Source organism: Schistocerca piceifrons, chromosome 6 (genome assembly GCF_021461385.2).
Source record: "Schistocerca piceifrons isolate TAMUIC-IGC-003096 chromosome 6, iqSchPice1.1, whole genome shotgun sequence".
Classification (NCBI taxonomy): Eukaryota; Metazoa; Arthropoda; class Insecta; order Orthoptera; family Acrididae; genus Schistocerca; species Schistocerca piceifrons.
This window is the reverse complement of record NC_060143.1, coordinates 347,419,034-348,443,733: the sequence shown is the minus strand read 5'-3', so window position 1 is coordinate 348,443,733 and position 1,024,700 is coordinate 347,419,034. Positions and strand designations below refer to the sequence as shown.

At 42.7% G+C, this 1,024,700-nt stretch overlaps 5 protein-coding genes and 3 non-coding genes across 8 annotated transcripts in view; 4 read left to right on the top strand and 4 right to left on the bottom strand.

Moving 5' to 3' along the window:
• Positions 1-28,899, top strand: part of LOC124803383 — a 514,737-nt gene extending 485,838 nt beyond the window's left edge. Inside the window, 6 exon segments of the mRNA XM_047264568.1 lie at positions 2,013-2,175; positions 5,414-5,527; positions 8,110-8,326; positions 11,275-11,352; positions 26,668-26,718; positions 27,140-28,899. Coding sequence (XP_047120524.1) covers positions 2,013-2,175; positions 5,414-5,527; positions 8,110-8,326; positions 11,275-11,352; positions 26,668-26,718; positions 27,140-27,305 — 789 coding nt within the window. The 3' untranslated portion in view covers positions 27,306-28,899.
• Positions 28,900-40,974: 12,075 nt separating this feature from the next.
• On the bottom strand, positions 40,975-94,641 carry LOC124802765 (THO complex subunit 3). The gene is made up of 5 exons (XM_047263756.1): positions 94,171-94,641; positions 76,400-76,556; positions 76,101-76,305; positions 69,742-69,903; positions 40,975-41,664 (listed from the first exon to the last, which is right to left on the bottom strand). The coding sequence occupies exons 1-5, from the start codon at positions 94,354-94,356 to the stop codon at positions 41,406-41,408; spliced, it is 969 nt and encodes a 322-aa protein (XP_047119712.1). The 5' UTR covers positions 94,357-94,641; the 3' UTR covers positions 40,975-41,405.
• Positions 94,642-94,649: 8 nt separating this feature from the next.
• On the top strand, positions 94,650-169,523 carry LOC124802764 (intraflagellar transport protein 52 homolog). Its single transcript, XM_047263755.1, has 7 exons — positions 94,650-94,783; positions 94,911-95,044; positions 95,122-95,339; positions 116,151-116,286; positions 132,352-132,616; positions 168,766-169,011; positions 169,130-169,523. Exons 1-7 carry the CDS (start codon positions 94,769-94,771, stop codon positions 169,406-169,408), a joined length of 1,293 nt encoding a protein of 430 aa, XP_047119711.1. The 5' UTR covers positions 94,650-94,768; the 3' UTR covers positions 169,409-169,523.
• A 40,079-nt stretch (positions 169,524-209,602) lies between these two features.
• LOC124803774 lies at positions 209,603-209,786 on the bottom strand. Its single transcript, XR_007017254.1, has one exon. It is a non-coding gene; the product is annotated as a U2 spliceosomal RNA (small nuclear RNA).
• A 24,010-nt stretch (positions 209,787-233,796) lies between these two features.
• LOC124803039 (protein phosphatase 1 regulatory subunit 42-like) lies at positions 233,797-340,279 on the top strand. The gene is made up of 7 exons (XM_047264156.1): positions 233,797-234,143; positions 234,234-234,400; positions 253,275-253,413; positions 278,574-278,808; positions 313,669-313,821; positions 323,733-323,864; positions 340,086-340,279. The coding sequence occupies exons 1-7, from the start codon at positions 234,000-234,002 to the stop codon at positions 340,202-340,204; spliced, it is 1,089 nt and encodes a 362-aa protein (XP_047120112.1). The 5' UTR covers positions 233,797-233,999; the 3' UTR covers positions 340,205-340,279.
• Positions 340,280-349,782: 9,503 nt separating this feature from the next.
• On the bottom strand, positions 349,783-811,689 carry LOC124802944 (protein FAM110B). Its single transcript, XM_047264032.1, has 10 exons — positions 811,632-811,689; positions 387,315-387,473; positions 384,832-385,166; positions 371,704-371,882; positions 364,795-364,922; positions 361,743-361,806; positions 360,626-360,721; positions 359,100-359,279; positions 357,722-357,953; positions 349,783-352,370 (listed from the first exon to the last, which is right to left on the bottom strand). Exons 1-9 carry the CDS (start codon positions 811,669-811,671, stop codon positions 357,731-357,733), a joined length of 1,404 nt encoding a protein of 467 aa, XP_047119988.1. The 5' UTR covers positions 811,672-811,689; the 3' UTR covers positions 349,783-352,370; positions 357,722-357,730.
• On the bottom strand, positions 761,618-761,724 carry LOC124803838. Its single transcript, XR_007017311.1, has one exon. It is a non-coding gene; the product is annotated as a U6 spliceosomal RNA (small nuclear RNA).
• Positions 811,690-1,021,267: 209,578 nt separating the features above from the next.
• Trnas-cga lies at positions 1,021,268-1,021,342 on the top strand. Its single transcript has one exon. It is a non-coding gene; the product is annotated as a tRNA-Ser (tRNA).
• The last annotated feature ends 3,358 nt before the right edge of the window (positions 1,021,343-1,024,700 follow it).

Below are 1,024,700 nucleotides of genomic sequence, written 5' to 3'. Positions count from 1 at the left end.
CTGTGGCAATTGGGGACCAAATTTTCAACACACCAGATGACTTGAAAATCTCTTCAGTCAAGTTGGGTGTTCACATCAGTGTTTTAAGAGGATGAAATGATCTTTAATTATGTAAAATAGTACAAAGCGTTCCTTGATTGGAAAAGGACAGTAAGATTTATTATGAACTGGCTGATGAGAGATTCATTCTTCAGGTTAGCGTAACACATTTACAGGCTGATGCATTGTAAAATGCGCTTGAGTTCATACATAAAATTCCCTGTCTGCTGAGCCACAGCTCTCACCCCCATTCCCCACCTCCTCAGCAATTCAGTCAAGAAAACTTGCAAAATTGTAATGAGAATGAATGTGTGGCCAGTACTTACCTTCAGGAGGCAAAATTGCTATTAGTGTCTACAGGAATTCTTAATGTAGAAAATAGTACACTGTCCTAGCTGACTACATAAATATAAATCCTACTTCTTGAGAGCAAATGTTTCTTCTACCTGCCAGAAATAGTGATAGAACTGTGGCAACAGATTGCAAGGGAGTTCAGAAGTGCCTATTATACTAGGCATTCCTTTGTCCTTTCTGAAGAGGGAAACTATTTACTTCTAAAAAGCTTGATTACTACACTCTATTCTTGAATGTTTGCATCAGCTTTAATATGAATTTTGCCTCCTAAAGGATAATACTGCGCGGTTGTTCTGTCTCATTGTAATTTTTACTGTGAAGTTGTAGCATTGGTTAAATCAGGAAAAGATTATCTATGAATGACAAGTTTAATAAAAGGAAGTGTTATAGTTGGTGTCATTCCTCACCGTCCACCTCTCACTCTATTCCTTCTGCATTTTTTTAAATAGCAAATTATATGGTAGTTTTCTTAGACAAACATATTATTCTCTCCCTACATGTGTCTGTTGCAATAACAAACATGTATTTTAATGTCATGAAAAACCTGTGTTTATATTACTGTTTCTTTTTTGTTTCATGTTAAATATTTTTACATTAAAAACACTGTTTTGAGGATGTGCAGTGGTGTTGATGTGGACAAGCATTTATAAAATCCCCCATATTTTACACTCATATGATATTTAATTTTTTGGGCTCAATGATTTTTATGTGGTTAGACCAGATGCACCTTAATATTATCCAAAGTTTTACTTCTGTTAAATCACAATCAGTTACTTTAGTGAGCATTTGTTAATGGTTGTATGTGTATGACTTCAGCCACTTCATGTCTTATGAGTGAAATATATAGAACAGTTGAAGAAATAGAGGAAAAGATTATATTGTGATATAACTCAAATAAAGAGACTTCAGCTTTGTGTCAGATTAAGCATGGTAGAAGTGTTTGCCATACCTTTTTGTATGAGTTAGCTTTGGACAGAACATAGTTGTGAGAGGCTTGCAGGCAGTCGTAATGTACACAGTCTATAAACACACATTGATAATGAGAGCGTACTGTGTCACCATTCACTCCAGTTACATCGTTTCTATAGCCTTTTTTAAAAATCGCTATTTTTGTTTGGAAAAATTGATGATTACCATTAACATAACTGAAAGAACAAGCATAGAAATGAAATTAGGCTTTAGGCCTGACTTCAAATGGCAGCTAATACAATTCCCAAAGCTGGAAGGTGGAATGATGAACTACTGAAGTTCACGTTGACATGCATACCATTAAAAAGAGCATGCTGTTAGTAAGTTTCCACAGTAGCAATACACTATATTTAGTGCCAAAAGAGTCGTGGGCTAGATTCCTGTATTGCCAGCTTGATGAGTCAACCAGTCAGTCAGTCATTTAATTTCTTAGATCTTGTAAAATTTTGTTTCCACCTCTATTAATCTGGCAGTGAAAAGATAGTTAAAAGTATCAAAAATAACTAAGCTAGTCCTAACACACCATTGCACATCTTGGGAGCCTCTCAATTTTATTTATTTATATATTTTATTTTGTGTATATGTGTTTATACTATCATACATGAAGGTTAGTCCATAACTCAGTTATTTCTTTGATACTCAAAAATTAGGTGCGAGAGAGAAGTGCCCGCAGTGTACCTATGGGTCGACCATCAGGACGCTCGTCATTTTCTGGTGGTGCGCGGACACCTGACTCACTGAGTGACAATGAAAGCACTCTGCCAAGGCCTTTGCGGAAGGGGTCTGCTCCTCCTAGATCCAGCTTGACTCCAGGTATCAAAAACAGTCCTGTGAAGAATATTTACGTATGCCTGAAGTGCTAGAGTGTAGGAAGGTGAAATACTGAAGAAAAAAGTTGATGTTCGCAATGCTTTTCCTTAAACAGTAGCAGTAATCTCAAAAGTTTATTGATATGTACCTAGTTTTTATTGACTTTTGTTTTTTGTAATAAATATATATCATTAAATAAATAATAATTAAATATTGTTATGATCCTGAAAGTTTTGTTTAATGTTGAGGAAAATCTCAATACTTAGAGAAAGTTTTCCATTTCTACTCTTCAATTATTGATCATTATTCCTAAGTGCCACATCTAACATTTGTCAGGAAAATGAAATAATGATGTATCTCTGTTTCTACATAACTAATTTGTATCTGAACAATTGAGAAGATATTGCAATATCACATCATCACAAATAAGAATGAGACAAGTTAGAATATAAGTACTTTATTAAGAACATACCATGTGCCATGCCAGGAAACTTAACGGATCTAAGTGCCAGTAAGAAAGTTTTTATAAATTGTTTCTTGCAAGGACACAGTTACTAACACTATAGATTTACACAAATAGCCAGTTTATATTACAATTGTTGTTGACCATTTTCTCCAACATCTAATGTAAATGACAACAATATAACATAAATGTGAATAGCCACCTGAAGATGAAACTGTTGGTTTGCAACTGGTGATGGTAACTGTAAATAAATAGCATTAATAACAGTGGCTGGTCGTTGTTTTCTTCTTTGCAAGAATCAACTTGTATTTCACAGACAGTGCCATTCTCAGAAATGTCAGCTTATGACAAAATAGCAGGAAGAACAATTTCTTCTTCTTCTTCTTCTGCTTCTTCTTCTTCTTCTGCTTCTTCTTCTTCTTCTTCGTTCTTCCAAGTCCCGTTAATGCTGGGGCTTTACATTTTATTTGTGGTATTGCATGTACAGAAATGCAGCATTAGGTTTTTAATGAGGGGAATTGTAGTCAACAAAAACCACTTCTCATACCTTTTAAACTTTGGAACCCCAGAGAGGTACTTGCAGCAGAGTACTGAAAACACAATAGCATTTGAAATGAGTTTTGTGAAAAAATGGCACTAGGAACATTTTCCATTTCTACTCGTCAAATGTGGGCTTATGAAGCATTTATTGATAACAGTGCAAGTGAACCAAGTAAGGCCATGAAATTTGTTGTTGGCCTTGGTGAATATATAAATCTTTTTAGTTGAAAAGTTCTGGTAGACCTCAAAGGAGACCACTCACTGAATAGCAGAGTCATCGACAGACAGTGCAAAACAGGAAGTTGGCTTGATAGCATTTAGAATGAATCCTTTGTTGATCTACAGGGCGCACATGCGTGCGCTCGCACCCCCCCCCCCCCCCCCCTCACACACACACACACACACACACACACACACACACACACACACACACACACACAAAATATCCTTACATTGTGTCACACAAACAGTGCTGGGATCGCATATTGGCAGATGGACTAGGGTGGGTTGGGGTTCGAGTCATGTTGGGTGGGTAGAGGACAGGAGAGGTAGGAGACAGGAAGGGGGTTGGAGATGGTTAGCTAGCAGCTCAGAGGGAGGTAGCAGGTTTGCTGGTAGGGACTACGGGAGGGAGGGCTGGCAATTGGATGGGCTAGGCATGTTACATGCAAGGCTCGAGTCGGTGGTGTGTGGCGCACGATGAAGTGATGTGAATTGAAGGGGGGGGGGGGGGGGGGGGGGATGGACAGAACAGAGGAAACTGTTGGGTGAGGTGAGTGAGGACAATGCGTTAACTGTGATTGAGGCCAGGAGAGTTACAGGAATGAAGGATGTGTTGCAAGAGTAAGTCCCATCTGCATAGTTCAGGAATGCTAATTGTTGAGGAAAGCATCCAGGTTGCCTGGTTTGTGAAGCAGCCTTTGAAACTGAGTGTAGTGTTTTCAGCACCAACATAAAAGGACTGTACACAGATTGCATCAGAGTTGGTATTTGACATGGCTGCTTTCACTGGTGCTCCAGCCTCTGTTGAAACAGAATAAGCCTGTGACAGGACTGGAGTTGGAAGACTGTGGATTCGGGGTTTTGGGAGGCAAGGAAGGTTTCCTCTAGGTGGCTCATGAAAGTGTTGGCATAGGAGGGTGCCATGTGAGTGCCATACAGCCTGGCGATTTGTGAGTGGCATATCTACAATGACGAGACTTCCCTTGTCCTGCATGCTGGCAGTCTTTTGAGGGCGTTCACAGACAATCCTGTAACCCAACTCGTCTCGATCTCCGTTAACCCGCTGCCCCCACCTCCACTACCCAACAATCTCCCCTTCCTCTGTCCTGTAGCCCACTCCCAATCCATGTCTCTGCATTACCTACATTGTGTTCCGCATCCCACCAGCTCCACTACCTGTGCGTCACAGGCCTAGACTTTGCACCTGTCACCCCTCCCTCCTCGCATTCCTAGCCAACAATCTTGCTCCCTCCAACCGAGCCACTAGCACTGTGTATGTGTGTGCAGGCACGTGTATGTGTGTGCGTGCATGCTTTGAACAAAGGCTTTATTCTGAAAGCTAGCGAATTTTTCTCATTTGTGTGCGCTTAGTGACAACTCAAAACTTCTGCTATTCAGCAAGTTGTCTCCATTACTTCTAAATGTTTGTGATTGACATTCTGTGATGATGGATAAAAATTATGTTTAGCATACTGTGATTAATTTTGTAGCATTGTAATGAATTATCAAGGATAGTGCTGCAGAATTCTATCAATTTTGCAGTTAGGCTGTTACATTTGATATATTTATTTTTGCCAGACTTTTCATATTTCCAGGATGGTGGTCAAGTTTGTTGTCCGAGTTTGATTTTATTACGTGTCTTTTTGTCAGTACATGTGGTGTAATATGTGTACCTTCTGTTGACTAGTTAGAAGTATGTAAGGAATGTGGCCAACCAAAAAATAATTAGGAGAGTGAAGTATCTGCCATGAACTGTTTTGGTATTCCACGGTTATAAGCAATTAATACCAATGTTCTACTGATTCATTGTCATTTCGATGAAATTTTGTTTTTAGTACTTGAATTTTACATTAAACCAAATGACTGTACTGTTTACTGGGTTAGGAATTTTTTATTACTTTTGTTTGTATTTAAGTGCTATTCCTATGCTCTGAATGTATGTATGTGGTTAGCTTTCAGACAAAAATAGTTATGTCAGCAGATGAAAAGATCAACAAGAAGTATGTTATGTTCCAGGAGGAAGCCTGCCTGGCAGCAAGGCAGGAAGCAGAGCGGGTTCGAGACCAGGTAGTCGCCAGGGCAGTAAGCCTCCCAGTAGGCACGGATCCACCCTCTCTCTTGACAGCACAGGTAAAATACTTCTTGTTGAAAGTTTCCTGAAGAAAGTTTGCTTTGGTGTAGGCACTTGAAAGTAATCACTCTTGAGATATGTAAGTGACAACTTATTTAAAGAAAGAGATTTTGAAGTTGTGGGCATAAAAAAGATCAAATAACCTAACTACTAGTAATAATTTTAAGCAATGCCACTGGAAACATTAGAATGTATACCAATGTTGTGTGCTAAATTCTAAACTTCACTGCTGAATTTTGTGAAGTGTGAGCTTATCGAATTACTCAAGGTGGTCTTGTTGTTTGGGTGGCGCAATAATCTTGATAGAGTATTATGTTATTTGCTCACTTTGAATTTCAATCTCCTAATAATAAAAATGATGAGACACCTACTCAAATCAATTACTTAAAAATGTGTCAGGTTACTATACTTACTTCAGCAAATGAAATTGGGTATCCTGCCAATGAACTGAGGTCTGCTACCTGCCTTACTTACAGTTCAGACTATGCGATCACTCCGTTTCGTAGCACTACAGAATGTTGATTGATTAATTCCAGTTGCAATTCATTCACATTGTAGTCATAACGTATTATTTTTCCGCATTTTGTCAAGTGTGTGGTTGTATATTTCTGAACATTTAAAACAAGTTTCCAGTATTTGCACCACTTTAGAATCTTTTCAAGATATGACTGGATGTGTATGTGCAGCATTTCTAAAGTAGTATTTCATTATAGGTAACTGCATCTTCTGCAAAAAGTCAGAAATTACTATTAGTATTGTTCATCAGGTCGTCTGTGTACAATACGAGCAACAAAGGTCCCAAAACACGTGCCTGAGGTATGGCTGAAATTACTTCTACTTCTGTCAGGGACTAACTCTCCACCCAAGACAACATACTGCATCCATCATTTCAATCACAAATTTTGTTTGTTGTATAATGAGCAATCTGTTTGTTAAGACAGCAGCATGTTCATCCTCTGCATCCCTCCTGTACTGGGTGGTTTTAATTAAAGTACAGCCACTCAGAGGTCCAGTATGGGCTGTAATTATCATGTGGAAGATATTCTAATGTGTCGATGCAGAACCAATATATGCTAAAAAGGTCAAATAAGTGAACAAGGCATAATGTTGATTTTATTATTAACTTCTGCATACACAGTTTATTCAGTATGAGTATCAGAGATGTCAGCCAAGTACTGCATCTGCAAAATGATGTCATGAACAGTTGCTCGCAACAGTTCTGGGGCAATCTGAGCAAGGTGTTCCTGCACACTGGCCTTCAGATCAGGTAGGGATGGAAAGTGTTCTAGGTAAACACATTCTTTTAGATGTACCCAGAGCCAAAAGTCACATGGGTTCAGATCGAGTGATCTTGCAAGTCATGCATTTGGAAAACCATTGGAGATAACATGTTTGTGGAAGTTTGCGTTAAGCAGATCTTTCATTAGGAGAGCAATGTGAGGCATTGCCCCATCTTGCATGAAAACAGGGGTTTCTACACAGTTATCGTCTTCTGCAACAGGAATCACATGCTATGTAAGAAGGTCTTGATAACGTTCAGACGTCATGGTACACTTGACAGTCCCTCTGGACGTATCCTCTGAAAAGGTGAATGGACCAAGAATAACAATGCATGTGAATCCACACTACACATTCACATACAGTGAGTGCAATTGCTCTTAGTACACAACACACTGTTTAACACTGCCCCAAATTTGGAAATTATGCATATTCACTGCACCTGGTAGTGAAAAATGTGCCTCGTCACTTCACAGAATTTTGCCCGGCCACATGTCATCAACTTCAACCTGTGCCAGAAATCAAAGAGCAAATTCTGAATGTTGTGCTGCATAATGAGGTTTCAGTTAGTTCCAAGTCCGGATCTTGCATGGGTGATAATATATATAGACTGCAAACTGTTCCGTACTGTTGACCATGGGATGGACATTCCTCATGGCACAAAATGAGCATTAGCATTACCAAGGTCATGCGGTTCATGGTCAGTTACATCTACAGAAACTTTGTCAGTAACTTCCACTGGGAAAGGGTACCTTGGTCTTCCAGGTGCCACACAAAGCTCACTCATGTTCTCCAATTTAATGACATTGAGCATCTCCTCAGATTGTTCAGTCATCAATACCGTCTCAGTTCAGCACTCTAATTGCTGCAGTTCATATGAAACAGTTTCACTAATAGCACACAATCTCTTTTCTCAGTAGCCAACTGTTCAGTCACATTATGGCTTCTCAAATGACAGTGCTGATGTCGTACTGCCATAAAAACAACGTAACGTGCCAGATTTGTGTTTGGTGGCCGCAATTGTAGCTAATTTGTTTTCCAGTGTAAATGTGTTCCACATTTATGTGTTAGTGTACTACAAAGCTGCACTGCCATATGACAGCCCACACCAGATCTCTGTGAGCAGCTGCACTTTAATTATAACCACCCAATAGTTCTGTACTCATATGGAGTAAAGTTGTTACTATTTATCGGTTGCCATGTTTCTGCCTTAAATTTTATTCTCGTGGGTAGTTAAACAGTTTGTGGGTACTAAGGATCAGAACATTATCAGTATTGTTATTGCGCATATTTTGTGTTTCAGACGAAGGTACACCAAGCCGTATTCCAGTACAGAGGCGAACAGTTGGTGCTGCAGCAACACCACCAGCCAGGGGTGGAACCTCTGGTAGCAGTTCGCGTAAACTCACAGCTCCTGTGAATGGCACACCTGGGGGCAGCCGGCCTCGAACACCGACAGGGGGCAGCAGGCCACGAACGCCGACGGGGCTTCTCAGTCCTGCCAGTGGTTCTTCCTCGAGGTACAAACACACACATTTTACTTGATACTTTGAATGTATTTAGTTGTACCTTGAATGACCAAAGATTCTTATTCTTAAATGTTACCAGAATACCACATTTGAAGAGAAGTAATGGCACCATTACATGCCTTCATTTCTTAGTTATCATGGTGTGTAAAGGATATGGAATAGAATAAAGGCCACAAGTGTTGGAGTATTTGATTTTGAAGGAAAGCAACACAGTAGAGCCATTTAATTGTCATGCATAGTATCTCATGTTTCTGGGACAGATTTTCCAATTTTCATTATTATGACGATCGTAGCATACCAGGAAATGAGAAATTCAGAGGTGAAAGACTAGTTGGTCATCTAAATTTTCCTGATAACATTGTACCGTTTGCCTCTATTGCCAAATAGAAGAACTTAATAGACAGAGTTTTAAAGTGGGGTTAAATGTCTTAAACTGTAATTATTACAGACAGAATAAATTAACAGCAGAGTTGTAGAATTACTATGAGTTTATGTAAGCTCATCAGACAAAATGCTAATCATTGCCTTAAAAGAGCACATTGGTCAATTTGGAACTGGTGAAGCACCACATGACTGGCTATCAGCCAGTTGTGTGACACTCCACCTCTGACATAAGTCGCAGCATTGACGTAGTGTATAGGTGCCAGTAAATTGATTGGAATCGGTGCAGTAATATGAGTAAATATGCAGATGTGACAGTGGTAGAGAGGAGCTATTGTGCCAATGATGACTCAGTGAATGAAGTTGTGCAGTAGTTGATGTTTCACCCAGAGTATCCAGTGTGTTTGTAAGGATAGTATACCACTAGCAGCCATGTAATATGACATAAGAATATGGTCATTAGAATATCCTAACTGACAATAACTCACAACAAGTGTAATACCACATCAGGGACAGTTGGTCTCAAACTCGACAGGAATTGCTGTTGTCAGGGTATGCAGATCAGTTTCAACAAGTTTCTGAGTGAAGATTACAAAGGGAACTGCATGCAGTTGACATTGTGGGTCGAGTTCCTAACGAATGGCCATTGCTCACAGAGGCGTAAAAAGCTACATGACTTCAGTGGGTCAGAGAAACTGGACACTACCTGACTGAAGGTGTGTTGTGTCATCTGGCAAGACTTCTTGTGCACTGATGACCCAGTGAGGTGTTTAACTCACATTGTGTGGAGGGTGCTGCTCTTTCGTTATTCATGTGATGCTTTTTCACTATGACTTGAGCTCACTCATTCTGGTTATGGCGAATATGAAGTAAGTGTTTACTTCAGCATTCTTGGTGACTGAGTATTGCTCCTTCTTCTATATCTTCACAATCTGTATGCTGTAGACACATCTGTTGTTCTGTGGCAATAATAATGATATATTTATGTGAAACTTCCTGGCATATTAAAACTGTGTGCCAGTCTGAGACTCGAACTCAGGACCTTTGCCTTTCGCGGATTTGACCATCTGAGCAACCCAAGCACGACTCACAACCCTATATATTAATGTGATGTCTCCTGAGTTGAATAATTTTTTGTCTGGTGTGCTTATGTAAGGCAGTTGAAGACAGTGAAAGAATGGGCATCAAAATACATAAATAGATGAGTAAAAGTGTCCAGGAGTGCTTTTGTGAAACAAAACAGAGTTTTCTAAGTGAAGAATCCAATGTGCCTGAAGTGGAAAGTTCACGATCTGTTTTGATGTACAGTTAGGAAACATGAAATTACTGTGTGAAAACCATTCAGCTTGGCAAGCAAAGGGGAGTTATATTGGGCATTACTGGAAGAGGCAGAGAAGCAAACAAATGATAGAGGCAACATAATTGATAACTAATGAAATTGAATTAGAGGTGGCTGGGATATATAGCAGGAGATAGTATTGGATGGTCAGTACTCCAAGGAATTACTTTGCTAGATCTCAAAAAATGAAGAGAAAGTAATGATAGTGGAGAGGAGGATTATATTAGCTCGTATTGTAAACAATTGCATGTGGTGGAATTGGAAGACATCCCTCCTGCCACCCCCCCCCCCCCCCCCCCCCCCAAAAAAAAAAAAAAAAAAAAAGGGTATATGAATGGGAAGGGAGAACTGCCACTTTATCCATTATCTTCCCTCCATGATGTTCTTTTGTACTCACTTAGGATATATGAAGCAGTATGTACAAAGTTTCAAAAATCTGCCATCAATTTTGAATAAGACAGTGACTGTATGAAACTCTTTGTTATTCATCAGTTTGTAAGTTGAGTTGTGCGCTTAGGTCCATGGAAATAGGGAACTTAAATGTTGAACATTTACGCTTTGTACCAGATGTCTTTATGTTCATACATCAGATTCTTATATTGAAGTTAAGAAAATAAGTTTTTTGTTTGTTTGTTTTTGATAATTGAATGTGCAGATAATATTGTAATTCAAATAATAATTTTTAGGTTAGAAACAGTTCACACAGCATCACATGTATCATCGTCTACTGGCACACGAAATAGGTAAATAAAATTGGGTGATACATTGTGCAGAGGAATTAGATGGGTTATGACTGTGGTGTTGGAATTTGGGTTCCGTGGCTGTCCTCGTGTATTTGTTGTGCCACACTGTTGATGGTCTTAAATGTGATTGTTGTTTTCCAACAACACAAACAACATATGTGACAACTGCTTATATTTTATGGGCACTTGAGTAGACATATAATTGAGCACTTGCACACTCAAGTGGAAGGACTTTGTATTTTCAGTAAATGAAACTGGGCTTCTAAATTCAAAAAAATTCAGTGCAATCATTGAATGAGTCTAATCAAAGCAATTTTTGAAAACTCTAACTTTTCTGATTTGACGTTAGATTTATTGAGAAAGTTTGAATATTTTCCCAAAATCTGCAAACTCAATCACTGTTAAGAGAATATTAAGTTTCTTGCAAACTTGAAATCTCACCTACAAATATCACAGATTTGATTTTGTTTTTGTAGCAAACACTCAAGGATTCCAGTTTATGTAGGTTCACCAGAAACAGATGTTACTTCACCTCCTTCCTATGCTTCTTCAGGGTAAACGTTTATAACTTCTTTCTATATATGTGTGTATGTGACTTTTTCCTGCCTTTTATTGCTGTGAATTTTTTTCCTGCCTTTTATTGCTTCCATTTGTTTGCTATCCATTTTATTTCTGCATATTTAATTTCATTGCAGCCCCTTTTGTATTGTATAACAAAGAAGAAACTCCTTGCGAAGAGTAATTTCTGTGCATTGGGTCCTGCAGCTCTTGTAAACTTAAAGAAAGACACCATTTTAAACAACAGTAGCAACAACACATTTTATTAATCTTCCTGCAACTAGTTTTGAGTGCAAGTCATCATCAGGCAGTACCAGTATTATGAAATCAAGCTGTTTGGGAAGTATCTATATTACTTAAAACCACCCATTGTATTTCAGTAAGATGAAATGTTTCCAACATGGTTAAATTTTACAGAGGTATGTGAATCAAATGCTATACCCGTGAAACAGTGATGTCATCATTGTTTTGTATCTAATGCATTAAGTTAGTTCTTAATTTTTTTTTCAATGTGGTCTGCTGCGAGAGCCATCAGAAATAAAGGTATAAGGCTGGTGGCAGCATATTATGTTCACAGACATGACAGATAAGTCATAGAGATACATATGGTTAAACAGTTAATAGTTTACCTATCACTGGCAGCCAATTCATGTCAAAGTTGTCCTTTCGTAACTGTGAATTAAATCTACTGATTTAAGATATTATCATTAACCCCCCCCCCCCCATCCCCTTTCTCCCATTCTTTACAGAAGTGAACTCCCATGTATACATACAGAAGTTGCAGCATTAGAAAATTGTAGCGAAATGCAGGAAGATCTGCAGCGGATAGGCACTTGGTGCAGGGAGTGGCAACTGTCCCTTAACATAGACAGATGTAATGTATTGCGAATACATAGAAAGAAGGATCCTTTATTGTATGATTATATGATAGCGGAACAAACACTGGTAGCAGTTACTTCTGTAAAATATCTGGGAGTATGCGTGCGGAACGATTTGAAGTGGAATGATCATATAAAATTAATTGTTGGTAAGGCGGGTACCAGGTTGAGATTCATTGGGAGAGTGCTTAGAAAATGTAGTCCATCAACAAAGGAGGTGGCTTACAAAACACTCGTTCGACCTATACTTGAGTATTGCTCATCAGTGTGGGATCCATACCAGATCGGTTTGACGGAGGAGATAGAGAAGATCCAAAGAAGAGCGGCGCGTTTCGTCACAGGGTTATTTGGTAACCGTGATAGCGTTACGGAGATGTTTAATAAACTCAAGTGGCAGACTCTGCAAGAGAGGCGCTCTGCATCGCGGTGTAGATTGCTCGCCAGGTTTCGAGAGGGTGCGTTTCTGGATGAGGTATCAAATATATTGCTTCCCCCTACTTATACCTCCCGAGGAGATCACGAATGTAAAATTAGAGAGATTAGAGCGCGCACGGAGGCTTTCAGACAGTCGTTCTTCCCGCGAACCATACGCGACTGGAACAGGAAAGGGAGGTAAAGACAGTGGCATGTAAAGTGCCCTCCACCACACACCGTTGGGTGGCTTGCGGAGTATAAATGTAGATGTAGATGTAGATAAATTAGCTTCAGATGTCTTATCACCTTACAAATGACTGTTAAAAGTGAAAGATTCGTTTATCATTCCATTGACATCTAGGTCATTAGAAACAGAACACGAGTTCATTTTAGGGAGGGATTGGGAAAGAAATCAGTCATACACTTTCAAATGTTCCATCCTGACATTTGCCTCAAGCAGTTTAGGGAATTCGTGGAAAACCTAAATCTGGATGGGTGTATGTGAATTTGAAGCATCATGTGTGTATGATGTCATATCTCCTGAATGTTGTGTCACACAATGACATATCCTGAATGATGTGTCACACAATGACATAATTTTGTAGGTATGACCTGTGGTGTATCTGGATACTATCAGCGAAATTAGTAGTAAAGAAGTAAGTGCTTCATGCTGAACTTTTAATGTATGAAGAACGAAAATGTTTCTCCTTTCATTATTTCAGTGGAAAAGAGGGGGGGGTAGGCAAGGAAAAGTTTCAAAACGGTTTGAAAATATGTTTAAAATTTATTGAAACTCGTTAAGTGCTCTCATTCTCAAATAGTGAAAGAGCATAATCTGGATAATTTGCGCACTGTGAGTTACACTGCCTCAAGACCTCAAGACATACAGTGAAACCTCTATATAATGATTTTCAAGGGACCACAAATTCTGAACACTGTATAGAGGAAAACACTATAAAGAGGAAGGCTTCCAAATAATAATTATAGGGCATTACTGAAGACTGGGATACCACTAACCAGCTTTGACAAATGGTGCCAGATGACATTTCAAATTTTCACAACACTGTAATATGATATTCATTGAAAATGATCAATGTATCAAATGATTAGTTTTTAGTAATTAAAACATGGGGCCCGGTAGATGGATGGGTGAAAGTAAATGGATCAGTTTGTACTGTAAAAATTTATAACAGATTCTTAAGATATGACATCACCGTCCAAAGCTGACAGGTGGTATCCCATTCTTCAGTTGACCCTCTTATAGAATATGAGCCAATTTTGTTTATGATATACTGAACATATTACATAAAAACACAGTAAATGGTACAGTTTAAAAAAGAATTAGTTACAAAAAATTATTTTAATAATTAAATTATGAAACGGAACTTAAATTTGCATAAAACTCTAGGAACCCATGCAATCTGAAAATCACATACCTAAGATTTTTTAAAATATTCAAGCCAGCATGTTTGTTTTCTATTTCTCCTAGACTCTATGGCAATCATTTCTTGCTCGAAATGAGCAAGTTGAACTACTGTTCTGTCCTCAAGTCTGGGGCCCATCATGTATCGCCTGAATGTTTTAAAGGCTTCAGCTGCCTTAGTATATGAGGGCACAGGGTCATCTTCCCTGTCACTGTCACTTTCACTACCACAATAATTCTCCAAGTTTCTCTCTGCAGTCAGCTCCTCAATACTTTTTACTCCTGTGGTTGCCACATTGTCATCCACAGCCACAAAGTCCTCAAAAATGACAGAATCACTGCCTATTAATTCCTGAAACTCTTGCAAATCACTTGCAACATCTTCCACAGGAGCTGCCATCTCATTCTCACAGAATCCCGCTTTTCTGAAACAGTTTTTAATAGTTTCAGCACTCACTTCCCTCCACGAGTACTTAATTAAATTCATTACCTGTAAAATATTCAGCTTCAATTGTGAGGTCTGCTGGCTTCATGGTTTTCTTTGGTCCATCAAATTCAAGGCCTTTTCTAATAACAGAAACCTTCTCTTCCATAGAGATGTTCCTCCACTTCTCACTCATGTCCACCGATTATTAAAAAAATTATATCGAAGACACACTCTTACTAGACAAACAAACTGTTTGCTTCTCAGCTCACACAACACGCTACAAATACAAAGCATCAACTGAAATGGCGCCAAAAAGATCGGAAGCAGAATGTGTGTCACGTCACATGACCGGGTCGTGCCGCTGACATATGAGCTATCTGAGCCGGTGCAAACTGTGAATCCATGGAATGGAAAATGATGCGTCTACATCCAGTCACTTAAACATTATAAAGAGCTAAATAATTGACCAGGGTTCCAAAAATATGAGCGTTACATGGAGGAAATTGTAATATAGAGGAAACGCAGTAAAGAGCAAAATTTAACATTGTTTATATGGGCTTTTAGTCGGGACCAAAAAAATGGACGTAACATAGAGGAAAACATTATATGGGGGAATGTTATAAAGAGGTTTCACTGTATATAGTTTCTAACTTAAATACTTGGCTTAGTGTAAGGTTATACTGCTCAATGAGTAGATTGTGACGCATTTTAAATTTTTAACTTCAGTTATAATTATGTGGTCAATAGCCTTGTCGCAGTTGTGACACAAGTTCCCTTCAGATCACCGAAGTTAAGCACTGTTGGGCTGAGCTAGCACCTGGATGGGTGACCATCCAGTCTGCCGAGCACGGTTGGCAAGCAGGGTGCACTCCGACCTTGTGAGACAAACTGAGGAGCTACTTGATTGAGAAGTAGTGGCTCCGTTCTCATAAACTTACTTACGGCTGGGAGAGTGGTGTGCTGACCACATACCCCTCCGTATCCACATCCAGTGACACCTGTGGCCTGAGGCAGCCAGTCTGTACTGTTGGGCCTTCCAAGGCCTGTTTGGATGGAGTTTAGTTTAGTAAAAAATGTGTGAAATACTTGGATATTGAGTGAAAGCAGAGACGGAAGCTTGGTGCTTCTAGGGATGTGGGAGCCTCAGTTTCAAATGTGGTGCTAGCTCTTCTTGCCGCTTGACGTAATTGGTCTTGTGGTTGTGTTCTACTTCTGATGATGACTGTGGAGACAAGTGTCAAAAAGCTCGACTCCTTTGTTCAGAGTGACACAGATTGTGAACAGAAGATTTTAGTTGCACATGTCTCTGTGAAAGGAGAGGTATATGAGGTACTAAAAACCAGAGTTTTATTGCCCATGGAAACCATTCCGTAAACAATCTGCAATTGTGACCAGGTGACTGTGTGACCATTTTAGCCATTTACTAATGTATATGTGCCTGTTTAGTTAAATTCGTATATATATTCTTGATTTCTGATAAATAATTTAGGAGTAAAGGTAACAACTCACCAAATAGTGGATGCTACTAGTAATTGTCAGACACACAAACAACACCGAAAACTGGCTAGCTTTCAGGTGAATCCTTTTTCAAGCTAGAGTACAAATATACATAATGCATTGACACTTGTAGGGGCCACGCGTCCTCTAGTTCAAGAAACAATTCATCTGAAAGCTTATAAGTTTTCAGTGTTGTTTATGTGCCCATTAACAACTCAATGTCACCACATTCAGCAAGTTGTTACCTTTACTCCAAAATTATTCATGTTCAGCCACACCTTTCCATTATCATGTAGTTTTGTTTTAAAATATTCAGAAATTTCCATCCTTCTCTTTTTATAGGCTTGTAAGATTTGTTTTTAGGTCTACACTGAGATGTGATTCTCTCCCAGATTTGTACCAATTGCCATGCTGTCATGTTAGCTAACTTTTTCGTAAATAAAAAATTCTTGAACGACAATGTTCATTTAATCAGGAAAGTTATCAGTTAGTGATGTAATGTCAACATTGGTTTTATCTATTTTGGTGACAACAACAATATCAAAGTTCAAAACAAAACATGAAGTAAATAAGAACATTCATTTCTTAAAGTGAAAGTGATTAATAAAATCTCAATGCATAAATTTGATAAATTCTGTAAGCCAACACCTCCCCCCATGAACCATGGACCTTGCCGTTGGTGGGGAGGCTTGCGTGCCTCAGCGATACAGATGGCCGTACCGTAGGTGCAACCACAACGGAGAGGTATCTGTTGAGAGGCCAGACAAACATGTGGTTCCTGAAGAGGGGCAGCAGACTTTTCAGTAGTTGCAGGGGCAACAGTCTGGATGATTGACTGATCTGGCCTTGTAACATTAACCAAAACGGCCTTGCTGTGCTGGTACTGCAAACGGCTGAAAGCAAGGGGAAACTACAGCCGTAATTTTTCCCGAGGACATGCAGCTTTACTGTATGATTAAATGATGATGGCGCCCTCTTGGGTAAAATATTCCGGAGGTAAAATAGTCCCCCATTCGGATCTCCGGGCGGGGACTACTCAAGAGGACGTCGTTATCAGGAGAAAGAAACCTGGCATTCTACGGATCAGAGCGTGGAATGTCAGATCCCTTAATCGGGCAGGTAGGTTAGAAAATTTAAAAAGGGAAATGGATAGGTTAAAGTTAGATATAGTGGGAATTAGTGAAGTTCGGTGGCAGGAGGAACAAGACTTTTGGTCAGGTGATTACAGGGTTATAAATACAAAATCAAATAGGGGTAATGCAAGAGTAGGTTTAATAATGAATAAAAAAATAGGAATGCGGGTCAGCTACTACAAACAGCATAGTGAACGCATTATTGTGGCCAAGATAGACACAACGCCCATGCCTACTACAGTAGTACAAGTTTATATGCCAACTAGCTCTGCAGATGATGAAGAAATAGATGAAATGTATGACGAGATAAAATAAATTATTCAGGTAGTGAAGGGAGACGAAAATTTAATAGTCATGGGTGACTGGAATTCGTCAGTAGGAAAAGGGAGAGAAGGAAACATAGTAGGTGAATATGGATTGGGGGGGAAGAAATGAAAGAGGAAGCCGCCTTGTAGAATTTTGCACAGAGCATAACTTAATCATAGCTAACACTTGGTTCAAGGATCATAAAAGAAGATTGTATACCTGGAAGAATCCTGGAGATACTAAAAGGTATCAGATAGATTGCATAATGGTAAGACAGAGATTTAGGAACCAGGTTTTAAATTGTAAGACATTTCCAGGGGCAGGTGTGGACTCTGACCACAATCTATTGGTTATGAACTGTAGATTAAAACTGAAGAAACTGCAAAAAGGTGGGAATTTAAGGAGATGGGACCTGGATAAACTGAAAGAACCAGAGGTTCTACAGAGTTTCAGGGAGAGCATAAGGGAACAATTGACAGGAATGGGGGAAAGAAATACAGTAGAAGAAGGATGGGTAGCTCTGAGGGATGAAGTAGTGAAGGCAGCAGACGATCAAGTAGGTAAAAAGACGAGGGCTAATAGAAATCCTTGGGTAACAGAAGAAATATTGAATTTAATTGATGAAAGGAGAAAATATAAAAATGCAGTAAATGAAGCAGGCAAAAAGGAATACAAACGTCTCAAAAATGAGATCGACAGAAAGTGCAAAATGGCTAAGCAGGGATGGCTAGAGGACAAATGTAAGGATGTAGAGGCTTGTCTCACTAGGGGTAAGATAGATACTGCCTACAGGAAAATTAAAGAGACCTTTGGAGAGAAGAGAACCACTTGTATGAATATCAAGAGCTCAGATGGCAACCCAGTTCTAAGCAAAGAAGGGAAGGCAGAAAGGTGGAAGGAGTATATAGAGGGTTTATACAAGGTCGATGTACTTGAGGACAATATTATGGAAATGGAAGAGGATGTAGATGAAGATGAAATGGGAGATAAGATACTGCGTGAAGAGTTTGACAGAGCACTGAAAGACCTGAGTCGAAACAAGGCCCCGGGAGTAGACAACATTCCATTAAAACTACTGATGGCCTTGGGAGAGCCAGTCATGACAAAACTCTACCATCTGGTGAGCAAGATGTATGAGTGAGGCGAAATACCCACAGACTTCAAGAAGAATATAATAATTTCAATCCCAAAGAAAGCAGGTGTTGACAGATGTGAAAATTACCGAACTATCAGTTTAATAAGTCACAGCTGCAAAATACTAATGCGAATTCTTTACAGACGAATGGAAAAACTGGTAGAAGCGGACCTCGGGGAAGATCAGTTTGGATTCCGTAGAAATGTTGGAACACGTGAGGCAATACTAACCTTACGACTTATCTTAGAAGAAAGATTAAGAAAAGGCAAACCTACGTTTCTAGCATTTGTAGACTTAGAGAAAGCTTTTGACAATGTTAACTGGACTACTCTCTTTCAAATTCTGAAGGTGGCAGGGGTAAAATACAGGGAGCCGAAGGCTATTTACTATTTGTACAGAAAGCAGATGGCAGTTATAAGAATCGAGGGGCATGAAAGGGAAGCAGTGGTTGGGAAAGGAGTGAGACAGGGTTGTAGCCTCTCCCCGATGTTATTCAATCTGTATATTGAGCAAGCAGTAAAGGAAACAAAAGAAAAATTCGGAGCAGGTATTAAAATTCATGGAGAAGAAGTAAAAACTTTGAGGTTCGCTGATGACATTGTAATTCTGTCAGAGACAGCAAAGGACTTGGAAGAGCAGTTGAACGGAATGGACAGTGTCTTGAAAGGAGGATATAAGATGAACATCAACAAAAGCAAAACGAGGATAATGGAATGTAGTCAAATTAAATCGGGTGATGCTGAGGGGATTAGATTAGGAAATGAGACACTTAAAGTAGTAATGGAGTTTTGCTATTTAGGGAGTAAAATAACTGATGATGGTCGAAGTAGAGAGGATATAAAATGTAGACTGGCAATGGTAAGGAAATCGTTTCTGAAGAAGAGAAATTTGTTAACATCGAGTATAGATTTAAGTGTCAGGAAGTCGTTTCTGAAAGTATTTGTATGGAGTGTAGCGATGTATGGAAGTGAAACATGGACGATAACCAGTTTGGACAAGAAGAGAATACAAGCTTTCGAAATGTGGTGCTACAGAAGAATGCTGAAGATAAGGTGGGTAGATCACGTAACTAATGAGGAGGTATTGAATAGGATTGGGGAGAAGAGAAGTTTGTGGCACAACTTGACTAGAACAAGGGATTGGTTGGTAGGACATGTTTTGAGGCATCAAGGGATCACAAATTTAGCATTGGAGGGCAGCGTAGCAGGTAAAAATCGTAGAGGGAGACCAAGAGATCAATACACTAAGCAGATTCAGAAGGATGTAGGTTGCAGTAGGTACTGGGAGATGAAGGAGCTTGCACAGGATAGAGTAGCATGGAGAGCTGCATCAAACCAGTCTCAGGACTGAAGACCACGACGACGACGTAAGCCAACAAAAGCAGATAGTCTTACACCCAACTCTTCACTTCATCCCCTAGTTGACAAAAAGGCCTACTTTCAGGCCCTGATAAAACATTTTAGCAAATTTTCCCTGTGCAAGAGAAGATTAACATTTTATAGGATACCCGAGTACAGAACTTCCAACAATGATCTTCATTCTGGTGTTACCCTTATAAAACATACACAACAACATTAAAAATGCCAATATTAATGAAGAAATTATATTAGAGAGAGAGAGAGAGAGTCTACACTAAGGAATTGTTAGTTTATTATGTTATCATATTTGGGGAGCATTTTGATAAAAACCAGGTAAGTGTTCTGTAAAATAAGAGATTATCTTTTATACTTCTGATATGCCCAAGATTAACCTGTAACACAGTATTCACAAGACTCTATAATATGCACAACCGACTAATACAAAAATAGCTGTGATAATTGTAATAAGTTCTATATGGGACAAACAGTGCAGAACTTTATTACAGGATATGAGGCGGACCACCAAACACCCCCCCCCCCCCCTCCCCCCTTCCACACCAGTATTTTTTTCATTTTACCAATTATAATGGCTGGTTTTAGGTGTTATGGGTTCTTCAGATTGCTCATTTACAATAAAGGTACTACCTGACTGTGATATTCTCTTGTAACAAGTTGCGGGAAATGAAAAAGATAAATTGAAATGATGACATATTAATTAGTAATTGAGAAGCTGATGTTCCATAAATTCAACCCTATATTCTGATCTGCATGATTAGTTTGTTTCATGTCTGTTTAATTGCACATAGGTTTGCATGTGGTGCGTGTGTTTTCACACATTAGTAATAAATAAATTGGGACCTGACGCTTGCAGGCATTTGTGTGTGTTCCTACTGTTACTTAAAACTTAATGTGCTAACCTAGCACTGTTGATATGAGTGGCATTCCCTCTACTTTTCATTATTTTATGGTCGGACTGGTGTTTAATATTAGTCTTATTGATCTGATGACTATACCATTAACAATATTGGAGTCAGAGGAATTTTCACTAAGTGGGAAGTATTTCCTTTTCATTGCGAAGAAATAAAACCGTTCATTTTAATATATAGTCCTTTTATTTGACCTGTTTTCACACCTAAGTGCAAGAAATTTTCTTGTACATTTCTCTATAACTTTCCAATTCTGTTTGGGGTGGGGGGACTCTTCATAAATAAAAAAACCCAGTTGCAAAATATTTTTTCTTGGAATAATTCCTCTGTACTGCTATTTATTTTTGTCTTCTCATAAAAGAACTAACTCATTTCATGAGGTGGAATTATATATTACATTTGCAATACATTGTATTTTTTTTTCTTTTTCCATTGTACTAATAGAGCAGTAAAGACAGTACTGCATTGTCTGCATCTTGTAAAATGCGCATGAAACAGGGAAAGAAACACATTTGTGTGATTATATAGAAATAAAGCTAATGTAGATACATTGATGTAAAATATTATGAATGTTTATCCATTGCCATTTGGGCAAGAAAGAACATATTGCTGTTGCCATTACTTGGAACACTGCATGTTTAAATGATGTCTGTTTCTGCATTGGGTTGAGCTGAATTCATGAAATTTTTGGAGAATTAAGTATTCACTCAGTTCAATTTAGGTGGGTTTAATTATTGATTAGGATCAATATAATATCCTGTATTGTTAACATGTTGTATGTACTTTCCAAATAGCATTATTAATAATCTGAAGTCACCACATTTTTAATTATTATTTTGTTATTAACTCTTAATATTCATAAATTGATCAATGGTTTTCTTTACACTAGACTGTTATGTGTACTTCACAAACTTCTTTTTGTGTCAAATGTGTGTGTTTAACCCATGGGTGTACAGTTTTTTTTTACATAGTGACACAGTGGTACACTTATTTTTCAGTAATTTTCCTAATTTTTACAGCAATGTACTGTAAGCTATATTAGAGCAGTCTATTTATTGCATTTCTCTATTATGCTGTGAAATATAATCATACATAGTTTGTCCGAGTATGATAAAGCATAAAACACTTATCCAGGTGTAGGCAAATCATGCACTCTTCACACTCAAAGCAGGATTCCCCACACTGTCCTCTGTTGTAACAGACCTTATATGTTGTAGACAGTGCTGCTTTTTTTTATAGTCGGAGGTTATTTTTGTGGGAAATTGTCCCCAGTACCTTTCCTGTAGTCTTAATGGACTTGTTCCTTGGCATGGGCATCTGTAACCTGTAATCAGGAAATCTAATGTTTTTCAGAATTTTTTTCTGCCAGGTTGACACAAAAATCTGTGAGCCTCGTTCTTCTTTTACTGGAGTTCATCGTATAGTGTACTATACTTGCATTGAGAATTGCCTTGCCTAACATATAAAAATATACTTTTCTTATATCTTTTCTCATATCTTCTCATGAAAGACTTAAGTTGCTAAGCATTGGTTGTGTGCATCAACTCTGTCCATCCTTTGTTGTAATCACTAATGCAATTAGGTTTCAGCTTAGTCTTCCCACTTCTTGCTGTCTTTCATAGTCATGAATGATTGGCAGTATGTCAATCCATTTCACAGCTAGAAATTTACTCACTGATGCAAAAGTCAGTTTGCTTTTTTTCAGCACTGAGTTCTGGAACTGTGTTGGCGCATTCTTGTTTGGTGTTTCAGTTCCAGCTGCATAAGTCTTCCTCTCCAATAGCCTTGGAAACAAGGTGGGAGAACTATACCAGTTCTCCTTTCATCCAGTAAAGTTTCTCACAAATCCAAAACAACTTTCTCTCTTATTGTGGTGCTGAATACTTTTTTTGCCTCAAGACCTGTATAAATTTTAATAGTATCTATTGTCAGATGAGCATACTTTCTGTACTTTTAAACCAGATCTTCCCCTCTTAGGAGGGTTGTATTGTACATATGACAATCTTCCATGAACTTCATCAGGCTGTCATCAATAAAAAAAATCTTTTTCCAGGCTTTTACACCACCTGAAGTCTGTCAAGAAGAAGATTAATAGGTCTGACCTTCCTCAGTTTGTCATGCTTTTATATCTGCAAAGTCAGTAGCAAACTGAAGATACCTTGAGATGGCTTTAAATCTCCTAAAATGCATGGTTTTACCAAAAATAGGAATCTTCATTTTCTCTTCAACCAATTATCTTGTACAGAAGGTTTCTTGTTTTGGGACGTAAGTGTGCAGAGCACAAAGTGGGCCTTCATCTCATCTACTGTCACAGGAAACCAGTGTGCTTTGCCAACCATTGTTCTTCGTCCCACATTTACAGTTGTTTTGCATGTGTTTTATGTGCAGATTAAATTTGTTTCCTTGACCAATGATTCCCAGAACTTTGGTGTTAAAAACTGATCAGTTACATTTAATTCTGATGGGTTTTGGTATAGGGACCTGCGAACAGTAACATCAATATCGCCATCAGTGCTGCTCTTGGTAATGTAAGGGTTATGACAAACATTATCACAGTTCCACTCATCAGTAATTATCGATATACTTTTTCTGGCTCTGCTACAGTGTCTCGATTGCTGAGGAAAAAATCTTTTTTGTCGACACAATCACTGTCCTCACACGCATCAGATTCTGTGCTTTTATTGTTTTTGGAATCTATTTCACCATCAGTATCACTCAAATCACTTTCTTCAAGAAATTGATGTATTCTTTCGGGTTGCATTTCTTATGGATAGGCCATGTTGCGCTGCTGAATCTGTGTAAACGTGACAACTTTGTATCACAATGTTTAGCTGCGTTTGAAACCAGATGTCATTGGTCACTACTCATCAACCAACAAGAAATGATCTCGGGTACAATTAGATTTCTTGGATAGTTCTTGTGTGCTATGAACATGAAAATAGTGATTTTGTGTATTATATTGCAATTTACAAATTGTGGGTCACCATTTCTTCCCATAAATCGTAACAAACTGGCAAAGAGCAGTAAAGGAATGGTGAATTTGGGCTAGGAATGATGGTAATGTTTTTAATGTTGCCTTCATGCCTCCAGAAAGAATAGTAAACTGGCCGGTATTGTTATTATTATGATTATTATTAACCAAAAGCAGCATATTGTAATATTAAGTAGCACTTTTGACCAAAGCATACTGTCATCTCTCATGAAACCCATGCTTTTAATCTTCTTTATATTTTCTTTAAAACTCTGAATTAGTTGTGTTTTTCAAGTGGCTATTAATGTGCACAGGTTCCATAATTTTCTTACCAAAGAGTTAAGAAATTCATGCTGCCACTATTAGTACTTTCAATGTTAGAGTTCTGTGGTAAACTGGTTCAGTGGCAAATTTAAAAAAATCTGATAGATAACTGTAGTGCACTATCCTAATTTGCATATAAAGCCCAACTAATTGGGAAAACAGGTAGTGTCACAATTCGTTCTGGTACATGTTTTGGAACAGAGTTCAGACTAGAGCTATATGTAGAATTGATAAACATCTTTGTCATTTTCCATGGGGAAAAATTAAAAGGGAGTCAGTACAGTCTCTTGTAGCTACTGGATTAATATTAGATTTATTAATAAGAGAGATGAGAGGTGTCAGGCTTAAAATTGTGTGTGAAATAACAGATGGCCAAGTGTTTGCTGGCTACCTAAATTATGTTGTATATATTACATCATTCTGTTTCATTTTCCACAACCTTTGTCATGGAGTATCTGATATTAAAAGTTTAGACTCAGTTGGTTACTAGTAACAACAGGTTTAGCAATTTGCTGAGGTTAGAAAATTAGCTTTTTCCTGTGCCGACATTGTCTGTGCTTAAGAATGGAGTTGAGTTAGTTTTCCACCCAAGTTCCAAAAGCATAAACTATTTGCATGCCAAGGCTGTTATATTAACACTTTGCTGTCCACACGTCTCGCATAAATTTATTCACTTGACACTGGCAGCGCTAATTCAGATTACTTGGTTTGTCGCCGGGCGCTTGTCACCTTTCATTGATGACAAACTTCAAACACATTGACTTTTGTGCATTTAATTTTTCCAGAAATCCTCTATTTTGCCGAATCGTTCCACAAACTCAAATTTTCTTTTCAAGTAACTTCTCTGCAAGTTCTACACTGGCATAATAATTATCCATGTAGAGGTGATGCCACTTTCCATAAGAGGGTGTCAGTAGTTTCATCACTGTTTTTGCTAAAGGTTGTCCAGCACTGGAATGTATCTTTAATGGGAAAATGTATCCCGTACTCGAATCACCCTGCATCCATATGAGTATGTCGTATTTCGTAATTTTCGACAGCCTGTAAACTTTAATATTTAACTGTCCATGCCACGGTATCATTCCTTCATCAGTTGAGATGTTTTGACTTGGATTAAACATTTCTTTAAACTTTTTGCAAAAACAATCAGTTATGAATTGCACTTTGAAAAGCTGGTCGGCATTATTCAGTTTATTGTTGTCGTCGGAAAAAAGTAAAAATGATATTATTTGTCTGAATCGGTTGCGGGACATCGTTTTGCGAAATATCAGTGTCTCTATCAACAGATTCGTTGACCATTAATCATCGATCCTTGCTTTTTTTTTACAATTCCCATAATGATAGCAAGCTCAAACCATTTTCTAAGTTCGGGTCCCATAATGTCGACAAATTTGGCATTTTTTAAGATCCAGTTTGCTAATATATTCAAATACATCATTCCCAATATATAATTCTGTGATATCCACAACCTTCTATGTATCTTTGGGAAATATGTGTGGACCTGGAGATCCTTCAAATTTATTATTGGTCCTCTGTAAATCATAGTCTGTCTTCTTCATCCAGTTCATCTGAATCAGTTGGCAACTGTAGCGTTCGCCGAATTCTTCCGACGATTCTGCTTCACTTTCATTTTTTTTTATATCTAATGTCATCTTCCCAATCGGCCAAGTCGTCCGGAATGTCAGACAAGGCATCCGCGCATTCATTGTAAATAATCGTATCGTCTCTTTTGTTTGCCATAATGAAAGTGCGCAAGTACTTATAAAAACAAAAAAACTTGTTGACGTGTGTAACTTATTGTTACCTAAACAAAACACCAACAGAATGAAAAAGATACTAAAGTGCTGTCACTGGCCACTGAGCGATGCTATGCACACGACACCACTGTGGTGTCACTGGCCGTTGATTGCTATTTCACGCACGACACCACTGTGGTGTCACCGGACGGCAAAGTGTTAACAAGCTGCTGTTTTCTATCCATTGTTGGTGTGTTTTAAATGAAATATGCAATAGGTAAAGTTAAAATTTTCAAGAGCGCTTAAATCAAGGAAAGTATTGCTAACATATAGCATACAGTCTCAGGGAACAATGGTGTCATCGTTGAAACAAGTAGTGTAGTTTTGCTCCATATCAGTTGTGGCTGTCTACTTGTAGCTCTGACAATGATAGCTTTGTATTGTTTATTACTGCATGTTGTTGTATTTGAATACTTAACGCTTTTCTCTTTTACTATAAGCAGCCTTAACAAATATTTGTGAATAGAGTGTTTTAATTGTTTCGCTTTGTTCTTGTATAAAGGTGCTTTCTTTTTGGATGTTGTGTCCTTAGTGTTTTCTGGTGGTAAAGTAGTAATGACAAATATTTAAATTTAGTCCTAATAGTTTTTCATGAAATTTATTTCAAAAAACGATTTATTTGGAATTGTTAAAAAAAACTTGCATAAAAATTTGAAATTAAAAATTCATGAACACTTACATTGGAACTGCTTAACTAACGCTTAATAATTTCTTCCAATACAGCGGATCCTCCACGTCTTCTAACATCCCTGTTTTAATAAAGGGCTTCTATAGGTAATACAAATTATGTTACTATATTTGTCAGTAGCTGTCACTGTCCTTTTCCCTCTTGTCGAAGAATGCCTTTGATACGGATGTACCAACGAGTGTAATTTTGAATACAAGGAAATGGAACAACATTTTATTTAAAATGCATTAATTTTGGGTCATCTCGTCAGTTTACTTTTAGTTGTAATTTAGTTGAAATGTACTGTGCTTTTTCATATTTGTGATAGCTAAACTTTTTGCAGCAAAAGAGGAAACAAAAAATTTGTTCCTAAACATCAGTTATGAATAGTATTAAACTATAATTGTAACACTTAAAATTGATTACCCCAAGTCTCATGACAAAACATTAAAGATTTTGCATACCTATTGCCCATTACTCTTTTCAAATCCTAACTGTGTTACTAATAGCAACAACTTAATTTCACAGGGCACGAACTCCATCAGGTTCAAGCACTCCAGTTCCAGGTGTTCCTTCCAGTGGCACCAAAATAACACGGAGGTCATCAGGAGCATCAGACACAGGAACAGCAGCAGCGCGAAAGGGTTCCTCTGCTAGCACACCAACGGAAAAGCGAGCTCCTTTCAGACTCTAGAGGAGTGAACGAACCATTGTACCCCATAGTCTTCAATTTCTAACCTAATCAAATCCATAGAATATGGTAATTCATGTGAAATACAAGCATATTCCTATGCTGAAATGAGCATAGGGAATTGAGTTTCCTGTTGCCCTGAAGAATTCTTTGAACTGCAGGCAGTGAATTGTAATCAAATTTACTGCTGTGTATGATATTTTGTGCTGTCTATATTCTAATGTTTCATATTGTTTTTCCACTGATTTCTTTCCTTTTTTTGTATAAGGGACCATACCACAAGCCATAATGTTCTTTTGTGAAAAAGACTCAATCATATTTTTCATTGTAACAAACTGTAACCTATTCATTTGTGTGTGTGTGTGTCGTATGTGTTATTTATCTGAAGTTTGTTCATTGTACATGCTCATCAATGAATTTGTTTTGTAATTATTATTATTATAGCTTTAGGTAACATATATTCCTTGCCAGGAAAGCCATTTTTACGTCCATGTGTATAGTGTTTCTCACTACTACACAATCTATGTACAATTAACAAATTGACACTGTTGTGATTTATTTGCTCACTGGTGGAGCTCATGTAAAAGAAAATACAAATTTCTACCTTCATTAATTATGTTTAACAAATTAAACTATTCTAATCAAATTTACTGACTGAAAATGATAAACAGTGTTTTGATTGTGCAAATCTTAGGGCAGTTCTCCCCCTCTTGCCTTGATTGTCTGTTTTACGGCAAGTTGTTAGAAACGAAGGTTTTGTCTATGGATGTCTTTGAAGCATTGAAATGGGGGAAGAGTTCCACGGTTCATCTTAACTAGCAGCTGTGCAGTTTTGTATGTCACGAAATAACTTCATTTCTCTTGAGGTGGCTGGAAGTACTGAAGAATCAAAGAAAATGTTTCGAAGATGACTGAGTTTGTGAAAACTATTTTATTAATCAAAATGTTTCCTATAACGTGTACAGTTTTTGAAATAATTTTGTTAAAATATAAATACAGGTCATAAAGAGAGCTAGCTTGTTTGCAAGAGAAAGGAAAAGTCTAAAAAAATTCCTTTTTTATTTTAAAGCAGTTGTATTTGCTGTACGAATTTTTATATTCATTTTTACTGATACATCAGTTACTGCAAAAACGTATTTGTTGCCATGAAAGCAGTTACTGAATTATGTTGTAAATATTTTGATCCTTTCTAGCAGCACAGCTTTAAGGAGTGTGCATTCTTTTGTACAAAGCTCTATATATTACTTTTGTAATAAAAAAAAAGAAAAAAGAACTTTGTCGTCTACAGCGAATTGTGAATTAGCACAAAAACTGCTCCTTAATTTTATTTATTTTAAACATGTATTTTTTTTATAAAGCGGTAAATTCTGTTACCAGTTTAAGAAACATCGTTCAATAATTTATGTATCTCTAATACATTTGTTGTCATGTTGACTGAAGGTGTTCTAATTTATAGAGACTGTACCAAACATTTCCTTTTTTATTCTTTTTTTTTTTTAAAAAAAGAAGACACACTGTGTCAGAGAAAAAGACAGTTTGGAACAGATATTGATGTATATTAATATATTTGCTTATTAAAAAACTCACTTCAGATCAACTTCTTATAATCAAACTCCTCAATTTGAATGAAAAGTGATTACCATCAATCCCTCTACTTCCACATGTCAGTATACCATTAATGCTAATACTGAAAGTACATGAAGAATTGTATGTTTACAAGAGAAAAATTGAAACTGTACTTTATTGAATTCTGCTGTAGCACGGGAAACTGCAAAACCTAGATTGTGTGTAATTTGTTTGCTGTGTGTGTGTGTGTGTGTGTGTGTGTGTGATAGCATATTGCACAACTATTTGTAGTAACACTGTTCACGTTTACTTCGCACTTCACTTAGCGTAGACCAGGACTGTGTCCTAGGCATGCCCGATGTTAACTAACTGGGCACGGCCCGTGCTGCCGGAGTTGTTGTTGTTGTTGTCATGCCGGCAGAGGTCGCGTCCGAATTCTCGCGTGCCCTCTGGTGGACGGGACTCTACTTGCGGCAACTACCGTCCGTGACGCGCCGTGCCAATGTGCGCCTCCCGCGATCTTTCTGGTGGCTACTACACTCCTCCTCCTTCGGGGGGTGAAGCCCCTGTGATCCACTGCGTCGGAAGGTGGAGCGTCGGGCAGGAGCGATGACCTCCACATCCATTGGATGGCCGGAGTCGAGGGGATCTGCCAACCCTCGAGCCGGCACCTTCGAATACGGCTGGAAGTGACCCACACGAAGAGGCCCCCGTTGTCCCACAACCGGAGCCCGGGACAGAACGGGCGACAAGCTGTCGAACTCCCGATCCTGTTCCACCCCGGGAGGGGCAAGACCCAGTGGCGGGAACGAAGGGGCAGGGACGCCCACAGGTGAACCAACCTCCTGAGAAACCGGGCTTGCTAGGGGGGCCGGCTCTCGCTGGGGCATCTCGAACGATGGCGGTGCCGGTGCTGGAGCTACTGGAGGCTGCCAAGGCTGAGAACCATCACAGTGCGGCAGAGGCACAGCGGGGAGAGGAGGCAATGTCCCCTGTGAAACCAACACAGGTGCCGGCAATGGGGAAGCCGGTGTCCGAGAGGGCGGAGGGTGGGTGCCCAAACGTGGACGTAGCTGATTTTGGTGACGACGTACCACCCGGTCCCCCGCCTGCAAGGTATAGAGCCGGCGGCCATTGCGGCGCAGGACCACCGCTGGTATCCAACGTGGATTGCGACCAAACCCACGGGCCCAGACCGACATACCCAGTGGAAAGCCAGGGACTCCGTTTTGTGAAGACTGGCGAGGACCAGGCTGGAGGAGGTGCAGCAGAGTCCTAGGTTGACGCCCATGGAGGAGCTCTGCGGGGCTGCGTTCTCCCATTGGTGTGGTCCGGTATGCCATCAAGAAAAACGTCACTGCTTCCTCCGCAGGAAATTCGTGCACATATTTTTTCATGTGAGTCTTAAATGTGCGCACCATGCGCTCGGCTTCCCCATTCGATTGTGGATGGAAGGGGGTAGAGCAAACGTGCCGAATACCGAAGCGCCTACAAAAATCCTGGAAGGTCTGCGAAATAAACTGCGGTCCATTGTCAGAGACCAGGGTGATTGGCAGACCTTCCACAGAAAAGATTTTTGCTAGTGCCTGGATTGCAACTTCTGAAGTGGTTGAGGAGCAGCGAACCACATATGGTAATCGGGAATAAGCATCAATGACAATGAGCCAAAAACCGTTGAGAAGAACACGTTCCCATGCTTGGGTTGCCGGCGGCCATGAAGAGAACGCTGCCCTGGGAGATGCTTGTTGGCTCGCACACTGGGAACAGGCGGCCACCAAGTGCTCAATTTCTCTGTCAATACCGGGCCAGTACACATGTCTGCGAGCCAAGGTTATAGTACGGGAAACACCCCAGTGCCCCGCATGTAATAACGTGAGAACCTCCCGTCGTAAACTTGCAGGAACAACCACGTGAGGAGCTGTATCATCGGTAGCCAGAAGGAGAACGCCGTCAAAGACCGAGAGGCGGTCCCGTAGAAGAAAATAATTACGAAGAGGGTCCGAGGCCCGGCCCGGAGGGCGGGATGACCACCCCTGCTGAATGAGGCGAACTACTTGGCGGAGAACCGGGTCAGCTGCCGTTTCCCTGGCGACTCGAGAACTAGTGATCGGGAAGCCATCAACCGCTTGGCGGGATGCCACATCCAAATGAAAACACATAATCTCCTCTCGATCGAATGTAGGATCCGGGCCCACCGGAAGACAGGAAAGAGCGTCGGCATTGGCATGCTGTCCTGTAAGGCGAAAATGAATGTCATAATGGTACTTAGAGAGGAACAAGGCCCAGCGCTGTAGTCTGTGGACCGCCCTATCCGGAATCTGAGAGGCGGGGCCAAATAACGATATTAACGGCTTATGGTCAGTGATTAACTGAAACTTCGTGCCATACAAGAAAGTGTGAAACTTGGTAACAGCGTAGACAATGGCCAAAGCCTCTTTTTCCACCTGGGAGTAATGGGCCTGCGCAGGGCTAAGCGTTTTAGACGCAAACGCCAGTGGTTGCTCGGAACGATCTGCATTGCGATGGGCCAGGACCGCCCCCACCCCATACTGTGAAGCATCAGTAGCCAGGACCAACGGCTTATGGGGATCAAAAGTAGCCAAACAAGGGGCTGACGTGAGGCCCTTCAACGAGGTGAACGCCCGCTCGCATGCAGGCGATCAATCAAAAGGAACACCCTTGTGCAGAAGGCAGTACAGAGGGTGGGCTATAGTGGAAGCCCTGGGAATGAACCAGTGGTAATAGGCTATCTTGCATAAAAAAGCTTGTAACTCTTTCAGCGAAGCGGGTCGAGGAAGGTTGACGATACCTTGGACCAAACTTCCTAGTGGCTGGATACCGTGCTGAGAGGTGGTGTAGCCCACATACTCAATGGATGGTTGAAAGAAGGTTGACTTATGCAGGTTGCAACGCAAGCCCACAGACCTGAATTTGAGAAAGAGGGTGCGAAGGTTGTGCAAGTGTTCCTTCGTGCTGCAGCCTGTGACAGTTATGTCATCCAGATAATTAATACAATGAGGAATTGTCGACGTGACATGTTCAAGATAACGCTGGAATATCGCCGGGGCACTGGATATTCCAAAGGCCAACTGCTGGTATTGGTAAAGGCCAAACGGGGTGTTGACGACCGCCAACCCTTTGGAGTTCTCATCAAGTGGTATCTGATGGTAAGCCTCCGACAGATCGATTTTCGAAAAATATTGGCCTCCCGCCACGGAGGAGAACAATTCAATCAGCACGAGGCAAAGGATAGGTGTCCACCACCAATTGGGAATTAATGGTGGCCTTGAAATCGCCACAAAGACGGAATTTTCCCGAGGGCTTCCTGGTAATAACGAGGGGCAAAGCCCACTCGCTGGAAGAAATGGGAAGGACGACCCCTAGGGCTGTCAGCCGGTCTAGCTCTTCCTTTACCTGAGGGCGGAGAGCCAAGGGGATCTGCCTCGCGCGGGGAAAACGCGGGCATCTGGAAAGTCGGAGATCAAAGATTCCAATGATTGATAGGGAACGTCTTCGGAGACCAACTGTATGGTGTCAGCGATAGAAAAACCGAAAGCTTGAAAGGCATCCAGGCCAAAAAGGTTAGCTGAGCTCGCATCACTGACAACAATAAAAGTAATAGGCCGAGTGACTGATTTGTAAGTCACGTCGGTAGTGAATTGACCCAGTAGGGGAATGAACTGTTTACCATAACCGCGTAGACGCCGGTAAACTGGCGCCAACGGGGACGATCCAAGGTCGGAATAAGTTTGTGCATTCAACAACGAAACTGCCGCGCCCGTATCGACTTGCAGTTGTAACCGGCGCGACCGAACCGACACCTCGATAAAGAGTTTGCGTGCCGATGCGTCGGGAGCCTGGCCCGATGAAACTTCCTGAATGTCAACGTCCATGTCCTCTGTACCTGCTTCCTTTGATTCTTTTGAGGCTGAGCGGCAAACTTTGGCAAGGTGACCTTTTCTATTACATTTGCGACAAACGGCCCAACGCTGGGGGCACTCCGACCGATCATGATGTATACAGCACGACGCACAGGACGGCAACAGGGGCCGGCGGCCGAAATTCTGTTTACGCGCCGTACGGGAGCAGCCGGAATTCTGTTTACGCGCCGTGCGGGAGCGGCCGTAACGGCCGGATTGTACATCTCGCACGTCGTCCACCCCTGACACAGTGGACGCGGCCGCGCCGCCCTGAACTTCCGCGACGTCGCACCACGCTTCCAGCTGTTGACCTGCTGCGTGAGAGACTTCATACGATTGAGCAATGGACAGGACTTCCTCGAGGGAAGGGTTTTCTAACTGCAGGGCCCGTTGCCGGACCTCTCTATCAGGGGCCGAACGAACAATGACGTCACGTACCATAACGTGGGCATACGACTCTCGCGACTGCTCCGTGACAAAATGACACTTGTGACTAAGACCGTGCAGGGTAGCGGCCCACGCCCGGTAAGACTGATGGGGTTGTTTCTTGCATTGATAGAACTCGACCCTAGCCGCCACAACATGCGTGCGGCGGCGATAATATGAAGACAGCAAGGAACACAATGCGTCAAAAGACAAGGACGAGGGTTCCTGCAACGGCGCTAGCTGCCGCAAAACTTGATACAGCGAGGGAGATATCCAATACAAGAAGAGAGCACGACATACCTCCGCATCGGCAACATGAAACGCTTGGAAATGCTGCCGAAGGCGATGTTCATATGCGTCCCAATCCTCCGCCGTCTCGTCATACGGGGGAAAGGGAGGAGGGAACGGCGCCGGAGCAGACGGCGTGGAGAGCAACGCCGGAAGCACTTGTTTCATGGTGGCCATGAGTTCCGTCTGCTGCGCAACCAAAACTCGCACCAAATCCTCCATGCCGTGGAGAAGCTGCAAAACCGGAACAACGACGCAACACGCGAAAGAACGACCCTACTCGTCGCCAATTGTGTAGTAACACTGTTCACGTTTACGTCGCACTTCACTTAGCGTAGACCGGGACTGTGTCCTAGGCATGCCAGATGTTAACTAACTGGGCACGGCCTGTGCTGCCGGAGTTGTTGTTGTTGTTGTTGTTGTTGTTGTCATGCCGGCAGAGGTCGCGTCCGAATTCTCGCGTGCCCTCTGGTGGACGGGACTCTACTTGCGGCAACTACCGTCCGTGACGCGCCGTGCCAATGTGCGCCTCCCGCGATCTTTCTGGTGGCTACTACACTACTGATGTGAATACTGTTATATCGTGAGTTAGCTATCCTTAATTTTCAGCAGATTGTCAACAATCAGTGAGCAACAACCCTGTTATGACTTTTGACATTATAATAGGTTTCATTGTGAATAGGTATACCATCTCATGTGGTAGGATATCCAGAGTTTTTTCTTCTACACAGTGAAGGCATTCTGTTGTGTGACACAGACAACATTGGATTATTTGATTTCAAAAGAATGCTGCATCCTGGCTATGTGTTGTAATAAATCCGTTAATTGTATGAAAAGGATAATTTACTCAGGAAAATTAAAATAAAGTTGAGTGGCCGACTAGTACTGTACTTCTCTCGAGGAGACAAAATTCCACAAGTCTGTGCAGGATAGTATGGCTGATGTGCAGTGACCAGTTTTTATCCAAAGCACTGGGCAAGTTCAATAGTTTGTTCAGTAGGAGAGGCCGACATAGTTTGTCCTCTTTCAGCCATTTGGCAAAGCACTGCAATGGCAGTATCGAGGGGTGCACACTTGGTAGTCTTTCTCAAACTATTTTACAGAAATTATTTGGTGATGTGCCCATAATTTTGTTAATGGTCGCAGTTTTTGTGATACTTGCATTTCAATAGGACACTGTGTGAAATTTGAAATAGTTTGCAATGAAAAATAGGGGTTGCTATGATTTTGCATTTGATGCATGTTGCATAATATGTTGCTGCTTATGAAATTTATCTAAGATATCAATTTTGTGTTAGACTTGGATGGAGGTCTGTCATCAATTTCAGAAAATTGATCTGATGTAGCACACCCATTTGCTATCGTGCACGCTAGTGATAAAGCCGGAATGAAATATGCACAACATTCCTCATATTTCATAAACAGTTTGCAATACCGATATGAGATTTTGACAAATGATAGCATTAAATGACAAGAGTACTTTGACATCTGGTAGTTACGCCAAAATTCATTATTTGCCATTTTATTCCACTAACTACAGACTTTTTCAATGAAAGAATGTAATTTTTAAGTGCCATTGATAGCTGTGAGTTTTGGAACAACATAAAGTGGACATTAATTGTTTATTTTTGTGCCGAGGATGTGATTTTTCATAAGCTATTGACTTCACTTTTCCTCAGTTTCTCATTTAACCCATTGACTTACTCATATTTTACCCCATAGTCAACCCTATATTTACCAATTAAATTTATGTCTTCCTCACTTTTCTCAAAATAGTATAACTTTTTTGATAGGATCTCCCTGTAAATCTTTCCTTACTATTTATTGAAGTGGTGAGGAGTGAAGATAATATTGTTTTAGAAGTTTTTGTTGGTGTGGTACACCCAAAGAAATACAGGTATGGACAATAATACCATTATACTTTTCTTTCACTCCTACTGTGATCACTTTTCTTCTTCTTTGCTTTACACATTACACAATTCCTAGAGGGTGTTTTCTTGGAGGAATTTGGGAGATAAACCTAACAAAACCTGAAAATGATTGCTTAGAACTGACAAAATATCGAAAGGAATTGAGTATGTTGTACATTGCTAAATATATAGATTTCTTGGTTTTCCAATGGTAAACAACATGTTGAGCCATCTATTAACAGAGAAGAAGAAACACTTAAGTAGAAGCTATAGCTGCTGCCCGCTTCAGGGTCGGCATTGTAACAACGGACTTGAAACCTGCAACCAGTTGTTAGCAGGCTGTATAGGCCAATGATTTAATAAACCACTTTCAGAATTCTCTCACTATTTTGTCTACACAACATAGTAGTGGGGTAACATTGTGTAAACTCCACTGTTGTTTGGCAAAAGCAGCAAAATTTTAACATGGCAGCAAGAGAAATGTTGGTTTCACTCAAAATTCACCACTTGTTAACAAGCCAGATGAAAATAAACTGCTGCTTTTGTTGCATTTTTAGTGGGAGTCTTTTTAGATACTAAACAAAGCAGAGGTTAACATACAAGTGTGGGCACGATAGGGCTCTCTTTAATGTTTACAAAAAATATGAGCACAGGCTTCAGTTTAGACTGGCACTTCCCACCCAGCACTCGACATTCCCCTACAGCGCCTGCCCACAACCCCGACCACTATTGCTGTCCCCGTGCGTGCCCTGCTGACTGCACGTCCACCAGCCACATTATTCTGTGTGCGCTCTGCTGCCGATAAACCAAACTGTGTAGCCCACGGTTCTCAGTCGTATTTTATAATAATATACATCTAGCAACCAGCGTCCCAGCCTACAAATGTCAACTAACATTAACAGCTTCTTAAGAGTGTGGTGTCGCGCAGTAAATGAAAAAAAGACTTACACAGACAGTAATATTTTAAGATTTGCATTATTTTTAATTGATGGTGAATTCAGTGTGAGCTAAGTAAAGTGGGCCGCTTACCTCCGGGGCGGAGTGGTAGGTAGTGTGGTGACTGATTAGAGGATGTGAGATAGCGAATTGGTATTTATGTGACAGCATGTGCTACCTAATATGTTCCAAAATGCCATGCATGAAAACTGGATTCTGGTGCTCATACCTTGGGTTCTGTTGGTGACAGAAAGGTAGGATCAAGTGTTCTGGATAGCCTTTGGGCTAGGGACCACTTGCATACCCAACAGAAAAGGATGGTCTTAGTCTACATCTACATCTACATGGTTACTCTGCAATTCACACTTACGTGGCTGGCAGAGGGTTCATCAGACCATTTTCATACTACTACTATGCCATTCCACTCTCGAATGGCGCGTGGAAAAAAGGAACACCTAAATCTTTCCGTTCGAGCTCTGATTTCTCTTATTTTATTATGATGACCATTTCTCCCCATGTACGTGGGTGTCAACAAAATATTTACGCATTTGGAAGAGAAAGTTGGTGATTGAAATTTCATAACTAGATCTCGCCGCAAAGAAAACCGCCTTTGTTTCAGTGACTGCCACCCCAACTTGTGTATCGGATCAGTGACACCCTCACCCATATTGCACGATAACACGAAACAAGCTGCCCTTCTTTGCAGTTTTTTGATGTCCTCCGTCAATCCTACCTGGTAAGTGTCGCTACCCTACAGTGCAGTGTCAAAGTACGAATATTAAACACTTCTTCCTAGTAGGAGAAAATAAGTTGGTTCCTTTTGCATTTGATGTGGTCAATGGTGGGCCTTAAGGAACTTCAGTTGATGGACGTTTCCATAGAAACCCCCCTCCCAAAGAAAAAGGGTTTTTACCATTTTTCACACCAAAATCGAGCTGCAGATTCTGAGATAACTATGCTCAGCAAATGGCTGAAATTTTTACAATATATTCCGAAGATTACTATCTCGGAGCAGCAAAGGACTTGGAAGAGTAGTTGAATGGAATGGACAGTGTCTTTAAAGGAGGATATAAGATGAACATCAACAAAAGCAAAACGAGGGTAATGGAAAGTAGTCGAATTATATCGGGTGATGGTGAGGGAATTAGATTAGGAAATGAGACACTTAAAGTAGTAAAAGAGTTTTGCTGTTTGGGGAGCAAAATAACTGATGGTGGTCGAAGTAGAGAGGATATAAAACGTAGACTGGCAATGGCAAGGAAACCATTTCTGAAGAAGAAAAATTTGTTAACATCGAGTATAGATTTAAGTGTCAGAAAGTCATTTCTGAAAGTATTTGTATGGAGCCATGTATGGAAGTGAAAGATGGATGATAAATAGTTTGGACAAGAAGAGAATACAAGCTTTCGAAATGTGGTGTTACAGAAGAATGCTGAAGATTAGATGGGTAGATCCCATAACTAATGAGGAGGTATTGAATAGAATTGGGGAGAAGAGGAGTTTGTGGCACAACTTGACAAAAAGAAGGGACCGGTTAGTAGGACATGTTCTGAGGCATCAAGGGATCACAAATTTAGCATTTGAGGGCAGCGTGGAGGGTAAAAATCGTAGAGGGAGACCAAGAGATGAATACACTAAGCAGATTCAGAAGGATGTAGGTTGCAGTAGGTACTGGGAGATGAAGAAGCTTGCACAGGATAGGGTAGCATGGAGAGCTGCATCAAACCAGTCTCAGGACTGAAGACCACCACAACAACAACAACAACAACAACAACAACAATCTCATACAAGCATAAAAATTTTGGTGATATCTTTATCTAGTTCCAAGATACAGAGGTTCAGAGTTACCCTGCTTGCACATAAAAAATCCAGTGTGAGGCGGAAATGTAGTTTATAAAGAGATATGACACGGAGAAGTATGTTGTAAAATGTCTCCAATATCGTCAGAATTGTTCAGAGAATCCCATGTCGTAGTACTCAAGCACATGTAAAATTTGTGTGCATGTAAAATCTGGTCTGAAGTGTGAAATTAGTTTTGTATTATTTCAATTTCACATAAGTAAACTATCAAAATTTTACTGACCCATAAAGTTCTTTTCACATGAGTAACCTGCCCTGCTGTAGCAGGGAAAAAGAAGGGAGCCAGTGAAAAAATTCTCCTATCAGAGCACAAAAAAGGCAAATATACTCCTGTTTTAAAGACTCTGACTGAAAGGTGGAGTACCAGTTGCCTCATTTGATGTTCCTCAGCATCCACAAAAAATTTAACAAATTTTGGCGTGCAAACGCATTCATACTTTTTTAAGTTGGGAGAGAGGAGGAGACAGTGGCAGTGCGAAATAAATAGAAAAATATTAAATACTGGAGCATAGTAGGCAGTGGTTGTTGTATGCAGTGTTTGTTGTACAGAAAGAAAGAGAGAGAAGAGAGAGAGAGAGAGAGAGAGAGAGAGAGAGTGTGTTTGTGTATGATAGTTGACCGTGACAGAACAGTATTAGGAAAAAGGGTGAAGGAGGCAGTGCCAGAGGGAGAGGAATAAAGAGGAGGAGGAAGCAGAAGTGCATGAGGTCCAATAATAATGAGAGAGAGTCTATGGCTATGACAATGAGGAAGAGAGGTAATGACAGTGAGAAGAGACAGCAGCACTGGGAAGGAAGGAATGAGGTAGTAACAGTATGGGAGAGCAAGAGGAAGGCAGGAGAAAGTAGTACTAGGACAGAACGAAGGAGACTGTGGGTTTGAGAAAGGAGGCAGTGACAGTAACAGATAGAGAGACATGAGGAGATAATGGAAATGAGTTGGGTTAAATGTGTGAGTGAGAATGGGCAATAGGAGTGGATGTGTATGAGCGACTTAGTGATGGAGAAGCTTCTGTAAAGTTTGGAAGGTAGGAGACGAGGTACTGGCAGAAGTAAAGCTGTGAGTACCGGGCGTGAGTCGTGCTTCGGTGGCTCAGATGGTAGAGCGCTTGCCCGCGAAGGGCAAGGGTCCCGAGTTCGAGTCTCGGTCGGGCACACAGTTTTAATCTGCCAGGAAGTTTCAAATACATGATTTGCACTAATTAAATATGGAACTGCATTCCAATATCAATACTTTTTTGAGAGGTGCATATGGGGCCTGTTGATGGCTTACTGAACTGCTGAAACTGGTAGCAATGATAAAATAAAATAACTTCTAAATCTGCATGGCTGTTTGGCAGATTTCCATGTTAAATAAAATGAATTATAAAATGTTAGCAGCTGTCCTTTCTCAATTAAGTTCCTACTCAGTGTACTGTGATACCAACAAGAATGGGTATGATAAGCTGAATTTTACATTTCAGTTTAAAACCGTGTAGCACCTATCTTAAACCCTTTAGTTTTAAAATTGCACAATCATTAATTGCAATATTTACTTCTCTATGTCAATTTGGGATATAAAATGTAGACTGGCAATGGCAAGGAAAGCGTTTCTGAAGAAGAAAAATTTGTTAACATCGAGTATAGATTTAAATGTCAGGAAGTCATTTCTGAAAGTATTTGTATGGAGTGTAGCCATGTATGGAACTGAAACGTGGATGATAAATAGTTTAGACAAGAGGAGAATAGAAGCTTTCAAAATGTGGTGCTACACAAGAATGCTGAAGATTAGATGGGTAGATCACATAACTAATGAGGAGGTATTGAACAGAATTGGGGAGAAGAGGAGCTTGTGGCACAACTTGACTAGAAGAAGGGATCGGTTGGTAGGACATGTTCTGAGACATTGAGGGATCACCAATTTAGTATTGGAGGGCAGCGTGGAGGGAGGGTAAAAATCGTAGAGGGAGACCAAGAGATGAGTACACTAAGCAGATTCAGAAGGATGTAGGCTGCAGTAGGTACTGGGAGATGAAGCAGCTTGCACAGGATAGAGTAGCGTGGAGAGCTGCATCAAACCAGTCTCAGGACTGAAGACCACAACAACAACATGTCAATTTGTATGAAATACTTGCATTACGAACCAGAAACTCTGAATGCTGATATAACATAGAGATACCACCTCAAATATTTCCAGGCACTCTGTTCTGTTTAAAACATGATCATTATAACTCAAGCTTCTACTTACTATATTACATGGAAAAGTGGCTGAGATAAAAAGTATTCGAAACAAAATTAGGCTGTTACATAGTACTATAGATTCAGCCTGCCCGTACTAATGTGCTGCTTCCTGAGCACGAAGGTGTGCCGGTCACCAGCATGAATCTGCCTGGAGGATTAGTGCCGAGGTACGGTATGCCAGCCAGCCTACAGATGGTTTTTAGGGCAGTTTTCCATCTGCCTCGACGAATGCGGGCTGGTTCCCCTTATTCAGCCTCAGTTACACTATGTCGGTGAGTGCTGCGCAAACACTGTCTCAACACACCCATACACCACTGAGCATACCACTGAGGACTACGGCGAGACAAAGCCTCTCCGTCGTTTCTAGGTCCCTGGTTCAAAACACACTCACTGTAAATTTACAAGCAGGCACTACAAATTATATGAAATATTGTAACATGTATGGGGTATGGGAGGGAGGGAAGGGGAGGGGGAGGGAGAGAGAGAGAAAGACTAGTGACAATCTGTAACACATTGAATATTTTTTTTATTGTACAAGTGTAATCAGTGTGGAAGAAAAGCATTAATCAATTGGCTGCAAAAGTCAAACAACTAGGCCTGAATTTTTTAAATATATAAAAAGCTTTTAGTTATAGCATGTACCTTCAAATTTCCATCTTACCTAATTATTAAAATACTACAAGATACAAACAGAACAATTACTCAGTTAAACTATACAGGCAACCAAACAACTGATAAAAGAAATATGACAATTATCTGCAATGGTACATGTACTATCCATTTTTCCCCAATAATCAATTAAATCACATTAAGACAGAATATTATCAAAATATCTCTTTCTTCCAAAAGTTCTTCTGTATTTCACAACTGCATGTAAAATCAATTTGTTTCCAACATTTTTCTCTTTAAAATGCTTTTGTTACACACTGAGCTCAGTCTTCAATCATCACAGGTGAAAAGCCAGCACTTATCAGCTGCCTATTCAGATGGGAATCCAAAAACTTTTAATGTGCCAGCATCTCTTTTCCGGTCATAAGCTTCCTTATCATCACAAGCAAAGGCCAGCAAATACTGAGATGGGTGCCAGGCAACTGTAAATGTGGCTGCTTCAACTCCAATGTCCACCACTTTATTCCCTGAGCAAACTTCACCTATGTCAATCACCAAATCTTCTGATGCTGAAGCCAGGAGCTGGCCATCATGACTAAAGCTGATTGTGCGCACTGGCCATTCTAATCTGGAATTCAGAGAAATTTCTAAAATGTAACTTCAATTAAATAACACCAACAGCAAATAGAAACAAACAAAACACAAAAGCTATATTTTTTCACCAAGCAGCAGCAGAACACACACATAAAAGGCGGTTGTAATTGGCAAGCTTTTGGAACCAATGGCACCTATTTCAGGTTGAAAATGGGGGTGGGAGGGTGGGGGAGGGAGGGGGGTGGAGTTCTAGGAAAGGGGTAGATTTTGGGAAAGCCACACAGAACCGTGGGTCAGGGGAGACTTACGGTACGGGATGAGAAGGAAATAAATTTATCAAAATTTAAAAGAAGAATAATAATAATTATAATTTTGTCAATAATTGATTGTTTTTGTTGTTATAAAAGCTATATTTTGGAATAACTGTTTCCTCCAACAGACAAAACAAATGATAATTTCAGGATTATGTGGCAAAGTCACCCAGATTCCAGGGTCAAAAGTGTCTCATCTGACCTGAGGATTGTTTCTCTTGGTTACTAGTTGGTGGAACCAATCGTTTCAAAGACTATGTTTTATGTTACAATGACACATGTTACATTGGCATGCAAAGGTTTCTACAATAAAGACAGGGAGAACTCATGTCAATACCAAGGTTAACAGGGTTAGAAGGACAGCTGAGGGGGGTCTCCCTCTACAATTTTGAGCCCCCCCCTGCTCCCACTTTCTATTATCAAACTGACAATTCTTCAATGCCTCAGGATGTATCCTATCAACCAATCCCCTGTTTTAGTCAGGTTCTACCATAAATTTATTTTTCTCCCCAGTTCAATTCAGTACCTCTTCACTTGTTATTTGATGACCATATGATCATTCTTCTATTGTGCCACTTATGAAAAGTCTATCTTGCTGCTGTTGTCTGAATAATCAATTTTTATACTTCACTTCCACACACAGCTACAGACAATTACTTTCAGAAAGCACTTTCTAACATTTAAATTGAAATTAAATGTTAACAAAAGAAACACTTTTCTTGCTATTGCCATTCTGCATTTTGTATCTTCCCTACATCATCATCAGTTATTCTCTTGCCCAAGTAACACAACTCATCTACTACTTTTAGTGTTTCATTTTCTAATCTAATTCCCTCAGCCTGATTGACTTCGACTACACTCAATCACATTTGTTTTAATTTTATTGATGTTCATCTTTAATATCTTTTCAAGACTCTATCCATTATGTTCAACTGCTGTTTCAAATCCTTAGCTGCCTCTGATGGAATTACAATGTCATGAGCAATCAGCAAAGTTTTCATTTCTTCTCCCTGAACTTTAGTTCCATTTCCATATTTTTCCTTGGTTTCCGTCACATCTTGTTTGAATAACATAGGGGACAGGCTACAATCCTGTCTCTCTCCCTTCTCAACTACCGCTTTCCTTTCATGACCTCTGACTCCTATTGCTATAGTCAGTGAGCCAATCACTACACCACTTTGCTTGGTATTTCTACTAGGCTTTGTCCTTTTATCTATTTGAACATCTGGTGTTGTCACAATTTTATCTCTTGAAACTACCCATTCATCTTCTACCGCAACCCTTTCTCCAGTTGTAGTCAATCTTTGCCTATGCTCCCTCTGAAATTCTTAACAACTTTTGGTTCTTTCATTTTGCCCAGATCCCATCTCCATAATTTCTTACCTTTTTGCAAATTCTTCACTTTTAGTCTGCAGTTCATTACGAAACAATTGTGCTCCGAGTCCACATCTCTACATGAAATTGACTAAGTTTAAAATCTGGTTTTGAAATCTCCTGTCTTATTGTTATACAATCAATCTGAAACCCAGGAGTCTTACAAGTAAACAACCTTTCTTCATGATTCTTAAACAAAATGCTTCATCATCTATGGAGCTAGTTGCCATATAGACTTGTACTACTGTGGTGGGCATTGGCTTCAATAATTTCAGTATGCTGTTCATAGTAGCTTGCCCATGTTCTTATTTGTTATTAGGCCTACTACTGCATTATCTCTTATCTGATTTTGTGTTGGTAACCCTGTACAGACCTAATAAAAGGTCCTGTTTTCTTGTCACCACACTTCAACTATATCTAACTTCAAATTATCAATTTAACTTTTTACATTTTCTCACCTATGTATCTGATTATGGGGTTTAACATTCCACTTTCTGATTCACAGAATGCCAGTCTTGTCTTCTCTGATGACACTCCCTCCTGAGTAGTCCCCTTGTCCGGAGTTCTAAATGGGTGATTATTTTACCTCCAGACTATTTTACTGAAGAGGATGTCATCTTCATTACACCATATAGAAGAGCTGCAGGTCTACAGGGGCAGGGTGGGGTGGGGTGGGGGTGGGGGGGTGGGGGGGGGATGCTGCAGTTTCCCCTTGCTTTCAGCTGTTTGCAGTACCAGCACAATAAAACTCTGTTGGCCAGTGTTACAAGGCCACAAGGCCAGGTCGGTCAATCATTCAGACTGTTGCTCCCACAACTACTGAAAATGTTGCTGCCCCTCTTCCAAAACTAGAGGTTAGTTTTAAAAGTAATCCTCAAGGCCTCGGCTATAACAAGGGAAAATTAAAGTAGTGGATCTCTTGTTCCTTTGAATCTTTCTTTATATGTCAAGTTAATACAGATTTTCAAAACAAGACATTGTACAGTAAACGTAATTTACAACAGTAACATTTTTTTTCTGAACACAGAACATATACACTCCTCTGAAAATTGGTTAAATTCTTCCAGTTGGCGTTTTAGAATGTTCAACACCAACAAGCCTGTGAAGAGTGGACAAATATCATCTTGTCTTGATTACACAAATTTTACACTTCACTATTACCGATCTCCCCATGACCATGGACCTTGGCGTTGGTGAGGAGACTTGTACCATAACAGAGGGGTATCTGTTGAGAGGCCAGACAAACGTGTGGTTCCTGAAGAGGGGCAGCAGCCTTTTCAGTAGTTGCAGGAGCAACAGTCTGGATGACTGACTGATCTGGTCTTGTAACACTAACCAAAACAGCCTTGCTGTGCTGGAACTGCGAATGGCTGAAAGCAAGGGAAAACTACAGCTGTAATTTTTCCCGAGGGCATGCAGCTTTACTGTATAGTTAAATGATGATGGCATCCTCTTGGGTAAAATATTCCGGAGGTAAAATAGTCCCCCCATTCGGATCTCCAAGCGGGGACTACTCAAGAGGACGTCATTATCAGGAGAAAGAAAACTGGCGTTCTACGGATTGGAGCGTGGAATGTCAGATCCCTTAATCGGGCAGGTAGGTTAGAAAATTTAAAAAGGGAAATGGATAGGTTAAAGTTAGATATAGTGGGAATTAGTGAAGTTCGGTGGCAGGAGGAACAAGACTTTTGGTCAGGTGAAGACAGGGTTATAAATACAAAATCAAATAGGGTTAAATGCAGGAGTAGGTTTAATAATGAATAAAAAAATAGGAGTGCAGGTAAGCTACTACAAACAGCATAGTGAACGCATTATTGTGGCCAAGATAGACACGAAGCCCATGCCCACTACAGTAGTACAAGTTTATATGCCAACTAGCTCTGCAGATGATGAAGAAATTGATGAAATGTATGACGAGATAAAAGAAATTATTCAGGTAGTGAAGGGAGACGAAAATTTAATAGTCATGGGTGACTAGAATTCGAGAGTAGGAAAAGGGAGAGAAGGAAACATAGTAGGGGATATAATATGGATTGGGGGTAAGAAATGAAAGAGGAAGCCGTCTGGTAGAATTTTGCACAGAGCATAACTTAATCATAGCTAACACTTGGTTCAAGAATCAAAAAAGAAGATTGTATACATGGAAGAATCCTGGAGATACTAGAAGGTATCAGATAGATTATATAATGGTAGGACAGAGATTTAGGGACCAGGTTTTAAATTGTAAGACATTTCCAGGGGCAGGTGTGGACTCTGACCACAATCTATTGGTTATGAACTGTAGATTAAAACTGAAGAAACTGCAAAAAGGTGGGAATTTAAGGAGATGGGACCTGGATAAACTGAAAGAACCAGAGGTTCTACAGAGTTTCAGGGAGAGCATAAGGGAACAACTGACAGGAATGGGGGAAAGAAATACAGTAGAAGAAGAATGGGTATCTCTGAGGGATGAAGTAGTGAAGGCAGCAGAGGATCAGGTAGGTAAAAAGATGAGGGCTAGTAGAAATCCTTGGGTAACAGAAGAAATGGGAGATATGATACTGGTGAAGAGTTTGACAGAGCACTGAAAGACCTGAGTCGAAACAAGGTCCCGGGAGTAGACAACAATCCATTAGAACTACTGACAGCCTTGGGAGAGCCAGTCCTGGCAAAACTCTACCATCTGGTGAGCAAGATGTATGATACAGGCAAAATATCCTCAGACTTCAAAAACAATACAATAATTCCAATTCCAAAGAAAGCAGGTGTTGACAGATGTGAAAATTACCGAACTATCAGTTTAATAAGTCACAGCTGCAAAATACTAATGTGAATTCTTTATAGACGAATGGAAAAACTGATAGAAACCAACCTCGGGGAAGGTCAGTTTGGATTGCGTAGAAATGTCGGAACACGTGAGGCAATACTGACCCTACGACTCATCTTAGAAAATAGATTAAGGAAAGGCAAACCTATGTTTCTAGCATTTGTAGACTTAGAGAAAGCTTTTGGCAATGTTGACTGGAATACTCTCTTTCAAATTCTAAAGGTGGCAGGTGTATAATACAGGGAGCGAAAGGCTATTTACAATTTGTACAGAAACCAGATGGCATTTATAAGAGTCGAGGGGCATGAAAGGGAAGCAGTGGTTGGGAAGGGAGTGAGACAGGGTTGTAGCCTCTCCCCAATGTTATTCAATCTGTATATTGAGCAAGCAGTAAAGGAAACAAACGAAAAATTCTGAGTAGGTATTAAAATCCATGGAGAAGAAATAAAAACTTTGAGGTTCGCTGATGACATTGTAATTCTGTCAGAGACAGCAAAGGACTTGGAAGAGCAGCTGAATGGAATAGACAATGTCTTGAAAGGAGGATATAAGATGAACATCGACAAAAGCGAAACAAGGATAATGGAATGTAGTCGAATTAAGTCGAGTGATGCTGAGGGAATTAGATTAGGAAATGATACACTTAAAGTAGTAAAAGAGTTTTGCTGTTTGGGGAGCAAAATAACTGATGATGGTCGAAGTAGAGAGGATATAAAACGTAGACTGGCAATGGCAAGGAAACCATTTCTGAAGAAGAGAAATTTGTAAACATCGAGTATAGATTTCAGTGTCAGGAAGTCGTTTCTGAAAGTATTTGTACGGAGTGTAGCCATGTATGGAAGTGAAACATGGATGATAAATAGTTTGGACAAGAAGAGAATAGAAGCTTTCGAAATGTGGTGCTACAGATGAATGCTGAAGATTAGATGAGTAGATCACATAACTAATGAGGAGGTATTGAATAGAATTGGGGAGAAGAGGAGTTTGTGGCACAACGTGACAAGAAGAAGGGACCGGTTGGTAGGACATGTTCTGAGGCACCATGGGATCACAAATTTAGCATTGGAGGGCAGCGTGGAGGGTAAAATTTGCAGAGGGAGACCAAGAGATGAATACACTAAGCAGATTCAGAAGGATGTATGTGCAGTAAGTACTGGGAGATGAAGATGCTTGCACAGGATAGAGTAGCATGGAGAGCTGCATCAAACAAGTCTCAGGACTGAAGACCACAACAACAACAACAACAACAACACTACCGATTTCGGCTATTGCCATATTCAGATCTGTTACAAGCAAAAACAGGATATAACCAACTAAGTTCAGTTTGCTGACGCTAAATCTATAAAAGGCCTGGTGCTAGATAAGAAAAGTAAAAAGTGTTTACGTGATTAACAGCCATGCATGCCATAAAATTTTCTGATGTAGTATCAACTTCAAACAAAGCTTGTAGGTACATTGTAAGTGTCAGTGATGAACAGAATGCATCTAGTAATTTACACAAAGACGCTGAGGCCAGCATAGGGCACCATAGCAAGGGTACATGATTAATCAGTATCGTAAATGTAATGGTTAAAATGCAGTATGCATAGTCATAAACTAAAACTACTTCACATGGGAAAACGAGCATCTGACAATAAAACATGTACTGACATACCATACTAGGAATTACATCCGTACTCAGAACCCACATAAAAAGTGCAAATACTAATCATGTGAAGCTCCTAGCCTGGCAAAGTAAAACATACAATTGTGTAAAAGCCAGTATAAAAAGTATAGGATTAAAATCACATCCATGAAACTACATCTTCCAGTGTGACAAAACAATAACCATAACTGTAATTGTAAGGTAATTAATGAAACAGTAACTATTAATTAAAAAAATCGATAGGTGATAATACATCCAGAATGGGATCTCAATCGCAACACGTCGTGACTTCTCTGTGTGACATTTTTGTTTTCCTATGGTGGAACTTGTGGAGAGAGAACCACTCTCCCTGCCACCGGCGGCTGGTGCACATGACCACATGCTAAGCTGCTGGGGTGATCGATGCTGCTCAGACTAGTAAGTTTCTGAATACGTCAAAATAAGCATTTAGGTTAAACTCATTCTGTCCATTCAGCAGTAATTCTGGTTGCCATTATCTGTGTACATAAATCTCCATTTCGTCGAGTAGGTTCGGTAACTTCCCCTTTGGCACCATATGCAATTCTTTCATATTATCCTCTATGTTTCCTGCCAAATGTTTTTCTCTGTCCAAATGTGTACCGAAAGTGCTCTTATTTTTGTTATATGTATGCTCTCTAAAATAAGTCATGAAATTCTTTCCTGTCGGACCTACATAAAACTTGTCATGGTCTTGGCATTTTATCTTATAGACACCAGATTCCAAATATTTGTTGCTGTTGTTAGCAGCTTTGTGGCACAGCCTACAACCATTTGTACTTTTCGTTTGAAATCACAATTCTGTTGGAAAATGCACCACTCCATGACACAGCAACAAACTTCTTGCTCTTTGGTTCTGCTGTCTCCTTCTTGTCATGTATTTTTGACTTTAGTTTATTATAAGAGTTTCATTACATCATGGTCCTTATTTGCATTTGGCTCTGCTACTTGTCTGATCATCCTTAATTCTTCCACCTCGTTCTTAGGGGTGAGTGGCAGTTTTAGCATCCTGTAGATCATGGCTCTGAAGTCAGCCCATTTATGCTTCTCAGGGTGACACGATTTCACATTTATAATCGTGTCAGTAGCTGTCGTCTTCCTAAATATGCTAATATTATGCTGTCCATCTCTTTTAGTTAACCTAAGATCCAAAAAACTTATTCTTACTTCTTCTTCTGGTTCCACTGTGAAAATTTTTTCACGCATCCCACCAATTCTTCCTGCTACCTCACATATTTCATTTTTATCATCTTTGTACAGTAGTATAATGTCTACATAAAGTTTGTAATAAACATTTTTTTGCAGATAGTGTTACCTAAATATATGTCACAATTAAATTTTATTACAATGAAACAATAAACCATTTAAATAGGCAACAGCCATAAGATCAGTTGTAGAGTAATGTGAATTATCTCATTTTCAAAACTTCATATCTTTTTTCACAGTCAGATATCAATGTTGAAATTTTTACAGTACGTTGTTATCATATAGGTGTACAAACTGTGCAAAAATCATATTTTTATATTCAGTCCCACCTGAGATAACTAACTCCAAACTCTACAAAAAATGAAAATTTTCAAATTTCAAAAATTCATAAAAAACTAAGGAAATATTTGTAAGTGTTCTTGCTCTATATGAGGCTAGTAATGTATGATATCTAACTATAGGAAAAAAAGTAGACTCTCATAAATCACTCCTTGTTTCTTATTTTTTGGGCCTAAAAAATGGATTTTTGAAAATTTGGATTTCAAACTTTGGAGGTCATTTTAACTGGTTGTTTTTGAATTTAGGGTATTTTGTGTAATAGACAATGGTGTAAAGGACACTTTTCTAAAAACAATCATGTCAATTGCAATGTTGTAACTTAACCCAGTGCAGAGATATTCATATTTTTGCTAATGTCTCTAACCTGAAACATCGTCGTGTTCTTACAAACGAAAATGGCTGCCATTCAGTAAAAGGGAAAGGCAAATTAAACTTCTCAATTATAGCGTAATCACATAAAAAAAAAAAATTAAAAGTGGTAAAGCAACCAAATTAATTTTTATTGGACCACTTCATTTGGATTGACCCTAAAGGTATATACTATTTTTTCTACAATGTTTATACTATACACTATATAGCTACCAAATTTCACATAGTTTGATTGGTAAATAAAAAACTGCTAATTTATTTTCAATGTGTTAGCAATATTGCATTGTTGAAAATGATACCAGAGATGAACAAGGGGGAGGAAGGGAAACTGGCATGTTCTTGTGATTTGTTCCTAGTAGCTTAATGCCTGTAACAAAAATACATGAGTGCAGGGATGCCACTAATTTTACTATTTTGTTATATGCAATAAAGCAAGAACGTATACGTTCGAAGTACAAGTACTTTTGTTAATCCCACACTACCTAGTTCAGTTCTTCATATTGGAGAAAGAGACAATTGTAAGAACACAGAGAATTAAATCAGTTACAATAACTTCTCAAAAAATTAGAATCATTGGTCTAGGATACAGGTAATGTGTGCCATTATTGAACTGAACATGTAACTATCTCATTTTGCAAAAGGGAAGGTAAATATTTAATGTAACTGTTCTGCCTCAGGTTCACCTGTGATTTGTTTTTATTTTCTTTATTGTAAATCTGATTCATAACACGTTTTCATGGAAGAGGTCATTGTCAAAGTGCTCACATCAGGGCTAGTGAGTGGCATGTGAATGCATCCATTCAAAATGAGACGAAGGAAGATAGATTTGGGATTAACATCTGATTGACAATGAGGTCATTAGACGCAGAGCCCAAGTACAGACTGAGGAATGATGCTGAAGGAAATAAAAATCAGTGAGTAGGACCCCACGAGGAATGATCAAGTGTATAGCCTCACTCTATCAGGAGAAGGGGGGTGAGGGGAAGAGTGGAGTGAAGCAGATAGACAGAAGTTATTGAATCACTATTAACTGAGCATGATGCCGATTTTGTGTGTGTGTGTGTGTGTGTGTGTGTGTGTGTGTGTGGAGGGGGGGGGTTGGTTGGGTGGAGAAGGGACCAAACTACGTGGTCATCAGTCCCTCCGACCTTGGATTAACTAAAACCGATTAAATCCCACTTTAGAAGAGGGAACCACAATGTCCATAAAATGATAAACTATTGACAGGGAAGGACGGAAAAGGGTGGAAGAAGAGGTGAGGGAAAGGAAGTGATCTAATGACAGGGGCATGAAGGAAGAAGCAAAGGAGACAAGAGAGATGCTCAAGACATAACAGACCCCATAAGGAAAGGGCTGGGAAGGCAGAGGGCTGGGGTGAACCACCAAGCCCAGTTGAAGCCAATCCAGTCGGGACGAAGGGGGGAGCAAGAGGGCCTGCCATGCCCTCCACTCACCGATAAGGTGGGAGGTCCCTCCCTTAAACAAAACGATAAAAACCCCTATCACGAATAAAATGTAAAATGAGATCCGCTGCTGAGGCATTGTCAGCCAACACCAGGGGTAGCGAGTCTGGAAAGCTAAAAGTCCGTGGCAGGACGGCTAAGTTGGGGCAGTCCAATAAGTTGTGAGCCACAGTCAGCATCGATCCACAATGACAGAGAGGGGGGGTCCTCATGACGGAGGAGATAACCAGAGTCAGCAATCTATGGCTGATGCGGAGCCAGCATAGGACGACAGAGGCCTTACGAGAGGCCCATAAGGAGGACCGCCACAGAGTTGTAGAATCCTTAGTTGCCCTGAGCTTGTTCGGCGAAGAAAGAGGGTGCCATTCTGCATCCCAAAGGCCCAAAACCTGACGACCTAATGCTGAGTGAAGGTCTATTTCTGGAATGCCAATAGCAAGAGATGGCCTGGTAGTAGCTAATTTAGCCAGTCGATCGGCAAGTTCACTGCCAGGAACGCCAAACTGACCTGAGGTCCAAATGAAAACCACCAAGCATCCACGATGAGCAAGGAGAGAAAGGGAGTCCTGGATAGCGATGACCAATGGGTGGCAAGGGAAGCACTGGCCGATAGCGTGCAAACCGCTCAATGAGTCACTACAGATAGTGAAGGATAGTCCTGAGCAGGAGCAGATATGGTCCAGTGCGTGCAAGATGGCTACCAATTCTGCAGTAAAAACACTACAGCTATCTACCTATACGTCGCGCATAGGTGTAAGCAAAACCAGTGCGGCCAGCAACCATGGAGCCATCAGTATAGATCACTTCTCAACCCTGAAAAGAACTGAGGAGACAGTAGAACTGGTCGTGAAGAGCCATTGGAGGAACAGAATCCTTTGAATCGATTGAGAGATCGAGACAGAGCTGTGGCCGAGAGATGCACCACGGAGGGGTACATGCGTGAGTGGAGAAAAGAGGCAGTTAAGGGAATTGCTGGAGCTCAGAAAAGAGTGACTGAATGTGGACAGCCATGGTAAGCCCATGTCGTGGCTGCCGCTGCGGCAGGGTGGTCTCTGTGTCTGGATAAAGGAGACCACAATTAGGGTGCTTTGGGGTGCAGTGAATGCAGAGCACGTAAGATATCAGCTATTGTTGGCGCAAAACCCGCAGTGGTGGAATCCCCGCCTCTACGAGAAAGCTAAGTATGGGGTTAGTCCGGAAGGCACCAGTTGCAAGTCGGATCCCACAATGGTGGATGGGGTCTAGTACCTGCAACGTCGAAGGCAATGCCCATAGACAGGACATCCGTAGTCTAAACGAGACTGGACCAATGCTTGATACAATCGCAGGAGAACAGAGCGGTCTGCACCCCAGGAGGTATTGCACAGACACCTAAGAACATTGAGATGGGACTAGCACATCCTCTTCAGGTGGCGAAGATGATGGAGCCATGTCAACTGGGCATCGAAGACCAGACCCATGAAGTGATGGCTGTCCACCACCTAGAGGGGCTGGCCATCGAGGAACAGTGCCGAATGGGGATGGACTGTACGGCGATGGCAGAAATGCATGACACACTTCTTGGCTGCCGAAAACTGAAAGCCACGGGAGAGAGCCCATGAGTGCGCCCGGCAGATTGCCCTCTGTAGACGGCGTTCTGCAGCGCCCATTACAAAGGAATCGACGCAAATACAAAAACCATCAGCATACAAAGAGGGGGGACACTTTCGGCCCAACAGCTGTCACCAGACCATTAATGGCTATGAGAAAGAGAGGGACGCTCAGCACGGAACCCTATGGAACCCAATTTTCTTGTCGATGGGGAGTGCTGTAGGAGGAGCCAACTTGGACCCGAAAAGAGCAACAACAAAGAAAGTTACAGATAAAAATGGGCAGAGTGCTACGAAGGCCCGATTCATGAAGGGTGGTGAGGATGTGGTGGCGCCAGGCAGTGCCATAGGCTTTATGCAGATCAAAGAACATTGCAAGGAGGTGTTGCCGATGGGCAAAAGCCAACCGGATAGCAGACTCCAGGTGGACCAAGTTATCCACTGTAGAGCGGCCACAGTGAAAACCACTTTGAGTCGATGACAAATGGTCGCAGGGTTCAAGGATCCAAAACAGCCACCGACTCATGATGCGTTCAATGAGCTTACAGAGGGCTAATTGGATGGTAGCTATCCCACTGAAGAGGTGGCTTCCCTGGCTTCAACACCGGAACAACAATGCTTTCCTGCCACTGGGTAGGAAAGACTCCCTCACTCCACAGACAGTTGAAGAGGGTCAGTATACGATGGTGGCCAGCCACCGGTAAGTGCTGGAGCATTTGGTTATGTATCTGATATGGTCCAGGAGCCGTGTGGGGACAAAGGGTGAGGGTGCTGGCGAATTCCAACTTGCTGAATGGGGCATTATATGGCTCTGAGTAGTGAGAAACAAAAGACGAAGGCAGGCATCCTGAGCGCTCTTTCAGGAGAAGGAACGTGGGCGGATACTGAGCCGATGCCGAAGCTTGAGCAAAGTGTTGAGCAAAATTTTCTGCTACAAAGTCCGGATTGGTAAGGACAACACCATGCACAGAAATTCTTGCAACACCAGTGGGAGGACGGTGGCCAAAAATCCGCCTGAGTTTCGTCCAGACTTGTGAAGAGGGTGTGTGTGGTCCTATGGCAGCTACATATCATTCCCAGCAAATCCGTTTCTGAAATTTGATTAGGTAGTGCGCCGGGTGCGGAGTCGTTTACAGACCAGAAGAAGAGCAGTAGAAGGGTGCCACTTGAAGTGTTGAAGAGCAAGGCGGCGGTCTTTTATGGCTGCAGCACTTTCCGGAGTCCACCAAGGGACCATCTTCCAGCGGGGGGACTCTGAGGAAGAAGGGATTGCTGAAACTGCCGCTGAAAGGATGGCGGCAGTCAAAGCCTGTGTAGATTCATCAACACTGCCGTGTGGCAATACAAAGGGGGGGGGGGGGGGGGGATGGGAGCAGAGGAGAAGGCACCCCAATCAGCCTTAGATATGGCCCACCTGGGAGGGTGACGGAGCGAGAGACACTGAATGAAGGTCAAAACAATCGGGTAATGGTCACTGTCACATAAGTCATCGTGGACACCACACTGAATGGAGGGAAGAAGGCCGGGACTGCAGATGGAGAGGTCAATGGTAGACAAAGCGCCGTGTGCCACACTAAAGTGTGTGGGAGCGCCTGTGTTTAGTAAACAGAGGTCAAGCCCTGCCAGAAGAGATTCAACTGCCCTGCACAGTGCAGTAGTCGTATGACTACCCCAGAAAGGGTTGTGGGCATTAAAGTCTCTTAGTAGCAGGAAGGGAGGAGGGAGTTGTTGAAGAAGGGTGGTTAGGGCAAGGGATGTGGGCAGTCTGTCAGGTGGAAGGTAGAGATTACAGATTGTGATTGGAGTGGCCAGATGGACCCTGACAGCAATGGCTGCCAGAGTGGTATGGAGGGGAACCCATTTACTAACAATGTCCTTTTGGACCAAGGTGCAACACCACCAGAAGCCCGCAAGGGGCCAATTCGGTTCGGACAGAAAGCGTGGAGCCCATGAAGGGCAGGTGAGTAAGAATTGACAAAATGGGTCTCCTGGAGCACAATACAAGTGGCAGAGTAGAAGGAAAGAAGGAGCTGCAACTCTGGAAGGTGACGCAAATATCCATTACAAATATACTGGAGGATTCTCAAGCTGGAGTCCAAATGGGAAGCGAATGGACCAGAGTCGGTCACACTGCTGAGTTGCCACCCGTCACCGATACAGATGGGGTAATATCCATATAGGTGGGGTCAGACTCTATTAGTTCATTAACTGGAGGAGGGGAAGGCTCCACCTGAGGGGGTACCAGAGGGGCCTTGCCCTTGTTCTTGTGTCTCTGCTTCTTCTCTTGGGAAGGAAGAGAAGGGCAGACTTCAGCGAAGGCGGGCACGGAATTACACCGGGCAATCTTGGCACCCACCGGCCGCGGATCATGCTGCCGATTTGGAGCAGCAGATCGCCTTTCAGGGGGTTGCCGGGAAGAGGAGCCCCAGGAGGGAGCTCCAGTACCGGCGGACAGCGAAGGAGGGGAGCACTTCTCCAGCGGGGGTGGGGGAGCAGCACCCGAAGGGGTGGGTATGGGTACTGACAGGGAGGGGTAGTTGGAGAGGGAGGAGGAGGCGGAAGGCATGGGGCAAATGGGGTGGGGCTGGGAAGAGGGGCGGGTAGGAGGAGGAATGGACGTAACTGAAGCAAAAGTAGAAGTCATAGACACAGGATGGAGCTGGTCATACTTTTGACAAGCCTCAGTGTAGGTGAGCCAATCTAAGGTTTTGTACTCTTGAATTCTCCTTTCTTTCACAAACACCGGGCATGCAGGCGAGTGTGGAGAATGCTGTCCATGACAATTTACACACACTGGTGGGGGAGCACAAGCATTCCCCTCATGGAGGGGGTGCCCACAGTCAGGGCAAGAGCATAGGGAAGCAGATGCCGGAATCCCGCATTGTTGTTCTACACAGAGTCCTATGGGAGGAGATTTGCCATTGTCTTTCTCCAACCTTTTATGAAGTGTCAAGCGTGTATCTCTGCCCTGTGATGAGTGCTTGTACAGCATAGTTTTGAGTTTATGTTGTTATGGATGAAGGGAAGGGACAGAGTGAAACCTGATGCCGGCACACAGCCTAATCCTCTCATACGGCACCAAGGCAGCCACAGAGCTGAAAGTGCTCATCCAACGGACAAATCGCCGTCAACAGAGTCACATGCCCTCACTTTATGTGACACTGTAGAGAAGTCTGGAATTTAATCCAAGTCACTGGCACAATGACTTCCTCTCCTCCACTTGCCTGCCAAATACAAGCAGTGAAAATTTTCTACCACCAGGATTCAAACCACAGGGTGTATACGTGGACAATGAAAAAATAATTCCCAGATTTTTCCTGGTTAAAAGTACACTTCCTCCTGGGTGAAAATACACTTTTTCCGTGTTAAGTGAAAGTATACTTTTCCTGGGAACTGTAAAAGTTATGTGTTAAGTGAATGTATACTTTTCCTGGGAACTGTAAAAGTTATCAGTCTTTTGAATGGTTATGGTTTTATTCACAGGCGTAGAATTTCCCAGCACTTTAGTAAAAGAATCTCAGGGAACAAAACACATTTTGGGAAGATATATGACATGCGGTAACATGTACACTGTATTTTCGTATTATGAAAGTATAAATTCGAATTCCACCAAACATCATATGTTACTTTCCAAAGCATTTAAATCGAGATTGCGATGCGCTTTTGTTAGCCAGTCATAGCTCACGTCACGTGATCTCGCCACCCGACAACAGCGGATATTCAGAACATAGGACACGTGGTGTAGTCAGCCAATAGCAACATCACTGTTAAGCGGTGCGAGCACACAAATAGGAAAAGTTAATGGTGTAAATTAATATACGTAGTGTTGCTACAAGAAAAGAAAAGCTTTCACATAAATCTGTTGCTGCTTTTTGCATGTGTTACACTTTAAGATATATCACACAAATGTGCCAGTAAAATTTTTAAGAACAACATAAATGTCAGATCTTCTGGACCCGAAATTATTCTAAATCATCGTATTCAAAGAGCTGATTTTTAAATGAGAGTCAAACGCCCTGTGATTTAAGAAATTCATCGTCCATTCTCACACACAGTTCATCTTGCGTAAAAGGAAATTTACTTTGAAAGTAACACTTTTCAGACCACCATTCGCAATATTTTCTCGCGGCCTGTTAGAAATAGGTTCGTTTCAACAGTTACCAGAGAGCACCAGATAACAAGCGTCACTGTGCTTGCGCAGTTACGACGACGCAGGAAGCCCGTATGTTCGCATGTGTACAGCATTAAAAGATCTTACATTGTGTCATAAAGGAAACAAGACCTTAGAGGATACTCCAAGAGCATGGGAATTTTGTGAACCATACTAAAAGGCATAATTCATCTTGAAGTGCACATTCGTATGTAAATTTTCTTGGAGTACCAGTACTGTATTACTCATTGGTTCTTTATTATGGCACAATGCCATGCGTGCTAGAAGATGAAAACGTGCACTTGAAATGCAGCAAACAGTTGAAACTAGCCAATAGTGTGGAATTAAACGCTCCGTTTCAAATAAATTGGCTGGCTCAGCGGAAAGTTATTAAAGCCAAATTTCTTTAGCAAATTGATAAAAGTAACTTCATTGTTCTCCAAGGCGATTAATGCTTGACTGTCAGAAAGGGGACATAAAATCTGAAACTAATAATGTATTATAGCCTTCCGTAATTATGCAAATGTATTTTAACGGACTTCAAAGCTCCCGGCCACAGAAATCCGTTTTGTTTTCATTTGACGGGAGAGCAATAAATGGACAGGAAACAGCAAAATCACTAAACGTGAATATGGCTCAAGTGGAGACCACCCCACTACGGCGCACACTGCTCTGTTTATCAGTCCTGGATCTATGATATTTCCGAACTGGGGCAATATTAGATAGTGGCCGCCCCTCCCTCCAACGTTCGAGATACGACGGCAAAAATTAAATCGACTTTCCAAAAAACATTCATTTTGTAGTGCACATCTTTCTGAAGAGTCTGATACATAAAACCTATGTATGAGAGGAAATGTAAGACATGTTATTTGGTCTCAAGTGTGCCAAAGTGCAGTGCCACGCATATTCACACAGCATTCTTCTATTGCACATCACTGTACTTCACTCTATCGAATTCAAATGTGTATACTTTGTAATGGATGCATCAAACTATATTCAGGACAGTAGACATTAAAATTTCCTGTGGTGCCTCTCCTGCTCCAAGTCGATCGTTTTGACATCTTGTCCCTCTTAAAAGAAGAAAAATGCAATTAATACTGGATGGGATTACTTGTAACCAGGAGATCAAGAATGCTTCAGAAAATCTGCGCTCTTTATTGCCTATTAGCTAATAAGTTGCTGTTTTGTGTGACATAAAATTTAACATAGGATACATAAAACCAGTAAACATGAGAGACAAGCAAGATGGTACACATTTCTCAATCCTTAAGTCCTAGCAAATTTTTCTCCCTAATCTTGCTTCGGGTTTACATAGTGTGCTTTCCTTCCTGCAAAAGAATCTATTACGTCATGAAAGTTAGTCAAATGTTTTGCTACACGAAAAAACGAAATGTTGTCTAATACTGAAAAAGCTGTTAATACAAATAGTACCCAAGACTGGTGTGGTTTCTCGATCTGATTACGTGTATTTTGTCACTGTGTGCTAGATAAAATGAAATAGGGATGCGTAATATTACAGAAGTTTTAATACACACCAAATAAATGAGACTGTTTTGGAACAAATGGTCATTTTATGGGACAACAGAATATGATTTACGAAGAACGAATATCAAATGCCAAATAGGCTTACCACAAGCAAAAAGCTTTATGTTAGGGAAAAGTTTACATTACATTCATACGCTCCAACTTCTGAAGCATGAGATCGAAAAGTAGTAGTACGAAATTTTTATATAAATTTGGAATCATCATATTCTTCTATAATTTGTGTGATGTCCCCGTTTCTTCTCCTTCCTCATTCTAATGAAGAACTTTGTCATCACTAATTCTAAAAACTATTCCTGCCAGTGTCCAAACTTATTTTCTGATTAACTTCACTAACCCTGCCACGATCAACGGTTTAGTTATCCAGCATTTATTCTCTGGTTAGGTGTTATTACGTGTTCGTACAACGTGTTTTGCGCGCTCCTCCCAGAATAGAACTTATGCGCCTGCTAGCTGGGGACTGTACAACTAGCCCTTACTAGTGTAGAGGTCTGGCTAAAAACTTTGTCTAAATTTCATTTTTTTGGATACACCAAGAAGATACCACGTAATCTTTCTTACCTGTTATTCCTGTTAGCCATTTATTTCCACTCTGGTAGTTTGAATCTATGCTTTCACTAGTAATCATAACAATGCTAATCATTCACAGATCCAGTCAACCACATAAACAGTGATTGGCATTGACCTGTTTGGCTTTACTCCGCTCAGCTCGTATAGCCCTGCCGCCTTTTGTCTGCAGGAAAGTTTATTCCTACATGCGGGGATTCTCCTGGCAGAGCCATCACGTACACTGTGCACGCATTCAAAAATCAACTTATGATTTATTCAAAAGTCAACTTAGAATGTGTTCAAAAGGTTCAAAAACTAACAGGGATGCATTCCGGGGCAGATACTCTGGTTTACCTCCGCCCCTTAGAACCAAGCCTGTTGCGCATGCGTGACGCTGATAGATTAGGCACACCAGTATAATTTTACTGGGTAGCACCTGGCCGCTTGCTGCTTTGCTTATACAGTTAACAGCCACATTTCTGTAGCCAGAAACCGGAGAAGGTACTACACACAATGCTACTCAACTGCTCAAACGAATCTAATGTAAACAGTTGTGGAATCACGCTCATTGGAGGCAATTTGTTGTTCTGAAGCATTGCACAGTCTTCCTAAAGCCTTTGACACATTTTGCTGTTGGCAGACGCTTGTGTGAGCACTGTGTTTTGTTGCTGTGTATGGCGCATTTCTTTGCCAAATTAGTTTATTATTTTTTTTTTTCCCCCCTTTCATGTTTTATTGCTGCAGTATTACTCTGCTGTAGCGAGATACAGTAATATCCTTCGTTACATTATTGGTTCTTACCAGTCAATGTTACAAAAATTTAACTGAAAACTAAAACAATGAAAAATTCCCGGGTTTTTCCCGGATGCAAAAATTCCCGGGTTTTCCCAGATCTCCCGGCTGTCCTGGGTTGTATACACCCTGAACCAGCTTATGTCCAAGTTGAAAATCACCACACAGGTGTGCATTAGTGACCTCAGCTACGGAGGTTGGTAACATCATCTACAACAGTGAGTGATTACTGTCTGGTGGGTAAAGTGAAATTCTCTGAAGAGTAAAAACAAAAAAATTCAAGTACGGCTGACCCAATACAAATTATTTACAAAACATTAAATCTAGTCAATTAAATTTTGGACATGCAGCCACGCAAATAAAATTTCCTCCACTGATATTTCGGCCACATATTGTCTGGCCATCCTCAGTGTGAGTCACAAGACAGACGACAAGATGCCAAGCATGGCCTTATATGCTCCACCGCAGTGGTACTGCACATGCGGGTCACAGATGCTGGTCGGCGGCAGAGAAATACGTTTGCACATGCGCCGTCTGTGGCGAAGGCGTGCACACATTCAATTCGCTTATCAATGTATGATCGGTGGCACTGACACAATGACAACTTCTCTAAAGTTTAATTACTACAAGAGCCGGATTCCATGCTTTGTCCAAATTAAAACCATTATCTCTATTTATTAAGTTATTAGCTGATCTAATCTCTATAGCTTCCTTGAAGACAGATTCCCAAAAAGAAAAGGTGGATGTTAACATCTTCACTTCACTGTAATTCATGGAATGTCCTGTATCAATACAATGTTCAGCCACAGCTGACTTGTCTGGCTGTAATAAGTGTGTGTATCTTCGATGCTCCATACACCTCTCATGAATGGTGCGTGTTGTTTGACCTATGTACGACTTCTCACAATTTCTGCAAGGAATCTGATACACACCCGCTTTACAAAGCTGTAAATCATCCTGCAATCTTCATGGGGGGCCAGAAGATCACCTTAACACAGTGTTTCTCAAGAATATGGCCTATCTTTGAGGAAAGAGCACCTACATAGGGCAAAAACGCACTAGATCTGAAGAAATTACTATCTTCTTCCCCATCAAATACCTGCTTTTTAGGTTTTGCATCGAATGCTCTACGAATTTGTTGTGGAGAAAATCCATTTGATTTAAAAATGTTCTTGAGGTATGTTAACTCTTCTTGCAAATTGTCTTTATTGGATATACAGTGTGCCCGATGCACTAAGGTCTTAAGGACACCTGTGGTCTGTGAAGGGTGATGGCAGCTACTGGCATGAAGATATAGATTTGTGTGTGTTGGTTTCCGATATACAGCATGTCCTAATGTGTCATCACCTTTACGGCGAACGACAAAATCCAAAAAGGGGAGGCAGCCGTCTTTTTCTATTTCCATAGTAAATTTAATGCTAGCATGGATGGAATTCAAATGATCAAGAAATCGCTGTAATTCATCCATTCCATGGGGCCATACCACGAATGTGTCGTCCACGTACCTCCAGAAGACAGTATGTTTAAAACTTGCTGAGTCTAGTGCCTTGTCCTTGAATTCTTCCATGAATAAATTAGCTACCAGAGGGAAGAGGGGGCTTCCCATGGCAACACCATCAATTTGCTCATAAAATTCACCATTAAACTGAAAATAAGATGATAAAAGCACATGTTCAAATAAGGACGTAATGTTCTTATCAAAATGTTGGCTGATAAGGTCGAGTCCTTTAAAGGTACCTTAGTGTATAATGATACCACGTCAAAACTAACAAGCACATCCGTACTATTTAGCCTGACATTGCTAAGTCTCTGAATAAAATCCACAGAATTATGAATGTGCTGACTACATTTTCCTACCAATGGTTTTAATAAGGAAGCTAAATATTTGGCAGAAAAATACATTGGTGAACCAATAGTACACATTATAGGTCTCATAGACAAGTCCTCTAGACGCTCATCCTTACCCATCTGGTGAACTTTCGGAATACCATAAAATCTTGGTGGTACTGCACCTCATACTTTTAAAGTACTTATGACTTACTTCGGTAGTGATTAAGCTTTCAGCAAGGCAGCAGTCCTTATTGTCACCTTGTTAGTAGGATCTTTGTTAATCTTCCAGTATGCACCAGAACTAAGTAGACCACATATCTTTTCCTTGTAGACTTCCTGAGGCCAAAGGACAGTAGCATTACCTTTATCAGTAGGCAGTAAAACTGTCTCAGTATCATCACGCAGCTTTCGTATTGCACATCTTTCTTCCTTGGAAACATTGCTTCTTTGTGGACGATGCTTCGTAATTGCTTGACATGTTTCTCGTCTGATTTCTTCTGCAGAATCCTCTGATAGTGGTCGGACAGCTTCTTCAATGGCACTGTTGAAAGATGATATCGGCAAAGTCTTTGGGGTAGGGGCAGAATTTAGCCCTTTACTTAAGACAGACAACATAGCTTCATCCAGATCCTTACCCGTCAAATTTATGACAGGGCGTCAAATAACAGAGTCCACCTGAGAAGGCTGGTCCAATCGGCTGTACTTGGTAATCTGTCTTTTTGTGACCACTTCGCGAACCCAGTCAGACTTAGCCCATGTCATGCCATCAATCCAGTCCCATGAGTCAGGAGATAAAACAGCCGCTAACTTCAAATGCAGATGATACAGGCGTTCAGGAACAATGACCAACTTCCAATGAGTAAAACGAATTTTCTCTCTGACAATAGCAGAACCAGCCCTATGTAAAATTCTATTTACTGCTGCGTTCTTAACAAAGTGAAACAACCTTGCATGTGGTTGCATGCCCAAAATTTATTCGATTATTCTTTACGCCACGAGAAGTTTAAAATGCAGATCAAGTACCTCTTCGGGGAGGAGATGGTTTTATGGGTCCATAGTTTGGACAAATTACGACACCAGAGAGCAAGACTATTGAGCTCCTTGAGTTTCTTACCGAAGTGCTGCGACCATGGAGTTGTCCCAAAATTTGCAAGGTTGGTTCACTTTGTTAAGAACGCTGCAGTAAACAGAATTTTACAAAGGGCTGGTTCTGCTATTGTCACAGAAAGAATTCGTATTACTTGTCGGAAGTTGGACACTGTTTCTTAACGCCTGTATCATCTGCATTTAAAGTGAGCGGCTGCCGCCGCCCAGCATCTGTGACCCACATGCGCAGTACCACCGCGGTGGAGCATATAGGGCCGCACTTGGCATCTTTCATCAGTCTTGTGACTCACTCCGAGGATGGCCGGAAGATACGCGGCCGAAATATTGGTGGAGGAAATTTTATTTGCGCGGCTGCATGCCTGAAATTTAATCGATTATTCATTACGCCACGAGAAGTTGAAAATGCATTAAATCTACTGTCACTATTTTGTTAGACTTTAATATTACGGAAGTATCTAACAATTATCTAAATTTTAAAAATGTAAATTAGTCATATCTGATGCGAGGGAAGCCACAGATTATGAAACTGATATAGGAATCATGTTTCTTGAAATTAGTCCACACTCAGTGGTAATGAAAACTTAACATTACGAGCCACAAGCTTGGTGTGGCATGTCCAGTTGTTCAAACTGAGTTATCAATTTGTACATCATTCAACGTTCTGCTGTCAGTTTTTCACTCGCTGACAGTCAATCGGTACACAATATGAAGGGCATGTATAGTTGTTGTCCCCAATTTCACTACTGTCTCAATATAATTTGGCCAGTTCTCACACTTTCCTGTTCCAGTGCCAAGTACTGGGCAATAAATCGGTAATTTTAAGCAGTGCTTTCATTCACAATGGGTCACAAGTAGCTGAATTGGTAAACATTTTTTTGTATGACCATCTGATAGAAAATGAGCTAGGAACAGGAGGCTCTTCAGAGAGAGTTTGGTTTGCTTCTAAGAAGCATGGAAAAGGTGACAGATTTACTTGCCAAAGTAAGTGGATTTCTTCAAAGATACAAATACCCTTCAATCCTCTTGGCAGATAAATGTGATGAATATCTTACCACTGTAAGACACAGCTGTCTTGCTTCGAAGAAAACTGGAGCTTAGCAGACAGGACAAAGGTTAAAACATTTAGATATTCCCCCCAGAACTGACATAAACTATGGAAAATGCTTATTCACAGCAAATTGTATTGCTGCTATTTTAGTACTGGTTTCTAAGATCACTTTCACTGAATGTCTAAATTTTTCACATAATGAACTTGACATTTGAGTACAATTTCTAGGACTCTGTAATAGCAACATACTGAAAACAGATTTTGATTAAACAGAATTAAAAATATGTAGGTGGAAAACTGCTGGTGAGCCTCCACCATCATAGGAAAAAGCATTAAGTACACTAATTCCATTCACCCAACTCATAGGTTTAAAAATAAATTAACGAATATGGTATCAACAGCAACATAGTCAATGAGCAGATAAAACTGGTACATGAATTAATAAGAGCACTGCACTTGGCCAAATCTAACATAAAGAAACTGTTAAACATAGCAGTGTCAATCTTCTTATTGATTCATTATGTCTCATTTTCATAAAACATTTACAAATAAAAGTGAATTTTATTTGTTCAAACATTAACTAAGTATTGTTTATTTTGTCACTGTAGAAATAAGAGTGTAGTTTTTATCAATCTAAAGACGGTTAGATGCCAAAGAAGTTTTGGTCTTAACGGATCAAAGCCATCTGTCCCGACATTCTGTGACAACACAGAGAGGGCCAAAATACTAAACTTCTTTTTCCATTACTGTTTAAAACAGGAAGATCACACTGTAGTTCCTCCTCTAAATTGTCGCACGAATGTCAAAAATAATAGATATTGAAACAAGTGAGCATGTGATAGAAAAGGAACTGAAATTGCTCGCTAGAAGAAAGGCCACTGAATCTAACACGATACCAATATGATTCTACATGGAGTATGTCAAAGAACTTGCTCCCCTTCTAGCAGCCATGTACTGCAGGTCTTTGGTGAAGCGAGATGTTCATACTGATTTGGAAAAAGTGCATGTCATTTGCATTTTCAAGGAGGACCACTGAACAGTTGCACAAAACTATAAGCTTATATCTCTGATGTTGGTCTGTTGTAGAATTTTGGAACATGTTTTATGTTCGCATATTATGACATTTCCAGAGACTGAAAATTTTGCCAGCAGAAATCAACATGGATTCTAAAAACAACAAGGTTGTGAAACTCAATTCACCCTGTTCACCCCAGAAAGTAGTAGATACTGGCATCCAAGTTGCCACTATTCAATACACACACACAAAAAAAAGTTTTCCATCACTCCGTTTCCCAGAACTCCTGAAGATAGATGTTGACTGTGGATATTGTATCACAGACACAGTCCCTTTGACTATTCAGAGATGTCACTAAACCTGCCCAAAGATGTAAACAACCATGCATGAGCAGTGCCTAATAGACGGAGGGGGTCAGACAACCGATCAGTTCCAGTCATCCCACCGGGAAGGAGGTACACAACTCGTGTTGTCTGTAGTTCAACCATACCTAGATGGTCAATACCGCGGTTCGATCGCATCCGCATTGTTACTTTGTGCCAGGAAGGGCTCTCAAACAAGGGAAGTGTCCAGGGGTCTCAGAGTGAACCAAAGCAACGTTGTTCAGACATTGAGGAGATACAGAGAGACAGAAACTGGCGATGAAATGCCACCCAAGGCCTACTACTGCAATGGATGACCGATACCTACGGATTATGGCTCGGAGGAACCCTGACAGTAACGCCACCATGTTGAATAATGCTTTTTGTGCAGCCACAGGACATCATGTTATGACTCAAACTGTGCACAACAGGCTGTATTCCCAACATCCATGGCGAGGTCCATCTTTGCAACCACAACACCAGGCAGTGCAGTACAGATGGGTCCAACAACATGCCAAATGTACCGCTGAGGATTGCCATCTCGTTCTCTTCATTGATGAGTGTCGCATATGCCTTAAACCAGACAATCACCAGAGACGTGTTTGGAGGCAACCCGGTCAGGCTGAATGCCTTAGACACACTGTCTAGCGAGTGCAGCAACGTGAAAGTTCCCTGCAGTTTTGGGGTGGCATTATGTGGGGCTGACATACACTGCTGGTGGTCATGGAAGGCGCCGTAACAGCTGTATGATATGTGGATGCCATCCTCCAACCGATACTTCAACCATATCGGCAGCATACTCTCGAGGCACAAGTCTTCATGGATGACAATTTGCACCCCCATCATGCACATCTTGTGAATGACTCCCTTCACGATAACAGCACCACTCGAATAGCGTGGTCAGCTTGTTCTCCAGACATGAACCCTACCGAACATGCCTGGGATAGATTGAAAAGGGCTATTTACGGACGCAGTGCCCCACCAACTGCTCTGAGGGATCTACGCCAAATTTCCATTGAGAAATGGGACAATCTGAACCAATAGTGCCATGATGGACTTGCGGATAGTATGCCCCGACAAATACAGGTATGCATCAATGCAAGAGGACGTGCTATTGGGTATTAGAGGTACCGTTGTGTACAGCAATCTGGACCACCACCTCTGAAGGTCTCACTGTATGGTGGTACAAAATGCAATGTGTGGTTTTCATGAGCAATAAAAAGGGTGGAAATGATGTTTATGTTGATCTCTATTCCAATTTTCTGTACAGGTCCCGGAACTCTTGGACCCGAGGTGATGGAAAACTATTTTTGATGTGTGTATGTGCAGTGCTGCTTAATGAATAAAATATCAGCGTACTGAATATCACATCAGCTGTGTGACTGAACTGAAGAGTTTCTAGCAAACAGAACATGGCATGTCATTCTCTATGGATAGAAATCTTCATATGTAAAAGCAACATCGGGCATACTCCAAGAGAGTTTTACAAAGACCATTATTTTTCAAAATATATGTTGCCATAGTGGACAATAGTAATGACATGTAGGAAGACCTGCAGACGATCAATTCTTGGTGCAGGGAGTGAAATTGACTCGCAACATAAGCAAATGTAAAATACTGCTGATAAATAAGCAGAGAGACTCATTACTGTATAATTAAATGATTACAGAACATTCAATGGAAGCAGTTATATCCATAAAATATCTAGGAATACGTGTACAGAGTGATTTAAAGTGGAACAGCCCTATGAAACAAATCGATAGAGAAAAAGAGAAGATCCAAAGAAGAGCAGAGCATTTCATTACAGGTTCACTTAGTAAAGGCAAAGACATCATGGATATGCTCAGCCAAATCCAATGGCAGATGCTGAAAGAGAGGTATTCTGCATCACACTGTGGTTTACTGCTAAAGTTCTGAGAGCATATGTTCCTAGAAGAGTCAACCAATATATTGCTTTCTTCCTGCACATACCGTGAGAAAAGATCATGAAGGTAAAATCAGAGACATTCAAGCTCATGTGGAGGCTTACCAACAACCGATCTCCCTGCAGACCATTTGTGATGGAACAGGGAAAGGGGGAAGAGATGGTAATATACAAAGTACCCTCCACCACATGCCATAAGGTGACTTGCGGAGTATAGATTTAATTATAGAGGAGTATGAACACCATATAACACCCACTACACACCGTATGGTTTGTGGAGTACAGATGCACATTTAGGAGGTAACTCTTCTAATTAGTGACAAAATACATAATCAACCTCATTTACAGAGTTGGTCAATGGGCATAATCCATTTGTATATGTGCTTGCTTTTTTATTCCTTTTTTCAACAATACATTTACCGCTCCTGTAAAAATGGGTTACATCAGCAGCTTCATTTACTTTTCATTGCACAAGATCACACATTAACTTCATTTCATTCATAATATCGTGAAGTGCATAACATCACTATCTTTACAATTCTTTTGCACTGGATATTCATCATCATTTTAATTTGTGTTTGCCTCTTACAATTCTACTCCATTTTAATATTCAGGATTCTCCCCTTTATTTCTCCATAATTCTAATATCGTCTTTATTTTGTCTCTAAATATTTAAATTTACATTTCCAATTTTCCCACAACAGCTTTTTGTTCTTCTTACTGGCGACAATTACTTCCTTTTGCAGAATGCTAAGCTACATTGTGTTTTCATTTTTGGTAAAGTTTTTACTTAAATTGGCTCTGAAGTCTTCACCTGCCCACTCCTACAACAATAAACCAAACTTGTTGCTTGCAGTTATGTCCAGAGGTATCTGACAGCATTATTACAAAGAAAAAGAAGGCTCTACATAGGCTGTCTTCAAGGGTGTTCTGCTTTTCCACTTGCAATTAAGACTACACAAGAATATGTATTTACCTTCATGTCTAGTGGTGAAAAATGCCTGGGCATCTATAAGTTGAGGCAAATGCCCAGTATAAATGCCTGTGCAAATGCTCAAAATTCATAAATGCCTGGACATTTATGCAACACTTACAAAAAAAATTTAAACTGATATTCTGTATTGGAACAAGTTTTTTGCGACATATCTATACATTTTTAATGAGGTCAATTCTTGGGGTAATACATAACAAAAAAGAAAACAAAACTCAAGTTTAAAAGTAATTTCTGAAATAAAGCATAGTTTATATTAAGTAGATAGGCTGCAGGTAGTATTTTTACTTATAGCCTACTACACTACTGCAGAAAAAAGTTTATACATGATTTTAATTAGGAATAAGTCATGTGCTGATTCAGATTCTGTGACTCCAAGAATCGCTGGTTCTCTAGGAATTGACTAGTATCGGAATTGAACAATTCCAGTGTCTTCGGCATCAATTCTTTGTTATTAAATCTTTTTTATGTTAGTGTTCTCATTTTATCTTCACAGCAGTGCAGTCATACGAAAGTAGATAAAGACAGAAACAGAACAGAAAACTATAGTCTGTATCAAATGTCACTAAATGTCACAATAAAGCTTCCCCCCTCCCCTCTGAAAACAGTTTAACATTTAAGGATACATTTATTATCAAGAAACACATGCCAGCCGTTTAACATGTTCAGTAATAATTTTGCTATCAATAATCATTCTTCAGTAATATTCAGACATGGATTATAAAGTGTGTGGCATTACAAAGTGATGATGTCACAGCAATGCATTTTTATACCAGCTTATCATAACAAATCTGTTCAACGTAGTGTGTGTGTGTGTGTGTGTGTGTGTGTGTGTGTGTGTGTGTGTGTCAAAGAGAGAGAGAGAGAGAGAGAGAGAGAGAGAGAGAGAGAGTGAATAAAGAGTAGAACTGGTAAAAATAAAAAGGACACTGTAAATGATAAGGAGCTGGAACACTCGTCCTTCCTTGGTACAGCAAGTTATAATGCTAGTAAAAATATATATTTCTCCCTTCTTTCCTCTTGTTCTTAGTAATAAATGCAATGAATGATATAAGTATGTGCTAATTTAAACATCTACTAACTTCTAGTATTAGGAATATTGTCCCATCCCTTATTTTAATTGGTAAGTTATACATTCTAGCAATACAAACTTTAAAAAGTGCTTTTTTTTATAAATGTCCATATTTTGGACATTTAAAGCTGCTTTGGGCAATTTCCCGAGCAAATTCTCATTTATAAATGTCCTGCTCACTGGACATTTGCCTGGCCCACATCACTATTCATGTCCAAGCATTACTTATTTATTTGATAGCAGAATATAGAACCTTGGGAGCTGTGAACAATTTAAATCAAGCCTACTACACAGGAGAAAAAAAGCACTATGAATGTAACAGCACAGCTGAATGACAATGCACTACTTTTAAATAAAGACTACAAATCAATTATGAGTTTGTTGCACAGTATGACTGCTGTTATACATTCACCCTGGTGCTTAATGTACAGCAGTTTCACATGAATATAAGTGATGAATGTTTTACACGTTAAGAGCTGTTTATTTTATACAATACTGAAAGCTGATTGGATTGTTACATAATGCTTAGAAAATATTGAAATTCTGAATCCTTTCAAAACAAAGTAAAATGAACTTGTTTAAAAATGGAGCAGTATCTGCTAAACTTACCTTGAAAAAGTCCGCAAACATGCAAGTTCTTCCAAATCCCACAGTGAAACAAGAGCATCAGCCGATCCTGTAGCAAAATATTTGCCTGTAGGATCTAGTTCAATGCAAATACAAGTTCCAGGATGTGCTTTCAACACATGTTGTAGTTCTAGGTCTGGATAACTGTCAAACAGAATTTTTAGCTATAGGTTAGTATAAACTCATGGGGGGGGGGGGGGGGGGGGGGAACCAACCTACAGCTTATTCACTTGCTTTTTTTTATGTACAGTGTGTATCAGATGTCCTTCAACAAACTTTATGGATGGATTCCTCACACCAAAGCAATAAAAAACGGCATATAAATATAAACAAGTGAGGTTTGTAACCAACAATTAAAATCTTTTCTGATAGATAATCAAGTTATACATCAGTACAAGTCATCTGCTGACACCACATTGTCTCAATAATACTGTCCTCTTAACAATGTAAGAAAACACAGATTGCTGCTTACCATAAAGAAAACATGTTAAGTTGGAGACAGGCACAATTAAAACACACTTACATGAAGCTTTCGGCCACAGCCTTCCCCAATAAAAGTGAGACACAACACCATTCATACACACAAGGGTGTGTCTCTCTTTTACTGATGAAGCTGTAGCCGAAAGCTTTATATAAGTGTCTTTTAACTGTGCCTGTCTGCAATTTAATGTGTTCTTTATGGTAAGTAGCAATCTGACTTTTCCTACACTGTTGATATTCCTACCTGGAGTTTCCATTGTTTGATACTGTGCTGATATGGAGACACGATCACCTCTGACATTTGAAATTAGTCTGTCTTGCATATTTCGTGTGGTGCCATAGTGGTGGCGGTGGTGGTTGTTGTTTGCTGACAGTGCTGTACTAACTGCCAATCAGGTTTCTGTACTTTCAGTCATATTTAAGCAAATTTTCACCAACATTCATGGACAGATCAAAATTCTCATGATACCATTAAGACTAAGTACCATCAGCAGTGTAAGATTAATGTGTGTCTTGCAATTGCAGGTGACCGTCTGGTAAGTTACATATTCTCTCAGAATGTTTTATGGGTGCTGTCTACAAGCACTTTATTTAGAACACTTCCAGACTTGTTAGCACACTGGACTCGTATTCGGGAGGACGACGGTTCAATCCCGTCTCCAGCCATCCTGATTTAGGTTTTCCGTGATTTCCCTAAATCGTTTCAGGCAAATGCCGGGATGGTTCCTTTGAAAGGGCACGGCCGATTTCCTTCCCAATCCTTCCCTAATCCGAGCTTGCGCTCCGTCTCTACTGACCTCGTTGTCGACGGGATGTTAAACACTAACCACCACCACCACTTCCAGACTTGCAACAGGGCGAGCCCCTGCATGTAAGAGGAAGCATGTGTTTTATGCTCAATGGAGTTCCAATACACTGCAGTCACAATATTCAAGATGCACTGTCCTGATTCGTATATGTACTTAGTATTCGTACTGAGTAAGAGGACTAACAGCTTACTTAACTGGCCTAGTACACACCAACCAAAACCCCCAGCAGCGCTCAAATTTCTGAATTCACGGCCTGAAATTTGATCCACCTTACACACCCAAAAGGGAGGGTTTGAGCCGCATGGAATGAGTGAAAACGAGAACTGACATATTTATAGCATTCTTTTTCATTATACTTGCCTGTGATTCAACACATCCTCTATCAATCTACTCTTCCCATATTTCTGTTATGCCATCCTTAACTTTCCATTATTTGATTTTACTCAGCATTCTTATGATATGAGGCACATTTCAGTACCTTCCCTATGTAACACTTGGAACCTCATGTCCCTCCAGTTCAACTTTGTATTTGGGCATGACATTTACCTATTTTCTTTTCTAATTTTTGTGGGTGCTTTTCCTCTTTTGCATAGGTGTGCTTTATAATTGCTTCCAAGTATTACTTATAATTTTCAGATTCCAACAACACCCCATGTTATAGACATCACATTTTTACTTTCCCTGTTGATTCACAGTGTTCCTCCTTCCCAACCCACAAGGCTTGAGGAGGTCCTTGTGACTCATTCTTAATTCCTGATAATTCTCATGACAGCAGCTAAGCTGACCGTGTTAATGAATAAAGACAGACAGAGAAATCTTTACTGTTAGTAAATGGTCCCTAGTCACAAAATACATTCCTCAATTAGTTGGAAGAAGAAACTCTGCTTGCGACAGCTAGGAAAATAGTAAGAGTCCAGTTTTTTTTTTTTTTAACATCAATGATCAGGGAACACACTCTAAATCTTTACTGACACATACTTTCAGAAATTATTTCACTGTTATGTACTTTTTTAACAGTCTGGCACTAATATGATAATGAAACAGTGTGTATTGCACAAATGAGCTAAAGGAAACATCCAAGTTTGCCAGTAAAATTGTACATGTAATCTGTCTTCCGGTGTAACATCAAGTGCCGGAACGTCAGCCCAAAATGCTGCAGCAGAGAAGGCTATGAGATGACATAAGCCAATAGGACGCTGACTAGGACCACACCACGACCGGAGCGGCCCCTATAAGAAGAGCATATAAGGACTGTTCTGCCAAGCCTTGGCCGCACTAGAAGATGCGCACTAGAAAACGAGCCATGACTTGTGATCTGTATTAGTTGCTTGCATGGAAATTGTATCTATTGAAGGACATTGATTATTTGCATATCGCTATTTGCTTGCGACACCTACTGCAAAAAGGCAAAGTTAAGTATTGTCAATTCAATTTACTGTAATGAACTCCATTAATAAGAGTTGTTTGAACGTTGTCTAGTTATCTGAGAAAACAGTTTCCAAGACACCCTATGTTAGATACGCGGGTAGGATCTCACAATCTGAATCACTGAATGTAAAAAGGGGCCCCTGAGATAAACCCAATGGACTATTTGCTAAATAACATTTACAATAATGCTCCTTTCATCAAAATTAAAATTGAGCACTACTCACAGATGTAAGTACATCTAGGGGAAAGGTCTCTTTTTGGGATCCTTACATCCCCGAAACCCTAAGTATGCAAAGTCAAAAACTGCAGTTTTCAGAAAATGTGATGCTTTCTGAGTAAAATCACATTAATATCGTAAAAGGTAAAAAATACACAATTTGTAAATTAGGTTGTTTGAGCAGTTTAAATACATTGGAAAGAGAAGCTGGCTGTCACTCACCTAACAGACAGTGTGATGCAGGGGGCAACTGTAAATGAAGAGAAACAACATAATTAGCTTGCACTTTTCTCTTTTGCTTAGCAAAGAAGCAATGTACGAAAAAAGCTGAATCTAATGGAGAGGAGAGTCTGTTTATAGCGAGAATAAATCACTTGCTTGTTATTTATTAGACTGGCTTACTGGAAGTCTGAATCAGTACATATTAAGAACTGGGAATTTGACGAGTAGTTTGCCCATTCAAAAGATTACAGAATGAACAGCTGCATTTTGGTTTGAGCACATCAGTAATTAATTGCAGTGAGCAGAATGAGGTTCTGAATAGTTTGGTAACTTGGACAGATGGTCCAAGACGGGAAAATGATCACTAGGGAATTCCTGAATGTGGGTTTCAATGTGTTACAAAATTCCAAGAGGGAACACTGAATAGAAAGCACCTAAGATGTATGATTAAAATTTTGAAGGTGCTAGTTTGCAGTTTGACTTAGGAAGCTTTTGCGGTACCTCCTTTAGAATACACCATGTCCTCTGTGTGTAAGTGGGACCACAGGTCTACTACATTTCAGATGCACTCTGTTATGCCAGTAGGAGTGGTCACAACACATAATAGCTGGAGCAGGTACAATGGCAGCTAATCTGTGATAACCCCACAAGGCTTCGCCTGGGGGCTCCAGCATGTTTCCACATAAAACTCTCACCAAATGTGATCGAGTTGGAATTTCCACCAAATCATACTCACAAACATTTAATGCACACACCAGTGCATGCAAACCTAGAGTACCTGATTTTCTAAACTTATCCTTAATGTTAAAAATGTGCAGATTATTTATGTGTTGGGCCACAAACAAAATAACCAAGCTAATGTAATAATTTGTGAGTAGATATTCATTTTAATATTTAGTGTTTGATGTAATTTTGATAAGCATTTAAGTGTCGTCTATATAAAACTCTTTTAATATAATGGAAGGAAACATTCCACGTGGGAAAAATTATATATAAAAACAAAGATGAGGTGACTTACCGAACAAAAGCGCTGGCAGGTCGATAGACACACAAGCAAACACAAACATACACACAAAATTCAAGCTTTCGCAACAAACTGTTGCCTCATCAGGAAAGAGCAAGCAGACATATTTAAAGGCCTTTAAATATGTCTGCTTGTGTCTGTATGTGTGGATGGATATGTGCGTGTGTATACCTGTCCTTTTTTCCCCCTAAGGTAAGTCTTTCCGCTCCCGGGATTGGAATGACTCCTTACCCTCTCCCTTAAAACCCACTTCCTTTCGTCTTCCCCTCTCCTTCCCTCTTTCCTGATGAGGCAACAGTTTGTTGCGAAAGCTTGAATTTTGTGTGTATGTTTGTGTTTGCTTGTGTGTCTATCGACCTGCCAGCGCTTTTGTTCGGTAAGTCACCTCATCTTTGTTTTTATATAAAACTCTTTTAATTAATATTGGCCAATTGGTCCACAAGTTGTATAAAATTGGAATGTAATTACATCACTAGGACAGAGTGGCATGGTAGGGAAGAGACAATACCAACAGCCAATAGGAAGGAAGTTAAAAGAATTAGTAGGGCAAGACATGATAAGATGGGCTCGCTTTTGGAGATGTAGGGGGAACTTTGTGTTTAGAGGTTACAGGGTGGGGAGCTCTATCTTTAGGATATGATTTGGTAACATTTATGTGGCTGATTCTGGGTGGTAAGCAGCTGCGTAGTGCAAGTGTCGGGACTTTGATTATTTCACAATTCCATCGCGACTTGGAATTTTCTGCAAATGAGACCGCAGATGCACTTAACAGTTTTCCTAGGGAGGTACACTGATAAGATATCAAGGAACTAACAGTGCAATCAGTTATTTGTGAATCACAAGTGGCACTTTGAGTCTGTTTCTTGGGAATTTGGCTGCTAGTCCGAGTTTTTACTGGGATACCTAGTGCCACTACAAAAGTTATGATTTCTTGAATAAACTAGTGAATTTCAAATGTACACCTTGTGTACGATAACATCAAATCCAGCTCTACTCATTTATTTATACCGCAGTTGACAGGTCTGCAAAGAACTTATAAACTTGCGACTTTTTTTAAAAATCGGAACTGTTTTGCAGCGGTTTGTGATCAGTCTCTAGACTACAACAAGTGGGCCAAAATCAATACACGTAAATCTGATAGTGTATTTATGTCCCCTCCCAAAGATATGTTTATCTAAACATAGTGGTAGCTAGCATGGTGACGTGTAAAGATATAAGAGCCCTCCACAAGAAAGGTGCTGTGAGCTACAGAATGTTTTACTGGGCACAATTTGTGTTACAGTTTGTAGGCACTTATGGCCTTCTAGCCTGAGAATCATCTAACCTTAATAGTTATGAAGCTTGAGGATTAATGGAGTGATTTTTTACATGTGGTAAGGTATTTGCAAAGGCGAAACTTAAGGAAATCTTCCTGAATTCCTCATTTTAGTCTGTGTGTGTGTGTGTGTGTGTGAGAGAGAGAGAGAGAGAGAGAGAGAGAGAGAGAGAGAGAGAGAGAGAGAGAGGGAGAGAGAGAGATTAAGTGACTTCAATGGAGCGAAGGTGGGAGTAGTGCTACATATAAATGCCATCTTTCAGCAACAGTCAAATGTGTGATTGGGAGTGTTTTAGAAACATTATAAATTACCATTTATCTTCAAGGTAAATTTCAACTCCATGAAACATGTTTTGGATCTGTGTGTTTTTTGACACTTTATATTTCCTTTGCTCAACAGTTACAGCTCTAGATAACTGTGTTCTGCGCATTTAACTATAGCATGCTTTCAATGTACACCTAAAATTATTTAAGAAAATCACATAAAAAAGTTAGGAGAGAATACTGGTATTTCCAAACAAGTCATTCTCAACAAGGCTTAAACCCATTAACTAGAATACTTCATTGCCAGTAGAGATCACAAGCATGAAATATAATTATTATTGACATATTGCTTTTGTACTGACCATTCTCTCCATTAGACTTTTGGTTCCTATTATGCATCTTTACCTGTCAAACAAATCCAAATGATGATTTCACGGGGCTTTTTCTTTATTTTATTATTATTTTTTAACTAACTGCGTCTCTCTTGCCATAAGCCTCAGCTGCTGTTGGAGTGGTGACTTGACTCACTTCTCTTTCTCAGAGTATTATGTGTAGGGAGACAGCCATATAATACTGATGTACCTTAATATATGTATGCAACCTTGGCCATTTGTAAGAAAAAACAGATTACTTTCTTTATTCCATGCAATTTCATTTACTTCAAAATGAAACTGTTCTTCTGCCTTTATCTTGTGAGTACGGGTATCTATGAATGTCACCAAGTCCTCTTTATTCCCAACAGCGATAGTATTACCATCTGGTGCCCAAGCAATGTTGATGTTTTCACCTAGAACATTTACAAAATGAAACAAAATGCCACATGTGAACGCATTATGCACAAAACATTTACAACTGTTTTTGTTTTAAGATGTTTTGTGTACCCTTTGTCAAGATTGTAGCGGCACATTTCTGGGTTCTGGTGTCCCATATTCTAACACTTTTATCACCACTTGCTGTACTTAAGAGATCAGTATTAGAGGCATGCCAACACAGCTGGTCTACGCTACCACCATGCCCTCGGAAGGTGAACTCCTTATTCTGTAAAAGAAAAAGTACATTTATAACTTTTGGTAAAATATCAGTACTGCAGTGATAGATAAGTGATGGTAGAATCAAACACTGGAAAATCCAGGATGGCATGTAACACTATTGTGGAAAGGATATTTGCTACTCACCATATAACAGAGATGCTGAGTCACAGATAGGGACAACAAAAAGACTGTCACAAAATAAGCTTTCGGACAACAAGGCCTTTGTCTCGCATCTAGGTCTATACCTACACAATATACTTGTCCATTCCTACACAACCCCTGCTCCCAACCCCTTATCTCATGGCTCACATCCCTGCAATAGACCTAGATGCAATACCTGTCCCATACATCCTCCCACAACCACCTACTCCAGTCTGGTCACAAACATCACCTAGCACATCAAAGGCAGCGCTACCTGTGAAACCAGTCATGTGATCTACAAGCTAAGCTGCAACCACTGTGCTACATTCTATGTGGGCATGACAACCAACAAGCTGTCTGCCAGCATGAATGGCCACCGACAAACTCTGGCCAAGAAACAACTGGACCACCCCGTTGCTGAACACACCGCCAAACATGACTTTCTTCATTTCAATGACTGCTTCACGGCCTGTGTCATGGATCCTTCCCACCAACACCAGGTTTTCTGAACTGCACAGGTGGAAACTCTCCCTGCAATATATCATATGTTCCCGTAACCTTCCCAGCCTCAACCTTCGTTAGTCATTGTCCCCACCCATATAGCCCCTTCCCTGTTCCCATTCCAGCACTACACAGCCCCCTACTCCACCAATGCAGCCAGTCTTCTTACTTCTCTCCTTTCCCATTAACCCCCCCCCTCCCACTCCCCCCACCTCTCCCTCGCCCTCTGTCTAACCTCCCAACTGGACCTAGCTGCCTTACCCTCTCTCCACCTTGTCCCTGCATGACCCCCACCCCTACCCTGCTATCCCTCTCTCCCTCCCCATCCTAGCCTTCTCCTTACCCACACCTAGTTGCCTCTCTCATCATGCACTGCTGATGCTCATAGTGTGGTTTCTGCTGTCAGAGGCTGTGGTCATGTTTGTGTGTGTGTGTGTGTGTGTGTGTGTGTGTGTGTGAGAGAGAGAGAGAGAGAGAGAGAGAGAGAGAGAGAGAGCACGCTCACTTGCTCTTGCTGGCCAAAAGCTTATTTTGTGACAGTTTAAAAAAAAAAAATAAAATAAAATAAAATTTAATCTGCGACTCAGCATCTCCGCTACATGGTGAGTAGCAACTATCATTTTCAAAATTATTACATGTGATTGTAGATTGGTTGGGGTACCACTGATACTGGAATGTGTTGCCATAATGCATCACTGGAATGAAAATACATTTTTGCAATGCAACAAGGACTGACAGTTTTCTTCCTTCAATGTTAACCGGTCATTTCTGCTATACGCCTCCAACAGCCTTAGCTGTTTTTCACTGTATTTACCCTAATTGGGGAACCCTAAAAATATCTTCCTTGTTCCGCTAACTTACTACCCATAACAAACTGGAGAGACATAACAAAGAAATGCAAAGCAGCCATGATGTAAGAGGTGACTTGAGAACCTCATTGCTGTTCATTTTAGTTACAGAAACCTATCTGGGTGTAAAAAAGAAGCACTGCAACTCCGAAAATTCCAGTTAGTGGTAATGTCACACTGGATTACAGATAGGCATCACAAAAAGATTTTTCGGTCAAAGCCGTGTTCAGAAAGGAAAACACACATACATTCACATAAGCAAGCACACCTCCCACAGACTTGATCCTCATCTCCAGAAGCTCGGATTGGAATGCAACTGTCACATTTAATAAAAGCAACAATCTGGAGGGGGCAGGGATAGTAGGGTACAGGTGGGAGGAGAGAACTGTGCTGTCTTGGGGAGCGCGCACGGCCTAGATGAAGACACGACAAGACTGCCCCCCAGGCGCAGCGTCGGGAGGCTGTGTAGCAGGGAGGTGGGGAGGGGAAAGATGGGCAGGTGTGTTGGCAAAGCGCAGCACACAATGAGGGTGAGGGGACGTAAATAGGGAGGTGGTAGGACAGAGGGGTGGAAACCACTGGGTGCATGCATTGGGGCAGTAGGTTACTGTACGTTAAGGCTGGGATAATTTCAGGAGCAGAGAATGTGTTGTAAAGCTAACTTCCATCTGCACAGTTCAGAAATGCTGGTGGTGGAAGGAAGGATCCAGATGGTCTGGGTTGTGAAGCAGCCACTGAAATCAAGCATGTTATGTTCAGATGCACATTTTGCCACAGGGTGGTCTCCTAAGCTCTTGGGTACAGTTTGGTGGTGGTTGCTCATGCTGGTGACAAGCTGATTGGTAGTCATACCAATACAATAGCTGTGCAATGATTGCAGCAGAGCTGGTACATGATATGGCTGCTTTTACATGTGGCCCAGCCTCTGAGGGGGTAGGTTAAATCTGTGACAGCACTGAAATAGGAAGTGCTGGGGGGGGGGGGGGGGGGGGGGGGGAATTGGGTTGGTCTTGTACCTGGGTCTTCCACATGGATATGAAACCTGCGGTAAGGGGTTGGGATTGGGAGTGGCATTGGGATGGACTAGGATGTTGTGGAGGTAAGTTGGATGACAGAAAATCACTTTAGGAAGGTTGGGAAGGATGTTGGATAGGATTTCCCTTATTTCAGAGCTTGACAATATGTAATCAAAGCACTGACGAAGGATGTGGTTCAGATGTTCCAGTCGTGGGTGGTACTGGGTGATGAATGTAGTGCTGGATGGTACTGCATGATGAATAGGCACTCGTTTGCAGCTGGTTCTTTGGGGTGGTGGGGGGATTGGAGGTGTGTGGGAAAATGACAAAGGAGAAATGCTTGCAGACCACGTCTCGGGGTTAGAGTTTGTCTGTGAATGCCTTGGTGAGCCCAGCATACTAGGCAAGGGAGTTCTTGTCACATGGAAGGGATGACAGCTGTCAAAACATAGGTACTGTTTTTGGTCGGTAGGTTTAATGTGGACAGAGGTGTGGATGGAGCCATCAGAGAGGAGAACAATGTCCAGGAAGGTGGGGCACTGGGTTATGGAGGACCAAGTGAAGTGGCTGGGAGAGAAGTGTTGAGGTTGTGAAGGAATGAGGATAGAATGTCATTGCTCTGAATCCAGATCATGAAGACATCATCAATGAAACTGTACGAGACTAAGGGTTTGAGGAAGGTCTCCACTTAGATGGCCCATAAACAGGTTGGCATAGGAAGGTTCCAACCACGTGCCCATGGCTGTGCAGCAGATTTATTTGTAAACCTTCCCTTCATAGGAGAAGTAGTTATGAGTGAGAACAGAGTTGGCAAAGCTTAAGAGGAATGAGGTAGTGGATTTGGATTCTGAAGGATTTGGGATAGGTAGTATTCAATAATGGCAAGGCCATGGGCATAAGGGATGTTAATGTATAGGTAAGTGGTGTGAACAGTGACAAGAGGGGATTCAGAATGTAACAAGGTGGGAATTGTGGAGAGTCAGCGAAGGAAGTGGTTGGTATCACTGATATGGGAAGCTAGATTACGGACCATTGGTTGGAGGTGTTGGTCAGTGAGGTCCAAAATTCTTTCAGTGGGGGCACAATAACCATCTGTATCCTCCTCTCCACCACCAGCTTTTCTGAACTGTCCAGTTATCATTACAACACATTATCTGCTCCTATAATTATAATGGCCTCAACCTACAGTGACCTACTGTCCCTACAGCCTCCACCCAACAGTTTCCGCCCCCTCTGTCCTATCACCTCCTTCTATTTTCATCCCCTCATCCTCATTGTGTGCTGTCCTTTTCCACCGCACCCACCCATCTCTCTCCTTCCGCGCTCCTCACATTTTCCACTCATTGTTGTTCCCTGACCCTCTTCCTTGCCGCACTGCCTCCCAAAGCTGCACCAGGTGGCAGTCTTGTCATGTCTTCATCTAGTACCTGCAGAGAACTCCTCTCTCTCTCACCCTCCAACATGTGTACCCCCTATCTGTTCCCCTTCCTCACCCTCTCCAGACCACTGCTTTCGTTGAACATGACGGTTGCATTCCTGTCCGAGTTGTCAGAGATGGTGGTCACATGTGAGGTGTGCTTGCCCGTGTGAATGAATGTGTGTGTGTTTACTTTTTTAAAGAAGACTTTGACTGAAAGCTAAATGTGTAACAGTTTTTTCGTTGCGCCTGCCTGCAATTCAATGTGTTCAATGTGTAAGTTGCAATCTATCCTTTTCTTTCACTGTTGACGTTCCAACCTGTAGTTTCCACTGTTAGAGAGGAACGTGAACTAGACGGAATAAACAATAAGAAAGACAAAAGAAAGGACAGGAGGAAAGTACTGAATAAAATACTATGAATTTGTTGAGCTCCTGCAGAATAAGAAAAAGTTCACAGCTCACAACAATAAAGTCATGTCATTTACAAACTGCACAGCTCCGCCTTCAGTAGTTACTCTGCACAAAATGCTTGTCGATAAAAAATTAGAGAGCTCATGCCACGTCAAGTGGGTCACATTTAGGAATAATCCCAACCAGACCATCTATAATTCAAATGACATTTTGTAAATGTTCCAAATAAAATAAAGCTAGCTTTGCAAACTTTGAGGTCCAGATACAGAAAATTGAGTGTTATAGGAGGTCTTCGGTATAGGATTACAAAATGTGTGACCTCAACGACAGTTTTGGCCAAATTTATGTTGTCTCAAAATGGAAAATAATATTAGTTAGCAAAATATTTTAAAGAGATGCGCAGTTATACCAAACTGCAGTAGTTATTTGTGTCTATTCAAAGTGCTATTAAGAATTTTTTCCTTCTCCTTGCCAGTTTAAGCTTACTAGCTTTTACTGAGAATTCTGACCAAAACTGTAAATTCAGAAGCCTCTGCAACATCAAACCAATTTTTTTAAAGCAAGTGTTAACATCTGCAAATTTCAATATTTGAAGAAACTCACTCTGTAGGTTACCATTATTACCACACTACTGGCATTGCTGATTATTAGAATTTTGCTTTACATATGTATCTGACTTAAACCTACCTACACTACAATCTGCTGAAAAATTTTACATTGTACTTGACAAATCTTGCACTTTACGTAACCTTATGACTCTTATTTTGAGACTTTCTTAGATTTTAGAAGAGAACGGCCAAACTTGGCACATATGAGTTGACACTTTCTACAGTTTCCATTATTTCATCAGCATTTGAATCCTTTGAAGAGGATAACAGAGCAGCAAGTTTCTTATGAACTGCATTCTGACAAACTGAGCACAACTGCAGGTGAATTTTTTAAATTCAGCTGCTCTTGCTTTATTAAGAGCACATCATCTATTTTAATGACAATATTTGTTTTTGAAAAATGATTGCAGCAGTGATTTTTGCAAAAATTCAAATTGAGTGAGAAGCAACGCTCCATTATAGAAGTGGATCACTAAACTGTTGGTACGTAAACAGGCCTGATGAAAGTAGGCTAACTTCAGAATTTGGCCCAGAGGGCCACACAATGCCAATTGGCCACTGTTTCATCCTCTGCCACATGGCATCAGTTGGATGCAGTATGGAGTTTCAACTCATTGCTTTCTGAGTTGTCATCAGCTACCGAGACCATTGGGCTGCTGCTTCTCAACTGGTCTCCAGAGGCAGAGTGGATTCTGTTCCACTCCCTTTTTTTTTTAAAAAAAAACTGATAGTACTGGGAACTGAACTTGGCTCTTCCGCATGCCTGTCAGGTATGTTGGTCATGCATCTACGGAGGCAATACAAATAAAGGATGATCACACTCTCAATTAGCCAAACAACCAAATGTGAAGTCAGGGCAAACATCTGGATCTACTAGTCTACCACTGAATAATTTTACTTAGACAACCCTGTGCTATAACACACTGAAGCTGCCTAGTAGACACAACATTCTATTTTTATTGCAGGCCAGACAACTTAATTGACAATAAACTACTCAGTGCGTTCTTCAACTCGAAAGAGACTAATTTCTTGGTTACAATGGTTCTGCTAGATACACATAAAAAGTAAAAATGTATCCAAAATTACAGCATGTTAAATGTAAGTTGATACATTTAGGAAGAGGGAGCAGAGGAAGCCTGGCGCCCACACAGACTGCCACAGGATGGGGAGATGTGCAGGGGGAACAAGCCATGCCTGGCCGCTGCAGTGCTCAGATCACAAACTGCACTTCATGCTCCCATGAAAGAAGTAAAAATTCACTTACATCTTGTTCATAAATAAAACTAAAATCATCTTACATACTGACATGAATAATAAAGATCCAGCAATTATGTACACTTACTGCAAGGAAAGATCCTTCTGAATCTGCTTAGTGTATTCATCTCTTGGTCTCCCTCTATTATTTTTACCCTCCATGCCTCCCTCGAATACTAATTTGGTGATCCCTTGATGCCTCCGAACGTGTCCTACCAACCGATCCCTTCTTTTAGTCAGGTTGTGCCACAAATTCCTCTTCTCCCCAATTCTATTCAGTACCTCCTCATTACTTATGTGATCTACCCATCTCATCTTCAGCATTCTTCTGTAGCACTGCATTTCAAAAGCTTTCATTCTCTTCTTGTCTAAACTATTTATTGTCCATGTTTCACTTCCATACATGGCTACATTCCATACAAGTACTTTCACAAAAGACTCCCTGACACTTACATCTATATTCAATGTTAACAAATTTCTCTTCTTCAAAAATGATTTTTTTGCCATTGCCAGTCTACATTTTACATCCTCTCTCCTTCGGCCATTGTCAGTTATTTTGCTGCCCAAAAAGCAAAACACATTTACTACTTTAGCTGTCTCATTTCCTAACCTAATTCCCTTAGCATCACCCGAATTTTATTTGACTAAATTCCATTGTCCTTGTTTTGCTTTTGTTGATGTTCATCTTATATCCTCCTTTCAAGACACTGTCCATTCTGTTCAACTGCTCTTCCAAGCCCTTTGCTGTATCTGACAGAATTACAATGTCATCGGCAAATCTCAAAGTTTTTATTTCTTTCAAAGAACTTTAATTCCTACTCTTTTTTTTGTTGTTTCCTTTACTGCTTTTTCAATATACAGACAGAACAACACCGGGGATAGGCTACAGTCCCGTCTCACTCCCTTCCTCCCTTTCATACTCCCTGACTCTTATAACTGCTGTCTAGTTTCTGTATGACTTGCAAATACCCTTTTGCTTCCTGTATTTTACCCCTGCTACCTTCAGAATTTCCAAGAGAGTATTCCAGTCAACATTGTCAAAAGATTTCTTTAAGTCTAAAAATACTATAAATGTAGGTTTGTCTTTCCTTAATCCATCTTCTAAGACAAGTTGTAAGGTCAGTATTGCCTCGCATGTTCCCACATTTTTCAGGAATCCAAATTGATCTTCCCCGAGATTGACTTCTACCAGTTTTCCAGTCATCTGTAAAGATTTTGTGTTAGTATTTTGCAATCATAACTTATTAAACTGATAGTTCGATAATTTTCACACCTCTCAGCAACTGCTTGCTTTGGAATTGGAATTACTACATTCTTCTTGAAGTCTGAGGCTATGTTGCCTGTCTCACACATCTTGCACACCAGATGGAAGAGTTTTGTCATGGCTGGCTATCAGTAGAGCCGACAGAATATCATCTACCCCTGGGGCCTTGTTTCGACTTAGATCTTTCAGAGCTCTGTGAAATTCTCCTTGCAGTATTATATCTCCTCTCCCATCTTCATCTACGTCCACTTTCCTTTCTATAATATTGCCTTATAGTTCATCTTCCTTGTGTAGGTACTCAATATATTCCTTCCACCTTTCAGCTTTCCCTTTTTTGCTTAGGACTCATCTTCCATCTGAGCTATTGTTATTCATACAGCCGCTTCTCTTTTTCCTGAAGGCCTTTTTAATTTTCCTGTATGTGGTATATATCTTTCCCCATGTGAAATATGCTTCTAAATCTTTACATTTGTCCTCTAGCCATTCCTGCTTAAGCCATTTTGCACTTCCTTTCAGTCTCATTTTTTCAGTGCTTGTACTCCCTTCTGCCTGTTTCATTTGCTGCATTTTAAAATTTTCTCCTTTCCTGAATTAAATCAAATATCTCTTGTGTTATCCAAGGATATCTACTAGGCCTATTCTTTTTACTTATTTGATCCTCTGCTGCCTTCACTATTTCATTTATTAAGGCTACTACTATATTCCTTTCCCCTGTTCTAGTCAACTGTTGTCTAATGCTCCCTCTGAAATTCTCAACAACCTCTGGTTCTTTCAACTTATCAAGTCCCATCTCCTTAATCTTCTACCTTTTTGCAATTTCTTAAGTTTTAATCTACAGTTCATAACCAATAAATTGGTGTCAGAGACCACATTTGTTCCTGTAAATGTCTTACAATTCAAGATCTGGTTCCTCAATCTCTGTCTAATCATTACATAATCAATCTGAAAACTTCCCATGTCTCCAGGTCTCTTCCACATATACATCTTTCAGTCGCCTAGAACTTAGAACTAATTAAACCTAACTAACCTAAGGACATCACACACATCCATGCCCGAGGCAGGATTCGAACCTGCGACTGTAGCGGTCGCTCGGCTCCAGACTGTAGCGCCCAGAACCGCACGGCCACTCCGGCCGGCCCTCTGTTTTTTATTCATGATTAAACTCACTTCTGTATTACCCCTATCTGATAATATATTTATAACCGTGTATTCACCTGACCAGAAGTCCTGTTCCTCCTGCCACCACACTTCACTAATTTTAAGAGATCTTAAGGTTTGCATTTCAAAGCCCTTTTTACCAGACAATCTTTTCTTGTTATGATCTATGCCACCTCCTCCCACAATATGGAAAGCAAAGAGCTTGCAGTAGAAGATATTTGCTTCACAGTGACAAACATGAAGAAGCAATGAAGCGCTCATAGCTCACTAAGGTATGCCCAGGGTTACTACACATTTTTAGTTGAAATCATTCCTGTCATAACCCAAAATATTGAACATTCCTCCTGGAAGACCCTGTAGCATAAATCTAAAACATCTATCAAACATGAAATACAATTATACTTTGGAAATACTTGACAGTATTACCCTCCAACTATTTTCTTAAAAATTTATCCTGAGAGAATGCAAAAACAAACAAAATATTTTCTGGTACAAAATCATCTACTCTTTATAATTAAACAAAAATAAAAATACAATGTGATAGCATATAGTTATACAACATAAAAGTATACAAACAACTGATAATTTTTTTTTGATAGTTTGATTATTAGTTAATAACTTCTAAAATAATAATAAATAACTGCTGTCCTTTGGCAGAGATGATAACAAGCATCTCTACAACTACATCTACATCATACTCTGCAAGCCACCTAATGGTGTGTGGTGGAGGGTACTTTCAGTACCACTATCTGATCCCTCCAACCCTGTTCCACTCGCGAATATTGCGTGGGAAAATGATTGTCAGTAAGCCTCTGCATTGGCTCTAATTTCTCGGATTTTCTCCTTGTAGTCAATACGCGAGATGTGTGTGGGGAGAAGTAATATATTGTCTGACTCCTCATGAAAAATACTGTTCTGAAATTTCAATAGTAAATCTCTCCATGATGCGCAACACCTCTCTTGTAACATCTGCTGCCAGTGGAGTTTGTTTAGCATCTCTGTAATGCTCTCTTGCCAGCTAAAAGATCCCGCGACGAAACAGGCCACTATTTGTTGGACCTTTTCTATCTCCTCTATCAGACCTACCTGATAGAGATCCCATATAGATGAACAATACCCAAGAATTGGGTGAACAAGCACCTTACAAGCCACTTCCTTCGTGGACGACTTAAATTTCCTTAAGATTCTTCTTTTTTCATTAAATAGCAATGCAGGATGGTGTCAAATGGCTTACTGAAATCAAGGAACATGGCATCAACCGGAGCGCCGTTGTCCACTGTGCTGTGGGTCTCATGGAGGAACAGACCAAGCTGAGTTTCGCAGAATCTCTGTTTGCGAAATCCATGTTGATTTTTATAGAGATGTCCATTTTCCAGAAACGTCATAATTCTTGAGCACACCTAGCTGCAGAACTACTAAAGAGCACTCAGTATACTTTAAGTTTGTTCATAAATAAGGGCAGCCACAAAACAGTTGAAAAATTGTTGTATTAATTTTTCCCCTACATTGACCTCATGTTGCATCAAAATGGTGAATGACACTGACTTAAAATTTCAGCAGTGTGTTGAATACAAAATGCCATAGGGCTCAAAGAAAATTCTGCTCTGTTAACCAATGCCCAAATTGTCACCTTCCAATTTGACCTAGATCTTGGGCTATGCTATGGGCCTGACAAAACAATCAAGATTTCTGGCTAGGGTATCCCTATAGATCCTAGTCCATTTTGCAGCCACCTATCGAACACCTGATACAACGTGAAAATTTACATATGCTGAGGTCAAATTTTGTACACCTTATTGTATTCTATCCCCCCCCCCCCCCCCCCGAACCATGGACCTTGTTGTTGGTGGGGAGGCTTGCGTGCCTCAATGATACAGATAGCAGTACCATAGGTACAACCACAACGGAGCGGTATCTGTTGAGAGGCCAGGCAAATGTGTGGTTCCTGAAGAGGGGCAGCAGCTTTTCAGTAGTGCAGTGGCAACAGTCTGGATCACTGACTGATCTGGCCTTGTAACACTAACCAAAATGGCCTTGCTGTGCTGGTACTGCGAACGGCTGAAAGCAAGGGGAAACTACAGCCGTAATTTTTCCTGAGTGCATGCAGCTTTACTGTATGGTTAAATGATGATGGCATCCTCTTGGGTAAAATATTCTGGAGGTAAAATAGTCCCCCATTTGGAATTCCGGACAGGGACTACTCAAGAGGACGTCGTTATCAGGAGAAAGAAAACTGGAATTCTATGGATTGGAGTGTGGAATGTCAGATCCCTTAATCGGGTAGGTAGGTTAGAAACTTTAAAAAGCGAAATGGATAGGTTAAAGTTAGATATAGTGGGAATTAGTGAAGTTTAGTGGCAGGAGGAACAAAACTTTTGACCAGGTGAATACAGGGTTATAAATACAAAATAAGATAGGGGTAATGCAGGAGTAGGTTTAATAATGAATAAAAAACTAGGAGTGCAGGTAAGCTACTACAAACAGCATAGTGAACACATTATTGTGGCCAAGATAGACATGAAGCCCACGCCTACTACAGTAGTACAAGTTTATATGCCAACTAGCTCTGCAGATGATGAAGAAATGTATGATGAGGTAAAAGAAATTATTCAGATAGTGAAGGGAGAAAAAAATTTGATAGTCATGGGTGACTGGAATTCGATAGTAGGAAAAGGAAGAGAAGGAAACGTAGTAGGTGCATATGGATTGGGGGTAAGAAATGAAAGAGGAAGCCACCTGGTAGAATTTTGCACAGAGCATAACTTAATCATAGCTAACACTTGGTTCAAGAGTCATGAAAGAAGGTTGTATACATGGAAGAAGACTGGAGATACTAGAAGGTATCAGATAGATTATATAATAACTTCCTGGCAGATTAAAACTGTGTGCCCGACCGAGACTCGAACTCGGGACCTTTGCCTTTTGCGGGCAAGTGCTCACCATCTGAGCTACCGAAGCACAACTCACGCTCGGTACTCACAGCTTTACTTCTGCCAGTATCTCGTCTCCTACCTTCCAAACTCTACAGAAGCTCTCCTGCGAACCTTGCAGAACTAGCACTCCTGAAAGAAAGGATATAGTGGAGACATGGCTTAGCCACAGCCTGGGGGATGTTTCCAGAATGAGATTTTCACTCTGCAGCGGAGTGTGCGCTGATATGAAACTTCCTGGCAGATTAAAACTGTGCGCCCGACCGAGACTCGAACTCGGGACCTTTGCCTTTCGCGGGCAAGTGCTCACCATCTGAGCTACCGAAGCACGACTCACGCCCGGTACTCACAGCTTTACTTCTGCCAGTATCTCGTCTCCTACCTTCCAAACTTTACAGAAGCTCTCCTGCGAACCTTGTAGAACTAGCACTCCTGAAAGAAAGGATATAGCGGAGACATGGCTTAGCCACAGCCTGGGGGATGTTTCCAGAATGAGATTTTCACTCTGCAGCGGAGTGTGCACTGATATGAAACTTCCTGGCAGATTAAAACTGTGCGCCCGACCGAGACTCGAACTCGGGACCTTTGCCTTTCGCGGGCAAGTGCTCACCATCTGAGCTACCGAAGCACGACTCACGCCCGGTACTCACAGCTTTACTTCTGCCAGTATCTCGTCTCCTACCTTCCAAACTTTACAGAAGCTCTCCTGCGAACCTTGTAGAACTAGCACTCCTGAAAGAAAGGATATAGTGGAGACATGGCTTAGCCACAGCCTGGGAGATGTTTCCAGAATGAGATTTTCACTCTGCAGCGGAGTGTGCGCTGATGTGAAACTTCCTGGCTGATTAAAACTGTGTGCCCGACCGAGACTCGAACTCGGGACCTTTGCCTTTCGCGGGCAAGTGCTCACCATCTGAGCTACCGAAGCACGACTCACGTTCGGTACTCACAGCTTTACTTCTGCCAGTATCTCGTCTCCTACCTTCCAAACTTTACAGAAGCTCTCCTGCTAACCTTGCAGTTTTAATCTGCCAGGAAGTTTCATATCAGTGCACACTCCGCTGCAGAGTGAAAATCTCATTCTGGAAACATCCCCCAGGCTGTGGCTAAGCCATGTCTCCGCTATATCCTTTCTTTCAGGAGTGCTAGTTCTACAAGGTTCGCAGGAGAGCTTCTGTAAAGTTTGGAAGGTAGGAGACGAGATACTGGCAGAAGTAAAGCTGTGAGTACCGGGCGTGAGTCGTGCTTCGGTAGCTCAGATTGTGAGCACTTGCCCGCGAAAGGCAAAGGTCCCGAGTTCGAGTCTCGGTCGGGCGCACAGTTTTAATCTGCCAGGAAGTTTCATATCAGCGCACACTCCGCTGCAGAGTGAAAATCTCATTCTGGAGATTATATAATGGTAAGACAGAGATTTAGGAACCAGGTTTTAAATAATAAGACATTTCCAGGGATAGATGTGGACTCTGACCACAATCTATTGGTTATGAACTGTAGATTAAAACTGAAGAAACTGCAAATGGGTGGGAATTTCAGGAGATGAGACCTGGATAAACTGAAAGAACCAGAGGTTGTATAGATTTTCAGGGAGAGCGTAAGGGAACAATTGTCAGGAATAGGGGAAAGAAATACAGTAGAAGAAGAATGGTTGGTAACAGAAGAGATACTGAATTTAATTGATGAAAGGAGAAAATACAAAAATGCAGCAAGTGAAGCAGGAAAAAAGGAATACAAACGTCTCAAAAATGAGATCGACAGGAAGTGCAAAATGGCCAAGCAGGGATGGCTAGAGGACAAACGTAAGGATGTAGAGGCTTAACTCACTAGGGGTAAGATAGATACTGCCTACAGGAAAATTAAAGAGACCTTTGGAGAAAAGAGAAGCACTTGTATGAATATCAAGAGCTCAGATGGAAACCCAGTTCTAAGCAAAGAAGGGAAAGCAGAAAGGTGGAAGGAGTATACAGAGGGTCTATACAGGGGCGATGTTCTTGAGGACAATATTATGGAAATGGAAGACGATGTAGATGATGATGAAATGGGAGATATGATACTGGGTGAATAGTTTGACAGAGCACTGGAAGACCTGAGTCGAAACAAGGCCCCAGGAGTAGACAACATTCCATTAGAACTACTGACAGCCTTGGGAGAGCCAGTCCTGACAAAACTCTACCATCTGGTGAGCAAGATGTATGAGACAGGTGAAATAGGCCTACCATCAGACTTGAAGAAGAATATAATAATTCCAATCCTAAAGAAAGCAGGTGTTGACAGCTGTGAAAATTACCGAACTATCAGTTTAACAAGTCACAGATGCCAAATACTAATGCGAATTCTTTACAGACGAATGGAAAAACTGGTAGAAGCCGACCTTGGAGAAGATCAATTTGGATTCCGTAGAAATATTGGAACACGTGAGGCAATACTGACCCTACGACTTATCTTAGAAGAAAGATTAAGGAAAGGTAAACCTAGGTTTGTAGCATTTGTAGACTTAGAGAAAGCTTTTGACAATGTTGACTGGAATACTCTCTCTCAAATTCTGAAGGTGGCAGGGGTAAAATACAGGGATCGAAAGGCTATTTACAATTTGTACAGAAAGCAGATGGCAGTTATAAGAGTTGAGGGACATGAAAGGCAAGCAGTGGTTGGGAAGGGAGTGAGACAGGGATGTGGCCTCTCCCCAATGTTATTCAATCTGTATATTGAGCAAGCAGTAAAGGAAACAAAAGAAAAATTTGGAGTAGGTATTAAAATCCATGGAGAAGAAATAAAAACTTTAGATGTTCGCCGATGACATTGCAATTCTGTCAGAGACAGCAAAGGACTTGGAAGAGCAGTTGAACGGAATGGACAGTGTCTTGAAAGGAGGGTATAAGATGAACATCAACAAAAGCGAAACGAGGATAATGGAATGTCGTCGAATTAAGTCGAGTGATGCTGAGGGAATTAGATTAGGAAATGAGTCACTTATAGTAGTAAAGGAGTTTTGCTATTTGGGGATCAAAATAACTGATGATGGTCAAAGTAGTGAGGAAATAAAATGTAGACTGGCAATGGCAAGGAAACCATTTCTGAAGAAGAGAAATGTGATAACATCGGGTATAGATTTAAGTGTCAGGATGTCGTTTCTGAAAGTATTTGTATGAAGTGTAGCCATGTATGGAAGTGAAACATGGACGATAAATAGTTTGGAGAAAAAGAGAATAGAAGCTTTCGAAATGTGGTGTTACAGAAGTATGCTGAAGATTAGATGGGTAGATCACATAACTAACGAGGAGGTACTGAATAGAATTGGGGAGAAGAGGAGTTTGTGGCACAACTTGACTAGAAGAAGGGATCAGTTAGTAGGACACGTTCTGTCGCATCAAGGGATCACCAATTTAGTACTGGAGGGCAGTGTGGAGAGTAAAAATCACACAGGGAGACCAAGAGATGAATACACTAAGCAGATTCAGAAGGATGTAGGTTGCAGTAGGTATTGGGAGATAAAGAAGCTTGCACTGGATAGAGTAGCATGGAGAGCTGCACCAAACCAGTCTCAGGACTGAAGACCACCAAAACAAGAACAATGACAATGGCTACAAAAACAACATTGTATTCTATATGGAACATCTGTAGAATAAAGAGAAATATTCAAAATGAGTCATTGCCTGTGACAAGGGGAGTGCATAACCTGTGACAAACACCAAAAGCTTGGCGACGATAATGTTATATCAGTGGCAAGTTTTTCATATGGGCTAAGGGGGTCAATGGAAGAGTCCGATTCCACCTGTCTGCTTTGACCCTCTGATGTAAGGGTGTTGTGGTGTGTGACGTCATTACAGCGCGGAGTTGGAGTTGGTTGTGTTTGTAGATGCCATCTTGTTGTGTTTCATGGCATCCTCTATCTGTGTGTGTGTGTGTGTGTGTGTGTGTGTGTGCGTGTGTGTGAGATGGCCGGCTGTAATTTGTTGGTGGTAAGTAACTTTTTTTTTTTGTTCTATTTTTCTCAAGTTGTAATGTTTTGTGAATTTATTGTGTATTGAATGTGTTTTAATTTACATAGGGATGTTTCAGTTCTTAATTTTTGAGGTGCTGTGGTTTTGCTTTTCGTAGCTGTAGCTGTTGGTTTTTTTTGTATAAGTAGTTATAGTATAGGCCTATATAGGTCAAGGGAATTGACCGATTCCAATTTTCGTTTTTTTATATGTAGGTATAGGTGTTTCAGTACTGTCAGCTGTGGTCAAGGGAAATGTCTGATTCCAATTTCTGTAATTTTTACTGTAGGCATTGGTGTTTTGGTATCGTCAACTGCCGTTGACCTATATAGGTCAAGGGAAGTGTCCGATTCCTGTAGATCTTGTAATTTTTTTTTTTTTGTTCGTCATCTTGTGTGTTTTGGGATTATGGTGTATTTTTTACTGTTATATTTAGCTTGTCCACTCCCTAAAACCACCAATTTCCCGCAGTTGTCCCGTTAGTTTGATTGTATTTTTGGAGGGGGAGGTTATTATCTTATTTATACGTATTTTCGTGTTTGTGGCTGTGTGTATGTAGTGATATCATAGGCACCATATTGGAGACGCTTAGAATAGCCATTTCCACCATGTTGATGACGTCATGGGTCAAAGCAAACGGGTGGAATCGGTCACTTCTGTACTCCCAGGCTAAGCTACAATTCAGCATGTTAACACAACCAGGTTCTTTTAGTTTCACGTTCTTTGGATTCACCAACTCACAATCAAACTGTCACCTTCCAACATACCCCGACCTCAGGCTAAGCTATAGATCAGAGCAGTCACATTTATTGGCCTCGCTGACAAGCAACAAAACTGTGAATATACATAGAAAAAGATGTCACAACAGTCATTAACTTTACATCACCAGTCAAACTTTGGCTCAGAAGGGGGTAAATTATGCTGCCACAAAAGTCTTTGGTCACTTACTTAATAGCATCAAAAGTCTGACAGATAGCCATTTAGCATTTAAAAGGAAATTAAAATAATTTCTGAATGGCAACTCCTTCCACTCATTAGATGAGTTTTTGGATATAGTAAGTGGATAATTTCCCCCACCCCCTCCCCAAAAAAAAAAAGAAAAATTATTGTCATGTAATATTTTGTGTAATGTAGTGTCTTGGATAGACACCTTTTATTAACCTGACACATTCCACATCATTACGAAGTGTCATATTCATGATCTATGCAACAAGTACTAACTTAATCTAATCTTATCTATCGATTACCCTACTGATCGTACCTATTCAAAATTTCATTCAGGTTGGAGATGGTCACCTGGGGACCACTAATTCACTTGGTGTAGAATAACCCAGAAACAAATTAAGTGTATATAGTGCACATGAGAAACTGCAGACAAAGTGTTCTTATAAAACTGAACGTCTACCTTATGACAATTTTGAAAGTTAATTGGAGTGGGGGGGGGGGGGGGGGACTGTATTACAACAAAGACTATTATTAAAGAGCAGTTGCAGAGAAAGCTGCAATGAACACATCAAAAGCTATTAGCATTAAAAAATTTTGAATACGGCTGGCATTAATAGCAACAATTACAGAATATATAAAAATGGGTCGGTTCGGTAACTAACATGTCTACGTCACAATATACAAGGCAATGATCGATCTCGAAAAACACTGGATGTTTGTACCCATGCACGTTAAGGTGCTTCATATACAATGAGTAACGAACTATTAAGCAGTGGCCAGTACCTATTTGACAATTATACTTCAATTTAACTTTGACTGAAACTGATAAAATTTTGTACTATGAACCGCATCATAGTCGAACTGCAGCAGACTGAGCGGAGGGGCGCAGTGGTTAGCACACTGGACTCGCATTCCGGAGGACAATTCAAACCCGTCTCCGGCCACCCTGATTTAAGTATTCCATGATTTCCCTAAATAGTTTCAGGCAAATGTCGGGATTCTTCCATAATGCGAGCTTGTGCTCCGTCTCTAATGACCTCGTTGTCGACGGGACGTAAAACACTAATCTCTTCCTCCTCCTCTAACTACAGCACATCAAACAGACATCTTAGATCTACTATAATCAAACAATCATTAATTTGAACTTACCAGTCTGTCTCTATCCAAGGTAAATATTGACACACATTTATCAAAAGAGCCAGATGCTAATCGTCTTCCATCGCAACTCCAACCAACAGAATGCACTTTAGAAGAATGTGCCTGATATTCTCGTGTTTTATTGTGTGTTTTGAAGTAATTCTGCAATTCTTCAATATTGCTATAGAAATCTACCATCGTTACAACGTATACTGACAGAAAATTACAAGTACTGTTTTCAAACACTGTAACTTTCCGCGGCTTCGCGATCAAAATCAACACAAACACAAACGCATGCTTGTTGATGTTGGGTTGTCGTTGTTGGCTTACAGTATCAGAGATGGTGACAAATCTGCAGAAGACGAATCAACCAGTGGATTTTTTTGTATCAAAGCATATATGCAGTAGCATGAGAGCTATGTTCTTCAGGTAATTCACACCGTTAATCAACACAAACGTATAATATTTGCTCATATATAAGAACGTAGAAACCACAGTCTAAAGTAGAAACTACGGCCCAGATCGAATCATATCGATATGGTTTAAAGCTAAAACTGAACGAAGCCACTGGCATGTGAACACGTGAAGATCGGAAAGTGTAAACCAAAGTATGGCGCCCTCAGAGGTAAACAAACGCATGATAAAATGTCAAACTGAACATTCTTAACACTACCATTCAGTAACGGGAGTTGTAATTCATTTAAAAGGCAGGTCAAACTTTTCAATTATTAATGTCTTTCTTTCCTTCTAAGGATCTGTCAACTGGCGTGAAAGATAGGAGCAACAACACCATCCTTATCAATTCTTGTAAGAATGAATTGTTTAAGTTAACAGACAATTATAGGACGCTGCATCGTAAGCTGAAGGGGACGTGGAAGGTTATGCTGTAAGTAAATTCGGAATATTTTGATCGTACCTGAAGTAAGTTTTAATAGTTTCGTATTGCTGTATTTTCACATTCAGAAATAAGGAAGAAATAACCGACGTTGCACTATCGGATACTTCTGTATTCGTTTTGCCTGGACCCCGAGAAAAGTTCTCAGAAGCAGAATTCAACTGCATGAAGAAATTTTTGGATTCCGGAGGATATATGTTAGTAATGCTTGGCGAAGGTGGTGAAAAGGCATTCCATACAAATATCAATTTTCTTCTTGAAGAATATGGTATTATGGTTAACAACGGTAAGTTGATTGATATATAATAACAATGACTAAAATTTATACAGTAGCCCCTGTATGTTGAATTATCTTATGCCTGTGAAATTCATTGTTACTAAATCAGAGTAAGTGCTATTTAAGTATTTGTGTTTTTGAACGTTGGGCGAAATGATGAAAATCTTGTGTTTTGCATTTGTACTGAAAGATCTTCCTTCAATTTATGCTTATAATCCGTAGTGGTATTCTGTCCCAACACTGGTTTGATGCAGCTCCCCACACTAATGTATCCTGTGCAGGCCTCTTCATCTCCGGATAACTACTGGAACCTAAATCCGTTTTAACTTCCAATCTTCCACTCCCCCTCCCCCAATTACCAAATTGACGATTCTTTGATATTCAAAGTGGTGTTTCATCAACGAATCCGGTTTTTTTTCCCCAAGTTATGCCACAAATTTATTTTTTCGCAGCTTGATTCAATCTTTCTTCATTAATTATTTGATCTCCATACCTAACCTGTGGGTTAATGAATTAAATAAATTAATAAATAATTAATGAAGATAGATTGAATCAAGCTTCTGTACCATCACACTTCTGAAGCTCCTTTTCTCTTCCTATCTGAATTACTTGACATCTATGTGGTGCAATGTTTTTGAGTTGATTCGTGTTTGTATATGTTGTGTTGTAGTATTTGGTGGTGCACACTTGTGGTGAATGTTGAGGTTTGGTAGTTGGCCATTTGATCCAGAGTAATCATTGCATGAACTTTGTCCTGGAAGAGTATGCTTTGTCACCAGAGAATTACTTTGATTTATTAGTTCTGTGTTTTATGCGTTTGAATTTTTTGCTAGGTGTGATTGGTGTTGTGTTGTTTTTTGTTAGTGATGGGTGCGATTGATATATTCAACAATTACTCTGTCGTGAAGACATGATGATAGAGATTAAATTCTTACAGCTGTTTGTATTGATTGCTGATTATGTCAGATGTCACATTTGTGGTGAGAATATGAAGTTGACCAGAGTCCTGGACTTTCATATCTGGGATTTAAACACGTGGAGGTGCCGCCTTGATAATATTTGGAAATTGATTTTGGCATGGAACCTGGTTTGAGAGATTTAGATCTGCCATGATGGAGATTGTTGTGCTGACTTATTATTTTTTATCAGCCCTCTTTAAATTTTTGTGCGCATGGGAGTGGAGTGAGTGAGAATTGTGCTTGATTGGTTTATTTTTTGTGGGAAGTATGTTCAGTGTATGTTAAATTTTGGAGGAAGTTGGGGGGGGGGGGGTGGGTATGTGAAGGTCTGGGTTTGTGATGTAAATTGATAGTCTCAGTTTAGAAAGAGGAAGTATGGGAGTGGCAGTTCACAGGTTTGTGGGAGTTGGGGAGGTCTAACTATTTTTTTGGGGTGAGGGGAGGAGGGGATATGTAGACTGTAGTTTATGGGTGTTTGATAATCGTACCAAGAGGATCAAAATATCCACGGGTATGCTGCCGGTCTATAGTGTCCAATGGGCACAATATTTCGGCGATCAAACATGTCGCCATCATCAGGTGAACTGACGGACTGAGCTCCTGTGAACGTGCCGGCACGGAGATCCGTACGCCATGGCTGCTCAGAGGGAACTGGGTTCGGTCGCGGCGGCGGCCGATTTAAATACCCTCCGCCCGCGGCGCGCTCCCTCCGCCGTCCGCGCCCAGCGCCACGGTTGCGCGGTGGAACAGATTGCGACGGCGTCTGAGATGACGTCGGTGTGATGGCTCTGTCCGCCGTGGTCGTCACAACTATACGTCTGCTCGATTTACTCTTGATTAACCCGATCGCTGGTTCCCAAGCCTTGCTAAGATTATAGCCACAGTCACGGTTTATGAGGTCGTCATTGGTGCGAATTTCGATGGCCTCTCTAACAACGCTGTCCCAGTATCTCGACGTCTGTACCAGAATCCTCGTGCGGTCATACTCCATGGTATGTCTTGTTCCTGGGATTGGATTGATGGTGTCACCTGGGTGTCAGCTGATTCCGCCCATAAGAAGGCTACGGGACGTCAAACAGCTAAGTTCTCACGTCTCCTTGACAAGCCATCCCTGCAGATTCCGTGCAAGACTGTCATCAATTTGAGTGGCATGGTGTTGAGTTATGATGCGGTCTCGGTTTTGCAGAAAGGTCTCAACTTTGCTCCCACCCCCAAGTTCACTCCGGTCGCAGAAATTGTTAGTGCTGTTGAACAGGTTGCAGCTCGACTTCCGCCAGAATCAGCCGAGGAAATACGTCGTGAAACTTGTCGTGCGTTGACGAAATCCAAGCCGATGAAGTCAAATATCAGCAGTAAAGAGAGGGCGGCCATTCGTGATCTGAGGGAGCGCTCTGAAATTGTTGTCTTACCGGCTGACAAAGGCAATGCTACAGTTGTTGTCTCCCATAAGGACTACACTGATAAGATGCAGAGCCTGCTAAATGACGATTCCTACCGGAAGATCAGCGTTGACCCTACAAAGAAGGTGGAGAACAAGACGAGGGCGCTTCTCAAGGACGCAGATTTACCGGAGGGTGACGCTAAGAAATTGTTACCCCAAGGTCCGGTCCCGCCTAGACTATATGGACTCCCGAAGGTTCACAAAGAGGGGGTACCATTACGCCCCATTATCAGCAACATCAGGGCACCTACATATTTGTTGGCCAAATACCTGACGGGAATATTAAGTCCTTATGTGGGTAAATGCCCTCATCACATCCGTAATTCCGTGGATTTTGTTAAACGCCTTGATAACTTAAGGTTGGATGAGTCAGATATCATGGTGAGTTTTGACGTCGTTTCCTTGTTTACGAGGGTACCCCTGCGAGAGTCACTAGAATTGACTAGTCAGAAGTTTGACGAGAAGACCACTGAACTTTTTAGGCATGTCTTGACTTCCACGTATTTTCTTTTTAATGGAGAATACTACGAACAAACGGAGGGAGTCGCCATGGGTAGCCCACTCTCACCGGTGGTAGCGAATTTGTACATGGAGAACTTCGAGGAGGAAGCCCTGTCGTCATCCGTATGGAAACCTACTTGCTTTTTCCGTTACGTTGACGACACGTTCGTCATCTGGCCACATGGTATGGATAAACTCCTTGACTTCCTTACACATCTAAACTCCATACACCCCAACATCAAATTCACTATGGAGACTGAAACGGAGGGTAAATTACCTTTCCTTGACGTCTTGGTCAATAGAAGGGCTGACGGCACCCTAGGTCATGGGGTGTATCGAAGGCTACGCACACTGATCTGTATTTGCATGCAGACAGCTGCCACCACCCTTCACAGAGGGATGGGGTACTTAAAACTCTAGTACATAGGGCGCGCACTATCTCTGACGCAGAGAGTCTACCCCAGGAATTGGAACATCTGAGAACTGTATTTCGAAAAAATGGGTACTCAGAGTGGCAGATTCAACGTGCTCTCCGCCCAACCACTGCAGCACAACCTGTTGAGATGGATGAAGTCACGAGGGAGGAGGTAGGCACTGCATTTATTCCATACACAGGCGCACTCTCGGGAAAAATCGCCCACATTCTGAAGAAACACCGGGTCGGAACTGTGTTTTGTCCTCCAAATAAAACTCGTGCGCTGGTGGGGAGCGCCAAAGATGACCTCGGTTTGAGGAAGGCCGGCGTGTACCAGATTCCGTGTCAATGTGGCAAGTCGTATATTGGTCAGACGATGCGTACCGTCGAGGATCGATGCCGTGAACACCAGAGGCACACTCGACTGATGTATCCGAGCAAGTCGGCGGTCGCTGAACATTGTTTGTCGGAAAATCACTCCATGGAGTATGACCGCACGAGGATTCTGGTACAGACGTCGAGATACTGGGACAGCGTTGTTAGAGAGGCCATCGAAATTCGCACCAATGACGACCTCATAAACCGTGACTGTGGCTATAATCTTAGCAAGGCTTGGGAACCAGCGATCGGGTTAATCAAGAGTAAATCGAGCAGACGTATAGTTGTGACGACCACGGAGGACAGAGCCATCACACCGACGTCATCTCAGACGCCGTCGCAATCTGTTCCACCGCGTGACCGTGGCGCTGGGCGCGGACGGCGGAGGGAGCGCGCCGTGGGCGGAGGGTATTTAAATCGGCCGCCGCCGCGACCGAACCCAGTTCCCTCTGAGCAGCCATAGCGTACGGATCTCCGTGCCGGCACGTTCACAGGAGCTCAGTCCGTCAGTTCACCTGATGATGGCGACATGTTTGATTGCCGAAATATTGTGCCCGTTGGACACTATAGACCGGCAGCATACCCGTGGATATTTTGATTATCAAATACGCCAGGAGAAACTCAAGAATCACATCGTACCAAGAGGAGCTTGGATGAGAGGTTCAGGTACATCATTCCACACTGTGTCAACTCAATGCCAGAGTTCATCAATCATAGTGATAGATGAGTGGTGGTGTGCCAATCTCTCTTGACAAGCCACGACATGATGTTTTCCATTGGAGAGAAATCTGGAGAATGTACTGGCCAAGGCGTCAGTCAAACATCCTCATTGTTGAAGCCTTTCAGGGCAACACAGGCAGCATGCAAACTACAGTTATTTTGTGAGGGACATCTTGGAGACCTTGAAAATAAGCCACAGCTATCAGTCTTAATACATCAGAAGCATAACGACTGCTGTCCAAACTACTGGCTATGCAAACCAGAGGTGTTTGTGTTCTGTATCCAATGATGTTCGCTATCATCACATTAGGTAATGAGCTCCTATGACAGATGGAATGTGCAATTTGTTCTTGTCGGTGGCTCCACGTGATTATAAATCAGTTACGATGCTACTCTGATGAACTGGAACTCGTCACAAAAGACTACATGGTGCCACAGTAGTCTCCAGTATTGTCAGTAAGCACATCACTCTTTGTGTGCATCTCTCTGCTGCTGTGTCAAGGGAAGATGCAACAATGGTTGCCTTTCTGACAGTCTGTGATGCTCCTGAAATTGTTGCCCTATCCAGTGGATAATTGCTTTGCTTCAGACAACCTCACGTCCTGATCTGAGGAACATGATGTGGTTGTGTGATCTGAGTACCTAAGCAAACACTTTGTTGTCTCAGATCCTGGTTGAGTGGGGCTATTGGGATCCTGTATGGTGTTGAATGTGCCCCACCTCAACTCATCAGTTCCATATTTGCACGGCAGCACAGGTGTTCGTTGGGGGTGGGTTGGGGGAGAGGGGTGGAGGAGCAGTAGCAGGACTCTTAAATTGTTGTTTCTTATGTAAACAGTTTTGTCAGTTTTGAGATGTGTCATACCACAAGAACTAAATTTTATACATAGTGCTGCAGGTGGCTAAATGGCAGATTTAACGGAATCCCAGATATTATTTATAGAAGTGTTTGAGACCTCTATAAAGAATAAAAATTTTCAGATACCTATGCATTACATTTGTTAAATCTTTACCAATCCCATCCGCTATATAATGATGAACTGCACTGTTGATAGGTCATGATCCTGTCAGCGTCTGATTTGGACAGATACTGACAGATGTTTCTCCTTCTTACACAAGGTATAGAGCTCTTGAAAACAACTAAAATTCAAATGTGCTTCTGAATGAAAAATCAGCTGCTTAATCTTTCCTTGTATACAGAATGTAGCTACAATTTATCTACTTATTTCATGCAGTTACATTGAAATTCAAATTGTTTGCATATCCCAACATATAGTAAAAGTTATATAAAACTAATGTATGTTGCATGTTGCTTTCATGGTGTTGCAGTTTTTATGGCTAGCAGTGTAGTTGTGAGTTTCAACAAGAAATTTTTCCTAAAAAGCAGATGTACTCATAATGGCCATTGAACTTTCTTACACAACAACAACAACAACAACAACAACAACAACGTAACTCAAAGGATGTTGTAGTTACATTTGTGGATTTCAAAAAGGCTTTTGATTCAGTTAACAGAGAGACTATAGATAAAATAATTTGAGTATTTGGCATAACGTCTGAACTGACAAACCTAATTTGTGGAATACTTAAAGGTACAGTCTGTAAAGTAAAATTTATGGGAGAAATTTGACAGCCTTTTAAAATAGAATCAGCTGTATGACAAGGTGATGACCTGTCCCTGATTATTTTTAATAGTGTGTTAGAGAAAACCGTGAGAATTTGGAATGAAAAACTTATTGAACTCAACACCTCCACTATAAGGTTAGGAAGAGGAAGCAAAAGGATCAAAATCATCTGTCTTGCATTTGCAGATGATTTTGCTATACTTTCCAAAAATGTGGCATCTGCTATAACGCAAATAAATCTCCTGGAAGAAATAGCCAGCTGAATGTCTTAAAAATTTCTGCAGGGGGGGGGGGGAATTGTAACAAATTTTAAGGATGCTCCAAAATTCCTGAAATCAGATATTGGCCAAATGGAGAGGGTAAAAAATTTCAAATATCTAGAGGAGATAATCCAAGAAAATGCTTTGGAAAAATCAGTGATAGAGGAAAGGTTGCATAAAATGGGGAGAGCATAGGGTATCATCAAAGACCTCTACAATAAAAAGTACCTATCCAAAAAATGCAAAAATAAGGCATTAAAACACAATAGTGAAGCCAGAAAGCCTATATGCAAGCAAATGCCTGACGTTAAATTATAATTTAGATAAATTAGAAGTACTGGAAAGGCCAATTAGAAGGAAAATATTAGGAACATGAAACACAGCAGAAGGTTTGAAATTACAAAGGAATGCTGAAATATACCAAAATGTAGTAAATATATCAAACATAATGAGAAAAATAAGGTTCACATCTTTTGGACATTTTTCCAGATGCAAGACAGTAGATTAACTAATAAGATTTTCAAATATTTGTGGGGTAAGAAGTCCACAACAAGCTGGGTCAACAAAAGCAGAATTTGGACTAGATCGAAAGACAACAAACATCATAAAAGAAACACTCATGGAGACCAAATCCAAAGTAAAATTTATGGGAGAATTGAGCACAGAATTTGAAATAGACACAGGAGTACGACAAGGGGATGGACTGTCCCCAGTGCTCTTCAATTGTGCTCTTGAAAAAGTTCGAGAATGGAGAAAAGCAGGTGCACCAGCACACAGACTGGGACCAAAATCGAAGGGCATAGAATTAGGCTGTTTAGCATTTGCTGATGACATGGCACCTTCTGATCTCAAAATTGGTAATAAGTACATCTCTCGAGTAAAAGAATTTAAATATTTAGGTGAATGGACTGCAGAAAATTGTAATGAAAAGAAATCTCTCAGATGAAGAGCCCAGAAAATGGAGACGGCGTTTCAGTTAACAAAAAACCTTTACAACAAAAAGAGTCTTTCATGGAACTGCAAAATACGACACTACACAACAGTAATTAAACTCGAAGCTCTCTATGCATCTGAGACACTAGAACTTCAACACAGAACACTAAAATGGGAAATAGAAGTGAAAGAACGTAAAATAATGAGGAAAAGGACCAAGAACTAAAGATGGTGTGCAATATCCAAAACCTAATGCAGAAATATATAAAAATATCTCAAAAATAACAGACACAATGTGCATGAGAAGAAGCCAATTCATGGGACATATAGAAAGAATGGGCTCAAACAGATTAAAGCACAAAATCCATACATTTTTAAAGAACAAAACTACAAGACCGAACTGGTACAAACAGATAGAAAAAGACCTGAAAGAATTAGGGTCTTAAAATCTACATGACAGAAATGAAATCAGAAAAATAAACACACGTGGTTTTGAGGAAGAAGAGAGACAAACGTGGTCTACGCAACGAAAGCTAGCCCTTTTTTGCTTATGAAGGAATACTGGGTGATAAGGAAGGCCAACAAATGTCGATTACGGTGGTCGTAAGTGATCCATCCGCGAAGAAGAAGAAGAAGAAGAATATAAAAGCAGAAGATATAACCAACAAAGAATCCTTTTGGGAAAAAGTATTGAAAATGGAAGAATTCCAAGGCAGGGTAGCTAAAAAGACTGGTTCAAAATTGTCTGGAGACAGAAAGAAGAAACATAGTGAACAGATGAAAGCATACTCAGAGAAAAGAAAAGAACAAAGAATGAAGAATTGAAATTGTTATGTGGTCCTCAGATGGCGTATTCGCAGTAAAATAATAATAATAATAATAATAATAATAATAATAATAATAATAATAATAATAGTAGTAGTAGTAGTAGTAGTAGTATAATACGGACACTAAATCATGGTCATTTTAGACGGGGACTGTTTTGAACAAAAGTTGCGTAAAATACTGGTGGAGGTCGGCCCTGAACTACCACTGCCAATTCCAGCAAACAGTTGTGTTGCAGTAACTACCAAATGCCTTGTGTACTCCAATTTGTTTTGTCTTGTGAACTGCTTAAAAAAAAAGGAGGGGGGGGGAGGGAGAAGAGAGAGAGAGAGAGAGAGAGAGAGAGAGAGAGAGAGAGAGAGAGAGTGGAGAGGCTAATCCTCGTGCTCAAAGGGAATGCGTTTCTCACCACAACAAAAGAACTCGGCAGTCCCCATGGCCATTATGTCAGTTCTGCTTTCATAGAAGCACATAACACAGACATAAGATAGCAGCCATTCAGGAGAGAGGCAAGGATTGTTCTTCTCCTCTAGGGTGCCCTAGGTTCTCATTTGTTTACGATTGCAGCCGACTGCCATAATATACTGTTAGCATATTAATAGCAAGTGCTGCATCAGGTGGCTTTGTGGAGTCACTGTAATATCCTAGCACTGGCCTATGAAGTGGTTGTTGCAAATTATTCAGAATGTAGCACTGTTAGAACTATACCTTTTAGGATGTTGTGAAGTAATATAACATAAGTTAAATTTACATTTACACGTAAAACATAATGATGCTGGTTGTCAGCTTTGACTCGTGTCGTAATGATGTTGTGTGTGTGTGTGTGTGTGTGTGTGTGTGTGTGTGTGTGTGTGTGTGTGTGTGTGTGTGTGTGTGCAATCTTGATTTTGTTCTATACTATTTTTTGCACTCTAGGTTGCACTGACAGACTGATCTGTACCATAACCATAGGTCTTGGTTAGGTTAAAAGGTGAGATTTTGTTTGAGTTGGCTAAACGAATGAAGGCGAAAACAAAATCTTAGTTATTAATATGTGGATCTGTAGCACATCTCAAGGTCTAGGTTGGATTGGAAGGTGACTGATTGTGAGTTGCAAAGCCTATGAAAGTGATGACATATGAATTAACTTATCTCTCATTATGGCATGTACTTGTACGCGTTGATTTGTGGTGTTTTATGTTTTCCATTTTGATATTGGGGTTCAAGGCAGGTTTCTTAACTTGATCATTTCATCAATTCGACTGTTAAGGCTTAAAGGAGAAATGTAACTAGCCCATTCACTTTAAGGTAAAAAAAAAAAAATGGAAATGTCGTGTGCCTAGGGCCTCCCATCGGGTAGACCGTTCGCCTGGTGCAGGTCTTTCGATTTGACGCCACTTCGGCGACCTGCGCGTCGATGGGGATGAAATGATGATGATTAGGACAACACAACACCCAGTCCCTGAGCGGAGAAAATTTCCGACCCAGCCGGGAATCGAACCCGGGCCCTTAGGATTGACAGTCTGTCACGCTGACCACTCAGCTACCGGGGCGGACCCTTTAAGGTTAAATGATATTTTGATCACATTCATAAAGAAATCAAATGTATTCCATTTCTACAGATTTATTAAGTAATATAATACTCGTTAATTTGTGAAATTGATGGTCAGGTTTAAATATAAAACATCAGTGTATCTTCTTTAAGATTTGTCACAGTATAAACTATCTTCACTTTTGCTAGTAATTTGGCTCTTTCAGTAACAATTTTGCTAGTAATTTGGCACTTTCAGTAACAATTTTCCTTCAACAGTATACAAGGTCATACAAGTCTTAATTATGCTACATTTTTTTAAAGTACTTACAGCCATACTGCTTCATTGATATGCAGGAATCATTTTTAACCAAATTCAGAAATCCAACACATGTACAAAATTATCTATATTTTATTCATAGCTCTTATTTGTCAGAAACTGTAGTATGTATTTCAGAATAAAATTCAGTCATCAGCTGCACATACATTTTTATTTTGTTTTACTGGTTTTGACAAACTAATTTGTCATTTTCAGAAGCATACAAAATTAGGGATATTATAAATCTTTGGATCTTCACTATACGTTTATGTAAATTATAAGAGGTGTGTTACAGAAACTTACTTAGTGTTGGTTTAGTATATGTCTGTATCTTCTTCATAGAACCATAATGCCATGATACGTCTGAAAATGGCATATTGTATATGATCATTGTAAACACAGATTGACAGATTATTAGTTTACAGTAACTAATTCACATCCTTGTACACACCAGGCTGCTGTTCCAGCAGCAAGGAACGTATATAAAAGCATGTTGTTGTTGTTTTTGTTGTGGTCTTCAGTCCTGAGACTGGTTTGATGCAGCTCTCCATGCTACTCTATCCTGTGCAAGTTTCTTCATCTCCCAGTACCTACTGCAGCCTACATCATTCTCAGTCTGCTTAGTGTATACATCTCTTGGTCTCCCTCTATGATTTTTACCATGCTGCCCTCCAATACTAAATTGGTGATCCCTTGATGCCTCAGAACATGTCCTACCAACTGATCCCTTCTTCTGGTCAAGTTGTGCCACAAACTACTCTTCTCCCCAATTCTATTCAATACCTCCTCATTAGTTATGTGATCTACCCATCTAATCTTCAGCATTCTTCTGTAGCACCACATTTCGAAAGCTTCTATTCTCTTCTTGTCTAAACTATTTATCGTCCATGTTTCACTTCCATACAAGGCTACACTCCATACAAATACCTTCAGAAACGACTTCCTGACGCTTAAATCTATACTCAATGTTAACAAATTTCTCTTCTTCAGAAACGCTTTGCTTGCCATTGCCAGTCTACATTTTATATCCTCTCTACTTCGACCATCATCAGTTGTTTTGCTCCCCAAATAGCAAAACTCCTTTACTACTTCAAGTGTCTCATTTCGTAATCTAATTCCCTCAGCATCACTCGACTTTATTCGACTACATTCCATCATCCTTGCTTTGCTTTTGTTGATGTTCATCTTATACCCTCCTTTCAAGACACTGTCCATTCCGTTCAACTGCTCTTCCAAGTCCTTTGCTATCTCTGACAGAATTACAATGTCATCGGCGAACCTCTAAAGTTTTTATTTCTTCTCCATGGACTTTAATGCCTACTCCGAACTTTTCTTTTGTTTCTGTTACTGCTTGCTCAATATACAGATTGAATAACATCGGGGAGAGGCTACAACCCTGTCTCACTCCCTTCCCAACCACTGCTTCCCTTTCATGTCCCTCGACTCTTATAGCTGCCATCTGCTTTCTGTACAAATTGTAAATAGCCTTTCGATCCCTGTATTTTACCCCTGCCACCTTCAGAATTTGAGAGAGAGTATTCCAGTCAACATTGTCAAAAGCTTTCTCTAAGTCTACAAATGCTACAAACCTAGGTTTACCTTTCCTTAATCTTTTTTCTAAGATAAGTCGTAGGGTCAGTATTGCCTCACGTGTTCCAATATTTCTACGGAATCCAAATTGATCTTCTCCAAGGTCGGCTTCTACCAGTTTTTCCATTCGTATGTAAAGAATTCGCATTAGTATTTGGCATCTGTGACTTGTTAAACTGATAGTTCGGTAATTTTCACAGCTGTCAACACCTGCTTTCTTTAGGATTGGAATTATTATATTCTTCTTCAAGTCTGAGGGAATTTCGCCTCTCTCATACATCTTGCTCACCAGATGGTAGAGTTTTGCCAGGACTGGCTCTCCCAAGGCTGTCAGTAGTTCTAATGGATTGTTGTCTACTCCCGGGACCTTGTTTCGACTCAGGTCTTTCAGTGCTCTGTCAAACTCTTCACCAGTATCATATCTCCCATTTCGTCTTCATCTACATCCTCTTCCATTTCCATAATATTGTCCTCAAGAACATCGCCCCTGTATAGACCCTCTATATACTCCTTCCACATTTCTGCTTTCCCTTCTTTGCTTAGAACTGGGTTTCCATCTGAGCTCTTGATATTCATGCAAGTGGTTCTCTTTTCTCCGAAGGTCACTTTAATTTTCCTGTAGGCAGTATGTATCTTACCCCTCATGAGGTAAGCCTCTACATCCTTGTCCTCTAGCCATCCCTGCTTAGCCATTTTTCACTTCCTGTCGATCTCATTTTTGAGACGTTTGTATTCCTGTTTGCCTGCTTCACTTACTGCATTTTTATACGTTCTCCTTTCATCAATTAAATTCAGTATCTCTTCTGATACCCAAGGATTTCTACTAGCCCTCGTCTTTTTACCTACTTGATCCTCTGCTGCCTTAACTACTTCATCCCTCAGAGCTACCCATTCTTCTTCTACTGTATTTCTTTCCCCCATTCCTGTCAATTGTTCCCTTATGCTCTCCCTGAAACTCTGTACAACCTCTGGCTCTTTCAGTTTATCCAGGTCCCATCTCCTTAAATTCCTAATATAAAAAGTATAACTAAGGTATATTAAGAGGAAAGTTGCTGCTCACCATATAGCGGAGATGCTGAGTCGCCGATTGGCACAACAAAAAGACTCTCACTAACAAAGCTTTCGACCATTAAGGCCTTCGTCAACAATAGAACACACACACACACACACACACACAGACAGACACACTGGTGCATGCAAATGCAACTCTCACACACGACTGCTACTCGGGCAACTGGAACCAAACCGCGAGCAGCAGCACCAGTGCGTGATGGGATTGGTGACTGGGTGAGGGTAAGGAGGAGGCTGGGTCAGTGATGGGGAGGGATGTACGGTGGGGTGGTGGACAATGAAGTGCTGCAGTTTAGATGGAGGGGAGGAGGGGGGGGAAGTAGTGTAAAAATAGAGAAATAAAAAGACAGGGTGTGGTGGTGGAATGATGGCTATGTAGTGTTGGAATGGGAACAGGGATGGGGCTGGGTGGGTGAGGACAGTGACTAATGAAGGTTGAGACCAGGAGGGTTGCGGGTATGTATTGTAGGGAAAGTTCCCACCTGCGGAGTTCAGAAAAGCTGGTGGTTTTGGGAAGGATACATATGACACAGGCTGTGAAGCAGTCATTGAAAGGAAGGATATCATGTTGGGCAGTGTGTTCAGCAACAGGATGGTCCACTTTTATATTGGCCACAATTTGTCGGTGGCCATTCATGCGGACAGACAGCTTGTTGGTTGTCATGCCTACACAGAATGCAGCACAGTAGTTGCATCTTACGAGGGTAATCCCAAAAGTAAGGTCTCTTATTTTTTTTATAAGTACATAGACCTGTTTATTTCTAAAATGGTTTACATCAGTTTACAGCTTGAACATTTAGCTATTTTTCGATATAATCAGTATTGCTGTCGATGCATTTTTGTAGACGCTGTGGCAGTTTTTGTATGCCCATATCATATCATCTCGCCGCCAGCTCCGCAGCTTTGGCAAAGAAGGATACTGCCAGTGGCATAATTGTTGCTTGGTCTCAGGTGTAAATGGTATGCCCAGGTTTCGTCACCCGTGACAGTTGATTCCAGAAAGTTGTCCTGTTCGGCTGCAAGGCGGTGAAGAAATGCGGTGGAAGCATCAACTTGTTGCTACATGTGGTCCTCAGTCAGCAAGTGTGGTACCCATCTTGAGCACACCTGGTAGTTCAATGTTTCCATTAAAATTCTGTGAGCGGTGTTTTGGGAAACCTCAGGAACCAACGTGCTGAGATCATCCAGGGTGATCTGCTGATCTTCACGCATGCTTTGCTCAACCTTCAACACTGTTTCTTCACAAATTGATGGTCTCCTGCTCCTCTTTTCATCGTGAACTTCAGTCCGACCAGCTGCAAACTCTTTACACCCTTTATGAACAATTTTGACATCCATGCATGACTCACCATACACTTCTGTCATTTGGCGATGGATTTCAATTGGTACAGTGCCCTTTGTGTTCAAAAACCGAATAACTGTGTGCAATTTGCACTTTGCAGTAACATCCTACGGGAGCTCCATTCTCAAAGGCTGCCAAGCCAAGACAGCACCTCAGCGCGGTGTGCGCATTTTTACAAAGAGCGCGTGAAGCACTCTTCATAACAGTGTGGCCAACTGCCACACAAACAGAGTTCTGTACTTATAAAAAAATAGGAGACCTTACTTTTGGGATTATCCTCGTAGCTTGTAGACCACATGACTGGTCTCACAGGTAGCCATGCCTTTGATGGGATAGGTGATATTAGTGACCGGACTGGAGTAGGTGGTGGTGGGAGGATGTATGCGATATGTCTTGCATCTAGCTCTATTACAGGGTTATGAGCCATGAGGAAAGGGATTGGGAGCAGGGGTTGTGTAAGGATTGATGAGTATATTGTGTAGGTTCAATGGATGGCAGAATACCACTGTGGAAGCGGTGGGAGGATAGTGGGCAGGACATTTGTCATTTCAGGGCACGACGAGATATAATTGAAACCCTGACGGAGAATGTAATTCAGTTGCTTCAGTCATGGGTGGTACTGAGTTACGAGGGGAATGCTTCTCTGTGGCTGGATGGTGGGACTTTGGGATGTGGTGGGAGACTGGAAAGATAAGCCACAGGATAATTTTTTTTGTACAAGGTTGGTAGGATAATTACTGTGAGTGAAGACTTCAATTAGACCCTTGGTATATTTTGTAAGGAACTGCTCGTCACTGTAGTTGCGACGACCACGGGTGGCTAGGCTGTAAAGAAGGGCTTCTTGGTATGGAACGGGTGGTAGCAATTGAAGTGGAGATATTGCTGGTGGTTAGTAGGTTTGATATGGATGGAGGTACTGATGTACCCATCTTTGAGGAGGAGGTCTACATCTAGGAAGGTGGCTTGTTGGATTGAGTAGGACCAGGTGAAACAAATGGGGGAGAAGTTGTTGAGGTTCTGGAGGAATGTGGATAGGGTGTCCTCACCTTTGATCCAGATAGCAATGATGTCATCAGTGAATCTGAACCAGGTGAGGGGTTTAGGATCTTGGGTGTTTAGGTTGGATTCCTCCAGATGGCCCATGAATAGGTTAGCATGGAATGGTGCCGTGAGGGTGCCCATAGCCGTACCCCAGATTTGTTTGTAGGTAGTGCCTTCAAAGGAGAAGTAATTGTGGGTGAAGATATAGTTGGTCATGGCAACTAGGAAGGAGGTTGTTGGTTTGGAATCTGTCGGATATTGGGAAAGGTAGTGTTCAGTAGTGGTGATGCCATGGGCATTAGGAGTGTTAGTGTAGAGAGAGGTGGGATTAATAGTAATGAACAGGGCACTGTGTGGTAAAGGGACAGGAACTGCGGATAGTAAGTGGAGGAAATGGTTGTTATCTTTTGTATAGGTGGGTAGGTTCCGAGTAATAGGATCAAGGTGTTGGTCACGAGAGCAGAGATTCTCTCAGTGGGGGCACAGTAATAGACCACAATGGGGCATCCAGGTTAGTAAGGTACGTGGACTTACGGAAGCATATAGAAGGTAGGAGTGTGGGTTGTGGTAGATCTGAGTAGAGAGATTGACTCATGGGAGAGGTTCTGGGATGGGCCTAAGGATATGAGTAGTGATAGGAGATCCCGCTGGATTACTGGAATGGGGACACTGTGGCAAGGTTTGTAGGTGGAAGTATCTGACAGCTGGCAGACTCCTTCTACCAGGTAATCCATGCGGTTCAAAAGAACAGTGGTAGAGCCTATGTCTGCTAGTAGGATTATAAGTTTGGGATCTGTTTTTAGATGGTGGACTGTGGTTCTTTCTACGGATGTAAGGTTAGTTTGCATGTTGAGGGATTTGGGGAATGATGGTGAGGCATGGTTCGAGGTTAAGAAATTTTGGAAAGTTAACAGGGGGTGGTTTGGGGGCAGTGTGGTGCATCTTGGTTGGATGGAGGAGTGAACTGAGTTAGGCAAGGTTCTATATTGGTCTTTGTTTGAGTCTGATTGGTAGCGTTGGTGGCGGAAAAGTGTTTCCACTGTAGGGGCCGGGAAAAGGAGAGAAAGTCTTAACAAGTCCTTCATGACTGAATTTGTGAGTGGGGCAAAAGGTGAGGCCTTTGGAAAGGACTGATATTTCTGTGGGGCTAAGGCTTCTGGAGGAAAGGTTCATGACTGTGTTGTGGGTCTGTTTACATTCTGTTTGGTGGAGGGAGGGAGTTTGGAGAGTGGTGTAAGTGACCTACTGCCACTGTTGTTTTGAACTGCAGGGATCACCTGGTCAAAGGACTCTGCTAGCTGTCAGATACTTCCAGCTACAAACCTTGCCACAGTGACCCCTTTCCAGAAACGCAGTAGGATCTCCAGTCACTAATCAAATCCTTACGCTCATCCCAGAACCTCTCCCCAGAGTCCATCTCTCTACTCACCCCTACCACTGCATGCACTCCTGCCTTCTATATGCTTCCTAAAGTGAATAAACCTAACCATCAAGGCACCCCATTGTGTCCAGTTATTGTGCCACCACTGAGAGAATCTCTGCTGTCGTAGACCAACACCTTGAACCTATTACCTGGAACCTACCCTCCTGTGTAAAAGATACCAACCCTTTCCTCCACCGACTATTCACAGTTCCTGTCCCTTTATCACATGATGCCTTGCTCATCCCTAATGATGCCGTGTACCTTTACACTAACATCCCTAGGGCCCAAGGCTTTACTGCTATTGAACACTATCTTTCCCAAGACCCGGCAGATTCTAAATCAACAACCTCCTTCCTAGTCACCATGACCAACTATATCCTCACCAACAATTACCTCTCCTTTGAAGGCACTAGCTACAAACTAATCTGGGGTATGGCTATGGGCACCCGCATGGCACCATCCCATGCCAACCTATTCATAGGCCATCTAGAGGAATCCTTCCTACAAACCCAGAATTCTAAGCCCCTCACCTGGTTAAGATTTATTGATGACATCTTTGCTGTCAGGATCGAAGGTGAGGACATCCTATCCACATTCCTCCAGAACCTCAACAACGTCTCCCCCATTTGCTGCACCTTTTCCTACTCAACCCAACAAGCCACCTTCCTACATGTTGACCTCCATCTCAAAGGTGGGTACATCAGTACCTCCATCCATAACAAACCTACTAACCACCAGCAATACCTCCGCTTCAACAGATGTCTTCCGTTCCATACCAAGAAGTCCCCTTCTGTACATCCTAGCCACCCATGGTCGTTGCATCTGCACGAAATGTACTGAGGGTCTCACTGAAGCCTACCAACCTTGTACAAAAAAAATCTCCTGTGCCTTATCGTTCCCATCTCCCATCACCTCCCAAAATCCCACCATCCAGCCACAGAGAACCATTCCCCTCATAATTCGGTAACACCCAGGACTGGAGCAACTGAATTACATTCTCCGCCAGGGTTTCGATTACATCTCGTCATGCCCTGAAATGGTAAATGCTCTGCCCACTATCCTTTCCACCCCACCTACAGTGATATTCCACCATCCACCAAACCTACACAATATGCTCGTCCATTGTTACACAATCCCTGCTCCCAATCCTTTTCCTAAAGGCTCATACCCCTGTAATAGACCTAGCTGGAAGACCTGTCCCATACATCGTCTCACCGCCACCTACTACAGTCCGGTCACTAACATCACCTATCCCATCAAATGTAGGGCTACCTGTGAAAACAGTCATGTGGTCTACAAGATAAGCTGCAACCACTGTGCTGCATTCTATGTAGGCATGTCAACCAACAAACCGTTTCTCCACATGAATGGCCACCAACAAACTGTGGCCAAGAAACAAGTGGACCACCCTGTTGCTGAACACACTGCCAAACATGATATTCTTCATTTCAGTGACTGCTTCACAGCCTATGCCATATGTATGCCTTCCCGTCAACACCAACTTTTCTGAATTGCGCAGGTGGGAACTGTCCCTGCAATACATCCTACGTTCCTGCAACCTTCCTGGCCTCAACCTTCATTAGTCACTGTCCTCACCCACCCAGCCCTGTCCCTGTTCCCATTCCAGCACTAGACAGCCGTCATTTCACCGTCACACCCAGTCTTTTAATTTCTTTTTATTTATCTCCTTTCTGCTACTTCCCCCCCCCCCCCCTTTCTCTCCTGCCCTTCGTCTTAACTGCAGCACTTCTGTCTGCCACCCCCACCATGCTATCCCTCCCCCTTCCTGCACCATCTCCTCATTACACCCAACCAGTCGCCACTCCCATCATGCACTGGTGGTGCTGCTTTCAGTTGCCTGAGACTGCAGTCGTGTGTGGTGTGTGTGTGTGTGTGTGGGCGGGGGGGGGGGGGGGGGGGGGTGCGCACCCGCATATGTGTCTCTTTTTGACGAAGGCCTAAATAATGGCCGAAAGCTTTAATTGTGAGAGTCTTTTTGTTGTGCTACCTGCGACTCAGCATCTCTGCTGTATGGTGAGTAGCAACTTTCCTTCTTGTATATTGTTACATTCCATCCTGGGTTTTCCATTTTTTGATTGAGGTGTATTAAGAAATCGTGTACTGGGTGGATCACCTAAAACTTGCATCGCAAATATTGCACAAATGGAAAGTCATGCATGGACAAAGAGGTTTACCAATGCAGAAAAAGCTGACTTGTTCATGGTTTATGAAGAGTGAAGGAAGAATGCAATTCATTCTTGTATGGTGTATATGGCGAATTATCCCAGTAGATGTCAACTTTCTCAACAGTTATTTATCAGCCTTTTTAACTGCTATATGAAAATGGTAGTTTTAACACCGAGACAATGTTACAGAAGGAAACAGTTGATGACAGAACGGGGGGAAATTAATGTTCTTGCTGCTGTTGCAGTTCATCCACATGTTAGCTCTTGCAAAATTGTACGAGGATGTAGCATGAGTCAGACAAGTGTCTTACACATTGTCCATTCTCATAGGTTCCATCCGTATCACATATCTCCATCAAGAGCTGCATGGAAACTATTATGAGAATCATGTTAACTTCAATACATGGACATTAAGACAGCGTACTCCAGTTGTATCACGTGTCTTGTTTAGTGAAGAAGCCACATTAACGAATCATGACCAGGTAAACTGCCAAAACGTGCACTGTTGGTAAGTTGACAATCACTGCTGGCTTTCTCAGGGGATATGTCAGCATCCATGAAGTGTAAACATGTGTGGGATAGTGAACCATCAGCTCATGTTCTTATGTCTCTTAGGTGGAACACTGAATGCACACAAGAATCGTAACCTCCTAAGAGACTGTCTTCTAAGGATGCTAGAAGACATTCCTCTGCAGACTAGGAGTAACCTGTGGTACCAATATGATGGCCGTCCAGTCCATAGTGCAAATCATTGGATTAGGGCTCAGGGGGCCTTTACCTTGCTTGGCCCGTTCCCCATATTTGACGCCTTTAGCTGTTTTTCTGTGGAGAAAACTGAATGGTGCTGTCTACAAGGAAATACCAACTACACCCAATGATAGGCAATGACGTATTGCAGCAGCCTGCTTGGACATCTCCACTGAAATGCTGGCATGTGTGCAGCAGTTGTTCCATGCCAGACTGAAAGTTTGTAGTGCCGCTACCAGTGGACAATTATAACAAGACCTGTGATAGTCAGTTGTCTTGTTAGTGGTCAGAATCCACATAACTAATGTATGCACTTGTGTTGTTCTTTAGTGTGTACTACCACAGGTATTCTACAAGTGTTGGTGTGGGAACTTTTCAAAATATGATATGTTGTAAACAAGTCTCACTAAAATCCTGCAACAGACACCACTGACATTCTAATTTACCTTATTTTTAGTTTGTTAATGTCTGTAGGCACTGTTTGATTTAAAAAAGTGTACGTTTGCAAAAAAACTCTTTTTAAGTATTATTACAATCTACTGATTGGCTAACAATACAAGCCCATAACTACCAACCATTCTGTGAAAACCGCACATTCTTAGCATTTTCCATTTTCACAATTTCTGTTGTGTATGTTTTAGGTGATTCACCCTGAATGATACATTTGGAAAAAAAAAGCAAGTTGATCATTCAGTAAGTCTTTTGAATTGAAGAGGGAATGTTTATATATTTCAAATTCTTCTAAAAGGTTAATTTTGTTGTCCTTGTCAATTGTACGCAAAATTTCCATGTCAAGCAACGGTGAAGCAGGAAGAATGTGTTTCTTACTTTTGAGATTTTCTGCAAAAGTCAACTCATATGAATTCCCAATGTTTTTGTTGAGCAAGTGCTGATGAATGAAGGTCTTAAATGCCCTCCCAATCTGTTCTGTATAAAAATTCAGACATATATTACACTGTTTTTTATAGACTCTAAATCTGAGAAATTTTTCAGACGGAGGTTTCTCTTTGCGTATAAAGAGCAACTTGGTGATATTGTTGGTGATAAAGGACACTTTGTGTTTTTTACAAATTAGCTGTACGATATAAAATGTCACCTAAAAATTCAGTTTAGAGTAATTTATGTTTTTGTTGGTTTTATGTGTATAAAGTTTTTGTACAAAGCTTGCTTGATATATATTTTTGACAGCTAAGTATTTTAAGTTATTAAGTTAAGTAACAAAAGCAGAAGGATTTAGGAACACCTCAATAATGTGGTCAATCATAGCATGAAAAAGTCCCAATTTGTGCTTAAAGGTGGGGGGCAAGAGGAGGCATGGATGGTGTTATCGATTATGGTGAGTTTCCTGTAAAAGTCAAAGTTATGTCGACATTACCTGCTTGAGGTTGTTAGTTCTGGTGCATAACAGCATTTTTGTTAAAAAAACTGAAACTATATTTTCGGACAACAAAAAATATGTGAAAATGATTATTAGTTTTTGCTAATTATTTTTTTATGTAATATGTTTCTTTAATTGCAAATAAATTATTTTCAGATTGTGTTATTCGGACAACATACTACAAATACTTTCATCCTAAGGAATGCTTAATTACAAATGGAGTTATAAACCGATCTATTGCTCAAGCTTCAGAGAAATACTCGGCATATCAAGATGACTATTATAGTTCCCAGTAAGTGTAAATATGCATTGTGAGAATAATAATGTGTGCTAAATTAAGCTTGTTTCTTTAACATGAAATTAGATTTACAACAACTAACATCTGCATGCATTTTTTTATGCATCTTGCTTCTTTTCTTTGTTTCTGGCTTAACAGTACCATAGTCATTTAGTAGCCAAAGCACCATTGGTGTATGTGTGTTTTAATTTGTGTTTTTATGAGTCCTTGTATCTATATTGGTGCAGTATATAATATGGTGTATATTTGTCAATTTATAATGAACACAGTTTCAACTGCGGCTACATTAAATTCCACATTGAAGTTCAAAATATAAGGAATGTTTGTTCTTGTTCTATTATTATTATTATTATTATTATTATTATTATTATTATTATTAGCATAGCAAGGAATTTACAGCCTGTTCTCCAGTTGACAGCTACAAATGGTTTACTTAATAGTGTGCTTCTGGGTGTTCTACGGAATTGTTGTTTTAGTTCGTAAAATGGAAACAACAATTTGGCAAAATGCCTGGAAGCACACTGTTAATCAATCACACTGAGAAAACATGAGACATCACCTCACTCTATGGGGAGATGAAATTTCGCAGTGTACACTAGTTGGATAAGCTCCACCAAGGACAGGTCATCTTCTCAGTGTGTTGAGATGGACAAGTTGCACCCAAGTTCACTGAAATGAAATATCATATTAACACATCAGCGGCAAATTGGATTGTGCACCATGCAAGCAAGCCAGACTGTAGTGTGAAAGAGAATTTGTGATGCTCTACAAATGCTAGACGTCATTTCAAAAGAGCAAAGTGAAGATCATTGTCAAAGGGTTATATTTCGTGCCCACTCCAAAATTGCTACCAGTAGCAGAGTAAATAAGCTCTGTGGAGCATATAGTGTATCTTGTACTGGAAGTAGCAGGAGAGATTTGCCATGACACCTGTGGAGCACTTACAAGGTGTCAAGGCTAAGATCAAACATCTTTAAGGGAGAACTAGCATTAAGAAATCTGCCAGATGACAAGAAAGCTGTAGTTCTGCCAGCACATTCCTAATGTCACATATGAGCTACAGTAAGAAGATTTTCGATCTATTGAATGACATTGCGGACCGACGGACAAATGTTGATCCAACAAATAAAATTGAGAGGAACATGATGGTGATTTCTCAGTGAGTCTGGCTTGCCACATAATGTCATTAAGGGTATTAAAACACAAGTGGCAGAGCCACCTCTACTGAGTAACCTTCCTAAGGTACATAAGGAAGGAATTCTGTAAGAGTCATAGTAATATTGGTGCACCTATGTACCTATCGGCAAAATACCTGAAACACATTCTCAGTGTAATGTGGGAGGTGTGAAGACCAATTGCGGTTCCCGGATACAGCTATAATGGTCAATATCAGTGTGGTCTCTCTCTTTATGAGGTTCCACTTTCTGATTCCTTTGACATTTGTTCCCCAGAACTTTTTAGACACATACTGACATCTATTTATCTCCTATCGGACGGAAAATATGATAAACAAACTAATGTGTGACAAATGATAGTCCATTATCAAATGTTGTGGCAAACCTACACATGGAACACTCTAAAGCAAAGGCACTACAGTATGCCAACCTGAAACCAATGTGTTTCTGTCAGTAGATGGAGAACACATTTGTGGTGTGACCATATGGAGCAAAGAAAGCTTCAAGGGTTCCTGGAACATTTAACCTCTGTCCATCATAATATCAACTTGAAAAATATTGCTAGCCACCTTCCCTCGGCGTGTTAGTTAAGAGAAGAATGGATGGTTCCCTGGTTCACAGTATATGTAATAAAATCTACACACACTGACCTGTATCTCCACACCTCAAGCCAATACCGTCAGTCACAAGGAAATTTGGTGCTAAAGACTCCGTTATTTAGAGCTTGAACACTACTGGACAAGGAGAGCCTCACCAAAGGATTACAACACCTGCAAAAAGTGTTCTGAAGGCATTTGTTCTTAGGTCATCAAACTGAACAGGTGGTGCAGTCAAAATCAAGAATGCCTCAGAAAGAGGATGAGACCGAGACTGAGGAAGAATGGAGAAAGATTGGTAGGCTCCTATGGAAATACACATCAATCCCTTAACTAAGATAAAAAGTATTCTTTTTAATGTTAGAGAAGATCTAGGTCTCTGAGAGACAGATGTGTGTCACATTCCATGTGAATGTGGCATGTCTTACATTGGGCCGATTATTAGAACAGTCGAGTAGAGGGCAGGCAGTATCAACGACATACTTAACTAAAACACCCAACAGATCGGTTGTTGCTGAGCACTGCCTTGTATATAATCATGAAGTGAAATGAAATTTGATGAGACAAGTATCGTGGTGCAGGTGCCATGTTTCTGGGGCAGCATAATTAACCCGTCTATCAAAATAAAGATGTAAGAAAACCTAATGAACAGGGACAATGGTTTCAAGTTAAATAATGCTTGGTGCCTGACACACTATTAAAATAATCTCCATTCGTCACAACCACCCTTGTTGGAAAATACTAAGAGAACTTACTTTTCAGAGTATATTAGTGCTAGTTCTGGAATAAAAGAGCATCAAAGGGTGTAGTCTGCTTCGGGAATCGAACATGTAACAGTATTATGAAAAGGATTGTTGCTACTCACCATATGGCAGAAATGCTGAGTCGCAGATAGGCACAACCCAGAAAATGAGCAATCGGCTGACAAGGCCTTCGTCGGAGACAAAACACACACACGACATGCATGCAAATGCAACTCACACACGCAACCACAGTCTCTGACTGCTGAGGCCTCAGCAGCCAGAGACTGTGGTCGTGTGGAGTGTGTGAGTGTTTTGCCTCCGACAAAGGCCTTCTTGGCTGAAGGCTCATTTTTTGACCGTCTTTTTGTTGTGCGTCTCTGCAACTCAGCATCTCTGCTATATGGTGAATAGCAACTATCCTTTTCATAACATGGTTATATTCCATCCTGGATTTTCCATTGGGGAATCAAACATAGCTATAAATAGACCAACAAGGGTTCAGCTTGGTTGGAGTTTAGGCAGTGAGTACCATAACAACAAAACTCACAGCGCCTGAAGAGGGGCTTGGGTCAGCATTTAAATATGATGTGTAAAATGCAAACAACAACTCGACAGAAAGCCCAGGAGCACACTACCGATCAGTCATCCCAGAAAACCTTGTAAGTCTAAAAAATGAGCTGTATTACATCTACTCCACTATCGACTCTTGGTGGCTAAAGTATCAAAGAGAAAGAGCAAAAATTAAAATGTAATATTTATTTGAAGTTTGGTAACATGTTAAGAATGGTGTAAGTTTTGCCTTGTAGTTGTTAAAAGTGGTTCATGTTTGTCTCACTTACTGTGCTTGTTCTGATATGTCGTGCGTTGTTGAGGAATGTGGTATTTCAAAAGTTCTAGACTTTCATTTTTGCGCACACTTTTATTCTGATGATGCCTATATGTGAAAGCTAAATGTATATGTTATGTTATTACTCGTCTCACTCAAAGGCCATACATACCCCTCTATATTGCAGTTAAAACTGCTAATGAATGGAATGGAATGGAATATTGTTACCAGCACTTAGAGAGACCACCATGCTTTTTGCCAGCATGTGCTCATGAGAAAACATTGTTAATTAATAAATAAATGAGGTACCAATCAGGGCAATTTCATCAGTGAGTACTTCATGAATAATCACAATTATAGTGTAAGCAGAGTGACCACAAGGGTATAATCATCACTGTCCTCACTGGATTTTGATCTGGAGCTGCTGTTGACAGGAAGGCCATATCTTTGATCTTTTCTTTCACAAGTACATCATGATTCCATGTCCTGTGGACTACCTTTTTGATCAGCCTGATAACTCGAGTCCAATCATGCAGGGTAATGTTTACAGTAACTTCTTTCATCAGCATGTCAACTACACTGAAAGTTTTTATTTTTCCTAGCGAAGTCGCTTTTCACCTGGGTCCCATATATGTTCAGGCAGATTGAAATGAACACTGACTACACAGTTCTCTTCCATTGCAGTCAATTAATCAACCTGTTTGGGTATGGTTCTTAATTTGTACAGCAAATAAAGTCCTAGTAACACTATTGTATTTATGTGTGGCTTGGGATTGTTCAATGAAACACAAAAATTTGAAGACCAATCCATGAAGATTTTTGGCATTAAAATCCTCATGATAGTCGCTCGACTTTCTATTCTAGAACAAAAAACCAATGAGCAACTTGGATTAAAGTCACAAGTTGAGCTAGTGTGAAAGGTGATTACGCGTTATGCTTGCCTACTGGCACTTTTCTTGTTCCTTAGGCTGTGTAGTCCTTGCAGCTTTTATTAAGGTGTGTCTTGCTGTAACTACAGCCTCTTCCAGACACGCAATATGTTTGAGCAAATGTTCCTCTTGGCATGCAGATACTGGCATGTCAGTCTGATATGTCGCTCACCTCTCTCAATGAATATCAGGACAAACCAAGTTCACGGTCAGTTTCAAAGAGACTGCTTAGGCCCATTAATAACTTTGAACAATGGCAACTCCAGGTAAGACTGTCAACAGTGTAGGAAAAGTTAGATTTCTACTTACTATAAAGATGACAAGTTGCAAACAGGCACAATTAAGACATTTACACATAAGCTTTCAGTGACAGCCTTCATCAGAAAAAGACACACACACACACACACCATTCATTCACACAAGCAAGCACACCTCACGCGCACATGGTCGCTAATTCCACCAGCAGCTCAAGCCATAATGCCAGGCGTTCATTTGCTTCTTTTTGTCATGAACTTCATATCCACAACTATTCATGATGCATTTTGGAACTTATAAAAAGAGTGTGTGTCACAACTGAAGTATCATTCATCCTAACTACTCCAGTTAGCCTAACTACCCTCCCGAACTATGAGACATACCATCAAATAGGGTGTACCAGCAAGTTCAAAGTTACTACATGTGTTGCTGTGCAGCCTCAAGTCTCAAACATCTATCATGTATATGTGGAGACTGAAGCAATGAATGAAAATTTGTACTGAGGCTGGGATTCTGGGATTCAAACCTGGGTCCCATGCTCACTCGGTAGATGTGCATGCCACTGTATCTCTCCCAAGGGGCTCGCCGCTCTTTGGTGGGTTCATGTTTGGCTATCTCGGTGCCCTAGCCCTTGCAGCGTTTTTTCCCTTCCAAGCTGCATGTCTGTCCTCTTGCTGTTCTTCTTCCCCTTCCTTGGGGAACATATCTGGGATGTTTTTGGGAATGTATTCTGCATTTTCAGTAGCCGACATCAGAACAGTCTCTCCACTGTTTTTTATTCCCCTTCTCCTATGCTTCCTTCACCTCGCTGTTTGAGGTTCCTCTTTTTCTTCTTCCTCCTCCCTGTGCGCTCCTGAAGGCCGGTCCGCGCATCTGACACATAACAGGTAGCTGGGTAACTTGTAATTCCTAGCCCCGGGTCGACAGGTAGGGTTCACATGTACCTCTTGGTACAGGCCAGGCCCAGGGAGGGGTAATGCCTGAGCTGCTACCTTCCAAATTGTCAATTGGTCCCTCCATCAGGTGTTAGGGAGGTGTGATCTGAGGTGTGAACAATTACTTAAGGCAGGTGCACCCCCCTCTGAGGAGGTCCCCAGTTGGAAGGAGCCATTGGAGATGTTGGCAGTCGTGGGGGATTTTCTTGCAATGAGCCAGTCATCTTCTTCACAGTCAGTGTCTACTAAACGTAAACAGAATGAAGCTCACAATTCAAAAGACCCTCTCAGCTGCACTACAGTTCCTCACACTGAAGATGGTCAGTCCTTTGCTACAGTAAATCTGTCAATTATTCAGAAAGGTGTTGATGCAGTTGCCACCCCTGTGAAATCCTGCTCTCGATTATTCAATGGCACTTTGGTTTTGGAGATTACTTCTGATTCTCAAGCACAACAACTGCTTGCATCTTCGTCCCTCCACAGCTATCCTGCTCATGTTGAGGCCCATCGGACTCTGAATTCTTCCCATGGTGTTATTTACTCTATGTTGCTCGAAGGTCTGACTGAGACAGGAATCCAAACCTATCTCTCTCTGATCAGAGTGTCGTTGCACTCTATCGGGTGATAAAAAAGGTAGATGTATCATTAGTGCCCACACCTACTCTTTTTCTCACTTTTGATAGAGTGGTGCTTCCAACAAAGATCAAAGCAGGCTATGATGTTATCACAGTCTGACCATACATTCTGAACCCTCTCCTCCCGAGTTTGTCCCCTGTATCTTGATGAGTGGGCGGTCCAGGAGATCTGCAGGAAGGAAAAAGTGCCTTACCCAGTCGCTCGTAAGTTGTTGGCTAGTCGTAAACACTGCATTCTACCATCCGTCACTTACAGTATTGTTCTTGCTACATCTCGCTCCATGAAGGACATGGCCAGTGCAGACATGCGACCTCAAATTCAGCACTGCGGTTGTAAAATCTGTCAGTGTCACGTTAGCATCCCCATCTCCTCCTCCACATGTGCAACAAGCCACCAAACTTTCCCCTCATGGGGCGAAGTCACCTGCTTCACAACTGGCAGGCTGGAAAGGACAGAAGGAATGCCCCCGTGAAGGCTTCTTATGTCCCTCGAGCCAACATATATCTGAGTCTTCCTCTGCCAACTGGAAAAGCTCCAAGAAATCAAACAAAGGCAAATGGTCTCCTCCTTTGCCGATTCGGAGATCCTCTTTGATGGTGTTGCCACGTGATACCCCAACCCGGCTCACCTCTGTGTTGCTGGTGTGCAGTGGCAACCATTGACCAACCACAGACCAACAGAGGGAGAATGCCGAAGCCTCTGTAGATCTCGTGGAGCAGGATCCTCTAGCCTCTGTGCCCCGTAACGGTGAGTCTTTGAAGACTGGCACTCATCCCCTCTCCTCATCATGACTCTCCTCCAATGGAATGTTCGCAGCCTTAGATCCAACAAAGAGAACTTTTGGCTGCTCTTGGAATCACACGGTCTGCTTGTTCTCTGCCTCCAGAAACAAAATTGTATTCTCACAACTGCTTTGAGCTCTCGCATTTCTTTCTGGGCTGCTTTGACCTTCCTCTCAGAGGACGGCATTCCATCTCATGGGGGAGTCATGCTGCTCATCTGGAGTGATGTTCATAGTCAAACCATCTCCCTGACTACCTGGCTTCGATCTGTTGCAGTCCGCATTTCCCTTCCCCACTTCACATTTTCCCTTTGTATCGTTTACATCCCTCTGTTATTCGATATCAGCAGGGTTGACTGCCTCCAGCTTATTGGGCAACTCCCTCTCCTCTTTCTGCTGCCCAGTGACTTCAGTGCTCACCAACCCCACTGGGGCTCTCCCACAACCCATCTGAGAGGTGCCATCTTCGCTGACCTTCTCAGTCAATGTAACCTCATCTGCCTTAACACAGGAGCACCCATGTTCCTTTCAGACTCATACACACCTATTCCCACTTGGACCTCTCCTTCTGCACTGCCCAGCTTGCACATCGTGTCGAATGATTCATTCACTCTGACACATAATTAAGTGACCATTTCCCGTGTGCCATCTATTTGTTGACTCCCACTCCATCTACGTGCGCACCCAAATGGCGGCTTTTTAAGGCCGACTGGGGCCTATACAACTCCCTGGCAACCTTGACCAGTTGTGATGACCAAATAGAATGTCTTGCAAAGGTTATGCTTACCACCGCAGAACATTCCATTCCTTACATTTCCTCTTTACCGCACCATGTCCTGATCCCTTGGTGGACTGAGGCATGCCATGATGCAATTTGCGCACAGAGATGTGCTCTCCACGTTTTTAACCGTCATCCTATGTTTGCATTCATTATAAACAGTTGCGTGCACAGTGTCATCGCGCTCTTTGGGATAGCAGAAAAGCTAGCTGGATTTGATTTGCCAATTCTTTCAACAGTTCCACTCCCTCTTCCATTGTGTGAGCCAACCTCCAACAGCTGTCTGGGACCTGGCTCCATCCCCCAATGTTTGGCCTGATCATAGCAGATGATGTCATAGTGGACCCCATGGCTATCTCCAACACAATGGGACGCTGTTTAGCAGAGATTTCGAGCTCCATCCACAATCATCCTGCCTTTCTCCATCAGAAAGAAGTGGAGGAGGCTTTTGGCAGTACTGTTCTGTTCTCGGAATTGTGAGTGCTACATGCTGTCTTTACTACAAGGGAGCTAGGTCATGCTCTCACTTCATCACGATCCTCTGCCCGGGCCGGATGATGATCGCATTCAGATGTTGCAGAACATTTCTCTGGCAGGCAAACACTTCCTCCTTCATACGTACAATCACATCTGGGCAGAGGGCACGTTTACCAGATGCTGGTGTGAAGCAACTATCACACCTATATCTAACCCCGATAAGGATAAACACCTTCCTTCTAGTTATCGCCCCATTTCTCTCACCAGCTGTGTTTGCAGGGTGATGGAACTTACGATTCAGTGTGGATTTCGAGCACACCATTCTGCATATGACCATCTCGTCACTTTTTCACCCGTGTCATGAGCGGTTTTCACGGAAGTACCAGATTGTGCTCGTGTTTTTCGATTTGGAGTAAGTCTACGACACCTGCTGGAGGACTGGTAATCGCCATACTCTTTACACGGGGGGGCTTCTGGGGCTGCATGCACCGATTGCTTCAGGAAATTTTAAAAGATTGAGTTTTCAAGGTATGTGTGAGTTCTGCCTTGTTGGACACCTTAATCCAGGAAAACGGTGTGCCTGAGGGTTCTGTCCTGAGCGTCATCCTCTTTGCTATTGCCGTTAACACGATTGTGGCTTGTCTCCTGCCGGACATCTCCGGCTCCATTTTCGTTGACAATTTTGCCATCCATTTCACTGCTCCCCAGACATGTCTCCTTTAGCGATGTCTTCAGCATTGTATCGATAGTCTTTACTCGTCGAGCATCGACAATGACTTTTGCTTCTCCATTGATAAAACCATTTGTATGAATTTCTGGCAGCGCTGTTGGTTTCCTTCCACTGTCTTTACAACTTGGGCTTGTTGCTCTTCCTTTCATTGAAACTAAGAAATTCCTGGGGCTCATACTCAATAGAAAACTTTATTTTTTCCTCTCACGTGTCTTATGTTTTACCTGGCTGCCTGCTGCATGTGGTCCCTCGGTGATCTGTGTGTCCTCAGCAGTACTTCCTGGGGAGTGGTTCGAACCAACCCCCTCCTTTTGTGCCAGTCCCTTGTCCATTCAAAACTAGACTATGGGTATTTTGTTCATGCATCTGCACGTCAGTTTCTCTTCACCGTCTCAATACTGTCCAGCATTGCGGCATCCATTTGGCCACTGGAACCTTGTACACTAGCCAGGTTGAGAGTCTGCATACAGAATCTGTCGAACTACTGCTGTCATACCGCCGTGATTTTCTCCTCTTCATATATGCATACCATTTGTCTGTCATCCCAGGCCACTCATCTTATGCCTTCTCCTTCAATAACTCCTTTGATTGCCAATATGGGGCACATCACTCTTCTCTGTTACCTCCTGGAGTTCACTTTCGGCTATTGGTCTGGCAGCTTAACTTCACACTACTGGCTACTTTACCTTAATTTGCTTCCTTAGGGTACTACTCCAGTCTTGCTCTATGGCCATAAGTTTCTCATCCTTCGCAATAATACCTTTGTGTACACTCGTGGCTGTCAGACTGACCGTGGTGTCGGGTGTGCCTTTGGCATTGGCTCCGACATTTTTCGGTATCGACTTCCAGAACACAGCTCATTATTTACAGCGGAGCTCTTCACTGTGTATCAGGCCACGCAGTACATCTGACAACACTTGCTTTTCAATTGTGTCATCTGCCTCGACTCTCTCAGTGCTCTTCAGAACTTCTGTATGCTGTATACTCTTGATCCCTTAGTGCAATGGGTCCAGAAAAGCTATCATTTGCTCACACTTGATGAAACCACTGTGATGTTTATGTGGGTTCCTGGTCACGTCAGTCTGATAGGAAACGAGGCCGCTGACGCTGCTGCTGAGGCTGCAGTCCTCGTATCTCAGCCTGCTAGTTTTTACATCCCCTCCAGTGGTCTCTTGTGTTGCTTTCTGTTAGCAACTGGTGTCACTTTGGCAACACCACTGGTCTTCCCTTCATGGGAACAAGCTGCGGGTTATTAAGCCTCTCCCAGTGACGTGAACAACCTCCTCTCAGCCCTCTCGCCATGAGGATATCATTTTAACTAGGTTGCATATCAGGCACTGTCTTTTTAGCCATGGCCATTTGTTAAGTGGTCCTCCCCCACCAATTTGTGCTCATTGCGCTCAACCTTTGACAGTTTGCCATTTCGTGACGGAATACCAGTTTTTTAACCACTTACGTTCTAGTGTCTGTTTGCCATCTGAGTTATCGGCAGTTTTAGCGAACGATTTGCGGGCTGTCGACTGCGTTTTACTTTTTATCTATTGTAGCAATATGGCAAAGGACATTTAATTTTTAGTTCAGGACCTCCGTTTCTCTAGGGCGTGTTTTATAGACACTTCTCCACGTCATTGTTTTTAGCTGTCTTTTCTTCCATCAATTGTGATTATTGTGTAGCCATTTGTAACTCCTCTCCTTGTCTTCACGTTCTACAGCTCTGACATGGGCACACATGATCCTAGTTGTTTTTGTGCCCTAAAACAAAACAAAACAATACAATACAATACATTGTCCATCCCCTAGTGCAACAGGTCCAGGAAAGCTGTCACTTGCTCACTCCTGAGGGAGCCACTGTGATGTTTATGAGAGTCCCTGGTCTCATCAGTCTGATGAGAAACGAGGCCACTGATGCTGCTGCCAAGGCTGCGATTCTCGTACCTCGACCCGTTAGTTCTTCTATTCCCTCTGATGATCTCTGTGTTGCCATCTGTCGACAGGTGGTGTCACTTTGGCATCATCGCTGGTCCTCACTTCTTGCTGCAAGGAGATTATTTTAACTAGGTTGCATATTAGGCACTGTCTTTTTAGCCGTAGCCGTTTGTTAAATGGTGCTCCCCAACCTCTTTGTGCTCACTGCCTGCAACCTTTGGTGGTTCACCATTTCCTGATGGAATGCCCTTTTTTTAATCACTTAACTTCTCATTTATGTTTGCCGTCTCTGTGTTATCAGTTGCTTTAGCAAATCTTGTGTGCTGTTGGACACGTTTTACTTTTTATCCATCGTAGCAATATGACAAAGGACATTTAATCTTTAGTTCAGGACCTCCATTTCTCTATGGCATCTTCATGTGCTATAGTTCCAACATGGGCACGTATGACCCTAATTGTTTTTGCGCCCTAAAACGCACAACAACAGTTTCCACTGTTCCATTGTTACACAGTGGCTTTGCACAACTGTGTGGACTACCTCAGCATGCCTCCCTCCTCCATCCAAATTCCCACTCACGCCCTCCACCTGTAGGCCCTGGGTTAGAGTAGGCCCGAGGTATTCCTGCCTGTCATAAGAGGTGACTAAAAGGAATCTCACACCTTTAGGCCTTTATGTGATGGTCCCTTTAGGGTTTTACCTCCGTTTCCCGAAGAGAGAGTCAATTGGGGAAGGGCGCCTTACATGGTACCTCGTGTCCATTGTGCATTGAGACCTTTAGCCCACTTTCTCCTCGAGGCTTTGCAGTCCCGTTCTTCCTCCATCTCTTGGGCAAGGACACCTTCCTGGGTGCATTTTCCTCCACCCACTATGCAGTGTCGTTTGCTGTGCTGACAGTGACCATGGAATTCCTTGCACCTCATATCCAGCACGGTAGCCTGCCCGTTGTGGTGGGGCCACCATGTACCCTGTTGGTTGTAGCCCCCTGACTACGCAGGGATTGCTCTGCTGATGCCTGTGCTATTAACTCCCCACATGCCAAGGAGTATATGCCTGTCACCCTGTGGCATTGGGACTCCTGGCAATGGCCATCCTGCCAGGTGGCCTTTGCTGTGGCTGGGTGGTGCTCGTGGGGAGGATCCCTGGTCAGTGTGGGTGGCATCAAGGCAGGTGACGCGCAATGATGCATACCATGTCATCACTAGCTGGTGACCAAACGGCAGCAGTCTCCAAGCATTCCAAGTCTCTATACAATGCAAGGAAGTATGATACTAAATCGTTTCCCTCCCTGTCCACACCATGGGAGGAACACCAGGCTAAGGATGGCAGCGAACCTTATTCGCCCCGGTACCTCATATGTACGAGAGCTGGTTGGGGGGCACTTCCCTCCCTGTTACTACCGCACCACGTACCTCGGGAGCACTACCACCCCCCTCCCCCCACCCAACCAACCATCAGGGACACCAGTCCCTACTTCTCATCTGGAGAAGCATAAGTCTTCATCGGCTCCTCCCGCTAGAAAGGGGTCCCTTGGGTCACTCCCTTCACAGTTTTCCTCTAGTGGGAAAGATGACACCAGTGGCTGAAGTGCCCAAAAGCAGCTGGTCATAGGGCTTCACGATCATCCTCTTTTCCAGAGACGGAATCAGTGATACCCTGCCAGCCAGAGAAATCCAGAAAGAAGACTCCAAAAATCAAGGGAATTGTGGTGGCACCCACACCACCACTGCCTACAAGCTCTGCGTCTGAGGATGGTGAAGATTCTGGTGTCTGCTGACGACCTAGATCTCACCAGACCCTTAGACACAATGGATATAGCCTGTTCAGGAAATAAGTCGGTGGCAGCAGGAGACCCTGAGACGTAGACTGCCTCATTGAGTGTTTCATGCCTTCCCAGTCTCGCAATCATGCCATCCTCCATTGGAATTGCGGCAGTTTTTTCCACCACGCGGCTGAGCTATGGCAACTGTTAAGCCTTACACCTGCTTTCTGCATTGCCCTCTAGCAAACCTGGTTCCCGGCAATGCGAACCCCTGCCCTTCGTGGCTACAGGGGATATTACAACAACCGTAGCGAATATAATAGTGTGTCAGGTGGAGTTTGCGTCTATGTCCTGAACTCAGTATGTAGTGAACCTGCGCCCTTTCAAACTCCTCTTGAAGCTGTGGCTGTCAGGATACGGACGACACAGGAAATAACTGTTTGCAACGTATGTCTTCCTCCGGTTTTAATGTCCATAACCCCTCGTGGGGTAGCACCATGCTTATTGGCCGAGGCAGAGATGTCAAAAATTTACTGTCACAACCCAACCTCTGCCTCTTAAATATGGGTGCCCCCACACATTTCAGTGTGGCACATGGCACATATTCGGCCATTGATTTCTCAGTTTGCAGTCCTGGCCATCTCCGATCTATCCACTGGAATGGACATGATGACCTGTGTGGTAGTGACCACTTCCCCATCTTCCTGTCACAGCCCTGGTGTCAGATCCACGGACACCTACCCAGATGGACTTTAAACAAGACAGACTGGGACGCTTTCACCTCTGCTGTCACCACTGAATCTCCTCCACATAGTAACATCAATGTGGTGGTTGAGCAGGCAACTACAACGATCGTTTCTGTGGCGGAAAACATGATCCCTCGTTCTTTAGGGTGCCCCCAGCGAAACACTGTCCCTTGGTGGTTGCCGGAAGTCACTGAGGCAATTAAGGAGTGTTGGCGAGCGCTACAGTGGCACAAGTGGCACCCTTCCCTTGAGCACCTCATTGCCTTTAAACAGGTGTGTGCCCGCATTCACCAGCTTATCAAAAGGCAGAAACAGGAGTGTTGGGAGAGGTACGTGTTGACCATTGGGTGCCATACGTCTCCTTCCCAAGTCTGGGCAAAGATCAGACGAGTTTTGGTGTACCACACCCCAACAGGTGTTAATGTAAATGGTGTGTTATCTACTGACACAAACGTGACTACTGAGCACTATGCTCGCGCCTCTGTGTCAGAGAATTAACCCCCAGCCTTTCGCACTCTCAAACGGCGGATGGAAGGAAAGTCCTCTCATTCACTACATGCCACAGTGAACACTATAATGCCCATTTACAGAGTGGGAGCTCCTCAGTGCCCTTGCACAGTGCCCTTGCACATTGCCCTGACACAGATCCTGGGCCAGATCGGATCCACAGTCAGATGATTAAACATCTCTCGTCTGACTACAAGTGACATCTCCTCCTGATCTTCAACCGGATCTGGGGCGATGGTGTCTTCCCATTGCACTGGCGAGAGAGCATCATCATACCAGTGCTCAAACCTGGCAAAAACCCGCTTGATGTGGCTAGCTATGGGCCCATCAGCCTCACCGACATTCTTTGTAAGCTGCTGAAACGTGTGGTGTGTGGGCGGTTGAGTTGGGTCCTGGAGTCACGTGGCCTACCGGCTTCATGCCAGGGCAGTTTCCACCTGAGTCGCTCTACCACTGATTATCTTGTGTCCCTTGAGACTGCCATCTGAACAGCCTTTTCCAGACGCCAACACCTTGTTGCTGTCTTTTTTGATTTATGAAAAGTGTATGACACCACCTGGCGACATTGTATCCTTGCCGCATTATTTGAGTGGGGTCTCCGAGGCCTGCTCCCGATTTTTATCCAGAATTTCCTGTCGCTTCATACTGTCCATGTCCAAGTTGGTTCCTCTCATAGTCCTCCTCCCCTCCCTCATATCCAGGAGAATAGGGTCCTGCAGCGCTCTGTATTGGGTGTATCTCTATTTTTAGTGGCCATTAACGGTCTAGCTGCAGTTGTAGGGCCATCCGTCTCTGACTCCTTGAGCAGCCTACAAGATGTTGACCAGTGCTACCCTCGTCATCCTTTGGTAGCGACCATCCAGGAGTCCATCTATGCCCTGTAATGGTCCGGTCGTTCAGTGGTGTTTGTGTGGACCACAGGACACTTTGGAATCCCAGGCAACAAACTGGCTGACAGGCTGACCAGACAGGCTACACGGAAACCATTTCTGAAGATGGGCATCTCTGAGACTGACCTGCAACCGTTTTTACTCTGCCAGGTTTTTTGGCTTTGGGAGACGGAATAGCATAGTCTCAGTATGCACAACAAACTGTGTGCCATTAAGGAGACTACCCTAGTGCTTTTAGGGTGGAGGTTTTAATGTGTAGCAGGTGGCTGGCTTCTCCTTTTTATTCTCATGGTCAGCCAGCCATGGTAAGCTGTTTTGTCATTTTAATCTCTTCTACCTGTTTCTTGCGTTTCTGTGCTTATCTTCTCCACTTTTGTCCATTTAACTGTTTATTACCCTCGCGTCGTTCTTGTGGTTTTTCCTTTCTCTCCATTTTGTGTTGTCAGTCTTGCTTGTTTTATCCTCACCCTTGTGGCATTGTTTTATTTGGAAGAAGGGACCGATGACCTAGCAGTTTGGTCTCCCCCCCCCTTTAAACCAACCAACCAACCCACTCACGCCTCAGCCACTTGGTATTTCCCCTAAACTTAAAGAGCATTGCAGTGGCTCTCCAACTCTACTGGAATAGCACCAAACTGCCTAGGCATAGGTGCTTTAATCAAATGAAACTATGTGGTTACAGAGACATTTTCAGGTCTCAGATATGTATGATGTATATATACAGATTGAAGCGACAAATGAAAATTTGTACAAAGGCCGTTATTTGAACCTGTATCTCCTGCTCACTAGGCAGATGCTCTGACCACTAAGTCACACTGGCACAGGTGTGCCTTGTGGCAGTGGTGGTGTCCTACATTCACCACCAAGCCTATTATAATAAACAATACTTTTGCACTCTGTAGACAGCCTGGATTTAAAATTTCTTGCCTTTCTTGTAGTTTTTATTATTTAAAATTCCTCTGCCCCTTCTGCCTTTACCTCCTCCTAGCATTTTATTGCTGTTATTGCAAACTTCCCTTTTCACATGCCTAGCTGTATTCTCCCTGTCATCAGGGGATATACACAGAATGTAAGTAAAATGGTCTGTCATAACCATATCATTAACATTTATATCATGCAATTACTGTTGTAGTAATAATGTTTTGACACTCAGCTCAAGGATGAAGTTTATAAGAAAACTTAGAAGTGGGAGCAGTTACTAGAATTAGCATGTGCACTCATTATTTTATGTTTCTCACCACAAAGTGGCATCTTCTTTGTTGCGTTTGCTATTTCTTAAACTGCACAATGCATTTCAGCAATGGCACCTAACAGCACTAGTAACTTAAAGGACAGTACAAGTGGCACACCTGATAACAGATATCTGCAGGGCGCTGAGCTTCATATATCCGTACGGTGCAACACTGAAGCTTGCACGGCCAGCTGTGGCACTCCTTTCCACTGGGAGTGTTGCATATCCTCACCAGCGACCGGTCTGTGCAGTTTCTGGACGGCTTGTGGTTCTGGGATCAGGACACATGCTAGCCGATCGCTATATTGATCGTGAGGATAATGACCGCATTCGGGAGGTACTACTGCGACTCTTGTCTCCTCCACCATTTGACCTCAATGATGTGGACGCAGAAGATCCTGAAGTGAGTCTGCAGTTTTATATTTTACTTCAGTTCTTTTTCTGTGTTGTGTTTTTCATTATCTCATTTCTTTCTTTCTTCTACTATTGCTGCTGCTGTTACTATTTTGTAAGGAAATTGAAGTCTGTTGCAATGATTCTAATGTGTCTCACCTACTGTACATCAACTGTGTTTGGAGCTTACCGTCCAAAACTTTGTAGTCATATGCTTCCATATGACTCACTACAATGAAGCTACCGGTAAACTGTTTCACACACTTGCGGCTTGCAGCTGATAGAATCGTGGATGGTAGTACAGTGAGAAGAGATAATGTTCCGCCACTCTATAGTTTTCCATAAGCAACTGGGGGACATTGTTCTTATTTTCAAGAAATTAGTAATGTGTCTAGGCCTCACCTTGATGAGAAATTCATCTTTTTGTGGCACCTGAAGCATCTCTAGGTAAGAATGCTAAAGACTTTAAACATCGTAAAGTGCTTTAATGGCAGATATTGTGGGAGGGGCACAGGGTGGGAGGTCGTAGACAGGTTCTCCCTGTTATTATTTTACAGAGCAGTTTTTTGGTCATCGCTGGACTGTTGCTATACAGTACGTACTTTTGCATGGCTGTCTTATCCAAACACCTTGTATTCCACTCATCATGAGGGCATTACAATGGCAACAGAACTTCTGGACACACTATGTACACAACCTCTGTGCTGAGTCTGGGAACTACCTTTAACCATCCTGTTAACATTCCTCATGGTGCAGGAAGCATATAGGATTCAGTCTTTCCCACAATCTCCTCTTGTTTGTTCACCAGTAGAACATGCATGTATAAATCACAAAAGTACCACAAGACTAGTTTAGATTAAACTGAAGGTGTAATTTATAGAGCTCACTGCCGGACATTATTGGAACCGGTATCCTCCCTGGTTAGTATTGAGGTGCAGTCTGTTTTCAAATCTGAGATTAGTGAAATAAATCCTGTACACCAGATCTTATTTTTAAACAATCCTCCTTTGTATTTTTAGCTGTGGACCAAATTTAACAGTTATTTACACTGATGGATCTGAAGAGGGCAATGCTGTCAGCTGATCTGTAGTTTCCTCTCAGTTTATCATTAGGATTCAATTTCCAGGTGAATTTACAGCCTTTTATGGTAAAGGCACTAGAGCAGATGAAGTGTCGTCCACAGGATAACTGTTTTATCACTCTGATTTCTTAAGTATATTACTGACCATCCAGCAAATGTACCCAGCAAAAAATGGTACAAAACATAAGTCACTGCATCTACAACGGCAAGGAAAGGAAGTATCATTCTGTTGGGTACAATGCCCTTTTGGAATCCAGGGAAATAAGCAAGCTTGCGTTGCAGCAAGCAACACGTGCAAGGAAAATGATGTACTACCCTGTGCTGTCCCTTTGGGTGCTCTTATCTCGTTGACGAGATAGGGCTTGGCATAATTAACTAGTGCTTACTTCATTTAATTTCAAACAAAGAATTTAAGTCAACAAAAATAAGAAAAGGAGCCCAGAATTATGTATAATGATCAGTTTAATCACCAGGCGTACCTTGTGCATTACCAGTACTTTAATCAACAGTTGTGCCAAATAGGTATAGCAGTTACAAAAAACACGTCAGCAATATTCAGTAGCTGGCACAACATTGAGGTGACCAAAAGGAGTCCTCTACATTTTGGTCTTAAGTATTGTGGTCGCCTTTTAGGATTTGCCCCCCACATTCTCCAAACTTTTCAGAAGTGAGGGCCATTTGGGGAAGGATGCCTTACATGGTGCACCGTCTATCCATCGTGCATAGTGACCTTCTGCACCTATAATTGTCAGGGCTCTGCAACACCACCAATAATCGAGCCATTTGGGTGAGGACACTTACGGGGCGCATAATCTACATCTGTTGTCTGCTGTCCTCTTTCATCCCCATGACAATACTGGATGTCTTCGAACCCAATATCCAGCATGATCGCCAGTGTCTGTCACAATGGAGGGGGCATCATGTACCCTCTTGGTTGTAGCCCCCTGACAACATAAGAGATCGCACTGCTGATGCCTGAGCTGCAAATTCTCCACGTATGCCAAGGAGTAGATGCCCATTCCTGCTTGTCATAAGAGACAACTACAAGGAATCTCCATCCCCTTTCTGATTATGGTCCCCTTTCTGGGTCTGACCTCCACCTTTCCAAATTCTGTAGAAGTGCGGGCCACTTGGGGAAGGACACTTTATGTGGTGCACTATACAAGGTGATTCATGAAGATATGCAAATATTTTAATATGTTATTCTACAAGTAAAACTAAAGAAAAAAGTTCATATAAGCATAGATCTGCAAATGTTTAGTTACAGAGTTACAGCTAATTAAAGATTTTGCCTGAAATTTAACAACTTTGCTAATATGAAGCCATCGCAAAACTGTATGAGGTTAGAGTAAAGCATGAGTTTCATTTAGTTTGTTGTTATTTATCTGGTGAATCTGGTAAAACATGTCCCAGATGTGTATCTGCAGTAGTTTTCCGGAACATCCAGAGAAGCAAAGAAGTATTTTTGTAAAATTTTTAATTTTTTAACTATGTGGCCCACTTTGTTTTTTAAATTCCAGACAATTGGACAGAATTTTCAACAGGAGTTGTAGAGAATGTAATTTTGGAAAAATAATAATGTTAACTGCAACTGTATTCCCTGTTTCATAAATAACCTACAAACTACAACAGTTACTGTTGGTTTCACTTAAATAGACTATTCTTGTTATGTTCTTTCACTGAACAATACAGAAAACTTAACTCATTTCAAGGTTAGGAAATGAGTGAAACAACTCACTAACGGTTGCCAACTGTGATATAAACGTTTCTACATTCTTAATGGAAAGCAAACAAATGTACTTGTATAATAATATTTGCTTGTCTGGATGTTCTGGAAAACTACTGCAGATACACATCTTAGGGTGTATACGACCCAGGACAACCGGGAGATTCGGGAAAAACCCAAGAATTTTTTAGAATTCCGGGAATTTTCCATTGTTTTTGTTTTCAGTTAAATTTTTGTAATTTTGAGTGGTAAGAACCGATAGTCTAACAAAAGATATTACTGTATCCCGCTACTGCAGAATAAAACATGGACGAGAGAAAAAACGAAAATGAAACTTCAATAGCAAAGGAAATGCGCCATATACAGCGACAAAACACAGTGCTCATACAAGCGTCTGCCAACAGTAAAATGTGTCAAAGGCTTTAGGAAGACTATGCAATGCTTCTTAACAACAAATTGCCTCCGATGAGCGTGATGTCACAACTGTTTACATTAGATTCGTTTTAGCAGTAACGAGCGGGATGATGCGCATGTGCAGTTGAGTAGTACCTTCTCCTGCTTCTGGCTACAGAAGTGTGGTTGTTTGCTGTGTAAGCAGTCACAGCAAGATGCTACCGGGAAAACTTTTACTGGAGTGCCCAAGATGCCAGATTCATGCATGCGCAGCAGGCCCAGATCTAGGAGGGGAGGGGGGGGGGGCACCAAATTCATATTCTTGAGGGGAAAAACCTTGTTTCACAAAGCGACTAGCATCCAGCGCATGTTAGTCTATAAATTATTCATATGACTTTGAAACGCATTCCTGTCGGTCTTAGAACACATTCTAAGTTGATTTCTGAATGAATCGTAAGTTGATTTGTGAATGCGTGCATAGTGTAAATGATGTCTCTGTCAGGGTAATCCTCGTCGCATGTAGAAACAAACTTGGCAGGAATAGTTACAGAATTAGTGATAACAAGACTCTTTGTTAGAAAGAGGAAGGATAATAAACGAGGATATCACACAAATTATGGAACAATATGACGATTCCCCAAGTTTGTATAAAAATTTCATACTACTATTTTTCGATCTCATACTTGAGAAACTGGACCATATGAATGGAGTGTGAAACTATTTTCTAAATTAAAGCTTTTGCTTGCAGTAGGTCTAATAGGCATTTGATATTGGTACATTGTGAATTATATTCTGTCGTTACAGAAAAGACAGTTTGTGCCAAAACAGTCTTGTTTATTTGATGTGTGTTACAATTGTTGCAGTATTAGAAAGGCCTATTTTGTATTATCTAGCTGACAGTGACAAAATAGTGTAATCAGATCAGGAAACCTCACCAGTCTTGGGTCCTATTTGTATTAACAGCTTTTTCAGTATGAGACAACCCCATTTCGATTTTTCATGTAGCAAAACGTTTGACGAACTTTGAGGTAATAGATTCTTTCGCAGAAAGGAAAGCACGCCATGTAAAGCTGTAGCAAGATTACAGAGAAAAAAATTCTAGGAGCTAAGGAGTGAAGAAATGTGTATTGTCTTGCTTGTCTCATGTCTTTACTGCGTTTATGTATCCTATATTTAATTTTATGTCACACAAAGCAGCAAGTTGTTAACTGATAGGGAATAAAGAGTGCAGATTTTCTGAAGAGTTCTTTTTTGTAAAAAAGAAAAAAGAAGAAAGAAAAAAAGAGGGACAGGATGTCAAACCGGCCGACTGTAAGCAGGAGAGGCACCACAGGACATTTTAATTTGTACTGTCCTGGATATGGTTTGATGGCATCCATTACAAAATATACATGTTTCAATTCCACACAGCGAAGTACAGTGACGTGCGATAGAAGAATGCTGTGTGAGGAGGCGAGGCACTGCACTTTGGCAATTTGCGACCAAATAACACGTGTTACATTTCCTCAAACACACATGTTTTATGTATCAAACTCTTCAGAAAGATGTGCTGTACAAAATGAACATATTTTTGAAAATTCAGTTTTTTTAAATTTTTGACGTTCTATCTCAAACACTTGAGTGAGTGTCGGGGTATTGCCCCGGTTCGGAAATATCGTAGATCCGGGACTGATGCGCAGAGCAGTCTGAGTTATAGTGGGGAATTGGGTAGTCTCCACATGACCCGTGTTTACATTTAGTTATTTTGCTGTTTCCTCTTTGTTTACTGCTCTCACGTCAAATGAAAACAAAACAGATTTCTGTGGGCGGGAGCTATCAAGTGAAGTAAAATACATTCACATAATTATGGAAGGCTAAAATGTGTTACTAATTGCAGATTTTATTTTATTTACACCTTTCTAGCAGTCGAGTAGTAATTGCCTTGCAGAACAATGAAGTCATTTTTGTCGGTTTGCTAAAGAAATTTTCTTTCCTTAATCTTTTCCGCTGAGGCAGACAATATATTTGAAACGAAGTGTTTAATTCCACACACTGTTCCCTTCAATTCAAGTGCACATTTTCAACTTCTAGAGCGTATGGCATTAGGCCATAATAAAGAACCAAACATGAGATAACAGTACTGGTGTTGTTGTTGTTGTGGTCTTCAGTCCTGAGACTGGTTTGATGCAGCTCTCCATGCTACTCTACCCTGTGCAAGCCTCTTCATCTCCCAGTACCTACTGCAACCTACATCCTTCTGAATCTGCTTAGTGTATTCATCTCTTGGTCTCCCTCTACGATTTTTACCCTCCACGCTGCCCTCCACTGCTAAATTTGTGATCCCTTGATGCCTCAAAACATGTCCTACCAACCGATCCCTTCTTCTAGCCAAGTTGTGCCACAATCTTCTCTTCTCCCCAATCCTATTCAATACCTCCTCGTTAGTTACGTGATCTACCCACCTTATCTTCAGCATTCTCCTGTAGCACCACATTTCGAAAGCTTCTATTCTCTTCTTGTCCAAACTAGTTATCGTCCATGTTTCACTTCCATACATGGCTACACTCCATACAAATACTTTCAGAAACGACTTCCTGACACTTAAATCTATACTCGATGTTAACAAATTTCTCTTCTTCAGAAACGATTTCCTTGCCATTGCCAGTCTACATTTTATATCCTCTCTACTTCGACCATCATCAGTTATTTTACTCCCTAAATAGCAAAACTCCTTTACTACTTTAAGTGTCTCATTTCCTAATCTAATTCTCTCAGCATCACCTGATTTAATTTGACTACATTCCATTATCCTTGTTTTGCTTTTGTTGGTGTTCATCTTATATCCTCCTTTCAAGACACTGTTCATTCCATTCAACTGCTCTTCCAAGTCCTTTGCTGTCTCTGACAGAATTACAATGTCATCAGCGAACCTCAAAAGTTTTTACTTCTTCTCCATGAATTTTAATACCTACTCCGAATTTTTCTTTTGTTTCCTTTACTGCTTGCTCAATGTACAGATTGAATAACATCGGGGACAGGTTACAACCCTGTCTCACTCCTTTCCCAACCACTGCTTCCCTTTCGTGCCCCTCGACCCTTATAACTGTACAAACTGTAAATAGCCTTTCGCTCCCTGTATTTTACCCCTGCCACCTTCAGAATTTGAAAGAGAGTATTCCAGTTAACATTGTCAAAAGCTTTCTCTAAGTCTACAAATGCTAGAAACGTAGGTTTGCCTTTTCTTAATCTTTCTGCTAAGATAAGTCGTAAGGTTAGTATTGCCTCACGTGTTCCAACATTTCTACGGAATCCAAACTGATCTTCCCCGAGGTCCGCTTCTACCAGTTTTTCCATTCGTCTGTAAAGAATTCGCGTTAGTATTTTGCAGCTGTGACTTATTAAACTGATAGTTCGGTAATTTTCACATCTGTCAACACCTACTTTCTTTGGGATTGGAATTATTATATTCTTTTTGAAGTCTGAGGGTATTTCGCCTGTCTCATACATCTTGCTCACCAGATGGTAGAGTTTTGTCAGAACTGGCTCTCCCAAGGCTGTCAGTAGTTCTAATGGAATGTTGTGTACTCCCGAGGCCTTGTATCGACTCAGGTCTTTCAGTGATCTGTCAAAATCTTCACGCAGTATCGTATCGCCCATTTCATCTTCTTCTACATCCTCTTCCATTTCCATAATATTGTCCTCAAGTACATCGCCCTTGTGTAGACCCTCTATATACTCCTTCCACCTTTCTGCTTTCCCTTCTTTGCTTAGAACTGGGTTGCCATCTGAGCTCTTGATATTCATACAAGCGGTTCTCTTTTCTCCAAAGGTCTCTTTAATTTTCCTGTAGGCAGTATCTATCTTACCCCTAGTTAGCAAGCCTCTACATCCTTACATTTGTCCTCTAGCCATCCCTGCTTAGCCATTTTGCAATTCCTGTCGATCTCATTTTTGAGACGTTTGTATTCCTTTTTGCCTGCTTCATTTACTGCATTTTTATATTTTCTCCTTTCATCAATTAAATTCAATATTTCTTCTGTTACCCAAGGATTTCTATTAGCCCTCGTCTTTTTACCTACTTGATCGTCTGCTGCCTTCACTACTTCATCCCTCAGAGCTACCCATCCTTCGTCTACTGTATTTCTTTCCCCCATTCCTGTCAATTGTTCCCTTATGCTCTCCCTGAAACTCTCTACAACCTCTGGTTCTTTCAGTTTATCCAGGTCCCATCTCCTTAAATTCCCACCTTTTTGCAGTTTCTTCAGTTTCAATCTGCAGTTCATAACCAATAGATTGTGGTCAGAATCCACATCAGCCCCTGGAAATGTCTTGCAATTTAAAACCGTTATATAATCTATCTGATACCTTTTAGTATCTCCAGGATTCTTCCAAGTATACAACCTTCTTTTATGATTCTTGAACCAAGTGTTAGCTATGATTAAGTTATGCTCTGTGCAAAATTCTACAAGGCGGCTTCCTCTTTCATTTCTTCCACCCAATCCATATTCACCTACTATGTTTCCTTCTCTCCCTTTTCCTACTGACGAATTCCAGTCACCCATGACTATTAAATTTTCGTCTCCCTTCACTACCTGAATAATTTCTTTTATCTCGTCATACATTTCATCAATTTCTTCATCATCTGCAGAGCTAGTTGGCATATAAACTTGTACTACTGTAGTAGGCATGGGCTTTGTGTCTATCTTGGCCACAATAATGCATTCACTATGCTGTTTGTAGTAGCTTACCCGCACTCCTATTTTTTTATTCATTATTAAACCTACTCCTGCATTACCCCTATTTGATTTTGTATTTATAACCCTGTAATCACCTGACCAAAAGTCTTGTTCCTCCTGCCACCGAACTTCACTAATTCCCACTATATCTAACTTTAACCTATCCATTTCCCTTTTTAAATTTTCTACAGTACTGGTACTCCAAGAAAATTTACATCCCGAAAACCACATTGAAAACTTAATATCAGGTCGTGGCCTACTTCACTGGGAATCTGGACATACGAATGTGCACTTCAAATGTGCACATTTTAGTATGGGTAACGAAATTGCGATGCTCTTGGAATATCCTTTGATGTCTTGTTTCTTTTATGAAATAATGTAAGATCTTTTAATGTTTTACATGTACGAACATGTGGGCTCCCTACGACATCGTAACTGCGCAAGTGCAGTGACGCCTGTCATCTGGCGCTTTCTGGCAACTGCAGAAACAAACCTATTTCTAGCAGGTCGCGGGAAAGTATTCCGAATGGTGGTTTGAAAAGCGTTACTGTCAAAGTAAATATCCTTTTACGCAAGTTGAACTATGTGCGAGAATGTACGATGAATTTCTTAAATCGCAGAGCGTTTTACTCTCATTTAAAAATCAACTCTTCGATGACGAGTCATTTAGATGAATTTCGAGCCCAGAAGATCAGAAATTTATGTAATTATTAAAAATTTTACTGGCACCTTTGTGTGATATATCTGAAATTGTAATACGCGCATAAAAGACCAACATTATATGTGAAAGCTTAGCTTCTCTTGCAGCGTATTAATCTTATAGACCAATATTACATGTGAAAGCTTTGCGTTTCGTGTAGCAACACTATGTATATTAATTTAAACCGTTAACTTTTTCTGTTTGTTTGTTCACACTAGTTAACAGTGATATTACTATTGGCTGACTACATCACGTGTCCTAAGCTCTGAATACCCGCTGTCATCGGCTGGCGAAATCACGTGACATGAGCTATGACTGGCTTACGAAAGCGTATCGCAATCTCGATTTCAATGCTTCGGAAAGTAACATGCGGTGTTTGGTTGAATTCGAATTTGTACTTTCGTAATACTAAAATATGCAGCGTACATGTTGCTGCACATCAAAGATCTTTCTAAAATGCGTTTTTTCGCTGTGTTTAGTTTTCGATAGCGCTGGGAAATTCTACGCCCATGTATAAAGCCATAATCATTCAAATGACTGATAAGTTATACAGTTCCGAGAGAAAATATACAGTCAGTTAACAGGTAAAAAGGAGAAAGTGTATTTTTAACTGGGAAATTCGGGAGAAATCTGGGAATTTTTTTTCCTTGTCCACGTACACACCCTGCATCTGGAACATGTTTTATTAGATTCACCGGACTAATAACAACAAAATGAATGGAAATGGTGCTTTACTTTTAACCTCGTACAGTTTTGCAATGGCTTCATATTAGTGAAGTTGCTAAATTTCAGGCAAAATCTTTCATTAGCTGTAACTCCGTAACTAAACATCTGCGGACCTATGTTTATATGAACTTTTTTCTTTAGTTTTACTTGTAGAATAAAATATTAAAATATTTGCATATCTTCGTGAATCACCCTGTATATCCCTCATGCATTACAATCTTCTGCACCTAATATTATGATGGCATTACAACTCCACCCATATTCCACCTGTTTGGGCAAGGACACCTTACGGGGTGCGTAATCTCCATCGATTGCCCACTGTCCTGTTTTTGCCCCCATGACAATACAGGATTTTGACGCACCTAGCATCCAGCATGGTAGCCAGTCTGTTAAGGTGGGGCTGTAATGTACCCTCTTGGTCTTAGCCCCCCCGACAACACGGATATCACTGCTGATGCCTGAGCAGCAAACTTCCTATGTTTTCCGATGAATAGATGCCTGTCTTCTTGGGACATCAGGAGTCTGGCAATGGCCATCACGCCTGGTGACCTTTGCTGTGGCTGGGTGGTGCCCGTGGGGAGAGCCCTTGATTGGAGTGAGTGGCATAAGGGTGGATGACCCGCAATGAAGCGGGTCAAGTCATCTTTTGCTAGGGACCGAATGGTTCAAGCAGTCTCTAAGAAAGGGAAAGTTGAATTTAATCCTGAGAAATATGGCCCCAATTCGTTTCCCTCCCTAGCTACAACATGGGTGGAATGTAGGACTATGGAAAAGAGAGAGCCTTATTCGCCAAGGTATTTAGTCTGCTGCGGAGCAGATGGGGACTCTGTTTTTTGTTGAACATCTGGAGGATAAGTTTGGGGAAATGATAGTGCTGTCCAAAATGAGAAATTGGTTGGTCTTGATTCGGACAGCATCCCTAGCCCACTCCCAGGTGTTGCTCGCCTCTGACAAGCTGGGTGATATTCCCATTTCAAAATGCCTAAACATGGTTCACGGGATTATTTTTGCATCATGACCTCCTGTTGCAGTCCAAAGACAAGCTACATGCCAGTTCAGAACAATGGGGTATTCACTTCGTCCAGTCCCCCCAGGGGCTCCACAACTCTTTTGTGGATACGTGTGTAGCGAGCACGGGACCCCGAGCTAATGTGGCCCTCCTTCCTTTCCGGGCTGCATACCTTCCTTTTCCGCATCCTTCCCCATCCCGCATCTTACCCGCCCCCCCCCCCTCCCTCACCTCCGCCTCTTTCCTTCCCTTTCTCCCCCTCTGGGACTATGTTTTGTGCCTCTGTCCGGAGACGGACGCTCGAAAATGTAACACATTCTTCGCCTTCTCTGCTTACAAGTCTTCGTCCTTCCTTTGTCCTCTTTTCCTTACCTCTTCTCTTTACTCTTTTCTCCACTGCGGCGTTTGAGACCTCTCTTCTTTCCTTTCCCTTTGTTTTTCCCTTTCTCTTTTTTCCTCCCTGTGCGTGTCTGAAGCCCACCGCACTTTAAATTCTTCATGTGGGATCATTTATACATGCTCCCTCGACAGATTGTCCGACCAGGAAATTAAACACTACCTGTCTGACCAGGGCATAACGGCTGTTCATAGAGTCATGAAAAGGGTTGACACGAACATCGTTCCAACCCGTACTGTCTTCTTGACATTGACAGAGTTCAACTCCCATCGAACATAAAAGCGGGCTATGAGATAATTTCCGTTCGCCCTTACATCCCAAACCGGTTCAGTCATACCAGCCAGTCCTGTTCCAATCCGGCCAAATGTGTTACGTGTGGCAAGGATGCCCATGAGGGTGCTTGTCCACCTCCATCCCCTTGTTGCATCAACTGCATGGGTGACCATGCTGCTTCCTCTCAAGATTGCCCCATTTTTAAAGACTAAAAGCTCATTCAGGAAATCAGGGTGAAGGAAAAGGTGTCGACCTTTGCTGCTCGAAAATTATTCGCCAGTCGAAAGCCCACTGTGCCTCAGACAGTTAAATACAGCACTGCCCTTGCCTCTCCTTGGCCAACAAAGGAGGCGGCCACGCAGACTTGTGATCTCACCTTTAGTGCCACGGTCATCAGTTCAGCCAGTGCAAAGATTGCCCGTTCAACCTCCCCGCTTTCGCCTGCTCACTCTATGGCTCACCCTTCATCGGGTTCTGCTAAATCTCGAGCCCAAAAGTCAGACACCCGGACTTCCAAAAAAGAGCCTACTCGTGAAGATTTTTTACATACCCCAACTTCACAACCATCGGTTCCTCCTTCATCTAAACATCCTGTTTCCAAGAAGGATAATAAGAAACCCAGTTCCTCTCCTTCTCCGCCACAGCGTGTCTCATGTACAGCACCACCTGGCGGTAGCCGCCCTCGGCCGTCTTCTGTGTCACCAAGGTGCACTGCTGGCGGCCGATCAACCGGCTGATCGCTGGTGGCAGGAGCTGCTCCTGAACGACCTATGGATCAGGATCTTCTGCCTTCGGCTGAATGCCATTCCATGCTGTCGGTCGCAAGCTCTGAGCAGTCGTTGAGTTGACGGCAATCTTGGTCACATTCTTCCATTTTCTGTCCACCCTATGTCCATTATCCATTGGAATATCTGCGGCATTCGAGCCAATCGGGATGAATTGTCGATCCTCTTATGATCCTACTCGCCAGTCATCTTCTGTCTTCAGGAAACAAAGCTGCGTCCCCACGACCGCTTTGTTTTCCCCCATTTTCAGTCAGTCTGATTTGATCTCCCCTCTGTTGAAGCCACTCCAGCACTTGGAGGACTCATGATGCTTCTCCATGATACTCTCCATTATCACCCAGTCCACTTAAACACTTCCTTCCAAGCAGTCGCTGTCTGTCTTTCCCTTTCTGGATACACCTTCTCTCTTTGTACTGTAAATATTCCATTGTCCACACCAATGGCACGAGCTGATCTCCTTCATCTTCTTGGTCAGCTTCCACCCCCCTATTTGCTGGTTGGGGACTTCAATGCCCACCACCCGCTTTGGGGATCTCCACATCCTTGTCCGCATGGCTCACTATTGATAGACGTCTTCCACCAAGCGGATCTTGTTTGCATCAACACTGGGGACCCAACATTTTTGTCTGCCTCCACAACAAGTTTCTCTCATTTGGACCTTTCGGTCGGTACTGTTCCGCTAGCTCAGCGCTTCGAATGGTTCGCCCTTGCTGATACACACTCGAGTGACCACTTTCCATGTGTCCTTATATTGCAGCCACAACTGCCATATATGCTCCCACAACACTAGAAGTTTGCCCAAGCCGATTGGACACTTTTTTCATCTCTAGCGACATTCGATGACCGTCACTTTTCTAATGTCGACGATGAGGTCACTCATATTGCAGACGTTATTCTTACAGCTGCGGAATGTTCAATACCTCGCACCTCCGAATTGCCCTGGCACCCCAAGTTCCTTGCTGGAACGAGGCATGCCGTGACACAATACGTGAGCGGCGACGTGCTCTTCGTGTTTTCAGACACCATCCTACTTTGGCCAACTGTATCCGCTATAAGCAGTTCCATGTGCGATGCCGTCGCGTCATCCGCGATAGCAAGAAGGCAAGCTGGGACTTCTTTACTAGCTCATTTAACACCTTCACTCCCTCCTCGGAAGTTTGTAGTCGGATTCGACGGTTCTCTGGCGCACCTAGTTTCTCCCTGGTCTCTGGGCTCACTGTCGCCCATGATAAATTAGTGGATCCCGTCGAAATTTCTAACTCATTGGGTCAACACTTTGCTGAGATTTCGAGCTCTTCAAATTACCCGCCAGCTTTTCTCCCAAAGAAATGTGCAGCGGAAGTGCAACCTCTAGTTTTCTCCTCTCAAAACTGCGAAATCTACAATACTGTTTTCTCCATGCGGGAACTCCAACATGCACTCTCTTCTTCTCGCTCCTCCGCCCCAGGACCGGATGGTATCCACATCCAAATGTTGCTGCATTTATCATACCATAGTCTGCGTTACCTCCTTCCGCTTTTATAATCGAATTTGGGCTGACAGTACTTTTCCCAGACGATGGCGGGAAGCTATCGTCGTTCCTGTTCCGAAACCTGGAAAGGACAAACATCTCCCCTCTAGCTATTGCCCCATTTCTCTCATGAGTAGTGTATGTAAGGTTTTGGAGCGTATGGTGAATAGCCGTTTAGCCTGGTGGCTGGAGTCCCACAGTATTTTAACACCTGCCCAACTTGGTTTTCGAAAGCATCGTTCTGCAGTTGACCATCTGGTTGCTCTCTCCACTTATATCATGAACAATTTTCTCCGTAAACGCCAAATGGTAGCAATATTTTTTGATCTGGAGAGAGCATACCATACCTGTTGGAGGACAGGCATCCTCCGCACACTGTTCTCTTGGGGCTTTTGAGGACGGCTGCCCCTTTTTCTTTGTGAATTTATGGCAGAGCGCACATTTAAAGTGCGGGTGAACACTACTCTCTCCCGTACTTTCTCCCAAGAAAACGGGGTACCCCAGGGCTCCGTGCTAAGTGTTGTACTGTTTGCCATTGCCATAAATCCAATTATGGATTGTCTCCTTCCTGATGTCTAGGGCTCCCTCTTTGTGGACGATTTTACGATCTACTACAGCTCTCAATGGACCAGCCTTCTTGAACGACATCCTCAAGGATGTCTCGATCGCCTCCACTCTTGGAACATTGAAATAGGCTTCCGCTTTTCTCCCAGTTAGACCATTTGTGTTAATTTTTGGCGTCGTACGTAGTTTCTTCCACCTTCCTTACATCTAGGACCTGTCAACCTTCCGTTTTTGGACGTCGCTAAATTCTTAGGTCTTATGTTTGACAGAAAACTGTGCTGGTCCTCCCACGTTTCCTATCTTTCGGCTCGCTGTCTGCGACCCCTTGACACCCTCTGTGTCCTGAATGGTACCTCCTTGGGAGTGGACCGAGTGGTCCTTCTCCACCTCTATTGCGCCTTAGTGCGCTCGAAATTGGACTATGGAAGCATAGTTTACTCCTTTGCTTGGCCGTCTATTCTTCGGCGTCTCGACTCTATTCACCACCGCGGATTACGGTTAGTGTCTGGAGCTTTTTACACCAGCCCTGTGGAAAGCCTTTATGCTGAGACTGCTGAACCTCCGCTGTCCAATTGGCGAGCTGTCCTTCTAAGTCGTTACGCTAGCCATCTCTCTTCCATGTCTGTAAATCCCGCCCATGACATTTTTTTTGACGCCTACTACCACTGGGAGTCCGCTTCCGTCAACTGCTCCATTCTCTTTCCTTCCGCTTTCCTAAAACTTTCTTGACAACTTGGGGTACAGCACCGCCTTGGCTCCATCCCTGGACCTGCCTGCTCCGTGACCTTCGTCAGTTTCCCAAGGATGGTACCCCTTCACTTGTTTATTGTCGGGCATTTGCTGCTCTATGTGCACAAATGTAGGAAGCCACATTTATTTACACTGATGGCTCAAAAACATTGTTTGGTGTAGGGAGTGCCTATATTGTTGGCGATACCCCAAATCGATTTTGGCTTCCCGGCCAGTGTTCAGTTTATACTGCGGAGCTTTACGCTGTTCTCCAGGCTGTCCAATACATCCGTCGCCATCAGCGGATACAGTATGTTATCTGTTCAGATTCTCTCAGGTCTCTTCTCAGTCTCCAAGCTCTCTACCCTGTCCACCCTCTGGTCCACCGGATTCAGGACTGCCTACACTTGCTCCACTGCATCTCTGTGGCATTCCTCTGGATCCCAGGTCACGTTGGTATCTGTGGAAATGAGGCAGCCGATATAGCGGCCAAGGCTGCAGTCTCTCTTTTTCGACCAGCTATTCGCACGATTCCCTTTGCCGATCTACGGAGTGTTTTATGTCGTTGTGTTGTTCTTTTATGGCACTCACATTGGTCAACACTTCCCAATAATAAATTGCAGGACGTGAAAGCTCTTCACTGTGCTTGGACCTTTTCCTCCCGAACGCGTCGTCGGGAAGAGGTAATTTTAACTAGACTCCGGATAGGGCACTGTCTTTTTAGCCATCGACATCTTTTAAGTGGCGATCCTCCCTCACTCTGTCCCCACTGCTCTCAGCTGTGGACGGTAAGACACCTTTTACTTGAGTGCCCCTATTTTACTCCGTTACGCGCTCGTCTACAGCTGTCGCCTGATATATCTTCCATTTCAGCAGATGACACGCGCTCAGCTGATCGCGTTCTTGAGTTTATTAGTGCCAGTGAGATGATGTCAGTCGTTTGAAGCTCTTTTTGGGGACAACCAACCCCCTTCTATAGTGGTTTTTTAAGCTTTCCTTCTGTTTTTAGTTTCTCCAATTTTTTGAGTTTCATTCCCATTGCTGCTGGTTTCCAGTTTTTACCTTTTCCTAAGTCACAGACCAGGCCCTAATGACCATAGTAGTTTTGCGCCCTAAAAAAAAACTTTGTCCAGTGTGTCTATTGGGGACCAAAAGATAATAGGGTTGCTATCCATGCCTTCATCTTGGCCCTTGAGGATGAAGGGTGGTTCGTTACCTGAAAAGGTCAAGAAGATGATAGTATACTGATGTAACATAGAATCATCCCCCCCCCCCACGCGGTGCTTTAAGTATTGGAAATTCAAGCACACGTCTTCCCGGTGCACTTCCAGCACCACATGTCACATTTGTGGACATCCATTGCATCCAAATACTCAATGTGCCCCTTCTTCTACCTGTCAGCTGTGGAGAGCACCACTCCCCCTGCTCGCTGGTCTGCACTGTTCTTTGCAAGGAGAGGAAGATTATGGAGTATAAGACCCTGGACCGGGCAACTTACCACCCTTCGTGGCTATTGGGGGTATCACAAAAATTGTAATGACTGTAACAGGGCGTCAGGTGGAGTTTGTATATATGACCTCATGTCTGTATATATATATCCTGTGTTCCTTCAAAAACCCTTAGAAGCTGTGGCTGTCAGTGTGAGGATGACACAGGCAATTTCCATCACCAGCATCTACCATCTTCTAGATGTTGACATGCTGCACCATGTATAGACTGCACTAGTTTCCCAACTGTCCCCACCTTTTCTACTTCTGGGTGATTTACACACCCATAACCCTTTGTGATCAATGACCAATGTTATAATGATCAATGAATGGACACCTGAGGGAAGTATATCAGTTTGAAGTACACAACTCCAAAGAGTCACGGAATATATCTATCTGGGTCAACTGATAAACATGAAAGGAGATTTAAAATCAGAAATATTATGGTGAATAGAATTAGGCTGGAAAGCTTATGGGAGGCACTCTTCAATTTTGAAATCTAAGATTTTGGTTGAGCTGAAGAAATCTATTTTTGACCAATGTATATAGTCAGTAATAACTTATGGCTGTGAAGCATGGACATTAAATGAGTTCATTGTTAGGAAGCTAACAGTAGCCCAAAGAGGAATTGAAAGATCAATGTTGGGTTACACGAAAAAAAGACAGGAAGAGAGCAGTTGAAATAAGATGAGCAACAAAGGTCACCGACATAATCTAAAGAGTGAATACATTGAAATGGCAGTGTGCTGGTCATGTTGCTTGAACAAAAGATGGTAGATGGTTTAAACAAGTCCTAGACTGGAGCCCAATTTACCAAAAAAAGACCTAGAGGAAGACCACCAGACGGTTGGGACAGAGATATAAGGAAGGCAGTGGGATTCAATTGGCAACAGGAAGCTCAGGCTTGGAAGATATGGAAGATCTTACTGGGATGCTTTGTTACACTCTGGCAGTTTCCACCGACTAGAGGAAGCAATGTGGTACGGGTGTGCAAGACTCACATGTCCCCTTCATCATTGGACTTACTTGGAGGTGCTTTGCTGATCTTCTTCTCAGGATAGCCAGCTGCGACGATCTGCCCAACTTCTTCCCTGTTTGGAGGAATTTTCTCTACTCTTAAAATCATTGTGTACACTCAGGATACTTTTAAATCAACCCTACTATATTTCACTTCCACAAACAGAACACCACATAACAGTTTCACATCAATGAATCATATTTCGTAAATTGAATGACTCCTGATCCGTCAGAAGCTATTGATTACTTTTACAATAAATACAGTTCCAAAAAGACTCAAGGTTCTCTTAAGTCCACCTTCCGCAACTCTATAGAGTGTCAGTAAGTAAGAAGGTAAAAGTAAGTGCCGATCAGCCATTCACCTTGTGGCATTCTTTTGACACATGTCCACCCTGCGCGCACAGAAAACTGGTGCGAGGTAGACACTCCCATTTCTCACAATTGTACGTAAAATATCGGGTGTTCAAGACGGCGGTAAACGGAGGGTCTCTAGAATTTGCGACAATTCTCGAGGCACTGCAACTCACTGACTCAAAGATGCAACATCATTAAGTGATAGAACTGGCTGATAATGGTGATGATGATGATGATGATGATGATGATGATGATCCCTTTGTGGGGTGGAACTGAGATTATTGGGCGTGGTATTTGTCTCCTAAATACAAGTGCTCTCACTCATTTTAGTGTGGCACATACTCAGCCAGTGATCTCTCAGTTTGCAGTCCTGCCCTTCTACCATGTGTCTGCTGGAGAGCTCATGACTACTTGTGCTATAGTGACAAGTATCTATCCACCCTTCCTGTCCCTCCGGCATCACTCATCTGGACACTTGCCCTGATGGGCTCTTACCAAGGCTGGCGGGAATGCTTTCACGTGTGCTACTACCATTGGATTTCCGCTGCATGCCGACATCGATGAGGTGATCCAGAACATTACTACTACCATTGTTTCTGCAGCTGAATCAGCAGTCCCTTGTTCCTCAGGTTGCCCCCGGTGGAAGACAGTGCCTCGGTGGTTGCTGGAAATTGCTGTGGCCATTAGAGATCATAGGTGGGCCCTCCAACATCATAAGCGGCACCCGTCCCTGGAGCACATTTTTGCCATCAAATGGCTCCGTGCCTGAGTCCGACAACTCATCAAACGACAGAATCAGGAGTGTTGTTGGGAATGATACATTTCCACCATTGGATCATGAACCTCTCCTTCCCAGGTTTGGACCAAGATGAGACACCTTTACAGCTATCAGACCCCTGCTGGTATACCTGGGATTTCCACACATGTAGCTGTATATACCGACCCAGATGCAATCACAGAGCGTCTTGCTGAGCATTATGCTTGCTCCTCTGCCTCTGCGAATTACCGCTCGCCTTTCATCTCCTACAACAGCAGGTGGAAAGCCAACACCTATCTTTTGCTTCACGCCACCCTGAGCCACGTAATGCTCCATTCAGTGAGTGGGAATTTCTCAGTGCCCTTGCAGCACATTGTCCTGACACTACCCCTATTCTTGACCACATCCATCACCAAATGATTAAACATCTATAACTGGATTACCAGTGCCACCTCCTTTCCGTCTTCAACCACGTCTGGAGTGATGACGAATTTCCGTCGCACTGGCGAGACAGTATCATTTTTAAAGTGCTAAAACCTGGTAAGACCCCACTAGATAGGGTAGCTATCGTCCTGTGCAAGCTGTTCGAACGTATAGTGAACAGACGGTTGTGTTGGCTTCTTGAGTCTCGGGGCCTTCTGGTTTTGTCCCAGGGCAGTTTTCACCAAGGTCACTCCACCAGTGACAACATGATATACATGGAGTCTGCCATCTGAACAGCCTTTTCCTGCAGTCAACACCTTATTGCCATCTTTTTTGACCTGACGATAGCCTATGACACCACCTGGTGACACCACATCCTCACTACATTACACGAGTGGGTTCTCCGGGATCCGCTCCCGATTTTTATACAGAACTTTTTGGCACTCCGCACCTTCAAAGATCGAGTCAGTACTTCGCACAGTTTCTCCCACATCCGAGAGAATGGGGTCCTGCAGGGCTCTGTACTGAGTGTGCCTCTCATTTTAGTGTTCATTTATGGTCTTGCAGTAACTGTGGGGTCCTCAGTATCACCCTTCTTATGTGCAGATGACTTTTACCTTCCCTTTTGCTCATCTGCTCCAAGACTTTGCATCATGCGCTTCTGTCACTGTTGTACAGTTCAGCCGCACCCATAGCTGTGTCTTGATGACCATCTCCTTAATGTAGTGGACTCTATTGTTTTTGGGACTAGTTTTCGACACCCACTTAACTTGGCTTCCCCATCCTTGTCAGCTTAAGTGAAAGTGTTGGCAGCATCTCAACATTCTTTGTTGCCTGAGTCACACCGATGGGGTGCAGATTGCCTTACACTGTTGCTGCTGTGCAATGCCCTGGTACAGTCCCATCTTGACTATCAGAGCCTGGTGAGTGGTTCAACATCACCCTTAGCATTACAGATGCTGGACCCTATACACCACTGTGAAGTTAAATTGCGATGGGAGCTTTCTGGATGAGCCCTATGAACAGGCTACTCATGGAAGTTGGTATTTCTCCATTGCGGACCCTGCAACAACAACTGCTTGCCAATTATAGTGCACACATTTGCAGCTCACCTAAACGTTCAAATCACTGTCTCCTTTTCCATAACATGGCAATACATCGCCCACAACAGCAATCCACAACGGGGATCCCAATTGCAGTCTTTGTCTGGCCACTGCTCACTGAAGTCGAGTCTTTCTCTGTACCACCTCTCCTCCTGGTCTGGTCACGTACACCTCCATGGTTTGTACCTCGACCACTGCTTCATTGGGACATATAAATAAGTCCCAAAAGACTCAGTGCATCCTGCGCCCCTCTGCTACCTTTTCCTCTCTATTCTTTCAGGGATCAGAGATAGTTTACACGGTTGGCTCAATGGTTGATGGTCTATTGGCCTATGTCCTTTTTCCACATTAGTCACCAGTAACATTCTGTCATTCTCTGGTCTATTTTCCTACATCCCTCCATGCCCAGATATCACATTGTGAGGGCAAAGGTGTCATTGAGTATTTGAGTACCATTTGCACCCTCTATGGTCTTGTATGATTGAGCAAGCATGGATATTTCAAAGTAGGTTCAGCAAAGTATAATTAGTGTTCATTAGTTAGAATAAGTGTGTGATGCTTTTTTCGTTTGGTGGTAATTTTATGCTTGAGATACTTCTGGTGCATTGTGCAGTATCAGGGATTTGGTGTAAAACGTTTAGTTAGTTCAGATTTGATCCTCACTCAACCTGGAAAATATATCCAAATTATCAAACGAATATTCTGATGTTTTATTATTTAATACATAATTATTAAACCAAGTTGTTAACCAGTACACAGACTTTCCATTAGAAGCTTGGAAACCATCACAAGATGATTTTTTTGAGAGTTTGCAAGGTTTTTGTCTGACCAGCACTGGGGCCTAACTGCAGGAAGATGCTCTTTGTTGGCACAAACCCTCGCAACGTTATCATGCACTTTCTACAATACCTCCTCCATTAGCTCAGCAGGTACTACTGTATGTGGCCCCATCTTAGTTGACCTACATAACAGCCTACCGTTCACACTAAACCACAGTTGTGTTGTGCTAATATGTTGCAGTCTGCATCAGCAGCTTGTGCCTTCTGCCACTCTGCAAGTCTGTTACCTAGTGCCCACACTATCCCAACCGTTCTGTTACGCCTGTCTGTGTTCCCATACTTCTTGTCATTTTTATGATTCAAGTCAAACTCACACACTCTGTGCCCTTTGCATGAGTCTCCTGGAAGGATCCTTTAACTTTGACAGCCACTTTAGTGCTTTGTGATCAGTTATCACCTTGTACAGATAACATCTGAAATAAATGACACTATATCTCAATTCCAACATCTCTTTCTGTAATTTCTTTAAGCTTTATGTAACTGCCACCAAGAGTGTGCTACTGGGTGCTCCTTACCCTGTACTTCCTGGCTCAAAAGACACCCTACTGCCTAGTTGGAAACATCACAACAGGATAAAACCCATCTTGTAAGATCAATACAGAGCTTGTTGTTAATGCCTCTTTTAACTTTTTTGAAAGAGGCTTGACATTCTGCCTACCACTGGAATTCCATATCCTTTAAAGTGATAATGAAATATCTGCAAATCCCTTCATAAGTTTTCTGTAATAATTCACTAATCCCATAATTGACTGCAACTTCTTACTCGTCTGCGGTGTTAGAAAATCCCTCACTCCCGTATCAAAATAGACTCTGTCTTCACCCCTTCCTAACTAATTACATATTCCAAGTAATTTACTTTCTGCAATACAAAATGACACTTCTCAAGAGACATGCGGATCATAATCTACTAAATACTTTCCTTAACTATTGCTTATGCTCCTCCATCTCCTTTGAAAACATGATGATCTCGTCAAGGTACATCATGCATTGCCATGGCTTTAAACACCTTAGCATTCTCTCCAGCAGCTTCTGAAACGTGTTTGGTGTACTTTTGAAACAAAATGGCATTAGCTGATACTAGTAATGGCTGCGAAATGGCTGAAAATGCATATTTTCATTAGTCCTGTGGCACCACTTCCAATAGATGGTAACCAATCCTTAGATCTAATGTAGAAAAGTACTGACACTGCACTAAGTTACCCAGAGTTTCTGTAATTTTTGTATTGGATTATCCATCTGCTGGTTTTGTGCTGTTTAAATCCTGATAGTCCCTGCAGAATCTAAAATTTCTTGTAGCATCTGATGATTTTGTAGGTGCAGCAACAGGGGCTGCCTAGAACTAGTACTTTGCACAATTGCTCTTTGATGAATTTCTCCATAATTGATTCTAATTGATGGGCAATTGTATACAGTTTTTGGCCAACAGGTGCTTCTTCCCCAGTTGGATTCCTGTACGGTTGTTGCCAGTGGTGGGCCATGAGGATCAAAATGGTCTTTGAATTCCAACTACTACTCCTTCACGGGTACCCTCTCTGTTTTCTTCACACACTCCATTTTTGCACGCAATGCAGTTGTACAGATCGCTCACTTAAGGCTATCGTCCACACTTGATCTGTATACATCATCTTCATCTAGAACATCTAAATTGGCTACTAACAACTTATTGGCCAGATTTACTTCATTAGTGCCAAAGTTATCTACACTGACAGCAACCACTCTTTCACTATCCGTTTCCGGTATGCATACATCAGTTTTATGTGCAAAACAACATGCTGCATCCAACGCCTCATTCTCTTCTAGTAGCTCAAACCACACTCAACATGTTAACAAGTAGTTCCATTTCTACGCTCATCCAAAGCAATTTCCCAGTGTGTTGCGCCACTTTACCTCAAGAATTGACTCGGTGATTTCGCGTGCAGTTTAATTGGTTTGTCCTTCGTGATAGATAAACCTTGTGGCTATTTATCGCTAGCAAATTAGGATTGTGCAGTACCCTTAACCTATAAGACCCACAACTTCCACCTCGACCTGAACACATGGCCATGCTGGCTCCAATGACTTTATATCACTGTTGCCTACCCCATGTAATTTATAATGTGGAAAGTTCAAGTGCCTCTTACTGAAGAGGTCCAGACTTGCCACTGACATATGTACCTGTGTGTCCAATACAAATTATGCTCCCTACAATTCACAATCCCCACTAAGCCACAATCAACTCTGCATATGTTTTTCAGCATTTAAATTTACTAGGACGCCATTTAGCAGATTAGGAGTTCCCATTGGTGTTTAAAGGGTGACTATTCTGCCTCTGTCCATTTCACCTCGTGTTCCTATAATCTTGATGGTGCAGAAACATGCCACAGCTTCCACGTTGTAGTTAATGACACTGCCTCTGAATATGCCCCAAATGTCCTCGTCTATAACATCTCGTGTGTCATACTCTTGTTGCAACATCTATCTCCTTTAACTCTGTAGCTGCCCTAATGGTGATAGCCAAATTCTTTGGGGGCACTCCCATACCCACCTTGACACATCAGCTGGCAGCCCCCTTAGGAAAGCATCCAATGCTGTATGCTCCACCTCGTGGAGAATAATTTTGTTTGATTTGTTGCCATCCATTAGCTTATAAGTATTTGCATTTTTCCTGATTCTGCCTCATTCGGCCTCTGTAGCACTCCACTCAGATGTTCCTGAAAGAATCCTGTGCTATTTTGTTTCTTTTAGTGCTGCTTGAGACCTACCCTTTGCTGCTCAAATGTAAGTGCACTTTTCAGGCTTCTGTGGTACCTAAAAAATGCTATTGCTTCCCCCGTCAGGTGCAACTGGGTCATTTGTAGTAAGGTTAGTCTGTCCAGAACCCCAGCCTTGCAGCTGCTACTAAGTGAGCTATAAATGTCAATATATCCTCCATTGGTTTTGTTTTCAACACACTCCTCCTTTTATCAGAGATTTAATTGCCTTCCATTTGGAAACACCCTGTGTGTGTAACTCTTGATAGTGTCGAACCCCTGTCGATCAAATCACACGAGATAGAAACAAAACACAATAACGCGACACAAATGGAACAATGAAATGCACACAGAGAATACAATACGGCAGAAGAGCCAGAAATGTTTATTCTAGACACTATGCCTAATTGTAAGCCACCTTGATTTTGTTTATTTAGCAAAATAATCACAGTGATGGCACCTGCGGTCCTGAACTGGTGCTGACTCAGTACCTGGTGTTCTATGGCCCAACAGGTTGCACTGCATGCGCCTCACTGGTTGCAAATAGTGTTCTCTAGGGTTCCTCCAGAGTTGCGACAAGTCAGCCAGTTCCTCCAGCTTTACAAATCCACTTTTAAGTTCCTGTGACATTCCCATTTCATATCCATCTCTCTTGCACACAACTGAGGAGGAGAAAACAATTAGTTTGTTCACAACATTGTGCTTACTGCTGCCTTCAAGTGTGACTGGAGATTTGTTCCAGGATGCAACTGCAGACATCCATATTGATGGAGAGGGAAACTAGATCACTCACTTAACACTAGTAATCGTTGGGAGGTGAATACCCACTACATTGGGTGGTGGAACTAGTTTTAGTGTCAGGAGCCCATAATTCACCACCCCAGGCAGGGTAGCAGTGGGTGGATGGCTGGCGGCCATCAGCCATATGAACATGAAAACATAATTGATTAGACAAACATTTTGTTAGTGAACACACAAAAACTATCACAAAGAAGCTCTACAATTGCAGTGCTCTCCAGGGCATCTGCTGAAGACATGAGGTGAAGTTGGTTGGACAGTTGCATCGCCCTAGTATCGAACAGTAGCTGTCTATTGTAGGAGGCTTGCAGTGGCTGGAAGTAGGGCCAGAAGTGCCCCACCAGATGGAGAGTGTTGAATCCATAACTTACGAGTTAGTGGAGGCAAAGTCCATTGTAGATTTATGTCTACTTGTAGACTGTGATGATCCTCTCCCCAAATTGTGTTATCGCCAGACTGCAAGCATCTATCTAAAAATTGGGGTATTTATACTGACTGTCTGTACTTGTTTTGTCAAGTTATTGATTCCCCATCGTGTTGCCCCAACAGAGTCCACAGCTCATGTGTGAAGTAATTGGGTCCCTGCAGAGGTCCTGTCTTTCCACTGCATTGTTATTACGTTGCTGGTCCCCCTCCTGGCTCCCGATCTGGTAGCTGCCTGGTGTAATAATGCAAGTAGCAGGCACTCCCTGACGTGTAACTGTATATGGTCGGGTCTAGTTTGGCCTGGCCCGTTTCCATTGCCTCTCGCATTACATGTGGCAACAACATTGTTTAATTCAGCAGCACCAAAAAACAGTATGGAGACCAAGGTAGACAGTGAGAGGGGAATGGCAGATATGAAGAGAGGGGTGATGGTGGGCGGGGATTACGATATGGACAGAAAGAGAGAGGGGTGTAGCAGGAGGTTGAGAGAGGAGAGGAAGGAGGAGATGGACATAGAGACATTGGTGGAGAGATAAATTTGAAGAGAAGTTGGGCAGAGGGGAAAGAGGTTGGTGGAGGAGATACGGAAAGAGAAAGGATGGTGGAAGAAACAGACAGAGAGAGGACGGGGAAAAGAGAAAAATAGAAACAGAGTGGGTGGGTGGAGAAGGTGGACAGAAGGAGAGGGATTAGGGAATGACAGGAAATGAGGAGTAGGATATGGTCACAGAGAGGCAGAGCAAGAGATGGACAGAATCTGGAGGAGGAGCTAGGCAGAGAGGCAGGGTCAGGAGGAAGAGCTGGGCAGGGAGGGAGAGTTCGAAGGAGATGGACTGAGAAGGATGAGGAGATGGACTAAGATGGAGGAGGAGGGGGTGCTGAGAGAGGAGAGGGTGGCATCTATGTATGCATAAATACTCTGCAAGTTCCACTACTAGTCATTTCCTTTTGTGTGCCACTCGCACAGAGGGGAAAATAGCTGAGTATATACCTCTGCAAGAGACCTCATTTCTCTTATCTTCATGGTTCTTACATGAAATGTATTGGCGGCAGCACAATTATTCTGGAGTTAGATTCAAGTGCCAGTTTTCTAAAGTTTATCTTAACAATATCTTGTGAAAGGAACATTGTCTTCCCTCCTGGGATTCCCACTTAAGTTCACAAAAAATCTTCATAATGTTTGCATCTTGGTCAAACCTACCAGTATGAAATCAATGGATCCTGCTACAGTTACTCAATGACCCCTTCCTGTGCCCCACAGCATCATCAGCAAACAGTTGCAGATTGCTACTCACCACATTATTTATGTATACAGAGTAGTACTTTCCTGGGGCACTTGACAGTACTCTTGTCTTTCATGAACACTCATACTTGAGGACCATGTTCTGATTTCTATTAATGAAGAAAGCCTCGTGCCACCCATGTACCTGGGAACCTATTCTGTATGCTCGTACCTTTGCTAAGAGTATGCCATTTGGCACTGCATCAAATGTTTTCCAGAAATCTAGGAATATGGAATGTGTCAATATGGTATCTGCCTGTTGCCCTTCATCCACAGTTCATATCGCGAGAAAAAGGCAAGCTGAGTTTTGCATGAGTGATGCTCTCAAAATCTGAGCTGATTTTTGGACAGAAGCCCTTCCATTTCAAGGAGAGTTGGGATGGAGGTGCTGGAGAGAGAGAGAGAGGGAAGGAGAGGGCTGTGTGGGAGGCAGATGGATGATGGAGAGAGTTAGTGACAAATGAAAAAGGAATAGGGTGTAAGGAGGCAGTTGGAATGGGGAGAGGGAGTGAGCTGGAAGGTGTAGAGGGTATGAGAAATGGAGGTAGGAAGCAGACATAAGGGGACTACGTTGTGAGAAGGCAGGTGGAAGAGGTACAGGGTGTGATGAAGCAGGTGGGATAGGGATAGGGTGTGATGGAGCAGGTGAAAGAGAGGAGAGAGAAATAGAAGGGCAAAAATAGATAGGGGTGAGTTTTATATTTCTCCCAATTATTTTGATGAAACTGTGTGGGCAAATGGCTCTCTCTCTCTCTCTCTCTCTCTCTCTCTCTCTCTCTCATTGGTAGGGTGGGATGGACGTGTGTGCGCGCACGCACCTTGTTTTAACATAGTTATTATATAAACAGGTGACAGTCAGTAGCAGTACATTATATAAAATTTTCTTCTACCGAATTAGCCTTACAAAAGATTTTTAAGACTTTAGTTAAAATTTTTTATATTAGTGTAAAAATTTGTTTTCTGCTCTTGACTGGATACGATGTCACACTGTATTACTAAATTTTATTTGTTTTTTATAGCTTTATTATTATTTTAAAATGGGACACATTCCTGACACATATACCCCTCTTAAAATAATTTTTGTACTAGGGATTAGGATCTGTAAAAAGAAGAGTGTTAATATAGTTATTAAGTCAAACAAATTTATTTACTCACAGCTTAACATTTTATAAAATTTGTAGTACCTACATATGAAATTAGTCCTTATCTCTTGCTTTTGTGTGCTGCATTGTCTGTATCATCATCTTGCATCATCTTTTGTTCCTTACTGGAAAATGTTTTCCAGCTGTATGTAAGGGCACATCATCATCCTCACATATGGGTGTGTATCTGCAGTAAAATGGTAAGATAATAAGCTAGTTACTGTTTTGTGAATGGCTCACAATTTGAGAGATATAAAATATATCACAAGAAAAAACAGAGATGGTACAACGTCAGCTATATCCTACTCTGCAGAGTACACACTTCTAATGGGAGCTGTAGAGTGCTTCGACCAGTGTAGAGGAAGATGTGCTTCTGAAAATAAGTCACTTAAATGGTGGCATTGTCTTTTTAATTTTCTTTTGGGTGTTGCAGTAGTAAAAAGTTTCATCATATGGACTGTAATAATTGAGTAAAATGTGACCACTTTTCTTTTCCCCTCCCTCTTCTAAGGCAGCTTTCAACTGGGAGAAATATTACAAGTGGGAGAAGGCAAGTGTTTATCACAAAATCAAACCAGGAGTTTGTGTAGTTTCCCATTTCATATCAAATCAAGGGAAATAAAATAAGATTGTGACACCAAATTAAATATATAAGTGTAGTGATTTAGACATAAATATGAAGAAAAAGCACAAATGGAGCATCTCTCCTCACACTGGCTATAAGGCAAAACCATTAAACAAATTTAAAAGTGTTTTATCAAAAAATAAGTGAACAAATATGTATATTTCTAGCAAACAGTGTATTGCAAACAGGGAAAACACATAGAAAACCATGTGAACACCATGCACATAATGCACAACTGAAGCAATTAAGTGATATCTCATGCATTAGGTGCCAAACAGTGATCTTGTTGGCTCCAAACAGTCAGTACATTCAACCCTAGATCACAGCACCACACAGATTGGGACTTTCATATCCATGTGAACTCGAGGAAATAAATTTGTATGTTGGATATGTATGTCCCCACTGGTCACGACAATGAGTCTCACTGTGGCTGCGAGTGTGTGGATTTGTTCGTCTGTGTGAAGTTAGTGTAATGAGAAAAAGCAAAAGCTCAAAAGCTATTGTAAATACTGTTTCCCATTGGGTGTTTCTATAGGCTCCATATCAGTTGTTGGTGAGTGGTTGCCTTTCCTTAATCATACTGCAATGGTTGATATCTGATAAATGTTGTTTGACACTAGATTGCAAGAGGATTTTTGGTTTGTCTAATGGGGATTTAGGTTCTCACTGGCTTGTCTCACTTAGATGCATCTACATATTAGTGCACTGAGGAACCTGACCCAAACATGGCGCAGTATGAACTTAATGCATACAGACTGAGCTGAATCAAATTGATTCAACTACATTAACATTGAAGTGTGTGACTATCATCATTTTTATAGACATTTTCTATAGCTTCCAGGCAGCATAAGGCAGGTATCTATTATTATTCCCGGTGATTGTTCATACCTATAATGCACTACCTCCCGTTTAGCTCAATATCATATTATATCTTCCTAATCTCTTTATCGTATTCTGTATCCAGATTTTCATTAGAGGAGGATTTTTATACTTTACACTTTTCACTTTTTAAAGTAGTTTTACTACAAGACTTAGGTTATTGTGGAACTTGAGCAAAAGTAAAATAGCTCTTTTTCTCAGACTGATATACAAAGTTAACTACTTCATATTTATAGTTCCCTCATAGTTACTTTCACCAGAACTTGTGAAATTATTATTGTTATGTATTGCTTAAAATATCTGAACAAATTACCTTAACTATCACATTCAATACAGTCTTCTTTGGTCCATTGCTTCCAACCTCTCCATGCTTGAATCACTACCCACAGCCTTCCTTCTACCATTCTTCTCTCTCGTCCCCCACCCCATCCCTCTTTTTTCTTTGCTTGTTCTTTTCTTTCTTCTCCTGTATGTTTCATTCTCTTCGCCTGTATGCTTCATTGTCTTCGTACCATCGTAATTAGTTCTTTATGTTACAAACTTGACTCTTGTCCGCTGTGTTCACTGAGGGCAAATCAGTCATATTCAGTAAATTTCTGTAGACAATATTTCCTCATTTTTACTGTACATTGCTGGCCATCACAGTTGCAGTGCCAGGAAATATAGCAAATAATGAAATTTTATGTATTGTGTGTAAACAATATAGCAGGAAGAATACATGATCAATACGTACCATAGGTGATTTGGGAGCATACAGAGTGTATAGCACACACATCTGCCTTCTCTGTCAGCAATAGTGTCTCTAACCCAGCTGAACACTGAGTCAAACTGAGCTTGGATGAAAGATTTGGGTACACCATTCCATGCTGCTCCAGCTATATGCCAGAACAGCTGTTCCTACCACTGCCAGAATTCCAACATGTAATGTTAGACGTACCTCTTTATTACATGAGGTGAGGTGTATAACATACTGCATTTACTCGAATCTAAGCCGCACTTGAAATTTGAGACTCGAAATCCTAGGGGAGAGAAAAGTTTTAGCTGCGCCTCCAAATCGAAACAAAGTTGGTCCATTATAACATGAGACACAATTTAGGTCGAATGGATGAAGATACAGCTACAGTAGTTTGGTTCGAGTTGTAAGCTTAGCAGTTAAGTTTTACCAGGTAGCAATTGCTATACATCAGGCTCTCCTCCCGTATTTATGCGGGTACCCTTCCTTTTTCACGTGCTTCATCTGGTTTAAATCGATTGCTTAATTTGCTTTGATCTGATAAGTGAAATTCTCTTTGTTATAGGTGTTTACGTCACTCTAAGCTGAAAATGCATTTTTGTACTGTGCCATGCATTGTTTGTCGCATTCTGATAGTGAATATTTATGACCTGTTGCCGCTCGCGGCATGGCTTACTTTTGTGCGCGCTAGCGCCGCTTATAATTAAAAAAAAAGAGGTGAATTGTCTCATTAGCGAAACAATGGTAAGAGACTGCTATATGTTGTTACTTATACTGCTACTTTCTTTGATAATGATCAACAAGAACCAAATGATAGAAGATGTTCTGAATGAGAGCTTAGCGAAAACTTTTCTCCATTTGAAAATCTTTGCAGATGCCTCTTTATGCATTACATTCTGCACAGAAATTAGTCATCTTAGATTTAAAAATTTAGTCACTTGCCGTTCTTCATTTCTGTTTGTCTCACTATCCAGCATTAGAATAGTATGAATATAAAAATGACATGATATGTATATTCTTCCGCGTTTGCTGTTGTCTCACTCTAGTTTCGTAGTTTATTAGGAAGACAGGATTTAAATGAGATAGCAGCAAACACAAAAGAACACATGGCATAATGTTCACATTCGTATTATTCTTATGGTGAAGAGAATACTGCATGTGATTCACAATTCATAAATGTTCCTATTAGCAACCATTTCTTGTCACAGGTTGGAAAAAATTCAGAACGTAGAGTTGGCCATATTGACATACATCCCCAACAGTCTTGCTAGTCGAATTTTCATAGTAGATTTTTAGTAATGACTTCAAATGCGCAGAGTGTGATGTTATCTTCAGTCCGTAAACTGGTTTGATGCAGCTCTCGATGCTTTTCAGTCCTGTGCAAAGAAGAGTAGCAACACTTATAAAATAAGAATGGAAATAACTTAGAAATTAAATGCTGAAATTAAAAAAAAATTATTAGGTTTGTAGTACATCTTATACGAAATGTTTAAAATATCAGTCATGATTCTGAATCACTATCACTCGATTCTTTGTTGCTCATTTCTTCACACAGAGCATCGTCCTCTGTGCCATCTAGTGCATTAAATACAGAACATTTTTTAAATGCTTGTTGCACAGTCTGATTTGGAACACACTTCCATGCATCATAAATCCATTGGCACACTTGCACATTTGTCTGTCGCTTTTCGAAAGCCAGTCTGTGTACATGCGTTTAAGCTTGCCCTTAGATGGTTTATTCAGACAGACGTCAAGTGGTTGCAGAATTGACGTCATCCCGCTTGGAATTACTGTCAAGTCCATTTTACTTTCCTCTGATTCTCGTTTTACTGCAGGCGTTGTAGGCCTGCATACGCATCTAATACCAACAAATTGCGTAAACTAAGCATTGCACCAGGACGATGATTCCACACATCCCTAATCCATTCCAGCACCGTGTCCTCCGAAAACCAATTAGTTTCGTTTGCTCGTACAATTACAGTTTTTGGAAACACTTCCGATTTCGGTGAAGTCTTTCGCTTGAAAACTATGAATGGGGGTAATTTATGTCCATCTGTTGTGCAAGCAAACATGACGGACATCCACTGTTTTTCATCCCCCAATGTAAGAGCACTTATGTCTTTCTTTCCTTCGGCGTCAACCATATAATTTGACGGCATGTCAAAATATACGGGAGTTCTGTCAGCATTTTCATGACTAAGAAGGTACGGTATTGATTTTCTGTGTGCTGCCTAATTATGAAGTGCTGAAATTCCACAAGTTTTTCTTCATAATTTTTTGGCAGCTTCTGTGCAACTGAAGTTCGCCTCCAAAGTGAAAAACCCCAGCGCTTCATAAACAGATCAAGCTAGCTGCGACTAGCCTTAAAATTTTCGATTTTTTGCTCTCTAGCAATTTCATGTGCCTTAACTTTTAAAATTTCGGCGTTCACAGGCAGGAATTTCTGATGCTGTTCCTTAACAAATTCATTTAAAATCACCTAGTGCATGATATCGGTCACACTTTGGCCCACTAAATGCTTTCCTGCTACTTAACATTCAAATAATTTGTCTCTCTGCAGTTGCCATCGCCTGACGTTGCTCTCATCAAACCCGTGTCGCAGACCTGCAGCACGATTACAGCTTTGTTCCGCAAAAGAAATAACTCTTCTCTTGAATTTGGCACTATAAAGAAAGTGCTTAATTATGGTTCACTAACACCAAACGGGCACTTCATAAAATTCCACGAAGCAATAGGTGCTGCTACGTAAAATCTCACTGAGTCCCAGCGTATCAACTCATGCAACAATCGTAAAGCCTTGTGTATTGTTGGTATTTTTCTGTGAAGAAATTTATTTTTGTTGCTACGAATATTTGAAAGGCTGCTACATTCGAAGATGAACAATACGGAATTTCTACTTACTTTGTTGGATAATGTGTGTAAATGCAGTGGTCGAAACTCGGGGCGGAGAGAAAAAGCTTGTCTTCTACCTTTTTTTTAAAAAAAATTTATTTACTGACGCAGAGGTTTTGGCGCCAGTATTTATCTTTGTGCCTGCAAAGCATGCCGGTGTAGCGCTACATATATTCAACAGCAGAAATTAGTTGTGGCTGCACCTACCTACATTTTTCAGAACTTCCGCTTACTGTACACTCGATTCTAAGCCGCAGGCTGTTTTTTGGATTACAAAACCGGAAAAAAAGTGCGGCTTAGATTTGAGTAAATACTGTAATCTTCTCATAAACAACCGACATTCAAATGCAAGTTCTAAATTAGAAACCCGCTGTGTAATCTCTCTTTATACAGGCTAGAGGCAGTAGTAATCCTACCTACATTGTGTGATTGCTTTGAAATGTTAATCTTTTACAAACTCGAGCATGTTGTGTACTTCATGTTGATTTGACATTTGATGATTGCTTTCTTGGTGGGATTGCAGTTTTAATGGCCCCCCAGCATATAACTTCTCATGACAACCCAAGTCATTCTCCTGTATAGTAAAAGTCCATATCACTGCAGGGGACTGATGACCTTAGCTGTTTAGTCCCCCTTAAACATCCCAACAACCACCACCATATCACTGCATCTGTTCCATTTTTGTGATTCATATACACTGAAGGGTCTTTGTTACTGTCTATGTAGTAAATCAGTCCAGTTCCAGGCACTATAATCACTGTTAAGAGTGCTGTCACGTATTAGACATTTACTATCACTGCTTTGTCAGTTTGCCATGCAATGTCATTACTGATTACTGTCTGCTTCTTCTAGACCTTTTTGCTTTTCCTGAAGCATCTGATTTGTGTTTTTGTACATTCATGATTAATTTTTCTTTTTATCTTTTCTCAGGTTTGCTTACTACTACTTTTCGATTTTCTATGCAGCCATTCTAAACCAGTGTCATATCATTCCATAACTGTTTTAAAGGTTCAGTAAATTGCTCTACATCTTATATGATGTAATATTCTTATTATTATAGTGTCACATCAAAAGGCGGCTCAGTTTTGGAGAGTTCTCCGCATTTCCTCTCTGTGAACCCCTGACACCCAATGAGTTTTAATCTGCCTTTGGATGTCTTGCTGCAACACCAGATGATTATCCCTGCTCTCTTGCAGACTGTGGCATATCCATTTTTCAGTGGCTTCCCTATCACTGCCTCTATCTGTAAAGAAGTGCCTGTCATCATGATGTGGATTATAACTCAATAATCATATGAACTGCACTTTCCATAATTTCTCACAGACACTTCTTTCAAAGAAACTTGGTTGGTTATACATGAAGTAAACTGTGACACATTGGACTTAATTTTTTTGAATCCACACAAAGAGCCTTATTGTTTTGATGAGAAACCGCTGTCGTTTGTAATTGGAGTACATGTGCAGCATAGCACATAAACACTGAACACTGCTGCCATAGGTACCTGCTAACAGTGAACACTTTTCCTGCAATTGAAATGAACAGCTTACATTATAGACACCCACAAAACATGGATCCTGCAAACTGTGGCCTTCGACCACTTTCTGCAAACCATCTCATTTTAGGAGTTACCTAAAACTTAAACTAGCATATGGTTGCAACTGCAGCTGCCCGTGCTAAAATGTTCATAAAAGTCAAAGGAAGTAGAAAACTGCAGAATTTTCTGTTGCTCTTATCATGTAAAAGATTAAAATTATAATTTGTTGCAGAAAATTTGTGTGACTAGTGGACTGATGGTCCATTGGTAGCATCCTTCTATTACTTGTAACTGCTTTAGAAAATGCTTTACTATCTCGTTGACCAAGGAAAATAGAAAAAGTCTCTTAACATATAATAGTGATACAAAAGACACAAAATCCTTTTGATAGGTGTGTATGTATGTTGTCTTTGTAAGTCTTCTTTAGGTAATGACTGTTTCCATTGATACAAACAGCAGAAAATCCCTTCGATAAATCAGTGTGTATGTTGTCTTTGCAAGTCTTCTTTAGGAAATGACTGAACTTCTTTGTCTTAAAAAGACATCAGATATGTTTCTTGCATGTTGAAATCACTCTTGCTATTCACCTGATTATGCACCAGTTTCATTCCACCAACCCCCCCCCCTCCCGCCCCCTTATTTATTTAGCCTCAGTGTGACCTTTGAACATATCTGGACCTTATGAAGATCAGAAATATTAAATTTTAAAGTCTCAGTCCCATGTTTCTGAAGTCTTGTTTCTAAGTATCCAGCTAATGAACTTAGAAATGGAGAAGCCACACAATACCTCAGAAGTGTATTGGAGGAGGGGGGGGGGGGAGAGTTGTCTTACAATTTATTTCTGGTCCATAATTAATAATTACTAAGAAATGTTTTGGTTGCACCAGTATCTTTTCTCATAAGGCCACACCGGTAGTAGCTTTTTAGCAGCAATTCATAACACTATTCTTTGTCACTCATACTGTTGTCATTTTCTGCTCTTTTTTAATTATCAGCGTTAAAGAACGAAATTATTTTGTCTTCTCAAACTTTTGTCTCTCATCAGAAAATTGTAGAATGAATTTTCAATTTGCAGCAGTGTGCACACTGATTTGAAACTTCCTGTGAGGTTAAAACTGTGTTACAGACTAGGACACGAACCTGAGTCTTTTCCTTCTGCAGGCAAGTAGTTTACTGGCTGAGTTATCCAGACAGTGTCTCAACCTGTCCTCATAGTGCACACTCTGCTTCAGAGTGAAAATTCATTCTGGAAACAGTCCCCTGTGGCCATAGCATTTCTCTTCCATATCATTTATTCCAGGAGTGCTAGTCCACAAGACATGCAGGAAAAATTTGGTGAAGTGTGGAAGCCAGGAGAAGAAATAGTTGTGAAAGTAAAGCTGTGAGGACTGTTCGTGAGTCATGTTTGGGTAGCTCAGTTGGTAGAGCACTTGGCTGCAAAAGGCAAAGGTAGCAGGTTTGAGTCCTGGACTGGCACACAGTATTTATCTGGCAGGATGTTTCACATCAGAAAATTGCTTTTTCTATTTGCTAATTTTGCATATGGTTTAGCCTTAATAAACTGTGAATAGTTTTCCGTACTTTAAGTAGCTGGCAGATTTTTTAATTTGTCATTGTTAAGTCCTTACAGCATCCAATACTGCATGAATTCCACAGTTACCACCCAACCACTGTTGCATATAAATTGCAGATACACAAGCCTCGTACTATATCTATACTCTAATAAACCTAACTTACACACCGTATATCACCTGCAAAGAGAGGAATTAAAAAGAATATAAACTTCCAAAGTACTGAATTTAATTTCCTTACAATCAGTCAAGACATTAACTAATTATGGCAAATACTAGGGAATGGCATGTCATAAGATACTAAGACTTGAAAGGTGTTGATTCCACTGAACTGAAGGAAGAATGGAAGGCTAAGTGTGTGCCACACATGTTAAATATTGTGAAAAAGAGTTGATAGTGGACTACAGAAAACTGGATTTGGAGTTAAGCTCCAACAAGAATTTGCTTCCAGAGTAAAAGTAAGCTTAACAATCCTCCAGTCCTAGGTTTCCAGATCATTCCAATTGCTGTAAACAAGAAGGTATTCAGTGCATGTATATGCTTTGCTATTTACAATTTGGAAAATGATTTGCTGCTTTGTAATAAAATAACTCATTAATAAAATGAAGTAAATTACAAGAATATGAATTGTAAAAAAAGTAGGTTTTAAAAGCTATAGTTCAGTTTTTCCCTTGTTGGTACATTCTCTTCAGTTATTGTATTGTTTACCCTGTTACCCACTAACAAAATATGACATCTTGTCATAACTGTAGGTTAATAAGTTGAAAATGCATTAAGAAAGTTATGTAGGAGAATTTAAAGTACTAACCCTCAGAACATATTATATAACACTATTGCTTTTTTCCAATGGATGTTACATCATAAAGAGCTAATAGTAGATATCTGGAATTCATACTCGTTACACATGGTGTCTCTTACTACAATATGTGAAAATCTCAAAATGTTTCTCATTCTTTGCAGATAGCAGACTACAACATGATACCAGACACAGCAAAGTTGGCAGAAAGGCCACGTGTATGCTTACAGGAATCGACAGATGAGATACCAATGGATTACACGAAGTTGTTTGATCAGCGTTTATTCTCCATACATACAGGCATTGTGGCAGATGCAATTGAAGCTTACAATCAATTGAACGTGAAACATGAACCCCTCAGACTTATAACACCTCAGTTTGAAACACCACTTCCATTTCTTCAAGCAGCTGTGAGTTTAAACTAATGTTGTGTGCCTTTGAGCTTATAAAATGTAATTTTTCCTTATAATGTGTTAAGTGATTTCCTTCTTAGTCTATGCTGTATTACATTTTATTATATTTCAATAGGTATTTCCACCATCATTCAGAGAGCTCCCTCCTCCTTCTTTGGAGCTTTTTGACCTGGATGAAGCATTTAGTTCAGAGCAGGCAAGACTTGCCCAGCTTGCAAATAAGTGTCAGCTGACAGCTGGAGAAACAGAATCAGAAGCAGATGTGGAATACTTTATTCGTGAATGTGGATATGCCCTGGGTGTAGATGCACCCTCTCCTGACGCTAGATCCATTCTACATGCAGTTGGGTTGCAGATTGCAGAATTCCGCAAACTGGGTCAACCAGGAGAATAAATAAACTATTATCTGATGTAATTGTTCAGAATTGTTGTGTTAGTTTTTGATGGTGTGCATTTTCTACTTTATTCAGTATTGCTTTAAACAATAAATGTCAATATTTTAAATAGTTGATGATGTTTTGCATTAGTCCTTCCAAATTTCCACCTGTTGAAATGTTTTCATTGTATAAAGTTCAGTCTGCAAGGAGGAGAATAAAAACTATCCGTGTTTGTTAATTTTTTGTTGTTGTAAAATACTGTTAGTGCAAATTAAACAATGGGAAGATACATCTTGTCAGTAGGAATAGGAAATTAGGTAGTGAGGGACAGAAATAGTGTGATATTAAAAGTGTATGTACTGTAATTGGAAAAAAAATGAAAGAAAAGGGCCAATAACTTGACTCTGTAGACTTTCTGTGTGGAGTACATAAAAATTAACATTATGCAGCATGCCAAAATTTCGCTGTACACTCATCAGCAGTAAAAAGGTCTGCGTAAATTGAAGTCCTAAAAAATAATATGAAGCATAGCAATCTCGCAGTTTACAAAAGAGATGCTTTGAAAAAGTAATATTATTTGAATAGTACACTGAACCCATTGTCAGTATTCTGAATAGAATGTAGACCAGCAAATAAACTCTACAGTCATTAGCTATGCAGGGTATCTCAGAAGAAACTACACAACTTCAGCCTTGTGGCCCCAGAAAAAATTAACATGTACAAGCACTTTTGGCGTGTAAGATTCATAAAGCCAGATTTTTTAGTCTGTTTGAGTACATGTGCCTTGACATGGCATGAATGAGGTGAGAAATCATTACACCAGCTATGAGGTGGGTATGAATACCCGAAACTCTGATGATGAATTTTTGATACTATAATCATGTATTAAGTATTTTTTACTTGGGATATTATTAATGGTGTCTATTAAAGAAGATGAGTAAGTAAAATACTATGTTTAAGATATAAAACTTTTTTTGGGAAAGGGGGGGGGGAAGGTGTGAAATAATGAAGTGTGTATACTTTCTCAGAAAAAGCACGCATTTCAGAAGTTTAACATTTTCTCATACAAAATTTGAACAAAATTACAGTTTCTTTGATTAATTAACATAATGATATTGTCTTCTAATTATAAAACAGAAAAAGAAAATAAAAGGTCTTATATGAGATCAATTAGCTCAGCACCAACATTACACATACAAATCAGCACATTCTCTGCACATAAAAATCGTGTGCTCCATACACATTGGCTTCTCACACTTCGAACAACAAAGTTTTGTTTTCCTGTCCTTTTTCCCCCCAATACAGTCACCACACTTGACGTATCTACCAGTCATTTTTTTGGAACTGGCGATGAGTTTCTCCCAGTTGACTAGCAATCCTTTTTCGAATTTCCCTTGGAAACCATAAAAAAATGTCATAGGCCAACCTTTGCTGTTGTGGGCAATATCATAAGTGGCACTCGGTTCACACCTGTCAATTGGTCTATGTTTTTATCATGGTGTAAAGTTGACATAACCAGCACAACTTTATTTTTCTTTTTTTACATACGTAGGACACCAAATCGAGATCTATATGCTTCTGTTCCTTTTTTGAAAATCTCAGGTACACTTGTATTGTTTCTATGGACTGTGCCAACAGAAGTTAATGAATGTTCTTGCAAGAGATGGATCATAAGAGGGTAACTAGTAAACCAATTACTGAATGTCAAATTCGTATTTGTTTTCGTTATTGGCTCCACTAAACAGTTTAAAATATCATATGCTTTATTAGCAAGCTGGTAATGTCCTGGTGGCTGTTTTCCCAAGTATTCTTCCAGTTGGAGGATATAGAATGTCTTCGCATCTACAAGAGCACATATTTTTAGGTCGTATTTGGTTGGCTTGTTTGGCATGTATACACAGAAAGGACATCTCCCTCGGAAAGATAACAACATCTCATCAATAGTAATGTTCTCAGAAGGCATATAGTGTTGTTAAATATTTTCAACAAATTTATCAAAAATATCTCTTATAGCATCTAGATTGTCAGTCTTTTTCCTTTCATCCTGAGTGTTCTTATCATCGAATCTCAAACAGTTCTGGAGTAAGTAAAACCCCTGCAGTGACATTGTAGTCCGAAAGATTGCAACTCCAGTACCATCTGTACACTACCAATTGAGCCAGTCCCATAAATGCCTTCAAATGCTCCAATGTTGCATTGTTCATGTGGTACTGCTCTTTATTTTCTGGATAATTTCCCTTGATATTCCTTATTTGATTGATTGTATGTGTAAGTACAGTATTCAACATACTGTTTGTTGTAAAAAGACTCCAACATTCAGTCTCTGTTTTGCCATGTTTTGCAGCACCTTTTACACCTAGAGAATTGGTAATAATATTCTCTGAACGAATACGAACACTTTGCGCAGGACAATCCTTCATCTATTTTGTGCCATTTTTGGACGTATAAAAAATTCCACATAACTTAGGTGACTGACTAGGAGCCGCTAACGCAGATTTTGGATCTTCTGATCATCCAAAATACCCTCTTGCTCCAAATCACTTTTCTTCACTTCTTTGAGAAACTTAGTCAATTTTTTCTTCACTCTCGGAGTCACAGGAACTAGCATTTGAACAGTTTTCTAAAACTTTCTCTAGTAGTTCTTGTAGCCGGTGTTCATTTTCTTCATAAGACATCTTGAGAAATATAAAATCGAAAAATAAATCAAAGAATACTATAAATAATTGTATATCTCATAAAGTTGCTGATAGCTTAAAAATGTAACACGGACTACGAGGTCGAGCGTGGCGCACCCTAACCACCTTTACAAACATGTATCTCCCTCTGACGCTGGCACAACAATAAACTCAACACTGCATCTTGCCCCCCTCTCCCTTACCTCCAGCTATTGTGACAGCAAGATTTGTGTGGCAACAATGACATTCAATAATCAGCACTTCAAAACACCTCGGGTATGACATACCCAACCTCACTCACACCAGGTTAACAAACATAGACAACATTCAGCCTGCATTCCAGCTCCATCCACTCGTGGCACAACATGTCTGCATTAATCGCAGACCCCTATGAAGGGCTTGGCAGAGTGTACATCCCACTGTAACAGTTGTAAGGGTTTCTTCCTGTTCCATTTACTGCATACTGTAATTATTCTAATCTCGTCCCCACTATGTGAGTGATACGTAGGGGGTTGTAGTATACCCCTGGAGTCATTTAAAGCTTGTTCTCAAAAATTAGTTTATAGACTTTCTTGAGGTAGTTCATGTCTTATCATCAAGATTCTGGAAGTTCAATTACTTCAGCATCTTTGTGACACTCTCTCATGGATCAAACAGATCTGTAACCATTTGTGATGCCCTCCTCTGTATATGTTGAATAGCCCGTTAGTCCTATTTGGTAGCAGACTCCTTTGCACAGTGATTGCACTTCTCCAGTATTCCACCAATAAACTGAAGTCTACCACTTGCTTTACCCACGATTGAGCCTGTGTGATCATTCCTCTTGATATCCCTACAAAGTGTTACATGCAGGTATCTGTATGAGTTAGCAAATGCCAACAGTGACTCACTGATATTATAGTCAGAGGTTACTAAGTTTTTTTTTCTCATTTTTTTTTCATTTTGTGAAGTGCACAGTTTTACATTCCTGAACATTTAAAAGTAAGTTGCCAATCTTTGCATCACTTCGAAATCTTATAAGTATCTGAATATTTATGCAGCTTCTTTCAGACAGTGCTTTATTATAGATAACTGCATCATCTGCAAAAAGTCTCAGGTTACTATTAAAATTGTTCACAAACTCATTAATGTGCTACATAAACAGCAAAGGTTTCAACACACTTCCCTGGGGTACACCCAAAATTACTTCTACATCTGACGATGACTCTCCATCCAAGGTAACATGCTGCATCCTCCATACCAAAAAGTCCCCAATACAGTCACAAATTTCTCTTCACACACCATATAATTTTACTTTTGACAATAAGCATAGATGTGGAACTGAGTCAAATGTTTTTCGAAAATTGAGAAATATGCCTCTACCTGATTGCCTTGATCCAAAGTTTTCACTATGTCATGTGAGTTGGTTTTCACATCATTGATATTTTCGGAATCCATGCTGGTTAGCATGGAGGATGTCATTCTGTTTGACATGCCTCGTTACGTTTGACTTCAGAATATGTTCCAAGATTCTGTAACAAATTGATGTCAAGGATACTGGATGGTAGTTTTGTGGACCACTTCTACTGCCCTTCTTTTAGCTGGGTGTTACCTGTGATTTTTTTCTAGCCACTGAGCACGATGGATATATTGAAAGAGGGGCTAACTCAGCCGCAAACACAAAATAGAATCTGTTTAGAGATTGCATCAGGCCCTGGAGCCTTGTCAAAGTAGCCAATTAATAAGGCCATGACTTCCTAAAATCATGCCCTGAAATGAGGTCCATTCTGTCCACCTAAAATAGTTTTTTTGTCGCTCTCCAGTATCTTTGTCAGACCCATCTCCCTACCCTATGGCTCCTACCCAAGACCGTCCCTGCTGCAAGACTTGCCTTATGCACCCTCCAACCACCACCTATATCAACCCTGCAACTGACAAAACATTTACTATCAAAGGGAGAGAGGCCTGTGAAATGACATGCCATATATCAGCTGTTACTTAAACACTGTTCGGCCTTTTATGTCGGCACAACTACCACCAAGTTATCAGTTAGGATGAATGGGCATCAGCAGAGGGTGTATATTGGCAACACACAATATGCTATTGCACTACAACATGACAGTCATGATCTTGGTGCCTGTGTCACCACGTGTGCAATCTGGATTCTTCCTCAAGACACCAGCTTCTGAGAACTCCACAGGTGGGAACTGGCGCTACAACATGTCCTTGGTTCTCACCACACAACTGACATTAATTTACACTAATTTTTTGGGTCACAGCATTTCTTCACAGTAACTATTCCTTTCTTCACTCCATTTTAGTTTTCTACATCTTTCATTTTCTGACCTATCTGTTTTTCACTGTCCCTTTCCCATCTCTATCACATAAAGTGTACTTGGCTTTCCACTCATGTGCACAATATTTTATCAGTTATCTCTGCCTTGTATATTACCCTTTCTTTCACCTTTAAGCCCTCAGGTTTTCAAATCTTGCCCGGTGCAGTCCCAACAATCAGTATCCCATTCTCGTCCTGTCCAGTAAGTCTCCTGTGACCCAGAGTTCTAGGTGACTTCTCCAAACTCAACCTCTTTTTCTTAAACCTCACCAGTCTTTCTCCTTCACTCCTCTTCCTTGCCCTTCAACCCTTCTGCCAGGAGGAGGAGCCCTGGCTCCGAAAGCTTGTATACATAATATCTTTTATATGCATGTTTTCCTGTCACTGCTTGGTGAGTAGAATTTTTATCTGTAAATTACTAAAAGAGTTTATATGGAAGAGTCAAATTCATTTAGTATCTCACAATAGTTAACACTTTTTTACAGCACCACACTACCAAGAAACAAAGCCCCTAAGATGTAGTTCATATACAGCTGCGGGGTGGGTTAGCCAGACCACAAGAACAGCAATATATGAAAGATTTATTAAAAGTACCATTCATTGAGAGAGTGATAGAGCCAATGCGACTGTGACATATCGCGCTTACCTATATAAGTTAGATTATATCATAATTGGCAGTTGCACTTGTATTTTAACATGTTATTGTGTTTCACTCTGGATATTCCATGGAAAATATGCATCATGTGGTAGTTAAGAATTATGGTGCTGGGTTGAGAGGTGTGCAATAACATTTAATCAGCATCTTCATAAGCTAGATGGAAACTGACAATTAAAAATGAAGAGGCTGACCTCCAGTAAGTAGTTACAAGATGATGATGATGATGATGATTAGTGTTTTAGGGCGCACAACAGCGAGGTTATCAGCGCCCGTTCCCAAAAGTTCAATTCAGAGCCGAATCGTGAGAGAATTGGTATTGTTCAAATTGCAAGAAAGTAGTTACAACATATTATACCAAATCATAGTGATGATCAAAGTACGGCCATTAAAAAAAAAAAAAAATACAGAACAGAATGCCTTCAACAGATATTTATCAAATTTCACACTAGCCAACTGTCAATACCATAATTGAAAGAAATGCCCAAAATATCTCCCACCATTGGTTGCATTTAAAACAATTACAACACACTAATTATGATTCCAAATCCAGATTGCTCCATCCCAAAAATCAATCCCAAACAGTAGTCACCAGAGGTTTAAAAAACACACAACAGTCCAAAAAGGACCATTCCAAAACAAGCAATAGCCAAAACATGAGCAATAAGCAAGGCTACAAATTATCTGAAATGCCCTTGGCAAAAACAACAAGCACTGGCATTCAATCAGCAAAGTTAACTAACATTGAGACTATGACTACTAGTCAGTAATGAATAAAAAACATATACTGATTTATTAACCCAGTCAATAGCACCTGCACAGGCATGCATCACAATCCAGATGACGATACAACTCACTTCATCCATCTTTTAACCCAGTTAACGAAGTGTCCATACCCAAATTACGCTGCTACAGAATAGTTTATAGGTTCCTAGGACCCCTCATTCTATGTAATGAATCTCTCCTTCACACAAGCCAAACTGAGGCAGTAAGCACCCAAAGTAATATTCTGGCGGCAAATTTAGTTGATGAATCCAATTTCTCATCTGGTTGAGGCACACTAACTCCCTACACGGCCAATGTGACAGCAGGTTATATTTCTTCATCGATGGCTCAATGGGGAGGGCCACCCTTGGACCACCGCAATGTGAAAGCCAGGTCTGCAATGCCTCAAGCAGTTGTGGCGAACATGTATATTTCTCCGGTGGCACAGGCAGGATACACCAGGGCTGTTTGACAAATGTTCACTGTGGTATGGTGACATGATGTAATTGAACCATCACTTCTCCCCGGCCAACTCTAAAGCCCAGGAAGGGAGAGACACCGGGACTCGCACATGCACACATTAGTAACATGGTTGTGGAATCGTGACACCATATTCCAGTATATACACAAAGTTGAAATTGATTCAATATTACATGTGGGAATCTCATTATATGCCAATAGAGTGGCCAGAGGTTGGTTTCATGGAGTGTTCAGTGATAAACACAGAGTCCTAATTGTCATTTATTAAGCATATGATTACAATCTATACATCTACACATCAAGGATTACTTGCCCCTCTAGTTTCCAACAAAAGGACCACATTTAGTGGTCATTTTACAAAGTTCAGACTCACAGGGAAGCATCACCCTCGTGAAACGGTGTAGTCTGGGAAACATGATCACTAAAAATCCACCTGGTTTGAATTTCTTTCAAACAGGGTGACCAGTGTCATGAAGTGGAGGACCTGGACTGGACCTCCAAACCTGGGCAAAAGTTTCCTCATTACATTGTATGAAGCCAAATCCCCTCCACCTGCTCCCCCCCCCCCCCCCCCACTCTGTCTTGCTACGTTAAAATTCCCTACCAAAATCTTGTCACCCAGTGTTAATGAGATTGGCCACCTCCCTGCATTATATTGGCACTCCAGTTTCAGATTGGTGAACTTCAGGATATTTTTTGTCTGTTTTCAGTTAGCACAAATCTGTGTAGCATCAGCTTTCTCCAGAAAAAGAGCGTTGAAAGACCCCAAGTTGGACAAGGGGGGTTTCGGTCTGAAAGTTAACATAAGGATGGTAGGAGTTTGCATGTGAACCTGATTCAGCCATATTGAAGGTACATCCCAACGACAAAAGGGAACTTTTGGGAGGGGGGGGGGGGGGTTTTCATATGATGGAGTACAATTAGGGCACCATGTAAATTGTGGTTTATGTGGTTTCCTTGTTCTGCAAATGACAGATATTAAAGTAATATGGTAATGTGTTATTGACAATAGCAGCTTCAAAGCAGAAATTGTGGAAGGATGCTGAGGTGAAGGAAGTGGCATTATTTGTAACTCATCATCTATAGTGTAGGGCCTTGCTTAGGAAGCATCCACCTTCCCAAGATGACTTCTGACGCCCGTAATCCCTGACAGGTGTTTAATACTTGCTTGCTAGTGCCATATGTCTTACACCCCGATATCAGGCTCTGATCCGCTTTTCCATAGCTTTCTATCTGAAGTGTTTCCTAATTTTCATTGTCATCTTAAAGACCCCCAAATGACTACCCGTGAATGCAGCTTTCCCGAGGGAGCACAGAATATTCCCCTTCATAAAATACTGCCCATCAGTTTCTCCTTTTCTTCATTCTCTTCAATTTGCCCAGCAACAGGTCAGTATCCTGCTGTTCCCCAATGTCTAAATAGTAAGACATCTGGAACTGGAAGACAGAATTACTCACTCCCCACATCGCTATACAGCCAGTAGATCATGGTCTAGCCAACACCCAGCTGAGGATCTGGTTATCTGTTTGTTCAAGAATGGATAATGTTCCAGTTAGATTTTGAACTTCTCAACTACAGACAAAATGTTCAGAGTGTCTAGCTCGTAAATAGAATATTTAGCTTCAATCAAAGAAAGGACATATGAAGCGTATGCAATCAGTCATGTCCCACTAGCATCATCTTCTTGAAGGACTGCCATCAGTGTGTTGGCCTGAACAATGAATTTCCTGTTAAAGTCAGCCACTGCTGACAGGGGGCCACTTACCAAGACTACTTATAGGACTTGGAATTCTGTTTGCTTAAAAGAGCCCAATTCAAATTTCCTCCCCTTTCTACACTGAAGTCAGTAAGGAGTGCCATGGTCTAAATAAGGCTGGAGATAGATTTCCAGAAAAAGTTGATCGTGGCATTAAATCGAGTTACTTCCCTCATATTCTTTGAAGGTGAGCGTGACTGGATGGCATCCGTGCAGCTCTGGTCTACTCTTGACAACCTGAGTGGAGACTTGGTGACTTAAGAAGGAAGTCTGGGGTTGTGCAAAGCTCACCTTTGATGGCTTTACAGTGAATCAGGCATTGTGGGTATTTGTCAAAATTTCCATTAAAAATTACATCACCAAACTTCAGATCTTAAAAAACTTTATCCCCATAGACAGCTGAAATGGGACTCAGTTGTACTCATAAAGATTCCAGTCTGTGGCAAAAGCCTCAACAAGATTTGATTCTTTGGCTAGTAGGGTCGAGGTTAGTGAAAATTTTCACTGTCTGAAACCAGCCGAAACACGTATACAGGGCAGGCAGTGGCATTGACTAAAGAACAACCGTTTTATCTAAAGCTCTATAATCCACAATGGGGTGCACTTGTCTGCCCCTCAGCTACTACAAAGAGGGTGGGAAAAATAGTGATTTAAATGGCCTAGTAACTCCTTCTTTCAGCATCTTGCCTGTAGTAGTCTTCAGCTGGTTAATGTGAGGTGGATACAGTCGATATGGTGATGCCATACAGTGATATTGTACGTAAGCTTTATTTTATATTGGTACCGAGCGAGGTGATACAGTGGTTAGCACACTAGACTTGCATTTGAGAGGACGACAGTTCAAACTCGCGTCTAGCCATCCAGATTTAGGTTTTTTGTGATTTCCCTACATTGCTCCTAGCAAATGCCGGGATGGGTCCTTTGAAAGACCAAGGCCGATTTCCTTCTCCGTGCTTGATACAATCCCCCCCCTAGAATATATTTGCAGTTTTTCACTAGTTTACTGTTTTATTTAATAAGAAATGCAGCATGTTTTCTCGGATTGTACAAGTGCATTCTTGTATTTAAAATTATTATTAAAAGCAGTTTTTTACTGGTTTACTGTTTTATTTAATAAAAAGTGCTGTATGTTGTCTCGAGTATGACCTGCCCCCCCCCCCCCCCCCCCAGTATAGATCCTGGGTATGCCCTTGGCTGGGCATGATGGAAAATAATGTGCAGTCAATAAAAGAGACTGTGAGGCCATGGCGCACCTCCTTCCGCCCAGTTAGAATTGATGAAGTCTGTTTAATGAGACTTCGAATGGGACACAGCCCCCTGACACTTGCTTCCCATCTCAGACGTGAAGAACCACCTGTTTGTGATGCATGTGTTAGGCTGATTATGGTTCGCCACATTTTAACCAACTGTATTTTATATAATGATGAGAGGATTGAAGCTGGTTTAGTGACAGACTGGCCCTCAATTCTAGGTGATAATGAACTGAATGAGGCATGTGTTTTAAGATTTTGTATTTTGTCTTCACTTCTACCTGAGCTCTTAGGTAAACAATTTTAGTATGTTAGAGAACGACTGGCTCATCTAATTACTATTTTTATGGTCCGCCAATCTTCTTTTCTGGACTTGCCTCTTAGTGGCTGTCCAGATCAGGTATCATTGTTTGTAATTGTCTGCCTTGACTCGTTTGCTCCATTGTACTGCTCAGACGAGTCATTTGCGTTCATGTAAAAAAAGAGTACAAGGGAGCGTATGTGGTCTTATGTTGTATTTTAGGCTATCCTCGTTTTGTGTGCTATAGCCCCATTTGCCTCACACAGCCAGCATACGGGCACTGATGACTGCGATGCTGAGCGCTCTCCAGATGCAGCAACAACAACCACCACCCTAAAATAGTGGGAGCCAACAAATCCTGAGCCACCTCGGCTTTAACCATCTACTTATAATTTTGAGTCTGAACCTTAATAGGAACATCTCCAACAGTTGCATTTCCCCAGAATTTGCTAACCTGCTGTACTCTATACCACCAGCAAGAGTAAGAAAGCTGCATACCGTACACCATGCAGGGCACCAATCTTCACTCATTAAGCCCAGAAAACATCCAGAATCCACAGTGCACTTAAAGATTCTTCTTTCACACGTGAATAGGACCCTCGAACTGGGCACCGCTGAGTCTGTTTACAAATGGGATTCAAGGCTAAACGCTCTTCACATCTTGTCATTTACTAGAATTGTTCTTGGGCTGTGGGCATACCTCCCAAGGTGACCCTTAACCTGACACTTATAACACTTGTCATTGAAAAAGCGTGCTGTATTATTTGACACCTCAGTCTCATTTGGCCACTAACCCACCAGGTTAGCCGAGCGCGCTAACGCGCTGCTTCCTGGACTCGGGTAGGCGTGCTGGCCCCGGATTGAATCCACCCGGCGGATTAACGATGAGGGTTGGTGTGCCGACCAGCCTGGGTGTGGTTTTTAGGCGGTTTTCCACATCACCCTAGGTGAATACCAGGCTGGTCCCCACATCCCGCCTCAGTTACACAGCTCGCAGACATCTGAACACTTTTGCACTATACCATGGATTACACTAGTCGCGGACAGTTGGGGTACACTAATTCCTTCCCGGGGGGTACTGGGTGGTGGCAGGAAACGCATCGGGCCACCCCTTCAACTAACATTGCCACATCCGATTAACCATGCCGACCCTGCGCATCCACGGGAAAAATGGCACAAGCAAAAGAAAGTAAGTCGCATTTGGCCACTAACTAACTCACCCTTCCAAGAGTGCCAGTAGGTGGTGTACAGCCTCCACCTCTGACATAAATTTTTCCAAGTAATGGAAGCTCCTAGGTTGCTCACTAAAAGTGACTCTAGACTGGTCGCTGGAATGCATTCTCTCCAAAATATTATGAATAATCTCACGCTCCTGATATTCTAATCACATACTCCAAACAGTGTCCTTCACTCTCGTTACGTATTTTTCCAATAGCTCATTGTGCAGATGTGTACCAAAGTAAATCTTTCCTCTCAATTGATTGCGTACCCAGGACAATAAATAGTCCCTACATGTTGACTGCCTAAATTCCAGAAGAGACAGCTTATTCTGTATCGCTTCCTTCAAAGATTGCACTGATCACCCACTAACCAAGGAACACACAAGTCAGTAAAACAGTTTGTCACTCACATTGAAGACTTCACAATCCTGCAAATTCAAAGGGCAGTAAATTGACTGTGCAGCCTCCTCAGAGCACATCACAGACACTATTTCCCCTTCCTACAGCAATACTGCTACAGGCTTAGGCAGTTTGGCAAAATGCACATCAAAACCAGCACAAAATTCATGGCTAGTTCGCCCACTGTGCACTACTTCCTTAGACAAAGCTACTTTGTCCCCCATGAAATCGGTGGTGCAACTAACCTAACTCTGCGTCTTACATTGTACTCCTGTATTATTACACATATGATGAAAACATGGCCATTTAAAAAAAATACAGAACAGCATGACTTCAATATGTCAGATTTTGCACTACCCAACTGACAATACCACAATTGAAAGAAATACTCTAAATATCGCTCACTGTTGGCAGCATTTAAATAAATTACAATACACTAATTATGATTTGAAATCCAGATTGCTCTTTCCCAAAATCAACACCAAACATTAATCACCAGATGTTTAAAAAGTACGCTACTATCTAAATGGGACCATCACAAAACAATCAACAGCCAAAACATGAACAGTAAGAAAGGCTATAAATTACCACAAATGCCCTTGGAAAAAAACAAGAAGCACTGGCATTCAGTCAATAATGTTAACTAAAATTGAGACTATGATTATTAGCCAGTAATTAATAAAAAATATGTACAGATTAAGGTAAACACAAATACACTTAATCCAATCAATAGCACCTGCACAGGCATGCATCACAGTTCAGATAATAACACAAGTCACTTCATCCCCCTTTTAACTCAGTTTACACAATGTTCACACCCAAATTCTACTGCATCACAATAGTTTAGGTTCCTAGGGCCCTGGAATAGACGTGTTCATCCTGTATAATGAATCTTCCCTTCATACATGTCAAACTGAGCCAATAATGACCCAATCTAATGTGCTGGTGGCAAATCCAATTGATGAATCCAATTTCTCATCTGGTTGAGGCACGTGGCACATTAAACCCATCCACCACCTGTATGATGGCAGATCATGTTTTCTTCCTGATTGCCGGAGAGGAAAGGCCATGTTCAGACCGCCGCATCACCAATGTCAAGCCTGCGATGCCCTCCACAATTGTGGCGAGAGTGTGTATTTCTCTGGCAGTGCACACTGGAAGTGCCAGAGCCGTCAGGCTGGTGTTCAAAATGGCACAGTGACATGGCAGAATTGAACTGTCAAACTCACAAAACGCTTTTAAGTCTGTGAGTCACATTGCACCAACGACCATTCTTGTATGGTACTTGTATGGTACACATGCTAATCCTTGCTTAATTTAGGAATATGTGAACAGCACATCACTCTCACAACATTATGTATATTTATTGACAAACTAAGATTAAATGAACTTGAGTTGAGAGTAAGTTGCTGATATCTCTCACCCAATGACCAACAAAATTTTCTGGTTTTTCATGGCTTCTGTGCTCAAGCAGTTGTATGCTACTAGTCACTATGTGTGAGCAGTCAATAGCTTCCCCCCACCTCCCGCCCTTCTACCCCTTAAACCCCAACAATAGTTTCCTGGAGTGAGGGAACACTGAAGCTGGAAATCCTAGACTAATGTCGGTACAAGAAGATAGACGGTCGTGTGGTGTGCATTAGCAAAAGGCAGTGTACCATGTGACACAAGAGCCAGTAACACTGGTCTGCCATGCCTGTCTACAGTGTGCACTTCAGGGTGCACACTGAAAAAATTTGTGTTGATTTTCTTGTTAACACTTGTATAGTAATAGCTATATTGGATGTTCAGTACAGTTCTGTAGAGTTGAGGGTGTCTTGTTGTGGATGTACACTATGTGATCAAAAGTATCCAGACACCTGGCTGAAAATGACTTAAAAGTTCATGGCACCCTCCATCGGTAATGTTGGAATTCAATATAGTGTTGGCCCACCCTTAGCCTGCATGACAGCTTCCATGCTTGTGGGCATACATTCAATCAGGTGCTGGACGGTTTCTTGGGGAATGGCAGCCCATTCTTCACAGCGTGCTGCACTGAGGAGAGGTATTGATGCTAGTCAGTGAGGCCTGGCATGAAGTCGGCGTTCCAAAATATCCCAAAGGTGTTCTATAGGATTCAGGTCAGGGGTCTGTGCAGGCCAGTCCATTACAGGGATGTTATTGTCGTGTAACCACTCCGCCACAGGCTGTGCATTATGAACAGGTACTCGATCATGTTGAAAGATGCAATCACCGTCCCTGAATTGCTCTTCATCATTGGGAAGCAAGGAGGTGCTTAAAACATCAGTGTAGGCCTGTGCTGTGGTAGTGCCATGCAAAAAAACAAGGGGAGCAAGCCCTCTCCATGAAAAACATAACCAAACCATAATACCACCGCCTCTGAATTTTACTGTTGGCACTACACATGCTGGCAGATGACGTTCACCGGCCATTCGCATTACCCACACCCTGACATCGGATCACCACATTGTGTACTGTGATTCATAGCTCCGAACAATGTTTTTCCACTGTTCAATTGTCCAATGTTTACGCTCCTTACACCAAGTGAGGTGTCGTTTGTCATTTACCAGCGTGATGTGTGGCTTATGAGCGGCTGCTCGACCTTGAAATCAAAGTTTTCTCACCTCCTGCCTGTCATAGTACCTGCAGTGGATCCTGATGCAGTTTGGAATTACTGTGTGATGTTCTGGATAGATGTCTGCCTATTACACATTATGACCTTTTAAACTGTCTGTGGTCTCTGTCAGTCAACAGACGAGGTCGGCCTGTGTGCTTTTTTGCTGTACATGTCCCTTCACGTTTCTACTTCACTATCACATCGGAAACAGTGGACCTAGAGATGTTTAGGAGTCTGGAAATCTCGCGTAGAGACGTATGACACAAGTGACACCCAATCACGTGACCATGTTCTAAGTCTGTGAGTTCTGTGGAGCACCCCATTCTGCTCTCTCATGATATCTAATGACTACTGAGGTCGCTGATATGGAGTACCTGGCAGTAGGTGGCAGCACAATGTACCTAAAATGAAAAACGTAGTGTAGGTGGACACGATATGTCATGGGCACCTCAAAGTCAGTTGAAACCTGTGTTTATTCCCCAATAGTTTATTACATTCAACTTGTGCCCTCATCAGGTGTTCCCAGGTGGTGGGTGGCAAACCTGATGTGTAGTCGCTAAAACGCCCGCAGGGGCTACATTAAGCACATCTCAAGAGCAGAATGATGTTGTGGAGCATGCTTTTAAAGACAACTTCTGTGCTATGTCAGATGCTGGTGCAGCAGTCTAGCCCAATTACGCTGCTAGTAGGGTGATTGTAGGAACTGCCCAACTGTGCTGAATGATGGAAGTATGCACATCTGGTTGCGAACACTAGCCTCGACATCTAGCTGGCAGCCTCTGATGTCAACAGACTCCCAGTGGCTGAGTGGGTGGAAGGGCCTCAGTTCAATCCTCAGCCCATTAGTGCTCCAACTGGGCCCCCAGACAGGTTGATCTCATCAGGATGATTTTTGCACAATATCATCCTCACAATGGAAGCCCACACAAAGCAGATGTCAACTCGGTGACTTGCCAATATGGTGTCTCCCTATCCAGGCGGGCATGTTGAGTAGTGGCACAGGTGTCATGCATGCCACTTGTTGTATCACTGCTGAATTGTCTCAGATTGCAGTAACTTTGTTGGTCATTGACTGTACTTGCTGCAGCTCCAAGATGGGCAGTGTGAAATGCTGGACCAGGAGGTTACAGCAAGTAGTAGGATTGTGGCAATGAGCTTTTGCTTTGGGTACACCATTAAACTCTTCCTCAGGTTACGAAGGTTAGGTGGACAGCGGAAAGACACTCTTGGTGGAGTGTCTTTCCGCCGTCCACCTAACCTTCGTAACCTGTTAGTTCATCCCTATGAAATCCCCAAACCACCTTCCCTACCCTCTGGCTCCTATCCTTGTAACCGCCCCCGGTGTAAAACCTAACCCATGCACCCTCCCACCACCACCTACTCCAGTTCTGTAACCCAGAAGGTGTACACGATCAAAGACAGAGCCACATGTGAAAGCACCCATGTGATTTACCAACTGACCTGCCTACACTGTGATGCATTCTATGTGGGAATGACCAGCAACGAACTGTTCATTCGCATGAATGGACACAGGCAGACAGTGTTTGTTGGTAATGAGGATCACCCTGTGGCTAAACATGCCTTGGTGCACGGCCAGCACATCTTGGCACAGTGTTACACCGTCCGGGTTATCCGGATATTTCCCACCAACACCAACCTATCCGAACTCCGGAGATGGGAACTTGCTCTTCAATATATCCTCTCTTACCGTTACCCACCAGGCCTCAATCTCCGCTAATTTCAAGTTGCCACCACTCATACCTCACCTGTCATTCAACATCATCTTTGCCTCTGCACTTCTGCCTCGACTGACATCTCTGCCCAAACTCTTTGTCTTTAAATATGTCTGCTTGTGTCTGTATATGTGTGGATGGATATGTGTGTGTGTGCGCGAGTGTATACCTGTCCTTTTTTCCCCCTAAGGTAAGTCTTTCCGCTCCTGGGATTGGAATGACTCCTTACCCTCTCCCTTAAAACCCACATCCTTTCGTCTTTCCCTCTCCTTCCCTCTTTCCTGATGAGGCAACAGTCTGTTGCGAAAGCTTGAATTTTGTGTGTATGTTTGTGTTTGTTTGTGTGTCTGTCGACCTGCCAGCGCTTTCGTTCGGTAAGTCACATCTTCTTTGTTTTTTATATATATATATATATATATATATATATTATATATATATATGGAAACATTCCACGTAGGGAAATATATATATATATATAAAAAAAAAAAACAAAGATGCTGTGACTTACCAAACAAGAAAGTGCTGGTAGATAGTCACAATAAAAAACACACACACAAATTTCAAGCTTTCGCAACGCAGGGTTGCTTCATCAGGAAAGAAGGAAGGAGAGGGAAAGACGAAAGGATATGGGTTTTAAGGGAGAGGGTAAGGAGTCATTCCAATCCTGGGAGTGGAAAGACTTACCTTAGGGGGAAAAAAGGACTGGTATACACTCGCGCGCACACACACACGTATCCATCCCCACATATACAGACACAGGCAGACGTGTAAAGGCAAAGAGGTTGGGCAGAGATGCCATTCAAGGTGGAAGTACAGAGGCAAAGATGTTGTTGAATAACAAGTGATGTACGAAGGGCGGAAACTTGAAATTAGTGGAGGTTGAGGCCTGGTGGGTAATGGGAAGAGTGAATATATTGAAGGGCAAGTTCCCATCTCCGAATTTCTGATTGGTTGGTGTCAGTGGGAAGTATCCAGATAACCTGGACGGTGTAACCCTGTGCCAAGATGTGCTGGCCGTGCACCAAGGCATGTTTAGCCACAGGGTGATCCTCATTACCAACAAACATTGTCTGCCTGTGTCCGTTGATGTGAATGGACAGTTTGTTGCTGGTCATTCCCACATAGAAGGCTTCACAGTGTAAGCATGTCAGTTGATAAATCATGTGGGTGCTTTCACATGTGTCTCTGCCTTTGATTGAGTACACCTTCCGGGTTACAGGACTGGAGTAGGTGGTGGTGGGAGGGAGCATGGGACAGGTTTTACACCGGGGGCGGTTACAAGGGTAGGAGCCAGAGGGTAGGGAAGGTGGTTTGGGGGTTTCATAGGGATGAGCCAAGAGGTTACGAAGGTTAGATGGACAGCAGGTAATGTAGAACCGTGACAGTAAACGACAATGTGTGCATCATTTCCCGAGGTACACATTCCTTTCCCCCCCTACAACACTTGATGGTTCTCCCTTTTGATGTGTAAGATCATTGTTTGTGTAATCGTATTTTTTTTGTGCATGGCTAAGTGTGTTTGTGTAGCCTGATTCTTCGGCCTGCTTATATAAAATAAGTTGTAGGTTATTACGAACCATGGAAAATGAGGAGTACTTCTGTAATAGAAGTATATGAATATGGAAAGAGGGAAAGATAGATAGGTCCTCGAATGAGAAGCAAGAAAGGAAAAAGTAGAAATGGTTGCTAAGATTGTAGAAGAGAAAGAGGATAGCCCCAAAGACAGGAAACCCTTCGCACCCACCTCCCCCAGGATCCCTACTTCGCCAGTGCTTGAGTGAGAAGCCAGAGGGGGTATGGTGTTAAATGTCTCCTACAGAACGGACATTCTCACCTTCGTCTTTGAAGTTGCCGAAGAAAAGTCTTAGCAGCACCTATGGAATGGAAAATCGTGAAGAATCAGTCAGACTTGTCTGTGAGGGTTGTCTAGAAGGTGCGGTGTGTGTTTAGTGTGACCCATGATTTATTTGTTAGTGTAAATCACACTTTAATCTATAATACCCACCCCTTCCAAAACCAATACAAACCCTCCCATCTACATCACGTTTCATAAAAGGTATAAAATATTCTATACTAAATAGAAAATCATACACTACAATAACATAGTTGTTTAGTCATTAAGCTTATACTATATTTTTATACACACATAAAAGATTGGGTTTAATTCATGTCATCTGGATATCATTCTATTAATTTCATTTCATGTTTAGGGATCACTGTTTATCCGTGATTCTCTTAAGTCTTATTTATTTATTTATTTTGTCATATCCGGTTTTCTATATGCTAAAATTACAGGATAGTTTAAGATTTGAAGGGAATTCAGCGCAGGAAATACAGTACAGAAGAAACACTGAAAACAACTCGGATCCGATGGTCGTCATTCTGCCCATTAACGCAGAATGTTAACATCCCTGGGGGACAGGTGTGACTCCGCCTGGTTCCCATGGATCTGACATTAACCTCACTTGATTGCTTATGGACCAATACTTCTCGTTAAATTTTGTGTGAAAGCCTCCCCATAACAAAACAATTACCACTTTACTAGGAAATACAACATTAAGTAAATTTATTCTACTTTCTATGCTATCATGGATAAGTTTGAATTCTTCGCACAAGTTGTCTATAACATTGCTATTATCATTAAGTTTGGAAAAAGCAACAGTCAAAATGTTGCCGGAGATTATCCTCGCAGCAACTTTTTGTACTGTTCCTTCAGATTACTTATATTTATTAAGTCTGAAGTGACTAGTTTCTCCTTCAAGTTGCATTCCATGTTATCTACTCGAATGTTAATGCCTGCAATTTTTGACTGGACTATGGGAATTAGCTTTTCCTGTTTCTCAACACTTTCCTTTACAGTGTGCAATCTATGTTTTACAGCATCAAATGTAACATTACAGACACTCTGAAATGATCCTAATTTTTCATCAAGTTCATCTTCAACATTATTTTACTTATCTTCAATATCACATTCTAACTTTTTAGCTAAGTCCTGAAATTGGTTACTCTGTGTCTGACTCAACGGTTGGTTTACTCGACTACTTAACGAACCAATCTATTTTTAAATTCTCTACTTTAGTAGTTAAAGCGTCAAATTCAGTCTTCAAATTTCCCACGCCTTCACATAACTGACTAAATTCTTTACTTTGTTCATCTACTCTAGCATTTAACAATCCTAAAGTCTCATTCTGAACATCCAATTTATTATTTAATTGAGTGTTCACTGAATCTAATGTAAGACTTTGAGCATTTAGATTGTATTTAGTTCCTTTCTTAAAGAAGTATTTTGGGTAGTGAATTATTTACTTTGTGCATCTAATTGTTCACTTAAAGTTGCAATTTGAGCATTTGACTCTGTTCTTTGGTTATCTAATTTAAAGACTTAGTGCTTTAATTAAATTTGCTACCTCTGTTCAGGCTGGCATTTCTTTTGTTGCTGTCATGGCTATGGCTGGTTCTGATGTTTCCCCAGTTTTTTTAGTATTATCCATACTTTTCTTTCTCTTAGATTGAGTTATCATTAAAAAATTCACCTCTGAGTATAATAACTACACTAACAGTCTATTTTAAACAGTATCCTTAACTTCACACTTAAATAATTGTCTTTCGCTCACCCGACGTAGAGTTTTAGGCTGCATTGGTGGGCAGGTGTGGAATCAGCAGTGGTAAACAGCACGGGCACCGGCAGCATCAAAGGCCGGTTTCAGTGTTGGTGTCAGTGAACGCGGATTTGTAGTCAGCACCGGTGAGCAGCAGCTGGTGTTGTCGGCGTCGATTGCTGGTTATGGGTCCACGCCCTGGCGATGTGTGTGAGGGCTGCTTACTCTCCACTCTGGATCTTCGCCGTTGAATAGATCTCATCATAACTCTTCTTAGTCTAAAATGTTGAGATTTTCCTTGCGTCTTTTCTTGTATGGTATTTATTAATTTTCACCGCTTTTTACCGTTTATGCAGAATCCAACTCTGCGAAACAATTTCCCTGTCTTGTTGCTAATGGTTGCTATGGCAACTCACATTATCTTTTTATCTTGATTTCGTTTCAAAATTCCTCTTTCTTCGAGTCCTGATCACTACGGTCGCCATGTTCTGATGGTTTTGGTGACAGAACGTGTAAAGTCGGACTGCCGTCCTTGTTAAGTAAGTAGGCAATTCATTATACCCCATAAAATTCTCTTCTTAGACATAAATATCTCCGTCTTCTTGTATTTTACTCATACTTCGAGCTTTAGAAACACACTTAATTAACATTTACAAACAAGTTTGGTTTTAGAACCACTCGGAAAATCAAAAACATGTCTTGCTTCTAGCAAGTCTAACACCAAGATTAAGTAAGAGCCTCTAGACACATCATGTTTCAATTGTCTGTCACAATTACAATTATTCGACCACTAAGGAATAATACTTAGTTAACCCTTGCATCCTCCATACAGGTTCTATGGTGTGAGCGGCAAACACTTGTCAGTGTCGCTCGTCTGACACAGCTCCTGTCTTCCGACGATAAACGTCTATCCTGCACACACAGACATGTGTTGCACAGTAAATAAGCTCTCTCTCACACACACTTATCTTTAAAACATCACGTGTTTGAGGTGGCAGAAGGTCGAGTGGTTCCAGAATTTACATGGAAATTCTCAAATCACTACAGTAGTCTCAAAGAGGGACAAAACCAATGTGTTGCTTAAGTGTCCTTGGTCATTGCACGCGCATGTCATAATTACTGCATCTGTCACTGAGAAGAGGCAATGTGAGCCTACCATTTGGAGGTATTCAGTTTTACTTGTACTCACTTCCCAAGGACACTTATATCGTGTTTCTCTGTGCAGAGTAGGTTGAGTTTGCTTGATATTGGATTGCATCTATCAGCTTTGTAGGGTGTACTGTGACTTGCTCAGCCTGATAGTAGCAATTCTGAGCTGAAAAGGAATGTGTGGGGCTCCTTGTCGATGTAACCAGTAATATGTCATGCAGCCTCAATTGAGTGAACTATTTCAGAGCCCCAGTGCTACTGGGTATGTATGACATAGCACTCAAACTGACACACTCTGCCTGTCAGGAATATTTGTGGAGCTCATTTCCATAAAGTACCAAATCCAGCAGGGCAGATTTTTCAGTAGAGCAGATAAATTTCCTGTAGCCACAACAGTTCTCATATACAAACCACAGTTGATATACAGTTTGTATGGGACTCACTGATTGTCATTTAGAAAAATTTAAGATTTTCCTTATTATTACTATTATTGTGCAGTTAATAGGACTTTAATTTTGGATTTGGTACTTCTTGTTGTAAAAATTATTTTAAAAAGTGTACATACTGTACTTCATAAACAAATAACAATCAGCACTAATATATTTTGTGACATTTATTGCAAACAACTTTAAAGGATATGTTTAGCAATCAAAAACTTTAGAACTTATATTAAATCGATACTATACCTTCTGGATTGGGATTTACTTCAAGTCTTACAGAATTATTTTGCTTAAGCTGCTAAGAGATACTGTATTAATACTGATTGTAGAAACAGTATCTAATTATTCCTAGTATTATTGATAATTAGTTCAAAAATCAGTTATGATAATGAAAGTCTATGTTATCATTGTCTCCATCATCATTAACTTCTAGTACTTCATTATCCTCTACCACACCTTTGTAGAAAGGGATTTAGTTCAATTCATGGCCCACTGCAGAAAGTAAGGTTACCAAGTCTTTTTTTCCATGTTGTACATAACTACTATTTGGTATGCCTTGTACTTGAGGCAAAATATAGTCATACCTCACCCTGCTTCTGACCATTTTGTATTTGCACACTGTTGTCATTGCATATGCGAGCATGCAGATCGATTAGTGCTCTTGTACCGGGTGATCAAGAAGTCAGTATAAATTTGAAAACTGAATAAATCACGGAATAATGTAGATAGAGAGTTACAAATTGACACACATGCTTGGAATGACATGGAGTTTTATTACAACCAAAAAAATACAAAAGTGGTTTAAACTCTTGGAAGCGCCATACAAAACCACAGATTGACGTCCCAAGCTAAATTATGAAAATACTTTCAACAGTTTCGCCATGATGAGTAGAACTGTATGATACCATAAGAAGTGAACTGCAATTAACACGATTAATAATCGTCTGACTGAAAACTCCACAGTTAATCTTCCATTACTACAAACTCTGAACAGTACCTCCAAAGTTCACTTGTTGACAATACCAGAGTGTCATATTACTCGTTATAACTGTAGATAAGAGTTTAACATGCGGTGGATCGACTTAGGTTTCATAATAAGACCAGCAATGATTCGGTCCCTCACTTGGCTCCATCTTCGATCCAACACAGTAATTTACTTTAAAGCAGCTAAAGAGATGACAATGTTGATATCAATGCCCTCCTCCCAAGCAGCACTCTAACTGGACACTGAAGCAAAACTTACACCATTCACACAGGTCTGATAATACGCGCCACCAACGTGGACCTCTTTAGAATTCTTATGTTCACCTCATACACCAAACTTGCTGTAATTCTTCATCGGAATCCAAGGCCAGAACCAATAAATAACTTCTCAGCCCTTGAATGACCAAATGATGATCGCCATTGGGAAAACTCCAGCCCTCCACACTAGGATCTTCGAGCCTGCGGCATTCCATCCCCAACCGACTGCTTCCGCGGGGCCCACCGACCAAGCAGCCTTGCCCTCTGACACCGATGTTGCTCCTCACACACAGTCCAGAGCTAACTCACAGCAACTCCCTTCTACCTTGTTCTGTCACCTCGCGGCACATGGGAAGCCAACTCGCCAAAGATATGCGGCAACCAGAGACTCCAATTCAATATCGATATTGACATTGTGGGGAGTACTGAGTGGCGGGTGATTTCAAAACCAAAACAAATTTAAATAGCGAGCTGTACCAGCTCACATAGGGGCTAATATGAATAAAGCAAATTCCATGTCCACTGACATAAAAGCCCACATTTTAAGTGGTAATAGGTGTTATCATACTTTGAAAGCTAATGATATCTGGGATGATAAAACAACAGTTCAAAATGACTATATTCATTGATAAGTGAAAATATTATGACTATTGCCTACTGCAATGTTGGCAACCACCTGTTGGCATTGTGGGCATGTGACACAGCAACAAAGGTACATAAGTGGAGCAGGCACAGACAGAGTGTCACCCTAGCAAAGATATAGGCTGCAAATGGGAAAATCCATTGAGATAAGTAACTTTGACAAATGGCGGTTTATTATTGTGCAGAGTATGTGAATGAGTATCTCGAGTACAGCGAAGCTGGTTGAATGTTCATCTGGTACTGTCAAGAGCATCTACAGAAAGAGGTAGGCGGACAGTGAAAGTATCCCTAGGTGCTAAATGGTAGGATGTCCATGACTCTTCACAGAATGTGTGGTTCGGGTGCTTGTCTGTTCTGTAAAGTAGGATAGATGGTGATCTGGGGCATCTCTGCTCTAAGAGCACAATGCTATTGCATGCATAAGTGCACACCATTCATTGTATATTGTTGAACATGGAGCTCTGCAGCAGACTACTCCTACACGTTCACATGTTGACCAAATGATTTCGTTAATTATGATTGAGGCAGTTCAAAACTAGCAGCCTGCCATGGGCACAGGCTGATGGAAATCCTATTGAACCCATCTGCGTCGCTATCAGGTGCTATCACCCTGTATCCAAACCAGCGGCCCGTTATTTGGATGAATTACATGACCTTGCATAAAAATTTAATGTCACATACCTCCACAAATGTACCAACAAACTGTTGGCTCCCTGATATGCAGAATCAGTGATGTATTTTGTTCCAAAGATGGACAAGCAAGCTGTAAAGCAGGTGGTCATAATGTTTTGGCTCATGCGTTTATAAAGTTATGATTACGTCAGTGGTTATACATCGATGTGAAGCAAGGACGCTAACCAGCACTGATGAACAACCCACAGTATTTGAATAAAGAATACTATGAAAATTTGAGGGGATTGAAAATGATGATTGTACTTGGAGAGCCTTTGTGAGCTGCATCATCTCATACAAGCAGCTGATATTGTAAGACTAATTAAACATAAAAAAAATAGCCTGGTTGGAGCACATCCTAAGGATGAAGAAGGACACAAAAACTACAAAGAAGCTCTTCCAATAGAAAACTTACAAGAAGAATAAAAGGAAGGCAAAGTAAACGGGCTGGACAACGTGGAAGGAAACATTAGAAACCTAGGAACCAGAGGATGAAGAAGGAAAGTAAACGAGAGGGCAGAATTGAAGGAAAATGTTAAGGAGGCATGACATAAGCACAGTTGTAAGGCACAAGAAGAAGAAGAATAAGGTGACCATCACTGCATCATCTGTGCAGTACTATTAGGCATATTTTTTGTTGAATGAAAGAGAACAGCATGTGGCTTGTGATCAGTCATGAGAAAATATTGTCAGTAATACAGGTATTGACAAAATTTCAACACCACATTTAATAGCTAGGGCTTCTTTTTCCAGCTGACTGTATTTGACTTGGGCCTTGTTCTACATCTTTGACACAAATGCTATGGGGTGTTCAGTGTTTCCGCCTTGTGAGATAAAACTACCCCTACTCAATGTGGTGATGCAACAACTGCAAGCACTGTGAGTTTCTGGGTAATTAAGCAGTGCACTTCTCAACTTCTGAAATGATTGTTCAAATTCCACAGTCTATTGGAAAGGAATATTTTTACTGCTGAGTTGATGCAGAGAAGTAGTGATTTGCATTGCATTGAGAATGTAGTGTATAAAGGGCAGCTGGATGAAAAAACACAGATGGAAAAAAGTAATTAAACTGTTTATTGTTTCAAAATTAATAGCCATAAATGTTAATACTTTTACCCTGTCGTGAGACAAGATGTTCAATGCCTTCATGGAAAAATGTTTACAGTTGCCTACAGAACCATGATTGCACCCAGTTGTGCACCACTTCATCGGAAGCAAGTCAGCAGCCACGAATGTCTTTCTTCAGGATTCCAAAAATATGGAAGTCACATGGGGAGAGAATGGGATGATATGGAGGATGTGATAAGAGCTGACCAAAGAAACTTCTGCAACATATTTGAAACAACCTCAGCAAATGTGAAAATATGATTTGTACGAGAAACATACACATATTGCTATCAGGCATGTAACGTTCAGATATATATGAGTACTTTTTATACTAACACTTTAGTAATTTTTGATGTTGGCTTGTAAAAAAAAAAAAAAAAAACATTTGAATTAAAGGTACAAGGCCACTGGAAGCCTTCAGAGACCGAAACCATAAGGTGTGGCTTACAGGAAAATAGGCTTGAGGTTTCACAACAAATTCCGCAGCATACTCAAGCTGCTATATCCATTACATCCTTTGAATTTATTCAAACTGAATTGATACATCCATGTGGTAAGGCAGTATGCAAGTTCAGTTTGTTGCAGAGACAACATCTTTTCGATGTGTTGCCAGGAAGCATATTCTCTCACGGCTGGGTAATGTGCTTAATTTCTAATCTTTTAGGCAGAACAGTGCACCTCTTCAACCACACAATCTTTCCCCTGGCCCGCCTCCCAATAGTCATAATAATCACAAGTTTCAATTTTTGAAAACTTGTGATAAAACTTATAGTGACAAATCAGTTTTTACAAAATACTGTTCTGAAATTGAGATTCGTGAAAAAATAATTCCTTATAGTTAAAACAATACAACCATAAGATTTAAAATAAACACAGGTGCTACCATCCGGCCCTGTATCAGTGTCACTCTGCTCCGTGGCTCTGCTCAATACATGTCGGCCTAAGTTGGTGGCAGTGTCGCCAACTTTGTCACGTGTATTTTGGCTAATCAACTACCAAAATCTACTATAAATCTCCCAAAAAATAATATTTGTATGAGGAACATGCTTTATATATAAACATAGTATATTAAAGGTACACTGTTTTTTTATTTGCATAATCTTTCTTTCTCCTGACTTTCTTTCTCTTTTGACTGCAACAGTTCACTCCTTATGAAAAACAGATATGTCAAGGTTATCCATTTCTTCTTCCATGAATTTTGTTAATGTTGAGGGTCCTGGGTTGCTGCTTTTAATGCCACTACTCTTGCTGTAAGCTTGGATAGTACCTATGAAACAAACAATATTCATTTTGTAAAGATAGTAAACTTGAAATTTGTATAAATTTATGGATTCATTCTATTATTTCGAATTTTGTGTATCCATAGATTTTCCCAGCCTCTTACATGTTTATGGTTTTCACGGGTATTCATCTGGGTATGATCATCTTCACTGCATGATATTTCAGCAATCCATCTGGCCAGCATCTTCAAGTGTGATCACTGAGTATACAATCATGCCTGAACTGAATGAACATTAGAAACGGTGGCTCCTTTATACTCCGGGTACAGGCCACTGCGCCTGTGTGAGAAGCAGAAGACCTGCCCCCTGCGAAGTGAAGAATTGCATTGCCGCTGGTGGTAGAAACTGGCGAAAGTGATAAATCGCAAATTAAGATGTAGTGAATCAAAAACTAGACCATGTTGTTTTATATCAGACAAAATAGGGTACCTTATCTTGCTTAAAGGAAAACCTTTATCTCTATTAATAATAGACCCTATTTTGTCTTCACTTCGCAGGGGGCAGCTCTTCCGCTTCTCACACAGGTGCAGTGGCCTGTACCTGGGGTATAAAGGAGCCGCCATTTCTGATGTTCATTCAATTCGGGCACGACTGTGTAATCAGCGATCGCACCTGAAGATGCCGGCCAGATGGGTTGCCGAAATATCGTGCAGTGGAGACGATCATATCCGGCAGCATACCTGTGAAGAGCATAAATATTTCGAATCTTACTTATTTTTTTCAGAACTGCATCTTCAAATTGAAAGTTGTGACAGCACATTCTAAGATGCTGAAGACCAGCATGAATCATCAGAACAGAAATGAGCATGACATTCTCCATCCTGTTCCTATGCGAACTTTTGACAATATTCATTTTGCTAAAGTGCCTCTCTACTTCTGCATTTGATGAAGGTAGCACTAGAAGTAGCCTAGCCAAACTGCAGAGTTCACCAAAAGGTTCTGTTTATTTGCACTCTCATACTTTGATGCTTGAGATCAAAATCCAGCTGTTCCGTTACATTCCCACAGTTCTCAGAGTTGGTGTTCTCCCACTGGAGTTTCACATCACGCAGTATGGATGATCTGATACCTATTTCCAAAGCTAACAATGTGATATTGTCCATTACTCTTCTTAAACTGTTTCTGGTGCTATAGATGGCACATTGTGTAGTACTTCAACATTCTTCAGGATTCGGGATTGGGGCTCACTGACAATAAAGTTAATGAAAATTTTCTGTATTCCCAATTCAGTATCCAAAGTCATTCGACCATTGCTACACAAAATTCTTACTTGCTTTTCAAAAGCAAAACACGAATGTAGCTTGGGGTGAAGAAAATTCTTAATGTTTACAAAAAGTGAGTCCTCTTAACACAATTTTAAGATTACCATTTGTACTAGTGTTCTGATTAAAACAGTGAGATCTTGCAGTGGTTTGGTGGGGTCGGCAGATCTAGAATGGAGCACCTTATTAACTTCATGCATTGTCACAGAATTGGTCATAAAAATATGAAAAACAATTTGTTCTTATTGCCTCTATACATTTTATATAAGTCTGCGTGGTAGTAATAAGGTAATGTATGTTCTGGTGCACTTGTGATATCAAATTGTTATGCAAATTAACTAAACTGTTAAGTTGGTTGATTTATGACCTTAACCTGTTGTCCTCTAAGTGGTTTTTCATGTAACCCCATCCCTCCCGTTCCCCTTAACCTACTGTTATGCTAATTGATTTATGATTCCCTGGGGAACATCTGTCCTGTCGGGCCCCCTACCCCAGCCTCTACCCCTCCTTCACCCCTACCTCTCTGGGAAATCACCAACCCCTCCCCCCTTCCCCTCGCTGATACAAGCACACTTTTTATCTTAGAGTAATTGATAAATTAATTAACCCCTCCCCTGTGGGATATTCCCCATCCCTTCCCTACCCTCCCCTTCCCCACTTTGGCTAGCACACTGGACTTGTATTCGGGAGGACGACGGTTCAATCCCGCGTCTGGGCATCCTGATTTAGGTTTTCCGTGATTTCCCTAAATTGCTCCAGGCAAATGCCAGGATGGTTCCTTTGAAAGGGCACGGCCGACTTCCTTCCCTAATCCAATGAGACCGATGACCCCGCTGTTTGGTCTCTTCCCCCAAACAACCCAACCCTTCCCCACTTGCCCCACCCCCTCCTCCACCAAGAAATTGGCAGGAAAGAGACTCCGTCTGTGCTGGAGAGAAAGGAAATGAATGTCAATAATATATCGATACATATTCTTTATTTAATCAGGATGCGGAAGACTGAGCTCCACAAATAGGGTATAGCTCATGTCTGTCCTCCCATTTCCAATGACGTAATAAATGCATGCACCGAGGAATGGAATGAAGTGTGACATATCAGCCACTGTTTTGAGTTGCTTGTGCATGTGTTTACCATCTGGGCACCTCCTCAGAGGTCCTAATTACAGGGCATGACACCAAATACCACAGACCATGGACCGGATGTCAGCCTCCTTTGATCTCGCGGCCCCAAACAAAGCATCAGATAGTTGCATCCCTTTGATATCTGATACCTGGGGAATTCCCACCAAGTCTCCATCGCCCACTCTCATGTGGCTACTTCCTGTTTGTGTGTGAACCAGTGTCTCCAGATACGCAGATGGAAGATTTCATCCCTCCTCAGAATACTGTGTTCCTATTGGCTAATGTTGGGGACAAACAGAGAGCTCATGCAATTGAAATAAAAAAATAACAGGAAACAGTCCACTTGCAAATAAATTGTTTAGCTATTTACAGGAATAAAACAGATCACTTGAAGCACTCACCACCACCACCTTATGATGATCCTTCTTTGTAAAAAAACATATTTTCAACGTTTGAGTATCACACACAAACATTATGCAAATCAATTAATTAAATTTACTCCAAATAGACCATAGCACTAAATATATCTGAGGTCTTGTATGCACCGACGTTTGAGAACACAAGCATCCTCCTCCACTGCAGTGTTTTCACCAAACATATCTGGCGAAAAAACACATTCAGGGGATAGCATGAACTATGCACTGTCCACACTGGGCCACACCCACGCTGTCAGCTGCCGGGTTCAAAACTACAGCACACTGCAGAGAAACAGACACGCTGCATGCATTGACCGCATCAACAATTAAGCACCAATCTTCTGGTATTCGCACACCTGTTGTACCAAGTGTTCAGGGGACAGAGAGAGTATCGCCATGACCACGAGGCCTTCAACCAATCAATTTACATGAATCCTATAAGTATTTTATCACCTGGTAAAAAAATCTATTCTTATCAGCTTAATATCTGTTACATCCTTCATCACAGGACTAGAATATTAAACTCATTTTTGGCTCATGACATAGTGCTAAGAACATGGCTCATGACATGCACTGCTATAAAATTAATACTAAATATCCGTTTATAAACTCAGTAATATAGCTGATTTTACTACGATGGACATCTCTCCCTGTATAGGTTCGAGATTAACATTTCATCAAAAGAACTCACCGCACAAGAAAACACCTGACTACTCTGGCCCGTGAATTATATCTGTAGTTCTCTCACAGTTGCTGACATCTGCCTGGTGGCAAGTCATTGAAATCAATTGATTGACTGATTAATTAAATTGTTCATGAGAGGCAACTTTTTTTCCTGCAGCCAGATTATGCTTCCCAGGTAACTCAAATGGGAATCCCTGGAGGGAAGGCAATGTTGTTTTCGAAGAACACTGTTGAGAACCGACACCTGAAGCTGACTGCTGAAGGATTCTAATGCCCCCAACATACATTTCCTGTAAGGACTTGAGGATAAGATGCGAGAAATTAACTTCCATTTAGAGGCATGTGACAGTCTTTTTTTCTATTGCTGTATTTGTGAGGGGAATGGGAAAGGAAATGACTAGTAGTGCTACATGGTACCCTCCACCACTCATCGTAGAATGGTTTTTGAAGTGTGTATATCAATGTAGCTGTAAATTTACTCTACACATTATGATGTCAGCCCAACCATTTATAAGCACACAAACCTCACATAAAAATATTCTCTCTTATTTATCAAGAAAAAAAAAAGACAGAACTTCTGCTGCTGATTGTCTCTCGATAAAAACCTTCGTATTAGCCCTTAATTTTCCCATTGAAGTCACTTCCTGAGATATATGTGAGAGATTGTAATACATTTGTCCACAATACTTAAAAGAAATGGAACAGAGCTCACCCTTCAACTCCCTTTTCATCAGAGTATTCCCTACCCACCATATTCTCATGAATCCTCCAGCCTTCAACATATAGCGTTTGCATGCACCTGATTTCGGCAAGTAAGAGGTGTCCCACACCAAGCCACAGCTACATGGCAGTTCTCTCGAAAAACCATCACATTCTGACATTAGTCGGAAGTCCTCAACCTGTCACTGACTAGGAAGAGAGCTATTACAATGAGAAAACTGGCATACTGATGTTCAAGAGGAAATTCACATCTATGCAGAGTACATATGGACTGCACAAAGAAATTCAGAAGCATAACACACACAATTCATTGATATCAAATGACTGTCTATAAATATCCCCCTGTGCAAGTTGTAATCTCCTTTTCATATTCCTATGATTACTACACTACAAATATGATAATGTGATGGTATCAGAGTCTTCACCCACAGCATAGCATCTCCCTCTCCCACTCCCTCTCCCACTCCCACTCCCCCGCCTCCCCCTCCCACTCCCCCTCCTTCCTCTCCCTCTCTCTCTCCCTCCTCCCTCTCTCTCTCTCACACACTCTCTCCACCCTCTCTCCCCCCTGTCTCCCCCTCTCTCCCCCTCCTCTCCCCTTCTCTCTCCCTCCTCTCTCCCTCCTCTCCCCTTCTCTCTCCTTCCTCTCTCCCCCTCTCCCTCTCCCCCTCCTCCTCCCCCTCTCTCCCCTCCTCTCTCTCCTCTCCTCCCTCTCTCTCCTTCTCCCTCTCTCTCTCCTTCTCCCTCTCTCTCCTTCTTCCTCTCTCTCCCCCTCTCCCTCTCGCCCCCCCTCTCCCTATCTTACCCTCTCTCCCTCCCTCCCTCCCTCCCTCCCTCCCTCCCTCCCTCCCTCTCCCTCTCCCTCTCCCTCTCCCTCTCCCTCTCCCTCTCCCTCTCCCTCTCCCTCTCCCTCTCCCTCTCCCTCTCCCTCTCCCTCTGTAACACAGTAAATTATTACGAGTTGTCACCTTGTGTTGGAAGCATACCTTGCCAGGGAGCCAGGAGGAGAGCAGACTTTTACTGAGCCATGTGTGAGCTGGGTACTTGCTTAATGCTGTGTGCAGTACATTACACATACTCTCTATGAATCTGAAGAAGTAATATTAAATATTAATCAATCCTTATCATACCTAGTGTACCACATTCTTTGAATAACACAACCATACTGTTAAAATTTCAGTTCAATAACTTCAGTATTTTCGGAGATATAAATGTTTTCCTGAAACGCATATTAACAGTGCTGGCATTGTGAAACTAAGTTAGGGACTGTAATCGATTCATGTATAGTGTCAACTGAAACTACAACAAGGAGGATAGGTTCATATAATCTAATTTCCTGGAATTTTCTTTAGCTTCGTTACCACAGATTTAATTAAAAGTACTTCAGAAAATTATTGTTTCATTGTGTTTTGGTTATGTGAGTGTTTTGAAGAGACTGAGAGAGTGAAGGAGAACATATGTAAAGGGAGAATGTGATATTTTATTAAAATTGTGTAAATGTATGCTTGAGAAAGTTGTTGTTCAAAATGGGAATTTGTGACGTATGACCGACAGCCTGATTTTGTAAAAGGGAGCCAGATGGGGCATTGAGTATTAAGTCTATTAGTAATTTATTTTGTGGAAAGGAATCAAATTTTGTTGTCATTAAATTTTATTTAGTTTCAGAATTACGAGATTTTGTGTCTAAATTACATGTGGTAATCTGATTGGCTGACATTAGAAATACTGCAAGTAGAGAAGTGTTCAAGATGATCTGATTGGTTGCTTAACAAACTAGCACTTCCCACGTGTTTGAGTAGAGCTTTGTGCCTCAGACCTACAAGTCGAGAGAGTCACTCAGAAGCTGTCTTCTGGTAAATGCCTATGTAAAATTGTGCTGATTAAATCTGTACCAAAATGAGAAAATCTGTATGCTTGATTGGCTCTCAAGTCATTGATGAAAACAATTACGGTATTTAGAATTATGTTAAGGTTTGAGCTTTGTGGGTGATTTCTTTTAGGTGATATTCACTTGTGATCATATCATGTTGTCCACAAACTCTGCATGGCATGTTTTGTGCAGATTACAAGACATTACGGCAAGCACTTCTTTACAAGAAGCCTGCAGAATGACTCAGTGCAAGTGACCATGGGTCAGCGATTGTTTAGGACATTCAAAATATTGGGTCGGACTAAATAACTTCTGGCTGCTTTTGAGTGTAAACTTGTAACAGACAGTCAGCAACATTGCATAATTGATGTCAGGATATTAAATATGGTCTTGATAGCTATTTTCTGTGTTTTAAAGACAGTAAATCAACTTAAAGGAAATTTTAGATATTTTTTCAAACGGGTCATACGAGAATCCCAAATGCTCAATAATCTAACTAACTTTCAGGTGCTGCACATGGAATGGAGTTATGTGGCATTTGCATGGTAGGTATTTAATTGAATTTTTATCAACACTGTTTTTGTCAGCTAAACCAGTTCCGACCATCACAGAGTGAAGGAGCAGACAACCTGAGACTTATCCAGGTAGGGCGACTGATTGTTTAATGGATAGAGAGAGAACAACCTGCTCCGCCATATTTGGTACATTTAGCAGCCGGGAAAAGTAATGTTCAGTGTCAAATGAAATTTAAACGCAGCGGTGTACAACTGATGATAGAAAGACCCATGTGTGTGCAGATAAAGCTTTTTATTGGAGCAATAGGAGGAGGACTTATATGCAGTTTAGATACTGTGAACAGTACTAGCAAGGGTCAAGACACAGCAGGTAGAGAGGTCAGTGAACCACAGGAATGCCGACGGAAGCAGCTGGGAGCAGCGAGCAGTAGCAGATTGGCAGCAGAAGCAGTTGGCAGCTGTGAGTGGTGCCATTGGGTCCCAGAAACTGGACTGGAGCTGGTAGCCTTTGGGGCGTGGACTCACAGTAGCATCTTGCCATGGAAACAATGTGGAGAAAAAGCTAAACAGTGTTTTGCTTCATTTGGTATGTGAGTGCGAAAAGAAACATGTCACCATGGAGAAAAGTGATAAGCCTGTAATAAGTGAAAGGATGGGGGATGTGGGTTTTGGTGATTCAGTACTTGAAGATGATAGTGTGAGAGGAAATTTTTGTTTTGATATGTCTCAAATTAATGACAGTGATTATCCAAATTCAGTATATGATACTTATGGGTAAATTAATGAGCAAGACACGATGAAAACTGATGTTAGGTTGGCACCAGGCTTTGTGAAAGAAATAAAAAGGGAGTCATGTTTTGAAGTTGACGAAAAAAATATGAGTACTCCTATTCAAGAAATAAGTAGGGAACAGACACCTGGTTCTAATGTTAAATTAGTACCATTAACTGTTACTAAAGTGAAAACAGAGCCAGCATTGGAGTCTAGTGAGCAGGAAGTTAGCACTTCAACCATATTCCAAAACATTATGAAACAGATGGGCGGTATTAAGTATTGCATTATGAATGGAGTGAGATCTGTAATAAATGGATTAAGTAATGAAAGGAATGGACTGGGTAATGAAATGAATAGTTAAATAAGTGGGCTGGGTATTGACATAAGTAACATGAATACAAAAATAAATGAACTTGGGTATGATGTGGATAGAAAAATAAGTGGATTAATTTCTGAAATTAATCAGGGGTTTATAAAACACCAAGGACAATTTGATAACAAACTGAAAATTTTTAAAGAGGAAATTCAGGGGGAAATGGATCGCAGAATTTTACAGCTTAATGAAAGTGTGAAAGGAAAAATATGCCATGTGAAATAAGAATGCAAGAATGATATTGTAACAGCAAAAGCTGAAGGTAGTAAACAGTTAGGTCAACAATTAAGTGCTGACTTGAATAAAGTCCCAAGACCCAAGTATATCATGTTGAAAAACAATGTAATGAGGATCATAATATTCTGGCTGACTAAATTAAGAAGGAAAGTGACAAATGTAAACTCTTTGGAGGGCAAGTGTGTGTAAGAATAACTGACATAGAAACTAACTTGTCAGAATTTAGTACAGCAGTGAATGTTAACCTACAAGATCATGAAATTATGCTAACAAATGTAGAAGAGAGAATTACTATCAGTAGTGGTCATGTAATAATAAATAATATTGCAGAATGCTCTGAAATTGCATATGTTAACCACAGACAGTTTTTGAGATTTGATCCCAATAAGTGTGTGCATCTCAAAGACTTCTGGAGGAATTTTGAGGATGCGTTGCCTAGGTCATGGAACAAGAAACAGAAAATAAGCTTTGTGGTATCTAATCTTATGGGAGAAGCTCATGTTTGGGGAAATTTACCAGTAGACAATTATTAACTAAATTTCGGGTACTGTCCATGGACTGGAGTTATGAAGCCTTTGCGTGGTAGGTACTTGGTCAGATTTTCGTCAAGGCTGCCTTTGGTGGCTAAACCAGTATCTACCATCACAGAGTGAAGACACAGACAAAATGAAGCCTGTCCAGGCAGGTGGACTGATTGTTTAATGGATAGTGAGAGAACAATCCACTGCACTGTAACACACATCCATTAAAATTACCAAAATTGATGGAAAATATGAATAAATTGAGGGAAAGTCCACCAAAATGTGGGGAAATTGAGGGAGGATGAGGGAATACTTACATGTCTGCTTGGTGCAGGAGAATTCTTGTACATGGGAATGAGTGTGTGACAGTAAGAGAAATACAAGAAAAAGTTGACATGGAAGCACAGGAAACCAGGGAAACAGTCATTTTTTGTGTACAGTGATAAGATGACTGGAACAGATTGTTTAATGTGGATGACTACCAAATGGAGAGTAATAAATGTATATATGTCAGATCACAAGTCCTGTGTGACCCAAAATTATCAGCAACCACCTTGTAGTTACAGAGCATTGTATTACACAGCTTGGGGACTGTAACAATACCAGAGAAGGAAAGTTGCTACACACCATATAGCAGAGATGCTGTGTTGCGATAGGCACAACAAAAAGATTGACACAATTATAGCTTTTGGCCATTAAGGCCTTTGTCAGCAGTACACACACACACACACACAGACTCATGTAAATGCAACTTGTGCAAGTTGCGTTTACGTGTGTGTGTGCTTCTCTGTACTATCTGCCAATCACAACCAGGCAGCATCAGCTAACAAATACCTTATAGAACTGTTGCTGCTTGGTTTTTAACAACATCCTTCTGTATGTCTACTGAGTTACTGGGAATACAAGCAAGTTGACTGCTGTCTTAGATGCTTTTCTAGAAAAGAGAACCATTTGCCTCTGAATTGACATGGATCTGCATTAAAGGATGATAGAAAGTAGATGGAGTAATCGGCTTGGAGTCGTTGTAACAAGGTATGATTTAATGGTAGACTGATGATGAATTCTAGAGAGCAAGAGATGTTGTGGTAGGTCATGTAGGTCATTTATTGGACATTTAACCTTTTTTTTTCTACTGTTCTCTCGGATGAAATCAGCTGTATGGTATAATGTGCATTCGACTCATATATAATTGCATTTTCTGTGTGTGACTCGGATTGCTATGTACAGGCAATTGTTAACAGCAAACCTCCCCATACCACAGTCATCAGAGGGCTTCCAATGCATGTGTGATGAATCATGTCCACCAAACCAAAGGTAAACCTATTTCTGCACCCTCCTTTAGACAAGTGAAAATGTACACGAAGTACACCATTTCCTTGCCAAATCTTGGACATAAATCTAGTCTTCAGTTTCATAACTGCAGTGATTCTAAGTCAGTGATGTGGGTTTGTGAGGTTCTGCAACCCCTGTGTATACATTTGTGTGGCAGATGTTGTGTGGGGAAGAGACTGTGTTCTGTTACAGAGCTAGGGTAGCATGGCATGTGATTACACATGTCAAACACAGCTGCTGTGCATCTGTCTGTTTCCTTATCAGATGTCAGTTTCATGAATTTTCTGTTGCTGACAATCATTTTTTAGGACTGATGCGAGCTTAACATATCATAATTTCACAAATCTTAATTGGATGTGATCAGTGGGCACTATACACCTCCAAAAAGTTATATAGTGCATGTATCAAAAAGAAACTGTTTTTCTCCACCTTTGGTGTAAAAGGTAGTAGTCTTCTAGATAGAAAACTTGCAGGGTGAAGCATGTCAGGTGTTGGAAATATATTTCCTGCATTGGAATATTAACACCATTTCATTCCATGTGACTAATATATCAGAAACCATACTGCTTTAACATTTTATCATACTTAAATGAAGAACCATTCCACCTTAGGAGTGTGTTTTTATGTTCTACAATCATTTCTCTCTTTCCATTACCTTCTTGGTATGGAATCCAATCTCTACAACAATACTACAGAATTGGTAGCACAAATGGATTATGTAAAATGTTTCAAGCCCTTCTGTTTGGAGCTCCATCGTGCATAAACTATACATTGCTTCTTCTTCTTCTTCTTCTTCTTCTTCTTCTTATCTACTATTCACCTATAAGGAATGCAAACTTACTCAGTATGCATGCAGCTAAAGAGATTGTATGTAACTGGACAGGTCATGTGAGTGAGACTGGTACAGAACAGTCTCTGCAGAATGGCAGGTACAGTACTGGAATGAGAATACTGGTCTATATCACTATCATTGGTCAGTTGTACAAGTCTGGAACACGTGTGATACTCTGTCTGAAAGCAAAATATCAGAATGTATTGATTACGTGGAATTCTGCTAACTCTGCTTTTTCTGTTTCTCTGTGAGATGTCGAATGTAGTGGGTATAGTGCCCTACCACTTCTTGTCAGTTTCAAATTAAATCAGAGACAATGATGCATTGAGGGTTTCTTAAAGACAGGAACAATACAAGATGCATAGAGAGATCATCTAGAGTTTTGCTCAGGATCATTAGCCAATATGTCTAACAAAGGAGCAGCTTGCTTGAAGTAGAGGACAGGCTGGTAATATAAACTGTCTTGATGAGATCTACCAATCTCCGACTTCATCCTACGAATGCGTGAATACTTTGTGGCATCCATCCACATGGGAGGGGGGGAATGACAAATCTTAATAAAATCTTTCTGAATTTATGTTTTGGTTAAGGAATGTTGCTTCTGCACCTATGGCTATTTCATACACTAAGAAACAGTATTTGTGGCATGTGATGTATGCAGTGTTGCATGGTTTGCGATTTTTCAATGTTTATATGACACTTGCAAAGTAATGGAGGGGGTGGTTTACCAATATGCAGAAATTGAGAACTTCGCTGCAGTGTCCTTGGCTGATAGCATCATGAGAGTGATGCGATGAGATGTTTTCTTGCCATGACAATTCGTTGAGCGTGGTGGTTTGGACCTCGAGTAATTCATAAAATGCATTGAAATTACATAAAACCTGGTACAATTAAGAAAATACATGCAAAATACATAAAATTGATTAAAATACAACAAAAATATGGAGGAATGAGGGTACTTACATGTTCATCTGAAATCATTCCATTCATCCACTGTTGAGACTGACAACTGATGGTGCATACTATCTGTGCTCTGTGGTTTTAAGTCCTGCTGAATATCCCCTTGTGCCACATTCAGTTACGCATTTTAAGCCACTAAAATAAAAGATGTTATGTCCAAAGATTTGGAGGTTAGGAGGACCACCACCTTCGACATCGAAACAGTGATCATATATGTGGGTGCATATGCACCGTCAATATGAGTAGTCAGTGCTCTTGGTCTCTTCAGAAACAGAACACGTAAACATTTGCTATCCTGCTGCTGTGGAAGATGAGATTTAATATGGAGGTCAGTATCTTCAGACAGCTGTTTGGAAATGCTCCACAATACCAGAAACTCTTCCAGTTTCCATACGTTGCAATGTCTTCAACATTTTTGTCATTGTGAAACACTACCTGTCTCTTATTTCAACCATCCTGTGTGTTGTGGGAGCAGCTTACCTTACATCATGGGATGTCCAGCTTTCTGTGAAAGACAATGGATCGAAACATGTTAATGTCAGTTTATCACCTGACACAGACCTTAAAGTCATGGTAGAAAAATAAAATGTATTGCTGTACAGACAACTGTAGTCATACACTGTTTTGATGTGTTACAGCAAAAACAATGTATCAAACTGCTTATGAAACACCAAGACAAGAACCCTCTATTGAGACTTATAGTCTGTGGGATATGGCCTCTCTGCAGCACAGGTGACAAAACTTCACATAGTTACATGGAAGTGACTTTGATCAGTGGCCATCTGCTCCAACGGACTAATACAAAGATTTCATGGGATCACCACATTTTGTCAATGTCAAAACACATACCGTATTTGTTTTTGACTTATCAGAAGACAGCAATGTGGTAAAATGTTATTGAGTTATCTACCATGTGACATTAGCAAAGTTTTTATAATTTGTAGGTTTACTCCATTGGATGTTTGGGTGATAAGAAAAAAAATCATGGGCGGCAGGGGGAAGGGGGGGGGGGGGGGGGAAGAGAGAGAGAGAGAGAGAGAGAGAGAGGGAGGCTATGCTGGCAATGGAGACTCTGACACCATTATTACATTGTCATATTTCTATTGTAGTAATCATAGGAATATGAGAAAGGAAATTAGGATTTGTACAAGGGATATTTATAGACAGTCATTTGATATCAATGAATTGTATGTGTTATGCTTCTGAATTTTTTTGTGCAGTCCGTGTGTACTCTGCACGGATGTGAATTCCCTACTGAACATCAGTATGCTAGTTTTCTTTTTGTAATAGCTCTCTACCTAGTCAATGACAGGTTGAGGATTTCTAACTAATGGAACAGTGCTGTCAGAATGTGACACGCTTTCGAGAGAATTAGCATGTGGCTGTGACTTGGTGGGGAACATGTCTTACTTGCTGAAATCAGGTGCATTCAAATGCTATGTATCGATGGCTGGAGGATTCGTGAGAATATGTTGGGTAGGCAATACTCTGATGAAAGGGAGTTGAAGGGTAAGCTCTGTTCCATTTCTTTTAAGTATTGTGGACAAATGTATTACAATGTCTCACTTACATCTCAGGAAGTGACTTCATTGAGAAAATGAAGGGCTAATACAGAGGTTTTTACCAAGAGACAATCAGCAGTAGAAATTCTGTCTTTTGTTTTCTTGATAAATGAGAGAGAATATTTTTATGTGAAGTTTGTGTGCTTATAAATGGATTGGCTGACATCATAATGGGTAGAGTAAATGTACAGCTACATTGATATGCACACTTCGAAAACCATTCTACGATGTGTGGTGGAAGGTACTCTGTAACACAACTGGTAATTTCCTTTCCCACTCCCCTCACAAATACAGCAAGGGAAAGAAAGACTGTCTATATGCCTCTGTAAGAGCGTTAATTTCTCATATCTAATCTTTGTGGTCCTTGTGAGTAATGTATGTGGCAGCAGTAGAATCCTCCTGAAGGAAGCTTTAAATGTTGGTTCTCAACAGTGTTCTTCAAAAAGAACATCACCTTCCCTCCAAGGGTTAACATTTGAATTACCTGGCGAGTGTAGTAATCCAACTGCAGGAAAAGAAGTTATCCACCATGCAATGGGGTTCTCATGAACAATTTAATTAATTAGTCCATCACCTGATTTCATTGACATGCCCCCAAGTGGGTGGAAGTGTGTATGAGAGTATCACAGATATAATTCGCAGGCCAGAGTAGTCAGGTGTTTTAGTGTGAGGTGAGATCTTTTGATGAAATGTTAATCTCGCACCTATACAGGGAGAGATGTCCATCGTAGTAAAATCAGCTATATTACTGTGTTTATAAAGTGATACGTAGTATTAGCCTGATTGCAGAGCATGCTATTCGCACTCTGTCATGAGCCAAAAATTAGTTTAATATTCTAGTGCTGTGACATAGAATGTAACAGATGTTAAGCTGATAAGAACAGATTTTTTTACCAGGTGATAAAACACTTGCAGGAAATAGCCTATGCCTTATTGTTGTACTGGATTTTCACAACATGTAATGATACTTGAGCGATGGGAAAACGTGTATATGGTCAGATTTCTTCTGTCTATGAAAATAACTCGTATAAAAGGAAGGAATCTACATTTCATGTGAGACATTCCAGGTGTATGGACAACAACATCCCTGTTTTGAATTGGGTAAAGTGGATTTTTTAATTGGGGGTCTATGTTGTTGTGGAATTGCAATTAGAACTACAATATATGCCCAAGACAGTCCTGTTTGTGTCATAATGTCTGCAGCCAGTGGCAGACCAGTAAGTTTCGGCCTAGCTTTGCTTGACCAGCAAGTACAAAGAAAGATTCCAGCTACCAGCTAGTTGCCTCCTGCCTGCAGCTGCGGGGCTAAGTGCTGGCGGTGGCTCTTGCTGCGCCATCTGGATAGCTGAATGCTGAACTAGGCAGTATGCTGATAGAGTGGCAGCAGAAGTGGATGTGTTTGTTGTGTGAGAAGATTTAATGTCACGAGTGTTTGCTGGAAGATTGTTCCCTCTCATATAGATCGATCAGTTGAAGGCTAGGCAGTCACAGTGATTCTCTCTGTTGCCCATGACCGTCTGGTACAACAGGCGTGCAAACACTGGGAAATTGGTACTTAACTGTCAATGCGGTCAATGCACACAACACAGATGTTTCTGCACAGTGTGCTGCGGTTGCGAGCCCGCTGGAGGACTGTGCTTGGTGTGGCTCGGCAGACGGTGGAAGCAAACTCTTCTGCTTGCAATCGCAACCGGTAAGCTATTCTTGGCAGATACGTTTAGTAGAAATGTTGCAGTGGAGGAGAATGCTTATATTCTCAAATGTCGTTGCATACAATACTTCATATAAATTTAGCACTACACTCTATACGTGCCGTAAATTTCATTACTTGATTTGTATAACGTTTCCATGTGATACTCGAACACTGAAAATATGTTTTATTATGAAGAAGGATCATCATAAGGTGGTGGTGAGTGTTTATGTGATCTGTTTGACTCCTGTAAATTGTTATTAAACAATTCATTTTACAGGATAGTGCAAATTGACTATTTTCCACCATTTTTTTATATCGCATTTGCACGAGCTCTCCCTTTGTCCCCAGCATTAGCCAATAGTAACACAAGATTCTGAGGAGGGATGAAAACCTCCATCTGCATGTCTGGAGATGCTGGTTCACACACGGACGGGAAGTAGCCACTTGAGAGTTAGCAGTGGTGTTTCAGCAGCAATTCCCAGGTATCAAATATCAAAGGGATTCCACCATCTGATGTCTTGTTCGGATGCACTGATGCCTTGTTCGGGTGCACAAGATCAAAGGAGGCCAATGTTTGGTCCGTGGTCTGTGATATTTAGTGTCGTAGTCTCTAATGAAGACATTGGGTGGTTTTTGACTTCCATGGCAGTGCCCAGACAATAGAAACATGCGCAGGCGACTTAAAATGGTGGCTAATATACTGTACTTCATTCCATTCCTTGGTGCATCCAGTTGTTACGTCATAAGAAGTGGGGAAAAGAGAAAGTACAAACGTGACCTGAACTGATGCAGGGGGAGCCCTGTCTCCCGCAAATTGATTAAATAAAGAATATGCATCAATTTATTATTGACATTGACTTGAATTTCCTGTCATGAAATCCTTCCTCACCAGCACAGATTGGGTCTTACTCCTGCCACTTTTCTGGTGGAGGAGGGGTTAGGGGAAGTGGCGGAGGGGAGGACTGGGGATTTTCGAGAGGGGAGGTTTATTTATCAATTTAAGTAATTAGTCAATTAATTTGATACCAAAAGTGTGCTTGTATCGACAAAGGGGGGAGGACTTGGTGATTTCCCAGGATAGTGTAAATTGACTATTTCCCACCATTTTTTTATATCGCAACTGCACGAGCTCTCCCTTTGTCCCCAGCATTAGCTAATAGCACGACAAGATTCTGAGGAGGGATGAAAACCTCCATCTGCACATCTGAAGATGCTGCTGAGGAGGGGGATGAGGATGGGTGGGGGCTTCAGACATCACACAGTATGCAATAATAATAAGAAAACTGATTGTTTAATGATGTTTTAAGCTATTTGTTCTGAAAGGCCATCCAAAATATTAATTCAATTGTCATCTCAATGCAATTTTTTGTTTCAATGTTAATATTTTAATAACAACATCATGCAAGTGAATTAAATTATTTAATTGTATTTACTTTATTGAAATACAGCAATAGGAGAAATCCTCCAGATTTTCGGCTGTTGGCTGAGAAGAACATTTTCTGGCTTCAAGGAATTTGATTCTGGGAGAATGGGTCAAATATCAGCTAAGTTGACACAGTGGTCGGGGGCTTGTTGAATATGATGTCATGTTGTCAACTAAAGCACTGCATATACTGAGCTGAAAAATCCGCCATTTTGAATCTCAATCGGAGGACAGTGTTGTATGCTTTGCATGGCATAGGGAAATTAATCAGTGCAGTTTGCTGTTTTATTGTTCCACAGCATCAAATGGTTGGGTGTGCATCTCCAAACTGTTCAAACAATAGCAGACGTGGTTCCTAAAAGTTTTATCTGTTTCCTTCAGAAATAGATCGGCTTAAAAGGTGGCTTGTAAATTCAAGGGAGCAAAGACTGGACACCAAAATCGAGCAACTAACGGTGTCATGCAAGTGAAAAGGCTTTTTTTGTTTGTTTTTGTATCAGATATGCACACAGAGAGGTGGTAATGAAATTAAATATGTAAGACATATGTTTATTTTGGTCTTGTTGCAGATTATATTTACATAACACAACGCAACATTTTAAGTTTGAAGTAAGCTACTTTTCTTGATTTTATTTACAGTAGCTGTATGAAACCACATGTCATCGTAAGGAGCTGGTCGCTATGTAGAAGGAGTAAATTAACAATACTTTACCACAATTTGTTGGCAATAACAAAATATTTGCATTTCTTTTATTTTTTAAATAACTTCTGAAGATTTCTTTTAAAGCTATTGAAACAGTCAATAAAATTGGGATCAGCTATATGCTTTTGAGTACTTATGCAATTCCCTCTTGTGCTGACATGAAATTTTTATGCCTGTTGTGTTCCATTTTGTCATTATCCCATAATTGTTTATGTATGTGACACTTAATTATCATAAACATAAGTTGATGTACCATATGTAGACCAGGAAATATGATACTGGTAACTCATTTTAACTGTATTTGGTAAATATTTAGAAAAGCAACGTATGAGTGACATGGAACATAAGTGAATGTATCATATCTTGAAATACTTGTCTAATCTCCAACTTAAATTTGCCTGCCTCTTAGAGTCAAATGTAAGCCAGTACATTTACTGTGCTGTAATATTATCTGTGCAAGGAACGTACATTTGATGGCCTTAAGAGAATATTAAAAGATGTAAGTGTTCTGTAGAGTTTAAATGAGCACCTTTAGTGTGGGATTCAAAATGGTGGATTGTTCAGCTTCTACTATACAGCATTAAATTTTCAACTGTTGTCAGCCGCAACATTCAGACAGTTGCGTTATAGGTGCTCTGTGAATGTGTGTTGAGTACCATACATGGGCCCCCACAAAGGGTTGATGTGGTGGCAAGAGGGGACACTTACTCCCTCCTTGTATCTGGCAACACACTTTTTAGTCATTACAGATTTCTTTAACTATCAGCCTCTACTAAACTGTAGGTTTAATACTGCTGCCCCAATGAGAAATGTGGCATTAACAATCACATATATACGTAATGTTGTTGTTGTTGTTGTTGTTGTTCTTGTTGTAGTCTTTAGTCCAGAGACTGGTTTGATGCAGCTCTCCATGCTACTATACCCTGTGCAAGCCTCTTCATCTCCAAATAACTACTGCAACCCACATCCTTCTGAATCTCCTTACTCCTTACTGCATTCGTCTCTTGGTCTCCCTCTACGATTTTTACCTTCCACACTGCCCCCCCCCCCCCCCAGTACTAAATTGCTGATCTCTTGATGCCTCAGAATGTGCCCTACAACCAGTCCCTTCTTGTATTCAAGCTGTGCCATAAATTCCTCTTCTCCCAAATTCTGTTCAATACCTCCTCATTAGTTACATGATCTACCCATCAAATCTTCAGCATTCTTCTGTAGCACCGCATTCCAAAAGCTTATATGGGTGGCATGATGAATCGCAACAGAAAATGTGTTGTATCCTGATAATGCTTGATTTGTGGACCTGTGTTTATTAGAGCTTTTTAGCCGCTTTTCGTCAGTAATTCTCATGTGTGAATTGGTGACCATCACTTCTGAAACACCCTCTATATTACAAAAGTACCCTCAGCCATACATCGTCAGATCGCTTGCGGAGTACTGATGTAGATGTTCACTGTAAATTATGATGATCATACACGTCCGCAAGGAGGGCAGGCGCAAGAGGGGGCACTCAATCCCCTTAACCCCAGAATCTGGAGTACATAGAGTTTTAATTCATTACAGAACTCTCATACAATATTATGAGAAGGAAATTTGCTGCTCACCATATAGCAGAGATACTGAGTTTCAGATAGGCACAACAAAAAGACTCTCACAGTTATAGCTTTCGGCCATTAGAACCTTTGTCACCAATAGACAATAGCCAAAGCCAATAATTCTAGCTTGTTGCATCAGCATAAACAGCTGTTGGTTAAGAATTTTCAACAATCAGCAGAAATTTCAACTCTGCCCAGTTTTAACTCAGTGAGTGTGAAATGTCAGCTATCATTATTGCATCAAAATATTTGGGAACTGAAAAATAAAAGTAATGAATTAATTATTTGCATAGATGAAGCCCAGATGACATAATCTGCCTCTCTGAACACCATGCAGCCACTGATGTAGAACTTCTAAGTGTTGCAGGATTTAGGTTAGCATCTCACTTTTATAGAGCAGAAATGGAGAAAGGAGGAGTTGCCACATTCATCAGGAACTGTCATAAATTTAAGAACATAGACATTCATAAATTTTGCCTAGAACATCATATGGAAATGTGTGCAACAGAAGTAGAATTTCATAAAAAATCCTTCATAATATTAAGTGTATATCGAGCACCTGCAGGTAAATTTAAGCTGTCCATAAACCACCTTGAAACTGTACTGGCCCATTTAACAACCAAAAACAAAGAAATAGTGGTTGCTGGTGACATCAATGCAGATTTCCTTAAAGACTCTCCCAATAAGAACTTATTTGAGTTAGTAACACTATCATTCAACTTAATTCCCACTCTAGCCAATTGCTCACAAACAGCCATTGTTTTGTGACTCGCCGATCTTTCAAAGTGCCGCCGCGCAGTTACGTGCATCCTCTGCATGCAGCGCTGCCTGCAGCCATGCAGCAGCTGCGCCACCTGAGCGGCCAGCTAGCCAGCGGCCGGTAGACTTGGACTCAGTGTTGATTTGAATGTTACTGTGTACACATGTCTTACTTTGTCCACTTGCTCTGTGGCTTACATGTGTTGTGTCATTTTTGAAATATATGTGTTCAACTTGACGTTATAACAATTGGCCATGAGGTAGTGGATTTTTCCTTTTCGTCGTTGACCCACAGGTTTCCATGGCTACTTTAGAGCAACTATTGCAAGGTCTCATTGAACAGCAAATGCTTCTCACATCGGCGATTCGCGATTTCATAGCAGCATCAAATGCGGGGCGTTTCTCGTCATCTATACCTCCTTTTCCTCCTTATGACGAGACGGTGGAAGACTGGTCTGATTACGAAAAATGTCTTCGACAGCACTTCTTGGCATTTCATGTCACGGACGAACAAACGAGTAAGTCTCTGTTCCTTTCATGGATTTCACCTCAAATGTATTGGTTGTTGTCGCAATTGGCTCCTTTGAAAGATCCTGCATCTTTGCCCTTTGCTGAAATGTGCTCACTTCTGTCTGTCTATTTTCAAAAGCAAACGCATGTGGTAGCCTCTCGTGTTGCCTTTTATCACTGTCAAAAACAATAGAATCAATCCTATCGCGCTTGGGCTGCTGAACTTCACGGCCTCAGTAGAAAGTGCCAATTTCTTACTGAAGTTCACAAAGAATCCTATGACGATTCCATGGTACGGGATGCTATTATCCATCAGAGCCCGACAAAGAAGTTAGGCAACGTGCCCTTCAGTTGGCACATCCAACTCTAGATGAAGACCTATCCATCGTGCAGTAATTTGAAATTTCTTGCGCCACTGGAGTGCAAATAGAGGCGTGGGGTGATGTTGGGGAAATACAACCTCTATGTGCTGTTGACGACGCGTGCGGCATGTCCCCGCCAGCCAACGTGACCGCAGTACGCTCTCAAGCGCAGCCTCGGCCTAACTGTAAACAAACCTCTAGGAAACTGCAGCAAAATCCCCGGCAACTTCCTTCATGTCCGCGGTGTTTTACGAAACATTCATGGGAGGATTGTCCCCAACGTTGGGCCATGTGTCACAATTGCAGAAAGAAGGGTCATGTGTCATCCGTTTGCAAATCCGACCGCATACCTGATGTTCATGACCTTGACGCTGATTCTGCTTCTCTGTTGTCTGTCAATGGTACTTCTTCCCTTTCAGGGAAGTTATTCCTCACTGTCCAAATCCTTGGTTGGGATGTTCGCATGCAGGTGGATACAGGTTCTGCTGCCACTGTCATCAATTCTCAGACGTATCTTCAGTTGGGTTCTCCAGTCCTATACCTGTCACTCGGCAATTACAGACGTACAATAAACAGAAGATTTCTCTCTTGGGCCAATTTAATGCTGAGGTATCTTACAAATCCATCCTTCGCACTCTTACCATATTTGTGGTCGACCATAGTAATGTGGAAAATCCTTTTGGTTTCAATGCCTTTCGCGTTTTTGGGTTCTCCATAGATGACTCTGTCAGTATTGTTTCTGATGCTATTCCTTATGCTCAATTGGATTCCTTGTCGACGACATTTTCGTCCCTTTTTTCTCCTGGGTTAGGCCATGCAAATGACTTTGAAGCTCGTATCACGCTCAAACCCACTGCTCGGCCTAAGTTTTTTTGGGCTCAGGCCATTCCTGTAGCCCTTCGTGATCGGATCAAACGAAAGCTGGATCGTCTCACTGCTTCAGGGATCTTGCTTCCCGTCACTTCGAGTGAGTGGTCCTCTCCTGTCGTTGTCATTTGCTAAGCCCAATGGTGATATTCGTCTCTGTGGCGATTTCAAAGCCACTGTAAATGCTCAATGCCTCATCGACACTTACCCTATGCCCCGACCTGAAGAATTGTTCACTAAACTTGCTGGAGGCCAGTACTTTTCTAAACTTGACCTGTCAGAAGCTTATCATCAACTTCCTCTCGACGCTGCTTCCCAGCAGTTTCTGGTCCTTGACACGCTTTTCGGCCTCTATCAATACCAATGATTGCCATTCAGGGTTGCCAGCGCCCCTGCTCTCTTTCAGCGATTCTTGGAACAATTATTGCTCGCTGTCCCTGGGTGTATCAATTACATGGACGACATTGTTGTCACTGGCTCCACCACTGAAGAACATCTTCAAAATCTCCACACACTTTTTCATGTCTTACAGACTACCAGTCTTAAGTGTAATCTTCAGAAATCACAATTTTTTCAGGCATCTATCACGTACTTGGGGTTCCAACTCTCTCGGAATGGTATTCGTCTGCTTCAGCAAATTGTTGCTGCGATCGATGCCCTTCCTCACCCTACATCTGTTAAGGAACTGCAGGCCTTCTTAGGGAAAATAGCATACTATCACAAGTTTTTACCATCTGTGGCTTCGGTGGCTCAGCCATTGCATCGCTTGTTGCATAAAAACGTGCCTTTTCACTGGTCCGCGTCATGCGATGCAGCTTTCCAGAAATTGAAGACTATGCTGAAACAGGCCCCATGCCTGGCTACTTATCAGCCTGGCCAACATCTTGTTCTTGCCACGGACGCCTCTCAATACGGAGTTGGTGCAGTCCTTGCACACCATTTCTCTGACGGTTCTGAACAACCCATTGCTTACGCCTCCAAAATGCTCACGGATGCCCAAAGAAAATATTCTCAAATTGAAAAAGAAGCTTTGGCCATTATTTATGCTCTTTATAAATTTGGCGTTTTTCTTTATGGATCCAAATTTCATCTTGTTACAGACCACAAACCACTTGTTTCCTTGTTTCACCCATCAACGTCACTTCCCAACAAGGCTGCACATCGCCTCCAGCGTTGGGCTCTTTACTTGTCTCGTTTCAATTGTGAGATTCATTTCCGGCCAACGGCTCAACATGCGAATGCTGATGCACTGTCTCGGCTTCCCATGCGTCCTGATCTGCCATTCGATAGGGACGAACTTCTGTGTTTCCACCTGGATGTTGCCAAGCAACGGGTTGTGGAGGGTTTCCCCATCACTGGGGACCAGCTGGCGGCTGCTACGGGTTCTGATCCTACCCTCTCCCAGGTTTTACAATGTATTCAGAAGGGTTGGCTGGATCGTCCATCCGCTAAGATGTCGTATCCATTGTGGAACTACTACACTTTGCGCTACCGCCTCACGGCTAGGGATGGTGTTATCCTCCTTTCCACCGACAATGCTTCGCCGCGTGTTGTGGTACCTGTGTCTTTGTGTGCTTCAGTCTTGCACCTCCTTCACCAAGGGCACTGGGGTGTCTCTCGCACAAGATCTCTGGCGCACCGTCATGTGTGCTGGCCCGGCATCGACTCTGAAATCGCACACATGGTCGCTGCCTGCGGCCCTTGTGCATCAAAGGCCGCCGTCCCGAAGTCATCTTGGTCACCCTGGCCTTCACCTGAGAAGCCCTGGGAGTGTATTTATGCTGACTTCGTGGGACCTTTTTTAGGTACTTGTTGGCTACTCGTAATTGACGCCTACTCTAACTTTCCTTTCATTGTCCATTGCATGTCGCCTACCACTGCGGCAACCACAAGTGCTCTAGCTCACATTTTCTCTTTGGAAGACCTTCCCTCTACTCTTGTTACTGATAATAGTTAGCAATTTGCCTCTTCCGAATTTGTGGACTTTTGTGCCCGTCACGGTGTCATGCAAGTCATGATCCCATCCTCGTCACCAATTGTTATAACGTCAAGTTGAAGACATATATTTCAAAAACGACACAACACATGTAAGTCACAGAGCAAGTAGACAAAGTAAGACATGTGTACACAGTAACATTCAAATCAGCACTGAGTGCAAGTCTAGCGGCCGCTGGCTGGCTGGCTGGCCGCTCAGGCAGCGTGGCTGCTGCATGGCTGGCAGACAGCGCTGCATATAGAGGACGCGCGTAACTGCACGGCGGCACTTTGAAAGATCGGCGAGTCACAACACATTGATAATATCTTTATAGAAAAATCCAATGAACAAAATTATATTACAAAGCCAATAGCCAATGGCCTCTCAGACCATGACGTGCAGTTCCTTCTGTTAATTGTTAATAGTGAACAGGATATAAAATCTGTCAAATCTGAGCTCAAGAGGGTAATCAATAATTTAGGGCACTCCTCAGAGACATTCACTGGAGTGATGTTTACAGTCTTCATGTCATGAAAGAAAAATATAACACTTTTGCTAATAAAGTGCTTACCTTATTTGAACACTGTTTCCCCCGAAACTAACCAAGGTTAGAGCAAAGTCTCAAAGAAGCCATGGATTACTCAAAGAATAGAGATATCTTCTAAAACAAAAAGAAAACTGTATCTGTCACTCTGAAACAGTTCTGATGTTGATGCTATAGCACATTACTAGAAATACTGCAAAATAATAAAGACTGTAATATGGACATCACAGCAAATATATTACAAGGAAAAGATAGTAATATCAGATAACAAAATGAAGACAATATGGGATATACTGAAGGAGAAGACCAGTAGAACCAGACATGAAGATGGACAAATAGCATTAAGAGTAAATGATACATTGGTGACAGATGTGTATAGTGTTGCAGAACTTTTTAACAGACATTTTATAACTGTTACTGAATAGATGGGGTTCTCTTGTTCTGTAGATGCTGGTAGAGAATACCTCTGAGCAGACATTTCAAGTAACTTCCATAATATGAATTTGACCCCCACTACCCCAGCAGAAGTAATGTCCATCATAAAATCATTAAAATCAAAAACATCTAGTGGGTATGATGAAATATCAACAAAGTTAATTAAAGAATGTAATTCCGAGTTAAGTAACATATTAAGCTATCTGTGTAACCAGTCGTTTATCAGTGGAATATTTCCTGAATGGTAGAAATATGCTGAAGTTAAGCCACTGTTTAAGAAGGAAGATAAAGAAATGGCATCAAATTTCCATCCAATTTCACTTTTGCCAGCATTCTCAAGAATTTTGGAAAAGTTAATGTACAATCGGGCAGTTCGGATTTTTAAAGGGTTCTGATACTGATAAGGCTATCTACACTTACAATGAAAATGTACTTAATTCATTAGACAAAAAATTTGCAGACAACTGGTATATTTTGTGATCTGTCAAAGGCATTTAACTCTGTAAATCTCAATATCCTTTTAAGTAAATTAGAATATTGTGGTGTAACAGGAAATGCTGTAAAATGGTTCAAATCTTATATCTCTGGCAGGAAACAAAGGGTATTATTAGGAAAGAGATATGTATTAAACTATCAGGCATCATCCAACTGGGAACTATAACATGTGGGGTTCACAAGGTTCCATCTTAGGGCCCTTACTTTTCCTTGTGTATATCAATCACCTTTCATCAGTAACATCAGCAGATGCCAAGTTTGTTTTGTTTACTGATGATACAAACATTGCAATAAATAGCAAATCAAGAATAGTCTTAGAAAGATCGGCTAATAAAATATTTGTGGACATTAATCACCCGTTCCAAGCCAATTCTTTGTCACTAAACTTTGAAAAAATACACTACATGCAGTTCAGAACTTATAAGGGGTGTCCCACGAGTATATGCTAACATACAATGACAAGCAGTAGAAGAAGTGGACAGTGGTAAATTCTTGGGATTACAGCTTGATAATAAATTCAACTGGGAGGAGCACGTCACAGAACTGCTGAAGCGTCTTAACAAATCTCTATTTGCAATGCGAATGTGTCAGACATAAGGGGGAAAAATGAAAAAGCTGGCATACTATGCTTACTTTCATTCCATAATGTTATATGGGATTGTGTTTTGGGGTAATTCATGAAACCAAGCTAAAGTTTTCTGGGCGCAAAAACGTGCAATAAGAGTTATATGTGGTGTGAACTCAAGAACATCCTGCAGAAGCCTGTTTAGGAAACTAGGGATACTAACTACTGCTTCCCAATATATTTATTCCTTAATGAAAGTTGTCATTAAAAATATATCACTTTTTCAAACCAACAGCTCAATTCATGGAATCAATACTAGAAATAAGAATAATCTTCACAAGGATTTAAAGTCACTTAGTCTTGTACAAAAAGGTGTGCATTATTCAGGAACACACATTTTCAATAACTTGCCAGCATTCAGAAAAAGCTTAACAACCAATGAAATTCAGTTTAAGAGAAGCCTAAAGGATTTTTTGGTGGCCAACTCCTCCTATTCCATTGATGAATTTCTCAGTAGAACCAACTGATATAACTTCTGCACCATTTCAGTGCAGTAATGTGTCCATTGTAAATAAGTATTGTAGTAGTTTCATTGTATGTTTATTACCTTATAAATAAAAAATAATCTTTATTTTAAATTCAGTGCATTAATGTGATCTTAGTAAATGAGTGTTCATAAAATAATTCTTTCATATAGAGTTCATTAAAAAGATGACGATCATTCCACTTGGGACCTGTGGATGGTACATTAGCTTATTTGTTTCAATTGTAAATATTTGTCGTGTATTATTATTTTTCTGACATGTTCTACATCCTGGAGGACCCCCTCACTATGGATCAATTGGAATGAAAGTAAATCTAATCTAATTGAAACATATGATCACGCACACACATTCACGCAAATGCAACTCACACATGACTGCTGTCTCAGGCAATTCCATCCTGGATTTACCACTGTTAAAATTCTCATATATTCCTAGTAGTAATATCCATGATTCCATGAAACCTCTCATTTAGCCAATTGAAGCATTATTTGGCTGATCGCAGTGAGATAATGGCATGGCAATTACAATCTTATCTTTAGAAAATGTCACACCAGACAGTCAATTATGGAGCACTGGCTTATTCGTATCACGTCTGCAAGTTTCTCTGCTTTCCCTTGTTCCTTAACAATGACCACCCTGCTGCAGCGCGGATCAGAAGTAGGTGGAAAAAGCCGCCCTTGTGTGCCGTGGTAACTTCCTTTATTGCCTTCTCCAAACTATTGTTGTTAAGTGAACAACAGGTAAACGCAGTTCTTCGTGGAGCATTGTTTGGTTTCACAAAATGTCGTGTGCACCCGGATATACAGTGAAATTTGTTGTGCGCCCCAGTTGTTTCACGGAAGATTGGACAGAGATGCTGTTATGACTAGATTTTTGTTATAGAACCAACATATTCTCACTTCTGAGTATTTCCTACTTCAGAATTTTGACATACAGTGTCAATAAAAATTATTGGTGTATGAACAAAAATTATCTTTTCTTAGGTTTGCCATAAATATTGGAACTAAAATCGGAACAATATCCACAGAAATCCAGTCATAAGATGAGGGTAAGGAGGGACTTCAAACGCCTGGAAAAATTTATCCTTGCATCATTACTTAGCTCAGTACTTGTATAAATATATTTGCAAAGAATGAAGGGGAACGTAAGGTACTTACATACACAATTTTTACACGGATTTTTTTTATGGGCCAAACATATTTCTCAGATGATTTGACAGCTTTTGGAAAATCAATTTGCTTACTTGCTTAATTATAAAACTCATCCCGGCTCATCTGAAAGTTATAAGTACACGGTAAGATGCTCTCAGTTGTTGATACATCCAAACAATTCCGTATCTGAGTCTATTAAGCTCACATCAATGAAAATTCTCTGAACATTTGAATCATGTGCTACATTCACCAAAATATGTGAAAATTCCATTGTAAAATTATACCACCGATGGAGTCGAAGCTGTTGGAAAAGGTCTCGATAAAGAACTTTACAAGGTCACAGAAATTAAAAGTAAACACATAAAAAACTTGAATGTATCATAACAAAAAGGCAACCGACATTTGTGCCAGTATATGCCAAATGGACAACTTCATACCAGTTAAATCGTATATGAAGTCATCACGAGTTGTCAGCTGAGTAGCATCGTCATCTCGTAGCAACGTTTCGATGGAATGTGTCTCCCATCATCTTCAGGCAAAGTGTCAGGATATCGTCTCTCACTCTCATCTTATACTTTCCCCTCTTTGGGGAAGTGTGTGGGGGAGTTTTAAGCCTTATGGCTTTTAATCCACTATGTACTTGTGTGTGTGGTTATTTCTGTAGTTTTTGGGTGTCTGCCTGATGTGATGAATGTTCTGTGTGTGTCTGGCACTTGCATGAGGTTGGCGAGGTGATTGGTATTTTGGAGGAGGGAGGAGAATTAGGAATTGGATATAGTGATGTTCTCTTCGACTTAGTCGTTGAAGATAGTCATTGGGCGTTTGTGCTTGTCGCGGGACATGTCATACCAACCTAACAAGTGGATGAGGTTATTTCCAGATCTGGAAGAGCTTCCGTAGGAAGCCCTTGCCAGATCTTGGAATCTTTCTTTGGGGAGTGGGATTTTGGCAGCGTTGTGCAAATTGTCGGTGGGGAAACACGTGGCTAGGTGCAGTGCCCTTCTGAGGGCAAATCGTCGGTCGCGGGCTGATATCTCTGCTGGACTGCTCTCCATTTCCAACCGCTGGCCAATCAAGTGCTTGCAGAATCGCCCGATGTGCCTGGAGCGGCCAGTGGCGGGGGGGATGTGTGTGCAGGGTTCGTGCCCCGGCGTTAGTTTCGGTCTGCTCCGTCCATGGCCCTTGGTGGAACGGAACGTTCTTATCTGATTTTCCTGATTGCAGGCTCCCAGGCTGCACTGAGATGGTAGCCACTGTCACAGTTGATTATGTTGTCGTGTAACCGTATTTCTATGGATTCTTTGATTACTGAGTCCCAGAATCCATTTGTACTGCATATTTTCTTTGTGTCCTCAAAATCGAAGGTGTGCTTCTTGTAAATACTATGTTCCACCCCAGCAGATTTGTTGGTCTGACCCAAGTGTACATGCCTGATGTGTTCATTGTGGCGCTGTGAAATGCAACGCTGCATCTGTACTATATATTGAATCCCATATTCGCATGCAATATTGTACACACCATGTGCCGTCAGACCTAGTGGACCCTTGGTTGAACCGAGAAGGTCTTTCATTTTTCCCGCTGCATGGAAAATGGTCTTCACTTTGTTTCTGAAGAATTCTCACTATCTTGGCCACTGGAGGACTCATGTATGGCAAGAACACACAGCCCATTGCTTTGTCTTCGTCTGGTATCTCTTCTCTCTTCTTGTGGTCAGTGTCAAGAGCTCTCCTTATTTGTGTCTCATTGTATCCATTTTTCTTGAAGGTGTCCGTTAGGTGTTGCAATTCTCCTGGCAAACTTGCCTTATCACAGATGGATGTGGCCCTGTGCACTGAAGTGTTGAGTGCAGAATTGCATTGCGCATGGTGGTGGCAGCTGTTGGCATTAAGATAGAGGTCCGTGTGTGTTTTCTTTCGTGTCCCAGCATGCCACCCATGTTTCTTGTGATCAGCATTCCAGGAAAGGTAAGCTTCTGTTCTCTTCTATCTCCATGGTAAATTTGATATTTCCGTGTATACCACTGAAGTGTTGATGGAACTCTAGCAGTTTGTCCCTGCTATATGGACAAACTCCAAAAGTATCGTCAATGTACCTGTAGAAGGCTTTTGGCTTGTGTTTAGCAGTGTCCAGTGCTAAATTTTCGAAATGCTCCATGTATAGGTCGGCTATGCCTCTGCTAGGGGGGGAGCCCATAGCTACACCATCTATCTGTTTGTAGAACTTCTCACCACATTTGAAATAGTGGTTAGCACATGGCAAAAGAGCTTTATGATATCCTCCTCAAAGTGTTCTTCGAGTTAAGCCAGGGAGTATTCTATTGGTACTTGTGTGAATAAGAATGTTGCATCGAAGCTGACTAGTAGGTCTTCATTTTCCAGCCGCATGCCCAATAGTACCTTCACAAACTCAGCCGAGTTTTTCACATGATGTGGACCGTAACCCACCAAAGGTTTTAGCATCTGTGATAAATGCTTAGCAATACCATATGTCGGCGAGCTAATAGTGTTCAAAATAGGTCGTAATGCGACCCCTTCTTTGTGGACCTTTGGGAGGCCAAAGAGACGTGGTGGTGCCGGTGCCCTCGGGTGAAGCTTCCTGATGATATTCTTCTCTAGACCCTAGTTGTTGAGTCTTGCGAATCACTGTGGTGGTGGGGTCCTTCCCTAGTATTTTGCAGACAGGTTCCTGCGGGAGGGAGTCGATTTTTTGCCAATAGTCTTCTGATTTAAGCAGTACTGTCGTGTTCCCTTTGTCCACTGCCAAGACCACTGTGTCCTGGTCCTCCCTGAGTGCCGTAGTGCCTTGTGTTCTGCCGCCGAAATGTTATTCTTCGGCATCTTTGCTTTATCTAGTACTTTGCAGACGTCTCTTCTTACTTCTTCTGCAGCCTCTTCAGATAGTCTCCTTATGGCTTGCTCTACCCTACTTATGATGTCCCGTTTCGGCAGGGTCCTTGGAACTGGTGCGAAGTTTAGGCCCTTGGACAGCACTCTTGTGTTGGACCATCCAGTTCCTTGTTTGTTAGATTAATGACCACCTTATTGGGAGATGGTTTTTCTTTCTGTTGTCACAGTTCCGGAAGTTGAAGGAATTTCTTGCACTGCCTTTCGGTGGCTTTCTTCTTGGACCATTCGCCATTGGCAAAGGTATTGCCTTCTATCCAGTCCCAGGTGTGTTCTGGGAGACAGGAAACCAATCAGAGGTGTAGAGAAAGCTGTCTTCTAACGTTCTTGTCGAGTTCCAGTCTTGTGACCCTGATGTGTTCTCGTACTAGGGCCGAGCTCGCCCATCGTAAGATGTGTCTTGTCCTGTTGGTATTGACAGGATACCGCAAGTTGGCGAACTTAGAGATCACTTCTTTATCCTGACATCAGAGTAAGAAGGCCAACCTGCTGTGCAGCTTCCCCTTCTTGCTCCGTAGCTTCTGCAACGTCTTGTAACTGCGATGTATGTCCTCCCCGTAGAGGTATGTTATATGTGAGTGCAGGCTTTCTCGGCGAATTTCATATGTGAAGTCTTCACGGGTTGTCGGCCAAGTAGTGTCGTCGTCTCATAGAAATGTTTCGATGGAATGCGTCTCCATCATCTCCAGCTGAAGGTTGGGATATCATCGGTTGCGGGCTGATATCTCTCCTGGACGGCTTTGCACTTCCCACCGCTGGCCAATCACGCGCCCGCGTAATCGCCCGATGCGCCTGGAGTGGCCGGTGGTGGGGAGGATGCGTGTGTGGGGTTCATGCCCAGGCATTCATCTCTGTCTGCTCCATTGGTGGCCCTTGGTGGAATGGAATATTCTTCTCTGATTTTCCTGTTGCAGGGTCCCAGGCTGTGCTGAGATAGTAGCCAGTGTCGCGGTTGATTAGTTTGTCATGTAACTGTATTTCTAAGGACTCTTTGGTTAGTGAGTCCCAAAATCCATTTGTACTGCATATTTTCTTTGTGTCCTCAAAATCGAAAGTGTGCTTCTCATCAATACTATGTTCCACCACAGCAGATTTGTTGGTCTGACCCAAGTGTACATGCCTGATGTGTTTGTTGCAGCGCTGTGAGATGCTGCTAAACAGAAGCAAAAAGCCTTCTACAGGAACGTTGAGGATACTTTTGTAGTTTGGCCACGTGGCAGGGGCAAACTGCTAGACGTCCATCAACACCTCAATGGTCTACATGGAAATATCAAATTTACCATGGAGATAGATGAGAACAGCAGCTTATCCTTTCTGGATATCCTGATCACAAGAAACATGGACGGCACACTGGGATACGCAGTGTACAGAAAGAAAACACACACGGACCTCTATCTTAATGCCAACAGCTGCCACCACCCTGCGCAACGCAATTCTGTACTCAACACCTTACAAGGGAACCTCCCCATCGCGCCCCCCTCAGATTTAGTTATAAGTTGGCACAGTGGATAGGCCTTGAAAAACTGAACACAAATCGATCGAGAAAACAGGAAGAAGTTGTGTGGAACTATGAAAAAATAAGCAAAATATACAAACTGAGTAGTCCATGCGCAACATGGGCAGTATCAAGGAGAATGTGATCTCAGGAGCGCCGTGGTCTCGTGGTTAGCGTGACCAGCTGCGGACCGAGAAGTCCTTGGTTCAAGTCCTCCCTCAAGTGAAAAGTTTAACTTTTTATTTTCAGTTTATGTGACAAACTTATGTTTTCATCACTTTTTTGGGAGTGATTATCACATCCACAAGAAAACCTAAATCGGGCATGGTAGAAGAATCTTTTTACCCATTCGCCAAGTGTACTAGTTAGGTGGGCCGACAACATATTCCTGTCATGTGACGCACATGCTGTCACCAGTGTCGTATAGAATATATCAGACGTGCTTTCCTGTGGAGGAATCGGTTGACCTATGACCTTGCGATCAAATGTTTTCGGTTCCCATTGGAGAGGGACGTCCTTTCGTCAACTAATCACACGGTTTTGCAGTGCGGTCGCAAAACACAGACTCTAAACTTATTACAGTGAACAGAGACGTCAATGAACGAACGGACAGATCATAACTTTGCGAAAATAAAGAAAGTAAAAATTTTCAGTCGAGGGAAGATTTGAACCAAAGACCTCTCGTTCCGCAGCTGCTCACACTAACCACGGCGCTCCTGAACTCTCATTCTCCTTAATATTGCCTATGTTGCACATGCACTACTCGGTTTGTATATTTTGCTTATTTTTTTATAGTTCCACACAACTTCTTCCTGTTTTCTCGATTGATCTGTGTTCAGTTTTTCAAGGCCTATCAACCGTGGCAACTTATAACTAAATCTGAGGGGGGTGCGATGGGGATGTTCCCTTGTTAGTGCACAGGGCCACGTCCATCTGTGATAAGGCAAGTTTGCCAGGAGAATTGCAACACCTCAAGGACACCTCCAAGAAAAATGGATACAGTGAGACACAAATAAGGAGAGCTCTGAAGACCAACCACAGGAAGACAGAGGAGAGACCGGATGAAGAAGAAGTAATGGGCTGTGTGTTCTTGCCATATGCGAGTCCTCCAACGGCCAAGATTGCGAGAATTCTAAAGAAACATAAAGTGAAGACCATTTTCCGCGCAGCAGGAAAAATCAAAGACCTTCTCGGCTCCACCAAGGATCCACTAGGTCTGACAGCACCTGGTGTGTACAGGATCGGATGCAAATGTGGTAGGCAATATATAGGACAGACGCAGCGTTGCATTTCACAGCACCGCAATGAACACACCAGGTATGTACACTTGAGTCAGACCAACAAATCTGCTGTAGTGGAACATAGTAGTGTCGAGAAGCACACCTTCAATTTTGAGGACACACAGAAAATATGCAGTACAAACGGATTTTGGGACTCAGTAATCAAAGAGTCCATAGAAATACGGTTACACACCAACCTAATCAGCTGCGACAGTGGGTACCATCTCAGCACAGCGTGGGAGTCTGCTATCAGGGAAAAATGTTCCGTTCCACTAAGGGCTACAGACGGAGCAGACAGAGTCGGACGCCGGGACATGAACCCCATGCACAGGGCGCCCCCTCTCCCCCTCCCCCCACCAGCGACCACTCCAGTCGCATCGGGTGATTCCGCGGGCGCGAGATTGGCCGGCGACGGGAAGCAGAAAGCGGTCCTGCAGAGATATCAGCCCGCGACCGACGATATCCCGATACTTCGGCTGAAGATGATGGAGACGCATTCTATCAAAACCTTGCATGATATGCGAATAAGGGCCTGGCCATCCGTAGCCTACAAAGAGTTTTAGATGACGCAGAAACTTGGGCCCGTCACTGACGCATTACCATCAATTCTGAAAAGATGCAGGCAATGCTTATCACCCAGAGGCTCGGAAGGTGCGGACCTCCTCAACCCCCCCCCCCCCCCCCTCCACCTAAACGGAACCCAACTCCCCTGGCGCAGAACCGCCAAGTACTTTGGCGTAACCTTGGACTCTCATCTTACGTGCGTGGAAACCCCACATAGATGAGGTCCACAGGAAGGTCTGTGCCAGAATGTCCATCCTATACCCAATCCTCAACTCAACCTGTTCCCTTTCCTGCTCTGTGGGTGTGAACGTGTATCAGTCCCTGGTATGGCCAGTAATGGAGTATGCAGGCCCTGCCCGGGTATATGCGGCGTAGCAGCACCTGGAAAACTCCAGACGTTGCAGAACCGTGCACACAGGAGGACACTGTGCCTACCCCCCGGATTCCCTATTGACGATCTGCACGCTGCTGCTGAAATCCCGCTCCTAAAAGAGCGCTTCCAAGATCTGGCAAGGGCCTTCTAAGAAAGCTCTTCCAGGTCAGGAAACGTCCTCATCCACTCCTTAGGTCGGTATGACATGTCCTGTGACAAGCACAAACGCCCAATGACGATCTTCGACGACTAAGTCGAAGAGAAAATCCCTACACCCAATTCCTGATCCTCTTCCCTCCCCCATAATATCAATCATCTCGCCAACCCCAGGCAAGTACCAAGCACATACAGAACAATCATCACATCATGCAGACAACCAAATTCACAGAAATAAGCGCACACACAAGTACCAAGTGGAGTAAAACCCGCAAGGCTACAGACTCCCCAAAATACTTCCCCAAAGAGGGGAAAGTATCAGATGAGAGTGAGTGCGATATCCCGACACTTCAGCTGAAGATGATGGAGACGCATTCCATCGAAACGTTGCTACGAGATGACGACGCTACTCAGCTGATAACACGTGAATACTTCAAATATGAAATTCGCCGAGAAAGCTTGCACTCACATACAGATAAGACGTACTGACAATAGCAAATCGCCAAAACGAGCTTGTTGTCTAAATTGTATCATTAAGAGTAAATAAATAAATAGTGCAACGGAAAACTTGTACTTGAAGTAAAATAAAATGATGCTCGGCAAGAAATTACCGAAATGCTGGCAGTGTCAACAGAACAATTTACGTTGGTTCATGTAATTTCTGTAAGTAAATGAATCTCATCAAAATGGATAATGTAGATTAATGAAAAAAAAGATGCACGAATGAATTGTGGGTTACATTCAAGGTGTCTGTCTTAATTTCACAGTTTAGCTACTATTTTGAAAAGTGTAAAATCATTTCCTTCCCTAAATACATGGGTGGTCTTTCGTATATCTGTGGCTTCATTCTAAAAGGGCCAATGTCAAGAGTCTTAGTTTTAAGTTATAAGCTTCCAAATATTTTCTGACAACTGTTAACAATATATTTGGAGCTATTTGTTACTATCATTATAGTAAATCAGCCTAACTAAAGCTTATTTTCAATAATAAATTTCTAGAATTTTCAACATCAAAATTAAAGGACTTAAGAGGACATTGGCCCATTTTAACATCATGAACTTTCTTAGATTATTTGACATTGGCCCTTTGGACATTACGGACAGGTACACCGAATAACCAGAAACAGATAATTGTAAGATAAATATTTCTTCGTACTCATTAATCAAATCACTTTATTCATTCTTCAAGAATTTAATAACTGATACCAACTGTTACATGTTACAAAAGTCATTTTTTTTATCACCATAGGTAATGACAACACTGTTTGCTCTCGTAATGAGGGGGGATGGCATCAGAAATAGGTTCAATTTTTGGCATAGACAAGTGTAGAGTTTTATTTCTGTTCAGATCTATCATCTTGAATGGTTCTTTTGAGGAGTAACTGTATTTTTAGGAGACAATTCCTGGCACACCTGAGTGACACTTTCTCCATTTTATCTAGTTCCAAACAATAGAATTCCCTTCTGTGTTAATTTTCTTGTGCAGATAATGACTTTTCATCAAGTCTTTAAAGCTGTAGAAGTCTTTTTGTTCCAGCTCTGTTGGAGTTATGGGTGGCTTTTGGGGAACCATGCATATTAATTTGGCCCAGTCTCTTGGCAGTCCTACTTCAACAGATGTTGTTTTCTTTGTCTTCTCAGTGGCTTTTGAATTGAGTCAGCTTCCAAGTGAGTATGTCCAACTTCAAGAAACTTGTGGTTGATTTCCAAACGTCTTCCCTGAATCGTGAATTCTTCCACTACTCACAGAAACATAATGGCAATAAATATATGTGTTTTGTCCGGTACACGAATCGTTGTACAGCTGTACCTCAACAATTTCGTCGGTCAGTTTCATCAAATAATCATATAGACAAGAAGCTATTTCTTGGCCACCTCTTCCTGCCACTCTTTCATTGCAAATGTAACATGCTGGAGAACATTCTTTATGTCTCTTTACATAGATGGTCAAGTTGAAGGTCCGAAGTTGTGTTTTGTAAAATGACACACGACAGCGTAGAAATGGAGTGGGAAGACATTTCTGCAAATCTAAGGCCAGGGTTACTACATTGGAATTTTGCTCAGCTTTCTTTTTATCACTGTCTTTCTGATCGTAAGCAAATCCAAATGTTGCTGTCGTTCCACTTCAACCTTACAACGCTCAGCATCCTCAGTACAATTCTTAAGTAACATGACATATTTGTCACATTTTGCACAAGTGTCAGCCTTCGGTTTGTGGAAGCTAAAATTGAAACAGGTCACAAAAACTCTTCGATAACACGCTTTACTTCTTGGCTTCATACCTTTGATTTGGCAAAATTCTTGATAGAGCCGGTACATTGCTGAAACACGCAAGTCTGGCGATAAATATTTTTTTGGAAGGATGAGATCGAGAATAATGGCTTACGTAGGAAGGAAACATGTTAATGTGTTCCTTTATTAAATCAATATCATCAGATGGAACTTTCGGATGATTAGAATGTGTACCACGTCCATCTTCAGAACACACTCGTCCTTCAGAGCCCCCTCTTTTCCTCACGATTATTCTTACCTTCTTTTGTGTTAAATAAAATGTACTAAGGAACATATTCTGACATACTTCTATCTTAGTCTGTAAAGAAAGTACTTCCTGGAATATTTTCGCCTGCTTGCATTTCCTTCAGTTTTGTTCCTTAAACGCTCCACATGTTTCTTTTCCTCAGACATGTGATTAGCTATGAAATAATTTTGAGCTTCTGGGGACAATTTGTAATATTCTATGAACATTTTCTCTCTCTCATCGTCATTTTCTTTTCCTCCGCAATTTTTCCTGGACTTGTACGATGATTTCAAAACTTTATCAGGTATAACTTTTCCGTTCGACGCACATAGTCCTTTCCTGCAGTTTTCAATTCTTTTCCCCGATTTTTCTTTCATAATTTTTCGTTTCGCTTTCTTTTTCTGGAGGAATCTTGTGGATCACATTTCTTCCTTCCCCTTCCGCTGAACTTTGTTGTTTCATTGCCAGACTGCTGTTGAATTAGATCGATTTCTTCAATCCAAGAAGATCTTTTAACTGTCTTTCGTGCAGCTATATCCTCTCTGTCATTGCTTTCATCACTACTTTCGCCACCACTTCTAACATATTCATCAGAATCTTCAAATACATCTTCATCAGAATTTGAAATCACGTCTGCAAATAGTGACGAACATGCATTTCCTTCTGTACTGGTACTGGGATGATCTTAAAGAAAATAAAAATGAAATAAATTTAATAGGCTGTTGGTAATATTTAGACTGGCATTAAGTAGAGATACCAGTCAATTTATGGTCTTGTTTTGGAAAAATTAAGGATAAATGCTCCTGATACCAGTTTATTTTAATAAACTTACCTTCAAAGCAAAGTGACTACTTCAGCGGTGATATTTCAGGTGCAGTTTGTTCCTCAAGCTCTTCCTTATCCTCTCTCTGAAGCATTATGTTTGTGCCCACCGAGACTGTCAATACTCCTCACTAACAATGCGCCAAATGATTAGGGTAATTGTTAAAGCAACGACTCTTATTATTGTGTATTCCCGCCAGATTTAAATCCAATGTCACAGCTCTGTTTCAATTGTTGAAACCATCTGTCAGCAAATAAGGCCAATGTCGACATTGGCCCTTCTTCCAACAAATGTAAAATAAGAGGGACGGCCACTGTCAAGATTGGCCCATTTATGCTGATTTGAAACTTGATAAAACACTTTGGGGCTTACAATTTAGAACTCCAGTATCTCTCATCCTATGTGGCTTAGAGGTTGGCCATTTTAACATTATGAACAGCACGTGAAACAATATGGAGTACACCAATAAAGCCAGTTTTGACAAGTATTGACATTGGCCCTTTTAGAACCAAGCTACTGATATTTTCACATTACGTTACTCATTTTTAATCACTGTATCTCCCTCGCATTTACGTTTAAAATTCACGAGCGTTTCGAATATCGCATCACATACTTCTGGACTTATTTGGGAAACATGTGCGGTTGATGTGCGAAATAGATTTTTGAGGCTAGCGTAACGGACGGCCTCTGGTGACCTTTGCCGGTGGCCACTGTAAAAGCAGCCTGTCATCTGTTGCTGATATGGATCATCGATAATTTGCGTCTTACTTTGAAATCTTCTGTCAGTGGCTGCTAGAAGAAGGCGAAAAACGTCCATCGACATGCAGGTGAAATTTTGGAATAAAACAAGCTATGGCTGCAGCCGCAAATCACTAATCAGAGCGTTTGCGCAAAAATTCAGAAGCCGTTTTCCTTTCATGACCAACAGCGGGCACGCTATACAAAATAAATAAAAGTTGTTTCTTTTCTCCACCATGCTGTACTGAATGCAGGTTAATTGACGGTACAGCGCCAAAATACATCGTATGTTTTCTCTTCCGTTCGCTCTAGTGTACTAAATATTTATTGGCAGGTACAAGTCAATGATGACGCGCGCAAGTGAACTTCCTGCGCATTGCTTGCTATGTGCATTCGCTTGTGTTTTCATCGGTGTAAAGGGAGCTCTAGAATAAGCGTTTGCAATCCGCTATACGCATTGTAGCGAATATTGCAAACATGATCCATGGAATATGAAAAATAGTGACTTGTTGCGCTTTTCAATCGTTCAAACTTCGTCCCGCGATCGTTGCTATGGCGACATTCTCGGGCGTGTACGTGTCGCACTATGCAGTAGATGTTCGTAGGAATGTGGAAGTTTATAACTCTTGAGCACTACTAACATCCATCCTTACAAACATATGAAATGAGAAGGGAAATGGTGAAATTAACAGGGTCGTCATTTATCAAATCGGAAAAAGATGATTCCAAAAGTTACGGAATTTCCAAGTCGGAGCAGCAAAAGAAAAATACCCATCTTTACCTGCATGACAAATTTCTGAAGTTCATTGTAAGTACAGCATTTTGTAAGAAAATTGTTAAACAGTCCTAAGCGATTTGTAGACAAAGAAGCGCTGTAAAACACTGTTTTTTTGTGCAGGGTAATATATCCAAATACAGAAAACTGACCGTTCTCTATTTGCATAACAATGACATTACTAAAATTGAAAATCTGGAAACGGCTACAAATTTAACTCATCTCTACCTCCAGAGGAACAAAATATCCAAGATAGAAAACCTTGGCAATCTTAATAAATTAAGAAAACTGTGAGTACTGAAAACAACAGTTTCGTGAAATACAGTTTGAAGCTTGTATTATTAATAGTGGCTTTATGCTTCTCTGTATTTTAAAACTGCCTAAATATCATGTTAAGAAAGTATTCAGAAAATAGTACAGCACTGTAATGCTCCTTTTGAATCGAAGAGAGGTCAAAGAGACCCTGAGTTTGATAATTAACTTGTACCATCGATTGCGAGGTGTTATCTCCACTTATTCAAATACAAAGTTTTACAAAACCAGGTTTATGAGGATACAGATTCATGAAAATGCAGCTCGTAAGTGGTAATTTAAGGGCAGCTTCGCATTCTGTAAATGGTACAGTATAAACTTTGTCTTTGACATTAGTGTATGCGGTTTTTTAATTTCATCCAATTCTTTACCCAGTTTGTTCTAGGTATCTCTTTATTAGACACTGTCTTTTTGCATGGGTACCGGTTCACAATCTGTCGAGATAACATTCAAATTCTGACTGTAAGGAATTCATCTGCTTGTCTCAGCACAATAAAATCAGTGAGTTTATCCCTCCTCCCTCTCCCCGCCTTTCCTTATGGTTCATGGCCAGTTGCAAGATTGCATAACAGATGTCATCAGTGCAACAGGAAAGTGTATAGAGTGTATGTAGATTGTTAAGTGTCAGTTTGGATTACTGATAATGACAAGAGATGTCGAAGCGATTGACACACAGCCTATTATTGAAAGGCAGCAATGTAAACGGCGCCTATAACGCCCCAATCCCGTAAAGGATTATCCACAGAACATGAAAAAAGGGAATTGCAGCTCCTATGTTAAAAGTGGGAAACACAGACCGACAGCAGCGCCTCAAGTGGTATGGAGATTAACTAAATTATGAAAACATTGCGGGTTGCATCCCCCCCCCTAGTTTACTTACGTTGTAGGTTTTTCTTTTTCTTTTAATTCTGTTACCTAATTTTTCTGGGCGTGCTATGTAATTATTTTGGCTGGAATCATAATAAAATAATTGAAACACAGCTATAGCATACTGTACTACAGCAGAGAGAAACCTATTCTGACAGTCGCTGCTCGTATCATGTTTTCTTGTCTGTCAGACTCAAACGTCAAAAATTGACTTTTAAATTGACATGCTTATATTGTTATCTAGCAACATGTAAAAGCTCCAGCATGTTTTATGGCTCATAAGAACTAGATGCAACACTCGAAACTGAGAGTAAGTTGAAACAAGCATATAGTGTAAATAATTGAGGCAAAAGAAAAATAACATTGTAGCAGCTAAACTGGACTACAAATATTCCTGAATAATGCCATGATTTTTACGTAATACAAGCTGCTGGATCAATGGAGAAGAAAAGCCTATTATTAAGAGAATAAGCAGCAGTTAAAGAGGTTCAGTTAAGAAATATCACAGTATTAATTAATGAATAAATCTAAAATTTGTTACATCTATGTTTCAGAACTATAAGTTCTGAGTAACTACCCAGCAAACTTACACTGCTGACCATTAATTTCTTAAAAAGGGTCCTACATCTTACTACTCTAAATGCTTTAACACAAAAAAGAAAACATCAATACCAAGTACCAAAAGCAGGAAAGATGGATAAAAACAGTGAAATGAAAATGGTGAAGTGAAAACAAAACTTACTTTTTATTTCTCAAGCACACAAGACAAATTTTCTTTTAACTGTTATAAAGCTTTAAACCGTTTACTGAATTTGTCTTTTAACAGTATCAAGTCTTTTATTACTGATGGTGTGTTTCCAATCTTTCACATACTTGTAAATCAATAGAGGTACACATTGTCTTAAAATATACTGTTCAGAAAAATGGGGCTTGCAAAACGTTATTTCCTCTGGAAACTCAAACAGTGAATAGAATGTATTCTCCAATTGTTCCTGGTGTCCACATTTATCTAAGAATGTATACAACTGACTATGAACATTTGCTACAAAGAACATTAAGCTGTCAATAGCATACAATAATTTTGGGTTTAAAGCATCATATTCTTTGAAACTTGTAAATAAATTATGCTCTGTGGGTGTTGGTGAGAACAGAGTTGTTTTACAGTCACTACAGTTGGTTTCAGGTGTTACACCCATCTTTTGTAGAATGTAACCAGCTACATATGCCAGTGCTTGTCTGTAATTTCTTACATCTGCCCCACCACTACCAGCAGCAGCTTCATTATCAGCAAGGGCACAATATAAAGCACTTTGAGCCATAATGGAATGGTCTGTTGTGGAGTCAATAAAGTTGTCATCACTATCTCCCAAAAATTGCCTTAAATTGCTTAATGGCATGCATCTATCATCCTCACAATTACCTAGTGACTTTGTAGGTAAGGACATGTTATTTACTATAACTGTTTTCAATGCTGCTTTGAACTGAAAGCAAGTTGGATTGGTGTTTGCAACACCATGCTGCCTCACACAGCAAAATACATTCTCCACTGGGTCTTGATTGAAAGCCCTCATGCTTAAAAAATTAAAGCCATTTTTCAATCTGTTCCAAATGAACATCAGTCATCTTATTGTAGTTTGCCATCCACTTATGAAACTGAACATATTTGTCGTGCCTAGCTCCAACACTCTCCAATTTTCCATTTCCTTTAACAGACTGTACCATATTTCAATATGTGGGGACTCTGCAGAGAGGGCACACTTATTGGACTTTCCATCTTGTGGATAACAATAGGAACTGTTCAGTGAATCAAATAAAGAATCCATCTTTTCAACAAATTCTGCAGTGTATATTGTCTCAGCGGGTAAGATATTAAATGCCACGTAAGTTTCAATAACTGCAGCAACTGTATGACTAAGCTGGGCTGCAGCTACCTTGACTTTCATTTTAGTAAAAGAATCCTTGAATTCAAAATGATTCCTATGTAGTTTTATCAATGTGTTAAACATCTTCTGCTGATCCAGAAGAAAAGCCCTGTGAATATATTCAAAACTGGCCTCTTTTTTAAACCCAGACTGTATTTTATTTCCTAGCAGAGCATTTCTAGTATTTTTAATAGATGTGGGACATCATAAATGAATGCAATAGGTTCATCTCTGACTACAAAATGAAATGGACTGGACTCAGTAGATTTCTCACAGCAGAGTTCCTTCAGTGCTCTCTGGTTGGCTGCACACTGGTCACAAACTGTACAAACTACCTTTAGCCCTATTTATTGCAGTTGCCTTATGACATAGGTAATAGAGTCGACAGAAGCGTCCGATCCCATGCGTCGGCTTTGACCCGTGACGTAAGGGTGTTGTTGTGTGTGACGTCATGACGGCGCGGAGTTTGGTTTGTGAGTGTGGCGTGTTTGTAGATGTCGTCGTGTTGTGGTTTGTTGTGCTCTCTGGTGGTATGTTCAGGGTTTTCGTTTGTGTGGTGTAATGGGCTCAGTTTGCTTTTGCTCATTATCCAGAATTGTTCGACTGTCAGCTGTGTTTGTAGTGGAATTCGTTTTAGTAAGTTGACGATTTTGTGTGAAGTTTAATTTAAGTGTTGTTCGCTGTACGTTGTGTGGTGATTTTAGTACAATTAATCGGTTGTTGTTTTTGTTCAGGAATGGATATGATGGATAAAATTAGCAGTGCGCAGGTCAAGGGAAGTGTTCGATCCCAGTGTGTGGCTATATATGTTGGTATAGGTATCGGGAGATGTTTTTGAGCTGTGTAGGCCAAGGGAAGTGTTTGATCTTAATTTATGGGATCGGGAGCTGCTGTTGAGCTATATAGGTCAAGGGAAGTGTCCGATTCCAGATGATTATTGTGTTTAGTGGTATTTGGGGAGTTTTGTGATGTCGGTTTTTTCGTCGTTTTGTGTGGTTTTGTATGGGGTGGGTGTCTAAATTTGTTTATATTTAGTTTGCGCCCACCCAAAAACACCACATTTTCCGCGCTTGTCCCGTTAGTGTCATTAGGCTTTTTGTGGAAAGTGTGTGTGTTTGTTTTTCGATGTATTTTCGTCCTCATAATGTGTACGTAACGACTTTATATGCGCCATATTGGAATCGTGGTTTATGGTCGTTTCCGCCATATTTTTGACGTCATGGATCAAAGCAGACGGCCGGGATCGGACGCTTCCGTATTTGCTAGGTAATAAGACTTTATGAAGTGATACTTGAAACTGAGTTGTGAGTGAAATTCCAGCTTCCAGCTTTTATGTATGCCTTTAACCATGAAAACTAATGCATGATTTGCATGAACATTTGACCTCCCTAAATGCCCTAAATCTTGAAACCCTGAAATTTCTTGTTTGCTTACATTATAATACAACCCTCTTTCTAAAGACATTTCATCAAACAACAAAGCACAATATTTGTCACTGTTGTTCATTACTTCAACTTCTGCTTTCATTACATTCATGACCGAAGTATTCAACCCTGGTTCAAAAGGTATAGAAGACAACAGACATTTCAGATACCTCACAGAAGGAAGGTATAAATGAACTGACAAATATTTGTCCTCGGGTGTCCATCGTCTTGCATTTGCTGATCGATGAGCATTTCGTAATTGGCTGTTTATGAAATCTTTGGCAACAGAGTTTAAATTAGATTCTATGACAGAGAAAGTATTGCTGTCATATAAATCTTTAAGTGCTTTCAGTTCTGATTTTTCATGATGTAGCTTTGCTTTCAGTTTTGATAGCCTTATTAGAGTATTCCTATGAATCTTGTACATTTTTGATTTTGTTGGAGTTAAGTCGTGCTTTTGAAACCCCTGTACCTAAAACCCCACTTTCCTTATTACAAAATGTTTCAGATAAGAATGTGTACTCACTATCTGCAGATTCATTTTGAGGGGAGATAAAAAATTTAAGAGGTGCATCACTCAATGAATTACTCTGCTCAGCACAACTAGTGCTAGGTAATTCTCTAACACCAGTTTCACCTCTGGTATTGGCACCTGTGTAATAAAGATTTTCCATGGTACCACTAGTGCTTGGTAAATCTAATTCACTATTAACACCAGTTTCACCTGATCCACTTCTGGTACAAACACCTACGTGAGAACTGCTTGCCACAGCACAACTAAGGCTTTGTAGTTCATTAACACCAGTTTCACTTCTGGCATTAGCAGCTGTAAAATGGAAGAGTTGCCATAGCACCACTAGTGCTTGGTAGACCCAATTCACTATTGACAACAGTGTCACCTGATTCACTACCGATTTTGGCAATTTCACATGGAACACCTGTCACATGTTTTGGAAACACACCCCTGTTTAGCCTATGCCTACTTTTATTCATAAAATGTTCTTCAAAAAAATGATCTTCACAAACAAAATAAGAAGCACATTTCACATCTGGTGACAGTTTATAAACACTCTCCCACTTTAGAAGCAACTCTTGAGGTTGTTTTGGAAGCCTGTAGAAATGCTTGTTGCAAATTTCCTCCGTTGAACCCATGTAATAGCCAGATGAACAACCGGGGAACTTGCAGGAGTATTTCAACGTCAATCTGTTGTGTTGAATATTCTGAAAAAAACCATAAACATCTTCATTAAATAAAACTACTACAGACAAATCAAAGTTTTTTAAATAAACAAACGGATACCACACTGCTTAATTCATGATATATGAGGATACATTTCATTTATAAGCTACAAGATTATTTAATGAAAAATTAAATGTCTTACCTTACAATTAATTGTGGACATTTTTCAGCAGGAAATTTCTTCAATTCTACAGTGAGCTTTATTAATTTAAAGTAAAAAATCTGCTTACAATGAAGATGAGTAGTATGTGAATATGAAACAAATACAAAGACGATTGTAACTGTGGACCACAGACTTCAGTGTAGAGCAAGACAATAGAACATTTCAAAACAACCACCACTGGAGTTTAGACAGCTCTCATTGGTGAATTCCAGCTTCGTTTGACCCCTAGCGCCTCTAGTGGTCTGGAATGGAACTACATGGCTTGTTGCCTCTTCGCCCATATAACTTTCACCCCCGTGGGATTATCATCAACAATATTTAGTGTTCTTGCGACTACAGAGATGGCTGAAATTTGCCCTACGAAACTGGTTCCAGATGTGGTGATCAGGAACATTGTACATACTGTCGCATTTCTTCCACCTTACTGGCTGACTCATGATACTGAAAATTTCTTCTGCAGTTCAAATCTGAACTGGCTGCCTCTGAGTCGAGTGCTATCACACATTTGCATTAATGTCATTGGCTGCAGAAGCAGATCGTATTTTCATGAAAGGTGTTAGTTCTCATAGCTTCTTGCAATAATTTTGAACAGCATGAATATGTCACTACGAATTATTTTACGCATGTTACACCTGGAAGCCACATTTTTTAACCATATTATTGGCCGAAGAGGTGTGTCTTCTTCTCAACTGTTGAAGTAGTAACGTGAAAGACATACAGATTTAAAAATATGTTAATTTTCAACATTTCAGAATCTCATCAGGATACAGATAAGTAAGAGGGAAAGAAAACTGGAATACTGCTCCAGATTTTGGGATCAAGAGATAATTTGAATCCCATATGGAAATTTGTTGTGCATGTACTGAGTTCGCCCATATCTTCATGATTTTTGCACTGTGATCGGCAAACACATGGTCAACCACACTTCGTAGTTCCAGCAATTTAGGTTTGTGGTAGTTATATCAAGATAGATATCTCCTCATGTTGGTAGTTAATTTGTCACATAGCTGCTTACTAAGTTTATAAAAACACTCTCTTCATTACTACCTTCCCCCATATGATGTTGAAATTTCCACATAGGGCAGTTTTTGATCCTAGGTGCACTGAATGTCACATACAACTTTCCAATTGGTGAATGAAGTTTTCAAAATAGTTGTCTGGGGAACAGTACACAGAAACAACAATTCATTAGCATCTGGCAGTCCCAAAGCAACCAATTTTAGGTCTAGGTCCAGATGTATACAGAAGTCAATTTTATTGATGCTGAATGTACTATGTGCATATGCACACACACCACCATGGCTAGTAGTGTCTCTACATCACACATTCAATACTTCCAGATGTTCAATATGTCTGTAGTATTCTGTTTCTGGTTGAGCTAACCAGGGTTCACATATAGCTAATACATTGGGTCTCACTTCCTCAGAAACCACTGATAATGTAACTTCCTGGCAGATGAAAACTGTGTGACGGACCAAGACTCAAACTCGGGACCTTTGCCTTTCGCGAGCAAGTGCTCTACCATCTGAGCTACCCAAGCACGACTCACAACCCATCCTCACAGCTTCAATTCTACCAGTACCTCATCCCTACCTCCCAAACTTCACAAAAGCTCTTCTGCAAACCTACAGTTTTAGTTGTGGTGCTACCTCTTACTTTTATAATGTGGAACTAAACTGTTTTCATCTTTCGTGGTCATTACCTACATGGTTCACTCACATTTTTGTGACCACCGCAAGCATTCGACATCAACATGCAATAACCTCTCACAGACAGTAGGTGGCAGTGCTGGCAGTGGAGGATATATAAAGTGTGTTGAGGTGACACGGTAAACAGTACAGTTATTATTGTAATGTGGAAATGGACTGATTTATATGACATCCAAAAGGGCATGATCATTGGCCTTTGGGCCAAGGGTGGAAGCGTTTCTGAAATGGCTAAGTATGTAATTATTTGCTTGCTGCCTTGGTTAAAGTATATTGTGCATGGAAAAATGTCACTATCCAAAACAGGTGCCGAGGCAACTGTGGTACATCACGGGCTGTAGATGAAAGAGGTGAACGATGGCTGTGGAGATGTGTATAGGCAAATAGATGTGCAACGGTTGAGCAACTGACTGCCCAGATGATCCAAGACTGCCCAGATGAACCAAGGGCTCCCAACAGTGTCTCCTCAACAACTGTTGAGTGGAAGTTGCTGCTTATGGGCCTCTGCAGCGGGCACCTGGTTCATGCACCCATGCTTATGGCTGTTCATCACTGACGAAGGCTAGAGGTTGCATGCCAGTACAGCAACTGGATTTCCTGTGAGTGATGACAGGTGGCCTTTTCAAATGAATCACATACTATGCTTCACCAAACGGATGGCTGTTGGTGTGTACGGCATGAAATGAATGAAAGCAAACAACCAGCAATAATCGTTGGAACAGTTGAGGCTGGAGGAGGGAGCGTTTTATTCTGAGGGTATGTTTTCATGGCATTTCCTGGGTGATGTCATCATTCTGGAAGGTCAAATGAATCAACACAAATATACATCCATCCTTGAGGACCATGCCCAACCCTACATTCAGTTTGGTCTTACTCTGCACAATGACATCTACCAGTAGGACAATTCAATGTGTCACACAGCTCACAGTGAACATGCCTGGTTTGAAGAGCACCAGCATGAGTATACTGTACTCTCCTGTCCACTAAATACCCCATAATTGAACCCAGTCGACAATCTGTGGAACCACTTCAGTCAGACAGTACGCAGCCTGTACATGCCATGGATCCTCAACTGAAAATCTAGTGCAACTGGCCACAACATTGGAATCGACATAGCTCCACATCCTAGTAGATACATTTCAGAACCTCAGTGACACTCTTCCTGCACATCTTGCAGTGATCTCTGATGCAAAAGGTGGTTACTCAGGCTTTTGATATGTGGTCTCATGCGTGTTACTGGCCAGTGTATTACAACTTTATTTTTGTTTTTGGTACGTACAAACATTTTCAGATGTTTGCACAGTGGGCTTTAAAGTAGGCCTATACTGTTCACCATGTTTACCATTTTGTAGCACAGTCTTGTGAGACAGTTTATTTCCTTTCATTGTGTTTCCAGAGGGTTTGGACATTTTTTTGCCCCTACAGTCAGTTTTCTTCAGTCTCCTCACTTATTGTTCACTTTGCAAAGTCAGTTAAACATACAGCGTGATTAATTTTAAACTTCATTTAAGTCAGGTACTTAAGTTATATAGAGTATTTAAGATACTTGAGAACATTGAATATGTGTTTTAGTACAGTATAAATACACTCCTGGAAATGGAAAAAAGAACACATTGACACCGGTGTGTCAGACCCACCATACTTGCTCCGGACACTGCGAGAGGACTGTACAAGCAATGATCACACGCACGGCACAGCGGACACACCAGGAACCGCGGTGTTGGTCGTCGAATGGCGCTAGCTGCGCAGCATTTGTGCACCGCCGCCGTCAGTGTCAGCCAGTTTGCCGTGGCATACGGAGCTCCATCGCAGTCTTTAACACTGGTAGCATGCTGCGACAGCGTGGACGTGAACCGTATGTGCAGTTGACGGACTTTGAGCGAGGGCGTATAGTGGGCATGCGGGAGGCCGGGTGGACGTACCGCCGAATTGCTCAACACGTGGGGCGTGAGGTCTCCACAGTACATCGATGTTGTCGCCAGTGGTCGGCGGAAGGTGCATGTGCCCGTCGACCTGGGACCGGACCGCAGCGACGCACGGATGCACGCCAAGACCGTAGGATCCTACGCAGTGCCGTAGGGGACCGCACCGCCACTTCCCAGCAAATTAGGGACACTGTTGCTCCTGGGGTATCGGCGAGGACCATTCGCAACCGTCTCCATGAAGCTGGGCTACGGTCCCGCACACCGTTAGGCCGTCTTCCGCTCACGCCCCAACATCGTGCAGCCCGCCTCCAGTGGTGTCGCGACAGGCGTGAATGGAGGGACGAATGGAGACGTGTCGTCTTCAGCGATGAGAGTCGCTTCTGCCTTGGTGCCAATGATGGTCGTATGCGTGTTTGGCGCCGTGCAGGTGAGCGCCACAATCAGGACTGCATACGACCGAGGCACACAGGGCCAACACCCGGCATCATGGTGTGGGGAGCGATCTCCTACACTGGCCGTACACCACTGGTGATCGTCGAGGGGACACTGAATAGTGCACGGTACATCCAAACCGTCATCGAACCCATCGTTCTACCATTCCTAGACCAGCAAGGGAACTTGCTGTTCCAACAGGACAATGCACGTCCGCATGTATCCCGTGCCACCCAACGTGCTCTAGAAGGTGTAAGTCAACTACCCTGGCCAGCAAGATCTCCGGATCTGTCCCCCATTGAGCATGTTTGGGACTGGATGAAGCGTCGTCTCACGCGGTCTGCACGTCCAGCACGAACGCTGGACCAACTGAGGCGCCAGGTGGAAATGGCATGGCAAGCCGTTCCACAGGACTACATCCAGCATCTCTACGATCGTCTCTATGGGAGAATAGCAGGCTGCATTGCTGCGAAAGGTGGATATACACTGTACTAGTGCCGACATTGTGCATGCTCTGTTGCCTGTGTCTATGTGCCTGTGGTTCTGTCAGTGTGATCATGTGATGTATCTGACCCCAGGAATGTGTCAATAAAGTTTCCCCTTCCTGGGACAATGAATTCACGGTGTTCTTATTTCAATTTCCAGGAGTGTATATCATCAGGAAATGAAACTTGTCCCAGATGAGTTCATTGTGTTTTAATACAGTATAAATATATCATCAGAAAATGAAACTTGTGCCAGATGAGTTCAACAAAACATGGTAGAAAGAAATACCCAGAATAAATATTCTAACAAAAAGTAAACAAATCAATATCAAATGCCTCACCTTTGCTGGTGATGTATTATTAATCATTAGGACTGACATTGAAGGCGGATGTGCCTTAGAGAAATTTTGTGAGGGTGCTGTCAAAACTGGTCTCCAAATTTATTATGAGAAGACACTCCAAAACTGCAGACTTGGGATCCTTCATGACAAGATATGGCAACATCACTCAGGATCAACACTAATTATGTAGATGAAATTATTTGGAACACTGGCATTGACAAAATTGACAATAAAACATGTAGAAAAATGATGTTAAACATACACACTCATCTTAAATATTTGTAACAAAATTCCCTTTCCATCAACTCCATACTTTGCCAGTAACAAACAGTCATTCTCCTAGAAGCACTGTCTGGAATTAAGATATCATCATTAACCATCAGTGTCTTCAAGAAAATGGAATTACCAATATCACAGAGTTTGATCAGATCCAAATCATATTTGCTAATGTTCATAGTATTTGTATTCTGTGAAGGAATGAAGTTCCATTGCAACAAAAAAAGATGTCTGAAATTTTGTAGACATATAGTGCAAGCAGACAATTCACAATTAACCAAAAAAACTACTCTGTGATGTACATAGGACTTGAAAAATCAAAGTACAATAGCTAACTTACATCTGAAAGAACTGAAAAAGTTGCTGTTGCCCACTGGTAACCAAACAGATGAAATACAGGCAAAAGATTGACTCTCATAAGTTTGTGTCTGAACTACTACCATAAATGAACCTGAATCACAAAAACTTCTGAACATTTGAAAGACGACTGGCCCATAGTGACAGGATGAACAAATGTTGAGGGTGCTTACATTGAGTAGACTTTAATTATTTTTATTTATTTAATTAGTCTTTGCCCTTGGACTTTAGCTGACAAGTTTCAGCTGAGAGTATAGGGTATGTCATACAATTTTATATTTGCCACAAATCTACAGTAAAGAAAATAGGATGCACTGTATTAGGTACATATGCAGTTATTACATGTTTCTTTTTACAGTACAACAGCTAATATTTGCTCTGACATTTTAATACTCACTCATACTCTATATACATTTATAAGATGCACTTTTAAATGATTTTTATATGAATTTAATCTCTTTACATCTTTAACTGATTTTGGAAGTTTGTTAAAAAAACCTTCCCCTACATCATCGGGAGCACTTATTGTCAGTTTCAGATTTCACTGTTTTGTGTAATAATTTTCCTTTTCTCTTGTTGCATGGTCATGTACATCATTATTTTTGAGGTGTTTATGTCATTGCTATAATACTCTGATATATATACAGTGAGTACACTGTCATAATATTATACTGTACAAAAGCTTGTCTACAAGTTTGTCTGTGTGGTATTTTGGCTATGCAACTTGCAGATAACAAGTGTGCACTTTAATGAATCCTTTTTTATTTACCACAATTTGCTCCCAAGCAAAGGAGTACAACAGAGACACATTTTCACAGCTAGACAATAGTACAAAGAAGATACAAAAGATAATCAGACAAAAGATATAACACATAATATAATGTTCAACTTCTTGGTCATTGACTACTGTACTCGCCACAATCTCACTGCTCTTCTCTGAAAATATTCTTTATAGGGGGTATCTTGTGCCCTGCCCCATACATGAATTGAGTAGGACGTTTATGGGAACTAAAGTCCGTAATACACTGTCCTGAGTACTTTATCATCCACAATCTTTGCCATTTTATGTAAGATGAAGATCTGTGTGTTTATCTTTTTACACATAACCTCTGGAAAATCCATGACGAATGTAACAATATATAACAATATTCATAATATTGTTACACAGAACATCTTTGTGCTCTCCTCATGTCAAATGTTTATCTATTATAGTTCCTAAGAATTTTGTGATACTTCTTTAATTGTCTCACTATTTAATGTAATATTTACTTTTTACATTTCACTCTATTTGGTTTGAAGTATTGTATAAATTATTTTAGATTAATTTATAAAATGATTGTTTTGTATTATATATTTGTTTGTAGTTTCAATATTCAGGGGTGCTTCCTTCTCAAGTTCCTCCTTTGTTACCAGCTAAACATATAATTTTAGTATCATTGGAATACATTGTAAGTTTCTGTTTTATATATTCCGGAAACTCATTTACATAGAGAATGAACAGTATTGGCCTGAGCACAAACTGTAATTAATTATATTTCAACCACTAGTATGTTCGATTTCTGTGCACTGTTTCCTATTTGTATTATATGATTTGACTATGTCACAGCATTTCCCTCGAATCCCGTACTGATAGGGTTTATCCATTAGCCTGGAATGATTTGTGCAATCAGATGCTTTAGACAGGTCCATGAAGATCTTGCAAGTCTTCTGTTTCCTATCGAGAAAACTCAAACTATCTTCAATAAATCTGTTGATGCAGTTATTGTTGATTTCCCTTCCCTGAAACCGTGTTGAAATGTGTGTGTTATTTTAAATTTGTTTACAAGGTGTACAACTTTGCTTCCACCATTTTTCCCCAACATTTAGGCTTTAATGAAACAAATTGGTTACACATGTATCACTCAAAGTATTTTCCATCGCTGGCCACTACTTTCTTCCATCTTTCGGGCAGTGTACGAATCCCATGTCAAAAAAATTGTTAATCTTTTGAAGCAATCCAAGAATGGATCCAGTTTGTGACTTCTTCATGAGATCAGAAGGATTGGTCAGCCAGGCCATGCACCATAGATCTAAACAGGTGATAGTTAGAGGGAGCAATGTCTGGAGAATACAGTGGGTGGGGTAGGACTGCCCATTTTAACGTTTACAAGTACATATTGAGCTCTTTTGCGACGTGGGGTCGAGCATTGTCGTGCTGCAAAATTGTTAATCTTTTGAAGCAACCCAAGAATCGATCCAGTTTGTGACTTCTTCATGAGATCAGAAGGATTGGTCAGCCAGGCCATGCACCATAGATCTAAACAGGTGATAGTTAGAGGGAGCAATGTCTGGAGAATACGGTGGGTGGGGTAGGACTGCCCATTTTAACGTTTACAAGTACATATTGAGCTCTTTTGCGACGTGGGCTCGAGCATTGTCATGCTGCAAAATCACTTTAGCATGCCTCTCGCTGTATAGCAGCCGTTTGTCTTTTTAATGCTCTGTTCAAATGCATTAATTGTGCTCAATAACGAGCACTTGTGATTGTTTCACTTGGTTTTAACACCTCATAGTACATGATGCCAAGCTGGTCCCACCAAATACAGAGCATGATATTGGAGCTGTGAATATTCGGTTTGGCCATCGATGTGGAAGCATGGCTGGGATATCCTCATGATTTTTTGCATTTAGGGTTATTGTAATGAACCCATTTTTCATCCCTGATCAGAATGCGATGCAGAAATCCCTTCCATTTTTGCCTCTGAAGCGACTGTTCACGAACACACAAACGCCATTTAACGTCTCTTGGTTTCAGCTCACATGGGACCCAAGTTCCTTTTTTCTGAATCATGCCCATAGCCTTGAGACATTTTGAAATGGCTTGCTGTGTCATTCCCACTAATCGTGCCAATTGTTCTTGAGTTTGATGCGAGTTTTCACTCAGCAATGTCTCCAATTCTGCATCCTTGAAAACATTCTCTCTTCCACCACTATGCCGGTCTATGACCTTCCACCACTATGCCAGCCTACGACGTTAAAACCACCGTTCTTGAAGCATTAAAACTACTCGTTCACTAATAGCGTCCTTGCCATACATACTTGAGAGCATTCAATGAGACTCAGCCTCTGTTTTCTTCATATTGAATTAAAACACTAATACCGCCCACAAATGACGAGAATTAGGCTCGTAAAGTGACATTTTCAATCAAGAATGACTTTATGATGCAGACACAAATCAACTAAAGTTTGAATGAGGTTATGTTGACTGAGGTCCAAGCTAACTGCCTGATGTCTGTGATCTGTTTCTTTCGACCGCTACTTACCGTTGTCGCCACCTATCGGTAAATGGCGGAAGCAAAGTTGTACACCTTGTATAAAACTTACAATTCTATTGTTTATTATCATTTTATATATTTAAGCAAAAGTGGAGATCAATGTTATTGTTCTGTGTTTTCCTTTCTTAAGGAATAGCTTTACTTTGCTTGTTTTTAGTGAATCTGGAAATGCACCTTCCTCTGTTGCAGCATTCAGAACACATGTTAAGGGTTGTAGTGCACATTCCCTACATTCTTTTATGAGATGTGATTAACCCCATCAAATGGCCAGATAAATGTTTGACTTTTAGATTCTTTATTATTTTTGAAACATCTATATCAGCAGCTGGCATGAAAACAATGGTATGGTTTATATGTGGGATTTTTGGCAATGTAAGAATATTATGAAAAAGGAAGTTACCACTCACTGTATAGTGGAGACGGTGAGTCACAGATAGGCACGACAAAAAGACTGTCATAATGTAAGCTTTACGCCAACAAACACACACACACACACACACACACACACACACACACACACACACACATACATACATGACTGCAGCCTCTGGCAGTTGAAGCCACACTGTGAGAAACAGCAGTAGTGCATGATAGGAGTGGCAGCTGGGTGGGGGTAAGGAGGAGGCTGGGCAGGGACGAAGGGGGGGGGGGGGGGGGGGAGATAGCAGGGTAGGGGCAGGGGACAGTGAAGTGCCACTGGGGAGTGCACAAGGACAAGGTGGAAGGAGGATAGGACAGCTAAATGCAGTCAGGAGGTTAGACGGAGGCCAGGGGAGAGGTTGGGGCGGGGGGGGGGGGGGAGGGGGGGGGGGCTAGCGGAAAAGGAGAGAAGTAAAAATACTCAGTGTGTTGGTAGGATGAGGGCTGTGTAGTGCTGGAATGGAAACAGGGAAGGGGCTGGATGGGTGAGAAAAATGACTAATGAAAGTTGAGGCCAGGAGGGTTATGGGAATGTAGGATATATTGCAAGGAGATTTCTCACCATTTCAGTAAAGCTGGTGTTGGAGGGAAGGATCTATATGGCACAGGCTGTGAAGCAGTCATTGAAATGAAGGATGTCGTGTTGGGCAGTGTGTGTAGTAACAGGATGGTCCACTTGTTTCTTAGCCATAGTTTGTCAGTGACCATTCAGGTGGCAAAGAGCTTGTTTGTCATGCCTACATAGAATACAGCACAATGCTTGTAGCCCTGACTTTGATGGGATAGATGATGTCTGTGACTGGACTGGAGTAGGTGGTGGTAGTGGGAGGATGTATGGGACAGGTCTTGCATCTAGGTCTATTACAGGGATATGAGTCATGAGATAAGAGGTTGGAAGCAGGGGTTGTATAGGTTTGGTGGACAGTGGACTACCACTGTGGGAGGTGTAGAAAGGATAGTGGACAGGACATTTCCCATTTCGTTGCATGATGAGAGGTAGTCAAAACCCTGGTGGAGAATGTAATTCAGTTGCTCCAGTCCTGGGTGGTACTGAGTTATGAGGGGAATACTCCTGTGTGGTCAGATGGTGAGACTTTGGGGCATTGTGGGAGATTGGAAAGATAAGGCTCAGGTGATTTGTTTCTGGACGAGGTTGGGAGTATAATTATAGTCTGTAAAACCCTTGGTATATTTCAAGAGGAACCAATCATCACAGCAGATGCAACAACCATGGGTGGCTAGGCTGTATGAAAGGGACTTCTTGGTACGGAATGGGTGGCAGCTGTTGAAGTAGCGGTATTGCATGTGGTTAGTAGGATTGATATGGATGGAGATACTGGTGTAGCCATCTTTGAGGAGGAGATCAACATCTAGGAAAGTGATTTGTTGGATAGAGCAGCACCACATGAAGCGCATGGGGGAGAAGCTGTTGAGGTTCTGGAGGAATGTGGATAGGGTGTCCTTATCCTTGATCCAGATTGCAAAGATGTCCTCAGTGAATCTGAACCAGGTGAGGGGTTTAGGATTCTGTGTGTTTAGGAAGAATTCCTCTAGATGGTCCATGAATAGGTTGGTATGGGATGGTGCCATATGGGTGCCCATAGCCTTACCTACAAAGAAATCCGGGGTACCTCTCCAGTAACACAGCTTTTGTTTTTTTGGTATTTGTTTATTTACTAATCTTCTTCTGAGAGGACATGTAAGATTATAATAATCAAACAAATATAAAAACTGATCTATTTAGTATTTGCATCATTGTTTGCAATCACTGCTTCCCATTTTTCTGCCATTAACATCTTTTTCAGTTGGATTAAGTTTTGTATGTTTATCTTCCACTTTTGCTGCTGTATCTTCTGCTCACTTCCAGCACTCTTTATGTTAATATTTATTGTGATGGAAAATGGTGTGCTAATGTGGAGTTTATTACCTGGATCTCACAGTAGCATGAAGGAATATACTGTGTGTTATTACGAGAGCAATAGTAGTTTCACTATGGGTAGTTACTCTGGTGGGTTTATTTTTAGCTTGAAAGTATGCAGTAAGTCCATTAGTGTCATAGTTTTTTCTGTACTTTACCTGGTATCTGTGTTCAACTCCCCAATAACTATTTATTTTTGTAATTCTTGAACTGTACCACAGACTCTTTCAAGAATGTTTTTGTTTCACCATTTGATGATCAGTACAGGCCTAACACACAGCATGACTTCCCTGCAGTTTTTATTTCCAATACAGTAGTTCCAAAGCTCATTTCTTTAGCATATTTTGTGCTGTTTTGGATAACTTTAGTTGATGTCTAGCTAAAGAAAACGCCAGCCCCACCACCTTTATGCAATGTTCTGCAAAAACTGGCTACATTTGAGTAATTTTTCAAGTTGTAGACCTCCATTAGATTTTCTTTTAGCCCATGTTCAGTGACTGCTAGAATTTTTGACTTGTATTCTTGTGATATTACCTCTGATTCATCGTTTACATACTGTACATTCAGGTGAAGTATTTACAATATAATTATACTAGATCTTCGTTTCGTCATAGGCTTTGTGTTTGCAAACAATAGTGGTATTGTCTGCATATCAACCTATTTTATACCTAAAAGAACAGCATTCAATATCATTACCAAAAATAAGAGAGTGTAGTGGCCCCATTACAACCTTGCGGTGCATCCTTTTTAATGATAATTGTTTCAGATGTACGATATGGGCAGTGTAATTTTGCAGATTATGTCGAGGGTGCTAGGAGTGAGTCTTAAGGTATTCCATCTATTCCACCACTCCCAGTAGCCCCTGCAGAAAGTGTCAAGTTACATGGTGCATGTAATATACAGGGTGAGTCACTTAACATTACCGCTGGATATATTTCGTAAACCACATCAAATACTGATGAATCGATTCCACAGACTGAACGTGAGGAGAGGGGCTAGTGTAATTGGTTAATACAAACCATAAAAAAAATGCACGGAAGTATGTTTTTTAACACAAACCTACGTTTTTTTAAATGGAACCCTGTTAGTTTTGTTAGCACATCCGAACACATAAACGAATACGTAATCAGTGCCATTTGTTGCATTGTAAAATGTTAATTACATCCGGAGATATTGTAACCTAAAGTTACCACAAACTAACTCTCCACCTGAATGAATTGCCACTGCCATACTATGTTCGAGAGCAGAGTTGCCCACCCGGTGTTGAGCACAAAATGCTCGATTTGAATGGCTTCCTCACAAACTGTTCCATCTAGACCCTTGTCCCCAAAACCAAATTCTATGAATTATGTAGATTGGAGTAGTCTTTACAACACTTCCTTCAATCTTCATCCTTGACACAATCTACAATAGACCAAGCCGCACAGTCTTCTTGATCTCTGCTCCAAGATGCTCACTTCACTCATCCTGCTCTCACACCCTCAACATGCAGTCTGCATCTACATTTTTTCTGTTTCTCCCTACCAAACAATTCCTCCCATGTGCACAGCTCCCATTGCTTACAGCCAGAATGAGTTCACTGATGCAACATCTGCTGTTTCTCCCTACCAGGTGTCAGCCAGTCTGCCATATCCATCCTTCCCACTCCCTGTGGCTTTTCTCCCATCACCCAGTCCATCTGACACAACTCATACCTCAAGTGAGCTGCAGTGCCAGCACAGTGTAATTAATCAGGACAGTGTTTCTGTACAGGTGTGTGTGTGTGTGTGTGTGTGTGACAGAGAGAGAGAGAGAGAGAGAGAGAGAGTGAGAGTGTTTGGTGAGTTGTTGCTTCTACTCCTTAAGTTATTTACTCATTTCTCTTTTGATAAATTAGGATTTGAAGATGTAAAGCCTAAGAGTTAATAGTTTTTCCTGAGCTGAATGCAGAGGCAAGCTGTGCTTTTTTGATCTCTTTGATGAGTATAGATTTATTTTGTCTGTCTAAACGTTAAATGAAACACACAGTTTTTAAGATCGTACAACGAATCACCATCAAGGAAATAATTTTTTTTGACTGAAGGTACCTGGGGAATAATTGTATATCGGTAGTTGAAGGCCTCGAGTCTCTCTTAAGTCTTGAGGAGCTGCATGTTGAAAGACAGCATTTGCCAGAAGGAGAAACCCTCTACTTCCATCCTCAGTCAGTTGAAGCACTCTCAGTAAGTGATTGTATCCTTAATGTAAGCTGTATTATGTATTAATCAAAAATGGAAAATTCAGGATGGAATGTAACAGTATTATGAAAAGGAAAGTTGCTACCCACCATATAGCGGAGATGCTGAGTCACAGATAGACACAACGAAAAGACCGCCACAAATGAGTTTTTGGCCAACAAAGCCTTTTTTAAAAAACAGATGACAGACACACACTCATGCAAATGCAACTCACACACACATGGCTGCAGTCTCTGGCACATAAAGCAACACACACACACTGTGGCTTCAGCTGCCAGCGACTGCAGTTGTGTGTATGAGTTGCATTTGCATTTGTGCGTGTGTGTGGTCTATTTTTTAACCAAGGCCTTGTTGGCCATAAGCTTATTTGTGACAGTCTTTTTGCTGTGCCTATCTCGGACACAGCATCTCCGCTATATGATGAGCAGCAACTTTTCTTTTCAAAACTTTGTTATGTATTGTTTTGCATCTATCTTTGGAGACTTATTTATTGTATTATCATCATCAACAATCTTAATTTTTGTCTTTATGTTTAAAAGAGTAGCTTAATATGATGTTCGACCAAAGTCATTAATTACAAGGAGAATGTTAAGTCCAGGTATGCATACAGCATAAGGAATTCAATTTGGGTTTGAAAAAAATTAGAAACGACAGTTTCAAAGTACAAAAATAATTTATTAAGATTGAGATACTAGCCTACCTTGGAGCAACACGTGGATGAGAACTCTATGTATAAAATTATAACATTGGCCCTGTTAGTATATTTCACACAAATTCTTCCTTTTGGCATCAATTCAACTGTTCACATGAGTACATGGTTTTCTAAACTATTGAACTAAAATATCCAAAGTCCTTAACAATGTGAAATAGTGAAGTAATGCACCACTAGTTCCTAAAATTGAGCAACTACCGCAGATTGGTGCTTGCCAAACTTATTTTTTGGGCTAGCCATCCCCTGATAGACATAGAAGAGGATTAGAGGTGACACATGTAAATAAGAAAGAAAAGAAACTGGACCTGCTTGAAGAACTTGAAATAGCAATCTGTGGGGTTAAGTATGATAATGCACTTAATATATTAACTGACGAGAATGGTAATGCCTTCTCCAATAATATTTTTAGATCCTTTTTGAGATTGGCATTAGTGGAATAAATGTGAATGATTTTGCGTAGATAACCATTGATAGGATGTCTCTCCATTTTCTTTGTAACATATTTGGAATCTGTGGAATGGCTGATGGCTTAGTACAGTCTGTCAGAGCCGTACACATTTATGAACTAGTGGTGCATGGAGAGGGAGCCGATATGGCCAGATCTTACCACTTTACGGAAGGAATGCTTCGGTAAGTGAGTGGTAGTATGAATAAGTGGAGGAGAGAATCTGGTGTTACCATTTTTAAAGTAAGACGAGGACTTCATGTCCAAATAACTTTATTTGTTTTTATATTTTGACCATGTGTGCTTTTGAAATACATGTTTCTGTGTGGCTAACTTAGACAGCCATACGGGGAATGCATAGCTGAGGATTACTCTCCTAATATTAATGGTTATATTTTAAAATATTTATGTTTCTCTAAATTGCTTAAGACAAATGCTGGGATGGTTTCTTGGGAAAGCACACCAATTATTTCCTTCCTTACCATCCTTCAGCCTGAGCTTGTGTTTTGTCTCTTAATGATGCTTTTGTCAGTCAATTAAAAAAAAACTAATCTTCCTTCCTTCCACTGAAAACAGTTATGCTTTACGAGGACTCACAAACTCATGATATGGGCATAATATATACTTATCTCAAAATATGAAAAAGTTTCCACTGCCACTTATGGAGACATTTTTAGTTTCATATGGCAAGTTAAAAATGGTGCAACCTGACACTTTTTTGTTCACAAGAAGTTTTGCCATTTCCAGCAGATGGCTTTGCTATATAAACCTGTATATAAAGTGTAGAATAGTTCTACCAACAGTATGCTAAGTATGTTGTTTTTTAAACATTATAATATTACATTGCAGCAAGAAAACTCTTGAAAATCTTTAAGCATAGCACATAGTAAATCATGTGTGTATTGTGACTTATGGTTTTGTTAGTTTATGTAATCTGCTGGAAGAGCTTTATTGAAGACTTAGTGGCCCCAGAAGAGGTGCAATTACTTCCATCATGCAATTTAATGTTGTTCCATCAAATAGATTGAATAATAATAAAATAATTTTATTGTCATTCGGCCATTACAGCAATAGACAACGTCATATACATACTAAAATACAATTAATAGTTTGAAAGAAACAACAGGTTTGTTGTTAACATTATAGTATTATATTACAGTTGATAAATTCTCTTATATCATAGAATGGGTGGAGGACTAGCCAGTCATGAATTGTTTGTTTGAATAATTGTTCAGGTAATTCTTGAACAGATTGAGGAAGATTATTAAATAATTTGTACCCCATGATTTCGTAGCTGTTGAGTGACTTTGACAATCTGTGGCAAGGAATATAGAGGCACCTATTCCTTCTTGTATTGTGGCTATGTACATTTTCTCTGGTTTTTGTTTCTGGTAATTTCTTCTTCGTATAAATTAGAACATAGTGTATGTACAAGTTTATAACAGTCATGATTTTCTGTTCAAAGAACAATGGTTTACAGTGTGCCTTATATGCAGAACCAGTAATTATCCTAATAGCTTTTTTTTGCAGTATTAATATGTCATGTACACAGCTAGAGTTCTCCCACAAAATAATTCCATATGTTATTATGCTTTGAAAGAATGAAAAATAGGATGTTCTAACATATTTTTCAGGAACACAATCCATAAGTCGCCTTAACAGGTAAATAACTCTTGACAATTTACCACTAATATCTTGTACATGTTGACCCCAAGATAATTTATCATCAATGTATACCCCCAAAAATTTGACATAACTTGGATCATCTGACAGACGCTTGTCTCTAAGACTACAGACCATCTGCTGTGTTTTGTTTTTATTCAGCAGGAATCCATTTGCCTTGAACCAATAGGATGCTTGGTCAATTGTCTTTGCTGCACATGTTTTAAGGCTATTGAAATCATCACTAGCATGAAGAAATGTTGTATCATCTGCATACAACACAGTGGTGGACTTGATAAATGACGACAGATCATTTATCATTATCAGGAACAAAAAGGGGCCCAGCACAGATCCCTGCGGAACACCTACCTTGACTTGTTCTATACTCGACATTTCTCTCCCTACACAAACAACTTGCTTACGATTCTGAAGATTGACACCTAAAAATCAGTGTATTTTGCTCATACTGTGTTTTTTTGCTCATCTTGTAAAATATTTCTGGGAGAGATAAGGTATGATTTCCTGGAGATGATCGCATGTATAAACTGTCTCACTATGAAACAGCAGCTATGATAGTAAATATTTGGGAATTTTTGTCATATTTATGTTTGTAAAATACAAGGAGATCTTAGAGAATGCTTATGTTTCTAAATACAAGGAGATCTTAGAGCATATTGTGACTTACCAACTAATACTGTTTCTTGAAGCAAAGAAGTCTATTAGTTGCATCCATCGTGGCTTAGGAGATATCATACTAATATTGATAAACCATGAGAGAGCAAACAATATAACCAGTAGGTAATGTCCTTGGATACCTACATGAATAGAGCTTCTGAGGATGATTCATATCTGTTTACTATTTGTCCTTCATAAAAATTTCCATAGCTATTAGATTGCCCACATCGTATCTGACTATTTGAGCAAGAGCACAAAGTCTCTTGAATGTCTGTTTCAGATGAAATCATGTTTTCAATAGCAATTAATAATGTTTCACCAATAGTGCAAAGCCCTGTTGAGTAAAATGTTTAATATTTACACTTTTCAGATAGTTTTGTCATCTTATAATAGATCTCCATCCTAATAACCACAGCTCATGAGCTGATGATTGACACCTTGGAGGAATGGGCCAAGCAGTGTGCTTTCAAGTTCTCATCAGAGAAAAATGCAAACCATTCTATGGAATTTTTAGTACATCTTAACTGTGGATGAAGATTGCTACTCTCATTGTTTAAAATACAGGGAGGTATTTGACCATAATTTTTGATGAAAGATCAACATCATTAGAACACACGAGGCATCTCAGAGCTAAAGACCACCGTGCACTCAACTTCTTGATTACTCTCAGCTACAAACCATGGATAGCAACTGAGTGTATGTGATAATATTCTTCAAAGGTTAAGCTTATCCATTATGGATATTTTAGAACCCGTGACTGTTAATTGAATGTAGATACATAAAACTGTAAACAGTCCCTTTTTTTGTAGTAGTTATTTGTTACTCCATGAACCGGTTTCTGAACCTTTTCAGGTTCATCTTGAGATGGTTTTCTGGATGTTGCATCACCATTACTAGCAGAAGACATATAGATATGACATAGGCCTACTTTACTCAGAGACGTGTTTGTTTTTGTTTGTGTGTATTAAAGTCAGCGTATGGGCAAATACTGTAATTAGACTTGCATTAACAAAATAAAATAAATAAACGAATGAATCAGTACAAGAACAAAATTCAAGTAATCTGATGCCATATTTCTATTTGTATGGTAACATATAATGCATTCAATTTATGAGCAAATACTTTAATGAAGATTGGTACGAACATGAATGCCCAGGAATAAAACAATACAGAGTTATAGTATTTGCAATGAGATCCAGCTGTTTGTATGACCATGAACTTTATATTTAAATTTAAAACAATAACATAACTTCAAATGAATTGCTGACTTATTTCTGTTCTTACATTAACATGATCTGGAATATTAGTAAGGGTAGATTCTATTTATTTTAGCTAAAGATAATATGTATGAAAGTTATACTATTTTAATGAACTGCGGCTGTTTATATGACCGTGACCTTTAAATTTAAAACAAGAACAAAATTTCAAATGAACTGCTGATGTATTTCTGTTCCTGCATTAATTTGATCTGGAATACTAGTAAAGGCAGATTCTGTTTATTTCAGCTATAGGTAATATGTATACAAGTGCTGATTTATGTTAACAGTAGAGGGCTTCACCATTTAGAAATATAGTACAGGTTTTATTCTGTGGTAGGATATTTCATTTCATTTCATTTTTCATTTCATTTTATTATCTTCCTGTATATCATTTACATGATGTAGGAATTGTCACAAAAAACCCCCCAGGGGCTCAGCATTCATTTGCTGAGTACGGGCTTGGCGACCCCGGGGTCCTGAGCTGGGGACTGGTCAGCGCCGCCAGTCTCCTGTCACCGTAACCCCCGGACATGCTTCAGCGACCACCGCATGGCGCGGCGGTGGAATGTTGTGTGCTGCGGGGAATGGTAATCTTGGCTTGACCGCCTGGATTGCGAGGAAGGTAAACCTCTATAAAAACCCCTCAATCTTACGGTGTGCTGCGCGCCTATAAGATGCATGGCTGTTGGGCTGGAACAGTCGCAAGCGGGCAACCTCTGGGGCACCTGCTGCGCCCCAGTTGTATAAGGCTTACCTAGGCACGCAGGGCTCTGTCTAGGTGGACTTCTAGTTCCTAGCTGCTCGTGGGACCGAGATGGAACCCTTGAACTTTTATTCTTCTCCTGCCAGCGGAAAGGGTGGACCGCTGGTGGGTTCTAACACCAAATCCAACAAGAGGGCTCGTGTAGCCAGTCCTCCTGATTCAGGTAGTAGTAACAGAACGCATGCTGCTTCGCAGAATGTGTTTTTCATAATTAAAAGAAAAGATGGGAGTTTTGAAAAAGTTTCGCCATTTTATATACAGAAGGGCTTAGAAGGTATTGCTGGCACATTAAAATCTGTAAAGTGCTTGTGAAATGGCACCTTGTTAGTTGAAACATCTAGCTTCCAGCAAGTCCAGAACCTTCAGAAGGCACAATTTCTTGTGGAGTTTGCGATAGAGACTGAATTTCACAACACCTTGAACTACAGCAAGGGTGTTGTGACTTGCAGAGATCTCGTTGACATTCCCCAAGATGAACTGAAGGCTTAATGGTCCCGGGAAGGAATTGTCGACGCGCAACATATTATGAAACGGGTGGATGGTGCTCTCATAAAGACTGACTCATTTATCCTTACATTTAACACCACCAAATTGCCAGAGCATGTGAAGGCAGGTTTCCTACGTCTCAGTGTACGGCCTTATTACCCCAACCCCATGCGGTGTTTTAAATGCCAACACTTTGGACACACTACTCTCGGCTGTAGAGGGGAAGCCACTTGCGGGAATTGTGGTAAAGCCGCCCATGAGGGAGTTGGTTGCTCCTCTCCTCCCACGTGTGTCAACTGCTCTGGGGATCACCCTGTGTGGAGTAGGGAATGCAGAGTTTTCCTTGAGGAACAGAAGATCCAGGAACTAAAAACTACAAAACGCATCCCGTATGGTGAGGCAAAGAAAATCTACAAGTCCATGCAGCCGCCCACGTTCGCTGCTTCCTTTTCTTCCGTTCTCAAACAACCAGTCTTGAAAACCGATGCCGCTACACAAACGGAGGTTGCTACTGTCAGCACTAGCACCTGCGCTTGTCAATGTACGTGCGCTGCTGCCATTCCTGTGAAACCTGCTGCTCCCCCCCGGCCTTCTGACCAGGCCGTGGTAGCTGACATCATGGAACTTCCTGCCCCTTCCCGGGTCCAGTCTTGTGCACTGCCCAGCACTGCTACACCCCCTACTGCTTCTGAGGTTTTGGCTCCAATGCCACCTCAGGCCAAAACATCGAAGTCAAAGACAAAGGTGAAGACTCGCCCACTAAAGGAGACTGCAGTTATACAGTCTCCTGATTTGGATGTCATTCTCTCTGACGTCTCTCTCGACTCCTCTTCTGAGGCGATGGAGGTTGATGTCAGACTGGGGCAATCATCTCGCCCCAAAACTGAGCCTCCACCTGTTGTGGGCTCTCCTCCCCAACAGAAAGTGAGAATGAAGGTACTCCCACCCTGATAGATGGCTCCCATTATACAGTGGAACATGAATGGATTGCGGGCACATGTGGAGGAACTGAACCTCCTAGCACGGCAACGCCCCCTGTGCTTGTGTTTACAGGAAACGCATTTAAAACCATCTGATGCTCCTGTACTAAGGGGCTATATGTCATATCGCAAAGATGACCTGACTGGAGAAAGGGCCAAAGGCGGAGTCGCTGTGTTTGTCAATAATGACCACCACTCCTCTGCTCTCCCCCTGGATACTGACCTGCAAGCAGTTGCAGTTGAAATTCATTCACCTTGGAGGCTTACCGTTTGCTCCCTTTATTTACCCCCTCTGGATGCAATGACCTTAGACGCTCTCACAGATCTTATCGACCAACTCCCCCGCCCACTTCTCCTCCTGGGAGACTTCAATGCCCATCATGTCCTGTGGGGCTCCACTTCTCTTTGCGCTCGAGGTCAAATTTTGGAAAGCCTCCTAACATCTCAAGTGTTGTGCATCCTCAACACAGGTACTCCGACTCATTTCTCTACTGCTACAGGGTCATTCTGAGCCATTGACCTATCTTTCTGCTCTCCAACCCTCACCGACTCTGTTCACTGGGAGATCATTGACGACCTTCATTCCAGCGATCACTTCCCTATCCGCATTCATCTCCTGGATGGTGTATTGCTGGAGCAGCGGCCACCATCGTGGATGATTGGCAGGGCTAACTGGCCACTGTTCACTCGGTTGGCTGTCTTTGACCGCCAGAATAATGTACAGGAATGGGTGGATCACATCATGCTTGTGGTCCATCATGCTGCTGACCTGTCCATACCACAGTCTTGTGGCACTCTTAAGCGGCGCCTTGTGCCTTGGTGGACAGTAGAGTGCCGTTCAGCCATCTGGGACAGGCGTGCGGCTCTTCGCCGATTTAAATGCCACCCAACAGCGGTCAGTCTTACCGCCTTTCGAATCGCGAGAGCCAGGGCACGCTGTGTCATTAAAGAGAGCAAGAAAAGGTCATGTCAGGAGTTCCTGGACTCCATCTACCGTTCCACTTGTTCCATAAGAGTATGGGAAGCCATCCGGAGGATTTCCGGTAAACATAGCAGTTTACCAATAGCTGCTGTCCTGAACCAGGGATGCCTCCAAACGACACCCAGAGCCATTGCTCAGATGCTGGCAGAGCATTTTGCACAAAGTACTGCCACTGCAAATCAGGATCCAGCGTTCCGTCGCTACCGTGCGACTGTCGAAAGAGCGACCTTGGACTTTCGCCCGAACAGTTCTGAGACCTACAATTCCCCTTTCTCCATGTGGGAACTTGAATCGGCACTTACTGAGACTTCTGACACTGCACCAGGTTACGACCGCATCCGGTACTCCATGCTTCGACATCTGCCAGCGGCATCAAAGGAAATCCTCCTCGAATGTTTTAATCTCATATGGCAGACAGGAGTGTTCCCCACCTCGTGGAGGGAGGCAATTCTCATCCCTCTCCTCAAACCAGGAAAGGACCGCACATATCCCGGTAGTTATCATAGTATCGCCTTGACAAGCTGTGTCGGAAAGACCCTGGAACGGATGGTTAACCGGCATCTGGTCTGGCTGTTAGAGACCAGGCAGCTCCTTAGCCGCTTTCAGTGTGGATTCTGAAAATATTGCTCCACGGTCGACAACCTGACCCTCCCAGAGGCGGCTATTCAGCAGGCTTTTCTCCGTCAGTATCACTGTATCGGTATCTTCTTTGATATCAGTAAGGCATATGATACTACTTGGAGACACTGTATTCTTGCACAAATGCATCAATGGGGGTTTCGTGGCCACCTCCTGATTTTCATTCGGTCTTTCCTGTCTCAGCGGTTTTTTCGGACCCGCATTGGTAACACACTGTCTGATCGCTTTGAGCAAGAGAACGGTGTCCCCCAGGGCAGTGTTTTAAGCGTTACCCTCTTTGCCATAGCCATCAACAGTATAACGTCTACAGTGAGGAGTCCAGTACAGTGCTCCTTATTTGTGGATGACTTTGCTGTTTTCTGTTCCTCCTCCAGTGTTGCAACCGTGAGCCGTCAGTTGCAGCTAACAGTGCGGCAGTTAGAGGAGTGGGCTGCGAAGACGGGTTTTCAGTTTTCTGCCGATAAGTGTGTTTGTGTTCATTTTAATCGTTCTCGTCATCTTTTTACTTTGCCTGCCTTGCATATGGGGGATACTGTCCTACATTTTAGAGACACAGTGCGGTTTCTGGGCCTAATTTTTGACTCCAGGTTGTCATGGCTGCCACACCTACGTGACTTGAAAGCCAGAACGCTGAAGGCACTGAACATCCTCAAGTGCCTCAGCCACAGATCTTGGGGCGCGGACAGGGCATGTTTCCTTCAGTTTTATGGAGCTTTTGTGCGCTCACGGCTGGACTATGGGTGCACAGTATATGGATCAGCGAGGCCATCTTATTTGCAGATCCTTGACGCTGTTCACCATGCTGGGATCCGACTGGCCACAGGTGCTTATCGGACCAGTCCCGTACCCAGCCTCTGTGCTGAGTCTGGCGAACCGCCACTTACCATCCGGCGGCAGCTCCTGCTGGTGCGCCAGGCTTGTAAGTTTCTTGCAGCTCCCAGATCGCCTGCTCACCATCTTGTTTCCCATCCACCTCTGGACCGCCTTTTTTCCCGCCGTCCCCGGGCTACATTGCCGTTTGGGATCCGTGTGCAACGTGTACTAGAGTCCCTTGGTGTGGAGTCTGTACAACCCCAAATCCGAGGTTTTAACTGCCTGCCACCCTGGTTACTGAAGAGGCCCGGAGTGATTTTAGATTTATTGCAGTACAAGAGAGATTGCACTCCTTCCACCGTTTTTAATGCAGCATTTTCTGCCATATTATCTGAGCACCACGACTATGTAGCTGTTTTTATGGATGGGTCTAAACAAGGGGATTCTGTTGGTTGCTCAGTTGTTTTTCCAAATCGTGTCCTCAAGGTCCGACTGCCTCAGACTTTTACTGTCTTTGATGCAGAATTGTTTGCAATCTTGCGGGCACTGGAGCACATGAGACATTCTTCCTCTCCTAAATTTCTTGTCTGTTCCGATTCACTCAGTGCCCTTCACTCATTGCAATGTTTGTATCCGGCAGACAAAATTGTCCAGACCATCCAGGATGCCCTCCTCCGACTACAGCGACTGGGGAAGGTTGTAGCTTTCCGCTGGGTTCCGGGGCATGTTGGCATTGCTGGGAATGAAAGGGCAGATCTCGCAGCCAAGGAGGCGTGTCTTGCCCCACAAGTATCTCAGTGTGCTATCCCCTTGCACGCACTCACCTCGCTGTTGAGCTCACGGGTCATGCGTCGGTGGGAGGATGAGTGGCTGGAAGTGACTGACAATAAGCTCCGTATAGTCAAGCCCACAACGCGTGTGTGGTGTACTTCCTTTCAGCCCCATCGATGGGACGAGGTTCTCCTCACTCGGCTTCGAATAGGCCACAGCCCTATGACGCATGGCTTCCTGCTCTGGCGAGAGGACCCTCCAATGTGTGGTGCTTGCGGCATCCAGGTCACTGTGCGCCACGTTTTATTGGATTGCGTTTTATTTTCTGACCAGCGGGTCGCAGCTGACTTGCCAGCGGACCTTCCATCTCTTTTAGGCAACACTCGGACGAATGTGGTTAAAGTTTTAAAGTTCTGTGCCCCGTCAAATGTTTTTACAAAGATTTTAGGGAGAGGATTTTAATTTGCTCACTGTGTGACAAGCTCGCCCATATTTTATGTAAGTGGCCAGCCAATAACAATTTCCTGTGACATTCTTGTTGCTATGTTTCCCCTTTCCTTAGGTTTTACTTTCTTATGTAGCATTTTCCTTCTTTTCCTGCTTTCTTTGAGTGTGTGCTTTAGTTTTCTTAGGTCTGTCCACATTCGTTCCTTTTAATGTGTGTCAGGGCACTGATGACCTCGATGTTGAGTGCCCATGAGCCCCAACACACCACCACCACTGTCACAACAAAGTTATCATACTAGTACAAGTACTACAGACATAATAATGGAATATCACTTTCAAGGCATTTTTTAAAAGTACAAATTTAGACATATAAATTAAAATTTTTGGCAATAAATTTACACACAATCAAAGTACTCATCTACATCATAAAAAGTTTTGCTTAAAAGGTAATTTTTAAGCTCAGTTTTAAATTTTACTTCATCTATTATTGCCTTCATGTGCACCGGCAGAGCATTGTAGAGTTTTATTCCAAAATAACTTACATGCTTTTGGGTTTGTGTTGTCCTTACCCTTTCTACATACAAATTCTTACGAGTTCTAGTATTATAATTATGGCAGTCCTCATTTGTACGTAGATTTTTCATATGTGCTCTTGTACACAGAATGCTTTTAAAAATATACAGTGATGGTATTGTGAGTATTTGCAGTTCTTTGAAAAGGGGCCTACAATGAGTTCTTGGAGAGTTATGTGTTATGATTCATATAGCTCTTTTCTGAAATTTGAAGATATCTGTTAAGCTTGATTTAGTTTTACCCCAGAACACTATGCCATAAGACACGGTGGACTGAAAGTAAGCAAAATACACCAGTCTAGTACAGTCCTCAATGCAAAACATGCCGAATTGAGCCTGTGGGATAAGTACTTGAGATGGTCTTTCCAGCTTAAGTTTTGATCAATGTGCATGCCCAAAAACTTTGTGGATTGTACACTCTCTATCTTCTTATCCATTAGTTTTAACTGGAGGTCCATATCTTGAGTTGCTTTACATTGACACCAGTGTAGTTAGGATGTAAAGAGAAGGATAAGGGTGTTGGGGGGAGGGGGGGGGGGAGGAGTGAGGGCTTAGGGGATGGGGTTTTGAGGCAGTATAGGGATGGTTGATTGATTACTTGTTTTGAACTAGTAAGTCTTTGAAGTTCTGAAGGAAAAATTTTTCTTAGTTCAGTTTGGTCATTGAGTAAGTTGTCAGCTGCTATATGTGTATTGATAAAGATTTCAGTTTCTTCAAGAAGGTCAAGTATCATGCCTTTCTTGGAAAAATGGAGTATTTGGAGGTTTTGTTCTATGTTGTTTGCAAGATGATTGTGTTGGGCAAGATGTTGAGGCAAAGCTGGATGTGTTCAGGTTGTAAAGACAGAGTGCTTCAATGTGTACTTTAAATCTCTGTTGTATAGTGGTTTTGATGCTGTGCATGATTTTATTTTGTATTTTGTAGTAGGTGAAGAAGCTTATTTTTGTTTTGTATGTCTTGAAGAGATTGGAAATTTGGTGAGAAATCTTCCCTAGGAAAGGTAGGCTTATAAATGTGTCTTCTTGTTTGTGGGTGGTTGTTGAGCAGTTGGTTGATTTAATTTTGTTGTATGGATTAGTTAATCTATTATAGAAAGATTGTACTCATGTTGGAGGCAGTTGATTTTATAATTTCCATTTCTTTTTGTCTTCCACATGTGTCCATTGGGATTCTAAGTCGGTGATTAACCATTGTTCTGAAGAATGCTTTTTTATGTTGGTCTGGATGGCAAGATGAGTTGTTTATGGTAATGGTGGTTGTTGGCTTCCTGTAAATTTGAAATTTATGCTTTTGATTTTTATTTGAGATAGTTGAATTAAGGCAGTTAATGCCTTATGGTGGTTCATGATCCACAGTGAACTGAATTATGTGGTGTAATTTATTAAGTTCTTTGGGTAGATTTTCTATTTCTTTTGTTGTTCCATTGAACAGAATGAGAGTGTCATCAACATAGCATTTGTAATAAAGCAGTTTATCTTTCATTTGGGTTTTCGATCTAAAAAAGTTGTTTTTAAGAGTGTTAATATATATGTCAGCTAGCAAGCCTGCAAGACTGCTACCCATTGCCAGTCCATCTTCCTGAATGTAAAACTTGTTGAACAGGAAGTAGTTGTGTGCTAATGTAAGCTCCAGGATCTCTACAAGATCATAGATTTCAGCTGTACCCATTGTTCCATGTTTGAGTAAGTTATTTCCTAGTATGCTGATTGTTTCCTGACAGATATGTTTGTATATAAGTTGACTATGTCAAGAGATGCAAATCAAGCTGTAGCTGGGATGGGGATTTCTATTATGCTACTGATGAGCTCATAACTGTTTCTCATGGAGAAGTTATTTTCAAATACATATGACTTGCGAGTAATGTCAATAAGTTTCCTGGTGATTTTATACCTAACTATTGATGGAGTTCACAGTGCAATGTATCGGACATTCTGGTTTATGGACCTTAGGTTGTGATGTAAATTTTGGTGATGATGGGTTTGTCACTGTGCAATTCTTTGCTTCTGTTGGTGTCAAGAAGGGCAGTTTTTAAGTAAATTTCTAATTTTATCTTGGAATTTGGGAGTAGGGTCATATACTATTTATTTTGTGTTATTATTTCTGAAGAATTCATAAGTTTTGTTAATATAATCTGATTCATATATGACAACAGCTGTCCCACATTTGTCTGCTCTAACAATGAGCGCATTCTCGGTTTAAAGTTAAGTCATCAGATCACTTGAAGTTTGTTCTTGAATTAATTAATTAATTGTATTTTAAGCTCTAATGTTATACCAAACTAATTAAAGTATTTTTCCATATATTAATTGTAATACATGCAAACAAAAACAAACACATCTCTGAGCAAAGTAGCCCTATGTCAAATCTATATGTCAAGAACTTTGTAACAAACAACAGTTGTACAGAACATGTTGGATGCAGGAAAAGTTTTGCTATCACAGTGTAAATGTATACAGATTGTGAAAAAGAGTGCGAAGTGATGTACCAACTGGCCATCAAGATCGAAGCAGACAGATGGATACTAATAGGAAAAAGCTGCCCGCACTGTCACAGTAAGTACAAAACTAAAATTTTGCATCCATATCGACAGGTAAACAATGCTCATGGTGATACATTAAAGCATGTTCCATCTCTTTGTCACAGAGTCAGCACCCAGCATTATGCTAGTGGTAGTGGTGTAACTTCCAAAAACCCATCTGAAGATGAAACTGAAAAGGTTTGAAAACTGGTCATTGAATAATAAATAACTATTAAAAAAAGTGACTGGTTGCAGTTTTATGTATCTATAGCGTTCAAAGCTTTGTGCAACTCCAGCTTGATTATGGATTCTCTGTATATGATTCAGATCAGCAGTTGTATCTATTCATTATTAACACTTCTTACCATGAGGGGATCAGACCAGCAGGCAGAGTTTTATGACTAATCCTCCTAACTTTTGTGCTGCCATCAAGCTGATCTTATTATGCTATGCCAAGCATAAAGCATCATTTCACTTATCCTGTCACCAATCTTCTATACAGTGCTTACCCTTTCATGAATTGACCTTTTGTGAGTCACATTCTATCTGATTAAAAGTATCCAGACATCTCTTGTAATGTGGAATTTACCACTAGATGCTGTGAGGCAGACCCATTATATATAAAGGAGGCAAGGAGTATTGTATTTTAAGTAGAGAAAAGTAAAGGCAGAGCGAGTTGGTCAGGAGAGCTCAGTGACTTTGAATGTGGACTAGTCATAACACGTTACCCGAATAACAAATCAAACAGGGACATTTCAACCCTTCTAAAAGTGCCCAAGTCAACAGTCAGTGATGTGCCGGTGAACAACCAAAGCTACATCAAGACCAAGCAGACGTCACCTAATGATGGACAAGGAGAGTGGTTGTAAAACATTGCATGAAATTAACAGAAATAATCATTTATGAGTTCTGAAGTACTACCATTAGTTCAGCTAGCGCAATGACTGTGCATAAGGAGTTAGAAGAAGTGGGTATGATGATCGAGAAGCTCTTCATAAGTGACACATTTCTGTTGTTGAGCAAGTGCTAATGACACTTGAAGTGGTGTAAAGAGTAATTTGGAATGACAAGTGACACTGCAATCTGTGACAATCCAATGGAAGGGTTGGCTCTCGGCGAATGCCTGGAGAAAGTTACCTGGTGTTAAGTGTAGTGCCAACAGTGAAGTATGGAGGAGATGGTGTTATGATATAGGGGTGTTTTTCATGGTTAGGGTATGATCCTTTTATTGTACTTGAAAAAGGAGGAAGGACAATTAGTGTTTAATGTCCCATCGATTACCCAAGTTCTGACCTGAGCCCAATTGAGAAGCTTTGGGATGAGTTAAAACATCAACTTTTCGCCAGACCGCAGTGTCTTAGCTCTTGAGAAAGAATAGACTGCTGTTCCTCCACAGAAATTCAGACTCCCCATTCAAAGTGTCCCCAGACCCAAACCATTGTAAAGGTGAAGGATGGACACACCCCATTTAGTGTACATCAATAGGGCTCCAGATACTTTCCATCAGATAGTGTATATGAGCAATGAGCCCATCAGTGCTCTGTGTGACCAGTCACCTAGTGGCATCAATTGCAGATGAAATTCGTACTCATAAGTGAAAATGGGACTTAACACCACCTTGGTTGCTGAGGAGCCAAGAATTGTATCACATTTACTAGAGTGCAGGAATAAAAATTTTCCAAAATAAATTTTTAGGTCTTTTTTCATCCAGATTTTAAGTATTGACTGCAGTTATGTCAGTGTATATATACCAAGTGAAGCGCCACATTGTCTAAGATAGTGGACTGAAATTCAGGAATATGATTGTTCAAACTTCATCCAGCCATCCAGATTCAGGTTTTACATAATTTCCCTAAATTGCTTATCATAAATGTTGGGACGGTTCCTATGAAAATGTAACATGGATTATTTTTGTCTCCATTCCTTTCTAATCAGAGTATGTGCTCCATTTCTAATGACTGTGTCACTAATGGGATCTTAAAGCTTAAACTTCTGTTTCTTTTTTCATATACACTTAAGTTTTAAATAGGGGCTAGCCAGTTGTCTTGAGTGAATCTACCGCCAAGAATTAGCAAGCAAATGAATTTATGGCATATGTTGCTGAGCTGTCTTTGACCTTGAGGAGACTGAAACAGGTGGTACAGCAGCACTCCAAGAAATACTTCACGTGTTTCTATTCCCCGACTGCTCTTCAGGCTAGTCAGCACTTTTACCCCATACAACAGGAAATCCATAACATTCGAGAGTGCTGTACTTGTTTACAAAAACAGAGGAAGGAGGTATCATTCTGCATAGTGCAAAGACACATGGGAATTCAGGGAAATGAAAGAAAACACGGCAAAACATTTTGCATTCTTTGTGCAAACCATTACCACACTGTTAGTGCACAATGTGAGGAACAAAAATTAGAAGTGAGGGATAATATGTTCTGGGCATTGAAATCAACCATATTGCCATGACAACTTTTTCCAGCCATTGAGATGATATGAAGTGCATCAAGATTGAGTGTTGTCCCTTGAATCATGCATTCTTTCTCCAGCAGGAAGACAACCATTGAATGGTGCTTATAGAGTATGAATATCATTACACAGTTTGTATAAGAATTCCCTTCTACTTTGGGTTAGACCACTTGAAACATGCCAAAAACATTATACGAGGTCACTCCAGAAGAAATGCACTTTTTTTTTTAAAATCCATCTTTTATTCTACATGTTTGAAAGTTTTACAGTGTGTAGATACATCCTTTAGGAGCAATATTTTCACTTCTCCAGATAATTTCCTTCCCTCTCAACTGCCTGCCTTATGCCATCTTGGAACCAGTGCCTGTATACTCGCATGGTAAAACTCTGGATCGACCTGTTGGAGCCACTATTTGGCAGTGTGCACAAGCATGATGCCACTCCATTGATTGCTTCTTCATCTCTGGTGAAAAATGATGGAGCCATGTTTCATCACCTGTCACAATTCTTCCAAGAAATTCATCTGCACCATTCTCGTACTGTTCCAAAAGTTCGCTGCATACCGTTTTTCTTGTTTCTTTGTGAGCCACTGTCAACATCCTGGGAACCCATATGGCACAAACCTTTTTTAACGCCAACACTTTCAGTATTCTGCAAACATTTCCTTCCGCTATCCCAACGTAGTGTGCTAATTCGTTCACTGTGATGTGTGTGTCAGCAGTCACCAATTCGTTAACTCTCTGCACATTGTCTGGAGTGTGGGCAGTATGAGGCCTGCTGCTGCAAGGACAATCCTCAATATTGCAGTGCCCGCTTTCATCATGTAACCTGCTTGCTCACCGACTAACTTGTACTGCGATCGACAGCAGCATCTCCATACACCTTTTTCAACCACTTGTGGATGTTTCCCACTGTCTCGTCTTCATACCACAGGAATTCTATGACAGCAAATTGCTTCTGACGAACATCAAGTGTAGCAGACATCTTGAAGACATGCTGTGTTGGCGCCACTCGTGGGAACAGGTTGAACTAAGTTTGAAAACAAGCGGTAACGATGTATCTCCACACTGGAAAACTTCCACGCATGCAGAATGAAAACTGTATTTTTACAAAAATAGTGTGCATTTCTTTTGGAGTGACCCTCGTAGTATCTCTCTAGTCTGTAACTGAGCAAGGTGGCGCAGTGGTTAGCACACTGGACTTGCATTCGGGAGGATGATGGTTCAAACCCATCTCCGGCCATCATGATTTCGATTTTCCGTGATTTCCCTAAATCGTTTCAGGGAAATGCTGGGATGGTTCCTTTGAAAGGGCACAGCCGATTTCCTTCCCCATCTGAGCATGTGCTCCATCTCTAATGACCTCGTTGCTGATGGGGCGTTAAACCCTAATCTCCTCCTCCTCTAGTCAGTTGGTAATTTGGCCATTGCTACCTTGGCTTCTGCATCGGTACAAAAGCAGATTTCAGGAGCCACATCGAACTCATGGTCTTATCCCAGTGGGAGATGTAATGGGCTGTCTGCACTGAAATGTTGCGCTGTGGGCAGATAATGGATGCCATACCCCAAGAGGAACAGTGCTTATCTCTGTAGACATAAGGCAGGTGTGGTTGGAATATTAGTATGTGGGCTGAACAGTGCTAAAAGAGGCTTATGATTTGTTAACAGGATAAATTGCTGTCCATACATGTAGTGGTGAAATTTGTTCGGTGCAAAAATGGTAGCTAAGGCTTCCTTTTCAGCCTGACTGATTTCACTGTGCCTGTTAACATCTTGGAAACAAGTGCATTTGGATGCTCAACTCCATCAACATTGTGAGAAAGAATGGACTTCAAGCCATAGTCACATGCATCTGCTGTGTGGAAGTGTGTACAGAATCAGCTAAGTGAAAAATCAGTGCAATACACACATTTATTTATGTATAAAAGCAGACTTTAGAATTTTCCTTTGAAGACTGCATGTACAAGATTTGTGCATGCCAGTTTTAAGTTCTAGACAGCAAATGCAAGAGCGTAAGTGAAGGAAAGGGCCCATTGTGAGAGAGGAAGATGGAGAAGAGAGAGAGAGAGAGAGAGAGAGAGAGAGAGAGAGAGAGAGGGAAGTGTGGTCATGCGGACGGGGGAAAAAACCAAACTTTTGCTTGGTGGAGTAAAGGTGATGTACAGTATTAACATACAAAAAACAGTTCTATCAGGAGTCATGTGATGAGTGACAAAACTTAGGGTAATGGTGGTGGCTTTAAAAATAGTGCCAAGTAAAGATACATTGCCAGAAAATAAATGCTCCAGCCTCAAGGACTGTATTCAGTGGCTTCAGGCTATGGTATGTGCATACTGATGGGTTGTAGCATTAATGATTCATCACACTCATCTGATATCAGATGGTGTTTAGGAGGCCTGCCTCTGTATTGACTCTGCAGGCAGTATCTGTGCTGAGTTAGAGGTGAATATAGTTTGCAGCATTCATTGTAAGGTACAATGATACCCCACTGATGAGCACGTACTCCTGTTGAACAGTTTTGGCCATTTGAACAGGATCATATTGCAGGTTTGCAGGAAGCTGGATGGACGAATCATAAAATTGCTACACATGCTAGGCACTGCTTTCAGCAGTGATCTGTGGAACACTCCCACACCTGTGGACTAGGTCCTGGTCATATGCATAATATGGACGCAGATCGAGATTGATGCATTGTCAAGCAGTGGTAGCCAACCAAATATCATACAGGAACTAAATCTGGGCACAGGTTGCATCTACTGTGTTGTTAGGTATTATTGGGAGTCATTTGCTTGCAGCAGGATTAAGATCGTGATGCTCCTGCCCCAGCTACCACTGACATCATGACAACACCAAGTGTGGCTACTTTGCTGTTGTGGAAGAGTTGACTGTAGAGTGGAAAGGCAGTCTCTTGTATTCAGTGATGAGAGTAGGTTCTGCCTGAGTGTGAATGATGGGTGAAACATTTATGGCACGTACTTGATGAGCTGCCTATTCCAGAATGCACTTGCCCACATTACACACATCCCATTCCGGAATTCGTGCAATGGCGGAGCATTAATTACAACTCGTGGTCACATTTGTTTTTCTGCAGGGTACAGTAACCATTGCCTGCTACATTACACAGGCTGTTATCCCCATGCTACTGCCATTTCTTTGACAGGAAGGTGATGTTCTTTTTTAGCAGGACAGTGCACATCCACGTACGGCTCTGTGACACAGTAGAATGACTGTCCTGACCTGTAAAATCACCAGATCTTTCACCAGTTAGAAACATATGAGACATAGTGAAGAAGGAACTTCACTGTGTTCACTAGATGACACACGGTGAAGTAGGAACTTAACTCCTTTTGTAGAACTGGCAAGAGCCATTGCTGAATTGCAGCAAAAGACACAAGATACTTGGGACAGTCTGGATTCCATTTGACACCTTTTTGAGTGGTTGCATGTGAGAATATATGTCTCCGTTGCCACAAGAAGGGGTGCACTGTGTATCAGTGTGCTTGTTTGGGCACCCTTTACTGGTACATGTGCTTCATTTGGCCTGAATTTGTCATCATATAATCCTACAGTGATCAATTCAATAAAGTGACCTTGCCCTTGAGGGTGCTGAGTTTTTTTTTAAAATTTTCTGTCAGTATAGTAAACTGTGGACCGTACATATTGGCAGTTGGCAGTGCTATGTCACTGGAGTATGCTTGCAACCACTTTTGTGCTTGTTAATGAGGAAGTGCTGCTGATTGTGTGGACTGTATGCTGTTGTTGATGTCCATAGCAATCAATATCTTGTATTCTTGGTATGGTACAGGTACTTGAGGTATAATCTGGACAGTGAAAGACAAGTCCTGACAGTTAAAATGGGTTTGGTACAGCTACCTAGCATGTCTGGCACAACCAATCACGTAACATTATTTTGTGTACTCTTCTGTGGGAGTCTCTCAATGGAGCTGCGGCTCGATAAGTGATGTTGATATCACCAGCAGTCTTTTTTCGGTGCACACTTGAAAACTGACCACACCATTCTCAGCTGTCATGGCTCTTCTTTTGCTATAACAAATGTAGTGGTTTCTCAACCTATTAGTGTTAATGATACTATTTTTTCCCTTAAACTCCACTGACAAAATACTGTCCATCTCCTATAAATCACTACTGGGAATACATTTGGTGATGGTGATTAAAGATGTTTCCTCAGTAACAGTGCTACTTCTTCTAGTCACAAAGTGATACCAACATGGCTATTTGCCTATTTCAGTGTTGTTGAAATCTTGGGCTTCTTAAATATTGACCAATCTAAAACATAGTAAAATACATTTCTCATCCAGCACTCATATGCTGTACAGTTTACTATGTCAAATTGCTGTGGCTAATTTCTGTTATGATACGGGTCTCATAATTCAGAACTGTCTCCTCATTGCTTCTGACATTCCATGGCATCACACCTATCAGTTTGTTACCTGGAATGTGGCACATGAATAAAATATTCATCTTCAAAAACTTTTTCCCTTTCTGACTGTCAGTACAGACAACATCCACTTGAGGTTGCTCTACAAATTTCACTTACATGGTCTCCTGTTGTTTACAGAAAATGATTTACACATACATAGCCCGATCATTTTCTTCATTTATTCATACCAGACAAGCCACAACTTCTTACAACTCAACAACAGCTCCCAAACAACTAATCACTATTTTCTACAACAACAACCAACTGCTTTGACTTGACACGGGCCCAGCATAATAAAGCAACTATCCATGATGATAAAATTCTTTATTAGTTTTAACATTTTCGTACAGTTATGATGAAAAATTACTTCTTCACACAAAAACTTAAGTGTGGTGTAAGTTTTACAGTATTTAAGATAATATCTGACACTGTCTGTCTTCTTGTACAGTTTATTCTTTATACAAAATTTCATAAAGTATTGATATTGAATAGTTGTTTTTGATGTATGCAAATTGCTACTGACATACTTAATTATTTATATTACTACCGGTTACAGAAGTTTTCAATGCTTAAGTTACATTATTTGGTTTAACTAACTACCTTATAAACCACCTTAAAGATTATGATCCACTGAACTATTTACAGTCTCAGTAACTGGTCATGACATTATGCATTGTTTTTCCAGAACTTTCTGTTTGATAATTTTGCTTATTTTGTATAATGGTTGTATTACATGGGTGAATTATCTTCCTGGGTTCGAATTTATGGCTTTAACAGAATGTAATTACATTTAAGTGGAAGTCCAAATCATCATAATTTTGCAAATGGAACTGTATAATTGACATCTTATTTACAGGTCATTCAGTAATTCCAAATATTATTAGATAATGAACAATAAATAAGTAAGAATAAACACAAAGGTAAATATATGCTAGCACAATGTATTGAGTAATTCAGTAAAGTTCGAGTTTTTTTTTACTCCTGTCTGAAATCGTAGATCATCACATCATGACAAGCTCCTTGTCAGGGCACTGTTTTAGTGTAGCAGTTACACCTGTTTACAAGAAGGGTAGCAGAGGTGATCCACAAAACTTCTGTCCAATATCAATTTACATCCATCTGTTGTAAAATGTTAGAATATATTCTTAGCACAACTGTGATGTGTTGCACAGCCTCATGCTAACTTACATGTATCCCAAAAACTGAGAGATGTGAAACCCAACTTACGCTTTTCTCACTTGGCATCCTGAAAGCCATGGATCAAGGCACTCAGATGGATGCAGTATTTCTAGACTTCCAAAAAGCATTTTACCCACAAGCAGAGATTCCCAGTGGTGGGATTGCCTTTTGGAACCCATTTATACAGTGATGTAGGTTAAGGTCCCAAGTACCACACCATGCAGCCATTCAAACTGATGGGCTCTCATTCGTGAGTAATTGGCAAAAAAATTTCAGAATTTCGTATGATGCCCTACAGCTTTAACAAAGGACTTTTTCTCAAACTAGTTGTGCAGTGTAATGGTTAAGGTAGAGTCCTCACATAGAAAGAGCTGTAGGTTCCAGCCGTATCAGGTGCTGTGAAATTTTTTATTCTTAAATTTTTGTCAAAATGACTTTGATCTTTATTTTTATTTGATTAATTGCTCTAAATGTAATCGTTTTTATGTATTAACTTTGATTTAATTTCTGTCATTTTATCATCCTACATTTTTGTTCATGTTAATGCATTCATTATTTCTATTCCTCATTTTGCTTGAATTTCATTTTACTTACAATCCCTTCATTCATTTAAATCTTCATCTGCATTCTATTGCCCATAATGCAATAAGAATTTATGTTTTAAATGTTTGTGTGATGATTACCATCCAAAAAATGTCCATCTTGTAACAAAAAATACATTTTTGATGCCATACAGTCAATATAAATATAGTATGCCATCTTTTGCTCTTTAACTACTACATTGGCATTTTAAGATATTTAAATACTATGACAGATAAATAAACAAAAAAATTCACACGTACAAAGATTCCAAGAGGTAAAAGAATGATATGAAGAAAATATGAGAGCAGTTGAAAAAGTTAATACAATAGTTAAAATGGTGTGACACAGGAATAGAAATAAAAGAAATGTATCTAAAAAAACAATTAACTAATAAAAATAAACATAAGTTGTTTAATTAAAAAGATATAAGAAAAAATTTCAAAGCACCTGCAAAGACTCAAACCCATAACCTTTCAAATTGAGGACTCTACCTTAACCATGAACCTATGCAACCACTTTGTAAAACAGTCCTTTGTTAATGCTGTAGAACATTACACAAAATTTTGGTGTGATACCTGGGATTTAAACCTACATCAGTGAGTAGATGGTTTCAAAAAGTTGATCCCATCACTGTGGACATTTCCTTGCCAGCTGGTGTTACACTATCATATTTATTTGACAAAGATTTGATCAAAGAAATGATGAAATATTGGTCAAATATGTTTGACAAAGAAATTTGATGTGGCACTAAAAAGGGATATTACACTGTCATCATATTTTTTGTCAAAGTTCAATATGGCTGACAACAACTTGTTATTATGCACAGCAGTTGCATGTACCACAATTGCACTGTGTGTGCATTTGGAGGAAAAGTGGGGGAAAAAAAAGAAAGCTACCTGGGTGAAACTGTGGGTTTTATGACAATACGATAAAAGCATTCAACAAAATTTGTTACATGAGCTTCTAGTGAAGGACGTCAAGATGTACGTAAATTACTTAAGAATGGACGAGCATACATTTTGGTATTTGCTCAGTGAAGTGTCTTGCCATATCACAAAGCACAATACTCACTTAAGAACTGCTATATCTGCAGAAGACAGGCTCACAGTAACACTCTGATTTCTTGCTACAGGAGAGAGTTACTCTAGCTTACAGTACAGCACTTGAATACCACAGTGCACATTAACTAAACTAATACCTGAAATGTGTGAAAGCAATTTATAAAGCACTAAAGGACCAATATCTGAAAGTAAATAAATGTTCCATACACTTTATGTGCATTAAGAACTATTTTTATTGTAGATCAAAGTAATAATTACATTTTCTGTCCCACAACTTTAAAATTAATAGAAATATATGAAGCTGATGAGGTGCTTTACAATGTGAGACATCCTGAGATCCTGAGTACAAAAAATAATGACCTCTGCTTTTTTTTTTTTTTTTTTTTTTTTTTTTTTTTTTTTTTTTTTTGTAGTTGACGGCACACGTGAATTAAACATCGCAGCCATGTTTATAAACACACTACTGGTGACAGAATACTGCATTGATGCTAGCACTCCAAGTGGTAACATTTCACATTGCAGTGAACAGAAGACAGGCGACTTTTATGATCAAATCTACAGTGAGGCTCTAGATTTGATCATATTTATTTGATGACAGACAAGATTTGACAAAGTTCCCTATTACACCATCAAATTTCTTTGACATAATTATTTAACATCAACTTTGACAAAGAAATATGATAGTGTAATACCAGCCTTATGAACAACAGTACAATCATATGGGATGTATATAAAAAAAAGTGACTGGCTTCAGAATTTCTAAGGACACACGCTTCCATGGAAACCACAAAAACAAATTAGACTATTTACAATGTGCACAGAGGCATTTAGACAATCATTCTTCCCTCATTCTATTAGCAAATGGAATGGGGAGAAACCATAATATGTTGCAGAACGGGGATGTATCCATTACCATGCTCTTCGCAGTGATTTGCAGAATATGAACGTAGATGTAGATATACTTGTAACAAAGCACTCTATGTCCAGAAGGATCCCTGAGAAACAAAAGCATCAAAAATTTATCAGCAAGTGGAAGATATGTTGTTTTTTCTTTGCAGTCACTTTTGGCCGAATAATAATTGAATGAATTCTGGGATTATAGCACCTAAAACTCCAGGTAATAGAAAAATAAGTTTGAAAAAGTGAAATCAGTATCAAAATTGAGATGAAGAAGGAGATATTTCAGAAGTGGAAATTTCACTACATGTAAGAAATGCTGCCAACATTGATGCAATGTAGCAAGGACAAACACAAAAAGATTCTTTAGATAAACTGATTGAGATATTCAGAACCTTTTCATGTTATACAACACTGAAGATCAAATATGAAGATAAACTAACTACTAAGGAGGCAAGTTGTTTATAGCATGTCTTTTAAAGTAAGGTACAAAAAAATTATAGAAGGTGCCACAGGAGACAAATATGGATCAGGGTGAGTTTCACATGCTGTAATATAGGATTCATACTATAAAAATCACCAGATAGGAAGAGTTGCCTTTGACAGTTATTAACATTCTTTGAGCAGATGACACGACAGAAAGAAGTGCTGTGAGTAGAAACATGTCTTTTTTTTTTTTTTTTTTTTTTTTTTTTTTTTTTTTTTTTTTTTTTTTTTTTTTAAATTTAGTTATTTGGTTTCCATCAGTTACTGTTCATTTTGAAATAGGATAATTTCAATTTAATATTCTTTTTGTTTTCTAGTCAACTCTGAAAGTGCTGAATGTCTCTGGCAATGGTTTACATTCCTTACTGGACTTGGCTCCTCTTCGTAAGTTGACATTTCTTTCAGCAAAGGATAACAGGTTGTTGGACGTGGGTGACATCACAAATGTTGTAAGTGGGTGGTATATTCTTTCTTCACTTGAGCTACAGGGTAACCCTGTTTGCAAATGCCACCACTATCGTGAGAATGTAATTGCAGCTGCCAATAGGATTGGTAAGTGTTGCATTGACATAACTTTTTCTTGTGTGTGTGTGTGTGTGTTCCAGTATCTGATATGTAAATAACGAAATCCTACATACTGATGAAATTATTTTCCACAATTCATGCTGTCATATGATCAAATAGACATGATTAACTGCAAAGGACTGACACTGTTGTTTCATCAGTACCAAAATAAAAACTTTTCTTTGTTACATGAAAGTTACAGTGTCACTTGGAGAACTGATTTATTTGAATATATTTTTATTAAGATTGTCTTGAGTAAGTTAAACATAATGACAAAGCTGACTGCTTTTGTTTGCTAAAAAATCAGCAAAACTCTAAAAAATGCAGTAGATAAAAAAAGATTAAATATGAAATTGAAAAGTCCTTAAATATGAAAAAAACATTACACTGTAACATATCAGAGCCATGATGTGTACATCTCAGTTGTATAATGTGAACGGCTACTTCCAAATCCATACCGTTTATTGAGCAATGGTGTATATATGCTAAAGAGCGAAAGAAACTAATACACCTCCCCAATATCGTGTAGTGCCCCCTTGAGCATGCAGAAGTGCCATGACATGACATGGCATGCACTCGACTAATGTGTGAAGTAGTGTTGGAGGGAATTGATACCATGAATCCTGCAGGACTATCCGTAAAGCTGTAGGAGTACGAGGGGGTGGAGATCTCTTCTGAACATGTTGCAGGGCATCCCATATATGCTCAATAATGTTCATGTCTGGGGAGCTTGATGGCCAGCAGAAGAGTTTAAACTCAGAAGAATGTTCCTGTAGCCAATCTGTAGCAATTCTGGACAGGTGAGGTGTCACATTGCCTGCTAGAGTTGCCCAAGTCCATCGGAATACACAATGGACATGAATGAATGCAGGAGATCAGACAAGATGCTTACGTATGTGCCACCTGACAGTCATATCTAGATGTATCAAGGTCCCATATCACTCCAACTGCACATGCCACACACCATTACAGAGCCTCCACCGGCTTGAATAGTTCCCTGCTGACATGCAGGATCCATGGATTCATGAGGTTGTCTCCATACCCATACATGTCCATCTGGTTGATACAATTTGAAATGGACTTGTCTGACCAGGCAACATGTTTCCAGTCATCAACAGGCCAATGTTGGTGCTGACAGGCCCAAGCAACGTGTAAAACTTTGTGTCATGCAGTCATCAAGGGTACACAATTGGGCCTTTGGCCCTGAAAGCCCATATCAATGATGTTTCATTGAATGGTCCACACACTGACACTAATTATGGCCCAGCATTGAAATCTGTAGGAATTTTGTGGAAGGGTTGCACTTTTGTCACGTTGAACGATTCTCTTCACTCGTCATTGGCCTCGTTCTTGCAGGATCTTTTTCCGGCCACAGCAATGTTGGAGATTTGGTGTTTTACCGGATTCCTGATATCCACAGTATGTTGTTGCAGGACATTTTTCCAGCTGCAGTGATGTTGGAGATTTGGTGTTTTACCGCCTTCCTGATATTCACGGTACACTCGTGAAATGGTCGCACGGGAAAATCCTCACTTCATCACTACCTCGGAAATGCTGTGTCCCATCATATGCTGACTATAACACCATGTACAAACTCACTTAAAACTTGATAACCTGCCATTTTAGCAGCAGTAACTGATCTAACAACTGCACCATATCGGACGGGCCCCCTCCACGCCCACACCGACATGGTGACCAAACCAAAAGTTCTACTGTCACCTCCATATAACATGTTACTTTTTAAATCAGGAGTCACAGGATGTGGGCTGTGATGTTGTCCATGCATCTGGGAAGGATTACTCATTGACATGGTCCATCAGGAGACAGAAAGTGGACAAAGGCAATCAAAGGGTAGCGGTTTGTAAGGCCAGAGGAAAAAAAGTGTCAAACCTCTGCGTCAGTAGGATGGGTAGTAAGGGCAGTAGCGGCTTGCTAGCTGTGACAGTGCATGCAAGGTGTGGTTATCTTGGTGTGAGCTATCGTGCATTGCTACCTTTTTCGTTGCGGGTGCTCGTTGTAGGGCCTGCTGCAGCAGCTGCGTCCCTATAACAGTTTGAAGTCATCATACATTAGTGGGCAATCGGCCATAGCTCGGCTCACAGTGGGGGGGGGTGGCTGGTTTGCGTGTTGTGTACAGTATGGCTTCCCTGCTATTGCCTGTTTTTCAGCGGGTCGAGCATCTGGGGTTGCCAGTAGTAGCTGTGTTGTAAGGGCTCACCAGTACTGTTGTGTTAGCATGCTATGGACCATAGATGTTAAATTCCTTGCTAATAGTGTCTTTGGTCTATTATGTTTCCATCTATGGTTGTGGTCATAGTTCCCCATAGGAAGAATAAATGTGTTACGTGAGTGTGTCGTGTTTCTGTACAGTCGTGTGGAGAGTTTTTGGAATACCTGCAAGAGGGTATCTAGCCAATGTCCCCTGTGTAGATCCACAGTTCGTGTGTAATGTGGTGCATTGCTTATGATTCTGAGTACTTTGTTCTTTATGAGCTGCAGATGGCGCAGGAATGTGGACGCAGCATATCCCCAGACGGGAGCAGTGTACGTCATCAGAATTCTAATAAGTGTGGTGTACATGGACCTGGACGCCCTCCTATTCAGTGTGCTATGCCTATTAAGCATAGGATAGAGTTGTTTGAGCCTCATGTTTGCTTTGTTGGTCATGTGTTGAATGTGGTCCCCCCAGAGTAGTTTGTGGTCCAGCCAGACACTAAGGTATTTGACCTTCTCACAGAAACGTATTGGGCATGCATGTAGTGTTGTTTGGTTGCAGGGTTGATGTTTACACAGTAGTTTCAGTCTTCTAGTGAACAGAACAGCTTCGAACTTGTCGACATTTGCTCTAACATGCCATTTCACCAACCAAGGCACTGCCGCTCTGAATGCAGTCTGTAGTGGTGAGTTAATGTTCGATGGTTTCCAATCTTGCACAAGGATGGCAGTGTCATCCTTGTAAATTGCCACCACCATGTTGCTTGTAGCTGGAAGGTCATTAATGTAGAGGTTAAACAATATTGGCCGTTGGATGCTTCCCTGTGGTACTCCAGCATGCATACCATGTCGTGTTGATTGCTTGCCCTGCACGTCGATGTTGAAACTCCTGTCGGTGAGATATGAGTGTATGAGATATGAGCCCGTCGGGGGAACCCTGCATCACTGAGTTTGCGTATGAGGCCATTATGCCACAGATGGTCGAAGGCCTTTTCGATGTCCAAGAACACTGCCCCAGTTGCTTTGTTTGTGTTGTATCTGCGTATTATGTATTCAACGAGGTGGAGGAGTTGTTGTGTTGTCGAGTGGTGATTCCTGAAGCCAAACTGCTCCAGCTTCAGGGTGTCATTTGTAATGCAGTGTCTAGTGAGTCATTTTAGTATTACCTTCCCAACAATCTTGCTGAGCATGGTCATCAGACTGATGTGTTGGTAATTTTGTGGGAGGGAGTGGTCTTTCCCCAGCTTCCTGAACATCAGGACCTCGGCTGTCTTCCAAAAGGTGGGGAAGTGTTGGTGTTTAAGTATGGCATTCATGATGTGTGTGAGGTATTCTACTGCTTTATCCGTGAACGCCTGGAGGACACGGTTTCGAATGACATCATGACCTGGGGCCTTCCTAGCTGTGATGTGCATGATAGCCCATTTGACTCCAGATGTGCTAGCCTGTCGGATGTCGCTGTGCGATGGTTGGGCCAAGAAGCGTATAACTATCTGGTCAGTCGCAAGTGTGAATGCTGGGTCTGAGGAATTCAGGTTTGGTGTGAATGATGCTGCAAGTGTGAGGACCATCATTTCTGATTTTTCTTCCACAGAATATGCTGGTCCATCTGGCCCTTGTAGCATGAGTGTGTACAGTTTCTCCCTGGTGAAGTGACGGGCCAACTGTCACACACCAGGTTGCATGTGTCCAGCCCTTCGAGTTTCTGGTTCCACTGTTGCATTTTAAATGTTTGGATTTTGTCCAAGATTATTCCCTGTAGCCTGTTCATGTGCTGTTTGAAGTGCTGGCACCTGGTCCGCTGCTGTCTCCTGAGGTGGTTCTTCATTGAGATCAGGCCCAGGATCTGCGTGTTCATATAGTTTCTTTCCATTGGAGTTTCGTGTGTATGAGTTCCAGTCAGGGTGTTTTGCATTAAGATCTCCAGCGACAATTACTCATGGTGATATGTTGAGTAAAGTGCTGGTGTCATGTGTCTTGATGTTCTTAGGGCTATTGTATACTGACACCAGTGTAGTGTAGGCTCCGTTGAACATGACCCTGACAGTGGTTGCCTCTAGTTTTTCAAGTTCAGGAAGCACTATGTTTGTGTGTTCAATGTCTTTGTGTATGATGATAGCTGTTCCACCGAAACCGGAGCCATCTGGTCGGTCGGTGTGATAGACGCAATAGCCAGTGAAGTTTAGGTGGTTGTGGGGTTTGAGCTTAGTTTCACTCAGTAGTGCAATAAGGATAGCCTTATGCTTCATGAGCATGGCGAGTTCCGCCCTTTTGTTGTTGATCCTGTCTGCATTCCAGAACAGGATCTTTAACAACTGCACTCCACAGTGCCATATTCTGCCTGTTTACATATCCCTGTACTTTAAAATGCATGCCTATACCAGTTTCTTTGGCACTTCAGTGTATCTCAGTCACATAATATGAACTGCTTCTGTGATTTCTGTTGATTCATAGTGTGTATGTCCAGTAATGTAATACAAACTGCAGATCCCGCTTCTGCACCTTCTGCTGACAGAGTTATACTCATTCCTACAAGCATGACATAAAAGGAGAAATGGCTGTTTGTATTACATGCCAGTGGCACAGTAACTTGTAACAGGTCACATGGATGCATTATTTTTCATGTTTGTGCACTTTTCAATGTTATATTTAACAGTAGTTATTATATTTCTGTATTTTTTTTTTTTAGGAGTTATGATAATAACTGTGAAGGAGTCGAAACTGATCAACTGTGTCTTCACATTTAGTATGATCAAGACAAACTTAATAAAAACATGTTTCTCAGTTAATCATATTAATAATGCTCTTTAATTATTTGAAAGAAAAAAAACCATAAACTAGCTGTTTTAGTGTGTAGTTAACTAATGGTAAATGGCTTGTAGACATATCTGCAGACTCTATTTGGCCATAATGGCAACAAAACAAAGGATGACACAGAAATGGCCAACATATTAAACTTCTTTTTCCAAAACTGTTTCACAGAGGAAGTTGGCACTGTGGTTACTCCTTGAAATCATTGCACAAATATCAGAATGACAAATATAAAAATAAGTAACCATTGGGTAGAACGGCAACTAAAATCGCTCCACTGGGCCTGAGACGATATCAATATGATTCTACTTAGACTATGCAGAAGATCTTTCTCCTCTTCTAGCACTAGCATGTTGTACACTACTGGAAGAGAGAAGTGTTCCTAATGATTGGAAAAAAGTGCAGGTCATTCCCATTTCCAAGACGGGCCAAAGAACAGATGCGCAAAACTGTAGACTGTATCTGATGTCAGTCTGTTGTAGAATTTTGCAACTTATTTTATGCTCACATATTATGACAATTTGAAGACCAAAAATCTCTCCTGTAGAAATAAATGAGTTCCATAAACAACACTTGTGTGAAACCCAGCTTGCTCTGTTCATGCTTGAGACCGAGAAAGTAGTAGATACCAGCTCTCAGGTTGATGCTGTGTTCTTCAATGTCTCTTAGGAAGGCTTTTGCTACAGTTATGCATTGCCACAATTTTCACTCTATGGCAGAGTGAGCACTGATTTCTTAACTGGTTGAAACTGTGTGTCAAATTGATTCGAATGTAGGACCTATGCCTTTCATGGGCAAATGCTCCAGTGACTGAACTAATCAAGTATGAGTCATGACCCACCCTCACAGCTTTACATCTGTTAGTATCTCATTTCTACCTTCCAAACTTCCCAGAAATTCTCCTCCATACCTTACAGGACTGGCACTTCTGGAATAAAGGATATTGTGGAGAACTGAATCAACCACTGTGTAGGGGATTATTTACAACATGAATTTTCACTCTGCCATGGAATTTGCACCAATGAAACTTCTTGGTTTATTAAAACTGTATTTTGGAATGTGACTTGAACCTGGGATCTTAAGCTCTTTAGGCAGGTGCACAACTGATTGAGCTATCCAGGCATGACTCCTGACCAGCCCCTATTTCCTCAAATACCTCTCTGGTACCTTCCAAAGTTTATGGAAGTTCTCCTGCATATTTTGCAGAACTAGCATTCCTGGAAGAAAGGATATTGCAGAGAATTTACTTAGTTAAAGCCTAGGGGATTGTTTCCAGAATAAATTTTTACTCTGCAGCTGCATTTACACTGAGCTGAAATGTTCTCGCAGATTAAAACTGTGAGCTTGACTGCAGCTTGCTCATAGGACTTGAGTCAGGAAGTATCAAGTGAGAATTGAAGAGGTCAGTGAAAGAAATTTCTAATCCTCAGTTTAGTAAGGATTAGACTGACCACATAATATATTGTATTTTTGAATGCACCACTTTCTGGAAACAACTAGTTTCCTTTGCACCACTAGAAAGAACTGTCTACTTTAAAAAGTACTTTGTCTTATTGGTTTTATGCCCCCATCTTTTTCTTTAATCAAACTTGCTGTACTTCGAAATACACACTCTTTGGATAACACTTTCTTTTGTTGACCTCTTCAATTACTATCCAGTCAGTGAGCTGTACATAGCTGTAGTTAATTAAATTTGATAGATTATATTATTTGCAATTTTAAAAACGTTAGTGCAAGCCTCCCATTAATGTGAGTAATATCAGATGTATGGAAAATGAATGTTGCAGAATACAAAGGGGTAAAAGAAAAATGCAAGTAGATGATGTAATGTAAGAATCTTCAGAGGACAATTGTTATTGATTGTTATTGTAGAGCTCACAGTTGGGGAATGTACAGTACTATAGAAGAGAGAATAAACTATTTGCTGGTTACAGTGAACACATGCAATATGCTAGGGGAACAGGAAAGAAAACTAATAATATTTGTATGGTGTACGCTTTACCGTGCTCTGTACAATGGCTTGCAGAGTATATGTGTTGATGTAAATGTAGAATGTTGTTTTTACTTGAGAATGTTATAGTTGTTATACTTTAGAACATTTTAATTTGATTTCTATTATTTGGCAGTATTAAAAGATCTCTAGTTATACAGTATGGGAGCTAACTGAAAAGTAATGCCTCATTAAGCATTATGTAGTTAAAAAAGTGAAATGCAGAGATTGTTGCCATCAACAAAGTGCTGTCACTTTAGAAGATACAGTCATGAAATAACTGAATGTACTTCTGTGATAGGCATGTAAAACTGTGTGGTGTAGCTCATCCACTGTGCTGCATGAAGTGAGTGATCTAACCTCGAAACAACACATTCAGTTTGTCTCTTCAAATTCTTCTAAACGACTTTTCAAAGATTTGAATATTTCAGTGTTAACTACATTACTCTCTGTATCCTGTTCCAGAAAATTTAAATGTATAATATCATTTGCATTTCAGAACAATTATGCCATAATTTTCTGTGATGATGGCAGTGTGTTTATTTTTTTCCATCCCCGTGGGTAGTAGTTTGACCATTATTCCATGGATTGACATTTTGTTCTGAGTTCATGTTGTGCTCCCCAAGTTCCTTCTGTAGTGACAATACTCTTTCCTCCTACATTTTTGAGCTTACTTTACAAATTTTGGGCGGGGCAGCATAATTGTTTAGTTGGATAAACTGAAAGAGTTCAGACTAAAACTGCTAAATTTGAGTTCCTTGCCCTTGAGAAGTAGTATTCACCTACTCATCATGTTCCTTACATACCATCAAGAAAGATTACCTTCAGGGATGTGCGATGAGCTAAGGTATACATTAACAGAAGACAAGCACATAATAAACTTAATCTGTACAGTGTATTAACAGTAAACTGTCACTCTACTGTTTAATACTAAATGTGCTTATTCCAACCGAATGAAATTATAAAGGAATATAGCAACTTTGAATAAAACTTCTGCTGTCTCACTGATATCAAATAGCGATAATGAATTATAATCAGTGTTGTGTTGGCAATGTAAATGAGAACAGAGGCTGAAATCATTCTTAATTGCTTTGCCAATTTGAGACTTTCAAACTAGTTTTCTTCTTCTCAAGCAGCTGTCAGGTGCATACCTTGAAGTGATTGATTGTGGATTGCCACGATTGTTGTTCAGTGTAGCACTGGACGAAGTGATCAGGCAGTGGAGAGCAATAAACGAGGAAACGGGAATACCAAAGACCCATGTGGGGGACAAAAAGGACAACAGGGCTCAAGTGGACTGCCTAGCCTTTGCAGATGACATAGCAGTAGTAAGTGAGATGGAAGAAGACGCAAAGACACAACTCGACAACTTAAGTAAGATAGCCAGAAAGGTGGGACTGAGGATTGCCTATAACAAGAGAAAGACATTAAACACCACTGCAGACTGGGAAACACTGGAAGGCACTGTGCAAATGGTGGACAAATTTAAATACCTGGGAGAATTTATAACAGGAAGGAACAGGACCAAGGAGGGAATAACAGAGAGGATAAAGAAAATGAGGTCAGCCTTCTGCATGACGAGAGAGATATACAATAAAAAGAATATATCCACAGAGGCAAAGATAAGCCACTACAAGGCAACAGTGAGGAATGCAGTATTATATGCTGCTGAGACAATGACACTAGGAAGAAATAGGGCAGAACAACTAGAGAAAGAAGAGAGAAAAATACTGAGAAAAATACTAGGTCCCAAAAGAGGTGGAGAGAGGTGAATGCGAAGACCTAGGGAAGAATTGTACCAGAACATGAGAACAATATCCGGGGAAATCAGACTCAAAAGGGCAAGGTTTGCTGGGCATGTAGTTAGGATGAGTATGGACAGAATGACGAAGAGAGTGTGGGAAACAACAGGGAGGACAAGGGGAAAGACAGGAACCAAGTGGGTTGTTGAACTTTGGAATGACTGGTTGGAATTGGGGATCAAGGTCAAAGGAAAGGAAAATTGGAGGAACAAATATATACCGAAAAATATGCTGGAGATCAATGACAGAGAAGAATACAGGAAAAGATTAGAATGTCGCCAGTGGAGCCGCCAGGAGAAACGGAAACTGAAGATCTCGGAAGAAGAGTGGGAGAGGAGAAGAGAAAGAATGAAGAGGTTCTGGGAGAAGAAGAGGAAAATGCAGTCCATAAAGGGGCTACCCGTGGTCCTACAGAGGCCATAATGCAAGAAGAAGAAGAAGACTGATTGTGCCACAAGGAAGCTCAAGCCAGTGCAACTCAGTTTTGTGGGGCAGCAATTTAAAAGTGAGCCATTATAGCTAGTGGCATGTCTGGGGAAGGGATGCTTTTATGCCCACATCATTACATCTTTCATTGGCTGTATCAGGAGAAAAGCTCTACTTCTGAAACAGTTTCCTGGACTATAAATTTCATTAATGAATCACATCAAGAATCTGTGGGCTTATGAGTACCAGTGGCAACATCTGGAGCTGTTTTAGTAGTGGTAAACAAAGATGTGCTGTTCAAAAAGAATCAAAAGATCTATGATAATGTTGGAAGCTGAATGTCTCAGGGAAAATTTAATTATAAGATCTATAGAATCAACAAAAATGACACACATAGTCATCTGAGGAAGACAGAAATACCAGGCGGTTATAATTAAACTGGTTGTGTTTCGAATGCGGCGTTATGGGTTGTATATGTCACAGGACATCTGCAGTTGCTTCAGCAGTGGAAAACGAAGAGGGCATGCTGCTCCAAAGTAATCCGCGGAAATAACACAACCTGTGTCTGATGAATACAGAAATACTGGGTGGTTGCAATTACATTGATGGCATTCCAAGTGCTGCAGTGTGGGTTGTATATATTGCAGGATGTTGAAACATCATAGGTGTGTTCATTAACCAGTACACTTGTGGAGTATGCTTAAAAAATAATGGTTTTACTTTCTGTCACCAGGTGAAAATATGGCATTTTAAGCGGTTAGAATGTGGTGTGGGTGCAGGAAAAGGGGAGGAACAATCAAACACATGATAACAGTAGTTCTGGCACATTAATTAGGATGTGATCACAAGTTAAAATGAGTTCAGTGTGGTCTCCTGATTCAGCAACAAGCTGCATCCATAACACGGCATGTTTGACAGTTGCTCTCTGGTGTAATCAGAGTGATATGTTGTCATATACTATTCTTCAGATCAGGAAGAGTTTGGATACGTCACTCATAGACACGATAGCCAGAAGTCATATGGATTTAGATTGGAGAATATGGAAGGCCATATGTCTTTACTGTAGGTTTCTCAAAGTTAACCTTTCACCTAGCAAGCGACATGTGATGTCACCCCATCTTGCTTAAAAATAGTAGTGTACACACAGTTAAATTCTTGAAAAGCTGGAATCAAGTGTAGCACAAGGAGGTCCTTATAACATTCATATGTTACTGTACATCTACCAGGTCCGCAAGGTGTCATCTCCTCAAAGAAAAACAGACTGGGAATAAAGGAGCTTCCACACAGTCAAATAAGCTGAGTGCAGCAGATGTTCCTGTACAACATGTGGTGGAGTAGAATCCCATATGTGGCAGTTCTGTGCATTCACAACACCATGCAGAGTAAAATGTACCTCATCCATCTAAAGAATATTCCGCAGCCATGCATCATCCAATTCCCTGTGTACCAAAAAATGAAGGACAAAATCGTGGTGTTGTAGCCTATCATAGGGCTTCATTTGGTGGACATTCTGAATCTTTTACGGATACCAGTGTGAAATGCACTGGAATTTCTTTTGAACTGTTGAGCAGGGCTGAGACAACTCCCGTGACAAAGCTTGTGAACTGGCTGCAGAATTTGAGGCATGTGCTGCACTACTGCACTGTCAGCTATAGCTACAGCAACTTCATCAACAACTACCTCCCTCTGCGGGTTCAGGGGTTAGAATAGGCCTGAGGTATTCCTGAGTCTCCAACCATTTGGCTTACTGAATTATGGTCTCCTTTGCAGGTTTGACCTCCATCTTTCCAAATTTTTCTGAAGTTAGAGCCACTTGGGGATGGATGCCTTACATGGTGCACTAAATATCTCTCATGCGTTACAGTCTTCTGCACCTATTATTGACATGGCATTACAACTCCACCCATATTCCAGCTGTCTGGGTGAGGACACCGTATGTGGTGCATAATCTCCATTGATTGTCCGCTGTCCTCCTTTGCTCTCATGAAAGTACAGGATTTCCATGGACCTAACATCCAGCATGGTAGCGAGTCCATTGTGGTGGGGCTGTAATTTACCCTGATGCCTCAGCTGCAAACTCCCCATGTTTTCTAATGAGTAGATGCCAGTCTTCTTGGGACATCAGGAGTCTGGCAATGGGCATTGCGCTAGGAGGCCTTTGCTGTGGCTGGGTGGTGCCTGTGGGGAGAGCTCCTGACTGGAGTGGGTGGCATCAGGGCGGATGACCTGCAATGAAGCAGATCAAGTCATCTTTTTCTGGGGACTGAGTGGCTCAAGCAGTCTCTAAGAAAGGAAAAGTTGAATTTAATCCTGAGAAATATGACCCCAAATTGTTCCCCTCCCTACCTACAACATGGAAGGAATGTAGGACTATGGAAAATAGAGAGCCTTATTTGACAATGTATTTAGTCTGCAGCAGAACAGTTGAGGACTCCATTCTGGCTATGAAGCCTCAAGCAGTCTCTAAGAAAGGAAAAGTTGAATTTAATCCTGAGAAATATGACCCCAAATTGTTCCCCTCCCTACCTACAACATGGAAGGAATGTAGGACTATGGAAAATAGAGAGCCTTATTTGACAATGTATTTAGTCTGCAGCAGAACAGTTGAGGACTCCATTCTGGCTATGAAGCCTATTTTTTGTTGAACACCTGGAGGATAAGTTTGGGGAAGTGACAGCACTGTCCAAAATGAGCGATGGGTCGGTCTTGATTAAGACAGCGTCCTTAGCCCAGTCCCGGGTGTTGCTCACCTGTGACAAGCTGGGTGATATTCCCATTTCTGTCAGCCCCCAGAAGAGCCTCAACATGGTCCAGGAGATAATTTTCCATTGTGACCTTCTCTTGCTGTTCAAAAAAGAGCCAATTAAGAATGGCAGGGTGTTCACTTCATCTGGTGCATCTACAGCGGACCAAAAGGTAATAGAATTGCCATAGTTGCCTTCATCTTGGCCTTTGAGGGCCAAGATCAAGGTGATTGTCTACTGATGTGATATCAAACCATATGTCCCTCCCCCTGGTTGGTTGGTTGTTTTGGGGGAAGAGACCAAACTGCGAGGTCATCGGTCTCATTGGTTTAGGGAAGGACAGGGAAGGAAGTCGGCCGTGCCATTTCAAAGGAACCATCCCGGCATTTGCCTGGAGTGATTTAGGGAAATTACGGAAAACCTAAATCAGGATGGCCGGATGCGGGATTGAACTGTCGTCCTCCCGAATGCGAGTCCAGTGTGCTAACCACTGCGCCACCTCGCTCGGTATCCCTCCCCCTGTGTCGTGCTTTAAGTGCTGGAAATTCGGGCACGTCTTCCAGTTGCAATTCCAGCACCACATATAGAGGCTGCGGACATGTGCTGCATCCAAATACTCCATGTGCACCTCCTCCTACCTGTGTCAATTGTGAAGAGCGCCAGTCACCCTGTTCACTGGGCTGCACGGTACTCCAAAGGGAGCAGAAAATTATAGAGTACAAGGCACTGGACTGGGTGACTTAATCAAAGGCTAAATGGAAATATGAAGAGTTGCACCCCATTCACTTGATGTCTTTGTATGCTACATTAACGTCATTCTCACTGGCGATAGTAGTCCCCACATCTCTGCCTCATACAGTGGGCCCTCAGGGCCACTCAAATACTTCTGCTACCTTGGTGGTTGAGGGCATCTCTTCTTCTGTTACTCCCAAAGAACCTATTTTGGGAGCAATACCACCCCCAAACGCCATGAAATTGGTCCCCTCACTCCAGCTGGAGAAACAACAGCCTCCTCCAGCTCCTCTTGTGCTGTTGGGGATTCTCCAAGGTCTCCCCCCTGTGAAAAAGTGGACACCAGCCAGTGGCTGAAGGAGCCACAAGCTACTGGTCGAAGGGCTTCACTGTCTTCATCCATACTTGAAGCTACTTCCCAGAAGCCTTCTGGGCACACCCCTAAAGAGAAGCGAGAGGGTAAATAGCCCAAGAAGGAGACTGTTAAGAAATGTGGTCCTCATGCCACCACTCCATAATAGTCCTACATTTGTAGACGAGGTGGAGATTCTAGCATCCCCTGAGGACCTTCAGACCCAATAGTCCCAGCTATCAGCACCAGCAGTGGTGACAGGTGACCATGAGGTGTGAAATGCCTCCTTGGGCTCGTCATGCCTTCCCAGATGACTGATAGCGTCATCCTCCAGTGGAACTGCTGCTTTTAAGTGTTACACCTGCTTTTTCATTGCCCTTCAGGAAACTTGGTTTCCAGCAATGTGTACTCCCACCCTTCGTGGCTATTTGGGGCACTACAAAAATGGTCATGACTGTAACAGAATGTCAGGTGGAGTCTGTGTCTATGTCCTTACCTATGTCTGCTGGATTCCAGCAATGTGTACTCCTACCCTTTGTGGCTATCGGGGGTACTACAGAAATGGTCATGACTGTAACAGAATGTCAGGTGGAGTCTGTGTCTATTTTCTTACCTATGTCTGTAGTGAACCTTTGCCCCTTCAAACACCTCCAGAAGCTGTGGCCGTCAGGGTGAGAACAACACAGTAAATTACCGTCTGTAACATCTACCTTCCTCTGGACGGTGAAGTGCCACATCATGTATTGGCTGCATTAATTTCTGAACTACCCTACCTTTTCTAATTTTGGGTGATTTTAACACCCATAATCCTTTGTGGAGTGGTTCCAAGATTTCTGGCCATGGTAAAGATGTCAGGGATCTACTAACTCAAACTGATCTTTGCCTCATAAATACAAGTGCCCCACCCATATCAGTGTGGCACATGGCACATACTTGGCCATTGATCTCTTGGTCTGCAGTCTTGGTCTTGTCCTGTCTGTCCATTGGAGAGTGCAAGGCGACTTATGTGGTAAGGACCACTTTCCAATCTTCCTGTCCCTCCCCCAGCGTCACTCACCTGGCAGCTTGCCCAGCTGCCCAGATGGGCTCTTACCAAGGCTGAAAGGCTCTTACCAAGGCTTTCACCTGCATGTTGCATGACAGCATCGATGAGGTGATCCACACCACATTACTACCATTGTTTCTGCAGCTGAATAGGCAATCCCTTCTTCCTGAGCCTGGTGTATGGTTCAGCATCACCATCAGCATTGTGGCATCTGGACACTATACACCACCGTGGAGTTTGGCTTGTGCCAGAAGCATTCCAAACCAGCCCAGTGAACAGCCTCCTCATGAAAGCTGGTGTTCATCCATTGTGGATCAGGTGACAACTGCTGGTGAATTATACCACCCACATTCATAGTTCACCTCACTACCCAATTTACCGTGTTTTTTTCCCTAACACGGTGATACATCTCTGACAACAGTGGCCCAGATCTGGGATTCCAATTGCAGTCCATGTCTGGTCACTTCTTATTGCACCTGACACTTTCTCTCTACCACCTTTCCTGCAGGTCCACTTACATACAGTTCGTGCCTCGGTCACAGCTTTGTCTGGACTACCGCAAGACCCAGAAGGCTCAGCTCCACCTGAGGCCTCCCGCTCACAATTTTTCTCTATTCTCGGCAGTTCCAGAGCTCAGAAATAGTCTACACTGATGGCTCAATGGTCGCTAGTCATGTTGGCTTTGCATATGCTCACGCTGGACATACTGAACAGCACTCCTTGCTGGATGGATGCAGTGTTTTCACTGCACAGCTCTTGCTCTCTTGCGCTCTTGAACATATCCGCTCCTGCACAGGTGAGTCCTTCGTCATCTGTAGTGACTCCTTAAACAGGCTACAAGCTCTCAACCAGTGCTTTCCTTGCCATCCTTTGAATATCCAGGAGTCTCTTTATGCCCTTGGAAACAGTGGACATTCAGTGTCCTTCGTTTGGACCCCAGTGCATGTCAGGATACCGGGCAATGAGCTTGCTGACAGACTGACCAAACAGGCTACCAGTTAACCAACTCTGTAAATTAGCCCACCAGAGACTGATCTCTGATCAGTCTTATGCCATATAGTTTTCTGGAACTGGGGTACTGGACAGTTCACCCTCGGTACACCAAATAAACTAAGTGTTATCAAGGAGACAACGAATGTGTGCCGGTCATCCATGCGAACCACTCACCAGGATTTGGTTGTCCTTTGCCGGCTCCACATTGGCCTTACTTGGCTGAATCATGGTCATCTTGTCTGTCGTGAAGACCAACTTCCGTGTAGCTGTGGTTACCGCATGACTGTTGTCTACGTCTTGTTGGACTGTCCAATTCAGTCACCCTGTGCCAGACTTTTTTCCTTCCCACCACGCTTCCAATGGTGTTGGGAGACAATGCCACAACAGCTGATACTGTTTTACATTTTATTCGTGTGTGTGTGTGTGTGGGGGGGGGGGGGGGGGGTTATCATACAACGTAAAGGTGGGCGTAGGGGCTTCTCTCCCAGGCCTCCACCCTCCCTCCATTTTAACTCTTCCTCACTCTGTCATTGCTGTTTGTTCGCCTTGGTGTTTGTCTTTTCCCTAACTGTGTTTTTCTAGCCTTGTCTTTTAAGCTGAAGAATTTAGTGTGTTGCAGAGTGGCCGGCCCATTCATTTTTCTTCTTGCGATCAGCCAGCCCTTCTACCAGTTTTTTCCCCTTTGTCTTACCTCTTTCATTTTCTCTTTCAGTGTGTTTCCCAGTTAGTTTTCTGCCTTTTTTACTTCCCAGACTCTTTTGGGGCTGGTTTTACTCCATGACCTGTTTGAATGTGGAAAAAGGGGCTGAACCTTTCTCTCTGAACCAAGCAACCAGCCAGCCAACCAAAGAACAACTGCCATGGGACTGGGTTGCCTCCCTCTCCCTGCTGATCCACTTAATGCATATGTTTCTTCAAATTTATTAATTACATTTTTTAGCTCATTTATTGACATGGGGCTCCTTGCAGCTGTTTCTGTCAGTGATTTTGTCGCAATGCTGCGATGCTATTGCTGCTGTCGTGATGAAACAAATTCATCAGCAGTGCATGGTCTTTCTTCTCAATAGCCACCTCGTTTCATACAGAAAACTTCAACCTTCTTAACCCTCTACACCAATAGCATACTGATGTCAAAACATGAAACATTTAACATTTTGACTGCTCACAAAACTATATTTTCATCTGGTGGCAGAAGTGTAACTATCATTTTTTTCATCATACTCCACGACCACACCAATTAATAAACATACCAATGATGTTTCAGCATCCTGCGATGTATACAGCCCATACTGCAGCAACGGAACACCATCAGTATAATAATAAATACTCAGTACAAAGACAATTCCAAAAGTGCTGAAAGGACAAACGATAAGCAAGAAGTAAGTGTGGAGCATGAGAAACAGGTTGCTGAACATGCCATCTCTACCTTTAGTACCATTCCAGAGGTAACATGAGCAGCTATGTGAGTCGGCAAACCTTTATTGGTTCGAAGCTGGAATTAGCTGTAGGCTCACGAATGTAGCTCGTGCCAGGCATAACAAAATCAAAATTGAAGCCCACTCTGCCTTAGCTGTGAATAATCTAGTACAAAGCTCAGTTTTTTAGTGAATAATTTGGAGGTGTGTATTCCATGATTTATGAGTACAAGATCAGGAATTATTTGAAACGTCTTGATAAACCTGTCAGAACAAGGCTAAAGTTGTGTCAGTCAGGAGATACCACAAGAAAATAAAAGGTAATGAGGATATCAGAGACAAATCAATGCCAGAATGTGTAGTTGCTTCTAAATGTAGGATGTTACCTGATTGTATATACATTCTCAGAGTTCATTACCCCATAGAGCAGTATGTCAATATGTCAACTGGTTATGAAGTGCTGCAAATATTTGCACTATGGCCATGGCAGCAAACATTGCCATAGCCAGCAAAAATGTGCACAGTGTGCAGATTCACATGGTATTGTAGACTATGACAAATTAATCCCACCAATTTCTGAAATTGCTCTGGTTGGTTACTGCACTGAGCATGCTAGGCAAATACATAGTAATTATATTATGGGAGTCGAAGTTGTAACTTAAAAGCAGGGTGTAGAGAGGTATGGAGGCAGCAATGCAACCAGTAAACCTATGGAGCCATGAGGCATACCTGCTGTCACCGCACGCTCAACCTGCTGAAATTAATCTGGAACATAGCACATCTGTGACATTATCATCACATTCACGTGGAAGTCCCATTGACTCAGATAGCACTTGCCCCTGTATCACTTGCTGTGCTTCAGTAGCAGGTTGTCAGATGCCTCCGTATCACAGGCGGTAACAACTGTAACACTATCCCCATTCCTAAGGAGGTAAAAGAGGAAATGTCTCTGGATCTACACAGTACAGAATGCATAAGAAATTCTTCATACCAAACCAGCACAATGTGACTCCAACCTGCAGCAATCCCATTTGCCTCAAACACACCAGATGTCTGAAACAGGAGAAATTACTGATAAATTTACTAACGACATCCAGGAAATAAAATTATTAGTATTATGACAAGTTAATCCAGCCAGGCAGTTAGAATCACCAGCACAGTACAATTTTATTACAGATTTAATCATGAATTCATTTGCAGCATTCACCAGCACTAATGATAATATTCATTAATGGTATTATACTGTGGAATGCCTATTCATTAAGGTCAAAGGCAGTCTACTTAAAATTATTATAATGTTAAATATATCTGTTTGTGTCAGTTCAAAATTGTAGATACAGCCAAGTGAACGAATGTATCACATTTCCAGGATATAGAATGATAAGAAAAGGTCAGAGTTATGACTACAGTGGCAGTGCAATTCTTATAAAAAAGGTATAGAATTTTTACCTATACAACGAAATCTTCAATGAAGTTTGATGATGCGTGATAGTATGAGAGAGTTTCTTTTCTTTTCCATAAATACGAATAAACAGACCATGAGATTACTAACTGTTGCATAATTTCATTGCACCACTTCAGAACTTATTATATTTACTGTGTCTCTTCACTGGGATATCTCAGGAAGCCGGGACAAACAAGAAGAAAGAAGAGGCATCGGCAAACCATTACCCTGTGTTAGCCCTAAGCACACAAATAAGAAAACCAGAAATTTTAGACAAGAAAATATAAAAATGTTCGTCAATAATATCAGCCTCATCTGATGTCCATTTACTGCTAAGTCCTCAGTAAATGAAAATTTCAATAACTTTCTGGAGGCCTTCTTGATAGTGTTCGATGAATGCTTTCCTTTTATAACTATAAAAACTGACACACCCAAGAAGGGTTCATGGATAACAAAGGGTATTCAGATTTCAAGCATGAGGAAAAGAGAACTTCATATGGAGGTGAAAGTCAATTGAGACCCAGAATTCTTAAATTATGTAAGGCAATATAAGAAAATCTTTGATAAAGTTGTCAGACAAGCCAAAAAAATTGGCAAATAATAATTGCATTTCAAATGCTAAAAATAACTCTAAAGCAATATGGACCATTGTAAAGAATGAAATAGGTGACTGTTCGGGACCCTACACGAATCTGTGAAGCATTTAACAGCCACGTCATAAATCCGTGTAAAACTGATGAACTTTCACTGCCGAACATGGACCCTGTTTCCAGTTTATGTAACCCCACTAAATTTAAATTCACCTATATATTCTATTCTGAAGTAGCTGATATCATAAAGTCCTTGAAGAATTTGAATTCTGTAGGCTGGGATGAAATTCCTACAAAAATAATAAAAGCAGTCACCCATTGTATTGCACATTGTCTGTCCCTATAATGAATCAATTTTTTGAGGAAGGATGTTTTCCCGCTAGACTGAAGTATGCGATCCATTTACAAAAAAGGCACACGATGAAGTGAATAATTATCGACCAAACCCATTGTTATCAATATTTTCCAAAATATGTGAAAGAGCTGCATGTAACCAGATAGTTAACTATAATAATCTGTGTAATATTGTTCAGAACAATCAGCGTGGTTTCCAAAGAGGACACTGCACTAGGCAAGCCATTAATGAACTTGTTATAAAAATTAGTAGTAGTCTAGAAAAAAATATGAATGTATCAGGCATCCTTTATGACCTAAGTAAAGCCTTTGACACACCTTTTAAACAGGAAACAAAGAACAGTACTAGAAGAAACTGGTAAGAGATACTTCTCAAGTTGGGAAAAGACAGAACAAAAGATCTATGCTTGGGCCAATATTGTTCTTGTATTATATAAATGACCTGCTGACTAACATAAATTCAGACACTATTCTTTATGTGGATGACTCTACAGCAATAGTCTGTTGGCAGAAAAGTGAAAATTTAATTAGTCATCTTCAGCAGTCTCTGGCTGAAATTGAGGCCTGGGTGAGAAATAATGGTCTGAAATTAAATCTAACAAAGACACAAATCATTCACTTTACCACAAAACAAGCTGTACAGGATATACTAGAAATACCTTATGAGGACAATCACCTTGCCACCACAAACCGTACCAAATTTCTATGTGTAATGCTGAACAAGAATTTCTCATGGACAGACCATGTAGATGCCATGTGTCACCGTCTAAATAGTCTAATATTTGCAATGAATGTTATAAGCAGTATAATAAAAAACGCCAGTCAAAAAAGTTGTATATCATGCATATTTTGTATCTGTGATTAGATATGGTATAATTTTTTGGGGATCAGAGAAAACAAAGTTACAGAGAGTCTTTAGGCTACAGAAAAAGATCATTAGAGCCATGGCAGGTGCAGAAAAAAGACAATCATGCAGACTTCTGTTCAAGGCCCTTGATCTTATGACTGTTCCTGGCCTCTATATCTATGAGACAATTAAGTTTGCTAAACAAAACCCACAACTTTTTGAGGATAAACTGTTTAAGCAAGATTATAAAACAAGAAACAAATATCAGTATAAGTTATCAACTCATAGGCTAAAACTGCTGGAGAAGACACCTTGCTTTATGGGTTTGAGGCTGGGAAATAAAGTCTGTGAAAAATTTAAAAGTTATGAACCAGAAGAATTTGGTCATCATTTTAAAAAATACCTAGCAAATAAATATTAATGCAGTGTAGAAAAAATTATGGCTGACTGTTACAAATAACTGTTCCTGATGTTACATTTTATTCTGTCATACTAAAAAAGTATTTGAAGTAAAGACTTATTCTTAATTTTACTTTATTTTCAGCATAATTATTTTAAATCATTTTGTGATACTTAAAATTACAAAATACCTGTAATTATCTTGTATATTTACAGTTAGAAGTAGCTTTAAACTAATGAGCCACCTATGTCCCAATCATCTGATTGTATATGACATGTTATGTGACAATAAAGTTTCTATTCTATTCTGGTTTTCAGTACCTAAGTAGAAACAAAGCAACTCATCCTGATTGAATACTGTATCTGGCCCGATTGGAAGGCGAGACAGGGTCGACTTTGATGTGTTGCGCCTACAGCCAGTAATGGATTTTATAATGATAATGGGAGAGGAAGGGTGCCCACTGTTGCAAATGATGTGCTGCCTTGTCCTGGCACAGAGGCTAAAGAGTTAAAAAGAGCAATCAACAGCTTGTGATCCATGATTAAATGCAACTTAGAACCATACAAGAAGATATGAAATTTCTTGAGGCTGAACACAGTCACTAAAGCCTCCTTTTCAATCTGAAAATACCACTGCTGAGCAATAGTTAAAGTCTTAGATGCATAAGCAGTAGGTTGTTCAGACCCGTCCGCATATTTGTGCACCAACACCACACTGAGACCATGCTGAGAGTCACTGGTAGCCAACACGAGATGCTGACCCAGCTGAAAAGTGGTCAGACACAGGACAGATTGAAGCTTAGATTTAAGCAAAGCAAACACTCAGTAATAAGCTGGGGACCAGGAAAAAGGCACATTCTGGTGCAAAAGCAAGTGCAGTGGCTGAGTAATAGTGGATGTGCCTGGTAAAAGATAGTACGCAACTTGAACAACCTAGCCCAGGGGAAGACAGAGACGAAAACTCAGAGCAGAGGACCTTAGGCAGACTCTTTCATGGGAATGTGGGCCTAAAAACCAGTAGCACAACCTAGCCCAGAGGAAAACAGGGATGAAAATTCAGAGCAGATGGACTCCAATTGCTGATACAGAACTTGATCTGACACTAAATTTACTTCATTGGCAATGGAGAAACCAAAAGCATTAAACATGTTTAACCCAAACAGGTCTGCAGTATGAGAATGATCCACAACAAGAAAGGCAGGAGGGCAAACAACAGACTTGTGAGATACAGGAGAAGAGAACTGACTTAGGATCAGAATCTGCTATTTATTGCAGCTAACCAACTTCTGTGCATTTACTAAAGCCACTGCAGCTCCTCTGTCCACTTACATTTTTAGCAGTTTATGAAACATACACAAGTCAATGAACAATTTGTTTGGGGAACCAGTCATTGTGGAGATACAGGTTATGTCCATTGGTACTAGTGTGTCTACCATATTTGAAGAGGAGTTACACACTGATGAAATGTGGCCTTTCTTTCAGAACTTATCTGACACTAAATATACTTCATCGGCAATGGAGAAACCAAAATCATTAAACACGTCTAACCCAAACAGGTCCGCAGACCATCCAATGCTTAGGTCACACAGCATGCGTGTGTTCAGTGTAGCAGTATGAGAAAGATATAAGAGGAGTGTGTGGCCACTGCTGTGACATGGCCTGTTGCTGCTGCAGCCATAACTGACGCTGCCCCACGCAAAGCTGATTTGAAGATTGTGCTTCTGCAATGGCTTCCCAGTCATCCTGAACACTTGCAGCATGCCTTATAGGGGTTAACTGAGCAACTTCTGATGGCTCTCCCCCATGCAACAATCTGATCACCTGCAGCCCATTACACTTCAAAGCTTCAAAGAACTGTACTACGTTGAGCACATCTGTAAACGTCGGATTCCCACACTGAAGTGCTTCTTTGTGGACCTCCCTATCCAGGGCCAGACAATAATATCATCACATGCCATGTCATCCATGTATTATTTGTGATGGGTACTAGTGACAAATTTATGGCAACGGCTCAATCAGCGCAATTCTGCATCACAGGCTTTGTAGGATTGGTGCGAGTATTTCTAACAATGGTAAAATTCTGTATGTGTTGCAATGAGATGCATTTTGTCACAGTAATAGATGGATACAAGATTGCATATTTCATCAAATGATAAATTGGCCAGATCTTGCAACGGCACCAGTTGGCACAACAACTGATACATGTGTGGCAAATGCCAGGAAAGAAAGAAAAGCTTACACAGGTTTGCATTGCCCACACGAAAATCCTGGAAATGTTGGAGTAACCGTGTCTCGTAGGAGTCCCAATCTTCAATCATATGCCCAAAAGGGCAACCATTGCACTGATGGGAAAGTAAACTGCTGTGAACACACAGATGCTACTTGATTGAGAGTGATGGTGAGAGTCTTCTGCTGTTCCACAAAAGCTTGCTGCTGGGCATTGAGGTGTTGGAGTATTTCTTCCATCGAAATGTTTGTCAGGTGACTGAGCACTAACACTAACACATGGAGAAAATGTAACCCTCACTTGTCGCCAAGTTTGTTAGAGCAAGAACAAACATAATTTATGGAACACACTACTTTATAGAGCAACACGTAAGATATAGGTTGTGTGCAACACTGAAGACATTGATTGGACAACAGTAATACAGTGTAAAGAATAGGCCAAACACTCATTTGTAATCACTTAAATAATGCTGTTTCTTTGGCAGCTCTCCAGAGCATGCCAGGGAGCTGCCCAAGGTGGCCCCAATAAGTGGGCTTGTGAACTGTATGGACGTGTGTTCTCTGAAATTGTGCATATCATGAGTGAAGGTACATCGATGACAAAGAAATTATCCACATTGGATGGAAACTGGTAGATGTGATGTAAATGCAAACACAAAAAATGATTACAATTGCAGAAAAAATGGATGTGGGTGATTTATTCGAAAGAAAGAACTTTACAAACTGAGCTAGTTAATAATGTGTTGGTCCACCTATCAAAGCAGTTATTTAGCTTGGCATTGATTGATAGTGTTGTTGGCTGTCCTCATGGGGGATATCTTGCTAAATTATACCCAATTGGTGCATCAAATTGTCAAAATCCTGAACTGGTTGGAGGACCCTGCCCATAGTGCTCCAAACATTCTCAGTTGGGGAGTGGTCTGCCAACCTTGCTGGAAGGTAGGGTTTGGCAAGCATAAAGACAAGCAGTAGAAACTCTTGCTGTGTGCTGGCAGGAATTATGTTCCTTAAATGTAAGCCCAGGATGGCTTGCCATGAAGGGCAACAAAATTGGGCATAGAATATCATCGACATATCACTGTGCTGTAAGAGTGCTATTGGTGACAAACAAAAGGCTTCTGCATGTCCATGCTGCAGTCATTGCAGGGCTGCAGCTATCCATGCCACTGCCCACCATTGCTGCAATTTCTTTGTTGGGGGGGCTGCAGCCATACCAACCCACCTGTCCTCATCAACACCTGTCCATGTCACTGCCTATTGTGCCACAGCTGTTGCAGGCCATTACATCCATGTCAGTGCCTGTCCATGCTGCAGTTGTTTCACTTGTCCACACCATTGCTTGTTCACATATATTTTTTTACTTCTAAGTGAGAAGTCAAATACCAGTCTTCAGATGTAGCTTTAAAAGTGCTTTAATATTCTTTAATAAGGATTTATTGGCAAAAAAGTTCACTCACTATTTTACCCTCTTGAAGGTTTAATTTAAAAAAATGCTGAATCATATATTTTTTTTAATTTCTGACTGGGCAATCAAATACTACTTTTTGTAGTTGTAGCTTCAAAGTTGCCTTAATAGTAACATATTTTCAAAAAGCCTTTCGTCTCCTATTTCACCCCATTAGGAGTGAAATTACGAGCAATCCATTCTTAAAACATGCATCCAGTATTAGGTCCACACCATCTCCAAAATTTAAGTTTCTATACTTAGTGGGCTGGGCGATGATGAGTCAGTAAGTCAGTCTGACCCTGTTTCACCCCTTAGGGGTTGAATTCCTAAAAACAGTGATACACTTATTTTTTCATTTCTAATCAAGAAGTGAAATACCAAGTTCTAATAGATTTAGTTTTAAATTTTGTAAATATTACAAAATATTTTTGCAATAGTCTTCATTCTCTATTTCATGCCCTCAGGGGTTGAGTGCCAAAAAATAGTGAAACACATATTTTTTAATTTCCAATAGAGAATACAAATACAAAATTTCATAGAGTTAGCTTTGAAAATGCTTTCATAATGAAATAATTTCATAAAACCTTTCATCCCTTATTTAATTCCCTTAGGGAGTTGAACTTCCACAAACACTGAAACACACATTTTTTTTATTTTGAACCAAGAAGCTGAATACCAATTTTAATAGCTGTAGCTTTAAAAATACTTTAGTAGTTATTTAATAATGATTTATTTTCAAAATAACATTTGTCCACTATTTGACCCCCTTAGTGGTTACACTTCCAAAAATGCTGCAACACACATTTCTTTATTTCTGATTGATAAACCAAATACTAATTTTCATGGGTCTAGCTCCAAGAATGTGACATATTTTCAAAAAACCTGTCATCCCCTATTTCACCCTCTTAATGGCTGAATTTCGAAAAATCCCATCTTAAACAATGCCTACAGCATATGATCAAGTTTCTATCCTTAGAGGTTTGGGCTGGAGATTATGAGTCAGTGAGTGACTCAATCAGTTGGGACATTGCCTTCAATATACTGTGCATTTCAGATTTTAATTTACACATACTCAATTCCACGTTCTTTAACTTCCACATTCCTTACTCTGAAAAGAAGCCATCAAAATGAGAGCATGGCAGAGCAAGCTACATTCTGTTCAGCCGACTGGTTCCTTTTGAACACCAGGGCAGCATCCATGACTGGGTAGATCATTTTACAAGATGAAACACACATCCCAAAGTTCTGAAACCATCTTACAAGGTAGCCTGTCCTGTGTGGAATGATGAATGATAATTAACAGTTAGATAATCAGTAGTTAGAAGATGCAGGCACATGGCTCTGCACTGGTTCAAATAGTGACTGTCTCCATAGGATCTCACTGACTTTGGGCTCCAGAGGACAAAAACATGTAGAACAAACAGAAAACAACAAGGGTTAATGAGAAATTTTTCTGGATTTGCTAAATTGTTCCACTAGCTCCAAGAAACTGTCAAATACCAACAAAATAATTTCTGTCAGATGCACACAGACAGTGATATCTACAAACAATGCCCAAAAGATTGCCCAGACTATGACAGAATATTTTATTTCAGTTTCTTCCATAAAAGCACAGGTTCAGCTTTCTGCTGACATTAGCATAGAGGAATACAGTTTGTATATTTGTAAATTGATATTTGTAAATTGTCTCCTGTAATCGACTTAATGTACTGCAGCATGCTGCAGCAAATCTATAGAATTTCGCTTAGTTGTTCCTTGCTCTCTCCAGCAATTTAACTTAGCTTACCTCTTCATTATTTAACTAGCATTTCCGGAAAGTAGCGTAAAGTTTAACTTGTTGTTTCAGAAACTTTGCACTTTTGTTTTTGTTTACACACAGTTGCGTATAGGCCAAATTTGTGTAACCATATTTTCGTGTTTATCTGTAATTTAACTGACTTATTCTTAATCAACTATTACGTTTATCATGAGTGAAAAGTGCTTGACTTGCCGTAGAATTGTTAGGTCGGGGCTTTGGTGTGATGGGTGCTGTAGTTTTTTCCATGTGGGTGACTGTAGTGGCGTGGGAATAGGGGAAGTAAATGAGACTCATCAGTGGTTTTGTAGGATTTGTAGTAGAGATAGGAAGATACTGGAACAGGAGGGGAAAATTGCTGCCCTTCAGGCTGAATTAGACAAGGCCAGGGGAGATCTTGACAGGTTAAGAAGGGAGAAGGGTAAAGAGAGGTGGGAAGTGGCAACAGGCAACAGGAGGAACAGGCCTAGAACTTTGTCTGACAGCTTTATGGTGAATGTGGAAAATAGATTTGACCTGTTGCTTCAGTTAGAAGCTGGTGAGCCTCAAGCAGTTGCAGGTGTAGACAGGGCACAACAAACTTTCAGCAGCAGATTGAAAAGTAAGAATGTAGGGAAATCAGAAAAGAGAAAGAAAGTGTTGTTGTTAGGTAGTTCCCATGGAAGAGGTGTTGGCCAACTCCTGCAGGATGAACTAGGATCAGAATACCAGGTCACCAATTTTTTTAAACCTAGTGCTGGTCTGGAGCAGGTGACAGAGGATTTAGGATCACTTTGCAAAGATTTCACTAAGGAAGACACCGTGGTTATAGTGGGTGGGGCAGGTAACAGTATTGACAGAAATCCTGGGTACAGTATAGAGTGTGACCTGGCGAAGATTGCATCAGCATCGAGGCATACTAGTGTTGAGTTTGTATCTGTTCTTGGGCGCCATGACCGACCTCATTTGAACTCTTCTGTCAAGAGAGTTAATTTGGAGCTGGAACGGCTGCTCATGTCGGGTGCGGGGTCACACATTGGTGTGGTTCATGTTGATTCTCTCAGTAGGTGGGATTATACTAGGCATGGCCTTCACCTCAACAGGAAGGGGAAGGGTAAATTGGCTGGGGAAATAGCAGGAAAGTTAAAGGGGGGAGGCACTGTCATGAGTGGTAAAATACCAGTGGTTATAGGATTCAGAAAAGACCCTTTTTTAGGGTAGGGAGGACAGAAAGAAAGCAAATTTTAAGGGAGGTTAGAACTGAGACAAACCTTCAGTTTGAAAAAGAAATCAAAAAACATAATTCCAGCTTATTACATCAGCATAAACAGCCATTGGTTAAGAATTTTCAACTGTCAGCAGATATTTTAACTCCACCCAATTTTAACTCAGACAATGTGAAATGTCAGCTATCTTTATTGCATCAAAATATTCGAGGACTGAGAAATAAAATTAATGAATTAACTATATGCATAGATGAATTAGAGTCTTCAAACCCAGCTGACATAATCTGCCTCTCTGAACATCATGTGACCACTGGTATAGAACTTTTAAGTGTTACAGGGTTTAGGTTAGCATCTCACTTTTGTAGATCAGAAATGGAGAAAGGAGGAGTTGCCACATTCATCAGGAACTGTCATAAATTTAAGAACATAGACATTCATAAATTTTGCCTAGAACAGCATATGGAAGCATGTGCAACAGAATTAGATTTTCACAAAAAATCTTTCATAATATTAAGTGTATATCGAGCACCTGCAGGTAACTTTAATCTGTTTGTAAACCACCTTGAAGCTGTACTGGCCCATTTAATAACCAAAAACAAACAAATAGTGGTTGCTGGTGATTTCAATGTAGATTTCCTTAAAGACTCTCCAAATAAGAACTTATTTGAGTTAGTAACACTATCATTCAACTTAATTCCCACAGTAAAGTTCCCCACTAGGATAGCCACTTGCTCACAAACAGCCATTGATAATATCTTTATAGAAAAGTCCAATGAACAAAATTATATTACAAAACCAATAGCCAATGGCCTCTCAGACCATGACATGCAGTTCCTTCTGTTAAATGTTAATACTGAACAGGATATAAAATCTGTTAAATCTGAGCTCAAGAGGGTAATCAGTAAGCCAAAAATTGATTATTTTAGGACACTCCTCAGAGACATTCACTGGACTGATGTTTACAGTGCTCATGGCATGAATGAAAAATATAACATTTTTGCTAATAAAGTGCTTACCTTATTTGAACACTGCTTTCCCCCAAAACTTACCAAGGTTAGAGGAAAATCTACAAAGAAGCCATGGATTACTCGAGGAATAAGGGTATCTTGTAAAACAAAAAGAAAACTGTATCTGTCAATCCGAAACATTTCCAATGTTGATGCTATAGCACATTATAAGAAATACTGCAAAATATTAAAGACTGTAATATGGATGTCAAAGCAAATATATTACAAGGAAAAGATAGTCATATCAGATAACAAAATAAAGACAATATGGGATATAGTGAAGGAGGAGACCGGTAGGACCAGACATGAAGAGGAACAAATAGCATTAAGAGTAAATGATACATTGGTGACAGATGTGTATAGTGTTGCAGAACTTTTTAACAAACATTTTATAACTGTTACTGAAAAGATGGGGTTGTCAGGTTCGGTAGATGCTGCTATGGATTACCTTAGACCAGACATTTCAAGTAATTTCCATAATATGAATTTGACCCTCACTACCCCAACAGAAATAATGTCCATCATAAAATCTTTAAAATCAAAAACATCTAGTGGGTATGATGAAATATCAACAAAGTTAATTAAAGAATGTGATTCTGAGCTAAGTAACATATTAAGCTATCTGTGTAACCAGTTGTTTATCAGTGGAATATTTCCTGAATGGCTGAAATATGCTGAAGTTAAGCCACTGTTTAAGAAGGGAGATAAAGAAATAGCATCAAATTTCCGTCCAATTTCACTGTTACCAGCATTCTCAAAAATTTTCGAAAAAGTAATGTACCGTCGTCTTTATAACCATCTTATCTCAAATAACATACTGTCAAAGTCACAGTTTGGATTTCTAAAAGGTTCTGATATTGAGAAGGCTATCTTCACTTACAGTGAAAATGTGCTTCATTCATTAGACAAAAAATTGCAGGCAACTGGTATATTTTGTGATCTATCAAAGGCATTTGACTGTGTAAATCACAATATCCTTTTAAGTAAACTAGAATATTATAGTGTAACAGGAAATGCTGCAAAATGGTTCAAATCTTATATCTCTGGCAGGAAACAAAGGGTGTTATTAGGAAAGAGCTTGATACATGTCTATCAGGCATCATCCAACTGGGAACTAATTACATGTGGGGTCCCACAAGGTTCCATTTTGGGGCCCTTACTTTTTCTTGTGTATATCAATGACCTTTCATCAGTAACATTACCAGATGCCAAGTTTGTTTTGTTTGCCGATGATACAAACATTGCAATAAATAGCAAATCAAGTGTAGTCTTAGAAAGATCAGCCAATAAAATATTTGTGGACATTAATCACTGGTTCCTAGCCAATTCTTTGTCACTAAACTTTGAAAAAACACACTACATGCAGTTCAGAACTTGTAAGGGGTGTCCCAAGAGTATATGTCTAACATATGATGACAAGAAGATAGAAGAAGTGGACAGTGTTAAATTCTTGGGATTACAGCTTGATAATAAATTCAATTGGGAGGAGCACACCACAGAACTGCTGAAGCGTCTTAACAAATCTCTGTTTGCAATGCGAATTTTGTCAGACGTAGGGGATATAAAAATGAAAAAGCTGGCATACTATGCTTACTTTCATTCCATAATGTCATATGGGATTATTTTTTGGGGTAATTCATCAAGCCAAGCTAAAGTTTTCCGGGCACAAAAACGTGCAGTAAGAATTATATGTGGTGTGAACTCAAGAACATCCTGCAGAAGCCTGTTTAGGGAACTAGGGATACTAACTACAGCTTCCCAGTATATTTATTCCTTAATGAAATTTGTCATTAAAAATATATCACTTTTTCAAACCAACAGCTCAATTCATGGAATCAATACTAGAAATAAGAATAATCTTCACAAGAATTTAAAGTCACTTAGTCTTGTACAAAAAGGTGTGCATTATTCAGGAACACACATTTTCAATAACTTGCCAGCAGCCATAAAAAGCTTAACAACCAATGAAATTCAGTTTAAGAGAAGCCTAAAGGATTTATTGGTGGCCAACTCCTTCTACTCCATTGATGAATTTCTTAGTAAAACCAACTGATTTGTATATAAGTACAACATAACTTCTGCACAATTTCAGTGCAGTAATGTGTTCACTGAAAATTTGTGTGTGTGTGTGTGTGTGTGTGTGTGTGTGTGTGTGTGTGTGTGTGTAAGTATAATCTAACTTCTGCACCATTTCAGTGCAGTAATGTGTTCATTGTAAATAAGTATTACAGTAGTTGTATTACATGTTTATTACCTTATAAATAAATAAAAAACGTTTTTTATTTTAAATTCAGTGCATTAGTATTTGTAAAATGACTCTTAGTGTTCATTAAAAATGACGATCATTCCACTTGGGACCTGTGGAATGGTACATTAGCTTATTTGTTTTAGTTGTAAATATTTGTCATGTATTGTTGTTTTTCTGACATGTTCCACATCCAGGAGGACCTCCTCACTACGGATCAATTGGAATGAAAGTAAATCTAATCTAATCTAATCTAATCTTAAGGAATGAACTGAAAGAAATCCTTAAAGTTTTATAACTTCTGACTGATTGAAGACACTACTGATTTGCAATGTTTATTGCTTGTAGATCACTTTGCTATCTTCTGTCTTCCTTCCGGCCTTATAATGACTAATTCTCACCTGCGTCTGATAATAGTGTTTTGAGCAATGGGCAGAGAGCACTGGCCTTAGATTCTACTTAGAGAAGTCAGTGTGTGTGCCTTTTAATTGTTTAAACATTTTTAAATCCAACTAGTGTGGTTGCTCTGTGGGTAAATGCCAGACCACAAATCCAAAGATTCAGTGTTTTATTCGTAGTTGATTTCTTCTGACACTTATCAGTTATTTTACCTCCGGCAGCGATCTGTTAATGTTAGAAATGCCAAGTTGTACCATGGTTCAACAGAGTTCACTTAAATGGCAACGTAAATTGTATAGAGACCAGATGAAGGCAAGGACATAGCACCTACATTAGGATTATTCGTAATGAAGCATTCTGGTGTTCAGTTGAACCTTTGGGTCGAGGATTACATTATGTATTTTTTAATGAGGGACACAGTTCTAAGTTTCTAGAAAGCTGTGATGCTACTAGGCCTCAATTATGATGGAAAGCTGACATAGTTGCCACTTCAGAATGCTATACACATTCAAACTCAGACAATAGTAAATAGCCAGAAGACCCATAATCACCATCTTGGTGAGTGAATAGAATACATCTGCACAAAATTTATGAATTTCTCAAGCTATTACAACTGAATTATGGATTGGCAAGTCCAACAGACCAAAGATAGTTGATACCTTACAGCATGAGGCGATTAGGCTGCTCAGAGACGCTTATTGTACCAGCCCCATACTCAAGTCTCTGCACTTGAGATTATTGAGCTGCCTCTATTCATTTTGCAATAACTCATGATGTGTGAGGTATACAGGTTCTTCTCAGACCCACAATCAATTGTATTCCATCTGGTTAAGCACCTATCCATGGAAATGGCATTCTTCAATAACCTTTCTACGAAAAAGCCATTCCAATGATTGTACAAAGTACAGTGATGACACTCAGTGGCAACCTAAAGCCATTTCATACTCTTTAAGTTGAAGCCAACAGCCCCTAAAATAGTTAATTATGAGGTTCAGGATTGTTTTCAAACAAAAAGAACACAATTTTTGTGCCTGGGGAGTGGGGTGAGGGGTGGGAGGGTGGGGGGTGGGTGGGTGGGGGGGGGGGGGGGTGGGTGTGGGGGGTGGGAGTTGGGGGATGAATAAGAGACTGATGACCTTAGATGTGTAGTATCTTTAAACCCATAATCCTCATCATTCATATGCTCTTGTTTCTTGTGTGGACTCCCAAGCTATCCACAGCATATATCCAACAGAGAAACTATTCTAGTTTTTCACAGACATGCTTCCTTATTTACAGAAAGGGATATTCTGTTGGATACAAAGATGTGTAGGAATGTGGAGAAATGATTTAGCAGGTACTGGATCCCAGAAGGTGTTTACGATACCTACACTAACAGAGTGTGCTCATTATGTGGACACAGTTACAAGCATCACTGGGAGAATGAGTGGCTGGAAGTGAGAGATAAAAATTTCAGTTTATTAAATCTGGCAATAAGCCATAACACTGGATCCTTCCAGCCACAGAGGTGACATGAAGTGATCTTAACTTGTCTCCATATTGGGCACTGACTTCTGACATACAGTTTACTCATCCTACATGAGAACTCACCTGCAGACATGGGCGTACCCAGCGAGGGGCAGGGGGGGGGGGCGGCTGCCGCCCCCCCAGAAGATATTCACAGTTTTGCCTTGCCTGCAGATGCTGTCTGTTGTGTATGTAATGGTCTAGAGTGAATAGCTGGTGGTCAGGAAGGCCTACAGTTCACTACCATAGGCAGGGTTCCAGTGCTGTGGTGGGAAGTACCAGGTGATTGCTCGACATTGTCCTTGACAGTGTGCGATTTGCAGGCGGGGATGGGGGGGATTTCCCCCCCCCCCCCCCTCCCCCTCTGCATCAGACCATCCCCTCCTCTGGTTTTAGTTTATGCATCCCAATCAGGGATGTTTATTTCCCACGCACTGGAGTAAAACTTTACATATAATTTAAATTTATGGAGCCGAACACTGAAAGTTTTTAATAAGTCTTACTATTAATATGTTTCAGTTTTCTATCATCAGAATAAGTACAGCTTTTCACAAATGTGCCTCTACATTTTGAATTCCCCTCATATACCTGTATGTAGATGATTTTGTAAATAAGCTTTACCTATAATGTACTTTTAAAGATATAACAAGGTATGGCTTTTCTGATAGTGCATACGCGTGAATAGTGAGTTTCGGCATTAACATCTATTTATAAATAGCTGTTTAACCATGTGTAACGCCACGGTCCAAGCTAGTAACATATATAATGCTACTAACCATCTAAGACATCCCCCCCCCACTGGTAAAAGCACAAATCGCACCCCGGTCCTTGATGCACTTGTCTGCAGCAGAAACTCTTCTGTCACCTCTTGTAGAGGTCAGGATGATGTTTCCTGCTTGGGGTTCATTGTGGAAGAACTTACACCCAGGTAGACGACAAGAAATATTGGTGCACTTGTAGTGCTCAAATGCTGGTGTGTGAGCAATGGATATGTCATTTATGCATTATCTGAGTGCCACTCTTTGGTGTGGGGAGAGGTGCAAGGTTCATTTGACAGTTTTGTACACCATGATCCGTGAATCATTAGTGGCACTGAGTTGGAGCACTGCCTAGTGCTGAATGTGGAAGTAATTTTCTTCGGTATTGTGCTGATGTCTGAAACTGTTTCCACCAGTAAGTAGTTGGGCGTGTTGTGATCACAGATTTACAGAACTTACAGTGTGTCCCCCTGGAGATGGGGGGGTGGTGAGATGCATATTTGACACACGTGTGATGGCTGTTGGTGACTTATTGATTCAGTGCTAGCCAGTGAACCTGTGCACCCATGTGTGGACTTTGAGAACTCAGAAAGCTGACTGCAGTTCCTCGTGGCATCATTAAACTGACAAAGATACCAGCAGTGCAATGACCTTGATGTGGTGGCGTGCTGGACATCTCATTTCCAGCTGGCAGTGTAGTGGTGTGAATGTTTGACTGGGCTGGCTTCTGAGCAGACACAGTGACATTGTCCTCATGTGTTATCATAGCTGGTTGTAAGTCGGTAATCGCGGTGTTCGACTGTTGCTGTGCATTGTATGGCATGGAGTTCCCATGACATTTATTTATTGATATATCTCAATATCCAGAATGCCTGTGGTATTGGAAACACATTCCACAGTTGCAAACCAGAGGGCAGATTGTTCTTAATGAAATGGCAATTGTTTAGGGTGAGAGTGCAGTCAGTGTGTGTCGTGGTGGCCATGAGGTAATAGAATTAACTGCAGTTGAGTGGAATGGCATCAGAGATGAGGTGGCCTGCAGTACTTGCAGTGTGGTTGTAACTCAGTGAGGTTGTGACTCTGCTAATCATATCTTGGGTGACGAGTTGTGGAGACACATGTGAAGCAATCATATGCAAGGTGGTCATACGTGCAGCCATTGTTTGCAACACAGTTGCTTCTCATATTGTGAAATGTGTCACAGTTTGAAAGTAGTTCTCTTTGTCATACTGGTTCACACAGTGATGTATATGGAGGTAGTTAATGCCCAAAGCCTAACAGAAGATTGCTTGGTTGTTGCATTGTTGAGGGTGCTTTGGACTGAGCTCATTATGTAACACAGAACTCGTAACCACTATGCACTCATATTTTACTACCGATCGGTGATTGTCACACTGACTGCACTGCTGAAACACTTCACTTACATCCATCCATATTGTGGAGTCACAAAGGGATTGTTAAGCAGTATGTCCAACAAAAGAGGCACATTAACTGAAATGAAACGAACACTTACTAATTGTGTTAAGCAGTGCACAGTTGACATGAGGCCACCATTAAGGAAAATTTCCAATAATGAAGACAAGATGATTCTGAGTAAAAAAATACTTTCTTCCAATCAAATAATACAAAAGTCTGACTGCACAGTTACGTTTCACAGTACAGTGAAGTCTTTGTGTATTGCTCAGATATTTCTGTTTGGCAGCCATACTCTGTCTGCCCAGCAATGCTTATGTCTCTGAGAAGCATTTTTGATGTCAATATTCCCACAACTGGCTGGGTAAGTCAGTTCAAAGATTGGAGGAAAATCAGCATCAACTTTGATAGGACTGTACCTGGTGAAGTACTTTGTGTTCAAAGCAATCTGCAGATTGATGACTGCTTTACTGTTCACTTTTTTTTGGAAAGCAAACTTTAACCTGTCTTCAAATTGATGTCACCAATGAACTCTTCTCTTTTGGTTGTACCACTTCTGTTTTTATGACATTTTTACTAATCTGTTATTTTTATTGTTATGTTTGATTAATTTTACACATGTTAAACTCGAACCATAACTATTTGATGAGTGAAACAGAAATTTAAACAATAATTTTTGTGTGCTTCAGCTCTGCTGGATGGTAAATTTGTTCCTGAAACGACACGGGTCTTTGTAAAACATCTTATGAAAAACACTGCATATTACCAGAGACTGGAACGTGAAGGTGCCGTACAAAAATCCGGAGATGTGGAAGCCTTGACTGCAGCTGCCAATATAGCTCGTAAGTGTAAAGTTTACTTAAAGTTATAATTCAAGTTTGCTTACTTTGATATGAGATAATTGCACAGTATTGTGAAAATCCTGGGCTGATAGTTCGAGCACAGTGCCATAAGAATATGATTTTCTTACTTTTTCCCATGTTATAATGATATTTTATCTATTATAGTGATCTAGTTAGTGCTATGATTTGGATTTAGTATAGAAATTAAATAATTGTATTGAGAGAGAGAGAGAGAGAGAGAGAGAGAGAGAAAGGAGAAGTGGTATGACACAAAGAATGGCTGTGGGAGAGTGTAAAGGAATCAGAATTGAGAAGGCTGGAATTAATCATAAGGTATTAAAAACAGACTTGCAGGATGGCAGACAGAAAATATTAGTTGGTTATGTTCATCTGTTAGGAGGCCAGTATCAGAAAGCAACAGTCATCATTACGGCAGATTCAAAGTGTAAGAATTATATTAATGTACTTTGTTATATTAATAACATGGATTCATTTTGGATTCATTTGTTTACATGGCACTTTCTTGAAGCTTGTTGCAAAGGAGAGCCTTCAGGGGTATGGAATAAATGATGTTATATGTTAACAGACTGAAGCAGCCACTGAAGGCAATTTCTGGCAGCAAAAGTCTGCCTTACTCATTCCCCTCGACAGCCACTTTGTTGTGTGGACATTACAGTTTTGTTGTAATTGAAGTGTTTGTGTTGGATACCGTTCTCAGTGCTGTTTAGGATCTTTACAAGAAATCCCTCTTGTCGTCCATCAGTGTACAAACTGACATTTGCAGTCGAAGGAATTGCCTAGCATCTGGCATTATCACTGTATAATTTTTGAAAACATTATTGGACAAATCAGCAATCTGATTAGATTATTTAAAATAGCAATCAGTCTTGATCACAGATTTTTGTTAGAAGTTAAAGCTCATATATATATAGAGGGAAACATTCCACGTGGAAAAAATATATATAAAAACAAAGATGCTGTAACTTACCAAACGAAAGCGTTGGTATGTTGATAGAGACAATAAAAAACACACACACAAATTTCAGGCTTTCGCAACCCAAGGTTGCTTCATCAGGAAAGAGGGAAGGAGAGGGAAAGACGAAAGGATGTCGGTTTTAAGGGAGAGGGTAGGGAGTCATTCCAATCCCGGGAGTGGAAAGACTTATCTTAGGGGGAAAAAAGGACAAGTATACACTCACACACTCACATATACAGACACAGGCAGACATATGTAAAGGCAAAGAGGTTGGGCAGAGATGTCAGTCGAGGCGGAAGTACAGAGGCAAAGATGTTGTTGACATATGTCTGCCTGTGTCTGTATATGTGCGGATGGATATGTGTGTGTGTGCGCGAGTGTATTCCTGTCCTTTTTCCACCCCTAAGGTAAGTCTTTCTGCTCCCGGGATTGGAATGACTCCTTACCCTCTCCCTTAAAACCCACATCCCTTCGTCTTTCTCTCTCCTTCCCTCTTTCCTGATGAAGCAACCTTGGGTTGTGAAAGCTTGAAATTTGTGTGTGTGTTTGTGTGTTTTTTATTGTCTCTATCAACATAGGATAACATACTAATATTTTACACTTTATGTGTTTGATGAAATGTGGATACGTGATAATAATAAAACAGAAAGGTATTTATATCTTTAGGCAGTGAGCAGAGACAATAGAGTACTGACAAGTTGAACAGGGACAATGAGCAGAGTACTGACATGTGTTGGACAACACCTGTGGCAACTGCTAAATAACATCAAAGTGCTACATGATATAAAGGAGAAGCTCCATCCCTTGCCTGCTGTGTGACCTCATTAGGAAGCTTTAGGGCTTAACATACAATGATGACATACATGAACACTCAAAATATCATTCTAGATACAAATAACATACAATATGAAACATTACATAAACGTAAGTTGGCCATAGTAGTAATTACTTTGTATTTGCAACAGATACTTACAAATATGCATCAACAACCAATAGAATTAGTTGTAAGAACCGTAACTGCCATCTACAAGCATTGCATAAAATTCAAACTGAGGTGTGGAAGGAAAGATAAATGTGGAGATGCCAGCCATTGTTGTGGAGATAGCACCATGAAACCTGTTGATGAATTGTGTCAGTGGCGAGGAATCTGACATGCCAGAGGTGTAACAGCAGATGGATGCCATAGGTCACCACAGAGATGGGGATCAATGAATGGCAATCTGTGTCATACCTTTGGAAGTATAAAACCTAAAACTTGTTGATAAAATTATTTAAGTAGTGAAGAAATGTCTCAATACATGTCAAACTGGTCACACTTTATAGCTTATGGAGATAGTACACTGACAGTCAAAGAAAGGACAGACCATATGTACTGTTACAGGCATGTGAGAATTTCATGATAGGTGCAATGACATTATACCATCTTTACAAGCTAAAATCTGTTATACAAAAAATTGAGCTAAAAAGAAATATATATTTTATAATAAGAGGGAGAGGACATAAAAATAAAGATAATTTAATAACAATTTTTGTGATAAAAAGGAAAGCACAAGAGCAGACATGTATTACAGAAAATCAACGAAAATATTTAAGAAATATCAAATCAAATTGCTTGTTTATTAGGGTAGATTGCTGGCTTTTTTCCTGCATTAATAGTTGTAGTTTTCTGTCTATTCCAAAGCATTTAATAAGTGCACTTTGGGGCCATTATGTAGAATTCTTAAATTCTCATGAATAAGCCCTCCTGAATGTTTATTGTGTATTAAATACTGACCAACCAATGATGTAGTGCAGGGTACACCAGTTGTATGCTCATTGAAGCAAGTAAGAAAATTACTACATGTTTGTCCTATATACTGACTATTACACCTTCTCCAAAACAAGAAACATATAAGTGGTAGTTGTGATAATAAATATTTGGACTCAGCAGTTTACAAGATTTTTTTGTAGTGATAGCGATAGTCAGTATATAGGACAAACAGGTTGCAATTTTCTTACTCACTTACTGATAACATACTGACAACCTGTCGTAGATTTTGGACACATAGTCTATATGAAAACTATTTTTACTTGTGCTATAGTGATTGAAAATATGGCAGTGCATCCAAAAATTCAGTCTTGTCATCAACCACAAATGCCATTAGGGAAAAATTGTATTGACACATAAGTTTGAGAATCCCATGATAAGTAAAGCTGTCCATCGTTTAGGAGAACCTTTGAGGATGTGGAGGGAGTAAAGGTAATCATTGACAAAATTCAAGCAGCTGTTAGAAACCAAAGCTAAACAAGTTATTAACAATGACTCATCACTACACTACACTCCTACACATTATATATACTTAGAAAACACACACACACACACATTCACACAAGCACAACTCTCACACACAGGGCCATACTCTCTGGGTGCTGGAGCCTGAATATGACTACACCTGACTATTATTAACCTGCTGGGGTGAGTGATGGGGGCAATATTCTGAAGGTGTTGGCCCATCAAAGCAGGGATCCTCTATGGGTCCCAGTAACTGGGCACAGTGGGGTGTCCTGGGTGGTTGAGTTTATGGACTTCAGAAAGCATGGAGTGGTTGGGTTTATGGACTTCAGAAAGCATGGAGAAGATCGGGGAGTAGGGGTGAGGGGGGTGGGGGTGGGGGTGGGGGGGGTGGGGGGTGGGGAGACAGAGAGAGAGGTTCTAGGATGGACCACCAAAGGTTTGAGGAAGGTTTGGAGATTCTGCTCAATTTCTGGAATGGGGTCACTGTGACAGGGTTTGTATGTGGACATTTCTGAGAACTGGCAGAGTCCCTCTACCAGGTAATCCCTGCTGTCACTAACCACAGTGTGGAGCCTTTGTTGGTAGGTAGAATTATAAGGTTGGGATCAGATTTTAGGTGGCAGATTGTGGTTCTTTCTGCAAATGTGAAGTTGGTGTCCATGTTGAGGTATTTAGGGAATGATGGTGAGGCAAAGTTCAAGGTTAGGAACTTCTGGAAAGTTAATCAGATGGTTTTGAGGCAGTGGGGATTTTAGGTGGCAGGTTGTGGTTCTTTCTGCAAATGTGAAGTTGGTGTCCATGTTGAGGTATTTAGGGAATGATGGTGAGGCAAAGTTCAAGGTTAGAAACTTCTGGAAAGTTAATCAGATGATTTTGAGGCAGTGGGGATGGATCAGGTTGGATGGAGGAGTGAAATGAATCTGGCAGGGTTCAATATTGGTTTTGTATTAGATCTAATTGGTAGGGTTGGTGATGAAAAAGTGTTTCCACTGTAGAGGTCGGGAGAATGAGAGGAGGTCTTAAATAAGTCCAACACGACTGAATTTTGAGTGGGGCAATTGGTAAGGCATTTGGAAGGGACTGCTACTTCTGTGGATCTAGACTTTTGGGGGCATATTTTCATGACTGTGTTTTGGATCTGTTTAGGTTGTGAATTTTGCCTAGTGGTTGGAGGACATTTCTGAGGGTGTGTTAAATGTAGAAGGTCTGCGAGCAGGATTTGGCTGCTATGATGGGATGTGAGGGATGTTCGATGGAAGCACTTGTAGAGACAGTAGATAGTGGTAGTCCAAGGTGAGAGTAGGAGGTGAACAGATTACATTCCATTCCACCCAGAACCCTGCTCATTACTGTCAATGCCACCTCCATTTACACTGACAACTCCGCGGCCTTGGCACTCCTGAACACTATCTGACTGACTCCAAACTGACAAACTCCTTCCTGGTCATTACAACCAACTGTATTGTCACCCACAATTACTTGTCCTTTGAAGGTATCACCTACAAACAAATCCATGGTACAGAAATGGGCTCCCACATGGCACCATCTAATCATCCAGAATCCCAAACCCCTCAACTGACTCAGATTTGCTGACGACATCTTTTTGGCCTGGACCAAGGGTGAGGACGCCCTATCCACATTCCTTCAGAACCTCAACACCTTCTACCTCATTTGCTTCACCTGGTTCTCCTCCACCTAACAAGCCACATTTCTCAATGTTGACCTCAGCCTCATGGCTACAACAGTGCCTCTGTCGAGAACATGTTACCAACCTCCAACAATACCTCCACTTTGACAGGTGCTGCCCTTTCCATGCCAAGAAGTCTGTTCCATACAGCCTAGCCACCTGTGGTCATTGCATCAGTAGTCACAAGCAGTCCCTCTTCAAAAGTCTCACTGAGCCCTTCTTGGACCAAAATTATCATCCCAACCTTGTCCAAAAACAGATTTCGCATACATTGTCTCTCCAGTCACCTCCCACTTACCCATTGTCCTACTACAAAGAGCACTCCTCTCATGACTCAGTACCACCTAGGACGGGTGCAACTGAATCACATTCTCTGCCAGTATTTTGACTACCTCTTGTCATGTCCTGAAATGAGCAAAATCCTGCTTGCTATCCTCCCCACCCCTCCCACAGCGACCAAGCGAGGTGGCGCAGTGGTTAGCACACTGGACTCGCATTCGGGAGGACGACAGTTCAATCCTGCTTCGGCCAACCTGATTTAGGTTTTCCGTAATTTCCCTAAATCGCTCCAGGCAAATGCTGGGATGGTTCCTTTGAAAGGGCACGGCCGACTGACTTCCTTCCCCATCCTTCCCTAATCCGATGAGACCGATGACCTCGCTGTTTGGTCTCTTCCCCCAAACAACCCAACCCAACCCTCCCACAGCGATATTCTGCCACCCACCGAACCTGTACAATATCCTTGTCTATCCCTACTCCAGCCCTACTCCCAACCCCTGCTTCAAGGCTCACATCCCTGCAATAGACTAGCTGCAAAACTACCCCATACAACCTGACACCTACTCCAGTCCTATCACAGACATTTTTGTACCATATGACAAAAGGCTATATGTGAAAGTAGCCATGTAATCTAAAAAATAAGCTGCAACCACTGAGCCACTTTCTATGTGGGCATGCCAACTAACAAGCTGTTTGTATGAATGGCCACCACCAGACTATGATCAAGAAAGACTGGATCACCCACTTGCTGAACATGCTGCCCAACATGATGTGTTCTCCCCCCCCCCCCCTCCCCATCCATTTGCACCCCTCACCCCCCCCCCCCCCCATCACCCCCCCCCCCCAAAGCACATCATCTTGACATTGCGCTAGCACCTCTACCTGTCCCCACCATGTCCCTGCATGCTCCCATGGGCAGAGCAGCATCTTCACCCATCTCCATCCTGATACCCCTACACCCCATGCCTACTCCTTACCCCCACCACTCACCCCAGCAGATTGCTACTCACATCAGATGCTGTTGCAATCAGTCTCCAGTGCCTGTAGATGTTGGCCATATGTGTTTGTGAGTTGTGCTTGTGTGGATGTGTGGGTGTTTTCTATTTCGAAATGAGCAATCTTTTCCAGTGTGCCTGCCTACAACTCAGCACCTTCTTTATATGGTAAATAGCAAGATATCATTTCCATACTGTTATTATTCCATCCACTGTTTCATTATATGTGTGTCCACAGACTAAATTTAAATTGAATCCATTCAAATTGGCAGAAACGCTGTTACTTTGAAGAAACAGTACTACTTTTTTCAGTTAATGGAACTGCTAGCTTATTTTTGCCCTTTGTATTTACATTTTATAAGGGCTTTAGGCCAATAGCCATGTTTCCACTTTTTACAGTGTGTGTAAATATGTGAATGTGTGACTGAGTATCAATGAAAAATAGGAAAAAGTGAGTGGTTTTTGACTAATCCTCTTTCAACTGTTTTTTTAATTTTATGTATTTTAAACACATTTGCCTCAAGCTGTTTTCACCACTGAACACCCTGCAACTCCCCCCCATTACACAGATACGTAGTTAGACTTGTATATAACAGGTTGAGTAAATCAGTTTACAGGTTAGAGGAAGACAATAATATACTATTAAAAACAGGACTGTGTCTAATAAAGCTCTTTCACTGTCCTTTGGGATCAGAATAGTTTTATTTTTGTTATTTTATATATTTTTAGTCAGAGTTCAAGTTTTTTGATTCTCCCACAATACACACAGTTTAATGGATATCTTCCTGTAACAATACTCTTAGAGGAGTCAGAAACAGTCCATTTAACATTCACAATAGTGAAAACAGCATATGGCAAATGTGATTAAGATCTTTAAAATTAAAAAATGATAAAAATAGACTTACTTATAAACATACTTACTTTCTCCCATTTTCACTAATATTCACTCACACATTCATATCATTACAAATACTGTAAAATGTGGAAATGTGGAAATATTAACATCAGTTGCCTGGAAAGGCCATTTTCTTGGACGGATGGGTGTTTAATCATGCATTGTAGGTTATCTGAGAGAGAGCATCAGCATTTATCACACATTTAAAACTTTCGTTGAAATTTGAGTTCACCCATAGGAAATTAATCTTGTGTGTGAGATTTTTTCATTAATGCCTCAAATCAGTCAAAAATAAGTTTGTATATTGCAGCCATTTTCTTGTAAATATTCAGCAAGGCTTTGACAACAACATCAGCAAGTACTCTGAAGTGACTACTACCATTGTCAGTTTCTGACTGACATCATCTAAAAGTTGCATTGGAGCTTGATGATAACACACTGTACAATGTATGTGTGTGCGTCTTACTTTCTTGTACTATCACTGACAAGAAATGTAAGTATTACATGAACTTGTGAGGCCATTGGACAGTAACAGCAGGTATTGTTACTCCTTTGGAGCCAAAGTGTGTTCAGTATTGGAAGTGAAAGACAAAAATTGTCATCATGTTGCCCCCCTCCCCCCCACCCCCCCCCCCCCCACCCCGCCCCCTGGCCTCCATCCAGTAGCACATGGTACCATGGTTCTGGCTGTGCAGTAGAGTTATGAATCCCAACTGCATAGCAATTCTCACTAAAAATAATGAGTTTCTGCGCTCCATACAGAATATTCTAAAAGTAGAGAACATTTAATTGAAATGCTTCCATAGCTTTAGTATAATTGTTACTTTGTATTTTGAGGCGTAGTTTGCTTGGTGCATTAAAGGACTGTCTAGACCTGGGGCCACATGTGGCCCACTAAGGGTTTTTGTGCGGCCTGCCACAAGAGTGAGAAAAATCATCTTGAACTGAGGTTTTTGTGCCATGCATGACTGATTTTTTGTAGGATGGGCATGTCATCAGGCATGTACAGTGTAGATACTATTTGCACAAACCAAGTTGACATTTGGTGCAATGGCTGATGGGAGCAACTGAGAAGACATTTACCATTTACAAAGCCATTTATGGTGTCTCCCCATCAGCCACCGCATCAAACTTTGACTTGGTTTGCATGTGTAGTACAATACACACTGTTTTTCTGGTTGATCTGGTGTATACTTTGTATGTGCAACAGTAAATATATAAATTTACAACTTTACTGAAATTATGAACCCTCTATAAAATCATGAAATCGGTGCTGAATTTCATCTGTTTAATGAAGAACATACACACAGTTATTTCTGTGTTAATACTGGGAACAAAGGAGTGTGTCTGTTGTGTCATGCAATGGTGTATACAAGAAGTACATTATGAAAAGACATTACAAAGCAAACACAGCGAATTTGGCAGAAAACTTTCCAAGACAGAACACAAAATATTAAAATGTGGACTGTATGAAAAGGCTGAAAAAGCAACAGTCATTTAAAAAGTAGCCTATAATCTTGCTAAACACAAGAAGCCTTTTTTAAGAAGGCCTAATTAATAAGCAGTGTAAGATACTGCACAAACTTAAATGTCCTGATCTTAGAAGCAAAATTGAGAGCATGTTATTGCCAGAAAGGACTGTAGCGAGGTGCTTTGACTCAGTTAGTGACAAAACAGCTAAAGATTGTGCACAAAAACTTTTGTAGGTTTGCTTTGGCAATAGACAAGGGAGCAGATAATGAAGATACTGCACAATTACTCATCTTTATCCACAAAGTTAATGAAAATTTCGTCATCACAGAGGAGTTACTTGTTCTAGGATCAGTGAAAGATAGACCCAGTGATTGGAATTGCTTGAGTGTGCTGTGAATGGTGTGGAAGAAAATGGCCTTCTTGGAACAAAATGGCAAGCATTACAACAGAGGAAGCCATAGCATTCTGTGGAAAAATTATATGCATTACAGCTGTAGATTATATCAAATTAGTACAATAAATGTCCGTCCCCAGTAGCTGAGTGGTCAGCATGACAGATGGTCAATCCTAAGGGCCCAGGTTCGATTCCTGGCTGGGTTGGAGATTTTCTCTGCTCAGGGCTGGGTGTTGTGTTGTCCTAATCATCATCATTTCATCCCCATCGACGTGCAAGTCGCCAAAATGGCGTCAAATCGAAAGACTTGCACCTCGTGAACGGTCTACCCGATGGGAGGCCCTAGTCACATGACATTTATTTAGTACAATAAATAAATAGGGACAACTCCCACTATTTCATTTAATAATTGATATTGGTATTTAACTGATATTTAATAATTAATAATATTATATGTATATGTAAGATTTATTGACTTTTGTGGTACAATTTACACTTTTTCCAAATTACAACATTGTTAGTTAATGAATATAATCATTTTAAAAGGTGGGGCTCTCTGTTAAGCTCCCCTCTCACAAAACAGCCCCCGAGCCAAAATAATTGGCCTCCCCTGGTCTAGGCAATAGTGCCTACATCAGCAAGTGACCATCAGGTTGTATTTTGAAAGATATTTACATCCTTTACCTAAAGTGGCAAGTTAGTAAATGAATATAACAGTTTTTGAGACAGAAATGAAAATGAACTGACAGATTGTTGCGTTGACAATGGATTTATAACATTCAAAAACCAGTATGCAAATAAATCAGTAATTTTGGGAGCTGATTTGTGAGAAAAAAGTCACATATACAAATAAAAAATAATTTATCTCTGTGTGAGTCATCTGAAACTTGTAATTTTTTACCTAAACAGTTCCACTAAATACTGATTTATTTTTCAGATTTGACCAATGCTGTGTCCCCATATGTTATGAAATCAGTCTCTCGTTCTATTTTGCGTGATGTTATGCCTGGTGGTGACAGCCTGTCAGGTCACTCTGGGTTGGACACATTCTTTCCACCATGGCCAAGTGGTAAGTCAGTTGGCTCAGTAGTGTTCTTCAGTTAGTGCATAAGTATTAATAATTTGTAGGTATGAATCTATACTGTGTGAAGTGTCAGTCTTTTATATCATTTCTTTATTATTTTTTTTATTTTTTTATCTGTTACTAAAAAATCTGAAGCTCAGATGGGTTTGCCTGTTACACAACACACACAATAGACCTCAACTTTGTTATGAAAAACAGTCAGACTAAAAAAGACAAATGCATAATCACTTCTGTCAGAAGCTGCAGATAGCAACACTGCTTTCACACAACAGAAAAGATTAAATTATTATATTCTTTTCCATTCATATCAAAAGTTTTATATTTAACTCACACTTTGCAACACTTAAATAACTGAACTTGAAAATCCAATGAGTCATGCATTAATAATGCCAAGACTCACAAGGAGAGACCCCAGTGGATGGGACCAAATTTTGGAAACCTTCTATACAGTGACATGATTTGCCCACTCTAGAGACATCCACTCTTCTTCAAATGAACTGCCTCCTGTGATATTCCTTATCACAGTGTCCACATCCTTAACAAACTTCAAATGTGTCACATCATTCCTCAGTATTTCAGTACCCCGGTTCCTTCCACACTGATTCTTCTCCATGATTCTCTTAAATTTCAGTCTACTTGTCGGCATTACTAAATTATGGTCTGAATCTATGTGTTGCTGGGCATGCCTTGTAATCCAATATCAGATTTTGGAATCTCTTTCGGATCATGATGCAACTCAACTGGAACATTCCAGTGTCTCTGCATCTTTTCCAAGTACTCCTTCTCTTATGACTCTTGAACAGAGTATTCACTATTACCATCTGAAATTTATTGCAGAGCTCCTCTCTCATTCCTACTGTGATATTCTCCTGTAAACCTTACTTCTTCCCCTACAACTGCATTCCAGTCCTCCATGATTATTAGATAATCATCTCCTCTTACATATTGAATTTCCTGTCCAGTATCCTTGTATACTTTCTCTACCTCTTCATCTTCTGCTTGTGTCATCGTCATGTATACCTGAACTATTGTTGTCGCCGTCGGTTTGCTTTCGAATCTGATGAGAGCAACCCTGTCACTGAACTATTTACAGTAGCTGACACCCTGCCCTACTTTTCTCTTCATATTGAATCTGCTCCCTTTGTACCATTCTCTGCTGCTGTTGGTATTCCCCTATATTCATCTGACCAGAAATCCTTATCTTCTTTCCATTTCACTTCACTGACACTGCTGTACCTTGATTGAGCCTTTAAATTTCCTTTTTCAGGTTTTATAGCTTTCCTAAATGTTCAAACTTTTGCCGCCCATGCTCCTACCTGTAGGAAGTTATCCTTTTGTTGATTATTCCTTCTTTCTCTCGTGCTTACCTCCCACTTGGCAGTCCCCTCTTCAAGATCAGAATGGGGAACTAACCTGGAATATTTTGCTGATAGACAGATCATCATGACACTTTCTCAGTTACATGTTATGTAGACACACCTTATGTGCCTTTGCTGCAGTGATTTCCATTGCCTTCTACATTCTCATGTCATTAGTAGTTGCTGACTCTACCATATTTCTGGGGTAGTTTCCCACACCATGGGCAAGAGGGTGCACTGAACCTCTGTCTCCTTCTCTGCCCTTTTTTTACAAGGCTATTGGCAGAACAAAAGTGACTTCTTATGCCAGAAGTCTTTAGCTGCCATTTCTGATGATTTTTATTCAAAATTTAAGCAGTGACCCATGACATTCTGATTACTAGTCAAAGTTGCTAGCCCTAGACCACAGACTGGAAGAAATACTTCAACTGATCAACGAAAGAAGAAAGTACAAAAATGTTCAGGAAAAGACAGGAATATGGCAATGTAATTCACTTAGGAGTGAAACGAATAGGAAGTGCAGGGCAGCCAAGCTGAAATGGCGGTGGGAAAAATTTGGAAAAACTGAAAAAGTTATTGTCAGAAAGACTGACTCAGCATATAGAAAAGTCAAAACAGTCTTCGGTGAAATTAAACCTAAGGTGTTAATATCAAGAGTGAAACAGGAATTTCATTGTTAAATGCAGGGAAGGAGCATATACATGGAAAGAGTACACTGAAGGCAACTATGCAAGGGAGGGTTTGTCTGATGACATGATAGAAGAAGAAATTGGAGTTGATAAGGAAGATGTTGGGGGGTCTAGTATTAGAGTCAGAATTTAGAAGAGCTCTGGAAGACTTGAGATCAAAGCAGAAGAAATAGATTACATTCCATTGGAAGTTTTAAAATTATTGGAGGAAATTGCAAACAAAGGACCATTCAAGTTGATGTGAAGAATCTACGAAACTGTTGGAGAAATATCATCCACACAATTCTGAAGATAGTAAAGGTAAATAGGTACGAAAACTATCACACAATCAGTTTAATGCCTCATGCTTCCAAGCTGCTAATAACAATAATAATAATAATACAGAAGAAGGGAAAAGGAACTTAACAATCTGCTTCTCACAAAGCAAAATTTGCTATGTGGAAAACATAGAAAAGGATAAACACTTAACTTGCAGCTCTGTACACATACTCATATCATAGCTGAGAGCTGGAGCAGGGTTTATCTCAACCCTGATTAATACAACCTTCTATTTTCGGTCATGGGAGTAAGACTCCATCCAAGCAGACAGGGAGGGTCATACCATTAGTATCATAACTTTTCTAGGTATATAACAGCAGTAGTGTATTGTCACAACTTTCAATGTGCAACTACCAAAAATAGTGTAGGGATATCCATTAGTTGTACTCTGTTAGGTATTCAGTCCCTGTCAGATGGAGAGTTGTAATATGAGCAGTTAGTTTGGTAATTAAATCAATGACCAGCAAATCATATTTATGATAAATGTTACAATATCAGTTGAACTAAAGAGTGCATAAAAGTTTTAAAATTATTTATATAGCTACTTACTGGCCTATTAACGTTTGTAACTGACTGTTTATTTCTATCCAAGAATAGAAGTTGTTAAGGTGAATCAATTTAAACCCGCATTTGAAAACAATTCTGTACAGCCTAGCCACCTGTGGTAATCGCATCTGCAGTGACGAGCAGTCCCTCTCAAAATATACCGAGGGTCTCACTGAAGCCTTCACTGACCGTAATTATCCTTGCATCCTTGTACAAAAACAAATCTCCCGTGCCTTATCTTTCCAGTCTCCCACCACCTCCCAAAGTCCCACAGTCCAGTCACAGAGGAGCATTCCCCTCGTAGCTCAGTACCATCTGGGACTGGAGCAACTGAATTACATTCTCTGCCAGGGTTTTGATAACCTCTCGTCGTGCCTTGAAATGAGAAATGTCCTGCCCACTATCCTTCCCACCTCTCCTACCGTGGTATTCCGCCATCCACCGAACCTACACAATATACTCGTCTATCCTCACACAGCCCCTGCTCCCAATCCCTTACATCATGGCTCATACCCATGTCCCATACATCCTCCTACCACCACCTGCTCCAATCCGGTCACTAACATCACCTATCCCATCAAAGGCAGGGCTACCTGTGAAACCATCATGTGATTTACAAGCTAAGCTGCAACCACTGTGCTGCATTCTATGCTGTCTGTCCACATGAATGACCACCAACAAAGTGTGGCCAAACCACAAGTGGACCTTCGTTAGTCACTGTCCTCACCCATCCAGCCCCCTCCCTGTTCCTATTACAGCACCACACAGCCCTCATTTCACTACCACACCCAGTCTTTTAATTTCTTTTCATTTCTCTTCTTTCTGTTACTTACCCCCTCTGCACCTTCTCTCTTGCCCTCTGTCTAAATTGCAACATTTCACTGTCTGGAACTCCTACCATACTATCCCTCCCCCTCCCCTCCCTGCCCCAGCTTCCTCCTTACCCCCACCCAGTTGCCACTCCCATCATGCACTCGTGCTGCTGCTCGCAGTGTAGTTTCAGTTCTCTGAGACAGCAGACGTGTGTGCAAGTTGCGTTTGCGGGAGTGTGTGTGTGCGTGTGTGTATTTATGTCTACTGCTGCCAAAGGCCTTAATCGCCAAAAGCTACAATTGTGTGAATCTTTTTGTTGTGCCTATCGCAACTCAGCATCTCTGCTATATGGTGAGTAGCAACTGTCCTTCTCTGGTATTGTTACAATTCTGTATTCTGTCAGACATTTTATTTCCATAGGCAGAGTGTGAAAGAGTTTAAACTTATGTATTTAACTACTTTTATGGCAAAGTTAGATTAGAGGGGAGTGCAGATCATTTTCCTCCTAGTCTGTTTTTGAATATCTCAAACTGTAATAGATTGTTGACAGCAAATTTCATCACTGAATAAATACACCATCAGGATGTGGTTAATATCCCCAACTGTTTGAGCAGATGCCTATAGACAATTCTACGTTAAATATTCCATTCATTTCTAAGTATTAATTGGAGTACATTTATCCTCTATATCTTATAATAATGCACCAATGAATGCCATTTCAGAATGAAGGTGCTTTTAAATCAGTTAATTGCGTGGAGTCCCATTTGTAATGTATAGCAGCTTTCCACGCACACACATGAAGCCAAAACACCCACTGACAGCACAAAAAAGAGAAAACCACGAAATAATGTTCCAGAATGTTCATTATATATATGAGTGATGTTTCCACGGCTGCCGCTGCCTCTCACATCCCAATTTCCATCATTCATGGTCATTCCAGTCTCCTTCATTAAGACCTCTCACTGCCATTGCTTCATTGACATCATCTTTTCAGCATCTCACAGGTCTACCGCACTTTCTTCTTTGATGTGGAGTCCATTGCCATACACCTTTTGGCCATCTTGTATCTGGCATATGCTGTAAGTGACCATACCAGAGTAGGCGCTTCCTTTCCGTGTAGTCTGGGATTGTGCTATCGACATTCATAACCTCTCTGATCCTGTCAGTTCTAATATGATCAAGCCTGGAATATCCACAACTCTGTCTCCAGAAATCCATCTCGACAGCCAGCAGGTGATCTTTCTGCCTCTGAGTTAGTTCCCACAACTCTGCACCATATGCTGTGATACTTCCAATAACTGTGTGGTAGAAATAAAATAGAGTAAGTTCTGAATTGCTATATATTGTGAATGAACTGGAAAGATCCATAGTTTTTAAGTAAATAATTATAAAGTTATGACTGTATACTGCAGAAAGATAAACATGGATGGTGATATAAGCATTTGTGGTGATGTACACATTTGTGTTAGAAGTCACATTCAGTGTGGAGAACATTAATTGCATTGATGAACTTGCAGTGGACATGGCTTTTGAATTGGCAACAGTAAAAACAAAATGAGGCAGAAACGGCTTAAAAACGCTTGGTCTATGTAGATCACTAAACAGTGATGTAGATAAATTCTTGTATCATTTAGAAGAGCTACTGGACAAACTCTCGACAAACAAAAACAGGTTATAATAGTGGGAGATGTGAACATAAACTCTTTAAGGTATAACGTAAATTATCTTAGGCATTCTGACTTGTTATAGTGCTATAACTATATCCATATAAATTTGTCACCAACCGCAATAACATCTGATTCATAGACTTACTTTGACAATGTCATTATTAATTTAAATAGGGAATAATTGGTGATGAAAACTATTGAAAACTCTCTTTCAGACCCTAGAGCTCTTGGTAAAACAGTAAGAAAATCAGATTATACATAAAATCTTAAAAGTCCTTCAAAATTTCACAAATTAAAAGAAAATATGAAAGACATATAACTGCTGTTCAGGGAGACCAATTTACAATATTTCCCAAAAGAATACAAAAGAGATAGAAAAACATTCAGGCAGTCCTTGAAGACACTGAAAGCACATTATTATGCTAACCAGAGAAGCAAATCCAGTAATGTTAATAAACAACGTGGAATATACTAAACAATGAATGTAAAAAGAGAGAGTATCCAGGGTTTCAGAAATATAGCACTAGGAGAAAACAGCATGTTGGTGAGTGAGCCAAAGACTATAAGTAAGGCCTTCATAGAACATTTATTCTGTAAATACAACACAGCAGTAGCAGCTTTTTTCCTTGAACTGCTAAACAGACTGTATCAAGGTAACAAAGTCATTGGAACTTTTGTAGATTTATGTAAGGCCTTTAATTCTGTGAATCATTCAGTGCATTTATCCAAATTAGAAAGTTAAGTGTATACTCATGAAGGAATGGCTAGTGTGCAAAACTATGTTGTAAGAATAAAGGGAAGACCCTAACAGTAATATTAACATGCAAGACTCTCAGCCATGTAGTCCCACAAGGAAGTGTCCTTGGGCCATTTTTATTACATGTGTATGCCAGTGGCATAACATGGCCACAAACTTGAAGTTAGTGAATTATGCTGACAATACATCATTTATTAGCCAGGGCTGCACTGAACAACTAGCACTGCAAAAAAATAGAGAGATCTTTAGTTGGATCACATATAACTTATCAACACTACACAGCCGTCATTCCAACATCACACCCAGTCTTTTTATTTCTCTCCTTCTCCACTACTCCCCCCCCCTCCCCCTCCTCTCCACCGCTCCCCTGCCCACTGTCTAACCTGCAGTACTTCACTGTCCACCACCCCCACCATACTATCCGTCCCCCTCCTTGCCCCAGCCTCCTCCTTACGAAGGCCTTAATAACCAAAAGCTTTAATTGTTGGAGTCTTTTTGTTGTGCCATCTGCAACTCAGCATCTCCGCTATATGGTGAGTAGCGACTTTCCTTTTCATAATATTGTTATCGTGAATAAACTTTCATTAAAAAAAGGCTAAGACAAATGTGATGAAGTTATTGTTAGATTATAACCAGTCTCAAGAGGACATAAATATGGAATCACTGTCTAGTGCTGAAACATCTGATACATACAAATTTGTAGGCATTATGATGGAATAACATATACGTGGTAAGAGCATATCAGCTATATCTGTAAAAAGATTATCTCTTATACATACTGATTCAAACATCTTGCAGATGCATTTGTGACAACTTCTTCTGTCCTCTGTTCAGCATTTTTTAATATACATGTGAAAGCTTTCTCAAACATTTTATTTAATTATTCACTACATTCATAACCACAAGTATACACCCCAGAACACATAGTAACCACAGAGTAATTATAACACAATGGAGTAGTCGATATCAATTTACATATCTTAAAATGTCCCCTTAAACTGACATCGACACACAGTATGACGCTTAAATGTACAGTAGCTCCTTCAGGTAATTCACAAAGCCACAGCTTCTTACACATGTTTCATGTCTGGCATTGCTAAGTGGTTTTGTGAAAGCATCAGCTAACATTTCTTCAGAAGGCAGATGTTCAACATTAATAACACCTGACTCAACATGCCTTCTTATAAAATGATATTTTATATTTATATGCTTTGATTTAGAGTTTGTCATTAGATACTTTATTATCACAATACACTGTAAATAGCTTTATGATACTGCTTGGATCTACTTCAAACATAATTTATCTTAACCACAGTAAATCTTGAACAGTTGGTGCCAAGGGCATACACTCAGCTTCACAAATAGAAAGTGCAACAGTTTTCTGTTTTCTACTAGACCTTGAAATTAAAGAGTTTTGCAATTTTATGCATGAACCAGTTACAGAATGTCGGTCATTGATTTTATTTCCCCACTCTGCATCACTGAAGGCCATTATTTCACTGTTACCATCTCTAGACAGTTCTAGTGTGTAATCCGCCACGCGGGTAGCCACGCGGTCTGGGGCGTCTTGTCGCAGTTCGTGTCGCTTCCCCCATTAGAGGTTCGAGTCCTCCCTTGGGCATAGGTGTGTGTGTGTGTGTGTGTGTGTGTGTGTGTGTGTGTGTGTGTGTGTGTGTGTCGTTCTTATCATATGTTAGTTTAAGTTTGATTAAGTAGTGTGTAAGCTTAGGGACCGATGACCTCAGCAATTTGGTCCCAAAAGACCTTACCACAAATTTCCAAATTTTTTTGCGTATAATCTGTGGTTCTCTTTAAATCTCTAATCAATCTTTTTACTGACAACCAATGTATCTTTTTAAAACAATGATTATAGCTCCTCAGGAGACTTTCAGCGATACGCATATCAGGTCTGGAGATTTGGGATAAATATAGAAGACTTCCTAACGCTTCTTGATATAGTACCTTGATATCACCTGAGTCAACTGCTTCAAAGTCCAAACCACATTCAAGTGGTGTTGACAACAGCTTGGCTTCACTCATTCCAAATTTCTCCAGAACTTTTTTTGCATAGGATTTCTGGGAGATCCACATTTTTCCTTTATCACAATCCTGTGTAATTTACATGCCTAGGCAATGGCTTATCTGTCCTAAATCTTCTATCTCAAAAAATCTCTTCAAAGAACTTTTGAATTGATCCAAAACACTTCTTCTGTCATTTGAGAGTAATAGCATATCATCAACATAGAAAGCCATTATGATTAGTTTGGTGTCATGTCTGTGAAAATAGAGACATGGATCAGTGTTTGATCTGTTCAATTTCAGTTTTCTTAACATGTCATCAATTTTTTGACTCCAGTTCCTACCAGCCTGTTTGAGTCCATAAACAGCTTTCTTCAGCTTCCATTCTTTTCCAGGAGTTGCAAAATTTTCTGGTGGAATGACTTAAATTTCTTTATTTAAGTATCCATAGAGATAAGCAGCAGTGACATCAACATGGTCAATCTCCAGTTCCTCTCAAGCTACCACAGAAAAGAGATATCTAATTGATGCATGCTTGACCATTGGTGCAAAGGTTTCCTGATAATCAACATCTTGAACTTCAGCACATCCTTTTTACCACTAATTGTGCCTTAAATATTTCTGGTGTACTGCTAGTCTTAGGCTTTATTTTTAATACACACTTGTCTTGAGTGGTTTGTGTCCTCTGGGTAGCTCTGCTTCTTCAAATGTGTTGTTATGAACTAGGGATGAGAATTCTTTCTTCATTGCTTTTTTCCATTCCTCATTATTTGCCCCTTCCAAAGCTTCTTTGACATCAATATCTTCACTTGGAAGTCCTTCTTTCAAATAGTAAGTAACATGATCAGGCTACCTCTTGGGTTTAGCTTCTCTGTTTGACCTTCGAGGTATGTTTTTATTCTTGTGACCCTCATCTTGAGCTTCACTTTATATTGAATCATTGTCAAAGCCATAAAAGTGTTCATTGTCACTGTCTTCTGATTTAACTACTTCTTCAGTTTGTGAAGTATTGATGTCCTGAAGAACTGCTTCATGTTTCAATCCTAATGCATTTGTGGTCTTTGAACTTGAAAAATTCCCATATTCCAGGAATTTGACATCCTTGCTGACAATCATCTGGCCAGTCTCCGTGTTGATGAATCAACAGCCTTTGGTTGCCTGACAGTAGACTACAAGTGACAACTTCTGTGACTTCTTATCCCACTCCTTGCAATGGGGTTTTGGAGCGTGAACCATTGCACTGCAGCCAAAAATTCTCATATGTGATAAACAAGACTTTCTCCTACACCGAAGTTCATATGGAGTCTTATCTCCGAGTGTGGTGTTGGTGAACGATTTGACAGGTACACAGCTGTAGACACAGCTTCAGCCCAATACTCCTTTGGTAGGTTAGCATTGAGCTTTTTCAACCAATATTTTATTAGCTCTCTCAGCAACTCCATTTTGCAGTGGACTGTAACATACTGTAAGCTGGTGGATGATACACTCAGAAGCCAGAAATCCTTTTAGTTCATTGTTGACACACTCATTTCCATTGTCAACCCATAACTACTTTATATTTCTGCTGACTGCTTTTCCACCATAGCTTGACATTATGAAGCTTGTTTCCATCATTAGTAATGAGTCAAAGCACATATCCTTTTGGAGAGACTGTTTATCATCGACAGCAAGAAAAGCTTTCTTTTGTTGTGTCTGATCCTAAATACATATCCGTCATTTTTTGATGAGCTTCCTGCTGTTTTGTCCTTGCTAGAACAATATTTACCAATATGATTTGATTTACTGCACTTGTGGCATTTAATAATATGTTTCGTTGGCCTCTTCTTATTTGTATATAGAGCAGATTCTTCATTTACACTTGCATCTTCAGCAGTTTCAGTTTGATAGAAACTCCCATGATATGTGTGCCACTGTTTTCAAGTGCCTTGATCATAGACTGATAATGATCAGGTAATCCAGCCAGGAGCAAAGTTCCTATCCACACTTCACTCATGACAAACTTCATTTCATTTAATATAATAGAGGGAAATTTCCACATGGGAAAAATATATCTAAAAACAAAGATGATGTGACTTACTGAACGAAAGTGCTGGCAGGTCGATAGACACACTAACAAACACAAACATATACACAAAATTCAAGCTTTCGCAACAAACGGTTGCTCCTTCCCTCTTTCCTGATGAAGCAACCATTTGTTGCGAAAGCCTGAATTTTGTGTGTATGTTTGTGTTTGTTTGTGTGTCTATCGACCTGCCAGCACTTTCGTTCGATAAGTCACATCATCTTTGTTTTTAGATATATTCATTTCATGTAACTTACACATGGTTGTTATTGTACGATTACTGTAGTCATCTACCGACTTGTGTTATCTAATTTGGTAGTGATTAATGATCTAAGCAAGTCCACTCTACATGTGAATCCTGAGTCTTCAAATGCCTTTTCCAAGGCCATCCAGGCTTCTACTGCCATCTTTATGCCTCTTGTATGGGAATAATTCATCTTGTCAGTGAAAAGTATAATCCAGGAATGTGCCTTTTTGTCTCTCTTCTTTCAAGAATTGTCCCATTTTGTTGGATCCAAAGGAGCATTTTCAGCAACATCCCACAGTCCACCATGGACCAAATCTTCCTTATGGCAAATTTCCTCATTGAGTAATTTTCACGCCTGATCAACTTTTCATCCACTGGAAGCCATACTGATGCTGTACTACTAATTTTTAGCTTTGAGTCTGTATGCAAGAATGATCAATCAGCAAAATATGAATGGTCAGCATACACATAACTTCCAAACCTGCACTGGATTTCTGTGCACAGCTTCAATTTTTACATTTATAAAACCTTGCTTTCACACCTGTGCCTGGGCCCATAACCATTTGTTGGGCATTTTTTAATATACATGTGAAAGACTTCCAAAACAATGTTTTATTTAATTAATCAGTATGTGCATAACAACTACTACACACCCCAGAACACATAATAACCACCAAGTAACTATAACACAGTGGAGTAAACAAAAAACTGCCGATTTCAATTTACATATCTTAACATCTTTAAACAACTATACTATAGGTTAATCCACAGACATCAGCAAATTTGGAGTGGGGCATCCACAGTCTACATGGACAGGGTGTTCAGGCTTCAGAAGAGAGCAGTTACAATAATTTCTAATATATTCAAATGTCATTCCTTTAGAAACTATTTCATCAAATATAATTTACTGACTGTGTATTCTTTATGTGTCCTTAAGACAATTATATTTGTAAATGAGAATGAAGGAATAAGCAGAATGAAAGTGATATCTGGCATTCCCCAAGGTCCTCTGCTGTTTCTAATCTATATAAACGATTTGGGAGTCAGTGTAAACAGCCCTCTTAGATTGTTTGCAGATAGTGCTGTGATATACAGTGTAGTAAAATCATCAAAAATTACAAAATAAGTCAGACAAAATATCTGTAAGGTATAAACAGTGGCAATTGACACTGAACAATAAAAAGTGTGAGGTCCTCCACATGAGTACTAAAAACAGCTACATGATGAACAAGACAAATTTAAAGGTTGTCAGTTCAGCCAAATACCCACATATTACAACTATGAACAACTTTAATTGGAACCAGTAGACTGAAATTGCGGGGAAGACAAATTGCCAAGTAATCAGTTAAAATGAATAGGCATAGGCAGAGGGTGTATACTGGCAACATCCAATATCTTGTTGCAGAGCAAGCCCTACAACATGACAGTCATGATCTTGGTGCCTGTTTCATCACATGTGCCATCTGGATTCTTCCTCCATACACCAGTTTCTTAGAGCTCCACAAGTGGGAACTGATGCTACAGCATGTCCTTGGTTCTCGCCACTGACCTGGCCTTAATTTACATTAATTTCTTTAGTCTTGCCATTTCTTCACAGTAACTATTTCTTTCTTCACTTCCGTTTAGTTTCCTACACTTTTCATTTTTTTTGCCACCCCCACCCCACCTCTATCACATACAATGCACTTAACTTTTCTCTCTTATTAACTCATACGTGATATTTTGGAAGTGATCTCTGTGTTGCATATTTCCCTATCTTCCACCTTTAAGCTCTCAGATTTTCAAATCTCAACTGATGCAGTCTCCAGCAGTCTGTCTTTTTTTCTCATCCTGTCGAGTAATTCTCCCCTGTCCTGGGGTTGTGGACAACTTTCCCAAACTCTACCACATTTCCTAAAGCTCACCAGTCCTTTTCCTTCACCCGTTCACCTGTCTTTCTTCCCGTTCAGTGCTTCTGCCAGAAGAAGGAGCCACTGACTCGGCTCAGAAAACTGGCAAATCTTAATACATTTTACGTGTGCATTCTCTTGCCATTGCTTGGCGAGTAGATTTTTTATCTACAAATTACGTTATAAACCCAAAGACATTGTTTTGTTGGGAGAAGACTTAGAAGATGCAACAGATCTACTAAACAGACTGCCTACACTATGCTTGTATGTCCTTTTCTTGAGTATCACTGCATGGTATGGAATCCTTACCAGATAGGATTGATGGAGGGTATTGAAAATGTTCAGAGAAGGGCAGCTCATACTGTACTATCATGAAATTTTAATCATCAACTTTCTCCTCCAAATGTGTAAATATTTTACTGACTCCCATGTGTATATGGAGGAAGGGCCATTGTAATAAAATGAGAGAAATCAGGACTTGCACAGAAAAATTTAGGTGTTCATTTTTTGCCACATACTGTTTAAGAGTGGAATGGCCACAGAATAGTCTGACAGTGATTTCGTGAAACTCTGTCAAGCAGTTGGATGTTTACTGCAGAATAATGATGTAGTTGTAGATGTAGGTTATGGGATACTGAGGTACCGATCACAGCTCACTTGCTGCTGAAATACAGTTATGTAACAGGTTTTCAAGTAATGTAAAAGAATTCCATGGAAATCTTTTTAAGGACAATTTGAAACAGCTGTCATTTAAAAACGTTTACACTCACTAAAAATATTTGTGAGTTCAATTACTTACAGAAATAATTTTGTGTATTGCAGTATGTTACTAGTGGTAAATGTCTTCCTGTGCTATTCATTGCATATATTCATTGTATTTATGGGATCATATCATTGTTATAAATGTTCAAAAAACGTTGTACAAGACTGTAAATTTATTATGGTCAACTAAATATTATTATTACTATTATTACTGTTATTATCATACACTTGTAGGCTGCTAGAGGACCATGCACCGAACATGCTTGATGTGAGATTTTCTGTCTATTACGCCAGCATCGTAACAGTCTTTTCTGACTTTGGTGATCCATTTCATGTTCATAAAGCTTTTTGTGTACTCCAAGATCTGTTTAATTTGTCAGGTGACTGGAATTCACTTGATGAGCCCCTAAAATTTCAGGCAATGTTTCTTCATGTCGTGTGCTATATTAGACACCTGTGGAGTCTCTTATCTACCCAACAATCTGCAGCTTTCTTTTATTTTACTGGGCCCTAGGATTTTCCTAATGATGCTTCTCTCTAGTTTCTTGATATTTTCTTGTGCACCTTTCCAATCTATGACCAGTGTTTCCTATGCATATAAGTTTTTTTACAGTGTTGTAATGACTCACTTTTACATCACATGGTAGACATGATTTATTTTAGATGTTTCCAGTCATCCAGAATGCTCGAGTCATCTTTTGATATCTCAGTTCATGAGCTTATTTCTCTGTTCCATTTTCTGGTATCATCTCCACAAGATACTTGAGTTTGTAAACTCTCTTTGTCTCACCAAACTCTGTTGTGATCTTTTTTGGTGCATCTTTTTGGATTGACATGTATTATCTTTCTGGAAGGAGATATGTAATCCAACCTTTTCAGCCTTCTTTTCCAGGACCTCGATTTGCTTTACTGTGGCTTCTGTATTACCAAATCATCAGTGAATGCCAGACAGATTTCTAATCCTTTGGTTTTCCCTGCCCAACATGATTCTAAGAAACTATTCTAGTTTTAGTATCAAACTTTAGAACCTCAGGCTGTGCACTGAGAAGAAAATCTACTGGCCAACCTTGGACTGTATGAATGCCAGAAAATGTAGCATATGTAAGCGTGTCCTCCGTGAAATGTTTGGCACTTAAACATGCAGCTGCCCTTGGATTGTCTGATAGGATTGTAAGAAAAATCCTTCACAGCGATCTTCACATGCACCCATACAAAATGGTGGTTGCCAATGAGTTAAGAGAGATTTTGAAACTTGCAGAGCTGTATGTGAGAAAATTCTTCAGAACATTTCCCTTGGCACTGTTTTGATTTCTTCAGTGAGGCCCACTTCCACTTGGGAGGAACTGTAAAGAAACAAAATTTCCACTACTGGGTAGCAGAAACCCCTAGGAACTTTACCAACAACCATTTCACAGCTGTCATGTGACAGTTTGTTGGGGACCATGAAGAGGGAGAAGTCTTATTCTAAAAAGACAGAGCCACAGCTCACATTTCTCAGTGTTCTCTAGATATTTTGAGAGGAATTCTTCACAATGTCAGGGAAAGGTTTTGTCAATGTGTCAACATTGCGAGACGTCATTCACCAGACATAGTTTTTAAAACCAACTAATGTAAAATAGCACAGTACTGTTGTTCACAGATAAAAATATTATCTCTGTATCTTTTGTTTCTTTGTAACTACCTTTTGAAATACTGGAGGTCTTTTTGCCAGACCTTGTAAAAGTCTCTCATGTTACAGTTTCAGAAATCCTCTTCTATTCCTTTTAACTGCTTTCTCGCCTCTTTGTACATTATCAGACTGACTTCTGTTTTGTCACTGTTTTGTTTGTTGTATGCTATTTTCCTGTTGCCAGTTGCTTTAACGCATGTGTCATTCCACTACAAATGTCTCTTCTCTCGGATTAGATGAATTTTCTTTTTTGCCTGACTGATGATCTTATTTTTGTCAGATCATGTCTGTCTTTACTCCCATTTCTCTTTGTTCTCTTTGTTCCTTGATTATATAAATTTTGTCGTATTTAACTTTTTTATCACTGTGATCTTCTTATTCATTTCATTTGGTGTCAGCCTAATTTTGATTCTGGTGAGATAATGATTGTAGTCTGTGTTAGCTCCTCTTCTAACTTGTATGGTCTTGAATTCTTTATAGTTCTTGTGTGCCGGCCACAGTGGCTGAGCAGTTCTAGGTGCTTCAGTCCAGCACCATGCGACTGCTACGATCGCAGGTTCAAATCCTGCCACGGGCATGGATGTGTGTGATGCCCTTAGGTTAGTTAGGTTAAAGTAGTTCTAAGTTTTATGGGACTGATGACCTCAGATGTTAAGTCCCATAGTGCTCAGAGCCATTTGAACCATTTGAGTTCTTGTGTGTAAAGCTACATGGTTGATTTGCTATTCTTGTAAGGATTTGACTGGCAGTCTTCATATCTTGGTTTTCTTCATGCCTTTCTTGACGTGAGTTGACCATATTATCCTCATATTGTGTTGGTAACATAGCATGATCAGTCTCTGGTCATTCTTGTTAGCGAGTCTGTGACCTTGATGTTGTTCTGTCAGTTCTCCGAATCTCTTTTTCTCTGCCTAATTGTGTGTTTAAATCACCTAATAAAATTTTAACATCTCCATTAGGGATTTTTTTTTGTGGTTTTCTCTAGTTCATCCCAGTTATTATTGACTCCTCCTTTTCTCTCTTGTTAATCTTGGTTTACTAGTACATGTGTGTCAATTATCATATAAGACTTAGCCTATTTGAGCCTCATTGTCACGTCTTATTTATTGGTTTCATTTCTGTTACTGATTGGAGGATCTTCTTGTTGACTGTAAAAGCCATTCCCGAGAATAGAGCTCCTTTTCCCATTTTCCTGTCTGTTTTGCTGTTGAACAGTCTGTACTTACCACAGATTAATAGTTTTGTCATATGTTATGCTGTTCTCTTTGCCAATTTCAGGATCTTTTATTTGTCTACCATCTTTCCTAATTCCTAATATTATTTCTAATAATAATAATAATAATAATAATAATAATAATAATTATTATTATTATTATTAAGTACTATGATAATATTTCAATTTTGTTTCAGGAAACGTTCGAAGGGGAAATACATTATCAAGATCTTCCTTGTATCAAACAAAACTCCAATCTGATGACAAATCAGGTGGGAAGGAGCTCCCAGAAGACATTAATTTTTCAAAGCTATAAAAATGTGTCTCATTTATTTAGTGGTGTTCGTTCTCTAAATCAGCAGCAATACATTTCCTATCAGGTTTATTTTTATTCCCCTACAAAAATATTTTCATATTGTTAATGGATTCCTTGTATTAAATTATCTTTCTGCAAATAATATGGCAAACCACAAATGTAATGGTGCATTTTTATTTGAAACGTTAATGCCACTTAATGCTCCAAGCAACTAAATAACTTGTACATTTAAGATAACACCATTACAGTGAGAAAAATACATTATTGAAATGTCTCCCAATTAGAGGCTGAAAGGAGCAGTCTGTATTTGCTTTGAAGAAGCTATTAATAGCCAAGATTGCATTCGGTTTCAGCAGTTGACTGTCAACCTATGGTCTTCAAAAAATTTGTTGTTACACATCCTGTTCCACAGTGACTGTATCACACATGCCATGTCAACATTATAGTGCATGGTATGTAGCATATTCCACACACATTTATTAAAAAGCGGATTTGTCAGAAATAAAAATATTACAGTTAAAAAGTTGAAGTGCACAGTTGAACTGTGAACAGTTGAACTCATCAGGAAACGTAAACGTGAGTACAAATATGAACTGTTATGCATTTCAGCATCTAGCTAGCATCAGTGGAATGTTGTGTGTGTGGACAACCCTAATTACTACACAAGGTTCTTTGTAACTGTTTCATTTTTATCAAACAGTGGAAAATCCAGGATGGAATGTAACAATACCAGAAAAGGAAAGTTGCTACTCACCGTCGCGATAGGCACAACAAAAAGATTCACACAACTATAGCTTTCTGCCATTAAGGCCTTTGTCAGCAGTAGACACACATATACACATGCACACACACACTCAAGCAAATGCAACTTGCACACACGTCTGCAGTCTCAGAGAATTGAAACCACGCTGCAAGCAGCAGCACCAGTGCATGATCTGAGTGGCGACTGGGTAGGGCTGAGGAGGAGGCTGGGATGGGGAGGGGGAGGGATAGTATGGTGGGAGTGGCAGACAGTGAATTGTTGCAGTTTAGACGGAGGGCGGGTGAGAAGGTGCAGAGGGGATAAGTAGCAGAAAGGAGAGAAATAAAAAGAAATTAAAAGGCTGGGTGTGGTGGTGAAATGATGGCTGTGTAGTGCTGGCATGGGAAGAGAGAGGGGGTTGGATGGATGAGGACAGTGACTAACGAAGGCTGAGGCCAGGAGGGTTACAGGAATGTAGGATGTATTGCAGGGAAAATTTCCACGTATGCAATTCAGAAAAACTGGTGTTGGTGGGAAGGATCCATATGGCACAGGCTGTGAAGCAGTCATTAAGATGAGGGATATCATGTTTGGCAGCTTGTTCAGTAACAGGGTGGTCCGCTTGTTTATTGGCCACAGTTTGTCGGTGGCCGTTCATGCGGACAGACAGCTTGTTTGTTGTCATGCCTATATAGAATGCAGCACAGTGGTTGCTGCTTAGCTTGTAAATCACATGACTGTTTTCACAGGTAGCCCTGCCTTTGATGGGATAGGTGATGTTAGTGACCAGACTGGAGTAGGTGGTGGTAGGAGGATTATGGGACAGGTCTTGCATCTTGGTCTATTACAGAGGTATGAGCCATGAGGTAAGAGATTGGGAGCAGGGGTTGTGTGAGGATGGACGAGTATATTGTGTAGGTTCAGTGGATGGTGGAATACCATGGTAGGAGGGGTGCGAAGGATAGTGGGCAGGATATTTCTCATTTCAAGGCACAACAAGAGGTAATCGAAACCCTGGTGGAGAATATAATTTCATTGCTCCAGTCCCTGATGGTACTGAGCTACGAGGAGAATGCTCCTCTGTGGCCGTACTGTGGGACTTTGAGAGGTGATGGGAGACTGGAAAGATAAGGCACAAGAGATTTGTTTTTGTACAAGGATGGAAGGATGATTATGCTCAGTGAAGGCTTCAGTGTGACCGAGGGTCTCCACCAACACCAGCTTTTTCTGAATTGAGAAGGTGGGAACTTTCCCTGCAATACATCCTACATTCCCGTAACCCTCTTGGCCTCAACCTTCGTTAGTCACTGTCCTCACCCATCCAGCCCCCTCCCTGTTCTCATTCCAGCACTACGCAGCCCTCATTTCACCACCACATCCAGTCTTCTAATTTCTTTTTATTTCTCTCCTTTCCGCTACTTACCCCCTCCGCACCTTCTCTCTTGCCTTCCTGCATGAGTGTGTATGTGCGTGTGTGTGTGTGTGTGTGTGTGTGTGTGTGTGTGTGTGTGTCTACTGCTGACAAAGGCCTTAATGGCCAAAAGCTATAATTGTGTGAATCTTTTTGTTGCGCCTATCATGACTCAGAATCTCCGCTATATGGTGAGTAGCAACTTCCCTTCTCTGGTATTGTTGTATTGTTTTTATTTGTGACAAACCCGTTTTTCTAAGGACGTATGCGATAGTATAGATCATGCTGTCATATCTTACCAGGACATGAATATGACAGCACAAAATGTAAATAAAACCAAAACCAGTTCTCACCCTAGTCACCTGCAGATTTTCAGCCTAAATATTCAGTGCCTTAGAAATAAATCACTAGAACTTGAGGCAGCAATGAATGGTGCAAACACTGACTGTACGTGCATCATGGAGCATTGGTGCAGAAGTTTTGAAGTAAGTAGCATTTATATTCATCCATATAAGTTGGCAAGTCAGTATTGTAGAAAAAATGCCGAAAATGGAGGTGTATGTATCTTTGCTAAATCAGGTATCAGGTACAAAATAAGGTGTGAAGCTGAATCATTGAGTGTAGAAAAACATTATAAAGCAGCAGCTATACAGTTGCATGAAATACAGGAAAAAGTCATAGTCTTAGCAATATACATACCACCTACTGGGGATACTGGGAAAGACATAAATAAACTGAAGGAGCAAAGTAAAAATTTCCTCTTATTATCCAGTATGTGGTTTGAAGCCAATGCATTAGCTATTAACTGTGAAAAGACTGCAGATATTTCTTTCAGCTTATCCAGTCTTAATGTTGAATCCACTTCTACCAAACTTCTTGGAATATACACTATGTGATCAAAAGTACCTGGACACCCCAAAAAACATATGTTTTTCATATTAGATGCATTGTGCTGCCACCTACTGCCAGGTACTCCATATAAGTGACCTCAGTAGTCATTAGACATCGTGAGAGAGCAGAATGGGGCACTCTGTGGAACTCACTCACTTCGAACGTGGTCAGGTGACTGGGTGTCACTTGTGTCATACGTGTGTATGTGAGATTTCCACACCATTAAACAGCACTAGGTCCACTCTTTCCAATGTGATAGTAAAGTGGAAACATGAAGGGACAAGTACAGCACAAATGCGTACAGGCTGACCTTGTCTGTTGACTGACAGGGACTGCCGACAGTTGAAGAGGGTCCTAACATGTAATAGGCAAACATCTATCCAGACCATCACACAGGAATTCCAAACTGCATCAGGATCCACTCCAAGTACTATGACAGTTAGGTGAATGGTGAAAAACTTGGATTTCATGGTCAAGTGGCTGCTCATAAGCCACACATTGTGCCGCTAAATGCCAAACGACACCTCGCTTGGTGTAAAGAGCTTAAACATTGGACGATTGTGCAGTGGAAAAACATTGTGCAGAGTGTCAAATTATGGTACACAGTGTGGCAATCCGATTGCAGAGTGTAGGTATAGCAAATGCCCGGTGAACGTCATCTGCCAGCGTGTGTAGTGCCAACAGTAAAATTTAGAGGCAGTGGTGTTATGGTGTGGTCTTGTTTTTCAAGGATGGGGTTTGCACTCCTTGTTGTTTTGCATGGCACTATCACAGCACAGGCCTACATCAACTATCACAACACAGGCCTACATTGATGTTGTAAGCACCTTCTTGCTTCCCACTGTTGAAGAGCAATTCAGTGATGGCGATTGTATCTTTCAACATGATCGATCACCTGTTCATAATGCACAGCCTGTGATGGAGGGGTTACATGACAATAACATCCCTGTAATGGACTGGCCTGCACATAGTCCTGACTTGGATCCTATAGAACATCTCTGGGATGTTTTGGAATGCCAACTTCGTGCCAGGCCTCACCGACCTACGTTGATACCTCTCCTCAGTGCAACACTCCATGAAGAATGGGCTGCCATTCCTCAAGAAACCTTCCAGCACCTGATTGAATGTATGCCTGCAAGAGTGGAAGCTGTAATCTAAGCTAAGGGTGGACCAACATCATACTGAATTCCAGCATTACTGATGGAGGGTGATACAAACATGTAAGTCATTTTCAGCCAGATGTCCTGATGCTTTTGATCACATAGTGTACCTTGATAGAAAATTAACTTGGAAGCAGCACATCTTGAAACCTTTCACAAGTTATCTATCTACTGAAACAATTACACACCTCTGTTTCTAAAAAACTGCTGATTAACTCCCGTTATTCTTAAGGGACCAGGAAAATTTGTTTGGCAGAAGAAAGCTATAAGGAGCTTCTCTGGAATTACCAAAAATATCACATGTAGGCTTTACTTCAGGGAATTGCAGATAATTACAGTCCCATCTTTTTTATATTCAGCTGCCTTTTGTACATGAAAGAAAACCTTAATGGTTACAACATTAGGCAGTTGATTCATAATCATAACACTTGTCAGGGATTAGAGACTGACATATCTACAAAGGCAGTTACAAATATTTAGGAATAAACCTCCTCAACACACTACCTGTACAGGCACATGATACCTCTCTTAATATCTCTGAAAATAAGATCAAAAAATGGCTGAAAGACAAAGCTTTTTACACTCTGAAGGGATTTGAAAACTCATTAAAAGTAGACATGATTTAGTAGGTAACTCATAATGCAGTTTTGTTTGTACCTTCTTCCTATGCTTTCTTGCCCTCTCTGGTATCTTGTGTTTTGTATATAATGAATATGCAAATGCACTGAACTTTTGCTAATTCAGCCCTCAGTGACCCTGCCTCTCAGTAATCCAGCCCCCATCTAGCTCCTAGTCACTCAAGCAGAAATGACATGCACAACAATGAATTATTGTGTGTAATGATGTTGCGGCTCGCGTTGGTCCCTTTGGTAGGTTGGCATTGTGTAATAGGGGTAGTGGTGTCTTGTTTTCTTCTTGTGTTTACTGGTGCTACTACGTTTGCTATCGTTGTCTGTCTGCGAGTGGCAGCAGCTGTGGTTATCGATATTTAGTACCCTTTGGAAGGTCGTCAAGTGTTTTCCGGGTCGGAGTGTGTCAGGCAGTTCGGCTGGGGCGGAGCAGCAGTGAGGTCCGGCAGTGCGAGGACATCCCAGGACCACTGGCGGCACGCAGGAACTGCCTTATCGAGGGGCTGTAGTTGCGAGGGCCACAACCCCATTGTCCACTGGACCCAGGATGTTTCAGTTGAGTGAACATTAACCCAGTAGTGAAAGCTCCACTGTTTTGAGACCATGCCGTTTGTTCTCACATTGCTGCTCACAGGGTCGCTGAGATGAAGAGCAACGAGTGAAGTGTTTGGAGTTGGCGAAATTAATTAGCCATCCTCCGCTTCTTATTATTAATCATTGAATTCCTTGTGTTTATTGATGAAGTTCAACCAGCGGTATTTATCTGTCTGGTGGTCGCTAACGCCCCAGTTACCTGCCCTGGAGGTTAGCGTATTTTTGCGGCAGTGTACCTTTCCTTGCCTTGCCACTGCTGTCAGTCCTTTTGGACTACCTCCGCCGGTTCTGCCTTGCCTGGGTTATTCCATCGTTGTGTTGGTTACCAGACATTAGGTAGATTTTGCAAGAGTGTTGGTCTGTTTTTAAACTGTCACTAGTTTGAGTTGCCATGCAGTTAAGCTAATACAACTCTTGGCTGCCTGTCTCATCGGTTACGAAGTTGAGTGTCTTTCCCAGGCTGATCCTTCGAGCACTGTCTTGTCTCTTGAGTTTGATCAGATTGTGATGATTGTTCTTTTTTTTGTTATATATTCAGTTATTACTATTGGGGCCTTCAACCGACAAGTAATTTGAATTTCTTGTCAATAAGGCCTTCAGCTGTGAATGCAACTTGTCTTAAGAATGTTTAATTAGATATTGTCTCTTAATAGTGATATTTTGATGATTGTTTTTTCTTAAAAAAATATTTTACCGTCTCTTGGAGAAGTTTAACTGTTTTTAAGAATTTGCTGTCCAGGCCTTCAGCCATTAAATTTTTTTTGAGTTATTACTATTGGGGCCTTCAACCAACAAGTAATTTGAATTTCTGGTCAATAAGGCCTTCAGCAGTGCATGCGACTTGCCTTAAGAATTTTTAATTAGATATTGTTTCTTAATAGTGAAATTTTGATGATTGTTGTTTCTTAAAAATATATTAGTATCTCTTGGAGAAGTTTAATTGTTCTTAAGAATTGCTATCCAGGCATTCAGCCATCAAATCTGTCAAATTGTTTTTGAGTTATTACTATTGGGGCCTTCAGCCGACAAATAATTTGAATTTCTGGTCAATAAGGCCTTCAGCCATGAGTGCAACTTGGTTAAGGACCTTTTATTAGACTTTGTGTCTTAATAGTCAAATTTGATAATTGTTCTCCTTATTGTCAACCTCATTTGCAATTGGTTCCAAATAAAGTGTACGTGATTTTTTTTTTTTTAAAAAAAAGAAAGAAAAAAAGGAAACTGAGCAACCAACAGTTACTGAGTAACGCCCAGTCCATACCGAATCCTGCCTTTCCCGAAGTCCCGCGTCTCACATAACATTTGTCAGGGATTAGAGATTGACATACCTACAACTCGACTTGAAAAACAAAAGGCAGTTACGAATATGTAGGAATAAACCTTCTCAACACACTACCTGTACAGGCACATGCTGCCTCTCTTAATGTCTCTAAAAATAAGACCCAAAAGTGGCTGGAAGACAAAGCTTTTTACACTCTTAAGGGATTTGAAAACTCATCAAAAGTAGACTTGATTTGGTAAGTAATTCATAATACAGTTTTGTTTGTACCTTCTTCCTACGCTTTTATGCCCTCTCTGGTATCTTGTGTTATGTATATAATGAATCTGCAAATGCACTGAACTTTTGCTGAGGAAAGCTCAGTGACCCTGCCTCTCAGTAATCCAGACGCCATCTAGCCCCTAGTAACTTGAGCAGAAATGACATGCACAACAATGAATTATTGTGTGCAATAATGTTAGTTAATTACCATGTTAAACAATGCTATACATGTTTGAAATTGTGGCTTTATTTGCAGTTCAGTATCACTGCTTCTAATAGAAAATATTTACGTCTCAAGTAAAACTTGAGAATTTAGATCAGTTGAACCTAGGTTCTTTACAGAAAGTAATTGCTGCTATGTATAATGTTAGACAAGAAACTATTTATAACATTAAAAAAATAAGATGTTGTTCAACAGTATGCAACCCAAATGGAGAGTGAGCTGATAAAATGGAAGGTTATGTAAAAGAATGAGGATGAAGAACTGGACTTAGCTGTTTGAAGGTGTTCATACAACAATGCTGTGAAAGAATTCCAGTCAGTGGCCCAATACTAAAGGAAAAAGCAGCTGCATTTAACAAAGAGCTCCATAGAAGTAACTTGGCCGCAGCCAGTGATGGTTGCCTACTAAACTGAAACAAATGTCATGGCATGTGGCAGCTGGTAGTCAACCGGAAAAGTCGCACAGCTATCAGAAAAGATACAGAAGGGTTTGTAAAGAAGATACAGAAGATAACAGAGAAAGAATATTTAACTGCTGATGCCTTGTATGATGCTGATGAAATGGCCCTCTTCTACAAGACACTTCCTTCAAAAAAACTAGCTGCCAAAAATGAGACGGAAGCTGGTTGGTAAACCAACATTAATGGCATATTGTAACACAAATGGAATCATAAATTACCACTCATTATGATTGGGAGACCCCAACATCCACATTGTCTTCATCAGAATGCAAAATTGAGCTCAGAAGAAAGTGTGTATTCTTGGTGGTTCCGCAAATCATTTGTACCAGCTGCGGAGGATAGCTGAAGAAGAAAAAGTTTCTGATGAAAGCAATCCTTATAATTGACAGTGCTCCCAATGATCATTCTAATGTGACTCCAATGTCCGATGGTATACAAACACTCTTTCTTCCGCCCTGTGTGCAGTCTTGATTCAGCCCCTGGACTTTTGGAATCAATGAAATTTCATAATCAACATGCACCTCTTGCAGAGTGTAAATAACTTTACCAAGGCTAGTCAAAGGTGAGGACAGCAGTCAGCTTACATAATGTTGTTTTACAGACATCAGAAACATGGGATAAAGTGGAGAACCCTACTATAATGAAACTGGAGAAAAGTGTAGCCACCCACAGACGCAGAGCTGGGACCAGCACTGACTGACAGTGATGAGCCTTTTAGTTTGGAACCATCAACTGTTGACACTTTGTACATTTACATGTTCTGCAAGTTTCTAGGAGGAGGAGGAATTGATGATGATGATGATGATGCCGTTAAGTGACTGAATGTGGAAAACTGTGTAAGAGACCAAACATTAACAGCTGAAGAAATAATAAAAAGCAAGCAGGGAAAGTAATGATGAAAGTGATAGAAAAGGACATAGAGAGCATGAAGATTTCTCACACTGCTGTTGCTGAAGCTGCAGACATTTTCCTGGAGACATTATGCAACAACCACATACATGAGGTATTGATGTAATGCTTTTAAAGCTACTGTGCGATAAAGCATACCATCATCATGTATCATCATTGTGACAACTAAAAATGCCTGACATGTTTCCCAGTGAATGATACTACTGTACACGCATGCACTCAAGAACAAAGTTTTCTAGGCAAATGAATGTAGCTTTGGATTTAATGAGGCATGTGTTTAAACTAAATTTGAGACAGTCTCAATATTCTGGCACTTCTGCTAATCTGGCACCCATACATGCAAAGAACAGCAATATTAGCAAGAGTTTAGTGTGACTAAATAATGTTGAGCTCATATTTTACTGTTAGCCATAATGGGAAATTTTTGTGTATGCCCTCTAGTCTTGTATTATGTGAAACTTAGTAAGTAACTTAACAATGTTTAGTTCCATATTTAGTGTGACTAAATAATGTTGAGCTCATATTTTACTGTTAGCCATAATGGGAAATTTTTGTGTATGCCCTCTAGTCTTGTATTATGTGAAACTTAGTAAGTAACTTAACAATGTTTAGTTCCATATTTAACTGAAGAAATCTTGTATCACTTATGTTGTGTGTGTGTGTGTGTGTGTGTGTGTGTGTGTGTGTGTGCCAAAATTTCATGAAACATTTTTGTCTGCTGCTTGGGATAGCTGATACCAATCTGCATTATGGTAGAACATGAGTTATCAACACTTTTAAGGCTGGTTACTTCAAACTGTCACTTATAGTTGGAATCTGAATCAATATTTGTGTGTTTTCTCCTCTTCCTCTATCAGTATGGAAAATATTTGAGAGTCAGTTTCTGTATTTGCTCTTCTCCAAATATAAATTTCCAAAGCTTCAGATAAAAATCATACTTCTAGTCATCATAGTTAACATATAAGTGTGGGGGTGAAGTTAAGGAAGAAAAAGAACACATATCTATATTCACACTTTTATTTGCTCTCAGTTGCAGAAATATAACAGTAACTTTTGTATACAGTTATGCACCTCATTACAGCTTAACAGAACAATAATCATATTGATATATATGAAATAACAGGAATAATGCAATAAAGCTAAGAAAAAAATCATAATTTTTTTCCCTTGCTTACATTACTTTAACACTTGAATCACCTACAGGAGATGATGATCACATAAAATGATAAATCATTTAATATTAGTCGCATTTCAACAATTAAAAAAATCTTTACATGAAACAGCTTTATAGACGTTGGTCTGCAATGTATGTTTGTTTTAACTATCATTCACTCAACATGGAGTCTTTGCATGAAACAGTTTTATAGACGTTGGTCTGAAATGTATGTTTTAATCTTTCACTCAGCACCTTGATTTTTGCACTTTTAGAGGCCACTAAGGAGAAAAAATTATGTACCAATTCATCACTTTATTTGTTATGGGAATTATCAAACAGTCATACCTCACTGTTCTATTAAATTAAGGATGTTACCAATGTAATGTACATAATTCTCACTAAAAACAACTGAGATCTGATCTATGCATTGTGAAAACATCCAGTTTCTTAATATCACTGTTATATGTGGTACTGTTAGTCTGTCAAGTTTTAATGGTGCTGAAGTCATGTTTATGTTCTGCCTCATTTATATATCAATGCACTTAAGCTTTTCACATTTACATGCATTCATAGAACCAACAGCAGTTAGTTTTGATTGTAGATGTTCTTAAAATTGATGTTCTGTATAGAAGAAGCAGTCAAGCTGAACAATACGAAGTACATTTAATTGATAATGACTCTAATGAATAACTGGTATTTGAAAATCATATTAGTGAATTCAGATCAGTCCATGATCTAAATTGCAATCACACATGATATTTTGACACTGAAACAAGTGATGCTGCCTTGAAAAAGTGATGTAAAAGTACCAGAAAGCACAGGAAACTGTCCTGTCTGTTTGCTTTATATTAAATTATTCTCAATAAATCTGCACATACTTATTAACACTTATTAGTAATCTTTTTTCAGTTTTCCTTACAATGAATTGGTGATGTTATATAATGCTGGTTTTGTAATAAGTTAGAATATAAACACTCTTAAGACGGAGTTATCGATTTACTTTGCATTTTAACACATTATGAAATGTATTTTTAACTCGTTTACATAATTGGGAAACAATAAATTGCACTATCGGTACAATGTCATGACAGTGACCAGTATCATTTTGAATTCATGTAATTCTGAAAAGGTTCCTGCCATAGCACTGTTAATCTCCGAGTTATTCTGTAATGCCATTTGTGTTAGTTTGCCATTTCATTCGACTCTATTAAGTCTGTGTTGGATTTATAGAGTGCACAAACATAGTTTTGACTGGTAGTACATTAATAATATTGAATAACTACACACATCAACAGCAAAAGATAGAGAAAATGGTCTAATCTCCAATAGTGAGAGTGCTTTCCAGTCCATTAATCTTAATTTTAACATTTTTGTTATTACAGAATCTATACCTCATAGTCACAGCATAAAAATTCTATCATAGAGTTACCTTAGAAATAGGTAATTACAACACCTACAATGAAAGTCACAGCATACACTGAAACTACACTTGGAGCTCATTTAGACAGCTCGGGAAATTTAATTAATTTCTCATAGCCACAGTTTATTTACATATTGTATTCTTTGGTATATTTTTTTAAATATTCTGAACAAATAATAAAGTGTGTTGTATAGAGTCCTATATCACATCACACTTGTCAACCATTCAATATGTCATCTTCTAAACTACAATCACTTATTTACCAGAACTAGTCTGTTAAAATTCTCTAAAATGAAATTTCTTTTACTTAAAATTTGAGTAAAATAGCTTTAGCCGCAGCCTACATATAAAAAAAGTTACAGCATACATAAAAATAATGTAAAATTTGTTGTTCGTATTACTGTCCAGTCCAGCTCTTAATTTTCAGTCAAAAATTATAATTTATTATTAAAATTACAATTGTTGCAAATTTGTGATATTGTCATTTTATGAGTACAATAAAGTGTAATAAAAATTACAATAAAACTGCCAGAGTATTTCACAATGCAAATTATTTCAGCAAAAGTACATTCTAAACATTTCCATTCCTATTTTTTAAAGCTGCTCTTTCAGTTTTTTATACTTCCAGTGATGTAAGTGAATCCTCAACAAACAAAGGAACCAGTGCTATAAACTTCATTAAATAATTTTTTAAGATTCATTATTTTTCAAGGTGTAACAGAACTTCATTAACTTGGCTGGTCTCTCTCACATCACATTGTATTTGCAGTCACAAGTATCTAACTTTTGACCCAAGAGAGCTTTCACTTGACATTTCATATTCTTCTAAATGACAAGTAACGATATATTCTAAAGCACCATCACTGCTTTTACTGTGAAAGAGATTCCAGTCATTTCATGTAAGTTACAGGACAGAAACAAAATAATGCTTCGCTAAATATTGTCGGGGGTCCATCCCACTGTGCAGGATCCAATGCAGTATTGTCACTTGTGGCATAAGCCAGTTTTGCTCAAAGCCATCCAAGCTTCACCTGAAACAATTGATAAAATATAATTAAAATATTTGTGCATTCAGTTGAAATTAAAATTTCTTTCAAATTAAGTATTGCTTTGATCAATGTCAAAAATAGTTTGCAACAGGTCAGATAGCTACATATGTTCCCCCAAACACTTGTCTCCCATCTTGCCCAAACAGTGTACTATATTTTGTGTGTGTGGAAGGGGGAGATAGATTGATAGACAGATAGGTAGATAGAGAGGGAGAGGGAGAGGGAGAGAGAGAGAGAGAGAGAGAGAGAGAGAGAGAGCACCCTGTAGCTGTGGTCATGAAAGTAGACAGCTCTATGTTGCGACTTATGCCCCATTCCTGTCTGCCCCTGGCCTTGCAGTGTTGCTGTGTCACTATTTGCTACTTCCATATGACAAGTTTTTTTTTGTTCCATGACATTTAGGAAACAAACTAAATATGTAATGTCCTAAAGTTTTTAACAGATTTGCTCCTGACAATGCTGGATGGAACATTACTTTGCCCAAACATAAAAACTGATGGCAGAAGGACCTGCATTGTGTTAGTGATATTGTATCTTCGTCAGAGGTTGTAGGTGTGATTATTGTCTTCCATTTGCCATGAAAGAGAGATAGAAACAGGAAAGTAGATTTACATAAATGGATGATTTAATAAAGAATTGGTCTGCAGGACTACTTTTATTAATACAATAGAAGGTAATATTCTACATCCACTAAAGTCCATGCAATACAAAATTGAGCATGAGGGTTCAGAAATGTTTTTTTTTTCCTCTTCAGATTATATTGGTTTAAGTCCAGAAAATGTGACAGTGAATGCAAATTTCTTATGGAATGAAGAAATATTGCCATCTAGAGTGCTACATTTTTGCAGACTGTTCATTTATTGCATATGGAGGCCAATAGACCTGGATGTATTGGAACAAAACTTGGGTTTCACAAAATCATACAGGCAGCACTTGAGACTTAATTTCAGTCACTTCTTTTAATCATTTCTATTATTGTCATTTGTCTTTGTGTATAGTACATATATTTAATTTCATTGATAACAGACAGGAATATTTTACAGTACTTATGGTAATAGCATATTCACTATTTGGGTACTTAGCAAGATTGTTCTAATCCATGAGTTACTGTCACACTTAGTACTAGTTTCCGAGTTTGTAGGTAAGAGCAAGATTAACAATGTATCTAGAGTTAATCATATCAAATATGTTGTGTACTTTCACATTTACCTTACTAAGCCACTCAGACTTTTTCATCATGGCATCCCACAATTATTGGTCTGCATCACCCACCCACTGAAAGTGTGTTTACTGTTGAATATTTCTATATTCAACCCTTTGCTCATAAGCTTCATTCATCTATTAAAGACATTAACTGTTCTTGATTAATCTGCAATAACAGCTTATCTGACATCCATCTCTCACTTCAAATTCTGCCTCTCTTGAGATCAACATTTCCCATGTACACAATCTGTGTGCTACTCCACAATGCCCACTTGTTTCCTCCTTGCTTCTTACATTAATACACTGCATACTCGCCAGTAGCTACTTCACAATTGAGAAGCAGACATACAAATAGATCAGTGGCAAGAAATATTGCCATCTAGAGTGCTACATTTTTGTAGACTGTGCATTTATTGCATATGGAGGCCAACAGACCTGGATATATTGGAACAAAACTTGGGTTTCACAAAATCGTACAGGCAGCACTTGAGCATTAATTTCAGTCACTTCTTTAAATCATTCCTATTATTGTCATTTGTCTTTGTGCATAGTACATATATTTAATTTCATTGATAACAGACAGGAATATTTTACAGTACTTATGGTAATAATGCTAGCAATCTTAAGTCTTTTAAGCTTCTGCCAATTTAGTACAAGGGGCCAAGTGTTTGAGACAAAATTTATGCTCTACATCTAGTTTTCTCTACACTTCCTTCCATTAGTTACCACCATTAATAGTTCATGCTTTTGTATGGCTCTTTTCATTTGTTCCACTTTCCTCTGCATCAAATTAGTTTTTTGCTTTACAAGACATTGTTTCTTCTCGAGATTTCTCCATTTCTGCCAACAGTGTGTAATGTGATATTCCAGTTTCAGTTCTTCTCTGTCCTATCATATCTCCCTTGCCTCAGGATCCTTTGTGACCTTTCTACTGCGAACAATCTCATTTCCTAAACCACTGTTATGAATTATGCTAGATGAGAGAAGCTCAACTTTGACTGTTAGTGTATGACTGCTTTTGTCAGGAGCTTGCCTGCTGCTTCCTGACAAGCAAAAGCTTTATGTTATGTTTATTTCTTGTAGTTTAATCGCCAATACCTCTTTCCTCAGAGGTACTTCACACATATTTTACCACATCTAAATTTATTTCCACTTGTTTTCATATCTTTGCTTTATAAAGAATTTGCATACACAGTTTCTGCCTAACTGCAGTTCAGTTTCTTGTCATTTAGTGATTATTCAGAAATCAAGACATTTAATAGGACAAAAATGGGCACCATCCCTTGATTGCACAGCAGCTCCATAACTGCTTCTATTATTGTGTACAAATAAAATTTTCTTTCTTCTATAAGGCATACAGCATCATGAGAACAAACTTATTTGGAAAATCGTCGGCCAGCCCTAATTCCACTAGAAATGCATTTTTATAGGTTCTCCTTGTTCGTCATGGATGTGCACTAATAACATAGTTTCTCATTTGCTGGTGCTATTAAATTTCCCTACACTGCATATGTCAGTGACAGATAATTGTCTAAGGAGCCCTGCACCAAACTTTCATATTGTGTCCGGAATCTGTTGCTGTGCAATTTCTAGTTGCTTGTCAATCTATCTCACCCCCACTAGATGTTCTATATTTCCTCATATAGTGTTTCTCTCCTCTCAATACCAGTGTTCTTTTCCTTATCACCTTCATAAATTATGTAATGAAAGAATATCAACAATGTTATGAAAAGGACAGATTGCTACTTATCACCATAAAGACAATACGTTGAACTGGAGACAGGCACAGCAAAAATACTGTTACACATAAGCTTTCAGCACAAGCCTTCTTCAGAAAAGGAAACACACACGCACGACCACATGAGCAGGCACACCTCACACGCACATAACCACTATCTCCAGCGGCTACAGCCAGGATGCAGTTAAACATGTAATCTTTTCAGTGAGTAGCAATTAGTCCTTTTCATATTATTGTTGATATTCCAATGTGGACTTTCCATTGTTTTAATGAAAGAAGTAGTTCACATGGAAATCAAATTATGTTTTTCTTCCCCCTGTTGTATATGACCACTATTCTAACAGTACAAAATACCTTTATAAGTCAGGGTACATTAATATTGGATGCCTTAAGGAAGTGTGCTTGGCTCAATACTCTTCCTGATCTATATCAGCGATTTTCCTCAAAGTGTAAAATGTGATGCAACATACTTTTTTTCTGCCAACAGTCACATTCTAATCGGTGATGAGTCACCAAGTGCACTAAACAAAAAAGCTAAAGAAGCACTCATGAAGGTCAACAGAAAGCAACAAATCAACCCTACATGTAAAAAAATCATAACTGTATTAGTTTCCACATAAGCAGAAAACACAATGGTAATCCTCTTAAAGTAGTAGATGAGTTAATAGGATGTGCATCGTGAACAGAATTTCTGGGATGCATGGCAGCTCACTTTTAAAGTGAACTGAGTGTATTACTGTCCTTGGGAAGTGAATAGCTTCAGCTCAGTATGTACTAAAAATAATAAATTCAGTTGTAGCAGCTTATACACTAGAGTAACTTATTTTGCATGTGTTCATTCCATAATTAGTCGTGATGTAACCTTTTGTGGAACAAATGAGCAGAATGTACAAACCATCTTTAAGCTGCAAATAAGGGCTGTACAAATTGTCACAAAAAGGAGCAAGAGAACTCACTACACCGAGTTTCTTAAATCGATGAGTTTCTTGACTGTTCCACATGAATACATGTTGCAAATAGTGATCTACATAAAAAAAAAGACATTGACCAGTACCAAATGAACAGGTATCCCGCTACTAGTGTAGGTCAGTGTGAGTGCGCTGAGTGTAGCTTCGCCACGCTACTGTACTTATATCAGTTGCAAACTGTATCAGCAAGCAGCCACTAAAGGCCACCTATAGGAAGTGTGCACATGGCACAGTGTTTGCCATGCCATCTACCTGTGACTCGCACCTATATATTCACACAGAGCAGTACTGACTCACTCTCATTATGTTCTTTTAGTTATACTGCTTACATCAGTTGTTTTGTGTATTGCTTATGTTGCACCTTCTGTATGATTCTTTTGTCTTGTTACATATGGAGCCATGAGAGGGTTCATTCTGTTATTGTTCAGAGTTTATGAATAAAGCCATATTTGTGTTACTTGACTCAGTTTCATATATTACTTGACTCAGTTTCATGTATTACTTGGTTACTACACGTGGAACCAGATCCAACCAGCAGTGACATCTCAGTAGGAAAGACAAAACAGAAAGCCAGAATGGTGAGCTGTATGGATTGGTAAAGTACTGTGTTCTGGACTCGTTGGGCCAATCAAGTGCTACTGACCGCCGTATCATCCTTCGCCAATGGCATTATTAGGTGCAGTACTAGTCAAGTAGGGCAGTTGGCTTCACAAGGTCAAATGCTCTCTTTACCAGTCCTCCCACCAAAGGAAAATCCCTGGCAGTAGAAGGAATCGTACCTCGGTCTCCCACATGGCAGTCTGCTGTGCTGTTCACTCAACTATGGAGGTGGACAGTCTTCCATATAATGGAATTAAATTACACAAAAAACTTCCACAAGTCATCAAAGCTGAAAGTGAAATAGATGCTTTCAGAAATAACAAAAAATTATCTGCTAGCAAAGTGTTTTTATAACGTCAAGGATCACCAGAAATGAGATGTAAGTAATGTTGAGAACTGTGCTAATTATTAGAGTCATTTTACAATACATCCAAAAGAATAATGAAATATGATGTAAAACATGTAATATAGTAAAGCAAATAATGTATTAATCTATTTATTACATATAGTTATATAATCTAATGTGTTAACAACATCCATAAGATTCACAATGCTCTAGGGATGGATAAACTAAAAAATAAATAAATAAATAAATAAATTGATTGGTTTGACTGCTTCAGATTTTCATCATCCTGGTTTATTGATATTCCTCAAACTGACTCTAACTGGCAGACTTTATCATTACACTAAATTGAACGCATGTTGTGAGTAACATATTTGGAGGATGCAGCTCAAAAGTGGTGGAAAGTAATAAAATGTACACAACTAATCAAGATTTTTTTAATGAAATGTAATAAACAGGTAAAGTTATTTCTGTGCCTTACACAAGACAGTCAGCTGGAAGTCCGCACTGCGAGCTGAGCTTTACGACAGTTGCACAGCCATTTGATAATTCTCGCATTTCGTTCAACGATGGAAGGCTGCTCAGCCTGACGTGGTGTGTTTCCACTAGTGCTTCCACTTCCCCATGGACCCCATGCAACAGCAGAGTCTACAGAGCTGACACTTTCAAAGTAGACTGGTGATGACGAACCAGACATAGGTGTTGACATTGATCTGTTGACAAGACAGAACAATACATGTAACATAATTTGTATTTGCTTTACCTGTTAGACTTAAAGGAAACCTCAGATGGTGAAATCTGGAAAAAATGTGGTGGTGAAATGTGTCTTTATAAGCAATATCAGTAACATTATTGAGAAAAAAGATACTAGTATTGTACATAATGCATTGAGTATTCAGACATAAGTCACATTTCACTGCAGCAGTTCTTTTCTGCCATATAACTTTTATACAAAATTTTTCTTTTTCCTTCAGTTTGCCCTTCCTCTACCAAAAACTATAAGAAATTTATGCATAAAGATCAATTAGTTGGTCATCTTGATTTTTATTACAAAGAAAGATAGAAAACTAATTTTCAGCATTATCTTTGTTTATACTAGTGCAAATGCTTTTCAGAGTGAGACTTCAGAGAGTTTTTAATAATGTCTCTTTTTGGTTAATAGTAATTCTATCACTGTCATGAAGACTGGTTTGAAAACCAGTGTATCACTAGGCACTGGAAGTAGCATGCCTTGAGTTCATCTGATCTGTTGAATGTCATACTTCACCAGTGATAATTGCTGACAACATTTCACACTGTTCAGGTTAGACAGCCCTAGCACATTTAGGCGTGTTGTGGTGCTGTGAAGTGGGTGACATGTAAAATCATAGAAAATGAGCTAAAATACTGTTGAATGTATAGTTTTCAAGGTTGCTGGACTGATTGGTTATGGTGTTGGTGACATTTAACTCGAAAGGGTGGGCAAGTAGGAAGGGGTGACATAAACTATAACCAAAATGTAACCATAATTGCTTAGAGGTGACATATAAACTATAACCAAAATGTAACCATAATTGCTTAGAGCAATTTCGACCAAACTTGGTACAAGTGTGACTTATTACATAGAAGAAGGAGAGCATTTATATGCATATAGATAATTTGGAGATAAGTAAGTATTCAGGTAAGACTGGGTAATCAATTAGTTCAAAATAAAACAGGCAGGAGTGCTGCAATTTCAGTTAAAGCCAGCATAGTTTGACTCTGCTGACTGTTAAAGTTGTAGACCAAATGTTGAACATTTGGTTTAATTGGATTATGATTTTCATTTGTCTTAATGTAACTACATGCAAACACAGCGTGAAGTGTTTGCACCTCTTTACCTGTAATCTCTTGTGTCAAGTCCCAGTTGCTCAAAAAATTTCTCAAGCTGTTCAATGGTTTTTGGCTCAGGCCTTGGAACAAGTGGAGGTGGCCCACGGGAGTATCGATGACTGATGTCAGACTTCGATCGGAGAATTGGCCTGTGATGACGTTCTGCTCGCCATTCATCATCATCAAACCTGATACCAGTAATGTATTCATTAGCATGTTAATGATGACAGTTGATTAACATATTGCAAACTCATTAGCTAGTTCTCAGCAAGAGTACGGAACATTTAGTGTGTAATTCAAAACATGTGAAAGCTTTGGCAGAGTGAGTGTGGAAATTGAAATTTTTATTGAATTAAATTTATTAATAAGTAAATAAATAAACAATTTATATGTATCATCTTGTTAAAAAATGAGGAAAAACCTCTTGCCAAATACTTCCCACCTCTCTCAAAGATGTGTTTTACTGCTCATACAACCCAGTAAATACCCTAATGCCACCCATCCTCAGCCCCTTGCTTCCTGCATGAACAGCCACCACCAAACCATGGAAAGGTGTGTAACACCATGTGGTTATTCAGTGGCTGCTTTGCAACTCTTACTGTCTAAGGCCCCCTTCCCTCCAGCCTTTCAGAATTGGATAGGTGGGAAATGTTCCTTCAGTCAGTTCTTCAGTTGCCCTGTCTTGGGTGAAATAGATGATTTTGATCCCTTGAATAATTTTATGTCGCACTTAAACTTCATAGGCTCACAATCTGACAGATAATATTTTGCTTTTGAATGTGTTAAAGGCTTCTCATATATCAGCCCTTTTTGCATACCTAGACTTCATCCAGCTTTTATTTATTCAATAAGTTTCCGATTTTGTTTGAATGTGTGAGGAAGCTTTCTGTTTGCTTTTATAGTAACTTTCTAGCATTGTTATTGGTTTATATCTTTTGTCATCAGATGTTCATAGATTGTTGTTTGTCCCAGAGAGTTTAAGTTGTTTTCCCCATGAGTGGCACGACTAACTTTCTAACTTATGGGAGAATCAAAATTACACATTTTCACTTGATTTGTCTTTTTCGATAAAAAGTAAAGGGTTGTTTAATGTATGATTGTAACATACATACAGTATTTTTTTCTTTGTGTGTGTGTGTGTGTGTGTGTGTGTGTTTGTGTGTGTGTGTTATTTGATGTAAGCTTTGAAGAGAGTTATTCATGAGTAGAGTATCCAGGCATTAGACTGAAGAGTAACTCTATTTGTTCTTATTATTGTGTGCTGTTACATATCAAACAAATAGAAATACACAACATAAATTCATCTAGGGCCAAATTTGGCACAAACACATAATTCAGAACATTGCAATAAACTTAACTGAACTTCAGTTGAGGCCTCAACACAAACTGATAGATGGGCTACTCAGTGTACAAAACATTTTTTGAAAGCATCCATAGGTATCATAGCTTCTATCAGAATTGAAATGGACAATCTGATGTGCAATAGTAAGTAGTGCACACAAAGAGACTTTTAAGACAGATTGTAATAATGTACCTGTGATGACTTGTGGGAGAAAGTGGTTCCTCCGGACCGCTATCACTCCAGCTACTAGCACTTGGAGGTCCCTCTACAGGTCTCCGTGTTGCTACTCTGTGATAAAAATACAAGACAGAAAAATGAGAAAAGGCAACTTTTGTTTCCAAACAAACATAAATGTCTAGTCTGAACTCATAACACTACTGTTAGTTTAATTCATATATTTAAAACCATGAAAACCACATGTGATACAGAGCTGCAACTTATCAAAGATCTTTAAAAAATACTGACTGACTGGTATCCAAACACTAGCCACCTACATTAGAATACAAATCTCTCAATCACAGCTCTCTGTTGTTTTAAGAGTCATTTACCAAATATGTATTTTGCAAAGGACAGTACCATTTACAAAAATTAAGATAAAATGAAAATACTTTATTTCTTACACTTACGTATAGAGGTCTAATATATATTTTTTGCAGAGAAATGCATGACGATGAGTTGATATGACATGTATGACTTGAGATGAAATCACCCACCTGTCCATTATGTTTTACTTCAGACAAGCAATATTACTTTTTATTCAGACTTTGTGTGAGTGCTCAGCTTGTAGTTTAACATGCAATCATGGCGAGGGGCCAGCTTTGGAATTAAGAAAGGGACTATCTAATGGAATCATGAACACACTCTCACATACAATCAGTCAAGAAGCCTTTAGGATCAGTAGAAATGGTAGTCATGAAAATGCTTGGAAAAGAATACCAATCAGTGATGTGTTGATTAACAGTCCACATAATGATATTTTACTAAGATTGTCACATCTGAAAATGACTAATGTAGATTACTGGTCCATAATAAGGATGGACTTCATTCTCAAGCTGATCTATAAGAGGCAGCAGGTTCTTGAGCTTTCTGTGGCCCTAAGCAATCTGCATCTTTTATAGTCCTCTATTTAGAATACTAAATTGCTATGTTGACCCAGTTAATGAGTTGTTTTTGACTGAGATCTTGTCAAACCTTCATGAGCAGCTGTGTTTTCACATTTCTGAAAAGTTACAATTATTGTTTCAATAAAATTATGTGTATGGACAGTGACGTAAGTTCTTGCCATGCTATGTGACTTTGAAATACTGACCTTTCCTTGCAGTTTGGCGTTGGTGGGTGCCTTACACCATCATCAGCAGATTCTTCCTCATATGCTAAAAATAATAGATGAGGATTAGCACACCACATAACCACTAATGAAATTGAATAATATTTCATTTATATACAGACGAAAATATGATTGTGCAAACATTAACTTCTTTAGCTAGGAATCCATAGCTTTTTAATAATTTTGCAGTTTACTTCTTTTTTTTTACAGATGTTTCTACCAATCAGAAAAAAGAACATTATATAACATATTGAAAGTATATTTGGCATTCCAGTAAGTAAGTATGATTGATTTAGTACAAATGTATTCTCATTCTCTCTCTCTCACACACACACACTCTCTCTGACCTTGTCATGTACATATTCCAGTCTTTGTTTTTCAGTGCAGCTCTTCCCTTTCCAGTCTTAATGATACATGTTTTATATGGCAATACAACACACACACATAATGAACCCCTATTGGCACCATCCTTCATGAAATGTATGAAACTCTACTTACACCAAGCAAGCTCCAGATGGAATGGTACCAGTTATAGTTTTTCTTCTTCCTAGGTACACAGATGCACTTCCTTATGGCACTCAGTTTCTCTAAATATATGAGTATGGTCCTTGTACAAGATTTTTTCATTTACTCTGAGAAGATTAAATCTCAGAATTTCAAAATTAATCTTTCATATGATGTGTGATACTCTTTCCGTATTTTCACTTATTGAATTTCTGAGTTTTCTGTATAGAATTTTGCTAATAGCACAAACTCACTTCAAATCATGCTGAACTACTTCAGCAGCTTCGATCTGTTATGTACTCTGCAGAGAACATTTTCCTTTGGTTCATCAGTCATCTGACAGGTTTGTTGTGACATCTCATCATTCATTCACTGTATTTCATAGATCCTATCATGCAGGAGAACCTTCAGAGATGTGGAATACGTCAAGATATACATTTAACATAAGACAAGAACATCATAGAAACTTTATCTGTACACAGTATTAACAGTAATCCATCATTATACTGCTTAATGTTATTCCCACTTATTAACTCTAAATTTGATTGAGTAAATTGTTAAGAAAGCTGCTACTTTGAGAAAAGCTGCTACCTCCTCAGAAACTCCCCATTTGTTTGTTGTATTTGTTCCAGTCTCTGTATGATTATCTGATAGCTTAACACATGTCCTATCATCCTATCCCTACTTTTGGGTAGTGTTTTATTATATTCCTTTTGTTATCAGTTCTACAGATGAGCTTCGGTTCTATTACCATTCTGTGTAATTTTAAACAACCTTCTTTAACACACACCTCAAATGTTTTTATTGTTGTTTTTTATTATTTTCCCACACTCCGTGATTTACTTTCATACTACACTATGCTCCAGATACATAATCTCAGAAATTTCTTTCTCTAACTGAGGCCTACATGTGATACTGGTAGATCTTTTTTTGAGAAGGAATGCTTGATAACAAAACATTGGCTCCAGGGATTTTTATGCTCCAATTCTAATACATAGAAACCATAAAATTGTTGTCAGTAACAAGAGTGAATTTAGTATGAACTCAGAAATTCACAACGACAATAGTAGAAACAGATGCAATTTCCCTATAGACTATGCATCCCACAACAGAGTTCAGAATACAGTTTTATACTGTGGTGTGAAAGTCTAACAGGTCAGCGGTGGACATTAGGAGGGAAACTGAAACTTACCAAACATACAATATATCTGAATATTTGGATCCAGAAAAGTAAATTCTTCCTAACACTAATATTTGTATCAGACATATTGATTTTGTTAGTTAAAATGCTTTGTTTGAAGTAGTAGATAATAACGGCAACCAAGTGGATAGAAAGATGAACTTTTTTTTTTATCAAATTAGTTGTTCTTCTAACATAGCAAGATATCAGTTTCAAGTGAGTGACACTAGTCATAAACTGCTGTTACTTTTTTTTTTTTTTTACTGAAGTAGCCAGCAATGGTTCCTTCTGCCTGTTAATGTATAACTTGACTCGTTCCACATTCTTGAAGGCCTTCCTTCATTATAGGATTTACAGAGCATGATATGTCAATGACTGAATGAATGAATGCATCTCATTGTGTTTTAGTGTGCCTTTTGTTTCCTTCTCTCTTTGTTTATCGTGTAATTTTTGCTCCCAAAATTTCATTATGTTTACTGTATAGTCACCAGATTTTTATGTCAGGTTTGCTGCTAATCTCATTTCTGCTGCTCCTCAATACTTTCAGCTCTCTTTGATTTACATTCCATCCAAATTCTGTGCTCAATGAGTAATCAAAGCCATTCAGCAGGTCCTGCAGTTCTTCTTCACTTTCACAAAAGATTGCAATATTTGCTAATCCTACTGGTATCCTTTCACCCCGTGTTTTAATCCAATTTCTAATTGTTTCTTTAATTTTGTTCATTGTTTTATCTTCTTATCTGAAAATAGAAGAATACAGGAGAAAGACTGCATAGCTGCTTTACACTGTTTTTAATCTATTGGTCTTCCTTCTTATTGTTCCCTCTTGTCCCCATTTGCCTAAGGATTTCAAACTTATGGCACCACTTTAGAATGTTGCCTACTTTCCCTGAGTTGTTGAATTGCTTGTAAGTATCTTGATTTTGACTAAGCCTTATTACATTTATCAATCATTATGTCAGAACTGCCTTTATCTTTTCTGAAGCAAAACTAATTAACATTTGGCAGATGCTAAATTTTTGGGTTATTTTGTTAATTACTTCTATGGAACCTTACACGTCCTTATTCTATCCTCACCTTTTGTAGGTGAAGAGTATTAATCCTAGAGATGCCTTTGAAGTTTGAAGGTCACTTTTTTGTGATGTGCTTTAATACATATTATTTCTTACACCACTAAAATCAAATTTATTGCAGATCTGCAGTGTCTTTCATATGAAAATCTACAAAACAGAAAATTTATTCTACCAAAACCTAGTACCATGAAGGTTATTGATTTGTAATTATTTAACATATTTGTTGGCACTAAAAGTGTTAAGAAATAACAGTGCAGTAAAATCTGATACAACTCACAGTTATTTTTTTTAATGCTGTTCCTGGAAGGTGAACTGTGTCTTGAGCTGTTCCTTTGACCTTGATTTCGACCACCAGATGAAGTAGTACTCATAGCAGAACCCATAGACTGAGTTCTTGTGCAGCATCTGTATGACATTGTGTTTATTATATTAATATGATTAGTAATTATTGTGCCCACAAATACAGAAAATTACTTTTATGACTGATACCACTACAACTGCTGTCAAACTTGTTTCACACTGTAACAATGGCTGAAACAGTACCCATATGAAATGGCAGAGGAGAATAGCAGGTAAGAGACCTAGTTGTTGGTATATGAAAAAAGATCTGAGTAGCTGAAAAAGTTCTCTGTAAGAGGATTAGGATGGCTGCAAACAAAGAATACTAATGTCTAAAATGTTAAATGCTCATCCTTAATACATAGGGAGTTGGAAACTGTCTTTGATGATTATGTTATTTGTAAGTGACAATGTCAAAGCTGTTGTCCTAGTTACTGGAATAAAGGCAAAAGTGCTGTTACTGTAATTACAGGATGAGCACTGATTTAAGACAAGATGGAGTGAGTATTTTTGTCATAACATCCTGCAGGCAATACTTCTTGACCCAATGGGTCAAGAAGTTAATGTCTTACATTACTTTAAATCCATTCAAACTGTCATACTGAACATGTTCTCTTCAAAAATTACACCACATATATTTCAAATCACCTCAACTTTTTTTAAAAAAATGTATGTAGCAGTCCGTGGTGTAAGGCATTGCAATAATTAGTGCAAAAATAAAATATTATTGTAAGTATTTTAAGGTCTCTGAAAGTAATTAAATAAGTTATGTAAAGTAATGTAATTATGCAAAATTAATATTTGTAATCTTAAAATTAAAGGAAAATCTCCTATGCATCTTCTTTTAAAATAACTTCATTCTGATGAGTTAATGAAGTATGAAATTTATTAAAGGGTGTATGTTCAATCTAATTTGTGAAATTATAATAATGAGAAATTTGTGTTTTAATCATAAAAGGAGGTAATAAACTTCCATATGGTGCTGTTTGTGATATGTGGGATGCCCAAGATACGGTTGCTCTTTTTAAAATTTTATTGTACACATCTAGATCTGTAGAACCAAATTGAGAGGCAAATCTTCATGGTCATGGAACATCGCTGTGCATGAAATTACAACAAAAAATAGTAAAAGATAAAATAAAATGTTTATAAATCTTAAAAAGATGACAATCCATGAGTTTATATAAATACCATCAACAATATAACACAGTATTCAGCTTAATTTTTCAAGGAACTCCTCAACAGAATAGAAAGAATGATCCAAGAGGAAACTATCCAGTTTACATTTGAAAGTGCATGGATTACTGCTAAGATTTTTAGATTCCTGTGGTAGCTTATTGAATATGGATGCAGCAGAATAGCGCATGCCTTTCTGCACAAGAGTCAGGGAGGTGATTACCTATCTTTTCCAGGTCGCCACCTACATAATACTCCCTGTTCCTATCAAGACCATTTCCAGCTCCACTCACAATCATTATCTGATCCTCTTTCATACAATTCCTGCATAATTCCCCTATATTTACAGTCTCCTGAACCAACCCTGCACTAAGCTTCACAATGTTGATGACTTTGTATTCACTCCTGAACACTCCCTGCAATTCCTGGCCTACACCTCTCTCTGTATAGAATATGTACAAGGAGAACACAACCTGCTAAATTAATTTAATAAGGTAACAAATTATATGGATATATGAAACAGCATATAAAAAGAAAATTCAGAAATAAAACTCAAATTGGAAATGAGACACTCAAATAAAATAAAAATAGCCTACTTCTCAAAACATAAGCATCGAGGATAGATAACAATGAAAAATATACATAAAATATTTGATAATAAACTCTTAAAAGAAGTTGCAGTGTGGTCTCAGCTCTCTGAGACTGTAGATGTGTGTGCAAATTGTGTGTGTGTGTGTGTGTGTGTGTGTGTGTGTGTGTGTGTGTGTGTGTGTGTGTGTGCGTGTGTGCATGTGTGTCTACTGCTGACAAAGGCCTTAAGGGCCGAAAGCTTTAGTTGTGTGAATCTTTTTATTGTGCACATCGCGACTCAGCATATCCGCTATATGGTGAGTAGCAACTTTCCTTCTCCGGTATTGTTACATTCCATCCTGGATTTTCCATTGTTTGATTACATCTTCAGAGTATGGTTTATTAGCTGAATTTCATAATTTGTTTCCACATGAGTGGGAAATGATTGAGATTATGCTAGAAAGCAGGATTTTGTGTGGGACTGGAAATGTACCAGGCTATTAATTAACTTCCCAAGTGTACTCAAATAATTAATTACTACTTTAGCTCGCTACTAACTGGAGTTTCTCACTTACAGATACTTAGAAATTAATGGAATTTTGAACTACTTACTACCCACAATTCCTCACAACTCAACCACGTTCACGGCGCAGTGAATCAGCTACAGTAAACAGTCTTATGCTGTGGCAACTTAATCATGAAAGTAGTCAATAACATAGTGAGAGGATGTTTGAGACATTTCAATGTCTTTTTAATGTCAAATTATTATCAGCTGTTCAGTGAGTGCAAAAATGCAATTTATTAGGTGTAGATGTATCAACACTTCAGTCTGTTCATGCTGTACATTGTGTTAGTTATGGGATACCCCAGAAGTAACAAAATAATCAGTACAAATATTGTTTTATGGAGACAATTACTACTAACAGAATATAGTCAAATTGAATTTAATTGTTTCATTTGGTTATCTTTTTCGCTAAATGGAAATCATGATGGTAATGAAAGAAATTTAATTAACAGTACATCTGAACACATAACAGTTTGTTACCATTTGTTTCTGGGAAAAATAAATGAGAGGAACAAATAATCTACTATTGCACAAATAATAATGATGCTCAATGAAATAAAAAGACAGTGTGCTGTATTTTGAAACTGATGGCTTTTAGTTAATTCATAATGAATATTAATACTACCAGAAAATATGTAATTATACATGAAATTAAGAGCAACCAAAGTGATAGCCACTTATCCTGATCTCCCATTCTTGAAGTAAATATTTTTGTCAGTTTTTCTAAACTGGTGTAACCATTCTCATTTTTTACGTAATTTTATTTCTTATGTGCACAGGTCTTGGAATTAATTTGCAATGAATATACACTTTCAAGGATGAAGCTCTGTAACATGGTTCATCAGTAAAAAAACTACAACCCACTATGAAGATTTAACAATTACAGTATACCAGTAAACCCCAGATACTTCGAATAATCAAACTCTCTTGTATAAAACAGCTTCAAATGTCACATAACTTTACAAATAAGATACTGCGTTATATATTTGAAATAAGTACATAAGCAAGGAAAAAATCTGGAAAAGGTTTGAAATTATGCATAAAGTTGTTTGGAACTCAAAAAGTGTCTTCATTATGAAACACTGGATGGATATAGTCTGGGTCACTTGCACTCCACTTTAAGCAAAAGCTAGTTCTTCATACACCTCAAAGTTTATGAAGATGTATCTCCTGAAATATGTGATATACAATGATATAATTTTGCAGGTACTTTTAGAAGAATATGTGGATACTGTATGCAAACTGCATTACAAAAAGAGTTTGTAATAAAGAAGTAATAAATTAAAATGTCATGTCTGATGCTCAAGTTTTACTTCATGAACAGTGCTAAATGTAGTAGCCAAGAAACTTTTTCCTTTCATCATTTGGGAGTGGGAGGTGTGGTTGTCAGTGACAAAAAATTTCATAAAGGTTTGAAATTATGTTCATAGTTTGCTGCAAATTGCTAAGTGTTCTCATTTTCAAATACTGGATCATAAATAAAATAAAAAAATAAAGTCTGGGTATTTGCACACAGTCAGTTTCACTGCCTTAGGACAGACACATAGTATCTAACCATAATATCTGTCATACTGTGTTAAAATTTTGACATAAGATTATATCTCTTAATGATTAGATTATAACAGCATTTAAAAATTTTAAATTCAGTTAAAAACAAAGCAAAATACTGAAAATAACATTTTTGTTGCCCTGGAAGCCATTAGATAGGCAACCTGAAACTGGTACATGGTTCTGCGATAGCTGCTTAGTAATACAGATAATGGCCCTTTCATTAGTATTAATATTATTGGAGCTCTGTTATTTTCCATTGTTTGAATTTTGCTTCTGTTTCAAAAAGATTGCTTTTGCACATTTGTGTTTGTTTGGTGCCTCTGCAATGCTGTTTGAGTTTATGAGGAATACCAAGTGGACTGAGGTGTGAATGGGAATTTGGACTGAGCAGGGAGGTGTGCTAGGGTAGTCCATGCAGTTGTGCACAACCCCTGTGCCAGGGTGATGTAGTGGTTACCACACCTGCGTAATCCGCAGGAGACCTGGGTTTGGTGTAAATTTTTATTCATCATTTCAGTCTGCATATGTGTATTTGAGTTTTGTAATTATTGATTGTTTCTTTGCTTTCTTTGTTTCTTAACTCTATATATTTCTACTTTATAGTGATTTACAAATTATAGGTGTAGATATAAAACATTTGTCTGCATAATGTATTTTGGAATAGTTTTTGCTTTCTTTCTCTGATGTCATTGGGCCATGGATTTCTCTGATGTCATTGGGCCATACACTTCCTCTTGTTGTTGGCTTAAGAGCTAGATTTCTTTACAGTTTCACATATGTTTGCCTGTATAGATATTACACACTTGCAGCAGTACCATACTGCAGCCATATGAAAAATTATTTTACACCATATTGGAAGACTTTACTAATAAACTATCCTTATTAACAAAACACCAGCATGGTTTTAGAAAGCAAAATACAACTACCACAGCTATTTATGAGTATCTCAACAAAACCTTAAAAGCATTGGATAATAAGGAAATCACTACTGGTCTCTTTTTAGATTTATCCAAAGCCTTTGATGTAATTGACCATACCATACTCCTTAAGAAGTTAGCAAATAAAGGTATAAGAGGAATTGCAAACAAATGGTTAGAATCTTACCTGTCAAACAGATTTCAAAAAGTTGAAATTAATTTTGAAAAAAAGAATACAACCACCCATCAATCTACTGTCCACTCCTCTGACACAATGCCTATTAGATATGGTGTGCCACAAGGCTCAATCCTGGCACCCATACTGTTTCTGCTATATATTGATGATATAAGCACGAAGCTTGCTACAGGACATACCACACTATTTGCCGATGACACAAGTATACTAATAACAGGTACTGATATAGAGGACCACAACCAAAAAATTAAACCGCTTATGTCGTCACTCAGCAAATGGTTCGACGAGAGCAAACTGATTATAAATATACAGAAAACAACGTACATCAACTTCAGACTCTCAACCCAAAAACAAGAAATGCCTGATGTGATTCTGAATAACCAAGAGCCTATGTGTGTGGACTCTATCAAGTTTCTTGGCATATGGCTTGATGAAAATCTTAAGTGGGAGACACACACAAATTATATCTGAAAAAAGCTATCAACTGTGTGTTACATTTTAAGGATACTCAAAAAAAAAACAGTCACAAAATCTGTTCTCATACATGTATATTATGCTTACTTCCATTCTACATTACAGTACGGAATCATATTTTGGGGGAACTCACCTGGAGGTAGATATATTTTCGAAATGCAAAAAAAGGCAATACGCATAATATGTAATCTAAGACATAACGAATCATGCAGACAACATTTCAAAACAAATGGCATTATGACACTGCCCTCTGCTTACGTTTATAATATCGTCTCATTTGTCAAGTCATACCTGTTAAACAATGAGTGCACACTAAAATTCAATGGAGATATTCATAACTATGCAACAAGACAGCAATCTGACCTACACATGATTCAGTCCAGAACTAGCTGCTACCAAAAAAGTGTTTTAAATGTTGGGACACAAATGTATAATAATTTACCAAATGAAATCAAAGCAACAAAGAACCCAAGAGCCTTCACACATAAGTTAAAAAAATATCTCATGGACCATCGCTTTTATGCAGTTGATCATTTTTTTGACAGGGGTTAAAATTGTAAACAATTTTATGATAAATGTTCAATTAGGTCTGAAAATTATACACTGTGCATGTCTATGAAATATACTGGATTATTATATACTGTGCATGTCTATGAAATACACTGGAGTACTTTACTATTACATTTGTATTGGCTGTTTGTATTTTACCATACAACATTTGTATTTACTGTTTTGTTAAAGATAGCTAACTTCCTCATTACAAGAAAATGTAAAATCAATTTATTAAAAATTACTTGCAAATATGTGCTCTTGACCTGTCCAATATCGTATGTACAACCTTACAATTCTGTGATTTGTATTAACTGTTTTGTTTAAGATAGATAATTTCCTTGCTACAAAATAATGTAAAAATCAGTTTGTAAAAATTACTTGTAAATAGCTCTCTTGACCCGTCCAATATCATATGTACAGCTGTACAATACTATGATTGCCTGGATCAATAAAAATACAATACAATACAATACAAACAGCATGGATTGGTACCTACCACATAGAGGAGGCATTGAGCAGCAGAAAGGCACATTGAGAGAGGATAGTTAGGTGTTATAAACTATTGTACAGAATCCTTCTTCAGATGTAGACAAACATACACACACAACTTACACACAAATGGCCACTGTCGTGTTTTCTCCTACATCTGAAAGAGGGCTCTTTTCTGATAGCTTACAGTACCTAACAGTCTTCTTTCAGTGTACCTGTCCACTACTCGCCTCTGTGTGATGAGTAGCAATCTATTCTATTTCATGTTGCTGTTATTCCGTCTTAGATTTTCCAATGTTTGTCATTACATTTTGTGACAGATTAGAATTTCAAGCATTACTATATAAAATGCATCACCTTGTTGAGTGTCTGCTGCTAGATCCAGAGCTGGTGGCATGTGGCTGAGGATGTACTGGAGTCTGTGAATGTTGTGTGCCACCAGTAGTATTTGCAGCCTGATGCAGATCTGGGAGGGACTTATGATGTCTGCTGCAGCCAGATGTTCTGCAAGACAGAGAGTGCTCGTCCCCAGCAACCTGTAGTCAGTAAATACAAAAAATTAATACCCAAGATGCAAAGAAATAAAGAGATTTGATATCAGTATGTATTAATTTGTATGTGGATATACATATTAAAACATCAAAGATTTTAAATAATTTGTTGGGTTTGGGAGGACTGAGATTCAAATCACTGTCAGTCTCACCAGAATAATATTTTCCGTTGTTTACTGAATTGAAGTATAGTCACTTTGAAAAATACATGACTATTTTCCTTCCTCATCTTTGTCTTATCCAAGTTTACACTGTGCCTCTAATGACCTTTTTGGTAATGGAATATTATACCCTAAATCTTCCTTCTTGCTGAAGAAAATGCACCAAACTCATTCATTCATGCACCATCTTCCATAAATTATATATTAACTGCCAGAAGCAACCACTGCAGGCTCTTCTGTAAAGCAGCCAAATATGATTAGTGTTAATCCATTCACTTTGCTCACTTTGATAACTACAGGAATTTTTGTGTGTGTGTGTGTGTGTGTGTGTGTGTGTGTGTGTGTGTGTGTGTGTGTGTGTGTGTGTCTGGATGCGTATACATAGAGGGTGTTTCAGAACTGATGGTCAGTAAGTCACACACAGAAAGTACAGGCCAAAAGTAGATAAAAAGCCCCAATAAACATGGGTCCACAGATCAACCATTATCAAGATACAACACATTTTCTGTTGCATTTCATCAGTGTCTAGGAACATATGGGATCTCTAAATGTTAAAGTAGGTGTTCAAAATGTTGTGCATGCATCTGAATGCAACACTGAACTCGTCTCTGAAATGAGTTGTGTGAATCCTCTCAGGCAGTCCTGGAGAATTCTGTAAATGCTGGAAGGCTGTTTCAATCTGCAAGCATAAGTCCTCAAGAGAGTTGACCTTGGTAGTTTAAACCAGATATCTTGGCAACAGCTGTTTTATGGGCCCTTGTATATTGGAGCTTTTTAGCTACTTTTGGCCTGTTCTTTCCGTGTGTGAAATATTGACCATCACTTCTAAAACACCCTATATCAATTATGCGTTGTTATAGAGTCTTCAGTCTAATATGCACAGTACCATGCAGCCACATTTACAGTATGCATTGAAAATGGTTTCCATTTGCCTCAACACATGCATGTACGCACCGTTGCATGTTCTGTCTCATACATTTACATCGGCCATGCTTCATCTGAACAGTGTCAAAGGCAGCATGAATATGCTGCTCCAGTGTCTCCACGTCTGTAACGGGCTCTGCATGCACAGTACTTTTGACATGGCCCCATAATCAGAAATTGCTTGGGTTGAGATGTGGTGAACAAGCAGGCCATGCAACTCAACCCCCTTGCCTGATCCATCGACCAGGGAAGACACGATTGAGATGCGTCCGGCCGTTACCAGTGAAGGGGGCTAGAGCACAATCATGTAACAGCCACATAACCCTATGAATCAGCAATGGCACTTCTTCAAGCAGGGGAGGCAAAGTACTTGCAAGAAACGCCAATAGTTGTGACTTGTTAGGCAATGTTGAAGGAAGACTGGTCCTAAAATACAATCACCAATTATGGCGGCCCACCAATTCTGGCTGCACCGATGCTGATGATTCACTGTCACCATACCATAGGGGTTCTGCATACTATCCTACAGACTGACTGTTAGGAAAGTTGAAGATATCACTCCATGTAAAGAAGGCCTAATCTGTGAATAAGATGGATGACACAAATCCCAGAATTGTGGTTGCATGGTGAAGAGACCAGTGAAAAAACTGCTCCCAATGTGGAAAGTCTGTCACTGGTAAGCCCTGCACACACTAAGTGATAAGGGTAGTAACAATTGTCATGAAGAATGTTCCACATGGTCATCTGACTTACCCTGTACTGGCGGGCCAACTGCCTGGTACTGACACGGAGGTCACCTTCCACAGTGTTTATCACATTTTCCTCAAAGTCTGGTGTCCGAACATTTGGGGTTCATCCTTCCTGAAATGACCCTGTCTCAGACAAATGGCAAAACACTGTTGCAAATGTTGATTGCTGTGGTTGTTGTTGGTGGGGATAGGTCTGCTGTTACAACCTTGCTGCCTGCTGCACAATTTCATTTGCCTTTCCATAAGTAAACATCATGTCAGGAAGTTCTTGATTTGAATATGGAACCATTGTGTACAATTTTGCATCACATCCACTACAAGGTGAGTCAACAAGAGATGGGAATTGGACACAACAGTACCAATTACTATGAGGTGAGGGCATTAGGGTATAACGTATGAGGAACAGTACCACCCTCTAGAAGGAAGCTGTGCACACTGTAACTATGGCTGCATGGTACAGTGCCTGTTAGACCACTGTCTAGTATGATTAAATAAACGGCCTCCAGCATGGAAACCATGCGTTTCTGGACATACGTTCATTAGATCTTTTTTATTCCATATCCTCTCATTGATCAATCCCATGAGTTCGTACAAAAGAGAGAGAGAGAGAGAGAGAGAGAGAGAGAGAGAGAGAGAGAAACTTAGCATAGGACACTTATCAGCTGTTTATATGCTGGTAAGGTTAAAACCTGTTTATTAAAAACATTAATGTGTTGATTGTAGTTTATATCCCTGCATCAAAACACACTATTAATGTATAGAAGCAATGGCTAATAAGGTAGTTTGTTACTTAAGTTGTGAATATTTGAAGATTTCTTATTTCCTGCCTGGTGTCTGCTGGCAATTCTGTTACTGACTTTTACTTCAGAATAAAAAGCTCATTCTGAATACTGGTCAGATATGCATATTCTATACAGAAATTCCTTTTATTTTTAGTATTGTGATTGCGAATTTCACAACACATCCTAAATTCACTCTTATTGGTAACCACAAATGCCACTTGGTTGTAAAAGTGTTGGCACATAAGTATAAAAATCCAAAGTCCTGAAGAGGCTTCTGTAGGAGTTTAATTTTCAACTTTATTTAATATTCTTACAGCACACTTCTGTAAAATAACTCCTTTTTTTACTTACCTGCATTTCCTGAGAACGATAGTCTTGAATGAAACTTTGCAAATAATGCTAGCAATCCCTTTTGTACATCAACACAGTGAGCAGTTTAGAAATGCAAACCAGACAGAAAGGAGTTTTTTTGATAACTTATCCATTTGCTGTCATGAAGTTAGTTTATTATATATCATGATCCCTAATAACTTCACAAAATGAGCTTAATCTAGTGTGTACTCATTGATCTCTACTTATGGTTACTGTTCTTTGTTTTATATTTGTTTTGAACTGCATAGCATAAGTCTTTGAAAAATTAAAGGTAAAGCCGTTTGCTGCAAATCAGTTCTCAGCCTGTTCCCATTTTCTCCTGCCTATGGCTAGTATGGATACATTTGGTCCCTTTATCAGTGTATGTGTCCAATGTCGCAGTTCCTTAAGAGTTCTGCAAAGTTTCAGATAAATCATTTATGTAGTCAAAAATATGAAACAGCCAAGCACTAACTTCATCGGATATCACTTTTAATCTTTCAATATGAGAGAAGGAAAGTTGCTTCTCACCATATAGCGGAGGTGCTGAGCAGCGATAGGCACAATAAAAAGATTCACACAATCATAGCTTTCGGCCATTAAGGCCTTTGTCAGCAGTAGACACAAATACACACACACACACACACACACACACACATGCAAGTGCAACTTGCACACACAGAGAGAGAGAGAGAGAGAGAGAGAGAGAGAGAGAGATAGAGAGAGAATTGAACCTCATCTTCCACAACCTCTTTTGGTAAGGACATCATGACATAGGAAATCATCAAGTGGTGCCAGTGAATTGAGGAAACACAACAGAAAAAAAGGGTTATGACTGCTGAATGTGGTCCCTAAGACAATTGTGGAAGACCACCATGACTTCCCCTCTTTCATACGCCAGACAGTAAGAGGAGAGATGCAGCAGTATGTATGGCAGTCATAAATGCTGGACTGAGTACTCAAGAGAGTACATGCTTTAATGTCAATCAGATACATCAAGAGGTAATAGAGAATGCTGAAGAACAAGTGTATCAGTTGTAAGCACCAATCTTCACCACCAGCTGAATGCACCAGAAAGAATGGGTTTGGAGTTATGCCACAGCTGTCAAATGACAGCCAGTACCTGACCAATACAGGTACAAACACCTCCTGTGCCTACCAGAATGACCTGCAGGAGAACAGGCATCTGGAGGACACAGGACAACATGCTTGTGTGTTTCCACTGCAGATGCCTTGGACATGTACGCTACTTCAGAGAAAGTAGGCGAGTTTGATGACTACTGTGCCACATCAACATCGACCATCACAATAGTTCTATTCATGTCAGTCAGCTGCAGCTGACTATAGTCAACCTGCAGCACAAAGCTCATCGTCATACCCTAGATGAGATCACTCCCCAACACACTATAGCCATTCCCCTACACTGTACAGGGGTAACAGCAGCTCGCCTAGCCTCCAAATTCAGGAATACTAAGCGAGGTGACCATTAATGGATGTGAGACCAGTACAGGTGGAAATATTCTTCAGACAACAGCCACCAAAATCTCGTGTCATCACTGACAGCCAACAAATCCACCCAATATTTGACTCTAGGGCTTCTTTTTCTGTAATATCGAATGCTTATCATTATCAGTTACAGAAGGCTGTGTTCTATGATACAAAAGCAACTATGCTGAATATTGCAAATGTGAAATATGTCCAGCGAACAGGAACAAGTATTCCAAGAATAACTATCAATAATAGAGCACAGCCCTCTGAATGTATCATTTTAACAGAATGTAGCTATGATATTATTATTGAATGGGACTTCATCACAAACAATCATAGGCTGTGGAACATAAGAGCTCCAAATTGACAGAGCTATTCCAACAAGCACGCATAATAAGGATTTCTCTGGGTGGTTATTTATTGTTGGAGACATTATTATCCTGCTGTCATCAATGAGATGAGTTCCAGCTGTCAATTCGATACTGAGGCTTACAATAGAAATCAAAACGTCAATAACAATCATAAGCATTGTATGTGGTCAAGGAGATCACTAATCATCATGAGCAACCACAACTCATCCCTAAAAGTATGTGTTTAGAAACAGCCAAACTGAAGAATCATGCTCCACTACCACTACAGACTTCGCAAGGGAGGCAGCTGCTGTGGAGCTGCCAATAGGATCTGACATGGCCTAGGTACAAGGTCAGTGATTCATAGCCATTTTGGATGCTTTCAAATCAAGAGTGGATAAAAGACGGACCAAACAGCCCATGATAAAACACCGTGTCAAGATTGGGTACTATCCACTAATTAGCCAGCACCCATACAAGGTGTTGCCAGCTGAATGCGGATAATCCCAGAGAAAGTGGAGAAGATGCTACAAGATGATACCATTGAATCTTCAGAGAGTCCTTGTTCTCTCCGGCGGTTGATGTGAAGAAGAAGAATGACACATGTTCAGTCGTCAGCTATTGATAATTGAACAAAGTCATGAAGAAAGATGTCTATCTGTTGCCATGCATTGGTGACACCTTAGACTGTTTGAAAGGAGCAAAGTATTTCTCAGTTGTGGACATACAGACAGGTTACTGACATATGGAGGTTGGCAAGGTGACCAGAAGAAGACACCATTCATAACTCCTGATGGCCTTTATGAGTTTGCCCTTTGAATATACGACAGATAATCTGCTTCCACACCTTTAATGAATGACATCTCATTACTGTCTGAATATTCAGTGTTTATACAAATAAGAGAATTCTGGATTATTCAATGTCTGTATAAAAAGCTGCAGATGTTTTAGTTTGTTGATGACCCTGTCTTCATGTTTGACTGTGGTTTCTATGTGACAATATATTTTGGGCTTGGTTCCTTCTTTGAAGAAAGTTTAATTCACAAAATGAGTTCTTTAAAACTGATTTGAATAGTTAAATTATTTACCTGTTATGTACACTTAGCTGCACTGTGGTGGACATATTTTATACTGGAATTATACTTGGTTTCAAAATCTTCCACATCATCCTCTGCAGTGGAATCTCCTGTCTGGGCCATGTAAAAGTTTCACTAATCAAGTTCATTATGTGCTGTAGGTCCTTATGCTTCAGAGTTGTATGAATTTTTCCATTATTCACAGATGTGTTTGAATGCCGGATATTACTTCTGTTTTAGTTGACAACTTTCTGTCTGTTATTACTAACTGTGACCTTTCTGACAGAAAATCATGAGGTGGTATTCAAGAGGCACACAGTTTGGTTAGAAGATGCTTGTGAGAAATGGTGTCGAAAGCCTTTTGGAAATCTGAAAATATGGACTCAATTTGACATCCCCTGTTGATAGCACTCGTTACTTCATGAGTATAAAGGGCTAGTTGTGTTTTGCAAGAACGATATTTTCAGAATCCATGCTGACTATGCTGAAAATGCCTGCCAAGCAATGGTTTCGTTATCTGAGGGAAAGGTAAAGGCAGGACAGATACTGAACATATTTTTAAATTAATTTTTATTTTATAATTTTTATCAATATAACCTTTAAATTAGTTTTAATTTTTATCAATATAACACTTAAATTGCAATAAATTTAAGCATGATTAATGGTCTGAAAATTGTACATTGTTACAGAAATTATTGTATTACAAAAGACTTTATGACAAAGGAACATTCTTATACAAGGGCTTGTAAATGTCACGAAAATATTGAATGCCGCACAAGATGTCACAAAAGTGGGTAACAGATGGCCACATGCAAAAGACACTGAAAATGACATTCACTTTTTTATTTGATTTTCAAGTTTATTTTAAAACTGTCCACACAAACAACACATGTTCTCATAAAGAGTTATGATTCATGAGGTCATCTAGAACATCTTAAACATTGAATCCAATCAGAGATAGATGATACTGCTTGATAAAGTTCAAGGCACTCTACACATTCATTTTCTTCAAAATTTAATCAATTGGGGGAACTATTGTGTAGGGAAATATCATCATCATCATCACCATCTTTAACTGTGTCTTCAAACAGAAGCTTCTTTGACAGTTTTTTTCCTCTAGTTTTGGGGTTTTGATTTCTTTCAGCTGCTACATCTTTTTGTGCACAGACTTTTCCTTTTTTTCTTTCCTTCAGTGATTTTCTTTCTTTTCATTGCTATAAACTCACTGCATGTTACAGTCATTGATGACTGTTTTCTTTTGGATTTACTTCTCTGAAGTAGTGTAGGAACAGGTGAAATCTGTTCCAGCAGTTTTGACTGAGTTTCTCCATGAGGAGCCACTGAGTTGTCATTTACACTGCAACTGACGTGTGCAGTTGGTTGAACAGTAGTCAAATTTGTGCAATGTTTGCAAGTAGAAGGGTGTTCCGTGAACAAATTCATTTCAGGCAGTGTGCGATTTGCAGGGGGGGATGGGGGGGGGGATTTCCCCCCTCTGCATCAGATCATCCCCTCCTCTGGTTTTAGTTTATGCATCCCAACCTGGGATGTTTATTTCCAGGCACTGTAGTAAAACTTTACATATAATTTAAATTTGTGGAGCCAAACACTGAAAGTTTTTAATACAGTCTTACTATTAATACTATTAATATGTTTGCTTATTAATTTTGAAAAAGTGTTATGTAGTAGGTAAGCATTTCAAAACATTTAGAACAAAATGACATGACGTCGCCCCAGTGTAAACGAGGCTTTAGAGCCAGGTCTGTATTGTATGGTGGATGTGATGTGTTGCGTTCGAAACTGAAACCTGTGATCAGATCCAAACATCATGGAAAACTGTGAAGAGGTGTCATCCTACAGCAAGATAACGCTCGCCCACATTCTGCCAAATGGACAGACGACGCAATAAAGGAGTTGAGATTCGAGGTGCTGGAACATCCACCATACAGTCCAGACCTAGCTCCAAGCGATTTTCACATGTTTGGACCCTTAACAGAAGCACTACAGGGAAGAAGATTTGAAAGTGATGAAGACATTATTGCTGCAGTGCGGTGCGGTGCAACCGATAAATGTATTTCCTGATGAAATAAAAAAATTCATAAAATGTCGGGAAAACTGCATTGAAGTCCAGGGAGGTTACGTAGAAAAATAACGCATGTTTCAGTTTTCTATCATCAGAATAAGTACAGCTTTTCACAAATGTGCCTTTACGTTTTGAATTCCCCTTGTATACCTGTATGTAGATGATTTTGTAAATAAGCTTTACCTATAACGTACTTTTAAAGATATAACAAGGGATGGCTTTTCTGATAGTGCTTACGCGTGAATAGTGAGTTTCGGCTTTAACATCTATTTATAAATAACTGTTTAATCATGGGTAACGCCACGGTCCAAGCTAGTAACATGTATAATTATACTAATCCCCTAAGACATCCCCCCCACTGGTAAAAGCACAAATCGAGCACTGGTTTCAGGTATTGATGTTGATGGCTGATCTGGAGTCAAGTCTTTAGAGACATCTTCTATAGTTGGGAGTTCAGACTCAGTATTGTTAATGTCTGACACAGAGGCACGGTTAGGAATTTCTGCTCCATCAAGTGAGATAATTGCAATAGCTCTAAATACAGATACACCAATCTGGACAATTGCAGCATGAGTCCATGCGTTGAGTAACTCTCCAAACTTCTGCCTTGTAATTCTTCTGTCTTTGCTTGCATTAGCTACAATCCATGAATGACAAGGCTCTTTAAAGTAACATTTTAGCGACTTGAAAAATGATGGCCTAGTGCCTGGAAAAAGTGTGTCATATGACTAGGCAAACAAACTATTGATACTTCGTTTTCAGCAGCTTCATCCAAAAGGGTGACAGAAGTCATATGTAAGGCATCACCATCTACCAGATGGAGAGCAGGGCCAGGTGCCTTTCTAGAAAGGAAATTGTTTTTGAACCAATCCATGAAAATATCAGAGTTGACATTAGCGGAATGTTTTTTCATAACAACTGATCCTGGAGGCTTGTTATGTTCAATGTCTTGTTATTTTATTTAGTCTTCGCAAATACAGTACGGTGGTAAGTAATCTACCTCAGCGTTACAGCAGCCAATAGCAGTTATTGTCTGTCTCTCCTTTTGCAACGGAAGTAATAACATAACATCTCTGCTTCTTGTGGCTGACACAGCCTTCCCATGCTCGTTGTTTAACTGGAGACCAGTTTCGTCTAAGTTGTAGATACTATCTGGTTTATCCGAAAGCCAATTTTCTGTCAACGTTTTTCGTCAGCGGATCAAAGTAAGAGTTCACTTCGTCTCTGTCCATTCCAATTCCTTTGGCAATATAAAGCCTTTGCTCTTTTCTGATGCTTAAGTCTGTATTACACTCTAAAAATGAGAGAAGCCAATCTTTCCCTGCATGTTTCTTTCTTGACTGAAGTTATATTTCAGTTCCATTTGATCAGCTAAACTGAAAGCTATTTGTCTGAAGCATGACAGTTTGGGAGCAAAGCCACATGCTTGCAATTTCTTTACATGGTGAACTATTTTCCTTCCTGCAGCTTCACCCAAGTATGATGTGGTCAGCATACCACTCTCCCAGCCGTTATGTCAGATTACGAGACTGGAGCCGCTACTTCTGAATCAAGTAGCTCCTCAGTTTGCCTCGCAAGGGCTGAGTGCACCCCGCTTGCCAACAGCACTCGGCAGACCGGATGGTCACCCAATCTACATCTACATCCATACTCCGTAAACCACCCGACGGTGTGTGGCGGAGGGTACTTTGTGTACCTCTATCGGTTCTCCCTTCTATTCCAGTCTCATATTGTTTGTGGAAAGGAGGATTGTCAGTATGCCTCTGTGTGGGCTCTAATCTCTCTGATTTTATCCTCATGGTCTCTTCGCGAGATATATGTAGGAGGGAGCAATATACTGCTTGATTCCTCGGTGAAGGTATGTTCTTGAAACTACAACAAAAGCCCATACCAAGCTACTGAGCGTCTCTCCTGCAGAGTCTTCCACTGGTGTTTATCTATCATCTCCGTAACACTTTCATGATTACTAAATGATCCTGTAATGTAGCGTGCTGCTCTCTGTTGGATATTCTCTGTCTCCTCTATCAACCCCACCTGGCATGGGTCCCACACTGGTGAGCAATATTCAAGCAGTGGGCGAACAAGTGTACTGTAACTTACTTCCTTTGTTTTCGGATTGCATTTCCTTAGGATTCTTCCAATGAATCTCAGTCTGGCATCTACTTTACCGACAATCAACTTTATATGATCATTCCATTTTAAATAGTTCCTAAAGCCTAGCCCCAGATAATTTATGGAATTAACTGCTTCCAGTTGCTGACCTGCTATATTGTAGCTAAATGATAAACGATCTTTCTTTCTATGTATTCGCAGCACATTACACTTGTCTACATTGAGATTCAATTGCCATTCCCTGCACCATGCGTCAATTCGCTGCAGATCCTCCTGCATTTCAGTACAATTTTCCATTGTTACAACCTCTCGATATACTACAGCATCATCCGCAAAAAGCCTCAGTGAACTTCCGATGTTATCCACAAGGTCATTTATGTATATTGTGAATAGCAAATAGCAACGGTCCTACGACACTCCCCTGCGGCACACCTGAAATCACTCTTACTTCGAAAGACTTCAAGTGCTAGCCCAGCCTGATAGTGCTTAACGTTGATGATCTGGCGGGAACCGGTCTTACCACTGCGGCCAGGCAAGTGGCTAAAAATATACAGGGTGTTTCAAAATGAATATACGGGTTTTATCGCTTTGTAGCATTTATTATATTCAACTTACAACTATAAATTGTACATCAAATGAAAGAGCAACTCAAACAGTTCTGTTTGTATATCTTTGCGCAAAGGGAAGAGTATGGGATAACCAAGAGTAACTGAAGAACGCGCTGAACGAGTGAGAGAGTTTCAGCGGAGACCCAAGAAACTCGTTTGGAAGGCTAGTCGTGAATTAGCAATTCCAGTGAGTCTGTGTAGAAACTTTTCACGAGATGCTTAAGCTACGTCCTTATCATGTTCAGTTATTGCAAGTTCTAAAGCCTACAGACTATAGTTTACATGCCAGCTTTGCAAACGAAATGTTGCTGCATGATGATGAAGGCCTTCTGGTTCGTGTCGTCTTCAGTGATGAATCAACACTTTGCCTAAGTGGAGTTGGGGAAACATGTGCGCAACGGGGGGAGGGGGGGGGGGTGTCACCCAGTTTACTGCTTCCAGTTTTTAGGTGAATCTGGTAAGACACTGATCACATACATAAAGAGAGCGATCGTTATGGGGTAACGCCCCTAGAAATCGAAGCACGGTGATTTCAATATATACTAGGACTGCAGGCATGTATCTGCAAACTAACAAAAAAATTAATTATGGGGTAATGCCCCTAGAAATCGAAGCACGGTGATTTCAATATATACTAGGACTGCAGGCATGTATCTGCAAACTAACAAAACAATTAATTACATAACTTATTTTTTTGAGGTATTAATTAAAACTTGAGTGCTCCATGCAAAGCCTTCTAGATACAAGGCCTACACACAGCGGCCATATTGGCACGTGACGTCACAAACTGTTGGCCATCTTATCTGTAATCGGCAGTCCTGTTGGCGTGTATGTTGTGTTTCAAGTGTGTGCCACGTGAAAGTGACATATATTTCATACAATATTCGCATACAGTTCTTCGAAGTACGGGAAACAAGTGTTGCGTTCGCTTTTGCCAGGGAAATTATAAATCCCAAAAAGGCATGGAATTGCACATGTTTCGATTTCCCAAATGTGTGAAGTTGAGAAATTGCTGGATTGCAGCTATTCCTAGACAGGAATTTGTGTCTACGCATCATTCAAGGGTAAGTAAAGGACAAAAAATTTATAGCGTGTTATTTGTTTCAATTGCACCACATTTGCCAATTGTTTTTAAAAGCAGTTATGTATCATGTACCAGTATAATTTGTTTCTTAATTCTGGACCATTGCTGCGAGGTTAATATGAAGCAACTATTGTCACACAGAATAGTTATATCAATTAGTGTGGCTCGAAAATGTTTAGTATTCCTTATCATTCCTACCAGATTATTGAGTTTCCAGTACTTGTATTTGGAAGAGCTACAGAATGATTTTGTTCAGTTTTACATATTCAGCTATTCGGAAATAATTTCAATATGAGTAAACTACCTTAGAAAATTGCTTTAATGAATTCAGTGTTCGACAGATTAAGCAGTATAGAAACCAGGATTTTGATGTAAGTGCATTGTGATTAAATTAACAGCACTCTGTGACACGAATTTAGGTCAAGGATATAGGAGAAACAATCTTTTCGTGTTTAAGGTTCTAAACTTCTGGAGAAACAGGGAAATAAAATATTTTTTCGGGTTTTTTGATTTATTAAACACTGTCAGGAGGTGCTCCATTTCGTCGAATGATTTGAGTTTCGTGTGAGGTCAGCAAATATTGAACTGGAGAGGAAAATTTACGAAAAAAACCAGGGAAACAAATTCTTAAATTCTGTAGGAGCTGCAGCTGCTTTATTTAAAACCGAAAACGTCTGCTCGTTATTGCATACTGCCGATTTTTTACTGCAAGAAAACGTAGCTCATAAGGTGAAAGACAGAATTTAAAATTACGGTTTGTATTCAAGCCTAGAAACGCGTATTTCATGCAGATTTTCAAAATAATTTTACATCTTGAAATAACATAGGACAGTTTTGTTCAGTTACTTTACACAATGATATAAATTTCCATACTTTGATTACAAGGACACGTAGAAGAGGAAAGCACGAGAATCCCTATGCGGTCTCAGCTCTAAAACTCGTAAAGTTCGTACAGCTGCAGATTGCTTAACAGGAGCGTTCCGATACAGACCTGGCCATCAGTATGTGACGTCACAAGCGTGCGCGCAGGCCTGTAGTCTAGGTGGTGTTGCTCCATGTGGGATGAACTCCATTCCTTCTGTGTCGAGCGTTGATTCTTTTCAGTAGAATGCAGTCCAGTTACAAGATTTTCTCTTAAAAGGTCTAAATACGTGCAAACGGCTTACTGTTTTGACTTCGGAATCGTCCCACGGAGGCGAGAGCGGTGGCGGCGGCGTGGGTGCAGTCGGAGGCGAAGTAGAGGGTGGCACGAAGACGTTCTCCTTGGAGTCCGCATTGAGGAGGCGGCGCAGCTTGGTCTGTAGTTGGTCGCCGCCGGTGGCGTGTGGCCCACTGCGGCGCTGTGCGGGGGCGGCGGCACGGGGGCTGCGAGGTGGCACGGGAGGCGGAGCTGGCCGGGGGCCCTGGCCCGGGCTCGCGAGTACCTGCGTGGTCGCCGCCTGCTGTTGCTGGTGGTGGTGGTGCTGCTGCTGCTGGTGCTGGTGGTGGTGCTGGTGGATATCTGCAACATACAGATGCACTCGTGGGGGAGAGGCGTTCATTTTACAATAATATATCTGTATCTACATCAGAAAGGTGGGAATTTCAGGAGATGGGACATGGATAAACTGAAAGAACCAGAGGTTGTACAGAGTTTCAGGGAGAGCATAAGGGAACAATTGACAGGAATGGGGGAAAGAAATACAGTAGAAGAAGAATGGGTAGCTCTGAGAGACGACATAGTGAAGTTAGCAGAGGATCAAGTAGGTAAAAAGACAAGGGCTAGTAGAAATCCTTGGGTAACAGAAGAGATACTGAATTTAATTCATGAAAGGAGAAAATACAAAAATGCAGTAAGTGAAGCAGGCAAAAAGGAATACAAACGTCTCAAAAATGAGATCGACAGGAAGTGCAAAATGGCTAAGCAGGGATAGCTAGAGGACAAATGTAAGGATGTAGAGACTTACCTCACTAGGGGTAAGATAGATACTGCCAACAGGAAAATTAAAGAGACCTTTGGAGAAAAGAGAACCACTAGCATGAATATCAAGAGCTCAGATGGAAACCCAGTTCTAAGCAAAGAAGGGAAAGCAGAAAGGTGGAAGGAGTATATAGAGGGTCTACACAAGGGCGATGTACTTGAGGACAATATTATGGAAATGGAAGAGGATGTAGAAGAAGATGAAATGGGCGATACGATACTGCGTGAAGATTTTGACAGATCACTGAAAGACCTGAGTCGATACAAGGCCTCGGGAGTACACAACATTCCATTAGAACTACTGACAGCCTTGGGAGAGCCAGTTCTGACAAAACTCTACCATCTGGTGAGCAAGATGTATGAGACAGGCGAAATACCCTCAGACTTCAAGAAGAATATAATAATTCCAATCCCAAAGAAAGCAGGTGTTGACAGATGTGAAAATTACCGAACTATCAGTTTAATAAGTCACAGCTGCAAAATACTAACGCGAATTCTTTACAGACGAATGGAAAAAGTGGTAGAAATGTTGGAACACGTGAGGCAATACTGACCTTACGCCTTATCTTAGAAGAAAGATTAAGGAAAGGCAAACCTACGTTTCAATCATTTGTAGACTTAGAGAAAGCTTTTGACAATGTTGACTGGAATACTCTCTTTCAAATTCTAAAGGTGGCATGGGTAAAATACAGGGAGCGAAAGGTTATTTACAATTTGTACAGAAACCAGATGGCAGTTATAAGAGTCGAGGGGCACGAAAGGGAAGCAGTGGTTGGGAAGGGAGTGAGACAGGGTTGTAGCCTCCCCCCGATGTTATTCAATCTGTATATTGAGCAAGCAAAAACAAAAGAAAAATTTGGAGTAGGTATTAAAATCCATGGAGAAGAAATAAAAACTTTGAGGTTCGCCGATGACATTGTAATTCTGTCAGAGACAACAAAGGACTTGGAAGAGCAGTTGAACGGAATGGACAGTGTCTTGAAAGGAGGATATAAGATGAACATCAACTAAAGCAAAACGAGGATAATGGAATGTAGTCGAATTAAGTCAGATGATGATGAGGGAATTAGATTAGGAAATGAGGCACTTAAAGTAGTAAAGGAGTTTTGCTATTTGGGGAGCAAAATAACTGATGATGGTCGAAGTAGAGAGGATATAAAATGTAGGCTGGCAATGGCAAGGAAAGCGTTTCTGAAGAAGAGAAATTTGTTAACATCCAGTATTGATTTAAGTGTCAGGAAGTCATTTCTGAAAGTATTCGTATGGAGTGTAGCCATGTATGGAAGTGAAACATGGACGATAAATAGTTTGGACAAGAAGAGAATAGAAGCTTTCGAAATGTGGTGCTACAGAAGAATGCTGAAGATTAGATGGGTAGATCACATAACTAATGAGGAAGTATTGAATAGGATTGGGGAGGAGAGAAGTTTGTGGCACAACTTGACCAGAAGAAGGGATCGGTTGGTAGGACACGTTCTCAGGCATCAAGGGATCACAAATTTAGCATTGGAGGGCAGCGTGGAGGGTAAAAATCGTAGAGGGAGATGACTACACTAAGGAGATTCAGAAGGATGTAGGTTGCAGTAAGTACTGGGAGATGAAGAAGCTTGCACAGGATAGAGCAGCATGCAGAGCTGCATCAAACCAGTCTCAGGACTGAAGACCACAACAACAACAACAAGTACTTACACCTGGGAGCCCTGAGGAGCCGCGGATCGACGCCCGGAGAGGCGGTGACTTGCAGGTGGCCAGAGTGCTTGAGCTGCTGCTGGCGGTCCAACACCGTCTCGGACTTCACGTAGAACGCCTTGCTTTCCTGAAGAAGTTCCACCGCGCTCTTCCTCTTGGCTGCAACAGAAACGGCGAGGTCGCACGGTCACAAGAGCGGCAAAATATAACAGGATAATTGTTGTAATCTGTGGGAGTTATCAGAGACTGGGTACAACTGCTATACTGTTTGTTAACTCTAAGTTGGCCGTTTGTCAGAAGAGCCATTGTTAGTGTAGGCGTGCTATCTTCTGTTCCTCTCTAGCGATGTGGTGCCTGTTTTAATATACTCTAAGACAGTAAAAAAACGGACGAACCACGACGTAATTATCCGAATCGGACGGAAGTAGGTAGATGTAATGCATGTGTACACACAAACAAATGCTTACAGATTCAGAAAAATTGGATGATTATTTCAAGAGAAAGAGCTTCACAAATTGTGCAAGCCAGTAACGTGTTGGCACACCCCTGACCGTTATCCAAGCAATTATTAAGCTTGGCATTGATGGAAAGAGTTGTTGGATGTGCTCGTAAGGGATATAGTGGCAAGTTCTTTAATGGCACTTAAGATCGTCAAAATCCCGAGCTGGTCGGAGGCCCTGCCCATATTTCTCCAAACGTGCTCAGATGGGGAGAGATCCAGTGACCTTGCTGGTCGAGATAGGGTCTCACAAGCACGAAGACAAGCGGTAGAAACTCTCGCAGTGTACTGTGGGCATCATCTTGTTGAAATGTAAGCCCAGGATGGCTTGCCATGAAGGGCAACAAAACGGGGGCGTAGAATATCGTCGGAATCCCACTGTGAATAGAATTGGGGAGAAGAGAAGTTTGTGACACAACTTGACACGAAGAAGGGATCGTTTGGTAGGACATGTTCTGAGGCATCAAAGGATCACCAATTTAGCATTGGAGGGCAGCGTGGAGGGTAAAAATCGTAGAGGGAGACCAAGAGATGAATACACTAAGGAGATTCAGAAGGATGTAGGCTGCAGTAGGTACTGGGAGACGAAGAAGGTTGCACAGGATAGAGCTGCATCAGACCAGTCTCACGACTGAAGACCACAAAAATAACAACTACTGTGCTGTAGAGGTGCTGCGGATGACAACCAAAGAGGTGCTGCTATGAAAATAAATGACACCTCAGACTACCATTTCTGGTTGTCGTGCTGTGTGGCGGGCGACAGTCGGTTTGGTATCCCACCGCTGTCCGGAGCTCTCCAGACACGTCTTCCCGGTCATCGGGGCTTAATTCGAAGCCGGCCTCATCACTGAAGACAGTTCTACTGCAGTCAATGAGATTCCAGCCCTAAGACGTCTCTAGAGACGCCCGAGACACCGGTGTGATACCAAAATCTTTGTCTGATTTCTGCCTTTAATACAGAAAATAAAAGGAATAAAAAGCGAAAATCGGTTATTACAGAAACTGGTTATTTGGAGCGGTTTTAACAAGTTAAACCGGAGTAGAAAAAAAACGATATAACCGAAAACCGTTTGTTTGAGCGACAACCGCCATCCCTAGGGGTGTATGCTGTATTCCAAGCCACGCAACGGGTAACACGGTTCCGCTTTTCCAATAAGTAACTTTAATTCTGTAATACGTTTTTTGGGTTTTGTACTTGTTGTACTGGTCATTGCCTGAAGTTATTTGTTGTAGTTGTGATCTTCAGTCCAAAGACTAGTTTGAGGCAGTTCTCCAAGCTAATCCATCCGGTGTAAACGCCGGCCGCTGTGGCCGAGCGGTTCTAGGCGCTTCAGTCCGGAACCGCGCGGCTGCTACGGTCGCAGGTTTGAATCCTGCCTCAGGCATGGATGTGTGTGATGTCCTTAGGTTAGTTAGGTTTAAATAGTTCTAAATCTAGGGGACTGATGACCTCAGATGTTAAGTCCCATAGTGCTTAGAGCAATTTGAAGCATTTGAGCCTGTGAAAAACATCTTCATTTCTGCTAACTACTCCAAACTATATCCATTTAAATCTGCATATTGTAGTCAGACATTAGGCTCCCTCTACAATTTTGTACTCCACACTTCCCTCACTTGCCATTTTAACGATTCCTTCGTGCCCCGCAATGCGTGCCGTATCCAGCAAGATGGTGCAACTTGCCAAGCGTCTAAGGTATCCTTGGTACGAGTTCATAATATCTTCACCGATGAATGAAGTATCACCAAATTTATGGCTACCACGTTCGCCGGCTCTAATAACATGTGATTCTTTTCCTGTGCGGGCACTTGAAGAGTATGGTCTACGACGCAAATCCTCACAGAATACAGAAACTGAAAGACAACATCAGCCGTGAAACTGTCGCCATCGATATCCGAACTGTACGCCGGGTGTACCTGAATATGCTTAGACGTGCACTCCTTTGTGCTGGTGTTGCAGCAGGGGATCACTTTCAACATCTTCCATAAATGTATTTTTCACAGAATTTTTCGTTGCAAATAAATGGTAAGTACATGTTACTTCTTCGTTTCTGTAATTACTGCATTTCCTTCATATTTACATCGGCTAATTTTATGTGCGCCACCATGTGGGTAAAGAGGAAACATCTCGAAAATATCTTGACCGATTTATTTCAAATTTTTACACGATATTTTAATAAACATTTGGACGGACATACTTGATACTTTTTTTTAAACAACGCCATTCAGCTTTTCTGTTCAACGCTGTGATGTGAAAATGTACACTTTCTTTTTCTTTCTCGCTGTCAGTTTTATTGACAATAGCAGGGCATTGAAACCATTAGACAAACGTTTCTTCCGTATATATTCTTCCTCCTTATACATAATTTTAAACGAAAGTTGTATACACAACTATAATATGCTGTTTCGCAGTCGGTTTGTACATAAAACACGACAGTTGTATGTGTGGCTTAACGTCTCTAACTACTAGAACTTACTTAGTTCTACCATTTCGCAGTTTACAACTACATAAAATACTGTCATTGCAGCTACTATCCTCACAGATCCAGCAGCACGAGATATCTCTCACATCCCTTATACTAATGATTCCAACCGATATACCCATTTATATTTATTTTAAGCGATTTCAATTCCCAATCAAGTTTTCGTTGGTATAACAATAAAGGAGGCTCAAGATCAGCATGGAGGGGGGCAACTGACGTAGAGAAAAGGAGGAGATGGACAAAAATAGGGAGGAGAAAGAGATTAGGATGTATTTCCAGCTCCTACGCATATTCAGCAATTGCGGAGCGTTTCCGGATTTGCTTGTTCTCTTATAATTGTAGTCAGGTATCTGAACAAGTTATTGGTAAACTTTTGCCCCCTGCATTTTATCCTTGCTACATTTAATAACGAAGAGAATATTTCAGCCAACCTTGTCAAAATATTTCTCTAAATATAAAAGTGCTCTAAATGTAACTTTGCCTTCCTTCCACTTATGTTCTAAGATATGTCTTAAGGTCAGTATAAAAAGTCAGTATAGTCTCCTACATTTCTACGGAATCCGAACTGATCTTCACTGAGGTTGGTTCCTACGAATTTTTCCATTCTTTGATATAGAATTAAAAAATAAAAGATTTTGATGACTTGATATTTTCCAGAGTATGATTAATTCACATCTCAGCTTAGCTGATTTTGCAGAAAAAAGTTCAAAGAAGATGGTTCATTGCCCTGACTGCAACTTACAGAATAAGTGGGCAAATGCATGTGTCTGATACCCCAGGTAGTACGAAAAGAAACTAAAACAAAAATTCAATGAGCTGCGTGTCGCATGTTTCTGGTGGAGTTAACGCAGACAGAGGGAATCCGAGAAGCCCGATAGAGAAACGGCGCAGTTTTCACAGCGCCATCGTTCTCCGTGGAAATCATTTGACGTCTCTGCAAAGCCCTTCACTGGCGGATGTCGGAGTAGAGGGGTGGGGACTGCATTCGCTGAGTCTGTTCCGCTAAAAGCTTTCTGAAAGGTTGACAGAAGCCATGTGCCTCGGGTATATACACCTGCGCTTCCTCCCTGGCGTCAAGCGCGTGTGCTGCTGCATCTCGTCAAATATCGTGAAGAATGCTATGAATTTCAGACAACACACATTTTCTTTTTTCCATCTAAAATTCTTATAGTCACCTGGTGAATCCTTAACACACGTGCGTAATAAAGTGAAATTTAGGATTTTAAAGTTTTAACGTAGCTTCTAGGCAATGTAGGTACATATTTTCTTTGAAAAACATCTCATCAATCATGTAAATATTAAACTACTATTAAGAGACAATCAGCAGCTCTGCAGTACAACTGTCGAGGAAGCAACATTTTACTTGAAAATGTTCATTCGCTCGTCAGTCGAACTTTCCTGTGTGACAAAATACTGGCACGTTTGATTCGCTAATAACTAGGAGACTAATAATGCGTAAACAATGGCTGAGCCTATAACGGATGTATCATGTCTGAACGTGTTTGTCGCGCAGTATTTGCTTCTTCCTGTGACGTCATTGTACCACCGCAGGCGTATGCGCGTGTTACGAATTAGCTTTGTGTAGAGCGGATGTTTCCAAGCCGCGGGGCGCGTGCGGCCCAAAGAAAGTATCATTGTGGCTCAGGAAGTGAGCATTTATCACACAACTGGGCGAAAAAAATTCTATTTATGTAAACGATGATAAACTGAATATTTTTAATCTGCATCTCCCACCACACGATGCTGTTCTCTCGTCACGATTTTTTCAGAAGTTGTTAGTAGTGTTAAGTATATAATGTGCGGCCAGAAACTTGTCTTCTTCCAGTGTATTGTATTGTATTGTTTGGAACTGGGGACCTAGAAACGACGGAGAGGCTTCGCCCCCGCCGTAGCCCGCAGTGGTACACAACCCCACAACAGGCTGCACAGTCCACTCATCCCACCGCCGTCTCACACCGAACCCAGGATTATTGTGCTGTTCGGCCCCCAGTGGACCACGACCACAAGTTGCTGCACGAGCACGTGCGTTCTTAGTGTCAGAGGATGTCAGATTTTTGCCCTGGCCAGCCACATCACCAGACTTGTTGCCAATCGAATTGTGTGGAATATGGTGAAATGACAGGTGCAATGCTAAGACCCAATGCCAACCACCACAGATGAACTTTGGAACCAAGTGAACGCAGCATGGATGGCTATACCAAAGGACGCCATTCGCGCTTTATACGCGTCGATGCCATCACGAATGGAACAAGTGTTCATGGCCCACGGCGGACTCTGTGCACACTAGGCAAAAGGACACATGCTGCACCGAAGTGACTGAAATGTTAATTATTTCTGCAGAACATACTAATGTACCTGTCCTGTGAATATGAACGTCCTATCTTTAGTTGTTCAAGGTGTTCTTTTTTTTCTGAACACGAGTGTAGTCTGTATGTTGCTGACGTCCTTGGTCTCCCCACAGTCACAGTCTGGTGATGATATGACGTGCATTCTACGGAGGTGTTATTGGTGGCAGCCGTGGTTGAATTTCAACCTGACAATGATCCTTACGAGATGCGATCTTCCACGCCTTGCTCCATTCAGTTTTGGCCATGTCTCTGACTACAGCAATTAGGCCAATCGCTGGAATATTTCGCTCTTATAATCCATTCTTCATTGCATAGTTGGCAATTCGTGAGCTTTATCATTCCCCACAATCCTGGCGAGCCCATTGATGCGTACAAATGCAAGTCTTGAACAGAAGTTATAAGATAAACAAGAACATGAAATGCAGTCGAATTAAATCAGGCGATCCTGATAAAATTAGATTGAGAAATGATATACTAAAAGTAATAGATCAGTTTTGCTATTTGGTCACCAAAATAAGTTACTATGGCCGAAGTAGAGAGATATACAATGCATTGAGGCAGTATCGAAAAAAGCGTGTCTAAAAAAGAGAAATTTGCTAACACCGAATTTTAATTTGTGTTAGGAAGTCTTCTCTGAAGGTATTTGTACAGAGTGTAGTCTTGTACAGAATCGAAACGTGTACGATAAGCAGTCCAGAGAAGACGGGAATAAAAGCTTTTGGAATGTGGTGGTACAGAACAATGTTGAAAATTACATGGGTAGATAGATTAACTAATGAGAAGTACTCAATTTAATTGACAGAAAAAAGATGTTTTACTAAAAGAAGGAATTGGTTAAAAGGACACAACAAGGAATTATCAATTTGGTACTGGAAGGAAGTGTGTGCGCGTTTCGGCGGGGAGTAAACTTTTTCTTTCTAATTTATCGGTTTTCAGTACACGCCCATATAGCGTTCTCAACATTTGGATGTGTATTATGACGAGACGAATGTAAAGACAACACAGCACCCAGTCCCCGAGCGGAGAAATCGAAGCCATGCCCCTTCGGTGAGCAGCCAGGAAGATTAAGGTTTGAATGTGTTAAGCGGGTTCAAATGCATATCCGTTGCTGTAGTTTTTCAGACATAAAGAGACTTGCACAGAATAGACTAGCATGGAGAGCTGTATCAAACCAGAGTGGAGACCTCAACAGGAACAAAGCGAAAAAAAAAAGAAACACTATTCTCATCGCGCTCCGGAATGCTGAATCTCCGGTTCAGTAAGTTCGCAGACGATCGTTGTTAGAAATGCAGGAGTGTTTGGTAATAACGCGACTGGAACAGGAAAGGGAGGTAATGACAGTGGCACGTAAAGTGCCCTCCGCCACACACCGTTGGGTGGCTTCCGGAGTATAAATGCAGATGTAGATGTAGAAATACGAAGTCTATACCTGTAGGTACCCGGTGGGAGCGCGTGCCTATGCATGAGAACAAAACATTTCAACGATCGTCGTAAACATTGCTAATTGTGGACTGAAAGAGGAGACACTGAAATTCAAGTAATGTCGAGGGGCTGACCAGCCAGTAGATGCCTTGGACGTAGCTAACATTTTAGGATTGTTGGAGACACTAAAACGAGACGGCACGAGCGTGGTGTCCGGGATTTGTCCGAAATTTTGTGTGGTGAAAGAGGACCCCTAACACCTCACGTGGTTAAAATATTAGGACGCACTACCTGGAAAATCCCGGGAAAAATCGATCCAAAGTTTCTTAGGTGCCTTATGAGTATAAAATGTTAGTCGCTTGCCGAGTCGCCGTCTGGCCTAGATGTTTAGGGCTCGGACTCTTACGCCAGAGGTCTCGGGTTCTATTCCTCCTCTGGCATTTTTTTTCTTTTGTTTCATTTTCTTTTGTTATTCCACCAATTATTCAGAAAGGTTCCAAAACGTACATTATCTTTAACAAATTAGTTACATTATGGAATAAAAATTATTTTCTTTTTGTCCAACAACACAATTCATGGCGGTGGGTTTTCCATTTTTCATTGTAAAGTATATAAAGAGAATCATTGGGTTTTTAATCAGAATAACAAATTCGATTGGGAAACATTCAATTTTTATACATATAATAATTATAAACAAGAACCGCAGTGGTAATTATCGTAAAAACAAACAAAGCAATAATTTTTGCGACATCTTGCGCAACATATAAAAGCGGATTTTTTACACTCACAGGGCGTTTTCAATAAATCTGTACAAAAATATGTCCCATTAACATTTTCGAAAATGTTTTGAGTTTCTGATAATTTTGAGGCAAACCAGGCGTATTGAATCATGTCTCGGTATATTGGTGACGATAACTGATGGTGAACTATAGAATGAATTTTTATACAGTCTTCCCGGGAATTAATTTCACGATTCTCCTGCAACAATGCGCTGCAATTTTGCAAGCAACAGAAGGAAAAAAAGTGCCGGAGGAGGAATCGAACCCGAGACCTCTGGCGTAAGTGTCCGACCGCTAACCATGTAGGCCAAACGGCGGCTCGGCAATAGACTAACATTTTATACTCATAAGGCACCTAAGAAACTTTGGATCGATTTTTCTCGGGATTTTCCGAGTAGTGCGTCCTAATATTTTAACCACGTGAGTTGTTAGGGGTCCTCTTTCACCACACAAAATTTCGGACAAATCCCGGACACCACGGTCGTGCCGTCTCCTTGCAAGATACATCAGCAGGGACCTTGTAAAAACGATCAAAAGCCTGACTTAGCCTTTTAAAACCCTACATGAGACGCGGAACAGAGTTTGCATAGCTCCAAGTACTGAGAGCCGGCGTGACTGTGGTCGGGACGAGTGGCCGTGCGTGCTTGCGTGGCACGGCGGGAAGGGTGAGACCCGACACGAAGGACTTGGCCCGGTGTCACGTTTCGGCAACGCCAAATCGGAGGGGCGCTGCGTCGATCCCCAGCGATCGAATTTCAGCCACCTCCGCCACCGACCTGCTGCCACCGTGGAACGAAACAAAAGCTTTCAGCTCAGGGTTACACTTGAAGGATAAGGGGAAAGAAAGAGCTAAGTCAATTTTCTTCATAATAAAGTCAAGCAAAAAATATTTTTAAACATCAAAAGTTTATGTGGTACGGAATGTAAAACTTCAGCGTGATAATGATGATGTTTGGTTTTTGGGGTGCTCAACTGCGCGGTTATCAGCGCCCGTACAAATTCCCAATCTTTGCTCAGTCCAAACTCGCCACTTTCATGAATGATGACGAAATGATGAGGACAACACAAACACCCAGTCATCTCGAGGCAGGTGAAAATCCCTGACCCCGCCGGGTATCGAACCAGGACCCCGTGGTCGGGAAGCGAGAACGCCACAGCAAGACCACGAGCTGCGGACTTTAGCGAGATAACGTACAGGAATGTTAACATACAGAGTATATCATACTTAATACCGAAAACTAAACGCGGGCGAAAGTATACGATAGAAGAACCAAAAAAAAAAACATGTCGGTAAACATTGCCTGCGAATGTGTGGTTACGAGCCACCACTGATGAAATGTTGTCCCAGTTACTACAAATGTACACTCTAAGACAGGGAAAACGACGCGCCACGGAGGAATTATCCGAAAGGGATGCAAATCGGTAGTTGTTGTGTACACGCACAGACAAACAAACGCCGGCCGAAGTGGCCGTGCGGTTAAAGGTGCTGCAGTCTGGAACCGCAAGACCGCTACGGTCGCAGGTTCGAATCCTGCCTCGGGCATGGATGTTTGTGATGTCCTTAGGTTAGTTAGGTTTAACTAGTTCTAAGTTCTAGGGGACTAATGACCTCAGCAGTTGAGTCCCATAGTGCTCAGAGCCATTTGAACTATTTGAACAAACAAACGATCACAATTTCTGAAAAATTGGACGATTGGTTCAAGAGAAAAACCTTCACAAACTGAGCAAGTCCACCTCTGGCTATCATGCAGCAGGTATTCGGCTTGGGGCTGATGGACAGAACTGTTGCATTGCCTCCTGAGGGATATCGTGCCAAATTCTGTCCAATTGGCGCGTTAAATAGTCAAAATCCCGAGCTGGTTCGAGAGCCCTGCCCATAATGCTCCAGATGTTCTCAACTGGGGAGAATCCGGCGATCTTGCTGATCGACGTAGGGTTTGGCAAGCACGGAGACAAGCAATAGAAACCGTCGCCGTATTCGGGCGGGCATTATCTTGCTGAAATGTAAGCCCAGGATGGCTTGCAATGAAGGGCAAAAAAACGGGGCGTAGAATATCGTCGACGTACCATTGTGCTGTAATGGAGCCGCGGATGACAACCAACGGGGAGCTGGTATGAAAAGAAATGACACCTCAGACCATGACTCCTGGTTGTTGAGCCGTAAGGCAGACGACATTCAGCTTGGTATTTCACCGCTGTAAGGGGCGTCTCCAGACACGTCTTAATCATTTTTACCGAAGTTTCGACATCCTATATTTCGTGTGAAAAAATAACGGACCCACTTCATGTTAAGAGATATTAATTAATATTTAGGATGATATTTACTATTAAAGCTAATTTGCAAATGTGGGGAGTGGGGAGGGGTGGCGATAGGAGGGGCATCTGGTCACCCCTTAAACTGACCATGCCAAATCCGTTAATAACCACGACGACCCTGAGTCGATACAGGACAAGGGCACAAGAAAAGGACATAGAACCTACTCCTCATTGTGCAACGAATTGCGCTGTGACTCGCTAATTGAACACCCTACTTTTTTTGCTAGTAAATTCTACTGTACTTTTGTTGTTAATTAACCTGTTTTGGGTGACGCGTCTGAAGTAAAAGAAATATGAAAGATTTATATTACGTGATGACGTCGTTACGTCTGCCACAGACGGCCCTTGCCAGGCAGACTACACTGAAGACACCCTTGTGTACCATATAACATACACGAGCACTTGCAGGCGCAACCAAGAGGAAAACAATTCTTCAAAACAAACAGAACTTGCTAGAGACCAATGCGAACCTTTTTCTGCAGAGGTCGCTTCACAGATACAGGGAAAGTTGGAGTACTCCGCCGACCTCCGCCAGCTTTATAAGGCCAGCGCAGCAGCAGTACAGCCAGTTCCTCGCCGAGCTAGGACCAGCTCCGACGGACCTCACCGATTCTCTTGATGAATGGTCGTCTACAAGTGATTTGTTTTTGTGTGTATATAGTGATTGTTTGAGAAGTGTAGTTCAGTTTCAATAAACGACATTATACTGAGTGTTCTACAATACTGAGCATTCTCCAGTTTTTCCTCTTGGTTGCGCCTGCAAGTGCTTGTGTATGTTATATGGTACACAGGGGTGTCTTGAGTGTAGTCTGCTTGGCAGGGGCCGTCTGTGGCAGACGTAACAGACGTTTTCCAGGTGTTTCTAGAACGATAGAAACATGAAGATTAAAGTGTAACACCTCGCCGATGTCGAAGTCATTATAGACTGAACTGCAGCTTAGCTGCAGCAGGATGACAGGAAGCATCGGTAACTGCCTTTTTTTAAAACAGCCCAGCATTATCATGCAAACAGTTCGGGAAATCACAGAAGGCCTAATTCTTGAAGGCCGGTAGCGCATTTGGATCTTACAAGGAGATACACTATGTGATCAAAAGTATCCGGACACACCCAAAAACGTTTGTTTTTCGTATTTGGTGCATTACGTTGGCACCTACTGCCAGTTGGTCCACATCAGCGACCTCAGTAGTCATTAGACATCGTGAGGGAGCTGGATGGGGCGCTCCGCGGAACTCACTTCGAACGTGGTCAGGTGATTGGGTATCACTTGTGTCATACGTCTGTATGCGAGATTTCCACACTCCTAAACATCCATAGCTCCACTGTTTTCGATGTGATAGTGAATTGGAAACGTGTAGGGACACGTAAAGCACAAAAGCGTACAGGCCGACCTCGTCTGTTGATAGACAGAGACCACCGACGGTTGAAGAGGGGTCATAATGTGTAATAGGCAGACATCTATCCAGACCATTACACAAGAATTCGAAACTGCATCGGGATCCACTGCAGGTACTATGACAGTTAGGCGGTAGGTGAGAAAACTTGGATTTCGTGGTCGAGAGGCTGCCCAAAAGCCACACATCACGCTGGTAAATGCCAAACGACGCCTCGCTTGGTGTAAGGAGCGTAAACAGTGGATGGCATGGTGTAGGTATGGCGAATGCCCGGTGAACGTGATCTGCCAGCGTGTGTAGTGCCAACAGCAAAATTCGGAGGCGGTGATGTTATGGTGTGGTCGTATTTTCGTGGAGGGAACTGCACCCCTTGTTGTTTTGCGTGTCACTATCACAGCACACGCCTACATTGATGTTTTAAGCACCTTCTTGCTTCCCACTGTTGAAGAGCAATTCAGTGATGGCGATTGTATCTTTCGACACGATCGAGCAGCTGTTCATTATGCACAGCCTGTGGCGGAGTAGGTACACAACAATAACATCCCTGGAATGGACTAGTCTGCACAGAGTCCCGACATGAATCCTATAGAACACCTTTGGGATGTTTTGGAACGCCGACTTCGTGCCAGGCCTCACCGACTGACACAGATATCTCTCCTCAGTGCAGCACTTTGTGAAGAATGGACTGCCATTCCCCAAGAAACTTTCCGGCACGTGATTGAATGTATGCCTGCGAGAGTGGAAGCTGTCATCAAGGCTAAGGGTGGGCCAACACCATATTAAATTCCAGCGTTACCGATGGAGGGCGCCAAGAGCTTGTAAGTAATTTTCAGCCAAGTGTCCGGATACATTTGATCACTTAGTTTAAGTCCGGTGTCTATACCATTTCGTCAACTCACACGGTTATTGTGTGCTATCGCTACACTGTCTTATTCTTGAGCAAAAATTCATTTTATGTCCCCAGCTTTCGAAAAAAATGTACAGGACGAACCCGAATGGCAACGACCAAATTTCTGATGTCGTTCAGGGATAGTTTCTGAACATTTTGGTGCATAGGAACCCTGGTCTGCAGAGGGCCGTTACAGAGTAACTGCATTTCGATTGATTTCTTATCTCCACCTCTCTTTGTATCTGCAATGGAATGAACACGGTCGACGGTATGCGACGCACGTCTCTTGTTTGGAAACAAACTTGTTCCGCTCGCTCACGGCACTTGCTACGGTAAGAGGAGTGAGTGGCGTACAGGCAGACTCACCGTCGTGCACCTCAGCCGCTTCGGCGCCTGACAGTTGCCGTCCGATGGGGTTCCAGCTGCGAAGATTTTAGCAGAAGACTTGGATTACAAGTTTGGCAGCAGTATAGATTGATCTCTAGTTGTGGAAGACCGATGACCTCAGCTGTTTGGTCCCTTTAGAATTCAATCATTCTAGTTGGGCAGCAATATGGATTAATCTAGCGAAACGTAAAAAAGATACAGACAGAAAGTGCTCCTACAACCGCTTCGAGCGACGTCCAGCAATCATCTGCCACTGACGCTGAATTCAGGAAACGACCAAAGAAGAAACGAGCGAAAGCAAGACACGTCATCATACAACCATTGCTAAGACAAGTAATGCCCACAGCGCTATTGAAGACAATGAAACAGGACGTTCCAATGACTACAGACTTGCTGAAGCGAAACTATTCCCACCCACTCAACGCAAAACAGGCTGGAGGGGGCTCACTGAAGATGGACCTCACAAGTACGACTGACAAAGTAAACGTTATGGAAATGTGGAAATAGTCGGAATCACTGGAATGTTGTGTTATATATTTTCAATGGCTCGCCCAAAGGTTATCAGAGCAGTTATCATAGACTAACCACCCGAGACGACCAACGACGAACTTAAAGAGAAACTGGAAGAAATGGCATTTGTTCGTTGATCGCATCTAGTTGCCAGAGCCAAACTCTTGGGATTCCTGAGTGGGTCCGTTATTTTTTCGCACGAAATATAGGATGTCGAAACTTCGGTAAAAATGATTAAGACGTGGCCACTCTACGGAGGGTAGTTGTCCTCCCAGACAACGAAGAGCACCTCAAAATTTTCGAGGTCAAATGATTCAGCGCTTTCATAGTGAGGATCGAAAATCTCTACTATTACTGCAGCCTCAGCCTGACACAGTGCTACCAGAGTCAAGGACTGTTCCATTTCGCAAGACATTGCACACCACCTCTGCCATGCGTAAGGTGTGGCAAGGGGCGAGCCAACAGAACAAGCGATCTCGCCAAGGAAACACCTGCACTGCTCACAACAGCACCCAGTGAATTACAGATGCTGTCAATATATGAAACATGGAAACACGAGGATGTTTTCCGTGACATTTCTGGCTTCACTTAGTAACTGAGATAGTAAATATTAGCTCAAATATGACGGAAGAGGTGCGGTGATGTACAGACACAGTTCTCATTTATTACCACTTCTTTAAAATATATATTCAGACTTGACTGGCAGTTTTCATAGTGATCCTCAGTAGTAAGAAGCCATACACTTTCTTCAAATCATCTTCATCACCTGTATCCTGTGACAACTTTAGTATCATGTAATGCAGACGCACTTAGTGCACCTTCGACTTGCCAAAAATGCGCACCGAGCAAAGTGTTCTGGCCTGGCTGTAGTAGTCGAGTGAGTGCACCTATTTGGAGCGGCTGCACGATATGGCGTAGGCGGTAAGCCGCACATTCTACGTGTTAGTTGTGCGCCGCATATGTAATTACTTTTATATAGCGTGTCTCGGTAACCAATGCAGGCTGGTGTGTGTAAATAGAAAGTTTATTTTGTTATGTTATTTATGTACAGTATTTTATGAACAAGGATTGTCGTTGTTACTTACTGGAACTATGCAACGCATTATACTATAGTCGAACTTTTATTACATCACTTGTTACCAATATGTAGCGTTCCCTGTTACATCATTTTGTTTATTAAAAGAGTCACTAGCTTCACTATATGTTTTTTCAATTAGTAGCGCTGAAAGTCTTGGTCCACTCGCTAGTAAGTTTCTGCCACACATCAAGAGATACGAAACAATGATCTAGGAGGTGCTTCTGAGCAGAGAGATCTGTAGAAGACACCAGGTGGCTGGACAGTTAGAATCTTCATGTTCTGCCTTGATGCGGCAGAGTACAGCTAGGGACCCTCCCATGCTCTGCTCACATATTATATGTGAGGACAAGCAATGTTATCCAAAGTAATACTGAGGAGGAGATATGCAGGACTCTATCTAGTTGCACTGAACATGGACCCTTGTTTTCTATCGATTGCAAATGTTAGTGACAAACAGTCATTGTGCTCCCTATCGTATTGCTCTGTAGCATTGGTCCTCCGCCGATGGAAGGAGAGAAACAGTTCCAAAACAAGTTTAGTTCACCGCGCACCAGTGGCAACCAGCGGACGACATGCTGAAGAAACAGCTCATGGAATGATGCGCTGCAAGTGTGAAGTCTGACATATTAGCCTCAGATGTAGTCAGAAGCTACAGGGCAGCAGAAAAAAGACGACAAAAGCAGAAACTACATCCGCTCACGCAATGCCGAGAACCGTAGAGCAGCCAGACACTCCTAGAATGAAGAAGAAGACACGTCCGGAATTGTCTGATATCTGAGACTTTATGAAGCAAGTACCATTTATACTGGTAGAAGCCTCGTATATTGGACAGTATATCGTGGCAGTCAGCCGCAACCGTAAACAAACGAGAACTTAAACTGAGACTGTCCGAGGGGAGAGGAGCGTCTGGGAGAATAGTCCCTACCTCCCTCTCGAAGGGCTGCCATCCTACGCCCGCATTCTGTGCTTCCATGAAAGCAGATTTTTTTTTCTTTATTGGAATTCGATTCCCCCCCCCCCCCCTTCCCCAGAGGTGGGGGCGGGCTGGTAGCAGCACAATACGCCGCACTGCAGCCTACAGAAAAGTTAAAAAACAGAGTTAGCAGATATGAGAACAATAAAAGCACGCGATAAAAAGGGGACTGTTAAAAACTGAAACATGGAGAAAAAGATGCGAAGAAAATATAAAAACAAATGGTCGGTGTTGTTGATTAAAACACATAGTAAATAGACAGGAACAATTAAAAAACATGACGACAGTCTGGTTTCTGTTCACACGAGATAAAAAACCACAACTAGCGACTGTATGGTGGCTGTTTGCAACACTGATAGGGGCACACAACACTGAACACTCACTTAAAACAGCACTATAGAGGCGACACGGCGGCAGATGGGGGGAGGGAGGACCCGGACCGAAGAGGGGGAAAAGGGGAGAGGATCAGCGGAAAAGAAAAAAGGGGGAGCCAATGGAGGGAGGGGACATAGAAAAAGGAGGAGTTGGGCGGACGTGAGGAGTGGGAAAGGCAGAGTAGGGGAGAGAAAAAGGACACGGGGGGAGAGAAGGGAGTCAGAGAGAGGGTAGGCAGGGAAAAAACAGGATGGAAGGTGGGGGAGAGGGAGCCTGGGAAAAGGACAGAGGCAGGGAGGGAGAGGTGAGGATCAGAGTCGATAGGAGGGATAAATGGAGGGAGAGAGGGCATCATCTGGGAGGAGGAGTTGATGGAAGCCACCTTCAGAAAGGAGAGAAGGGTATAGAGGTGGAGGTATGGGGGTCACAACGGTGAAGTCGTGGCAGAGGGCAGGGGTTGGAGAGGAGAGGAGCAACCAGGGGGTGAGGGGGATCAAGTCGGCAGGAGGTGTAGAGGACGCAGATATGTTGGAGGAAAAGGAGCAGATAGCGGAAAGGAATCAGGATGTAGAGGATCTGCATTGGGGATAGGAGGTGTATATGGAAGGCGAGGCAGAGTGCATGGCGACGAGGATCTGGAGGGACTTATAGAAGTTGGGGTGGGGGGCGGATATCCAAGTGGGACTGGCATAACAGAGGATGGGATGGATTAAGGATTTGTAGGTGTGGAGGATGGTAGAGGGTTCAAACCCCCATGTCCTGTCAGAGGAAAACAGAACTGACATTACAGTCAAAGGGATCGCTCATTGTGGTGAGAGTCGCATCAGAATCCCTTTATGCACCAGGAGTACCCTCTTCACTCATTTCAAATTAAGAAAAAAAAGCAATCTACAACATAAAGCAAACTGGAGTACACAAAGCATTTGATAATGGCCGTGGCGCAATTGATTGCCGAGGTTGGCAGTGGTACTTTAGGCTCGACATCTACCGGTATCTTACACAACCATAGTTCAAAACATTCCCCACCTAAAACTTCCACGATATAGTGTCCGTATAATAACCATAAGCTCTTGGCATCCTGACAGTTGACACAAGACGTGAGTATTGATATATGCCTTGTAAAGAAAACACACTAAGTCTGCAGCGATAGCCACCGACATGACCGACTGACTGCCGGGTTCGGGCTCGCCTTCCGCCGCTATGCAGTGTGAAAACCGGCACTACGAACGGTTTCGTGACGTTCAAAACTGCCTACCGCTCACCACAATTAAAACTTGACCCTAACGACGCAAGGGACGCTGGGAGTTGTTGACAGCAGGCAACTTCATCGCGAAACATGTTGCATGGAAGTCCCACACGAGCACCTCTGAGCAGCAGAACAAGCAAACGGCCAAGTTCGCGGACCTGAGGAGGCAACCATCTACCCCCACAGTAGGGAAACACTGGACTTCCTGGGCATCACCATAACCAGTACTTTGTCGAGGCGGGTGTTGTGTACGCCTTGACATCACACCACCGACCTGTTGTCTTCAAAATAGGCCCTGAGCCAATGCACCTTATACACGAAGACCAACTGTGAATCATTCTCACAGCATCTTACGCATCATCTGCAAGAACAGCAACTAGATGACAATGTTGACGCGAACAGTGCAGACTTGAACCTAAGCGACGCCACTAGGGATGCATTGCAGCTTCCGACGCCACAGCAGAGAAGAACAGGTCACCTAGCCCTGTCACTACCGTCTGAAATTTTGAATTTCATCAGGGAAAGAAAGAGTCTCAACAAAGACTGGCGACTCGCCCTTGATCAGAACATTACACGGCGAATCAGTCTGTTACGGCGACAGATGAAGGCACTACAAGAACACCAAAACAGACAACGGCTGGACAAGGTGGCCATTCTGCGACCAGTCACTGTCATTGTATGCTGTGATACGTCAACGAGTATGTGATTGAACCTTACATATTTCACGATAAACGTTCTTTCAAAATGTCCTCCCAACAGTTCCCAGAAGATCTACGCTGAGAATTCGACGGCTTGTGTAGTTTCACCATGACGGGGTGCTTAAACACTAACCACTCAATACTATGAACCAAATTGATGAACAGTTTGGACAACAATGGATTGGTCACGGTGGTCCTCTTCCAAGGCCAGCTGTGGGGCCTAGTTTGCGAGAATCCGATCAACACTCACACGGACTTGGTTGCTAGGATTGTCGCAGTCGCAGAAGTAGTACGCCAAACTCTTGGGATTCCTGAGCTTATATGACGATCTATGGCGAGTCTCTGTACACTTTGTCGTGATGATGCTGACCGACATTTCGAGCAACACTAGTAAGGGAACAGTTCTGCATTTATCGGCGCCGGCCGCGGTGGTCTAGCGGTTCTAGGCGCTCAGTCCGGAACCGCGGGACTCCTACGGTCGCAGGTTCGAATCCTGCCTCGGGCATGGATGTGTGTGATGTCCTTAGGTTAGTTAGGTTTAAGTAGTTCTAAGTTCTAGGGGACTGATGACCACAGAAGTTAAGTCCCATAGTGCTCAGAGCCATTTGAACCATTTGAACCATTTATCCGTGCTGTACTGTACACTGACAGAACGGACTGAACACAGTGTGATGAAAATGTATATGTTTCGTCTGAAAGTCATTGCATTACTCTGTGTTTTGTGATGCACATCTTGATGGTTGCATGATATAGAGTTTTTTTCACTGTTGTGAGCGTATCTTGACAGAAACAAAGGTAATTGAGGTAATAAACCGAATAAATCACGATTACTTTAATACTCTGTAACGAGCCAAGGAAGACTATAGGTCAATTATACCAAAATACTAAGGAAATATTCATGAAAAAGAAAAAGAAAACGAAATTATGTCAGTGGAGTTCGGGTACGCAGTGTGTAACACATTTGTGGCCAATTATTCTCGGCATCATCAGGAAAGAGGGAGATCATACAGCAAACTACTCGAATATGAAAACTTTTCTTTAGTTTGTAACGACGGAAAAGGTTCCCCTCGGTAATGTCGCCCGTTTGTTTCTGTTTCCGCAGCCAGAGAGATTATTCCGCTGTCGTGTAGCAGAAACAAGCGGGCCATTGTTCCATCTGCAGAGATCTTTAGCCTCGGAGTACCGGGACCTTTTCTTCCGCGCCGTCTGCTTTTGCTCTTGCGAACGAAAGCGCTGCCGGCTCGGCGCCATGTTTCACGGAAGACAACTGACAACCGACAGCCGTGTGGCACCGAGCTTAACACACATCTCCGTGAAATTCGCAGCAGTCGATCCGTGGTAACACGAGAGCGGATTTTGCGACGTATTTGTGGACACCGGATTTTTCTTTTTACTTTTACTGCCGTCAGCGGGACAAAACTGGCAAAAGAAGGAAACAAAGCCAACTCAGTGGAGCACTAAAAAAAGGAGTCGCATGAGATTTCTGTAAATGTAAATCTAAGGTACTGTAAAGAAAATTTGGTTGGATTTGTTAACGTGTTTTCGCGGCTGTCGAGCTCGAGTTTTGTAGCTTTACTAAGAGGGCACGCTTTATTACAAAATAATTCTGACCTCGTGCACGTATCACTTACGGAGACTAGAAATCTACTCTGTAGGAATCAGCATGGGTTTCGAAAAAGACGGTCCTGTGAAACCCAGCTCGCGCTATTCGTCCACGAGGCTCAGAGGGCCATAGACACGGGTTCACAGGTAGATGCCGTGTTTCTTGACTTCCGAAAGGCGTTCGATACAGTTCCCCACAGTCGTTTAATGAACGAAGGAAGAGCATATGGACTATCAGACCAATTGTGTGATTGGATTGAAGAGTTCCTAGATAACAGAACGCAGCATGACATTCTCAATGGAGAGAAGTCTTCCGAAGTAAGAGTGATTTCAGGTGTGCCGCAGGGGTGTGTCATAGGACCGTTGCTATTCACAATATACATAAATGACCTTGTGGATGACATCGGAAGTTCACTGAGGCTTTTTGCAGATGATGCTGTGGTGTATCGAGAGGCTGTAACAATGGAAAATTGTGCAGGGAATGGCAATTGAATCTCAATGTAGACAAGTGTAATGTGCTGCTAACACATAGAAAGATATATCCCTTATCACTTAGCTACAAAATAGCAGGTCAGCAACTGGAAGCAGTTAATTCCATAAATTATCTGGAAGTACGCATTAGGAGTGATTTAAAATGGAATGATCATATAAAGTTGATCGTCGGTAAAGCAGATGCCAGACTGAGATTCATTGGAAGAATCCTAAGGAAATGCAATCCGAAAACAAAGGAAGTAGGTTACAGTACGCTTGTTCGCCCACTGCTTGAATACTGCTCACCAGTGTGGGATCCGTACCAGATAGGGTTGATAGAAGAGATAGAGAAGATCCAACGGAGAGCAGCGCGCTTCGTTACAGGATCATTTAGTAATCATGAAAGCGTTACGGAGATGATAGATAAACTCCAGTGGAAGACTCTGCAGGAGAGACGCTCAGTAGCTCGGTACGGGCTTTTGTTAAAGTTTCGAGAACATACCTTCACCGAAGAGTCAAGCAGTATATTGCTCCCTCCTACGTATATCTCGCGAAGAGACCATGAGGATAAAATCAGAGACATTAGAGCCCACACAGAGGCATACCGACAATCTTTCTTCCCACGAACAATACGAGACTGGAATAGAAGGGAGAACCGATAGAGGTACTCAGGGTACCCTCCGCCATACACCGTCAGGTGGTTTGCGGAGTGTGGATGTAGATGTAGATGTAGATGTAGATATGGAGCGAGGTGGCATAAGTCATGGGATGGATTTGCACGTATACAGATGGCGCTAGTACAGCGTACACATGGCATAAAAATGCATTGCATTAGCGGAACTGTCATTTGAACCCGAGTGATTCATGTGAAAAGGTTTCCGACATGATTATGGCCGCATAACGGGAATTAACAGAATCTGAACGCGGAATGGTAGCTGGAGCTAGACGCATGGAACATTCCTTTTCGTATATCGTTAGGGAATTCAATATTCTGAGATCCGCTGTGTCAAGAGTGTGCCGAGAATAACAAATTTCAGGCATTACCGCTCACCACATAGCAACCGAGAGTAACGACGATTGCTTAGAATTGTCAGTGCTAAGAGACGAACAACATTGCTTGAATTACATCTACATCTCCATCCATACTCCGCAAGCCACCTGACGGTGTGTGGCGGAGGGTACCTTGAGCACCTCTATCGGTTCTCCCTTCTATTCCAGTCTCGTATTGTTCGCGGAAAGAAGGATTGTCGGCATGCCTCTGTGTGGGCTCTAATCTCTCTGATTTTATCCTCATGGTCTCTTTGCGAGATATACGTAGGAGGGAGCAATATACTGCTCGACTCCTCGGTGAAGGTATGTTCTCGAAACTTCAACAAAAGCCCGTACCGAGCTACTGAGCGTCTCTCCTGCAGAGTCTTCCACTGGAGTTTATCTATCATCTCCGTAATGCTTTCGCGATTACTAAATGATCCTGTAACGAAGCGGGCTGCTCTCCGTTGGATCTTCTCTATCTCTTCTATCAACCCTAACCGCAGAAATCAACGGGGGACGTGCGACGAAAGTATCCGTTAGGACAGTGCGGCGAAATTTGGCGTCAATGGCAGCATGCGACCGACGCGAGTGCCATTGCTAACAGCACAACATTGCCTACAGTGTCTTTCCTGGGCTCATGACCATGTCGGTTGAAACCTAGACGGTTGGAAAAACATGGCCTGGTCAGATGAGTCTCGATTTCTGTTGGTAAGAGCTGAAGCTAAGGTTCGAATGCTGCGCAAACCCCACGAAGTCATGGACCCGAGTTGTCAACAAGACAGTGTGCAAGCTGGTGGTGGTGGCTCCATAATGCTGTGGGCTGTGTTTACATGGAATGGACTGGGTCCTCTGGTCCAACTGGAATGGACTGGAACTGGAGACAATTTGCAGCCATTCATGTACTGCATATTCCCAAACAATCTCGAAATTATTATGAATGACAATAAGACAACACTGGGCCACCATTCTTCGCGATTGGTTTGAAGAACATTCTTGGACAACTCGAGAGTATGATTCGGCCACCCAGATCGCCCGACATGAATCCCATCGAACACTAATGGGGTATAATCGAGAGATCAGTTCGTGCACAAATTCCTGTACCGGCAACACTTCCGCAATTATGGATCCATATTTCTCCAGGGGGCTTCCAGCGACTTGTTGAGTTCGTGCTCCGTCGTGTTTTTGCACTCCGGGCAAAAGGGAGTGCGACACAATATTAGGAGGTATCTCATGACTTTTGTCACCTCTAATTTGCAAGTGTTAGAGTACCTCATTTATGGAATGGAAAATACCTGTCTGATATAATAACAGTACAAATAAGTCTCACTTCGTTTTATTATGGATCTGACGAATAACACTCTGCCTGACAGTGTCTAAGTGCATCAGCTCTTGTACTGACAGTTAAGTTCGTTTCACATTCATACTGAAGTAAACATTGCTACGTTGTGTTTCCACATTCGTAAAATATTTAATCATTGATCACGGTAGCGTTTTTCAATCTGTTTAAACAGCAATATATTCCGATAGAAAAGTTACCAATCAACAGCCACAGTGCTGTTTCTTTTACATTGTTTCATAAATAATCCTGCGGGCTTTTCCGCGAATAAATCGAATCACAAATCACTTTTATTCGGCTAAGCGACGTAACACATTCGGTTCTTCATTAAACTCTTCAGAAAATGTTTTATACTATTTATGTGCGAAACGACTCCGCACGACCATTCGGTACATAATCCAAACGACGACTCTTCGCCCACTCACTCTTATATAAGAAAAGACAGCACAATTTCCCCTCCAGAGAAAAGGCGCGCTCAGCGTGGAAAATTCCAAAAGCCACCGATAACTGTGTGTGAATTGCTAAGGGACCAAACTGCTAAGGTCATCGGTCCCTAATCTTACACACTACTTAAACTAACTTTAACTAACTTACGCTAAGGACAACAGAACATCCGTGTCCGAGGGAGGACTCGAACCTTTGAGGGGGTAGCCGCACAAACCGTTGCAAGACACCCAGACCGCGCGGCTACCCCGCGCGGCCACCGGTAACTAAGAAGTACAATATCATTATGTCATAGCATCAAAGATAGCAGTACTCTTTAAAGCACTGAAGAGTTTTTGTGACCCAGTTCACTTGTGAATCGTCCTACTGCGCTACGCATGTTATCATTGTTGTTGCAGCGACTAGCTATTTCAAGTTGATTATATTGGTACTTCGCCGTCTGCTGTTAGTCTAGATTCAATGAAGCCAATTAAAAAAAGGGGACTTACCTGCGAAAGGAAGAGCTCCCGAGTTCGTGTCCCGGTCTGGCACACAGTTTTAATCGGCCAGGAAGTTTCATATCAGACCAAATTCCAGTGACAGAGAAAAATTAATTATGGAATAACAAAATATTACTTTATTATTATGTTCGGAGGGAACTGTCTAAATGCAGCAGCTAACTTAAGGTTAATGGTGCCGCTAACGGCTGTTCTGTTGAGTTGTTGCTTCCATTTTATCCAAAATATTTCGACGACCTACGAAACAACATCTCAGCAGAAGACCTGCAAGCACACCATTAATTAATCATGCCGAAAAATTCTGAGGGATGTTACTAATTGAGGGTAATGTTTGGAGGACTGGATTGGCAACTGAGCGATCCGCCCCTGAGGGGAAGAGAAAGCCGCTTCATTTGCTAGTAATTTCTTTTCATGTTCACGACGGGTTTCTGTCTGTAATCAGGCAATTTCAAGTGTATATGAAACTACTATTGTTACTGCAGAATATTTTACATAAATGGAGATAAAAAAAAGCAAAGCATATACATGTAAAGTAAAAGTACAGGAAAAATATGTAACTTACATTGAGCGGTAGAGAAGCAATGTCGAATGACAAAAAAATAAAAGTCTGATGTATTTAAAAAGTTCCCTGTGGTTTATCATTTACACGCTAGAGAACATTACTTAGCACTCGACTAGGAAATTTCGTCCAATGCAAGTATTTTACACTTTTATTAAATATAAAAAAGGCTATAATTCTTCTTGAAACTAAAGGCGTGTCAATACTTTTAATGTATCGAATTGTACAGTTTTGACAATCACACCACGCTCACTTCTCTCGTAATGTCATTGGGTACATAACTTTTTTTTTAAATCCACCTGACTTACATTTCTTATAATTTCACTTTGCCTCCCTACAGCAAAATGTACATTATATATTGGTCCCGTACTTTTACTTTATGTATCTGAGGCTTTTTATCTCCCATTAAGCAAAATATTTATGTATCCATCATACTAAGCATTAACAGTGGCAGTGCCAGATTAAATCGAAAATTTCTTGATGTAAAGACCGAAACCTGTTGTGACTTAATGAAGTTCTTACTTTCAGTTGGAGCGGATTTTCATTAATTCACTAACAAAAGGTTACTTCGATTTATGTATGTTTCACTTCCAGTAATTTGGGGATTCGTACAAGTGTGTGTTTCTCTGTCTCTTGATATATTGGTGTACGAGACGCTTGCCTTTACCAGCTCATCTCTTTCCCCCATCTCCTTGTCCGCACTGAATACCTTCGTATACGGGGTTAACGGGTACAAGTGCAGATATTTTTTATTGGTGACTGAGGACGGTGTAATGAACAACATTACATCAGTATTTACATAATCTGCAGACTAACAATTGTAGCTATTACAAGTAGGATGTTTTTAGGTTAGTTACAAGCTCCAAGTACATGTGGCAAGAGCAAGCCTTTAATGCTTATTTTTCCTCTGGGTAGCAAGTCAGGCGTTGAAGTGTGGACGCGCGGACGCAAAGTGATTAGTCTATACTGACAGGTGTAGTCCACTTACTGATGAAATTACGACCGTGCAGAGAAAAATCATGTAGTAAATTAAGTGACTTGTTTGCGGGACGACTGTTAGGTGCAGAGAAAACGCAACCAACGCACTGATATGTGTACATGCTAAGGTACCACATACTATAATAACATCAGCATCTACACTATTACAGCCAGTATACTACAGTTTCCGCAAACTCGACTCGAAACGCCCCACTGTTGTCCCCTGCTCGTAAATATCGGTGGCTGTTGCGCATATATCAATATATCATACCAACTCTACACTTACCCACTTCTCATATCCTCTCCTAGCGAAATATAATAGACGACCACTACCTAACAACCAAGTACGCCCTCACAACCGGCCGGAGTCGCCGAGCTGTTCTAGGCGCTTCAGTCTGGAACCGCGCGACCGCTACGGTCGCACGTTCGAATCCTGCCTCGGGCAGGGATGTGTGTGATGTCCTTAGGTTAGTTAGGTTTAAGTAGTTCTAAGTTCTAGGGGACTGATGACCTCAGATGTTACGTCCCATAGTGCTCAGGCCCTTTTTTGAACCGCCCTCACATCTATCTCTCTTTTAAGATTTAACCCTCTCCTGCCTATCCCTTTCCAATTTCAGACCTCTCCTTCCTTCCCACCCATCCCTTTTCTTTCCTCCTCTTAAATTTAGCCTGGTCCCCATCCCATGATTTCCTACCAGCCATCCTCCCACATTATCCTACACCCACCTGTAACCAGTACCTTCATGAACACTTTAACTACTCCAAACGACCAATGTACCTTCCCCCTCGACACTGTTTCTCCAAAATGCAGCCATCCTATCAAGTGGTAGCGAAGTGTAGGACTAATACAGTACAATGTTTGCTTTAATTCTCATTTTAAATATCATCAATGAAAAGCGTCCTTTGATGTATTTCAAAACACTCTTACATGGTTCATTCTTTTCAAATTTTGTATCTGAAACCGAGTAATATTTGAAATCCTTTCGGCTGAAGAGTGTTGTTCCGCTTCCACTCTACCCTCGCCCTTCTGGGACGAGGTAACGAAATAACAATAAAGAAAGAAAACTCGCTTTCCAGAAAACAACAGACTTCTTTCCTGAAGTAATCTATTTTATTATAAATTCTGACTGATATTTACGTTACATTCTCGCAGTAGTTAGGCTCTTTAAAAATACATTCTGGTTTCTGTATAAGCTGTAGATAACATTCCACTCACTGTATTTTATCCCTGTTACCTACAGAATTTGAAAGAATTTATTCCTATCAACACTGTCAAAATCCCACGGGTTTTCTGTAACGTCAAACGCCTTCGAATACCACACCCAAAATTTTCATATTCTCTCACATGTTGTGCGCAAACTGTGAATCCTATAGAAGTTATGAACAGAACCTTTTTGTAGGAAATTTAATGGAATTAAATTTTGTACTGGGAAAGGTTTTCGCTACAGGCTACAGTTTTCGAATTATTCAAGAGAAACATACTGCTTCGTCCCGTTAGAAAAATTTATAAATTACTGTGCTGGAAAACCTCATACGTTATTTGATTTTCAAACAGCTGAGCAAAACTGAACGTACTCAGACATTTCTCTCTTTACTTATTCTGATCAACACTAAACCGACACACAATATTTTTTTAAGCGCAACGTAATCTGACTTTCAATAACCCCTACAAAAGAATGGCCCTCACTAACAATAACCTATACCTTACATGAATCATCTCACAAAAATCTTCGTTACCCGAACTACTGCAATAAAGCGAGCGCCAGTACTGCCAGCTAAATAAAAGATTCGAACTACTGGAGCCACTAACTACTGATACGCATAATCAGCAAATGAAAGATTTTGGTAGAGAACAAACAATGTATTTACCTTAATAGTGTTCAAAAGTCAAAAAATATATATCAATTCATGACATCCAGTCTTACAAATTTCCTTTTTCTGACGGACACACGTCCAGATCGTCCGCTCTCAAAACTCTGCCGTCTCTCTCCCCACATCCACCACTGCTGGCGGCTCACCTCCAACTGCGCAACGCTACGCGCTGTTCACATCCAACTGCCCAACACTACAATAGCGAATATTCCAGCAATTCCAACCAGCCACAGACTGCACACAGCACAGTCAGTGATTTTCATACAGAGCGCTACGTGACGTTACCAACATAAAAACTTAAATAGCGTACTTGCAATACAAATGTGACCATCAAATGCGTTTTTCTTGAGTAACTTTAAACACATGTCAGTAAAAAATTAAACAAGATTAAATTTCGTACATAAAAGTCCCACTCATTTTACTTATAGTACTAATACTGGAAGGTATCAGATAGATTATATAATGGTAAGACAGAGATTTAGGAACCAGGTTTTTAATTGTAAGACATTTCCAGGGGCAGATGTGGACTCTGACCACGATCTATTGGTTATGAACTACAGGTTAAAACTGAAGAAACTGCGAAAAGGTGGGAATTTAAGGAGATGGGACCTGGATAAACTGACTAAACCAGAGGTCGTACAGAGTTTCAGGGAGAGCATAAGGGAACAATTGACAGGAATGGGGGAAAGAAGTACAGTAGAAGAAGACTGGGTAGCTCTGAAGGATGTAGTAGTGAAGGCAGCAGAGGATCTAATGGGTAAAAAGACGAGGGCTAGTAGAAATCCTTGGGTAACAGAAGAAATATTGAATTTAATTGATGAATAGCACTGAAAGACCTGAGTCGAAACAAGGCCCCGGGAGTAGACAACCTTCCATTAGAACTACTGACGGCCTTGGGAGAGCCAGTCCTGACAAAATACTACCATTTGGTGAGCAAGATGTATGAGACAGGCGAAATACCCTCAGACTTCAAGAAGAATATAATAATGCCAATCCCAAAGAAAGCAGGTGTTGACAGAAGTGAAAATTACCGTACTATCAGTTTAATAAGTCACAGCTGCAAAATACTAACACGAATTCTTTACAGACGAATGGAAAAACTGGTAGAAGCCGACCTCGGGGAAGATCAGTTTGGATTCTGTAGAAATACTGGAACACGTGAGGCAATACTGGCCTTACGACTTATCTTAGAGGAAAGATTAAACGTCGACTGGAATAATCTCTTTCAAATTCTAAAGGTGGCAGGGGTAAAATACAGGGAGCGAAAGGCTATTTACAATTTGTACAGAAACCAGATGGCAGTTATAAGAGTCGAGGGGCACGAAAGGGAAGCAGTGGTTGGGAAGGGAGTGAGACAGGGTTGCAGCCTCTCCCCGATGTTATTCAATCTGTATATTGAGCAAGCAGTAAAGGAAACAAAAGAAAAGTTCGGAGTACGGATTAAAATCCATGGAGAAGAAATAAAAACTTTGAGGTTCGCCGATGGCATTGTAATTCTGTCAGAGACAGCAAAGGACTTGGAAGAGCAGTTGAACGGAATGGACAGTGTCTTGAAAGGAGGGTATAAGATGAACATCAACAAAAGCAAAACGAGGATAATGGAATGTAGTCGAATTAAGTCAGATGATGCTGAGGGAATCAGGTTAGGAAATGAGACACTTAAAGTAGTAAAGGAGTTTTGCTATTTGGGGAGCAAAATAACTGATGATGGTCGAAGTAGAGAAGATATAAAATGTAGACTGGCAATGGCAAGGAAATCGTTTCTGAAGAAGAGAAATTTGTTAACATCCAGTATAGATTTAAGTGTCAGGAAGACGTTTCTGACAGTATTTGTATGGAGTGTAGCCATGTATGGAAGTGAAACATGGACGATAAATAGTTTGGACAAGAAGAGAATAGAAGTTTTCGAAATGTGGTGCTACAGAAGAATGCTGAGGATTAGATGGGTAGATCACATAACTAATGAGGAGATACTGAAGAGAATTGGGGAGAAGAGGAGTTTGTGGCACAACTTGACAAGAAGAAGGGACCGGTTGGTAGGACATTTTCTGAGGCATCAAGGGATCACAAATTTAGCATTGGAGGGCAGCGTGGAGGGTAAAAATCGTAGAGAGAGACCAAGAGATGAATACACTAAGCAGATTCAGAAGCATGTAGGTTGCAGGAAGTACTGGGAGATGAAGAAGCTTGCACAGGATAGAGTAGCATGGAGAGCTGCATCAAACCAGTCTCACGACTGAAGACCACAACAACAACAATAACAATACTAATAGTTAGGGTGTAACGAGCGAGTAAATATGAAAATCTCACGCGTGGTTTTTGAAGGCATTGCGGGTTGCATAAAACCAATCTGTAGGGGCAGGTGAATCACCCTGTATACGCTATAAATCAAATATGGTTAAATATGCAAAAATTATCCAACGCGCGAGACAAAACCCGTACATACCAGTTCATTCGACCGCGGTATCCTCGGTCACGTGACGCGTGGCTAACGAGTGGGAAGGGCAGTCGGCTTTTTGCGGCGCGGCGCGTCAGCTGCACTGGCTCGCAGCCGAGCAGGCTGCATCAGCTAATTGGCTCGCGAGGCGGCCGCGGCGTGCTCCCCTCATTTAGTTTGCAAATGCAATAAACGAACGCGGCTGCAGTTTTCTAGGTTGGCAGCGGCACGGCCAGGTCCTCAGGCCTTCCCACCCACTGCGCTCGATTTAATGCGCGCCAGCAATTAGCCAAATTTCCTTCCGCGCTGTAAACATAGCTAATTGTCTTCGTCAAGTGAAATCTGCGGCGGCCACGACTCCGTGTGCCGTACTGAAGCTTTTCGTCACGTGTTCGCTGCATTTTACACTACTGGCCATTAAAGTTGCTACACCACGAAGATGACGTGCTACAGACGCGAATTTTAACCGACAGGAAGAAGATACTGTGATATGCAAATGATTAGCTTTTCAGAGCATTCACACAAGGTTGTGGCGCCGGTGGCGACACCTACAACGTGTTGACATGAGGAAAGTTTACAACCGATTTCTCATACACAAACAGCAGTTGACCGGCGTTGGCTGGTGAAACGTTGTTGTGATGTCTCGTGTAAGGAGGAGAAATGCGCACCATCACGTTTCCGACTTTGATAAAGGTCGGATTGTAGCCTATCGCGATTGCGGTTTATCGTATCGCGACATTGCTGCTCGCGTTGGTCGAGATCCAATGACGGTTAGCAGAATATGGAATCGGTGGGTTCAGGAGGGTAATACGGAACGCCGTGCTGGATCCCAACGGCCTCGTATCACTAGCAGTCGAGATGACAGGCATCTTATCCGCATGGCTGTAACGGATCGTGCAGCCACGTCTCGATCCCTGAGTCAACAGATGGGGACGTTTGCAAGACAACAACCATCTGCACGAACAGTTCGACGACGTTTGCAGCAGCATGGACTATCAGCTCGGAGACCATGGCTGCGGTTACCATTGACGCTGCATCACAGACAGTAGCGCTTGCGGTGGTGTACTCAACGACGTATCTGGATGCACGAATGGCAAAACGTCATTTTTTCGGATGAATCCAGGTTCTGTTTACAGCACCATGATAGTAACATCCATGTTTGGCGACATCGCGATGAACGTACATTGGAAGCGTGTATTCGTCATCGCCATACTGGCGTATCACCCGGCGTGATGGTATGGGGTGCCATTGGTTACACGTCTCGGTCATCTCTTGTTCGCATTGACTTCACGATGAACAGTGGACGTTACATTTCAGATGTGTTACGACCTGTGGCTCTACCCTTCATTCGATCCCTGTGAAACCCTACATTTCAGCTGGATAATGCACTACCGCATGTTGCAGGTCCTGTGCGGCCTTTCTGGATACAGAAAATGTTCGACTGCTGCCCTGGCCAGCACATTCTCCAGATATCTCACCAATTAAAAACGACTGGTCAATGGTGGCCGAGCAACTGGCTCGTCACAATACGCCAGTCACTACTCTTGATGAACTCTGGTATCGTGTTGAAGCTGCATGGGTAGCTGTACCTGTACACGCCATCCAAGCTCTGTTTGACTCGATGCCCAGGCGTATGAAGGCCGTTATTAGGGCCAGAGGTGGTTGTTCTGGGTACTGATTTCCCAGGATCTTTTTTTGGTCATCAGTCTACTGACTGGTTTGATGCGGCCCGCCACGAATTCCTTTCCTGTGCTAACCTCTTCATCTCAGAGTAGCACTTGCAACCTACGTCCTCAATTATTTGCTTGACGTATTCCAATCTCTGTCTTCCTCTACGGTTTTTGCCCTCTACAGCTCCCTCTAGTACCATGGAAGTCATTCCCTCATGTCTTAGCAGATGTCCTATCATCCTGTCCCTTCTCCTTATCAGTGTTTTCCACATATTCCTTTCCTCTCCGATTCTGCGTACAACCTCCTCATTCCTTACCTTATCAGTCCACCTAATTTTCAACATTCGTCTATAGCACCACATCTCAAATGCTTCGATTCTCTTCTGTTCCGGTTTTCCCACAGTCCATGTTTCACTACCATACAATGATGTACTCCAGACGTACATCCTCAGAAATTTCTTCCTCAAATTAAGGCCGGTATTTGATATTAGTAGACTTCTCTTGGCCAGAAATGTCTTTTTTGCCACAGCGAGTCTGCTTTTGATGTCCTCCTTGCTCCGCCCGTCATTGGTCCCAGGATCTATGCATCCAAACTGCGTGAAAATGTAATCACATGTCAGTTCTAGTATAGTATATTTGTCCAATGAATACCCGTTTATCATCTGCATTTATTCTTGGTGTAGCAATTTTAATGGCCAGTTGTGTATTTCCAGCTCGTCGCTTATGGTTCCGCTTTGAAGTCTTTAGCGCGAAAAACAGAAAACAGCTGACCAGCCGAATTTGCACGCTGGTGCACTTTTTTTTCTGCGCGGTTTAAAGTCATCTTCCTGACTAGTTTAAAACTGGCCGCAGAATTGCGCGGACTGCCTTCACTCACTGTTCCCACCTTGCAGGGAACCAAAAGCAAGTCTATACAGGTTGTCCCAGAAATGTTGCGATAAACTTCGAGGGGATGTAGAGGGTGTCTTCAGCAACAAATCGATGGCAGGAACCCGTGTGCAGAAACGTCATCCAACGACTCTGCAGAGCCCCGAGTTACAGGCTCAGCGCCTGCCACTAGCCCACCCCTTCGGCAGCGAACGTGACATTGTACGCTGACGGACCATAGGCTGAACATCTCGGAGTGTTGCTTGTTATTCAGTGATTGCGACTGATTGCAACGATAGCCATTGGAGAAAATGGCAGCTGCTGCGTAGGAGGGCCTTCTCTCTTATGAATGCGATGCCCTGTTGCCTCAGTGGATGGCACAGTCTGTGTCGGCTGGCCACCAAGAGCTCTTGCACGATGATTTGATTCACGGATCCAGTTATATGGCTCCTTCCGTGTATAGCGATTTTTTGACTATGACGAGTGGGGCCTGAAGATGGCATCAATGTAATGCCGAAAATGGTAGCACATAGAAGTTCATAAAATAAAATAAATTTCTACAATACATACGGCTGTTGGTAAATTATTGCATCAAGAAGTTCATGCCAGCCGTCGTCCCACGATCCATAATGGATCAACGAAGAGAACATATGTGGGAGCAGCCAGGACGTTGACTACGTCCTACTGTCAGTATCCATGATATCAGGGAACAGTTGCGGGACAGAATCCCTCGGGAGAGGATACAACGGTTTTACAACATCCGGCCCTACCGAATCAGTGGAAGCCTCCATGCTGGATGGGGGTAAAATGTTATACTGATGAGAGGGCTCATACGGCCAGGTTCTTTGTAAATTTGACTCGATTGTGTGATTACTGAAATAACATCACGTACTCTCTCAAGCTGTGACGTTTCATTTCCTTTGGCCCTCCCCTTTGCATTTTTCGTTTTTTCTGCAAGACGGCGTAGATGATGATGAAATAATAATAATAATAATAATAGGAATAGATAATACAAATATTAAAGAAGAACTAAAAGAAAAATATAGACAAAGACTAACAAAAATACTACAGAATCGACAGCAACAAACAAGACAAAAGCTATAAATACTTATGCTATACCAATATTGACCTAGAAACTTCCTGGCAGATTAAAACTGTGTGTCGGACCGAGACTCGAACTCGGGACCTTTGCCTTTCGCGGGCAAGTGCTCTGTTCGCAGGAGAGCTTCTGCAAAGTTTGGAAGGTAGGAGGCGAGGTACTGGCAGAAGTAAAGCTCTGAGGACGGGGCGTGAGTCGTGCTTGGGTAGCTCAGTTGGTAGAGCACTTGCCCGCGAAAGGCAAAGGCCCCGAGTTCGAGTCTCGGTCCGGCACACAGTTTTAATCTGCCAGGAAGTTTCATATCAGCGCACACTCCGCTGCAGAGTGATAATCTCATTCTGGGAATATTGAGCTACTCATTTGGAGTAGTGAAATGGGGTAACTACATACCTAGAAGCACTGAATACACTTACACGATCACAATGCCAAATGGTTCAAATGGCTCTGAGCACTATGTGACTCAACTTCTGAGGTCATTAGTCCCCTAGAACATAGAACTAGTTAAACCTAACTAACCTAAGGACATCACACTCATCCATGCCTGAGGCAGGATTCGAACCTGCGACCGTAGCGGTCTCGCGGTTCCAGACTGCAGCGCCTAGAACCGCACGGCCACTTCGGCCGGCATCACAATGCCACAAATATAAAATACATCACATACATTCAGCAACAGAAAGATTCACATTAAGCAGAAAGGAAGTGGATTTATCGACATAAAAAACCGACATTATGGACAGGTAGACAATTTAAGAAAATTCTTTATAGAACGAGCGGAAACTAGCAAAACACACAAAGCAATCACTCATATAAATACATCGGCTACACCATTGCAATTTCATAACCACTTCTACAACCTTTTAGATCACATAACATCAACAGATACGAAGAAAGTAAATTGGAAAAAGAAAACATTACATGGCAAGCACCCGTATCATCTAACACAGCCACACATCGATCAAGACGCATCCAACACACGGCTAAGAATAGGCAATATATACAGTGAGACAGAAGGATTCATGATTGCAATACAGGATCAAACAATAAACACCAGATATTACAGCAAGCATTTTATTAAATAATCCAATACCACAACAGATAAATGCAGACTTTGCAAACAACAAATAGAAACAGTAGATCACATCACAAGCGGATGTACAATATTAGCAAATACAGAATACACCAGAGGACATGACAATGTCGCAAAAATAATACATCAACAACTTGCCATACAACATAAACTAATAAAACAACACGTTCCCACATACAAGTATGCACCACAAAATGTACTGGAGACTGATGATACAAATTATACTGGAACAGAACCATTATAACAGATAAAACAACGCCACATACCAAACCAGACATCATACTCGCCAATAAAAAGAAGAATGTAACACAACTAATCGATATATCCATACCCAATACAACGAATATACAGAAGAAAACAGGAGAAAAAAATGGAAAAATACATCCAACTGGCTGAGGAAATCAAGGACATGTGGCATCAGCATAAAGTTGACATTATACCAATTATACTATCAACTACAGGAGTATACCACGCAATATCCACCAGTACATCAACGCAATACAGCTACATCCAAACGTATATATACAACTACAGAAATCTGTAATTATTGATACATGTTCAATTATCCGAAAGTTCCTAAATGCAATGTAATTATATCGTACAGTTAAAAGGAAGTCACGCTTGATCAAGGTCCGCGTCACTTTCCATTTTTAACCAGACCTAAGGTCTGAGAAAGGAAAGAAGATAATAATAATAATAATAATAAATTCTTTGTAACTGACACTCGGTTCACATACTTTTACTAGTATCGTTGAATGTGCAATAGTATGTAGTGATAGAGATGCAAGTTTGTCGTCTTACGTTGATTACTAAGTTTGCCGTGTTTCTTCTTTCCATTTCGTTACGTGCGCGTCAGCTGACGTCCGGCCAGGCTGTACTGGAGGTCCCGCCTAGTGGGACGAGAAAGGCGCGCCGTGTTTATGGGTGTGCGGCAGAGTCCGCCGTGCCGCAGCCGTGCAACACGCCGCGGCGCCGCCGCTACGGCAGGCAGCGTCTGCGACCTCAATCTACTCGCGCGCCACTACCCAAACGGCACATTCGCCAGCGCCAGAGTCCATCTTCCAATATTTTACGACGCCGTGTCTCGCCTCCGCTCTGGTAATGGCCTCGACGTGAGTTACTTTTGAAAAAATAACGCCAGTGTGCGCCAGACCCGCACAAAATATGACCGAAAGAATCCGCGAGGGAAGAAAAGAGCTCTGTAAACAGGTATAGTGTTAAATTAATCAGACGGAGTTTCGTTGACTGAATACTTGTAGGTCAGCCCTGGAGGGAATTTCCTCGAATAGGGAATTGAGTTGTTTTCAATTTTTCGCGCTTATGAATTGAGCTCTGCTCTGCAGTGTAAAGGTAGACACCGTATACACGTTTCTCTGTACCATCTCAGGAGTGATTGTAGACGCGAGGTAGTGAAAAGAACGACACGATCGCTCAGTTCTATAGAGTGAACACACTTACCAGGATTGGAACTTAAATAGTCGCAACTATTTATTTAAGCTCGTACAAAATAGGTACGTGTTTCGAAGTTTTACTGACCTTCAGATTAGTTACCAGCATTGTGTTAACCCGTTGACAGCGATATGGCGGCTGGTCCCGGCGGGGGTGCGAGTCCTCCCTCGGGCATGGGTGTGTGTGTTTGTCCTTAGGATAATTTAGGTTAAGTAGTGTGTAAGCTTAGAGACTGATGACCTTAGCAGTTAAGTCCCATAAGATTTCACACACATCTGAACATCATCTGAACAGCGATATGGAAGTCGTAGGATACTCTTAGCAGTGCTAGTTGTGTTGACAGTTCGAGCGGCGCGGTCTATTGCCCGACGAATTTGTAGCAGTTCTGAAGCGAATGCCGTGAAGTGTTTCCTTCAGTTTAGAAATCGAGTTGAACGCACGAGGGCTCAAGTCAGGAGAGTGCGGTAGGTGGTATAGCACTTAGCAGCCCCATCAGTCAAACATATCAGGAACAGCTTGCACTGTACGTGCTTGAGCATTGTCCTGCAAAATGATGGTCAGGTCCTGCAGAAAGTGGCATCATTTCTGTCTCTATGCTGTACATTTTTGGATCACAACCTACGACCAGCTTAGAGACGGAAGTGATGACACTTTCTGCAGGACCTGACCATCATTTTGCAGGACAATGCCGCTGTGGCTGAGCGGTCCTAGGCGCTTCAGTCCGGAACCGCGCTGCTGCTACGGTCGCAGGTTCGAATCCTGCTCCGGTCATGGATGTGTGTGATGTCCTTAGGTTAGTTAGGTTTAAGTGGTTCTAAGTCTAGGGGATTGATGACCTCAGATGTTAAGTCCCATAGTGCTTGGAGCCTTTTGATTTTTTTGCAAGACAATGCTCAACCACGTACAGTGCAAGCTGTTACTGATTTGTATGACTGATGGGGCTGCTAAGTGCTATACCACCTATAGCACTCCCCTGACGTAAGACCTCGTGAGTTTAAGTCGATTTCTAAACTGAAGGAAACACTTCACGGTATTCGCTTCAGAACTGCCGCAAATTCGTCGGGGAATAGACCGCGCCGCTCGAACTGTCAACACAACTGGTACTGCTAAGAGTGTCCTACGACTTCCACATCGCTGGCAATGGGTTATACACAATGCTGGTGAGTACTTTGAATGTCAGAAAAACTTTGAAACTAGTATCTATTTTGTACGAACTGTAAATAAATAGCTGCCACTATTGCTACTATTGCGTCACTCGTATGGCTTTGGCGTCAGTAACACGTAGATGCAATGGAAACGTCCGTCAAAACAATTGAAAGAAACTCTATAGCCACTGTGGATTAAATGAGAATAAAAAAATGAAGGGTAAATGGAGTGTACGATCCCATCGACGACGAGTCACTCTAGACCATTCAAAAAATAGTATCGATGAAAACGGGGCAGGAAATCTGTTGTAGTGCGTTTGAAGAAACCGTCATGTCATAAGCTGGGATACGTAAATTAGGGTGGCTCGATGAGAATCTGAAACCCACTCCTTGAGGTAATTGTAGCATAGACAAGATGGTATCGTGAACTGACTCCGCGAGTTCAGTTTCACGCTCTACAGTACTGTATGAAGTGAAACACTTCTTTCGTCCGTGCCTTTCACACTCACGGCGATGCCCGGAATCCACGAAGCCCAGAGCGCGAGGCGAGACAAATTACGCGGCTTACTGCTCCGTGGATTTAATTGGAAACGTTTATTGCCAGACCCGGATTAATTATCTGCTTCACTACTCTATCACATCAGTCTAAATAAGGGACCCAGCCTCGCTTTGATCCGCGATACAATATGCGACACAACACGTTCCAGTAATGATCTCAAGACACTCGTGTTCCAACTGAAGAGGTAAGAGAAGCGATAAGACAGCACAATTCACGTTTCTACTTCAGTGCATCGTAAACTCTTCTGAAGAGGATGTTATTATGGCTTAAAATTATTTAAAGCTCAGCAAGCTGAAAAAGACAAGGAAATACTGGGTGCACCCGTACAGTGCTATAAATATCGAACGTATTGGCAGATAGGAAATTCAAGAGTATATTGTTTATTTACAAAAAAATCAGTTTGTGGTTTTCCATATCAAAGGCAGTAAAATAGTTTAAGGAAATGGGTATGATTGGAAAACCACTTAAGAGAACAATAGGTTAAGTGCCGACAAAGGCCCAAACATTATGTCAAGACACCCAGAGTACAGTGCCGAACATTAGGTTATGCAACATGTTTGCCCCATGTAACTGCTTCTTGCAAGACCTACATGTTTACAAACAGCAGAGAATGATGAGCAAGAGAAATCCAACCCCCACAAACTGAATTTTTTGTAAATAAACAATATACCCTTGAATTTCCTGTTATGATAATCCTTCCTCTTCATCAATTTGCATATATTCCATACACTGCTTGAATCCCCTAAAACAATATTCGATACACTACAATCGATTTCTCTCCAAATTACCGGTCAACTGAGTCTTTTTCCCACCAATTTTTGGGAGGGAGAGTGGGAAGGGAGGGGGTTTATCAGAGGGGGAGAAGTTAATTAATTGATCAGTTTAATTAAGTTAATCAAATTCATAAAGAGTGAGAGGGGGCTATTTCAATAACTCAGACCTGAAAGTGTAGCTGTAACAGCGAGGGGGGAGGGAGGTTGGGGAAGGGGGAGGGGGTGGGGGTGGTGGGGGGGGGACAATAGGTTAAGTGACTGTCAATCAAAAGGAAGGATTCTTTTAGCAGAACAATAGGTTAAGTACCTGTAAATCAAAGGAGAACAATAGGTTAAGCACCTGTCAATCAAAGGAAAACAATAGGTTTACCCTGAGTGCATACCTGCCCCTGATGTAGGCGACTTGCACTAACAAAATGTGCCACAATGAAGTTTGTCCCACTACTAACTGCTCTGTATGAAATTAAAGTTCTTGACTCGCTCATAAAATATCTTTCTCCGCTTAGACACACGTATTATTAAGGATTTCGTGCTGAAAATTATTTTGTCAGTTTACTGGGTAGGCAGCATGCAGACCATCCTGCTAGTTCGGTGAAATCTAGTGACCCGAGGCTGGCGAATATTAAAGGACACTTTGCATCGCTAGGAAGCGCCAGCGAACATTTGGTTTCGAACAAAGCTTGTTCTTTATGTCGTGATTTATCATCCCTACATATATGATGCAAATATTTTGAAACACCCTGGGTATATCTTGGACCGAAGGTGACCAGATACTCTCTCCTCTTGAAAACTAGCTGGGAAGTAACGACCGTGAATCTTGGTAATGGGTCTCGCTAAGTGCTTCACAATAGACACCGTGGTTTAATTGAGAGGCACTGAAATTGAGAGCCGAAAGCTGGGTGGTTGATAGCCCGACGCCTCCTCGGCTGCTACGACGCAGCCACAGCGGCCAGTGGCGTGTGACGAGTGGCGCTTCCACGCTCTGGCGAGCACACTCGCACTCACAAAGAGCGGACCGCCTCTGGACGCACAGTGGCTCCGACAAAGACCGCTCGAAATGGCAAAGCAGGCACTGCTTTCACCAAGAGCGGTGGTAACACGCCCTTTCTTTTATTCTGAACAGCAAGAGTACATCGTGGCTATGTTTTTGAGGTAGACTACGAAGCTCAAATAAAAACAAAAAGCTGTTCTGAACGACAGAGATCAAAACATATAACAACACAGTCAAGTAGCGTCGTCAGACAAGCGCGCATAATAACAGGCCTATGTAGCTGACGTCAATCTGTTGTGGAGTTATGGAGCATGTTTTGTGGCCACACTTCCACATCTAGATGTACTTACAAGGTGACAATTATTGAACTATATGAAATAAAATCGTCATAACTTCTGAACGGTTTGCGTTAGGACGTTCAAACTGCACGGTTGGCCGCGGGGCATGATGGTAATTAGTATGCCCTGTACGGTTTTGTTTAGCGGCGAAGCTCACTTTCACTTGGATGGGTTCGTCAACAAGCAAAATTGGTGCGTTTGGGGGACTGAGACACCGCGTTTCCCGATCCAGAAGTCTCTTCACCCTCAATGGGTGAGTGTGTGGTGTGCCATGTCCAGTCACGGAATAATCGGTGCGATATTCCTAGTTGGCGGGGTGACTACCGAACGGTACGTGAAGGTTTTGGAAGATGATTTAGTTCCCATTGCCCAAAGTGACCCTGATTTCGACAAGATGTGGTTTATGCAAGAAGGAGCTCGACCTCATCAAAGCAGGAGAGTATTGTCCTATAGGAGCGCTTTGGGGTCTGTATTCTGACTCTGGGGTACCCAGAGGCCACTGTCATGGGCCTCGATTGGCAGCCGTATTCCCCGGATCTGAAAACATGCGACCCATTTTGTGGAGCTATATTAAAGACAAGGTATTCAGCAATAACTCCAAAACCATTGTGGAGCTGAAAACAGCCATTCAGAAGGTCATCGACAGATTCGATGTTCCGACACTTCAGCGGGTCATGCAGAAGTTCGCTATTCGTCTGCGCCACATCATAGCCAATGATGGCAGGCATTTCGAACAAGTCATAACCTAAATCCGAGTATCTGTAGTGACGTTTACATGTTGGTTAAAGTCTGTGCATGCAGTAGTTTGTAACTAATTTACGTTTTTTTTTCATATAGTTCAGTAACTGCCACCCCATACATACATCGCCAGCCGCCATGCAGTGCTTGGCGGAGGATACACCGTACCACTTCTAGTCAGTTTCTTTCCTGCTCCACTGACAAACAGAGCGAGAGAAAAGTTACTGTCTTTATGCCTTCGTACGAGCCCTAATTTCTCGTATCTTGTCTTCGTAGTCTTACGCGAAATGCGTTCAACCACAACTACGGTTCGACAGTTTCCGTACATTATATAAATGACGTAGCAAATGGTAGGATTACCGGTAGCACTGGCAGGGAAAGAAACATAAAAGAACGTCTGTGAGAGAAACTAGGAGCCGATGACTTTGGTTTTATTTTTGGTTGTGTGTTTGTTTTACACATAATCAGAACCGGAGGGTCAGTCCATTGTGAATTATATGTCCTTACAACGTATCAGTTGCATTTTATAAGAAACAAAAATTAGTTGATCGCGTAACTTTTGCGCTTTTCTGTAAACAAAGCAATTACTTTTGACGCAAGTACAGTTTACATGCGCTAACATAAAAAAATCTATATAACTATTGTTCTTTTGTACTCAATACAGCGTTCTTCATCATGATCAAAGGAAACAGATTCCTGTTGTTATTGCTAAGTGTGAAAGCTGTTTATGAATAACAGACATAACTTTCATACAAGCTCGACGGAGTATTGAAGCGATGCTTGGTATGTTTTTGTTTTGCGTTTTTTTCTTTTAATTTTACGTTTTTTCAGGAAATTGAGTTTTCCAGCATGTGTGATAAATTTACGTTGCTTTTTTATTTTTATTACAACATCCCTCTGTTTCACGTTAAAATTTAATATTTTTCGCGTAAAACCGGAATCAAACGCTGACAATTTCAATTTTGCTATGAATACTATTTATTCGTAAGTGACAGCAGGAGAACAACTACGTAGAATGGAGATGTTTTGTAGGTTGTGCGGCCCTTTATATTTCCGACCTCGAGAGGAATCTAGTAACACACTGTTAATACACGCAAGCAAAGCAATCGAAATGAGGTAACGCCCGATACTCACGCAACAAACCTAAGATACGGGTAATACGCTTACGGTGTTAACTGACCAAGGCTACTAGGAATACTACCGTAGCTACGCTTACTTATATAACAGCCTACGGTAGTTTTGTATTGTAGTACGTTGCCGGCAGTAGAACCGTTCTGCTGTCAGCTTCAAATGCCAGTTGTCTAAATTTTCTCTACTGTGTTACTCGAAAAGAAGGTTGTCTTCCATCCAGGGATTGCCGTTTGAGTTACCGAAGCATCTCCGTAATACTTGCGTGTTTTTCGAACCTACTGGTAACAAATCTAGTAGTCCGCCTGTGAATTGCTTCGATGTCTTCAATCTGACCTGGTGCGAATCCTAAACATTCGAGCGGTACTCAAGACTGGGAGCACTAGTGTTATATATGCAGTCTCCTTTACAGATGAACCACACTCCCTAAAATTCTCGCAATGCACTGAAGTCGGCCATTCGACTTTCCTATTACTGTCATTAGATGCTCGTTTCATTTCTTATAGCTTTGCAGCTTTATGCCTGGATAGTTATCGACATGACTGTGTCAAGCAGCGTACTACTTGTGTTATATTGAAATTTTAAGGATTTGTTTCTCATACTCATCTCCATTAACGTAAATTACAGGTAGGTGCCATCCATAACACTAACTGGAAATTCTGACTACATCATCTTGTATCCTCCTACAGTCACTCAACGGCGACACCTGTCCGTACACCACGGCATCAGCAGCAAACGACCGCAGAGTGCTGCTCACTCTGTACGCCAGATCATTTATGTATATAGAAAATAACAGTGGTCCTATCACAAGTTCTCTGGGCCACTCGTGACGATACACTTGTCGCCGATGAACACCCGCCGTCGAGGACATCGTACTGGGTTCTGTTACTTAAGAAGTCTTCGAGCCACTCACATTTCTGGGAACCTATTCCGTACGCTCGAACCTTCGTTAATATTCTTCAGTGGGGCACCGTGTCAAATGCTCTGGGGATGTGTGGGCATCCGCAGAAATTTAGCCCGAGAAAGGGGGGCAACAACACTTTTTTATGTAAAAGTGTTTCGAGACCTGTCACACCACAAGAACTTAATATTTTATGTGGCAGGGAAACTTGTTATATACCAAAGATTTGAATTATATGAGAAGCGTAAAAGAATTCTGTAACGAATTCAGTGAGGGGGACAAGTGCTTCCTCTCGCCCCTTGCGGACGCCTATGACGTTATTGGAGGACGAAAATCTCCTATGTAAAAATCAATATGGATTCCGCAAAAAGGAATCTTGCGAAAATCAGCTAGCTCTTTTCATCCTTGACATCCAGAGTGCTGTACACAAAGACGCCTAGGTTGATGCCGTGTTCCTTCGCTCCCGGATGGCATACGATACGGTTCGGCACAGCCGTTTGGTAAAAAAATTAGTGCTTACCGACCGTAGAAGGAGATTTAGGATTGGATTTACGACTTCCTTGCAGACAGAACTCAATATCTCGTTCTCAATGGAACAAAATCGACATATGTGAAGGTAATTTCTGGAGTACCTCAAGAAAATGTGATATGGCCTCTATTTACAGCATGCAAGATGATTCTAAATAAATTGATCAAAAATAAAGTATTACTGTCAGTACAGTAATCACTTTATTTCAGAAATACACATATAGTATGAAAGGTGAAGCCTCACAGTTCCTACAGATGTTCACATACACTATGTGATCAAAAGTATCCGGACACCCCCGAAAACACACGTTTTTCATATTAAGTGATTGTACTGCCACCTACTGCCAGGTACTCAATATCAGCGACCTCAGTAGTCATTAGACATACTGAGAAAGCAGAATGGGGCGCTCCGCGGAACTCACGGTCTTGGGTGTCACTTGTGTCATACGTGTGTATGCGAGCTTTCCACACTCCTAAACATCCCTAGGTCAACTGTTTCCGATGTGATAGTGAAGTGGAAACGTGACGGGACACGTACAGCACAAAAGCGTACAGGCCGATCTCGTCTGCTGACTGACAGAGACCGCCGACAGTTGAAGAAGGTCATAGTGTATAATAGGCAGACATATATCCAGATCATCACACAGGAATTTCGAACTGCATCAGGATCTAATGCAAGTACTATGACAGTTAGGCGGGAGGTGAGAAAACTTGGATTTCATGGTCGAGCGGCTGTTCATAAGCCACACATCACGCCGGTAAATGCCAAACGACCGCTTGGTGTAAGGAGCATAAACATTGGACGATTGAACAGTGAAAAACGTTGTGTGCAGTGACAAATCACGGTACACAATGTGGCGATCCGATGCCCCAGTATGGGTATGGCGAATGCACAGTCAGCGTCATCTGCCAGCGTGTATAGTGCCAGCAATAAAATTCGGAGACGGTGGTGTTATGGTGTGGTCGTGTTTTTCATGGAGGGGGCTTGTACTCCTTGTTGTTTTGCGTGACACATCACAGCATAGGCCTACATTGATGTTTTAAGCACCTTCTTGCTTCCCACTGTTCAAGAGAAATTCGGGGATGGCGATAGCATCTTTCAACACGATCGAGCACCTGTTCACAATGTACGGCCTGTGGCGGAGTGGTTTCACGACAATAACATCCCTGGAATGAACTGGCCTGCACAGAGTCCTGACCTGAATCCTACAGAACACCTTTGGGATGTTTTAGAAAGCCGACATCGATACCTCTCCTCAGTGGAACACTTCGTGAAGAATGGGCTGACATTCCCCAAGAAACCATCCAGAACCTGATTGAACGTATGCCTGCGAGAGTTGAAGCTGTCATCTGGGCTAAGGGTGGGCCAACACCATATTGAATTGCAGCATTACCGATGGAGGGCGCCACGAACTTGTAAGTCATTTTCAGCCAGGTATCCGGATACATTTGATCACATAGTGTATGTTCGATGTTGGCTTCATTTCTGACACGGAAGATGTCTATCGGGTGTTGCATTTCCTGCCAGACCCGTTCCATCGTAGCCCGATGAACGACTTAACCGCGCCAACTATCCGGTACCTTACTGCTGTAACTCCTGCGGAAATGGAGGTACGTAAGCCACGTCCTTCACCCCCCCCCCCCCCCCCCCGAAAGAAAAAAATTCACTGACGTAAGATCAAGCGACCTGGGTGCCACAACATGAATGACACACTTCGATCCAGCACGCGCAATGCAGCTCTGTAGAAGATTTTCGTTGAGGCAACTACGTAAGAGGTTATGTCAACGTGTCGCGGCTCTATCCTGTTTCAAAATGAAGTATAGTACTTCTTATGTCAACTGAGGCAATGACCAGAGACGAAGGATGTCGAGATAGGTTATGCCTGTAACGGTAGATTCTGCGAATAAGAAGGGACCAAAGAGTCTGCAGGTGGTTGTAGGGCAGAATACTTTAATTTTCTGAGAATCATGTTCATTTTCCAGAGAGGAATGCGAGTTTTCTGTACCATACATTCTCAAAATTATGCTTATTCACTTTGCTTCTTACGCAATATTTGGTGTTTTCCGGGGACACAAGTCCGTCTGCGAAACCATCCACCTTCATTCGTGCTTACAGATCAATGCATAATTTTTATTAAAAATGAAACTCCTCCAGCTCTACTTAAGATTTTATATTTAATTGGCTACTAGTTTCGGCGTTGCGTCAACGCCATCTTCACGCCCGTACACTTTGACGAAATCAGTTGTGTGTGGCTGAATACTAGAAGTCCGCGGTGAGTCCAATACGTATTGGACTCACTGCGGACTTCTAGTTTTCAGCCACACACAACTGATTTCGTCAAAATGTACGGGCCTGAAGATGGCGTTGACGCAACGCCGAAACTATTAGCCAAATAAATATAAAATCTTAAGTAGAGCTGGAGGAGTTTCGTTTTTAATAAAAATTATATCAGCTGTGTGCCATCATCATCCACCTTAAATATGGATGTACGAAGACAATGCATAATTGTCTCCGCCTCATCATTTGTACGGTATTCTGCAATACCTGAAGAGCAACCGCCGCCACACTGTTGACTGCAACACATTCGTTTCTCTAGTGGCACGACGTGTGGATTTTCTGTGGCTTCTTTTGTAGAACACGCGAATCTCGAAGGATGGTCATCCTGTGGTTTTATTATTGCATATACATCCTGACTCCTCGAATCGTCCGCAGCTCGTGGTCGTGCGGTAGCGTTCTCGCTTCACACGCCCGGGTTCCCGGGTTCGATTCCCGGCGGGGTCAGGGATTTTCTCTGCCTCGTGATGACTGGGTGTTGTGTGATGTCCTTAGGTTAGTTAGGTTTCAGTAGGGGACTGATGACCATAGATGTTAAGTCCCATAGTGCTCAGAGCCATTTGAACCATTTTGAACTCCTCGAATCACTTTGCCCATCTAGTGTGATGCGATGGTGTGGTGCCATTTTACCAAACTAGTTGCTAAAACATCTCTGAAGAACTATTACTGGTGATGTTTTTGCATATTTTATGCCACATCACGCCTTTTCTATCGGGTATGCAAGCATTTTGTATTCCAAAGCCAGCGTTGAATAACAACAGCTACTTTCCATTGTTTTATAGGGGTCCAGTCCAAGACCCGTACGGTTGTCAGGAGTGCAGGGTGCAATGAGGAGAGAGAATCTGTTCACGCTCGAGAGCGTCAAGAAAACATTAATCAGAAATACATGATTGTCTTCCCCAGGTGCTGGTAGCTCAGTCGGGACAGCGGTATGTAGAGTGTGGTTCCACTGAGCAGCAGTGAGCGTGCGTCAGCCGGCAGCAGTGCGGTGTCGACAGAAGGTTCCCAGGGCAGCCGTTACGTCACGGGCAGTCGCATCTGGCGTGGTCCTCGATGGGCGAAGGCAGACATTAGCCCCTGAAGGTTCATCGAAGCACTATCACTGACATAATGTGTCCAGGAGACTCGCCCTCCACCCGGGCTGTAGTACTCGTTGCTATGTAGAGTTTGACCGATGCCTCCAGTCAGCAGAATGAGGCTGGCAGCATTAGTGTCGGCTGCAGGAATGGGGAGAGCATCAACATTGGCTGCCCCTCACAATGGCGGCTAGTGTACAGCTCCTTGGCCCTATCGGTCAAACCTCCAGTAGGAAAGTAGAATGATGGCAGTCTCCACATTCCATCAGCCATAACTCGGAAGTTGGAGCTCCAGCTCGCAGTGCCAGCGTCTCTCCAGCGAGACTTGAGACTCCATAGATTATATTGTCGCAAAGAAGCTGAGTAGCACCGTGGTGTAGTGGTTATGATACTAATCTGTTGCATGGAGGGTCCTGAGTTCAAAACTCACCTGGGCTGTACAATTTTATTTTCTATATTCGATTCCAATACATTCTAAAAGTATCCACAAATGTAAAGAATCATTGCACTGGAATGTTCTGTAGCTGTATATATACTGTATATGTTTCAGCTGGAGGCAGTTTGCTCCGCGCTCTTGTATGTGCAAGTGTTGCATAAACTTTCGTTAAGTGAAGTTAGTGTTCATCATTCGTCTAATTACACCTTCTTCTACGTGACAATATGATTAGGCGCGCAGAGGGTCGACTGATGTAGCCTAGCAGGGGACAACTCCAAATGAGAGTGAGATAAAGAAAGTTGCAGTATTTACGCAGGCGCTTTCCGTGCACTGTGCTTTGGCGGAGGTAACTTTGACATCATTTATACTAGATATCTCGTATGGTCAACCCTCCTAGTGGCTTCAGACTTTCGCAACTTCGTCTTTCAGAGCCTCTTTTCTGCTGCATCAGTGGCTGAATAGTTACTGTTGCGTTGTAACTGGGATTTACTGTGACACTCTACTCTGTCACTAGTACGACGATATCCATCCGTTGCCATGATGTCACTGTGCTTAGTTTGCGGGCTGGGGCGCTCGGCGAGTCCCCCTTGTAGCAATTGCTTCAGTGTTCACCTCAGCATTTCCTCCTAGCTGGCAGTTTGAAGTCACTGACACAGGTGGCTTGACTCCTGGCGTCGCCAGTGAAGAACTTTAACAATTTTTTAGTGTTAGCCTGCGATACTATCCCAGGATGCAACAGTTTTATTGCTGCCAACTTGAAGTGTGAGAGTTAACCTTTCAGTCTATATGTGTATTTATGAAATAAAGTCATTACTGTACTCACAGAGTCACAGGAATACTTTCTTTTTGTCTCATTCATTTTGAGTTACCCTGTACATACGAGAGTTGGAACTTAAATAGTGGCAACTATTTATTCACAACCGATGCAAAAGAGTTACATGTTAGCACCTGTTACTGTCCTTCAAAATAGTCACCAGAGATGTGAAAGGCGTAATATACCGTTAGCAGAGCCTGTTCTGTTGATGGTGCGAATGGAGCGGTCTAAAGTTATGGTGAGTCTCGCGTACGACTGTAATGGTGTTATGCTAACGTATTACGTTCCTCCCTCCACGGTAGACCGTCAATGCAAAATATTGCAGTTCTTTTTTTGAGCATCACCTTCGACCAGCTTTGCGAAAGAAGCGGTTACACTTTCTGCGCAACCCACCCATAATTTTGCACGACAATGCGCGGGTGCATACAGCGCAATCTGTGGCTGCTCTGTTCTGTCGATGGGACTGGGGAGTACTGTACCATCCACCATACTTCCCGGACTTAAATCCTTGTGATTTTGATTTGGTTCCGAAAATGAAGAAACCACTTCGTAGCATTCGCTTCAGACAGGCAGTAGACCGCTCCATTCGCACCATCAACAGAACAGGCTCTGCTAACGGTATACTACGCCTTCCACATCGCTGACAACGGGTTCTACACAACGCTGGTGGCCGGCCGCGGTGGCCGTGCGGTTCTGGCGCTGCAGTCCGGAACCGCGGGACTGTTACGGTAGCAGGTTCGATTCCTGCCTCGGGCATGGGTGTTTGTGATGTCCTTAGGTTAGTTCGGTATAAGTAGTTCTAAGTTCTAGGGGACTTATGACCTAAGATGTTGAGTCCCATAGTGCTCAGAGCCATTTTTGAACAATGCAGGTGACTACTTTGAAGGTCAGTAACAGGGGCAAACATGTAACTCTTTTGAATCGGTTGCCGCTATTTAAGTTCCAACCCTCATAAATAATGTAGTCGATAACGTTGGAGGGTTCGCGAGGCGTTCACGGACGATGTTGTTGTCTATAGAAAGGCTGCGATGCTAGAGAACACTAGCGAAATGCTGGTAGACCTGCAGAGGACCGATGATGGATTCAGGGTTTGGTAGTTGATATTTCACGAAAATAAATGTAACGTATTCAGCATAAATGGGCGAACAGGTCCACTATTACACCATGAGCCACAGATCACTAGAAACAGTAAAGCTTTCCAGTTCAGCACAACGAAGTGATGGAAGGCCTCTCCTGTAAGCCCCCCCCCCCACCCCCCCACCCTCTCATGTCCTGAGATGGCGCGTCAGGTGACAGCGGCGCGACTAACGACCGCCCGCAGGGAGGATTGCGTTACGCATCATGGCGGCCCAACACCGCCTCGGCGGTAATTAATTCGCTCAGTGCTGTGGAAAGGCGAGCTGTCCGCTCTGGTGGAGGAGGAGGTCGTTAGGGAGATCCTGCAAGTTCGTCATCGCGTGTCTCGGTTTCTTTCAATTTGAAAATCGAGGTCGCAGTTTTTATGCCGTTAAGCAGTAGAGACGGTCAGAGACCGAGCGCTAGCCCAGTTGGAGTGGGGCGAGGGAAAGAATCGGATACGTGGGTCACTTTTTAATTTATTACGAACTTGCGCTAGATGGCACGACTCAGATGTCTCACAACCACGGAAACAAAAACCTGTCATTTTTAATTTAAAAAAACAGCAGTTCAGAACCTGTAAGAGCTTAAAGAAACAATTTTTGTGAATAAATGGAAATAATAATAATTATTATTATTTAAAAAAATAAATAAATGAATAAAAAATAGCAACAAAAATAAAATAAATAATTTTTATTTTATTAAAAAAAAATAAATCTCTCTCCCTTTCTAATACACACACACACACACACACACACACACACAGACAGACACACACACACACACACACACACACACACACACACACACACACACACAATTTACAAAACAGTTGAATTTAGAAAACTGAGAATGTTGGTAACACTTAGAAAAACAAATGAAACTCTGTATTAAAAAGATGGCAGTTACAGTGATGTGTAACGTAAACAGTGAACTGAAAGTGAACTGTAAGATGTCCACCTGGATGCCAGATGAAAAAAAGCAGTTTGCTTAGATGCAATGAATTAGAAGTTACCTGTAAGTACCTTTCTATTTCATAAAAAAAACGGTTAGGAACTGTTTTTAAATATATAACCTAGATGTGAAACCATAACCTATGCGTAAAAAAGGACAAATCATGTAATATTTCAGGATACCCACTGAAGATGCCTTGTAAAAAAGGCGAAACGCTTCTGGGTGGGTAAATAAAAATAAAAATTTCCATGTGCAGCATGCAAAAAAGGCGCTTTCTTTGAAACAACTGCAATTTAAATGGAAATTTCACGTGAAGGTTTTCACTGAAGTATTTTTTTGCTATTTTCGTAAGAGCATGACTCAATAACAACTCTTTGAAGGGCTTCGTTGGACGTTTGGTAATCAGTCACCATCAGAAAAGGTTGGTCACAGGGTTGAACGAATACATTCCTTGTTTGATGAACAGTGAGGGGACTTTTATTGCCTCGCTAAATCTGGGAATCGAAGCAGTCAACATCCCCGTTATTTGGAAGCTCTTTAGGATCTTATAATCAAAGAACGGCGACAGCTGTTAATGACATATCTAAAGATAATTGTGGACTGCCGCACCAGGCGAATTAAAGCCATTTTCAAGGTTAGCGGCAGTGTTACACGGTATTAGAGTGGTGTCTCCTGTGGGTCAGAGAGCAGTGGGAAAGAGGAAATAAGCCAGGATGGTGTGGCTGTATAATATGGAGAGTGAGGACAGGAGAGAGACCTTCATCACAAAGAGAAGAGAGAAAGAGAGCAAGATTTCTACGAACAGAAAAATGGTTCAAATGGCTCTGAGCACTATGGGACTTAACATCTGTGGTCATCAGTCCCCTAGAACGTAGAACTACTTAAACCTAACTAACCTAGGACACCACACACATCCATGCCCGAGGCAGGATTCGAACCTGCGACCGTAGCGGTCACACGGTTCCAAACTGAAGCGCCTAGAACCGCACGGCCACACCGGCCGGCCTCTACGAACAGAGAAAAGGAAATATCTAATTGGAGTCTTGGAATCTATAGAAGTGGAAAGCAGGAATACAGACTCCAAGAAGCTGTTTCAGTATACAGAGAACGGTAAAAGAGGTTATAAAAGAGAAAAGCTATTCATAAAAGATAAAAAAACAAGACATGCAAACACACCTGGAAGATACTCTAACGAGCTGGAAAGAGTATTTTTCAGAATGTCAAATTGCACTGACCCTCACATGATCTTTAACTAAGCAATGATCGAGAGTAACAGCAATAATACAGACGAATACAGCATTACAGAACAGGAAGTGGTAGACACCATTCAAAAGCTGAAAAGAAACAAGGCTGCAAGCGAGAACCAGATATCAGCAGAGATGTTAAAAGAGGATGAAATCAAACTACAAACAGAAATTTATAACCTTATCACAATGATCTCCAAAACTGGAACACTACCTGTAGACTGGAAAACTGCAATAGTTTGCCCCATACACAGGAAAGGAAACAAAATGGAATGTGGAAATTACAGAAGAATCAGTTTTCTGAACATAAAGTACAAAGTTCTGTCAATGATCATTCTCGAAAAAATCAAGCCTTACACAACAAACATTATTCAAGAGTATCAGGCTGGATTTCGACTAAACTGTTCCAAATATGACAATCTGTTTACTCTACGGCAGATCTTTGAGAATTACTGGGAATTTAACAAAAACATTCACTGTCAGTTCATTGATTTCCAGCGAGACTAACATAGCATTCACGGAAATAGCCTCTACAACACACTAAGAGAATTTAGGATACCCAGTAAATCATTAGGATGATACAACTGTGATTGGATTGCTTACAGGTAGCAGTGAAGTTCAGACGATCGTAATCCACCAACTTCTCAATGAAAACATGCTTACGACAAGGAGATACTCTTTCATGTGTTCTCTTCAAGCTTGTACTGGAGAAATTGGTTCGAAAGAGTAATTTACAGCTATACAATGGTCTCCTATTCTACGTAAAACTCCTGGCATACGCAGATGATGTAGTCTTACTCAGTGAAACAGAAGAAGAGCAGGAGGACATGTACAGATCTCTCAGGCACAGTGTCAGCAAACTGGGACTTTTGATAAAGCAAGAGAAAACAGAATATATGGAAATAGGTAGAGTCATAAAGCCAAATCCACTCTTTGAAGCTGACAACCATTCCAGATTCAGAAAAGTTCATCAGTTTAAATACCTCTGATTGCGCTTCAGCAGTAAAAAATCATAACATTGGATATAAATGAGAGAGCAGCCCCAGGATCAAGATGTTTGTACGGTGTAAGCGGCCCAACAAAAGTAAAGAATTATCAAGCATCACAAAGATGAAGATATGTAACACCATCATTGGCCAAGTAGTACTGTATGGTTCGGAACGATGGACGGCTACCACGAAATAAAGAGAAAAAGCGAATGTTTTCGAAAGAAAAGCGATGAGAAAAATGTGGAGACCTGTGTTGGAGAATGACGCCCGAAGAGTTCGAAAGAACACTGAAATTTATCAGTTAATGAATCAACCCACTATCGTTCAGAAATTGAAAAGTAGGAGACTTCAGTGGGATGGGCATGTGGCTAGAATGGAAACCAACAGAATTCCTACAAAGGCATTTGAGGGCACTCTCCAAGCAATGAGACCATTGATTCGACCTCGCACACGGTGGAAAGATGACACAGAGAGGACGTCGCAGCTTTTGGAATCCCCGCGGGGTGGAAAGAGACAGCGAGAGATAGAAGAGGATGGAAGCAGATCACTGATGCAACGCGGGGTCTACAGGGCCTGTGAGCGATGTGGGTGGGTGATTGTTAGCTTTGTCACTTATTCTTTTCTTAGCACTGCCTCACAATAAAATTAAGGAGAAAGCTGACAAGAGATAGAAATGGAGAACTGCACCAAACTAAGATTGGGGTTTGTAATGTATCAGGCAAAGTAGACACTCAGCCCTCCACCCAGGTACAGTAGCCACCTGAGAGTGAAGCCAGTATAGGGACCCGTGTTCTCTATTCAGTAAGTGACGCAGTTCCATTCTCGTTCAGCTTGGATACAGTTTATTCATTTATTTATTAACAACAAGGTTACTACAGAAGAATCGTGTCCATGGCTGGCGGGCAAGGGATGAGCGTCGAATTGACAGTCCTTGGTGCTCGATGATTAATTGTGTTGCGGCCGCATGTAGTAAGCGTTGCTTCACGCAGTGGAGAATGGCAAAACAGAGGCAGCCGGCGATCGAGGCGTTGCGAAGCAAGCGCGGCACAGATAGCCTTGCTGACAGTTGCAGTCTACTAACAAGCTGATGCAAGGACGCACACAGACCGAGCGCCAAGCGAAGCCTGGAGAGTGCTGAGTAAGGAGAAGTGAGGCCAGCACGCTAAGTTACGCTGCAATATACTGCGGGAGTAATAACAAAAAGCTACCACCGAAGGTAGAAAACGTCCTTCTGCCGGATATAAATGGTGGAGCGCAGGCAGCAACAGAGAGAAGCCATTAGGAAGCAGTTCAGATCTGAGGACGGACGTGGTCCGTGTCCGAATGTTCAATCTTCGTAGGTGACGATTCCGGAAGTCTGGAGGAGGAGGAGATTAGTGTTTAACGTCCCGTCGACAGCGAGGTCATTAGGGACGGAGCACAAGCTCTGATTAGGGAAGGATGGGGAAGGAAATCGGCCGTGCCCTTTCGAAGGAACCATCCCGGCATTTGCCTGAAGTGATCTAGGGAAATCACGGAAAACCTAAATCAGGATGGCCGGACGCGGGATTGAACCGTCGTCCTCCCGAATGCGAGTCCAGTGTGCTAACCACTGCGCCACCTCGCTCGGTCCGGAAGTCTGTTCCAGCTCGCAGGAGTCATCCGTTCGCCCCCAGACTGACGGCTTCCCAGCCGCCGGTGCAGCAGGCGTCGGCAGCTGACCTCACGGCGACGCGGCTCAGTGGCGTGCCGTACTGGGCGCCGAGCGGCGACGAGTTCACCTCAACCACAGGGCATCCTGGCTTCAGCGGAGCACTGGTGGCCTGAGGCTCCGAGTGCGATCGGCAGCGCGCATTGCGCGCATTGCCGGAGAATCTACACAGCAGCAGCCAGGCGGAGGGATCCGCAGGGCTGGGCAGCGACGTCGAGGGAGAAATTGTAATGAAAGTTCACTAAATAATTGTAAAACTCACGCTGTCTCAGTCTTTGGCGCAGCCACTGTCTCTGCTGCTAACAAGTGGTGCAGAAGCCGTAACAAGTGGTGCAGAAGTCGTAACAATTGTAAGACACAACGTCCAAAGTGGCCCAGCAGAGCGGCGACCTTGTGAGGCACGTATTCCAGGGCGGCGGTGCGGGGCTCTGCCACGACCTGCTGAGGTTGTCTGGCTCGCCTAAGCTGTTAGGAAGGTGGGCTGCAAATCTGCTGTGACATGTGTCAGAAGCGGAAACATCTGGGAACAAACCCTGGCCACGTGTCTGGTTAGTGGCGTGTGGCACCAGTTGATATCCAATGGATCAGTGGCTGGGAGAGCCTCAATCCGATCCTCCAGTCTAGGTGCTGAGACTGGACCCCCGAACAGACAGTCCCTTAGGCTGGCATACAAGTATAGTTGCTCCAGTTGGGCGCAGTATCCCGTTCTGCGGCGACTGCTGATTCAATGCCATTTGTTGGGAGGGCAGTCGGTATTTATACGCGCCAGGGTCGGCTTCACTATCCGCTGGTCCTGATACCGTTTTTAAGTACAGTCACTGTGCAGTATTTGATACACCAGTAGCAATAGTAGCTACAATCGACGACGCCGCTACGGTCGCAGGTTCGAATCCTGCCTCGGGCATGGATGTGTGTGTTGTCCTTAGGTTAGTTAGGTTTAACTAGTTCTAAGTTCTAGGGGACTAATGACCTCAGAAGTTGAGTCCCATAGTGTTCAGAGCCATTTGGACCATTTAATCGACGCCAAAAGTTGAACTGACCTTTACCCGACCGCCATACACGTGCGACTATCAGCTTAACACTGAGTTGTACCGTATAGCTTTGCCCCGTTCGTTGAAAAGGACGAAGAAGAAATATTTTAAAAAGTAGTTGCTGAATTTGGAAGTTTAATGAAGTCCGATTAGAAGAATAACTGAAAATAAATTGACGATTTTTGTTTAAAACTATGGCTTCTGATGATTAAATTATCTCCGTTTTATCATCTCTATACAATGATGATAGTGATGATGGATCGTCTGATATTAAATATGTAGCTGACCTAATTTCCTGGTAACCACATTTCAGTGTTATTTTTGTCGCGAGATAAAATTTGGCGTCAGGGCTAAGGAGGGTGTCTGTCGAATGATTATTTCTGGAGCTGTTTGTCAGTAGTGCATTCGTGCTCCATCTCCAGTTGCTTAAATGACCACAGCAAGTGAATCGACGAAGAAAGTAATCAAATACTCCACATAAGGAGAATTTATACATGTCATTGAGCTATATACAGTGGAGCTTTCCGTCCGTCGCAATTGTATTATTGACAGCTGTGTGCCTTCCTGTTGTAACGTCTTACGTATGTATGTTATTGTATTGTATGTTAACCGGGGACCTAGAAACGACGGAGGGGCTCCGTCCCCGCCGCAGCCGCAGTGGTCCACAACCCTACGACGACTACCGCAGTCCACTTCACCCCTCCGCTGCCCCACACCGAACCCAGGGTTATTGTGCGGTTCGGTCCCCGGTGGACCCCCGAGGGAACGTCTCACACCAGACGAGTGTAACCCTAATGTTTGCGTGGTAGGGTAATGGTGGTGTACGCGTACGTGGAGAAGTTGTTTGCGCAGCAATCGCCGACATAGTGTAACTGAGGCGGAATAAGGGGAACCAGCCCGCATTCGCCGAGGCAGATGGAAAACCGCCTAAAAACCATCCATAGACTGGCCGGTTCACCGGACATCGACACAAATCCGCCGGGCGGATTCGTGCCGGAGACCAGGCGCTCCTTCCCTCCCGGAAATCATTGAGCTATACTCAGTGGAGCTTTCCCTCCGTCGCAACTGTATTGTTGACAGCTGTGTGCCTTCCTGATGTAACGTCTTATGTATGTATGTTAACTGTTACATTTGTCCACACTGCCTTCCAGTTGGTGGCTGAATATCTCTTTTCTACATTTTTGATTTATTACGTCTTTGCAGTTCACGATAAAAATCTCGTGTTATCAGATGACCTTTCTTAAGGTGCTATCGTCTATGTAATTGACTAGGAAAAAAGTTGTGTGTTTTAATTTGCAGTTAATTTTGCGGACGTAGATTGGGGTATGCATTATTGCTGCATCTAGCCGACGTGGCTCTTACAGTTTCAATAAAAAAAGTCCAAGAATACTGAGTCAGAGATTGACTTGGCGAAATTTTAAAGTCCACTACCTACGCCAAGACACAGCTTTTACATTAGTCCCTAGGACGGCTAGAATGAGCAAGGCCCTAGCGATCTCGCACCCGCGTGGACGGGGGACATTAGCCGCCGGGCTAAAACGCAGATACCAGCGAGAAGTTCCAAAATGCAGGACGCGAAGAAGGGGCGGACATCAAAGCGGCGCACTGGCGCCAGCCCGCAGCCGGGCCGGGCTTTGATTTGGCGCAGAGCGGCCGGACGCTGGCGATCTATCGATTCCCAAAGCGAAGAGCGACGTCCAGCGCGGTGCCTCCAGCGCGAAACGCGGAAGCCACGGCCAGCCGCAGCACGTGCTGAAGGAGAGCGCAGGGTAACCAGTGACACGCAGTACAGGGCACGCGACACACAGATACTTGCCATGTTGCCATACGCGAAGAATGCCAAGGGCCCGTACCGTGTCCACCACATCAGGTTTCAATGTTGATGCGCTAGATGGCTCTGAGTACTACGGGACTTAACTTCTGAGGTCATCAGTCCCCTAGAGCTTAGAACCACTTAAACCTAACTAACCTAAGGACATTACACACATCCAGGCCCGAGGCAGGATTGGAATCTGCAACCATAGCGGTCGCGCGGATCCAAACTGTAGCGCCTAGAACCGCTCGGCCACTCCGGCCGGCGATACGGTAGATACTCAAAGTTTCTACACTACTAGCCATTAAAACTGCTACACCAAGGAGAAATTCATTGGACAAATATATTATACTAGAACTGACATGTGATTACATTTTCACGCAGTTTGGGTGCATAGATCCTGAGAAATCACTACCCAGAACAACCACCTCTGGCCTTGATACGCCTGGGCATTGAGTCAAGAACAAAGCTTGGATGGCGTGTACAGGTACAGCTGCGCATGCAGCTTCAACACAATACCACAGTTCATAAAGAGTAGTGACTGGCATAATGTGACGAGCCAGCTGCTTGGCCACCACTGATCAGACGTTTTCAATTGGTGAGAGATCTGGAGAATGTGCTGGCCAGGGCAGCAGTCAAACATTTTCTGTATCCAGAAAGGCCCGTACCGGACCTGCAACATGCGGTCGTGCATTATTCTGCTGAAATGTAGGTTTTCGCAAGGATCGAATGAAGGATAGAGCCACGGGTCGTAACACATCTGAAATGTAACGTCCACTGTTCAAAGTGCCGTCAATGCGAACAAGAGGTGACCGAGACGTGTAACCAATGGCACCCCATACAATCACACCGAGTGGTACGCCAGTATGGCGATGACGAATACACGCTTCCAATGTGCGTTCACCGCGATGTCGCCAAACACGGATGCGACCATCATGATGCTGTAAACAGAACCTGGATTCATCCACAAAAGTGACGTTTTGCCATTCGTGCACCCAGGTTCGTCGTTGAGTACAGCATCGCAGGCGCTCCTGTCTGTGTTGCAGCGTCAAGGGTAACCGCAGCAATGGTCTCCGAGCTGATAGTCCATGCTGTTGCAGAAGTCGTCGAACTGTTCGTGCAGATGGTTGTTGTCTTGCAAACGTCCCCATCTGTTGACTCAGGGATCGACACGAGGCTGCACGATCCGTTACAGCCATGCGGATAAGATGCCTGTCATCTCGACTGCTAGTGATACGACGCCGTTGGGATCCAGCACGGCGTTCCTTATTACCCTCATGAAGCCACCGATTCCGTATTCTGCTAACAGTCATTTGATCGCGACCAACGCGAGCAGTAATGTCGCGATACGATAAACCGCAATCGCGATAGGCTACAATCCGACCTTTATCAAAGTCGGAAACGTGGTGGTACACATTTCTCCTCCTCACACGAGGCATCACAACAACGTTTCACCAGGCAACGCCGGTCAACTGCTGTTTGTGTATGAGAAATCGGTTGTAAACTTTCCTCATGTCAGCACGTTGTAGGTGTCGCCACCGGCGCCAACCTTGTGTGAATGCTCTGAAAAGCTAATTATTTGCATATCACAGCATCTTCTTCCTGTCAGTTAAATTTCGCGTCTGTAGCACGTCATCTTCGTGGTGTACCAATTTTAATGGCCAGTAGTGTATTATCTCCCTCTTCTTTCTGCATTTATTAAGTATTTGCGTGTTACTCCTTCCTGGTAGAAATAATTGGGCTTTCCATCTCTTTCTCGGCCTTCTTAAAGGTATTCTGCAAACTGGCTAATAATTGATTATTAGTCTTGGTATTCTGCCGTCTACCATTCTCCTACATGGCGCTTCCACTTGTTCCTGTATTCTTTAATCTTCTCGTTAAGGTTCTCATTTTCAATTCTTATGCGATGTCAGCATTCCTTCTCCTGTCGAACAGTGTGCACCCAATTTCTCTTTTTTTAGTCATCAGTCTTCTCATTCATTTCGTGTGGCCCGCCACGAATTCCTCTCCTGTGGCGACCTTTTAATCTCAGAGTAACAATTGCAACCTGCGTCTTTCAACATTATTCTGTAGCACCACATCTCATTTCGGTTCTCTTCTGTTTCGGTTATCCCACAGTCCATGTTTCATTACCACAAAATGCTGTGCTCTAAACGTACATTCTCAGAAATTTCTTCCTCAACTTAAGTCCTATGTTGGATACTAGTGGACTTCTCTTGACCAGGAATGCCCATTTTGCCAGTGCTAGTCTGCTTTTGATGTTCTCCTTGCTCCGTCCGTCATTGGTTATTTTGCTGCCTAGGTAGTAGAATTCCTTAACTTCATCTACCTCTTGACCATAAATTCGATGTTAAGTTTCTCGCTTTTCTCATCTCAGCGAATCTTGTTATTGGCATCCTTTCACCTTCAATTTTAATCCCACTTTTGAACTTTTATTTCCATCATAGCTTCTTGTATGTAGGGGCGAAAGACTACGTCTCTTCTTAGGAATCGCATTTCCGATGCTTGTATTCTTTTTAACTTTCTGTTGTTTCACTCCATGACTCTCTTTCATATTCCATAGTTGAAACTTATGCCATGGTTGAAACTGACGTAATTTTGTGAAACTTAAGTAGGGTTTGCTTTCTTTAGTTCTCAGAATTCTGTAGATTGTTCCGTTAATGTAATTAAATTTATCTACTTTCTTTTGTATGTCCATTTCTGTCATAAATGAGACAGTATTTCTTAAGTCAAACGTGCTTACTCTTTCTGTTTTTTTCTTCATCTTCTTTTCCTTGTGCCTTTGTCCCGCAACGGCGCAAGGTCGGCACGGTTGTTAATGGAACTGGTAGGGGTTGGCAAACGATATTCGCGTTCGGACGGGCACGAGGTTTCCCGATGCGCCGCAGCGTTCGGTACAGTATAGAGTTTGTTCGAACAATCAAGTGACATCTGACTTGAGCGGCGCGAATGCAAGGGATACGCAAGAAACTACGAACTAGTCATAATAATAAGATGTGGTTCTGTTTAAAATCTGACAATGTCATGAAAGACACTGGAGGTAATAGTATCAAATCTGCCACAAACTCCTATTGTGTTTGAACAAATTTTCAATACGAGTTCTCATACAGTACCGGTATATATGGATATATAAATATTTATGCTGATTTTTAAGTAAGGTCATAAAGACCAAGATACTGTCCTCTGAAAAATATTACTTGACATATCCAGTACAATATTCTATTTATTTATGAGAGGATGTAATCATTTACCAAGAAGGCTGCAAATGAGCAATTCGATACCTGTTCACATACTGGAATAACAGATAAAAACTTTACCAAATTTTAATCAGTCTGAAAGCAAGACGACAACATTCAGACGAAACAATCAAGACAGTTAATCAATAACAAATACAGAACAAACGAAATGTAATAAAATAACTGTAATTTTTATCGCCAGAAGTAATCACTACGGCAAGACCCATCGTGGAGGTAGTGCCATAAGACCTCATTAATTTGCGGTACGAGCGAAGGCTAGAAAATTCGAAAGAATCCTGATTGCACTCTTCTACAGCTGCCGTTGTTACGCATTGCCTGCACCCTAGAAGATATTTCAGTCCATGATTCACAGTTATTTTTATGATTAAAATTCATAGTGCATTAAAATCGCTAAGACAGGTCGTTGTAATTGTGCCAACAAAAGTCACTAGATTGCATGCCGATTAAAAGATCGAACAGAAGCCCAGATTTCACGAACTGTGATGTAAGTTGTTCAAACAGTACGAGTTGTGATGAAATACAGCCCCAGGAGTCGTCAGGGTTAATTTAAGGGGTGGCTGGGTGCCATTCCTCTCGTTACCCCGTTACCCTCCCCCATCCCTTTAGAGCCCTTGTTTACTGGACGTTTTTCTTCGTTTCCCCCTTCCAAAACATGTAAACCATAGAGCTTGTAGCGGAAGAGATGGTTTCACAGTAATTTTAGAGGCCATGTTTACTAGACATTTCTTTCTTGTTTTGGCTCATATTACCACTTCTGAAACTTGCCTACCCTACAGTCTTAGCGTCAACAGTACCGGTACAAGTATTCAAACGGTTCAAATGGCTCTGAGCACTATGGGACCTAACATCTGAGGTCATCAGTCCCCTAGAACTACTTAACGTGATGACTGGGTGTTGTGTGATGTCCTTAGGTAAGTTAGGTTTAAGTAGATCTAAGTTCTAGGGGATTGATGACCATAGCTGTTAAGTCCCATAGTGCTCAGAGCCATTTTTTAGAACTACTTAAACCTAACTAACCTAAGGACAGCACACACATATATGGCAGGATTCGAACCTGCGACCGTAGCGGTCGCGCGGTTCCAGACTGAAGCGCCTAGAACCTCTCGGCCACAGCGGCCAGCTACATGTATTCAACTGTCATAGGCATCAAGAACGATTTTCGCTTAGAACTTTCAATTCAGTCGTTTCCGGACCAGGGTCTGTTACCTCAAATTGATACATTTATCTGTCTTCATCGTCCCTGAAAGTTCGTAACATCATCTTGGAATTACCCTGTGTATACGCATATTGGGTAACTACCTAGAATTACGAGGAAATTAGTAAGGAATTGAAAATGACACATCACCGAAATCTGCTGCAACTCTGAAAATATACTATCTGATCAAAAATATCCGGAAATTCAGCAGAGGACATTAATAGGGGCATTGTCTGCCCTTCGCCTTTATGATGGCTTGAACTCTGCTGGGGAGATTTTCACTGAGGTGCGTGAATGTCTGGGGAGGAATGGTAGCCCAGACTTCCGCAAAGAGCGGAGACCAGAGAAGGTAGTGACGTTGAACGCTTGGAGCGAAGTCTACGTTCTGTCTCAGTCCTATTAGTGTCACATTATAATAACGTCGGGGCTCTCGGTGGGCCATTCCATTTCATGAATGGGTTGTCGTAATCGTTACCTCACAGGTTCTGCTTTATGACAGGGTGCAGTGTCATCCTGGTATAGACAGTCAGTCGTGGAACTGTTTTTCTATTGTAAACAGCCGACAGTGCACTAAAACGAGTCCTTATTCTATCGCATATAGCATTACCTTATTCGCCATAGGAGGATTACACATTAACCACGAAAACCACATCCATGGAGCAAGACCACTTCCTCCATACTTCACTGTCACCACACACGATGGCAGTTTTTCTCCAGGCATTCGCCAAACCCAAACATAAACTCTTCCATCGGGCTACCACTCCGATTCTTCACAGAAGGTGGCGTTCGGCGGCTCGTCTGCTGTGTAAAGTAAGATAGATGGTGATCTGTGGCATCTCTGCCGAAAGAGCACAGTGCTGGTGCACGCACAAGTGTTTCAGAGTACACCGTTTATCGGGATTAGCCGAGCGGTCTTACGCGCTGTAGTCATGGACTGTGAGGCTGGTCCCGGCGGAGGTTCGAGTCCTCCCTCGGGCATGGTGGAGTGTGTTTGTCCTTAGGATAATTTAGGTTAAGTAGTGTGTAAGCTTAGAGACTGATGACCTTAGCAGTTAAGTCCCATAAGATTTCACACACATTTGAACATTTTTTTGGACTAATACAGGTGCAGCGTAATTCATCACTCCAGATCACTTTTTCCCATTTATCCTCCATCCAATGGCGTCACTCTTCATAGTATCTCAAGCATCGCTTAGCATTGACTACCGAAATGACTGTCTTATGAGGAGCTGCTCGACCACTGTACCACATCCTCTTAAAAATATCATCAGCATTTAGCGGTGGCCAAAGTGCTAATTTCTGAAGATTTCTGATGACCGGGTCCATTATTATGAGGAAGAGAATGGGAGAGAAAGGTTGTAAACGGCGTAACAGGTGATCATTGTTTTGAGAAACAACTACTTGCCCGGAGGGATGCGCGTGTGGTCGTGGCGAGATTTTAATTAAGGTGCGTTGCGGCGACACGGCTTGTATGACACGTGCATGCCCGCGTCCCTCAGGCAGCCGATCGATGGTGGCGGCGAGCGAGGGACCTGCTCACGCTCTCGCTACACACGTGGCCCACCCCCGCACTGCCAATAGATGAGCCATACTGTATTTTGGTGTTGTTCCGGTCATTACCTCTACCATGAGTGGAGTTTGGGTTGAAATTTGTTTAATTATGACCTAATTTGACTTGCATTTTGCAGCATTAGCATAGTAAATAAGAGGGCTGGGAGCGATAGCCGCAAGAATGTAATTAGATAATCACAAGACTTTATTTTGACAAAAAGTGTTACCGATCTCAGCTATTGAATACTTTAGAAATAATGAACACTTGTGAAACAAAATAAAAGTGTGCTAATTTTTTTTCACTTACTTAAGACCATATGAAATAGATTATGCCTTCTTTCTTTCTTTCTTTCTTTCCAGTATTTCATTCTTTCCCAATATTGTTCTCTTCTTCCATCTGTCCATATTGCACCTATCTTTTTCTTTGTCTTCTCTTAGAAGCCCTTGAAACTTTTTAGTTTTGCTCTCAACTTTTGTTTTTCTCCTATTTCTTCCTCCTTTACTTCCATTTCCCTTACGCTTTAACTTCGTCATTGATGTTTTAGGGTTTCTGCTAAAAAAGTTAAAAATTCTTAGCCTCTTTAGGTGTCCACAGAATACAATTCGTCTCTTCTTCATTGTGTCTAACATTCGTTCTATTTTATCGTAAACTACTTTATTACTTCTACATTTCATTTTCCAATGTCATACACTGAGGTGACAAAAGTCATGGGATTGCGATATGCACGTACACAGATGGCGGTAGTGTCGCGCACACAGGGTATAAAAGAGCAGTGCATTGGTGGAGCTGTCATTTTTATTCAGCTGATTGATGTGAAAAGGTTTCCGACTTGATTACGGCCGCGCGACGGGACTTAGCGGACTTTCAACCCGGAATGGTAATTGGAGCTAGACGCACGGGACATTCCGTGTCGGAAATCGTTAGGTAACTGAGTGTTGTTAGACCCACAGTGTCAAGAGTGTGCTGAGAGTAAATTTCAGGCATTACCTCTCGGCACGGACAACGCAGTGGCCGACAGTCTTCACTTAACGACCAACAAATGGCTCTGAGCACTATGGGACTTAACTGCTGAGGTCATCAGTCCCCTAGACTTAGAACTACTTAAACCTAACTAACCTAAGGACATCCCATACATACATGTCCGAGGCAGGATTCGAACCTGCGACCGTAGCGGTCGCGCGGCTCCAGACCGAAGCGCCTAGAACCACTCGGCCACCTCGGCCGGCGCTAAGGACCATCAGCAGCGTCGTTTGCGTAGAGTTATCAGTGCTAACGTATAAGCTGCAATGCGTGAAATAACCTTAGAATCAATGTAAGACGTACGACGAATGTATCCAATAGGATATTGTGGCGAAATTTGGCATTAATAGCTTATGGCAGCAGACGACCGGCGCGAGTACCTTTACTGGCAGCACGAAATCGCCTGCACCACCTCTCCTGGGCTCGTAACCATACCGGTTCGACACTAGCCGACTGGAAATCCGTGACATGGTCACAAGAGTGCCGATTTTAGTTGGTAAGAGCTGATGGTAGGGTTCGAGTGTAGCGCAAACACCACGAAGCCATGGGCCAAAGTTATCAGCCAGGCGCTGTGCAAGCTTGTGGTGGCTCTATAATGGTGAGGCCTGCGTTTCCATGGAATGGCACTGGGCCATAGGCTGGTAATGTTTATTTTGACAAACAGAAGTGTTAGCAACCATTTGCAGCCATTCATGGACTACATGCTCCCAAATAAAAAAATGTGTGTGAAATCTTATGGGACTTAACTGCGAAGGTCATCAGTCCCTGAGCTTACACACTACTTAACCTAAATTATCCTAAGGACAAACACACACCCATGCCCGAGGGAGGACTCGAACCTCGGCCGGAACCAGCCGCACAGTCCATGACTGCAGCGCCTTAGACCGCTCCGATAAGTTCCCAAACAACGATGGAATTTTTATGGATGACAGTGCGCCATATCACCGGGGCACAGTCGTCGCGATTGGTTTGAACAACATTCTGGACAATTTTAGCGAATGATTTGGCCACCCAGATCGCCCGACATGAATTCCGTCGAATATTTATGTGACAAGATCGAGAGATCAGTTCGTGCGCAAAACCCTGCACCGGCAACGCTTCCGCAATTATGGATGACTCAATTTTTCTGCCGGCCGGTGTTGCCGAGCGGTTCTAGGCGCTTCAGTCTGGAACCGCGCGACTCCTCCGGTCGCAGGTTCGAATCCTGCCTCGGGCATGGCTGTATGGGATGTCCTTAGGTTAGTTAGGTTTAAGTAGTTCTAGGTTCTAGGGGACTGATGACCTCAGATGTTAAGTCCCATAGCGTTCAGAGCCATTTGAACCATCAATTTTTCTGCAGGGGTCTCCCAACGACTTGTTCGTGTCCATGACGCGTCGAGTTGCTGCAGTATGCCGGGCAAAAGGAGGTCCGGCATGACGTCAGCAGGTATCCCGTGACTTTTGTCACCTCAGAGTATGTTTGGCGTGTGTGCTCATTATTAATGAATAAAACTCAAGGGTCATTAGCGCGTTTTCAATCGTGGTAGCTAAGAGAAAGACGAACAGGCAGTCAGACTTTGATGGGAGTGCCGTAGTGCTCGTCATTTACCGGGCTATGGACGGGCTGCCGGCGAGGCGGCTAAATGTGCGCTCTCGAATCGACTGGCAGCATCTCGTGGCGGCTGGATGCAGTGAGCGGTTTGTGTCTCTGGCATTGGCCAGAGCTGGATGTCTGGCGTTAGTGGCGGTGATGACCCGAAGCCAGCTCTCATCAACGGCATCATCGGTCTCCTTGCTCTGGCGTCGCCATGTGAAGTCTCTATACCACTGGGTCTCGAGGGAGGTGTCTCCTCCGCAGCGTCGAAGTCATGTAGCCTACTTCGAGACAACCTATCTCCTCGCTTTCTGCATAGTTCTCTTTTTCTGAGAGTCGCCATGCACTCGACTGGCCACCTCATGTTCTGCATCTGACCAATCAAATTACGCTGATGAACCAAAATATTATGACCACTTGCTTAATAGCTTGTTTGTCCGTCTTTGGACTGCATCACTGAGTCTGCGTATCGGGGATCTGACAGTTTCTTGATAGGTTTGTGGAAATACGTGGCATCGGATGTATACCCACAGGTCATGTAATTCACGTAAATAACAGGCCACTGATCTGCGGAGACGGTGATGGCGCCCGATAGCGAGCCAGATGGGTTGCATTGGATTTATATCAGGCGAAGCTGATCGCCGAGTCATCAACGTGAGTTCATTGTAATACTCCTCAAACCAACGAGGCACGGTTTTAAGTCCGAGACACGGACAGTTATACTGCTGAAAGATGACATCGCCGTTGGGGAAGACATGAAGCATGAGGGGGATGCATGTGTTTCACAGCTGTCATCGTGTCTTCGATTACTACCACAGGTCCGATGCAAGCGCAGGAGAATGTGTCCCATAGCATAATACTGCTCCCACTGGCCAGCGCCGGCCGCGGTAGCTGAGCGGTTCTAGGCGCTTCAGTCCGGAACCGCGCGACTGCTACAGTCGCAGGTTCGAATCCTGCCTCGGGCATGGATTTGTGTGCTGTCCTTAGGTTAGTTAGGTTTAAGTAGTTCTAAGTTCTAGGGGACTGATGACCTCAGATGTTAAGTTCCATAGTGCTCAGAGCCATTTGAACCACTAGCCAGCGTCCGTGGCGCGCTTCACGTTACGAGCCGCTATTCACCTCGATGACAGCGATTGTTGAGACACCAGCGACCAAGAATGTTTCACCCTAATAGCCGACACGTTTGCATTGATCGACGGTTGAATCCCGATGGTCCCGTGCCCACTGCAATCGTAGCTGACCATGTTTTGGGTCAAATATGTCCACATGTTGGGGTGATTTGCTGCGGACCTCCGTGTTCAGCAATGTACGATGAACGGTGTACTCTGAAACACTTGTGCGTGCACCAGCACTGTGCTCTTTCGGCAGAGATGCCACAGATCACCATCTATCCTACTTTACAGAGCAGACGAGCCGCCGAACGCCAACTTCTGTGAAGAGTCGTGGACATCAAACCATTTAGCGTCTAGTGGTAGTTTCACTATCCATCTACCTCTTTTCGTAATTGCTCACGACTGTAGCACGTCAACGTTCGACCAACTTCGCCGTTTTCGAGAAACTTCTTCACAGGTTCTGCGCGACTATAATGTGCCCTTTGTCAAAATGATTTGTCTGATTGGATTTCCCCATTTGCAGCCCCCCGTCCGTGTCTGCTCCGCTTAGATATTTCGTTACCACGTCGCGTGCCCGCAAAGCCACCAGGGGGCATCCAACGCCGCAGTGGGCAGTGGTCATAATGTTTTGGCTTATCAGTGTATTTTGCAACGTCTTTCTTAACCATTGTGTACCGATCACAATTCTCACCGCAGAAGGACCACACACTACTGCCAAGAAAGTTATTCCTAGAAGAAATTCTCTCGCTTGGCAATTTGGGTGTCGTCTGTAAAATGTTGATATCCCATATCCTGTACTTGTTCATTTTTCATCTCTGCCTTGAAAAGCGCCTGCTGTCACTTCATCCTGACAATACGTCTTTGGATCCGCGACCCGTGGAACACCTGTTCGGTCAAGCAATAGAGGCTGGGTGAACGCCTCATGGAGTCCCGCGGCCTGCGATTCCAATGAGCACAGGTGTTTGCCGGTGTAGCGGCGGGGTTCTGTACAAGTGCTCGTGATGGTAATTACGCTGCTTGGCGCTACCACGTCCATCCAGGTGCAACGGCATGACAATTTGGTCAATGACTAACGGTATTACCGAGAGCCAGGATTCATTGGCGAGAAGTTCCACTGTGTCTGTAGTACCGCTGGAGTAGGTGGCGAAACTCCATTCTGTAGATGAGGACACAAACAGAGAACAGAAGGATACTACAGTACACTTGGGATGGAAAAAAACCGACCGTTTAAAACCGATACCTGTATTTTAGTTTTGGGTTGTTTGGGGAAGGAGACCAGACACCGAGGTCATCGGTCTCATCGGATTAGGGAAGGACGTGGAAGGATGTTGGCCGTGCCCTTTGAAAGGAACCATTCCGGCATTTGCCTGGAGCGATTTAGGGAAATCACGGAAAACCTAAATCAGGATGGCCGGACGCGGGATTGAACCGTCGTCCCCCCGAATGCGAGTCCAGTGTCTAACCACTGCGCCACGTCGCTCGGTGATGTATTTTAGTTCTGAATGATCGGCATTTTTCGGTATATCCTCGATCTCGGTTATAACAGATGTTTTCTGTTTTTTTAATAATAGCCAGGTAAAAAAAAACGAAATATCAATTAGCCACAGCGGCAGCGATAACTTTTTTCGTTTTTAAATAAACCTTTTTTAAATAATTATTCGTAAAATTTGCAATGCTTTGAAATATTTCGTTTTCATAGAAAATTGGAAAAGCGATCAGTGCCGTTTTAATAACAATGCCGTCAGAAACGAACAACTAACACGCGGCATAAGAATTGGTACGGTATTCCCGAGACAATAATGTAGCTGTTGCCATGTAGTGTGGCCTATTAGATGATACATGTGTACATGCGGCATGCAAAATTTGCTCCCTTCTGGTCAAGGTAGTTTCTTACTATCGACGTCAAACATTCGTTGTGTATCATGATGGCACTAACCATACTCTGAAAATATCTACGAAGTGACGTAGCAATGAAGTAAAGCGCTTAATTTACTTTAAGGGATTTGATACGTCGCGCGGCTGGTGTCAGTACATCTTTCTTGTAGTGTCATCTTTGCCATAGATTTTGTTTTGGCCGGCCGCGAGTCAGTTGTTCATCGTTGGTTTGGCTATTTAAGTCTGCAGCGTCGTGTTGTCATGTGGTCTGTGGGTTGCGGTTACAACAGTCTCGAGAGGGTGGCCCTTACTTGGTGCGCTTACTCATTGCGCGTGGTATTACTGGGGCGCTGCGGCCGGAGACGGCGGAAAGGTTTGGGTTCCCGAACGAGGCGTGGTGTTTGGCTTTTCTCGCCACGGGCATTAACCGTTCACCTGGGCATATGGTGTGTGTTTGATTTAAACAGATGCAATTGTGTGCATATGTATATTTGTTGATGGTTAACTAATGTTGTCTTCAGTTTCAATTTGGTGACGCATCTGAGACGACAAAGTTATGTCACAGGTGGAATGATAACGGGGATTGGGTTTTCCAGCTTAGTTTCCTACCACTGATGAACGATCTGCAGCTATAAGTAAGGAAACCCGGCGAGCTGCTCATTATTGAGTGATTGTATATCTAAAGTTGTTGTAACCTTGGTGATTGACTACCAAAATTTGCACCTTAGTTTACGAGTAACTAAATACTATGCTGTCTTGTAACACTACATCAGATTCCATAAAAGTGTAGTTCTGGTGGGCTCTTGCTCGTTTAAAATAATACTCAGTTGTTGCTATTACGTTTCAAGGAACAATCTTATCTACGCGTTTATTGTAGTGTTTAAATGAAGTCTTAAGCGTTGGGTTTAAATTTTTTTTTAGCGAACTTTCCTGCTTTAATGTTACGTTTTATTCTTTCATGTAATATGAATGTGCAATTGCAAGTGCACTGTTGTAGTTAATTTACGTTTCAATTGTGCGGTACGATGGGATTAACGACTTGGCCGCTGCCAGTGGAACTGTGATTCGTTAGACCGGGCTCCATGTTGCTGGCCTTCTGTCTCGATCTCGTCCTTAAACTATTGCCTTTTTTTTCCCAGGCTCTGTCAGGTCGTTAAGCTTTGTAGCTCGTTCCTCCACCGCTTTGGCGAATGCATCTTTCGATCGAAATGTGAATTTAAATCTGTAAAACTGGGTTTCACTATGTAATTCGTGCCCGATCAGATTGATGGAGGCTCCACCTTATTAATTCTGTATTCCCTTATCAGCCATTTGTTTATTACATTTGTACCTTGTGTGCTGGTTGTGAAGTTTAATTTGTATAAAGGAGGGTTTCATGTGCGTATGTTCTCAGGGAATGTTTATATACTGATGCGCTGTTTTTTATTAACTGTTATTTTAATTAGTGCCTCCCCGTACTGGCATCAACTAGATTATTCCTTAGTCAGCAGTTAATGTGCTCAGTGTCTTCATTGTCTAGCGTTGAAGTTTTCGGTGTTGCTTTAATTATTAAATGTTCAAATGTGTGTGAAATCTTATGGGACTTAACTGCTAAGGTCATCAGTCCCTAAGCTTACACACTACTTAACTTAAATTATCCTAAGGACAAACACACACACCCATGCCCGAGGGAGGACTTGAACCTCCGCCGGGACCAGCCGCACAGTCCATGACTGCAGCGCCCCTAGACCGCTCGGCTAATCCCGCGCGGCTTTAATTATTACTTGTGTGTCTAATGTTATGCCTTAATGTTACACATTGGTATGAATTTATATTGCAAAAGAAAAGTTATTATACAGGATAGTCTTTCGGGTTCAGAGTTTGATAAGTTTTGATTTTATTAAGTATTTACACCAATAGAAATTTTGTTAATGTTTTATGCATCTGTTATGCAGATTTTAATAGGGATTTAAGAGAAAATTTTATTGCTCTTCTATGAGGTTATTTGTTTTTAGTGTATTAAATTGTGGAAGGTAATAAACATTGTTTAACACAAGTTGTGTGGGTTTGATAATTATGGCCTTGCGGCTTCCTGTCTTATTATTGGACTCAAATAGCACGTTTCAGAATAAACATTTGCCTGTCAATCCATAAAATAATAAATGAGGAAGGAAATTATGGTAACATTAATTAATAAAAAACTTAATAACAATTCATTCATAGTTTAAAGAAAAACAGAAAGTATATGATCTGCTGCCTCTGTCTACATCACGTGCCTTTATCTGCAAGTAGCCATAGAAAACGGATAAGTTGTAATGAAAAGTAGATTTCTTTAACCTCAGTTTTCACCTATCGGCATAGACTGTTCCTCATGCTCAAAAAGTTTTATGACCCCCGTTTACAACATGATTTTTGAGCAGAATTACAAATAATTAGTGTCGATAGGAAAATGCTGGTGATATTTAGTAATGTACAATCACATTCCGCTTTTCGAGAAAAGCAGCGAAGGGAGGACGGACTAAGTTTTCTTTTATTTGCTTTTTCAATTTAATACTCTGATTCTATTTCTCTTGAAACCGGGGAATCAAAAACTTTTCTTTGCTCGATTTCTACTTTTATAACAGGAATAAAAACCGGAAATCGGTTGTTTCAGAAACCGATTATTTTGACCGTTTTTAATAGTGAGGTTAAATTGGAGTGGAAAAAACTGGTATAGCCGAAAACTGTTAGTCTCAGCGATAGCCGCTTTCCCCAAGGTACATAGCTTGGGAAGCGCTGGACTCTGTTTCTTCCGAAATACAGACCAAATCATGACCGATTTCAATATAGGGTAGAAATTAAAAGGCCTGACAAAAAAGTAGATCCACTCGCATTATTAAGGGTTTATTTGTTGTGGCGCACGTGGCTGTTTTTCGACCTTGCAACATCGGGTTTCATCCTATCATAGTAGACAATATGTTTGCGACGTACATGTCCTTACATCATAGCGGAATAAAAACCATGTACAAGGAGTGACACAGACAACCCACTCCCTCCCACGGCATCGAGTAGTGTTCCCTTGTAACTTGACCGCTTGTCTGCTTCTCTCTACCTGAATGAATCTTCCTAAAACTGTCTACCAAAGCTGGCCGGAGTGGCCGTGCGGTTCTAGGCGCTGCAGTCTGGAATCGAGCGACCGCTACGGTCGCAGGTTAGAATCCTGCCTCGGGCATGGATGTGTGTGATGTCCTTAGATTAGTTAAGTTTAATTAGTTCTAAGTTCTAGGCGACTGATGACCTCAGAAGTTAAGTCGCATAGTGCTCAGAGCCATTTGAAGCATTTCTGTCTACCAAAACTTCTCAAAAATGATTACCAAACAAAGTAATTCCTAACTTAAACTCGTACATTGTACAGAACTCTATCCTGAATTACACAAAGACTTAATATGAGTTTTTCAACGCTGTCTACAAATTGAAGCTAATTGTTTCTATAAAAATGCAGTGCTACCCTGAATATAACCTTACTTCTGAAATAAATGCTCAACTGAACTCTCAATGAAATTCCTGGTCCTAGATTGTATTTTCACTTACCTCGTGTCTTGACAAACATTTTTACAGAGTTCTCGAAAGCGCAAAGCATACAGAGGCAAAGCAACATTAAAAAACTACGATTGAAAATTCCGTACCACAGCGTGCACTGTGTAGACATACATAATAAACTGAAAGGAGGGTGGGGAATTTGGCTTTTGAAAACATTCTAACGAAGCTCTATATTCCAAAGTAATGCTTTTAAAGTCAACTTAATGTTCACAATAGTTTTTACATAATATAAATTTAAGAAATAACTTTAAACAAATGACGTCTCCTCTTTCTATTAGAGAAATCCATATAACAGTGCTGCTGTCTGAAATTCGTTACTATAATTTCAATAACATAAAACAATGATACGCACTTGCGTGCTTGCCTCAATCTCTCATCATTCCAGAAAAAACTCACAAATAATCTCCTTAGTTCTTGTTCATAATTACATCAAAAATATTAATACTCCAACACCATCAATCTCATTCCACACTTATTAAGAAAATTTCCTGACTGTTCTTCAAAATCTGCTATTCAACACTGCTGAACTTCGAACACGTGTAACTTCGCTGCCGGCCGATGTGGCCGAGAGATTCCAGGCGCTTCAGTCTGGAACCGCGCGACCGCTACTGTCGCAGGTGCGAATCCTGGCTCGGGCATGGATGTGTGTGCTATCCTTAGGTTAGTGAGGTTTAAGTAGTTCTAAGTTCTACGGGACTGATGACCTCAGATGTTGAGTCCCATAGTTTTCAGAGCCTTTTGAACCATTTGTACCTTTGCTAACGCCCTCAGGAAGAGACGGTGTAGCAAACAAAGATATTGTAGCAATAGTCAAAGATCACTCAGTTACATGGTTTTGCTCCGTGTGGGCTATGGATATCGATATTTACGTAGCAAACAGAATATACAGTGTTACCAAAATAACATGCATATCTCAGAGCCTCACCTTATTAACCACTGCACTTTCCCTAACACTTAGAAGGGAAACTCCCCATCGCATCTCCCTCATATTTAGTGGTAATATGGCACAATGAATAGCCCGTCAAAAACTGAACACAGATCAAGCGTGAAAACGGGAAGAAGGTGTAATGAACTGTGAAAAAAGAAGCAAAATAGAAACTGTGACCAGTCCAAGCAGAAGATGTACACATCGAGCAATCTCTGAGAATCCCGCTGTTGTGGTTGTGTGTTTACAGTGTTGAACTGCAAAAGGAGAGCTCTGTAAACCGTGTTGAAATCTCGCTCTTGCGGTTTCTTTTTTTTTTTTTTTTTTTTTTTTTTTTAGAAATTCTGAACTTCCCGTCCAGTGATTGAAGTGTCTGTTTTCCTTCCGTAGTCTTCACATTGGTTATAGAATATGAATCATATGGTAAGGATATAATACCTTCGCAAGTAAATGTGATGAACAGTGACAGCAGGCGAGATGCCGCATAGACATCATACAGAAATGAAAACAACAAACGGATGTGAATTACGTTACAGCAAAGGAATTCAAGTCAACACTTCAAAAATGGAACGCTAGTCATGGTACTTGTCTGGATGCCCCCCCCCCCCCCCCCCCTTGCACCTCACTGTTGCAAACGCACGTTGAATCACGACAAAGACATAAATCTGAATAGACTGAACAGACATATCAATGACCGGACGGTATAACGGTACAGCCTCCCCCAAGACTCATATGAAATGTCCGGTTCCACGTTTTTTATATGCATCCGGATAGTTATCGGAGAATTCAGTGCTTCCTAAGACCTTGCATGTGTGTCTGAATATGTATCATTCTATTCTATTTGATAAAAAAAACTTGATATTCATTACGAAGGCATGTGGAATGGTCTGGAAGGACGTGCGTTGTCGTAATTATCGGTGGATTGTTGTCATTGATAAAATTATGTACGTATACTAAATTACGTAAATAACCGAGAAATTGAAGTAATAAGTCCTTAGCAATAAATAGCTAGTGGCTGCAGAGATGTTAGCATGAAAAATCAATGTTTCTAATTAACAAAATGGTAACTTAAAACTCCAGTAACAGAAGACCTCACTATCTTCAGAAACAGCTTAAAAGTTATTACCAAGCGATGTGTTTTCATTTGTTATTTATTTTTATGTCTTCATCTGCAATTAATATTCTTTGTAATTAAATCTCAAATTGTTTACATCTCCCAGTTCTCCAATTTCCAGAATTTGAGGCCTTATTTGTGCATTTTATGTATGTATTCGTATAATGAACGAGCTCTGTACTTTCATTAAATGTTAGCAACCAAATCCAAACTATAATTAATTATGTAACTAATACAAGAGACATTATTGTAATTAAAGTTCAGAATGATTTTCTTATGGAAAACTAAAGATATTACTATAAAACATCGTCATTTAATATTGTATTTTATACCTTATTTGGCTGTAACATCAGTTTCCTTGTGTTTTGTAAATTTCAATCGTAACATCGAAATAGTACAAAATTAATAATGCTTTATTTTGGAAGTTATTGTTAAAATTCTATGTAAAGCGATGCTGCGACAAGTCAGTTTTGAAATTACTTTTGGAAGTCAAAGAGATCAGTGAAGTCTGTCCGTGTTTTGTTTACATGACGAGGTGCAGTTCGGATGTCAATTAATGTGAATAAATTATGTGAAACATTAAAATTTCGCATTCATTCATCAATGGACAAGGCAGAAGAAACTTAAGTAACATTCATATGAATCGTTACAGCGGGCAGTTCAGTGCACGAAAAAAAAAAATTGGACATGAGAGAGATTTGAACCCGGATCTCTCTCTTTGCAGTTCAATACCGTGACTAAATAACCACGTCATCAAGCTTTTTTTTTCTATACGCTCGACGTTGCAGTTCTTGAGTTTAAACCGTTCACTGTTTCAATTTTGCTACTTTTTTCACAGTTCAGTAGACCTTCTTCCTGTTGTCATTCTTGATCTGTGTTCAGTTTTTGGCAGGCTAGCCACCGGACTGTCATACGGGGGTGCAACGAGGAGTTTCCCTTGTTAGCAAAAAGTCAAGGTCGTCCGTCAGGCTGGCACATGGATCGAATTTTCGCTTCTGCGGCAATTTTGAAATACATCTGTATCAACCTTAGTAGTTCACCCAAAAAAGACTAAAATAGGGGTGTCTCTTTCGCATTAACGAAAAGAATTTTTTTATGAGACTTTTAAGTACGAAGCAAAGGGAGTGTACTCAGACGGCCGCTCTCGGCGTCAGAGACACGAATGCGCCGCAGCTGACGCCAAGTAGTTTATTCCACAAAGACTGCTCCGGCCGCAGTGACCTTGTGAGCGGCAAAGTGTGGCCTTTTAAAAAGTCCGCGCCTCATTAAGACGGCATTTACACCCCGGCCCGAGAGACCCTCGGGGGCAACGGGTGTCTGGCAGAAGGACGCACCGAGGCGCAGGAAAGGGGTGGAGAGGTAGGGATGGGCGAGCGTGCGGGCCCTGCAGAAATGTCGCACAGCAGGCAGGTAGGGGTGAGCTTGTAAAGTTGGCGGCCGTGTCGCCGCCTCTACTTCCTGCAGCACTCTTCCTCCGCTCCGCACCAAACTGTTTACTCTTGGACGGCCCGGTTACTCCACCCCTCCCCCGCACCCCCCCACTCGAATACTTTTCCTCCTACCTTTTTCTCCCCGCCCACTCCCTCCGACGACGCCCATCTCTCTCACTTTCACGAGTTGTTGCCAACACACGCTTCCACGGCTAGCGACTTGTGAGTTGAGGCCAACTTGCTGCGCTGTCAGTAGCAACGATAGAGAGAACTACACTCGTTCTCTACACACAGGCTGGCCCACTGCGCACAGAAATTTGTGTGTGCTTTAGAAGTTCAAAAATGGTTCAAATGGCTCTGAGCACTATGGGACTCAACTGCTGAGGTCATTAGTCCCCTAGAACTTAGAACTAGTTAAACCTAACTAACCTAAGGACATCACAAACATCCATGCCCGAGGCAGGATTCGAACCTCCGACCGTAGCGGTCTTGCGGTGCTTTAGAAGTAACTATCATTGTTCGACGAAAATTTCCAAACTCTACTTACGAATGGGACACAGTATTTTCTAAAGTTTTAACCGAACGAGTTAATATAATGGTTAGCACAATGGACTCGCACTCGGGAGGACGACAGTCAAATTCCTGTCCGGCTGATTTAGGTTTTTCGTGGCTTTCCTAAACTGCTTAAGGGGGATAGGGCGTCAAACGGGCCGACTTGGAGCAGGAGAGGCACCACAGGACATTTTATTTTCTACTGTCTATACTTTTACAAATAAATTCATAAAACCTTGTCAGCATGACCAGGAAGGATTCAGGATTCACACTCATAGCAGTGGAAGTGCAAAAACATAAGAAAATAATTTTTTTAAGATATGAAATTTCATCATTTTTTCACTTACTGTTACTATAGGTACATTTTTCTTCACAAGTAAGGAGATTCTTTGATGAATTTTGCACAGCATACAAACCATACTTACAGGTGTATCCAAAGCTATTAAAAACTGTGGTAAAAATTGAGATAATTAAATAGAAAATTTGATTTTTTTCTAAACATAAAGTTTAAAACGTAACGGCTCATTCATTTTTTCATAAATTAAATAGATTCTAGAGTTTCAGACACCTGTAAGTATGGTTTGTATGCTCCGCAAAATTCATCGAATAGTCTCTCCTACTTATGAAGAAAAGTGTACCTGTAACAACAAATGTAGCCAATAGTAAGTGAAAAAATGATGAAATTTCAGATGTAAAAAAAATTATTTTATTATGTTTTTGAACTTCCGCTGCTACGAGTGTGAATCCTGAATCCTTCCTGGTCATTCTGACAAAGTTTTATGAATTTACTTGTAAAAGTATGGACAGCGGAAATTAAAATGTCCTGTGGTGCCTCTCCTGCTCCAAGTCGGCCCGTTTGACGTCCTACCCCCCTTAAGACAAATGCCAGGATCGTTTCTTTGAGAGAGCAGAGCCAGTCTCCTTCCTTAACCCGAGTTTGTGCTCGGTCTGTAATGACCTAGTTGTCGACGGGACGTTAAACACAAAGTTTCCTATCTTCCATTAACAAGTTTCTTATGGTGACCATTACCCGCAGCAATTGTGGATAAATTATAGTAGTCAACAAGGAAATTTTTCCCTGTTTATTATTTCAAAAGAAATCGCCTTAACTGTTAATACATTTATCCCACCGTGAAACAAGATGGTCTTCATGGAAAAATGTTTGCCATTGCCTACGGAGCCATGACTGTAACCAGACGAACACCTCTTCATCCGAAGCAAATCGACAGCCTGGAATGTCTTTCTTCAGGGCTCCAAAAATATGGAAATCGAATGCGGACAGAACGGGACTTTATGGAGGATGTGTAAGGGATTGCCAGCAAAACTATGCCCACCCACATGTTGACAAGTTTGTTTCGAGTACGCTACAGAAGTTTCGCTGGGAAACCCTTACACATGCTCCATATAGCCAGATCTCTCCGCAAGCGATTTTCATATTTTTTGCGGCCTGAAGAACGCCATTCGCGGCCGTCGATTTGATTCGGATGAAAAGGTGTACGCCTGGGTGAAATCATGGTTCCGTAGGGAACCACAAACATTTTTTTTCATGAAGCTATTGCCCGTCTTATATCACAGTGAGATAAAGGAATTAGCGCTTATGGTGATTACTTTTGAAGTAATAAACGGTTAACTTACTTTTTTCTCATGTGCCTCGTCATCATTTGACTGCCGCTTACCAGGTGTAGAAGTATGAAACCGGAATTTACCTATAGATGGTGCTAGCCGTCAGTATAGGGTGACACCTCGCCTGCAGTGCCATCTGCTACCTGTAACGGCTGATGAATGTAAGCACACAGTAATCAAAGTTCCATACATGAATTTATGCCGGGAAGAGGAACAACAGACGCAATATTTGCACTAAGGCAACTGATGGAGAGGCACAGAAAAGTACAAGCCGAACTGCATACGCCTTTATCGATCTTGAGAATGCGTATGACAGAGTGCCGAGGCAAGAGACAAGGAGATGTCTGAGAAGTAAATGCCTGCCAGGAAAGTATGTCGGGGTGGTAGAAGACGTGTATGAAGGTGCAATGGCACAAGTCAGGAGCAGTGCAGGTGCAACAAACACATTTCCAGTGAGAGTAGGGCTACATCAGCGATCTGCTCTCAGCCCGTATCTCTTTGACCTTGCCATGGATGTACTAGTCAAAGATGTGAAAAAAGAGGCACTTTGGAGCATGATGTTTGCCGATGATGTTGTAATCTGTGAACCTACCCAGGAGGCACTTCAAGACAAGCTTGAACAATGGAGAAAAGCTCTAGAGGAAGGGGGAATGAGAATTAGCTGGGTGAAAACAGAGTAAATGTCTACAAAGGATGCCAAAGATCTATATATTAAGCTGCAAGGAGAACAACTGACGCTGGTCAAGAAATTGAAATACGTAGGCTCTTACATGCAAAGTGATGGAGGACTGGAGGTCGAATTACAGCACAGGATAAACAGTGGATGGATGAACGGGAGGAAACTGAGTGGAGGACTGTGTGCTAAGAAGGTTAGCTGCAGAATGAAAGGAAAGCTTTACAAGTCTTCGGTGAGGCCTTCGATGCTGTACAGTGCAGAAACTTGGCCAACTGCAAAAGCCCAAGAGAAAAAGATGGAAGTGGCAGAAATGAGAATGTTAAGGTGGATGAGTGGGGTGACACGAAAGAATAGAATAAGGAATGAGTACATCAGGGGAACAGTGAAAGTGGGGCCCATAGGGAAGAAGATCCAAGAAAGTAGGCTAAGATGGTGTGGACATGTGCGGAGAAGAGGAGAGTACAACGTGGGGAGAAGAATTGAAGACCTAGAAATCGAAGGGCCAAGGAGAAGAGGAAGACCGAAACTGAGATGGAAAGACAAGGTAGGAGGGGACCTACGTGAGAAAGGATGGCTCAGAGAAGCACTGGATAGGCATTAATGGAAGAGAAGGATCCAGCAAAGCAACGCCCGCCGCACTTGACGTGGGAAAAGGCTGAGATGATGATGATGAATGTAACGATTTGATTTCACGACTCTCCTAATATTCTGAGCAACTTCTCTGAGTACTTCCGCTACCTTCGAACTGTTTTTTTTTTTGTTGTACAGTTATGTAGTTTGATATAAGATCATTATTTTTATGGACTTTAATTTTGTGATTGGATTGAAAAGTTCCTAGCAAATGATCCATAACAGGTCATTTTTTAACGACGGAAGTTCTTCAGGAGTATCTTCGGAGGTATCTTGAAGGAATCATATAGATTCATTACTATTCACAATATACATAAATGAACCACTCAATAACGCCACCATGAACCTGTTTGCGGATGGTATATGGAGAAGTCGTAACGTGAGGAAACTGTAGCGAATTCAGGATTAGATACAGGGGATCGGCTGGTGTTGCAAGAAGTGGCAGCTGAGATTGAACGTAAACAAATGTAGCACGATGTACATAAAAAGGCAGAAGGACCAGTTATTTATTTGATTACACGATTTCTGCACAATTATGGATGACAGTAAGATCTATTAAATACTCGTATCTTGGAGTATGTGTTCAGAAGGTATATAACAGACAGAGAGATAGGAGGTAACTTAGAAAGTGTTGTTGAACCGATACTTGATTCTTGCCTCTCATTCTGGAGTCTTTGCCTGGTAATATTGGTAGTAGAAATAAGGAAAATCCAAAGAAGAGCAGTGTGTTTCGAGTCTGATTCTTTTAGTGAGGGCAAAATGCGAAAGTGCTCATCGAACTATAGTGGCAGAAGCCACGAGAGACACATGGTGTGTTACGGTGAGGTGTACAGTTGAAATTCCAGGAGCGAATGTTTCTAGAAGTAACAACCAACATACTGCTACCTCCGATATTTGTCTTGTGAAAATAGTAAGACTGTAAAAATAGAGGGATGGGACGCTTAACAACAGCCGTTCCTCCACCATTCACCGTAAGCTGGCTTATGAAGTACTGCTGTATATGTAGACGCAGATGTAAGGGACTGATGGGTGGCTGTGCGCATCAGGTAATCATACGCATTCAATATTTGAAGTTCACGATTAACGAGCCGACCTTACACTATTGCTGCCCTCTTTTGGTGTTATAAGAAACATGAGCTGTACAGTGCCTGAGTGTGAGACTGTAACAGGCCAGTTTCTTGTTATTTTCAGCAGACAGAAAGTAAGAAGGTGAGCTTATGATTAAAACTGACATACTGTCACGTAAATGTGTTATTAAAACCTGTAATTGACTGTACCGTTACAATTTATTTGCTTTTAAAATGTAACAGTTTAACGCACACAATCTGATCGCCTTAGTTTGTAGTGGCAGACTGGGATAATGGTGCGCTGGAAGGTAACATGTGCGAATGATTTCCAGAATTTAAATTTATGGTGATGATGATTGCGATAACCCGTTTACTGGTGCATTGAAATCACTACCTACACGTAGTAAAGAACCTAATGAGTTATTCTGCATCTGTGGAGACGTACATGCAGACAAAGAATTTTGGTAAAGTATATTGGGTGCTCCGTTTGGAGTCGTTTGCATGCAGTGGAGAAGGTGCCCCAAGACAATGTTTATAATGAATGCTTATCCAAGGAATTAAGATTATAAAAATTGTTGAAACTGAAAATAAAAGTGATTACACGTTCAGTGCTACTGTTTAAGTATATTTCAGTACTGTAAACGCTGAAAAATAATTGACAAATAATTTAAGTGACTTATTTTCACTCACGTACGCTACATTTAATATAAATTTCCCTTCTCAAGTGCACAGTTCCCCAACCACTGCGAATAACCACCCAGTGGGATGATGAATTGCGCCCACTGCTTGAATATTGCTCACCAGTGTGGGATCCGTACCACACAGGTTTGATAGAAGAGATAGAGAAGATCCAATGAAGAGCAGCGCGCTTCGTTACAGGATCATTTAGTGATCGCGAAAGCGTTACGGAGATGATAGATAAACTCCAGTGGAAGACTCTGCAGGAAAGACGCTCAGTAGCTTGGTACGGGCTTTTGTTGAAGTTTCGAGTACATACCTTCACCGAGGAGTCAAGCAGTATATTGCTCCCTCCTACGTATATCTGGCGAAGAGACCACGAGGATAAAATCAGAGAGATTAGAGCCCACACAGAGGCATACCGACAATGTTCCTTTCCACGAACAATCCGAGACTGGAATAGAAGAGAGAACCGATAGAGGTACTCAAAGTACACTCCGCCACACACCGTCAGGTGGCTTGCGGAGTATGAGTGTAGATGTAGATTGCTATCTTCATGATAGTTCCAGGTAAAATTCATTGTACTACACTGTTCTTTTCTTATGTTTAAATGCGTTTAGTATAGTAATAGTAGAAAAACTACACAATCTTACGTAAAGTTGCTTCTAAGTTACCTGTGATGAATGTGTCAAAATGTGCACTATTTTCTCACTTTTCCTTGCGCTTTTAAGAATGCACTAGAATACCTCTGTCCACATTGGAATACAGTGGTCCAGTTTAGTGTGGGTAGAAACCTTGTCATCTTGCTATTCAAGTAAAACGTGCAATGCCCTGTTTTTTAGTCTAGCATCGCTGTATTTTTTTGTACGCCTATCAAAAGTACCGCTAGCTAGTGAGTTTTCGTAGGGAGGAAATGGAGAAGCACATCAGGGGGAAAAAACCTGCCTCACTGCCTTTACGCACGGCGCGGGCGGCGAAAGAGGTACATGGACGGTGTTCGTCTCGCACTTGAATGCAGGTCGCTCTGTCTCTCCACAGCAAAACCTACTCGACGGCTTCTTTGCATCTCCGCTCGTTAGAGGTCGGCGGCTTATCTGTATTTTCCCCGTGAGTCGGCGAGGGCGGTATTGATTGCTGTAGGCAGACGCACAAATCCTCTTCTGTTACCTCCGTTCCCTTCTTTCCGTATAAGCAAGCAAAAAGAAAAAAAAAATAGCACTGTGCAGTTTCTACATCGCAAAAGAGAAATGCGGAACAGATAGTTATTTTCTGGATCTATCATGGAGCGCTTTCAAAAGCATTCTCCGCTGCGGATTTCTGTCACGCACATAACCGTTCTATATTTGGATTTAATTTCCCCTTCATTCAGAGCGACAAAGTGTGCGCGCTTTTACGAGCGAGCGGCCGTGTGCGTCAAAATCAGAAACCCCCGCCCCCCAACACCCTTCCCACCACTTTCCCATGGCGAGTTCTCATTTGTCCCACGTAATTGCTGAGGCACGGCCAACAGCTGTCAGTTTTTCAAAAGCTCCACCTGACAAAAAATATAACCGTGAAATGTTATTTTTAATGACGGCATTTGTTTAGTAGAGTAGCTGACCGAGCGGCAGCAGGAAGCGACGTGTTGGCTCTCTCGAAACCCATTACTGCGAACGCTTTATCTGCTGTGTTCCCTCGACCCACACGACCGCACGCCGGATTTCCCCGTTACTGGGGCGCATTTCTACACGCCACCTAGCACCATGTGCTTTCTCTTTTTCACACAGGGATTTGCTTAGTACCTCACACGTACTGCCACTAAATATTTTTCCGCTCCAAACCGAATTTAACGTGTTTTACGTTTGACGTCCATCTACAGCTTGTTACATCTGAGTGACGGAAAGCACAGGGCAGCAAATAAATTCCATTTCAACCTGCAAAATTTCAGCGCTCGCTGTCCTTAGTTTCAGTCTAACTACGCAGACTGCGAACGGTCACAGATTAGCTAATATGTTTCCGCTCTTACTGGGCACCGTATTTATTTATTACGTATCTTACCACCGATTTTCCCGTTCATTAACGCAAGTATTCAAAGTCATATAACAGCCATGGGATCCTATCTTAGAGTTTGACAGAGCTGTGGAAGTCTTACGAGCAAAGAAGGCAGAAAGAATAGGTAACATTAATTCGGAATTTGAGAAGAAGAATCTGTGAGACTGGAGACATTACTTTGGGTTTCTGGAAGAATATCATGCACAAAACCGAATATAGTACAGGCAAATGATTGCTAGAACTACCACATAATCGGAATAACAGCTCATGCATCCACGTTGTTGCCGTGATGGCTGGCTCTGAGCACTATGGGACTTAACTTCTGAGGTCATCAGTCACCTACAACTTAGAACTACTTAAACCTAACTAACCTAAAGACGTCACACATATCCATGCCCGAGGCAGGATTCGAACCTGCGATCGTAGCGGTCACGCGGTTCCAAACTGTAGCGCCTAGAACCGCTCGGCCACTCTGGCCGTGTTGATGAATACACAGTAGAACGGGGTAAGAAATTTATGCTCTCTTACCGGGCAGTTAGTCTGGCTTTAGGGAAGGTAGAGAGGTAGTTCTGACGTTCAGATTGACAATGGAAACAACACACATGAAATATCAAGACACATTCGTAACGTTTGTCGATTTAGAGCAAGCGTTAGACAGCGAAAAACGATGGATGATTTTTGAAATCCTTATAAAAATGGCTTTGAGATATAGAGTAATATGGGTAATACGCAGGATGTTATGAGTATAGGTACAGATATTGTGATCATTCGTAACTTAGTGTGTACCCTCTGTAGTGTGTCAGTTGTTTTTTCTCCGTGTCTAACAGTCTTCCCGCGAACACATCATGTAATTTACTACCTGATGTTTTCTACACATTCGTAACTACGTCTGTCAGTATAGACTATCCGTTTGGCACCCAAACATCCACATTTCAATACCTAACCTGCTGCCATGGGCAAAATAAACATTGGCGGCTTGCTTGTGCTACGCGTACTTGGAGGTACTAACCAACCTAAAAACATACTACTAGTAACAGCTATAATTATTTCTGAAAAGCCACGCAGGGTAGCCGTGCGGTTTGAGGCGCCTTGTCACGGTCCGCGCGGCTCCTCCCGTCGGAGGTTCGAGTCCTCCCTCGCGCATGGGTGTGTCTGTCGTCCTTAGCGTAAGTTAGTTTGTTAGATTAAGTAGTGCGTAAGCTTTGGGACCGATGACCTCAGTAGTTTGGTCCTATAAGACCTTACCACAAATTTCCAATTTTCCAATTTCTGAAAATCGAGTAAATGCAAGGGCTATTTGGAAAGTAAGTTCCCATTGGTCGCCAAATGGAAACCGCTGTGAAAATCGGATGAAGCTTTGCACAGATGTGTTGGGCATTGTCTCTAGTATCCCCATCAATCGTGTCATGTCACTCTTTTCGGATCTGATGATGATGATGTTTGGTTTGTAGGGCGCTCAACTGCGCGGTTACCAGAGCCCGTACAAATTCCCAACCTTTGCTCAGTCTAATCTTGCCACTTTCATGAATGATGATGAAATGATGTGAACAACACAAACACCCAGTCATCTCGAGGCAGGTGAAAATCCCTGACCCCGCCGGGAATTGAACCCGGCTCTTTTCGGTTCTGAGTGCACAGTAAGCACACAAAACGATACCTAGGAAATATTGTCTCCTGCCAACTGGTGAGAGATTTCGCCTGATACCATGCAACCCACATAACACAGCTGTCAGGCAGTTCCTTCTTCATGACAGTTCCCCGTCGCACTCTGAAGGGGCAATGAAGGTGCTCCGCAGCGTTTTCGATGGGAAGTGTTTGATCACCCACAATAGAGCCCGTAACTGGCTGTCCCTGCGTTTCATCTCTGCTTACATGAACCGCTGGCTATATAGACAACGTTTTGGCACAGTCAACGAGCTGTAGACCAGCGCAGAGTATTGGCGGAAAGCACAGGCGACTGCATTCTATGATGAGAGTATCGGAAATTTGGGACAACACTACGACAATGTCTAAGTCGTAGCGGCGACTATGTAGAGAAGTAGCAGGAATGTGCAGCTAAGTGTTCCAAAAAAATGTTTTCGATTTTCACAGTGGTTTCCATTTCGTGACCAATCGGACTTTCTGAATAGCCCTCGGACCAATGTAATGTTGTTCAGTACACCATTCTCAGTCATCGGCTAACACCCTCTACAGCAAGTACAACAACCTAGACGTAACACACACAACGTAAAACTGAGAGAAGTGCTCAGGTTACAGATGGCTGTAAGTCATGGATACATTCTTTCTTCCTTGCTATTTAAGAATCAGAGTAGACAACGCAAAGAGGGCATTTCTCGCCAAAATATGTCTAGTAGTATTAAACAATGGCCTTAATCTGGTGAAAACATTTCTGACGATGTACGTCTGGACATAACACCGTATGGAAGTGTGTCATGGACGGAGGTAAAACCAGAAGAGAAGACATTCGAAGCTTTTCAGAAGTGGTGCTGTACAAGAATGCTGAAAATTAAGTATACTGATAAAGTAAGAAACTAAGTTTTCAACAGAATAAGCAAGCTAAGGAATATGAGAAGGAAGCCGACCAGATGAGGGTGTAGGATGATAGGACATTTGACCTTTGATTTATAGCATGTTGGTCCTCCTTTGGAACGCAATACAGCAACGATAGTTCGTGCCGTATTTGGCAGGTATGTTGGAGGTACATGGAAACAGATGTCTAAGCACAGGTCACACAACTCCCGTAAATCAGCTGTGGTGGTGCGAGGATGGCGCCTGATAGAGTCCCAGATGCGTTCATTTGGTTTCAGATCTGGAAAATCTGGTGACCAAAACATCAAAACGAGTTCACTATCACTCTCGATGAAACCTCCGTAGCACAAATCTGACCTTGTAATACAGACAGTTATCCTGTTGGAAAATGTCGCTTGCCGTCGGAGAGAAGATGAGTCGTGAAGATACTGTCCACATTGCCTCTACGACATAGAAGTTGAGCAACAGTGATGGTATGATGGAATATTGTTTTAAACCATTCTTAAAGCGAAATTGTTATGTATCGTGTCATCTCCGAAATAACTCGTATTTTGTCAGATATCGGCACTTGAAGAAATATTATTGTTAATCTTATTTTATCCATGATCGCACAGCGTTTAGTTGCCCCACATCATAGTTCCGGCAATAGGCCTATATTGATAAACAAACATTGTCAGTAAAGGCAAAAATATTTCATAGAATTTAATACCATATATCGAAAACAATATTCTCGAGCTACTGCCGGAGGATGTGTGCCTTTTCCCGATTATTCTGGGTGAGTTACTGCTGGATATTCGAAAGGAGAAGTTCCCAGTCTAGAAATTGAAGCGTCAGAAAGACAACGATCGCAGTGTAACGGGAGGCAAATATCTACGAGCGGTTGAACTTCTTAGGAACAGCCAACCCCTTCTTTTGTGTTCTGTTTCTCCGCTGGTAACATTTCTCGTGAATTCTAACTTGAAACGCGCGGCTGCTATTTACAGATGTCGCCTTGCTTCTTGACTTTGTTTTTCATTTCCCTTTCAGAGAAGATAAAGACTGTCCCCCATAGACCGACAGCGTCCAACGTTTTATTGCAAATTTTAGCTTTTAGCAAGGGACAATGGCTGCCTTCACCCTGTCCTACAAGTACATAACAGACTTTCCTATCCTTTAGTTTTCATTTCAAATGTCTACTTTATGGCTTTCATTAGGAGGTTCGATGCTGATTTACAAATTACCTTCACGTCTCATGCTGCTTTGCCTTCTACGTGACATTTCTTCATATGTAATCTATTGGTATAATTTTGAGTCGCTATCGATATGTGTATACATTGATCATAATTTTCTTACCCTCACTTCTGAGACAGCGGCTACTGGTCTCAGAAAGAAACATTTTTTTCATTTAAAAATTTGTACGAATTTCCAGAAAATGACTTGTAAAAAAAAAAAGAATCATGAAAAATATAAACATCACTCCCTGAAGTTGAATCGCATGTAATAAAATTTAGCCGAAGTAAAAAATGCTTGTCACAACATTTATTAGGCATGGAAACACAGTTTTAGAGAAATAATTTACTTGTGATTTGTCTTGGGCGAAACGTCACCGTAGAAATTACAATGTGACAACAACGTAAGTTTAAGTCGCAGGCCGAGAGAAAAGCTTCTCGTCTGCAGAAGATAAGACCACTAGAAGTCGGAGAGATATCATACATCTCCCACTTAATTCTTAAACCGTTGTATTTCTTTTCTTGGGTAAGTTTTTCCGCGTCCTTGCTGTCTGTACCCTTGGCGGAGGTCCCTTCGGTACGGCATTGGTGGAAGGATGTGATTTGCAGTATGTGGATTGGTTACTGTCGGAGTTTCGTGCGTGTTCTTTAAATCTAACTAGCCGAAAAACCCCGGCGTTGCCCCAGCATTCATTTTGCCAGAAAACAAAAACAGAACTGTGTTTGTAGTGAAGCATCGAAAAAGTTTCATTTCCATTTATTCCTGATAATCTCTTTGAAATTATGAAATGATCGTACAAGGAAGTACATATAACGTGCAAGTATAGTATCCAAATCAAGGAAGATGATCTCAGCAGTTTCTGTCCGCTGGATGCAGCTGCTTTGCGTTTCTACTCCACGATGTTGTAAACGTCTCTATGGTAACGCCTCTTCATGGCTCTATAGACGGCTACAGTTTTCACCTACGACCATTTGCGCTTCGCAGTTGGCAGCTGTCGAAACCGCTGTTAGGTGTCAAGGATTTCCTTCATTTGACTCGGCTGTGTGAGTACTTAATAGTAAAAAATAAGTGTATTAAAACTTTAAGCATTACGCGACATTTTTTCATATATCTCAATGTTTATAATATCATATCTGTTGAACTGTGTGTCACACAATGGTATATTTGCATAAGAACATTCAGTGGCGCATGCCGATACTGTCAACGAAATTTCTTGCAAACAGAGTTAGTAGCAAAGAGGTAATAAATTTAAACGTCATGCATAGTGCGGTAGTTCTTCGCGCATCTCGGTGTTTATGACGTCATACCCCTAACTATGATAGGCAGGCTGTTTATGACGTCATACTTCTAACTATGATAGGCAGGTGGTTCTTGTCTTCACAGCAGTTGTTGCCTGACATTAAGGGGTGTGTGTACGAAATTTGCCTGAAATAAAAAAAAAATATAGTGAATAGGGAGAATCATATGAGAGGAGATATTTGAGGGATTTAGATTTAATTTCCCCATCAGAAGTAGTCGTTAATTTACTATTGTTTGGTTTAACATCACACACATCCATGCCCGAGGTAGGATTCGAACCCCCGACCGTAGCGGTCGCGCGGTTCCAGACTGTAGCGCCTAGAACCGCTCGGCCACCCAGGCCGGCGCCTGAAATCAGTTCAGTGGTTTAGGAGCAGATGTGGGAAAAACACACACACACACACACACACACACACACACACACACACACACATATATATATATATATATATATATATATATATATATATATATATATATATATATATATATATTAGTCTGTGTACGTGCAAGTGCTGAATAAACCTTCGTTAAGTGAAGTTAGTGTTCGTCATGTGTGTGTGTGTGCAAGTAGATGAATGACGAACACTAACTTCACTTAACGAAGGTTTATTCAGCACTTGCACGTACAAGAGCGCGGAGCGAACTGCCTCTGGCCAGAATACATACGGTATATACAGCTACAGAACATTCCAGTACAATGATTCTTGCCATTTGTGGATACTTCTAGAATGTACTCGAACTGAATATAGAAATTAAAATATTTCAGCTTAGGGCAGTCTTGAACTCACGACTCTCCATGCAACAACCTAGTATCATAACCACTACAGTACGGCAACTACACTACTCGGATCCTTCTGCGACAATATGTATGGATTGCGAAATTCATACCTAGTGGTTAAATCGGTCACCCAACTTCACTTTCAGTTTGTCTGTCTAAAACATTCCACGGGCAACAAAAATTTGAGTGTCAGGTAGTGCGTATGATTAGAGAGCGAATTTAAAACTTTAAGACGCTGTCATGATCATCTCGCGGAAGAATAACTCACGGCGCGCAAATTACCCAGACTATATTCATGCATTACTTTGAGAATGAGTGCATAGAGTGACTTCCAACATACTTTACACATAATTTCAAACTATTTTAGAAGTTTCTTCGCTGACACCACCCAAAAAGTATAGAAAGGAAATAACTTTATTACTTACTGCATGATCGCTGTTCATATAGTAGCACTTCAGTGTCAGGCAAGACATTTTAATTTATTACTTGTTTTCTACTATCTCTATTCGGAACACAGTTTCAGACGGTATCCACAAATCCTATAGCATGTATCCGTAAAGTTATATCAATCTACAACACACACTTCGGGAGATGTCGCATCATGAACATTGATATACGTGAAAAACTAGCTTTCAATCAAATTACCAATGCTATACTGATCTAGTATTTCATAATGACAGCAGCAGGTGACTTCTAATGAACTTTAAACATAGTTAGAAACTTAATCCAAACTTTTTCTCGCTTATATGTGTAACGTCAAATATTTAACACATTAACTCATTCGTGCAGTAACGAGACTCTTGATGCTATTTTATACATCAGAGTTCGATTCTTTAATGAATCAGGGGTGGAGAGGTTCTTGGAATGCTACCCGACACTTCCTGAAACGCACAGAATTGCAACAATGAACTTCTCCGTGACTGTCTGGTCGAGAGACAGCTCTAGAGTTGTTGAAGTCTTCGGCCCAGCTAGAGGCGAACTGCTACGATATCTTTAAGATCCAAGGGCAGTCGGCGTTACAAAAACTAACTTGTATGGTCACCATCAACAGTGAAGTGGTTTGCGGAAAGAGGTGTCATGCAAGAACGCATTCGTGGAATCCTGCTTAACATCGGAGTATTTTGTCAAATTGGTGCTCATAGTTCGTACGAAATTAAGAGAACGTCATAGTTTAGCTGCCAAGAGATGCTAACAAATACTTCTTTATTTGCAATAGTTTTCAGTCTTCAGATCATCATCAGGTATCTTAGCTTTTCATTACCATTAGGACATATGTTTCTACTCCTGAGAAGAGGCTCGAAGCGTTTGAGATGTGGTGCTACACGCGAAAGTTGAAAATTACAGGCTGATAGGACATCTTTTAAGACATCAGGGAATAACTTCCATGGGACTAGAGGGAGCTGTAGAGGGTTAAAACTGTAGAGGAAGACAGAGATTGTAATACACCCAGCAAATAGGTTGCAATTGCTACTCTGAGATGAAATGACCGGCACAGGAAAGGAATTCGTGGCGGGCCGCATCAAACCATAATAATGGGACACATGTGTCCCACGAAAGGTTACAATAGAGACAATGGGTACTTGTTGCGTGTTATTCTCTATGTATCAATGTCTCACTGGCAAAGATAAGGCCGGAAATGGTTTGCAGATATCTTATTACAGCTTGCAACTGTAGATTGCTATCGCGCTTTCCCTGATACTTCGAGTCAATGAATTGGGCGCACGCATTGACGTCTGTGCCACACTGAGCATCTCTTAAGAACTTTGAGAGGTGCTGCATCACTGATGTATGTCTATTTTCTGTGCGTGTTGTACTTTTTGCATAGCCGTCTTCCGTCTTATTCTACACAGAGTACCCGAAAGAACTTGCCCCCTTCTAACAGCCGTGTACCGCAGGCCTCTAGAGGAACGGAAGGTTCCAAATGATTGGAAAAGAGCACAGGTATTCCCAGTCGTCAAGAAGGGTTGTAGAGCAGATGCGCAAAACTATAGACCTATATCTCTGACGTCGATCTGTTGTAGAATTTTAGAACATGTTTTTTGCTCGCGTATCATGTCGTTTCTGGAAACCCAGAATCTACTCTGTAGGAATCAACATGGATTCCGGAAACAGCGATCGTGTGAGACCCAACTCGCTTTATTTGTTCATGAGACCCAGTAAATATTACGTACAGGCTCTCAGGTAGATGCCATTTTCCTTGACTTCCGGAAGGCGTTCGATACAGTTCCGCACTGTCGCCTGATAAACAAAGTAAGAGCCTACGGAATATCAGACCAGCTGTGTGGCTGGATTGAAGAGTTTTTAGCAAACAGAACACAGCACGTTGTTCTCAATGGAGAGACGTCTACAGACGTTAAAGTAAACTCTGGCGTGCTACAGGGGAGTGTTATGGGACCATTGCTTTTCACAATATATATAAATGACCTAGTAGATAGTGTCGGAAGTTCCATGCGGCTTTTCGCGGATGATGCTGTAGTATACAGAGAAGTTGCAGCATTAGAAAATTGTAGCGAAATGCAGGAAGATCTGCAGCGGATAGGCACTTGGAGCAGGGAGTGGCAACTGACCCTTAACATAGACAAATGTAATGTATTGCGAATACATAGAAAGGAGGATCCTTTATTGTATGATTATATGATAGCGGAACAAACACTGGTAGCAGTTACTTCTGTAAAATATCCGGGAGTATGTGTACGGAACGATTTGAAGTATATATTCATTACTGTCATTTCTTGTTAACAATATTAGCTTATTCCCAAGAAGAAGCAGCTTTCACTCAGTTAATACTCGGCAGAAATCAAACCTGCATTGGGGTCGGACTTCCTTAACTCTTGTGCAGTAAGGTGTGCAGTATACTGCTGCATCCATTTTCAATAAGCTACCACTCGAATCCAAAAATCTCAGCAGTAATCCACGCCCTTTGAAATCGAAACTGAAGAGTTTCCTCATGGGTCACTCCTTCTATTCAGTCGAGGAGTTCCTTGAAAAATTAAACTGATTCTTGTTACATTGTTGATTGCGTTTACTTAAACTTATGGACTGACTTTTTTCGGATTCATAAACATTTATTTTTATCTGTTATTGCTTTTATGTTGTAATTTCATGTACTGACACGTTCCATGACCTTGGAGATTTGCTCCTCAATTTGGTCCTACGGAAGTTGACGTGTGAATAAATAAACAGAAGAGGGACTGTGCACTGCTAGTGAAAGTGCGGCTATCGAGAAGAGAGCCTGTGCACTGTTTTAATGAAGCTTTCGTGTGAACAACAGCAGTTACAGTGTTGCATTGAGAGAGTATCACCGACTGAAAGGTCTGAGGAGAAGCCCAATGTCATTAAATGGCTTTAAAAAAAAAAGAAAGAAGCTTTGTGTTCTGCCTTATGGCAGGTCTTGTCATGGGGGAAGCCTCGTCAGAGAGGTCCACCGCATAAGCGTCTAGGGCAGTGATTCCAGTGGTGGTTTCCCGTTGTCTTCTATCGATGATGATAAAATGATAATGAGGACAACACAACACCCAGTCCCTGATCGGAGAATATCCGCGACCCAGCCGGGAATCGAACGCGGGCCCCTTGGCGTGACAGACCGCCGCGCTGACCACTCAGCTATCGGGGCAGACAAATGGCTTAAAGGAGATGATAATGAAATCCAAAAACACTGGTGAGTTTGGTGTGGCACCTGGAAGAGGAAGGCGTTCTATTCTGGTGGAAAATATTGACGAAGTTGCTGTTGCTGCAACTGACTACACAGCACTTGCCCCGGATAGTGCTAGTGCTCGTGCAGCGTCACGAGAATTGTCCATCCCATGGTCAACAGCACGGAACGTTTAGCGGTCAATTTCACACTTGTACCCGAACAAGATTCAGATGAAACCTCACAATCCGCAGCGGCGTTCTGAATTTGCTTTTCGATCTGAAACAGATCGAAGTTCATGACATGTGGCCGGACAATATTCTTCAGAGCGACGAAACACATTTTAGACTACAGGCTGCAGTGAAGTACCGAATTTAGGATACTGTTAAACGGTCGGTTGCGCACAAAGAGTCATTGCTCTCACCGTGTGTGACAGTGTGGTGTGGATTCACAAGCACCTTTATTCTCGGTCCGTTGTCCTTAGAAGAGAATGCAACCAGAGGGCCTGTCCAGTGCACCGTGCCATCTGCTCTTTATCGAGACCTTCTTGTGCAGCATCTGATTCCTGCCTTGGAAGAGCGCAACTGTGTGGAAATCACTGTTTTCACGCAAGATGCGACAACGTCTCATACTGCTCGCCCAGTGTAAGACCTGCTTAATGGAACCTACAACGAATGTGTTACCTCCAGAAGTTTTCCAGATGCATGGCCTGCAAGATCACCAGACCTGAATGCATGTGACTTTTGACTCTGGGGATATCTGAAGGAATGTGTTTACCAGGGACATTCAGTCCCTACCTGACCTGAAGGCCTTTATCAAGGAACACCTTGCTCAGATTCCACTGGAAATGCTGCAAGCAATTGTTGATGACGTCGTTTTACGGATGTACCATCTCGTCGATGTCTCAGGTGCTCATATCGGACAAATTGTTTTAACTGGTGGTTAACAATAAAATCAACGTTATGCCTTCCTCACTTGTTTGAGCTTTTCTGCCAACTCCCCGTTCCTAAACCATTACGTATGGAAATATTTCTATGCGTCTTTCTTGCATTCACAGCTCCTTGGTTAGAGAGAGAGGGAGTGTGTGTGTGTGTGTGTGTGTGTGTGTGTGTGTGTGTGTGTGCGTGCGCGCGCTTTTAGTGGCAATCCACCGCTACAGCCTGAGGTGACGAAATGTCCTTAAGCGCTCCACTGCTCTACGACGGCAGTCCAGCGTACGGGCGCCGTGGCTGGAGCGTAGTGTGGTGTATTGTATTAGGGCGGGCCTGAGTGCACAAACCGCCTCCCTCCTCTCTCTGGACGGCATCCGGCAGAAGAAAGCGACGCAACCCTAGTCCTGCCGCGAGCTGCGAGCCATGCGGCATGGCCTTCGCGTCTCCAAGGGCGGACTACGGCCCCTGCGAGGTCACCGCATATCCCTCTCTGGACTCATTTCCTGCAGTTCGTTTCTATCGTTCAAAGTTACTCTGTGTAACATCTTTTCCTTGAATTTTTTTGTTTTTGGAGGTGAGAGGAGGAGGGCGCGATGACGTTTACATATGTTTCGGATCAAGTGCAATGACTGCATTAAATGGTACGTAGGAGAAACTGAGAGCAACTTCTAAAAGCGATTCAGGGAGCACATACTGTCATACTGAGCGTTTGAGGCACTGTGACAACTTCAAAGTTCTCTACGACAAACATTTATCAGAATGTAGACATCCTACACAGACATCTTCAACTTTTGTAGTCCTGTCTTCCTCAGTTGCATGTAATATTACGGTATATTGATAATTTTTACTTATGGACCGTCTGACAGTCGGCAACAGAAACCAAAACATTGCACTGAAACAAGCGTTCAGTTCATAGTGACCTGGAATGTGGAAAAAAACCGCAAATTGGCATTCATAAGAAGAAGAACAACACCAAAAATGCAACAGGAGCGTAATATGTAAGAAATTGTCCACGCAACCTGCCACTGATGATGCCTTGCAGAAAATAAACGCGAAACGCATAAGGCACTAAAATTGTGTTTTATTCAGTTGCTGTGAGACGGTCCATAAGTAAAAATTATCAATATACCGTAATCCTACACAGAGCTCAAAAGGCTTCTTTGACGTCTTAATGTACACATTATTAGAAAAATAATGCGTGCAATAAAATTCACAGATCATTCAAAATCAGAAGTAAGGGGCAGATCTAAGAACGTGTAAAGAAAATATCAGAAGTGATGGCAAAACGAAGGTTCGTCGTCTTAGAACATCTCTGCAGAATGAATGGGAACGAAATAAATGTCGCAGAATTTCTGGAAAAAGAAATCGATAATGGTAAGGATTACAGAAATAAGAAATGAACTAGAAAGAAACAACTTAAAAGAGTTGCAAATGACAGAAATAAACCGTTTTAAGAATAAAATACTAAATTTAGATGGCTTTCAAGGCAGGAGAGATAAGAAAACGGGAACAGCATCGACAGAAGAGAGAAAATACAGTACGGGAAAATACGGAGTACTGGAAAAATAGGAAACAAAGAAGAATTTAAAGAAGACACAACGGAATTGAAGACACCAGCTGGCAGTGGGCATTGATTTATATCAATGGGGAAAATTGAAAATTTATGTCGCGTCGGGATTAAAACCTGGGTCTCCTGCTGAGTAGGTAGATGTACGCGGGACGCTTTAGTATTATTCGGCGTTACGGCGCTTACTGTCCGCCGCCTTGTGCGGCGCTGCTTGCCGAGCTAGTAACGCGCGCCGCCGTCTCAGGCGCGTTCCACGGGCTTGCGGTGTCCCGCAAGGCAGCTGCGTGGCGCTTCGCCTTAGCTGCGCGGCCTTACTTGGCCCACTGTGAACGCCGAGACGGGCACTCGCAGTGGAGCTAACCAGCTCCTGCTCTGGCATGATTTCTGCTCTTGTTGTTTCACTTCTTTATACTAATTTTATACAGACACTATGAACCACATTGCCGTACTGTCTTATTGCTGCTGCTATTTAGCAATTAATGCGATAGGTATAACCTTCTGAAGAAGAGCACTAAGTGCCTGGAACCTGTACAAAAAATTAAATTTCTTTAACCTTTTAACGCCGAAGATAACCGCAGTTCCAATACCCCTTACACGGTGCAAATGTTTCTGGCTGCCTTTGCTGCTGTCATCCTTCTGCTGAACGCAAACAGAAGAGTATGGCGGAAATTTTCCGATTTCTCCACTTTTCACTCCATTTTCTGGCGTCCACAGCTCCACTCACTGTCTCCAAATGACAACATGACAAGTAAACTCAAATAGCAACAATAAAAAATGACAGTTGATAAATGAATCCATATCAACCGAAATACCAACTTGCAAAACAAAAATGCTACGAACTTATGCACACACTAATACTAAAGTGCGCGTCATATATCTTGGCGGCCGAGTTTAGGTTCGTTCTGCGCATCTGACGTCACAGAACACAGTCAGCCAATGAACAGAGAACGACGTTGCCACATCTCGACTGCAGTGCAGAGCACGGACGAGTGTCTTCAGTTTTAGAAACGTTCAATCATAAATAAAGTAATAGAACAAAAGCAATGTCTTGATAGCATACTTTCTTTTATAGAAAGTTTGGAAAAAGCATTCTTTATACCAATTGCTTCATATTCTATTAATTAAACCAAACAAGCAACAAGACTCCTAATTCAGGCGATAGCAAGGAAAGGTGTTTGTTTCAATCTCACGAACTGCTTTTTCGCAATAAACAACAGCGGTAATTGTTTATTTCCTATCGTACTTCGACGAAGCGTGAGTAATTCATAGTCATACCAACAGTGTTTATAAGTAGTTGCGTGAAGTGTTAGAGTCCTTATGGAGTTACACTGTCTGATGAGGTGAGATAGCGGAACGGTTAAGGTGTTGGGCTGCCAAGTGGAAGGTTATGAGTTCATACCTTGTGCGGTGCTTAATATTTTCTTTATTTAAAAACAATATTGGAGTGGCTTACTTCACGAATTTTATTCGTTTGAATGAAATTTCTAGTGCTTTGCCTCTTCATTAACTTTTTCGCTGCTGCAGACACGTGCTCCCCGCATTCCGCGCTGTGCGCGATTTTGTCATCACTGCACTTCTCGCCTGTGCAGACACATGGTGTTCCCACTGCTTTGACACACTTATCATTCGATTTCCAAAAACTATTTGGCCAAAAAATTTGATTTTTACACGTCTTCTTGACTGATACCTTCCCCCCATAAATGACTTAATTTTGTTTTGATGTGCAGCATTAAATGTAGTAAACCATTGCTCGAAATTTTGAAGAGTTTGCAGAGGTAAAAGTCCATAGCGTATACTTTCCGTATGGTCGATTTTAGTTGCCACAATGTTGAGAATGAAATGTGGACAAGATACCTAAATTTCATATAATATTTACTGTATAACAATATCTCATTTAATTTAAGTACTACATAGGTGTCGTATGTAATATTGAGAAATATTCCGTCTTTCGCGACTGTAATAAAAGTTTTATTTACACACGGCGGGTTTGGCTTTATTTTAAAGCACTTCCATCGGTGAAAGGTATGGCACATACACAATGGTATTCATGTTCTATTTCTTGTTTTTGTTCCACAGTCGCAGTTTTACCAATGGTATTGAAATATATCCCTCTTCTGCAACTGTAATAAGCGACTTATTTAGACCAGACGCGTTTCTCTCTTTTGAAGCGTCATGTATTTTGTGTCCTCCATTGCCAAGTCACCTTTCGTAGTTTTGTGCTGCGGTAGCACAATATTCAACGTTTGTGTTGGCTCATCAGTGTTTTAGCAAATAAATGCTGTTTGTATGTGCCACACACAAAATTATATTTGACATAGCTCTGAGCACTTCACTGACAGACGGTATATTCAAGTCCTAATGTTTTTGTAAGTCCACAGTTTTGTTTAATGTATTTTGTCTACTTTCTTTTGATTGATTGAAGTGCTTTAAAATAAAGCCAAACGTGCCCAGTGTAAGTAAAACTTTTGTTACAGTCGCGAAAGGTGGAATATTTCTCAATATTACATACGACAATTATGTGGTACTTAAATTAAATGAAATATATAGGTATCTTGTCCACATTTCATTCTCAACATTGTGGCAACTAAAATCGACCATCCGGAAAGTATACTCTATGGACTTTTACCTCTGGAAACTCTTCAAAATTTCGTGCAATGGTTTACTATATTTAATGCTGCATAATAACTGCGTTGAACATCGAAACAAAATTAAGTCATTTATGGGGGGAAGGTATCAGTCAAGAAGATAGGTAAAAATCTAATTTTTGAGCCAAATAGTTTTTGTGGAATCGAATGATAAAGAGTGTCAAAGCAGTCGGGAACACAATGTGTCTGCACAGGCGAGCAGTGCAGTGACAAAATCGCTCACAGCGCGGAATGCAGGGAGCACGTCTTTGTAGCAGCGAAAGGGTTAATGCGGCCGTGGTGGCTTTACTTCACGAACTGCGCGCTCCCCCCTAAACGTAAGCTTGCGAACTATGCTATACTATGGCGCTGCTTCTATTGGCGCGTGCGTCGTGTGCAACTGGCAACGCAGCAATCTCCCGCGTCTTGGCGGGCATGCGCGAGCCGCCAAGATAAAAGAATTGAACTATAGAGGACCTTAAGGCCCTAATCTGGTCAGGCGAAATAAACAGTAAATAAATTGGAGGGCTAAGCGCTTCAACAACATAGTCAGTTTTTACCAGAAGAGTTTGATATTTATTTGCTAGCCAAATAGCGACATTCTTGACCTATCATTTCATTCGAAGAGTTCGAATGTGTCGCCAGAAGAAGCGCAGCGTCAGAGATTGTGCACTGGAATCCAGGCAGCTGAGTTTTACAGGCTGCAATGTCTCTGAACTTGCCGACTTGTCGAACAAACAGGTGGGTACGTGTCACAGCGCGATTGCGCATGCCTGTAACTTGGCTAGCCGCCGCTGCGGAGTGTTCTTTTTCATAGAGACGTTGTATTTTGTTAGTTTCATCTAACGGCTCAAGCCGTTGCAAAGTTAGAGAAAGGTGAGCAAGTAATACGATACTGAGGAAATCGCTGCGATAATTAAGGACTGTCACTGTGAAGGTGACAACGACAAAGTGTTATGAAATCTGTTATAGATGTCACGACTGTCACTGATATACAAATATTTGAAACCAGTGACTGTTGTGGCATCTACAAAAAATTTCAGAAGCGTGGAAGTTGTCACGAATTGGCAGTCCGTAATTACACATAAGAACTCTCTACCATTAGCATAAACTGATTTCCATACCTTATTTTTTATATGACGCGCATGTTAGGCCCTCAAGTTCGAGTTTTTGTTACGAGCACTGGTCGCATTTTGACAAATGTAAAGCACAAAGTTCCTTTGTCAGTTATCAAAATATTTGTACTGAAACGAGTTTGTGAGTTCGATGTGTCAATACATCAGTTTTATTTATTTTCATTTCGAATGGATAATTGTTTCCATCCATTGATTTGTATCATAAATAATGTTTTCAGGACACTGGACTCGCATTCGGGAGGACGACGGTTCAATCTCGCGTCCGGTCATCCTGATTTAGGTTTTCCGTGATTTACCTAAATCGCTTGAGGCAAATACCGGGATGATTCCTTTGAAAGGGCGCGGCCGACTTCCTTTCCCGTCCTTCCCTAATCCAATGACACTGATGACCTAACTGTTTGGTCTCTTCCCCCAAAACAACCCAAATGTTTTCAGGTGGGAAGTGCATTCATCAGCGGCTCTGAACTGATGATGACCTTTTTCTCAAGTGTATATCAGGACGTCAGCCAGGAACCATTCAAAAATTTATAACAAAAGAAATGATTGTGTAGGAGGAAAAGTTTAGATGAGGTAATTAAAGGCAGGTTATGGGCGCAGATTAGACTGGAACGGAGAAAGAAAGCAAGTGTGGCCTTCCTGAAACCACCATCCCTACAGTAGGCTTAAGTGCAAAACTGATGGCCATTTGTTGCCCAATCTCTCAGAATACGAAATTCAGATTTTAAAAACTGCTTCACCTGTGCCGTGGCAGCAACAGCTTTTTATATCTCGTAAAAACTTTCAAATTTCTTCGCTGGAGATACGAAGCGACTACCTTCAATTCGTGAAAAACTATGCAGGCTGCTACCGTGGGTTACGTCACTGCGCACTACAAGATTTATTTTAGGACCTACGTACAATAGTTATGTGCACTCGTTCTTAATTATCGCAGCGATTTCCGTCACCGATCGACTGTACACAGTTTTCTAATATCCATTGTGTTTGCGATTATTTCCTGGGATTTCAGACATTTATGCCAATACAAGGATGTAATCTGCTGAATTCCTCTCTGAGAAGGATTAACATATTTTCCGTAGCCTAAGCTGAATACAGTTTTGCAAAAGAGATTAGAGACCAGATTTCCGGTGTACACAAAGCAAGTCAAACATTTATATTGCGACGGTGCTATCCGAATAGGAACCGCATAACCAGGTGCACGTGTTGTCGTGGTGTTGTTATTGCCATCGAGTTCCTGCGGTAATCGCTGTCGATTGGAGTGACGCAGGTGCGGTGACGTCAGCGGAAACGCATGGCCCGCTACGGCTTCGGGCTCCCAGGGCAGCTGACCGCTGGAATGACTTTCCCCGCAGCAGCCAGATGGGAGCTATATTTAGCTGGCGGTGCATGAGGTTCAATCCACGCCCGAATTGTGAGCTTTGGTGTCTGATTATATAGTGCAAAATATTACCTTATCAAAACGTTGTATGAATCAATTGCTGTATTGTGTGACACAAGTACTTCCCAAATTTTCGGATGTATGCTTTCAAAGGTTATATTTTTCTGAACTGTAATTTCTGGGACGTTATTCGTTGATGTAAACAACTTATTTACGTATTTTATTGTAATAAAACAATTTATTATGACTGTATTCAAAAAATGGTTCTGAGCACTATGGGACTTAACATCTGAGGTCATCAGTCCCCTAGAACTTAGAACTACTTAAACCTAACTAACCTAAGGACATCACACACACCCATGCTCGAGGCAGGATTCGAACCTGCGACCGTAGCGGTCGCGCGGTTCCAAACTATAGTGCCTAGAACCGCTCAGCCACTCTAGCCGGCTAACCTGGATCCGCACCTTATTTATCCACAGTCGTTGTTCCCACGTACAATTTGTGATTGGGACTTGGAAGAGAGTAAATGATTGTGGGATCCCAAGTAACCTCCGCCACACAAGGTAAGGTGCCTTTTAGTGTGTAGATGTACAATATCTGTTCAAAAACAACCAGACACCAATTATTGAGTACTGATATGAGGTGTGTCCATCCTTCGCCTTTACGATGGCATGAACTGTGTTGGGAACACTTTGAGTAACGTGTTTGAATGTCTGTGGAGGAATGGCAGCCCGGTTTCTTCAAGAGCCGAAAACCAGAGAAGGTAGTGATATTGGACACTTCGGACTGGAGCAAAGTTTGAAATGCTGTAAACTTTATTCGTATCCTCCCACATTTAGCGTGTTATTAAGCTCAATCAGGAGACCACTCATTAACCACGAAAAACATCCCAATCCCGAAAAACCACCTCTTCTGTACTTCACTACTGGCACTACAGACGACGGCAGGTAATATTTTCCTGGCGTTTGCCAAACACGAACGATTTCATCTTATTGCCACAGCGTATAACGTTGACTACGAAAATGTGTGGCTGCTCGTCTATTGTACCCACTCTTTTTAGCTCCCTACATAGAGCCACTGTATTAACCTCCTCAATCCTCGAAGCTCGCTGTCCGTCACTATACGAGATCTGCCTTGTAGTGGTTTAGCTGCATGGAGTTCTTCTTCACCGTTTCCACTTCACAATCACATCACCAACAGTCCAGTTGCGCAGCTTTAGAAGGGTTGAAATGTCCCTGATGGATCTGTTACTCGGGTAACATCAATGATTAGTCCACGTTCGAAGTCACTGAGCCCTTCGGACCCACCCAATCTTGTTTGTTACTGCTTCTCAAATGACAAAACAACAGTCTCCGCCGGCCGGTGTGGCCGAGCGGTTCTAGACGCTACAGTCTGGAACCGCGCGACCGCTACGGTCGCAGGTTCGAATCCTGCCTCGGGCATGGATGTGTGTGATGTCCTTAGGTTAGTTCGGTTTAAGTAGTTCTAAGTTCTAGGTGACTGATGACCTCAGAAGTTAAGTCCCATAGTGCTCAGAGCCATTTGAACCAACACTCTCCGTTTCCTTTTATACTGGCGGGTCCGCCTCTCGGGAATCAAATGGTGAAATTCGCATTATATAGGGGAGTCCGGATATCTCTGATCAGACATTGTAGACGCAGATGTGACTAGTACTTTTGGGAAGTTACAATATCCTGGATCGACGGCCTGGGAGATGCCGTTATACTGTCACAGATATCACATCTGAATCTCGTTCCACGTGCCACAGCGACATCTAACATGCGGCCGCAGTGGCGCCTGGAAGTGGCGCGACGGCGCCCTCCGGAGATGAGGAGCAGAGTCCCAGCTCTTCATTTCCGTGCCGCCCGCCTCCTGGCTGCTCAAGGCGGTGGCTCCACTCTGCTTTGCGGGTAGCATACGGCCGACACGTTTCCTCAGAGGCGCTGCGGGACTCGCGGTTGTACGACGGCAGAAGGTTCCACGATAAATTTAATCCCGCATAAAATTTGTACATCTACATGTACATCACTACTCTGCAATTCTCACTTATTTGCTTGACACAAGGTTCATCGAACCACATTCATTTTATTTTTCTTCCGTTCCACTCTGGAAGAGCGCGCGGTAAGAACGAACACTTAAAACGCGCCTCCAGGGTTCGTTTTTTCTGCGATGGAGAGGGGAAAGGAGGAAGTCACGATTTTGTTACTGTCTCCTCCACCCACTCCCCAGACAAAAAGAAAATTAAATTTTCCGTCACAGCCCCCCCCCTCCCCCCCGCCTTTACCACATCACAGATTTGTGGGGTTATTTACACTGAAGAGCCATTGAAACTGGTATCCTGCCTAATATGATACAGGGCCCACGCAAGCACGCAGATGTGCCGTAACACGACTTGGCATGGAGTCGACTAATGTCAGACAGAGTGCTGGATGGTATTGACTCCATGAATACCGCAGGGCTGTCCGTAAATCCGTAAAAGTGCGAGGGATGGAGATCTCTTCTGAACAGCACGTTGCAAGGCATCCCAGAGATACTCAACAATGTTCAGTCTAGGGAGTTTGGTGGCCAGCGGAAGTGTTAAGCTCAAAAAAGTGTTCCTAGAGCAACTCTGTCGCAATTCTGTGGGAGTGTCACATTGTCCTGCTGGAATTGCCCAAGTCCGTCGGAAGCACAATGGACATGAAAGGATGCAAGTGATCAGACAGAAAGCTTACGTACGTGTCACATGTCAGAGTTGTATCTAGACGTATCAGGGGTCCCTTATCACCCCAACTGCACACACCCCACCAGCTTGAACAGTCGCCTGCTGACTTGCAAGGTCCATGGATTCATCAGGTTGCCTCCACACCCGTTCATGACAAGCCGCTCGATACAATTTGTAACGAGACTCGTCCGACCAGGCAACACGTTTCCAATCATCAACAGTCCAATGTCGGTGTTGATGCGACCAGGCAAGGCGTAAAGCTTTGTGTCGTGCAGTCGTCAAGGCTACACGAGTGGGCCTTCGGCTCCCAAAGCTCATATCGACGATGTTTCGTTGAATGGTTCGCACACTGACGCTTATTGATGGCTCAGCATTGAAACCTGCAGCAATGGTTGCACTTCTGTCACGTTGAACGATTCTTTTCAGTCGTCGTTGGTCCCGTTCTTGCAGGATCTTTTTCCGGTCACAGCGGTGTCGGAGATTTGATGTTTTGCCGGATTCCTGATGTTCACGATACACTCGTGAAATGGTCGTACGGGCAAGTCCCCACTTCCTCGCTACCCCGGAGATGCTGTGTCCCATCGCTCGTGCGCCGATTATAGCACCAAGTTCAAACTCACTTAAATCTTGATAACTGGCATTGTAGCAGCATTAAACGATCTAACAACTGCGCCAGATACTTGTTGTCTTATATAGGCGTTGCCGACCGAAGCGCCGCACTCTTCCTGTATACATATCTCTGTATTTGAATACGCATGCCTATACCAGTAACTTTGTCGCTTCAGTGTAAATGGGATCGTTCGCCGCCAGCGTGGAGGGATCGTCGCAAACGAGATTCACACCCTTGTGTAGTACAAGGATAGATGATCGTGACAGGATAATATTAAGTAGGGAGTAACCCGCGTAACATATCCTATGCGCGGGTATTTGTTTTGGTGTGTGCAGGCGTTGAACGGGAGGTGTGGAATACGAGAAAACGGCAATGTGTGATAAGTAAGCTGCTTCATTTGCTAGGGGCGGAGCCTTTTACGTTTTGGTGTCGCGTCTTTGCGTTGGCATGAAAATCAAGGAGTAACCACGCTCTCCAAGAATGAAAAAACAAAAGACAAGATGGTTCTTTTTGAGAAATAAAATATATGGTAATCTTGCATGCCATGTGGAGCCTTCGTGTCATATGTCTTATGAAAAGCTGTGTCACGAGTCACTCTAATGATCTCTACACCAATTCAAGGAAATATATGTTTGTAAAAGGAAAGTAGTGGACATACATTTTCGTAATTTGAGTAGAAACTACCTGCTTTCGCTTCAATAACAGCTGCAGAACGTGAAGAAGTCAAACGTTTCCTCGGCTACACATGGGTTTCGGAGGCACTAATTTGCAGGACCTCTATTTCAAGAGAGTCAAGTACGGCGACCGGATTGAAAAAAAAAAGTAAATACGTCAGATATTAAGTCCGGTGACAGATCTTATGAGGTGTTCTGACTCCGCTTCAACTACAAGGAGCAAGCCAGCAGCAACATAAAACCCTAACCCAACAAGAAAAACACTTCACTCGGAGGAACGGCCAATATCCAGGAATATAACAGGAACGATCATTCGAAACAAAACAGTCCAGTACACATATGCTCTAAAATGCATATCTTAAGAGCTATGAGCACTTGTTCATCTTTGCTACTGTGAAACAAATCTCTTCTACTGAAAAAGTGCTCACAGTTCTTAACGCACGCATTTTAGAGACCATGTTTACTAGACACTGAACGATCGCTCCTGTCATACACCTTAATACTGACCATTCTTCCTGTCACTCCCTCCAAAATACTAAAATGAATGTTATTTAACCACAAGTTCAGATTAAAGAAGGATGTATAAAGAAATAGGTCGTCCTCCTTTAAAGAAACCATCCCCGCATTAGCCTTAATCGATTTAGGGAAATAACGGAAAACCTAAATGTGGATGGTTCAAATGGCTCTGAGCACTATGGGGCTTATCTGCGGTCATCAGTCCCGTAGACTACTTAAACCTAACCAACCTAAGGACATCACACACATCCATGCCCGAGGCAGGATTCGAACCTGCGACCGTAGCAGCAGGGCGGTTCCGGACTGAAGCGCCTAGAACCGCTCGGCCACAACGGCCGGCTAAATGTGGATTGCAAGGCGTGAATCTGAACCGGTGTTCTTTCGAATGCAAGTCCAGTATGCTGACCATTGCGCCGCCTCGCTCGGAGATACTGATACAGTTACGCTGGTAAAGTGGGGGATTAAGGCGAAATTGATGGTAGGCACTTGATGGAAGAAAGAAAAAAGGGGTAGGAGCGGAAATTTAATTGTATGTACTTCTTGTTTCCTTGCGATCTCTGATTTATCTTGTGTTATTACGATGATCATTTCCCCCTTTTCGCATTCGAAATTGGTGACAAAGTTTTTGAAAAGATCTCGCCGCGACAAAAATCGCCGTAGTTCTAATGATTTCCACAGCAACTCGCGTATCATATACGTGTCTCTCCCCTTTTTCGCGACAGTACAAAACGATCTGCCCTCATATGAACGTTTTCGATGTCCTCTGTTCATCGTAACTGATGCGGATCCCACAATGCACAGCAATACTCTGACAGAGAATGGACAAGCTTGGTGCAGGTAGTTTCTTTAGAGGATTTGTTGCAGCTCCTAAGTGCTCTGCCAATAAACTACAAGCTTTGGTTCCAATTCTCCGCAACAATATTAATGGGATCATTCAAGTTTACGTTGTTCGTACTTGTAATCACTAGGCATTTAGCTGAAGTGACAGCCTTTAGATTTTTGTGGTTTAACTTGTAACAGAAATTTAACGAACTGCTTTTTGTATTCACGTGGATGGCGTCACACTTTTCATTATTTACGGTCAGTTGCCATTTTTCGCACTATACAGACACAAAAAAGGCGACAAAGGTCATGGGGTAGCGATATGCACCTGTAAAGATGGCACAAGGTGTAACAGGGCAGTGCCCTGGCGAAGCTGTCATTCGTACTCAGGCGATTCGAGTGACGTTTCCAAAGTGACACAACGGGAACTGACGGAATTTGAACGCGAAATGGTAGTTGGAGCTAGATCACGGGACACGCCATTTTGGAAATCGTTAGGGAATTCAATATTCCGAAATACATTGTGTCAAGAGAGTCCCAAGAATACCAAATTCGATGCATTACTTCTCACCACGAACAACGCAGTGGCTTACGGTCTTCACTTAACAACCGAGAGCAGCGGCATTTGCGTAGAGATGTCAGTGCTAACAGACAAGCAACACTGCGTGGAATGACCGCAGAAATCAATGTGGCACGTACGACGAACGTATCCGCCAGGACAGTGTGGCAAAGTTGGCGTTAATGGGCTATGACAGCAGAAGACCTATACGATTACCTTTACTAACAGCACGATATATCGTGCAGCACCCCTCTTTTGCGCTCGTGACAACTGGAAAATCGTTGCCTCGTCAGATGAGACCCGACTGCTATTGCTAAGAGCTGATCGTAGGATTCGAATGAGACGCAGACCCCACGAAGCTATGGACCCAAGTTGTCAACAAGACATTGTGCAAGCTGGTGGTGGCTCTACAATGGTGTGGGCTGTGTTTACATGGAACGGACTGGGTCTTTTGGATGTTCGGTTGTTTGGAGACCACTTGCAGCCATTCTTGGACGTTTTGTTCCCATAAAACGATGGAATTTTTATGGATGACCATGCACGGTGTCACCAGCCAGGTTTGAAGTACCTTCTGGACAATTCGAGCGAATGATTTGGCCAACCACATTGCCCGACTTGATTCTCATGGGACGTCATCTAGAGGCCAGTTCGCGCACAAAATCCTGCACTGGCAACACTTTCGCTGTTAGGGACGGCTATAGGGCTGCATGGCTCAACATTTCTGCAGGGGACTTCCAAACGACTTGTTGAGTCCATACCACGTCGAGATGCTGCGCTATGCTGTGCGAAAGGGGGCCCCACATGATATTAGGAGGTATCCCATGATCTTTCTCACCTCACTGTAAAGGCTTCATGCAAAATTTAAGTCTGCATAAAATTATATACCTTATACTCTGCAATTCACACTTAAGTTTCTGGAAGAGGTTTCATCGAACCACTTCCACACTATTTCTCACAGTTTTGCTCTGAAACAACGAGCGATAAAAACGAACATTTAAATTTTTCCGTGCGAGCTTTCTCATTTCATTACGATGATAATTTTTTCCTACGTAGATAGACGCCAACAAAATATTTTCTCGTCTGAGGAGAACGTTGGTGATTGAAATTTCGTGAAAAGATTTCGCCGCAACGAAAAGCGCCTTTGTTTTAATAACTGCTAACTCAACTCGCCTATCATATCTGTGACACTCTTCCCCATATTTCGCAACAGTACAAGACAAGCTGCCTTCTTTCAACTTTTTCGATATCCTCCGTCAATCCTATCTGGTAAGGATCCCATATTGCACAGCAGTACTCTGTCAGAGGACGGATTAACGTAGTGCAGGCCTTATATTTAATGGACTTGTTGCGTCTTCTGAGTGTTCTGTTAATAAAATAGTCTTTGTTTCGCATTCCATATAACATCATCCAATCTTTCCAATTTAAGTAGTTCGTGAGTGTAATCACTAGGTATTTTGATGAATTCACAGCCTTTACATTTGTGTGCTTTATCGTGTACCCGAAATTTACCGGTTTCCTTTTAGCGCTCACATGGATGATCTCACAGTTTTTATTATTTAGGATCAACTGCCGCTTTTCACACCATACAGATATCTTGTCTAAATCATTTTTCAATTGTTTTTGATCTTCTGTTGACAATACTAGACTGCAAATGAGAGTGCCGTATCCAAAAAGTCTAAGGTGATTGTTCGGATTGTCTCCTAAATCATTTATATAGATTAGGAATAGCACAGGACCTATAACGCTTTCTTCGGTAACACCAGGCGTCACTTTTGTATTGTATTGTAAGTTAACCGGGGCCTAGAAACGACGGAGCGGCTCTGTCCCCTCCGCAGCCGCAGTGGTCCACAACCCCACGACTACTACCATAGTCCACTTCACTCTTCCGTTGCCCCACACCGAACCACTCTTTCAGGGTTATTGCGCGGTTCGGCCCCCGGCGGATTCTCCCCCCCCCCCCCTGCCCCCCAGGGAACGTCTCACAACAGACGAGTGTAACCCCTATGTTTGCGTGGTAGAGTAATGGTGGTGCACGCGTACGTGGAGAACTCGTTTGCGCAGCAATCGCCGACATAGTGTAGCTGAGGTGTAATAAGGGGAACCAGCCCGCTTTCGCCGAGGCAGATGGAAAACCGCTTAAAAACCACCCACAGACTGGCCGGCTCACCGGACCTCGACACAAGTCCGCCGGGCGGATTCGTGCTGGGTACCAGGCGCTCCTTCCCAATCCGCAAAGCCGTGCGTTAGATGCACTTTTGGTTTACTCGATGACTTTCCGTCAATTCCTACGAACTGTGACCATTCTTACAAGAAGTGACGGAACAGTTGCACAGCTGAGATAGTACTCCACGTGCATGCAGTTCTATTAGAAGCCGCTTGGAAGGAACCGTATCAACAGCCTTCTGGAAATCTAAAAATATGGAATCAATATGACATCCCCTGCCGATAATAATCAACGAATAAAGAGCTAGCTGTGTTTCACAAGAAAGATGTTTTCTGAATCCGTGCTGACTATGTCCATAGATGGTTTTCTTCGACGTAATTCACAACATTCGAACACAGTGCTTGTAATGTTTCGAAATCCTGCTTCAAATCGACGCCAGTGACAAGGTCTATAATTCAGAGGATTACTCATTCTTCCTTTCTCAAATATGGAGGTGACCTGTGCAACTTTCCAGTCTTTAGGTGCGAATCTTTCGTCAAGCGAGTGGCTGTATACGCTTGCTCAGTATGGACATGTTATATCAGCATACTCTAAAAAGAACCTCATAGACAGACAACCTGGACAGGAAGACTTGCTTTTATTAAGTGATTTGAGTTGCTTCGTTACACCGAGGATATCTACTTCTGTTATTCATGTCGGCAGCAGTTCTTGATTCGAATTTTGTAATATTTAGTTCGTCTTCTTTGGTAAAGCAATTTCGGAAACCAGTATTTACTAACTCCGCTTTAGTGGTCCTGTCATCAGCAACATTACTATCGCTACTGCGCAGTGAAGACTTTGATTGTGTTCTGCCGCTGCTGTACTTTACATGTTATGTTTCAAGTCAATAGAAAAAAAATACCATTAGTATTCGTCTGTCCATGCGGTGGCCTCCGTGTGGTCAGGTTTCACAGCGCACAATTTTTTACTGTTTGCTGTGCTAGTTTCGCTCTTTCTGTATCGCTAACAAAATGAGCGTAGGATGAAACTGTCTGTTCGCAGACAGCATGTGACCGCTGCAGGCACTGATGAGGCACCGGCGCGTTGCAGTACAAATTACGGATCATCGCCCGGATACGCCGAATAAAGCGGATTATCAGTTAATGAGGACAGGACGTCGGGACAGCGGTGCAGCACCAGATCGATACGAATTACTCATTTTCCGCTAGTAAGCCGAATCCGCACGTCAGCGTCAATTAGGCCGAATCCTATGTCGCAAACAGCTCGATGGGACTTCACGGCGATGATGGTTGTTTTCGTCCGCATAGGGATTCACCTAATTAGGTACGTCGCGGTCCAATCTCTGTCGCTATAGCTACCAACGATTCCGTTTAAGAAGAATCCCGTCTGTTTTTGTTCCACATGCTTGGACAACCGTAAAAAAATAAGCGAACCAGACCAGAAATAATGAATACAATTTCTGTCAGCTACTACTCTAACAAAATCACTGTGCTTCCCACTTAGTTTGACCAAAAGGAATGAGTTTGAAAATCTGATTGCAGAGAATTACGATGAACCATTCTCGTTAATCCCGATGTTGGTGATTACTGCCGTTTCAAATACTCAATAATGTTGGCTTAGTGTTCTGATATAATCTGTTCATGACATCCGATACTTAATCAGATTAAGTTGATGTTAATATATGTACCTAAGAAACCATGATGTTCCACCGGGGACAACTAACTATTTATTCGCAGTGTTCTCACTGATGCAATGTCGAAGGCAGTAATACAAGTCATAAACTGATTATGCCAGAACGCTAAGCCAATATTAATGACCATTTTAAATTGCAGAAATCACCAGCATTGGCATTAGTGAAAATGCTTCATCGTAATTCTCTGCAATCAGTCAAAGAATGTGGGAAGCACAACGATTTTGTTGGATTAGTAGCTGACAGACATTGGATTCATTCTTCACCGCGTGGTTATCTAAGTTTATCATCCCTAGAAAAGGCAGTTCGGATGAGAAGCCGTGACATATATATATATATATATATATATATATATCTTCGTCAACGATCGATATTAATATCGAAACCTTAGTTTTCTTAGTGACGCTCCCGGTGACCACTCATCCTGAAAAGGGGGGGGGGGGGGAGGTGCAATGACTATAACGTATCAGCAAATCTCTGTAACGCTTGAAGCAATTTGTATCAGACTAGGCACACGTAACACAAGCTAAGCGGGAAAAATTACTGTGATAGTAAAACATCCCTAGCACCTCTATCACCGATGGTGGAGGTGAAAAAGGGTGACAAAAGCATAACTCTGAAACGCCTGGAGCAATGTCAAGCGAATACAGTATACAGGGTGGTCCATTGATCGTGACCGGGCCAAATCTCTCACGAAATGAGCGTCAAACGAAAAAACTACAAAGAACGAAACTTGGCTAGCTTGAAGGGGGAAACCAGATGGCGCTATGGTTGGCCCGCTGGATGGAGCTGCCATAGGTCAAACGGATATCAACTGCGTTTTTTTAAATAGGAACCCACATTTTTTATTACATATTCGTGTAGTACGTAAAGAAATACGAATGTTTTAGTTGGACCACTTTTTTCGCTTTCTGATAGATGGCGCTCTAGTAGTCACAAACATATGGCTCACAATTTTAGTCGAACAATTAGTAACAGGTAGGTTGTTTAAATTAAAATACAGAACGTAGGTACGTTTGAACATTTTATTTCGGTTGTTCCAATGTGATACATGTACCTTTGTGAACTTGTCATTTCTGAGAACGCATGCTGTTACAACGTGATTACCTGTAAATACCACATTAATGCAATAAATGCTTAAAATGATGTCCGTCAACCTCAATGCATTTGGCAATACGTGTAACGACATTCCTCTCAACAGCGAGTAGTTCGCCTTCCGTAATGTTCGCACATGCATTGACAATGCGCTGACGCATGTTGTCAGCCGTTGTTGGTGGATCACGATAGCAAATATCCTTCAGCTTTGCCCACACAAAGAAATCCGGGGACGTCAGATCCGGTGAAGGTGCGGGCCATGGTATGGTGCTTCGACGACGAATCCACCTGTCATGAAATATGCTATTCAATACCGCTTCAACCGCACGCGAGCTATGTGCCGGACATCCATCATGTTGGAAGTACATCGCCATTCTATCATGCAGTGAAACATCTTGTAGTAACATCGGTAGAACATTACGTAGGAAATCAGCATACATTGCACCATTTAGATTGTCATCGATAAAATGGGAGCCAATTATCCTTCCTCCCATATTGCCGCACCATACATTAACCCGTCAAGGTCGCTGATGTTCCACTTGTCGCAGACATCGTGGATTTTTCGTTGCCCAATAGTGCATATTATGCCGGTTTACGTTACTGCTGTTGGTGAATGACGCTTCGTCGCTAAATAGAACGCCTGCAAAAAAATCTGTCATCGTCCCGTAATTTCTCTTGTGCCCAGTGGCAGAACTGTACAAGACGTTCAAAGTCGTCGCCATGCAATTCCTGGTGCATAGAAATATGGTACGGGTGCAATGGATGTTGATGTAGCATTCTCAACACCGACGTTCTTGAGATTCCCGATTCTCATGCAGGTTGTGTGCTACTGATGTGCGGATTAGCCGCGACAGCAGCTAAAACACCTACTTGAGCATCATCATTTGTTGCAGGTCGTGGTTGACGTTTCACATGTGGCTGAACACTTCCTGTTTCCTTAAGTGACGTAACGATCCGGATACTTGGATGATGTCGTCCAGGATACCGAGCAGCATACATAGCACACGCCCGTTGGGCATTTTGATCACAATAGCCATACATCAACACGATATCGACCTTTTCCGCAATTGATAAATGGTCCATTTTAACACGGGTAATGTATCACGAAGCAAATACCGTCCGCACTGGCGGAATGTTACGTGATACCACGTACTTATACGTTTGTGACTATTACAGCGCCATCTATCACAAAGCGAAAAAAGTGCTCCAACTAAAACATTCATATTTCTTTACGTACTACACCAATATGTAATAAATAGTGGGGGTTCCTATTTTAAAAAAACGCAGTTGATATCCGTTTGACCTATGGCAGAGCTATCTAGCGAGCCAACCATAGCGCCATCTGGTATGTCCCTTGAAGCTAGACGAGTTTCGTTCTTTGTAGTTTTTTCGTTTGTTGCTTATTTCGCGAGATATTTGGCCCGGTCACTATCAATGGACCACCCTGTATACATGATTAATTATTCGTACAAAAATACTGTGGGAGTAAGAAACGCTTACTGCCCTTAGGGGTGGGGTTGAGATAAGAGCCGTGCGGTTAAAGGCGCTTCAGTCTGGAACCGCGTGACCGCTACGGTCGCAGGTTCGAATCCTGCTTCGGACATGGATGTGTGTGATGTCCTTAGGTTAGTTAGGTTTAAGTACACTCCTGGAAATTGAAATAAGAACACCGTGAATTCATTGTCCCAGGAAGGGGAAACTTTATTGACACATTCCTGGGGTCAGATACATCACATGATCACACTGGCAGACCCACAGGCACATAGACACAGGCAACAGAGCATGCACAATGTCGGCACTAGTACAGTGTATATCCACCTTTCGCAGCAATGCAGGCTGCTATTCTCCCATGGAGACGATCGTAGAGATGCTGGATGTAGTCCTGTGGAACGGCTTGCCATGCCATTTCCACCTGGCGCCTCAGTTGGACCAGCGTTCGTGCTGGACGTGCAGACCGCGTGAGACGACGCTTCATCCAGTCCCAAACATGCTCAATGGGGGACAGATCCGGAGATCTTGCTGGCCAGGGTAGTTGACTTACACCTTCTAGAGCACGTTGGGTGGCACGGGATACATGCGGACGTGCATTGTCCTGTGTGAACAGCAAGTTCCCTTGCCGGTCTAGGAATGGTAGAACGATGGGTTCGATGACGGTTTGGATGTACCGTGCACTATTCAGTGTCCCCTCGACGATCACCAGTGGTGTACGGCCAGTGTAGTAGATCGCTCCCCACACCATGATGCCGGGTGTTGGCCCTGTGTGCCTCGGTCGTATGCAGTCCTGATTGTGGCGCTCACCTGCACGGCGCCAAACACGCATACGACCATCATTGGCACCAAGGCAGAAGCGACTCTCATCGCTGAAGACGACACGTCTCCATTCGTCCCTCCATTCACGCCTGTCGCGACACCACTGGAGACGGGCTGCACGATGTTGGGGCGTGAGCGGAAGACGGCCTAACGGTATGCGGGACCGTAGCCCAGCTTCATGGAGACGGTTGCGAATGGTCCTCGCCGATACCCCAGGAGCAACAGTGTCCCTAATTTGCTGGGAAGTGACGGTGCGGTCCCCTACGGCACTGCGTAGGATCCTACGGTCTTGGCGTGCATCCGTGCGTCGCTGCGGTCCGGTCCCAGGTCGACGGGCACGTGCACCTTCCGCCGACCACTGCCGACAACATCGATGTACTGTGGAGACCTCACGCCCCACGTGTTGAGCAGTTCGGCGGTACGTCCACCCGGCCTCCCACATGCCCACTATACGCCCTCGCTCAAAGTCCGTCAACTGCACATACGGTTCACGTCCACGCTGTCGCGGCATGCTACCAGTGTTAAAGACTGCGATGGAGCTCCGTATGCCACGGCAAACTGGCTGACACTGACGGCGGCGGTGCACAAATGCTGCGCAGCTAGCGCCATTCGACGGCCAACACCGCGGTTCCTGGTGTGGCCGCTGTGCCGTGCGTGTGATCATTGCTTGTACAGCCCTCTCGCAGTGTCCGGAGCAAGTATGGTGGGTCTGACACACCGGTGTCAATGTGTTCTTTTTTCCATTTCCAGGAGTGTAGTTCTAAGTTCTAGGGGACTGATGACCACAGAAGTTAAGTCCCATAGTGCTCAAAGCCATTTGAGATGAGAAGGAAGTGACGTATAAAAACTGTTGGAAAACGACCTGTTTGTACTTGACAAACGCAACGAGCTCATTTGTTTTTGGGTTATTCTTTTGTAAGCTGAAATAAACATTGCTTTCAAAACTCCTCAACTTTTCATTTAAATCCAGACTTTTTAATAAGCTTTTTTTTCAGTAACTGAGGAGTCCCTTACATCAAAATACCCTTAAGGAATCTCTGAACAATCGTTGAAAGTTTGTCGGTGGAGTTCTGGTTCACCGTGTACATATTTCTCATATATACAGTGTGTTGCAAAAAAACACCGACGATGTTTAGCGACAGGTTCCTTACGCCAAAACATGGAAAAAAAAGTCTAGTAAACATGGCTCTAAAATGCATCCCTTAAGAGCAATTAGCACTGTTTCATCTTCTGTGAAACACATCTTTTCTATTGAGCAAGTTCTCCTAGCCCTTAAACTATGCGTTTTAGAACCATTGTTTACTGGATTTGTTTTTCGTTTTGGTCCATACTACCTCCTCCCGAGACATGGAAAGCAAAGAGCTTGAAGTCGAAGGGATGTGATTCGTAGTATCGAAGATGAACAAGTGCTGGTAGCTCTTTAAGGTATGCATTTTAGAGACCATGTTTACTTGAGTTTTTTTCTTGTTTTGGTCCAGATTACCTCCTCCCAAAATATGGAGAGCAAAGAGCGTGAAGCAGGAGAGATAAATAAATGTCGCGTGACTAGGACCTCCCGTCGGGTAGACCGTTCGCCGGGTGCAAGTCTTTCGATTCGACGCCACTTCGGCGACTTACGCATTGATGGGGGTGAAATGATGATGATTAGGACAACACAACACCCAGTCCCTGAGAGGAGAAAATCTCCGACCCAGCCGGGAATCGAACCCGGGCCCTTAGGATTGCCATTCTGCCGCGCTGACCACTCAGCTACCGAGTGCAGAGAGCAGGAGAGGTGTAATTCATAGTATCAAAGATGAGCAAGTGCTCGTAGGTTTTTAAGGTATACATTTAAGAGCGCATGTTCAGTAGACCTTTTCGCCTTTCTTTGGTGTAAGGAACCAGTCCCTAAAGCTTGTCGGTGTCTTTTGGGACCCCCTCTATATGTATGTGAAATATGTACAAGGTGAACCATAACTCCGCCGACAAACATTCAGAGGTTGTTCAGAGATTCGTTGAGGGTATTTTGATGTAACAGACCCCTGAGTTACTGCATTTTGTTTGGTTTCGTACCGCAAATATCTATGTATCCGTATTGTGCTGACAATAGTGCACAACAGTGTAAATGCCGGAGGTATGCGCTGTGTGTCTTGTCTCCATTCGCTCACGGTACCTGCTGCTGACAATAGTAATGCCCTCTTTTCCTCGTTGCTCGCAAGTTTGCATTGAGTACTGCTCGGTTCTGTCCAGGGTTTTCCTTTCCGACATTGTTAGTTGTCCGTTGACAACAATACACAGCCGTACTATGGTAAGGTTTAAATACTGTAGAGTTGGCCGGTATGCACCTCGTGTATGGGTTCACTGAATACATGGAAGAGCGGCAGGATGACGCTGCGCCGACAGCGACGGCGACTACATCACAGTCCTTTTGCAGAAGAAGGTTGTTACATTACTCGTGTTTTATGTTGCACGTTATTACGGGCTTTTTGTCTGTTCTGAAGTTATTTTCATAGGGTGATTGCGATAGCACAACGAATAAATCTTAATTACATTATTACCACGTAACGAGCCCCCGGAGATCGTTGGTCCCCTATAGCAAAATACTCGGAGTATCCCAGAAAAAGCTCTGAAGTGTGATGGTGGAGTTCTGGTTCATCCTGTATATGTGACATATGTGTACGCCGGCGAAGTTTCGCGAAAAAGCTATTAAGTAATACTCTGTCAAGTAACATCAATGTGCACATGGCCTCGTCAGTGAATAGTATTAAAGCAAGCAAATGACCATTCTCATGTAACCAGCGATAAAATTCAAGTCCGCTGGCATTGTCGTCAATGCGAAAACTGTGGTCGCGCTGTAGGTGAAATGGGTGCAAGGTTTCCGCATCTACTGTTCGCCGTAGAAGAGTTCGTGGGACGTTGATATGTGCAGAAAGACGCCTTGTGCTGGTAGTACAACCACGCTGCACCTTTTCAACAATATGTTGCCGTTCCTGCACCGGTTGTTGGACTGCGCGTTCAGAATTTAAAAAAAATGGGACTTACAAGAATAAGTGTTTCACGCAGTGTGCTGAGAACTCTGTCAAACACTCTGTGACCAGGAATCTGACGTGTCGGAAAGCACTGCCGAAATTCTTCGACAGAAGCAGATGTACTACCGTCGCAGAAGTCATAAATATACACCGTATCTGCATATTCTTCATTTATGTAGGTATGTGGCGTTTTAGGTATTGCGTTATACAAACTTAGTTAACCGATGCCTCTCTCTGATACAGTCTCAGTCCCTCACACTACTTCCCTCACATCACAAAATGGACAACAGCGCGTTCAACGGGCAGAAAGACGATCCGAGCAAAGAGGCTGAAAGCAACGAGGTAGGTTGGGCTAGAATTAAATGTCAAAGAGGTTGGTGGGTAACACACACACACGTGCGTGCCACTAGACTAAAAACAAATGTATACTAAACATGTTCTGCCTCTGGAATCATTCGGTATAGGAAACATGAAATTTTTTGATTGAAATGATGGTTTCTGTCATATTCCTGAATACTGACTATCATCTGGGATACCCTGTATAGTGACAGTCAGATGTGAAGATGGCGTCGCAGCACAGGAAGCATAGCTGGCGGCATCAAACCAGATAGAAGACTGATGATGGAAAAAAGGTATTGCACACTAAAAGGCAAAAAATTTATTCTTTGACTGTTCAATTTCGGAGTGTTTACAATCTCTCGCGTGGAGGAAGTTGGTCATCTCATAACCACTTCTCTCACTTAATTGCGTCTTCTTTCACTTCTACAGCTTTTTCAGTTCATTAGCTTGAAAGCCATTCCGGAATATATTTTTATGTTGAGAGGTGTTATACATCACACAGAGGTTTAATGATGAAGTTTCGAGAGCTTATGTTCCGGGAAGAATCAGGTAATATGCTATATCCACGACAAGAAAATCAGAGAAATTACTGCTCAAACGAAGATTTATCGAACAGCTTGCGGAGTACAGATTTACATGTCGAATCTGATACAGAATACGAATTAACTGGAACATTCGACACCACTTCACCGACTGAACCACTCTGTCACCTTTCAGTTTAACCCAGACAACGGACTACGCTACTGATCAGTAGGTCACCAAATCTAAGGTTTGTCATGAAACCGGCTGGCTTCGTCAACTCACAACCAAACTGTCACCTTTCGACCTAATCCAAAACTTGGACGACGCTACAGATCAGTCTGTTATTGCGTCCTGCGGCTCCCCCCCCCCCCCCTCACACACACACACACACACACACACACACACACACACACACACACACAAATCTAGGTACAAAAGAGTTATCGTCTGTGTTCCGTTTTTGTGTCATCATTACGTTACAGGGTGCAGCCATCATCCGGTCTTGGCAGATCCAATTGAACCCAGAGTCCAAACTATCCCGAGAACATGCCACAAGTTTGTTAATGATAGGTTGCTATATGGTAAAATCACCTAAATAAGGCAGCAGGCGTTTTTTATATGGAAGAACCAGCAACAGTGAGAAAAACAGTGCAATTACCTCCGCCAAAGGAAGCAGTGTAGGACTGAAGCACCTTTACGTATTTTGGAAGAGGACACGTCTTCCCATAACAAGGGAAAAAAACACCCGACACAGCTACTGCGAGGAGAGCTTCAGAGGTTTACCGGTAGAGTGCAGCACGGTGCCTGACCTAATGCGTTTTCTCCCAGCCGCGGCGTCCGTAACTCAGACTCGAGGGCCTCATCAGCATCCCAAATTCCCCCCTACAGTGGGGAGGGGGGGGGGGGATGGAGGGGGAGAGCGAGGGAGAGGACGAGCCACAGACGAGGAAAATCTCAAGCGGGTAGCCGATTGGCAAATCTGGTGAACGTAACAGAAATAAAAAAATAGAAGCGCGCATCGATAGGTGCGAAAAAAAACCTTCAAACCTAGCAAAAGATACTTTTCCCAACCGTATTTATTACGACACAGACGCTGGTAAGCCAGTTCGTTTGTTTTCGTCTTGGCGATAGAAAAGTCTACTGCAGTTTATAAGAGCAGAAGTGTTTGAGAAAAGGATGAGACAAATTTGCATCCTATCTCAATGTACTCAGTTTTTACACTGAGCAAGCAGTAAAAGTAACCAAAAACAAATCTGAAAAGAGAATTGAAGTCTAGAGACAACTAAACGCCGTAAAGTTAGCCGATGACATTATAATTCAAATGTCCATCCTTGTAATGGATGGTTACAAGAACTTCGGCTGCTCAATATGAAATTAAAATTAAAACACCTGAAGCCGCCACTTCTGCATTAATTTGTTTACGCAACCAGTTTCAGTGTTCCGTTACAGCTTCGGTGTTCCATAACACCATCTTCAGGCCCTTTGATCAACGTAAATACGGAGGAATCCAGTCTCGTGTGCAATCTTAACAGGAGACAGTGTTAAATAACCAGTGTTCGTAGATTTCTGGTTTACACGACACAATGCTTCCGTTCATCAACCGACGGCTGTCAGGACAACATCGAACAGAGAGTTGTCGATTGATGAACAAAGGGATAGTGTCGTGTACACCAGAGATCTACGGACACCGCTTGTTTAATACTGGCTCCTGTTAAGACTGCACATAAGACTGGATTCCTTACAATTTACGTGAGTCAAGGAGCCTGAAGGGGGAGTAATGGAACACCGAAACTGGTTGCGTAAATAAATTAAATGCACATGACAGCAGCCGGTGTTTTAATTTTCATTTAACACTGTAATTCTGTCACAGGTGGGAAAGTATGGTGAGGAAATTACATTAGGAAAAAAGATATTAAAGGCAGTAAACCGAGATTTGATATTTGGACAGAAAAATAACTGGCCGTGATAGAACTAAAGAAGGTATAAAATACAGATTGACAACGGCAAGAAACTCCTCCTTGGAATTAGGAAATTTGTTAACATGTGGATCCATACATAATATGAATTAAAAAAAGGCTAATCTCAGGAACGACTGTAGGGATTAGGGATTCTGATACGGTTTCCAGATAGACCGATTGACGAAGAAGGTTTGTTGTATATTTAATTTATAATTACAGTAATGATATATATATATATATACAGGGTGTTACAAAAAGGTACGGCCAAACTTTCAGGAAACATTCCTCACACACAAATAAAGAAAAGATGTTATGTGGACATGTGTCCGGAAACGTTTAATTTCCATGTTAGAGCTCATTTTTGTTTCGTCAGTATGTACTGTACTTCCTCGATTCACCGCCATTATTTCATACGAGATACTCTACCTGCGCTGCTAGAACATGTGCCTTTACAAGTACGACACAACATGTGGTTCATGCACGATGGAGCTCCTGCACATTTCAGTCGAAGTGTTCGTACGCTTCTCAACAACAGATTCGATAACCGATGGATTGATAGAGGCGGACCAATTCCATGGCCCCCACGCTCTCCTGACCTCAACCCTCTTGACTTTCATTTACGGGGGCATTTGAAAGCTCTTGTCTACGCAACCCCGGTACCAAATGTAGGGACTCTTGCTCGTATTGTGGACGGCTGTGATACAATACGCCATTCTCCTGGGCTGCATCAGCGCATCAGGGATTCCATGCGACGGAGAGTGGGTGCATGTATCCTCGCTAACGGAGGACATTTTGAACATTTCCTGTAACAAAGTGTTTGAAGTCACGCTGGTTCGTTCTGTTGCTGTGTGTTTCCATTCCATGATTAATGTAATTTGAAGAGAAGTAATAAAATGCGCTCTAACATGGAAAGTAAGCGTTTCCGGACACATGTCCACATAACATATTTTCTTTCTTTGTGTGTGAGGAATGTTTCCTGAAATCGATACTATCGGTGATGGCGCGACCCGTGTGAAAACGGGGCTCTTAGCTAGTCTACTATAAATTTAAATGTTAAAAAAGTAAGTTCTGAAAGTATTTCTTTGGAATGCAGCTCTATATGAAAGCGAAATGTGGAGGATATAGAATGCAGGCCAGATAGGAATGTTACTTTTTGAAGTATGGATTTACAAAAGATTATATGGGTACACTGGATAAGTAATAAAGGGTTACTGAATCGAATTGGGGAGGAAATACAAGGGGCCATGAATGAGTAATGCAACATTTTTTTATCGACCAATTTCGGTTGAAAAATGCGCAGTTCGTTGTGTGATATCGTGGAAAGTTCCCGCTTCAGTCCCTGTAGTTTCATGAAGTACGACAGGTGGCGGCGCTATACTTAGCCTTCAAAATGGCGTCCCTAACGGAGATACGTTCGAAGCAGAGAGCTGTCATTGAGCACTGCAAATATTCATAGTCGTGTGCATAATGTCTACGGAAACGTGGCAGTAAACAAAAGCACGGTGAGTCGTTGGGCGAGGATTTTGTCATCATCGCAATAAGGTCGCGCAAACTTGTGCGATCTCTAGCGTGCCGGCTGACCGCACACAACTGTGCCTCCTACAGTGTTGGAACGTGCGGACACACTCATTCGAGTTGATCGACGAATTACAAACATCTCGCTGCTCAACTGGACGCCTCGTTGGTCGTGCTGACACAATTGTCCACCTGTTGGGGTACTCAAAGGTGTATGCTCGCTGGGTTCCTCGCTGCCTAACAGGAGACTATATAGAGCAACGGAGGACCATCTGTGCGGAATTGCTTGCGCATGACTATTTTTGTAGAACACCGTCACAGGCGATGAAGCATTCGTTCGTCACTTCGAACAGGAACCAAATCGGGCACCATACAGTAGCACCATAGCACCATCAAAACCGACGCTCAGCCAATCCCGACATGGTGACGCTCTTCTGGGACTCTGAATGGGGCATACTATTTGAAGTCCTCCTGGTTGATCGCTTGATACATTTTTTGTTTTGCTTCTGAACGAAAATTTATTTGGGGTGATCTAGATAAATGGAACACCCTGTGCATCGCAAAGAGATCGTAGGAGGTACCAGGGTGGGTACAGAGACTCACCGCACTTTTTAGCCGCTCAATACGCGAATGGTATAGGACAGATTATCGTTAATATCGGAACGAAGTACTCTCCACCATTCATTACGCACTGGCTCACGGAGTATATAGGTAGACGTATATACACTACTGTCGACATAATCCTTTTCAGAGAATTCAGCAACTATATACGAGCAGATATTAAAATTTATTCTCATTTATTATTCCGTCTCAGTTGCACACTTTTTTAATTATTTAATTATATTACATGCTTCGTCCGCAGCTCGTGGTCGTGCGGTAGCGTTCTCGCTTCCCACGCCCGGGTTCCCGGGTTCGATTCCCGGCGGGGTCAGGGATTTTCTCTGCCTCGTGATGACTGGGTGTTGTGTGCTATCTTTAGGTTAGTTAGGTTTAAGTAGTTCTAAGTTCTAGGGGTCTGATGATCATAGATGTTAAGTCCCATAGTGCTCAGAGCCATTTTTATTACATGTTTCGATCACACTTGATCATCTTCAGGTATAAGTAAACTGCATATAGATTTGAAGATGATCCAGAGTGATCGAAACATGCAATCGAATTAAAAAGGCGCGTAACTGAGATGGAGCAATAAATGACAATTATCTGAAGTATTTAGATGTATACAAGTTTCTTATCCATCCGGCAAGCGTCTGGTGAGAGATGGGACCTTGTCTCGCCTGGGAGACAGAAGACAGATAGTCATTGCAGTTTACTGCTGTTTGGCCGCATTGTTACAAAGAGTGAGGAGGAACGTTTCTCACTCTCTCACAGAATAGTAGCGACCTAAGCAGTGTTGATTAAAATGAAATGCTGACGTTTGACAAATCGCTTCCTAAGCTCTGGCGTCCACACCTATATTAAGTTTCCGTCATGACAGCCTGTACAGAAGACAGCGACCGTAAGCGATCTGCAACGTAAAAAGCAATACGAATATTGGTAGCAAGGGAGGGAGGGAGGGGGGGAAGGGGGGAACTGTCAGCCTCAGCTCGAGGCTATTATTGCTGCATCGGCGAAAGAAAGAAGAGAAATGAAGGTTGCTGTCTCGCCGTTATTAGCATTCCATCTTTTAAGGAAGCGAAGTTAAAGAAGAGGAGGTGTCACGAACTGCTTCATAAAATTTCAGAGAGTGAAGTGATATTGTCCAACCTCTTTCGCCTCATACCCGACGGTTCACCTGTCGAACTAAGCTTCGTCAAAGGTACTGCAAAACTGAATGAATCTTTCACTCCGCTGGGGAGTGTGCGTTATAATGAAACTTCCTGACATATTGAAATACTGAGACTAGAAAACTGGCATCGCCCTTCGTAGCCATAGTATTTCCTTGCTTCGACTTGAGAATTTGGGCCCTTACATTATACCTACATGGCAATGTTCTTCAGACCCTACTCCAGCACTTGTGCTGTTCAAAACTGAATGTTTGCAGAAGTGTTTGGTAGTATAGTTGCATAATGTCTTTCTTTATGTTGGCCGCTTATTTCTCTACAAGGTTCTGATCTGCCACAACTCACCTTGGAGAAGGTCTGTGTAAGGCACATCATCTTATGCCTCTTAGCAGGAGTGTCGACAATTTCATATTGCCCCTGATAGCATGGTGTCTCAGTACTCATAGCATGGTGATTTTCTTGTTACGGTGCTGTAGTTCTGCAGTCCTGTCTATAATACACCATGCCAGATAATTTTTGTTATTACTGAAAACGTGTTTCCGTATGAACAATAACGCCGATCAATAGTATGTCGAAGTAATGATTGTTGTAATATTATCGGATTTCAGATACTTTCCATATGAGATATTTGTCATAAAAGAAAAGGACAGCCAACGAGCTGTAGTTCGTAAAAATGCTAAGCATCACAGCGCGAGAGTAAAGAGAGGAAACATTTTTTATAATGTGCGCCTATACCAAGACGCGCGTCCAGCGTTTAAATACTCTAAATAAACACTATGACCCGCTGGGCGCAGATACTTAAAATCATTGCCGCAGCGCTTGATAGCAAGAAGCTGCGAAACAGAAGAAAGAATAATCTATCTTTTGTTAAGAAATATTCTAGAGACTTCATTATCCTTTGTACTTTTGGTCGCCGACATGTTAAGACGTACTACATAGCATTGCTGCAAGTTGTATTTTTATTTTGTGTAAAAACTATGTGAAACGACGAACAAACATTTCGGTAACTCGGGTGAGGATACAATGTACTTACGCACACGCAAGGACATTTAATTTATAAGAAGGAACGGACTGATAAAGCAGCGATTATTGCACTGCGCCATGTACAAAAGAAATATCAGATGTACGTCATGTATTTATTGTGTATTTGTCAATGTCTAGAAGTTTAAAGCCAGTTTGTTCAATACATATTAATATTTTAGGATGCAATAATTTTCTTCTTATTCTTTTCCTACAGTAACCAAAAAGTATGTTCAAATTGTATATGAGCTTTGTTACAGGTTCGCTCTTTATTGCGGTGTCTAGATTGTATTTGGGAGACCACTAATGTGTTCAACCTCCGATCTGTTAATTTTTCTCTTACGAAATTCCACTAATTTTCACTTCAATTTTCATATTCAAATAGGGCCCTCAGGTATTTTCATCCAAGATTCTGATTGCGTGAAGGCAATCCAGGTCAAAAGATCAATTAGGAAAACCCCTTCGCGTAATCAATCCGTACGTCTCCTGAACACAATCGAGAACCGACGCATCGCTGATCAATTAATAACTGATCTTTTTAAGTCGTACTAAAAAACGGCCACACAGGATAGCCGTAAGTACGCAATCTAGCGTTAGGTTGCGTTTTGTCAGTAAATATTACCAACCAACAGTTACAGCATCACTATTATTACTTACTACTATTTCTTATACAGAATAAGCAAGTTCCTAAAGCCAGATTGTACACTGGGGAGACAAAAGTGATGGGATAGCGATATGCACATATACAGATGGCTGTATTATCTCGTACACAGGATAAAAAGGGCAGTACATTGGCGGAGCTCTTATTTCTACTCAGGTGATTCATGTGAACCCGGAACGGTACCTGGAGCTAGACACATGGGACATTCCATTTCGGAAATCGTTAGCGAATTCAGTATTCCGAGATTCACAGTCTCATTAGTGTGCTGAGAATACCAAATTTCAGGCATTATCTCTTGATAAGGACACCGCTTTTGACAATGTCGACAATGTTGACTGGAATACTCTCTTTCAAATTCTGAAGGTGGCGGGGGTAAAATACAGGGAGCGAAAGGCTATTTACAACTTGTACAGAAACCAGATGGCAGTTATAAGAGTCGAGGGATATGAAAGGGAAGCAGTGGTTGGGAAGGGAGTGAGACAGGCTTGTAGTCTCTCCCCGATGTTATTCAATCTGTATATTGAGCAAGCAGTGAAGGAAACAAAAGAAAAATTCGGAGTAGGTATTAAAATCCATGGAGAAGAAATAAAAACTTCGAGGTTCGCCGATGACATCGTAATTCTGTCAGAGACAGCAAAGGACTTGGAAGAGCAGTTGAACGGAATGGATAGTGTCTTGAAAGGGGGATATAAGATGAACATCAACAGAAGCAAAACGAGGATAATGGAATGTAGTCGAATTAAGTCGAGTGATGCTGAGGAAATTAGGTTAGGAAATGAGACTCTTCAAGTAGTAAAGGAGTTTTGCTATTTGGGGAGCAAAATAACTGATGATGGTCGAATTAGAGAAAATATAAAATGTAGACTGGCAATGGCAAGGTAAGCGTTTCTGAAGAAAAGAAATTTAACATCGAGTATAGATTTAAGTGTCAGGAAGTCGTTTCTGAAAGTATTTGTATGGAGTGTAGCCATGTATGGAAGTGAAACATGGACGGTAAACAGTTTGGACAAGAAGAGAATAGAAGCTTTCGAAATGTGGTGCTACAGAAGAATGCTGAAGATTAGATGGGTAGATCACATAACTAATGAGGAAGTATTGAATAGGATTGGGGAGAAGAGAAGTTTGTGGCACAACTTGACCAGAAGAAGGGATCGGTTGGTAGGACATGTTCTGAGGCATCAAGGGACCACCAATTTAGTATTGGAGGGCAGCGTGGAGGGTAAAAATCGTAGAGGGAGACCAATAGATGAATACACTAAGCAGATTCAGAAGGATGTAGGTTGCAGTAGGTACTGGGAGATGAAGAAGCTTTCACAGGATAGAGTAGCATGGAGAGCTGCTTCAAACCAGTCTCAGGACTGAAGATCACAACAACAACAAACAAGGACACCGCAGATGCCGGCGCCATTCACTTAATAACCGAGAGCAGGGGCGTCTGCGCAGAGCTGTCGTTGTTAGGAGACACGCAACACTGCGTGAAACACCGCAGAAATCAATGTGAGACGTACAACGAACATATCCGTTACGACAGGGCAGCGTTCATGGGCTATGACAGCAGACGACCGACGCGAGTGCCTTTGCTAACAGCAAGACATCGCCTGCAGTGTCTCTGCTGGACTCGTGACCGTATCAGTTCTACATCTACATCTACATGGATACTCTGCAAATCACATTTAAGTGCCTGGCAGAGGGGCCCTAGACGACTGGAAAACCGTGGCCTGGTGAAACGATTCCCGATTTAAGTCAGTAAGAGCTGGTGGTAGGTTTCGAGTGTGGCGCTGACCCCACGAAGTGATAGACCTAAGTTGTCGAAAAGGCACTGTGTGAGCTGGTGGTAGCTCCATAACGGAGTGGGCTGTGGTTACATGGAATGGACTTTGTCCCCTGGTCCAACAGAACCGGTATTTGACTGGAAATGGTTATGTTTGGCTACTTGGAGAACATCTGCAGCCGTTTATGGATTTCATATTCCCAAACAACGATGGAATTTCTATGGACAATGCGCCTGTCACCAGTCCGCAAATGTTCGCGATTGGTTTGTAGAACATTGTGGACAGTTCAAGCGAACGATCTGGCTGTCCACATCGCCCGACATGAATCCCATCGAACATTTATGGGACACAATCGAGAGGTCAGTTCGTGCAAAAAATCCTGCACCGGAAACACTTTCACAATTATGGTCGGCTACACAGGCAGCATGGCTCGATATTTCTGCAGGGGACTCCCGACCACTTGTTGACTCCATACCACGTCGAGTTGCTGCACTAAGCCGGACGAAAGGAGGACCGACATGATATTAGGAGATATCCCATGACTTTCGTCACCTCAGAGTATATCTAAGCTGCCAGTATATTTAAGTCCCTCTAGTACTGCAACGAACTCCTGTGAAAGTACCGAGGGTTCCGGAGTGAGTTGGAATTGGCCACTATGTAAGGTGGCTATAATTTCGCACCTAACAAGCACTCATCTACATACTTTGCCGTGATTTACAACCGGAATTAGGTATCATTTGATAGGTTGTACATAGTGTATCTGAATATTTAAAGAAGACTGACATTGTCACGTACACCTTGTAAATAGTTTGTTAACGCTTATTGCATGAAAGGCGATGGATTGTCTTTATTATCAAAACCGTGTAATGAATGATTGTCTATGTTAGCAGAGGTTGGAACGCCAGAGGAAATGAAACGGCAGGCATAACTCAGGCCCTGGGTGGAAAAACTTGCACAGGTGTGTTGGTCCTGCTTAACACAGGAAGTAGCCACGACGGACGGTCGGGGAACCTGAGCGCTGAAGCACAATACAGCGGCGGCCGGCCAGTGTTGTAGCAGAGCCAGAAGGATAACCGGATAATACTTCGGAAACTCTGAAAATCTTGGATTTAGCAAAGAGGAACGAGAAAGCGCTATCTCGGAAATCACGCAGGATGGGTTATTTCCGAGGATTTTTATTCTGAGATACGGACCATTGTATGCATTCCTAATTAACGAGGACATGTATTTCCTCGCAAACTTTCCGCGCTGGATGACAAAAGACTAAAATATGGTTGCTCGGCGTTCGGAGGAACCTGTAGAGAGGGAGAATATTCCGTGATTTTGAGAATACGATTCGCCTTGTGCAGTTACGAAGGAGGGGAGCCGAGCTTTGCTGGGAAGCCAGCAGTGGAGAGAAAGAGGTCTTCCATTTTGAGGTCCCGTGTTTGATGGTCATTCAGTACCAGCTTTTGTAGGTACAGACGGACTTGCTACCTTTTCTGTCAGGAGATTTTATAGTTAGAACGGTTAGGCGCTGTACTGTTGCGAACTTACACGATTCTGGACTTCACCTCCGGGTAGAGAGTCGTCGTTGAGTACGCAGCGTTCAATGATTGAGAGCACTTCTTCTGCCTATACTCACGTTGAGACGTTAACTCCGTCCTTGTGGCTGAGAATTGGCGTTTCTCGTCTGTATAACTCAGAGAGGAGAAGACAGTATTAGATTATACTAATCAGAGAACCGTCTTCTGCCGTCCTAGTGTTTGGATGAGTGTTTTTTTTATATATATATTTTGTGGCTGGGGTTCTTCCGTCGTCGCGTGTACGAGAACCATCACTCCGAAGCACCGGACGCAGTACATACGGTGACACTGCTAATTGCTTCGGCTTATTAGGGCTATATAGCTAAACAGCTGTGATCACCTAAATTTTATGTTCGCTGAGGTTGCACACCACTGTAGATCATCTCTGAGAATAATATCTTCTAGTGTTTGGTACTCTAACAACCCTACCACAACAAACGTCAAAAATTAATTATGATTGTAGTGTTGCTCACGCTGCTAAATATTGCATTTCCGGGCAATAACAAAGTTATATTATGTGGCAGGTGTCATTAGAGCACAGTTAATAAAGTCATTTCTTGAAATAATGGATAAACTAGGCACTCATCTTTTCGTGTTTCCCACTCTGGTCTCATTGTGAACTCATGGCTCAATCGTCGAAAATCTAGGAAGTGATGATTCCAAGCTCGGATGCAAAGAGGCCTAGGTGTTATTCTGCGATATTCAAAAGTTTTATAGATGTATTTCATAAACCATTCTTGAAGATTAAACTTTTCAAGTTAGGACAATGGTGGTGTAAAAAAGTAATCAGCGCTCCGAATTTAAGTTACACTTCTTTTTTATTACTTTTGTTGCAATATCACGTAACTCGTTCCAAAACATCACTTCACAATATAAAACATACTTGAAAATACAACATCACGTAACTCGTTCCAAAATATCACTTCACAATATAAAACATACTTGAAAATATCTTCCTCACTGTTAAAGTTCACATTTCATAAATTGATTACAATCTTTTTAACATGGCGACCAAAGCTTGACCTCTAATAACTGCTTACGCTCCCAAAAATCAGTGTTACAAATACGTCAAAGGCCATAGTGACAAAAGAAAGAATACACATAAGACTAGTATCACTGCAATATAAACATATCGATGTATCGAAGTACCTCAACATTAATTAAATCAAATCTGAATATTGTCACAGAAATATGTTAACTATTTTACAGAAACACAGTAGAATATTGCTGGTATCGAGAGGTTGATGTGAGGTGCCGTAATGGTTACGTAATTCAAGTACCATTACAGTACGTAGGTGATGTCACTCATCTCGTGTTATTTATATTAGGTCGTTAGCCATAAAAAGGGGCAGATTTGGGCAATTGATCAAGCATATTAGTTAAGAAACTCATTTGTATCTCTTTATGTCCGTGGGACATTGATATATAAACATTTGTAATATATAAAGGGGTTTTAATCTAAAATAAATGTATAAGCTGGAAGAGCATTTATCATTTTGCAGTTACTAGTTCCCTTAATCATTCATTTGTGTTTATGTTGTAATTTATATGTTAAAGAGCAAGAAGGAGGACGTAATATCACCATTAAGAGATCCTAAGAATTGCTTCTGGGGTTAGTCAGACAGGGACAAATCTTCATTTTCGCGTTCAGTATTTTCCGTTGGCACATTCATTTTATATCCGCCTGGAGTAGCATCTTGGAACTAACATGTGTCTGTTCGTGATAACACGCTGTGTAGCCGCAATCTTTAGTGCATGACGTGTAGAAACGGTGCGCTTGTTATAGATGCTGTTAGGTATGCAGTGTAGTACAGTCGCAAATAGTCATGGTGACAGCTCCGGGTGTAGCCAATAAAAAAAATGTCTGTCCCCCAAATCCAGGACGGAATAAGTGATTCGTCTTGCGCCACACACTTCTTACGGCCCATGTACTCAATGACATCACAAGGAAACCATCCAGTACACAAATATGAACGACCGACTCGGGTTTCGCTCCAGGATTACAACATCAGAAAGCGATGTAAGAATGTTTTCGCACATCCGGCATACGTGCAACTATCCGGTTTGCACAAAAAAGAAGCCCGTGTTAATTCTGAAGAACAATGGCTGCGAATTAGTGAAAAATAAAATCTCAAATAGCTACAATGGAGGAAAAAGGAGCGAAATCGTGTTAGAAACATCTTTAATTTGAAGCTCTGTAATTTTGAAATGAATTACGGTAGACAGGCTGCAAATGAAAAGTAATTACACTACAATCTGCGTTCAGTCAACAACTTCCTTCTTTGTTCCTGGCCCCTCTTAATTCCTGCGAAATTGCTGTTAAATTCACAAATGGATTTTTTTCTGTCTCAGGTCATTATGAACATAATTAAACAATTTATACCTGAAACGGTAGGCATTATATTCGGAAATGGCAAGTTTTGTGAGAAAGAAAGCTGTAGGTAAATGTATAGCAGTTTTTTCATCTCTTTCGACACACTCAGAAATGCAGCAGGTTTTACAGTCACGGCTACTTAGTTTCACCCTGTTGTGTGTTAATTTAAAGAAACAACGATATAACATGTTCAGTCTTTTTCATCCATCTTGACACGTGCCATTTATGTGCATGATACAGATGATGAACAACATGTAACAATTTTAAATCCCTATATTGACATTAAACATGTCTAAAGATCGCTAACGAGTGAAATATTACAATGGTCATTAGGAAACAATCCAGGTTCTCAGTAGAGAGCCATACGCCCTACACTTGAAATACATATGTGCAGCTGAGTTGAAGGCGGATTAGAAATACTGACAATGAACTTCCGTAATGAGTAATAACTGTGCATTTCCGCATATGTGGTTCAGTTTACTAAGACGACGAAAATCACAATTCCTTCCTGGAGTAAAACGCTGGATCAGTGGTCTAATGTGTCAGGCTGCAAATATTATGGAATGCACTAGCATCACATTGCTGGCGAGGATACAAGAATGAGGGGGAGGGAAGAATTACGTAAGTCATGACCCCACCCCACTAAAGAGAAAATTTTTGTTGATATTTTCGTGTATGTCAGCTTCAGAATTTCTGAACAAACTTCGTCTTCTGTGGGAGGAAGTCAAGTTGCTCATTGCAATTTTTCTATGCACCGACTGTCTGGGGAGAAGTTTCAGAATAGTGCAGCAATCCATGACGATAGTAGCAAACAAGCTGAAGATATGTGAAAGAGATGAAATGGAAACCACATGTGGAACCACATATCGCATAGCTGGCAATGACTCTTCAGGGCCACTATGGCCACTAAGTGACATAGACTGATATAGTTATTGTGATAAACATTACGATTATTATTAATGTTACATTTCTTTAAATTTCACTGTATTTGTGTTTTATATTGGCGTTTTGACTTTTAAAGATTATACGTCTCTTCCACTTTCTTTTTACGCTCTACGTATCCGGCAGATAATAATAAAACTTCGAATTTTTCATTCTTTACGACATGTGTTCCCGCTTAAGACTTAATTATTATTGTCCATACAGCTTCCTTCATTATTCAGATTTTTTAAATCTGCCTTTGGACATTTACAATATTAATGCTAATCGCTTTCAAACATAAATTTCACAGAAATATGTTCAGCATTGGCGATGATACAGTCTTAAAAAAGTAAGTTTGCAAACCTTTAATAAAACTGTTAAAATATATTACATTTCAAGGTAGCAAGAGGGCACTGATTTCAAAAAGGTCGACAACCACTGCCCTTGACATAACTAAATGTAATTTATCCTAATACTGAGTTGTTATATATCGGGTGTTCCATAAATACTTTTAAAACTTTCAAACCAAGAAAAAAGTTCATACAAAAACATGTCCGAAAATCCTTAGTTTTTGAGGTATTAATGAAAGTTTACAGTTTGGGTAACTGGCTCTCATCAACGCATAAACTCATAACAAATGCTCGAAATGTCCTCCTCTTACTCTAAACAAGGATGTGCTCGTCGAATCATGGACTGTCACATTCTTTCAATACTTCCTAACGGAACTGAAAGGTTTCATAGGCTGTCATGACAGGAATACTAAGAGTTTCTGCATCCGGGTGGTCCACTGCATAGGGCAATTATTTAATGTGCCTCCAGTGATAACAGTCCAAAACACTGAGATTAGCGGAACTTGCAGGCCATGGAACTGATACCCTCCTCTGCCTATCCACCTGTCATACGATCTACCAGGAAGGAGTTACCTGAATGGGACGAAAATCGGTAGATCGGTAGGTGTATACATGTACACACAGACAATTGATTACAATTTCAGAAAAATTGCATGATTTTTTCAAGAGAAAGAGTTTCACAAACTGAGCAAGTCAGGAATACGTTAGTCCACCTCTGGCCATTATGCAAGCTGTTATTCGGCTCGGCATTGGTTGACGGGGTTGTTGGTTGTTCTCCTGAGGGATACCGTGTCAAATCCTGTCCAATTTGCGCGTTAGATTGTCAAAACCCCGACATGGTTGGAATCCCCTGCCCATATATTCGGATAAGAAAATCGTCGCCGTACCGCTGTGCTGTAAGGATACAGCTGATTACAACCAAAGGGATTCTTCTGTGAAAAGAAATGCCACTCCTGGCCGGCGACAGTGAGGTTGGTATCCGAGGCGTCTCCAGACACGTCTTCAGCCTGAAAACTCATTGGAGTAGAACTGTCTTCAGTGATGAGTCCCCCTTCGAACGGAGCCCTGATGACCGGCGGAAGGGTGTTTGGAGACGCCCTGGACAGCGGTGGGGTACCAAGGACTGTCACTCGCTCGACAGCCAGGAGTTATGCCATGGGGCACCCTTTCCTTTCATAGCAGGACGCCTTTGGTTGTCATCTGCGGCACCCTTACAGCGCAGTGGTAAACCAACGATGCTCTACGCTGTATTTTGTTGCCCTTAATGGCAACCCATCCTGGGCTTAAATTTCAGCAAGATAAAGTCTACCAGCACACGGGAGTGTTTCTATTCCTTGTCTTCTTGCTTACCAAATCCTACTTTGGCTAGCATGGTCGCCGGATCTCTCCCCAACCGAGAACGTTTGGAGCATTATAGGCAGGGTCTTCCAACCAGCTCGGGAGTTTGACGATCTAACGCACAATTTGGACAGCATTTGGCACGATATCCCTGAGAATGACATCCAACAACTCCGTCAATGAATGAAAAGCCGAGTAACTACTTGCATAAGGGCCAGAGGATGTGCCACACAAGCCTGTACGCGTACTAAACAAGCTTATCAGTTTAACCTTACCTTTCAAGCAGACACTTTTAGTGTATGCTGCATTTTAGCACCAATTGGAGTGCTTACAAATGCAGATAAGGCATTTCTAACATTGCCCCTATCACTGTGTTCAAAGAAGAAGAAAACAAGAAGCTGGTCCAGGGAATGGTTTGAAATGAGAAATATACAGCTGAGAACCTGTTAATGGAAATGTTTCACTCAGAACTTGATGATTACATCAATTTTCTGCGGATGGACAATGAAGCGTGTAATAACTTGTTTAGCATTACTTCACCCTCGCATTGTAAAAGCAGACAAGTATGCGAAAATCTATTCTTTTCTACTTGGTCCTCTAATGACACGTCATTAACATACCGCAACGTGGGAACATACAACCCGTATCGTTCGTGGAAGATCCGGAGAACATCGATTCAGTCCACTCCGTTTGTATGTCACTGTATGCGAAAAATATTGATTTTGTTCATACCTCTTCACGCGATCGTAGTTTTCATAGTACTGGAAACCGACGATACAGTGAGATAAATCGTAATAAAACAATTTATCATTAAAAATATGCGGCGAAATGTAGACACAAATAACGTCCGCCATTTTGTCAAACTTTGTGTCTATCAAAATTTCGTGCAAACTGTTCCGTACACGGAAAAATATGTCATGTTTATGTACAACAAAATGTTCAATCGTTTACGGGGGCGTTACGGGTAAGAACCACCTACATGCAATAGGGGAAGAGATAGGGTAAAAAACGTCGTGTGACTAGGGCCTCCCGTCTGGTAGACCGTTCGCCAGGTGCAAGCCTTTCGATTTGACACCACTTCGGCGACTTGCGCGTCGATGGGGATGAAATGATGATGATTAGGACAACACAACACCCAATCACTGAGCGGAGAAATACTTTGACACAGCCGGGAATCGAACCCGGGATTGACATTCTATAGCGCTGACCACTCAGCCACCGGGGGCACACAGAGGTAGGGTGAAAACGGGACAAAATAGCAGAACGCATAGCACCGCCTGCCCAACTGGAGTTCCCGCACGACGACCTTGCTTGGCAGATTGCATCACAGCCCCTACAGGCTCAATGCGCTTGAATCCCCTTGTGCACAGTCTGCGGCAAGTCAGTGATTTATGGGTGCATCTCTGTAACACATGAAGCAATTTCCACCAAACTGGGCACCAGTACCAACTGGCCACCAGTACCACTCGCAACCTGGAAAAAAATTACTGTGACAGTACTACTTCCTAGCACGTCCACGGCTGAGGGTGAGGGTGAAAAGCAGTGATATAAAAGCGTAACCCAGGGACGCCCGGAGCAACTTCAGCAACATTTGGAGTGTACATAACTCCATTTTACGAAGCTTTTATTAACTTGCTCTCTTGTCTGTCTGTTTATCCGTTCGGTACAAATTTTGCAACTGGTTTTAAACTAGCTTCTCGTTGAGCTAGGGACTTGAAACTTTCAACATATCTCAGAACTGGATGACATGTAATACTGACTGTCTTTCTTGTGTGGTTGTGGTAGAGTGTACTTTGTGCACCACTGTTACTTGACACTTTTCCCGTTCCAGTAGCCAAAGGTTCAGGTGAAGACCAGTGGCTGATAAACCTCCATGTAAGCTCCAATTTCTCTGATTTTTTCCACCATATTTTAGAGAGATATACTTAGCAGGAGGTAATACATTGCTTGACTCAGGTGAAGAAAAACTGAAATAAACCTGAAATTAACCATATGTCTTTGTTGTAATTTCATCAAGATGTTTGAAACGAGTCGAAAATTTCAGACACACAAGACTAAAAAGCAGAAAATAATTATTTAACTAAAAATAAATGTTTAATATAACATGTTTTTATATTGGAATAAAATGTAAAAAATAATTTCTCCTGGGCCCTTGCAGATTCCTAACCCCACAATTTAGTTCGGGATATTTCTGATTGTGAATTTTTGATGGCTACGAAAATATTTGTAAGATCTATAACGAAAATGCGGGGGTCATGTAATACATAACTGATGCATGAATAGTTTTCCTCCTATTATCTGTTGCATGTGACCCATGTTTTCCGTAATAAATCTTATAAGCATTTTCAAATCTGTTAAAAATTCAAAAGCATAAGTTTTCGTTTTTATCTGTAAATGGGGCTAGGACCAATTACTTCATGTTGTTAGTCGAATATAAAAATTAGTTATACTAAAAGTTTATTTTTACTTAACTAGTTATTTACCGACTGTATAAACTTCAGTGGGACCATATGAACCAAAGCTACTTGGTCAAGGACGGAGTCAGTGCACCGTTTACAGAAGGCTCATCAGAAAATTCACAAACAAAAAAATTAAAGAATGAATAAACACGAAAACCAATTTTAACAGAGTACAACAATAAATAACAGATTACAGAGACCAGTTCTGCGAGGAACTCCTGTACACATTAGAAGGAAAGTGCTGCAAGAAAAAACTTTCAGCAAACGTAACACCATGTTGGAGTTGTGGAGTGTGGGACTGCGGTTGGTCGATGAATTGTAAAAATAATATCCCAACAGCCGTTATTTTTATAGCTTCTTATTTAGGCTACCAGTGTCAACTCTTCAGTAGTGTCATCTTCAGGCACATTTTAGCATGAACGACATAAAGCATCCAGTTGTACATGTGTATAACATGGAAACCATATTTGCGTCTGGTTTCCGTAAAAGTTTATAGGGAATAGTAAACCACAAAATCTACAGAATTACGTAAAGCTAAAGACTAGCCTACTTTGGAAACTCAGTGAACTCCGAATAAACAGAAAATAAACTATTTCAAGGTGCAAATCCATAGTCACTGTCGGATCAGGCCTAGAACCTAAAAAAGATTCTAAAAATCAAAGTGAAGTACCTACATTTACGTATGAGAAAAGGTAAAGTAACATTCTAAATAAAGGTACTGTTTACAGTATATGTGCGCTCTTCAGTTTTTTCTGGCGGAACTGGGACTACATCCGCTTCTATCGCGACGACCTACGGCTACAATAACACGCAAACGGAGTACCACAGCATCGTCGGCAATAGCCATTCTGTTACTAATGAACATAACTAAGTCCCTACGCGTTACCGTTAGGCCGGGCCAATTCTATACGTTAACTGTAAGCGGCCTACCTTCAAAAATACACTTTAATATTGTCGAATACAGCTCCACCTTCCCTCCTACGGAAATCAGCTGTAAATATAGGTTCCCTGTGATTATATATATATATATATATATATATATATATATATATGGCTTTTGGGGAGTCGGAACTGGTGTTCAAAACAAAAGATGTAAAAATAACGGCTGTTGGAATATTATTTTTCAGTTTAAAGGAAACCTTTCAGTTTGAATTGGAACAGTAGATGTTTATCACTCAATTTTTTTCAGTTCTACCTGAAGCCTACTGAAAACGAAACCTGCTGCATAGTGCACGTCTATGAGTACAGAACTAAATAAAGTATTATCGAAGTTTACATCGTTTTTCCGTCTAGTGCTCACTGTAGGAATGTTGCAGCTTTTTCTGAATGAGTGAATATTATCAACCAGAAATCCCATGATTGGAAAGTGTGTAGAGGGATGGCGGAGTTAGGATTCCGAGACACCTGAACGCCGGCCTACATGAAGTTCCTGTGCTAACACCACACACTGTTTTAATTTCGTTTTCTGGGCTAAGAAAACTCTTAGTGAGTACACAGAGATACCTCAAAATATAACACAGTACAAGGTAACACAGTGAAATTAGGGAAAGTAACAAACCTTCGCAATGTAGATTATCCATGAATGAAGTAGCATTCATTTTCTGCACAAAATCTTGAATGTGTGCTTGTAAGAAAAGTCCCATCTACCCACAATCCTAAGAATATAAAACGGTTGACTTGATTTTTGACAATCTTGGGACCGTAACATTTCGCTTTTTGAGATTTCCTTGTCAGAAAATATATGCGTGTTTCGGCGCAGTTAATCGTTAATCTTTTCTCTGAAAGCCCTGTGCTGATGTTACCGACTACCTTTTTAGCTACATCATCTACATTACGTCCCACGTCTTTCACAACACCACTTGTGTCATCTGCAAAGCGAAATATTTTGAGTAATCTGTTATGTTTAGCGGCAGATCATTGATGTGTATCAAGAAATGCAACGGGCGCAGAAAGAAACCCCGTGGCACTTCCACTTTACACGAGCCGACTGGGGTTCAAACCTCTTCGCTGTTTGTTGACACTGGAGGACAACCGTACTTTAGAAATATGAACTGAACCTTTGTTGAACTTCTGCTATAAAGCCGTAATGCTCTTACGCAAAAGTATTGCAAGGTCCACACAATAAGTGCGTTTGTTAAATAGCTATTGTCCTCAACTGACTGTTTACGCGTGGTTATGCCTCATACACAAAAGAATAAATTGCATAGGAAAGATTTCACACACACAGTCATTCATATTTATATGAAATGAAAGAAAATTACCTCGTAATCATACAGCTAATTTATTTTAAGTTCTGCGGTATCTGGTATTGTTACACAAACTTAAATAGATGCAAGAAGAAATAATATTATTCTCACAATTTAGTATTTCGTCAGCTGTTACAGATGACAAAGAGAATGAACAGACCAATCTCTAACTCACTTCATCTTTTGTGAAGACCACTGAAAACTTACACCTCGCGCGCCTCACAGAAGAAATCCGACCTTAGTTACGTTGAAACAGTACAGTAGTTTCCGCTCCATAAGCAGCAGGTTTCGCTGCTCGCTCGCACCGAGAAATACAGAGGGGGCTCCGCCGCCAATTTTAATACACCACGCGGCCGGCCGCGGGTGCAACAGAACCTATGTGGACGGGTGGAAAGAAATGTGTCAGGCTTCATAATACGTATTTATATGTGTCGTGTATTATGCATTTCTTGTACGTGAATGTGAATCTGCACATAAACTTTCCTTATCCTCCTCACACCTTTCCGTAAAGCGTGGCCAAATCTTAGTTGGGAATAGTTCTGTAGTATAGTAGTGCCAACCTTACTCCTGGGTAGGGGATCAGAGAGACAGCACAGGCAGGTAAAAGTGAAAGAATTTCCAGTGTCACAAGATTTGGGGTGGAGAGGTTGGTCACGGCCAAGTGGTTCGACCACCTCCTCCACTGGGGCCCAGGAAGACCTCCGGGTGCCCGCCATATTCTGGGAGTGTTACAGAAGACGGGTAAGTGAGCAGACGTGTCCTAAGTGCGTCTGTCTCAATGTTCACGCATGCACGAGAGGTATTTGAATATTTCTACTAATTCTTTTATTTCCAGCTTCGGATTGTGTAAGGAAATGAATGTGCTCGTTTAATTTCGGAAATTTGACCCCCTATGTTAATGTATCTGGTCCCCCGTTTGCCCGTTATCCTCCTCACATAGTGAATGTCATTTGTAAAATATTGGGAGACTTTGGTGGTATACATTTGGCCAACGCAATTCCGTCTTACCCGCAAAAATGTGCGTGCAGATTAGTATATAATATATCCGAGCTATAAGTTGTAAAATTGTAATATCTGTAAACTGAAACAATTGCTGCAATCGCTGTAAAGTCGAGTGATAATGTTTAAAATAAATAGGTAAACAACTGTCATCAGTCTTTCAAAATGGTTCAAATGGTTCTGAGCACTATGGGACTTAACTTCTGAGATCATCAGTCCCCTAGAACTTAGAACTACTTAAACCTAACTAAGGACATCACACACATCCATGCCCGAGGCAGGATTCGAACCTGCGACCGTAGTGGCCACGCGGTTCCAAACTGAAGCGCTTAGAACCGCACGGCCACAACGGCCGGCTCATCGGTCTTTAACACACCTTAAAAATCACAAAGAAGTCAAGTTAAAGGAATTTATTTAAAATAAAAGATATAGAATGAAGGGAACCACACATCAGCGTGTGAGCCCTCCAGCCCCTTGCCTAGTATCGTACAGAAGGGGCACGCTCTCTAGGTAGCGCTCTCAAGCTCCCATCCTTAGTTATCCGTTGCGCAATTTTCATTCAGTGCTTGACGACATCAACTTTCATCTGGCGTCCCTAGGCAAGGTGGTTAGACGGTAATCTTTCATCTGGCGTCCCTAGGCAGGGAGGTTTGACGGTAATCTTTCAACGTGCCCACCGTTTCGTTACGGCGATACTGGTCTTGCAATGTATTACAATGAAGGATTTTAACAGTTTATGTTTTGAGATCTGTTCTGTAATGAACGTTGCTGATTATTGTAGAGTACGAACGAGTTTTGCACAACATATAATTATTGAATAACGAGCGAATATACTCTTCTTATGACGGCTTTTACATTTTAGGTTTTGTGAAATAGAGGCATCCGTTCATATTGAACGTATCCCAAACAACAAATTCGACCGTGGAAAGATTATAGATATATTCGTGCAGCAACTGATAACACGTACATTTATGATGTCCGACCGTTTCTACGTGCTTTTGTGGCAAAATTGTCTTTTGCGTTCCTGCTGAAGTACAAGAATGCGTCACTTTCTGTGACGTTAAGAAATAAAAGTACACTGAATGAATTACTGTCAGAATATTACAACGGTTAATTGTAAACATTGTAATCTTGTGACTACGAACGTTAGTCATAGTTTTCTCTAACTGGTACATAATATTCTAACGGGTTTCACTGGCGTCTCTATTATTAAGTATGAGCATAGTGTCATTACGCCAAATAGAAATTCAACAAAAGAAAAAACTGATTTTGTTTTTTCGTAAGTGTGGTGGTCTTACTATTTACAGCATCTGGGTCTCCTGCAGAAGCCGCAGAGTTCCTTACCTGAAAACAAGGAAAAACAATGAAATTAGTCTTCTTGACAGTAATTATACACACTGACATGATCTATAAATTCTCTATGCAAGTTTTAAAGTAGTTACTCTGTTGTTTGTACGTATTTGCATTCGCTTTGCTGTTCTCTTGTTGTTCTAAATTTCTAGCGCTTAGTATCTATGTGTCACTTTGTTGTTACTTCTACAAAACTACTGAAAATGTACGTACTCCTCGTCCAAGCAGAAGTGCTAGCGTTTACATTCTGTCAAATAGTGAACACAGTATTCAGTGTTTTCAGTACAAGTTTATTATTTTAAAACAATTATTCTATTGTAACGTTCTTGAATGGGAGCGTGTGTGACAATTTATAACACTCTATAAAATTTTGATGTTAACTATATTTTTTCCCAGTTACGGTTTTAAGCAGATTTCAAATTACAGACGTATTATGTTTCTTTGCAATCCGAGTGGAAGACAATGGACGAAAAGAAAAGAACTATTCACTCAACATGTGAACAGATGTACAACTTTGCGCTTGTAACTGTCATAAATCATTATGCTGCGACTCTTGTTCTCAAAAGAGATTCTATGACGCGTTTCATCAGCTAATACACACTCGAGTAAGTCACGAAAGAAACGGAAGCTGTAGACTGTTCACAAAGTGCGTACTTTCCTACGAAAGACAGCCCTTGCGAAGTGGTGTCAACGTTTTCAGATGACATGTAGATATAGAAAAGGAAACGAGTGGGTAAAATATCAAATAGAATACAATTCCTGATTTTAAACATTGGCTACTACTCATAAAAATGCACTTGCCAGTGTGTAGCCTTGCAACAGAAATAATTTCGGTTATGAGGGTCATGGATGATTTTTTGTGGGTGGTCGAGTGGCGAGGGATGACAGAGCGCGGAAACCAAACATCTTTTTGCGCAGGAGTGGCGAGTTTTGAAACAACAGATAAGCGCGCGGGAACAAAAATTGGTGAGAAATGACCACTTACGTTTACATAAGTAATATCCCTGGAGAACGACATGTAAATGAAATGAACCAACCAGGATCAGTCTCAGCAGACAGCAAATTTATTACACACTTATAGAAGGATAAAAAGTTGAAAAAGGAAACGGTCACATGTTTTGTTATATTATTTGTCTAAAAGTATGAAATAAAATATTAGAGAAACATTTGACGCACCTTTGAACTATCCACGAAATCATATACTGCAGCTGAGATGTTCATACGCCAGTGACGCAAGAAGACCTCTGAGCGAAATTCCACCAGACAAATATCCAATATTACTCTTTAAGATTCTATGTTTAACACTGAATTTACAATTCTTAGTCGGTACCTCGTATGCTGTACGTGATTTCGAAAATCATTCAGAGCTGCGTTACATGTTTCTGTAATCTACTTTATTATTTTTCTGACCTAGAGAAATCATTTCAAAAAACAACTGTCCTACTTTTATCTTTTTTATTTTTTATTTTTCAAGTTTTGTTCAGAAGGCATGAAATGGAATACATTTAAATATCGAACGGTATTCTGTTACTATTAAGAGTATATAGATCACAAGAAAGCTGAAAAGTTTTAGTTTATGCTGTGATTTGATAATTTTTGACAATTGATTTAGTAGCAGCCGTTTGTGAAATATTTGTTTTCCCTCAAATAACTAATTAAGTTTTTCTTGACTACTCTGATTGATTTCAAGCAATTAAATCTTTCCCTGCAAAAGTAGGCCTGACACTAGTCAATTTGATATCCCATTTGTCTATTTCCCACTCTTCGTTTGGCTATGAAAATTCGAACAAAAATCCACAGTACAATTTCTACGGTGTCTTGTTTTCGCTCTGCTCAAACATTTGACCAGAAAATCAATGTGGGGGGGATTTCACCAACGCTGTTGGGCTAAACTTTCAAGATGAGTGGTTACAGCTAGGCGGACGTGAGATCTTGTGTTGATCTCGTTGTGGGTGTACCTCTAGAGATAGGTACCTTCGAGGAGGCAGGACGAATCTTGCTCGGTTAGGTAGTGGCTGACGTGTCGGTTGTGCTTAAAGCACAGAAGGATCAGTAGTGGACTTCGTAAGAGGATGATATACTGTGCGGAGGCTCAGCAAAAGCGATAAGGTATATGGTAAAAGTAATCAATCAGTTGCTGTTACATTAGGGACTACCTACTGATACAAGATAGAACTACAGCTACGGCGTCGAGAAATCACCACCTCATTGGGCAAGCCGAGGGACCACGGTTGTAAGATCAGCGACACAGCAGAGGGCAGAGTCACTGTAGTGTCAGTGACCTGATGCTTCGCATTCGACCATGGCGTCGTTATTGTTTATATGATAGAAACTGACGTTGTAGCAAAACAAGGATGGGTCCAGTCCAGTCGATGTAAATACTCGTCATTTTTAGTCAAAGGTATTGCAGTCTGTCAGCCACCAGTCTCTGGGGGGAGAGGGGGGGAGGGACGACCATCGAAAAGAGTATATGGATCAGCCAATCATCACCTCCCGCCTCTGCCACTAATAGCTGCGGCCCTGCTGCTGTTGTCGTGTTCAATGCCGTGGACCCTCCAACCGGCGGGTCACCTGGAGACCTACCTCAGCTGCTGCGTTCTGCTACCCTGGAGGTCTACAGTTCGAGCACCGGGCCATCCAGGCGTTCGGTCGCCAACGACTGTGTAGGGAAACTGCTCTCTGCCTGCCTCTGCTCGTGTGGGCGGGCACCACTGCCGCAGCGAGCCATCTCATCCACCCTGGGTCCACGGCTTGATTCTGCACGCCCCGTCCTGGGTTCCCGGACAGTCTCTGAGGTGTGGACTGCGAGCTGCCGCCCGCTGCTGCAGTCAGTGTCTTTGCAGACTCACTGCCGCCATGATCCCCCTGCTGCCCAATACTGCAAGTTGTCAGGCTGTCCGCTGACGGCCACACCCCGTGACAGCCTGCACACAGCTTACGTCCTGGGACATTGACTTCTCCGAGTATTATCAGGTGATAAACAATAAAAGAATGTTTTAACAATGACATTCCTATGACAACATGTCGGTCTACTACTAGGCATACTGTCACTGCTCCACTGCTACCCGCAAACGGAGGGGGACTACTTCAAAATGGTTCAAATGGCTCTGAGCACTATGCGACTTAACTTCTGAGGTCATCAGTCCCCTAGACTTAGACCTACTTAAACCTAACTAACCTAAGAAGGTCACACACATCCATGCCCGAGGCAGGATTCGAACCTGCGACCGCACCAGCTGCGTGGTTCAGGACTGAAGCGCCAGGGGGACTACTGGGCTCCTGACCTCTGCCAACCAGTTTCCATGACCCACAATGGAGTCCTGATGCCCCAGTCTCCATACTACTCATTCAGCGACAAGTGTTGCATTAATGTGCTCAGGGCATCTGGATGCGCCACTAGGCCTACTTCAACCGTGAATTTACTTTCAAAATCTTTTCTTAAAAAATTTACTTTATTTACTAGTGATTCATCAAGAACATTAACACATTTAAGCACACTAGGTGAGCATCGAAGTAGTTGCCAGGGAGTAACTGATGAAAATGAAATTACCTTTAACAAATGGGAATTTTATTCACAAAAGCCTTTTCAGAAACAGATTTAAAATTTATAAGCAGAAAAGCACCCTCGAAATATCAAGTTACAATTTTATTTAGAGGCAGAAAGAACAATACTGACAGTATGAGCCTTCGGGCTGAGAAGCTTTCCGCTCCCTTTCAACACGGCCGTAATCACGACCGCTCACAACAAGCTCTGAAAGACTGCACCGGTGCAAATCTGCAACACACCAGATTACTTTAAACTAAAAATTTTCCGCTCACAACAAGCTCTGAAAGACTGCACTAGTGCAAATTTGCAACACACCAGATTACTTTAAACTAAAAATTTTAACAACTCACACAAACACATTAACTATGCACCCCGTAAGAGGGATGGAAATGGTACAAACACTCACACTAAGAAATTATTTGCCACCGAAAGTGCAATTTTTTTTAAAGGACTCTTACGGTGGAAGGGTGGCAACTTTATGAAAATGACTATTTAAATAAAACCCATGAAATTCAGACTTACATAAAATGTACAACATGCTCTACATTACACATACACCGCCTCGCAAGATGATAGGCAAGATAAAAACGTATTTCATGAATTCGGCCTTTACACCTTAATTCTATAAATTCGTTAACACCGAATCCGACAAACATGACAGAGGCAGCTATTAATGTATGGCAGATTGACAGGGGGATTACTGAACAACCCGAACCGCAGATTGCTCTAACCCTCCCCAACTGCACAAGGGAAAAACGGACCACCCAATTCACAAATAACCACCTTCCCGTGGGTGGGCAAACGGAGAAGAATGGTGGGACGACCCCAAAACAAAGCGGCTGGTGACCTCACTAAGAAAACGAGTAGAATTTAACAAGTAAATGAAACAACATATCTCCAATCACTTCTAATAAACTGCGATTTCTGGCGAAGACCTGGCGCAGCACCCCCAACGCTCTCCCGAACCGTCCGCTGCCAGCCGCTTCAACGGACGCAGGAAGGCGCGCCGATCTCCCGTCTCACGGCGTCGCAGCTCGCACCGGCCAGCCCGATGTCGTGGTTTCGCTCCTGTTGCTCTCGCGTGAACCGCGAAGCCACTACCCCTTTCTATACGGCGCGGCCCACTGGGCTCACGTGGGGACCTCACGTGCGCCGACGCTCAAGGCGGACAAGTCATCTCGTGTCTCAGTGCGCGACCAACCAACCGACCAATCCAACCGCCAATGACCGTTGCCCGAGCAACTCGAGCAGACTGGCGGTCTAACGCGCAGACTCAGATGCTGGAACTCAGCCCCGTCTGGGCGACCACTAGCTGAGTTCTTTTACTGGCGGAGTGGCAAGACTCTCATTTTCTGGCTTAAAGTTTGATCGAAACGACAGACAAACTCGCACTCCGACGACAGACAGACACTAACTGCCGCACAAATGCGAACGAGAGACAGACCAGCAATTGGTGACGCGAGACTGACCTACCCTCACCCCGACTGACCAACTGCCGAGCTGATAGCGCCCCTTAAATGCAAGTGAACAGCCAACCTTTCCGCTTTCCCACCAGAGGGAGACACCAAAGCTGCGACTGCCACAACGGCGCACCGCCGGAAACGGAGGGCGACTGCTTCACACAACGCGCTGCGGCGCGCTCTTCAAACAGCAATTTTTTTACCACGGCTCACTACTTTTTAGGTTTTCACACCAAGTGACGACCCTTTTGATAAGGGGGTTAAGGCTGATGTAGTTCATTCCAAACCCAATTCATGACCTTGTAACAGGCATCCCCAACCTTCTCCCAAAAAATAGTTCTAAATAGATGTGGTATAGAAAAATCTGGTTAAGTGTGAATAGGACTCGCGCATTTAGGGTTCCGTACAAACTTAATTATGCATCCATACCGGGACTCGAGAATTTCGACTATTCGTTCCTGTTATCGATATCGATACTGGCTGGGTATCAAAATATGTGGCAGAAACAGCCGTATCTTTTGACTGCACTGCTGTAAGAGCTTACATTTTTTATACCACCAAGGGACCATAGTGTTTATTATGGGCCATAACATGGTACGACTACCCATTCCTGAGAAAATGGGGTCTTACAGACAGACAGACAGGCGACGTAATTTACAAATTAAAAATTTTTGGATTTTTTCTCTTACTTGTTCTATGAAAGATTGCTTCTTCTCTAATTTCACGATCCGAGGTCAATGGGAAGTACCATACAGATTTTGATGAGAGAGTATACCAATATCAAAACATATGACGTCAATGGCCATATCCATTGATTACACTGACTTGCAAGCTAGCTTAAATTTTTTATAGGACCATAGACTTTAGTGTGTGGCATAAATTTCAACTTGATATGTTTATCCGTTCCTCAGAAAATGGGGGTCCTTAACAATCGGACAGACAAACAGACAGACAGACAGATAGCCAGCCGGACAACAAAGTGTTCCTATACGGGTTCCGCTTCTACTGATGAGGTGCGGGACACTAAAAAGGGTTCACCAGCAACCTAAGAACAATACCAGTACTCCCAAAAAGAACAAGATACGTATTTTTCATTAATGTTCATGCGTCACCATCTGTTGACTCAGGGATCAAGACGTGGTTGATCGATCCGTTACAGTCATGCTGTCATCTCGACCGCTAGTGATACCAGGCCGTTGGGATCCAGCATGGCGTTCCGTATTACCCTCCTGAACCCACCGATTCCATATTGTGCTAACAGTCAATGGATCTCGAACAACGCGAGCTGCAATGTCGCGATACGATAAACCGCAATCGCGATAGGCTACAATCTGACCTTTATCAAAGTCGGAAACGTGATGGTACGCATTTCTCCTCCTTACACGAGGCATCACAACACGTTTCACCAGGCAATGCCGGTCAACTGCTGTCAGTGTATGTGAAATCGGTTGGAAACTTCCCTCATGTCAGCACGTTGTAGGTGTCGCCACCGGCGCCAACCTTGTGTGAATACTCTGAAAAGCTAATCATTTGCATATCGCAGCATCTTCTTCCTGTCGGTTAAATTTCGCGTCTGTAGCCCGTCGTCTTCGTGGTGTAGCAATTTTAATGGCCAGTAGTGTATGTTCACACGGAAGGGAATGCTGCTGATTCAGTACCTGCCACGGCCACGTCGAAATGCGGGAGGAGCTCATTTTCTTGCAGAAGTGAGGGACGCCTCCCATTAGGAGGGCAACTTCAGCCGCGGTTCCAGAAAGGCTTCATTATGACCAGCGGAGGAAGCGGGACGACACGGCAGGAACCTCTCTCAGAGACGTAAAATGGCTGCTCGCAGACTGCGACACTCCAGGACGCGAGCACAAGAAGCTGCTTGTTAGGCTGTAGAGCAGCTGGGGTCCTCGTCTGGTGGCGCGCCGAAGGAGGTGGGCCTTCTCCTTCCCGTGACACTTACCGGCCCCTGGTGAGGGGAATTATCTGACACGAGGGGAGCTGGCTAGGGGTGAGTGCGGCCGTGAGATTGCGGCCTGATTGTGGCGAGGGAGGAGGGCCGCTGCCGGACAGTGCAATTTAGCTGGTAATTCTTCTCCGCCCCTCTCAGCGAGGCGGAGACTCCACATCACGCATCCCTATCCATTGTTCAGTAACTTACACTAAGTTGTATCACCTCATACCAGGAGTAAATTTATGCATGCTCTATACTGGAGAAAATCTGAATCTACAACCAATAAATTTGCTCTTCTCTAATCTTATGCTTGAGCAAAATGTCGGTACATTTTATTTCAGTGGAATCAAATTCAGACGCAGTTTAGGGGATGATTTTTTTTTGGGTGAGAGTGGGGGTGGTTGCTTATGGGTCGTATCCCGACCCCAATTCCACGATCCCCAGACACACAGTTCTGTCGAAGCGTTTGAAGTTTTACCCATATCAGTTTCTAAGTTTCACAGCTGACTTTCGGAGAATACACTAGCATCAAAGCTAAGGGTCTCATAAATGACAAGCGATGAGGAGACTTCAAAAAGTAAACTTCCTCGCAGATTCAAACTGTGTGCCGGACCGAGACTCGAACTCGGGGCCTTTGCCTTTCGCGGGCTAGTGCTCTACCAACTGAGCTACCCAAGCACGACTCACGCCCCGTCCTCACAGCTTTACTTCTGCCAGTAAAGCTGTGAGGACAGGGCGTGAGCCCGCGAAAAGCAAAGGCCCCGAGTTCGAGTCTCGGTCTGGCACACGGTTTTAATCTGCCAGGAAGTTTCATATCAGCACACACTCCGCTGCAGAGTGAAAATCTCTTTCTGGAAACATCCCCCAGGCAGTGGCTAAGCCATGTCTCCGCAGTATCCTTTCTTTCTGGAGTGCTAGTTCTGCAAGGTTCGCAGGAGAGCTTCTGTAAAGTTTGAAAGGTAGGAGACGAGATACTGGCAGAAGTAAAGCTGTGAGGACGGGGCGTGAGTCGTGCTTGGATAGCTCAGTTGGTAGAGCACTTGCCCGCGAAAGGCAAATGTCCCGAGTTGGAGTCTCGGTCCAGGACACAGTTTTAATCTGCCAGGAAGTTTCATATCAGCGCACACTCCGCTGCAGAGTGAAAATCTCATTCTGGAATCATCCCCCAGGCTGTGGCTAAGCCATGTCTCCGCAATATCCTTTCTTTCGGGAGTGCTAGTTCTGCAGGGTTTGCAGGAGAGCTTCTGTAAAGTTTGGAAGGTAGGAGGCGAGGTACTGGCAGAAGTAAAGCTGTGAGGACGGAACGGGAGTCGTGCTTCGGTAGCTCAGTTGGTAGAGCACTTGCCCGCGAAACGCAAAGTTCCCGAGTTCGAGTCTTGGTTCGGCACATTGTTTTAATCTGCCAGGAAGTTTCATATCAGCGCACACTCCGCTGCAGAGTGAAAATCTCATTCTGGATTCAAAAAGTAAGTTACACTTGTCTTTCAGTGCTAAGACCATTTGGCAAAAGGAGTGGCACAGTCTTCCTATGTATGGTTCAAGACAAACAATTAGGAAAAAACAAATATTAATTTCTAAATATTATATTATCAAATTGTCGAAGCTGTGAGAGATTGTTTCTATTGCATTTCTTAAATGAGTTAATTTTCAAATGAATGCTGGTCAAATGCTCCATTTCCTTCAATTGCGTTTTTTTGGATGTAATGTTAGTGGTAAGCACTATTTAGTGATGTTAACAAATTATTATTATTATATTAAAACGATTTATGGCATTTATAACTATTACACTTAAAATCGTAAGGAAACAGCGGGACGTTAAGATTATGTGGGAAACGCCATCTTGGCGAAGATTGGTATCCTCCTGGTTATACGGAATAACAACCCGCTCTTTAGTGTCTTTAGGACAGTGCCCTAAACACACATTAAGAAGTTCAAATTTGTGTTTTATGAGGATCTGTTAGATGACGATCACGTTGGTTTTAGGAAAGGTAAAGCCACCAGAAAGGCAATAGTGACGTCGCACTTGGTAATCGAAGCAAGATTTAAGAAAAAAATCAAGGTGTATGAAATTATCAGGAAAATAGATGTAAGCTATAGGGAAAGACGTCTAAGCTACAATATGTACTAGAACGAAGACGGAACAAAAAGACTGGAAGATCAAGAACGAAGTGGTCAAATTAAAAACGGTGTAAGTCAGGGATGTAGTCTTTCGACGCTACTGTTCAATCTATACATGGAAGATGCAATGATGGAAATGCACCAAGGGTTGAAGAGTAGGATTAAAATTCAGGTTTTAGGACATCAACCATAAGACTCGCTGATGAAATTGCTATCTTCTGTGATAGCGAAGAAGAATTTCAGGATCTATTGAACGGCATGGACAGTTTAATGTGTACAGAATATCGATTGAAAGTAAATCAGAAAACGGCAGAAGTAATGAGAAATAGCAGAAATGAGAATATCGAGAAACTTAACATCAAAATTGGTGGTCTCGAGATGGAAGAAGTTAAGGAATTCTGCTACATAGGATGACGGACGGAATAACGAGGAGGTAAAAAGCAAACTAGCAGTAACAAAGAGGGCATTGCCAGGCAACGTAAGTCCAGTAGTCTTAAACGTAGGCCTTAATTTGAGTAGGACATTTCTGAGAATGTACATCAAGAGCACAACATTGTATAGGAGTGAATCGTGGACAGTGTGAAAACCGGAGAGGAAGAAAGTAGGAGCGTTTGCGCTGTAGTGTTATACACTGAAGACCAAAGAAACATGTACACCTGCCTAATATCGTCTAGGGCCCGCGTGAGCATGCAGAAGTATTTCAACACGACGTAGCATGGACTCGACTAATGTCTGAAATAGTGCTGGAGGGAATTGACACCATGAATCCTGCAGGGCTGTCCATAAATCCGGAATAATATGAGGGCGTGGAGATCTCTTCTGAACAGCACGTTGCAAGGCATCCCAGATATGCTCGATAATGTTCATGTCTGGGAAGTTTGGTGGCCAGTGGAAGTGTTTAAACTCAGAAAAGTGTTCCTGGAGCCACTCTGTAGCACTTCTGGACGTGTGGGGTGTCGCGTTGTCCTGCTGGAATTGCCCGTCAGTCGGAATGCACAATGGACGTGAAAGGATGCAGGTGATCAGACAGGATGCTTACGTACGTGTCACCTGTCAAGAGTCGTATCTAGACGTATCAGGGTCCCATATCAGTCCAACTGCACACGCCCCACACCGTTACAGAGCCTCCACCAGCTTGAACAGCCCCTGCTGACGTGCAGGATCCATGGATTCATGAGATTGTTTCCATAACCGTACACGTCTATCCGCTCGACAGAATTTGAAACGAGACTCGTCCGACAAGGCAACCTGTTTCCAGTGATTAACAGTCCAATGTCGTGTTGACGGACCAAGGTGAGGTGTAAAGCTTTGTGTCGGGCAGCCATCAAGGGTATACGAGTGGGCGTTCGGCACCGAAAGCCCATATCGGTGATGTTTCGTTGCATAGTTCGCACGCTGACGGCCCAGCATTGATATCCGCAGCAATTTGCGGTAGTGTTGCACATCTGGGACGTTGAACGATTCTCTTCAGTCGTCGTTGGTCCCGTTCTTGCAGGATCTTTTTCCGGCCGCAGCGATGTCGGAAATTTGATGTTTTATCGGATTCCTGATATTCACGGTACACTCATGAAATGGTCGCGCGGGAAAATCCTCACTTCATCGCTTCCTCGGAAATGCTGTGTCCCAACGCTCGTGCGCCGATTATAGAACCACGTTCAAACTCACTTAAATCTTGATAACCTGCCATTGCAGCAGCAGTGAGCGATCTAACAACTGCACCAGACATTTGTTGCCTTATATAGACGTTGCCGACTGCAGCGCCATATTCTGCCTGTTTACATATCTCTGTATTTGAGGCCGGCCGCGGTGGCCGAGCGGTTCTAGGCGCAACAGTCTGGAACCGCGCGACCGCTACGGTTGCAGGTTCGAATCCTGCCTCGGGCATGGATGTGTGTGATGTCCTTAGATTAGTTAGATTTAAGTAGGTCTAAGTCTAGGGGACTGATGACCTCAGATGTTAAGTCCCATAGTGCTTAGAACCATTTTCTGTATTTGAATGCGCATGTCTATACCAGTTTCTTTGGCGTTTTAGTGAAGAAAACTGGTGAAAATTAATAAGGTAAGGAATGGGGAGGCTCTGGGCGAAATCGGTGAAAGGAGATATAGTTGCAAAACAGTGACAAGAAGAAGGAGCAGGATTATAAGGCATTTGATAAGGCATAAGGGATTAACTTCAGTGGCACTAGAGGGAGGTGCAGAGGGTAAAAGCTGCAGTGGAAGATAAGGGTTGGAGTACATCCAACAAATAACTGAGGACATGGCGGGAAATTGCTACTCTGAAGTGGAGCTTTTGGCGCAGGACAATAAGTAATGGGGTGTAGAAAAATATCCGCTACCAGTCACAATAAAACGTTATTTATTTGTCACACGACCGGTTTCGGGCTTGCTCCCATCTTCAGGTGTTTATACATTCATGTACATGTTTGTACTTTTGGAGATCACTGTATAAATAAAAAAAAATTATTTGCTGGTGACTATACAGATACAAGTGGGACAATTGTGAGTGGTAAGGCAGCATTTGACGTAAATATATCTGTACTTACATAAAGATGAAGCACCATTATTACAGTTATGCTGTGGTGATAGTTTTGCCACTTAGTTACACACTTATGGTCATTTTCACGTCCATATTTCAGTTTTACGAAGTATAGCTTCATATTACACTATTGTGATGTGCACTTGTGAAATACACTATGTTTACATACAAACATGTGGGCTGTGGTCAAAGAACTTAGATGTAGCAGATGTAAAGATGTTGCTCATACAGAAACTTATAGGTTATTGTCAAAGAACTTAGCCACAGGAAGTGCAAGGGTGTTGCATAAATAGTAACTTAAAAAGCTATTATACACTGCGACATTTCTTGATACACATTATGAATTTTTTTTTCCCACATTTTTGTCGGAGATCTTATATCTAGGAAGGACAATGTTGTTGTATATATGAAATTACTCAAAGCTATTACAAATTAAAAAATGACAGCTAGAACTGTTTTGAGCCATACTGTTGCCACAGAAATTAGATCTAGGAGGTACTATAATGTTACACACATGAATTTTTGGAAGCTATTACACATTATACAGTGCCAGTTACAGCTTGTGCTTACAATATGATTGTTACAAATTACGATAATGACACTTGGACTGTTGTATGAGTGCTACATCGAATTTCTATAGAATATTACTTTGTTATTCTATCACAAGATAATTATTTTCTGTTTTTGAATATTTCATGAAATATGTGAAGATAGGATTTGTTTGCAAGTTCCACTTGTTCGTTGAGAACAAGGTCTGGTGAGTTAGAGCTGTGGATATAAATTTCTAGCTCTTCAAGCAGATTCAATTTCTCTCCTTTGCTCACAGTGTGTAGTATTTGTAGGTTTTCTGTAATGATTGTGGCTGAGTTACCATGGTCTTTTAGGTGCATTGCAAAGATGGATTTATCAAAATTTATAGCCGGAAGGCATCCATATGCAGACGGTATCTTATAGTGAAACTCCATGTACATGAATGTATAAACACCTGAAGATGGGCGCATGCCCGAAACCGGTCGTGTGACAGATAAATAACGTTTTATTGTGACTGGTAGCGGATATTTTTCTACACCCCATAAAGGGACAGTCACGGAGTTTGACAGCATCCCCTATGGATAAAATTCACAGAATAAGTAATGGTGAGTCGCATCAGACCAGTCAGAAGACTGGCGAAAAAAACGTCATTTCTGGCTCCTACGTTTTTCATGGTTACCGAAGCTTTATTACCCTAGTCATCCTTTGTTGACGAAATTCCAGCATCACAACTTCTGCTAGTAGGAGTAAAATCTGCGTTTTTATGAAATAGGTAGGGCCTTAGCCCGATAGTAGACACCAAAAAGGTGAACGAGGAGGATTGGCAATAACGTGTGGCGCAGCGAGTGTTTGCGGCATTGCGGCGCGGCTGTGTGCTGTGTTGCGCTCGCCCTTGGGGGTGCCAGGGGTCGATGCCAGTCCCCGGTCATTGGTCGCTAGCCGCTGCTAGTGGAGTGGAGTGGAGTGCCGTCGGCCGCACTTGGCGGTTACTGCCCCGCCGGGGGTGATTAACCCTCGCCTCCACGTCCGCCCGGCGCCCGGACAGAGTCGCCGGCGCCCGCTATGACAAAGCCGCGTCACACTGCACTGCGCACGCTGCGCGCCTGGGCTGGCTGCGGCGCGGCGCCGCCTCCTGGCCGCTTCACAATAGACGTCAACGGAACGGAACGGCAGGCGACATCACCGTCAAACGGTGACGTGTTAACACCAGGCGGAGCGTCAACGCAACGTCACTGCACTTAGCGCGGTATCGAAAGCAGGAAATGAGGTGACACAAAAGGTCGGAATATCCATATTACTACACGGCTGAAAGTGTCACTAGTTCCCAGTTGCAAGTTGCCTACCGAACGGTTTCCAGGGGCAACAACAGTTTGACAATTATACAAAATTATTGACAGTATATAAAAACTTAAAACACTGTTATAATCGCAAAATTTTGTACATGGTGCACGTTCAGAAACCATGAATAGTTACAATTGAAAGAAAATCAGCCCTCGGTCACTATTTTTAACAAATTAACCTGGGTTCGACACTGATAGGAACCGTGAATAGTTACAATTGAAAGAAAATCAGCCCTCGGTCACTATTTTTAACAAATTAACCTGGGTTCGACACTGATAGGAACCGTGAATAGTTACAATTGAAAGAAAATCAGCCCTCGGTCACTATTTTTAACAAATTAACCTGGTTTCGACACTGCTAGGAGTGTCTTCCTCTGAATTTAAAACAAAGAATGGTCTATATTCTATAACATGGTCACAGAATTATGACTAAAAATGTATGATAGAGTATAAGTACGGAATCGTCGTTAATGACTAGCAGTACTTTTCATCAACTCCCTAGAAGCAAAATTTTTTAATTGTTTTCCAGCTGCGTCACTAGGCATTCTTTCTTATTCCAGATACGTTGATGATATTCTAATCACCTACAAAGGACCCGCTGACGGTGTTGATCGTATCTTTAACCTGTTCAACGATCTTCATGAGAAAATGTCGTTCACTATTGAATTTGAAAATGACGCCCGTCAGTTAAATTTCCTTGACTTGACGCTTACTATAGAAACAAATAAAATTTCTTTCAACATTTTTGTAAAGTAACATATACCAACCAGATCGTTCCTGCATCTTCTACTCATCCAAAATCGCATAAAAAAGCCTTCTTTCATTCTGCTGTTCACCGAGCCATTTCCATCCCACTTTCTAAAGAAAACTTCAACGACGAAATCAATTTACTTAAAACAATAGCAGTTAACAACGAGTGTAAACCTAACATAGTAGATGACGTCCTTAAAAAGAAAACTGCTATAAGACTTACTACGCTAGGCACTTCTGTTATCGAGTCTAACTAAAAAAAAAAAATACTTCTCTATTTCTTTCGTGGGGCCTATCTCTTATCAGATCCAACGCATTCTTCGAAAGAAATACGATTGCACGTTGCTTTTTCTACTAATAACAATTTGAAAAAAAACTTCATTCATAATTTACATTCTATGCATTCCCCTTTAGAAAATTCTAGTGTCTACAAAATTGTCTGCGATACTTGCTCCTCGTACTATCTAGGACCAACAGGACGTGCCTTCACAACCAGATATAAAGAACAAATGTTCAAACGTGTGTGAAACCTTATGGGACTTAACTGCTAAGGTCATCCAGTCACTAATCTTACACACTACTTAACCTAAATTATCCTAAGGACAAACACACACACCCATGCCCGAGGGAGGACTCGAACCTCCGCCGGGACCAGCCGCACAGTTTAAAGAACACTTGCTAAGAAAAAATGGCTCTAGCCCCCAAAAGTCATCTTTTGCCGACCATCTTCTAATTACAGGTCATTCACCTAAAGCCATCTGCGATAGCAACATTTTGCACACCGAAAAGAAAGGGCGTAGACTAGATATTCAAGAAGAATTAGAGATTTTCAAGCATTTTGCTCGAAAGGATAGCCTCATCCTTAACGAACAGCTAAAGCTACGTAACAAAAATTTTTTCAGCGGTATAAAGCCATTACTCGTATCTGACTTCGGGTCTCCTTGTGCAGATTGCCGAAATGTTCTTTTCCTTCTAAGATAGTCCTATGTTTTTCAACTATCAAATGTTTCTTGGCTGCATTTCACGTCAATATTGCTTCCTAAAAGTTGTCATTCAGTCCTATCTACATTTTCATAATGATGTTTTCATGTTTTATCTTACTGTTATAAGCTTTGACGTAGACAAAATGTTATGTTGTATGCTACTATCAAACAAACATTGCTCTCCATTATGTACCAAACACTGTTTATTTATAATCATTTCTGCTATATTTCAATGTGAAGTAGCCTAATTGTATCTACGGCTACTAGATGGCGCGCTCGTTGCAGTGCCATGTTCAGCTGGCCGCATTTGTTAACGCGGGAACCTCAGTCAGTTTCGCAGCATGCACCATGCAAGTAACGAGCAGCCCTTAGTGCCTCGCCATCACAGTTTTCTTTGTCTTAAATATCTTTGTGACTAATGCCCTTTTGGTATATTTATTATTTTATAAATGACATATAAGTACTGCCAGTCTTTCACGACGATTCCGTACTTACACTTTATCATACATTTTTAGTCATAATTCTGTGACCATGTTATAGAATATAGACCATTCTTTGTTTTAAATTCTGAGGAAGAAACTCCTAGCAGTCTCGAAACCAGGTTAATTTGTTAAAAATAGTGACCGAGGGCTGATTTTCTTCCAATTGTAACTGTTATAATCATTACCAGACATTGTCAGCTGCATTGAAGGCTATCTCAGAATCTAAACATGGTTGTTGTTGATATTATGTCAGTACATTCGCCCGTATCGCATAAAAATACACTCTGATGACTAGTTTCAGCAAAATTAAATCGCCATCTTCAAATCATTTGTATAGAAAAAATTTTTACAGTGCCAGTCCATTACGTTGACTGTTCAATTATACACAAAACTATAGAGACGATATTCGGTAGTACCGTCTCTCGTCACACAATAAGAGAGACAGTACTATGGGACATCGTCTCTATAAGATATGCCCAATTAATCTGAACAGTGTGTACTAATGAAATGAAGATGGCGATTTAATTTTGCTGAGACTAGTAATCACAGTCTATTTTTATTCGATCTGGGCGAATAAACTTCTGTAATAAGAACAACACCGTGTTTAAAACACTGTCACGATCTACTAGTTAACAGGTACACTCTTGCGTTAAATATTTAACACTGTAAATGAAATACTAAATTTAGAAACGCTGTAAACGTCTAGGGTCATCGTAGTTCAGGGCGCGCAAATTATCCAAACTATACTCACCCAGCGTTTGAGAATGAAAGCGCTTAGAGACTTCCTACTAACTTAATATATAATTTCGAACCTTTACGAAACTTTATCTCCCCGACACCGCCACAGAATAATGAAAGGAAAACAGTTTATCGCGCACTAAATGTTCGTTGTTCATGTGGCAAAACATTTGCATCACTAATTATTTCTTTATTACTAACTCTATACGCTGCTTATTTTGAAGACAGTATTCTTCTGAAGCTACTTTATGCATGGGTGCCGATTTTTTTAAAGGACCAGGGGTGGGTAGGGGCGGGGATTCGGTTCACTGGTAGTATCAGAATTTAGGGTGTATTAATTTTAAAGTTTTGTTAATCGCCAAAGGAAACTTCAAAAAGGATATTCTTGGTAAAGTCTGTACGGTAAACTGATGACAAGTGGAAAAATGGTAAACGTGTCGGCGAAACGATCGATATTTGTTTGCCAGCAAAAATATGAGAAAAACCCACATACAAAAAATTTTAAAGTGTTTCGAGTAGATGAAAAAAAATTGTGTGATAAAATGTCACATGTACACCGTTTCCACGCTAGAGGTCTGCGATGGTTTTGACCATAGTGACGCTCACAGATGGTGTTCAAACTGCCGTCCGTTTACGTCAATGCACAGCCGACATATGCGCGCTAATGACAACATGCTCAAAACAACCGGGTGTTTCATTCAGTCCTAGGGACAACTTGCTATTCTGCAGTGTCTTTCGGTGTCTCGTACACCAGACGATTCATCTCCTCCCAAAAAAAGAAATCCATAGGAAGTCAGCAACATCTCTAAAACAGTATTCTCATATGGGTGATTGAGCACCGTCTCTGAACAGAACTAGGTCAAATCCTTCATTGATGTCTTGCACGGAAACGGTATAAATAAGACATTTTTGTCAAACAAAAAAGTGTTTCTTTTTAAAAGTTAACTCTTCTAAACGCTGAAATTTGGGATATGTATTTTTTTTACGCCCTGTATACATAGAAACACACCAAGTACTTATAACGCAATAAATGTCGCCTTTTCGCCTTATCCATTGTGATGTGTTTTTTTTTTTTTTTTTTTTTTTTTTTTTTTTTTTTTTTTTTTTTTTTTTTTGCTGAGGAGCAAATAGCGCAAAAGGCAGTTGTGTTTGTCTCATCAGAACTGACGTTTTCTCTGTCAAGAGGGTTATTTAATGAAAATTGCTTCATCAGTTTATGTTAGTATTTATGTAAGATGTAGGCTTTTTCTCTTTCATTGTTGCAAAACCTAAATCATTTTTCGCATTAAGACATATGGCCTTTCTAGTGGAAGTACACTCAATGGAAAATGTAGATATTTCGTCATGCAGACTCTACAATATCTCGCAGAAAAATAAAAATAATAAGACAAAGAAGACGCAGAAGCACGAAGGAGACTACTATGTTAAGCTTTAGCTTTGCGGGTACAAGTTGACATCACCGTCAGTGTCATAACTTTCTCCCTAAGAAATCTTGCCCTTGACGCCCCGTTCCGTTCCATTCCATTCCCACCCGTTCCGTTCCGCTGATGCCCCGTGAAACTTTAACGAAAAGAACACGATGCCACAAATATTGGGTACGATAATTTATTTCTCGTAGAAATTATATGTGAGTATGAAATTCGCCAACAAAAGTGTTGTTGGAAGAGGACGAAGTGTCATTCGAAAAGTAAATACACGAGTAAAGCTATTTTTTAATTTCTTTTGAGTTATATGAGCTAGACATATAATATGGCAGCTCATCTTAAATGAACAAGTAACTTTGAGATACCCAACAACTGTAGACCCCTTTATTATCACTATAGCATGTTTACTGCATTCCTAAAAGACCAATTTCTATTTGAAATTCTGGCTGCTATTTACGTTACCCTGAAGGTGCATCGGAAAGTGAGCCATGGTCACGTCAGTTCCGTTTTGTTTTTAATTTCCGAGTTGGCCAGGGTTCTTTATACCACTGAGCAGAACCGGTCATAATTCAGTGGCTGCGACAATATGAACAGTACTGTATTTACATGGGGTTCAATTAGGTCAAAAAGAGCTTTAAATCTCTGAAGATACATATAGATTCTACTATTTCCACTTCATCGTAATATTAGCACTCAATGACTAAAACAAAAATGTTTCATCTTCTTTTCTTCTTGTGTTTGTCCAGCATCGGTATAGGGTTGACGTGCTTGTTAACGGATTTGGCATTGTTTCCCCCCCAGGAAGGAATGTGTGTACCCCAACTGTCTCCGTGTATAGTGTTATTCATGTGAAAGTGAACTGAAGTTTCCTAAATGTTTGGTAATCTTGTAACTGAGGCGGGACTTGGCCACCAGCCCAGTATTCACCTAGTGGGATATGGGAAACCGCCTAAAAACCACAGCCAGGTTGGCTGGCACAGTGCCCTCGTTAATACGATCCGAGATCGGCGCATCTCCCCGCCCTGGAAACGGCACTTTAACACATGGATATCTAGGCGAGTAAAGTAAAATCATTGTACTGAAATCAAAATACCTTTGCAGTATTGACTGTTCTGCAGTAACTGGATCTCAGCAAGTCTATGCAGCACTACTGGAACACGTTGCGTTTCTTGATCCTATGTTAACTTTATTACAACCAAGTCATTATAAGGAAGTTCTGAACGCTAGAATGATTCCTATCACAAAGCTTAAGAAATTTTGCTGTTTTACAAATGTTTTATTTACTACGATGAAGACGAAGTCCTTTTTTCTCAAAGGGGCTATTTATTCTCGAACACAAATAAACGATTGAAGGCCTGTTCCGTCGAACAAAAGAAAAAAATAATGAGAACAGCTCCACCTAGCGGCAGTAGGTGTCGGGAGCATGGGACCACTTAAACGGTTTTTAAGTTTTCTGACTGTCAAGCGAGCTGGGATCAAAGTGAGCCAGAGCAGCTGATTGGCCGTTGCAGTGGTGAGAGGATGCGGTGTAAGTATTCAGAAACGGAGCTTTATTCGCTGGAAAAGTGCAGAACATATCTGTGAAACAATCAGAATCTCTTCCTGAAACAATGATACACGAGGCGTGGGTTCAACGAAACCCAACAATCACACAAACGGTTAGAGTGAGTTAAGAAGTATCAGATGTAAGACAATTCAGTGAACTCCACACGCGTTTTCTCTTATACCACATGGAAAGTCCTTGCCACGTGAAGTAACAAGAAAAACACAACAAATGTTGACTGCGATGAATTTTTGCGATGCAAAGATAGGTTATCTGGAGATTAATTAGCGTATGCGAAAGGTTGAAAACCTGATTGAATAATATCGATTAATTAAAATTGTTTCGAACTAAAAAGCCAGTCTCTTTTCAGATCCTTTCTCTCTCTCTCTCTCTCTCTCTCTCTCAGACTATTTCTGAGTAATAGTCTTGCCCACCTTATCCACGAACAAGGAATTATAGGACAAGACAGTATTTCTTGTTCAAATTTTCTGAGGAAATTACTACATGGCCTGATTGAACCTTCAGGTGGAAACGGGAGTTACATGACTAGACAACACAATGCGGGGAAAAAAACTTAATTGTTGGGAAGTACACGATTTTTGTAAACCACCTTGGCTTTCTACATACACAAGACAAAGGAGGCTTTAACTGAGAATGGAGAAAATACGTTTTGTATCAGCTTGTAAGTAATGTAAAATTCAGATGCTTGATTGTAAAATGCTTATCTTCTAAATTTCCTACGAATCGCGCTAGAACCACCACTCAAAACGTATCGATTGATCACTAACGGCCCTCCGAGCGTACTGAAATCAGCTGTAAGAAATACGTTCCGCGCTCGGCTACAAGGTGTCGCCATAAATTTAGGAGTTAGAACGCTCGCAATAGAAACATAAAGGATGAAGTACGATATGGGACACTTTTCAATACGCCAATACAAGCGGATTCAGTGCGCATGAAACGGGTTAAATCCTGTCGCGGTGGTGCCGATAGTTATCGCCTTCCACGTGCTATCGATATACGTGTATGGTCAACGCCGTTAGGTCTCCATATTTCATAACTGTCGTTAATATCTGACTCGAGCCTTTTTTAAAGCATAATATTTTACCTGACTTTTCAGTGACTGCTCCTAATCCGTGTGGTTTCAACCAAGGAGAAAATTATGGACGCGTGGAACATACTATTAAAGGCTGCCTATATTTTTAAATTTACTGTTATATAATGATAATCAACTAAGAGTCTTCTTTGGAATGATGTACATAGAAGCTTCAAGTTTCAACCTCGAAAGAAGTTTATTAATACCAATTAGCTGAAATAAAAAAAAGACTCATCCAATCCAGAAGTCACAGTTAGGGTAATTAGTTTCTTATGTGTATATAGTGGTTATTGATACTTAAAAAGTTCGTTTCAGTAATTCTATCACCGTCCGTTTATGAGTTGCTAAGCAACGTATCAACAAGCTGACTATTCAATGATTAATATTTGTCGTACAAATCTCTTCTCGCTTGCTTTAAGCATCAAGACGATTACTATGCCACTCATATAAGTCTTGGATAGTTATTATCAAGCTAATGTCCGTAAATTGCGGTTAATGCTTCTGAATCATACACGCGACGGTAACGCCCGATATCCTTTCGCGTATCTTAAACTCCGCGCCGATATTTGAGAATTCGCGCGCGATTTGCTTGCACCAAGGTCAGGTCGTGGATCCCTAGAATAATTTTTAAAACAACTCCGGGCTGTAAATTAACAATTCTATGCCCATTCATGAAAGTTACCGCAGATCCGCACTTAACGACTACTTGATCGCGCATTTGAGCAACACGTAAGTTTTTTGTTCTTACAAATCTCATTAAATGTTGTACATAATTGAATTCTTTACTCTGTAACTAATCAATAAAATTTAGAAATGAATTACATGTATACAAAAAATTTTAAGTTGATACGACGTCATTGGTCACTACTTGTTTCGACTCGCCCACACTCACGTGACGCAAAGTAGATCCCACTATATTGGACATACTCATGTAATGTTACAATGTGCCGTTTCCACGTAACATAGATCGATGAAGTCGCGCTATACATAGGATGAACAGTTACAGTATAATAATAAGGTAATACGCAGTGAGACGAAGAAAAATGATACTTTCCACTCAAAGATAATAACTGTACTAAAGTCAGCCTAATTCATGACGGTCGCCTAGAGATTACAAAAGACCGGGCATGTTTCTTAGTAGGCTGTGTGATCGTCAATAATGCAGTGTATGCTTGCGACGTGCTCCCATGCTGGCCACAAAGTTGGGAAGGAAGACTTGTGGAAGGGCGTTCCATTCCTCAACCTGCTCAGTCGACAACTCGTGGATGGCCGTTGGAGCATGTGGACGTGCTACAGTACGTCTCCCTAAAACACAAAATAATTTGGACTGTATGCAGAAAAGCATTCTTGTTCTCAGCGAGTCGACTGCTTTGTCCAGAAGGTGTTGCAACCATAATTTGCTGTCGCCTGAAGAGCTGATACACCGTCTGTTAGAAGCGGCCGTCCTACTTCTTTATGCACTGATATTTTTACTTGGTGCTCTACTCAGAGCATACTGACTTAGCGAATTATTGATCGTACCGGCATTACCTGTTAATAAGATCGTTTCCAGGCTCACTATCTGCAGTTTTGAAGTTCTTCTTGTGAGTTGGCTACAGCTGTCGAACTGCACCTTCCCTACCGCGCCAATGGCCGCACACAAAGGAACGCCCACCACTATCATTGCCCCATCCACCAGCCCCGGATCTTCGATATGCCCCCCCCTCCCCCTTCCTGCCACTCGAGCGTTTGAGACAGGACATCAAAAATTAAATATGCTCATTTTGTAGCACTCTTGTTTCTGAAGTTTGTGATACATAAGGCATATATGTTCGAGAAAATGTAAGACATGTTATTTGGGCTTAAGTGTGTCAAAGTGCACTGCCACACCTCTTCGCACATCATTCTTCTATCGCACGTCACTGTATTTCGCTTTGTGGAATTCGAGTGTGTATATTTTATAATGGAAGCCACTAAACCTATATTCAGGACACGGGATATTAAAAACTGCCTCCCCTACACCCAGTCGACCGGTTTGACAACCTATCCCCCCCTTAGAAACCTCACTATTAATACTGGGTGGCATTATTTGTGACCGAGAGAATAAGAACTCTTCAGAAAAGTTGCTCTCTTTATTGCCTATTAGCTAATAACTTTCTTTTTTAGGAAACATAAAACCGGTGAGGACAAGACACGAGCAAGACAGTACACAATTCTTCAATCCTTAGTTCACAGCATTTTTTTCTGTCTAACCTCGCTACAGCTTTACAGGCGTGCTTTCCTTTCTGCGAAAGAATCTATTATCTCATCAAAGTTCGTGAAAGTTTTTGGACACGACAAATCAAAATGTCGTTGTCTAATACTGAGAAAGCTATTAATACGAATAGTACCCAAGACTGGTGTGGTTTCTCGATTTGATTACGTCTGTTTTGTAACTGTCTGCTAGATGAAACGAAATAGGCCTTTCTAATATTGCGGCAATTGCAGCACACGTCAAATAAGCGAGACTGTTTTGGCACAAATGGTCAAATGGTTATTTTTATCTATTTCATTTACATAAATAACACGACAGAATATAATTCACAAAGTACCAATATCAAATGCCTATCAGACCTATCACGAGAAAAAAGTTTTATGTATAGAAGTAGTTTCACATTTCATTCATATGCTCCAGTTTCCCAAGAACGAGATCGAAAAGCAGTAGTAGTAGTATGAAATTTTTATATAAATTTGAAATCGTCATAGTCTTTCACATAATTTGTGTGATGTGCCCGTTTCGTCTACTTCCTCATTCCAACAACCTATTCCTGCCATTTTCAAAATTTATTCTCCGGTTAACTTCACTAACCCTTACAGAATCACCGGTTTAGTCATACCGCATCTATTCTCCACTTAGGCATTATTACGTGTTGGGACAACGCGTTTTCCGTCCTATTCCGAGAACAGAACTTAAGTGGCTCCTAACCGTAGACTGTGCAATGGCCCTTATTAGTGAAGAGATCTGGAAAAGAAATTCTGTCATAATTTCAATTTCTTGGATACACCGAAAAGATGATATGTAATCTTTCTTACCTGTTGTTCCTGTTAGTCGTTTATTTCCATTCTGGTAGTATGAATCCATGGATTTCGATTACAGTTATAACAACAGTTATCATTCGCACGCCCAATCAACCACATAAGCAAACAGCGATTGGTATTCACTTGTTCAGGTCAGCTCGTATAGCCCCGTTCCCTTTTGTTTGTGGGAAAGTTTTTTATTTCTTGATGCGACGAAGATTCCCCTGGCAAAGACATCACGTATACTACGCTCACATTCAAAACTTAGCTTGTGATTTGTTCAGAAATCATCTTAGAAAGTCTTCATAACTGTTCAAAAACCAACAGGAATGCGTTTCAAAATCATATGAATAATCGATAGATCAACGTGAGCTGGATGCTAGGCGCTTTGTGAAACAAGTTTTTTTTTTTTTCCTTCAAGAATAGGAATTTGGCGCCCTCTGAAGTTGCCGCGCGGGGCAGGTAACTCGGTTTGCCCCCTCCCCCCCTCTCCCCCAGATCCAGGCCTGACATCAACTTCCACACCGGCTGCACAGGCACGGGCCACATTTTATTTTTATCATTGTATTTTCACAGCCCTACTCTGTACGGAATAAAACTCTTGTGGTTGATAATTTTGTCGTTATAGAGGACGAGGACGATGAACTCGTAAGAACAACTAAAGTACTAAAGGAAGAGACACGAAAGATGGGTCAGAGAGTCAGTCAAGGTAATCAGAGGTTACCATTGGAACAAGAAACAATGAAGAGGAAACAAAGGGGTCTCACGCAATAGAAGATATATAATTTAAGAAGACTAGGTCCTTTAAATATCTAGAAAGTACTGTCGATGCGAATAACAACACGGAAGAGAAGACAATAAACGAGGTAACTATGTATTCTGAATGAGCAATGTATTCGACAGCAAACTTCTAACAAGGAAAACAAAATTGCACATGTACTAGTATAAGACAACTTTGTGGCCGATATCTTCGTGGTGTAACAATTTTAGTGACCATTAGTGAACTTCACAAAATGGATATCGTCGACTGAATGAAAAATGACGTGCCACAGTGATTAAAAAGGTTCGCACCATCAAGACCGGAGACGAACTCGTTGGGAGTTACAAACCGTGCAGGACTTTAGTTATGTATCTACTCTTAAGGAACGCACGTAGACTCATATTAGTCTAACGGGGTGATGAGAACTCATGGAATGTGATGACATGCAACCGAAAGTGAAACAGTCTCTCATGGAACTTATTGTGAAACTGCCTAGCCTTTGAAGTGTAGCTGCAGATAGTGCGAATTGTTTTATGGGCATGCAAAAAAAAAATCCAGAGGCTGAATTTGTCCAGTGGTTCCAGATAGTATGAATTGCAATGACACATACTTTTCAGGAGGGATAGTTTGCTCTAAAGGAGTACGATTTTTATCCGTAGACCAGGAATCAAGTAAAATCAATTTATATTGACCAGATATTGGCAAAAAGCAGTGCTCATACCATAGTTGTAGTTCTCTTGCTCCCATTTTCCCACTCTTGCTTGCTGTGACGTAAATATTCCCTACTGCTCTTGCAAGATCACGCACTCGAGAAAGAATTGTAAGGAACAGAGCACCTCCAACTTCTCGCATCGCAATGAATCATTTTCCAGCCACTTTACCATCCATATTCGGCATAATTTTATACGTATGCGTTAAGACATTGATGTTTGTTGATCTTAATACAACTCTCTTGGTACCTATAATTTCCAGGGTTCCCTTCATATGCATTTCCTCTTCAAACCGTGATTGGTCGGAGTTAAAACAAATTCTTTATTGAACGATGCAATATGTTTGTGTACGTTATCTAAAAATTTTCGGACTGATTCCGCAGATTGCTGTGCGTCATCAAGTTGACGCTTTGTTTGAAATTTTTTGTCTTACCTCCTCCACTTCTGTAGCACTGTTTGAAGTTATGCCATATCCACTACTTCCCTTGAAATCACTCTAATCTATGTCGCGCGCAATTTGATGTGCATAACATAGTAGGTCACTATGACGCACATTCTGTAAATTGTATCGAGCATCCTTGAAACGCGCAGAAACCAATTTTTCTAACAAGTACATCTTATCCTCCCCTGAATATCCGTAATTTCTCTTATGCACTACATAGTCATAATGCTGCGGACTTGTTCGAAATCTGTTCATACTTGTTTTTTTACTATGATGCGGATGATCTTCCATGTACACAATTGTGTTTAGTACATGCTCCTTAGACAACGATTGTCCTTTACTACGTTTCACTGGAGACGGGATTTGTGGCTCCTTGTTGGACAAGCATGATGAAATACACTACGGGCCATTAAAATTTCTACACCACGAAGATGACGTGCTACAGACGCGAAATTTAACCGAAAGGAAGAAGATGCTGTGATACGCAAATGATTAGCTTTTCAGAGCATTCACACAAGCTTGGCGCCGGTGGTGACACCTAGAACGTGCTGACGTGAGGAAAGTTTCCAACCGATTTCTCATACACAAACAGCAGTTGACCGGCGCTGCCTGGTGAAACGTTGTTATGAGGAGAAATGCGTACCATCATGTTTCCGACTTTGATAAAGGTCGGATTGTAGCCTATCGCGATTGCGGTTTATCGTGTCGCAACATTGCTGCTCGCGTTGGTCGAGATCCAATGACTGTTAGCAGAATATGGAATCGGTGGGTTCAGGGGGGTAATACGGAACGCCGTGCTGGATCCCAACGGCCTCGTATCACTAGCAGTGAAGATAACAGGCATCTAATCCGCATGGCTGTAACGGATCGTGCACCCACGTCTCGATCCCTGAGTCAACAGATGGGGACGTTTGCGAGACAACAACCATCTGCACGAACAGTTCGACGACGTTTGCAGCAGCACGGACTATCAGCTCGGAGACCATGGCTGCGGTTACCCTTGACGCTGCATCACAGACAGGAGCGCCTGCGATGGTGTACTCAACGACGAACCTGGGTGCACGAATGGCAAGACGTCATTTTTTCGGATGAATCCAGGTTCTGTTTACAGCATCATGATGGTCGCATCCATGTTTGGTGACATCGCGGTGAACACACATTGGAAGCGTGTATTCGTCATCGCCATACTGGCGTATGACCCGGCGTGATGGTATGGGATGCCATTGGTTACATGTCTCCGTCACCTCTTGTTCGCATTGACGGCACTTTGAACAGTGGACGTTACATTTCAGATGTGTTACGACCCGTGGCTCTACCCTTCATTCGATCCCTGCGAGACCCTACATTTCATCAGAATAATGCACGACCGCATGTTGCAGGCCCTGCACGGGCCTTTCTGGATACAGAAAATGTTCGACTGTTGCCCTGACCAGCACATTCTCCAGATCTCTCACCAATTGAAAACGTCTGGTCAATGGTGGCCGAGCAACTGGCTCGTCACACTACGCCAGTTACTACTCTTGATGAACTGTGGTATCGTGTTGAAGCTTCATGGGCAACTGTACCTGTACACGCCATCCAAGCTCTGTTTGACACAATGCCCAGGCGTATCAAGACCATTACTACAGCCAGAGGTGGTTGTTCTGGGTATTGATTTCTCAGGATCCATGCACCCAAATTGCGTGAAAATGTAATCACCTGTCAGTTCTCGTATAATATATTTGTCCAATGAATACCCGTTTATCATCTGCATTTCTTCTTGGTGTAGCAATTTTAATGGCCAGTAGTGTACATGTCTCGACACCTGTTACGCTACCACTTTCACTTGTTAAGCATCTACCGACATCATGGTACTCCTAATACACTCCTGATACGCACAGTCGAGCGTATGCGACGCCACACATTCCACTGACTCGTCTAGCAGAAACGCTAATATTTCATCTACAATTTCTGTCTCACTCTGCGAAATTCCTTGGATTCCCTCCTGATGAAACGTCAACTTTGGCAAGTTTTGTTGCAGATATAATGCAATGTTTACTTTGTTGATCGTTGCCATTGCTGCTTTGTATCAACACCACTAGCGCTGCGGGACTGTTGTGCCTTATTCGCCGACAAAGCAGTTCAACTACGCTCGGTAGGTTCATGCTGCGCTCACCATTGGATACCTTCAGTCCCGCCCCTTGTTGATATTAGCAGCCAATATTGTGGTCGTTCCGTAAACATTAATGGCTTTTTGCGACCTCTTACTCGAGGGTTTTCGTGTAAGCAGTGTGTAACTTGCCACCTGAGACCACGGTTATCTGACTCGAAAATACTGAGAAAATATCCCTGAATAATTTCCGAAAATTGCTCGGTGGCGTTGGGCTGCGTCCTGTAGAAACTCCCGGTGATTTGTGGTTGTTTCCGGAGTATCTCGCGCCACGTGGCGCGCGCTGATTGGCCGGCATCGGCAGGCGATGTCCGGGTATCCGGGACGGGACGGGACGCGGGCTAAGCGCCGCCGGCTGCCGCTCATATCGATCGCGGCCGTCGCTTTTGTCACAGCGCCACGTGGACGTGGACAGCCGTGGAAATGATTTATACCGCGACGCGCGGGCGCCGGGCGGGCGCCGTAATGAAAAGCGGAGGCGCCGCTGGACCGGCCTTGAAATGAGATCTCTGCTGACAGGTCGACGGGCTAGCCAAATAACTCTCTCGTGGCGTGTTGCAGCTGCACTCTGCTAGCGGCGATCAGTGACAAAGCTATTGTCAGATGCGATCTACTGGTTTAATAGTTACTCCGCCTTTCGCGTCCTATATCCTTCCTCTCCCCCCTCCCCCCCCCCCCCTATTTCTATCGCTCTGTGTCTCTCCTTCTAGTGGACATCAGTACATCAAGAGCTACTGGCCAGTGACAGTTTTCTCACCACGGACTTGTTCGCGAGTCGGCAGACAAAAGTCAGGCAGTGTCATGACGTAGCATATACGACCGAAGTCGCAGGCTGCCTGACAGTCAACTTTAAGGGGCAACAAAAATTTAATTTCCAATAAATCCTATAAATATTGACAGTATTTAAACTTTTAAAAACTTGTCATAATCTACACCACTGACCATTAAAATTGCTACACCAAGAAGAAATGCAAATGATAAACGGGTATTCATTGGACAAATATACTACACTAGAACTGACATGTGATTGCATTTTTACGCAATTTGGGTACATAGATCCTGAGAAATCAGTACCCAGAACAACCGCCTCCGGCCATAATAACGACCTTGATACGCCTGGGCATTGAGTCAAACAGAGCTTGGATGGCATGTACAGGTACAGCTGCGCATGCAGCTTCAACACAATACCACAGTTCATAAAGAGTAGTGACTCACGTATTGTGACGAGCCATTTGCTCGGCCATCACTGACCAGACGTTTTCAGTTGGTGAGAGATTTGGAGAATGTGCTCGCCAGGACAGCAGTAGAACATTTTCTGTACCAGAAATGCCCGTACAGGACCTGCAATATGCGGTCGTGCATTATCCTGCTGAAATGTAGGGTTTCGCAGGGATCGAATGAAGGGTAGAGCCACGGGTCGTAACACATCTGAAATGTAACGTCCACTGTTCAAAGTGCCGTCAATGCGAACAAGAGATGACCGAGACGTGTAACCGATGGCACCCCAAACCATCACGCCGGGTGATACGCCAGTATGGCGATGACGAATACACGCTTCCAATGTGGGTTCACCACGATGTCGCCAAACACGAATGCGACCATCATGATGCTGTAAACAGAAACTGGATTCATCCGAAAAAATGACGTTTTGCCATTCATTCGTCGTTGAGTACACCATCGCAGGCGCTCCTGTCTGTGATGCAGCGTCAAGGGTAACCGCAGCCATGGTCTCCGAGCTGATAGTCCATGCTGCTGCAAACGTCGTCGAACTGTTCGTGCAGATGGTTGTTGTCTTGCGAACGTCCCCATCTGCTGACTCAGGAATCGAGACGTGGCTGCACGATTCGTTACAGCCATGCGGATAAGATGCCTGTCATCTCAACTGCTAGTGATACGAGGCCGTCGGGATCCGGCACGGCGTTCCGTATTACCCTCCTGAACCCACCGATTCCATATTCTGCTAACAGTCAATGGATCTCGACCAACGCGAGCAGCAATGTTGCGATACGATAAACCGCAATCGCGATAGGCTACAATCCGACCTTTATCAAAGTCGGAAACGTGATGGTACGCATTTCTTCTCCTTACACGAGGCATCACAACGTTTCACCAGGCAACGCCGGTCAACTGCTATTAGTGTATGTGAAATCGGTTGGAAACTTTCCGCATGTCAGCACGTTGTAGGTGTCACCACCGGCGCCAATTTTGTGTGAATGCTCTGAAAATCTAATCATTTGCATATCACAGCATCTTCTTCCTTTCGGTTAAATTTCGCGTCTGTAGCACGTCATCTTCGTGGTGTAGTAATTTTAATGACCAGTAGAGTACTTCATAACATATACAAACACCAAAAAAAGTTTTGCATCATCCCGTGGGCCGTGCGTAGCTCGTGTTCCCGCCATCATGTATTTTACACCCTGTTTTTAACGTACTTACACCTCACTACGTTAATTTAAATTACTACTGTTGGTCACTGAGTTGCTGCTTTGCCTAACCGTGCGTGGCGTTAGCAGCGCGTATCGATATATCACCTCTCGTAGTGTCTTTTCTCGACTGCTATTATTTCCCGGTCGTTGTCTGTCGTAAGGGAGTTCGGGTCGCGAGTTCGGGTCTGCCCGTCAGTTGGATCGCGTCTGGAGCGCAGTCCGGACCTGCCTGTCGGGGAGTTGCAATGCGGCACTAGTGCAGCAGTCGGGTTGGAGCAGCGGTGAGGTCTGCGTCGACATGGCTCGCCCGACCATTGCCACCACGCATCACTTGAGCCGGGCCACGGTCTTGGTGGATCGTGGTTCGGTCGTCCCACCGGACGACGCGTTTTAGCTCGCTGATAGTTTATGAGTCGGCTGTGTGTGTGTGTGTGTGTGTGTGTGTGTGTGTGCATCGACTCCCGATTTGTCTTCGTGCGTGCTTAGTTACTGTTGGGTACCGTTCAGATCTATGTGCAAGTGTTTGTCAGGTTGTGTGTGTAGTTGGAGTTATTCCACTGACGAAGATTTTAGATGTTGTCGGCATTCTGAGGGGGGTCGGTCGGTTGGTGGGGACCAGGGAGGATATTTCCACGCGGTGCAGTCGGCTGGGCCCGCTGGCGATCCCTGCGTAGTGTGGAGCGTATGTGGAGCTGTCCGATCGCTACGCGCTTCGTGGCTCACCGACCCAGGACGTCAAGGCTGAGTGGTGTTTTAAGTATCCAAGCCACATCCATTCATGTTGTGTGCTTCGTTTCAGTGGTTCGCTGTTGGGGAGGTTTTCCTGTGAGTAACACCAAGTGTTTGTATTGCTGAAATTTAGCCGCCATGCGGTGGAATTAACTATATTGGTTGACTACAATTCAAGTTCACCAGCGGAATTTTCTGCTTTGTGGCCGTTAGTGTTCCAGTTACCTGCCCTGGCCATTAACGTAATTTCAGGCTGTGGTCTTTCCTCACCTGTTGTCGCTGTCCAATACAGTGTGTAGTTTTGATAGCTTAATACATATACATATTTGACTGAGGATAATTACGCTCGTAACATTTTGTGTTTGAATTCTCATGTACCGATTGGTGGCAAGCAAGTCGTTTGTCGGTCGGTCCGTGACTGTCCCTTGGTTGGGTTCCGACGGATCAAGTGTAGTTGGGCTCACCACCTGTCTCATCTAAGTGAAGGAGGGCAGACCGACCCACTGGAGGCTTCTTAGTGTTGTTGTCTTTACTGTCTTTTTCACCAGTATTCGATTGTCTATTTATAATCTATCATAGCCAATGATTTAAAAAAATTCTTGGTTTTACTGTGTTTTATGTAAGTATGTTTGAATTCCGGCAAGTAAATATTTGCTGAAAGGGTATTGCCGTTGTGTTGTCTTTCAGTCCGGTTTCAGCTACTTAAAACTTAAGTCTTATGGTTATATTTTTTTAAAATTTTGGAAAATTAATTGTGGGCCTTCAGCCTTGGAACCTTGTTCTTAAAATTACCTTTCAAGCATAAACATTGCGGCTTGGAACCTTATTCTAAAAATTGCCTTTCAAGCTTAAACAGTGCGGCCTTCTGCCTTTGAGGTTATGGTACTTTATTTTAAAATCTTGAATCCTGAATCTTTTATTGTGGGCCTTCAGCCGTTTGTATTGCATTTTGTTTTTGTTTGTCTATCCACTCTTGTCTTGAGGCTTTCAGCCTAGTTGTTATACGTTGTTTGTTATTGTAACTGCCTGTTTTCAGTCACTTGAAATTTACCTTGTAAATTTTTAAGATTTCTTGTTTGGAGGCCTTTAGCAGTGAAAGATTTGGAGTTTGAAACTCGTAGTTGTAAAAGTTCGGCTATATGCCGCTTTGGTTGTAAATGTGTTATTAAATTACAATTTTAAGGTGAAACTGACCCCAACCTTATTTGGCCCTTTCCACAATCCTAATCACCTGTTCTTCCCAGCGGGTTTAGCGGGCGTATCACCTCTGTTCCCAGAACACCTGAAGACAGACGTTGACTGTGTATACTGTATCACAGACACAGTCCCTTTGACCAGAGATGTCACGAAATACGCCCAAAGATGTAACTAACCATGCATGAGCAGCGCCTTTGAGACGGAGGGGGTTCGATAGCCGATCAGTTCCACTCATTCCACCAGGAAGGAGGTACACGGCTCGTGTTGTCTGTAGTTCAACCACGCCTAGATGGTCAACTCCGCCGTTCGATCGCGCCTGCATTGTTACTTTGTGCCAAGAAAGGCTCTCAACAAGGGAAGTGTCCATGCGTCTCGGGGTGACCAAAGCGATGTTGTTCGGACATGGAGGAGATACAGAGAGACAGGAACTGTCGATGAAATGCCTCGCTCAGGCCGCCCAAGGGCTACTACTGCAGTGGATGACCGCTACCTACGGATTATGGCTCAGAGGAACCCTGACAGCAACGCCACCATGCTGAATAATGCTTTTCGTGCAGCCACATGACGTCGTGTTACGACTCAAACTGTGCGCAATAGGCTGCATGATGCGCAACTTCACTCCCGACTACCAAGGCTAAGTCCATCTTTGCAATCACGACACCGCGCAGCGCAGTACAGATGGGCCTAACAACATGTCGAAAGGGCCGCTCAGGATTGGCATCACGTTCTCTTCGCCGATGAGTGTCGCAATATGCCTTCAACCAGGCGATCGTCAGAGACGTTTCTGGAGGCAACTGGGTCAGACTGAAGACCTTAGACACATTGTCCAGCGAGTGCAGCAAGGTGCAGGTTCCCTTCTGTTTTAGGGTGGCATTATGTGGAGCCGACGTACGGCGCTGGTGGTCATGGAAGGCGCTGTGACGGCTGTACGATACGTGAATGCCACCCTCCGACCGATAGTGCAACCATATTCGGCAGCATATTGGCGAGGCATTCTTCGTCATGGACGACAATTTGCGCCCCCATCGTGCACATCTTGTGAATGACTTCCTCCAGGATAACGACATCGCTCGACTAGAGTGACCAGCATGTTCTCCAGACATGAACCCCATCGGACATGCCTCGGATAGACTGAAAAGGGCTGTTTATGGACGACGTGACCCACCAACCACTCTGAGGGATCTACGCCGAATCGCTGTAGAGGGGTGGGATAATCAGGACCAACAGTGCCTTGATGAACTTGCGGATAGTATGCCACGAGGAATACAGGCAGGCATCAATGCAAGAAGACGTGCTACTGGCTATTAGAGGTTCCGGTGTGTATAGCAATATGGACCTGCATCTCTGAAGGTCTCGCTGTATGGTGGTACAAAAAGCAATGTGTGGTTTTCATGATCAATAAAAAGGGCGGAAATGATGTTTATGTTGATCTATATTCTAATTTTCTGTACAGTTTCCGAAACTCTCGGAACCGAGGCGATGCAAAACTTTTTTGATGTGTGTATAATCTTAGGTTAAATTTTTAACATAGCAAGACAAGTATTACATTTAGTAACTGTGCATGTGTCATGAAACAGCATAACTTACGGAACACAAACTATCCAAAGTTTATTATATTCATACATTATTTGAGAACGAGAGCACTTAGTGAGCCACTTCCAACAAACGTTAAAGATAATTTCAAACTTTGTCGGAACTTTTTCTCACTGACACCTCCAAAAAAATAATGAATGGAAGAAAGTTAATCACTTCCTCATTTTCGTCGTTCATACAGTAAGTCTCCAGCATCGGTCAAGATGTTTTAATTTATTACTTCTTTACTACTAACTCTATTCGCAATATATGTTGCAGACGTATCCACATATCCCACTGAATGTATCCGTAAAATTATAGCAATTTACGACACACAGTGCCGGAGACGTCGCATCATGAACATTGGCATAAGTGAAAAACTAGCTTTTATTAAAACAGAGTGCAAATTACCAATACTATACTCATCCAGTGTTTCATAGTGACAGCAGTAGGTGACTTCCAACGAACATCAAACACAGTTAGAAATTTTATGCAAACTTCTTCTCGTTTATATATTCTGCACGTGGAAAATTATAGCATTTTTCGACACATATTTCCGGAGATATGAGTTGTATACACGTGTTCAGATCTTTAAAGAAACGTAATGGGTGGTCACTGTTGCGAAGCCAACGCTGACGCTCAAACATCGGAGCTTAAGGCGTTGGCGGCAGCCCGCAACACCCGGGAAGCGTGCCGGCAACGGTAACTGCTTCATACAGGCGTTCGCTTCATGTCGTGCCCTCCGTGTCAACGTCAATGAAGTCGGTGACAATAATGATTGATAATCGTACCGAGTGGGTAGGCCTGTGCCTAGAGCTGCGAGAGAACTCGATCGGTCCTTGTATTTTCGGTGCACAATCAGTTTAATAGTTCATGCATCCAAGGTGCTGACAAGAATAATATAAAAAAGAATGGAAAAGATAATTGAGGATGCGTGAAAGGACAGTCAGTTTGGCTTTAGGAAAGGTAAAGGCACCAGAGAGGTAATGGTGACGTTGTGGTTGGTAATGGAAACAAGACTAAGGAAAAATCAAGACACGTTCATAGGATTTGCCGGCCTGGAAAAGGCGTTCGACAATGTAAGAAGGTGAAAGATGTTCGAAATTCTGAGGAAAATAAGTTATAGGGAGAGACGGGTAATATAAAATATGTACAAGAGGGAATTATAACAGTAGATGACCAAGAACGAAGTGTTTGGATTAAAAAGGGTATAAGACAGGGATGCAGTCTTTCGCCCCAGCTATTCAATCTGTACGCCAAGGAAGCAATGATTGAAATGAAAGAAAGGTTCAGGAGTGGGATTAAAATTCAAGGTGCAAGGATATTGAAGATAAGATTTGCTGATGACATTGCTATCCTGGGTGTTACATGATGTGATAAATGGAATGAACGGCCTAATGAGTACAGAATATGGACCGAGAGTAAATCGAAGATAGACGAAAGTAATGAGAAGCAGAGAAATTTAACATCAGAATTGATGGTCTCGAAGTAGATGAATTTAAGGAATTCTACTACCTAGACAGCAAAATAACCAGTGACGGACGAAGGAAGGGGGGCATCAGAAGCAGACTAGCACTGGCAAAAAGGACATTCGTGGCCAACAGAAATCAACTAGCATCAAACACAGGTCATAATTTGTTGAAGAAATTTCTGAGAATGTGCGTTTGGAGCACAGCGTTGTATGGTAGTGAAACATGGACTGTGGAAAAACCGGGACAGAAGAGAATCGAAGCATTTGAGATCTGGTGCTACAGACGAATACCGGAAATGAATTGGACTGATACGGTAAGAAAAGAGGAGGTTCTGCGCAGAATCGGAAAGGAATATGTGGAAAACACTAACAAGGAGAAGGGACAGGATGATAGGACATTTGTTAAAGCTTGAGGGAATGACTTCAATGGTAGTAGAGGAAGCTGTAGAGGGTGAGAACTGTAGAGAAAGAAAGAGATTGGAATACATCCAGCAAATGATTCAGGACGTAGGTTTAAGTGCTACTCGGAGATGAAGAGGTTGGCACAGGAGAGGAATTCGTGCCAGCCAGAGACACTCTCTCTGACACACACACACACACACACACACACACACACATACAAACGTGCGCGCGCGCACACACGCTCATGCACAGGACTGCCCGCAACAGCTGTATATTTATGATTCTCATAGATTCGTGTACTAGTTGACACTATTTTGTTTCTCAGTTATCAGCACTGCACGCAGCTGTTAATCTGTTTAAAAAAATTAGTCTATGAACACCATGATCGAGTAGAAAAAGCTAAGTGCTATGCAAAATAGGAAACGAACTACTTAAAGAAAAAAGAAGATGCCATGTAAGGTGACAAACATCGCGAATGTTCTTCTAGGGATGAAAATGCAGATATGAACTGTCCATGCGGTAATAGCAACATTAACGGTCAAGGTTAAAGTTTAACATAATTTAATAAAAGCAGATGATACCAGTGAAATTTGTGGCGACAGTTCGTAAAGCTATGAGTTGAAGCAACGTTGTTATCGGCGTTGATGCTGAAGAGGCACTAAAGACGAGAGGTTTCTAGGTGTAATGCAAACTTTGTAGGTTGTTGTCTGTATTCATGATTTTACATTTAAGTAGAATTTACTTTTTTCTTCTGTGAACAAACAGCGTTTTCACGGTATATTGATAATTTTTACTTATGGACCGTCTGACAGCAACTGAATAAAGCACAATTTTAGTGCCATACGCGCTTCGCCTTTGTTTTCCGACAGGCATCATCAGTGGCAGGTTGCGTGGACAATTTCTTACATATTACGCTCCTGTTGCATTTTTTGTGTTGTTCTTCTTCTTATGAATGCCAATTTGAGAATTTTTTCCCACATTCCACAGCACTATGAACTGAACGCTTGTTTCAATGCAATGTTTTGGTTTCTGAAAACAGAAACGGAATGATGCCAATAATCTTGGCTTAGCAATATCATAATGCTTATTCACATGCCGGACAAAGTGTTATCTCCAACGATAAAATGAAACTGTTAATAAGTAGGAGCAGTATCAGTCTGCCAAACCAACTGCTTTTCAGGGGCAAGAAACAATTTTCCAGGCCCTGACAAGTAGGCTGCGCTGCATGATAGGTGTGTGGTGTTGGTGTACAATCGACCTGCTTTGCATATCAGCCTGTGCATTTGGGGTAATGTGCCCCTGGTGTGTAGCCTGTCCCGCACAATACGCATATTGTTGGACTAGCATCGGCTTGCTTTATTGAACTATACTGCAGGGACTACACATGTCGATGAACACTGAAGGAGACAGGTTGAGAATGATAGAGTAGGGAACGGAAAGAGTGAGGGGAGGAGGAAGTGGACAGAGAAAAGGAAGGAGGGAGAGATGCGTGAGGCAGATGGAAATTGTAGAAGGATGGTGGGCACATGGAAAAGGAAGAGGAGGAGGTGGAGATGGAAAGAGAGAGGGGGGTATGCTAACAGGGATGGGAGGAGGAAGGTATGGTCATGGTCAGGGAGAGTGGGTGAAGAAACTGGACAACGAGCAGGGAGGAGGAGATGATGAGACAGAGAGTGTGGGGAGAGGGAGATAGAAGTGCGAGGATGAGGTGGACAGAGGCAGGAACAGGTGGACATAATGAAGGCTGGAGGGGGCGAGGTGGAGATGCGTTGAATATACAGGGTGGTCCATTGATAGTGACCGGGCCAAATATCTCACGAAATAAGCATTAAACGAAAAAACTACAAAGAACGAAACTCGTCTAGCTTGAAGGGGAAAACCAGATGGCGCTAAGGTTGGCCCGCTAGATGGCGCTGCCATAGATCAAACAGATATCAACTGTGTTTTTTAAAATAGAAACCCCCTTTTTTATTACATATTCGAACAGAACATAAAGAAATATGAATGTTTTAGTTGGACCACTTTTTTCGCTTTGTGGTAGATAGCGCTGTAATAGTCACAAACGTATAAGTACATGGTATCACGTAGCATTCAGCCAGTGCGGACGGTATTTGCTTTGTGATGCAATACCCATCTTAAAATGGACCGTTTACCAATTGCGGAAAACGTCGATATCGTGTTGATGTATGGCTATTGTGATCAAAATGCCCAACGGGCGTGTGCTATGTATGCTGCTCGTTATCCTGGACGACATCATCCAAGTGTCCGGACCGTTCGCCGGATAGTTACGTTATTTAAGGAAATAGGAAGTGTTCAGCCACATGTGAAACGTAAACCACGACCTGCAACAAATGATGATGCCCAAGTAGGTGTTTTAGCTGCTGTCGGGGCTAATCCACACATCAGTAGCAGACAAATTGCGCGAGAATCGGAAATCTCAAAAACGTCGGTGTTGAGAATGCTACATCAACATCGATTGCACCCGTACCATATTTCTAGCATCAGAAATTCCATGGGGACGACTTTGAACCTCGTGTACAGTTCTGCCACTGGGAACAAGAGAAATTACGGGATGGTGACAGATTTTCTGCACCCATTCTATTTAGTGACGAAGCGTCATTCACCTACAGCGGTAACGTAAACCGGCATAATATACATTATTGGGCAATGGAAAATCCACGATGGCTGCGACAAGTGGAACATCAGCGACCTTGGCGGACTAATGTATGGTGCGGCATTATGGGAGGAAGGATCACTGGCCCCCGTTTTATCGATGGCAATCTGAATGGTGCAATGTATGCTGATTTCCTACGTAATGTTCTTACCGATGTTACTACAAGATGTTTCACTGCATGACAGAATGACGATGTACTTCCAACATGATGGATGTCCGTCACATAGCTCGCGTGCGGCTGAAGCGGTATTGAATAGCATCTTTCGTGACAGGTGAATTGGTCGTCGAAGCACCATACCATGGCCCGCACGTTCATCGGATCTGACGTCCCCGGATTTCTTTCTGTGGGGAAAGTTGAAGGACATTTGCTACCGTGATCCACCGACAACACCTGACAACATGCGTCATCAGTGCATGTGCGAACATTACGGAAGATGAACTACTCGCTGTTGAGAGGAATGTCGTTACACGTATTGCCAAATGCATTGTGGTTAACTGACATCATTTTGAGCATTTATCGCAATAATGTGGTATTTACAGGTAATCACGTTGTAACAGCATGCGTTCTCAGAAATGATAAGTTCATAAAGTACATGTATCACATTGGAACAACCGAAATAAAGTTTTGAAACGTACCTACGTTCTGTATTTTAATTTAAAAAACCTACCTGTTACCAACTGTCCGTCTAAAATTGTGAGCCATATGTTTGTCATTATTACAGCGAAAAAAGTGGTCCAACTAAAACATTCATATTTCTTTACGTACTATAAGAATATGTAACAAAAATGGGGGTTCATATTTAAAAAACGCAGTTGATATCCGTTTGACCTATGGCAGCGCCATCTAGCGGGCCAACCATAGCGCCAACTGGTTTCCCCCTTCAAGCTAGACTCGTTCTCTGTAGTTTTCTTGCTTGACGCATATTTCGTGAGGTATTTGGCCCAGTCACGATCAATGGACCATCCTGTATGTGTCGAATCCATACGTGGGCGTAACCGTGGCGAAAATTTAGTATTAAATAAAGTGCTCAGGATGAGATGATTTTTATATCTATTGTCATAATTTTAAAACGACTTGTGCCTCAGTTTAGAAACAATTTGTTATCATGTATGGTGTGTGTTATGCGTGGATTTGAGCTCACTTGACACCCTGCCAACATTGTATTATGACTGTATAGGTTAAAAGTAACAAGGTTCTGTTATTCTCTGTTGGCTGCACACTGCAGCTTTCTTGAAGTCTTCCGAGTATTGCGTGGCGTGCCCGTCTGCCCCCTGCTGTTCTTGGCCGACAGCCGCGCCTTCCAGGAAAATTTACCTGCAGCGGCCGCAGGCCAATTGCACAGCTCTCATTCCTGGAAGTGGCCGCCGCCGCTGCATTTGTATATGTATGCACAAGCGTCGATAAATTGCGCCGATAGCTGTCGTGCGTCGCAGTGCAATGTACTACCACCGTGGGACTCCATGGTATACTGCAAGAGGGAGATAGATAGATACAGATAGATAGATACATAGATAGATAGATAGATAGAGAGAGAGAGAGAGAGAGAGAGAGAGAGGGGGGGGGGGAAGGGGGGGATATCTAGACAGAAGTAATTTTATAACTACTGCAATCAATGTCCATTTGAACCTGTTTACCATCTTGCCGAACTGCATCAAGTCAGACTTCGGACTGAAAACCAAAATAACAACACGAAACGTCATCAAGAGTTTCACTAAGAGCCGACTGGGGCGCACTCAGAATATTGTTGTACAATTAGTTGGTTTTTAAGATAGCAAGGGGCTGGTAAATGCGACAATTGTCGTGTAAACAGCATAACAGCTCATGCATCGAAATTGCTGAAGAGAATAATAAAAAGAAGAATTGAAAAGCAAACTGAGGAAGTCTTAGGTAGCGATTAGTTTGACTTTAGGAAAGGTAAAACTACCAGAGAGGCAGTTCTAACCGTGCGCTTGATAACTCAAGGAGGACCTAAGAAAAAGCACGACACATTCACAGGATTTATCGATCTAGAAAATCTAGAAAACGCTTTCAACAGTGTAATGTTCGAAATTGTGAGGAGAGTAAGAATAAGCTACAGGAAAAGACAACTAATATACAATATTTATAAGGACAAAGAAACAACAATAACCGGCCGGTGTGGCCGAGCGGTTCTAGGCGCTTCAGTCTGGAACCGCACGACCGCTACGGTAGCAGGTTCGAATCCTGCCTTGGCATGGATGTGTGTGATGTCATTAGGTTAGTTAGGTTTAAGTAGTTCTAAGTTCTAGGGGACTGATGACCTCAGATGTTAAGTCCCATAGTGCTCAGAGCCATTTTCTCTTACGCGGTTTAGAGAATCACGAGAAACCTACATCTGGGTAGAGAGACGCGGATATGAAACGGCATCCCCACGAATATGGGTCTCTAACCAATGCGCCACTGCACACGGTGCTATGAAATTTACTGGCAATCGATGCACACATGATACGGGACCAGTCGCTTTTCGGATTTGATGCGGTTTATTGTTGCATTAACTAGTTTACGAGTCACTGTAGGCTCATATTCAAAGGGAGATGTTAAAGGAATATTATCTTCTGGACCATCTGCAGCTAGACGTTAGTGGTGATATCGGAAACAGCGGAAATTTAGGCCAGTTGTTGTTGTTGTAGATGTGGTCTACACTCCAAAGTATGGTTTGATGCGGCTCTCCATGCTTGTCTATCCTGTGCAGACTTCTTCATCTGCGAATAACTACTACAACCTACGTCCATTTGCATCTGCTTATCCCTTTTACCCCATACACTTCCGCCCATTAAACTATTTCTTGATACCTCAGTATATATCCTATCAACCTATCGCTTCCTTTAGTCAAAGTGTGCCATAATTTATTTTTGCATTTCCATTCAATACCTCCACACTACTTATGTCTCCACCCATTTAACCTACAACATTAGTCTGTGCTGCACATAACAAAAGTGTCTATTCTCTCCTCGTCAGAACTGCTTATCTAAATGTTTTACTTTCATACAAAGGTACACTCCAGACAAATACCTTCAGGAAATAGTTCTTAATACTTAAATTTATATTAGGTGGTAACAAATTCGCCTTTTTCAGAAACACTTTTTTCACTACAGCCAATTTGCATTTAATATCTTCTCTACTTCGGCCTTCATTGGTTACTCTGCTGCCCACGTAACAAACCTCATCTACTACATTTAGCGTCTCGTTTTCTAATCTAATTTCCTCAGCATCGCCTCATTTAATTCTGTCACATTCCATTACCCTTGATTTACTTCTGTTAAAGCTCATCTTATAGCCTCTTTTCAAGACGTTATTGCGTTCAACTGCCCTTCCAAGACGTTTGCTATCTCTGAAAGAATTACAATGTCATCAGCAAACCTCACAGTCTTGATTTCTTCTCATTGACTTTTAATTCCCTCTTCAAATATCTCCTTGGTTTCCTTTAATGCTTGCCCTATGCACAGGGTGAATAACAACGAGAATTCTCTCTCAGCTACTGCTTCGATTTCATCTCCTTCGCCTCTTATAACTGCAGTCTAATGCTTTCGCTCTCTGTATTTTATCCTCGTTACTTTTAGAGTTTCAAAGAGTGTCTTCCAGGCAAGATGAGTCAACAACTCTGAATTTGCAAGTGTTGTAAATGAAGGTTTGCCTTTCTGTAACCTATCTTGTAAGGTAGGGTCGGCCACAGCATGCCAAACAGCACGCGAGCACGATGTGCGTACCACGTGTTGGCTGAGGCCCGGCCTGTTTCAACTTCGCTCCGTACTTTTCGGAAGTAATCGGAACAGCAGGTCATTTCGTTTAGGACTAAGATGCAGCATTTTTCGGTCAACACGACTATCTTCAAATTCGAAAAAGCCTGGTGTCAGGGTTGTTTATCCTTCACTATTTGTTCATGGTGTAAAGTTGACACGAAAAGTGGCTGTTTGCACAAAAAGCGGCCGTCTACCGATCTATTGTCACAAGCCCTTGAAATCAATGGGAATGACAGGAGAAAAGGATAAGAGTTCTCAGTGCCCATTATGCGATATACAAATTTGATGTGAAAGGACATGACAACATCATGCAGAAAGAATTTAAAACTTTAGATGCCGAATAAAGAGCGCCGGCCGAGGTGGCCGAGCGGTTCTAGGCGCTATAGTTCGGAACCGCGCGACCGCTACGGTCGCAGGTTCGAATCCTGCCTCGGGCATGGATGTGTGTGATGTCCTTAGGTTAGTCAGGTTTAAGTAGTTCTAAGTTCTAGGGGACTGATGACCTCAGATATTAAGTCCCATAGTGCTCAGAGCCATTTGAACCATTTGATTAAAGAGCAAAAAATTACAACATGCGACTGACGGGATTTATTGTCCTGTGCATCAAGAAACACTTGTTGCTAAATTTGCAAGCATAGAGGACGTACGAACGGTAAATTTTCTGAAGTCGCACACGTTATTCCACTGTGAGTTGTCCGCGTGGTTTGAGGTGCCATGTCACGGACTGCGCGGTCCCTCCCGCCGGAGGTTCGAGTCCTACCTCGGGCATGGGTTCTTAGCATAAATTAGTTTAAGTAGTGTGTAAGTCTAGGGACCGATGACCTCAGCAGTTTGTTCCCTTAGGAATTCACACACACACACACACACACACACACACACACACACACTGTTAGTTGAAACACTTTTCGACGGAACTAAACTATCAGTATGGAAACTTCATATATTACTGCGAAGTACGTTATTTACGTCAAGGTGCATGCATGGAACGATTAAATTACCTATATTGTTGACTTTATGAATGAAAAAGGAGAGTTCCAATGTTCCAATCTGTGTGAAATGTTATGGGACTTGACTGCTAAGGTCATCAGTCCCTAAGCTTACACACTACTCAACCTAAATTATCCTAAGGACAAACACACACACACCCATGCCCGAGGGAGGACTCGAACCTCCGCCGGGACCAGCCGCACAGTCCACGACTGCAGCCCCTTAGACCGCTCGGCTAATCCGGTGCGGCTAGCAAAGGTGAGTAGGGTGAGTAGGAACAAAAATTAAAACACCCGGAATGAGCTGCACACCTCGACACTTAAGTGGACTTCACTCGAAACTGGCCTCAGTAAGACACTGCAAGGCGAAAAAAAATTATTTCAAACTTGGTGAGGATTCCTGTGAATAGAAAACGGTGTTATAGAAGGGACACATTCTGACAAACACAGTCCAGTTCCCTGAACTCATTGCCGTAAAAAAAACGCGAGGTTTGAAGAAGTCATTGCAGCACAGAAAGAATTACAGGCAGGTTTCTAAATGTTTTGAAGACACTGCCAATCTAATGTCTATCTTCAAGACCGTTTGCTGTTTCAACTGAAAGCGCCCCTGTGCAAGTGGAACTGATTGATCTCCAATGCAGTTCCTGTTTAAAAGACAAATTATTGTACATCAAAGTTGCCCAGGAGGTTTACGCTATTTTCCTCCGGAAGCGTTTCCACGTCTTCATAATGAGGTCGCAGACGTGATAATAATTTCGATCAACACATGTGAGTAAAAGGCTGTTTCTATTATGAAACTAAATAAATCACAATTACATGGCAAACTCAGTGCGAAAAATCTGTGAAATCGCCTGTTTGTGTCTGTCGGTATGCCGAAAGTTTGTACCAGATAAAAATTATATCTTCAGTGCTTCAAAAAATTATATAATACTGAAAATTTGTTTTCTTTGCAATCTATACTGTTTAGAGGATTGAAATATAAAACCAACTCGTATGCAGTGCGACTGGATTACTATTTAAATATATTTATATGAAGATGGTATCTGGTGCCCCAGGACTCTGTCCTCTCCCCTCTCCTCTACCTCCTGTACACGGCAGATATGCCCCAACCCCCCCCCCCCCTCCAGTACACCTTTTGCAATATGCTGATGACACCGCATTCCTCGCCCTCGCTCCTACCCTCCAACAGTCCCAACGCCTTCTCCAGAATCACCTTGACCTTTTTGCTGCATGGTGTAACCAGTGGCTCCCGAAAATCAATCCTTCCAAGATCCAGGCAATCATCGTAGGTTGTACCACTCGCTCCTTCCAGCTCCTGGATTTCTCCCTTACTGTCTGCACCCGTCCTGTCCGCCTCACACCCACCCTCACCTACCTTGGCCGCACCATTGACCGTCACCTCACCTGGATCCCTCATCTCCGCTCCATCCAATCCAAAGCCCACAACTGCCTCCGACTCATCAAACTCCTCTCTGGCCGGACATGGGGGTTGCACCCCTCTACCATCCTCCACACCTACAAATCCTTAATCCGTCCCATCCTCTGTTATGCCAGTCCTGCCTGGATATCTGCCCCCCCCCCCCAAATTCTATAAGTCCCTCCAGATCCTTGAGCGTCATGCACTCCGCCTTGCCTTCCGTATACGCCTCCCATCCCCCACGCGGATCCTCTATGATCTTATTCCTTTCCCCCATCTGCTCCTATTCCTCGAACATATCAGCATCCTCTACACCTCCCGCCGCCTTGAACCCCCTCACCCCCTGGTTGCTCCTCTCCTCTCCCATCCCCGCCAACTGCCACGTCTTCACTGTTGTGTGTCCCCTACCCTCCATCTCTACACCCTTCATCTCCTTTCCCAAGGCGGCTTCCATCAACTCCCCCTCCTGGATGATGCCCTCTCCCCCTCCATTTATCCCTCCTATCAACTCTGATCCTCACTCCCCCTCCTTTCCTCTGTCCTTTTCCTGGGCTCTCTCTCCCCCCCCCCTTCCATCCTCTTTCTTCCCCGCCTCCCCTCTCTTTGCCCCCTTCTCTCCCCCGAGTCCTTTTACATTTCCCTCCTCTGCCTCCTTTCATTCCCTCTCGCGTCTGTGCTTCTCCCCCTTCATTAGTCCTCTCCCTCCCTGGTCCCCCTTCCCTTTTTCGTTTTTTTCCTTCCTCCCTCCTTGTTCTTCCCCCTCCTCCAGGTCCCCCCCCCCCCCCATTTGCCTTTGGCTCGGGAGTGTCATCTTTGTGCCGCCACTTTCGTGCAGTGTTCTACAGTGAGTGTTTTACAGTGAGTGTTCCATGTTGTGTTTTTTTTGGGAATTGTTGCGAACGGCCATCATACTGTCACTGGGTGTGCCTTTTATCTCTTGCGAACAGAAACCAGAGTGTCGCCGTGTTTTTTAATTGTGTGTGTACTATGTTACTTGTCTGATTCCTGTGTCATTTATTTACGTTGCCAACCCCTTTTGCTTTCTGTTTTAACTTTCCGCATTTTTCCGCCATTTTACACTTGACGTCACCGTTTTATCGCCTGTTTTTCTTGTTTCTTTTCTTCTTCCGTTTTTTAAAATAAAAGTCTGTAGGCTGTAGAGAAGCGTACTAAGCTGCTGCCAGCCCGCCCCCTTCGGGGGGAATTGAAATTCAATAAAGGAAAAAAAAAAGGATGGTATCTGTTCTTTCGGACGACAGAACAGAACATGTCCGAAAGAACAGATACCATATATACATATATATATAGTTAAGGCTCACTGGCCATTTGACTCTTATGGGAATCGGCAACAAGCCGCGAGCAATGAGTATAATGGGCAGGGGCACTATGAATATAGTGCGGCAAAGTAAGTTGAGAATGTGGGTCTCACGGGAGGCGTGCCAGAGATAGGTCCCTGCAGTCGCACTAGTCTCTGTGTCCTAGGTCGCTCAGATGGATAGAGCGTCTGCCATGTAAGCAGGAGATCCCGGGTTCTAGTCCCAGTCGGGGCTCACATTTTCAACAGTCCCCGTTGACATATCACCGCCCGTATGCAGCTAGGGGTATTCATTTCATTGTAATTCTATTCCTGAGCTAAGTCATAAGGTCAGCACTGCCTTGCATTGTCCTACATTTCTGCGAAACCCAAATCGATCTTGCCCGAGGTCGGCAGGTACCAGTTTTTGTTTTCTTCCGTAAATGTTTCGCGCCACATTTTAGGCATATGTTAGCTAAATGTGTGCGAAGAGAAAAGTCTTTTAGTTGGAGGACACTTATGTTGCTGCATTGCATCTTGGTCTACATGACAAATTCATTCCTATAGTGTGTATTTTAGCCAGCTTACACACACACACACACACAGTATTTAGGTGCACATGGTTTTATAGAAAGCAAATACTGAATGCATGTGCAAAAAGTATGACAATGCAAGATTAAGTTACAGTTTGGCACATCTCCATCTTTGACATGAGAAGCACTAAACGAACAGAAGTAGCATACAACATCCGCGAAAGTGAACAGTGATAGCTGTAGGTGTGTTCATGCGTTAGAAATACACACATAATATGGTTAAAAAAAGATGCTTTCCAATGTAACGATTCGAAACTAGCAATCTTTCAAACATTATTATCTAAATTGTGTCTAAATTTCCCCCGTTTTTGTCAGCACAATGCTCACAGTGGTTCGAAAACTAGTTGATGGTAAAACACATCATATCAAATAGAAAAAGCTTTGTGCATTATACGTACATAAACCGCCAATTTAAATCACAGCTGCTACTCATCACGCAAAATGGTTTTAGTCACATATAGCGAACTCAGGACCTCTACACGTAGAGATAAAAGTCACTAAGGAGCAGCGCTAAAAGAAGAGTTTTACCATGCTACTAGTTAGGAGAACTATCAGGCAATGCTGCAGTTTGACACTGTGTGTTCGTTTACTAGAAGTTGGTAAGAGACTGCCTAATATGATATTTTCGACGTTAATTTAGGGAAAGCTTTATGCGGCATGTACAGACAATTGCTTTACAGAGAACTGCACCACATTTAAGTAGCAATCCAGTCACACTGCATGCGACTTGGTTTTATATTTCAAATCTCTTAACAGTATTGATTGAAAACAAAACGGATTTTCTGTATATAATTTTTTGAAGCATTGAAGCTATAATTTTTATCTAGTACAAACTGTCGTCATACAGACAGACACAAACAGACAATTTCACAGATTTTTCGCACTCAGTTTGCCATGTAATCATGATTCATATAGTTTTACACCAGACCAAATGGGACTTCACGTCACGAAATATCCCAACAAATGACAGTCGGTTCACGCCGGACGGAACGTTGGCGTCACTTTAAGCCTCAACCACAAGCACTGAAAAAAAGTATCGGATTATATGAGTCTCAATGAAATTTGGTTTTTAGTCTAGTCTTGACATCGAGGAACTAGCATTAGGAGTAGTTGCATTTATTAAGACCCAACTATTTTATTCGGTCAAAAAGTAACTACAGTTATAAAGAAGAAACTTACGAGGCATTTACAAAGAGATTAACGTGAGTAATGCCGCTTCAAAGACACTGGGGGATATTTTGAAGTGACGTTTCATGACGTGACGTGGTCTTGGGTTGGGATGTTTGGGGGAGGAGACCAGACAACGAGGTCATCGGTCTCATCGGATTAGGGAAGGACGGGGAAGGAAATCGGCCGTGCCCTTTCAAAGGAACCATCCCGGCATTTGCCTGGAGCGATTTAGGGAAATCACGGAAAACCTAAATCAGGATAGCCGGACGCGGGATTGAACCGTCGTCATCCCGAATGCGAGTCCAGTGTGCAGACGTGGTGTCTTGTGAAGTCTCCCGACCAAGAAAAGTGACTTTATGATTATTTTACCGCACTCTTATTCCGAAAGAGCGTGATTCAAATCCTGTACGGTCATTCATGTTGATCTAGGCTTCCCTCGTTTTGCTGGTATTTGAATAATTTTGGCGTGGCATTTGAATAATGCACAAGAAGTTCTTTATGTGTACGTTAAAAATGAATAAATAAAGGGTATTTCAATGAACTGTGATAGGCACAAGAAAAGTAATTTGAATAATTTTAGACGGATAGTTGACTAGCTTGTGATAGGCGATTGTCTAATTTCTTAAGGGTAATTGACTACTAATACGTGATGGGTGACTGACTAATGAAAGATGGGTAACTGACTAATTTGTAATATGTGTTTGGATATTGAAATGATCATACTGCCAGGGAGACACTATCTAGGGTTGTTCGGTTGCCTTGTGTAAGTCTCTTACTCCGCGACTTGCGCATATATATGGTGAAGATGAGATCAAATTATTAGGACAACACAAACACCCAGTCCCCCAACGAAGAAAATCTGCGGCCTGGTCAGGAATCAACGTGGGATCCATCAATCTATACGCAGTGACGCTAAGCATTTTTCCCCTTCATTTTGCGCGTAATTGTTCTCGGAATTTGGTCTGGGCGAACTTCACAAGACACCTCTTCAAGTTCATCTTTGAATATTTCACTCAGTTTTTTTATTACAGACGGTAGGCTGACCTCTGACCGAATACGTTGAGCTATAGTGCCGGATGCCATTAAACCACGAATGGCGGACCGTTTGAATAATTTGTGATGGGTGCTTGAATAACATAATGAGTAGTTGATTAATTTATTATGTGTGTTTGAATAATTTGTGATGAATATTTGAATACTTCATGACGGATACTTAAATAATTTGCGATAGGTAATAAATAATTTGTGGATCATATCTGAATAATTCGTGAAGGGAATGTGGATAATTTGTGATGTGTATCTGCATAATTTTTATATCTGCACCGTTTGTGACAAGTACTTGAATAATTTGCGATGGGTAGCAATTTAGATTTATTTTGAATCTGTGACAGGCAGACGACAATAGAACTTTTTCCAATTCATGGCGGGATGATGCATCAACCAGTGATAAATATTTTGAAGGCACAAACAGTCTTGGCTGCAAAGCGGGCTTTATTATATTATACTTTGCCAGTAACGCGTTTCGCGTTGTTTACGGCACCTTCAGATCGGCTGCCGCAGCAGGTGTTAAACACATAATTTATATTATTTTATATTATCTGGGAGGCCAGAACATGTACAACAGCATTTCTTGCATGTTTACATTTTTGATGGATTTCTTTTTCTTTATTTTACACGTCTAGTTCCGTACGACCAAATTGAGGAGCAAATCTCCAAGGCCATGGAACATGTCAGTAAATGACATTAAAATATAAAAGCAATAACATATAAAATAAAATGTTATTAACCCAAGAAAGACAAGCTCTAAGTTTACCTAAACGGAATCAATAATATAACACAGGAATCAGCTTAATTTTTCAAGGGGCTCCTCGACTCACTACAAGGAGTAACCGATGAGGAAACTCTTCAGTTTCAATTTGAACGATCGTGAATTAATGCTAAGATTTTTGAATTCTTGTGGTAGTTTTTTTGAAAATGGATGCAGCAGTATACTCCACATGTTCTGCACAAGAGTTAAGGAAGTGCGATCCAAATGCAGATTGGATTTCTGCCGAGTATTAACTGAATGAAAGCTGCTAATTCTTGGGAATAAGCTATATTGTTAACAAGAAGCGACAGTAAAGAATATATATATTTAGAGGCCAATGTCAGATTACCCAGACTAGTGAACAGGAGTCGACAAGAGGTTCGCTTACTTACACCACTTATTGCCAGAACCGCGCGTTTCTGAGCCGAAAGTATCCTTTGAGAATGGGAAGAGTTACTCCAAAATATAATACCATATGTCATACGGGAATGAAAATAAGCAAAGTACACTAATTTTCACATAGAACTATTACTCACTTCAGATAGTAAAAATGGCAACTTTAAGGTTTTGAACAAGATCCTGATCATGGGCTTTCCAAGACAGTTTACTATCTACCTGAACAACTAGAAATTTGAACTGTTTAGTTTCACTAATCATATGCCCATTCTGTGAAATTAAAACGTCTGGTTTCGTTGAATTGTGTGTTAGAAACTATAAAAACTGAGTCTTACTGTGATTTAGCGTTAGTTTATTTTCTACAAGCCACGAAGTTATTTCATGAACTTCACTTTTTAAAACAGTGGCAACGTTGCGCACAACATCCTTTACTACCAAGCTAATGTCATCAGCAAACAGAAATATTTTACAATCACCTGTAATACTAAAGGGCATGTCAATATATAAATATGGAATAGGAGTGGCTCCAGCACTGATCCCTGGGGCACCCTCCATTTGACCTTGCCCCACTAGCTCTAGCACTGGTCTGATCCCATTTCTGTTGTCTTTTGGACTGCGCTACATACTACGCGAAGTCTCTTAAAACTCGACAAAGGCACCTACTGAGGTATTTTATGTATTGTAAGCGTGACTTCCCGTGTACTCAAAAATGGTTCAAATGGCTCTGAGCTCTATGGGACTTAACATATAAGGTCATCAGTCCCCTAGAACTTAGAACTACTTAACCTAGGGACATCACACACATCCATGCCCGAGGCAGGATTCGAACCTGCGACCGTAGCGGTCGCGCGGTCCCAGATTGAAGGGCCTAGAACCGCTCGGCCACACCGGCCGGCTGCCGTGTACTCAACACTATTTCACATTAGGAAACCACGCAGTTTTCTTAAAATACTGACAACGGCGTTTGTCTGCTGTGGCATTTGCATGAACGACAGCCTATGTATTTAACACCTGTTGTGCCAGCCAATCTGAAGATGCCTTAACATGGTGAAATGCGTTACTGGCAAAGTGTAATATAATAAACTCTCTTTTGCAGCAAAGACTGCTTATATCTTTAAAGCAATCTGAAAAGGTCTGAATGACGTCTGTGAAATACAGATATCCTTATACCCCATGATTACTTTAGAGCATCACTTCCTACATGAAAACTCTCAGCTACACTAGTGGCCATTAAAATTGCTACACCACGAAGATGACGTGCTACAGACGCGAAATTTAACCGAAAGGAAGAAGATGCTGTGACATGCAAATGATTAGATTTTCAGAGCATTCACACAAGGTTGGCGCCGTTGGACGCACCTACAACGAGCTGACGTGAGGAAACTTTCCAATCGATTTCTCATACACAAACAGCAGTTGACCGGCGTTGCCTGGTGAAACGTTGTTGTGATGCCTCGTGTAAGGAGGAGAAATGCATACCATCACGTTTCCGACTTTGATAAAGGTCGGATTGTAGCCTATCGCGATTGAAGTTTATCGTATCGCGACGTTGCTGTTCGCGTTGGTCGAGATCCAATGACTGTTAGCAGAATATGGAATCGGTGTGTACAGGAGGGTAACACGGAACGCCGTGCTGGATCCCGACGGCCTCGTATCACTAGCAGTCGGGATGACAGACATCTTATCCGCATGGCTGTAACGGATCGTGCAGCCACGTCTCGATCCCTGAGTCAACAGATGGGGACGTTTGCAAGACAACAACCATCTGCACGAACAGTTCGACGACGTTTGCAGCAGCATGGACTATCAGCTCGGAGACCATGGCTGCGGTTACCCTTGACGCTGCATCACAGACAGGAGCGCCTGCGATGGTGTACTCAACGACGAACCTGGTTGCACGAATGGCAAAACGTCATATTTTCGGATGAACCCAGCCTCTGTTTACAGTATTATGATAGTCGCATCCGTGTTTGGCGACATCGCGGTGAACACACATTGGAAGCGTATATTCGTCATCGCCATACTTGGCGTATCACCCGGCGTGATGGTATGGAGTGCCATTGGTTACACGTCTCGGTCACCTCTTGTTCGCATTGACGGCACTTTGAACAGTGGACTTTACATTTCAGATATGTTACGACCCGTGGCTCTACCCTTCATTCGATCCCTGCGAAACCCTACATTTCAGCAGGATAATGCACGACCGCATGTCGCAGGTCCTGTACGGGCCTTTCTGGATACAGAAAATGTTCGACTGCTGCCCTGACCAGCACATTCTCCAGATATCTCACCAACTGAAAACGTCTGGTCAATGGTGGCCGAGCAACTGGCTCGTCACAATACGCCAGTCACTACTCTTGATGAACTGTGGTATCGTGTTGAATCTGCATGGGCAGCTGTACCTGTACACGCCATCCAAGCTCAGTTTGGCTCAATGCCGAGGCGTATCAAGGCCGAGGTGGTTGTTCTGGGTACTGATTTCTCAGGATCTGTGCACCCAAATTGCGTGAAAATGTGATCACATGTCAGTTCTAGTATAACATATTTGTCCAATGAATACCCGTTTATCATCTGCATTTCTTCTTGCTGCTGCAATTTTAATTGACAGTAGTGTACTTATTCTGCGGAAGCTATGTCAATAGTGGCTTGACTTCACTTCTGTCATGTAAGTAGAAACCACTCCCTTTTCTATCACGAGCCTTTGACGACGTCTCATATTCTTAGCCTCCGACAGATTTCGTTTTCTTGGTACCTAAACGATTACAGACTTTTCAGTCTCTAGCAGCACGATACTTACGGATATTTTTTTCTCCGGTATTTCGGCGACTTGTGCTTTAGATCGACGAGGATGGTTTTGCAGAAGTCAGTGTGGAGTGAGCGGGCGGGAAGAGGGGCGCAGTGGCAGGTGGCGAGCCCCGGCGCGTCCGTGTCGCGGCAGCAGGCGCGCTCGCTAATGCCGCGTCCGCGGCCGCCCCCGCCGCACCACGCCACGGCACAGCGCGCTGCGTATCGACCGCCCCCGCGCCTTGCCCGGCTCACGCACGCACGCACTCGATCACGCAGCGGCCGTAGCACCGCGTCGGCACCGAACCCGCCGGCTGCGCGTCGAGGGCCGGCGTTGCGCGAGAGTGCGCCAGCCGGGGAACAGAAGGGATGGCAGGGCGAGGGCAGGAAAGCAACACGAGCAAGACGGCGCCCCCTGTGGTGCGTGTATCCGCACTCTGCCCAAAGTCTCTCGAGTGCCGCCGTTTGCTGCAGTTGCCTGGCAACCGATGCAGTGCGTCCTGCCTCTGCTATCGAAGTTATCAGTGAAGGTGTGGCATAGCGATGTGTAGTTGAGTATTACAGGTAGTTTTGAGTCTCCACAAATGCCGTATGGAGCGTTGCCCAGGTGACTGATTTCCACTTTAAGCGGAGCGTCGTCTGGGGTGTTTTAGGGACGGACTAAACGGTTACTTTTTGATATCAATTGTTCAAAAATGTTCAAATGTGTGTGAAATCTTATGGGACTTAACTGCTAAGGTCATCAGTCCCTAAGCTTACACACTACTTAACCTAAATTATCCTAAGGACAAACACACACACCCATGCTTGAGAGAGGACACGAACCTCCGCTGGGACCATCCGCACAGTCCAGGACTGCAGCGCCCTAGACCGCTCGGCTAATCCCGCGCGGCTTTGATATCAATTATGGCGGTTAATCTGCTTTTCAGTAACAGCTAAGTACAACGCTTATAAATAGCTGTCAAAAATAATTTGATAGTCCTACCAACTCCACACGGTATTAATTAGTCTGGCTGCAGTTATTTATTAGTGTAGCAGTCACAGATCACGGACAAGTAACTGCAGTACTGATATCAGTATCTGTCGAAATGTGCCATAGTGTGAAACTGAGCTGACTATATGCACGAGTGTTGGAAATTTAATAGTGGCAACTATTTATTTACAGCTCGTACTAAATAGATAAATAGTTTGGACAAGAAAAGGAAAGAAGCTTTCGAAATGTGGTGCTACAGAAGAATGCTGAAGATTAGATGGGTAGATCACATAACTAATGAGGAGGTATTGAATAGGATTGGGGAGAAGAGGAGTTTGTGGCACAACTTGACTAGAAGAAGGGATCGGTTGGTAGGACATGTTCTGAGGCATCAAGGGATCACCAATTTAATACTGGAGGGCAGCGTGGTAAAATCGTAGAGGGAGACCAAGAGATGAAAACACTAAGCAGATTCAAAAGGATGTAGGTTGCAGTAGGTACTGGGAGATGAAGAAGCTTGCACAGGATGGAGTAGCATGGAGAGCTGCATCAAACCAATCTCAGGACTGAAGACCACCACAACAACAACAACTAAATAGATAAGTGTTTCAGAGTTTTACTGACCTTCGGAATAGTCACCAGCATTGTGTATAGCCCGCTGCCAACTATGTGGAAGTCATAGGATACTGGCTCTAAGCACTATGGGACTTAACATCTGAGGTCATCAGTTCCCTAGACTCAGAACTACTTAAACCTACCTAACCTAAGGACAATCACTCGCATCCATGCCCGAGGCAGGATTCGAACCTGCGACCGTAGCGGTCGCGCGGTTCCAGACTGAAGCGCCTAGAACCGCTCGGCCACGGCGGCCAGCTATCAGTTTTTTCCACGCCAATTTAACCTCACTGTTAAAACCGGTCAAAATAATCAGTTTCTGAAACAACTGATTTTCGGTTTTTATTCCTGTTGTTTCCTGTAATAAAAGTAGAAATGGAGCAAACAAAATTTTTTGACTCCCCAGTTTCAAGAGAAAAAGAGTCATAATATTAAACTGAAGAAGCAAATGAAATAAAACTTAGTCCGTCCACCACTGCTTTTCTCTAAAAGCGAAATGCGATTGAATACTACTAAATATCACCAGCAGTGTCCTATTAATCCTAATTATTTGTAACTCTGCTCAAAAGTCATGTTGTAAACGGGATTCATAAAACTTTTTGAGCAATAAGAACAGTCTACTCCGATAGGTGAAAACTGATGTTGAAGAAAACTGCTTTTCATTACAGTTTGTCCGTTTCCTGTGGCTGCATGCAGATAAAGGAACGTTATGTTGACAGAGGCAGCAGATCAGATACTTTCTGTTTTACTTTAAACCATGATCAATTATTATTAAGTTTTTAATTTATTACTGTTACCATAATTTCCTTCCTCATTTATCGTAGGTTGTGTTCCAAAAATGAACAGCATAGAGACAGAAGTGATGACACTTCCTGCAGGAGCTGACCATCATTTTGCAGGACAATGCTCAAGCACGTGCAGTGCAAGCTGTTACTGATTTGTTTGACTCATGGGGCTGCTAAGTGCTATACCACCTACTGCACTCCCCTGACTTAAGCCCTCGTGAGTTCAACTCGATTTCTAAACTGGAGGAAATACTTCACGGCATTCGGTTCAGGGCTGGTACGAATTCGTCGGGCAATGGACCGCGCCGCTCGAACTGTCAACGCAACCGGCACTGCTAAGAGCATCCTATGACTTCTACTTCGCTGGCAACTGGTTATACACAATGCTGGTGACTACTTTGAAAGTCAGTAAAACTTTGAAACACGTGTCTATTTTGTACGAGCTATAAATAAATAGTTGCCACTATTAAAGTTCCAACCCTCGTATGTAGCAATCTTGAGCTGATTATATACGCCGTCTGAGATGGATGATCAGTGAATCGAACATTCACGCTGACGTAAACAAATATGCTAGTGTACATTTTGTATACTGTGTTTTTCTAAGGCTTAACAATCATCTGTTAGCGTTACATTTACGGACATAGCTATCTGCACAAGGTGCTTTTTGACTGTCAACGTTTTTTCTTCTAATAATTTCCGGGTATGCAGCCGGATCCCGTCGACATTCTGCCACGATATTTCGGCCCAGAGACGTCCGGCCATCATCAGGTGAGTACACAACTACTGAAGAGCCCAGGTGCAGTCGCGGTATTTATGCCGAATCTCGCGCATGTGAAATGTACTGGCATCCTACAGCGCATGCGTCAGGTGTTGACATGCGCAGCATAGCCGAGTTGTACGTGCTGCCCTCGGTGGTGGAAATAAAGGTATCGAATGACACTGTCGATTCCGCTGTGATTGTATAATTTTAATAACAGGATTCCAATTTTTATCCAGCTGAAAGCCGTTGTCTCGATTTATAAGATTATTGGCAAGACGTATTTCCACTGATTCCTTGATTACGGAATCCCAAAAACCGGAAACCGGGGATAAAATTTTTGTTACATTGTATTCCATTGAATGTCCCAAAGAAATACAGTGCTCTGCTACTGCCGATTTTGACGGTTGCCGCAGACGGGTGTATCTTTCATGTTCTATACATCGTTCATGGACAGTTCTTGTCGTCTGGCCAATATATGCAGCACCACATTCACAGGGAATTTTGTAAGACGCCTGCCTTCTTCAGTTGTAAATCGTCTTTAACGGATCCAACCAGGGCCCGGTTCTTTGCTGGTGGACGGAAGATAACCTTGATTTTATTTTTCTTCAGTAATCGGCCTATTTTCGACGACACATTCCCGGCGTATGGAAGGAACGCAGTTGATTTAAAGTCATCATCTGCGTCCTCAGTGCGTTGCTTCTTGTTATGATAGTTGCGCATGGCCTTCCTTATTTGGCGAGAAGTGTAGCCATTCTCTTTGAAAACCTTTAGTAAGAGAACGAATCCGTTTTACGCGTCGTGAGTTAGACGCTGTCGCCAGGAATTTATATTATTTACATCTGAAGATTTCAGCAAGATGTTCTTCCCTTAGTTGGGACTGGATTGACGGCGTATCCTGGGCCAAGGCAGACTGGGCTCACAGGGACAGTACGAACAGACAAAGTGCGAAGTTTAGCCAACTCGCAACACGAAAACCGCAAGAAGCTATCTCTGGACGATCCGTGGTGAACCTCACGGAGAAATCTTTTGACGATGCGACGATGTCAGTACTTGCGAAAGGTTTGAACTTCGCTCCTACACCTGCCTCACTGCCTTTAACGGATTTCATCAGTTCCATTGAGGAAGCTATTAGACGTCTCCCTGTGGATTCTGCAGACGAAATTCGACGTGAATCTTGCCGAACGTTGTTGAAATGTGCGCCACAACGGAGTAACATCTCGCCAGCTGAAAGAGCTGCTCTCCGCAGCCTGAGAGAAGATACTAGCACAGTCGTACTGCCTGCGGATAAGGGTAACGCCACAGTTCTTCTGACAAGAGAAACCTACAACGAGAAGATATATTGTCAGCTAAATGATTCTACGTACCGTAGAATTGAAAAGGACCCAACAAGCCGAATATCAAGGAAAACTACTACCCTTTTGAACGACTGTTCTCTACCTGAAGAAGTTATCAAGAGATTGAGACCACACAATGCAGTACCACCAAGACTCTACGGTCTTCCGAAGATACACAAGGATGGTGCCCCACTACGATTAATAGTGAGTAATATTGGTGCTGCGACCTATTCTACAGCAAAATATCTGGCCTCATTACTAAAGCCGTATGTGGGTAAGTGTTGCCACCATATACGTAATTCCGAGGATTTTGTCAGTCGCTTGAAGGAAGTTAAGCTTAGCAGCTCGGATTTATTAGTCAGCTTTGATGTGGTCTCACTTTTTACCAAAGTGCCTTTAATGGAATCTTTACATCTTATTGGTAACTTATTCAGTGCAGAAATGACGGCCTTGTTTGAACATATACTCTCCTCAACGTACTTTTTATTCAATGACGAATTCTTTGAACAAACAGACGGCGTCGCCATGGGGAGCCCTTTGTCGCCTGTGGTAGCTAATCTCTTTATGGAGGACTTTGAGGAGAAAGCACTTGAGTCTGCTGTTTTAAAGCCTACGGTCTTCTGGCGGTACGTAGATGATACTTTTGCTGTATGGCCTCATGGCAGACAGGAACTGGAGAAATTCCTTCATCACTTAAACTCATTACATGAGAACATCAAATTTACGATGGAGATTGAAAAAGAGGGCACTTTACCATTTCTAGACGTGCTAGTACGCCGTAAAAATGATGGGTCATTAGGACATTTTGTGTACAGGAAAGCGTCTCACACAGATCTGTATCTCCAGGCGTCAAGCTGCCATCACCCAGCACAAACAGCCGGTGTTCTCAGTACCTTAATACATCGAGCGCATATAATATCGGATGATGAAAACCTCCACGCAGAATTAGAACACTTGGAGAAGGTTTTCAAAGAGAATGGCTACACTTCTCGCCAAATAAGGAAGGCCATGCGCAACTATCATAACAAGAAGCAACGCACTGAGGACGCAGATGATGACTTTAAATCAACTGCGTTCCTTCCATACGCCGGGAATGTGTCGTCGAAAATAGGCCGATTACTGAAGAAAAATAAAATCAAGGTTATCTTCCGTCCACCAGCAAAGAACCGGGCCCTGGTTGGATCCGTTAAAGACGATTTACAACTGAAGAAGGCAGGCGTCTACAAAATTCCCTGTGAATGTGGTGCTGCATATATTGGCCAGACGACAAGAACTGTCCATGAACGATGTATAGAACATGAAAGATACACCCGTCTGCGGCAACCGTCAAAATCGGCAGTAGCAGAGCACTGTATTTCTTTGGGACATTCAATGGAATACAATGTAACAAAAATTTTATCCCCGGTTTCCGGTTTTTGGGATTCCGTAATCAAGGAATCAGTGGAAATACGTCTTGCCAATAATCTTATAAATCGAGACAACGGCTTTCAGCTGGATAAAAATTGGAATCCTGTTATTAAAATTATACAATCACAGCGGAATCGACAGTGTCATTCGATACCCAATGACTAGATGAACCTTTATTTCCACCACCGAGGGCAGCACGTACAACTCGGCTATGCTGCGCATGTCAACACCTGACGCATGCGCTGTAGGATGCCAGTACATTTCACATGCGCGAGATTCGGCATAAATACCGCGACTGCACCTGGGCTCTTCTCCCTCCTCCTCCGCCAACATTTCCCTGGCGTCCCCATCTCTCTCCTTACTCCCAGACGGGATTCTGTTCTTATCTCCTCCCCCAGCCCAACCCTCCATACTGACATCCTCTCCCGCCTCCCCATCACCCGTTTTGGTCCTCACGCCTCCCTCACCCCTGCTCCCTCCCCATCTCCTACCCGCCAACCCCAACCCCCGCGTCGCCCGCCGACCCTCACCGCCGTGATCACTCGGCTTAGCCCGTCGATCACGGAGGAGGAGGTGCTGGCGGAGCTGAAGGCCCATCCCACCCTGGAGGTGCGGGCGGTCCGCCGCATTTTCAACGCGACCGGCCCCACCCGCCTTATGCGGGTTTTCTCTGAGGACGCCCCCTCCATTGACCGTCTCCTGAAGGAGGGTGCCCTCCTCTTCAATCAGCGGTACAAGGTCGACCCCTCCCGTTCCCCCCCTCAATCCCTGCGCTGCCAGAGATGTCTGCGCTACAATGCACATCCAACAGCAGAGTGCCGCGAGGCCCCCACCTGCCCACATTGTCGGCAAGCGCACTTCCTCCGGCAGTGCCCCAACCTCCAATCCCCTCCCTCCTGTAATACCTGCAGCCTCCCCCACCCCACCTACTCCCAAAAGTGCAAAGCCCGACCCCCTCCCACCACTCCTGAACTCACCGTACCTGTCCGTCCCCTGGACGCCCCCACCCCTCCTGGCAATTCCCTTCGTCCCCCCCCCACTGCTGAGGACATCATCAGGTTCCTCACCATTGTCCTTCAAAACGTCCATCCCTTTCAGCGCCCCCACACCTTACATCAGATCTCCCTCGCCGCCCGTTCCATATTCCACCTTAAAATGTACGCCACCTTTTCCAATAACCAGGCCCATTTCACCTTCTCCCGCCTTGACACCCTCGTCTAAGTCCTTATCATGGCGCGACAGCATCGTATCCTTTTCAACAATATCCGCTCCCTTCCCGCCAACAAGAACCTCTTCCTGCACACCCTTGCTACCCACCGTGTGGATGCCTTCCTCCTCAATGAAACCTTCCTCCAACCCCACCACTCCATCCACACCTCCCCCTATCTCCTCCACCGCTCCGATAATCCCCTCCCAGTTGCACGTGGCGGAGTTGCCATTGGCCACCACCGCCAGATCCCCGTTCGGCTCCAGCCTCTCCTTCCCGACCCCACCGAACACCTGATCCTTAGTCTCTTCTTCCCCGGCCTTACCATTACCTGTGCCACCATCTATGTCCGCCCCAACGCCCCTCTTCCTTTCGACTTCCTCTCCCACATCGACCGTACCTTCTCCTCCTATGTGATCGCCGCCGACCTCAACATCCATAGTCGCTCCGCTGCCCAGTTACGGCGGTGGCATCGGTTCCTCTCCTCCCTTCAAGGCGACCTCATCCCCATCCCCCAGCATACTCGTCCCGAATCCAACTCCACTCCCGATGTTATCCTCTCCTCCCCCAACCTCCTTGGTCGCATTACGGTGGATGTCCTGGAGCCTATTGGTAGCGACCATCTCCCTGTCCTCCTCACCGTTTCAGACGGCCGTCGCCCCCGCCCCGACCCTTGTCATGACCCTCCCCCTAAGTACATCCATGACTATTCCCGTGCCAACTGGAATGCCTACCGGGATACCCTCTCCACTCAGGTCGATAGCCACCCTCTCGCCTACCGCCGTCCTGATGATGTCACCCATGCCGCCTCCTTTCTCCAGCAGACCTTGTCTGAGGCCGTGGAGGCCCACGTCCCTACTGTTGCCATCCACCCCCACCGTCCTACCTTACCACCACAGGCCGTCCTCCTCCTCCGTGAATCCCGTCGTCTCTACCGTGCCTTCCTCCGCACGCGTGACCCGGACACCCTACGACGCCACCGGCAACTACAGCGACACATTCGAAATTTGCTCGCGGCCAAGAAACGCCGGGACTGGCGACAGACATGCACCCGTTTAACTGCTACCCTCCCTATAAACTCGTCCAAGTTCTGGACCGCCTTCCGTCGCCTTACCGGAACTAAACCCTCCCCCTACTATCCTCTTCTCCACGATGATCGCCCCTTTCCTGACGCCCTTAGTAAGGCCAATCACTTTGCCTCCTACCTGTCCGATGTGTTTTCCATCCCTGATGATCCCCAGTTCGATTACTCCCTCTTCCCAGATATCCGCGATCGAACTGATACCTCTGTCCCTCCCCTCGCTCCTGGTTTCCAGTACTTGGACAACATTCCACACACGGACCTTAATGCCCCCATCACCACACAGGTTCTCATCAATACACTCCGCACCAAACGCAACACCGCTCCTGGTCACGATCGTGTCACCTACCGTCACCTTCGTGAAGCTCCTGTCTCTTTTCTCTCCACCCTGGCCAGGCTCTACAATGTAGTCCTGTCCACCGGTTACTACCCCGACCTGTGGAAAACCTCCCGTATCCTCATGTTCCTCAAACCTGGCAAACCGCCGTCCGCCGTCTCCTCCTACCGTCCCATCAGCCTTACCTCGGTCTTCAGCAAGGTCCTGGAATCTATCCTCACCCGCCGCATCCACCAGCATCTCCGCCAGCACCGCCTCCTCCCCGTTACCCAGTGTGGCTTTCGGCCGTCCTTCTCTTCCGACGATCTTCTCCTTCACCTCACTCATCTCCTTTCCGAACAGCTCAATTCCCGCCGCTCCGCAATCTTCCTCTCTCTTGACCTCGAACGCGCATATGACCGCGTATGGCATTCCGGTCTCCTCTTCAAGCTCCAAACCTTCGCCCTTCCCATTAACTACGTTCGTCTGATCGGTTCCTTTCTCTCCCGCCGTCCTTCCTATGTCACCATCCATAACACCGATTCCTACACCTTTTTCCCCTCCGCCGGTGTGCCCCAAGGCTCCGTCCTCTCCCCCCTTCTGTACCTGTTGTACACGGCGGACATGCCGCCGCCGTCACCCCCCATCCACCTTCTCCAGTTTGCCGATGACACCGCCTTCCTCGCCCTTGCCCCCACCCTGCGACGCTCCCAACACCTTCTCCAATCCCATCTTGACCGGTTCACCGCTTGGTGCAACCAGTGGTTGCTCAAGGTCAATCCTTCCAAAACCCAGGCGATCATTGTAGGCAAAACCACTCCCTCCTTCCGCCTCCTTGATTTCTATCTCACCGTTTATGGCCGTCCCATCGCTCTCACCCCCACCCTTAAGTACCTTGGCGTCACCCTCGACCGTCGCCTCTCCTGGACTCCCCATCTCCAGACAATCCAAGCCAAGGCACGTTCCCGACTCCGTCTCCTCAAGCTCCTTTCCGGCCGAACGTGGGGTCTGGACCCCTCCACCATCCTCCACACCTATAAGTCCCTCATCCGCCCTATCCTCTGTTACGCCCATCCCGCCTGGATCTCCGCCCCCCCTTCCTTTTATAAATCCCTCCAAATCCTTGAACGCCATGCTCTCCGCCTTGCCTATCGCATCCGTCTCCCTTCCCCCACGCGGATCCTGTATGACCTTATCCCCTTCCCCCACCTCCTCCTCTTCCTCGAAAGGATACGAATCCTATACACCTCCCGTAAACTCGATCCTCCTCACCCGCTCGTCTCCCCGATCCTCTCCCACCCCCGCCCGCTGCCGCGCCTGTACTCCCACGTCCCACCTGGTCTCCATCTCTCCACCCTCCTTACCCTCTCCCAAGGTGGTTTCCGCCAGCTCCCCCTCCCTGATGATGTCCTCCTCCCCTGCATCTACCCCTCCTATCAACTTTGATCCTCCCCCCCCTCCTGTGTCCTTTCCTTCAGGCACCCTCCCTCCCCCCCTTTTCCCTTCCCTTCTCTTTCCTTTCCCCCCTCCCTCCTACCCTCTCCTCCGGGCTTCACTCCCCCTACCTCCCTCCCCCTCTCTCCTTTGCCCATGGCATCTCTGCTCTCCCCTCTCCCATTTCCCCTTCCTCCTCCTCCACCTCCTCTCTTGGCAGGTCCCCGGACTCGTACACGCTGAGTGGACATTCGCGCGCCGGAGATCGTCGCCATCAGTGTCTCGTGAGTGCCGTCGTGTTTCGTGTTCAGTGTTCCCGTCATCCTCCATCGTTCACCTGTGCCATCGCCATCTTCAGTGTTAGTGCGTCGTGACAACAGTTTGTAGTGAATTTTCGTCAAGTGTGAACGGCTCCGTGTTTGTCTTTATGTGTCTACTGTTTTATTACCCACCGTTATGTCACATTTGTGTATTCTTTCTGTTCTATCTTTATCTCCTCTACGGCTGAAGAGCGGCGTACCATGCTGCTGACAGCCTGCCTGTTTGTACGGGTTTGAAAATAACAATAAAGAAAAAAAAAAAAAAAAAACTGGGCTCTTCAGTAGTTGTGTACTCACCTGATGATGGCCGGACGTCTCTGGGCCGAAATATCGTGGCAGAATGTCGACGGGATCCGGCTGCATACCCGGAAATTATTAGAAGAAGAAATACGCCGGGAAAATTTCAGAAGTCATGTCAACGTTTTATTTCCCTCAAACCTTCGCATGTGCATTTTATCCACTAATATGACATCTTGGCATGAGGACATAACTCACAATGAACATGTTCTTTAACTATCATTTTGAAGACCAAAGGATGATAGTAAAGCCTGTCGAAACCAGTTGTCGAAAATAAATATGTATTTATGCGATCTTGGCTACAGAAAGCTTTTTACAGCACAAAAGAGATCGCTCCTTCTCATTTCTCAACGCGAGAAATTTTAATTATATTGTACGAAATGTCACAAAAGAACTAAGAACAGGAAACATACGTGGTTGAATAGATGTACACTGACGATACAGCAGAGTATGACCAGCGCCTTGCTGGGTAAAAGAGTAAACATTAGAAGTCACTGTTTCAGAAACTGGATTATCTACACGAATTGTCTGCGATTACTATAGTTTTCACCGTGAGTTATATTATGTGTCTGTGACGAACTGCACATATTTCAGTACCTGTGTTTTAACAATTTGCGGTTGAGTGGCAGATAGCTTCCTTGCGAGACTGTCGCAGTTTTCCTGAGTTATACAGCTAGATTGTACCCCGTATAGAGCAAAAAAGGATTGCTACTGGTTGTGTACACAACATGCGGAATTGTCGATGGAGAAGATCTGGATGACAGGTACGGTATAAATTACTGTCATCTTTTGTCGTCGTTGCTGTCAATGGTGTAAACAAAAACCTGCAGTTGCGTTCCTCTATTTAAAAAGACATAGCGGAAATATATGAGGGGATTTCAAAAAATAAGCTATACATCATTATGGCATGCGAAGTAACTTTTATTGAGCGCAGCACCGCAGTTCAAAGTGACACAGATGTTGACAACGTAGTCACCAAGTTTCGGTAAACCATATTTGGAACTATCTACCGTTCGTTCAATTCCTCGACGGTAAAAATTCGCTCCTTGGTCACGGCTTGCTCTTTGAGGAAAGTAATAAGAACTTTTATTAATAAAGGAAAGGAATTCCCCATATGAATACGTGATCATTATGAATATTTTGTGAGTATAACCATATAGATCAGTTATTAAAATTTCTTTGTTCATTACGACGTTTCGGCTACTACCATCATTAGATATCAAAAGCTTAAAACTTATAAAAGAAGGTTTTGGGTCAGGACATCCTTTTGTCAGTTCTAAGCTCTTTGATATGTGATAACGGCAGTGGCCGAAACGTCGTAATGAATGGAGCTGTATAGATCGGTTATTAAAATTTCTTTATTCATTACGACTTTTAATAAACGATCTACACTGCTTTATTCACAAAATATTCATAATGATCGCGGACTCATAAAGGAAATTCATTTCCTTTTTTAATAAGTTCTTTCTGCTTTCCGAAAAGATAGAAATCGCATGTTGTAAGATCTGAATTTCCCGATCAGCATCCCGCAAGTATCCGCGGCCTTCATGAAATTGGACGCGACATTGTATTAGATGCATATACGGGCAGTATGTCACAGTGAATACGTGTGGAATTCAGACGTTTCGCCCACAAGAATCGTATAGTCCCGCGTACTTCTACTCTGGAGTAGATTTCTAGTTGCCGCACCAGTTCAATCGCACATTGTGGTGCACCGTTTATCAGTACCACAACAGAACTGTGTCTTTCAGGAAATCACTTTCAGGAAAACAATCTCTTTTGAGAATGCGTCACTCTTGTTACGCAATGGACTTAGCTTGGCAAGACAAGTGTAACTTATTTTGTGAAGCCCCTACGCAAAAATTCATAGAATATAGCCGACTGCAGAAATGAATCGGTGGCGTAGAAGGAATCCGTTCATGGGAAGCAATTAATTAACAATGGGCATTAATTGGAGTACCAAACTTTAATCAGCCAATTAAACACAATTCAATCAGCTCACTGAACCGTCTCCCATTTTTACATTCATCCCATTAAGTGCGACACCTCTGGCACACTTTTATTGTCAACCGTTAAGTTAGAAATATGCGCAGTAAAAGTTGCTTCGAAACTCACAGTGCAATAAAAAAGGCGCCAGTTGTGGCCGTGAGGTGTAAGGGTGCTAAGTTTCCAGACAGCACGGCGCCATGGGAGCATATAAAGCGCGTGCGCTGCAGTATGGGCCGCATCTTGACAAGCGTGGTGGGTGAGACTACGTAGACTTTCTCGCCACGTTAACTGAGGATGATGTTTTTGTCGGGTCTGCTGCTGCATCATACTATAATCTAGACACAATATTTCAGCGGTCTAACTGGCCGTCATCTTGACGTGAAAACGCTGATTGCTAATCTCGTCGGAATTGAGTCATACCGTGAATGGCGGTCCTTTTATCCTTAGCGGAAGGTCGGCAACTCGTGCGTGTACAAGACTGTGAGAAAACACCTTACTGCTCGCTTTTGTGCAATCAGTTCTTCCTTCCTAAGTGACTCATGTTCTGCTCTACATCAGTTGCTGGTAGAAGTCTATTTGTTGTCAAGAACTTGTAATGTGCCTCTCCAATGCTGCAAATTCAATTACTTGTCTTGAAACAATTATTTAGGAGTGAACTGCATCGAAGGACACATCCTCATATGAAAAGATGTAATTTTACGTAGCTGATTATCTTGACGACGGGTTCGATGTCTTCTTCAGACGCATGGTAATGTCCGCAGCTCCTCTTCTAGTATGGAAAAAATTTACTGGCGAAAGGATTGTGAAAATCGGATAATTTCCGATATACTGAACTAAAGTATTTACACTTTTAAACGTCAGTATTCTGTAACATTTTACATATTGAAAGGCAGAATTTGATCAAATACTACCAAGAACACATTTGCTTTCTGTAGCCTCACAAACGTCTCGACTTCCATTTACAATCGCCTCCCGCCACGTCCGCCAAGAACGAAAAAAGAGACACTATACAAACCAAAAATTTACATCTTCAGAGACAAGCGGTGGTAGATATGTAACAAAATTGACAGAAATGAATTTACAAAATTTTATGTAAAGTGATTCATCATTGCTTTATATGCGTAGAATATAAATATTTAAGAGTGAAAGAATTAATTTTTATGAACATGGATTTATATGAAGATATTTCTATGTAAATCCAGATACCGACACCCGATGGCATCGTAGGGTTCCTAATGTGTCTTTGGCTCGATTACATTACATATGATGAATAAAATCTCTCGCAGTGATTGTTAAATACTTTTATTAAAAGGCCACTACCCGTTTCGCATCAGTAGAGGTGCATCTATAGGTGATACAGTTTTAAAAATTAATGACATGGTAAAGTGGCTGCTTACAGCCAAGTCTCATCGTTCATAGTCTAGATAAAACCGGTAGCACGCTAAAAGAGCGATTGCATTCATTTTAATGATAGACAACCGCTTTTAGTGTTTCACCGGTTCAAATGGTTCCAATGGCTGTAAGCGCTATGTGACTTAACATCTGAGGTCATCAGTCCCCCAGACTTAGAACTACTTAAACCTAACTAACCAAAGGACATCACACACATCCATGCCCGAGGAAGGATTCGAACCTGCGACCGTAGCAGCCGCGTGGTTCCAGACTGAAGCGCCTAGAACCGCTCGACCACAGAAGCCTGCTCCCGCCGGTTTTATCTGGATGATCAAATATGGGACATGGCTGTAAGCAACCACTTTTCTGCGCCATCTTTTTTAATCTATCACCCGAAGATGCATCTCTACTGATGCAAAACTATTAGCGTCTTTTTACTAAAAATATTTTAACAGATAGCTCAGAAGATTTTGGTCGTCATGTGGAGTTTTGGTTACAGTTGTCCGGCTTTAAAATGATGGAGATTACATTATAAACTGAATCTGTGTTTTTTCCCAAAATTAATAGGGCAGTTCATCTACATCTACGTGATTTCTCTGCTATTCACAATAAAGTGCATGGCAGAGGGTTCAATGAACTACCTTCATGCTGTCTCTCTACCGTTCCACCCTCGAAAGGCACGCGGGAAAAACGAGAACTTAAATTTTTCCGCACGAGCCCTGATTTCTCTTATTTCATCGTGATGATCATTTCTCCCTATGTAGGTGGGTGCCAATAGAATGTTTTCGCAATCGGAGGAGAAAACTGGCGATTGAAATTTCACGAGAAGATCCCGTCGCAACGAAAAACGCCTTTGTTTTAATAATTGCCACTCCAATTCACGTATCATGTCTGTGACACCATCTCCCCTATTTCGCGATAATACGCGTACTTTATCGATGTCATCCGTCAGTCCCATCTGATGCGGATCCCACACCACAGAGCAGTACTCCAGAATAGGGCGGACAAGCGTACTGTAAACAGTCTCTTTGGTAGACCTGTTGCACCTTGTAAGTGTTCTGCCAATGAATCGCAGTCTTCGGTTTGCTCTACCCACAATATTATCTATGTGATGGTTCCAATTTAGGTTATTTGTAATTGTAATCCCTAAGTATTTAGGTGAATTTACAGCCTTCAGATTTGTGTGACTTATCGTGTGATCGAAATTTATTGGATTTCTTTTAGTACTCATGTGAATATAACTTAGCACTTTTCTTTATTCAGGGTCAATTGCCACTTTTCGCACCATACAGATATCTTATCTAAATCATTTTGCAAGTCGTTTTCGGAGAATAATTCTTTGAAAAACATCATTAACAATTTCTTCTGTTGGGATTTATTTTAATGTTGGCAACGTCCTTCTAAAATGTTTTGCAACCAGGGAAGAAGAATTCCGGACCTCCATCGGGAAAGGAGCACGCCATCAGTTGGGCATTCTGTTATCTCCGCCAACTGCTTCCGAAGGCGGCGCAGCGGTGTGCGTTTGAGTCTGGTGCTAGCGCCCCGTGTTTTACTGTTTGGCCGTCGGCTTGCCGTGACTGGCGTTCATTAACTAAAAGAACGCGGCGCGGCTGGCGGTCTGGGGTGGCGTGGCTTGGCTTGGCGTGCAGCGATGTCTGCGCCGATGGCAGGCCTGCTGGGCCGCCGCCGTCTTATCTGCGGCCCGCAGTTTCGTTGCTCGGGGCAATAAATTGCCGGCATACCACCCGCGGACGCGTTAATTCCCCTCAACTGCAGCCGTAAATAAGGCACAGAGGAGGCGGCGCGGTGCGGTCGCGAAAGTTAACGGCAGGTAATCGCGCCCTTTCGATAATGCGCTAGAACAATGTTTGCACCGTAGGCGCGATAAGGGGGTTTTCGTTGGCTTCCGGGATGGAGATTGGGTCTCATGTTCTGGGTTGTTGTGCGAGAATCAATAGTTGCTGAGCGATTGTGCCGCGACCAAAACGGAGAATGGCACAGAGGCGGCCAGAATACTGAATTTGGTGTTCCGAAATTGTTCCACTGAAGAAAATTATGAAACCGTTACTCCTCCTTTCAATCTGCACGAATATCACAAGCTACCGCGAAGTGGAAAATCGACTAAAATCGATTAACAGAGGAAGACAAGTGGATCTAACGGGATACCCGTTGGGTCAGCAGTAAGGCATCCACCTTCGTAACTTTGGCCGTAGGACGCGCGGAAATGTAGTTCCAATTTTGGAAGACTTTCTTTGCTCAGAAATTCATCCGTGGTGGAGCAGCGCAAACAGTTCATCCTATTCTTCAAAATCTTAACTGCTTTATTGTGGACAACAGGTACGTCGATAGCATTCGAAGGAGGGTGGCACCTCTACTAGTTCAAAGCTTCAGAGAGCAGAGATATGTGGTACCCCTCGTCCTAGTAGACTCTCTGCCTCCTGCATTTAACTTGAAATACGAAGTCCTGAACTACTTACACACAGTTTTGTATCAGTCCAGAGGGTCGGATCGAATTTCCAGTGGCGGCCGATGTGGCCGAGCGGTTCTAGGCGCTTCAGTCTGGAACCGCGCGACTGCTACGGTAGCAGGTTCGAATCCTGTCTCGGGAATGGATGTGTTTGATGTCCTTAGGTTAGTTAGGCTTAAGTAGTTCTAGGTTGTAGGGGACTGATGACCTCAGATGTTAAGTCCGATAGTGCTCAGAGCCATTTGAACCATTTGATTTGAACTTCCAGGCTGGCGTTGCCCAACTGATTGAATGAACGTCGCCCTCATCGGTCAAAATATTCACTGACGGTTCCAAAACAAGCGAGCGCATCGGCTTTCCTTATTTCTGAGGGGTCACTATCTTGGGCTATGTTTAAGCCTCCAAGAAGTGCCAGCATCTTCACTTCCGAAGGCCTTACAATTAAGGAGACCCTTCGATATGCGGCAAATCATTCGACGACATCCTTACTGTGACGGATTCGAGGAGTGCACTGGAAAACCTGGTAAAGCAGCAATGGGGCTCCAACGCTAACTGCCATGTGATCGATGCAATTACGTTAGCCGGCCGCGGTGGTCTAGCGGTTCTAGGCGATCAGTCCGGAACCGCGCGACTGCTACGGTCGCAGGTTCGAATCCTGCCTGGGGCATGGATGTGTGTGATGTCCTTAGGTTAGTTAGGTTTAAGTAGTTCTAAGTTCTAGGGGACTGATAACCATAGATGTTACGTCCCATAGTGCTCAGAGCCAATTACGTTAATCTATCAGTTGAAAGTTAACATAAACGTGTCCAGTTGTTATAGGTCAAGGGACACTCTGGTATCTCATGTAAAGAGATGACGGACCACCTAGTGAAACAATGTGTGATTGATGGCCAAACTGACTACACTTGCTCCAGCATACAGATTTTGTTGCTGGCTTAAAGAAAAATGTCCATCAAGAATGGTCACAGACGTGGGTGATCCCACAACAGTCGAAGAGAAGATGTTATGCCGCAATACAGCCGAATATTCAACGAAAAACCTGGTTCTCCCAAATCAGGCTAGCTAGACGTCATACCACTACTATAACGAGGCTCCGACTGGGTCACGGTTGTTATCCTTCACATATTTATAAGATTAAAAGTTCAGCCATCGCCGTTCTGCGAAGACTATCCAACTTAGATTTAGCACCTCAGCCGTGTGATACTAGGGTGCCAACGCTATGACAAACAACGCCGCAAGTTTCTTAAGGCCTTGATCAGAGCAGGAATTCCCCAACCTCCATCTCTTACGCACCTGTTTGCACAACTGCCCACAGTTGAATATACCAGTATTGCCCGGCAAGAAACGGATATCCAGTTATAAGTCAGACACAAAGGATGCACAGTGTGAAGTTGTGATATATGGAATGTGTTGAGGGTATGATTATAGAAAGTGTACCATGAAGTTTACCTGGAATTAATGTTATTTCTAATATATATGCTGGATATATGATACTGCATTATAAGTCTGTAAATACTCATTTCTCTGGCTAAATAGTTAATGCCAAAGGCCAATAAATAAAAAAAAAGTACCACATCGTTGCTGTCCATTTGTGGTAGAAATATGGGACACGTTTTATGCGTTACGGAAATCTCCCATACAGGAATAAAAATGGATTCCGTAGGGAAAGATACTGTGAGACAGCTCATAAATAAATGTGAACTAAACATAAATAAGAAGAAAGAGCCATTATCGTTCGATTACGCAATTGGCTATCAATCAAGGGACAGCGTAAAAACACTGAACGATTTGAGAATACGCGTTACAAGCGACATCAACAGAAACGACAGCATAAAACTAGTCAGGGGAAAAAGAACGAAATGGGGGAGAATGGAAAAGAAAACTGAGGATTTGTTAGGTGACGAACAGTTTGGCTTTCTGGAAGGTAAGGGCAGCAAAGAGGAAGTTCTAACGTTCGACTGAAATGAACGCAAGGCATGAGAAAAATCAAGACACCTTCATTGGATTTGTCGAGAAAAAAGCGTTCGAGAATGTGAAATGGTCGAAGATATTTGATAATAGTGAGAGAAACAGGGGTAAGCAACAGGCAAAGAAAGATAATACACGATAAAAATGGACGACGAACAACAAAGAGCTCGGATTAAAAAGGATTAAGATAGGAAAGTAGACTTTTCCCCCTACTATTCTACCTATATATCGAGGAGCAATGACGGAAATAAAAGAAAAATTCATGAGTGGGATTAAATTACGGGTGTAAGGATATCAGTGGCAAGATTCGCTGATTATACTGTTACCCTCAGAGAAGCTGAAAAAGAACAACAGGGTGTGTCGAATGGAGTAAAAAGTCTACTGCGTATAGAATATGGATTGAGAATAAACCGAAGAAAGACGAAAATAATGAGGATTATCAGAAATGAGATTAGCCAGAAACTGAACATCAAACCTGGGAATCTCGAAGTAGACGAAATTAAGGAATTCTGCTACCTTATAAGCAAAATATCACATTATAAACGAAAGACATAAAAAGCAGACTAACACGTGAAAAGAGGGCATTCCTGGTCAAGAGAATTCGGCTAGTATCAAACGTCGGCCTTAATCTGAGGAACAAGCTTTTGACATGTACATTTAGAGCGCAGCATTCTATGGTGGTGAACAAGGACTGTGGGAAAACAGGAAAAGAGGAGAAGCGATGCGTTAGGAATGTGATGCTGTAGAAAGATGTTGAAATTTAGGTGGACTGATAAGAAACGAGATTTTTCGTAGAATCGGCGACGAACGAAATATGTGGAATACACCATCAGGATCGAGGAATAATATTAAAACAAATAAGCCCTCGGTCACAAATATTAAGTCAAAATTGACCAGGTTTCGACGCTACTATGAACGTCGTCTTCAGAATTAAACTAACTGTTCTAAAACATATTAGGTATATAACACATTAATAAAATTAAAGTTTGTACTGACTGGAAAGAGATGCAATACTTACAAGTCACATTTTAAAAAATCTAAGCCGAAAAGGCGACTTGTGACTTGTAAGTAATGCATCTCTTTCCAGTCAGTACAAACTTTAATTTTATTAATGTATTATATACCTAATATGTTTTGGAAGAGTTAGCTTAATTCTGAAGACGACGCTCATAGTAACGTCGAAACCTGGTCAATTTTGACTTAATATTTGTGACCGAGGGCTTATTTGTTCTTATATAATTCTGTCACGGTCACTGAACCTTAGCAGCTATGTTCAAAGTTTTCGAGGAATAATGTCCATAGCACTTGAGGAAGCTGTGTACAGTAAAAACTATAGGGGAAGACTGAGACTGTAATGCATCCAAGAAATAACTGAAGACGTAGGGTGCAAGTTCAAAAATGGCTCTGAGCACTATGGGACTTAACTGCTGAGGTCATTAGTCCCCTAGAACTTAGAACTAGTTAAACCTAACTAACCTAAGGACATCACACACATCCATGCCCGAGGCAGGATTCGAACCTGCGACCGTAGCGGTCTCGCGGTTCCAGACTGCAGTGCCTAGAACCGCATGGCCACTTCGGCCGGCAGGGTGCAAGTGCTACTCTGAATGAAGAGATTAGCTCAAGAAAGGAATTCGTAGCTGGCCGCATCGAAGCAGTCGGGAAACTGAAACCCTTTCATTGGAGGGATGCTGAGGAAATGCCGTTCAACCAACAAAGACGTAGCTTACAAAACCTTCGTTCGCCTGATTATTTCGTACCGTTCAGTATTCTCAAAACTAAGTAATACTGAAACTAGTGCGACACATGTTCCCACGGATTCGTTCAATGAACACAAGAGTGCCACGGAAATGCTCATCGGCTCTGTCACTGATGCTACAAGAAAAACGGTCTCCATTAATGAGGTTCTTGAGTGAGTGTTAAAATTCCGACAGCGCACGTCCTGAGAAGAATTAGGAACATATCACTTCTTTCAACATACGTCTCGCGAACTGACACCGACATTTATAGCTCATACGAAATCGTTCTTCCTAGTCACTATTGGCAACTGAAATGAATATCCTACGTACCCTCCAACGTACACCGTAAGATGGATTGCAGAGTAGATATGTAGATGTAGCGGAAGCATCGGTGAGCCGTGCGGGGTTGGCCTTGTATCGATTTCGCCCCTCGTTGACGATCTTTGTCTGGATAACTTAGGGGGTACGCCGGTGGTGCCATTGGTGGGGACAAAAGCCGCGAAGCCGGAAGGATTTGGGGCTGAGTCTGTGGCGTGTGGAGGGAGTCGGCCAGGGGCGCTACAGATTTGGAGTTCTGGATCTACATCTACATCTACATTTATATTCCGCAAGCCACCCAACGGTGTGTGGCGGAGGACACTTTACATGCCACTGTCATTACCTCCCTTTCCTGTTCCAGTCGCGTATGGTTCGCGGGAAGAACGACTGCCGGAAAGCCTCCGTGCGCGCTCGAATCTCTCTAATTTTACATTCGTGATTTCCTCGGGAGGTATAAGTAGGGGGAAGCAATATAATAGATACCTCATCCAGAAACGCACCCTCTCGAAACCTGGACAGCAAGCTACACCGCGATGCAGAGCGCCTCTCTTGCAGAGTCTGCCACTTGAGTTTGCTAAACATCTCCGTAACGCTATCACGCTTACCAAATAACCCTGTGACGAAACGCGCCCTTCTTTGGATCTTCTCTATCTCCTCTGTCAACCCGACCTGGTAAGGATTCCACACTGATGAGCAGTACTCAAGTTTGGTCGAACGAGTGTTTTGTAAGCCACCGACTTTGTTGATGGACTACATTTTCTAAGGATTCTCCCAATGAATCTCAACCTGGCATCCGCCTTACCAACAATTAATTTTATGTGACCATTCCACTTCAAATCGTTCCGCACGCATACTCCCAGATATTTCACAGAAGTAACTGCTACCAGTGTTTGTTCCGCTATCATATAATCATACAATAAAGGATCCTTCTTTCTATGTATTCGCAATACGTTACATTTGTCTATGTTAAGGGCCAGTTGCCACTCCCTGCACGAAGTGCCTATCCGCTGCAGATCTTCCTGCATTTCGCTGCAATTTTCTAATGCTGCAACTTCTCTACAGCATCATCCGCGAAAAGCCGCATGGAACTTGCAACACTATCTACTAGGTCATTTATATATATTGTGGAAAGCAATGGTCCCATAACACTCCTCTGTGGCACGCCAGAGGTTACTTTGACGTTTGTAGACGTCTCTCCATTGAGAGAAACATGTTGTGTTGTGTTTGCTAAAAACTCTTCAATCCAGCCACACAGCTGGTGTGATATTCCGTAGGCTCTTACTTTGTTTATCAGGTACAGTGCGGAACTGTATCGAACGCCTTCCGGAAGTCAAGGAAAATGGCATCTACATGGGAGCCTGTACCTAATATTTTCTGGGTCACATGAACAAATAAAGCGAGTTGGGTCTCACACGATCGCTGTTTCCGGAATCCATGTTGATTCCTACTGAGTAGATTCTGGGTTTCCAGAAATGACATGATACGCGAGCAAAAAACATGTTCTAAAATTCTACAACAGATCGATGTCAGAGATATAGGCCTATAGTTTTGCGCATCTGCTCGATGACCCTTCTTGAAGACTGGGACTACCTGTGCTCTTTTCCGATCATTTGGAACCTTCCTTTCCTCCAGAGACTTGCGGTACACGGCTGTTAGAAGGGGGGCAAATTCTTTTGCGTACTCTGTGTAGAAGCGAATTGGTACAGGAGAGAAAGAATCGGCTCCTGTGAAGGTGCCGAGCGTGGTTTTGATTGTCGGTTATCACCTGCCCTGCAAAGCCATTTCAGCGAGTGGGGATGATATTTTCGAAAACACACCAGCGACTGGGAGGTTATTTGGCAAGTGAAGGCCGCCCAGTCTCTTGCAGGCTTAAGGAGTGGAAGGACGGTGGCCATCCTGTCCAAGGTAAGTTACTTCCGTGGATGTCATTACCTCTCGCTCTTCCCCTCCTCCCGATCCCTCCCGATGGAGTTCATGCAAACATCACTCATAACTGGTATCAGCTGTTTAATTGTCATTTGGTTAAAGCCAGATCAGTGAATTTCGGCTAACTGTAGCTGCCTATTCAGTGGCTGTTATTTATTTTACAATTGTGTACTTCGTTTGTGTACTGAATGACAATGGGTTCATAATTATTAGCAGCCGTTTACATGTCATTTGCTTAAAATCTAATCAGCTGTATTTTGCTTCCTACTGAATGACAGCGGGTTCATAATTCATGTAGTATGAAATTCTGCCTTACGGCAGGTCTTGTCAGGGGTTAAGCCTCTTCCACTTTTGTCTGTCCATAGCCAGTCTTCTCATTTCTGAATATTTGCCTCCTTTGTGTCCAGCATTTGATATCTTCTTTTTCCTCTTCCCCTTTTTCCCTCCACCATTCCTTCTATTCCTTCCTTCAATAAACAGTCCTTACTCAAACAATGTCCAATCCAGTTCCGTTTTCTCTTTCTGATGACTTTCAGAATGTTTCTTTCTTCTCCAACTCTTCTTAATACTTCTTCATTCCTTACTCGGTCTTCCCATTTCACTTTTTCCATTCTTCTCTATATCCACATCTCTAGTGCCTCCAGTTTTCTTTCGTCTTCCTTCCTTAACGTTCAGGTCTCCGCATCATACATTGCAACGCTGCAGATGTAACACTTGGCAAGTCTTTTCCTCAGATCTTTGTTTAGTGGTCCACAAAGTAATTTCTGTTTCCTCTTGAATCCTTCTTTCGTCATTGCAATTCTTTTCCCAATTTCTGTTGAGCAATACATATCATCCATTATTACACTTCCCGAGTAACTGAAGTTATTCACTTGCTCTATTTCCTCTCCCCCTATTTTCATACGGCATTTTATCCCCTTTCCTACAATTACCATGCTTTTCGTTTTCTTCTTGTTAATCTTCATTCCATATTCTTCTAATTTTGTGTTTAGATCATCTAACATTTGTTCCATGTCTGTTGCACTCTCTGCCATCACAACCACGTCGTCTGCAAACCTTATACACTCCACTCTCCGACCCCCTCTACAAACTCCTCTCCTTCCATCAAAACTTTCACTAATAATTTCCTCCGGATATACATTGAACAGTGTCGGTGATAAACAACAACCTTGTCTTATACCTCTTCCCAGTTCAATATCTTCACTCATCACACCTTCTATTCTTACTCTGGCTCTCTGGTCAAATATAAATTTCTAATTATCCGTCTATGTTTCCTTAGGATTTCCATCAGTTTGTCCCATCTGACACAGCCAAAAGCCTTCTCAAGATCAATGAACACAATATACACCTTCCTTTTCTTCTCCTTCCGGCCGCGGTGGCCGTGCGGTTCTGGCGCTGCAGTCCGGAACCGCGGGACTGCTACGGTCGCAGGTTCGAATCCTGCCTCGGGCATGGGTGTGTGTGATGTCCTTAGGTTAGTTAGGTTTAAGTAGTTCCAAGTTCTAGGTGACTTATGACCTAAGATGTTCCCATAGTGCTCAGAGCCATTTGAACCAATTTTCTTCTCCATGTACCTCTCCCTTATCACTCTCAGTAGCCCAATGGCTTATAATTCATAGCAGCTGTTTAAAGATCATTTGCTTAAAATCTGATCAGTGATCAGAAACAGTTAATGTTGGTTGCGGATGACGCTGCAGTGTCGCTCGATGATGTCCCATATGTGCTCGACTCGAGACAGAGCTGGTGATCGAGCAGGCCAAGGCAACATGTCGACACACTGCAGAACAAATTGGATTACAGCAGCGGAAAACTTTTGGAAAACTCCCCCTGGAACACAGTTCATGAATGGCATCACAGCTGGTCGAATCACCGGACTGACATACACTGTGTCAGTCAGTGTGCGTGATATAACCACGTGAGTGCTCCTACTGTCGTACGATATCACACCCCAGATCATAACTCTAGATGTAAGTCTAGTGTGTATACCACGCAGGCAGGTTGGTTGCTGGTCATCAACTGGCATCCTCTTAAGCAACACATGACCGCCACTGGAACCGAGACCGTATCAGCTTTCATTAGAAAACACAACAGGCCTCCACTCTGCCCCATCATTGAAGTCCCAAATGGCGGTGGTCTGGGGTCAGTGGAATGCACGTTACAGTGCTTTTGCCTCGAAGCTGTACTGGAAGTAACCGATTTGTAGCAGTTCGTTGTGTCACCGTGGTGTTAACTGCTGCCTAGATTAATGCTGCAGATGCAGTACAATGAGACAGAGACCCACGCCGAAGACGATGGTCTTCCCTCTCGATAGTGCCACGTGGCCGTCCGGAAACCGGTTTTTTTACGACCATACAGTCTCGTGACCACCTCTGCCAGCAGTCACGTTCAGTGGATACATTCCTGCCAAGACTTTCTGCAATGTCGCAGAAGGAACATCCAGCTTCACACAGCCTATTACATGACCTCCTTCAAATTCAGTGGGGTGTTGATAATATCAACTCACCACGTCCAATCTCAAAGGTGACTAACGCTCACAACAGTTGGAGCGTGTAATTACAGCAAACCTGATCTGTATTCTCGTAGTGGCGCTACAGGCGTCACTCCCATCTTTCAGATGTAGGAAGACGCCTAATAACTTCCATTTATGTAGCACAAGTCTTTCTTCTTGCTGTCAGTTTTTCTTGTCTTTGCATTTCTGCGGTTACAGACACTATACACGGACTAGTTATCGTCACTTTTAGGATATTTTAATGTTTCTGGCTTCAGTGATGGCGAAGCAAAATGTGAGAAACTGACACCGAAATACCTTTGTCAAGATAATACTAATTTGCAATTTTGTCATACGATGACACACACAAAAACAGTACCCCAGAGTGTATCCTTAACGAACAAACTGAGTTAGCTAACATCCATTTCCTGAAAAATTTCCAAAAATTATTTTCCACCCTACAAAGCAAATAATATTCCTACACCTATCTGCAGATCAAGTAGCAAATTTATATGTTACTACAATTCTCATGATGCTTAATGTACGAGGGTGAGTCAAATGAAAACTTAAATATTTTTTTAAATATTATTTATTGTACAGAAGTGGTACAAAGCTGTATCACTTTTCAACATAATCTTCCCCACGCTCGATGCAAGTCCTCCAACAGTCACAAAGTGCATAAATTCCTTTAGAAAAAAATTCTTTTGGTAGTCAGCGCAACCACTGATGCACCGCGTGGCGTACCTCTTCAACAGAACGAAACTTCTTTCCTCCCATTGCGTCTGTGAGTGGTCCAAACATATGGAAATCACTTGGGGCAAGGTCTGGTGAGTATGGTGGATGAGGAAGACACTCAAAATGCAGGTCTGTGATTGTTGCAACTGTTGTGCTGGCAGTGTGGGGCCTTGCATCGTCATGTTGCAAAAGGACACCTGCTGACAGCAATCCACGTCGCTTTGATTTGATTGCGGGCCTCTGATAATTTTTGGGAGATCTGCATATGATGCACTGGTGACAGTGTTCCCTCTAGGCATGAAATTCTCAAAAATGATGCCTTTTTCGTCCCAAAAGAGAGTCAGCATAGCCTTCCCTGCTGATGGTGCTGTTTGAAACTTCTTTGGTTTTGGTGATGAGGAATGGCGCCATTCCTTGCTCGCTATCTTAGTTTCCGGTTTGTGGAAGTGAGCCCAGGTTTCGTCCCCAGTAACGATTCTTGCAAGGAAGCCATCACCTTCTCGTTCAAAGCGCCGAAATGGTTCTTCACAAGCATCAACACGTCGTTCTCTCATTTCGCGAGTCAGCTGCCGTAGCACCCATCTTGCAGACACTTTATGAAACAGGAGCACATCATGCACAATGTGGTGTGCTGACCCATGACTAATCTTTAAACATGCTGCAATGTCATTCAGTGTCACTCGGTGGTTTTCCTTCACTATGGCTTCAACTGCTGCAATGTTCCGTGGAGTCACAACTCGTTGTGCCTGACCTGGACGAGGAGCATCTTCCACTGAAGTCACACTATTTGCGAACTTCCTACTTCATTCGTAGATTGCTGCTGTGACAAACATGCATCACCGTACTGAATCTTCATTCGTCGATGAATTTCAATAGGTTTCACACCTTCACTGCGCAAAAATCGAATAACAGAACGCTGTTCTTCCCTGGTGCAAGTCGCAAGTGGGGCGGCCATCTTTATACTGATACTGCGATGGTATGTGTGCATCTGCACTATGCTGCCACCTACATGCCATTCTGCACGCCATTTGTAGCACGCTTGCCAACTTAAAGAATAACGGCTCCAAATTTCAATTTGTTATTACAAATTTAAGGTTTTCATTTGACTCACCCTCGTAAATAAATAATGCACTGTCTTACCTGTACAGTACTCACAAAAAAATTATCTTTGACATGGAACATCTTTATAATCAATGTAACAGTATTCGCTCTAAAACTCACAAAATCAGTGTCTCTTTGTACTAGTGTAAAAGGCGTTTCAGTTGCGTAAGTGAATATATGATCTTTTTCCAAACATGGGACATCTTTATAATATTACGATATATCATAGCATCTTTGACACTCGTTTGTTTGTAATAATTTTGTATCTATCAAAACATGTGGTGCATGTTAGAAATCTGTTCTGTGACAAACCTACAGTGTTCAGTGAGAAAAATTTATGTGTGCAACGATAAGAATGCAGTGGGAATGTATTCACGTCTGTTGAACGAAAACTATGAAAACAAACACTCCAAACCGACATTTCACGTAAGTCACATCCAATGCAAATCTGTAACGCAACCATCTGCGTGGCGTGCTTATAATTATGTATTATTTATGTTTTAGGATAATTAATCTGTAAAAAAAAAACGCTCCACATGTTCTAATGAAAGCATGAAATCGTCTGAAGATAATCGTAAAGATTCGAAACCGGTAACGGTACCTTTTGAATAAATGAACTGAAAATAAATTTGTGGCTGGTTGCTGTCTCAATACCATCAACATTTGTCTTAATACCAATTTATTTTTCGCCCGGCATAAAATAATGTACAGTTTTGTTACGACAGTGCTGTGCGCTTGGTTATACGCGTAATTGTTGTATTAGAAGACGTATTCAGTTCAGTTGTTTGCGGTTCTTCACTTGGTCACAGTGTCTGCGAGCAGTTTGTGAGTTACTAATAAAAGTAGACAATTATTTTGCCTTCATCAGTTTAATATGAAAATACCCAGCACAGCATGCTGCAAAGTTGCGGTCTTCATACTTACAGTCGACTTCTGCAAACTGACCCCAATGTTAAATAATGGCGACAAAATCTGTAGAAATAATGATTTTTCGGTCGTACGGAACATGATAACGGAAATGATGAGAAATGGTTAATGAAAGATGCTAGATAAGAGAATAAAATAGTCTGTGGTACAAAGTCAGGCACTAGACGTCAATAACGCAAGATTACTGCTGACTCTTGAGCAGATAACTTACTCCTTCCTTGATTTCTAGACGTTCGATACTGCATCAAACTGTTGCTAACCAGTCAAAATATCTTCCGGGGTATCTTCTCAAAGGTTTCCTTGGCTTGAACAACAAGTGACTGATAGGACCTAGCTAACAAAACCCAGGGGGGTAATCGTTCCAAAACTACGTAAGAAACATGGTGTGCGGCATGGTCCGAATACACAGACACGATTTACAGACATGATCTGTCCGATTGTTAGCTAAAGTATATTCGTTGGATGATTGTGTGGGCTCTTTCCCCCTCGTCAGACTAAGTTTCTTGTGTTTTACTGCCTGGCCAACTGTCCAGTCGTAAATTTTCTCCCTTACAGTGGGGGGTTGTTTGGGGGAGGAGACCAGACAGCGAGGTCATAGGTCTCATCGGATTAGGGAAGGACGGGGAAGGAAGTCGGCCGCGCCCTTTTCAAAGGAACCATCTCGCCATTTGCCTGGAGCGATTTAGGGAAATCACGGAAAACCTAAATCAGGATGGTCAGACGCGGGGTTGAACCGTCGTCCTCCCGAATGCGAGTCCAGTGTTCGAGCCACTTCCCTTACAATGTTTCTGTTTGTTACATCAGTGTTATTCCCTGACGACTTATTTCACGACAGCAATTCATTTCATAGCTTCAAATTTTAGCTTTACTGCGAGTTTAGTACAATTCCGCAAACTGTCTAGTTAATCTGAGTGGTCCAATTCTATTAACATTCCCATAAATTTTAGTCGGTTTTTTACATGCACAAATAAATGTTGTTGTACTTTCCAATTTCTTTATTTACTCTCAGATCTGTATGTTACTTCTTCACTGTGTGATTCAGCCCTGTAAGTACACTCTGGTTTGATGACAGTGTATTAATGTATCAGTTTTATGTATTTTGAGATGGATGTTTCTTTAAAAATTTCCATTAGTTTTTGGGCTATTTCAGTGTCCTGACGTACAATCGGTAGATCGTCTGCAAAAATTAAGCAGCCGGTCCCAATACTAATGCTTCTTAATTTCATTGGTTCGCCTTATTTAGGTTATGCCACATCTGGATTACATTTTCTAAGACATTGTCTGTATTAAACCGGGTACCTGGAAACGACGGAGAGGCTTCTTACCGCCGTAGCCCTCAGGGGTTCACAATCCCTCAACAGACCACAGCAGTCCACCCACGCCACCGCCGCTCGACACCGAACCCAGGGTTATTGCGCGGTGCGGTTCGGCCCCCAGTGGACCTGCCCCCGCCCCCCCCCCCTTCCCCCCGGGAACGTCTCATACCAGACAAGTGTAACGTCAAATGTTTGCGTGGTAGAGTAATTATGGTGTACGCGTACATGGAGACATGTTTGCGCAGCAATCGCCGACATAGTGTAACACAGGCGGAATAAGGAGAACCAGCCTGCATTCGCCGAGGTAGATGGAAAACTTTGTAAGACATAATTGAAGAGTAGTGGAGAGAGTCCATCACCTTGTCTAACTCCTATTTTAATTTCACTGTGTCAGAAATTTCTCAACTGAATTTTGTCTTTGATTTTGGACCATTTACAATTTCGCTAGCAACTGCTATATTTTTGGGGACTAGATTTAGTTCTTTCACAATCTGTTCTTTTAATCTGAGAATGTGTGAACTACTTTATTATAAATCTTTTGATGTCTGTAGAGTTTCTTTCCGAATTAAGCTCTGTTCTGGACGAGACCTTTTTGGGCGGAAATTTTAATGTCAAATTTTCATTTTGCATTTTTTAATATTCTGTAGCTTTTTATGTGTAATAACAATTTTATATTTTTGATTCACCTGAATTTTTAGGCCTGATGACGGCTATTAAGGGACGAAACCAGTAACACAACATAATGCCACCAAACACGAAAAGACAATCCTTATCAACAGAAGCATTTTTCGAAATAGATCGCATGCTGAAATTTGACTGTATCAAATTTCATTAATTAGTTCGGTACACTTACGCCCTGAATATGTGTGTACTGAAGTCATACACCGAGAGTTTTTATAACAATGCCACTCCCACCATCTGTGCAGTATACGTCGCCTCACTGGAGCAGGTATTCGAACAGAAAGTAAACAGGTTGGACGGTTTCATGACGATTGTCTCAGAACACCTGCTGGGGGAGACCGAGTGGACAGAGGTCCCGTCATGTTCACAGCGGGACAACGCTGTTACCAGATGGCAACAGAGACCGCTGTCCGTTGTGTTCTGATAACGCGTAACGTGTGACTGCATTTTCCTGTTACATTCGTCCCATTGTAATTGGAACTACAACTGTAATCCGGAGCCGCATTCGTTTGAACAAGCTTATTAACCTCACTGCAATAGCCATTCTGTGCATTATGATGTAATAAAGGAAATTAGGATACTTGATAATTAAATATTATTACTATTTGGGATTAGCAGAAGCTACAGAGGAAAGGCTACGAAGTTTCGTCAGGGGGTCGTTTAGTACGGGCCAGACCGATATGGAGACGACCACCAAATCTCGGTAGCAGCCGTTACAAGAGACACATTCTACTTCACGGAGAGGTTTGAACCTGAAATGAATCACGGGGGTGTGAGAAAGAAAAAATTCCGTTGATGAAGTAGTCCATACCCGGTGTCACTTTCACTTTCCGATACGAGTTTGTATGCGTATTACGCGATTTTATTGGTCAAATAGAAGTAATTATTTGAATTATTATGGATCAGAATTAACAGAAGCATTGGATTCGATTTTTTTCCATGTACAGTTCGTACCCATTACACAGTAAAAAAGGTTCATCGTCCTATTATCTCTTTTGGAATAGGAACAGAAACTGAGAAAAGAAGTAGGAGATATGCAATCAACACCAGATTCTTCTTTTATAGAGTCTAATATATAACGAGGAATATATAAATTTCGCCGACCGGGGTGACCGAGCGGTTCTAGGCGCTTCAGTTTGGAACCGCGCCACCGCTACGGTCGCAGGTTCGAATCCTGCCTCGGGCATGGATGTGTGTGATGTCCTTAGGTTAGTTAGGTTTAAGTAGTTCTAAGTTCTAGGGGACTGATGACCTCAGAAGCTGAGTACCGTAGTGCTCAGAGCCATTTGAACCAATATGTAAATCCAGAAACATTCGAACTTTTGTTTACAATATTTCAGTTTTATCTTTATTATTCGATACTTAATTACCATTCTTCTGAATCTAACTACGTAATTACTTTTGTTGCAGACAGTTTACTTACAGAAATATAATTAAAACTGAGATGTAAACAAAACATGTACTACTAAAATTGCTACATAACCGAAAAAATTATATCTCAATTAAGATTATTATCCTTTATTTGAAAGCTCTACATATATTCTTTTAATCAAACGTGTTATTTTGTCTGGAATTTTGTTAATTCAAAAGTAAATCGTTTAATAAAAGACTGTTTTTGTGTTGCATAATTTCAGCAGTAAGTTTTAAGAAATATTTTGCAAGAAAATAAACTAGAAAAGGACATATTCATTTCACTCATAACGAATGCAAACCAGACTTTTCAGACGAAGACGCCTGTAATCATCTGCAGATAATCAATGAGACAATGTGAAAATTATTGTTCATAATTATTACTTCCTACAGATAATCACACGGTGCAAAGTAGGCTATTAAATGCGCTAAAAATGCACGTACAATGATCCACGGACGCGGTTTTTCACATTATTTAGATATACGATAATAACTGGAGATCTTGTAGAATGAAATATTATGATTCGAGTAACCTAAATGTGGGAGTAATACTACAAACTCCGAGGGCGTAGGCTCCTAGAAGAGTCAGGTACCGTATTGCTTCCTGTCTTATACTCCTTGCAACGGGATATTGGAGCTCTTATGGAAGTTTGTAGACTGTCGTCGTTACCACGCTGCAATCGCTAAAGGAGCAGGGAAGTGGGTAATGATAATAATGTTACAATACCAGAAGAACCCCCCCGTCACACACAGAGCTGGTCTGATAGCAATTTTTAACAAAAGGGACTTCTCATTTAGGGCCGCCCCTTTGTCTCTAAGCTGGTCGTAGGTTGTGTTCCAAAACTGAACAACATAGAGGCAGAAGTGATGACACTTCTGCACGACCTGACCATCATTTTGCACGACAATGAGCCGGACGTTGTGGCCGTGCGGTTCTAGGCGCTACAGTCTGGAACCGCGTGACCGCTACGGTCGCAGGTTCGAATCCTGCCTCTAGCATGGATGTGTGTGATGTCCTTAGGTTAGTTAGGTTTAAGTAGTTCTAAGTTCTAGGGGACTGATGACCTTAGAAGTTAAGTCCCATAGTGCTCAGAGCCATTTGAACCATTTTGCACGACAATGCCCAACACGCACAGTGCAAGCTGTAACTGATTTGTTTGACTGATGGGGCTGATAAGAGCTATACCACCTACAGCACTCCTCTGACTTAAGCCCTCGTGAGTTCAACTCGATTTCTAAACTGAAGGAAACACCTCACGGCATTCGCTTCAGAACTGCTACAAATTCGACGGGCAATAGACCGCGCCGTTCGAACTGTCAACTCAACTCAAGAGTATCCTACAACTTCCACATCGCTGGTAACGGGTTATACACAATGCTGGTGATTACTTTGAAGGTCAGTAAAACGTTGAAACATGTACCATATTTGTACGAGCTGTAAATAAATAGTTGCCACTATTAAAGTTCCAACCCTCGTATTTTCGAATCTTCTATAGGAGAACATTATCTCAGCTGTTAACTAAATGAATTTCATTTGATCTTGTATACGGTGCATTATATTTCAGACTAAAGTATGTAAAAAGAAATTAATTTATTACAATCGATATGTAATAACAGTATGTACACTTTAAATCAATCTTCTTTTAGAAATATTGGAAATTACGAAATATCTGGCATACTTATAATTCATATTATTAATTGTACAATCTAATGGCAATTATTAAATTCATTTCTGGATTCATTTACGAAATAATGATATAACTTAGCAAAGATTCTTCTTTTGCCAAGAAAGTTATTGTAAACTCTTTGGAATATTGTTAGTACCGCAGAATGAGTTAGGAATAGGGTGCATGCCTCTGATGGAAACGGACGTGTTTTTAATTTTGTCAACAATAATGTAATTTTTGGTTTTATGAAAATGGAGATTGCGAAGTCAGTGTGATATGGAAGAGTGGGATAAAGTAAAAAAAAAAAAAGTCATAGAAGCAGAAAGTACTTCAGCAGTTGTTATGTCAACTGAGACCCTAAAAGTCAAGGTTGCAGCCTCAAGAACCTACCCCTAGACGTACTGCAGCCAACAACGAGAAAATGAAGATAAGTAAAAAAAGTTTTTGTATGTATTACGCCTCTCGAAGCTTTTGAACTAATGAAGAGACTGAAAATTTACTGGTGATGTGTGGGGAAGGTACGATTACACGCCCCAAGTGGCCGCATGGGTCGCTTGGGGTATAAACCAGCCCTGGCTCTACAGCGACGTATCTCGAGCAGTAGTAGATGTAGGTTGATGTAAGGGGACGAAGCAACAAAGGCACTTAAGCGCGCTGGAAGATGTCATAAGGGTCCTTCTTGCCTCCCCCATTAGCCTATGAACTTAGTACCTTCTGTCCCCCGTTTCCTTATACCTTTGTGTTGCTCACGTTTCTGATAGCTAGCGATAAGAGCTGTGCAAGACGATACTTCCACAGGCGGGCCGGGCCCGTCGCACTGCAGAAACCGCCGAGATGGTCCGGGAGATTGCGGAACTTCCGGCACGCCGGAAGCGCGTGATTAATGGACGATAGAGAGAGAGGGAGGGAGGGAGGGGGGGGGGTGCAGGGAGAATCCCCAGTGCAAGGGGCCGCCCTGCGACCTACTGGCTGCACGCCAGCACTCCTCACCCGGCTGCGGCACCCGTTTACCGAAGCACTGTTCCTCACGCCCGTTTGTCTGCAAGCGCGTTGTGATACGTCACGGCATTCCACGTGCTAAAGCACGGGACAGAGGGGAGGATGGATTAGAATAGCGGCCTCGATCCAGTACCCTGCTGCATCAGATAGAATACATCACATCACATAACATTCTTACTTGTTCCATAGACAATAAATACGACATTTCGTAATGATGTGGAGCTCTTTACATGATACAATTAATTTTTTTACAGCTACTACTACTTCATCTATTGAGTAGAAGGAGTTGTCACTCAGAAATTCATCCCTTTCTGTGGCAAAGTCAGATTTAACCAAAAATAGTGAGGATCATCCTTTCTTCTAGTGTGTAGTAATGCACTTAGCCATTATTTTTGGATTGGGATGGGTTATTAACAACAAATTTTATTTGTGAATATATGTATTGTGAAGGTACTGTCAACTCCCCTAATTCCTTAAATAAATGTCTGCGAGGTGATCGTGGGTGGGCTCCAGCTATTATTCTGATTACATGCTTTTGTGCAATGAATACTTTTTCTCTTAATAACGAATGACCGCAAAATATGATGCCATATGAAAGCAGTGAATGAAAACAGGCAAAGTAGGCTAATTTATTCATATGTTTGTCACTAACATTTGCAAAAACCGTTAACAGCAAAAGTAGCTGAACTCAAACGTTTCAGGAGATCATCCATGTGTTTTTTTTTCCAATTCAATTTCTCATCAATACGCACACCTAGAAATTTTGGCTATCTCGCCTCAGCAACACACTTCTGTTCAAAGTCTATTTTTATCAATGGTGTTGTATCAAAATTTAGTGAGAGTCCATTTGCAGAGAACAACTTCATACTTTTCTGAAAGACATTATTCACAATTTTCTCATCTAATTCTTGTTTGGTGGGTGTGATTACCATACTTGTACCATCAGCAAAAAGAACTAGCTTTGCATCTTCATGAAGATGGCAATATATATATATATATATATATATATAAGAACAATAAGGGACCCAAGACTGCTCCCTGGGGTGTATCATTCTTATACCTCCCCAATTAGAGGACTCTGCTGATTTTTTCAGACTGTTTGTACTGTTAATTTCAACTTTCTGCATTTTCCAGTTAAATATGAATAACAATTTGTGCACTGTCCCTATACCACAATATCTACAAGAATTTAATGATTCTCATAGTAAAAACACTTTGTGAGATCACAAAAAATCCAATGGATAAGGTTCGATTATTCAGAGCATTTAATATTTGATCAGAGAAAGCATATATAGCATTTGCTGTTGAAAAGCCTTTCTGAGAACCAAATTGACATTTTGTTAGTACTTCATTTTACAAATAGCCTGTGTGAAGCTACTCTTGAACACATTACTTTTTCAAGAATTTTGGATAAAACTGTCAGAAATGAGATTGGGCGGTAGTTGTTAGCATCAGATCTATTCCCCTTTTTATGCAATGTTTTATAGCATATTTCAGTCTATCCTGAAAAATGTCCCATTACACTGAGCTGCTACATATGTGGCTGAGAATTCTATTTATGTGTTGGGAAGAAGCTTTTAGTACCCTGCTGGAAATGCCATCAATTGCCTGCAATCTTTTACTTTTGAGTGAATTTATTATTTTCCTAATTTCAGTAAGAGAGGCAGAGTTGAGAAGGTCCGAGGACTATTGGGAGAGTAAGGTGTGATGGGTTAGGAAATGGAAAAGACAGTGAAAATCCGACAAAGCTTTGCACACATTTGTTGGGAAGTGTTTCTAACACGCCAGTCGATTGCGTCACATCGCTCTGTTCAGTTGGGTTGGGGTTGGGTTGTTTTGGGGAAGGAGACCAGACAGCGAGGTCATCAGTCTCATCGGATTAGGGAAGGACGGGGAAGGAAGTCGGCCGTGCCCTTTGAAAGGAACCATCCCGGCATTTGCCTGCAGCCATTTAGGGAAATCACGGAAAACCTAAATCAGGATTGCCGGACGCGGGATTGAACCGTCGTCCTCCCGAATGCGAGTCCAGTGTTTAACCACTGCGCCACTTCGCTCGGTCTGTTCAGTTCTGAGGACACAGTGGGTACGTAAAGATGCCAAAACAATAGTGTTTCCCGCCAGGTATGGTGCACACTGCGAAGTTTCCCCTGATTTTGTGCAACCCACATAACGTACCTGTCATACATTTCCTTCTTCGTGACAAATTCTTGGCTGCACACTTCAGGGGCAATGAGGATACCACTGCAGCGTTTTCGATGGGAAGTATTTGATCACCCAACCTACAGCCGGGACTTAACTCCCTCTGATGTTCATCTCTGCTCACATGAATCTCTGGCTAGGAAGATAACATTCTGGCACAAACAACGAACTTCTGACCAGCGTAGAGAAGTGGTGGACTTGGAATGTCGCCGCGCGGAGTGGCCACGCGGTTCGAGGAGCCATGTCACGGACTGCGCGGCCACTCCCACCGGAGGTTTGAGTCCTCCCTCGGTCATGGGCGTGTGTGTTGTTCTTAGCGCACGTCTAGGGACCGACGAGCTCAGCAGTTTGGTCCCTTAGGAATTCACATACATTTGAACATTTTTTTTTTAAATGTTGGTACAACCCTGCAACAAATGTAAGTCGGAGCGGCGACCTTGTAGAGAGGCAGCTGGAAGGAGTAGCAAATGGTTCCAAATAAAACACTTTCGATTTTCACTGTGGTTTCCATTTCGCAACCGATCGGACCTTGCTTTCCGGAACGGTCCTCGTGAATAACAGTCCTCGTACTTCATAGCACCAACGACCTTCCACCACTATTAACATGAGATCCTTGAGAACATTACGCCACTTTTTAAATAATGATTTAACACAAACAAACCGTTAGAATGATGTGTTGCATTTGTGTGAATTTCTGCATAATAAAGGTCTCACCAACTTATGACTAAAAAGACTACTGCAGGGAATAGAGGGAGAACAACACACACACACAGACACCATTTTCAGTACCTACGTAACCAACCACAGTCTACAATTTCGCGTTATTAATTATTTACAGGGCTAACCCGAAGTCAGCAAAATTTCGTAGGTTGTTTTTAAAGTATTTTTGTATAAGGCACTCATGGTATTCAGACACTCTGATTTCCTGATTTAAGTACCAATGTAATAACAAAATTAAAATTCCTACCAGATATTTTCTGCAAAGGCAGTGGCTGACCTTGAACGCTCAGAATCACACAAAAATGTGCTTTCAAAATAAATTGCTCATCACAGAACCAGTGTTATGAGCCATTCGCATGAAAAAGTGCGCGTCTTACCGCGAGAGACATTAGAATGATCACCTACTCAGGGTCTAAGAGACGAATTTTCGTTACGCGAAGAAACAGAATATAGATATAACAGGACCAAAAACAACATATTTCAATGTCGTGACGTATTACTATATATTGTTACTGCTATATTTAGCAGAATACCGATCTGACAGGACCAAAAACAGACATATTTCTAGGTCGTGACTTATTGCTCTATTTCGCTCTTCTTAAAATAGTTACGCCGCGTCAACAACCGAGGTTTCCTTGTGACCTGGTTGTGTTATATAGCTATTCAGTCTTAAAAGAGAAGGTGTGTGATTTGAGTTCAATGGACACAGTAAAGAGGAACAGAACAATATGCACATCTGTCTAAAGCCACTGTTTGACATTCGGTATCACTTTTCCATTCAAGCAACCCAGTATTAAACGCCACATTGATTACATTTTCAAATGATGATATTGGTATGTCATCTACATCTATACTCCGCAAGCGACCTTACGCTGTGTGGTGTGCGGTACTTTTATATACTACTGTCAGTTACCCGTTTTACTGTACCAGCCACGTATGACTGGCAGGAAGAACGATTGTTGGTAAGCCTCCGTGTGCCCGCCCCCTTAGCCGTGTGTCTAACGCACTGCTTACCGGGCAGAAAGGGGGCAGAGGTCGGTGTGTGCCGGCCAGTCTGTGGATGGTTTTTAAGGCGGTTTTCCATCTGTCTCGGCGAATGCGGGCTGGTTCCCCTTATTCTGCCTCAGTTATACTATGTCGGCGATTGCTGCGCAAACACTTCTCCACGTACGCCTACACCATAATTACTCTCCCACGCAAACATTGGCGTTACACTCGTCTGGTGTGAGACGTTCCCGGGGGGTTCACTGGGGGCCGAACCGCACAGTAACCCTGAGTTCGGTGTGGGGCTGCAGTGCCTGAAGCGATTTAGAGAAATCACAGAAAACCTAAATCAGGATTGGGTTTGAACCTTCCTGGCCTGTTGTGGGGCTGTGAAGCACTGAGGGCTACGGCGGGGACAAAGCCTCTCCTTCGTTTCTAGGTCCCCAGTTCCATACAATACAATTCAACCTTCCGTGTGGGCACGAATTCCTCTAATTTTATCTTCATGGTCTTTTTGGGAGGTACAGACAGGAAGAAATAGTATATTCGCTGACTCTTCTAGGAACGTATACTCTCGGAATTTTAACTGTAGATCATAACGTGACGCAGAACGCCTCTTTTGCAGTGTATGTATCTCCTCATACTTTGCCCTTACTAAATGAACCAACAACGAAAGGTGTTGCTCTTCCTTGGATCCTCTCCTGTTTTCTCTATTAGTCCTATCTGGCGCGGATCCCAACAATATTCAAGCATTGTACGAACTTGCGAGTGGATTACTGGCAATTCGTTTCAATTCTTTTAATGAATGGTGCCTGCATTACGAGTGATTAGTTTCATGTTGTCGTTCCACTTCAAATCGTTCCATACGCCTACTCCTAGAGATCTTAGGGTTGTAACTGCTTCCAAGGGTAGTTCTACAATCGTGTTATCATACTATAAAGGGTATTTCTTTCTATGTATTCGTAATCCGTTACATTTGTTCATGTTGAGGGTCTATTGTCACTCCCTGCGTCGATCCTCAGCAGGTCTTCCTTCATTTCGCTACAATTTTCTAGCACTGCGTCTTTTCTGTATACAGCAGCATCATCATTCGCGAAAAGCCTCGTGGAACTTCTGATGTTGTCCACTAAGTCATTTATACATACTGCGAAAAGTTGATTGGTTGGTTGATTTGGGGGAGGGGACCAAACAGCGAGGTCATCGGTCCCATCGGGTTAGGGGAGGATGGGGAAGGAAGTCGGCCGTGCCTTTTCAAAAGAACCATGCTGGCATTTTCCTGAAGCGATTTAGGTAAATCACGGGAAACCTAAATCAGGATGGGGTTTGAACCGTTGTTCTCCCTAATGCGAGTCCAGTGTGATAACCCTTACACCACTCGTTCGATCTGTGAAAAGTAACAGACCTATAACACTTGCTTGGGATGCACTGAAGTTACTTTTCCGTCTGAATCCGCTCCGCTGAGAACGGTATGCTGTGTTCTCTTTCGCTAGAAGTAAACTCTTCAATCCAGTCACCGAGTTGCTCTGATATTCCGTACGCTTGTATATTATTCATTAGGGGGCAATGCGGAACGATGTCATAACCTACATTTTGCCAAGCATATTGCGTAATAAGATTGTATTTCGGCCCAGAAAATTGATTATATAGAACACAGTGAAGTCCGTTGATGAAATAATGATCGTTGATTTCGCTTGTGGTTTTTCACAAAGTCTTACAAAATCAACCATCCTCCTGATGGAGAGCTCATATTGCCTGAAGAGGTTCACATCACGAGGTTGGAAGTGTTTACTGTCTTGCGCGTAACATCCTTGTTCGGAAAACTGTCATCCAACAGAGTACGGGCTATATGGCCTGACCAGGAATCATATACCACCGTCGGACGGCGCTAGCAGCCAACAGGTGCGTTTTGCATGAGAATAGCTCACACCACTGCTTTTGGGATCAGCGATTTATACTCGGTGCATGTTTTAGTGTGGTTCTCAATGCTCGAGATCACGCACTTCCCTTTTGAGTATTTTTGTATAAGAAACCAGCGACATTCAGTCATTCTAATTAATTTTCCGAAGTATTAACAAAATTAAAATCCCTACTATTCACTTAAGTTAAAATATAAAGTATTTTGCTATTTTTCTTGAGAGTAAACATAAGGAGAGTCATAAATAATTTGTTTAAATTAAAACGAATCTATATTTCCTCCGCACTGCGTCACTTTTACTCCTGTGCCTCTCATCTCGGTACAATTCCGACTGTATTGGAAATAATAATTAAATACATGTGTGGATAAAAATCCTGCGCCAAGATCGCAAATTTTCTTTATTGATTACCGGTTTCGGCTCACTGACGACCAATCTTCAGATCTAAGATACAGAAAATTTCATATCAGAATGAACAATACAAAATATATTCAATATTTGAATTTCTATTACGCAATACATACCAGAGTAAAATGTTGTTCAGTTTGTGGCAATCATTTACACATCGACGTATTCTTACAAATAAGTCGCTCTAGTGAGATAAAAAATTATATGTATATAGACATAACGGGAACCCTATTAAGACGTGACACAATAAAAACATCAAAAATATGTGGTGAGTGATGTGAAATACCTTACCTAAAATGAAAAATCGTAGATTAGATTAGATTTACTTTCATTCCAATTGATACGTAGTGAGGAGGTCCTCCAGGATGTAGGACATGTCGGAAAAACAACAATACATGACAAATATTTACAACTCAAACAAATAAGCTAATGTATCATTCCACAGGTCCCAAGTGGAGTGATCGTCATTTTTTAAATGAACACTATATGGAAGAATCATTTTACGAACACTAATGCACTGAATTTAAAATAAAGAAGTTTTTTTATTTATAATGTAATAAACATGTAATAAAACTACTATAATACTTATTTACAATGAACACATTACTGCACTGAAATGGCGCAGAAGTTAGATTGTACTTTTACACACACACACACACACACACACACACACACACACACACACACACACACTTATTTATTTACAATGAACACATTACTGCACTGAAATTGTACAATAGACACACACACACAAATAAGTTGGTTCTACTGAGAAATTCTCAATGAAGTAGAAGGAGTTGGCCACCAATAAATCCTTTAGGCTCCTCTTAAACTGAATTTCATTGGTTGTTAAGCTTTTTATGGCTGCTGGCAAGTTATTCAAAATGTGTGTTTCTGAGTAATGCACACCTTTTTGTACAAGAGTAAGTGACTTTAAATCCTTGTGAAGATTATTCTTATTTCTAGTATTCGTCCCATGAATTTAGCTGTTGGTTTGAAAAAGTGATACATTTTTAATGATAAATTTCATTAAGGAATAAATATATTGGGAAGCAGTAGTTAGTATCTCTAGTTCCCTAAACAGGCTTCTGCATGATGTTCTTAAGTTCACACCACATATAACTCTTACTGCACGTTTTTGTGCCCAGAAAACTTTAGCTTGGCTTGATGAATTACCCCAAAAATAATCCCATATGACATTATGGAATGAACGTAAGCATAGTATGCTACCTTTTTCAGTTTTATATGCCCTATGTCTGACACAATTCGCATTGCAAATAGAGATTTGTTAAGACGCTTCAGCATTTCTGTGTTGTGCTCCTCCCAGTTGAATTTATTATCAAGTTGTAATCCCAAGAATTTAATACTATCCACTTCTTCTATCTGCTTGTCATTGTATGTTAGGCATATACTCGTGGGACACCCCTTACAAGTTCTGAACTTCATGTGGTGTCGGTCTGAGGCGCTGCAGTCATGGATTGTGCGGCTGGTCCCGGCGGAGGTTAGAGTCCTCCCTCCGGCATTGGTGTGTGTTTGTCCTTCGGATAATTTAGGTTAAGTAGTGTGTAAGCTTAGGGACTGATGACCATTTCATGTGGCGTGTTTTTTCAAAGTTTAGTGACAAAGAATTGGATAGGAACCAGTGATTAATATCCACAAATATTTTATTAGACGATCTTTCTAAGACTACACACGATTTGCTATTTATTGTAATGTTTCTATCATCGGCAAACAAAATGAACTTGGCATCTGGTAATGATACTGATGAAAGGTCATTGATATACACAAGAAAAAGTAAGGGTCCTAAAATGGAACCTTGTGGGACCCCATATGTAATGAGTTCCCAGTTGGTTCAAATGGCTCAAATGGCTCTGAGCACTATGGGACTTAACATCTGTGGTCATCAGTCCCCTAGAACGTAGAACTACTTAAACCTAACTAACCTATGGACATCACACACATCCACGCCCGAGGCAGGATTCGAACCTGCGACCGTAGCAGTCCCGCGGTTCCGGACTGAGCGCCTAGAACCGCTAGACCACCGCGGCCGGCATCCCAGTTGGATGATGCCTGATAGCTCAATACATGTCTCTTTCCTAATAACACCCTATGTTTCCTGCCAGAGATATAAGATTTGAACCATTTTGGAGCATTTCCTGTTACACTATACTAGTCTAATTTACTTAAAAGGATATTGTGATTTACACAGTGAAATGTCTTTGACAGATCACAAAATATACCAGTTGCCTGCAATTTTTTGTCTAATGAATTAAACACATTTTCACTGTAAGTGTAAATAGCGTTCTCAATATCAGAACCCTTTAGAAATCCGAACTGTGACTTTGACAGTATGTTATTTGAGATAAGATGGTTATAAAGCCGATTGTCCATTACTTTTTCTAAAACTTTTTGAGAATGCTTGAAAAAGTGAAATTGGACGGAAATTTGATGATATTTCTATATCTCCCTTCTTAAACAGTGGCTTAACTTCAGCATATTTCAACCATTCACGAAATATTCCATTAATAAACGACTGGTTACACAAATAGCTTAATATGTTACTTAACCCAGAATCACATTCTTTAATTAACTTTGTTGATATTTCATCATACCCACCAGATGTTTTGATTTTAAAGATTTTATAGTGGACATAATTTCTGCTGGGGAGTGAGGGTCAAATTCATATTATGGAAGTTACTTGAAATGTCTGGTCTGAGGCATTCCATTGCAGCATCTACAGAACCCGACAACCCCATCTTTTCAGTAACAGTTATAAAATGTCTGTTAAAAAGTTTTGCAACACTATACACATCTGTCACCAATGTATCATTTAAACTTAAAGCTATCTGTCCCTCTTCATGTCTGGTTCTACCGGTCTCCTCCTTCACTGTATCCTGTATTGTCTTTATTTTGTTATCTGATATGACTATCTTTTTCTTGATGGTTACGTAAATTGCGTAGTGTCAGTTTACATAAACAACTACGATTTTTCATTTTGGGTAAGGAATTTCACATCACTAACCATATATTTTTGTATGCTTTGCATGTTTTGATATTTTTTCTGTTGTGCCTATAAGACCTTTTTTATGTAACTTAGGCGACTCAGCTCTAAGAATACGATGTGTGCTGATTGTCACACACTGAACAATATTTTAAATTGGTATGTACTGCACCTAATGGAAATTCAAATATTGAATCTATTTTGTGTTGTTTACTTTTTATATGCAATTTTCCGTTTTTTAGATCTGCAGACGGATCGTCAGTGAGTAAAGAAAATTTGCGATCTTGACATAGAATTTTTATGCACACATGTTGTAAATCAACAGATCGAGTATCTCCCCAGCGAAAATGTCAAAGGATAACGATAATTAAATAAGCACACGGTCGAGCGAAATTCTGGATCTGACGTGGAAATTTGCGCTTGCGTTTGTCGGATTTACTTTACACTGAGCCCGATTCCGAGCTAATACGTGAATAGCACAATTACTTCGGCGATTGCGCTTCGAAACCGAGCCAACGAGCTTCAACCCAGAGTTGAAGTTGCGCGTCCAGCGTGGCAAACACTCGCACGTGGCATCCGGAGAGGAAGCTGGCGTTGAGCGGCGGGCAGCAGGAGTAGCGGCGTGTGACCGACACATACACGACGCGGGGCGAGCAAATATTTGACTCGCTGAGCAAACGGGGCACGAAGCGCCTGCGTGACGAGTTCAGATGGCTGATACAGTTCACACGGCAGAATAAATATGTTTTAACTACAAAAAAAGTACTACCTTCCTGTGCAAGCAAAAATAAATTACTAGTTCGCTAGCGGCCGAGATGAGGGTAAACTCGAAGAGCTCAGCAGGGAACATTCTGCACCACACGGTATTTCTGATTTTTTTGCTTTAATAAACAGATGAACACAAACATAAATTCACCAACCAAAACATTCACTTACAATAACGAAAACAAATATGCAACACCCTCAAGGACAGTGTACGAGGGTATTTCGGAAAGTAAAGATACACCGTATGCTAGAGGAACAGAAGAGTTTTGGTGGGCATGTTGGCAACACTGGTGTTAACCTTGAACCGTTAGCTTTCTCCTCGCAGTCGTTCGGCAGTTGAACGTTGCTTCTGGTTGGAGTAGGTCATGTTTAAAATGGCTGCGCCGATTCAGAATCCCGCCAAATGCGAAGTGCGCTCCGTCATACGTTTTCTTCATGCAAAAGATCAGCGACCAGCGGACATTCACAATGAAATTGTTTCTGCTTATGGGAACACCATGAATCGACAAAATGTAACGAAATGGTGTCGTCATTTCTCTGGGGGTAGGACCGATGTTCATGACGAACAAGATCAGGTCGGCCATCTGTGATCTTTTGATGCCCTTCTTCGGAAAACAGAGGAAGCAATTCGTGCGAATAGACGTCTCACATTGAAAGAATTGCATTAGATCATACCGGACGTGTCAATGATAACTCTTTATGACGTTGTGACTGTCAAGTTATGGTACAGGAAATTGTGTGCACGCTGGGTTCCAAAACTGTTCACGGAAGAACACAAAAAGAAAAGGATGGGCTTTGCACTCGACCTCCTCACACGCTATGCTGAAGCAGGTGATGTGTTCCTTGATCACATTGTGACAGGTGACGAGACGTGGGTTTACCACCATACACCTGAATCCAAACAACAATCAATGCAATGGCGCCATTCGAATTCACCAAAAGCCAAGAACTGCAAGACGTCGATTTCAGCGACGAAAATCATGGCTTCTGTTTTTTGGAACAAACGAGGCGTTCTTCTGTTGGAATTTATGCCTCCTGGAACGACAATTAATGCTGCTGTATGCTGCCAGACTTTGAAACGTCTTCGAAGAGCGATTCAAAACAAGCGCTGGGGAATACTGACAAGTGGAGTCCGCTTGCTTCATGACAACGCTGGGCCTCACAGCTCTCGTAACCAAAGCACTACTCAAACAATTGCCGGCCGCGGTGGTCTCGCGGTTCTAGGCGCGCAGTCCGGAACTGTGGGACTGCTACGGTCGCAGGTTCGAATCCTGCCTCGGGCATGGATGTGTGTGATGTCCTTAGGTTAGTTAGGTTTAAGTAGTTCTAAGTTCTAGGGGACTGATGACCACGGCTGTTAAGTCCCATAGTGCTCAGAGCCATTTGAACCATTTTTGAACTCAAACAATTCAAATGGGACGTATTGGACCATCCGCCATACAGCCCGGACCTTGTGCCCACCGACTTCCATGTCTTCCGTTACCTGAAGTCACATCTTGGTGGGAAATCATTCCACGACGATGAAGAGATCAAAGATGAAGTTGAAATGTGGTTCCGACAACAGGCGGCAACCTTCTATGACAGTGGGATACAAAAGCTTGTGCACTGACTTAACAAATGTTTGGATAACGAGGGTGATTATGTCGAAAAATAACAAATAATCCAGTTAATAAGATGTAACTGACGTTTTCTAAATAAATGTTCTATTTAAGGAGTGCGAGCCATTGTATCTTTACTTTTCGAAACGACCTCGTAATTGACAAGTGAGGTGAGCGGTACTTCATCATTGTACAAGTGTATGATAAATTCAGACCAAATAAACACACATTTCACAGCGAAAGGTGGCCAAACAGTCGCATCAATACACCGTGCATCCACTCTGGCGCCAACACAGGTGCGAATTTTCGCATGCAAACGATCATAAAGGCACTTGAAATGTACTCGCAGTTGCGAATACGAACAACCGTTATCTGTATGGGGGAACGACGATAATGAAAATTTGTGTCGGAACGGGACTCGAAATCCGATTTCCCGCTTTACGCAAGCGGTCGCCTAAACCGCTCTTGCTATCTGTGCACGTCTCACAGCCATATCCAAACTTCCACATGTCGTCGCTCCTGCGCCACAACCGTACTCGTACACACATCGTGTAATTCCCGTACAAAAGAAGACATTTTAATTGAAAGTCGCTGCCTGGTATCGGTGGGTAAATACAGTATTGCACTACCTGTGTCGTTAAGAAGAACTATGAAATTATAATCATAAAAGTGCCGACTGTGCCAAGCATCTTGCCAATTTTGTTGCATTTCGGCAATGGTTCCTGGGCGAGTTCATTCGTTTGTTCGGAAGGGTAGGGCGACAGTGTCTGCCACCTCTCGGGTAAGTTCCCGTTCTCATCACGTCTCATGTGTGTCCAATGGGCGAGAGATCTCGTTATCTTACTGGGCAGTGCAGCTGGTGTACACCATGAAGAGCATGTCGCATCACAGCAGCCGTAAGTGGACGCGTAACGCCCTGCTGAAAGAGCACTTCATCTTTCCACCGAAGAAATGGCAGCGGCACAGGTATAACAGTCTGTGCAATGTACTGGACGGTGTTTACCTTTCCCCCGCGGAAACACCAAAAGTGACCACGACGAGTAGAGTCCACGCAAAATACGGTGCCCGATGCGCAGTGTACAATTTTGGTCCAAACCGCTGGGCGAGTTCATTCGTTTGTTCGGAAGGGTAGGGCGACAGTGTCTGCCACCTCTCGGCCGGTCGGCGATGACAAAATCGCGGCGCACGCCCTGCAGTCTTTCTCAATCAACTTTACAGAAACTATTAGGTAAAAAAAAATCATTTTTGCGTTACAACTTTATATGTCACGTTCATGATGATGTGCCCATCATTTCGTTAATGGCCATAGTTATTGCGATATTTACATGGAAGTAAGACACCGCGCGAAAAACAAAAAAGTTTGCAGTGAAAAATAGGGGTCGCTATGGCTTTGTGTTTGGTGCGTACAACATAATATGTTGCAGGGTATGAAATTTAGTTAATATGTTGAATTTTTCTTTAGATTTTGGCGCATTTCTCTGTCATCTGTTTTTGTTTTTATAAAACAGATCTGATGATGGTCATTATAGACCGAAATCAGTAATCTGTTAACAAAAAGTTTGTGACCAGAGATGTAAATTAAAGGAAATCTCAAGAAAATTAATCTGATCTAGCTCACTCGTCTCCGATCGCGCAGTGCCACCGATAAAGCCAGAATGAAACATCCAGAACATTCCTCCTATTTCATAAACGGTTTGACATATCAAAAGGAGATTTTACCAAACGATAGCACGCAAAGAGGAGAGTATTTTATCATGTGGTTATTGAGCAAAACTTCAATATCTACCATGTTACTCCACTAACCACAAATTTTCTCGCTCGAAGAATGTAATTTTGAAGGGCCATCGATAGCTAGTGAAACCAGAAATGCTGTGGGTTTTGGAACAATATAAGTGAAGACACTGCACATTTATTTTGTATCCAGGCTATGCTTTTTCATAAGCTACTGACCTTAATTTTCTTCAGCTCCTGACTCAATAAACCGCTGTTTCAGAATTCTCTCACAATTGATCCTGCACAACATGTCCAGCAGGAGATACTGTGTAAACACCCCTGTGTTTTGACAAAAGAGGCAAATTTTAATATGGCGAGAAGAGAAATGTTTGTTTTGCCCAAATTTTGCAGCTCATGACGCTCCTCTGAAAGTTACAAATGTTTAACAACCCAGGCGAAAATAAATCACCTCGTTTTCAGCGGAATTCTTTTTAGATACCAACCAAACCAAAGGAGACAGATCTCTTTCGATAGTCAGCTTGGAGGGGCTTCAGAGATTATTTGCAAGAAATGCGATGATGTTGATGACGTTTCGTTTGTGGGGCACTAAACTGCCGCTTATCAGCACCCGTACAAATTCCCAACCTTTGCTCAGTCCAGTCGCGCCACTTTCATGAATGATGATGAAATGAAGAGGACAACACAAACACCCAATCATCTAGAGGCAGGTGAAAGTCCCTGACCCCACCGGGAATCGCACCCGGGACCCCGTGTTCGGGAAGCGAGAACGTGACCGCGAGACCACGAGCTCGGATTACAAGAAATGTGAGCTTAGGCTTCTGTTTAGAACGGCACTTCCACTCCAGTGCTCAGCATTTCTCCTACAGCACAGGTCACAGTTCGTAGTGATAGGCGGTAAATCATCGAGTAGAACAGAAGTGATATCTGGCGTTCCGCAAGGTAGTGTCATAGGATCTCTGCTGTTCCTGATAAGTGATCTAGATGATAATCTGAGCACCCCCCTTAGATTGTTTGCAGATGATGCTGTAATTTACCGTCTAGTAAAATCATCAGACGATCAGTTCCTATTACAAAATTATCTAAAGAGAATTTCTGTATGGTGCGAAAAGTGGCAATTGGCACTAAACAAAGAAAAGTGCGAGGTCATCCACATGGTTACTAAAAGAAATCCGCCAAATTTTGGGTATTCGATGAATCGCACAAATCCAAGGACTGTCAATTCGACTAAATACCTAGGAATTACAATTACGAGCAACTTAAATTGGAAAGACCACATAGATAATATTCTGGGGAAGGCGAAACAAAGACTGCGCTTTGTTGGCAGAACACTTAGAAGATGCGACAAACCCTCAGTCTAAAGAGACAGCCTTGTCCGTCCTCTCCTGGAATATTGCTGCGCGGTGTGGGATCCTTACCAGGTAGGATTGACGGAGGACATCGAAAAAGTGCAAAGAAGGGCAGCTCGATTCGTGTTATAGCACAATAAGGGTGAGAGTGTCACTGATATGATACGCGAGTTGGGGTGACATTCACTGAAACAAAGGCGGGTTTCTTTGCGGCGAGCTCTATTTACGAAATTTCAATCACCAACTTTCTCTTCCGAATGCGAAAATATTTTGTTGGCACCCACCTACGTAGGGAGAAATGATCATCATAATAAAACAAAAGAAATCAGAGCTCGAACGGAAAGATTTTTGTGTTCCTTTTTCCCACGCGCCATTCGAGAGTGGAATGGTAGAGAAGTAGTATGAAAATGGTTCGATGAACCCTCTGTCAGGCACTTAAGTGTGAATTGGAGAGTAACCCCCACCACTACTGCTCTCCCAACGCATCCCCTGCCAACTGTGGCTCTAGAGGCCACGTTATCCATGGACTCTACATGATGCCATCTCTCACCCCCCCCCCCTCCCCCTCACACATACCGTCTAGCGTGGATGGGACCTGTGCGTCGTGAGGGAAACCACTCTGGAACAGTTCACCAGGCCTACGATGTACACGTGCATGCCCATAAGTTGCACACAAACAGAACCTACTCTCATCACTGAAGACAACAGAGCACCATTCCACTCTCCAGACGGCACCAGAGGAACCACCCTTGGTGGCGTGGAGTCAGTGGTAGCCTGTCCAGAGGCACATGTGACCTTAGCAGGCAGTTCCCAGTGCTCCCTGATGCCCCGATTTCGTCCTTGGATGGTGTTCGGTCGCCCACCGTTGCTCGCATAATGCTTTGTTCTTGACGTGTGTCTTTACTATGCAGCGTTCAGAACCTGATCTACGGGTGTGGGAATGTTCCACTGACCACTAATGAAGGCAGCGATACACCGCCAATGATATATAAGTTCATCCAGCTTCTTGCAGGCCCTGACTGGGACCGCATTCAAATGGCTGAAGCTACTCAACAGGAGGAGGTACTCGTCAGTGCAGTGTGGTTATACCCTAGAATGAATGTTGCAAACACTGTTCATCTCTAAACTTAACATAGTTACTGCCTGACGGGCCTCCTAAGCGCCATCTGTTTGCTGATGACCAGTGAAAATGAACCACTAACATTATAACCTGTCAGTATGCAGATATTATACTCTGGTGCTACGGAACACAATACTGGAAGGTGTTTCATTTCTTTCCAACGGTGTATTTGTTGGGTATGTTCCAATCTCTACCACGCCATACAGTCTTTACCCCATTACAGTCCCCTCTAGTTCAACGGAAGTAATTCTCTGACATCTTCATACGTGTCCTGTAGTTCTGATCCTCCTCCTTGTCAGCGTTTCCGACATTCCTTTTCTCGCCGATTCTGCAGTGCACCTCCTTATTTATTACCCTATCAGTTCACCAAATTTGCAAAATTTTTTAATAGCACTACACCTTAATCGCCTCGATTCTCTTATTTTTCTATTTCCACACAGTCCATCAATCACTTCCATACAATACTTTGTTCCAGACGTACGCTCTGAGGAATTTCTTCCTCAAATTAAGGTCGATGTTTGATACTAATAAACCTCTTTTGGCAAGGAATACTATCTTTGCCTCTGCCAGTCTGATTCTTCCTTCGGCCATCGTGCATTATTTTGCTTCCAAGGCAGCAGAATTCCTTTACTTCGTCTACAATGTGCTCCCGGGTTTTGATGTTTAGCTTATCGCTAAACTCATTTCTGCTACTCCCTCATTACTTTAGTCTTACTTTTATTTATTCTCAATCCATAGATCGGATTTGTTAGACTGTTCATTCCACGCAACAGGTCTTGTTTCTACTTTCATTGAGGATGGCAACATAATCAGCGAATTTTATCTCTGATTATCTTTCACCCTGAAGTCCCAAACTTTTCTTTTATTTCCATCACAATATCTGCGATGTACAGATTGAATGGTGGGGCAGAATGCCTGCATCTATGTCTTACATCCTTTTTAAGCTTGATGGCCCTAATATTTCCGCGTGAAATACATTTTAAGAAAAGAAAAGACGCGTCACGAAGGCATTACATGAATGGGACGGAAATCGGTAGATGTGATGGACACGTACATACATACAAATTATTACAATTTCAGAAAATTGAATGGTTTACTCAAGAGACAGAGCAAGTCAGTAACGTGTTGATCCACCTCTGGCCCTTATGCAAGCAATTATTAGGCTTGAAAGTTATCTATCTATCTATCGCTTGAGCCTTGTCCCGCAGTTACGCAGGGTCAGCCATTGTTAATCGGATTTGGCATGTTAATGTTTTAAGGGGTGGCCAGATGCCTTTCCTGCCGCCATCCCGTACCCCCCAGGATGGAATTAGTGTACCCCAACTGTCTGCGTCGAGTGTAATCCATGTAATAGTGCGAATGTGTTCAGATGTCTACGAGACGTGTAACTGAGGCGGAATATGGGGACCAGCCCGGTATTCACCTATCACGATGTGGAAAACCGCCTAAAAACCACATCCAGGCTGGCCGGCACATCGGCCCTCGTCGTTAATCCGCCGGGCGGATTCGATCCGGGGCCGGCGCGCGTACCCAAGTCCAGGAAGCAGCGCGTTAGCGCTCTCGGCTACCCTGGCGGGTAGTTATTAGGCTTGAAAATGATTGATAGAATTGTTGGGCGTCCTCATGAGGGATATAATGGCAACTTCTGTCCAACTGCAGCGTTCGGTCGTCAAAATTTTGAGTTAGGTGGAGGGCCCTGCCCATAATGCTCCAAACGTTCTCAATTGGAGGGAGATCCGACGACCTTACTGGGATGGCGAGCACGAAGACAAGCAGTAGAAATCTCGCCGTTGGCGGGCGGGCATCATCTTGCTGAAATGTAATGGTGGTTGTCGGGCCGTAATGCCGGCGATGGTCAGGGTAGTATCCCACCGCTGTTCGGGGAGTCTCGAGACAGGTCTTCACTAGCTGTCGTCGCTCAGTGTGAAGCGGGCCTCATCACTGAAGACAGTTCTGCTCCAGTCAATGAGATTTCAGGCCGGAGACGCGTCTGGAGACGGTCGGGATAGGGCTGGGATACCAAGCTTACCGCCGCCCGCCATATGGCCCGACAACAGGAGTCATTGTCTGGAGTGCCATTTCTTTTCATAGCAGGACCTCTTTGGTTGTCATTTGCGGCACCTTTATAACACAGACGTACGTCGACCATATTCTACGCCCCGTTTTAGATTTCAGCATGATGCCCACTCGCACACGGCGAGAGTTTCTGCTGCTTATCTTCGTTTTTGCCGAACACTACCTTGGCCAGAAACGTCACCAGATCTCTTGCCCTGCCGGCCGCTGTGGCCGAGCGGTTCTAGGCGCTTCAGTCCGGAACCGCGATGCTGCTACGGGCGCCAGGTTCGAATCTTGCCTCGGGCATGGATGTGTGTGATGTCTTTAGGTTAGTTAGGTTTAAGTAGTTGTAAGTTCTAGGGAACTGATGACCTCAATGTTAAGCCTCATAGTGCTTTGAGCCATTTCTCTTCCCCATTTGAAAACATCTGGAGCATTATGCGCAAGACCTTCCTACCAGATCGAGAACTTGACGGTCTTAAGCGCCAATTGGACCAGGAAGATATGAAACAACTCTATCAGTTAATGTGAAGCCGAATAACGGCTTACGTAAGGGCCAGATGTGGATCAACGCGTTATAGATATGCTCAATTTGTGAAGCTCTTTCTCTTGTATAAATAAGCTGATTTTTCTGAAACTGAAATCATTTGTTTGGCTGTACAGGTACATCACATGTACCGATTTCCGTCCCATTCGGATAATTTCTTCGTGGTGCGTCGTTTTTTGTCTTAAGAGTGATATTGCATAAATAAGTTAATCAGTTAATTAAGTACGAAAAGAACTAAGTAACAACAGAAATAGGGGAGGAATAAATTTCACTATCAGTAAAAACATATATTGGCGGCAGTAGAACAGTTCTGCCGACTGTCGCACATACCGGTTCTCTAAATTTTCGCAATAGTGATCCGCGAAGAGAACGTCGTTTTCCCCTCCCATTTCAGTTCCCGAAGCATCTCCGTTTCACTTGCGTGTTAATCGAACCTACCGGTTACGAATCTGTCAGCATGTTTCTGAACAGCTTCGTTGCCTTCCGTTAATTCTACCTGGTGGGGAACCCAAACACTCGACCCGTACTCAGGAATGGGTCGCGTTAATGTTCTATACGTAGTATCGTTATGAACGACACTTTCGGCCAATAAACCGAAGTCGATCATTTTCCTTTTCAACTGTTCATATACAGTGGCATTCACATACTTACAGATCTAGTCTGACAAGCAAAGTCTTGGTTACGAAGCCAGTCTGTTATAAACAGCGTAACCTCACTCATTACCTGCAATACAAGCCAAAATGTGAAATGGATAAAGTATCTTGCAAGAATGTCCTTAAAAAAGAAGAAGAATGTAAAAAGGAACAGCAACAAGGTTAATGGGTTTCACTGTAAAGGCGATGGTGGTTGTAATGATTTCGTTGCATAAGGAATGTTACCATTAATGTAGGAAATTCCTGTACATCAATAGCTCATCCACACGAACATAGCAACACAGATGTTTAAATCTACCATAAGATGTGAGTTCTCAGAAGCGCTGTTTGCGAAGGAACTAGAGCAGCAATAAGCTAACTCACCCGAGGAGACTGCTGGAAAAAAAAGAGAAAAAGTCTGCGCATTCCCGTTGTCAGCAATGCAGGCACTGCAGCGTTTTCGCGCTCCAGTTTCTGGAGAAAACAAACAATTTACGATTCTGCTATTGCGCGTTACAAACAAAATCTTAAAACTTTCATTGGAACCGTACGACGTCTTGCAGAGAGCCGCCGGAACGTAGCAACACTGAAAACAAAGGCAAGCGTCGAGTAAGGGTAGTAGCAGGAAAAGTTTAACTTGCAGCAAATAACTCCCAGCCGAAAGAGGGAACAAGGAATTAACTGGCTGCTCCGACACACACACACACACACACACACACACACACACACACACACAAGGGGAGAGAGAGAACAGGTAGACGAAATGGAACACTGAGATTGTTACAACGTGAAACTGGCAAAACAGCACGGTGACGTGTACTGGAGTGGTTAACAATGTGAAATAAAGCAAGAGGAGAAAAAATGTTTCATCTGTGTCATTGGATGTAGGAAGGTAATTATAGTGTAAGATTATTTCCAGTGGAGATTACTTCTTTTTCTATTGTTCCATACCTTAATCGATAAAAACGGGACCCTTATAGGATCAGTTTGTTGTCCTTTTCTCAGGTTTCAGTAGACGTATTAAGCTGAAATTTATGTCACATATTAAAGTCTATGCTCCCTTGGAGGCGTAAGAAACTGAGGCTTCTAAGTCAATGCGATAAAAAATACAGCCATTTATGTAACATGTTTTGATACCGCAAACTCACTCATCAAAACTCCCCGTTGACCTTAGAATAATGAAATTTGGCGAAGCGAGGTTTCACAATACAACTAAAGGAAAACGTACGAAAACTATTAATCTGTAGTTATATCAAAGAAAATAGTTTTTTTGTAATTTATCGTCCGACTGTCTGCCCATCGATTAACACATGTTTTTCACAGGAATGGTTACACGTACGAGGTTCAAATTACGTCACAAACTAACGCCTAGGGTCCAACAAGGATCACTAGCAACTTCGATTCCTTTTATTTTCTTGTTGTTTTCTGTTTTTCAGGTACTTCTTAACATTCTCCCCATGTTTTTTAATTTCTTCAGACCATGTTGCTCCCGCTTTGTTATTTCTTCTCCTTGAAAGTTTTATAAATGTAACATTTTATTCTTAACAATGTATCGGTTATTTCCTATTATTTGAGGTTCTTTCCTTTTCTTGGGTTTGTAATCAACGCTACTGTTGATTTCTTTTTTCAGAAATAAAGGAATATTTGTTTTGCAATCTTGTACTGATTCACTTGGTGAACGTGTCCAATAACTGTATCAAAAGACACACAGGTGTCAAATACATGAGATAGATCACAACCAATGCTGTCAGATGTGCGTATAGAGGACGTCCACTTCACTTCAGTGGTTGTGACTTTTATTTTAGTGTACTTAGTGTGGCATGGGAGTGTCTTTTTTGTGAATTTACCTCCATTCTTTCAATGGGAAAATGGCAATATGCCGCACGTGGGGCCTTTATGAATCAGTATCCCATGATCTGAAGATGGGAACATAAATTTGCTGAAACTAATAACTAGGCTATGCACCAAATGCGATCTCGGCAAAACAGCTATCTTGGAAGCTCTTTTACACTGATACAGAGATGCTCTCCTTTTAGCAATGTCAGGTAATTATACTGGCCTGCAATTTAGACTTTTATCCGTAACAACTGCAGACACCTTGCATGTTCTCGTGTGTTCCCGTCCTAACAATATAACGTTAAACCCTCTGGTCGACTTTCCATGTGATTTGACATTGTATGTTTACCAAGTTAACAAATTTTCCCTGTGGTGAAATAAGAAAAGGGATTTGTAAGCCACACTGCCAACGCATTTCACACAAAAATTAAACGGAAAGGAACTACTCTTGTTAGAAACACATCAAAGACGTTTACATTAAAAAAACACAGGAAGTAATTCAAACAAACATAAGAAAACATATGGCCTAGTTTCTAGAGTAACTTTTTCCAACAGAAAAGCATAAAATTTACAAACATACCACAGTGAATCATACAGGTCGTGTATTAAATCTTTGGAAATCTGTTATCTTATCAATAGCAGTAGTAATTTCAAAGTCATCCCAGTAGAAGTAATTCCAAAGTATGTAGATGTGTGTAATATCTATTTGTAGCCTTACATGTTACGGTGAACTTAACGGCTTATCAAGTGAAAACAATAACATAAACGATAGTAACGTGTGTCTGTCTGATGCATCTCGGCTTGAAAGTATAGTAAAAGCGTCATTGAGATATATAAAGAGAACAAATTCGTACGTATTTGTGAACAATCTGGATTAACGTTGGATCAGATCCCATCTTCAGCAGCGTGTGCTACAGAAAACACAAACGTTTATTAGAGAATCTAATCATCAGCCTTGTGATGCGGCCAGCCTTTTCATCTCACAGTATCCCTTGCATCCTACCACCTCAATTATTTGTCGGATGTATTCCAATCTCTATCATCCTTTACAGGTTTTTCCCTCTAGTACTCGAAGCTATTCCCGGACGTCTTAACAGATGTCCTACCATCCTGTACCTTTTTCATATATTCCTTTCCTCGCCGATTCTGCAAAGAACCTTCTCATACCTGAACTATCGTTGTCGGTGTAAGTTTGCTGATGAGAACAACCCTATCGCTGAACAGTTCACAGTAACTCACTATTTGCATTAGCTTCCTATTGATAAAGAATCTTACTCTCATACCATTTTCTGGTGTTCCTGATATTACCCCATACTCTTCTGACCAAAAATCCTTGTCTTCTTTCCATTTTACTTCACTTATCCCCACTATGTACAGATTGAGCTTTAGCTGTTCCCTTTTAAGATTTTGTAGCTTCCCTAGCATGGTTAAACTTCTGACTTTTGTACTTCAGTTTACATACCAATGCGCAATGCGCAGACAGGTAGTATCAGACGTTCTCCAGGATTCAAATTTAGCTCCTGTTCTATTTTCATTGCACGTTAATGACCTGTCGTACCATACGTATGCTGAAGACATCCAGTTATAGCTTAGTGCCAAACCAGTCTGGTCTGAGGATATATCTACAATGTATAAAAATGTACTCAGATCCTCTTCACACACTAAAAAAAATATAAAATCTCTTCGCTTTTGACCTGAAAGAAAGCTGTACAAAAGTTTGTACTTCTGATCGTTGGTTACACCAATGTTACCGTACAAGGTCTTTCTCATTAAAGATCAGGATGCCTGGAACTAGCGATGGACGCCTGCGCGTACGATTTTCAGTCAAATTTCACCTTTTTATGCACAACTATCCTGGCAACGTGCTGGCAAGTGCAGAGATTGCCACACAGTCTGGCTCCTTTACCGTCTAATCAAAGTATACAGTCTCTCATATCTCTCCTAGATCTTGTTGCTCTTGTCTGAACAACATAGCAGAAACACTCATTTTCATTACAGCAGAATCTTCTGCGTCCCACACCGTCACTCAAGCGCGTTATCATAGCGTTTTCTCAGTAGCAGAAACGAGTCACTGAAATGATCTGACTGACTGTATCACAGAACTGAATAACATCTCCGACTTTTGTTGTTGTTGTTGTAGTCTTCAGTCCAGAGACTGGTTTGATGCAGCTCTCCATGTTACTCTGTCCTGTGCATGCTTCTTCATCTCCGAATAACTGTTGCACCCTACATCCTTTCAATCTATTTAGTGTATTCATATCTTGGTCTCCCTCTACGATTTTTACCCTCCACGATGCCCTCCAATACTAAATTCGTGATCGCTTCATGCCTCAGAACATGTCCTACCAACTGATCCCTTCTTCCGTTCAAGTTGTGCCACAAATTCCTCTTCTCCCCAGTTCTATTCAGTACCTCCCTATTAGTTACATGATCTACCCATCTAATCTTCAGCATTCTTCTGTTTATTTATTTATTTGGCGTATGGCATCTATAGAGTAAAATTGTACACATACTATTAGTTAATATAATAAACAAATTACAAATATATTATTAAATGATTAATTGCAAACAACAATATGCGGAAGATTAGGGAGACAGCCAATGCAGCTATTCCAAGTCCACGTCTAAGCAGGTCATCCGCTGAACAGCACGTGGAGTAGCATTCATGTTATCCCTCCGTTCTCCTTCAAACCTCCTCGCAGGACATTCGAAGATCAGGTGAGGGATTGTTTGTTCTTCTGCACCACAGTCGCATCGTGGGTCATCAGTGAGTTTCCATTTGTGGAGAATGGCCTTACACCTGCCGTGGTTAGTCCTCACACGATTAAGTCTGCGCCAAGTTCTTCCGGCCATTTGCATTCCTTCCACTGGTATCGAAGGATCAAAATCAGTGGTGAAAGGATGGTGATTATTCAGTGATCAGTATTGCCTCCATTCCCTTGCTATGTCGTACCTTTCTGGGAATTTGAGGACTTCGTCTTCCCATATAGGTTTCCTGGATTTTAGGCGGGTAGATGGTAGATGGTCCAGTATTTTTCGGATAGGTATATCTTCAGAGACAGAGGGGCCATTAATGTTCTTCCATTCTCTTGTTGCCTTCTGAGGGAGGGAGGAGCTATATTGCAAAGGGCCTGAAGCCAGGGAAGTGGAGATGATTGCAGAGTTCGTGAGACAATCCTCATTGTGGTATCAAGCTGGACATCTATTTTCTTAGTGTGTGTGCTCTTGTACCAGACTGGGGCGCAGTATTCTGCCACCGAGTAAACAAGAGATTGTGCTGCGGTGCTTAGGGTGTTAGCTTGAGCTCCCGCGGAGGTTCCAGTCAGCTTTCTTAATATGTTGTTTCGACTTTTTATCTTTTGAATGGTTATTTATAGGTGTTTGTTTATAGGTTAGTGACCGGTCAATAGTTATTCCTAGATATTTTGGATGGCTGTTGTGCGTCAATCGCTCATTGCAGAATGTTACTTGTAACTCTCGTCTTGCCTCTTGGGGTACGAAGTGTAGACGACCTCCAAGACGGTGTACCCCGGGCAATGGTCCGTGACGACGGAACGGCAAACAGTCTACACACTAGGCGACCGAACTAGAATGAATTTCTCTCACTGTCAAGAAAATCTACAGAGGAAAATGAAAAATCAAAAAGCATTCTTCTGTAGAACCATATTTCGAAAACTTCTGTTCTCTTCTTGTCTAAACTATTTATCGTCCATGTTTCACATCCATACATGGCTACACTCCATACAAATACTTTTAGAAAATACTTCCTGGCACTTAAACCATTACTCGACGTTAACAAATTTCTCTTCTTCTGAAACGCTTTTCTTGCCATTGCCAACCTACATTTTATAACTTCTCTACTTCGACCATCATCAGTTATTTTCCTCCTAAAATAGCAAAACTCATCTACTACTTTAAGTGTCTCATTTTCTAATATAATTCCATGAGCATCACCTGATTTAATTAGACTACATTCCGACTTTAAAAGACAGTAATGACATATGTACTGAAACAGCACAATGCTTTGAACGGTACGCACCCTTTACCCCAAGCGCAGAGAGCTTCATCAATCCAACCTCCAGAGCGAAGATAAGAACGAGAAATGTCGAAACAAAACTGAAAGCCACCAGAGGGGTACGGCTATCGACCTCCGCCGCACGCTTTCCACGTTAGAGGTAGAGGCAAAGTGGTCACGCAGCTGGGTCTCTTCTACCGGGGGTGGCAGTGGCTGTCTCCAGGGACGCGGCCATCCAGGTCGCACGTGCTTCAGGGAGCAGCCCCCCCCCCCCCCCCCTCCTCAGCCGGTCCATCCGACCAGCGCCTCTCTTCTGCCTTCACTCTGCACCCTCCCACCACACCACCTCGTGTTTCTTCCACATGGAGCATCCGGCTCCATACTTGGAATTTCTGACAGTCGTGCGGAGATGAAATATATTATCAGCTTTCAACTTCTCATAGACCTCGGGCTCAGTTACAGATACACTACTGGCCATTAAAATTGCTACACCAAGAAGAAATGCAGATGATAAACGGGTATTCATTGGACAAATATATTATACTAGAACTGACATGTGATTGCACTTTCACGCAATTTGGGTGCATAGATCCTGAGAAATCAGTACCCAGAACAACCACCTCTGGCCGTAATAACGGCCTTGATACGCCTCGGCATTGAGTCGAACAGAGCTTGGATGGAGTGTACAGATACAGCTGCCAATGCAGCTTCAACACGATACCACAGTTCATCAAGAATGGTGACTGGCGTATTGTGACGAGCCAGTTGCTCGGCCACCATTGACCAGACGTTTTCAATTGGTCAGAGATCTGGAGAATGTGCTGGCCAGGGCAGCAGTCGAACATTTTCTGTATCCAGAAAGGCCCGTACAGGACCTGCAACATGAGGTCGTTCGTTATCCTGCTGAAATGTAGAATTTCGCAGCGATCGAATGAAGGGTAGCGTCACGGGTCGCAACACATCTGAAATGGAACGTCCACTGTTCAAAGTGCCGTCAATGCGAACAAGAGGTGACCGAGACTTGTAACCAATGGCACCCCATACACGCTTCCAATGTGCGTTCACCGCGATGTCGCCAGACACGGATGCGACCATCATGATGCTGTAAACAGAACCTGGATTCATCCGAAAAAATGACGTTTTGCCATTCGTGCACCCAGCTTCGTCGTTGAGTACACCATCGCAGGCGCTCCTGTCTGTGATGCAGCGTCAAGGGTAACCGCAGCTATGGTCTCCGAGCTGATAGTCCATGCTGCTGCAAATGTCGTCGAACTGTTCGTGCAAATGTTTGTTCTCTTGCAAACGTCCTCATCTGTTGACTCAGGGATCGAGACGTGGCTGCACGATCCGTTACAGCCATGCGGGTAAGATGCCTGTCATCTCGACTGCTAGTGATACGAGGCCGTTGGGATCCAGGACGGCATTCCGTATTACCCTCCTTAACCCACCGATTCCATATTCTGCTAACAGTCATTGGATCTCGACCAACGCGAGCAGCACTGTCGCAATACGATAAACTGCAATCGCGATAAGCTACAATCCTACCTTTATCAAAGTCGGAAACTTGATGGTACGCATTTCTCCTCCTTACATGAGGCATCACAACAACGTTTCACCAGACAACGCCGGTCAACTGCTGTTTGTATGAGAAATCGGTTGGAAACTTTCCTCATGTGAGCACGTTGTAAGTATCGCCACCGGCGCCAACCTTGTGTGAATGCTCTGAAAAGCTAGTCATTTGCATATCACAGAATCTTCTTCCTGTTGGTTAAATTTCGCGTGTGTTGCACGTCATCTTCGTGGTGCAGCAATTTTAATGGCCAGTAGTGTACGTGTCTCAAAACAACCAAGTTGTTTGTTCTTACATTCGTTGGCTTCTCCAAATCACAAGCGATCCGTGACTTTCCATCCTAACATAGACCCCGTCTGAAGATAGGCAAACCAGCCTAAAACCAAAAAAGGCGAAATGAATTATCATAAAAAACTGACTGGTCGCAGTTACTTTAATCTTTCAAGAGACAGAGTGAGCCAAAACTCCGCCGACAAACTTTCATAGACTGCTCACGGATACCTTCTGAATAGACTGACGGAAAAAAATGGCAACACTAGAAATTATTAACGTAGAGTAATGAAATTTCGGAAATACATTTGTCTAGGTAACATATATAAACGACTAACTTTGCAAGAACGCAAGTTAATGTAAGCGCGAGATAGGTCATTGCAAATGTGAAACGCTGCTACGTCAATAAAAGGTGTAATCTACAGAATATTGAATTCAAGCACGAAAACGAGTATGGGTTGCGTTGTACAGGTGCGTGATGTCAATTTGTGGGACGGAGTTCGACGCCTGTTGCACGTGGTCGGTTAACGCAGTTTGTGGATGGCGCTACAGTTGTCTTCCGATGATGTTTATGTGAAGATTGGAGACAGATCTGGTAATCGAGCAGGCCAATGCAACATATGGACCCACTGTAGAGGATGTTGGGTTACAACAGCGGTATGTGGACGAGCGTTATCGTGTTGGAAGCATCCCTGGAGTGCTGTTCATGAATGCCAACACAGTAGGTCGAATCATCAGATTGACGTACAATTTTGCAACAAGGATGCGTGGGATAACCACAGAAGGGCACCCGCTGTCATACGAAATCGCACCTCAGACCATTGCTCGAGGTGTAGGTCCAGAAAAACCAGAAAACAAAACCCTGGAGAGATCAGTACTGAATACAGACTTGTGGGCAACGGGTTAATGACCGCAGTAGCACTACTGTTATCAAGATCAGGAACTGCGAGCAAATGGGAATAAGACACTCTCCGAATACCGTCGACAGCACTGTTGTGCACAATTTTCAGTGCAATACAGACACAAAGCTAACTGGAGCAAGGAACTCAGCTAAATGTAATAACTCTATAACAAGCCCCTGGAAACAGCATGTACCTTATTCCATCGTACTCAGAAGGTATCCCTAAAGAGCCTCTGAATTTGTTTTGAAAGAAGTTTCCCCCATTTGACTGTAAATTATTATCCATTTATTTCAAAAAACGAGTATAACAAGCTCCTGGAAACAGCATGTCCCTTATACCATCGTACTCAGAAGGTATCCCTAAAGAGCCTCTGAATTTGTTTTGAAAGAAGTTTCCCCCATTTGACTGTAAATTATTATCCATTTATTTAAAAAAAATCATGCTTTCGGCTTTCTAGCCATTCTCAAGTGAAAGTTGAAATGAAACATTATGTCCGACATGCCTAAATGAAATAGTACCGTCGAGATAACATACATGTGTTCGTCGCATAACAGCATGTGAATACATATCATACATAATTAAGCTAAGATTGTGCATGTATATATGTAGCCATATTCTGTAATACGACGGCTGGTTTATAAAACAAGATATATTGCGTTGGTCCACAAGTGAAAATTTTGCACGAAAATTAATGTGTGTTGGCAGAGCGTTTTATGTTATTCAATAGAGAATTATGTGCCCATAAAAATGGCGTATTTAGTTTATTATGGTGCTATACTCTGTTCTTTTCAGGTCGTTAAAATTGAGTGTCAAGTCGACATAAAGCAGCATTTTCGGCACCTTCTGCTTTTTGCGTTTAATCGAGGTGCCAAAGTCACAAAAACTGCTCTAAAGATTTGTGAAGTGTACTACGAAGAAGTGATGACCCTTAGGAAGGTTCAGAATGGCTTTAAGCAATTAAAAGTAGGCAATTTAGTCCACGAAGACAACAATGCTCCACCATGAACTGCTTGATCGAAACCAAACTGTGAATGCGGAACTTGACGTCGAACAAACGCAACAACTCAGCAACGCTATCCACCAAAAACGACCTGATCGAACACGTGGCGTTGTTCTGCAACACTGCAACATGACAACGCCCCCCCCCCCCCCGCTCTCTATCACCAAGGAAGCCATTCAAGCCGGCCGTTGTGACCGAGCGGTTCTAGGCGCTTCAGTCCCGAACCACGATGCTGCTACGGTCGCAGGTTCGAATCCTGCCTCGGGCATGGACGTGTGTGATGTCCTTAGGTTAGTTAGGTTTAAGTAGTTCTAAGTCTAGGGGACTGATGATCTCAGATGTTAAGTCCCATAGTGCTTAGAGCCATTTGTACCATTTCAACCGATCAAAAACTTGTGAGTGACTCGCTATAATTGGCGGCTGCAATTCCGACGATTGCAAACGTTGAGAGGTCACAGATAAATCAATACAGAGGTTAGAAATATTCCCAATATGTTCAGCTATTCTTCCTCAGGTGCTAGGTCAATGGCAATTATCATGAGATACGAATAAATGTAATTCCTCTTTCGCAACCGAATTATTGTAATAGTTTTTCAGCCAAACACGATTCGCGTAATCGTATTAGGCACCATCAGTTTTCTAAGGAAACAAAACCAAATAGTTAACTATAAACGCTTTGTTGAGAGATATATAATGTTTCCAGACTGTACATTTAAGTTATCTTGCTATTTACAGGTGCACTTTTGTAATTACTTTCATATCTCACAAAAAAGGGAGAGAGACTTAAAGAATAGGACAGACTGGTCATCAGTCACAAGGCTATATACCATATTTGACGATTACTTGAAACAGGACAATGTACCTGAAAACAACTTACCATAATAGTTAAATTTTCCTTTCCTTTCCCAGAAATACATTTGGTCCTCATGACTTTCAGTAGCTCCGCGAATCGGACCACTAGATTATGTTCAGTTCCATACGCGAATAGATTCATGAGCTTACCTGCAAGACAAAGGAAAAATGTATTAGTCTGGCGTAATAAATCGCACTTCTAGTAAAACTGTTTCGTTATGGAAAAATTAGCACAAATATAACGTTATACAAAACAAGTTTCCAATAGAGTGCTATGCATTGCCTATAGTAAGAAATAGAATATACGTGTGCGTAAAAAGTGACAAAGAGGTTGCCGGCCGATGTGGCCGAGCGGTTCTAGGCGTTTCAGTCCGGAACCACGCTGCTGCTACGGTCGCAGGTTCGAATCCTGCCTCGGGCATGGATGTGTGTGATGTCCTTAGGTTAGTTAGGTTTAAGTAGTTCTAAGATTAGGGGGACTAATGAGCTCAGATGTTAAGTCTCACAGTGCTTAGAGCCATTTGAACCAATTTTTTTTTTAACAAAGCCTTTACAACTGTGAATAACTTTGTTATTTATCATTAGTTTCCATTGGTATTTTAGAGACTTAAAGACCAAGGATAAGAGACTGCTTACGCTTATATGTGCAAAATAATCTCCGACATGTGGCCGCATAAATAAATAAAACAGTAATTCACAGTTATAACCGTCACTTCGGCTCACCCTGTACGACTGCTTAAAGCTAAATTTCCTCAAGCAGCCTTACGCACCAGCTAATCTGATCTCATTATATTCTTGATATTAAAATAAAATAACATTCCGGTATTTTCAAAGATTTATTTGCGTAGCAAGTAGGAATTCTGAATTGTTTTTATAGCATCCTAATATTAACGTCAAAAATTTGGGGAAAGGCGTCGTAAATCTGAAATGTTTTTGCAACGAAGTAGTCCGTTCATCTGTGAGCTCCTCCTTTAGTAATCCGTTTGTCTATGCACTAATGAACGACCTGCCAGTAATTACTCATTCAGTGAAATCACAAGCGACGTAAGAAAGTAATGCGGGTGACAGCGAAAGGGAAACAGAGCAGTGCTGCGCATAATTCAGCACGCCCCATAACTCCGATAACGCTCTTCGTGTGTTCGCAGCAGCTTTGCATAAAACCATTTCCATACCCTGGCGTTTCGTAAATTCCATCCACCGTGCCCACCGAATTTGTTGAAAATACAAATGGAAAAACGCGTGCAGTAGAAATGACTTACGCTATTTCGTTATCGCACTCACATATTCGGCTCCGAACCGGAGGATTAACATACTGCAACTCGCGCCACTGGCGGACTACTTCGTTCGGAGTTTTCGATGAAAATTCATGGCAACGCTAACAGTTCAGCGCTTGCACCACCGAGTCACATTCATCAAATTCCTTTTAACAGTCGAAAATTGCCGATACTCTTTTTCGGCTTTTTGCTCCTGTTTCGTGACAGACTGTTGCAATGATAATTAAAGACTAAAGTGGAAGCAGATGCGATGAGCGTAATACTGAACAAACAAATTATTCGATGTAAAGTCACAAGAAACTTCAGTGCTGATTACGTTAATGTTTTCGACGACGATTAAAATCTAATGGTATGGCAAAATTAATGTGTTTCATTAATTCCGATGTAGCTGGATCCATAACTGCAATACAACATTTGAAGGGAAGAGCCAACTTGTGCCCTCCGGCTGTTTCAATTTTTTAAAGGCCGTTTGTCCTATTAAAATTATTATTTCTAAGGGAACTGTAAAAAAGGTACTGTATTTGTAAAACCTTGGTATAATGTAAGAGACGGCTTGATGGCCTAATATATGAAGTTAAATAAATAAATAAAATATTTCAATGTTTCCACGTGCACTTGTTCACTATTTGCTGATTTCAGCACGTGGCGAATATCGTGTACTTCCTCAAGTATCCAACAAACCGAGAAATAATATTGATACAACACTGGCAGAGAAAAGTAGCACAAATTTCGAAATATTGAATCGTCAAACAAGGATTTTATCCTTACACATACATAGGCTTCCGCTGCTGGTGTAAATGTCATTAAAACCCTTTTTACTGCCATATCTATAAGTATATCTACATGGCTGTTCTGCAATTCACACTTACGTGTTTGGCAGAGGATTCATAGAACCACATTCACACTATTTGTAGTACTTTCCACTCTCGAATCGCCGTGAGAACTCCGATTTCTCTTACTTTATGAAGATGATCACTTCTCCCCTTGTAGGTGGGGTGAAAAAATATTTTCGCATTGGGTAGAGAAAGTTAGTGAATGAAATTTGGTGAAAAGATCTCGCCGTAACGAAATTCTATTTTGTTTTAGTTATTGTCACCCCAACTTGTTTATCACATCCATGCCTCTCTCTCCTCTATTTCACGATAATACAAAAGAGCTGCCCTTCTTTGAACTCCGTCAATGCTATCTGGTAAGGATCCCATACAGCGGAACAATAGGAGGAGTTAGGGTATAATCGGGTATGGGGATGAAACTTTGTAGCCTCATATTTCTCTTCACGAATTAGTAACATTGTGTTTTGGCCATTAGCCCATGGCGACATCGGCAACTTCAGTACCACCATGGTAGTGTCAGACGCGTTGTTGTTGAGCAAAATAATTTATTAGATTTTTATGGTTCTGTATCTTACTTTTTGATATTTAGTGCTCAATTAGGAACTTATACCGTCATATTAGAAACTGAAACTAGTCATACAACGAATAATACTTTTAACAGGCTTTATGAATATATGCCATGTTAAACGATTCTTCACCTTCTTTCTCATGCAGAACTAATTTTAATGATATGGTACAGTTGGGGTAAAACCAGGTAAAAACAATGGGATAAAACCGGAACTGTCTAATATTTCCCCACGAGTTCACAACCTATAACTCATATGTGTAACGTAAGAATGCTTTAAAACCGTGTGCTACTTGCGTGTAAACGTTTTAATAACCACACTGTAATAATTCCATATAGAATTTTCAATTATTTTGCGCCAATTTCCTGATTTTTTGTCACTAATAACTTGATTAGTTATTTGTTCATGTGATATGGGACCATTAAGCGCTTTATACAGCCAGGAAATTAAGACAATGCTTAGGAGCCATCCGGGAAGAGTGGGAGCCCAGTACCAAATAGCTCAGTTGTTCAGACTTTCATATGCTAGAACAGCAAGAGTGCAAAATGACCTACCTGGGTTTAAAAATTCGGATATTTTTGCGCTTGGCGAAGAGGAATTTGCACCCTTAGCAACAGAAAGAATAGTGCCAGATTCCCAGAATACAACATAGTCAGTTATCACTTTTTCTCCACATCCTATTCCGTCGACTGAGGTGTAAACACAGTATTCATGCACTGTATCACCGGCGGAGGTTCGAGTCTTCCCTCGGGCATGTGTGTGTGTTTGTCCTTAGGATAATTTAGGTTAAGCAGTGTGTAAGATTTCACACACATTTGAACATTTTTGTAAAGCCAGTTCCTCATTACGAGAGATCACCATCAACCATGTTAAGAGGAAAATGAGCCGTGATCACGGAGGCATCCTAAAAAATGAACTCAATGCAATAAAAGAACCTTCCTGCAGGTTAAAAAACTGTCGAAAGACTGCAGGTATAGACCACAAAAAGGAGTCAGAAGACTCAGAAGACGTATGAGGCAAACAGCTATTCTGAAGTTGAGCCGGCCGAAGTGGCCGAGCGGTTCTAGGCGCTTCAGTCTGGTACCGCGCTACCGCTACGGTCGCAGGTTCGAATCCTGCCTCGGGCATGGATGTGTGTGATGTCCTCAGATTGGTTAGGTTTAAGTAGTTCTAAGTTCTAGGGGAATTATGACCTCAGATGTTAAGTCCCGTAGTGCTCAGAGCCAGTTGAAGTTGAGGATGAGATGAACCGCCGAGTCTGCTTTGCAAGTCTTAACATAAAAATCAGATGGCTGGTTAAAGTATTTAAAGTGTGAGGAGGGGACCCATGAGGATTGTACAGGGTGGACTGAAGGTGACTTGCATCAGTGTCGGTGTGTCCAATCCCTCAGGCGGAAAATATGACATTTCCCGTTTGTACCCCACAGAGTACATTCTTTTACCTCAAGACATGATGGGGTATAACCGTATGTTGCACAATGGTGAGTACATTAAATATAATTTAAACCATCATAAACAAAGTCCTCATAATTCATATATGTTGCTCGTGCCTTGTTTATCTTTCACTGAAAGAACTTTGAAATCCCAACAATGAAAACTGTGACTGGGTTGTTGTTGTGGTCTTCAGTCCAAAGACTGGTTTGATGCAGATCTCCATGCTATTCTATCCTGTGCAAGGCTTCATCTTTCTGAATCTGCTTACTGTATCCATCGCTTGGTCCCCCTTTACGATTTGTACCCTCCACACTTCCCTCTAGTACAAAATTGATGATCCGTTGATGTCTTATATGTCCTATCAAACGATCCCTCCTGTTAGTCAAGTTTTGCCACAATTCTCTTTTCTCCCCGGTTCTGTTCAGCATCTCCTCATTAGTTACGTGATCTAGCCTTCTAATCTTCTGCATTCTTCTGTAGCACCACATTTCAAAAACGTCTACTTTCTTCTTGTATAAACTGTTTATCGTCCATGTTTCACTTCTATACATGGATACACTCCGGGCAAAGACTTCCTAGCACTTAAGTCTGTATTCGACGAAAACAAATTTCTCGTCATCAGAAACACCTTTCTTGCCACTGTCAGTCTACATTTTATATCCTCTCTACTTCTGACATCATCAATTTTTTTCCTTTCAAATAGTAAAACTCATCTACTATTTTAAGTGTCTCGTTCCCTAATCTAATCTCCTCAGCATCAACTGATTTCATTCGACTAGACTTCATTATCTTTGTCTTGCGTTTATTGACGTGCATCTTATATCCCCCTGCTCTTCCAGGTCTTTTGATATCTCTGACATAATTATAGTTGTTCCGGCATAACAACAAGCGCCGGCACATCGGCATGGAACGTAACCGCAGAGAAGTCTGTACGACGACGTCAGCCAATAGCCCACTGACTAGGACCGCACCACGACAGCAGCAGCCTCTATCCGAAGAGAATATAAGAGCCGCTCCAGCCAGCCTCGGCGGCACTAGAAGAGCCGCACCAGAAGACGAGCAGCGATATTAACGATAGCAGTGACTTATGAACTTGTATGATTAGCTCACATGGAAACTGTATCTATCGAAAGACATTGATTATTTACATGTCACCAATTGCTTGCGACCAACCTTATACATACGCAAGTATTGGCAATTTAATTACTGTAAGAAACTCCATTAATATGATTTGCTTGTACGTTGTCTAGCTAGCCGAGAAAGCAGCTTCCTAGGCACCCCATATTACACGAGTGGGCAGGATCACACAATAGTGTCACTGGCAAACCTCAAAGTTTTTATTTCTTCTCCTTGGACTTCAATTCCTAATCCAATTTTTTTCTTTGGTTCCCTTTACTGCTTACTCAGTGTACAGACTGAATAATGTCGGAAGTATGGTACAACCCTGTCGCACTCCCTTGTCAACCACTTCTTCCTTTTCATTTTCCCCAGTTTTATAACTGCCGTCTGGCTGCTGCACAAGTTGTAAATAGCCATTCGCTCCCTGTACTTCAGAATTTCAAAGAGAGTATTCCATCACTTCTCGTCAGTTAAACATCCAGAAGGAGGCGGGCAAGCGTAGTGCAAGCAGTTTCTTTAGTAGATTTCTTACATCTTCTAAGTGTTCTGACGATAAAAGAAAATGGTTCAAATGGCTCTAAGCACTACGAGACTTAACATCTGAGGTCATCAGTCCCCTAGACTTAGAACTACTTAAACCTAACTACCTAAGGACATCACACACATCCATGCCCTAGGCAGGATTCGAAACTGCGACCGTAGCGGTCGCGCGGTTCCAGACTGTAGCGCCTACAACCGCTGGGCCACCCCGGCCGGCCGTAACCCATCTTGTATAATCAGAACCACTTATTAGATGTGATTCTGAGTAGACAAGACGGACAGCTGACACAACTGCTTCGATCTGAAAATGATCCAGAATGATCGAAGCATGTAATCTAATTAAAAATATGCGACTGACACACAGCAATAAATAAGAATGATCTAAAATGAAATCTGATTTTCACGTAACCGCCTGGTACCAGTTTTGCACCATCTCCAGCGCATCAAAGAAGACGATGTAGTCTTTTAAATGGGTGACTAATACCGAATACTTTGTTTCGTATTATCTAGGTTCACACAGATAAGGAGAAGGAGGAAGGCATCAAACTAATCGAAAAACGCGAGACGTCGTACGCCAGGACATTGTGTAACGACGTACGCGTCATGTGGGTCAGATCGAAGCGTCGGGCGGCTGATGGACGACGCGCCTTGGCAGTTGGTTGGCGCAGCCTCCGCTGTTAGGACCACCGCCGGTCAAACTCCGTGCAAACTTGGCAGAGTTTTGGTGCTTCCCGAGGACAGCCGTCAGCGACGAGGGACCCGCCCTCCAAAGTCTGCCGGCGCCGAAAAATGAGCTGGCCCGAAACTTGCAGCGCCCTCAAGTCCGGAGCCGCGTCAACCGCTGATTCACAGGCTCCTGCGGAGGTGTCCAGCAAGGAGGTTCCCACGACAGAACATTTCGTATTATCGTGCAGAAGGTGTAAGTGTCACGGCAGACACTTGTTTCTTGCTTATACCGCAATTCTGGCTCAACTCGACTCTCTTTACTGACGCAAATGGGCACGGAATGCGCTGATTTCGTCTTCAGGATTAGCCAATTAGTGTGTTAGAGTCTTTTCACCAACTGTGACATGGTCGCGAATACAGAGATCAAATACTGTCAAATGTTTTTTATTCCAGTCTTTGATCACAATATCAATTCTTTAGACGATGACCGGTTTCAGTCCGTAATGACCATCCTCAGATCTATTTTACACAAAGTCTTAAAGCGATAAGGTCATAATGGCACGGTCAAAACATATAAATATAATCAGCACAGCACCGTCACATAGATCTAAAATAAAGTGTAGAATAGGCCACATCGTCCACACAGTCATTATTGCAATAATGACTGTGTTGACGATGTGGCCTATTCTACACTTATTCATCATGGTTCAATTCTACAGCTGTGGATACCCGCAATACAATATTTGATGATATTTTCTTTAAACAAGGATCCACAGTAGTTAGATATTTTTGATGATTTCTTATGGCCTGCACCTATAAACTCTTCTATTATTTTTCGTACTATCGTACAAATTCGGCCTCAGATCATTTTCAGGTATCTAAAGGCAATTACTACGAGGGTTGGAACTTAAATAGAGGCAACTATTTTTTCACAACCGATACAAAAGAGTTACATGTTTGCATCTGTTAGAGTACTTCAAAGTAATCACCAGTGTTGTGTTGAACTCGTTGCCAGCGATGTGGAAGGCGTAGTATACCGTTAGCAGAGCCTGTTCTGTTGATGGTGAGAATGGAGCGGTCTACTGCCTGCCGAACCTCTAGGACAGTTCTGAAGCGAATGCCACGAAGTAGTTCCTTCATCTTCGGAATCAAATCAAAGTCACAAGGATTTAAGTCCGGAGAGTATGGTGGATGGTACAGTACTTCCCAGTCCCATCGACCGAACAGAGCAGCCACAGCTCGCGCTGTGTGCTCCCGCGCATTGTCGTGCAAAGTGATGGGTGGGTTGTGTAGAAAGTGTCGCCGCTTCTTTCGCAAAGCCTGTCGCAGGTGATGCTCCAAAAACGAACAGTAACATTGTGAACTGACGTTCTGGCGTCAAGGAACGTAATGCGTTAGGATAACACCATCACAGTCGTACAAGAGAATCACCATAACTTTAGACTGCTCCATTCGTACCATCAACAGAACAAGCTCTGCTAACGGTGTACTACGCCTTCCACATCGGTGGCAACGGATTCTACACAACGCTGGTGACTACTTTGAAGGACAGTAACAGGTGCAAAGATGTAACTCTTTTGTATCGGTTGTGAATAAATAGTTGCCACTATTTAAGTTCCAACCCTCGTATCTGCAAGATCATAAACCTACGTATACTATGAAAGTAGGTTTGCCTCTGTTCGACCTATCCTCAAAGACAAGTTACAGTGTCAGTACTGTCTCGAGTGTCCCTATATTTCTACATCAACATCTACAGACATACGGCGCAACAACCGTATGGCACTCAAAATGGCTCAAATAGGTCTGAGCACTATGGGACTTAACATCTGAGGTCATCAGTCCCCTAGAACTTAGAACTACTTAAACCTAACTAACCTAAGGACATCACACACATCCATACCCGAGGCAGGATTCGAACCTGCGACCGTAGGGGTCGCGCGGTTCCAGACTGAAGCGTCTAGAACCGCTCGGCCACACGGGCCGGCCCGTATGGTGCATGGCGGACAATGCCTTTTACCACTTTTAATCAATCCGTCCCTGCTCCACTTATACAGAGAGCGAGGGAAAGACAATTCTCTATATGGCCCCGCACGAGCCATAATTTCTCTTATCTTGGTTTCGCGGCCTTTACACGAAATGTACATTAGCATCAGTACAGTCGTTCTGCAGTAAGCTTCAAATGCCGATTCTCTACATTTTCTCAATTGTGTATCGCGAAAATAACGCCATATTCCCTCCAGGCATTCACATGTGTGCTCACCAAGCATTTCTGTAATACTCACTTGTCGCTCGAGCCTACTGGTATCAAATCTAGCACCCGCCTCTGAACTGCTTCGATGTCTCCCTTTAATGCGACCTACTGGGGATCCCAGACGCTCGATCAGTACTCTATACGTCGCCTCCTTTACAGGTGAACCACACTTTCCCAAAATTCTTCCAATAAAACGAAGTCGGCCATTCACCTTCCCTACCACAACATCACATGTTCGTTCCATTTCATATCGCTTTGCAACATTACGCCTAGATATTTACTAGATCTGACTGCGTCAAGCAGCGCACCACTAATGCTGTATTCGAACACTGTGGGATTGTTTTTCCTACTCAGCTTTCACTGTGCTGTACATAGTAGTTCACTTTCATTCCTATTTTATTATTTTTTATTAGACCTACTCCTGCATTACAATAATTTCTTCTTCTAGTTCTTCTCCTTTTTCTTCATTTATCATGGTGTAGGATCTATGCCTTAGACTTGTTACGTCTTCTAAGCGTCCAGTGCTATTTGTCTTGGTCTTCCTACGGATCTTATATCCAAAGGTCTGGAATTTATGGTTGTTTAGGTAGTCTTGAATCTGGCATTTTTTTGTAGACTTCATAGCCAGTTTTGTCGATTAAAGTTGATCTTCTCATTTGCAGCAGATATACCAAGCTCTGCTCTTATGTCTTTGTTTCTTAATCTATCTAATCTTGTGCAGCCTTTCACTCCTCTTAGAAATTTCACTTCTGCCGCTTGGTTTCTACTTTCTTGCTTTTTAGCAGTTGTAATGTTTCACTTCCAACTAGCAATGTGGACCCTGCCAGTATCTCATAAAACTTGACTTCACTGTCTCTTCTCACTTTATTTCTCAATGTTATATTGATTGTTCCACCTTTCGCTTGATATTTCTGCTGTTTGTTGTCAATGTCGAGTTCATTCTGGTAGCTTATAATATTTACCAGGTAACTAAAGTGACTGACAATCTTAGTCCTCAGCGGTTTTGTCATATACAAAGTCGTCACTTTGGTTTTTGGAATGGATAGTTTCATTTACGAATTTGGTTAATTTTATAGTTGGAGATTTGTAGCGAAGTTTAGCTATCCTGTACATTTGCAAGGTCGTCTGCAAAAAAACCAATTATTATGAAATAAGTCATATGACAATATCAAGTCCGGATCAGTTGTTGTTTCCGTGTTTAAATCATATCGTCAATGTATATATTTATAAGTGTGGGTGATAAGCTACACCCTTCACGGACCCCTTGGTTTGCAGGTTCCGCTAATTTGATTTTAAATTTGTAGCCTTGTACTTGCCTAACCACGTGTGCTGCCAACGCACTTCCATAGATACAAATTGAATTATCTTCGTATATTTTTCATTTACAGTTCAGTATTTTGATTTTATTACTTCGAAATTCAATATCGATGCTGGTAATAATAATAATAATAATAATAATAATAATTATTATTATTATTATTACTGTGACTAGTTGTTCAAAAACACACAGCATGTTTGCCAAATTTTTAGTATTACAGTGTTTCGTCAATAATAATTTATATCTATATATTTTTTACATTCGCAGATAAACCTGTTTGGATGTAAATAAAAATGTTACTAGATCGATAATTGTTTTATACTATGTATCGTATTGTGTACTGTAAAATAAAAGTGTGTCACTGGCCAGTTCCATTATACAGTCCAACATAATTTTTGAAGCTTATTTCCTGAATCGTTAGGAATGCTACGTTAGCGAGCGAATCGAGAGAATTTACGACGTACCCTTGAACAGAATTTACGACCGGCGCGCACGCTACGGTGCTGCAGAGCCCGTCCCTTTTATTTTGCGTCTCCTTTCTGGCGTCGCTAAATATAAAGCGCCGCCTTCCTGATTCGCGGGACCCCATCGGGTCGGCGGCGTCTCGGGAGCGGCGTGGGCGCCGGCAGACACGGCGGCAATCGTGCTTTCGCTACACGTCGCGCGCCCTATTGATCTCACCGCCTCGCCTTCTCAGATCCGCAATTTGCGCCCTGCAAATATAATTCCGAGTAGGTGCGCCTCTGTCAGACCCCGGCATCCCCCCCACCACCCCTCTCCCACCTCCTCCCCACTCCCCAACCCTACAGTTCCCTGTCCACCCCGGCAACTCCCCAACACGCAGACTTAAGCAGTTTATCGCCTCAGCAGCTCTGCTACAACTGCGGAGGAACGTTTTGTTCTTCATTCCTCTTGCTCTGATCAGCACAAATATACATATACAAACACCGCGTTCCCCATTCAACTACAGGCGTACCTCAAGGGGCCGTCTTATGACCGCTACTTTATCTGCTATACACAGGTGATGTCCCGAAGACATCCCCTCCTGTGTATCTTGCGATGGTCTGCCTACATTGACCGTAGAGCGGATTTTTTTTTTCTTGTTGTTGTGGTTCTTCTTCCTCTTCTACGGTGTTTCCCAAAAGGAGTTAACCGTTTTTGATTTCTATAGGCCTGTTTGGTTCTAGTCATCCGGTCCTAGATCCATGTCTTCCATTGCTTCCTGTATGTGTTTACTCCACCACAGCGCTGACGTTCCTCTTCGCCTTCTCCCAGGCGGCTTCCAGTTGGAAATCTTTCTTGGCCACCTTCGGACAGACATTCTCCATACGCGTAAGTACCCCTAAATAGGGCAAAAAACGACCGGTTAAAACCGATACCGATATTTCAGTTCTGAATAATCGGTATTTCTTGGTATTTGTTTAGTCTCGGTTATAACAAATGCTTTTTAGTTTTTATTAATAAGCGAGTAAAAAACCGAAATACCAATTAGTCACAGCAACAGCGCTAAAATTTTTCATTTTTAAATAAACCTTTTTTTTAAAAAAGGGAGTAATTTTACTCGTAAATTTTGCAATGGTTTGAAATATTACGTTATTACAGAAAATGGTAAAAGCGGTCAGTACTATTTTAACTACAGTGCCGACAGAAACGAGCAACATATGGCATAAGAATTGCTACAGCACTGCTATGACAATAACGTCCTTGTTTCCGCCCGGCCGTTGTGGCCGAGCGGTTCTAGGCGCTTGAGTCCGGAATTGCGCTGCTGCTACGGTCGCAGCTTCGAATCCTGCCTCGGGCTTGGATGTGTGTGCTGTCCTTAGGTTAGTTAGGTTCTAAGTAGTTCTAAGTCTAGGGGGCTGATGACCTCAGATGTTAATTCCTATGTTACTCAGAGCCATTTGAACCATTTGAACCTTGTTTCCGCCTGCCATATTTTAAGGCACGCGTGTATGTGCAGCCTGCAAGCCTTGGCCCACTTGGTCTATACACTAGTTTCTTGCTCTTGTTGCCGGACGTCTTTTATACTGCAGAATGGCACCATCCCTAGTCTGAGAATACTGTGATGAAGTGACGATGCAATGAATTACAATGCTTCATTTGCTTTAGAAGCTTAGAAGTTTGTACGCCACTTCTATGAAATAATGAAATAGCAAGGAAATTATGGCAACAGTAGTAAGTTGAAAAATTAACAACAATTCATTCATAGTATACAATACAAATAGAAAGCAGTTCATCTGCTGCCTGTATCTACACAATATGCCTTTATTTGCTAGTAGACCCGGAAACGGACAACTTAACAAAAAACAGAGCTTCTCAACCTCAGTTTTCACCTTTTAGCACTCACTATTCGTAATGCGCAAATAGTGGTATGATTTTTTAGCAGCGTTTAAAGAAATTAGAATCACCAGGGAGCACCGCCGATTTTTTGTAGTATCAGTCACTTATAACTTTTCGAGTAAAGCATCGAATGGTGGACGGACTAAGCTTTCTTTTATATTGCTATTTAACTGAACATTTTGATTCTACGTATCTTGAAATTGAAAGAGTTAAAATTTTTGTCTTTGTTTGATTTCTATTTACATTTATTACAGGAAATAATAGGAATCAAAAACCGAAAATCGTTTATTTCAGAAACCGGTTACATTCAGCAATTTTAACAATCATGCTAAACTGGCGTGAAAAGAAAAAAGCGGTATAACCGAAAACAGGTTGTTTCGGCGAAACCCCATCCCTACCCCTGAAGAGCTCTGTTCTCCATTTTTTTATTTTCTTATTTTTTATGAAGCACGTTGTCTCCATTCGCCTCCATACTTTCTCATTTGGTATCCTATCTCGCCTTGTTAATGGCAGACATCTTCACACATAGTCCATTTCCACTATGCTGATTTTCTCCCTAACTTTCCTTGTTTGATGCCATATACTAGCTCCATAGACAATCACACTGCGAAATATTCTTTTCTTTGTGTCCCGCCAAATGTTATTATACCATATTCTTCTATGCAAAGCTTTAGTAGCCCTCTTCACATTGCTATTCTGGAACTAATGTCATTGTCACGTGTACTGGAGTTATCTTTATTTTTCCCAAATATTTTTACGCTTTTGCAGGATTTTATTTCTCCTCCTTCTGTATGGGAAATGTTTCATTACCAATAAACCATGGTAAATTTTACTACTCCAAATTTTTTTCAAAGGAATTCATAATTTCCAGTGGTATTTTACATACAGAATAATTACAAAATGCTCTGTTTTATATCCAATAATGACAATTTCACAGCCCAAAATGTTACGCGGAAAGAAGTCATAATTTATGATAAACACTAGTTGCAAATCATTATAATTATCATGACTCCAAGAGTATTTTACAAACAAGATGGGAAGGGAGTCTTCTGCTCTCTTCGACGGCCACCAAGGGATTCTTCATCCGATTCCTCATTTGCTGCTTCAACGTCTGTGTTTACATCACTGCCATCTGTACAAATAAGATTATCTTCTTGAACATCGTCCAGTACGTCTTAGATAAGTTCGTACCGACTAAGGTCCAAAGCGAGGGGAAAGATCCACCGTGGTATAACAATCATGTACGAAAGGTACTACGGAAACAAAGAAAGCTTCATCATAGGTTTAAGAGTAGTCGAATCATAGCTGATAAGGAAAAGCTGAACGAAGCGAAAAAGAGCGTAAAGAGAGCAATGAGAGAAGCATTCAACGAATTCGAACATAAAACATTGGCAAACAATCTAAACAAGAACCCTAAAAAGTTTTGGTCATATGTAAAATCGGTAAGCGGATCTAAATCCCCTATTCAGTCACTCGTTGACCACGATGGCACCGAAACAGAGGACGACCGAAGAAAGGCAGAAATACTGAATTCAGTGTTCTGAAACTGTTTCACTGCGGAAAATCGTAACACGGTCCCTGACTTCAGCCGTCGCACGGACGCCAAAATGGAAAATATTGAAATAAACGATATCGGAATTGAAAAACAACTGCTATCACTTAGTAGCGGAAAAGCATCCGGACCAGACGAGATACCCTTAAGATTCTACAGTGATTATGCTAAAGAACTTGCCCCCTTTCTATCAGCAATTTATCGTAGATCGCTGGAAGAACGTAAAGTACCTAGCGACTGGAAGAAAGCGCAGGTCGTTCCCATTTTCAAGAAGGGTCATAAATCAGATGCGAATAATTATAGGCCTATTTCGCTTACGTCAATCTGTTGTAGAATAATGGAACATGTTTTGTGTTCTCGTATTATGACGTTCTTAGATAATACAAATCTCCTTCATCATAACCAACATGGATTCCGCAAACAGGGATCATGTGAAACTCAGCTCGCCCTATTTGCCCAAGAAATTCACAGTGCCGTAGACACTGGCGAGCAGATTGATGCCGTATTCCTGGACTTCAGGAAGGCATTTGATACGGTTCCGCACTTACGTTTAGTGAAAAAAATACGAGCTTACGGAATATCGGACCAGGTTTGTGATTGGATTCAGGATTTCCTAGAAGAAAGAACACAACATGTCATTCTTAACGGTTCAAAATCTGCAGATGTAGAGGTAATTTCGGGAGTACCGCAGGGAAGCGTGATAGGACCTTTATTGTTTACAATATACATAAATGACTTAGTTGACAACATCGGTAGCTCCGTGAGGCTATTTGCAGATGACACGGTTGTCTACAAGAAAGTAGCAACATCAGAAGACTCGTACGTACTCCAGGAAGACCTGCAGAGGATTAATGCATGGTGCGACAGCTGGCAGCTTTCCCTAAACGTAGATAAATGTAATATAATGCGCATACATAGGGGCAGAAATCCATTCCAGTACGATTATGACATAGGTGGTAAATCATTGGAAGCGGTAACGACCGTAAAATACTTAGGAGTTACTATCCGGAGCGATCTGAAGTGGAATGATCACATAAAACAAATAGTGGGAAAAGCAGGCGCCAGGTTGAGATTCATAGGAAGAATTCTAAGAAAATGTGACTCATCGACGAAAGAAGTAGCTTACAAAACGCTTGTTCGTCCGATTCTTGAGTATTGCTCATCAGTATGGGACCCTTACCAGGTTGGATTAATAGAAGAGATAGACATGATCCAGCGAAAAGCAGCGCGATTCGTCATGGGGACATTTAGTCAGCGCGAGAGCGTTACGGACATACTGAACAAGCTCCAGTGGCGGACACTTCAAGAAAGGCGTTACGCAATACGGAGAGGTTTATTATCGAAATTACGAGAGAGCACATTCCGGGAAGAGATGGGCAACATATTACTACCGCCCACATATATCTCGCGTAATGATCACAACGAAAAGATCCGAGAAATTAGAGCAAATACGGAGACTTACAAGCAGTCGTTCTTCCCACGCACAATTCGTGAATGGAACAGGGAAGGGGGGATCAGATAGTGGTACAATAAGTACCCTCCGCCACACACCGTAAGGTGGCTCGCGGAGTATAGATGTAGATGTAGATGTAGAACACAATCTTCCTCTTCGTTAAATTCTCCATTGGCTGTGTCTTTATCAGCTTCTTGAAGCAAATCATTTTTGTGTCACAATCGAACTCAGCACCACCCATATTGTGATAATTTTAGTAGAAAAAGACGAGATAAGCACTGAAAAGGGGCAATGTGACATAAGCCAACACTCTTCTAAATGTGACTGCTTGATATCTCACATCGCTGGAGTAAGGCAATAAATAATTCAGCCATTGTTAACAACTACGTTTTGTGTGAAATTACTAAGAGCACGTGTCGCCAATGTGTCGAGATTGGCGGGAACCATGAAGAGATACCAAACGCAATCGTGAATTTTATGAGGGTTTAGTAATCTATGGTTAACAGCAACTTAAAAATGATAGATCAACAATATTAAAATATTACTTGGCGATTCTAGTGTTGTTCGAAAGCAGCAAGGTGTGTACTGCTTTCTTCCATTCCATAATCTACAAATACCATACTACACCATACAAGCATTCGTCACAATTATCCATACGTCATCTACTGCCCGTTTTAAATTCGTATCACTTTCTATTACGAAATGTGGATCAGTATCACTGACGACCAAAACTTCATTAATCAATTCCTGTAAATGCATTTCGAAATTTGGTTCACTGACTCTCAGAAATCATGGGGATAATTATCTGTTCAAGCTGTTTTGAATAATGAGCTGGACCTGGTAGAGGCTCCATATTCAGAGAATTAATTACGAGGTACTTTCAGTAATAATCATAATATGTAACACCAGAATAACCGGCCGGCCAGTGTGGCCACGCGGTTAAAGGCGCTTCAGTCTGGAACCGCGCGACCGCTACGGTCGCAGGTTCGAATCCTGCCTCGGGCATGGATGTGTGTGATGTCCTTAGGTTAGTTAGGTTTAAGTAGTTCTAAGTTCTAGGGGACTGATGACCTCAGATGTTAAGTCCCATAGTGCTCAGAGCCATTTGAACCATTTTTTGAACCAGAATAACCACAATAAACACGAAAACAAGTCTGACAAATTATAATCACGCAACTGGTATCATATGTCTGCGAGACGTCACGGTGACTTCACTGTGGATTAACTGAAACTCATGCAGTGTGCGACCGACAACCCAGCTCCACAGAGGGAAGCCGGCACTACAACTGAAAGATACACGCAGCGAAAAGTTGAAGCATCCCCGTAAGGGAAGGGTGTGATCACCAGGAAGGACGACAGCCGTGTCACAGTCGTGTGATACCAGTTAAGGATTAATGACGAAAACTAAGTTCTCCTTGCAGAAGTCACTCTAAATGGAAGGGCATCACGCTACTTTCTGGGCGAGAGTCTCTCTAATTACCAAGTATGTGGCCGTTCGTCGGCCACTCCTCCTTCCGGCACAAAGGCGCTGATAAGCGGGTAGTCTGCTGCAGGGCTACAGGCGCTCCTCTGTCGGAGACTGTTTAGGCGCCTCGCCAGTACGTTGCTTGTTGTGGACACCGAATTGATTGCAATTTGTACACAGGTTAAACGCTAGCAGGTGTTACCAGGAGCACCGACATGCCTGTAAGCAGCGCGTGCAGCAACAATGGCGGCGGTGCAATCGAGGGAATTTGCTTGCATCCGCAGGTCATGTGTCCGTCAAGCGCACGTGGCTATTCCTCCGCCTGTTCAGCTCTTCTCTCAGGTTTCTTACCCGTCAGCCGTAGCTTCTGCTGAGTCCAGTTCGGGTCTCATATCTACACAACACTATACATATGACATCGCTCCAAATGCCCGTACAGGCTTGGAATTGCTACAGTGAATCTTTGGCTGTATACTTGTATTAGTGGAATCACTGCACCGACATCCCAACGGACTTTGATTCTGTTACTCAGATCTCATCTAAGACTATTATCTCGATTGCTATTCGTTTTATGTATTTTGTGAGTCTTCAATAAAAGTGTACTTAAAGGCTATCTGAGAATCATCACTCAATCATCAATCATGAGCGTGCAGTTTACAACAAAGGCTGCAGGAGTCACTATCAAATGGGTCAAATGGCTTTGAGCATTATGGAACTTAACATATGAGGTCATCAGTCCCCTAGACTTAGAACTACTTAAACCTAACTAACCTAAGGACATCACACACATCCATGCCCGAGGCAGGATTCGAACCTGCGACCGTAGCAGCATCGCGGTTCCGGACTGAAGCGCCTAGAACCGCTCGGCCACCAAGGCCAGCGAGTCACAATCGTGGAAACCTCGGTTACAGAGTCGCCTACCCGAATTAACTGATTGGCCACAGGAAGGCTTGTCCCATTTGGCGATGTGTCTTGTATGACAGCCGATTGTTGCGAGTAGATATTGTCAATGACGCAAGTCTAGACGCGATACCTGAGGAATTTGTTACAGACAGATGTGCAGAGGACATGACAGCTCATCGTCAGCCAATCATCCTATGATAATCGGTGCAAGATGCTTAGGTCATCCCATATCAGACATAAGAATTCGGGTTTTCGAGGGCAGCAGTACATCGGGTGGCTCTCCAAAGTCGCAGACACCGTGTTTCCACATGCGCAAAAGTCTGACTGTTGCCTCCGCATGACAGTACGGGGCGTTCGGCGGTCTTGCACGAGTCAGCTCGACGCTTCAGCAACGCTTTCTACAGGAGAAGAATGTACCACCTAGGATACAGCAATCGACGAGCGACATCACACTCAGTGTTACCCCATGAGTTTTGGCTACTCAGTCTATAACGTTTCTATGCAGGCTACACTATCTGATCGAAAGTATCCGGTGAGAGCTAACTTCCCACAGACGGTCGGGCTCACATGCAGTTCCTCTTCGTCGAAATGTCTTGGCTCAAACTCGTCTAGGAGATGAACCGCACGTGTCGCATTACACGCCCTAAATTAGACACTTGTGACCCGTTGGATAAATTGTCTGGCTGATGGCAAGTTTGCGAAATACACAGTTAATATAACATATAATAACCGTAATAATAATATCGGGAACTAAATTAACGACCCATAAATGATGTAAGTCACGCAGTTCCGATTTGGGTAGAATAATGATTATTCACAAAGCAAACTAATAGCGGAAGTGGTCGTATTTAGAATCACTATTAGACTCGAGCGCATATCCATTTGACACAGTTCGATCATGCACAAAACTAATAGCGGAAGTGGTCGTATTTAGAATCACTATTAGACTCGAGCGCATATCCATTTGACACAGTTCGATCATGCACAATCTCATCGTGAATTAAAAGTCCAACACTCCACCTCACTAACTATGCGAAAAGTTAAACACAGGCACACAGCTGCTCACCGCTCAGAGACTAAGTCCTGCGATACCACACAACGCGAAATTTTCTAAGTCGTTACACGTCCTAGCTGCCTAAAGGCGGACCGTCCGCTTTCGCGTCTCAATCCGAACTGTACCCTTTGGTGTCTCCAGCCGAACTGTCCGTTTTTTTTTTAAACTTCTTATGTGCTACCATTTTAGGCATTACGATGAACTGGTAACACATAAGAAGTTCATAAAATTGGCTCATTCTGTGTATAGCGATTTTACGACTACGACGCGTGGGGCCTGAAGATGGCATCGTTGTAACGCCGAAACTGGTAGCACATAAAAAGTTCCTAAAATAAATTTCTACAATACATACGGCTGTTGGTAAATTATCGCATCAGGAAATACTTCTCTACATAGTCGCAGCTCCAACTTCGAGTGTTGTCGTGGTGTTGTATCAACTTTCAAATATCCTCGTCATAGAAAGCAGCCGCCTGTGCTTTCGGCCAGTTATCTGCACTGGTCTGCAACTCGTTGTCTGTGGAAAAATGTTGTCTTCATAGCCAACGGTTCTTGTGAGCAGAGATGAGACTCAGGGGAAGACAATTGCGGACTGTATTGTGGGTGATCAAACACTTCTCATCCGAAACGCTGCAGGAGCGTCTTCATTGTCCCTGCAATGTGCGGCCGAGAATTGACATAAAGAAGGAACTGCTCGACAGTTGTGTTATGTGGGCTGCATGACACAGGCGAAATCTTTAACCAGGGCCTCATACTTGGCGGGAGACGCTATTCCCTACGCATCTTTACGTGCTCACTGTTCACTCAAAACTGAAAAGAGCGACGCGACACGATCGACGAGCATACTAGAGACACTGCCCAACACATCTGTGCAAAGCTTTACCGGATTTTCCCAGTGGTTTCCATTTCGCGACGGATCGGAACTTACTTTCTGGACAACCCTCGTATTTAAAGGGGAAGCCGTCGCAACACCGTTCAGCATCTCTTTAACCTGGCACTTGAAAGTAAACTAGCTCTGCTGCATCAATATCTGTGCTGTAGTTAGAACCAAAATTGCGGCACGTTTTTCGACATACGACACATACAATTTCTTTAAGATGCTTGCAGACACGAAGTTAGTGACATGAAATGGTTTGATTGACCCCTGTTTGGCATTTTGCTGTCAGGTACTCCTGCTCAAAAATTCCCTCCTCGAGTACACTCACGTACGACTATGAAGGCTTTATGCTGCAGCCTCGATATTGGTACATAGCTGGCTCGGCTCGGCGGTGATGAAACGTACCCGACACTTATCGGCTCATTTACTCTGTAACAGCGCTGCACAACTCGTTGCGGTTCGCTCGGACGCGCACGTACGAACGACACGACCATGTGGGCATGACTGGAAAAGGACATTAAAATAGACCGTCCAGTGAGATTTGCTACAAGAACTTCATGGAGATAACGTTGTGTTTAACATATAACAAAGAAATGCTACACTCTCGATGCCTTAGCGTGTGTCAGTTCCATTCGAACTTCGGTAACAACAAAATATCAAATACACTGGCCGGTCATATTGATGTAACCACAGCTTTCTTTCGACGTCAATGTGCAAGAACCACACTCGCCGGCCGTTGTGGCCGAGTGGTTCTAGGCGCTTCAGCCCGGAACCGCGCTGCTGCTACGGTCGCAGGTTCGAATCCTGACTCGGGCATGGATGTGTGTGGTGTCTTTAGGTTAGTTAGGTTTAGGTAGTTCTAAGTCTAGGGGACTTATGACCTCAGATGTTAAGTCCCATAGTGCTTAGAACCATTTGGACCATTTTTGAAGAACCACACTCAAACAGTACGCTGCAGCACTAGCAGTGCATGGTATGTAAAGCGTGTCGAGGGGACCCGAAAAACAGAGCAGTCGTTGTCTATAGCGAAGACGGAGCGATTTATCTGACGTCCAAGAAGGGCTTGATCATTGCCTTCTGGGTCAAGGGTGGAAATATTCCCGAAAAAGAGTTTGTAAGCTTGTCGCTCGGCGCCGTGGTTAAAGTATACAGTGAATGGCAAAATCGCGCTATCCAAAACCGGCAACGAGGCAACTACGGTGCACAATGACCATAGATGACAGGGGCGGACGACGGTTACGGAGTTATGCACGGCAAATAGACGCGCAACAGTTCAGCAAATAACCGCCTAGATGAACCGCAGAGCTACCAAGTGTTCCCTCACCGAGCGAGCAGCGAACTTTGCTGCGCATGAACCTCGGCAGCAGGTATCTGATTTACGCACTCATGCTGACTACTGTTCATCGGCGACCAAGACTGAACGCCAGTACCGTAACTGGACGCCCACTGAATGGTGAATCACGTTTTATCTCCATCACACAAATGACCGTTGTCGTGTACGGTGTGGAAAGTCTGAAAGCAAACACCCTCCAACAATCGTCGGAAGGGTCCAGGCCGTAGGGCATCACCTACGTGATTTAGTCATTTTGGAAGGTCCAGTGCATCAGCACAAGAACGCATCTGTCGTTGAGGACCATGTCCACTGCTAATGCAATTTGTTTTTCCTCAGTACGATGGCATCTATGAGCTGGATAACGCAACGTGTCATACAGCTCACAGTGTAAGTGCACGGCTCGAAGAGCACCACAATGAATTTATTGTAATTCCCTTGCCAACAAATTGTCTGGATGTAAATCCAATAGAGCCTTGGTCGGGCTGTTCACGTTATAGATCATCAAGCGACTAACCTAGCGCAGCTGGCCACGGCTTGGCTCCACACCACATCCCCGTCGGTAGCTTCCAGAACCTCACTGTCACTTTTTCTTCACGTCCGCTCTGCAGAAGGTGATTAAATTAACGTGACTAGACAGTGTACATAAGTAATTCCTACTTCCAGTGGTCTTGCGACACCAGGTGCTTGAGCAATGCAGCTGATGTCCAATTGCAGGACACACGTGTCTTTACTTGAGGGTAAAGTTTACGTTGACACGTTATAGCAGTTTTTAGATGCAACAACACCCGTACTGTTGTCATTAGCCTCAGGAACCATATAACTGAATTATTTTTGTTCACAAAGCTGATTGTACGAATCGAAACTTGTGGGAGGGGTAAGCAAATTTCATATGTCCTTCACCATTTTTACCTGCTACTTGCACGGTCGGGACTCGTTCCAGCCCTCAGTAGGCAGAAAGCGGCAAAAATCAGAATCATTCTGTCAAATAGCATATTTGCTTCAGCAACAGCTCGCCAGCCTTTCAGGTTCTACAATACCGTAGCATAGTACAAGCAAGAAGGTTATCCTCCCCACACCTGGGATTAACAAATTCACAGGAATTTTTTCATATTATCCGACAAACTAATTCACAAGCATGACACACAAATGCAGAAGAATTATTTTTTTGATGATTCACTAAGGTATAAATGAAGTCTATTTGTGTGGACCCCCAATCTCTCTTATCGTAAAAACGTACAAGCCTTTGCTTTGTATTTTCTCTTCCTGTTGCAGCCAAATATTTATTTAATTTCAAACAGGCCACTACATTCGCTAAAGTATACAGAAAATAGGTTTCTTAGTGTTAACATTTTCGTAATACATGATTTCAAATACGGGTTTTTGTTGATGCTCTGATGTAGCTTCATATACGCAAGGAAGTAATAATCATACAACAATTTCTGGCAAGCAATAATCTGCTACAGCCATTAAAAAAATCTTTACTTTGTAGTACAAACTTCAAAACAGTTATTTTCCACAATACCTAAGTACATTTCACACTTGATGAACATGACTCTTATCTTGGAATTGCAGCTAGGTTTCCTGCATTTTGAAACATTCTGCCAGCCTGAGTAGCCGTGCGGTTCTAGGCGCTTCAGTCGGGAACCTCGCGACCGCTACGGTCGCAGGTTCGAATCCTTCTTAGGGCATGGATGTGTGTGATGTCCTTAGGTTAGTTAGGTTTAAGTAGTTCTAAGTTCTAGGGGACTGATGACCTGAGATGTTAAGTCCCATAGTGCTCAGAGCCATTTGAGCCACTTTTTGAAACATTCTTTGAATGTTCGGTGCTCAACATTGTCAAACTCAATTTCCACAAGAGAGCTCTGCTTGGATATTTATTAAGGTTTTCTATATCATCTATATCTTCACTGTCAAAGAAATTCACTGTACAAGAATGTTCTCAACTAGCATGACATATTTGTAATTAATTATAACTTTGCCAACATGTGTTTGAGTCATTGAACACCATCTGTGGTACATCATCCAACAACTGGCAATCACACCGTCTATAAAATGATTAAAAATTCACACCGGCAGTTCTTCAGTGCCAATGTAACACTTCTAATGTGATAAAAAAGATCACAATTTTTCCTGTTTTCATGATAGAGTTTCACTATCAGTGGTTGTGAAATATCCTATTTCTCTCGTATTTGCATTATGAGTTGAGGTCCAGGTACGAGGACGTTAAGAAAATGTATTATTTCATACCAATGAACTAAATTTATGCAAATGTGAAGTAATTCGCACCATCTAGAACAGTTAGTGAATTTTAGATAAAAACACAGGTTCTCAGTCTAATATTTAGGTATAATGATCATTTCAAAATCTTTCCGATGTGTAGAAGAAGTCATTTTCAGCATACGACCAACTCAAAACTCACACACGAATAGTTCTTTGCAGCAAGCTGCGCTATAGTGTTAAAATGGAGAAGGTCCATACCATCGCCCTATAAGAGGAAAAATCCTCTTATTTGTGGAGAGAAAAAAAAAAACTAAGAGGAAGAAGAAGTTATTGTTCAACACGAGCGAGCTATGTACGCGTCAGCCGAACGCACTGATGCGAACTGTTCGGAAGTAGTCGTTTCTATAGGATATAATGTGGACGAAATGACATGGGAGAAATGGCACGGTGACAACAAAGTGCGTTTGCAGTCGCGGGCTGAGGGAAAGGCGTCTTCTCGGAGGCAAAAGACAGCAACACGTGCGGCGAGGGGGTAGGTGGGGGGGAGGGGATGGCAGAGAGACGACGGGAGGGGGTTAGAAAACTTGCGTACCTGTCCCGGTTAATACTTAAACCGTCTTTCTTTCTTGCTTTTCTTTTTTCATTTAGTTTTTTCGCAACTTCTGCCCGCTCCCTTGGCGGGGCCCTATCTCGCAACGCCCTCGGTACAGCACTGTTCTTTTCTTGTACGAACTGGTTCACTTCGGCACAAGACTACATCCTTTAGAAAAGCATTCAAGACAATTTATGTTCGAAGTTAGATAATATGGTACTGCAGTGCCTGTTTTGTTAAGAAGAACGCTTTAATGTTCCTTCGGATATGCATGCATGCATGCATGCATGAAAATTTGAGCCGGACCAAGACTCGAACCCGGATTTCTCCCTGTACGCGAGCGGTCACCTCAGCTGCTTCGGCTATCTGTGCACGATTCAAGGCCAGACCCAAACTTCAATATGTCGTCGATCCTGCGTCACAACCTATACTCGCACATAGGTCTTGTAATACCGCTGCAAGGTGGGGGCGGGTGGAATTTTTAATTGAAAGTCGCTGCCTGATATCGGTGGATAAATACGATATGCCTGTGTTTTTGGGTCTGTCTGGCCGTGAGCTGTGCACGGGAATCCAAAGCGGTTAAGGTGACTGCTCGCGATAAAAGGGGAAATCCATGGTTCAAAATGGTTCTGACCTAACATCTGAGGTCATCAGTCCCCTAGAACTTAGAACTACTTAAACCTAACTAACCTAAGGACATCACACACATCCATGCCCGAGGCAGGATTCGAACCGGCGACCGTAGCGACAGCGCGGTTCCAGACTGAAGCGCCTAGAACCGCTCGGCCACACCGGCCGGCGGTAAAATCCATGTTTGAGTCCCAGTCCGACACAAATTTCCATAGTCGTCATTCCACAGCCAGTCGATGGTTGTCCATATACGCAACGGCGAATATATTTCGTGTATTTCATAACGGCTGTAGTCACCGCAGTACCTGTTTCTTCGGTCATGCATGCATGTCCTGGGCATCATTGCAACATTCTTACGAACAAAACAAGCTCTGGACTACCGTATTTATCCGCTGACACCGGGCAGGTCACTTTCAATTACAATGCCAACCTGTGCGGGAATGCAGATAAGGAACGTACGAGTGCAGGATGTAGATACATGGTTGACAAGATATGAAAGTTTGGGTAGAGCTGCCGCTCGCGATAAGCGAGAAATCCGGTTTCGAGTCTCAATCCGGCACAAATTTCCATTGTCGTCATTCCATTGTACAGACGATGGTTGTCCTTCATCACAACTGCGAATATACACTACTGGCCATTATGATTGCTACACCACGAAGATGACGTGCTACACACGCGAAATTTAACCGACAGGAAGAAGATGCTGTGATACGCAAATGATTAGCTTTTCAGAGCATTCACACAAGGTTGGCGCCGGTGGCGACATCTACAACGTGCTGACATGAGGAAAGTTTCCAACCGATTTCTGATACACAAATAGCAGTTGACCAGCGTTGCCTGGTGAAACGTTGTTGTGATGCCTCGTGTAAGTAGGAGCAATGCATACCATCAAGTTTCCGACTTTGATAAAGGTCGGATTGTAGCCTATCGCGATTTCGGTTTATCGTATCGCGATATGGCTGCTCGCGTTGGTCGAGATCCAATGACTGTTAGCAGAATATGGAATCGGTGGGTTCAGGAGGGTAATATGGAACGCCGTGCTGGATCCCAACGGCCTCGTATCACTAGCAGTCGAGATGACAGGCATCGTATCCGAATGGCTGTAACGCATCGTGCAGCAACGTCTCGATCCCTGAGTCAACAGATGGGGACGTTTGCAAGACAACAACCATCTGCACGAACAGTTCGACGACGTTTGCAGCAGCATGGACTATCAGCTCAGAGACCATGGCTGCGGTTACCCTTGACGCTGCATCACAGACAGGAGCGCCTGCGATGGTGTACTCAACGACGAACCTGGGTGCACGAATGGCAAAACGTAATTTTTTCGGATGAATCAAGGTTATGTTTACAGCATCATGGTGGTCGCATCCGTGTTTGGCAACATGGCGGTGAACGCACATTGGAAGCGTGTATTCGTCAGCGCCATACTGGCGTATCACCCGGCGTGATGGTATGGGGTGCCATTGGTTACACATCTCGGTCACCTCTTGTTCGCATTGACGGCACTTTGAACAGTGGACGTTACATTTCACATGTGTTACGACCCGTGGCTCTACCCTTCATTCGATCCCTGCTAAACCCTATATTTCAGCAGGATAATGCACGACCTGTACGGGCCATTCTGGACACAGAAAATGTTCGACTGCTGACCTGGCCGCACATTCTCCAGATCTCTCATCAATTGAAAACGTCTGGTCTATGGTGGCCGAGCAACTGGCTCGTCACAATACGCCAGTCACTACTCTTTATGAACTGTGGTATCGTGTTGAAGCTTCATGGGCAGCTGTAACTGCCAAGCTCTGTTTGACTCAATGCCCGGGCGTATCATGGCCGTTTTACGGCCAGAGGTGGTTGTTTTGGGTACTGATTTCTCAGGACCTATGCGCCCAAATTGCGTGAAAATGTAATCACATGTCTGTTCTAGTATAATATATTTGTCCAATGAACACCCGTTTATCATCTGCATATCTTCTTGGTGTAGCAATTTTAATGGCCAGTAGTGTAGATGTTCATGCCAGACGTAGGACAGTGTTGTGCTTAACGTTGAGTGGCTTCCCTGAACCCGCTTGCCTATTTAGATACATAATTTCAGGCAAGCCAGCAGCAGTGTGGAGCAGAACAATACCACCGCCACGGGATTATCAGGTATGTGACATGGTATTGACAGGGCGCACGGTCACGAATCGACAACCAATTAAGTGACCTCTCCACCCCCCCCCCCCCCATTTGTACCCCCGGGTGTGTTACACAGCTACTTCCCTACCTAGTCGCTGCACCCACTTAGACATCGGTGGTGGGGTGGTACCCAGCTTACCAGTACCATCGTCATAGAAGGCAGCCACTTGTGATATGCGCCTATTCCATATGCTGCTCTGCAGCTCGTTGTCTGTGCCAAAATGCGGTCCTCATAGCCAGCGGCTCACGTAAGCAGAGATGAAACTCAGAGGGAGCCAATGTCGAGCTGTATGGTGGGTGTCCAAACACTTCCCACTTCTTTGCACCTGCAGCGTGCGACCGAGAATTGTCATGAAGAACGGATATCATGACAACTAACTCTGTGTGGGCGGAAAGAAGTCAGACGGAATGCCTCAGCAGGCACTTCACAGCTGGCGGGAGACTCTAGTGTTTTACGCATCTTTATGTTCTCACTGTGCGTTCAGACCCGAAAAGCGCGACGTGACGCGATCGACGGGCGTACCAGAGACATTGTGCAGCAGATCTGTGCACAGCTTCATTGGGTGGTTTTAACTTCGCGACCGATCCGAGCTTCTCAAAAAATATCCCTCGTATATTCCCTCTGGTTGGCCATCATCAGTTATTTTGGCGCCCAAATAGCAGAGCTCATTGACTACTTTTAATGCGTTCATAAAATTTCTTCTTTTGTTCCTTCAAAGCTTGCTCAATGTACAGATTAAATAACGTCGGGGAGAGGTTACAATCCTGTGCCACTCATCCTCTACTGCTGTTTCCCTTTCGTGCCTCTCGATTTTCATAACTTCAATCTTGTTTCTGTACATGTTGTAGATAACGTTTCGCTTCCCGTATTTTACCCTACTACCGTCAGAATTTGAAAGAGTGTATTCCAGTTAGCATTGTCAAAAACTTTCTGTAAGTCTACGAGGGTAATCCCAAAAGTAAGGTCTCCTATTTTTTTATAAGTACATAGACCTGTTTATTTCTACAATGCTTTACATTAGTTTACATTAGTTTACATTTAGCTATTTTTCGACATAATCACAATTTCTGTCGCTGCATTTTTGTAGACGGTGTGGCAATTTTTGTATTCACATGTCATATCATCTCACCGCCATGCTGTTCAGAAAGTTATGAACCTCTTTTTTCACCTCGTCGTCGGAATTGAATCGCTGGGACCGCAATTAACGCTGACAGGTACTGTGAGACTCTGAAAAAACTCAAACGGGTAATTCAGAACCGGAGAAGAGGAATGTTGAGTAAGAGCGTACACATGCTCCATGACAACGCTCGCCCACACATCGCTCGGCAAACCGTTGCTCTCCCGCAACAGTTTCAGTGGAACATAATCACCCACCCACCCTATAGTCCTGACTTGGCGCCTAATGACTATCAAAAAGAACATTTGGCCGGAAAGCGATTCAGCTCCGACGAAGAGGTGAAAGAAGCGGTTAATAACTTTCTGAATAGCATGATGACGAGCTGGTATGACATGGGCATACAAAAACTGCTACGGTGTCTACAAAAATGCATCGACAGAAATGGTGATTATATCGAAAAATAGCTAAATGTTCAAGCTGTAAACTGATGTAAACCATTGTAGCAATAAACAGGTCTATGTACTTGTAAAAATATAGACCTTACCTTTGGAATTACCTTCGTACAAATACTATAACGTAGGTTTAACCTTTGACGTCGGCTTCTAGCAGTTTCCCAGTTGTTCTGTAAATAATTCGTGTCGGTATTTTTGACTTATTAAATGATCACATAAAATAAAAAAGTGTAAGAGTGACGCCGCTGCGTGGAAATTTGTTGGATCATCAACTATGCCAGTAACATCTTCATACAGCAGAAGTTAAACCAGGAGAAAATGTTTTTGTAACTATTGATATTAATTATTAAAGCATGGAGACCTCCCACTATAATTTTTCAGTTTTTGCAGACAGTCTACATGCTTCTCAGCGAACAATTGGACCTCGTATCACTGTTATTTTCGCGACGCAGCGATTTCCATTGCCTTAGATTAATAACTGTGGCAACCAACAGCAAATCGTGGAACGGGGGTAGTGTTCTGAACGTAATGTGTGCCTAATCCCAGAGCGAAAATAAGTTACCCGTGGCGTAGTTACCGTTAAGCTCTCAGTGGATCTTCCGTTTTTCGTCTATAAACCACGCCTTAATCCTGGGAGCCTAGAGGTGCGAAATATGTTTCAGACTACGAAATAAGCAACGCGAAGACAAATGGTGAGGGTAACCATGTAGTAATAACCATGACACTCCTCTGGGGCCCATTTGTCTCTCGTCCCGCTAGAGAATATGATAAACGTGTAGGGCTACATATGAGAACAAATGAAGAACGGGGTAACGAATAAAACAACGCTGCTCAAGAGAGAATGAAAATGGCGTTGCTTTCTGCCCATCACACAGAACTTCACCATTGCTGCTGTATGACTAATGTAACTAGTAGTGTGCAGATGTTTCGTGCTTTACTGAATAAGTCAGAAACAAGCTATTAAACGTCAAATGACGCATCTGTACGCACATGTTTTTTACTTTAAAACTGCACGACGCTTACCAGAGTGTGTAGCATCATCAGGAAGGTTCAATCATTGATAGCGAATCTGTGCCGACGATTCTGTTGACCTCTGCATCGACATCGGAAAGTGAAATGCGAAAGAAAAACAATCATAAGAGTGTTTCAATACAAAATTCTCAAGCGGTTCGGGTGACTACAGAGTGCACAGTTAAACAGCACTGTAATTACTGCAAAACACTTGTAGGCTACATATGAAGCGCAATGTGGTGCAATTTTGATTCCAACCAGAGACTATCAGCTGTCTTATAACAATAAACAATAATGCTTCCAGTAGAAAAGAGTACCATATGATTGCTTTTCTTTGGAAATATTTCTGACAGAATAGGCAAATGCCTGGTTTCAAAAAACATAACTCCGGCTTATTATATTCCTCAGAACAACGGCCAAAAATTCAGACACAAGGAAAGTATGCCTCAGGATAGATTCAAGTTATCGCGTGCCTACTGCATCTCTGAGCAACATTAGCGAACATCATGTCATCTGCAGCTGTGTGAGCGGCTGTTAGTAAACAAAATACTAAAAGGTGAACTTAGTGTATCAGCAATATACACTTGGGGTTGCGGTAGGGTTGTGGAATCTAGTTTTTGGTGTGTCCTGGACTGTTACTTATTTATTCGTGTACTCACATTCGTTGGACGGCATGTAGCTGATTCAGTACATAGATAAACAAAACTTTCGCCCTTTGTTTACGGTCAAGAACATTACGCCATATTGCTGTTCGCGCGAGTCGCGAGAGGTGTATCGCATGTTGCGAGACAGCTATGAAAACTGTAGAAGGAATTGCGATTTCTGTTCCTTATTTATGTCTCTGTGTGTGATAGGGAAGTCAATACCGACAATTAACAATATAATAAAATTATTACATACAAAAAGCTATAGTGGAAGGGAAAAATGTGATAAACGAAAACACAACGCTTTGCAACCCACTCTCTACCGCTGTGAGAGAACTGACCAAGGACACAGAATATAAAGCACACACGCAAAAGAACCACTGCCCCGTCACACGCAGTGACGTAAATAAGGAACAGAAGTCGTCGAAACCCCCACTACAGTTTTCATAGCTTTCTTGCAACATGCAATACACCTCTCGCGACACACGCGAACAGCAAGATGGCATTATGTTCTTGGCCATAAACAAAGTGCGAAAGTTTTGTTTTTCTGTGTATAGAATCAGCGACATGCCGTCCAACGAATGTGAGTACACGAATAAATAAGTAACAGCCCAGGACTCACCAAAAACTGGATTCCACAACACTACCGAAACCCCAAGAGTATGTTGCTGACATACTAAGTTCACCTTTTAGTATTTTGTTTACTAACAGCCGCTCACACAGTTGCAGATGATATGATGTTCGCTGAGAAAAAACGGCAACAGAAAAAAGCACGGAAAATATGTCGGAAACAGCGATAATAATTCTTAAAAACATGCCATAGCACACAATAAATAAGGTAGTACGAAAGTATCCATAGAAAAATATATTTCAAAAACGAACAGTAAAAATGTAATAATGTGTTACTGTGCTTGTATAACTATGCTTTTTCTGCATCTTTTAGATTAAAAAGAACACTGATGATGGTGATATTTGTCGTCGAAATTAGTTTGGGAAACAAACGAGTAAACAAAAAAAAAGGTGTTTTGCATCAAGGCGGACCCAATTTCTGATATCGTTGTTTTTCGAATACGTAACGTTGAAAAGCGACAGCCAGCCGGAGTGGCCGTGCGGTTCTAGGCGCTATAGTCTGGAACCGAGCGACCGCTACGGTCGCAGGTTTGAATCCTGCCTCGGGCATGGATGTGTGTGATGTCCTTAGGTTAGTTAGGTTTAATTAGTTCTAAGTTCTAGGCGACTGATGACCTCAGAAGTTAAGTCCCATAGTGCTCAGAGCCGTTTGAACCATTTTTTTTGAAAAGCGACATGGAATGGAATGAGCACGTGAGGTTGGTTGTAGGAAAGACCAACGGCCGGCTTCAATTTATTGGGGTGTAGCTCATCTATAGAGGAGACTGAGTAAGGAATACTCTTGTGGTCCATTCGTGAGTGTATGGGATCCCTACCTGGTCGGATTAAAGGAAGGCATTGAAGCAGTTCAGAAACTGTATTGCTGCAGTAGTTACCGATAGGTTCGATCAGCACGCGAGTATTATGGAAATCCTCTATGACCTCAAATGGGAATCCTGGAAGGTAGAACATGTTTTTTTTGTTTTGTTTGTTTTTGCGAAACACTGTTGAGAATAGAGAATCGGCATTTGCGAAAGATTGCCGAAAGATGCCATTGCTACCAAAGTCTATCACGCGTAAGGACCGCGAAGACGAGAGAAATCAGGGCTTTTATGGAAACATGTATACAATCGTTTTTCCCTCGCTTCACTATCAAGTGGAACAGAAAAGCGAATTACTAGCAGTGGTACAAGATCTGATACTCTATGGTGGCTTGCCAAGTGTGTATGCATATGCAGATGTTATTCTGTTTTCACCCTCTCTCCGTTGGGTTTGTGCATGTGTTTCCTGCAACGTTCATAACATTCATTTCGTGTACCTCACAAAGCAGAGCCAGTTATTTACTGCAACGAATGGGTCGTACATTATTGACTTGTCAGCAGCGTGATAGAACCGGAATAGTTGAGCGCCATCGTGTATTATACACGAGAGCAACTTCCCCGCGTATGAACACGCTAGTTACGGTACTCCAGCGTCGCACTACTCAGCTGCCAAGCAGGCGTCGTGAAACATTCAGAATGATTGCCTCGCATACCTGCGCAGCCTGTGGCTTTACAACGCCACGGGGACACGGCGACACGAATTATTCACGCTCACTGCAGATGACCACGCTGCCGATCGCCCATAAAAGGCCAGTAAACTGTCGGCACGAGACTCCGCGCCAAGCCTGCAATCGACAAGTCCGGCCCAATACACTCACTTTCTATTAATGTGCCGTCGGCGGCGATGCCGTAGCGTTCATTTTGTGCGCCAAACATCAGCTGACTGGTAACAGTGCTTATTAGTTCGGTTCCGAATTCTGTGGGCCTTTAAAAAAAATCATACGCAAGAAATTTTCCGAATGGGAAGTAAATCGGTACACGCGATGTACATGTACAGACAAACAAATGATTACAATTTCATAAAAATTAGATGATTTATTCAAGAGAACTTCGCTAATTAAGCAAGTCAATAACGCGTTGGTTCAGCTCTGGCGCTTATGCAAGCAGTTTTTCGGCTTAGCACTGATTGACAAAGTTGTTGGTTGTCCTCCTGAAAGATATCGTGCCAAATTCTGTCCAAGAGGCACGTTATCTGGTTGGAGTGGCTTTGTATAATGCTGCAGGCGTTCTCAATTCCAGAGAGAAATTTGAAAATTTGTGGTAAGGTCTTATGGGACCACACAGCTGAGATCTTCGGTCCCTTAGCCTACACACTACTTACTCTAACTTTAACTTACGTTATGGACAACACACACACACACCCATGCCCGAGGGAGAACTCAAACAACCGAGGGGGGGGGGGGGGGGGGGGAGCCGCAGGGACCGTGGCATGGCGCCTCAGACCGCGCTGCTACCAAGATAGAGTTTAGCTAGAACGAAGACAAGCAGTAGGAACTCATTTTCATTTACTTTTTGGAACATGGCTCCACAGTTAACCGGGACCGTTACTGTTTGTCACTGGACAAACTGCGACGTGCCATCAAGTCCCACAGACCACAGCTTCAGGGTCAGCTCATCAGACTACACCATGGCAATGCCAAACCCCATACAGCCCTTATGACGCAGGAGAAAAATCAGGAAAATGGGTTGGAAAATTGTTCGTTATCCTCCCTACAGTCCGGACTCGGCTCCGTCTGATTTTTACCTCTTCGGTCGTCTGAAGACCCACCTGCCCGGTAAAACATTGATAGTGAGAAAGACCTCATTTCCACTGTCAATCTCCAGAATTTTACTAAAGCACATTTACATCATGGAAAGAACGTTGGACCAGAAGCGTCACAGCTGATGGAGGCTATATTAAGCAGGCTCAGTGTATAGCTAAATGTTCCAAGAATGTTCACAAAAAAAATTCATTCTCCTCCTGCAAAAAATAAAAAAAATTATACACGACTGTACAAAACTTTTCGAACGCCCTTTGTACAACCAACCTCTGGAATTCCTTACGGTCTGTGTCTTGATTTAGTTGCCGTTTGTTTCCGATTACGCTTCACAATCATAAATCATCAACAGTCTTTTTTGCCCGTTTTAAAAGCTTTTCTTACTTCGATGACATTCAATGGCTAGTGCACGTTGGAAGTCACTGAGCTCACCTTTGTGCTGATACTGCTCCGATACCAACAACACAATACTCACCACCACCTTTTACACTTGAAATGTATTCTTAATAGGGAATACGAACAACTGTCAGCTGTATAACGGAATAGCGACAGTGAAAATTCGTGGTGGACCGGTACTCGAACCCAGATTTCCCGCTGCACGCATCTCCGAAGGAACATCGCATCGTTCTTCTTAACAATACAGGCACTGTAATATCGTATTTATCCGCCGGTACCAGGCAACAACTTTAAGTTAAGATGCCATTCCTTGAACGGGAAATTATATAATGTGTATACAAGTTGGGTCGCAGGAACGACGACTTGTGGAAATTTGGGTGTCGCTGTGAGTCGTGTACGGACAGCCAAAGCGATTAAGGCCGCAGTACCTGTTTCTCCAGCCCGCATCTCGTGGTCGTGCGGTAGCGTTCTCGCTTCCAACGCCCGGGTTCCCGGGTTCGATTCCCGGCGGGGTCAGGGATTTTCTCTGCCTCGTGATGGCTGGGTGTTGTGTGCTGTCCTTAGGTTAGATAGGTTTAAGTAATTCTAAGTTCTAGGGGACCTATGACCACAGCAGTTGAGTCCCATAGTGCTCAGAGCCATTTGAACCATTTGACCCTGTTTCTCCAGACATACATGCATGTCGTATGGAACACTACATCGTTCTTGTTAACAACACAGGCAGTGTTCCTTATTGGCGAATCCAGCTCTGGTGACGTTTAGTGGTGAATTCCGCATCCTGGTTTCACGTCGTCATGTAGTGAAATAGCGGTACAGAGAGTTCTTGTTTTGGAGCGGCCGCCAATTCTGTATCAGCTTTGGCCACGCATTTGACTGACAAACAGCATTATCCGCAGCAGGTTAGCGATGGTTTGGTTGTCTTACATACTGCGGAGAAAGGTCGTATTCTTAATGTGCTGGAAGAATTGAAATTTTAAGAAGTGTACATTCTTATTCTCTTGATACTACCAATGAACGCAAGAGACCTACATCATAAAAATATTTTAATTAATTATCACATAGCTGCGTGGGATTAGCCGAGTGGTCTAAGGCGCTGCAGTCATGGACTGTGCGGCTGGTTCCGGCGGAGGTTCGAGTCCTCCCTCGGGCATGGGTTGTGTGTGTGTTTGTCCTTAGGATAATTTAGGTTAAGTAGTGTGTAAGCTTAGGGACTTATGACCTTAGTAGTTAAGTCCCATAAGATTTCACACACATTTCAACAATTATCACATAATCTAGGCCACCTACCATTTTTCTGTATCTGATTGAACAAATATGTTCGTTACATAGTACTGTTCTTCGTTGCTTTGATGTACACGTTCTCCACCCTCCTTATGTTGTGACTTTTCTCCTAGTTTCACTCTAGTTTATACTGTGTCTGCGTCATTACGGCGTGTGCCCTCGCTGTCCACACCGAACTATTTACCTTTCACAGTTTTCCTGTTTGTGGGGCCGGTCGAGCAGCACAAAAACTGTTCCTGAAATCTATATAAGTGTTTCTACGTAATGTATTCGTTTTCCTTTTGTATCTAATCTTAAATCCTGCGTGATTCAGTTGACCTTGTTTCCTCGTTGTGCCGTCGTTTTAGTAAATTCTCAACTTCATTCTTTTATACTTGAGACACTGAACTTTTGTCCCATGTCAACATAAGGGTGGAGGATGACCTCAGTTGGTTAAGTCTTTTTTTTATGTGGGTAACATCCCGTCTACTTTTTTTTATTGATTCCTAAAGGAATTGTTAAGTGTGTATAAAATATATCTTTATAGATATTGTTTATTCAGCAACAGTTCTGCAGTACCTTCTGTTTACAAAATTACATAGAAGTGTCTGGATACTTTCGGTCTGATTACATATATTCTCACCTCTGTCTGTTCATATCCTCCTCCACACACTCTGTCCACACTCTTTTGCCCCCTCTCCCCCTGTCTTTTGACCCATTTCAGTTACAAGAGGAAAGGGTACAAGAGATGCAATTAAACTGTTGAGAAATATGGGTGATGGATATATTGAAGGATGTAGAGAAGTTTGGAGAATGCATTTGATAAAGTGGAACAAATTAATACATATTCTAAGAAAGAATGGAGTCGTCTGGAGGGATAGAAAACAGAAAATAGGAGTACACATTGTGAATGAGATGCTGGAGGAAAGCGCAATAGGAAGGATAGCGAGGCAAGGCTGCTGTTCTCCCTAGTACTGTTCGATATATACTCATATTATGAAAAACGGGAGCACCGTGAATGACTAGAGATAGCAAATTTAATAATGTACTCTTCCTACTAAAGCTAGCAACAGAAATATTACGTCACTTCTTTGAAATCCCATATTTGTCCCGCACTGCGACTCAGAAGTTTGAAATATGGCTCGAATGTACATCGCACTATCTTCTACTGGACGCAGAGTGTGTGTACAGAGTTATTTTCCAAGTGCCAAACAGAGCTGCGCAAGTGACACTGATATTGTTACCGAACGGGGGAGTCTCAGCGGTGGTGTGTTTGAAACGTTTTCCTTCGCCACCCATAATAAACCGGCATGATTTCAACTGTTAGGGCTCACGGTTCTGACCACCACCGCAATGGCGTCAAACGAAGGGGTTAAATGTCGGTAAGAAAAGATGCGACAATCTCCATATTGTGTGACACGTCCACAGTGGCTTTGACAGAATTTTGGTGAACTTTGGTGCCAGTGTGACATCATAAACTCACCTTAGAAATCATATGAACTTCCAAACTCTGGCCTTTTATTCACATGTGTCGATACTTTGCTGTTTGAAGGATCCCCGAGTTCGAGGAGACGTCGGAGGGCGTCACGTTTTTACACAATTACAGAGGAAGCTTGTAGCCCCCTTTGAACCGCCGGCTGGGGTGGCCGAGCGGTTCTAGGCGCTACAGTCTGGAACCGCGCGACCGCTACGGTCGCAGGTACGAATCCTGCCTCGGGCATGGATGTGTGTGATGTCCTTAGGTTAGTTAGGTTTAAGTAGTTGTAAGTTCTAGGGGACTGATGACCTCAGAAGTTAAGTCCCATAGTGTTCAGAGGCATTGGAACCATTTTTTGAACCCCTTTGAGCCAACTTTCAAAATCCTGCGCAGCAAAGGGAGAAATTAGGAGTTTCAAAAAGTGTCCCTTTAATTGTGTTGCACAGTGTACGAGGACTTGCTGAAACGTAATGCCTCCGAAATTTTTGAATGAAAACTGTTGAAGCTTTTTAAATGTAACAAACTTTATTAACATTATGCGTCATTATTTATTTTTTTATTATTTGAGCTTTTCCTCACTACAGAGGCTTATCTCCAACATAATAATCTACTCGGAAATTACTATACCAAGAATAAAGGTTCTTAAACTATATTTTCAAAATATTCCTCCAGGTGTTTCGATCTTGTGTGTCCTCTTCCTCTGCACCCATTCTCCTCATTGTGTACTGCACATTTTGGAGCCAGGTGGTCATAGGTCGTCATCTTCTTCTTCTCCCCTCCGGTTCCCACTCCAGTATCAATTTTGGTGTTCTGGCTTCCTCCATTCGTTGTACATGCCCGTACCACTGTAATTTCTTCATATCCATTACGTCACATATTCTTTCTTTTATTTCCATTCTCCTTATTATTTCGGTGTTCCTTCTCTTTCCTGGAGAGTCTTGCCGATCTTCTCCAGAAGTCCATCTTTAGAGCTTATAATTTTTTGATGTGCTTCAGGTTAATTATCCAGGTCTCCGTTCCATACAGAACCACACTCTCTAGTATATATTAGTATATTAATTTTTTAGTTCTGCTCATTACATTCCCGCTCCATAAGACTGAGTTAAGTATGCCAATGACCTTCTGTCAACTACTAATGCTTTTATTGATTTCTTACTCTGATTTTACTTCGATTTCTAAAATGGATCCCAAATAACAGAAAGTCTTTATCTTTTTGATTTTCTTTCTTTCAATGCATAGCTCACCTGAGTCATTAGTCAAGTACTGCTTTTTGGTAACTAATCTCCAAATCCCAAGTTTTGTATGCTACTGCTAGTTGATTGCACATATAGTTAGCATCCTCCCCATCTTGTGCTACGACTACTTGATCACCAGCAAACAATAAATGATGTAGGTAAACACCATCTCTTATTTCTAATCCCATACTATTACATTTACGACACCATGTTCTAAGGCTAATATCTATATAGGTTTTAAATAATGATCGTGACATGAGGAAGCCCTGTAAAAGGCCTTTGCTTGTTCTAAATTTTTGTGAAAGTTTATTACCAGCTACATATTTTTTTCACGATATCATCACCATCGTGACTAACATATTTCTGCCAACGAGAGACCACTTTGTTGATAGCGTCACTGTAAAATGTGTGACATTATTGACGAAGCCAAGGCCTCACCTCTGCTTGCAGCGCTGTTTCACTATCAAATTGAAGTCCTTGAACTTGTTAGTTAAGTTTTAGAAACAGATGAAAAGCGGCTGGGGCCAAGTTGGGACTGTGTGGAAGATGATCGCTGGAAACGAACCGAAGATGTCAGATTGTTGCAAATGTCGCAGACCTCTTGTGTGGTCTGTCATTGTCTTGCTGAAAAGAGAAATAGATTGCAATTGAAGCCATGTTTTCCTCGATTAGAAACTCGATAACAGCACGCTGTTTCTCACGCACAGACATCCTTATGTTGCACACCTTCATGTTAAACACTATTATTCGGAGTTATCTAGCGACAGAGGGTTGCAACTTGCGTCAGAGAATCGGGAAAGTCGACCTCAAGCGATATTGAGAACAGAATTAAAGAAAAAAAAAAAAAAAAAAGGCGGCATTATTTTTCAACAAGCCGTCTCATATCGTAAGCACACAATCAGTAAAAATTCGATATCTGCTATCCTTCCTGGAGCTGATGTTTTAAACGCTAGCAGTGTATTACATTACAGATACCGGTTATGGAGGCAAAAGGAAAGCAAAGAAGCACAATGTTTTCGTCAGCAAATATATAGAAAAGAATGCCAGCTAAGAAGTCTGAAAGAGGAAGGTTCACCAGCACCTTTATTGCCCTTCTTGCCAACTGACGAAATTTCACCGAGCCGGACGCGTGACATACACGACAGTAAAGCTCTGGGAACAGCAATCTCGGTGGGTGGATAACATCACGTGACTGCGAGCGAGCGGCACCATTATGGGTTTACGACCGGAATTCGAGAGTCGCGCCAGGAGAGGCTAATGCGGATCGAAGCACTTAATACAGCTATAAACGAACATTGTTATGCCCCGAGTTCCTAGCACGCCACGCTGCCAGTTATCACAGCAGGCCGTAAAACAAAACGGGCTTTTATTGCCCCGTACATGTGCTTGACAGTTGTCTGTCGTCGGTTTTTGCCCTTTCGCCTACACTAACTGCGTCAGCGAGCCACTGTTGTGGCATTAGTGCAATGACCATGATGGCACTCGTTTGGTAATACCTTACTGATACTCGGAAATGCATGTAAACGTAAAACAAGAGGCCCAGGTAGTTTTCGTAACAGGTGCTACTTTCGCTCGAACAATTCGACAATGTTGTTGTTGTGGTCTTCAGTCCTGAGACTGGTTTGATGCAGCTCTCCATGCTACTCTATCCTGTGCAAGCTTCATCATCTCCCAGTACTTACTGCAACCTGCATCCTTCTGAATCTGTTTAGTGTATTCATCTATTGGTCTCCCTCTACGATTTTGAGCCTCCACGCTACCCTCCAATGCTAAATTTGTGATCCCCTGATGCCTCAGAACATGTCCTACCAACCGATCCCTTCTTCTAGTCAAGTTGTGCCACAAACTTCTCTTCTCCCCAATCCTATTCAATACTTCCTCATTAGTTATGTGATCTACCCATCTAATCTTCAGCATTCTTCTGTAGCACCACATTTCGAAAGCTTCTATTCTCTTCTTGTCCAAACTATTTATCGTCCATGTTTCACTTCCATACATGGCTACACGCCATACAAATACTTTCAGAAACGACTTCCTGACACTTAAATCTATACTCGATGTTAACAAATTTCTCTTCCTCAGAATCGCTTTCCTTGCCATTGCCAGTCTACATTTTATATCCTCTGTACTTCGACCATTATCAGTTATTTTACTCCCCAAATAGCTAAACTCCTTTACTACTTTAAGTGTCTCATTTCCTAATCTAATTCCCTCAGCATCACCCGACTTAATTCGACTACATTCCATTATCCTCGTTTTGCTTTTGTTGATGTTCATCTTATATCCTCCTTTCAAGACACTGTCCATTCCGTTCACCTGCTCTTCCAAGTCCTTTGCTGTCTCTGACAGAATTACAATGTCATCGACGTACCTCAGAGTTTTTATTTCTTCTCCATGGATTTTGTTACCTACTCCGAATTTTTCTTTTGTTTCCTTTACTGCTTGCTCAATATACAGATTGAATAACATCGGGGAGAGCCTACAACCCTGTCTCACTCCCTTCCCAACCACTGCTTCCCTTTCATGCCCCTCGACTCTTATAACTGCCATCTGGTTTCTGTACAAATTGAAAATAGCCTTTCGCTCCATGTGTTTTACCCGTGCCACCTTTAGGATCTGAAAGAGAGTATTCCAGTCAACATTGTCGAAAGCTTTCTCTAAGTCTACAAATGATAGAAACGTAGGTTTGCCTTTCCTTAATCTATTTTCTAAGATAATACAGCTCAGTATTGCCTCACGTGTTCCAACATTTCTACGGAATCCAAACTGATCTTCCCCGAGTTCGGCTTCAACCAATTTTTCCATTCGTCTGTAAGGAATTCGCGTTAGTATTTTGCAGCTGTGACTTACTGAACTGATAGTTCGGTAATTTTCATGTCTGTCAACACCTGCTTTCTTTGGGATTGGAATTATTATATTCTTCTTGAAGTCTGAGGGCATTTCGCCTGTCTCATAGATCTTGCTCAGCAGATGGTAGAGTTTTGTCAGGACTGGCTCTCCCAAGGCCGTCAGTAGTTCCAATGGAATGTTGTCTACTCCCGGGGCAACAGCTGATTTAATATTCCAAGTCGGCGAGAGAGAGTGAGGGAGACAGAGTGCAAGAGAGCGACAACTAGGGTTATGAAATGATAATTGAAGACCCTACGTTGCCGACAGGCGTTGATATACATTAACGGGTACAATTGAAAATGTGTACCCCAACCGGGACTCGAACCGGGGATCTCCTGCTTACATGGCAGACGCTCTATCCATCTGAGCAACCGAGGGCACAGAGAATTGTGGGACTGCAGGGACTTATCCCTTGCACGTTCCCCGTGAGACCCACATTCCCAACTTAATGTCCACACACTACATTCGTAGTGCCCCTGCCCATTACACTCATTACTCGCGGTAGACAATGCCAAGTGCCATAGAGTTCGGGCAATACATGTGCATCTTTACAGAACAAGGAGGTCAATTGCTGGTTAGCCTTAACTATATGAAGATGGTATCTGTTCATTCGAACATATCCGAAAGACGACAACTCTCCGTCCACAGTTCTTGATGGAGGGTCATTGTTACCGACCGACCATCGTGTCATGCTCCGGTAATGTCGTAATTGGACGTGATTTGAGGGGTGTGAGGTCAGTTTCGTGACCTGGAGCCGCTACTACTCGTTAAGTGGCTCCTCAACTGGCGTCTCGCGGCTGAGCGCACCCCGTAATAGACATCCCACCAAGGAAAAATCCCCAGCAGTGCCGGGAATCGAACCCGGGTCCGCTGAGTGGCAGTCAGCCGCGCTGCCCTCTCAGCTACGGATACTGACAGACGAGTGTCTGGTAGATGCGGCGAGAATACTGAGAAAATTTTAGGCAATCATAATGTCGCTAGAAATTTCCTTTCCAAACGTGGTACAGTGTCGTACGTATTTCGGAAATATGAGCGACGGAATTAAAGAGTTTGTCTGACAAGCGGGCCACATCGTAATCGGATTTTGGTATTTCTTTATATTTATGACAGTACTCTAACATTATTCCACTAAAATACTCAGATGCTGCTCTCAAAAATTCTCGAGAAAACTGACTTTGAAATTTTGTAACCGTCTTTTATAGCTAAAGGAAGGTCAATTTTTGTCGACAGATCTTGTGGCTGTGTGGTAGAATACTCGCCTGCTACATGTGTGCCACAGATTAATTTCCCAGCCCTGCCAAAGCTTTTAACAAACGTGCATGTTCCATGAACATTTCTATGAAGGGTAAAATACATAAGGATGAAGAAGAATTTAATTTGTAATTTTTTAGTTTAAACAGCTCTTTACATAAGAGCTGTAATAAAGAATGTGTATTTTCAATGAAAGTTGGATTTTTGTTTGCAAAATGTAATTGGAAGTAAGAAGACGTGTACTTTTCATAAAAACAGCAATTAAATATCTGTCAGCATATATTTGATGAAATTTATATTTAAGAGAGGTAGGTATAAGAACTGAGGGAAAAAAACGAAAAAATAATTAACAAAGTAAGACTTGAACCAACGATTACATTACTAGTCTCGAACGCTACTGTTTTTTTTCCATATTTATGTATTTTACACTTCACAAAATTGCAAGCAGGGCAGGCACCACAGTTTAAAATTTTTTATCATCCAGGAATCTAACATAAAACACGGGCTTTCGAGAAAAATCGACCTTGCTTTAACACATTAAAGACTGTTGGAAAACTACAAAATTGATTTTCTCGAGAAATTGTGAGAGTTTGCAATGAATTTTGCCTCCTCAGGACTTTCGTACTACAATTGAAATAAATTTTGGCCTGATTTAATTTTTATACTTAAATTATATATTTGACATTTAAAGATGATTTTACATACATACACTATTTTTCTGATAATATAGTTTTATTTTACACATAGATACATTTAGCAACATCGATATTGAATCACGAAAATTAGTATCACAACTGTTAACTTAAATGAGTCAAAGACACTTTACAGTGTAACTAATATTATTATGCTTTAGTTTTCACGTAAACAAAACTTCTGTTTTCATTTCTCTTTTTCCTAATTTTCTTATCGCTAATTCATCGACAATTATACAAAGACACGAGGCTGATAGTTTTTATAGTCAAAATTTGCAACTTACGTTGTTAATTATTAGGTGCATAAATCTTTAGATAAGTAATTATTTCCAGAAAACATGATGTAAATTACACCTGAAAAATAATTTCAATAATAAAATTCATTTGAACCACATTCTGTTCTAGAAAGATCTGGGAGCTATGTGCGTAATACTTCAGAAATTTTTGGCGCCAAACGCTCCAGAATAGTCGGTGTTAACTATTAAGTTCTTTGCGCTCTGTTGAAATGCTGCACAATGCGTTTACTTAACAAGTAGTGTTGTAAAAAGTATCAAGAATTTATGAATAAGTACTGATGATGTAAAAAAAGCAACAACATTCCAACGACTTTTACTGAAACAAAATTCCTTGGATCCGTTAAATGGAAAGCATAAACAGAACCAAGACCACAGACAACAAGGCAACCATAGCAAGATACGCAACATTTATCTGCTAATATAATGTTGCTGACCTTACGAAATCATATGTAAACGTTGACAACACTAGAATAGTTAGTTCAAAGTAGGCTGTTTACTTTCTGTACGTCTACGAACATTTTGAATGTAAGGGATACGTAACATTATAAGCTGCATTGAAAAATTTGGAGGGTTTTGTAATCGAGTTCTGAGCTTCACGTACCATAAATATGAAAAATTACAGCAATCCTACTGCCACGTCGTCCCCTCGTGAGTCCTTTATTTGGAGAAGTGATTTGTGGAAGGATATATATTATACAGAAGCGATATTACCTAAACCCATGCTTTACTATGGAATATTTTGTTACTGTTAATTTTGAACTCGCTCCGTGGTGTTTTGACATCAGAATTTTTTTTGATGAAGTTAGTAAACTTTTCTCTGCTTCTTCCTTCAATATTTCAAGTTGGTTTTGCGTATCAGTGACATCTTTGGCTGATAATTTGGTGAAACGGGAACAGGCACCACTTTGTTAGGCCTTACGTATTACATACTTCATCCTAAAAAGAAGCAGTTCTGATAACGCTCAAAACGTTACCCTTTACTAAACTAGACTTTTCATCATGTCTTCAGTTTCATTTAAAATTATATCGTGGATAGTGAACAGAAAACGAAATTTTATAGAAATACGAGTGAATCGTATTTATCGCGGCTCAATAGGTTATCCTCTCATATTGGAGGACAGAGAGATAAATGTTTCGAAAGAGATTTTCTGCGAATATTTCGCAATACAAGATATATTCTCTCTTCCCTCGAAATTTTCGTCGAGTTTTGCTCAGAGTACATAGCTGGTCTCGGCTGTGTAATCCGATTTTAATTGGACGAAGAGGTTAAAAGAAGATAAAAACTGAGAGAATAGAGGAGCGTTTCTGTGAGGAGATCTCAAGCTCCCGTGTAACGAACAAGGATGTGGATTTTTAATTGGCTCTTCGACGCTGTTCTTTCAGCAGAGACTAATTGATTATTAACGTTGTAGTCTTTTATTTACGGTGAACTCTCGCCAGAGCCAGTACCGGTCAAAGTACGTGCAAGCTGAAAAATGAAGAACGCACTCGATAGCGAATTTGTTTCGTAATTGCGAATTTACCTCATCTTTCCGCCAGTGCAAGAGGTATAATGTTGGGCGACGCAATTCGCAACAGATGTGATATGATTCTTTTTGTGTACCTCCAGCTTTCCGAGATTCTTACACGAATAGCGACTGTATTAAATTTAAAACGTTACATTTTCTAGAAAACTCGAACGTGCAACACACACACACACACACACACACACACACACACACACACAGGCACGCGCGTCGCGCACATAGAAATCATGAGACGTGTCTGCTTCTCAAACGTAACAAGAGAGATAAAAATATTAGATACTACATCTCATAGAATTTACTGATTATTAGATGTATGGTAACGGCAACTACTTTGTAATGCAACTTCAGGATGAAAAAAACATTCACATGATGTATCACAGCCAAAAAATGCAACTTAGACTATGTATGTACGAGGGTAAGTCAATTATTATCCCTCATTTAGTTACAGTTTTGTTTATTTTGGTAGTACTGTCTTTTTATGTTGATGACGCATGCTTTGCTTATTTGTTGTTATATCTTTACAATTTTCAAACTGCTAGGTTACTTTCGTTATTGCTGCCGCACCAAAGAAGAGCAACGTTCAGTGATCCGTTTTTGTGGTCGGAAGGTGTAATAGGGGCCGAAATTCATCGAAGACTTTCGGTACAGTAAGGGAACAGTGTTTTGCCGCAACGGAGTGTCTACGAATGGATTGAAAAATTCCGAAAAGGTCGCACAAGTGTTACGCACGATGAAGGAGCCGGACGACCGTTTACCGCCACAAATGAAGAAATTATTGAGCATTCACGGGAAATGATTCTCTTAGACAGACGATTAACTATTGACGACGTGGCCCATCGTCTGCAAATTAGTCACGGTTCTGCCTACCAAATCATCCACAACAGACTTGGGTTTCATAGAGTTTGTGCAAGATAGGTCCCTAAACAACTCACACAGTTACATAAACAAACGCGCTTGGGCATCTGCAAAAAAAACCATTTGGATCACTATGGTAACGAAGGGGACAACCTCTTAGACAGGATCATTACTGGTGACCAAACATGGATCCATAATTACGAGCCGGAGATTAGACGGCAGAGTATGGAATGGAAACATCCAAATTCGCCGTGCAAGAAAAAGTTTAAGACCCGACCGTCCGAGGAAAACTGATGCTTAGGGTTTTTGGGACGCACAAGGTCCAGCACTGGAACATTATGGGGAAAGGGGCACAACAATAAACACTGTACGTTACAGTGAGATGCCTACTGCCAGGCTAAAGCCTGCAGTTCGGAGCAAACGCCGAGGATTGCTGTCAAAAGGTGTTGTGTTGTTGCACGACAATGCCCGTACGCATACTGCTGCCTACACTGCTGTAACGCTCCAGGAACTCAAATTTGAAGTACTTGATCATCCTCCATATAGTCCCGATCTAGCCCCTTCTGATTATCACTTGTTTGGTCCACTCAAACAGGCATTAAAGGGCCGTCGATTTGACTCGGACGAAGCAGTGACAGAAGCGGTGCATTCTTGGCTCGCAACTCAGCCGAGAACCATCTTTCATGAGGGTATCAGGAAGCTTGTACAACGAGGGACCAAGTGCGTTGAAACGCAAGGAGACTATGTCAAAAAATGATGTTCTTGTAAGTTTCCTATTTGATTAAAATAAAATTTTATAACTACTTTGCGGATAATAATTGACCTTCATGTATATGCAGAGAGGGAGAGAGAGAGAGGGAGAGAGAGAGGGAGAGAGAGAGAGAGAGAGAGAGAGAGAGAGAGAGAGAAAACTGAAAGAAATAAGCAATAAGACGTACAGAAGTGACTTAGTCAAAGACAGTAATTCAACTGAAGTCACAGTGATTGATGATGGTTTCCTGCTGGACTTTACAAAAGGTTAATAGGGTGTGTGACCACCACGAACAGCAGTAAGTGCTCTGCAATGTGCCCACATGTTGGCCTGGCCACACGTGCGGAAGGACTGGTGTTACAATAACGTTGATCCGTGAGTGTACCGTGTACAAAGAATTGGACGTGAGTACGCCCATGAAACATGTCTCACCACACCATAACACCTACACCACCGATGTTCGACTGTGTTCCTTGGTGCAATGCGTGTTTCCTTCTCTCGTCCTATGAGCATACGTACAGAATCGCTATTCAAACTAAATCCGCTCTCACCCGAGAACAGCACACGACCCTATTCCTTGATGGTTCAGTCTCTACGTTCTTGGCATCATCGCAAACTGTGTTGCTGATGTGCGGGTGTCAACGGCACACAACATACTGGTCGTCGAACAAAGAGCTCTCTCCCGTCCAGTCACAGTGCCACTGTGGAGAGTAAGACTGTGTGCCTTGCGGTCTTATTAAACGTGGTTGCAACTGCATCCACTGTTTGACGTGGATCCGTTCTTGCCGATTGTACATTGTAGCGGTTATTTGATTTCTGCAGTTGACCGTGGTCGACCAGCTTCTTTCCTTCGGACAGCCGCGTCTGTGGTTCTGAACGCTCCTCATACACCTGAAACAGTTCTGTGAGCAATACCAAACTCTTGGGTTACACTCTCCAAATTCGTCCTCCTTCCAATTCCCGATGATTCTCCCCCATGTGAATTCACCCACATGTCTTCTCAGGACCACGTTGTAATGAAGAACACTCCACACTGCACCATATCTGCTCATGTACTAACTCATAATGTCGGTCTCCGTTCTTTCAACTGCCTTGTGTTGTGATGCCAGCTTCTTTTGGTGCTATAGTCACTCTGAACTAGCGCCACTTGACGTATAGCTCTCTGTGGACAACTAGGAGACCTCTGGGAACGTACTACCGCATTTTCATTTGTTTCCACAGACTAGTTAATATGTTACTTTACTTATACTATCTTATCTTAACGTTTTTCAGTATATTTGAAATACTTCATCCTATAAGGAAGTAGTTTAGCCATGGAACACCAGAAATTGTTTTCATTTACCCTCCCAGCTTGCATTCTGTGACCTGTCTTAGGATCCAGATTTCCGTTATTTATCACAGTCAACCCGCAAAACTTAAAGCAATTCTCCCTATAAGATAGCAATTTTCGACTTCATCCCTCTCCAGGCGCAGTATTCCATGCTACTTTTGCTGATTTTAAGCCCCCTCTCTCCCAGAACACGTCTTCTAGCTTGTCGGCCACGCCATCCTTCCTGATGTTGCATGAAGCGATATCGTCTACAAAAGCACGAATTTATGCAGAGAAAATACTCTTATGATTGGAAACACATCGTTTGAAAACAATACACGATTAATATATACGTGGATATCTAGGATGAATGACGACAGACAACAAATTGACTGTATGATAATTCAGAATAGGTACAAAAACTTCCTAAAGAATGCCAGAGCATATCCTGGAGGATGCACAGAACTTAATAGTGGCGGACTTGCGAATAATGCCGAAGAGAGAAATTTGACCTAGAAAGAAAAAAAGTAAGGATGCTGAGTTGGAAAGCACATGAATACCAAAATGGGACAGAGGATTCAATGACGAAAGTGCAAACGAGAGGTGGAAGAGGCGTGCACTACACACCGGAAGCAGCTACTAGGGTAGCAGAGTACGTGTGGCGTGCACACGGGGGTTTTTTAGGTTAGAGGGACCCCCCCTTGGGCGAAACGATAAAATACCTGACGGCTTACCAGAGAGGACATTATCATCGTTGATAAAGAACGTCCGTCCTCAGAGACCAAAAACAGGAAAAGTTAACGTAATATTGGTAAACTGCAGGAGTATCCAGGGCAAGGTTCCTGAATTAGTATCTCTTATTGAAGGAAATAGTGCGCATATAGTATTAGGAACGGAAAGTTGGTTAAAACCGGAAGTGAACAGTAACGAAATCCTAGACACAGAATGGAATATATACCGCAAGGATAGGATAAACGCCAATGGTGGAGGAGTATTTATAGCAGTAAAGAATTCAATAATATCCAGTGAAGTTATTAGCGAATGCGAATGTGAAATAATCTGGGTTAAGTTAAGTATCAAAGGTGGGTCAGATATGATAGTCGGATGCTTCTATAGACCACCTGCATCAGCAACCGTAGTAGTTGAGCGCCTCAGAGAGAACCTGCAGAACGTCGTGAAGAAGTTTCGTGATCATACTATTGTAATAGGGGGAGACTTCAATCTACCAGGTATAGAATGGGATAGTCACACAATCAGAACTGGAGCCAGGGACAGAGACTCTTGTGACATTATCCTGACTGCCTTGTCCGAGAATTACTTCGAGCATATAGTTAGAGAACCAACTCGTGAAGCTAACGTTTTAGACCTCATAGCAACAAATAGACCGGAACTTTTCGACTCCGTGAATGTAGAAGAGGGTATCAGTGATCATAAGTCAGTGGTTGCATCAATGACTACAAGTGTAATAAGAAATGCCAAGAAAGGAAGGAAAATATATTTGCTTAACAAGAGTGATAGGGCACAAATCGCAGAATATCTGAGTGACCACCATCAAACGTTCATTTCTGAGGAAGAGGATGTGGAACAAAAATGGAAAAAATTCAGAAACATCGTCCAGTACGCCTTAGATAAGTTCGTACCGACTAAGGTCCAAAGCGAGGGGAAAGATCCACCGTGGTATAACAATCATGTACGAAAGGTACTACGGAAACAAAGAAAGCTTCATCATAGGTTTAAGAGTAGTCGAATCATAGCTGATAAGGAAAAGCTGAACGAAGCGAAAAAGAGCGTAAAGAGAGCAATGAGAGAAGCATTCAACGAATTCGAACATAAAACATTGGCAAACAATCTAAACAAGAACCCTAAAAAGTTTTGGTCATATGTAAAATCGGTAAGCGGATCTAAATCCCCTATTCAGTCACTCGTTGACCACGATGGCACCGAAACAGAGGACGACCGAAGAAAGGCAGAAATACTGAATTCAGTGTTCCGAAACTGTTTCACTGCGGAAAATCGTAACACGGTCCCTGACTTCAGCCGTCGCACGGACGCCAAAATGGAAAATATTGAAATAAACGATATCGGAATTGAAAAACAACTGCTATCACTTAGTAGCGGAAAAGCATCCGGACCAGACGAGATACCCTTAAGATTCTACAGTGATTATGCTAAAGAACTTGCCCCCTTTCTATCAGCAATTTATCGTAGATCGCTGGAAGAACGTAAAGTACCTAGCGACTGGAAGAAAGCGCAGGTCGTTCCCATTTTCAAGAAGGGTCATAAATCAGATGCGAATAATTATAGGCCTATTTCGCTTACGTCAATCTGTTGTAGAATAATGGAACATGTTTTGTGTTCTCGTATTATGACGTTCTTAGATAATACAAATCTCCTTCATCATAACCAACATGGATTCCGCAAACAGAGATCATGTGAAACTCAGCTCGCCCTATTTGCCCAAGAAATTCACAGTGCCGTAGACACTGGCGAGCAGATTGATGCCGTATTCCTGGACTTCAGGAAGGCATTTGATACGGTTCCGCACTTACGTTTAGTGAAAAAAATACGAGCTTACGGAATATCGGACCAGGTTTGTGATTGGATTCAGGATTTCCTAGAAGAAAGAACACAACATGTCATTCTTAACGGTTCAAAATCTGCAGATGTAGAGGTAATTTCGGGAGTACCGCAGGGAAGCGTGATAGGACCTTTATTGTTTACAATATACATAAATGACTTAGTTGACAACATCGGTAGCTCCGTGAGGCTATTTGCAGATGACACGGTTGTCTACAAGAAAGTAGCAACATCAGAAGACTCGTACGTACTCCAGGAGGACCTGCAGAGGATTAATGCATGGTGCGACAGCTGGCAGCTTTCCCTAAACGTAGATAAATGTAATATAATGCGCATACATAGGGGCAGAAATCCATTCCAGTACGATTATGCCATAGGTGGTAAATCATTGGAAGCGGTAACGACCGTAAAATACTTAGGAGTTACTATCCGGAGCGATCTGAAGTGGAATGATCACATAAAACAAATAGTGGGAAAAGCAGGCGCCAGGTTGAGATTCATAGGAAGAATTCTAAGAAAATGTGACTCATCGACGAAAGAAGTAGCTTACAAAACGCTTGTTCGTCCGATTCTTGAGTATTGCTCATCAGTATGGGACCCTTACCAGGTTGGATTAATAGAAGAGATAGACATGATCCAGCGGAAAGCAGCGCGATTCGTCATGGGGACATTTAGTCAGCGCGAGAGCGTTACGGAGATGCTGAACAAGCTCCAGTGGCGGACACTTCAAGAAAGGCGTTACGCAATACGGAGAGGTTTATTATCGAAATTACGAGAGAGCACATTCCGGGAAGAGATGGGCAACATATTACTACCGCCCACATATATCTCGCGTAATGATCACAACGAAAAGATCCGAGAAATTAGAGCAAATACGGAGACTTACAAGCAGTCGTTCTTCCCACGCACAATTCGTGAATGGAACAGGGAAGGGGGGATCAGATAGTGGTACAATAAGTACCCTCCGCCACACACCGTAAGGTGGCTCGCGGAGTATAGATGTAGATGTAGATGTAGAGGAAACCTTAAGGAATCTTCAGGAGAAGCTTTGAAGGAAATGGAAGAGAGTAGGAACTTAGTAAGGGAAAAGAATGTTCAAAAAGTTGAATAATGAATTTAGGAGAGTAACCGAGCAGGATAGGAATACATGGATGAAAGAGAGATGTAAAGAAATAGGGAAACTAGAAAAGGATGGAAAATATGAAATCGTATAAAAATTACCTGCTGACCCTTTCTTTGAAGCAAGTAAAAGCATGGCAAGTATGGTAATAGGAAGAAGTGATGATACTATGATTCATAAACCGGAGGAAGTCTTGGGAAGGTGGCAAGAATATGGAGAGAGCCTATATAAGCCTGATGAAAAACCAAACGATATTGAATTAGGAAACGAGAGTTATGAAAGAGGACAGAGGATACTGCACCTTGGAAAGAGAAGTAGAAAGGGTATAAGAGAGATGAAGAATCATAAGGCAAGGCGAATTGGTGGATTACCAGCATAATTGTTTAAGAGCCTTGGGAGTAGGGGTGTGAAAGAGTTAACTCATCCATGTAATAAGATATATAAAATAGGTGAATGGCGGGATAACTTTATCTTGGAAGTAATGACACCGATTGAGAAGAAAAGCAGTGCCTACTTTGGGGATTTTAGAACCATAACTTTGATTTCTCATGCATAAGGGTGATGCATAGAAGACTCGACAGAAGACTCAAAAAAAGTGTTGGGGAGAACGGCATGAATTTGAAAGAGAAAGCGTACAATAGATGGAATTAGATTGTTGAGAAATATAGGTGAGAGATACATTGAAAGAGGAAGAGAAGTTTATCCAGTTTTAATTGAATTGCAGAATGAATTTGGTACAGTACAGTAGAATAAATTAATGCACATTCTCAGAAAGAATGAAGTCGTCTGGAGGGATAGAAGACTGATTGACAACCTATATCTACAACAGAAACCACGAGTACAGATTCAGAATAAGATGACATAGGAAAGCACAATTGGGAGTGAGCAAGGCTACTGCCTGTCCCCAGTGCTGTTTAACATGTATTTGAAGCATATTATTCAGAAATGTCTGAAACGAAAAAGAGGAGGATAGAATGTATTCGATTTGCGTGTGATATCGTGTTACTGGTAGAGAGCGAAAAAATTATGATTTGAATGTTAAAATAATTAGATAAGACATGTGAGGTAGTCGGAATGGGAATTAATAAGAAAAAGACAAATTTTATGGTGATAAGTGCAAGAAAAGTAAGAACAACTATAAAGTTAGGACAGGAAGATATAGAATACGTTAATGCTTCCAAATATTTGAGAAATATAATTATAGAGATGCAAGAAGGAGGCGAAAACGTGTATATCTATTGCCAAGGAGGCATTTCATAAGAGGGGGCGGCTTCTATGTGCTTACATAGACAAGAACCTGAGGAAGACACTGGATGAGTGCTTTATATGGAGCACGGCAAAATATAGTCCTGAGACATGGAAAGAGGAAGAAAGAAGAATAGAAGCATTTGGTACGTGGAGAAGCACGGAAGGGATATAATAAGTCGATAAAGTGAGAAATGAGGAGGTGTTGAGAAAAGAGGGAGAAGAGGAGAAATTTTGAAGATAATCAGGAAGAGCAAATACAGTTGGCTTGGACACAGGATGAGAAGAGACTGTTTACAGGTGGATTCTATGGAAGGAACGGCGAATAGAAGAAAAAGGAAGTGGGCGTAGAAGATACCAGACGGTGGCTACTATAGCGACAGAAAACATTTATGAGAAGACGAAGGGGGTAGCAAATGACGGACAGCGTGGATAGCTACGGCTCAACACATGATGATGGCGATGATGTCTTGGTTTCTAAATATCTCTAACAGAACGTTCGCAATTAGATATCTTGTTAGTGACTATTTCGTAGATCATCTGCTTGGTTTCTGTCGAGATGGGTTGGAACGAGTCACAGATGTAAGGGCTGCATGAAGCTATTCCATAACATACCAAGAGGCTATCATCTTGTCTCAAATCGCTGAGAAAAATGCAAATAGTAGGGGGTATTCTTTTTGTCGTCAAACGAGGTGGTAATATGTCAACAGATCTTTGCATAGAATAAGAGTCGCTCAGCTGACATTTCTGGAGGACAAATAATGAGAAAATGCATTACTTGGAATGAGCATAGAAACTTACACATAGGTGCAATTCTCCAGTCACTAAATATCAGCTGTTTTCTGCATCAGAAATGACAAAAATACTAACTCAGTGGAGTAGTTCGAAGTTTATGGAAAGAGGAGCGAATAAGCAAATACGATGTCCGTCGCGCAGTTATGAAATTTCGCGATGTGAAGCGCGGAAATAAAGCTCCATTCTGTGGAGCAGACACGTGGCCGGCGCCAACTCATCTCGTTATCGCAGCACGGCATTTACCCCTTTCAGCGAGTCTGCCCGCAATTTTCACATTCCTGAAGTCGCAGTGGGAGAAGAGAGCTGTTTGCGGCGGGAAGCTGGTTTTGTTCCGTGATTGATCCTGTGTCTAAAGCGAGACTGTAGCAATAGCAGCACACCTCTTTCATTTCCTCGTCCTCATGTCTAATTGTACTCTCATTTCAGATTAACGGCGCTTGGCAGGCAGGACCTCACTGATTCTCTGTGGAAAACGGTCTGCATTGTTCTGAAAATGCCTTCAGTTCGGCGGAACGAACCGGTAGACTTGCAGTCTGCTCTGTTTAATATTTTATGGAAAAGGCGCTGTTCCAAACGTACGTGCTCATTACCAGTACAATCTTCTGCAAATTTCTCTCGCAAAAAGTAACGATTTTTTTAAATGTTATATGAAAACGACAGTTCTTCCTGATGGGCTTTGCTTTCTTCACCTCACTGTCGCGCGATCACAGCCTTTCTCGTTATTCTGCATTATATCATCGTAGTTTCCGTGTCTGCATCGCAGGTAACAGGCCCTTTCAAGAGAAATATCTCAGCTCCAATGGCTAAAACCGAATAAAAATGATTGTAAAATATGGAGACAAGTGTATTGCACCACCCATCAAAGTTATACAGGGTGTTACAAAAAGGTACGGGCAAACTTTCAGGAAACATTCCTCACACACAAATAAAGAAAATATGTTATGTGCACATGTGCCCGGAAACGCTTAATTTCCATGTTAGAGCTCATTTTAGTTTCTTCCACCTACGCTCAATGGAGCACGTTATCATGATTTCATACGGGATGCTCTACCTGTGCTGCTAGAACATGTGCCTTTACAAGCACAACACAACACGTGGTTCATGCACGATGGAGCTCCTGCACATTTCAGTCGAAGTGTTCGTAAGCTTCTCAACAACAGATTCGGTGACCGATGGATTGGTAGAGGCGGACCAATTCCATGGCCTCCACGCTCTCCTGACCTCAACCCTCTTGATTTTCATTTATGGGGGCATTTGAAAGCTCTTGTCTACGCAACCCCGGTACCAAATGTAGAGACTGTGGACGGCTGTGATACAATACGCCATTCTCCAGGGATTGCATCAGCGCATCAGGGATTCCATGCGACGGAGGGAGGCTGCAGGTATCCTCGCTAACGGAGGACGTTTTGAACATTTCCTGTAACAAAGTCTTTGAAGTCACGCTGGTACCTTCTGTTGCTGTGTGTTTCCATTCCATGATTAATGTGATTTGAAGATAAGTAATAAAATGAGCTCTAACATAAGCGTTTCCGGACACATGTCCACATAACATATTTTCTTTCTTTGTGTGTGAGGAATGTTTCCTGAAAGTTTGGCCGTACCTTTTTGTAACCCCCTGTATACGCTGTCCAGACGGCCACGTGAGGGAATGTCATTTCTGGTTATGGCTCTGGCGCATCGTACTGCACATGCAGCAGCAATCTGAGCTGCAGCTGACACCACAGTGACACAACGAATTGTTACAAATCGGTTACTTCAAGAAAAGCTCCGATCCAGTCGCCGTGCAGCGTGCATTCCACTGACCCCAAACCACCGCCATCTGCGACTTCAGTGAGGACAAGCGAGAGGGCTGGCTGGAGGTATGTTCTGTTCTCTGATGAAATATGGTTCTGCCTCGGTGCCAATGATGGCCGTGTGTTGGTTAGAAGAAGGCCAGTTGAGGGGCTGCAACCAACCGGTCTGCGTGGTAGACACTCTGGAACTAAACCTGGAGCTGCGACCTGGGGTCTGATTTCGGATGCACTCTCGTGGTTATCACACGCACCCTGACTACAATTTTGAACATGTTCTGGTGATTCGATCTATTGTGCTGCCAGTCACGAACAGCATTCCAGGGAGTGTTTTGCGAGAGGATAATGGTCGCCCCCATACAGCTGTTGTTACCCAACATGCTCTACAGAATGTCAATATGTTGCCTTCGATCGCCAGATCTGTCCCCAATCGAGCATGTATGGGTCATCATCGGACAACTCCAGCGTCATCCACAAACAGCGTTAACCGTTCCTGCACTGAGCGACCAAGTGCAACAAGCATGGATTTCCATCCCACAGCCTGAAATTCGGCACCTGTACAACACAATATATGCACATTTGTATGCTTGCATTCAATATCCTGGCGGTTACATCGGTTATTAAAGTACCTGCATTTCACGTTTGCGATGGCTATCTCGCGCTTAGAGTAACTTGTGATTCTGCAATGTTAATCACTTAAATAAGTTTCGTAGGCAAATGTAATCCCGAAATTTCATTACTCTACGTTAATTATACAATGAAGGCTTTCACGACCGGATGGTACTGTTATTGATAATTCTTCCAGGTTATATGGCCGTGGTCCATGGAATACTTCTATTCCTAACGTTTCGTCCAATACTACGTTGGACATCCTCAGAGGTATGGCTGGTCCTGTTGGGTCCTGCCGACTGAGGATGTCCAACGTAGTATTCGACGAAACGTTAGGAATAGAAGTATTCCATGGACCACGGCCATATAACCCGGAAGAATTATCTACGTTAATTATTTTTTGGTGTTACGATTTTTTCCGTCATCGTATCCGTAAAACTGCGGTTGTGGACAATCGGTGTTCGTAAGGTAACAAGTTTAAAGATTACAGAAACCCAAGTCTCTGAACAAGGAATATCGTTTTAGAGACAAATACAGTCTGCAGACTCACAAGAGTAGTAAATGAGGTGGTAGTGGGTGTGTACCGGTCTTCATTCCAGAGAATGCTTTGATGTATGTGTCCACGCTAGTCTATCCTGAACCAGCCTCTCAATCTCTGCGTAACTACTGCAGCCTACATCAATTTCAGCCTGCTTACTAGTCAAGACTTTGTTTCCCTCTACAATTTTGACTCCTCGCACTTTCTACCATCGCCAGAGTGACAACTGCTTGATCAGTCATAAAGTGTCCTATTTACCGATCGAACTGTGCCATATATTTCTTTCCTCTCACATCCATTTTAGTACCTCTCTTATTAGTTATTCGATCTACACACCTAATCGTCAACATTCCTTTGTAGCGCGTTTCGAATCTACTATTCTCTTCTTCCCTGACTGTTTGTCGCCCACCTTTCCCTTCCGTACAACGCTAAACAATATATATTAGATAATAAATTCAGCTTTTTCAGAAATGCTTTTCTTGGCACTGCCATTCTGTATTTTACAGCCTCTCTGTTTTCGCCATCAACAGGTATTTTGTTGCCCAAAGAGTAGAGCTCATCTACAACATTTATTGAGGAAAATTTGATAAATTTTAATTTTGTCCCTCTCAGTTGCATGAATATACAATTTATTGCTGCAGTGGTTACCGATTTCGAGCCGGCTTTCATGTTGTCAATCCGCACACCTTCTTATTAACCGTAACTATTTACACGACAGGGTGCCGAAAAGCACGAACTGCTTCACAGTTTGACTCACTCGTATGAAGCAGTTCGTGCCTTTCGGCGCCATGTTTAAGTAGTTACGGTTAATAACAAGGTGTGCGATCTGAGAATGGACGAGTTAGCCCTAAAGCGGCAACCACTGCAGCAATAAATTGTATATTAATGCAACTGAGACGGACAAAATTAGAATTATCAGATTTTCCTCAATATCATACAGCTGCGGACCTACCATTCCGAAGCTGCATGCCTCGAATCAGCAGCTACGTTTAGTATCTCATTTCCTAATCTACTTCCCTCAGCGTCGCCTGATTAATTCGACTACACTCCATTACAATTGTTTTACTATTGTTGATGTTCACCTTATAATCTCTCTTCAAGACACTATGCCTTTGTATTGTATTGTACGTTAAGTGGGACCATAGAAACGACGGAGAGGCTCCGTCCCCGCCGCAGCCGCAGTGCCCACGACGACTACCGCAGTCCACTTCACCCCTCCGCCGCTCCATATCGAACCTCTCTTTCAGGGTTCAGGGTTATTGTGCGGTTCGGCCCCCGGTGGACCCCCCCCCCCCCCCCCCAAGGAACCTCTCACACCAGACGAGTGTAACCCCTATGTTTGCGTGGTAGAGTAATGTTGGTGTACGCGTGCGTGGAGAACTCGTTTGCGCAGCAATCGCCGACATAGTGTAGCTGAGGCGGAATAAGGGGAACCAGCCCGCATTCGCCGAGGCAGATGTAAAACCGTCTAAAAACCATCCACAGACTGGCCGGCTCTCCGGACTTTGACCACAAGTCCGCCGGGCGGATTCGTGCTGGGGACCGGGCGCTCCTTCCCAATCCGGAAAGCCGTGCGTCAGACCGAACGGCTAACCGGGCGGGCACTATGCATTTCATTCGACTGCTCTTCCAATTGCGTCACACTTCACAGCGATCAGATCACTTTTAATTGGGCTGCAGCCCCGCAATGTTCTTATCTATGGACTGAATAGCCCGAGAGGTGCCAGTATTGTCGAAGGTTGTCAAGAACGTCGTCCTTTTGCACATCGAACTGCAGACTGTCGTTTTCTATAGCAAAATGTGTGGAAGTGGACGTCCCAAGGAAAGAGGTAGTTTTATGGACGCCCTTTATGCCATTTCCTGAGGCCTTTTCGAGTCGATTCTTCACGGTAGTGTGTCTGGAATGTTTTCTGGGCTACTCATAAGAAAACCGCGTGAGTTCAACGCTGGTTGTTTCTGTTGCGATCTCCATCGCATAGGGCTCAAAAAAAAAAAAAAAGAAATATGGATAAGGGGTGGTGTGACGACCTGACCAATGTGTGAGACGTCCTACGTGGCTTTAGGCAGAATTGTGGTGAAATCTGGCGACAATGTGACATCATCAACCCACCTTACATCTCACATGAACTTCTGAGCTACGGCCTTTTTCCGGATGTGGCGAGCACTTGGTGTTTCAAGCGTCGTAGAGTCCGAGGAATACATCGCAGGGAGCCATGGTTCTCGCACCATTACAGAGTAAGGTTGTAGGTATCTATCAGCCAAATTACGAACTTACGCGTCGTAATGAGAGACAATTACCGTGTTTCAAGAAAGTGACCCTCTAATTGCGTTGCACAGAGTAGATAGGAACTTTTTAGCCCAGTAATACCGTAAACACAAGATTAAACCCCAACTGTCGTTTCTTTTTATGTTTTTTAACAGATGTGACGATGAGCGATGCTACCAGAAACCAGTAATTTTGAGGTCATAAAATAGACGAATGGAAAAACTGGTAGTCTATCGGGAAAGACCAGTTTGGATTCCGTAGAAATGTTGGAACATGTGAGGCAATACTGACCCTACGACTTATCTTACAAGATAGATTAAGGAAAGGCAAACCGACGTTTCTAGCATTTGTAGACTTAGAGAAAGCTTTAGACAATGTTGACAGGAATATATTTTAACTAAAGTTCAGTCTTGATCACAAGATTTCTGCCTAGTATTAACTGAATGGAAGCTGCTGACTCTTGGGAATAAGCTAATATTGCTAACAACAAACGACATTAAAGAAAATATATACTGTGAGGGCAATGTCAGAATTCCCAGACTATTGAATAAGGGTCGACAAGAGGTTCTCAAACTTACACCACATATAGCTCGAACAGCCCGTTTTTGAGCCAAAAATACCCTTTTTGAATCAGAATTACCCCAAAAAATAATACCATATGACATAAGCGTGTGAAAATATGCGAAGTAGACTACTTTTCGTGTTGAACTGTCACTTATTTCAGATACTGTTCTAATGGTAAATAAAGCAGCATTTAGTTTCTGAACAAGATCCCGAATATGGGCTTTCCACAACAGCTTACTATCTGTCCGAACACCTAGGAACTTGAACTGTTCCGTCTCGCTTATAATATGCCCATTCTGTCTGATCAAGATATCAGTTCTTGTTGAATTGTGAGTTAGAAACTGTAAAAACTGAGTCTTACTGTGATTTAGCATCAAATTATTTTCCACAAGCCACGAACTTATTTCATGAACTACATTATTTGATAATGTTTCAATATTACACACAAGATCCTTCACTACCAAGCTGGTGTCATCAGCAAACAGAAATATTTTTGAATCACCAGTAATACTAGAAGGCATATCATTTATATAACTAAGAAACAGCAGTGGCCCCAGCACCGACCCTTGGGGGACGCCCCACTTAACAGTGCCCCATTGGGACTGAACATCACTACCACTCTCAATATTGCGGAGAATTACCTGTTCTTGAAGTAAGAGGCGAACCAATTGTAAGCTATCCCCTTACTCCATAATGGTCCAACTTCTGCACTAAAATCCTGTGGTCAACACAGTCAAAAGCCTTCGTTACATCAAAGAAAACACCTAGCGTTCGCAACCTTTTATTTAATCCGTCCAAAACCTCACAGAGAAAAGAAAATATAGCATTTTCAGTTGTTAAACCGTTTCTAAAACCAAACTGTACATTTGACAGCAAATTATGTGAATTTAAATGCTCCAGTAACCTTGTATATACAACCTTCTCGATAACTTTAGCAAAAACCGATGGCATAGAAATAGGTCTATAATTGTCAACATTATCCCTGTCTCCCTTTTTATAAAGTGGTTTCACTACCGAGTACTTTAATCGGTCAGGAAACCGACCACTCCTAAAGGAAAAGTTACAGATATGGCTAAGTACTGGGCTAACATACATAGAACAATACTTCAGTATTCTGCTAGATACCCCGTCATATCCATGAGAGTTCTTGGTCTTTAGTGATTTAATTATTAACTCAATCTCCCTCTTGTCAGTATCATGGAGGGGCATTTCAGGTAACAGTCTCGGAACACTTTTTTTCTGCGATCGCTATATGATTCCCTGTTGGGACTAGGTTTCTATTTAATTCACCTGCTATATTCAGAAAGTGATTATTAAATACTGTACATATATGCGACTTATCAGTAACACGGACATTCCCACTACTCACTGATTCTATATCCTCGACCTGTCTCTGCAGACCAGCCACTTCCTTTACGACTGACCATATGGTTTTGATTTTATCCTGAGACTTAGCTGTTCTATCTGCATACCACATACTTTTTTGCCTTCCAAATAACTTTTTTAAGCACCTTGCAATACTGTTTGTAATGGGCTGCTGCATTTAGATTTTGACTGTTTCTAACGTTTTGATATAATTGCCACTTTGTTCTACAGTATATTCTTATCCCTCTAGTCAGCCACCCAGGCTGCCTGTTTGTGCTAGTACCCTGTTTTGAACGTTCTAACGGAAAGCAACTTTCAAAGAGCACGAGAAAAGTCTTGAGGAAAGCATTATATTTATCGTCTACTGTATCAGTACTATAAACATCTTGCCATTCTTGTTCCTTGATAAGGTTTACGAAGGTCTCTACAGCAACTGGATCAGCTTTCCTAAAAAGTTGATAACTATATTTAACATGTGTTGCAGCACAAAAATCTTTTAGAGTTAAAACATGTGCATCATGATCTGAAAGGCCATTCACTTTTTTTGCTAACAGAATGCCCTTCTAGTAATGAGGAATGAACAAAAATGTTGCCTATGGTTGTTCTACTGTTCCCTTGCACTCTCGTTGGAAAGAATACGGTTTGCATACGATTATATGAAGTAAGGAGGTTTACCAGCATCCTTTTCCTTGCACAATCACTTATACAATTAATATTGAAGTCACCACATATAATTAACATTTTGTATTTCCTATAAAGTGAACCAAGAACCTCCTCTAGCTTTTGCAAAAATGTTGTGAAATCGGAGTCTGGGGATCTACTCGTATAAATAACAACAGTTAGAAGCTTAACTCCACTAAATTTAACCACACTTGCACAACATTCAAACACCTTTTCAGTGCAGTACTTTGAAACATCAATTGACTCAAATGGGATACCGTTTTTCACATACATGGCTACTGCCCCGCAACGCAAGGAGCTCCTAGAAAAGCTGCCAGCCAACCTGTATCCTGGTAAAGGAAGCCTCTGAATTATCTCCTTATTTAAGAAGTGTTCAGATATACCAATAATTTCAGAGTCAACATCTATAAGCAGTTCACTCTCTTAATCTCTCATACCTTGTATATTTTGATGAAATATACTAATTCTCTCATTACTCGGATACCTAAGCTTTGTCGAAAGTGGTTTCTTTGCTAGAGACTTTCCTTAAGCAAGAATACCTATCAGCTGACTTCAATCTAAAAAAGGTGCAGCTCTAACACCCACTAGTACAGGAATTTTCCCATGAGTGATCCCACCACCCCCACCTATGCTATCACCTATAAGCTTTGCCAGCCTCCCCTTTCCATACCTGTTGAGGTGCAGGCCGTGTCTAGTGAAACCCGTCCTGCTGATAGACTCCACCGACACCACTGAAATGTGACTCATGCCTTCTGTCATGAGCGCACCCCCAAGTCTCATGTTATTACGCTTGACGGCTGTATTAAGATGAAGCCGATCGTGACGCTGAAACAGTTCCACGAAATGCACATTCGTGTTGCCAGTCTGAGTGGCTATCTTTTCCAGGTCACCATCTATGTCATACTCCCCATCCCTATCAATACTATTACCAGCCCCACCCACAATCACTACCTGATCCTCTTTAGTAAAATCCCTGCATAACCCCCCTATGTTAACAGTCACCTGAGCCAATCCTGCATTAGGTTTCACAATGCTGGTGACCTGGTACTCACTCCCCAACACTTCCTGCAACTGCTGGCCTATGCCTCTACCATGAGAACTACCTAACAGTAGAACCTTCTTCTTTCTCTTAGACTTTGCAACTGTCCTAGCCACCGTAACTGTTGAGGTCTGCTGCATACTTGCTACATCTACAGCTACTAGAGATTCCTCTCCACTAGACTCTGACAGTTGGTCATATCTATTGCAAACACCAATAGTAAAACTATCTGAAAATCTCCTTCTCCTAGCAGATCTCTTGCCAACAGCCAGCTCCCATTCCCCAACCCCCTTCTCCCTCCTCGTCCTATCTAGCTCCTCCTGTGTGTTTTTCGACTGCACCTGAAGGGCACAGATCTTACGCTCCAGCTCCTCTATCAACTTACTCTTGCTACATAACCTGCAGTTCCAGGAGAGGATCTCACTAGAATGCCCACTGGCTTCCCCACTGCATTACCCCCCCCCCCCCCCCCAGTGAAAGTACTTAGAACAACTCTCACACCGCAATCCACTACTCACTAACCTACGGCAAAGCCCACACTTCTCACTCATGGTAAAATTTTACAGTTATTGAAACAAGAAAACTACTTTATCTAAGTTCCGCTAGTACAATAAGAAGATGTTAAAAAACTGACTACAATAATCACAAACTTACTCTACAAGGGAAGTAACTACTATTATTAACAATAATAATCAACAGCAAATGAGAATATAACAAAAGACTAACACAGAAAGAAAATCAAACGTCTAATGACACAGTAACGAAACTGAAAACAGTTCCCAAAAATTTCTTCTAAAATTATTTCACCAGAAAACACCAAGAACACCGGTTGAAGACTACTAAAGTTCCTAAATAAACCACTATACACAAACAATTAATTAGTAATTAGCTTTCGATGCGCCGCTACAGCTGCAACTGGTCAGCGCGGGACGTAAACACAGGTAAGAGGTTAAGTTGCTCGATACGAAACACTCACAAATATCAGGTCACAAGAAAGGCGGAGGTGAATGAAGAAACCACTAATAAGTCACTTATAAAGTAACTATTATCACAAAAACCGTTAAAATATGTATCTGAAACCTAAAAATATATGAAAACTTAGAGAGCGATCTCACACGCATTCACGCGCTTATGACGTCACACCAAAGACTTGTTAACACCGAGTATAGATTTAAGTGTCAGGTAGTCGTTTCTGTAAGTATTTGTATGGAGTGTAACCATGTATGGATGTGAAACTTGGACGATAAATAGTTTAGACAAGAAGAGAACAGAAATTTCTGAAATGTGGTGCCACAGAAGAATGCAGAAAATTAGATGGGTAGGAAACCCGCCTCTAGACTGAAGACCACAACAACAACAACAACAACAACAACAACAAAACAACAATCGACAGACTGAAAATTTTCGAAAAATAAAGATCTTCGATCACTTCCTACTTTCAGATGCGTCCAGTTTTGATTAACAAAGAAAAAAAAGATATCTGCTAGACCTTCAAAAATCACTTACACTGCCAAACAAAGTGAAAGCCAAGCAGCAAGTCGATATAATAGTTAACAGACTGGCAAACAATTATTCACATTAAGGATAAACATTCTGAGACGCTATTACAGGTACTATTAATTTCTCCCAGAAGTAAAGTGTTCTCACTTGCTTATTAACGCTGAAAATAGTTCATGGAGTACCTTAATGAGAGCTGTGTCAGGAAGGAAGGGCTAAAGACATGCACGGAAGGAGGCAGCTACTAAATGAATGTCGCACTTGACACGCGCACCTGCTGCAGCAGGCAAGTTTCGGTCTCGGTACGTCTGGCTGCCATACGCGGTCCCGCAAATGCAGTTCGGTCGTGTAGGCAAACATCAAACAGGGAGCACAAAGCGATGCTGCTCTTGCCGCGTACATGCGCCAATTCGCAGCAGAGGGACCGCAAAAGCATACAGCAGCGAGAGGCAGTTTGGCAGCCAAATAGCACCGAGCAATTACGCCAATTACTCGCGGCAGACTCCGGCATTACGTTTACAGCGTAGACGAATACCTATGGATGCAATACCCACTTGCATTCGAGAGCAGTTTTCTGACAGCTGCACGACTGCACCGAATTAGATTGTGTATGAAAATGTCGAGGGTTGGAAGTTTAATAGTGGCAACTATTTATTTACAGCTCGTACAAAATAGGTACGTGTTTCAAAGTTTTACTGAGCTACTGTAGAACCCGTTGCCACCGATCTGGAAATCGTAGGAGCCTCGCGGGATTAGCCGAGCGGTCTGGGGCGCTGCAGTCATGGACTGTGCGGCCGATCCCGGCGGAGGTTCGAGTCCTCCCTCGGGCATGGGTGTGTGTGTTTGTCCTTAGGAAAATTTAGGTTAAGTAGTGTGTAAGCTTAGGGACTGATGACCTTAGCAGTTCAGTCCCATAAAATTTCACACACATTTGAACATTTTTGAAGTCGTAGGATACTCTTAGCAGTGCCAGTTGTGTTGACAGTTCGAGCGGCGCGGTCTATTCCCCGACGAATTTGTAGCAGTTCTGAAGCGAATGCAGCTAAGTGTTTCCTTCCGTTTAGAAATCGGGTTGAGCTCACGAGGGCTTAAGTCGGGGAGTGCACTAGGTGGTATAGCACTTAGCAGCCCCATCAGTCGAACATATCAAGAACAGCTTGCACTGTACGTGCTTGAGCATTGTCCTGCAAAATGATGGTCAGGTCCTGCAAAAAGTGTCATCACTTCTGTTTCTAAATTTGTCGTAGGTTGTGTTCCAAAAATGAACAGCATAGAGAGAGAAATAATGACACTTTCTGCAGACTGTAGCGCCTAGAACCGCTCGGCCACTCCGGCCGGCACACTTCGGGCCATTCGCATCAGAACTGCTACAAATTCGTCGGGCAATAGACCGCGCCGCTCGAACGGTCAACACAACTGGCACTGCTACGACTTCCACATCGCTGGCAACGGGTTATACACAACGCTGGTGACTACTCTGAAGGTCAGTAAAACTTTGAAATGCGTATCTATCTTGTACGACCTGTAAATAAATAGTTGCCTCTATTAAAGTTCGAACACTCGTATTAAGGCCCCTTTGTTCCTCTGCAGACGATTCTTTAACGCTCGTAATTGTTCGCTTGTACCAAAGAGAAACAATACGTGGAAAATAACCTAAAAACTAAGTGGCTGGACAACAGGTTGTCACTTCTAATAAGAACTATAGTAAAATGGTCGCATCATCACAGTTTTATAGCACAGAGGTCAATGATAAGAAATGTGTATCTCATAAAACGTTGCATCAATGAGTAGAGCGTAGTCCGCTTTGTTTCCTACTAACACATTTAAGGTACGCTGTCAAAGAAGCTGTAGATATCTGACACGACTTTTTTTCTTTTTATGATGTTGTTTTCTATGACGACTTCAGATATGAAAATCGTGTTGGCCTTTCTATGTTTTCGGCTATTTTTCACGCAACGCAGTTAATTACTCCCGTAGCCTGACTAGAACTGCAATGAAACCGTTCTTTGCACAAGGTTACTGCAAATGTTGCAAGTTCTTTGCACTGAGCAGCACAGATTGTTACTGCACGGAAGGACGTGAAATACATTATTAAAAAACAAATAAAAACAGTCTCGATTGCGTTTTCAAATTTTTTATTCGTTAAAAACCGGTTTCGACCCTTTAATAAGACCATCTTTAGCTGTGACATCTTTACTTCCACGGGCCTCGCTCCGTCTGCGCCACCAGCAACCAAATGGTGGGGAAAGCCTGAAGATGGTTTGAGGAAACGGCCGAAACCGGCTGCTAACGAATAAAAATCTCAAAACGCTGTTGAGGCTGTTTTTATTTGATTTTTAGCATTTTATACCGATTGCTACTTTGCTCTAATTACAGAAAGCTTTCTAAAATTCTGAAATACACTGCCTGACAAAAGCAGTGAAGTGCCCAGAAGGGGAGCAGGAAACGAAATGAACCGCACAGTTTCAGCGTGTATGTTACATTATTGCAGTGATGACAAAATCCAGTCAATTTGACACAGAATTAGCACAATGGACTCGCATTCAGGTGGACGACGGATCAAACCCGCCTCCGGCCATACAGATTTAGGTTCTCCGTGATTTCCCTAATTTGCTCCAGGTAAATGCCGGGCATGAAAGGGAAGCAGTGGTTGGGAATGGAGTGAGACAAGGTTGTAGCCTCTGCCCGATGTTATTCAATCTGTATATTGACCAAGCAGTAAAGGAAGCAAAAGAAAATTCGGAGAAGAAATAAAAAGTTTGAGGTTCGCCGATGACATTGTAATCCTGTCAGAGACTGCAAAGGACTTGGAAGAACAGTTGAACGGAATGGATAGTGTCTTGAAAGGAGGATATAAGATGAACATCAACAAAAGTAAAACGAGGATAATGGAATGTAGTCGAGTTAAGCCAGGTGATGGTGAGGGAATTAGATTAGGAAATGAGACACTTACAGTAGTAAAGGAATTTTGCTATTTGGGGAGCAAAATAACTGATGATGGTCGAAGTAGAGAGGATATAAAATGTAAACTGGCAATGGCAAGGAAAGCGTTTCTGAAGAAGAGAAATTTGTTAACATCGAGTACAGATTTAAGTGTCAGGAAGTCGTTTCTGAAAGTATTTGTAAGGAGTGTAGCCATGTATGGAAGTGAAACATGAACGATAAATAGTTTGGACAAGAAGAGAATAGAAGCTTTCGAAATGTGGGGCTACAGAAGAATGCTGAAGATTATGAGGAGGTATTGAATTGAATTGGGGAGAAGAGTAGTTTGTGGCACAACTTGACAAGAAGAAGGGATCGGTTGGTAGGACATGTTCTGAGGCATCAAGGGATCACCGATTTAGTATTGTAGGTCAGCGTGGAGGGTAAAAATCGTAGAGGGAGACCAACAGATGAATACAATAAACAGATTCAGAAGTATGTAGGTTGCAGTAGGTACTGGGAGATGAAGAAGCTAGCACAGGATAGAGTAGCATGGAGAGCTGCATCAAACCAGCCTCAGGACTGAAAACTACAACAACACAACAAATGCCGGGCTGGTTCCTTTGAAAGGGCACGGTCCATTTCCTTCCCCATTCTTGACACAGTCTGAGCTTGAGCTCCATGTCTAATGACCTCGATGTTGACGGAACGTTAAAACCACTCTTCCTTTGTTCCTTTTCCTTTTGACACGGAAGTCGGCTGTATGGGCCCAGCTATCAGTATGACGTCGCATCCTGTCTGGACTAGATGGATGCACTGGATCGGTTGGTAAGGGTTTCATAACGGCGTTGTATGCTCTCCCGAGGCAGGCTGGCTCTGTGTATACATAAATGATCTGGCGGACACGGTACGCAGCAGTCTGCGGTTGTTTGCTGATGATGCTGTGGCGTTGAGTAAGGTGTCGAAGTTGAGTGACTGAAGGAAAATGGAAGAGGGCTTACACAAAATATCCGGTTCGTGTGATGAATGGCAGCTAGACGTAAGGAGGAAAAAAATAAGTTAACACGGATGAATAGGAAGAATAAACCTGTAATGTTCGGATACAGTATTACTAGTGTCTTGCTTGATGCAGTCAAGTCGTTTAAATGTCTGGGCGTAACGTTCCAAAGCGATATGGTATGGACCGAGCATGTGAGAACTCTGGTAGGGAAGGCGAATTGTCAACTTCGGTTTATTGGGAGAATTTTAAGGAAGAGTGGTTCAGCTCTAAGGGGGACCGCATATGTTACACTGGTGAGACCTGTTCTTGCGTACTGCTCGAGTGTTTGGGATCCGTACCACTTCGGATTGCAGGAGGACATCGAACTAATTCAGAGGCGGGCTGCTAGATTTGCTACCGGCAGGTTCGAACAATAAGTGTTACAGAGATGCTTCGGGAACTCAGATGGGAATCGCTGGAGGTAAGGCGACTTTCTTTTCGGGAAATACTGTTGAGAAAATTTAGAGAACCGGCATTTGAAGCTGACGCCGAACGAATCTACTGCCGCCAACATACATTGCGCGTAAGGACCACGAAGACCAGTTACGGGAAATTAGGGCTCATACGGAGACATATAGACAGTCGTTTTTCCTTCGCTCTACTTGAGAGTGGAATAGGAAATGAATTGACTAGTATCGGTACAGGGTATCCTCCGCCACGCATCATACGGTGGCTTGCGGAGTATCTATGCAGATGTATATGTAGACAGTTGTTGTAACTGCTCTTTAATACTTTAATATCCACGATACTGGCGCCGGAACGGAGTTGACGTCTGAGCTGGTCGACACATTTCTATTGGGAACCGGTGTGGAGGTCTTGTTGGTCACATGAGTGCCTCAGCAAACAGTTCATACAGACACGTGCCATTTGTGGACGAGCATTGTCCTGTTGAAAAACTGCACTGCAATATTTTCGCGTGAGAGGTAACACAGCAGGCCGGAAAATGTCCGTGTCGTACCATTATGCCGTCACAATTTACTCAATCGCTACCAGCCGTGACCAGAAGTCGTACTCGACGACTCCCCAACACATGACGCCGCTGTGTCTCTCCAAAATTTGGAAGGAGGGGACCTCTTTCCAGGTCACCGACATACTCGCCGACGATGGTTATCCGCTGTAGTGCAGAAGTGTGATTCATCGCGGAACACAGTGTGACGCCATTCATTAGCATTCCAGGATTCCCGGTCACGACATCTCTCCAAACGCAGCCGCTCGTATTGTAATGTTAATGGCAGTCTACACATGGGACAGTAATTCCAAAGTCCGGCTGCTGATGCTCTCTGACCAATGGTGCACGATGACACAGAATATTGGAGGGAGTCCATTACTCGTTCTGGGATGGCAGGTGCAGATGTGAAGGCGTAGAAACATACGTGGTGCACAACACGGCGATTCTCGTTTTGGTGGTCGATCGGAATCTTCATAAGAGTATGCCGGCCCTGAAATTCCCATGCTGTCCAACATCGGGCCACTGTCACATCTGAATGCGACACAAATCTGAATGTTGCACCATTCGACCGCCGGCCAAACGGAGATCCACAGCGAGGCCTCTTTCAATCTCTGTACGATGCTGATAACGCTGTCTCACACGAGGGACATCGCAATATGTTTTCTCGGTTCGCAGGGATCACTCATCATCTGACGCTATTCGTGCCTCTTAGATGCGCTATCAAGCCTCGTACCAGCACTAAACACAAACAACACCAGCGCAATCTGGTGATCGTTCAGTCACAGAGAATTACACCCCTTCTAACCATTTAAATTCCAGCCGATAGCGTGTAAGTGTTCAAAGTTACATTGATATTCGAGCACGTTTTCTGGGTGCTTCACTTTTTTTTTTTTTTTTTTTTTTTTTTTTTTTTTTGTCAGGCTGTGAAGACTGATGTAAAGTATGTTGTCAGTGTTGTCGGTACAAATCATGAATGTAAAGTGACAGGTTGGTATCAATATGAACTCATTATTTGTACCAACAACACTTACGAGGTATGTGAGAAAAAGTACCACCACAACTGTATCTTGAGAATGTCTTTATTCTATCACACGACTAGTTTCGGCGGCACATTACCGCCATCCTGCACAGCTGCCAAAAGAGCATTTGATTTCCTTGGTACATTTACTGTGGGACGCTTGTTACCAGCACGCGTTTGCTTTCATCAGGATTCTATACTCGACACCGTGTTCTCTCCAACACGGAGAATGATTGGAGGCAACACGGTCTTCATCTTGATGGAAGCCCATGTGTGCTAGTAACAAGGACCCCCCGTAAATGCTCCACGCAAATAAAATATTCTTTTGGCAGTTGTGGGGGTCTGAGGAAGGCAGTAATGTGACGCCGAAACTAGTCGTGTGATAGAATAAAGACAGTCTCAAGATATAGTTATGGTGGCACTTTTTCTCATACATATCATCACCTGAAGTCCCTATTCCAGGCATTAAGGTGGACTTCCATGAACTGACAAGATACGTTGCGTCAACCTATTTCACGACTTGAGGATAGCCAGTGGCCAGAAGAGACCAAGCTATTAATAAAGTATTTGTGAAGCTACTAACTGTAATCCTGCCGAAATTTGAATACTTCTGTGAAGTTTGGAAGGTAGGAGACGAGGTACTGGCGGGAGTAAAGCAGTGAGGACGGGTCGTGAGTCGTGCTTGAGTAGCTCAGATGGCGCCGGCACTGCAGCTCAGCGTGTTCGGTCAGAGAGCCGGTTGACCTCTGTAATAAAAAACTGAGTGGAAGGATCAACAAACGAACTTGGACGGATGCCATGTAAACAACGATAAACAACGAACAAAATGCAAAAAAAAAAAAAAAAAAAAAAGAATAGTAGAGCCCTTGCCCGCGAAACGCACGGTCCCGAGTTCGAGTCTCGGTCCGGCACACAGTTTTAATCTGCTCATCAGTGTGGGATCCGTACCAGATCGGTTTGACGGAGGAGATAGAGAAGATCCAAAGAAGAGCGGCGCGTTTCGTCACAGGGTTATTTGGTAACCGTGATAGCGTTACGGAGATGTTTAATAAACTCAAGTGGCAGACTCTGCAAGAGAGGCGCTCTGCATCGCGGTGTAGATTGCTCGCCAGGTTTCGAGAGGGTGCGTTTCTGGATGAGGTATCGAATACATTGCTTCCCCCTACTTATACCTCCCGAGGAGATCACGAATGTAAAATTAGAGAGATTAGAGCGCGCACGGAGGCTTTCAGACAGTCGTTCTTCCCGCGAACCATACGCGACTGGAACAGGAAAGGGAGGTAATGACAGTGGCACGTAAAGTGCCCTCCGCCACACACCGTTGGGTGGCTTGCGGATTATAAATGTAGATGTAGATGTAGATTCATATCAGCGCACACTCCACTGCAGAATGAAAATCTCATTCTGGAATATCCTTTTATTTGCGGGGACTAGTCTCGGACACGACGTCCGTTATCAAACAAGCACCATCAAACAAGCTCCTTCAACGTAAGTTCTGGAACGTAATACACCCGGTAAATCCGCAAATAGGCACAATCGGCAATCATGAGTAACATGTACAAATTCATCTACAGCGTATGGTAACTGCTTCTCACCACACAGCACCAGTTTTGGAAACAGGTGAATATCGGATGGGATCATCTCCGGACCATGTGGAGGATGATCGAGGACAGTGAACCCAAGGCGACGTATTGTTGCAGATGTCGCAGCGCTCGTGCGTGGTCTGGCATTATCATAGTGAATGACATGTGTGGATGAACTAACTCTCCGTATTTAAAACTCGAATACAGCACGCTGTTTCTCACGCACCGACGGTTACGCCGCACAACGCTATGTTACACGCTACAATTCGGAGCCCTCTAGCAGCAGAGAGTTGCAAATATGTAAACATGAAGAATCAAGATTTAAAATGTTAATAACGTTTGTTTTATTTTAAAAAAACATTAAGAGTTTTTACGTAACAAAATTCGGAGGCATTACCTTTCACCACGGAATCTTATGTCAATGTACGACGCATAGTTGACGTCACAAATATTGAACTGCATGCAAACGAAATTGCAGGGCGAAATTCGATAGAGAGGCAGATGAACTATGTGTGAAATATGTTAAATATATGTGACTTGCGCATACGCGGGCGAAACCACGTGTACAGATCTGCTCCTAAATCCCTGGATCGATTTCAACCAAATTTGGTACACATACTACTTACTATATCGAAAGAAATGCTATGGGAGTAAGAACAAGCAACACTCTATTGAGGTAGGGGTGATAACGTGGAGAGAGAAGTGGGTAGGACAAGGACAGAGAGAGGGGAGGGGGAAATAGAGAGAAAGGGAAGGATAGGATCTTATGGGCACCCAGCAGCGAGGCCATCAGCGGAGAAAGGGGAGAGGAGGAAACGGACAAAGAAAGGAGGAGATGGGGCGAGAGGGGGGAAGGAGAAGATGGACTAAAGGAGATTGAAATAAATACATATCCAGGCAACGCCGTCAGCTAGTAATAAAATACTATCGAGAAGGTATAGTTCCAGCAAAAGCACTATGGCTTCGAAACTCGACACGTACCACTACCGGGAGAGATATATTAGTTCATCAAAGCTTTCATGCCGGGCTGCGTTCGGAATGAGGGCCACCAAAGGTCGACAACGGCTACTCTCAGACAGGTGCGGTTCCAGAATAGAGACAAAGGGCGGAGGTATAGATAGTCGCTCTTCCTCTCTGCCACTCCACCACCCCTTTGAGAGCACACCGTGTCCTCGGATGTGACCTGCTACCGCCCATTTTATGGGCGAACCCAATATAGCGTTGATTAAATTCTTGTCTGGCGGAAACAGGTCAAGCGCGCTTTAGCTAATTCCGCGGAGGAATTGAATTTAGCGGAAAACGCCGCCGCCGCCAGCGTCGCATTATCTCGTCGCTTGGCGGCGCAGCGCCACGCCGGCGGCCTTATGAACTACTTTCACTGTCGGCTGTGCGCCTGGCTGGCACGGACCCTTGTGTACCAAAAAACAAAAGACACGGCCATCGAAAGCGTGGCAGCGGGGTTGGACGCGGCGCGACGCCCGGAATCCAGTTACCGAGTCTGGTGGGCTGAGAGCGTTCTGCGAGATAACGCGCACTGGACGCTGGCTCTCCTGAAAGTTCGCTGGCGGTTTCTTTCCCCCCTCATTTCACAGTTGTATCAAATTACATCGAGCAGCCGACTTTTTCACGAACGTAATTTTTTACAGAATTTTATTGCCAACGGAAAAATGAATTTACCGAGAGAGGAAATATATCTGGTGACAACAAACTTCACATACCTCTCTCTCTCTCTCTCTCTCTCTCTCTCTCTCTCTCTGTGTCTCGGTACGAGGTGTGTCCAAAAAGCATCGGAATTTGAAACTTCACGGGTTGTATTGGGCCGACTCGCGCGATTTTTCGTCGTTGTATTGGTAAACGTATCTGAAACGTATCTGCACGCTGGTAGCCATATTGGATCTTGTCTGTTGTCAGCTGTGTAGAACGTTACATGTGTTTACTTTCTTGCCCAGAAAGGAGTTCAGTGTTCAGCGAAGTATATTTTCAATAAGTTATCAGCAACCATTAAGAGTTTAGTTTCGGACGAGGCACAATTTAAAATAATTTTTGGTGGCCAACTCCTATTTCATCCATGAGTTTCTCAACAAGTGCAGTAGACCATTTTAATGAAAATTTATTATACTTTAATTTTTGACAATACTTGGTTGTAACAACCATGTAAGTACCTACTGTGTGAATGATGGATGTATGGAAAGCAGATGTAAGTCTTAAGTCTGTAAATAGTGGAAGTTTAAATTTGATTCATGTAAATAATTTTACTGTTTATTGACTGAGGATCATTAAAATTAATGAAACTCAAGTTTTTCTAATTACAAATGGTTCAAATGGCTCTGAGCACTATGGGACTTAACTTCTGAGGTCATCAGCCCCCTGTAACTTACAAGGGGAGGCCGCCAATTGTGAAATTCAGATTCGATTCATATTGCGCATAATAAAAGCTCATGGCCAGAGGTGTAATGTGGCAAAGCACCAAGATGCACTTCTCAGCCGTTGTCGAGAAAATCGACAGTTAAAAGAAACCGTTGCGGTGAAATACTCTCTACGATTAAAAATTTTCTACAGCGTCGTGACGCAGCGGTTAGCGCTCGGGTACGTAATCCGAAGGTCGCCGGATCGAATCTCGCGCCATGCAACCATTTTTTTTAGTATTTGTTTTTTGTAATTCATATATAATTCCCGGCAATCAGTTGCAACAATTATGCATATAATAAGTTGTTGAAAGTCGTTTGTCGTGGAAAAACTGGCGACTTCGAACATCATTATGTTTTCCGCAAACAAAGTTGTATTTCACAAATGTTATTAATTGTCTTCATAATGTTAACCACGTACAGTTAACGGAAGACGTAGAAACGGTATTGCGAAACGAATGCATATAGCGTAAGTCAAACGTTCGAATTAGAATAGAGACCCCACGAACACAAATTTGCTGCGGCAGGTATGAAATATAAACTCCGTTACTCGCTCGTTACACTTGAAGGACAGATGTTGAATGGGCCGAACGAGCCGCCGCATAACAGCGTAGTTGCCTGCTAACTTCGAAAGAAGGTAGATGCGGTCCCTAGCGCAACTTATAACATCGTCGGAAATCAGTGCGGACGGGAGAGCTTTGGTACACCCTGTTAAAAAAACGGAAAAATGGAGGCGGTACAATTGGAGAGCGATCCTCATTCACCAACATGCATAAGCAATTCATTAATAGTTTATATATATATATATATATATATATATATATATATAATTACAAAAAACTAATAATAAAAAAATTGCATGGCGCGAGATTCGATCCGGCGACCTTCGGATTACGAACCCGAGCGCTTACCGCTGCGCCACGAGGCTGTAGAAAATTATTAATCGTAGAGAGTATTTCACCGCAACGGTTTCTTTTAACTGTCGATTTTCTCGACAACGGCTGAGAGGTGCATCTTGGTGCTTTGCCACATTACAACTCTGGCCATGAGCTTTTATTATGCGCAATGAATCGAATCTGAATTTCACAATTGGCGGCCTCCCCTTGTTAGAACTACTTAAACTTAACTAACCTAAGGACATCACACACATCCATGCCCGAGGCAGGATTCGAACCTGCGGCCGTAGCGGTCGCCCGGTTCCAGACTCAAGCGCCTAGAACCGCACACGGCCACACCGGCCGTCTTGCATTTCAACGCACTTGGTCCATGTACAATCTTCCTGATGCCCTTATAAAACAAGGTTCTCCATAGGCTGCGAGCCAGGAATGCACCGCTTCTTTCACTGCTTCGTCCGAGGCAAATCGACTGCACCTTAATGCCTGTTTGAGTGGACCAAATAAGTGATAATCAGAAAGGGCAAGATCGGGACTATATGGAGGATGATCAGTACTTCAATCTAATCTAATCCAAACGAATGGCGATTATTGATTAATTTTAAATGTGGATCAGAAAATTTGCATTAAATTTGTTTATAAAAATGGAATAAAATGCAAATAAGTTATGAAAATGTTGACTATTGCTTTAGGTGAGTCTGCTATGAGAACGACAAGGATACACGGGTGCGGAAGATGACGATTTTTTTTAATTTTTTTCATGGGACTTAACTGCTAAGGTCATCAGTCCCTAAGCTTACACACTACCTAACCTAAATTATCCTAAGGACAAACACAAAAACCCATTCCCGAGGGAGGACTCGAACCTCCGCCAGGACCACCCGCACAGTCCATGACTGCAGCGCCTTAGACCGCTCGGCTAATCCTGCGCGGCGTGAAGATTGTTCTGGACGCCCCAACACATTAAGACACGATGAAAAAGCGTTAAAGGTGAGAGAAGTGACTATGAACTATCGCCAAATCACAACTGGAGTAGTTGCTGATAACTGGCATAATAATTGGCTCATACCATGAAAAATTTTCGTATTTTTCGATATGAAACTTCTGACAGTAAAATGTGTGCCGCAGGTGAATTTCGAGCGAAAACAGCGGCGAACAGAAGTTGCTCAGGAGGTTGAAATCTTTTCGGATGTTTTGCGTATGAAATACGTGACAGCAAAATGTATTCAGAGCAAAAATAGCGGCGAAGGCAAAATGTTCAGGAGTCGCTAAATGAAGTCAAAAACGATGTAGAACTATTGCAACGTGTCATAACACGTGACGAAACATATGTAGACGGGCATGACGTCGAAAGTAAGGCTCAATCGTCCCAGTAGAGGCATTCTGGATCGCATAGACAGAAAAAAGCTCGGCAGATGCGGTCCAATGTGACGGTTGTGCTCACTGTTTTCTTCGGTTTTAACGACATAGTGCATCATGAGTTTTTGAGAAAAGTCAAACGATCAATGGGGAGGACTTCCCACAGGTTGAATGCCACTGGCGGAAAGCAACTTGAAAAAGACATCCAGATTTGTGGCGAAACAATTCATGACTTTTGCACCACGATAACGCACTTGCTCACGCTTCATGCAAGGGTTATTCGGAAACTAAGTTCCGATGGGTCGCGAAATAGAAACCACTGCGAAAATCCGATGAATTTTTGCACAGATGCGTTGTTAGCGTGTCTCATTGGTCGTCGATCGCAGTACAAAAAACGGCTCTGAGCACTTAGAATTACTTAAACCTAACTAACGTAAGGACATCACATACATCCATGCCCGAGGCAGGATTCGAACCTGCGACCGTAGTGGTCACAGAGTTCCGGACTGTAGCGCCTAGAATCGCTCGGCCACTTCGGCCTGCGATCGCAGTACGTTGCTCTTCCCAATACCGAGCGCACAGTGAGCACGTAAACATGCCTGGAAAATAGTATATTCCGCCAAGTATGAGAGCTTGGTGAGAGATTTCGCCTGATGTCGTGCAGCCCATATAACATAACTGTCATGCGTTTCACTCTTCCTCATTCGGAGGACGACGGTTCAATCCCACACCCGGCCATCCTGATTTAGGTTTTCCGTGATTTCCCTAAATCTCTTCAGGCCAATGCCGGGATGGTTCCTTTGAAAAGGACACGGCCGACTTCCTTACTCATCCTTCCCTAATCCGATGAGACCGATGACCTCGCAGTTTGGTCTCCTCCCCCGAAAAACCCAATCGCCCTTCTGGACAATTCTCGGCCGCACTCTGCAGGGGCAATGAAGATGCTCCAGCAGAGTTTTCGATGGGAAGTGTTTGATCGCCCACAATACAGCCCGTAATTGGCTACCCCTGACGTTCATCTCTGCTCAAATGAACTGCTGGCTATGAAGACAGAGTTTTGGCACTGACAACGAGCTGTAGACGAGTGTAGAGAACTTGCGGAAAGCACTGGCTGCTTCCTTCTATGACGAAGGTATTGGAAAATTGGTACAACGTTACAAGAAAATGTCTTAGTCGGAACGGCGACTATGTAGAGAAAACATCTTTGATTTTCAGGACGGTTTTCATTTCGCGACCGATCGGAGCTTACTTTCGGAACAGCCCAAGTAGTTTGTTCGTGAATTTTTGGCGAGAAACTATGTTGTAGTGATGCCCCAGCTTCCATATTCGCCAGATATGGTTCTGTGTGACTTTTTTCCGTTTCCAAAAATAAATGTAACCTCACAGGGCCGTCGTTTTACAAGTTTAGGCGGGATTAAAAGGGCATCACTGAAAGAGCTACGTGCAATTCCGAAGATCAAGTTCCAGAAGTGTCTTAGGTGTTGGAAGAAGCGCTGGCATAAGTGTATAAGGTCTAACGTGGACTACTTTGAAGGTGATGGCATTAATGAAGACGAGTGCCAGCCGGGGTGGCCGAGCGGTTCTAGGCGCTACAGTCTGGAACCACGCGACCGCTACGGACGCAGGTTCTAATCCTGCCTCGGGCATGGATGTGTGGGACTTCCCTAGGTTAGTTAGGTTTAACTAGTTCTAAGTTCTGTGGGCTGATGAACTCAGAAGTTAAGTTCCATAGTCCCATAGTCCCATAGTGCTCAGAGCCATTTTTGAAGACGAGTAAATAAAATTATTTCAGAAAAATGTAAGTTCGCGATACTTTTTGAACACACCTCGTACACTATCTCATCAAAACTAGCAAGTCACTCCTTTGTAATGTGGAATTGATCACTAGGTGTCACGGGCCGGCCGCTGTGGCCGAGTGGTTCTAGGCGCTTCAGTCCGGAACCGCGCTGCTGCTACGGTCGCAGGTTCGAATCTTGCCTCGGGCATGGATATGTGTGATGTCTTTAGGTTAGTTAGGTTTAAGTAGTTCTAAGTCTAGGGGACTGATGACCTCAGATGTTAAGTCCCATAGTGCTTAGAGCCATTTTTTGAGGTGTCACGGTCAGCGGATCTGCTAGAACCAAAGGAGGCGAATGGTACTGTGTTTTCAATAGAGGAAGTAAAAAATAAATAAATAACTAAAAAACCCGCCCGAACGGGAGCTGAGGTCCAACGGTACCGACCGCCCGCCGTGTCATCCTCAGGCCACAGGCGTCACTGGACGTGGATAAGGAGGGGCATACGGTCAGCATTCCGCTCTCCCGATCGTAGGTCAGTTTACGAGACCGTCAATAAAGAAGCAGTAACTGTTCATTGGGTCGGTTAGGAGAGCTAGTGACTTAGAAATGTTCGGATGTGTGTGAATTTCTAAGGGACCAAACTGCTGAGGTCATCGGTCCCTCGACTTACACACTACTTAAACTAACTTATGCTAAGAACAAAACACACACACACACACACACACACACATACATCAATGTCCGAGGGAGAACTCGAACCTCTGGCGGGAGGGGCCGCGCAATGCGTGACATGGCCCCTCTAAACTCGCGGCCACTCCGCGCGGCAGTGACTTAGAACGTGAATGTCATCTAACAAATCGATCAGCGACACTTCAACCCTTCTACAGCTACATCAGTCGACTGCTGGTGATGTTACTGTGAAGTGGAAACGCGAAGGAACAACCACAGCCACAGAAAAATCAGACAAATTTCGTGAACTGGCGGACAGAGACCGTCGATCATTTCAAAGAGTGGCTGTAAAAAAACGCTTAAAATCAGCGGAAAGAGCGAATCGTGACTTCCAAAGTGACACCTCCAGTCTAGCTAGCATAATGACTGTGAGTAGGAAGTTTAAATGAATGCAAAGGTCGAGCAACTCCTCAAAGCTTCACATTTTTACAACCAGTGCTAAGCTACGTTTGAGTTCATGGGCGACGCCCCTTGACAGTGGCTGACTGGAAACAACGGATTTGGAGTGACGAATAACGCTGCACCCTGTGGATATTCGACGGGGAACGCTCCATGCTACCATGTGTAGACGCAGCAGTGAACTTTGAGGAGGTGGCGTACGGTAAAGAGATGGTTCTCGTGACTAGGGTTGGTCCGCTTATTAAGCTAACGAAAACGCTAAAAGCGAATGGATATGGTGAAATTTTATAGCATTGTGTACCGCGTACGGTAAACGAGGCCCGCCCGGTTGGCCGTGCGGTCTGACGCACGGCTTTCCGGGCGGGATGCAGCGCCGGTCCCTGGCACGAATCCCCCGGCGGATTTGTATCGAGGTCCGGTGTGCCGGCCAGTCTCTGGATGGTTTCTAGGAGGTTTTCCATCTGCCTCGGCGAATGCGGGCTGGTTCCCCTTATTCCGCCTCAGCTACACTATGTCAGCGATTGCTGCGTAAAAGTTCTCCACGTACGCGTACACCACCATTACTCTACCACGCAAACATAGGGGTTACGCTCGTCTGGTGTGAGATGTTCCCTGGGGGGTTCACCGGGGTCCGAACTGCACAGTAACCCTGGGTTCGGTGTGGGGCGGCGCGGCGGAGGGGTGAAGTAGACTGCGGTAGTCGTCGTGGGGTTGCGGACCACTGCGGCTGCGGCGGGGACGGATCCTCTCCGTCGTTTTTAGGTCCCCGGTTAACATAACATAACGGTAAACGAACAGTTTGGACCTGATAATTGTATGAGCATGATAATGCACTCTGTTTTAAAGCCGCATCTGTGAGGCAATAGCTTGTGGATTACAATATTCCGTGAACGGACTGTCTACCCGGCGTCCCGATTGAAACCAATGGAACGACTCCGCTCCAGACCCCAGCGTCCAGCATAACTAACTTCTCCGGTTTCGCCTCTTGATGAATGTGCTGCCATTCCCTCACAGACGTAATAGACAAGTCACTGAAATTTTCCCCAGCAGCTTTCAAGCCGTCATAAGAACGAAGGGTGGACACATACCACATTAATATTCACTAATAGGTGTCCCGATACTTTCGCTCAGATAGTCTCTCTCTCTCTCTCTCTCTCTCTCTCTCTCTCTCTCTCCGTGTGTGTGTGTGTGTGTGTGTGTGTGTGTGTGTGTGTGTGTGTGTGTGTGTCTGTGTCTGTGTGTGTGCTTGTGTGTGTGTGTGTGTGCGCGCACGTGCGTGCGTCCGAGCGAGAGAGAGACAGAGAGAGAGAGAGAGAGAAGCAATTTCAGGACTAAAACATAAAGAGAGATCGGGTTTTTGCTTAGCGCGGAGCACAAAGTTTTCGGGTGTCTCCACGCGCTATTTTGTGTGGTATGCAAATGGTTACATGCTATTTATGTATAACAGGTTACGTTTCAGACATTTCTAAGTAAGGAAACGAATTTTACAACTGTAGCAGGGCTGAAACTTCCTGGCAGATTAAAACTGTGTGCCGGACCGAGACTCGAACTCGGGACCTTTGCCTTTCGCGGGCAAGTGCTCTACCATCTGAGCTACCCAAGAACGACTCACGACCCGTCCTCACGGCTTCAGTTCTGCCAGTACCTCGTCTCCTACCTTTCACACTTCACATAAGCTCTTCTGCGAACCTTTAATCTGCCAGGAAGTTACATATCAGCTCACACTCCGCTGCAGAGTGAAAATCTCATTCTGGAAAAATCACCCACGCTGTGGCTAAGCCATGTCTCCGCAATATTCTTTCCTCCAGGAGTGCTAGTTCTGCAAGGTTCGCAGAAGAGCTTCTGTGAAGTTTGGAAGGTAGGTGACGAGGTACTGGCAGAAGTAAAGCTGTGTGGACGGGGCGTGAGTCATTCTTGGGTAGCTCAGATGGTAGAGCACTTGCCCGCGAAAGGCAAAGGTCCCGAGTTCGAGTCTCGGTCCGGCAGACAGTTTTAATCTGCCAGGAATTTTCATATCAGCGCACACTCCGCTGCGGAGTGAAAATCTCATTGTAGCAGGGCTGTCAGCCTTCAGTAATATCAGAAATAAATTCTGTAACAGCGATGGGTAACTAAATTCGTATGTTTCAGGGTGACAAAACGATCAAATTGCTACAATTATTTCAATAAAAACCACGTATAATGGCAATATATCTCGTCGACTGCTAGACGTCAGTAAGTACGCACATGTAAAAGTGAACAATCGATGCAAAATGCGAGGATTTAGTTCAGTTAACGACTTTAACGTACTGGTAAATATGCGGAAGTATTTCAACTCAGACGATGCAGGCAATTAAACTTCAGCTTCACGGAGTGTAATGCACGTGGAAATATGCCTGCTGAAAAGATAAACAGTTTAATTACGACTACAATGGTATCTATTGCGATTCTGCATATAAAAAGTAAAATTTAACAGAAAACTTCTAACAACACCAACTCTTTCGAGGAATTCCTCATTTAATTATAGTTTAAGAAACAATGGATGAAATACAATCGTTTCAGTTTAATTTTCTATTACTTCCACTGAAATCTTAGTTTAACAAAATAGCTGTTCAAATTAGCTGCTGACCCGTCGTTGATGGCAAAAATGGCAACAGACTTGACACGGGGTCAATCAGCTGTTACAGTAGCGGTGCTGCCTGTCGTGCCAGACGGGGCTTCGTGTACTCGCGAAGCACTAAAACTTCCTTTCCGTTGACATATCGAGACCGGTTGACCCTTTTTAGCCTAGATAGTGATATTTAAATAATTTTCCAAAACATCATGTCATTAAACACTTCTCACACAACGATAAAATAAGTAAATAAAATATTGTTAATTTTTAACAATAAGATCATTCTAAAATCACAATACGTTGTTACGGGTAGCTTCATTACACAATCTGGTTTATTGCATATTAATATGTCAGAGACTTTTGTTACTCGGACGAACAGCGCACATTTTTTCTATTCATGCTTTCACGAAGTAACATTATAGCTGCAACTGTGATACAAGAAATGTAGCTCGGATTCCAAGGCAAAACAGAGCTATTTTACAAAACGTTTTTATAAGAAATTTTAAAATGCAGCATTATTTAGTAATTTTTGTTAACTGTTACGTAAACACGGTATGATTATGTCTACAGTATCAAACGAGTTTGAGGGCGAAACAACATGGAAGGAAGGAAGATTAGGGTCCCGTCGATATCGAGATCATCAAAGACGGAGCATAAGCTCAGAATGTTTAAGGATGGGGAAGAAAAACGGCCGTACCTTTTCAAATGATGATGATGATGTTTGGTTTGTGGGGCTCTCAACTGCGCCGTCTTCAGCGCCCGTACAAATTCCAAATCGTTGCTCAATCCAATCTCGCCACTTTCATGAATGATGATGAAATGATGAGGACAACACAAACACCCAGTCATCTCGAAGCAGGTGAAAATCCCTGACCCCGTCCGGAATCGAACCTGGGACCTCGTGCTTGGCAAGCGAAAACGCGACCGCGAGACCACGAGCTGTGGACTCCTTTCAAATGAACCGACCCGACATTTGCCTTGAGCGATTTACGGAATGACTGAACGAGAAGGTTGAGACAACACTTATCGGAAACTGAAATTAGTGCCTTCTCCAGCGAAACATGGATCTCAACACCCAAAATATGGTGAAGTGTTTCTAGCACACAGAGCACAGTATGTAATTTGTAACGGAAAGAAATCTTTTGACGTAACAGCAACTTGATGCCCACCAAAGGTGAGTTATATGACTTAATTTTACTTGGAAAAGGCTCGGAGATACGGGAAGATTCCAGTTAGATTGCATCATAGTCAATCAAAGATTCCGAACTCAGGTACTAGACTGTAATGCGTACTCAGGAGCGGATATGGATTCAGGTGACAATTTAGTAATCGTGAAGAGTGTACTGAAGCTTAAGACACCAGGCAGGAACAATTAATCAGTGCTTAAAGCAGTTGGATACAGAAGTACTAAAGAATGAAGAGACATGCTTGACGTTCTCTCAGTTTATAGGTAATGCTATAATGAACAACTCAGTAAGCAGTCAGTTTGAAGAGGAATGGATATCTCTTATACGGGCAGTCACAGAAGTTGGAAAGGAAAACATAGGTACAACGAAGATAACTGCGAAGAAAGAATCCATGGGTGACAGAAGAAATACTTCAGCTAATCGGCAAAAAAAGGAAGTACAAAAATGTCTAGGGAAATTCAGGGTTAGAGAAGTACAAGTCACTTAGAATTGAAATAAATGGGAAGTGCACGGAAGCTAAGGTTCAAAATGGTTGTATGAAAAATGTGACGAAATCGAAGAAGAAATGATAGTCGGAAGGACTGACCGGCGTATAGAAAAATCAAAACAAAAAGAAAGGGCGGTAACATTAAGAGTGCAATGGGAATTCCACTATTAAATGCAAAGCAGAGATGGTTCAAATGGCTCTAAGCACTATGGGACTTAACTTCTGAGGTTATCAGTCCCCTAGAACTTAGAACTACTTAAACCTAACTAACCTAAGGACATCACACACATCCATGCCCGAGGCAGGATTCGAACCTGCGACCTTAGCGGTCGCGCGGTTCCAGACTGTAGCGCCTAGAACCGCTCGGCCACACCGCCCGGCCGCAGAGGAGAGAGCAGATAGGTGGGAAGAGTACACTGAAGGCCTGTATAAGGGGGAAGATTTTTCTGATGTGATAGAAGAAGAAACAGGAGTCAACAGGGAAGAGGTAGGGGATCCAATACTAGAGTGAGAAATTAAAAGCACTTTGGGTGACTTAAGAAAAAAGAAGGCAGAAGGGCTAGATAACATTCCATTGGAGTTTCTAAAATCATTGGGGGAAATGGCAACAAAGAGATTATTCACGTTGGTGTTTAGAACGTACGAGAGTGGCGACATACCATCAGACTTTCGGAAAAACATCATCTACACAGTTCTGAAGATAGCAAGTGCTGACAAGCGCGAGCCTAACAGCTCATCCATACTAGTTGCTGACGAGAATAACACACAGAAGAATGGAAAAGAAAATCGGAGATCTGTTAGACGACGATCAGATCGGCTTTAGGAAAGGTAAAGACGCGAGAGAGGCAGTTTTGACGCTGCGGTTGATGACGGAAGCAAGACTAAAGAAAAATCAAGAGACGTTCATAGGATTTGTCGACCTGGGAAAAGTGTTCGGCAGAGACAAATCATGCAAGATGTTTAAAATTCTGAGAAAAATAGCGTAAGCTATAGGGAAAGACACGTAATATACAATATGTGCAAGAACCAAGGGAATGTCTCACACCAGACGAGTGTAACCCCTATGTTTGCGTGGTAGAGTAATGGTGGTGTACGCGTGCGTGGAGAACTTGTTTGCTCAGCAATCGCCGACATAGTGTAGCTGAGGCGGAATAAGGGGAACCAGCCCGCATTCGCCGAGGCAGATGGAAAACTGTCTAAAAACCATCCACAGACTGGCCGGCTCACCGGACCTCGACACAAGTCCGCCGGGCGGATTTGTGCCGGGTACCAGGCGCTCTTTCCCAATCCGGACAACCGTGCGTTAGACCGCACGGCTAACCGTGCGGGCTCCTTGACCGTACTTCTTCGACATTTCAAAACCAGACCGATTTTTATGTAATAAGAGTTTATACACTTCTACAAAAGGTTCTTATTTACAATATGCTTTACAGATTGGATTTTTGTGTTTATTTTATTATATTACTGTATATGTGCAATCGATACGTCCATCAGCTATTTATTTCTTTTTAACATTCCCTCAGGACGTGTCACTAAATAGTACTCAACGAGATATTGCATATTAAAAATTTCTTCAGAAGCACCCATTTTAAAAGTATTGGGTTTTTGGTCATTATTTACTCTAATAATAGTGAGGTATGCTGCAGTCTAATGAAGCTTTATACAAGGTAACTGTTTCTTCATCTGAAGCATTATCGACTGGGATAGCAAAACCAATTCACAAATAACCATTCACTTTTTTGAAGGTAAATCTATGAAGGTCTTTAGCGATATTATTAGGCATCCTAGAAACAAATAATACGAAAAGTAAGTGATTCCTAAAGATTATCTTAGATTGTGTAACCTGTTGCTAATTCCATCGATCATGAGCACGAAACTTCCCACGTTGTATAACTTGTCATTATGATATAAAATGAAAATGCTACACAAATCTTTTACGCGATTCTGCAGATTTATTATGCATGTTGACATTCTTGTCGTTTAGTCTGTCTGTTTTATGATTGCGATAAATGAATTTGTTTCTAGATTTGACACAACAGAAATGCAAAACAAACACGCATATACTATATCTAATTCGATGTAATGTGAGAAGCTATCAAGCAGCACATTTTTAATTAGTGTTCAAAATTATTTTCGTTGACTGCTAGATTCCGTACATAACTCTCTTATTGTTGCTTACAAATTCACTTCGTTCTAAATTGTTCTCAGTTTGAATAATGCATAGTGTGGATAATTTTTCCTTTTAGTATTTATTTATCAACGTTGTAGTTATTTCCAGAAGGGTGTTATTAACAAAAAAACTTCATAATCGGATAACCTGTGAAGCTACTTTAAGTATACTCAGCTGTGCAAAAATGTGCCTAGGATAAGTTTCTAAGTGGGTACCACGGATTATACGTTCCAGAGTAATAAATACTTTTTTTTCTAAAGGACGAAGTACCTCAAAACACTTCTTACAACAGAAGACGAAATGAAAGGGGATAAGCAAAATACATTAAGACAGAAAATTTACAATTTATTTCCGCAGCCACATTCAGTGAAATTTTTGCTATATTTCATTTTCAAACTTGATAGGAAAAAGAAACCTTGTGTTTACAGTTTAAACAGTAAGGCAATCGTCACTACATATCTATGATAGGAGTACATTTGTTTTTCAGCAAATTTATAAAATAAAATTTTTGTTGAGTATAGCTGTAAAAAGAATCTGTAACAAAATTTCCAACATTATAATGTCTGTGGATCGACGAAGAAACCTGAAGAAGGAAAAGAAAACTATTAGAAGTAACTTCTCTCACTTTCTTCTCACCGAGCGAGGTGGCCGCAGTGGTTAGCACGCTGGACTAGCATTTGGGAGGACGGCGGTTCAATTCCGCGTCTGGCCATCCTGATTTACGTTTTCCGCGATTTCCCTAAATCGCTACAGGAAAATGCCGGGATGGTTCCTTTGAAAGGGCACGGCCGACTTTTTCCCCCGTCCTTCCCCAATCCGATGAGACCGATGACGTCGCTATTTGGTCTCCTCCCCCGAACAACCCAACCCAACTTTCTTCTCAAGATTCTGCTGCTATCTGTAACGATGTAGATGCCCAAGTAGAGTTTTCGGAAGGACGTTTCTACCAACGCGGCCACTCAGATTCTTCCTTGATTTCACACAGGCATTACCTTCGAGGTAAGATCAGGCCTTGGGTAAAATGTACACTCCATTATACAATTTTATTGCGAGTACACTTGCAGAGAGCGCGAATAGCAATATACAAGATAATTGCATTTATGTGTCCTCGTGTTGAAGCTTTCCCTCAGTTCGTAGAGCACTGTGTCGATTTTACACTGACCCAAGAGAAATGAGCATCTGCGAACACCAGCAAGAGCACATCCTTTGATTTTTCCCTGTACACACTTATTGAAAAAGTTAAGCACGCAGTTTTGTGCTCCGTTCGATTCAAGTCAGTAAATATCTGCCTCAGACGAGATCCCGCAGGATTTCATGTTTCACTGTCATTTCCTGTGTGCGGAAATGGAAATTTAATACGCAGATCACAAGCACGATCGGAATTTCCCAACTCGTGGCCATGTTTGGTGCTTTCCAGTGTTTCCATATCAGTCTGCTATTAGATCACAAGTATACTTGCCAGTGCATGACGTATCACTTCTATAATCTACTACCATACGTTTGGCGAGATCGCAGAATCTGTAGGAATTAACATTTCGCAGCATTTTGCAACAGACAAGGTACGACCAAACACAGTTCCTAGAGTCGGTAAAAACAAAATTATTACTGTACTTCCGTTGTTTTAGCTACGTTTCTTTTAAAAACTTTGTGCATTCATTTACCCCACCAATCGTACTATTGTTCAGAACTGTAGTCAACCCACTTGTCAGCAGCCGGCCGCGGTGGTCTAGCGGTTCTAGTCGCTCAGTGTGGAACCGCGCGCCTGCTACGGTCGCAGGTTCGAATCCTGCCTCGGGCATGGATGTGTGTGATGTCCTTTGGTTAGTTAGGTTTAAGTAGTTCTAAGTTCTAGGGGACTGATGACCTCAAACGTTAAGTCCCATAGTGCTCAGAGCCAGAGCCACTTGTCAGCACGTGAGCTCAGTTACCTCGTCGCTTTCTCCGCCACATACGGGTAATTTTTCAAGATTTGTAGTATTACATTTTTGACATGCATTTCACCATGCTGGTTCAAATGGCTCTGAGCTCTATGGAACTTAACATCTGAGGTCATCAGAATTACTGGAGTATATCACCATTAAAATGCAGCAAGGCGGTAATTTTTGCTGTCCATTTTAATGGAGATGGCCCCTACGACTGTGGAAGATGGCTACGTGTTCTTAGTCAATACGGGGCAGTCTCACCATACGAATGCGGTAAATGCTTTTGTCAGATGAACTGGCAGCATTAAATGTGTTCGACTAGGTCCTAAGGTGGCTGGAAGATTTACAGTCGAAAATTAATACGAGACAAAGTAGGATTACGGCTGCGTTTTCTTAATTTTGTGGATCAATTAATACGCCGTTAGTGTGTTTCGATGGCGACTGGTTGTTCAAAAAAATGGTTCAAATGGCTCTGAGCACTATGGGGCTTAACTTCTGAGGTCATCAGTCCCCTAGAACTTAAACCTAACTAACCTAAGGACATCACACACATCCATGCCCGAAGCAGGATTCGAACCTGTGACTGTAGCGGTCGCGTGGTTCCAACCTGTAGCGCCTTGAACCGCTCGGCCACTTCGGCCGGTGACTGTTCGTTACTTGCCGCGATTAAATCATAGAAATACAGATAGCTTTGTAGAGCAATCAATCTTGTTGCACGGTTGAATTGATTACGACCGAAACGAGGACAGCGCGTGGGTGGCATTTGTCTGGCAGAGCGCCTCCACTCGGACGCAGCGGGCTGGCTGCAGTGCTCTGTACGGGGGCAGCGATCGCTGGAAACACTCGCAACCTGCTACCGTTCCCCTCCCTTTCCCTCCCCTCCCCGCCCGCCCCCACTCCCCGCCGTCTGTCTCCTCTCCCAAATTGATGAGCGCGCCACGCCGACCTAATTTCCAGTGAAACAAAAACAAAAGCCGCCGGCCAGCATTTGTCAGCGTCAGTTAGACTATCCTACACTAGATCCAGTGGACACTCGGTTGCTTCCTGTGTTTGCGGGTGGCTGGAAGAGGGGGTCAGAGTGAGCAACAGAGGAGAGAGCGATTGGGGGGGGGGGGGGGGGGGAGGGAGACAAGGGGGGCGCTGCATAGAGGGAGTGTTAAGAGAATAATTACACGAGGAGGATGCAAACATTTACAAACTCAAATGAAACGACGCATCTGCTATTCCTGCCAGGAGGTAATCCTGAAATATAATTTGCTTCTTACTCAAATACTCTTACAACGGTACCGTGCGCACTTCCTCTCACCGATCTGTTTCATGTTGACGGAGTGTGTAGGGCACAACTACGATTTCAACATGTGTGAACAGGAAGGCGCAACTCTTAACCGTTTTCGGGGAAATCGAGTTTGAAAACTTTTGGCGTGCTTATATACTTTGTACGGTCGGCAGTAGGTAACGCGTCCCCAGCCGAGAGAGTAAGTGCTTAGTTCCATAAGTGCGAGGTCTCTTGATAGAATCTCGGTGCTGGTACTACTTTTTTTGTGAGTTATCTGCACTAATAAACGGTGCTACTCTTCGTTATGCGTCGTACCGAGAACAGTTTATGAATGTAAACGAAATTTATTTTGCAATACACACATTGAAAAAAACCATGGACATGCCAAAAGTCGGAGTTACTTACGTCTGCTGTGGGGTGGGAGGGGCACGTTGCAGCAAAAAACAGTTTTTAATTTTTATTACTTTTTACGTTAAACGGGGGAAATTTGAAAATGACTTTGAGAATATAATACTTTTACACATAGCAATCACTAACAAAAAGTCCGTTTCAACCATTAGAATAGCTACAATAAAATATATAAGAGAGGTAAGCACGTGTTTCAGTTTACCCCAATAATGGGGCACGTTGTAACATACCAAAATTTCACTGAAAATAGCCTACTCATTTCGAAATGTCTGACATGTTAGAAGTGTCTTCATTGTGTCCCTTTCTACACACACGTAGGATGGATCATAATTTGCAGATGACCAGTGAGAACATAATTTGCATGTAGTACATTCTCACCATAGGTCAAACAATTATTTTCTTCTTCTTCTTCGGAACATGGATGGAACTGCAATTTTCCTTTGCTGCTAGTTGTTGCTTCCTTATTCCCTTTTTTCCTTTCCATTCTTTGGTGTCTTCTTATCATTTCTCTCTTCTCTTTCTTTTGTCGGGTATCAATTAAGATAGCGCACACTCCATTCTTCCACGGTTGCTCTGTTTCCTTGGTCCAGCTTTAAGGAAAGGGCGAATTTGCTCCGGGGAAAAACGTTTCTCCGCTGAAGTTTCTGGCATAGCATTAACAGCATTCGCCACACTCTCGGATTCAGCCAGAGGATCTGAAAGTTTTTCTTCTGCAACAGGGCTATGGCCACACAAGACGCAGAAAAAACATTTTCTTGGAATTTGTCAGACTCAAATGGCAATACGCCTAGTGCTGAGAACCCTGAAGTAACGTTTGCTGGTGTGAAAGTGGCGAGAAGTACTTTACTTGTAATGGAAGGCAATTCATAAATTGTTAGCGTCTTTCTGGCTTTCAACCAGGCGTCGGTTCCCCTGATGCGCATCTTCTTGAAAGGTCCGTAAAAACACGTAGGGGCTGTAATCTGTGAAAACAGTGGGAAGGAAATGATAGAATTACAGAATTACGTTATTGTTCTTACATTCACTAAGAGCTTCTATGGTGAGATGCGACGAATGGTTGGCCAGCAGTATTAGGATAGGATCTTCTTTTGTTGGTCTGGTTTGCCTAATAAAATGATCGAGAATTGTTAAAAAGTTTGCTACACCATCCATCAAGAGCCTGTGGCAGCACCGATGCATCCGGTGGGCCCATCACGAATAAAATGACGTTTAAAATTTTTCCTTGGAAAAATTATCATGCGTGGAACGAAGGTCCCTCGAGAACATGTAGCAGCTGCTACTGACATCATTTCTCTCCGTTCAGCAGAGCTCACAGTTTCAACATGTTTCATGCCCTTCTGCCCTACTATCCTGTTTGGCTTTAACACTGTAGTTACACCCGTTTCATCCACGTACCAGATTCTTGAAGGGGAAAGAAGATGAGGGGGATAAATATCTCCTAACTTTTGGAAAAACACCCCAATAATTTTGTTTGTTAAATGCTGTCATTCTTCCCAGACTTATGCTTCTGGATTGTGTGATGGGTAGATTATTGTTTCATTTTGTGCCCAAGATGACAGCATTTAAAGTATTTTGCACGAAGATATCCCATTTTTCGTACTACTTCTTTGGTCAACCTGAACAAAATTTTGTCGGATCTCACGATATAGTCCCTGGGTATTATTTCCTGACTGTCTGAAAATACTTTCATGTGTTTTGAGTTCCTACAAGTATGTCTTCCGCCTGTTTCCTTTTTCATTTTGATTAATCGAAAGGGGATGCAGTAACAAATATTAAATCCTTTTTCAATTTTTCTAATAGAATAATCGCCATTTCGTCCATTTTCCTGAACCAAAGTGGCTGCTCTCTGCATCATATCTAAAGGTGTCAGCCTTTTTTCTGTTTTGCGTTTTGTTTATCTGAAAATAAAAATGTAGCCTGAGTAAATGTAAAATACAAGAAGAAGGAAAATCAAAGCATTACATTATCCAACAGACATAAAAAGTCTACCTAACCAAGAGCGGGGTACGTTGCAACACTTCACACCGCCGTGTAAAATACAAGTAAACCTCCTGATAATCACATTAAACTAAAATCAGTTACTAAATTGTTAAACGACAAAATGGAACTTTTATTACTTGTGATTTTAATTTATGTTGCCAGACGTATTAATACATACACAACATTTTTGAAACTGTGAACATTACTTGACAAAGGTAATTTCGGTCAAAGAAAGAGAACACAAAGAAAAACATCTTCAAGCGCAAACTCCGACCACCACAGTGAAGCTACCACGCAGTTAAAGGTGCCGCCACACGATGGCAGCACCTGACAGAATACTTTATGAAAAAATTGCAGATGTTGCAGTGTACCCTTGCTGCAATGTTCTCCTCTCTCCCATATGTAGTGATAATTACTGTTTACCAGTATCATCTTGATTCGTGAAGTGGTGCGTAGGTTAAATATTATACTTGCCAAAAATGTAGATACTATAAATAAAACGAGTACACAGATTTGATTGAAAGTTGTCGTGTATCCTTTTTTCGTTTTCAGTATCCTTCTGGAAAAAAAAATTCCCCTATCCAAGGCAGGTAGGAGAAGCACTTCAGTGCTGGAACTACCACACCTCGGGGTGTTGGCATCCCGTTGACGGACGAGCGAGCGAGCACCTTTTTCATGTTAAAGGTCTGGATAATAGTAAATGAAGAATTAGATATTGATACTTTTAACAGTCATAATAAATCTGTTGTTAGAATTACAAGGAAATACAAGATAAGCTACCAGCATCGGGATTCGATCCACAGATCTCGCGCATACGAAACTAAGCGCTTACTCACTCGGCTGCGGTTTCCTCGAACACTATTACCGCTACAAAGCTTATAGCATCAACATGTCTATAATTTTTAAACTCTATTTTCTCAGAAAAGGTTGGAAGTTGCATCTTCCTGTTTACATATGTTAAAGTCCTAGTAGTGCCGCACACACCCTGTCGATTTGATTCAAATTGTTGTGGGGATGTTCGTACTTTCCCCTTATTGGTGGAGAGTGTTCGTCAGGGCGTCTACGGAGAAAATGCACTTTATTTAAGATGCACGGATCTTTCTCAAGGGAAAACATCACACAAATATACAGGGAGATTTAAAAATGCGTCTCATACTATTAGTGCCTGTTTACAATATCCTTCTAGTGCACGCCAAGAGTCAGCAGAGTTGGTCGGACAACCTAAACGCGCTCCCCACCTATTAACTGCTGCATGTTGTCTTTTCAGTCAGCGAAGACGTATGCAGCTGCACTTTAGAAATCCCGCTGCCCTCTTGGTGAGTGATTTAAAGAAGAAAGAAGGAACAATATGGTACCTTGGTGCAACGATCAAGTGGGTGTGTTAATGGACTAATATGAACTGAAACAGAGGCTTTTTGACATCAAAAGCGAAGATTATCACAACAGAAACAAATGTCATACAGAATTAAACAAAAAAATATGTGCACTAAAAGAGTGAACTGGTGCAGCGGAGGAAAAAAAGGAACGTAATGGCGAGAAATCTACGTCATTGAGACCTCAAATTATAGTGGTGCGGGCAGTGAGGACGTTCAGACAATACGTAAGTTGAGCGTAACTTGGGGCTACATATAGGCTTCGTTTCAACAAAATCGGTTCACAGAAAAAGAAAGCGATCGTAAAGTTTTATCTAAAACTGTCTGCTCAGCTTTGTAGTTTTGATGTTTAATCATCACGGCGTAATACACGAAAGAGCCAATAGAGTGCTGTTAGTTTCACAGTACATCAAAAACCAATAGAAGGCGCTATTAGTATTTTTAACGTACTGAAAGATGCATTTTCGGAAGTTTAAGTCAGAGACAAAATTAAGCGCCTCAATCTTATCTTTACGAATGCAAACTAACAATGAATTTACTTGGTTAGAAGATACAGGTTTATTGATTTCGATTTGTGTATTAAAGGCTTCATGAAATTGTTTTTGGTCTTTCGATAAGTTTTATTTACAAGCTTTGCTAGGAATAATGAATTTGTTAATTTTGCTTTTTGATTTGAATGCCTACTCATTACATTTTAATTTTATTTCGTTTACGAATAAAAATGCCTAGAAAATTGAAGTGAAGAATCACTCTGAATAAAGCAGAATGACTAGAAGACTTAGGACTATGTCGTCTCAAGAATCCAATGAAGATCGTAAGGCGAGACTTGCTGCGGCTCGAGAATACCAGACTCTTTGGAATCTCCTTCTGAAAGTGACGTACGACATAAGTCTGGTTGAGAGTGTCTTGTATTATCTCATTCCTCAGAAACTTTGACTCACATATGTTTAAAGTTAGTTCTCTCTGACGTACCGTCATGGTAGCGGAAATTTTGATGGTAACTGTTGCAGGCGAATAAGTTTTCATACTGTGAATCGCATTTATTCCTAACAATTTACCATTTAGCCGGCTGGTGTGGCCATGTGGTTCTAGGCGCTACAGTCTGGAACCGCGCGGCCGCTATGGCCTCAGGTTCGAATCCTGCCTCGGGCATGGATTTGTGTGATGTCCTTTGGTTAGTTAGGTTTAAGTGGTTCTAAGTTCTAGGGGACTGATGACCTAAGATGTTGAGTCCCATAGTGCTCAGAGCCATTTGAACAATTTACCATTTAACTTTAAACGTGTACAATTGCTAGCAAGTTTATGTCATGACCATAAACAAAGTACAAGGCCAGACACTGCACGTTGCAGGAGTGGACCTTAGTGTCAGTTACCTTTTGCTTGGCCAACTCTATGTGGTTCCCTCCCATGTTAGTGAAGCAGACAACCACTTCGTTCATGTCTCAAATCAAACTACTGCAAGGGTTGTTTACAAAGAAACTGTATAAATCAAAAATAAATTCCACCTGTGTGACGTCTTGGGCACAACTATATTAATACCCAGGCAAGTCGTATTTCTCAGCTAGTAGAACCTGCATCTTTATTATCGACAGTATATGATACAAAAGTAAAAGTAACAGCATTTGGCCATTCCACGGCACAAGAAACTTGCGAATTTCTTCAATACGTCATTACCACAGAGATGGTAAAAAAATAACCTTCACGAGCAAATAGTGTTAACAAGGGAGCAGTAGCTATTCTTCATCCTCATCCTCAAGTTCATATTTTCAATTCCAGTGCTGCCACACAAGGTATTCAACAGCTCTGATTATGGATACATCATCTGTCTACAAGACCTGGAAAGTGCTCTGAAGTTGGTGGTGATATCTATGAACAGTTGAAAAAAGAAAAACACCACCAGCTTTTCAGACTGTATTCATTCTGAATGCATTTAATAATACGTATTTTAATATTTATCTTAGTAATCGGGAAATACTCAATTTTTTTAACCTGAGCTCCAATATAAGCTACCACGTATCTATACCAAAACAGTTAAGGACGAGGTCTTATAGAATGCTGAGTGCTTCACTTAACATGGGTATACTATTTCAAACGCAAAAGCTGATGTTGAAATTTAGTTTCGCCTGACGTCTACCAGCATTGCGTGTAGTCACCATTGGAAGTGTTTTCAAACTCTACAACATGGCACAAGAGAGATCCACTTCAGCTGTGCTAATATTTATGCAAACCACGACTGGTTTTGGGATTTTAAAATCCCATCTTCAGGTGTACGAAATTACTGTATTTGGTAAAACATAACATGCGGTCGGGTCAGTCAGTGCAAGAGCTGCAATCACTGCATGTTGGCCGAAACTGTCCGCCCACCGAGCGAGGTGGCGCAGTGGTTTTAGCACACTGGACTAGCATTCGGGAGGACTTCGGTTGAATCCCGCGTTCGGCCATCCTGATTTAGGTTTTCCGTGATTCACCTAAATCGCTTCAGGCAAATGCCGGGATGGTTCCTTTGACACTGCATGTTGGCAGAAACTGTCCGCCCACCAAGCGGCAGACTTCCTTCCCCATCCTTCCCTGATCCGATGAGACCGACGACCTCTTCCCCCAAATCAACCCAACCCCAACCGTCCGCCCGCGTGCAGTCCTTCGGTAGAAACGCCAACCACTTCTGCACTCACTGGCCTGACTGCAAGTTGCGTGTTACTAAATACAATAATTTCATACACCTGAGGATAGGATTTTAATCCCGAAACCGGTCATGCTTTGAATACATACTAGTACAACTGAAGCGGATCTCTCTCAAATCATTAACCGCAACATTAAAACACAGATCTAATTCTACTCATATAAAGGCGTTGTAGTACTTACTACCATCTGCAGCTGCAAAACGCGGACAACATACAAAAGACAACTAAGATCCAGAATGAGATTTTCACTCTGCAGCGGAGTGTGCGCTGATATGAAACTTCCTGGCAGATTAAAACTGTGTGCCCGACCGAGACTCGAACTCGGGACCTTTGCCTTTCGCGGGCAAGTGCTCTACCAACTGAGCTACCGAAGCACGGCTCACGCCCGGTATCACAGCTTTACTTCTGCCAGTACCTCGTCTCCTACCTTCCAAACTTTACAGAAGCTCTCCTGCGAACCTAGCAGAACTAGCACTCCTGAAAGAAAGGATATTGCGGAGACATCGCTTAGCCACTGCCTGGGGGATGTTTCCAGAATGAGATTTTCACTCTGCAGCGGAGTGTGCGCTGATATGAAACTTCCTGGCACACAGTTTTAATCTGCCAGGAAGTTTCGACAACTAAGATATTTGAGAGACATCACCGGCGATGTCAAAGAAAACTCCTTCCACTGAAGTGGTGATACATAGCACAGTTACATCATCTGCAAAAAAAGTGAGGCACCCAGAGGTGTTGGAGGTCAATGTTACTTCTTACACATACGCACTATCGGCATGTATGTGTGAGAGAGTGGCCACAAGACTACCTTAGTGTTGTTTGTGCTTGGTTGTCCACACAGGCCCAGCAAGGGGTGTGAGCAGCACTGGATGTGAAGGACACAGAGATGCCACATACTCATGTGAGACAGTGAAAGAGATTGAAAATGGCTTCATTGTTGTCTCCATTTGGTCAGCTGGTCGAATTGTGGGGCATTCAGATGAGACAGTGGCCCAATGTTGAAATGTGTGGAAACATGAGGGCAGGAGGCATAATCGTTGTGAAGGTGCCGGTCGACCACATCTGACCACCACGAGGGAGAATCGCTGTACTGTGCAGCAAAGCACACTTCACCATTTCACATTTGTGCCTGCTATCTGAGAACAAGTAATGGACTTCCAGCAACGTTTCTGTCATCCCGCGCCATTGGTCAAAGAGTGGCAGCTGCCAGACTGCGGAACTGCCGTCCATGTGTAGACTGCTGTTAACACCGCAACACAAGTATCTGCTTTTTAAGTGATGTCGTGACTGGGAAGCATAAACTGCCAATACATGACGTCGCATTATGTTCAGTGCTAAATCGCAGTTCTGCACTGCCTCGGATAACCATTGTCAGCGCCGGCCGAGGTGGCCGAGCGGTTCTAGGCGCTACAGTCTGGAACCGCGTGACCGCTACAGTCGCAGGTTCGAATCCTGCCTCGGGCATGGCTGTGTGTATTGTCCTTAGGTTAGTTAGGTTTAAGTAGTTCTAAGTTCTATGGGACTGATGACCTCAGAAGTTAAGTCTCATAGTGCTCAGAGCCATTTTGAATGTCGAGAGAATCAAGAACCGTGCTGTGACTGAATATCTTCATTTGAGGGGAATGACGCCCAAGGAAATTGCAGAGGACCTGCGGAGTACAATTAAGGACAGTGCTCCGTTTATGCAACAGTGAAAAACTGGGTGTCCAGTATCAAACATGGAAGAACAAGTGTGGAAGATGCGCCAAGGAGCGGAAGGTCTGTCACCGTTGCCATTGATGAAACAGTGACTGCAATTCACGATACGATTTTGCAGGATCGTCGAGCAACGTTGCACCACATTGAAACCACATTTGGAATCGCCCATGGCGTGCTCTTGACATTGTTCTGGATATTTTGGGAACGCGGAAAGTTTCATTTCGGTTGGTCCCGAAAGACCGTTTTTGTGCAGTGTTAGAAGAAATCGTCCGCCAATTTGAAGCGGATGAAGACGGCTTTCTTGCAAGGTATATGACGATGGACGAAATGTGGGTTCACCACTTTGCTCCTGAGACAAAACAGTGGAAAAAATCAACCGGTAAGGTGATGGCATCGGTCTTCTGGGATGCAGAAGTGGTAATTATGGTGCATTACTTGCAAAAGGGCGTAACTGCCATGCATCATACTACTGCAGGATCCTGCGCCATTTGAGAGAACAGATAAAGAAAAAAAAGTGCGGAAAATTGGCGCGCGGACTTCTTTTGCATCAGGAAAACGCACCTGCGCACAAGGGTCTCGCAACACTGGAAACTGCGTGACTGCGGGTTCGAATTGTTACGTCATCCGCCATATTTTCCAGATTTGACTCCATCAGACTTGTTTCTTTTCCCAAACATAAAACAAGATCACAAAGGACGACTATTTGACAATGATGATAAAGTGATTGATGCTGCGAATGCTTGGTTGGATTCGAAATGGAAGATAGGTTCCGGAAGTTATCTGAACGTGCCCGAAAGTGTTTTAGTGTACACGGATATTATATTGAAAAGTAGATTAGTGTTACGAATTTTTTGTCATTCATTATTTGTTGTGCTACAAACTATTCGACCAACCCGCCGTGTCTTTATTTTGAAACGAATGTGAATCACTTGTGTTGAAGCTACACTACTGGCCATTGAAATTGCTACACCACGAAAATGACGTGCTACTGACGCGAAATTTAAGCGGCAGAAAGAAGATGCTGTGATATGCAAATAATTAGCTTTTCAGAGCATTCACACAAGGTTGGCGCCGGTGGCGGCACCTACAACGTGCTGACATGAGGAAAGTCTCCAACCGATTTCTCATACACAAACAGCAGTTGACCGCCGTTGCCTGGTGAAACGTTGTTGTGATACCTCGTGTAAGGAGGAAAAATGCGTACCATCACGTTTCCGACTTTGATAAAGGTCAGATTGTAGCCTATCGCGATTGCGGTTTATCGTATCGCAACATTGCTGCTCGCGCTGGTCGAGATCCAATGACTGTTAGCAGAATAAGGAACCGGTGGGTTCAGGAGGGTAATACGGAACGCCGTGCTGGATCCCAATGACCCCCACTAGCAGTCGAGATGACAGGCATCTTATCCGCATGGCTGTAACGGATCGTGCAGCCACGTCTCGATCACTGAGTCAACAACCATCTGCATGAACAGTTCGACGACGTTTGCAGCAGCATGGACTATCAGCTCGGAGACCATGGCTGCGGTTACCCTTGACGCTGCATCACAGACACGAGCGCCTGCGATGGTGTACTCAACGACGAACCTGGGTGCACGAATGGCAAAACGTCATTTTTTCGGATGTATCCAGGTTTTGTTTACAGCATCATGATGGTCGCATCCGTGTCTGGCGACATCGCGGTGAACGCACATTGGAAGCGTGTATTCGTCATCGCCATACTGGTGTATTACCCGGCATGATGGTATGAGGTGCCATTGGTTACACGTCTCGGTCACCTCTTGATCCATTGACGGCACTTTGAACAGTGGTCGTTACATTTCAGATATGTTACCACCCGTGGCTCTACCCTTCATTCGATCCTTGCGAAAACCCACATTTCAGCAGAATAATGCACGACCTCATGTTGCAGGGCCTTTCTGGATACAGAAAATGTTCGACTGCTGCCCTGGCCAGCACATTCTCCAGATCTCTGGTCAATGGTGGCCGAGCAACTGGCTCGTCACAATACCCCAGTCAGTACTGTTGACGAACTGTGGTATCGTGTTGAAGCTTCATGGGCAGCTGTACCTGTACGCGCCACCAAACTCTGTTTGACTCAATGCCCAGGCGTATCAGGGCCGTTATTACGGCCAGAGGTCGTTGTTCTGGGCACTGATTTCTCAGGATCTATGCACCCAAATTGCGTGAAAATGTAATTACATGTCAGTTCTAGTATAATATATTTGTCCAATGAATACCCGTTTGTCATCTGCATTTCTTCTTAGTGTAGCAATTTTAAAGACCAGTAGTGTACTATTGTTAAACATCAACTACGTTGGGTAAGGCTTGTCTCAGGTCATGAAGCGCAACTTGCTATGTATATCACCGTGTTTCGTTCATAAGATTCCCTCGCCTCAAACACCCACCACCGCACATCCCTCGCCCGCACGGCTCTGACGTGAACAGAAGATATTCTCCATAATGGTGGGATCGCAGCGGCCTGAGGTAAGCAATTGTGCCGCTAGGGGGCCGCGCATTCGCGCCGGGTAGCGGCGAATATCGCAGCCGACGTATAATCCGGCCAGCGGCTGTGAAATTCGGTGCGCGCGGCTGCTAAATGTCTGGCAGGAATAATCCTAGCCAGGCGAGGGCTAACGCGGCGGAGCCGAGGCGGCGAAGAGCAGCCAGCAGGGCAGGCGGTGGCGGCGGCGTGGGCGGCTTTGCCTTGCATTGTCTCGGAATAACGGCGGTGCGGTCGCCGGCAAAATGCTGCGCGGCTTAGCGCGCAACCGCCGCCAATAGCAGAACATCCTGCCTGCTGAGAAGCGCAGCTGGCGCGCATTTCTCACCGATCCACAACAATGCTACTGAACTGCCCCCCTCCCCATACCTCGGCGCACACAAAGAGAAGGAAATTACATCACTGGCAATAAGTAACTGTTTACGAAGGACTTTACTTTCTGCAGTGAAATTCCGAGGTAATTATTCGTTTCATAAACTGAAACGCCTTTCTAACGTGTGTGTATTAGGTCGCTTTCATTTTCTGTATGTCTGCTGGGAACAAACGTAGCAACTGACTTTAAACAAACTTCGCGCGACTGCTCCAGTCGCAGGTTCGAATCCTGCCTCTGGCATGGATGTGTGTGCTGTCCTTAGGTTAGTTAGGTTTAAGTAGTTCTAAGTTCTAGGGGACTGATGACCATAGATGTTAAGTCCCATAGTGCTGAGATCCATTTGAACCATTTTAAACAAACTTCCTGATGAGGTAGAGATTTTATATTTTATACATAGCTCAGAACGGGATGATGATGCAGTGTTTACTCACTGTATTGTCGGTCTGTTTTCTAGCGGCGGGTAAGGCTGAAAAAGGGTGGTAACGCCTGACATCTCGGGTGTCTTCTGGATTCGGTGTGTTGTGTTGATAGTATCAGAAGGCAGAGAGAGGAATCGGCAAAATATGTGGAGTACACAGTATGTGATCAAAAGTATCCGGACACTCTCAAAAACATACATTTTTCATATCAGGTGCTGCTGCCACCTACTGCCAGGTGCTCCATATCAGCGACTTCTATAGTCATTAGACATTGTGAGATAGCAGAATGGGGCGCTCCGCGGAACTCACGTACTTCGAACGTGATCAGGTGATTGGGCGTCACTTGTGTCATATACATCTGTACGCGAGACTTCCACACTCCTAAACATCCCTAGGTCCACTGTTTCCGATGTGAAGTGGGAACGTGAAGGGACATGTACAGCACAAAAGCGTACAGATCGACCTTGTCTGTTGAATGACAGAGACTGCCGACAGTTGAAGAGGGTCGTAATATGTAATAGGCAGACATTTATCCACACCATCACACAGAATTCCAAACTGCATCGGGATCCACTGCAAGTATTATGACAGTTAAGAAAACTTGGATTTCATGGTCAAGCGCCTGCTCATTAGCCACACATCACGCCGGTAAATGCCAAACGACGCCTCGCTTGGTTTAAGGAGGGATAACATTGGACGATTGAACAGTGGAAAAACGTTGTTTGGGGTGACGAATCACGGTGCACAATGTGGCCATCATATGGCAGGGTGTGGGTAAGGCGAATGCCAGGTGAACGTCATCTGCCAGCGTGTGTAATGCCAACAGTAAAATTCGGAGGCGGTGGTGTTACGGTGTGGTCGTGTTTTTCATGGAGGGGGCTTGCACCACTTGTTGTTTTGCGTGGCACTATCACAGCACCGGGCTACATCGATGTTTTAAGCACCTTCTTGCTTTCCATTGTGGAAGAGCAATGCGGGGATGGCGATTGCATCTTTTAACACGATCGAGCACCTGTTCATAATGCACGTCCTGTGGCGGAGTGGTTACACGACGATAATATCCCTGTAATGGACTAACCTGAATCCTATAGAACACCTTTGGGATGTTTTGGAACGCCGCGCCAGGCCTCATCGACCGACATCGATACCTCTCCTCAGTACAGCACTCCGTGAAGAATGAGCTGCCATTCCCGAAGAAACCTTCCAGCACCTGATTGAAATGCCTGCGAGAGTGGAAGCTGTCATCAAGGCTAAGGGTGGGCCAACACCAAACTGAATTCCGGCATTACTGATGGAGGGCGCCACGAACTTGTAAGTCATTTTCAGCCAGGTGTCCGGATACTTTTGATCGCATAGTGTATCTGACAATGCATACATGGACGAAGCTGCTGAACAAAAGCTACTACATATGTACAAGGTGTTTCTCAATTCATGTCACACCCTTCTCGAGTTTGCAGAGGGGACTTAGTAGATCACCGTCTTTTGGTACGAAATTACAAACTTTATTTTTTAAATACGTATACGTCCGTTCTTTGTGGGAAGTGTAGGGTCGACACCTAGTTTCCTAACCAGATGCATAATATTTTGTTCCTTGTTTAAGTATATTCACTCAGTACTTTAAGATATCTCAAATAACTTCATTATCCCATTACCAAAATACTAATTTATATTTTCTGTGCAGATACAAACAGAAGATGCAACTTCGGATAGAGGCCTCAAGATAGATTTAATTTTTTCTCTTTTACTAAACCAGACACTGATAACCTGCCCATGAGCTGAGTCACTTACGCAAGGCCTTCAGAAACTAAGAAATACAATAAATACATCGACGAGGAACAGGAGACCAAGTTTGCGTTTATACTGTTCTTTGGCTTTTTGTAGGGGAAGATGAACTGTCTTCTGAAGTGTCTTGTCTAGTCTGGGTCAGGCAACGACATAACATAACCAACCAGCATTACACTAAAGTAGGATGCGGAACAACCCTCTCGAGTACCCCGAGTGTAACAGCACCACGGGAATACCCTGTCGTATATTTTTCACATCTGAAACAGGTTCCGGGTACCGACTTCAGTCTTTGTCAGAAACTTGCCTTCCGTGTTATATGTATTCTTCGTCATGTACGGTACTCTCTGAGTACGTTCTGTGGCAGTGTACACAGAACTTCTGAGCTTTAATTATTTTCGTGATTTCTCCTTGATTTACGGAAACGTTAGGCGCAGTGGTAGTAGTTCTTCAGACTTGTCGGTCATTTGTCTTTATATTGTCTGGCGCTGCGTTGTTTCTCTGGAAGCTTCGCCGTTACGGCCTGCAGAAGGAAGGCGGAGCTGGTCTGCAGCCTCACTTCTCTGGGCTTTATTATTACGCCCACGCGCTGCGAGGTCTTCCGCCTGCCGCCATAACCTTCCACTACATTACCTCCGCCGCAGCCCAGATAACAGGAAGTTTCCGACGTGCGCTTTGTTGCGGGCATTACGATGGACAGATGACCACAAAAGATGGCTTTACTTTTCTGTGCCCATCTTAGTAGCAGCGGTGCGTTTGAGCGCGACTCGACCTGGTCGAACAGTTTACGTCTAAAGTCGAGAAATCTCGACTTCTGCTCGAGATATCCATCGTCCCGCGATCTAATAACTTTTATGCCTTAGGCCGGTTTGAGGCCGACATTACATTATTAAATTTCTTTGACAAAGTTATCTTGTCAAATATATTTGACGTAGTGTACTAAAGAATGAAAGTCAAATGATGTCTTTCGTCAATTTTATTTCATCAACTCTTAGCACCTTACTTTCATCCAAGAAAGCGATCGTGCTCTGTTTGCTGCAAGCGACTGGGATGTATAAATACACTGTTAAACGATGATGTATTATCTTCCGCCTGAATTGTAACTAACTTCCACCCCACAACAGCGAAATCCGTCCCGAGATATACCTTTCTCTCTAACACTATCACAATGCTCGACCTCAAACTATTGTTGATGTGGTCTTCAGTCCAGAGACTGGTTTGATGCAACTCTCCATGCTACTCTATCCCGTGCAAGCCTCTTCATCTCCAAGTAACTACTGCACCCTACATCCTCCTGAATCTGCTTAGTGTATTCATCTCTTGGTTTCCCTCTACGATTTTTACCGTCCACGCTGCCCTCCAATACTAAAGTGATGACCCTTGATGCCTCAGAACATGTCCTACCAACCGATCCCTTCTTCTAGTCAAGTTGTGCCACAAATTCCTCTTCTCCCCAATTCATTAGTTACGTGATCTACCCATCTAAACTTCTGCATTCTTCTGTAGCACCATATTTCGAAAGCTTCTATTCTCTTCTTGTCTAAACTATTTATTGTCCATGTTTCACATCCATACATCGCTACGTCCATAAAAATATTTATCCTTCCATTTTCTCCTCGTCCCTTCATCCACCTTACTGATCTCAATCGCTCCCTCTGGTTCTACAAAAATGGTTCAATGGCTCTGAGCACTATGGGACTTAACATCGGAGGTCATCAGTCCCCTAGTACTTAGAACTACTTAAACCTAACGAACCTAAGGACATCACACATATCCATGCCCGACGTAGGATTCGAACCTGCGACCGTAGCGGTTCCAGACTGAAGCGCCTAGAACCGCTCGGCCACACCGGCCGGCTCTGGTTCTGCAGGGCTCATAGTCACATTCATCATCGTACTCAGTTTCATGTATCACCTAGCATCATTCTTACACCATGGCAACATTAATTCACATTCATCAATGACTATATTTTAATTACAATACAAAATTATCAAATTAAATTTAAAAACGAGCAATATTTTCCATCTATGTGTATTTTACAAAAACTTTATTTACTGTCTTTTGCTTAAAAAATTGTAAATATAGTCTATCAACGCGTTTTTTTTACAAAATCACCTGTTATTGTCATCTTTTAAATAGAATTTACGTAAACTTTGGCTGAAGAGCGGTTTACATCCGCTGTCAGCCCATGCCCTATGTGAGGAGCTGAAATACCAATAAAGGAAAAACAAATGTGTATACGGAGAGCAGAAGCACATTCAGAATGCAAAGCAGGTCGGATTTTGGACTTATTGTGGCGCTATAAATTTGGAAAGGCAGTTTATAATCTGGGATGAAATAAAATGTTTTTTCCCTTTTTAGGCAGGGAGATGGAAACTCACTCTTTCTTCAAAGCGAATCCAAATATTCTGCACTGACAGAAAAGATGTAAAGCAAGTTCATTTTCACGATTGATGTTTATTTTGTTCATTGAAAAGGGAATTGCAGAACTGTTGTTGTTTGTCAAGGCCAGAAAATTAGCACAAAAAGACTCATTGATGATACAGCAGTGGTAACTGACAAAGAGTAGAAATTGAGTTTTGCGCTAAATGTTATGGAACATAGGCTAGCTGTAGGTTAAGATATGTATGTAAACTTGATGGACATGCTAGAGCCGGACTGCTGCAGCCGGAAAAGTGAAACTTGATAAGTACACACAAAGACTATGCCAAAATGTCTATTTTGACGATAAATAATGTCGGAGACGTAATGACAGCGTCTAATTGCAAAATTATTAGACTGAGTCTGAAGTTCATAAAGAAATTAGCGAAACTAACTACAGTTGGCGCCAAGCATCACATAGCGGTTGGCAAGCAAGCGAATAGTTTCTTCTGAAGTTAGAGACATCAGGTCACAATTCATTTGTCACGTTAAAGGATTTTTGATGATACTTGCTTGCTGCGAACTGCATTATACTGCACTGAGATTTTATTATTACACTCCTGCAAATGGAAAAAAGAACACATTGACACCGGTGTGTCAGACCCACCATACTTGCTCCAGACACTGCGAGAGGGCTGTACAAGCAATGATCACGCGCACGGCACAGCGGACACACCAGGAACCGCGGTGTTGGCCGTCGAATGGCGCTAGCTGCGCAGCATTTGTGCACCGCCGCCGTCAGTGTAGGCCAGTTTGCCGTGGCATACGGAGCTCCATCGCAGTCTTTAACACTGGTAGCATGCCGCGACAGCGTGGACGTGAACCGTATGTGCAGTTGACGGACTTTGAGCGAGGGCGTATAGTGGGCATGCGGGAGGCCGGGTGGACGTACCGCCGAATCGCTCAACACGTGGGGCGTGAGGTCTCCACAGTACATCGATGTTGTCGCCAGTGGTCGGCGGAAGGTGCACGTGCCCGTCGACCTGGGACCGGACCGCAGCGACGCACGGATGCACGCCAAGACCGTAGGATCCTACGCAGTGCCGTAGGGGACCGCACCGCCACTTCCCAGCAAATTAGGGACACTGTTGCTCCTGGGGTATCGGCGAGGACCATTCGCAACCGTCTCCATGAAGCTGGGCTACGGTCCCGCACACCGTTAGGCCGTCTTCCGCTCACGCCCCAACATCGTGCAGCCCGCCTCCAGTGGTGTCGCGACAGGCGTGAATGGAGGGACGAATGGAGACGTGTCGTCTTCAGCGATGAGAGTCGCTTCTGCCTTGGTGCCAATGATGGTCGTATGCGTGTTTGGCGCCGTGCAGGTGAGCGCCACAATCAGGACTGCATACGACCGAGGCACACAGGGCCAACACCCGGCATCAAGGTGTGGGGAGCGATCTCCTACACTGGCCGTACACCACTGGTGATCGTCGAGGGGACACTGAATAGTGCACGGTACATCCAAACCGTCATCGAACCCATCGTTCTACCATTCCTAGACCGGCAAGGGAACTTGCTGTTCCAACAGGACAATGCACGTCCGCATGTATCCCGTGCCACCCAACGTGCTCTAGAAGGTGTAAGTCAACTACCCTGGCCAGCAAGATCTCCGGATCTGTCCCCCATTGAGCATGTTTGGGACTGGATGAAGCGTCGTCTCACGCGGTCTGCAAGTCCAGCACGAACGCTGGTCCAACTGAGGCGCCAGGTGGAAATGGCATGGCAAGCCGTTCCACAGGACTACATCCAGCATCTCTACGATCGTCTCCATGGGAGAATAGCAGCCTGCATTGCTGCGAAAGGTGGATATACACTGTACTAGTGCCGACATTGTGCATGCTCTGTTGCCTGTGTCTATGTGCCTGTGGTTCTGTCAGTGTGATCATGTGATATATCTGACCCCAGGAATGTGTCAATAAAGTTTCCCCTTCCTGGGACAATGAATTCACGGTGTTCTTATTTCAATTTCCAGGAGTGTATATGTCAGCACTAGCAGAAGGAGGGATATTATTTTAATTACAATTCGTATTTGTAAAAACCACTGCCCAGTATATTGTTGTGGTCTACAGTCCTGAGTCTGGTTTGATGCAGCTCTCCATACTACTCTATACTGTGCAAGCTGCTTCATCTCCCAGTGCCTACTGCAACCTACATCCTTCTGAATCTGTTTAGTGTATTCATCTCTTGGCCTCCCTCTACTATTTTCACCACGCTGCCCTCCAATACTAAATTGGTGATCCCTTGATGCCTCAGAACATGTCCTACCAACCGATCCGTTCTTCTAGTCAAGTTGTGTCACAAACACCTCTTCTCCTTAATCCTATTCAATACCTCCTCATTAGTTATGTGATCTACCCATCTAATCTTCAGCATTCTTCTGTAGCACCACATTTCGAAAGCTTCTATTCTCTTCTCGTCCAAGCTATTTATCGTCCATGTTTCACTTCCAGACATGGCTACACTCCATACAAATACTTTTAGAAATGATTTCCTGACACTTAAATCTATACTCGATGTTAACAATTTCTCTTCTTCAGAAACGCTTTCCTTGCCATTGCCAGTCTACATTTTATATCCTCTCTACTTCGACCATCATCAGTTTTTATGCTCCCCAAATAGCAAATCTCCTTTATTACTTTAAGTGTCTCATTTCCTAATCTAATTCCCTCAAAGTTTTTATTTCTTCTCCATGGATTTTAATACCTACTCCGAACCCCCTGCTGTTCCTTCGGTGTTCCGCGCATCTCTCATGGACTGTACGCGTCGTCTGCCGGATACATGAAAGGCCACACTTCAGTGAATCAGGTAAACTCCTGCCTTGTGGAGCACTCAAACGTCCTTCACGGAGCACAAGTGTTCTGTGTTCGGATGAAGGCGACATATCACTTTAACTGTGTAATTGGCGGGCATTCGACTTATTTTTGAAAGCTTCTCATATATGGCCGGTAAGCCATGGATTTAAATCTCTCTACTTCGTTTTTCCCATTGCTTAAGCCCACATTAGGTCATATCTACATCGCCTTACTTCTGCATGTTAGATCACTCGGAAAATTGCCGAAAGTTGTACGGCCGAGGTATCATGTGAAGGCATAGTTTCTGCGGCTCCAACGGATGAAAACACTAAATCGAAACTGTATGAGGGTTATGGCAGAATAATCTAGAAAGAAGAGTTGGTATGTGATGTTCTCGAAGAGTAATGGAACAAGGGCTGAAAATTAGGCTACCTCCATTCTCGTTATAGGCCTATACTGTAAACAGTGAAAGGCAGTGATCGGAATGATGTCAATGTGAACATATTTAGGAGAATGGCAAGCAATCTAAAGGGAAATATGATTAGGGTGCTAACTCAACTGTTACAGATGCACAAAGTGTTGTGCCGGTCGCGGCCTGTTAGAGTGCTTCAGTTGTAGCAGCGGCACAGTTCGTTCTGCAGACTATAGGAGGGAAATACCAACTGCCTGCCCACGTATTATTTATATTTAGCGGCATGGCGCATAGTAACGAGTATGAAAGCGCAAAATAATAGCGGAGCACGCTTCAAGCGACGTACAACACTGTTTATTATTCATCAAGTTATGGCCTACGGAATTTACATGCGTGCACAATGCTCCGTTGCGAATATGAGTGTAAACGCCCTCCGTGTTGTTGCAAGTATATCATGCAAATACATATCTTTGGACAAAAGTTTTAAAATGCCGTGACACAAAGTCTCGTTAAATTGTATGTGGCAGGTGAATAGGTAGTACGTAGTTGTTTGTTCGGTCAGTTGGATACATGCAAGGTAGAAAACGACCATGTAATAAATTTACCTGAAAGACAATAATAAGAATGGAAGGATTCGGCTCACGGGGTGTTTGACTACAAATCACAAGTCTATCGTAAAGCAATCATTAAAATGATTCAAATGTGGAAACACTTTGTGTCAAAAACAGCATTTCGCATCGTGATTCGCAATCCATGCCAAGGGGGACCGAAAAGTAATATCGTTTGTATATATTTCGATATTCGTTTGTATTCATCAACTCATTTTTGTACATCAAAGAAAGTCGTGCCAAAGAGATTTTAAGGTTATAGTGACTTGTTTACTTGTAAATAATTAATTTTATTTCTTTATGGTGAAATGGCCAGCCGACTACCAGGGGAAGTACATATCCGGCATTGTATGCTTTTTGGGTTTTGAAAGGGTAGTAATGCATCAGTTACTACCAGAAATACTTGCGAAACTGATACAAGTGGCTTAGACGTTCGTAAATGCCAAAAGTGGATTTAAGTTCAAATCCAGTAATTTTGACCTTTGCAACTCATCTCGATCAAGAAGACCAGCGACTTTAGACAAAGACATGATTACGGCGGAAGCGGAAGCAAAGCTTTGTCCAAATACTTTTCACCGATCTTCGTCAACCACCCAAGATCATTTGCAGCAGGTTGGTAGAGACAAACGAAGCTAATCAATATACGACATACTACTTATGAAAAATGTGATGAAAAATGGGTCCTTTACGATAATCCAAAACGCAAAAAGCACTCTCTCCGAAGCAATCGCTACGAAGTACAGCTAGTGGGAGGTATTGTCTCACCCACCATATCAGCCCGATATTGCGCCGTCGGATTCCCATTTATTCCCATCGTTACAGGATTTTCCAAGTGACAAAAATGCGAAAAGGTGGATGATGTCTAAAAACCATCGCCAGATATTTTTCTCAAAAACCCGTTCATTTTTATCGATTCGGTATTGAAAATTTGTACCTTAGATGGCAAAAAGTTGTTGATAACGAAGGTGATTACATCATTCGACCGCTACGGTCGCAGGTTCGAATCCTGCCTCGGGCATGGATGTGTGTGATATCCTTATGTTAGTTAGGTTTAAGTAGTTCTGAGTTCTAGGGAACTGATGACCTGAGAAGTTAAGTCCCATGGTGCTCAAAGCCATTACATCACTGATTAAAAATAAAAAGCTTTTAATAACATCTGTTTGAATGTAATGTAAAACTACGCTATAACCTTCCGGTCCCCCAAATATTTGGTCTTGCTCAGACGTGGAATATTTAGGAAATTTATAGCACACTGAGGAACCATTTGGAGCAATTAATGCGACCAGATTTGTGACTGGATTCAGATATATCTCTGCAGATAAGGCTGGACACTTTGTTCTAAACAAAACCAAATCAAAAGATATGAAGGTGATTTCGGGAGTACCCCAAGGGAGTATTATAGCGTCTTTACCGTTTAAAATATGTACTAACGACCTAATGGATAATGTTGGAGGCGACATGATACTATTCGTGGACGACACTGTTATCCGTGGAAAGGCTGCAACGCCACACTAACGACATGCAGGAAGACTTGCAAACTATCAATGATTGATGCAGGTACTAGTTGGTGACGTAAATAAATGTAATGTATTGCTCATAAATACGCCAAAATTGACAGGTTACACTCCTGGCGACAAGTCACTGAAAACAGTAACTACCGTAAAACGTCTAGGAGCAACCACCTGGAGTAGTCTAAAATGGAATGACCACATAAAACAAGTTGTAGGAAAACAAATGCCAGCTTGAGATTCGTTGGTACCAGTTGTAACCCATCTGCAGGGCTCCAAAGCGACCAGTGTGAAGGAGGTGATGAATCTTTTCTCGGTGAGCGTATACACGCATAAACAAAAGCTTTGCGTCATCCCCTTTATTTCGAAATTCAAGGCACAGAAAACAAAAATTAGCTCTGAAGCATGCGTATATATTCATTTGCAATGTTTTTAGCTCACCAGATAAAAACAAAAATGTGCAACGACAGAAGGGGCTGTTTCCCGTGGGGGGTTTTTCACAACACTCCTCAGCAACATGAGTAAGTGGTGGAACGTGGCCTTGCTCGGATGCAGGTTTCAATCCTTCGTGACACACCGTTGATATCATCAAGCCACCACCGTTGGTGAGAACTATCCCGTTCTTCAATGGCGATTCTGCGTATATCGCGTAGGGTACACGATCGTTGTCGACGTTCAAAAACAGCTCGTTTCAATCGATTCCCCCCCATCCCAACCTCATTTTCGTTTTGGTTCATGGCTGGAGAACAGGCAGGCCATTCGATTCTGCTCATCCTAGCATGTTGAAGGAAAGTGATCACGACAACAGTGCGATGATCACATGAGTTATCATCCATCAGGATGAAATTCTCGACAAAATCTTGGCGATATTGTCCCACTATTCGTTGCAGAATCTAGTCCCTGTACAGAAGAGCACTGAGAGTGCCCTCAATAACCACGAGATGCGTACGATGGCTCCATGTAATGCTACTCCAGAACTTCAAACCACCACCTTCCTCTTGCACATACGAGGCACAGTGCCCGAGGTGACCGAGATCACCGGCTTGTCTCCAGACACATTGTGTGTGATTACCAGGGTACAAAGAGATCCGAGTTTCATCCGTAAACAACACCCGATGTCAATCCTGGGGTGTCAATTCTGCGTGATTTCTTGCCCATCTGTAGCGGGGTCCGTGGTGTTTTGGTGTACGGCGTGGTGCTCGCCATGGTAGTGGGGAGTTAATATTCGCATTACGCAGTCGTCTACTGTTTGATGTGATACATGACGTCCTGTAACCGAATTCGGTTGTGGAGCGCTCTGTATGTTTCCTGTCACTCAAAATCGCAGATATCGATCGTCCTATGCATCTGTCGAACATGGGGGCCTTTTTCACGACTGTCCTTCGTGGCATGACGGATGTTCACGCTACTCTTCCACAGACGTCCTATTGATGTTTTACTTTCAACTCAAATGCTCCAATCCATTTGAGTGCGGAATTCTACTCGAAGGCAGCGCTCGTGGTAACTGTGTGAATATTTACAAACACCGTCAGTTGTTCCTATCGGTACAGGAACAGTCACAATAGCGACACAAACGTACGATATATCGGGGTGATGCACCAAGTGTGTAAATAAGTCATCTATACATAATGATTTCATCATTTATTGCTCTTGTACACGTTAGATTAAGCCGCATGACAAGGCATGTGCCGCTGAACTACGAGGATTCTAGTGCCCCAAAAATTATATGTCACTTTTAATCTTCTCCATCTATAATGTTAGCCTACGTTTTGATTTTTAGACTTCTTTTTATTATTTTCTTGTTTATATATTCGAGGATGGCTATAAATGACACACAATATGGGCAATTGTAAAAGCAAACCGTTGAATATCAAATGGTTCAAATGGCTCTGAGCACTATGGGACTTGACATCTGAGGTCACCAGTCCCCTAGAACTTTGAACTACTTAAACCTAACTAACCTAAGGACATCACACACATCCATGCCCGAGGCAGGATTCGAACCTGCGACCGTGGCGATCGCGCGGTCCAGACTGAAGCGCCTAGAACCGCTCGGTCACAGCGGCCGGCCCCAGTGATTATCGTAAAGTAAAAGAAGCAAGTAAAAGAAAAAAAGTTTCGTTTTTATTTGTATATGAAAAATCCTATTACACTGACGGCAAAAAAAATAAAAAAAAGAAATTTCAACAGCAAGAAGGAGTTGTGCGACATAAACGAAAGTTGTTAGGCGTGTTGCGTGTTTCTACATCTGAAAGATGACGTCTTTTCAAATATCACACCAGGCGCGTTAGAGTGAAGTCAGTACCACAAGTATGAGGACGCAAATCATGTTTACTTTAAACACAAGCTGTACAGTCGTGATCGTTACTTGCCTGTGTAACTCAACTTGATGTGTTGATGTTAAGAAATCCTTTAAGGCGACAAAGACGACATTATCAACACCTGGCTAAGTCTGAACTAGGTCGTGTAATAGGGCTATGACAAGTGGCTGCTCATTCTGCAGTACTGCTGGAATGTAGCCACTGTTCATGACGGCTGGCAGTGGTGGTCAGGAGAATGTACGGCCGCAACAAGACCGGTTTCCGAACGGCCACATTACACTACCAAGAGGAAAGACCATCGTGTTCGGCATATGGCTCTGACACATCGCACTGCATCTACAGTACAGCAACGGTTGGCACCAAAGTGACAGAACGAACGGTAACAAATCTGTTACTTACAGACAGCTCCGAGACGGACGTCCTGTAGCGTGCATTCCTCTGAAAGCCATTTGAGACTTCAGTGGTGTCAAGCGAGAGCTCATTGGAAAGCAAGGTGGAGGTCTGTTATGTTTCCTCATGAAAACTGTTTCTGCCTAGGCGCTAGCGGAGCCGTGTGTTGGTTTGCAGGAGGTCAGCAGAGAGCATGCAACAAACCTGTCTGTGTTCTAGACACACTGGACTTACACCTGGAGCTCTGGTCTGGGCTGCGATTTCGCACGACGGGAGATGCGCTCTTATGGATATCCCTCGTACCCTGACTGCAGTTTTGTACAACAGTCAGGTGATTCGACCTGTCGTGCTGTCATTTATGAGCAGCATTCCAGGGGGTGTTTTCCAACAGGATATCGCTCGCCCACATAGCGCTGTTCTAACCCAACATGCTCTACACAGTGCCGACATGTTGCCTCGGCCTTCTCGATCTCCAGATCCATCTCCATTCCAGCACATATGGGACGTCATCGGACGACAACTGCAGCGTCATCTACCGACCAATTGCAACAAGCATGGAACTCCATCCCACAAACTAATATTCGGCACCTGTACAGCGCAATGAATCCACGTTTGCAAGATCGCATTCAACATTCTGGCGGTTACACAGGTTATTAATGTACCAGCATTTGACATTTCCAACGGCTTAGCCTGTGATTTTGCAATGTTGATCACCTAAGTGTGTAACCTTGAGAAATGTATTCGGAAATTTCATTACTCTACATTAATTACTTTTTCATGTTGGCTTTCTTTTCTGTTTGTGTATTTAATAAATTTCACCTCGTTTCATAGCTCATAGCTATGATAGTTGCCTCTACACTTACTGAGAAAGAGCGCTGTGCACTGAAAACCACTGTAAAGAAGTGTAATGTGCAAATCAGAGTTTTAAATTGTAGCAATGAAAGGAATAGTTGTACAAAATAGAGACAGACATACGAACGAGGAAAATGACCTCCGTTCTGCACTGAAAAAGAAATACAAACTACAGTTTCTTGCGTGTCTTTGGAGGACGACGCAATTTTATACATTTGCTGTCCTTAGTAGCCTGCGGAACAGCAGTAGCATATTAAAGGTTTCGCTCATATCTGCGGAATAATTTGTAGGACTCATTAAGGTCCTGCAGCAGAAAGTAAGCGGTTAATATTTTTGCTAATAACTGCAGTCGGAATGGCCAGTGTAGCGCGCAGGGCTAATTAATGCGAGACCAAGATGGCGGCTGCGCTGGTCGATAAGGTCGATACAGATGCGAGAGCTGAGCTGACGAGCCGGGATCAGGCGTCACGTCGACGGCACTTCCTGACGCAGCTGACACCCCTCCCTGACCGAGCATTTACAAAGTACGGAACCTCCATTTTGCTTCTCTCCAGTACAAAAAATACTCAACGTAACTGCAATAATAGTGAGTGTCGCTAAGCCGGGAGCACCATCTGCGGGGAGCCCGGCCGCCTGGTACAAGCCTTTTTAGTTAACGCCATATCGGCGACTTGCGTGTCGGCGAGGATGAAATGATTACGAAAACAACGCAGCACCAAGTTGGGCTTGACAATGCTACAGCCTACAATATATTGAATGTCAGTTGCATCTAAAGATACTGCAAAAATGTAATATCAGTTAACTTGCAAACATGGTACAAAACGCTGAAATTACCGTCGTGCAGCTAAAAACCCAGTAATAGTAGATACCTTGTTGCCACTCCGATGCGGCCGGCCGAGGTGGTCTAGCGGTTCTAGGCGCGCAGTCCGGAACCGCGCGACTGCTACGGTCGCAGGTTCGAATCCTGCCTCGGGCATGGATGTTTGTGCTGTCCTTAGGTTAGTTAGGTTTAAGTAGTTCTAAGTTCTAGGGGACTGATGACCACAGATGTTAAGTCCCATAGTGCTCAGAGCCATTTGAACCATTTTTTGAACTCCGATGCGCACGGTCGTTTTGATTCAAAATCGCGTGAGGGTGTTTTTCTCCACGGTTCACATCTGAGTGGTGCTTTAGGTGCTTCCACCTTCGCTTGAGTTTTAGAAACAGCTCTTGGCCGATACAATCCGCTGTCCCATGTTACCCGACCTTCCACTACTGCAACTGTATTTTTTCTGTCGCCTTTAAAAACTAAATTCCACAGCATAATTTTCCCATTTTTTTCCGTTCTAGCCTTGAATTCCATTTCTATTCGATAGAGGTTGCGAAGTTTTCGCAAAGTTGTCTTTTCTATGTACTTCGTAAAATAACGAAGAAATTAGTGCATAATAACACATTTATCCATGTAGCCAATAGATATTTACTGTGTTAACTTCTCTTCTTGTTCTTGAGACAGATACCTGACTCCCGCTGTCTTTAGTCTCCTGCCTTTAGTGTCGTAGTTTGCACACAATCGCCTTACTCAACTTTAAAGTTTTGCTCGCACGTCCCGTCAGGTTTTCCTTCAGCACTGACACTCCTTTCTCCGTCTCACCGTCATAAAATTTATGACCTTAACAACAAATCGTCGCGCCTGCCCATCATGGCCATTTCTGTGACCACTCTCCACATTTTGTTCTAACCTCACAGATATTCCTTGGGTCCACAAACTCTACAAAGATATGCTGATTTTCTTTCACCCTTCCTTCTTTAACTAAATGCTATTCAGAATTGTTTCTCTGGTGTCGTTCCCCTTATCGAAACCTCACATGCTCCCCTTATTGAAACCTCACATGCTCCTTCCATATCGCTTTGAAAAGTTACGCCCAGATATTTAAACGGCGTGACTGTCTCAAGCACGACTACTGACGCTGTATCCGAACACTATGGTTTTTTTTCCTACTCATCAGCAATAACTTCCATTTTTCCACAATTAGTGCGAGCTGCCACTCATAACATCAACTAGAAATTTTGTTTAAGTCATCGTGTATCCTCCTACAGCCATTCAAACCCGACACCTTATCCTACATCAAAGCATCATCAGCAAACAACCGCAGATTGCTGTCCACCCTGTGCGCCAAATCATTTATGCATAGAGAGAACAACAGCAGTCCTACCACTCCTTTTAAGATACCCTTGTCTCTTATAAACACTCGCCATCGATAACAACATACTGTGTTCTATAACTTAAAAAGTCTTCGAGATACATATCTATGAACCTGTTCTATATGCTCGTACCTTTTTTAACAGCCTGTAATGGGGCACCTTGTCAAACACCTTCCGAAAATCTAAGAATAGGGAATCTGTCTGTTGCCCTTCATCGATAGTTCGCAGTATATCGTGCGACAAAAGGGTAAGCTGAGTTTCACACGAGCGATGCTTTCTAAAACCATGCTTGTTCGTGGGCACAAGTTTCTCAGTCTCAAGAAGATTTATTATATTCGAACTGAGAATATGTTCAAGGATTCTGCAGCAAACCGAAGTTATGGATATTGCCCCACTAGAAATTTTATATTGTCGAACTTTGAATACAATGCAATTCTCCTACATAGTGGACAGCAGAGCGATGAATTTATCAAATGAAGGCGCTATTTTTACACTTGGTCTGTATTTATTGAGATAGATTTTCCGTTTCAAACCTATTCGATAGGTTGTGTAGTTAGAACAAGATGCCACACGTATGGAAATGGCAACACAACAACAGGAGGCGCTTCTATTAGCTTTTGTATACAAATTGTACTGTAAAGCTACCAAGAATAACACCATTTATAAATCAGATCTAATGGAAACAAATGATATGGAAGCTCTGTCATTTTCATAGTTGTGGCACCTTGGCTAAACACTCGACAACGCCTAAAAAAAAGCCGCAAACAGTTATGAAACGAGGAAGTCCAAATAAATACAACCTAAGTAGAAAAATAAGGTTATTAAACCAAAATTCTTCTCCACGAAATGTTCTAATTCCTGTTTCCCTCGCGTTTCTTGTGTCTAGTAATCAGTCTTCCAGCCAACGGCCTTGCCGCAGTGGCAACACCGGGTCCCGTCAGATCATCGAAGTTAAGCGCTGTCGGGGCGGGTTAGCACTGGATGGGTGACCATCCAGTCTGCCGATCGCTGTTGGTAAGCGGGGTGCACTCAGCCCTTGTGAGGCAAACTGAGGAGCTACTTGATTGTGAAGTAGCGGCTCCGGTCCCGGAAAGTGACATACGGCCCGGAGAGCGGTGTGCTGACCACATGCCCTTCCATATCCGCATCCAGTGACGCCTGTGGGCTGAGGATGACACGGCGCCCAGTCGGTACCTTTGGGGCTTCATAGCCTGTCCGGGAGGAGAGAGTTAATCAGTGTTCCGATATGTTTAAAGCAACACGCCGTAAATTCCTCTCCTGCGCCAACCTCTTGATCTGAGAGTATTCCTCAGTTATTTATTGGATATAATCCAGTGTCTACCTTGCTACTAAGCTCCCCCAGGTACCACGGCAGTTATTTCCTGTATGTCCTATCATCCTGCTCTTTCTTCTCATAAGTGTTTTCCACATTTTCGTGTCTGTGGAAAATTTCCTGATTTCTTATCTCATTAGAGTCCCTGTGATTTTTAAGATCCTTCTATTGCACCACACCTCAAACACTTCAATTCTCTTTGTTGTGTCCCCGCCTATGGACGTAACCAGAGCTCGCGCGCTGGGACAGTTTGTCACTGGCGCCGACAACCACAAGCATGGTTCGATCAGCAACCTTCGCGCCGCAGCCAGTGAGGTGGACTTTCTCATCGTGATAAGCTGCGGTCACAGGCAGCAACGGACAGTTTATTTCGGCGGTGCCGAGCGACAGTTCCAGTACGGAGTTCCAGTGTTGCTGCTCGTATCTACCGTTCGCAGTGGAGATCAGTCTACAACTGGAACCTCTTACAGACTTCGCACAGGGACAAGTGATTACTACAATGATTGACAGTGTTTCATCCAGGACAGACATACTCTTGTCGACATTGTTTTCAGTAACGCACGCCTTGGAAGGCCACTGTTTAGTTGTATCTGTCCACAAGCACATCGGACGAGTTGCTGTACAACTTAAGTTAAATACTGCAGTGCAGTAAAGTCTATATTTGAGTGTCACTAATGTGTCTGCACTGTCACAGTTCCTCCGTCCACCTCGGAACGTCTAAACGTAACACGATGTGTGCGAGCTGTTCCACCCAGACGACCCGTACACATCACTCTTCTTTTCCGATTTCTCCACAACCCACGATTCACTACTACTTAATGCTGTGCTCCAAATTTTGTATTCCGCCTGGAAAGCGGCGCGTGGGTCTGCTCCTGTAAATTGAAGGGTAGGCCGAATGTAGGAAGTGAGTAGGAGCAGGAAAAGGTGAAAATCTCTCGGTACTGCTCTTAGACATGGTTTTACTATATCACAGTATTAACTGAATACATAATAACGTAAAAGCACTCCATCTTCAGACCACGAGTGACCTACCGGGACCATCCGACCGCCATGTCATCCTCATTGGAGGATACGGATAGGAGGGGCGTGGGGTCAGCACACCGCTCTCCCGGTCGTTATGATGGTATTCTTGACTGAAGCCGCTACTATTCGGTCGAGTAGCTCCTCAATTGACATCACGAGGCTGAGTGCACCCCGAAAAATGGAAATAGCGGATGGTGGCTGGATGGTCACCCATCCAAGTGCCGGCCATGCCCAACATCGCTTAACTTTTGTGATCTTACGGGAACCGGTGCATCCAATGCGGCAAGGCCGTTGCCAACATAATAACGTGAATAACTAAATTTGCACTGAGGAGCACGTAGGTGCGAAGTCTCAGACCCGTCGTAAGTAGTGCAAAGCGAAGTGTTCCGGCCGTCTGCTCTTGACCAAATGGGCACAATCTGGAGCGACGCTCGCAGAGCTCTACAGCAACGGCTAGAGGGCGCTGTCGTCGATGTCGGTGCCGTAGTGCCAACCTAACAACTTGCACCTACGCCGTGGCATCGTAGCTATCGATATCACACCAAAAGTACCTTCTCAAAATTTTCTTCCTCAAACTGAGGCCAATGCATGATACTGGCAAACTCTTTCGGCCGGGAATACCGTCTCTGCGTGTGCTAGTCTGCTTCTTACATCATCCTGGCTTCATCAAAAAATGTTCAAATGCGTGTGAAATTTTGTGGGACTTAACTGCTAAGGTCATCAATCCCTAAGCTTACTCACTATTTAACCTAAATTATCGTAAGGACACCCATGCCCGAGGGAGGATTCGAACCTCCGTCGCGACCAGCCGCACAGTCCATGACTGCAGCGCCCCAGTCCGCTCGGCTAATCCCGCGCGGCTGGCTTCATCCATCACGAGTTCTTTTCCTTCCAAGATAGTAAAATTTCTTCACTTTGTCTAATTCTCGGCCCCCCCGTTCTCTTATTAAAGTTATCGCTGACCCCATTTCTGCTGCTACTCGTCATTATTTTCGTTTTTTTTTTTAAAAAAAAAACCTTAGTGTGTGATAAACTGTCGATTCCATTAAACAAGTCCTGCAATTCGTGGTCACTTTCACTTGGGATACAACGCAACGAGGAGGACTGGTTGCGAACAGCACCGAGACCATTACGAAGGAGAACCGACCGTCTGCTACATCAGTGTAATTTAGACTAACGGCAGCCGTAAGCAAACATTCAATCCCTCAGTGTGAGAGAAGTGCAGAACACGCAATATGTGCCGCAGCCTCCCCACGCCGTCTAATTACTTCGTCACTAGTCTTATCAGCCCGGTTGTCACAGCAGCCCGCCGAAGCATATTGCGTTTCGCATAGTAATCACCTCCAGAGCTGTCACGCATAGCCTCCCAAACGCGCAACGAAAGCTAGCTCAGTGAAAAAGACCAAGTCTCCCTACATATACCTCATTGTTCCACAATCAGACAAGTATATTCTTAATCAATTGTGAGTACCAGAGTAAAATAACTAGCCATCGCAGTTTGTGCTAATTCAGGGGTCTCCAAACTTTTGAGTCCGCGGGCCACATTGACTCCTCCACGAAGTCATAAGGGCCAAGATCTACCTAGTGGGATTAAAGCAACCTGGCACTCCATGATCACCGTTATGTAAGGCTAAAGGAAAGATGAAATCGCAAAAATCTAAGGTTATGGGAATAGCTAGCACTGAAACGGACTACGATTTTTATTTAATTACATAATTTTGATTGGTGGACGTACCTGACCGAAATTCTGGTGAATTCCACCGACAAAAAAGTATGTCACTGCACATTCTGTATGTATTTTACAACGAAATCAAAAGAAAGTGAATCCTCGCTTAAGAAGCATCTTCCATAACGATTGATTACTAAGGCCAGTCGCCGAAGTGGCGTCCATTTGAAAGACTTGCACCAGACTCTTGAGTAGAATAAAATGCAAAGAATTTTTTCACTTAAATGTTTTCGCCAAACTAGTCTGTTAACCGTTCTTTTTTTTTTCACCATCGCACGAAGAATGGTCTGTCTGTTTATTGTGGATAGCCACAACTTTAACCATGACCTTCCGCTTTGTAAAGATAGAGCTCCGACAATGTCGCGGTGTATTGGTCACGATAGGCCTCGAAACTCAATTGTTGCCAGTATAGGTACCACCTCAAATATTTGGCGGGCCGGATACCGGGGATGTCCGGCCAGCTAACGCGGGCCGGTTTGCCGGCTGTGGCGGGCCGGTTTCGGCCCGCGGGCCGTAGTTTGGAGACCCCTGTGCTAATTTGAAACTTCCTGATAGATTAAAACTGTGCACTGGGGCGGGACTCGAACCCGGAACTTTTGCCTTAAGAGGCCAGAGATCTTCCTACATTTTCTCCTTCTATGAAACCAAAAGTTCTTCCTATCTTAAAACAATGATACAATTTCTACTCGTAAAAATTTATTTCGTATGAACAAACAAATCCTGGCTTTTCTGTCGTTCTATATCTGTTCTTCAGCAAGGAAAACAGCAAAGTGAAGATTTTGTACTCCTTAAAAAACTGCAGTATGCTATTGGCAAATTGAATAGTTTCTTTGGAAACCAAAAGTTTCTGCTTGAGGGAAGAAAGAAAGTGTTCACTTTCTAAGGAGATGACTCCCCCCCCCCTTATTTTCTAACCAAAAGCTCTCTTGAATGGGGCAACGGCCTTACCGCAGTGGATACAGCGGTTCCAGTCACATCCCCGAAGTTAAGCGCTGTCGGGCGTGGCCGGCTCCTGGATGGGTGACCATCCCGGCCGCCCTGCGCTGTTGCCATTTTTCGGGGTGCACTCACAAGGGAACCTCCCCATCGCACCCCCCTCAGATTTAGTTATAAGTTGGCACAGTGGATATGCCTTGAAAAACTGAACACAGATCAATCGAGAAAACAGGAAGAAGTTGGGTGGAACTATGAAAAAAATAAGCAAAATACACAATCTGAGTAGTCCATGCACAAGATAGGCAACATCAAGGATAGTGTAAGCTCAGGAGCGCCGTGGTTAGCGTGAGCAGCTGCGGAGCGAGAGGTCCTTGGTTCAAGTCTTCCCTCGAGTGAAAAGTTTACTTTCTTTATTTTCACAAAGTTACGATCTGTCCGTTCGTTCATTGACGTCTCTGTTCACTGTAATAAATTTAGTGTCTGTGTTTTGCGACCGCACCGCAAAACCGTGCGATTAGTAGACGAAAGGACGTGCCTCTCCAATGGGAACTGAAAACATTTGATCTCAAGGTCATAGGTCACCCGATTCCTCCACAGGAAAACACGTCTGATATATTATATACGACACTGGTGACGGCATGTGCGTCACATGACAGGAATATGTTGTCGACCCACCTAACTTGTACACTTGGCGAACGGGTAAAAAGATTCTTCTACCTTGCTCGATTTAGGTTTTCTTGTGGATGTGATAATCACTCCCAAAAAAGTGATGAAAACATAAGAGTTTGTCACATAAACTGCAACAAATGAATGCAGCAGTTTCACAGTCGCACAGTTTTCCCTGTGCTCTGTCAAAACATATGTTTTTAACGTTTTCAAATTTTTCCGTGTGTAAACCGTCAAATCCTGCATATGTCCAAGCAAATCTGAACATGTCCTGGAATTTTGGAGAGCGAAGTTGATTGTGTGTCCCCATACTACGGCGCAGTTACCTCGCATCGGACGGACGGACGGACAGATAATAATTGTCTGAAAATAAAAAATTAAACTTTTCACTCGAGGGAAGACCTCAACCAAGGACCTCTCATTCCGCAGCTGCTCACGCTAACCACGGGACCACGGCGCTCCTGAGCTCACACTCTGCTTGATGTTGCCTATTTTTCGCATGGGCTACTCAGTTTGTATATTTTCCTTATTTTTTTTTCATAGTTCCACGCAACTTCTTCCTGTTTTCTCGATTGATCTGTGTTCAGTTTTTCAAGTCCTATCCACTGTGCCAACTTATAACTAAATCTGAGGGGGGTGCGATGGAGAGGTTCCCTTGTCAGCCTCTTGATGCCACTTGAGGAGCTACTCGACCAGGAGAGCGGTGTGCTGACCACACGCCCCTCCTATCCGCATCCTCGGCTAAGTATCGCACGGCGATCGGATGGTCTCTATGGGACACTTATGGCCTGAAGACGGAGTGCTTCTCTGTTGAATAGCATGTATCAGTATGATAGTACAGCAATGAACAATCTGCCGAAGTTATCTTTGCACTTCATGCAATGCAGCAGTTCTTTGTGCTCCACTGGTAGGTAGTACAGTAAGACGCATTTCGGTTTTCTTGTTAATTGAGTAGCAGTTATAACTGGCTACGAGCCACAGAAATGCGTTGTTTTTCATTCTCGGATAAAAGAACTCGTCACGGAACAGAAAGCATTGTGAGCCGTGTGTGGATTTTGAAGTACACGTTGTGATTGCTACTTTTTGCTCCTCCATTGTCGAAAACGTGGAACGCATCACGATTTTGCATGTGATTCTTGCTCAGGGGACATACTAATCTTCTCTGTATCATTCAAATTTTACTGTATATACCGCCGAAGCGAGTACACCGCCTGAGGTATCCAACCACGACTTAAGGCCCGTCTCCAAAGCTGCAAGTCGCCCAATTGGCGTCCAACTGAAAGAGTTGCACCAGGTCATCGTACCACACATTTTTTTCAGCTTTAGTTTCGCCAGGAACTCATTTCGTACCTTACAAAGTTCATTCTGGAAAGCACCCCCTCAGGCAGTGGCTATGCCATGTCTCCACAATCTCGTTTCCTCCAGGAGTGCTTGTCCTACAAGGCATGCAGCAGAACTTCTACGAAGTTTGTAAAGTAAGAAAGAGATAACGACGGAAGTAAAGTCGTGAGGGCGGGACGTGAGTCGTGCTTGGATTGCTCAGACAGTAGAGCACTTGCCTACGAAAGGCAAAGATCACGGGTTCGAGACGCGGACCAGCACACAGTTTTAATCTTCCAGTAAGTTCAAACTACGAATACGTTTAACTACGGAATAAATTATGAAAGGATGGGACCTACTGTAGACTTTCAGCGGTACTACTTTACTGGCCATTTTAAGTCTGTACGTGCGTGTGTTAGTTGACAAATTTCCATTGTCCAATATGGCGGCGCACATAGAGTGAACGAAGTATGTAGTGATATGAAAGGGCGTTTAACATCTCGGACCCGTGTTGGAGCTCTCTGATGAAGGAATGTAAACCAGAGACAGAGAGAGAGAGAGCAATGAACTAACAAACAAACCAAAAATAAAGGAATTTACAGTTGATATCTGATGATCATTTGACGGAAACACAGAAAATGAGATCTTTTAACTTATTCAATACAAAAATTTACATAAGTGTACATCTACAAAAACAAAACGTTTCTAATGACAATAAGGAACCCCTGACGGGCTCTTACCGTATGAATGTGATATCACGCCAGTTCGTAGCCATTTTTCCATAGCACAGCACTCACCTGAAACAAGAAAAGACAAAGGTTTTATTTCATTCTAACATTCTGCGTGGTGTCTGTTTGTTCTATATCGTGTCTCCCTACCACTTTCGCGCAACGACGCTCTGAGCGTGTTTTTTAGGGAATTGACTAGTTTGAACCTGGGACTTGTTGCTGGTAAGGAGACGTCAGACCACACATGACATGTAGAGTTCAGAAGAGTTCAGTGAGACTAGCGATGATATAACCAAATACTTAATGATTTCAGCGTCAGCTCCACTGCACTCCCTGTAAAAGAATCTTAATACTAACTAAATTTAGTGGAAGGGGTTCAAGGCATTCCTATTTCTAGTTAGCTGGTAAGATAACGTCGAAACAGCAGTTAAGTTTACCACTGGAAATTTTATTCTACTCACAAAACATTGTTTATAAATTGCACTATTGATAAAAGGAAATGTTTTAATACAGGATGGTAAAAACCAACTGCGATCAACAAAAATGTGAACGAATATTCCCTGAATGGGTTTCCAAGTTCTACAATGGATCGAAGAATGACCTATGGCATATCAAATCTATAATCTAGGTTTAAATTAAGTTTCACAAAAGAGAAAACTATCAAAATGGTCTACAGTGACCCTCAATTATCTTTAATTACTTATCTAACTTGTCGTAAATTACAGTGGCTGATGTGGCTTCTCAATAATTATATAACAGAAAAATCATCGCGCTTCAGATTTTTACTTCAAGTGGCAAATGTGAACACCATGAGCTTTAATTGACGATCGACACTAGTATTACGCAAAAAGGGGGTGTAACAGATGAGACTTCTGCAGTTCTGAGTGAAGCTTTATGCGCTGTTATTTCTCGTTACTCCAATTTACCGAAGTTGGTTTAAAAAAACTATCTGGCTGTGTTTTCATCTGACCAATCAGGGTCTCAATGTTAACCTTAAGCTCCGCCTACATAAAATCTGTCTATCCAATGAGGAACGTTATACTTTTCGTGGTGGGGCAATGTTTTTAAAGTTTGCAACGTAACAGAGACGCGAAAAAGTCTCACGCTGAAACTTGCAGCTGGTGTGGTCCTTTTAGTGTTATCGTAAGATCTATACTGTTCTTCTGGAGGACTCTTTAACGTGGACTGGGGGGTGGTCCTAACGTAACAGAGACGCAAAAAAGTCTCACGCTAAAACTTGCGGCTGGGGTAGCCCTTTTTGTGTTATCGTAAGATCTATACTGTTCTTCTGGAGGGCTCTAGCTTTGAAACATGGGCTGGGGGTGGTCCTAGCGGTTAGCTGGCGACGTGGGTGTCCGTTCCTTATCGTAGGGCCTTCTAGCTTAACACGGTTCTGCTCTCCGCTTCTGTTCTCGTTTCTCCCTTCGGAACTGCGTCTGTCTCACGCAGGGAAGGTATGACATGCATTTTGGCATTCTTGTGTTAGTCTGTGGTATTCCATTTGCTCACTCGTTACTCGTATTACTTTGGTTAATTTAATTTCACTATTTATTCGGAGCTATGTAACATACTACTGGATTTGCTTATCATGTCAGGGTTTTCATGGAAGGTGTTGGATTTGCCTGACACCTTACATCATATGCTATGATGAAATTATGTATACACATATCGCTATATTTACAATTATTTGTGGAAGTATCCGCCCTTATTTGTATGCTCGTCTTTTGTGTAAGTGCATAAAGAAACTCGATACGCGGCGCGGTGTAAAGCGCCTTGCACGGTTCGCGCGGCTTCCCCCGTCGGAGGTCCAAGTCCTCCCTCGGGCATGGGTGTGTGTGTTGCCCTTAGCGTAAATTAATATAAGTTAGATTAAGTAGTGTATAATCCTATGAACCGATGACCTCAGCAGTTTGGTCTAATAGGAACTTACCATAAATTTCGAAAATTTGGAAACACGATACATGTTTTTGAGGAACTCTCGTCGCAGTTTATACTTTTGCGTCTTACAGAACATAGTGTTAATGTCACTGGTATATCTATAGCCACTGCTGATGTTCACATCTTTCCATATCAGTCTCGAGCTAAACAAACTAACAAACTCCGTTTACGCATTCTCCACGCGCGCGGGTGCGGGAGTCTGTGTGTGTGTGTGTGTGGGTTTTTTTTTTTTTTTTTTTTTTTTGCTTGCTAGTTTGTGTGTCAATGTGTGGTTAGACTGACTGTAAACACTGGGGATTATGCTTGTGGGTTTGCTGTATATTGCAAAATTATGTGTGTTGTTGGTTCTTTGTATGATAAGATATAGAAAATTTTGCACGTTTTCTGTTTCTGTTTCTAATACTAACTGACTTTTAGGGTGTTAATCGTTTATTTAGATATGTAGCTATTTCATGAGGCTACGTGATTTGTCAATCAGCAATAATGTCATCGATGTAATGATACCAATATATAATTTTGTATTTTTTGTTACACGTCTAAGTACCTTGTTTTCTAAGACGCTTATGAATGTATTAGCTAAGAGACCACTACTTGGTGAGCCCGTTTGCAGTGTTGTCAACCCAAAGTATTCAACACAAAGTAGTTTTGTGCAGTTACATATTGCGGCATACGGGTCCTGTTTCTTCGGTTTGTGTGTCTCGTGTGTTGTCTTGCTGTCTTAGTCTTCTTGCGATGAAGATGATTGTTTCATCTATTGGAATGAAGTACAAATTGATGTGACATCAAACGATACAGTGATTGCCATGTCTGGAATCTCTGTGGTCTTGATCAAACTTAGTGACTGGTCTTCTAGGAATATTTTGTTAGTGTACTTTTGGTAAGGAATTCAGAGTATGTCATTGGATTTTTCTGTCATTCTTATCCAGCCATACGTAAATATGTTTTAATGTTTTTAAGTGTTTGTTTAATGTTTCTCTGGTTTCTTGGAACTGGGTCACTTGTCATCTTGGTGATGATGTTACCCTCCAAAAACACTAATGTTAGATGTACTCTTTTCATTCATGATCATAATTACGTTGACTCTCTCCACTTTGTCAGTTTGGATTTGTGCTGTTTTATTTTTTGCCTTAGCTTCTTAGATGTAATATCTTTGCATGTTCTGCTTTTGGAGATTAATGGTGGTTTTGTGGGTTTTGATTATTTGTGTTCTTTCTACAGTTAATAATTCTCTTGTCAGGTTTACATTAAAATTTGGTTTGCTGTTTTTCTCTTGTTATTTTATGTTTTTCAGATTTTGTTGCAGGGGCTTCTGCTGTTTATTATGTTACTTTTGTGTCCATGTTTTATTTGGTCCTCTATCAAGAAATCACTTCTCTGGTTTCGGTAGATTTATGTCAGCTTGATGATTTTTTAGTGGAAAATATCTTTGAATTTGGTGTTGTTTACATATCTGAGCGTTTTTTCCTTTTGTTTCTCCTGTTTTCTTGTATTACCTCTTATCTGTGTACGCCTTTACTCCTTCTATTATTTGCTTAAAGTAAGCTATAATTTTGACTTTATCGGTCAATTCCGGATTTGTTTTTGTAAAGTTCAGTGTTAAGCAATTGTTTTTAGCATATATTTCCTACATTTCTTGTTTTTACCACAATATATCGACCTTCCTTTTTATTTTTCTGTGGATGGCATGCTATTCGGAGTTACATTATGGTACAGACAACTTTCATTTATATTGAGGATTGTCTTCTGATGTTTCGATAGGGTTTTCCCATATTTATTACTGAGATTTCTCCGGAATACCCGAATATGCGATTAAGCGATGAAATAATCACTGTTCGGTTTTGTAGCTCTAATACTAGCCGTGTTTGTGTATTAAACTATGAAGATTCAGGTCCCACTTATTATACAAGCAACTGATTATAAATGTTTATAAACAATAGTTGTTCGCCTAATGGGCAGATCTGAATTTCCATAATTTAATCAGCAAACATAGTTACTGCTAGAGCTTAAAACCAACTCAAATGAATTTGGAAAAACGACATTCAGAAAGAATGATGCAACTGCTTCTGTGTGTCCCAATGGAATTTTTAGGGTGGCGCAAAGTCCATTGCGTGTAATACGATGACATCACTTTGACACTGGGTCATACAAAAGAAGTTGCGTGACAGATAGTGTATTTCCAGGAATAGAATGCATCTCCGTATACCTTCGCTTAAATCTGCATCTTTCGCTTCGTGCTTAAGTCGACTGTGCGAGCTGTTGTAGAGCTTTTGGTTCGTCTCAAATAAAATCCAACGATCCTGGAGTGGAGGAAAGTGGAATATTTGGGAGTAAATTGCCAATTCAGGCATTTACCTGGCAAAAAAATCCTGAAAACCTTAGTTGGCATAGTTTTTCTACAATGGCACTTTCTTGCTTTCTAGTTATTTTTATTAACATGTAATCGTCTTAGAAAATCAAGTATTATTTGAAGTTAAAAGATAGATTTCGCACACGTTATTCATTGGAGGCAAAGAGATTGTCAGGCATACCCCAGGGAAGTGTGATACGACCTCTCTTGTTCTTTATATACATACACAATGTGATGCACTGGAAGAGCAGCAGTCTGCGACTGTTTGCTGAATACACTGTAGTGGGCGAGACAGTGTCGTCTTTGAGTGATGTAGAACGATACACGTTGACTTCCATGGAATTTCTCTGCGGTGTGAAAAATGGCTGCTTGCTCTTAATGTGGGTAATGTAAGCTAATGCAGGTGAGTAGTAAAAACAATCATGTAATGTACCACAATAAAGTCCCTTTCAAATTCTATCAGCTGCTGATAACGCTCTCAAACACGAGTACGCGGCACTTCTTTCACAACTGACACCGCTCGAGTTTCTTATATAGCCTGCCAGACCTAGGGCCCCCCCGTCGGGCAGACCGATCGCCGGGTGCCGGTCTTTCAATTTGACGCCACTTCGGCGACCTGCAGTCGATGATGATGAGGACAACAGAACACCCAGTCCCTGGGCGGGAAAATTCCCCGACCCAGCCGGGAATCGAACCTGGGCCCAGAGGACTGACAATCCGTCATGCTGACCATTCAGCTACTGGGGGCGGACACCAGGCCTGGTAACAACACTAAACACAAACAACACTAATACGCTCTCATGGCCGTTCTACCTGTCACTCATCATTTATATCCCCGCCGATGGTGTGCACGTGTATCAAGTTACATTGATATTAGACCATGTCTTCTGAGTGCTTCTCTTCTTTTTATGGCAGTGTAGCTGTAGTAACAGCTATCACGATAGCGTGCTCTTAAAATGACGTTACGTCGATCTATGAAAAAAAAAAGAAGAAAGAAAGAAAAAAGAAATTAATGGTTATTGGCTGTGGACCCAAGCACAAAGAAAACAACTTCAATACTGATGGTCTTATCTATTTACTAGCTTAGCGCCCGCCGCTCCGCTACCTTATACTGTACGGCCTGGAGAGATTTTTTTGTTTTTATTTAATCGAATTTTTGTGTTACTCACAAATCGCAACACTTTCTAAGCTTTTCACGCTAAGTGAGGCCATATAAGCCTGATCTTTGTTCAGATGTTCTTCTGATCAAAAAGCGATTCTGGTAGCTGGAGTCCAAAGCTTTTGTTAACCATGTTTTCTGCGTTCTCGTGGAGCAATTTTCACAGTAACTTTCATCCCCTAACGAAGATTTCTTTTTATATAACCGAGAAGTGAAATACCAATTAAGCTTTGAAATTTTTTTATTTTAATGAAATATTTTCTTAAAAATTTTCAGCCCCTATTGCACTCCCTTCAGGGTTAAATTTCCAGAAACATTCACATACGTATTTTTTTTTTTTTAATTTCTAACCCAGAAGTCAGGTACCTATTGTCATAGATGTAGCCTTAAAAATCCGTTAGTAGTTCTTTAGTAATCGTTTTGAAACAACCTTTTACTCACTTTTTTACGCCCTTAGAGGTTAAATTTCCAAAAATACTGAAGCACATATTTTTCATTTTCTGACGGAGAAACCAATTACGTTTTCGTAGCTATAGCTTCAAAATTCCCTTAACAGCGACGTACTTTCAAAAAGCCTTTCATCCCCTCTTTTACCCCCTTAGGAGTGGAATTTAGGACAGTCTATTCTTAAACAATACCTACTGCATAAGTTCCACACCCACTCCAAACTTGAGGTTTCTGTCCTTAGCGGTTTTGGCTGGCGATGATGATTCAGTGATTTCGCCTGACCCTGTTTTCCCTCATTAGGGATGGAATTTCCAAAAACAGTGACATGCGTATGTTTTACAGCAGAGAAATCAAATACAAATTTTCATAGATTTAGGTTCAAAAATGCTTGCAAAATGAAACATTTCCATAAAAACTTTCATCCCCGTTTCACCCTCATACGGGCTTAATTTCCAAAAACAATGAAAAGTATTTTTTTATTTCCAACTGAGAAGCCAAATTTAGTTCTTCACCGATTTAGGTTTAAAAATGCTTTGATAATAAAATATTTTCACATACAGTCTCATCCCCTATTTCACTCCCTTAGGGGTTTAACTTACAAAACCGCTGAACCACTTATTTTTTTTATTTGTACTCGAGAAGTCAAATACCAATGTTCATAGATATAGCTTTAAAGATACTTTGGTAAATCTTTAGTAACAATATATTTTCAAAAAAAGCTTTCACCCACTATTTCACCCCACAGGGATAAATTTCCAAAAATGCTGAAACATATATTTCTTTATTTATGGCCGAGAAACCAAACACCAATTTCTATAGGTCTAGCTTCAAAATTGTCTTAATAGAGACAGTGAGAAACACTTAAACCTCTATTTCACACCATTAGGGTTGAAATTTCGAAAAATACCTTCTTAGTCAACGCCTACAGTATTCGACCCGCACCTTCTCCAAACTTCAAGTTTCTATCCTTAGCGGTCTGGGTTGAGTGATGGTGACTCAGTCAGTGAGGACAGTGCCTTTTGTATATAGAGATGTCAGTATTTCCTTACTTATGGGAACTGAATCTAAATCCACGTTGACCACGATGTAGGTTTAATTCTCTGAGAGTGCGACCAGTTTTAAAAATGTTTTCACTCCATGCTTACATTTGCTTTTTAGATGCCATTACACTACAGACAGTTTTGCCGCTCGGTGACGATGTTCGACTTCCGTCAGATCTATGTGGCATGCCCTGTAGGCAAGTATGCAGAGAACAAGAACGAAAGAAAGAAAGAAAGAACGGGGAAAGCACTTCTGGAAGAGTACACGTCGGAAGCACCGGAGGCTAAAATTTGCGCCGCTGCTCTGCCGGAAGAGAATAGTTTCCAGAGCGCCAAATAGAGCAGAATAACGAGCACCGCTGCGACTTAACTCGGCCCCGGGGCTCAGTTCTGAAATCCGCCATAAAAAAAAAAAGAAGCGAAGCGGGGGCGCCTCCTTTGACGGCAAGCGCCAAGCGAGGAGCTTCCGCGGAAAAATGAACGTGAAAAGCGGACGACTTTTGAAACGTAGTTCCATAGAAGGCCAAGAATAAGCGGAACTGGCAGGTGCTACATGGAAAAAGAGGGTCGACGTTCCTTCGAAAAGCGTCAAAGGTCTTTGTAACAGGTAGGCTTCAGTCCCTGCGCTACAGTACTCTGTTGTCAATGGAAACCTGCCCGAATAGCTGCAAGCCACGTGGGTACCTATTCAGTTGCTTCTGCTAGAAGCTGATAAAAAATAATATAGCTCGTAAGGCTTATCCTTCATCAGTTTGTAAAGTGAGCACATCCTCGGGTAGCTCAGATGTCACCTCACATTTTTATTGTCATACAATTTTTTTGTTTTTAACACGCAAATTAATGTCTGAGTTAAACAATTAAAGCGGTATCCCTTTGATTTCAGTATTTGATTACAAAAGTACCGTGAAAAAATGATGCGTTTAGAAACGACTAACACGTGAGAAATTATTATTTTTTTCTGTGAACGCTGGAATTGTGTTGATGTCACCAGAGCATGCTACAGGGTCGCCAGTAGAGTATTCGGAAGGTCACAGAGGGAAGACAGGCAAGGCTGAAGTGGCAACAGCGGATGGCGTGTGATTACGGTCGGAAGTGTGTGCGCAGGACAAAAATTAACTCTTATAAAAATCATGTTGAGGGATCAAGAAAGGCGAGAGTATCACGAATCAGTAACAGGCAAAGTACTGTGTTCATCTGGGTGCTCAGCGAACTGTGTAACGTGATTGACAAACATGCTTGAATCGCTTCTAGCTGATGCCGAGAAGCTAAAAGTAATAATAATAACTCTTAACTCAAAACAAATAAAATTGTGGGCTTCTTATTTAACGTAATTATCTCCCCAGGAATATCACTTCAAAAATTGACAGTGACATTACCATAATGGGAGTGACGCACTAAACCAGCGTTCGCCGCGATGATAAAGGTAACATAGCACATTATTGGCATTTTCCGGTAACATCACTTGGAGAACAGGTCAAGTCACATGTTCAACATGAGAACAAAGGTATTCAGTATTCCAGAACAGACATTGCATGTCGCAGATTCTTTTACCAATATTACACTATCAGACTGAAATACGATCCCTCCTTTTGGTCTAGTTGTGTCATATAAATGTCTACTATCACAAATTCGATTCAATGCCTACTCATTAGTAGATGTTCTACCCATGTAATCTTCAGCATTCATCTGTAGCACTACATTTCAGAAACTTCTACTCTCTTCTTGTCTGTACTGCTTACCATCCGCGTTTCATTTCCATACAAAAAGTTCAAATGGCTCTGAGCACTATGGGACTTAACATCTGAGGTCATCAGTCCCCTAGAACTTAGAACTACTTAAACCTATATAACCTAAGGACATCACACACATCCATGCCCAAGGCAGTATTCGAACCTGCAACCGTAGCGATCACGTGGTTCCAGACTGAAGCGCCTGGAACTGCATGGCCACACCGGCCGGCATTTCCATACAAGCCCACTTTTTTTTTTCTTTCGCTTACGCCATAGTCCCGCAGCGATCGCAGGGTCGGCGTGGTTACAACGGATTTGGCAGTGTTAGTGTTAGGGATGGCCGGATGCCTTTCCTGCCGCCACTCCGTAACCCCCAGGCGGAATCAGCATACCCCAACTGTCTGCGTCTAGTGTAAATCGTGCGGACGTGTTTCAAATGTCTGCGACGTGTGGAACTGAGACGGAACGTGGGGACCAGCCCGGTATTCACCTAGCGGGATGTGGAAAACCGCCTAAAAACCACATCCAGCCTGGCCGGCACACCGGCCCTCGTCGTTAATCCGCCGGGCGGATTCGATTTGGGGCCGGCGCGCCTACCGGAGTCCAGGTAGCAGTGCGTCAGCGCACTCTGCTACCCTGGCGGCTCTTCCATACAAGCCCACTACCCAGACAAATACCTTCAGGAAATAGTTCCTAACATTTAGATTTATGTTACATGTTAGAAAATTCCTCTTTATCTATTTTACTGTTTTTGGCGCCACAATAAAACCAAAATTATATTTCTTTATTTTTACACAAGGTGCCTTAGAAATATTGCAGCAGGCTTCTAGGGGAAGTGGGTACGTCGTAAGCATTAAGAATTGCATAGCAAATCATGGACGCCGGCCGGTGTGGCCGTGCGGTTCTGGACACTTCAGTCTGGAACCGCGTGACCGCTACGGTCGCAGGTTCGAATCCTGCCTCGGGCATGTATGTGTGTGATGTCCTTAGGCTGGTTAGGTTTAAGTAGTTCTAAGTTCTAGGGGACTGATGACCATAGATGTTAAATCCCATAGTGCTCAGAGCCATTTGAACCATTTTTGAAATCATGAACACAAACAGCAGGAGTAAATGGCAGCAGAGGTCGAAGATCGAAAATGAATCAAGAGAGTGATTCATCTGAAATGACCACAGCTCTAATGTTACAACAGATGACAGAAGTTTGCACCACCAGATGCCACACATGTCTGACACTGACAGGGCGTCGCCTGCGGGACATGCTCAAACGCACCCCGAATTTCTTCGGTTGTCGCATCTGCGCAAACAACTCTTGCGACAAGATCCATTTAAGACCACATATGCCTCACACTGACAGTGCACAGATTGCTGGACATGCTCGAATACATCGGGAGTTTCTTTGATTGTAGCAGCTGCGCACAGGATTCTTGCGATGAGATCCATTTCAGACCTTGCATGCCTGACACCGACGAAGCGTTGACTACTGGGCACACTCAAACATACTAGGAGTTCCTTTGACTGTAGCAGTCGTTCAGACGATTCCTGCGAAGAGCTCTATTTTAGATCACGCATGCCTGACACTGATGGAGCATCGACTGCCAGACATGATCGAATACATCAGTTTGATTGTATCAGCTGCACAAACGACTCTTGCAATCCATTACAGACCACCACATGCCTCACACCAACAGAGCACGAACTGCATGACATACTGAAACACACTGGGAGTTTCTTTGATTGTAGCAGCTGATCAGACCTTTCTTGCGAGAGGTCCGTTTGAGGCCACTGGATCGCAATGCACGAGAGGTTTGTCCATTTTGGACTGGCTGCTCATGGGTATTTGAGCAGGTCGTTCCTGCACCGGTTCCCTGGCCATCACACACAATGGATTTATCGATCCTTGATTTCCCTCTGAGGGGAGCCATGAAATCTCTCATGTATCGCGATCCTGTGGGATCTCTCATTGCAAGAATCGTCTGCGCCGCTGCTGCAATCAAAGAAACTCCTGGTGTGTCCGAGCATGTCCAACAGTCAGTCCTCTGTTCATGCCACGCATGCGTGGCTTTTGATTGTGCCAACTTCGAGCATCTGTTGTAACGTTAGAGTTACATGTCCTACATCTACATCTACATCTACCTCTATCGCTTCTCCCTTCCGTTCCACTCTCGTATTGTTCGTGGAAAGAAAGATTGTCGGTATGCCTCTGTGTGGGCTCTAAACTCTCTCATTTTATCCTCATGGTCTCTTCGCGAGATATACGTAGGAGGGAGCAGTATACTGCTTGACTCCTCGGTGAAGGTATGTTCTCGAAACTTCAACAAAAGCTCGTACCGAGCTACTGAGCGTCTCTCTTGCAGAGTCTTCCACTAGAGTTTATTTATCATCTCCGTAACGCTTTCCCGATTACTGAATGATCCTGTAACGAAGCGCGCTGCTCTCCGTTGGATCTTCTCTATCTCTTCTATCAACCCTATCTGGTACGGATCCCACACTGGTGAGCAGTATTCAAGCAGTGGGCGAACAAGTGTACTGTAACCTACTTCCTTTGTTTTCGGACTGCATTTCCTTAGGATTCTTCCAATGAATACATCATGTGTACCCATCGCGACCATAAATACACTCCTGGAAATGGAAAAAAGAACACATTGACACTGGTGTGTCAGACCCACCATACTTGCTCCGGACACTGCGAGAGGGCTGTACAAGCAATGATCACACGCACGGCACAGCGGACACACCAGGAACCGCGGTGCTGGCCGTCGAATGGCGCTAGCTGCGCAGCATTTGTGCACCGCCGCCGTCAGTGTCAGCCAGTTTGCCGTGGCATACGGAGCTCCATCGCAGTCTTTAACACTGGTAGCATGCCGCGACAGCGTGGACGTGAACCGTATGTGCAGTTGACGGACTTTGAGCGAGGGCGTATAGTGGGCATGCGGGAGGCCGGGTGCACGTACCGCCGAATTGCTCAACACGTGGGGCGTGAGGTCTCCACAGTACATCGATGTTGTCGCCAGTGGTCGGCGGAAGGTGCACGTGCCCGTCGACCTGGGACCGGACCGCAGCGACGCACGGATGCACGCCAAGACCGTAGGCTCCTACGCAGTGCCGTAGGGGACCGCACCGCCACTTCCCAGCAAATTAGGGACACTGTTGCTCCTGGGGTATCGGCGAGGACCATTCGCAACCGTCTCCATGAAGCTGGGCTACGGTCCCGCACACCGTTAAGCCGTCTTCCGCTCACGCCCCAACATCGTGCAGCCCGCCTCCAGTGGTGTTGCGACAGGCGTGAATGGAGGGACGAATGGAGACGTGTCGTCTTCAGCGATGAGAGTCGCTTCTGCCTTGGTGCCAATGATGGTCGTATGCGTGTTTGGCGCCGTGCAGGTGAGCGCCACAATCAGGACTGCATACTACCGAGGCACACAGGGCAACACCCGGCATCATGGTGTGGGGAGCGATCTCCTACACTGGCCGTACACCACTGGTGACCGTCGAGGGGACACTGAATAGTGCACGGTACATCCAAACCGTCATCGAACCCATCGTTCTACCATTCCTAGACCGGCAAGGGAACTTGCTGTTCCAACAGGACAATGCACGTCCGCATGTATCCCGTGCCACCCAACGTGCTCTAGAAGGTGTAAGTCAACTACCCTGGCCAGCAAGATCTCCGGATCTGTCCCTCATTGAGCATGTTTGGGACTGGATAAAGCGTTGTCTCACGCGGTCTGCACGTCCAGCACGAACGCTGGTCCAACTGAGGCGCCAGGTGGAAATGGCATGGCAAGCCGTTCCACAGGACTACATCCAGCATCTCTACGATCGTCTCCATGGGAGAATAGCAGCCTGCATTGCTGCGAAAGGTGGACATACACTGTGCTAGTGCCGACATTGTGCATGCTCTGTTGCCTGTGTCTATGTGCCTGTGGTTCTGTCAGTGTGATCATGTGATGTATCTGACCCCAGGAATGTGTCAATAAAGTTTCCCCTTCCTGGGACAATGAATTCACGGTGTTCTTATTTCAATTTCCAGGAGTGTATTTAAAATGAATCACTGTCTTGTATCCTTCCGATCTTCGACTTCTGCTACCACTTACCCCTGACGTTCGCAGCCAATTCTTCTAGGTGCCACATCTCCGCTAGAAGTCTGTTGCAGGATTTCCGTGACACCCTGTACATGTTTATCAGTGCTAACTTCATGTTCCGTAACTGCAGCGGGACTGCAACCCCTAAAGTAAAAGTAGCTTCAAGGTAAATGATAACAGCCAAACAGTTGCAGGATAAAGATTTATTAAAATCCTTTCGGTATATACAAATATACCTTCATCAGAAGCAAAAATACACTAAAATCACATCCTGCAGTGGAGATACATAAAAGTACAGGCGAAGTACTGATGTTATGCCGTGTTCGCATCGACCTTCTCTTCATAATTATGATGCATAAATGGAGCTTATGTTTTAACTATTGACGACGTCTTTGGCACGACTGTTTTATCTATCTCCAATACAGAATGTGATTTTAGAGTATTTTTGCTTCTGATGAAGGTATTGTGGTGTCACCGCCAGACACCACACTTGCTAGGTGGTAGCCTTTAAATCGTCTGCGGTTCGTTAGTATACGTCGGACCCGCGTGTCGCCACTGTCTGTGATTGGAGACCGAACGCCGCTACACGGCAGGTCTAGTCTAGAGAGACTCCCTAGCACTCGCCCCAGTTGCACAGCCGACTTTGCTAGCGATGGTTAACTGTCTACATACGCTCTCAGTTGCAGAGACGACAGTTTAGCATAGCCTTCAGCTACATCATTTGCTACGACCTAGCAAGGCGCCATATTCAGTTACTAACAGATAACATTGTGAATCATGTACCGTCAAGAGCGACGTTCATCATTAATGGATTAAAGTTAAGTATCAAACTAATTACGTCCGCTTTCTGAATTCTAATTCCTTGTCATGTTCCAGACCCCACGTCAGTATAGTCCTTCCCTCCTCACGCTAGCCTGCTTGAGCTAAAACGCGTGCATTTCGGCCCCCACTCGTAACACGGTGTTGGCTCTTCTGCCAACACAACAGGTATATTTAGATATACCGAAACCGTGGTCAAGGATTTCAATAAATCTTTATCCTGCAACTGTTTGGCTGTTATCTTTTACCGTGAAGATTTTCAACAGTTGCTGTTTCAGCATGTTTAAAATCTTGTAACAGTGGCTGTTTCCAGAGTATAACAGAAAGTGTAAAATCCTTGGCTTGCCAGTAGTTTCGCTATGACATCACCTACAATAAAAGTACTGCTAGACGCTTTACTTTGAACTTACACTTACTTCCGTTAATTAGAGATGTTATGTTAAACTAACAATTTTAGGAAAGACTTTATTGCTAGTGAGCAAATTGTTGGAAGCTATTGAGTAACAAGGAAATAGCGCACAACGGGGCGAAAGCGAGCTACGAAATACAGGACGCGAAAGGGGAGGGGACGTGATAAACGCGGAGTCCCGTTAATTATTCGGGGAGAGCGCGTTTACGACATACACTTTGCAGATGGCAGTGACGGAGAAACTTGGCGCTCATGAGCGCCGCTTTGACAGGCGGCAGAGTAATTAACAGTACAACGCGGCGGGTAATTGAAAGTGAAGGCGCACCTCAGACGGGCGAGACACAACGCCGCGGGTCAAGCTCTGTTGGCGGCGAATGCGCTGCTCTCAGACCGTCAGCGGGCACTGGCTGCGGGGACAGCGCGTGTGAGACGACGTTTGGGCAGCGCCTTTCAGTGTGGAAAAACAGTGTGAGGAGCAACAAGGAGAATCAGCACACTTTCAGGCCGTTTTCCTGACGTGTAATAATAAATACTCTCATACCCAAGGAATGAGCGTAGAGAAAACATAGCCGCGCGGGATTAGCGGAGCGGTCTAACGCGCTGCAGTCATGGACTGTGGGGCTGGTCCCGGCGGAGGTTCGAGTCCTCCCTCGGGCATGGGTGTGTATGTTTGTCCTTAGGATAATTTAGGTTACGTAGTGTGTAAGCTTAGGGACTGATGACCTAAGCATTTGAGTCCCATAAGATTTCACACACATTTGAACATTTTGAGAGGAAACATATGCGGGAATTCTGCAGCGCCGCTCATGACAAGGTCTTAGTTGAGATCGTTTCCCACTTCCGACTTTACCTAATGGCTATTCTGCTGAATAGTAGGTTCTCCAAACAGCATCCCATATAACCAAACCAACTGAGACTTTACCTGCGTCCACTCGTACTTTATTGGGCTATGTACCGTTTTGTTGCATGTCCAGCAGCTAACTCGCTGCAAATAGTAATCTGTACCTGTGATGGTCGAAGTAGAGAGGATATAAAATGTAGACTGGCAATGGCGAGGAAATCGTTTCTGAAGAAGAGAAATCTGTTAACATCGAGTATAGATTTAAGTGTCAGGAAGTCGTTTCTGAAAGTATTTGTATGGAGTGTAGCCATGTATGGAAGTGAAACATGGACGATAAATAGTTTGGACAAGAAGAGAATAGAAGCTTTCGAAATGTGGTGCTACAGAAGAATGCTGAAGATAAGGTGGGTAGATCACGTAACTAATGAGGAGGTATTGAATAGGATTGGGGAGAAGAGAAGTTTGTGGCACAACTTGACTAGAAGAAGGGATCGGTTGGTAGGACATGTTTTGAGGCATCAAGGGATCACAAATTTAGCATTGGAGGGCAGCGTGGAGGGTAAAAATCGTAGAGGGAGACCAAGAGATCAATACACTAAGCAGATTCAGAAGGATGTGGGTTGCAGTAGGTACTGGGAGATGAAGAAGCTTGCACAGGATAGAGTAGCATGGAGAGCTGCATCAAACCAGTCTCAGGACTGAAGACCACAACAACAACAACCTGTGATCCTGCTGTCATATAGTCTATGCACTGACTATAATTGCATATTAATAAAATAAACAGACATTAAACAAAAGATATTGATTAATAAAAAGGGTTATATCCTAATATTTTCAATTGATGTAGACGACAGAGAATAATTCTGAATTATGTTTATTCAAGAAATTATATCTCAAATAAACAGAAAGTGGTCCTATGCAGTAAAGTTGTGTTGAGAGCATTACGAGAATGGTAGTAGAATACCCAAGTCACCCAGGATGCATGAAAAACTAAGACAATTACATGATCATAGTGTACGAAATACTCGCCAGCTCAAAATAACTCAAAACTGATTATGACGATTTGCACAATAACTCAAGAGATATAACGAATAGAAACTCATGATTTGTCTATTCTCGATACCTTAAAGTAAGAGGAAAAAAGTTAGAGTTCAAAATGAGCACCTTCGGCCCTCTCGAAATATAGTCCCCTAAAAAGTTAAGGTATTGTAGCATCCTTTCACTGTCTAGGATATATATCGTACATGATCGATTAACATGCGTTACCATATGTAAGTCTGACTTCTTACAGAAATCACATAAAAGTGATTTGAATCGCTCCTTGGAGCACACCACTAGATAAATCTCCACTTGACTCCAGCAGTGTTCCGCTACTGTCTGCTCCTCCGTTGGTAGAAAGCCGAATCCACCAAAAAATACATCGTTCTTATGTTCTAGTGATGTGACTTGACTCAACTTGACCGCTTTCCACACTAAGCTAATACATTACAAAAGTCACACTCAAGTCATTCAAAGTAAATATAAATAAAGATTTGGTCTTGCGTCATTATGCTCACATTAAATGACAACAAACTGTCATTAAATATTGTTTAAGGAATTATTTATGTCTGCTGGATAGAAGCGTTTTTTAGTTCTATTTTCAATAGTGATGACAGCTAAGACATGCGACTGACCACTTAAATTACCACGATTTTTTAATAATTCTGTTGGCAAAATGGTAGCCTTGTCTTTAATAACCACACAAGTATCGGAAGATATGAGGTACTCATGCAGTGAGTTGCTGAGTTATTGTGGAGATTGCAATGTTCTGTTAGGCGGAGGGGGTCTGGTAGCCGATGAGTTGCAGTCATTCCACAAGGAAGGAGGTACACGGCTCGTGTTGTCTGTAGTTCAACCATGCCTAGACGATCAATACCTGTTTGGAGGCAATCCGGTCAGGCTGAACGGTTTAGACACAGTGTCCAGCGAGTGCAGCAAGGTGGAGGTTCTCTGCAGTTTTGGGGTGGCATTATATGGGGCCGATGAACGCCGCTGGTGGTCAAGGAAGGTGCCGTAAACGGCTGAACGGTATGTGAATGCCAGCCTCCGACCGATAGTGCAACCATACAGCAGAATATTGGCGAGGAATTCGTCTTCATGGACGACATTTCGCGCCCCCATCGTGCACATCTTGTGAATGACTTCCCTCATGATAACGACATGGCTCGACTAGAGTGGCCAGCGTGTTCTCCAGATATGAACCGTATCGAACATGGCTGGGATGGATTGAAAAGGGCTGTTTATGGTGGACGTGACCCACCGAATCGCCGTTGGGGAGTGGGACAATCTGGATCAACAGTGCCTTGATGAACTTGTGGATAGCATGCCACGACGAATACAGGCATGCATCAATGTAAGAGGACGTGCTGCTGAGTATGAGAGGTACCGGTGTGTACAGCAATCTGGACCACCACCTCCGAAGGTCTCATTGTATGGTGGTACAACATGCAATGTGTGGTTTTCATGAGCAATAAAAAGGGCGGAAATGATGTTTATGTTGATCTCTATTCCAATTTTCTGTACAGGTTCCGGAACTCTCGAAACCGAGATGATACAGAACTTTTTTTGATGTGTGTATATAATAAATCCATAAATTAGATACAGATGAATAGCTTTCAGAGATGATAGCTACAGTACAATGCTATCATCTGAGATATAGTTTCTTGACACTGTATGAAGGGTTTAAAAGTTGTTAACTCTAAAGTTACGGTGAAAATGTTTAATCACTGTAAAATATTACCTCATGCAGTTTTTAAGATATTGCAAATATTATTGTTTCATTGGTTGCACCTCAGCTTTCTGAGACTGCAGATGTATTTATATTTGCTCTTTTATTTGACTGAGATTTATTATATAATTTATAGGAGCCGTAAGTAGTCATATTTCAGACTGATTTCAAGCCCGCCATTCTGCACGCGGGCTAAGTACGCTGTTCACAGGCTCTGTGGGGGTTATGCATTTCCGTCAAAGTGTTCCTCGCCTTTGCACTTGGTCGGACGAGCCAGCTACACAGTCTCTACGTCTAGCAGAGCCAGCCACAGTGCACACTGGCCTCTGGGCCCACTAGCGTTCAACTGCACAAACAAATTCACCTCCTACCAATTCTTGGCAGCCAAATAATTCGACTGCATGCGCGTAACGTTACACATTGCCATACTCTGACATGTTACGAAGTGTCAAGTGAGTATGTGTGTCAAGAAGATTACTGTGATGAATGATTGTACAGTGTAGTGTTGGGTTTATTTTGTTACAGATGAAGGGTAGGGGCGGGTAAAACCTGGTGCTGCCGCGTAGTCCACCCCTCTCTGAAAGGACCACGGCGACCATCAAACTTTACATCCTCCACAGATGGATGGATGGTCATCAACATTGTCACATGCCCTCACTTCATGAGAGATTACAAAGACGTTTGTTATATCATCCAGGACTTTATGCTGGCCAAATACTGCCACCTCCAGGATTAGAACTGGCTAACCCCCGAGTCAAGTGCCACAGCAAAGGTGTGCACCAGCGACCTCGGACACAGAGGTGGTTTCCGCACATATAGAGGAATAATATATTTATTTATATGTATCTAACCTGTTTAGACTAGAGCCACTACATCTTTCATTACGTTCATTTTGAAGAACATATTACAAGTCTAATATACAATTTTATAAAACATAGCCCTACACTGAGTTGACAAAAGTCATTGGCTAGAGATATACACATATACAGATGGAGCAGTATCGCCTACACAAACTCTAAAAGGGATATGCATTGGTGGAGCTGTCATTTGTACTTAGGTAATTCAGGTGAAAATAATTCCGACGTGATTATGGACGCACGACGGCAATCAACAGACTTTGAACACGGAATGGTACTTGCAGCTAGATGCAACGGACAATCCATTTTGGAAATTGTTACGAAATTCAGTATTACAAGAACCGAAGTGTAAAGTCTGTGTCGACAATACCACATTTCAGGCATTACTTCTCACCACGGACAACGCAGTGGCTGACGGCCTTCACGTAATCACCGAAGAACAGCGGCGTTTGCGCAGAGTTGTCAGTACTAACAGACAAGCAACACTGCGTGAGGTAACCGCAGAAATCAATGTGGGACATACGACAAGCGTATGGGTTAGGACAGTGTGGCGAAAATTAGCGTTAATGGGATATGGCAGCAGACGACCGACGCACGTGTCTTTGGTAACAGCATGACATCGCCTGCAGTGCTCGTGGCAATATCAGTTGGGCCCTGGACGAAGGGAGAACCGTCACCTGGTTAGATGAGTCCCAATGTCAGTTGGTAAGAGCTAATGGTAGGCTTGTAGTGCGGCGCAGACCACAAGACACCATGGACTCAAGCTGTCAACAAGGTGTTGAGCAAACTGGTGGTGGCTCGATAATGGAGTGGGCTGTGTTCACATGGAATGGACTGGATCTTCTGGCCCAAGTGAACCTATAATAGACTGGAAATGGTTTTGTTCGACTACTTGGAGGCCATTTGAAGCCACTCATGACCTCAAGTTCTCAAACGACTATAGAATTTCTACGGATGCCAATGTGCCATGTCACCGTCGATTGGTTTAAACATTCTGGACGGTTTGAGCGAATGGTTTAGCAATACAGATCGTCCGACATGTATGCCATCGAATATCTATGGCCGATCATAAAGATGTCAGTTCATACACAAAATCCTGCACTAGCAATACTCCCGCAAGTATGGAAGACGATAGGGACAGCATGTTTCAATATTTGTGCAGGGGACTTCAAACGACTTGTTCAGTCTATGTCACATCGAGTTGCTGCACCATGCCGGGCAAAAGGAGGTCTAACACGATGTTAGGTGATACAGCACGACTGCTGTCACCTCAGTGACTCTCGCAAATAGCTTAGCGCTATAGCATTCCGCTTCCGGTACTCGGGCAGGTGAGCCGATTCCGAATCGAATCCCACCCGGCCTATTAACAACCAGGGAAAGTGTGCTGGATGCGGTTTTTGGGTAGTTTGACGTCTGACTAGGTGAGTACCGGCCTGGTACCCGTGTCACACGTCTGTTACACGGTTCGGGAATACTTTAATAAACGTTATTACGCCAGCCGGTGAGGCCGAGCGGTTCTAGGCGCTTCAGTCTGGAACCGCGCGACCGCTACGGTCGCAGGTTCGAATCCTGCCTCGGGTATGGATGTGTGTGATGTCCTTAGGTTAGTTAGTTTTAGTAGTTCTAAGTTCTAGGGGACTGATGACCTCAGATGTTAAGTCCCATAGTGCTCAGAGCCATTTGAACCATTTTTTTAAACGTTATTACACTTTCACGTTGGATAACATTAGACGCAGTGCTAAAGAATTTAACTCTCAAAATGGTTCAAATGGCTCTAAGCACTATGGGACTTAACATCTGAAGTCATCAGTCCCCTAGACTAAGAACTAACTAACCTAAGTCCCAGTTGGGTGGAAGACGAAGGGAGAGCAGGGGGAGAATTGGGGCAGAGGCGGCAGGGAGTGCACCATCTAGCACTATCACTGCCAAATACGGAACAACATGGCGACCCCATGAAGATATGGGATAAGGCTAAGAAAAAAGAAGATGATAACGTTATTTTTATAGTGCGGAAAGGGGGAAAAATAATTATTTACCAGTTAATTTCGTTCAAGAGAAGTAAACAATAAAGAATATGTACAAGAAGGTCGATTTAAACTATGAGCGCTACCAGTGGAGAAGGGGTGGAAGAGGGTGAGTGAGAGAGGGGGGGGGGAGATGGGGTGGGATAGAGAGACAGAGAGAGAGAGAGAGAGAGAGAGAGAAAGAAAGTGATAAAGCAATTAATGAAGAGTGAGGAGGAACAAGAGAGAAAGTGATAAAGCAATTAATGAAGAGAGAGGGGAAAGAAAGTGGCATGACTGATTGAGAAGTGAACAGAGAAAGAAGCGTAAATGGGAGAAGATGCGAACATTTGCTCTGCTGTGTGGAGGGAAAATTGTCCAAATGCGTTATTTTTGGAGGAAGCTTTGTGGGGGTGACTGAACGTAGTGATTCAGCTTCTTCGTAAAAGCAACATGTTACTGAATTGTGCGAATAGAGCGGGGTAACGTTCCAGAGGGGGGCGGCACCAAGAGAGGAGTGCTTTGGATGAGAATGCAACAAAAACAAATAATTTTTTAGAGTGACTGCGCGTTCTTCCTTTTCTACATTGCGTTAGTATTATTGTAATATTAGATGTAAGAAAGGAAATGATACGTTTTGCATCTCACCTTTATTTTTATATTTGTACAGTTTAATTATCAAAAACTGAACCGAAGAATTTCCTCTACAAAAAAATTGAACTAATCGTTCGTGTTATTAACATAAATAACGCTTCTTCATTTTCTTGTAATACACATGCAATTCTTATTTCAGGAAAATAAACTTAAATTCTGTAGCAGTTGTTGGAATTCGGCTCTTCAATTTCCCCAATTCTAATTGCAGTTCAAATTATATATAACATACCATAAATAAAATGTTTTGGAAGAAGAATTAAAAGCAATTTTTGTTGTTTAAAAAGATAAGTTCCTGTGGATACAAAATGTTTATTGATATAGTCGGTCATTTTATCATCATTATCATCATTTTCTTCTTCTTCTTATTATTATTAATTCCTTGGTTAATATAAATAATTTGTAGGATATACAGATAATGGTTAAGCTAACTATCAACTTTTACCGAGGGAAATGGCGCAGTGGTTAACAAACTAGACTCGCATTCGGGACGGCGAGGGTTCAAACCCATCTCCGGCCATCCTGATTTAGGTTTTCCGTGATTTCCCTGAATCGTTTCAGGCAAATGCCGGGATGGTTCCTTTGAAAGGGCACGGCCGATTTCTTTCACCATCCTTCCCTAGTCCGAGCTTCTGCTCCGTCTCTAATGACCTCGTTGTCGACGGGTCGTTTAACACTTATCTCCTCCTCCTCCATCAACTTTTGTAAAACCTTCAGTTTCTTGTGTTACAATTCAACATAACATTAATTTTTCTTTAAAAAAATATCTCAGTTGGTAGAGCAGCCGCACGTGAAAGGAAAAGGTTCCAGGTTCGAATCCTAGACCAGCAAACGGTTTCAATTTGCGAGAAAGTTCCAACCAAGGAGTTTGCTAATGTTTTTGTTTCATTGATTTGCAGACCTACAGTGTTGGATAAACACAAGGATTCGTTGTTAGTTCCGTCTTGTGATCTCAGTACCTGTGTCGTATTGGACTACGTCGCAATAGTGGAGAGTACACACACACGAGGCCTGTAACGCTCTGTTTCCAACTTAGAACTCATTGTTTACGGCTCTTGAAAGTGATGAAATTGTAATTTTTCACGAGCAGCATTCGTGCCTATTTTGTTAGTAGGTCTCCAGACTCATGGATTCCCTTATATGGCCGGCCGGTGTGGCCGTGCTGTTCTAGGCGTTTCAGTCTGGAACCGCGTGACCGCTACGGTCGCAGGTTCGAATCCTGCCTCGAGCATGGATGTGTGTGATGTCCTTAGGATGGTAGGATGGTTAGGTTTAAGTAGTTCTAAGTTCTAGGGGACTGATGACCACAGATGTTAAGTCCCATAGTGCACAGAGCCATTTGAACCAGTTGAACCAGTCCCTTATATGGGGTTACGTGTAGGACCTTGTGTACGTGCCTCCTTTGTCGAAAATTATTCCACTATGAATCCATAATACGCCCATGGCCAAGGGGTAGATTCTTTGATTAGTAATCAAAACGTCCTCGGTCCCAGGTTCGAAAAGCGCCACGGTTTAAATTTTGATTAATAGTCAGCATTGGCGGCCGAAGACTTTCGGCACACGAAACACCCTCATTCTGCCAAAGACCTTGTCAAAGAGGGCGGAGAAGTGGACGGAGTTTCAGGGCACTCTCTTGTCCCTGGGGTGGGAAATTGTCCCTAAAATCGGAAGAATTAGTAACGATCAAAGGCAGGAGGATGTAGACGGCAATGGAAACCACTACATTAAATATACATAATGTGTGTCCACAGGACATGTGGGCTGTAACTGAAATAGTGTCATGATGATCTCTCCACTGACAAAAGATTCCGGAATAGTCCCCCACTCGGATCTCTGGGAGGGAGCTGCCAAGTGTGAGGTGACCATAAGAAAAAGATTGCATAACCAACGAAAGGATAACATTCTAAAAGTCGGGGGGTGGGGGGGGGGGGAGGGGTGAAATGTTGGGAGCTTGAACGTGGTCGCAAAGCTAGAAAATCAAAAAATAGAAATGCAAAGGCTCAATCTAGATATACGAGGGGTCAGTGAAGTGAAATGGAAAGAAGACAAGGATTTCTTGTCGGATGTGTATAGGGTAAAATCAACAGCAGCAGAAAATGGTATAAAACGGGAATAGGATTCGTTATGAATGGGACAGTGTGTTACTATGAACAGTTCAGTGACAGGCTTGTTCACATCAGAATCGATAGCAAACCAACACCGTCAACGATAGTTCAGTCATACATGCCGATGTCGCAAGCCGAAGATGTAGAGATAGAGAAAGTATATGAGGACATACATAAAAGGGAAATGAAAATCTAATAGTCATAGGCGACTGGAATGCAGTTTTAGGGGAAGGAGTAGAAGAAAAGGTTACAGGAGAATATGGGCTTGGGACAAGGCATGAGAGACGAGAGAGACTAATTGAGTTCTGTAATGAATTTCAACTAGTAATAGCGAATACTCTGTTCAAGAACCACAAGAGGAGGAGGTATACTTGGAAAAGGCCAGGTGATTCGGGAAGATTTCAGTTGGATTACATCATGGTCAGGCAGAGATTTCGAAATCAGAAATTGTACGGCATACCCAGGAGCAGAAATAGACTCAGATCACAATGTAGTAGCGATGAAGAATAGGCAGAAGTTTAAGAGATTAGTCAGGAAGTATCAATAGGCAAAGAAGTAGGATACAGAAGTATTAAGGAATGGCGAGATACGGTTGAAGTTCTCTAAGGCTATAGACACAGCAATAAGGAGTAGCTTAGTAGGCAGTACAGTTACAAAGGAATGGCCATCTCTAAAAAGGGCAATCACAGTAATTGGAAAGAAAAACATAGGTACAAAGAAGGTAACTGCGAAGAAATCATGAGTAACAGAAGACATACTTAAGTTAATAGATGAAAGAAGAAAATACAAAAATGATCAGGGAAATTCAGGAATACAGAAATACAAGGCGCTGAGGAATGAAATAAAAGGGAAATGCTGGGTTTCTAATACGGAATGACTGCATAAAAAATGTGAAGTAATCGAAAAAGAAATGATTGTCGGAAGGATTGACTCATCATACAGGAAATTCAAAACAACATTCGGTGAAAATAAAAGAAATGGTGGTAACATGAAGAGTGCAGCGGGAATTCCACTGTTAAATGCAGAGGAGAGAGCGGATAGGTGTAAAGACTACATTGAAGGCCTCTACTGTGGGGGGGGGGGGGGGATTTGTTTGATGTGATAGAAGAAGAAAGAGGAGTCGATTTAGAACAGATAGGGGATCCAGTATTAGACTCGGAATTTAAGGGAGCTTTGGAAGATTTAATATCAAATAAGACAGAAGGGATGGATAACTTTCTACCAGAATTTCTAAAATCATTGGGGGAAGTGGCAACAAAACGACTATTCACATTGCTGTGTAGAATGTATGAGTCTGCGATATACCACCTGACTTTCAGAAAAATATCATTCACACAATTCTGAAGACTGGAAGAGCTGACGAGTGCGAGAATTATCGCACAATCAGCTTAATACCTCATGCGCCGAAGTTAGTAACTGGAATAATACACAGAAGAATTGGAAAGAAAACTGAGGATGGGCTAGAAGACTATTAGTTTGGCTTTAGGAAAGGTAAAGGCATCAAAGAGGCAATTCTGACGTTGCAGTTAATAATGGAAGCAAGACTATTAAAAGTCAAGACACGTTTATAGGATTTGTCGACCTCGAAAAAGCGTTCGACAATGTAAAATGGTGCAAAATGTTTGAAATTCTGAGAAAAGTAGGGATAAGCTATAGGGAGAGACGGGTCATATGCAATATGTACAAGAGCCAAGAGGGAATAGTAAGAGTGGACGAACAAGAACGAAGTGCTCGGATTAAAAAGGGTGTAAAACATGGATGCAGTCTTTCGCCTCTACTGTACATCGAAGAAGCAATGATGGAAATAAAATAAAGGTTCAAGAGTGGAATTAAAATTCAAGGTGAAAGGATATCTATGATACGATTCGTTGATGACATAGCTATCCTGTATGAAAGTGAAGAAGAGTTGCATGATCTCCTAAATGGAATGAACAGTCTAATGGGTGCCGAATAAGGATTGAGGGTAAATCGAAGAAAGACGAAAGTAATGAGAAGTAGCAGGAATGATTACAGCGAGAAATTTAACATCAGGATTGATGGTCACGAAGTAGATGAAGGTAAGAAATTCTGCTACCTAGGCAGCAAAGTAACCAATAACGGACGGAGCAAGGAGGACATCAAAAGCAGACTAGCAATGGCAAAAAAGGCATTCCCGGCCAAGAGAAGCCTACTAGCATAACACATTGGCCTTAATTTGAGGAAGAAACTCCTGAGACTGTAAGTTTGGAGCACAGCATCGTATGGTAGTGAAACGTGGACTGTGGGAAAACGGGAACAGAAGAGAATCGAATCATCTGAGACGTGGTGCTACAAGCGAATGTTGAAAATTAGGTGGACTGATAAGGTAGGGAATGAGCAGGTTCTGTGCAGGATCGCAGAGGAAGGATCAAAAGGAGAAGGGACAGAATGATAGGACATCCTCAGGGAATGACTTCCATGGTAGCAGAGAGAGCTGTAGAGGTCAAAACTGTGGAGGAAGATAGAGACTGGAGCACAGATAATTGAGGGCGTAGGTTGCAACTGCTACTCTGAGATGACATGAGAGGAATTCGTGGCGGGCCGCATCAAGCTATTCAGAAGAGTGATGACAAAGAATAAGAAAAAAAAACACTTGTTGTGGTGATTCCAACACACATTGCACATATGGCATGAGATGATTACCACTTATATCTTGACCGTATGACGAAGGGGACTCAACACTAGTGAAGTATGTATATGAAAAAATAGTTTTCTGTTATATTTTCTGTATGTCTTAGCGATGTAATGCTATCATTTTAGTAGCTACGACAAATCCTATATTTATTTTGGATTGCTCCGTTTTAACCAGTTAAACGTGATGAGAGTATCCAAAGCGAAAGAGGAGGATATTAGCAGGTGCTGCTACCTCTTTAACATAATAACTGGAAATAAGTTTGGTTCAGTCAGTACGAGTTACTAGGCACAGAAGAATCAGTCTCTGAAGAGCTCTGCGGTTAGTGTGAGCGAGCGACACGGTTGTCATAAGGATTTCGTCTGCTGCTTGTGAGCACAGACAATTAGACGTGCGTTAATTGTACCGCTAAGAGCACATACCCGTTGAATGGCGGTGGAAGACCAGTCAGCTATTTCTATCCTCAGGGCCTCCGATTTGACCATCAGTTATAAAGAAGGCAGCAGATACGAAATAATCCACCATGAGTTGTTCACAGCGAATATTAGCAAAAACCACATAGTGAGAATCGAAAGATGAGGTGGCGCACGGAAAATATACTTGACCGAAAAGTCTGAATAGTAGGATACAAATCCTGATTAGGTTAACTCCATACTTCAAAATCTTCCTTAAGTTATCCTGCAAAGCTATGACAGACATTTTTTTTTACACAAAACCAAAAAGCTGCTATGAAACTTCAGTTTGATGACAAAAGTTTCGACTGTTCCGTTATTTGTGGCCAGACGAGGTCCTCTTTCTCTCCATGCCACAACATCAGAGACTCTGAAACTTCCTGGCAGATTAAAACTGTGTGCCGCACCGAGACTCGAACTCTGCAAGGTTCGCAGGAGAGCTTCTGTAAAGTTTGGAAGGTAGGAGACGAGGTACTGGCAGAAGTTAGGCTGTGAGGACGGGGCGTGAGTCGTGCTTGGGTAGCTCAGTTGGTAGAGCACTTGCCCGCGAAAGGCAAAAGGTCCCGAGTTCGAGTCTCGGTCCGGCACACAGTTTTAATCTGCCAGGAAGTTTCATATCAGCGCACACTCCGCTGCAGAGTGAAAATCTCATTCAGGAATCAGAGACTCTGATTGCAACGCAGCTGATTGCCGTGCGTGGGACCTCGGTTCGATTCCCGGCCAGATAGGAGATTTTATCCGCTCGGGGACTGGATGTTGATTGCCATTATCTCCATTGCGATAGACGCGCAAGTTGCCGAAGTGGCGTCAAATATAAAGACTTGTACTAGGCGGCCGAACAACCCCAAATGGGTAGCCGAGCGGTTCTAGGCGCTACAGTCTGGAACCGCGCGACCGCTATGGTCGCAGATTCGAATCCTGCCTCGGGAATGGATGTGTGTGATGTCCTTAGGTTAGTTAGGTTTAAGTAGTTCTAAGTTCTAGGGGACTGATGACTTTAGAAGTTAAGTCCCATAGTGCTCAGAGCCATTTGAACCAACCCCAAATGGGGCGTCATTGAATTGAATTCTCACGGTCACAGTGTGCGCACAGCTCCGTAATTCCTATTTGTTCATTGCCATGTCTCCTTGATGTTGCAATTTTCGCGAACTATAGTCTAAATTCAGTAACGTATGTGAACAACATGGATAATAATATTAGCAGAATGTCTGTTCTTAATGATGCGTAAACTAACTGCTTACATTCCTTTCCATGAGGACTATATACCCCCACGTATGGTTCTTGGCGCACATCGCCACGTGCGAAGATCGTGTTTCTAGAACGACTGACATGTGCACCGTAGTACAAGCAACCAGGGACCTGTTTCACCATTCTCTAGATCAGTGGTTCCCATCCTTTACATCTGAGTACAATCACACCACATACTCGTTCGTCCCCCCCCCCCCCTCAACCCTCCCCACGCTACCATTGGTGCCTAACTTAACTTAACAATGGGAGAGAATATTTTTTGAACTTTTTTTTTTAAATCACGAAAAATAAATGGTATGTATTGCATTGTATGTTAACCGGGGACCTAGAAACGACGAAGAGGCTCCGTCCCCGCCGCAGCCGCAGTGGTCCACAACCCCACGACGACTACCGCAGTCCACTTCACCCCTCCGCGGCCCCACACCGAACCACTCTCTCAGGGTTATTGTGCGGTTCGGCCCCCGGTGCACCCCCCAGGGAACGTCTCACACCAGACGAGTGTAACCCCTATGTTTGCGTGCTAATGGTGGTGTACGCGTACGTGGAGAACTTGTTTGCTCTGCAATCGCCGACGTAGTGTAGCTGATGTGGAATAAGGGGAACCAGTCCGCATTCGTCGAGGCAGATGGAAAACCGCCTAAAAACCATCCACAGACTGGCCGGCTCACCGGACCTCGACACAGGTACGCCGGGCGGATTCGTGCCGGGAACCAGGCGCTCCTTCCCAATGCGGAAAGCCGTGCGTTCGACCGCACCGCTAACGGGGCAGGCAAATCATATGTAGTAGCTTATGTAGACATTTTATTAAACCAAGACTAATGAGGCGAAGCGCCAATTGGCACTGCTTATTTTTAACAATCTTTTTTTTTTTTAATATAGAATGACACATCGCTAGTGGTACTGCAGCTCCTTCTCAAAAAAGAAACCTAACTATCCAAACTGAGGTATCGAAACTGTTCGTTACAAGCATGCTTCCGTCGCACCACATCCGTTCCTAGCAACATTTGCTTCACACATCCCCTACACTCCCATTTAAAATGAACCAAATTGAAATGTGTGCCCAATACGTAGCCTTAAATTTCATAAGATACATTCCGCGTGAATCACTAGTAATGTTACTTTGTTCTCCTATGAACTACTGTATTACATCTGCTTTTACGTCTTTAACGTGACCCTCGTCCACACTGTGTCTCCAAAAGAATGCCTATGTTGCACTCTAGCTGTGCCGCAGCTCAAGAGAACCGAAGGCAGAAGAATGGGTACACCGTGCATGTGAAGGTTAGCGGTGTGCTTACATGCAAGTTAGTCCACTGCAGATGCTCTCTTACGGGACTATAGACACGTGGTACAAATACTGACGTTGTCTGCGAACCGTGTTAGGCTGTGCAGGTCGGGAAATGGCAACCGCTACACCAGCAGAAATTCAGTTGTTGTCGAGCTCTCGTTCGTGAGAGCACTCACGTGAATTATCTGTCGGCAATGGCCGGCGTTACAAGCGAGCCGCCTCTGCTGGAGCATTTCGCGTTAACTGGAAATCGTGCGCCAGGCTGCATACGACTGGAGCACAAACACCAACGCAGCTGGCAAAGCCGCTGGGTCTTTGTCCTGGTTACGAGCTTCCAATTGCACACACCGCAAGCCGTCTGCAATCTGACCGCGACGCCAACGCAAGCACTTCAACCGAAAGCTCTTTAGTAACTCGCAGCTAAAGCCCTGCTGACCCTACTGCAGTTAAGTGCGCACTCGGACAACAATTACTTCGCATCACCTGCGATCCCTAGCGACGTGGATGTTATCCGGCAAAGCGAACTCATCACCTGCCCAGCTTGAAGGTATAGGGGTGTTCACCACAGAGAAGCAAGGAGGGGAGGTAGCCACTGCGTACACTCCAATATTCTTACGCCTGCAGAGCGAAAATTATTTAAACCGGCAGACTCTGGGAGGTTCCAAGGGACACCAAACCGAACATTTTTCTCGAATTATGTTAATTAAAGGTGGAGGGTCTATCAAGCCTACCACAACAAAGGTCAAAATTTAATAATGATTGTGGTGTTGCTCACGCTGCTAAATACTGCACTTTCGGGCAACAACAAAGTTATTATGTGGCAGGTGTCATTAAAGCACAGTTAATAAAGTCATTTCATGTAATAATGAGTAAACTAGGCACTCATCTTTTCGTGTTTCCCACGCTGGTCTCGTTGTAAAATCATGGTTGAATCGTCGAAAATCTAAGTGGTGATGATTCCAAGCTCGGATGCAAAGAGGCCTAGGTTTTATTCTGCTATGTTCAAAAGTTTTATAGACGTGTTTCACAAACCATTCTCGAAGATTAAACCTTAGAAAGTTAGCACAATGGTGATGTAAAAAAATAATCAGCACTCCGAATTTAAGTTAACTTCCTTTTTATTGCTTTTGTTGCAAAATCACGTAACACACAAAACATCACTTCACAATACAAAACATACTAGAAAACATCTTCCGCACTGTTAAAGTTCACATTTTTATAAGCTGACTACAATATGCGTCTCTCCAACATGACGTCCAAGACTTGACTTTTTCAAGGTCCGACTCTCTAACAACTACTAATCTCTTACGCGCCCAAAAATCAGAGTTACAAGTACGTCAAAAATCATAGTGACAAAAGAAAGAATACACATAAGGATAATATCATTGCAATATAAACATATCGCTGTATCGAAGTGCCTCTACATTAATAAAATCAGATCTGAATGTTGTCTCAGAAATATGTCAACTACTTTAAGAAACACATTAGAATATTGCTGGTATCGAGAGGTTCAGTTGAGGTGCCGTAATGGTTACGTAATTCAAGTACCATTACAAGGGGGAGAAAGGAAAGGAAAGGAAAGGAAAGGAAAGGAAAGGAAAGGAAAGGAAAGGAAAGGAAAGGGAAGGGAAGGGAAGGAACTATTGATCAAATGCATCGGGACTTTACGCGGAACCAGCGACGACGAGTGAAAATGTGCGCCTGACCAGTATTTGAATCCGGGATCTCCAGATGACTAGGCAATTGCGTTAACTACTGCGCTATCTGGAGTCAGTGTTTAATGCAGTTGTGCGGACTGTCACAGCACGCCTCCTGAACGACCCACATTCCCACCTGCGCCACTTACCTGCAGTCTCTGTGCTGCATACCCGCTGCTTTCCCGCAGGAGGTCCAACGTAATTGTGCGTCCGCACTGAAGTAGGTGGATCCATTGCCCATCGAGGCGAATCGGTTATATGAACATGTCCGAAACAACTGCCACCACGCATTCATACCGGGTGATCAAAAAGTCAGTATAAATTTGAAAACTGAATAAATCACGGAATAATGTAGATAGAGAGGTACAAATTGACACACGTGCTTATCATCCACCAATTAAACTAGGCGACTGTATAAAAATTTAATTTATTAATCACAAATACCACAGGTCACAATCTGTTGTCAGTTTTATTGACTGAGCTAGTAAACAGAATTTATGACACAGGAATCTGGCCTCAAGTACTACTGAAGACCATCTTACTTTATCTAAAAGGTGCAACGCAAAAGAATGCAAAGACTATAGGAGAATTAATTTTGTCAGTCATGTAAAAGGCTGTAACGAGTGTCATACTAAGGAGAACTGGAAAGAAAATCGAGGAAGATATTGGGGAAGAACAGTTTGAGTTCAGAAAGGGTAAAGGAACAAGAGATGATATAGAACGTATGAGGGTGACTGGATAATGAATGACAGCAATGAACATGGGAGTGTACTGCTAAGAATGTTGGTACAGAAAGATGTTGGTAAAGACTGGGAAGATAAAAGGTTAATAATAAAGGGGATGTTTATAAAGCAAAAGTTGACAGAGTAGGGAATGAGGAGACGGAAGAGATCAGCACTGGAAGGAGTGTAACACTAGGATGCTTTATGTCAGCGAAACTATTCAGCTATGGAAGAGAACTGATAGGATGCAAGAATTGGAGGAGAAAGGATAAAAACTATAAAAAAAGCCGATGATGAAGCAGTACTGGCGGAATCAGAACAGGAAGAAGGCGCAAAGAGTGTGGAATGGGGATAAATAGAGGAAAGGCAAAAGTGATGAGAATAAGGAAGATAGAAGCTTCAGTTAACATAATTCTAGACGGAAAAACAGTACAAGATGAACGTTTCTATTATTCTTGAAGAATCATGTTTGCCAAGATCGCTAGTAATTCCTTTTATTACTATTAGCGGTTTCGACAGACCTACTTTGTCATCATCGGATCGTGCATTATTCGGTGTTCATTCTTTTTACAACAATGAAAGTCACACAGAGATGTTGCGTCAAATTGTAATAAAATGTTTCAACATCACTATGCAACTTTCAGTGCTGTAAATAGCAAGCACATCTAATAATGGTACAAGTGCCGATGATGACAGCACACATATGTCGAAATACGTAATAGTAATAAAAAGAATGCCAGCGATCTTGGCAAACTCGATTCTTCAAGAATAATATACTTTCAGATTGCCCCAAATGATTGACCCGATGTCAGACATACATAAAATCCTTTCTGTACCGGGAAGTTTAATGACATGGAAAAGAAGGCGCACAGAAGAAATAAGGAAGAATAATTTCTACGGGAAATAGAGCATCTGGAAAGGTGAAGCAGTTACTAATATCTGGAAGAATACCATTAGGAACTGAGGAAAATATTTGCTATATTTTTTGTCTCGAGGGTAGTGTTATATAGCAGTGAATCATGGACAGTTAAAAACAAAGAAGAAAGATATGTAGAACGTTTTGAAATGTGGCTTTGGAGAAGATCCTACTGCGAAGTTAGCCAACAAACTTAAGAATGGGGAAGTAATGAAGATAATAGGGAAAAAACGAAGATTATTGGAAGTGACCAGAAAGAGGAAAATATCTTGGCTGGGACACATACTACCTAGGAAGATGCTGCAGGAAATAATTATTGACGAAAAAGTGGAAGTAATGAGAGGAAAAGGTAAGAAAATAGTTGGAATATTGGACGACATTAGAAAAGGATGTTCTTACAGACAGATCAAGGAAGCTGCTCAAAACAGGGCACGATGGAGGACCTCCAGTTGAAGCCTGTCATAAGACAATACACTAAAGAAGGATGTTCTAATATCAGCAAAGAGCAAAGCCTGACCGCATGTTTCCTGCCAACAAGCAAGCGACCACAACGAAAAAAAGAGCTAAACCTTTAATTAATTTCCAAAGAAGACCGATTGCCTTCATTTAGAATAGAAATCCAGAGCCCCTAGCAGGAGAAACAGGCAATCTACAACCAGTCCTACCTAGAGATACACTCCTGGAAATGGAAAAAAGAACACATTGACACCGGTGTGTCAGACCCACCATACTTGCTCCGGACACTGCCAGAGAGCTGTACAAGCAATGATCACACGCACGGCACAGCGGACACACCAGGAACCGCGGTGTTGGCCGTCGAATGGCGCTAGCTACGCAGCATTTGTGCACCGACGCCGCCAGTGTCAGCCAGTTTGCCGTGGCATACGGAGCTCCATCGCAGTCTTTAACACTGGTAGCATGCCGCGACAGCGTGGACGTGAACCGTATGTGCAGTTGACGGACTTTGAGCGAGGGCGTATAGTGGGCATGCGGGAGGCCGGGTGGACGTACCGCCGAATTGCTCAACACGTGGGGCGTGAGGTCTCCACAGTACATCGATGTTGTCGCCAGTGGTCGGCGGAAGGTGCACGTGCCCGTCGACCTGGGACCGGACCGCAGCGACGCACGGATGCACGCCAAGACCGTTGGATCCTACGCAGTGCCGTAGGGGACCGCACCGCCACTTCCCAGCAAATTAGGGACACTGTTGCTCCTGGGGTATCGGCGAGGACCATTCGCAACCGTCTCCATGAAGCTGGGCTACGGTCACGCACACCGTTAGGCCGTCTTCCGCTCACGCCCCAACATCGTGCAGCCCGCCTCCAGTGGTGTCGCGACAGGCGTGAATGGAGGAACGAATGGAGACGTGTCGTCTTCAGCGATGAGAGTCGTTTCTGCCTTGGTGCCAATGATGGTCGTATGCGTGTTTGGCGCCGTGCAGGTGAGCGCCACAATCAGGACTGCATACGACCGAGGCACACAGGGCCAACACCCGGCATCATGATGTGGGGAGCGATCTCCTACACTGGCCGTACACCACTGATGATCGTCGAGGGGACACTGAATAGTGCACGGTACATCCAAACCGTCATCGAACCCATCGTTCTACCATTCCTAGACCGGCAAGGGAACTTGCTGTTCCAACAGGACAATGCACGTCCGCATGTATCCCGTGCCACCCAACGTGCTCTAGAAGGTGTAAGTCAACTACCCTGGCCAGTAAGATCTCCGGATCTGTCCCCCACTGAGCATGTTTGGGACTGGATGAAGCGTCGTCTCACGCGGTCTGCACGTCCAGCACGAACGCTGGTCCAACTGAGGCGCCAGGTGGAAATGGCATGGCAAGCCGTTCCACAGGACTACATCCAGCATCTCTACGATCGTCTCCATGGGAGAATAGCATCCTGCATTGCTGCGAAAGGTGGATATACACTGTACTAGTGCCGACATTGTGCATGCTCTGTTGCCTGTGTCTATGTGCCTGTGGTTCTGTCAGTGTGATCATGTGATGTATCTGACCCCAGGAATGTGTCAATAAAGTTTCCCCTTCCTGGGACAATGAATTCACGGTGTTCTTATTTCAATTTCCAGGAGTGTATTAATAAAAGCAATGGCTGTACGCATTTCATTTTCGCAGTTTAATGTCATTTTTGTGTTGATTTTTTATCGATACTCCATCATAGCGGGAGGCCGTAATGTGGGTGTCCGCTGCCTTCATTCGATGTGAAAACCATTTTCAATTTCCCTCTCTGAATTCGGGCAAAAAATTTCATTTTTTTCCGTGCCAGTGTTTCCATTATCCCAGATACAAACATAGTTTCAATCGTCCGGTTCCTTCCAAGAATTTCGAGGTGTTTCGTTTGGTTATCAAGCTAATACTCTAACCGGAAATGCCCCTCCTAGATTTCCCACCTGGCAGTACGTTTGTCCCACTCTTAGCTTTCTGGGATTTTCGGCTAAAAAGAATGGTTATCTACAACAAATTGTCAAAATTTTATGACAGACGTAAAAAGAAGACTGTGACTGACGTTTCAGCGAACCGAGAAGTGGAGGCGCCATATCCCGTACTGGCTGTACACCGGCAACAGTGACTCCCGCTACTGCGAACAATCAATCGCAAAGTTAAATCACTATGAAAAATGCTCCTATCGTAGCACAAAAAAGACGAACATGTGCTGGGCAGATTTAGAGATGCATAAGAAGGCAACTAACTTTTCGACCTATATGGCAGTAGTAACAAAACCACCCGTAGAAATTTTATCTCCCTACAAAAAAGTTTTTAGCTATCAAAAATGGTTCAAATGGCTCTAAGCACTATGGGACTTAACATCTGAGGTCATTAGTCCCCTAGACTTAGAACTACTTAAACCTAACTAAGGATATCACACATATTCATGTCCGAGGCAGGATTCGAACCTGCGACCCTAGCAGCTGCTCGGTTCCGGACTGAAGCGCCTAGAAGCGCCAGGCTACAGCGGCGGTCTCTTACCTGTTACATGTGTGCTCCTCATCCATATGTTATTGTTTACTATGGTTAGCGAATCTTCTGGATTTTAGCAAATAACCAGGGACCTTGGCCTACAAATTGCAAGGTACAGGTGTGCAAACAACTTGCAGCTGAGAGAGTTCACTGCGTTGGGGAAGTAGGGTTAACTCGTAAAAGCGCACATACGTCAAAATATTTCGATTTAAATGTCTTTGAATCTGACAGGTAAGTCGATTCCCTTCCATTACATGCCGATCAGTGTCCAGGACACATTCGACTTTTTTTGTGCTACGATAGGAACATTTTTCACTATGGTTTCCAACTGTTACTGTAACATAACTTTGACATTAGACACCACAGCTTGACAACCGATGTAGATCTCTGCCGATGACTGATCCGGTATAGGTTTTTTTATTGTCTTTCGAATCATGGTGCATATATCGCGGCAACGCATAAAGCTTTCACAAAACAACAGGACGACCACTCATTACATATATATGTCTAACTCCTTCCAAAAGTTGATCCGATTAGCACGAGTTTGAAGCTTCCGTGCGTAAAAACTCACAAAAATGTTTTTTGCACGTAAAATCCGAATGAAGCTAGATTTATTGCCGCGAGTTTTAAATTTTATCGTAAGAACGCATTTTTTATTTATTTGGGTGACCTTATAAACTACTTCCGTGCATTCAATTCACGTAAGAACGTATTTTATTTGATACATTTAGCTCAACTTTAAACCATCGTATCTCGACAACGGATAAAGATTATCGGATGAAAAAAATTCGTTTCGTCACTATCTGCTTATCTACAATCGTGCAAAGTTTGAACCGATTCGTACGAGTTTAAATTATAGAACTGGCGCGCCTCATAAAGCCTTCCAGAAAAACAATTTTTTTGCGTGTTCTTGCAAATCAGAACGATGAATATACAAACGGTGCCATTACTTGAGCATTAATTTCAGCCCAATTACAGTCTTTTCCAAAAGGAATTAATCGATTCGCACAATCTACCTGTGCGCCAGTCCCGGTTAGTCGTTCAAACATTGATTAATATACTATAACATGGCTTCAGTAAGATGTTTGAATGGCCACAGAAATGGTCCCAGGTCCACGTTTATGTATACAGACTTACGCGCCGAGTGAAAATTTGTACCAAGACCGGGAATCGAACCCGCATCTCCTGCTTACTAGCCACGTTCGCCAACTACTAAGCACTCTGTCATAGAGGTTCGCAAAACTGCACGGATTACTCTGGAACGCCTCCGTCTTCGATCCAAATTCTCACTGCCACGCCAGACGAACAGAATTGACGAGACTCTCCATGTTCTGTAATAGCACCATAGTATCGAAGGTAGAATCGGGGAACCCAGGTGCAGGTATTTATACAAATAAAATGACACGGTTTCAGAGGATTTTATGTATGTAGACTGAAGAGGCGACTGAAAACTTGTAGTAAGGTCAGGCATCGAACCAAGATCTCCTGCTTATCTGTATGAGACCATTAAAGTATCTGAAATTGTGTCATTTCATTTAAACACTTTTTACCCCCGTTCGTAGCTCAAATAGGACCAGGCACCAAAATCCCCAAACCCCTATTTTGCGCGCAGTCCTTTCATGCATATTTGTTACACCGCTTACCCGCTCTAACCATTTTATTCAAATTATGGCACAGACAACCCTGATGACTGTCTTTTTTCCCCTTTTTTGTTGGTGTCTACTTTAGTTTGCCATTTCTTTTAGCCAGTTGCAATTCACTCACAAAGCTTCAGAATGATAACTGAAATATCATCGTCGCAAGCAACAGTAATGATTATCCCTGGAGTTAACAGTTGGCGGTAGAGGGCACTGTTTTCGCAAACACAAATTCAATTGTAAGGTCGAGAACACCCCTTGTAAAAAAGGACAGAAATGTACATACAAAGTTATTTACTTCCCCACTCTCACTGGATTCCATGACAGCTCACGCGTTCAAAAAATCTGCCGACCGTAGGCACTAGCGGAAATGTTGCTGCTGCATGCGACCAATCTGGATAACTTCCTTAGCCACATGATCACCGTGGACGAGAGCTGGGTGCATCACTACGACTGCAACCAAAGGAGCAAAATGAACCTCCGAAAAAGGTGAAGACACAACCATCATCTGGCTCGGTGATGCTGAGCGGTTTTTGCCACTACCTTGGAGTGGTGCCAACAGATTATGATCGTAAGGCTAAGTCCTCCACAGGAGAAAACAATCGAAATCGCCCGACGAGTTTACGTACAGCTGTAAATTCGAAGCGCCGCGCCAAATTGTCGAAGCGGATGTTTTTGCCCCACGACAACGCCTTAACTCATTCTCCACGGATCACAGTCCCACACACTGTTCTTTAGACTATTAACTTTTTCTTCACTCCCGTTTCCACCGGACATAGCACCCACTGACATCTTCCACGGATGAAGAAACCATTGCTGAGAAGGCCTTTCTCTGATGACGAGGAGTCGACTATACACACTGTCTACACAACGCCTGTTCATCCTCTGCTAGCGATTTCTGTACGGCACGGGATCTTTACTAGATAAAATTGACGGAGGCCGTGGAAAAAATCGAAAGAAGGGCAGCTAGTTTTGCATTATGTCGTAATAGAGAAGAAAGTGTTACGGATATGATAAGCGAGTCGGGATGACAATCACTACAACAGGGGGCGTTTTTCGTTCCGACGAGATCTCCACCAACTTTCTCCTAATGTGAAAATATTTTGTATGCAGATGAGGAGGTGACGGGTAATGATTCCTTCAGCCAGATGCACACCAAGCTCGAACTCTTACGGGAATCGGTGAAACGCTAATGAGCAGGCGCTCTACATCAGTAGTGTGTGGTGTAAGCTGAGAACTTGAGTTTGTCGAGAGGCGTGCTAGGGTAGTCCGATCGACTCTGGTGACTAGTGTGTCTGGAGGGCGTAGTGGTCTGCGTAACAGTCTGATAAACGTGAGGCCTGGGTTCGAATCCCGCTCTGGCACAAATTTTCAACTTACCACGTTGGTATAAATCAATGCCCACTGGCAGCTAATGTCTTTAATTCCTTTGTGTCTTGAAAATATTTTCTTGCCTCCAACCTACATACGGAGAAATGATCAGTGTAATAAACTAAGAGCAGTCAGAACTCATAGAGAAAGACTTAAGTGCTGCTAGAGAGTGGAACGGTAGCCAAATATTCTGAGGGTGGCTCGAAGAAGCCTCTGCCAGGCACTTGAATGTGAACTGCAGAGTACTGATGCACACTTATGAGCCAAAACATTATGACCACCTGCTTAATAGCTTGTTTGTCTGTCTATACAATAAAACACATCACTGATTCTGCGTATCAGGGACCCGACAGTTTGTAAGTTTTTGGAGGTATGTGGCCTCATATACCTACGCAAAGGTCATGTAATTCGTGTAAATAAAGTGCCATTGATTTGCGTGCTCGGTGATAGCGCCCGACAGCGACCCAGATCAGTTCCATAGGATTTACATCAGGCGAATTTGGTCTTCGAGACATCAACGTGAGATCACTATAACGCTCCTCCAACCTCTGCAGTACCGTTCTGGCTCCGAATTACGGACAATTATACCGCTCAAATCTGATATCGCTGTCGAGAAAGAGGTCAAGCATGAATGGATGCAGATGGTTCACAGTCGTCAGCTTGTCTTCGGTTACTACCACAGGTCCCACGCAAGCGCAGGAGAATGTCTCCCACAGCATAACACTGTCCACCAGCCCGCGTCCGTGGCGTGCTGCACTTTTCAGTCGCCGTTAATCTCGATGACAGAGTTTGTGGAGACAAAAAAATGTGATGCACCCTAAGAGCCGAAAAGTTGCCACTGTTAGACGGTCGAACCCTGATGGTCCCAGTGCAATCGTAATTGACGATGTCATTGGGTCAAAATATAAACACGTATGAGTTATCTGCTTCGGAGCTGCGTGTTCCACAATGTACGCTACTGGCCATTAAAACTGCTAGACGAAGAAGAAATGCAGATGATAAAAGGGTATTCACTGGACAAATATATTATACTAGAACTGACATGTGATTACATTTCCACGCACTTTGGGTGCATAGATACTGAGAAATCAGTACCCAGAACAACCACCTCTGGCCGTAATAACGGCCTTGATACGCCTGAGCATTGAGTCAAACAGAGCTTGGATGGCGTGTACAGGTACAGCTGCCCATGCAGCTTCAACACGATACCACAGTTCATCAAGAGTAGTGGCTGGCGTATTGTGACGAGCCAGTTCCTCGGCCACCATTGACCAGACGTTTTCAGTTGGTGAGAGATCCGGAGAATGTGCAGGACAGCAGTAGAACATTTTCTGTGTCCATAAAGGCCCGTACAGGACCTGCAACATGCAGTCGTGCATTATCCTGCTGAAATGTAGGGTTTCGCAGGGATCGAATGAAGGGTAGAGCTACGGGTCGTAACACATCTGAAATGTAACGTCCACTGTTCAAAGCGCTGACAATGCGAACAAGAGGTGACCGAGACGTGTAACCAGTGGCACCCCATACCATCACGCCGGGTAATCGCCAGTATGGCGATGACGAATGCACGCTTCCAATGTGCGTTCACCGCGATGTCGCCAAACACGGATGCGGCCATCATGATGCTGTAAACAGAACCTGAATTAATCCGAAAAAATGACGTTTTGCCATTCGTGCACCCAGGTTCGTCGTTGAGTACGCCATCGTACGCGCTCCTGTCTGTGATGCAGCGTCAAGGGTAATCGCAACCATGGTCTCCGAGCTGATAGTCCATGCTCCTGCAAACGTCGTCGAACTGTTCGTGCAGATGGTTATTGTCTTGCAAACGTTCCCATCTGTTGACTCAGGGACCGAGACGTGGTTGCACGATCCGTGACAGCCATGTGGATAAGATGCCTGTCATCTCGACTGATAGTGATACGAGGCCGTTGGAATCCAGCACGGCTTTCCGTATTACCCTCATGAACTCACCGATTCCATATTCTGCTAACAGTCATTGGATCTCGACCAACGCGAGCAGCAGTGTCGCGATACGGTAAACCGCAATCGCGATAGGCTACAATCCGACCTTTATCAAAGTCGGAAACGTGATGTTACGCATCTCTCCTCCTTACACGATGCGTCACAACAACGTTTCACCAGGCAACGCCGGTCAACTGCTGTTTGTGTATGAGAAATCGGTTGGAAACTTTCCTCATGTCAGCACGTTGTAGGTGTCGCCACCGGCGCCAACCTTGTGTGAATGCCCTGAAAAGCTAATCATTGGCATATCAGAGCACCTCCTCCTGTAGGTTAAATTTCGCGTCTGTAGCACGTCATCTTCGTGGTGTAGCAATTTTAATGGCCAGTAGTGTCAATGAAAGGTGTACTCCGAAACACTTGTGTGTGCACCAGCACTGTGCTCTTTCGGCAGAGATGTTACAGATCACCATCTATCCTACTTTACAGAGCAGACAAGCCTACGAACCCCACGACTCGTGGACATCCAAGCATTTAGCGCCTATTGGTAGTTTCGCTGTCCTTCTATTTCAGTAGATGCTCACGACAATAGCACGTCACCATTCGACCAGCTGCGCCGTTCTCGTGATACTCGTTCACAGGCATCGCTTAGTATTAATCTGTCTTTTGTCAAAGTCGCTTATCTAAATGGATTTCACCATTTGCAGCCCATATCTTCGCTAGGGTGATAACCCGTCCGTGTCTGGTCCGATTACATACTTTGTTACCGAGACACGTGCGTGCAACGCCACGAGGCAGCATCCAACGTCGCCATGGTCAGTGCCATAACGTTTGGGCTGACCAGAGTAAATGTAAGTCCGGCGTTTTTCGAGACTGAGCGACTTCTGGACTGTCAAAATGCATACTTCCACAACAACGTCTCCTCCTTCAGTGGTTGGGCTCAAATGGTTCAAATGGCTTATGGGACTTAACATCTGAGGTTATCAGTCCCCTAGAACTTAGAACTACTTAAACCTAACTAACCTAAGGACATCACACACATCCATTCCCGAGGCAGGATTCGAACCTGCGACAGTGAGATAATGTTTCTACACACACTTGTAGCAGATTTTATAAAATCTCAACTTACTTCGTAGATGGAGATAGCTGAAGACTTTTTACACTATTTTGCATGTAGTGTATTCACAGTGTACATGTAACATTGTAGAAAAAAAGTGTCTTGGGCTCTGCTAATGGACTGCGAGAAACGGTTCTTTCAGCTTAGCTTCGATCCCACGCAAAAACTAACGTATGCCTATCGGCCGCAAATTATATTTGGAGTAGTCAGTTCACTGCGCCCAGTGTATTCCACTCTAAAGTTCTGAAAAATAGTTTAGCGAGTCGGACCCGTTTATCTCGTGGTAAAGCGCGTGCCAGGAAACCGAAAGGCCGCGAGATCGAATCACGGCTGCACAACGAAATATTTCAGCCTGCTTTTAACCTAGCCTCACCTCTCCCTTTAGCCAGAAGCAAAACGTGGTTCCGGTTGCACAGTGGACTGTGGGTCACCTTCTCCTGGCAGGATTTCTGGGGCAGTTTAGGGACACGCAAATGACGAGCCGGCAGCTGCCGGTCGGTCCCGGAAGAACTGACAGAGTGGTCAGACATGGCGACGGCCACACCTTTGAAGGACTGACTGATGCCACCCTCTGCTATGCTATTACGACTTCAAGAAATAGTGCCGGTGCCAGCCTCCATGGCGGGCAAGCGGTTCTTTTTAGTCATCAGTCTTCTAAATGCATTGATGCGGGCCGTAACGAATTCCTCTTCTGTGCCAACCTTTTCATCTCAGATTAGCACTTGCAAACTACGTACTCAATTATTTGTTGGATGTATCCCAATCTCTGTGTTCCTCTACCGTGTTTATCGTAAACATTTCCCTGTAGTACCAAGGAAGTTATTCCCTCTTGTCTTAACAAACGTCCTGTCATCCAGTCCCTTCTTCCTCTCATCAAAGGTGGAGGTGACCAAGAGAAACAGAAAAACGTAATCAAAGGTAAAGAAGACGCAGCGCTTCAGAAACTGCGATCGTATCAGCAGGATACTTGAGAAGTTTAAAGTACGGAGTGCCCCAAAATCCCGTTAACATTTGACAATTCAATACTTCCCAGAATAATGTAGGTAGGGAGTTGCACACTGACACACGTGCTTGAAACGACGTCGGGTTTTATTGAAACCGATAAAAAGTGCACAAAACGACCTACAGATGGCGCTTCATATGACACAAAAGCAATAATAAGCATAACAACTGATTTTTTAACAACAACGATGTTCTTTATAACAAATGCTCAATATTTTAGCATCATTCATCAACAATGTATGTAGACGAAGGTCAATGTTGTTAACAACATTGTACAGCGTTATCAGCAGATATGGTGAGAAATTGCGATCAGATGTTTTCTTTTAGCACTGCAATGAGGTCGGACGATCGCAGTAGACTTGCGACTTCAGGTATCCCCATACCCAATAATCACACGTATTGAAATCTGGGTACCTGGAAAGCCAAGCATGACCGAAGTGGTGGCTCAGCAGGCGATCCTCACCAAAAGATGTGCATAAGAGATCTCTCATATGATTATATGGATATGGTGTCTGTTCTTTCGGACATGTCCGAAAGAACAGACACAATATCCATATAAGTGTAGTTCTGGCAACACCGGCCATGACCTTCTGTGTGGATGCACACATATTCCCCGAACTCTTACGGGACTTGGTAAGAATGTCTTCCACGTGTAGTGAGTGTGTTGGAGTGGGACACTACGAATGTAGTGTGCGGACATACAAGGTGAGAATGTGGGTCTCGCGGGAGGCGTTCGCGAGGTAGTCCCTGCAGTCACTCTATCCTCTGTGCCCTCGGTGGCTCAGATGGATAGAGTGTCTGCTATATAAGCAGAAGATTCTGGGTTCGAGTCCCGGTCGGAGCATACATTTTCACCTGTCCCCGTTGATCCGTTGATATGTCTCAACGTCCGTTAGCAGTTGGAGGCATTAGTATAATTCTAATCTTTCATATGTGTAGCAATTGGGACGAAGCACCATCTGCATAAAAGCCGTACCTTCCGGCAACTATTTATCAGCCACGTTAGGTACGATGCGTTTCTATAATATATCGGCGTATTTCGCACCCGTCACGCTGATAGTTTGAAAAGCAGCACCCAGCATTTCCTCGAAGAAAAAGGGTACCATCACGATTGATGCGCTAAATCCACATCACACCGTGACTTCCTCGTCATGAAATAGGGCTTCCACGAGAGTTCTAGGATTTTCGGTAGCACTAATTCTGCTGTTGTTGGTGTGTGAAATGGGCTTCATCTGTCCACAACACGTTAGACACCAATCGTCATCTTCCCTTTATTCTGAAATTCCCAAACTGCAAATGCTCTGCGCTCACAATTCGGAGGCTAACGGTTCTTGTTGACGCTGGATTTTTTATGGGTAGCATTGGATGAGGGAGGGAGAGGGTCGGTGTTTGTGTTACGCCTCAGTGCTCTCCAAACAGTAGTGCGTGGAATGCTGATGCGACGTGCGACTTCACGAGCTCTGACTTCGCCCTGTGGAGACGAACCCACTGAAGTCCCCATTTCTTCCTGGACTGTCCGAGCAGCAGTAACCCTTGTGTCTGGTCGGCCGCTGCGGGCTTCGTACTTCGTGATTACTTTTTCACTTATCACAGGTCCTTTATCAGTTCTAATACCCTTTGGATCGTTAAGTTGCAGCAACAGACTCACTATTCTGATAGTAAATTTCAATTAACAGTGGCTTTTCTGGTGAAGGCAGCATGCTGCGATTGCTGGCGCATCTGACTTCCTCTCTCACTACAGCTCATTTTACACACGATTATCATGCGGCAGTCCTGGACTGTGCGGCTGGTCCCGGCGGAGGTTAGAGTCCTCCCTCGGGCATGGGAGTGTGTGTTTGTCCGTAGGATAATTTAGGTTAAGTACTGTGTAAGCTTAGGGACTGATGACCTTAGTAGTTAAGTCCCATAAGATTTCACACACATTTGAACATCATGCGGCATCACTCACGTGTTGCCGCTCAGCGTCATCTCTTGGCCATTTTTTGCACTCGTTTGTGGTTTCAATAAGACTAAAAACTAAACTCCTCCCGAACAGGCCATGAAGGCCCAACGATACCGACCAGCCGCCGTGTCATCATCAACCCACAGGCGTCACTGGATGGGGATATGAAGGGGCAAGTGGTCAGCACACCGCTGTCCCGTCTGTATGTCAGTTTACCGAGACCGGAGCCGCTATTCTCGATCAAGTAGCTCCTCAGTTTGGTTCACAAGGTCTGAGTGCACCCTGCTTGCCAACAGCGCTCGGCAGACCGGATGGTCACCCATTAAAGTGTTAACCCAGCCCAACAGCGCTTAATTCGGAACCCGTGTTGCCACTAAGGCAAGGCTGTTGGCGGTTTCAATAAGGATCCATGTAATTTTAGACATGCGTGTCAATTTTTACCGCTCTACCTACATTATTCACTGAATTACTTTATTTTCAAATGTTAACAGACTTTTGGGTCACCCTGTATATTTCTTTGACACATTTACCAGCCAAGTGTCCAGTATCGGCAAATAATTTTAACCATAAGCATGAGGTGATGGCTAAAAAAATATTCTTTCTCCAGCAGAAATGCATATTAACTGCATATGTTAGCATACTGAAAACGTTCTTTACGTTATTTCTGCATAAAATAATGCAAGCGATGGAAAAAGTCATGTTCTGCAACACAACAAAAACCCTCTTAGAAGCAGATTTGGATCGATACCTAGAAATATCTGAATGGAAAGGAATGCTTGCATAAATTAAACGAAAGACGGGAGACCTACAAGCTGTAGGACCACTGCGTTATTTACAGAGCGAAAATCAGTGTCTAATTTATCCCTCAGAGGTGACGTCTAGACGTGAACCACTAATTAACGAAGACTGCTACCCGCATTAATACGATGTGCAGTCGAAACTATGGCCGATTTGTTATCGCAGATGTTTGGAGTAAGACAAAGAGTAACGAATGCCGTTTTCCACAAACAGTGCTATAAAATTCATTGATATATCTCGACTGTCTGGTCAACACATGTGTTGCTTCCGTCTGTGCCATTTCAGCAAGGAAAACGAGAACAACTAAATTTTCTAAATTATGTAAGGAGATGTTGTTTATAAGCTGAAAAATGACTTTTTACGTCATCTCCGTGCTATAGCTTACTTCATTCTAAAGCAGAACGGATATATAGAATATGTAGTATTTAAGGAGCTAATACAACAGCACCAGAAATTCTTCGGTGTTTTGCTATAAATACACATAGAAATACAAGTGAATTGACTTATCAGAGGTTAAAAAATCTTACGGCTCCAAAGGAAAATAAATATACAAGAAAATGTAACCAGTCATATTTATTTTTCAATTTCACGTTATATTTCGGAGAACAATACTTGCACCATCACGTACATTCAGCTAATATTAGTGTACCGTAAATGCTGCTTTTGTGCATTATAGAGTTGGTAACCTGTGGTACTAGCAGCAAGAAGAAAGCAATAAAATAATATTTACATTACGTGAAACAGAAATTTGCGGCAGTTCGGTCGGCAGCACTAGGTAGTCAAATAACAATTTAATATTGCGGTGATTACGCGTCTGTTTTCAACATCGTTAACGCTAGATGCTTCACTTTTCAGTAATCGATATTGCAGGGATAGTGGACTGCAAGACGAGATGCTCAGAGGTAGCTGGTGTGTCTGAATCGGTAACTGTGTTTTTTCTTACAGTATTTCTGTTAACGACGAAGTCACCTACGTCAGGTGCTTTTAGCGAAGCTCTTTTATTAGCTTATTGTCTAGACATCAAGCTATTAGAGGAAATTATATTTATTCGTAGCACATGACTAATTCGTCGTGGAAACATTGAGCATAGAAACTGAATCATCAAAGTTTCTGGATATCCATGAAATCATGAAATCAGCCCCCCCCCCCCTAATTTACTATTCGTGAAGTTTCCTAAATACCGCTAAAGATACGGAGACAAATGTCAGATATATGTCTCTATAGTTCCGAATGTGGCGGGCTAACAGAAGCATCTCACAGGAGAAAGCATGAGCCGAACTCCAGCGCTGGTGAGAAGTACAGGGAAACGTAAGTAGTTCTGTGAAGGAAGATGGATGCAGTGCGTTCACTCCAAGGATACATCTTAGCTCCTTTCTCTGGAAACATAAATACTGCGCATAAACAGGCAAAGAATCCGCTTCCGTTGGCTTACGCCACTGGAGAGAAATAACTGATAAAGGCAACTATCGAAAGCACCTAACACTAACCACTCGGAGCCACGTAAAGTAGAATAATCACAAAGACAAGTTGTGAGAAAAGCAGATGCCTGATAGTGATTCATTATGAGAATGTTAAGCAAACTAAATTCAGCAACAAAGGAAATGGCTTGCAAAACACTTCTTCGAGCAAATTTTTGAGAATTATTCATTCAGCACGATCACAATTTCGGCCTGTTGTGTCATTCTCAAGTCATGGCTCACTATGATGTGTGCGAATGCATATCGTTCCGTTTTAAGAGGACACCGTTCTTATGTGAACTTTGTTTGCGAATTTCCATTTATAGTAAGATAGGAGTAATAACTAACTCAAGAAGACCCGCCTTCTTGTTTAATTATTTATTTATTATTATTTAATTTGTTTACTCCACTACGCGGTTTTTCTTTTATTTATTCTGAAATAATGAAAGAAAGAAAAAGAAAACACTTCAGTGAAACGAAAGAAACGGTTTTTCTTGCAAGAAGGCGAAACCTCTTTAATGGGGGTAGCACGTCAAACGGGCCGACTTGGAGCAGGAGAGGCACCACAGGACATTTTAATTTCCACTGTCTATACTTTTAACAATAAATTCATAAAACTTTGTCAGTATGACCAGGAAGGATTCAGAATTCACACTCATAGCAGTGGAAGTTCGAAAACATAACGAAGTAATTTTTTTCACTTACTAATGGCAGCATTTGTTGCTATAGGTACACTTTTCTTCATAAGTAAGAGAGATGGTTCGATGAATTTTGCACAGCGTACAAACCATACTTAAAGGTGTATGAAACTCTTAGAATTTTCGAACTCTATTAAAAACTGTGGTAAAAATTGAGGTAATTAACCACAAAATTTGTGTTTTTTTCTAAACATGAAGTTTAAAATACAACAGATCATTCGTTTTTTCACAAATTAAATAAATTCTAGAGTTTCATAAACCTGTAAGTATGGTATGTATGCTGTACAAAATTCATCGAAGAATCTCTGTAACTTGTGAAGAAAAGTGTACCTATAGCAACAAATGCAGCCATTAGTAAGTGAAAAAAATGAGGAAATTTCACACGTAAAAAAAATTATTTTGTTATGTTTTCGAACTTCCACTGCAATGAGTGTGAATCCTGAATCCTTCCTGGTGATGCTGACAAAGTTTTATGAATTTATTTGTAAAATTATAGACACTGGAAATTAAAATGTCCTGTGATGCCTCTCCTGCTCCAAGTCGGCCCGTTTGGCGCCCTACCGCCCTTAATTCACTATTATTCTCTGTAAGCACGGAAGCAGGGCTTAAAAATTCCATTACGATAAAGACATGATTCTTCGTCATTTATATAAAAGAACGTAGTACGTCACGTAATAATTATTATGGAATCCATTCATCTGCGCACATAATTTCCACTGTGCGTCCCGGAGCTGTGACATTTGACAATGACATTTGACATGTGTTCTATAGTAATTGCGACAAGAATGTTACGCTGTTTTACACAGGGTGTCTTAGAGTTCTTACTACAGGCTTCTATGAATTGTAGAGGCGACTTAGTCGATAAAGTTTTGATAAGCAACCCGTATCCGGAAATGTCCGTTTTGATACGAAGTAAGTGTGAACATCGAATCACTTTGAAGTCTGCCGCTTCGCGGTACGAACACAAATTGAGGAGAAGGTGCTGTCGTCAGGCGCTGTTATAAGTGTGACATTTCATAACTAACACCTTCGTACGACAACAACAACTACTGCGAGAAATCGGTACGTGCACAACAAAGAGGGTTGACTGTGGTGCTCCACAGACGCGCCGCATTCCCGGTTGATTCAAATGGCTCTGAGCACTATGCGACTTAACTTCTGAGGTCATCAGTCCCCTAGAACTACTTAAACCTAACTAACCTAATGACATCACACACATCCATGCCCGAGGCAGGATTCGAACCTGCAACCGCAACGGACGCTCGGTTCCAGACTGTAGCGCGTAGAACCGCACGGCCACTCCGGCCGGCCGCATTCCCGGCTTGACGTTCTTTGTCACATAGAATGCAGTTCGACGACGAGCATCCGAAATATGATCCACGCCGTGGAGTTCTGCAGAGCACGCAGGTCGGAGGTCATTGTTTCTGCTGTCTGCGTGCAGTGAACCGAGAGATTTGAACGTGATCCGACCTTCAAACTTATTTTACATCGAAACGGGACGTTTCCAGGTATGGGCTCTGTATCAAAACTGTATCTACCAAGTCCTCTCTACAACCCCTCGAGGCCTGTAGCGGGAATCTAAAAACGCCCCGTATAAACGATCAAGACTCCAGTGTCATTGCATACACGGATTACGTAAACATTGTTGTGACGAAGGCAAGAAACGATATGTACTGAGGCACTTCATTGCGACCTACCACTTCAGAATAGCATGATAGACCAGACACAGGTAATAATAGTACAGGCGAAATATATCGTCCTTTCTCAAACAGTGCAGCTCTGTGGATGGTTTCTGCGTTCTTAACCACACGAACAATGTAGTGCGACGCGTTCACAGTGGTGCGTATAACGCGCTAAGAGCTGAGAAGGCGACGTCCAGTAAGCAGCTCGGAGCAGCGACGTTCCGGAGAGTGGCAGGAGGCGTGTGCGCCGCACGTACCTGAGGAGGCGAAGAACATGGCGGGGCGGAGAGCGCGCATGGCTGCGGCAGTCACGGCATGGCGTCGCGGCGCCCACTGCGCGGCGCGGCCCAGGCGTCGCTCGCCGCCGGCGTCGCCTGCCCCCCCCCACCCCTTCCGCCCCCGGCACCCTTTCGCTGCGCAGACGCCGCCGCCGCCGCCGCTGCTACCTGCCTCACGGGGCGCCGGCGTGGGCGGTGGACGCACCGACGCGGCGGAAGACGCAAACGCGGCAAACTCGGCCCTTCCTCTCTCCCAGCCCAGATAACGCACAGCCACTCCGCTTTCCAACTGCGACCGCGGAAAATGATATTCTTTATGGAAACTGAGCGGGTAAGCGTTAGAGATCAGAAACGGAGCGAGTACTTTTTCAGGTTTGAATACAGGGTGCTTGTAAAGCCTGTTGTAATATACCGGGTGATCAAAAAGTCAGTATAAAATAATGTAGAGAGAGAGGTAAAAATTGACACACATGCTTGGAATGACATGGGGTTTTGTTAGAGCAAAAAAAAAAAAAAATAAAATAAAATAAAAAAAATTAAAAAAAATAAAATAAAAAAAATAAAAATAAAAAATCGACAAAGTATTGCCAGACGCGTTGTTTGGTGATGATCGTGTGCTCAGCCGCCACTTTCGTCATACTTGGCCTCCCAGGTCCCCAGACCTCAATCCGTGCGATTATCGGCTTTGGGGGCTACCTGAAGTCGCAAGTGTATCGTGATCGACCGACGACGCTAGGGATGCTGAAAGACAACACCCGACGCGAATGCCTCACCATAACTCCGGACATGCTTTACAGTGCTGTTCACAACATTATTCCTCGACTACAGCTATTGTTGAGGAATGATGGTGGACATATTGAGCATTTCATGTAAAGAAAATCATCTTTGCTTTGTCTTACTTTGTTATGCTAATTATTGCTATTCTGATCAGATGAAGCGCCATCTGTTGGACATTTGTTAACTATTGTATTTTTTTTGGTTGTAATAAAACCCCATGTCATTCCAAGCATGTGTGTCAATTTGTACCTCTCTCTCTACATTATTCCGTGATTTATTTAGTTTTCAAATTTATACTGACTTTTTGATCACTCGGTATTGATTATTCCTTGCTCCTGCAGTGTTATCTTGAAGCTGTGTTAAAAGAGGACAGGCGTTCCAAGGCGCGGAAGCAGAGACGATGCTGAGGGCATGAAGTAAACCGTAAGGGGAGAGCCTTGCGAAAATGCAGACACCCCAAGGCGCGGTGACAGGACCTTAGTTACTGTTCAGGGAATTAACATGTAACTTCACATGTCGTCTTGACGCTGTGGTAGGTTGCCACCGTAGAACTTTGTAACCAAAAGGCACGTAGTAGCGTATAAAGCCAGCTTGATACCAGCCCTGAGAACAGCAACGTCAGTAGGTTCACAAGGGTTAGAAAGAGAGCGAAAACGCCAAAAACTGTTGACCTAGCAGTCTCTACTACGGGGGGCCCGAGGGGCGGGGCTAAATGACGTATAACAATACTGTTGCACGCCTAATTTGGCAGAGCAGTTACATTTACCTTTCAGCTGAATACTGTTGATACCAAATACGGACTTAGTTAGTGCAACTGCATTAACATACCCGCCTTAGGAGCAGTAGAGGAGACCTAACGAAACCGTGATTGGCAGGCATCTGCATGAGACCTACGCAATTGTCTGGGTAGCTTTATGTGGGAAAAACAGTGCCCCCACGCGACTCTTTAAAAGCCCTAGATTCCGCATTTTGGCAGAGTTCTCAGTCAGACGAACTGGGCGCCGAATCCGCGTCCGTCGACTCCAGCCTCGGTACAGGTCCACGTAAGTCTGTTCTCTCACTTGGAGTGCCTCAGTGAACAGTGTCACATTCAGTATGTTTTGTTTTGTAACTAAGTTGTTGCCTTAAGATGCTGCTAGTGTTTGCTACTGTGGTTAGCATCCACTCGTGGGACTTCTACACTGGTTTTGTTGTAACAGTGTTATTCATGCTTTTTCTAACCCTAGAACTAGCCTCCAGTGTATTAGTTAGTCCTGTCTGGAATAAACAACTATTTCAAAACCATATCTGTCCAAGAGTCTCCACAACGAGTTCCCTACCGAGTCTCACCTCCCGCATTTCTAGTAAATGCCTGTACCAGTGTTGGCTCAGATAAAAGAAAACAATCAAATGCCTTCACTGTGAATATTCCTTCTGCCTTCTGCTCTGTACCGCTCGGGAGCGCAGACTGACCAGTAACCCCTTTTTCCCTCTCCCACCAATGTCAGGAGACGAGACTATTCGTAACAACGAAAATTTCCAAAAATAAACAACTTACCATACATTCATTCCCACTGAATACATTATTAGGGTGTACCATTTGGTTATTAAGTTACATTTCAAAGTATGCACTTGCATTTTCCACACAGACTTTGAATCTTTTAGGAACACAGACCACAGCTTTTCTTAGCATTTCAACTGGGATATTTTCAAGCATGTCACGGACGATTTGTTTAAGGCTATTAATATCCTTTGGTTTCAAATTATACACTTGTTCCTTAGCCTAAGCCCAAAAGCTGAATTTGCATGGGGTTATATAAGGGCTGTGTGCAGGCCATTTTGTCGGCCCCCGCCAGGTAAACAGTCATCCAGGCACTTTCTCAATGGTAGTGCGTATGGGGCGGAGCTCTATCTTTCCTAAACAGCAGTTCTCTTCCATTTTCCCATTCTTGAATCATAGGTCATACATACGTTCATATCATTTCCAAGTATTGAGCACCATTCAAGTTGTCGGCGCGCGGTCTCAGGCGCATTCTCACGGTTCACGCGGCTCCCCCCGTCGGGAAGTTAAAGTCCTCCCTCGTGGATCTGTGTCTGAGTTTTCCTTGGCGTAAATTAGTTTAAGTTAGATTAGATAGTGCGTAAGCTTAGGGGCCCATGACCTCAGCAGTTAGGTCCCATAGGCACTTACCAGAAATTCCCAATTCATGTTGTTACATAGCAGTTCAAGCAAGGTCGTAGGAGTAATCCACTAAATTACAAGCACATATCATTAACGTCGATATGCAGCGGGATCTTGCAACGTAATTTGAAACTTCCCCTTTCTATGTAAAAGATTACAGTGCTGGAAAAACACTTACGTTATTTGACTTTCAAACAGCTGAGCAAAACTCAACGTACTCAGGCAGTTTTCTGACTGAGAATAACTTACACCTTTCATGAATCACTTACCTCACAAAAATCTTCGTTAACTCGAACTACTGCAACACAGCGAGCGGCAATGCTGCCAGCTAAATAAAAGATTCTAACTACTGATAGGCATAGTTAGCAAATGAAAGATTTTGATAGATAACAAACAATGTATTTACCTTAATAGTGTTCAAAAGTCATAAAATATATATATATATATATATATATATATATATATATATATATATATATATCTAGTTAAAGAAATTTCCTTTTTCTGACGGACTCACGTCCAGATCATCCACTCACAGTAACCTCTCAACACTCTAGCATCTCTCTCCCCACATCCACCACTGCTGGCGGCTCTCCTCCAACTGCCCAACGTTACACGATGTTCACATCCAACAGCTCGCTCAGCTCAGCAAACTGAATGTCTTTCTAAATCTGTTAACTCTCGACTAAGTGTTTACGTACCAATGAGAATTACATCTTCTACTGAAATCTGTTATTACAGTGTCTTACTGATTACTGGTAAGAAAATAGAATACACAACTCGGCAGTATGCTTTGAGATCTATGCTCGACACGAATGGTATAATGGCTTGTTTAGAGCATTTAGTCTCTTCTGCTTAACAGTCCTCATTTCTACAAGATGTGTTGACTCATGCAACCGAAAATCATAATGCTACAGTTTTAATTTCGTTGTACAGCAGTACAGCCGTGTCACACTACTGGCCATTAAAATTGCTACACCACGAAGATGACGTGCTACAGACGCGAAATCTAACCGACAGGAAGAAGATGCTGTGATATGCAAATGATTAGCTTTTCAGAGCATTCACACAAGGTTGGCGTCGGTGGCGACACCTACAACGTGCTGACAAGAGGAAAGTTTCCAACCGATTTCTCATACACAAACAGCAGTTGACCGGCGTTGCCTGGTGAAACGTTGTTATGATGCCTCGTGTAAGGAGGAGAAATGCGTACCAGCACGTTTCTGACTTTGATAAAGATCGGATTGTAGCCTATCGCGATTGCGGTTTATCGTATCGCGATATTGCTGCTGGCGTTGGTCGAGATCCAATGACTGTTAGCAGAATATGGAATCGGTGGGTTAAGGAGAGTAATACGGAGTCCCGTGCTGGATCCAAACGGCCTCGTATCACTATCAGTCGAGATGACAGGCATCTTATCCGCATGGCTGTAACGTATCGTGCAGCCACGTCTCGATCCTTGAGTCAACAGTTGGGGACGTTTGCAAGACAACAACCATCTGCACGAACAGTTCGACGACGTTTGCAGCAGCAGGGACTATCAGCTCGGAGACCGTGACTGCGGTTACCCTTGACGCTGCATCACAGACAGGAGCGCCTACGATGGTGTACTAAACTATGAACCTGGGCGCACGAATGGCTAAACGTCATTTTTTCGGATGAATTCAGGTTCTGTTTACAGCATCATGATGGTCGCATCCGTGTTTGGCGACATCGCGGTGAACGCACATTGGAAGCGTGTATTCGTCATCGCCATACTGGCGTATCAACCGGCCGTGATAGAAGGGGTGCCATTGGTTACACGTCTCGGTCAACTCTTGTTCGCATTGACGGCACTTTTTGAACAGTGGACGTTACATTTCAGATGTGGTACGACCCGCGGCTTTACCGTTCATTCGATCCCTGCGAAACCCTACATTTCAGCAAGATAATGCACGACCGCATGTTGCAGGTCCTGTACGGGCCTTTCTGGATACAGAAAATGTTCGACTGCTGCCCTGGCCTGCACATTCTCCAGATCTCTCACCAATTGAAAACGTCTGGTCAATGGTGGCCGAGCAACTGGCTAGTCACAATGCGCCAGTCACTACTCTTGATGAACTGTGGTATCGTGTTGAAGCTGCATGGGCAGCTGTATCTGTACACGCCACCCAAGCTATGTTTGACTCAATGTACAGGCGTATCAAGGCCGTTATTACGGCCAGAGGTGGTTGTTCAGGGTACTGATTTCTCAGGATCTATGCACCCAAATTGCGTGAAAATGTAATCACATGTCAGTTCTAGTATAACATATTTGTACAATGAATACCCGTTTATCATCTGCATTTCTTGTTGATGTAGCAAATTTAATGGCCAGTAGTGTATTAGTAGGCCTATGGACTCGCGATCGTTGAAGGTCTAACAAACATCAAGACTCCATAATAGCGGATTCCAGCAGAATATTCAATTATCGTTTGTACGTAGACAGACAGTTACGAGTTAAGAGGTGTAGAAACGCTGAGCTGAGCGACGGGGAGAGCTCAAGGCCTACCTTGGTGAGGTACGCGCCGCAGCCTGTCTTTCTCGTGGGCCTCGGTTCCGCGGCGGGCCGCTGCTGCTATGAGCTGCCCAACTCACCTCCGCCCACGCCTCGTTTCGGCCCGCTCTCATTGGTACCAGCAGCCGTGATCGTGGATATATATGCGAAAAATCATGCTAGTCCCGACAGTCAATAGTTTTACTCCTGACGACAGTGGCGGAGGTAGCCATCGAACGCTGGAGAATTTTATTCAAATTGACGCGGCTTGAAAACCGACAAGATTTTATTCGATCTGGAGGGTGTCGGGCGAAAACTAAGCTGCACTCCTTAATTTTACAGTAATGGTTTCATTTCTGTGATTCGACTTTAGATTTGCCATTAATCTAACTCGAAAAGCTCTCTGGGTGAAGACAGTGATAACGAAAAACTGAAAGGTGTAGCGTCATCAAACGTAGCAAAACAAGTTCTTACCATTTTTGGGAAGAGAACATAGACCAAACACCAGTATCTTCATTCTGTATAAAGGGAAATGCTGGATAACCAAAAGAGCCTTTTTATATCTTACATTTCTATGCCAGGTTATTCGAAACGAATAACAAATACTAAGTTACGTTAAGGTGACAAAATTCGTCTAGCACTGGATCAAATATGCATTTAAGACCAGAAAAACGTCAACAAATACCTTCCTAACGTTGTGTTGCTCACGAAAGCACTGTAACATTTTCTGCTTGAAACAACTGTTCCGTGCACAGGATGGAAATTAAAAACAAGAAGAACCGCAAAAAGAACCCTGCTAATGTTTTGGCTGGCTTCAAAGCAACGTACAGTGGCAGTCTGTAGCGTCATCTCTCCTCATTATACACGGGGTGGGTCAGCAGTCCCTACAAATAAGCTTTACGCAACATGTAACGCCTTCATAAAACACGTGCAAGATTTTCATATTTTCTCGCCCGGTACGCACAAACTATTAGTTCAAAAATGGTTCAAATGGCTCTGAGCACTATGGGACTCAACTGCTGAGGTCATTAGTCCCCTAGAACTTAGAACTAGTTAAACCTAACTAACCTAAGGACATCACAAACATCCATGCCCGAGGCAGGATTCGAACCTGCGACCGTAGCGGTCTCGCGGTTCCAGACTGCAGCGCCTTTAACCGCACGGCCACTTCGGCCGGCAAACTATTAGTTCTACAGAAAAAAAGAACAAGACCTTTACGTAGGAAATTTAATGTATTAAAATTTTGAATTGGAATACGTTTCGATGTAAGTAATGTTTTTCGAGTTACTCAAGAAAAACGCGGCTGAGGGTCACTTTCGTACGTTTTTCTTGAAAAATTGCAAAACTAGAACCTCCAGTACAGAATTTAACTTCATTAAATTTGCTACAAAAAGGTCGTCTTCATAATTTCTGTAGGACTAACAGTTTGCGTGTGGTGTGCGAGAGAGATGAAAATCTTGCATGTGGTATTTCAAGGCGTTGCGGGGAGTAGCAAAACAACCATGTGTAGGGGCAAATGAATTACCCTATGTAGCTCCACGATTGTTATGGTCAGACATCATAGAAGACGCACAAAACGTGGACTACGTTATGGTTCCACCATATGCCACTCAATAATTTCCAAGTGGACGTCAATCCGACAGACGTAGATATAAATGGACGCACAGCTCCACTCAAAGTTCGCCAGTATCAATACCACGCTTCAAGACGGCGTCAGGACTATACACGGTCGCCGCCGAGAAGGGCCCAACTGGGAATTCTACAAGTTATATTAGTGATTTTCAAATAAATTCCGGGAAGTCAGCCAGGTAACACTTTCAGCGACCGCCGATATTTCGGCGGGAGAACACCCCGCCATTTTCAAGGCAAACTGATCATTCGCTGGATGCACGACTAGATCACTGCTCAAGGTCAGAACAGTATAAGTGAACTTTTAGCAACATTTCCACACTGTATCACACTCATGATACATTATGTGCATTTTATCTTAATACATTAAACGGTTGCTAATATGCTGCTTTCAGTTATGCTGCAGTCTTCCTAAAGTGACTCGACGCTGTGACGAGGCGCTGTAGCTGCTGCCTGCAAGTGAGCCACCTCAATAAAAATGGCTCTGAGCACTATGCGACTTAACTGCTGAGGTCGCCTAGAACTTAGAACTAATTAAACCTAACTAACCTAAGGACATCACACACATCCATGCCCGAGGCAGGATTCGAACCTGCGACCGTAGCGGTCGCTCGGTTCCAGACTGTAGCGCGTAGAACCGCTCGGCCACTCCGGCCGGCCGCCACCTCAATAACAGCAACAACTATCGGCGGTAGGTAGAGTTCTGCCACATTTATTTTTGACGCCAAAGATACTTGGTGAATACAAATCTGAGCAAATCAAGACAGAAAGGGAAAGACCCTACGGTCAGAAGAAAATAACAAACATTAACTTCCTCGAATGCGCAATAACGATTCTCATGGCAGCGACGTGTGTCATACAGATATTAGCATCTGAACACCTACTCAGGTAAACAAACTTAACGACTGCGCGCCGGGGGATGGGCTGATGGGTTTGATACTGAAAGAAACGACAAAATAAAACTTGCGACTCGATGCTCAAATGGCTCTGAGCACTATGGGACTTAACATCTGAGGTCATCAGTCCCCTAGAACTTAGAACTGCTTAAATCTAACTAACCTAAGGACATCACACACGTCCATGCCCGAGGCAGGATTCGAACCTGCGACCGTAGCAGTCACGCGGTTCTGGACTGAAGCGCCAAGAACTGCTCCGCCACAGCGGCCCGCGCGACTCGATGGCAAATCAAATAAATTTGTCCTGATTGTTTTTCTTGCTGTTCCAATCGATAATATGTCGAGTATATGCCACTAAGTTCTACCAAAAATGGTATCTTCCCTAATACACTATGTGATCGGAAGGATCCGGCACCCGGTTGAAAATGACTTACAAGTTCGTGGCGCCGGTATTGCTGGAATTCAATATGGTGTTGGGCTAGCCTTAGGCTTGATAACAGCTTCCACTCTCGCAGGCATACGTTCAATGAGGTGCAGAAGGTTTCTTGGGGAATGGCAAGCCATTCTTCACGGAGTGCTGCACTGAGGAGAGCTATCGATGTCGGTCGGTGAGGCCTGGCACGAAGTCGGCGTTCGAAAACATTCCAAAGGTGTGCTATAGGATTCAGGTCAGGACTCTGTGCAGGCCAGTCCATTATAGGCATGTTATTGTTGTGTAACCACTTCGCCACAGGCCGTGCGTTATGAACATGTACTCGATAGTGTTGAAAGATGCAGTCGCTATCCCCGAATTACTCTTCGACAGTGGGAAGCAAGAAGGTGCTTAAAACATCACTGTAGGCCTGCACTGTGATAGTTCCACGCAAAACAACAAGGGATGCAAGCCCCCTCCATGGGAAACACGGTTACGCCATAACACCACCACCTCCGAATTTTACTGTTGGCACTACACATGCTGGCAGATGTTCACATGGCATTCACCATACCCACACCCTGCCACCGGATCGCCACATTGTGTACCGTGATACGTTACTCAAACTCTTCAATCGTCCAATGTTTACGCTCTTTACACCAAGCAAGGCATTGTTTGGCATTTGCCAGCGTGATCTGTGGCTTATGAGCAGCCGCTCGTCCATGAAATCCAAGTTTTCTCACCTCTCTACCAACTGTCTTAGTAATTGCAGTGGATCCTGATGCAGTTTGGCATTCCTGTGTTATGGTCTGGATATATGTCTGCCTATTACGCGTTACGACCCGCTTCAGTTGCCGGCGGTTTCTGTAAGTCAACAGACGAGGTCTCCACTTCGCTATCACTATCGGAAACGGTGGACCTAGGCATGTTTAGGAATGTGGAAATCTCGCGTACAGACGTATGACACAGGCGACACCCAATCACCTGACCACGTTCGAAGTCCGTGAGATCCGCTGAGCGCCCCATTCTGCTCACTCACGATGTATAATGACTACTGAGGTCGCTGATATGGAGTACCTGGCAGTAGGTGTCAGCACAATGCACCTAATATGAAAAACGTATATTTTGGGGGGTGTCCGGATACTTTTGGTCACATAGTGTAGCTTCCTGCCCTGTTCGTGACGCACGACTACGATTTTATTTGCTACTAACGGGCTGTAATTAAGGAGACACTTTCTTCTCGGTCACAGTTGACACGAGAGGAGATTATAACAATACCCAGATAAGTCGTACTCAAATGCGAATAAAATAGCTTATGAGCTTTAGAGCGCATGCAGATAAAGCACACCGGCTGATTTAATGGCAGTGAAATGAGAGGCACGGAGAGCCTACTTCACAGAACTTGATTCCGAGAATATATCCAGCCGATTTTGTCCTAATTATTGGATATGATGGAAATCACAGGTAAATAAAAGCCTTACATGAGGACACACACACACACACACACACACACACACACACACACACTCTCTCTCTCTCTCTCTCTCTCTCTCTCTCGAGAGAGAGAGAGAGAGAGAGAGGGGGGGGGGGGGGGAGAGTGGGAGAGAGAGGGAGAGAGAGAGAGAGAGAGAGAGAGAGAGAGAGAGAGAGGGCTCATGTAACGATACAATGGCAGCAGAGCATTCGACGTTATCGATGCGGCAGCGAGGATAGTCTCGTGGCTCGGTAACGGTCTTACATTGATATTATGATACTACTGTTGTTTAATTACCCAACTAGTTATACGACTCGAAGAGTAATAACACGATTAAAATCACTGCTCGTTCAAACGGTAATTTTTCAGAAAGCTTTCCACGCGTCAGCACTCAAGTAGACTGCTACTAATACGACGCCTAAATTGTTGATCTGTGTGTTCTTGTGACTGACTAAGCCGACCGCGGAAAGGCGTGTTGCTCCTTCGAAGTGCCAGACAAAAGCTGAGGACGTCTGTACTCGTCGGTCCGGTTTAAAAGTCCCTGCCCAGTGAAAAACCAAGGTCTGACCCAAGACGCGTTACTTTCTATGATCACTTTAACTGGTCTTCTTGAAAGATCACTCTGGGATGTTGCGCTGCCACGCTCCGGCTACAAACTTACTGCCAGTTCCGCGTTGCAGGTGTATCGCTACACGTTTTACCAACAAAGACTCTGTTTCAAGGGAAACTGTCATACTGGCGAAATTGCTAAATTGTTCATGCATTAAACATTTAGTCATAAAAATGGAAGAAAATACCTCTATACCTCAGATCATCATTACGTTATCGTCACATTTATATTCAATTTTTGGTTCGAATCCTGCCTCGGGCATGGATGTGTGTCATGCTCTTAGGCTTAAGTGGTTCTAAGTTCTAGGGGACTGATGACCTCAAATGTTAAGTCCCACACTGCTCAGAGCCGTTTGAACCATTTGCAAATGCTTGGGGGCTAACTTCCAGACACACGCATTCAAACTTTCAATTGAATTTTGTGCTTCCTTCCAAGCACCGGTACAATAACTCGCCCTCCGAAAGAAAAAACTGGTGCATGAAAAAGGCCGATTTCAGGCAGGTGCATTTTTTTGTTCAACCGCGAATAACAAACGTTTCCGTTCCGTATTCGGAAAAACCATTTCAGGGGTGGATTCTAAACACTTATATGGATACAAAAATGCAATTAAAAAAATCGATTTTTTGAACCAAAAGATAGTAAACCTTCCCTTAAAGGCATTCTTGACTCTCATCAACTCACCACATCCAGTTCCGAATGTAACTAGTCCTCGCGACCGTTACAGCGTGTATTTAAAGGTAACTTGATTGATAAAGATAACATAGTGGCGCTAGCAACTCACTGTTATACGACTGGTGCGAAATTTGAATAGATATGATCAGATGTAGAAACACGCCTACGAAATTTCGTTTACGTCGCACAACTCCTCCTCGGTGTGGTGATTTATTTTCCATCAGTGTACATTACTTTCGGCTCTGACATTGGTCGCATCTAACTTACTGTGAAGCCACCGACAGATCAACATGGAAACTGTAACAGGCAATAATTTACGCAGTATCTGAAGTTAGAAAATCTGAAAATAAAACGGCTTTTCGACACGGTGAACTGGTGTGTGTTTGGTGGTAAAACGTAAAAATTGCTACGCGTTTCGCTTTGGCCGGGCAGAGATTGGACGCTTTATATCCGGCGTGCCGTCCTCGCTAATCTTCGCAGCCAGGAGTGAAATCGTTAGCACCCAGGCCGGCGCAGCGAGGCGACGTTAATCAGGCGTGCGCTTGGATTGCAGGTAGCACGTTACACGTGCTTAAATAAACCTCCCCAGCCCGGAGCACCAGACTCCGATGCACACGGAGAGCCAGCCAGCTCCATGCATACTAACTAGCAGCTAGCAACCGCCACAGAGGGAGCACTGGCTGAGCGTGGGGTGGAGTGGACTGGGGTGGAGTGCCAAAGACTGGTTTGATGCAGCTCTCCATTCTACTCTATCCTGTGCAAGCCTCTCCATCTCTGAGTAACTACTGCAATCCATATCCCTCTGAAACTGCTTACTGTATTCATCTCTTGGTCTCTATCTACGATTTTTACCCTCCACGCTTCCCTCTAGTACTAAATTGGTGATCCCTTGATGTCTGCCGGCCGCTGTGGCCAAACGGTTCTAGGCACCTCAGCCTGTAACCGCGCTGCTGCTACGGTCGCAGTTTCGAATCCTGCCTCGGGCATGGATGTGTGTGATGTCCTTAGATTACTCAGGTTTAAGTAGTTCTAAGTCTAGGGGACTGATGACCTCAGATGTTAAGTCCCATAGTGCTTAGAGCCATTTGAACCTTGATGTCTCAGAATGTGTGCTACCAACCGATCCCTTCTTGTCAGGTAGTGCCCCAAATTTCATTTCTCCCCAATTCTATTCAGTACCTGCTCATTAGTTACGTGATCTACACATCTAACCTTCCGCATTCCTCTGTAGCGCCACATTTCAAAAGTTTATATTCTCCTCTTGTCTAAATAGTTTATCGTCCATGTTTCACTTGCATGCATGGCTACACTCCATAGAAGCACTTTCACAGAAGTCTTCCTGACATTTCAATCTATACTCGGTGTTAAAAAATTTCTCTTCTTTAGAAACGCTTTTCTAGCCATTGCCAGTTTTTATTTTATATCCTCTCTACTTCGATCATCATCAGTTACTTTGCTGCCCAAATAGCAAAACGTATCTACTGCTTTAAGTGATTCATTCCCTAATCTAATTCCCTTATCATCACCTGATTTAATACGACTACATTCTATTATCCTTGTTTTCCTCGTGGCAAGATTAAGACCAGTAAAACCTCTCTTACACCAAATCAGAGCCGGCTGGAGTGTCCGTTTGGTTCTAGGCGCTACAGTCTGGAACCGCGAGACCACTACGGTCGCAGGTTCGAATCCTGCCTCGGGCATGGATGTGTGTGATGTCCTTAGGTTAGTTAGGTTTAAGTAGTTCTAAGTTCTAGGGGATTCTCCATCCGCACTATCGTCAGGCAACAGGGACTGGAGGAGGACCTCAGCAGTTTCCTGCCAAGACTCCGTCATCCTGTCCCCGTGCCTAACTGTTGACAATTCTAGTGGAGAGCGGATCTTCTCTCGAACTAGTTTGTACGGTGTACCCCAGGGGTCCTGTGCCAATTGGCTCTGGACGAACCAGCAACAACAATTAAGACATGAAGACCAAAATGAGTACATCAATAATACGGCAGTCTACCCTTTCTCGGAGGAAGAGGTAGCTGCCCATATAAAAGCACTTAAAAGGGGAAAAGCTCCCGGGCCAGACGGCATTGTGGCTGAGGTGGTGCAGTTCCTGGCCCCCCAGCTTACTGCACCACTCACTCACCTATACAATGAGTGTCTGATACGGCAAAAAATTCCTAGGGTGTGGAAATCAGCAAACGTAGTCATTATTCGGAAAGGGTTAGATAAAGATCCTACAAATGTAAAATCTTATAGACCTATTTGCTTAATCAACATACTAGGGAAAATATTAGAGAAGTTACTAGCTGACAGACTGGCTGCACATAGAGTGCTGCGTGGGGTGAGCGACAGACAGTTCGGCTTCAGGCCTGGGCGATCGACATCTGATGCGATCGCCCTGGCTGCTGAGGTCTGTGGCTCTACCCTGCATAAGTACGTGGTGGGCATTATGGTTGACATCAGTGGCGCCTTCGACAACCTGTGGTGGCCTTCGCTCTTCTCCTGCTTGCGGGAGAAGGAGTGTCCAGGGCCGCTATATGGATGCCTGAGGAGCTATTGTGAAGAACGGGAGGTCTGGCTATCATCCTCTAGCAAGAGAATTGGAAAAGTTATAACAAAGGGATGTCCTCAGGGTTCCGTACTCGGGCCCCTGTTCTGGGACATCCATATGGAGCCTTTATTGGACACCCTACAACAAAGTGAGGAAGTGCTAGAGGTGATAGCGTATGCAGATGACCTCCTCCTGCTGGTCGGCGGCCGAAGCCGCGAAGACATTGAACCTAAAATAGAGACTGCCTTAAATAAACTACAGCTATGGTGTCAAAACACCAAAATGACGGTGTCGCCAAGTAAGTCCACCTACTTGCTATTAAAGGGACAATTACTACGTAACCCGACCGTACGTATCAACCGCTCGCCGGTTCTTCGGAGACGTGACGCACGTTACTTGGGCATCATCATTGATGAGAGGTGGAATTTTGGGAAACACATTGAAACCGTGACCCAGAAAGCTATTCAAACACTGAATAACCTCATATCCATAGGACACAGAAGATTTCATCTACCACCTCACCTTATAAAACTTTATCACAATAGTATACTAACATCGATAGTGGGTTACGGCTCGGGGGTCTGGGCACACAGGCTCACGAGGGTGGTGCCCGCCATGACAGTGAGAAGGGTTCAAAGAAACATGATTCTAAGATCGGTAGGTGCTTATCGTACAACACCTGGAGGAGCATTAACAGTTATAATGGGGCTTTGCCCCCTGGATATTAAAATCAGGGAGCAAGCTGCATGGTTCTGGAGTAAAAAGGGAAACATAACAAAAATAGAGGAAATCTTAGGTATCAGGGCTGGGGATAAGGGCGAGATTAGGAAAAGAGGAGTACAACTATGGCAAGAACTATGGGATACTGATGAAACAGGGCGCAGGACACATGAATTGTTACCAAGTATTACAGAACGGCTGAAAATGAAATACTTCGAACCAACCAGAGGGCTAATCCATTTTCTCACTGGACATGGACCTTATGCGGCATACTTATGCCGGTTTGGGAAAAGGGCGACACCCGCGTGTGAATGTGGTGAACCGGAGGGCACTCCCGATCATGTGATTTACGAGTGCCCTCTCTTCAATGATGTTGCCTCTACACTACGAGACCAACTACCTGACTATGACACTTATAACCTAATTAGACATGAAGATACCTTCCAAATGATAAATAAACTTGCCAACGAGGTATCACAAAAGGTGCTAAGAGAATACATGAGGGAACTAGACTAAATAGCACAAATTGCGACTAATACGCCCTACTCCCATTCCGCCTGCGCGTGGATAGGCCGACTCTTAGTCTGGAATCCGCCACGCGCGGGAATAGGGGGGGTGGGGAATAGGAATTACCCGGAACTGACATTACACTGGAAATGACGTAGGTTAAAATTAGATAGTAGGAATTAGATTAGAAATTTAGATATAGGAACCTGCAGCGATTAAAATCCTGGCCTGCCCAGTGTCAGGGGCACGCCCATCGGGGTTAGCTCGATGGGCAAGGCATATAAGTAGGTTTGTATATTGCTGACACACTTGTGACGCTGCAGGAAGTAAATGTAGGTTTAGTTTTTAAAATATTAGAAGTTTAATTAAGTAGTTTATTGTATAGCTGCCCATTGCAATTAGAAAGCTGTAGCTCACAACTTAATACATATTGTAATTAGCTGCAAATTGTAACTAACAGTAGTAAGTAAGACCCACTAATGTAATAAGGTGGTGGGTTAGATGTATAAATATTATTGTAAAGTAAATAAAGATTTTTTTTTTTTAAAAAAAAAAAAAAGTTCTAGGGGACTGATGACCTCAGTAGTTAAGTCCCATGGTGCTCAGAGCCATTTGAACCATTTTTTGAACCAAATCAGATACTCTTCATATACTGCCTGACAAAAACTGAAGCACCCAGAAGGTGAACAGGAAATTATATCAGTGATTACAAAATCGAGACAAATTCGCGAAATCTTTGCAGTATGGGCACACTTATAAGTATGACGTTGCAACCTCTTTGGCCGGGACCATACTTTGATTCGGTTAGGAAGGGTGTCGCTGAGTCGTATTCTTTTCTGAGACAAACTGGTCCACAGATTTTTGTAACTGATCTTCAACATCCTGGATAATGGGACTGGGACGATGCTGACGTACGAGCAGATCCCGTACATGATATATCGCGAACATATCTGGCAAAAGTGATGGCGATGGGGTATCGCAACATCACACGCAGACTATGCAGAAGACTTTGTAGGCGGGACAGCCACAGCCTGGATATGTCGTTTTGGAGATAAGACCGCTTCAGCCGTAAGTACTTCATTTACAAGCACGACCGGTTTCGCAACATTTTAGCTGCAACATAAGGTGTAGTAAGATCAAGTCATGTTCTGAGCAAGAAAAGAGAACGGGATGACCCATCGTTCAAAGTCAGCAACTTTTCGCTAAGTAGCGGACGTCAAATTTAAAATAGCATAAAACACTGAGGGAGCAGGTTTGCTTTGGTGTGTTAGCGAGTGTTTTGATATCGATAAGGTTGGCTTCAGAGCTATGTGTTCTGTGATATCACAAGAGACAAAAGAAGATTGTATTGTTTTTGAGAGTTGTAAAATGTTATAAAATGTTATAATAAAGAAGTTTTAAGTTCTTATTTGTGTGTGTGTTTACTTGTGTTAGACGGTGACCCCGACGTGATCGGCGAGACAACAAATGAAACCCTGCAACGTATGGATCGGCGAATTGTCCAACGCGGGATCTGCTGGAAATCGGCGCAGATGGTGTTCAATAAAATACTCAAAATGCAATCAGGAAGTTGACTTGAAGGGGACAATCGTGTGAGTACTCCGGAAATTAATAAAGTAAGCGTAAAGCTTCCTCCCTTTGGGGTAGGAAAGCCCGATATTTAATTTAGCCAAGCCGAGGCTCAGTTTACAATCACTGCCATATCAACGGAAGCAACTAAGTTCAATTACCTGCTGGCGCAGCTTGAACCGATATACGTCGAAAACATCTGGTATCTGGTAACCAGTGATGAAAATAATTAATATTCGCTGGCAAAAGAACGACTCTTAACAATTTTCAAGAAAAGTGAGGAGCATAAAACAAAAAAACTGTTGAGTGGGTTGGAACTTGGTGATATGAAACCTAGCCAGTTATTACGAAAAATGCGAAAATATGCTGGCACCAACTTGTCGCAGAATGCTTTAAAAACATTGTGGCTCGATAAACTTCCCAGTAATAGTCGAAGTATATTAGTGATATCGGAAGAAACGACGGCAAGATCACGCAGATGGCCGATCGTATAGTGGAGATGCAATATGCTGAGGAGCTTCAAATTACCTCAGCGCAATCAGTTCCTTCCACATCCTTATCAGTCCAAGATCTTCTTGTAAAAATTAAAGACTAAGAAAATGAAGTTAAGACGCTCCGAGAATCAAATAGATCCAGGTCGTGCAGCAGAAGTAGAAACAGAACACAGTTAAAAAAAAGTGAATATTATCACTTCAAATCTGGCTCACGGTGTAAACCTGAAAAGTGTGTACAACCTTAACAATAGAAAATTAAGGAAAACAAGGAAGGGTAGAGTCAAAAGCGGCTGAGTGCTCTACCCTAGCTCCTACAGTAAGCCGCCAACATTGATTATTTGTTAAAGACAGAACTTATGGACGATCTTATCTGGTAGATAGCGGTGCAGATTTGTCTGTTATACCATTGGCAAAAACTAAGAAGTTTGAATCCTCTGACTTTAGTCTCTATGCCGCAAATGGTTCTGAAATAAAAACTTAAGCGTCAAAGCTGTTAACCATTGATTTAGGTCTTAAAACTTAGTTTGAATGGCCATTTATAATTGCAGATGTATCAAAAGGAAAATTGGGAGCTGATTTTCTTCATCATTTTGGTTTACTCGTAGATCTGAAAAATAAAAAGCTTATAGATAACATTACTAAGATAAAAATTTCCGCAGAGGTAACCGCTGTGGATGCTAACGATTCAGTAAGCTCACTCTATGCAAAATGTCAGTATTCAAAGCTGTTAAGAGATCTTTCCTGAGATAACAAAACCATCTATAATACCAAAGGTGTTAAAGCATAAAGTACAGCATTATATCACTACTTTTAGTGGTTCAAAGATGTTCGTATGTGTGTGTGAAATGTTATGGGACGTAACTGCTAACGTCTTCAGTCCCTAAGCTTACACACTACTGAACCTAAATTATCCTAAGGACAAACACACACACCCATGCCCGGGGGAGGACTCGAACCTCCGCCGGGATCAGCCGCACAGTCCATGACTGCAGCTTTGTAGACCGCTCGGCTAATCCCGCGCGGCACTTTTAGTGGTACACCGGTGTATAGTGAAGCTCGTAGGTTGGACCCACATAAATTGCAAATAGCTAAGAAAGTTTCTGCTGAATAATGGTATTACACGTCCATCACGATCACAAAGGGCTAGTCCACTGTACCTTGTTATGAAGTCAAATGGTCAGTGGCGAGTGTGGAGATTATCGTCGTCTTAGTTACAGGACTCTCCCAGCCCGGTATATAGTCCCTCGAGTAGATGAAGTAAATTTGATGATACAGAATAAGAAGATATTCTCCAAGATTGACCTACTAAAAGCGTATTATCAAATTCCTTTAGCCGAAGAAGGCAAAGCAAAGTCAGCGGTTATTACTCCTTTTTGGTCTGTTTGAATTTAATTATATGCCCTTCGGACATCGAAATGCACCTAGCGCATTTCAGAGGTTTATACACGAAGTTGTGAGAGAGCTGGATTTCTGCTTTCCCTATCTGGATGATATTTTAATAGCATCAGAATCTCCCGAACACCATACTGAGCATCTAAATTTACTCCTTAAACAGTTGAATCAGTATGGTATGGTAATAAATTGTGCAAACTTTGTATTTGAAGCGCAAGAACTCACATTCTTGGGACAATTAATCGCACCCTCTGGAACTAAGCCGGATCCAGAAAAAGTGTCTGCGCTAATGAACTACAAGCGACCTGAAACTGTTCGCGAACTTTGAAAATTTTTAGGAATCATCAATTTTTATCGTAGATATTTAGAACATGCTGCAGAAAACCAAGCCTCGTTGAATGATTACCTAAAAGGAACAACTAAAAATGACAGAAGACATTGACTGGACAGAAGAGGCAACTGCTCAGTTCCAAAAATGTAAAGAAGATCTCGCAAATGCAACACCTTTAACATTTCCGGGTTTGCACAGCCAACTTGCATTATTTGTGGATGCATCCGATTCTGCAGCTGCAGCTGGTGCTGGGTTGCAACAATGGCAATATGAACAATGGAAACCTATTGGATTCTTTTCAAAAAAGTTCACGAATCTACAAAAGAAGTATTCCACATATGACAGAGAACTACTTAGTATATATATGGCTGTCAAGTATTTCAAATATCTGTTAGAAGGTAAAGACTTTGTTATTTATACTGATCATGGTTCAAATGGCTCTGAGCACTATGCGACTATAACTTCTGAGGTCATCAGTCGCCTAGAACTTAGAACTAATTAAACCTAACTAACCTAAGGACATCACACACATCCATGCCCGAGGCAGGATTCGAACCTGCGACAGTAGCGGTCGCTCGGCTCCAGACTGTAGCGCCTAGAACCGCACGGCCACTCCGGCCGGCTACTGATCATGCCCCTCTAACATAAGCATTCAAGCAGAAGAATGAGAAAGCAACGTCAATCCAATTTGTCACATGTGAATGATCCACAAATCTGGTTATTGTACAATTCGACAGCCGGTCAAACGGAGACCTACAAGAAGGCTCCTTCCAAACTGTCTCAGGTGCTCATAACGCTGTCTCACAAGGGGAGGCCGCCAATTGTGAAATTCAGATTCGATTCATACTGCGCATAATAAAAGCTCATGGCCAGAGGTGTAATGTGGCAAAGCACCAAGATGCACTTCTCAGCCGTTGTCGAGAAAATCGACAGTTAAAAGAAACCGTTGCGGTGAAATACTCTCTACGATTAATGATTTTCTACAGCTATATATATATATATATATATATATATATATATATATATATATATATACTATTAATGTATTGCTTATGCGTGTTGGTGAAGGCGGATCGCTCTCCAATTGTACCGCCTCCATTTTTCCGTTTGTTTAACAGGGTGTACCAAAGCTCTCCCGTGCGCACTGATTTTCGACGATGTTATAAGTTGCGCTAGGGACCGCATCTACCTTCTTTCGAAGTTAGCAGGCATCTACGCTGTTATGGGGCGGCTCGTTTCGGCCCATTCAACATCTGTCCTTCAAGTGTAACGAGCGAGTAACGGAGTTTATATTTCATACCTGCCACAGCAAGTTTGTGTTCGTGGGGTCTCTATTCTAATTCGAACGTTTGACTTACGCTATACGTATTCGTTTCTACGTCTTCCGTTAACTATACGTGGTTAACATTATGAAGACAATTAATAACATTTGTGAATCCAGAATGAGATTTTCACTCTGCAGCGGAGTGTGCGCTGATATGAAACTTCCTGGCAGATTAAAACTGTGTGCCCGACCGAGACTCGAACTCGGGACCTTTGCCTTTCGCGGGCAAGTGCTCTACCAACTTGCCCGCGAAAGGCAAAGGTCCCGAGTTCGAGTCTCGGTCGGGCACACAGTTTTAATCTGCCAGGAAGTTTCAACATTTGTGAAATACAACCTTGTTTGCAGAAAACATAATGATGTTCGAAGTCGCCAGTTTTTCCACGACAAACGACTTTCAACAACTTATTATTTGCATAATTGCTGCAACTGATTGCCGGGAATATATATATATATATGAATTACAAAAAACAAAAACTAAAAAAAGTTGCATGGAGCGAGATTCGATCCGGCAACCTTCGGATTACGAACCCCAGCGCTTACCGCTGCACCACCACGCTGTAGAAAATTATTAATCGTAGAGAGTATTTCACCGCAACGGTTTCTTTTAACTGTCGATTTTCTCGACAACGGCTGAGAAGTGCATCTTGGTGCTTTGCTACATTACACCTCTGGCCATGAGCTTTTATTATGCGCAGTATGAACCGAATCTGAATTTCACAATTGGCGGCCTCCCCTTATCAGTTCAGCACGTGGCCGCCCCCGGTAGCTGAGTGGTCCGCGCGACAGAATGTCAATCCTAAGGGCCCGGGTTCGATTCCCGGCTGGGTCGGAGAAATTCTCCGCTCAGGGACCGCGTGTTGTGTTGTCCTAATCATTATCATTTCATCCCCATCGACCCGCAAGTCGCCGAAGTGGCGTCAAATCGAAAGACTTGCACCGGGGGAACGGTCTACCCGATGGGAGACCCTAGTCACACGACATTACGTTTTTATTTAGTTGACTACGTGGCATCTCCATGTTCTTCATAGCGATCACTCAACATGTGACGCAGTTCACGCCCCTTATCTACGCTACGAGTCCTGGTAATAACAATAACATGCATCCACTGCAGTAGCCGTTCTACCTGTCACAGTTAACTGCAATTCTAATCAATTATTATTGGTTTCTCCGGCTTAGGTTTTTTACACCAGACGCGTTTCGTGTTTATTTACGAAGCATTTTCTGTGGAAATTCAGGAAATACAGATACATATGTTTATATATATTTATAGAGTTTCGTTGTTGAAGATTAAAACAAGTATTTCTCTATGAATTTGGCTTGCAATTTACTTCCGGTCGTTCTGCCTATTATTCACATCATTTACATAGGTGCCAACTGTATGTACGTGTACGAAGTTACGCCATCCGACCATATCTTATGCGTGCTTCACGTTTTTTTGTCAGGCGGCATGTTTTATGTTACATATATCACCACAAGGGTGGTATAAGTTACACTTAATATAGGATACAACAACGAGAAATTGCTTCAGTGCAGGAAAAGGACGCAGTTTAATTTCTTTCGTGATAAATACACACATAAAAAACAGTTTTGCATCACCGCTGTTCTCAGAACTCCTGAAGATAGACGTTGACTGTGGATATAGTATCACAGACATAGTCCCTTTGACTGTTCAGAGATGTCACAAAACCCACCCAAAGATGTAAACAACCATGCATGAGCAGCGCCTATTAGACGGAGGGGCTCTGACAGCCGATGAGTTCCAGTCATTCCATCAAGAAGGAGGTACACGGCTCGTGTTGTCTGTAGTTCAACCATGCTGATACGATCGATACCGTGGTTCGATCCGCATTGTTACTTTGTGCCACGAAGGGCTCTCAACAAGGAAAGTGTCCAGGTGTCTCTGAGTGAACCAAAGCGATTTTGTTCGGACATGGAAGAGATACAGAGAGACGAACCGTCGAACATGCCTCGCTCAGGCCGCTCAAAGGCTACTACTGCAGTGGATGACCGCTACCTACGGATTATGGCTCGGAGGAACCCTCACAGCAACGCCACCATGTTGAATAATGCTTTTCGTGCAGCCACAGGACGTCGTGTTAAAACTCAAACTGCGCGCAATAGGCTGCATGATGCGCAACTTCACACCCGAAGTCCATGGCGAGGCCCATCTTTGCAACCACGACACCGTGCAGCGCGGTAAAGGTGGTCCCAAAAACATACCGAATGGACAGCTCAGGATTGGCATCACGTTCTCCTCACCAATGAGTGTCGCATACGCCTTCAACCAGTCGATCGTCAGAGACGAGTTTGGAAGCAATCCGGTCAGGCTGAGGGCCTTAGACACACTGTACAGCGAGTGCAGCAAGGTAGAGGTTCCCTTCTGTTCTGGGGTGGCATTATGTGGAGCCGACGTATGCCGCTGGTGGCCATGGAAGGCGCCGTAACGGCTGTACGATACGTGAATACCATCTTCCGAGCGATAGTGCAACCATATCGGCAGCATATTGGCGAGGCATTCGTCTTCATGGACGTGCCCCAACCGTGCACATTTTGTGAATGACTTCCTTCAGGATAACGACATCGGTCGACTAGAGTGGCCAGCCTGCTCTCCAGACATGAAAGCTATCGAATATGCCTGGGATAGATTGAAAAGGTCTGTTTATGGATGACGTGACCCACCAACCACTCTGAGGGATCTATGGCGATTCGCCTCTAAGGAGTGGGACAATCCGGACCAACAGTGCCTTGATGAACTTGTGGACAGTATGCCACGACAACTACAGGCACGCATCAGTGGAAGAGGACGTGCTACTGAGTATTAGAGGCAACGGTTTGTACAGCAATCTGGACTACTACCTCTGAAGGTCTCGCTGTATGGTGGTACAGCATGGGGTGTGTGGTTTTCATGAGCAATAAAAAGGGCGGAAATGAATTTTATGTTGATTTCTATTCCAGTTTTCTGTACGGGTGCCGGAACTCTCGGAACCGAGGTGATGCAAATATTTTTTTGATGTGTGCACAACAATAAATATAGATTAGTTGAAGACAGTTTTCAACTATCAGCGCTAGCAGTAATGGACGTGGGAGAGAGAGGAGCGGAAAAAAGGAGAGGAAGTGGTATATTATGGAAGATAAGGTAAAAAAAAGTAGCGTGATTCATAGAGAAAGGAATAGAGAAAGAAGCGTAACTGGCCTTACTGTTTGACAGAGGGCGAAATTAGGCATGTAGGTTACTGTTTTTGGGAAATGTTACGAGAGTGACAGAAGGAGGTGCTGCAGCTTCTACTTAAAACCAGCAGGACATTTAACTGTGTGCAGGGTGTATGTTAGTTTGTTCCTGAGGCGGGCGGCAGCAACAGAGAAGTTAGTGAGTGATTTATGGATAGGTACTGGTAAGTGAGATCTTACGTTTAGATTAAGATAAGATGACAGGTACTTAATCTCGGCTGCGAGGTACTGGGTATCATGCGTACTGGGAAACCGATCAAACAGGCACAGCGTGTGAGAGCCATGTAATTTGTCTGGCCGCAGCCAACCTAACGGGCAGTTGAAGCCTGGGAATGGTCGTACAGGATGTCCCACGAGGAATGTTAAGTGTTCAGCAGTATGACAAGAACGATCATTTGAAGCAACAAAGCCTAGTAATTGGGGACTCCGAAATGCGTGTCTCAAGAGCACTAACCACTTCTTCATCTTCGATACTGTAAAACAAATCTTTTCTGCTGCAAGTTCTTTGCTCTCCATTTTTTGGGAATGGGTAGTACGGACTAAAACAGGAATAAACATCCATTGAACACGGGCACTAAAATGTAAACCTTAAAAGCTATGAGCTCTTGTTCAGTACAATGACATGCGTTTCAGAAGAAGAGCAATTAATCATAATCTCTTGATGCACTTCAGAGCCCACATTTACTGGACAATTATTTCTTGATCTGGTGGTCGCAAAATATGCCAATCAAAAAGCTTGCGGTAGAAAAGATTTTTTTCACAATATCAGGAGTGGTCATAGCTCTTAAGGTACACATTTTAGAGCACATGTTTACTAGAATTTCGTTTCGAATGATCGTTTCTGTAATATCCCAGAATATTGGCTATTTCTTCTGGGACACGCTGTACATGAAGTAGTGCATACAAGCTTTCATGGCTATTTCCAACCGTCTAAAGTTCTTTAAAAATTTGGCATATTGCCAAAATGGAAGTATGCGATATTTTAAATATTAATGTAATAAATTATTATTATTATTTTTTTTTTTATAAGTAAGAATTCACATCCGTCTGGCGTTCATTTAAGCGCTACTTGTAAGGTTTCGTGAGAATTTTGCGATCGGTATGTTCAAAGACTTATGTCACTCTATTATTAAAAATGTCACTTTCTATATCACGCACTGGCCATTTATTGTAGGACACTGCTGTGTAGAATACACAGATTGTGTTTGTCATTCGTTAGCAACGGGTTCCTGACGGGAGCCTTACGACGCAACTTGTTTGCCCGTCGTCATGGGAGTGTTTCTCTCTTCTGCTTGCCTCGCAGTTTGATCGAACTGCAATCCGGTTATGCGACAAGCAGTCTGCAGGAGAGGGGTTCGCATAGCAGTGGGTCAGGGGAGCAGCAAGCGGGCTGGTTCTGCAAGCTATGTGTGTCTTCTCCTGTGCGATTAACAATTCATCTACTGAGGGCAGCGACTTAGCCATACAGGCATGTAGTATGAGATTCTGCTAGTAACTTTCGTCTGAACCACAAACATATGCATTTTTTTCGTTTTGGCACTCAATTATTTCTCAGAATTCCGTTCCTCGTGGATGCAACTTTGACGCGAACGATTCCTTTATTGATATGCTGCAAGAGAAAAGCACACGTGGTCTAGGGGTAGTGTCTTTGATTTGTAATTAAAATGCTCTCTGTCCCGGGTTCGAGTCCTGCCACCGATTAAAATCTGAGTAAAAATCATGAGCAATGGCAGCCGAAGAATTACAGCAAAAGAAGTCACCCCCATTCTGCCAACGGTCTTGTGAAAGAGTGGAGGAGCGGATAAAGATTCAGCGCACCCACTTCTATTTAGGGTGGGAAAGTACACCTAACGGCAAAAGAATCAGCAATGATGAACGGCATGAGGATGCAGAAGCCAATGAAAGCCACTGCATTGTTGTTGTTGTGATCTTCAGTCCTGAGACTGGTTTGATGCAGCTCTCCATGCTACTCTATCCTGTGCAAGCTTCTCTTCTCCCAGTACCTACTGCAACCTACATCCTTCTGAATCTGCTTAGTGTATTCATCTCTTGGTCTCCCTCTACGATTTTTACCCTACACGCTGCCCTCCAATACTAAACTGGTGATCCCTTGATGCCTCAGAACATGTCCTACCAACCGATCCCTTCTTCCTGTCAAGTTGTGTCACAAACTCCTCTTCTCCCCAATTCTATTAAATACCTCCTCATTAGTTATGTGATCTACCCATCTAATCTTCAGCATTCTTCTGTAGCACCAGATTTGGAAAGCTTCTATTCTCCTCTTGTCCAAACTATTTATCGTCCATGTTTCACTTCCATACATGGCTACACTCCATACAAATACTTTCAGAAACGACTTCCTGACACTTAAATCTATACTCGATGTTAACAAATTTCTCTTCTTCAGAAACGCTTTCCTTGCCATTGCCAGTCTACATTTTATATCCTCTCTACTTCGGCCATCATCAGTGATTTTGCTCCCCAAATAGCAAAACTCCTTTACTACTTTAAGTGTCTCATTTCCTAATCTAATTCCCTCAGCATCATCCGACTTAATTCAACTACATTCCATTATCCTCGTTTTGCTTTTGTTGATGTTCATCTTATATCCTCCTTTCAAGACACTATCCATTCCGTTCAACCGCTCTTCCAAGTCCTTTGCTGTCTCTGACAGAATTACAATGTCATCGGCGAACCTCAAAGTTTTTATTTCTTCTCCATGGATTTTAATACCTACTCCGAATTTTTCTTTTGTTTCCTTTACTGCTTGCTCAATATACAGATTGAATGACATCGGGGAAAGGCTACAACCCTGTCTCACTCCCTTCCCAACCGCTGCTTCCCTTTCATGTCCCTCGACTCTTATAACTACCACTGCATTATCTACACATAATGTGTATCCACAGGACATGAGGCCTGTAACTGAAAAAGCATTATGATGATCTCTGCATTGGCACAACAATTCGAACTAGTCCCCCATTCGGATCTCCGGGAGGGGACGGACAAGGGGAGGTGAAAATGAGAAAAAGATTGAATATCCACCGAGAGAATAACTGTCTTCCAACCAGGGCGTGGAATGTCAGAAGTCTGAATGTGCTAGGCAAGCTAGAAAATCTGAAAAGGGAAATGCTAAGGCTCAATCTAGATATAGTGGGGGTCAGTGAAGTCAACTTGAAAGAAGACCAAAGGTTTTGGTTAGATGAGTATAGGGTAATATCAACAGCAGAAGGAAATGGTGTGACGAGAGTAGTATTCGTTATGAATAGGAAGGTAGGGCAGACATTGAGTTGCTGTTGTTCTTTATACACATAAATGATATGGCTGATAGGATGAACAGCAATCTTGCGGTTGTTTTCTGTTAATGTCGCGGTGTACGGTAAGGTGTCGAAGTTGAGTGGCTGTAAAAGACACAACACCACTTAGTCAAAATTTCCAGTTAGTGTGATGAATGGCAGCTAGCCATAAACGTGGACAAATGCAAGTTAATGCGGATGAGTAGGAAGAGCAAACCTGTAATTTTCGGATACTAGTATTACTAGTGTCCTGCTTGACACAATCAAGTCGCTTCAATATTTGAGCGTAACGTTGCAAAGCGATATGAGATGGAATAAGCATGTAAGAACTGCGGTGGGGAAGGCGTATGGCCGACTTCGTTTTATTGGAAGAATTTTAGGAAAGAGCGATTCACCTGTAAAGGAGACCGCATGTAGGACGATGGTGTGACCTACTCTTGAGAACTGCTGGATGTTTGGGATCCGCAGCAGGTCGGATTGAAGGAAAACATCGAAGCAATATTTGTTACCTGTAAGTTCAAAAAAATGGTTCAAATGGCTCTGAGCACTATGGGACTTAACAGCTGTGGTCATCAGTCCCCTAGAACTTAGAACTACTTAAACATAACTAACCTAAGGACATCACACACATCCATGCCCGAGGCAGGATTCGAACCTGCGACCGTAGCAATCGCGCGGTTCCGGACTGCGCGCCTAGAACCGCGAGACCACCGCGGCCGGCCCTGTAAGTTCGAAAAACACGTAAGCTTTACGGACATGCTTCAGGAATTCAAATGGGAATCCATGGAGAAAAGGCGATGTCCTATCCGGAAAACTGTACTGAGAAAATTTAGAGATCTAGCATTTGAAGCTGACTACAGAACGATTCTACTGCCACCAACATACATTGCGCGTAAAGACCACGGAGATAAGATACGAAAAATTAGGGCTCATACGAAAGTATACTGACAGTCGTTTTTCCCTCGTTCTGTTTGTGAATGGAACAGGCACGGAAATGACTAATACTGGTACAGTGTACCCTCTTCCACACACCGTGTGGTGGCTTGCGATGTAGATGTAGATGTGAAGAGATCAGTGACAGGATTGTTCTCATCGGACTCAACAGCAAACCATACCGACAACGATAATTCGCGTATATATGCCGACATCACAAGCCGACGATGAAGACATCGAGAAAGTATATGAGGACATTGAATGGGTAGTTCAGTACGTAAAGGAAGATGGCAATCTAGGAATCAATGGGGACTGGAATGCGTTTGTAGGGGATTAAATAGAAAAACGAGATACGGGAAAATATCGGCTTGGTACCAGGTAAGAGAGAGGAGAAAGGCTAATTGAGTTCTGCAGTAAATTTTAGTTAGTAATAGCGAATACTCTGCTCAAGAATCAGGAGAAGGTACACTTGGAAAAGGCAGGAAGATACGGGAAGATGCCAGTTATACACTCCTGGAAATGGAAAAAAGAACACATTGACACCGGTGTGTCAGACCCACCATACTTGCTCCGGACACTGCCAGAGGGCTGTACAAGCAATGATCACACGCACGGCACAGCGGACACACCAGGAACCGCGGTGTTGGCCGTCGAATGGCGCTAGCTGCGCAGCATTTGTGCACCGCCGCCGTCAGTGTCAGCCAATTTGCCGTGGCATACGGAGCTCCATCGCAGTCTTTAACACTGGTAGCATGCCGCGACAGCGTGGACGTGAACCGTATGCGCAGTTGACGGACTTTGAGCGAGGGCGTATAGTGGGCATGCGGGAGGCCGGGTGGACGTACCGCCGAATTGCTCAACACGTGGGGCGTGAGGTCTCCACAGTACATCGATGTTGTCGCCAGTGGTCGGCGGAAGGTGCACGTGCCCGTCGACCTGGGACCGGACCGCAGCGACGACGGATGCACGCCAAGACCGTAGGATCCTACGCAGTGCCGTAGGGGACCGCACCGCCACTTCCCAGCAAATTAGGGACACTGTTGCTCCTGGGGTATCGGCGAGGACCATAGTATGGGAAGCGATCTCCTACACTGGCCGTACACCACTGGTGGTCGAGGGGACATTGAATAGTGCACGGTACATCCAAACCGTCATCGAACCCATCGTTCTACCATTCCTAGACCGGCAAGGGAACTTGCTGTTCCAACAGGACAATGCACGTCCGCATGTATCCCGTGCCACCCAACATGCTCTAGAAGGCGTAAGTCAACTACCCTGGCCAGCAAGATCTCCGGATCTGTCCCCCATTGAGCATGTTTGGGACTGGATGAAGCGTCGTCTCACGCGGTCTGCACGTCCAGCACGAACGCTGGTCCAACTGAGGCGCCAGGTGGAAATGGCATGGCAAGCCGTTCCACAGAACTACATCCAGCATCTCTACGATCGTCTCCATGGGAGAATAGCAGCCTGCATTGCTGTGAAAGGTGGATATACACTGTACTAGTGCCGACATTGTGCATGCTCTGTTGCCTGTGTCTATGTGCCTGTGGTTCTGTCAGTGTGATCATGTGATGTATCTGACCCCAGGAATGTGTCAATAAAGTTTCCCCTTCCTGGGACAATGAATTCACGGTGTTCTTATTTCAATTTCCAGGAGTGTATTACGTCAAGGTCCGTAATAAAATAATGGATTATAAGGCGTACCTTGGAGCAGATATAAACTCGGATCACAATTTGGTAGTCGCGGTGAGTTGGCTGAAGTTCAAGAGACTAGACAGGAAGAATCAATTCTCAAAGAAGTGTGATACGGAAGTACTAAGGACTGAAGAGATACGCTTGAAGTTCTGAGAGGCTGTAGATACTGCGATAAAGAACAACTCAGTACGCAGTTCGGTTGAAGAGAAATGGATATCTCTAAAAGGGCAATCACAGAAGTTGGAAAGATAAACATATGTACAAAGAAGGTAACAGCGAAGAATCCATGGGTAACAGAAGAAATACTTCAGTTGATCGACGAAACAAGGAGGTACAAAAAGGTTTAGGCAAATTCAGGAATACAGAAATATAAGCCACTCACGAATGAAATAAATAGGAAGTGCAGGGAAGCTAAGACGAAATAGCTGCATGCAAAATGTGAAGAAACCGAAAAAGAAGTGATTGTAGGAAGGGCTGACTCAGCACACAGATAAGTCAAAACAAGTCTCAGTGGAATTAAAAGCAAGGGTGGTAACATGAAGAGTGCAAAGGGAATTACACTGTTAAATGAAGAGGAGAGAGCGCTGACAGATGGAAAACGTACGCTGAAGGCCTCTATGAGGGCCAAGACTTGTCTGATGAATTGATAGAAGAGGAAACAGGAGTCGATGTAGAAGATATAGGGGATCCAGTATTGGAATCAGAATTTAGAAGAACTTTGGAAGACTTCAGACCGAATAAGGCAGTTTTTCTAAAATCATTGGGTAAGGTGGCAACAAGACGACTATTCACTTTGGCATGTTGAATGTATGAGTGTGGTAATATACCATTTGACTTTAGAGAAACATCGTCCACACAATTCCGAAGATTGGATGAGTCGACAAGTGCGAGAATCATCGCACAATCAGCTTAACAGCTCATTCATCCAACTTGCTGACAAGGATAATATACAGAAGAATGGAAAGAAAAATTGAGGATGTGTTAGATGACGATCAATTTGGTTGTAGAAAAGGGAAAGATGCCAGAGAAGCAATTCTGACATTGCGGTTGATAATGGAAGCAACGCTAAAGAAAAATCAAGATACCTTCATGGTATTTGTCGACCTGGAAAAGGCGTTCGACAATGCAAAATGGTGCAAGATGTTAAACATTCTTAGAAAAACTGAAGTAGATTATTGGGAACGGAGGGGTATACACATTATGTACAAGAACCAAGAGGAACAATAACAACGGAAGACCAAGAACGAAGTGCTCGAATTTAAAAGTGTGTAAGCCTTCCCCCTTACTGTTCAATCTATACATCTAAGAAACAACGACGGAAATAAAAGAAAGAATCAGGAGTTGAATTAAAATTAAAGGTGAAAAGATATCAATGATAAGATTCGCTGATGACATTGTTAACCTCAGTGACAGTGAAGAAGAATTACAGGATGTGTTGAATTGAATGAAGATGGGTACAGAATATGGACTGAGAGTGAATCTAAGAAACAAAACTAATGAGAAGTAGCAGAATTGAGAACAGCGAGAAATTTAACATCAGGCGTGGCGATCACAAAGTAGATGAAGTTAAGGTATTCTGCTACCTAGGCAGCAAAGTAACCCATGACGGACGGAGCAGTGAGGACATAAAAAACAGACTATCATGGGCGAGAAAGGACATTCCCGGCCAAGAGAAGTCTATCAGTAGCAAACACAGTATTTAATTTGAGATAGAAATTTCTGAGAATGTTTGTAGCACAGCATTGTATGTGGTGAAACATGCGCTGTGGCAAAACCGAAACAGAAGAGAATCGAAGGTGCTGCAGAAGAATGTTGAAAATGAAGTGAACTGACAAAGTAAGGAATGTCATGGTTCTTCGGAGAAGTGACGAAGAAAGAAATGCATGGAAAACACTGACATGGAGAAGGGACAGGATGGTAGGACATCTGCTAAGACATGGGGGAATAACGTCTATGGTACTGGAGAGAGCTGTAGAGGGCGAAAACTGTAGAGGAAGACAGAGATTGGAATACATCCACTACATAATTGAGGAAGTAGGTTGCAGCTCCTACTCTGAGATGAAGGATGATGGCATAGGATAGAATTTCGTGGCGGGCCGCATCAAACCACCAGGAGAAGACTGATGACTAATAAAAAAAATAGTATCCATAGCCGTTAATACGTTTATCCCACGGTGAGACAAGGCGATCGATACCTTCACGGAAAAATGTTTGCAGTAGCCTATGGGACCATGGTTGTACCCAGCTGTCCACCTCTTCGTCTGAAGCAAATCGACGGCCCCGAATGTCTTTCTCCAGGGCCCTACAAATATGGAAATCGCGTCGGGAGAGATCGGGAGTGTATGGAGTGTGTGCAAGAACGGGCCCACATGTTGGCACGGCCGTTTTGACCACACAGCAGAAGTTTCGCTGGACGTCTTACACACCCTCCGTAGAGTCCCGATCTTTCTCATGCTATTGCCTTGAAGAAAGATATTCGTGGCTGTCGATATGCTTCAGACGATGAGGTGGACGGCTGGGTACAATCTTTGTTCCGTGGGCAACCGCAAACATTTTCACATGAAGGCATTTACCATGTTGTCCCAAAGTGGGATAACGGTTATGAGGACTATTGTTGATATAATAAACAGGTTAGTTTTTTTTCATCTGTTTCGTCTTCATATGACTCCCACTTACTGAATAGCGCCGAGCTTTCTAAGACTCAGGCACAAGCTAGTGAAGGTTAGACTCTCAGAGAGTGAGCACACGACATGGACTATTTTATACCTCCGACTTACGTCACACAAATAGTTCCCAAGTCGTTAGCTACGTAGCACCTCGCGACGTATCAGCGAGTGTCTCAGATGCCTACTACAGTGTCGCCGCCCCTCCTCCCCCCCCCCTCCCAAGAATAGTCAAACAGATTATTCACGTGATTCTCGGTTATTAGAACTGGGACTGTACCAGGATTTAAAGACAAATTCGTGGATGTGAATACTGATCGATATGGCGACACACTGACTCCATTCTGATGTTAAGTACTGTAAAACGTTTATCAATAAATCGTTGTAAATTACTGCTGATCTGAAAAATTCTTCTACGACTGCCAAAATAGTGTTGCTGTTACATAGAATTCTTGCCTCACTAGGATATAAGTTTAGAATTTCTCACTATTCTGTGCAGTCTGCTAAAAACTGGCACTGATAAATGTATTTTTAAACGTAGTAACACAGATTAAATCAATGTCTTGCATTTTAAAGGTACAGTTTTTTGATGAAACTGAATTAATTACGTTGTCAAAATCTATAAGAACTGTGCATCACTTATAGCTCCATTGTACAATATCGCGCACGGTCTCACATGGTTCCCCTTCAGAAAGCATGAAGTATCTGAAGAAATAACCCAAGAGCACCGGCTGCTCTCCAACAATCCTAAACGTCGCGTAAGCCTGCTACCTGATCCTCTGAGCGAGTTTCCTGTTTCTGTGGGTTCCACCTGGGATCTGCTCCCCCCCCCCCCCCTCTTCCCTTCCGCACCCCTACTCCCCCCTTCTCTTCATCATAATAACGAGCACGATCACCACAGATAATCAGAGACTAGCATCTTGGACACTTTCCTGATGATGTTCTACTGGCTACTGTAAAAAAAGAAGAAAAAAGCTTCATTAACGAAAGCACCGGCTTGAAAAATTGGGACTGTGTCTCAGTATAAAGAAAACTGAATTCCTGTCAACAGATGCGACGGTATAGATTTTCCGAAGGCAAATATCATCAATTACCTCGGCTCATAAATCGCTGCCGATGGCTAAATCGTTCCTGAGATGACAAATCGCGCTAGCAATGGATGGTCTAAATGGCGGGCAGTGACCAGTGTGCTTTGTGACAGGAAGATCCAGGACCGAACCAGGTCGAAAAATTACCAACATGCAATCCGCCCATTTGCCTCATACGTTGCAAAATGTTCGTCCACAACGAAAGAGGCAGAGTAACGATTTGCTGTAATGGAAACCAAAATACTTCGGTAGACATCTGGTCAGACACTTTATGTTCATGTGAGCGATGATGAAATTCGCAGGCGCTACGGGGTGCCACCTATCCTTGAGAAGATGAGGAAAAGCAGTCTACAGTAGTGCGGACACGTAATTCTGGCAGATCCAGAAACAATACCAAAACGCTAGTTTACGCTGAAAGTCGGTGGTAAACTAGCTACTGGGGTGCCCGAAGCATCGGTGGCTAGATGCTCTCCGTATATACCTCAAGATAGTGGGTCTCCAACCCGACCAAGTGCAAGATCGTGCCAAGTGGAGGAAGAGCCAAACGGGCGGATCCTGCTACACTGCAGAAAAAATGTTGAGCAAGAAGAAGAAAATAAATGTTTCACAATTTGCGAGTAGTTTATTGTGGTATGCCTAACTCTAAAACCAACTCGTTTCTTTGCGCAATTAAGATCCTGTGAGGTAACGTGCGAGTTGTGGCGCCCTGGAAATATTCTATGTTCGGAGTTGAGGCGGCCGCACAATACGCTCGTCAAAGCCGCGGCTCATTAGCAACCGCGTGATGCCGCACAATAGCTGGACCACGTGGTTGCTAGCCGACCGCCTGGCTGGGAATTCCTTCATGAGACTGTGTCGATGAAAGAAACCTATGTGCCGAGAGTGCCAAAGATGGCGGATTTTGTGAAACCTTAATGGCAGACATTTCGCAGTTCGTACAGAAATTAATAGCAACCAGATGAATCATGATACCTCAAAAGGAAACATGTACATTACCATTGTTTTCACGTCGATTCTGATGGTGTAACCAGATTTTCAGTATCTGTATTAGTTTAAAGTTTAGTATCTGACGATAAATTATACAAGTAACACCCAGTAACGAATTTCCAAAATCTAAACGGTTCATCCGATTTTGTCGATCGACGTGTCTTTAGAAAGCTACTAGTGTAAAACTAAATTAGTATAAATTACAGGTATGTAACTTGAATAGTACATGAATTATTGGAGGTCAAAGTGGCCGATTACTATCGATCGCGTCGGGCCGTAAGTACTCCACAGTTACACGAAAAAACGGTAGCAGCACGCTTGTAAATATATTTATTCATCTATGTCTTTGTTTACATCCGATATATACTATTCATGAATGAATTGGTTAAATATTTACTGTGTTTTAGAAAGTACAGAGACATTAGGCTACTGGCCCACCTTTTGTTTCTATTCCTTTGATATATGTTTATTTGATTTGTTTATGTATTTAATAACGTGTGTTAGAGCGTGTTTATGGTCCAGCCGTAGGAATATTTATTTAATTTCAAGTTACCTAAATGTAAATCCAGTGTTTCGATTGTGTTTCATTATGTTTGTGAGTGTGCGTTGGCTTGAAGACATGGCGGGAGAGCTCTAGCCAGTCACAGCGCTCGTAAATGTGGAGACTGGGTGGAAGTGGGAGTTCTGAACAGTGTTGCGCGAGGGACAGGACGGCACAAGACACGGGGAGTGCTGGACGTGAAGGCGCGACGCACGGTCGCAGGAAAGACTTGGAGAGTGGAGCAGTTTGCGTGTGGTCACGGTAGTTAGAAATATTTCGTAGTGCCGACTTGTGCACTTGTGAGATTTCCGTGGCTTCTGCAGTGAAGACGTAGTACGCGTTTAGAAGTGAATACCTCGCGAGCTATGTTGTTGTTCATAACTAATTATATGAAGTAGGAATCTATTGTTTCCCTGTTATTCAACTTATATTTTATTTAATTGCTGGACCATCGACACCAATAAGTGTTTTACAGTAATAAAGGGCATTCTTAAAGGTACTTCTGCTATCGAACTCATCATTTAAAGTCTTTAAAATAGTACCTACAGAATTTATTTAATTGCAATGTTTCATGTATAAATGTATATGTAACGTTCAAAATTCGCAATTGTCAAGTGATAGGAACCCCTCGACCATTCGATTCTTGTGTATATTCATATTGTATACAGTAGACTCAGCAGTATTTGGCTTGTAATGCGGCAACTACGTATCCCAGCCTCTAGACGACGAAACCAGCCAAAACTTTCAATGTTTCGACCCTGAGTCGGAGGGTACGTAGTTGAGGGCCACCATTTCATTTAGTATTTGAAAGCCCGCAATCCTAAGTCTTTTTCCTAATCTACTGATGTCAAAATTAATGAATATATCATATAACATACATAACGAATTGAGAGGTTTATTTTTATGTTTAGTGTGTTTAGTTTCTAGTAATGTGGGACAGTTACAGGTTATTCCATTTTAATGAGACTGTCTTTCTCCGTAAACATTCCGTAAGCAATAATGCAGGCTTTCTCGCCGAATCTCTATGACAAAATCTTCTCGGGCTGACAGCCGAGTCAATGCGTCGTTCTCCGGCAAAGTTTCAGCAAGTTTCTTGCTTGCCATCTTCGCCTGAACTTGCTGAAACACTGTCGGAGAACGACGCATTGACTCGGCTGTCAGTCCGGGAAGATTTTATCATTCCGTAAGCAAATTTAAAAATTCCTTTTAAATTACTTTGCGTCCAGTTTAAAGACGTTCAGGTGGCTTTTCGCTCTTCATTCATCAGTTGCTTCATACGCATCACCTATTAGTATTTCCAGCATCTTACTGAGACCATGTACCTTAGTATAAACTTAGTATGTCTTTGGAATACAACTCTCCACTCTTCAATACTGATGGCTGTGCACACTGCAGGAGCCGTTTAGTTTCGATGTTGGACGAGTGTGTCCGCTCGCCCTCTGAACCATTTCATGATACAGCCAGCCAATAAAAACGTAGTAAGGGAGGAACGAAAATCAAGAACAAGAGTGGCGAATACTGGGTCAGGTCTACGGGCCAGTACAGAAGCCGTGCCCCTTCGATAAAGAGACCGACAAAGGAATTGTGCAAACGGACAGAAATGATTATCGCTAGAGAGACAGAGAGAAGAGGGTGGGAGGACACCAAGGGAGACTGGGTGAGGAGGAGATGAAAAAAGAGAAGGGGTGGGGTGGATGAGAGGGAGAGAAGAGAGGGTGCTATATATGTGACATATATGTAAGCGGATGAAACTGCGGGTAAAAAGCTCGTAATAAAAATATATCAGTAACCAGACGCCACGCTCTGATGAAGACTGCTCGTAACAGCGACCGAAACGTTGACGGTTTTATGACATGACGCGGGCACACAAGCAGAAGAATTTTACTAGAATGGTCTCCGGCAACGAAAGTCTATGCACTCATACTTCGTGTTCGCCTCTTGCACGTGGTTGTTGTCTGCCAGTCTTTCACATCATCTAGGATTTCAGCTGTAGGTGTAGAGCGTACAACAGATGCGCGCAATATTCTCATGCAAGCGAAAGAGAACCGGCACGTTCTTGTCAACTGCAAACGTTGGAAACCGTTCTTTTATTTCTCTCTATACTGCGAGCGTATTTCCAGTAAAACAAAAATGAAACATGTCGCAGTTATCCATTCATAACACTAATAACGGTATTTAATTACGCTCTACTTAACAAGCATTGTTTCTAGAGTTCCTAGCCTGTATGCGGGGTTTAACGATGTTCGATAAAGCTCAACGCGCGCTTTTTGTTCTATTACCGATACGTTTAGTGAAATACGGAATTCTAACCACAATACAAACGCCATTACTTGTTACTGTTCAAGTGGAGTGTTGTTTAACAGGATGATTAAATTCTTTGTCTGTAATAACCTTGCGAGTAACGATATCTTATGTTGTAGCCTTCGTTTTAAAATTAATGATATTGATAAATTCCATGAAAAGTCCTCAAAAGCATATGAATTATCATTTCACCAATATACCTTTCATTATGGAACAGTTTGAATGTTGTGACCATGCTAATAGGTTTGCCATATCTTAAGTTCAAAGCTACAGGAAACACGGACAGTAGATTTAACAAAACTTGGTTATCGGAGTTGCTAAGTTATATCATCTCTCCATCAGACTATAGTAAAGCAGTAACTACTAAGCTATAAAAAATTGTAATAAAGATAACAAAGCTGTCTTAATAGGTTGTGTAGTGTTTATTCTTTTGAATTTGGCAACGTCTGGATAAGTGTTACCAACGCCTAGAAGTGTCTGAAAGCAAAAATCTTTCATTCATTTAATTAGAAAATCGGAGATAGGGCTTTTGTGCTGGCCCTGACAAGGTTCATGAAAACAAAGACAAAAAATACATTAGTTTTAGCTACTTTCTTTGCAATGTCTTTGCATTCTATTGTATTAAAGTTCTGTTTTGATAAATATCGCAGTAGAGTAACAGATGAAGTCTTAAATCCCAAAACAGGTACTCCCACAAGGTCATAATGATACATCTTGTAAATAGTCGCTCAATATAGGAGTGTTTCGAAGATGCTAAGTGATCTTATGTGGAAATATCTGGACGGAAAATCATACTTTTTTTCGTTTAACGCTGTTGGGAAAATTAAAGGAACCATTGTTCTTGGAGGACTTTAAAACAGCTCTACTGCCAGCGCAGTATACCTCGGCAAATAAACAGAAGAAAAGGACCAATGAGATTACGACGTGTACGAAGAAACGTAGAGTTATATTTTCCCTTGCGCGTTTCGTGAACTCTGCAGGAAAGAAAGATGAAATTGCAGTGTGCAGTATTCGAGCACGTAAGCTTTCAGACTTCTTATGCAGATGTGGTTATCTGTGATATTCAGCTGCAGCCGACAATAAAGAAAGATCGTGAGTAGTTAGACCTGAGCAGATATCTGCAATAATATTGTCTTCGCGGATTAACTGAAGCCTTCGATACCGCTTCACAGACTCACAACAAAACTAAATGTGACTCAGTCTAACTTAGACTTTCGGCAACGCTACAGGGCAGTATTACCACAACTAAAATATCTAAATTATGTTTTTCGCCTTCGACAATGCACGACCAAACTGTGACTTTCCACCCCAGTAGAAATCAATCTGTCACCACAAACAACCTTCAAAAAATAAAAAAGACGCAAGAAAAAATGTGATTGAAAGTTAAAAGACAAAGTCAGTATTATTTTTCGTTTTTTATGTATTACACGCGGTCGGTAATAATAACAGTAATAATGAAAACAATAACATATGATATTACATAATAATAATAAGTTATTATTATTACCCATTCCGGACGGAATCCCGAAATATTCGTTTGAAGGAAACAAAAGAAAAATTTGGAGTAGGAATTAAAATCCGCGGAGAAGAAATAAAAATTTTGAGGTTTGCCTATGACATTGTAATTCTGTCACAGACGGCAAAGGACCTGGAAGAGCAGTTGAACGGAATGGACAGTGTCCTCAAAGGAGGATATAAGATGAACATCAACAAAAACAAAACGAGTACAATGGGATGTAGCCGAATTAAATCAGGTGATGCTGAGGGAATTAGATTAGGAAATGACACACTTTAAGTAGTAGATGAGTTTTACTATTTGGGCAGAAAAATAACTGATGATGGTCGAAGTAGAGAGGATATAAAATGCAGATTGGCTATGGCAAGCGTTTCTGAGGAAGAGAAATTTGTTAACATCGCGTACAGATTTAAGTGTCAGAAAGCCTTTTCTGGAAGTATTTGTATGGAGTGTAGCTATGTATGGAAGTGAAACATGGACGATAAATAGTTTAGACAAGAAGAGAATAGAAGCTTTCGAAATGTGTTGCTACAGAAGAATGCTGAAGATTAGATGGGTAGAGGACGTAACTAATGGGGAGGTACTGAATAGAAGTGGGGAGAAGAGGAATTTGTGGCACAACTTGAGTAGAAGAAGGAATCGGTTGCTAGGACACTTACTGAGGCATCAAGAGCTCACCAAGTTAGTATTGGAGGGACGCGTGGAGCATAAAAGTTGTAGGAGGAGACCAAGAGACGAATACACTAAGCAGATTCAGAAGGATGTAAGTTGTAGTAGTTACTCGGAGATGAAGAAGCTTGCACAGGATAGAGTAGCATGGCGAGATGCATCAGACCAATCCCTGGACTGAAGACCACAAAAACAACAACAACAACAATAGGTGCGGTATCCTGGAGATGGGGGGCGCGTTATTGACAGATGCGAAGACTAAATATGGCGACATGGCATCTAAGCGATTTTCTGTACGGTTACACTTAAACACTGCTTGCTTTGTACCAGTAGCTGCCTTACGTCTTAGGAATTCTTAATTCATTTGGATTAACAAATGTTACTTACGTAATTAAAAAACAATGTGCCAAGCTCGTAACGTGGTACGAATGCTATTCCACGACAATCCCTTAGAATCTTCTCTTCATGGCCTGATTCCCATGTATGTTTCACATACGTCTCAATAACATACGGCACAAATATTTGCAAGTGTACAATGCAATAATGTCACATTGGTATGCGAAATACTTTTAAAGGACTTAACATCATCGCAGATTAACGTACATTTGATAAACGAACCCATATGGCTAAAATTAAACATTATGTAAGATGTGACGACTTATAACATGACTTCATTTGACTTACCAATGTTGAAGTATTCTGCAGAGACTGCAGTAAACTGGCTTCAGTAATTACGTCAGAAAGTTGTTGAGGGACGTATGAAGAATATGACAGACTACTCTGTATTGAAATGTGCTCATGTTCAGCCTACTTGAAGTCCAGCTTCAGCAAACGAAAATATAGCGCAGAGCAATCCTGTAAATTCATAACTCCAGCGTACCGAATGGGTTAAATTATTTTACAATACCTTAATTTCGGAAGATGATGATTAAAGACTTGCGGATATGTCTAAGGGACTTGCGAATGCAATGCGGGTATGGGTATCATTGCCGGTATCCGTGCTAACCTCTACGCATGAGTAACTGGTTGATTCGACCAGTTCTACGTGGACATATAATTTAACATGGAATCCGTGTCACAATGTATTTTTCTGGAGATAATCATCCAGTCAACCTGCCCTAAGATGATTTTACTATCAACTGAGGATAAAATTTTGGATCCTTGTTTTATTCCAACATTTATCTGCAGTAATTAATGTGTATACAATAATGGTTACTGCTGTTAAAATGAAGATTATAATAACTGATTTTTGTTGAAATATTTCACTTTATACAAAATTCTGTTATATAGATAGAACAAATATAGAACCAAGAAATGCTAGAAACACAATACATGATAATCAAAACCTTTCTAATTCTGTTTCTTTATTAAACTAATAAGAAATGCTTGTAAAATAATAAAGAAAACAGTTACTGACACAGAATGTCTTAATGTGACAGAATTAATATTTATTACATCTGATAATGCTATAATTCGTATTTTAATCGTTTCAGAGGTTTACTTATTAAAATATCAACTTTGGGGACAGAGGATAGGAATATTTTCCGTCTGTTGATGTTTTAAATGTGGGATTCCGATTTACAATACTGATTTTTTTTAACTATTAAAATTAAGATTTATTGTTTCTGTTTTTATTCCCTTATTGGTTTATTTTGGTGGTGCTCATGTTTTTTCTTCAAAATAAAAAAAATAATAATTTTGTTAAGACTGGAATATATTGTGTTTTATCTACACTCCTGGAAATTGAAATAAGAACACCGTGAATTCATTGTCCCAGGAAGGGGAAACTTTATTGACACATTCCTGGGGTCAGATACATCACATGATCACACTGACAGAACCACAGGCACATAGACACAGGCAACAGAGCATGCACAATGTCGGCACTAGTACAGTGTATATCCACCTTTCGCAGCAATGCAGGCTGCTATTCTCCCATGGAGACGATCGTAGAGATGCTGGATGTAGTCCTGTGGAACGGCTTGCCATGCCATTTCCACCTGGCGCCTCAGTTGGACCAGCGTTCGTGCTGGACGTGCAGACCGCGTGAGACGACGCTTCATCCAGTCCCAAACATGCTCAATGGGGGACAGATCCGGAGATCTTGCTGGCCAGGGTAGTTGACTTACACCTTCTAGAGCATGTTGGGTGGCACGGGATACATGCGGACGTGCATTGTCCTGTTGGAACAGCAAGTTCCCTTGCCGGTCTAGGAATGGTAGAACGATGGGTTCGATGACGGTTTGGATGTACCGTGCACTATTCAGTGTCCCCTCGACGATCACCAGTGGTGTACGGCCAGTGTAGGAGATCGCTCCCCACACCATGATGCCGGGTGTTGGCCCTGTGTGCCTCGGTCGTATGCAGTCCTGATTGTGGCGCTCACCTGCACGGCGCCAAACACGCATACGACCATCATTGGCACCAAGGCAGAAGCGACTCTCATCGCTGAAGACGACACGTCTCCATTCGTCCCTCCATTCACGCCTGTCGCGACACCACTGGAGGCGGGCTGCACGATTTTGGGGCGTGAGTGGAAGACGACCTAACGGTGTGCGGGACCGTAGCCCAGCTTCATGGAGACGGTTGCGAATGGTCCTCGCCGATACCCCAGGAGCAACAGTGTCCCTAATTTGCTGGGAAGTGGCGGTGCGGTCCCCTACGGCACTGCGTAGGATCCTACGGTCTTGGCGTGCATCCGTGCGTCGCTGCGGTCCGGTCCCAGGTCGACGGGCACGTGCACCTTCCGCCGACCACTGGCGACAACATCGATGTACTGTGGAGACCTCACGCCCCACGTGTTGAGCAATTCGGCGGTACGTCCACCCGGCCTCCCGCATGCCCACTATACGCCCTCGCTCAAAGTCCGTCAACTGCGCATATGGTTCACGTCCACGCTGTCGCGGCATGCTACCAGTGTTAAAGACTGCGATGGAGCTCCGTATGCCACGGCAAACTGGCTGACACTGACGGCGGCGGTGCACAAATCCTGCGCAGCTAGCGCCATTCGACGGCCAACACCGCGGTTCCTGGTGTGTCCGCTGTGCTGTGCGTGTGATCATTGCTTGTAAAGCCCTCTCGCAGTGTCCGGAGCAAGTATGGTGGGTCTGACACACCGGTGTCAATGTGTTCTTTTTTTCATTTCCAGGAGTGTATTTATATTAACTGTTGTTTTTCTTACTGACTTTGACTCAGTCTTTTTTACGTTTTTCCTGTCTGTTATATATTTTGTCCGCAAGGTAATGGTATCTTTAATTCTTTGGATTTATCTTTAGTACGTAACCATTTCGTTGATACCTCTCTACTTGTTATATAATTATTGAAGATTGGTTCATACACTGATGTTTCTATAACTTTTCATAGATTGCTCTTTATAGTTGTTACATTATCTGAAAGAAGTATATCTGTGCCATCAGCTGTACAACTGTATTTTTATTCACACTAAACATACAGCTGTACACCTAATGGCACGAATGTTCTTTTTTCAAAGTTAATGTCTATGTATAGCTTCTTTAAATGACTTGTGTTTATTATTATGCTGCTTCAAATATACATAAACATTACTTAGGTATCGATTATTTATTTGGATTTGTTCTTTAATTATTACTGATAGAGATTTATTTATCTTCTTATCATTCTAATTTTTTCTTTTTATCGTTTAAGCACATGACACACCTAATTGGGAAGTGAGCGCGATAACTGTCCTCCAGGGGATGGTCTGATGATTGTTACCCATTAGGCGATGGTTATGGCTAACCATTGCCTACTGGATAACAATCATCAGGTAGACGAAATAAAAATTTGCAATAAGAAGCAAAATTTTTTTTTTGTGATTTTGCTGGTCGCGTATCCAATGCACGGTACGTCGGAATATGTTTATGGTTTTAATTTTAACGGTTATGTTGTACTGTTCATTTGCTATATCGGGTTTCACTCTGTGATTGCAGTGGTAAATGCTATGAATGTGAGGGTACAGGCAATTGAATCAGACGTGGGGAACTAGTGATTCATGGTTAGGAGACGTGAGGCGCGGGCGGCGCGGCATACGAGGCGTGAAAGTGTGTCAGCGTGCACACAGCGCGGCGGGCTTAACGACGTGCTGATAAGGCGCTAACGCCGACACATGCGGACGTCGGCCCGCAATTCGGCCGGCAGGCACGTCAGGGAGACGGACGCGCTAAATCGCTCGCTCTGATTCACGGCGCCAAGCGGTCCGTGCCAGATACGTGGTCGCCAATACAGCTCACAGCACACTTCCTGCCGATACACTGCTTTGCTTTACTTGGTCAGAGCACTGTGAGGGGGTGCTGAACACGAAAAACACAGCCTATTCGTGTCAGTACTGTTTTTCATTAGTGTTGTTTCATTTCCCTCGCTCGATGCAGGCGGATGGTGAGCGCAATCAGCGAGAAAATAACTCGCTTTTCAGCCAAAGGGTTTACGCGTACACAAAAACGAAAAATAATAACAGTAATGGTGAATATTTACAAATGTTTTAAAAATTTGTAAATGAATGGCCGGCCGCGGTGGCTGTGCGGTTCTGGCGCTGCAGTCCGGAACCGCGAGGCTGCTACGGTCGCAGGTTCGAATCCTGCCTCGGGCATGGGTGTGTGTGATGTCCTTAGGTTAGTTAGGTTTAAGTAGTTCTAAGTTCTAGGGGACTGATGACCTCAGAAGTTAAGTCCCATAGTGCTCAGAGCCATTTTGTAAATGAATGAATTATACGAAGGCTTCTATACAGGGTGTTACAAAAAGGTACGACCAAATTTTCAGGAAACATTCCTCACACACAAATAAAGAAAAGATGTTATGTGGACATGTGTCCGGAAACGCTTAATTTCCATGTTAGAGCTAATTTTAGTTTCGTCACCTACTCTTCCACCTACACTCAATGGAGCACGTTATCATGATTTCATACGGGATACTCTACCTGTGCTGCTAGAACATGTGTCTTTACAAGTACAACACAACATGTGGTTCATGCACGATGGAGCTCCTGCACATTTCAGTCGAAGTGTTCGTAAGCTTCTCAACAACAGATTCGGTGACCGATGGATTGGTAGAGGCGGACCAATTCCATGGCCTCCACGCTCTCCTGACCTCAACCCTCTTGACTTTCATTTATGGGGGCATTTGAAAGCTCTTGTCTACGCAACCTCGGTACCAAATGTAGAGACTCTTCGTGCTCGTATTGTGGACGGCCGTGATACAATACGCCATTCTCCAGGGCTGCACCAGCGCATCAGGGATTCCAGGGTGGATGCATGTATCCTCGCTAACGGAGGACATTTTGAACATTTCCTGTAACAAAGTGTTTGAAGTCACGCTGGTACGTTCTGTTGCTGTGTGTTTCCATTCCATGATTAATGTGATTTTAAGAGAAGTAATAAAATGAGCTCTAACATGGAAAGTAAGCGTTTCCGGACACATGTCCACATAACATATTTTCTTTCTTTGTATGTGAGGAATGTTTCCTGAAAGTTTGGCCGTACCTTTTTGTAACACCCTGTATAAGAAGAAAATGTTTCATTGTACTTCCACTACAAGTTGAACGACTGCACTGGGAAAAATTATTATTATTATTATTATTTTTGTTTTTTTGTTTTGAGGGGAAAAAGTGTTAGGTGATCTGTAGTGTAGAAGGGTGTACGTAAAAGTAGTCTCTAGATGTCGCGTATTACCTATGGAGAAGGTGTTGGAGTGAATGTTGGGGCCGGGCGGAGTGGCCGCGTGGTTTGAGACGCCATGTCACGGATTGCGCGTCCCCTCCTGCCGAAGGTCCGAGTCCTCCCTCGAACATCGCTGTGTGTGTTGTTCTTAGCATAAGTTAGACTAAGTTAGTTTAAGTAGTGTGTAAGTGTAGCGGCCGATGACCTCAGCAGTTTAGTCCCTTAAGAAATCACACACATTTGAACATTTGATGCTGAGAAGACGGGAAGGCAATAGTAGTTTAAGGTGTGGGTAGGGCTATGGCTTTTTTTTTTTTTTTTTTTTTTTGAGTCATCAGTTTGGTGCAATCAGTCTACCACACACTCCTCTCCTGCGCTAACCTCTTCATTTCGGAGTAGCACTTGCACCCTACTTCCTCTGTTCCTTGGATGTATTTCAATTTTGTCCTCCACAGCTCGCCCTAATGCCATGCAAATTATTCCCTGTTGCCTTAATACATGTCCTATTATCCTATCCCTTCTTTTTCTCAGTGTCTCCAATATGTACTTTTTTTTGCCGATTTTTGGGGAACCTCCTCATTAATTATCTTATTAGTCCATCTAATTTTCAAAATCCTTCTATAGGACTACATTTCAGACTCTTCAGTCCTCTTCCCGTGTTTCCACAATCTATGATTCACTGAGATACTGTGCCGTGCTCCAAACGTATATTCACAGAAATTTCTTCGTCAGGTTAATGTTTGATGTTAGGAGACTTTTGTTGGCCAGGAATGCCCTCTTTGCTATGCTAATTTGCTTTTTATGCCAGCCTTGCTTCCAACGTAGCAGTTAGCCTTAAATTCGCCTACTTCGTGGTTTCCAATGTTCATGTTAAGTTTATCGCTGAGCTCATTTCTGCTACTCCTCACTACTTTCGTCTTTCTTCGGTTTACTCTCAGTCTATATTCTTTCTCTATGCTGTTCATTTTTGGAACACAACCTACGACCAGCTTGGACACAGAAGTGATGACACTTTCTGCAGGACCTGACCATCATTTTGCAGGACAGTGCTCAAGCAAGTACAGTGCAAGCTGTTACTGATTTGTTTGACTTTTGGGGCTGCTAAGTGCTATACCATCTATTGCACTCCACTGACTTAATCCCTAGTGAGTTCAACTCGATTTCTAAACTGAAGGAAACACTTCACAGCATTCGCTTCAGAACTGCTACAAATTCGTAGGGCAAAAGACCGCGCCGCTCGAACTGTCAACACAACTGGCATTGCTGAGAGTAACCTTCGACTTACACATCGCTGGGAGTGGGTTATACACAATGCTGGTGAATACTTTGAAACACGTCTCTATTTTGTACGAGCTGTAAATAAATAGTTGCCACTGTTAAAGTTTCAAACTTCGTATTCTGTATCCAGTGTATAGTATGACAACTGCCAAGGTTACAGAAGGAGAACAGGCAGATCAATGAGAAAACTTAAAGTTCACACTTTTGTGAAAACAAAAAAAGGGCACGAGGGAGTTTTGGACAAGGATCTCTCGCTTTACACCGTGGCCACAAAACCACGACGCCGCGGTTCTTCCGTCTCGCACGATGTTGCACTTGTTGAGTTTGGACCGTTCACTGTTCCTATTTTGCTTGCTTTTTCACAGTTCGGTGCACCTTCTGTCTGTTTTCATGCTTGATCTGTGTTCAGTTTTTGGCGGATTATCCACTGGGCCATCTTACCATTAAATCTGAGCGGGGTGCGAAGGGGTTCTCCCTCGTTAGTGCTTCCCGTGCGAAGGCGGAGCGGATCCGTAGGATACATCTATATTCATAGTAGGCAAAATTATGGAGTTAATGGCAGTGTTGCAAGATAAGCTGCGTTGTAACAACCGGCGTGGGCTTGTTTCCGCGTTTAATGTTTTTATTGTAGAATAAAATCTTGATTAAGGATACTTCTCAGGCTATTTAGGCTTCTCAGTGCGTTTTTCTGAACCTAGGGATCCATTATTAAAATTATAGGCAGTATTTTTCCGAACGAGTGCACCGTTAGAGCACGTAATTAATCTTGCAACGACAGTCCGATAGGTGCTTTTTAATTTGCGATTACGCCCACCGGGGGCAAAATTAAAGATTCTGCACGTCTCTGCACGTGGTGTTGTAGATAACAGAGATAGGTGGTGTGCTTTCAATGGGCTTAGGAGGGTGATTTTTATTTCGAATCGAACTGCAGAGTTACAGTGCGTTCCAATTATAACGCATAGCTTGCGCACGGGAGAGGGGGTGGGGGAGGGAGTGAGAGAGAGAGAGAGAGAGAGAGAGAGAGGAGGGAGGGAGGGAGGGAACGCACAGTATATGCTACGTTCGGCGGAACGTCCGGTTCAAAGCGGTTTGATATATCTGCAGTTCTTAGAGCGGAATAGCGATGCGGACACGATGCTTCGATATAGAAGTCGATAAATTCAGGGCGAGTTAGGAGCTCACAGTGAAAACAATCACAGACGATGTATCATTTTCGTCCTCTGTTGGTCCCATAAATAGCTGCGCGCTCTGTAAATCAAAAGCAGAGATCGCCGGTGCAAACTGTCGCCGTTCGCTTTCCTCCTCACACATCGCCTCTACATTGCCACGCTCTTCCCCCCTCCCCTGTCCCCCCCCCCCCTTTCGGTATCCCATTCCGCTTGACTCTCCCTACGTTACAGGGTCGTTGTTTCTGTTTGTTCCGATTCCAGATAACTGTTGGCCGCCGGAACCATTACTTCCTTTTTTTTTATGCGACCGTCCGGAGCTGACATTTGAAACGGGAAGCTCCAGGAATGAGAAGCAAAATCATTTCCAGAGAAATATATTCGGTAAATCAATGCGTACAGTCACATTTTACTCCTATTTTAAAACCAATGCAAGCAGGCGTTATATTAAAAAGCACAAAAATTTAAGAATATACATAAAGCTATTATCAATTATTGTTTCGTTTCCGTTGTTATGATTTATACACGCTAGTAACATTTAAATCATCTACGATGTAAGTATATGCAGAATTGACTACCACAACCAAACATATCATGAAAGGACATGATCGTATGGCATTACTTGGCCAGGAGGCCCCGACTGCATTTGTTCGGCCGTCTGATGCAAGTCTTTCTATGAGACGCAAATGATTAAGACAACATAAAAAACCAGTCCATCAGCGAAGGATTCTCCGACCCGGCTGGGAATCTAATTCAGAACCTCGTAACCTGGAAAGAGCGGCGCTAATCAGATTACGAGATGTGGACGGAAGACGACATAACATCAATTAATGCAAGTCAGTGCTAGATCCATACCCAACTCGAAACACAGTAAAGCAGTCGTGCAGACGTAGTACACCCATGCTCTGTGTGGGTAGCAGTTCACAGGTTTGTGCCAGGAAATTAAAATGCAGAGAATATACTTCAGCTTTTTCCACCAGGAATACTGTTGCCTACCGTCTGATCAACAGTAAAAATAAGATTCCACTTTTAGAACAGACTGGAATTTAGAGAATTTCCTGCTATCAGTGTGGCAAATCACGCTAAGGCTCAGAAAAAACAGAACATTTCGAACGACTAGAGATACGACGTTCATATTCACAGGACATGTACATTAGGATGTTCTACAGAAATGATTAACATTTCAGTCACCTTGGCTCAGCGTGTGTCAAAAATGGTTCAAATGGCTCTGAGCACTATGGGACTTAACTTCTGAGGTCATCAGTGCCCTAGAACTTAGAACTACTTAAACCTAACTAGCCTAAGGACATCACACACATCCATGCCCGAGGCATGATTCGAACCAGCGACCGTAGCGGTCGCGCGGATCCAGACTGTAGCGCCTAGAACCGCTCGGCCACTCCGGCCGGCCCAGCTTGTGTCCTGTAGCATAGTAGGCAGAGGGTCCGCCATTTCTTGTCCCATGAGTGATAGCATCGACGCATATAAAGCGCGAATAGCGTCCTGTGGTGTAGCCATCCATGTTGCGTTCACCTGAGGTTGGCATTCGGTTACAACGCTGCACCTGTCGTTTCACCATATCCCACACATTTTCAGTTGGCGACAAGTCTGGTGATCTGGCGGGCCAGGCAAAAGGCTGACACCCCGTGACACCAAGAAGGCACGTGTTTGTGCAGCAACACGTGGTCGTGCTTTATCTTTCTGAAAAATGGCGTCTTCTGTGTTAGGCAGAAAGGAGTGACCAATATGGCTACGGGTCGCTGGATGCCATTTACGTAGGTCACACTTGTCACAATGCCCTGGACACGCCCCAACTGTGACTTGTACCCAATAGCACCTAACGCCATATCACCTTGAGTTGGCGCTGTATGTCTATTGCGAAATGCAGTCGTCGTGATGTTAGCAGAATATGGAATCTGTGGGTTCAGGAGGGTAATACAGGACGCCGTGCTGGATCCCAACGTCCTCGTATCACTAGCAGTCGAGATGACAGCCATCTTATCCGCATGGCTGTAACGGATCGTACATCCACGTCTCGAGCCATGAGTCAGCAGATGGGGACGTTTGCAAGACAACAACCATCTGCACGAACAGTTCGACGACTTTTCCAGCAGCATAGATTATCAGTTCAGAGACCATGGCTGCGGTTACCCTTGACGCTGCATCACAGACAGGAGCGCCCGCAATGGTGTACTCAACGACGAACCTGGGTGCACGAATGGCAAAACGTCATTTTTTCGGATGAATCCAGGTTCTGTTTACAGCATCATGATGGTCGCATCCGTGCTTGGCGACATCGCGGTGAACGCACATTCGAAGCGTGTATTCTTCATCGCCATACTGGCGTATCACCTGGCGTGATGGTATGGGGTGCCATTGGTTACACGTCTCGGTCACCTCTTGTTCGCATTGACGGCACTTTGAACAGTGGACGTTATATTTCAGATGTGTTACGACCCGTGGCTCTACCCTTCATTCGATCCCTGCGAAACCCTACATTTCAGCAGGATAAATCATCACCGCATGTTACAGGCCCTGTACGGGCCTTTCTGGATTCAGAAAATGTTCGACTGCTGCCCTGGCCAGCACATTCTCCAGATGTCTCACCAATTGAAAACGTCTGGTCATTGGTGGTCGAACAACTGGCTCGTCACCATACGCGAGTCACTACTCTTGATGAACTGTGGTATCGTGTTGAAGCTGCATGGGCAGCTGTACCTGTACACGCCATCCAAGCTCTGTTTGACTCAATGCCCAGGCTTATCAAGGCCGTTGTTACGGCCAGAGGTGGTTGTTCTGGGTACTGATTTCTCAGCATCTATGCACCCAAATTGCGTGAAAATGTAATCAGATGTTAGTTCTAGTATTATATATTTGTCCAATGAATACCCATTTATCATCTGCATTTCTTCTTGGTGTAGCAGTTTTAATGGCCAGTAGTGTAACTAGCGTTCGGTCACTCTATTTGAGACAAATTACTCTACAAAGTCAATTTACAAGTGACTGTATTGCAACAACTACGAAAGTACATCAACCAAGAAATAAAATTTCGAATGGCAAATGCACAAATAAGAACAGTTTTAGAATTTTACTCATCTGTGGGAAGTGTAACTCGCTTATATCCTGATTGCATGATAACTGCCGTGATAAAGGCAACACATTTTAAAATTACTTTTCGTTCATTGCTTCTACTTTCACCAGACAAAGGAATACGTTATGATACGTTTCGAAACACCTAACACATATTACCTATTCAATGGAGGCTAAAATCATACTAAATTGGCGGGCGTTGCCTCCATAGTATAACTAACATATACCAGTCACCACATTATTCAGTATTGTTTAGATAAGTGTATAACCTGAGCTACAATCAAAAGTTTTAAATCTCAGCTTATTCGAGTACAGAAGTCGTTATTGTAAAACATGCTTACAAATTGTGCGTAAACAGGCTTTCGATAACAATGTATTTTTAGATTAAAAATTAATGAAATACATTTAGTAAACAGTAACACGAAAAAGTTGATTTAGATTTCATTTATTCAGTTGCTTTACCTGCCAACATTCTCTCTGGCTCTTTGACACAATATTGACAAATTTATACAGACAAAAGTTCTCCAGAAATTTCGTAAGTATTTTTAAGTTAATCTCAAGTTACTACAAGATATTCTGGAAAGACGTTTTACCTAGAACATAATGATCTGAAGTTTAATGATACGGTTTTCAGCATGATTACAATTTCAGACAGACGATACATCGAACTTAGAGGATGACCGCAGTTTACAGTAAGTGCAAAAGTTTGCATAATTCCGATCTATGTATCGGTTCCTATTTCAAAGTTAGGAAATCAGATAGAATAGCAGCTTGTAGCATTACGACAATAGCAGCCATAAAATACCTGGGAATAACCATCCGGACTGACGAAATATATGAAGATAGCACGAAAAGCAGATGCCTGATTATTTATGTCCAGAAACTCAAGGAAATTTAATCCATTCACCAGACGTTTGATTCATTCTTGATTATTGTTCACCAGCCTGGGAGGCTTCTCAGGACGGTTTAATTGGAGAGACAGGCAAGATCAACAAAAAGCGGCACGTTTCGTCATGGGTTCGTTTAATCAGAACAGGGGGCCTTTCAGTTTTTCAAGGAACTCCGTTGATAGGTGCTACAAGAAAGCGCCGAGCGTTGCGGTGGTTTTTAATACTGAAATTTCGAGAGCGTACGTTACAAGTTGAGTCAGGCAACATGTTACTTCTACCAAACACATCTGGTGAAACGACCAGTACGACAAAATCAGAGAAATTAGAGCTTAGGTGGAGGTTTATCGACAGGAACAGGCCGGCCGCAATGGCCGTGCGGTTCTAGGCGCTACAGTCTGGAGCGGAGCGACCGCTACGGTCCCAGGTTGGAATCCTGCCTCGGGCATGGATATGCGTGATGTCCTTAGGTTAGTTAGGTTTAATTAGTTCTAAGTTCTAGGCGCGACTGATGACCTCAGCAGTTGAGTCGCATAGTGCTCAGAGCCATTTGAACCATTTGACAGGAACAGGGAAAAAAAAGAACAGAAATAAATTCCTGTGGGGCATCCAAGAAGGAATAATAGTGCTACTACAATTTATAAATAAGTCTGTGTTCGCTTCACGAAACGTAAACGTACTTCTTAAAACGTTGTTCACCTTTCGAGCAATCTCATGATTAAGTACTTCTTAAATTACTGGAAGCAAAACAAACAAAATGTCGCTCCAATCAGTACATCTCACTTTTAACCAGCATATGGGGGAATTTTCTTTAGATGTTTTCTCCTTTAAACCACCGATAATTATGTGGTCAAAACAAGTGAAATATTAAAATAAAGTAAAATATTTTAGAGGAATGAGAAAGACACGAAAAAAACAAACAAAAATAACACACGCAAAATGGAAAATGAAATTTTGTGTTAGCAGTAGGTGTTAGTTAAAATGTCAATGTTTTGAAAAATAACTCAAGGCTGCCATTACGAAGTGTGCTAGCGTGAGCTGCCACCAACACACCGGTCGGCAAAGATGAAGCGCGAAGATGGATTAGTAAGCGCTGGATCAAGCATGGCTGTCACGAGAGAGGCCAGAGACACACCCACAAGCAACACGCCGCCAACGCCCTCTCGACAGCATGCATTTAGGCCGCCACCGCTGACCAAAGGACCTCACTCACTCACTCACTCATCCAGTCTGGCATCGGTCAGTTTACTCGCATAGCAGGTTTAGTTCATCACAGGCTACGACAGTACATAGCGACCGGGTTAGCGGCTGTAGTGGGACTTTTACTGAAGAGCTATTACTACAAATATGGACTCTGTTCAACTTAAGTAAATGTTCCATTTTGTGTAAATAAAGAACTGCATTAATCCACGTGTGCATTGGTGTTGCAGAAGGAGGATATCGGCCACCAAGAACAACAGACACTCCCTTGCTTCCTTGTGGTACAGGACTCTACACGAAGTCTATCGCCCATTGGTGGTCATAAATTCGTGAGTTAGTGCGACGAAGTTCTATCAAGCTCATGTTCTAAATCTGCGCGCCGTTGTTATGGAAGCACGTAAAGTACTGAACAAACAAGGCGCAGAGAAGTGACATTGGGCAACATCTTGCGAGATCTGTTTGTGCGGCATCTTTGTAGTGCAGTGTCACGTGTTGGCAGAAATTCCATTCCTGGAAAAGGCGAGAGGCGAAAACATCCACAAGTTTACGTCTCTTTAGAAGATGGAGGTGTTATTAAGGAAACGAAACGGGAAAGAATACATACACCATCCGTCCGAATAGTTCCGACGCTGTCGTATTCCCGGCGTATAACTTGACATCAGCGCAGTAACTAAGGTAGCAGCTTGAACCAACGACTGTAAACAACAAATGTGCATTCGACTAAGCAGTTGTGAACCGGCACTGTCAGGTAGTGCGTCAACGTTGTGTCACAAATCGCATTGGAACAATATCTGTAAATCGTGTGTTCAACGCGTTCTCCAGAATGATTTGGAGAAAAGTGTCTGCTGAGTTTGTCCCGTATACCTTGATTCCCGAAGAGAAAACAACGAATCGTGCACGCCTGAAGCGACTTAGCTGAAATGCAGAACTCAGGCAATATGGAAAAAACCATCATGGGTGACAAGACTTGGTACTATCAATAAAAACCTATCACAAAGCGACAAAATGCAGGATTTCACATGAAGGATCAACGCACTGACTACGTAAGTGACATTCAAGCCAGTGTGATGCGCTGAGGGACACATCCGAAAGAAGAGCTTTTCTGGCAGTTTCGCTTGGTTGTGTGAACAATCTGTGCGTTGTACTCTCTCTCTCTCTCTCTTCTTCTTCTTCTTCTTTTTTGTTACTAATCCAATCTCGATACGTTTTGGACTGACATCTGCAGCTGCGCAAAACATATTTTTTAACTCTAAAATTGAATTTTATCTTACGTGGGCCGGGGAATGGAGCTGTAAAACGGGACGGATTGTATGTGTTAGACATCCTACTCCCGAATAACATCTCTGTGCCGTAGAGGATACGAGCGTTCGTTATCAATCAATGGAAAATATAAAGTAATGGAAAACAAAAAGGGATGCTTCGGGAGATATGGCACCAATACTATAGGGGAAGAAAATATGTACTTCGTACTGGAGGTAGTAAATCCATATTTAATTCTCTCTGTTCTGACACTTCACTTATTTGTGTCAAATTAGATTGAAATTCAAGACAAAAAATAGCTCCTATTCGAGATGCAGGTTTGGTGTCCTACACGAAAATCACATGGTAAGCGCATAAAATTGTACAATAGAAGTGTTGATAAAGACTGGCTGTGACCGAAGATCAAACTATTGCAGTCAAAAGTCGTTCTAAGTTAGCCGCACGAGGATTTTTTTCTGTGTTGTTTTTTCATTGCCATGTTGGAACAGGCAGACAGGTCTTGAAAATTGCAAAGCTGAAATTAAATAAAGGAGAAAAATATGTAGATGTTATTAAAAAGAGCAACGTTAATGACTATAACTGCGATGGTGAAGTTGGTGTGATTCGCTGCAGAGGATGTTAATGGAGCTACTGCGTTTCTAAAGCTGATGAAGAGCTCGGAGTAAACAGTACAGTGGAATGAGATTGTGGAAAGGAAAGTGGGGGCGAGGACTTGGGAAATGTAAGAGGGTCCCGCCGTGTCTGTGGTGGGGATCGGAAACCGCTGGTTTCGAGATGCTCCGCAGAGTGGAGCAGGAGTGTGATTACACCAGGTTATAAAGGTGGGAGCAACTGGAATGGGTATGTGGTGGTCTTATTCAAATGAAGTACAGAACGAGCAATCAGTTAAATTTGCTGGAGGACAAGAGGTGGCTCAAAAAGCAGGGTGCTTCGCAGAACGGTGTTTATAAAACGGATTACATCTTCACCGGTGGAGCAGACAGGATGCTGGAACTCGGTGGGAAGGAGTAAGGAACGAAAGTTTGCGATTTAACGTCGCGTCGACGACAAGGTTAATAGTGACTGTTATGTATCAGGTTTTCTCGGCCTGACTCATTAACGGTGAGCTTCCGTGCCTCCAGCCAAGTTATTATTTTCATTAATGCACAAAACTTCGATGACCAGCCTAGTCATATTCTTCAAGTCCTACGAGTTGTACTGCTATGTGTACTCGCTCCATGGACTTCAACCGGACTGTGAAATATTGTTGGCCTCGCGCCGCTATTTATAGCTAAGTTCGCTTCCCGACACTCACAAAGCTCTCTGTTTTTCAGAGACCGAACTGACATACCGAGAACCATGAAACGCAAATCCTCTTAGCGCTTCGCGGCTCTGGTGAATGTCATTGACAGTGAGATCTTAATAAGCTAACAAGAGACGGCCACGATGTGTCGTGGCGCAAATTATATTAATGCATACCGCAATAAATAGAGCAACAAAATATACATACACCATAAAAATTGTAACTGCTATCGACTATTAGAAGAGGAGCTATCAGTCGTCGAAGTTACGATGAGAATAGTGTAAGTATGAATGTTCTATTACACAAATGGATTATCTGAAACAAATAGTCAATAATATGACATTAAACACTTCGTAGCAGAGTTTACGTACTTGACTCACTATCGGAGGCAAAAAATATGCAAATCAGCGGTAACAGCACAGTCAATGCATAGCTAGTTCTCACAGTGGGCACAGTTCTCATGGAAACATTTAAAGACAAAATTTTTTACCTAAAGTAAATGACGTCTATAATCATCGCAAGCGGGCAGTAAGAATATTGTGTAAAGTGGATAACTGTACCTTTCATAGAAGCCTTTTCAAGCATCTTTTATTACAATCATTTTATCAGTACAATTACTTCTCAGAGATTTTTGTTGCTGACAGTAAAAATTGGTTTGATCTAAAACTGTGATTCAGAATTGAGTGACGTACTCGGAAAATGCACTGGGAAAATATTTAACAAGCATCCCTCAAACATTAAGCCAAAAATTGGGAATACCTACCAATTCAAAAGACAATTAAGAATTATCTGTTACTCTTTGTTTCAACAACTGAAGAGTTCTGTCAACTACTAGTTATAAATGTAGGTACGTACACTGGTGTGCACATCTTAGGACGAAAGTGTCAATGCCAAGTGACCATAGCTCCATAAACTTGGACCATAGGCAGAAAGAACTGCTCAGTATACTACAGAAGATAACTGAAAAACGAACAGAAATGACACTTTTATTCAAAGATTATAATTACTTTGAAGTCACTGCGATTTATCATGGTCCGCTGGACATTACAAAAGGCAAGACATGGTTCTTAATAGGGTGTACGATCACCATGGACGGCAGTGAATTCTCTGCAACATACTTCCATATTGGCTACATAGTTTCTAAGGAGTTTGTGTGGGAGGGCGTTCCATTTCTGTATCAGCGCGGTTGACAACATTAATTTACATTTGGTGCGAAAAATGGCAGCTTGCTCAAAATGTGGGAGTATGTAAGTTAATGCTGATCAGTAGGGAAAACGATCCTGTAATTCCCGAATAGAATATTAGTGTTGTGCTACTTGACACTGTTACACCGATTAAATATGTAGGCGTAACGTTGCAAAGAAACATGAAATACAAGAAGCGCGTAAGGTCGGTGGTAGAGAAGAATGGTCGACTTCGGTGTACTGAGGGAATTCTAACAAAATGTTGCTCATCTATAAAGGAGACGTCGTAGAGAACAGTTGTGAGACTCAAACTTGAGTGATGGTAGAGTGATTAAAAGAAGACATCGAAGCAGTTTCGAGGCGTTCTGCTAGATTTGTTAGCGGTAGGTTCGGTCAGCACGCAAGTATTACAGAAATACATGATAGATAAACTCCAGTGGAAGACTCTGCAGGAGAGACGCTCAGTAGCTCGGTACGGGCTTTCGTTGAAGTTTCGAGAACATACCTTCACCGAGGAGTCAAGCAGTATATTGCTCCCTCCTACGTATATCTCGCGAAGACACCATGAGGATAAAATTAGAGAGATTAGAGCCCACACAAAGGCATACGGACAATCTTTCTTTCCACGAACGAGACTGGAATAGAAGGGAGAACCGATAGAAGTACTCAAGGTACCCTCCGTCACACACCGTCAGTTGGCTTGCAGAGTATGGATGTAGATGTAGATGTAGAATACTCCGTGAACACGAATGGGGATCGCTGGAGGGAGAACGACGTAATTTTCGCGAAAGACTATCGAAAAAAATTACAGAACTGCCATTTGCGTCTGACTGCGGAACACTGTTTGGCAATTCTGGACGCACCATCATATACCGGGACGCGGGAGCATGTAATTCACCCAAGAACAGTGTCGAAAATGATTGTTGTGTTGGTCCAAGTGTCAAGATGTGGGGAGGCATGGGCGTATTGACATCCAAATCTTTGAACGCGTTGCACTAACGGGTCAGTGTTATTGTAACATTACTCTTTCCCCATGTATGTCTTTTGAGGGTGCATTCGGCCACGACTTCATTTTAATGGATATCAATGGGTGACCGCATCGAACAGCGCAGGTCGTGGAACTTCTTGAACCAGACGATATTCGGCGAATGGACTGTGCTGCTCGATACCCCAACTTAAAATTCATCGAGAACGTGTGGGATGCGTTGGGAAGACGTAGATCAAGTCCACATGCACCAAAGGCGCACCTGGGAAGACTTAGATCATGTCCACATGCACCAAAGGAGTAGTGTTACCATGAAGGCAACAAAACGAGGCGCAGAATTTCGTTAACCTATCGCTGGGCTCTAAAGAGGAAATCAAAAGGGTCCTGGTATGAAAAGAAATGTCACCTCAGACCTCACTCCTAGATGCCAGGTCGTGTGGCGGGCGACAGGTTAGTATCTCACCGTTGTCTGGAGCGTCTCCAGACCTGTCTTCGCTGATTATCGGAGCTCACTTCGAAGCGGGAAACATCACTGAAGACAATTCCATTCCATTCAATGAAGACTCCGTACCTGACCTGAGTGTTGCCCGTCATAAGGCCCAACAACCAGGTTTGATGGTCTGGGGTGCCGTTTCTTGTCATAGCATGATCCACTTAGTTGTCATCACGTCACATTGCAGCACAAGGGTAAATCGACAAAATTCTACGCCCCGTTTTGTTGCCCTTCATTGCAAGCCATCCTGGACTTACGTTTCGATAAGATAATGCCCGCCCGCACACGGCGAGAGTCTCTGCTGCTTGTCTTCGTGCTTGCCAAACCCTACCTTGACCAGCTATGTCGGCGGATCTCTCCCAAACTGAGAACGTTTGGTGCATTACGGAAAGGGCCCTTTAACCAGCTCGGAATTCTGACGATCCAACGCACCAATTGGACAGAATTTGGCACGAAATCTATCTGGAGGACGCCCAGCAATTCTGTCAATCAATGCTATGCCGAATAACTGCTTGCGTAAGGGTCAGAGGTGAACAGCGCATTACTGAATTGTTGCTCTGTCTGTGAAGTTCTTTCTCTTGAATAAATCATCCAATTTTTCTGAAATTATAACAATTTGTTGTTCCATACTTGTACAACATGTCTACCGAATTCCGTCTCATTTGGGGAAGCTTTTTTCTAAATGGACCTCTGTTAACAGTCGGCAGTGGGGTACTGTGTCAAACACTTTCCGGTAATTTAGGAATATGGAATCTAACTGTCGTCCTTCATGCACGGCTCGCAGAACATCATGCGAGAAAAGGGCGAGATCATTTTCCACGAGCGATGATGAGTTGTGGAATGAAGTGGGAAGCCAGTGAATTTATAATACGAACTCAGTAAGGCAAACGTTTTATAGACTAGTGGCTGATAAGTAAAGGGGGCAGGGCTTCAGCTGCAGATCTTTCTGTGAGCGGCAGCCGCCAAAGTGGGGCCACTCGGAAACAAAGGCCCGCCGGCCCGGCCTCGGCGGCGCCTCGCAAGACGGATCGACCAGCCACGCCGCCCCCATCGCCGCTCGTTCCACTTCAATCGAAAACACGTCGCTCCAATTGGCCCATCAGTCTGACGAGGAGGCACTGCACGGTCGACTCGAGAGATCCCTCGGATTTAAGGCGCTTCGCCCCAGACAGATGTTACTGTGTACTGTTAGTTTCTCGTGCCGCTCCTAAGGTAGAGACACAGTATCGAAGGAAAAGTGTCGTACTATCAAAAGTATCGAAATAAAAATATCGATAACTTGAAGTAACTTGTTATTATCTGGTTAAGTAAATAATTCTACCTTGCTGTTGTGGTGATTTTTTTTATTAAATACTTTCTCGTTGGAAGTATTACCCAGAGACTAAAAATTTCGAAACAGATTTTTCACCTCACTTTATTATTATTCAGTCAATCGAAATACTGCCAAGTTTCAGTTCTGGTAGGCGCCATTCTGTCTACTGATTTAGTAGTTCTTGCACTTACACTGCTTTCAACAACAATACCATAACAAGGAAAAAGGGTACTCTTAATTACGCAATAATGTTCACCGTCTGAGATCAGTTGAAACGCCCCCTTTGGAAAATTAATGAATGATTGTTCTGATAAACCCCTTACGTTATTTGATTTTCAAACACCTGAAAAAAACTGAACGTGCAGAGACATTTCTCACTTTACTTATTCAGATCATCAATAAACTGACACACAATATTTTTAGCACAACGCAATCTGACATTCAATAATCCCTACAAAAGAATGGCCCTGACTAACAATAACCTACACCTTTAATGAATCACTTACCTCACAAAAATCTTCGTTACTCGAACTACTGCAATACAGCGAGCGCCAATACTGCCAGCCAAATAAAAGATTCTAACTACTGAAGTCGCTAACTACTGATAGGCATAGTTAGCAAATGAAAGATTTTGATAGAGAACAGACAATGTATTTACCTTAAAAATGTTCAAAAGTCATTATATATATATATATATATATATATATATCAAAAATGGTTCAAATGGCTCTGAGCACTATGAGACTCAACTTCTGAGGTCATCAGTCCCCTAGAACTACTTAAACCTAACCAACCTAGGGGCATCACACACATCCATGCCCGAGGCAGGATTCGAACCTGCGACCGTAGCGGTCTCGCGGTTCCAGACTGTAGCGCCTAGAACCGCACGGCCACTACGGCTGGCATATATATATATATATATATATATATATATATATATATATATATATATATATATATATATATATATATATATCAGTTCACGATATCCAGTATTACAAGTTTACTCTTTCTGATGGGAACAGGTCCAGTCCGTCCGCTCTCAAAATTCTGCCACCTGTCTCCCCACATCCACCACTGCTGGCGGCTCACCTCCAACTGCGCAACGCTACGCGCTGATCACATCCAACTGCCCAACACTACAATAGCGAATATTACAACAATGCCAACCAGCCACAGACTGCACACAGCACAGCCAGTGATTTTCATACAGAGCGCTATGTGGCGTTACCAATATAAAAACCTAAACAGCCTACTTAATCAGTGTTAACGGTTTGTGTGACATACTGAAGAAGACTACAGACCAAAAACTACTGACACCCGTTCACTGTATTGCGAAATACATTGTACTATATACGCGTGGTATTGCGCGATTACACCCTAGTTCTTGCCAAGACCGAGGGAAATTCAATTTGCACCGATCGAATTTCCTGCAGAGAACTAAAATATGTAAAAGGAAAAATATTATAAAGTGGACTGAAGAAGCACATGAAAGTACTGTGCGGTACATCGAAGACATGAAGTTCCTTATTAATAAGGAAACGGCACATACCTCAGACACAAGGCATTTGACACCGTTCCTCACAAGGGACTTCTAATTAAATTGCGTGCCTACATCGCCTCAGTTGTGTAACTGAATTCGTGATTTTCTGTTAAGAACGTCACAGTTCTAAATAACTGGCGGAAAGTCACTGAGTAAAACAGAAGTAATATCTTGTGTTCCCCAAGGAAGTGTTATAGACCCTCTGTTGTTCCTGATCCACACAAATATTTAGGAGACATCTGAGCAGCCCTCTTAGATTGTTTGCAGATGGTGGTGTCATCTGCCGTCATGTAAAGTAAACATATGATCAAAACGGACTGCATTTAAACAAGGTATCTGTCTGGTGCAAAAAGTAGCAATTGACTCTAAATCATGAAACATGTGAAGTCATCACATGCGCACTAAAACGAATCCGGTAAATTTCAGTTATACGACAAATTACACAGATCTAAATGCTGTAAACTCAACTAAATACTTACGGATTACGATTACGAATGACTTACATTGGAACAATTACTTAGATAATGTTGTGGGGAACAAACCAAAGACTACGATTTATTGGCAGAACACCTAGAAAAAATAACAGGTCTACTAAAGAGACTGCTTCACTACGTTTGTCCGCCCTCTTCCGGAGTACTACTAAGCGGTGCGGGATCCGATTCAGATAGGACTGATGGAGAACATCCAAAAAGTTCAAACAAAGGCAGATCGATTTGTATTCTCGCGAAACAAGAGAGAAACTGCCACGGATATAATACATGAACTGGGATGGCAGTCATTAAAACAAAGGCTTTTTTGTGCGTCAGAACCTTCTCATCAAATTTAGATCATTAAGTTTTTCCTCAGAGTGTGAGCATATTTCGTTAGCACCCAGGTACGTAGGGAGAAATGACCATCATAGGAAATCAGCGTTCGCATGGAAATATTTAAGTGTTCGTTTTTTCCGCGCGCCGTTCGAGAGCGTAACTTTACAGAAGTAGTCTGAAGGTGGTTCCATGAGTTACAGAACAATCACGCCGATGTAGATGTGGGGAGAGCTGCTAAGAAAATGCTGCTATAGGTTTGAAAAAAAATTTTTGTTCTCGCTTCTTTAACCCATCTACAAAACGGATTGCGATTGTGATGGAAACCACTCATCCGAAGCCTTTCTGGGTTCCTCTGTGATCAGAAATCATCTTTCTTTGAGATCTTTCTTGGGGTTTGGGAGCAGACAATAGTGTGAGGGGGCCAAGTCAGGTGAATGGGGTAGATGTTTGAGGATTTCAAAATGAAGATCTGCCAAGAGGGACATTGTCTTGCTGAAACAAGATTCCTTTTTATCACCTTCCCTCAACGTCGGGAGCCCAATTATTGCTTCAGTTGTTCAACATAGCACTTTGCCGTGATGGCTTTACCATGTCGTAAGCAGTCAATAATTAGGACTGCACCTTATATCTCAGAAGACAGATGTGAGCAACTTGTCTGCTGATATTTGTGTTTTGAGAGTCTTTGGATGTGTGTCTACATTCTTTGAATCTAGATCACAAGTGTATATCCATGTTTTATACACGGTGACGAGACGTTGCAAAAATCACACAGGATTCTGGTGAAATTGGACGAAAATGGACTAGGAAGCGACCTCTCCTCCACGCTTTTGGTCTGCATTGAAAGATTTAGGGACTCATTTGGTTGAGAGCTTTCACATGTCCAAAATCTCATGACCTGTGTAACCCACACCGTCTTGGGATACGCCCAGGGTCTCTGCTACCTTTTTAGCAGATATTCTACAACCAAGATCAGGGAATGAACAGTATCCAAGGTTTCCAGAACCGGTGACTTGAGTTGGACTCCCAGGACGTTCTTCGTGTTCAGTGCTGAACTGCACCGTTTTAAGGGCAGTAGCCTTATTCTTGATAGTGGAGTAGGAAGGGCAGTTAGTACCAAACGTACAAGACACATCATTATGAATTTGTTCGACCGTGTTCCCTTTTTCACTTTGAACTCTGCATTTTCTTGCGTTGTATTCACTTCAAACCAACACGGAAAAATAGGAACCAAACTTACCGCTAAGGAGTTACTACACATATAATGAAAAGAACAGGGTTTAATGCTGAAACTTCGGAATTAATCTACATCCACCCTAACTTTGGAAAATCACGGACTTGCCAGTACACCTTGCAGCAGAGGAAACTGAAGATAGTGGCGTCACGACAGTCAACAGAATTGTTTATTTTGCCTGTAGCGCTTCTCATCAATGTCACATAAGAGCCCGTCAGCTGTCCAGTGAGCATAAATGTGTATTTTTCTTGCAACAGCACCATAAACAGTAGTTACAGTACAGAAATATATAGAAAAAAATCCACTGACATGACTAATTTTACAGTTCACTTGTTTAATTAGTACTTCTTGTCGTTTACGAATCAATGGTGCTATGAATGGCCCACTGAAATCTTAATTGAAGCTTTCCAGGAATGTTTTGCCCGTTCTCCATACTTTCTGCCACTGTTTTGCAAGTTTAGTAACTGAGTTACTAAACAGTCGCAATACTCACGTACATTGTCGACCGAAGAATTGTTCACTGTGAAAGCGAAGTTCTAACTGACGCGTTCCGGACACAAATATTGCGCAATGATATTGAACATGTGACCATTAATGAACTCGAATCGTAAAAACACCGGGGTACCAAGTGAACGAACTGCGAACGAAAAGCTGCAAAGGTTGGCGATGCACCGCAAATGTTTTCGTACACTCATTATGTTGTTCATGTATACACTGCACGTTCTATTGTTGGCCTGTTGCGCTCGCACGTTCAGTTATTGATACTGCGAGTCATGCGGAGAACATTTTAGGTAAATAATAAAAATGTAATAACCATTACTAAGATCATTCGATAGAAAGAAGTGTCGATACTTTTTTCCCGTGCCCCTATCCGGAGCACTGTATCTCGGAGCTCGCAGCTACTCTATCTCTATGCTCTCACACAGTCGAACATGCTTGTACACGAAATGTAACAATATACCTAACATGCACAAGTACTTGGCGTACATCGCGCAACGTGGCAGCAGTTGTTGCAAATATTCCGAAAGCACATTGTAAGAGTAGGATTATCGATACTCCGCGATATCACGAATGTGCTAGAGGGTTCTGAACGTTACAGTTTGGTACCAACGGTCGGGCAATCAAAGAAAACTGCACACGGTTTCGAGACATTGGAGTCAGTCTGTAGCTAGTGGTCAAATGGAGGCGGTCGGGCCATGGCTGAGAGACACGTGCAGAAGGCTAAATTTGAATAATATATAGTGTCCAAATAATACAAATAAATATTCTGAGTCGCGATAGTAAACGAATATTTACAGGAAATAATATTGCGAAAGTAATTGTGAAGAATAAAAAGTTGCAAGCAGTCAGGAGGTCCCAGAGTGATACGTGTATGGCAGGCATTAATAGCACATTGCATTTTTTTACATAAGTTGGATATCGGAATAAGCTTGAGCAATTTCGAGGGAAGTATTTAAATAATTGAAATATTTTTAACAGGAACTAGAAAGGAATTGGTTTTGATGGTTAAGCAGATGAGTGATTTTGTAGAGACAAATAAAATGTAACTTACCAGTGTAATTTGATGATGAACATTGGAAGGAAGTACAAAATATAAAAATTTACAGGTGGGTACATTTACTTAAAACTATAATTTTTGCTAAGAAAATAACGAGCTCCAGGCGGGCGCTTACCATACGAGTGTGAAACGGCTATTGCTCGGAGTTATTTCACCATAATGTAGCACTCACCTGAAAGAAGAAAGAGCAAGGATTTTAGTTCGTACAACGCCGTAAAGTTACCAGAGTGCAAAAGTATTACAGCATTGTTAGTACATTACGGAGACACTATAAATAAATGTGGTGTGACTAGGTCCTCCCGTCGCGTAGACCGTTCGCCGGGTGCAAGTCTTTCGATTTGACGCCACTTCGGCAACTTGCGCGTAGATAGAGATGAAATGATGATGATTACGACAACAAGGGCCCTTAGAATTGACATTCTGTCACGCTGACCTTTTTTTTTTTGTTCGTTGTTGATCGTTGTGTTTCTTCGTTGAGGACGTCACATGACATCCGTTCAAGTTCGTTGTTGATCCTTTCACTCAGTGTTTTATTGCAGAGGCCAACCAGCTCTCTGACCGAACACACTGAGCTACCGTGCCGGCTTCATTTTGTTCCATACTGTTCGTTGAATTTTGTTCGTGGACGACGTTCGACGATACCCGTTCGGGTTGTTCGTTGATCCGTTCACTCAGTTTTTTTTATTACAGAGGGTAGCTAAACCCTCTGACCGAACACGCTGAGCTACCGTGCCGGCGCTACCGGGGTGGAAACGGAGTCACTGAAGCATAGTTCAATCCCGCGTCCGGCCATCCTGATTTAGGTTATCCGTGATTTCACTAAATCACTCCAGGCAAATGACGGGATGGTTCCTTTGGAAGGGCACGGCCGACTTCCTTCCCAGTCCTTCTCTAATCCGATGGGACCGATGACTTCGATGTTTGGTCCCCTCCCCCAAATCAGTCAGTCAGCCATTTTGGAGGCTACGTACAGTGCTGCCGCCTACTGGAAATGTGTTAAGGGGCTGAAGCGGAAAAATTCCACGATGTGGAGAAAGGAATATTCCGCGCGCGCGCGTGCGTGTGTGTGTGTGTGCGTGTGTGTCAATGAAATCCTAAGTCTGGTACCAAGTCCTTTGCGTCTTACACGACGATGTACAAAAGAAGCAGTTGCTGGCTACGGTCTATGTCTCAGTATAGTTAGTCAAGTCGACAGTGCGACCTGGTGTAGAGCTTTTCGGTGGGGGAAACGGGAATATTTTGGGGTGCTGTACCCAGTCAGGCTTTTGCTTGTGTGGAAAATTTCGCGAAAACATTGGTTGGAGCCGAGGGGATAGGAACTGTTTCAAATTTTGTGTTAGGTGTAGTATATGTATTTGATGGCGACAGAAAGGGCATCCGGCCACCCTTAAAACTAACGCGCCAAATCCGGTGAACCACAACAGCAGTCCCCGCCAGTCGCGATTAATGCTTGGAAAGAGAGAGAGAGAGAGAGAGAGAGAGAGAGAGAGAGAGTATATGTATTTGCGCCTTTGTTTGTGAACTGTGGAAATTTTCTTTAACGAAGAGCTTTTTGTGAATGGAGAAAGAAGTGTTAAAATATTTCTAGTGTACAATTCTTACGCCACGGTATGTCATTAATAAAACTCTCAAGTCATGGTTAACGCAAAGTGGCATGTATCAACTAGATGCCTTTTTTTTCGGATAACACGTGCGCACGGATATAACAAAACTTTATGACTCTGGACTGAAGTCTAAATTGCGGCAAGAAGCGACAAATCGATGTGGCACATCACGCCTATTATGAGTGAACGACTCAAAACAGAACTGCTATAACTTATATTATTGTCCAGAATGAGATTTTCACTCTGCAGCGGAGTGTGCGCTGATACGAAACTTCCTGGCAGATTAAAACTGTGTGCCCGACCGAGATTCGAACTCGGGACCTTTGCCTTTCGCGGGCAAGTGCTCTACCTTTTTTTTTTTTTTTTAATCTCATTTTGTTCGGTTTTGTTCGTTGCATCTGCTCGGGGCGGACGTCGTAAGACATCCATTTAAGTTCGTTGTTGATCGATTAACTCAGTTTTTTTTATACCATCTGGGCTACAGTAGAACGACTCACGCCCGGTGCTCACAGCTTTACTTCTGCCAGAAGGTAGGAGACGAGATACTGGCAGAAGCAAAGCTGTGAGCACCGGGCGTCAGTCGTGCTTCTGTAGCTCAGATGGTAGAGCACTTGCCCGCAAAAGGCAAAGGTGTGTACACTGCTCCATTGTTCTTGTCACTTCTTATAGCACTGTTGAGACTAATGTTCTGCTAACTACTATTCTTTATTACTCTTTTACTTCCACGCACTTGAAAAAGGTTTTGGTTGCTAATTTATTAGTTATATATTCAAATTGTTTCTATTGCTGACTTCTTTCTTGCTTTATAGATGATTCTCGCCCCTTTTTTGCTGGTCTTTATGCAGTTAATGTAGTAGTTTGATCTCTGCTAACGTGTTGTAAGCTATGTATTACAGTAAAGTTCGAATTTTACTTCTATCTTGGTAGGTGGAAGAATGCGATCTCAGAATAAAAAGACGTGAATTGTATTTTTGCAACAGGTATCCTAAAGACTACAAAACGGAACAATACATCAGATGCTGTGTCGACCCTTACTATTTTTAAAAATTGTCTTTCTCTGCCAGGTAAGGTGCAGTTACCTCACGTCATTTCGTTCATTAGTTTTTGCTCTGTTTACATTAACTTACGATCATTCATGCCAGTTGATATTTTACTAGCGCTTCGTGCGCAAGAACGTAACTTCATACATTACGAAGATAAAGAATTCAAAACAAACAACATTCTCGTTGGCGCATATCAGATAAAGAGACGAGAGGCTTTCTCGTAGCTAGGTGCGCTAGTGTCGCTGCAGCCGTCGAACGGAACAAACTTCTACGGCAGTGTTAAGACTAGTTTACACGACGACTTTGGGTTGCGCCACTCGTTGCGTGGAATGAGTTGCACCCAAATGGTTTCATATATGACTGTAGACACGGCGAAACCAGTAGATACACCAGTTTCGTCGTTTTGTGGGTTCTTGAGTCGTGCCTGAAATGAAAGTTTTGGCAGCTGCACGTCGCACGAGTTGTGATGGGGTTAAAGCTTGTTGCGTGGAATCGCTGCATAAGAAAAACATAAGGAACGTATTTCGATTCGTGACTGGATGGAGAAAAAACGTCAGCTTGGTTGCTCAGCATCCTTGCTCAAATAGTTTCTTCTAAATAGAGTTAATTGTGCGATAAGAAATAAAGGTACTGTAATGCATAAAGCACTGTCGCCAGAGCTGAAATTACATATCATATTGCGTGCACTACAATCGAGAACACTCGGCATGCTATAAGATGCGGTTTAAGTTGGTGATGATGCTTTTTCATTAACACCAATAATTATTAACATTAACAGCAATAATTATTAACATTAAGAGCAGTAATTATTCGAAGCAGGCCGCATTAATAAGAGATTGGTTTACAGACGACTCTCTTGAAGATAGATCTGAGCAGTGGCAATATTTCAAAATTCTAACATATGTGAATGGGGGACACTGCAGCGACGTTTTAAACAGATGAGTTTTGAATAAATAATGCAGCTTCTTGAATTTGTATAGCCTTCCCTCCTGTCAACAATATTGCTTAACAAAGAGTTGGGCAAATCGAACGGTGGATTTCAGTCTTGTAGATGAGAGCATTGCCACAGCTAGAATTATATTTGCTTGTACTTTTCTTAATTCAGTTGTATATGTGCTCCTAATTCAATAAATTTTGCCCTGCAGCTCAGATATTGTCAAACTATCTATGTTATGATCGCACGTGACGGTCTCAGGAGCAGCAATATGTTGCCTATTTTTGTAACCAGCATCACTGAAATCCCACTAACACCTATGCAAAGCATAGATATCCAAAAAGCGAACATGGTTTTCCGTTCCTCACTCGGGGAACACATAACCTCAAAACTCATGCTACTAGTCTCGCCAAAGTTGGAACACGCCAAAACTGTTTAGTTTCACCAACGAGTTGCGCATACGCGCGGCGCGCATGCGCAGTGGCCGGTGGCGCAGTTGCCTGCAACCTAGTGTTGTGTAAACTAGACTTTAGTCGCGACTGTGGTAGGAGCTCCCGTGTGCGTGACTGGTAGCCTACCCGCAGGGGCGCGGGTCTGGGTCGCGCTGCGGCGCAGCGCCTGCGCCCGCGCTTAATAATGCAGCCAGCAGTTCTTCCCCGGTCCCCACTTCTTTACGGCCCACGCCGGCAGTAAACCGACAGCGGCGCGAGGCAGCCTGTCCAGGTACAGGTGGCGTCTGCGCGGCTCGCGGCCCGGCCGCTAATGGAGCGCCCGCGACACGATTATTCACTTAGCGCCCCCGGCGTTCGTCTCAGCCTGCGGTTACGCCCCGCACCTAGGGCGCCCCATATTTTATACAGTGTTTGCCTAACTCACACTGTCGGTATCCCTCCTTCAGAAGTGAGCGAGAACCAGGACGCGTAGAGGAAATCCTGAACATTCTTGTCAGCTTAAAAAAACTCAGTGTCAGACATATTACGTACGCTAAGCGGGGTAACTGCTCTAGTGGCAGAGTTATTCAAGCACCGTGTGCAAACACACTCTGGTGTCTAGACAGTAACTACGAAATATTTTAGCCGCGATGGATTTTTTTTTCTCTGTGTAACTGCCTCTAACATGTGATGGAGTCTGGAGTCAGCCACGTTAGGTAACGTCGGTACTGTCAGAGGCGGCAGACCACCCTTGACGTTGTATCAGCTTAAAAGGACAATGAGATATGTTGTGTTTTACCTTACAAGTATACATTTACGTAAGTTTAAAAGAGTGATTCATTTCTGAGTAAAGGAGTGATTCACAAGGAGTTTGTTGCTCGTGGACAGACTGTCACGGGTGACTTTTACGCTGGAGTGCTCCGCCGCTTGAGGGATCGAGTTCGCCGCGTCCGGCCGGCGATCAGGGGCGACTGGATTCTCCACCACGACAACGCGCCCGCTCACACGTCGCGACCGCCGCCGAAGTTTTGGTCAAGTTCAACGTGACGATACAGCCGCAGCCATCCTACAGCTCCGACTTGGCTCCAAGTCACTTTTTCCTCTTCCTTGAATCTAGACGGCCTAAAAGGGAAGCGATTCGACTCCATCGACGCCATCCAGCAGGCTTCGACGAGAGCCCTTGACATCATGACGCCCGAGGCCTTCCAGAAGGGCTACGAACAGTGGAAGACGCGTTGGCAGCGCTGTGTTGATGCTGAAGGATCATATTTTGAAGAATTTTAGTTCGCTGCACTTAAATGTCCAATAAATTTCTAGTTCTGAGTTAAGTCTTGAATCTTTTGAATCACTTGGTATAATTTTGCACCCATATTTTCGGTGAGTTACGTCATTTTCATGTAAATTGTGTTTTTTCAATTTTTTTCAGATGCTCTGTTGGCAGAGATTTTGTCATGATGGTCTATGACCGAACCCGGTAGACGACATACAGGTTAAATAAAACGGCTTATAGTTAAAATAAATTTTCTAAAGATCTAACCCTTGTGTTGTCTCATCTCCTTTAGTCTTTAGGATTACGTACTACTCGGTACTGAACACCGTGAAAGTATCTGATAGGCGAACCTTTGTCGTAGTGAGTTGCGCAGTATCACAGGGAATTTTGTCGCCTGCATGACGAGCGATATTGTATGTATTTCATCTAATGAATTTATCATCAAACCTTTTTTGTTTAATGTAAAATACAAAGTGTTTTGTTTGTTTTTATTTGTTATACTCGTATGTAAGTCGTGGAGGTTGCCTAAGCGCTGACGAGTACGCTTTGCAGGAAATGACCTTATCACGGCGTCGAGCAGAATACAGTCGCTAACTTAGGACTATCTCGCTTAGATTTTTCCAGCTATTTCCGCATCTTCTTCCGTTCCTTCTGTCGTCCGCAGGCGCCAGGCTGTCCAACTGGGCTCTATGGTCCTGCTTGTGCCCTTTCCCCCTCCTCCCCCTCGTCTGCGCCTATGGTATTCCCATTTCCTCCTTTATTTTTCGCGCCGTTATTTACAACATCCCTTTTCCTTCTCAGGGCTTAACTGCAGTTCTGGAAGATAGTATTTCCGCCCAAAGCTTATCTCGTAACTTTTTTTTAATCCCTTCGCAGATCAGATTTGCACAGCATCCGTTTTTTCAAAACTGTTATTTGGTACTGCTGCATTCAGCAGCGTATCGTTCATCCGAACATACAGTGAGTGGAGCGTAGCAAAAAGTTGTTGATTTCGCTGTACACCCTGATTTATATTCCAGCTTTATTAACGGTGAAAAACGTAGTTCGTTTTTAAAACGAAATTTCCGCGCTTCAACCATGTTTACTCGCATCTACCTATCTCAGTCAACATATCGAGGGCAAATTAATAGTCCGGCTAATAACTTTCACCGGAAGTTACACATTTTATCGACAGAGTTCCAATTAACAGACTCTTTTAGAGGTATATTCCAATATTCACTTCTGTTTACATTTTTTCCAATAGACACGTATTTTGAAAGCGTAGTGATCGCTTTTTACATGTCACGTTTACAGTTATGCCCACGACCAAAACTGATACGACTGCGAAGTGACAACAATCCAGTCTCTGCTACAGACGGGCTTACCCGCTCTTGTATATGCAGGAGAAGGGTGATCGCGGCTTCTTTGAATGTCTGGTTCACGCCCTGGCTCCCTACTACCTCAGTAGCGAGCCAGGATGTAAATCCTACATTCAAAGGAGCTACGATCCCCCCTGAAAATGTCCTACGCAGATGGGGACGAAACGTTGGGTTTTAAGGGGAAATCCATTCGATCACGGCATAATAGCCCGGAACATTTTATTAATTGTAATCGATAAGTAAACCCATAGCAACCGGAATAACAAAATGCAAAACAGGACGCTACGAACTTTTGCATCGACCTAATACTTGTTCTGCATTTTGTGACGTGCAACATTCTACTTTTCTGTACCTTACAGGCAAGTTACCATCCTTCGCACCACGCTGACGTACTATGAATATCAGGCTGGATATTGGCGCAGATTATTTCGGATAGTACTTCATTTAGAGAACTGTATCACAGTTACTATACAGGGTGAGTCACTAACTATTGCCACCAAGAATAATTCCGAAAGTATGATAGGAGTTGGAAAGTTTGTGGGACAATAGTTACATGGGACAACGGGGGCCGTAATATGACATAGGTTTTTTGGTTGCTAGGTGGGGTCGCTTCAGAGGTATGAAGGTCAACTTTGCTTTTTATGGGTGGCTATAGTTTGGTATTTATTTTCTGATAGCGCCTATCGAGACGAATACAATGATGTTTAACAGTGAGGTCTTTATGGTCAACGAAGGTCACAAAGGTGGCATGAGCGTCAATTGACAGAAGGTGTTCGAAGTGATGACCATTGGTATCACTCCAATGCTGCAGTCTTCTTGTCATGGATTGAGTGGTATTTCTAATCACATCAGCACATGCTCTGACAATTCTCTCTCGCGTATCTTCAAGTGTAGTTGGATCGTCTTTATAAACAATGTCTTTTACGAATCCCCACAGTAAAAAAATCCAGAGACATCAAGCCTGGCGAACGAACCGACCACGACACATCTCCTCCGCGTGCAATTCAACGATTTGTCAATGGTCTCTGCAACTTATTTCTAGCCATAAGCGAAAAATGTGCCAGACACCCATCGTGTTGATACCAGATTCTGTTCCTAGTTCCTAAAGGTATTTCTGACAATAATAGGCTTAATGTTTCTTGCAGGAATGTGGTGCACTTCCTACCATTAAGATTTCCTTCGATGAGATAGGGGCCTATAATTCTGTCCTCCAGAATCCCACACAACACCATACATTCACCGATCACGGTTTTTTGTGTGCAACTTGCCGCAGCGAACGTGGATTTTCAGTTGCCCAATAATGCATGTTATACAAATTAACATTTCCATTGTTAGTGAACGTAGCTTCATCAGCAAATAAAATCAAATTAATAAATGTGTCATCTCTCTGAATCCGAAGTTGAGCCCATCGGCAGAATTCAATGCGATGCATACAATCCGTACCAGTTAATTCTTAGAGGAGACTGATATGGTAAGGATGATATTTATGGCGATGCAGAACACGAACAACACTACTCTAGCCCATACCAGATTCCCTTACGATTTGACGCGAATTAACACAAGTATCTAGAAACACAGTGGCAAGAATACCAATTTCAGTATCCTCGTTAGTAACTTTCCTTCGTCGGATATGTTTCCGATGCGCTAAAGATCCAGTTCTTCTCAATTTATCATATATTTGAATGTACGACGTGTAGGGTGAGTACGTTGAGGATATCTTTCAGCGTATAAGTCTCTAGCTCTCACTGAATTTCGTTGACATTCTCCGTAAACGTGAAGCATATCGACTTGCTCTTCGAAGGAATACATCACTCACATTCGTTTGATTCGACGATACTAGCCTTACCGTTCTTATTAGTGTTGTATTGCGAAACCGTCGAATGGTGTTTACATATCAGTGGCACGGCGACTATTTACTATTTGAACGATATACGAGGGAGAATTGTCAGAGCATGTGCTTCGATAGGTGCCAAAGTGATAAAGATTACCACTCAATCCATGATAAGAAGATTGCAACATTGCATTGACACCAATGGTGATCACTTCGAACACCTTCTGTAAATGGGCCTACATGCCACCTTCGTGACCTTCGTTGACCTTCAAAGACCTTACTTTTACACATGATTTGATTCGTTTCGACAGTCGCTATCAGAAAATAAGTACCAAAATATAGCATCCCATTTAAAAAAACAATTTTGACTATACCTCTGACGTGACCCCACCTAGCAACAAAAAACCAACGTCATATTATGGCCCCCGTTGTCCCATGCAACCTTTGTTCCACAAAGTTTTCAGCTACTATCATACTTTCGGAGTTATTCTAGGGGGCAATAGTTAGTGACCCCCCTAAATATTATAGTTGCTATGAATATTGTCTGCGGGTAAAAAGGAAGGGTCCTAGTACACTTCCTTGAGGTATAGAAGAAGTTATTTCTAGTTCTGACTATGGCGCACCATCCAAGATAACATACTGCGTTCGCCCTGTCAAGAAATCCTAAATCCAGTCACAAAATATCTTTCCTACACCATATGACTGAAATTTTGTTCGAAAATTTAAATGAGCACCTTTTAAATGTTTACGCATTCTTGCTCTGAAAAGGTATATTCAACCATATTAGCTAGAAAATACGCAATTTTGATCAACAGTATGTTGAGTGACAGGGAGATAACAAATAGTGATCATATAGAAAAATACAATCGTTGTAGCTATAGTCGTAGTAGAAGTATTACTTCTACATTAACAAAAGTAGCAGCACTAGTAACACCAATAGTTGTAATTATTTTTAAATTGTTCAAGTTGTAGTAGTAGTGGTGCTAGTAATAGTACCAATAATAGTAGATGACAACTGGCTTGGGACAAAACAAGTAGTCATAGTTGTGAAGTCATCGTAATATTGTGTCACAATATCTGTACGGAGATTATGACGCACCAGTGATCCAACTGCGGGATTTCTTTAACTTAAAAACACAATACTTTTCGAAAAGGCATGTTCTCATTATCACGTTCTTAAAAGTATTATGGTTGCTTATTGTTCTGGACTGCGTCTAATGGCGTAATACTTTTAACAACTTGATAAAGGCATCATATTTTCAACTGAAGACATGAAGTCTGTAAATGAGTCCGCAATCATTTTTATTTTTGGTACTTTTATTTTCACAAGTCCGTCTTGATAACACAGATTTCTTTACACTGGCTATAAATATTTTATATTTTTATATTTCATGCATCATTAATAACGTATAGATTTAGTCTTAACTAACTGAACATGGTCGCTTACACAATATTTATATTTACAACAGATTTGAAGATGGCGGTATGCCAAAACCGGTAATAAAGTGTAAAGACATCTGTGTGATCAAACGGACTTGTGAAAATAAAAGTGCATCATGTTTTATTCGACACATCTCTTATAATCTACCTGATTTTTATTTTGGCAATCATTAGCCTTTGCATCACCACAGCACAATGAATGTTTTTATCCGTGCTTATACTGTACTTGGGTAAACTTGAAGTTTCTCTCATACCGTAACTGCTACATTCTTGTTACGTACAGTATTTACATATTCACTGTATCGCTATGTAAAACTAATGGTTGTATGTGAAACATTAAGTTTGATTCCATTAGAAAACTGCTTCAATATAAAATTCATTGAGCAAAGTAAAGAACTTTTTAACAAATTGAGCTGTTACTCTTCAACACAGTTCACAGTTGCAGCGCTCTCCAAACATGTTGAAATTAATACCTCCGTAATTACTTTGTGTAATGAAACATTACGAAAAAGAATTCACAGTCTCCCAAGATCTGAGATGATGTTGAATTATAATCTCTGTGCAATATTTTCGCTTTGTTTTCTTTTGAAACAATTAATAGGTTTCGGTCAGTTCTTCTTGTATCACTTACTTCTTAAAATCTTTTCTGTCTGACGAAAAGCAAGAGATGATGCTGTTACGCAGTTTAGATTAACTACGTACGATTCTAAGCTGTATTATCTTTGTTTAATATTACTAATATTTCCTATCCTAACATCGTTTTAAACCCTTAACCTAAATTTAAGTTCCAACAGCCTAGGCCCAAAATGTAAACACGGCCGTCCGCTCTTCGAGCTATTCCACGATTCCGAAAATCGGTCCGACGTCGAACGAATCGCGCACGACTTACACGTGTAAAATCGAACTGGTCTAATTTTGTGAAATGTTTGATAAGTAATTACAACCTCGTGTACTAATTGTGTTAGAAATACAACGAAAGATTTATTATCAGTCAGTAGAATGTAACATAAATCAGTACCATTTATCTCCAATTCCTGAATAATCAATTCACATAATCAGCACTTCTACAAAAATCAATAACACAAGGCAGTGGTCTTCAAGGATGCAATATCGTTCGAAATATACGGTACATGTAATGGAACTTTGCATATCTTGCACTACCACGTTCTTTCACTACGTATTTTTACTTTTTGTGCAAATTTTATAGAGTCTTTATGGTTTTGATTTTGATGCTGTTGAGTCAGTGTGCTTATTAAAATGGGCCCAATATTGCGCATGCAGTCTTTCTGGCAAATCTAAGTACGACAAACATCCTTGTCCTTTGTAATCTGCGTCTGCCATACTCTTCAGTAATTATTCGGCTATTTCAATCCTAAAATTAACGTAACTCTGTTTTTTTCCCTTTATTTATTTTGTTGCACAAAACGTACCAATGGAAAACACCAATATCGAACAGATAAAATTCAAATTTTTTCTGTATTTTGTCAAATATTTTCTCATATTTGGGATGCATGTCAGTATTTCGTCATTTACCCATCAGTTCCAATCCTTCCATTTTTTTACTCAACAACAAAAGTCGATTTATAAGTACGATTGGCACATTGAGTAATAATATCCACTGTTTCGTGTTTTGTCGTCATAATATGGGCACTTCGCTTACATTTCCATTTTACAGATGGTTTTAGCTCCTTATTCTGAATTCCCTCCCCTTTCATTCTATTTAAATCTTTTTGCATATTCTTTCTATTGCACGTACTGTACCAATGCCATTTATTTTATAATTGTGCGATAGTGTCATAAATGATTTTGGTGAAGGGTACCAGTTACCGAGGTGTAAAGTGTGCCAACTGTGTAACATCGATTGTTATAGCACTTTCATAACACTTTTGGAGGCGTTATCATCCAATTTATCTTATCATGGCCTGCATATATTTTGAAGTCAAGAACCTGAATCTGACTCACATAATTTGTAAAATTAAATACCGAATCGTGCCAGACCCATGCAGTTTAAATTTCGCCTGACCGATGTACCGCGGTCCAGGCCCTAATACCGGACCACGAGTCTTACAAGTGGTTGTTGGTTAAGTGGTTAAATGTTTACACAGCCTTTCAAAAGTGCCTAATGAAGATAGGTGTTATTATTACAGCGATGATATTGATCAGTTGCCATTGTTGCTGCCTTAAATGCATACTGCACGAACACCAAAAGAACCTGCGTTTATTTAAATACGTTTCACGATCCTTTCACAATAAGTGCTACTACGCATCGAAAACACTAACGCTGTGATACCGATATTTATTTCACGCTGACGAATCACTCTGCTAGTAAGGGACAAACAATTACTATCTGTGCCCATTTCACCGCCGCTACCGTCATTCCACTTGAGGCTAAACAAGTGCTTTATGCAAGAGGTACAGAGGCTAGCGTGCGTCCCAAGGATTACCCCAGTTCGCTAGTACCAGCGCTACGTCACCACACAGTAGCGCTTGTGCTCGACATAAAACGATGGTGCTGAATAATAAAACTAGAAAGCTAAAAACTCCAGAATGAGATACTCACTCTGCAGCGGAGTGTGCGCTGACATGGAACTTCCTGGCAGATGAAAACTGTGTGCCGGACCGAAAATCGAACTCGGGACCTTTGCCTTCTGCGGGCTAGTGCTCCACCAACTGAGCTAACCAAGCACGACTCAGGACCCGTCTCCACAGCTTCAGTTCTGCCAGTACCTCGTCTCCTACCTTCCAAACTTCACAGAAGCTCTTCTGCGAACCTTGCACAATTAGCACTCCTGGAGGAAAGGACATTGCGGAGACTTTGCTTAGCCGCAGCCTGTAGGATGTTTCCAGTATGAGATTTTCACTATGCGCTGATATGATACTTCCTGGCAAATTAAAACTGTGTGCCGGACCGTGGCTCGAACTTGGGACTTTTGCCGTGACACCAACAAGCTACCTCTATTAGTTTTCAAGTTATTTACTGAAAAACAAATTTGGAACGAAAACGTCCTTATTCTTGGTGGATTAAGTATCATTTGTATTTGTAATAGGAAGTTTTAATAACAGCGCTCAATTACATTCATGAAATAACACAGCTGTGCTATGTTTCAAGACTGTACTGTAAATAACAACGATTACAAGAACGAAATTAGAATTATACGAATACTTTCAGCTGTTGACGGGCCACAAGACTTACATTCTCACCTTGCATGCCCACACATTACATTCGTAGTGTCCCACCCCAACACTCTCATTACTCGTCGAAGACATACTTACCAAGTCCCGTAAGAGTTCGGGGAATATGTGTGTATCCGCACAGAAGAAGGAGGTCATGGCCGGTATTGCTAGAACTACATACTTATGTGGATATGGTGTCTGTTCTTTCGGACAAGGCCGAAAGAACAGACACCATATCCATATAAGTATACGATTACAACATGTCATAAAGATGCAGTTCAGAGATTATGTTCTACTGTCGGTTTCGTTCTAAAAATTTTAGCCGACGAAGTTTAAATGCAGTAGAGCTAAATTTTTTTTCAGTAACAAAAGCACACTTAACTCTATTTATGCGAAAATTGAAAGATTGTAAATTGTTAAACGACGGAGATATTAATTAATACGAGACACTTCGCACCGAGATATAAATCTGTTCGCGTCAGCCAAATGTCTACTTGTGTTGTGCCTTGGATGACGTCACAGCTGAACAGACTTGAAAGCGTTTTCGGTAAAAGTAGGAGGTGACCTCTCGAGGGCTGTACGCCGTCCAGGATCGCTTAGATTTCACAGAAGTAACAGTTTGTGTGCCGTCCGTAGTGTTGACAAAACCGCGTGGCAAGTGGTGAGATTATTTTCCACTTTTGTGGCGAGCAATTAACTTGGATGGTTAGAAGTAAGGTCGATAGACCATTTTAGTTGAAACGTACCGCGGAGGTCCCCTCTGAACTGCTAATAGTGTTGTTTCTGATGGGGATATTAGTTGCAATACAAAGACTTATATTTTTTGTGTGTGAACATTCACAGAATACATCAATCAGTTAAAGCTCAAAACTTTCATTTATAGTCATAGTTCCTGATCCTGTTGGGTAACTAGCAAGTAGGAACATTGTCTTTCAGTAAGCACAACGAGTAATGTGGACTTTGAGACTGAAACGTATGGTCAATATATTTTCCATCACTTTATTGCTGACCGCAAAAATAGTTTTCAGGCTCTCGCAGACGGCAAAGGTAGGTGGAAGGCACGCACAGACAATTAAAGAGTCTTTTCACAAGGAAATAAACGAAGTAACGATTATTTGATTACTACTCGCCGCCATCACACGCTTTCTCCTCTAGCTAATCACATAAGTTTTTTCCCCAAGATTTGAGGCTTTAATGAAACAAATTAGTTACACATGTATCATTCAAAATATTTTCCATCACTGGCCACTACATCTCCCATCTTTCGGGCAGTGTACGAATCCCACGTCGAAAAAATTGTTCATCTTTTCAAGCGATCCACGAATCGATCCAGTTTGTGACTTCTTCATGAGAACGGAAGTGTTGGTCAGCCAGGCCATGCGCCATTGATCTAAACAGGTGATACTCAGAGGGAGCAATGTCTGGAGAATACAGCGGTTGGGGTAGGACTTCCCATTTTAACGTTTCCAAGTACGTTTTGACGTCTTTCGCAACGTGTGGTCGAGCGTTGTCGTCCTGCAAAACTATTAGCGTCCCTCTCACTGTATTGCGGCCGTTTGTCTTTTAATGCTCTGCTCAAACGCATTACTTGCGTTCGATAACGAGCACCTGTGATTGTTTCACTTGGTTTTAACACCTCGTAGTACACGGTTCCGAGCTGGTCCTACCAAACGCAGAGCATGATCTCGGAGCCGTGAATATTCGCTTTGGCCGTCGACGTGGAAGCATGGCCGGGATATCCCGATGATTTTTTGCGTTTAGGGTTATCGTAATGAACCCATTTTTCGTCCCCGATCACAATGCGATGCATAAATCTCTCCCGTTTTTGCCTTTGAAGCAACTGTTCACAAACACACAAACGCCGTTCAACGTCTCTTGGTTTCAGCTCACACGGGACTCAAGTTCCTTCTTTCTGAATCATGCCCATTGCCTTGAGACGTTTTGAAATGGTTTTCTGTGTCACTCCCAGTAATCGTGCCAATTGTTCTTGAGTTTGACTCGAGTCTTCACTCAGCAATGTCTCCAATTATGCATCCTCGAAAACATTCTCTCCTCCACCACTATTCCGCTCTACGACGGTAAAAACACCGTTCTTGAAACGTTGAAACTACTCACGATACGTTCTTTCACTAACAGCGTCCTTACCATACGTACCTGAGAGCAAAAACTCAAGTGAATAAATTACAAGTTTGTTTTTACACCAAGGATACGCTTTGTGTTGTTATCCTCAGTTTCTCGTTTAGTAAACCACTGTTTCAGGATTCTATCGCAACTGCAACAGCATTAGCATGTTGAAATTTGTCAATCGATTTTGTTTCTGTATCTCAAGATAGTGCACAATCTTTATGCATCTGCCCCCATTCAAAGTGAACTCCTGTACTGTTTCACATCGAATATCTTTTGATAAGTTAAACATGCATTTTGATTTTTATGAATACTTCATATCGAAACAAAACAGTAACACCTCCCGCAAATGACGAGAATTAGGCTCGTAAACTGACATTTTCAGTAAAGAACAACTTTATCACAAATCGACTAATGTTTGAAAGAGGTTACGTTCACCGAGATCCAAGCTAACTGCCTGACATCTGCGATCTGTTTCTTTCGACCACTACTTACCGTTGTCGCCACCTATCGGCAAACGGCAGAAGCAAAGTTGAAAACCTTTTAGCATTTAACCTTTCACCAAAGAGGAGGAGGAATTATGTGTATCAATCAAACCTGGGATGTTATACATTTTCCGCATTTGAGACGGTAAGCAAAAATGCACTGAGAGCCAGTGTGTTTGGCAAATGTGGAAGAGACTCCAAACAACGTGTATGGGTAGAGCAGCAGCACCGTAAGCAGTCAGTCGTTATCTCGCTGCTCCACGCGCCACCAGCGTCGTGCCGTAGGCGTCGGCCGCGACCTGTTTGTGGAGCAGTGGGAGGCAATTAAGCGGCGCCCGTAATCTCACCAGCCTGCACCGCCTACCTCCACAGACTCATACTTCCAGCGAGGGATTAGCACGGCTAGCAAGCAAGCCAGATCCTGCTAGCACTGACTGCACGACTCGATACGCCGGCAGAGTGCCAAAGTGTAGCCCCAGAAAGTACACTACTGGCCATTAAAGTTGCTACACCAAGAAGAAATGCAGATGATAAACCGGTATTCATTGGACAAATATATTATACTAGAACTGGCATGTGATTATATTTTCACGCAATTTGGGTGCATAGATCCTGAGAAATCAGTACCCAGAACAAACAGCTCTGGCCGTAATAACGGCCTTGATACGCCTCGGCATTGTGTCAAACAGAGCTTGGATGGCGTGTACAGGTACAGCTGCCCATGCAGCTTCAACACGATACCACAGTTCATCGACAGTAGTGACTGGCGTATTGTGACGAGCCAGTTGCTCGGCCATCTGATCAGACGTTTTCAATTTGTGAGAGATCTGGAGAATGTGCTGGCCAGGGCAGCAGTCGAACATTTCTGTATCCAGAAAGGCCCGTACAGGACCTGCAACATGCGGTCGTGCATTATCCTGCGGAAATGTAGGGTTTCGTAGGGATCGAATGAAGGGTAGAGCCACGGGTCGTAACACATCTGAAATGTAACGTCCACTGTTCAAAGTGCCGTCAATGCGAACAACAGGTGGCCGAGACGTGTAACCAATGGCACCCCATACCATCACGCCAGGTGATACGCCAGTATGGGGACGACGAATACACGCTTCCAATGTGCGTTCACCACGATGTCGCCAAACACGGATGCGACCATCATGATACTGTAAACAGAACCTGGATTCATCCGAAAAAATGACGTTTTGCCATTCGTGCACCCAGGTTCGTCTTTGAGTACACCATCGCAGGCGCTCCTGTCTCTGACGCAGCGTCAATGGTAACCACCGCCATGGTCTCCGAGCTGATGGTCCATGCTGCTGCAAACGTCGTCGGACTGTTCGTGCAGATGGTTGTTGTCTTGCAAACGTCCCCATTTGTTGACTCAGGGATCGAGACGTGGCTGCACGATCCGTTACAGCCATGCGGATAAGATGCCTGTCATCTCGACTGCTAGTGATACGAGGCCGTTGGGATCCAGGACGGTGTTCCGTATTACCCTCCTGAGCCCAAAAATACCATATTCTGCTAACAGTCATTGGATCACGACCAACGCGAGCAGCAATGTCGCGATACGATAAACCGCAATCGCGATAGGCTACAATCCGACCTTCATCAAAGTCGGAAACGTGATGGTACGCATTTCTCCTCCTTACACGAAGCATCACAACAACGTTTCACCAAGCAACGCCGGTCAACTGCAGTTTGTGTATGAGAAACCGGTTGGAAACTTCCTCATGTCAGCACGTTGTAGGTGTCGCCACCGGCGCCAACCTTGTGTGAATGCTCTGAAAAGCTAATCATTTGCATATCACAGCATCTTCATCCTGTCGGTTAAATTTCGCGTCTGTAGCACGTCGTCTTCGTGGTGTAGCAATTTTAATGGCCAGTAGTGTACATCGAAACCTATCTTCTTATTCATCTGGATGTAATTTGCTTCAGGAAGCTCATTAACTGCGCCAGTATTTGCTCACACAATAAATATTTTGACGATTCTACCTTGAGCAGTCCACCATTTGTTGTTGTTCACCATTTTCCTCATACATACCCTCGAGGAATCCGAAATTGTTAAACCTTGAAAAAAACCATCAGATGCTGATCAAACTTTGTGGAGGTGACATTCACATAAAGGGTATTAAATAATTAAGCTTTCCTTCCATTCTAAGGACACTCACACCCACCTTCCCACCCACCCATCCACCCACCCACCCACTCTCTCTCTCTCTCTCTCTCTCTCTCTCTTTTTCTCTCTCTTCAAGAAGATTGCTGGCTGGATGCTTATAAGAAAGTATATACCTTCCCATCGCATCCGAGACACACTCAATGGTTCAGGTAGGCCAGTCAAAAATCTGTATCTGCGTGAAACGCAAAAATTATCTTATTGGAATATGCCACTGGGTGCTCTGGTCATGGAGGATATCACAACAGGCTTCTCCACCTCCTCCTTATCCTTGCCAGAATTCAGCTTCCCTTCAAAAATTACCAAACCAGTACTGTTATATACGAATGCATAAAACGAGGCCATAGAGATTAGATTTCTGACAACACCTTCAATACAGACGGTGAATACAGCCTGGGATCCGGTGTTGAGGGAGTTGAAGCGGGGCCGGCGGTCGCGCGGCCAAAACGTTACCATATATGGTGCGAGACCGAGCACCAGTGACGTCACGAGCGACGGCGCGGCTATATAAGCACGGCAATAACCACACGACAGTCATCCACTTGACAATGGCGGAGGAGATCTCTGCCGAAAGCTCGTGGGCAATAAACCACTTGACACGGCTTGAAACCCGAGAATGTTTTATTAACAGTCCTGTTATTGTATGCAATTGGTTTCCATATGATGACTGTTGTGTTGGCAGAAGAGCCAACACAGTGTTGCTAGAGGAGGCCGAAATGCACGCGTTTTAGCTCAGGCAGGCTGGCGTGAGGAGGGAAGGACGATACTGACGTGAGGTCTGGAACATGACAAGGAATTATAATTCAGAAAGCGGACGTAATTAGTTTAATACTTCACTTTAATCCATTAATGATGAACGTCGGTCTTGACGGTACATGAGTCACAATATTATCTGTTCACAAGACATAGTAACTGAATATGGCGCCTTGCTAGGACGTAGCAAATGACGTAGCTGAAGGCTACGCTAAACTGTCGTCTCTGCAAATGAGAGCGTATGTAGGCAGTGAACCATCGCTAGCAAAGTCGGCTGTACAAATGGGGCGAATGCTAGGGAGTCTCTCTAGACTAGACCTGCCTTGTGACGGCGCTCGGTCTACAATCACTGATAGTGGCGACACGCGGGTCCGACGTATACTAACGGACCGTGGCCGATTTAAAGGCTACCACCTAGCAAGTGTGGTGTCTGGCGGTGACACCACAATGACCATTCAGCATATTCTTTACAGACACATTTGCGGCGTTCTGACAGCCTCAAGGAGAAGCAAGACTCATTGCAGAACACCTCAGAATGCTACTCAGCAGTTCAGATGACTCTGGCAACACGCCACGCATGTCTCTGTTGACTGTGATATGATGGTAATGATGGCCAATGCTTGGGACTCTAAGATATCAAAAAATATGGTTCAAAAGGCTCTGAGCACTATGGGAATTAACTGCTGTGGTCACCAGTCCCCTAGAACTTAGAACTACTTAAACCTAACTAACCTAAGGACATCACACACATCCATGCCAGAGGCAGGATTCGAACCTGCGACCGTAGTCTAAGATATCAACCCAGCTTTTAATAACCTGTTATTGTTTTTTTGTGGTGATATTCTGCCTATAATATCTGCCGGGGTATCAGCTCTTGTCACCCAGTTGAACAATCATACGATCTTTGTGGTGTAATCCTTCTGAACGTACAAACAAAGGTCGTGTGGTATGGCTGGCTGAAGACCACGAAGGGCAGATTTAGCTACCGAATTGAGAAAGTTTTTCTTTTCTTTCATGCACATTGGCATCTTTCCTTCGCCAACTATGAAGGTGGGTGTTTAAAGGTATCTCGTAAGTGTTAGTATCTACAATGTTTTTCTGTGTGTATGTGTGTACTTTGATGTCACGTTTGTGTTCTATAACGATGATGATGATGATGATGATGAAAGAGCCGAGAGGTTGAAATGTGCTGTCGGCACATAGCCTACTCCTGTCGAATAGCACAAAGGGGGCTGCCGAGATTAAGGGTGTGCACGCAAAGAAAATTTATTGTGGAGGCCAGCACGAGGCAGCTTAAAGCAGCGCAAAGATTATCTTCATGTCACCCAGTGGAGCAGTACACAGTAGCAGCCGGGTGGCAGTACCGACTGCAGCGGAGAATCGCCGGCTATCTAGCTAGAATGAAACAAATTTTATTTGCCAACTTCATCGTTGCAGGTGGCTGATATGCTACACAGTGAAATCCGCAGCAAGGCCACCTCGTCTGTTCTGCCATTTTGCTCAAAGGATTTATAAAAACTATTACGTAAAAAATGATAATTTCGCATCTTGCAGCTTCATTACTCAGTTCCACTGTGCAGTGGTTATGATTTCGTTAATGGTCACAGTTGTTGTGATATTTCACAATTAAGTAAGAAACTCCACGAAATTCGAGTAGAGTCCAATGAATATCAGGGATCTCTATCAGTTTATGTTTGTTGCAGTATTGTGTTTTAAATGTAGCTAACACATTGAATTTTTCGTTAAACTTAGCAAGAAATCTATATCCACCTTCACTCTCGTGAAGATGGATTGTATGTAGTCAATTCAGTTATATTCGTAGGCCTACATGCTAACGATAAAGAGAGAATGAAATATTCATAAAGCCGCGTTGGATTAGCCGAGCGGTCTTAGGCGCTACAGTCATGGACTGTGCGGCTGGTCCCGGCGGAGGTTCGAGTCCTCCCTCGGGCATGGGTGTGTGTGTTTGTCTTTAGGATAATTTAGATTAAGTAGTGTGTAAGCTTAGGGACTGATGACCTTAGCAGTTAAGTCCCATAACATTTCCCACATATTTGAACATTTTTTTTGAAATATTCATAAAAGCCATTGTATCTCCTAAACGGTTTCGAATATCGAAACGATGTTTTGCCAAATGATAGCATGCAAAGGGGAGAGTATTTCGTCGTATGGTTAATATGCAGAACCTTTTTATTTCCTATGTATACAAGTAAATACAGACTTTTTGAGTAGAACAATGTTGTTTTGTTAAGTGCCACAGATGTATGGTGAAATGAGAATTTGTGTGGTATTACGACAACTCAAGTGAATAAATTACAAGTTTGTTTTTACACCAAGGATACGCTTTATGTTGTTATCCTCAGTTTCTCGTTTAGTAAACCACTGTTTCAGGATTCTATCGCAATTGCAACAGCATTAGCATGTTATTGAGATGACATTGTGTAAACAGTCCTGTGTTTTGGCAAAAGGAGGACATTTTAAGATGGCAACAAGAGAAATGTAGGTATTGCTTAAAATTCGACACAAGTGAAGCTTCTCTGAAGAAGAAAGAGGGTAAGCAGTCTGGGGCAAATAAATCACTATACATGTTGTAATTTCGGCAGAGTCCTGTAACCCTGGGCATTTCTAATAATGAACAACGAGAAATGAAACTTGCCAACCGATTTTGTTTCTGTATCTCAACATAGTGCACAATCTTTATGCTCCTGCCCCCATTCAAAGTGAACTCCTGTACTGTTTCACATCGAATATCTTTTGATAAGTTAAACATGCATTTTGAATTTTATGAATACTTACAAGTGGCTTATACAAGGAATTAACGATGTATTAATGAATAGAACTATGTGATTTTTTATTATCTGATGTAGGAAGTAAATTTTGTTGAAAGTAGATACTTTGATAAGTTTCAGTACCAGCTCTTCGTTATTGAAACCACAATGAGTAACAGGAACGTGCTGAAACGGCAACAGAAGGAGCGATTTATCTCCACCTAATTCGTTAACCCTTTTTACTTTCAGAGAAGCGTAATCAGTGGCCAAGCTTACGTAACAACATTTCTCTTTTTTCGATGTCAAAATTTGTTCCTTTTTCTTAAACACAATGGAGTTTTCCCAGTTTCGCCCCACTATTGTGCAGTTGCAATCACGATAGAATCCTGAAACAGTGGACAAGTCATGTCAATAGCACACGAAAAAGCACATACTTGATATAAAAATAAACGCGTAATTACTTCACTTATACCACCAACAATAATCCACCTTTCACAGTTGTAATTTGATGATCGCTCACAGAATCCTCTTAACTATTTATCTCCATTGTTGCCAGTCTTCTGCATCTCACAGTAGCTGGCTCTATGTTTCGTTTGTCTTCTCCTTTCTTTGGTTTATCTATCGGTTCAGTGACCTTCCCCACTTCAGCCTGGTCCAGTGAATACGTCTGTAGTTCTCGCATATGACTATAGATCAAAGTGTTTAACAATATTGCAAAACACTTTCCTCTTTGCATGCTATCATTTAGCAAAAACTCGCTTCGGTATCCTGAACTGTTTAGGAGATATAATGGATTTTATGAATATTTCATTGTCACAGTATGATTAGAGTGCATGAGTAGAAGTGAATGTGCTACGCACAATTTATTTGCTCAAGATTGGAGGTAGATGTATGTTGTCTACATCTGATACACACCAAAAATAACCTTATAGCGGCTCCCATTTTTCATTAAGACGTATTCAAATTTGGTGCAGTATCTTGTTTAATTGTGAAATATGGCAATAGCCATGACCATTAACGAAATGAAGGCACTTCACCATAAAGCTGAGGAATGAAGATACGATGCGAACGAATCAGATCTTTTTACTGAATAGTTTCTTTAAAACCATGTGAGGAGGATTTCAGAGCAGCTGGAGTGTGCGCGACGATCCGCGAGGTGAGTTGATCAACAACTGCACTTCTATTTGCCTGCACGCACCTCTGGAGCCATCAATCACCCTGACCCCCGATGCACCACTCTTGCCTCAGCGCCGGTTTTCGATAGCGCTATTTTGCCATGCGCGGTGTGCTTAAACCAAGGCGGCACGTGAACAGTTTAAAAACTTGGCCACTTCGGAAACCTCTCTTGGGACGAAAGCCAATGATCACGCCCTTTTGGAGGTCATATAAATCGTTCTATTTCCTCATTACGACAACAACAGCTGTTTTCCACGTCCCCTCAACACGTTTTATATACACTTTACACACCCTCTATTGCCGGCCGCGGTGGTCTCGTGGTTCTAGGCGCGCAGTCCGGAACCGTGCGACTGCTACGGTCGCAGGTTCGAATCCTGCCTCGGGCATGGATGTGTGTGATGTCCTTAGGTTAGTTAGGTTTAAGTAGTTCTAAGTTCTAGGGGACTGATGACCACAGCAGTTGAGTCCCATAGTGCTCAGAGCCATTTGAACCACACCCTCTATTTCCGTCTGTGAACGGTTATTGCACACTGATATCCAACATAGGTAGTGGTCACTTTAATGTGACTGGACAGTTTACGTGTTCAGTACCCCATATTTAGTCACACCTGGTATGAGCTGCACACACAGGAACAACATTCTAAAATGGAACACACAAGTGTTATGACCGCAATCACCTTTGTAAATTGACTGCCATTCTCCGGTACGCTGTCCACGAACCGAAGTCTGCCACCCGATTTACCTATGAATGAGGTAGTGTGATCGTTCCATTCCATATGCCTACAAATTTTTACATTAAGGTATAATGAGAAGAGCAATTTCAGTTGTGAGTCATTGATATGTAGCCACAGGAAGTTGTATGAAGTACACAATTTTACAAATGGTTCAAATGGCTCTGAGCACTATGGGACTTAACATCTGACGTCATCAGCCGGCCGGGGTGGTCGTGCGGTTCTAGGCGCTACAGTCTGGAACCGCGCGACCGCTACGGTAGCAGGTTCGAATCCTGCCTTCTATGGGACTGATAACCTCAGCAGTTAAGTCCCATAGTGCTCAGAGCCATTTGAACCATTTTTTTGAGGTCATTAGTCCCCTAGAACTTAGAACTACTTAAACCTAACTAACCTAAAGACATAACACATATCCTTACCCGAGGCAGGATTCAAACGTGCGACCGTAGCGGTCGCGCGGTTCCCGACTGAAGCGCCTAGAACCGCTCAGCCACAACGGCCGCCCTTGTTGGCATGGATGAGGCCATTCTGTTCGAGACACCTAATTACATTCTGGCTCAGAACATATTCTAGGATTCTGCAACAAGTGGGCTTTAAGGATACTGTTTGGTAGTTTTTTGAATCACTTCTGCCACCTATAAGACAGGTATGACCTATCACTGGGGACGGTTACTTGTTCGAGGGATCTACCGTATGGTATGGTTTAAAGAGGGATTCAATAAGCAGCAAATTCGGTGAAGAATCTGATAGGGATACCACTGGGTGGTGAGCTTTGCTAAATTTTAACAATTTCAGCCGTTTCTGAACTCTGGGGACAGTAGTATCTATTCACTAGAGAATTGGTCTTCTGCGTTCTGGACGATAATTTCTAAATGAGTTTCAACAGTAAAATTTGAGGCATCTCTCTCTCTCTCTCTCTCTCTCTCTCTCTCACACACACACACACACACACACACACACACACATGCACTCGCGCGCAGAGCAATTAGAAAATCAGTTTTGTGCGCTTCTGACGATAAACACAAATTGATGCATCAGGTAAGAAATATATTAACAGGACACCATCCTCACAGTTTCGTAATAACATTCTAAATGTTTCATACTCACATAACAGCTGAAACTGTCTTTTAAGTTACGACATCCTGTTAATCCCAAGTTGAAATGTGGTCGACCATTCCGTATCATAGGGGGCTACATAAAAAATGTGAGGATAATGTTTATCAGCAAAACATGGAGAGGGGCGGGGAGAAACGAGGTAAACATTAATTACGGCCGGCACTTCCTCCCCAGGTAGTGCTGAAACTGGCCGGCAAAATTTAATTACAGGGTGAGCAATGTATTACGAGGTTGCCAGCGGGGGTAGCAGCTCGGCTCAGCGAGGGAAAGAGGGTCTGAAAGTCACGTTAATATGCTGGTTGACATCTCCAGCGTAACCTGCTGCGCCCTTAACTGATTATGTTAAAACGAGGAGTCCCTAGGGAGCAGGGGAGCATCTGTCTTCATTTGGGAATAGCGTGTTGTCGGGGCGAGGGGAAGATAGGCTGAAGCCTGCCATACAGACAACTACAGGTGACGATGGCCTCATATCGAGAGGTTTCTAAACGCGTACGTAGAATGAGAAATAGTTGTTAAAGACGACAGCACCAGAGAGCTTATACATGTCTATTAAGTACGTGCACTCATAAGTTAATAACAGGGGAAAAAATCTTAACAGTCATAAAAAAGAAAAGTAATACCATACAGTTTGAAGTAACTGTAGAAAGCATTTCAGGCGATTATCTATGCTAGAGAAACGGCCTTGTTCCGGAAGGATTGCAGAGGTCACTGATGTCACCTACATTTAAAAAGGAGAATGGAATGATTGCAGAAACTACAGATACATAAGCTTACTACACTTAGGGTGTAAGATATATGCCAAGATATTACCCAAAATATTAAATTCTGTAGCAGAGACTTTTCTTATAGAACCGCCAAACGGTTTTAGACACGGTAGATTATTTATGGGTTGTGTTTCCTCTGTAACTCAGAACTCAGATAATACAAAAGCATGGAGAATTTATATCCCAATGTATCTAGATTTTGCTGATTACGAAAAGGCCTTCGAACAAGTGGTGAGATATTTGTTATTGGGAAATTTTAGGAGAGTATGCCGGTCGTCTGCATTTAGTAAGATCAGTTAAGATTTTGTATGTCGATAAAATATCGTGATGTGTCTCAGATCAACAACTATTACAAGAATGAGAAGAAACACACGAGCAGCCAGACAAGGGTGTCCTTTATTGCCCACCCTGCTTAACATACGAGGGATATTCAAAAAGTAGGGGAGGTTTCCGTCTGACGCCGCTAGGTGCGCGGCGATCGCGTATATTTTGGTATGTGCGTGCTCGGCAGCTCAGTCGGCATCCATCTGTGACAGCGGGAACGTCTCTGCGCGTCTGGTTTGTTCGATATTCGAATTTGAAATGTGCGCTGCAATCGAGAATCCCGCCAGTTGTGAGGTGCGGTCTGTGATACGGATTTTGTGGGCAAAAAACCTAGAACTTATAGAAATTTATGGTGAACTGTGTGAAGCGTACAGAAACAACGTAATGAGTGAATGTTCCTTCAAGAAATAGTGCATTCGGTTTACAAATGGCCGAACCAACGGTCATGATGAAGGGAAGAGTGGACACCCGAGCATTGTGACAGACGATCTTGTCGCTAAAATTGATGAAACGATTCATGAAAACAGTCGCTTCACAATAACGGAGCTTTTGTTTTCTTTTCCACAAGTTTCACGGACTTTTCTGTTTGAAGTTATCACTCAAAAGCTAGGTTACCATAAATTTTGTGCACGATCGTTGCCCAAAATGCTAACAGAGCACCATAAAGAAGAGCGAATGGGGGCAATGTTGGCATTTCTGGAGGCCTACCACAAACACGGTGATTCATTACTGGATGGAATCGTAACCGGTGAAACGCGTCAACTGCTCAAAAAATGTTTGCAAAACTTGTCAGCAAGGAAGTTGACGGCTACAGTGTTTTGAGTTAGTAAAGGTTTGCTTCTTATTGACTTTCTCGAACGTGGAGCAACCATAAATTCTGCCCGGTACTGTCAAACTTTGCACAGCCTTAGGAGAGCAGTTCAAAACAAACGCTGAGGAAACCTGACGTCCAAAATTTTGTTTTTGCACGACCACACACGGCAAAGCGCACTAAAGAACTCCTTAATTCCTTCAAATGTGAAATTTTCCCTCATCTGCTTTACAGCACCGATCTTGCACCAAGCGACTCCCACTTGTTTCCCAAAATGAAATGGTTCAAATGGCTCTGAGCACTATGGGACTTAACTACTGTGGTCATCAGTCCCCTAGAACTTAGAACTACTTAAACCTAACTAACCTAAGGACATCACACACATCCATGCCCGAGGCAGGATTCGAACCTGCGACTGTAGCGGTCACGCGGTTCCAGACTGTAGCGCCTATAACCGCAGGGCCACTCCGGCCGGCCCCAAAATGAAGAACTGGCTTGCAACGCAGCGCTTTGATGACGACGCGGAAATCCAGGCGGGCGTGACTCACTGACTGAAGTCTCAGGCGGCAGAATTTTACGACGAAGGTCTTTCAAAGCTTATCCACCTCAATGATAAGTGCCTCAAGATATTTGGTGACTATGTGGAAAAGTCGCTCTTTCAGATGTATATAATAAAATGTATTCTTGTAGTTAAGTTTTTTTAATGCCAAAAAGTTCCCCACTTTCTGAATAGCCCTCGTACACTGATAAAGTCATGGGATAGTGAAAGGATCATTTACAGACGGTGGTAGTATCACGTACACAAGATATAAAAGGGAAGTGCATCGGCGAAGCTGTTATTTGTACTCACGTGATTCTTGTGGAAAGCTTTCCGACGTGATTGTGGCCACACTACAGTAATTGACAAACTCTAAACGCACAATGGTAGCTGGTCCTAGACGAATGGGGCATTCAACTTCGTAAATCGTTACAGAATTCAATATTCCGGGATCCACAGTGTGACGAATTTGCAGAGAATACCAAATTACAGGCATTACCTCTCACCACAGGCAATGCAGTTGCCGACGGGTTCACTTAACGACCGAGAGAAACGTCGTATTGCGAAGTTGTCCGTGACATCAGATAAGCAACACTACGTGAAATACCCACAGAAACCAATGTGGGCCGTACAGAACTATATCGGTTGGATTTTTTTCCCAGTACTCTGACTGGTTTGATGCGGCCCCCCACGAACTCCTATGCTGTGCCAATCTCTTCATCTCGGAGCAGCACTTGCAACCTATGTCCTCAGTTATTTGTTGCTGGATGTATTCCTCCTTTACATCTCCCTCCAGTACCATAAAAGTTATTCCATCAAGTCTTAATGAAAGATTCTCATCTTTGCCCCTTGCTCCGTCCTCCTTGAGTTATTTTGCTGCCTAGGTAGCAGAGGTCCTTAACTTCGTCTGCTTCTTGATTCCCAATTGTTATGTTAAGTTTCTCGCTGTTCTCATTTCTGCTACTTGCCATTACTTTTTCTTCGATTTATTCTCAATCTATATTCTGTATTCATTACATTGTTCATTTCATTCAGCAAACGCTGTAATTCTTCTTTGCTTTCACTGAGGATAGCAATGTCATCACCGAATCTTATCATGATATCCTTTCACCTCCAATTTTAATTCCACTCTTGAACCTTTCTTTTATTTCCGCCATTGCTTCTTCGATGTATAGACTGAACAGGAGGGGGGAAAGACTACATCCCTGTCTTACACCCATTTTAATCCGAGGACTTCGTTCTTGGTGTTCCATTCTTATTATTCCCTCTTGGCTCTTGTACATATTGTATATTACCCGTCTCTCCCTATAGCTTACCCCTATTTTCCTCAGAATTTCGAACATCTTGCACCATCTGACACTGTCGAACGCCTTTCCAGGTCGACGAATCCTGTGAACGAGTCAGATAAATGAAGAGCAATATCGACAGCAGCAGAAATGGTATAACTGTAGTAGGATTTGTTATTAATAGGAAGATAGTGCAGGGAGTGACTTACTGTGAAAAGTTCAGTGTTAGGTCCGGGAGATACGATTAGACACCAGGCGATTGGAAAACAGTGGCCTGGTCAGATAAGTCCCAATTTTAGTTGGTAAGAATTGATGGTACGGTTTGAGTTTGGCACAGACCCCGTGAACACATGGATCCAACTTGTCAACAAGGCGTTGTGCACGCTCGTGGTGGCTGCATTATGGTGTTGGCTGTGTTTACATGGAGTGGACTGGGTTCTCTGACTGTTGGGCAACATGGGAGACTTCTGCAGCTATTCATGGACTTCATGTTTCCAAAAAGCGATGAAACTTTTATGGATAACGATGCGCCATGTCCCCGGGCTACAGTTGTTCGTGATTGGTTTGTCGAACATTCTGGATAATTCGAGCGTGTGCTTTGGCCACCCAGATCGCCCGACACGAGTCGTAAATGTACCACGGATTTGTCAAATCCATGCCAAGCAGAATCTCTGTCGTATTGCTTTCAGCAGGTGGACCAATGCTCTATTAAGCAGGTGGCTATGATATTTTGGTTCACCAGCGTATTTTCACCATATGGCGAAAATTTCATTTGGCTTTTATAAATAAAAAAAAAGACGTAAGAAGTAAATGACTGGACACTTCCCACCGCGCACAGCCAGTTTAATTATAAAGATGCGAGCCAAAAGATGCTAGGAGGGGTAGTTTGTGCGGAACGCGGCACAATTTCCGCGTCCCTTTTTCAAGCGGCTGCCTCGCTGTCGCCGGCCGCGTCGCTGCCAGGCCCTTGTAAAACCGCGCAGCCCGGTATGCCCGCCGCCGCCGCTGTTTTTAATTGCCACGACGTGCGGCCGGACGTGCCGTGTATCAGCCGCAGGCATCCCCCGTTCTGCGCTCCGCAGTTAGCGAAAATGATTCCAGCAATTACCGGCGCACCTGCAAGAGCCCTCCGTTAAATTCCGCGCACGGCAAATTTTTTTTGCCCGCATCGTCACTGCGAGAGGCCCGACCGCACTGCAAACATTCATTAGTAGGTCGTTCCCTAAGCGCTGTTGCGTATATCTTGAATAGCAGACGATGGCTTGCAAGATGATGAAACAGATTCTCGTACAAGAAGACATTCCTCTTATTAATTTAATATCTCGATAATGCGAGATTTAAACGCATAAATGCGGCAAAAACTGAAAAAAAGTTGTCGTTGGAAAATTAAGAGTAAAAAGTCTGTGTCTTACCATACGTCTAGATGAGAAACTAGGTATTACCCAAATAATAATTTACACCAGTCCTCTTTTAGTCCATCTCCTTCTACCGGCCTCTCTCTATCTCTTCCCATCCCTTCTATCAGCCAACGGCCTTCCCGCAGTGCTAACACCGGTTCCTGTCAGATCACCGAAGTTAAGCGCTGTCGGGCTGGGTTAGCCCTTGGGTGGGTGACCATCTGCCGAGCGCTGTTGGCAAGCGGGATGCACTCAGCCCTTGTGAGGCAAACTGAGGAGCTACTTGATTGGGAAATAGCGGCTCCGGTCCCGGAAAGTGACATACGGCCCGGAGAGCGGTGTGCTGACCACATGCCCCTCCATATCCGCATCCAGTGACGCCGGTGGGCTGAGGATGACACGGCGTCCGGTCGGTTCCTCCGGGCCTTCCTGGCCTGTTCGGGAGGAGTTATCCCCTCTATCCACCACCTTCTGCCCCTCTCCTCTATCTGTCCCTCCTTTGTCTGTCCGTCTCCTCCCCCTCTGTCCTTTCTCCCTGTCCATCTCCTCTCCCCCTCTGTCACGTCCATCTCATACCGCTCTATCTGTCCATCTCCTACCCCATTTCTCTCTGCTCCTAATCCCCCTTTCCCTGTCCACATCCTCCTTCCCCCCTTCTCGGTCCACCACGCTGTTATCACTGCTATCTGCACCCAGGCTACAGTCAGTCTGCAACCATGCGACCAGTACCGTCGCAGGTTCGAATCCTGCCTAGGGCATGGATGTGTGTGATGTCCTTAGGTTAGTTAGGTTTAAGTAGTTCTAAGTTCTAGGGGATTGATGACCTCAGAAGTTAAGTCCTGTAGTGCTCAGAGCCATTTGAACCGTTTTAACCGGCACCCAAATCCGAGGTTGATGGTTTTTAGTCCCACAGTACTTCTTTCCAAAGTAAGTAATACTCGTATATCCACCAACTTTGGCTGAAACTTATCCAGGAATTTCGAAGAAAATAGGTGAATTTGACTTACGCTGCACACGTATATGTCTGATTCCCTGCTGTTTTACACCATACAACTCCAGACAGGATGTTAAATTTACCTGTTGTATTCAGGTGGCTTGATCTGAGGTACCGAAATACACTGACAAGATTATTAGCTCGTTGTGTTGCTCACTCTCGCGACCTGGTTGCCACACTGAACAGCACAAATAAGAGACAAACAGCACTTCCTGAAAAATCAACTTTGCCACGATCGCTTGTAATTCTTTTTAATACGATTACTGGTTTCCACAAATCTATGCTGTCATTATCGGATTTTGTAACATTATTAGCTGTACCTGCGTTTTGCAAAGCTGAAAGTCACATAGTTATTTTGTGTCAAATTCTATTAAAAAGTGCCAGGGAAAAGCAGCACATGTTACAGACAAAAAACCACACAGTAAAAATATATAATATGTTGTACTGATGCCCCAGCGTGCGCCACATTTTATAATAATATGTAACTTTCAATGTTGTAAAAAGTACGTACATCTAATACTGTTACAAGATCCTAGGATGACAGCGTAGATGTGTAGGATCTAGTAACAGTAATAAAAAGAATTACTAGCGATCCTGGCAAACGTGACTTTTCAAGAATAATGTATGTAATGTCGGCTACTGTGGGAGTCAGCAACGACACAAACAAAGAAGGAAAGACGTTGCGTTGGCCAATGGCAGGTAACACTTACAGATTATTGGAACACTTTATTTCTAAAAAGGAAAGAAACGTAACTTCTCTTTATGAGGTGGCTTGATGTGGTTCCGGTGCCTCCTACATAAATTACTTTTGAATACTACTACTACTACTCGCAGAACGCACGTTAAGTATCGTCTTTATATTACTCAGTAGCGACTTTTTCAAAGTCTGCAATCGAACTAGGACCCGACCAGCGATGGGCGGCTGGTTAAGCCAGCGTTGACAGGTGGCACTGAACCCTGTCTTCTTGGATGTTCTTGGATGTGTGGTGCTGCCTGCTCTTCCTATTGGCGCGAGGGTAACAGCCTTCTTTATTCCGTTTCGCGGCGCAGCGCTGGTTAGTGCGCAGTTGATTATTTAGGACTGCACAATATCCCCCCCACCCTTCCAACGAACGAAAACTGTACTTCATACTTTTAAAAAGTTTGAAGTCAACTAAATACAGGAAGTAAATACCAATAGGTCATTTTCGAACATTTTTACGTCAGCATTTCTCATCATACGCATCATACCCCCATCCCTAACGGTAGCGAGGAATCTCACTTCCACAGTATTATTGTATAGACAATAAGTCGCGTCGTTAACAGATTTGGTTAAAATTTCTGCAGGCGTTTAAAACTGCTCCAGGTGCTCCTGCGTTATACTTCAGTGTCACCCTCTTTTCAGTCCCACCCCTGTGGGATCTAGGCTGTTTTTAGTCTCACAGTGCTTCTTTCCGGATAGTAAGTAGCCAGTAAACCCACAATTATTTAAAGGATCGAACTCCGCTGTACGAAAAAACTTCAAACTTCTCATTATTTTACAAACGAGTTAAGGTGCTAAGTATATGACGTTAAGCAAGTAAGCGAGAAAAAGTTTAGGAAAGGTTTGAAGTTATGTTTCAAGTTAGCTGGAAGTAGCTACGTCCTCTCGCTATCAAACACTAGATGAGTACAGTCTGGGTAATTTTTGCTCCATTTTAAGGAAACATTTTTTCAAGCATCTCAGTGTTTATAAAGTGATGTTCCAGAACTGTGTGTCATTGTTGTATTTGCTGTTGGGGTCTTCAGTCCAAAGACCGGTTTGCTGCAGCTCTCCATGCTACTATATCCTGTGCAAGCCTCTTCATCTCCGAGTAACTACTGCAATCTACATCCTTCAGAATCTTTTTACTGTATTCATGTCTTGCTCTCCCTCTACGATTTTTACTCCCCACGCTTCCCTATTGTACTAAATTGATAACACCATCATGCCTCAGAACGTGTCCTACCAACCGATCCCTTCTTCTAAGTCAGGTAGTACCACAAATTTCTCTTTTCCCCTAATTCTATTCATTACCTCCTCATTAGTTATGTGATCTACCCACCTAATCTTCAGCATTCTTCTATAGCGCCACATCTCAAAAGCTAGTATTCTCTTCTTGTTTAAATTGCTTATCGCCCTATTTCATTCCATACGTGGCTACACTCCATACAAATATTTTCAGAAAGGGTTCCCTGACACTTAAATCTACACTTGATTTTATCAAATTTCTCTTTTTCAGAAATGAATTTGTTGTCACTCCCAGTCTACATTTTATATCCTCCCTACTTCGACCACCATCAGTTATTTTGCTTCCCAAATACCAAAACTCATCTCTAAGTTTCTCATTTCCTACTCTAATTCCCTCAGCATCGTCTGATTTAATTCAACATCGCCTGATTTAATTCAACTACATTCCATCATGCTCGTTTTGTTTCTGTTGATGTTCATCTTATATCCTCCTTTCAGGACACTGTCCATTCCATTCAACCGCTCTTCCAAGTCCTTTGCTATCTCTGACGGAATTACAATGTCATCGCCTAACTTCAAAATTTTTATTTTTTGTCCCTGGACTTCAATTCCTGTTCCAAATTTTGTTTCCTTTACTACTTGCTCAGTAAACAGATTGAGTAACATCGGGATTGGCTACAACCCTGTCTCACCCTCTTCTCAACCACTGCTTCTCTTTCGTGCCCCTCGACTCTTATAACTGCCATCTGGTTTCTGTACAAATTGTAAATAGCCTTTCCCTCCCTGTATTTTACCCCTGCCACCTTTAGAATTTGAAAGAGAGTATTCCAGTCATCATTGTCAAAAGTTTTCTCTAAGTCTACAAATGCTATAAAAGTATGTTTGCCCTTCCTTAACCAATCTTCTATGAGAAGTCACAGAGTCAGTATTGCGTGTTCCTACATTTCGAAGGAATCCAAAGTGATCTTCCCCGCGGTCGGCTTCTACCAGTCTCTCCGTTCGTCTGTAAAGAATTCGTGTTAGTATTTTGCAACAGTGACTTATTAAACTGATAGTTTAGTAATTTTCACAAACGTCACCACCTGCTTTCTTTGTAATTGGAATTATTATATTCTTTTTGAAGTCTGAGGGTGTTTCGCCTGTCTCATACATCTTGCTCACCAGATGAAACTGTTTTGTCATGGCTGGTTCTCCTAAGGCTATCAGTAGCGCTAAGGGAATGTTGTCTACTCCCGGAGCGTTGTTCCGACAACGCAAATTTTTCACGCAGTATCATATCTCCTTTATCATCTTCATCTACATCCATTTCCATAATATTGCCCCCAAGTACATCTCACTTGTATAGATCCTCTATATTCTCCTTTCGCCTTTCTGCTTTCTTTTCTTTGGTTAGGACTGGTTTTCCATCTGAGCTCTTGATATTCATACAGGTGGTTCTCTTTTATCCAAAAGTCTCTTCAATTTTCCTGTAGGCAGTATCTATCTTAACCCTAGTGATACATGCTTCTACATGCTTACATTTGTTCTCTAGCCATTCCTGCTTGGTCATTTTGCACTGTGTGTCATACAATGATATAATTTTACAGGCCACTTAGGGTGTATCTATATATTGCACGCAAAATGTGTTGCGAACAGAATTAGTAATAACGAAGTAATAAATTAAAAAGTCATGACTTATGCGGCGGTTTTACTGTATGAACTGCAAAATGTAGTAAGCGATAAAAGTTTTTCATCATTTTTTGGAAGGTGCCAGTGAAAAAAGTATCATAAAGGTTTGAAATTACGTATAAATTTGCTTTCAAGTTGCTAAGAGGTGTCACTCTCAAATTTGGATGAATATAATCACGGGATTTGCGTGCGATACGTTACACTCGCTTTCCGTCCCCACCCCCACACTTTGAGAGGCAGCTGGTTCCTACCATCTCAGAACTTTTTCCCAGATAGCAAGTGATGTGTGTACCAAGTTTGGTTGAAGTCCATCCAGTATTTTACGGGGAGATGTTGAACATACATACCATACACAGACACATACATTTTATATGATGTAGAGATAAAGACATTGTTGGTCCTAAAGCAGTTTATAATTTGAAGTGATCCCGCGCTAGTAAGAGGCCGAATAAAAATAAAGCTCTAAATAAAAAATTTCATCGGATGTGAAATCAGTTATGTATATCACGAGAATTTATTTGTTGACAAGATGTTTAAGATTAAAATAAGAATTTAGTCGAACATGTTGGAAAATGAAATTATATATACTTTTAGGAAGGGAACAATAATTTAACAAAGATACTGTTGGAGATACGAAGACAGAAAATTAAAAGAAAATTTGAAATGGAGTGAGGCAGCTGTTTATGAGAATGTGCGAATTTAAAGCCAATTGTAATAGTAACATGATAAATTATGCTGAAAAAGAGCAACTTTTTGATCTTTTCCAGTTCAAACAATCAGAGAACAAATATGTTTTACATGTTGTGGGCCTTTCTTGGTCTATGGAGTTGTACTTTGGTAAGTTACTGCATAACGTATTCATGTGCATATACTTGAATATACAGTTTAGTTTGATTTTGTATTAGTTTCCTAGTATTTTAGTAACCCTCTTTTGTTTATTTTTAAACATATCATCCAACGATGAGTTACTAAGAAGTCGGAAACAAACAGTGATGATACCGTTTGTGTATTATTATGTCGTTAATAAACATGAACTTTAACTGCCGTTTGAAACTTCTCTTAGGTTTCTTTCACTGCTTGCTCAATGTACGGATTGAAGAACAACTGTGTCACTCTTCTCAACCAATGCTTCCCTTTCGTGTTCCTTGACTTATTGCTGTAGTCTGGTTTCTGTGCAAGTTATAAACAACTCTTCAGTCCACGTATTTTCTCCATCTCTAGAATTTTCAGCTGTATATTCCAGCAAAGATTATGAAAAGCTTTCTCTAAATCTACAAATGCAATAAATGTTGGTTTGTCTTTCTTAGGTCTACCTTCTAAGATAAGTCGTAGGGTCAATATTGTTTCACATGTTACTACAGCGCTATTTTCCCGAATCCAGACTAATCTTCCCCGATGTCGGCTCGTATTCTTCTGTAAATAATTCGTGGCAGTATTTTGCAACCATAGTTCACTAAACAGTTGTTTCGTTAGCATCCTACGAGGTGTGCTGAACAGTAATGTCCCCGAATTTTTTATTCTGTTCTCGATATCAGTTGAGGTATTACCTGTCATGAGTATTACTCGGTCGACTTCCCGTCTCGCCGACGCAAGTTGCAACCCTCTACCGCTAGAAGGCTCCGAATTGTAGCGTCAACGTCTCTGTCAGTAACGTAACTATGTGTGTGCGTGAGAGAAGCCTAAGAAAACTGAAAACACGAATTCGAAGATTACGTCCACATATGGAGCACACTTTCAGGATGACAATGCTCGACGGCACACGAGCGCTGCGACATCTGCAACAATTCAGTGCCTTGGGTTCACTGCCCTCTATCATCTTCCATTTCGGGTAAGTTATTCATGATTTCCTGCTTCCTAAAACGACCCTGACTCAGACAAACGGCGAAACGCTGTTGCAAACATTGAATGCTGTGGTTCTTGTTGGCGGGGATAGGTCCTGATACAACCTTGCTGCCCGCCGCCCGTTCCCATTTGCCTTTCCGTAAGTAAAAACTATGTCGGCAAGCTCTCTATTCGGATAAGGAACCATTGTATACAACGCTGTACCACATCCACTACAACGTGAGTCAGCAACAGAAGTGAATCGGACACAACGTTACAAATTACTGTGGCAGGAGAGGACGCAAGGGCATGACGTATGAGGAACAGTACCACCGCCTACGAGGAAACCATGCACACTACTCTATGATTGAATAAATGGTCCCTAGCTTGAAAACTACGCATTTCCGGGGGTAAGATCATTAGACCTTTTTTGTCCCGGATTATCTCATTGATCAGTCCGTAGAGTTTGTACACGGTGGAAAAAATCATCCTGTATATATTGCAGCGCATACCGACATCATTTGCATTGTTGAACAGATGTTTTCAGTGTAATGAAGGCACAAAGGTAAATGTGAGTACAAAATCGAAAGAAATGAAATTACTCTGCAACGGACCACCGGAAAGCACCCTCCAGATTTTGTCTGTATAAAACAGCACAGACTTGAAATTAAAGAGACTGCAACGCAAACTTCTGCAAATGTCAGTGGCGGTCACATGTCCGCGCATGCGTTGCAGAGAGATACACGGAAGCAGCGTTATTAGTTTTTGCATATAAGCGCGACCAGAGGCAGGGCAAAGGGGGAGAGTAAATAAGAGGACCTGTGCGCTAGCGACTAGCAACGCCGTGACGTCATTTTGCCACAGGCACTGCCCAGTGCAGGAGCCACGTTCACAGGCTGCATTTGCAAAGCGCTGATGGCACCGTGGGGGCACTCGCCCCTTATGAAATGTGACCGCGGCACGTGCGTGTCACAAGCGCCGCCGTCCAACGGCCCGACCGTATCGACTTTGTCCAAATAGCCGCGCGAGCCGAACTATGCGCCAAAAATTACTTTCCGAGAGAGCCGTCAGAGGAAAAGCCGTTACATACCGTTGGTCTGGTCTTAATAGAGTAACTCGGACGTGATAAAAGACCGATTTTCCTCTGTTATAGCACAGGACAGTCAACTTGGCGAGATTTTCTGTTTATAGATTGAGAGACCCACCAGTAACAAACGCGCATCGAAACTGACCGTTTCTGTCTGCTGTTGATATGTAAATAACTGAAAAACTTATTTTTACGTGGGGCGTTCAATAATCAATGCAACATGTATTTTTTCTCGGCCATTTTAAGTTGAAAAAATGCGGAAGCTCTTGTGGGACATCGTGGAATATTTATGCTTGAGCTTCTATAGTTTCATGAAGTTTTGGCAAATGGCGACACTGTATGTATCCTCCAAAATGGCGTCTGTAATGGAGATATGTTCCAAACAGAGAGCTGCCGTTGAGTTCCTCTTGGCGGAGAGCTCGAGCATCGCAGATATTCACAGGCACTTGCAAAATGTCTGGCAGTGAACAAAAGATGGCGAGTCTGTGGACGAGGCGTTTGTTATCATCGCCACGAGGTTGCGCAAACCCGTCTGATCTCCCGCGTGGCGGCCTGCCGCACACATCTCTGATTCCTGCAGTGTTGGAACGTGCAGACACTCTCATTCGGGGTGATCGACGGATCACAACAAGCATCTCGGTGCGCAACTGGACGTCTGTTGGTAGTGCTGACATATTCCTCCACCACGCGGGAGAAGCTCACAAAACTTCACTGAACTGTTCTTCCTCACCAATCCTACAGCCCGGATCTCGCACATTCCATCTGTTGGTTCCAATGAAGGATGCACTCTGCGGGAAGTAGTACGTGCATGATGGAGAAACTATTGCTGCAGCAAGATGTTGGCCCCGACGTCGACCAGGAGAGTAGTACCAGTAGTAGCCGCGACCGAAGTGAACTATGAAAGACAGTTCCTTAGAATTCGCTCCTCGCTCGTTCCGTTCATCTTGGTGAACCGTTCCTTTGGACCCGTTAGTTCGCGAACGACCCATCTCTAGTCGGAAGAGTCCAGGCTGGAGGGATTCCCTGGGCGATCTCGTCATTGTGGAAGGCACAGTGGATCAACACAAGTACGCGTGTACCCTTGGGACCATGTTCCCCTCTACATGCAGTTCGTTTTACCTCGGTCTCATGGAATCTACCAGCAGGACAATGCAATGCGGCACACAGCTCATACTGCACTTGTATGGTTTGAAGAGCACCAGGATGAGTTTACTGTACTCCCCTGGCCACCAACCTCCCCGAATTTAAGCCCAGTCGAAAATCTGGAGGACCACCTCGACCGAGCTGTTCACGCCATGGAAGCTCAGCTGAGAAATCTAGCGCACCTGGGTACGACACTGGAGTCGGCATGCCTCCACATCTCTGTCGGCACCTTTAAGACTCTCATCGACTCTCTGTCTGCACGTTTCGCAGCATCCCGCGCTGCAAAACGTGCTTATTCAGGCTTTTGATGGGTGTTCACATTAATGTAGTTGGCTAGCGTATAACGGTCAGCCTGGGTGTGGCTTTTAGACCGTTTCCCACGTTTGTTTAGGCAAATGCTGGGCTGGTCCACAACTTTCGACCCACAGAATATGACACACTAGCAGGACTTCCCTCCATTGGCAACTGTGGCGTCAGAAAGAACACCAGGCAACAATATTAAATAAAATAAAATTTACCAATCCTTGAATCAGCGGACTCCGTACTGGACAGAATAAACGCTACAGATAAGATGTAAAGTGTCTCGGACGTCCTCATCCAATTCCAATGGAAGACGTTACATGTGAGGCGTTGTGCAATACAATGTGACCTGCTGTCAAAATTCCAATGGGGTACGACACTGGAAGAGTCAAACGATTTATGTCTCGAAGAAAAACCATGAAGGCAGAATCAGAGAGATACGAATTCATGTGGAGCGTTACCAACATTCGTTCTTCATATGGACCATTCCTGATTGGATCAGGAAAGGGGAGAAATGACAGTGTTATTCAAGGTACTTTCCGCCACAAACTACAAGCTTGCTTTAGGAGTATAGACGTAGATGTAAAGCACTTTTCAGGTTTGAGCAGCACATCCGTCTGCTCTGTACTATGAAATTCAAGCAATAAATATTTTCTGACTGTTGTAAACACAATCAAGTCAGGTTAGTTCGATCTCTTGGCAGCTGCACTACGCTACAGATAACACCTGTTCCCCTCGCGGAACAACTGCTAGAGCGCTGACTACACAGAGGGTGGGGGCGAAGTGAGGGCGGAGAGCAGAACTATAACAAGCGACAAGAGGAGGCGCCCCCCGTTGTCTGCGTCTGTGCTTACCTCCAGGGCTGCCCGCCCTGAGGGGGGAGCGCCCTTCACGAGTGCGTCGTTGTTGTTGCTGTCGCGTTGGCAGCCCTGTGCAGCGCGCCACACGCCCAATTAGCGTCACAACGGGCTGGCGACGGCTGCAGCCGCCCCAGGCTGCCAGCCAGTTTGTGACAGGGGCAGCCCCGCCAACGACGTTTTGTGTTGGCAACTCGCCGGTTCAGCGTCGCCGCACCGACGAGTATTTTGACTTTCGCAGGTCCAGCTGACATATTTCTGAGAACTGTGATGACATTTCGCAGGTTTTTCTTACACTATCTGTTAAACGTTATCCGTACACTTACGTGTAATGCGGAATTGACCACTAGATGTCACGAGAGGCAATTCCACCACTATAAAAAGAGGCGGAGATTGTTGTGTTGTCAGTAGGGAACCAGTAACAAAAGAAATGATTGGTCAGCAGAGCTCAGAGACTTGAAACGTGGACTAGTCACTGGAGCTCACCTGAGTAACATGTCTATCAGGAATACTTCAACCTTTTGAAGCGGCCCAACTCGACTATTGACGATGTGATTGTGCACGGGAAAGAAGGCAAGACGCGGACGTCATGTACTGACGAACAACGACCGTACAGCGTAGCAGAGACTGATTGTGAGACATCGTATGAAATCAGCGAAGGGATCACTCCTGAGTTCCAAAGTGCGACCAGCCGTCCAAGTTTGATTCCACAAGGAAGTGTTGTGCACAGCGGCTGTAGACTATAGAGATGAAGAGGCACACAGCAATCCCATTAGTTTTTATTACTCTTGCATATCTCGATTTCGACTATAAATTGCCACCTTCAGTGCATTTGAGTTACTATCCAACAAACTCGACGCAGTACATGTCACCATACGCTCTTACTGGTGTGTAGTTGAGTTTCCTTCTGCCTACACAACAGTAAGATCGTATAGTGAGATGAACTGCTGTGAGTTTGTTCGAATGTATCTCAAATGCGTTGGAGATAGCTGTTTGTAGCTAAAATCTGGATATGGAAGAGTAATAAAAGTAATAGCAGGGTGACTGATTGCTGATTGCCGGCTGGCCAACTAGCACACTGTAAGTTCGTTTTCTCTGGTCGTCAGTTTTCTGACTGGTTTGGTGCGGCCAATCTTGTATCAACTCCGTCTCAGAGCAGCACTTGCAACCTTCGTCTACAATTATTTGGGCGATGTGCTTCAATCGTTGCTTCCCCTATAGTTTCTATCCTCTACAGCACCCTCTAGTACCACGGTAGTCATTCCCTGCTGTGTTAACACATTCTGCACCTTCGCCTTGTCCATTTTTCCAAATGTATCTTTCTTCGCCATATCTGGGGAAACCTTCTCATTCCTTATCCTATCAGTCGACCTAATTTTAAACATATTTCTAAATTACAATATATCAAATGCTTCTATTCTCCTTTTATCCGGTTTTCTTGCATAATTTACTACCATGCTGTGTTCCAAACACACATTCTCAGAAATTTTTTCCTCAGATTAAGTTCAAATGTGATTCTTGAGTTTCTCCCAGCGTATTTGATAGTCAAAATATCCACGGGTATGCTGCCGGTCTATAGTGTCCAATGGGCACAATATTTCGGCAATCATACATGTCGCCATCATCAGGTGAACTGACGGACTGAGCTCCTGTGAACGTGTCGGCACGGAGATCCGTACGCTACAGCTGCTCAGTTCCCTCTGAGCAGCCGTAGCGAACGGATCTCCGTGCCGGCACGTTCACAGGAGCTCAGTCCGTCAGTTCACCTGATGATGGCGACATGTATGATCGCCGAAATATTGTGCCCATTGGACACTATAGACCGGCAGCATACCCGTGGATATTTTGACTAAGTTCAAATGGTTCAAATGGCTCTGAGCACTACGGGACTCAACATCTTAGGTCATAAGTCCCCTAGAACTTAGAACTACTTAAACCTACTTAACCTAAGGACATCACACACATCCATGCCCGAGGCAGGATTCGAACCTGTGACCGTAGCAGTCCCGCGGTTCCGGACTGTAGCGCCTAGAACCGCACGGCCACCGCGGCCGGCTCAGATTAAGTCCGATGTTACACTCCTGGAAATGGAAAAAAGAACACATTGACACCGGTGTGTCAGACCCACCATACTTGCTCCTGACACTGCGAGAGGGCTGTACAAGCAATGATCACACGCACGGCACAGCGGACACACCAGGAACCGCGGTGTTGGCCGTCGAATGGCGCTAGCTGCGCAGCATTTGTGCACCGCCGCCGTCAGTGTCAGCCAGTTTGCCGTGGCATACGGAGCTCCATCGCAGTCCTTAACACTGGTAGCATGCCGCGACAGCGTGGACGTGAACCGTATGTGCAGTTGACGGACTTTGAGCGAGGGCGTATAGTGGGCATGCGGGAGGCCGGGTGGACGTACCGCCGAATTGCTCAACACGTGGGGCGTGAGGTCTCCACAGTACATCGATGTTGTCGCCAGTGGTCGGCGGAAGGTGCACGTGCCCGTCGACCTGGGACCGGACCGCAGCGACGCACGGATGCATGCCAAGACCGTAGGATCCTACGCAGTGCCGTAGGGGACCGCACCGCCACTTCCCAGCAAATTAGGGACACTGTTGCTCCTGGGGTATCGGCGAGGACCATTCGCAACCGTCTCCATGAAGCTGGGCTACAGTCCCGCACACCGTTAGGCCGTCTTCCGCTCACGCCCCAACATCGCGCAGCCCGCCTCCAGTGGTGTCGCGACAGGCGTGAATGGAGGGACGAATGGAGACGTGTCGTCTTCAGCGATGAGAGTCGCTTCTGCCTTGGTGTCAATGATGGCCGTATGCGTGTTTGGTGCCGTGCAGGTGAGCGCCACAATCAGGACTGCATACGACCGAGGCACACAGGGCCAACACCCGGCATCATGGTGTGGGGAGCGATCTACACTGGCCGGACACCACTGGTGATCGTCGAGGGGACACTGAATAGTGCACGGTACATCCAAACCGTCATCGAACCCATCGTTCTACCATTCCTAGACCGGCAAGGGAACTTGCTGTTCCAACAGGACAATGCACGTCCGCATGTATTCCGTGCCACCCAACGTGCTCTAGAAGGTGTAAGTCAACTACCCTGGCCAGCAAGATCTCCGGATCTGTCCCCCATTGAGCATGTTTGGGACTGGATGAAGCGTCGTCTCACGCGGTCTGCACGTCCAGCACGAACGCTGGTCCAACTGAGGCGCCAGGTGGAAATGGCATGGCAAGCCGTTCCACAGGACTACATCCAGCATCTCGACGATCGTCTCCATGGGAGAATAGCAGCCTGCATTGCTGCGAAAGGTGGATATACACTGTACTAGTGCCGACATTGTGCATGCTCTGTTGCCTGTGTCTATGTGCCTGTGGTTCTGTCAGTGTGATCATGTGATGTATCTGACCCCAGGAATGTGTCAATAAAGTTTCCCCTTCCTGGGACAATGAATTCACGGTGTTCTTATTTCAATTTCCAGGAGTGTAGATACTACCAGGCTCCTGTTGGCCAGGAATGCCTTCTTTGTCCATGCTAATCTGCTTTTTGCATCATCCTTGCTTCGTCCGTCATGTGTTATTTTGCCTCTTAGGTAGCAGAATTCAATTGATTCTAATGTTAAGTTTTTCGCGTGCGTGCGTAGTGAGTTAAAAAAAAAAGGGGGGGGGGTTGCCATGATCGAGCAGCTTCTGGCCACACTCTTCTGCAATCAATTCTAAGCGATCCTTGAGATAGCGTAAAGAGCAATGCGATTGGATAGTACGACTGGATATGAATAATTTTTCGGAGATAAAATCACGCAATACCCTGTGGCAATCCTATGGAAAGGCTTTGGTTTCACAAATAGCTGGAGAGCGTCGCCTGGCATTATGTTTCGTGCTAACAGTGACGTAAAGAGCAGGTAATTTCACGATAGGGGGGTTGTTTTTCTTATTTAGGGCGCGGTCCCATCACAGGGATTACGAAAACGCTAAATGCCACAAGCTATTAACACATTTTACAGCTTTGTGTATTGCGTACAGCAGGGTAACAGTCTGGAGAAAATGATTGTGTTAGCATGACAGTGCGCCCTGTCGTAAAACAGCATCCATCAGGTAACAGTCTGTGAGCAATAACAGCATCCATCAGGTAACAGTCTGTGAGCAATAACAGTCCTGAAATGTGCAGGCCAAATACGAGTCACGGTCTGAACACAATGGAATACCTTTGGGACGAGATCCAACGCTGACTTCGCTCCAGACTCCAGCAACCAACATCACTGTATTCTCTGGTTTCACCTCTTTACGAAGAATGGCCATAGAGATTCAGACACATCATGGAAAGTGCCCCCAGTAGAGTTCAAGCCGTCAGTTAGGTGAAGGATGGACACGCCTCATATAAGTGTCTACTAAAACTTGTGCATATACTTTCGATCAGGTACTGTATGTGTACTTTTGATCAGGTACCATATGTGTCGCCATCTTTTTGCTGTAGATGATGGCTATCACTGTTTGGACCTGTGACAACGCTCCAAAGTTGCAAGAAACCCTCCTCTTAACAGCGATTACTTTTAGCAGCAGTTGCTGAAGAATAATTTACTGATAGCTTTCTGGAAACGGAATGCTGAAATTGAAGATGGAGCTGGTGCCGGCGCGTGATCAGCGTTGAGGGGCATAGGCGGGAAAACAGTATTTAGAACTCTGAGCGTGACGAAAACTTCTAGATGATTCACGCTTGGTTCTGGACAGGCTGTATGGTGTATGACCACTACCCTTACACTCCCCCTTCCGCCTCCTCCCAACCCCCATTCTTTAAGAAATCGAACTGCTAATCCTCCGACACCTTAAAAAGTCAGATCACTTTACAAATTTACGGGTTCGAAGTTATATTTAAAGGTTGTTGGAAATCGCTAAAAGTGCTCTGTTGTCAAACACTGTATGTATATTAACGAACTCCTCGTTCAGGCCTTGATGCCCCTGCAGATGTCGACCGGCGCCGTGTCATCCTCTGCCTTGCGGCGAAATGCGGATGCGGTATGGAAGGTCATGTGGTCAGCACATCCCTCTCCCAGACATTCTACTGACTCCCCACCTTGCAGCCGCTATTTCTCATTCAAGTAGACCCGCAGTTGCCATCACCAGTTCCCATCAGCCAAAAGTCCTTAGAAGTACTGGCAATCGAACCTGGTCCTCCGTATGGCAGCCATCTAGCTCACCATTCGGCTATTGGGGCAGACATTCGACGTATATAGTTTGGGTAACTTACGCACATTTTAAGAAAGGGTAGTTCGTCACGCATCTCAATGTTTATGACGACTTATTTCCTAAACTCTATGTCGTTCAGTGGCCTAATATTGCAGGTGCATTCTGTGGTGGATGTGAATACTGTCTTCAAAATGTGTTACGAATAGAGTTATTAGCAAAGGAGTAACAAGTCAAAAAGTGATCCCCGAAACTGAAGTTTTACAGTATGAACAGCAAAAATGTAGCAAGCCATAAATTTGGTTTCTTGCACAATTCTGTGTGTGTGTGTGTGGGGCGGGGGGGGGGGGGGGGGGGGGGGGACGTCAGATCCGGTGAACGTGCTTCGACGACCATTCCACCTGTCATGAAATATGCTATTCAATACCGCTTCAACCGCACGCGAGCTATGTGCCGGACATCCATCACGTTGGAAGTACATCGCCATTCTGTCATGCAGTGAAACATCTTACAGTAACATCGGTAGAACATTACGTAGGAAATCAGCATACGTTGCACCATTTAGATTGCCATTGATAAAATGGGGGCCAATTATCCTTCCTCCCATAATGCCACACCATACATTAACTGGCCAAGGTCGCTGATGTTCCACTTGTCGCCGCCATCGTGGTTCTTCCGTTGCACAATAGTGCATATTATGCTGGTTTACGTTACCGCTGTTGGTGAATGGCGCTTCGTCGCTAAATAGAACGGGTGCAAAAAATCTGTCATCGTCCCGTAATTTCTCTTGTACCCAGTGGCAGAACTGTACACGACGTTCAAAGTCGTCGCCATGCAATTCCTGGTGCATAGAAATATGGTACGGGTGCAATCGATGTTGATGTAGCATTCTCAACACCGACGTTTTTGTGATACCCGATTCTCGTGCAATTTGCCTGCTACTTATGTGCAGATTAGCCACGACAGCAGCTAAAACACCTGCATGGTCATCATCATTTGTTGCAGGTCGTGGTTGACGTTTCACATGTCGCTGAACACTTCCTGTTTCCTTAATTAACGTATCTATCAGGCAAACGGTCCGGACACTTGGATGATGTCGTCCAGGATACCGAGCAGCATACATAGCACACACCCGTTGGGCATTTTGATCACAATAGCCATACATCAACACGATATCGACCTTTTCCGCAATTGGTAAACGGTCCATTTTGATACTGGTAATGAAGCACGAAGCAAATACCTTCCGCACTGGCGGAATGTTACGTGATACCACGTACTTATAAGTTTGTGATAATTACAGCGCCATCTATCACAAAGCGAAAAAAGTGGTCCAACCAAAACATTCATATTTTTTTACGTACTACACGAATATGTAATAAAAATGGGGGTTTCTGTTTCATAAAACGCAGTCGATATCCGTTTGACCTATGGCAGCGCCATCTAGCGGGCCAACCATAGCGCCATCTGGTTTCCCCCTTCAAGCTAGACGAGATTCGTTCTTTGTAGATTTTTTCGTTTGATGCTTATTTCATGAGATTTTTGACCCGGTCACTATCAATGGACCACCTTGTGTACGGAACGTGTGAATATTAGATCAGAATCGTCGAACCAGAATACAATATGCACCTGGCAAAAATATACCTCCAGCGTATTTCGACACGGGAACGGTAAAGGCGTTTCTGACTGTGGAGAGACGTCAGAAACTGCATGCATCGTTCAGCATTCTGCCGCGTGCGACGGAGTATAGTCGGTTGGCATTGACTGTCGGAAGCGTACCACAGCTGCTCATCCGCGACGCCGCCTGGCGGCAATAATTCGAAATATACGAGTGGCGACAGCTGGCGCCGTGTGGTTATTGCCGCCGTCGCACTGGCACACGCAGTGGCCGGAGGACTCGCGACAAAATAGCTCCGCAACTGGCACGCGAGTAATGAAATACAGCGACAGTGGCGCTGCAGCGAGTTCGAGGCACCACGTGCCGGCGTTATTTATAGAGCAGTGTCCGTATCATACCAAACCCCCAACCTGATTCTTGGAACGATGGGAAGTGTTGCGTTACAGTATAAAATATTATTTGCGCCCGTGCGTTTGAGCGCAAGTAAAATATAATGCGCATAGCAGCAAATACGATGTAGTGTTTGTGTAACACTAATATACACTACAGGCCATTAAAACTGCTATACCAAGAAGAAATGCAGATGATAAAGGGGTGTTCATTGGACAAATATATTATACTAGAACTGATATGTGATAACATTATATGCAATTTGGGTGCATAGATCCTGAGAAATCAGTACCCAGAACAACCACCTCTGGCCGTAATAACGGCCTTGATACGCCTGGGCATTGAGTCAAACAGAGCTTGGATGGCGCGTACAGGTACAGCTGCCCATGCGGCTTCAACAAGATACCACAGTTCATCAAGAGTAGTGACTGGCGTATTGTGACGAGCCAGTTGCTCGGCCACCATTGACCAGACGTTTTCAATTGGAGAGAGAGCTGGAGAATGTGCTGGCCAGGGCAGCAGTCGAACATTTTCTGCATCCAGAAAGGCCCGTACAGGACCTGTAATATGCGATCGCGCATTATCCTGCTGAAATGTAGGGTTTCGCAGGGATCGAATGAAGGGTAGAGCCACGGGTCGTAACACATCTGAAACGTAACGTCCACTGTTCAAAGTCCCGTCAATGCGAACAACAGGTGACCGAGACGTGTAACCAATGGCACCCCATACCATCACGCCGGGTGATACGCCAGTATGGCGATGACAAATACACGCTTCCAATGTGCGTTCACCGCGATGTCACCAAACACGGATGCGACCATCATGATGCTGTAAACAGAACCTGGAGTCATCCGAAAAAATGACGTTTTGCCATTCGACACCCTGGTTCGTCGTCGAGTACACCATCGTAGGCGCTCCTGCCTGTGACGCAGCGTCAAGGGTAACCGCAGCCATGGTCTCCGAGCTGATAGTCCATGCTGCTGCAAACGTCGTCGAACTGTTCGTGCAGATGGTTGTTGTCTTGCAAGCGTCCCCATCTGTTAAGTCGGGGATCGAGATGTGGCTGCACGATCCGTTACAGCCATGGGGATAAGATACCTGTCATACGAGGCTGTTGGGATCCAGCACGGCGTTTCGTATTACCCTCCTGGACCCACCGATTTCATATTCTACTACCAATCATTGGATCTCGACCAACGCGAGCGGCAATGTCGCGATACGATAAACCGCAATCGCGATAGGCTACAATACGACCTTTATCAAAGTCGGAAACGGGATGGTACGCATTTCTCCTCCTTACACGGGGCATCACAACAACGTTTCACCAAGCAACGCCGGTCAACTGCTGTTTGTGTATGAGAAATCGGTTGGAAACTTTCCTCATGTCAGCACGTTGTAGGTGTCACCACCGGAGCTAACCTTGTGTGAATTCTCTGAAAAGCTAATCATTTGCATATCACAGAATCTTGTTCCTGTCGGTTAAATTTCGCGTCTGTAGCACGTCATCTTTGTGGTGTAGCAATTTTAATGGCCACTTATATATATATATATACACTCCTGGAAATTGAAATAAGAACACCGTGAATTCATTGTCCCAGGAAGGGGAAACTTTATTGACACATTCCTGGGGTTAGATACATCACATGATCACACTGACAGAACCACAGGCACATAGACACAGGCAACAGAGCATGCACAATGTTGGCACTAGTACAGTGCATATCCACCTTTCGCAGCAATGCAGGCTGCTATTCTCCCATGGAGACGATCGTAGAGATGCTGGATGTAGTCCTGTGGAACGGCTTGCCATGCCATTTCCACCTGGCGCCTCAGTTGGACCAGCGTTCGTGCTGGACGTGCAGACCGCGTGAGACGACGCTTCATCCAGTCCCAAACATGCTCAATGGGGGACAGATCCGGAGATCTTGCTGGCCAGGGTAGTTAACTTACACCTTCTAGAGCACGTTGGGTGGCACGGGATACATGCGGACGTGCGTTGTCCTGTTGGAACAGCAAGTTCCCTTGCCGGTCTAGGAATGGTAGAACGATGGGTTCGATGACGGTTTGGATGTACTGTGCACTATTCAGTGTCCCCTCGACGATCACCAGTGGTGTACGGCCAGTGTAGGAGATCGCTCCCCACACCATGATGCCGGGTGTTGGCCCTGTGTGCCTCGGTCGTATGCAGTCCTGATTGTGGCGCTCACCTGCACGGCGCCAAACACGTATACGACCATCACTGGCACCAAGGCAGAAGCGACTCTCATCGCTGAAGACGACACGTCTCCATTCGTCCCTCCATTCACGCCTGTCGCGACACCACTGGAGGCGGGCTGCACGATGTTGGGGCGTGAGCGGAAGACGGCCTAACGGTGTGCGGGACCGTAGCCCAGCTTCATGGAGACGGTTGCGAATGGTCCTCGCCGATACCCCAGGAGCAACAGTGTCCCTAATTTGCTGGGAAGTGGCGGTGCGGTCCCCTACGGCACTGCGTAGGATCCTACGGTCTTGGCGTGCATCCGTGCGTCGCAGCGGTCCGGTCCCAGGTCGACGGGCACGTGCACCTTCCGCCGACCACTGGCGACAACATCGATGTACTGTGGAGACCTCACGCCCCACGTGTTGAGCAATTCGGCGGTACGTCCACCCGGCCTCCCGCATGCCCACTATACGCCCTCGCTCAAAGTCCGTCAACTGCACATACGGTTCACGTCCACGCTGTCGCGGCATGCTACCTGTGTTAAAGACTGCGATGGAGCTCCGTATGCCACGGCAAACTGGCTGACACTGACGGCAGCGGTGCACAAATGCTGCGCAGCTAGCGCCATTCGACGGCCAACACCGCGGTTCCTGGTGTGTCCGCTGTGCCGTGCGTGTGATCATTGCTTGTACAGCCCTCTCGCAGTGTCCGGAGCAAGTATGATGGGTCTGACACACCGGTGTCAATGTGTTCTTTTTTCCATTTCCAGGAGTATATATATATATATATATATATATATATATATATATATATATATATATATATATGTGTGTGTGTGTGTGTGTGTGTGTGTGTGTGTGTGTCTAATACTTTAAGATGTGATAATACTCATCGAAATAAATTTAAAAATTTAAAAAAAAGTCCAGTAAACATGGGTCCAGAAACGTGTACGTCCTGCGATAAAGACGTGTGTACAAGAGGTGTTCAACAAGGCGTCCATTCATGACAATGCACCCCTGAGCTCTCCGGTGTAAGCTATGACGCACCCTTTTTAGCATGTCCGGTTGTTGTTGTTGTATCTGCACGCATGGAAGTCACGACCCGGTAGTGTCCGCACATCGTTGACTGGCTTGGCGTACACTAACTCCTTGAAGTCTCCCCATAATTAAAAGTCTAGGGGATTGAGCTCTGGTGATTTAGCATGCCCCCCCTCCCCCCTCCCTCCTTCCCTCCTTCCCCCCTCCCCCCCTCCCTCCCTCCCTCCCCGAGCAATCCAGCGGCCCTGCTGAAATGTCTGCTTCCGATTCTCCCGCACATTGTGACGATAGTGTGCAGGCACGCCATCATGCATGAACTACATCTGTATGGTTCAGCCTCGATCAAGGTAGGCAATACATTAATGAGAAAGTCCATATAATGCGCCCCAGGTAACCTTTGTGGTGGAACGTGTGGCCCTATTAATCTACCGCCAAGTACGCCTGCCCAAATGTCTATTGAGAGTCGGTGTTTATGCCCTCTTTCCTCAATTGCTTGGTGGTTTACATCTGCCGATACATGCTGATTATGGAAATTCACAACACCATCTCTTGTTAACCCTGCCTCATCGTAAATAAAATCTTGGATGTGAACAGTGGATCTGCGGCACACTTCTGCAACAGCCATTGACAGAACCGCAGTCTGCAGCGATGATCCTGTGGCTTTAGGGCCTGAACACTCCGTAGATGATATGGGTACAGCGATCGTTAGTCAAGTGCGTCTCCCTCCCCCCCCCCCCCCCCGCCCCGCCTCACCACCTTATAAAAGATAAAAGAGTGAAACACGCGTTCTGCTGCTGCTGTCCGCAGCTCGTGGTCTCGCGGTCGCGTTCTCGCTTCCCGAGCGCGGGATACAGGGTTAGATTTCCGGCGGGGTCAGGGATTTTCACCTGCCTGAGATGACTGGGTGTTTGTGTTGTCCTCATCATTTTGTCATTATTCATCAAATTGGCGAAATTGGGATGAGCAAAGGTTGGGAATTTGTACGGGCGCTAATAACCACGCAGTTGAGCGCATCGCAAACCAAACATCAACATCATCAACATCTGCTGCTGCTGATCATCGCACACTGGTCCCAGGGGTTTCTTCCACTGAACGTAGCACACGCTCCTCCATGTCAGGCGCGCGGATTGTGCGGGGTCTTCCACTGTGAGTCTTCCAAGTTGCTAGGCTACCTGTGTCCCTCAGGCGCTGGAAAAATCTGTCGAACAGCTTTTCACCGGGAACTCTGTGCTGTGGATATTTTTCAGCGAAGAGGGCACGGGCTCGCAAGCTACGTCGAGTAGTAGGCTTCCTTTCCTAACAAGAGGTGGAAGAGAGAGAATGTAAATGTACTACATCATTTGTACGTACAAACAGCGCAAAACACTAAACACATCAGTGAATCCGCTGTTTGGAAGAAGGTAAAACGCCATAATGCGTACTCAGATTTGACAGTACTGTACAGTAAAGCGCACAAACACGTCGAGAACTAACGTAGCCTTCAACGTGACTCGAACCACACAACTGACTGAAGACCGCCTAATGATAGGTAGAGTACTGTGAGTAAGGCATCAAAATACCCTGCCGACACATTTGACGGAGCACCAATGCAACGACTGTGCTAATATCAGCACCCAAGCGTCGCGCAGCCCGTCCTATAAACACGAGTTTATCTCGGAATCTTCTTCTTCTTCTTTAAAGAATGTTTGGGAAATCTTATGGTACTTAACTGCTAAGGTCATCAGTCCCTAAGCTTACACACTACTTAACCTAAATTATCCTAAGGACAAACACACACACCCATGCCCGAGGGAGGACTCAAACCTCCGCGGGACCAGCCGCACCGTCCATGACTGCAGCGAAGTGTACGTCTCGGACCCATGTATTTTTTCTTTTTTGGATGAGTACTGCCATCTCTCAAAGTATTCTACACTTTGTTTTCGAACACCCCGTGTATTTCTCTATAATGAGTTCGAACGCACTGCCCACTCATGGAGAGTAAAGCGCGAGCAACGGCAGATTGCTAGACCAGCAAATACATTGGAGATGTGCGCCTGCTGCCGGAGAACAGAAAAACTCGGCCAAACACGCTTAGGCCCGTGCAGAACTGAAGTTTTCGAATGTACCGCATGTTCGAAGTATTAGATGCAAACTTATCGCCTACTATACAACCAAACATACAACAAGCAATGTCTTAATACACGCTCTTGTTGTTTGGCTCTTACTTCCACCATTTCCTCCAATTCGCCGAAACCGCTCGCTTCTTTGTTATTAACATTTTAATGGTCGCAAAAGCGCTATTAGACCCTCCTTAGAGTTGAATCCAGGCAAAGCTTCATGCTTTGCCAATGTACAGTCTGTTAAGTAAGATCGCGGTCGGGTTAGTCAGCAAAAAATACACTCCTGGAAATTGAAATAAGAACACCGTGAATTCATTGTCCCAGGAAGGGGAAACTTTATTGACACATTCCTGGGGTCAGATACATCACATGATCACACTGACAGAACCACAGGCACATAGACACAGGCAACAGAGCATGCACAATGTCGGCACTAGTACAGTGTATATCCACCTTTCGCAGCAATGCAGGCTGCTATTCTCCCATGGAGACGATCGTAGAGATGCTGGATGTAGTCCTGTGGAACGGCTTGCCATGCCATTTCCACCTGGCGCCTCAGTTGGACCAGCGTTCGTGCTGGACGTGCAGACCGCGTGAGACGACGCTTCATCCAGTCCCAAACATGCTCAATGGGGGACAGATCCGGAGATCTTGCTGGCCAGGGTAGTTGACTTACACCTTCTAGAGCACGTTGGGTGGCACGGGATACATGCGGACGTGCATTGTCCTGTTGGAACAGCAAGTTCCCTTGCCGGTCTACGAATGGTAGAACGATGGGTTCGATGACGGTTTGGATGTACCGCGCACTATTCAGTGTCCTCTCGACGATCACCAGTGGTGTACGGCCAGTGTTGGAGATCGCTCCCCACACCATGATGCCGGGTGTTGGCCCTGTGTGCCTCGGTCGTATGCAGTCCTGATTGTGGCGCTCACCTGCACGGCGCCAAACACGCATACGACCATCATTGGCACCAAGGCAGAAGCGACTCTCATCGCTGAAGACGACACGTCTCCATTCGTCCCTCCATTCACGCCTGTCGCGACACCACTGGAGGCGGGCTGCACGATGTTGGGGCGTGAGCGGAAGACGGCCTAACGGTGTGCGGGACCGTAGCCCAGCTTCATGGAGACGGTTGCGAATGGTCCTCGCCGATACCCCAGGAGCAACAGTGTCCCTAATTTGCTGGGAAGTGGCGGTGCGGTCCCCTACGGCACTGCGTAGGATCCTACGGTCTTGGCGTGCATCCGTGCGTCGCTGCGGTCCGGTCCCAGGTCGACGGGCACGTGCACCTTCCGCCGACCACTGGCGACAACATCGATGTACTGTGGAGACCTCACGCCCCACGTGTTGAGCAATTCGGCGGTACGTCCACCCGGCCTCCCGCATGCCCACTATACGCCCTCGCTCAAAGTCCGTCAACTGCACATACGGTTCACGTCCACGCTGTCGCGGCATGCTACCAGTGTTAAAGACTGCGATGGAGCTCCGTATGCCACGGCAAACTGGCTGACACTGACGGCGGCTGTGCACAAATGCTGCGCAGCTAGCGCCATTCGACGGCCAACACCGCGGTTCCTGGTGTGTCCGCTGTGCCGTGCGTGTGATCATTGCTTGTACAGCCCTCTCGCAGTGTCCGGAGCAAGTATGGTGGGTCTGACACACCGGTGTCAATGTGTTCTTTTTTCCATTTCCAGGAGTGTATATCTGACAATAAATTAAGCATATACACCCATAATATATTAACAAGAGAAAAAATGCAGCTAAAGTTAATAATACGTCCATTCACCCGCAGCGTCGATAATTGCTTGGGATCCTCGAGGCATGCTTGAAACCAAGTTTTCCTCGTATTCACTTGGAAGAGACCTCAAAATGCATCGAATTTGCGTGAACAGATGTTTCAAAGTGAACAGCTTCTTTCCTTGCAACTTCTTTTTTATGTAAGACCATACATTTTCAACAGAATAAGTGTCAGGTGACTGTGAGCGCCAATACAGTCCCTGCATACCTTTCTCCTTTTCTCAGTCGCTGCACAACCTGTTGCGATGCTTCAGATCATTGTCTTCCTCTAGTTTTCAGTCTTCATTTTTGTCGATAAACTAACGTTTGACAGTCGGCATCAAACATTTTTGATGAACGCGACGCGAAAGCTGCAGTCATAACTCTTCTTGTGTATCTCAGTCAAGAATTCAAAGTAAACTAATGCTCGATGGACATTGCGTGAAAGACTAAGGTTCCCTCTGTTGGACTGTGAAAGAACTATGGCGGTATCTTTTACCACCTATGTGTAATGTCGACCACGCTCTTACCTTAAGAGACCGTATCACTTTCACTTTTTATTTAATCCTGGTGTGAGTGAACTGAAAGTGGATTCAGTAAGAGAGGAAAATAAATGTCGTTTGCTTAGGATAGAAGTTATACATTTTTGCGTAATTAGTTGGAACGTAGGTTAGCCAGAGTCAGCGTCTGAAATGGAACTTATTTCCCTGTTTGGAATGTCTGAAATGTAACTGAGCGCAGTGTTAGAGCGGCCCCTCGAGACTGTTATTTTATTTTTGTTTAGAATTTCGATGCAGCTAGACTTTAGAGCGTGGGCCTATAGAATTCTTCATGAATGTGCAGGATTCATAAGTAAGCCACATACCTTGTATAATGAATATAAATAAAACACATTTATTGTTGAATTACTCATTCTTTACTGAAGTATTGAGAAGCTAAAGAAAGTGCAGATTTCTCGTAATTAATTAAAGAATATGAATGCGACAACAGGCAGAAAAAATGTTAGAATAATAATTTAACTGTGGCGGACTTACCTCCATTAAACAACATGTCCAGTTTTCATAACATTGATTTTTACAGTGCCTATACTGGCCACGTTCGTTGCGGGTGTATAATGACATCAAAAGGAAACAGCCCACGACAAAAAGTTAGACCCACTATAGTGAGTCATTTGTGAGTCCACTGACGCAGTTACGCACTGAATAACGAAAATGGTGCCATACCGACCACTCTGAGTTCGTTGAAGCATTTGCAAACATCCCAGGACACTCAGACATAGCTGTTAGCGACGCAAATGACGGTATAATTTATGATGTAATTATCGCTGGTTTTTCACCAGCATACAAAGACGATGGTAATGCTTGCTTGGCTGACGAAGTTGGCGTTTTATCTGTAGACATTATGGAACAAAATAATGGTTTATTTGGAACGTCAGGTAAAAACAACTTCGGCCAAACTAACGTTGGAGAAACGCCTGAATTATCTTACTGCATGTAAACAACTTGCGAATCTCGCTGAAAAGATATTTACGGATTACTGCAGAGTATAAAATTGTTTTTTTTTTCCCCTCGATCACAGCATGTGAAACTAATCTGTAATTCGTGTGTTTACGTGAAAATATAGCGTGTGTGCTTATGGTATTTAACGAATTTCCCTCACTTTTTTTCTGAATTTCCTGATTATTCGGCTTACGTTGACCCGGATGACATAGTATCCCATCTAACTCCGAATAAATTATTTTACACTGTAATTGTAATTGAAACTGCGACATTTACGGAGAAACCTTCTTCATCTTCTCGAAATTTAGCTCTAGCTTTAGTCAGTAAAACGATTGGCACAGTACTGTATATTTTTCGAGAGTTCAAAAAAATAGTTCAAATGGCTCTGAGCACTATGGGACTTAACTGCTGAGGTCATCAGTCCCCTAGACCTTAGAAATACTTAAACCTAACTAACCTAAGGACATCACACACATCCACGCCCGAGGCAGGATTCGAACCTGCGACCGTAGCGGTCACGTGGTTCCAGACTGTAGCGCCTAGAAACGCTCGGCCACCCCGGCCGGCTTTTTCGAGTGTGTGGTAGTCCTTGAGCCGGTATGATATTGGCAGCGACTTGCCGCCACGTGACTTCACGGTCTCCGGCGCTAGCTCGGCTCAGCCTCGACGATCACCTGTTGAGCATCGCCGGCGTTAAGGGGATTCACGGGTTGATCTTTGGACGCTGCCCTTTAGTCCACAAGGTACGGTACTGGAGCACTAGCAGAGTTTATTCTGTAAGCTCCAGTTCTTTTCAGCCAAGACATGATGGGATTGCCACCCCTATTTATACTGAAGCACCAAAGAAACTGGTATAGACATAGGCATGCGTATTCTATTACAGAGATATGTAAACTGGCAGAGAATGGTGCTGTGCTCGTCAACGCCTATAAAAGACAACAAGTGTCTGGCGCAGTTGTTAGATCGGTTACTGCTACTCGTGTGAAGTTATTATAGGAGCGCTCTCAATATACAACCTTGAGCAATGGGTTAGAAAACCAACTCGAGATGGCGAGAGACAGACCTGATCTTTTTGAGGAAGTTAATCTAGAAGCAGGTATTAGCGACTATAATGTCGTTGTGACTTCTATGTCAGTGGAAGCTGCAAAAAAAAACCAAAGAAACATCGCAGAGTTTTCTTGTTTCAGAAAACAAATAAAAGTGTCATTAATGAATATCTTCATAGTCAACTCCAAGCATTCACCGCGGGACACAAAGATACTGAGTATCTTTGGTCGGAATTTAAAGGCATTGTCCACGACGTGCTAGACAAATATGTGCCTAGCAAAAATATAGGGGAGGGAAAGGATCCACATTCGTTCAACAAACATATTAAGAAGTTGCTGAGAAAGCAAAGAATTTTGCACAGTCGTTTTAAACGTAGTCACTGCCCCGCTGATAAACAGAAATTATGCAAAATGAAAGCAGCTGTCAGAAGGACAATGAGAGACTCTTTTAACGAGTTTGAAAGCAATATATTATCTGCAGATTCTAAAAATAACGCCAAAAATTTTGTTCTTACGTAAAATCTATGAACGCTACAAATAATTCAATACCTTCTCTCGCTGAGAGTACGCGTAATGTAACGCATGATGATAAACTGAAGGCCGAAATTCTAAACCTAGCTTTCAAAAACTCGTTTACGGTAGAGGACTGCAGCACCATTCCCCCTATCAATAATCGAACAAACGCAAGGATGGCAGACATAGTGTTTAGTGTATCTGGCATTGTAAAACAGTTACGAGCCTTAGACGCCAGGAAGGCATCTGGCTCAGACGGTATCCCCATAAGATTTTATGTTGACTATGCTACAAATATAGCACCATTCTTATCCACTATCAGAGATCATAGGAAGAGCGGAAGAAGGCCCAGGTCATAGCAATCTATAAAAAGGGTAGAAAATCGGATGCACATAATTACCAGCCGATTTCACTGACATCGATTTCTTGTAGAATCATGGAACATATTTTGTGTTCAGACATAACGACCTTTCTAGAGAAGCTCATCTGCAGAAACCAGCACGGTTTTAGGAAACAGAGGTCATGCGAGACACAGCTGGCCCTCTTTGAGAATGATATACACTCCTGGAAATTGAAATAAGAACACCGTGAATTCATTGTCCCAGGAAGGGGAAACTTTATTGACACATTCCTGGGGTCAGATACATCACATGATCACACTGACAGAACCACAGGCACATAGACACAGGCAACAGAGCGTGCACAATGTCGGCACTAGTACAGTGTATATCCACCTTTCGCAGCGATGCAGGCTGCTATTCTCCCATGGAGACGATCGTAGAGATGCTGGATGTAGTCCTGTGGAACGGCTTGCCATGCCATTTCCACCTGGCGCCTCAGTTGGACCAGCTTTCGTGCTGGACGTGCAGACCGCGTGAGACGACGCTTCATCCAGTCCCAAACATGCTCAATGGGGGACAGATCCGGAGATCTTGCTGGCCAGGGTAGTTGACTTACACCTTCTAGAGCACGTTGGGTGGCACGGGATACATACGGACGTGCATTGTCCTGTTGGAACAGCAAGTTCCCTTGCCGGTCTAGGAATGGTAGAACGATGGGTTCGATGACGGTTTGGATGTACCGTGCACTACTCAGTGTCCCCTTGACGATCACCAGTGGTGTGCGGCCAGTGTAGGAGATCGCTCCCCACACCATGATGCCGGGTGTAGGCCCTGTGTGCCTCGGTCGTATGCAGTCCTGATTGTGGCGCTCACCTGCACGGCGCCAAACACGCATACGACCATCATTGGCACCAAGGCAGAAGCGACTCTCATCGCTGAAGACGACACGTCTCCATTCGTCCCTCCATTCACGCCTGTCGCGACACCACTGGAGGCGGGCTGCACGATGTTGGGGCGTGAGCGGAAGACGGCCTAACGGTGTGCGGGACCGTAGCCCAGCTTCATGGAGACGGTTGCGAATGGTCCTCGCCGATACCCCAGGAGCAACAGTGTCCCTAATTTGCTGGGAAGTGGCGGTGCGGTCCCCTACGGCACTGCGTGGGATCCTACGGTCTTGGCGTGCATCCGTGCGTCGCTGCGGTCCGGTCCCAGGTCGACGGGCACGTGCACCTTCCGCCGACCACTGGCGACAACATCGATGTACTGTGGAGACCTCACGCCCCACGTGTTGAGCAATTCGGCGGTACGTCCACCCGGCCTCCCGCATGCCCACTATACGCCCTCGCTCAAAGTCCGTCAACTGCACATACGGTTCACGTCCACGCTGTCGCGGCATGCTACCAGTGTTAAAGACTGCGATGGAGCTCCGTATGCCACGGCAAACTGGCTGACACTGACGGCGGCGGTGCACAAATGCTGCGCAGCTAGCGCCATTCGACGGCCAACACCGCGGTTCCTGGTGTGTCCGCTGTGCCGTGCGTGTGATCATTGCTTGTACAGCCCTCTCGCAGTGTCCGGAGCAAGTATGGTGGGTCTGACACACCGGTGTCAATGTGTTCTTTTTTCCATTTCCAGGAGTGTACAACAGGCTCTAGATACCGGCTCCCAGGGTGATGCCATATTCCTCGACTTTCGAAAGTTCCGTCTGGTTGATAGTATTGACAGCGACATTAGTCTGTTCGCTGATGATGCTATCGTCTACAGGAAAGCAGTATCACACGAAAGTTGTGAACAAATCAGTGAGGATTTTCAGAAAGTAAATGCATTGTGTAATGACGGCAGTTATCTCACAATATTAGTAAGTGTAACCTGCTGCGTATAAGAAAGCGAAAATCCTCTCTAATGTACGAGTACAAAATAAATGCCCAGTCTTTGCAAGCGGTAACATTCGTCAAGTATCTGGATGTGACTATTCGAAATGATCTCAAATGGAACGATTAGATTACACAAGTAACGGGTAAGGCGAACTCTAGATTGCGGTTTATTGGTAGAATCCTGAAGCGATCCAGTCCTTCAACAAAGTAAATTGCTTACAATACTTTGGTTCGTCCAGTCTTAGAGTATTGTTCGTTTGTATGGGACCTCTACCAGTTGGGTCTGATTCAAGAGATTGAGAAGGTCCAAAGAAGAGCGGCAAGATTCGTGACTGGTACATTTAGCCATCGCGAGAGCATTACAAATCTCATAGAAAGTTTGAAGTGGGACACCTGTAGATAGACGACGCGCTAAACGGAAGGGGCTGCTCACTAAATTCCAAAATCCGATCTTCGCCGAGGATGTAGAGCATATATAATTACCACTAACTTTCAAATCGCGCAACGATCACCATTCAAAGATAAGGGTCGCGCGATCCGCGAGTGGAACAGTGGGGGCGTGTGCGGGGGGGGAATATGACTTTGGCGCGAATAGTGCCCTCCGCCACACACCACTTGGTGGCTAGCGGAGTATATATGTAGATGCACAATGGCAGGTTATCAAGATCTGAGTCAATTTGAACGTGGTGTTATAGTTGGCGCACGAGCGATGGGACACAGCATCACCGAGATAGCGATGAAATGGGGATTTTCCAATACGACCATTTCACGAGTGTACCGTGAATATCAGGAATCCGGTAAAATATCAAATCTCCGACATCGCTGCGGCCGGAAACCAACGACGACGGAAGAGAACCCCTCAACGTGACAGAAGTGCAACCCTTCCGCAAATTGCTGCAGATTTCAATGCTGGGCCAAAGTGTCAGCGTGCGAAACATTCAGCGAAACATCATCGATATCGGATTTCGGAGCCGAAGGCCTACTCGTATACCATTGGTGACTGCACGACACAAAATTTAACGTTTCGCCTGGGCCCGTCAACACCGACATTGGACAGTTGGTGACTGGAAACTGTTGCCTGATCGGACGAGTCTCGTCTCAAATTGTATCGAGCGGATGGACTTGTACGGGTATGGGGACAACCTCATGAATCCGTGGACCTGCATATCGGCAGGGGACTGTTCAAGCTGGTGGAGGCTCTGTAATGGTGTGGGACGTCTGCAGTTGGAGTTATACGGAACCCCTGATACGCCAACATACGACTGTGACAGGTGACATGTACGTAAGCATCTTGTCTGGTCACTTGTGTCCATTCATGTCCATTGTGTACTGCGACGGCCTTGGGCAATTCCAGCAGGACAATGCGACACTAAACACTTCCAGAATTGGTACAGAGTGCTCCAGCAACACTCTTCTATGTTTATTTATTTCATTTTATTTAATGAACGCCAGGAGCCTGATGACGACAGCACTGTGCCTTGAAACGCGTAGTTGAACTGCTTTTTTTTTCTTTTTTATCATTAGTCTTGATAGATTTGCTGCAGGCCGCCACCAGTTGGTCTCCTGTGCAAACTTCTTCATCTCAGAGAAGCATTTGCTACCTACATCCTCAATTAGTTGTTGAGTGTACTTCAATGTCTGTCTTCCTCTGCAGTTTTTACCCTCTACAGCACCCGCTAGTTCCAAGTATGTTATTCCCTGATGTCTTAACACAAGACCTATCAATCGATCCCTTCTTATTGTCAGTGTTTTCCATATGTTCCTTTCTTTGCCGATTTTGCGGAGAACTTCCTCATTCCTCACCATATCAATCCACCTTTTTTCAACAGTCTTCTGTAGGACTACATCTCAAAAGTTTACATTTTCTTCTATTCCGACTTTCCCACAGTCTGCTGTGCATCAAATTCTCAGAAATGTCTCCACATACACACCTGGAAATGGAAAAAAGAACACATTGACACCGGTGTGTCAGACCCACCATACTTGCTCCGGACACTGCGAGAGGGCTGTACAAGCAATGATCACACGCACGGCACAGCGGACACACCAGGAACCGCGGTGTTGGCCGTCGAATGGCGCTAGCTGCGCAGCATTTGTGCACCGCCGCCGTCAGTGTCAGCCAGTTTGCCGTGGCATACGGAGCTCCATCGCAGTCTTTAACACTGGTAGCATGCCGCGACAGCGTGGACGTGAACCGTATGTGCAGTTGACGGACTTTGAGCGAGGGCGTATAGTGGGCATGCGGGAGGCCGGGTGGACGTACCGCCGAATTGCTCAACACGTGGGGCGTGAGGTCTCCACAGTACATCGATGTTGTCGCCAGTGGTCGGCGGAAGGTGCACGAGCCCGTCGACCTGGGACCGGACCGCAGCGACGCACGGATGCACGCCAAGACCGTAGGATCCTACGCAGTGCCGTAGGGGACCGCACCGCCACTTCCCAGCAAATTAGGGACACTGTTGCTCCTGGGGTATCGGCGAGGACCATTCGCAACCGTCTCCATGAAGCTGGGCTACGGTCCCGCACACCGTTAGGCCGTCTTCCGCTCACGCCCCAACATCGTGCAGCCCGCCTCCAGTGGTGTCGCGACAGGCGTGAATGGAGGGACGAATGGAGACGTGTCGTCTTCAGCGATGAGAGTCGCTTCTGCCTTGGTGCCAATGATGGTCGTATGCGTGTTTGGCGCCGTGCAGGTGAGCGCCACAATCAGGACTGCATACGACCGAGGCACGCAGGGCCAACACCCGGCATCATGGTGTGGGGAGCGATCTCCTACACTGGCCGTACACCACTGGTGATCGTCGAGGGGCACTGAATAGTGCACGGTACATCCAAACCGTCATCGAACCCATCGTTCTACCATTCCTAGACCGGCAAGGGAACTTGCTGTTCCAACAGGACAATGCACGTCCGCATGTATCCCGTGCCACCCAACGTGCTCTAGAAGGTGTAAGTCAACTACCCTGGCCAGCAAGATCTCCGGATCTGTCCCCCTTTGAGCATGTTTGGGACTGGATGAAGCGTCGTCTCACGCGGTCTGCACGTCCAGCACGAACGCTGGTCCAACTGAGGCGCCAGGTGGAAATGGCATGGCACGCCGTTCCACAGGACTACATCCAGCATCTCTACGATCGTCTCCATGGGAGAATAGCAGCCTGCATTGCTGCGAAAGGTGGATATACACTGTACTAGTGCCGACATTGTGCATGCTCTGTTGCCTGTGTCTATGTGCCTGTGGTTCTGTCAGTGTGATCATGTAATGTATCTGACCCCAGGAATGTGTCAATAAAGTTTCCCCTTCCTGGGACAATGAATTCACGGTGTTCTTATTTCAATTTCCAGGAGTGTATTAAGTTCGACGTATGTATGATGTAATTATGATATTGTTGAGCTGTATTAAGGGCTATCAAAGTGTCTGAATACAAATAATTATTACTGATAAAGTGTAACAGCAGCTACTTCACATTAAAAAAAATGGATAAAGTTAAAGAGAAGAAAGTTTTTGTGGAATGTAACTTAAATTGTAGTGACTTAATGAATGAATATCTTTACCCAAATAGAGAGTAGTAACCTTCTCAAAATATCATTGTGAAAAGTGACAGGCTATACGTAACAGATTACCGATTACCACGCGGATTGGACGAACGATTTGAGGCGCAGCGTCATGGATTGCGCAGCCTCTCCCGCCTGAGGTTCGAGTCCTCCCTCGGGCACGGGTGTGTGTGTGTGTTGTTCTTAGCATAAGTTAGTTTAAGTAGTGTGTAAGTCTAGGGACCGAAGACCTAAGCAGTTCGGTCCCTTAGGAATTCACACACATTTAAACATTTGATTACCGATTTCAGGAAACAGAGCTCGGTCTTCGTAGACGAAGGTCTCACCCCTCTCTCCTCCCCTCCTCCCCACCCCCACCCTTCGGCCGTTCCCAACATTCCTAGCTCTCATTGCTATCAGCTGCACTCCCATCGTCCGGCAAGCACTCACGGCTACATCTGGCCCTCAGTAGATCCGTAAGAATGGCTGCAACTTCTGAGCAAGGCCAATTAGCGGGGGATAATGGAGGCGGGCGAGGTACTAATTAGAACGCTTCTGCGGCAGGCCGTGCCTCGCAAGGGGGAAGGACGGAAAGGCAGTGCTTCCCTGCACGTGACATGGGATGCTTTCACTGTTGAGGACGTGGAAGGGCCGACTCACACCAAGGACTTCCCGGCGCTCTCAGCGCTGCGGGAAGTGGGAAACTGCAGCAATAACACATAGCGCGACGTGCACTGTCAGGTTTTTGAAAGTGCACAGGTGTGCAAAACTGAAGGTCGAAAGTAACGCTCTATTGACACACAGTCAACATGAGTTTAGAAAACATCGTTCCTGTGAAACACAACTAGCTATTTATTCACATGAAGTGGTGAGTGATATTGACAAGGTATTTCAGATCGATTCCGTATTTCTGGATTTCCGGAAGGCTTTTGGAAATCTACCACACAAGCAGCTCGTAGTGAAATTGCGTGCTTATGGAATATCGTCTCAGTTATGTGACTGGATTTGTGATTTCCTGTCAGAGAGGTCACAGTTCGTAGTAATTGACGGATAGTCATCGAGTAAAACAGAAGCGATTTCTGGCGTTCCCCAAGGTAGTGTTATAGGCCCTTTGTGTTCCTTATCTATATTAAGGATTTTGGAGACAATCTGAGCAGTGTCGTCGGTTGTTTGCAGATGACGCTGTCCTTCATCGACTAATAAAGTCATCAGAACAGCCGGCCGTAGTGGCCGTGCGGTTAAAGGCGCTGCAGTCTGGAACCGCAAGACCGCTACGGTCGCAGGTTCGAATCCTGCCTCGGGCATGGATGTTTGTGATGTCCTTAGGTTAGTTAGGTTTAACTAGTTCTAAGTTCTAGGGGACTAATGACCTCAGCAGTTGAGTCCCATAGTGCTCAGAGCCATTTTCATCAGAACACCAAAACAAACTGCAAAACCATTTAGAAAAGATATCTGAATGGTGTGAAAAGTGGCACTTGACCCTAAATAACGAAAAGTGTGAGGTCACCCACATGAGTGCTAAAAGGAAATCAGTAAACTTCGGTTACACGAGAAATCTGTCTAACAAGAGCCGTAAATTTAACTAAATACCTAGGTATTACAAATACGAACAACTTAAATTGGAAGGAACACATAGAAACGGTTGTGGGGAAGGATAGCCAAAGACTGCGTTTTATTGGCAGGACACTAAGAAAATGTAACAGATCTACCAAGGAGACTGCCTACACTACACTTGCCCGTCCGCTTTTAGAATACTGCTGCGCGGTGTGGGATCCTTACCAGATAGGACTGACGGAGTACATCGAAAAAGTCCAAAGGAAGGCAGCACGTTTTGTATTATCGCGAAATATGGGAGAGAGTGTCACAGAAATGATACAGGATTTGGGCTGGACATCATTAAAAGAAAGGCGTTTTTCGTTGCGACGAAATCTTCTCACCAAATTCCAATCACCAACTTTCTCCTCCGAATGCGAAAATATTTTGTTGACACCGACCTACATAGGGAGGAACGATCACCTGGATAAAATGAGGGAAATCAGAGCTCGTACGGAAAGATATAGGTGTTCTTTCCGCGAGATTCGAATAATAGAGTATTGTAAAAGTGGTTCGATGAACCCTCTGCCAGGCCCTTAAATGTGATTTGCAGAGTATCCATGTAGATGTAACTTTCGAATGACGTGTCACTGCCAAGGAACGTACTCTATGTAATCAAAAGTATCAGGAAACCTCCAAAAACATAGGTTTTTCATATTAGGTGCATTGTGCCGCCACCTAATGCCAGGTACTCCAGATTAGCGACCTCACTAGTCATTAGACATTGTGAGAGAGCAGTATGTGGCGCCCCGCGGAGCTCCCGGACTTCGAACGTGGTCAGGTGATTGGGTGTGACTTCTGTCATACGTCTGTACGCGAGATTTCCACACTCCTAAACATCCCTAGGTCCTTTGTTCCGATGTGATAATGAAGTGGAAACGTGAAGGGACACTTACAGCACAAAAGCGTACAGGCCGACCTCGTTTGTTGACTGACAGAGACCGCCGACAGTTGAAGAGGGTCGTAATGTGTAATAGGCAGACATCTATCCAGACCATCACACAGGAATTCCAAACTGCATCAGGATCCACTTCAAGTAATATGATAGTTAGGTGGGAAGTGAGAAAACTTGGATTTATGGTCGAGCGGCTACTCATAAGCCACACATCACGCCGGTAAATTCAAAACGACGCCTCGCTTGGTGTAAGGAGCGTAAACATTGGACGATTGAAGAGTGTAAAAACATAGTGTGGAGTGACGAATCACGGTACACAATGTGGCGATCCAATGGCAGGGTGTGTGTATGGCGAATGCCCGGTGAACGTCATCTGCCAGCGTGTGTAGTGCCAACAGTAAAATTCGGAGGCGGTGGTGTTATGGTGTGATCGTGTTTTTCATGGAGGGGACTTGTACCCATTGTTGTTTTGCGTGGCACTATCAAAGCACAGGCCTATACTGATGTTTTAAGCACATTCTTGCTTCCCACTGTTGAAGAGCAATTCGGGGATAACGGTTGCATCTTCCAACACGATCGAGCACCTGTTCATAATGCACAGCGTATGACGGAGTCTTTACACGACCGTAACATCCCTGTAATGGACTGGTCTGCACAGAATATTGATCTGAACTTTATAGAACATCTTTGGGATGTTTTGGAACACCGACTTCGTGCCAGGCCTCACCGACCGACATCGATACCTCTCCTGAGTGCAGCACTCCATGAAAATAGGCTGCCATTCCCCAAGAAACCTTCCAACACCTGACTGAACGTGTGCCTGCGAGAGTGGAAGCTGTCATCAAGGTAACGGGTGGGCCAACACCATACTGAATTCCAGTATTACCGATGGATGGCGCCAAGAACTTTTAAGTCATTTTCAGCCAGGTGTCCGTATATTTTTGATCACATAGTGTAGCTCGATGAAACTTTGGCAATACATACGAGGGGAAGTCAGAAAGTGAAAGGACTTTTGAGAAAAGCAATAGTTATTCTAATGATAGAAAACTGATACATACAGTATTTTTCTACATAGCCTCCCTGCACTTCAACACACCATGTCCAACGTTTCACAGGGTTTTTGGGTGCATTCGTAACCAACTTTGCACTGCAACAATGGCTGCTACATCTGTTGCAAATCATGTTCCACTGAGCGCTTCCTTCAATGGCCCAAACACATGGAAACCCTTGGAGCCAGGTGTCGACTGTGTAGAGTCTTGTACCGCAAGGAAGCGAGGGAGAGGGTGTTGCAATGGTTAGCCGGTATCCTCTTTCTACGAGGGTCATTCGGAGAGTAAGGAACGATCGGTCGCGAAAGGGAAAATACAGTGAAAATCTGATGAAGCTTTGCACAGATGCGTTGGGCACTGTGTGTAGAACGCCCGTCGATCGCATCATATCGCTCTTTTCAGTTCTGAACTTACAGTGAGAACGTAAAGATGGCTAGAAATTAGCGTCTCCCGCCAAGAATGAGGGCCTGTCGAAAGATTTCGCCTGAAGATATGCAATCTACATAACATAACTGTCATGCGGTTCGTTCTACACGACAATTGTCGGCGGCGCTCTGCAGGGGCAATAAAGATGCTCCTGCAGCGTTTTCGATGGTAACTGTTTGATCACCCACAATACAGCCCGTAATTGGCTACCCCTGAGGTTCATCTCTGCTCAAATGAACTGCTGGCTATGAAGACAATATTTTGACACAGACAACGAGCTGCAGTCCACAGTAGAAAATTGTCAAAAAGTATTGGCAGCTGTCTTCTATAACGAGGGAATTGAAAAGTTGGTACAACGCCACGACAGATGTCTAAGTCTGAACGGCGACTGTGTAGAGAAGTAGCTGGAAGCTGTAGCTAACCGTTGCTAATAAAACAGTTTTGACTTTCCCTGTGGTTTCCATTTCGGGGCCTATCGTTGCTTACTTTCCGAATAGCCCTCATACAATGCAATTGCACACGTTGATTAATATGGTTCTTTATTTACATGAACTTGAAAGTATCTACTTATCTTGAATAACGTTCATGTGTTGCAGTGTAAGCTCAGCAGCAACAGTCCTCTTGCAGACAATATCGGTAATCTTGCTGTTACAAACTTCAGTCTCACTGCAGGTAAGTATAAACCTCTCTATAGGCACTAATCTGGTCGCTATGTACTGTAGTAACCTGCGACGTGAACTGAGCCCGCTCGGCGAGGAAACTACCAGACGCCAAACTGGAAGTGTGAGTCAGTCGCGAGTGAGCGAGTGAGGGCCTCCGGTCAGTGGCAGCAGCCTAAATACTTGAAGTAGAGAGAGCTTTGGCGGCGTGTTGCTTGCGGACGTGTCTCTAGCTTCTCTCGTGACAGCCATGTTTTATCCAGGGCTAACTAATCGATCTTCGCTTCATCTTTGCCGACTGGTGTGCCAGCGACAGTTTATGCCAGGACAGACGGTACGGCGGGTGTTACAGCAGTTCGAGTCTCAACTCCTTTATTAATTCGACCGTCCGTTTGGCAGAATGTGGCCGACCGTTGTCATGCTGCAAGATGACACCTTTTTGCAGTTCACTGCTACGTTTGGACCCGATTGCAGGTTTCAGTTTAATCTCCAACACACCACAATAGTTCTCACTGTTCACTGTTTCGCCTCTTAAGGTGAAATCTATGGCCACCACACCTTCCATGTCCCAGAATAGTGTTAGCATAATCTTACCAGCTGATGGCCGATGTTTAAATTTCTTAACTTCTGGTAATGATGGGTGTTTCCAAACCATGATCGCACCCTTACTTTCCGAATATTCATCTACAGTAATGACTTGCTGTAAAAATCCATCTCCCTAGCGATGATAACAGGCCAAATATTTACAAGAGCTGTCCATCTGAAACTCCTTTATTAAATTTTGAATTATACTGAAGTAACTAGGAAGGTGAAACTTCTTAATTTAACTCTGAAACTGCTGATTGAAATTGAAAGCAAGTGAACCTGGTTAAACTACTGAGTGACACCGAACATACTGTCACTTTGCTTGTCTTTATCATTTCATATCTGACCTGAATTATTCCTGACAAATACAACTCAAACGCAATCTGACTGCTCAAATAAGTAACACAAAAGAATGGCCCTGAATTAGAAGAAATCCTAACAATAACCTATAAATTTCGTAGGATACTTACCTCACAGAAAATCTTCATTACACGAACTACAGAGATACAGTAAGCACCAATACAGCCAGCTAAATAAAAGATACTAGCTACTGTAGGTTCTAACTGCTAATAGGCATGTGGTTAGCAAAGGAAAGATTTTGTTGCAGAGCAAACAACGTATTTAGCAAATTTTACCTTACTAAAGTGACATTCGATTCAAAAATATATATAATCGTCCGCGACATCCAGTTTCAAAAATTATATGATCCTTAACAATACTACATTTGCATGACGGACACATGTCCAGATCGTCTGCTTGCGCCAACACTTCTGACTTCTAACCTCCATTACTGCTAACTATTAACTTCTAGCTGCGAGTCCGACCAGTCACACAGCCTCTTACAGAGGGTGCACAGCGCTGTAGTGATATTAATGCAGTCTATCGCGCTGCCAACATATAAACAGGCTACTTACACATCCTTTGCGCCTTATGCTGCGCTGACAATTCTTTGCTACCCACCTTGCGCACGCTTTTCGAAAATTGAACCTCTAGTGTATGGTGCAATACACTGAACCATGACTAATGTGTGAAGTATTGGCGATTTCGTCCACTGTAATTCGTCTGTTTTCTAAAACCATACCCTCCATGACTTCCAAATTGCCCTCAGTCATTGACGTCTATGGCCAGTCCGATATTTCCTCGTCACATAGAGAAGCTATTCCCTGTCTTAGGCGCTCTATCCATACGTAGATCTCGCTACGCGATGAACAGCTATCACCATACTGCGCTTGCATTCGATAAATAATTTCCGCATGTGCGACACCTTCTGCAGACAGAAAGCGAATCACTGTCCTCATTTTCTCCTTGGTGCAGATCGACAATGGAGCTGACATATTTCACGGTCTGCTACAATAGAACGACTAACGCGGAAATGAGAGTGATACGTTGTATAGAATTGTTGCAGACGACAATACTTCAGCCCTGGATACTAGCAGCGTTACCAAGCCCTCCGGCGAGAAATTGCAAAAGTCCCTTTACTTTTTGACTTCTCCTCGTAGAAAGAACTACTACAGTACAGTACAGAACAGAAGGCAGTTGAAAGATATACGCTTTGAGCCGAACAGAAATGACACTTTTATTCAGAAACAATGACAACACTGACATCACCGCGATTCACGATGGTCTCCAGCACTTTACAAAGGGGCCGACTTAGTTTTTAACAGAGTGTGCGATCACAAGAAATGACAGTACATGCTTTGCACCTTACGCCCATGCTTGCCACAAGGTTAGTAATGTGTTCTCCTGGTAGAACGTTCTACCCCCCACCAGCCAAAACATCGCTAGCTTCTGACGTTTTGGCTCGTGAGGAAGAATGGACTGGCATTCCTCTAGAGGCATTCGGATAGATAATTGAAAGTGTTCCCAGCAGACTGCTAGCCATCATAAAGGGAAAGGGTGGAAGCTCTACGTATTAATATCCGCTAAAAGGTTTCCGAATGCCTTTGATCAGGTAGTCTACCTAGACTACTGGAAAACGGAAAATATACAGAGAGGTCCATCGATAGTGACCGGGCCAAATATCTCACGAAATAAGCATCAAATAAAAAACTACAAAAAAGGAAACTCGTCTATCTTGAAGGGGGAAACAAGATGGCGCTATGGTTGGCCCGCTAGACGGCGCTGCCATACGTCAAACGGATATCAACTGGGTTTTTTAAAACAGGAACCCCCATTTTTTATTACATACTCGTGTAGTACGTAAAGAAATATGAATGTTTAAGTTGGACCACTTTTTTCGCTTTGTGATAGATGGCGCTGTAATAGTCACAAACATATGGCTCACAATTTTAGACGAACAGTTGGTAACAGGTAGGACTTTTAAATTAAAATGCAGAACGTAGGTACGTTTGAACATTTTGTTTCGGTTGTTCCAATGTGATACATGTACCTTTGTGAACTTATCATTTCTGAGAACGCATGCTGTTACAGCGTGATTACGTGTAAATACCACATTAATGCAATAAACGCTCAAAATGATGTCCGCCAACCTCAATGCATTTGGCAGTACGTGTAACGACATTCCTCTCAACAGCGAGTAGTTCGCCTTCCGTAATGTTCGCACATGCATTGATAATGCGCTGACGCATGTTGTCAGGCGTTGTCGGTGGATCACGATAGCAAATGTGATTCAACTTTCCCCACAGAAAGAAATCCGGGGACGTCAGATCCGGTGAACGTGCTTCGACGACCATTCCACCTGTCATGAAATATGCTATTCAATACCGCTTCAACCGCACGCGAGCTATGTGCCGGACATCCATCATGTTGGAAGTACATCGCCATTCTGTCATACAGTGAAACATCTTACAGTAACATCGGTAGAACATTACGTAGGAAATCAGCATGCATTGCACTATTTAGATTGCCATGGATAAAATTGGGGCCAATTATCCTTCCTCCCATAATGCCACACCATACATTAACCCACCAAGGTCGCTGATGTTCCACTTGTCGCAGCCATCGTGGACTTCCGTTGCCCAATAGTGCATATTATGCCGGTTTATGTTACCGCTACTGGTGAATGACGCTCCGTCGCTAAATAGAACGCGTGCAATAAATTTGTCATCGTCCCGTAATTTCTCTTGTCCTAAGTGGCAGAACTCTACACGACGTTCAAAGTCGTCGTCATGCAATTCCTGGTACATAGAAATATGGTACGGGTGCGATCGATGTTGATGTAGCATTCTCAACACCGACTTTTTTGAGATCCCCGATTCTCGCGCAATTTGTCTGCTGCTGACGTGCGGATTAGCCGCGACAGCAGCTAAAACACCTACTTGGGCATCATCATTTGTTGCAGGTCGTGGATGACGTTTCACATGTGGCTGAACACTTGCTGTTTCCTTAAATAACGTAACTATCCGGCCAACGGTCCGGACACTTGGATGATGTCGTCCAGGATACCGAGCAGCATACATAGCACACGCCCGTTGGGCATTTTGATCACAATAGCCATACATCAACACGATATCGACCTTTTCCGCAATTGGTAAACGGTCCATTTTAATACGGGTAATGAAGCACGAAGCAAATACCGTCCGCACTGGCGGAATGTTACATGATACCATGTATTTATTCGTTTGTGACTATTACAGCGCCATCTAAGCGAAAAAAGTGGTCCAACTAATTCATATTTCTTTATGTACTACACGAATATGTAATAAAAAATGGGGGTTCCTGTTTAAAAAAAGGCAGTTGAGATCCGTTTGACCTATGGCAGCGCCATGTAACGGGCCAACCATAGAGCCATCTGGTTATCCACTTCGAGGTAGACGAGTTTCGTTCTTTGTAGTTTTTTCGTTTGATGCCTATTTCATGAGGTATTTGGCCAGGTCACTATCAATAGACCACCCTGTATATTCAAGGAGTTGACGCAAGAGACTCAGTGGGGACAGTGACAAAGGGCAATAACGCCAAAAATTTCTGACTACCATTGTTATGTTAAATGTTCCAGAAGCTTAGTTCTGCACAGCTTGCGAGAAAAGTGAAATTCTGTGGATTCTTTAATGCAGCGCTGGAAGGATACAACACCGCCACGCTATCGGCTAAGCCCCCGCATACCACACGGAATTCTGGCGAAGTTTGCTCAAGTATTCCGAGTCCTACGTCTGGCCGCCCCTGGCATTCCCGTCGATATGAGATACTGCTCCGCAACATAGCGGCTGCCGAGCAAGTTAACGATAGCGTGGCGGGCGGGCAAAGCCCTGTGGAGAGCCAGCACAAACATCTGCAGCCGCAGAGTAAATTTGGCCACAGCCGCAGACAGAGCCACTACACTGATGACATCTGAGGGGCGGGCAAATTGCGTTTGAACGCACGATTTGCTTCTTGGAGCAGGCTCCCGCGGGAACTGGTGGCTGCTGGTATTACAGAGGCGCTGTCGTACAACTTCATTTCTGGCCATTAAAATTGCAGTTCCATGAAGGAAGCTTGCAACAAGCGCCAAATTGGCTCGAAATGTGCTACTTGCCTCGATATGCAAATGATCAAACGTTCAGCGCAATCGTACGAAGTTGATAGAGTAACGGCATCTACATTCTGTGTATAGAGGAAGATCTCAAAAAGCACAAGCGATAGCACCGAAGAACGTAGACACATTCATGTAAAATATTCTATGTTGTTAGGCTGTGTCATAGTCCTCTTCAATTTCTTCACGGTTACGTGAGCATCATGAGAATCTTCTTCATGATATTAACCAGATCCTGAAGAACGTCCCAGCAAAGGGGTGGAAACGTCAGTTGTGTAGAAGAAACTGAAGACAAACATGACACGGCCGACCATCCAAGAAGATTTTACCATCAATGTGTCCATACTCTCTGGCGCTAGTCACGTGAGTCTTCTCAGCTCTTCCTTAATACACAGAATTTAGATGGCATTATTCCTATTTTACCTTCTTTGACAACAGCCTCAAACCTCTGCAGACATTGATACAGACATAGTTCGCTCGGCTGTCAGGAAATGAACTTGTTTGCAGCGAAGCTAGTGCGTGCACAGTGCAACGACGCCTGGTGCACCACCGACCGTCGGTACGACAACCATTGTTGCGGCTTCGCTTAACGCAGCAGTAGAGGAAGGCGGCCGATAACTCAATTTAGTGGCACCAGGTTGTCTATTCAGACGAGTCCCAGTTTCGCGTACAGCATCACAATGGATGAATCCATGTATGGAGGCTCCAAGTAGAAATAACGTTGGCAGACTGCACTCGTTATCCTCGTAAGGATCCGGCACTGGTTTGATGGTTTACGATGCCGCAGGGTACATAACGTGAGCACCTCTGCTTCGCATAGCTGGTAACTTGGACATCAGCCGTTTCGTTTCGGAGGTTTTAAGGCTGATGCTTTACCCTATCTCCGAGGTCTCCCCGACGTTGACACTCAACAGGATAACAAAACTGCACGATGGTCGCACTAAAGTGTTTTGCATCTGTGCAGTTAGTGTTCAACTGCTGCCCTTCAACAAGATAACGCACAACTGTATGATGGCCGCACTAACGTGTTATGCCTCATACAGGGACTGTTCGACTGTTGCAATAGCCAATGCGTTTTCCGCCTCTCTTACCCACTGAAAATATCTGGCCACAGGTCACTGGGAGACTGGACGCACCGTTGACTGCTCTTGCACGAATATTCACCAGTTTACAAATGATTCTTTGGAGATCCCGCCACATATCATACAGACAGCTGCTACAGCGTGGTCAATGGAGTAATACCAGGTACACTTAACAGCTATTTACTATAATTTAAAATACAGTCACTTTTTGATATAAACTGCTTACGCTCTGAGGTTCATATGTTACTTTCGATTACTATCCACAGCTACAATAGCTGGCCAATGCCTGTTTCCCGCCGAGTGCACCCAACACAGGTGTGTAATTTTACTAAATCGATAGACTCGTCTTGAAAGAGTTAAGCAACTGTATACGAGAAGATACGTAAGATAATTTTCATTTATTGTTCCGTCTCAGTTGCATATTTTTTTAAATTTGATTACATGTTTCAGTCGCTCTGGATCATCTTCAGATTGAAGTATTGCATCTGCAACCCATCTTGTCTACTCATAACAACATACTTTTAAATAGTGGCTACTTTCGATCAAACTCTTGTAATAGTCTCGTGAAATTGGATAAATATTTTTTGAAACACCATGATTTCAATGGCGAAACCGTTTTTATCTTCTTAAAAACTGAGTTGACAAATAAAGTAAACTAAAAATTGAGTTCAGTCTATGGAAGGTCTTAATCAGAAGGCAGACTTAAGCGCGACGTACGGTACAGTGGCCAGGAGTAATTAGTTTGGCGCAATAGAGGGGAGTTCAGCGGGACGCATTCTACGGCGTCTAGTAGCAGTTACCTTGGTGCTGGAAGGAGTCCATCTGCAATTCCAACAGAAGGCGACACCTTTTGTGGAATCCTTGCAGTCAAGTATTTAGGAGAGTCGAGTTCAGCAAATGAGAGGGAGAACTTGGCAACAGATACCAGATGCTCCAAGTTGGAGAGGATCTACCACTCCCGGAGAGGATCTACCACTCCCGCAAGAGCATTTACATCTCCAAACTTCCCCCTCCAAGAACGTTAAACTTAAACATCGAAACTCATTAGGAGGGCCTTCCGTACTGTACGACTCAGAATACTTATTGATGAACAAGAAGTTTTCGAACACACTGATGTGCATCATTGCGGATCAGTGCCTTTAAGCAATCTTCTTAAAAACCCGCAGGTCTTCAAGACCGTGAAGGGTCAGTAATGTCAAAACGAGCCTCATTAAAACGAGAATACCATCTTCTTGCTGTGCTCTGTCCAATGGCATTATCCCCATACACGCCGCCCATGTTTCTGGCTGCCTCCGCTTCTCTCAACCCTTTACCGAACTCAAACAGAAGAATACGTCAGGAATGTTCCGATTTCTCCACTTGGCGTTCCATTTTCCAGCGTCCACAGTTCCATTCATTATCTCCAAACGATAAAATTACAGTATGTAAACCCGAATAGCAGCAGTGAACTACAAATAAAAATTGACAATCGATACTTACACTCGTACCAGTCGGAATACCAACATGAAAAAAAAGCGCTTGTACGACCCATGCTAGAACTATGTTGAAGAGAGTGGGACCCGTACCAAATGCTGAACGTATACAAAGAAGGACAGCACGAATGGCGACCTGTTTGTTTGATCCAAGGGAGAGTGCCAGATGCTGAGAAAACTAAAGTGGCAGATCAATGAAGATAGACGCAAACTATCCAGAGAAATTTTCAAGAACCAGCTTTGTGTGTTTAATGAAGGAGTGTACTACACCCTCTTACGCACCGCTCCCGTATGAATCGCGAGGACAAAATCGCGCTAATCACAGCGCCCATAGAAGCTTTTAAGAAATCATTATTCCCGCGCTTCATATGTGGATGGAATGAGATCCCTAATAACTGGCTGAATGGGAAGTTGTTCTGCAACTGCAGAGAGGTGTGGTATCGGCGCTGGCTGGAACGGACAGGGACAGCAGCAGGTGTTGCGTGCCTGCCAAACACAGCCCCCAGGGAACGGCCGCGTAATTAATTCGCGCGGCGCATCAGCCGGCCCCGGCTGCCCGCTTTTATATTGGCTCCCCGCAGAGGTGGTGGCTGCTCTGCCCCGAAGCACAGCACGCCGCCGCTCTCAATATGGAAGCCACCGCAGGTGTCCGTGCCGCTACATCGAGGCAGGGCGGAGAATTACCTACCTAACGCTCAAAGTAAGTTTCTATTGCATCTTAAAAATTATACACGGAGTTTCAAGGGGAATAGCGAATACACTGATGGAACAAAAATCCCACCACCAAGAAATACTTAAGAAGAATTTTAAAAAATCGGAAATGCATTTGACTGGATAACATGTTTCAAAAATGGTTCAAATGGCTCTGAGCACTATGGGACTTAACATCTATGGTCATCAGTCCCCTAGAACTTAGAACTACTTAAACCTAACTAACCTAAGGACAGCACACAACACCCAGTCATCACGAGGCAGAGAAAATCCCTGACCCCGCCGGGAATCGAACCCGGGAACCCGGGCGTGGGAAGCAAGAACGCTACCGCACGACCACGAGCTGCGGACAACATGTTTCAATGCTGAAATTCACAAGTTAATGTCAGCGTGTAAGCGTACTGTTATGTCGCTGGCTTAGTTGTGGAGTATCTTTGCGGGCAGCCGCGTCTGCAGAGACGAGCGCCGGACTCGGAACTGTTATGTTGTGTAGTGTGTAGCTCTGCATGTGAGAGGCATTGTTAGTATGGAAATTGAAGTGTTGCTACAAGTGCTATTACAGTAAAGTGATAAAATAAGCAAATGCTTCAGAGGAAAGTGCGTCAAGAAGTAATTAAAAGATGAACAGTGGCGCCGATAACGTACTTGTGTATCCTCTCGTTGCGTGTCGTACCGTACTGTATCAATCATCCGCGCCGTGTTCGGTCTCCCAGAATGAACTGATGTAATCAGAAAGAAATTAGTTACCACTAAAGAGTGCAGTCAAGTGCCGGTGTCTTGTTGCGAGCGTGAGAACGTGCGTTCGGTCATCGCGTTCCGCATCATCAACAATCAACCGCGCCGCGACGGTTACGCGCACGCTCGTACAAGTGAGAACTGAAAAATTAACTTTACGAACAGTGCCATATCATTACTAGTGTCAAGGAGGACTGGTACCTAATATCTGTGTATGCATGACGAGCGTAAGAACTTTCGTGCGATCATTCGGCTTCCACACCATCAACAATCACCCGCGTCGTGTCGGTTACGCGTACGCTCGTCTGAGTGATATTGTGGACTGTTAATCATCCATTGATTGGGATAACACTTCTGATTTAGTATGTAAATAGTGCAACCTGCGATTTCCTTTAATCGTCTCAAAATATAGTTGTTCATACCAGACGTCGAACAGTGTTGTGTTTTAACGTTGAGTGGCTCCCATAAACCCGCTTGCATAGTTCGATAGATAATTTCAGGCAAGCCAGCAGCCAGCTGTGGAGCAGAACAGTACGACCGCCGCGGGATTATGAGGTACGTGGTGTGGACAGGGCGCACGGTTCAAGCGGAAAACCAGTTTAAGGGTCCCCCTTCCCCCATTCGTACTCTCGGGCGTCGCAAGGTAAGCCACTGAAAAAGTAAAATACTGGTACATTAATGACCGATGTAACCACCAGAATGTTGAATGCAGCCGGCCGGAGTGGTCGTGCGGTTCTAGACGCTACAGCCTGGAGCCGGGCGACCGCTACGGTCGCAGGTTCGAATCCTGCCTCGGGCATGGATGTGTGTGATGTCCTTAGGTTAGTTAGGTTTAATTAGTTCTAAGTTCTAGGCGACTGATGGCCTCAGTAGTTAAGTCGCATAGTGCTCAGAGCCATTTGAACCATATTTTTTTGTTGGATGCAAACATGCAAACGTGCATGCATTGTGTTATACAGCTATCAGAGATCAGTTTGTGGGATGGAGTTCCATGTCTGTTGCACTTGGTCCATCAATGCAGGGACAGCTAATGCTGTTCATGGATAACGTTGGAGTTGTTGTCCGATGATGTCCCCGTACGTGCTCGATTGGAGACAGATCTAGTAGTCGAGCAGTTAATGGCGACATAAAGACACTATGCAGAACATGTTGGTTACAACAGCGGTGTGTGGGCGAGCGGTATCCTGTCGGAAACACCCCCGGAATGCTGCTCATGAATGGCAGCACAGCAGGTCCAGTCATCAGAATGACTTAAAAATTTGCAGTCAGGTTGCTGGGATAACCACGAGAGTGCTCCTGATTTCATACGAAATCGCATCCCAGACCACAGCTCCAAGTGTGGGTTCACTGAGTGTTGCAAGCAGACAAGTTGGATGCTGGTCCTTAACTGGCTTCCCTCTAACCATCACAAGCCATCACTGGCACCTAGGTAGAACTGACGATCATCAGCAAACACAACGTACCTTCACTCGGCCCACCAATGAGCTCTTGCTTGACACCACTTAAGTGGAAAATGGCGATGGTTTTGGGTCAATGGTTTGCACTCTACCGGGCGTCTGGCTCGGAGCTGTCCTTGAAGTAACGAGTTTGTAACAGTTTGTTGCGTAACTGTGGTGCCAACTGCTGCTCAAATCGCTGCAGCAGATGCACCATACCACAGCCATGTGCCGAACACGACGGTCTTCCCTCTTGGTAGTGCCCCGTGGACGTCCGGAGCCCGGTATTCATGCTAGAGTGAACACCACTACAGGTGATCATGTACACGGGCTACATTCCTGCAAGTATTTCTACTATATCGCAGAAGAAACATCCAGCAGCTCATAGGTCTATTACACGACCTCGTTCAGGCTCACTAAGCTGCAGATAACGGCGTCCTTCGTCGTATTGAAGTCATTCTTGTCTAACATCAACTCTCTACGTCATATCTCAAAGATAACGTCCGTTACAGCGCGTTTTTAAAGAAAACCTAATTTCCAGCCTCATAGTGGCGCTACTAGCGCCACTCTTACGCGACTAGCGCGAAATTCATTTTTCAGGTGTATAAACACGCCTGCCAACTTTCAATTTCCTCGCACAACTCGTTCTTGGTGTCACGTTTCTTCCACAAGTGTATTTTATGATATGGTTTTCATCATCATATGGTTCAAATGGCTCTGAGCACTATGCGACTTAACGTCTGAGGTCATCAGTCGCCTAGAACTTAGAACGAATTAAGCCTAACTAACCCAAGGACATCACACACATCCATTCCCGAGGCAGGATTCGAACCTGCGACCGTAGCGGTCGCTCGGTTCCAGATTGTAGCGCCCAGAACCGCACGGCCACTCCGGCCGGCTTTTCATCATCATCATCATCAGTCTTTCAGCTGGTTGGCAGCACTCCATCAAGATCTGTTAAAAGATAATTTCTTCTTTTTTACAGAATTAGAGAAGTCTGTCGATTTAAAGATGCCATTCGTGGTCTTCCTCGGGCTATAATGTTCCTTCGAGCGTATTTATAAGGAACTGTTTGTGCCGTATTATATGACCAATTCACTCGTGTCTTCTACGCTCTATTGTTCCCGTATCATCTTTCTTCGCCAGTTCTTGCAGGACTTCCTGGTTAATGGCGTTTTTTTCACACATGATCTTGAACCTGTTCTCCAACACAATACCTGAAATTACTGAGGTGATTTCATTTAATTTTTTTATCTATTGTCCATATTCCACAGCCATTCAGCGCTACGCACCACATGCAACTCTTAATAACTTTTTTCCTCTCTTCAATGTTTATGATTTTTTAAAAAGGCGTTTTTCTTTTATTCCTGATAATTGATTTTGCTTCTCTAACTCTTTGGTTTATATCTCCTTGCTTTTTACTTCTTCATTTATGTTAATATCTAAAAATTTCCATGATCTTGTTTATTTTATTTTATTTCCTCTATTTTTAAAGTTTATTTCCCCATGGAACTTGACGTGTGCCAGTATTTGTGTACTTTTCAAGTTAATTTGCGTATAAAAGAGTTCCGAGAGTAATTTTCTTCCAAGCGTATAAGCGACTTCAGTGGAGCAACTATGATGCCAACTTGAACTAACAACGGTAAACAAGAGATGTGTATTCGACCAGCCATTTGTGTAGTGATCGCATAAAAGTAATCACAGTTAAGGTCATTTAGTCACTGGAAGTGTAGTCCATCCACATAGGAGGTAACTTACAAAACACATGTTGGATCAATCGCAGCAGATACGACAGTTAGAGAAAACAGAGAGGATCCAAAGAAGAGCAGCGCGTTTCGTTGCAGTTTCATTCAGTAAGTGCAAACGCGAGAAGGAGATGCTCAGCCAACTGCAGTGGCAGACGCTACAAGAGAAGCGTTGTGGATCGCAGTGTTCTTTACAGTTAAAATTCCTATAGTGTAGGTTCTTAGCAGAGTCAAGCAATATATTCCTTCCTCCTATGTGTATCCCAGGAAGAGAACATGAAAGTTAAATTTAAGGCGTTCAAGTTCATACTAAGCTTTAGCAACAATTGTTGTCCTCGCAGATCATTCGTTACTGGAAAGGGAAACCATAATGTGGCTTGCGGAGAGTAGATTTATATGTATAGATCACACACACATTCATGGAATATCCACAGGGTGGTTCAAAAACAAAGAACAGAGTTCAGTTGCTTATTACAGAGAACCGATGAAAGATCATATTGCGCATGTCATTGGATAGAGGAATACTCAAAGTTATATGTTCGCACAGATAGTATACCATACACTCGACATGAGCACTAACCGTTGCTCGAGAAACATCGAAACGATAGTCCATTTCATTCCACATGTGAATCAACAGGTCGCTAGTTATTGAATCGATAGCTTCAACAGTTCAATTTCTCAGCTCTTGGAGAGTAGTTGCCATAAGTGGGACAAAGAGTCTGTTTTATGCACCAAAAAAAAAAAATCGTAAGGTGCGGGGTCTGGTGAGCTTAGGGTCAAAAAAAATGAACAAGATGTTGTTGCCCACCTCACCCAATCCAAAGCTGAGGGATGATGTTAAGATCACACAGTATCTCAAGGTGAAAGTGAGGTAGGGCGCCGTCATGCTTAAAAATGAAACCTTTGGAATTAACGTGAAATTAAGGAAACAGTCAATTTTGCAACATGTCCAGCTATAACATTCCAGCCAGAGTTTCCTCTGCAACAAAGGAAGGTGTATAAACTTAGTGAACGGAAACACATTCAGTGTCTGCGAGTCTCTTTCACGTTCGACTACGACTCTAAGATCTTTTGACACCCGAAGTCTTACATTATGGTGGTTTACTTTACCGATAGATGAAAAGTCGATTCGTCCGAAAAGATGACACTTTCGGAAAAACCGTCCTCTCCCATATCTACATCTACATCTACATGGATATTCTTCAAATCACACTTAAATGTCTGGCAGAGAGTTCATGGAAACATCTTCACAGTAATTCTCTATTGTTCCACCCTCGAACAGTGCGCGGAAGAAACGAACACCTATACTTTTCCGTGCGAGCTATGTTTCCCCTTATTTTATTATGATATTCGTTTCTCCATATGTAGGTCGGCATCAAGAAAATATTTTCGCATTTGGAAGAAAAAGTTGGTGATTGAAATTTCGTGAGAAGCTTTTATCAGGAATAAAAGAAAAATGCCTTTTTAAAAAAATTATAAACATTGAAGAGAGGAAAAAGGTTATTAAGAGTTGCATGTGGTGCGCAGCGCTGAATGGCTGTGGAATATGGACAATAGATAAAAAAATTAAATGAAGTCACCTCAGTAATTTCAGGTATTGTGTTGGAGAACAGGTTCAAGATCATGTGTAACAAAAAAGGCCATTAACCAGGAAGTCCTTCAAAGAACTGGCGAAGAAAGACGATACGGGAACAATAGAGCGAAGAAGACACGAGTGAATTGGTCGTATAATACGGCACAAACAGTTCCTTATAAATGCGCTCGAAGGAACATTACACGGGAAGATAGCCCGAGGAAGACCACGAATTGCATTTTTAAATCGACATGTACACAATGCAGACTTCTCTAATTCTGCAAAAAAGAAGAAATTATCCTCTAATAGATCTCGATGGAGAGCTGCCAACCAGCCGAAAGACTGATGATGATGATGATGAAAACCGTATCATAAAATACACTGGTAGAAAAAAACGTGACACCAAGAAGGAGTTATGCGAAATAATTGAAAGTTGGCAGTCGTGCTTATACACCTGAAAGATGGATTTCGCTCCAGTTGCGAAAGAGTGGCGCTAGTAGCGCCACGAGCTTTAGTTATCTTTGAGATATGACGTAGAGAGTTGATGTTAAACAAGAATGACTTTAATACGACGAAGGACACCGTTATCGGCAGCTTAGTGAGCTTGTTTTAATGATGTCCACCGCAAATCCTGTACCATGTCCATGAAACGCTGTCCCTTACTTATCGATAATACAAAACGTGCTGATCTTCTTCAATTTTTCGCAATGTACTCCATTAATACTGTCTGGTAAAGACCCCACAGTGCAGCAGCACTCCAGAAAAGGACGAACAAGCTTACTATAGGCAGTCAGGGGATCGTTCAGAACGAGAGTATTACGGAGATACTCAACAAACTCCACTGGCAGACGTGACAATAGAGGCGTTGTGCATTGCGGAGGGACTTACTATTGAAACTTCGACACTTTCCGGGAAGAGTCCGACAACATACTACTTGCCCCTACATACGTCTCGGGTAACGACCATGAGAAGAAAATTCGAGAAATTAGAGCCAATACAGACGTTTGAAGACAATAATTCTTCCCAAGCGCTATTCGGGAGTGGAACAGGGATGCAGGACTCAGTTAGTGGTACGCGTAGCTTCCGCCACACATCATTAAGTGGCTTGCGGAGTGTAATGTAGATACACTACTGGCCATTAAAATTGCTACACCAAGAAGAAATGTAGATAATAAACGGGTATTCATTGCACAAATATATTATATCACAACTGACATGTGATTACATTTTCACGCAATTTGGGTGCATAGATCCTGAGAAATCAGTTCCCAGAACAACCACCTCTGGCCGTAATAACGGCCTTGATACGCCTGGGCATTCAGTCGAACAGAGATTGGATGGCGTGTACGGGTATAGCTGCCCATGCAGTTTCAACACGATACCACAGTTCATCAAGAGTAGTGACTGGCGTATTGTGACGAGCCAGTTGCTCGGCCACCATTGACCAGACGTTTTCAATTGGTGAGAGATCTGGAGAATGCACTGGCCAGGGCAGCAGTCTAACATTTTCTGTATCCAGAAAGGCCCGTACAGGACCTACAACATGCGGTCGTGCATTATCCTGCTGAAATGTAGGGTTTCGCAGGGATCGAATGGAGGGTAGAGCCACGGGTCGTAACACATCTGAAATGTAACTTCCACTGTTCAAAGTGCCGTCAATGCGAACAAGAGGTGACCGAGACGTGTAACCTGTGGCACCCCCTACCATCACGCCGGGTGATACGCCAGTATGGCGACGCCGAATACACGCTTACAATGTGCGTTCACCGCGATGTCCCCAAACACGGATGCGACCATCATGATGCTGTAAACAGATCTGGATTCATCCGAAAAAATGACGTTTTGCCATTCGTGCACCGAGGTTCGTCGTTGAGTACACCATCGCAGGCGCTCCTGTCTGTGATGTAGCGTCAAGGGTAACAGCAGCCATGGTCTTCGAGCTGATAGTCCATGCTGCTGCAAACGTCGTCGAACTGTTCGTGAAGATGGTTGTTGTCTTGCAAACGTCCCCATCTGTTGAGTCAGGGATCGAGACGTGGCTGCACGATCCGTTACAGCCATGCGGATAAGATGCCTGTCATCTCGACTGGTAGTGGTAAGAGGCCGTTGGGATCCAGCTCGGCGTTCCGTATTACCCTCCTGAACCCACCGATTCCATATTCTGCTAACAGTCATTGGATCTCCACCATACGATAAACCGCAATCGCGATAGGCTACAATCCGACCTTTATCAAAGTCGGAAACGTGATGGTACGTATTTCTCCTCCGTACACGAGGCATCACAACAACGTTTCACCAGGCAACGGCGGTCAACTGCTCTTTGTGTATGAGAAACCTGTTGGAAACTTTCCTCATGTCAGCACGTTGTAGGTGTCGCCACCTTGTGTGAATGCTCTGAAAAGGTAATCATTTGCATATCACAGCATCTTCTTCCTGTCGGTTAAATTTCGCGTGTGTAGCACGTCATCTTCGTTGTGCAGCAATTTTAATGGCCAGTAGTGTTTTAGGTTACATACACCAGAAGGGACTGGAACAGGCGACCTCCAGCTTACGATGTAGCAGCAGTCGCGGAGGCCCAGTATTGGCGTAATTTTGTCGGCCACTGCACAGATGAGTTCCCTCTCCTCTTCTCTCTCTCTCTCTCTCTCTCTCTCTCTCTCTCATACGCACACACACACACACACACACACACACACACACACACACAGTTTCTCAGACAGGGATCACGCTGGCTGCCGTGACCCGCCTCAGCCGCTGCCGGACAGTAAGCAGGCAGGCGCTCTTTTAATTAAGACGAAGCGCTTTAATTAGCGTGGCGCCGGCTGCCGGGGCCCCGTTTAAAGTAGGATCGCGTCCCGTCTAGTCGCGTGCATTATGTAGCGCGGCGTTCCACCCAGGGCTGGCGAGGGCCCGCCGCTTGCCTGGCAGAAGAAGCCCACAGCTCGCGGCCTGCGGTCGTAACTCAGCGCCCCGCGCGCGGCGGAGAGTTGTGAAAGATTTAGCGCGCCATGAGGTGCCGCCGCCGCCGCTCCAAAATGTAAATGCCGCGGCCGCCAGCCTTCGCAGCTGATAACGCGGAGCGCCGCAGATTTAGGGGCTCGTGGCGGAAACAAAGGAGCAGTTTTTTACGGCGCAGCTCGGAAATTTCTTGCGGCACCATTGCCAGGAGGAAAAAGAAAGTCCATACGTTTAATGTCCTGCGAAATATGTGAATATTTCTCGAATGGTACTATCTACTAACTGAGGGAAAAGAAACAACAACAAGAATGAGTTGTGCGACCTGAACGAAAGTTGGTAGACGTGTTTCTACGTCTGAAAGATACTGTCTGTTCAAATTTCCCGCCAGTCGCATAAGAGTGCAAATCAGGTTTGTTTTAAATACAGTGGTGGAAATATTTATTGCATCACCATGAATTACTTCGTCTTTTTTGCCTTTTGCAGCAGTTTCCTTCAGGTTATACCGTTGCTAAACGTTGTTGACATATTCTTGCCTTAATAATCTGACCTCTTCGCGCATGTTTTCCAACAATACACAACTCTTTGTTGTCGTTTGGTTTTACACTGAAACCAGTGTTTATACTGCCATTTTGAGTTGACACTTTGCAGTGAGAAGATGGGATTGTCAGTTGAATCAACACCAGAAAAGAAAGCTGCTATACTTGCTTATCCGTCTGTTGGCCTCAGCACCAGAGAGGTAGTCTCTAAGACAGGATTTAATCAGTCTAAGATTTCGAGGTAACTGAAAAAGTACAGGGAAAAAGGAAATGTTGATCGTGAGAAAGGAAGAGGTCGGAAAAGGGCGTCTACTGCCAAACAGGACAGGGTATTGAAAAGGCTTTCGCTCAGCGATCGTTGCCTGTCATCAACTGAACTAAAGCGAGACTGGGAAGAAATGTGCGGCATCTCAGTGACCAGTAGAACTGTAAGAAATAGGCTACTGGAGGCTGGACACTCAGGCCGTCGTCCTAGAAGGAAGCCTCTATTGACCAAGATAATGCGACAACAGCGACTACGATGGGAAAAGGCACATGCGACATAGACACCATTGTGGAACGAAGTAATCTTTTCAGACGAGTCCAAATTTAATCTGCATGCTCAGATGGAAAAGTGTTCGTGTGTCGAAGAAAAGGTGAAGAATTTTTGCCATCATGAAAACACATACAGTGAAACAGCCACAAGGACAGATGGTCTGGGGAAGCATTTCCAGTCAAGGAGTGGGTCGTCTGGACTTCATCAATGGCACTGTCAACGCAGACGTCTACATAAGCATCCTTGAAAGGACGCTTATGCCAACCATTAGAGACCAGTTAGGAGATGTTTCCAATTGCACTTTTCAGGATGACTCCGCTCCTTGCCATAGAGCTTTTAAGGTGAGTCCTATGACTAATATTTGTTCCAAACACAAAGCTGATTACTTTCTTGGTTATTTATCACGTACTTCTACATTTCAGGTAAAATCTTTCCTTCGACAAAATGGGGTTCGGTTATTAGAGTGGCCTGGAAGCAGCCCTGATCTTAATCCTGTTGAGAACTGTTGGATGGTTGTGGTAAATGCTATCACCAGAAAGAGGCCACGGAATAAACGGGAGCTGTTGGAGACCCCTGTCTGTGTGTGGTTTCATGAACTGAGTGAGATTAAAAATTTAATTCCTTCAATGCCTTCACGATGCCAAGCGGTGATTAAGGCGCGTGGTGGAGCAACGAAGTATTAAATGCGACAGTCTGTTCATATGAGGCAATACAACATTAATACGCAGTGTTTCTTTCAATATTAGTATTCATATTTCAGAATAGCAAACAGAATAGCTGACTCATTTTTCAAGAAAGTGTTAACTTACAAAAAACAAACATTTTTATAGAAACAAAAATTAAAAATAAAAACAAGTTGACATAAATTATTGTGTGTATTCATTTCTAACAGAAATCAAGAGAAATCAGGCGAATTTAGCTCAGTTATTCAATGATTGTAACAAAAATTGTTAATTGTAAGAGGTGATGCAATAAATATTTCCATCACCGTACACGCTGTAGCGCGCTTGAACTTTAGTCACCTTCGACACTGGACGTGGTGAGCTGATGTTAGTCAAGGACACCATTACAGCAGCAAAGAAGCGATTGTCAGCATTTCACTGAGTCTGAACGAGATCATGTATTAGCGTGACGAGAAGCTGGACGTTTCTTCTACCATATTGCAGGAAGAATTGGCAGGAATGTAGCCCCTGTACTTGACGGCTGGCAGCGGTGGATACGGGACTGCACAGTTGCAAGAAGACCGGGCTCCGGACGGCCATGTGGCTCTGGTGCATCGTACTGCATCTGCAGCAGCAATTTGAGCAGCAATTGGCAGCTAAGTGACACAACGAACTGTTACAAACGGTTACTTCTAGGACAGCTCCAAGCCAGACGCCCTGTAGCTGACCCCAAACCACCACCATTTGCGACTCTAGTGGTGTCAAGTGAGACGTCATTGGAGGGCCAGGAAGAGGCCTGTTCTGTTTTCTGACAAAACCTGGTTCTGCCTCGGTACCAGTGATGATCTTGTGTTGGTTAGGCGGAGGTTAGTTGAGGGCCTGCAACCAACCAGTCTGCATGATACACACACTAGATCTGCACCTGGAGTTATGGTGCGGGGTGCGATTTCGTATGGTATTAGGAGCACCTTCGTGATTCTCTCATGCATCCTGACTGCAATTTGTACGGTAGTCTGGTGATTCAACTTGCGTTGCCATTCATGAAGAGTATTTCAGAGGATGTTTTCCAACAGGATAACGCTAGCCCACATGCTCTGCAACAGGGCCGGCCGAAAATTCTGCACATGTGCATACTTATCAGGTGTGTAAACACGGAATCGGAACCGTCATCGCTCACTTAGTGTATGTTTATAAGCACAGATATCGCCGTTTCTCTTTACCCACTAGCTAGGACACACTGTAACTGGGGCACTCTCATGCTCTTCTCATCGTGTACAATAGAAACGTATCGCGTTATTCCATCGCTGAATCAACGAAAGCAACGGTTCTAAAAAGAACTAAAAACAAATAGTGCATAAATATGCCGGATTGGTTTTACGCCCACGTTAGGTACCTAAACACCCTTCATGGCTAACGTATCAACCACGCCTCTCAATAATTAACGGATAATTTTTATGCATGTAAGTATACCTTCAACAATGGGTTTAATACCAAATTTTTAAGGTAACACTGTTCGCCCATGTAACTTGGAGTAGGCTGAGGTACAATTAGTAAACAACAATTTTAAATTAGAAAAAAAAGAAATCCGAACCATGTCTGTTATTGGTGATAAGAAATCCAAGTGATGTCTATTATTGGTGATAAAGTTAATGACAGGTACGAAAGCACGCCACAATGATAAACGCTAACAGTTGCGAAGATTTTTCGTCACTAATGTTGTTGTTGTTGTGGTCTTCAGTCCTGAGACTGGTTTGATGCAGCTCTCCATGCTACTCTATCCTGTGCAAGCTTCTTCATCTCCCAGTACCTACTGCAACCTACATCATTCTGAATCTGCTTAGTGTATTCATCTCTTGGTCTCCCTCTACGATTTTTACCCTCCACGGTGCCCTCCAATGCTAAATTTGTGATCCCTTGATGCCTCAAAACATGTCCTACCAACCGATCCCTTCTTCTAGTCAAGTTGTGCCACAAACTTCTCTTCTCCCCAATCCTACTCAATACCTCCTCATTAGTTACGTGATCTACCCACCTTATCTTCAGCATTCTTCTGTAGCACCACATTTCGAAAGCTTCTATTCTCTTCTTGTCCAAACTAGTTATCGTCCATGTTTCACTTCCATACGTGGCTACACTCCATACAAATACTTTCAGAAACGACTTCCTGACACTTAAATCTATACTCGATGTTAACAAATTTCTGTTCTTGAGAAACGCTTTCCTTGCCATTGCCAGTCTACATTTTATATCCTCTCTACTTCGACCATCGTCGCTAATAGTCCATCAAAACTTTGATTTATTCATTTTCATTACGAAGAAAAACTTTTCACACACATAACTAGATTACTACATGGACATAACTCTAGCAGATTCGTGACGCAGGCGTGGAAATTCTTGCTGTCGTATAAATGTACTTTGCACTGCAAAGAACGTATCCCTCAGCCGTGTACTGCACTATAAGTCGATCAGTTCCATCTGTAGATCATTCAGAGCGTCCTAAACTGATGAAAACCCACGAATGATAGGAGACACACTCGAAATATCTACAAATCGCGCTCGATATTGCTCCTTAATTTTTCAATTATTGACGCGTTTTCTTGAATTATAGCACTTTCGTGGACCAGCCAAGGGTGGGGAAATGTACATTGTTTTCAGACAATAGTTGGCTCTCCCAGAGAGCAAGCTTCCTTTCAAAAGCTTTTACTTACCGACACCATCAATCGCTTGCTGGATGGCTTGGAGTAAGTTTGCACATGTCGTAGTCCCTTTCAACGCTACCAAGTTCAAAACGTCCTCTGTTGCATACAGAGCGTTAGCGACACCTCGTATGTATACCACTACCTGAGCTGCATCTGTGACATCTGTTGCTTATTTATGAACTGCCTGTGCACATCACTGTCCATAACACTTATACGTCGTGTCACTGTTCGTTTGGATAGGCCGATTTCTTGAAACTCGCTAACGTTCGTGGGACAAAAAAATTCTGCAGCATTAGTGAGACAGTCTTTTACAAACGTCGCTTCAAAAAACGCTTTCCCAGGTCTTGCTGTTCTTAATGTAATTCTGAAACTTGCTCGCAGTTCAGATGTCCCGCGGTTGTCATTCTGGGAAATTGAACACCGTTGTAGAGTAACATAGATACGAATGCAACACAAGAAAAGAAGAGTTCGAGGCATCAATTATAGAGGTTTACATCAAAAACCTGTTGATGTGCCCAATCCATTTTCTTAAGCACACTTAATTTGGCTTACCGTTCTTCACTGTTCAGTATGCTATACTTTTCTGTATGAAGTGAATTGTAATGTCTTTCAGCCGTGAACTTGCGCTGGCCGCCAGTCATTCAGAGACACAGCAAACACTGTCTTTTCGCCTATTGTAAAGAAGAATTACAGTTCCCATTCGTGTTTAAATGACTGAGAACACACATATCCCGTTATTATCTTTTTTTAAAATACTCGCCATTTCTCAGCATGTCTAAAAAAAATGGTTCAAATGGCTCTGAGCACTATGGAACTTAACTGCCGTGGTCATCAGTCCCCTAGAACTTAGAACTACTTAAACCTAACTAACCTAAGGACATCACACACATCCATGCCCGAGGCAGGATTCGAACCTGGGACCGTAGGGGTCGCGAGGGTCCAGACTGTAGCGCCTAGAACCGCTCGGCCACTCCGGCCGGCAGCACGTCTCACGTAAGGCTACAGTCGCCAGAGGGAAGCAAGACTGGATGTGCTTCGCTCCTCCTGGTAGCGCGTAAACTATGAATCGGAACCGTTGCCGCTCCTTTTGTGTACGTGTGTAGTCAGACATATCGTTGTTCCGCTTTACCCGCTGTGGGTACCTGTGCAACACTTTCACACTTTTGCACATTGTGCAGCATTTGGCCGGCTCTGCTCTACAGAGTCTCGAAATGTTGCCTTGGCCTGCTCGATCACCACATCTGTCTCCCATGGAGCAAATATGGGACAAAATCGGACGAAAGAGCTTTAACCGTCCCGACCAAGTGCAACAAGCAGGCACTCCATTCCACGAACTGACATCCGGCGCCTGTACAACTCACGCACGTTTGCACGCTTGCATTCAACATTCTGGCGATTACGCTGGTTATTAATGTACCAGCATTCCGCGATCGCAATGACTCAACCCGCGCTTACATGAGCCTGTGATCTTACAATGTTAATCACTTAAATATATTAAATATATTCCCAAAATTTCATTACTACACATATATTATTTTTTGGTGTTTGCGATTTTTTTTCGTCAATATTTTAGCAATAACTGTATACACGACCCTGTAGGCGGCCTCATCTTTCATACCTTTCTCTCACGATACCTACACGAGATGTGCAATGGCGGCAGTAGAGCCTGCCTAGAACACCAGTTTTTCTAAATCCCGCAATAACAGCGTCGCCATTCTTCTAAAATTCCCGCGACCCTGTGATACACTTCACATGCGCTTACCCTAGCAGCGCGTCTTTGGTCTTTCAATGTCTGCTGTTATTTCTGTTTCCTAAATACAGGGTGATTACAATAAAACTTTCGCTACTTGAGAGGGCCTCCATGGTAAACGGATAATCGTAGTACAATGAAACTTTGTGGAAACATTTGGAAGGACATCTGGAGGAAAAATAACGAATAAAGCATCGAAAGAAACACACATTGTGACTTTTGTTATTAGTCGACCACAATAGTATTGAACTTGAGAGTGAGGGCGCTTCGGTTGACTTACCATGAGTTTTTACCGTGATATTTTACAAGGACACTCTGAACCGGTTGATAGTATATGCATAACTGTGCTGAAAACATTCACAGTGCGATGCGTTTTCCTTAATCACCAGGGTACTTGTTTACCTTAACATCACCGCGTATTTCCGATAACGGCCACGTGAGGCCGAGTGCAATAATATCATTGTCGAGTAGTAACTCCGTACTATGTATACTTTCCAGGTTGCAAATGTTGCTCAGTGTAACAACCATCTGCATCTGCGACAGTCTATAACTGAGCTAGAGATTACTCTAGTGCTGCCCGAGACATATGAATGGTATCTTGGTTACTTCCCCTTCACTATTCTCATCTTCAGCCTCAGACATGTATTAGAGCCCGTTGGTAAAACCCACGGCGAGAAATCACACAACTTTAAATCTGGTGACCTTCGCGACCAATCAGTTTGGAACGATCCTCCAATGATTCGGTTTATCTCCAAATGTATGACAAAATAACCAAGTGACCTCATAAGCAATGTGTTATGGAGCTCCATCTTGCTCCAAACAAGTTAAGTTCAAAGCACCTCTCTCCCGTAGAGCAGGGTTCACATGTTAGCGAAGCAGATCACAGTAACGTGTGCCGTTCACGCTGCATGTCCTCGGTCCTTGGGGTCCGTGTTCCAGTACCAGAAACCGCCGCCTAACGGCAAGTCACGCAGCGCAGAATCTGAACATCATTCCTACAAACTTATGTACCCATATGGCAAACAGTTTTTCGTCTACACTGGGTAAAGTAGTGAAAGTTTGATTATAATCACTCCGTACTCCAAATGATGGAATACAACTCTGGACGAGATCGCCCTGTATGGTGTAGGCGCTTTCCTCACAGAGCAATGCACTTTTCCAGAACGTTTCCCACAAATTTAGTACCGCAATTTGCTTTTTCTAGTACTGAGTAGGTTGTAGCAACCAATGTTCTTACGTCTTCGCCAATTACAACGTAAGTCGACAACATCGTCAATATTATTCCGTCACGTATTTCAGTTTTGGAGTTATGAAAGTCTGCTACAGTATTTGTGCCATTGTTTGCAGCAGATTAATATTAACCTTCATGTAGAGAACGTTTGTACGAATCATGCGTGTCCTGGTACACAAATTCTTTGTCCTTGGCTTTTACCACTACTGGAGGTCGGTTTTTCTAATCATGCAACGCCATCTATCGAGCTTGTAGGCATCATCTTCACTAACGTTCGTATTCTTCATACTTCGGACAATCGTCAACCAGCTGGTTTGAGTTCTCCCTCTTTTCTTTGTAGCGATGGGAAGGCGCTTATCCATTACATAGTCATCGCGTCTTCGCCTTCTGTGTCCGCCTCCGATAGCTGAATGGTACCGGCACGGTAGCTCAGCGTGTTCGATCAGAGGGCCAGTTGCCCTCTGTAATAAAAAAACTGAGTTAATGGATCAACAGTGAACTGAAACGGTTGTCTTTCGACGTCCGTCCAGAGCAGATACAACGAACGAAAACGAACAAAATGAGATTTAAAAAAAAAGTGGTCAGCGCGACAGAACGTCAATCCTAAGGGCCCGGGTTCGATTCCCACCTGGGTCGGAGATTTTCTCCGCTCAGGGACTGTGTTGTCTTAATCGTCGTCATTTCACCCCCATCGCCGAGCAGGTCGTCAAAGTGGCGTCAAATAGAAAGGCTTGCACCCTGCCAACGGTCTACCCGACAGGAGGCCCCAGTTCCTTACAACTTCGTCCTCGATTCTGACAGTTTTTCATTTGTGGGGAAGACTTTGCGCACTCCTTCTCTCAGTGTTACTCCTCCTGCTCATCTCAACATGCGCCACTTCTGGTGAATGGAGCTTCTTTTCGTGAATCTTTTATGATGGCCCGATCGCACTGCCATACAGTAACACCGGTCTTACAGCTGTTTTACACAGTTTTCCTTTCTGTGGGCAGTTTTGCTCTACACTGAACTCCTGAAAGCATGCTTCACTGTTCCAACCAATGTTTAACTGAACAGTCCTGTGATATTACTGGTCCAAGATACTTAAAATGTTGAACTCTAGGATGTGTGACATCACAAGCTTGATATCTGAGGTTACTGTTGGATCGAGACTGAGGTTGCACATCATGAATTCGTTATTTGTTCTACTAATGCCTAAGCCATTTTTTTCTAGTGCCTTCCCCCATACTCCAAGGTTCGGTTGAATTTTCTGCGTGTTATTGGATATAATGGCTACATTATCAGCTTAATAAAGATTCCACAGTGTTGGTTTGTGTTTCTACATCTACATCTACTACTACTGCTATTCACAATAAAGTGCCTGGCAGAGGGTTCAATGAACCACCTTCAAGATGTCTCTCTACCGTTCCACTCTCGACCGGCACGCGGGAAAAACGAGCACTTAAATTTTCCTGTGCGGGCACTGATTTCTCTTATTTTATCGTGATGATCATTTCTGCCTATGTAGGTGGGTGCCAACAGAATGTTTTCGCAATCGGAGGAGAAAACTGGTGATTGAAGTTTCATGAGAAGACCCCGTCGCAACGAAAAACGCCTTTGTTTTAATGATTGCCACTCCAATTCACTTATCATGTCTGTGACACTATCTCCCCTATTTCGCGATCATAGAAAACGAGCTGCCTTTCTTTGTACTTTTTCGATGTCATCCGTCAGTCCCGTCTGATGCGGATCCCACACAACACAGCAATACTCCAGAATAGGGCGGACAAGTGTAGTGTAAGCATTCTCTTTGGTAGACCTGTTGCACCTTCTAAGTGTTCTGCCAATGAATCGCAGTCTTTGGTTTGCTCTACCCACAATATTATCTATGTGATCGTTCCAATTTAGGTTATTTGTAATTGTAATCCCTAAGTATTTAGTTGAATTTAGAGTCCTCAGATTTGTGTGGCTTATCGCGTAATCGAAATTTTCTTTGCGGTTCGATAATTCATTACAAAATTAGACGGTAAGAAACTTTCCACGCTTCCCTGATGAACACTTACCTTAATATCAAAGCCCTTTGATACGCCTGCAGGCCTTTATAGGCAAGCAGGAGATTGTTATGCATGTCCACAACAAGTCGTTATTAGCACTCCGTGACATTATGTGCGATGTGCGAGCAAGTCAAGAAAAGTGGAGTACGAAAAAATCGAAAAAAGACATCACTGACACGGAGCTATGGAAAGTAAACCACCACTAGATACAGATAATTTTTTAACGGAAATTGCTTATTCATCTCTCTGCTGATAACGCATATGCGTCCGAAGATAAATTACCTTTAAGGCAACACGGTAGCGTCAATTTTCCACTGCCCTAACTGCGAATCGAGTCAGTTACAAACGGACAAACCTTCTGTTCCGTAGAAGAGTTGTGCACTGAAGTATATTGGCTGTTATGCACCCAGACAGTCTAACAACGGACCGGCAAAGACACACGGGACACGTTCACAAGCGCTCCCGGGGCATCGTTAAAAATAATGGTGGGCAACCCAGGGCAACAAGAACTCAAGTCGACAACGTCACTAGTTATCATGAGAACAGTACGTTCTACTGCATATTTCCATCAATTTAACTGCTCATTTAAGCAACTTTAAACTGTATTACGTCAATTTACCCGTTAATGTAATTGACTTTGACATCTTACCGATAAAGTGGAACACATATACTTGATTTCTTTAATTCTGAGATTAAAATCGGAGGATATTTTGAAGTGTAAATTCAATACTGATGAAAGGTGCAAATGTATTTCCATTGATGGAACAATGGTACTGTGTTCTAAAACCATATCACTCTCCGCTGGAAGTAACTTCAATTGTCTCTTCGAATTGTGGATCTTACAACCCAGTTGTTGCTATACAGCGTGGAATAGCTGTAATAAGCGCTTGCATAGAGCAAAACTGAGTTTGTGTTGTTGTGGATAAAATGCAGTGAATCGAAGGAAAAAATGAAATATGGACGTACTAGAAAAACCCCAAAAGAAGAATCGAGATTAACGTTCTCGTTTTCATTTGACCTCACCACTGTTTTCCATCTAACTACAAAATACGATCATTCCTCTAATTATCGAAAACTACTGTACAACAATTATATTAAATTTCAGCCCCCAGTTGCATAAGCAAAGAAAATTTACCTAGGTTTCGGCTATAATAATGTAGCCTTCTTCAGAACTGTCACAATATGAAATTAAATTAAAACATGCCAGATATTGGCCTTGTAAAACTTAAAATGTTAGTACTACAGTACATAGTCATAAGACTGCGTCACTTCTACTGATGTTTTGCCGATAGGCCACACCAACGGGCCAGACAGGTGGGACACGGGCGCCCAGTTACTACTCCATCTAGTGGTCAATTCAGCATTAAGTACAGGTGTCCGATAGATAAGCTTCTGAGGTTGAAGTGTTATAGATGTAAATGAATGGCTGCGAAATAAAATGACGCTAGTTACTTTGTAATTCCTGTTGAGGAAATTATAGCCGTTTGTTCGTCTACAATGTCAGTAGTGATGACGGATTAGCTACGAAATTGGCGCCGAATCTGAAGAAATTATGACACAAACGGAGGCAATGGGGCAGTCACTCAAATTAATTGCCTGGAACGCCGGTCGGAAACTATTCCGGCCGAACTAATGCTGATGAAACGTTTACGCGATTGTGTTGCCCATCAACGGTATACGAATCTGACGCAGAAGAAACTTACAGATTATTTCAGTGCCTAAAACTCCCTCTTTTTTTTAAGAAAAAATTTAGTCAACATTTATATGAAAATAAATATAACATACATGTGTATATCATGTAATTCATGTATTCTATTTCTTTCTCATTTTCAGGTTTATACGGATTTTTGATTGTACATATGACCTGAGTCACACCTGTAGAAGTAGTAGTAGTAGTGTGGATCCTTTTTGCAAGGATATTGGACAAGTGAGTGGCATTACAATTTTAGCACAAAAACGCATCATAATTTGTACATTGAGGCACTTACATAGTTACAGGTCTAGTTTGACAAGGATGCAGAAAGAGGAACCATTCCGGCATTTGCCTGAGTAATTTAGGGAAACCACGGAAAATTTAAGTGATGACGGTTGGACGGTGATATAGACTTCCATGTTCCCGAACTCCATTCGATGTATCCCAAGTGTACAATATTCTCTTTTTTATACATTCTTCCAAATAACGCAAACGGTTGGTGCTACACTGTTCACTCACTTTCCGACACCAGTTACTGCACATACTAATCACGTACTATTTCGTAATACAAAAAGCTGGTACAACACTACTCACTAACTTCCGTACATCAATGACTGCCTACATTACACTCTCCCCAGCGGCTGGCAACAGGACTGTGATGCTAAAACAATGGCTCGACCCAATGGGAATTTCCGTGATGGAGGCAAAACCCAATAAAACCGTGTCGGCAGTGTTGATCCGCGGAAATGCATGAATATTTAACACTGTCCTGGAGTCGCTCGGATAAAGAGGAGGAGACGTTTCGAGCGCAGGTTTTCTGCGGATAGAAGCTGAGAGCTTTTCTGGGGCGTCCTGAGGGACGCGGTGGCTGAGACGCTAGTGGTTCTGCTGTTTCAGTGGCAGTCGCGCTCCAGAGGGAGTGAAGGATTCACGAGTCAGGTATTTAGAGGGAGTGCGTGGCGCGGTTACATTTCTTTTCGTGGCTACGACACTTCCCCATTGGGAGAGCGTAGCAAACAGAGGAGATTAATTACCTGCCAGAGGAGGCTACAGTCGGAAAGAACGCACTTGTAGACGTTGAGTCGACAGAATAAACTGTGACTTACGAACGAAGGTTTTGGGGGCCGTAATCGTCGATGGAAAAAACTTCTTGTAGAATCTATTGGTCTGACATTTCGGACTTCTCCCTGCAGCCTTCTTTCAAAACCTGGCTGCACAATGTGGTACACTGTCAAAACGGAGCTAATTAAAGAAAAATAATAACAGTATTTCCGATGTTTATCGCTATAGATGTTGATGATTGGCTATTTAGAGAATTACCGCTCACAATTTGATTGAAGTTTCTGATATCGACAAAACAGAAGGCGCGATCTATATTTAACTTGAAGAAGAACCTTTTTATAATCAAGATCTCATCAATTAATATTTATTGATGACAGAGTTCGACGTACAGACCTTAGTGTAGTGCTGCGTGGGGAACCGTGCCATCGCCAAGGATGGGATGGCAGGTTTTTTGAGCGGTAGAATCTTAAATTTTAACATGTCCCCAAAAGGACGAATTAAACAAGACAATGAAAGTTTCGTGCAAATGAATAAGTGTGAGAATAAGTTGCAAATACAAATAATCCATAAAATCTTGCGTTTTGTGTCTGGAAATTCAGTATTTTGAAACAGATGACAGTGGAAGTGCTGCAGCTGCGCCTTTCAAAATAGCAAAGACTGCAACTCGCAGTATTGGCAACTCCATTTCAACCATGCGGCTACACAACATTTGAAGTGTACCTACGTCAGCTTGGAAGGCCCTACAGAAGCGAATAACTTCATAAAAAAGAAACAAATATAAACGTCAGCGTATGATGGCCTAACGATTATATAAAATACTTATAGAGGTATCGCTGAGAAAAACCCTTCCTAATATACATAGAAAGAATAGGTAAAATATGTACTGTCCGTCACGTGACATAATCTTTTGAATCCAGGTGTAGTGATTAAGAGACATTTACACGTGGGAAGATACATTGCGTCCTTCCCACCGCTCCCTCGCCTTTGGATCTGCCATGATTATTACAAGGCTTTCCTACTTCTTCTGACGGTCCTGTAAATTAGTTTTTCTGCTTTGTCTGTAACTTCTTTTAAGATTTCCCTCACTCCATTTATTTTCTCGGTGTTGGAGCCGTAATCAGTAGGTATTAAATTTAAGATAATACGGAGAAACCTGTCAGACGTTATTTTGAAGCTGAAGCAAATAAAAATGTACGAACTGTTTATCCAGTTTCATCGTATTTCAAACTGTTTACGTTCCAATAACTTTATTTAGCATAGAACCGTTACTTTCATTACAATAAATGAACGTGCTTTCAAAACCGCTTGTGTTGAGCCGTAACTCATGGTCGTGGTATGTAGGAAAGCACGCCTTATCGGTATTCGACCACAGCCGTTTTTCCTTTGTGTAGTAAATGGGCACTGGCGATTAATACATTGATTTTCAACAGATCAAGCATTTATACAGTAGTCACTCTCTGCCCTATGACCTTGCACTCTGTACAGCAGAAGCGACGACGATATACCATCGACAATGGAGTACTCAACCGTGCTGCAGGTCCCGCACAGCACGCTTACTTCTGCTCAGGGAACGAGAAAAAGTGAACAGGTTTTAGTTATAAACGCTGTGAGTATGTATGACACTGTAAACTTTCCGTTTCGCTGACTGGTACCCTATCCCTGACTGGTTTTAAAGAGTTATCGCGTCAAATAGAGCTATGAGTAGGTACGGTATGTGAAAGTAAAGTGTAATGTCTGAAAAGAAGACGTCATGGGTGAATGACGTTGTGAAAATCGTTGACTACGCCTGAAACTGCAAGGATGGAACAGGCCCCTTGAGGGTGGCGAGGGGAAGGGGGGGGAGAGAGAGCGGCGCTTGAAAATTCCGCACGGGGTGGCAAAATTCCTGAAGCCAGCCAGCCCTGACACCATCTGCTCACAAAAAACCAACATTCATATGTGATATCTGAATACAAAACCCACAGATTAATTATTCTTTATGTACCAGAGGTTCTCAACCTTTGCTAGACCACTACCTCTAAGAGCAATCAGACACTATGCAGTACCCCCCCCCCCCCCCTCACCCCATCCGCACCATCATCATCACCAATATTTGTGCCTAGTTATACTTCAGAATGGAAAAGAATTTAAACTTTTACTTTTAAAGTGATGAAAGATGGTCGATTAAAACGCGAATTAATAAGTCATTGAGACAATTGGTACAGCTTACTTCTAACAATCTTTTATTTATTTTTTGTCAGTTAGTACACATCGCAAAACATGCTCTAAGTCCATTCAGTTCCTTGTTTTTCATTGCCTTCACAGTTAAAAATCCAGTTTCCCACCTATAAATCTTCAATGCCTCATTTCTTTCCCATATGCTGTGTTTGGGTAGTTTGTGTGTGGGAGGGGGGGGGAGGTGGGGGGGGGGAGGGGGGGTGCATCGAGAGTGCTAGCTAAAACTCTTGCTTTCGCAGCTAACTATCCATAGTGAGGGCAGACACTTCCTACTAAACACGTTATCGTTTTCTCTCCATCACTCCTGACCCTAGCGCCATTTGCGTCTCCCATACTCTGCACCCCCATCCAAAAACAACCAAGTTAAATTTTGTGTGCACTATGCTTTTATAAATCACTTGATTGCTGGACTCCTTTCATTCTGAATTGTCAGAAAATGGAAGACTGTACGTTGTCGATGTTTTGAGTCTGACCACTGCACTAATAATAATAATAATGATGACGATATTACTGTGTACAGTACTGTAGTGCCATCATGTAGTTACTGTCGTGTGGTACAGTCATTCAGTTCATTTATCTATAGCGATGCCAATAATGAATCAATTTCAGGCATATTGCAGGAACCATCTACAACTTGCAGAAGACGTTTTGATCAGATGCTTAGCATTTGTGACGTATCCGTCTTACTTTTACTGTCTTAGATGCATGGCATGAAAGACAACGTACGTCTCTCGTGGGTGAAGTATGTGAAGACGATGTTGTTCATACATTTGTCTACCAAGCAGTGACCTCCACCGCATTATCACGCATTAGTGCTATCAATCGAGAAAAAATGTTGTTACTGACAACTTGTCTTGTATTTTATGTTAACCGGTGGCCTAGAAATGACGTAGAGGCTCTGTCCCCGCCGCAGCCGCAGTGGTCCACAACTCCACGACGACTACCTCAGTCCATTTCACCCCACCACCGCCCCACACCGAACCACTCTTTCAGGGTTATTGTGCGGTTCGGTCCCCGGTGGATCCCCCGAGGGAACGTCTCACACCAGACGAGTGTAACCTCTATGTTTGCGTGGTAGAGTAATGGTGGTGTACGCGTAGTGGAGAACTTGTTTGCGCAGCAATCGCCGATATAGCGTAGCTGAGGCAGAATAAGGGGAACCAGCCTGCACTCGCCGAGGCAGATGGAAAACCGCCTAAAAACCACCCACAGACTGGCCGGCTCACCGGACCTCGACACAAGTCCGCCGGGCGGATTCGTGCTGGGTACCAGGCGCTCCTTCACACTCCGGAAAGCCGTGCGTTACACCGCGCGGCTGACCGGGTGGGGTATTGATAACTTACTCTAACAAGATTAGAGTTTTATAAAATTATGATTATAAAAAAGATCTTCAAAAATTAATTTAGTTTCATGATAAACAAAACGGATCATTTTGGTTTCTGTCCCTTAGAACGTTTCATTTTACACCTGATGGGGTTATTACCCCGACGTTCGCAGCCAATGTCATATACAGAACGCAGGTTGCGTTAATCTTATGTACTTGCGCAGAAATGCTGATCGTATGTATTACCCAATAATGTAGTAAGCTCCATGCCAGTTTCACGAATGTTGTGTGCAGTCTTCACGGTTTTGCAATTTTAATGGCCAGCACTTACAACAAGACTAGTTTATGTGTTGTGGTACGCCGGCCGAAGTGGCCGAGCGGTTCTAGGCGCTTCAGTCAGGACCTGCGCTGCTGCTACGGTCGCAGGTTCGAATCCTGCCTCGGGCATGGATGTGTGTGATGTCCTTAGGTTAGTTAGGTTTAAGTAGTTCTAAGTTCTAGGGGACTGATGACCACAGATGTTAAGTGCCATAGTGCTCAGAGCCATTTGATCCATTTTTGAAGGGTGGAGCCCCGGGTCGTAACATATCTGAAATGTAACGTCCACTGTTCCAAGTGCCGTCAGTGCGAACAAGAGGTGATCGAGACGTGTAACCAATGGTACTCCATACCATCACGCCGGGTGATAACGCCAGTGTGGCGATGACGAATACACGCTTCCAATGTGCGTTTACCGCGATGTCGCCAAACACGGATGCGACCATCATGATGCTATAAACAGAACCTGGATTCATCCGAAAAATGACGTTTTGCCATTTGTACACCCAGGTTCGTCGTTGAGTACACCATCGCAGGCGCTCCTGTCTGTGATGAAGCGTCAAGGGTAACTGCAGCCATGGTCTCCGAGCTGATAGTCCACGCTGCTGCAAACATCGTCGAACTGTTTGTGCAGATGGTTGTTGTCTTGCAAACGTCCCCATCTGTTGACTCAGGGATCGAGACGTGGCTGCACGATCCGTTACAGCCATGCGGACAAGATGCCTGTCATCTCGACTGTTAGTGATACGCGGCCGTTGCGATCCAGCAAGGCGTTCCGTATTACCCTTCTGAACCCGCCGATTCCATATTCTGCTAACAGTCATTGGATCTCGACCAACGCGATCAGCAATGTCGCAATACTATAAACCGCAATCGCGATAGGCTACAATCCGACCTTTATCAAAGTCGGAAACGTGATGGTACGCATTTATCCTCTTTACACGAGGCATCACAGCAATGTTTCACCAGGCAGCGCCGGTCAACTGCTGTTTGTGTATGAGAAATCGGTTGGAAACGTTCCTCATGTCAGCACGTTGTAGGTGTCGCCACCGGCGCCAACCTTGTGTGAATTCTCTGAAAAGCTAATCATTTGCATATCACAGCATCTTCCTCCTGTCGGTTAAATTTCGCGTCTGTAGCACGTCATCTTCGTGGTATAGCGATTTTAATGACAGTAGTGTATTAATTGTGAGCCTGCAACACAACTGACAGACATTCGAGCATGTCGACCTCGTCTGTCGCCTCCCCAACCACTGCCGCAGCTATTGTGACGCAGTGCAGATTCGTCGTCGGGTCTGGACACCGAGGCGCCGGTGCCGTAAAGCGTACTCCAGACCGCACAGTGCTGGAGGTAATCAGCTAATAGCTGCAACCATCCCTGCCATAAACTGAGCTGCCGGCACCCCCAGACGCGGCTTCGCCGTTAAAGAGAGAGACCCGACCGTAGAGCATGTCCGCAATTAACAGAGGGCAGTAAAGCACGGCGGCGGTCGTCTGGCGGTATCCGACGGCGCCAGGATCACACCGAGAGCCGCGCTAAACGTCGAGTGTAGTGTGGTCCCGTCTGTAGGGAAATTTCTGGGATTTGCAGGGAAGATAGAAAGAAACATCGTGTTGTGTCAAGGAATTAGTCGGCTAACGTCAGAAGGAACTACCGGGATCATAAGGTGCATCTTACTTTCTCTCAACCCCTCGCCGCCCCCCTCAAACTGGACACCGCTCCGCATTAATGAAGTAATAAAGAAAGTGACTGAACGTCAGTGACCTATTTCAGGTATTGTACAAGGTGCGGCAGAATGGACTCCCTAATTTGACGTGTAAAATGTAAAACAACCAACAAAGATAATTAAAAAAGGTTTTTATTTCTGAAAACTACATTCAATGCCATTTCATTTTCATTAGGTTTTGAAAATTATATCATCCAGATGACGACCTTAGCGATCCGGGAGCAGATACAGACTCATATCACAATTAATTAGTGATGAAGAGTAGACTGAATTTGAGAGATTAATCAGGAAGAATAAATGTGCAAAGAAGTGCGATAATGAATGAAGAGATACGCTGGAAGTTCTCTGAGGCTAAAGATACTGCAATCATGAATAGCGTAGTAGGCAGTTCAGTTGAAGAGGAATGGACATCTCCAAAAAGGAAAATCACAGAAGTTGGAGAGAAGAACTTAGGTACAAGAAAGGTAACTGCCTAGAAAACATGGGTAACAGAAAAAACATTTTGCTTGTTCGGTGAAAGAAGGAAGTACAAAAATATTTAGGAAAATTCAGGAATACAAAAATACTAGTCACTGAGGAATGAAATCAATAGGAAGTGCAGAAAATTTAAGACGAAATGGCTGCGTGAAAAATGTGAAGAAATCGAAAAAGAAATGATAGTCCGAAAGACTGACTCAGAATACAGGAAAGTCAATACAACCTTCGTTGAAATTAGAAGCAAAGATGGTAACATTAAGAGTGCAATAGGAATTCCACTGTTAAACGCAAAATGAGAGAGCGGTTAGGTGGAAATGGTACACTGAAGACCTCTTCGACGGGGAAGATTTGTCTGGTGTGATAGAAGAAGACAGGAGTCGATATAGAAGAGATAGGGGATCCAGTATTAGAATCAGAATCTAAGAGAGCTTCAGAGAAATTAAGATCAAATAAGGCAGAAGGGATCGATAACATTCTATCAGAATTTCTAAAATCATTGAGGGAAATGGCAACAAAGGGAGTAATCATGTTGATTTGCAGAATGTAAAAGAGTACGGCGATATGCCATGTGACTTTCGGAGAAATATCATCTGGTTGCTGTCAAGAATAACAGACAGAAGAATGGCAACGAAAATTGAGAATCTGTTGGATGACAATCAAGACTGAAGAAAAGTCAAGACGCGTTAATATTATTTGTCGAGGTGGAAAAAGCGTTAGCCAATGTAAAATAGTGCATGATGTTTGAAAGTCTGACAAAATAGAGGTAAGCTGTAGGGAGGGACAAGAGGGAAGAATAAGAGTGGACGACCAAGAACGAAGTTCTCGGACTAAAAACGGGGTAAGAAAGGGATGTTGTCTTTTGCCCCTACTGTTCAATCTGTACAATGAAGAAGCAATGATGGAAGTACAAGATAGGTTCAAGAGTGGAATTAAAATTCAAGGTGAAAGGATATCAGTGATAAGATTCGCTGATGGCATTGCTATACTCAGTGAAAGTGAAGAAGAATTACAGTAGCTGCTGAATATGATGAACAGTCTATCGAGCACAGAATGTGGATTGACAGTAAATCGAAGAAAGACGAAAGTAAAGAGAAGTAGCAGAAATGAGAACAGCGAGAAACTTAACATCAGGATTGATAATCACGAAGTAGATGAAGTTGAGAAATTCTGCTACCTTGGGACCGAAATAGCCAACGATGGACAGAGCAAGGAGAACACGTCAAGTAGACTAGCACTGGCTAAAAGGACACACCTGGCCAAGAAAAGAAGTCTACTAGTATCAAACATAGGTCTTAATTTGAAGAACAAATTTCTAAGAATGTACGTTTGGAGCACAGCATTGTACGATAGTGAAACATGGACTGAGGAAAACGGGAGCAGAAGAGAATCGAAGCATTTGAGATGTGGTGCTACAGAAGAATGCTGAAAATTAGGTGGACTGATAAGGGAAGGAATGAGGAGGTTCTGCGCAGTATCGGAGAGGAGAGGTATAAATGGAAAACATTGATAAGAAGGACCAGGATGATAGGCCATCTGTTAGGACATAAGTGGGTAACTTCCATGGTACTAGAGGGAGCTGTAGAGGGTAAAAACTGTAAAAGAAGACAGTGATTGGAATATATCCAGCAAATATTCGAGGACGTAGGTTGCAAGTGCTACTCTGAGCTGAAGAGGTAGACGCAGGAGATGAATTCGTGGTGGACCCATCAAACCAGTCAGAAGACCGACGACTTAAAAAAATTGAAAAATGCAATACTACCGCCATCTGTACGTGTGAAAAATGCCGTCCTATGACTTTTGTCACCTCATTGTATAGGAATCACACGATTTTCCACAGGATTATAAAGTCGCACTTCGATTTTAGTACAAGCTCAAGTATGCGTCCAAGAAGATCATCTTCTGCATTTATCGCACTAAGAGTTTGCTTCTTCCTGTAATCCCTTGCTTCTAATAAATGCCTCGTTGCATTATGAGATATAAGAGATATAGCTCAACAATAGTTCACTTCATATCCTCCAGTGTCAACAACGGAGAACAAGTCTGAATCTGTCTGAGATCATGCAAAATGGCGGGTGACACAGGGTAGGTTAAAAACAAGGGAGACCTACGGCTGTAGCGTTTATAGATTTATAGAATGCTTTTGATAGTGTTGACTGGAAGCAGTCTTTGGAATTCTGAAGGTGGTACAAATTAAATTTAGGTAACAAAAGGTTATTTACAACATGTTTAGTAATGCAAAACACGGCAACATGCAGTTATAATAGCCGAAGGACATGAAGGGGAAGTTCGATGGGGGTAGTAGCGGACGTTAAGAAGGGAATGAGACAGGACGTTGAGACAGGGTTATAGCCTCTCCCCGACGATATTCAAGCCGTAGATTTGAACGACCAGTAAAGGAAACAAAGGAGAAATTTTTAAAGGGAGTTAAGAATTCAGGGACACGAAAGAAAATCTTTGAGGTTTGCGGAGGACACAGTACTCGTAATTCTGCTAGAGACCCAAAGGTCACGGAAAAGCATTGAATGGAATTAATGTGCCTCCAAAAGAGATAAGATGATCATCAACAAAAGATAAGCAAAGGTAACGAAATGCAGTAAAATTATATCAGGCGACGCTGGGGGGATTAAGTTATGAAATAGGAAAGTGAAAGAAGCACAGGAGTTTTCCTGTTTGGGGAACAAAATAACTAATGACGGCCAAAACAGATGGGAGGGAAGAGGAGTCTCTTAAAAAAACAAAATAAATTTTACTTTTATGAAGGTATTTGTTTGAATCCTTTTGAAACATGTTGCTACAGATGAATGCTGAAGAGCAGATGAGTAGATCAAATAACTGATGAGAAATCACTGAATCGAATTGGGAAGAAAAAAAGAAATTTATGGCACAGCTTAAAGAAGAGATTGGTTGGAAGAACATTTGTTCAGGCATCAGGGACTCATTAATTTGGTAATGGAGGCTTAAATATGTAGAGGGACACCAATGCATGGATACGGAATGCAAGTTCATGCGGAGGTAGGTTGTAGTAGTTATTCAGGGACGAAGGGGTCTGCCACAGGATAGAGGAGATTGGAGCGCTGCGTCAAACCAGTCTTCGGGCCACAGTTTAAATAATCATTTAATAGGTCTTTACCCTGTGGTGCATGAATTTCACTGCAGTGGACAACTTTTAATGGTCAATTCTCCGGCGTTTTCAATCAGTCATGAGGCTGAAAATGAATGCAGGACACAGCACCAGTAGGGAGTGCCCACTGCAGTGAACTGTGTGCATTTGCAGCCTCAGGACTGATTGAAAATGCCAAAGAAACGACCATTAACAGCTGTCCAGTGTAGTGGACGCTAGCGCACAGGGTTAAAAACCTGCCAGACAGCCGAGAGTGTTAACGTGTCGATTTTGGGATTCGGAGAGGTGAGCCCTCCCAGGATCAGGATCACATCTACCTCACGTATGAACGATGAGGCCAAGCCTGAATGTGGATTTTAGGCGGTTTCCCGCATCCAACTAGGTGAATACCGGACTGGTACTCAGATTCCATTTCAGATACCCGCTACGGAAACGTTTACAAAACTTTCTCATTGGAGCATTAACTCTAGATGCAGACAGATGCGGTAAACAAATTCCTTCCCGGGGCAGTGGTGGCGTCAGGAAGGGAATCTGGCCACCAGCTATCACCAACATTGATAAAATCCATATAAGAAGACCGACCACGTAAAGAAACGGAAGAAGCCAGGGAAGAAGAGGAGGTAGAAGAAGAATATATCAGGTCAATGAAAATACCTTAAAAGGAACGAAGTCAAGCTAGTATAACAAGTTTTAAAGCTAGCACAACAGGCAATCTTTCAAGTTAAACCGTGATGATGAACTTCCCGCACGTCGTGTAGATGAGATGCACATTTGCGTCAAATGGGAACATCCAATTCCGAGAGTTTTGCGTGCAGCAAGGAAGTGGGGAATAATGGAGAGGATGCAGCACGAAGTTTACAGGGCCTCGCCGGCTGGCTAGTACTTTCTTACAATACTTGCGCGCCGCCCGCAGGGAGTGCCGTTTTACGACTGCGCCGGGCCGCGCGATGTCCCGCGCCCCTGGCAGCCCGCTACCCGCGGCGCACGCCTCCCAGGGCGGCTCTAAATTCTCATCGCCAGCCCGCGGCTGCACATCTCGCCAGAAGCGACTCTGGCACTCGCACCGCCGCTGCGCTCTCACGTCCGGCCTGTCGTAAGCGCCTCTGCCCGCCAACTGACACGGGCCTCTCTGGCATAATACTGCTTGCTCCCACAGCCAGGCTGGAGCAACTTTAAACTCGCACTTGCCATTTCAGCGCGCCTGTACAGTGGTCTGCTCTACACAGCCTAGTCCTCTCCAGCACTTTACATTTATACGCTCACTTACAATTCGTGTTTTTGTGTTTTTATTCCACCAGGGGCTTGGACATTTCTTACCCTAGTGGTTCCCAAACTGGGAGTAAAATGACTCAATTTCTATTTTGGTTCGCTCACGACTCTACATTATTTTAAAAGTAACTGACAAAGTCGTCATGGGTATTCATTTTGCCATTTTTCTATTAATATATAAGAAACTATAGGCCTCGATTACGGTAATGAAACCAACCTTTACCTAGGTTTCAGCCCAAATAATTGAGCCTTCTTCAGAAGATATACCTGAATCTATAATTTGTTTAAGAAGGCATGGTCTAGAATTAAAACTAAAACAGTCTGAATAGGCGCAGTCACGTTTTAAAAATGCGGTACATAAGTACTAAGTCAATACCAAGACCATGCCCTGTTAGACAAATTATAGATTCAAGTATATCTTCTGAAGAAGACTCAATTATTTGGGCTGAAGCCTAGGTAAAGGTTGGTTGCATTATCGCAATCGAGGCTGATGGTTTATTATATATTAGATTATCACGATAGCTGGCTGTGCTGCAATGCTGCAAGTACAAAAATTTTTCTATTAGAAACCAAAATAATAAACGAACTGTGTTTGAAGTTTACAGTTTCTGCACTCTAGGCACAGCTTTTCGCATGTGTAAAATGCGATTTTGTAAACATCTCTAGGGCAAGACCTCTTCATGGCTCTATTGGCAGCTATTGTTTTCGCCTAAAGCCTTTTGGGCTTTATAGTTGAAAGCTTTCTAATGCACTGCCAGGTGTCACGGAGTTCCTTAAGTTGAGTCGACTGTAGGAGTGTTTCAGTAGAAAAGATTCAAAAATGGCTCTGAGCACTATGGGACTTAACATCTTAGGTGATCAGTCCCCTAGAACTTAGAACTACTTAAACCTAACTAACCTAAGGACATCACACACATCCATGCCCGAGGTAGGATTCCAACCTGCGACCGTAGCAGTCCCGCTGTTCCGGACTGAAGCGCCCAGAACCGCACGGCCACCGCGGCTGGCAGTAGAAAAGAATAAATATATTAAAACATTATGCTAGACGCGGCATTTTTCACGCATCTCTATGTATAAGGCGTCATATCTCTTGAACTAAGTGTTGTACAATGATATATTTATATACGAACATTCAGTGGCACATGTGTGTACTGTCGGCGAAATATGTTGCTAATAGATTTAGTAGCAAGGAAGTAACAAATTTAAACCTTATACACAAAACAGCAGTTTCTCATGCAGGTCAGTGTTTATGATGTCATACCTTTTGGACCATGTGTGGCTATGATATAATTTTGTAGGTGCATTTAGCGGCACATGTGGATATTGTCTGCGAAATTTATTGCAAATGTAGTTAGTACCACGGAAGTAATAAATTTAGAAGTCATACATGATGTGGCAGTTTCTCACGCATCTCATTGTTTATGACGCCATATCTACTGAAGTATGATTGGTAGACGGTTCTTACTCCCGTAGTAATTGTAGCCTGACAGTAAGAAATATGTGTCCAAGTTCGGTTGAAATCGGTCCAGTGGTTTAGGAGGAGATGTGGAACACACACACATACACTGATAAGCCAAAATATTATTATGCCTGCTTAATAGGTCGTTGTCCGCCTTTGGAATGAAACACATCACTGATTCTGCGTATCGCGGATACAACAGTTTGTTGGTAGATTTGTGGAGGTATGTGGCATTAGATGGCTACGCACAAGTTGTGTCATTTGCGGGCCGCGCGGGATTAGCCGAGCGGTCTAAGGCGCTGCAGTCATGGACTGTGCGGCTGGTCCCGGCGGAGGCTCGAGTCCTCCCTCGGGCATGGATGTGTGTGTTTGTCCTTAGGATAATTTAGTTTAAGTTGTGTGTAAGCTTAGGGAATGATGGCCTTAGCAGTTGAGTCCCATAAGATTTCACACACATTTGAACATTTTGTCATTCGCGTAAATAACAAGCCGCTGATTTGCATACGCATGGCACCCAATAGCGACCCAGATGGCTAGCATAGGATATAACGCAGGCGAATTTGGTCGCCGAGAGATCAGCGTGAGTTCACTACAGTGCTTCTCAAAACACTGTAGCACGGTTCTGGCTCCGAGACACGGACAATATTATACTGCTGAAAGATGACATTGCCGTCGGGGGAGACATCAAGCATGGCGGGTTGCAGGTAGTTCGCAGCTGTCAGTGTGTCTTCTATTAGGTCCCATGCAAGCGCAGGAGAGTCTCCCATAGCGTAATACTGCGCCCACCAGCCTGTGTCTGTGGCGTGCTACACGTTTCGTGCCGCCGTTCATCTCGATTACGGCGTCTGTGGAGACGACTGTCCACCTAGTGTAGCAAAAATGTAGTTCACCCAAAAGCTGACACGTTTCAATTAATCGACGGTCGAATCACGGGAACATTCCCGTGACCACTGCAACGTTGCTGACGATGTCGTTCAGTCGACATATGAACATGTAGGGGTGGTTTGCGGCCGAGCTCCATGTTCAACAATGTACGATGAACGATGTGCTCCGAAACATTTGTGCGTGCACCAGCACTGTGCTCCTTCGGCAGGGATACCACAGATCACCATCTACCCTACCTCACAGAGCAGACAAATCTTCGAACCCCACGTTCTATGAAGATTCTTGGGCATCGCAACCATTTAGCGCCTAGTGCTAGTTTCACTGTCCTTAAAAACTCTTTCTGTTCACTACAGTAGCACATGAACATTCGACCAGATTCGCCGTTTTCGAGTTACTCGTTCACAGGTCCTGCATAATAATAATCTGTGCTTCTGTCAAAGTCGCTTATCTCAATGAATTTCCCCATTTGCAGCCCATATTTTCTCTACGGTGATCCCGCGTCAGTGTCCGCTCCGCTTACATGCACTGATGTCCAAAATTAAAGCAATAAACCGCTATTTTCCCGTCCTGTGTCCAAAATGATATAAACATGCCGACTATCAATAGATGTTCGTACGATAGTGTTCTGCACGGAAGATGGCATTCCGGTCAACGGACAACCACGCCAGCGATGCCGTCAGGGCACCCATCAAACGGGGTAGTATTCGCCAGGTAGTGCTTCATCCACAGTCGCTGTGTACACTGTCACATACAGTGCAGCATAGCACAGAGAATACGCCTAACAGATTCTCTGCAATGGAGAGGCGTAGGAAGAATGGAAGCAGGACAGTCGCAAACTGATGTAGACCGATGGCTTAAAGTGAATCGTTCTATTGTTTCTTGAATGTGGGATAGTTTATAGAGACCGAAACTGTTCTCCAGAGAACAGAGCAGGGCCGACTTTGTGTGACATCGGAAAGACAAGACCGTTATTTGGCTGTAAGGGTACAGCGGTACTGCCTTTGTACTGCACGCCAACTGGCACCTGAACGGTGTACAAAAGGCTTCGGCAGAGTGGCCTTTAATGTCGGAGACTTGCTATATGTGTACTTCTGATGCGTCTTCATAGAAGAGAGCGTCTAGAGTGAAATCGTCAACATGCCACCAAAACGATCGAACAGTGATCCAATGTTCTTCGCACAGATGAGTCCCGATCAGGTCTGGAGACTGATTCTCGACGAATTCTTCTGTGGAGGGAGCGTGGAATACGATTTCGGGACCCAAACATTACGGAAAGAGATCGATATCGAGGAGGAACCCTAATGGTGTGAGCAGGGATTATGCTGACCACTCGAACAGCTCTTCACAAAATTGTATGGTTGAATCGGCAAGGTTTAACTGTTGTCAGGTGTCGTGACGATATGTTGAGATCTCATGTGCAGTTGTTGCCAGGAGTTGTGGGCCCAGACTTCGTACTGGTGGGCAATAATGCTCACTGTCGTAGAGCACAGGTGGATGATGTTTTCCTGGAAGCAGAAGTTATTGCGCACATGACGTGGCCTGCTCGCTCTTCCGTTTTGAATCCGATAGGTCATATCTGGTATACACTATGGAGGTGGATTCCATCACCAGCCGCGCGGAATGGCCGCGCGGTTTGAGGCGCCATGTCACGGATTGCGCGGCCCCTTCCGCCGAAGGTTCGAGTCTTCCCTCGGACATGGGTGTGTGTGTGTGTGTGTGTGTGTGTGTGTGTGTGTTGTTCTCACTATACGTTAGTGTAAGTAGTGTGTAAGTCTAGGGACCGATGGCCTCAGCAGTTAGGTGCCTTAGGAATTCACACACATCTGAAAATTTGATTGCATCACCTCAGCATCCACCAACCACCCCTCAAGACTTACGAGTAGCTCTGCAGTAAGAATGTCTCAACATGAGATTGTTGACATCATTCACAGCATTCCCCGTCGTTGTCAGGTCTGTATTACTGCCAGAGGTGGTCACACCTCATACTGAGTACGGTAATCAGCTGTCGTAATGTGTGTGCAAATCCGTTAAGTTGCAAAAAAAGAAGAACATTTTTGTCTATCGTTATGCACGTTGCAACTGTTTACATTTTGCATTCTCTGCATTGTTTCTACTTTACTATGACCCGTTTACACTGTTTTGTGACAAAATAAATGCAACCTTGCAAAGTTTCCACTTGTTACTGTAAGTTTGGACACCAGTGTACTTTTGCTACTCCAAAGCCACCAGGCGGTATCGAACGTCGCGGTGGGTAGTGGTCATAATATTTTGGCTTATCAGTCTACATGCATACACTTTTATAATATGTATGGATTAATGATTATTGTCAATATTTTGTTAGTTTACAATACCCATTGAAACTTCCTGGCAGATTAAAACTGTATTCCGAACCAAAACTCGAACTCGGAACCTTTGCCTATCGCGGGCAAGTGTTCAGTCGACTGAGCTACCCAAGTATGATTCACGACCTATCCTGACAGCCTTATTCCCACCTGTCGCCATCTCCTACCTTCCAAACTTCACACAAGCTTTATACTGCGAAACTTTTAGGACTAGCACTGTTGCAAGAAAGGATACTGCGGAGACAAGGTTTAGCCACAGCGTAGGGGATGCTTCCAGAATGAAATTTTCACTCTGCAGCGTAGTTTGCGCTGTTATGAAACTTCCTCGCAATTTAAAACTGTGTATCGGACCGTGACTTGAACTCGGAACCTTTGCCTTTCGCGGGCAAGTGCTCAACCGACTGAATTTCCCAAGCAAGACTCAAGAACCGTCTTCAGCGACAAAGGTTCTGAGTTCGATTTTCAGTCCAGCTCACAATTTTAATCTGTCAGGAATTTTCATAACTATGCATACTTCGCTGCAGAATGAAAATTTCTTTCTACAATACTCATTATTTCATCATTAACCGTTTGACATTCACCGCCGGATAAAGCTCTCCCTCCCTGTAAAATAAGAAACTGGGTCCTTTTGCTGGGCTGCAGATTGCGTAGGTTTGGTACAAGGCGTTTATGTGATCCTTGATAATATTCTCTCGGAAGCTTGTTGATGTGGACCTGCATTCACTAATAGCAGGAATTTCTGTCAGATTTGAAAATTACTGTAATTGTGTTGCTCGTCCCCGGTTTCTGTCAGGTAGAATAATTTTCCTACCACCGCAGTTTTACATGGTTGCGAGTGGCTCACGTCGGTCAAGGCTGTGGTGGTGTGAATGTGACAATGGGCCTTACGGAATCAGCTAAGTATGACGTGGAGACATGACAGAAAGGCAGAAAGGAGCTATTGTGTTTGCACGTGCCCATGGCAACAATGTGAACTGTGCTGCCCGATTTATTGGTGTAGCATCGCGGACTGTCCGTAGTGTCTACAAGGAATGGTGTACCATTAGCAGACGTGTGAAACGGCGCAAGAACATTGGTCGCAAAAAGATGCTAACAGACATGGACTGGAGAAGATTGCCACGTCTCATCAATGACAGCAGGTTTCAAACCCGACAAGAATTCGAATGAAACTATACCTTTTCAAGTCTCAAACATCTACGATGTACATGTGCAGACTGAAGCAACGAATTAAAATTTGCATCAAGACCGGGATTCGAACCGAAGTTTTCTGTTCACAAGGCATACACGCTAACCACTACGCCACCCTGGCACAGGGGCTTTGCACAACTACACAGACTACCCTAGCACGCCTGCTTCCTCAATCCAAATTGCGATTGACGCCTCAGTCCACTTGGTATTTCCCCCAAACTCGATACTCCAATACAGTTGGAGAGACTCTGCAAAGCTGTTCAATTTTGGGGGAAATACCGTGTGAACTGAGGCGTTAACGGAATTTGGAATGAGGAGGGAGGCGTGCTGGGGTAGTCGATGCGAAGTGACTGTGCCAGTGTAGCGTCGTGGTTACTGCATCTGCCTTGTGACCGGGAGACCCACGTTCCAATCCCGGCCTTGGTACAAATTTTCCTTCGTCACTTCAATCCTCGTATACACATCATCGAAAAGAACTGTTGCTTTCGGTCAACGCAGGTCCATCTCTACAATTTTTCGAGCGAACATTGCAAAGAGAACTAATTGGACTGAATATTTGGAGTCTGGTGGTACGCTCACAGTGGCACGTAAAGCTGGAGCCAACATACAAACTGGATTCATATTGTACTAGGCGTCGACTGCGCCGACGTTACAATGAGGCTTTCAGCTAGCAACGTGTTTAGTGTGGAGGGTGCAGCTCAGACTTGAGGGTACTATGACGTTTTGAGGATGTATTTGTACTATTCAGCCAGGTTCCTCTGAACGTTAACTAGGAGGTTTATTTCAACATTCGCAGTGACCAAGTGTGGTCCTCTTTCGATATCTTCTTGGTAAATATGCAGTGGACACTCTAGTCTTCGAAAATGACAAGAGGCTTGTTAACAGGGCTGGTCGCATACGTCTGTCGTTTAACAAATCCTGGGCCACCCGAGGTCACCCAAACGGAAATGTCTGTGAGAATTTGGAACGCAGCAAACAATATCCTCGCAATTTGGTAGCTCTACGTGATCTAACCATCAGCGAATAGCTTCAGGTGGATACAGCGCACCTGCATAAACTTGTAGACACTCTTCCTCGCCGAATTGAGGTCATTATCAAGGCTAGAGACAGTGCCACACGGTGTTAGCGTGATGACTGTTGGGGCTGACTAATTTTGAGATTGGTGTATTTACGCATCTATGTTGCTTCCATCTGGAGGTCGTCTTGGTCATTTTTAACCTCTTGTCATCAAACAAAGAACATCCTCGGTCCACCTACGATCCGTTCACGTGGCTACAAGTCTCGTCTAACGCATTTCTTTTTCATTCAGGCAGTTTTCATCATTCATCTCTGCACTGCTCAGCTTTTTGAATGGTTTCCGCATTTAAAATCCACATGAAACTGCCTAAGTCAAAACTCGTAACGCACACTGACTCTTAACTGCCTTTTTCAAACACAATAGAGGGTTCAATTGGAAAAGTATTTAGTTTACCAAACACAACTTCAGGCCCCGTTCAACTCCTCAGTTTGTTTCTTTATACTGTCCATCTGGCCGCAATAAACTTTTGTAGGCATTTTACAAGCAATTATTTTCTTGATTTGGCAAGTTTTTGTAAATGAAGGAATATTTCCACAATGACGATCTCGACCCAGAGTAAAATTTCTTGGCCTCCAGGAAAACAATACACTGAAAATAGACTTTAGGTAAAATATAAAAGCCTTAAAAATACCAATGCTATTAGCCACAATTGGAAATGTCATAGCAGATATTCCACAATGGTAGCAATGAAAACAAAATCTACAACGCGAATGAACAATGTAGAACGTCTTACCAAATATAAAAGACATTGGTCCACAAAATTGCAAGAATTGACTGCTCTCCATACTGCTGCTAATATTTCAGGTGCGAATTGTACTGTTATCTTGCTCTAAAGACTGGCGGTAAGGCACTCCTGTGCACCTTTTATACCAGTGAGTGCAAGTCAAGTGTCCAGGAGTGCATGGAAAATCATAGTGGAAAAAATACCATCCGAGCGGCTAAGATATAGACTCCTGTGACTCCTTGTGGTGAAGGTTGTTTTTAATATTCTGGTCGACAAGGTGACGACAAGGTGACAGTATCCTTGTCTACAAAACTACTGCCAGTGCCAGATTCCACATTTTGTCAATGTGCAAATCATCATCACAATAAATTGAACTATCCACCAAATATATTTCAGTGGCTATCATGAATACCGCAGCAAAGATGTTAAAATCTGGACGTTCTTGTAATCCATGACATGGCTTTCTTATATACAGTTCTCGACCACAGTAGATGAGGAACGGCCACGAATTTGGCATGAGATCGGTGCTCTTGCTCGTGTGCCTTGCTCTCTCGCTTGGCTACACACCTCCACGTCAAGCCCACTGAGTGTAAGTAGGGGAAAAATTGGGGAACTATGAATGCATTGTATTTACATGGCAATGCTGTCACGTATGACTTGGTTTCATATTTCGCAGCAGATCAGAAACAAAACAAATTTTCAGTATTATTTCATTAATTTTAGCGTGCTGAACACACAATATAATTTTTCTTTGGTACAAACTGTTGGCACACGGACAGAGCTAGGCAGTTTCACACATTTTCGCACTCAAGTTTCCGTGTAAACATGACTGACTTAGTTCCGTATCAGAAACAAGCCTTTCGCACAAATATCTTAACCAAAATATTTTTTCACGTCTGCAACCTCATTATGGAGATATGGAAACTCTTCCTTCGGAAAACAATGTAGAACTTTTGGGAAGTTGTAATGTAAAAGAATTAAACTCCTTGCTGATCAGTCAGTTTCTTCTGCACATGCACACATGCGCTTCCAATTGAAACGGCAAATGGTGTCCAATACAGCTCGAAAACAGATATAGGATTCACAGTCTCCTCAAAACGGTTAGGAAACTGTCCTTGTAATTATTTCATGGACACGATGAATTCTTCAGACGTCGCGTTTTCTTTAATTCCAGTGAGCTTAGGGCAATGGAAGGTGGTGTTTTGTCAGAATTTCTACCTTTCAGAAAGCGATTTACTTTTTAAATGCGTCCCCATCAAACCAGAAATAAGTTTCTTCTGAGCTTGCTATGTCTTACTGTGGACTGTGTGCAGTGAAGTCGACTTAAAAGGCAAGGTCTGATTTTGGATGTTCTAATTTTCATTCCTGCTCTCCTTTCTCGTTTGTAAATTCAACAATAGAAAACAGTTTCAAGCACGCCCCTTGACTTAACCAACCTTCTTTGCAGTAATATATACACTCCTGGAAATGGAAAAAAGAACACATTGACACCGGTGTGTCAGACCCACCATACTTGCTCCGGACACTGCGAGAGGGCTGTACAAGCAATGATCACACGCACGGCACAGCGGACACACCAGGAACCGCGGTGTTGGCCGTCGAATGGCGCTAGCTGCGCAGCATTTGTGCACCGCCGCCGTCAGTGTCAGCCAGTTTGCCGTGGCATACGGAGCTCCATCGCAGTCTTTAACACTGGTAGCATGCCGCGACAGCGTGGACGTGAACCGTATGTGCAGTTGACGGACTTTGAGCGAGGGCGTATAGTGGGCATGCGGGAGGCCGGGTGGACGTACCGCCGAATTGCTCAACACGTGGGGCGTGAGGTCTCCACAGTACATCGATGTTGTCGCCAGTGGTCGGCGGAAGGTGCACGTGCCCGCCGACCTGGGACCGGACCGCAGCGACGCACGGATGCACGCCAAGACCGTAGGATCCTACGCAGTGCCGTAGGGGACCGCACCGCCACTTCCCAGCAAATTAGGGACACTGTTGCTCCTGGGGTATCGGCGAGGACCATTCGCAACTGTCTCCATGAAGCTGGGCTACGGTCCCGCACACCGTTAGGCCGTCTTCCGCTCACGCCCCAAAATCGTGCAGCCCGCCTCCAGTGGTGTCGCGACAGGCGTGAATGGAGGGACGAATGGAGACGTGTCGTCTTCAGCGATGAGAGTCGCTTCTGCCTTGGTGCCAATGATGGTCGTATGCGTGATTGGCGCCGTGCAGGTGAGCGCCACAATCAGGACTGCATACGACCGAGGCACACAGGGCCAACACCCGGCATCATGGTGTGGGGAGCGATCTCCTACACTGGCCGTACACCACTGGTGATCGTCGAGGGGACACTGAATAGTGCACGGTACATCCAAACCGTCATCGAACCTATCGTTCTACCATTCCTAGACCGGCAAAGGAACTTGCTGTTCCAACAGGACAATGCACGTCCGCATGTATCCCGTGCCACCCAACGTGCTCTAGAAGGTGTAAGTCAACTACCCTGGCCAGCAAGATCTCCGGATCAGTCCCCCATTGAGCATGTTTGCGACTGGATGAAGCGTCGTCTCACGCGGTCTGCACGTCCAGCACGAACGCTGGTCCAACTGAGGCGCCAGGTGGAAATGGCATGGCAAGCCGTTCCACAGGACTGCATCCAGCATCTCTACGATCGTCTCCATGGGAGAATAGCAGCCTGCATTGCTGCGAAAGGTGGATATACACTGTACTAGTGCCGACATTGTGCATGCTCTGTTGCCTGTGTCTATGTGCCTGTGGTTCTGTCAGTGTGATCATGTGATGTATCTGACCCCAGGAATGCGTCAATAAAGTTTCCCCTTCGTGGGACAATGAATTCACGGTGTTCTTATTTCAATTTCCAGGAGTGTATATAAAGTGTGCATACTCTTCGTTCTGCTGTGCCACGCGGGATTAGCCGAGCGGTCTAATGCGCTGCAGTCTTGGACTGTGCGGCTGATCCCGGCGGAGGTTCGAGTCCTCCCTCGGGCATGGGTGTGTGTGTCTTTGTCCTTAGGATAATTTAGGTTAAGTAGTGTGTAAGCTTAGGGACTGATGACCTTAGCAGTTATGCCCCATAAGATTTCACACATTTTCGTTCTGTTGCATCGAAAACTGTTGCAACTGACAAAACTGTGCCGTCGACTTTAAAAAATTCACTATACATACCACAGATTTCATCATGTGCTCCATGCCTGCAAATTTAACACAAAGTGCTTTTTGCTACAGAACAACGGCTTCCTCCTGAGACACTACTTCAGTGCTGCAAGATGACAGAGCTCCGGGCAACGACACGAGACGTACATCGCGCACGACGTACGGAATGAGTTCTGCCCGCCGTACAAAAGAAAACAACAGGCTGCAGGCGTAGTGATCACACAGGAAGACGGCCAGCTATACAGGGGAGTAACAATGGGCGCGCTTCGCAGTCTGGAAATTATAATTTTTTTTTCTGCGCATTGTCGCGTCGGCCCCCTCTGGAGTTAGGCTTTTTGGGAACGCGAACGTCGCTGAATTAGGCGCTGTGTAGCCAGCACAGGACAGGACGTGGTCCCCCAAGTCAGCTGCGACTGCGGCCCTCTTATAAGGAAGGGGCTGTCACCCGGGGCGGCTAGTTTCCAGATGGAATTCCAGTATGACAGTCGTATATTGTGTGGCGCAGATAATCGTCTCCAACTTGCTTCGAGGCATCAGGTAGCGCTGACGTTTTTCTAACTCATCAGTTTTTTTTACTGGCGTAATACCTTCCAAGAACGATGGAAAGAATATGGGGTTTAACATACCTCGACAGCGAGGTCGTTAGAGATGGAGCACAAACTCGAACTCTACATCTACATGGATACTCTGAAAATCACATTTAAGTGCCTGGCAGAGGGTTCATGGAACCACTTTCACAATTCTCTATTATTCCAATCTCGTATAGCGTGCGGAAAGAATGAACACCTATATCTTTCCGTACGAGCTCTGATTTCCCTTATTTTATCGTGGTGATCGTTCCTCCCTATGTAGGTCGATGTCAACAAAATATTTTGATACATCCCCTCAGAAAAATTAATGAATTACTGTGCTGATAAACCTCTTACGTTATTTGATTTTCAAACAGCTGAGCAGAACTGAACGTACTCAGACATTTCTCTCTTTACTTAATCTGATCAATACTAAACTGACACACAATATTTTTAGCGCAACGCAATCTGACTTTCAATAATCCCTACAAAGGAATGGCCCTGACTAACAGTAACCTATATCTTTCATGTATCACTTACCTCACAAAAATCTGCGTTACTCGAACTACTGCAATATAGCGAGCGCCAATACTGACAGCTAAATAAAAGATTCTAACTACTGAAGGCACTAACTACTGATAGGCATAGTTAGCAAATGAAAGATTTTGATAGAGACCAGTGTATTTGCCTTAATAATGTTCAAAAGTCACCATATATATATATATCACTACATGATATCCAGTATTACAAATTTACTCTTTCTGATGGACACACGTCTAGATCGTCCGCTCTCAAAATTCTGCCATCTCTCTCCCCACATCCACCACTGCTGGCGGCTCACCTCCAACTGCGCAACGCTACGCGCTGTTCACATACAACTGCCCAACACTACAATAGCAAATATTCCAACAATGCAAACCAGCCACAGACTGCACACAGCACAGTCAGTGATTTTCATACAGAGCGCTACCTAAACAGCCTACTTTCAATTTTGGCATTCGGAGGAGAAAGTTGGTTATTGGAATTTCGTGAGAAGATTTCGTCGCAATGAAAAACGCCTTTCTTTTAATGATGTCCAGCCCAAATCCTGTTCATTTCTGAGACACTCTCTCCCATATTTCCCGCTAATACAAAACGTACTGCCTTTCTTTGAACTTTTTCGATGTACTCCGTCAGTCCTACCTGGTAAGGATTCCACACCGCGCAGCAGTATTCTAAAAGAGGACGGACAAGCGTAGTGTAGGCAGTTCCTTAGAAGGTCTATTACATTTTCTAAGTGTCCTGCCAATAAAACGCAGTATTTGGTTAGCCTTCCCTACAACATTTTCTGTGTGTTCCTACCAATTTAAGTTGTTCGTAATTGTAATACCTAGGTTTATAGTTGAATTTACGGCTTTTAGATTAGACTGATTTATCGGGTAACCGAAGTTTAACGAGTTCCTTTCAGAACTCACGTGGATAACCTCACAGTTTTCGTTATAGAGTCAACTGCCACTTTTCGCACCATTCAGATATCTTTTCTAAAGCGTTTTGCAGTTTGTTTTGATCTTCTGATGACTTTATTAGACGATAAACGACAGCGTCATCTGCAAACAACCGAAGAAGGCTGCTCAGATTGTCTCCCAAATCGTTTATATAGAAAACCAACAGCAAAGGGCCTATAACACTACCTTGGGGAACGCCAGAGATCACTTCTGTTTCATTTGATGACTTTCCGTCAATAAGTACGATCGATTGTGTCAAGGATGGGGAAGCAAATCGGCCGTGGCCTTTCAAAGGAACAATCCCGTCATTTGCCTGAAGCGATTTAGGGAAATCACGGACAAACCTAAATCTGGATGGCCGGACGCGAGTTTGAACCGTCGTCCTCCCGAATGCGAGTCTAATATTCTAACCACGGCACCACCTCGCTCGTTCATCTCTTCCAATCTAGGTCTTTTCAGTGCCTGGGTCCACAGCCGATGTACATTTTTTTTAAAGAAGTTATGTTCTTGCATGACTTTTTTTTCTTTTGAAATAAATATTTTAATAGCTTCTTTATTTTATTAGTTACAAGCAAAGCCCATTTCACCAGTTACAGTTATGACACTTAATGAAACAAACAAGACTTTTGTCTGCCTATATAACAAAACACATTGTATTAAATAACCGAAGTATATGACGGTTAGTGAATAACTAACTAACTAACTAATAATTTGTCGGCGAAATACACTGCACCATTACAATAAAGTGAGCTGATAAAAGTCATGGGATAGCGATAATGACATACACAGGTGGCGGTAATATCGCGTACAGAAGGTATTAAAGGGTAGTGCATTCGTAGAGCTATTACTTGTACTCAGGTGATTGATACGAAAAGGTCTCCGACGTGATTACCACGACCGGAATTAACATACGTTGAACGCGGAATGCTAGCTGGTGCTAGGCACACGGGACATTCCATTTCGGAAATCGTTAGAGAATTCAATATTCCGAGATCCAGAGTGTCAAATTTCAGGCATTACCTCACACCACGGACAACGCAGTGGCCTACGACCTTCACTTAATGACCTAGAGCAGCTGCGTTTCCGTAGAGCTGTCAGTGGTAAAAGACAAGCAACACTGCGTGAGATAGTCGCAGGGATCAATGTGAGACTTACGAGAACGTATCCGTGACGACAGTGCCGTGGGCCCGCATCTCGTGGTCGTGCGGTAGCGTTCTCGCTTCCCACGCCCGGGTTCCCGGGTTCGATTCCCGGCGGGGTCAGGGATTTTCTCTGCCTCGTGATGGCTGGGTGTTGTGTGATGTCCTTAGGTTAGTTAGGTTTAAGTAGTTCTAAGTTCTAGGGGACTGATGACCATAGATGTTAAGTCCCATAGTGCTCAGAGCCATTTTTTTTTTTTTTTTTGACAGTGCCGTGAAATGTAGCGTTAATGGACTAAGGCGGCGGACGACCGATGCGATTGCCTTTGTTAGCAGTACGACATCGTCTGCAGCGCCTCTCCTGGGCGCGTGACCATATCGGCTGGACCCAAGTGGACTGGAAAACCGTCGCCTCGTCAGATGAGCCCTTATTTTGGTTGGAAAGAGCTGATGGCAGGATACGAGTGTGCTGCAGACCCCACGAAGCCATATAAGAGCTGACAGTAGATTCGGAGTATGCTGCAGATCCCACGAAGCCATGTACCCCAGTTGCCAACAAGATGCTGTTTAGGCCGGTGTTGTTCTCATAATGGGGTGGGTGTGTTTACATGCAGTGGACTAGACCCTCTGGTCCAACTGAACCGATGATTGACTGGAAGCAGTCATTATTGTTACAGTAGATACACCAAATAGCTGCTTATATCAAGTAATATTTATTTACAATTACGACAGAGTGTTTCCGCTTTATCGCCATTTTCAGGTACGACTAGATTGATGTGACGCCCATATTGCGTCGTTAATAGACTGTTTTGTAACTGTCCCTGTTTTAATAAGATCGTAAATGTTGCTGTCAAGCCGGCCGCAGTGGCCGAGCGGTTCTAGGCGCTACAGTCTGGAACCACGCGACCGCTACGGTCGCAGGTTCGAATCCTGCCTCGTGTGTGATGTCCTTAGGTTAGTTAGTTTAAGTAGTTCTAAGTTCTAGGGGACTGATGACCTCAGATGTTAAGTCCCATAGTGCTCAGAGCCATTTGAACCATTTGTTGTTATCAGGATGTTAAAATTAAATGTTAATTACGACGTGAAAGCAATTTGACAATTCCACTATTACGACGCTAGTTGGAGATCACTGGCAGCCATTAATGCACTCCATTCTTCGCAATAACGACGGATTTTGCCATCAGTTTGCGGAACAATCCGGACAATTCGAGCTAATGATTTGGCCACCCAGATCGACCAACATGAATCCCATCAAACATTTATGAGACGTCAGTTCCTGCACAAAATTCTGCGCCGGCAACACTTCCGCAATTATGGACGGCTATGTAATACTGCTGGCAGTAGAATGAAAAACTGTAAATTCATTAGCACACGATATACTGAGAAGTCCCAAAAGAGTAAAGCTGCAGTGTCAACTGATTCATCTGTAACGGGTATTGGAACTTGTTGGTATCAGGATCATCGAATGTGCAGACCACCTAGCAAAGAATGGCGCAGCATCTACGTCCTATGGAAATACCCCTACCATACAGTGATTTTCATACCACACTTACCAGTCATGCAAAACGGGACACGGACCGTAACATCAAAGGCACGTGGTATTGGGAAATTCAACAACAGATTCCACGCAACCCTTGGTTTCCGAATACGGCCCCCACGAGAAAAGATGATGTTACTACTAAAAGGTAAGAGCATGTCACATGAATACTAATAAAACGAGACAGCTATTAAAATTAACACTGTCCAAGCTACTATTCTTCACTCATTGATGAGGACATGGCACACATACTAACAGAATGTGATAAATACATTTATCCGAAAACAATTACACTATACAATTTTTTAAAAGGACTTTTTTCTCCTAAAGTAATTTTTAGGTCCACGAATAGACCAGCTGTCAATTGTATTTGCCACTTCATCCGTCTTCGTAAAAGGGACCTTTAAAATTAGAGTAACTTTTCACACATAAAGGATTTCTCTCTTCAGTCCTCAGGTACATTTTCTCTGGTGTTTCAGCAGATAACTTCAATTTCGGTGTTGCATTGTGCAGCTGGACAATAAAAACACAACTCATCAAGTATTTCGTGCGACGTCCCGTATCGAGGGAAAACATCGGCTTGTTTCCCGTTACAAACAAAGTAACTTTTAAAGCGGAATTTTAAGGCCCATTCGACTGGAAGGTCCCACATTACTCTAGTGCGACGTTTTTTATCGGTGTTTGTTAATAGAAACAGTAAAACTCAAAGAATAACCAGTACTCTTGCAGCGATAGCATGCCCTGGCCCGCTGCTACCGCCAAGCATGCGGCGCTGCTGTCACTACAGGACTGACGCCTATTTTTCGTGATTTACTGGCGCTGACAATATATATCGAAGAAACAAATATCGCACTAGACTAATTTGAGACCGCTCTGTCGACTGCAGACGTAAATTCCGCTTTAAATATAATTTTATTTGTAACGGGAAACAAACCGACGCTTTCCGTCAACATTGGACATCGAGTGAAAGACTTCATGAGCACTGCTCGCTTGTGCTGACTTCAGTTAAGCCGTCGGCACACGGACCGTGCTGTCGACCGTTAATGTCGAGCGTGCCAAGTTCAACGTGCTGCTGAACGCTCAGCAACGGTACGTGGGCCCCAACGTGGTGTACGCGATCGCAACGCACTCCGGCGGCAGTTGAGAGATGTTTCTAGTTTGTAAATGACACTGTTTACTCAACGGGCGCGCGTAAAATTCCCACGTTAGCTCTATTAAAACGTACATTTCCTCCATCGTCCACGAAAAGGAAAGTACCATGACCAATCAATAAGGACGCAGGCCTATAACAGTTCCACTACAAACAGTGCGGGCCGTGCGGTATTAGCCGAGCGGTCTAAGGCGCTGCAGTCATGGACTGTGCGGCTGGTCCCGGCGGAGGTTCGAGTCCTCCCTCGGGCGTGGTGTGTGTGTTTGTCCTTAGGATAATTTAGTTTAAGTAGTGTATAAGCTTAGGGACTGATGACCTTAGCAGTTAAGTCCCATAAGATTAAAAAAAAAACAAAAAAAGAAAAAAAACAGTGCGGTACAAATTTGGAATACTTCTCCGCATAAGGTAAACATTATTTCGTCATTCCCACATTTTAGTAAAACTCCAAGGTCAGTCTTACTTGATCACTGTTCCTACCCAGTAGCAGAATCTCTGCAACATGTGAATTACGAAGGGTAAAAGAAAAAGGAGCAAACTATCTTTATACAAGTAGCGCAAGCTGTCCTGTAGATTAAGCCAATCGAACAAAGTCACCCCTCAAAAAAAGGTGAACTTGTATTTACATAACATCAAATATTATAGCATATACTTATATTAAACTAATAATTAAGTATCAGAACCTAGAAAAACGCGAATGTTAGGGAAAAAAATTTTGATGTGTTTGGACGCGAACCACCGCCCCAACAAAAACTCACTACTGGGCGAAGACGCTGCTCATTACACTAAAGCCGGCCGAAGTGGCCGTGCGGTTAAAGGCGCTGCAGTCTGGAACCGCGAGACCGCTGCGGTCGCAGGTTCGAATCCTGCCTCGGGCATGGATGTTTGTGATGTCCGTAGGTTAGTTAGGTTTAACTAGTTCTAAGTTCTAGGGGACTAATGACCTCAGCAGTTGAGTCCCATAGTGCTCAGAGCCATTTGAATCATTACACTAAACAAACAACACGCGCGTTGTTCTCATACATAGTATTGCCCCTTGCTGAAAACGTCAATCGTAGATAATTATGTGACTAATTGAAATTTAATTATAAAAAATTGTACCAAGAACAATGCGTTTTGGGTGGATCTTCAGTGTGTCGCTGCCTTCAAATAGTCTACTCTCATAATACGCAAGTTACAATAATTCTTTTGCCACGAATACGATGTTTCACATTATTTTATTGGAACGAATCACACAACTAACAACGGGATTTACAGTAACTCTCAATTTGCTGGTGCTCAGAAATGGCATATATACATATAGGATTGAAATGAATGCCAATATGGCGCCTCACAACTCTCGCACTTGTGACGTAGGTGGCGTTGTGCCATCTCATTGGTCAACGCTCAGACGCACGCTCGAAATATCTGACATGCCAGATATTGCTCTGCACGTTCGGAAAGACTCCCGAACGTGCTATTCCACGCTATGACGTCAGAAACTCGGCACGCTCAACGCTCAAATGCACGGTCCGATTGCCGACGGCTTAACACAGTTAAAAAGCTGAATTGCCAATATCTGCTGAAACATCAGAGAAAATACGCCTGACGACTCTAAGAAGAGACACACTATATATGTTTAGCAAAATTTCCGAGAATTTGAATGTGGTATCCAATCATCAGTGCAAACTTCTGCCGCTAGGCGTCTCTAGTTGTGTCTTTCAATGGTCAGTCTTCCACGTGGCGTTATTGGGAGTGAATGTTGTTCTGATTTCTTTGCACGGTTTTCTAAAGTGTCTGCAAAGTTGTAGGTGGCTGACTAGACGGAAAAAATAATCTGCATTGTTTTGTTCGACACCCTGCAGATCTGTAACTGGAACCCACTGCCTGCTGGGAGAGGCTTTTATGAGAAATCTTCGAGCCCAGCAAGAACATTTGAGTGGTTTAAGCGGACCGATCGTGATCATGCAAAACTCCTAAAACGATAGCGAGAGTAAGTGAAGAGATCCACAGCAACAGAAGGCAAGATGTTTGTGAAATAGCTACTACTTTACACGCTGTTTCAACGCATATTAGCTAATGAACTCATATGAGACGAATGGCAGCGAATTTGGTTCTACGACTTTTGAAAGCCGATCAACTATGATGTTCAGGTGTGCACTGAATTGCAAACGACTCTTCGAGACTGTCTCCATTTCCTGTCCTCGGTCGTAACTGCCGATAAATAATGGGTGTAAGTTTACGACGCTGCAATGAAACAGCAATTTTTGTGGTGGGAGACTTCGTCATCTCCGCGGCCCAAACAAGACCGCCAAGGCCGCAGCATCTTGTCAACGCTAATAATTTATTTATTTTTGACATTCATGGAACTGTCTATAAAGAATTTTTTCCATGTGGTCAAACAGTCACACGGAATTTCTACTGAGAGTGACAGAAGATGCTACGCGTAAATGGACTCAGATATACGAGAACAAAGACTGATTATTGACTCATGACAGTGTACCTGCACATACCTTCCTCACTGTGAGGGAATTCGCGGCAAAAACATGACAGCTGTCCCCCAGCCATCCTACTCGTCTCATCTAGCCCCTAGCAATTTCTTCCTCTTCCAGAAAATGTGACCCGAGTTTAAAAGACGGCGTTTTGTCTCCACAGAATAGATTCACGTGGAATGGCATCTAATTTTGAACACGAATCAGCACGTAGATTTCCAGCTCTGCTTCCAACAATGGGTAAAGCGTTGGAAGCGTTGTACATAAGCATGAGGTGGTGGCAATGGTGATTAAAATGTAAGGTATGTTTTCTGATTTTCTACGACAGTTCATTTCAGATGTTTAATTCATACACTTCTGCTTGAGGAATGGAATTGGGCGTGACGCATTACAACTGGTAGGTACGTTCGAAAGAAAACCTAACGAAACACCCATTTATCACTTAAGCACATTTGTTTGTACTAACACTTAAACATTACGTGATTACATTATTCCAAAACAAAAACAACCCAGTATAATATACGTACCGAACAGTACTGATTCAAAACAACAGTGGCTCGATATGGCGAACATCAACGTTGTTACAAACATTGTATCTACGAAGCTTGTGCTGGTACACACTCTCCATCCCACCTGGTGTCTCTTCAACTTCTAGTGCAGTGGTAGAACTAGTGCCAGCAGATCTTCCTCTGCGTGTACAGGAATTTCGAAATTGCATACGACTTCAAGCGAAGTAGTCCACAGGAGTTAAATCCGGCGATCGCGGCGGCCACGAGCTTGGACTACCTCGGCCTGTCCATCTTTCATATCGTCTGTTTTGAAGTGTGATGGTGCACCATCATGCTGAAACCACTTTTCCTGACGGAAATTCGGTGACACAACTTCCAAGAACGCGTCCAATACATTCTGTATGAAGGTCAAGTATGCAGCATCAGTTAGCTTGAGTGGAGGGTGGTATGCTGAAATCCCTGAACATGCTTCGCACGAGGGTTTTCGTTTGCCCAGACATTACTGTTTCGCGAATTCAGAACACAGTCCCCAGTGAACTTACATTCACCTATGAACAGAAACTCGTCGATCCAGGCGAGTTGGCGCAGTGGTTAGCACACTCGACTCCCATTGGGGAGGATTACAGTCCATCCAGATTTAGGTTTTCCGTGATTTCCCCAAATCGCTCCAGGCAAATGTCGCTAGGTGTCTTTTGAAAGGGCATGACAGATTTCCTTCCCCGTCCTTGGCGCAATCCGAGATTGTACTCCGTCTCTAATGACCTCGATGTCGAAGGGGCGTTAAACCCCATCTTCCTTTTTTCTTAGAACTCGACGTGGAGAAAGGTGTGTGTCGATGCAGCGGTGCGATAGGTAACGCGTTGAGGAAAGTAGGCTGGACCCATAGCGTGTAGCCTTTGTAAAAGGTATAAATGTAATTGTTGCTTATGCAGAAAGTCCCAGACGATACTGTGACTAACACCCACTGCACGCACAATTTTTTGAGTACTCGTTGACGGGGTTTTAAATGCGATTCAGTACATCAAATTCCGGCGTGAGGCGTTACGGTGGAGCACCACAGTCCCGCCTCCTCACGGTGAAGGCTCGGAGCCGCTGCGTCACTTGGGCAAAAGTTCGCACGATGGTGTTCTACGCTGCTGAAAACATTCGTGATACAGCCGACTACTAGTTCTCCCGTTACCTCGAGCTTCGCCGTAACAAGAAGCATGTCTATGTATTTCGAAAACGCGTACCTAGCCGTGTTTATCGGAGATGCACAGGCACTGTATAGGTTTCGCAGCAAGGCAGACGTTGACACAGTACACGTCACATAGTACACGTCTTCTTTTCTACACTACTGCCCACTCTTCTTTTCTACACTACTGCCCACCAGGACAAGCAACTCTGAGACTTTTCTCTTTCCCTCAGGAGACGTTGACTCGTTACACAGTTAAATTGAAACCGTCGTAGAACGGAAACAGTAGTTTCCAGACACGAGTTCCTTTCCAAATTATTATGTACTCACTCCCCTCTTACAAGTCCTAGAAGTCTGTAACGGGAATTTCGGAATACCCTGTATATGTAAGACATTGACGAAACTTCTCCTTATAGTGGAGGAACAACAAAGTAAAGATGTCCTTCTTATGCTACTTATCAACGTCTTTCTTGCCCATCATCGTCTAATCTTTCATTGACAGTCAATAACAAACAGGAATCTCACAGAAACGTTGCATTTTGAAGAAGCCCTTAAACAGCGAAGATATTGTCATCGTAATTTCCAACGGAACAACGACCCCTCATAACTTAAGAAACGCTTTTCTTTTTTGTCGTTCTCCTGGGCGTGCCACAGCCCCGCTTTGATATACAGCCTGCGAAGCACGCATACCGGCTCTCTCGCTGTCGCGTGCCAGCCGGGACGTACGTTCGCCAAGTTAAGAGCCCCAGACACACATTACGTATTCATGACTCAAAATGGAGCCACCAGCGTTTACGCAGACTCTTAAGCCAGATGTATCACCCTGTGGTTCGTACATTGCTATTTGCATTTCTGCCCGGCGCACGGGTGGAAGTTAGATAGGAAGTGGGGCTTTGCATAAAAATATTTAGATCGTTATAAGCTTTGCATGAACTAAGTACGCTAATTTCAACTAAAAGGTCAAGGTTGCGCAATAGGCAAAGAAAATGTTCTCCGATGTATAGCTCAAAATGCTAAAGTGTAATTTCTTTCGTAGATCATCTATACCGTACTAAATCAATCATTTGTCTGCGTATATATACTGATCAGCCAGAACATTATGACCACAGACCTGCTGTCGATATAAACCCGTCAAGGCGACAGGAGCATCATTTGGTGAGGAATGAGTGCTAGTCAGACACTTGCGCAGTGCAAATAGTGCCGCGCGGGGTAGCCGAGCGGTCTGGGGCGTCTTGCCACGGTCCGCGCGGCTTCCTCCGTCGGAGGTTCGAGTCCTCCCTCGGGCATGGGTGTGCGTGTCCTCCTTAGCGTAAGTTACTTTAAGTTAAATTAAGTAGTGTGTAAGCTTAGGGACCGATGACCTCGGCAGTTTGGTCCCACAAGATATTACCATAAATTTCCAAACTTAGTGCATGTAGTATCAATGAGCGTGCTCTCCGTGTGTAGAAGGGGCAGTCGCGCGATCTATCTGATTTTGACCGAGGGTAGACTGTGATGTTCGAAGGCTCGGTACGATTATTTCGGAAGCTGCACGATTAGTCGGGTGTCCGAAGAGTTCTGTGGTGAGTGTCTTCAACGCTTGGTGAAACCAACGTGAAACCACGTCCAGACGTCGTGGCACTGGACGGCCACATCTCATTACAGACGACGAACGTCGTAGTCTGTATAGATTGATAAAACATGACGGGCGGCGAACTATGGCAGCGGAGGTATGAGTCCTCCCTCGGGCAAAAACTGTTTTGTCACCCGGTGAGATGGTGGTCATTGTTTACTCGGATTCCAAACGAATAATCTTCATAGCTTACTTTCAAAAAGACAGAATCATAACTGGTCTCTTTGTTGGATCATTTGAAAAGTTAGTTGAAAAAAGACAAAGAGTGGCACCCTAAAATGTGCTCATCCACCAGGATAATGTACCATCCCACACATCAGCGACAACAGTGGCGAAAGTGCATGACTTGGGATATGAATTGATTCCTCACCCACCCTCTTCACCAGACTGTCTCAAGTGACTTCTTCCTGTTCCTTAACTTGAAACTTTGGCTTGCTGGGAAGGAATTTTCATCAAATGAGTGTTTTGCAGAGAGTGCCCGAACTTGTTTCTCCTGTGGGATGAAATATCTGGGACTTGCTGGAGCACTATATCGAGAATCAAAGTGAGTTCTTTTAAAAATAAAAATTTTTCTTGCTTTTTAATAGACTTATCAAACCATCCTCGTGTTTCATAGCTAACGCACTATAAACTCAATCAGCTCGTACTGTGTGAGAATGAAATATGCCTCTATGAGGGGCAGTGAAAGTTTTAATTAACACCTATGAAAAAATAAAGTTACGTAATTCCTGCGTGTTCCCCTCGTCCATGGTTCGAGAAAAGAGGAATCCGTGCTTCTTAGCCCGTACTGCCTGCTTACCTTGGTTCCTGCTCCCTGAACTGCCGCGTCTGCCCAATAGGAGCTGGATACAGCTTGCAGTAGGCTGGAGGGCGTGTCCAGCGGACGGAAGCTTTCCCCAGCGAGCACGGTAAGCGTCTCTGGCCGCCCCTAGCGGCAGCCGTCGGCAGGGTCCCGACTTCAAACAGAGGGCTCCCCAGGCGGATGGTCGCGGGGTCGACGCCCCACAACTCGCTTCACGCCCAAGTGGGGACGCTCCCTCTTGCCAAGCCGCTCGTTACAGCTCTCTCTGCACTCCCCTTCTGTACTACACAGCTTCTTTGCAACCCTCCACTTTATGTTCAGGATTATCTGTGCTTCACCCTCATCTTTCAGTAATATGCCTGAGTTGTCAATTCCTCGTTTTATTCTACAGGAAAATTACGATCGGAGCAGCGCCTCGTTACTCTCTTTTAGCGACTGCTGTTATGCCTACTTGATAACATTTACAAACGCTGGTGCAGTACTCGAGAGTTAGTTACATCAGCGCTGTGACATACACATGCATCCAACCACTGTTCCAGAATATAAAACGGATAAAATTATGCGTCAGTATTAGAGGTCCTCCTTTTTCTGCATTTCAGTCTTTAGACAACATGCATGTTCCGACAACACATACTTAACTCCCTCTCTTTCTCGATCGTCCTACATTTCTTCTTCCTGAGGGCCTGTACCTGTTTACATTGACTGGAATTCTGTCTTCATCCATTCGTTTGAGGTGTTGTCTCCATTCTTCTCCGTGTTCTTCTATCTCCTCATTTAAATGATAAGTTCCCAATTCCGTACAGATTCATAATTTGTATGTGGTCCCTATCTGAGCAACATTTGACACTTCTTAAAAATCTCATTTAGACTGACTATGTTATTTTTATCTCAATTTCTCTCAATCCAAGATTCACTGACATAAGCAGCGCAAGCAATACCATTGTTTCATAGGGTTTCAATTCTGTGTCCCTGCTAACTTTATTTTTTAAAGTTTTATCTTTAGTTCCACACATGTGTTTGAAATTTGTTGGTTTTCGTTTCTATGTCTATGTCCACACTTACGTCACTGCCTAAATAACAAACTGAGGACTTGCCGAAGTATCTTGTTTTCGATAGCAATCTTAGATCGAACTGGAAATTTTCTGTAGGAGGCCGTAAGTTGTTATAGTAGCAGATATTCTTAGATTGAAATGTTTTTCCAAATGATGTAACTTACAAACAGAGTGTTGTAAGTATACAACTGTGTTTTGTAATGCAATTACATAATCTGCATATAGCACAGTATTTAGATGGTAATTCCTTTTTATCTGTACACCTTTATGGCTTTCCTTCTTCCAGTTTCTCACACAGTCTTCAACATAGATGTTCAGTAGAGGCGGTAAAGTTGTGCTTCCCTGTCTGACATCTTATTTTATTACTAAGTTATCTGTTTTTGGTGTCTTGACATATGTTTCTGATTAACTGCATAAGATGCATGGGGTGACCTCGCTTGTCCATTATTGCTCGTAATCTATTTATAATTGCCGAGTCAAAAACTATTTCGAAGTCAATGAAAGCAACAAGTAATTCTTAATTGATTTATAGTCATTTTGCTAAAATTCTATTGATATTAAAAATATTACACCTGCACGAGCATCCTTTCCTAAACCCACTTCAACGTTCTCCCAAAAATGCATGTGTTATCACTTTCAAGCGATTATTTATTCTTCTTGAGTAAGCATTAAAAGTTAATAATAATGTGGCAGCAGGTAAACAGAACAAAAAGTAAGCACTACCAAGTTCTGCCTTCTTCGCACACTGACGCATATGTCTGATCGGAAATGAGTTGTATCACTCACTAGATACGCATGAATAATTTTCGGGTCTGGTACATCAATTATTAATAGGAAACAGTCAAGTTCACTGAGTACTTAAACAACTTCCGTCCGGTCGGATGACGTCTTCGACAAACAAACGATATTTCTAAGTGCTAACATCGCCCCCTCTCCGTCATTTTCAGTGCAAAAACGACAAATGAAACGACTGATGGCTGTGCGGCGAAATTTAAACCGTTGGTTGGTGGGAACGCGCTGACTAAGAACCATAATACTGTGGAATGTAAAAACACACAGATTCAGGCGTGCTCTTCCAACTACTGGAGCAATGTTATTAAAATAGCAGCTGAGATTAAATTAGCATGTAATCTTATAAGTAAAGGAGAAGGTTACTACAAAAATCTCTGATTAGAATCTTGCTCTCTCTCCCTCGTCAGACAACATAGGGACCGAGTTAACGCTGCTTCGGTGGTAATTTGCGTTCACTATTGATAACTTCTGACGTTTATCAGCTTTAATTGTGATCGCTGTCTTTCTACATATGACTTACTATGGTTTTTTGTTCGAAAACACCCCGCCTTCAGAGGGTCTGAATTTACTTTTACGATGATCTCTCGTTGCAATTTGTGCCTTGAAAATGACAGGGTGCTCACCTGTCGAAATACCGCCGTTTGTCGAAGATGTCACACGGATGCACTGCCGCACGTTGCTAGAACATCTTACACGCCGCCAGAAACTAAAGTTACACAATACATATTGTTATTAATGGATTAAGGCAAAGAAAAATACAAGACGCTTCTGTCAATTGGTGACTGTCACTTAGTAGCCAAACCACATTCCCTGTTTCGTATGCACATTCTACCTTCCCCGTCTGTTCGCTTGACAGATCCGGGTCTTTCTAGACTTACAGTACTTTGCTAGAACCTTCCCAACAGCTCGAAATCTTAAATTAGCCTTTCCTACTACCTATTTTAGGCGTTCATCCCATTTCACACTGCTTTGTAATATTACCCTTAAATACCTAAATGATGCGTCACGTTTCACTAATAACATATTCGGATACCATCTGTGTCTTTCACGTTACGTCCAGTAATGTCGTCTCAGATTAAACGGAACAGAACGCTAGTACATTACATTATGCATTTCAAATGACGGCGTTCAAGCGGTAGGAATACACTACTGGCCATTAAAATTGCTACACCAAGAAGAAATGCAGATGATAAATGGGTATTCATTGGACAAATATATTATACTAGAACTGACATGTGATTAAATTTTCGCGCAATTTGGGTGCAGAACAACCACCTCTGGCCGCAATAACGGCCTTGATACGCCTGGGCATTGGGTCAAACAGAGCTTGGATGGCGTGCCCATGCAGCTTCAACACGATACCATAGTTCATCAAGATTAGTGACTGGCGTATTGTGACGAGCCAGTTGCTCGGCCACCATTGACCAGACGTTTTCAGTTGGTGAGAGATCTGGAGAATGTGCTGGCCAGGGCAGCTGTCGACATTTCCTGTATCCAGAAAGGCCCGTATAGGACCTGCAACAAGTGGTCGTGTATTATCCTGCTGAAATGTAGGGTTTCGCAGGGATCGAATGAAAGGTAGAGCCACGGGTCGTAACACATCTGAAATGTAACGTCCACTGTTCAAAGTGCCGTCAATGCGATCAAGAGATGACCGAGATGTGTAACCAATGGCACTCCATACCATCACGCCAGGTGATACGCCAGTATGGCGATGACGAATACACGTTTCCAATGTGCGTTCACCGCGATGTCGCCAAACACGGATGCGACTATCATGATGCTGTAAACAGAACCTGGGTTCCTCCGAAAAAAATGACGTTTTGCCATTCGTGCACCCAGGTTCGTCATTGAGTGCACCATAGCAGGCGCTCCTGTTTGTGATGCAGCGTCAAGGGTAACCGCAGTCACGGTCTCCGAGCTGATAGTCCATGCTGCTGCTAACGTTCGTCGAACTGTTCGTGCAGATGGTTGTTCTCATGCAAACGTCCCCATCTGCTGACTCATCTGACTCAGGGATCGAGACGTGGCCGCACGATCCATTACAGATGGCAGGAGTGGCCTAGCGGTTCTAGGCGCTACGGTTTGGAACCGCGCGACCGCTACGGTCGCAGGTTCGAATCCTGCTTCTGGCATGGATGTGTGTGATGTCCATAGGTTAGTTAGGTTTAAGTAGTTCTAAGTTCTAGGGGACTGATGACCTCAGAAGTTAAGTCCCATAGTGCTCAGAACTATTTGAACCATTTGATTTGATCCGTTACAGCCATGCGGATAAGATCCTGTCATCTCCAGTGCTAGTGATACGAGGCCGTTGGGGTCCAGTACGGCGTTCCGTATTACCCTCCTGTACCCACCGACTCCATATTCTGCTAACAGTCATTGGATCTCGACCAACGCGAGCAGCAATGTCGTGATACGATAAACCGCAATCGCGATGGGCTACAATCCGACCTTTATCAAAGTCGGAAACGCGATGGTACGCATTTCTCCTCCTTACACGAGGCATCACAAGTTTGACCAGGCAACGCCGGTCAACTGCTATTTGTGTACGAGAAATCAGTTGGAAACTTTCCTCATGTCAGCACGTTGTCGGTGCCGCCACCGGTGCCAACCTTGTGTGAATGCTCTGAAAAGCTAATCATTTGCATATCACAGTATCTTCTTCCTGTCGGTTAAATTTCACGTCTGTAGCACGTCATCTTCGTGGTGTAGCAATTTTAATGGCCAGTAGTGTACAATGTCAGCAGCACGCGAACGCCAAAATCAGCTACTTCGTTATTCTGAAATATCATTTGTTTCGGTGTTACACTAAACAAAAGCTCAGAGCAGCAAACTTTGAGGAAAAAAGTTGAACTAATATCAATGAATTGTTAACGTATGAAACAGTGGCGTACGTTTAAGTGCGTGAACAAAAAAGAAAGGATTGGAAGACTGGCAGTGTCAATTCGTTAAGTAGTCTTGGGCCCCGAAAGAAGGTATTTCAGTATTCGTACCAGGCTGAATTGGCTAGAGCGGCTGCGAACACTGGAAGGGGGTGAGCGCCGTTTCCCCGGAACAATCCGCACGCTCGATGGGGCATCTGGTTCCTGGAACAGGGGTAGGTCCGCCGTTTGATGTGCCGGCCAAGTTGCAGGCGGCCCCAGCTGGTCGCCCAACTCCTGGCCGGACAACTATGCCGCAGCGCGGGCACTGGATTGGCGCTAGAGCTACGTCAGCGCTGCAGAAGAGAGGGCGTGGGTTAGGGGAGGCTGCCCTGCGCCCGCGAGTGTTCGTTCACCTCTACTCGTCTTGTACCACCCTCTCACACACACTAAAGGGCTCACTCGTGTTCCCTGCGGCTGCGCAGTATAGAGTGATTTGATAAATCTGACAAGAAAGCAGGAAGAAATGTTTGTTTCGTAAACAACTCATCTTACTACTCGATGTATCCACTGTTTAAAAGTCCATAACTTGCAAACTAATTGACGGAGTAGTCTCATTTTTGGTGAAAGTGTAGCTTAAAGTCCAACTTAAAGATATCACTGTAGGTGTTCGAAATGGTCACCATTAACATCCACACACAAACGATGCCTCCGAACTGCAGCACTAACTACTGACTGCAACGTGTTCAGTTGGATATTTGCACATGAATGCACGATGGATTCTCGAAGTTCATCCAATGTGCGTGGCTTTTGTCGATAAACGACGTCCTTTAGTATTCGCCACAGGTAAAAGTCCACAGGAGTTAGGTCTGCGGAACGTGGTGGATACTCCACAGCACCTCTACGGCCTATCCATCTTCCTGGTAGAGTTTCGTCGAGATACGCCCTAACACGATTTTGGTAGTGGGCTGGGAACCATCTTGTTGAAAGTAAACTCTTCCGTCTCCATACAAGTCTCGGATGGCAGGTAAAAAGGATGTCTGAAGCTTCTGAAGGTACATCTCACCGGTAACTGTGCCGTCAAAGAAGAATGGACCAACCATGCACCGGTAAGACAACCCACACCACACATTTACTCCTAGCAAATTCACGGCTTGTCTACATGGACGTTCGGATTTTCGGCGGCCCAGTAGATGCAATTGTGGCGATTTACTGTACTATTGAGTTTGAACTGTGCCTCATCAGACCACACAACCATGTTAGTCAACCACTCGCAGTACTCCATTCTACGATCTGGGTCGTCCTCGTTCATTGCGAGTAGCAATCGTGGGATATAACACTTCCAATTTGCTGCCTTCAAAATTCGCCGAACACTTGAGCGACTCACTCCAGTTTCACGGGCACACTGTCTCGCTGACTTCTGTGGTGAGCGAGTGAATTGTTGTAACACACGACGGGAGTTAGCTGGACTTGTTACTGTTACAGGTCGTCCAGATCGGTGTTTGTGTATATCTTTAACACAGCCTTCGGCTTCAAATTTGTCTCGAATGCGACGAATCGTTAATCGTGTCCGTGGCGCTGTTTGATACTCATTTCGCCATTGCCGTTGAACCTCATTAATGTTTTCGTACTTAAAATACCACTTTAAAACTGACTTCCTTTCATCGAATGTAATCCTTGCACCAGTCATGTTTACTCGAGTAACTAGGTGCAACTAAGAACAAAACACTGACTATCTGGCGACTGTCATCTGACAAAACAAAACAACGTAATACAACGCTTGTGTGGCGATTGCCGGAACTACAAACTATTACACTACCAAAGATGAGACAACTCCGTCAATTAGTTCGCAGTTATGGACTTTTAAACAGTGGATACAATTTTTTGGACCCCTCTGTACTCTCCTTCGAGGGATATACACTTGGTTCAGCGAGTTTTCAGCTTTTTCATCCCATTGGAAAAATATGTGCTGTCAAACTATAGAAAATACTCGGCGACTGCAACTATTACTTCCTCATTTGATGAAAATTTGTTCCTATCAGGCCAAAATTTCATGTTAGCGAACAGGAGGCAGTCACTTGGGACTAAGTCTGCTGAATACGGTGGATGAGGAACCAATTCAAAGCCCAGTTCCTGCACTTTCGGCATTGCTATCGCTGATGTGTGGGATGGTGCATTATCCTGGTGAAAGAGCAATTTTTTGCCTGCCAACCTTGGTCTTTTTTCAGCTAACGTTAGTTTCAACAATGAAACACAATAGTGTCCAGTTATGGTTCTGCCTTTTTCAAGTAATATACGAGGATTATTCCTTGTAAATCCAAAACACATTGGCTATCATCTTACCAGTTGACAAAATGATCTTTGCCTTCTTCGGTGCATTTTCGGTCCACTTTCGCCAGCTTTTGTCCGTTTTCCTGACTGCCGTTTTCACTCCCGCCTGTAATTATGGATACAGGTTTCATCAACAGCTAAAAATACCGTAGAAAGTCTTGCGGACTGCTATCAAACTTCGCCAGACAGTGTGTTGGAATAATGTGCCGGATGCGCTTTTGGTCGACAGTGATCTGCTTCATAGCGAATTCTATACACAGGGTATTGTGCCCTCCCTCAGTTGAGATGCCTACACTCTCAGCAATCTCATGAACATTTGTTCACCGGTCTTGCATTACCATATCATGGATTTTCTCAATGATTTCCTTTGTGTTGACCTCAATCGGAAGGCTGGAGCGTGCTTCATCTTCGGTGCTTGTCCGAGCACGTTTAAATTCATTGCTCCAAAAGTAAATGGCCTTCAATGATGGTGCAGAGTCCGCGTGAACTTCATCCAATTATGTTTTGATTTGTGCGGCAGGCCAACCCTTCCAATTGAAAATGTTTACTAACAGAAGGAAACCCAGTTTTCACTTTCAGACACAGTTGACACACTGATCGATTCAGACGGCTGTCAACAATGAAATATAAAGTGTACATTGTTGAAATTCTGTATACGACCCGTGGAATAATCAAGCTTATGAACCATAAAGGTACAACAAAAATGTTCCATTCTTAAACGAAATTTTCCAGACTTATCAAATCACCCTCATAGCTGTACATGAGAAACACAATATTGTGTATGTTGCACGGATGAGGTCTTAACAGTCAGATGGACAGACAGCCGGATAAAAAGCGACAATTGTTTGTTCATGTGATATAATTACAAATCAACAGTTATCGGATTTTTTCCTTTGGTTGTTCTGTGAAATCTTGCTTTTTTTTCCAATTTCATGATTCTAGGTCAACGGGAAGTATCCAATAGGTTGGCCCGCCCGGTAAGCCGAGCGGTCTAACGCACGGCTTTCCGACTGGGAAGGAGCGCCTGGTCCCCTGCACGAATCCGCCCGCCGGACTTGTGTCGAGGTCTGGTGAGCTGGCCAATCTGTGGATGGTTTTTAGGCGGTTTTCCATCTGCCTCGGCGAATGCGGGCTGGTACCCCTTATTCCGCCTCAGCTACACTATGTCGGCGATTGCTCTGCGAACAAGTTCTCCACGTATGCGTGCACCACCATTACTCTACCACGCAAACATAGGAGTTACACTCGTCTGGTGCGAGACGTTATCTGGGGGGGTCCACCGGGAGCCGAACCACACAGTAACCCTGAAAGAGTGGTTCGGTATGGGGCGGCGGAGCGGTGAAGTGGACTGTAGTAGTCGTCGTGTGGTTGTGGATGAAGCTGCGGCGGGGACGGAGCCTCTCCGTCGTTTCTAAGCCCCCGGTTAACATACAATACTATAGGTTTTGAATAGTGAGTTTGTGAGTATCAAAATGTGTGACATAAATGGCCGTATGTCAAATGACTTAGAAGCTTACACGGCAGACGGACCACAGACCTTAGAATGTGATATTAATTTCAGCCACCTGCGTCAACCCGTTGAGAAGGAGCGTTTTTGATAGTCGGACAGACGGACAGACACACAAACGGATAACCAAGTGATTCTGTAAGGGTTCCATTTTTATCAATTGAGATGTGCAAACCTAAAAACGGTCAATATGGGTGAAGAAATAGACGAGCGGGGGAGAGAAGAGAGGACTCTCGACATTTTTTCGAAAGTAGCACCTTTTAGAGGAATTATTTCGTAATTAATTGAAGGGGAGCCGATACAGTTGTCGGCTGCTACTAGACCTAGTGCGATAGATATTAACTTCGTTGAGAAAAACCATTACTTTTCCGACAAGTTATCGTCTACTCTAAGAGTCCATACTGCGGTCGATCGAAGTCAGTCAAAACGCTATACTCTAGGTACGTTAACACAAACACTACTAGCGCCACTTTTGTTTGACATCTCAGTGACATGTCTTTCTCTGCAAACGCAGAATTTTTATCTCCTTTTTAATTTCCTCCATCGTTTTCTGCGACCTACACTCATCGTCGTACACAATATTTGGTTTAATGCTGTATCTCGTTTGTTCCTGCTGTGACAATCTTCACTTCTGATATCACAAAGGTACTGCATCAGTTAATATTGTTTATTAAAACACTGACGTGCTCATTGTGTCAGGTTGACATATTCCGCATTCTTTCTTCAAAGACTCTCTTCGTCAGGACGCCGCGGGATGTATGAAGTGCGCGGACGTTTTTATTGCTCGAAGCCAGACGTGTGAGTGAAAGCTTCGGTTTCTCGCGGCGGCATTCGTGTGACATCGCATTCGACTTGCCTTCAGTACAGCACTCCGTGCGCATGCAGCAGCTGGGTTGGGGTAATGGATTTAGGCCCGCGACAGATCCGCGAACTCTTGTTGTACGATAAAAGCGATGTGTAAATAGGCACATAAAGCTTCAATAACTCGGGTCATCGATTTTTGCACTTCGTGTTATTTCAAGCCTTGGAGAGACAAACCAGTAAACCAACATGCTTTGCTTATTTTCTTTCACAAATTCTTTAAGAAATAAAATCTTCGTTGCACAATTGCTAGTTGTAAGATTAATTTTTGGTGCTCACTCACTGTAGACAATTGTTTAAGGAGGTTTGGAGGGTATGAGAGAGATACTGGAGGAAAAGGGTTGGCAGGGGGGGAGGTGAATCATGCTGTTTACTTTCACTACAGCATGAGACTACACATTTTCTCTCGTGAAATGTATTGCCAATAATCCACAGGAGTCCAAAAGGAATAGTAATATCCATGATGGCAATTGATATTGAATGCCTGATATGTAAAAGCTAATTTTCAAAGTATGGTGAAAAAGTTCATTCTGGATAACAACTGATAGTCTGTAAAATAATATGTATTTAGAAACTGACAAATCATCTACTGCATAAGTTCAACATTATTAATTGTGTTATGAAGGGCCGGCCTTGTGGCCGAGCGGTTCTAGGCGCTTCAGTCGGGAACCGCGCTGCTACTACGGTCGCAGGTTCGAATCCTGCCTCGGGCATGGATGTTTGTGATGTCCTTAGATTAGTTAGGTTTAAGTAGTTTCTAAGTCTAGGGGACTGATGACCTCAGATGTTAAGTCCCTTAGGGCTTAGAGCCATTTGAACAATTTTGTTATTAAGGACCCTGAAGAGAAGAGGTAGCATTTTCATTCCATACTCTGTGAATACACTACTCAAGCTATTACCCCTAGGATATACGTTAACACTGGATGATATTTAGGTAACCGTACTGTTAACATATAGAACACAATCCCATTTCTACGTGACACTGCATATCGTATACCTAATTTATTTAAAAAAATATGACATATCTGTGTCCTTTACCTTCAATAACAAAACCAAGCTGCATTTTGTACATAATGAAAAACTGAGAAATTTCTAAAATCTAGGGTGTATAAAATTCAGTGTAATGTACGTTGAAGTTCTTATGTAGGACAGACACTGAGGGCATTTAAGAGCAGTTTTCTTGAACGCTTGCTTTCATGTATGTCACCTTTCACAGAACATCTCAAAGTCGAGAAACATACTCTTCCTCCTCCATTTTTACTTAATGTGGAAACATATATAGCTGACTACGACAGCAAAATGAACCTCTTTGGAGAGTTCAAAGTATAAAAACGTTCCCGGTTAAATTCTAAGGATTTGTTGAAAGATCAGTTGGCATCGAAAAATAAACACTATTTTGGTTGTACAGCGTCTTTTTCTCATGAAATTATGAAAATTACCCAATTTCATTTCGGAATTAACGTCAAAAATAGTTTATGTGGATCAGAGATCCATGTTTCTCTTATTTATTATACACAGCATCCTTTCATAAACCTTAGTTATACTGATGAATTCTTCTCAGGTTATAAGCCGAGTGGTGGCGTCGTCCTGTCACAACGTTTCAATGAGTTTCGTACCCATCATCTTCTGGCAATAATAGATACGAAACTCATTGAAACGTTGCGACAAGATGACGCTATCAATCGGCTGATAACCCGAGAAGAATTCATCAGTGGAATACGCCGAGAAAGACTGCAATCACTTAGTTATACTATTTATATCCTTTTTAATATACTCCTTGGTGCTAGCACAATACTCTTCAGGATTTTTCTGTAGCGCCAAATTTCGAAAGCTTCTCAGCTTCTCTCTTTTTATCTAAACCGTGTATAGTCCGTGTTTTACTTCCATACATGGTTACACTCCAGACAAATACTTTCAGAAAAGACTTCGTAACAATGAACCCTATATGGGATGTTAAAAAATTTCCCTTCTTCAGAAATGTTTTTCTTGCCATTGCTAGTCTACATTTCATATACTCTCTACTTCGTCCACCACCAATTATTTTGCTGCCCAAATAACAAAACTCATCTACTACATCAAGTGTCTCGTTTCCTAAGCTCATTCCCTTAGTATCACCTGATTTAATTCGACTACAGTCCATTATCCTCGTTGTGCTTTTGTTGATGTTAACCTTATATCCTGCTTACAACACGCTGTCCATTCCGTTAAGCTGATCTTCCAAGTCTTTTATTGGCTCTGACAGAATTACAATGTCATCAGTAAACTTCAAAGTTCTTATTTCTTCTCCCTGAACTTTAATTCCTACTCCAAATTTTTCTGTAGTTTCATTTACTGCTTGTGCAACATACATTAGGGAGAGGCTACAACCCTGTCTCACTCCCTTTTCAACCACTGCCTCCCTTTCATGCTCCTCGATTCTTATAACTGCCATGTGGTTTCTGTATATGTTGTAAATAGCGTTTAGCTCCTTGTATTTTACTTCTGCTACCTTCAAATTTCAAAGACAGCATTTCAATCAACATTGTCAAAAGCTTTCTCCAGTCTACAAATGCTATAAATGAAGCTTTGCCTTTCCTAAACCTATCTTCCAAGAGAAGTCGTAGGGTCAGTGTTGCCTCACATTACTTATGGATTGTTGTTGTTGTTGTTGTGGTCTTCAGTCCTGAGAATGGTTTGATGCAGCTCTCCATGCTAGTCTATCCTGTGCAAGCTTCTTCATCTCCTCGTACCTACTGCAACCTACATCCTCCTGAATCTACTTATTGATTAATAATAATTAATAAATAATAATAATATGGAAATTTTTGTAATACACTTATACCTTATGTCTAAGTTCTAATGATTCATAATATCTCAAATTCTGTATACTTCTGAAGATGACAGATTAATCTCTTGAAACCCGTAAAGCGAAATAAATTTTCTAATTGCGCAATTAACGACTGAATTTTATTCTGAAATTCTGAAATAAGGAACTTTATTTATCTCCAATGGTTTAATTATTACAAAAATCTGCCTACGAGAGAGTTTTGCACTCATATATAGTTTTTTATGGCAGTACTGGTACATCACGCGCATAATATCATTCTGAGAATGGCAGGGTTCTCTCAGCATCGACAGAAATATGTTATGGTTCACAACTTGTAGTTTGGGGTACGACTGAGGAAATAATTTATTTCACCTAGTGTAATGATTAACGCGTAACGGTGGTATTTTCTCTGTCACAGCGTAAAACAAATGCTCTCATCTTTTCCAAATTACGCTTGTTTTCTTTCTTTCTTTCTTTTTCATTTCTCAGTCAGTCGCATTACTTCGTTTTCCCCTATCTGTATGAACAACGTTTTATCACGATCACGCTTCTCTCCCACTTTGTCATCTCCATAGCAGCTAGCGCTCATAGTTTAAACCTACCTTCCTGTGATCTGCATTTATTGCTGTATTTCTCACGAACGAATGTAAACCCTGTGTCTTTCTGCACTATTGTATTTCTTGAACGCTGTCCTTTAATTTGTAACGTGGTTCACATAATACAGGCGAGTGGGGGGGAGGGAGGGGGGGGGGACATCGCGAGAAATGCGTGTTTGAACATAAATTGAGATGCTAGCCAAGCCTGCATCGTTGCACTTGACCACTAACGGCATCTGTGCGATGTCCTCAATAAGTCGCAAGTGTCAGTCGAGGTTAGAACTACGTTCTGTGTAGTTGTGAGTGCGTTATGTCGGATATAAGTGAATTCGCACGCGGGCAAATCGTTGGAGCTCGTGTGCTTGTGTGGCCGAGGTGGCCGCAGTGTTTGGAGTTTCAAGAGGCACCGTATTAAAGATTTATACCGCATACAGGGATAGCGGAGAAACATCATCCGCTAAGTCACGACGAGGGCGAAAGTGTGTGATGCGTGGTCGTGATGGAAGGGTACTGAAGAGGATCACGACGGAGAATAAGAGCGTGACACCTCTAAAGGTCACTGCAAAACTGAAGGTCACGCTCGCGAACCATGTCACTACCAAAGCAACACGATGGGAGCTCCATAACTTGAGAATTCCAGGGCGAGATGGAAATTCCAAAACCACTCATCAGTGATGCAAAACCCCGTAGGAAAATGTTGTGCTAGAGCCGTAAAACCTGGACTATGAAGCAATGGAAGAAAGTAATTTGGCCAGAGGAATCTTGTTTCACAGTGTTTCCAACTCCTGGCCGAAGTTAGGTCCCAAGAGTGAAACATAGTGGGGGTTCGTTGATGATCTGGGCAGCCATATCGTGGTACTTCATGGGCCTCATGGGTATGCTACAAGATCGCATTACTGCAAACGATTATGCGACCATTTTGGTTCGTCGGGCCATTGCATGGTGCAACGTTTGTTCCGCAACAGCGACGCTTTATTCCAAGGCGACAGGGCCCTATTCATACAGCTCATATGGTCCAGGACCGGTTTTGCGAGCACCAGGATGGGTTGTCGTCTGCCCTGCCACCAGAGTCCCCAGATCTCAATGTTATTGACACTTCGTGCTCTACTCTGAAGATAAGGATGCATGATAAGTATTCACCTTCCTCATCGTTACCTAACCTTACCTTCCCTCGGAAACTACACAGGCCCTGTGTTTACCCATTCCGATATGACTGGAAGCTGGTTTCAAAGCCAGCGTATTCCTACTCGTACTAGGCGTAATAGTGTGCTACATTTATGGTGTTTGCATATCTTTGTCCGCCTCCCGCATATGTAATGGAAAATATGTAAAATGTCTGGCTAAATGCAAGGGAGAAACTAATGGCTCTAATACTGTGAAGTTAAATATAGCAATAAATAAAATGAAAAAAATATTCACAACACTAAGTGCCGCAATGTCGGAATCTACCTGAATTTTTTTCCGTATTTGATTTTTCTGCAGGTCATTAACGCCAGACAAAGTAATGGTGCAGAATGAGAGGGCCGATACAATAAACTGTAAGGCAGAGCAGAACTTCTCAGATATCAGTCACTATCAATACTACCAACATGACACCTGATTCCAGAGAACGACGATTCAAACCCGTGTTCGACCATCCTGATTTACCTTTTCCGTGATTTCCCTAAGCCGATTCAGGCAAATGCTGGGACGGTTCCTCTGAAACGGCACGGCCGACTTCCTTTCCCATCCTACCCTAATAGGATGGGACCGATGACCTCGTGGTTTGATCTCCTCCTCCAAATCAACCAACCTACATGCTAACTCCAGTTTTATGGGCGAGGTCCATCGCGATCTGCTCGGTTTGGAAAGGGAGCCAGTCTACAAGCGACAGCAAGGCGTGAAACGACGATCACAACCGACACGACACGCCGGCGACGTGCGACATTAGCATTCCGAGTGTGCAGCGCGAGACGTGAAAACAGCACTTCAGGAATTCCGTGGCTCGCCCCTACAGCTTAATCAGTAGGCTGGCGTAGCAGCTTCGAGTGTTTATTAAAGTAAATAGCTGCTTGGGGATGCGGCCTGCCGCTTACCGCCCAACGAAGTTAGGAGCCTACATCCTGGATGTTCCCCACATTTTGAGTCTCACAGTACAGTGGGTAAATTCAGTTTGTTGCAAGCGCTTGACTGATTCTATGAAGAGTTCACATTTGACACTATACATTAAAGTGTGCCGCCTAAGACGTAAACTTCACGTCATCTAAAAATGAAGTACGTATAATTTATTATTTTGATAAGGAAAAACGGTTCAGGTTTAGGTTACTCGAATCATCTAACAAACGCTTTAAGGATCTACAATGAAGCGCCAAAGATACTGGTACAGACATGCGTATTCAAATACAGAGGTATGTAAATAGGCAGAAAATGGTGCTGCGGTCGACAACGCCTATATAAGACAACAAGTGTCTGGCGCAGTTGTTAGATAGGTTACTGCTGCTACAATGGCAGGTTCTCAATCTTTAAGTGAGTTTGAATGTGGTGCTGTAGTCGGCGCACGAGCCATGGGAATTAGCATGTCCGAGGTAGCGATGAAGTGGGGACTTTCCCGTGCGACCATTTCGTGAGTGTACCCTGAATATCATGAATCCGTTAAAATATCAAAACTCCGACATCACTGCGACCGGAAAAAGATCCTGCATGAAGGGGACCAACGACGACAGAAGAGAATCGTTCAAAGTGACAGATCAGCAACCCTTTCGCATATTGCTGCAGATTTCAATGCTGGGCCATCAAATGTCAGCGTGCGAACCATTCAACGAAACATCATTGATATGGAACTTCCTGGCAGATTAAAACTGTGTGCCCGACCGAGACTCGAACTCGGGACCTTTGCCTTTCGCGGGCAAGTGCTCTACCAACTGAGCTACCGAAGCACGATTCACGCCCGGCACTCACAGCTTTGCTTCTGCCAGTACCTCGTCTCCTACCTTCCAAACATTACAGAAGCTCTCCTGCTGCCAGTACCTCGTCTCCTACCTTCCAAACTTTACAGAAGCTCTCCTGCAGGAGAGCTTCTGTAAAGTTTGGAAGGTAGGAGACGAGGTACTGGCAGAAGTAAAGCTGTGAGTGCCGGGCGTGAATCGTGCTTCGGTAGCTCAGTTGGTAGAGCACTTGCCCGCGAAAGGCAAAGGTCCCGAGTTCGAGTCTCGGTCGGGCATACAGTTTTAATCTGCCAGGAAGTTTCATATCAGCGCACACTCCGCTGTAGAGTGAAAATCTCATTCTCATTGATATGGGCTTTCGAAGCCGAAGGCCCACTCGTGTACCCTTTGCACGACACAAAGCTTTACGCCTCGCCTGGACCCGTCAACACAGACATTGGATTCTTGAGCACTGGAAACATGTAGCCTGGATGGACGAGTCTCGTTGCAATCTGTAATTCGCGGATGGAATGGACGTGTACTGGTATGGAGACAACCTGCCGAATCCATGTACCCTGCATGTCAGCAGGCGACTGTTCAAGTTGGTGGAGGCTCTGTAATGGGGTGCAGTGTGTGCAGTTGGAGTGATGTGGGATCTGTGATACATCTAGATACGACTCTGCAGGCGTGTAATAACATTAGTTAATGTAAGGTTCACCATTTATGATTTCAAAGGTTGATAGTGTAAAAAGAAAAAGAAAACTTGGTTGGTATACTAACAATAGAGGACAGAACTAAGATTGACGCCATGTTTGGCTGCCGGTGGCGCAAGTTCAGAGATAGTGGACGCAAGAGCGAGGTAGGAATGCAATCCTAAGACAATAAAAAACTGTCATAAGAAATTAATGACAACTATTAGTGTGAGACATGCAATTCGATCTGAAAAACCCTCAACACTGAGGACACTGTGAATGTGCTCAGTTCATCTTTGAACAGAGCCTTCGAAGTCAACAACACAAGCTGCTAGGGAAACGGGATTGTCACGTCACACGGTAATGACCATTTTGAAAATGAGCTATTTTTTTCCACCTTGGAAGCAAATTACGTGCAACAACTGTTCGATGAGGACTACGACAGGAGAATAGAATTCTGTGAGATTGTGGTTGGGTGGGATGATGGTTATCTCGAACCGTACGACAATATCCTATGGTCTGCTGAAACGGTACTTTATGCTAGAGATTTTGTGAACCGTCACAATTGTCCTTATTCGCCAAATTTGGATCCAAATATAACGGCTGTAAAATGCAGTCAAGACCGGTGCTAACCGCCTGGTGTGGGATGACGGCAAACAGATTCACTGGCCTATATGTGCTGCGCGCACCATGAATGGGGGCACGATACTTGGACATCCTTAGAATGCATGTATAGCCCATGATTCAAGAATAGGGAAATTGAACTGTTCATAAAGATGGAGCTCCACCCCGCTATGCAATATCTATCTATATCCGAATCCCGCTCCAGCTACTGCCGGGTCTGGGTGCTGATGAGTCCTCTCCATTTGGCTCGGTCCTCCCACCACTTTTCTTCCTCCACTTGCTGCCAGATCACACCTCTACTTTCTACAGATATTCTCACTCCCATTTTCCACCGTGTTCTTGGGCGCCCTCTAGGTCTTTTCCCATCCATCTTTAGTTCTTCCACAATTTTGGGGAGTCTCTGCCCATGCATCCTCTTAACATGCCCATACCATCTTAATCTCTTTCTTTCAATCTCTTCTCTCATACTTTCTTGTTTGAGGTCCTTTCTAATCTCTACATTCCCTACTCTGTCCATTCTTGTTTTTCCCTTAACTGCTCTGAGAAATTTCATTTCCCCTGCTTGCAGTCTGCTCCAGTCCCTTTCCGTCATTGTCCATGTTTCTCCACCATAGGTGACAATAGGGATGTAATAATTCTTATACATAAGGAGTTTTGCTCTCTCTGAAGCTTCATTATTCCAAATCAGGAGTTTTATTGTTTGGTAGAAATTGCCTCCCTTCTGCTATGCAATACCAGTGAGCAAATGATTGGTGATAATTTCCCTAGCAGATGGACTTGCCGCCCGGCACCGGCAGAATGGCCTGCACGCTGCCCTTATCCAACGCCATGCGACTTCTTTATTTGGAGTTGGGCTGAGGAACAAGAGTACAAGTTAAAACCAAAAGATATTAACAGTCTTGTACAAAATATCTATAAAGTGTTTGTAAACGCCCCAGACGATGTGCCAAGACAAGCCACAGATTCTGTTCCTAGAAGACTGAGGGTGCGAACGTTGAAATGTAACTTGATAACCAAATGGTACACCCTAATAATGTACTCAGTAAAAATAAAGCTATGATGAGTTGTAGACTTTCTGAAATATTCGCTGTTAGAAAAAGGTACCGACTATACAGCCACCCTGTAGATCTCACAAGGAGACGGCACGACCGTGGGGTCCTGGATTTGTCCGAAATTTTGTGTGGTGAAAGAGGACGCCTAACACCTCACGTGGTTAAAATATTAGGACGCACTACTAGAAAAATCCCGAGAAAAATCGATCCAAAGTTTCTTAGGTGCCTTATGAGTTTAAAATGTTAGTCCACTGCCGAGCCGGCGTGTGGTCTACATGGTTAGCGGTCGGACCCTTACCCCAGAGGTCTCGGGTTCGATTCCTCCTTCGGCACTTTTTTTTCTTCTTCTGTTGCTTGCAAAATTGCAGCGCATTGTCACAGAAGAATCGTGAATCAATTCCCAGGAAAATTGTATAAAAATTCATTCTATAATTCACCATCAGTTATCGTCACCAATATTCCGAGTCATGGTTCAATATGACTGGTTTGCCTCAAAATTATCAGAAACTCAAAACATTTTCGTAAATGTTAATGGGGCATATTTTTGTACAGAGTTATTGCAAACGCCCTGTGATTGTAAAAAATCCGCTTTTATATGTTGTGCAAGATGTCGCAAAAATTATTGCTTTGTTTGTTTTTACAATAATTACCACTGCGGTTCTTGTTTATAATTATTATATGTATAAAAATTGAATGTTTACCAGTCGAATTTCTTATTCTGATTAAAAACCCAATGATTCACCCTATACACTTTACAATGAAAAATGGAAAACCCACCGCCATGAATTATGTTGTTGGACAAAAAGAAAATAATTTTTATTCAATAATGTATCTAATTAAGCCAGAAGCACTGTATGCAGCAGAAACACTTAACATGAATTTCAAAGGCCAAATGGAGAAACTTGAGCTAAAGGAAAGAAAAATTTTAAGAAAAATCATTGGGCCAAAATTTCAAGACAATAAGATTATATACATCAAAAAAGAAACTCTATACAAGAAAATTGAAAAACTTTCAGATTCTATGCGAAAAATGAGAATAAATTTTTATGGTCATCTTCTCAGAATGAATCCCAACAGATTAACTAAACAATTCTTTGACTTCTTCCGTAACCGAAAAACGAAGCCCAACTGGTTTAAAGAAACTGAGAAAGACCTAGTGGAATTAAAGATTTCAGAAAATTCACTTATTGATCGAACTGCTAAATGAATTACTAAAGATGAAAACATAAGGTTCCAAGACAAATCCACACAAAAGTCCAAACCCTTCATCTCGGAAGAAGAGAGGAG

Bases quoted from the DNA above. Each gene is read 5' to 3' on its own strand.
- LOC124802765 (XM_047263756.1), bottom strand. From the start codon at position 94,356: ATGGTAGATTTCTATAGCAATATTGAAGAATTGCAGAATTACTTCAAA. The intron at 76,557-94,170 runs GTAAGTTCAAAT...TTTCTTTTACAG, and splicing joins CCTTGGATAGAGACAGACTG to AATAAGGAGTTCACCTTCCG. The intron at 41,665-69,741 runs GTAAGTTTAGCA...TCTGAATTCCAG, and splicing joins TGTTTGCGGACTTTTTCAAG to ATTAGAATGGCCAGTGCGCA.
- LOC124803039 (XM_047264156.1), top strand. From the start codon at position 234,000: ATGAGAAGGGAAATGGTGAAATTAACAGGGTCGTCATTTATCAAATCG. The intron at 253,414-278,573 runs GTAAGTGATTGT...TTTGTTTTCTAG, and splicing joins AGTCAGTTGAAGCACTCTCA to TCAACTCTGAAAGTGCTGAA. The intron at 313,822-323,732 runs GTAAGTGTAAAG...TTTATTTTTCAG, and splicing joins TGCAGCTGCCAATATAGCTC to ATTTGACCAATGCTGTGTCC.
- LOC124802764 (XM_047263755.1), top strand. The intron at 95,045-95,121 runs GTAAGTAAATTC...TTTCACATTCAG, and splicing joins GGGACGTGGAAGGTTATGCT to AAATAAGGAAGAAATAACCG. The intron at 132,617-168,765 runs GTGAGTCTGCAG...CATTCTTTGCAG, and splicing joins TGGACGCAGAAGATCCTGAA to ATAGCAGACTACAACATGAT.
- LOC124802944 (XM_047264032.1), bottom strand. From the start codon at position 811,671: ATGCGCGCTCTCCGCCCCGCCATGTTCTTCGCCTCCTCAG. The intron at 387,474-811,631 runs GTACGTGCGGCG...TTTCTGTTGCAG, and splicing joins CATGTTCTTCGCCTCCTCAG to CCAAGAGGAAGAGCGCGGTG. The intron at 371,883-384,831 runs GTAAGCCGTTTG...TACTGACTACAG, and splicing joins ACGATTCCGAAGTCAAAACA to GTTGCTGGGGACGAGCACTC.